The sequence below is a fragment of the Lissotriton vulgaris genome, chromosome 2_1 (assembly GCF_964263255.1).
Source record: "Lissotriton vulgaris chromosome 2_1, aLisVul1.2, whole genome shotgun sequence".
NCBI classification, from domain to species: domain Eukaryota; kingdom Metazoa; phylum Chordata; class Amphibia; order Caudata; family Salamandridae; genus Lissotriton; species Lissotriton vulgaris.
In genome coordinates, this window is record NC_141687.1 from 838,414,883 (window position 1) to 839,460,733 (window position 1,045,851).

At 47.3% G+C, this 1,045,851-nt stretch overlaps 2 protein-coding genes across 8 annotated transcripts; one reads left to right on the plus strand and one right to left on the minus strand.

Moving 5' to 3' along the window:
• The first annotated feature begins 97,527 nt into the window (after positions 1–97,527).
• LOC147731258 (anterior gradient protein 1-like) lies at positions 97,528–153,720 on the plus strand. The gene is made up of 8 exons (XM_086956266.1): positions 97,528–97,769; positions 101,552–101,742; positions 125,338–125,401; positions 129,720–129,772; positions 131,690–131,766; positions 150,282–150,345; positions 151,043–151,126; positions 152,674–153,720. Exons 2-8 carry the CDS (start codon positions 101,559–101,561, stop codon positions 152,721–152,723), a joined length of 576 nt encoding a protein of 191 aa, XP_086812392.1. The 5' UTR covers positions 97,528–97,769; positions 101,552–101,558; the 3' UTR covers positions 152,724–153,720.
• A 69,136-nt stretch (positions 153,721–222,856) lies between these two features.
• On the minus strand, positions 222,857–926,340 carry USP40 (ubiquitin specific peptidase 40). 7 transcript variants are annotated; one of them, XM_086956269.1, is made up of 34 exons: positions 925,874–926,001; positions 902,929–903,029; positions 851,491–851,550; positions 841,422–841,648; positions 839,478–839,545; positions 814,308–814,421; positions 790,023–790,187; positions 789,040–789,186; positions 762,620–762,763; positions 761,799–761,933; positions 713,659–713,763; positions 706,742–706,849; positions 700,957–701,266; positions 664,092–664,173; positions 617,185–617,356; positions 609,288–609,372; positions 609,063–609,133; positions 606,928–607,265; positions 593,468–593,603; positions 569,429–569,492; positions 568,866–568,919; positions 567,935–568,023; positions 554,253–554,339; positions 541,082–541,118; positions 540,256–540,323; positions 520,873–520,947; positions 484,381–484,507; positions 471,836–471,930; positions 448,819–448,940; positions 326,457–326,522; positions 324,310–324,520; positions 320,193–320,288; positions 252,428–252,522; positions 222,857–224,947 (listed from the first exon to the last, which is right to left on the minus strand). In XM_086956269.1, the coding sequence occupies exons 4-34, from the start codon at positions 841,624–841,626 to the stop codon at positions 224,842–224,844; spliced, it is 3,777 nt and encodes a 1,258-aa protein (XP_086812395.1). In that variant the 5' UTR covers positions 841,627–841,648; positions 851,491–851,550; positions 902,929–903,029; positions 925,874–926,001; the 3' UTR covers positions 222,857–224,841. The 7 variants fall into 7 exon arrangements, with proteins under 7 accessions (XP_086812395.1, XP_086812399.1, XP_086812396.1 ...); XM_086956273.1 differs by lacking the exons at positions 851,491–851,550; positions 925,874–926,001 and adding an exon at positions 926,205–926,340 and having other exon boundaries at positions 841,422–841,570; XM_086956270.1 differs by lacking the exons at positions 851,491–851,550; positions 925,874–926,001 and adding an exon at positions 926,205–926,340 and having other exon boundaries at positions 540,259–540,323.
• Between the last annotated feature and the right edge of the window lie 119,511 nt (positions 926,341–1,045,851).

A 1,045,851-nucleotide genomic window follows, 5' to 3' on the forward strand; every position in this document is an offset into this window, starting at 1 on the left:
ATCATTTTGGCGCCCGAACAGGGACCCCTCCCCCACCTCACGCGCCGGAAGGTGCGTTGCAATCCGTGTCCCCTGCCATCAGTTAGACGGACAACACGTGTACTGGCAGGATTTCCTGCATCCCCCTCTGACACACGGAGGTGACGAAGACTGCGATCAGTGCCCAGACGAGGCGGTGAGGAGTGCGGAGGATCCCGACCAGAGCCCAGCCGAAGGAAGCAAGGTCCGAGGTGTGAAGAGGCCCACCAGTTTTCCGAAGTTTTCCGAAGTTTTCCGAAGTTTTCCGAAGTTTTCCGAAGTTCCGAGTCGAGTCCAGTCGAATTTTCCGAGGCCTTCTGTTTTCCGTGCTTCCCGGTGAGTACCATTGCTGGGTCGTATCTAGACGGGTTTGGGTACGCAAGTCCGGTCTGCACTGTTTTTAGGCAGTGTATCTGTACTGTTTAGCAGTATATAAAGTATTCCGAATTTCTGCACTGTTACAGCAGTGTATCTGTATCGTTGAGCGGTACATTCAGAGTAAGGGGAAGTTAGCTATGTCTTTAAATGTTTCATGTGATTAATGTCGTGGTATGAATGTGATTGTTTTTTGTGCATTATTGTGTTTTTGTATAAATAGTTACAGTTGACATTAAGTATTAAGGATCAAGCATTGCAGTATCAAGTAGGCACAATGCCGTTTTTTAACAAATTAAAGCAGATAGGAACTAGGAAAGGGATGTTAGAGGAAGAGATTCCAATCCCCCCTAGGGACACTCCAGGTAATTTTATGTACAATAAACATGGCATAGACGCCATCCTGTATCTAGAGTTATGGACCGATTATACCAAGCACTTAGAGGAAAGATACCGATGGCCAGTTAACGGAACATGGGATGCCGAGTGCATCATAAAGGTAGAAGAAATATTACGGAAAAAGAAAGCTAGACAATCTCAGAAAGACGCCATAGAATTTTGGCGTAAGGAATCACGTAAGCGTGCTGATAGAACACTCCGTAGAGAAGACAGGCTTAAAGAATCAGAAAAGGCCCAAGAAAACGAATTAGTTACTGAGGGAATTCGAGTAAAAGTAGAACAAATAGATCGTATCCAAAATGGCAAAGTGAACAACATGTATCTTTTGGCCGATGGTACCCCTGACGCCATTTCAGAAATACCGGAAAATTTGCCGTCACCATTAGTTCCAACTAAAGTAATGCATAAGACTACTAAAGACATATTCCTAAATTCATATCTCGAAGACGTAGCGCCAGCTTACACCAATCTGCCTGTTCGTGCCCTGCCTACTGACAGGGCCGGGGGTGGTACTGCCCCCCAAGATCACTCTCAGCCGACACCGAAAAAGACTAGTTCCGTTCCGCCAGCTCCGCCACTTCCCTCACCTAAAACTGATCTGCCGAAACCCCTTCAATCAGATCCTACTAAAAGACAAATTCAGATACTGACTACACACAGAGATAATGCCCAAGTTTCCGCTTCAGGAGGTGCGATCGCGGGTCTCCAGACCCCGCCACCGACTCACAGATTAAATCTCAGAGGTATGCAGAGTCCTCTTACGCACAGATCCCCCCGTTCTTCTAATTCATCCCGTCTTGATGCACTAAAAGAAAATATGTCAGTTTGTAGATATGATCCAGAACCCGGACAGGACGACTTAATGATATTAGCGTCTTTACGGTTAAGATCTGCTACTGATAGTTTGTTATGTTATGCAGGAATGAAGGAGCGTCTAGATAGAATATATGAGTTCGTTCAAACGGGAAAGGACCCCGACAGTATTAAGGATGCCCTGGAGAAACAGAAAGTTAACATGCAAGCACTGATACTACGATTTTTCATAAATTGTCTAATAAGAGAACGAGACAGGCCCGGAACAGATCAGAGTGAATTAGATGCATTGAACAAGTGGGGTCAAAATATAGCCGACGGAAAACATGACAGACAAAATTGCATAGAGGCCATGTATAAAAAGATTAAGAAAGCAGTGATAGCAGTACACGAGAAAGAGAAAGAAAAGGCTCCCTCCGAGGAGGAAGAAGAATCTGAAGAACCAGAACCGACTACAAGCACTATAGCATATGTAGGTAAGGGAACTTATCTTAGGAAGGGTATCCGTCCAGAAAGCAAGAGAGTTTTCTTCTCTGCCTTAACGAATCCGAATTCTGCTGAGCATCAGTTCCAGGAAACTGATAAACGGCTTCGAGATCGAGTTGGGTACCATGTACTCAATTCTATGGATGAACAAGAATTAGCCCGATCAGCGGTATCATGGGCCGAAAATGCAGACATATATAATGATGACACCGTAGCACAGACATTTCTGAACCTCTCCCCCGACGAACAGAAATTAGCAGGGGTATATATGATTCAACACCTTCTCATCAAATACAGAAAACATTATTCCGATCCAGGTCCCTTACACGAGACACTGGAAGCACTACTGATGGATAGATGGAGAGGTCTAAGCACTAAATTAGTCCAAATAATTCTAGAACAACGACGCAGATATGACACCTTTGTAAGCTCTGAATATGTCCCCGCCCCACCTCCAGAAAGAAAAATGTACCATATGCAGTGCGGGGGTATTGAAAGCCAGAACCCCTTACGAGAAGTGCACCCTGTTATGGGTGAGGATAAAACCTTGAAACGCGTGTATGTACACACGCCTCTGACTAAATTAGAACTGTTAGAAATGAAGAAATTAGTACCGTGCCATGATAAAGACCCTGCAGGTTTTCATAGAGAGCTCAAAGACATGTTACTGATGGGGGACTACACATATGATGATATCATGAAAATGTTGAAAGTATTATTGCCTACGGGTATATTCGAGAAATTAAAGGAAAAGGACTGGGAGGTGGGAGACGCAAAGATTGCCTGGGCAGAAATAGAAGACGAAGAGAAAAAACGGGTTCCAGGGTTAGGCCTTGGGGACAAAACTAAAGCATTACCAGGTTTAATAGTACAGGTCCTGCCCAGATTATTGACAACTAGAAAGGAGGATTGGGATGCAATCTCGTCCTGTAAACAGAAACATGATGAAGATACTAGCGACTTTTATTCAAGATTCGAGAAATGTTTTATTATCAATAGTGGCCTCCAGCCAAGTAGCGAGTCGTACCCACATCTTTTCGTATCAAAGTTAGTCGAGAATTCCCTACCGTTAGTTAAAAATAGAGTGTATAAAGTCGAGAGTACATGGCAAGCAAATACGCCATCCCAGATGTTACAAATGTTACAATATCACCAGAATAGAATTAGGGAAGAACAAGATCAGGAACAGAAGCGCATGAAAGACACGAAAATGAAAATGTTAGTAGCCCAGACGGTTCCATCCGACAGTCACAGAAAAGGTACGACCCAGACAAGTCACACTGCAGCTCCTGTTAAAGGGACATGCAATTATTGCAAGCAGCCAGGTCACTACGTACACGAATGTGCAGTTCTGAAACATAACATAGCGACAGGTAAAACTAAAGAGAGACCGCATCCACCTAGACAAGACCATAACCAGCATCAGTCTACACAGAATACACAGCCCATGCATGCATCTGCACAGACAGCACAGACCGTAGCAGTACCACAGCCACAGCCCATTGCTGCAACTCAGCAAGTCTCACAACAGATGTACCAGTATGCCCAGTCTGCTTACCCCGAATATTCCCGATATACATGAAACAGCCTAGAGAGGGAAGGTGGCTTGCCTCTTATCGAGATTCCTGTAGATCAAGAAGGTCCTTATGTACACAGTCAGGTATTGGGGAAAGATAGAAAGTTTTTAATTGACACAGGGGCAAGTCGCACTACAATAAGTCATGACGAAGTTCCAGGGGCACCCCTCTCAGGCTCACAAAATGTTTCCCTTGGGTTTTCAGGACAGCCTATTGTAAATGAAGTATCAGAACCAGTTCCCCTGGCTGTGGGTCCATTATCACGCGTTACAGACCTATTACTAACAAAATCATGTCCGGAGAATCTGTTAGGAATTAAAACACTGAAGGCTCTAGGAGCTATAATATGTTGCTCCCCGGAGGGGGTTAGACTCTTTCTACGGGATTTCAAGGGTCATTACGTTCTTCGTGAGTTTGATGTCAGATTGAAAAATGTACCTGATTACTTGTGGGCAAAAGGCCCAACTGATGTAGGATGTATGCACATTACACCATACCGCGTTACCCTCAAGGCAGGTGTTGTATTACCCAGAATCAGACAATACAAGTTACCACCCGATGCTGTAGCGGCTTTACTGAAAATCATTGAAGAGCTCATTGCCCAAGGAGTGGTCGTCGAAACCGACTCCAATATCTGTAATTCACCCATAATTCCGATTCTTAAACGTACTGATCCCAATGCACCGCCAGTATATCGGCTGGTGATTGATCTTCGAGAATTGAATAAATGCATTATCCCACAGTATCCTGTGGTCCCCGATATATCATCTCTATTGACTGCTATTGATTCAGAAGCAACGTTCTTTACTGTAATTGATCTCAAGAACGCCTTCTTCAGCGTGCCTATTGATCCCGAGAGCCAATATCTCTTCGGATTCTGTTTAAATGGACGCAGTTTCAAATTTTCGCGCGCACCTCAAGGATTTACAGAAAGCCCCAGCATCTATAGTCAAGCACTGAAAAGACAACTAGATTGTATTCAAATGCCAGTTAACACCGCTTTACTACAATACGTCGATGATCTGCTGATCACCGCACGAAGTGAGCCCGAATGTGAAAAAGCATCACTGACAGTTTTACATTTCCTGGCTGACAAGGGACACAAGGTGTCTCCTTCGAAGCTACAATTCTGTGCTCAGCAAGTTGTGTACTTGGGTCACTTACTGTCCAAAGTGGGGAGACAGCTCACTCCCGATCGCATTCAGTTAATTGTGAACATGCCGCAACCCAAGACACAAAAGGAAGTGCGGGCCTTCATAGGCCTCACCTCGTACTGCAGACAGTGGATTCCCCAGTATGCATTTTTAGCTAAACCACTCATCCAGTTAACGACACAGGAGGCAGCAACTTCGACTGTCCTCCCTTGGACTCAGGAACACACACAAGCTTTTGAAGAATTAAAGAAAGTTCTATGCCAAGCACCAGTTTTAGCGACACCATGTTACAGCAAACCGTTTACACTTTTTGTTACAGAACGTGATGGCACAGCGTTGTCTGTCCTCACTCAAGACCAAGCAGGTTCACATAAGCCTTGTGCTTATTTTTCTAGTACATTGGATTCAGTAGCTCAAGCACTCCCTGCGTGCTTAAAGTCAGTAGCAGCAACAGCGTTAGCAATAAGACAAAGTGATTCAATTGTTTTAGGTCATCAGTTAACAGTTCAAGTACCACATTCTGTAGAGGTTTTGTTAAACAGAACCCAGACTCAACACTTAACTATAGCACGACTGACAGGTTATGAATTAACACTATTCCAGCCACACATAGAAATCAGACGTTGCAGCATCCTGAACCCAGCAACACTGTTACCTACAGTTATGACAGATCCAGCTCCGCATGATTGTATAGAAATAATTAATGCAGTAACTAAGCCAAGACGAGACTTAACAGATGTCCCATTGACAAATCCAGACCTGACGCTTTATGTGGACGGTTCATGCATGAGAACAAGTACAGGAGAATTAGTGGCCGCGTACGCCGTGACCACTGAAACTGAAATTAAAGAAACACATCGTATTGACACCCTGTCTGCTCAAGCAGCAGAGCTCATCGCTCTGACCCGAGCTTGTATTCTAGCCAAGAACAGAAATGTTAACATATACACAGATTCCCGCTATGCCTTCGGAGTTGTACACGACTTCGGAGTCCTCTGGCAAGAACGAGGTTTTCTGACTTCTCATGGGGCCAAGATACAACATGGCCCCCTCATTCAAGCACTGTTAGAAGCAATACATTTGCCCTCGGGCATATCAGTCATGAAGTGTAAGGCACATACCAAAGTCACAGATTCTGTTTCCCAGGGTAACGACCTGGCAGACCAGACAGCAAAACATACAGCATTGACTTACACCCAGACTACTGATGTGACAAAGACAATAGTCCAGACCCAGTGTATGGCAGTTAGAAATCCCGCCCTAGATGTAATTGATATCCAGACACATGCTACTCCAGAGGAGATAAAGAAATGGACTGAACTAGGAGGGATTCAGACAGATCAAGGTTGGGTGACGAAGGGAAAATCTATATGGTTTCTCCCCGACTCAATGGTTCAAGTCATGATAAATACAGCACATAGTCCTGCCCATCTTGGAGAGAAAGCCATGTTAGACAGTTTACAGAATCTCTGGTACAACAAACACTTACGAGCAGCAGCAAAACAGAAAGTGCGTACTTGCATGATCTGTTGTCAGTTCAATCCAGGTAAAAGCGTCCCTGTTGAGCAAGGTGGATTCCATCCTCCCGATCACCCTTTTGAAGTCCTCCAGATGGATTATATCCAGATGAATAGCTGTAGAGGATTTAAGTACGTTCTTGTAATTGTTTGTGCTCTGTCCCGCTGGACCGAAGCATACCCAGTCCCAGACTACACTGCTCCGACCACTGCCAGACAGTTGGTTCGTGAATTCTTCCCACGGTACGGTTTGCCCCGTGTCGTGTACTCAGATAACGGACAGCCGTTCTCGTCCGAGTTGATGAAACAAGTTTCCCTCTTGCTAGGATATCAGTGGAGGTTCCACTGTGTCCGACATCCCGAAGCAGCTGGCCTTGTAGAAAGGCATAATCAGACACTAAAAATCCGTCTTGCCAAGATCTGTCAGGAAAAAGGGGTCGACTGGATAGTCGCCCTGCCCGTGGCACTATTCTACATGAGGATGGTCGCCCACTCAAGATCAGGGCTATCCCCGTACGAAGTGGTCTTTGGCAGACCGCCGAATATGTGGGGGACGCCCGTTCCGAAAAAGATCACTGATGTTGATTGTAACATGTTGACAGATTACCTTGCCTCCTTGATGTCTGCACTCCAATCATGTCGTTCACAGGTTGCCGCAGCCTTCCCTGACAACACCGATGTAAAGGCGCATGAGGTCCGTCCAGGGGACCTGGTACTCGTCAGGAACTTCGACCGGAAAAGTCCGCTGGAGCCCCGCTGGAAGTCTCCGAAGACCGTTCTGCTTACCACCAGGACCGCCGTGAAAATCGAGGGGAGAAAGGGGTGGGTCCACACGAGTCACATCAAACTATGCAATGAACTAAAAAACGGACTGAAACAGGACTCTGACTCGTCCACCCCCACCAAAGACTGTGTTGAAGCACAAGACGTTACTGTGCCTAAAAGAGAAAAGACTCCTCAAGAACTTTACCGTATGAAGCTTCGATCTAGCAAGTCAGACAGTTTAATTGTTTAAGTCCTCCCCTAGGTGAATCGGTTAAATAGTTTCTGACATGTATCCCCTAGATCGAGTTAGAGAGAGAGAGGAAAAGAGAAGAACATATTGCAAATCACTTCGTAGTCACTGCATAGTGACACTAATAATCATGTTTATTCTGAGTATTCTAATTATTATTGCCAGCATTCTGCTTCCTATGTACTGGCCTATTTTCAGGCGTGAACAATCTGCTTACAATGTCTCTGCTGAACACACTTTTAGTGAACTTCCTGCACATGAACTCTCCTACAGACTTGCGCTGCGCAACAATACATTCATTAGTATGTTACACCATTCCCATCAGACAAGCAATGCTACAGACTGCTGGATATGTGGCCGACTCCCTCCCTATCAGAATTACAAGGGAGCTCTGCCTCTCTTTCCGTACCCATTCACTCACAATGGCTCCTGTGGAGCATGGTTTAAAATAATTAATTCTTTAGATCCTGATATTGCTGTTTCCGAAGGGGGCTGGGTTTGGGGAAACTTGAACTTAGTCCTGCTCAACGTCTGTTATCCTGATAAAGAGGGACTTCCCACTCGAATAGGAACTGATCTAGAAAATGAAGTATATGGATTAGGTAATTACACAATTAGCCTTATGATCCTCACTGTTGAATCTGAAACTGCTCCAGTTCTGCCCCATATGTTAGTACTACCAGTCACAGGTGAATTATGTGTTAGCAAGAAAGGTTCAGTACACGTAGGTCATAGTAAATGCACTACTGTGGTCGAGTTCAGTGACCATGGTAAATCGTCCTTTAAAGCTACCAGTCATTCCTACTTTGTTTGTGGTCATACCGCATACATACGTTTGCCTCCAGATTGGGATGGTACCTGTTACATTGCATTCCTTCTGCCACCTGTTTTTCTAGCTCCCCCTGATTATCATAGAAATACGAATCTAGCACCGAATAGACCCAAAAGAGATATTCCCCTTGTCGACTACACAGAAACGGCATGGGAACAGTACACTGATTTTAATAAAGGATTCTTTTTCTTCCTAGGGCCTGTCCAAAACAGTAAATTAATACGCAGATTAACGAGAACACTTGAAGCAGTAGTGAACGAAACTGCCTCCGCTCTAGGTAACTTAACAGAGGAGCAGTCTGCTATACGGACTGTTGTCCTTCAAAATCGTCTTGTGATTGACGTCATCTTGGCAGATAGAGGTGGAGCCTGTAAGGTCATCGGGTCAAGTTGCTGTGTTTTCATTCCACAAAATGCACCATCTGTCTATCAAGCTATCACCCGTTTACATAAAATTGCAAATCAGATACATCAGAATCCAGGCACCTGGACTTGGTCCGGTTGGTTCTGGACTACGTTAACAGCTTGGGGATGGAAGATCTTATCCTTCCTAGGCATTGGCCTTGTTATAGTATTCAGTTGTTGCCTGTGCCTGCAGTGTGGGCCAGCGATATGTGGACTGTGTGCCACATCCTGCATTGAGCATTCCAGTTGCCTCTCAAACAGTCAAAGAAAGAAAGACGAACATATAATGTTACAAGAACAAACCGATCGATTTATGAGGATCGATATATCATGAAGGGTCCGTAGGGAACAAGGAGGGAATGAGGTAATATAAATTTTATGGTCATGTTGTGTTCCCTAGCGAGTACCCCACCGACTCCATGTACGAGTTAAAAGTGCATGTAACTTCCCTCCTGTACCAGCTATGAAGACGCAAATACATTTGCGTCCAACGTTAACTTGTCCTCTTTCAGACCCACCATGAATGGGTTTGATGGTCCGTTCCTAAGTATGCTATGCCAACGTCTTTTTGAAGTGTACTCCTACGTTTCTCAGCCTGGCTGAAAGTAGGCCCTGAATCTCTGCCACCGAGCCTCTTCTCTGGCTTCTGGCTGCGAGGGCCCCTGCTCAAGCAGCCCCCGTACCCGTGAACTCTGACTTACTTCTAGCGCGGCCCTCCGTGCTCAGCTCAGCCTGCTGCCTGCCAAGATTGACTATAACCTTCGAGTTATCTGTTTTCCTCCCCGAAGATACATTCCAGCCTGCTAGCTTCAGTAAACATCCTTCCTCAGCTACAGGGCTAAAGGGCCGACCTGTCTTTACGCAAGTAATTCATAGCCTCTGTTGCCATGCTTCCATGGAAGGCCCCATGCCCCACGCTTCTCATACAGACACTCAGGCGCTTATACACGCACTCACAGCAAGTATAGAATAGCTTCTGCTCTAGAGACCTTTCTGCCTAGATAGCTCAGTTCCTAAACATCAGATATCAGATATGATAGAAGCACAAGTTGATCTGACATGCCAGACTTCTGTCTCTTTCCGTCAGTGTAAATGTCAAGTCCCCTGCACCCCGTCTATCACACGTCATGCAGCTGCGCGCGCATCCAAGCCTCCGATTTCTGCTGACATTGCAACATTCTGTTAGCACCACCCCTTGGTGCCACCCACTTGCGTCACCTATCAGTGACGTTTCTAGCACACACCCTAGTTACGCCTAGTTTACGCCTCTTGATGATGTACTAGCACCACGTGTATACTGTTATCTTGTCTTCTCTCAGCTGTTACGCCTCTTACATTGAACATTATGATGTAAATCAAGTATATAAGCTATGTATTGTCAATAAACGTGTGCGCGCTCATCTATCCCTTCTGACACCCTGTGTGGTGGTCAGAACATGATATCCTGATTCCTTTATGAGGAATAAAACCCTTAGAAACTCTTACACCACGGACTCTGTTTTCCTTCATTTCGATTGAGTTATTATTGATTAAGTACTTACCTGCATAGAAATTAAGAGAGTAAATTAATTATTTACATCAGGGGTGGAAAATCCTAAGTGCTGGCGAAGCACTTTGCTGGGAAATTCGAAAATCCAATCGGGGTTTCTGGCGGATTACTTGCAGAAGGGGGTAACGCAGGCGTTGCTGTCCGAAGCTGTGGGTGTTGGTCGTACCCTGGGAGGCCCAGTCCTTTGACCCGAACCTGAGGGGTATTCTGTCCTGATCTGTCCGTGGGCTGTACCTGTTCGCATTCTGGTATTCCTTTTCTGAGGGCCCTTGTCCCCGTCTTCCCATCTGACCCGTGGCCAGGGTTAGTCTTCAATCTGAATTAGGTAAATATCAATCTGTGGGTTTGCGTCTCTCTCTCTCTCTCTCTCTCTCTCTATCTCTCTCTTAATTCTTTCAGTTAAGCATTCTTGCCTGTGATACTGCTCTATTACCTTTAAAGCAAATTGAATGTGATTGATTAGTAGGTTTGTTCCACTTCTCTCCCCACCTTTAGAAAATTGCCAAACTGTTATATTTTGTTAGTATGTTCCAGTATTTCCCTTTCCTTTAGTTGATTGCAGTGAATTTAGTAAGAATAGTTTAAACACTTAGGATAAGTACATGTTTTAGGTCCCAATCTTAAACTCGTGTCCTAGTATAAAATTGCAGTGACTAGTTCTGTTCTAAAATTCCTACCTTTAGTCTTCCCATATATTCTAATGGTTATAATTCTAATACAAAGTTACTTATTGGTGTTGATTTTGATGTTTGATATATTATTCTGCATATCGCTTATTGTCTTGGCATCTTCTCTTTGAACCCTTATATAAAGTTTTAAACTTCATCAGGTGTCTGTGGTCATTTTACAGAAATTGTGGATAAGTATGTACTGAAGTATAAAGAATATATTTTTTCTAGGTTCCCTGTCTACTATTTTCCCTTATAGCTCCAGGTCCGTCGAAAATTTGTGCCTGTGGTAAGTCAGGTACATGGTAAGCAGAGGTATAACCCAAACCTTAATTACTCATAGAAGCGTGCAGCAGAAGCCATCACCCAGTTCACCCCAAATGTCAATGGTGTATTAAACTTTTATGCACGCCAGGGCCCAGTGCGTGTAAGTAATTGGTGAATACGGTGACCCGGGTGAACTGCGCGCTCTATCAATCGCACCAGCGGCAGTTTCTATTATTTTAGTGCTCTGATTGCACCAGCGGCAGCCTTATAGTTATTTTTGCCTTCTACTTTGAAATAAATACGAGCTTTATAACAATCACTGCAAAAAGAAATTTTTGGGGAAAACATAATTGTTGTCTATTTTAGGGGTTTGGCACCTCAACAAACATTGCTAAGCATAGATTTCAAAATATTGGAAAACACTGATAAAACACCACTGAAATTCCCAACAAAATAAACACTGAAAACTGGACAGGCTGATGGATGGCTCAGCTTGTGCTCTGACTCTCAACCAGACTCTGCATTGCCTCTCCTCATTAATTTGCTGACCCCTCTCACCCCGTTCCCTCTGAGCGGAGGAGAGTATAGTCCCTGGTAGGGAGCCCCACTACTGCTCAGCATGAGTCACCCAACAAGACATTCCGCTCCGGGAGTCTTAAAGGGGTGAGTGAAAAGTGAGAACATGTGAATTTACAAGAAGCAGAAAGAGTGGAAAGAGATGAGGGACAGATTAGAGGGAGGGTTCAATAGAGAGGTAGGATGAGAACCAGTCCATGGCTGGCCCTGTGATCCCAAGGGTCACAGAGGTGTGGATGATGAGCCCAGTAGAGGAGGGAGGTGATGATGGTCAGCAGTTGGGAGGAAACACTAGAGGGAGTGATGGAGAGTGACCAGGCTGTGAGAGGAGAAGCAAAAAATGAAATGGTTGAAGATGAGACTGCGGAGACCAAAGGGTAGGGCACAGGCTTTATTTGGTGGGACAAGAGGGGTCTGTAAGTAAAGCCCTGCGTTGGGTCGCTGGTACAAACGGAACGCTCAAAGGGAGGTTCATAAAGAAAGAGTGACTGATCGCTCGAGGACTGACAGGATCTACTGGCGCACAGGCTGGATTTGTATGGCAGGCAAAACAGCATTTTGCCTGCTTGGCTGCTCCCCATACAGTGATAAAAAACGCTTTTCCAGGCGTTTATTTTTGTAAATTGCCAGAGCCTTTAGGTGGCGCATTAAAGCCTTTCCTCGTGTTATGGAAGCACTGGCCCTGCTGACTGGTGAACATGTTAAAGAGCCCGCTGCCGGTCCAGGGGAGCAGGGTGGACAGGACTGTGGACGTTTTAACTGAGGTGTAGATGCTTAGAGTCTGGGGCGGTGAGGCAGGAAGATTACCTCTCAGAAGAACGGATGCTTCTAGAAGAGGGCAGGCACCTTGGGGTCAGCACAGGGTGCAAGCACAGAGGTCGGACTCCGATTGGGTCGAGAGAGAAATCGGAAGTCACATATTTATAGCGGCGTGCATGGCGTGACAGCCGTCGCCCGTCGCACCGAACGTGACGTCACGTTGAATTGTAGAAGGCGCTACCCAATGCGCTTTCGAGGTCAAAGGCCATTCAAGGGGATTCCCAAACTCATGTTTTTTGTCGCCCTCCCCCTTTTGCTGCCCTAGGCGGCCACCTAGTCTAGGCTATTGGTAGTAACGGCCCTGCCTGTGGATGGGGCGCCGACTTCAAGAAGGGGCGCTGTGTTTAGCAAAAACTTATGACTGGAAAGATGAGGGGCACTTATGCCCAGTTGTAGTGAGCGAACCTGAGGAGGCCTTCATGTGGTGTGGGGGTGCTAAAAATGATTGTCACACTGGGCGCAAACAGCGCTAAAGCCGGCCCTGCTATGAACCCACCTCTTTCTAGGGTCGGACTGGGAACCAAAACCAGTCTTGACAAATTTTTCAGACCAGCACTCACACTGCATTTAGCGCACAAGCCCGACAACAGAAAGGGGTGGGCAGTGGCTTAGCTAGGCCTTTTGCCGCCCGTGGTCGTCCCAGCCTTTGCCGTCGAAATGCAGCTGTAAGAGGAGGAGGTGGCGCTGGTGAACTAATCCTGCATTTGCCACCTCGTGCAGCTGCAGGTATGAGCCGAGGGTGGCCGACTCCCCCCGAAAATCGTGCCGCCCGGGGTGGACCCCCACCCTTGCTACACCACTGTACTTGGGGATATTCCATCATGAATGGTTTTAAAATAATTGCAAATATGGTGCATTAAGCAACATGTTATTCATTCTCGAACCTTGCCCAATCATTCGATGCATGGAGATTGGCAACAGGGCTCCAGGGCTTCAGGGCTGAAGGAATGCATAGTTGGAAGGTGAGCAGTGGGTGGATGAATTGATTCAAGAATGAATGACAGTAAATAAAGACCTTTAGCTTTGTAGAGCAAATACTCGTAATGCACTGACCAAAGGTGGGTGCTCTAGTTTTCATTATAGCTACCGTATTAAAACCAGGGGTGTGTGAAATTCACTTAATTTGCTTTTGCGCAATTATTCAAGATTATGGTGAAATAACTGGAAGTTACATGCAATTATGCAAAACGCAAATTTGTCCCCTGTGCTATATTTTAGCATTAAATGTATCCTGACCCACGGATGCATTTTAACAAGAGAACTACAAACTACAGCAGCTCATGTTTTGTTGTTCCTGTACATTCGCAGTAGGTTTTTAGAGCGGATTGCACCATTCATGGTAATTTATTTTTACAAGAATGGCATGTAATCACATCAAGTGGCATAGTGAGATAATTTCGGGTATTTTACTTAACTAGCATAACTTGAATTTTCCGAAATTACATGAGTTAAGCTGACGTAATTTAAATCATGCCTAAGAATATTTCAAACCTGACCCTCCTCAATCACTACCACCACCAAGCCTTGTGAAACATGAATAGCTAGAATGTATTTAACAGTGCGTTGATTTAGCGCCTGAAAGAATAAAACAAAGCATTACTATTTGATATAAAACAGGAGAGGTAATGAGATAACCATTAGGTGGCAGACTTGCATAAAAACCTCTCATAAGTCCAATACGAGGGAAGAAGTAAGTATGGTCTTTAGCATAGGTTTAGGTTTTGCCAAGAACTGCCAACAGTTTCTCTAGGTTATAATCAGCTCCATACCTTAGAATGAAGGAGGTTGGTATCTCTGTCTCGGACTCGATTTCCCAACACCCTGCAAGGGGAGTCAGAAACAATGGAGCTGGATTCTTGGCAGAGGAGGACTGGTTCTTGTCAGTGCATCAGCTGGAGTGTTGACCTCCTTCGGCACTTGCTGTAGCGAGCTGCGTCGAGCAAGTAGGTAGTCAAACTGCACCGAACCACACTGTGCTTTGCCATAGCAAGTGAAGGTATATTTATACCTTGAAGGTGTTTAGGAATGCCAGCTTTGACGTAAAGTTGGGCATATAAACGTCATGGATAAACCCCTAAAGAATAGTTGTTCATGTATAATAATTAGTTTCTTGGAGAAATCAATATCCAAGCAAGGGGAAGACCCTTGCAGCTTAAGAGTCTGGTTTTCCAAGAAATCGTTGAAACGTTGATGAACGGATGGAAGTAGCCATGCCTGTATTTGGGATGCATGGGCTATGCCTAAATAAGGGCTTGATTTCTATGCATATGTAAGGGCAACGTGGATTGTACCTATATAATGGCATGTATCAGGAACATTCATTCGGAATCTAAAACGCCATACAACACCCACTCCACTTTCTTAGGTACAACAATACTAAATTCTAAACACATTAAACATATCTAAACATGAAGTGTTAAAACCCACCCAAAACACATAAAAATGCAATGGTACTGGTTGTACAAAAATGACCATTGGTGTTGTACGCATTTAAAGCAATAGTTCATTATAAGCATATAGATGACATTTGTAAATGTAACTGCTATCTGAATGAATCAAGAAAATATACATTTATGACATGGCTCGTAAAATACAGAAGAAAAAGGGCTGAAACCATTTCATGTCAGAATACATAAAACTGTTTGTGTATGTGTACAAGGTCAAATATTGTCTCCAGAAGTTTTTCAAAGAATTCTTGTTTTCTATGAATAGTCCTAATTTAAGCAGATTACTTGTGCCAAAAAAGAAAAAATACAAATTTGGAGAAAAAAAATTAATCATAGTAAAAAGAGTCCCAAAGTTAGAACTTTATTTTGAAAAATGAAGGTCGAATTCAAAGTCTCTCAGAACACTGTGTGCCAAATCAAAAGTCAGTGTTAGTGTTTGGAGAAAACATCAAATCTTCTAAGTCTGTAAAAAAGTTGTCTACCATTGTAGGTGAAAGTTGGATTACCTCATTTAGAAGATTAACCGCACACAGATGTGAAGCATCGCCGTCAGCATTGGTCGCATTAGCAATGTTCGAAGGGGATGATGCCTGTGCTCCTGTTTCCTCTCATACCTCACCGTCAACATTTTGCGTCTGTGAGATCTCAATGAATGCCGTCATGAGAATTGGTAGCCGCTGAGAACAACACAGTGCATGGGCCGTTACTGGTTCAAGCAACATATCAACATCCATTGGCATGACTGATGGGAGTGTTAGACAGATGTCTAGCACGCATTCTTCTCCACATAGCAGGCAGCATAGAACAGGTAAGATGCAATCTTGCCAGATTGGTCTGAATGACAGAAACAATGTGGTATTTAATTCTCGAAAACAAGTTCATCCCAAAATGTGGACGATAGGCTCACGACACTTCATCACCAGTAGAGTTATCTCCATGGAGACCCGGGTGTCGCTGGTGCATTGGCTGGCCATATCGCAGCAGTAGAAGCAAAAATAGTATCCCCGCAGTGAGTCCCAAAATGAGAGGCAGTCCGCCAAACACTGAGTGCACGAAGTTTAGAAATATTCCTAGGACTGCTTCAAAAGGTGCTAACAGTCCAAAAAATATGGTCTTAAATACATGTACAATACCACTCGTATCAGACATGTTTAAGATACGATTTAACATTTCTGAGAAATGTACAGGGCAGTTTGTAGTTAATAGGGCATGTATCTCGGCAGAAGTCCTTGTGACTTGCAGATCATAGGTCTCTTTGGCCGAGGTCAGTGGCACAGTTTTTTGCAAAAGAATGGCTTTCATTCTGCTTAAAGCATCAATTCGTATAGAAGAGACGTTCAGTGAAGGCCATAAAGGCGACTCCCTGTCTGACTTGGTCTTTGGAAATAATAATTGCATACAGCAAGTGACTCTGGCTGACACAGTTACTAGATAGGGTAAACCTGGCAACATGCCACAGCAGCTGTGATCGTTCAACATGAGGTAACTTCCATTGGAAAGTTGTCCAAAGATTGGATCAATCACCACAGCTGGTGAACCTTGCAGGTGGCAGGATAAGTTGGTAGAGGAACCATCGCAGGCCTGTGTAAATTAATACCCTGACAAGACAAAGGAGAGAACCGCTTAGTGCGTTTTCACAATTTTTACCACTAAGAAACACTTCTCTACCCCCACTCCAACATCTGTGTGTGTAAGGTAATTCCCAGGATGTCTTGATGTATTCTTTACCGAACCTTTCATATGTGCCTGCTGGTATGTGTTTTAGGCAATACTGAAAATGGAAAATTGTAACAGGCAGAGTGATTTTTCCATGTATAATCCATTCAGTGGCTGGCTTTTCAGCGACTGTAAATGGCAATCTTTCCAGTTTTTCAATGCTCTGCACCGTATAGTCTGCTCCATTTTGTGCCAATTTGATCTGTATATCAGTGAGATTGAATTCTGAAAACAGTGACGTAGTATTGATTAAACGCCAATGCACATAGCCTGAACAAAGGTTGCAACGTCCAGCCTAATAGCATGATAGAATGTAATTGCGACTAACCATGTTGCAACATGACCAAGTCCTGTTCCATGATGTCTCTGGCAGAAGATACTATGCTGTCCAAAGAATATATCCTGGACGACAGAGTTGTTAACCCATTGTCATCCACAGAGAGAGTTTTCTCTGAATGAATACGATCAATTTCTCGTATTCTTTCTGCAGTCTCTGCTTGCGTAATCTTCCATGCTTCATTATAAGCAGCATAGATACTAGCATATATAAAAAATTTATAATGCGGTGTTCTTGGTCCGAGCAAGAATTCCCTAAGATCAGCTCCATCTTTAAGTAAAGATAAGTGTTGCTTTACATCCTTGAGTGTACATCTATGTAACCATTCAAGGCACAGTTTCCCTACACTGTATGTTGTTACTATTCCTGGATGCTGTCTTTGAACCTATTTTGGGTCCGGCCTAGTGAATGTGAAACCTTGTGTTTTATTCAGGAATCTATCTTGACAGTTATTTGTGTCTGTGGGCCAGATCAACCATTTATTCCAGACTGGATCTGTTCTGTTGTGATGCAAAATAGTATGTACTTCGACCTCCCCCTCTGAAGTGTTACTATCAGGTGTAGGTGTTGGTATGGACGGATTGTTCATGTCTTTGATCTTGGCTAACCCAAGGCAAGACGTCTGTTGGACAGTGTAATTCAAAAACATAATTTGCTCAGGGGCTCTAAACATAGCTTCTACCCCCTGTACCTGCTAAACGTTTGTGCCCCAGACAGTTTTTGTCTCAATGTTGTCTTTCCAAAAGTCGAAACCTAGTTTAGACAACAGAGCATAAAAGGCTGCAGAATAAATTTGTTTGGTATTAGTCAACATACTTTTCATGCCTGTTTTGTTTACATTTTCAAAGTAAAATGATTCAGCACTGGATACATTAAACCCTGAAAAATATGGACATTTTTTATTAAATGTTTTTGAGCTACCCTTTGATGGTGTTGGACAATCTTCCCATTGGTTATACATGAATACATTTCTAGGATTTGCAGATTTGTGCAAGTGATTATAACAGTACATTTGTCCATAGTCTGATGAACTTCTAAATATTCATGATTTGTGAATACTGCAGACATTTCTAAATCTGACATCATATTATTAACAGTCTCGACGTCCCAATCATCAGAAAAGGTACTAGATGAAACTTTGGGCCATATGTATCAAGATACCAATTAGCGATTCTGTAATAGCAATTTTTAAGAAATCGCTATTACAGAATCGCTAATTGGTATGTATCAAGAAAATCGCAATTTTTTTAGCGATTTCTTGATATTCCTTAATTGCGAATTCACAAATTGCGAATTCGCAACTAAGCAATATTTTCCCATTCATTTCTATGGGCCTCCTGGCCCATAGGAAAAAATGGGAATTTATTCGCAATTTGCTGATCGCAAATTGAGAATAATTTCAAGGGTGCAGGGGTGTCCAAAGTACACCCTGTTGCACCCCTGAAATAAGTAAGTTGTTTTTCTGAATGTGTTGATCGTCTTTGGACTTCACGCGTTCTTCTTTGTTTTCTGACCGTCCTCTACTTTCGGATTTCTGTGACGAAGTCCGAAAGGTATGAGAGGAACGTGTATCAGTATCTTGATATCTAACGGATTTTCTCAAATTATCCCTATTACTGAGGTTATACCTGCTTTCAGAGGGCTCCTTTTAAGGAGATCTTCCTCGGGAATGAGAATGTTTCTCTTTAGAAGTTTGTTTGCTATTTTCCCAATTCTTTTTAGAAGGAGTAGGAGTGTTTTTATTAAAGACCTTTTCAAGATTTTCAGACAGTTGGGGTTTCACTGGTTTCCCACCCAGACTGTCTCTGCCTAATTCTTCAAAGGATTTTTCAATTATTCTGGCCAGTTCTTGTGGGTGCTCAGTTACATCAAATTCCCTTAATTTCTGGCGGATCGCCACAGATGCTGCTTCACCTAATATTAGCTAATATTATTGCTGAGACCCGTTTGAAACCTTTCAGTAGTTTCATACCCAAATTTAAAGCAGGCTCTGCCCCGTATTTGTTTTGAATCTGTTTCAGGACATCAGGTATTACCGCCATAGATGGCACACCATGTGTTTTAGTATAGATAGCAGCGAAGACTGTACCCCAAGTGTTGCAGTCCTCCAGATGTGGTGCGATCCCCATTGATAAACAGACTGTTAAAATCCTGTGTTTTTCATGAGGGGTAGTATTAGGAAATACCGCTCCGATTTGAGTAATTTTTGGAGCTATCCAGAATGGAATGTGTTCTCGTTGTATGTAAAGTCTGTGGTGTAATTTTTTGTGTATTCCCCTGGTGAGGGGTATGATGTGGAATCACTATTGCAGGTTGGACTGTGAGAGTCCGCATGACATATTGAACCAATTGTCTATATATATATATATATATATATTTTTTATTCATTTCCACTTCAACAGAGCATGAAAACTTCCTTGAACATAAAAAATCAGTATAGCACATCACATTATTATCATAAATATCATCAAGTATTAAAAAGTCACAATGACATAGTTTCACAGCATTCGAAACCCGGCCCCATCCAACCATTCTTAGGCCGTCAGACTTCATCCGAATCTGAGTCCCCATCATCTCGGTCTGGTGGTGGATCACAAATATCACCTCTGTATTTATTTCACCTCTGTATTTATTCCACGCCCCCCAGATTTTACTCCACTTTCTAGGGCATGCCCTCCTACTGACTTGTCTATATATTTTGATTAACTCTTTAAGTTGAGTTTGTAATTCCGCATCTGACATTTTTTCAATGCCAGGATGTGGTGTATAGCTGGCTAAGACCGGCCATGTTGCTCCTGGTCTACCTAGTGGACCTAGCCTGGTAATGTGATTTAAATGTTTTAGGGCACCTTTAAACCAGAACTCATGCTCCGGGTAAGTTAGTGGAATTTCTGTATCCTCGAAAGGAATATATTCCTCTGGTGGTTCATCTTCTTTGTAGAAGTGAAACATCTGTGTTACTGGATTTGCTTCGGGGAAGACTATCCATGAATAGATTACCTCTGTCTGGTGATATTCATGTGCCTCTATCACAAGAACTATCCTACCACCTCTCGATGTTAGGCCATTTTTTATAAGTTTTATAGTGACTGCTTTCCTTACATTCATAGAAATGCTTATGGCATCCTCGTCCGTTTCTTGGAAACCTGTGATGTTAGAAGCTGCTGGATCAGCCTCAGCTCCAACGGCTTCGGTGTTGTTGCCGTTATTCGACATTTTGTTGATTGAAAGTTTGCAGAGCAAGTTTCAACAAAGATATGGTGCACAATATTGAACATTGAACAAACCAAAAAGCTAATACATAGGATTTTCGTCCTACTCAGCTATGGCAGATATTATCCCTTTACCCACTCCAGACGTCTATTGGAGTATTACAGAAAAAGGGGTCTCTGAGAAAAGCACGACTGAGTTACTTTAGTATCTAGCGTTAAATTAGTGCCTTACCAAACGTTGGGCGCCATCTAGGGTAGTTCCTATATTCCCAATAGGCTATGCACATTGGAATAATATATCATATAGATGTGACGTAGGACTGAGGTCAGTATGTCTCTATCGATATACTAAACTCAATTTTGAGTGCCAGCTAGCTCAGAGGTCACTAGAAACGTTCTCGAATTCACAAGAAGGGATTAGTTTCTGACAACTGCATAAACATGACAACTTTGTTTCTCTAGGACTGGAACAAATATATTCAGAGTCGTTGAAACAATAGATAACTAGTTCACTCAGTCAATCGTGCATGCTTCGTTTCTACAGAGTTGCAGAGAAATAGTGAGACGGGCGTTTTCAATAAAAGATTTATTGAACAGTCTTCTTTCTTATGCAAGAGAGGTGAACTACTACAATCGTTAGACAAGATGCAAAGTATAATGCGTACAGCGAGAATGGTATAAAGTAATACTGTAATAGCATTGTCTAGTGCTATGACATATATAAAAATACATATATAAATAACACAGGCTACAATACTCAACTGGTGCTTCTAAAATACGCCTACCCCAATGTAACCAACCTAAGTGTAGTACGAGGGAAGAAGAAAGTATCGTCTTTAGCATAGGTTTAGTTTTTGCCTAGAACTGCCAAAGGTTTCTCTAGGTCAGGGTTCTCCATACCTTTTCTGTAGTGAGAGCTAATTCTGCTCAAGGAAAGTCCTGCTGAGCTACTAGCAAATTTTATCACTGTAAAATGCTGATGATATGTATTAACATTACCCTATGACCACCCTAAGCACAATTATCAGTAGTAACCACCCAAAAATTCCAGGTGAAGTTATCAGCAGAATGCTAGGAAAATGTTTATCAATATTAAATGCTTGTAATGAAGTAAAATTCAAATCATCACATGCTGTGTACCAAAAAGCATATTACCACAGCAGTAACTCAAATTGAATTATCATTCAGCTAACAACTTTAAATTTGTGTTAGAATTGCAATATTTTGTCTTTATAGCATATCAGTTTTTGAACATATACATTTTTCATTCAAAATCCCTTTCCACTTTGAGCAATCAAACTCAATTTTCCAGAAGAAAAACCGTTTCTGAAAAAGCCTTATTTTTTCCTTTAAAATCAAATCAATTTTCATACTTAGAAAATACACAGTCCCTAAACATCAGCTTTAATTTTTCATTGAGTACCGCCATGTAAAAATGCCTCTCATGGACAAATTATGCTTCAAATACACAGGTATTGGAATCATAGGCCATGCTTCCTCACCATAACACTAAGAATGTCTCTGTTATGCTAATAATGCTCCCCATTTAACCAGGACTACCACTGTGCCACAGCTGAATGGCCAACATATATCAGTTATGGCCATTATTATGGGAGAAGGGGTTGCCACTCTGTCAGGAATGGCTAAAAGCAGGTCAGTCATGCTCTTAATATGTCAGTGATGGCAGCAAGTATGTAATTACTAGACTTGTATGCCCAAAATAGTCAAGGACGAAAATATTATGGCTATGGCACAATTATACCACCAATTGGCACAATTGCGTCAGAGATAATACTCTTATGATGGAGACCAGCATACATATTTGGCAGTCCTTGACGCTAGGAGTACCTTTAAGGAATCAACATTGTTTATTTGGGAAGGACACAATGTCACACACCTACACAAAAATGTATGTGATGCTTTTAATTTTCTCTGCCCTGGATGCATACTCTCTTCTACTCAGCTCTTTAGTTGATCATGCTCCCAACCAACACATTTTCACTCTAGTTCTTGCAGTCACACCCTTTGGTGGGTCAGCCCTGGTTACTGCTGCTATTATTCTTTGATGTTACACACAGTGCGACTGATCGAGCACGGCGGATAACATGGCCAATCTCTTTCTTAGGTATATATATATATTTTTACTCTATTTAGCATTTTTTGTGAAAAAGTAAAGCAGAGCACAGAGTTCAATTGCAGTATACATAGGGTACATCTTGAACATATTCATCACGACAAAGCAAGTAATGCACTATAGGACAAGCCAGCGGTGACAATAACATATTTGATGTACATTAAAACCCCGGTAAGTGGACCATCATTGTGTCTATCCAAGGGAACCCTCCCGAGTCCTCCACCGCACACACACACCGAAATCAACCACAAGCCCATTTGTTATGTACTCATGGAACACGTTATGGAGCATGTATGCATGCAGCTCATCTCTCTAACCCAACCCTGTCGGCCCAATACCATGCTCTTGTTGTGTGGAGGGTCTTGCTGCTGTAGCGCAAGGAAAGCTCGGAAGGGGTCCCATATGTCCTTAGGCCTGGAGGAAGGCGGTATAGTGCCAGCGTACAGGTCGCTCTTCATAGAGCAGGCCGCAAGGCTTTGGATCCAACCAGTTGTTGTCGGTGACCTCTTGCTACCCCAATAAATTGCGACCTCCCTTTTGGCTAGGAGTAGGGAGATAGCTGCGAATCTGCGTACTTTCAGGGGGATCTGCACTACATATCCCAAGAGGGCTATCTCGGGCACGGGCACCAAAGGAATCTGTATCATTTTGTTTAAGAGTTCGAGTACTGCTAACCAAAAGGTGTGGACTCGAGGGCAAGTCCATGCGAGATGTGAGAAGTCAGCCTGTGGGGCTTGGCAACGCTGGCAGCAATGTGGTCTGATGGGATCTATCCTGTGGATTTGGGCAGGTGTAACATAAATTCTACGTAAAAATGTAAAGTGTATCAGTTTATGTCTGCTGTTTAGGGAGTCTGTACTAGTAACTAGTAACCCATTGTTCATCAGTGATCGGGTTGCCCAGGTCTGACTCCCATACACCACGCAGTCTTCCATCGTCCACTGGGATCAGGTCAGAGCATGTCCTGTATAAGTGGGATATAAGAAGGAACCCTTTGCTGCTAGTTATCACCAATGTAAGGGGTGAAAATGAGGGTGGTTCTAGTGGATAGTCAGGAAACCAGGCTGGTAGGGCAGAGCGTAATCTAGCCAGAATAAATTTGTCCATGAAAGTGACATCTGAGGAGGCAGACATGTCCTCAGGGTCAAAAACGTGGCCAGCCGGATAGAGGTCACCCATTGTTGCGATGTTAAATTTAGCGCAGGTTCTTTATACCAGCTTTTCGCTAGTTATAGGTAGGAAAGTGGCGTTAGGGAGCGACAGGGAGGAGGAATACAGAGTTTGTGTGTGAGTGATACGGCTCAGTTTAAGCCACGCCCAGCTGGTGGTGGAAACTGGCTGTATGTCCTTGGGGTCTCTAGGGATACCAGTGGGTAAAACGGTGGCGAGTGTGTTAGGCAAAACAAAGTCAGATTCTGGGCGCAGATATGTAATACTCGCGTCTGGATGGTACCATGTCTGTGCAAAGCTACATTGTGCGCCCAGAAAGTATAACTGAAGATCCGGGACCCCGTAGCCTCCTGGATCATAGGGGAGTGTCATCACCTGCCATCTTACCCTGGGTGTTTTGTCGCCCTACACCAGTTGAAGTAGGTGCGACCTTAGAGTGTTGAAGAATTTATTAGTGAGTGGGATTGGTATATTGTGAAACAAATACAAACATTTGGGAGTACCATCATTTTTACCAGTGCAACTCGTCCCGCCATGGAAAGGGGAAGTTTAAGCCAGGATTCAATTTGTGTTTCCAATTGGGAGATAGCCACACCGTAATTACGGCGTATAATCTGGTCTGTGTCTAGATGAATGTGTATCGCTAAGTATTTTACTGAGTCCTCGCACCAGTCCAAAGGAAATTCTGGGACCCATCGGGTGTGCCAGCCATGAGGGGAAATATAACTGATTTGCACCAGTTTATCCCTAGCCCGGAGAACGTGCCAAATCGAAGGATTTCTCTGAGGAGAGGATCCAGGTTTGTTTGGGGATCACAAACGTACAGAATCGTGTCATCGGCGTATAGGAAAACCAATAGTGCATCTGTGTTGAATTGTAGTCCCCTGTGTAGATGCTTTTCTTGAAAGTGCCTGATCAGAGGGTCCAATGCTAGAATAAACAATAAGGGAGAGAGGGGATAGCCCTGCTGCGTGCCTCGTGACAGGGTGAATGGGGTCGACAGGGTGCCGTTTAGTAGGAGCCGAGCTGTAGGTTTGTGTATAGCAAGGCAGTAGTGGCAATTAATCCCTGGGGCATTCCCATAGGTTGCATTATGGAAAGAAAAAAGGGCCACTCTAGGGAGTCAAGAGCCTTTTCGGTGTCAAGCAGGATTGCCGCTATGAGGGTGTCTGGATTTATTAGAAGGCGGTGGATCGGTGAGGAATGAAGCCTGATTGCGCAGGGGATATTATAGACTCCATGAGTAGTGAGAGGCGGCATGCTAGCGCCTTGGCGAGGATTTTATAGTCTAGGTTTAACAATGATAGGGGTCTATAGGAGCTACAGTGCAGAGGATCTTTGCTGGGTTTAGGGAGCAGAATAATAAGTGCCTCTCACAGGGTAGGAGGAAGATGCTGTTTTTCCAGGGCTTCAGCGTAAACATCTAGAAGGCGGGGGATCAAGAGGTCTTTATAGGTTTTATAGAATTTGCCTGTAAATCTATCCATCCCGGGGGCTGTTGATGGGTTTAGAGCTGCAATGGCTTCATTTATGCTGTCCGTTGTGATAGGTTCTGCCAAAAAATCTTGCATATATTTCTCCAAATATACCAAGGGTATCTCGGAGAGAGGTACGACTCTCGACCAGCACGATCATGCCCTAGTTTGGTGGTGTAAAGTGCCTTAAAATAAGTTAAAAATTCCTGCTGTATCTACAGCGGGTCTGTAAGTGTAGTCCCCAAAGTGGAGTGGAGTTCTGTGATGTATGCTTTCGCGTATGGAGGTCGGAGCATTTGCGCTAGTATACGTCCAGGGCGATCCCCTTCTCCGTAAACTTTAGCATTATGGTATTTCCCCATATACAGGATTTTCCTGTCAGCTACCTCTTTGTACTCTAATAGCAGTGCTGCTCTTTCCATGTTGTATCCCTGGTCGGCAGTTATTGTCTGAGCAGTGTCCAGTGTAGTCAGTTCATTCTCTAAACGGGAAAGTGTGCCACATATGTCGCTGAGTACCTTGGAGATACATATTCCCCTCATATAAGCCTTGAATCCCTCCCATAACATCGCCTCAGAGTCCACAGAGCCAGTGTTCAATTCAAAGTAATCTTCTATGGCTTCATAGAGTTCTTGTTTAAACACTTCGTCATCCAGAGCACGGTTTGGGAATCTCCACTGCCTTTCGAATCCTTCGGGGTGAGGGACCAATAGTCCCAGTAAGACTGAGGAGTGATCAGAATACAACCTGGGCAATGTCTGCATCCTGTGAAACCATCTAGAGAATTCAGGGGAAACCAACCAAAAATCAAGCTGTGTCCAAGTGTCAATTACGCCAGTATAATGTGTATATGTGGTGTGGACCGGGTCGCGGACTCGTCCCAGGTCTAGTAATGTGAGGTGTTCGCATATGGAATACAGGGCCTTATGTGCTCTTGGTTTAGTGTCTGGGGCTGTGGATGTGCTGTCAGATGTAGGGTCGAAGGTGCTCACCACACCGCACAGCACCGCCAGACTGTGTGTAGCTCGCCACCGCTCTATGCCGCCGGGGACCGAGGATTGCAGTCCTGGATGGCCGCCATCTTGTGTTGCGCGATCTTGCCCTGCCGCTCAATATTCACGAATATCGCCGTCATCAGGGTCAGGCGCCAGTCCCCAGCCCGCTTGGACGCTGCCCTATTGCTCTGCCAGTCTTCCTGCAAATATGGGTCGTATTGGTGGCTGAGAAGTGTCCGGATGGATTACATGGACGGAGAGAGCTTTAGCCCAGCGCGGCCATTTCGGTCGTCGGCTAAGCCACGCCCCCTTTCTTAGGTAGATTTAAAGTGGATAAAGATGGTCCATGTAGCAGACCCATAGGCCAACGCTGCAGCTTCCACATGCTTCAACACCCTCCGCATACTCAGCAAGACCTTCAAATGGACTCACCCTCCGAATCCAGGAAAAGACAGTCACCCATGTACTCATCACCAGCAGGCTGGACTATGGTTACACCCTCTATGCCGTAATCAACAAATCTCTACTCCACAAACTTCAGACTGTCCAGAACGCCGCAGCCAGACTCATCCTCAGCATCCCACGACAAGATCACATTACCCAGCATATACAAGCACTCCACTGGCTCCCCGTCGAAAAAAGAGTGACCTTCAAGCTGCTCACACACACTATAAAGCACTCCACATCACCTGACCCCAATACCTCAACGAAAGAATCTTCTTCTACACCCCCAAAAGAAACCTCTGCTCCACTGACCAGGCCTTGGCCGAAATCCCCTGCATCCACAGAACCAGAACAGGAGGCACACCCTTCTCTTACATCATGGCCAAGACCTGGAACGAACTCCCCCTCAGCATAAGATGAAGCCCCACTCTGAAAGCATTCAGGAAGAGCCTCAAGACCTGGCTTTTCAAATTACCTGAGCTGCCCAAACCCCCCTCCCCACACTCCCCCAGCACCTTGAGACCCTCACAGGTGAGTAGTGTGCTCTATAAATCCCTGAATGATTGATTGATAGGCCACCACAGTGTGTGTTTGAGTGTTATCAACAGGCCCTGCTATTGGTGTGTCTGTCTGTAACTCTTAAGGGTAGTAAAATGATCAGTGATGCCTTCTTTAATATACACAGAATCTCTGAGATTTGCTTGGTTTGGCTTCACCTCTGAGAGCTACTTTGAGGGGGCTGGTGAGCTACCAGTAGCTCCTGAGCTACTGGTTGGAGACCCCTGCTCTAGGTTCTAATCAGCTCCGTACCTCAGAATGAAGGAGGTTGGTATATCTGTCTCAAACTCGATTTCCCAACACCCCGCAAGGGGAGACGGAAACACTGGAGCTGTATTCTTAGCAGAGGAGGACAGCTTCTTGTCAGTGCGTTAGCTGGAGAGTCGGCTTCCTTCAGCACTTGCTGTAGCAAGCTGCGTCAGGCAATTAGTTAGTCGAACTGCACCGAACCACACCGTGCTTTGCCATAGCAAGTGAAGGTATATTTATACCTTGAAGGTGTTTAGAAATGCCAGCTTTGACATAAAGTTGGGCATATGAACGTCATGGATGAACCCCTAAGGAATAGTTGATCATGCATAATAATGAGTTTCTTGGAGAAATCCGTATCCAGGCTAGGGGAAGTCCCTTACAGCTTAAGAGTCTGGTTTTACTAGAAATCGTTGTGACATTGATGAACAGATGGAAGTAGCCATGCCTGTATTTGGGTAGCATGGGCTATGCCCAAATAAGGGTTTGATTTCTACGCCTATATAAGGGCAACTGGAAAATTCATTCGGAATCTAAAACGCCATACAACAGAGCAACCTTGACCAGAAACTATTAGAGCGCTTTACTTGAGCATCAAGACAGGAAACCTGTTTCCTCACTTCCAAAGCCAGCAACACTGGCCGTAATGCCACATCCACACCCTGTTTTGTTTCACACAGCCTGCTACGGGCCTCTTGAAACACCTTTGTCACCCCTTTGTCATTTATTGATTTACTGGGTCTCCTGGTGCCTGCCTGCCAGGGAAAGGCCATCTTCACGCTTCTCTTTTGTTATGTATTTTGGTCTTTGGAGTGGCGAGTGTGTTCACAGAGAGTGTCTGGGTGTTGTAAGAAGCAAGGTTGCGCGCAGCCTACAGGAAACATAGTCATGCTCAGCATTAGTGCTGGCGGCATCTGGTGCAACAGCGCTTGTTGGTGCTCCCTCCCCCCCATTACCTCCTTCTCCACTGATTTCCTCACTACCACTCTTTAATAGTGCCCCTCAAGTCTCCATAACCACGCCCTCTCACATGCAATTCTGCATGCAGCCCTTTGATGACAGGTACTAGGCTAGATCACTGTTTTAAATTAGGATTTTAACTTCTAAACTGCAAGACACAAAAGAATCTCTGACAAAAACAGTAACCCACTGAATTATTTCCATTGTATGCACGTTGTGATCGACTTAGTTCATGTGCTTTGCAGCACCACCCCTCTGTGCTACCTTATGATAAGCCAAACTTCCACTAGACACAATTCTACCTCTCTGTAGCAGCTCCATTAATCATCAGTTATCTTGACATTTTTATTGCTGCCAGAAAATTGCTGAAGGCAAGGAACACTGCAACAGGTACTGTTAATTCCATAAATATTAGAGAAAATGGAGCCCCAATGTCAGGGCCCTGTGCGGTGGAACCGGTCGCACTGCCCTAGAGCCACCCTGAACATATTTGAGTGGTAATAGCCATGATGCAAATAGCCAGCGAGTGGGTACACTCACAGTTTAAAGCTTTACGTCTGGAAATGAGAACTGATTAAGACAGGCTTTAATTTGTGCCAGAGGCTGTTGGTGGTGGGCACCAGCATCTATTTTAGTGGACCTGGTATTATTTTTCATCTCCACAACTCAATGCTCGATTCTGGTCTACATCCACTGGACTTCCTTAAAGAGGAAGAGAAAGATAGGAAAACAGTGCCAACGGGAACTAGCATTTGCCATGCAATAGGTATCGCATTTGCGAGAGTTTGAGCTATTGGCATTGTAAATGACAATGCCTTTAATTATGTGTTTTGAAAACCTGCAAGCGGTGCGTAAACATGCACTTTGTACTTATAGTCCTTGCTTACCAGAAGCACGGCTGGTAGTAACTGTGCCTCTTTTACTGCCAGCCTTGCTTCTTGTAAGAAAGGACCACACGAGGTCCCGCAGTTCTCTTGCGGGATTGAACAGTGATATTGCACCCTCTGACATATTTCCCCATGGGAATCCAGCTGCAAGAATTTTTCATAAACTTTAAACCTTATTTTCTCTAAACCAGCTAAAAAGAATTACAACAATTCACAAAATGCACTCTTTCTGGAAAAATATCTACCTTTCTGCTGATGTCGGTGTAATTCTGTTTATCCATTTTTCAAGGGAAAAGTGTTTTGGGCCCCCACCCCCCTTTTTCTTATCCCCTCATTACCCCTCATGCCCTCTCACCCCGCTTCATGAATCACCCCAAAATATTCCAGGAAGGAGCTGAAGTGGATGAACTTTTTTAGGAAAGTTTCATGATGATGCTCCAAAGTTATTAACAAAAGAAAACTATCTTCGAATGGAAACTCTGACTCGAATTTAACACCACAGTTAACATTTTTTCTTTTCTTTTTGGGACCCCCAATCCCCCCATGTTTTTAATTTACTCCTAACCTCCCTATACCACGACCCAAACCTAAACCCTAACACCACCCTTACTTCCTTTTACCACAACCTATCCCTAAAATCCCAAATTGCCCTTATTTCCCTTAACCACTATCCACCCCTGAACAGTAAATTTACTCTTACCTTCCTTTACTATTGCCCACCCCTAAACCCTAAAATTGCCCTCACCTCCCTCTACCACTACCCTCCAAAACCCCTAAAATAACCATTAACTCTCTTCACCACGACCCGCACCTAAATCCTTTTTTTAAATAGCATAATAAATATGTAATTGAAAAAAATACTAACCTGCGTGGTAAAGGTACAAATACTTAACTGCATGGTTAAGGCATTGGGTGCTAAAGTAGGCATTGTAAAGGCTCATCCCTTAAGGAATATGTCACCCCAGGAGAAGAGTGCCTCAGGTTTAGAACACCTTGGGATTTGAATTTAGAGCATTACAGCCCCTCAGTGTCAGAACACCCGGTATCAGATATCTCATCCTGTCCCCCAGCCTTCTGGACAACAGAGCACCATGAACAGAACATTGCACAGGATTATCCACCACAAATATAAAATCCCCAGTGATTCCTGCCATCTTGGGTGAATCCTCCTTAGGGTATGAACAGCGAGGATCAGTGATTGCAAAAATCAAGGACAAGCGTTCAGCATCAGAGCTTTGCAAGATCAGTGCTGCCCAGTAGCAGAGTGCTTGTGACCACATTAGACTCCGAGCACACTTGTATCATAGCACCTCGGGTTCCTAGAACCAATGGATCGGAGCCCAAGGCATCAATAGACCCCAGGCATTGGGCACTTCAGGAACAACGCCCAGGGAAATTGGCATTCAAGATCCGAGATGTTCAGCAGAATGATGGCACATATGCATCATAGCATCCCTTGGTTAGAGTACCCTATTATTAATGCTCCTAATGTTCACCTGTCTTAACTCAGGGAATTTCTGGAGTCAGAGCACTCCACACCGTCTAAAGATTAGAACAACCCATGACGAAAGCACCCAAGGGAGAGTGATCATAAATTAGGAGTACCCAGACAACAGAGTACCTCAGGAAAACAGATCACAGCACCCCAAATTTAGTGCCTTCAGTTTATTAGAATAATATAATACAGGGTTGTATGACATTACAAAGCATGCTTTTACTACGCATGCCTTTACATCGCAAGTTTTACAACGCATGCTGTTACAACGCATAGTGTTGAGGGGTGCTGGATAGTGAATAGTTTAATTTACTACTCCAACTCCAGTCCCCGTGGATAGTAGGGAAGGTGTTGGATAGTAAATTAAATCTATTCCCTATCCTAGAGCGCCCCCCAGCGCAATGCGTTGTAACAGCATGCGTTGTAAAACTTGCGATGTAAAGGCATGCGTCGTAAAAGTTGCGTTGAAAAGGATGTTCCCCATAATACAGTATTGTACTAAACCCTGAGAAAAAACACTTAAGCCCTGCCGGATTGGTCGTTGAGAATTTTGACACCGTTTTTATTTTCTCAATAAATGTGTTGCTACATTATTTATTTTATTTATTTATACAGTTTTATATAGCGTAGAGCGAACTTGATCCCGAAGGATATCAGAGCGCTTTACAATTTGAAGCAAAGGTAACAAATCAGAGCATTAGTCTAACATGGGGAATCTAATGGTCATTGAGATTTACTCAGCTACACACTTATACAAATAGCACTTTATTTATTCATATAGATAGTAACTCATACTTAGTGTTTTATGAAATCACCATTACAAGTATACTGTTATCTATACAGTCACTCATGCAATCAATGAGTCTAATGTGTACTTATTTATATACAACAACTGTCACATACACTGCCTTTTATTTGTTCTACTTTGTTGGACATGTACCATTGAGAAATATGTTTGCTCATCACAACACCCATAAAGATATTCACTCACCCAAACAACTATTATAACACGTAGTCTTAACATCACATACCTACTGAAATAACTATTCACATATCTTAGGGAAGTCACAGATCCCCCAAAAACTACACACACATTCACTCTCCCATACAAATAGTCAGTTAACTAATTAATAACTAATATAGACTTTCATGTAGCTAGTAACTAACTGGTGCAGCAGTTTACACAACAACTGACGAAGTAATACAGATATTCACACAGTTTAGTCACAACCCAATGTATTTAGTGAGACACTATAAATTAGTCAAGTAAACAGTCAATCACACTGCTACTTAATCATCCCTCGAGATAGGTATATATACACTGATTCTTAAATGAAGATTGCTAAATATATAATACATATTTAAATAACAAACCAAACCACATTCACTGGATGATGTCATCAGTGATGTCACCCGAGATGTCATCAGTGATTCCATCAGTGACGCCACGGACCATGTCATGAACGATGCAATATGCAACATCTTCACCAGTGGACCGCGGGCGCGAGAGTCACAGTCAGCACAACCAACTACAACGTAGGAACTCCAATGGCCCTGCACGAGTGAAATGTAAAGCAAACTAAAACACCCCTGAAACCCATGGCTCTGTCAGTGAATTTCTGAGGTTTTTCAAACGACAACTCCCAACCACAACCTGCCCGAAACCTACCCTCTTTTCAGTGAATATATATATATATATATATATATATATATATATATATATATATATATATATATATATATATATATATATATATATATATATATATATATGTATGTATATATATATATATATATATATATATATATATATATATATATATATATATATATATATATATATATATATATATATATATATATATATATATATATATATATATATATATATATAACGCTCAAAGGTCCCTTCCCTCAAAGGAACGACAGCACTCCGGGGGTGATGAAATTAGCAGTGGTCTTTATTTATTAAGTGAAAAGTAAAAGTAAACAACAAACGCGTTTCGGCGTCAGCCTTCGTCAGTGTCAATGACACTAGGCACATGATTCGATTTTAAAGCTCCCTCATGGTGACAGACATAGGTGAAGGACAAACCCTAGGTCTAATATAGGCGCCATCTTGTAGTGGATAAGATGTGCACATTAACACATACAATTACCCTTCCAGTAAAGTAATCAAACCGTGTATCGGTTAGAAAAACAAGTGGTAAATGCAAAAAAAAAGTAATAATATACAAATTATATAATGTGACAACATCTAGCCGTGGATCGGCATAAGTCCTTTCATTATTAGTCTGTCGTTATAAGAATGAAGCTTATATCAGCATGATAGTCAAAAGAGCAAATACACTAATAAATATATACATATATACACACATAAAGAGTTGCGCAAAGAAATGTATATACATTTGATGGCTGACCTAACTCATATATCTTTACTTCATGTTATCTTAAGATACTAGAAAAAAATATATACATATATATAAGGTGATAAATAGGCTGTTTAAACTAATAGTAAAAATTCAAGAATTCATTTTCTTATATCATAAACACTCCTATTCTGAGATCGTACTTCAGACTTATTTCTAACATTGACTGCTGGACAGATACATCAACTAAAGTGCTCATATCTTCCCTAGGTAGATAATTTTCCTAGGTGAACGGCCATTTCCTCCCCGCTGTTAAGGCCTCCCGGATGCTTGGTCGCTAAATCGATGATATATCTTGATTCTAATCGTCTGAGTCGTCTTAACCTATCTCCACCCCTGATGTTATTAGGTATTCAATCCAGCCCAAAGTATTGTAATTTGCTGCGATCTTTGTTATGATACTCAGAGAAGTGGTGAGCTACCGGGTAGGAAGGATCAACCTTGTCAATGGTCCTAAGATGCTCTAGCACCCTCAATTTTAATTGGTTGATGGTACTCCTGATGTAGCGGAGGCCACACTGGCATACCAAGCAATAAACTGCATAGACAGTACTGCAGGTCAAGAATTTCTGTATAGCCATGGATCTACCTGTCATCTGGTTTTCATATCGAAGGACTCTTTTACTGGCTGCACACGCTTTACAGCGGCCACATGGGTAGAACCCACTCATGTCCTTCAGTGTGTTTGGTTTGATGATGGGTTTGTTAAAATGGCTATGTACCAACATATCCCCCAGCGATCTGCACTTACTGAAGGTCACTAGAGGATGGGGAGGCAAATCTTCCCTCAACACGCTGTCTGTACATAGGATGTGCCCGTTTTTTGGCATCATGGCCGTAAGGTGATTGGCTCCAGAAGAATAGGGTGTTATCATCCTAAATTTACTATTCTCTGTGTTGGTGGTCTTAGTAAGCAAATCATTTTCTGTCTGTTTCTTTTTCAGCAATTCGATCCTGGGAATCTTTTTGACTCTCTTAAGTGTACTCTGTAACAGGGAATCATCATAGCCCCTTAGTCGGAAACGTTCCAGACAGTCATGGGCTGCTTTCTCAAACTCCCGTTCTTGTGTGCTGTTTCTACGGAGTCTGAGAAGTTCCCCATAAGGGATACTCCTGATAAGCTTGGGTGGGTGACTGCTTTTAACAAATAGAATAGAGTTCCCTGCCGTTTCTTTTCTGTACAGGGATGTATGTACCAGGCCCTCATCAATGTACACCCTCAGGTCCAAATAGTCGACTGCCACTCGGCTAATTGTTCCCGACAGGTGTAGATTGTAGCAGTTGTTGTTCAAATCCTCAATGTACATTTCTGCGCTTACAGTCGTACCCTGCCACACGATGAAAAGATCATCTATGTAGCGGTACCAATGTACCACCCTGCCATGCTCTTGTCCCTTCTTCCAGCTCCTGGGCACCTGCTCCTCCCACCAGCCAACGAACAAGTTCGCATAGCTGGGAGCGAAGCAGGTGCCCATCGCCGTACCAGAGATTTGCCTGTACAGTTGTTCACCAAACAAAAATATGTTATTATTTAAGCAAAACTGTACAAAATCGAGAATCATAATGTTATGCTGTGTAAAGCGCAATTGGCGCTTATCCAAAAAATGTCTGACAGCATTCAGGCCATGTTGGTGGTCAGTGTTAGTGTAGAGACTGGTGATATCCATCACCATAAGTAGATAATCGGATTCCCAGCTCATATCTTCAATTATGTTCAAAAAGTCTTTTGTATCCTGGATATAAGAATCCAGGGTAGTAACAAGGGGGAAAAGAACAGAGTCCACGAACTTGGACATGTCTTCAGTTAGTCCATAAATAGATGCAACAATGGGGCGTCCTGGTGGTGATGTAGGATTCTTGTGGAGCTTAGGAAGATGGTAGAACGTCGGAATCATGGGGCTATTGCTCCTTAGAAATAGATGTTCGTCCTTCCCCAGCATTTGTAAGTTGTACCATTTCCGAATCAACTCGTCGTAGTTCACGATGCTCTCCTCGTAGATCTTGTTGGTAGTTGGAGAATAGTACTTGTGGTCCGATAACTGTTTCATAGCCTCCTGTTGGTAATATTCACTGGTCAACAGTACCACATTGCCCCCCTTGTCAGAGGGCTTTATAACGATCTTACTATCCCCCATAAGATCTCGCAGGGCTCTCCTTTGTGATTCTGTGATGTTATGGCTAATAGGAGTCGTTCTCTTCCTATATTTGATCAGATCCAGGGTCATAGCCTCTGTAAAGGAGTCAATCGCGTCCCACGGCGATTGAGGAACGAAAGTGGATTTTGGCTTGAACTGAGTTTCTTCCCTTTCTTGTTCAATGCCTTGTAGCAGGGCTCGTTGTACCATATCTTCATTCATGGTATTATGAGGATTTCCTTCTTGCTCCATTCTTAGATAGTTCATGGCTTCCAATCCTGGCAGGTCCCTGCCACTCAGAGCATCTGTAGCTGTCAATCCAGTCCCCTGCTTAGTTGTATCTTTTGCGTGTGGTCTCATTTTGAAGTATTTATGAAGTTTCATTTTCCTCGTAAATCGGAAAAGATCAATTTTAGTCCGAGTGAACTCCATGTTGTTGCTAGGGCAGAATGTTAAGCCCAGTTCCAGAAGTTCATGTTCAGTGTCAGTGAGGTATTTATCAGTAAGGTTCACAACAGTTAAGGCAGCAGGCCTGCTGTCTTCAGTGAATATCAGTTCTTCTTCCTGTTGCGACTGTTCCAGTTCGAGGTTGCTCTTTTGCCTCTTCCTCGTCCTTTTGCCGCCGCCCCCTGATCTTCTTGTTCTCCTTTTCCTGCCTCTGGGGGCTTGTTCTTCCCTTCTCTGAGCCAAGTTTGCCTTATCACTTTGAACTCTGTGTGAAAAGGGACAGCTGCACCTCTTTGGTCACTTAGAGGGTCTGTTTGGTCATCGCTCGACTCATTGGCAGTTGCGTCAGATTCTGATGTTGGTGCGCTTGTATTTGCTGCTGCGTGCGAGTTCTGTGCACCTTGACTAAGAGCTTTTCTAGGGGCATCATATTTTTTGGCAAAAGTCAGTATAAGCCCCTGACGATAATCATTCTCGTCCCGCTCATATTTCTCTTGCTTGCGAGTCTTTATTTTCTGCTCGTATTTCGTCAGGCGCGTTTTCATTGATCCTTTCAGGTCCTGCACCCTCGCAGTATCTTCTTCTTTTTCAATTTCTTCCTCTATGGTTTTTATATCAGCCAGGGCCTTCTCCCTCTTCAGCGTACCCTCACAGTACTGCGCTGTGTGTTCCTGCCAGTCTGTGAGTAATTGGGGGTCCGGGTGCTCGTAAGAGGGAACCGTGTAGACTCTTAGTCCTCTTGGTACACGTCCCTCCTCGATATAGCTGGTCAGACTTGTGGCTTCCCACCACTTACGAACCTCACGTTCATACAATCTCTCCAATTTAGCCATATTCTCACATAGTTTATCATTACCCGTCACCACGGGTGTCTGTGCAGCCGTTTTCTGTGTGTTTTGGCTCTTGAAAATGTCTTTAGCCGCAGCGCGGCGTTCCGTTTCACTAAACATGCTCATGTGCGTGTTTATCAACTTGTAAACTTTTCATACACTCAGACCCAGTCCGGTCGAGGGACCGCTAGATACACCACCCTCCACGACGCTCTGCCGCTGATATTGCTTTTCCAGGCAACCCGGAAATACGGGTGACGGGCTTACCGGCTCAGACGCGATGAAGGATGCAACGCGTAGACGGCGCTCTCCGTTCGGCAATCTTTTTCGTTTCCAGTTGAAGCCTTGCAGAGTCAATGCGTGCCCAAACAAATTGCAGCTTGCGGCGGTGCTCGAGGCAAAAGTTCAAACGCTCCTTTTCCACAAAGGTATTCTCGAGCACTCAGAAGCGGGTGCAGTAGGCGGGCTGTGGACGCCCGCTAAACATAACGCTCAAAGGTCCCTTCCCTCAAAGGAACGACAGCACTCCGGGGTGATGAAATTAGCAGTGGTCTTTATTTATTAAGTGAAAAGTAAAAGTAAACAACAAACGCGTTTCGGCGTCAGCCTTCGTCAGTGGCAATGACACTAGGCACATGATTCGATTTTAAAGTTCCCACATGGTGACAGACATAGGTGAAGGACAAACCCTAGGTCTAATATAGGCGCCATCTTGTAGTGGATAAGATGTGCACATTAACACATACAATTACCCTTCCAGTCAAGTAATCAAACCGTGTATCGGTAAGAAAAACAAGTGGTAAATGCAAAAAAAGTAATAATATACAAATTATATAATGTGACAACATCTAGCCGTGGATATATATATATATATATACACACACACACACACACATCAGATGATTACTCTGGATGCGCACCTCAACTCACTCCCACATCACAAAGAAAACACCTCAAATGATCAAAGCCCTGGCCAAACATCACAATGGCAATAACAAAAACTCAATACATCATGTGGTGCAAACACTGCATTTCAGACTGGGGAAGTAAACAGCCGTGATTGAGAGCCTCAGCAACCAGGGTCCATTCTCTGAGGAAGACGCGTCCGCCCCCACTCAGATTTCAGACTCCCGGTCGCTGAGTCTGCAACCCTCAGGTTTAAACACACTAGAAGGTTCGAGAAAGACGAACCCCCAAGCCAGAGGAATCTTACCAGAACTGGCCAGGTTCCAAGCAAGCATTCCCACGGCAGGAAGGAGCTCTCAAGTCCCCTTCTTCAAATATCGCATGTTCCAGCCTTTATCTTGACGAAGCTCACAAAGCCTTTCAGAGTACATTATTATTCTAAGTCAAAATGTTAGTTTAAAACTGCAGTGGTAGGCCTGTGACATGTGTTAATAGGCTACTTTAGTGGGTGGCGTAACAGGTACTGCTGCCTTCCTGACCATGAAGTGACCTTTTTGTGTTGATAAACAATCACCAACTCGAAGCTCCTTAGTGACCGGATCTTCGGTACGACAACAACTATTCGCAACGACCGCCCATGCGAGGCCCCTGACAACACGAGCGGAGCTCCTTGCATGGACCAGAGAAGGTACATTTCTGTAAGAACTACCTTGGTCCCTATGCCCAATCCTCACTCGATTGTGGTTGGCCTGAAATTGTGACATTACCCAATTCCCTTGTGACCAATAAGTAGAACTGGAGTTATTTAATTTCAAAATTGTAAGCAAATATAGCATTAAGAAGCCAAAAATCCAACTGGGGATAAATGGTTGCGCTGGACCGTTACAGGGACCCAGTTTGGACCGCTGAACCAAAGTACCATGAACTCTGGTTGCTGACCGTTGCGTGGATCCGCATCAAAGTTGCATTGATCAACATAGAAGTTGCATCGCGGCGGTGTGTGGTCCTGCTGCATCGATGTCAAGGATCCCATCGATGGAGCATGCGTTGCGTAGGCCGGTGACGAGGATGGATTGCACAGTCAAGGCGATTCGTCAGTTCCGATAAGCTGTGAAGCTGCGATGCAGAATCTTATTGTTGTCCTCAAAGCAGCCATTCCTTTCTGACGCTGCCCCAGACTCACAAGGAGGTGTAAATCGGAGGCAGCACCAAAAACTAACGCCATGCAAGAGCAGGCGTTAGAATGGCAAAACAAGGAGAAATACTTTCATTTCTCCTTTTTTTTTTCTTTTTCTATGTGTGCTGTACAGAAGTAGCAAATCGCCATTTTTGAATGTTTATGTGCAGGTGTCCCTTCCAGCACATAAGCAATCAATAATGGTGATTTGCTACTTCTATGTGTGCTGCAGAATGCAACGCAGGCACTCTTGCACTATGGCACAAGGGTGTCTGCGTTGGCGCTAAGCAGCTATTTTGAGGACCAGGAGAGGTGCCTGGTATTGTTGTAAATATGGCGCATCCCTGTGTTTTGGAAATGGCGGAGCGTGGTGCTGCAAATTTTTCCCCAGCTCCGTCATTTCCTTGTAAATGTGCCCCATAATGAGGCTTCTGATTGGTAACTGGGAAAGGCCTTTGATTCCGGAACTACAGTATGCACAGCTCAGGTGAAACGACTCCTTATTGAGAGCGATTCTTGGAAAAGGACTTTGGGGCAAGGAAATGCAGCCATCACCCTTTGGTGTCCGCCCTTATAATATCAGAATAATTACTCAGTGGCAACAGCTTTTACAGTTTTCAAGAGCAAAGCTACAAACAAAGGTTTTCGGTTAGGCACAAGTACGTGTGTGTTCAGTGGTTGTGGGTAGTTCGCTAACAATAATCCGAAGTAGAAGGACTGAAGATAAACGATTGCACAACGAACAGAAACACACCTTTCTATTTGTCTAAATGTTTGCTCAGCACTGTGGCTGCTTCCCTGTTTCACAGGCAGCCAACCCTGCTCCCGTCGGGTGAGGTCCGGGTTCAACGAATGCAAACAATCCAGCTTTGCAAAAGAGGTGACGAGCACTTAACCAGTATTTAGTGGTCAGCACTTGTAACAAATCCAAAACTGGGTTCCTGCACTAGAAACCCTGGCAAGCAAAGCGCCCCTTTTTGAGAAGGTGGGAAAAAAGAACAGTCTTTGTATTCTGCACACAGAGCAGGTGTACAGTGAACGGGGAAATGCACGCGATCTTTCAATGAGGTAGGGAGTGAGTGTAAATCTTGTGCACACTTTATAGAAACCATTTAAACAACTTGCCATGTGTGTCTTTAGTGAGTTGAGTTTGACCTGGTACCACCAAATGCTCATAAGAAACAGAAGAACGCTTCCAGGACTAAACCCCGAGGACCCATACCTTCAACTGCAACACGCAGAGTGCACCGCACAAGAGAGTATATTATTGGCCTTTTCGTTTAGTTTCCTTACTGGGTTGACTTTGCTGTAGAGGGCAGTGGGTTGTAATTAATAACATAACGTGCATTTGTAAAGCAGACGGTCACCGCCAAAGGTATCTTGGCGCTGAATAACAGTCGTTTATAGTTACCCAACTCAATGCTACTCATTTTATCGACCTCAGAAGGATGATAGGCTGAGGGGGCCTGCCGGACTTTAACCTGTGACTATTAGGTCGAACACAGGTTTCTACAGTGGATGCATTAGTCCACTAAGCAACCAGAGCCGGCTATACATATTCGTACATTAGGATGTGGCTACTTACCGGGTTAGCAATATTTCCCAAGGTCATGGCCCTACATACCTAAATCCTTCCGTGAGAGGTGCCTTTTCAAACACAGCACGTGCTGCCAGAGGGGGCGCGTCGGGGGGGGGGGGGGGGGGGGGGGGAGACATGCTGTCTGTTTCATCAACCATGGAATGTGAATTTGTAGGTCTGTGGATGTCCCAACCTAAGCGGAAGATATCGAGGCCAATCCCTCCTCTTTCTGCCCCTATGGGTCTACTCAACCCCCGAACTAAGCTCCAGATTTCTGAAGGGCCTCGCGCAGGGGATATTGGGGTGGCGAGATAGAGACTGGCTCCTGCAGATGGTTGGTTGGAAGACCCAGGCTGGACTGACAGGACCAATTATGGCACAGAATCTTAGAAAGTAATCAGTGAACAGTGACATCTCGACACGGAGGGAGGGAAGGGCCCAATAAGCAGGGGGAGCGCTGAAACAATGCACCCTGGAAGTATCCGGGTATTTCAGCCTCTGGCTTACCCGGTACAAAGTCCACGTGAGCTGGGACCAGCCCGTGGCATAGCTTTAATCCTGCCGAAGAGCCGAATTAGGATATGAGAACAGAGCAGCTTCGACGAGGAGGAAGTCTACAAGACCAAGAACACTGGGGATTTAGGAACTGGGGGAACCAAGGAGGGAGAAAGCAACAAAGGTGACTGGAAGGAAGGCCAAGTGTAGCTGGAGTGTAAGCAAGAGTTGCAACAGCCACTGTTGCAATACACCCACATATGCACGTGGCAGGTCCTTTGACTAACTTTGTCTCCATTACCTTGGAAATGGTACTTGCTATGGCGGGCTCCAGTGTGGCAGGTGGAGTGTAACAGGTCTGTTTTGTCCTGGCCATATGTTTGCCCCGATTATGAGTCTGGCGGTACGAGGAACGCCATACTCATGGAGGAGCGGCAGTGGCGGTCCTGCCGCTTCCGCACGGGTGCTACGACCGTCACATTACAAGTAGAGCAGTCAGACCGCCATTGGAGCACGGATGCCTCCAGGGAACCAACGTTCCCTGGCAGTGGAGCAGCGGTGCAGCAGCAGCAATATGCTTGGCGGGACCGCAGAGGGAGTTTCCTCTTCGCCACAGTTTTCATAGTGGTTCCTTCTCCATGAAAACGGTGGCAGAGAGGAAACTAAGGGGGCCTACAGGGCCCCCTTGTGCCTCTGGGCCCTGGGTTGCATGCAGTGGGGCACTACAACAGCGTTACTAAACCTCAAAAAGCACATACCACTGAATGGAAAGCACGCACCTGGTTACCAGTGGAACATCAAATGTAATGGAAGCCTGATACACAGCAGCCTGCCCAGAAACGTTCACAAGAAAGAAGCATGGAAAAACAAAGCTCAGCGTCCAGGGGCCACTCTATGAAATAATGTGGACATATCTCAGAATTCATGTGTACGTTAGATAGGAACCCCCAAACATTCCACAAGCAGAAAAGGTCCTTTCCCCTATGTGACTGACTTCCCACCCATTTCACGGGAGCCAGTGAACCAGGAGGTAGGAGGCCTCATAAAACCATCAATGGCTCTATAGGCATGAAGTGATTGACTTGAAGAGGCATTGTGTTCCATCTTCGACTAGGGTACTCAGCACACATATGAAACTTCACATTTTCAAGCTGTCGTTTAAAATTTTCTGTCACTTAGATTAGACAACTGCAAAGTGCTTTTTGACGCTTTGCAGACATATATGTGCAGATATATTAGATGTAAATGTGTGCTTGGGAATATATATATTCACTGAAAAAAACTAAAGGTTAAAGGGACATTATAGTTAGGTAAAAATGCCTGTTAAAACATACTGTGTTAAACTAACCAAACCACTGAAATTTACCAGTTGTAGTTATCTCAAGTGTAAATCGCGCCCTATAGTAACTATAGCTCGCCCCTCATGCACAGTCTTGTTATCAATTATGTCTTTTCAGATGTTGCAGTCATGCAATCAATGTTGTCGTAAATAATGTCACGGGTGACGTAATATGCATTGTAATTAGCAGTGCCTGGAGAGGGCAAAAGTTATAGCAATTTGAGATAACTATACCTGGTGAATTTTAGTGATTTTGTTAGTTTAAAATTATATGTTTTAACTAGCATTTGCACCTAAATATAACATCTGTGTAACCTTTTTTTTGAGTGATTTTCTAAGGTGTTCTTTGGAAAGTAAGATATTATTACCACACCTAACTATAATATCACTTTAACCTTTGATTTTTTTGTGTGAATTTCTAGTGTTTCTTAATGTAAAGTAATATTTTATTGCCATATGTACCGGCTACCCTATGCTGCTGACAGCCTTCGGCCGTGCATGATGAGGGTTGGCCCCGGGGCCAGGCCTGTGGCCAGGCCAGACGTCAAACTACCAACTCCACGTAACTCCATGTCCTTCGGCCCTGCGACCAGGCCCTGCATCCAACGCTGCATTGCACATAGCTGGGGCGCAGCAGGGGCTGAGTACAGGGTCTGATGCCCAAACTACTACGGGTACACATGATTGAATATAAGTAGTGTCATTTTAAGTATGGCGGACATACTGACTTTGTTAAAGGCTCAGAACACTAAAATGTAAAAGGTGGACCTTTAAGAACAGGTCAGAGTATCAACATATATAAAGCATATGCATATGTATTGTCTTTGGCAGTAAAGAACCAATAATTATAATGAAATGTATAGTTCCTTAATTCACATTGTTCAATGTTTCATAATAGTGATTGTCATTAAAAAAAATTAACAAAGCTTTATTTAAAAAAAATCAACATGTCATTGAGTCTTTTTTAAACATTTCTTAAGCGACAAAATGTGTCTAGAGAACCGACCACAATTGGGCTGTGCACTCCAGCTGAAGGGCATAGAGCTGAATCTAGGAGTGCTTTAAAAATAAGGTCATTTCTCCTATGGTCATGGATTTAATGATTATTTTTAATGTCGCTGTGGGGCTGCTGCCCTCCCTATAGACCCCACAACATAACCAAAATGCTTGGTGGGCCCCTGCTCCTTCTAGGGGCATCACCAAGCGTTTGGGCCGCTCCTTCAAAGACCAGTGAATATTAAATGAGCTGCTCCTGCCTCTCGTTTCTTTATTTATTTACTTTTAACGTTTTTTTCAGTGCCCACCCAGGAAACCCTTATTTATAATTATTGAGTAAGGTGTGTGAACCCACCTCCAAACCTTACAGGCTGCGGAGATACCATTCCCAAGTAAGGTCTTGTGTTATCTGCTCCAAATTTTGTCAGACTTCTGCCAACTTCCAAGCTAAATCCTATGTGCCAATGAATTATATCCCCTCCCAAAACAACAGGTTTCAAACCATGCCATGACTGTAGAAAGCAGATATTGGTCACAAGCATGCACAAGGAGTATCTATGTTGTTTAGACTCTGGAAACAACTTCAAGTTGTGTGACAAATGCCCCCTCAAGCACACAAAGGTGATCTGAGACTAAGAGCGAAGCTGTGCTTTGCGAAACGTAAGGAGATGTCATGGCCCTCTATTAAGTCCCACTCCAAGTTGCAGGCGCAGACTCAATCTTGCTCCTTAGGCTGTTACCGTGAGAGGTCAGCTTGCCTGCTGACGTACTGAGGTAAGGCCAAATCGAAGTCAAAACACAAACACTTAAAAGGGAAGCGGGACTCAACCCCATCCCACTACTCTGATTCCAAAGAGAAGTCACAAGGGAATTGTGATGTTAATTGGCCTTCCTGCGAGTCCCGGGTCACAGAGTCGATTCTCAACTTGTGCGCTCTAAATTTTTTGGGTTATTGGCGAGGCTGCAGCAGATTGATGCCTTCAAGGAGGCCATGCTAAGACTTTTGGCAGACATCCAGCACCATCTGGCATGCCTTTGGGTCCCAAGGAACCGCAGGGACCTCCAGTCGCGTTCCTGCCAGCAGATCCCTCCTCTGCACCATCAAGCCTCTAGGGGCCCATTCCGGGACCCATACCAACTGTGGTACAGACATCCACTTCGGCTGGAAGACCTGTGCCAGTTCCAGGGCCGGACTTGTCGTAGAGGGCACCAAGCGTTTCCCCTGTGGGCCAGAGGGGTGTGGACGGTTTTGTCACTGGGGGCCAGTTTTGCAGCAGAGCTGCAATATTGGCTCCTTCTAACAAAAGAGGCAGCTGTGCTTTTTACTAGCACCCTCCCCCCATCCCACAGCCGTTCAAGCAGCAATCTGCCGGGACTTCCCTCGTCACACTGGTACAGGTGCCACTGACACTAGAACAGGATCCAATGCAGATTCCGATGACTAACACTGAATCGTCTTCAGCCCGATTTCACCAATGTTGCTTTACAAGATCACAAAAGTGCAACCGGTTGTCATTCCTTACTCAGAACCAGTGACTTTACCTGGGCGAACGTGCCTGCAGAGGCTACGTTATCTTTTTGACTCTGATATGTACATGGTACACCACCAGATGGACATCATAATGGTGGGGAGTGGATTAGGTTTCTCCCCTCTCAATGTACCAATGACATCTTTTACATGGGCTTACAATAAGCCAGTGTGCTTGATACCTCCCCTGGAACAGGGTTTGAACTCCCACTTGGACCACCAACTGAAGCAGGTGTATCATTTGCAGTAGTGGTCCAATGGGCAGCTGAGGTCCAGAATTTGTAGCCGCTTTCAATCGTTACCAAAATAATGTCTTTACAGAAATTTTGCAGCCTGGGTCAGCCACATCTGAGCCGTTTTCCCCTTTTAACGAGGCCCTCACTAATACGTGATGGGCTCTTGGTCAAACCAAGTTTCTGTCCACTAGTGAATAGGCAGGTAACCAGGAGGTACAGACCGGTTCCTGGTGATGCTGATTTTCTCACTGTATATCCATGTGGTTTAGGCTTCAACCAGTAAGGTGTGAATCCCAATCCATTCCCCATGACTTCTTCCAATAGGAAGTCCAAGAGGACTGAGGCATTTGGAAAAGGTATGTTCTCCCCTGCTAGTCCGGCACTGAGATCGGCCAATGTTGTTTGCTTATTGGGTTGCTACCACAAGCCCTCTGGGAAATGGGCAGTAAGATTTTGCTGGCTTTGTGATCCACCAACAGATGCAAATGCATTTGACACGACAAACCTCTCCCATGGATATGACCTTTAATTTTCTTGTGCCATTTTGATGAAAATGTTGATTGTGACTTGGGGCATTTAGAGCCATGGTGTGCTCCATGAGTGTGTTGACCCCTGTCAAACAGTTTCTACATCAGTTCACCTACTACTCAGGTGGTTGGTGTATAGGCATCAACAATCGTCCAAACCACAACAGCAGTCAACCCAATACTTAAAATGTTTGGGGTCGGGTATACCAGTTTTTCTCTATTTGTCTACCTTGATGAGTCAGTCGTAGACCACCTCCAAATGATGGCAGGGCTCCTAATAGCATTGGGGTTCACTATCAATGAGCCAAAATAGTGCTGACACATAGAGGCTCCAATTTATTGGATCTATGACGGATATAGTGCAGTTCAAGATCTTCCCTTCACTGAAACAAGTCCAGGACATTTGTGTAATGAGCCATATGTTTCACACTCAGTCCTGGATCTCAGTGAGACCAGGTCTGATGCTTCTCGGCCTCTTACCCTCCTTCATCCTCCTTGTTGATTATATCAGGTGTCACATGTGGGCTCTACAATAATATCTTAAGTTCCAGTAGGCCGAGTATCAAGGACATCTATCAGATGCCATCCAGATTTAAGAGGAGATGGTTAATGGTATGCAATGGCGGCTGCTCAAATGCAATTGCCCAACGGCAGGCTCCCTCCCTTCCTCACTCAGAGCTGACAGTGGTAATAGATGTGTCACTAGTGGATTGGGGAGGTCATCTCTGTGAGTTGAAGATCAGAGGACTCTAGTCTGCAACAGAAGCCTGGCTCCATATCAATCTGTTGGATTTTGCCTTTTTTCTAGGTTTTTCCCCCCATAAATTACATCAGTTCTGATTTGCCAGAATCTATCAGGGTAAATCTGAGAGACTGGGATAATTATCATCACATGTTTTCACAGGGATCTAAATGTAGTCCTTAACTAGTAATGAAGGCCTATATGTCATATTTAAGCTATAGGTAAATTGGGAAATCAGGGCACTAGCAGAAATGATGAGGCCTCTGACAGGCCCGAGACTACAGCCTCCTAAACAGATTGCTGTAGGTGAATGGACAGGTTTTAAGACACGTTGGATCGTCTGACAAGCTGGAGGCCTGTGACAGAAGTAGACCACATTATCTTTGTCATTAACCACAATAGCAATTCTCCTAATTAAATGGCAAGAGAATCTGGATTCAATTAAAGACACAAAGGCTAACACTATGCATTATTCCTGGGAATGGTGAATTAGGCATCCTTTAGATCCAACTTCACATGCCAATTTTTTCTAACAATATGTCTCTCAAGAAATGGATTCCTCCCAACATGAAGTGTCTGTAGACCAGGAATCTGCTGAGATCCCTGAGATTTATAACAGGTCTCAATTATTTGTCTTTCATCTCCACAAGGAAGAGTGTACTCACAAAAACCCTGCGATTCCAAGGAACTTCTACAAAAGCATACTTTTGTATCATGGAACCCACCTCTTCTTCCATCACCTTCAGTTGGTCTAAAGGTTGATTCACTTGGGCGAGGAATTATTTTTTGAAGCCCTGAATGGTTTCCCGAACCTAAGGATCTTGTGTAATTGACTCCTAAGCCTGGGAAAAGAACCTGAGGCGACCCCCCACTTTTCCCAGCGAAAAAGAAATAGGAGAAATGTTTGTACTCACTCTGAACGTTGCTAGATCCTTGTCCACGCAATCTGAAGCCTTTCGAGCAATTGATTGCCCTTGTTGGTGGTAAAAAAGTGGCAAGGCACCCGGCTGGTAACCTCTTCCGACGCCTCTTCGTCTGAAGCTCGGCCTCTGGGAAGCTCAGCTGGTAGAAAGGCCCCTTCTTCCGGCCTGAGCAAAAACACCTTGGTTGAAAACTTCTCTTTTGTTTGTGCTCAGTACAAAGCCGTAAATGTAGCCACATATTTTCCTGGTGCCTTGATAATATCTTCCCCCAAAAAAAGACCTTTAGGGTTTTACAAAGGTTCTTTATCTGCCATGTCACCTAATTTGGGATTAATCTTAGTTAAAACAACCCTACGCTGCCCGGCATAAGCCAAGCGTTGGCGTTCTCTAAGCGGATTAAAGCCCTCTGGCTCCAACCCCTAAGTAGGTTAATATCTGCAGGGGTCCCGTTGCAATGGGCCTCTTCTACCATTTCAATTGTTCTGTCCATGGGTCTTAAGATATCCGAAGACGGTCCTGGCAGGCCTTAAGGGATCTTATCATCCTTTTTCTATGGTACCCTTCTAAGATCAATTTTTTTTTTAATTGTTTGCTATCCAAATTAGGTATCAAACAAACTTTCTTTTGGATTATTGGTGCAGAGCATTCAGCCCTCAAGATGTTACATGCCTCTCTCTAGGGAATTCTTATCCACCTTCAAATGAATTTCCCTTCCTGATCTTGAGGCCACCATTCAGCGCTTCTTGGTTGCCTGATGTTATGAGGTGAGAACATCTCTTGACCAAAGGGGTCCATGATTGTACCCTGTATCCTTTGAGGATGATGGGCTCTCCTTTTCTTTCAGGAGGCCTTCCATGTCCATGTCACCCCGATCCAGGTCAAAGATGTATATGTATTCATCGAGTAACTCCTCATTTTGATGCCCTTGATTTTCTATGGCATATACCTGCGCATCAATCTGTGCATCCAGGTCTTTAGACCTCCTGAAACGCTCATGGAAGATACCTCTTCAGTGTTCTTAACCTTCTTTAAGCTCTTACCCCCCTTTTACCGCACTGAGGCAGACGGCGTTACGTAGGGTGTCAGTACGTGAAAGGCGCTGCCCGAGTTTTTCCTCTAACTTCTCGTCTTGACGGGTCGTGCTTGAATAGACGCATCGGGAGAAATGCGAGAATGCGGCATGAAAAGGACGGCTTATTCCAATTGCAGCAGCCAGAGAATATTTCTTTGACCCGCCTGCAGCTATTTAGGGCCATATGTATCAAGCCTTTTGTGATTCGCAAAGGCCGAAATTCGCAGAATTTCGGCCTTTGCGAATCGCAAATGGCCTTTTTGCATGTTTTGGGATGTATGAAACATTCCCAAAATAAGGAATTGCAAACTTGTGCGATTCCTTATTTTGCCATAGCATTTGGGAATCGCAATTTTGCGATTCCTTAAATGCTATGTATGTAGCATTTTTGGCTAGCCAATTTTGGTAAGGAATCGCAAATTACCACCAACTTGTAGTTGGTGGTAATTTGCGATTTCTTGTAAATATGCACAATTGAGCATTTGTGAGGGTGGCATATGACGCACATACATGCCCATTAGGCATGTATGTGCGCCATATGCACACACATGTAATTTACAGGGGTGCAGCAGGGTGTCTTTGGGACACCCCTGCACCCTTGCAAAAATTCTCAAATTGCGATTAGCAATTTGCGAATTTGCAATTTGAGAATTATTTGGAAATCATTCCTATGGGCCTCCTGGCCCATAGGAATGCATTGGAAAATATTCCTTAATTGCGAATTCGCAAAATGCGAATTCGCAATTAAGGAAGCTTAAGGAATCGCAAATTAAATGCGATTTTGTTCATACATACCATTTTGCATTTCCTAAATAGCGATTCCTTAAAATTTGCTATTTAGGAAATGCAAAATAGTTTGATGATACATATGGCCCCAAGACACGTCAGGGAAGAGAAAGGTTTTGAAGGCTGTAGCTCTTTCAGCGTTATGAGCGTGTGCTCCTCGCAGATAATTGAAAACAAACAACGCATTCGGAGGGGGCCAAGAACACCACATGGAGCCAATTAAAACCTACAAGGATGGCAACAGGTGAAGGAGCAGTCTGCGGTAAGCGGTTTAGAAGACACAAATATGTGTGAAATATAAAGATAACATTTTTTAAAGAAGGAACAGCAATTAAAATACACAGAATGACAATTAAAGAGAGCAGGTTTGAGAAAATTGGAAACCAATGTAAACGAATTGAATATTCTAAATATAAAGGATAAGAATTAAAAAGAAAAACACTGATAATGGAGATATTTATTTGCTTGGAGCCGCATTTAAAAGAAGCAGACTGTTCTTTGTGCATGCCTATTATATGTCAGGAAGGTTCTGTCCTGGAATACTATTTTTTGTGATGTATTACTTCTAAGTGCTGAGTGGAGTGGCATTAAAGGGATAATGCATAATGGCAGACTCTGGTCTTGTAATGAAATCAGGTCACATTAAAGGGGAGGTACAAGAAAACTGGATCAGGATATAGAAAAGGAGGAGACAAGCTAAAAGGTATAAAGTTGGAGTAAAGGTAATGTAAATTGAGTGGTTTTCCAGCCCAAGCTGACATTTTACGGAGCAGAAAAGATTGCATTTTAAGGGGCTATTCTTGGTTTGTCTGACTGGCAGAAAAGATGCCCAACAGGAGGAGTAGGTTTGTGAGGTAAAACAAACTCTTAAAGATGACAGCTAAAAACATAAAAATAGATGAATCCAAACCGAAACATTGGAAATGATATTGAAAATGACTAGCTGTTAATAACTAAAAAATATTTAACGAAACATTGAAGAAAAAGGGACTCTCAAATGATGGAAAGCACTCGATGGCAGAGTGCTAAGATTGTGTGCACAACTAGGTTTCTTTTGAGTGTTTATTGCATTCAAATACGATTTTTTTCTGCTGCTTCCCTTAAAACATTAGGAAAGGTCTTTCATGTAACCATCATTGTATCTTTATTTCGACAGTTTGTCATAAAAGAGTTCACAAGTATTAACATCCTAAAAAGTTTAAAACATATTACGCAAATTGTCCAGGTAATAAAAACAATAAAATATAAGCAGCCAAGGGGCATAATAATCACACACAATCCATAAGCAATATAAAAAAGAACCGATCATTTCATCCAATGCCTATCTAAGGTATAAATTCATTCTTTTTTTTTTATACTTTTTTATTGAGATGGATCAGAAGATGCAAAACGAGAACAACTTTACATGTTACAGATATCAGCTGGACCTGCTGACATATCAGGATTTTTAAACAGAAAACCGAAAAAAACCAGAAAAAGGATTAAAACAATTAAAACAATATTCAAAGATGTCCGGGGTAATTCTTACGCGGCCCCTTTACAGAACACATTGCAGAAGCCTTAAACATATATTGCCAGAATTACATAATCTTACATTAGAAATCATAATATGTAGTATAGTGATACTCATCAATCATCTTAACTTCCTCCAGTTGCTTATCGGAGCCCATATGTTTTTACCGAGTGCTTTACTTTTCTTACCCTTAAATTTATATAAACATTCTTCAATATTATGGGTCCCTAGCAACCTTGTGAGCCACATCTGAAATGTGGGAGCGATCGGATCTTTCCAGGCCGCTGCAATTAGAATTCTAAAAACAGCAACACAGAGAAAGATAAAAGCTTCGGCTTCCTGCTCAACCTTAAGATTTTCATCCCTGCCGATCAGAACAGATGTTGGAGATAAAAAGATTTGACGCTCTAACAGCCCTGATAAAAACTTCTCCATTTCTTTCAAAACAGGGTTGAGATTTTGGCATGAGTAGAACATATGGATTAGATCTGCAGGGCCTTGATTACATCTTGGACAGCTATCTGTATCCCTTTTACCCCATTGAAACAGCTTGGCCGGGGTGTAGTAGAGATTGAAGATCATCTTATAGTGTTGTGCTTTCAGATTAGTCGCTCTTAATATTTTCCTATTTAATGCCAAAGCGTAATCCACATCGATGTCAGGATCTCCTAATCTTACAGCCCAGGCATTTTCTACTTGTCCAATATCCTCTTCCAATCCCTGTAGCAGATGATTGTACCCTATTTTAATCTTTTTACCCCCACTCATTATGTAATGCACAAATGGATTTGGCTCCTGAACAGACACCCTTGGTCTTAATGCCTTCACTGATTGTTCTATCTGTTTATATAACAGCCAGTGATTCGAGGGGATACCAAATTTCTGTTGTAGAGCCTCAAACCCCAGGATATCATCTTTCTCCATGACGTCCCCTAAACATCTAATGCCCAACCTTTTCCAACACCTATTATTCCTATTTTGTCCAAGATGCAAAAATGGACCTGCATTCCAAAGATCAATTGTACCATTAATTTTAGGGATCTTAAGAAATTTCCGCACCGCCTTCCATGTCCCCCAGGCAGATAGCAGCACTTTGCTTTTACTCCTCTTAAAATATAATGCATTAATTTCACGTGTTAGCACCCCCCTAGCCTTTTGGCCCATTACTAGCTCATAAATTGTGGGGATTCTATCAGTATCATGTAATGCTTCAGGGACATCATAATCCAATAGGTAGTTCATACGTAATAATAAACAAACCCAATGGTATAACCGTAGGTTAGGAGCAGATAACCCACCTCCCTCTAACGGTACAGAAAGTCGGGCTATAGATCTTCTGACTTTGCCATATTGCCATAAAAATTGTGAGAACACTGCTTCCATCTTCTTCATCAAACCTTCCTCAATTAAAAGTGGTATGGCACGGAATAAATACAATAGCTTGGGAAACATTGACATTTTCAGCACATTGACCCTCCCAATCAATGACAAATGTAGTACATTAATCCTTCTTAATTCTTTATCGATTGTGGCTAATAGGGGCCCATAATTTTCTTGATTAATTTTTCCTACGTTTGCATTTATTTTAATTCCTAAGTAGACCGCGGAGTCCACATACCTCTGATCTCTTTTCTGAATATTGGTAGAACAGATTATTATAGTTTTTTCAGTATTCAGTTTGTAACCTGAACATTTCCCAAACTCCTGAGCCAGACTACTTAGTTCCTGCATTGCCACTTGCGGGTTAGTGGTAACAATTGCCAAGTCATCCGCATAGGCCAATAGCTTAGTGGTGTGACCGTGAGATACAACAGGGGGTATTTTTTCAGAGGCAAGAATCTTCCTTATAAGCGGGTCGATGTACAATGAGAAGAGTAGGGGTGAACATGGACACCCCTGACGGGTGCCCCTTCTAATCACTACCTCATCTGATTGGAAACCCATTGTAGTTATTCTAGCAACTGGATCCATATACATTGCTTTGATGGCTTTCCTACACTTTTCACCGAAGCCTCTTCTAGCCAATACCTCCCACATATAGTCCCAGACCACACGATCAAAAGCCTTCTCGGCATCTAACAGTATCATAGCCATATCTCCACCCGTAACGTTAGCTGCATCAAATAATGAAATTGCCCTTGCTGTGTGTTCAGTAGTACCTCTCCCAGGGACAAACCCATGCTGCCAGGGTGAAACAAGTTGGGTAATAATCCGTCCTAATCTGTTTGCCCACACTTTAGAGTACAGTTTGGCATCAGTATTTATTAAAGATATCGGACGGTACGAGCCTGGGTTCTCTTCTGGTTTGCCCTTTTTATGAAATATGACAATGTTGGTCTGTTTCCATGTATCTGGGACAATGCCTGACCATATTATTCCATTAAAAAGATCCTCAAACAAAGGGAGGATTTCATCTTCCAGGACCCTGTATACCTCTAATGGTAGCCCGTCTGGTCCCGCCGCTTTACCCACTGCCAGTTCATTCAGAGCGGCTTTTATCTCCTCTGCAGTAATATCCAATTCTAGCCTAGCCTTATCATCATCTTTCAGAGTTGGGGTTGACGGACACTGATCTTGAATATACGGTACTACCCCTGGCTCTTGATCATAGAGTTTTTGATAGAAGTCTTGGAAGACATCCATTATAGATTTTGGATCTGTAAATTCATTCCCATTGTATGTAATCTTTCTAATTCTATTACTGTTTGATTCTTGCCTAATACGAAGCGCTAAAGCTCTACCCGCTTGTTCTCCGGTCTCGTATCTCCTTGCTCTCTGTGTTTGATATTCAGCTATCTCCTTCTGTGTAATTATTTTAAAGATTTCACCCTTAATCCTAGCCATATTGTTAACCGTCTCTCCACTATCCTTGCCAAGTGCTATTTCCTCAATATGACACCTCTCTATTTCAGCTAGATCTAAGATAAGTTTCTCTGTCTTGCTTTTATCCTCTTTTCTTAATTTAGCAGCATAGCTGATCGTCTCCCCCCTTAATGCAGCTTTAAAGGATTCCCAAACTCCATTTCTGGAAGCGCTATATCTGTTACAGTCAAAAAACTCTTTTGCCCAATTTTTAATGTGTACTACAAACCTGTCATCGTTTAATAATTTCCTTTCAAAGGTCCATCTAGAAGTTTTCCTCTGTACCTTAGGGATTTTATATGTCAAAATTAAAGGGTTATGGTCGGATATTATTCTTTGGTAATTTAGCGATGTTAACCTTACCAATTTCCCCATCAGAAACAAAGAAGTAATCTAGCTTAGAATATTTCTGTGCTGGATGGGAAAAATATGTATAGCCACGGTCACCGGGAACTTTTTCCCCCCATACCTCCACCAAACCATGAGACTGGATCATAGCGTTTACAGCCCTATTGACTTTTCGTTTCCGACCTGTATAGTTACTCCCCAGTTGCCAGTCTGCGAAGATATTCATATCGCCGCACACTATCATCGGGTTAGCCCAATTTGCCAGCTCTTCCTCTAGCTTATCGAATACCATTGGGTCATCTTCATTCGGGCCATATATTGTACAGAGCGTAAAGCCCATATTCATTTCAACTAGTACCCATCGGCCAGAGCCATCCGTTTTACTACGCTTCACCCCACACAGATTATTTTTAGCCAAGATGGCCACCCCTCTAATCACTGAGGATTGTGATGAACACCCAACCAGAGTATACCCATTTATCTCCAACAGCTTTCTTTTATTCCAGGGAATGTGGGTTTCTTGGATGCATACTATATCTATGTTATTAGATCTTACCAAGTAACTCAATCTCTGCCGTTTCCTCCAATCATTTAGCCCCCCTGCATTGATAGTACATATCCTAATGTCTGACATTGATACAATATTCACAATTCCTACATTGACATTTCACCCCGTGTCTGATATCCATCATAGAACGTATTCTTTCCATCTCATGCTTTTTCAAAATTTTCTTCCTTTCCCCCCCCCCTCCCCTCCCTCACCCCACACTCCCTCTGCGCTCTCACCCTCCCCTTCCCTAGCACCAACCTGGCGCTAGACTTCAGCCCCCCTTGCCCAGAGGCGCTCAGACCAATGGTCTGTGCACGTGATGGTTTACAGCTCAGATCGAGGAGGAAATTAATTACAATTACTTTGATTTATTTATTATTTTTTTTCCCAAAATTTTACTCATTACCTTTTTTTTTTTTTTTTAACCCCTACCTTGTAGATTTCACTTCAAACACCAAGTGCTTTACTAACCCGTGACCATTAACAAAAACTCGCGGAAGTATGGAACCTAAGTTTTAAACATATTTTCCGGCCATTAAACCATTTTGACCAATTTGCAAGGTTCCTAACCTACTTATGACATAAGAAATTCCTTTGCTTTGATCTCAGAAGAAAAATAAAATGTTTTTCCATCTTTAATTATTTTCAACTGAGCGGGGTTTATCAAATACGCCTGCATCCCCTTGTCCTGAAACGGTTTGATCATCTGCCGCAGTCTCCACCGTCTCTCAACCGTGATATGACAGAAGTCAGGGCGGACAAAGAATGTGTAACCATCGACTGACTTTTGTTTATCTGGTCTTGCCCGCTCAGAAATTGCTTGCCTCAAATTGAAGTTGCCTAAGAAAATTAGGATCGCTCTAGGTTTGTCATTTTGTTTCGCGTTTTTATGAATGTTAACAGGGGTACGATGAGCTCTCTGAACCTCCCTGTCAAAATCCCAATATAAGGTAGGTTTGGAGGCAAGATGGCGGCTGTGTAGACAGCCGATGCAGCTCGATCGAGGAGGTGCACTATGAACTGCTGAATAGCTGATAGACCCTGTAAGCTTTTTACCGATATGAAAAACTTATTACTGACACCGGGGATCTGAAGCAGATACAGAGAATATGACCCGCTGAGAGCGCCGAGGGAAAGAACTGAGCTAAGGCTGGGCGCTGAACGCTGAAACGCTGAAACTGAAGGAAGACTCTCTGAAGGAAACTGACCCGCATGAAATTGATCGGCTGTCAGCCGCTGTCGTTGAGAGCGCCGAGGGAAAGAACTGAGGGAAAGAACTGAGCTGAGCGCTGAACGCTGAAACCGAAACCGAAGGAAGAAACTGACCCGCATGAAATTGATCGGCTGTCAGCCGCTGAAGCGGCTTCTGCTAGACGCACTACTGGTAACACGGAGGCTGAGAGGCGGGGCAGTAGCTGGTCGGCTGACGGATACGGAGGTGGAGGCAGTGGAGCTCGTGGTTTCCGCCTTCAGCAGATGGGCGGTGAGGAGCAGCTGGCTCAAACGGAGTCGGCAGAAGTGCAGTAAGGTCCGCGGAGCTGACACGCAAGCGCGTGGTCAGGCGAGCCTGGCTCAAAAGCAAGTGGAGGGGCAGCGATACACCCTGGAGGATCCCCTGGGCTTGGGAGCGGAGGAAGATACTAATAACAGTATCTCTGGTGGTAAGGAGCAGTTTGGGCTGAAAGAAAGGAGGAGGGAAATTATGGCCCCAAAAATGAGTGCCAGTGCCAAAGCGGCAGCCAGAAGGAAGGCTGCAGCTGAAGCAGCAGAATCATTAACAGACCTTGAGGGCAATAGAAAGAAGAAACAAGGCTCCCCTTCTATAAAAAAACCAATTTTACAACAAGGGGCATGCAAACCAAACTCAGATTCCCAGGGAACTACCCCAATCTCTGATATATTTCAGAAAGTGATTAAAAATAAAGAATCCAAGGATGTAAAGGGAGATTTAACTCAGACTCAGACCCAGACTCAGGTTGTACAAAGGCTCGATATAGGGTCCCCTGGAGACACAGAAGGAGATCTATCTGAACATAATACAGCTAACACAGATGGAATTATAGAGGGGGAAGCGCAGCAGGGGGAGACTCCTGGAAACGATTGTTTGGATAATGTTTCAGTAATGCCCCAAGTTCCAGAAGAGACTCTGGAGGAGGATACTGAGGAGAGTCATCAAGGTAAAAAAGAAGTCCAGAGTGAAGCATTCTTCTCTGTTTCAGAGGGCGGAGAATGGTCAGATGACGAAGATGATAGCCTGGAACAAGAAGGGAGTGATTTAGACTCTGGCAGTGATCTGGAACAAGAGGAAGGTAGCCCTCCAAATACAGCGGTAAAAACTCTATTGAGATCAAGAAAGTGTAGCCAGAAGAAGGAGCAACCGCTGGCTAATACGGTCACAGATGGGTCAGGTGGGGAATCTGCTCAAATGTCCCTTCTGGAGGTTATACATCAGGAGATTTTAGCTCATCGAGAGGAAGCAAGACAGGAGAGCCGCAAGTCTCAGGCAGCAGTCAGAAAAATACAAGGGGCAGTGAGGAAGCTGACAAAGGCCTGTGTGAACCTGGGAGAGCGGGTAACCAACTTAGAAGACCGAATTGTCTCTACCGAAACTGATTCAGCTGCCGCTTCTGATAAAGTCGACACCCATTCAAAGCAAATAACGGATATGCAATGGAAGCTCGAGTCGTTGGAAAACAGATCGCGACAAAACAACCTACGTATCTTGGGAATCCCTGAAGAGTCGGAGGGGACAGATATGAAAGCATTTGTCGTAAAACTTTTTGAACATGCCTTTTTGGATCTAAAAGACTGGGATTTTGACAGGGAGGTTCAGAGAGCTCATCGTACCCCTGTTAACATTCATAAGGTATAAATTCATTCAGGTATACAACATTGCAACAATTTTTTAAATAAGTAGATCTGCATTCAAATAGTATTAATTAGGAGCCTTCTCTTATTCCACATAGCTGCCAGATATTTTGCTACCCCAAATACAATCAAAGTGGAAAGATCTGTTTTAAAAATTCTGTATGCTTGCATACAATGTGAAAGACCCAGATTTGTACATAAGGGAATAATCCAAAACTTTCTATGCTTCTTATAGGCTGGACAAAAAACAAAATATGCAGATCATTTTCTTGATCGGAATTACAGCCGGGACCATTTTTTGGAGAAGACGAACATCACTTGCTCGTAAAGGCTCTAATTGGCAGGGTGCCGTACCTCCACTGTAGATACAATTTTCTAGTTAAAACAGGATGAATATCGTTTAAAACCCCTTCAAAACAATAAACATCTTTAATAAGTAAAGATTGAGCTGGAAATTTGTGGGGCGTGGCCAAGCAGCATGGCCGACAGGACTTGAGCTTCACCAGCTCCCTTCTAGCGGACCCAAAAATCCTGAAGAATATCCTGCCTGGGCTCCGTTTTGCAGCAATTGAAGGCCGAATGCCCCGCTGATATCGGGGGGACCCTCCTTGCCGAATCACAGCCGGCGGAGATCAGCGGCGCCGCCGTGAACAAGTAGTGGTGTCCCGAGGACGGCCGTCGCACCTACGTGAATCCGTGGTCTGGGCCTGGGCGGACGGGAGAGGCCGAGCCCTGTGGAGCTCCTGAGTAGCGGAGGGGGACTGAAAGTCGGAGGAAGCCTCTCCGGATCGAGACCCTGTCCCGGGCGCTACAAGCGGAGGCCGGGGATCCTGTAGACGGCATCGGAAAGCGGACTCACTACGAGGAGAGTCGCGGATCCGGTATTTTCCCGCACACGCTCCGGAGAGCGGGGAGGAGGCCCTCACGCCTGTGTGGGCGCCCCGGAGGCGGGATCCTTTAGCCCATAGCCCGGACACAGGGAGACCTGAGCAGGTACGAGATCGTCCTGGAGAAGCGGGGGAGCGGCGGGAGTAAAGGGGACTGGAGCGCGCCCCTCCCCCACTGAGCCGCAATCTTTGGGACTGCTCTCCGGGTCGTGGAGGCCGGAATTGATCGGCGGACTCTCACGGGCCTGGAACTGAGGCGAGACAGGCCCGTCCTCCTGCCGACACATAAAGAGAGTGGGCCTGTGGCCCGGAGTGGCGGAACCGGGGGCCTGGCAGCGTGAGACTGGTCATTGGGCCCTTGGCTGGTTGCACGGGGCCGGCCTTTGTTGCCCCCGGCCTAACTGCCTACTGAGATGCGGAGGAGTGGGTCGCAGGACTTACCACTGGCTCCCCTGAGGGCCCTGGTCTTCTGAGCGCAGTGTTGGACGGGGTTGGCACGGCGCTGCTATTTGTCCTCTTCGCCACTGCAACGGGCGGACGCGGCCCGGGACCCTGGGGCCCACTACCTGACTATTGGAGATGAGCTTGCATACTGGGGAGCCAGGCCGCCCCTGGCCACACGACTCAGCTACGGACAGTGGAGCTTCCTGCTAGCTATTGTGACCGGCTGCTCAAGTGGTGGAGCCTCACGACCGCCCGGCTGGGACCTGAAGGTGCCACTGGTGGGGCTAGGTGATCTGGCGGATTTGGAATGTGATTGCACTAACTGGCTGGGAGCGAGAGGGTTCCGGACATGCCCCTGCCGGGCCACTACTCGGCCTACGGAGTCCCCTAACTGTGGCTTGCATGCCTTGAGGCTGTCCTCGGCTTGCGGGTTGGCGGAGGCGGAGGGCCCGCTTACCTACAAGTGGGTGAGGGAGCAGAGGAGAGAATCCCTCAGAACTAACTACCAACTGGGGTGCAGTGGGCTCGTGACCGCTGATATATCGTAAACACGCTATACTTCCGTTGGGAGCACACTGGAGATGCGCAAAGACAGGATGTCCAGTTCGACGCAACCCGACACGATCACCCAATACACCACACAAAGGCTGCCGTCTCAGAGGATCACACGCCAAAAGGGCCAAGATGAGGAGCCGGGGGGCCCTGGCGAGCCCTCCCGCGCAGAGTTGCTGAAGGCGATACAGGGCTCCCACTCAGCGCTGGAAAGGCAGATTGAGACTGTCTCGATCGGCGTCAATCTCTTGCAGACGGACCTCCGTAAGGTGGCGGATAAGGTCACAGATGCAGAAAGCAACATTGAGCAGCTACAGGGGGAGGTGGCCTCTCTCAAAAAGACGGTCACGCACCTTACAGCTACGACAAGTGCCCTAGAACAGAGAGCTGAGGACGCGGAAGGGAGGGCACGTCGCAGTAACATAAGAGTCCTAGGGGTCCCGCAGCGGATGGAGGCTGGTAATCCTGAACGTTTCCTAGAAACTTGGATCAGAAAGCAGCTGTGTCCGCGGGGTCTGTCTGAGGTGTTTGTCATCGAGCGTGCCCATCGAGCCCTGGTCCCCCCTCCGCGACCGGGGGCCCCTCCGCGAGCCCTGATCGCCAAAATCCTGAACTATCGGGATCGGGACTGTATCCTACGAGCGGCATGGGAAACGCCGGACCTGGCCATTGAAAATAACCGGATCTCTATATACCCTGATTATACACATCAAGTTCAGGAGCAAAGGAAATCCTTTTTCGGGGTTAAGCAGAAGCTCCGTGCGATGCAATTGCAATATATGCTGTTTTACCCAGCCAAACTTAAAGTGCTCTCACAGGGTAAGGCGCACTTCTTCGAATCTCCGGAGGAGGTATGGGAATGGTTGGAGGTCAAAGGCGATGGCATTCCGCCAGGAGGACGTGGTGGACCCAAGGAGACTTTGGGAGGGCGTCCCCAACGGAAACACTGAAGCCGACGGAGACGCCGCTCTGTTACGGAGAGTACTGAGGAACCCAGAGTCACGGTTGGAGCTGATGGTACCATGCTCCTGGAACCTTTGCTGCTTGGGGCCGGGTCAGAGACCCCGAGCCCGCTGGAACCAGGGGAAATCCTGGTCCCGGACACGATACAGTCTGCGGAGCGGGGTGCGACGCCCTCGGATCTGGTGGTCCCGGAGACTGGTGGAGCTGAGTCCCCGGAGGAGAAGTGCCCGCCATGAGGTGATATGGGAGCTGAGTGTTGTTTCTGGATGACTTGCGTGATTCTTTGGGAGGAAGGGGAAATTGAAGTACATTGATTGACATTGTGCCCGGAGCAAACAGTCTTTACATTGTGGGGTGGGGGGGGAACCTTTCATTACCTTGAGACTGGAGAGTTCTTGGGGGTTGGGTGTGAGAGTGTCAGCTCTGGGCCCGCCTTGTAGAAGGTATATCTAACGGAGCCTAGCGTACTTTAAGTTAACATTGGGTCGTGCGGGGAGCTGGGGGGGGTGTGGTTCAAGTTCCACAGTTTGAGAGAGTGTGTGATGTGTTGTGTGGGTTATGTGGGGTGGCTGTGTACGTCCTGGCACCAGCAGGGGAAGGGCGGGATGACATGTTGGGTTGTTGCCGTTATCCTGCTCGTGGGTGGGGGGGGGTGTGTTCCTCGAATGTTACAGTACAGGGGGGTTGGTGGGGGGGGGGTAGTTATTGCAGAACTTTGTTACAAGCATCATGTGTATCACCATTTGGGCCCTTGGGTGGCGGAACATTGGCAGTAGACTTCATGGCCCGGCTGGGCGATCGCGGGGATTATGGGATACAACTTTCTAACATGAAACGTGCGTGGGCTGGGCACTTGCACCAAAAGACACAGGGTCCTGTCCTTCCTCCGGAGGCATGGAATTTCTATTGCATGTTTACAAGAAACACATCTGAATGAGGAGGGTGCGCAAAAGTTGTCCAAGAAATGGCGGGTCAGGTGTTTCACTCCTCCTTTTCCACATATGCACGGGGAGTTTTAATCTGGGTGGCTCCTGGGGTCCCCTTTGCTGTGCAGTACGCTGAGGCAGACATTGAGGGCAGGTACCTGCTGCTGAGGGTGAAGTTGGATGGTAGGGAACTTACACTACTTAACTCATATGCGCCCAATGTAGATGACGCGGCCTTCTACTCCCAAATTCAGGGGGTCCTGGTGTCGGATTTGGATAGCCCCATCTTATGGTTTGGGGATTTTAACTGTGTGCTGGACCCCGTACTGGACAGGCATCCTCCCTGAGCGTGTACGAAACCTCGCATGACAGCGAGACTTCGCGAGGTAATGTACAATCAGGGGGCAGAGGATGTGTGGCGCCAGGGCCACCCCACACAGAAACTGTACACCTGTTACACCCCAACTCACAACACTCATAGCAGCTTGCGTCATTCTCTTTAACGGTCACACATCTGGCCCGTTTCCCGTTGGACCACTCGCCGGTGTTGTGCGCCACACAGTGGGTTGACCAGCCTTTCCGCCCTCGCACTTGGAGGATGCCAACGGACCTTTTGCAGGACCAAGTGGGAAGGGATCATGTGCAGATGGCCCTGACGGACTACATAGACCTGAACTGGGAGGGGAACGACGTACCTCTGTCAACGAAATGGGACGCCCTGAAAGCAGTGGTACGGGGTGAATGTATGGGCCTCACCTATGGGGTCCGGCAATAGCTGACTCGTGAGTTACGGGAGGCAGAAGGCACCCTGCTGACCCGTCAGGCCTCGCCAGATCCTGGGGAACCAGAGTTGGAATCGGAGCGGGAGGCCCGAGAACGTGTGCACGATATACTTACCCGCCTCGATAAATTTACTCTGGGTCAATTCAGACAGCGTCTTCACCGGGAGGGGGACAAATCCGGCCGACTGTTGGCCTGTATTTTGAAGAGAGAAACCGCCCCAGACCGAATAGTTGCCCTGAGGGGCCCTGATGGGGTCATGGTGCATTCGGAAGCAAATATTCTCTGTGTCCTCCAGACCCACCTGCAGCAGGTGTATACAGCGGATCCTCTGGTTATGGAAGCCTTATCTCCAGGAACTGCCTCTTCCGGACCTCTCGAGGGAGGAGGCGGAGGAGTTGGACGGAGCTTTAACGCTTCGGGAAGTACGGGTGGCAATGGCTAACCTACCAAAGGCTAAGTCACCGGGTGGAGATGGGTTCCCGTCCGAATTTTACCAAACGTTTGGTGACATACTTGGCCCCCTTCTCCTTCAAGTCTATCTCAAGGCGCTGGAGGAGGGCTCTCTCCCGCCCACAATGAATCATGGTGAGATCTGCATGCTCCTAAAGCCGGGTGGAGATGGATGTGATCCCGCGGCTTTCCGACCTATAACGATAATCAATACGGACGTGAAGATCCTGACCAAACTGTTAGCCATCCGCTTGGCACCACGCATGACTCAGTTGGTTCACCGGGACCAGTGCGGGTTTATTCCCTGCCGCAACACCGCAATTAATCTAAGGCGGTTAAACCACATCTTGCACGAGGTGCGCAGCAGGGAGGATCCCCAGGTCCTGGTGTCGATCGATTTAGCCAAAGCATTTGATAATGTCAGTTGGGGGTACCTACTAGAGGTGCTCCGATGGGTAGGATTGGGGCCTGTGTTTTGCAAGTGGATCCAGATACTGTATCAGGCGCCTCGAGCCAGAGTTAAACTTGGGGCCGCGGGCTCTGAAGATTGGCCATTGGGGAGGGGCACTCGGCAGGGGTGCCCCCTCTCACCACTTCTTTTTGCCCTGGCGATTGAGCCATTAGCGGTTGCGGTCCGTTCAACGATGTCCCAATGGGGGATCAAAGTGGGGGACACTGTGCACACGGTTTCCTTGTATGCGGACGATGCTCTGTTTTATTTAACTTCCCCGTGGGAATCGATGCCGGTGTTGCTACAGCTGCTGGACCGTTTTGGGTCGGCCTCGGGCCTGCGAATCAATGCAGCGAAATCCCTGATCTTTCCGCTAGCGGGATATGATATGGACATGCGTGGGGACTGGCCAAACCTAGGACTGCGGTGGGAACTGGAGACCTTCCGCTATTTGGGGATCCAGGTAGCCCCGTCCGACAAGCAGCTACTGGCCCGTAATGCGGATCGAGTGATTGGATCCCTGCAACAGTCTGTGTCCTTTTGGAACACGCTGCCTCTTTCCCTAATGGGACGCCTAGCAGTGGCTAAAATGGTGATGCTGCAGAGAATGCTTTATATCTTGCAAAACTCTCTGTGCCGGCTCCCTCCGTGGATATTTCGCACCCTTAACACGCTCCTCACGTCCTTACTCTGGGCAGGCAGGCGAAGCAGAGTCGCCCTGCACACGGTTGTCCGGAGCTGGGAGGAAGGGGGCTGGAGGCGCCGAGATTCGATCTGTATTACTATGCGGCCCAATTACTGCCAGCCGCCAGGTGGTTCGCGGACTCGTACGACTGGGAATTACAACTCCTTGCGGGCAGAGCGGATGAGAGGACGTTACAAATGGCACTGATGCACGGAAGGGGAGCGGATGGGGCATTACCGTACATAGTGCGGCACACTGCAGCAATCTGGCAGCGCTTCGTGGAAAAAATCTTATGGAGGGCCCCCTTTCACAGGGAGCTGCCGGTGTGGATACTGGCCCCAGTGGTGGCCATGGAAGAACATATGCCCTTCCGAGAGTGGAGAGCAGGTGGTTGTGAGTTATTGGCTGACCTTTACCCGGATGATACGTTCTTGTCCATCGAGCGTGCTACGGAGACCTTCGGACTCAGTGGAGGCCAATACTTACATTATGGAGGTCTGCAAGAAATGGAGCGGGACACCTGGCCACAATTCCCAGAGGCACCCCGACGTCCCACACCCTCAATATTATCCTCTCTTGTGGCAGGGTTAGGAGGCTGATCACCTTATTGTATTCGGCCATGCGGCGGGGTGGAGTCCTGCTTTGTTAGCCTTGGTCCCCAAACCCAAGAAGTGTAATCTGTCATACAAAATGCTGCAATTGCTTTTGGTATTGGCAAGGAGAAGGGTAGCGATTACATGGATGGGACAAAGGGCCCCGGAGGTGTCGCAGTGGCTCAGAGATGTGGGGGAATGGTCCCTAGCTGAAGAAACATTCATGCAGCGTGCGCGTAGGGATGAGAAGCTACAAGAAGACCTGCTTGCATGGAGAGTGATGAGTGTCGCGGGGCGTCCGCTGAGGATTCGGAGGGCACGAGTGCGGAGTTGTTTACCCCTGAGGATTTGGGGTCCGAGAGTGTGGGTGGAGGGGAGGGGGCGAGGACATTGATTTGGAGTAGGGCCTGGCCGGCCACGCACGTATGTATTCCGTCATGGCGATGTTGTGATTTGATCCCTGGTGTGCGTTTTTCTTTTTCATTCCTGCCAATCATTGCTGCCTTAACTGTCCCTGAGAGTGCCATAATGAGGTGAACGAGCTGTATACACGTTTCTTTTATTGAAGGATGCCAAATTTTGGGGCGGTATTCTATTGGGGAGTTGGGGGGTAACCTAAACAAAAAAGCAGATTAGAATATCCTGCCGTACAGAGCATTGCTATGTTCTCATTCAGTGTCTGGCGTGTTACCAACCACCGCCGCACGGCCTCCGGGATGTGGGCTGATGGGCCGTGTAAAACTTGCTTAAGGATCTGAAGAGTATATTTATTGCCAATGGGACTATCGGTACAACTGTTTGTAACCTATATGAATCTGCGACAAAAATAAAGTTTAAAAAAAAAAAGAAAAAATGTAAGTAAAAATTGAGCTGATAAAGTGTCAATTCATGCTTTCTGTGTGAGGGCGGATAGTTTATTATCATGATACAGCTTTGCCAATTGTTTATGCGGGATTTGGATACAAGCTGTCTCTGGATGAAACCACAGTAGAGGCAGACCTAGCCTACCAAACTCCTCTCTCAGATACTTGAACCATGGGAGTTTCCCCATGGTAGGGAGTCTTAGGATTTCCATTAGCTCCAACTTGTAATTCATCAACTCTGTAGTAACCCAGAGCCTCCGCCAAAACATTAGTGGTTTCAGACCAAATTCCTCGTCTATTGGTGTGAGCCCTAGATCGAGCCTGATAGGTACCAGGGGAGTACTAGGCGGCAATGCCAAGAGACGCCTTAAGAATTTGTTTTTAGTGGCCACAATCTTGGGTCTACACTGGTGGCCCCAAAGTTCACCGCCATGAATTACTGCCCCTCTTGCCTGTAGTTTATATATCTCTAGAGGAGGGCCTATCGGTTTGAGAGAGGATTTATTCGAAAGATTGAAAATTGCCCTCGCTCGCTGCGCCAGTTTGAGTTGGGACTTAATTTGGTGGGGGACCCAAGTCATGGTTTCATTTAGGGTTACACTCTAATAAAAGAGAGAGGGACCCCACGACCAAAGGGATGGGGTACCAAGTAGACTATTTAGTCAAGCAAAAAATCCCTTCGGGGCGCCTTGTTAGAGTGACAGACAATTTAAAACAGAGACACATAAGCTAAGGACATACTGTACTTATGAGGCAAAACACAAATGAAATTATGAAAAAGCTTAAGGGCTGGAGGTCGACACACGGGACGCCGATTTTGCAAATTATCTGGTGGTATCCGAAGTAAATGAATTACGGAACCATGTTGATGTAGAAGCCGATTCCTGCCCCGGCGTATGTTGACTTTTTGCGTCTAATGTTTACCGTGTGCATTTGAAGATTTCTTAACATTATTTAAATTTGAATTGCATACCTACATTAGTGCCCAGCAGCTGTACCGCCGAGACTGCGCTGGCTCACCCAACCTTTTGTGTCTTTAAGCACCTAGCAAGGTGGGTTTGTCATTCAGTACATTATGTATAGGGGGTAAGTGTGAGCGCAAAATCCGTTCCGCTCGCGGATTTTGTGAATTTTCGGTAAATTTGCGATCCGCGAACTCCCGCGAATTTACCGCGAATTCGCAAATCCGCGAGCGGCGGATTCCGGGGGCAAAAGTTGAAGCCTGGCAGGCCTGTCAACTTGTAACTATTTTAGGATGGCCCCGGCAAGCTGCCAGCGCCATCCTAAAATAGTTACTAAGTTAGCTTCAACAGGAAGCTCTAATAGATAAAATAAAGCAGGTGCTCGCACCTGCTTTATTTTATCTATTAGAGCTTCCTGTTGAAGCTAATTTAGTAAGTATTTTAGGATGGCGCTGGCAGCTTGCCGGCGCCATCCTAAAATAGTTACAACATGCCCTTCCTGTGCGTCGTCGAGGCAGGTGTGCCTTCTTCACAAATCTACCGTGGAAAATCAGCTGTGATGCTGGATAGAGGCTTTTGCATCCTTGACTTTCACGAGCGCAATACCCGTGCTGTTTCTGTGACCAGGAGCTTATTTCTCTTCATCTGCTGAACTGATCTTTCTCTGACCTTTTATACACACAAGAAGCATGTGTGACTGTGAACCCGCATGGTAGCCCTGCCCGTTTGGCCCCGCCCACACACTCGCGGTTTGCACCGTCTGCCCGCCATTCACCCACTATGATGGACAGCTCACTCAAGGGACCCCTGCGCCCGTCGGGGCGATTGCATAGTAACACACACATGGTCGCTCAAACTAGTTGATGCTCAAATTCAGTGACTCATTCATTAGCCCAAAAACAATCGTGAGCGTCGTCGAGGCTGGACAGGTGTGCCTTCTTCCATACTCTACCGTGGAAAATCAGCTGTGATGCTGGATAGAGGCCTTTGCATCCTTGACTTTCACGAGCACAATACCCGTGCTGTTCTTGTGACCAGGGGTTTCTTTCTCTTCATCTGCTGAACTGATCTTTCTCAGACCTTTTATACACACTGCATGTGTGAACTCGCATGGTAGCCCTGCCCGTTTGGCCCCGCCCACACACTCGTGGTTTGCACTGTCTGCCCGCCATTCACCCAGTATGATGGACAGCTCACTCAAGGGACCCCTGCGCCCGTCGGGGCGATTGCATAGTAACACACACATGGTCGCTCGAACTAGTTGATGCTTAAATTCAGTGACTCATTCATTAGCCCAAAAACAATCGTGAGCGTCGTCGAGGCTGGACAGGTGTGCCTTCTTCCCAACTCTACCGTGGAAAATCAGCTGTGATGCTGGATAGAGGCCTTTGCATCCTTGACTTTCACGAGCACAATACCCGTGCTGTTCTTGTGACCAGGGGTTTCTTTCTCTTCATCTGCTGAACTGATCTTTCTCAGACCTTTTATACACACCGCATATGTGAACTCGCATGGTAGCCCTGCCCGTTTGCCCCCGCCCACACACTCGCGGTTTGCACCGTCTGCCCGCCATTCACCCACTATGATGGACAGCTCACTCAAGGGACCCCTGCGCCCGTCGGGGCGATTGCATAGTAACACACACATGGTCGCTCGAACTAGTTGATGCTCAAATTCAGTGCACTCGCATGGAAGCCCCGCCCCAAATCCGCGGATCCGCAAATTCGCAAAATCCGAGGATTTTGCGGATCCACGATCCGCAAATCCGCAAAATCCGCGGATCATGGATCCGCAAAATCCGCCCATGCTTAATAGGGGGTTAAGTTGAGGCGCTAACCTGTTTGATTAGCATATACACACCGCAACCCTTATGCTTTTATATAGAATGCAGGTCCCGAGAAGTTGTTTAACTCGCTGGACGATTGATGGTTTTTAATCATAGGAGGTTCCTACCCTAAGCAGAAGTGCTTTGATACATACTTCTGAGAATTGTTGGGAAGACATTTCATGTAACCCTGATGAAGGAGGTTTGATCTTATGATCCACTGAAACGCGTCGCATAAACAAAAAGGAGGATAGTGTTTCAACTGATTAGAAAATAATTCTGACATTTTTTGCTGAATTTAATTTTCTGTCTTTACCTCCTTTTTTACCAATAGGAATTAATTGTTTCCTTACTTTTAATGTTCTTCCCTTCCTTTTAATTATTGTTGAATTATTGTTTTTCAAACATTGCATTGTATAATAAATTGTCCAGGATTTTTTCATAATTTCGTTTGTGTTTTGCCTCATAAGTACAGTATGTCCTTAGCTTATGTGTCTCTGTTTTAAATTGTCTGTCACTCTAACAAGGTGCCCTGAAGGGATTTTTTGCTTGACTAAATGTTCATTTAGGGTTACACCCAAATATTCAAAGGTCTGCACCCTTTCCAGCCTTGCTGCGCCTATTCTCGGAGTTGAGCGTGTGGTAACTGGGGAATTAAAGATCATGAACTTGGATTTTAGAGCATTTATCTCTAAACCGCGTTCATGGCAAAACGCCACAAACCAGTCCAAGACACGTTGAATGCCCATGGGGGATTTGGACAATAACAGGGTATCGTCTGCATACATACTTGCTGGGACTCGGCAACCAGCAAGCTTAGGGGCATCGCTGTTCGGTACCGCGTTCAGGTTTGCGATTACCCCGTTGACATAGAGGCAAAACAGGGTCGGTGCAAGCACACAACCCTGTCTCAACCCCCTGTCAAAGGGCAATCTGGCCGACAACGCACCATTTTTCCCGCACCTGACCTGTGCGAAGTTCTCATTGTGGAGCTGTATTATTAGGTTTAATAGTTGAAGGGGAATCCCCAGCTCTAAAAGCACAGACTAAAGCTTCCCCCGCGGGACCAAATCAAAGGCCGCACAGAGGTCCACAAACCCAGTATAGAGGGTACCACCCTCAATATTAACAATTTTCCAAAATAGGAGGGTCAGGCGGAATATTTGATCCATAGTGGATACATTCTTCCTGAACCTAGCCTGATAAGGACTCAGGATTGAGTGTTCCTCCATCCAGTCTAAGAGGCGTCTAGTATCAGCCTCGCAAAGATCTTTTGCTGCATGTCAATGAGGCTGATAAGCCTGTAGTTGGCTGGGAGGAGAGGAGAGCCCTTCTTGAAGATAGGAACAATCTCTGCTCCCAGCCAGGTACTGGGGACCGCCATTCCCTTCTGTACTGCATTGAATATGACAGTTAAATAAGCAGCCCAGACCATAGGTTCGTTCTTGAATAAATCGCCTGGGAGTTTATCCAGCCCAGGCGCCTTTCCTGCTGGTAACTTGGATATTACTGCACAGATCTCTTCCACAGTGAAGAGGTCCCTATCAGAATGAACTTTAGAATTTAAAAAAACAAGCCCCCTTGGACCTCGTTACTTTCGACATTGACCCCGCCATAGAGGGTGCGAAAGTAGTCCTCCCACAGGCTTGCGGCAATATTTGGTTCAACAGCCGACCCGGACTCGCCCCGCCCCATGTTCACAATTTGCAGGAATTTCCGTGCATCACCTATTTTAAGAGCTGACACTAGGGCGGCCCAGTTGTCATTGTCCCATTCCATCTTAGCGTGGTGAATAAATCACTTATATTCCAGTCTCCTAGTTTTTATTAGTGCCCTATTAATGTTTTGCTTGACGGCCAGCAATAGATCTGCCTTCGCCTTTCTACAGACACTATTATACCAAGTAACTTTGGTGCTCCTGGATTTCCTATTTGGAACCAGGGGGTTCAGTACCTCTGCTAGAGTGGTACTTAACTCCTGGTGTAGGTCCCCTAACTTCTGATATGTGTCAGAGGTACAGTTCTGCCTAGTTAAAGTACTAACTGCCTCCAAAACAGGGACGAACCGAGTATAAAGCTCAGCCACTTGCTCAGAATATTTTACCAATTTTTCCCATCTAACTCTACGCCTATTGCTAGATAGAACCGCCCTTGAATCAAGAGCATCAATTGGCATACAGTTATCTTTGGAAATACCAGGAGAAGAAAATTCCAGGATCACGGCATTATGATCGCTCTCACCTTTAGGAGCGACTCGGAAATCGATGACCTTGGTCCAGGCCCGGTTTTCGACAAATATATAGTCCAAACGGGACTCTTGTCCTTGCTTATTAAAAGTACAGGTCGGGGGGATAGCAGATTTTACACGACCATTGCAGGCCCGAATTGAGTGATTAAGTGTTAGGGCCATGATTTGAACAGCCAAAGGGGACCAAGACCTGGGCGGAGGGACCTCGATAGGAGGTATATTCCAGTGCTCGTCCTCCTCTAGATTTGCACCCTCCATCAAGCCCGGAAGGGGCTCGAAGTGACAGTTCAAGTCACCACCCACCACAAACGAAATACTATGAGGGATGGTGTTAAAAAATAAGGAAAGTTCCTCAATTGTTTTAGATTTGCTTGTAGCGTTCGTAGGCCTGGAATACACATTAACCAATGCGAGCCTTGAGGCGTTCGGCCACTCTAAGACTACGCATTGGACATCCTCCGAGAGGGAATTCATGATTCTAGCTTTACAGCCCCAGTTGGAGCCCACCCAAATTGTTAGGCCTCCGGATGGCCGACCCTTTCACCCCCACCTAGCCGGGATTGAGAATGAGGCGAAGCCACTCCGTAGTTGATCCTCCCTGGCCCAGGTTTCCTGGAAAAGGCACACATCTTTATCATCTATAAAGGAGCCACACTCTGGGCAATCCATTTTATTGCGTAAACCAGCCAGGTTCCAGGACAATATTGTCAGTGAGTCGGCATCAGTTGTTGTTCCCTTTTTTGAAGGGCAAGGATCTGTTTTATTTGTGTTGTCTAACAGGATATATAAAATATTTGGGCCTGGTGTCGAAAGATCACATTTAGTGGCTCCGGTAGGTACACATGGGAGTGAGGACAGATGAACGCTCTCCCCTTGGGAACTTTCTTCACTCTTATATTTGACGTGCCCCGTCTTCAAGATTGAATCAGGGGTGGGCGCATCTCTTATCCAAGGTGGAACTGCTACATCGTGCTTACAATGTAGTCAGTCGACCTGTTCCAGGCAGCTATACCGATTGTAAGTAGGAATAAAAGTGTTATAGGCTGTGTACCTAGACCCCCTGCTCCGCCCTCTAGATGCCTCCCTAGTCCATCCCCCCTCCAAGCCCTCTTCAGGGGAGGAGATGTCAGATGGATAGAAGAATGACAGTGGGACAGACTTGATAGTTGTGTTCGAGTTACCTGCCGGCCAATTACAAATGTGAAGAATTGTTCTATAGTCCCTAAAGTTGACTAGAACACAGTCCCCGCTAATATTCTTAATAGTATTGCCCACCCAACTGACCCTTCTAACCATTAGTATTTAACTAGAGATATGTGGTGGGAGGGGTCTGTGTATTTTCAGCCAACTTGTTCTTAAGTGATGCAAATGATTCTGCTGCTGGGGTGTCTAGCTCAGGGACTCCCGTCAAAACCACTGCAAGGGGAGCTGCTTCTGGGGGCAAATCTATTACCATTTTCTTACGGGATACATTACCCTCAGGAATTTTTCGCTCTTCATGTAAAATAGGCTTTTTGACCAGTCTCAAAGGGCTGGCAGGATAAGCAGAATCGCCAATACTAATTGGAATGCTTGACGCTACGGGGAGGGTGGTGGCTGCAGAGCAACTGTTAGTTATAACAGCTGCTCCCTCGTTGGTATCAGGCTTCCCCAGTGATATTTTTGCGGTTTGCAAACATTCAGCCATAGTCCCACCAGCTTTTTCCAAGTTGGATAGCCTAAACTCGATTTGGGCGAGTCTGGCATCCAAAGGGGCTAGCAGGGACTTCAAGAGAGTAGCTATGTTAGAGCTCGTTAAGTCTCCCTCAACCACGGTTACCCCACCAGTGTTAGAATTATTAAACATCACTGCAGGAGGGCTCGGTCGGTTAGTGTGGTGATTCCATTTGGTACTGGGAGAGCAGTTTTACCTTGAACCTTGGCCATCACGGCCCCTGATCCCCCCACTTGTCTGGGCCCCACGTTTTCTTTTCTGAACAGCCCCCTCTCGATTCCCCGAAGCTGGCGAGTATTGAGCTCAGGTACGCTATCAGCTACCGGATCATCACCACTGTTCGCCGCAGGACTTGACTCAGGGATAGCCTGTAGGGAATCTCTAACCCTATACAGGCTACACCTGGAGACCGGCGAAACAGAGGTTAACAAACAATCATCCTGGACCAATGGATCAAGAACAGGGGGAACCATGGGCCTTTCCGGGGTTCTGGCATTTGCTATATGCCCCAGCGATGATCTCTTTGCATTGTCAATACCCTGGGACAATCGGCGTTCTAAAATAGTTATTTCGTTAGATAGCACCGAATTAGCTCTGACCAGGAAATTGTCCAGAGTACCTGCAACATATGTGCCTGAAGACGTAGCTTTACTCCTGGTCTCCCGACTTGACATTCTCCAGTCCGGCGAGAAGGTGGTGGCCAATATTGGTCGGAGTCCTGGATAGCACCACAGTGAGCACAATGAGGGCCAAAGGGAAGGGGCCCGGTCCGGTCTTTCATGGTCTCGAACGGGCTAAAACGGGCCCGCCCTTGGCCCGGCGCCGCCAGCGCGTCCCCCGGTTCGCGGGTATGGGCGTGGCTAAATAGTGGGATGTGGTGGGCGGAAAGAGGGCCCGCTGCGTCTAATCCCACGCACTGCCTGCTGGTCCTCGCAGTCCCGCTGCCTCTGCGCGCACTCCTCCTTGCAGCCCCGGTCGGCGATTCAGCCCCCAAACAGAGTCACTCCAAGGTCTCACAAACTGACAGTAGCATAGCTTTATAAATACCCCCCAAAAATCTGCGTCTGGGCTGCAAAAAAAAAGTGATGCAACCCCCACGCAAAATCTTTGTAAATCTGGGCTTTAATGAGGGCTGGAATGAGGATGAATATGAGGGAGGTCCAGTAGACGACATTTCTTTGGCCCCACACTGAAGCAATAGAAGCATGCCACTACAGCTATAACTTTAAAGATCATCCACGAGCTGAGAGCCAATAGAACCTAAGATAGGCCATGCAAAGTCTAAGGTAGACTGCTTCAACCACACACCCATGATTGAGAAACAGTTGGATTTCTTTAAAAAAAGAGACTGATTACTCACCAGCTAGACCCCACATAAACCACGTTTCTAATCCATACCAATGTTGGGGTCCAAATGGCCTTAATATGAGATTCCCAATCCATTCACGCTCTCGTTATTCACATCAAGTTTAATATCTCTCCGGTACATGTTATCTCCTCCCTACACACGGGAAGGAGCTATGCTGGTCTGCCGTTCATGTCCTGGCATGTCAAGATTACTTTCTGGGGTTTTTTTAGAAACAAACTGCAAAAGTGGGAGTTAGTTTCTGTGTTTTTTTTCAGAAACAAACCTCGAGAGTGTGTTTCTGAAAAACAAAAATACAATGTCTCTAGCATACTGCGAGTTTTCTCCAAATGTGCTAGGACGTTGTATTTTTGGAGCCCATTCCTTATATGGCTGTCACGGGAAGGTGAAAAAACTGTGTTGGAAAGCTTGTCCTAAATTGGTGGTCCTAAAATGCTGCTACTCCGGTGGTTCTCTAGCAAAACTGAGGTTGGGAAACCATTCAGTGAGCTATGAAACCTGACAATGTTTATGGGTTTTGGGAAACCCTGCAATTTTAACTCACTTTCCTGCTTCTGTGCTCAGTGTCACAGAATAGACACACAGCTCAGGGTTGGACTGGAACAGAAACAAGCATTTGCAAAGCAATAGGTCTCGCATTTACATAAGTTTAAGCTATTGGCATTGTAAATGACAATGCCAATAGTGTAAACTCGCGTAAATTCGAGATCTATTGCATTGCAAATGTTTGTTTAATTTTAAAACTGAGCGTGGCGCTGCTTCAAGGACATTGCGCTCGGTTTCTTTTTTTTTTTTTAACTTTAACACTGAGCGCAGTGTCCTTGAAGAGGGCGCCGCACTGAGTGTTAAAGTTAAAAAATAAATAAAGAAACCGAGGGCTGTGTCCTTGAAGCGGCTCCACGCTCTGTTTTAAAGTGAAAAAAACAAAAAACAGAGCGCAGAGTCCCAGAAGTGGACACCGCGCTCAACATTAAATATAAATACAATTAAAATTGAAAATGATTGCGGTGTCCCTAAAGCGGGCTTAGCAATCATTATGCAAATTCCCAAAAAAGCAGCCGCAACTGTCCTTATCAGTGGCAATAACAACAAGCATTTGCAATGCAATAGGTCCCGCATTCACACCAGTTTCAGCTATTGATATTGTACATGACAATGCTTTTTATTTTTATTTACGCTTTTAAAATATAAATAAAAGGCATTGTCATTTATAATGGAAATAGCTGAAACTCTTGTATACCGAACACGTACGTATTCTATATATCTGCAGTGATAGTGATCTCACACCTATATCTGCAGTCTTGGTGATCTCACACCTATACCTGCAGTGATAGTGATCTCACACCTATATCTGCAGTGATAGTAATCTCACACCTATATCTGCAGTGATGGTGATCTCACACCTATATCTGCAGTGATGGTGATCTCACCTATATCTGCAGCGATAGTGATCTCACTCTCACACCTATATCTGCAGTGATGGTGATCTCACACCCATATCTGAAGTAATAGTGATCTCACACCTATATCTGCAGTGATGGTGATCTCACACCTATATCTGCAGTGATGGTGATCTCACACCTATATCTGCAGTGATAGTGATCTCACACCAATATCTGCAGTAATGGTGATCTCACGCCTATATCTGCAGTGATAGTCATCTCACACCTATATCTGCAGTAATAGGGCTCTCACTCCTATATCTAGAGTGATAGTGATCTCACTCCTATATCTAGAGTGATAGTGATCTCACACCTATATCTGCGGTGAAGGTGATCTCACACCTACATCTCCAGTAATGGTGATCTCACACCTATAGCTGCAGTGATAGTGATCTCACACCTATATCAGAAGTAATGGGGATCTCACACCTATATATTTGCAGTGATAGTGATTTCACACCTGTAGCTGCAGTGATGGTGATCTCACACCTATATCTGCAGTGATGGTGATCTCACATCTATAGCTGCTGTGACAGTGATCTCACACCTATATCTGAAGTAATGGTGATCTCACACCTATATCTGCAGTGATAGTGATCTCACACCAATATCTACAGTGATAGAGATCTGACACCAATATCTACAGTGATAGAGATCTCACATCTATATCTGCAGTGATAGTGATCTCATACCTATATTTGCAGTGATAGTAATCTTATACCATTATATGCAGTGATGGTGATCTCACACCAATATCTACAGTGATAGAGATCTCACACCTATATCTGCAGTGATAGTGATCTCACACCTATATCTGCAGTGATAGTGATCTCACACCTATATCTTCAGTAATAGTGATCTCACACCAATATCTGCAGTGATAGCGATCTCACACCTATATCTGCACTGATGGTGATCTCACCTATATCTGCAGTGATAGTGAACTCACAACTATATCTGCAGTGATGGCGATTTCACACCTATATCTGCAGTGATAGTGATCTCACACCTATATCTGCAGTGATGATGATCTCACACAATTATCTGCAGTTATGGTGATCTCACACCAATATCTTCAGTGATTGTCATCTCACACCTATATCTGCAGTGATAGTCATCTCTCACCTATATCTGCAGTGATGGTGATCGCACACCTATATCTGCAGTGATGGTGATCTCACCTATATCTGCAGTGATAGTAATCTGACACCGATAATTGGAGCAAGATGGCGACCCCGTGGTTGCGGCCGAAGGATGCAGTAAGCAGTGAAGACTCGGTGTAGCTAACCCCCTGGCGGAAAATGGATTCTTTACAACTGCACCGGCTTTAAACGCGCTACTGGACCGGTGCATGATGTCTTTACCTGTCGGTTGATCCTGCGAGGCTCGGCGATCCGGTTCACGGAAGCAGCAGCGGTGCTTCGGGCTCTCTTCCCCCCTTCGGGCTGGTGCTTCGTGTCTGCTGGTCGGCGGAGCAATCGGAGCGGGGCTGGAGTGGAGCACAGAGGGAACTCCGCGAAGCGGAGTTGGAGGCGTACAGCACTGATCCAGAAGTTCGGGGAACAGCGAGGAGGGGCTATGGCGCCTAAAGCTGCTGCAGGGGCTAAAGGACCAACAAAAAAGAAACAGGCAACGGAACTGACAGCGGAGGCGGCGGGAGCAGAGGGTGGAGGACCGCTGAAGGTACAAAAGCCCACACAGGAGCTGGAACGGGGGAAGAAACACAAACAGATCACAGTTAAGACCCGCCAGGCCACGGCCTCTATTGCAGAGATCTTCACCAGGGGTGGTAAGGAGAAGGGGGTTAAATCTACCGAGGCGACGATCATGGGTGATATGGCGGATTGCACAGGCGAGAGTGTTACTGCTGGCTCTATAGACCCCCTGCAAGGCGAAGATATTACCCCAAATGCCCCATTGAAGGACACTGCCACCACAGTCCTCGGAGATGTAGATCAAGAGCTCAACTTTAATAATGGGCATTCAACGGAAATAGAGGGAGCCAAAGGCAAGGAAGGGGATTGGGATGGGGTCACCACCCAAGCACAGGGTGACTCGGATATGACTCCGGCCCTAAATCAAGAGGACCCACATCCCCCGCAAGCTACTGGAGGAAATATGGCCTCTCCGCCCCCAGGAGTCCTTACACAAAATACAGCCCCGCCAGACATAGAAAGTACTAGGGGCGCGCTTGATCCAGAGACTGATAGGGAGAAGGCCACAAGTGAATGCTTTTTCTCAGTATCTGAAGGGGCGGACTGGTCACAGGAGGAGGAGGAACGTAGCTCCTCCATGGGCGACAGCAACGTGGAATCCGAGAGTGACCCAGAGCACGAGCTCCCTGCAACGGCAGTGAAATCAGTTGGCCTAGCAAAAATGCAGGAACATCCTCGTAGGGGTCTAAGCTGGGACCACTCATCTACTATGCCACTGCAGGGCAGCCCCAGCCCAGAAACAGGCCAACTCTCGCTGCTGGACGTAATTCATCAGGAGATCATAGAGCATAGGGAGGAAACAAGGCAAGACAGCCGCAAGTCTCAGGCAGCTATGAGAAAAATGCAAGGCTTGGTGAGGAAACTGTCCAAGGCATGCGCAAATGTAGGTGATAAAGTGTCGAATTTAGAAGAGAGGGTGGTCTCAACAGAGGCTGAGGTCGCCGCGGCTACTAGTAAGGTTGAGTCCCATTGTGCCCAAGTAACAGACATACAATAGAAGCTCGAGGATATGGAAAACCAGCTCAGGAGGATCAACCTAAGGATCCTGGGTATTCCCGAAGGATCAGAAGGATCTGATGTAAGAGCCTACGTCATTAAGCTCTTTGAGCAAGCGTTCCCGGAGCTATCCAGCTGGGGTTGGTCTGGAGAAGTCCAGAGGGCACATCGCACTCCCTTTAAAATACGCCGGCACGCTAAAGAAGGGGACAAACCCAGGGCGATCTTAATCTTTTTGGGCAATTTCATATTGAGGTAGGCCATTGCCGAAAAAGCAAGACCAGACGCCAAGAGATCGGCTGAAGGGGTGACATTTTTTTGTCCGACCGGACTATTGTCATACCACAGTTGAGAGACGCTGGAGATTACGACAAATGATTAAGCCGTTCCAGGAAAAAAAATTACAGGCATATTTGATAAACCCGGCGTAACTGAAAATAATCAATGAAGGGCGGACATATTATTTTTCTTCAGAGATTAAAGCGCAGGAATACTTGCACTCTTTGGGCAACTACATTTTCTTTTTTGCTTAAAAATCTCTCTATGTCCGCCTGCCTCTTTTGATATCCGCTCATAGTATTTCCGCTCTTTCTGAGTATCCTATAGAAACTATAGTACAATCTGAGTTGGTTAAATATGCATAATGGCGATAAATATGTGTTATCAGGGGTAACTAAGGTCTTCTCATAGGAGTATTTGTTAATATAGTCCTCACAGCTATACTGCAAACCATCACACGCACAGACTTAGTCTGAGCGCTTCACGAGGGAGGGTGCAGGATTCAAGGGGTTCAGGGGGGTGGGGGGGAGTTGGTTGGGGAGAGGGGGGAGGGGAGGGCAGGGGGGATGGTGGAGGTAGGGGGGAAAGGTAAAAAAGAGAATTTTTGACACAAGTGTAGATGTTGTTATAATCAGACAGTAGGTAACTGATCCAGGTCTTAAAAATGTTTCCAGTATATCAGCTAGATTGGTTGACGAGAAGGTAGAATGTAGACAGAAGTATGTCCAAACTTAAGATTTGTTCACTGAACATAGGGGGCCTCAACGGTTGGAGAAAAAGGGGAAGATTTGAGGAGCTTGTAAAATCGGTACAGGCTGACATATGGTGTCTACAAGAAACGCATCTGCCATAGGGGAAAAAACACTGGTTAAATCTGAGGGGTTATGAGATACTCTCCTGTTCCTCTCAGACTTCAACTATTAGGGGGGTGGCCATCTTAGGAAAGGTTGGTCTGGGGGGTGCGAAATGGTCTAGGGCAGATACCCTGGGTAGATGGGCAATATGTGAGATGAACATAGGTATCACCATATGGGGAATATATGGGTCAAATTAAGACGATCCGGAGGTTTTTGACTGCATAGAAAAGGTGTTGGCAGGCTGGCCCTCCCCGATGGTGGTTTGTGGGGATATGAATATCGATGCAGCTTTTGCTGAAGGAATTATATATGCTGGACGCAAATTAAGGGTTTACCAGGCAGTCTGTTCAATGATACAATCGCACAGACTAAGTGATGTATGGGGAAACAAGGAACCTGGGAACCCGGGTTCACTTATTTTTCCCACCCGTTTCAGAAATATTCCAAATTGGATTATTTTATGATTTCCGCCTCTGAGCTCAGCAGGGTTAAAATTTGTAAATTGCCAATGATAATATCGGACCATAACCCCCTGTTCCTAACAATGGATATCAAGGCCCTGGACTTTCGACAGGAAGCTTTTAGCAGATGACACCTATGTGGAGCACATTAAGAACTGGACACAGGCGTTTTTTTACGCAAATAGATATAGTGCATCAAGGGTTGCTGTCTGGGATAGCTATAAAGCAACATTAAGGGGGGAAACCATCAGCTATACTGCCCAGAAATGGAAAAAGATTACTAAACATAGGGAGCAATTAATGGAAAAGCTGATTAAGGCTGAGGAATTGCATGGGAAAGATATCTCTCAGTGGAAGCTGGGAATAGAGAGTCTTGAAAGAGTAAGTTCCATTAAAGCAGAGATACAGAATCATTTAGCACAAAAAGCAGCCACCGAATATCATGCCCAGAGAGGTCGGCTCTATGAAACAGGGGAACAAGCAGGGATGGCACTGGCACTCCGCATCAGACAGGTGGCCTCCAAAAATGTGGTAACTCGGATTGAAGAGCAGGGCCGGAGTTATGAGGAACCGGGGGAAATCCTGAGCGTCTTTAAAAGATATTATCAAGCTCTGTATCAGGAGGAACCATCAGTAGAGGTTCCAGGGGAAGAACGGGGGGAAGCCGGAATCAAACTGGCTGTGGGAGACAGAGAAACCCTGGAAAAGGATATTTCTTTAAAAGAGCTAGCATGTGCCGTACAAGATTTGGCAGCAGGGAAGGCAGCCGGCCCGGACGGAATACCGCTGGAGATATATAAAAAGGTATCACAGGAAATCTCCCCACTGCTCCTTGATTTATTTAATGGGGTCATAAATACTGACAAAATCCCGGAATCATGGAGGAGCACTAATATAGTGGTGTTTCACAAAAAGGGCAGGCCTAAAGAAAATCAGGGCTCATATAGACAGATATCCCTTATAAATACCGATAATAAAATGTATGCAAAAATATTGACAACCCGTCTGGGGGGGATCATTGGCAGTCTGGTCTCTCCCTGGCAGCATGGGTTTATCCCAGGCCGGGGCACCACGGATCATATAAGACGCGCGATTACGCTGTTTGACATCCATGCTGCTGGGGAGGAGGGATGGCAATGATCCTCCTCGACGCAGAGAAAGCATTCGATCGGGTTAGGTGGGATTTTCTCTGGGGAGTGCTAGAGGAAAGAGGGTTTGGTCCAAGATTTCGGATGGCTATCCAGGCAATGTATGCAGCTCCGGTGGCTAAGATCCAAATGATGGGGGAAAGCTCGGAAAAGATCCAGATCTCACAAGGGACGAGGCAGGGGTGCCCATACTCACCTATCCTTTTTGCGCTCTACATAGATTCTTTAATACAGCGGATAATAGCTAACCCAGTCATTCAACCGGTAATCACTAAGGGTTTTGAAACCAAAATCTTGGCATATGCCGACGATCTGGCGGTTGTTTCGGTAGACCCTGATGTAGCTCTGCAGGAACTGGTTAACATCACCAAGCTATTTGGGAGACAGTCAGGGTATCCCTTGAACGAAGGAAAGACCCAGGTTCTTTGTTCCAAGAATATAGCCAAGTCGGACCCTAGGTTTGTGGACTCGGTTGTTATATCTAGGGGTAACGATAAATGCGCAGCCATAGTACATCATTAGAGATCATTTTGTTCCCTGTGGTAAATAAAGGGAACACCTCCAATGGACAAGATGCTCTCCCATCAATTTTCGAACTGATGTTAGGTAGGGAGGCAACTGGTGTTTTATTAAGGAGGACGGGGAGACGGTACTATAAAAGAGCAAGATATAAGACACTGGAAAGTATATGGGGGGTCTGGACAACAGTGCAGACATTTCTGGAAATCCCTAGATTTAATCCCCATACTCCCCTTTGGAATTCGGGGCTATTCCCTAATTTGAATAGTGACGGTAGCTGGAAACACTGGGTGCAACAGGGTATTCTAACAATGAATGACATTATGATCAGGGACGAGTTTAGACCCCTAGAAGACCTTAAACAGAGGTACTCCCTCCTTGGCAGTCAGGATTTCAAATACGCCCAAGTAGTACAAACAATTAAATCAAAGAGACCTCGTATTACGCTAGGCAAAAGGTGGAGCATACTGGACTACCTGAGGGCAGGAGGGCATAAAATTAAAGGAATATATAAAACCTTTATTGAGGGAAACCAGGATGACATAGAAAAAACTGAAGCTGCATGGGCATCTAAATTGGAAGATCCCGATGTTGACGTGGATAGGGCATTATTGTTGGACAAGAGAATTTTACGATCTTCCAATCTTAAAGCGCAACATTTTAAAACACTTTTTAATCTATATTTTACCCCCTCCAAATTATACGATTGGGGCAAGAGGGAGGATAAGAACTGCCCAGATGTCAAAAGGGTCCAGCCGATCTCATACATATGTTTCATCAGTGCGAAAAACTCAAAATGATTAAAAAAGAGATCGAGGCATTCTGGGAGGGGCTGCTAGATGTTAAAATAAATCTATCCCCAACACTCATGATTTTAGGATCTGAAAGCAAACTTGAACTTAATGTCGAGAAGGAGGCTCTGGTAAGTATTTCGGTGGCAGTGCTCCGAATTTTGATATCTGCAACCTATATCTGCAGTGATGGTGATCTCACATCTATAGCTGCTGTGACAGTGATCTCACACCTATATCTGAAGTAATGGTGATCTCACACCTATATCTGCAGTGATAGTGATCTCACACCAATATCTACAGTGATAGAGATCTGACACCAATATCTACAGTGATAGAGATCTCACATCTATATCTGCAGTGATAGTGATCTCATACCTATATTTGCAGTGATAGTAATCTTATACTATTATATGCAGTGATGGTGATCTCACACCAATATCTACAGTGATAGAGATCTCACACCTATATCTGCAGTGATAGTGATCTCACAACTATATCTGCAATGATAGTGATCTCACACCTATATCTTCAGTAATAGTGATCTCACACCAATATCTGCAGTGATAGCGATCTCACACCTATATCTGCACTGATGGTGATCTCACCTATATCTGCAGTGATAGTGAACTCACAACTATATCTGCAGTGATGGCGATTTCACACCTATATCTGCAGTGATAGTGATCTCACACCTATATCTGCAGTGATGATGATCTCACACAATTATCTGCAGTTATGGTGATCTCACACCAATATCTTCAGTGATTGTCATCTCACACCTATATCTGCAGTGATAGTCATCTCTCACCTATATCTGCAGTGATGGTGATCGCACACCTATATCTGCAGTGATGGTGATCTCACCTATATCTGCAGTGATAGTAATCTGACACCGATAATTGGAGCAAGATGGCGACCCCGTAGTTGCGGCCGAAGGATGCAGTAAGCAGTGAGGACTCGGTGTAGCTAACCCCCTGGCGGAAAATGGATTCTTTACACCTGCACCGGCTTTAAACGCGCTACTGGACCGGTGCATGATGTCTTTACCTGTCGGTTGATCCTGCGAGACTCGGCGATCCGGTTCACGGAAGCAGCAGCGGTGCTTCGGGCTCTCTTCCCCCCTTCGGGCTGGTGCTTCGTGTCTGCTGGTCGGCGGAGCAATCGGAGCGGGGCTGGAGTGGAGCACAGAGGGAACTCCGCGAAGCGGAGTTGGAGGCGTACAGCACTGATCCAGAAGTTCGGGGAACAGCGAGGAGGGGCTATGGCGCCTAAAGCTGCTGCAGGGGCTAAAGGACCAACAAAAAAGAAACAGGCAACGGAACTGACAGCGGAGGCGGCGGGAGCAGAGGGTGGAGCACCGCTGAAGGTACAAAAGCCCACACAGGAGCTGGAACGGGGGAAGAAACACAAACAGATCACAGTTAAGACCCGCCAGGCCACGGCCTCTATTGCAGAGATCTTCACCAGGGGTGGTAAGGAGAAGGGGGTTAAATCTACCGAGGCGACGATCATGGGTGATATGGCGGATTGCACAGGCGAGAGTGTTACTGCTGGCTCTATAGACCCCCTGCAAGGCGAAGATATTACCCCAAATGCCCCATTGAAGGACACTGCCACCACAGTCCTCGGAGATGTAGATCAAGAGCTCAACTTTAATAATGGGCATTCAACGGAAATAGAGGGAGCCAAAGGCAAGGAAGGGGATTGGGATGGGGTCACCACCCAAGCACAGGGTGACTCGGATATGACTCCGACCCTAAATCAAGAGGTCCCACATCCCCCGCAAGCTACTGGAGGAAATATGGCCTCTCCGCCCCCAGGAGTCCTTACACAAAATACAGCCCCGCCAGACATAGAAAGTACTAGGGGCGCGCTTGATCCAGAGACTGATAGGGAGAAGGCCACAAGTGAATGCTTTTTCTCAGTATCTGAAGGGGCGGACTGGTCACAGGAGGAGGAGGAACGTAGCTCCTCCATGGGCGACAGCAACGTGGAATCCGAGAGTGACCCAGAGCACGAGCTCCCTGCAACGGCAGTGAAATCAGTTGGCCTAGCAAAAATGCAGGAACATCCTCGTAGGGGTCTAAGCTGGGACCACTCATCTACTATGCCACTGTAGGGCAGCCCCAGCCCAGAAACAGGCCAACTCTCGCTGCTGGACGTAATTCATCAGGAGATCATAGAGCATAGGGAGGAAACAAGGCAAGACAGCCGCAAGTCTCAGGCAGCTATGAGAAAAATGCAAGGCTTGGTGAGGAAACTGTCCAAGGCATGCGCAAATGTAGGTGATAGAGTGTCGAATTTAGAAGAGAGGGTGGTCTCAACAGAGGCTGAGGTCGCCGCGGCTACTAGTAAGGTTGAGTCCCATTGTGCCCAAGTAACAGACATACAATGGAAGCTCGAGGATATGGAAAACCGGCTCAGGAGGATCAACCTAAGGATCCTGGGTATTCCCGAAGGATCAGAAGGATCCGATGTAAGAGCCTACGTCATTAAGCTCTTTGAGCAAGCGTTCCCGGAGCTATCCAGCTGGGGTTGGTCTGGAGAAGTCCAGAGGGCACATCGCACTCCCTTTAAAATACGCCGGCACGCTAAAGAAGGGGACAAACCCAGGGCGATCTTAATCTTTTTGGGCAACTTCATATTGAGGTAGGCCATTGCCGAAAAAGCAAGACCAGACGCCAAGAGATCGGCTGAAGGGGTGAAATTTTTTTGTCCGACCGGACTATTGTCATACCACAGTTGAGAGACGCTGGAGATTGCGACAAATGATTAAGCCGTTCCAGGAAAAAAAATTACAGGCATATTTGATAAACCCGGCGTAACTGAAAATAATCAATGAAGGGCGGACATATTATTTTTCTTCAGAGATTAAAGCGCAGGAATACTTGCACTCTTTGGGCAACTAAATTTTCTTTTTTGCTTAAAAATCTCTCTATGTCCGCCTGCCTCTTTTGATATCCGCTCATAGTATTTCCGCTCTTTCTGAGTATCCTATAGAAACTATAGTACAATCTGAGTTGGTTAAATATGCATAATGGCGATAAATATGTGTTATCAGGGGTAACTAAGGTCTTCTCATAGGAGTATTTGTTAATATAGTCCTCACAGCTATACTGCAAACCATCACACGCACAGACTTAGTCTGAGCGCTTCACGAGGGAGGGTGCAGGATTCACGGGGTTCAGGGGGGCGGGGGGGAGTTGGTTGGGGGAGAGGGGGGAGGGGAGGGCAGGGGGGATGGTGGAGGTAGGGGGGAAAGGTAAAAAAGAGAATTTTTGACACAAGTGTAGATGTTGTTATAATCAGACAGTAGGTAACTGATCCAGGTCTTAAAAATGTTTCCAGTATATCAGCTAGATTGGTTGACGAGAAGGTAGAATGTAGACAGAAGTATGTCCAAACTTAAGATTTGTTCACTGAACATAGGGGGCCTCAACGGTTGGAGAAAAAGGGGAAGATTTGAGGAGCTTGTAAAATCGGTGCAGGCTGACATATGGTGTCTACAAGAAACGCATCTGCCATAGGGGAAAAAACACTGGTTAAATCTGAGGGGTTATGAGATACTCTCCTGTTCCTCTCAGACTTCAACTATTAGGGGGGTGGCCATCTTAGGAAAGGTTGGTCTGGGGGGTGCGAAATGGTCTAGGGCAGATACCCTGGGTAGATGGGCAATATGTGAGATGAACATAGGTATCACCATATGGGGAATATATGGGTCAAATTAAGACGATCCGGAGGTTTTTGACTGCATAGAAAAGGAGTCGGCAGGCTAGCCCTCCCCGATGGTGGTTTGTGGGGATATGAATATCGATGCAGCTTTTGCTGAAGGAATTATATATGCTGGACGCAAATTAAGGGTTTACCAGGCAGTCTGTTCAATGATACAATCGCACAGACTAAGTGATGTATGGGGAAACAAGGAACCTGGGAACCCGGGTTCACTTATTTTTCCCACCCGTTTCAGAAATATTCCAAATTGGATTATTTTATGATTTCCGCCTCTGAGCTCAGCAGGGTTAAAATTAGTAAATTGCCAATGATAATATCGGACCATAACCCCCAGTTCCTAACAATGGATATCAAGGCCCTGGACTTTCGACAGGAAGCTTTTAGCAGATGACACCTATGTGGAGCACATTAAGAACTGGACACAGGCGTTTTTTTTACGCAAATAGATATAGTGCATCAAGGGTTGCTGTCTGGGATAGCTATAAAGCAGCATTAAGGGGGGAAATCATCAGCTATACAGCCCAGAAATGGAAAAAGATTACTAAACATAGGGAGCAATTAATGGAAAAGCTGATTAAGGCTGAGGAATTGCATGGGAAAGATATCTCTCAGTGGAAGCTGGGAATAGAGAGTCTTGAAAGAGTAAGTTCCATTAAAGCAGAGATACAGAATCATTTAGCACAAAAAGCAGCCACCGAATATCATGCCCAGAGAGGTCGGCTCTATGAAACAGGGGAACAAGCAGGGAGGGCACTGGCACTCCGCATCAGACAGGTGGCCTCCAAAAATGTGGTAACTCGGATTGAAGAGCAGGGCCGGAGTTATGAGGAACCGGGGGAAATCCTGAGCGTCTTTAAAAGATATTATCAAGCTCTGTATCAGGAGGAACCATCAGTAGAGGTTCCAGGGGAAGAGCGGGGGGAAGCCGGAATCAAACTGGCTGTGGGAGACAGAGAAACCCTGGAAAAGGATATTTCTTTAAAAGAGCTAGCATGTGCCGTACAAGATTTGGCAGCAGGGAAGGCAGCCGGCCCGGACGGAATACCGCTGGAGATATATAAAAAGGTATCACAGGAAATCTCCCCACTGCTCCTTGATTTATTTAATGGGGTCATAAATACTGACAAAATCCCGGAATTATGGAGGAGCACTAATATAGTGGTGTTTCACAAAAAGGGCAGGCCTAAAGAAAATCCGGGCTCATATAGACAGATATCCCTTATAAATACCGATAATAAAATGTATGCAAAAATATTGACAACCCGTCTGGGGGGGATCATTGGCAGTCTGGTCTCTCCCTGGCAGAATGGGTTTATCCCAGGCCGGGGCACCACGGATCATATAAGACACGCGATTACGCTGTTTGACATCCATGCTGCTGGGGAGGAGGGATGGCAATGATCCTCCTCGACGCAGAGAAAGCATTCGATCGGGTTAGGTGGGATTTTCTCTGGGGAGTGCTAGAGGAAAGAGGGTTTGGTCCAAGATTTCGGATGGCTATCCAGGCAATGTATGCAGCTCCGGTGGCTAAGATCCAAATGATGGGGGAAAGCTCGGAAAAGATCCAGATCTCACAAGGGACGAGGCAGTGGTGCCCATACTCACCTATCCTTTTTGCGCTCTACATAGATTCTTTAATACAGCGGATAATAGCTAACCCAGTCATTCAACCGGTAATCACTAAGGGTTTTGAAACCAAAATCTTGGCATATGCCGACGATCTGGCGGTTGTTTCGGTAGACCCTGATGTAGCTCTGCAGGAACTGGTTAACATCACCAAGCTATTTGGGAGACAGTCAGGGTATCCCTTGAACGAAGGAAAGACCCAGGTTCTTTGTTCCAAGAATATAGCCAAGTCGGACCCTAGGTTTGTGGACTCGGTTGTTATATCTAGGGGTAACGATAAATGCGCAGCCATAGTACATCATTAGAGATAATTTTGTTCCCTGTGGTAAATAAAGGGAACACCTCCAATGGACAAGATGCTCTCCCATCAATTTTCGAACTGATGTTAGGTAGGGAGGCAACTGGTGTTTTATTAAGGAGGACGGGGAGACGGTACTATAAAAGAGCAAGATATAAGACACTGGAAAGTGTATGGGGGGTCTGGACAACAGTGCAGACATTTCTGGAAATCCCTAGATTTAATCCCCATACTCCCCTTTGGAATTCGGGGCTATTCCCTAATTTGAATAGTGACGGTAGCTGAAAACACTGGGTGCAACAGGGTATTCTAACAATGAATGATATTATGATCAGGGACGAGTTCAGACCCCTAGAAGACCTTAAACAGAGGTACTCCCTCCTTGGCAGTCAGGATTTCAAATACGCCCAAGTAGTACAAACAATTAAATCAAAGAGACCTCGTATTACGCTAGGCAAAAGGTGGAGTATACTGGACTACCTGAGGGCAGGAGGGCATAAAATTAAAGGAATATATAAAACCTTTATTGAGGGAAACCAGGATGACATAGAAAAAACTGAAGCTGCATGGTAATCTAAATTGGAAGATCCCGATGTTGACGTGGATAGGGCATTATTGTTGGACAAGAGAATTTTACGATCTTCCAATCTTAAAGCGCAACATTTTAAAACACTTTTTAATCTATATTTTACCCCCTCCAAATTATACGATTGGGGCAAGAGGGAGGATAAGAACTGCCCAGATGTCAAAAGGGTCCAGCCGATCTCATACATATGTTTCATCAGTGCGAAAAACTCAAAATGATTAAAAAAGAGATCGAGGCATTCTGGGAGGGGCTGCTAGATGTTAAAATAAATCTATCCCCAACACTCATGATTTTAGGATCTGAAAGCAAACTTGAACTTAATGTCGAGAAGGAGGCTCTGGTAAGTATTTCGGTGGCAGTGCTCCGAATTTTGATATCTGCAGCCTGGAAAGGTGCGGAGGCCCCCACATTTCAAATGTGGCTGACCAGGCTGCTGGGCATGCATAATGTTGAGGCGGCTCTGTATGAGCTTAAGGGTAAAAAAACACAAAATCTGGGCCGGAAGATCTGGGCCCCGGTGGCTGCTTGGAGGGCCACTAGGATATAGGGGTAGAGAATATGGGGGAAATGTTTAAAATGTTAAAAAGGCCTTAATAGAATTGGAATGTGAAGTATAATCTATGCAGAGGAGGTCTTTTATGCTTGTCCTTTAATTATCTATTATGAGATGCAATTTTTTCTTCTTCCCTTCTGTGTTTTAATGTCCTGATTTAATTTGTTGACTGTTTAATGCTTCTCTCTATCTTTTGTACGTTTCTGGATGAATTGTATTTATTATCTTTTGTATAAGGTAGTCAATTTTTTTACAATGTGCCTTATAAATTCTCAAATTAAAAATTAAAAAAAAATAAAATTAAAATAAAAACATTTAAAAAAGATAGTGATCTCACACCTATATCTGCAGTGATGGCGATTTTACACCTATATCTGCAGTGATGGTGATCTCACACCTATATCTGCAGTGATGGTGATCTCTCACCTATATCTGCTGTGATGGTGATCTCTCACCTATATCTGAAGTGATGGTGATCTCACACCTATATTTTCAGTGATGGTGATCTCACGCCTATATCTGCAGTGATGGTGATCTCACACCTTTTTACTGTTAGCACATCACTATAGCAAGGCCAAGCAAAAGGAGCCCCTTGTGCGTAAAGGGAAAGTTTGAGACCTCAATGAACAACAAAGGAAGGCTGGACTCTGGTGTTGAGCAGAGACTGGTTGAAGAGTTGAAGGGAGCCTCGGAGGCTGGCAGAGGGGGGAGATGGTGCACATGTGTACTCTGGAGGCAGAGGGGGGAGATGGTGAATGTATATCAGCACAGAAATCTGATTAAACTAAACATTAGATTTAGGGTGAGAAAAAATACAGTAGCGTGAACGTTTTATTTTGGTGTAGACTGAGCGTGTTGCTGTTTTGTAATGTCGTCAATGGCAGACATGATCACATTTAGAAAAAAAAAGACTTCGGAAACATGATCCGTCACTACACGCCTCCTTAGATAAGAAATGCCCTCACGACAACCGTTAAGCAAACGATCCAGTCCGGATGGGCTGTCCTAAAAGGAGACAGGGCAGTAACAAAGAAGCCTCATTTTCACTTGGAGGCCACCGTTTAGCATAAACGATGACGCCAGCCAATAAAAATTATGGGTGGGACTTCAAGTCCCCTTCTGAAATCTCCTCTACCACAATATGTCTCGCAGAGCGAGCAGCGCATGCACGCTGCAACGCTAGGTGAGACCTAAAAATAGTGCTCACCCCCTAGATAAAGCAGGCCGTGTAACGAGCCAAGTAAAAGGTCCAGTCGTTATGGGCCATAAATAAAGGAGACAAGGCGGTACCAAGGCAGGACTAACAAGCCCATTTATGAATCAGAAGCGCCCATTTAAGAAGGACAATGACACAAAGCCAATAAGAAATATAAGCCGAGAGTGGGCGGGGCTGCTAGTGCATACCCTAATACAGCATGCCTCGGAGAGCGAGCATCGCACTGCAGCTAGGTTCGACCTAACAAGGCCTGGGAAGCAAAAATAAAAGTTGTCTATGTAAACGAATCAGAAAGCTACAAATGTTGCACATACTTGCAAATCAGGGCAGTTTTGAACTGGTAAGACACACTACATAGGCGTCTTGAAGAACATCGAAAACCATGCATTTGTGCTTGCTGCAGGCAATGTTTCTGATATTATCTTTGAAATCAACAATAGAAACTGGCCCACCAGCCCATAAAGCAGGCCCACAAACCACCTGAAAAACAGCCCACACGCCCCTCTCTCTCCCTGCCACAATTTTCCGACCAATGGATCGCAGGACGGGGATTCTCGACTCCATCACTGCCACCAACCAGGCTTGGCATTGGCTCCTGCAGCAGCAGGGCGGAGCGTTGCTGTACTCCCCCAGCATGCCGGTTGAGTGGGCCCAGTGGCTGACCTCATGCAAAGACAGGGAGGTGATACTGGCTCTACACAAACTGAAACGAGAAGGTTAAGACTTGGGATCAGGTTGCGGCAAGCGAGGGGGGCAGACTCCTTATTGCTGCGCTTTCAGTATCATAGAGTACGCAGTGCACTGCTGGAGCAACTTGGGGACGATCTAGCCGAACCGCCGGAGGTTCCTGAACTCTCCTATGTGGTTAAGACTGAGCCCCAGCGCAAGCTGGTTGCCAACCTCTGCAAAATAGCGATATCGCATAGGGAACATCAATACATGGCGGCCAGGCTGTCTTGGCAAAAAGATTTATTGCTCACAATAGACGATGATATGTGGAGTTACTGCTGCGTAAATACTAGGCGGATTTCCTTAAACGGCAAGCCAATGGATCGCAGGACGGGGATTCTCGACTCCATCACTGCCACCAACCATTCTTGGCATTGGCTCCTGCAGCAGCAGGGCGGAGCGTTGCTGTACTCCCCCAGCATGCCGGTTGAGTGGGCCCAGTGGCGGACCTCATGCAGATACAGGGAGGTGATACTGGCTCTACACAAACTGAAACGAGAAGGTTAAGACTTGGGATCAGGTTGCGGCAAGCGGGGGGGGGGCAGACTCCTTATTGCTGCGCTTTCAGTATCATAGAGTACGCAGTGCACTGCTGGAGCAACTTGGGGACGATCTAGCCGAACCGCCGGAGGTTCCTGAACTCTCCTATGTGGTTAAGACTGAGCCCCAGCGCAAGCTGGTTGCCAACCTCTACAAAATAGCGATATCGCATAGGGAACATCAATACATGGCGGCCAGGCTGTCTTGGCAAAAAGATTTATTGCTCACAATAGACGATGATATGTGGAGTTACTGCTGCGTAAATACTAGGCGGATTTCCTTAAACGGCAAGCACAGATTGATACATTTAAATTTTTTAAATAGAGTGTATTACACCCCTGAACGCCTGCACAGATACGGCCTCCGTCAGACGACCGAATGCGAGAGGTGCCATGTTCCGGTGGCGGATTTCCTGCATCTGGCGTGGCAGTGGCCTGGAGTGAGGGCGTATTGGGAGGACATCTTCTTGGAGCTGAGTAGGATAGTGGAGATTGAACTGGTACCTGACCCTGGGCTGGCGTTGCTTGGTCATCCAGGAGGTTGCCCCGGGCGGTTCTCAGGCTGGTAGACATGGGAATGCTAATAGCCAAAAGAGTGGTAGCCCTATGCTGGATGAGGTGCCCACTGCCCACGACTAAGCGCTGGGCACATGACATGTTATACTGTTGTATTTATTTATTTATTTTTAATTTATTTTACAGATTTGTAAAGCGCATTGCTGCCCGTAAGTGTCCCAGCGCTAGTTATAAGGAAACCAGGTGCGAGAGGGAAGCGTTACGGGAACAGCCAGGTCTTCAGTGCCTTACGAAATGAGAGTAGGTTGGGCTGGGCCCTAATGTCTGGGGGCAGTGAGTTCCATAGCTTGGAAGCATTATAGGCAAAGAGTCGACCTCCAGAGCGGGCCTTCTTGATTCTGGGTACGGATGCCAAGTTGCAGTGTGAGGAACGTAAAGTTCTCTTGGTATTATAAGGAGTGATAAGGTTTTTTAAAATAGGTGGAGCCTTTCCATTAAGAATTTATTTTGTGTGTCGTGCATAATGCCTTAAATAGTATTCTCTCCTGGATGGGCAGCCAGTGCAAGGCGTTCAGGGCTGGTTTGGCTGAACCGTGACGATGAGTTCCTGTGAGAAGACGGGCGGCAGTATTTTGTACTGTTTGGAGTTTTGATAGTACTTTTTTAGGGGCCCCCAGATAGAGGGCATTGCCGTAGTCTAGGCGGGACAACACAAGGCCCTGAATCAGGAGTTTTTGAGATTGTGTTGGGAGTAAAGGCAGAATTTTTCTGGCGGTCCATAAAAGGCCATGACACACACCGGCCGTTTTTCTTGCTTGGGTGAAGAAATTGAGATCTTCATCCAGCCAAATTCCTAGACTCTTGATTTCCTGTTTGGGATTAGGTGGTGTGCCCATACAGGGGGGCCACAGGGATTTGGGTTGGTAGAGTGACTGATTGCCTAGAACCATTATCTCTGTCTTGTTATTATTAAGTTTAAGATGTGAGATGTTCATCCATTTAGTTATGTCACTAAGACATTTGTGGAGGTTGGTGAGGGATTGTCTTGCTGACGTAAGGAGATTACCAATTGGGTATCTTCAGCGTAAGTTAAAAGCTTGATCCCGAATGGGGTGACGATCTTCTCAAGGGGGGACATGTAAACATTAAAAAGGGTCGGAGTCAGGGATGACCCTTGAGGGACCCCACAGCTGATGGCAGTGGGCCTGAAGATAAAATGACCATCTGCTACCTGGAAGAACCTATAGTTCAGGAAGGATTCCAACCAGGACAGGGCCGTCCCTGTGATTCCAAGATCCCTAAGCCTGTGGACCAATGTCGAGTGGTTGACGGTGTCGAAGGCTGCGCTCAGGTCCAGGAGGATCACTGCCACTGATCCTCCTGAATCGATGATCTTTCTTGCCTCTTCGACAACCGCCAAAATCGCAGTTTCTGTGCTCTGACCGGGCCTAAATCCCGTCTGGGACGGCTCCAGGAGACCATTGGTTTCAAGGTATTCAGAGAGTTGATGGTTGACATATTTTTCGGCTATCTTGCTGTTGCCTGGGAGCAAGGAGATCGGCCGAAAATTGCTTAATTCTAGTGGATCTAAGTGTGGTTTCTTAATAAGGGCTTTGACAATTGCTTTTTTCCAGCTGGGTGGAACAGCACCATGGGTAAGCGAGGTGTTAATCAAATTTGCCAGATAAGGAAGAATGGTAGGAGCAACTGATTTTAAGATGTTAAAGGGTGCGGGATCAGTTGGAGATCCACTTTTGATTGAGTGTAATATTGGGGAGGGAGTATCTATTGTCAAGGGGGCGAAGTGGGTCAATTGATATGCTGTAGTTTGGGGTGTGGAACTAGGAGGATTAACAATAGAGAGAGCATCGGATGTTTGTGACGGAAGGGAATTAAGAATGTTTTTAATCTTTGATTCAAAGAATTCGGCAAGTTCATTACATTGGTTGGCTGAAGGCTCTACTGGAGGGGGGAGGATCAGGTGCTTTGAGAAGTTTTTTTAGCAATTTGAAACGTCTCCCTTGAGGAGTTGGCAGATGATTTGATTTTTTCTTCGAAATATTCGACTTGGGCGATTTTAAGTGCCTTTTTGTAGTTAAGAATGGTATGTTTATATTCAATTTTTTTAATAGGGTCGAAATTTTTTCTCCAGTCTCTTTCCGATTTCTTACAGATTTGTTTCAGAAGCCGCATTTCCTGGGTGAACCATGGGGAGGTAATTTTACCTCGGGCTTACAGGTAGATTTTTTAGGTAGAGTTTTGTCCAATGTCTCTCCTATCCATTTCGAGAACTCTGCGTCGGCGTGAACAGGGTTGTAGACAAGTTTAGGAGGGGAGCACTCATTTTTCTGGGTCTAGGGTAGCCCAGGAACGAGTGGGCTTATTAGGTAGAGATTTAGGGCATATGATGTTATATAGCTGCCAATTCAGTGAAATTAAGAAATGGTCAGACCATGGTACCGGAGTATGATCTAAGGTAGTAAGATCATTAATGTTGGAAAAAATGGGATCCAAAAGGTGGCCCAATGAATGGGTAGGTTGTCTACTTTGTAGCCTAAGCTGAAGGGTTTCAAGGTCTGCTATTAGATCAGAGGCTAGTTTGACTTCATTTTTATCGAAATGAATGTTAAGATCTTTCAGGATCATAAAAGTAGAGTGGATGGCAGCCAGTGTGCAAGTATGTTCCATGAGAGATTCGCTGAACTGACCCATGGGTCCTGGAGGGCGATAGATATGAATTCCTGACAAAGACCTACATGGGGAGATTTGAATAGAGAATAGAACATTTTCACAGTCTATGAGGGGGCTGCCTTGCAATCGGCAGGAAAGATGGTCTTTATAGATTATAGCGATACCCCCTCCCTTCCCTTTGGATCGGTCTACTTGTTGAATTAAGAAGCCAGGAGGAAGGGACTTGACAATGTCCGGGTCGGAATCTGGTCCCAACCAGGTTTCTGTTAAAAAAAGAACATCTAGCTGACGATTTTCTAAAGTGTGGTAAATTTCTATTGAGTGTTTGGGGAGTGATCTGCAATTAATCAGGGCCATGCGCATTAGGATGGAAGGAGTTTGTTGAGGCACAGTAGGTGTAAATTTGTACGGACAATAGAGGCAGTGGTTGGAGGAGTTATCCCCAAGTACGGAGTGTAAGCAAGGGCCCTTTATATCTCTATTCAAGTGTATCAAAGCATCTCTCGAGTATCTGTGCGTAAGGTGGAGAGCATTATCTATAGTATCTGGCTCTGAGCTCTGCCTAGCGCGGACGAGCGCAGACGAGCTTGCCTTAAGCGCGCCTTCGGCGTGCAAACATCGCGCCCGTCCGCTGCGCTTCCTGTAGATGCACATGCTTTATGCGAGTGAGGAGGATGTAGGAGGGGGCGTGGCCAACACAAGTGGGCGTGTCTTGTGTCTCTCGGAATGGCGGCGAGAAGGACAAACACTCGCCCACGTCAGCGCTAAGTCTGCTGTGCGGGGGATGACTGTGCTTGAAGGGATGAGTGCTCAGAGGGTAGGTGAGTTCTTTTAAAATCAGAATATCACAAATTAAAATATTACACAAGCTCTCGCTACTCCCTGCTTCCGCCTCAGGAGGTTCCTGTAACTATGTGGCGCTTGTAGTCAGCGCGCTTTTATTTACCTTGGTCACGGGGGCGTTGTATGCAGTCGGAATATTACAGCGAAATGCTTCCTCCTAAGACCCGCCCCAAAAACTTTTGGGGGTTGTATCAGACACATTTACTTGGTAGAAATGCAGAGGATGGGGCTGGGGGCGAATCCAGTGACGAGGGAGAGGCAGTGCACAGCACTGTCACAAGCTGACTCCCCACTACTGTGGTGTCGAGACTGAGTTACGCTTCCAGACTCTCTTGGGAGGGGTTCCTCCGGGGGGGTAAAGTGGTAGGAGTCACTTCAATGGGAGGCGCAGGGAAGGCCCCGGGGACTGGGGTAACGGCACGATAGAGGCTGCCAAGGGGGGGGGGGGGGTGCGATTGGGGAGGCCTGTCTCTCGATCAGTCTAATGGTGGGAATTGTGCATGATGAGGGATGGGTGGGGGGGGCTACAGAGATGGTCTGTTTTTGTTTTTTACAGTTAGTTCGAGTTCAGTTGAGGTAATTTGCGCCGCCTGCCCAGTGCTGGGTTGTTGGCTGTAAGGCTGTGTCTTTACTGGAAGTGGAGCTCCTATGATTGTGCTCTGTTGTGTCGCTCGTTGTTTGCTCAATTGGGGGGGATTGGGTCCCTTTGATTTCTGTGATTGTGTGCCTTTAAAATCTAATAAAATGTTTAATAAAAAAAAAAAATGTTAAACCCACACGCTGATCTGTCACTTCTGGCACTGTCAGATTGCCTTTAGGCCAGTCTGATCCTGACACATCTTATCAGGGTCACTGGACAGACAAACCCAAGGCTTACTTTTATTGTATGAAATTTCGGCATTTCGAAAGCTCTTTGCACCCTTGACAAAGCAGTGAAGCGCTGATTTGCATCAGTTGCCTGGGCGGCCTTCCAGGGTGTGTTTGATTGGAATGATGGATGGGAGACTTAAGTAACAGACAGAGCCAAGGCACACCTGTCCTACCCACTCAGAGAGACGCTTTACCTTTCACTCACTGAGTGCTTCTTGAAAGGCAAAAGACAAGCCTTCCAAGGACTTGCCAGCTCCTCGGCCTAGACACAACATTTACCAGTCACACAAAAGGTGAAAAATGTACATTACCATGCATTAATAACCCACAATAACAAACTGAATCCCATGGCAATGGGAAGTTGTTTTCCAGTCACAAATCCACTTGGAATTTCCAATTCTGTGGGTCGTAATGCATATAGTTTTCATCTGCTTAAAGCAAGTGGTAAATGTATGTGGGGGGGCCTGTCTGAAATGGTGGTAGAGAGGAGTGGGAAATAAAGAAGGATGGGCTAGCTAAAGTCTGGTAGGAGGATCCCAGATACAAAAACAAATGGAGGAAGCTTTGCTGCTGCAGCAAAGTATAATGCGATTTTACCAGACCGAGTTACCGCCAGACAGAGTTACCGCCGGAGTAAATCTGGTCCAACCCCCTGGAGAAACAGGTGCAGGGACACCGGACAACACATAATCAGGAGGGGTGGAATTCTAAACGGTAATTCTGCTTCATCTGACTCGGAATAAGGCCTACCTACCACAACCCACCAGTTCCAAAGGATGGGGACACTACACCACAAACACAAGGAAATGATGGATAGTGCGCTGAAACTTTTCAGACACTCACCCCCAGTCACAGATTTGAGTTGAATCCATCATCGTTCTTTAGCACACTTCGCTACCCCAGTTCAGACCCAGCCATAATCAAATCAGTCTTGACCCTGTGCCTCATGGGACAGTCCAACCCGAACTGCCAAGGCAGGTCTTCCCTGGGCCAGAAACAAGCATCCTGGGACCGGTTTCAGGGTAACACCCCTCATCAGCCAGGCTAACTTGAATCCAGTGGCTAATTGAGAAAGAGCCCCACGTCTGGGCATACCCTGCCAACCTAGGGCGAACAATGCAAACACAAGGAGATAATGGACGGAGAGCTGAAACTTTTCAGACAATCACCCCCAGTCACAGATCTGGGCTGAATCCATAAACCTTCTTTAGCTCACTCCACCACCTCAGTTCAGACCCAGCTATATGCAGACTTGACCCAGTACCTCATTTCATCATGAGGTGAAAATGAACTCAAGTTGTCTGCGTAGCGCCTGCAATGTGCGAAACCAGAGACTGAAAAATACAACTGCTGCCAGGGTGCGCACAGAGGGGCATATTTACAAGCCCCATACGCTATAGAAATGTCAGTTTTTATGACGTTCCTGTGACAATATGGGCTTGCGTGAAAGGGGAGGGCAATGGGTGTTGCAGTGAGAGTTCTACCGCAACACCCATTGATTCTGATGCTGCCCCCTATTTACAAGGGAGGCGTAAATAGGAGGTAGCACCAAAATTAAGACCAGGAAAAACCTGGTCTTAATCTGGCGCAAAGAGGAGAAATGTTTCATTTCTCCTCGTATTTGCTGTTTTCATGTGTGCTGCGTTGTGCAGCTAACATGAAAATAGCAAAAAGCCAATGATTGTTTATGTACAGGAAGGTTCCCCTTCCTGCACATAAACAATAATTTTTTTTAATGCTGTTTTGCAACTTCTATGTGTGCTGCATTGAGCAGCACACGTAGAAGTTACAAAACAGCATCCAGCACTCAAATTACTTTCATATTTCACTATACTAATTCAACACTAATCCTTTATGGGTTCCGGAGTGGCAAGCTACTCACCAAAAAAGCGCTTCAATACCCCATCAGGGGTAACAAGCGCTATATAAATGCAAAGCTTTTTCCCTCTTCTATTCCTCTGCTATCCTTCTCAATCCACATAACTGATTAACATATCCACCACTCAAATTACTTTCATATTTCACTATAATAATTCAACACTAATGCTTTATGGGTTCCGGAGTAGCGTGCTATTCGCCGAAAAAGCACTTTGATGCCTCGTCAGGGTTGTTTATGTGCCGGAAGGGGGACTTTCCTTCACATAAGCAATCTTCCCCTGCACGCAGACACCCTTGCACTACGGTGCAAGGGTGCCTGCGTTGGTGCTAGGCTGCTAAGTGTAGCGCCAGCGCAGGGGGAAATGCAAGGCTGCACCACATACTTGTCAATATGGTGAGCTCTGCGTTTCTGAAGTGGCGGAGTGAGGCGTTAAGCCAGGAAGGCTAACGCCTCACTCCACCACTTCCCTTGTAAATATGCCCCAGATTGTCTTATGAACACCATCTGACAGCCGAGCGGTGGAGCAGCCAATGTTTTAGGGACACATCGGCGTGCAGACTGCAGCACCGGGCAGGTGCATGAGTAAACACAGGCATCGGGTGTGTCCTGTGCACACAGCCTTCTTCTAGAAACATGAATAGGCGCAGGTGTGCAACTCATTTCGCACATACACAGTGCAGGGCGGGGCTGTAGGGGGTGTGCGTCCCCGGCAGGGCAGTGCTGCTGTTCGCACGGTGCTGCTGATTCAGAGATAGGTCTGGGCCAGAGGTGGGTCCGCACCCTGGCAGGATCAGGATGTCCGGGACTGAAGGCTGACGCTGGTTTGTGGACAGCAGAGAGTATAAATCCGCAGCTTGCCTGTGCTCGGTCTCCAGTAGCCGAGACACTGGGACAGGTTGCCCTCTGCCCTGAGCATCGCCCCCAACACCGCAGGTAAGGCAGGTGCCGAGCAGGACGGATCCCCGAGTTGATTGAGAGTTCGCTGCACAGGGGTGTGCATGGCTTAAGATTCACAGGATCGGACAGGGCTAGCCTCGCGATCATATTTTTCTATGAAAAGCGCTTATTTCATAATGAGCGCCGAGTCTGGATTTTCCCAACGAATTTGGGCTTAAACAAAGATTTTATCAATTACTTGCCGTTATTTTCTGCTGTGGCATGATGCAAAACGATTCCCCCTGTAGATTGGAGAGAAGCCCCCCAAACACCCGTAACTCGGGGATATTCATAGGCCTTGGGCTGACTGGGGGGCTTTGAATAGTGAGGATGGAGCCAGGACCCCCGTTACACCCAGGGTGCTTGCAGGCCTATTAGTATCCTCTTTCTGTCTCCCTACCTGCGCGTCCATCCTGACAGAAAGTACACCGAAGCATCAGTATGAACGAAGTAATAAATGTAGCCAGGGCGACACAACAGTAGAGGTCGCTACTCCCTTTGAACTTGGTCATCGACATCACTGGCACTGACTGGCCGAGGTACCAATTCATTGAGGTAGCAGCTCAGCAGATTAGGACTATCAGGGAGCACCTGCGTAGAGAGTCGGACAGGCACGAGCCACCCTCGGCCTCAGCCTCGCCTAGAGCTGGAGGAGGCCTCGCGCTGCTGATCCTTGTGAAGCGACAGGCTAACGCGTGCGCATGCGCAGAGGGTCAGAAGCACGGCCGAGGGTGACAAAGGGTGGGAGAAGCACGGCCCGGGGTGACAAAGGGTGGGAAACCATGGAATCAGGACGCACATAGAGATGTGGCCGAGGTCCACCCTAACTGTTTCAAATAGCTTTCTCCCTATGTAAAAACTACATTTAACCATAGTAATTTTAAGCATTGTGTGTCATTATTTTTGCCCGTATATTGACATTTTAATGTCGGTCACACTGTAGTTTCTGCAGACTCCAATGACAGACATGTTTATGGTCACTACATTTGACAGTCGCATTTTTGGGGGCCTGGCGTTAGCCAAGGAATTTTGATTTTACTGGAACTATACGTATAATATTATCATTTCCACTCTCGGTGGCTCAAAACCAACAAAAATGTGTTTATCTAAAAAATTATACTTATAATAAAATTCCTTACAGGGGCTTTCAGTTATCCTTCTTCACCCATTGAGCTCTTATTTTTGTCAAGCAGATTTTTCTTTCACCGAGTCAGTACAGCATACAGCATGGGGCAATGAATCAACCCACTTTAGCCATTAGCCAACTTCACTGTCAGTGATCGCATTTTACCCCTTCACAAGAACACATCCACACACAATGTAGTCCGCTTCAGTATCAGGAGCTACTGTGGTAATGTCTGTTTTTTGAGACTATATCTGATGCCCTTCGCTTTCTTTTTAGTCCTGCCTTCTTGGCAAGGTACTCTCCTTAGTGGTTCGATTATTTACTCTCCTTCTGTGCATCGCCTTTTCTTAGTATCCTAGTCTCTCTACACAAACACACACAACTTTCCATCTCTTAAAATGTCTTTATCCTTGCAAACCCCTTACTTTCCCTTCTCCATACCCTCTTGTGCTCTCCTTTCTCAAACACCTTAAGATCCCTTGCATTCTCTCGTTCATGCCCATTTCTCTCCTGTTCCTCATAAACTCTTTCAGTTGTTGATCTCTCACACCAATGCAAACACACAAACCAAGGATAAGTGTGTTTTATGCTGTAACTAGTTCAAAAACGGAATGAGCATTTTTTAGATGTACACTGGTGAAAAATAGGTGTATTCCTGAATTAGGCAATATTGACTTACAAGCCCTACTAAGGATGTCGGAGGAGAAAACGCTAGGCAGGATAGAAGACACAAATAAATGCATTGAGGAGTTCAAGAAAAATATAAAGATTTAGAGATGAAAACATTTTGGCACATTTACAAACAGCTGGACTATGTATTGTTTTTTTTTGGTTTTCTACCTATTGAGGAGCAATCGTAAACTACTAGGTCAGTGTTAAATGGACTGTTCAGTCCTCTTTTGAGTGATTACACCCTCACTATGCACACAGGAGACATCCTCTTCAGGATGGTTTTGAATGTGAGTGCTCCAGGCTAAACCTTCCATGGTTCTGGGATAGATATGAGTCAGCACATGTTTTAACTTCTTGATGTGCTGTGGTCATGGATCTGTGGTTGTTCTGAGATCAGACATTACCATGAATCTGGGCGTATGGTGAATCTGCCCACCAAGGTTGCCCAGACGTGGGTCCCGGGCTCACTGTGCCACTGGATTCAAACTAGCCTGGCTGATGAGGGGTGACACCCCGAAACCAGTCCCAGGATGCTTGCCTCTGGTCCAGGGAGGACCTGGCTTGGCAGGTCGAGCTGGACTGTTCCCATGACTGATTTGCATATGGCTGGGACTAAACTGGGGTGGCATTGTGAGCAAAAGAACAATTGACTTTACCCAGATCTCTTGACTGGGGGTGAATGTTTTGATTTGTTCTGCATTCTGTCCAACATCTGTAAGTCCTTTGCTCCCTATTATTTTCTGACACCCTTTCTTCCTCTCCAGCTGATTCATGCAGCACTTACTGGTGCCCTTGGTTTCCCCCCTTTGGAGTCACGCAGCCCTCACCTACACCTATGCATTACTCATTCTGCATAGACCTATGCATTCCTCACCTATACTCTTTGTTCCTCTTCATTGGCCCCACCAACAACATTTTTTCCTATCTCAAACCAGTCTTCACTTCACTTTTGCTCCTATCAATTGAAGTCCAGCAGCTTGTGTTCCTCCCCACATAAACCCTGCAACATTAAGAGAACCCTCAACTTTGTGGCCTCTCAGTGGGCAACATATAAGGTACAAGCTTGCCAACATTAAAATACAAGGACAGAAGTATGGGTGACATTGGAGAAAGCTCTTGGAAAGTGGAGACCAAGCTTCCTGCCAGTCCCACCAGCCATCCAGGCGCTTGAAACCCTCTGCTCGGCCATCTAAGGGGTAGAGTTGTCCCTGTACGGGGCACCTCCCTCAGCAACTCCCCACCTCAAGACAAGAACTATGAGAGTGTGAGGTCCCTCATCACTGAACTCCTTAAGCCTCGCCTGAGGTACTACCCCATGCGCCAGCCTTCAAAAGATTTCTGAGGACATGACGCTTCACACACAGAAGCCTTCTCCTCACACCAAGCAAGCGCATGGTTCAACCTCTCCCCTCTCATGAAAGGACCTGGTCCCATACAAACAACCCTATAGGGACCGTGAGCGAACAAGAAAACGATTTCTAGCATTCGTACTCTCTATTCTGCATATCTGATAGTTCCTGGAGGAAATGGGTAAGAGATGTCAATTTTGGAATATACAAACTAAGTAATTAAATAAATAGTCTTTAAGGGCAACCAATCTTCCGCTCTGTAGCATTCATGACTCTTTCCTTATGCTTTCAATCACAAATAAGCCATACAGCCCTACTGGCATTCTGTACCCTTCTGTGGTTATTACCTGCTCAGCTCTTACTCACACACAATTTTCTTGAACAGCAAAGATGGGCCACCTTCTTCGACACTCAATTTTCCTTTCCGACCAAGTTGCTTAGCCTTGAGCTTCCCACTTTTCTCAGCATGATAGTTCAAAGTTGTGGTTTATTGAAACCTCATTTTCCTCTCTAGTGAACCTGTTTTCCTCTCCCTGGGTACCATACCGTCCAGACTCACACCCTATGCTCTTTACCACATGAGAGAAGTCACTGACCTCATTCCATTCCTGACACCCTACGTTTCTCCCCAGGGAAACCATGCAGCTCTCACTGACCCTCTGCTGCCTCCTCACGGGGGTCGCGCTGGGACATGCCGCAACAAGGAAGCCCAAGATGCCGCCAGTAGCCGATGTGAAAACTGAGGATAAAACCGCGCAGCCTCTGGAGAAAAAAGACCAGGAGGAACCAAGGCGTGTGACCACCCCTCAGACACTAGCACGAGGTGAGTGACGCGTGTCCGGCGCATGCTCAGTGTGGATACCAAGTAGACTTGAGATGAGTGATTGGGTGGGAGGAAAGGGGGGCAAGCATCACCGACAACCATTTGTGTGTGTAAACAGGCGCTTTATTGAAACAGGTGCACATCACACTTTATTAAAACTGGCAATTTGCCTTACAAAACTAAAACCTCTCTAAACATCGAATTACCTGACCCCTTGACATTTCCTCCCCCCACCCCTACCATCCCCACATTATAAAAACCCCCACCCTGCAACATACAATACATAACTTGCAATACATTAAATAATACACAATCTTATCATCTAACATTAGAACTCCTACCCTCCCAAGACCTACAATCCTATTTGCCTTCCTGCAACTGTAACTAACGACCCTCTAATGTAAACTTCCAAACCGCCCGAAAAGCGCCCCTGATGCCACAAACTCCCTCCATGCAGACACATACGTCGTTCTAGTTGACTCCGCCAAGAACCCTAAAACCAGCTGCAACATCCTGTATTGCCTACGTACCACAGCTGCGGAGGCATGCCTGTCGGGTCTCGATCCACGTCCTTGGCTAACCTACGGAATCTCTCCCACTGAGAACGAGACAAAGCATCCACAATGTCATTCTTGATCCCAGGAACGTGCACTGCGTGAAAAGCAATGTCATGGCGCAGGCAACCCAACACAAACACCCTCAGCAACTTCAGCACCTGCTCATCCCTGGCGGACTGGCGATTCACTACCTGCACCACCGCCATGTTGTCCACATTAAAGGTAACACGCCCGTGGGCCAACGCCTCCCCCCACAGCGAAACCGCCACCACCAGAGGGAAGAGTTTCAAGAACGCGATGCTCCTCTCACCCCCCGCCCATTCCGGGGGCCACTTCGCCACACACCACCGCCCTTGCCAATAGAGCCTAAAACCTTCGCTCCCTGCTGCGTCTGAAAATATCTGGACCTCCCAGACCAGGCCATCCCCCTCTGCATAGGGACTCCGTTGAAATGCTGCAGAAAAAAGTGCCACATGCGAAAGTCTTCGCGAATGCCCGCGGACAGCCTTACATGGTGATGCGGAGGCCTCCTCCCCGCCAAGGCCCTGCCCAACCTCCTACAGGACGTCCGCCCTACCCATACCACTCTTGCAAGCAAAATTGAGGTGCCCCAACAGCACCTGAATCTCCAAAACTGTGACTTTGGGCCTTGCCAACATGACTTCCAGCAGTCCCAATATCTGCTGCTTCTTCTCCACTGGTAAACGGGCCTCCATGGTCCCCGAGTCCAGTTCAATGCCCAAGAATGACAGCGCCGTGCCTGGCCCCACTGTCTTCTCCGGTGCCAATGGCACGCCCAGGTGCCACATGAGCTCCTGAAACCTGTCCAGTGCCACCTGGCAGTCCGTGGAGTCTGGGGCCCCAACCAAGAAAAAGTCATACAGGTAGTGAGTAACTCCTTGGTGACCCGTCCGTTCCGTAAAAAAACACTGCAGGAACGTACTGAAGCACTTAAAAAGTGCGCACGACATTGAGCAGCCCATCGGCAATGCCTTGTACACATACCAGCGGCCGTTAAACTGGATCCCTAGTAGGCCCCAATCGTCTGGGTGGACCGGAAGCAGCCAGAAAGCCGATTTGATGTCGCACTTTGCCATTTTCGCAGTTGCGCCCTCAGCCACCACCAGGGCCATGGCAGCGTCAACCGACGAGTACGACACCGTAGTCTCCCGCTCATCAATGTAGTTGTTGACCAAACCACCTTCCGGCCACGACAAATGTTGAATGAGGCGAAACAGCCCGCCTCCTTCTTAGGCACCACCCCAATGGGGGACACAATCAATTCCTCCAACGGCCAGTCTTCAAAGGGCCCCGCCATGCAGCCCTCACTGACTTCTTTGTCTAATTTCTTCTGCACCACCTCCGGGTGCTCCGTGGCTGACCTCAAGTTATCAGCCCATCTCCTCACCTGTAGCCCCTCATAGCCCAACCAAAAACCCTCCAAAAACCCGGTCCTTAACCGCTCCGCGGCCCCCTTGTCCGGGTAACCCTGAAGGGCCGCTATCAAATGATCCACCTTAACTGGAGTACGAGCCCTTCGGCCCAGACCCCTTACCTCCTCTACCACTTCCTGATTGCTGTGCGTTCCCCGATCGCACTGCCCCAGCCTGTCCCTGTTGAGTACCGTGTTGCTGCCCCGCCGCTCCCCAACAGCGAACCACGGGGTGGCCGAACTTACTGCAACCGGAGCACTCATGCTTAAACCGGAAATTTTCCCTAGCGCACGCCCCTTTATTGTAGTCCCAATAGGACCCCGCCGACCCCGACTGAGTTTTGGACCCCGCCCCCACCGTCCACTTGTGGGGCGGCCCTGAAAGGGCTGGTAAATAATGGGCACCCCGCTTGCTGTAAAGATAGTTTTTCCCGACCCAGCCAGACCCATAGTGTGCTGCCCTAAATCGGAGTCCAACTCGCCCCCTTTCACCTCGGGGTCCCACGCCATCCGGGTCCTGAAATCCTCGTCATACTGAATCCACGCATACCCGCCCCATGATCTGGGCCTTCCTAATGACGTCCATGTACGTAAACAGGGACACCGACCGCTCCGGAAATTTCTCACAATACACGCTGGTGAAAATTAAAAAGGCCGCCGTCCAATTTTCAATCGTGAGGGGCACTTTTGGCCTCTTCTGGAGTTCGTATTCCTCCTCTTTGGACCCCTCCTTCGCCCGCACCTCCCGTTGTAAAAGCTTCAGCAACTCAACATACTCCTCCTTCCATATGCGCTCCTTAGTCGACATCATCAAATGCGCGCCCAGAGGTTTTGTGACCCCCATGTACGGCAGCCGCTTAATCTTTAGCTCCTTACTCTCAGGCTTTGCCGCCCCCTCGGCAGCCGCCCCCGCACCAGCCATGCTATTCCCGCTCGCTGCCACCCCAGCAGCTGAACCGCCAGTGCTGTCACACACACCCGCATTCTTGCCGTCGTCCTCCAACAACCTCCCACTGGGCCCCCCCACCCCGTCATCCGGGCCCACTCCTTTATCCACCACATATTCCCCTCCTCAGGCGATCCCCCCATCCCCCACCTCTTCCCCACCCCAACTGACACCATGCGCGCCCCCGCTCGATTACCTGATGCCAAGGACGCCGCGTGCCGCCCAACGACCCTCCGATCGGGGATGCCGTCCTCTCCTGATAAGATGTCCGGGCCATCCTTTCCCGTGAGCCCCGTGACACCTGCAAAAGACCAACACCATTAGAGAACCCCCGCCGCCCTCACCATCCCTCAACTCTCCTTCCTCTAAACTGTCCTCATCTTCAATTAACTGCACCTGCCATGCACTTAACCCTGCCCAGCCGGCGGCGCCAACTGTACCCTGCTAGAGACAGCAAACACATCCCTTGCCCCTCCCAAGCCAATAAAAACATTTGAAGTGGTGCTCCTCTTCCGTCGGTGCCCCCAAGCCGTAGAGTCCTTTTGGGTGTAGGGGTCAGCGAGCCCGTTACGGGCCTTCTTGAGCCGGCCGCGACGGGATACCCCGCCGGTGCCAGGCATGCCACGGGAGGCTCAGCCCTCCCTTCACCTTGTCGTTGAGGGGCCGTCCACAGCCCTGCCAAGTCAGGAACCCAGCGGCGAACGTCCTCCTGAAAAAGAAAAGTTAGGTCCGGTGTGCTGGGTCCCTCAAACTGAGCCTCACCACCGCCCCCGCAACGCCCCCCCACCCCATCCTGTCGACCACCCCCGCACCACCAACCTCCACCTGGCCCCCCGCCTCACCCGGCCTCCTTGTCGCTCCAAACCAACCCTCTCTACCCCGCCCCCCCTTATCTGAGGAGGCCTCTCCCACCCCCTCCTGCAAGACCCGAACAGCCCCCCGCCACGAAGGACCCGCCACTTAACCGCTGCGATGCCCCACTCCCCCGACCGCCCCCGCGCCTCACGCACCCCCTCCTCCCAGGTGTCAAAAACATCCAGCCCCTCCCATTCCCTCTCACTATCATCGGATTGCAACAACAAAGGGGACATCCCCCCCACTCGTCACCTGTCCACCTCCACAACCCCCGGGCCCCTCCCCCCTCTCTCCCTCCAGACTCCTCCCTTGCGCCCCCCAAGTCTCTTACAGACACCTCGACCCCCCATCCACCTGTGACCCACAGAAACCATTCCCTGCACCCCCTGGGCAATCACCCCCTGGGCCCCCTGTCGCCCTCTAGCCTCATCCAGTCCCGTGACCTTCCTGGGGGGGGGATGGACTCTCCCTGCGCCCCCCCTGTCTTTTCGGCCTCTGCCAACCCCCCTCCCCTCCCCCGTTGGTGCGTGGCGTCCCCCCCCAGACCCCAGGGCCCCACTGGCGTCACCACTGCCGCCTCGTGCTACCGGGGTGGCCAGACACATCCTTCTCCCGCTATGAGGGGACACCCTTCCCTCCGCCCCTCGCCGCACGCTTAGTCCCCGTGTCCCCAGCAGATCACTCAGAGGCTCGAGCAGAAAGCTTTGCTGCTCTGCACCCCGTCTCTACTTTCTACAGCTCCTGAGGTACCGGGACGGTCGCTAGACATTCTCGCGGACGGCGGGGAGCCGCCGGCAGCGCCCCCGCCACTGCTTTCTCCCGCCCGCAACGCCACTCCCAACACCTCCCGCCTCCACCAGACGTAACGGTGGCGGGGAGCCGCCGGCGGCGCTTCCTCGTCGCTCCTTCCTGCCGCCTACCACCCTTCCTCCCACTACCTAGACTGCACTACCAGGGCATCGCCCCCAGCATCAGCGTGACCCTGCACCCTTACCTGCACTCGTGCCGCATTCCTGGGTGGCGAACACGCCAGAACGGCTGCCGCCACCCCGGCGGACGCACGCCTCACAGGGCGCACACCGCCCTGGGGGCCCACCAGTAAGTCCATCTGCCCTGCTTCGCTAAGCAGGCGGATGGCCTCAAGAACCCCGATATCCTCGCTGGCCATTACTATAAAACAACAGTCCAACGCCAACAAACTCCACCACAAAACTTGCAATGCCTGACAGACAAAAACCCGGTCTACTGCGCTCCCAGCCACCAGGTCACCAGAACCTAAAATAGTGGCTGGGCAAGCGCGAAACCAATACTCATACCCTTTGGGCTGCTAATTCAAATTGCGCTGCCTTTGGGTTATTCCCCAGGCAGCCCAAAGCAGAAAAATGGCTGCTCCCTGCTGACCCCCTCCCAAATCTGCCCGGGGTGCAGACCTCGCGGTGCTCGGCTGCCCCCCAAATCCCCCCTTGGAGCTGAGTGATTGCTCACTAGAGAAGTGGTTTCCTACAGGAATAAGTGCATCTAGTAGAGCTGCATATACTACAAAAGCCAGAGAGGCTGTGGGGTCAAGGACAGGGGGGGCGGCACTGCTCTTAATGTCAACCAAAGAGAGGTGGGCTGGGCCACATTTCCCCAGCTTTCTTTAGGCCAAATTGCACCTTTGCTATGCTACTGGCATCCTAGGCCTGCATGGAGCATCTACGTTGGTTGAATATTTCTAGGGAGTCCCACCCCCCCTAAAACAAGCACTGGCGTTGCCAATAGGTCTCGCAGTAGGAAAGTTGGAGCTATTGGTTTTGTAAATGACATTTTATATTTATATATTGTTATTGACAATGCCAATAACGATACATAAATATAAAATACTTTATCTTGTGTGTTTAAACGCGCACCCACAGATACATATTTGTGCGTTTTTACATATTGGTGGAAGCACTGAAACTTGTGTTATGCTTGCTGATATTTCCATAATGTGTCATCAGTATTTATATGTATGTGGCTGCGCGTGCGCATGCATGCATGCTATGTGTGATTGATGGTATTTGTTTTTACTTATCATTAGTGGAAGCACTGGAAGTTAAGCTGTGTTACATTATCGTTTTGTGGGAGGTTTTCTGCATGTCGTGTAATTGTCATTACAGAAAGAGAGCTTCAGTGCTGCCCTGTTATTTGAGTGTGGGCTGTACTTAGATGGGCCGAATGTCATTGGGGCCGGCCTCTCTCTGCCACAAGTCGTGGGAAATTGAAGCTAAAACTGTCAGATGAACATAAAGCCATAACATTGGGCTTCATGCTTACTCTTCTGCATTTGGTGTGTGTTGCTTGTCTGCACATATCTGTGTTTCACACATACTCTGGGAGAGGAGTCGGCCAAATGGTTTGGGCAGTCGACCTCGAATCTGGGGAACTTGGTTCGAGTCTCGGCAACGACGCTGAGCATTCTGTGATTCTGGGCAAATCACTTAATCTCCCCATGCCTAACAATCATGTAACGCAACTGGTGCTATGTAAAGCGCTCTGATACCCGATCCCTTCGGGTCATGTTCGAGCTATATAAAACTCCTCTAAATAAATATAACCTTCAGGGTATCTCTTCCTATGCGAACTCACTCTATTATTGGCCAGAGCCCCACTGATCTGAAATTCTGTTTCATCAGAATCCTGTGCGGCCATGTTTGTTGGGTTTAAATTGACAGTGTTATGGTTGTGTGTTGCCTGCACTTGTAGATAATGCGCAGTATGCCTGCTGGAGAGTGGCACATTGACTTCTGCATGGCCTTTGATGCTTTACTGATTGTGAGAATAGCATGGTTGTTAAGTAAGGGTCAAGAGACTTGCGTAGGTTGAGGTTTGTAGGTTTATTCTTCAGATCAAATTCCATCCATGAGCACCCACAACCAGAGCCGTCCAGTCGTGAGGAAGCCAACGTCCAAAGTGACGTACGAGGAATCCTCACGACTGAAAGACAGGATTCCAGAACCATAAGAAGATCTCTCGTGCTGCAAGCACGAGAGAGCAACAAGAGGAAAGGTAATTCACAATATATAACATCTTCCCCACTAAGAAGGGAAAGAAAGCAACCATACTAATGCAAACATGAGAAATTGCAAGAACAATGGTGAAAAGGTACGGTGAAAAGCAAACATGAGAAATTGCAAAAACAAAGGTGAAGAGTTACAGTGTAAAGCAAAATTACTCTAAAACATAGTCTCTCAGTCTGCAGGATAACTGTTTCAAACGAAAAGCCCTTTTTGTTGCCACTTCAGGAGTTTCAGGAGTTTCCTGAGAAATCGAATCATGTGGAAGGGAAGTTTCCTCAGATGCAGAGGACTGTTGCGCAGCGGAAGTGGAAGGGAGAGTGACGGGAGAAAGGGGAAAATGAACAGGAACTGTGTCCGTTGAGTGCGTAGAAGTTTCAGCAAGGGGATTTGAGGAATGTGGTTGGGAGTAAAGAAAATCAAACCAATCACAATGCTCAGAATCTGAAGTGGCATGCTCCTTGATGACATGGGCTTGAAGTGGAGAGATCTTGACAAGAGCTCGCTTGTTCCACCATCCACTGTCATCAAGAAGGGCTGAGGTTTTACTAACTTGAATGACCAAATTTGGAGAGGAAAATTTAGACATACCTTTGGAAACCCTTTTGGGATTTTTGACAAGAACCATATCCCCTTTTTGCAAAGGTTGGTCAACAGAATGTTTACCTTGATCAAAACGTGATTTCATTGACAATTGTTTAGCAGACACATGATCTTGAACAGAAAAAGAAGAATCAGATAAACCAGAATTCTTATGCAACCAATTGGGATTAAGAACGGAATGAACTCTTCTTTTTCTAAGTAAGCTAAAGGGTGAAACCCCTGTGGTCGAATGTGGAGAAGTATTGTAGGCCCACACTTTGTCATGAACGAAGGGTAGAGGGTCAAGACGAGAAGAAATAGCGGTTTGGACACCCTCCTTGATAATGCGATTGCATCTCTCAACAAGGCCATTTGAAGAGGGGGAGTACAAGGCAACTTTGTGATGAAAAATATCGTTACTTTTGAGAAAGGAACACATCTTTTGAGAGACAAAATGAGTTCCATTGTCGGTAACGATGGATTTGGGAAAACCTTCAATGTCAAAAACAGACTGCAAAAAATTAATGGCATTGTCAGTAGAAGCAGAATTGCAAAAAGAATAATAAAGCCATTTGGAATAATAGTCAACCAGGAGTATGAGAATCTTGTGTGCAGAGGGTAAAATATCATAAGGACCAGAAAAGTCCAAGGCTACCTTGTCCCATGGGCCAGCCGGTAAAGAGACAGGACATAAAGGTGTGGAAAGAGTCTTCCAATGTTTATCGGAAAGAATGCACTGGGTGCAACTGTCAATCATCTTTCTAATATGAGAATCCATAGAAGGCCACCAGTAAAATTGTTTGATGCGCTGACAGGTCTTAAATATGCCGAGGTGACCCTGATGAGCAGAGCGAATGATATGATCACAAACAGACTGAGGAGGAACAAATAGATCGTTGCGCATGACCATATCATTGACCAAAGAAAGTTCTTCCGAAACATTAGCAAAACCTTTAAGATCAGTGGATAAGGTTCTACGTTCGGGCCATTTGTTGACAATGAAATTCTTAACTTTACAGAGAACAGGATCATTGGCATAAGCTGAATTCCATTCTGCTTCAGAAATGGGTTGACATTCGGCAACTGCATCAATGGTGGCAACAACGCACTCAACATCATCATTAACAATTGAATCATCAGTTAGAGACATTCTAGATAGGCAATCGGCCCTGACATTTTTACCTCCGGGAATGTGTTTGATGACAAAGTGAAATTCGTGAAGCTTGGAAAGGAGACGAACAAGTCTAGCGGAAGCTCTATTGGAGGCGCTGTCAGAGAGCATGTGCATGAGTGGCTTGTGGTCTGTGTAAATTTCGAACTCGCGACCCCAAATATAGGATTTAAACTTTTGAATAGCCCAGACGCAAGCCAGGGCTTCTCTTTCAATTGTGCTGTACCTGGTTTCAGCAGGAAGAAGGGTTCTGGAAGCGAAGGCAACCGTGTGTTCTTTGCCCTCAACCCACTGACCCAGGACAGCACCCAAACCAGTAAGACTGGCGTCTACAGTGATGAAGCACATAGAGCCGTCACAAAAGGGGTTCAAAGCAGGTGAATCTTCGATGATCTTTTTGACTTGCTCAAAAACTCTTTGCAAGTCTTGGGACCAAACAAATTTTACACCTTTTCTTAAGAGCGTTCTTAAAGGTTCAACGATTTGAGCATAACCATGAACGAACCTGGCTTAATATTCAGATAAGCCAAGGAAGGAGCGAAGTGCGTCGCGATCCTTGGTAGGCTCAGCGTCATGAATGGCTTTAATTAAAGAAAACTTGGGTTTAATGCCATTGGGGGAAAGGGAGTGACCCAAGTAATCCAACTCTTGGACACCAAATTTGCACTTATCGTGTCTAACAGTCATGCCAGCTTTTTCTAGGACTTGTAGAACAGTATTAAGAGTTTGATTGTGCTGAAAAGAGTCATTGGCGTAGACCAAGATGTCGTCTTGGTACGCTTGTACGCCAGGGATGTTTTGAAAGAGGTTGTCCATTAGTTTTTGGAAAATGCTGGCTGCAGAGGCCAAGCCAAAGGGAAGCCTAAGGTACTTGAACGCACCAAAGGGGGTGACGAATGTTGTTAACGCTTGAGACCTGAGGGATAAGGGAATTTGGTGATAAGCAGATCTGAGGTCAAGGAGGGAGAAGAATTTAGCCCCGCCCAGATTAGCCAAAAGGTCGTGAATTTTGGGGAGGGGGTGACAATCAACAATGATATTATTATTTAGGGAGCGTAAATCGGCACACAACCTAACCTCTCCGGTCTTCTTGCGAACTAGAACAATGGGGGAAACCCATTCAGAAGAATCGCAGGGGGCAATGATTCCTTCGTCACAAAGATTTTTAAGGACACTTTTGAGTTCGTCTCTAGCGCTCAAGGGAAGAGGGCGAACCTTGTGGACAACTGGTTGAGCATTGGGTTTGAGACGAATTTCATGTTTGAAACCAATCACAGTGCCAACCTTGTTTTGAAATAAGTTTGGGAAAGAACTCAGCAAGGAGTCAATTTTGACAATGGGAAAAGAAAGATCAGAAATGTCAAAGTTCCCAGAATCATGACTGGTATAATAGTCATGAGGGATGTCACCTAAAGCAATGGGTTGGTCAGAACCAGGCTTGAGGATCAAGCCCATTCTGGCTAAGTCAAACCAGCCTACGACATCCCTGCCTTTAATGGCAACATAGACTTTGGTGAAAGTGTATCTTCCAAGACAAGCAATGTTGGAATAAAAGAAGCCCAACATATCAATGTCTTTTTCGCCAAAAGCTTTGAGATGGAGATCAGATTTTGACAGAACAACTTTAGGCCAATTTGCAAAAAATGTGAGACCAGACAAAATGGTGATGGGAGAACCGGAATCAGCTTTAACCTGGAGAGTGATTGTACCGACTAGCAATTCACACAAAGGACTCTTAATTTTGGTAAATTCAAGAGAATCACATTCAATTGATAACATGACATCATTGAGTCTGGAAGAACAAGACTCTATATTTTCCTGGATCTCAATATTATTGACTCTAGTGAATCTCTTGCGACCCCTGCAGACAGAAGGAAAATGACCAATTTTCTTGCAGGAGGAGCACTTTTTACCAGAGGCGGGACACGTGGGAGAATTGCCAAGATGGTTCCTGGATCCGCATCTGTAGCAAATGAGGGGTTTTCTATTTGGTTGTCTTGAAGAACTGTTAACAAGGTCAATGGAAGTGAAGCCAGAAGATTGTTCAACTCCTAGAAGAATAAGTTGCACGCTCAATTCCCTTGGCAATATCAATAGTTTCAGTTAAAGAAGGATTTTTGCAACTTAAGAGACGCTCCTGGATTTTTTTTGAATGGCAAGCAAATATGAATTGATCTCTGATAGAGGTATCTGTACTAGCACCAAAGTCACAAGTAGAATCTAAAATTCTAAGTTGAGCGATGTAGTCCTCTACCGATTCATCAATACTTTGTCTTCGTTTGAAGAAGTTATGGCGTTCTAGAACAATGCTAGGTTCATCGTCATATTGTTTATTAAGACGAGCAATGGCTTCTTGGAAAGCATCCCAGTTGTCACCGGATTCACCAGCGGGAGAAGCAACAAGCGGTAAATTTTCAAAAACTTGTTGGGCAGCAACTCCCAGACAACCATAGAGAATGGCAACTTTGCGAGGAGGATCGTACTTAGTGGCATCAATGGCTACTAAATAATTTTCAAAACCTTTTAGCCAATTGCGCCAAGCGAGAGTGGGTTTACCAGGAGTTTGTAGGAAAGGAGCTGGTGTTTGAAACTGTTGGCCAGAAGCCATTGTTGATGAGATGAGAGGTTGAGATGAGTGATAGGCAGAAAGCGTGCCTATCGCTGATGCAAATAAACGTGGTAGGCAATGAGCGTGCCTATCGCTGTGACATATGAGCGTGAAAGGCAATGAGCGTGCCTATCGCTGAAGTCACTTGAAAACTGTGAAATGAATGAACATGTTAGGCAGGAAAGCGTGCCTGTCGCTGAAGTTGTGCTTGAAACTTTGAAAAGGCGATGAAATCGCTGTGAAATTGATGAAAGCGCTGTAAAATTGATGGAAGCGCAGTGAAATTGATGAAAGCGCTGTGAAATTGATGAAAGCGCTGTGAAATTGATGAAAGCGCTGTGAAATTGGTGGAAGCGCTGTAACATTGATGAAAGCGCAGTGCGTGTGAAACGCAAAGCGGTGGACGAAGGCTTTAAAGGGAGCAGAAAATGGCCGCCGGCGTCGTCGTCTAGGAAACGGGAAGACGTGGTTTTCTAAATGCAGTGGAGCTTGTCCTGAAGCGTAGCGCGCGTGTGCGCGAGCAGGAAGTCGGAACGTTGCGCGCGTGAGTGAGCGCGAGGCAGCAACCGACAGGCAGAAGCAGCGCAAAGGAACAAGCCGAGAAACCAAGCAAATTGACGCCGGGAGGCAGGAAATGGACAGGAAAGGTGTCCAGAAGCATACGACCTGGTGTAGCAGGAAGCAGACTGGAGGCGAGCTCAGCTGAGAAGACACAACGAGCAGTGGTCGAGTTTCGGTGAGTAGGCTGGCGGTGGGTGCAGGAAAATCCCGATCGTCGCCAATATGTTAAATAAGGGTCAAGAGACTTGCGTAGGTTGAGGTTTGTAGGTTTATTCTTCAGATCAAATTCCATCCATGAGCACCCACAACCAGAGCCGTCCAGTCGTGAGGAAGCCAACGTCCAAAGTGACGTACGAGGAATCCTCACAACTGAAAGACAGGATTCCAGAACCATAAGAAGATCTCTCGTGCTGCAAGCACGAGAGAGCAACAAGAGGAAAGGTAATTCACAATATATAACAATGGTGTTGGTGCATCAGAGTTGTACTGTTATGTATGTTGCCTAGTTGAATGTTACCAGATACCGCACAGCAAGCCCAGCATGGGTGGCAGCGGTGCAGTGATTCCCACACTTGCCAGCCAATGGCCATGCAGCAAGCTCCAGAGGGGTCACTGGGAGCGGGTGGGAGGGCACTCACTCAGAATATTTAACACATTCCTTCTCTGGCCTGTCTGCTGAGATGGCGAAAGAGACCAATTAGTGCCAGCTGCAGTGGTGGTCTCTGGCAAAGCGGGTTCTGTCTCGCTGGGAGCTTGAGGGAGACTGTCCAGTGGTTTTATACAGTTTGAAACCCCAAGCGCCATACTATATTTGCATTAACTTTCTTAACCTCACAAAATATAACTAAAGATAACAAGAAGTCAGCGTGAGATGGATCCAAAAAAAAAGCAAGCGGCAGAGAAAGCGTTCGCTTTTACTTCCGCTTAATAAAACAAGCGTTAAGAGCGGCCGGCCGGGAAACTGAAAGTACGGCCGGCCGGGAAACTGAAAGTACGGCCGGCCAGCCATGATTAAATTAGGGGAGGAGGTGGTGGTGCCAGGTGGGGTGGGAGGGGTGGGTGGAGTAGAGACTAGAGAGAAAGACAAGAGGGGAGGGAAGAGGTAGACACAGAGAGATTGTAGATAGAATCAAAGACAGCTAGAGATTAGAGAAGGTTAGACAGAAGATATATACGATGTTGCAAAGAAAGAGAGAAATTAGAGAAGGTTAGAACGAAAAAGCATGCACGGAGACAAAGTGAAAAAAACAACACGTACCTGATAATGCCGGCAAACTGAAAGTACGGCCGGCCTTAGGGGAGGAGAAGCCCTTTGATGTGCTGTGCGGCCGGGAATGCGCGTGCTTGTTTGGTCACGTGATTCACGTGAACTCAAACAAAACCGCAGCGCAAGAAGCCCTTGGTTTCACGAGGATTTTCGAGACATGAATTCTCGCTCCGCTCAATGCGCTTGCGCGCATTGATAGGTCGCGAGACCTAAAAACTATTTAACCAGCAGGTGGGCCAAAGGAGAATGCATCCAGCTTTGTGACCCAAGGCAGGACTGGGGTGAGAAGAATAGGGGATTGCATGTCCTGCTCAAGGCACCAGGGCCTGTGTGAGTGGAGGAGTGCCATGCAAAGACATCAGGCACCAGCACCTGCAATAACAGGATGCTATTACGCAGCGAGCACCGACTCGAACATTGACATTTAGTTATTTCTGAGGAATGGAGCGAGAGTTTCACTTTAGAAATGTGTTTTTCTCAAGTGAATCTCATTGGTTACCGCCCCTCTCTCCTATTCCCCAGTGCACTATCCAGAAAACTTGCACATCTCCACTCCTCAGTGGTATCGAATTGGCAGCAATGAAAACCTTGAGTTATCCGAAATTGTTAACACTTTCTATTCAAAACAACCTCTGGGGCACATATGTTTAAGGATATATATATACAAACAGTTCCAAAACATCTTGTCCAAGAAAGCTGATTGAGTATAAAAGTGCAACTTTTCAGGTAAAGTGGTGCGGAGTGATATTCTTGTATTACTTCAGTGTTGCAAGTGCCAGGATGGAAAAAATGTTCCTTAAAAACAAGTCAAGGCAGAAAAATGAAGGAAAGTGTGTAAGGGTCGACAAAGACATTGACCCAGGTCGCAGTAGTCCATGGAAGAGTCTCTTGCTTTGATCATTCCTCACTCCACCCTGACGCTCACTGGGGGAGACACTTGAAAAAAGCTAGATTGCAATCTCAGTTCATGAGCAATAGGCACCCATTTTTAGAAGGAAGGCTGCCGGCGTTCCTCCATAAGTTTCTAGCAATTGCCTTTATAGCATAGGAATCAATATCTGCCAATAGGAATATCAGGGCGTTCTTCGCGTCTCGAATGCCAGCTTCGATCTTAGATGGGCTTCGATTTCTAGTAGCTTTCTAGACGAGGTGGAAGAGCAAGCAATGCCACTGGTCTTCAGCACCTGCTCCTCACTATGGATAAGATTAGATCGTGCTGAGTTTCTTTTAGTTCGTTTCACCCCTAACTAAACACTATCAGCCCTCTCCAGGGCAGACTGTCTAGTTTCTTGTGATTTGTGAGAGGGATCAGATTGGGTTGTGGCGTGGGGTCTGCCTAGCAGACATTTCTTCATGCAGTGGAAACCAATTTGTAGAGGAACTCCAATCTCTATTCCTGCTGCTTTTCCATTTTCCTCTCTTTCAGCAGAGAAAACCCCTGGGGGCAGTTGAAGTGAAGGGACACCCAACTCCTGGAACTAAGACAAAATGGGAGATCCCAATCATTTGTGCATCTCAGCAGGATATTTTATTTTACGGGTCATCAGCCTATGTTCTTCTCAGACTTTATTGGCCTGATGGTTGATTAATGACATGTGCCTCTTAATGACACAGTGTACTGTGGTCCTAATCACTATTTTGCTGAAGGATTTGCAATCAGTGTATGTCACATTCTAGCCGCTCTTGGAAGTAGAAACAAGGTGCTCCAAATTTTCCTTTACCAAGGGCCTAGCTGATACAGCTAGGCCCTTCATTTCTGCTGCATAGAAAGTGCATCTCCCACCCACCTTTGATTGATAATTAACATCAACTAGGTCAGAGATTTTATCATGTTGCCACATACATTTTTCAATGCACAAAGCTGTTCACCCACCGAACCGATCACCGCTGCATTGCAGGCTCCGCTTACAGCATCTGACTCGGGAGTTCGGATCTGCTTAGAGAAATCTACTAGTGGTCCCTGCGCTCAATCATAACACACTTGGAGGCTTATTTGCAAGCCCATTGCGCCGACTGTGAGTCTTTTTTTTCTATTGGGGATGATCCCTTGAAAGCAAGGCGTGTTCCATTTTCCCTGAAACACCCGCCCTTCCACCCCAGGGCAGAGTAAAACCTGCTCATGTTTTGCCAACCCCTGTAGACATGGGTGCTTGCGTCTTTGTGGAGGCATTGTCCCTCAAGGCGGCTTCCTTCTTCGTGGTTTTTAGGTTGTACAAGGATGACTATTTTTCAGAACCATGATACTCAGCCTTGGGTTTCAAAACGAAAATAGGAGGGGTGGACTTAAACCGTAGATCAGATTCCTTCAGAAATGTTTTTTTTTGTTGGAGCGGTCTTTTTGGAGCTTTCTGGCCTTTGAGCATTCGATCAACTACTATCAATCTTGGATCTGACATTGGAATTAATGATTTGCTGACAAACTACCCATGCGTCTGAAGTCTTCAAACTGTGCAGGATTGATAAAAAAGGTTTCAAGAAATTGAGGACTCATCTAAGTTTAAACTTTCCCCAGAAATGTGCTAATACATACAGGCAGAACTTTATTAAGGCCTTGCATCATTACTAAGTGATGCAGAACTATGCATTGGCCTTTACATTCCAGCACAAAAGGTACTGTGCACTAGAAAGGTGCCATTATCTCACTAAAAAAAGCATTTTGCGTTGCTGTGCATCACAGGGGTGTTACTGGGTGATAAGCACAAACCCCAATACGTTTTGACGCAAAGCAAGATCTCCAAAGCTAGCCAGGTCAGGCTTGCGAACAACTGATGCCTCCTTGAAGGAGGCATTAAAAAGAGGAAATATATCTCAAAAACCCCACATTGCATGTGTCTTCAGTACACAGCACACATTCAACTTGTGGGATTCTCGTGTTTGTCTAGACTTAGGAATTGGCACTAGAAACCTATGCTTCCAGTTCAAATCCTACCCCACACAGCGCACACCCCTCTCCGCACCATGGTTAGTGGCTGTGCAAGGCAGCCGGATTAGAGAACCAGCACAAGGAGTGACAGCATCAGCATGGTAGACATGACCGTGCTGCATTTCTCCTCTGCACAATGCAGCACCGCAAATATTGTAGCTGTGCTGTGTAGCATGAAAAATGTGTATATCTGACCCAACGTGTTGTGAAATATCAAATCAAATTCAGGGCATATCTTGGTTGTTTCAGCCAACCTTTGAAAATATTCAAGTGAAGCAAACTGAAACAAAAAGAACTGCAGCGGTTTGGAGGAGATTAATACTTGTGGTAAAAACAAGCAGTTGCAGTTGGTGAACTTTGAAAGTGGTGGGGCACAAGACAAATTCATAAAGTAACATGTGAGACAGCCCAACAAGCCAGCATGACGGTCCCAGGGGGGATCTACCCCAGGGAGATCTTACAATTTGTTTCAAAAATAGAGAAAAATTATGAAAAAAAGTGAAGTTATAACACAACATATGCCAGATGTTATTTTAACGTACTGCAGCGGAGTGTGAAACCCTTGCTAAAATGCATTACAGTGACTTCAGTCTCACTGAAATGGTTGAAAACGACCCTATGCCCACCAATCTCTGACACTGATTCAAGTGCCAAAGTGGACGAGAGAAAATAATGTTTTCCTATTAGATTTCCCACCAGCACAGATGCTTTTTTTTTGGGGGGGGGGGGGGAGGCATGGGGGGGGGGGGGGGGTTGGAGCTACTTACCTTTGGGGAGTGTTCAGTGACATACACGGTCATATTAACATCAGACCAAAGGTTGTGTTATGGAATTTCACTGATGTCATCATTATGAAAATCAGTAGTTTAAAACTTGATCTTAGAAAGCAATGTTGGAAAGAAGGCTGTGGAGATGTGCAACATATACAACACCATACTAAGCCATGTTATTAATATTAAAAGTAACATATACAACACATTGCTCTTGTTACTGCTCTGCATATTCCCCAGCACAGCACATTGATGCAATGCATCGTGGGCTGGTCTCACCACAGACATATGAATGCCTTTGGTTATACAGAGGCTACTCGAAGGCTAACCTCATTACCCATACCATATCCGAGAAGATTCACGCTGATAACCCATTCCCTTTTGCAAAGGACAAACACGAAATCTGGTGTTTTCTTGCACTGGACAGGGGCCCTGACTGCTTCCTAGCCATACTCGCTATGCCAAGAGCAGCAGAGCTTTCACCTCAACCATTGTATTCAGGCAAACAATACATATCACAAAAATTGACAACATCTCCATAAAGAATTGTGAGGCTCTTCTAACAAGATGCAATCCTACACCGTCTTCCTCCTGTAACTTCCTGCTCCTTTACAGACCTCCACCTAGCAAGGCAACATTCCCAGACGCACTTCTAGACAGTTTCAAACCTGATAATAATACAGTCCAACCTATGCTTCTGGGTGACCTTAACATTTGGTTTGATAAACCCAATATGATACATCCAAAAACGATAATCACCGGCCTAGTTGCATTGAACCTGCATCAGATTGTCCACAAACCGACACACACCGTTGCAGATATCCTAGATGTCATTTTTGCTAATACTTAACTAGTTACCTTTCAGACTATAACTCCAGTCACATGGTCAGATCACCACTTGCTTGCCTTCCAACATAAAACAACGCTAAGCGACTCACCTAAAACTACCTTACATCCATCCACCTATCGGCCGTGGAACAAACTAAATTTGGAACACTTGGAAACACAACTAACATCCAGTACAAATCTGGAAAGCATACATTCTGTTCAAAATCTATATGAGTGGCTACAGGAAGCTTTTGACATCCTGATACCACTCAAAACCACACAACAGAACAAAAGAAAAAAAGCGCCTTGGAGAAACATAGAAATAAAAGACATAAAACAACAAATTAGAAAGCAACGTACCTGGCTCAAAACAAATGCCAAACAAGAAAAACTTCACCTACAGAAAATTAACAGATTATACAAGTCTGCTATCAAAAAAGCTAAGAAAAGGTACTATTCAGACAGAATTCAAAAGGCTAAATGTGCAAATAAAGAATTCTATAAAATACTCAATGAATTTCGCAGACCAAATTGCCGAGAAGGAACTCATCCTGTTACTGAAGATTTTTACAGACAAACTGGCAAATCATTACACGGACAAAGCAGACACATTAGAATCGTACTTAAAACATAAACAAAGGACCAGCACTAACCCTTGTGCAAAACAACAATCCAAGAATGCTCTTATCAAGCCTCTCAGTTCCTTCCAACACATCTCACATGATGAATTTATGGACCTGGTCAAAGCAAGCAGGCCTGCCGGCAGCCCTTCTGACCCCTGTCCGCCACCAACTTTCAAGATAATTCTTTTAACAACCTCTGCTGCCACCCCAGTAAGAAGAATCATCAACAATTCCTTAACTACTGGAATATTTCCAGAATAACTCAAAAAGTCATACATACGCCCTTTACTGAAGAAAACAAACTTGGACCCGCTGAACCCAGACAACTACAGACCCATTAGAAATGGACCGTTCCTGGGCAAACTGATAGAAAGAGCAGCGTTCGCCCAGATGTCACAATTCATTGAAGAGAATGACATACTTTCAGACTTCCAAACAGGATTCCGTCCGGGAAGAGGCACTGAATCTGCCCTCCTTGCCATCTGGGATGACCTAAAGAATACAGTTGACCGCAACGAGGTTGCTGCGCTACTCGTCCTGGACCTTTCAGCTGCCTTTGACACGGTTGACCAGGACACTCTGAAACAAAGACTTTATGAAGCCGGCATAGAGGGAACTGCTTTAGACTGGATAGCTTCCTACCTTCGAAACAGAACTAATGTCATCCATACCCCACCTTTCTCGTCCAAACCATACTCCACAAAAGCAGGGGTCCCTCAAGGTTCTATTATCTCACCCATGCTTTTCAACATCTACATCAAGTAATTACCAGTACTGATCAATAAATTTCACCTCACGTGCTATAACTATACAGATGACACGCAAATACTCCTTCAACTGGAATGCCCCAAAGACATTGGAAAATCACCAATTTTCAGCGTTCTCAGAGCTGTGGATCAGTGGATGACCTGGAGAAATCTCAAATTGAATGCTAAAAACTGAAATACTCATGTGTGGCGATTGGAAACATTACAACCCGCTTGCCGCATGGCCTGATGAACTGGGATCACTTCCTAAAGTATCGAAGGAAGTAAGAAACCTCAGAATGACCATTGACTCCAAGCTGTTGATGAATGCCCAAGTGGATAAACTAGCAAGATCAAGCTTTGCTACTATAAAAATGCTGCAACAAATGTTCCCTCATTTGGGATTTCCACACAAGGTCCAAGCTACCATCTCCCTTGTTCTGTCCAAACTCGATTACGCCAATAGCCTCTACCACGGATCACCTTTAACGACCATGAAAAGACTACTACGGATTCAGAACTCGGCTGCCAAACTACTCTTGCATATTAAACCGCGAGACCACATCTCCCCTGCCTTGAAAGCCCTGCATTGTTTGCCGGTTGCCAGAAGATCTACGTTCAAGCTGCTTTGTATCACCCACAAAGCAATACAAGGAATGGGACCGCTCTTCATCAGGAATAAAATCACCAAACACATTCAACAAAGGAACCGCCGCTCTAAAGGAGCATCTCGCCTCAAAATCCCATCATACAAGAAAAAAACTTTAGGTGGCACATCCTTCTCTGTTCAAGCAGCCAAACTATGGAACTCTTTACCCCCCAACATAAGGTCCTCCGACAACCACCTTATCTTCAGAAAACGACTCAAGATTTGGCTCTTCCCCACATAAGCACCATACGCAAACAGAAATTTACAGCATATCCCAATGTATACAAGCATTTTTTTCACTATAGATATGTACCTATCTTTGTGTATTACTTTGTATAAACATGTAAAATAATTATGCTGTTGAGAGAAAAAAAATAATAAATAAATAAAAATCATCTTTGGTCTCCATGTACATACTTCCATTGTGCATCTACGTACCTTCAATGTACTTGGATCTGTGTGTCTGTTACTTTTCTTCTGAAAAAGCATATCCAATGCACTACCCTATTTCTCATCCTGTGCCTCTATCAATATCTTTAATCTACATATACTTACCTCCTTTATGTATCTATATACTTTCAATGTCATTATGGATCTATATATTTATCACTTTCTTCTAATTTAGCATTTCCAATGCACTACCCTATTTCTCAGCCTATACTTCACTCAATATGTCTTCTAGCCCAACCTTCTGACTCATCTCAAACTTCTTCTACTACTCCTTCCAATGCACTATCCTATCTCTCATCCTATACATCTATCAATATATCCTCTACACCCACTCTCTCATTTATCCCAATCCCCATACCACTACTATGATTGCCAAAATAACCCTTTCTAGACTCTCTCCTACTCTACCCCTCCTTGCATCATCTGACACCTCTTTTACTATAACGATCCCCTAAAACAAACCTTTCTAAACTCTTTCCTCTGAGTCCTCCCCTCTAAAACTCCTTTTTACTCATCCAAAAGCCTTCTCCTATTGCTAAGACTTTAAAAAAAAAAATCTTTCACTCTTTTATCCCTCCTCTATCCTTTTCAATCGAAATTAACAGACTAACATGTTCACTTCTCAAATTCCATATTAAACAATACTAATACACTACCCAAATAACTGAATAACATATCCACTAATCAAATTACTTCATATTTTTTTTACTATACTAATTTTCAACAGTAATCCTTTATGGGTTCCGGAGTGGCGTGCTACTCGCCAGAAAAACGATTCAACACCCATCAGGGGTAACAAGTGCTATATGAATGCAAATCTTTCTTCCCCTTTTATCCCTCCGCTATCCTTCTCACTCCAAGTAACTGACTAATATCCGCCACTGAAATTACTTCATATTTCACCATATTAATTCACCACTAATCCTTTGTAGGCTTCCTGAATAGCATGTGTCAACAAGCGCTATATAAATACAAACCTTTGTCCTCCTCTATCCTTCTGCTATCATTCCAAATCCAAATAACTGACTAACCTATCCACCACTTAAAATGTACTTGCATGTTTCACTATACTAATTCAACACTAATCCTCTGTGGGTCCCGGAGTAGCGTGCTTCTCGCCGAAAAAAGTCCTTTGACGCCTCGTCAGGGGTTGTAAGCGTATATAAATTCAATTACAATACATTACAATACATTTATAAGGCATGTAACACTTGTAAGTAGTAATGTCAGGCGTCTTATAGATGTTTCAGAAAACTTTAAAATGGAGATGAAACAATTAATCAGCCTCTCAAATTCTGCACACTTTCCAGTTGCCCTTACGTATCTCCACACAAAGACCTAATTTCCAACACTGCTAAATGTGAATGATTGGCACATTTTTACATCAACAATGGCACCGACACCCTGGCACAGGGACAATGCCAAGTCTCACAGGAGACCTGTCCAAGCCTCCGCATGACTTCATGCAGGGAGAGCTCCTGATGTGCCTCAAATGTGGCTTTCCATTGGGTGACCTGAACCATAGCACTCTCCTGGACACCTCTAACAGAACCAATCAGTGGTGGCTGACCAGCTGATTGGTCTAGCACTGCAGTGGGCACATTTATAAGCCTCACCCAAACTATTAGGAACTGTTCAGGTAATCTATGCCGTCTCCTATTTATATTTGATCTCGGTGCTTGCAATTTAGTTTTTTTCTTATAAATGTTGAACTTCAAATACCAGAATGCAATAGAAAACCGACATGGGAACAAGCTACTTAAACCAGACATGTTACAACTGAGGGCGAATCCATCTCTAAATTATAATGCACACTCCGGTAGTTACAAGCAATGATGCCTTCACCTATACATCATTATGGGAGCAGTGTATGTTGCAGTAGCGAGGATGGGCATAGAAGCTATGTCTGGGAAAGGAGCATAAGATTATGATGATATTGTTAGAGGCAGAGGTCATCACTTACCCGCAGCTCCTGTTATTTATGCCCTGGTGCTCACTTAAAAAAAATACAAGTTAAACAGTGGTCTTTAGCATAAAAACAGGTGTTGCCCATCTGACGTCGATGCTCAGTTACTTACATTACAGTGTCTTACGCATGTGCAAGTAAGCCCTGCCTCGACTGCGGACACCTCCGGACACATATGTCTACGTTTCAGTTGTGACTATGGGAGTGACTGGAAAATGTATACTATTCACTTCAAAATGGGAAAAGTTTAAGGAAGGAGTAAGGAGAGTTATAGGGAAGATTAAGTAGTGTTTTGGAGGAAGTAGGAATGCACTCAATATGATACCGCCGTGATTTTCTGTTGCTTTTCTGTACTGCGTCATGCTGCAACTGTTATGCAAGGTGTGTTGATGGACTGGATTGGACTGACCCTACCAGTACTCTTTCTTGCTTTAGATCTACTACTTATGCTGAATGATGAGCTGCAACCAATGAATTAGGCTTGTTTATGTACAATCAATAAAGTTGATTATAAAAATATATATATATATATATATTTAAATAATAATGAAATACTTTATTTTAAAATATTTTAATAAACTTTTCAATGTAAAAATAGATGTACCAATTTTTAAAATAAATTCTATATATAATCTTTGGTGAGTTGTAATACATAATAAAAAATATAAACATTTAACTTCAGCGAGGTATGTTTTGTTTAAATCAATCTTTTGAATTTTTTTATGTAATATATTTAAATCAATTGAAAATGTAATGAAAAATTAAGTTAAAAGTGCTGTAATGTATTTGTTCTGCTGTTAATTTACATTAGGTATTATCATCAAATATTTGTCTTTTTTTAAATAAACTTGTTTACTTTTCCCTATACTTTACCCAAGGTAGATCTCCTCACTGGTGGCGAAGACCTCCATTTATGTGTAAAGTTACAAGCAGTTACTTCACACTATAACTATGCTCCACTCCCTGAATTCAGGGGGAGTGGGGGGGGGGGGGGGAACAAGACATGCAAGTCTACACTTTGTACTAAATGTACACTTTGAAGTAGTGAACAGCCTTAAGTAGTACATTTACTATAAAGTGTAACAGTAAACGTACCCATGTAGTTTTACTCCCTTTAACTTTGTAACAAAAATGTCATTACAACTATCATATAGTTTCTTATGATGTGTAGTTATAATGTAATATTGGAAATATGATGACATGCTTCTCTTTGATTATTCTAGACGGCAAGGACCATGCCAATATTTTCCAGCAATTCCTAAATGTCAGGGAGGGCCTCAAATGGAACTTGGGAGGCTCGCTTCACATTCGCTACAATGGTTGTCCACATTGAAAGCCTCTTCTTAACTCCTTCGCCAAAACATGGTTACTCCGTTCGTAGTCCAGGCAGTATAGGTGTCTCTGTAAAGGCAGATTTCTACTAGATCTAAAGGGCAGAGAAGGTCTAATCTCGCTTTAGGTGGTTAGGTCTCTTCTAGACCTAGATTGTGTGGGTGTCTTCTTGGCATGACACTGAAGTGTAGGTCACTTCTAGATCTGCCAGTGTCAGTCTGTTCCTCATGCCAAGATGGTATTTGTTTTTTTAGCAAGCATGAATTATAATATTAATCTTTTTTCTTTCTGCAGGATGGGGAGACGACATTGAATGGGTCCAGACTTATGAAGAAGCTTTGGCACAAGCAAGAATAAAGTAAGAAGCACATCTCTGTTTATTCCTACAACTTAGGTGATCTTACATCCACTAGCTTGAAATAGTGTATTCAAGATTTCAAGAGGCATCCTGATATGGGGTTTTGTGTTTGGGGTTGTATACAGTCTGCAGATACACAACAAATATCACTCTATATCATCCCAGAAGGTCTCAAGATAACCATGATAAGGGTGGCATTACTCCATCATTTACAGGAAGACATTATTCTACACCGTATTCCATGAGACATCAGCCTGTTTCCCGACAAATAAGACACTGCACCATCTCTTAACATATGCAAGATATCACATATTATGTTGTCACATGTGAGACACTGGGAACAGTCTCCCTAATATGAGAGACAATGGGCCCTTTTAACAAAGGTCAATTTAGTTGTATCCATAAGTTTACAACCAAATGTACCTCTTTTGTGCCTGCTAGGAACTAAAGCATTCCTTGAGGGCATACATTAATTTACGAGTACAGAGTTCTCAGTCAGGACCGCTGATAAAACTGATCTCATAAACCTCACCCAAATGGGTGGGTAGTGGGTGTTCATGTGTGCATTTCCAAACTGCGATCCAACCCCTTCCTACTCTTGAAATAGAGATTTACTTCGGTAATGGGCTGGAGTTACTCTCCTTTAAGTGGGGTACTTGCACATTTTGTAGTGGTGAAGAGGACACACTTTCTTAACAGGGAAAACAATATTACAAGTTTGCGTTTGCACTTAGGGGGCGATTTTCTCTGTGTGGAGTTGTGTTCTATGGAAAACTCCATAGAGGGGGTACAAAAGCTCTTTAGAATAGTCACATGATAGTCCCAAAAGTATGCTTGTAAACCAACATCTGACACAGCTTTCCAGGAGTACTTCTGCGAAAGTGTGTGAATTCCAAACAGTAGTACATTTGCACCGCATATAGATCTCCAGTTGCAGCTTTCTTACTTTTTTTGTGAATCAGACCCAACAAGTCACCTTTACATTGACTAGTACTAGTCTGTCTTCTGTTAAAAACTGATGACAGCCTAGGCCTACCTTCTTCCGTGAATAGAGAGTGCTTTTTAGACTTTTAAAAAATACCTCTATGTGGTGTGCAGTTATACAACACACATTCCAAAATGTGCCCAGCAGCACACTTTTCCTTCACACGTGGTTGGCACAGGCATCAATTCTCTTCAAGTTCTTTTCTGATGGGTAGTTGGGAAAGATAAGAGTAGGAGTATGCCATGCAAAGTAGAGGTGGGTAATAATACACAATATCATGATCAGTATTAAAGCGACCTTAAAAATAACTTTGTCTGACTCTCACACCCATATATATAAAATATCCTCATATAATGGAAAGATGTCCAGGCAACAGAAAATAGTGCGCGCAGAAATAAAGAGACAGGGGTTAGACAAACAAGTTTCTCCATACCATATCGGGAAATTTAGCACCATTTGTAGAAGAGATATCAAAACGCTAAACCTGACAAAGTGTCCAGTAGCTGCCATAGGGGATGTACTAAATAAAATATGCCAGCAAGTGTGTCCAAGAGGAGTAGGGAAATGATCCTCATATCAACCAGCCACTTTTGAGGAAGTCTTATCCTGGTGGCCTCACAGTAAGGAGTGAGGACTTTGAATGAAATGTGATCTGCTATGGTCAAAGTCTGTATTTTTTCCAAGTTATTTATTAAATTATTTTCTGACGAGGAAGGCGCACAAGATTACTACGCAATGGAACATTGCCATCAGATATTGGTGGGACTGTTAAATTAAGCATAGGGTGAGTACAGATCAACGCATAGGCTCTTTGTTCCGAGAGGGTTGCCCCATCAGAATGACAAGTGGAGACCTCAGATGCTGAGTATTTGCACCCGCACTTCAGGTAATGATGCCTGGGCTATCAGTAACTCTGGCCGGTGGAAATACAAGGCTGATTCTTGGCGTATTCGGACTGGAGCCCATTGTCGTGGTAAAAAGGTATTACGTACTTCGGCAAAAAGAGTTTAGATTTCACTGAATCTCCTACCAAGGTGATAACCAGTTATAAAGTGGTTTTTCAAGAGAGTAGACTGAGATTGCAATAAATCGGAGTCTCTAAGTGAATGGGAACAAGACCTAACAAAAGCTTAATGAATCTGACTGACTGACTTAGAGTTTTTCCCACTGAAGGGTATGAGTGAAAGAACCGGTTATAATGGCACCCGGCACCCTCCCATGAGTAAGAAAAGAACTCTTGGATGTTTTTTTAATTCGTGTCCGTCCAAAAGGTATCCTGTATGTATTCATCTTAACACCGCAACATCATCAGGAAAAGGGGTTAATCCCATTTTCCAAAGCACAGTATCAGAACCTCAGCCATTGACTTCCATTTCTAATTCTGTATAACCCTTTCTGGAAGCAGAGTCCAACACAATCACCAAGATGTACCTAGTTGGACAAACAAGGGGAAATGTTTATTTCCATGAATTAGGCTCTCAGGTCTAACACTGAAGGTAAGGGTATAGCCTTTTGCACCTGTTCACAAACAGGTGAGAGATGGAAGAGTGGAAACCAGGGTTGGCAGAGCCCTGCCAGAGCAAAATTGAGGACAATTAGTACAACTTATGATTTTTTGGACCTAGTTGGAGAGTGGAAGGAGAAGAAATTCATACGTATGTAATATATAGTTTTCAGGTCAAGTGGCCATGAAGGCATTATTTTTGGAGCACCTATTTTTTGCATCGAGTAAGTGAATCTTATACACTTAGGAGTTCTGGCTTGTAACAAAGTTGATTTGAAGACAAAAATATCAGAAAAATTAATGGCATTTGGCTTAGCTGAACTCATTTGGAACAGAATGAGAGTGATTCAGATGGTCTGCCTGGACAACGTTAACTCCAGTTGGATAAAGTGTAACTTGGAAAAGAGGTAAAAAGTCTAAGGAGTTAGTGCTTATAAGCATCACTGGATGGAGGGATTCAAACACCCCTCTGGAAAATGATGGAAGTTAATGGCTCACAAGCCAGGGCGTCAGAGACTCAGAGGTAGTAGAATAATGTAGCATTGGTGGACAGATCCCACTGTCCATAGGAGTTGATGGCTAGTTTGTAGCATCGCTATGCAGAAAGCCTTAAGAGCCGGAAGCCTCTGGTTCCAATCACACTGCCATCTGATAACAGAAGTAGGATACAGTGCAGAAGTTCATCCTTTGCAGAAGCAAAAAACGAACAATTTCATGCTAATTGGATCATCCCGTCAGGTGCTTCTGCTGAGACACCAATAAGCCCTTCATAGAGAGAGAAAAGTGCTCAAAATGGTTCTTGTTTCTAAAGAGTGGCAGAAAAAACACTCAAAAGCACAACCAGATTACATCCCTTCTGCAGATGGATGCTGCTACCTCCCCATTTTATGCAACGGTGCAGTTCAATACTTTGTGTACATATTTATTTATTTATTTATTTAAGTGTTATATAGCGTTGGCTAGATCTGGCAGTATCAGAGCACTTTACAGGAGGAAGAAACATTGTTTCAGAACATGGTTACAAAGTAGGTGCTTATTACCTCCTTTAGTTGGCTGAAGGTGCCTTTTTTGCTTATGGTAAGCCATGATGTCTTGCAGAGATTTGAGACAGAGGAAGGATAGGTACTGGCTTGCTCCAAAATCACAATTGTATTTAGATGAGACCTAAAGAAGGAGCGGGTTGACATGGCTTCCTATACTTGAAGGCTTTGCGCACAGGCCTGTGCTGCCAGAGACGGTGCATGGGAGAAGGCACAGCTATTGTAGTTTACTGGAGAATACATTACTCTTGCACCCTCTTGAACTACTGAAAAACCTCATCTGTAAATAGCTATTAATCATTTTTGTCATCAACCAGGATATCCTATTATGTTTCCTGTATATTTGGTTTCAAGGAAACAATTCGCAACTTTAGCTGGCAGAAACAAAGAGGAAAAATTCCGTGGCATTTGAAAACACCTGATCATCAGAGCAGAGCTATTTGTAACATAGACCCAGTGTGGGTACAACTGGAAACTGAAGTGTATGGACACAGGTGGTCATAGGACCATTTACTATCACGGGGCACCACTTGAGACCACCAAATGCACTGTGGCATTTGGGACCACACTGACTGAGACTCTTCCATGAGAAACTACATAACAATGTGTGCCACAAAATAGACATCCCCTGCAACATCTACACAGACCCCTTATCTTTTTCCAGTTTCGTAGTCTACTCGCACCACAAATACAGAACTCCAGCCTTTTGCCGTATTTCTTTCTTCCCCAGTTACTTTTCAATATTTGTGCTGTCCTGATCATGTTTGCTATATTCCTTTTTCCTTTTAGGAAGAAGCCGCTGATGGTGATTCACCACCTGGACGAATGTCAATACAGCCAAGGTGAGGCATGTGGCTGGCTTTTGGCCTATTAGAAATTCTGGGCCTCTGTTCTGCACCACAGCATCTTCCTCAAGGGAGGGGACTGACTCTCCTGCTTATGTGCAGGATATATCTCTGCTGCTCCTGTCTAGGGTCACTCTTACTGTTGAGGAGAAACAGCACAGTCAGGAAATCAGACAACTCCCATCACACAAAGGATCTAGAGATCAACAGCAACACAGCAAGCTTCTGCTCATACCCAAGACAGCTTCCTGACTGGCAGCCCTGTGAGCTCCATTTCACACACATAGAAGGGGTACAACTGATACAAGTTACAACCCAAGCTGCTAGCTCCACAGAATTGATACAGCACAGGGATGGGCAGTGCAAGCTTCCCTCACACACAGGATAGGCATATTTTTACAGCAGTGCAAGCTTTCCTTGTACCCGAGGGACATCTTAACCCCTTGCCAGTATCTGACCCAATCAACTTTAGAATTAAAAGGCTCCTTATCCTTATGTCATTCTAATGAGCAACTATATCCCAGAGGTGAGAGGCTCGGTATGCCCAGGCCAATCACTGAGGGCATTAAGCTAGAAAGGTGCCAGCCTCGATATTCCTGTGCCCATTCCATGCAACCATCCATGCCGATGGGCGAAAAGGCTGAATTGAGCCATCATCAAAACAAACTCTGTAATGATGCTGGAATCGAGAAGATGAAAAAGGCTGAACATGCCCATCCCGTCGTAAAGCTTTCGCAACATGAAACAAGAAGTCAGTTAGACAGAACCCATCCTGATAGCCACTTTCTGGCTTAGGCTGCAGAAAGAAGTGACACCAGTGTTTATTTTTAGGCTTGGTTTGAAAGCACTGCTATCTCCAAGAACTATTGTTACCAATGCTTTAAATATACACAGTAAAGCTTTAACTCCTCCCAGGCTAATAGTTCTCTTTCCCCTCACGCTGTTGGCTATTTGGGGGCATCATTCCAGCTCCTATAAAGAACTGCATTGGAATGGATGAGAAACCATTTTAAATTGCAAAATTACATACAGGGGCCAGATATACTATTATTCTGGTCGCAAAAAGCAGTTGTAATGTACTTCCAAGCTTTTCGCAGCTAGAATATTATTTTGCAAACCGACCTATGTAGTAATAGGTCAGTTCGCAAAATAAGGATTCAGAGTGGGTTGTAATCCGACCTACCTAATTCATGTTCATTAGGTTGGCTGCAAATTGCAACTCATTGATCTACAAAACCACAGGAAGTGTGGTGTGCTAAAAGTCAACAGACCACCATCCCTGATTGCTTTAAAAAAAAAAAAATATATATATATATATATATATATATATATATATATATATAGATTAAACATCCACCTGCTTAAAAAGCCACCTTTCTTGTAAAAATCAGCCTGCTTTCTGTAAAAGATGGAGCTACTTAAAAAAAGCTTTTCTTGTTTTAAAAGTTTTGATCGCTGGCGGCTGCTCATCATCATGTGACTCTGGGCGTTAGCTCACTTCATCTCCCCGAAGACCCCCAGCACCTTGAAACTTTAAGGGGTGATATGTTTGTGCTTTAAAAATAGGAATTATTACGTCAGGGAGCAGCACCCTTAGTAAGATTGCCTAATATTTTTAAAGAGCAGCCGCAGGCCATCTTTAAACCTTCTAGACATTTAGAAAGGTTTATATGGCTACCATCTACCTCTTGCATGTAGTTCTGATGTGTAGGTGACAGGGATTTGTTCAGGGACTTGGACGACTTAATGCCTGATGAAATCAGCTAACCCTGTGCCAATACCCAAAGCCATCCACCCGTAGTGGTGCTAGGCTCTGTACCGCTGGGCTGCTTCCCAGAGTCAAGAATCAATCAGGGCAAGCTTAGTACTGGTCCCTTAGGTTGTATAAATGGCTCTTTTATTGTTCTGTTGCAGCTCTGAAGAAGGCATTTGTTGCTGATCCTCATGTGCAAAAGATGGCCAAGGAAGACTTCGTGATGCTCAACGTGGTGGTGAGTGTTCCCTCTGAGAAGCATGACATATTGAAATGTTAGTGTCTTAAAAATATATAAAGAGCCATCATTAGGCTACAGAAGTGTCCCCTCAGTCACCCAACTAAAAAGGGACATACGTGTCTTGGGAACGTATTTAATTACAGATTTATTAGTAAGCTAAATTGCTTAGGTTTCACAATAGGCAAGGAAACTAAAGTTCTTGATACATATAGCATTCATCTGACAAAGGCAATCCACACAGCCCCAAAAGATCAAAAACTCACCACTAAAGCAGTACAACGACCATGGTAAAGATAGCAGCCGCAAAAGTAAGCCTCCTCCTCTTTCTCTTCCCCCTCCCCACCTGGGAAGCAGCACTCGTTCACCTGTATCAGAGCATCTGAACCCAGTTGGAGGTCTGGTGCACTGCTTTCTACAGACTTGAAAGGCAATATCTTTGGACCAGTGGGTCCTTCAAATTGTAGAAAGGGGATATACCCTACCCTTCCCTCAGACCATTCCCATATTCGTCATCTAAGATCCTTTTAGTCAGAAGTCCATCTCCACATCTTGCCCAAGGACAACACTGGAGTTGATGCCAAAGCAAGGAATTGGGCAGGGGGTGCTACTCTTGGTGCTTTTTGGGTATCAAGGAGGATGGCGGCCTTTGTCTGATCCTGGATGTCAGGGTGTTGTACCCCTCTCTCTCTGTATGAAAATGTTCAAGATGCTGTCCCTGGTTTGGGTAGTTTTAACACTGGAAGCGGGAGCCTGTTTGGTGTCCTTTGACTTACAGAACGTGAATTTCCACATTCTTATCATAACATCTCACAGAGGGACCTGAAATTTGTGGTAGGGCCCATTTGATAGCAGTTAGTAGTCCCCCCATCTGAATTGACATCGGCACCTCGAGTCTCCATAAAGGTAATGACAGTGTTGGTGGCTCATCTCAGGAGGAGAATCCAGTGGTCCCATCCCTGGATGACTGGGTGTTTAAATCAGATGGTGTTGTATCCTTTGCTCTTTGCAGTTGGCAACATCCCAGTTTTTCAATCTGAGATTTTTGATCAACGTTCCTAAATCCAACATAGAGCTCTTTAAGCAAATCCTGTTCGTAGGGGCATTTCTGAATACAACACTGCTCTGGGCCTTCCGGCTTCCATAGAGGATCCACAACAGTTGGTATTTCATTCTGATGTTTCAGAAGGGTACTCCAGTCCTGATTGGCCTATGCATGCTAGGTCTGCTGGCTTAGTGCATCCTCCTGGTCATGCAAGCATGCTGGCACATGAGGTATCTCCAGTGGTGCCTCCGCAGGCAATAGTTTCAGTACAGGGGAGATCTGTCAAACACCACTGTGATCTCTCAGGGCACTGCAGCGGATCTAGGAAAACCTATTGTGTGGGATGTGCTTTCGTCCTCCACCAGCTATAGCCACAGCTCTGATCGATACTTCCTCTGTAGGGTGGGATGCACATCAGGAGAAACTGGAGATCAGAGGACTCTGGTACCCAGAGGATCAGGTAATTCACATCAACCTGCTTGAACTGAGGGAGATTCTGCTTGTGCTCAATACCTTCCTCTCCTTCCATTCGTGGTCAGTCAGTCCCGATCTTCATTGCTAACAATTCTGATCCTCCCTTATCCATGGCAGGGAGTCTTCAGGGCGCATTTTGGTTGAGGAAGCATTTTCCACACCACTACTTATTTCCTCCCATACACTAGATTCCTTGTTCTTTGAAAAAGATTCGACAAGACCAAAATAATCCTCACTGTCCCAGATTGGCTGAGAGGGGTAGTATGCAGATCTCCTGCACCTCTCTCTATGTCCCAGCTCTTTCTTCATCGCTTTTTTTAAATTTTTTATTTTTATTGGAGTTCATGGTGCAATGAGAAAATACATAATTATCCGCAAGCAAGGTATAAGAGCATCTAATACAGTTACATAATCACTTAGATATAAGCAGCTAAAAGCACATTATTTAACATGGGGATAAAAATACTACAGAAAATCTATCAATAAATATAACAATACAGTACATTTCAAGTTCTTATTCTGTCCTCCAGCCATTTCTTAACCGGGGCCCATAATCGTCTTCCCATCTCTCTTTTTTTAACACCTTTAAATTCATAGAGACAAGACTCAATATTATAAATACCCAAAAATCTGGAGACCCACATTTGAAAAGAGGGGGCTGTAACATCCTTCCATCCAGCCGAGATTAAGATTCTAAGCACAGCGACTGACATAAAAACCAAAGCAGCCTCATCCTCTGTTAAAACCAGTTTAGAATCTGAACCAAATAGCATCAGTGTTGGGGATAGATCGATCTTATGACCTAGCAGTCCCTCCCAAAATGTTGTTATTCCTTGCAGGACAGGGGTCAATCGCTCACAAGTAAAAAACATATGTAATAAGTCTGCTTGCCCCTTATTGCATCTTGGGCAGCAATCATCATTCCTAACACCCCAGGCAAATAGTTTGGCCGGTGTGTGATACAGATTGAAAACTGTTTTAAAATGTTGTGCCCGTAAGTTGGACGCCCGATCTCTTTCTTCATCTCAGAGTAGACCTCTTCTCCCACTTTGAGGGGCAAGTCCTGCTTCCCAATCTCTAGAGCCCCATTGTCCGGTTTAGAGGCTGAGCTGGGACACCTAAGTTCATTTCAGCGGCCTGGGGAAGTGGAGAAGGTCATTTTGTCTTCTGGAAGTGATTTCACAAAAATGGTGTACTCTGAAAGGTGGAACAGATTTGTCACTTGGTGTGACATTAACAATGCGGTCCCCTTGAGGGCTCACCTGTTGGGCATCCTCAAGTTCCTCGTTTCTTTAGCTCATGAAGGGTATACTTTAGGGACGTTTAAAAGGTTATTTGGCATTCTTGTTTTATTTTCTCTACCTTCCAGGCCAGCCTTCCCTTTTAAGCCACCCATTTTCTTCAAGTGTCTGAAGGGACTAAAAAGCCTGTTTCCTCCTACTCTAGTTGTTATTCCGCAATACTGCCGTAATTTGGTTTTGACAATCTTGGTGGGATCTCCTTACAAACCACGTAATTGATTCCAATTAATGTTGAAAACAGTTTTTCTGGTGTGATTTCCTTGGCCAGGTTCGTCAGTCGGCTACAACCATGAGTGCCCTCCCCTGTTTTTATGTGTTTTTTCCTGACAAGTGGGTTTTCAAACTAGAGTTACCTTGCCCAGAAAGATGATGGTCTTCATTCCATCTGTGGCCCATTATAACCCTTGCCTCTGGAGGAGAGGCTTCATTAGCCCCAGGAGGGGGGTCAGCCTTTATAATGAAAAAAACAAGCACATGAAGACTGACACCCTCCTCTAAGCAAGGTACGCAGGCAGCAGGAAGGGCAAAGCAGTATAGGAAACTGTGTGTTGGGGGATCATCTTCTGTATTAAAATATTCTACGCCCTGACAAATAAGGAACCACAGGAGGGCATTTGAGCCCATTCCACTAGGTCAAAAGCTTGATACCAGCTTTGGTCCCTGTAACCAAAATATGGAAAGCAGCGACATGGGTAACCCTTCATCCCTTTGCAAAGCTTTAGTGTCTGGATTCAGAGGTGAGAAGGAATGGCCATTTTGCTCGCTCAGTCCTCCAGCATTTCCTAGTATGACCATCGTTCGAGATGGTCCACCAGGTTGGGTACTATTTGGAATCTGTTCAGAAGGTGAGAAATCTGCAGACAGATGTATCCATGGAAAGTAGAAGTTACTTACCTTTGGTACCAATCATTACAGTGGATACTCTACCAACAGATGTGTCACTGATCCTGTCCTCACACCAGTCTTGAAGGATACTCAAAATGTAATGATTGTTTTTTTCCCCCAAAGGTACCAAATACTAAGTTCACCCTGCTTGCCTCATAGGCACAGAAAATGGGAAACTTATGTAAAGGTGGGCACTTTATAGCACCAGTGACATCACTGTAGTGTTGTTGCCGGCACCACTGCTGAACCAGTGCCCACTAAAAACTTAGAAGAGCTACAGGAAAAGTTTTAGGATCCAATCAGGTGCCTGGGATAATTAGAAGGTGAGGAATTTCCAGGTACATAGAGTATCAATCAGAAAACTTATTACCGAAGGTATGTATCTTTTTTGTTATATGGGCACCCTCTGTGCAAAGACACATACTACTGTGGGGCATGGCCAACTGCTGATCAAGATGGCCTCTTCGTAAAGAGGCTTTTGCCCTTTGTTGGCATTATCCACTGAATATCCACCACCACATCATCCATCCTCAGGCTAAGCACTCCTGATAAATAAACCATGCTATGCCTGGAGAATCCACTTCCTGTGTAGCGCGCATTTGTGACAACCTGGTAGAGTCAATTGCGACGAGGTCTGAGCGGTGCAGGTGGCCTGACCTTGCGTATGTGATCAACTGCGGCTGTGGTGGCCAGCGGGGGAGTTTGATCCAGGCATGAGAGTTGGTGATCCCTGGCAGTGAGAACTTGGAACCGCAGAGAAAATGCTCACAGAGCTACATCGGACAAGGCAGGGGCGCGAGAGAGGTGTGGTGAGGCCTGCCGCTTGTTTTGGGTGAGGCATCTACTAACTCACTAGTTTTTAAAGTGTGGGCTGAGCAGATCCCTCAGTCTCAGACTCCTACAGAGGGCGTAGGACCGGCCCGCAAGACTAAAAACAACTGTGTGTCGTCTCTACATATAGCCCCCTTCAGAACATCGGCGGCCCGTGTGAGGAGGCAGTGACGCAGGTCGCGAAAAGATACTGAGCTGTAGCCCTACAGCGATCTTCACCATATTTAGAAGGGGACCCCAAGCAGCCCAAACGTGGCAGTACACAACAGTTAGTTATAGGGTGACCAGAGTGTGCATATCCCATACCTCATTTATCCCCTGCATGAATGCTCTGCAAGGGCCCCCCATACAACACACCACGAGCTACTATTGAATCATGATTGTGTGTGGCACGAGCAGTGAGATGCTTACTGTTGGGACCCATAACAAATCATACCCTCCTAGTAAATGACCTGGAAGCTTATTGGGGAATAACTCCACTGCTACTATTGATTAGACTTGGGGGTCGTTAAGAGCACCTAACATCGCTGTCAACAAGCTTCCTTAATTGGGGCGAGTGTGAAGAAACATCCTGAAAAAGAACACTGGGAGCCATTGCCGCCTGCCTGGCTATGTTTTGATGTCGAAACACCAGGATCTTGGCTGGGGGTTAGGAGCAAGCAGTGAGAAACCAGACAGCCCGCCTGGGATATTCTTGGTGGCCCTGGGCTCGCAGCAGTGATTACTGTGCTTCCCTTTCTGCCCCCCCCTATACCAATTGACTATTGCCAGGGGCACTGCTAAAGACCAACTAATACATGCTGACCGGAGGCAAAGGAGTGTAAAATGCACATCAAGATAAATATGCAGTCTGAAAAAACTCCGGGAACAGGAGAGACTCTAGAACAGAGAACTAAGGACTAGGCATCCCCGGAGAACGAGCCGCTCACACACTACAATATAATGAAGGAGATACAGGGAGTGCACACCTCGACAGATACCAGAATAGATTCAGTCACAACGAAGGTCACGCTAGCGAGAGCTGAGCTGCGCAAAATGGGCTATCAAATGATGGAAGCGGAAGAATCTACTGCCACCCTTCAAGTCTACACAGTGACACTAAAGGCTTAAGTCAGCGAGCTACAAGCCAACACCAAGACTCTATAGGCTAGGCTGGAAGACTGTAAAGGCTGATCGAGAGTCAAGTCAAGTCAAGTCAAGAGATTTATATAGCACGCTACATACCCATAGGGTCTCAAGGCGCTTGAGGAAGGGTGGGTAATTATTTGTCGAATATCCAAGTTTTAAGTTGCTTTCTGAATGCTAGGTGGTTCTGAGTAAGGCGAAGGTGAGTGGGAAGTGAGTTCCAGGTTTTAGCTGCCAGGTAGGAGAAGGATCTTCCTCCCATGGTGGTTTTGTTGATGCGAGGTACAGTGGCAAGGGCTTGTTTGGAGGATCGAAGCTGACGGGGAGGGGTGTAGAAGGACAGTCGTGTGTTGAGGCATTCGGGTCCAAGTTCGTAAAGTGCTTTGTGTGCGTGGGTTAGGAGGCGGAAGGTAATCCTCTTATTTACGGGGAGCCAGTGGAGGTTTTTCAGGTGACCAGAGATGTGTTCTTTGCGCGGGATGTCTAGTATGAGCCTGGCTGAAGCGTTCTGGATGCGTTGGAGTTTTTTCTGGAGTTTAGCGGTGGTACCGGCGTATAGGGTGTTTCCGTAGTCCAGGCGGCTCGTGACCAGTGCGTGGGTGACCGATTTTCTAGTTTCGGTGGGGATCCAGCGAAATGTTTTTTTGAGCATGCGAAGAATGTTGAAGCAGGATGATGAAACGGCATTGACTTGTCTGGTCATCGAGAGTGAGGAGTCCAGGATGACGCCCAGGTTTCGTGCGTGGTCCGTCGGGATGGGTGCTTTTCCAAGGGCCTCTGGCCACCAAGAGTCATCCCAGGCGGAGGGGGAGGTGCCTAAGATGAGGACTTCTGTTTTGTCTGAGTTCAGTTTCAGACGGCTGTGCTTCATCCACTCGGCTACTTCTTTCATTCCTTCGTGTAAGTTGGTTTTGGCGGTGTTAGGGTCTTTGGTTAGTGAGAGGATCAGTTGAGTGTCGTCAGCGTAGGAGATGATGTTGAGATTGTGTTGGCGAGCGATGGCCGCAAGGGGGCTCATGTAAACGTTGAAGAGGGTGGGGCTGAGTGACGATCCTTGTGGCACGCCGCAGATGACTTCAGAGGCCTCTGACTTGAATGGTGGGAGGCGGACTCTCTGGGTTCTTCCGGTGAGGAACGAGGTGATCCATTCCAGTGCTTTTCCTTGGATTCCGACGTTTCTGAGGCGCTGTAGAAGGGTGCTATGACAGACTGTGTCGAAGGCAGCGGAGAGGTCGAGGAGGATGAGGGCGACTGTGTCTCCATTGTCCAGTAGAGTTCGAATGTCGTCTGTTGCTGCGATGAGGGCGGTCTCAGTGCCGTGTTTGGCTCGGAAGCCGGACTGTGAGGAGTCGAGGGATTTGTTGGTTTCGAGGAAGGTGGCGAGTTGGTTGTTGACAGTTTTCTCGATGACTTTGGCCGGGAATGGAAGAAGCGAGATGGGGCGGTAGTTTTTGAGTTCGGTGGGGTCAGCTGTGGGTTTTTTCAGAAGGGCGCTGAGTTCAGCGTGTTTCCAGCTTTCCGGGAAGGTGGCGGAGTTGAGGGAGCAGTTGATGACATCTCGGAGGTGTGGTGCTATGATGGAGTCTGCTTTGTTGAAGATGTGGTGAGGGCATGGGTCAGTTGGGGATCCTGAGTGGATGGAGTTCATCAGGCGGATGGTGTCCTCAGTGGAGATTGGGTTCCAGTCGTTTAGGATGTTCAAGGGGGGTGAAGGTCCTGCAGCAGGTTGGGTGGGTTGGTCTCCAGGTCGGTTGTCGAAGCTGTTGTGGATGTCAGTGATTTTGTTGTGGAAGAAGGAAGCTAGGGAGTCGCAGAGGGCTTGGGAGGGGGTGATGTCGTTGGAGTTGGCTGATGGGTTGGTAAATTCTTTGACGATGTTGAATAATTCCTTGCTGTTGTGGGCATTGTTATCTAGTCGGTCTTTGAATGCGGCTTTCTTGGCAGACCGGATTAGTTGGTGGTGTATGCGGGTGGCGTTTTTGAAGGCGTCCCTGGTGCTGGTGTTTGGGTCTTTTTTCCAGGCCTTCTCGAGGGAGCGACAGAGGTTCTTCGATTTCTTAAGATCATCGTTGAACCAGGAGGCTTTTTTGCTGCCTAGTTTGATTTGACGTTTTTTCAACGGTGCTAGGATGTCGGCGCTGTTGGATAGCCATTGGGTGAGGTTAATGGCTGCTTGGTCGGGGTTTGAGGAGTGGGCGGGGGGGTTTAGAAGAAGCGATGAGGAGATCTGGTCGATGGTGATTTTGTTCCAGTTTCTTCGCAGGGTGGGTTGAGGATGGTTGTGGATTGTGGTCTTATTGTAGATAAAGTGAACGCAGCTGTGGTCCGGCCAATGAAGAGCTGTGGTGTGACTGAATGAGACATGTTTGCTGGAGGTGAAGATGGGGTCGAGTGTGTGACCTGCAATGTGGGTGGGGGTAGTGACGAGTTGTTTGAGTCCGAGGTTGGCGAGATTGTCCAGAAGGGTGGTGGTGCTGCTGTCATTGTTCTTTTCCAGGTGAAAATTGAGGTCTCCCAATAGAATGTAGTCCTCGGAGGGGAGGGCGTGTGGGGTGATGAATTCAGTGATGTCGTCACTGAATTGTGCACGGGTCCTGGGGGCCGGTAGAGGAGGGTGCCCCTGAGTGTGGTCTTGGGGTCGGTGTGGATCTGGAAGTGGAGGTGTTCGGCGCTGGCAAGGTTGACGTCGGAGCTGGTTGAGATGCGGATGGAGTTCTTATGGACGATAGCGATGCCTCCTCCTGTTTGCTTGATGCGGTCCTTACGGATGATCTTGTATCCTTCCGGGATGGCAATGGTGATGTCTGGGGCTGAAGAGGCATTCATCCAAGTTTCTGTTAGGAAGGCGACGTCCGGTGAGATGGTGTCTAGTAAATTCCAGAGGTCGATGGTGTGTCTGTGGACCGAGCGGGTGTTGAGCAGGATGCATTTAAGGTGGTTGGTGTCAGGTCTCTGTTTGGTGTTGGTGGATGAGGAGTTGGTTTTGGTGCCGTCGAACTTGCAGGAGTAGCAAGAGAAGGGTCCATGGGTGTGTCCAGGAGCGGCTTGGACGCAGATGGGGGAACGGCCGGGGTTAAGGGCTAGGAGGGTGGTGGCATCGTAAGTGATGCGAGAGGGCTGGGCATAGCGGGAACCAGGGGGTCTGGCGCTGGGCGCGGTCCAGGCGCCGACGGGCGTAGATGGGCTTACCTTTGGCGCGACTGGGGTGCGATCGCTGCGCGTGAACGCTGCGCGCAAATGCTTCTGTCATAAGTGGATATTGGAAGGGGAGGGGCGAGGCAGGCTCAGCTGGGAGGCGGGAGCGTGATTGGAGGGACGGGCTTGGGCGTCACAAGAGGCAAATGGCTGCAACAATAACAAAAACTTAATGCAGGGAGAGGTTGGGGCGAGCAGTGGAGCGCTATTACAAAAACATATATTTTACTAATGAAATGGCTGAGACAAAGTAGCGCTATGAACACAGCACATTCAAAGTAACAAGCGGCGCTATGAAATTGAGCACAGTGCAATGAAATAAAGCAGCAAAGCAGCGCTGAGGACAGAGCACGTTAAATACACAATGCGGCGCTATGGTAGTACAGCTGGAAGAATGCAAAGATCACAAGCAGCGTAGGAGTAGCGCTACGATACCCAGGAGGACAGAGGGGAGCAACCGGATCTTCACATAGTTGTAGTTGCAGAACACTCTGAGGGGCCTGGGGTCAACCTGTTTGTTGAGGACCTCATACAAAAAATCTTGCAGCCATGTGGCCTTTCCAAGTACTTCCCAGTGGAGCGTGACCATCAAGTCCCCGGGAACCCAACTGCATTCAGGAGCACCTCCTAGTCTGATAATAGCCAGAATCTTCAACTACTGGGACCAAGATGTCATTTTTAACGGCTCGCAGAGTCCCATCACTTACCTATGACAATGCTACCATTACTTTCTTTCCAGATTTAAGGCTCCGGTGCAAAGATTGAATCACAGCTTTCTTGAAGTTAAGAGAGCCCTGAGAGACTGTGAAATAAAATACTCCCCAGGCAGCAGAAACGAGGGTACGAAACGTAGGGACAGCAGAGTGACATTGGAAGTCAGCAGGAGCGAAGCAGCTCTCCATGAACAGATGAGACCGGAGAGCCGGCATGCTGACAGAAAACTATTCCTGGAGTAACTGTACACTATCTGTTAATGAACTACATACGCCAGTCATCATGACCGTCCCGCCTGCATTGACATTCTCATGACTCACCATGTATAGAGTAACTGTTGGGTCAGACAGCTTACGTATGAAGCAGCACTGACTTGGTAAAAACATTTCTTTTATTTTGGAGTAGCGAACGAGGGACACTTAGGAATTGGCCTTGGCCGCCTCTATCTGAACATGTTATGTTGGGCGAAAGGCGCTCTGCAAAGTTGGGGGTTACAGGGAGTTTAGGTCTACCATGTAGGGAGGCATGGAGGGGTCATTTGTTGGGGATTTGCTTGGTTTTGCTTTTTATGATCTTGTTTCAATGTTTTATGTGTTGCACACTGTCATTGACATGGTCTAGATTTCCTCGCCCGAGTCCTGGTTGTGGCACCTGGCCACTCCCACCGCGGTCTGAGCTTACCCACTACCCATCCTCCATACACTCACAATGATGACTTTGATGGCTCTTAATATTAAAATAGTATCCTGAAATGTAAACGGACTAGTGGACAAACTCAAAAGAGAGGTAGTATTACAGGAGAGTCATCTCAAGGGTAATACCTATTGAAGATTGGACAGGTGGGGATATAAAATGATAGTCCATTCTGGATGTACCACAGGATCCAGAGGGGTGGGCACCCTGATGCCAAAATCTCTGCCATTCACAGTGCAGAACACTTGGTAAGATCGATATGGAAGATATGCTGCACTTTCTGGAAGATGGGAGTATAACATGCTGAATATCATATCAGAATATGTTCTCCACAGGCTACATGATGCGCCTTTCTCAGAGTTAAGTGCTCTCCTTTTACTACTCCCAGATGGCGTACTAATATTGGCTGGAGATTTTAATGCAGCTCACTGTGAGACTAAGGACTGTTGGCCTCCTTGGCAGACTGGATCTTCCAGACATCCTCTAGTTGACTTTTTGGTGGCCCTTGAACTCGTTGATATATGGCGTGTCCGCAACCCAGTAAAGCTACAATACACATTCAACTCGGGAGCCCAGGACAGCCTCTCAGGAATTGATTACATTCTCACGCTGTCCCACCTATGCCCTCACTTTTGGAAGGTTTGTCATCTCGCCTGGGGAATATCTTGCCACTCCCCAGTCTGCATGGTTTATGGTATACCTGACTGAGGCAACCACCAATGAGTTGTAATTAACCCCTGGTATCTAAAGGTTCCCCATATCCATGTGGAACTCTCTATAACTATGGAAAACTACTTCAAGGAAAATGAGAGTTCAGTAGACTTGACACAGACCCTATGGGAAGCATATAAGGCTGTCTTAAACAGCCTGGGGTTCTCATTGATTGTGGAACATAAAAAGAAAAAAAAGGGGCCCGTTTAGAGACACTTGAGCATGAAATCCATGACTTGGAATCTGAGCTTACAAATGCCGACCAGGTGAGCATGCAACACCGCCTTACCTTGAAACAGAAGGAATACAAGTATGTTGCCACAGAATCAGCTAAAGCCTACTATCTCGCTACACAATATCACCTCTACGAGATGGGTGAGAGGGCTGGGAAGCTCATGGCCAGGCTTGACGGAAAGGAAAGGGCAAATCGGTGGGTGCTTTAAATAGTAACTGATAAAGGGGAGCGAGTGAAGGATAGACAGGGAATGGCAAATGCCTTTGCGGCCTACTACACACAATTATACTCCCCAAGACTTACGACCATTGCTGATGAACCGCATGAACTGTCAGATACTCAACTCCCAAGCCTTTACCACTCGGAAGAATGCATTACGAAGGATAAAATAGTGAAGGTAATCCGTGACCTGAATTCTGGTAAGGCAGTGGGACCCAGTAGCCTCCCTATTGAGCTTTACAAGCTTACAGCACCTACAATTGCTCCCCATCTCCTCAAAATGTTTATAGAAAGCCAAAAAGCAGGCTCCTTACCCAGAAAACAGAGAATGTCCAACATAGTTGTTACACACAAAGACAGCAAATTGCTGGAAGACTGTGCCTCAGCCAAGCCTTTTCTGCTTTTAAATGCAGGGGTTAAAATTCTAGCTAAGCTATTGGCCTTGGGATTGGTCCCAGTGGCCAGGATCCTAATCCATCCGAATCAGTCAGACTTCATGCTGGGGCACAGAACCGCTCTTAGTTTGCGGTGCCTACATGGTGTCTTGGGACACAAGGATTTATGAGTATGCTCTTGTGCTCTTGCTGGATGCAGGAATGGCCTTCGATACCGTTGAGTGGCCACTTATCTTCGAGGTCTGATACGGTTCGGCTTCTGCCCGCGTTTTCTGTCATGGGTGCGGCTCTACTATACTGACCCTTTGGCTCAGGTAACGGTGAATGGAGGCACCTCATCGGTGTTCCGGCTCTAATGTAGCACACATCAGGGATGTCCATTCTTCCCCTTAATATTTGCCCCCTAGTTCTGGAGCCACTCGCGGCTTGGATATGCGGTGACCTCCTGATTAGAGAGCTTTGATTGCAGAGGACTGGAAGGACAAAATCTCCCTTTAAGCAGATGAAATCTTACTTTATGTCTCGGATCTAGTTCACACCCTTGATAGAATTATGCATGTATTCACTCTGTTCCGTCAGTACTCTGGGTGTACCATTAATTGGAACAATTCCCTGCTCTATCTCCTTCACGGAAATGGACCGCATTTGCCAAGCAAATGTGCCACGAGTGTCGTTGTGGAGGAGTTCAGTTATTTAGAAATCTATATCACCACAGATTTAAGCGTCTTCCATGCTCACCATCTAGATCCCTCTCTAGCATATCTGCGGGGAGATGTTCAGCATTGGAGGGTCCTGCCTCTGTCGCTTCTGGGTAAAGCTCCTTTATTTAAAATGATAGAGCTACCCCATTTTCTTTATGCCCTTGAGAACACGCCCTACCCAGTCCCAACATCCTATTTCCAGACTATTGATCAAGAAACTAGAATACTACTCTGGGATGGGGGACCCACGAGAATAGCCGCCAAAACATTGGCAAGGAGCTGGTATGATGGTGGTATTGCCCTACCATAAATACAGAAATATTACTGGGTGGCACAACTTATAACCATGAACCACTGGGTTTACCTTCCTGATCTGGAACCAACTTACTGCATGGACCCAAGTCTTACATCCTTCCCAAGTCCCATGGCAGTCACCCTCAATCTTTGTCACAAAACATTAACTACACTGGGTTGGCGAGGTGGGATTACACTGGTCACTCCCCTGTGGAACATTGCACAACCAGGCACATTGGGGATACATCCAGAATTTAACAAATGGGACCTCATTGGCCTTGCAAGGTTGGGAGATCTATAGACACTGGATAGAGCTATTCCATTCGCTGACTTGCAGGCTGAATATCAACTGGCACCCTCTGAGGCCTACAGACACCTGCAAATCTAACATGCACTGCAAAGGGCATTGGGGAAAGGGGAGGAGCTCCCCGAATCATCCCCGTTCGAGGATAGACTATTAACTGACAATAAGCCCAAAAATGTGGTTTCCCTTACTTACCGCAAGCTAATCAACAACTCACCCGAAACCCTGATGCAACTGCGGGAACACTGGTAGCGAGACCATGAGGGCCTGGAGGATGACAAGTAGCCAGAGGCCTTGGCATCCCCTTAGGAGGTGGCTTTATGATCTAGGTTTAGTCTAGTGCACCTGAAAATACTGGATAGGTGCTACTATGCATGCACTAACCTTTTGAAGATAGACAGGGCAACCGCAATGTGTCTTAGGAAATGTGGCCAGATAGGCACATTTTACCACATGATATAGAGCTGAGCGGACATACAGGGTTACTGGCAATCAGTGGTGGCTTGTCTGAAGGATATTTGTGGGAGTAAAATGGAGGTCTCCCCAAAGTGGTGTCTGTTGGGAAGAAACTGATCTCACCCGCATGATCCAGATCTGGATGACTTTGAGGCAAATGGTGGCTAAACGCTATATTGCTCGTGTTTGGAGAGCTAAACAGCTGCTTTAACTGAATGATTGGAAGTTGGATATGGATTGGTGTATGCTTGCGGGAAGGGTGGTCCATGAGAGCTGGGGCTGTCCAGGGTAAATTGACCAAAATATGGGGAAATGGAACGATCATAGGGACGGATTATGCCCCCCCTGTGGAATTGGGGGAGCTGATCTTTAGTGCCAGAGGCCTCCCGGGCACCACTAATGTTCAGTAAACTGTTTATGTGTTGGGCGGGTGGTGGTGGTGGGGGCAGGGGTCGCTAAAAATCACAGGGAGAATGATTTCAATTGGTTGTGTCTTGAAGCTGAACTATATCATGTTTATTTGCAATAAAACGATTTATTAAAAAAAACACACACACTACTGTACTGCGGTATTATAGTCAATGCCTGAATCTTCAATAAAGTTTATAAGCTGGATCATTGTTTGATGGTGAAGTTTTAGTCAGCTGAATGACAGAAGCTCCTGGAGATCCAGCAAGAGGCCTGGCAAGGAACTCTAAGCACAGATAATTATAGCCTTTTTCAGCAATGGAAATGTTCTCAAGCAGGATGTGCATTCATTATATGAGTAAACACTCCTTCTTGGTACACTGATAACTATTGTTAAACAGTGCACTCTTCCAACCACAGATGCAACCTGCCAGAAAGAGAACAGCATAATTCACTCCCTAGTCTCCCTATGCCATGCAGAGTTGATCTCGGCACACTAGCTTTAGTTATTAGTCACTGAAGCTTGAGCATGTATTAGAGTGGAGCAATGTGTTCATGTGTATGGGAAAAATGGAGATGATTTAGTTGTTTTCGTTTATGGCCTACGGATCACATTATGGAATCCCAATTTACCTGTAATTTCGGGGCAAAAGTATCACATTGGTATTTCTGGCCCCCTTAGTAGAAGGGCCTTAATGGGCAGTCTTCTTAATATAGAAGTTGGTTGAGATTTTAGGTAGGAATCACCTCATATTCCATGTCCAGATCCTCACTTAATTCATAACAGATTTTAGGTATGTTTCATCACAGGTTACCATTTGGGTTAGAGATTTGCGGTCTTCACTATGAAAGTTTCCAGTTGCGAGTTATCATAGACTCAAGGCCAGTGTTTGGAATAGAATGATAACTGGTGCCCAAAGCCCTTCTCAGAAACACGTGCCCAAGGCTTTTTTCGTTATAACACATTTTTATTGGGTTTTATATCACCAAATAAAGTACAGAAACAGTCGCATTTCACTTACACAGTATAATCAGCTTTGGAAAAAAAAACATCAACCAGTCAATCCATAGTAAGCCCCTCCCCACCTCCTCCAGATCTTGTCATGATTCAGTTGATAGCCCTCCATTCCGCTAGGGTTGAGGAGTTCCATCACCAAGCAACGCACCAGTCCACTCCCGCCCTCCATTCCGCTAGGGTTGAGGAGTTCCATCACCGAGCAACGCACCAGTCCACTACCGCCCTCCATTCCGCTAGGGTTGAGGAGTTCCATCACCAAGCAACGCACCAGTCCACTCCCGCCCTCCATTCCGCTAGGGTTGAGGAGTTCCATCACCGAGCAACGCACCAGTCCACTCCCGCCCTCCATTCCGCTAGGGTTGAGGAGTTCCATCACCAAGCAACGCACCAGTCCACTCCCGTCCTCCATTCCGCTAGGGTTGAGGAGTTCCATCACCGAGCAACGCACTAGTCCACTCCCGCCCTCCATTCAGCTAGTATTGAGGAGTTCCATCGCCGAGCAATGTCCCTCCTAGTCACCAGTGTGGCGACACCCACAAATGTTAGGTCAGCCCACCTCATCCACCATACCCATCAGGGCCACCCTGGGGTCAGATCAAGGACTCACTCCAAAATCCGAGAGCTCATTGCACACTTGCTGCCAGTACACAGATATGATGTGGCAACCCTAGACTACATGTTAGAAATCGGTCGGAGCGCAGAACAAAAGAAAGTTGGATGGGGAATCCTGCCAGCCGGCCAATGCTTTTATACATTGGTGCGCTAACTACCAACACTGCGTAGTCTTGAATCGACAACATGGTTCTTCCACCCACGATTTGACACTCCTCTGGCCCGTTAAGTCATGCAGGTTTCTCTCTCAGAGTATCACAGTTTGACAGATTGGAAAGAAAGATTGCAACTGAATGCCGATTATCACGGCTTTAAAGTATAGGTTGTTTAGACAGATACAGAGTACAAGTATGGATTGGCAGACATTCAAAAACAACTGTCTCACGGTTGTGGTGTGGATTGTCACAAATTCCAGCTATAGTTAAATACAAATTTCAGATGTGCATTGTCGCATATCCCAGGCATATTTAGTTTCCAAAAAAGTGTTATTAAAGATCCCTAACACAGTCTCTCAAACTTTCAGGCTACACAGTCACGGATTCCAGGGCTTCATTTGTGCAGACAGTGGGCATGGACATTTATTTTGGGGACCAGCAATGATCTTTTTTTCAGCAGGCTTTGATCCAGAGCAAGAGAAAGAAGGGCTGAAAAGGAACAGAGGAAAAAAGAAAAAAGTAGGATAATGGTGACATAGGGCGAAAGATGGGAATAAAAAAATAACATTCAAGCGCGGGATAGACAGGAATTATATTGTGCTGGAATAAAGACTCTTGAGATGAAATGTAGACTCTATAGATTTGCTTTTCTGCAATCTCGACATTTGGCATCCTTGTCAGCAGATCCCCAAAGAAAACTTTGGATCCCTGCACTTATTTATTGTTATTAATGAGTCCCTGATAACAGGGCCCCACTATCACAGATTCGGCCTGGGGGCTGATGTGTTAGGAAACGAGGCTGAAGCAAAGATTCGTAGACTGAGAATCAACCCGCATAGGAGAGGGGATTTCTCGCATTACCGAAGAAAAACATTGAACCTGTAATACCACACTTGGGATCCAAGGGAGTAATTCCCACCAGAGAATGTATCGCTCCCCATCTGAATATTCAAACTCATAAAAGATGCACTCTGCTAAAACCGGGGTTGTGTACTAAGTGCAAAGGGAAGGAATCCTTTTTAAGGACGAGACCCCTCACTCATTCAAGGGTGACATGCTTTATCATTGGGCTCTCTCCGCACATCGGGGCAGCAAGGTCCCAGATATGGGCTACGACTCTCCAGCGAGTGTAGTGGGTAGAGAGGAGCCGAGGTGTTTTCAGACAAAGGGATGCCACAAAGTAGTTTAGGTGAGTGAGGGGCAGAGTGCAGTGATAAAAGTGCATGATAGGTTACAACTATCTCAAGGGCTCAATGTATTTATTCTGTAGTGTCCTTAGATAGGATAAAAAAATAAGAGGACAGGAGGTTCAAAACAAATATACCCCCTTAAACATTGAACCTGCTCAGAGAGAAACTTGATGTCCTCCCATAAGTGCAGTGCAGGTTTCAATGTCTGGACACCTCCATGGGTGTTTCAGCTTACAGAAACAGGACATCTGCCCAGTGTGTATTTAGTAACCCTTGCGAAGCAGATTTATCCAGACACAAATGTTGGCAGGATAACAGGTGGAGCAAAACCACGAATTCTAGCAAGAAATCAGAATAGCAAATACATGAAACAGAATGAAGGGAGTAGCAGACAAAATGGAATTGAAGACCAGGTAAAGAACAGCTCTGGAATGCAAAGGCAAACTACATGGCTGCAGCAATTAATAAAGCCAAAGGATCACCTGCTAGCGAACATGAGGGCGCAGTTCAGTAACCTGCGGACAACCTGCATACAGAATATGTCATCCGGGAATTCTGAATGCTTCTCAAACAGCACAGCTCCCTTTACTTCAATGTACAAAGAGCAGAAGACATCTCAAGCATACAGTAAAGTAGCTTGGTATTTTATATGGAGACAGATTCTAAATCTTGCTCGGGCTATGGGAAGGGATCCTCATAATATTGTGAGATGCAAAATCACAACCTTCATCTTTTTGTGCCATCTGCCACAATTAGAGGCAAACCCTTCATCAAGCCGAAGGCGCCCATGGTGTTGTGCGATCTCGTTGAAAATCCTACATCTTGTGGTTTGTGGGAGAGGGTCCTCCACCATGTAGCAGCAGATCCTCAATAGCTTGGTGTGGGATCAGATGCCTTATCGTGGTATGGAATGCTGAAGCACATCCTCCATCTTTGTCAGGAATACACAAATAACAATATGTTTTGTAGTATCTTCTGGATCCATACAAACCAGCCAATGACATAACCAACTTTCCCTCCTAACCCTGATGTCAGAGTTCTTATATCCTTCCTTCCAGTTAATTACTTCCGGATGGCTACTTGTGATATTCAATCCATCCCTCACCAGGAAGGGGAAATCATCATAATATTTTTACATTGGTACAGATGCTAGAACTCATATGGTGGTTGCTAGTCTGCCCGTATTCTGTGTTGTATTGCAATGTTACTATGTTTAGTGTTTGGAATGTACAGAGCAGAGTGTATGAAAACGACTGTTAATAATCTTCAAAGAGACACTTCTACTTTTTAACCTCCAGAAAATTGAAGGGCATATTATGATCATCTAACTGTAGCCACCTAACCCTGAATTATGCAAATATAGAATAAACAACTAAACTGTGGGTGCCAGTGCCAGGGAAGTCCAATCACAGGGAGCCAGAGGTACTTGGAATGCATATTGATTCAAGGTTTCAAGTACAGGGAGGATACTTCCACATTCTTTACTGGAAAGTTACACCTTAAAAAGCTCTAAGCAATTCTCGTTCTAATCACCGCTCTTCTCTGGTCCCACAGCATCCCATCACGGACACCAACTTGGCACCGGATGGTCAGTACGTCCCAAGGATCATGTTCATTGGTGAGTTTCTTCTCAGCACCTAAGAAAGAGTGATCTCTGAGCAACACAGTTGATTTCTGTTATCAAGCTGCGATGCCCCATGCACATAATATGTGATGTTGTCCATTTGCAGAGGCCACAATTACTGAACTCATTCCACCTTGCATGCATAATCTCTCTACATGCGTTCTCCTCAATGCCATTTGTCACAAAACTACCAGAAGTACTAACATAGATATTCACTTCTGTTGGCAGTTCAAGAATAGGGTTGCTGAGGACAGACTAAACACGTACTCTATACTCTGCATCAGATAAGTCTGGTCATTAGCGAGTGCTTATTTCAAAAGGAGAACCCATTACAGATATCAACCAGCTGCAAATTACTAATGAAAAGCGGCCATATTTGTTCACTAAAAAAATCTCCATAAAGAAAACAGCATAATGGTACCTGGAAAGGCTTTGGAGGCTACAAGCACAGCACTAACCCATCCTTTCCAGACTACTCCACCCTCTGGCAAATCTACCTCTTAGTCATTCACTCTCATAGTTTTAATTAAACACGATCACAATAACACAATGGCTGCAGCTGCTTGCAGTCATTTGATCTAGGAATATACCACCATGAGTGGAAGAAGGGCAGCTTGGTAAACACGGTAGAGAATCGTCTACCTCACCATTCTAGTTTCTTTTTTTTCACAATTGTGTCTTTCTCTTGAAGATCCATCGCTGACTGTTCGCACCGACATCGCAGGCAGATATGGAAACAAACAATATACCTATGAGGCTGACGACATCCCAGAACGTAAGTCGAATCTGGTGGATAATTCCTTGATTGATCTGGGTGGTCGTTCCAAATGCAATGTGCTATAAAGGCTACAGCTATGAATGTCTGGATGACAGTGTACGAGGGCCCCCATTAGTAATATTCTTATTTGCGATAAGATGCTATTAACCAGTTTTATTACTTGTGTTGAAACGCTTTTGCTTCCAATCCATAGCATTCCCTCTGAATTACACTCCATTCACAGAGCCACAAGGTTGGATAGGAAAATGGGAGGCTTGTGGGAAACAAGCAAGAGCTTTGAGGCTTGTGCCCATTGACTAAAAATAGGGATGTTCTATCAAAAGTTTTCAATGAACTTGCATACAACAGAGCTCAACGCTGGGTTGTGTCAAGGAGACAATTCACAGAGAGTTCATAGAAAATAACTTTTTTTGCAATAGGTGGTTTGACCGCAGAGGTGTTGTTGGCTAGTGCATGTCTTAATATAGGTTTGAGGACTGATCTGTGTCTACCGCTTACTGAGCTTCAGTGTTTTCTGAACATGTGGAGAAAACATTTTTTGAGCTTTCCCATGAATGCACAGTGATTATGACCAGCCCAGCTGCTTGCAGAGAAACATCTTCAGTAGAGATAGAGTATCAAGACTTACTTCTGAATACAAGTCTCGTTCCAACCTTTTGGGCTACTTAGAAGTACGGCAAAGTAAAGGGTGGTGCAGTTAAAACAGGAGTCAGTGGTAGAGCCTTCTCCTGCTGGTGAAGTTCTATAGCAGGAAGAAAGTGGAGAAAGCATCAAAGTAGGTGAGGGGTCGCATAGATTAACCGACCTGATCCCAGTAGGTATCCTTCTGCCACTATCATTTCAGGGTGACTGGTAGGCTTTAAACTTTGGTGCTGAAGGCTAATTGACTACAACTACATTTGATCGATGGGTAGTTTGGCATTACTTTTAGCACTTAGGAAAAGTTGGTTGTTCTGGAGCAAACTTATGTTAGGAAACTGAGGGAGAATATTAATTCAATGGCAGACGGACACATATTTTAGAGCCTGCGCCTGGCTGTAAAAGTTGGTCATAGGTCAGTCGAGGAGTGTGTTAAAGTCCCAGGAATCATCTAAGCGTCCACGACCACCACTGGTCTTGCGGAAAGCAGATGGTGAAGAATATAGGTGATCCTGGAGAACCTTGCAGGGAGGTAGGCTTCCTTTACTGTGGTCAGTGGGAGAAAGGTGGAGCACAAGGTGACCTCTGCTACTTTGGTAAGAGAACGCATGAGTTTGCCATCACTGACGTTTAAGGCTGCACTGGGATTTGGTTGCATAATATTTGAACTGCTAGCAAGCTGAGGGAGAGGGTTGGGGTTCGCTTTCAAAACGTCTTTAGCATGGGCGCCGAGCACATACAGGAGACACCTGGCCTGCAGTTTGGATCCTCTCATTTGTGCTTAGTTAAATAATCCACAAATGTTTACTTTTCTCATTCAAAAACACAATGTAGTAATGAAATGTTAAATGGTGTGGCCAACCGCATTATGGCTTCTGTTTTCATTATGTCCATTTTCTGTGCAGTGATCACCAGCATGAAAAAGGCGAAGGTCCTTCTCCACACCGAACTCTAATGTGCCAGCGCCCCTGGTTAAGCCACCATCTGCCAGCAAGAGCCACATTGTACAAGCGCTGGGAAGAGATGTATGAGAAGCAGCCTATGAAGCCAGTCTATACAAAACCACCTACATATCCCTTACAAATGTAACCACTGATGAGGCACAACCTTGGCAAACTTTCTCTTATGCTGGTTCTTTGTTAAAGGGACCTCTTCTCCACCTCATGTCCCCCCCAGTAAAAAGAGTTCACCCATCACCCCATACATAACTGTGCTCAGCAGTAACAACCCAGCACCATACACCCAGCTCTTGTTCGAGTTTCCCCCCCTTTGGCACCAAGAAGTTCCTGGACGCATTCATATGCGTCTGGCCTTTTTTGGGGAGGAAACGAGGTCTTGTACAACTCTTTGCCAGGCAGTGTGTTATGTAGACCCCATCCTTGACAGAGGGTGACACGCACACTGCTCTGGTAGCCGTCGTACGCAGACCTCCCTTCGCAATAGATTGTAAATAAACCACACTGGGCAAGTGGTCTCAGATACACCCTCTTCGGCAGGAGTTGTACTCACAACACTGAGCAAAGATTGTACATATATAACCCAGGGCAGGGGGGCAAACAGTCAATGCCCTGGCCAGGAGGATGCCTCAATTGTTACTGAGAGCACTTGTACAGGCAGCAAGCACCCACGGCTGGTGTATCACCCACAACGTCCAGGTAATTGTCACATACAGGCAGGCAGGCAGTCTCTTAAATAAGTGTGTAACCTCTTTCCACCTCTATATCGAATATCCTTTTTAAGACCAGAGTTGCCCAATTTCCGCTCTTTTCTGTTGTGGTCTTTAGTCAAAGGGCTTCTTCAGGGTTTCAAGGTGATCTGCGTTCCAACCAGTCTTACACAAGCAATGGTGCCCGCGGACTCCAAACCCCATACACGGAATCTGCCACCATATGTGTTACATGATTTTTTTTTCTGCGTTTTTATATTTCTGAAAAATAAAGCTGAAAAACAACTGTGATGAGTCGGTCTCTTCCTTCTGCAGTCGGTGAGGTACTTTCATCACCCTGAGAAATACCGGTACGTACGTTTCCTTTCAGAGAAGGTTTTTCTTGAACGCCTCGAGTCTTTAATCAAACAAAAACTGTATTTCTGCATAACAACTCAAAGATCCTACAAAGTACGAGTGCTCAGTTTACAAAAACATAACACAGTGACTAAGGGAAAACTAATATTGAGAGAAAATGTGAAAAACCTTAGATAGTGCATTTATATTAGCTCCAAATCTTAGATACTCAAGGTCACGTGTTCATAGTTTCAATTAGTTAACAAGCACTGGCGTTGCCAATAGGTTTCGCATTTGGAAAGTTGGAGCTATTGGTTTTGTAAATGACATTTTATATTTATATATTGTTATTGACAATGCCAATAACGATATATAAATATAAAATGTCATTTACAAAACCAATAGCTTCAACTTTCCAAATGCGAAACCTATTGGCAACGCCAGTGCTTGTTTTCCTTTCTTTTACTTGCCTTTTTTTCTTTCTTAAAGGAAAGAGGCTTTGAGCTAATGCCAGACGGACTGATTTTGCTGCAGTTCCCTTCTGTGCCAGGGAGTACTATAGAAATGTGTGTTTTTTTTTTTTTAGACCAAAGAACTTTTTGCCTGTAGTACATTTCTTTTTTGATTGATGAGGGCTTGGCTTATTTGTTTTTTGAAAACCATGACACAACAAAACAGGAATTGCCTGAAGGCTGGCAACCAGAGGTATTGGGTTTGCCAATACTTGTTTTTATTGTGTAAAGTGTAAAAAGTGTAAAAGTGTGTTTCTTAAGCTAATGTTGGCATTTGATTCAGGGTTCAGAGTAATAAAATTCCATTGCAGATATCAACATTAGATTTTCTAGTCTAGTCCCTGTCGTGTTTTCATAATAACGTTGCTGCTGGTCAAAGAGTGGTACTTATGTAAAACCCCGGAAATTGTACGGTGTGTAGATAAAAGCTCCCCGTGTTTTGGGTTTAACGCAGCTTCATGGACTAAGAGAAAAGACTGCAAGTGAATGTATGTGCATATGGCGTGTCGACTTCTGAATGCTGTGAAGGAGTAACTCTGATGAACATGCTTCACATGCAACTAAAATGGTGTATCTGGCTACCCCTGATATCAACATTAGATTTTCTAGTCTAGTCCCTGTCGTGTTTTCATAATAACGTTGCTGCTGGTCAAAGAATGGTACTTCTGTAAAACCACGGAAATTGTACGGTGTGTAGATAAAAGCTCCCCGTGTTTTGGGTTTAACGCAGCTTCATGGACTAAGAGAAAAGACTGCAAGTGCATGTATGTGCATATGGCGTGTCGACTTCCGAATACTGTGAAGGAGTAACTCTGATGAACATGCTTCACATGCAACTAAAATGGTGTATGTGGCTACCCCCTGCAATGTTTGCTCATACAAATTCCTGTTTCCATAAGCTTGCAGTGTGTCCTTGTTTTTATGGAGCTCACTGCTGGTTTGAGGTCGCAGAATTCGGCTCAGCCTTGAAGGTACTGTGTTGACAATCACCAAGTGCAAACCCCTCACTGGCAGCCGTTGCTCCGCACTCATAAGCATAGAAGCTCTGGTGGGCTATATGCTGAACATAGAGTGGCTTAGTTTTGGGGAATGGGGTGAAGTGATATTGAGACAAGCCAGACAGGCTTGCAAAACCTGAAAGGAATCTTCATAAACAGCGGGAAAAGGACGGGGTGGGAGAGAAACACGAAGGATTGCTGGAAGGGGTTAGGAACACAGGAGAAGCGACAAAATGCAAGAGGCGGGTGGGAGGGAGGTGGTAACAGCACCAATGCAAATTGGGTTGGGCAAGTAATGGCAAGCAGCGATAATATCGCGCAACTGTAAAAGAAACAAGACAGAGGCAAGGAGTGTGGCAAATGGCCGGAGGGAAGCCGGATGGGGGCGGAAGAGCCTGGTGGGGGGGCGGGAATGCGAGCGAGGGGAGGAGAATGGAGGGGGAGGCAAGACAGAGGCAAGGAGTGTGGCAAATGGCGGGGGCGGGAATGCGAGCGAGGGGAGGCAGGTGGATTAGCGAGATGCGCTGCCTGTCTGGGCTGGGGTCAATCGAAAGCGAGGCTCTGATCTGACGCGCGAGTGACTCTGCTCCAGCCCAGTAGGCTTTGGAACGCGAGATCTTTTGTCTATAGCCCTGCCTGGGTCAACGTGTTTGCATTGAAGGTGATAACAGCAGGAACGGGGGTGGAGATGGCGCGCGGAGGAATGCACGCGCTCTGCCACGGGTCGTGTTGCGGCAGGCCTCGCGTTCCTCGCCACGGGTTTGGCACAACGAGCCTCACATGTCGGCGCCTCTTCCTGCCCGACTGTGGCTGTTGGGCCCCCGGGCCATGGATTTGTCATCCTCTGCGGTTCTGCTGTTTGGGGCGGTTGTTTGTTTAAAACCGGAGTTATTTCTACCTCGTTAGGTACTGTGGAAGGGTGTGGGCTCACTGAGGCACATGTGGACGGGGGAGGGTGGAGGACCATGGGTCCACGGAGGGATGGAAACGTGGATGGAAAACGGAACAGAAGAAAAGGCGGAATGGATGGGAGGGTGAAAATTGAGTAAAAGAAACAAAGAAAGATCAGACGAAATGTGGGGCTGATGTGAAAAAATTGGTAGAGACGGGTATCCGGAGAGAGAGAAATGCAGTGAGCCAGAAATAAAGAAAAGGAAAGATAAAGCGTGAAATAGTTAAGGAAGAAAGGCAAAGGAAGAAATGTGACCGGAGAGGGGGGATACAGAAAGAGAAAGAAAGTGAACAAGGCGCACAATGCCCTGTGACCGCAGCTCTGTACCAAGGAGGGAAGCCGGATGGGGGCGGGAGAGCATGGTGGGGGGGCGTGAATGCGCGAGGGGAGGCAGGCGGATTAGGAGGGAAGCCTGATGGGGGCAGGAGAGCCTGGTGGTGGGGCGTGAATGCGAGCGAGTGGAGGCAGGTGGATTAGGGAGATGCTCGTGCTTGTGTGGTCACGTGACCCGCTTTTGTGGTCAAGTGACCTCACATGCACTGTGAGGAAACCGCAGTGGTTTCACTAGTCGATCAAGCCCTTGAATTTTCGCCTATTCCATTCGCAAGCGAATGGTAATAGGCGAAACCTAAAAATGCAGGTATCAGACCTACTCTGAGAAACATTCGTAAAAACGTTAGAGTGTGTCATTGTGCTTTCTCTAACCAAAACAGAGAACTAATAAAAATCGATTAAAGGACTACATTAATTATGAAGGAAAAGCCAAAACGATTTATGCCACATTTCTCAACAGAGGCCGTCAGTCAAACAAAGAAAAATGTACAGGATTTGGTCTAATATTATTTGTTTTCCTCAAAAACGGGTAAAAGCAAATACTTTTGGCTCATTCGTGAGTTGGGGAAAAAGAGCACCATCCTAAAAACACATGCAATTCTAGGTGGGAAACTAGATCTGTTAGTAGCAATTAAAAGAAACGTCAATCAAAAAAAGACTGGTAGCTCTTATTCTCAAGAAACATCCGCTTTTGGGCACAGTTGGTATACACCTTGTCATATTGCATCATTTGCCCACATGGTCGGATTTAAAACAACATATATTTGTTAAAAAGAACATTACAGCAGCCTTTAAAACAAATCCTAAACAGACCTACGCCATTTTAGGCTCTGCAATCACTAAATATGGAAAGGTGAACCCTGAGCTTCAGCCTGTCTGGTATGGGGAAAACTTTCCACAACTTTCCAATGGAGAATCTCTAAAATGGAACAGATAGAGCGCAGGCCAGTGTTTGTGCAGAGTGCTTGGATTGGCTCAAAGGAATGCAAATGTAGGAAAATGAGCAGAGAATTACACCTATATTCTTCACACGCGTGAATAACAAGAAATCAACCTCTATAATATCTAAGAAAAATAAGTGTTTTCCCCCTAAAAACAACTAGCTAAAAACGAAATAAACCCCAATTCAGTGGGATTAAAGTCAGTTTGTCCTGGAATAAGGATGCAAAAATCAGGCTGAGGGGCACGGATGAAACCATCTTATGTTCACCACTAGTTAGCATCTTTTAATGCTACTTTAAAGACTTCAATAAATTGTCAGCTTTTAGACCAACCACACACTCTACTTTTGAAAACCTCATTCACCAAAACCCAAGCAGTACAAGATACATCTATGCTGAAAAATTAGGGCCTTGATAATTTCTCTCTTGGGTGCTGTATCAGATCTATAACTGTCCAGTCAATCCGAAAGGGTTGACGACCAAATCAATGAATCCGTGTAAGGAAGAAAACAGCAAAGGAGAGCAACCCTGACAAACACAGAAACAAGGTTCCCCTCTAACTTTCGTGGTGCGATTAGTTTTTAAGTCCTGGGGTAGAGGACTCCCCTGGACTGAAACTAATCCCTCCCATCAACGTTCGTTTGAGAAACATGTGCTCCACCACCAGAACTAGAAACTTACATTGGATTCCTACAAAACCAGGGGCGAGTATGGCTCCACGACAGGGAGAGGGGTGTATTGTAGCAGGGAGACACATCACTAAGTTTATGGGTAAGGGAATTTAATGATACTGGTAAAGAAACAAAAACTGGTACTGAGAAAGGAGAATTGAACATTGGGACCAGGCAGACTCGGGCCCATGCTGAGGCCAGGAGAGGTAACACACAGAGAGAATACACAAGACACTGTGGCAGGGGAATTTACAACTATCAGGAAGACACATGTTAGGGCAGGGTGACCAACATATCGGGGTGCGGAAAACAGATAGTCTTATGCTGGGTCATGCAGAGACATACACAGGGATGGAGAAATATGCACACAGAGATGGGGAAGTCCCCAGGCTTATGGATACACTGACACATCAACAAGGAAACTATCCAACTAGGATCAAGGTCAATCATGATAGGAATACCAACATTGGTACACTGCCGCAGAGTCAGGGATGACATTAACACTGGGGGTAGTAGCAAAAACCACTGAATCAGCGAGACACAAATTTGGAAATCGACATGCACACATGGACAGGAAAAGCACACTTGTTAGTAGGGAAAACAGGTACCATGAGGCAGTGAGACTCCTACTCTGGGGTAGGCAGATACACTAACAGAAAAGGAGCAAACACTCACACTATAGTAAGAACACCAGGACAATGTGTTATGAAGAACACAAACCTATACAAGACAACTGGACAGAAATATGCACCGGAGCAAGGAAGGGAGCGAATGGAGAAAGGGAGCACAAAGAAACTGACAGAGAAAGCATGTACTAAGGGGTACAAGGGAGACCAACATGAACACTAGGCAAGGGGGACATACAAAGAATCAGGGAATAGGGAAATACAAATGGGCGCACAGCAACAGGCCGGTACGAATACGGACTAGAACGAAAGAACGGAAGGGTTGACACCGGATGGGCTTCAAAGTATGATGACAAGTGGCAACAACACACTGTTAGTGGACATCCTGTGTTGGGACAGGAAAACAAGCATACAGGGAGGGGCAGCCACATGCATTGGGAATACAAATATTGTGACAGTATATTAGGAAGACACCCACATCAAGACAGGAAAAACACTAACACCGGCAAAGGTAGTCACAGTCGGACCGTGCACACACCCAACTTGGAGTCCAGATATGTACGGGCTCGAGAGCAGGCATAATGTTAACCTTCACAGGAACAGACCATAAGAACTAAATATTATCCAAAAAAAGGTAAACCTTCTCTTCTTTCACCGCCTAATCTCTGGAAAAACATTCCTTCATTGAAGGAAGTTATTCAGCTTCAATACATTAAATATATAATCTAAACTCCTTTTCTTCCACTGTCTCCCATCAACACCAATTAACCCCAGATCTCCAAACTCCTGTAATTGTCTGCATCTTAACACCAGAAACTAGTGTTGAGTGCACAATTTGACTGTACAGTTGAACATTTTGTAAAACATCCCGTTATCCTGTATACTTTTACAAAAACCTACTTCCATGGGGCGTGGCCAGCAGCCGAGCATGGCGGACGCGTGCTAGGAGAGCTCCGGACTCGAGCCTCCAAAATCCTGATATTATATGCCTCAATTGTACTAGCTGACTACCTGCGGCTGCTGTATAGGGCAGTGCGGTCAGGACTGAACGCTCGGAGCCGCTTCTGTGTGAAGTAGGTGCTGTGGAGAGGGGATCGATACGGCCCTGTGCCGACTGCGGAGGCCGAGTGACGAACCGCAGTGTAATCCTGCAGCCACGACACCGGAGAAAAGCCGTTCGGGGGCAGAAGCGGTAGCGGAGGGCAGCAAAGTACGTTTGCAACGCACTGAACGGCGGGGTAGATAGCCCCGCGATTACAGTTGTGCCCGCTACTGTGAAAGGTCCTGTGGCGGGGCACGCATTCAGGACAGACCGGGGATGAGGTGAGGCCTACTCTCCCGCGGTGGTGACCCCTGGGGGAGCACAAAGTATCGAAGGGAGAAAATACCATGCGATACCCTGCTGAGTTCTGCAGACGAAGCGGGCAGAAACGGGAGACCCGACCCCTAACTGGGAGAAGTGTGTGACGACGTGTGTTCCCCGGTATGGCACCGGCCATTTGCCTTTGATCGTCCCGCCGATATCTCTGTATAGTGATCGCGGTGAGCAAACCCCTGCTTGGTCGTGATTGCCTGGATTGCTGCCAGACATGCACAGTGAGTAATATACCCCGGTGGGGACCGGACAACTGGTGTAGGGCGGCGATCCTTAAGCGGAGGGAAGAAGCTCCCCCATCCCCCCCCCCCCATCTCCTGTTCAGACACTGGGGCTGGTACATCATCTGAAGGGGGCATCGGAGACACACCTGGCAAGGCCTTACAACAGTGCTGAATCCTGCGGACTGTCAGGATCCTGCGGATGTGGGATTTGATGGAAGGCGCACTCTCTGCAGGCACCATTGTCTTCAACGTCGCCGCCGGTGATGGGTCGCGCTGAGTGGGGCGCCGTTGCTCACATAACTTGAGAGGAAATGTCTTCTGCTGCGGCTGGTGACTGCCCATTGGGGGACAAGAGGGCGCTGATGTGAGGCTGTGGGATTTGAGAGACACTATCTGGGCGCTATACTTGCGAGCTGGGTCCTGGCAGGATCCATCGGATGTGGCGTCATCGCCGGTTCCCCACTGCAGCATTAAAGGAGTAAGTTGCACGGGTCATTCGGGGCTGGATTGTTAGAGTGACCCTCACTGACCTATGCTTTCCCTTGGCCACTATAGGTGTGGCAGGGTATACTCAGACATGAGTCCCTTTCTCACTGCACCATCAGGATTCAAGCAAGCCGGGCCGAAGAAGGCTGAAATGCCAGAAACCGGTCCCCGGTAGCTTGTCTCCTTTCTGGTGAAGAATTGGCTTGGTAGTTTAGTCTGCCCTGTTCCCATGATGCACTGGGCCAGGGACAGACTGATTTGCATATAGCCAGGTTCTGAGCTGGGATGGTGCAGTGAGATAAATAACGGTGATGGATCAAGCCCTGATCTTTGGACTGGGTGAGAGTGGTCTGCTTAATTCAGACACTCTGTTCATCACCACCCCCTTTTCTGAATCGTTTTTGGCCACTATAGGTGTGGCAGGGTATACTCAGACATGAGTCCCTTTCTCACTGCACCATCAGGATTCAAGCAAGCCGGGCCGAAGAAGGCTGAAATGCCAGAAACCGGTCCCCGGTAGCTTGTCTCCTTTCTGGTGAAGAATTGGATTGGTAGTTTAGTCTGCCCTGTTCCCATGATGCACTGGGCCAGGGACAGACTGATTTGCATATAGCCAGGTTCTGAGCTGGGATGGTGCAGTGAGATAAATAACGGTGATGGATCAAGCCCTGATCTTTGGATTGGGTGAGAGTGGTCTGCTTAATTCAGACACTCTGTTCATCACCACCCCCTTTTCTGAATCGTTTTTGGCCACTATAGGTGTGGCAGGGTATACTCAGACATGAGTCCCTTTCTCACTGCACCATCAGGATTCAAGGAAGCCGGGCCGAAGAAGGCTGAAATGCCAGAAACCGGTCCCCGGTAGCTTGTCTCCTTTCTGGTGAAGAATTGGCTTGGTAGTTTAGTCTGCCCAGTTCCCATGATGCACTGGGCCAGGGACAGACTGATTTGCATATAGCCAGGTTCTGAGCTGGGATGGTGCAGTGAGATAAATAACGGTGATGGATCAAGCCCTGATCTTTGGACTGGGTGAGAGTGGTCTGCTTAATTTAGACACTCTGTTCATCACCACCCCCTTTTCTGAATCGTTTTTGGCCACTATAGGTGTGGCAGGGTATACTCAGACATGAGTCCCTTTCTCACTGCACCATCAGGATTCAAGCAAGCCAGGCCGAAGAAGGCTGAAATGCCAGAAACCGGTCCCCGGTAGCTTGACTCCTTTCTGGTGAAGAATTGGCTTGGTAGTTTAGTCTGCCCTGTTCCCATGATGCACTGGGCCAGGGACAGACTGATTTGCATATAGCCAGGTTCTGAGCTGGGATGGTGCAGTGAGATAAATAACGGTGATGGATCAAGCCCTGATCTTTGGACGGGGTGAGAGTGGTCTGCTTAATTCAGACACTCTGTTCATCACCACCCCCTTTTCTGAATCGCTATGCTTTCCCTTGGGCACGCTTCCATAGTGGACAATGGGTAAAGTGGGACGCACCAAGCTGAAGATGCCAGAACAACGGGGTAGGAACCAGTCACAAGGCGAACCGGAGAGCATGGACGAGGTGCTGAGCTCCGGACACCTACCCCCAACAAAGGAGCATACCTCAGAAGACAAACTGGACCTCATCTTCCAGGAGGTGCGAGACACACGGAAGGCACTGGAGCTCCAAATAGGGTCCCTGTCCACGGGGCTGAACTTGCTTCGGGCGGATCATGTAAAGACAACGTAGACGGTCAAGGAGCAGGGGATGACATTGGCGGAACTGTCGCCCAAGCAAAAGCAAACAGACTCGGACGTCAAGCAACTACAAACACAGGTAGCCACATTGATGGACAGAGTGGAGGATGCAGAAGGGAGGATTAATATCCGCGTAATTGGCCTGCCGGAGAGAAGAGAGGAACCGGATGCGGTGGGGTATATGGAACAATGGATTAAAGATAATGTCACAACAGAGGGGCTCTCTTCGCAATACTGCATCGAAAGGGTGCATAGAATACCAACTGGACGGCTTAAACCAGGCGCCCCCCCCCCGAGACCCCTTATAGTAAAGTTTTTAAACTACCGCAACCAAGATGTCCTGCTCCAAAAAGCTAAAACGGCTGCGCCGATCAATTTCGAGAATGCGAGGATCTCGCTGTTTCCGGATTAAACGATGATGGTGCAAAAACAGAGAGCCTCGTTCATGGTGGTGAAGAGACGGCTTCGTGATTTTCAGCTACAGTATGCGCTCTTGTTCCCGGCACGCCTCAAGATAATTCACGACCAAAAATCTTACTTTTTTGAGAGTCCTTGAGATCTCGAGGATTGGCTGGAGGTGATGGAACTTACTAACGCGGAGGAGAAAGCTATGCTCACGGAGGAGAGGCGGAACTCAGTGGCGGCTTTATCGACTAGACGCAGAGGCCGTAGACTAAGGAGGACCAACGGGCACATGCGGGTCACATCGCAACAGATGCAACAGACCAAACAACAGGCGGTGCTGGCCACAGCGACCTTCACGAATGCACCGAGATCGGTCCATAAATCCTCCTCGGAAGAAGAGGACACTCATGAATCAGACTCCGAGGGCAGTGTGGCTCTATTTCCCTCGGCAACGCCGCAGCTAATCGCGAACCTGTTTGGTTGATGGACTCACACAAGTATTGTAGGCTCTAAGTGATTTCATTTTGCGCTGCGGCTGCGCTGGCCCCCCCCTCAGACAACGTAGTTCATTTTTCATCAGGCACCAGGTATTAGCGCTCTTGTACTGTAGTAGCTCAACCTGGCAGATGTTTGACACGTTATAGCATGTGCAAGGCGCAGGCACAATCCCCCCCAAATGCGAAGGCGCAATGTAACTTCTTTCATTCTTATTTTTTTAATGTTCATTCAGTTTGTAGATTCATTTGAGGATCCTTATTTGTAAGTTGGAACAGTTTGCGGGAGTTTAGGTCCGATGCTTGTTTCAGGTTGGACCAAGTATTGTGGGGGGTGGGCTGGGTTACGGTCTTGAGTTGTCCGCCACTATTGATCTCCAAATCCGCAGATATGTACTGTTATGTTATTACATGATATGTTTGATGATTAGATGCATACATCGGGAAAGGATAAAATTATAACGTGGAATATAAGGGGTATGGGCACGGTGCATAAACGGCACAGGATACATGCTCAGCTACAGCGCCGCAAAGTGCAAATAGTCTACTTACAGGAGTCACACATGATAGAGAATGAAGTTGTGAAGCTTAGGAAAAAATGGAGGGGACAAGTGTTTTCCACTGTGTATTCTAATTATGCTAGGGGAGCCACGATCTGGGTTAGACACGGGGTGCCCTTTGTGGCCCAGGAACAGCAAATTGATAAACATGGTAGATATGTGTTTGTTAACACCATCAGTGCTGCAGCAATTCATCCCGGATGCTGCACTTTCTTGAATCCCATTGTTCATGACGAGCTCAGCCCGTCATGGGCACACGAGCAGTGTACTGCATGACGAGCTGAGCTCGTCATGAGCATCGAAGGGGTTAAAGGACTTTTGGATGGCCAACTGGTAGTACTGGGAACCTTTTACGCCCCTAATTATGAGCAGGACCATTATTGGAATACACTGAGCGGGGCATTGGCGGGATGGGAGGCCTATCCCTGGATATTGGGAGGGGACTGTAGCACAAGTTTCTATTTGTGTAACGATATATCTGTAAGAGACATAAGTTAGTGATAGATTCCGCGGCTCCACGTCCGTCGTCGGCGTCGTTAGCGCCGGAATGACGTCGTCGGAGTACTTAGACGCCGCCCATGCATGCTGACGTAAGTTCTTATACACAGCTTTTCCGCGCAAGATACGCAGAGCCATGATAGAACCAACACTGGTGCCATGAAACTAGGACCCTGAAAGGGGATGACCTTAACCCTAGATATCGGTTCGCAGAACGGGGAGGATGGGTGGGTCGGTAAGGAATCTATCACTAACTAATGTCTCTTACAGATATATCGTTACACAAGAAGTAACTTGTGCATCTGAAAGAGACACGTTAGTGATAGATTCCTTACCTTAGAATAGATACCCAAGCAATACCAACCCCGGTGGTAGGTCTGCGAACCAATAATCACACCAGAAAGTCCTGGAGGACGGAACGGCCAAAGAAGCCATCCCTCCGGACTTGGCTGTCCAGGCAGTAGTGTCTTGCAAACGTGTGCAGCGAGGCCCACGTAGCTGCCTGGCAAATGTCCTGCAAGAGCACTCCTCGGCCCAGGGCAGTTGTAGTCGCCGTGGCCAGAGTAGAATGACCCCGCAATCCAGATGGGGCTACTTTTTGGCCATGGAGTAACATGCCTGGATACACAAGATGATCCACCGCGAGATGGTCCACTTGTGCACCGCCTTTCCCTTCTTAGCGCCCACGTAACCAACAAAGAGTTAGTCATCCACCCGGAACTGGCGTCTGCGATCCAGATAGTAACAGAGCGCACGTTTTGGGTCCAGACAGAGGAGCCTCTCTTCCTCTTTCGAGGGATGCGAAGGCAGAAAGAAGGTGGGCAAGGTAACGGACTGCCCGATGTGGAAGGCCGTGACAACCTAGGGCAGGAAAGAGGGTCTCGTCCGCAACACAACCTTGTCCGGATGGACAGAGAGGAAAGGAGGTGTAGAAGAAAGAGCCTGGAGCTCACTCACTCTCCTGGCAGAGGTGATGGCCACCAGGAAAGCAGTCTTCAAAGTAAGAAGACGGAGAGGACAGTTATGGAGCGGCTCAAAGGGAGCACACATTAGGTAAGTAAGTACAAGATTCAAGTCCCACTGGGGCATCACGAAGAGAACAGGAGGGAACATGTGTGTGATGCCCTTCAAAAACCTATTTACAATGGGGGACTTGAACAAGGAAGGCTGATCAGGTAGCCGTAAGAAGGCGGAAATGACAGAAAGGTACCCCTAGAGAGTGCCCAGAGCAGAGCCCTGCTGGGTAAGAGAAAGAAGAAAGAGGAGAATCTCAGAAAGGGGTGCAGAGAGTGGGTCCACAGCCTTTGCTGTGCACCATGCCACAAATCTGTTCCACCTGCAGGCGTATACCAACTTTGTGGAGGGACGCCTGGCTGCCAGAATGATATCACAGACTTCGGGAGGCAAGTCAAATGGCCTCAACTGCAGCCGCTCAATCTCCAAGCTTGTAGGTGGAGACTGGACAGGTTCGGGTGCAGAACCGTCCCCTGCTGCTGCGACAGAAGGTCCTCCCGAAGAGGCAGACGAATCGGGGATCGACTGACATGCTGAGTAGCTCGGATACAAATATATATTAGTGACCAGTCCGGAGCCACAAGAATAACCTGGGCCCGGTCGCGCCTGATCTTCTTCAGCACTCTGGGCAGAAGTAGTATAGGCGGAGAGGCGTACAATAGACCGCAACTCCACTCGCGACGAAAAGCGTCTCCGAGCGAGTGCCGCCTTTGAAATTCCAACGCGCAGAACTGATGACCTTGCGCGTTCTCTTCTGTGGCGAATAGATCTAACCAAGGCTCTCCCCATCTCTGAAAGAGGCCTTGCGCCACGTCCGAGTTCAGACGCCATTCGTGATCCATCATGCACCGACGGCTGAGTTCGTCCGCCCTGGCATTCCGAGAACCTGCCAGGTGTTGAACCACCAGGGTCACGCCCTGATGTTCCAGCCACTGCCAGAGGCGCAGAGCCTCCATGCATAGGGTCTACGACCCCACCCCGCCCTGTTCGTTGCAGTACCACATGGCGGTGGTGTTGTCCGTGAACACCTGCACTACACTCCCCCGGACAGAGGGGAGGAATGCCTTCAGTGCTAGTCGGATCCCCCGCAGCTCCAAAAGGTTGATATGGAGCCGGGACTCCGCCGGAGACCAGAGGCCTCTGATCTCCGCCTCTCCCATGTGGCCTCCCCAGCCCTGGAGGGACGCGTCCGTCACAACCATGTGCTCCGGGTGGGGTAGGGAGCGGGATCTGCTACTGACCCAATCGCGGTCCGTGAGCCACCACTGCAGCTGTCTTGTAGTGCCCTCCGAGATCAAGACATGGTCGGACAAGTTGCCCTGATGCTGGGCCCACTGAAACTTCAGGTCCCACTGCAGAGCCCGCATGCGCCACCGGGGGTGATGCACCAGAAGGATGCAGGAGGCCATCAGCCCCAGAAGCCGCAGCGTCAACCTGACCGAGACTCGGGATAAAGACTGAAAGATCAGAATCAGAGCCTGAATATCCCGAACCCGCTGTTCGGGTGGATAAACCCGAAACTGCGCAGAGTCTAGAACCGCTCCGATGAAGAGGAGCTTCTGAGAGGGACACAGGTGCGACTTCGGCACGTTGATGGAGAACCCCAGCAAGTGCAGGAGGTCGGCCGTAGTCTGGAGGTGGCTGACGAATGTCTGGGGAGAGCCCGCCTTCAACAACCAGTCGTCTAGGTAGGGGAAGACTGACACCCCTAACCTGCGCAGATGAGCTGCGACCACCGCCATCACCTTCGTGAACACCCGTGGGGCGCTGGTAAGGCCGAAGGGGAGCACGGTAAACTGAAAGTGCTCGTGGCCTACCGTGAACCGCAGGTAACGCCGGTGGGCCGGCAGGACGGGGATGTGAAAATAAGCATCCTGCAAGTCCAACGCTACCAGCCAGTCTCCAGGGTCCAGGGCAGCTAAGACCTGAGCCAAAGTCTGCATCGTGAACTTCTCCTTCCGGAGGAGGCCGTTGACGTTCCGTTGGTCCAAGATAGGGCGTAGGCCCCCTTTGCCCTTCTTGGGTACCAGAAAGTAGTGGGAGTAACAACCACACCCTACTTCTGGCCCAGGAACGCGCTTGATGGCCCCCTTGGCCAAGAGGGCAGTGACTTCCTCTTGCAGAAGTTGCAAGTGATCCCCCGACACGCGGTGAAATTGCGGTGGCATGGCTGGAGGGGTCGCCTCGAAGGGGAGGTAGTAGCCCCTTCGGACGATCTGCAGCACCCACCTGTCCGACGTGACAGTGCGCCAGTGGGAGAGGTGATGGCGAACCCTGCCTCCCACAGGCAGTCACATGGGCCTGAAAACTCGGACTAGGAAGGTTTTGAGGCAGGTGCTGCGGAGGGAGGTGTGGACTGGCCTCGCCGTTGTCCCTGACCGCCGCCACGACAGTTTCCACGGCCGTCACCGCGCTTTTGAACATTCTGCGGTGCGTGGCTGGCAGCACGTGTGGGGGCGTCCCTTCCTTGGCTACGAAAGGAGCGAAAGGCACCCGATTGCTGGCGTGTGGCCGAGAGGCCCAAGGACTTGGCCGTAGCCCTGGAGTCCTTAAAACGCTCAAGCGCATGGTCTGCCTTATCGCCAAAGAGGCGACGGCCATCGAACGGCATGTCCAGAAGTGTGGCCTGGACATCGGCCGAAAAGTTGGCGGACCTCAACTAGGCATGGCGTTGAACCGCCACTGTCGTTGCCAACGCCCTGCCCAGTGAGTCCGTGGTATCCAGCCCACACCGGAAGGATTATCGCGCTGCATCTCGGCCCTCCACCAGGGTTTGGGCGAGTTTAGCCCGGACCTCCTCCAGACATTGTGGCAGCACGTCCGCGACTGCGTCCCACAGGGTGTGGGTGTAGCGGCCCAAGAGACAGGCGGTATTGATAAACCGCAGCCCTAAGCTTAGGGACGAGAACACTTTCTTCCCGAACTGTTCATATCTCTTGGATTCCCGATCGGGCAGGCTCTCGGGGGTGGGATGGGTGGACAAAAAGCAAGGGTCGCCCGGGGCCGGGCGGTAGCGTCTGGCCACGTTCCTATCCACAGGCGGACCTGTGGCGGGCTTGGACCAAGTGCCCACAAGAACGTCACACAAGGCCTCATTGAACGGCAGCAGAAGCTCGCTGGAGCTTGACTGCGGTTCGAGAACCTCAGTGAGGAGGTTAGTCCTCACGGCCGCGACGGGGAGCTCAAGGTTTAAGGCCTTGGCCGCCCTCGTCCACTCTACACTGTAAGTAGACCCTTCCTCCGAAGCCACGGTTGGAGGGGAGACAAATCCAGTGTCTGGCGAAGTGTCAATACCACTGGCCTCCCCAAGCTCATATGTCCAGTCCTGTTGAGACTGGCACTCCTGTGCCAGAGGGTCCTCAGACCCCTCCCAATCTCCCTCGTCACCCGTCTCCTGTAAAACAGGATTAACAAACGGGGCCTCCTCATGGAAATAAAAATCTCCAAAGGCCGTCGGAAGCGGCGCCCAGCGGCGCCGTTCCGGTGCCAGAGTCGGACCGGAGGGAACATTGGGGACGGCGTCCACAGTGGGCGCCGGTGAGGTCGTGAGGTCGACCGGCGATGACCCAGATCCGGAAGAGGATCCGGTGAGGTCCTGCGGCGCCGGGACCGAAGTCGCCGGCGGCGTCGGGGCCGAAGCACCCGACGGCGTCGGGGCTGAAGCACCCGACCCACTAGGGGCTCCAGCCGGGACCGGAGGCGCCAAGGAACCCGACTGAGGAGGGAGGGACCTCATGGCCATGAGGTAACGCTCGATCTCCGGCGTCGCGCCGTGTCCATGGACCCGAAGGTGTGGGCAGGCGGCGACGCTTACGACTCCCTCGGAGCCGCGTGGGCGGTGTCGTCCGAACCCCCGGCCGCATCGTGCGAGCGTTGGGGTGGGTCGGAGGAACGATGACGTCTCTCCGACCTCTCATGCCTCTTACCTGAGGACTTGGATCCTGGCGACCGACGTCCACTCTCGGAGCTGCGATGACTCCGACCCCGCGACCTCCCCCTCAACCTCCCGTGGGACCGGGACCGGGACCTGGAACGGCGCGGGGCCGATTGCCGGAGCTCGAGCCGCTTGCGGGACCGCTCCCGCCTAGCTTTAGACGTCATGGCCCGGCAGTCGGAGCAGGTGCGGTCGTCGTGGTCGAGGCCTAAACACTTCAGGCACCGGCGATGGGGGTCCGTAACCGACATCAGTCGGTCGCACTTCGAACAGGGTTTGAACCCGGGCATCCCTACCGGCACCGATAGAGTCGAAGACTCGAGGAAAGAAATGATCAAAACGATCAAAAAGTTTAGTCAAAAAATGACTAGGGGTAGAGCTTCTCCGGATTTGCGCTAGCTGGCGCGTAAAAAAAAAAGAACTGACGTCAGCGCGCATGGGCGGCGTCTAAGTACTCCGACAACGTCATTCCGTCGCTAACGACGCCGACGCGCAGGGGTATTGCTACGCAAAAATCTCCGGATCCAGTCTGACGCCTGGGGATATTCTAAGGTAAGGAATCTATCACTAACGTGTCTCTTTCAGATATGTAGTATTAGATGTATCATTGGATAGATCACACCCACCATTGCAGGGCACTACTGTGTTGAGACAGGCTGAGGCATTCTCACACTGGATGGAGGGTTGGGATTTACAGGATGAGTGGCGGATGCGACACCCCCTTCATAGAGAATACTCATATTACTCTGTAGTACATGACCTCCACATGAGAATAGATAGGCTACTCTGTACGGGTAGGATAGCCATGCAGGTGCTGGACTCCACTTACCTTCCCAAGACTTTTTCTGACCATAACCCATTGGAAACCATAATCGCATGGGCTAGAATACCCACACCGGTCCCCACCTGGCGCCTCTGGCCGCAACTCTTGGAAGATCAAGTCTTCCGTAGTACCCTATCCAATACTATTGAACATTATTTTGTGGATAACAGCAACACAGCCTCCAATAAACTGATAGAATGGGATGCTTTTAAGGCGGTGGTGCGGGGTAGGACCATAGTTACGACGGTAGGAGCAAGACAGGAATTGCATAAATCACTAGTGGAGGTGGAATGGAAAATGGGCACACTTGAGAAAGAGGCACTCACGGACGGGGAGAAAAAGGGACCTCTACAGGAGGTGCGACTACGTCACGCTGAACTGTTGGAATCTCTGAGACTAATGAATTATGCAGCATTCAGACAGCGCGCTCACAGCGAGGCAGACAGGGCGGGAGCATTACTGGCTCGCATTCCCCGAGATGATCCTCCGTCTGTGGTCATACCCAGACTTATCACAGCTACTGGCGACATAATCACCACTCAAGGGGAAATTAATACGGCATTCCGTGACTACTATGCTACACTATACAGGGCATCTGATGGCCCTACTGGGCCACACACGGAGGCCTTTCTATCTGACCTAACATACCCGACAATTCCAGAACTGGTGCGTAAAGGGCTTATAGGCCACATTACATCACAGGAGATCAGAGTGGCGATGAAGGGGCTGCCGCGCAACAAAACGCCTGGTATTGATGGACTGCCCATTGAGTTCTATGATACTTATGCGGAGGCTTTGGTGCCCCAGTTGGTAGATTTATATAAGGAGGTATGGGAAAGGGGCTCTTTGCCTACTACGATGACACAAGCACTGGTCATCGCGCTCCCAAAGCCAGGTAGGGAACACACTGATATGGCAAAATATTGACCGCTGTCGTTGTCCACAGAATATAAAATATTGAGTAAGGTGCTCGCAAACAGACTGGTTCCACATTTATCAAAGTTGATACACAATGACCAAACTGTTTTTTTGCCTGACCTGAGTACATCTCTAAACATAAGGAAATTGCATTATTTGCTAACGGAAGCCCCGAAAAGTTGTCCATACGCCGGCTGTCTTTCACTTGACCTACGGCAGATTTTTGATTCCATACAGTGGGAGTATATGTTCCAAGCACTGGGGAAATTTGGCATCCCGGAAGAATATACTACATGGGTACGGATATTATACGATGCCCCTACAGCGCGTACTAGAACGGGAGGACACATATCGGGTGAGTACACCATACATAAAGGCACAAGACAGGGCTGCCCACTATCCCCCCTTCTTTTTTATCTTAGCATTGAAGCTATTAGCAATTCAGCTGCGACTGGATTTTCTAGATATGGGAATACATTTGGGTAATACGACCCATTTATTCTTGGCATACGCTGATGATATACTTTTGTATACATCTGACCTTCGCACCCCTCTGGTCACCTTATTTGAGGCGTTTCAAAGGTTCGAACGTATATCGGGACTGGCTTTAAACACTACTTAGACGCATGCCTTTTTCTTTGCGGATGGGATGGACACTACTGAACTAGATATTGGTGGCACTCCAATTCAGGTTACGCCGTCGACGTTTCGCTATCTGGGCATACAAATCTACAGGAAGCATGAAGACATGTTAGAGGGTAATCTGAATAAGGCAATCAGGGCACTGAGAGCTAGTATTGCGTTCTGGACTGTGTTGCCGCTTTCTATTACGGGCAGGGCAGCTATTGCTAAAATGGTTGTGTTACCCCGTTTGGTGTATTACTTCACGAATCTACCTTTGTTAGTACCACAGCACACCTTTAATTTACTGAACACTCTGCTAATAGATCTTATTTGGGGTAAGGGTAGACGGCACATTAGCCTTAAAAATTTTAAAACTTCAAGTTGAGACTGCGGCAGGAGGCCTGGGAGTACCAGATTTTCGCGCCTATTACTATGCCTGTCAACTACAATGGCTGTCCTACTGGACAGCGGGCCGTAATTTACATGAAACCGACCATACAGTTGCAGACTTGGATAACGGCACGATACATGCCCTATTACTACCGGGTAGTAGGATCCCAGCGGAGATTCCCCTACTACTGCAGACGGCACTACGGTGCTGGAGAGCGGCGCTGAAATACACACGCACAGGGCATACATATGCAGGGAATATACCATTACTAGGGATCAGGCTGGCAAGTGGGAGGCTAACGAAACGCAAACTGACACCCTGGTTGGATGTAAGTATAAGTACGGCAGCCGCCTTGTTTGGGCAGGAAATGTAGGAGAGTAGGGTCTGCAATCCTATGATCACCCCAGATTTTTGCTTTTTGCTTCACTGGTTTACGACTTTCCCTGGCTGTGGGCCTGCTAATCAGACCCACAGCCAAGCTGTTCTCTCTCTAAATTGACACACATGTACCTTAGGTGCATTTACCAATTGGTACTGGGCCACCTTATCAGTCCCTGTACAGTATACCTTAGGTATCCAGGGCATAGGTGTACCCAGGGCCTACCAGGGGCTGCAGCATGTATTATGCCACCCCTGGCTGGCCATCTAAATCTGACACAACTGGCTGCACGACAGCTGGGGCAAGGTGGTGTACACACCCTTCGCTTTAGATATAGTATACCTATTTCTAACCCTAAAATGGACACATGTATTCCTATCAGTCACTCCTATGGCAGGCCTTATCAATCCTGAAGGCAGAGTGCTTGGAATTATGTGAGATGGTGCTCTGGCATGAGCTGAGCCCGTTTGCAGCTTGCGGAACCAATTCCTAATAGCTGTTCCATGAGAACGCATACCATATACTCTTAAGTGCATTATAATCCTCGCGGTTATTTGCCAACTTTGGTATCGCTTTATCAAGACATGTCGAGTAAGGTGTCATACAAATTGGAATACTGGCGATGGGGTTAGCATTCCACCCTTCTAGAGGGACACGACATGTATGTAACTGTGAACCCCGGTTAAAGTTAACTCGAGCCTCAGCATCACAAAATGGATGCTGCCACCACAGACACAAGTCTGACCTCCTGCTGCTGGGAGTCCTTCCAGCGAGGAGAGCTTGGACAAAGGGTTTCCTGTCAGGGGCGGTGCTAGCACCATCCCAGACAGGGTTTTGTGTATCCCAGGTAGGCAGGGCTGAGAGGAAGGTGACTGCAAGTGGCACCCCGGTGCTCACTGTGCATATGCCTGCTTGAACCAGTTCCAGGGGCACACCAGCCCCTGAGCTGGGGAAAGTCCGGACAAGGGAGAGGGGTGTAACCACCCCCCTCCTGGTCCCACCCATGGGCAGGACCTAGTCGCGTGCCAGCCCCTTTTTTTTAGAATAAAGGTAGGAGCGGGCCCCCTTCCCAAATTAGATAATTCTGAATCTTGACTACTTTCCACGAAAGGACTCTTGACTATTTCTGAAGACTCTCCCTTGTGGCTAAGGAGTAGCCACCCTGCACCAGCGGGCACCATCTAAGCGCTTGCGGTTTGCTGCACATCCCTCCTCCGGATCAAGACTGCCCAGCTCGACGAGACCCGGATTCCCTGGCATCTCTGACCTCTACCTGCATTATCAGCCCAGCTGAGATTCGTGGGTGTGACGAGACCTGAAGGGACCGGCAATCTTCAAAACTGCACGACGCTTATCCAGCTCGACCGCCGAGGGATCCTCGAGTGAGTGCTTTGGGGTTTGAGAAGCCCTAACCCTGAGCAGCTCCAGCACCGAAGTCCAGCCCCCCAGCATCCACGAGATCTGCGTGGGGCCCTTCTGCTCTTTGCTGCTCACCGCGTTGTCCGGTCACTTGCCTGCTGGCTAGTGGCCCTTCTGACGACGAACCACGACGATTACATCGCTGGTCTGGTTGCTCCAGACTGGCTCTTGCTCCCCTCCAAAAGAGGAGCACCCCGGACCCTCCTGGTCCACTCCAGACGTCATTTTGACTCCACCGCGTGGGCTTGACTTTGCCAAGGTTTGTTGCCCCAATCCTGGGTCCAGCATCGCTGACAGCAGACACCTTCGTGGGACAGCTCGCACCTCCATCCTGGTCGCCGACAACGCCTCCTGGTCCGAGGGACAGCAGAGTCCAGCGTCGCCCACTCACCTAGTCGAGGTGACTTCATCCGGTGCCATCCTGGTGCCCACCTAATCACTGGCTAGTGATTAAGAACTGAGTCCCCTCTGCTTTCAGGTCGTCTCCATCATCGATCCAAGCTTGGATCACTCCGAACATCATCACTGGTCGCCTGCCAGCAACTTCTTCTTTCAGGCTCCATAGACTTCAACGAGGATTCCCGACGTCTTTTGAACCCTATGCAGCCGCAGCCCCTGGGCTAGGTAACCCGAGCATTTCGGTGCTCCAACGTAGGTTCACTATCTAAGTGTCCAGATCCTTTCTCGTTTTCAGTTAATCTAGTCAGATTCGTCCGATAACACTAACTTTACGAATACTAGCATCCATAGACTTTGTCCCGCATCCCGCGTGAGAGTGCACACTCTGCACCCGATCTCCCTAGGCCTCCTGCTCCTAACCTTAGGGTTCAGTAGTGTAGTCCTAGCAATCCTGAAGCCTCTGGATCTTGTTACTTACCTGCTAGTATTTCGCATTCCAGTTTTAGTGTATATGGTTTTTCGTGCCACTCGGGCATTTGTGTAAATTGTGCAACTTAAAGTATTTTCTTAAGAGTTTTGTTGTGTGCTTAGCTCCCTGACTCACTCATAAAGAGATCAGGGTAGACTTGTTATAAATAAATATCCTTTTATTTTCATAACAACTTGTGTGGTGTCCTTTCACTTGGTGTTCAAGAGGTATATGTGATGGTATAACAGCTGGCTTAACACGCCCTCTAGAGTTTAGCCTAAAGACTGCTCTTGTCCATGCTACTAGGATAGCTGGTCTATAAGGTTGACTTACAACCAATCATCAATAAGGGTTGTTTGGAATGATACACAGTGATCACTAGAATAGTGAGCACTACATATCAGGCCAACTTCTCACAGGAAACACTAATGGATCACAATACATTCATACGTCAAACCGGCGCCCCAGCATCTATGTTTCTAACACACACGGCACTGCTTAGATTTATTAAAAAGACTTGGGCTCCTCAGAGGTCACCCCCCCCCCCTGAGAATGAATTGATTAAGATGGTATATTATATGGGTGGTGGACGTCATTTGATCAAGTGGTTGCACACACGAGGGTTTCCCTGCAAATGTTGAAGACTCAATGGGAAGCGGAAGTAGGGAAGGAATTGACGGACAGGGAATGGGCGATAGTACTGGAACACCCCAGGAAAATCCCTCGCAATGCTAGATTCAAATTTATACAAATGATGGTGTTGCATCGTGCTTATTTAACCCCGCACAGACTAGATAAGATGTTCCCCCAAACACAGCCCTGCTGCCCTCTGGGTCTTTTAAAGGGGGCAGGTTTTATACACATCATATGGGACTGCCCACGACTGCGTAGGTACTGGGAAACGGTACGACAAATGATAGAATCTTCCACGAAGCTAGCCATTACTGTTACAGCAGTGGAGTGCATCCTGGGGTTCCATACTCTGACCACCACTCACAAAGTGCAATACCGATTTGTAAACCTTGTATGTTTGTTAGCTGTTCGAAATATAACTAGGAGATGGAAATCTCGCAAATCCCCTGAAGTAAATGTATGGCATGCAGAATTATTAAGATGGGGCGGAGCGGAAGGCGCGACACTACGCAGAGAAGAAATTAGAGGCCTGCGTAAGACCCCGATCTCTCTTGAATGGGAGGTTATGTTGGAAGGGATGCATATGCAGGACTTGGATTTGATGTCTTAAGACAGAGATATTGTGTATTAAAGACTCGACCGCTGGGTCTGCTGTAGAATATAGATGCGGCACAAAGCGTAACTGGCTGTATGGCCTAGAGGCCTTTAGGGTACCGCCTACCCACTAGATATACCGGTAGTATGGGCATTAGCTGGACACAGACCGTAACCTTTTTTTTTTTTTTTTTTTTTTTTTTTGACCTTTATTGTGTCGATAGGAGTGGTACACAGCCTGTGTGCCTACAACCTGTAGCGTACAGGCCGGCAGCGCTTTCAAAGAGTATCACAGTCAAGCAAGAACATTCTATCAGAGGAGAGTTTAGGTAACACAGCATGTCGCCTACAACCCCACAGGGCCGGCCGCGTGGAAACGTACCACAAGCAGGTAGGACTGTCGGTCACTGCAATTTCTATTGTGTAGAGAGAGTAAACAGGTGACCTATGAGGTCTCATTTTACAATAACTCATAAATCAGAACAATAACTCGGGGATCAGTGTAGCCCTCCCATTCATCAGCAGTCCCACCACACGTAGTATAAGGTGAGGAGTATCAAGCAGCCCCTAGTGTCTCTGCGGCAAGCAGTCGTTTCGCTAAGAGAAGCCCCAGTGCAAACAATTTTCGATTGTTCTTCAGCTCGGGGGGAGTGAGTCCCAGCAGGGCGATTCTCGGACACGGTGGGATTGCAGTATCCACCATGTCCGACATGGCCTCAAACACCTCCACCCAGTAGGAAGCGACTGTAGAGCAAGTCCACGCTAGGTGCATGAAATGGGCACCCGGGCGGTTGCAGCGGAGGCATCTGTCATCATCGCGTAAACCAAAGTGGTGTAGTTTAGCGGGAGTGTAATAGAGGCGGTGCAGGAATTTAAAATGCAGTATTCTGAGGCGGGCATTGCCTGTCACTGAGTTGGTATGGGAGCAGCTCAATTCCCACTGGTCATCCGTAAGTGGTACATCCAGGTCCCCATCCCATTCAGCGCGCGCCCGCAGGGTAGGAGGCACTGCGGCCGAGTACGCATACTTATATAACATAGAGACGACATGTTTCGGGGCTGTAGTCTGAAGTAGTGCATGTAACGGCACCATAATTTCAGGCTCGTTCGGGAAGTCGGGAGTGACTGCCTTGACGCCGTGCCGCAGTCGTGCGTAAAGGAACGTGTCCATGGTCGAGGGGATCTGGTCTCCAAATAGGTGGGCAGAGGATCGGAATTTCCCTTCCACATACAAATCACCCCACTTATGAAGTGCTAGTCTGATAAGCATTTTGCGACCTAGTTCCTCGCAGGCGATACTCAGTCTGGGGTCGTGTGCGATGGGCATAAGCGGGGAGTAGAGAAAGGCAATGTTCGCCCGGGTCGCAATCCTATGCCAGGCCAACACCGTACAATCCACGGTGGTGGGATCACGCTCGGTCACACGGGGTTCCGTGTAGAGATATCCCGATGGCTTAGCAGGCCTCATATACCCATCCTCCACGGCTAGATGCGCCATGAAGGGCGGGGGTCGGAGCCAGTAGGCCGCGAAGTGAGCCTGTGCACAATCGAAGTAGAGGCTGAAGTTAGGGACCTCGAACCCGCCCTGGTAGTAAGGCAGTTTCAGCGTCGATAGTGCTATCCTAGCCTGTTTACCGCCCCAGATCAATCTGGACAGTTGGGAATCTAGGGAGCGGAAAAAATGTGACCCAGGGCTGTAGGGGATGTTCGTGAATAGGTACAGTAGTTTGGGGAGTATGACCACTTTGATCAGGGAAATACGCCCCGCCATGGAGAGAGGGAGATGAATCCATTTAGTGATAGTGTCCGTTAGTTTGTCCAGGACGGTGCCATAATTCGCCCTAATGAGGGTCTCGCGGTTCCTGGTGATTGTTATGCCCAGGTATTTAATCTCGTCTCCTTCCCACACCAGGGGGTAATCGAGAGGGAACTGTGTGGTTTTATCTGTAAGGGGGAATAAGGCTGATTTTGACCAGTTGATTTGGACTCCGGCGATAGCTCCGTATTTAGTGATCTCCCGTAGGAGAGGGTTTAGATTGTCCTTCGGCTTATGGATATATAGGGTCATGTCGTCAGCATATAGCGAGACGAGTATCTGCCTTTCGGGGTAATTCAAGGAGCGCTGGTTGTGGTGTTGTCGGAGTTTTGCGGCTAGGGGTTCGATAGCAATCGCAAAGAGGACCGGGGATAAGGGGCATCCTTGCCGGGTGCCTCTTTGTATTTCGAAGTTGTCGGATCTAGAACCATTCAGCAGGACCGCCGCATGAGGTTTATTATAGAGAAGTTTAATCCAGGCTATAAAACTGTAGGGAGTACCCATGCGCTCCAGCAATGCAAACAGATAGTCCCATTCCAGGGAGTCAAAAGCTTTGGTAGCATCTAGGAAGACTACCGCGGCTTCACATCTGGGGGTGATGTCCTGTAAGATTGCCTGTAGCGTGCGTAAATTATGAGAGGTAGCGCGATTCGGGACAAAGCCTGCCTGGTCCGGGAGGACCAAGCGCTCCATAAGGAGGTTGAGGCGGGTAGCCAATACTTTAGCCAAAATCTTAACGTCTGTATTTAGTAGGGAGAGGGGTCTATACGAATCGCAGCGTTCGGGGGGTTTACCTGGTTTCAATAGGGAGGTGATGAGGGCTTCTCTCATGCTAAATGGCAATGTACCCTCCTCGAAGGCGGTATAGTACACTTGTTGCAGAATAGGAGCTAAAGTGTGGATGCAGGCTTTGTAAAAATCTATAGGTAGGCCGTCCGAGCCAGGGGCCTTGCCCGATTTCATACTCATTATAGCGTCCTTGATTTCGTCCAGTTCTAACGTATGGTGGAGGAATTTTTGTTGGGTCGGGCCTAGCCAGGCTATAGCTGTGTCCGTGAGGTAGGAGCCCAGATCGAGTTCCTCTCGTCGATGTGAGGAATAAAGCGTCTTGTAGTGGTTGGTGAGGACATTGAGTTGGCTGGGGAGGTCCCTATGTGGGATGTCATCCTCGTCTATCAGGGTGGTAATATAATTGTGGTGCCTCAGTGGTCTTACGGCTGAGGCGAGCGCCCTGCCTGGCCTGTCACCCTCCCCATATATACGCGCTATGTATGGTTTCCCTAGAAATTTGCATTCCTTCTCAGCTTCAACGGCATATTCGGCAATTTTGTGTCGAAGTCGCGCCCTAGCTGCATTATCTTGCCCGCTGCGGCCCAACTCACGTTCCAGTTCCTTGATTTCAAGTTCAAGGCGTCGTAATGAGCCTCTAAGTGCTTTAAGGACCCCTCCACCTTTTGACAGGCACCACCCTCGGACAGTGACTTTAAATGCCTCCCAGACCGTGGCCATGCTAGCGACAGAGTTGATATTGCGGTCGAAAAAGTCTGTGATGTCCTGCTCCAATTCCGCTTTAAAAGCGGTGTCCGTGAGGTGTGCGGGGTTCAGCCGCCAGGATAGGTATGGGGAGATTAAAAGGAGGATACGCAGGGAGAGGAGGACCGGAGAATGGTCAGATAGCGTGCGCGCAAGGTGCAGGGATTTCACAATCCAAGGAGCCATGCCAGGAGTTAGGAAAATGTAGTCCAACCTGGCCCACGTGGAGTGTACTGCTGAGAAGTGTGTGCCCTGTTTCAGGGAGGGGTTTAGGTGCCGCCAAGAGTCTATTAACTGATGGTCGTCTACTATGCCCTGTAGGGTGCGCTGAGTGTGGGTGTAGTGCGTTGGTTGCGGATGCGACCTATCTAGCCCTGGCAGTAGAGCGGTGTTAAAATCCCCTCCCAACACTACGCGGGAGATGTCTAGCGATTGGATCTTACCCCACATATTGAGAAGCGTCTCTGGGTCATCAATATTGGGGCCATAGTAACAGGCAAAGAGTATACGATGAGTATGTAATGTACCCCAGACCATGCAGTACCTCCCTCCCGAATCCACCTCCGACCCCTCTGGAGTGAAGCCCAATCCTTTCTTCACCAGTATAGCCACTCCTCTGGAATAGGTAGAGTAGGACGCAAACACCCTGTGAGTAGCCCATCTCGAGGCAAAGAGGGGAAGCCCAGTGGGGGGGAGGTGTGTTTCCTGCAACAAGGCGATGGAGATTCCGTGCCTGTCTAGGTAGCCTAGTATCTGCCTTTTCTTTCTAGGGTCATTCAGCCCCCTAACATTCCACGACACCAGGTGAAAGTCAAGTGCGGGGAGTCTAGCATTCATGTCTTCCATCTAACCCATGATAATAGAGCATGGCAAGTATATGCGACAAATGCGATCAGACATTCAGAGTTAAGATCACAAACCATTGCAATTCGTAAATTCGTCCCCTCTACCCCGCCCCTTTCTCGGGACAATGCAATAACTGCGGCATCAGAGCATGGGTAAGACATAACCAATCCCAAACAATAAAACCCCTTTTCACGCCTAGACCCAGTGTAATTTGTCATGCACGGTAGTCCAGATAGCATGCAGGTGGTAGGGTCTTCAAACACTGCGGCGTGACATTCCCGCCCTCCCCCACCCACTACGGCATCCCAAACCAGCCGAGAAGAAGTATCCCTCCCCCTCCCACAACATCCCAAGAAATTTAAAACAATAAGCATTAACAACCCTCCTCCCAACCTCAGAAGGGGAGAGGTCTGCAGGGGATCACCCATTGGGGGTTTAAACTAGGGGGCACCAGACCAGCCTCCCACCTCCCTACTTTCACCCGCCCAAAGGAGCGGGACGGAGGTGGGTGATCGAGCACACAGGTTTACATTTGACCAAAATACATAAGCCTCATAACTAGCATCTCACCGGCACAAGTAGCAGGTGTGTCGTCCTTGAATCATCTCCAGCTGCTCAAGGGGTTGGCAGTCCAGGATGCAATGTAGGGAGTAGTTCAAAAATTCGGAGGCCTCTGTTCATCTCACGTGACTTCCGGCTGCAAAGAGTCAAAGAGCCAGTGGTGGCAGGAGCTGTAGGTGAAACATCCATGAGTAGAGTCAGTCTTGTTGTGACAGTGGGGATTGCGACCTGGAGCGCTGTCGCTCCTCATCTTCGCGGGGTCGTTCCTTCCTTAGTTGCTTCAAAAAATCCTCCACTTGTTGCGGGTTCTGGAAAAAATGTTGTTTTCCATGTAGGGATACTTTTAGTTTGGCTGGATAAAGCATGGCGTAGGGGAGGTCCAGAGATTGTAGCTTCTTTTTGACTCCAGCGAATTTACGTCTGGCTTCTTGGACCGACGGGGTAAAGTCGGGGAAGAAGGACAGGGTTGTGTTGCCATATTTTACTGGGCCCTGCTCTCTGGCACATCGCAGCACGGCATCACGGTCCCTGTAATTTAGGAATCTTGCTATAATCGGTCTCGGTTGGGCTCCCGGGGGAGGCCGCGCGGCGAGGGACCTGTGCGCGCGCTCAACAATTAGGTGTGGGGAGAAGGCCTCCCTACCGAACAGTTCGATCACTAGGTTCTCCATAAAGACCTCCATCTTCCCCGCGTTCGTGGATTCCGCAAGGCCTACGACGCGGACGTTGTTGCGTCGGGACCTTGCCTCCAAATCCTCGTTTTTGTCGGCGATTATTTTGAGGAGTTTGTCCATTTGGGTAGCCTGTTTGGAGCTGGTTGCGGCGCCGTCTTCCAAAGTAGATATTCTTTCCTCTGCCTCCTGGATGCGTGTGTCGTGGCGCTCTAGTTTGGAGACTACGCTATCAATGCGGGAGTTAATAGCGTCCATTTTAGAGTCGATGGACGTAAGGCTCTGCTTCATGCCTAATAGGATGGTTTTCCAGTCGTCATCCTGCGGCTCTGGCGGCGGGGGACTCCTCTCCGCAACAGCTGGTGATTTGGGCGTTTTCTTGGCCTCGAAGGGGATCTTCGACTGCCTGGTGTCGGTACGGCCCATAGCTCCCCTCGGTGGTGGCAGCGCTGTAGGGGAGGCGGTAGCCAGAGCGCGGGGCAGCGTGAACCAGGGTTAGAGAGTCTTGGGGGGTTGTCAGGCTCGGATAATCACAGAGCGCAGCAAAGCCTGAGCTGCCCACCCAAGGTAGCGCCAGCGCCCGACCACTTCCCGCGCCAGCACCGTCAGGCCCCAGAACCTCCACTGCGGTTCAAGTATGGGTGTGCGACCTCTTGGGCCGGGGGGGGGGGGGGGGGGGGGAGGCAGGGACCAGTTAGGCGGGTAGGTATTAGGCCCCGCTGGGAATCCAAGCAGGATCGGTACAATAGACAGTAAACCGTTGGAAGGGAGTCGATGGATCAGGTCGCAGCAGGCAAGATGGCAATTTGGCGCCCAGCAGAGATGAGACCTAGTGGGGCTCGGCGTCCCAGAGGAGTCAGTCGCACCCACAAGCGGCGAGTCCTCACACAGCAATGGGTGGTGGCCGTTCCTCGAGCCTCTTAACTAGCAGAGCCGAAGCGAGGTGGGGCGAGGCTGGGCAAGCATGCGGCACTAACGTGCAGTGTGGGGACAGAGTTTATCAGGGCTCGCCAATCTGAAACTGCAGCCCGCCTGCAAGGCACCTCGGTGGGAAGAGCAGCCTCGTTCCATCCCCCAGGCCCCGGACATCAAGATGGGCTGTCACGGCAGGTATTCTGGCCCCGATCCAGTCCAGTAGCTCGGGGGGGGGTCTCACCCACCTCTGTGGCGCCGCCGGATCAGCCCAGGCGTAGGCCGAGAAGACGTGACACTCAGCTTGGATCCAAGTTTCGGACCCGGGGGGGGTGGGGGGGTAGGGGGGGCGGGCTACAACCGCAGGCGGGCGGGTGGCTGCCGATCCCGGAATGGGGTATGCTCCACCGCCGAGTCCCACCTCCCGCAGAACCTTGTCCTGGATCGGGCGGCAAGACAGCGGCTATTGTCCCAGTCAGGCCGCGTGGAAGGCCGCGGCTGCTCAGCGAAGCTCAGTGGTGTTCCTGGAGCGTGCCGGTTCTCACCTCACTCGGCAGCGGGGGTCTCCACCAGCGCGGCGAGGATGCCGACGATCCCGGATCTCCAGCACACTGCTCCCGTGGTGAGGGGTGCGATTCCGACCAGGCCTCAGAGCCGCGGTCTTTCTTGGCGGTCCGTCCCCCGCCGGGCAGTGATCGCGAGGCAGCCTGGCAGTCCGCCCTCTGGTTTTTAGGCGATATCTCGTCCGTTGGTTGGGCTATCGCGGCGTTCCAGGCACCACTGTGTGCGGGGGAATGTCGCGGATGACACGGTGTGTCTTTCAGGCGGTATATGCTGGTCAGGATGGTCTTTTGGATGATGAAAGTGCTCAATCAGGCGAGAGCCTCACGGCAGTGCGGCCATCTTGGTTTGGCGCCACCTAGCGCCCCCACAGACCGTAACCTTGGGGAGGGGGGTAGTTGGGACTTAGTTTTTACATCTTTATTATAACTATTACATTCTATTAACCTGCTGAATTTACCTGATATGATGAATATATAATGTACATTGTTTGACTGCCTATTGTTATGTATCTGAGAGTAAAATGACGGCTTTGTGGCGCATTATATTGACAGTTGGCTAAAATTGGACTAATACGTAGTATTTGTCAATACTGTACTGTAGAATGTATAAACGGAAAATTCAATAAAATATGTTTGAAAAAAAAAAACTACTTCCATCCTATTGATGACTACAAAGATGTCCTGTCTCCTCCCACTGCCAAATACACCTCTCTTCCCCCTTTTCCCATGTTCTTATACTTTCACCATCAGGTATTGCCTTTCCTGGCTCAAGTCGGCTTGCATATGCTGTTGAGTTATCTAAAGTCCTTGGATGGCTAGGTTCGCACAGCATAATACTCCAAATAAAATAGAACACCTATACAAAACCCAATGGAGACCTCTCAGTAGTATTCGATGAAAAATGACCTGTACCACATACCATACCATGCCCTGCCACAATAAAACCCAGCAGGTCAAGTCTACTTACCAAGGACTGGGGACTACTGACCCACACCCCCCAACTCTAGGCTCACAGTAACAGAAGTTAGGGGGAAGCTAGCATTCTCCTTTCATGGAATTACCCACAACCTGCAAACGAAAGGATGTACAGAGAAAAATGCGAATGGGGCATAAGAAAATGATGCATGTCTCATGACTGAACACAAAGCACCAACACTGACCTATTGAGAGTTCACAACACACAATCCCCACCAACTAATCCCCCCATCATTACAAACCCCACAATTTAGTATTTATTTATTTATTTTAAAGGTTTATATAGCGCTGGCTAGACCCGAAAGCATCAGAGCGCTTTACATGAGCATCAGATCATAGTTACAGGTTACATTGTTACAAAGGTTACACAGTTATTAGAGCATGGCAACATAGTTACTTGTAAGGTCAAGATAAACAATAAGCACAAATATGTAAGGGAAAAAGCAGGCAAGGGGAAAGATTCAGGGGAGGGGGGAAGGAGAGAAGATCTGCATGCTGAAGACACTCACGCACACAGAAGATGCAGACGCACATACCCAGCTGAACTCAGGATCCAGTGATCTTACACACAGGTTGGAGAGTGGCGAGGGAATGCAACGCCCGATCCCCACCTGCATTCTACAAATGAGACTTTGCCCATTGAGACACCCAACATGCAACAAAATCAGCTTAAATAAGTGTCAGTGAGTCTTCTTGAGGATGCAATGGTAGAAATCGAAAAGATGGAGTCAGCAAGAGCGGAAAGTTGCAGCCCATTCACACACCTTTAAATACAATATCAAGCATGTGCTCGTATGATGTTTATTTTGTATTTAGATGTTGCTGAAATTCTCACTAGAGGAGGCCTTTGATGGAAAATTGAACTGCTTCTGCACCAGAATTACATCCCAAGGTATAACAGTGGGAAAGAGATGAGTTGAGATGTAGGAGAGTAGGGTCTGCTATCCTATGGTCACCCCAATTTTTGCTTTTTGCTTCACTGGTTTTCGACTTACTGAGGCTGTGGGCCTGCTAATCAGACCCCCAGCCTGCTGTTCTCTCTCTAAATTTATAATACATGTGCTATAGGTACATACCACAATTGGAAATGGACTCCTTGTCAGCCCCTGTACCATGCACTATAGGTGCTCAGGGCATAGGTGCCACCAAGGCCTACCAGGGGCTGAAGCATAGCTTTTGCCACCCCTGGCTGGTGCTTAAATTGACACAACTGGCTGATCACTCAGCTGGGGCAAGTGGGTGTACTCACCCCTTGCTTAGATATAGTATACCTATATCTAAACCTATATCTGGACACATATAAACCTGTGAGTCACTCCTATGGAAGGCCTCATCAATCCTGGGGGCAGAGTGCGTGGTTTTATGTGAGATGGAGCTCTGGCATGAGCTGAGCCTGTCTGCAGCTGTCGGGAACAACTCCCTAAGCTGATCCGGGATAATGCCATACCATATACTCTTAAGCGCCTTATAATCCTCGCGGTTATATAGCAACTTTGGTTTGGCTTTATCAAAACATGTCGTGTAAGGTGTCATACGAATTGGAATACTACCCCCTCGCCAGTTCTGGTGATGGGGGTAGCATTCCACCCTTCTAGAGGGATAAGACATGTTACTTTACTGAAACGCGGTTGATTTAAAATGAGCCTCAGATCCACAAAATGGATGCCTCTGCCACAGACACGGGTCTGGCCTCCTGCTGCTGACCGAAACTCAGCATATGGTGGCCTGGACAAAGGGTTTCCTGTCGCAGGGCGGTGTCAAACCACCCCAGACAGGAGATAGTGGATTGTAGCAGGGAGGTTTCAAAGAAACCAGACACTGCCTGGGGAGCACAAGGCTGCCCCTTGCATAATCCGGCCAAACCGGTTCTGGGGCATCCCAGCCCCAGTCCCAGCGCGGCCTGGATCAAAGGAAAGGGGTGTAACCACCCCTTCCTGGGTCCCACCCATAGGAGGGGACCTAGCAGGATGTCCAGCCCACCAGATTCGAATAAGAGTGGGAGCAGTGCCAATGCAACTCAGATCATCCTGAAGAAACATAAGAAACGAATTCTGGACCCTTCGACATTCTAATCAACATAGAATCGGAAGAATCTCCCTTGTGGTCAAGAAGTGACCATCCTGTGCAAACAGGCACCATCCAGCCCTCGACCCTTGCTTTGTTGCAGTTCCCGCCGGAACTCGAGCGACAGAGATCGACGAGATCAAGCTTGCCTGCCTTCTCCCAGCCCGATCCACAGTCCCTGCAGAGCTGAGACCCTTGGAGGCGACCGGAAGCGTGGGGCACGCCATCTTGAAAAGGCCACGAGACGCTGACCGTGCAGCCCACGAGTGACCCTCGAAGCTGTACACCGGGGTTTGAGAAGCCCCCACCCCGAGCTACCCTTGCACCAAAGCTCACCCCTCCACACTCGACGAGTGCTGCGTGGGGCCCTTCTGCTTGTGTTGGCTCGACGCGTTGGCCCGGTCACTTGCCAGCTAGCTTGTGGCACCTGTGCCGACGAAAACTTAAATACGACTTGCTTTTCTGGTTGCTCCAGATCTGCACCCGCTCCTGTGAAAAGGAGCCTCCACTCTGACCCTCCTGGTTCGAGTGAGAAGCAATCTCTCGGTTCCGCGTGGATTGCTTTTGCCAAGTGCTGTTTGCTGCAATCTTGGTGCTGACGGCGAGAGCCTACATGGGACAGATCGTGACCTGCTCCTGGACGTCGCAGATGCCCCAGAGCCCACGTGACAGCGGAGAGAAGCCTTTTGACAACCATCTGATTGCGCCCGACATTGCCTGGTTCCGTCCTGGTTCCACCCTGGTCACTGCTGAGTGACCCAGACTCTGTCCCCTCTGCTTTCAGATACATCTCGACTTCGATCCGCCCTTGGATCACACCGGACACTTCTGCTTCCCATCGCCTGCAGCTTCTTCAGCTCAAAGCACCAAGAGCCTGCGTGTCAAAACCCGACGCCACTTCGACCCTGTGCACCCACTTCCTGTGGGTGAGATAACATTGCAACGCCGGTGTTCCTACACTGGTCCACACCTCTAGGGTCTGTGTCTTAAGTTTTGTTCCTCTAGGTTCAGCGGAAGTATCTTTAAACTCACTTTGTGTAACTTTTACGCACCATTGACATTGCATTGGTGTAAGCCGCACTTTCCGTGCTGCACCCGAATCCCGTGGGCTACTCCCGACTTCAGCATTGCTAGTCCTGACTGCTCCCAGCGATTCCCTAGGCCCTAGGCCTAACCACTGTTCGATTGGTATCTCTTATACCATTTTTTTAGTATATGGTTTGAGTGGCCACCTGCCCTCATCCAAAATTGTGCAACTTTGTATGTTATACTGTGCTTTTGATTTAACGCTTGTGCCCCTTTGCTCATAAAGAGTACTGGGGATTAATTTAGAAATAAACACATATATTTTTATAAAATATACTTGTGTGGTGTCCTTTCATTTGATGACAGGATTGTATGTGGTAAAACAGCTCGCTTAACACGACCTCTTAAGTTAAGCCTTTAGGGCTGCTTAGTCCATGCTACCACTAGGATAGCTTGTCTAACAAGGTTGACTTACAACCAGACATCTTTGGGGTTTGTTTGGACTGATACCAAGTGGTTCCAGAATTGGAAACACTACATATCAGGCCAACTTCTCACATGAGGGCTGAGTCTTGATACGGATGCATGTGCAAACACTGAACTTGGGTCTGTTCTCTTCAAAAAGGAAATGCAAACAAATCAGGGTGAACATCGTTCACTTTTCAATTGCAGAAAAGGAAGTCAAACCTGAACCACTTGTTCACTCGTACTTTATTATAAACTTTAGTGCATTTACAGGCCTCAGTATCATTGCTTGTGTGTTGTAAGACTATCATTCTGCAATATGCCCTACTGGAGTAATTAAACCTACATACCAGTCACTTCTTTCCATACAATTGTAGTGTCTTATACTTGCATCATGTACGCATGTCTGGCTCCTCTACCCTATGAAAACAACTCTTATTTTAGGTGTATACTAACTCTCTGTGGATGGGACAGTGGCCAGAAAAGGCAGTTACAAATATGTATCTTAGGCCTATAAAGAATCCATCCAGCTTCTGAAGTTAGTGCCTGGTCTCAAGAAGATGGTGTTATTTGAAAGTTTTTTTTCCTTTGTGTAACAAACACTGTATAACTGAAACACTACAACAACAGAATGGTGGCGTGGCATATACATGGTTATCAACAGATTCAAAGTACACTCCAAAAATATGAATTCTTTCTGAACAATGTTTAAGTAGTTTATATACTACCTCTGTACAAATATGTATGCATTTCTTCAACGTTGTGACGAATAGAAACAGCATAGCTGGTAATTGCAACAGTTCTTCTTTGGCACTGGTTCGAACACATATGCAAAAGCACAAGAAACCAACCTTACCAAGTAAAGAGAAAAAGTTCCTTTGCAATTCCGTTGCCGTGCCCAAACTTCTGGGAATTGTAATACCAAATGATATGACGCATATTTTCAGTTCATTTGGAGCTCTGAAAGTGTGAAGTTTCAAGGAGTCTCTGCTTGTGCACGTACAAGTGTGTGCAGTGCATGGCAGCCCTATTCTAGGAAGGCAATGGTTGAGTCTATGCTCTTGCTTCTAGACAACTTAACGCCATTCCCTTGCATGCGTATGGAAAGACTAGCAAACTTCGTCGAGTCCCCAATATGCAACAGCAAGCCGTATGCAAGCATTGACTTACTCAATTCAATTTAAACAACAAGCTCTCCCCTTCTGACCACTTTACAGCACTGATGAAGTCTTTTGTGAGAAGCCTCCTTCTATGATCTCCAGTAAAGCTGTGGGTGAGCTTATGTGCGCTTGAGAAGTGTAAAGCAAAGGATCTTCTTGGGATTATTTAAGCCCCGCCAGGATTTCTTGGAATAACCTACCTCCTTTTCGAAGGGTGGTGTTTCCTGAGATGATCGGATTTGGAGAAAAGGCCTCACGAAACCAGGTCTTCAATGTTTTACTGGAGAACAGGAGTCTAGGCTGATGTCTTGAATGTCGGACCAGAGTTGGGGACACAGTACTTCCCTAATTTCAATATTCACTCGGGTTACCCAACATATGGTTGCGGCAAGTGGTGAAATGGGGATCCGGGTTTAATAGACACTACCGGGTAAAGGTTTCGCGGACCGTATTTAGTATTTTCCGTATTTAGTATTTTTAAGTTGATTGTTTGCACTGGATTCCTATGGAGTTCTTCAATGCCTTGGAGATGTGCACTGGTTTGTTTTACGTTTATGAAGCTTGGTTTGGTTACTGAATCTATGATGCAACAATCAAGCCAGAAAAAGCAGCGCCCTGGTACATTAGTTCATTAGTTCATCTAACAGTAGGAGTTGGAGAACCATTGCAGCATAACAGGAGCATAGTTCGTATCCACTTCGCCGCCGACCCCAGCTCCTGCACTCTGGCCTGAATAGGTCCTGCACTCTGGCGTGGATTGGTCCTGCACTCTGGCGTGAATTGGTCCTGCACTCTGGCGTGAATTGGTCCTGCACTCTGGCGTGAATAGTTAAAATCTAGGTAGAAACAGATTGCGAGGTTTATGGCTTTATGCATGCCTATGAGCACATGTAATATTTAGAACTGCTCTGTCTACGAAGGTGAAAATTAAAATACATAATTTAGAACTTCTGATCATTTGGTGTGTGCACTGTATTGTTCCTCTCAGCATCCGTGCATGGATCCACACACCAAAATGAAATAGTTGCTCTAACTGATTAAGGAAGGACAGAGCATGCCACTTTCACTGCTTCCAAACGAAATGACTTGATGTACGAGTTACTTACCTTCGGTAACAATGTATCTGGTAGAGACGATTCTAGCAGCAGATTCCTTAACGCACAAATTACTTACTTGTGTAACGATATATCTGTATGAGACATTAGTTAGTGATAGATTCCTTACCTTAGAATATCCCCAGGCATCAGGCTGCATCCGGAAAGTTTTTCTGCCTAGAAGTACCTCTGCGCACTAGTAGGTTGGCGTCCTGCAGCTCCGCGTCCTTCACTGGCAATGTAGGCGCCAAGATGATGTCACGGAGAGTACTTAGGCGCCACCCATACGCGCTGACGTCAGTTCTGTACATAACTATTTCGCGCTGAAACACAGAGCCTTGCAAGAGACTGAGAAATGGTGCATAAAACTAGGGCCCTAAAAGGGGATGACATTAACCCTAGTAATCAGTTCGCAGAAAAAGGGAGGGTGGTTGGGGCGGTAAGGAATCTATCACTAACTAATGTCTCTTACAGATATATCGTTACGCAAGTAAGTAACTTGTTCCTTACCTTAGAATAGATACCCCAGCAATACCAACCCCGGTGGATGGTCTGCGAACAAGATTACACCAGAAAATCACGGAGCACAGAACGGCCAAAAAAGCGGTCTCTCCGGACCCGACTGTCAAGGCAGTAGTGCCTGGTAAACGTGTGCAGCGCGGCTCACGTAGCTGCCTGACAATTGTCCTGCAATCGAACACCGCGTCCCAGGGCAGTAGTGGCTGCAGTTGCCCTAGTTGAATGGGCACGCAGCCCCACAGGAGGATCCTTCTTGGCCAAGGAGTAACATGCTTTGATGCACAAAATTACCCACCGAGAGATGGTCCACTTGTGCATAGTCCGACCTTTTTTGGCGCCCACGTAACCGACAAAAAGCTGATCATCCACCCGGAACTGCTGTGCACGCTGCAGATAGAATGCAAGCGCACGTTTTGGGTCCAGACGGTGGAGCCTCTCCTCTTCCCATGATGGATGCGGAGGCGGAAAGATGGTGGGCAAAAAGATGGCCTGTCCGATGTGGAAGGGCGTGACAACCTTTGGCAGAAAAGAAGGACTGGTCCTTAAAACCACCTTGTCTGGATGAATAGAAAGGAAGGGAGGTTTTGAAGAAAGAGCCTGGTTCTCACTCACTCTTCTGGCAGAGGTGATAGCTACCAGGAAAGCTGTTTTCAAGGTGAGAAGACAGAAGGGACAGTTATGAAGGGGCTCAAAGGGAGTGCACATCAGGAAGTCAAAACAAGGTTCAAGTCCCACTGAGGCATGATGAAAGGCACAAGTGGAAACGTGTGCGTAATGCCTTTAAGGAAATGGTTAACAACCGGGGACATAAAAAGAGAAGGCTGATCTGGAAGCGTAGAAAGGCAGAGATGGCCGAAAGATAACCTTTGATAGTGCACAGAGCAGAGCCCTGCTGGGCCAAAGAGAGAAGGATCAGAAGAATCTCAGAAAGAGGGGCAGAAAGGGGATCCACAGCCTTTGCTGTGCACCATGCCACAAATCTGTTCCACCTGCAGGCGTATACCTTTTTGGTGGAGGGACGCCTGGCTGCCAGAATGACATCACAGACTTCGGGAGGAAGATCAAAAGGTGTCAACTGTCGCCGCTAAATCTCCAAGCATGGAGGTGGACGCTGGACAGGTTCGGGCGGAGGACCGTCCCCTGCTGCTGCGACAGAAGATCCTCCCGAAGAGGCAGACCGACCGGGAGATCGATGCTCATATTGAGTAGCTCGGGATACCATACTCTTCGAGCCCAGTCCGGAGCCACAAGAATGACTTGGGCCCGGTCGCGCCCTATCTTCTTCAGCACTCTGGGCAGAAGTGGTATAGGCGGAAAGGGGTACAATAGACAGCAGCTCCACTTGCGACGAAAAGCGTCTCCAAGCGACCCTTGACCCCGCTTCCAGGCAGGTTGCTCCCCACCCCCCGTAGCTCGACCTGACTGCGCCCGTGTTGAGCCCAGCTGCTGGCGAGTTCGAGGCCCGCCTCATCCCTGGTGGCCAGTGGCAGGCCTAGGTCTACTCTGCCCAATTTTTTTGCATTACTGTGCTCTGTGATTGCCATTTGTTATTTTGTGCGTGTTATTTGCATTTTCCTGTGCTCTGTGCTTGTTTCCGCTGCCCGTTTGCCTTCTGTTTTTCCAGGCTAACCCGCTTCCGGCCGCTGCGTCCTTGCGTCCCCCGCTCCCATTCGTCAAGTTCTCCTCTCCCAGCTGATCCTTCCTCCCACCTCCCCTTCTTATGGCGGCTGCGACGTGGTGAATGGTGCGACCCTTGACTCTGTTTCCAGGCAGGTCGCTCCCCACACCGCGTAGCTCCACCTGACTGCGCCCGTGTTGAGCCCAGCTGCTGGCGAGTTCGAGACCCGCCTCATCCCTGGTGGCCAGTAGCAGGCCTAGGTTTACTCTGCCCACTTTTTTGCATTATTGTGCTCTGTGATTAGTTTTGTATTTATTGTGCTCTGTGATAGCCATTTGTTATTTTGTGCGTGGTATCTGCATTTTCCTGTGCTCTGTGCTGTTTCCGCCGCCCTTTTGCCTTCTGTTTTCCCCAGCCGGTCCAGCTTCCCTCCGCTGCGTCTCTGCGGCCCCACCCCCCCGCTCCTATTCGTCAAGTTCCCCCCTCCCAGCTGATCCTCCCTCCCACCTTCACCTCTTACGGCGGCCGCTGTGCGGCCACGCCGCTGGCGCGCCAATGGCGTGCATTAAGCAAGCCCGTCTGCGTCTGGACCAACCCCAGCGCCAGAACCCCTGGACCCCGCTGACACCACGACACCTGACTGCACTACGATGCCAGCACCCTCCACGCAGTCAACCCCGGACGAGAACACACCTGCTACCGGGCAACCCCGAAGCACACCCAAGGACCCTTCACCTGCCGAAACTGCAGCTTCACCAGCATCTGGCCAGCCAAACCGCCGACCAAGGGACCCAACTACCTCTGATGCATCCTCCTGAACTCCCGCTCAGGCAGCAAACACGCCGTCGAGCTCTGGGACCTCCTTGACTCTACCTCCCCTGACGTCGCCTTCCTGACAGAGACCTGGCTGAACCCTGCCTCCACACCCGACATCGCCATCTCCGTCCCGGAAGGATACAAGATCACCCGCAGGGACTGCACCAACGGAATAGGAGGAGGAATCGTCATCATCCACAGGAACACCCTTAGAGTCTCGACCAACACCGACGACACCCTCAGCACCGCCGAACACATGCACTTCCAGATACACACCGATCCCAACACCACCCTCAGAGGTACCCTCGTCTACAGACCCCCCCGGACCCTGACTACAGTTCAGCGACTCCATCACCGACTTTGTCAGCGCACACGCCCTTGCCTCCACAAACTACATTCTCCTAGGAGACCTGAACTTTCATCTCGAGAACAACAACGACGACACCAACTCCACCACCCTGATCGCAAACCTCGGACTCGGACAGCTTGTGACAAAACCCACCGACGCAGCCGGCCACACGCTCGACGCCCCCACTTCTCCTTCAACCACACCACCGAACCCCACTGGACCGACCACAACTGCATCCACTTCATCTTCAGGAAGCCCACCACGCACCACCACACCCAACTGCTGCCCCGGTGCTGCTGGAGCAAAGTCACCGATAACCAGCTCACCACCGCCCTCGCCCAGAAGGATAAGTTACTTACCTGTAATCCTAGTTCTCTTCCAGAGGTATCCTCATCAAAGTCATAAGCACTGAATATTCCCGCCCACGTGCAGGGACCCCGGAAATAATATAAAATTATATATGGAAATCACATATATCTAGCTCCACATATATGTATGAACATATATCTTTTTTTCTCACACCAATGCAGCCCCAAACTGAGGTTAAACAATGTAATTACCCATACATATGCTGTATTTGCAAGGATATAAAAAACACATTAGGTCAAATAGTACTTGAACTGTGTGTTTTAATGAGCAAAACACTCATAAATCCTGAAAATTGCTAATAAATAGACATTGTTAGCCCACAGGCTGCATTGTAAAGCAATACCATAGAAAATGAAATTATTTTCAACAAAAACTAGCACAGTGTTTTTAAGGCAGCCATGACCCCTAACTTCCCATCATGCGTCAGGGGTGACAGTTAGGTCAGTTGTTCTTTGCATAACCCTGCAAGTCAGGGCTCAACCATAAACTGTAAACATTTTGACAACGTCTCATTTACCTGGGGAGGTGGGTGGGTTGCTTATGACTTTGATGAGGATACCCCTGGAAGAGAACTAGGATTACAGGTAAGTAACTTATCCTTCTCTTCCAGGGGATACTCATCAATAGTCATAAGAATAGAATAGCAAGCCCATCAACCACCTGCAAGTAAATGAGAAACAAATGACCCAATCAAAGAGTGTAATAGTTGAAAATCAGCTATTATACAGATTCCGCAAGGAGGCCTGGCCTACTTGTGTATCTGCTGTAGTGTCTGACTCTAGACAGTAGTGTCTGGTAAATGTATGGACGGACCTCCAGGTCGCAGCTTTACAAATCTCAGACATGGGCACATTATGAAGAAAAGCCGTAGTAGCCGCTTTTTCCCTGGTGGAATGCGCTTTAGGAGAAAACCCCAGGGTCTTCTGCGCCAATTGGTAAGCAAGTTTGATACATGAAACTATCCACCTTGAAATAGAACGTTTCGAGGCTGCATAACCTGGTCTGATCGATCCATAGTTGACAAATAACTGATTAGACTTACGTATCGTTTTGGACTTATCAAGATAACATTTCAGAACTCTTTTCAGGTCCAACGAATGCAATGCCCTCTCAGCTGGAGTGGAGGGATTGGGAAAAAAGGTGGGTAGAGAGATGGTCTGATTTACATGAAAATCTGATACCACCTTAGGTAGGAAAGAAGGATGTGTTCTCAACACCACTCTATTCAGATGAAATACTGTGTAAGGCTCTTTGGAACAGAGAGCCTGAATTTCGCTCACCCTGCGACCACATATAGAAACGTTTCCACTTGCAGGCATAAGAATGTATTGTGGAAGGAAGTCTTGCCTCTTTTAGGATGGACATGCAGTCCTGCGGCAGTCCTAGGTGGCCGTATTGTATGACCTCAGGAGCCATGCTGCCAAGTTCAGTGACGGAAGGTTGGGATGATGAATCCTCCCGTTCATCTTGGATAGCAGGTCCGGCCTGCATGGCAACCGTTCATCTTGGATAGCAGGTCCGCCCTGCATGGCAACTTCCTGCGCAGGGTCACTGATAGATGGAGAAGGTCCGTGTACCACCGTTGTCTCGGCCAATCGGGAGCAATGAGGATCATCGTTGTGTACGAGTTCGTCAAGCTTGCTCACCAAATTCGGGATCAGCGGAAGGGGTGGAAAGGCATGCACAAATTCCCCTGACCAGTCTATCAAAAGGGCATTCCCTTTCGATCCTGGTCGGTAGAATCTTGAGGCGAAGTCTCGGCATTTGGTTTTTTCGTCGTCCGCTAAGAGATCTATGGTGGAACAACCCCAAGACTGAAAGATGCCTTCGACTACCTCGTTGTTGAGAACCAAGTCCTCTCTGTCTTCGAAATGCCAGCTTAGAGTGTCCGCCCTCACATTCTGTTCTCCTGGGAGGTGGACTGCTGTAATTGACAGATTGCCAGCCAGGAGGCAATGCCAAATATTTTGGGCCTCCAGCGAAAGAGTCCGTGAGCGTGTCCCTCCCTGCTTGTTCAGGTAGTACATTGTGTTGGTGTTGTCCATCTGTACTAACACTGACGAGTTCTGAATCGAGGGAAGGAACGCTTTGAGGGCTAAGTGGACTGCCCACAACTCCAGCATGTTGATGTGGTAAGTAAGCTCTTTGGGGGACCACATTCCTTGCATTTGGAGATGACCCATGTGTGCTCCCCATCCTTGCAAAGATGCATCCGTGATTAACGTCTGGGCAGGAGGAGGCTGATGGAACGGAATTCCGACGTTCATATTTTTCTTCTTTGTCCACCAAGGAATGGATGCTCGCGCTGCGTCTGACAGTGTGATTTTGTCATCCCAGCGTGCTGACTGCTGGTCCCACTTGTCCTCCAGATCCTGCTGAAGAGAATGCATTCGAAGTCTGGCATTCAGGACCAGGAAAATGCAGGATGCCATCGACCCTAGCAAGGAGGCAATCCTTCGCACCCTTAGGGCTTTGCTGCGTAGCACCAGTTGACACTTCTGAGCAATGGAACACTGTTTCTCCTCTGAAGGAACCACTTTTCCTACCTCAGAGTCTAGCAGAGCTCCTAGGAAGTGTATCTTATGCGTAGGCTGTGAGACAGACTTGTTGAAGTTCATATGCATACCCAACCGGTGGCAGAGGTTGATGCAGCTCAGGAATTGATTTCTTACACTGCCTGGGGAAGGACCTTTCAACAGCCAGTCGTCCAGGAATGGGTACACGAAGACACCCCTGCGGCGTAGAGTGGCCGATTCCCCTGCAACACACTTCGTGAACACTCGGGGGCTAACTTCAACCTGAACGGTAGGACTTTGAGCTGTGAGAGGTCCCCACCCGGAACCAAAGGAATCTTCTGTGATTGTGAGCGATCGGCACATGAAAATATCCATCTTGTAGGTCCAGCGAACACATCCAATCTCCTCCCCTGAGATGTGGATATATTTGAGGAAGCGCCAACATGCGAAACCTTTCTTTTTTGACATACAGATTGAGTGTTCTTAAGTCCAGAATCGGTCTGTATTCTGCCTTCTGGCTCTTTTTTTCTGACTAGAAAATAATGAGAATACACTCCTTTCCCCCTATGAGAGATTGGCACCCTCTCGATAGCCGACTCGTCGAGAAGGATCGCCACTTCCTTTTTTAGAAGGTCCAGCTGATGGCTTGATGCTGGCATTGAAGGAATGGGTGGAGGCAGGTGTTGGAAACGAAGACAGTATCCATTCAGAAGTGTAGCTAACACCCAGCGATCTTTTGTAATGGTATGCCACTCTTCCATATGATGCGCGATGCTTCCCCCCACTGGAGTGGTTAACGGTGCTGGGGGAAGGAAGGACTCATTGTTTAGATTGGGCTTAGTTTTGATTGTTGCCCTAGTGCCGATTTCTACCGACTCTGGAATTACGCCTGCCTCTATATTGAGATTTCTGCTGCCCCTGTTGGTCCTGACCCTTCTGCCACTGAGGGGTTTGAACCCTCTGCTTGGAAGAGCCTTTATTGTAGGGTCAAAACTCTTTTTTCTTTTCAAGCCCCACAGCTTTAAGAGTGTCCAATTCTGCTTTCATCCACTGCATCTCTTCATCCGTACTTGCCCCAAACAACGATGTTCCTGAAAATGGCAAGTTCAAGATATAGGATTGAGCTTCAGGTTTCAATGCAGTAAGACGCAGCCAGGAAGACCTTCTTGCACACACCCCGGGAGCATAGCCATGCGCTGAGAGCGTTGTACAGTCCGATGCAGCGCTGATGATTTGGTTGGAGACCTGGCTGCCCTCCAAAAGAATCTCCTCAAAGTCTGTCCTATCCTCCTGCGGATGTTTCTCGATGAACCCCTGCAGAGAATCCCACAGGGACCTATCATAAAGGCCCAGAAGCGCTTCCGCATTGGACAATTTTAGGAGGGAGGCTGAGGTGTTGCAGACTCTTCTTCCTCATGAATCCTGCGACTTGCTCTCCTTATCAGGAGGTACCGTAGACTAGGAAGCTACAGCATGGGATTTTCTCACCGCTCCAATGATTACCGAGTCTGGTGGCAGATCCGCTCTGAGGAAGAAGGGACCCTCCTCTGGCGAGCGGTATTTCTTTAGAATCCGCGCTGGAGCGGCCCTTATTGTCGCTGGAGTGAGGAACACCTCCGTGACCGGTTCAATAATCCCCGGAACCAAGGGTAACAGGGGTTTGGCTGCAGACCTGTGGTGTAAAGTCTCAAAAATAACTGAGGTTTTGATCTGTTGCGTTGTCATGGGGACTCCTAGCTTAAGAGCCCCTCTGACGAAGATGTCCTGGAAGGTAAAAATGTCATTCATATGAGATATTCTGGATGGAGGACTGTCCGTTAAGGTCGGAGAATAATCCCTATGAGATCGAGTAGGGGAAGAGGAAGAAGTGGGAAATCTGCGTTCCCTTCTACTGCTCCTAGACCTGGACCTCCATCTGTCGGAGTGCACTGGGGTGCGTGATCGTTCTCTGGGCCTGGACACTGGCCTGTCTCGATCTGCTGCCAGCCTGGCCGCTGTTTCTTTGTCTGACGCCCAATGATGGAGAGGCCTGTACCATCTTGGTGATAATCTGATAGAGGGCGACTTCTGAGTATCTCTCTTCACAGGCGAACTTGCTGGAGGGGGTAATCTCCTCTGTTCATGTGTCGTACGAGCAGGAGCGTGCCTGGACCTCTCACTGTCGGAGGAATATATCACCTCATCTGGGGACCTGTTCCAGTGAGAGGAGTGAGAGCCTGAAGAAGATGATTAAATGCTCACTGGAGGCGAATTCTCTCTGGAAAGGCTTCTAGAGCGGTATCTTGAGCGACTCCGTGATGGCTGATCCGCTGGACCCCTCTTTTTTCTGGCAGTAAGATTCCTACTCCCAGGGGAATGTTCTGTAGACCTAGAGTGTCCTCCTGAGGTCAACTCTCCCTCTGCTGCCAACGCAGTCTGCGGAGATCTCAGCGGCAACGGTGTTCTGTGCCCTGGCGACGGAGCTGGTAAACTCAACGTCGTAGCCTTCTGTGCAGAGGCCAGCTGAGATTCTCCTTGCGGAGATCTATGGCTCGATGTCGAACGCCTCTGGGATTCAGATGGAGAGACTTGCCTCAATGTCGGGCTTTGGTGTTGATAAGCCGACGACTTATAACTCGATGTCAAGCTCGATGCTTTGATGCAGACGCAGGATGCTTTGATGACGAGCGTCGGTGATGCACCGTCAACGGAGACTGCCTCGACTTCGAGCGTCGGTGATGAGCGGCGACAGGGTGTGCCTCGACGTCGAGCGCCGGTGGTGAGGCGATGATGGAGAAGGCCTAGGCATCGAGCGTCGATGATGGGACGCTGGAGTGTGCCTCGACGGCGAGCGTCGATGATGAGACGCCGACAGAGTAAGCTTCGCAGTAGAGGGCTTGTGATGCTGCATCGGCGACGGCTGTCTCGACGTTGAGCTCCTATGTGTCATCGGAGACCTCTCCCTCGACGCCAAACGTTGCCTGGTTGACGTCGGCTGAGGTACCTAGGATCTCGACGTTGAAGTCTTCATCGTCGATGGAAGGTGACACGTCGTCGACATCGTCTTAGTCGGTAGCTTCGACGCTGATCCAGACGCCGAAGGTTAACAAGTCGGGACTTCTCTCGACGTCGATCGCGCCTGTCGTTTTTTCTGCCTCTTAGGAGACCTACCTCTTTCAGAGTGTCATGTGTTTATCTAGGTTCCTGATCGATACTGTGACCTTATGCCCCTATTCGGCTATAAAGCCCTTTATTCCCTATATTGGCATAACCGTTCAAGTGCGATTTTCTGAAAAGTCATCTCTGGCCTCACACGAGCAGAGCCACAGAGCCACATTCCAGCATGACTCTCTGCTACTTCCTTTGCGACCAATTAGTGCAATGACAGAGCAGCAGTCACTATCTGATATTCCTAGATAACACTCCGAGTTCTTCAACAAGATAAAAACTTAGCAAACCTGGAAATCCCCGCTTGCTATGTTTTGATTAGTAATAGAACTCTAATGAGCAACTGATAACTGTCACTTCCTAGTGACATCTTTAATTGACGTCTTATGTCCAGCAAACTTGCGTCAAACCCGGCACCTGTCAGGTATAAATATTACCAACGTTGCCTTAAGCAATGCGAAGCTAGCTGCTGTTGAGCGAGCGAACCTGTTGCTGATGCCAGCTGCCTGCATGACCCCGTGTTGGTAACAACTAGCACTCTGTCGCTGCAGCCTGCTATCCTGTGGTGGTGAAGCTACTGATTATCACTATCGCCGCTACAGCGCGAACTGTGGTTCAGTACGCTTGAGGAGCCGTGCAGCCGTCCTCTGCGAAGACATCCAGCCCAGCTGCCCGCGGACGCTGTCACCCCTCCTTCCTCGACGCGCTGAAGAGAGCCGCTGCCTTTCTCGTGCAGAGAAATTCAGTCCCGGCGCTTCCAGTTTACCCTCGCAGGTGACTGGGATATCGAGAGAGACCCCTGAAGGAGATACCAATCCTCCATCATTCTATTCAGAGGTATGGTGTTGACTAAACCCTTAGACGAGAATTCTTGAAACAAACCTTGGCAAAACCAACTTAACTTAAGCTACTTACTTACTCCCCTTTTCACGTGTTAGGCTTAGGTCAGGCACACCGGGGTAGGCTTAGTTAGAAGCACCAGTTGAGTATGTTAGCCTAATGTATATATGACTGTATATATGTTTTATTACTTTTAAACCATTGTATGGCTAAGAAACCATATCAATGCTTTTACAGTTCTATTTCGCAATTCTTATCTTACTGTACGTACTTTTTATAATAACAGTTATTGCAATTGTGGCAATACATTTCTCTTGTATGAGAAGAAAGACTGTTCAATAAATGTTAACCCTTTATTGATAAACGCCCGTCTCTCTATTCTCTACATATTGTGAAAGTAAATTGCACTAGACTGACTGAGTGAAATCTATGTCTATTGTTTCACACGACCCTAGAGATCGACTCTTGATCTGAGGAGCAAAGTTGTCATGTTGCACGGTTGTTGGAAAACTGAATCCCTTCTTGTCTGTGCCAAGGAAGCTGATCACTTCCTATGCAGAGAAGAAAGTTTCCAGTGACCTCTGAGCTAGTTGGTAACACAACCCAATTAAGTTTAGCATAGTCAGTGGAGGCCTGGAATATCCGCAGTTCCACGTCGATACTACTGTTTATGTTATTCCAATGCGCAGGGCCTAGTGGGAAACTAGGAACTACACTACATGGCGCCCAACGTTTGGTAAGGCGATAAACTAACGCAAGACTTGTAGAGTAACTCAGTCGTGCATATTTCACAGACCCCTTTCTCCCGTAAAAACTCCAATAGACGTCTGGAGTGGGTGAAAGGTTAAAATCCGCCCGACCTTAGTAGGAAGAGATTCCTATGTAAAGCTCCGGTTTATTCAACGTTGAAGGATACAGTGTTCCAAAATATTGTGCATCTAATCTTTGTCTCCTTGGAGACCTACTCTGCAAAAACTGCATTTAAAAAAAAAAAAAAAAAATGTCAGTAGAAAACAACGGCAACCCTGGGGCCGCAGTAGATGCGACGCAGCAAGGTCCCGAATACACAGACCCGGATGCTATTATCATCCCGGTCCAGTTAAGAAGATCTATAACTTTAAAACTTATAGATAACGGACTGCCACCTCAAGGTGGTACAGTAATTTTCGTGATAGAGGCTCACGAGTATCGGCAGACAGAGGTATTCTATTCATGGATAAACTTTCCAGCGGTAAACGCTATAACACAAGAGTTTCACTATTACAAAATAGAGGAACCTCCGGATGAGTACGCCCCTTTCGAGGAGGTTGAAATTCCACTTAAATTACAAGAGCACCTGCTCTGGTTTAATGGCGCCCTAAAACACAATGATCACATAACCAGGCTCGGTCCACTAGGTAGGCCAGGAGCCACGTGGCCGGTTCTAGCCAGCTACACACCACATCCTGACATTGCAAGAATGTCACGAGAAGACCTGTTAGTACAGCTAAACACACTAATAAAAATACATAGGCAATTAGTCCAATATGTAATACGGACTGCAACAGTCCAGCCAGCTGTTAATTCACACCAGCTGACCCCTCATCAGGGGAACACAAATAAAATTACACCAAAGAACTTACAGTCATGTCTTGGTAAAACACCCGTAAAACGGGAACAAATTCCTTTCTGGTTAGCCCAGAAAATCACTCAAATAGAGGCAGTATTTCCTGATACTACCCCTATTGAGAAACACAGAATCTTGACCATCTGCCTTCCTATGGGAATCGCACCACACGTGGAGGACTGCGACACTTGGGGTACAGTCTTTGCTTCCATTTACACAAAAACACACGGTGTTCCGTCTATGGCGGTAATACCAGACGTGCTAAAACAGATTCAAAATGAATTCGGTCCAGAGCCCGCTTTAAATCTAGGTATGAAATTACTGAAAGACTTCAAGCAGGTCACGGCTATATTATTAGCCAACGTAAAGGGAGAAGCAGCATCTGTGGCGATCCGCCAGAAGTTGAAGGAAACAGATATAAAAGATCCTGTTGAGCTAGCAAAAATCATAGAAAAATGCTATGAAGAATTAGGTAGAGACAGCTTGGGTGGAAAACCAGTTAAGCCCCAACTGCTCGAAAATCCTGAAAAATTATTTATTAAAAATAATTTAAACACTCCTAAAAAGAGCTGGGATGGAAATAAACAATCCACTCCCAAGGAAAAAGTTTTCCAGACCAGAGGAAGGTCTCCTCGACGGAGGGAAAGAACTCCGACTCGAGAACGCCAGTCTCCCCAGAGGGAGTCCTCTGAGAAAAGATATAACCTTAGAAATAGGGATAATATAAAAAAACCTGATAGATATCAAAGTATTGATACACGTCCCTCTCGATCTCTTCCACAGAATTCGGAAAGAAGAGGACGGTCAGACCCAGGAGAGCACACCAAGTCCAAAGACAAGAAACCTGCTCAAAATAAGAAATCTCAATTTCAGAAAAAGAAGGTAGCCAGTATTAGAGTAATCAACCATGCCGAGAATACTGAGGACACAGTTGAAAAACGGGGAGTGGGCATTGACAATGTTGGACAGTGCAGCAGAAATCAGTATAGCGCGCAAGATCTTGATGAGTCATCTGGAGACAGTGGACACGAATGAATACATTCAGGTTGAAACTGCCGACGCCAGACTTAGCGAGCCCCATAAAATATACAAAATAACATTGCGTATGGAGGGTGATAAGACTAGGAAAATTAAGGGTCTATTTTGGGATAAGCTCTCAAAAGGCTATGATATTCTGTTAGCTGAAAAAGATTGGCCCCCAGAGTTTGTCAGGGAGTGCCCTCGTGGCGAAGAAGTAATTATGCCTGCCTTCTCGAATCACATTCCGATTCACAAAAAATATACATATGCAAGGAAATGGGCAGTAGCCCAGGCACCTGCATTGTATAAAAATCATGTAGGATGGGATGAGGATTCACCACCTCACAAAATCCAACTAAAAAGTGAACCAACTGCCCAACGGCAGTATCCCATAAAGCAAGAAGCTAAAAAACAGGTCAGGGAGATCTTAGATCAACTTGAGTACCAGGGGGTGATTGAAACATGCACCTCTCAAATGAACAATCCTTTGTTTCCTGTCTCCAAGCCAGACAATTCATATCGTCTAGTTTTGGACTACAGACATCTTAATACATGTGGCAAAACTTTTGCAGTACAAAACTCGCATAGTGCAGCCCTAATGAATAACATAGTTAGGAAAAAATACAAAACAACATTAGACATTTCTAATGGTTTCTTTTGTCAAAACATTGCACCAGAAAGCAGATATTTGACCGCTTTCTCCGCATTTGGGTCGCAGAAAAAATTCTGTCGACTCCCACAGGGGTTCAAGAACAGCCCAGGACTATTCTCAGCTAGGGTAACAGAGTTACTACAAATCTATGATGATGAAGCATTATCTTACGTAGATGATATTTATCTCACAGATGACGACTTGGATACTCACTTGAAGAGAGTGAACACCATTATACTTGGGTTCGCAGCAGAGGGTTACAAATTCAACTTTAAAAAGTCTCGAATTGCCCATCTGACAGTGCTGTTTTTAGGGTACAAATTATCAAGTGAAGGGAAAAGCCTAGCGGACAACTTCTTAGAGAAGTGCGCTGTACTCCAAGCTCCAAAAACGCTGAAGAATTTACAATCCATTCTAGGTTTTCTGAATTTCGGAAGAACTTACATCCTAAATTATGCAGAGAGGGTTAAACCTCTCTACGAACTAATTAAACCTGATTTAAAACAAATCAATTGGACTCAAAAACACACAGAAATTTTGAGATCACTGCAAACAGACATGTTAGCAAAAACAAAATTAGATACACGTGACAACACGATCGATCTTGTAATCCGAGTCATCCCAGGAAGATGCGGATTCACGTACCTAACCTCTAATGAGGGAGAAAAGGTACCAATTTCAATTAAATCTCACTTGTACACACAAGCAGAAAAAACATTCAGTCACACAGAAAGAACTGTGAACGCAGTGCAAATCGCATTAGCAAATGAACGAGAACTAGCACACGGCAAACGGATTAATATCCTTACAGCGGAATCCGCCTTCGAGGCGCTATTCAGCCCAGTAAACCTGCCTACAGTGTCACTGGATCCAAAATGGATACAGTGCATAGATTCTCTAGGAGCGGAAGACGTGAAATACTATTTCGCCCCGCAATACGAAGAACTGAATGATTTAGAATATGAAGAAGAATATCCTCTGCCAATCGAAATTCTGCCTCTCCCACTGTACGCCTGTATAATCTATACAGATAGCTTTGTACAGCATTTCAACGTAGAGAGAAAATCCTACGATGCAGCATGTGCGATCATTAAATGTCGTTGGCTGTGCGGTAAAATCAAACCGAAAATAACAAAAACTGAATCAGTTAAGTACTGTTCGGCTCAAAGAACTGAAATCAGATGTTTAAAGATGGCGCTCGAAAATGCAGAACGCGAATTCCCCACACTTATAGTGTGCGATTCTCATTTTTGCGTCAATTCTTACAATAACAAACTACAGAGTTGGATCGAAAACGACTACAAAGATGACACAGGTGCCACAATAAAGCATAAAAAGCTCTGGAACGAGGTAGCTCTTTTACACAAAGAACTACAAAAGACTCACGTGATTCACGCACAGAGTCTTCAACGTGATGGCGTTCACGTTGCAGGGAATTCATTGGCTAATACAGACAAAGCGGAAGCAACTAAACCGGCTTCCGTAGCCACAAAAAAGCGTACAGATAAGTATATAGACGGGGAAACCATGCTAGCAGTAAAAACAACCGTAAAAGGCGACTGTGCAGCACTACCCGTAAACTATCCACTCAATTATGCATACATAATCGATGCAAACTCCGTTCCTTTTGCTCGAATCCCTGGAGTGGGGGATAGAGTAATTCCAAACAGGAGCAGGAGGGGCTTCCTCCTACTGGAAGCACACATGGGGTTGGGTCTGAAACACCAAACAATCAAAGCCTCTCTGAAAGAATTGCAATCAGAGTACTGGTGGCCAGGAATGAGTATAGATATTCAATGTTTTGCTCAAAATTGTGAAGACTGCAACAGAGATCGCAGTAATGAACAGGCCAGTGTAGTTTCAGGATCCCTTCTAGACAGCATAAGGCGGTCTATCTGCGCAATCAAAGAAGAGAAGCGCGTCCCTGTGTACAACGTTTAAGACGAAATACACTTAAATAATGAGGCCTCCAGCGCTCGGCTGACGCTAGAACAGTTATAAAAGATTAGCGAGTCCATATCGGCACATACGCAATTACCACGTTCCATTCTGACCAGGGTCCTGCTTTCAGCTCTCGAGCTTATAGGGAGGCCATGGCCAGCATGGGAATTGGGTTGCGGTATTCTTGTCCGTCGCATCCCGAAGGGAATAGTGTGGTAGAAAGAAAAAACCGGGACATAAAGCAATCTATAACAGCGAAGGTATTAGGTTCAGGCGCTGGGTGGGTCAAACATTTAATAAGTGTCCAGACTAGTCTTAACAACATGCCAAGAAATTCTCTAAAAGGTTTCAGCCCATACGAACTATTGTTCGGAATTAGAATGAACGTTCAGGACCTCGATAGTCAGATGTCAGTGGTACAAGAAGAAACAAAGCACTTTGATGTAAAAGACCGTTTGGCTGTTTTACAGGAACTGAATGAAACAAGAAAATCATTAAAGCAACATAAAGTTAAAGCAACAGCCAAGTACCACTGACGAGGCACCACCCGCAACAGCCCCAGCAAGGCCTGTCTGGATTCCAAAGATTGGGGATCTAGTCAGAGAAAAGATCGCGGTTAAGAAGGAATTTGGGCCTTCTTACAGAAAAGCAGTACCTGTCTTGGCAGTCACCGGAACAAGATCAGTTGTGCTACCGCCCCTTGCTGGTAAAAAGGAGAACAGAGTCGTGTCTATCGATCTGGTAAAACCACAAGCATGTGGCCTATAATCAACAGTAGGCCCAGTGGACTCCCAAGAAACAACAGAATACCCAAACTTGCAACAATCCAAGAGGTTCAAACTGAAAGACTCATCACATTCGATCAGCCTGCAGTGCACAATGAAGGACTATGCAATAATGCCATGGAACTCGTGCCTCTTGAAACACAGATTGAAACAGTTCGTCAAGAAACAACACCAGTCTACAATGATGTGGCATCAGAAAGTGCTACCGAGAGACAGATTGAAAGAACAATCCCATCAATTGACAGAACTGCCTCTGGTTATTTCATCAACTTCGACAACTTCTCTGAAGATTTAAACGACCCCGAAGTGATGCCAGAAACAAAAAAGTCTTTTAAAGAAAAAGCAACGGAACTCTTTCATCAACTGAAGGAAATCTACCTTGTTTCCCCTTGGCTAGAGTTCTGGTTCGGTCTAGGTGTATTTTTCCTCCTGCTTTGGCTCATCATGGTACTGTGTTTGGGAAAATTCATTGAAGGAAAATATATTACAATGGACACAGCAAGTCAGAACATCAACCTAGTCCTGAAACCACACAGATCATCCCACGTGAAGAAAAGAGAACTGTCAACAGTAAATGTCACAGCAATTCCAATACCTGGTGGGGTAGTATGGGAGAAAACAGACTATGAGATCTATGGTCCGGTCGAAATCCTGAAGTATCCTCATCAACTAAAGGTTTCCTTAAGTGACTTTGTGACACCAAGTACATTCTCTGATGATTGGGACTTTAACAGTATTAATGACATGATGTCTGATTTAGTAATGTCAGCTAGATTCACAGATCATGATTATTTACAAGGTTCATCTAGTTATGAGCAGTTATTCTGTTACACCCACTATGGGGATCATTACTTGCATAAATCTGCACAGCCTAGAAATGTTTTTATGTATAATCAATGGGAACATTGTTCTACACCACCTAAAAGCAGTTCTAAAGCATTTTTTGAGAAATTCAAATACTTCTCAGGGTTTAACACCAGTGATGCAGAAACGTTTTATTATAAACTGTTAGATAAAACAGGAATGAAAACAATGCTGACAAATTCTAAATTGATATATTCAGAAGCATTTTATGACAAAATGATGACATTTGGTTTTGATTATTGGAAAAATAATATTGAAACGAAAACAATTTGGGGTACAAAAGATTGGCAGGTGCAAGGGATAGAAGCACTATTTAGAACCTGCATGATACCAGAACAAATGTTATTTTTAAATGACACAATACACCAAACATCTTGTCTTGGCCTAGCTAAGAACAAGGAACTTAAAACACCGTCTATACCAAAGCCAATACCTGAAAATGTAACCGCAGATATTGAATTAGACGTGTCACAAATTTTACATTTCAACAGAACACATCCTGATTGGAAAAAATGGTTAATCTGGCCTACAGACACAAATAGCTGTCAAGATAGGTTCCTGAATAAAACACAGGGTTTAAAAATGACCAGATTAGACCCTAGATACTCCCAGAGACAACATCCAGGGATTATAACAACATACAGTGTAGGGAAACTCTGCCTAGAATGGCTAGCTACATCCACACTGGCTGAAATTAAGCAACACTTGTCTTTATTAAAAGATGGTGCTGATTTGCGCGATTTCATTCTTGGACCACGCAAACAGCGTCAAAAGCGTTTCATAGCGACCAGCATCTATGCTGCTTACAACGAGGCTTGGAAAGTAAAGCAAATTGAAACTGCTGAAAAAATACGAGAAATTGATCGTATTAATTTGGAGAAATCACTTTCTGTGGTAGACAATGGGTTAATGACTCTGTCTTCCAGAATATATTCGTTGGACAATATTGTATCCTCTGCCTTTGATGTGATAGACAGAGATTTGCTAATGTTACAACATGGCCAGTCTCAACTACGCTCTATTATTGAACTAGGCTGGACGCTGCAAAACCTTCGTTCAGGCTATGTGCCTTGGCGTTTGATAAACACAACGTCATTATTTTCCATTTTTAACCTAACTGATAAACAGATCAGTTTGGCACAGAAAGGAGCAGACTATACAATCTTGAGCATCGAGAAACTCGAGAGATTACCATTGACAATGTCAGAGAGCCCTGTCATTGAATGGATAATACACGGAATTATCACAATTCCGATAACAACTTTCCGATTTCATAAATGCCTTGAGTACATACCTGCTGGCCAGTATGAACAATTGGGTAAGGGATATATTAAATCCGAATGGAAATTACCATACACTCATTCTTGCTATAGTGACAGCGACAAAAATGTATTTCTTAGTGGTGACAACTGTAAGCACTCACTAAGCGGTATACTTTTGTGTCAGGGTATTAATTTACACGGAGCATGTGATGGAAATTCAAACAACCTCTCATGCCACCAGCTAGTCACACCTGCAACTCAGATAGAGCCCTTCTTTATGCAACTTTCGAACGGGAGTTACATTCTTAGAACGGATCACAGGTGCTGTGGCCTCGCGCCCGGACTAAGTTATCTAGTACAAGTAACGTCCATGGTCAAATGCTGTATGCAAGCATTGTTCCCGAGCGGGCCTCCAGACATAGTGACTCCCCTCTGGCCTCGTCTGAATCTCTATTCTATACGAATTGATACATTAAGCAAAATGAAATCTGTGCTTTTACAGACAACAGTGCCTATAACGTCATCTAAAGAAACGTATGATCTTCTAGTCGCAAGGACGGCTACTGAGGTTCATGACCTTTTATCGACAAATTGCCCCGTGCATTTCGTAGAAATGTTTAGCCAACTCCTTAACATGTCTAGTGCAACAAGCATCCCAGGCATATTTAAGACAGTCTTTACGGGACTGCTAACACCCTTCCAGGCAATTTTGGGAATCTTTCCTAATTTTGTGCACTCCATCTTTGGTGGTATTCCACTATTTTTGGGACTCATCGCAGGGATTCTATTTTTGACCATCCTGCTACGTTATGGCAAGCCTCGGCTCAGACATAGCTCCCATGGGAATGGAAGAGACAATCCTAGCAATGCGCTACAGGGACAGGATAACTAACGTCCTCGGATTGGCCAGGCTGAGAGATCTAAACATGACCTGGTTCCTTTCATTCAGACCGATGTGGCAAAATTGCATTTTACCTGTGCTACGGTGTATGCTTTGCGGCGAGGAATGCGTGTTGGACATCTGTCTTTCACTTCCATCAGCAGTACCAATGGACGTCGATACTTTGCTAAGTCCAATAACGGCTCACGCATTGTGTTGTCCCCAGCGGCTACCAATCCTGATGACGGCATTCGTGGAGACTCCTGTACTACAGCCAAGTGGTAACAGTGGAGCGAGTGACAAAAGCAACATCATCCAGGTACAACATTCTGTGAGCATTGCTGGTCCTGCCCTCGATGACAGCAATCATTCTCACACCTGCCAAGTTACAGCGCTATCTAATTTGGTTGAACTATCACCTGATTTTGTAGACCAATTCTTTGCGAGCCTGTCTGATACGATGTTCTCACCCATAGAGAAACAATAACTTTTGAGAAGCTTTCCGACACACAGCGTTCCCATGAACTCTGAATTCGGCCTTCAGTTTTGATCAACAAAAAACTGCCAGGAGCTTTGGAAATCTATTTTCTTTGAATTGGACAATTTTTTTAATATTGACCCTTTTTTTTTTTTGGCACGAACAATTCTTTGCTTAACGTAAAAACTATTCTTAGAGAACAGAAGCTTCACACTTCTATTTCTAAGCACATCTAGAGACATTACAACATAACACCAGCCTCTAGCACACATGTTATTACAATGCATTTTTATGTGATGATTTATCTCGCATTTCTTCTGTCAGAGATACTTCATGTGTAAATCTTTTGCATAATCGTTCATTGATTTTATATGCGATAACCTTTTGAATGATTACTATGCTTTAAACAACGTACAGTACCTAAATTCCATGTATTACAAGTACGCCTATTTCGAATGCATTTATGTATCTTGGGGTGGGCTATGTTACACAATGTTACACATGCATCTAATTGCTTAGTTTTAGTAATTTTGATGGACATTAATACGTGGAGTGGGTGTCATGTGTTTATCTAGGTTCCTGATCGATACTGTGACCTTATGCCCCTATTCGGCTATAAAGCCCTTTATTCCCTATATTGGCATAACCGTTCAAGTGCGATTTTCTGAAAAGTCATCTCTGGCCTCACACGAGCAGAGCCACAGAGCCACATTCCAGCATGACTCTCTGCTACTTCCTTTGCGACCAATTAGTGCAATGACAGAGCAGCAGTCACTATCTGATATTCCTAGATAACACTCCGAGTTCTTCAACAAGATAAAAACTTAGCAAACCTGGAAATCCCCGCTTGCTATGTTTTGATTAGTAATAGAACTCTAATGAGCAACTGATAACTGTCACTTCCTAGTGACATCTTTAATTGACGTCTTATGTCCAGCAAACTTGCGTCAAACCCGGCACCTGTCAGGTATAAATATTACCAACGTTGCCTTAAGCAATGCGAAGCTAGCTGCTGTTGAGCGAGCGAACCTGTTGCTGATGCCAGCTGCCTGCATGACTCCGTGTTGGTAACAACTAGCACTCTGTCGCTGCAGCCTGCTATCCTGTGGTGGTGAAGCTACTGATTATCACTATCGCCGCTACAGCGCGAACTGTGGTTCAGTACGCTTGAGGAGCCGTGCAGCCGTCCTCTGCGAAGACATCCAGCCCAGCTGCCCGCGGACGCTGTCACCCCTCCTTCCTCGACGCGCTGAAGAGAGCCGCTGCCTTTCTCGTGCAGAGAAATCCAGTCCCGGCGCTTCCAGTTTACCCTCGCAGGTGACTGGGATATCGAGAGAGACCCCTGAAGGAGATACCAATCCTCCATCATTCTATTCAGAGGTATGGTGTTGACTAAACCCTTAGACGAGAATTCTTGAAACAAACCTTGGCAAAACCAACTTAACTTAAGCTACTTACTTACTCCCCTTTTCACGTGTTAGGCTTAGGTCAGGCACACCGGGGTAGGCTTAGTTAGAAGCACCAGTTGAGTATGTTAGCCTAATGTATATATGACTGTATATATGTTTTATTACTTTTAAACCATTGTATGGCTAAGAAACCATATCAATGCTTTTACAGTTCTATTTCGCAATTCTTATCTTACTGTACGTACTTTTTATAATAACAGTTATTGCAATTGTGGCAATACATTTCTCTTGTATGAGAAGAAAGACTGTTCAATAAATGTTAACCCTTTATTGATAAACGCCCGTCTCTCTATTCTCTACATATTGTGAAAGTAAACTGCACTAGACTGACTGAGTGAAATCTATGTCTATTGTTTCACACGACCCTAGAGATCGACTCTTGATCTGAGGAGCAAAGTTGTCATGTTGCACGGTTGTTGGAAAACTGAATCCCTTCTTGTCTGTGCCAAGGAAGCTGATCACTTCCTATGCAGAGAAGAAAGTTTCCAGTGACCTCTGAGCTAGTTGGTAACACAACCCAATTAAGTTTAGCATAGTCAGTGGAGGCCTGGAATATCCGCAGTTCCACGTCGATACTACTGTTTATGTTATTCCAATGCGCAGGGCCTAGTGGGAAACTAGGAACTACACTACAAGAGAGGCCATATATTCTTATCCTCTCTCTATCTTTGAGGGTTCTCCTAGAAAGATTCTTGCAGTGTTCACAGAAATCTGCTGAGTGTGTCTCAGGGAAACAGAGGATACACACAGGGTGTGTATCAGTCCTGGCCTTCTTCCCACAGGAAGGGCAGGTGTCAAAGAGAGAAGGCATTATCACAAAAATATTCCTTTTTTGAAAGCCAAAACAGGTAGCACTGACACTCTAAGCCTAAAAGATGTCGAGTGAAAGGAAAAATTGAGGAAAATCAATAATATTTTTTGTCAGAAAGCCAAAAAAAGGTAGGAGCAGTTAAACCAGGGTCCTGACTAAAGGAACCGGAAAGAACAACTTACCTAACTGTCACCCCTGAGGCATGATGGGAAGCTAGGGGTCATGGGCTGCCTTAAAGGCATAGTGCCAGTTTTTGTTGAAAATGCTTTCATTTTCTATGCTATTGCTTTACAATGCAGCTTGTGGGCTAACAATGTCTATTTGTTTTGCACATTAAAACACACAGTTCAAGTACTATTTGACCTAATGTGTTTTTTTATATCCTTGCAAGTACAGCATATGTATGGGTAATTAGAAAAAATGATATATGTTCATACATATATGTGGATCTAGATATATGTGATTTCCATATATAATTTTATATTATTTCCGGGGTCCTCGCACGTGGGCAGGAATATTTAGTGCTTATGACTTTGATGAGGATCCCCTGAAAGAGAACCCACCCGCCGACCCCACGGACCCGGACATCGCCGCCTGCAACCTCAGACAGTGGATTGACGACTGCGCCAACACCCTCGCTCCCCTCAAGACACCCTCCAACAGCCACACCAGCAAGAAAGCCTCCTGGTTCACAGAAGACCTCCAGGCCTCTAAACGAACGTGCCAGACACTAGAGAAGACCTGGATCCGCGAAAGTTCAGCGGAGAGCCACAGAGTCATCAAGAATGCCACCCGCAGACACCACCAACTCATCAGAGGCATCAAGAGGGCCTCATTCAGGGACCACCTGGATAACAAAGCACACAACAGCAAAGAGCTCTTCAACATAGTGAAGGAACTCTCCAACCTCAGCTCAAACACCAACGACATCCCGCCTTCGCAAGACCTATGCGACTCACTGGCCACCTTCTTCCACCACAAGATTACCGACATCCACAACAGCTTCAATGCCACAACCGCCCCAACAATCAACGCCTCCCGTACCACCACCTGCACCAACCGTCTGCTTTCCTGGACCTGCGTCAAAAACAAAGACACCAACGATACCATGAACACCATCCACTCCGGCTCACCACTAGACCCATACCCCCACTACATCTTCAACAGAGCCAGCATAACTGTCGCACCCCACCTCAGCAAAGCTATCAACATCTCCTTCAAGACACAACCTTCCCGGAAAGCTGAAAGCACGCCGAGATCAAAGCTCAACTCAAGAAGCCCAAGGCGGACCCTAAGGATCTCAAGAACTTCCGCCCTATCTCCCTGCTCCCGTTCCCGGCAAAAATCACAGAGACAATCGACCCGCTACCTCGAAGAAAACAACATCCTCAACCCATCCCAGTCCGGCTTCCGCAGCAATCACAGCACCGAACCGCCCTCATTGCCGCCACCGATGACATCAGGACCCTGCTTGACAACGGAGAAACAGCAGCCCTCGTCCTCCTGGACTTGTCAGCCGCCTTCGACACGGTCTGCCAACGCACCCTACGAGCACGTCTACATGACGCCAGGATCCAAGGGAAGGCCCTGGACTGGACCAAATCCTTCCTCGCCGACAGAACTCCGAGCGTCCACCTCCCTCCCTTTCGGTCTAATGCCACCGAGATCATCTGCGGCGTCCCCCACGGCTCATCCCTCAGCCCGACGCTGCTTAACTTCTACATGGCACCCCTCGCCCACGTTGCCCGCCAACATGACCTCAACATCATCTCCTACGCCAACGACACCCAGCTGATCATCTCCCTCACCAAAAACCTGTACACCACCAAAACCAACCTTCCCGAAGGAATGAAGGCCGTCGCTGACTGGATGAGAAACTGCCGACTGAAGCTAAACTCGGACAAGACGGAGGTCCTCATCCTTGGATCCAACCCCTCGGCCTGGGCCAACTCCAGGTGGCCGACCTCACTGGGAACAGCTCTGACACCCACAGACCCCGCACGCAACCTGGGGGTCAACCTCGACTCCACCCTCACAATGACTAAGCAGGTCAACGCCGTCTCCTCATCCTGCTTCAACACCCTCTGAATGCTTCGCAGGATCTTCAAGTGGATCCCCACTGAAACGAGAAGAACAGTCACCCAAGCCCTTGTCACTAGCAGACTGGACTACAGGAACGCCCTCTACGCAGGAACGTCAGCCAAGCTCCTGAGACGACTGCAACACATCCAGAACGCCTCTGCACGTCTGATCCTCAGCATCCCCCAGCGCAGCCACATCACACCCCACCTGAGAGACCTACACTAGCTCCCTGTCAACAAGAGGATAACTTTCAAGCTCCTCATCCACGCACACAAAGCTCTCCCCAGCTACGGCCCAGCGTACCTCAACAGACGACTCAGCTTCCAATCCCACACCCGCAAATTCCGCTCCGCCGGCCTCGCCCTAGCCACTGTCCCCCGCATCCGAAGAACGACCGCCGGAGGCAGATCCTTTTCCCACATCGCCGCCAAGACCTGGAACACCCTTCCCACCAACATACGGCAGACCCAAGGCCTATCGGCCTTCAGAAGACTACTAAAGGCCTGGCTCTTCGATCAGTAGCAGCCCCCCCCACCCCCCACCAAAGCCTTGAGACCCTCACGGGTAAGTAGTGCGCTTTACAAGTGTCTGGATTGATTGCCGCCTTGGAAATTCCAATGCGCAGAACTGATGACCTTGCGTGTTCTCTTTGGTGGCGAATAGATCTAACCAAGGCTCTCCCCACTGCTGAAAGAGACCTTGCGCCACGTCCGAGTTCAGACGCCATTTGGGATCCATCAAGCACCAGCGGCTGAGTTTGTCCGCCCTGGCGTTCAGAGAACCTGCCAGGTGTTGAACCACCAAGGTAATGCCTTGATGTTCCAGCCATGCCCAGAGGCGCAGAGCCTCCTGACAAAGGGCTCAGGACCCCACTCCGCCCACTTTGTTGGAATACCACATGGCGGTGGTGTTGTACGTGAACACCTGCACTACACTTCCCCGGACAGAGGGAAGGAATGCCTTCAGTGCAAGCCGGATCGCCCGCAACTCCAGAAGGTTGAAATGGAGCCGGGACTCCGCCGGATACCGGAGGCCTCTGATCTCCACCTCTCCCAAGTGGCCTCCCCATCCTAGGAGGGACGCATCCGTCACCACTGTGTGCTGCGGTTGGGGAAGGGAGAGGGATCTGCCACTGACCCAATCACGATTAGAGAGCCACCACTGCAACTGTCGTGCAGCGCCCTCCGAGATCTGGACGTGATCGGACAGGTTGCCCTGATGCTGTGCCCACTGGAACTTCAGGTCCCGCTGCAGTCCCCGCATATGCCACCTTGCATGTGTCCCCAGCAGGATGCAGAAGGCCATCAGGCCCAGAAGCCAAAGGAGCATCCTGACTGAAAACAGGGATAGAGGCTGAAAGAACGGAATCATAGCCTGAATATACCAGACTCGCTGCTCGGGAGGATAAACCCGAAACAGCGTTGAATCCAGAACGGCTCCGATAAAGGGGAGCTTCTGAGAGGGACTCAGGTGCGACTTCGGCACGTTGACGGAGAACCCCAGCAACTGCAGGAGGTCTGCCATAGTCTGGAGGTGGGTGATGACTGCCTGGGGCGAGCCCGCCTTCAACAGCCAGTCGTCGAGGTAGGGGAAGACTGACACCCCGACCTGCGCAGATGAGCTACGCCCACCGCCATCACCTTCGTGAACACCCGAGAGGCACTGGTAAGGCCGAAGGGGAGCACGGCAAACTGAACATGCTCCCGGCCTACCGTGAACCGCAGGTAGCGCCGGTGGGCCAGCAGGACGGGGATGTGAAAATAGGCGTCCTGTAAGTCCAACGCTACCATCCAGTCTCCAGGGCCGCCAGGACCTGAGCCAGAATCTTGAACTTCTCCTTCCGGAGGAAGCGATTGACGTCCCAGAGGTCCAAGATGGGGCGCAGGCCCCCTTGTCCTTCTTGGGGACCGAAAGTAGTGGGAATAACAACCACTCCCTACTTCCTGACCGGGAAAACGCTTGATGGCCCCCTTGGCCAGGAGGGCCGAGACTTCCTGACGGAGAAGAGGCAAATGATCCCCTGACAGCTGGTGGTACCAAGGTGGCATGGCTGGAGGGGAGGACAGAAAGGGGAGAGAGTAACCTCAACAGATTATGTGCAGCACCCATTTGTCCGAGGTAATTTCACGCCAGCGGTGGAGGTGGTGTTGGACCCTGCCACCCACCGGCGTGGGGTGCACCTTGAAGCTCAGATTAGGAAGGCTTAGAGGTGGAAGCAGCGGGGGTGGCGGTAGACTGACCCGCTCGTTGGTTACCAGATCCTGCCCCTGCGGAAGCCACGGCCACACTGCAACTGGTTCTACACAGGCTTAGTGGTGGAACGTGCTTGGGTGCTCTTACCCTGGCCACGAAAGGCACGAAACCCGAATCTTTAAAGCGTTCCAAGGCATTGTCCGCCTTGTCGTCAAAGAGGCGGGAGCCATCAAAGGGCATGTCCATGAGCAAGCTCTGGACATCGGGTGAAAACCAGGTAGACCGCAACCAGGCATGGCACCACAGTTGTGGAAATCGCCCAGCCCAACGAATCAGCGGTGTCCACCACACCTGATGGCAAACTGCGCCGCATCCTTGCCCTACGCAACCGCTCGGGAACGGACAGCCTGGACCTCTTCAGAACACTGAGGCAAGACCTCGGCTACCGAATCCCACACAGCATGTAACGACCCAACAAGCAGGCGGTGTTAACCGACCGCAATCCCAAGCTAGCAGAGGAGAACAACCTCTTGCCATATTGGTCCAGCCGCTTAGAGTCCTTATCCGGTGGAGCCGTGGGAAAGGCACTCTGCGACGTCAAGGCCTGAATGACCAGACTTTCAGGTGTGGGGTGATTGGTCAAGAAGGCAGGATCACCAGGCGCCGGGCGATGATGCCTAGCAACGTTCTTATCTACCGGCGCCCCCGAGGCCGGCTGCAACCAAGTGCCCAAGAGGACCTCTGTAAGGGCCTCATTAAAAGGGAGCAGCGGTTCCGACGACGTAGACGCCGTCTGGAGCACCTCCGTAAGGAGGTTGGTCTTACGGGCCACCGTAGGGAGGTCAAGATGGAGAGCCTCTGCAGCCCGACACAGCACCATAGTATAGCGCCCTCCTACATAGTAGGAAGAGGAGAGGCAAACCCCGGGTCAGAAGACACATCAAGTTTGCCGACCTCTTGAAGGTCATCCACCCAATCCTGCTCGGAGTCACACTGCAGTGCAAGCGGGTCTTTGGAACCGTCCCAGTCCTCATCCGGCTCCGGAGTATTAGGAGCCGGCTGTGGCGGCAGGGCCGGAGTCAGAGAAGGGGCAAGCGGCGCCGGGAGCAGCGCCGGGAATGGCACCGGCATGGGCCGAGCCAGAGCCTATTCCCAATGCGGATCGTAGGCCAGAACAAAATGGTCCGGGAACCGGGGCAGGAGCGGGATAAAATGCACCCAGTGCGGCACCTGTGGCGGAGCCAGGGGCGGCGCTGGGGCCGGAGTCAATTCAGCGCCGAGGCCGGAGCCCGCGGTGCTGCACCTTGTGGTGCCGGAGCCTCTGGCGCTGGATCCAGTGTCTCCGAGGCCGGCGCCAGAGGCGGTACCGCCGGGCCAACAGGATCTGGACACGGGACCGCAGGCATGCCGTGGGGAGTCCGAGGACTAAAAAGGCGGTCCATGGCAGCAAGAAACTCTTCCATCTGTTCGGGAAACGCTGACGGACCCGGGTATGGCAGGTAGGCCACGGGACTCCCAGGCTCTGGAGGAGCCCCTGTCCCCCTCGTCTGCATCCGAGGAGCGACTTCTTTTTATGGCGTCACTTACCGGAATCTGAAGGTGAAGACTTGGAGCCTCAGGAGCGACTGTTCCGGTCACGCGAACGGCCTCTAGACCCGGAACGGCGGGCCTCCACCAACTTCTGGTGCTGCTCCCGCAAGGCCTTCAGGGCCAGGGCTCGACAGTCCCGGGAGTATTGGTCGGTCTCCAGGCAGTAGAGGTAGACATCATGGGGGTCCGCCACCGACATATTATGGCAGCACGACCCACAAGACTTAAAGCCAGGCATCCCTACGTGCACCAGGAGACAAGAGAAGGATACAAAAAGTCTCAAAACGACAGAGGTATGTCCTCAATCCGGATCTGCGCTTTCGGCGCGGAAAAAGAAAGAACTGACATCAGTGCACATGGGTGGCGCCTAAGTACTCGCTGTAACGTCATTGCGGCGCCTACGACGCCAGTGACGGACGCAAAGACGCAGGACGCCACCTACTGGCGCTCAGAGGTACTGCTAAGCAGAAAAACTTTCCGGATCCAGTCTGACGCCTGAGGATATTCTAAGGTAAGGAATCTATCACTAACGTGTCTCTTTCAGATGTAAAATTATCCCCAAGCGTGAGACTGATCCAGAAATTTTTTGCCCAGCATCCCTGCGCGCGGGTGTATGGCATCACGCGACTCCACCCAGGCGTAATCCGCGTATGTGATGTCAGTGAGGTCACATAAGTCTCACCCTTGCGCGCCTACATCAGTTTTCTTCGGAGAACTTTCCCGCGCCACAACGCGGAGCCATCAGACAAAACGGTGGGAGTATGGGAGAAATGTGCGAAAGAGTAGAAAAAGTGGAAAAAGGAATGGTGACGAACAACACCATAAGGGGCAGTGACAACACTGCAGTACCCGAGGCAGGGAAAAGAAGATAGAACAGAGAACAGCCCTGAGCAGCCATCCTGCCAGTATGTAGACAGCCCCCCTGGAGACAAGGAACGTATGTAAAATGACATGACAACATGTAAGAGGACTACAACCCCAACCGAGAACAACGAAGGGGAACTAGTCCAAGACAAACAGGAATGACAAACCCCTGAGGCAACCCCAGCACAGAGTGCGGCAACCCCCCAAGAGAACAAGGGCAAAGGCACAGCCAGATGACCCCACCCAGAGGATAGTAGAGGGGCCAGAACCCTAGTAACAAAAGGAAGAGGGAGGGAAGGGAAGAGAGTGAAGGCAAGCCCCAATCCTGGAGCAACCTGAGAGAAGGGGCACAGGAGCACCCATAAACCTATCCTCCAATGTGCTATAAGAGGAGGAAAGGAACAAGACGAATCATCCCGTCAAAAGAGCGAAAGAATGCACTCACAGAAGACAAAGTCATCCACCGGGAGGCGAGTGCAGAAGACCAAGCCAAAGGTCCTCATAGAACGGGGAGGAAAGGGCAGGCCGTGAAGGAATCTGCAGCTATAATCGTGTCTACCAGATACATTGTTACTGAAGTTAAGTAACTCGTACATCTGATAGAGAAAACTAGCTGCAGATTCCTTAACATAGAATAGATACCCTAGCCATACCCACGGGGAAGGAGTGTCTGCAAGAGGACCCCACAAGTCTGGACATAACAGAGGGTCCCACAGGGGACTAATCCAACGGACAGGGCGAGGAGCCCTCTCCCCCCAGGCAAGAGGAACCCTACCAGCAGAACACCACCGACCCCAAGGGAGGTGCAGGAAGAAGAAAGAAGAGGAAGCCCGCTCAAACTCAACAGAGGAAACAAGGGCAAGGGCAACAGAACCTTCATCCAAGGCCAAGGCAAGGAAGAGGAAGAAGATCAACCTAGAGGCTCCAAGGAGACGAGGGAAAAAGGCCAGCCTCCCCTGCAGGGAACACATCCCGCAAAGAGGACAGCTGAGCCCACCACAGCCAGTAGTCACGAGACCAGACAGAACGGTGCCGACAGCAGTAAAGCAGTCGGAAGCAGAAAGAGTACCCCGGGGGACCCAGGAAAACCAGCAGGCTGCGCCTGAAAGAGGGAGGAACACAAAAACCAACTCAGCCCCCAGGACAGAGAACATGAAGAAGGGCCCAGACACCCTCAGAGAGGGGACCGCACACACAACCCAAAAAGAAGTAGAACCAGAGCCACGACGACAGGCCGCAGACAGCAGGCAGACCAGGCGACAGCGCGGCGACCCCGGAGAAGGACACCCCAGGGCGCCACCAAGGCATTCCAGTCCAGCAATAAGGGAATTGCACCTGCAACGTACGTAAACGCCATGGACAGCAGAGGCCCGAAGGCGACCACAACTCCCCAGCATAGAACAAGCTATATAACAGCTACCACTACCCCAAATGGGGTATGTTAAGTCCCAAGACAAGGAATCCCTCTTAGGAAGAAACTTCCGCAGCAGAGGACAACAGAAAGAGCCGCAGGTAAAAACCCCACAGAAGGCTTGTCAAGCAGCCAACAGAAAAATTGAAGGCCGAATCTCAGGCCAACCTGGTGTAGATAACCCAAACCAAAAAACATGCAGTGAGAAGAGCTGGCCAGCAGCCAACAGAACCACAGTCTCAACAAGAGGACTTGAATGCGCAGGAGGCACACAGATCACACAGCACCCAAGAACGAGATCAACTCACAGATCACTGAGGGGGGGAGGGGAGGAGGAGGAGAAGGCAGAAGCCCCGCCGAGTGTGCCGGGGCATGAAACAAAAGAGTGCCATCGAAGGGAAGATCTACCAGCCGTTCCCGCACATTTTCTGGGAACACACTGTCCCAAAGCATGGCGTCGAAGGGCAACCGAAGAAGCCATGGCACGACCAAGCACCTCAGATGTCCAGAGCGGAGCGAAGAATAAATGCTGCCAGCTCCCGGCCATCCAACGCATGGTGCCCTAAATCAACTCCAGCATCCCCCTGAGAAGCGGCAGATCCAAGGGACAACGCTGAGTTCCACAAGCAAGAGGTAGCCCTAGCCAACACACAAAGTGGTAAGGGCCAGCAGGGCCGCACTGGTCGAAGTGAACATATTGCGCCCCCAAGAGTCCAGCCAGCGGGCCTCCCGTGATGGTGGAGACAACAGCGGCGGCAGGGATGGAAAGGCAGTCTGCAAAAGGGGACTTGAGGCAGAGGGATGGAGGGAAAGAAAGACATACCAGGTCACGTGGCCCTGGAAGGTGTCGGTGCAGAAGATGTTGGGGCATCGGATCTCCCATGGCGGGGCGCTCCCAAGTTCCCGTCAAAGAAGAATGGAGCGAACCCTCAAAGGGAAGTAGTAGTTCCCTCCTACCAGAGCCCTGGTGGAGAACTTTCAGGAGATGATCCGCTGGGAAATGTGCAGCCGGATCACCCATAAGCAAAATACCCACAGCCGTGGACACAGCGTGAGCGAAGGCCGCACCCGCCGCCTTAGAGCCCTGCAGTGGAGAAAGTAGCTCCTCCGTAGGCGACGGCTGCAAACTAAGGCAGCTGTCTCCTAAGCCAATCAGAGTGGGGAAGGGCCAGGTCCGGAAAGGAGAAAGAGGGGCCGAGGAGTGGGGGACCTGTGGCTCCTCCGGCAAAAACCGCGGCCGCGGCAATGGCGGGGAGCCGTCCTTTGATGATGTCGGGAAAAAAGCCACAACACAGCGGCCCGTCTCCGGCGAGGACGACACCAGCAGGCGCCCAACCTCCGGGGAAGAGGGGGTCTCCGAAGACGAGCCCGCACCCCGACGCCAGTCCGGCGCCGTAGAGTCCGCAACCTGAGGCAGGACGTCATCCTCGTCCAGCACCAAAGAAGACGCCGGACAGGACTCCTCCACACCACACAGTGCAAAAGACTGGAGCTGGGTCGGAGCCGATGTGGCTAAGGGATGGCACCGGAACAGCGCCGACTCGACCTCTGACGAGGCAGCCGCCTGCGTGAAGGGATGAGAGGAGCCCGGAGAGGGACGAGGGGTCCCCTGACAGCCTCGACCCATGATGGGACGAGGGTGGGGTCCGCCGAACCCTGTGGCGCTGCCAGGGCCAGCAGCAGCCGGCGCCATAGCGGCATCACCTCGGCCTCAGACAAGATCGCCGCCTGTCCATAGGGCCGAGAGGGGCTCGGGGATGCAACCCGAGCCCCGGCGACTTCCCGCAACACCACAGGGACCCCCGCAAATGTTTGCAGCGAAGCAGAGGCGCCGTGGTCTGAAGGAGGGTCCCCGGAGGGCCGCACCCCAACGGCACCACATCATTCAAGCCTGGAGCCGAGCCAGTCGGCGCCAGGGCCAGAGCTGACGCCGCGTAGGGCCCCGCACAACGCATGGGACCTGCCGACATCCCAGGAGGGGAAGGAGGAGGAGGAGAAGCCAGCGAGGCTTGCGAAGCTGCAGTGTATGTCTCAATCTGGGCTATCGATGCCTCCTCACCGGGAAACGGTGGATAGGGGGACGATACGGGGCCACATCACCCGCGGAGACCCCACGCCCCCAACAAGCCGGAAACCAGCCCTAGGGGACAAACTGTGACACTTACAGACAGGAGAGCGACGCTCTTGCGGCATAGGAGAGGGATGAGGACGACAACGATGACGGCTGCTTCGAAGACCCTCCGCAGAAGCTGATGGAGGTGACGAAGCCGATCTGGACAGGCAAGCAGAGAGAAGTTTCATCTGGCGCTCCCGCCGAGACTTCGGCTTCAACCGTTGGCACGCCTCTCAATCAGTGGAGCTGTGATCTTCCCCCGAGCACCACATGCAAATGAGGTGAGGGTCCGTCGCCATCAGGCGTCCACAAGACGAGCATGTCTTAAAGCCCGAAGGCATCCTCATACTGTTCCCACAAACACACGCAATAGCAAAGGGAAAGGCCTAAACAGGCCTGTTGCACTTGGAAAAGGAAAAAACTGACGTAGGCACTCCAGGGTGGGACTTATGTAACCTCACTGACGTCACGTACGCGTTACGTCGCGTGATGCCGACCCTTCGCGCGCAGAGATGCTAGGTAAAAAAATTTCGGATCCAGTCTCACGCTTGGGGATAATTCTACGTTAAGGAATCTGCGGCTAGTAGTCTATCAGATTTACGATTACTTTAAACCTGTAAAACAAAAGGACTTGATGGGTTTTTAGCAAAGGATGTCTTGTATCCTACACAACAATATCCCAAACTTTATTGATGTCATGCCAGTGGCACTGCAGCCGCTATACCATGCATGACATCCTACTCAAACAGAGAACTCTAATTCCACCATTCGCCTTCCGCAAAAAGACACGTACCACAGACATTGACCAAAGGAATCTTTATTGGAAGCACAGCACAGCACCAAGGTCCGTGGCAACTTTGAGCCCACACGCCCATCAACCATTAGGATTAATTTAAATTTTACAGTGCAGTGTTTTATACAAAGCAGATCTGAACAGTATTGATTTGACACTTGAAAAATATGCAAAAACCATTTTAGGTTGACTAAGGCACTCAAAGAAGTCAGTGGTGTTCGGAGAAACAAAGGGAGGTGAAATACCCTTCCAAGGGATTTAAAGAAACCATCCTGAAAGAAAGAGGTAGCAAAGGAATCCCTCACAAGAACCAAGTAGGGAGCTGAAGAGTCCTTTCGAGGACACAGGATGAGAACTGAGAATATCTTCCTATGAGGTGCAAAGAATATGGTTATTCTTGTCCCATGAGGAACAAGCCCCTAAGGAGACTTTCTATACACAATTAAGGGAGTAAAAATTCTCTTTGCAGGAAACTGGATGCCAACAAATACACAGGAGGAAATGAAGAAAAACCGTTGAAATACAAGGAAATTGAGGTCTCATCAAAGGACACACCACATGAATAAAGAACAGTTTCCAGGAGGCATTAACTGTACTGAAGAACACTTCTTCTGAGATATGGAGAGAACAACTGAAACTTCTAAATGGGACAGTAGGTTTCTTATCAGCAAAAGAGGAATGTGCAGAGTCCTTTTTTGAAGATATTGAGGTTAACTGTAGAGTCTTTCCCAGAGGCACACAGTGAAAAGCAGAGATTTGAAAAGCAGAAATTTGAAGAGCACCATGGTAATCTGTTGTGCCAGCACAGATTTATGGGTTTGCAAAAGAGTGCTGAATATACATGAAGGTATCGTTCACCCTAAAGTTAATGGGGGTAGTGGAACTTCTATGCCTGCAAGTGTTTTAGAGGCCTTTATGTATAGATGTGAACAGAACATTCCTCATACATTTACAGGTATAACAAGCGGCTACTTGGACATGACAACTGGTTACAGTTGTGAAAGAGAACACTTCTCAAGCTTATGAGTGCAAATGGGCTCCACCAAGAGTAATCCTAAATGTACTACTCTAAAGAGGGCAAAACACACCAGGAACAAGATGGTGGCATTTCTAAATGTACAAAGTGTCTACCACCACATTTACTTATGCAAATGGACTTTCATCTAAATTCAGGGGGCCCATTAGGCAAGGAATCTTGCACGTTCACAGATGCAATTCCTCATGTTCACCGGAATAAAGGTATAGTTCTGAAAAAAATAAATAGGAAATTATGTGAATGTGTGTTTTGTATACGCTACAGGCTGTTTTATGTTCTGAATACATCTAAAACCCCGCCTTCTAAATCCTGTTAGCAGAAAGGAGAAAATCCAGGCAGGGGCATAGATGAATCATACACAAGTCTGCTGTGCATAGTGAATTGCTCAGAAGGGCCAAGAGAATAAAAGCTCCTTGCACTGACCACTACAGAACCTCAAAAATAACCAATGCAAAACGTCTATCTCACGTTTTCCTACCATGAATGGTGATCCTTTTGATGGCCAGGTACAGTGGAGGGAGCAAAAGGCAGTGCTACTTGATGACATAAGATTGAAAGACAGACTGTATGCAGAAATTCAATATGTTGCTCCAGATTTCATGTTTGGCCGATTATCCATCTCTCTGTTCCCACAAACCCCACTGGATTGCATCAATGCATCATGATAATTAGTATTAAAAAACAACAAAATGTTACATTTTACAAAAATAAATGCAGAGGACATCTGTGAGGTCGAGTTCATAAGCTCACAGATAAAGTGCCTGCGTTGATATCTGCCTTGAAGCCCTTCAGAGGGTTATTTAGTGCTGTTGCCACATTCTCCAGGTGTCGAGGTAGGCAGGGTTTGGGGGTATTAGCTGAATTCAAAGCAAAACCCCTCTCGTTTTGGATCCACAAGAGAAACTCCCTCTCTCGTCCAGCCAGCATGTGTTGGCTTGGCTGGCACAAGGCTCAATGCTATCGAAACACTCCCACGTTAATTGAAAGGGCCACTTCTGGTTTCCGAGCCCTGGTTCCCTTCTTGCCATCAGTCTCTCCTTTCTGAGCACGATTACCTGTGCAGCTGAAAGAGAAACACATAACAGTCATGTTTAATAGGTTTATTTTGAATCTGAAACTTTAGACTAAACTTGTCCAGCCAAGATGAAGGTTACCATAAAAGAAAGGATTACTTACATGTATCTACAGACCTCTAGCTTTAGTATCTTTCAAAGATACACATGCATACATTATTTCTCATTGTCAGGCTGTGGGCCATCAGTAATCATTTTTTTGAATAGCAGGGTACTTATAGTCATATAAATGTAGGTAGTCAACAGGGCCGTAGCTTGGTTTTTATGGTTTGGGTGTGGTGAACTTTAGATATTCCAACAATCACGCAGGCATATTTTGTTAAAATACATTATATGAGAAGCAGGGCATAAGGGGGGCTTACGGGGCAGGTAAAAGGGAGAACAGTGTGGATTGTTAGCGGTTCTTAAAACTAAATATTTTGTAAAATAATCAACATTTTTTGAGAACTTCAAAACAGAGGAGAGTGTGTGTGTGTGTGTGTGTGTGTAAGTCTTTAAGTCTGTGTGCATGTAAAAATCCTAGGCAAAATTCAACAGACATCTCCCACCATACCCGACTGAAAGCACCTGCACCCAACTATTTACCACAGAATACATTATTAGGAGAGTGTAACATCACAACCTCCTCCCCCGAAGCTTCCTTTTCTGGAATCAAATGCTGTGCAGTATATTATGTAGCGATATCCCTCTCCTTGGGGTGGTTGTGGTAAGATCAGGAAGACCTTGTGAACATGTGTTGAAGTGCCTTTTGTCCCACCTTAGCTTCCTTTGTCATCTGTATATCCATGCAGTAATGCTGAATGAAGGTGTGTGGAGATGCCCATGTTGCTGCTGCATATTTAGTGTCTATTGGCACATTAGCCATGAAGGCCAGGGTTGCCCTCTATTCCTTGTGTTAACAAAAGCAACAGGACAACACGACAGAGGTTCAGCAAAACCAAAACACTAGTCCAGACAAAAGTAATGGTGGTGCAGCACACTTTCTGTGCCCGTTGTCCCTGGGCACAGATACAACACACAGGTTTAGAAACGGAATGGAAGGCGCATTCAAAGGAATTACGCAGGTACTTGTGATCTTGAGTTTTCTTTTCTTTATTTAGGTAATTTTACCAAAAAGGACATACACAGTCAACGCGTTTCGTTACTTGTTGTAACTTCGTCAGGGCTAGATCTGTATTGTTGGTATTAGGCTATGAACAAAAATGAAGTTAAGAGGATAGGCGTAGTTTGGAGCAGGCGCAGTTCCAGATAACGAAAGATCTCTTTATATTTTCTTGCAATTGTGTCAAAAAGGCCCGATTCCTAGATAACAGTGACACGGAAGCAAAAAAGACGGGTCCACAAATAATGACGAGCACTCAAATAATATGCTTGGTAGGACTGCTCAATGTGCCCGGTTCGGAATGAAGTGAAAAGCGACCTGCCACCGTTAATAAACTTGATACTTGTCTCTGCAGTGTGAATAGAGATAGTTCTATGCAGCATGCAGCTCACAACGTGTGTGGTACGCCTCAATAATTAATGCGAGGTGTGCTCTTGGACTGTGTCAAAAATCCAGACAGCAGCCCCATGGACATATTAGTCTCCCCAATCAGGGATGACGGTCTCCCGGCACGGTTACGCGGGTTTGTGACAGGGTCCGTGCAGATCCGGTCACAAACCCGCGTTAGCTATGGGGCAACCTTTGCTGGAGTGGGTCAAAGAAAACAAATAGCTGTACCAATCTGAATTATATCTTTTGTTCTAGCTATTTAAGACTTTAAGCAGCCCGTAGGTGAATCTTTTCTTTGAAATGGAACGCCAAGGGCATCTTTGGGATAAAATGTGGATTGGAAGTAAAGGTAATCTTGTTCTTTCAAACTTGGTTAAAGGTGCCTAAAACTGGAGCTTTATGGATCGTTCAAAGAGTGTAGTCATGAGAGCTCCTGAGGCAGTGTTTTGCTACCACGTGGGAGGTTGCGCAGAGGGAACACATCTTGACCAGTCCCTTCATAAATGCTATAACAACTATCGCAGGTGTGCCTGGAGACTGAAGGTATCTGGAGACAGATGCCAGTACAGGTCTCACGGAAGAATATGTCAGTCTAGACTTGAACAGATGTAAGACACAAAGCAGGCACTCATGTAATAGCATTGGGGTGGGGGGGAGGAGTTTTTTTCAATTCTCAATAATAGACATTTTAAGGCATAAGCTTTGGTAATGAAGGTAATTCTGGTAGCATACAGGATTATGTGACAGTCTTGTGGAATGGCTTAAGAAACCAAACTGTAGTCTGAAGCAGCCAGGTAGACAAGTACAGCAGGCAGGTTTGTGGTTCAGCACCTGGTCTCTGTTCTTGATGAGAAGGTAGAAGTCCTGACTGAATTTGATTGGCCTGTCTGCCAACATATCCTGAAGGCCCAGGAAATAGAATTATTTCGGCAATCTGTGTCTACTGGCATGAGTTGAGTTGGCTTTTCCAAAGCTTGCACGGACTTTCAAGGTGATGTGAAGTGAAAAAAAGGCACATGCAAAAATGTATATCGGGATCAAAATAAATTCTCCCTAAGTCCCTGACCATCAGCACTTCTGTTGAAGAATGATCATTTCGCAATCTGTGGCATTGCAAATAGGTAAAGATGGGAGTGACTGGGGTTTAACTCCCTCTCATGTCAGCTGGTGTCTTGGAAGCTTAGGGAATCTGCTCAGATTTTGCATAGGCCTGAGGTTCTTTGATCAGGATCTGTGACTTTGGGCCTCCGTATTGGAGTATCTAATGCAAGGCTGTCATGTTGACTGTTCTTTTTATGTACTTTTTAATTCATGGTGGAAAGACCTTCAGGGCGAGCAGTACCAACCTGAACTCCAGCACTTTTTGTGAACAAATTTGCAATATGTATAGTCCAGAACTCACTTGCCAGAGGACTTGACATTGAGCACTCCGTTTTCAGCAAGCTATCTGAACTTGCAGGGCATGACTTGTGTAAATGTGACTTCTTAACGTCCAGCAAACAATGAAATGTTTGATTGTATAGGTCACACTAATGGGATCATCTCATTACTAGGCCATTTAATGCCACTAGAGATCTAGCTGTTCCTGCAGGGACCACAGTTTATACAATACCATGGGGCGAACAGAATGCAGATCATCATGCCAAGAAAGAGTTTGTGCTTGTGGATGGTGACAAACTACCTGGCTGTCCGAGCACTATGCACAATTGTTGCGATAACAGACCCTTTAGAATGTCTGGGCACACCATTTACCCTAGGAGCTGCACTTGTTGTCTGGGGACCAGAAACATTTTTCCATGTTCACTGAGAGTCTGTAGTATTCCTTTGGACGTATCAATGTCTGAACATTATCTACCACCTACAGTACTAAGGGCAACCTGATAAGCCAGTTTTCTAGGTATGGGACAATGTTCCTACCATGACATCAAAGATGGGCTGTCACTGGAGTCAGACACTTCTTGAAGACTCAAGTAGTCGGCGTGAGACCAGAGGGAAAGGCTCTGAATTTATAATGCTGGGAATCAATCACGAAATGGGGGTAGTTTCAGTGGCAAAGATGTACTGGTATATAAAAACATGAGTCGTGATCGACTCATGCCAGGAAATCTCCACAATTTAAAGATTGTAGGTGTTAGACCGTGCTCCATTGGCGTGGGTCTCCCTTCCATTTTTGCTGTGGCTTCATGTGTTTTTGCTGGTATTAGATGCTTTGGGCACTGTGCCACTGCTATTCAGTGCCACAGTTCAAGTGCTCCCTATTGTCAATTGATGTATGAATTAGTGATCCCATGTTTGGCTATTTTGGTTTACCTGTCAGATCCTAGTCTAGTGCACTGAGTGTGCCAGGGCGTGTAATCCAAATGCTGCTGGTGGGCCTGCAGCACTGGTTGTGCCACACACAGAAGCAGCCTTGTAAAATGTGTCTAAGGTCTGCCATTGAGAGCCTGCATGCAGTCTGGTACTGTCATGCTGACTGGGCAAGTGCACCCACTTCCCAGTCCCTAAACCTTCCCTTTTCTTTATATCAGTCACCCCTATGGTAGGCCCAAGGACAGGGTGCATTGTAAGTATATGGTAGGACAAGCCCTGATGTGTGTGGCATGTCCTAATAGTGAATTACAGCCATTTTCGTTTTTCACTATTGCAAGGCTACCTGTTCTCCATAGGCCAGAATGGGCTGTTAAGAGTTATTACACTTTATAATCCTAACTGTCTCAGAGAACATGGTAGAAATTCGAGTTTAGTATGCTTGAACTCAGAATAATAAAACACATCTTTTAGTAAAGTTAATTTTAATATTCTGTGTTTGCAAATACCACTTTTAGAAAGTAGGTATTTGCTTGTCTAACCGTTCAAACTTGCCTCTGCTAGGTTTTGTATTCCTATGCCTGGTTTTGAGAGTGACAGGGCTGGGGAATTCCAGGAGACAGGTTGAGTCACCCAGTGGTGAATAGAGAGATCTGCATCTAGATGGGAGGGAGGAGTCACACCTGAACCTTGAATAGGGCTGTGCCTGCCTTCCATAATGCTGGTTCCAACCCCTTTGGGGCGGCTGATGTCTCTTCCCTGCACACTGAAAGAAGAGAAGGAGTCTTGTAAACAAAGTGCTCCAGGACTGTACTTGCCTTCCACAATGCTGGCTCCACCTCCTGTGGGGCGTCTGATGCTTCTGCCCTGCACTGTGAAAGGAAAGGAGAAGTCTGGTAAACAGAGTGCTTCAGAACTGGTTTGGACTGGGCAAAGGCCCCTCTCCCATCAGAGAACTAAGGATTTCTGGGTATAAATATTGGGACCCTGATCCCATGAAATTAGATCACTTTGGACTACAAGAAGAAGCCTTTACTGAGGAGAGGAACCTAAAGAAACTGAGGAGAGACTATTCCCAAGCTGAAGTACTGCTTGGGGGATTGACCTGCAGTGGTTGCCATACTGCCAAAGGAAGGAGAAAGGAACTTTGTGTACTTTGCTTCCAACTTGTGAACGATCTCCAAGGTCTTGGAAAAGAGCTTGCCTCCTGCGGAAGTCTCAGGGACAACAGACTTCACCCCACAGCTCCCCAGAGTTCTTTTGGAAGTGCCTGCTGCTGTTTTGGGCCTTCTGAGGAACTGCGTGTCGCAAGGAGCTGGAAGCGCGACTCAAAGAGAAGAAGGGTGTCACCGTCGATGTGTCTGCCGTCGCAACTCTGGAGAAAGGAAGGTGTCGCCGCTGGAACTGTCGCACTGCACCAAATCGGAGAGAACCGTACCGCAACGGAGGAAGCGTGTCGCCGTCTCTGCTTCTGCCGCCGCAACTCCGAAGAAGGAGGGTGTCGCCGCTGTGGTTGTCACACTGCACCGCATCAGGAGAAGAATCTCTCAACGAGGTTGGAGCGTGTCGCCGTTGCTGTGCCTGCCGTTGCAACTCCGAAGAAGGAGGGTGTCACCGCTGGAACTGTCGCATTGCACCGCATCGAACAAGATCACCTCGCATCCCCGAGAAGCGCGCCGCCGTCGCATCTTGGATGTCGCCTCTGTAGTTGTCGCATCGAGCGGAAGTTTCACGCATCGTGGAGAAGAGCATCGCCACTGGAGCTGTTGCCGTTGCATCGTAAGGTTGTCGCCGCTGCAGTCCACGCATCGAACCAAGAGTTTCTCGTATCCCCGAGAAGGGTGCCGTATCCGGAAGATCTTCACGTCTTTATTTCTTTGCACCTGACTTTGCCGCATTTCCCATCACTGCGACATTGCTTGTCGTGGAAGCGCAACGCAACTTAAGGTACATTGACGCAGAGTGTCGCATCTAAGAACTGAACTGAACTAAGCTTAAATCTACCATGTTAAAGTAATCATAGTGAGTATTTTTGTTGTTTATGGTCTTGTGGTAACTCTATATAAAGTCTACTTATTTTTTGCTTTTATATAAAACCTGTGTGGTGTCCATTTCTAGTGTTGTCACTGGGTTACTGTATGTGGTCACATCTGCTTAACTTACAACGCCTCTGAAATAAGCCTTGACTGCTCGTGCCAAGCGGTACAAAAGGGGGAGGTGATGGACGGAGCATCTGAGTCAATCCAACACTCACACCCAGTCAAAAGATCTGGGTTTAATCCATCACCGTTCTTTAGCCCACTCTGCCACCCCAGTTCAGACATGGCTATATGCAAATCAGTCTGACCCTGTGCCTCATGGGGACAGTCCAGCCCGAACTGCCAAGCCATGTCTTTGCTGGACCGGAAACAAGCTTCCGAGGACCGGTTTCTGGCATTCCAGCCGTCTTTAGCCCGGCTTGCTTGAATCCAGTGGCAAAGTGAGCAAGGGACGCGCCACGCAGCCTAGAGGGTGAGAAGGGGTTATTTTAGGAGTGTAATCCCCCTTGTCCTGACTAGAGGAGAGGGTCCCTACTTGTCACAAGTACCTACCTGTGCCAACTAGAGACCTCCAAATCTAACAGTAGGATATTGATCAGCTTGACCATCCAGAAGCCTAGCCTTTTGATGTACTTGTTGAGCATACTCAAATCCGGAATTGGACCACATTCGCTGGATTTTTTGTGAAAAGCAAAAACCTCAGGTAGAAGCCAAAGTACTTCAGCACTCTTGGTACTCATTCAAGTGAATGCTCCAGTGGAGTTGGTTATTTTGATTTGTAAGACCCCTAAGGGCAGACAAATACTTTTACTTAACCTTCAGAAGCACACTTTTTGGAGAATAATCTATCTACCTGAAGATTTATGGCCTTTAAAATCCTTCCAGGCACCAGAGTGGATCCAGAAACTTTAACAAATGATACCCTTTTCCTGGTGGCGCCATCGGACTCCATCCTACCTAGGACCTGGTGACACTTAGGTGCATATAGGTACCACCCCTCCGCTCTGACATTAGTTTTCGTGTTTTTCCCCATATCCTTAGATGTTGAAACAGGAGTGACAAAACAGATGAGAACTGGCAGAGAACACATCCAAGAATTGTATGAAGTCCCAAAAATGTACTGCACAACGGAGTGGTGGGCACGCAGTGAGGAATTGGAGACAAAGTATCTAAAAGATAAAGCTTTATTGAGGTAAGCAACACATTTTTTAAACAATACTTGTATCTACAGACACTTTATTATTGGAAACCGAGCCAAAGAAGTCTCCATCTAAAAGAAGTGGGGTCTGAAGACCCGACTTGCAGCAGGAAGCACTATACTACTGAATGGGCATTCCCTGCAGATATGAAAATCGATACAGTAGTGGCTGATAAAAGTGTGGACTAAAGCCTATGTAGTGGCTTGGCAGATATCCACAAAAGGAACAGCTCAGGCTAGAGAGCAGTCACAGCATTTGCTCTGGTGGAATGCGCCCTCTGATCTTGAAGTGGGTCTTTTTTTGGCCAGAGAATACTGTAGCTTAATGTGATGGAATAGAGTTCACTTCTAGACCGCCTTTTCTTATTTGCACCAGTGAAACAATTGAATAGATGTTCATCAATACCACATTCTTTAGTCCTAACTATACAGAAGCGAAGGGGGCAACGTGGACCCAATCTGTGTAATTTCTCCTCCTAGTTTTGATGGATGTGGGGGGGAAAAAGGTACTGGGAAGAATAATAGTCAGCCCCACGAGGACGATACTCCTTTCTGAAGGAAGTGCATGTACCAGAGGACTGAGCGGAATTGGAGGAAAGGCGTAGAGTAATGTCTCGGATCAGTTGATCAAAAGTACATACCCTCTGAAGCCGGATTGGGGATACCTGGATACGAAAACACATCATTTTGCGCTTGTTGGGTCCGCGGACAGATCGATGTCTGGAAGTCCCCATCATTGGAAACTGTCCTGTGCGACTTTCTCGTTCGTGAGCTTCGATGAAAATGCGACTTAAGGCGTCTGCATGAACATTGAGGGGGCCTGGAAGATGGATCGCAGATATGGTCTACTTTTTCTCCAGTAGCCATTTCCATATGGCTTGGGCCTCTTGTGATCGGGGTCTTGACCAGGCTCCTCCCTGTTTGTTCAGGCAATACATGGTTGTGGTATTGTCTGTCAGGACTATCAGGGAGGGTGTCTGGATGGAAGGGAAGAATGACTTTAGTGCTATATGTACAGCTCTTAGTTCTAACATATTGATGTGATAACCCTTATCCCCTTCTAACCACATCCCCTAAACTTTAAGAGGGCTCATGTGGGCTCCCCATCCCAAGGAGGTATGAGTCAGTGAAGAGAGTCTGGCTGGGAAGGTCCTGATGGAAAGGGACTCCGCTTAACAAATGAGGACATTCCATCCCACATTTTAGGGATTCACTGGCCATCTGAGGCAGAGTCACTGTGTCCTCCTAGTGGTCCGAGCTCTGTAACCACTGATCCTCTAATGCCTGCTGGAGAGGTCATATTTGCTACCTGGCATTGGGAACAATGAAGATGCAGGACGCCATGGATCCCAGGAGAGAGGATACTAGTCTGGCCATGGAGTGAAGTGTGCATTGAAGAGTGCGACACTTGTTTCTGATCGACGATAACCTCTACTCCGAAGGAAACCATCTTGAATCTGCGGTATTCAGAGTTGCACCCAGGTAGTGAATCCTTTGGGTTGGGTTGAGGATACACTTTCTGTAGTTGACTTGAATGCCCAGACAGCTTACAACTCAAATACAGGATTGAAGGTGCTCCTGCAGTAGAGGAGATGATGAGCTCTTGAGCAACCAGTCTTCCAGGTATGAGTATACGAAGATCTTCTATTTCAGCAGGAAGGTGGCTACCACCGCTGTGCATTTTGAGAACATGCGGGGCACTAACATGAGCCCGAAAGAGAGGACTTTGTACTGGAAGTGCTCTGAAGCCACCTGGAACTGTAGGAATTTCTGATGTTTTCAGGAAAATGATACATGAAAATATGTGACCTGCAGGTCGATGGAGCACATCCAGTCCCCTTGGTGGAGCTGGTGGAAAATTTGGTTCAGTGCCAGCATACCGAACCTCTTGTTGTGGATTAACTTGTTTAAGAGTCTTACGTCGAGTATGGGTCTGCACTCCCGGGTTGGACCCTACTTTAACACCAAGAAGTAGCAGGAGTAAATTCCCTGCTGTGGTTGAGACAAGGAAACCTTTTTGATGGCTACTTTTTGCAGCAGAATAGGTACTTCTGCCCGAAGTAGGTCTTGTTGTTGGATAGAGGTTCTTCGAGGTGGGACTGTCGAAGGCGGGGACTTGAATCTGATTGAGTAACCACTGCACAATATAGAGCACCCACTGGTCTTTTGTGATTTTGTGCCACTCGTCTAAGTGTGCTGTGATACTCCCCCCGACCCCCCACCGGAGTGGGGAACAGAGATGGGGGAAGCAAACGCTCATTGTTTTGTTGGTTGCTTAAGAGAGGAAGCTGGTGATTTGGAACCTCCCTGTCCACGTCCTGGCTGACGCTGATGGTAGTGGGACCTGGACTGGTGATGTTGATGGAAGCCTAGTGAGGGGTTTGGACCCTCTGCTGATACTGGCAACAGTCGTAGGGGCGGTATCTGCTCCTAAACTCCTTGCGCTTCTCTAGACTCACTGCTTTCAGGGTGGCGAGCTCAGATTTCATCCTTGTCATTTCATCATCGGCATGGGTGCCGAGTAGGTTCCATTGAAGAGCAGATTCAGAAATCTGTGCTTTGCCTCTGGTTTCAGTCCAGAAAGCCGAGCCAGGAGGAGCGCCTAGCGCAGATCCCCTGCACTGGGAGTATCGGTGGGCTGCTAGGTACGAAGTATCAGCTGCCATGTTGATCACCTGATTCCGCACTAATCCACCCTACTGGAAATCTTGCCGATCTTCCTTAGGCAGTTTTTGTTTGAACCTAGACAGGGAGTCAAATTGTGTCCTATCATATCTTTCTAAAAGGGCTGAGGCACTAGCGACTTTCAGATAGGAAGCAGAGGTGTTGCACATCGTTTTCCCTAGGGAGTCCATCTGCTTACTGTCCTTATCGGGTGGTTCAATAGAGGGCACCGCCCCTGGGTGAGTCTTCCTAGCCGCTGCCACTATGACAGTCTGGCGGTGGATCAGCCCTCAGAAAGAGGGGATCCTGGTCAGGTGCTTTACACTTCTTTTCAATACACAATGGTGCAGGCCCTATCGATGCTGGTGCAAGCAAATTCTGAAGAGCTGGTTCAAGCAGACCAAGTACCAGAGAAAGCAGTGAGCTGGAAGACGACCTGTGATACAGTGTCTCAAAGATTACTGTTGCCGAGGTGGTTGGAGCAGGCATCTCAATGTTAAGCTTAGCTGCACCTCTACATAAGACCTCATTGAATGTGACAATATCGTCCACTGGTGAAACCCTAACTGGAGGTGATCACAGTCAGTGTAGGTGATTAGTCTAACAGACTATCTGGATGTATCTGTAGATCGGGAAGGAGACCTGTTTCTGTGGCTCCAAGATCTGGACGAGAAGGAGTTATGGGATCTGGAAGGTGATCATCTGTGAGTTGTCCTAGACCGAGACCTTCTTGTTGAAGGAGAATGTGCCTTCTTGAAGGTCTTTGCGGAGATTTCGTGGCAGTTGTCGCAGAAGGAGGAGCATCAGCGGAGATTCCGGAAGGTGAATAGGTTTGAGAAGTCCAAACCTGGACTTTGCCCTGGAACTCTTCATTATTTCACACTCTGTAGCCACCACGGTTAAAGATTAACTGATGGCGTCAATTGTTCTAGACTAGGGGATCCCTCTGGAGTAATCTTCACAATTCTGAGTTCTGGATAGGATGATATGCTTCTAGATGTCGACTGTCAGACCTCGAAGCTCATCTCTGTGTTTGTCACGACTTCGGTGCGGGTTAACCAAAAGCCTGCTGCCTTTTTGCCAGTGGAGACACGTGCAAAGTCATACGTCTCAACAACATCCTTCTAGACGCTGAGCGCCTCAGTCTCGACATTGGCAAAACTGTCAACCGTCTGTGCCTTGATGGCAGCGAGGGCCCTGACACTAAAATTCTATGCCTAACGTCGGTGGAGTTTTTGACATTGACCGCCCATGCTTGTTTGGCAGCGAGGCTCTCGATGTTGAACGTCTGGCTCGGACGTTGGTTTAGATCTCGAAGTTGTCAATGTCAGCCAGTGAAGCGGCAGACACGTTCTTGTTGCCGACCGAAGTCTAGACATCAAATTACTTGGGGCCATCTCCGGTGACGATCTTTGGGCTTTAGTTCTTGATGCCAGAGTAAGCAGTTTCAGCGTCGACTGTCTTCGCCGATGAGGCAGAACGCCTTGACGGCAATTTCTCCTTTGACATTGCTGAATGCTGCAGAGGTCTTGATGTCGATCGTGACTGTGAGCAAACAGGTATTCTTGACATTGATCTTCTCTCTGTTGATGGGGAGGCAGAGCAGTGTCTTCTTTTTTCCTTGGGACTGAAGAGGAACTGGCAACTGCGTGCGTCTTCCTCGCCGCTGCCACAATTACAGAGTCTGCTGGAGGGTCAGATTTTACAAAAACGGGGTCAGAAGAGGCCGGTTTGTATTTCTTCTGAATGTGGGCTGGCACCGCTCGGATAGCCGCTGGAGTTAGGAAAACCTCTTTGACAGGATCCATAATCCCCGGGACTAAAGGCAGCAGTGGACGAGAGATAGCTTTTTTGAGTAAAGTCTCAAAAATTACTGTCGTTGTAACCTGAGGGACAGACATTTCAATGCTCAGCTTCTGAGCTCCTCTTTGCAGGACATCCAGATAAGTGCCAATGTCATCCACTTGGGAGGATCTGGACGTAGGACTGTCCGTCAACGTAGGGGAGTAATCCCTCTTGGAAGACCTGGTAGAAGAGGTAGATGAAGTAGACGGAGTTCGTCGACGCCTACGGTGAGCACTGTGCCTCCTCTCCCGTGATCTTTTTGAACGCTCATCCCTTCTAGGAGAGCGAGATCTGACCCGATCTTCTGAACGAGGCCTGACCGGCTTTTCTCTTCTGGGAGATCGGGATCTTCTGGGAGATCTGGTTGGTGTTCTCACAGGTGATTTGCGCCTGGGAGGACTATGCTTGTCCATCTCCTCTACCAGACTCTGAAGAGGAGACCTGTGTTGTGGGCTGACATATTTTTGCATACGTTTGGCAGCCCCAGAATCTCGCCAATGGTCCAAAGACTTGTACCATCTAGGTGACAGTCTGACTTGCTCAGCCGAAGGATCTGGCCGACGCACAGGAGATCTGCGCACAGGACTTCTGGACCTTGAAGATGCAGTTGAGGAGCCAGACGGCCGTGAAGTGGAATGACCAGAAGCTGACTCCGTTACCATGATCACAGAGTTTCTTTCTGAATGCCTCGACGTCGAGCGTTCTTCTCTCGCCGCCGAACGCCTTTGGGGGGTCGGCGGGTCAAACAATCTCGACTTCGAATGCCTCGACAGCGATCGATGTGAGGATCTATGGTCTCTCGACGCCGAGCGGCGATGACCAGCCGTCAACGGAGTCCTCTGTCTCGATGTCGAACGGCGATGACCGGCCGTCGACTGAGTTCTCCGTCTCGACGTCAAACGGCGATGCCCGGCCGTCGACGGAGCCCTCTCTCTCGACGTCGAACGAGGATGTCCAGTCGTCGACGGAGCTCTGTCTCGACGTCGAACGGTGATGACCGGCCGTCGACGGAGTTATCTGTCTCGACGTCGAGTGCCTGTGCGACGAAGGCGGAGGGGTATTCGACACCCTCGATGCCGAGCGTCGACGAGACACTGACGGAGACTGCGTCCTCGACACCGATCGACGAGTTACTGTTGATGGCGGAGGGGTCTTGGTCCTCGACGCCGAACGCCGCTTCTTGAACGACGGCGGAGGGGTCACACTTCTCGACGCCGGTCGAGAAGTGTGACCCCTGGCTGACGGCGGAGGAATGACCCCCTTCGACGCCGATCGTCCCCTGGTTGACGACGGCGGAAGGGCGTTTGATCTCGATGCCGACCGTCGCCCGGTTGACGGCGGCAGAGTCACATCTCTCGACGCCGATCGTCGCTCGTTGACGACGGCGGAAGGGATCTCGACGATGGAATTGGATCCTTCGACTTCGTCGACGTACCTGTTCATCTTTTCGACGGCGAGCCCGCCGTCAACGGCCTTTTTGAATCCAAACGATCCACCAGTGGTTCTTTCCTCTGGCCAAGCCTGACGCTGAGGCTGAAGGGATGGAAGACCTGTCTTTTGAAGATGTTTTAGTCTTCTTGGAACCCCTTCTTCCCTGGAGACCTTCCTCTGGATGACCTATGAGCCAGGCCATAGATGCGAATTCTCTCCCTGTCTTTGAGAGTTCTTCCTGACAGGTGCTCGCAGTGAGGACAGGTGCCTGGATCATGTTCTTCAGGCAGACAAAGGATACAAACATCGTGGTTGTCTGATTTTGCTTTCTTGTTACCACAAGGACACTTATCAAAAAGTGAAGTCATTTTCAACTGAAAATGCCCAGTAAACTCACTTAAAAAGGCAGTTCCTTACTTGACTAGATGAAAAATGTCAAAGTAAGTGAAAAAGTTGTTCAAAGTGAAGTAATCTTCTGTCAGAAAACAGAAATTAGTGGAGCTGTGTAACCATGATCCTTCCTGAAGGAGCCGGAAAGAAGAACAACTGACCTAACTGTCACCCCTGAGGCATGATGGGATACAGGGGGTCAGGGGTGCCTTAAAGGCACGGTGTCAGTTTATTGCTATGCAGCTACAGGTTAGCTTTTCAGTCTTTTTAGACTGTGTGTTTGCAATGCAGCCTGGGAGCTTTCTATGCTTCCAGTGAGTTATGAGAATTTCTACTGCTTTCTGAGCATTAAAACAGTTTCTAAACAATCTTTGGTGTTGTTTCTCATGTTTCTAATGCTTATTATTCATGTATGGTGGAAATTCTTCACAGCATATTTCAGCTCTGATGTTATTTGGCTGCTATTGCATTTTTTTAATATATATGTTTATATATATATATGTTTATATATATATATATATATGTATATATATGTGGGGCACATATAATATAGTGTTTCTGGGGACCCGCGCATGGGCGGGAATATTCTAATGCTTATGACTATTGATGAGGATCCCCTGGAAGAGAAGTCAGCGTTTCCTGCAGTATAGTGCGTTCTAGTTAGCTATACCCAAGATTAACTCACTTCACAGGTAGCTCGATGCGGGGCAGTGCAAGTCGCAGGAGATTGAGATAATCAGGCAATGCCTCTCTACTCCTGTTGGCGGTCACCCAAGCCCTAAGTATAGTCAGACAAGGGGCTCTGCCCGAACAGCACCGCAGCGATAGGATAGGCCCATCAGGAAAGACAGGGCCAGCAAATGTCAAATACCACCAGGGCCCCGAGCCCCAAAAGTCAATGTCCCCAGCAAACATGCCTCTCAAGGTCCAGCGCACTTAAAATGCATGAGATCAGACGGGCATAACTGGCACTGAGAATAGGCAAACAAGAACAAGATCGAAGCAGTACATTCCTGCAGCAGTTTTGAAAGCCACCTCGCCCCTCCGGCTCGTCACAGTAGCCAGCACCCACATCTGCCACGTGCGCAGCGCAACAAGCGAAGATGCTCCGCAATATGTGGCCGAATCGCCAGTTAGTCGTTACCTTAGTGTGGCAGTGGGTCAGCGGGTATTCCGATATTCCTGCTCAAAGCTCGGAACCCATAGGTCCAGTCCTGCATTAGGCGCCAATCGCGATGACGCAGCCCAATCCAAAATGGCGGCAGCTCACGCCGCCGCTTCTTAAAACTAATTCCGTGGCAGTTTGGAGGTTCAGTGGGCTCTCATGAAGGTTTATTTCATGCAAATTATCCTCTGCTTATCCAGAGCCTTACCCCACCTCCACACGATTTTGTCTAGGGCCGCCACACGATGCACCGCTTCTCCCTCGATCAGGCCTGTGGGGCCGCGCTATCAATTAGCACTCCGCGCCCGTGCAGGCCTACAGCGCCGCCGGATCCCACCGCGAGCTCCAGTCGGACCAAGTGTCCGGGTCCTTCCCAAGAGGTTCTAGTTGACCCAGGGCGCCGGCTCTTCGGTCGATTGTGCCTCAGGTCATCCGCTGCCGTTATGTACCGGTACAGGGTGTATACGATTAAGAACAGCCAGGAATATGAAAGGATTTCTCTTGCAGCCGGCGGAGCTCGGTGGTTAAGCAGCCATCTCGCTGCTCGTCCGGCCACGCCCCCGAGCACGCAGACCTTTAACCTAACAGCTTGCACTTCCCATTTGAGTACAGAAAGAGGCAAGAGTAGTACAGAAAGAGGCAAGAGAAGTAGAGAAAGATGCAAGAGTAGTGCAGAAAAAAACAAGAGAGGCAGAAACAGTAAGAAATGTGCAAAAAGAGTAAGAATTGTGCCGAAAAAAGCAGAGTTGCAGAAAGAGGCAAGAGAGATGCAAAAAGAGGCAAGAGGGGTGCAAAAAGAGAAGACGTGTGCAGAAAGAGGCAAGCGGGGTGCAGAAAGAGGCAAGAGGGGTGCAAAAAGAGGCAAGAGAAGTACAGAAAGAACCAAAAGAGGGGTGCAGAAAGAGGCAAGATGGGTGCAGAAAGAGGCAAGAAGGGTGCAGAAAGAGGGAAGAGAGGTGCAGAAAGAGGGAAGAGGGGTGCAGAAAGAGGCAAGAGGGGTGCAGAAAGAGGCAAGAGGGGTGCAAAAAGAGGCAAGAGGGGTGCAAAAAGAGGCAAGAGAAGTACAGAAAGAACCAAAAGAGGAGCAGAAAGAGGCAAGAGGGGTGCAGAAAGAGGGAAGAGGGGTGTAGAAAGAGGCAAGCGAGGTGCAGAAAGAAGCAAGAGAGGAAAAAAGGCGTGGAAAGAAGCAAAAGAGCTGTAGAAAGAGGCAAGAAAGATACAGAAAGAAGCAAAAGAAGCACAGAAAGAAGCAAGAGAGGTGTAGGAAGAGTCAAGAAAGGAAGAAAGGTACAGAAAGAGGCAAGAAAGGTGCAGAAAGAGGCAATAGAAGTGCATAAAAAAGCAAGAGAAGTGCAGAAAGAAGCAAGAGAAATGCAGAAAGAGGCAAAAGAGGTCTATGCACTTTTAGCAATAAGTAACATGTGACCAGTCCAGCTTTGCAAAGGGCCTTTCACCACGCTGTAACACAGATAGCTGTATTTTTGGTATTATTTGAGCCGTTTCAGCTAGAAACATGTTTTTTGTTTAAATCTGCATTCGGAGGTGATGGATTATGTGGCAAATGCGGAAAAGTTATAATTATGAGAAATTCGGCGTGGCCGAACAGTCGCATAATTCTAGTGGCCCGTCTCATACCTCTGACTAGGTCCAGAAGTGCTCCTCTGTGGTTGCTTCTTTTTTTGTGTGTTTTTGAGTTTACAGTTTGGCTTCTATGGAAACGAGGAAGACTAAACCAGAGTTTTCCACTCCACAACACAGACTACCATACCACATAATTACTCTTCATAACACACAATCCCATTCTACAGAATTCCTATATTCTAAATACCTCATACTTTCTAGCCACATAATTTCACTGAACATACCACATAATTCCACTACACACAACATACATCCACTCCACTCCAAAAAACATTACTAAAAAGAGTTTACATTTACAACGCCAATAGCTCTAACTCTCGCACATGGGAGTCCTATTGCATTGCAAATACTTGTTTAACCAGTAGACGTGTTTGCAGAGTGGTGGAGAAAAGGGGCTGGGCCTCTAACCAGTGCTCAGGAATCCCGCTGCCTAGGATTTACAGGACTTGGACTTACAGTAGGTACCAGGAGGGCTTCATGGCCCCCAAAGTCCCTCAGAAGTAAAGTGGACTTCATTCCCTAACCAGTAGTGTGCCACGAGGCATGTTTGCAGAGTGGTGGAGAAAGGGGGATAGCCTCTGAAAACCTTTCAGCAATCCAGCTGTGTGGGGCTTACTGGAGGTAACAGGAGATGTAGCTGGCCCTCAAGGACATCCTTGAGGGGCAACTACCCCTCCTGTTACCTCCAGTAAACCCCACACAGCTGGATTGCTGAGACGTAGTCAGCGGCCACGTCCCCTTTTTACACCATTCAGCAAACGTGCCTCCTGTCGCACTCCTGCTTGAGGGATGAAGTACAGTTTAGTCCTGAAGCCCTCAGGACACAATGGGACCTCGTTGCCCCACCAGCAGTGCGCGAAGAGGTGCGATTTGAGGGTGTTGTAAAAGGGGGGCACCCTCGGACCACCTCTCAGCAATCCCACTGTGTGGGTCTTTCTGGAGGTACTTGGTGGGCTAGATGGCCCTTAAGGACCATCAGTAGTGAAGGGGACTTCATCCCCCAAACCAGAGAGTGGCAGAAGGCGCGTTTGCAGTGTAGTGCAGAGAGGGGGTGGGGCCTAAGGCAAGTTGCCAATTTCTTTCTTAAAAAAAAATAGGTTGGGGGCTGTGTGGACCCCCTTCCCTCGACACTTTTGGGCCCCAGCAACCGCATCCCCAGGCCTGAGCCATTTTAAAAAAATAAAATGAAAAGGGATGGGAAGCCTAAGGCTGATTACGGTCCTGGAACCCCATCACCCAGGGCATGGCCAATCCTTTTTTTTAAATGTGTCACCAGGGCCTTTGCGGCACCCTAGCCAGGCCATTTTAGGCCACGGGGACCTTATCCTCTCTATTTACATTACCGCCCCATGGACCGGGCTCACCCGGGGGCGTAAAGAAACTAAGCATGGGAGACTGCACTTTGTTTTAAAAAAAAATGACATTGTGGCGGGATTTGCTGACCCTACGGGACTCCTGCCGACATTTAAAAAAAATGTTTTGTGGGACCCCCTGAACAGGCCCAGGGGGTCATTGTGTTTCTATCTTGCCCCCTTTTCTATCCTTTTTTTAACCTTTTTTCTTGTTACTTGGTTCAACCGAGTAACAAGATGGCTGCCAACACTTCCTGGTTTGAAGTGTTGGTAGCCCATCAGATCTCAGGGTTGAGATAGGGAGGATTTGAGGATCTTCAGCGGCCACAGTTGTATATCTGAGAAATCTTTAAATTTCTCAGGAACTACTGAACAAATTCACACCATTTACCAAAAGCTGCGCTTTCTGAACCAAGAGCTACCTTTTTGCCAAATATGGTGTAATTCTGTTCAGCAGTTCGCGCTGTAGTCGTGCCTAAAGTTTCCTACGGAAATGAACATGGAGAAAACATGTTTTGGCAGCCCCCTTTTTTCTTCGCCTCCACTTGATGAATCACATTTGAAACGTTTAACACCACAGTTGAAGTGAGTGGGCCATTAGTTTTAAAACTTTCGCAAAGATTCGTCAAACGGCTCCAAAGATATTGGCAAAAGAAAAAATGATTTTTACATAGAAAGAAGGTCCTAACTTTATATAATATATATATATATATATATATATCTCCACCAAAGCGATCCTCAGACTCTGCGCTCTTAACTGTGGGTGCTCAGCAAAGGGGCCAGATCATGGCCCAATTAATTTTTCCACTAAGAAAGCGGCACTCAGGGTTTGTAAAGTTCAGCAGTTTCACTTTATTTCTCCAGCTCGGACTGGAGAAATAAAGTGAAACTGCTGACTTTACAAACCCTGAGTGCCTGGTGATAGAGATAGAGATAGAGATAGAGATATATATATATATATATATAATCCAACTTGTCTCCAAAGTGCCTCGAGCACAGACAGCTACGCAGACAGCAAAAATAGGCCAGAGTCGGACTTGTTCTTCGCGAATGCTTTATTTAGTGCATAAAATGGTGCATGTCGTCAGACGCGTTTCGGGCACGTCCATGCCCTTGCTCACGGATACCTAATGGTAAAACAGCACTGTAATTTAAAAGAAGGATCACCTGTGTATTACGTGCCAACCAGTGATCAAGCATAGCCACAGAAATAGGACTGAACAACAAAGCTGTCAGATAGAACTTACTAAGGCAGGCGCCATTTTAAAGTGCGTATAGTGCAGAGTCACGGCATGAATAGTAAACAAATAGTAAACAAACAATCACGTTAACGTTATGGCTGATTATTGTAAACATTGATATATACTTTCTAAAGTGCTTGTGTGCAGATTGCAAATCAAAAAATGCTAATATGTCAACATGTGAACAGCAATCAATGGCATATGTTGAGCTGGAGAAATCGCGCTCCCAAGACATGCACAAATGCGTGAATATTGCGCCATATATCCTTTCACTCTATTGTCTGTACAAATACATTGAATTGGAAAGGATGTTTGGACCAAGCCTCAAATAAGCTAAACACGATGTGCTCGACAGTAAAAATGGCTGACATATTATTTACAACAAGGGGTGGTGAGGGACAGAGTCTCTGAATTAAGCAGAAAGCTCTCACCCAGTCAAGAGATCAGGGCTAGATCCAACACTGTTTTTTAGCTCACTGCACCATCCCAGTTTCAGAACCTGGCTGTATGCAAATTAGTCTGTTCCTGTTCCAGTGCATGATGGGAACAGGGCAAACCAAACTACAAAAGCCAATTCTACCACTGGGAAGGAAACAAGCTCCCGGGGACCGGTTTCTGGCATTACAGCCGTCTTCGGCCCGGTTTGCTTGAATCCTGATGGTGCAATGAGCAAGGGTCTCACATCTGAGAATACCCTTCCACGCTTAGGGTGGACAAAAATATTTACAACAAGGGGTGGTGAGGGACAGAGTCTCTGAATTAAGCAGAAAGCTCTCACCCAGTCAAGAGATCAGGGCTAGATCCAACACCGTTTTTTAGCTCACTGCACCATCCCAGTTTCAGAACCTGGCTGTATGCAAATTAGTCTGTTCCTGTCCCAGTGCATGATGGGAACAGGGCAAACCAAACTACAAAAGCCAATTCTACCACTGGGAAGGAAACAAGCTCCCGGGGACCGGTTTCTGGCATTACAGCCGTCTTCGGCCCGGTTTGCTTGAATCCTGATGGTGCAATGAGCAAGGGTCTCACATCTGAGAATACCCTTCCACGCTTAGGGTGGACAAAAATATTTACAACAAGGGGTGGTGAGGGACAGAGTCTCTGAATTAAGCAGAAAGCTCTCACCCAGTCAAGAGATCAGGGCTAGATCCAACACCGTTTTTTAGCTCACTGCACCATCCCAGTTTCAGAACCTGGCTGTATGCAAATTAGTCTGTTCCTGTCCCAGTGCATGATGGGAACAGGGCAAACCAAACTACAAAAGCCAATTCTACCACTGGGAAGGAAACAAGCTCCCGGGGACCGGTTTCTGGCATTACAGCCGTCTTCGGCCCGGTTTGCTTGAATCCTGATGGTGCAATGAGCAAGGGTCTCACATCTGAGAATACCCTTCCACGCTTAGGGTGGACAAAAATATTTACAACAAGGGGTGGTGAGGGACAGAGTCTCTGAATTAAGCAGAAAGCTCTCACCCAGTCAAGAGATCAGGGCTAGATCCAACACCGTTTTTTAGCTCACTGCACCATCCCAGTTTCAGAACCTGGCTGTATGCAAATTAGTCTGTTCCTGTCCCAGTGCATGATGGGAACAGGGCAAACCAAACTACAAAAGCCAATTCTACCACTGGGAAGGAAACAAGCTCCCGGGGACCGGTTTCTGGCATTACAGCCGTCTTCGGCCCGGTTTGCTTGAATCCTGATGGTGCAATGAGCAAGGGTCTCACATCTGAGAATACCCTTCCACGCTTAGGGTGGACAAAAATATTTACAACAAGGGGTGGTGAGGGACAGAGTCTCTGAATTAAGCAGAAAGCTCTCACCCAGTCAAGAGATCAGGGCTAGATCCAACACCGTTTTTTAGCTCACTGCACCATCCCAGTTTCAGAACCTGGCTGTATGCAAATTAGTCTGTTCCTGTCCCAGTGCATGATGGGAACAGGGCAAACCAAACTACAAAAGCCAATTCTACCACTGGGAAGGAAACAAGCTCCCGGGGACCGGTTTCTGGCATTACAGCCGTCTTCGGCCCGGTTTGCTTGAATCCTGATGGTGCAATGAGCAAGGGTCTCACATCTGAGAATACCCTTCCACGCTTAGGGTGGACAAAAATATTTACAACAAGGGGTGGTGAGGGACAGAGTCTCTGAATTAAGCAGAAAGCTCTCACCCAGTCAAGAGATCAGGGCTAGATCCAACACCGTTTTTTAGCTCACTGCACCATTTTCTGAATCGTTTTTGGCCACTATAGGTGTGGCAGGGTATACTCAGACATGAGTCCCTTTCTCACTGCTCCATCAGGATTCAAGCAAGCCGGGCCGAAGACGGCTGAAATGCCAGAAACCGGTCCCCGGTAGCTTGTCTCCTTTCTGGTGAAGAATTGGCTTGGTAGTTTAGTCTGCCCTGTTCCCATGATGCACTGGGCCAGGGACAGACTGATTTGCATATAGCCAGGTTCTGAGCTGGGATGGGGCAGTGAGATAAATAACGGTGATGGAACAAGCCCTGATCTTTGGACTGGGTAAGAGTGGTCTGCTCAATTCAGACACTCTGTTCATCACCACCCCCTTTTCTGAATCGTTTTTGGCCACTATAGGTGTGGCAGGGTATACTCAGACATGAGTCCCTTTCTCACTGCTCCATCAGGATTCAAGCAAGCCGGGCCGAAGACGGCTGAAATGCCAGAAACCGGTCCCCGGTAGCTTGTCTCCTTTCTGGTGAAGAATTGGCTTGGTAGTTTAGTCTGCCCTGTTCCCATGATGCACTGGGCCAGGGACAGACTGATTTGCATATAGCCAGGTTCTGAGCTGGGATGGGGCAGTGAGATAAATAACGGTGATGGATCAAGCCCTGATCTTTGGACTGGGTAAGAGTGGTCTGCTCAATTCAGACACTCTGTTCATCACCACCCCCTTTTCTGAATCGTTTTTGGCCACTATAGGTGTGGCAGGGTATACTCAGACATGAGTCCCTTTCTCACTGCTCCATCAGGATTCAAGCAAGCCGGGCCGAAGACGGCTGAAATGCCAGAAACCGGTCCCCGGTAGCTTGTCTCCTTTCTGGTGAAGAATTGGCTTGGTAGTTTAGTCTGCCCTGTTCCCATGATGCACTGGGCCAGGGACAGACTGATTTGCATATAGCCAGGTTCTGAGCTGGGATGGGGCAGTGAGATAAATAACGGTGATGGATCAAGCCCTGATCTTTGGACTGGGTAAGAGTGGTCTGCTCAATTCAGACACTCTGTTCATCACCACCCCCTTTTCTGAATCACTTTACATATTAGACACAATGCTAGCGTGCAAATTGCAAATTCATAGCTAGAGTAGCATGTATATCACAATCATTGTACGACAATCTATTATATAAGCCAAAACGATTGGATACCATTAAGAAACATACCCAAATGTATAAAGATGCAAAGTTCACCCTTAAAATACATTGACTGTACAAATACATAATGTTTAAAACCGACCCTTACGTACATTAAATCTATAAACAGCATTGTAGGACACCCCTCTGCCTGATGGTTCTATCATATGTACAGCATATGGTCTACACCCTCACCATTACGGTGTTCCTAATGGGTGATCTGGGCATGGTTATGTGTCTCACATGGGGCGATACAGGAATACTGATCCTAAAATATTAATGACAGTGCTAAAACTGGTGTTTAAAGTGCATAAAAGTTAAAATAAGTGTGCTAAAGTGCTTTGAATCCTTATATCAAAGTTAGAAAATTATGTCATATATGCCAAAAGGGTAGTCAGTAATACAAAGTTGAATACATATTGGAATTATACGCTAGTTACTGAGAGCCCTCAGTATATCCTGGTCTTAAAATGGTGCCACGAGATTATCATACTATACTGAGTTGGGACTATTCATAAGAAGTTGCGTAGATCTTCCCCCATGTTGAGGCCTCCTGGGGTCTTACTGTTTAGTTGGACAATCTACCTGGACTCTAGTTGTCTCAGAGTCTTTTCATTATCACCTCCTTTCTTATTGGGAACTACTGCATCAATCACGAAATATTTAAGGTGTGATACATCTTTACCGTGCGTAGTTTGGAAATGCTGTGCTACAGGGTAGCTCTGGTCAGCATTAACTATCGCACGTAAATGTTGCAAGTTGCGTACATGGACTGCCAACTTGGTGCTGCCCACATACACAAGGTTGCAGCTACACCGTAGTACGTATACCGCCAGTTCTGTGCGGCAAGTGAAATGTGTTTTGATGGCAATCGGGGTTGCATCAAATGGGGTAACATAGGTGGAAGTGTTAACCCCGAATTTGCAAGCCCGACAGGAACTACAATGGAAAAATCCTTTCCGTGGTGATAGCCAGTCGGTTTTAGATGCAGTCTCTGGGCTGTTTTTGACCAAATCATTACGCATACCGTAAGCACGTCTGAAGGTGACCCTGGGGCATCTGGTAAAACTTCTTTGAGCACATGATCAGTCATTACTATTGGCCATTGCTGTTTCACTATCTTGGTGATTTGGCGTGATTGTCGCCTGTAGCCTGTTATCAGCCTTATTGCCCCACTCTCCTGCTTTCTACCAGGTGTTTCTATGTTGGATCTATTTGGATCTATAAGCTCGAGGCGGTTTAAGGTATTTGCTTTCTTCATTGCCTCATCTAAGCTACTAGGATTATAACCCCTCGCCATGAGTCTAATTTTGACTTCACGTTGATGTAGATCCCTGCGTTCTGGTGTACTGCAGGTTCTATGTATCCTGAGAAATTCCCCATAAGGGATACTTTTGATGGTATGGTGAGGGTGGAAACTTTCTGCATGTAAAATTGTGTTTCCTGAAGTTGTTTTTCGAAACAGGCTGGTAACTATCTTATTCTCTTGTATTTCTACATGCACATCTAGAAAGTTGGCTTCTTTAGGGCTAGTGTTGGCTGTGAATTGTAAATTCAATTTGTTAATTTTGTTCATGTTGATAACTTTTACAAATTCCTGGGCCTGTGCCACAGTCCCCCGCCAAATAACAAAGACGTCATCAATGTATCGCCAGTATTTTACGACATTGTTCAACCAATAGCCCACATGTTGCCCCTTGAGTACATGTTCCTCCCACCAGCCTACGTGGAGCCCCGCGTAGCTGGGGGAGAAACATGACCCCCACTGCCACGCCCCTAAGTTGTTTGTATACCATGTTGTTAAATAGAAATACATTGTTGTTTAAACATTTATCAACCATCTTGATTAGCATTTGGTTGTGCCGGTACATTTCAACTGGGCGTTTTTCAAGAAAAAATTGCATGGCTCTTATACCGTCTATGTGGGCTATGCTGGTATACAGTGTTGATATGTCCATAGTTATGAATAAAAGGTCATCCGACCATGAACACTGGTTAATATGAAACAAGAACTCTGTCATGTCTTTGATATATGCTGGTAATGCAGTCACAAACTCTTGTAGGTAGTAAGCAATATATTCGGACGTGTTTTCGAAGATACTATTGATTGCAGATACAATGGGTCTACCTGGTACAGGGACTTGTTGTTTATGTACCTTAGGGATAAAGTACATGTTGGGGAGCACAGGAAACTCTTTAAGGAGGAATTTCAATTCATCTTTGGAGATGAGCCCATCTCGCTTCCATTGATGCAAATCATTGCGATACAGTTCTTGAATATGTTTGACTGCTGTCATGTCAGTTTTTAAATAACATGTTTGGTCGCTTAAATGTCAATTGCCTCCTCAATATATTCTTTCCTGCCCCAGATCACAATGTTTCCGCCCTTATCGGACTTCTTGATTATAATATTTTTATTTTCTTTCAGTTTATTCATTAAAGTTGTATACTGCCTCATTTTGTGAGAGGGCGGTTTGTGTGATCTTGCCGTTTTGTATTGCAGTGTCTTTAGTTCTTCAATCACCCTGTCTGTATACACGTCGATAGCATCTCTAGGCATGTTCGGAATACATGTTGATGTTGGTTTGAATGGACTTGAAGAGGGATCTCCCAATGTCAGGCCCTCTTGATCTGCTATTTCTTGTGTACTGCTCAAGTTCTCATCTTCATTGCGCAATTCATGTAGGGCACGCATTAGCCCCACGTCTTTAGCTTGTAATCCACTGAGGTCGCCTTTTTTACCTCGGTCCAAGTTCTTTTTGGTTTCTAAGCTAGTTTTGATGGTATAATATTTTTTAAGTTTGATTTTACGGATGAACTTGAATATATCTACTCTTGTGTTGCAGTAAATGAAATTGCTCTCAGGGCAATAGGAGAGTCCTAGAGATAGTAGTTGTTTTTCTGCTGCTGTAAGGTCGATTTCGGTTAGATTGATGATGGTATTCTCATCACCTACTTTTTGTATCTCCAAAATCATTTCTTCTTTTGCCTTCCTTTTTGTTGTGGCGCACCTGCGTCGCTGTCTCCTCCTTGCATTTCTCCTTTGCCTTGAGTTTGCTTCTGAGTCCTCGGACGTAGAGTGGATTTCATTTGCATGCGGATATATTCTAATTCCTCTGCTAGGGTCAAGTGCCCCATATCCCCTCGTTTTGAACCTGGGACACTGTCATCCGATTCATTTTCACTAGGCACTAGACTGGTGTCTGACCCAGATGCGGTGGACTCATTCCCTGCTGCTATGCTGGGTGTTGTTGTCCCTGAGTTCGATGCTGTAGTGGCTCTTTGTTTGCGCATGTGGTCGAATTTCCGGGCAAATGTATAAATCTGGCCCAACTCGTAATCCTGACGACCACGTGCGAATTTGTAGGTCTTTTTTGTTTTTATAACATCTTCATGTTTCTTTAGGCATTCTTTCATTTCCTTAATTGTTTTATCAATATGAGCCCGATCCTTGTTGAATTGTTCTTTCTCCAATTCCTTGCTGATGCACGCGATATATATATATATATATATATATATATTTTGTTTAGGCTCAAGATCCCCACACATGGGCGGGACTATTCAGTGCTTATTGATAAGTATCCCCTGGTAGAGAAGCCTTCTTCCTACAGAATATCCATTAGCATTGCCAAACTGATGGACCTCTGAGACTTTGTTTCTTAAATCGAAAGTGAAACTGCATAACAAGAATTGGAATTAATCTGTTAAATTCAGGGGTTACTAAATCAATCAGGTCATTAAACTTGGAAATATCAGCCAGTGGGGACTCCTGTAAAGTACATTAATCTTCTGCTCCCTCCCACAGTACTCAGTTATTCCAATACAGGCATCTGAGAGCTGAGCTCCCTTTGGCTGGCGCGCTCCTCATCACAATCATCCTGGTCATTCAGAATCCTTGCTATCATCATCAAATTTGCAGCCGGACAATTACACAAAGATCTAGGAGCAGGTTGCTGAGGATGCATGGACAACCGGTGGAGGGGAAGCTAACTACTGAATAGAAGCAACCATTTAAAGTGAAGATGAGGCAGCAGAGCTGTAACCACGGAATTAGGATAGATGCTACAAGTTGCAGTATGTGCGGAGTCATAACCGACGCTGGAGGTTGAGGCCACTAGTGTGTTCTGGTTGGGCCATGACAATTCTTGAAACATACACCCGAGAAAGTCAGGAAAGTCCACCAGAACATTACCCATAGGAGATTATTTGAAGGTAGGCATTCCCTGAATGGAACAAGATCTATCCTCAAATTGCAGCTTGGGGTGTTAATTGGAGATACAAGGCACCAGATGGGTGTCCAAATCTTGGGACCTTGGTTCTCAAGATCCTCATCAGAGTAGACGTGAACAGGTCTTCCTTTCCCGCAGGTCTAGCTCCATACTACTGTGCTCTTTTTTCTTGGATGGATGAGTTTTCCATGTTTATATGTGGTTGAGGTTTGAGTGTGATGCAGATAAACGCTGTAGTTGAAGAGGGAGCAATACCACAATAGGACTGTGCTTGACTGACATTGTGGTAGATGTTGACAGGATCTACATGGATGGACATATTAATGAATCTGTTGGAGTATTGATGGAGAGGTAATTGATAGGGGCAATACCAAGGAAGAAACCATGGATAATAAGAGGGCTAGAATGCTGACAATCATCAACATAGACTGAGGAGGCATCCATGACGATTTCTTCGTAAAGGAGGAGGCATTAGTTCTGCTTGTATTTACTCATCAACACAGAGGCTGTCAACGATGCAGAGGATTAGTGTACCTTCTCAGTCAAGGATGAAGCAGCTGTCATCAATTGATCAGAAGACCTATGTACATTGACCTTTTCTGAAGAGTACGCACCCACAAGTGGAGTCTGTTCCTTCAAGGGAGGAACAGATTATGGCAGAGAGCCTCAGAGGAAGATGCTCTGACAGGGTCCTGTGACCTCGGACAGGCACTGAGCAGCAATCAACATTTACTTATTTATTTTTGCGATTTGTAAAGCGCGACTTATACCCGTAGGTGTCTTGGCGCTGTTGAATTGACAAGGGCAAATCTAGACCATGTAGATCTCTAAGTAATGTGAACATGGTAAAGGGAAGACAAGTTAATTAGCTGTTTTCAGCTGCCTTCACATTCTGTGGTCTTGCTCATTGTCAAGACTAGGTCTAATGAGGTGTACGGTTTTATTAAGTTCACGGGCCGTTACATGACCAGTATTTAGAGAAATGCCTCATGGACGTAGTGTAAATATTCAATGACTGATTTCTCTTAATGCTAAATGGATGCATCTATTGCAGTTTCCAACCACTAGCACATAATTTAAAGTACTGACAGTGCAAACCACACACACTTACCTCCTCTGTTCTGTGACAGTGAAGGCTCTCAGCTTCTCCTTCCCAGCATCATCTTCAGCTGTGCTGAAGTCTGTTTTTTCATCTAGTAGCAGATTCTGCAAAATAAATAGCAAGAAGATTACCAAATTAGCAGTAGAATAGTAGTTAAGGTGCACATAAAATGTAAAAACAGGTTGAAAAAAACCCCACAGAAAGAAAGTAGGGACACATGAGAAAGTATCAGCCGGAGGTTATACGGTAAGTCAATCTGTAAGAACAGTTCTAAGATCTGGTGACTGTGTGTGTGTGTGTGTTTGTGAGTGTGTGTGTGTGTGTGTGTGTGTGTGAGTGGGTGTTTGTGATTGTGTGGGTGTGTATATAGACATACATATTTATTTCACTTAAGGAAACACAGTTTAAGTAGAGCTGTCTGTGCCCAATGTCATTAATCTGAAACTCGAGCAAAAGCCATGCAAACCATAACTTCCACAACAAATGAAATGCTCATTAAGTGATCCCTTGATTTGATAGATACAATTACAAATGCCGTAAATAATCTTGCAGACGAGATACCATACAAACGTTCCATCAATAATATGAAGGATTATTGGTGTATGTGTTGTTATTTAATTACATTGAGCTTTTAGGTGTTGTAAATATTGTGAGGTCACAAGCATTGCATTTGGTGTATAATTTATGGTTTGTACAGATGTTGTATGTGTTTTTAATTGTAGAGCAAACTATAAATGGTGAGCTTCATTGTTTTTTAGGTTTCTATTTATAACTTCACTTTATATGTGTTTAAGGATTTTCAGAGGTATTGTTAAACATGTTATAAACAGTTTCCCTTTAATTGTAACGTTTCAGTGAATTTCTGTTTTCTACATACTAAATTCAAGTTCTTTGAAATGATTCCCTTCCACTGTGAACAGGAGGATATATGGCCAAGCCACTCCCCAACCCGACGCAGGCAGTCAAGCCCCTGCTGCATATAGCTTTTGAGAATCAAGGCATAGACCTGCTCCCGTTTCTCTTTTGAAATTCTTTTATTGTACATTTTTTATTAATTCTTTTAAAGGTCTCGGAGCCCTATTGTTGGTTTGCATGCCCTTACAGACTTGGACCCTCTTGCTAGGCTTAGGTAGGGTTTGCAAGATCCCAGCACCCCGTAATGAACCCTGCCTTGAGATCAGCAACCACTACGGAAAAATCTACTTTTTTCTTTCATATTTAATTCTGCCACACCCAAGCCAGAGGTCCGGGGGATGTTCCACAGACCCTTTATGGATCCTTCATTTTTTCTTTTTTCAGTAGGGGCGACACTAAGTCCCAAATACTGTTTTTTCATCTAGTAGCAGATTCTGCAACATAAATAGCAAGAAGATTACCAAATTAGCAGTAGAATAGTAGTTAAGGTGGGGCGTGGCTTAGCAAGCCACGATGGCGGCTGTGTTCTGCTGAGTCTCCGTGATCGGGCTAGCATCTTGCCCAGTTCCAGAGATCGCCAGGAGCCTCAACCTTCAGAATAGGCACCCGTAGTGCCCTCACTCCTAGAGGCGTCCTCCAGGTGAGCCGCAGATGTTGCTAGCGTGCGGCACCTGTACAAACATCTCCTGCCGGAGCCGAGTCACAAAATGGCGACCGCGGCTCCGTCCCACAGATGCCTGCACCGCTGAGCGCCCATTCCTCGATCGGAAGCCCTGAGAGGTGCAGCCAGCCAGCGGCTGCGGAGATCCTGGCTGTGTAGTGCAACCAGCCCGCGAAAGTGTGATCGGAACCGTGCTCTCTCCCGCAAACGTGCATTGGCGCGCAAGATGGCGGCCGCCATTCCGGAGCTCCACTCCACCATCGCTCCTTCTCAGCCGGGTGTCTAACCCGACTCCTGCACCGGCCCCGCCTGCCGCCGCGGATTGAGAAGTGCCTGCGGACGCACCGCCTATGCGGCGCCGAAACCTCCTGACGACCGCGGCTTCTCCTCCAGGTGGTGAGTGTCTGTCCCCCCCGGGGATCCCAGCGCCAGTACCCCAACGGCCTCCTGCTCCCTCTGGGGCCCACCGGAGGACACCCGCCACATCATCCCTTGGGCGGAAGGGCCGAGACACACCTGGCAGCACGGGCGGCTCTACGAGTCAGGGCGCCTGACTCCAACATGGCGCCTACGGAGACCCAGACACCGAGCTCGGAGCGAGCCCCCTTCTAGGAGCGGCGACGCTCCCCCTGAGCTGCGGCGGCGGCACGCCAAACCGAGGACAACCTACCGCTGCCCCGGACCCCCAGGACCCTACCGCTTGGCCCTCAGCCCCAGCGACCGGCACATAGACTGCTCCATGCACCTTGGGGGGGGGGCGCGAGAACCAGCCACCCACACACTGCCACGCTGCGGACAGCGAGAAGCCCCCTTCTCCTGGAGAACCTTGACAGTGGGGGGGAGCCCCCTGATGGTACGCGCCCGTGGATACCCGCACAGCCCCCTGCTGCACCACTGAAACCACCAGCGGCTGTGGACCGCCAGCGCGCTCCGGACCTGGGGAGCCCCGTGGCGAGTCCATAACCACCCCGGCACCAACAAGGACTGAGTAACCAACCCCCACCGGGTTGTCGTCTACCCCAACGAGCTGGCAGTTGACGGCCCATGTTCCCGGACTCCACAGAGGCGCGGTGCCCTCTTCTCCGGGCCCATGGGAAAACCGAAGGGCTCGCAGGTGACTGCCGTCCCTGAAACGGCCATTGAGAAAATACCGCACACGAGGACCTGGACACAAGCCAACACGCCACATACTGACCCCACATTATTGGCGAAACTGGACCAGGTGTTGGCAGCTATTGAACTATCCCGGCTCTCAATGGAGGAACGATTGGGCGTCTTGACGACAGACATTAGCCTGATTCGCGATGACCATCGTAAGCTGGCGGACAGAGTGAAGGAGGGAGAACAGATTGTGGCCACACTATGACCCATGGTGAAAGCGCAGGAAGCGGACATGAAGGAAGTCCTGCGCCGCGTGGCGGCCCTCGAGGAACGCACGGTTGATTTGGAAGGACGCTCGAGGCGATGCAACATCCGCGTCCTGGGTCTGCCGGAGGGGATTGAAAACTCGGACCCTCTGACCTACATGGAATCATGGACCAGATCGTTCACCCCCGAGTCAGAACGCTCAGCATTCTTCTCTGTTGAAAGAGTCCACAGGGTCCCCGCCCGGAAACCCAAGCCGGGTCTCCCTCCACGTCCCATGCTAGCTAAGTTCCTACACTTCCGAGACCGCGATGCGGTGCTTCGTGCGGCCCGAACGGCAGGCCCCCTGCAAGTAGAGGACCAACAGATCATGGTGTTCCCGGACTATGCCCGAGAAGTCCAGCAGCGGTCCACCTTTCTGGAGGTTAAAAGACGCCTCCGCGCAAATGATCTCCAATACCCCTTGTTGTTCCCGGCCCGCCTCAAAGTGCTGCACAAAGGGAAGGCCATATTCTTCACCACAGCGGATGAGGCACGGGATTGGACTGAGTTCCATTGTCTGCTGATCCCTAAGACCGGACCCCAACGGATGCACAACAACGATTCGCTACGATCTAGAAGACGGGGCACGAGGCGTACCCAGACAGGCCCCTCCAAAAGCCAAGCATCCTCCCCCTCGGGTTCACCCGACCTCACGCAAATCATGCAACAGAGGCGAGACGCCTTAAGAGCGGTGACTGAGCTACACATATCTCCCCTTGCACCGGACCTGGAAAGCCAACCGCACCTGTTCACCCCTGAGAAAGTCCGAGACAGTGATGGCACAATGTCGGGGTTTGGCCCAATCTCTTCCCCCCTTATTGCAACACACACAATGGACGCTACCCTGGCTGGACAACCTGGCACCTCTTCATGATGGGCGGAAAGACAATTGCTGTATCCTCTTTTCTTGGTTGCTTAATGCGCTATGTGATGTTTGTGTGCCAAGACTGCATAACCAGTTAACTATATGCGCTCGCGCGCGATAGACATTTCTCCTACAAAAGCCCGATCCGCGCACAAGCCTGGCAGTAACACATGCTGCCTCCCCCGCAGAATCCTGTTATATTTCTCCCCTAGTGGGACACTAGTTTGGATATGCCACCCCGGTGATATATCCCAGGTATTCGGACTGTTTCCCACCCTTGGTTCTACCTGTTGTTATCCCCGTCAGTTCCTCCCCTGCACTTATGGAAGCATGGCGCGCAGGAGCACACGCGAAACACATGGCCTTAATGCCCTCGGGGACTGCAAGGGGGCCCCGATCACATACACAACACCTTAGTAATGGCGGTTCCACAGTCGGATGTTAATGTCCTCACACTAAATGTACGGGGCCTTCACACACCCAGCAAACGCTATTCCGTCTACTCCTACATTAAGCGTATGTCAGCTATTATTGCTCTTTTACAAGAGACACATATTAACGCTACTGAATTAGGCCGGTTACAAACCAAATGGCGGGGGACCTTTTGTGCCACGACATACTCAGCATTTGCGCGCGGCGCCTTAATTTGGGTTAGGCCGGGCACCCCCTTCCGAGCACTCAGGCGGGTAGTAGACAGGGAGGGCAGATATGCACTACTGAAGGGAATTTTAGACGGATAAGGGATCCTCCTGAGCAGCATTTACGCCCCTAACACTGAGCAAGATAAATTCTGGGACCACCTCACAGGAGTCTTGGCCAGTTCACTACAGTTCCATGGGTCTTAGGGGGCGACTACAATTGCACGCTGGACCCCACTTTGGACCGATCACACCCCCCGCACATTCCCCAGTCCCCCGGCAAGCGGATTTCTTTAGAGCTTGGACCACACACTGGGCGCTCACCGATGCATGGCGACACTTGCATCCACTGGCTCGCATTTACTCATTCCACTCGATACCTCACAACCTTCGGGTCCGCCTAGACAGATTCTTATGCTCTGCACCAATCCTCCCTAGGGTAACCTCTTCGGACTACCTAGGTCGGATCCTCTCGGATCATGACGCCCACATTTTGCGCTTGACCTGGCGCCCCCGCACCCACCAGTCCCCACTTGGCGTCTCCCTAAAGACTGCTTATCGGACCTGGTATTCAGAGACCCACACAAAACCAGCATACAAGACTACTTTTCACACAACGGGAACACAGCATCATCGGGGCTAGTGGAATGGGATGCATTTAAGGTGGTGGCACGGGGGGAATGCATCAAACAGATTGCAGGGGTTCGCCGCACATTAGAACAGACACTCCTAGCCTTGGAACAGCGCCTAGCTACACTCACTAAACAAACCGATGACTCGGAGGAGCACGCCGCGCTCACAGCCGAGGCGAAGAGAATATACCAGGCCGCCTGTGATCTCAGGAAATACAATTTCAGGGACTATGCCTCCAGAGTCCATAAAGACAGGGACAAAACGGGAGCGCTGCTTGCCTGGATGGCGAGGCAGGACACAGAGATCCAACCAATCACGGATATTATCAACCCGGAGAGAGTGCTAGTCCAATCTCAAGTTGAGATCCTCCTGGCGTTCCAACACTATTACGCAGGGGTATACGAGGCCCCAACCTGGTACTCTCCATCATCCGTGGACCGCTTCCTCGATCCATTGACGTTGCCCACGATACAGGATGCTGACAAGCGTATACTCGATACTAAAATAGCACCCTCAGATATCATCCAAGCACTACGTGCCCTGTCTCGGAATAAAGCCCCGGGCTCGACGGCTTCCCCCTAGAATACTACTTGACATTTTCTCCCCTGGTGGTCCCCCGATTGGCTCGGATGTTCGCGGCAGCCCTTCATCTGGGAATGCTGCCCCGGTCACTGCGGGAATCCGTGATTGTTACCTTTCCCAAACCCCACAGGGATCCACTTCACATGGGATCGTATCGTCCTATCACGCTCCTGTCGGCAGACTGCAAGATCCTCGGGAAGATCCTAGCTGACAGGTATGCCCAGGTCATATGCCCACTGATCCACCCTGACCAAAGTGGATTCGTTCCGGGAAGGAACACCTCACAGAACATCCGCCGAGTCTTCCATGTCCAGGAACGGAACAGATTCCCCAGCGCCACCTGCCTCATTTTGGATCTGGAAAAGGCGTTCGACACCCTCACTTGGCCGTACCTTTTCACGGTCCTACGTCGTCTCAACGTTGGCCCGACACTCATGGCGTACACACGCCTTCTGTACACCGATCTGACAACGCGAGTATGGATTTGGAAACATATTTCATCTGCATTTGAGGTTCGGCGAGGCACGAGACAAGGGTGCCCCCTGTCACCTCTTCTATTTGCCCTGGCCGTTGAACCGCTGGCGGTCAGACTGCGCCAGGAGGGAATACATTAGAGCATCCCGCTCGCGGACGTTACGCATTGCGTCTCTATGTACGCAGATGACCTCCTCATATACGTCCGGGACATCGAGACTGACCGTACCCCCATAGGGGTGGCGCTTGCTGAGTTCGCAGACGCCTCGGGACTCCAAGTGAACTGGGCCAAGTCCACGATCTATCCCTTCCGCCCGGGCTTACCACCCCGTGCCCATAGACTCTCGTGGTCCGCGGAAGCCCCCCCGGTACCTCAGTGTCCGCCTGTACCACTCTGCGGCAGACATCTTCGACGGTAATCACTGTAAAGCGCTTGCTGGCCTTCGCCCGACTGTTGCCTTCTGGAACAAGCTCCCACTAGCCCAGATAGGGCGGATAGCCCTGGCTAAAATGGTGATGCTTTCCCGGCTCCTCTATCACTTCACTAATCTACCGGTGGTGTCACCCAGGTCCTTCTTCCGGGACCTCGACTCTCTCCTCGTTACCCTTATTTGGGGCGCAGGCCGACAAAGGGTGGCCTTGAAAACCCTCCAACTCCCCACAACACAAGGCGGGCTCGGAGCTCCCTCCTTTGAGTCCTATTTCCTGGCGGCGCAGCTCCAATGGCTATCGTATTGGACGGCGGACCGTTACACCCCGGAGACTTCTACCCCGACCGGCAGAGTCACAACCCCGGAACCTCCCCGTCTTCTCCTCCCGGGCACCAAACCTCGGCGTACATACCCCCTTCAGGTCACGATAGCGCGTCAATGCATGATGCGGATCCACCGGATGTCCCCCGGTAGAACCCCGTACTCCCCGCTACTACCGCTGGTAGGCTGCCCCAGACTGGACTCTTATTTCTCGGCTCCAATGTTTGCTGAATGGACGCATTGTGCCATCACGGACATGGAGTCGCTTTTTGAGGAAGGTCAGCTGAAACCGATCAACCGGCTGGTCGCGGAGTTCCAACTCCCCCCAGGTCAATTCCTCAGACACCGACAGCTACTCGAGGGTTTCCGTCCTTACTATAATCTCCAGGCCGGCGAACCCGACACGCATCCAGTATTACACACTATTCTACACATGGGAGTGGGACGCCATTTGGTCACCTGGCTGTATAAATCGATCCGGGAACTTTCGCACGCTCCCCTGGAGACCCTACGGCGCGCACTGCATGATTCAGAGTGGACCAAGGCGCTCGAGGCCCCGAAATGCGTTTCTAGGAACGCCCGATTCAAAAACATTCAATACTATATACTACACAGGGCATACCTCACTCCGACGTGACTGAAGAAGTTTTATCCGTCAACACAATTCCTATGCCCCAGATGTCGCTCCCCCGATGCAGATTTTCGCCACATGTTTTGGAGCTGTCCCGACCTCCACTCCCTGTGGCAAACGGTGCACGACACACTGACAGATCTCACAGGCCTCACAACCCTGGGCTCCTGGGAATCCAGCGCGCTAGGCATTTTTCACGTCCCTAAACAAGAACCGGTACACAGACGCTTTGTGTCCTTGGCGCTGCTGCTGGCAAAAAGATGCATAGCCATGCATTGGCGATCTCCGGAAGGTCCCCCCATAGCGGCATGGACGGGGGCGGTCTGTAAGTGGGCGGCGGCGGAGGAGGATGCCCTCAGGGAGGAGGAGGCCAGGGGTGCGCGTAAACGTCCCATCTCAATGGAATGGGCCATGCTCCTTCGTAGCTTCCGGCAGTCCTTACACACAGAAGACCCACCTACGCCCCTCCCTCCCCCATCAGAGTGAGCCCATAGTCCTTGACTGTGGCCCTTCCCCCCAGTACCGAATCCCGGAGCTCCACACTCCCTCGTCAATGCCCCGCCCCCATGTCTACCGTCCCACTACTCACATGCACGGGATGCCTCCACCCTCTGACCGCCCTACCTCACTGTGAATGCATACTGGGGAACCCCTTGCCTCCCGATGCTCGACACCTGTTTTCTTCTACCATGATCTTGCTAACGCCTATATGCTCCCCCCCACAGTTCTGTCCCCCCAGTTACCTGGTAACACTGCTATGCGAACTGTCCAGACCCCGATCCAACGCCCCCAAGGCGGGAATTCACATGCCCACTGTTAATCTCCTTTCTCCCTTACGGAGCACGTTCCCTGTATCCCAGCCTGAAGACTTGTCTGATTGATCTGTACTGTATAATGGAGGAAATACCAAATTACACAAGTTTATATACAGAAATGTTGCACGCATGGCTGACCGTGGCTGAATGTTGACGCCACGCCAGCAGATGATCCACTCTGTACTCTTGTTCGATGATGCAACAATAAAAACAAATAATAAAAAAATAAAAAAAAGAATAAGGAGGAGCCTGGCCAGCGACCATGATGGCCGCCTGACTCCTCGGCTCCGCTTGCCTTTGAACTGCTCTCCCGGTTTCCGCGACATCCTGTACGCAATTCCTGGTATACTCGGCGCTGGCGGAACCGGGAGGGCAGCCTGATCCTGCCGCTGTGTCTTGAGGTCGGATCCCGGCAGTAGAAGCGCTGCAACGCCCTCACCTCCCCCGGTCTTGGCGAGGCAGGCTCGGGGTCTTTGTTCTTGAGGTGTGCCTGACCCGAGTGCGACGACCATCGCTGTGGGCTACGGGACGGGGCTGGCTGCCGTGTCTCGCAGTAGCTTCGAGATTTAGGAGCCCTGCTTGCCGCTTTCTCCTACCTGCACACGGACGCCCCAGGAGCAACATTGTAGCGTTCCTTGAGACCGGCATTGCTTCCGCCGCTACTTTGTTTCGCTGCAGGGCTGGGACGAGCGCCATCTTGCAGCCTGGTTTCATTCACCGGAGGTAAACACCCGGGTCTGGGTCTGTTTCATCTTTGCTGCGGGGTGAATATTATTATTGCCCTGCGCCCCCCCCCGTCCGGGCTCCCTTTACCATGGACCAGCTGAAGCTACTAGGGAAAGCTGGCAAGGAGAATTACCGACCGATGGCGCGACAATGCGCGCATTTACACCGTCTGGAGGACAATGCTGTGCCCTTTCTACCCTCGGCGCCATTGCGGCTTTGCGATATCCTGAGCGCCCTGTCCGCCTTGAGGGCCGACCTATGCACCGTAGCTGGGGAACTGGGGGGTCGGATGGACGAGATATTGTCCGCGGCCCCCCTGCCTGTTTGTGCAGATTCGCAGCATCTGCCCGCTACGCCACACCCGGAGAAACATCCTTGTGGCCCCTCTGCCCCGGTCTCTGCTGACATGGAGACGGCGCGGAACTCTGATTCTGCTAGCGTGCTGGAGGAAGCACTCCGAAGTAGCCCTGGAATGTTTGCGGCTGTTTTCCGGATGGTGAGATGGTATCGGGCGCCATTTTCTGAAGATCCCTCAATGGTGGCTAGCGAAATGCAATTCTCTTCCCTGGACTGGTGGCGCATATTGGGACTGGCTGTACGGGGTGACCCCGCACCCTGCAACGCTTCGTGTGACATTACCGTTTTCTCGGCAACGGGCTGGATGTTTGTTTGGGACCATTCCTCTATCCTGACAGGGCCCCTTCATCTCCTTCTTTCACCTGGGTCGTCTTCGATCCAGTTGGACTGCGTCGTTGCATCATATCGTACGGGGCAAGGTTGAGGATATCCTCTCTCCCTTCGGAACTGTCTTCCTTGTACTGCTGGGACACTGATGGACTGCTGGCGGATCTCATATGTTGGCACTGTATTGGTGGTGGAGTCGGGGCAGGGGTGGCCGGAATGATGTACTTTAACAGTTTTGGACATGTTCTTATGGCCCTCCCCCGAGCTTCACCGGGAGGTATAGATCAGGTTCTTCTGTTCTTTCTCCCTAACTCTTTTCCCTTATGTGGGTATTCTTGGGGCGACAGGCACGTTCTTGGGGGGGGGGGGGGCCGTAGCCTCTTCGACGTGCAGGGTGGGGGGGTTCGGGCTTAATCTCTTTTCCTTCTTTTGTTTCTATGGCCTTTTCTTCTTGATCTTTCTCTTATTTCCCTTTCTTTCTCTTCTTCATATCTTGGGTCAGACGGGAGGTGGGGTTTGGGTTTTTTCTTTTTTCCGGGATGTTCTCTGCGCTCTGTGCCTATGTCTTTACCACATGTTCTGTTGACAGTATGACCAAGACGACGATTTTAATACATAGCTACTGAATGATTGCATATCCTGCTTTTCCTTCCCTCTTCTGCTACCAATTGAGGGCGCATATCCTATCACGCATTTTCCTGTGTAATGAATGCCTCTCTCCATACGTCGTCGGATCCTCCTATGGGTTGTGTGTAGTGTTCCCTCTTATATCCTATTATATCGTAGTCGAGCTAGGTTGCAATTCCTGATGTGATATGTTGATTGGGCGGGCGCCAATTAGGGCGATATGTACCTTTGTGCTTAGTTATCCTTGTCGTAATGACCCACTTTTAACTTATGGTTATCCTTTTATAAAGTTCGCCCACTCTGCTACCCTGTCTGACTTTAGGACGATTCGTCAAAATTACAAAACGAAACCCTCTTTATCCTTTTCCGATGATTCCTTGCCAGTCTATTGTAATGCTGCTTATTTTTTGCCAACTGCTGTAGCAAGGTACTTTGGAAGATTGTATATTGTCATAGCGGCCGGCCAGCAGTGGTTGTAGGCTGACGCTGTGTAATATGTTTGAGATAAATAAAGGTTTTCAACAAAAAAAAAAAAAAAAAAAAAAAAGAATAGTAGTTAAGGTGCACATAAAATGTAAAAACAGGTTGAAAGGGGGGCGTGGCCAAGATGGCGACGGAGTGAGACGCGTTTTGCGGTCCCTCCGGCGCCGAACTCCAATAAGCTTCGTATAGCACCCCGGAGCCGTGTCTTGCCTGGGGGTTTTCCCCTGCTGAGCCGAACCCGCACCTGCGGAGAGTACTTTTGCAGCTTGGTCCGGCTCCCGGAGCCGTCTGGAGGGAACGAGCCCGCCACGGCAGCGGCAGCAGAGAGAGGCCTGGACGTCCCCGCCCTGGAGTAGAGGGCGGTCGCCGAAGCGGAGGAGAGAGCCGGTGGCCGGAGGGGAGTGGTGAAGGCCCGGCTCCGCTTAGAGGCGCGGTGCCCGGAGAGAGTCGGCGGCACTGTCGAGGGGCGGACCCCCCCCCCTCCCCCACCTGCTTGCGGAGCGGAACCCTCAGTGCTCGTGGTTACCGCCGGAGGGGGGAACTGGAGCAAAGGAGCGGAGGAGACGGGACGCCCGCAGAGGTGAGTGGCCTAGAGGGGTCTGAGGCCTGACCAACCCTCGGCTGCTCCTGTTGCAGACTAGCAGAGCAGGGGGCTCGGACCTGCGGCGGTCCGCTACACTAGATCGGACCCTTCCCCCTCTGCCCTGCGTTACCACACGAGACGGGGGGAAGGAGGAGGCGGTTTATCTCGCCCGGCGGAGCGGGCAGCTCTGCGGTGTTCGGGGCGGACGTTGGCCTTTGGAGGGCATAGTGCACTGGGCACCTGTGGTGGGCTGGAGCTGCTACCTTGGAGGCGCCGCCCCAACACCCCAGCTTCATCGGCGTGGGCGCAATGACAGGGCGCTGCCATTGCGGCCTGGTGATCAGACACCGTAGCGGCTTGTGGAACAGCACGCATTTGGCGCCAACGAATGGGACAGGCAGCGGAGGCCCTGGACTGGACCGCGCACTGGGGAGCCTGTTCATCTGCAGCACCCATCTAATTTATGTTGGACCGAGAGCTGGGGGTTGCTATCGGAAGACTTGGGCCTAACCGCGACGTGGGTTGGCTGGTCGCGAGGGGCCACTTCCTGGGGGCCGCAGCTGTGCACTGAGGAGTCTGCTTGTGGGGAGCACTATCGGTGACCCGGGCTGGTGGTGTCTCCTGGTGGACCAATGGTCGGCACTGTCGGCCCAGTTACAAGTTGGGGAGGACACACACGACCACTGGGGGAGTCTGTCAGCGGCCAGGAGGCTCGTGATGGCGGGAAACTCGCGGAGAGGGAAGAATGGCAAGGATGGCCTAACCAAAGGATCCCAGCATCCACCGCCCCCTGGGACGAGTGCTTCGTCTGCGTCGAGGGACGATGAGGCCCCAGCCACCAAGGCGTTCATGACGGAGCTTTTTGCCTCCATCAAGGAAGACATTTCCGAGCTACGGACCCAGCTGGCGTCGGACCTTCGGGAGGTGAGGAGGGACGTGGATGGTATCGGTGAAAGGGTGGCTACCTTGGAGGACCACGACCTGAATGTGGCAAATGATGTGCACCAGTTGCAACAAGACGTGCTTCGCCTCACGGAACAAAATCTGGACCTGCAATCGCATGCGGAGGATCTGGAGAATCGCTCCAGAAGGAACAACATCCGCATACGATCGGTGCCGTGGGACGGGGAGTCTGGCGATCTGAGGGGCTATGTGCTAGCGCTGTTCCTACAGATTTTGGACGATGAAGACATCAGTGAGATCAAGATGGACAGGGCGCATAGGGTTGGGCTGCCCAGGCGTGGAGGGGGCCCTCCGCCGGACATCCTAGTCTGTGTCCACGATTTTCAGTTGAAGGAGCGCATTCTGCGGAAGGCACGGGAGACTCCGTCTTTGCAGTTTCGGGGTCATCATCCTCAACTATATCAGGACCTGGCAGCATCCACCTTACGGAAGCGGCGTGAGTTTCGACCCGTGACTGCATTCTTGAGGGAACGTAACATTGCTTATTCCTGGGGTCATCCGTTCCGCATCATTTTCCGATGGCAAAACAGGCTTGCGCAGATCAGGTCCCTACAGGTGGCAAAGGACCTCCTGGGCATCGATGACACAGAATCTCCACCTGGCAGCAGGAGTCCTTCTGCGAGGGGACGGCGGCGGTCCCCCTCCTGGCACAGAGTGGGCGGAGAGGTAGAGAGGAGAAGGCCGGACCGGGCTGCCAGTCGTCAAGAAAGAGACGAGGCAGTGGCTTCTGTTGCTTCCGCCACCCTGGCTGCTTCACAGCTTGGCTCCGGGGCGGCATGACCTGTGGAGTGTGGTCTGACTGGTGCCGGAGGGACATGACCGTGCAGGTACCGTGGGTTCATTTGTACTTTATGGGAAGACACCCCGGTATATGGTCATTGGGATGCACCGACTGGACTTTTTGGACTACCATCTTCGCGGGTGGTTTGGTCCTTCCATTTTGATTGGTTTGTTCGGTATGGTATTGTGTTTGGGTCCTTCTGGGGGTAAGGTGGTCCTATGGGGAGGGGTTGGGGAGTTGACGGGGGGATGGGAAGGGGGGTCCAGTGGTGGTGACGCGGGTGAGCTGAGGAGTGTGTGGCTGGGACATGTGAGGATGGCTGTGGCGTGCATGGGATGGGGGTGGTTTGCTCCAAGGTCGCTGTCGACTTACTGTCAGATTGGTGGTGGCGGGGGGTGTCTTGGGACGCTCTCCTGCATTGCCTGCGATTGATGGACTTTCGGGTGCGGGAGGGGAGACATTTGAGGTGATTGCAGAGAGGTCTGGTTTGTCGCCCCATTATGCCTGTTAGTATAGGAACTTGGAACGTTAAGGGCCTGAATTCCCCGCAAAAGCGACAGAAGGTATGGAAATATGTGACCGATCACCAGTTGGATGTTGTGGGGCTCCAAGATACTCATTTAGCGCGCAAGGATGAGCTGCGCCTTCGGCATAGGGCATATCCCCTTATATACAGGTCTTCTGCTTCAGGGGACGCTCTCCTCTTCCGCGGTGCGCTACACTTCCAACCTGTGGAGGTGCGCAATGATAAGGATGGCCGCTGGCTGATGGTGAAAGGTCTTGTTCAAGGGAGGCTGTGTACCTTTGTAGTGGTGTATCTCCCCAATGCTGGTCAGAATGGGTTTCTACAAAGCTTGTTGCAGAGGGTGGGAGACTTTGCTGAGGGGCACTTGTTCTTAATGGGGGACTTTAATTTGGTGTGGGATAGGACAGTAGATAGCTCTGGTGCCAACAGGGCCGACAAGGGCGTGTTTTCTGCTTCATCGCAGCAGTTGGTTGGGGAACTGGGGCTGGTTGATAGCTTGCGATTTACTCACCCTACATCCCGGGATTACACATTCTTCTCACATGTACATCACTCCTACTCACGATTAGATTACATTTTCCTCAGCCAGGCTCTTAGGGGAGATGTCCTTGACTGTGCCATTCATCCGCTTTCAGTTTCTGATCACAGTCTGCTGGTGCTCAGCCTACGCTGGTCGCTGGCCGGCGATGGGCAGCGGAAATGGTACTTCCCAGCCTCGGTGGTCAGGGATGATACCTCTAATAAAGCGCTGCGGAAAGCCATAAGGGAGTTCTTTGAGCTTAATCCCGTGTCTGATACCTCGGTCTCCACTACCTGGGACGCCTTTAAAGCGTCGATCAGGGCACGTGTCTGGGCCTTAATGCACATCTCAATCGATTGCGGCGCCGGGAGCGGGAAGATCTGGAGGCAGAGTTGGCAACCCTCGACCAAGCTCACAAGCTTATTCCCTCGAGACTGACCCTCCGGCCACTGACGGAGGTGCGGGGGAAGCTGCGAGCCCACTATAATAACAGGGCTGAATTTACGCTGTTGAGGTTGGGAAGACAATCTTACTCTTGTGGGAATAAGGTAGGTAGGTAGACACCTGGCTCGTCAACTGCGTGATAGGAGGGAGCTTGAGTATATCGGAGGGATCCGAGATGCGTCGGGCGTGATGCAACACCGGGACGAAACGAAAGCGGCCATATTTGGCCGCTTCTATGCGGACCTCTATGCGGGGGACAGGCTCCACGCGGGTGACCAACGGGAGTACTTGCGGCGCCTACCCCTCCCCCAGATAGCTAAAGAGTGGAATGAATTGCTGGAGGCCCCGATTACCAGGGAGGAGGTGCTGGAGGCCATCAAGAACTTGAAACTTCACAAAGCGCCTGGGCCTGATGGCTATACCGCCATCTTTTACAAATCGTACGCCACCGAACTCTGTGATTTTTTAGTTTCCCTTTTTAATGACATGGCCATGTCTGGCTCTTCCGCTGGCTCCCTTGCAGAGGCAGTGATAACGGTTTTGCCTAAACCAGGGAAGGACCTCGCCCAGTGCTCTTCATTCCGCCCCATAGCGCTTCTCAACATAGACGCCAAACTGTACTCGGTGATCTTGGCGCACAGGCTGCAGGATTTGATGCCGGCGATCATACACCCTGACCAATCGGGATTCATCAAGGGGCGCCAGACTCATGACAACCCGAGAAAGGGTGATTCAATTAATTGAAAAAGCAGACAGGTCCCGAATCCCGGCAGTCCTCGTGGGTCTGGATGCCGAAAAGGCTTTCGACCGTGTGGATTGGGGATTCTTGTTTAATACGATGTCGGCCTTCGGTTTCTCGGAGAAGTTCATCACCATGGTGAGGGCAAATTTTTGCAGTGTCAGGTCTCGAGTGGCGGTGAATGGCCATCTGTCAACGTTCTTCCCGCACTCTCGCGGCACTAGGCAGGGCTGCCCCCTCTCCCCCCTTCTCTTTGCGTTGAGCATCGAGCCAATGGCGGTGCGGGAACATGAAGGGATCCGGGGCCTTCCGTTCACAGGAGAGCAACATAAAATTACGCTCTTCGCGGACGACATCTTGTTCTCTGTAGCGGACCCGGAACACTCGCTACCATGTATAAGGGAGGCCCTGATGCGTTATGAAGAGGTGGCCGGCTTCAAAGTCAACTACGACAAGTCGTATATCCTGAATCTTACACTTTCGCAGGCGGAGGTGGACCGCGTACAGCCCTTGACGCCTTTGGCCTGGGCCACCGGTTCGATTGTCTACCTAGGGGTCCATCTGACACCGACGGTGGGGAAACTCTTCTCGGCTAACTTTCCACCCTTGTTAGCAAAGACCCGAGCGGAATTGGATCGGTGGAAACCTAAATTCTTATCATGGCTGGGCAGAATCCATGCTATTAAGATGGTTCTTCTACCTAAATATCTGTATTTATTTCAAGCACTGCCTATTCCACTAGACAATAATTTTTTTCGGCACCTCAAGATTCAGATGTTGCGATTTGTGTGGCAAGGGGGTCGGGCACGCTTTTCCTTTGCGGTCTTGCGACGGCCGAGATCGGCGTGGGACTTCCTGACTTGCAGCTCTATTACAAAGCGGCGCAACTAAGAGTGCTAGTGGAGTGGTCCCAACTAACGTCAGAAAAACATTGGTTGCACATGGATCGGAGCGTGGCTGGCAGATAGGTCTGGGACTTGGCTTGGAAGCCTAAGAAGGACCGTCCATTGAACGCTTATATTAGTACCCCAACGGGTACCAAGCTGAAGGTTTGGGACACATTGGCCACGGATGAGCGCTGGAACACATTCCCCTCGCCGTTCACGCCTTTACACTTCAACCCGGCCTTCCGCCGGCGATGTGAGAGGGGGCCTTCGATGTTTGGAGGGAGGGCGGTTGCAGGGCTCTGACCCATTTGTTTCATGGCCAGGAACCCCTCACCTTTGCTAACTGTATGAGGGACTACGGGGTCCCCCCGTCGGAACAGTATCGCCATGTCCAGCTGCTACACTGGGCCACGTCGCCTGGGGTGTTGGAGGCAGCAACGAGACCCCCGTCGTCCTTTGAGGCCTTCATACTACGGACTTCTGCCATGAAAGGAGTCATCTCCTTCATATACCAACTCTTGCTTAAGTCAGCGGTGGCGCCTCGGCCTCGCTACATGGGGCAGTGGGAAGAGATGTTGGGGAGAGATATCTCCGAAAAAATTGGCGGCGTTGTGGAGGGATTTGACAGCGTTTAACCACTTGCAGCATTTGAGGGAAGCCCATCTCAAGACGCTCATGCACTGGTATCTATGCCCAGCCAGGCTCCATCGCATATACCCGGCCACCTCTGACAGGTGCTGGAGGGGTTGTTGGTTCCTTGGGGACTTCCGCCACATTTGGTGGGATTGCCCGGTAATTCGACCATACTGGGAGGAGATTCTCTCGCACATCAGGGACGTGCTTGGCTACCCCTTGGAGGACTCTATGGCCTATGTCCTATTGGGCATGCGTGAGCCCGGCCTTGAGTATCAGACACGTGCGGACAAAAAGATTCTGTGGCTCTGCCTTGGAGCGGCCAAGCTTACGCTATCCGCCGCATGGAAAAAGAAAGAGGCACCAGCAATTTCCCTGTGGCACGCACGGCTGTGGAAGTTGCTTAGCATGGAAAGAGTGGCGGACATCTTCCTCTGCAGTTTCAAGAATTTCCAGTTTAAGTAGGGACCCTTGGTTACCTACCTCTCTAAGGGCTTACCTTCGGCTGTCTGTCCTACATCATTGCGGTCACTACACCTCTTTCAGGTCTAGTATGAATGATTGTATGTAAGTGCGGTATGTATGGAGTCACCACCCTGGGGGGAGGGGGGTGGGCGGTTAGTTTCCTGGTTCTTGGTTTGTTGAGGTGTCCGCAGACGGGTTCATAGCTTGTTCACTCTGGGTACGAGGAATCGAGGGCCGGACAGTTACCATATTTAGCTTTCCTTATCGTACATTGCCCGTTGACAGGCACACCGGCATTATTGCTTTAATGCTTACAACATTGATTGATTGATTACGGACTTGATGTGCATCTGTTACCATAGAATGCCGCTGATCTTTGGTTTCTGATTATGCCCCCTGCGTGGGGAAATGTGAGGCACCTCCGCAGTTTTATTTTATTTTCCTGTTTCTACTCAAAATAAAGATTTTACAAAAAAACAAAAAAAAACAGGTTGAAAAAAAACCCCACAGAAAGGAAGTAGGGAAACATGAGAAAGTATCAGCCGGAGGTTATACGGTAAGTCAATCTGGAAGAACAGTTCTAAGATCTGGTGACTGTGTGTGTGTGTGTGTGTGTGTGTGTTTGTGATTGTGAGTGTGTTTGTGATTGTGTGGGTGTGTATATAGACATATATATTTATTTCACTTAAGGAAACACAGTTTAAGTAGAGCTGTACCCAATGTCATTAACTCTGCAACTCGAGCAAAAGCCATGCAAACCATAACTTACACAACAAATGAAATGCTCATTAAGTGATCCCTTTATTTGATAGATACAATTACAAATGTCTTAAATAATCTTGCAGACGAGATACCATACAAAAGTTCCATCAACAATATGAAGGATTATTGGTGTATGTGTTGTTACTTAATTACATTGAGCTTTTAGGTGTTGTAAATATTGTGAAGTCACAAGCATTGCATTTAATGTATAATTTATGGTTTGTACAGATGCTGTATGTGTTTTTAATTGTAGAGCAAACTATAAATGGTGAGCTTCATTGTTTTTTAGGTTTCTATTTATAACTTCACTTTATATGTGTTTTATAAGGATTTTCTGAGGTATTGTTAAACATGTTATAAATAGTTTCCCTTTAATTGTAACGTTTCAGTGAATTTCTGTTTTCTACATACTAAATTCAAGTTCTTTGAAATGATTCCCTTCCACTGTGAACAGGAGGATATATGGCCAAGCCACCCCCCAACCCGACGCAGGCAGTCAAGCCCCTGCTGCATATAGCTTTTGAGAATCAAGGCATAGACCTGCTCCCGTTTCTCTTTTGAAATTCTTTTATTGTACATTTTTTATCAATTCTTTTAAAGGTTTCTGAGCCCTATTGTTGGTTTGCAGGCCCTTACAGACTTGGACCCTCTTGCTAGGCCTAGGTAGGGTTTGCAAGATCCCAGCACCCCGTAATGAACACTGCCTTGAGATCAGCAACCACTACGGAAAAATCTACTTTTTTCTTTCATATTTAATTCTGCCACACCCAAGCCAGAGGTCCGGGGGATGCTCCACAGACCCTTTATGGATCCTTCATTTTTTCTTTTTCAGTAGGGGCGACACTAAGTCCCAAATACTGTTTTTTCATCTAGTAGCAGATTCTGCAACATAAATAGCAAGAAGATTACCAAATTAGCACTAGATTAGTAGTTAAGGTGCACATAAAATGTAAAAACAGGTTGAAAAAAAAACCCACAGAAAGAAAGTAGGAACACATGAGAAAGTATCAGCCGGAGGTTTTACGGTAAGTCAATCTGGAAGAACAGTTCTAAGATCTGGTGAGTGTGTGTGTGTGTTTGTGAGTGTGTGTGTGTGTGTGTGTGTTTGTGATTGTGAGTGTGTTTGCGATTGTGTGGGTGTGTATATAGACATATATATATTTATTTCACTTAAGGAAACACAGTTTAAGTAGAGCTGTGCCCAATGTCATTAACTCTGCAACTCGAGCAAAAGCCATGCAAACCATAACTTACACAACAAATGGCATGCTCATTAAGTGATCCCTTGATTTGATAGATACAATTACAAATGTCGTAAATAATCTTGCAGACGAGATACCATACAAAAGTTCCATCAACAATATGAAGGATTATTGGTGTATATGTTGTTACGTAATTACATTGAGCTTTTAGGTGTTGTAAATATTGTGAGGTCACAAGCATTGCATTTAATGTATAATTTATGGTTTGTACAGATGTTGTATGTGTTTTTAATTGTGGAGCAAACTATAAATGGTGAGCTTCATTGTTTTTTAGGTTTCTATTTATAACTTCACTTTATATGTGTTTAAGGATTTTCAGAGGTATTGTTAAACATGTTATAAACAGTTTCCCTTTAATTGTAACGTTTCAGTGAATTTCTGTTTTCTACATACTAAATTCAAGTTCTTTGAAATGATTCCCTTCCACTGTGAACAGGAGGATATATGGCCAAGCCACCCCCCAACCCGACGCAGGCAGTCAAGCCCCTGCTGCATATAGCTTTTGAGAATCAAGGCATAGACCTGCTCCCGTTTCTCTTTTGAAATTCTTTAATTGTAAATTTTTTATTAATTCTTTTAAAGGTTTCTGAGCCCTATTGTTGGTTTGCAGGCCCTTACAGACTTGGACCCTCTCGCTAGGCGTAGGTAGGGTTTGCAAGATCCCAGCACCCCGTAATGAACCCTGCCTTGAGATCAGCAACCACTACAGAAAAATCTACTTTTTTCTTTCATATTTAATTCTGCCACACCCAAGCCAGAGGTCAGGGGGATGCTCCACAGACCCTTTATGGATCCTTCATTTTTTCTTTTTCAGTAGGAGCGACACTTAGTCCCAAATACTGCAAGAAGAATTGGAGCACGCAGATGGTCCGAGCAACCCACTTTGTGGTCATCCCTGGCCAACTGGCCCAGATAGCTATAACTTTTTAAGCCTCTGAAGTCCAACCAACACATTTTTGCAATGCTTTTCTTTTGAAAGATTTTTTTCTATAGAGGAAAGCAAACAATCCTAAGGAAACTTGAATGAGACAGTGTTAAAGTGGCATTATTCTAAAAAAAATCTTATACTTTTGCTTAAAAAAGTCATAGCTAATATGCAGTTATGGTTGCGAATTAAAAACCATGCCCAGCATGGCCCTGCATTCAACCTGCTGTGGCAGCCAATTCACGCTGTGCATGGCCTTGCAATGACCATAGCAATCCCCATAGAAAAGGAAAATCTGCATTTTTATTAACTTTAACACCAGGGAATCCTTTGGAGGCCTACCAACTGAGCCAGGCAGTCAGGTGATGCTTCTCACATCCTGTAATGGCAGTCACAGCATTTTTCTTCAAATTGCGACCAGCCAGAGATCTCCAGGTAGAGCCAAAACAACAGATTCCAAAAACAAAAACCAACTCATTAAATGTATATATCTAAAGAAGAAGTTACTTAGCTTCGGCAACAAACATTAGTAGTGATCGATTCCTTACCTTAGAATTAACCCCAGGTGTCAGAATGGATTCAGAAAGCTTTCGTCAGCAGTACCCCTGCGCGTCAGTAGATGGCGTTGTGCGGCTCCGCGTCAGTTGCTGGCATCGTGGTCGCCGAGATGACGTTGTGTGCGCTACATAGACGCCGCCCAAGCGCGCTGACGTCCGTTCTGTACACTACTTTCTGCTACAGTAACATAGAGCCATGCAAGAAACTGACCACTGGTGCATTGAAACTAGGGCCCTGAAAGGGATGACCTTAAACCTAGAAATCAGTTCGCACAACGGGGAGGATGTGTGGGCCGGTAAGGAATCTATCACTACTAATGTTTCTTACAGATATATTGTTACCGAAGGTAAGTAACTTGTTTATCTGAAAGAAACACATAGTGATAGATTCCTTACCTTAGAATAGATACCCCAGCAATACCAACCCCGGTGGTGGGTCTGCGAACCAAGATCCACCAGAAAGTCACAGAGAACAGAACAGCCAAAGATGCCGTCTCTCCGGACTTGGCTGTCCAGGTAATAATGCTTAGTAAACGTGTGCAGCGAGGTCCACGTGGCTGCCTGACAGATGTCTTGCAGGGGGACACCACGTCCCAATGCAGAAGAGGCTGCAGTAGCTCTGGTGGAAGGAGCACGCAGTCCCACCGAATGTTCCTTTTTAGCCAACAAGTAACAGGCTTTGATACACAAGACGACCCAGGGGGAGATAGTCCTCTTGTGAACCGCCCGGCCTTTTCTTGGTGCTAACGTAGCCAACAAAGAGTTGCTCATCAACCCGGAACTGTTGTGTGCGGTTGACATAAAATGAGAGCGCACGATTTGGGTCCAGACGGGGAGCCTCTCTTCCTCCCTGGAAGGATGCAGAGGTGAAAATAAAGTGGGCAAGGTAATAGTCTGCCCAATGTGAAAGGCCGTAACAACTTTTGGTAAAAAGGAAGGACGGGGCCTGAGCACAACCTTTTACGGATAGACTGATAGGAAAGGAGGCTTACAAGAAAGAGCCTGGAGCTAACTCACCTACCTAGCGGAGGTGATGGCCACCAGGAAGGTAGTTTTCAAGGTCAAGAGACGAAGAGGACAGTGAAGGGGCTCAAAGGGAGCGCACCTCAAGTATGTAAGAACCAGGTTCAAGTCCCACTGAGGCATCACGAAAGGAATAGGAGGAAAAAGATGTGTAATGCCTTTGAGAAATCTATTGACAACAGGGGACTTGAAAAGAGAGTGCTGATCAGGGAGTCTGAGAAAGGCCGAAATAGCAGAATGATAGCCCTTGATAGTGCCCAGAGCAGAGCCCTGCTGGGTCAAAGAAAGGAGGAACAGTTGTACTTCAGAAAGAGGGGCAGAAAGAAGGTCCACAGCCTTTGCTGTACACCATGTCACAAATTTATTTCACCTACAAGCGTATACCACTTTAGTAGAGGGACGCCTGGCTGCAAGAATTACATCACAAACTTCAGGAGGCAAGTAGAAAGGAATCAACTGTCGCCGCACAATCTCCACGCAAAGAGGTGGAAGCTGGACAGGTTCGGGTGGAGGACCGTCCCCTGCTGCTGCGATAGAAGATCCTCCTGAAGAGGCAGTCTGATCGGCAGATCGATGCTCATACTGAGAAGCTCGGGATACCATACTCTTCGAGCCCAGTCCGGGGCCACAAGGATGACTTGTGCCCGGTCGCACCTGATCTTCAGCACTCAGGGCAGAAGTGGAATAGGCGAAAAGGAGTACAGCAGACCGCAACTCCAACCGCGACGAAAAGCGTCGCCGAGCGAGTACCGCCTTGGAAATTCAAACGCGCAGAAATGTTGACATTGCGAGTTCTATTCGATGGGGATTAGATCTAACCAAGGCTCTCCCCACTGCTGAAAGAGAACTTGCATCACCTCCGAATGAAGATGCCATTCGTGATCGATCATGCACCTGCGGCTGAGTTACTCCGGCCTGGCGTTCAGAGAACCTGAAAGGTGTTGAACCACCGGGAAAACACTCTGATGTTCCAGCCATGTCCAGAGACGCAGAGCCTCCTGACATATGGTCCACAACCCCACCCCGCCCGGTTTGTTGCAGTACCACATGGCGGTGGTGTTGTCTGTGAACACCTGCACTACTCTCCCCTTGACAGAGGGAAGGAATGCCTTCAGTGCAAGACGAATCGCCGAAGCTCCAGAAGGTTGATATGGAGCTTGGACTCCGCCGGAAACCAGAGGCATCTGATCTCCACCTCTCCCATGTGGCCGCCCCATCCCAGGAGGGACGCAACCGTCACCACTGTAAACTCCGGTTGGGGAAGGGAGAGGGATCTGCTGTCGACCCAATGCCGGTCCGTGCCATACACCACTGAAACTGTTCTGCAGTGCCCTCCGAGATCTGGACGTGATCGGACAGGTTCCCCAGGTTCCCCTGACGTTGCACCCGCCGAAATTACAGGTTCCACTGCAGAGCCCGCATATGCCACCTGGCATGATCGATCAGCAGGATTCAGGAGGCCATGAGGCCCAGCAGCCTCAGACTCACTCTGACCGAAACCTGGGACAAGGGCTGAAAGATCGGAATCAGAGCCCGAATATCTCGGACTCGCTGTTTGAAAGGATAGATCCGAAACTGCGCAGTGTCTAGAACCATTCCAATAAAGAGGAGCTTCTGAGAGGGAATCAGGTGCGACTTAGGCACGTTGAAGGAAAACCCCAGCAAATGTACGAGGTTGGCTGTGGTCTGGAGGTGGGAGACAACTGTCTGGGGCAAACCCGCCTTCAAAACCAGTCATCGAGATAGGGGAAGACTGAAACCCCGGATCTGCGCAGATGAGCTGCGACCACAGCCATCACTTTCTTGAACACCCGAGGGGCGCTGGTAATGCCAAAATGGAGCGCGGTGAACTGAAAATGCTTGTGGCCTACCGTGAACCGCAGATAACGCCGGTGGGCCAGCAGGACTGGGTTCCTGAAATAAGCATCCTGCGAGTCCAGTGCTACCATCCAGTCTTGTGGATCGAGAGCAGACAAGACCTGAGCCAGAGTGAGCATCTTGGACTTCTCTTTGCAGAGGAAGCGGTTGACGGTCCGAAGGTCTAAGATAGGACGCAGGCCCTTGTCCTTCTTGGGTACCAAAAAGTAGTGGAATAGCAACCACAACCTACTTTTGGCGTTGGAACGCGCTTGATGGCCCCCTTGGCCAAGAGGGCCGCAACTTCCTGCTGAAGAAGCACCAAGTGATCCTGCGACATGCGGTGGTACCGAGATGGCATAGCTGGAGGGATAATCTCAAAGGGGAGGAAGTAGCCCCTCCGGACTGTCTCTAAGCCCCACCTGCGATGGTGCGCCAGTGGGGGTGGTGATGGCGAAGCCTGCGGCCCGCTGGGGTTTGATCGACCTGAAAGAGTGGAATCAAAAGGTTTGGAGGCAGTGGTGGCCGGGGTGGAGGTGGACTGACCCGCCCGCTGGCCCCTTGGTCCGCAACGGCGCAACCCGCGTCTGCACTGGGATTGTTGCTGCGCAAGCTTGTGGCTCTGTTGCGAACCCTGCGGGCGCCCCTTCCGGTGCCACGAAAGGAGCGAAAAGCAGAAGTCAGACGAGGCCGGACTGCAGACAGTCCCAAGGACTTGGTCGTAGCCTGCGAGTCCTTAAACCGCTCCAACACGCTGTTTGCTTTGTCGCCGAAGAGGCGACGGCTATCAAAAGGAATGCCATAAGTATGTTTTGGACATCCCCCGAAAATCCAGTTGTCGTCAACCAGGCGTGGTATCGAAATGCCACCGTAATTGCAATCAATCTGCTCAGTGAGTTGGCGGTGTCTAGGCCACAACGAATCATGAACTTAGCTGCAGCAGCCTAGGAAAGAGCTGTCCGGGCCTCCTCCTGACACTGAGGCAGCACTTGTGCCACCGTATCCCACAGAGAGTGGGAATAATGGCCTAAGAAGCATGCAGGGCTCATGGACCGCAGCGCAGAACTGGCGGAAGAGAATATCTTCTTTCCAAACTGATCCATTTTCTTGGATTCCCTATCCGGTGGAGCGGAGGGGAAGGCAGTCGGAGAAGCAGAGGCTTGGGCAACCAAGCTCTCGGGGTGGGGAGTTGGCAAAAATGGGGTGACCCACAGCCGGGCAATGGCGTTGGGCCAAATTCCTAACCAGAGGAGCCCCTGGGGTGGGCCTGTACCATGTGCCCAAAAGAACGTCGGAAAGTGCTTCATTGAAGGGGAGCAGCAGCTCTGCAGAAGTAGCTGCTGGCTGAAGCACTTCTATCAGGAGGTTAGTCCTGACGGCCACAGTAGGGAGCACAAGGTGTAAAGCCTCGCCGCCTTACGCAACACCACAGCATAACTAGCACCCTCCTCCGTAACCACGGTAGGAGGAGACAGCATGCCAAGGCCTGGTAAGGTATCCAGACCACTGGCTTTCCCCAACTCCTCTGCCAAGTCCTGTTCATACTCGCAATCAGCTGTGAGAGGGTCCTCAGACCCATCCCAGTCCTCCCCTTCCTCCTCAGGCCGTTCCAAAGGCCGAAAATAAGGAGCAGGGACATGGGGATAGAAATCCTTAGCAATGTCGAGAACGGCATTGACCGACGCCGGCCAGACGCCGCGTCCCCTTCGGGGCAGAAACCGGGGTCGACGTCGTCTCGAGGAGCGGGCGATGCCGGAAGTGGTGCCAACGTCAGTGGAGGTGTTATGAGGTCAACCAGCGTCGACCGGGATCCAGGCCTGGATCCATGGAGGTCCTGCAGCACTGGGGCTGGAGCCAGCAGCGACGCAGAGGCCGGAGCCGCCAGCGATTGAACGAGAGGACCCCCGAAGACGCTCCAGCGGGACCCGACTGCCCAGAGAGGCGAGCCATGGCAGACAGGAACTCCTGTATCTGGGCCGGGGTCGCCAATGGACCCGGAAAGGGTGGGTAGGCCGGCGGCGACACCACGGGCTCCGCTGGAGCCACTGAGGAGGCACCACCCTCACCCTCAAGCAAAGCGCGACCAGCGAGGGGATGTCGGAGAACGATGACGTTTCTTCTTCTTCTTGTGCTTCGCCTTACCTGACCCCAAGTGCGAAGACTTGGATCCCGAGGATCAATGATGATTACTCTGCGCACTGTCCCTTGACCTCCCATGGGACCGGGACCTCGAACGGCGCGGAGCCGACAGCAATTTGGGGTCGTGGCTGCACCCTAGGCAGAAAAGACACACTTGGTGCGGATACATCACCGACATCATGCAATGACAATCCACGCAGGACTAAAAAAATCAGGCATCCTAACTGCACCAGGAGGCGATAACTCGATTAAAAAATAGAGACAAAAAGCCTCAAACAGTCAGTCAAAAAATGACTGGGGGTACCTGCTCTTCCCGGAACTGAGCTTGTTGGCGCGGAAAAAGAAAGAACTGACGTCAGCGCGCGTGGGCGGCATCTAAGTAGCACCCACGACGTCATCTTGGAGACAACGAAGCCAACGACGGATGCGGAGCCGCACGACGCCACATACCGACACGCAGGGGTACTGCTGACGAAAACATTTCGGATCCAGTTTGACGCCTGGGGGTAATTCTCAGGTAGAGAATCTATCACTATGTGTTTCTTTCAGATTTCATCATTAGGCAAATCAAAAATAATGTTAACAGGAGTACAATGCATACAATGATGTTATAAATGTCATATTACACATATTGACACCCTTCTAGCGTGGCTCTGGGCCCCAAGGAGGCCTCCAGTTGGACTTCCGCCAGCTGATCTGTCTCCGACACCAGTTGTGCATCCTGACCCTACTGCAGGGTCCACTCAAACCGTCTTAAAACCCAACATCAAGATCCTTGCCGGTTCCTTGAGTGTCAAAGCAGGCACAGACGCCTCCAATGCCAGAAGACGCAATGACTGTCCTTTCAGACTCTGAATTTAATCCACCACGACCTCAACCGATGTCGCATCTCGAAATCCGGAGCAACCGATGCTCCTCATTCCTCTCCCATTTTCTCAGTGGGGGCCCTTGTGCTGCCATTGCCACTCCCGCCGGCCCTGCATGTTCAGTTGCTAACCGTGCCCCTGCCCTCCGTGTGTGTGTCCTTGCTGCTTGCGCTACATGGTTCCATTGAGATGCCGCTGTCCCTCCTGCTTGCCCTGTGTGGTCAGCTCGATGCCTGTGTCCTTTCATTGTACATGGCCATTCCCCCTCCCTCCTGCCCTTCGTGGTCCATTGAGCTGCCACTCACTTTTGTCCTGAGTGGTCCATTGCACTGCCATTGCCCCTCCCCCTGGCCCAGCTTACTGCCTTTGCCCTCTATACTTCACGTGCAAGCCCCTGCTACTCCAGCGTGCCCTAAGTGGTCCACTGTGGTGCTGCTGACCCTCCCTCTTGCCCTGTGTGATTAGTTGGTTCCCCCTACTCCCCAACGCCTTGGTCTCCGTGCCTATGAATCCTCCCTCCTGCCCTCTGTGACCCTCCCATTTGGTCCGTTGTGCTGCCACTGGTCCTCCCGCCTGCCCTGTGTGGGCTGTCCGCACAAGCTGACCCCTCCACTTCATTCTCCCTGTGCGGGTTTCCATCCTTTCCCTCCATGGTCCAGTGTGCTGCCACTGCCCCTTTTACTTGGCTTCCACGGTCAGCTTGTTGTCCATGCCCTCCTCCCTCTGCCATCCACTCTGTGTATGGTCTGCACTCTTCCTTCTGCTCTCCTTTCTCCACAGTGCTCTCACTACGCTACCCATTTCCCATGCATGGTTCATTGCGCTGTCACTGCCCATGTATGTATGTATATAATTAAATTTATAGGGCGCACAGCTTTGTTGTGCTGCCACTGCCCCTCCCACTTGCCCTGAGTGGTCGGTTGTGCTGCCCCTGCTGCTCTTGCCTGCTCTGTGTGGTTAGTTTTGCTTCCATTTACTCCCTGCCCTTCATTCTGTGTGTGTGGGCCTACCCTTCCCTCCTGCTGTGAATGGTCTATTGTGCTGCCACTGCACCCGCTAGCCCTGCATGGTCTGCTGTGCTGCCACTGCCCCTCCCGTTGGGCCTGTGTGGTCTACTTGCTGCCCCTGCCCATGGATTTACGAATGGGTGCCTCTGCCCCTCTCCCACCTGCCCTCCCATTTACGCCAAATCACAAAAAGCATGCAATCAGAGTTGAGTTCTAACCTTAGGCCAAATTTGATATAACTGTATTCAGCTATTTTTTTCTGTATTGCTTCTCCAAATTTCCTATGGGAATTAACATGGCAAATCAATGTTTTTGAATCTTTGCTTTTACATGGTCACCACGGAACGGCGCAAAACGTTAAGAGTTAAATACCTTATGCTTCAGTTCTTCACCTCTGTGCCCCACCCTGGATCATAAATCTGACTTGAGCACTGCTCATTATCAAGCCTTGCTATCTACAGCCTAATGATAATGCAAATTAAACACAGCCGTCCCATAACTTTAAAAGGAAAATGTGACCCATGTGCTTATTAAAAATGAACTCAAGGCTGCCAGCGACTGGCAGCTCACGATTGACCAGTTGGAGACACCTGGGCCACTATATATATTATAGCAGCAGCTCACAACCTTTCACCCGCTTTACAGCGTAGATTCACGGGCGCAGACCAACTTTAGTGCAAGCATTATTTTATTTCCCTTACAACGTCAAGACGCGTTTCGGCCGTCCAAGCGGCCTTGAGAGAGAGAGAAAGAGAGAGAGAGAGAGATATATTATATATATATTTTTTTTCTTTTAAAACAAACAGCAGCATTTATATGCATTGCAGCACACAGCTGTTGTAGTGGGTGTGTGTGCATGGACTGCCAATATATTACTGAATTCAAACAATCCCCAAAGGGGGGAACAGGAAACGGCAAGGTCAATAGGTCTGGCGTGAGAGACAACCTTCTTTTTTTGGCTTTGTCAATGCTCGTTTTGGCATTTTTTTTTTTGCAAAACTTTATTGTTAGGGAAGCAACCGGACCACCAATCTAAAAAAAAAATAACAATTTGGTATCAAAAAGCACTCCTTGACATAATAGTCTCTGTCACTTAGGGTAACTAATTTGTGAGTGGATGTGTTCATTGTAAAGGGAAGAATGTTGTCACTCAGTGAAGGTGGATGAATCGCTGTTGCTGTAGAGCTCGGAAGAAAATATTCACTTACACAATCACAGAACAATGGATAAAGAGGGCTGCTCAAAGCCCCTATAAGTATAATATATAAATATATATATATATATATATATACATACACACACACACACACACATTTTTGTAAAATCAAAAGGTCTTTGCTTACGCCAGACCGCAAAAGGCAGGAATTCCATTGCTTGGCAATGTTATAAATTCTTTTGTTCATACGAAATTAAGACTTGTTAAAGAAAGCTACAATTAATGAAGGGTTATACATGCACTTTTTTGTTAAAAAGCGACTGAAATTGCAAGTTACGGTTTGCTATGCATCCACTACTCACCCCTAATACAAGCCACTAATGACATTACAAATTACATCATAACATTAAAGACATCACATATCAACTGACCATTAATACAGTCGATGATATGGACTTCCTAGGTAGTGTTACTCTGTACCAACAAGCATGTGATGCAGTTATGATATTAGAGATCCTTATTTCTTTATCAAATGGCAAATGGAGTAAGAATGCACTAGGTGCACGTCTTAGCTCAACTGCTGTGTATGGCTGAAGTCTGTGAACAGTGGGATGTCAGCATGGAGGGTAGAAAATGGTTGTAGCTAAAAGTGTGACCCTCCAGGCCAACCCCAGCAGGGCCTGGCTAAATGCTATCCACTGTGGGATATGGCTATGTCCACACAAGTGCTGGGTGCAAATCTTGACCGTAAGCGAATAGTAACAACTGCGTTTGAGGAGGACTTTTTCCTTCACCATGTTTGAAGCCTGCGTTCTTCAATAATCAGCGTGCCCTTTAGCTGTAGGCAGACATACCTTTAATTGAATTACCAATTATCAATGATATAATTGTGAGTATATATTTAAGTTTTATAGTGGGTTATAAATAATTATTTTCCTGGACTAAATATGGATTATAATAATGCTCTCCATGGCTGCTCCTCTTCAGAGCCTCTGTCTGCAAATTCAGTTTTTCTTTTAATCAAATGCTATTTATCTATTATTGCAATCCTTCTCATCTGATGACAGACCAATACATGATCTCTTCTTAAAGCACTATACATTTCTACAAACCTATTCACAAACACACTCAGGTGTAGGAATACTCAGGAAGTCGATTTGGGTAATTTCAGGATGTTATCCACCAGGTCTGAAGTTACTAACAACTTTCTCAGCTAGATTATAACATGTCCCTCAAGGCACTACACTACATTGAGTCCCATCAATCTACATCTTAAGCCATGTCAGAAGCTCCCCCAAAAGTTACTTGCCAGATTTTCATCTGTCTGAATGTACATGCTACTAAATCTACACACAAGCTTTACTCTGTTCTATAGCTCTACCTTTCTGTTTGATCAACGATAGGATCAGAACATGACACCGTTTACCTCCTCCTATGCCCGATTCCTTAAAATTCAAATACCTTGCGAAGATCTCCATGACGAATCTACTGTGGTTGCTCTAAATGCATTAGCATTTGCAGAGTTTCCGTATCACTTCGGAAAAGCAGGCCTGCTGTTAGAAGAAAGGTAGGAGAGGTGGCCAAGTAACTATAGCATATTTGATGATTTGTTGTGAAACTAAAAGAGGGAGAAAAGCATTTCTGTCACGGTAATCAAAGTAATGCCAAAACAGGAACAGTTTCCATCTGTAGAGCATTGGAATTCGTCCCAAATATGTCTTGCACTTTCAAATTTGAAGAGCACTCTGGGGATAGTCATAGTTGTTAATGAACTACATTTTAGGGATCCAGTCTGATGCCTGGGTAGAGGGTTCAATATCTATTTTGAACGATGCACTGGTGCTATGTGCTGATTGTATTCCACACATTCTTGCATTGTGGCTGGCCTGCTGTCCAACATGAAATACCGGCTTTCCTGTTGGTAAACGGCTGCCCGGGCCTAGCCTCACTGCATTACTTTCTGGAGAGTAAAAAGCTAGTAGAGCTCACTGCTGTACATAGACAGAATACTATATTGTAATATTCCCCAAACTGTGGGTTAAAACCTAATGGTGGGTTGAAAGCAGCTTTTTGATAAGTCACAGAAGTCCAAGCAATAAATAAAGATGGCTTTATATTCTGTATTTATCTTGCCACATTCAGGGGTGCAGAAACAATAACAATGCCCTATCTGCTCAGCTGAAGTTTGGATACATGCAACTTATGCAGCATGCACCTTAGCACTTTATGAATAGGGGCCCTTACTGGACAGCAATCAGATTAACCCACTGGTAACGATATATCTGGTAGAGACATAGTCCAGCCGCAGATTCTTCAACTTAGAATTTCCCCTAGTCTGGATCCGGACAATCTTCAGCAGTACCTCTGCACGCTGAGGGGGAGGCATCGCATGGCTCAGACTTGACATCATCCACGAATATGACGTCAGTGGAGCCATACAAGTCCTTTCCGGTGCGCTGATGTCAGTTTTCTACTGTGACACTTTTCCCAAACAGAATGCAGAGCCACCACTAAAATTGGATGTGGAAACAGTGTGCCATAAAAGATCAAAAAATCTTTGAAATAAAAATAGCAATAAATAACAGATAATGTGAAACATCAGAAATGGAGTTTAGAAGAAAATTCCCAAGAAATAAAATATAAACAAGGGTTAGTGGAGAGCTTGCACGGTAGAGAATAACTTGTATAAGAGGAAAATACCAATACCCTCTTATGAGTTAACCAGTAATGGAAATTTATGTTACGGTAAATCTCAACAAATCCTGCAACAACAATACCACCAAGGAAACTTTGTGGGGAAAAGAAAGATTTTTTTTTTAAAAACACACTGTAGTATAGTCAGGGTGCAAGAGTGTGCATACATACTTGTACCCACCACCCACATTTGGGGAAGGGTGGTGAAAGTAGCAGTTAACACCGGATAAATTGACCGGGTCAAGGAGTTTGTGTAGATCAAACACTGATTGAGAGAGATCACTGGCATAAAGGCCTGTCATGAAACAAACCTAACCTGAAAAGACCCTCGCAGAGCAGGGTGGATGGGTTGGCGTTAAGGAATCTGCGGCTAGACTATGTCTCTACTAGATGAACAAGTTACTTACCTTTGGTAATGATGCATCTGGTAGAGACTCAGTCTAGCCGAAGATTCCTTAACTTACAATATCCCCCAGGCGCCAGACCGGATCCGGAGATTCTTCAGCAGTACCTCTGCGTGCCAGGAGATAGCATTACATTTCTCTGCCCCGACGTCGTCCACGGATATGACGTCAGTGGAGCCATATAATTCCCTCCCGGCGCGCGGACTTAACTTTTGTACTGTGAAACTTTTCCACACCAGGATCCGGAGCCACTACTAAAACTGTTAGAGTTTGGGAACAGAGTGCCAAAGATTAAAAAGCATTGCAGTAACCATGAAAATAAAAATAAAGTGATGAGAAACCTCATGATGCATGTCAAAGAAAAACACTTCATACTTTAAAGGACTGAGGGGAGAGAACATAGTACTCGACCCTAGCAACAGTCTCGCACAAGCGAAGAACAAACCCTCCTATGAGGCAAAACCGCAATGGAAATTAATGCTATGGGAAATGACAAGCAGGCTGCAACCACATGAATGTTATGGTAATGGACAACAAAACTTCAACAACATGACTGTTCTGGCAATTGACAACATTTCTGCAACAACAGAGAATGTGTAACCATACACACTATATAGATACATGACCAATTGACTTGCAGCATAATAGTCAAATATATCTCAAACTAATGGAGAAAAGTATCCGGCGGGGGGTATGGGAGAAGAAGAAGGACATGACCTATCTCCATACTGGAAAAGAGCCAGGTGGCAAGAGTGTGGATGGACAAAAGAGCCCACCACCCAAAGCGAGAATGGGTGGAGAAGTAACGGGTAAAACAGAACAAGACATCCTGATTGGGGAAGGATGTCAAGCAGACGAACACGCATGAAGACAGAAACCACTTGTAGAAAGACCAATGGGTAATACCCCAACCTGAAAAGGTCCTCGCAGAGCGGGGAGGATAGGTGTACATTAAGGAATCTGCGGCTACACTGTGTCTATACCAGATACATCGTTACTGAATGTAAATAACTTGTTCATCTAATAGAGACATCTAGCCGCAGATTCCTTAACTTAGAATAGATTCCGAAGCTATACTCCCTTTGGAGGAGAGTCTACGACTGAACTTCACTAAGTTTCAAGGTGAACCAATAAGTCAATAAAGATTGACCAAAACATGTGGAGACAGCAAGTGTAAGTGTGGCTGACACTAGACCCCTAAAGCTCTGAAAAGGAGCATGAACAGTGCGAGGCAATGGCATCACAGTCCGCCATAGGACAGCCTGAAACTTTCACCATCCAGGAATGGACGAAGGGAATACACAGAGACCAGAACGGCCGGTGCCTAGGGCAAGAAAAGCCATAAGCTTCTGGAAGAAGTATTAAAAGCAGAACTGTGCGCAAGATCCCTTGGATCTGCAAAAAGTAAAAGTCAAAGAGGAAGGACAAATTAGCATGACTGAGTCAGAGCTTACAAAATGAGCATGCACAACAGTGGATGCCAAGAGTGACAAGTGTAGAAACAGATATCACTCATGTAGAGATATACAAAACGATGACTACAAGGAAATACATGGATGTGGACAATATAGAAACGCATATGCAGACAGTCAGAACTTGGGAGCCAACCCACACACATGCAAAAGCCCCTGAAATGGAGCAGCAACAGCAAACATGTGGCAGCAGAAAGACACCGAATATATCACCAGATAGTCATACTGACCAGTCATACACAAGGGTACACTGGTCAAAGGATACCGGCAGAAGTTGGACTCCGAACAGAGAGGGAGAGGGTGGGGGAGGGTGAGGGAATGAATGAATGAATGAATCTGGGGCACGGGACCCAAGATACTGCAACAGGGAAAACCCCTGTACATGTACTCTCTCGCAGGTAGTATACATATACAATATGTATACCTATACTTACAAACATACATGCCTACAAGCATAGATAGCCCCATATACAAATATACTATATATATATATATATATATATATATATTTGAGTTCAAGGGTTGCTGCTGCTTTGAAGGATCACACGACTGCAGGCAAGTTTTCACACTTGTATTTATTGCTCTCGAGGTTTGCAAAAAAAATCCGTCATTGAAAAGGCTTGTCCCAACGCGTTTCAGTGCTTCCTGCACTTTCTTCAGGGGAAAATGGCAAGGCGGATATTGATTGGCAGTTTCCGTCGTCTTTAAGTAAGAATCTCACCGGAAAGTACTTTGGTAGTACATAATCCCTTGCACAGCATTTTGGGATCTGTAGTGTAGCCAAAAAGTCCATCACCTTAGTAGGTTCCGCCGAGGCATTGTCAATGTACAAGTTGTAGCGTCCTATTTTCGGCGCGCCACATGTTAAGGTGCTTCAGTGCACCCCGGTTTTCTTTTTGCTGCCTCGGTTCTTTTCATGCTCCTGCAGCCGCCTTCAGTAACCAGGGAAATCCTGTACTTGGCTCCTCCACCGACGGCTCCCTCCTCCTTCCCGAGGCGGTGCTTCCTTCCACGACGCAGCTGTCGTCAATAATGTTTGAGTTCAAGGGTTGCTGCTGCTTTGAAGGATCACACGACTGCAGGCAAGTTTTCACACTTGTATTTATTGCTCTCGAGGTTTGCAAAAAAAATCCGTCATTGAAAAGGCTTGTCCCAACGCGTTTCAGTGCTTCCTGCACTTTCTTCAGGGGAAAATGGCAAGGCGGATATTGATTGGCAGTTTCCGTCGTCTTTAAGTAAGAATCTCACCGGAAAGTACTTTGGTAGTACATAATCCCTTGCACAGCATTTTGGGATCTGTAGTGTAGCCAAAAAGTCCATCACCTTAGTAGGTTCCGCCGAGGCATTGTCAATGTACAAGTTGTAGCGTCCTATTTTCGGCGCGCCACATGTTAAGGTGCTTCAGTGCACCCCGGTTTTCTTTTTGCTGCCTCGGTTCTTTTCATGCTCCTGCAGCCGCCTTCAGTAACCAGGGAAATCCTGTACTTGGCTCCTCCACCGACGGCTCCCTCCTCCTTCCCGAGGCGGTGCTTCCTTCCACGACGCAGCTGTCGTCAATAATGTTTGAGTTCAAGGGTTGCTGCTGCTTTGAAGGATCACACGACTGCAGGCAAGTTTTCACACTTGTATTTATTGCTCTCGAGGTTTGCAAAAAAAATCCGTCATTGAAAAGGCTTGTCCCAACGCGTTTCAGTGCTTCCTGCACTTTCTTCAGGGGAAAATGGCAAGGCGGATATTGATTGGCAGTTTCCGTCGTCTTTAAGTAAGACAGCGTGTCGAGGATAGGGCGCTGCAACTTGAACATTTGAAATGTCTCGGCGGAACCTACTAAGGTGATGAAATCGTTTGGCGACACTACAGATCCCAAAATGCTGTGCAAGGGACTTTGTACTACCAAGTACTTCTCCGGGCGTTTTTAACAAAAAGACGGCGGAAACTGCCAATTAACATCCGCCTTGCCATTCTTTCCCCTGATGAAAGTGCAAGAAGCACTGAAACGCGTTGGGACAAGCTTACATAATGACGGAACCTTTGTTAACTCAGAAGCATTAAATTAAGTGAAAACTTACCTGCAGTTGTGTGATCCTTCAAAGCAGAGCACCCCTTTGAACGTAAATATATATATATATATATATATATATATATATATATATATATATATATATATATATATATATATATATATATATATATATATATATATATATATATATATTCACTTAAAAAACCATAGGTTTCAGGCCTTATATAGTTAGGAATTAGCATTTAAAAACCATTGAAATTGCTCCTATGTAGTTAGTTGTACTAACTATATTTCGCGCACCCGCAATCCACTGCTGATGAGGTCACATATTACATCATTCGTGACATGGTCAGTGACATCACTGATGACATCTCATTTGACATCACTGATGACATCACTGATGACATCACTGATGACATCATCCAGTGACTGTTTGTTTCTGTAAAGTTTAAATATGTTTTACATATTGAAGAATGAGTGGATGTAGAAGTGTCTGGATGAAGGATTTAGTAGGCGCGTGACTGACTGTATGAGTGAGTGATTAAATGTGTCTTACTAAATGCATGGGTTAGTGACTAAACTGTCTGAATGTGTGCATCAGTGTGTCTGTTGTTGTGTAAGCTGCTGCATGTGTTGATCAGTAGCTATATGAGTGGCTATATGGGTTATTGATTGGTTGCCCAAGTATTTGAATGGGAGACTGAGTGTGTGTGTGGGTGGCTGGGAGGTATGTGACTCTGTGCATAGATGTGTGAGCAGTTGATTCACTAGGTGTATGAGTTCAAGAGTGCATGTGGAAACAGCTATATGGGCGGTTGACTGTGCGCATGGGTGTGTTGATGAGTGAATGGATATCTCAGTGCTACATGTCCAATTAAGTACATATGTAAAACACAGTGCATGTGAGAGTTGGCATATATAAATGACTATACATGAGAGCCAGTGAATGTGCGAGTGGCTCTATGGATCATTGTGTACTCGTATCAGTGATTGTATAAGAGAGTAAGTATGTGTTAGTAAATGTTTGAATAAGTAAGGTGTTGTGTGTATAACTGTATAGTTGAGGAAATGGAAGTGTGATTGATTCTTTGCATGACTGACTAGGTGTGTGAGTAACACCATGGATGAGTGGCAGTGTGTGAGTGTCTGTATAGGTGTATGAGTGCAAATGATAGTGGTGTATTGATGAGTGACTGTATGTATGAGTGATTCTATGGGTGAATGAATGAATGTGTGTGTAGACCTAGGAATCAGTGAGTGCGTATGTAGTAACTGGTATTGGTGTGTCAATGGTTTCAAGAATGGTAGTCTGTATTTAACACTGGGTGTATCAAAGGTTATATTAGAGTGTGAGGAGGTGCATCATATTATCACATGAATGATATCACATGAGTGATATGATTGCGTCACGTTAATTGGGAAACTTCCAGATCTTCAGGAACCGGCGTATGTGTAAGGCGCGTCGTGCTTGCCGCGTTGTAGCCGCGTCGTTTGACAGGTAAGTTGTCAATCTAATTTTTTTTTGTGTTGTTTACCTAGTGTTTCTTTACTATATATATATTTAGTAAATTTTGTAATGTTTAGTAATGTTTTTTAAAGAATTTACTTTGCGATCGTACTTGGCTTGTGTATGTACCTATTGTACTTTTATGGAATGTTTCTAATTTTCCTTATTTAATGTATTTTTGCTTACTTTTATGCAATGCATGTCATAAAGAAAACGTTTTGGGATGTACTCTTTCTACATGTTGCTATATTTGTTTAGTTGACAATGTGTTATTTAGACGGTACTTTCTTTTATTTTTCCTTGTGTTTTTGTGTTGATTAAATTGTATTTATGTTTTCATTTTTTTGGGTTTTCCGTATACTTTCTGAATTTCGACCACCTTTAAATATCTTATTGTAATGGTACGTAAAAGCTATATTTTCTGTATATTTTGAAACCTACATGTTTTGCTGATTTTGAGCAGCAATTCCTTATCTATGTACTATAACATTTTAAAGCAATACTTATGGAGTGTAAGCTTATACTTTTCAAAACCTGTATTTTTTTATCAAAAAGAAATGTTATGTTTTCAATACCATTTGAATGACTCTAAAGTAGTATGTATGTTAATTAATGTCAAAGTATACGTATGAAGCCACCTTTATTAATTGTTTCGATTTTTTTGGTTAGTTTGAGTGGAATACTTTATTGTAGTTTTGGAAGAATTGCAATTAGGCTGTGAAGTCTTGTGCTCTTGTGATTACGCACTTTCTTTGTTTTTTGGATTATTTCCGGCATTGTTTAATGGTTTATTTATTTTCCCTTACTTTAGTAAGTGCTTTATGTTGTGAATTTGTGTCCTTTATGTGGCTTTGTCCCCTTTTAAAATGTTGTATTATTCGCTGTGTATTCAGATGTTTCCCTATTTTGTTTGCATTTTATGTTTTAAATAAAAAAATGTTTTATTTTACAATCCCTTTCAGCATTTTTATGTATAAATTGCTGCACTGTCCTCGCGATGCATTAAGTTTTTATTTTTGAATAGCTACAAGTGTGTAATCCGATTTTTACTTATTAAAATAAATGTTGCCTAACGCTATTTATGTGTGGAGTTGGAGGGTGGATTAGTAGTTGGAGGGTGGAGTTGTAGTTGGAGGGTAGAGTTGTTGGGTGGTATTGTAGTTATAGGGTGTAGTTGGAGGGTGGACTTGGACGGTGTGAGTGTGAGGCTGAGTGGATGTGAGGGTCCGGGGGTGTGATGGTGTGTGAGGGTGATCGAGGGTGACGGTCTGAGTATGAGTGAGGGTTGTGAGGGTGTGTGAGGATGAGGGGGTGAGGGTAAGGGGGTGTGAGAGTGTGTGATGATAGGTGTTGGTGAGTGAGGCTGAGAGTTTGAGGGTGAGTATTGTGAGGGTGTGAAGGTGAGCGAGGGTGTGCGAGTTTGAAGGTTGAGTGTGTGACTGTGGGTGAGGGGGTGATGTTGAGTGATGGTGTGTGAGGGTGTGAGGGTGAGTGAGGGTGGGTGAGGGAGTTGAGGTTGTGGCTGAGGGTGTGTTGGTGAGTGATGGGGTGTGAGTGTGATTGAGGGTGTGAGGGTGTGTGAGGTTGAGAGTGTGTGTGAGGGTGTTAGGTAGGGTGAGGATGAGTGAGGGTGTGTGAGGCTGAGGGTGAGGGTGAGGGTGGGTGAGGGTGTGAGTGGGTGTGAGTGTGAGTTGTTGTGATGATGCTTCTATGTGATCATTTTTTCTCCGTGAATATTGTACACTTCAAATGTATTAATGTTGGGAAGCGTTGTTTCAGAAGGTAATCAAGACCTATGTAATGTTGATTGGTGCTGTTGTTAGCGCTGAATCAAAAAACAAACACATCAGTAACTTTTTTTATATTATGCATGTAAAAACTTCATTTTTTTTGTAAGGTACACATCAATTTCAACTGCAAAAGCTTGGCTTGCATTAACATAGATGCACAGTCATTTTGTCTGTGTTTGCTTATTAGAGACAATGTTTACCTCCTCTTAAATTTTCGACTACAGATGCGTATTAATTGTGGCAAAGTATACGTATGAAGCCACCTTTAAAAATTGTATTTTTTTTTTTGTGTAGTTTGAGCGGAATACTTTTTTTGTACTTCTGGAAGAATTGCAATTAGGATGTGAGGTCTGGTGCTCTTGTGATTACGCACTTTCTTTGTTTTGTGGATTCTTCCCGCCATTGTTTAATGGTTTATTTATTTTCCCTTACTTTAGTAACTGCTTTTATAGTGGGAAACTTTTGATTTATTTTTAGCAATTTGTATTTGTAAGTGCCGTATTTGTTCGGGTAGTATTGTGTTGTTCAAATTTAGAGAAGTGATTATTTGTTTGTTATTATAAGTGATTGCCGTTAGTGTTCTGTTTGTTTTGTGAGTCTGTAACATTGTATGTATTTTGCGGCACCATCGGTCAGAATAGTGTTGTTTTTGTTCTGCTATGAGTATGTTCTACACTTAGCGAAGTTGTAATTTTGTAAAGCGCCACCATTAAGATTGGTGGAGATAGAACATGGGTGTTTTTTTTTATTTTGGCTGCACACTTATTGTAAACGATGACTACTTTCCTCCCTCTTTCTGACCATAAAAACCTTTTTGATAGTACTTGTTGCCTCATCTGCTTTTCTTCCTGCCCATGTCTATAGCAAACATACATGTTTTGAAGGATGCCTGACAGTCGTATGCTGGACCCCAAACTGTGGTGTGTGGGCGGCTGTGGTGTATGGGCAGCTGTGGTGTGTGGGTGGTGGTGGTTTGTGGGCATGTGAGAGAGAGTGTGCGTGGGTGTGTGAGAGAGAGTGTGCGTGGGAGAGAGAGTGTGCGTGGGAGAAAGTGTGCGAGGGCGTGTGAGAGAGAGTGCGTGTGCGGGTGAGAGAGAGTGCGTGTGCGTGGGTGGGTGAGAGAGAGTGCGTGTGCGTGGGTGTGGACTTGCTGTATCATTCAACTACTGTAAGAGGTACATCTCAAGGTTGTACATGCTGGAGAATACGCTAACTCTGGGCCTTACTCCAGGGCTTGTGCGTGGATTCCAGCCTCTGGATGACGGCAGCAGCAAGTGCAATAATGCAAACGCTTTTTGCTTTAGTGCTGAGGTGTTGTAGCTTTGGACTTGCATGGTGGGTGCTTATATTACCACACAATGACCACACAGTGCTACGAATACAATCATATAAAGGCTGCACTCATATGTCAAGCAATGCACTTGCTGTCCGGAGTGATATTTGGTTCCTCCAGTCTGCTCCTGTATGCATATCAAATCCCCAGCTTTTGTAACAGAGTCAATAGAGGACGTCAATGCTTGGTCAGTTTTTCCAAAGTTTACTTTCGAAGATGTAAGTGAGAGCTCAGGTTTTGTGGATGTTCTCAACACACAGCGCTGCTCGCCGTATCACAGCAAATCATTTTGTTTTTCTCGAAACAGATGGATTTTTTTTCAATCAAAAGTATTTTGATGGGCCTGCTGCTGCCTGCCTCTTGCAATCATTATGTGCTCAATTTTCCATTGCAGGAGTGGATTTGCTTTCATCAGAGTGGAGCGCGGTGTTCTTGGCTTAGGCCATTGATCTGCACGAGTACTTTACCTGGTTCACTCCTCAGTCTCAGGAGCAGTCTGGCCTATTGGAATATTGGGGCTTTTCCCAATAGGTTGGTTCTTCTGAGTAGCTGCAGAACTAGGGCAGCCTCTTCAACGTGGCTGTCGGAGGCGAAAAAATACCATATCAAAAAGGAAGGCGTCCATAGCTGGTGATTTGCTTAGATTTCAGTGGAAATTTGAACAAAACAACTCTGAGTGATAAAACAATCGTCACTGAAATCCACTCAGTAGGGAGAGGGAGGAGGTGGGCTGCCTGCAACTCGAGCGAGCATAGGGAGGAGGGGATGATCTGCCTACTAGGCAGAGTGGAGAAGTGTGGCTCACTGGTTAGAGGAGGCAGACCTGGAAGCAGAGGTCAGCCCGGGACCAGGGTTCAATTCCCGGCTCGGCGGGTCTTGAGTCCTAAAATGTCCACGGACTCAACAATTCTCGCTCTGGTGCCTACTCGATTCACGGGTTCACACTCTGCGACTCTGGGCAATAGCTTGCTTAATCTCCACAACGGCCCCTCGCGGTGGGATGCCTGGCTTTCACCTTGTGGATACCCTGCCGGGGTCATCTCACAGGGGACTACCAGGACGGGTTCCCTAAGCAAGCGCTTAGATACCGGGTCGGTGATTTGCGCTATATAAATACATGTACATTTACATTTACTAAGTGTAATGCGTGTGGCAACAGAGGGAGAGCGCGGCGCACGCTGGAGAGGGAGGCGGTGGGATGCCTGGTCACTTTAATAGCTTTGCGCTGTTGGTAGTGGTTGTGCAGGGAGAGAGAGGGGAGGTGCTGGCGGCTGGGGAGGGCGAGGAGAAATGCGAGCCTGGCTGTGTACGGGGGGAGGTGATGGCGGCTGGGGAACAGATGGCGAAGGCTGGCAAATTTTTTTTTAAAAATAGTCTGTTATCTCGAGTTGTGCAGGCTGAGGCGGTGGCGTTTGGAGTAGTGGAGTTGCAGGTTTAAGACGAGACATGGCCGTGAAACTGCAGGGAGAGAGAGGGGAGGTGCTGGCAGCTGGGGAGGGGGAGGAGAAATGTGAGCATGGCTGTGTGCAGGGAGAGAGAGGGGGAAATGTGAGCATGGCTGTGTGCAGGGAGAGAGAGGGGAGGTGCTGGCGGCTGGGGAGGGGAAGGAGAAATGCGAGCCTGGCTGTGTGCGGGGGGAGGTGATGGCGGCTGGGGGCTGGGCAACAGATAGCGAAGTCTGGCGATTTAAAAAAAAAATAGTCTGTTTCACGAGTTGTGCAGGCTGAGGCGCTTGGAGTCGTGGAGTTGCGGGTTTAAGACGAGACACAGCAGTGAAACTGCAGGGAGAGAGAGGGGAGGTGCTGGCGGCTGGGGAGGGGAAGGAGAAATGTGAGCATGGCTGTGTGCAGGGAGAGAGAGGGGAGGTGCTGGCGGGTGGGGAGGGGGGAGGAGAAATGCGAGCCTGGCTGTGTGCGGGGAGAGCGAGGGGAGGTGCTGGCGGCTGGGGGTGGTGATAGCCGTGGGAGGGAGCCTTGTCGCTTTCATGTGCACGCGCTTTTAATGTCAATGCGCTTGCGCATTGAGCTTAAATTTGACGGGCACTGCAAGGAATCGCCACGGAATCGCAAGTTGGTTAAAGTCTGTTTAAGCCCCTATAGTCTCGCAAGCTCAATGCGCATGCGCATTGACAGGCGAGACCTAAAAAGCAATAAATATGCCTATGATAACCAAAAACCTTGGTAACATGAAACCGTTAAGTAGCTCAAAAGCTACCAAGATTGCACATCTATGACTATCATAGTCATTATACATAGCCCAAACTGCAGCCAATCAGGTGACAGCACCCACCAGAATGTTCACCTCAGAGGTTCAGGCTCCTAGATTTTCTCGCACTAGAGTGTAACCAGGAGATAAGAGCATAAACAAGCCTCTGAGGGGAGGTGGGAGGGTTAATGTGAATCTATGAAATACACCAATACTTGAGAACCACAGATTATAGGTAAGTAACTATTGTTCTTCTCCAGTATTGGGGTGTCTTTCATAGATTCACATGCCTCAATCAGAGTAGATAGCAGTACCCAAATAATGCCTTGAAGACACTATTTTTAACACAATCTGCTTATAGACAGCATTTGTAATCCTATAATAGAAATGCTAAGATGCATAAAGACATGACAATTTGCAATCACATGAGCATGTACTCAATATAGGTAAGATAATAAGCGTCTGAGAAGCAGTACAGAGGAGGAGGGAAACAGAAGCTCACCTTATTGGAAAAGATTGCGAAGAACCGCCTGTCCCACTGATGTATCAGCATTGCTGGCAGCTTCCAAACAGTAATGTTTGATGAAAGTATGTCTGCTGGACCAAGTTGCTGCTCTGCAGATTTTTTGAAGGGGAACATCAGCGAAAAGAGCAGTCGAAGAAGAGACCGCCCTCGTAGAGTGAGCTATTGGCGTTGTCTGCAGAGGTCTTCCAGCATGCTGATGGCAAAAGTCAATAGCGGCCGAAATCCATCTAGCTATGGTCTGTTTACACACCACTTGTCCTTGCCATATCTTTCCATAGGCAAGAAACAATTGATCGGATTTGCGAATGGTAGAGGTCCTTTGTAAACAGAACTTTATGCATCTTCTGATTTTAAGGGTATGCAATGCCCTCTCCGCAGGAGATTGCGGGTTAGGAAAAAATGTTTTCTAGATGACTGGTTCGTTCAGGTGAAAATCCGAAGGCACCTTAGGCCAAATTTAGGATTTGTGCGCAGCACCACAGAATTGGATGTGAATTGCAAGAAAGGTGAATTGACGGTGAAAGCTTGGATGTCACTGGCTCGTCTTGTTGAAGTCAATGCTAGCAACAGAGAAACCAACCAGGATAGAAATTTAAAATCCACTCTATGAATTGGTTCAAATGGGTGGCATTTGAGCCACGCTAATACCAATTTAAGATGCCAGGATGGAGGAGGAAGACGTACAGAAGGAATCATCCGGATCAGTCCTTTAAAAAACTGTTGCATTATTCTTGATGAATAGAGAGAATTGGACCCATCCTGTCGGAACCTTGCAATGGCCGCCAGAAAAACTTTTAAAGTTGCATGAGAGAGGCCCGATCTTGCCAAGTGCAGGAAAAAAGGTAATATCCACTCAGGTGTTGCGTGAATCGGGTGAACCTCAGCAGACTGACACCACATGCAGAATCTTTTCCATTTAAGTCTGTATGTCTTTATTGTTGCAGGCGCTCGTGCGTTAGCCAGAACTTCCTTGCAATCCGCAGGGATATTTAAATGAGCGAATTCAAGGTGCTCAGGCAGCTAATTTCAGAGATGCAGGATCCGGATGGCAAATCTGACCATCTTGAATGGACAGTAGAATCGGTACTGGTCGAAACTGAATTGGTTCGCACTCCGAAAGGAGAAGTTCGGTGAACCAGAATTGGAGAGGCCATCTGGGAGTGATGAGAATTAGACGACAAGGTTCTCTCTTCATCTTCCGGAGAAATCTGGGAACCAACGGTATCGGAGGAAAGGCGTAAGCATATATTTGAGACCAGTTCATCGAAAACGCATTCCCCTGAGAATCTTTGTGGGGAAGCCAACTTGCAAAGAATAGGCATTTGCTGTTCTTCTTTGTCGCAAAGAGGTCCAGATCGGGATGACCCCATAGTTGGAAGACTCGATTCACCGTTGGCTGATGCAGTTCCCATTCGTGGGTGGACGCTGTGGACCTATTGAGGGAATCCGCCAGAATATTTAAAACTCCCGGCACGTGAACTGCCAAGAGATTTGATTTTGTGCTGTATCACCCAATCCCAGATTTCTAGGGCTTCTTGAGAAAGCAAGACCGATTTAGTTCCTCCCTGTTTGTTCAAGTAATGCATACTTGTAGTATTGTCCGTGCGAATCAATACTGTGGCTCCTAGAATTATTGTACGAAGCGACTTTAGGGCTAAGAAGAGGGCTCTTAGTTCAAGTAGATTGATATGCCACTTTCGTTGTTGAGGGCTCCATTTTCCGCTGACCTTTAGCCCTTGAAGATGTGCTCCCCCATCCCTCGAGGGACGCGTCTGTGGTGATAGTAAAATTCGGCGCTTCTTGAAGGAATGCACATCCCTTCTCTACATTTCTTTCTTGAGCCCATCAGAGAAAGGTCTCCCGTATTCGGGGAGTGATTTGAATGAGATCTTCAAATGAACCTGAGACTTGTAACCATTGCAGGTTGAGCTCTTCTTGAAGGGGCCTCATTCTGAGGCGGCAATTGGGAATCAACGGGATGCAAGAAGAGACCATTTCCAGAAAGGACTTGAACTGTCGGACTGAAACTGACCTTTTTGATCTTAACATGTGAGCCAGCTTGCGGATCTTTTGTTGCCTTTCGTTTGATACGAAGGCTTGAACTAGTTGCGTGTCCAAAGTCGCGCCTTTGCGAAGGAACAAGATTCGATTTGTCGAGGTTGAGAGAGAGGCCCAGCGATTGAAACAGAGAAAGACATCTTTGGACATGGGCGTCTGTGTCTGCGAAAGAACTCGCCTTGATAAGGCAGTCGTCCAAGTAAGGAAATATTTGAATCCCTTCCAGACGGAGGTGCGCTGCTACAGGAGCAAGGACCTTCGGAAATACTCTGGGTGCCGATCGCAGTCCAAAGGGAAGGACTTTGAACTGGAAGTCCCTGCCAGCCACTCTGAAACGAAGGAACTTTCTGTGCCTGGGTAGAATGGGAACGTGGAAGTACGCATCTTGAAGGTGTAGGGTGGCCATGTGATCCACTGCCGACAAAAGATGAAGTATTTCTTGAAGCGTTAACATCCGAAATGACAATTTCTTTAGGTACTTGTTGAGGGATTGGAGATCTAGAATGGGACGCCATTCTCCGGATTTTTTCTTTATTATGAAAAACCGTGAATAGAATCCTGTTCCTCTCTGCAGTTGAGGGACTTTTTCGATCGCTCCTTTTTTTAACATCAAATTTATGTTGGGAATACAATTCTTTGAGATAAGCTGGAGGTGGGCCTTTTGGAGGGAAATTTGGAGGAAACTTTTCGAATTCTAGAGCATGGCCCTTAGCCACAATGTCTAGGACCCACTTGTCCGATGTTATTGAGGACCAGCTTGAATAACATTTTGAGATTCTTCCTCCAACATTTACATGGGGCTGCGGCAGCAGAGGTGGCAGGTGGCGATACTCATTGTTTTTTGTTGGAATCCTTTCCGCTGTAGGAAGGTTTCCTTTTATTCTGAGAATAGGAAGTGTTGCGCTGGCCATATGATTGGTATCTTTGTGATTGATAGTGCTGATTTCCTTGATATGACTTGTAGGAAGATTGTTGATTATAGTTTCCTCGATTAGAGAAAGATCCACGTCCTTTCGCACCCCGAAAGGGCGGCTTACGAAACTGCAAGGTGCCAAGAGATATGGCTGTTTCTCTGTCCTTTTTGACGGTTTACAAGGCTTCCTCTACATGTGGGCCGAACAAGGCCTCTCCGTCGAAACGGCATGTCTAGTATCTTTGCCTGTACCTCCTGGCGAAACAAAGTAGCTTTCAACCAGCCTTGTTGACGTAGAACAGCAGCCCCCGCTAGCTGCCTGAAACCTGTGAAAGCAACATCCACTGCTGAATCAATAATCTCCGCCGAGATACGTTCCCCCTCTTGTAGTATCTTCAGAGCTTCAGACTTTGACGGCTCTGGTAGCATGTCTATATATGGTGAAATGTCTAACCACATTTGTCGGTCGTACCAACAGAGAATGGCTGATAAATTGGCTGCATGGACTGTTGCTGCTGCCATAGTGGAGACTCGTTTTCCAATTGAGTCCAGCAGCCTGCCGTCCCTGTCAGGTGGGGTTGTGATCGGAGATGATGGATTCCTAGCCCGTCTTTGAGCAGCCTACATGATCACGGAGTCTGCCTTTGGGTGTCCTATGAGGCATGCAGGAGACCTGTCGGGCGGTTTATATTTCTTGTCCAGTCGCGGCAAGAATGGAGGAATAGACGCAGGTTTTGACATCACTTTCAATCCCTCCTTCCATATAAAATCTATAATAGGAATCGCCCGCACTGGTTTCCTTGGCTGATCCTTAAAATCATAGAGGAAGCATTCTTCCTTCTTTATTTCCATAGAGAAGAGGAATCGTTGGGTTGCTCTTTCCATGAGGAGGTGGAAGCCTTCAATATTCACTGGAGGTGAATCAGCAGGAGCCGGAGGTGAGGGAGAAGGTGTTTGCATCTGGTATTCATGCCACTCCGACAATAGAGATCTCTCGTCTACTTCACCTTCCTCCCTATCTTCATCATCCGATGAGTGCGCTTCCGGAGAATGATGCGAAGCCACTGGCGAAAGAGGTCTAGGAGACCAGAATTCTGATGTGGAAGCTTGAGCCACTGGTGTAGGTGGCAATGAATCTGACGATTCAGATGGCGGGAAACGGCGGAAATAATCGTCTAGCATATGTTGAAGATTATTTAATATAGCTATAGGCATCTGAGCTGTAGGGATATTATCAGTAGGTGAAGCCACAGGTTCAGGAGAAGGTTGGTCATCCTGATCATCTTCCTGGAACTTAATGAACAACTCCGAAGGGCTTTTAGCTGTCCGAAACCTGTCATCCGCATCAGAATCCCCCTCACTTTCTTCTGAGTCCAGTAATTTCTCAGGAACCTGTAGAGGTAGCTTAAGTGGAGAAAGACGTAATGGAGATCAGGGTTCAAGCGCGGAACCACGTCTCTGTAACAAAGGAGGTTTTGTCGTAGACGGCGCAGATGTTAAAGCCGTAGACGGTGACCAGACTTGTAGTTCTGTACAAGATGACAATTTTTGCGTCGACGGACCAGTCAACAATGAAATCATCACTGAAGGTTTTAACGCCGATGAGGAAGTGCCCGTCGCCGAAGTTGACTTTAACAACGAGGAGGGCTTTGTCGATGATGTCGTCTTCGTCAATGATTTGGTCGTGGTCAACGATGTAGTTCTCGACGACGATGATGAAGTGGCCTTTGACGAGGCCGCCGTCGACGGCTGCCTCGTTGACGGCGGCCTCGATATTCTTAGTCTTGGTCGTCGACAGTGCGCTGACGATAGGTATAGTCTCTTTCGTTGACGAGATGGGTTTCACAGAGACATAGACCAGCGTCGACGGGGATGACGCCGCCAACATAATCATCCGAGGCTTAGGTGAGGAAAAAGTCACCGTCGATGTAGATGTTGCGTCGACATGAATCTTCGTCGATGAAGGGTTCATCGACGATGGGGTTTTCTTCTGAGGGAGAATCTTCTCAGAAGTTGGCTTAGGAGGTAAACATTTTACTGATCATCTCGGGGGCGTGGAAGGCAAAGGTTTGCCCTTGACAGGTGGAGTAGCCTTTTTTGAAGTGGTAAGCTTCTCTGAACCCTTAGAGGGTTGCTGTTTCCTCACAACCTTGGCCCCATGAGAAGATAAAACCTCCTCAGCAGCCCTCTTCCTAGAGGACACAGATGACCCAGAGCCAATACTTCCTACCTCAGAAACTGGATTGTCCTGATTCTTAAGCTTCTGTAGCCACATAAGTAGGCGGCCCTCTCTATCCCTGAGGGTTTTTTGAGGGAAGGTCCTGAATATCTTGCAGTCCTTCACTTGATGATCTGGATATAGGCAATAGATGCATTTCTTGTGGGGATCTTCTGAGAAAAGGCGGAGCTTACCACAAGACTCACAAGGCCTGAATAATGATTTCTTAGACGAAGACATCCTGAAAGTAGGAATTCCCGAAGAATTGAGAAGAATTTGAGAAGAACTGAGCAGAGCTCAGGGAGACTCCCTTCACAAGACGTGCAGTAGAAAATCTGAGAGCCTGAGCCTCTGAGGAGAACATTCTGGTGGATGCTGTCGCCTGATTGGCTGCAGTTTGGGCTATGTATAGTGACTATGATAGTCATAGATGTGCAACTTTTTTCTTGGTAGCTTTTGGGCTACTTTACTTCCTGGTTTCATGTTACCAAGGTTTTTGGTAATCATAGGCATATTGCTTTTTTATATACCGTGGGACTCCCACTCTGACGACGGGGAATGATTCAGGCATGTGAATCTATGAAAGACACCCCAATACTGGAGAAAAGCACCACATTGAATCTACTGTACAACAGATTGCTAACTATTCTACTGTTTATAATTTTCTGTTACAAAAAAGTAATGCAAGGCACCTAAAAGGTTTGATGACTACATTTTGCCATTTCTTTTTTATTTCTTTCTTTTCTTAAGCGATACATGTGGTAATTGTATCCTACCTTTATTTTCCTTATAGAATGTAGAGTCATTTAACTTTAATAGCTATGGTTTATAGTTTATTTCACATGCAATTGTAACATGTAATATACAATTCACTGATGCCGGAGCTTACGTTTGAATACAGCATAAGTGGTTCAACTTTGCATCAGCTGGATACCCTAGCTCTTGCACCTGTGGGTCCAAATATGGAACTTAAATAAAGACACTTTCTATATAATTTTCAAACTCCATCCCTTTATTACACACAACCACTTTCTTATACACAACTCAGTTTACCATTTTCCTTCTCTGGCATTGCAACATTCTGCATTATATTCTTCACGATTATTCCTTTATTCCTGCTTCCTAAAACACTACATTCAATTCTTCAGACCAATAGGGATGAGTAGTTTGTTTCCCACTCCCTGTATAGAATAAACGCACACTAACAATACTTACAGAGGTATGCTACAGCGGCCAGTATCCTACAGCGCCCACAGCACATCACTTCACAGTAATAAACTCACAACTTACACTCAATGTTTCATCCCAGAGTTTTCATACCGGTACCACTAAGTACTTTGCTTCCCACTCCCGCACAGATATGCTACAGATATGCTACAAAGCCCACTTTGCTACAGCGCCCAGAGCACATCACAGTACAGCACAGTTTAGACCCACAGTTTTATCCCCAAGTTTAGCAGTACCTCACCTCTGCACCATCTCACTCAAAACAGCACTTTCACACCTGTAAATACTTTGCTTCTGCCAGTATACTACAGAGCACCCAACTCACAGCTAAGGTGCACACTTTCATCCCAGAGTGAACCGGCACTTCACCTCCGCACCATCTCACAGTGGGCAAAATAGCACTTTCACACCGGTAGGGGTAAATACTTCACTTCCTCCAGTATGCTACACCGCCCAGAGCACATTAGTTTACAGCACTCAGCTCACAGTTTAGGCACACTGTTTCATCCTCGAGTTTACAGGTACCTCACCTCTGCACCATCTCACTCTAGACAAAACAGCACTTTCACACCGGTATGGGTAAATACTTTGGTTCTGCCAGTATGCTACAGACCGCTCAGCTCACAGTTTAAGCGCACAGTTTCATCGCCGAGTGTACCGGCACCTCACCTCAGCACCAACTCACGGTGGGCAAAACAGCACTTTCACACCAGTAGGGGTAAATACTTGGCTTCACACTCCCTCTATAGCACACCCTACCCACCCTACAAATCTCACAGTACTCCTACCCTCCTCTTTCCCACTTTTTTCCCCCTTACTAGCTTCAACGGAATCACAAAATGGCGGCCAACACTTCCTAGTGGCAACCGCTCGCAGCAAATCAGCAGCAAGCTCGTAACGCCTCAGCCAATCAGATGGCAGAATTCCCAAATATCGATATCTGTAAATTTCGATATTTCTCGAAAAACTACTGAACGTATTTACACCAAATAAACAAAAGCGTGCTTTCTAGACCAAGACCCTTTTCCCTCCCAAATGTGGGGTAATTCCGTTCACCCTGTAGCCTTGTCTAAAGTTTCCTATGGAAATGAACACTGAAAAAACACGTTTTGGAACCCCCCTTTGTCTCTGCCCCCCCTTTGACAAATCCCCCCCGAACATTCAACTTAGGAGCTGATCTCAACAAAGAATTAGTTTTGAACATTTCACGAAGATTCGTCAATCGGCGCCAGTATTAATGGGAATAGAATGTTGCCATTTTCCTATGTTAACTAGGTCCTAACTAGAACTACCTACTGGCGACGGCGAGTAGGTGATATATATATATATATATATATACTCTATTTCATCTAATCTAATGTAGTCCACACGCCGTGGGTAGTCAAGTTCCTTGTTAGCCACGGCGCACTCTAGTCACTAACTCCTCACCTCTAAATAGTTTTATATATATTCATCACTATTGAGGATTTTTTAGCACTTTGTAAATTTGGGTGTTTTTATCACTTTTTAACATGATACTGTTTTTTTACCTGTATTAAATATTTTATATTGATGCTTTTTATAAATGACAAAATGATGAGGACTCCCAATTGTCTATTTAAGCATTATGAATTTTTCAGACAGGTCACTTTATCATGCACTTTTTAGAATGTAAATATTGTAATTCCCTATAGCACGTATGTTTGCACTTTTTGCACAATTAGACACGGATCTAGTCCAGCACTACATTTTGCACTTTATTCCTAACCCGCCCTAAAGATATTGAGAAATTTTACTATGGAGTTCTAACGGTTGTTTGGCCTATCTTTGTGGATTTATCCTATTATATCACATTCTTTAGACGCGTGTATATATATAGAATTTTTTTTCTCGTATATATATATGAAATTATATGTGAATAGTGTACATAAAATTTGACGTTATTAAGGAAATGATAAATGGTATCTGTCAAATATTAACAGACTAAAGTCTAATCATGCCAGAACATTTTTTTGCGGATTTGTACAATGAATAACTTTACTTCATAGTAGATGTTTTCTATGTCTATGGTCATGTGACCAGGGGAAGGGCGGTGTTCCATGTGGTCACTCGAGCATTATAAAACTAAAAAAATGGCACTCGTTCTTTGCATGTGAACAAGGGCTCTTGAAGCCCGAAACGCGTATTGCCCTCCTGTTTTTACCAGCTGCAATAAAGTAAGAGCCTGTGAAATACGTGGTCCGTCTCCTGCTTTGCCTCGCCGGTCCTGGGTGGATCAGGAATTGGTGTTCGTTGAGTTTTATGCATATACAGGGGTCTTAAGAACTCTGAGGACATGTACACATACTTGTAAATAGTGTTTTTGTATGTATGTATTGTTACAGTTCTCTGAAGTTTTGCATTTGCACTTTATCCTCAGTCCATGAATATACATAGTTACTCTGCAACGTTCACTCTTATGACTCTCTTTCGTTTTTAACCCATTTTATATTGACTATTACAACAAGACATATTCTTCATAGCTTCTTCCATACGTCCTATGGACATTGGTAATATTGTTTTCAATGTTCGCTTGTATGAAAACATACACTTGTATGTTATTAGTATTGTCTAGCTATGAATTTCAATACTGTTGACTCTGTCGATATAATCCGCACAATGGACACTTTATATTTATTACTTTTTGCACAAAATTAAGCACTTTAGGATACATTTTGCACTGTTCATGGTCAAGCAGGACTCAAACTAATTTTAATTGAATGTATGAATGAAGGGGTCAGTATGTTTATAACATATATCATTTGATCAAAGTAGAGCTTGCCTAAGGATTTTGCAGTTTGACTTAAAGCATAATAACTTTAAGGATAATATTGTAAATACATGAAATGAGGATGTATCCTGTCAGACAATGTTGAAATTTAGTATTGTACACAAACTTGCCTTGGGTTGTAATCAAATATTTAATGTTGTACTAAGATTTTATTTATGCATTTAAGCAGTTATTACTTTCAACATTACTCCGAAAGACGAACAGTTACTTGGTAGTCTTTCCTTCATATTCATTCGTCACGTGATTTGTAGTCCACACAACGGAGGGGGTGTGCACATTGGTGTAAAAAATGTATAAAAAGCACAAGTGACGTAATTTTCGCTGAATGTGATCAAGGGCTCTTGAAGCCCGAAACGCGTTGTTGCAGGCTGCGTGTGAAACGCAAATAAACGCATATCTTGCCTGAATCGCTGTGGTGGTCTGAGTTCCTTCTTCGCCGGAAGTGGTGGGAATCGTTTGGTGTATATATATATATATATATATATATATATATATATATATATATATATATATATATATATATATATATATATATATATATATATAAAGAGAGAAACACATCCAAATATATACATACACATAAATATTCACTGAAAAAAACCACAGGTTTCAGGGAGCTGCGTGGCCCTCCTCCCTTCATGTGCGAAGCCCGGGGGATGGTCCCCGGGGCATGTGGGGTGGCTCAAGCCCCCCCACACTACAATGTTAAATAAGATTGCACTTCGTTTTTAAACAGAATGCTGTTTTTGGCCCTTAGGGTCCCTGTGGGACCCCCTGACCAGGCCTAGGGGGTCAGGGTGTTTCCACCCTGCCCCCTGATCTTGTTTATTGACCTATTTTCTTGTGACTCGGTTCAACTGTGCCAAAAGATGGCTGGCAACACTTTTTGGTTTGGTGTTCGCAGCCAATCAAAATAAAGCTTGTGCTCGTGAGGGTACGCGTATCTACTGCGGTCACCAGATATCGTTCGCATTTTATTTTTGAATTTCTCAAAACTACTGAAAAGGATTTTCACCATTTAAAGCAAAGAGTGCACTCAGAACCAAGAGCCACCTCACTGCCAAATTTGGTGTAATTCCGTTCAGCAGTTCGGGTTGTAGCTGCAACAAAAGTTTCCTATGGAAATGAACATAGAGAAAATGCGTTTTGAGACGCCCCTTTTTCTCAGCCCCCGCTTGACGAATCACCCTGGAAATTCAAGACAGGAGCAGACCGGAGTGCCCCATTAGTTTTGAAAAGTTCACGAAGATTCGTCAAACGGTCCCAAAGATATTGGCAAATCAAAAAACGATTTTCCAATGGAAACTAGGTCCTAACTAGAACTACCTACAATCAATCGCCAGTAGGAGATATATATATATATATATATATATATTTTTATTTTTTAAAGACAAGGGAACTCTAAGGTAAAGCCTAAGACAAATACAGCAGCCCGCACAATAGGCACCTACGGCACCGATGTGAACCATAGGAGGACATAACTCATGCAAAACACAGTAAAGTACATACATATACATTCAGAAACATGTACATATATACACATATAGAGACACTGTTTAATTCACCATGAGAATCTCAAAACAGAGAGACTTCAAAGAAGAACATCAGCAAAGGCCAGGAGCAGAGGGACTTGAGCCCCTGCCTAGCAAGAGCAGAGGGAAGACCAAGGACATAAGGGGTTCCACACATCAGAGAGGGAAGATTAGAACGCAGCCAACCCTGTGGCACAAGATGGACCAGCAGGCACCCAGTGCTTGTGAATGTACCCAGTCTGTTCCCACATATCTTGCCAGAACTGAAATGGATAGAAACTGTTCCGGAAGTGGAACAAAAAACAGGCCCACAAGAGTCCCTAACTGACAGCTGAGACAGCTGACTTAGGCAACTGAGGGCGGAAACACAGCGAACGCTAGAGAGCTAAGGCAAACAATAAAGAGGGAAACACACTGAGACCAGCCTGTCGCGGCTCAATCCCAATAAAACTCTGGAGAAGTCTGCATCCACTCAGAGGAAGGAGAGAACAACAGACCAACCTTACAGACAAGGATGGAAGCAACAAGAAAAAAGGTATGCCACCATGTTGTTCCAAAGAGACTAGGTAACCTATGTGGGACCAGGGGAGAAGTTTCACAACAGGAAGGGGAGCTCACAGCATCAATCAATCAATCATCTGTAAAGCACACTACATACCCGCGAGGGCCTCAAGGCGCTGGGGGGAGGGTTAGGGGGACCGCTACTGATCGAACAACCAAGTCTTGAGTATCCTCCTGAAGGTCAGCAGGTCTTGGGTCTGTCGTAGGCTCAGTGGGAGGGTGTTCCATGTCTTGGCGGCGAGGTGGGAGAAGGATCTCCCACCGGTAGTTGTTCTTCGGATGCGGGGGACGGTGGCGAGTGAGAGGTCAGCGGAGCGTAGCTGGCGGTTGGGGATGTAGAAGGAGAGCCATTTGTTGAGGTAGGCTGGGCCAGTCTTGTGGAGTGCCTTGTGTGCGTGGGTGAGGAGCTTGAAGGATATCTTCTTGTTGATGTGGAGCCAGTGCAGGTTTCTCAGGTGGGGGGTGATGTGGCCGTGGCGTGGTACGTCGAGGATCAGACGTGCTGAGGCGTTTTGGATGCGTTGTAGTCATTTGATGAGCTTGGTCGGGGCTCCTGCGTAGAGGGCGTTTCCGTAGTCGAGTCTGCTGTTGACGAGGGCCTGGGTGACTGTCTTTCTTGTATCTGTTGGGCTCCATCTGTAGATCTTGCGGAGCATGCAGAGGGTGTTGAAGCAGGAGGAGGAGATGGCGTTGACTTGCTTAGTCATTGAGAGCGTTTAGTCGAGGATGATTCCCAGATTGTGTGCATGGTCGGTGGGTGTCGGGGCTGCCCCCAGTGCCGTCGGCCACCAGGAGTCGTCTCAGGCTGAAGGGTTGGAGCCGAGGATGAGGACCTCCGTCTTGCCCGAGTTCAGCTTCAGACGGGTGGTCTTCATCCAGTCAGCGATGGCCTTCATTCCTTCGTGGAGGTTGGCTTTGGCAGTGATAGGGTCCTTGGTGAGGATCAGCTGAGTGTCGTCAGCGTAGGAGATTATGTTGAGGTCGTGCTGTCAGGCTACGTGTGCGAGCGGTGCCATGTAAATATTGAACAGCGTCAGGCTGAGGGAGGTTCCCTGGGGTACGCTGCAGATGATCTTGGAGGCTTAGGAAAGGAATGGGGGGGAGGTGGACGCTCTGGGTTCTGCTGGAGAGGAAGGAGGTGGTCTAATCCTGAGCCTTGTCTCGGATCCCTGCGGCGTGGAGGCGTGCGCGTAGTGAGCGGTGACAGACGGTGTCGAAGGAAGCAGAGAGGTCTAGGAGGACGAGTGCTGCGGTCTCGCCGTTGTCCAGCAGGGTCCTGATGTTGTCAGTAGCGGCGAGGAGAGCAGTCACTGTGCTATGGTTGCTGCGGAACCCTGACTAGGAAGGGTCCAGGATTCTGATTTCTTCAAGGTATCGGGTTAGCTGTCTGTAGACGGTTTTCTCGATGACCTTGGCCGGGAAGTGGAGCAGAGAGATGGGCAGGAAGTTCTTGAGTTCTCTTGGGTCTGCCTTAGGTTTTTTGAGTAGGACGTTGATCTCAGCGTGTTTCCAGATCTCTGGGAAGGTCGCGGTCTCGGGGGAGAGATTGATGACGTTGCGCAGGTGGGGTGCGATGGTGCTGCTTGCTCAGTTCAAGTCGTTGTGCGGGAATGGGTCCGACGGAGAGCCGGAGTGGATTGAGCGCATGGTCATGATGGTGTCATCGATGCTCACGCTGGCCCCGGCTAGCAGGGGGTCATGGTCGATGGTGTAGGAGGGTCTGTTGTGTTGCTGTCTGTTGGGGCTGTCTGTGTGGTGAAGCTATTGTGGATGTCTGCTTTCTTGCGGTGGAAGAAGGTGGCGAGGGAGTCACACAGGGCTTGCAACGGCGGGATGTCAGTGTTGGAGCTGGGGTTGGAGAGTTCCTTCACGTTGTTGAAGAGCTCCTTGGTATTGTGTGCGTGGTTGTCAAGGCGGTCTTTGAAGGAGGTTCTCTTGGCCGCCCTGATGAGGTGGTGGTGGTGGTGCTTGCAGATGGCATCCTTGTGTGCTGTGTGGCTGTCCGGAGTTTGTTCACTGTGCCATTTCTTCTCTAGTTTCCAGGAGGCTTGCTTGGAGGCTAGGAGTTCTGGGGTGAACCAGCTGGCCCTCCTGCTGGTGTCTCTGTGGGGGGGGGTTTCTTCAGCGGGGCAAGGGTGTTGGCGCAGTCCTTGAACCAGCGTCTGAGGCTGTGGGCAGCGTCGTCGGTGATGGAGGGTTCGGTGGGTGGGCTGAGAGCGAGGTTTGCGTGTAGTTAGTCTTCGGTGATTTTGCTCCAGCAGCGGTGGGGGATCTGTTGGGTGCGATGGTGTGTGGGGGGTTTCTGGAAGGCGAAGTGGATGCAGCGGTGGACGGTCTAGAGGAGTTCGATGGTGTGGCTGATGGAGACGTACGGGCTTGAGGAGAAGACTGGGTCGAACGTGTGGTCGGCGGAGTGGGTGGGAGTTGTGACAAGTTGCATCAGTCCGAGGTTGGCGAGGTTATCGATCAGGGTTGTGGAGTTGTTGTCTTTGTTGTTCTCAAGGTGAAAGTTCAGGTCTCCGAGGAGGATGTATTCGGTGGAGGTCAGGGCGTGCGTGCGGATCAAGTCGGCGATGGAGTCGCTGAACTGGGGGCGGAGTACGGGGGATTGGTAGACGAGGGTGCCTCTGAGGGTGGAATTAGGGTCTGTGTGGATCTGGAAATGCATGTGTTGAGCGGTGCTAAGCTTGTCATCGGTGCTAGTCGAGACCCTGATGCTGTTCTTGTGGACAATGGCGATTCCTCCTCTGACTACGTTGGTGCGATCTCTGCTGGTGATCTTGTAGCCGTCTGGGATGGCTATGGCGATGTCAGGTGCGAGGAGTCGTTAAACGAGGTCTCTGTCAGGAAGGCGGCATCCGGGGATGTTGTGTCGGGCAGGTCCCAGAGCTCGACGGCATGCTTGCGTGCTGAGCGGATGTTCAGTAGCATGCATCGGAGGTGGTTGAGGTCTTTCTTGGTGGGTGGTTTGTCAGCTGTGAGGTTGGTGTAGCTGCAGTTCCGGCAGGTGAAGGGGCTGTGAGTGCGTTTCGGGGCAGCCTTGAAGCAGGTGTGGCTCCGTCTGGAGTTGAGAACGTGCAGAGTGCTGGCGTCGTAGTGGCGGCGGCCGTCGTGGCGGGTGCAGGGGCCAGGGGTTCTGCCGCTAGCCGCGGTCCGGGCGCAGACAGGCTTGCCTTCTGGCGCCAGCGGCGCGGCCGCTCAGCGGCTGGCATATATGGGGAGGTGGGAGGGAGGAGCAGCTGCGAGGTGGGGACAGCGAATGGGCAGTGGGACGTCAGGGGGGCGGGCCGCAGGGGACGCAGCAGTGGGAGACAACGAAGGTAACAGAAGGGTAAAAAGAGTGGCACAGAAGGCAAAAGGTCACAAAAAAATGTGTGGAATGGAGGGCACAGAAAAAAACAAAGGAAAACAAGTGGAACAGAGGGCAGAAAGGCACAAAAAACGAGGGAAAAACAAGTGGAACAGAGGGCAGAGAGGCACAAAAACGAGTGAAAAACAAGTGGAACAGGGGGCAGAAAGGCACAAAAAACAAGGGAAAAACGAGTGAAACAGAGGGCAGAAAGGCACAAAAACAAGGGATAAACGAGTGGAACAGAGGGCAGAAAGGCACAAAAAACGAGGGAAAAGGGGCACTCAAATTAAGGGTAAAAAGAGTGGCACAGAAGGCAAAAGGGCACACAAAAAACGAGTGGAACGGAGGGCACAAAAAACAAGGGATAAACAAGTGGAACAGAGGGCAGAAAGGCATAAAAAACGAGGGAAAAACAAGTGGAACAGAGGGCAGAGAGGCACAAAAACAAGGGAAAACGAGTGGAACAGAGGGCAGAAAGGCCCAAAAAACAAGGGAAAAATGAGTGGAACAGAGGGCAGAGAGGCACAAAAAACAAGGGATAAACAAGTGGAACAGAGGGCACAAGGGTACAAAAAAACTAGGGAAAAACGATTGGAACAGAGGGCAGAAAGGCACAAAAAACGAGGGAAAAACGAGTGGAACAAAGGGCAGAGAGGCACAAAAAATGAGGGAAAGACGAGTGGAACAGAGGGCAGAAAGGCACAAAAACGACGGAAAAACGAGTGGCACAGAGGGCAGAAGGGCACAAAAAACGAGGGAAAAACGAGTGGTACAGAGGGCAGAAAGGCACAAAAAACAAGGGAAAAACGAGGGCAGAACGGGCAGAGAGGCACGCGGGCTGCGAGGGGAACAGAAGGGAAAACCGGGCAGAGAGAGCACGGGGACAGCAAGGGGAACAGAGGGAAGACAACGGGGCATGGACCCTGTACAGGCAGCGGAAGAAGACCGACAACAGCAGTCACAGACACAACAATGAAAATACAGGCAATACAATAAAAGCAATAAAGCGGAGGATGAACAAACCTGCCTACCACTGGCCACCAGGCACGAGGCGCAGGTGGCAGCCTGCGGTTGGTGGAGGGCCTCGAATGTCCTCAGCAGCGGCAGCTGGGGCAGGGAGGCACAGGCGGTGCTGTGCAGAGGGGGAGCGACCTACCTGGTGGGGTCAAGGGTCAAGTGGAAAAATTCCTCAACTGGAAATAAGACACAATCCTTAAAGGGCCTCGCAGGAACCTCGGGAAGGACCTACACCATCCAGAAAGAACCGTTCCTGGAACATTATACATACACACCACCCATGAAGAGCACTCCCTGTGGTAGGGTAGAATGGCTACACAATAACCAACGAATACCCCACATAGGGTATGTCACACCTCCGGAGACCAGCTCTTAGGCAGAGGAGACGAAAATAATGGCAGAAACAACCGTATAGCTGTACAATCCGTACGGGAATTAACGTGAACCCAGAGACGGACACCAGAGAAAAGCAGTGACAATACTGCAACCAATGCAAACAAGATTGCAACAATGTTCTCAAAACAATGTCAATTACTGGAACCTAGACATGAGACGCTGGACCACTGAGTTTGCGTGACTCTCAAACAGATGGGCCCCATCAAAGTGCAAATCTCGGAGACGCTCCTGAACGTTTACAGGAAAAATGCCATCACACACCCGGCCATGGCGACGTTGAGCAACTGACCTGGCCATAGCCCGACCACCGAGTCAGCGGTGTCCATGGCTGATTGAATAGAAAATGTGGACAACTCACGACCATCTTGGAGTACTTCAGTCAGGCCAGCCGAGAACTTTCCGGAAGAGATGTAAGGAGGCGCTCAACTGAGTCCCAGACGGTGAAAGCTGGCAGTGCAAACACGCAGGACGTGTTCAAGGACCGAAGGTCTGAGCTCACGGATTCAAACAGCTGTCTACCACATGTCTCCAACCAATGAGACTCCCTACTAGGTAGGAGTAGCTGAGGAGAGGCCGACGGCAGCAAAGCTGAGGCCGCCTGGATAACAAGCCCTTGAGCCCTAGGGTGTAGGGACAGACAGGGTCATCTGGAGCAGGGCCATGACGATGTGCGATAGCACGTTCCCCAGGGTCCCATGAGGGGGGCCTAGGTCCCCAGAAGAATGTCATACAATGACACGCCAAATGGCAGCAAGGGCCCAACATCCACGTTTCCCTGGTCGAGCAGATCAAACAAGGGATCGGAAGGCAGAGAGACAGAGGGAGGCTAGAACTGTAAAATGTCAGCAGCTCAACTCGTGCAAACACTGCACTAGCCTTCGAGGCCATTCTAGGTGGTGACAACAGATCATAATTAGGGGACAGTAGCAGGCTAACATGTCCACCAAGAGCCAAAGGCTCTGTTGCCCGAGGATGCCCAAGGGCCTGCAGATGCTCCACATTCCCATGTTCTGGGGAACACGTAGACAACAATGGCGGAAGGAGACTCAGATGACCGGGGTCGAGCCGGCGCCGACCTGACACCCACCGAGATAGGGGACTGCGGTGTGGGACTGCGTTGACTTGGGGACAATCCCCCTGCGGCGGCTGCATCAGACGCTGTCGCAGGGGACTGGTGCTGTCGGTGGACTGCAGCCCTACGTCTGAATGGTGAGCCCCGCCAGGCCTACTCCAGATGTCGCAGCAACTCCGGAACCGGAGTCAGGGAACTCTATTTGCTCCAAGGACACTTGACTGCGAGCTCCTAATCTCAGTCCCAACCACCTCTGGGGGGCCCGAAGGTGCGTCAGGGAGAGGGGTCGACCCAAAGATGGCCTGCAAAGCCTGAAAATAAGCTTCCATCTGGGCCCTAGTAGCCCCAACGCCAGGAAATAGGGGGTAGGCGGGTTCCGACTTTTGCAAGCCTGTGTCCGGTAAAGATCAGGAGCGGTGGGCACCAACGTCATGACCACATCGGGCCGGCAAGACTACTTTTTGTGCTTACCTGAGGAAAGCGAGCAACGTCCACGGGAACGACTCTGAGACCTAACCTGGACTGGATCCCCAACTTAAGACGGAGACCGGCGAAGCTCGAACTCCGAACGGGCCATCTGGGCGGGCAATAATTTCATCTGACGCTTCGGCAGAGACTTCAGTTTCAACCTCTGACAGGCGTCGCACTCCACGGACTTGTGCTGCTCCTCCAAGCACCACATACAGATCGAGTCCGGATCCGGCGCCAACATCTGCCGAGTACAGGTCTCTCACGAATTGAAGCCTGAAGACATCGGCACACTGTTCCCGGATACGAAAAGGCATCAGAAAGGTCTAAAACGAAACAAACAAGAGGAACCGCTTCTCCTGGATCTGCGTCGTAGGCGCGGAGAAGAAGGAAAACTGACGTCAGCGCGCCGTGAGGGACTTATATGGCTCCACTGAAGTCATATACATGAACGAGTTCAGGACGGAGCCATACGACGCCATCCCCAGGCGTGCAGAGGTACTGCTGAAGGAACACCGGATCCAGACTGGCGCCTGGAGGATATTCCAAGTTAAGAAATCTGTGGCCAGATGTCTCTATCAGATATATTGTTACAGAAGGTATGAAAGTGATAGAGACATCTAGCCGCAGATTCCTTAACTTAGAATTATATACCATAGCTTTATCCATTTGGAGGAGGGTCTGCTACTGAATCCCACCAAGTTCTACAAGAGAACTAGTCCATCAACAATGATTGACTAAAAACAGGCGGGAGCAGCAAGTGCAAGCGTAGCTTTTACGACAAACAATGATCTCTGAAAGAGAGCCTGTTAGAAGGCAGGATGGCCTCCTTCACCCCTAAGAAAGGGAGTGAAGAAAAAATAGATAACCATAAGAGGCAATTGCATGATGGAAACCAATCTATAGGGTTTCTGGCAAGAAGAATATTAAGAGCAGTGTTACCGGATCCTAGGGATTTGAAAAGGCCATATACCGAAGGAAGGGAAAACAACCCATCTGTCACTATCAAGATAGTGCTGATAAAGTGCAGCACCCACAAAAGCGTACATATGAGTACTGGTTTGAAGGACAAACAACTTGCAAAAAATCCCGGTCCAACAGCACACTCAGGAGAGCGCCAAGCTTAGCCTCGACAGCACAAATGTTCAAATATGTAGACAGAACTGTATCACCAGATACTAATACTGACCAAATCATTAACGGAATCATTCTGGCCAAAGGATACGGGCGAAAACCGGGTATATAAAAATGTGTTCACTTTCAGTATGAAAGACCAAGAAAGGGAATAGAACTTGGGAGGGTTAAGAAACCCAAGTTGCTGGAACAAGTAAGACAGAATGTTTCCTATGTTTTCTTTTCTAAACAGAGAGAGAGAGAGTAGAACAAGGGACGCACAAAGATGTAGACCCAATGTAAGTACAGCTCTGCTTACTACAGGAGCCAACAGCACCTGTGAGACAAGACAATATAATGAACAAAGCAGTACACATATATATAAAAATATAACAATTATTGTCTCTGAAGATAAACTGCTAAAGACAACCTCTAGACAGACGCCATCAGCAGTGGGATCCGAACCCCTGGATGGGAAGTGCCTGTGAAACTGAGAGCACAAGACATTGTCTACGACCGCTTGTGGCCTAGGTCTAATTGCCAAAAGGGGAAGCAGGCATGAATCTGCACTAAAAAAGGAAAGGCGAAAGACATAAGCGCCTTTACATATACCAAACCAGAACTGAAAGCATGGACGGGTAATGTTTGTGAAGTGGAAGAAAATAAACCTGCTCATAAGAAATACTGACTTTACGCCACAGGAGAAATCACAGCTAAAAGCTTCGATGGTGTTCACTCGCCTCCAAGAAGCCAGCAGTGCTGGAATTCGAATAATGCCCTTACTAAGTTTGTGTCATCAGAGGCAGGAACCATTCAACAAATGCAAAAATGTAAACTCTAAAATAGAGCAAATATGTCTTGTGGACTTCTCCAGTTGCGAAGTACCACAAACAACAGTAAAAGATATTGCACGAAAACCACTGCAGTGGCAAAACTTATAGATGTGTGAAAAAATGCAACGGGATCCTCTAGAGGGTATTTGTTACATTCTGTACTTATTTTGTTAATGTTCTTATTTGTATAAGCTAGTTATTTTATTATGTCCATGTGTATATTGGTATATGCTGTATCCTTTCTCCCCCCCACCCCCCCTCAGTTAACATGACATTGGTATCTCCCTTCTGCCTCTCTAAGGCTACCTTAGAATGATCAGGTGTGGCAGTTGCTGCACTGGTGGTGGAGAGAGGAGATCGACAATAAAGAATTCAACTTACCTGACTGGAGTCTTCATCTTATTATCAGTATTGCATGAAGCCAATTGCCCAAATAGGACACAGCTGGATCCTAAGCAGGGAACTATACCACCCAGGAAGAACTCCTGATGTGGCATTCTAAAATAGCTATACAATAGCAACCTAATATCCCACACAGATTATTTCACATCCCCATAAGGAGGGAGGAGGATCATCTTGAGACTAGCTCTTAGGCAGAGAAAATGGAAAACAAAGAAAACCAGCCGCCAAGCTGTACAAGTCATCTGGGAATTAAAAGCCACAAACCCAGAGACTAATTACCTTACAAAAGAGGAAGTAGTCCTAATACTGCAACACTATGAATCCATCAAATTCCATAACAAAAGGACTACTGCAAAACAAATTAACCAGAGTAAATTACACTTATGAATTGCCAGATATGAGGCGCCAGACGGCAGAATCAGTGTTGCTATTAAAAAGATTAATCCAATCCAAAGGTAAGTCTGTAAGACTCACCTTTTGATTGGATTAATCTTTTTAATAGCCACACTGATTCTCCCGAACATTGTCAGGGAAACTGCCATCACGCCACCAAGCATGTCTTCTCAGAGCTACTGAGCTAGCATAGCTCTGCTGACAGAATTTGTCGTGTCCATCGCCGACCTGATAGAAAATTTGGCCAATTCAAGACAATCTTGAAACAGCTGATGGAGGTCAGGTCCATGTGCTTCAGGAAGAGAAGGAAGGAGACCGTCAACAGAATCCCATAGGGCAAAAGAAACCCTTCCTAACACGCAGGACGTATTTAGATATCTGAGTGCCTAACTTGTAGATGCGAACACATTTTGGACACAATTCTACAACCACCGGGATTCCCTAGTCAGTGGAATAAATGAAGGAACATTCAAATGCAGCGAAGCTAGAGCTGCTTGTACAACCAGGCCTTGAGCCTTAGGGTACTAAGACAGACAAACAGGATCCTCCGGAGCAGGTAGATGAAGGTGTGCAGTAGCATGCTCAACAGAGTCTCCTAATGAGGGTCTTGCTCAAGTCCCCAGAAGAATGTCCTATAAAGACTGTTCGAAGGGCAGTAAAGGCTCCACATGAGTGCCGCCTTGATGGAGCAGGTCTACCAAGGGATTCAAAGGCAGAGACAGAACCGGAGGCTGAAACTTTGAAACGTCAGAAGCCCTACAAATGAACCCAGTAAAAGCTGCACTAGCCTCTGACGCTATTCTGGGAGGGGACAGTAAATCATAAGTAGAGGACGGTTGAAGACTAAAGTGTCCTCCAAAGCTTAAAGAACCCACTGCATGAGGCTGGCCAAGACTATCCAAATGCTCAACCGCACCAGAATATGCCAACTCCTCTTGCAACATTGGGACTGGGGAATTAGAAACAACAGTGGTCTCATCCTCTATTTGTAGAGGATATGGTGCAAGAGCCTCAGAGACAGGAAATGGCGCCTCCGGCGCCGACCAATGTCGAGACAGCGTTGCATCAACGTCTACCACCAGGGGTGTATCTGCCGAACGGCACCGGGACAGAGTCAAACTGACGTCTACCGCTAAGGGTGACAGCAACGGGGGACGGTGTTGAGCTTGAGACATGTCCTTTGCTTCGGATGCCACTGACGTCATAACAGGAAGCCCCATCGGACTGTTTCTCGACATCATAACCAGGCTGCGTTGTGACGTCATCACAGGAAGCCTTGCTGGACTGTGTCTCGACGTCGAAGCCGCTCTGGAAATGGAGCCAGGGTATTCGATCGGCGCCAAGGGGGATCCTGTAGGCAAGCTCCCGATCGGAGCCCCTTCCTCCTATGTGGGGCCTGAATGCGCGCCAGGGAGAGGGGTTGACACCAAAAATGGCTTGCAAATTCTGGTAGTACGCCTCCATTTGGGCCCTAGCTGCCCCTTCACCAGGAAATGGTGGATATTTGGGGTTCGACTTCTGTGCCGCCACCTACGGTAAAGACTGGGAGGAACAGGCACCAGCGTAACGTCTACGCGAGGCAGACGGCCTCCTTGACTTCTACTACCTATGTTTCTTACCTGTTGTAGGCGAATAGCATTCACGAGAAAGGCTCCGTGACCTGCCCGGAGCACGGGCCCCAGCACGGGAAGGAGATCGACGCCGCTTGGACTCCTAACGGGACAACCAAGCTGACAGCAACTTCATCCGGCATTTCCGCAAGGACTTGGGCTTCAGCCTTCTACAGGTGTCACACTCCTCTGAGTTGTGGTGCTCACTCAAGCACCACATACAACTGGAATGCAGATCTGTCGCCGACATCTGACGCAAACAGGTCTTGCACGTTTTGAAGCCTAAATGCATCTGCACACTGTTCCCGACGCGAAAGGCATCGAGAAGGCCAAAGAACAAAAGAGGAACCACGTCTCCTGGATCCGCGTTGCAGCACGGAAAAGAAGAAAACTGACGTCAGAGCGCCGGAGGGGACTTATATGCCTCCACTGACGTCATATCCGTGGCCGACGTCAGTGCGGAGCCATGTGCTGCTGTCCCACGCAGAGCAGAGGTACTGCTGAAGATTCTCCCAATCCAGACTAGAGCCTGATGGAAATTTTAAGTTAAGGAATCTGCGGATAGATGTCTTTATCAGATTTTGTGATATTTTAGTCTAGGTTGAGGTGGGATGCAATAGCTTGTGGTACTTTATACAAATCAACTCTTAGTATCTAGGCCTTGGAAATATGCAGGTTTACACAATGCACTTGCCGCATGTGGTGAGGTCGAGGAGTCCGCCGCGGTTGAAGACTGGAAGTGGAGCATGTCGGGCGGAGACACCCATGACCGCCCGCAAGTAGCTTCCGGTCTAGTTGTTCGTGTGAATAGGCAGGCAGGGAAAGCGTGGATGGACAATAAAAGAACGGCACACACAGAGTCCCGGTGGCGTCTACAGGAAGCGATTCCATGGTGCCCGGAGGAAGACGAGGAGCCCAGCAGTGTAGGAGAGGAGCAGAGAGCGGAGGAGCCCAGCGGAGCAGGAGAGGAACAGAGATCGGAGGAGCCCAGCGGAGCAGGAGAGGAACAGAGATCGGAAGAGCCCCGCAGACCAGGACAGGAGTCGAGATCGGAGGGGCCCAGCAGACCAGGAGAGGAGCAGAGATCGGAGGAGCCCAGCAGTCCAGGCAGGAAACAGCATTTGGAGGAGCCCAGCAGTCACGGCAAGGAGCAGGGTCCGGAGGAGCCCAGCAGTCCCGGAGGAGGTGCGGACCAGAACCTGTGGGAGTACACCCCAAGATTGTACAAGGCGCTCACGCCCGGCGGTCCCAGGAAGGGAGAAAACGCCCCGGGTCCGGACGCCACGGCCGTGTGGACGGGCAGCGGCCCAAGGCAAGTACCACTGAGGGGTGCTTTCCAATGGGGGTAGTAGGGGTGATAACTAGGTGATTCACACCGGCCTCCTTCCCACACACTCCCTACCTTCCCTTATATCCCCCCGGTCTATGGTGACGGTAGCACGTAGCATTTCAGGAGAAAAAGCAGTTTAACTAGTCCCGACCTTTTATTTTTCCTTCCGGGAAGAGCCAACGGAGAACAGACCAACGCCAGGAAGACTGTATCCCACGAACAGACCAGCCACCCCGGAAAGCATCTGACGCATCACCTGTTCTTGTACATAGTTATAATTTCATGAACTATACAGTTAGAAAAGAGAGTTGTCCTTAACCAAAAAGAGAACAAACTTTCCCAATAAAGACGCTCTAAACTGATACCCCGTATGACTAGTGACTCATTGTATCGACCACTCGGACATTCTTACACCGCATTATGTATTTTGACCCCAGCGGATGCCACTGGCTCCTTCAGTAATATGCATTTAACTCACCGTACAGCAGCACTTGGTTTCCAAGGCAAAGTAGCTATTTTTGGACTCACTGATATAATTTGGGTGGGCCTCGCCGGGGGTCCAAGGTAATGTGCCACACACCTTACAGATATTAGCCAGGTTAGGCTTTTTAATGGTTTTTACAGAAAGAAAGGCAAGGGGAGACCCCAAATGTATTGTTTTCCCTTTTATACTTCTCTTTTAACAATTGGAAGGTATGTTGAATGTATGTTTTGCATATCTTTATGGTTTTTAAATGTTTACAGAGTTTGTCACGTTTGCTTATTTTTTTAAATGCAGATTGGTGTTTACAAACTCCTCTCACTTTGAAGTCAGGAAAATAGAAGCAAAGTGAATTATGTGACAATCTTGCTGGGGTTCAAGGAGCGTGAATGAAAAGGCTGTAGGATGTTATTTTATGTAACACACTACAAAATTTAAATACCTGTAAATGAACTGAACACATTAAGCAGTAAGGAAACAAAGATTTTATTAGGATCAAAATAAATCAAGAAATTTATACTAGGTGATGCACAATTGATAATTTTCCCTGAAACTAGATTGCCATACATTATCATTTGTATGAAATATAGCTTTATGAGTAAAACTCCATGCTTGAGCAAATTTAGTGTCCATTTTAAAGGTTATTGTGCTGTCTGTAAATGGAAGTGTGCTACTATATGATGCTTTAGTTGCATCAAAAAGATCTCCTGACTCATGGCCCTTAAAGCAAAGTGGGTAGTGAAAAAATGTGTTGTTCTAAAAATTGGGTTGCAGTTCTAAAAAGATTGGGACGCACTGCTTTAAAGGTTAAAGATAATTATGCCTGTCCGTTGATTCCTGGAAAGATATCTTGCACTGAAGCTCATTTCCAACCGATAAACGCTGATTAAGTGAAGGTATCAGAAGCATTCAAATACAAAAAACAAACACAAAACATACGGTTTAGGACCTCTCTGGTATGAAAAAATCTGTCTTTATAAATATGATAAACGTGTGGTGTCATTCTATGCTATCCCAAACCCCCATAGTGACGGGAAGCTTCTGTACCTGCACCCCGATGGTGTCTCCATCCTTGAGGTGGTATGGTTCCCTCTGTAGGCTCTCCAATTTCCTCTTCTTCTTCCGCTTGGAAACTTGTTGTGTCTGTAGAGAAAACAGCAAGAAATTCCACTTCACAGAAGGAATGATCATTACCGATACCAATAAGAGTTATAACATTTCTATCATTACATTTTACAATGGGAGCAAGTGTGAAACTTTAATGTATCTGATCATTACACCACACGAGTAAGCATATTCCCTCACACTGCAAATGATCTGCTCACTTCGCTAATACTTTAATAACTCGCTACAAACAGCGATCATTCTGTCACTCTATCTTTGATTATCACTTGGCCTAGATGGTCAGATGAGTAGATCTCACAATTGCCCAAGTCGCTACAGTATTAGGCTGTAGTGTCCCCATTAAGATGTTGGATAGAAAGTGGAAAGCTGTCAATATAAATTTCATTTTAGTAAGATGAGCCATGTTCACTACAGAAGTACATCAATAAAACAACAGCTGGGGACTGCAGTGCCAACATTAAGAGGCTCTAACATAAGTACCTGCCTAGAAGAGCAAAGAGGGGCATTGTGTATAGGAGAAGAGTTGCAGAGGTAAAGTAAATACTACCGGAAGTTAAATACTACCCGAGTGCTGGAATTTTGTGACGACAGACTGAATTAGAAAGTTACTCTGCATTTCCCCCCCCTGAAAACAATACCTGGTTAGTCACCTATTTATATTTTTACTTATTTGATTTTTAGCTTCTTTAGCCTTCAAAATGTACTGTTTGTCTTAGATGAAGTACTGTTTATCTTAGATGGTGCACTGTTAGTCTGAAATACATCTGTTTCACCGAATCACTTGATGGAAAGGATAAACGATTTCAAACTTCATGTGGCTGCATTGGAAGGGTTACAATACAGGTCTAAGAGGAAAATAGCTGTGCCGCAAAATGCCAGAGGGCAGAGAGCATTGATTCTGTAGACAGAACAGTGGATAAAACTTTGAAAAATTATTGAGGATGTGTAGGACATGGCAAGCAAATAGGGTATGTGGACATTTGAGAAGGTTTTCTACTTGGTGATGGAGCAGCACAAGTTCTATGCAACTGAAAAGCAATTGACGAACTTGTAACATTGCTTGGGAATTTAGCTGCAGAATGTGATTTTGAAGCAATGGAGAAACAGTTACATAGGGTTCAGATCACAGTACAAAACTATGATAAGAAAATTAAAAATCTGGCTAAGCATAAATTCCATTGATTAACTGGCTATTACGATGGCTCCGATAATGAGGTTCATGTTAGAAGGTAGAAAGGTGTGGAAAGTGCTGTTGTAGAAACTAGAATAAGACAAAGCGCTTGGAATTTGTGAGGCATCAAGTAATTGGGGTACTTTGGTAGGTCTGGGAAAACAGAGGCCCATCTCAGAGGTAATGTGTAAAGCATGTGTACACACACACACACACACACACAACCACACATGCGCACACACACACACACACACACACACACACACACACACACACACACACACACACACACACACACACACACACACAGTACCAGTGAAAATACTACAAAATGAGTCCACACTAACTTTAAAAAAAAAATAGCCAGCATTTGTCTAAAAAAACAAGACCAAAACAACAAAAATCCAAAATACACAAGATATAACTTCTCAAAGGTTGAATCAGTTCAGTTCCAACAAATCTATGGATGTGTCACTCTTAGCACAAAGTACCTTGGATGCATCAAAATTCAAATGCTAAACAGGCGCAGGGGAGGTGAGTCACCAGAAAACCAAAACTAGCATTGATTCCTTACTCCCAGGAGAGGTGATGCGTCATTTCCTTTTTAATGGGGTGGGGGGCAGGGGAGTGGGGGGGATGTGTCTGTTTCTTACTGTAAGGGGTGGTGATGCATCGGTTCCTTACTGTCAGGGGAAGTGATGCATTAATCTCCGGACATGCAGCCTCAGTTCCTTACTGCTGGGTAACGTCGAAAAAATCAGTGCCTAGGGATGATGCGTTGAATATCCAGACACGCTGCATCGATTCCACTGCGATGAAGTGGTGCGTCACGGACTTCGTGATGGAAACTCACTTTATGGCGTTTCTTCTGACACTGCATCGGAAAGCTAGAGCCTGCGGTGATAGCGGCAGTCAATGCGCAGATCAGGATAGATGTGCTGGCAGCAGCGATGGGCAATTTTCTCCTTCAGTTCACAAGATTCTATATCCAAGGGCCCAGGAACTGGATTTGGCACCACTTGGCATGTCACGACTCCCAGCAGCAGAGCCCAGGCACTGGTAGGTGAGGGTGGGTTCACTGCCCACTAGAGCTCTTACAGCTAGGTGGTCCAAATCATGTGACAATATGTGTCTTCTATGTCAGACCCAAGAGGAGTCGGTGGCACATTTACTGTTTGTCTGCCCAGCCTATGCCGCCCCTCCTCGGGCATGGCTTGTGCCAATTTGTAAACTACTGGGAACCAGAAAGAGTGAAGAAGCAGGAAGAATTTTACGTACAAATCCTTCTATCCCAATCATTACAGCTGTAGCAAAATGTCTAGGTTCGTCATGGGCCATTAGGTCACACTTTCTTTCCACCTAACAAATGCTATTTTTGCACCTGTATATGGAGCTCCATAACTTTACTCAGACCAAAATGTACCTAGCTCTGCAATGCTGGACCCTCATGTTAGGACCAAAGCTTAGTACTTAGCAGCAGAGATTTTTATTGGTGCTTGCTTTTAATGGTTGTTCTTACTGTAAGCTATCAACACTTTTTTATCATTATTTTATGGCTTTTAAAACAATGTCATGAAGACCCAATTGTATTTTTAAACAAGTCTTCCAATCATGTCAAACTACTTTGTATACTGATACTGAATTATCTTTTTTAGTAACATGTTTTATATTTCGCTTTTATGACTAACAGTCGAATAAAGCTTGTTTGATGATGATGATGATGGTAGGTGACGTCTTTGGTGGCCCTGAGACTTCTTAACAGGAGGTAAGCACACACAAGCTCTTGAAGAACCTTGGAAACAGAAAGCGAAGTCCAGTCCTTTCACTCCCAGGACAGAAGCAGCAAGCCAGTACAACAAAGCAAAAGGCAGAGTCGCAGTCTCTACTACAGCATCCAGCTCTTCTTCATGACAGAATGTTCTTTATTTCTGAAGTGTTCTGATTTGAGAGTGTCAGCGGTCCACTACTTCTACCCCTTTCATCCTTTGAAGTAGGCAAACTTCAAAGGAAAGTATTTGTAGTGCACAAGGCCCTGCCTTTCCCTGACCTGGCTCCAGACACACTATTGGGAGGGTGGGGTGGAGACAGTTTTGTGTGAGGACAGGCACAGCCCTATTCAGGTTTACTCCAGCTCACGAAGGCCCATCAGGATATGCAAGAGACACCTCCGCTACATTTGTTTGACTGTCTAGAGTGAATGCACAGAAGTCCAAAGTCATCCTACCCCAGACGTGGATTCAACGGATAAGCAGAGGCACAGAATGGTTAAGCAAGTAAATGACCACTTTTCACAAGTGGCATTTTCAAATCTGCAACTTAAAAACTAACTCAGCCAAAAGATGTATTTTTAAATTTTGAGTTCAGAGACGCCAAATCGGCTCCCAATGAGAAATTATACTTAAAAGATATTTCAAGGCAATTCACATGTTACCATATGAGAGAGAGTCCTTGCAATAGTGAAAAGTAAAATGTGTAGTATTTCACTATTAGGACATGTAAAACACGCCAGTACATGTACTACCTTTTAAATACACTGTACCCTGCCTATGGGGCTCCTCTGCGGCCAAACACAGACACTGCAGTGGCAGGTCTGAGAAAAGCTTGCAGAGCTACTCTTGTGCGTGGCACACTCCGTGCTGGAGGCCCACAAGAAGCATCTGATTTACAGGCCCTGGGCACACCTGGTGCACTTTACTAGACAATTCCTTGTAAATCAAATATGCCAATTGTGGATAAACTAATCTCCAATACAATTTAGACAGAAAGCATATTAACGTTAGCACTGGTTTGCAGACACACCAAAGTGCTACCATGGCCGAGCCTGAAACTGAGGTGATTGTGTGCTAAATGAGCAAGTTCTGGTCTTACCCAACTGGATATTGGCACCCACTCAAATTTGTCAGGCAGGTGTTTTGCAAGCTCAAGCTTCTCCGCAGGCAAAGAAAAGACCGCAGCAATCCGTTGCCGCAGTGAGCGTGCAGTGCATTCTCTGGAGATGTCCCACACCATGTCTATTGCTGGATAATATTCACGATGGCCAGGAATCTTCATCTGGACATGCAGTAGCAAATCTGCTGAACTGGATAATGACAAAGAGAGTGATAGAGAGAGGAGGCAAAAAAGCATACAGTGAGTGAGAGACCATAATCACATCAGTATTAAATGAAGACTAGGAAGGAGGTGGTGAGATGCATGGATAGGACGTTTTGGCAATCTAGATCTCGGTTCTCCAAAGTCAGTCCTGGAGGGTCGGATCCATGCCAGATTTTAAGCATATCCCATTTTAGACAAATGTAGTTATCTTAAAAATCTGGCATGGATCCAGCCCTTCAGGAAGGACTTTGGAGAACCATTATTTAGATTATGCAGGGCGTCCACTACCCACAAGACAAGTCTTCCCTGCCAAGAGCCATCCACTACTTGCTTTCCATGTTCACAACGCACTTTGCTGGATCATGCTTCCTCTGACTTAAGATCCTCAGTCAGCTCAGTCACACCACCTTTACCAAACATCAGTGCTCTTGAAAATTTAACTTTAGCAATATTTCTCTCAAGATTTTACAAATCTTAACATGGTGACAGACCTCCAGATAAAGGTCAACCACAGCAATCAGATACTTCTCTCTCCTTGCATCTTAATACTTAAGGAACACTGAGTTATCCTAGACCCCACAACTTTCCAACTTTGTGCTGTGCTGGGATCATGCTCTCCTCTCCCCAATCGATGATTCACCTCATGCTTCAGAGGCATTGCCTTCACAAAAGGTCAATTCTCTCGCCAGGTATTGACACATCACCTACTTCCCTACATGCAGTCACACAAACCCAAAATTACAAAGACACATTCCCTCTGCCAATCAAGAGGTTATCAAATATTTTCTAGGCTGTAATACCAACAAAATGATGGACTTGTTGAATGATCATGTATGAAACTACAGTGGGTACTAGCTGCTATTTTAGTTAGGATTATTTCCACCATTTCATATGCAGTATTCTTAGGGCCAGATGTACGACGATTGCATTTTGCGAATCGCAACTTGCTTCAAATTACGACTCGCAATGTATAACAGTGTCTCAGACACTGTTTGCAATTCCCCATGGGGTCGCACATTGCATGCCTCATCAATATTCATGAGACAAGCGCAATTTGCGACCCCATTTGCAATGGCTAGCACTCACAGGGATAGTGGCCAGCTGGGGTCAGCAGAGCACCACGTCTGTGACTCCTTTTTAAATAAAGCAGTTACTTTAATGCAGCCCATTTTCCATAGAGGAAAACGGGCTGCATTTAAAAAAGAAAAATGAAACTTTTCAGTTTCATTTTTTAAGGCCAGGCAATGGTCCCTGAAACCACTGCCTGCTCTTAAAAAATATTTTCACACCAATTCACAAAGGGGAAGGGGTCCCCCTGTGGACCCCTTCCCGTTTGCGAGTGGTTTACCACCCTTTTGAAAAGGGTGGTAAACTGCAAGTGTTTTGTGACCGCAAATGCAGTCGCAAAACAATCATACATTAGTGTGAGGATCACTATAAGGAAGGGACACCCTTGGCACGCCCTTTCCTAATAGCGAGTCGCAAACCATAGTTTGCGAGTCGCTAATAGGTTAGCGACTCCCAAAATATGGTTTGTACATGGGGCGGACCTATTTTGTGATTGCAAATTCCTGTTTGCGACCGCAAAAGAGGGTCGTACATCTGCCCTTAAGTGTGCTCTAAACGTTTTGTATGTTTCATAAGAAATCTCTTGTTTCCAGACTTAATTTACCCCTTGCAGGCTGTTTCCTTCAATGTATGTTCTCCTTACCAGGGCTGTTGCCACTGTTTATCATTGAGAGTGAGTTGCACAAGCCGTCACCCAGACAGAGTTGCAAAATTCTTCACCCACGACTACAAACAACATGCAGCAGAGCATGGTATATCAGTTTAATCTTTCACAATGTTTATGTGGATCAGTTAAAAACGCTCCTGTGACCTCCCAATGACGTAGAGCTCGAAAAGGTGGTGCCTTTACTTACCCTAGACGCTCTTCTTCCAGCAGAACCTGGACACAGATTTCAGGTTGACTTCCTAGTCTGTAATCACTGTTCAAAAGAAAGAGAAGTGGTTTACTGCATGAAAATCCTTATAAGAACTTCTGTACAATTCCTTTGATCTCAGCTGCTCTACTCATGTACAAGTGATGCTAACAGTTTAGCATACTCAGCAAGTTACCCATTTTGAATGAAGGTGCTATGATGAAAATCTGACTTGGTCCAAAGGTCAAAAGGACAGAGACCAGCCTAACTACGGTCTACTCACACCTTTCCTTTGGACACAATTCTCAATGCTCAGAGATGAAACGCTGGGAAAATATGTGAGTTCTGGATAGGGGAGGTTGCTTCGCTCAAGTACTGCTTGATTTCATAACACTAAAGAAATATTTTAGAGCAGAAAGAATCAAACTCCGACTTGCCTACTGAGTTAGGGCAGAAACAGTAGTAACATGTGACGGGGAGGCCTTGGATCACTGGAGACATCGCTATTATCAAAAATCAAGGGTCCCTCAGTAATGATAATTACGTTAAAAAATTCTGAATAGCAATTTAATATTTCTGAAAACATAAATACAAAAATAAACATCTCTTAAAACAATAAAAAAAATTGCAGCACTATGAATTCAGGGACAAGCAAACATGTTCTGTGCTCTTTTTTGACGTGATACACTCTAGTAATAGGCACTATCAACAAGTGTATCAATAAAACAAACAGCACGACCTGTCAGAAAATATCATCTATACAGTCAAACAAGGTCCGTGTAATTTTGAAGGTCAACAGCATTTCAATCCCTTAGTGGATAAAGGGATCCTCGTCAGGACTCAAGCAATAATTAAGCCTAAAAAAAGAAAGTAAAAAAAAAAATGGTAGATTAACTAGAAGAGGCGCTGTGGAGGACAGGAAATGGATATCAGCAGGAGTACAACTCGTGGAACTATGGGGGGAGCCCGCTGACTTCAATCAACCCTGCTGGTCGACGAGCTGCCTGTAACTTCAGGAAATGGGCACGGTCAGCGAGTAGGCTTCAATTAGTTGGGAAACACGGTAGCAGGGGAGTGCCGATCAGCTTCAAAATATTCTTATGGTGCGGCGAACATTACTGCCGGGATTCGATCAATCCCACCAAAGATTTGTGTGAGGAACGGCAGGGTCATTTTGAAGTCAAGCGACTCTTCCCTGCTCTCACGTTTCTCGACTTACTGAAGTCTACAGGCTGACTTTGCCTATTTCCTGAAGTTACCAACTACTCACAGCAAGGCAGGGTTGGTTGAAGCCGACAGGCTCCCCCTACTTCCACGCTGCTTGCTCTAACTCTTGGATCGACTGGCGTATTAACAATGATGATTGTAGCACAAATGCTGCCAACGCCTTTCCCCAGCAACTAGCCATCCTGCACTCCTTAGGAGTGTGCCTTCCAGTCTATCGGAATGTGCTCCCCAAAAGACCACCAGAGTTCCTCAAGTTGTACTCCTGCTGGTATCCATCAACCTGGCCTCCACAGCACCTCTGCTAGTATATTTATCATTTTGTAATCTTTTTTTGTCCCAGGCCAAATTATTCCTCAAGGCCTGATGATGCTCCCATCATCCACTAGGGGATCGAAACACTGTCAACCTTAAACAAGCATTTACAATGCAATGGTTTTGCCTTTGTTAAAGTTAGAGCTATTGGCATTGCTCTTGACACTCTGAAGCTCCACTCTGCACTCTGAAGCTCCACTCTGCACTCTGAAGCTCCACTCTGCACTCTGAAGCTCCACTCTGAAGCTCCACTCTGAAGCTCCACTCTGAAGCTCCACTCTCCACTCTGAAGCTCCACTCTCCACTCTGAAGCTCCACTCTGAAGTTCCACTCTGAAGCTCCACTCTCCACTCTGAAGCTCCACTCTGAAGTTCCACTCTGAAGCTCCACTCTGCACTCTGAAGCTCCACTCTGAAGCTCCACTCTGCACTCTGAAGCTCCACTCTGAAGCTCCACTCTGCACTCTGAAGCTCCACTCTGAAGCTCCACTCTGAAGCTCCACTCTGCACTCTGAAGCTCCACTCTGAAGCTCCACTCTGAAGCTCCACTCTGAAGCTCCACTCTGAAGCTCCACTCTGAAGCTCCACTCTGAAGCTCCACTCTGAAGCTCCACTCTGAAGCTCCACTCTGAAGCTCCACTCTGAAGCTGCACTCTGAAGCTCCACTCTGAAGCTCCACTCTGAAGCTCCACTCTGAAGCTCCACTTTGAAGCTCCACTTTGAAGCTCCACTCTGCACTCTGAAGCTCCACTCTGAAGCTCCACTTTGCACTCTGAAGCTCCACTCTGAAGCTCCACTCTGCACTCTGAAGCTCCACTCTGAAGCTCCACTCTGCACTCTGAAGCTCCACTCTGAAGCTCCACTCTGCACTCTGAAGCTCCACTCTGAAGCTCCACTCTGCACTCTGAAGCTCCACTCTGAAGCTCCACTCTGAAGCTCCACTCTGCACTCTGAAGCTCCACTCTGAAGCTCCACTTTGAAGCTCCACTCTGCACTCTGAAGCTCCACTCTGCACCCTGAAGCTCCACTCTGAAGCTCCACTTTGAAGCTCCACTTTGAAGCTCCACTCTGCACTCTGAAGCTCCACTCTGAAGCTCCACTTTGAAGCTCCACTCTGCACTCTGAAGCTCCACTCTGAAGCTCCACTTTGAAGCTCCACTCTGCACTCTGAAGCTCCACTCTGAAGCTCCACTTTGAAGCTCCACTCTGCACTCTGAAGCTCCACTCTGCACTCTGAAGCTCCACTCTGAAGCTCCACTCTGCACTCTGAAGCTCCACTCTGAAGCTCCACTCTGCACTCTGAAGCTCCACTCTGAAGCTCCACTCTGCACTCTGAAGCTCCACTCTGAAGCTCCACTCTGCACTCTGAAGCTCCACTCTGAAGCTCCACTCTGAAGCTCCACTCTGCACTCTGAAGCTCCACTCTGAAGCTCCGCTCTGAAGCTCCGCTCTGAAGCTCCACTCTGCACTCTGAAGCTCCACTCTGCACTCTGAAGCTCCACTCTGAAGCTCCACTCTGCACTCTGAAGCTCCACTCTGCACTCTGAAGCTCCACTCTGCACTCTGAAGCTCCACTCTGAAGCTCCACTCTGAAGCTCCACTCTGAAGCTCCACTCTGAAGCTCCACTCTGAAGCTCCACTCTGAAGCTCCACTCTGAAGCTCCACTCTGAAGCTCCACTCTGCACTCTGAAGCTCCACTCTGAAGCTCCACTCTGAAGCTCCACTCTGAAGCTCCACTCTGAAGCTCCACTCTGAAGCTCCACTCTGCACTCTGAAGCTCCACTCTGAAGCTCCACTTTGAAGCTCCACTCTGCACTCTGAAGCTCCACTCTGCACTCTGAAGCTCCACTCTGAAGCTCCACTTTGAAGCTCCACTCTGCACTCTGAAGCTCCACTCTGAAGCTCCACTTTGAAGCTCCACTCTGAAGCTCCACTTTGAAGCTCCACTCTGCACTCTGAAGCTCCACTCTGAAGCTCCACTTTGAAGCTCCACTCTGCACTCTGAAGCTCCACTCTGAAGCTCCACTCTGCACTCTGAAGCTCCGCTCTGCACTCTGAAGCTCCACTCTGAAGCTCCGCTCTGCACTCTGAAGCTCCACTCTGAAGCTCCGCTCTGCACTCTGAAGCTCCGCTCTGCACTCTGAAGCTCCACTCTGAAGCTCCGCTCTGAAGCTCCGCTCTGAAGCTCCGCTCTGCACTCTGAAGCTCCACTCTGCACTCTGAAGCTCCACTCTGAAGCTCCACTCTGCACTCTGAAGCTCCACTCTGAAGCTCCACTCTGCACTCTGAAGCTCCACTCTGCACTCTGAAGCTCCACTCTGAAGCTCCACTCTGAAGCTCCACTCTGAAGCTCCACTCTGAAGCTCCACTCTGAAGCTCCACTCTGAAGCTCCACTCTGAAGCTCCACTCTGAAGCTCCACTCTCCACTCTGAAGCTGCACTCTGCACTCTCCACTCTGAAGCTGCACTCTGCACTCTGAAGCTCCACTCTGAAGCTCCACTCTGAAGCTGCACTCTGAAGCTGCACTCTGAAGCTGCACTCTGAAGCTGCACTCTGAAGCTGCACTCTGAAGCTGCACTCTGAAGCTGCACTCTGAAGCTGCACTCTGAAGCTCCACTCTGAAGCTCCACTCTGCACTATGAAGCTCCACTCTGAAGCTCCACTCTGCACTCTGAAGCTCCACTCTGAAGCTCCACTCTGAATCTGCACTCTGAAGCTCCACTCTCCACTCTGAAGCTCCACTCTCCACTCTGAAGCTCCACTCTGAAGCTCAACTCTCCACTCTGAAGCTCCACTCTGAAGCTCCACTCTGAAGCTCCACTCTGAAGCTCCACTCTGCACTCTGAAGCTCCACTCTGAAGCTCCACTCTGCACTCTGAATCTGCACTCTGAAGCTCCACTCTGCACTCTGAAGCTCCACTCTGATGCGAAAAAAAGTATTTCACAGTGCAGAGTAACAGTCCTAAAATCCTGGCTGAACATAACAGTCTGCAGTTTCACACGTTACATTTGTGTTAGCTGCATTACGTCATAATTTATTGTCAAAGGCGAAATTCTGATTTAAATGGTGTATTCTGCAAACCGGACCCCGTTGTCTCCACTGCCCAGTGATATGATCAAATGCTTTCAGATGTTAAATCTACAGAAAGTTAAGCACTCCATTGATAGGATTCTCGTAGAATGGCCTGTCATTAATTTGGCCTCCAGGTTCGGAAGCATTCTTGAACTGCAGCAGGTATTAATGAGCGGGAGGGCGGGAGGGGGCGGGAAAGGGGGAGGAGAGACGCAGAAGACGGCCGGAGCAGGAAGGCGGGTGCCGGCAATGCCGGAACAGATTCGGGGGCGTTCCCGGCTTTCGCCTGACGTCGCGTGACGTCGGCAAAAGCCAAAGAATCTCGGGAACGCCCCGGTGTCTGGTCCGGCATTGACGGACAGGCCCCTCGTCCAATGGCTAGGCTCCATTTATGGAGCCAGCCAATGAATGACGAGGGCCGACCCAAACCCACACACAGTACTCATTAGGTTTTTGCCTGCGCAAAAAAGATGCGCAGAGCGCATCTTTTTCGCGAGGCAAAACCTAACAAGCATTTACAATGCAATGGTTTTGCCTTTGTTAAAGTTAGAGCTATTGGCATTGCTCTTGACACTCTGAAGCTCCACTCTGCACTCTGAAGCTGCACTCTGAAGCTCCACTCTGAAGCTCCACTCTGAAGCTCCACTCTGAAGCTCCACTCTGAAGCTCCACTCTGAAGCTCCACTCTGCACTCTGAAGCTCCACTCTGCACTCTGAAGCTCCACTCTGCACTCTGAAGCTCCACTCTGAAGCTCCGCTCTGCACTCTGAAGCTCCACTCTGAAGCTCCGCTCTGCACTCTGAAGCTCCACTCTGAAGCTCCGCTCTGCACTCTGAAGCTCCACTCTGAAGCTCCGCTCTGAAGCTCCGCTCTGAAGCTCCGCTCTGCACTCTGAAGCTCCACTCTGCACTCTGAAGCTCCACTCTGCACTCTGAAGCTCCACTCTGAAGCTCCACTCTGCACTCTGAAGCTCCACTCTGAAGCTCCACTCTGCACTCTGAAGCTCCACTCTGAAGCTCCACTCTGCACTCTGAAGCTCCACTCTGCACTCTGAAGCTCCACTCTGCACTCTGAAGCTCCACTCTGAAGCTCCACTTTGAAGCTCCACTCTGCACTCTGAAGCTCCACTCTGAAGCTCCACTCTGCACTCTGAAGCTCCACTCTGAAGCTCCACTTTGAAGCTCCACTCTGCACTCTGAAGCTCCACTCTGAAGCTCCGCTCTGCACTCTGAAGCTCCACTCTGAAGCTCCGCTCTGCACTCTGAAGCTCCACTCTGAAGCTCCGCTCTGCACTCTGAAGCTCCACTCTGAAGCTCCGCTCTGCACTCTGAAGCTCCACTCTGAAGCTCCGCTCTGAAGCTCCGCTCTGAAGCTCCGCTCTGCACTCTGAAGCTCCACTCTGCACTCTGAAGCTCCACTCTGAAGCTCCACTCTGCACTCTGAAGCTCCACTCTGAAGCTCCACTCTGCACTCTGAAGCTCCACTCTGAAGCTCCACTCTGAAGCTCCACTCTGAAGCTCCACTCTGAAGCTCCACTCTGAAGCTCCACTCTCCACTCTGAAGCTGCACTCTGCACTCTCCACTCTGAAGCTGCACTCTGCACTCTGAAGCTCCACTCTGAAGCTCCACTCTGAAGCTGCACTCTGAAGCTGCACTCTGAAGCTGCACTCTGAAGCTCCACTCTGAAGCTCCACTCTGAAGCTCCACTCTGAAGCTCCACTCTGAAGCTCCACTCTGCACTATGAAGCTCCACTCTGCACTCTGAAGCTCCACTCTGAATCTGCACTCTGAATCTGCACTCTGAAGCTCCACTCTCCACTCTGAAGCTCCACTCTCCACTCTGAAGCTCCACTCTCCACTCTGAAGCTCCACTCTCCACTCTGAAGCTCCACTCTGAAGCTCCACTCTGAAGCTCCACTCTGAAGCTCCACTCTGAAGCTCCACTCTGCACTCTGAAGCTCCACTCTGAAGCTCCACTCTGCACTCTGAATCTGCACTCTGAAGCTCCACTCTGCACTCTGAAATCCTGGCTGAACATAACAGTCTGCAGTTTCACACGTTACATTTGTGTTAGCTGCATTACGTCATAATTTATTGTCAAAGGCGAAATTCTGATTTAAATGGTGTATTCTGCAAACCGGACCCCGTTGTCTCCACTGCCCAGTGATATGATCAAATGCTTTCAGATGTTAAATCTACAGAAAGTTAAGCACTCCATTGATAGGATTCTCGTAGAATGGCCTGTCATTAATTTGTCCTCCAGGTTCGGAAGCATTCTTGAACTGCAGCAGGTATTAATGAGCGGGAGGGCGGGAGGGGGCGGGAAAGGGGGAGGAGAGACGCAGAAGACGGCCGGAGCAGGAAGGCGGGTGCCGGCAATGCCGGAACAGATTCGGGGGCGTTCCCGGCTTTCGCCTGACGTCGCGTGACGTCGGCAAAAGCCAAAGAATCTCGGGAACGCCCCGGTGTCTGGTCCGGCATTGACGGACAGGCCCCTCGTCCAATGGCTAGGCTCCATTTATGGAGCTAGCCAATGAATGACGAGGGCCGACCCAAACCCACACACAGTACTCATTAGGTTTTTGCCTGCGCAAAAAAGATGCGCAGAGCCCATCTTTTTCGCGAGGCAAAACCTAACAAGCATTTACAATGCAATGGTTTTGCCTTTGTTAAAGTTAGAGCTATTGGCATTGCTCTTGACACTCTGAAGCTCCACTCTGCACTCTGAAGCTGCACTCTGAAGCTGCACTCTGAAGCTCCACTCTGAAGCTCCACTCTGAAGCTGCACTCTGAAGCTCCACTCTGAAGCTCCACTCTGAAGCTCCACTCTGAAGCTCCACTCTGAAGCTCCACTCTGAAGCTCCACTCTGAAGCTCCACTCTGAAGCTCCACTCTGAAGCTCCACTCTGAAGCTCCACTCTGAAGCTCCACTCTGCACTCTGAAGCTCCACTCTGCACTCTGAAGCTCCACTCTGCACTCTGAAGCTCCACTCTGCACTCTGAAGCTCCACTCTGCACTCTGAAGCTCCACTCTGCACTCTGAAGCTCCACTCTGCACTCTGAAGCTCCACTCTGAAGCTCCACTCTGCACTCTGAAGCTCCACTCTGAAGCTCCACTCTGAAGCTCCACTCTGAAGCTCCACTCTGAAGCTCCACTCTGAAGCTCCACTCTGAAGCTCCACTCTGAAGCTCCACTCTGAAGCTCCACTCTGCACTCTGAAGCTCCACTCTGAAGCTCCACTTTGAAGCTCCACTCTGCACTCTGAATCTGCACTCTGAAGCTCCACTCTGCACTCTGAAGCTCCACTCTGCACTCTGAAGCTCCACTCTGAATCTGCACTCTGAATCTGCACTCTGAAGCTCCACTCTGCACTCTGAAGCTCCACTCTGAATCTGCACTCTGAAGCTCCACTCTGCACTCTGAAGCTCCACTCTGAATCTGCACTCTGAAGCTCCACTCTGAATCTGCACTCTGAAGCTCCACTCTGCACTCTGAAGCTCCACTCTGCACTCTGAAGCTCCACTCTGCACTCTGAAGCTCCACTCTGCACTCTGAAGCTCCACTCTGCACTCTGAAGCTCCACTCTGCACTCTGAAGCTCCACTCTGCACTCTGAAGCTCCACTCTGCACTCTGAAGCTCCACTCTGCACTCTGAAGCTCCACTCTGAATCTGCACTCTGAAGCTCCACTCTGCACTCTGAATCTGCACTCTGAAGCTCCACTCTCCACTCTGAATCTGCACTCTGAAGCTCCACTCTCCACTCTGAATCTCCACTCTGAAGCTCCACTCTGAAGCTCCACACTGAAGCTCCACTCTGAAGCTCCACTCTGAAGCTCCACTCTGAAGCTCCACTCTCCACTCTGAATCTCCACTCTGAATCTCCACTCTCCACTCTGAAGCTCCACTCTGAAGCTCCACTCTGAAGCTCCACTCTGAAGCTCCACTCTGAAGCTCCACTCTCCACTCTGAATCTGCACTCTGAAGCTCCACTCTCCACTCTGAATCTGCACTCTGAAGCTCCACCCTGAATCTGCACTCTGAAGCTCCACTCTGAATCTGCACTCTGAAGCTCCACTCTGAATCTGCACTCTGAAGCTCCACTCTGAATCTGCACTCTGAAGCTCCACTCTGCACTCTGAATCTGCACTCTGAAGCTCCACTCTGAATCTGCACTCTGAAGCTCCACTCTGAATCTGCAGCTCCACTCTGAAGCTCCACTCTCCACTCTGAAGCTCCACTCTCCACTCTGAAGCTCCACTCTCCACTCTGAAGCTCCACTCTCCACTCTGAAGCTCCACTCTGAAGCTCCACTCTGAAGCTCCACTCTGAAGCTCCACTCTGAAGCTCCACTCTGAAGCTCCACTCTGAAGCTCCACTCTGAAGCTCCACTCTGCACTCTGCACTCTGAAGCTCCACTCTGCACTCTGAAGCTCCACTCTGCACTCTGAAGCTCCACTCTGAATCTCCACTCTGAAGCTCCACTCTGAATCTCCACTCTGAATCTGCACTCTGAATCTGCACTCTGAATCTGCACTCTGAATCTGCACTCTGAATCTGCACTCTGAATCTGCACTCTGAATCTGCACTCTGAATCTGCACTCTGAAGCTCCACTCTGCACTCTGAAGCTCCACTCTGCACTCTGAAGCTCCACTCTGAAGCTCCACTCTGCACTCTGAAGCTCCACTCTGCACTCTGAAGCTCCACTCTGAAGCTCCACTCTGAATCTCCACTCTGAATCTCCACTCTGAATCTGCACTCTGAATCTGCACTCTGAAGCTCCACTCTGAAGCTCCACTCTGAAGCTCCACTCTGAAGCTCCACTCTCCACTCTGAATCTGCACTCTGAAGCTCCACTCTGCACTCTGAAGCTCCACTCTGAATCTGCACTCTGAAGCTCCACTCTGCACTCTGAATCTCCACTCTGCACTCTGAAGCTCCACTCTGCACTCTGAAGCTCCACTCTGCACTCTGAAGCTCCACTCTGCACTCTGAAGCTCCACTCTGAATCTCCACTCTGAAGCTCCACTCTGCACTCTGAAGCTCCACTCTGCACTCTGAAGCTCCACTCTGCACTCTGAAGCTCCACTCTGCACTCTGAAGCTCCACTCTGCACTCTGAAGCTCCACTCTGAATCTCCACTCTGAAGCTCCACTCTGAAGCTCCACTCTCCACTCTGAATCTTCACTCTGAAGCTCCACTTTCCACTCTGAATCTCCACTCTGAAACTCCACTCTCCACTCTGAAGCTCCACTCTGAAGTTCCACTCTGAAGCTCCACTCTGAAGCTCCACTCTGAAGCTCCACTCTCCACTCTGAATCTGCACTCTGAAGCTCCACTCTGCACTCTGAAGCTCCACTCTGAATCTGCACTCTGAAGCTCCACTCTGCACTCTGAATCTGCACTCTGAATCTGCAGCTCCACTCTGCACTCTGAATCTGCACTCTGAAGCTCCACTCTGCACTCTGAAGCTCTACTCTGCACTCTGAAGCTCCACTCTGCACTCTGAAGCTCCACTCTGCACTCTGAAGCTCCACTCTGAAGCTCCACTCTGAAGCTCCACTCTGAAGCTCCACTCTGAAGCTCCACTCTGCACTCTGAAGCTCCACTCTGAAGCTCCACTCTGCACTCTGCACTCTGAATCTGCACTCTGAAGCTCCACTCTGCACTCTGAAGCTCCACTCTGAATCTGCACTCTGAAGCTCCACTCTGAAGCTCCACTCTGAAGCTCCACTCTGAAGCTGCACTCTGAAGCTGCACTCTGAAGCTGCACTCTGAAGCTGCACTCTGAAGCTGCACTCTGAAGCTGCACTCTGAAGCTGCACTCTGAAGCTTCACTCTGAAGCTGCACTCTGAAGCTTCACTCTGAAGCTCCACTCTGAAGCTCCACTCTGCACTCTGAAGCTCCACTCTGAAGCTCCACTCTGCACTCTGAAGCTCCACTCTGAAGCTCCACTCTGCACTCTGAAGCTCCATTCTGAAGCTCCACTCTGCACTCTGAAGCTCCACTCTGCAGCTCCACTCTGAAGCTCCACTCTGCACTCTGAAGCTCCACTCTGCACTCTGAAGCTCCACTCTGAAGTTCCACTCTGAATCTCCACTCTGAAGCTCCACTCTGAAGCTCCACGCTCCACTCTGAAGCTCCACTCTGAAGCTCCACTCTGAAGCTCCACTCTGAAGCTCCACGCTCCACTCTGAAGCTCCACTCTGAAGCTCCACTCTGCACTCTGAAGCTCCACTCTGAAGCTCCACGCTCCACTCTGAAGCTCCACTCTGAAGCTCCACTCTGAAGCTCCACTCTGAATCTGCATTCTGAAGCTCCACTCTGAAGCTCCACTCTGAAGCTCCACTCTGCACTCTGAAGCTCCACTCTGCACTCTGAAGCTCCACTCTGCACTCTGAAGCTCCACTCTGAAGCTGCACTCTGAAGCTCCACTCTGAAGCTCCACTCTGAAGCTCCACTCTGAAGCTGCACTCTGAAGCTGCACTCTGAAGCTGCACTCTGAAGCTCCACTCTGCACTCTGAAGCTCCACTCTGCACTCTGAAGCTCCACTCTGAAGCTGCACTCTGAAGCTCCACTCTGAAGCTCCACTCTGAAGCTCCACTCTGAAGCTGCACTCTGAAGCTGCACTCTGAAGCTGCACTCTGAAGCTCCACTCTGAAGCTGCACTCTGAAGCTGCACTCTGAAGCTCCACTCTGAAGCTGCACTCTCAAGCTCCACTCTGAAGCTGCACTCTCAAGCTCCACTCTGAAGCTGCACTCTCAAGCTCCACTCTGAAGCTGCACTCTCAAGCTCCACTCTGAAGCTGCACTCTCAAGCTCCACTCTGAAGCTCCACTCTGAAGCTGCACTCTGAAGCTCCACTCTGAAGCTGCACTCTGAAGCTCCACTCTGAAGCTCCACTCTGCACTCTGAAGCTCCACTCTGCAGCTCCACTCTGAAGCTCCACTCTGAAGCTCCACTCTGAAGCTCCACTCTGAAGCTCCACTCTGCACTCTGAAGCTCCACTCTGAAGCTCCACTCTGAAGCTCCACTCTGAAGCTCCACTCTGAAGCTCCACTCTGAAGCTCCACTCTGAAGCTCCACTCTGAAGCTCCACTCTGAAGCTCCACTCTGAAGCTCCACTCTGAAGCTCCACTCTGAAGCTCCACTCTGAAGCTGCACTCTGAAGCTGCACTCTGAAGCTGCACTCTGAAGCTGCACTCTGAAGCTGCACTCTGAAGCTGCACTCTGAAGCTGCACTCTGAAGCTGCACTCTGAAGCTGCACTCTGAAGCTGCACTCTGAAGCTCCACTCTGAAGCTGCACTCTGAAGCTGCACTCTGAAGCTGCACTCTGAAGCTGCACTCTGAAGCTCCACTCTGAAGCTCCACTCTGAAGCTGCACTCTGAAGCTGCACTCTGAAGCTGCACTCTGAAGCTGCACTCTGAAGCTGCACTCTGAAGCTCCACTCTGAAGCTGCACTCTCAAGCTCCACTCTGAAGCTGCACTCTCAAGCTCCACTCTGAAGCTGCACTCTCAAGCTCCACTCTGAAGCTGCACTCTCAAGCTCCACTCTGAAGCTGCACTCTCAAGCTCCACTCTGAAGCTGCACTCTCAAGCTCCACTCTGAAGCTGCACTCTCAAGCTCCACTCTGAAGCTGCACTCTCAAGCTCCACTCTCAAGCTCCACTCTGAAGCTCCACTCTGAAGCTCCACTCTCAAGCTCCACTCTGAAGCTCCACTCTGAAGCTCCACTCTGAAGCTCCACTCTGAAGCTCCACTCTGCACTCTGAAGCTCCACTCTGAAGCTCCACTCTGCACTCTGAAGCTCCACTCTGCACTCTGAAGCTGCACTCTGAAGCTGCACTCTCAAGCTGCACTCTCAAGCTGCACTCTCAAGCTGCACTCTCAAGCTGCACTCTCAAGCTCCACTCTCAAGCTGCACTCTCAAGCTCCACTCTCAAGCTCCACTCTCAAGCTCCACTCTCAAGCTCCACTCTCAAGCTCCACTCTCAAGCTCCACTCTCAAGCTCAACTCTCAAGCTCCACTCTCAAGCTCCACTCTCAAGCTCCACTCTCAAGCTCCACTCTCAAGCTCCACTCTGCACTCTCAAGCTCCACTCTCAAGCTCCACTCTGCACTCTGGAGCTCCACTCTGGAGCTCCACTCTGGAGCTCCACTCTGGAGCTCCACTCTGCACTCTGAAGCTCCACTCTGCACTCTGAAGCTCCACTCTGCACTCTGAAGCTCCACTCTGCACTCTGAAGCTCCACTCTGCACTCTGAAGCTCCACTCTGCACTCTGAAGCTCCACTCTGCACTCTGAAGCTCCACTCTGCACTCTGAAGCTCCACTCTGCACTCTGAAGTTCCACTCTGAATCTCCACTCTGAATCTCCACTCTGAATCTCCACTCTGAATCTCCACTCTGAATCTCCACTCTGAAGCTCCACTCTGAAGCTCCACTCTGAAGCTCCACTCTGAAGCTCCACTCTGAAGCTCCACTGTGAAGCTCCACGCTCCACTCTGAAGCTCCACTCTGAAGCTCCACTCTGAAGCTCCACTCTGAAGCTCCACGCTCCACTCTGAAGCTCCACTCTGAAGCTCCACTCTGAAGCTCCACTCTGAAGCTCCACTCTGAAGCTCCACTCTGAAGCTCCACTCTGCACTCTGAAGCTCCACTCTGAAGCTCCACTCTGCACTCTGAAGCTCCACTCTGAAGCTCCACTCTGCACTCTGAAGCTCCACTCTGCACTCTGAAGCTGCACTCTGAAGCTGCACTCTGAAGCTCCACTCTGAAGCTCCACTCTCAAGCTCCACTCTCAAGCTCCACTCTCAAGCTCCACTCTCAAGCTCCACTCTCAAGCTCCACTCTCAAGCTCCACTCTGAAGCTGCACTCTCAAGCTCCACTCTGAAGCTGCACTCTCAAGCTCCACTCTGAAGCTGCACTCTCAAGCTCCACTCTGAAGCTGCACTCTCAAGCTCCACTCTGAAGCTGCACTCTCAAGCTCCACTCTGCACTCTCAAGCTCCACTCTGCACTCTCAAGCTCCACTCTGCACTCTCAAGCTCCACTCTGCACTCTGAAGCTCCACTCTGCACTCTGAAGCTCCACTCTGAAGCTCCACGCTCCACTCTGAAGCTCCACTCTGAAGCTCCACTCTGAAGCTCCACTCTGAAGCTCCACTCTGAAGCTCCACTCTGAATCTGCATTCTGAAGCTCCACTCTGAAGCTCCACTCTGAAGCTCCACTCTGAAGCTCCACTCTGCACTCTGAAGCTCCACTCTGAAGCTCCACTCTGCAGCTCCACTCTGCAGCTCCACTCTGCAGCTCCACTCTGCAGCTCCACTCTGCAGCTCCACTCTGCAGCTCCACTCTGCAGCTCCACTCTGCAGCTCCACTCTGCAGCTCCACTCTGCAGCTCCACTCTGCAGCTCCACTCTGAAGCTCCACTCTGAAGCTCCACTCTGAAGCTCCACGCTCCACTCTTCAGCTCCACTCTGCAGCTCCACTCTGCAGCTCCACTCTGCAGCTCCACTCTGAAGCTCCACTCTGAAGCTCCACTCTGAAGCTCCACTCTGAAGCTCCACTCTGAAGCTCCACTCTGAAGCTCCACTCTGAAGCTCCACTCTGAAGCTCCACTCTGGAGCTCCACTCTGAAGCTCCACTCTGGAGCTCCACTCTGGAGCTCCACTCTGGAGCTCCACTCTGAAGCTCCACTCTGAAGCTCCACTCTGAAGCTCCACTCTGAAGCTCCACTCTGAAGCTCCACTCTGCAGCTCCACTCTGCACTCTGAAGCTCCACTCTGAAGCTCCACTTTGAAGCTCCACGCTCCACTCTGAAGCTCCACTCTGAAGCTCCACTCTGCACTCTGAAGCTCCACTCTGAAGCTCCACTCTGCACTCTGAAGCTCCACTCTGAAGCTCCACGCTCCACTCTGAAGCTCCACTCTGAAGCTCCACTCTGAAGCTCCACTCTGAATCTGCATTCTGAAGCTCCACTCTGAAGCTCCACTCTGAAGCTCCACTCTGCACTCTGAAGCTCCACTCTGAAGCTCCACTCTGCACTCTGAAGCTCCACTCTGCACTCTGAAGCTCCACTCTGAAGCTCCACTCTGAAGCTCCACTCTGAAGCTCCACTCTGAAGCTCCACTCTGAAGCTCCACTCTGAAGCTGCACTCTGAAGCTGCACTCTGAAGCTGCACTCTGAAGCTGCACTCTGAAGCTGCACTCTCAAGCTGCACTCTCAAGCTCCACTCTGAAGCTGCACTCTCAAGCTCCACTCTGAAGCTGCACTCTCAAGCTCCACTCTGAAGCTGCACTCTCAAGCTCCACTCTGAAGCTGCACTCTCAAGCTCCACTCTGAAGCTGCACTCTCAAGCTCCACTCTGAAGCTGCACTCTCAAGCTCCACTCTGAAGCTGCACTCTCAAGCTCCACTCTGAAGCTGCACTCTCAAGCTCCACTCTGCACTCTGAAGCTCCACTCTGCAGCTCCACTCTGAAGCTCCACTCTGAAGCTCCACTCTGAAGCTCCACTCTGCACTCTGTAGCTCCACTCTGAAGCTCCACTCTGCACTCTGGAGCTCCACTCTGAAGCTCCACTCTGAAGCTCCACTCTGAAGCTCCACTCTGAAGCTCCACTCTGAAGCTCCACTCTGAAGCTCCACTCTGAAGCTGCACTCTGAAGCTCCACTCTGAAGCTCCACTCTGAAGCTGCACTCTGAAGCTGCACTCTGAAGCTGCACTCTGAAGCTGCACTCTGAAGCTGCACTCTGAAGCTCCACTCTGAAGCTGCACTCTGAAGCTGCACTCTGAAGCTCCACTCTGAAGCTCCACTCTGAAGCTCCACGCTCCACTCTGAAGCTCCACTCTGAAGCTCCACTCTGAAGCTCCACTCTGAAGCTCCACGCTCCACTCTGAAGCTCCACTCTGAAGCTCAACTCTGAAGCTCCACGCTCCACTCTGAAGCTCCACTCTGAAGCTCCACTCTGAAGCTCCACTCTGAAGCTCCACTCTGAAGCTCCACTCTGAAGCTCCACTCTGAAGCTCCACTCTGAAGCTCCACTCTGAAGCTCCACTCTGCACTCTGAAGCTCCACTCTGAAGCTCCACTCTGCACTCTGAAGCTCCACTCTGAAGCTCCACTCTGCACTCTGAAGCTCCACTCTGCACTCTGAAGCTGCACTCTGAAGCTCCACTCTGAAGCTCCACTCTGAAGCTCCACTCTCAAGCTCCACTCTCAAGCTCCACTCTCAAGCTCCACTCTCAAGCTCCACTCTCAAGCTCCACTCTCAAGCTCCACTCTCAAGCTCCACTCTCAAGCTCCACTCTCAAGCTGCACTCTCAAGCTCCACTCTCAAGCTCCACTCTGAAGCTGCACTCTCAAGCTCCACTCTGAAGCTGCACTCTCAAGCTCCACTCTGAAGCTGCACTCTCAAGCTCCACTCTGAAGCTGCACTCTCAAGCTCCACTCTGAAGCTGCACTCTCAAGCTCCACTCTGAAGCTGCACTCTCAAGCTCCACTCTGAAGCTGCACTCTCAAGCTCCACTCTGAAGCTGCACTCTCAAGCTCCACTCTGAAGCTGCACTCTCAAGCTCCACTCTGAAGCTGCACTCTCAAGCTCCACTCTGCACTCTCAAGCTCCACTCTGCACTCTCAAGCTCCACTCTCAAGCTCCACTCTCAAGCTCCACTCTGCAGCTCCACTCTGCAGCTCCACTCTGCAGCTCCACTCTGCAGCTCCACTCTGAAGCTCCACTCTGAAGCTCCACTCTGAAGCTCCACTCTGAAGCTCCACTCTGAAGCTCCACTCTGAAGCTCCACTCTGAAGCTCCACTCTGAAGCTCCACTCTGAAGCTCCACTCTGAAGCTCCACTCTGCACTCTGGAGCTCCACTCTGGAGCTCCACTCTGGAGCTCCACTCTGAAGCTCCACTCTGAAGCTCCACTCTGCACTCTGGAGCTCCACTCTGGAGCTCCACTCTGGAGCTCCACTCTGGAGCTCCACTCTGGAGCTCCACTCTGGAGCTCCACTCTGGAGCTCCACTCTGGAGCTCCACTCTGAAGCTCCACTCTGAAGCTCCACTCTGAAGCTCCACTCTGAAGCTCCACTCTGCAGCTCCACTCTGCAGCTCCACTCTGCAGCTCCACTCTGCACTCTGAAGCTCCACTCTGAAGCTCCACTTTGAAGCTCCACTCTGCACTCTGAAGCTCCACTTTGAAGCTCCACTCTGCACTCTGAAGCTCCACTCTGAAGCTCCACTCTGCACTCTGAAGCTCCACTCTGAAGCTCCACTCTGAAGCTCCGCTCTGAAGCTCCACTCTGAAGCTCCACTCTGAAGCTCCACTCTGAAGCTCCACTCTGAAGCTCCACTCTGAAGCTCCACTCTGCACTCTGAAGCTCCGCTCTGAAGCTCCACTCTGAAGCTCCGCTCTGAAGCTCCACTCTGAAGCTCCACTCTGAAGCTCCACTCTGAAGCTCCACTCTGAAGCTCCACTCTGAAGCTCCACTCTGAAGCTCCACGCTCCACTCTGAAGCTGCACTCTGCACTCTGAAGCTCCACTCTGAATCTGCACTCTGAAGCTCCACTCTGAAGCACCACTCTGAAGCACCACTCTGAAGCACCACTCTGAAGCACCACTCTGAAGCACCACTCTGAAGCACCACTCTGAAGCTCCACTCTGAAGCTCCACTCTGAAGCTCCACTCTGCACTATGAAGCTCCACTCTCCACTATGAAGCTCCACTCTGCACTATGAAGCTCCACTCTGAAGCTCCACTCTGCACTCTGAAGCTCTGAAGCTCCACTCTGAAGCTCCACTCTGAAGCTCCACTCTGAAGCTCCACTCTGCACGATGAAGCTCCACTCTGAAGCTCCACTCTGCACTCTGAAGCTCCACTCTGCACTATGAAGCTCCACTCTGAAGCTCCACTCTGCACTATGAAGCTCCACTCTGAAGCTCCACTCTGCACTATGAAGCTCCACTCTGAAGCTCCACTCTGCACTATGAAGCTCCACTCTGAATCTGCACTCTGAAGCTCCACTCTGCACTCTGAAGCTCCACTCTGCACTCTGAAGCTCCACTCTGAATCTGCACTCTGAAGCTCCACTCTGAATCTGCACTCTGAAGCTCCACTCTGCACTCTGAAGCTCCACTCTGCACTCTGAAGCTCCACTCTGCACTCTGAAGCTCCACTCTGCACTCTGAAGCTCCACTCTGCACTCTGAAGCTCCACTCTCCACTCTGAAGCTCCACTCTGCACTCTGAAGCTCCACTCTGCACTCTGAAGCTCCACTCTGAATCTGCACTCTGAAGCTCCACTCTGCACTCTGAAGCTCCACTCTGCACTCTGAAGCTCCACTCTGCACTCTGAAGCTCCACTCTGCACTCTGAAGCTCCACTCTGCACTCTGAAGCTCCACTCTCCACTCTGAAGCTCCACTCTCCACTCTGAAGCTCCACTCTGAAGCTCCACTCTGAAGCTCCACTCTGAAGCTCCACTCTGAAGCTCCACTCTGAAGCTCCACTCTGCACTCTGCACTCTGAAGCTCCACTCTGCACTCTGAAGCTCCACTCTGCACTCTGAAGCTCCACTCTGAATCTCCACTCTGAAGCTCCACTCTGAAGCTCCACTCTGAATCTGCACTCTGAATCTGCACTCTGAATCTGCACTCTGAATCTGCACTCTGAATCTGCACTCTGAATCTGCACTCTGAATCTGCACTCTGAAGCTCCACTCTGAAGCTCCACTCTGAAGCTCCACTCTGCACTCTGAAGCTCCACTCTGCACTCTGAAGCTCCACTCTGAAGCTCCACTCTGCACTCTGAAGCTCCACTCTGCACTCTGAAGCTCCACTCTGAATCTTCACTCTGAATCTCCACTCTGAATCTGCACTCTGAAGCTCCACTCTGAATCTCCACTCTGAAGCTCCACTCTGAATCTCCACTCTGAAGCTCCACTCTGAAGCTCCACTCTGAAGCTCCACTCTGAAGCTCCACTCTCCACTCTGAATCTGCACTCTGAAGCTCCACTCTGCACTCTGAAGCTCCACTCTGCACTCTGAAGCTCCACTCTGAATCTGCACTCTGAAGCTCCACTCTGCACTCTGAATCTCCACTCTGCACTCTGAAGCTCCACTCTGCACTCTGAAGCTCCACTCTGCACTCTGAAGCTCCACTCTGCACTCTGAAGCTCCACTCTGCACTCTGAAGCTCCACTCTGCACTCTGAAGCTCCACTCTGCACTCTGAAGCTCCACTCTGAATCTCCACTCTGAAGCTCCACTCTGCACTCTGAAGCTCCACTCTGCACTCTGAAGCTCCACTCTGCACTCTGAAGCTCCACTCTGCACTCTGAAGCTCCACTCTGAATCTCCACTCTGAAGCTCCACTCTGAAGCTCCACTCTGAAGCTCCACTCTCCACTCTGAATCTTCACTCTGAAGCTCCACTTTCCACTCTGAATCTCCACTCTGAAACTCCACTCTCCACTCTGAAGCTCCACTCTGAAGTTCCACTCTGAAGCTCCACTCTGAAGTTCCACTCTGAAGCTCCACTCTGAAGCTCCACTCTGAAGCTCCACTCTCCACTCTGAATCTGCACTCTGAAGCTCCACTCTGCACTCTGAAGCTCCACTCTGAATCTGCACTCTGAAGCTCCACTCTGCACTCTGAATCTGCACTCTGAAGCTACACTCTGAATCTGCAGCTCCACTCTGCACTCTGAAGCTCCACTCTGCACTCTGAAGCTCCACTCTGCACTCTGAATCTGCACTCTGAAGCTCCACTCTGCACTCTGAAGCTCCACTCTGCACTCTGAAGCTCCACTCTGAAGCTCCACTCTGAAGCTCCACTCTGAAGCTCCACTCTGAAGCTCCACTCTGAAGCTCCACTCTGAAGCTCCACTCTGCACTCTGAATCTGCACTCTGAAGCTCCACTCTGCACTCTGAAGCTCCACTCTGAATCTGCACTCTGAAGCTCCACTCTGAAGCTCCACTCTGAAGCTCCACTCTGAAGCTGCACTCTGAAGCTGCACTCTGAAGCTGCACTCTGAAGCTGCACTCTGAAGCTGCACTCTGAAGCTGCACTCTGAAGCTGCACTCTGAAGCTGCACTCTGAAGCTGCACTCTGAAGCTGCACTCTGAAGCTGCACTCTGAAGCTGCACTCTGAAGCTCCACTCTGAAGCTCCACTCTGCACTCTGAAGCTCCACTCTGCACTCTGAAGCTCCACTCTGAAGCTCCACTCTGCACTCTGAAGCTCCATTCTGAAGCTCCACTCTGCACTCTGAAGCTCCACTCTGCAGCTCCACTCTGAAGCTCCAATCTGCACTCTGAAGCTCCACTCTGCACTCTGAAGCTCCACTCTGCACTCTGAAGTTCCACTCTGAATCTCCACTCTGAAGCTCCACTCTGAAGCTCCACTCTGAAGCTCCACTCTGAAGCTCCACTCTGAAGCTCCACTCTGAAGCTCCACTCTGAAGCTCCACTCTGAAGCTCCACGCTCCACTCTGAAGCTCCACTCTGCACTCTGAAGCTCCACTCTGAAGCTCCACGCTCCACTCTGAAGCTCCACTCTGAAGCTCCACTCTGAAGCTCCACTCTGAATCTGCATTCTGAAGCTCCACTCTGAAGCTCCACTCTGAAGCTCCACTCTGCACTCTGAAGCTCCACTCTGAAGCTCCACTCTGCACTCTGAAGCTCCACTCTGCACTCTGAAGCTCCACTCTGAAGCTGCACTCTGAAGCTCCACTCTGAAGCTCCACTCTGAAGCTCCACTCTGAAGCTGCACTCTGAAGCTGCACTCTGAAGCTGCACTCTGAAGCTGCACTCTGAAGCTCCACTCTGAAGCTGCACTCTGAAGCTGCACTCTGAAGCTGCACTCTGAAGCTCCACTCTGAAGCTCCACTCTGAAGCTCCACTCTGAAGCTGCACTCTCAAGCTCCACTCTGAAGCTGCACTCTCAAGCTCCACTCTGAAGCTGCACTCTCAAGCTCCACTCTGAAGCTGCACTCTCAAGCTCCACTCTGAAGCTGCACTCTCAAGCTCCACTCTGAAGCTGCACTCTCAAGCTCCACTCTGAAGCTGCACTCTCAAGCTCCACTCTCAAGCTGCACTCTCAAGCTGCACTCTGAAGCTCCACTCTGAAGCTCCACTCTGAAGCTCCACTCTGCACTCTGAAGCTCCACTCTGCAGCTCCACTCTGAAGCTCCACTCTGAAGCTCCACTCTGAAGCTCCACTCTGCACTCTGTAGCTCCACTCTGGAGCTCCACTCTGAAGCTCCACTCTGAAGCTCCACTCTGAAGCTCCACTCTGAAGCTGCACTCTGAAGCTCCACTCTGAAGCTCCACTCTGAAGCTCCACTCTGAAGCTGCACTCTGAAGCTGCACTCTGAAGCTGCACTCTGAAGCTCCACTCTGAAGCTCCACTCTGAAGCTGCACTCTGAAGCTGCACTCTGAAGCTCCACTCTGAAGCTCCACTCTGAAGCTCCACTCTGAAGCTGCACTCTGAAGCTGCACTCTCAAGCTCCACTCTGAAGCTGCACTCTCAAGCTCCACTCTGAAGCTGCACTCTCAAGCTCCACTCTGAAGCTGCACTCTCAAGCTCCACTCTGAAGCTGCACTCTCAAGCTCCACTCTGAAGCTGCACTCTCAAGCTCCACTCTGAAGCTGCACTCTCAAGCTCCACTCTGAAGCTGCACTCTCAAGCTCCACTCTGAAGCTGCACTCTCAAGCTCCACTCTGAAGCTGCACTCTGAAGCTCCACTCTGAAGCTCCACTCTGCACTCTGAAGCTCCACTCTGCAGCTCCACTCTGAAGCTCCACTCTGAAGCTCCACTCTGCACTCTGTAGCTCCACTCTGGAGCTCCACTCTGAAGCTGCACTCTCAAGCTGCACTCTCAAGCTCCACTCTGAAGCTCCACTCTGAAGCTCCACTCTGAAGCTCCACTCTGAAGCTCCACTCTGAAGCTCCACTCTGAAGCTCCACTCTGAAGCTCCACTCTGCACTCTGGAGCTCCACTCTGAAGCTCCACTCTGCACTCTGGAGCTCCACTCTGAAGCTCCACTCTGAAGCTCCACTCTGAAGCTCCACTCTGAAGCTCCACTCTGAAGCTCCACTCTGAAGCTCCACTCTGCACTCTGAAGCTCCACTCTGCACTCTGAATCTCCACTCTGCACTCTGAAGCTCCACTCTGCACTCTGAAGCTCCACTCTGCACTCTGAAGTTCCACTCTGAATCTCCACTCTGAATCTCCACTCTGAATCTCCACTCTGAATCTCCACTCTGAAGCTCCACTCTGAAGCTCCACTCTGAAGCTCCACGCTCCACTCTGAAGCTCCACTCTGAAGCTCCACTCTGAAGCTCCACTCTGAAGCTCCACTCTGAAGCTCCACTCTGAAGCTCCACTCTGAAGCTCCACTCTGCACTCTGGAGCTCCACTCTGAAGCTCCACTCTGCACTCTGGAGCTCCACTCTGAAGCTCCACTCTGAAGCTCCACTCTGAAGCTCCACTCTGAAGCTCCACTCTGAAGCTCCACTCTGAAGCTCCACTCTGCACTCTGAAGCTCCACTCTGCACTCTGAATCTCCACTCTGCACTCTGAAGCTCCACTCTGCACTCTGAAGCTCCACTCTGCACTCTGAAGTTCCACTCTGAATCTCCACTCTGAATCTCCACTCTGAATCTCCACTCTGAATCTCCACTCTGAATCTCCACTCTGAAGCTCCACTCTGAAGCTCCACTCTGAAGCTCCACGCTCCACTCTGAAGCTCCACTCTGAAGCTCCACTCTGAAGCTCCACGCTCCACTCTGAAGCTCCACTCTGAAGCTCCACTCTGAAGCTCCACGCTCCACTCTGAAGCTCCACTCTGAAGCTCCACTCTGAAGCTCCACTCTGCACTCTGAAGCTCCACTCTGCACTCTGAAGCTCCACTCTGCACTCTGAAGCTCCACTCTGCACTCTGAAGCTCCACTCTGCACTCTGAAGTTCCACTCTGAATCTCCACTCTGAATCTCCACTCTGAAGCTCCACTCTGAAGCTCCACGCTCCACTCTGAAGCTCCACTCTGAAGCTCCACTCTGAAGCTCCACGCTCCACTCTGAAGCTCCACTCTGAAGCTCCACTCTGAAGCTCCACGCTCCACTCTGAAGCTCCACTCTGAAGCTCCACTCTGAAGCTCCACTCTGAAGCTCCACTCTGAAGCTCCACTCTGCACTCTGAAGCTCCACTCTGCACTCTCAAGCTCCACTCTCAAGCTCCACTCTCAAGCTCCACTCTCAAGCTCCACTCTCAAGCTCCACTCTCAAGCTCCACTCTCAAGCTCCACTCTCAAGCTCCACTCTCAAGCTCCACTCTCAAGCTCCACTCTCAAGCTCCACTCTCAAGCTCCACTCTCAAGCTCCACTCTCAAGCTCCACTCTCAAGCTCCACTCTCAAGCTCCACTCTCAAGCTCCACTCTGCACTCTCAAGCTCCACTCTGCACTCTCAAGCTCCACTCTGCACTCTCAAGCTCCACTCTGCACTCTCAAGCTCCACTCTGCACTCTCAAGCTCCACTCTGCACTCTGAAGCTCCACTCTGCACTCTGAAGCTCCACTCTGCACTCTGAAGCTCCACTCTGAAGCTCCACGCTCCACTCTGAAGCTCCACTCTGAAGCTCCACTCTGAAGCTCCACTCTGAAGCTCCACTCTGAAGCTCCACTCTGGAGCTCCACTCTGGAGCTCCACTCTGGAGCTCCACTCTGGAGCTCCACTCTGGAGCTCCACTCTGGAGCTCCACTCTGAAGCTCCACTCTGAAGCTCCACTCTGCAGCTCCACTCTGCACTCTGAAGCTCCACTCTGAAGCTCCACTCTGAAGCTCCACTCTGAAGCTCCACTCTGAAGCTCCACTCTGAAGCTGCACTCTGAAGCTGCACTCTGAAGCTGCACTCTGAAGCTGCACTCTGAAGCTCCACTCTGAAGCTCCACTCTGAAGCTGCACTCTGAAGCTGCACTCTGAAGCTCCACTCTGAAGCTGCACTCTCAAGCTCCACTCTGAAGCTGCACTCTCAAGCTCCACTCTGAAGCTGCACTCTCAAGCTCCACTCTGAAGCTCCACTCTGAAGCTGCACTCTGAAGCTCCACTCTGGAGCTCCACTCTGCACTCTGAAGCTCCACTCTGAAGCTCCACTCTGCACTCTGTAGCTCCACTCTGAAGCTCCACTCTGAAGCTCCACTCTGAAGCTCCACTCTGAAGCTCCACTCTGAAGCTCCACTCTGAAGCTCCACTCTGAAGCTCCACTCTGAAGCTCCACTCTGAAGCTCCACTCTGAAGCTCCACTCTGAAGCTCCACTCTGAAGCTGCACTCTGAAGCTGCACTCTGAAGCTGCACTCTGAAGCTGCACTCTGAAGCTGCACTCTGAAGCTGCACTCTGAAGCTGCACTCTGAAGCTGCACTCTCAAGCTCCACTCTCAAGCTCCACTCTCAAGCTGCACTCTGAAGCTGCACTCTGAAGCTCCACTCTGAAGCTCCACTCTGAAGCTCCACTCTGAAGCTCCACTCTGAAGCTCCACTCTGAAGCTCCACTCTGAAGCTCCACTCTGAAGCTCCACTCTGAAGCTCCACTCTGCACTCTGAAGCTCCACTCTGCACTCTGAAGCTCCACTCTGCACTCTGAAGCTCCACTCTGCACTCTGAAGCTCCACTCTGCACTCTGAAGCTCCACTCTGCACTCTGAAGCTCCACTCTGCACTCTGAAGCTCCACTCTGCACTCTGAAGCTCCACTCTGCACTCTGAATCTCCACTCTGCACTCTGAAGCTCCACTCTGAAGCTCCACTCTGAAGCTCCACTCTGAAGCTCCACTCTGAAGCTCCACTCTGAAGCTCCACTCTGAAGCTCCACTCTGAAGCTCCACTCTGAAGCTCCACTCTGCACTCTGAAGCTCCACTCTGCAGCTCCACTCTGAAGCTCCACTCTGAAGCTCCACTCTGAAGCTCCACTCTGCACTCTGTAGCTCCACTCTGAAGCTCCACTCTGCACTCTGGAGCTCCACTCTGAAGCTCCACTCTGAAGCTCCACTCTGAAGCTCCACTCTGAAGCTCCACTCTGAAGCTCCACTCTGAAGCTCCACGCTCCACTCTGAAGCTCCACTCTGAAGCTCCACTCTGAAGCTCCACTCTGAAGCTCCACTCTGAAGCTCCACGCTCCACTCTGAAGCTCCACTCTGAAGCTCCACTCTGAAGCTCCACGCTCCACTCTGAAGCTCCACTCTGAAGCTCCACTCTGAAGCTCCACGCTCCACTCTGAAGCTCCACTCTGAAGCTCCACTCTGAAGCTCCACTCTGAAGCTCCACTCTGCACTCTGAAGCTCCACTCTGCACTCTGAAGCTCCACTCTGCAGCTCCACTCTGAAGCTCCACTCTGAAGCTCCACTCTGCACTCTGTAGCTCCACTCTGAAGCTCCACTCTGCACTCTGGAGCTCCACTCTGAAGCTCCACTCTGAAGCTCCACTCTGAAGCTCCACTCTGAAGCTCCACTCTGAAGCTCCACTCTGAAGCTCCACTCTGAAGCTCCACTCTGCACTCTGAAGCTCCACTCTGCACTCTGAAGCTCCACTCTGCACTCTGAAGCTCCACTCTGCACTCTGAAGCTCCACTCTGCACTCTGAAGCTCCACTCTGCACTCTGAAGCTCCACTCTGCACTCTGAAGCTCCACTCTGCACTCTGAAGCTCCACTCTGCACTCTGAATCTCCACTCTGAATCTCCACTCTGAATCTCCACTCTGAATCTCCACTCTGAATCTCCACTCTGAAGCTCCACTCTGAAGCTCCACTCTGAAGCTCCACGCTCCACTCTGAAGCTCCACTCTGAAGCTCCACTCTGAAGCTCCACTCTGAAGCTCCACTCTGAAGCTCCACTCTGAAGCTCCACTCTGAAGCTCCACTCTGAAGCTCCACTCTGCACTCTGAAGCTCCACTCTGAAGCTCCACTCTGCACTCTGAAGCTCCACTCTGCACTCTGAAGCTCCACTCTGAAGCTGCACTCTGAAGCTCCACTCTCAAGCTCCACTCTCAAGCTCCACTCTCAAGCTCCACTCTCAAGCTCCACTCTCAAGCTCCACTCTCAAGCTCCACTCTCAAGCTCCACTCTCAAGCTCCACTCTCAAGCTCCACTCTCAAGCTCCACTCTCAAGCTCCACTCTCAAGCTCCACTCTCAAGCTCCACTCTCAAGCTCCACTCTCAAGCTCCACTCTCAAGCTCCACTCTCAAGCTCCACTCTGCACTCTGGAGCTCCACTCTGGAGCTCCACTCTGAAGCTCCACTCTGAAGCTCCACTCTGAAGCTCCACTCTGAAGCTCCACTCTGAAGCTCCACTCTGAAGCTCCACTCTGAAGCTCCACTCTGAAGCTCCACTCTGAAGCTCCACTCTGCACTCTGAAGCTCCACTCTGCACTCTGAAGCTCCACTCTGCACTCTGAAGCTCCACTCTGCACTCTGAAGCTCCACTCTGCACTCTGAAGCTCCACTCTGCACTCTGAAGCTCCACTCTGCACTCTGAAGTTCCACTCTGAATCTCCACTCTGAAGCTCCACTCTGAAGCTCCACTCTGAAGCTCCACTCTGAAGCTCCACTCTGAAGCTCCACGCTCCACTCTGAAGCTCCACTCTGAAGCTCCACTCTGAAGCTCCACGCTCCACTCTGAAGCTCCACTCTGAAGCTCCACTCTGAAGCTCCACTCTCCACTCTGAAGCTCCACTCTGAAGCTCCACTCTGAAGCTCCACTCTGCACTCTGAAGCTCCACTCTGAAGCTCCACTCTGCACTCTGAAGCTCCACTCTGAAGCTCCACTCTGCACTCTGAAGCTCCACTCTGAAGCTCCACTCTGCACTCTGAAGCTCCACTCTGCACTCTGAAGCTGCACTCTGAAGCTGCACTCTGAAGCTGCACTCTGAAGCTCCACTCTGAAGCTCCACTCTGAAGCTCCACTCTGAAGCTCCACTCTCAAGCTCCACTCTGAAGCTCCACTCTCAAGCTCCACTCTCAAGCTCCACTCTCAAGCTCCACTCTCAAGCTCCACTCTCAAGCTCCACTCTCAAGCTCCACTCTCAAGCTCCACTCTCAAGCTCCACTCTCAAGCTCCACTCTGAAGCTGCACTCTCAAGCTCCACTCTGAAGCTGCACTCTCAAGCTCCACTCTGAAGCTGCACTCTCAAGCTCCACTCTGAAGCTGCACTCTCAAGCTCCACTCTGAAGCTGCACTCTCAAGCTCCACTCTGAAGCTGCACTCTCAAGCTCCACTCTGAAGCTGCACTCTCAAGCTCCACTCTGCACTCTCAAGCTCCACTCTGCACTCTCAAGCTCCACTCTGCACTCTCAAGCTCCACTCTGCACTCTCAAGCTCCACTCTGCACTCTCAAGCTCCACTCTGCACTCTGAAGCTCCACTCTGCACTCTGAAGCTCCACTCTGAAGCTCCACGCTCCACTCTGAAGCTCCACTCTGAAGCTCCACTCTGAAGCTCCACTCTGAAGCTCCACTCTGAAGCTCCACTCTGAAGCTCCACTCTGAAGCTCCACTCTGAAGCTCCACTCTGAAGCTCCACTCTGAATCTGCATTCTGAAGCTCCACTCTGAAGCTGCACTCTGAAGCTCCACTCTGCAGCTCCACTCTGCAGCTCCACTCTGCAGCTCCACTCTGCAGCTCCACTCTGCAGCTCCACTCTGCAGCTCCACTCTGCAGCTCCACTCTGAAGCTCCACTCTGAAGCTCCACTCTGAAGCTCCACTCTGAAGCTCCACTCTGAAGCTCCACGCTCCACTCTTCAGCTCCACTCTGCAGCTCCACTCTGCAGCTCCACTCTGCAGCTCCACTCTGAAGCTCCACTCTGAAGCTCCACTCTGAAGCTCCACTCTGAAGCTCCACTCTGAAGCTCCACTCTGAAGCTCCACTCTGAAGCTCCACTCTGCACTCTGGAGCTCCACTCTGGAGCTCCACTCTGGAGCTCCACTCTGGAGCTCCACTCTGGAGCTCCACTCTGGAGCTCCACTCTGAAGCTCCACTCTGAAGCTCCACTCTGAAGCTCCACTCTGAAGCTCCACTCTGAAGCTCCACTCTGCAGCTCCACTCTGCAGCTCCACTCTGCACTCTGAAGCTCCACTCTGAAGCTCCACTTTGAAGCTCCACTCTGCACTCTGAAGCTCCACTTTGAAGCTCCACTCTGCACTCTGAAGCTCCACTCTGAAGCTCCACTCTGCACTCTGAAGCTCCACTCTGAAGCTCCGCTCTGAAGCTCCGCTCTGAAGCTCCGCTCTGAAGCTCCGCTCTGAAGCTCCGCTCTGAAGCTCCGCTCTGCACTCTGAAGCTCCGCTCTGAAGCTCCACTCTGAAGCTCCACTCTGAAGCTCCACTCTGAAGCTCCACTCTGAAGCTCCACTCTGAAGCTCCACTCTGCACTCTGAAGCTCCACTCTGAAGCTCCACTCTGAAGCTCCACTCTGAAGCTCCACTCTGAAGCTCCACTCTGAAGCTCCACGCTCCACTCTGAAGCTGCACTCTGCACTCTGAAGCTCCACTCTGAATCTGCACTCTGAAGCTCCACTCTGAAGCACCACTCTGAAGCACCACTCTGAAGCACCACTCTGAAGCACCACTCTGAAGCACCACTCTGAAGCACCACTCTGAAGCACCACTCTGAAGCTCCACTCTGAAGCTCCACTCTGAAGCTCCACTCTGAAGCTCCACTCTGAAGCTCCACTCTGCACTATGAAGCTCCACTCTGCACTATGAAGCTCCACTCTGCACTATGAAGCTCCACTCTGAAGCTCCACTCTGCACTCTGAAGCTCTGAAGCTCCACTCTGAAGCTCCACTCTGAAGCTCCACTCTGAAGCTCCACTCTGCACGATGAAGCTCCACTCTGAAGCTCCACTCTGCACTCTGAAGCTCCACTCTGCACTATGAAGCTCCACTCTGAAGCTCCACTCTGCACTATGAAGCTCCACTCTGAAGCTCCACTCTGCACTATGAAGCTCCACTCTGAAGCTCCACTCTGCACTATGAAGCTCCACTCTGAAGCTCCACTCTGAAGCTCCACTCTGCAGCTCCACGCTCCACTCTGAAGCTCCACTCTGCACTCTGAAGCTCCACTCTGAAGCTCCACTCTGAAGCTCCACTCTGAAGCTCCACTCTGCACTCTGAAGCTCCACTCTGAAGCTCCACTCTGAAGCTCCACTCTGCACTCTGAAGCTCCACTCTGAAGCTCCACTCTGAATCTGCACTCTGAAGCTCCACTCTCCACTCTGAAGCTCCACTCTCCACTCTGAAGCTCCACTCTGAAGCTCCACTCTCCACTCTGAAGCTCCACTCTGAAGCTCCACTCTGCACTCTGAAGCTCCACTCTGAAGCTCCACTCTGAAGCTCCACTCTGAAGCTCCACTCTGAAGCTCCACTCTGAATCTGCACTCTGAAGCTCCACTCTCCACTCTGAAGCTCCACTCTGAAGCTCCACTCTCCACTCTGAAGCTCCACTCTGAAGCTCCACTCTCCACTCTGAAGCTCCACTCCGAAGCTCCACTCTGCACTCTGAAGCTCCACTCTGCACTCTGAAGCTCCACTCTGAAGCTCCACTCTGCACTCTGAAGCTCCACTCTGCACTCTGAAGCTCCACTCTGCACTCTGAAGCTCCACTCTGCACTCTGAAGCTCCACTCTGAAGCTCCACTCTGCACTCTGAAGCTCCACTCTGCAGCTCCACTCTGCAGCTCCACTCTGCAGCTCCACTCTGCAGCTCCACTCTGCAGCTCCACTCTGCAGCTCCACTCTGAAGCTCCACTCTGAAGCTCCACTCTGAAGCTCCACGCTCCACTCTTCAGCTCCACTCTGCAGCTCCACTCTGCAGCTCCACTCTGCAGCTCCACTCTGAAGCTCCACTCTGAAGCTCCACTCTGAAGCTCCACTCTGAAGCTCCACTCTGAAGCTCCACTCTGAAGCTCCACTCTGCACTCTGGAGCTCCACTCTGGAGCTCCACTCTGGAGCTCCACTCTGGAGCTCCACTCTGGAGCTCCACTCTGGAGCTCCACTCTGAAGCTCCACTCTGAAGCTCCACTCTGAAGCTCCACTCTGAAGCTCCACTCTGCAGCTCCACTCTGCAGCTCCACTCTGCACTCTGAAGCTCCACTCTGAAGCTCCACTTTGAAGCTCCACTCTGCACTCTGAAGCTCCACTTTGAAGCTCCACTCTGCACTCTGAAGCTCCACTCTGAAGCTCCACTCTGCACTCTGAAGCTCCACTCTGAAGCTCCGCTCTGAAGCTCCGCTCTGAAGCTCCGCTCTGAAGCTCCGCTCTGAAGCTCCGCTCTGAAGCTCCGCTCTGCACTCTGAAGCTCCGCTCTGAAGCTCCACTCTGAAGCTCCACTCTGAAGCTCCACTCTGAAGCTCCACTCTGAAGCTCCACTCTGAAGCTCCACTCTGAAGCTCCACTCTGAAGCTCCACTCTGCACTCTGAAGCTCCACTCTGAAGCTCCACTCTGAAGCTCCACTCTGAAGCTCCACTCTGAAGCTCCACTCTGAAGCTCCACGCTCCACTCTGAAGCTGCACTCTGCACTCTGAAGCTCCACTCTGAATCTGCACTCTGAAGCTCCACTCTGAAGCACCACTCTGAAGCACCACTCTGAAGCACCACTCTGAAGCACCACTCTGAAGCACCACTCTGAAGCACCACTCTGAAGCTCCACTCTGAAGCTCCACTCTGAAGCTCCACTCTGAAGCTCCACTCTGAAGCTCCACTCTGCACTATGAAGCTCCACTCTGCACTATGAAGCTCCACTCTGCACTATGAAGCTCCACTCTGAAGCTCCACTCTGCACTCTGAAGCTCTGAAGCTCCACTCTGAAGCTCCACTCTGAAGCTCCACTCTGAAGCTCCACTCTGCACGATGAAGCTCCACTCTGAAGCTCCACTCTGCACTCTGAAGCTCCACTCTGCACTATGAAGCTCCACTCTGAAGCTCCACTCTGCACTATGAAGCTCCACTCTGAAGCTCCACTCTGCACTATGAAGCTCCACTCTGAAGCTCCACTCTGCACTATGAAGCTCCACTCTGAAGCTCCACTCTGAAGCTCCACTCTGCAGCTCCACGCTCCACTCTGAAGCTCCACTCTGCACTCTGAAGCTCCACTCTGAAGCTCCACTCTGAAGCTCCACTCTGAAGCTCCACTCTGCACTCTGAAGCTCCACTCTGAAGCTCCACTCTGAAGCTCCACTCTGCACTCTGAAGCTCCACTCTGAAGCTCCACTCTGAATCTGCACTCTGAAGCTCCACTCTCCACTCTGAAGCTCCACTCTCCACTCTGAAGCTCCACTCTGAAGCTCCACTCTCCACTCTGAAGCTCCACTCTGAAGCTCCACTCTGCACTCTGAAGCTCCACTCTGAAGCTCCACTCTGAAGCTCCACTCTGAAGCTCCACTCTGAAGCTCCACTCTGAATCTGCACTCTGAAGCTCCACTCTCCACTCTGAAGCTCCACTCTGAAGCTCCACTCTCCACTCTGAAGCTCCACTCTGAAGCTCCACTCTCCACTCTGAAGCTCCACTCCGAAGCTCCACTCTGCACTCTGAAGCTCCACTCTGCACTCTGAAGCTCCACTCTGAAGCTCCACTCTGCACTCTGAAGCTCCACTCTGCACTCTGAAGCTCCACTCTGCACTCTGAAGCTCCACTCTGCACTCTGAAGCTCCACTCTGATGCGAAAAAAAGTATTTCACAGTGCAGAGTAACAGTCCTAAAATCCTGGCTGAACATAACAGTCTGCAGTTTCACACGTTACATTTGTGTTAGCTGCATTACGTCATAATTTATTGTCAAAGGCGAAATTCTGATTTAAATGGTGTATTCTGCAAACCGGACCCCGTTGTCTCCACTGCCCAGTGATATGATCAAATGCTTTCAGATGTTAAATCTACAGAAAGTTAAGCACTCCATTGATAGGATTCTCGTAGAATGGCCTGTCATTAATGTGGCCTCCAGGTTCGGGAGCATTCTTGAACTGCAGCAGGTATTAATGAGCGGGAGGGCGGGAGGGGGCGGGAAAGGGGGAGGAGAGACGCAGAAGACGGCCGGAGCAGGAAGGCGGGTGCCGGCAATGCCGGAACAGATTCGGGGGCGTTCCCGGCTTTTGGCTGACGTCGCGTGACGTCGGCAAAAGCCAAAGAATCTCGGGAACGCCCCGGTGTCTGGTCCGGCATTGACGGACAGGCCCCTCGTCCAATGGCTAGGCTCCATTTATGGAGCCAGCCAATGAATGACGAGGGCCGACCCAAACCCACACACAGTACTCATTAGGTTTTTGCCTGCGCAAAAAAGATGCGCAGAGCGCATCTTTTTCGCGAGGCAAAACCTAAAAATACATAGACCCTATTTGACTGTACAAATTAAATTTCCTGACGGGCTGAGCTATTCTTGCTTTAATGATACACGTGTTGCACGCTTTCTCACTGGAGTATATCGCTTCAAAAAGAGAGCACTGAGCACCTTTGTATGCACCTATATTCAGAGCATCGCAAAATTATTGTTTTAAGAGGACTTTATCTTTGCATTTATCTTTTTGGAAATATTAAATTTCCATTTGGTATTGTTTATCGTAATTCTCATTAGGAAGGACCATTGTGTTTCATATTAGGGAGAAAGGAGAAAGTGGACAGACAGGCAGAAACGACAGAGGGGAAAATATGGAATCACTGAAACGGAGTAAGACAAAGTTATTTTTTGATAAGAAAAGATCTCTATCATGGTAAGGAATATGCTACTTACCAGTATGCATCTGTTCTTGGCATGTAGGGCTGCTGACATTCATATCATGTGCATAGATCGCCGCCTAGTGTTGGGTCCGGATGATTGCACTTGTTGTCTTGGAAGAGTCTTCGAAGTATCACAAGATAGGTGACTCCTCCCCTGGACTACAGTGCGCATGGGCATCCTCTCCATCCTCAGATTGTTTTTCGCCATTGTGGCAGAGATGGAGATAGTAAAGTAAGAGATGGCCATGCCAGAGAGAAGGCTGCAGCTGCTACAGGCACCGGGGAGGAGGGTGGGCGATATGAATGTCAGCAGCCCTACATGCCAAGAACAGATGCATACTGGCAAGTAGCATATTCCGTTCGAGGCTTGTGGGCTGCTGAATTCATATCTTGTGCATAGACTGTATAGCAGTATCTCCCTCTAGCGGTGGCTACCTGTGCCAGCTGCAGCAGTTTGAAAAAGAGTTTTGAGGACAGCCTGGCCGACAGCAGCTTGCTGTTTTGTTTGTACATCTACACAGTAGTGTTTTGTGAAAGTGTGTATGGTGGTCCATGTGGCTGCCTTCAGATGTCTTCAAGAGGAATATTTCCTAGGAAAGCCATGGATGCCCCCATTTTCCTAGTGGAGTGTGCTTTTGGGGGGACGGTTAAAGTACGTTTTGCCTTTTGATAGCATATCTGAATGCATTTAACTATCCATCTGGCTATTCCTGATTTTGAAATTGGATTCACCTTGTGTTGTGGTGCAAAGGCAACAAACAGTTGCTTTGTTTTCCAAAAGGATTTAGTTCTGTCCACATAGTAAAGGAGAGCTCTTTTTACGCCTAATGTATGCAGGGCTCTCTCAACTACTGACTGTGGATTTTGAATGAACACTGGCAGTTCTATTGATTGGTTGATATGGAAATTAGATACAAGCTTAGGCATGAATTTAGGGTTTGTTCTAAGAACCACCCTGTTGGCATGTACCTGCATGAAAGGTTCTTGAATTGTAAGCGCTTGTAATTCACTCACTCTTCTGAGTGAGGTGATGGCCACTAAGAATGCAACTTTCCACGTTAAGAATTGTAGTTCGCATGAATGTAAAGGTTCGAAAGGAGGGCCCATGAGTCTTGTAAGCACTATATTGAGATTCCAGACTGGGGAAGGGGGGTGCCTAGTGTAGGAGAGTAGGGTCTGCTATCCTATGGTCACCCCAAATTTTTGCTTTTTGCTTCACTGGTTTATGACTTAATGTGGCTGTGGGCCTGCCAATCAGACCCACAGCCTGCTGTCCTCTCTCTAAATTTATGACAAGGCACTTTAGGTTCCTTACCAATTGGAACATGGATCACCTTGTGAGCCCCTGTACAGTGTACCCTAGGTACCCAGGGCATAGGTGCATCCAAGGCCTACCAGGGGCTACAGCACATATTGTGCCACCCCTGGACTGGCCTTACTATTTGACACAACTGGCTGATCACTCAGCTGGGGCAAGGTGGTGTAATCACCCTTTGCTTTAGATATAGTATCTCTATATCCAACACATACAAGGACACACAGTAACCTATAAGTCACTCCTATGGCAGGCCTTATCAATCCTGGAGGCAGAGTGCTTGGTTATGTGTGAGATGGTGCACTAGCATGAGCTGAGCCTGTCTGCAGCTTTCGGAACCATGTCCTTTAGCTGTTTCCTGATAGCGTCATACCATATACTCTTAAGTGCATTATGAACCTCGCGGTTAAATGCTAACTCTGGTTTGACATTATCAAAACATGTCGAATAAGGTGTCATACGAATTGGAATACTACCCCGTCGCCAATTCTGGTGACGGGGGTAGCATTCCACCCTTCTAGAGGGACACGACATGTACAGAACCTGAACCCCGGTTAAAGTTAAACAGAGCCTCAGCATCACAAAATGGATGCTGCCAACACAGACACAAGTCTGACCTCCTGCTGCTGTGAGTCCTTCCAGCGAGGAAGGCTTGGACAAAGGGTTTCCTACCTTGGGAGGTGCTAGCACCACCCCAGACAGGATTTTGTGTATCTGGTTAGGTAGGGCTGAATAGAATCAGACATGCCCGGGGAACACAAGATGTCCCCGTGCATAGGCCAATTCAAACCGGTGCTGGGGCACTCCAGCCCCAGCTCTGGCGCGAAACTGGACAAAGGAAAGGGGGTGTAATCACCCCCATTCCTGGTCCCACCCATAGGAGGGACCTAGTAGGTAGTCCAGCCCCTAGATTTGGCTTTAAAGTAGGAGCTGAGCCCCAAGACGGCAGATTACCCTGAAATTCGACTACATAAGAAGAAACTCTGGACCTTCGACGTTTTCCTGCTCAGAAGACTGAAGAATCTCCCTTGTGGCCAAGGAGTGGCCAATCTGCGAACACATGCACCATCCAGCGATCAACGACTGCTTTGCCGCCGCCTTCCGCCGGAGCCCGAGCCCAGAGCTTGACAAGAACCAGACTCTCAGACATCTAACAGCCCGATCCACAGTCCCTGCTAAGCTGAGACGAGTGGAGGCGACCGGAGACGTGGGACCGGACCTCTTGAAAAGTCCACGAGAAGCTGACTGCGCAGCACCTGAGGCACCCTTATCGCTGTGCTCGGGGTCTTGAGAAGCCCCACCACGAGCTACATTTGCACCAAGAACCAGCCCTCCAGCTCTCACGAGATCTGCCTGGGGCCCTTCTGCTTTGTTCTACTCGACGCGCCTATCAGGTTGCTAGTCCGTTGGCTAGTGGCCATTTTGGCGACCAAACAACAACTTTCCACCGCTGGTCTGGTTGCTCCAGACTGGCCCTTGCTGCTCCCAAAAGCAGCAACCCCTCTGACCTTGCTGGTTAGAGTCAGAAGCCTTCTCTGTTTCCTCTGTGGCTTGCATTAGCCAAGGCCTGTTTGCTCCAATCAAGAAGCCGACTCCGCCATCAACTAGAGCCTACGTGGGACAGCTCGTGAGTGACTCCTGGTCGTCGTCATCGTCGCCTAGTACACGCTGCTGAAGACACAAGCTTCACGACATCACCTGTTGGCACCTGACAACGCCTGGTTCCTTCCTGGTTCCACGCCGGTCACTGTCTAGTGACTGTGAACATTCTCCCCTCTGCTTTCAGGTCTTCATCACTTCAGATCCACCCTTGGATCCACCGGAACTCTTCACATCTGGTCGCCTGCAGCATCAACACTCCAAGGCTCCATCTGGACTCCTGCAGAATCCCGAAACACTTTGGCTCCACTGCACCCGCTTCCTGTGGGTGAGGTAACGCTGGCACTCAGGTGCCCCCGAGTAGTTTAACACTCCTGGTGTCCAGATTCTAAAGGGTTAAGTCCTAGACTGACCGGAAGACTTCCTACCTTCACCTTTTTAACTTTTACGCATCCATTGACTTCAATGTAAACTGCTTCTAACTTTGAACACTGCAAACCAGATCCCGTGGACCTCCTAGTTCCTAACTTGCGTTAGTACACCATAGCCCCAGCGATTCCCAAGGCCCTAGGCCTTACTTCCTTTCGACTCGTGGTACTTATACCACTTCTTTAATATATGGTTTTAGGGGCCACCCGGGCCTATCCATATTTGTGCCACTTTTGTATACTCATCATTTGAATTGTTTTAACGTGTTTGCTTCTGTGCTCATAAAGAGTTCAGGGGACTATTTGTAGTAATAAATACATATATATTTTGAATATATATCCTGTGTGGTGTCCTTCCACTTGGTGTTCAAGGGGGTTGTTATGAAAAATGAGAAACATTTACTTGAATAGAGCGGATCTTGAGTGACATGCTCCTAACTGTGTTGATTCCAAAAAGTTACTGATTAATTGAGTCATTATAAAATATAGTAGTCTTGGACCATTTTTCTATATCGCAAGAAACCCAGGTCCAGTACCTTTTGGGTCTCCCCATTACTTTAATGGATTACATATGGTAATACAGCTGGCTTCACATGGCAAAAGAGTTTAGCCTAAGACTGCTTCGTCCACGCTACCACTAGGATAGCTGGTCTATAAGGTTCACTTACAACCAATCACCATAAGGGTTGTTTGGACTGATACAAGGTGGTTACTAGAACTAGTGAACATCATATATCAGGCCAACTTCTCACACCTAGGAGGAACCCTTTTTAAACCCTCCATGAAAGCTTTGATTGCTGGTATTCTAAACAGTGAAAGGTGTTGTCTGTTTTGAAGGTATGCTGCTATGGCAGCAAGGTGTAGCCGTATTGAAGAGTATGCTAAGTTACATCTTTGTAGGTGCAGCAGGTAACATATGTTTTGTATTGCTGCGTCTAATGGGTTGATTTGGTTATTGGTGCAATAAATAACAAATCTTTTCCATTTAGCTGCATAGCACACTCTTTTGGTTGGTCTTCTTGCCTCCGTAATGATATTCATGCAATCTGGGGGCAAGTTAAGATATCCAAACTCTAAGACCTCAGGAGCCAGATCGCTAGGTTCATTTGGTTGGGATCTGGGTGTCTGATTTCTCCATGGTTTTGAGTTAGAAGATGAGGTGCAATGCGCAATCTTTGATGGTGAACCACTGAGAGTTCTAGGAACGTCTTGTACCACGGTTGTCTCGCCCATGTGGGAGCAACTAGGATTAGTGTGAGGGAGTGTTGCCGCAGTTTGCGTGCCACCAGTGGGATCAGTGGTGCTGGGGGAAAAGCGTACGCAAATCTGCCTGACCAATTCATCCATATCGCATTGCCCTGTGAAAATGGATGTGGGAATCTGGCGGCAAAGTATTGGCATTTCGAGTTTTCTTTTGTGGCGAACAGGTCTATTTCTGGGTGACCCCACTCCTCGAAGAATGGTTGGAGGACCTGGGGGTGAATCTCCCATTCGTGTAATTGCTGGCTGTGTCAGCTTAGCAGGTCGGCAACTTGATTGTCTTTCCCTGGAAGGTGTTCTGCTAGGAGAAAAATATTTTTGGGGAATCGCCCACTCCCAGATGCTCTGTGCCAGATGGGACAGCTGTGGAGAGTGCGTTCCTCCCTGTTTCTGGATATAGTACATTGCGGTCATGTTGTCCGTCCGGATCAACACCGTTTTGCTGTACAAGTATTTCTGAAAAGCTTTCAGGGCTAGGAATATCGCTAGCAACTCTAGTTGGTTGATATGCAGCCTTCTATGCTTGTTTGTCCAGAGCCCCTGTACTGTGTATTGAATGAGATGGGCTCCCCAGCCTGTCAGTGATGCGTCCGCTGTTAGTACTAGTTGTGGAACCGGGTCTTGGAACAGTCGCCCCTTGGAAAGGTTTTGTGGGTTCCACCACTGCAGAGAGTTATGAGTGTGACTGTCTACCAACACTAGGTCTTTCAGTTGTCCTTGAGCCTGGTTCCATTGCCGTGCTAGGCATTCCTGCAATGGGCGCATCTGAAGTCTGGCATGGGGGACAATGAATATGCAGGAGGCCATCATGCCTATGAGCTGCATGAAGATTTGAGCTGGCAAAGAGTGGTTTGGCAGGAATTTGCGAATGAGTATCTGCATACTGGCTATCCTTGCTGAGTTTGGATACCCCTTTGCCACCGAGGTGTTGATGGTGGCTCCCAGGTACTGCTGTATGTGGGATCTGTATGTGTAAATCTGCTTCAAGCGGTTGTTAAAGACCTGGCTTTTCACCCAACCGCGCTAGGCGTCATCACTTCAGTCCTCTTGGTCAACCCTGTTCTCTTTAGCGCCGGGACACCTCCTCGCGAGGTAGCTGTTCGCGCTCTATAAAATGCTGTATTATTATTATGGTTGCAGATGTGATTTTGTGTAGTTGATTGAGAATCCTAGGCTGTGTAACAGCTGGATTGTTTGAGGTGTGTGCTGTACATTGGTGGTACGATTTTGCTTGTATAAGCCAATCGTCCAGGTAAGGGTACACATGGACGTGCTGCCTCCTGAGATGTGCTGCTACGGTCGCTAAGCATTTTGTAAACACTCTTGGAGCAGTGGTAACCCCGAAGGGAAAAACCTTGAATTGGTAGTGTTGACCTTCTATTGTGAACCGGAGGTATTTTCTGTGGGCTGGATGGATGGGAATGTGAAAATACGCATCTTTGAGGTCCAGTGTTGCTAGGAAATCCCCCTGTTGTAGCAACGGGAGCACTTGTTGTAATGTTATCATATGAAAGTGCTCCGACAGTATGTATTGATTTAGGGGTCTGAGGTCCAATATTGGTCTGAGAGAGCCGTCCTTCTTGGGAATAAGGAAATATAGGGAGTATACCCCTGTCCCTTGCTGTTGGAAAGGGACTTGCTCTATGGCCCCCTTTTCCAGCATGCAGTTCACCTCTTGTTGTAATAGGGTGATGTATTCTTTGGACATTGGACGATGTCTGGGCGGTATGGTTGGTGGTGTAGAAGTCAGTTCTAGGCAGTAGCCAGACTGGATAATTTCTCTCACCCACCTGTCTGTGGTAATTGTGTTCCAGACGGGTAGGAACTGTTGGAGTCTGCCTCTGACCGGTGTTAAGTGGTCTGGAGGTAGTGTAATAGAGTCACTGTTTTGAGGCAGTGGAGGCTCTGGTGTTATTGCCTCCACGTCCTCTTCTCTTGGTGTGCCTCCTCTGGTTGTGTTTTTGGAAAAGGAACTTTGTGTGTTACCTTTATATGAGGCCGTTGTTTGTGAGGAATGTCCTCGTGTATTTGCCCTGTATGAGGAGCGACGAAAGGAGACCCTTTGTTGCTGAAATTGCAATGCCCCCATTGATTTTGCTGTCGCTGTGTCCTTTTTCATTTTATCCAAAATGGTGTCGACAGCAGGGCCAAATAAAAAGTCCTGATTAACAGGCTGGTTAAGGATAGTGGGCTGTACCTCATTTTTAAAACCAGAAATACGCAGCCATGCATGTCTGAGGAGTAGAATGCTAGTGTTGATTGACCTAGCTGCAGTGTCTGCTGCGTCAAGCGCGCATTTGATGGAGGCGTTTGTTATGAATTTCCTCTCCTGTATGAGATCTTGGGCTTGTGCTTGGAAAGGCTCAGGTAGGTGTTGCATTAGGGTCTCTAGCTGGTCGTAATGCGCCCTGTCGTAACGAGCCAGTAGGGCTTGTGTATTAGCGACCCTCCATGAGTTGGAGGCTTGTGCTGCTACTCTTTTCCCTGATGCCTCTAGTATTTTTGATTCTTTGTCTGGGGGAGGTGCCTCCCCGGTGGTTTGGGAGTTGGCTCGTTTACATGTGTTGGCCACTACCAGTGAATCAAGTGGTAACTGCCCTTTGATGTAAGTAGGGTCTGTAGGGGCTGCCCTATACTTTTTTCTATTCTGGGGTTGATGACCCGTGCCCTGGGTGTATCCTTAAATATGTCAGGTGCATGTTTTAGGACTCCTTTTAACATGGGAAGTGTTTTGACACTTTTTTCTGATGTGGGGAAGGTGTCAAACATGAAGTCTTCCTCTACTGGGTCGTTATGCATATCCATGTTGTGGAACTGTATAGCTCTGTCTATGAGCTGATTAAAAACCACAGTGTCATCAGTAGGTGACGGCTTAGTAGGATAAGAGGGCATATCAGGGATGGGATGGGTGTTGTAAGGGTCAGTTGGCTCTTCCCATGGTTCCTGTGGTTCAGGGTCCAGTGGGAAGTCATAATATTGAGGCTGTGGCTCATCCCCTGTGTTACTCTCGTCGTCCCCGTGATGAGAGGGAGAGTAAGGAATATAAGGATTGAAAGGAGTAGTAGGCATGATAGGTTGAAAAGGAATGAAGGGTCTAGAAAGAGAAGTTCCAAAGTCCTTTTTCTTTAGTAGAATAGGGGACTGAGGTTCAAAGTCCAAAGGCCTCTTTTTCCTATGCAGGATGGTAACTTTACCAGTCTCTTTTTGCTTGGTAGTCAGAGGGATCTGGGTGGAAGAGTTCTTCCTCAACAGTCCTGGGTTGAGTCTTAGGCTTTGGTTTGACGACGACTTTAGGTTTAGGAGCCGACTTTTTCGGCTCAGGGCCTTTTTTCGGGTCGACTGTCTTTCGGGTCGCCGCGTTTTTTGTGCTCCGTAGGCTTCTTCGGAGAAGTGTTGTCTACGGAGTCTATATTTTTGTTGGGATTAACTGGAGACTTGTTTTTTAGGCTGAGTGTCCTTTCTGGAGACGATTGTCTTTTTTGGATCTACTGGTGTCTTCGGATCCGGTGTTTTTGGTCCGGGAGGAAGTTCTGGCTTGGGCGCGGGCTTAGGTCCGGCGCCTTTTGTGGGGTCGACGTTTTTCGGTGCCGAAGGCTTGTTTGGGTCGGCGACCTTCTTTGGTTTGTCGCCCTTGGGTTGTGTGGCCTTGTTCGGGTCGACAACCGCTTTTGGTTCGACAAGTTTGGGCTGCACGGCCTTCTTGGGGTCGACAGTCTTTTTCGGCTCGACGCTCTTTGGCTGTACGGCCGCTTTCGGATCAACGCCCTTCGGGTCGGCGACCTTCTTTGGCTCTGGAACCTTCTTTGGGACACTGTTACTGGGCCCTGGGGTTTCCGAATGTTTCGGTTTCGGAGCCGAGACGGATGGCGGGGCAATAGAAACTTTTTTATGATCTTGGCTAAGGCCTTTTGGCGATGCCTTGACCGGAGCCGTTGTTATAGGGGTAGATGGTGTCGGGGGCAGGGTACTCACGATTTGCCCCGGTGGGATCTCGTCATCAGAGAAGGAGTAGTCCTCGATGGTGACGATCTCTAGGTCCGAGTCTGGCACCTCTTTTAGTTCTTGGTCGTCACCGAAGAGGTTTTCCGGGTCTGGTGCCTGTCGTTGCATTTCTTGCCTGGCTGCACGTCGGTTCCGAATAGTTTTCTTGGATCAAAACTGTGCACAGGCTGGACAGCTTTCCTCTTTATGGTCTGGGGAAAGGCACTTGTTGCATACTGAGTGCTTATCAGTATGTGGGAACTTGGCATGGCATTGCGGGCACCTTTTAAACGGGCTTCTTTCCATCGACGGTCGTCTCACGTGGCATCGAAAAGGCCCAACGGCCCGCGTCGACGACCGCTAGGAGATGGAAGGCTGGATCGAGTAGAGAGGTACGGATCAAGAACAATACCTTCGAATGGAAGGCCTTTTGGCCTTTAGAAAAGTTTTGTTTTTGATTCCAAAGTTGGAGTATAGGAGTTTGCATCCGAACCCAATGGCGGAAAAAAACAATCTGAGGATGGAGAGGATGCCCATGCGCACTGTAATCCAGAGGAGGAGTCACCTATCTCGTGATACTTCGAGGACTCTTCCAAGACAACAAGTGCAATCATCCGGACAAAACACTATGCGGCGATCTATGCACAAGATATGATTTCAGCAGCCCACATGCCTCGAACAAGTCTTTACATTCATAAACAATGAGTAGTCCCCATCCACATGCAGGATCCTAGAACAGTTTCAAAGCCACAAAGAAACAACTTAGTCAAAGGAGAAGACAATGTATAATAACCAGCAACATTTGCTTTTCATTTCCACATTTTTTAAGGCCTGTATGATAAAAATATCCCAAAACCCTTTACACTAACAAAGGCTTCAGGCTTCAAAAGACTTGAAACATCATTGCTGCTTAAAACTTTTTATTCTCTCTTTTAAAAGGATAAACATGTTCCCGTACAAATAAGGATGCAGCCTCCATCAGGATATAAACTGTCATTTTAAGCTCCCCATGGGTCTCTAAGAAATTAGAGATTATTCCCATGATAGCCAACTTTAAAAGGAGCTAGGTATCGTTTTCATCTCCATCATGTGATCTTTAATAATTTGCATAAGTACTAAAGAGAATAGAAAGGCCATCTCTTATCAGGTGGTGATAAAGGGAGTTTAAGCAACTGAAAAACTGTTGGTATGGTAAAAACATACCCACTATGTTTTTGTACTCTGGCAACTGAACTCCTGTGGTGCCACAGCCTCTAAAATATGCTGGGTCACATGGGGAAAACACCACAATTCTCAACACACTGGGCAGCTGAATCTTAAGGGTAGGTTATACTAGAGTGACTCACACGATCAGAAAAACATACTTTGTCCATTCAGTACACAAAGGATGTACATTCAAATGGTCTCAAAAATGTATATTCTCAAAGTGCTCCAAAAGGCTTAGCAACTAGCCTTTGTAAGTTAGCCAAATGGGATCTTCCTTGTATATTTTACCAAAGCACACATATTCCCGCGGTTGGTTTAAGTCAACATTCCCTTCCCAAGTAACTGGGGCAGATAAGCTAGAAAGATCACCTTCAGCTCACAATGTTTTTGTAGAGGGATATACGTTTTACCAGCCATGAGTTATGGATCCACCCATCTGTTCTAAGGAGAATCTCAGGATAGGGCCCTCAAACATGTGTGAAGAAAGGAAAGGTATGACAACATGGACTGCCGACAAGATATGAACTCGATGGAACTGAAGAATGCATATGAACTCTGTGAAATGGGCAAAACCTTTGCTATATGAGCCAATAATGGGCAAAACCTTTGCTAAATGAGCCAAAACTTCAGATCCAGCAGGTTATTCTTCATTCCGCAGAATTTAACTATTTTTCGGGGGTCATGGAAGCTACAGGCTGAAATCACTAATTGTGGCACCAGTATGTCCCCATGGAGTTAACTGTAAACTCACAATGCACCCACAGTGTAACACGGCTGCTATGGCAGTGTTCAATATGAATTTCAGGACACTTACTTGGCGCAAATACAGCAGTGAGGTTAGAGGCAAGGGAGCTTGAAGCGTCAACAAACAGCTGGCCACCTTCCTCGAGACGAATGGATCCCTCGACCCATCGCAGTCCGGATTCCGTGCCAACCACAGCACCGAGACCGCCCTCATCGCCGCCACTGACGACATCCGAGCCCTGATGGACAACGGGGAAACAGCGGCCCTCATCCTCCTAGACCTCTCCGCGGCTTTCGACACGGTCTGCCACCGCACCCTAGTGCAGCGCCTCAGCAACGTCGGAATCCAGGAGAAGGCGCTGGAATGGATCGTCTCCTTTCTCGACGGAAGAACACAAAGAGTCCGCCTACCACCGTACAAGTCAGAGGCCACCAAAGTCATCTGCGGCGTCCCTCAAGGATCCTCACTGAGTCCGACTCTCTTCAACGTCTACATGAGCCCCCTCGCGGCCATCGCACGCCAACACAACCTCAACATAATCTCCTACGCCGACGACACCCAGCTGATCCTCTCCCTGACCAACGACCCCGCCGCCGCCAGAGCCAACCTAAACGAAGGGATGAGAGAGGTAGCCGAGTGGATGATGACGAGCCGCCTGAAGCTGAACACAGATAAGACGGAGGTCCTCATCCTGGGCTCCTCCCCCTCCGCCTGGGACGACTCCTGGTGGCCCCCCGCCCTGGGCACCGCACCCAAACCGACGGACCACGCACGCAACCTGGGTTTCATCTTGGACTCCTCCCTCTCCATGACCAGGCAAGTCAACGCCGTCTCCTCGTCGTGCTTCAACATCCTGCGCATGCTTCGGAAGATCTTCTGGTGGATCCCCACAGAGACCAGGAAGAAATGAGTTTCTTACCAGTAACAGCAGTTATCCAGTATTGGTGTCTTTAATAGATTCACATGCCTGAATCATTCCCCGTCGTCGAGACGGGAGCCTCCGGTAAATAAAAAAGTAATGTCCATAGACATACATAGAGAAAAGGGTCTAAGGGCCTCCCCTTAGTAGCCTTTCCTTGTCCTTATGTAAAAAAGGACCAAACTCTTACAGTCAGCCAATCAGCTCCGACCTCCCTCTAGAACCTTCCTGGGAGGAGCCTCAGTCCCTCAGATTTTCGTACGCACCCAGCTAGGTTGCCGTAATATAGTCCGAGAGGGAAGTGAGTCCTTCCAGGGGAGGAGGGAGGGTTGCATGTGAATCTATGAAAGACACCAATACTGGATAACTGCTGTTACAGGTAAGTAACGCATTTCTTATCCAGTATTAGGGGTGTCTTTCATAGATTCACATGCCTGAATCAGAGTAGCTAGCAATCATAGCAGCACATTCGTAAGGTAAAGTTGCTCTGCCGTCATGTTAGATAATGCATATAAATCATACAACAATGAGACAGCATAGAGAGAATAACATCAGAGCAAGAATGTGCATACCTGGAAGGCGGGATGTAGGAAGGCTCACCTTACTGAAAGAGATGGCGAAGCACCGCCTGGCCCACTGCCGCATCCTTCTGGAGTTCGATATCCAGGCAGTAGTGTCTGGCAAAAGTATGCGGTGACTTCCAGGTCGCCGCTCTGCAGATGTCCAGGATTGGCACTCCTGCAAACAGCGCTGCAGACGTGGACATCGCCCTGGTGGAATGAGCAGTAGCATGATCATTCAGAGGCCGGCCGGCCTTGTCGTGGCAGAATGAAATCGCAGAGGAGATCCATCTGGATATGCTTTGCTTCGTGAGAGGCAGGCCCATTCGTGGTCTGCTGTATGCCACGAACAGCTGCGAAGACTTCCTGAGAGCCTTAGTCTTGTCCAGGTAGAACTTTATGCACCTCATAAGGTCCAAAGAATGCAGCGACCTTTCCGCCGCCGTAGAAGGGTTGGCAAAGAAAGACCTAAGGACTATGGGTTCATTGAGGTGAAAGTCCGAAGGTACTTTTGGAATGAACTTAGGGTTTGGTCGCAGTACCACCCTGTCCTGTCTGAATTGCATGTATGGCTCCTGAATGGATAAAGCTTGCAGTTCGCTAACCCTTCTGGCAGATGTTAGAGCAAGCAAGAGTGCTGTTTTCCACGAGATGTGTTTAAGAGATGCACGATGAATGGGCTCAAACGGGTGACGCATTAGTTGGTTGAGTACCAGATTAAGCTGCCATGTAGGAGGTACTTTCCGAGGCCTCGGAAAGGATCTGTAGAGCCCCTTTAGCAATTGCTTGACCAGACGGCTGGACCACAGAGACGGCCCTGTGACAGTTCTGGTGAACCTCGAGATAGCCGCCAGGTGAACCTTGATGGACGCATGCGCTAGTCCAGACTGCGCCAGATGCAGGAGATATGGCAATACCTGTTCAGGGGTGATGGCGAGGGGCCGCAGGCCCTGGTCCGAACACCAAATGCAGAACCTCTTCCATTTGAGAGTGTAGGTCTTGTTCGTACTGTCTGCCCTTGCTTTGGCTAGTACATCCCTGCAGTCTTGTGGGATATTCAGGGCACCGAACTCTCTGTGCTCAGGAGCCAGGCTGATAATTTGAGCGATTGGAGGTTCGGGTGTTGTACCTGTCCGTTGGACATCGCCAGGAGGGCCGGGTGCTGTTGCAGGCGGATCGGTGATCTGATGGAGAGTCGAAGCAGATCGGAGAACCAGTGTTGCCTCGGCCAGAACGGGGCAATTAGGATCAGGGTGCAGGGCTCCACCTTCATCTTCCTGAGGAGCCGTGGGATCATCGGGAATGGAGGAAATGCGTACGCAAAGGCGCTGGATCATCCTATGGAAAATGCATTTCCTAGTGATCCCTGTTGGGGATGCCAACTTGCGTAGCTTGGGCATTTGGCGTTCCTCCTGGTGGCAAAGAGGTCGATGTTCGGGACTCCCCATAGAGAGAAGATGTGAGTCAGAGCACTGTCGGATAGTTCCCACTCGTGGGAGAGGGATTTTTGCCTGTTTAGGGCGTCTGCGATGGTGTTGTCCTTTCCCGGGACATATTCCGCTTTGAGCGGGATTCCGTGCATCACTAGCCAGTTCCAGATCTTCTGCGATTCGCGTGAGAGAGAAAGCGAACGCGTTCCCCCTTGTTTGTTTAGGTAGTGCATCGTCGTGGTGTTGTCTGTCCTGACGAGCACCGGGGAGTTCTGGATGCGTGGCAAGAAGGCCTGGAGAGCCAGATACACGGCTCTTAGCTCCAAAAGTTTTATGTGGAGCGATTTCTCCTGAATGTCCCACTTGCCGCTGACCTGAAGGTCCTGGAGAACAGCGCCCCATCCCTCTAGGGAGGCGTCGGTGGTTATCACTAGAGGTGACGCTGGAAGGAGAAACGGTAAGCCGACAGTTAGATTCCGGCGACGTTTCCACCATTCCAGACCTTTGGACATTTTTGGTGTGATCCGAATAATGTCGTCGAAGGAGCCAGTACTTTGAGTCCATTGGCTCGTGAGTGCCTCCTGCAAGGGCCGCATTCTGAGTCTGCAGTGCGGGATGAGGAGTATGCAGGAAGACATCATACCTAGGAGGGAGGTGTAAGTCCGAACTTTTAGGTGTGTCTTTGCCGCCACAGCCGTGGCCAGGGATAAGATCTTGTTCGTCCTTTCCTTCGAGGGGAAGGCTCTCGTGGACTCCGTGTCTAAGATGAACCCTAGGAAGGTGATTTTCGTTGTGGGGACCATGCAGGATTTTTTGAGATTGAGCGTCAATCCCAGTCTCTGAAAGAGATTGGTGCAGGCGTTGGAGGATGTGACTGCGTCTGCGGGCGAGGGTGCTTTCACCAGCCAGTCGTCTAGGTAGGGCAAGACTTGGTGGCCCAGTTGACGGAGGAAGGCTGCTACTGGCGCAAGGCACTTCGTGAAGATACGTGGCGCGGACTTGAGGCCGAATGGCAGGACCTTGAACTGATAGTGACGGCCCGCCACCTCGAATCTTAGGAATTTCCGGTGACTTCTGAGGATGGGGATGTGGTAGTAGGCATCCTGGAGATCTAAGGATGTCATGAAATCTCCTCTTTCTAGAATGCCCAGTATTTCTTGGATTGTCACCATCCTGAACGATTGGCTCCGTAGGAAGGCGTTGAGCGCCCGGAGATCCAGGATGGGCCTCCACTTGTTCTCTTTTTGCTGTACCAGAAAGAAATGGGAGTAGAATCCCTTCCCCTTGAGGATGCCGGTACTCTTTCGATTGCCCCTTTCTGCAGCATTGTCGAAAGTTCCTTTAGAAGCTGGTGCGGGTGTTTGTGCGTCCGCTTGCGTGGGGGGGTATTGGGAGGGATGGAGGTGAATTCGAGAGAATGGCCGAATCGAATAATTTGAAGAACCCACTTGTCCGTGGTTAGGTATTGCCAATTGTTGAGAAAATGGGTCAGCTTTCCTCCAATTTGAAAGGATGGAGAGGGTGGATGGACTGGCTGGAGTAATTGGTCACTGGCGGCCGCCAGCGCCCCTCTTGGTATTTTTACCTCTGTAGCTAGATCTTCCAAATGAAGATTGGCGGCCTTGTTGCTGTTTGTTTTGGTATTGGCCTTTGTGATTGTATGAAAACGAGGACCTGTTCTGAAAGGAGCCTCGATAGGAGGACTGACCTCTTGCTCTGTTGCCCCGAAAGGACTGGTTTCTGGACTGCAGAGTACCCAGTGCCCTTGCTGTGTCCGTGTCCTTTTTAATGGCCTGCAATGCCTCGTCGATTTTTTCTCCAAAAAGGTGTTGTCCGTCGAAGGGCATATCCAGCACCTTCGATTGTACTTCCTGGCGGAATGATGTCGCTCTTAGCCATCCTTGGCGTCGTAGGACAGCAGCCCCCGCCAGTTGACGGAAGCCTGTCATGGCTGCGTCGATAGCACAATCAATCAGCTCCGCCGCTGAAGACTGACCTTTTATTAGTAGGGCCTTCACCTCACCCTGTACTGCGTCAGGCAGTTCCTGCACATAAGGGGCGATGTCCTCCCAGAGCTGGCGATTGTAACGCCCCAGCAAGGCAATGGAGTTTGCTACCTTGATGGTCATGGCCGATGTGGATGAGAAACGTTTCCCAATCGTGTCAAGTTTCCTGCCCTCCTTGTCCGGGGGGGCGGACAGAGGTGAGGAAGGGTTGCGGGAGTGTTTCTGGGCTGCCTGTGTCACCACTGAGTCCGGTTTGGGGTGACCATTGAGGCAAGCCGCTGCCGTAAGTGTCGCTCTGTATTTCTTGTCTAGGCGTGGAACAACCGCCGGTACAGAAGCAGGCGTTAGCATTAATTTCTTTCCTTGTTCCCACAGAAATTCAATAATAGGAATAGTTTTTGCGGATTTGTGAGTCTGCTCCTTAAAATCCAGCAAGAAACAGTCAGTTACTGTCGATTCCACCGCCATATGGAATCTTTTTGCTGCTCTCTCCACAAGCTTGTGGAAGCCGGCAATGTCCACAGGCGGGGAGTCCGCATGACGCGGTTGTGGTGAAGCTGGGGATGACGCCACATATTCATCCTCTTCATCGTGGTCTGAGTGATCCTGGTCCGAGTGGTCAGAGTGTACCTCCTGGACCTCCCCGTCCTCTAATTCCTCCTCCTCTTCATCATCATCATCCGAAGAGACCACCACCTGAGGCTGGACGTCCTGGTGGGTTTGAGGGTGATGCTGAGTTTGTTTCGGGGCGGACACCGGAGTTTGGATATTAGGTGTCTGCTCCCCCTTGTCCTGAGGTGCATGAATGTTAGGCGCGTGACCGCCTCTGTTTGCCTCTGGAAAGCGTTGCTTGTAGTCCTGCACAAGGAGCCTTAAGTCACCAACCAGGGTTGCAGGCAAGCATATCATGGGGGTGACTTCCGTGCGGACACTAGTATGGATAGAGTGCTCCTGATAGGTGAAGTCGTCCTGCTCCTCGTCAGTGCTTTGGCATTTAATGTGCAGGTCCGAGACCGAAGTTGCGGGATCCAGGTGGTCATCCTCTTCGGATTCTTCGCTTTGGAAGATTTCCTGAGGTGGTTGCTTCTCCACCTTGCTTGGAGACGTCGTTTCAGGGGTAATTTGTGGTTTGGCAGGCTTTGTAGACTGCACAACCGAGCCTGTCGTCGTCGAGGGAACCGTCGACGGCGGTAGCATGAGGGTTGATACCTCCACTAGTTTCGATTGTTTCCAGGACTCCGCCTTCGACGACGAGCCCTCCGTCGACGGTGTCGTCGTCGAGTCCCTCGTCGACGGAGTCTTCGTCGACGGTGTCGTCGTCGAGTCCCTGGTCGACGGAGTCTTCGTCGACGGGGCCGTCGCCGACGACGAACCCCTCGTCGACGGAGTCGTCGACTGAGTCGTCGACGAGGTCCTCGTCGATGGTGATTGGTTCTTGGTCGTCGACGATTGCGTAGTCGTCGTCGACGGTGCTTTCGTAGATGATGTCCTCGTCGTCGATTCTCTCGTCGACGCCTTGGTCGTCGACGGAGGGATGTTTGGATAACTGCTTCGACGACGATGGGTCCGTCGACGATGGCGTCGTCGACGGTGTAGTCTTCGTCGTCGACGAGGTCTTTGTCGTCGATGACAATTTTAGGCTAATAATTGAAGAAACAGGTCTACCTGAAGAAAAGGAGGACGTAGTCGTCGTCGTCGACACTGAAGGCGACGAAGCTGAAGTGGTAGACACTGTGGTCGTGACTGAGGTAGTCCTCTGGGCTTGTCTAGAGGACGGAGCAGGTTTCTTAAAGGTTTTATCCTCCTTAGCAGACACTGAAGATGTCGCAGATCTTGCCTCTGAAGACTTTTTGTGAGTCTTCGCAGGAGGAGTGTCTGAGGGGCCCGGGGAAGATACCCTAGGCCTCTTTTGAGAGACTGCTGATGCCCTGGAAGCACTACTCCCGGAGGAGTCCAGGTGGTCTCTGTCCTTAAGCCTGTCCAGCCATATAAGAAGGCGACCTTCCCTGTCTCTCACAGTCTTTTTAGGAAAAGACCTACAGATCTTGCATTTGTCTGAGACATGGTCCGGGTAAAGGCAATACAAGCACAGGTCGTGCTGATCATCCACATGAATTCTTTTCTTGCTACAGGAAGAGCATGCCCTGAACAGGGCTTTCTTCTTCGAGTCAGACATGGAAAAAGCAGTGGAAAGAACACACTTACTGCCAAGACAGTGTAGTGAAGTCTTCTTTGAAGAGTTGAAGGTTTAGAGAACACTTTCAAGAAGTTTGATGAAGTTTGAAGTAATCCTGAGGAGAGCTCAGGCTGGAGACTCCCTAGCACAACGTGCGGTAGAAAATCTGAGGGACTGAGGCTCCTCCCAGGAAGGTTCTAGAGGGAGGTCGGAGCTGATTGGCTGACTGTAAGAGTTTGGTCCTTTTTTACATAAGGACAAGGAAAGGCTACTAATGGGAGGCCCTTAGACCCTTTTCTCTATGTATGTCTATGGACATTACTTTTTTATTTACCGGAGGCTCCCGTCTCGACGACGGGGAATGATTCAGGCATGTGAATCTATGAAAGACACCCCTAATACTGGATAAGACCGTCACCCAGGCCCTCGTCACCAGCCGACTGGACTACGGCAACGCACTCTACGCCGGAACCACCGCCAAGATCCAGAAGAGACTCCAGTGCATCCAGAACGCCTCAGCCAGACTCATCCTCAACATCCCACGACACAGCCACATCTCCGGACACCTGAGAGACCTGCACTGGCTCCCGGTCAACAAGAGAATCACCTTCCGCCTCCTTACCCACGCACACAAAGCTCTCCACGACCAGGGCCCGAGCTACCTCAACAACCGAATCAACTTCTATGCTCCCAAACGCCACCTCCGATCCGCCAGCCACGCCCTCGCCGCCGTCCCACGCATCCGCAGAGCCACCACAGGAGGAAGGTCCTTCTCCTACCTAGCCGCCAAGACCTGGAACTCCCTCCCGGCCAACCTGCGCCTGACCCAAGACCACCTCTCCTTCAGGAAGAAGCTCAAGACCTGGCTGTTCGAGCAGTAGCGCCCCCCCCCCAAGCGCCTCGAGACCCTACGGGTAGGTAGTGCGCTCTATAAATGTCTTGATTGATTGATTGATTGATTGAATATGCCAATAGTTATGGTAGGATGGATCAGTAACCATAGGAGAACAGATACCAATATGGTTAGGACAGATGCATATATATCGAAAGGAAAAATAGATCAAGTGAACTGTTACCAAGGAATCAAGGAATCTGATATGGCTGCTTAACAGCCTAATGGAAATACACATCCTGAAGAATCATGGAGCACAGTCTGGAAGGAAAGCAATATTTGGGTAAGAGTTGTCATATTTAACCTTTTCATCATCAAGTAGGGGTTACAAGGATGAAGGTTCAAGAATGTAAACATACACACTTTAGTAACAGTATTTCTGGTAGCCACTATGGGTGCTGGTCGAAAAAACTGGTTGTAATTCATGATCAGTATATATTTTGCAACCATTATTGAAAACAGATAACCAAACTATTAACTAAAAGGTCAGTTTGTAAAACTCTAAGTCTGAGTAGGTTGCAATCGGACCTACATAACTAATATTTATTGGGTAGGTTGCAAATTGCGACTCACTCTGACTGGATACAATCACAGGGATTGTGGTCTGCAGACCACCACGCCTGTGATTGCATTTGAATAAAGAAACTGTATTACAGTTTCTCTTAAAGGTTTTTTTGGCACTGGTCCCTAGACCACAGGCTACTCCCTCAGAAACATTATTCACAGTTCATGTTATGTTATTTTGTATAGCGCTCAGATGCCGCAGCCAAGAGGCGTCCCGGCGCTTTTTTGGAGATGAAACACACAACACAGCAGAAAGGACCAAGTAACACTGAAGCTAAGCAGAGGAGAATAGATGAGTTTTTAGTAGTTTCCTAAACTGAAACAGATCTGGGATGGCACGAAGTGATGCAGGCAAAGAATTCCATAGTGTAGCCGCCATCACCGAAAAAGAACGTCCACCCATTCTGGACTTTTTAAAGCGAGGAATAATGGCTAGGTTGGACCCTGCAGACCGAAGGGCTCTTGAGGGGACATAGTGGAGAATAGTCTGGGTGAGAATAGGAGGGGAGGCCAAATTGAGAATTTTAAAAGTAAGGCACAAAGCCTTAAACTTAATTCTTTGGCCTACTGGAAGCCAGTGGAGGTCATGGATAGTGCGGCGAGCAGAGACAAATTTAGGAAGGCCGACCAGCATCCTGGCCGCAGCGTTTTGTACCCGCTGAAGGCGGGCTAGCTCAGCTTGATTCACACCCAGAAACAGGGAGCTGGCATAGTCCAATCTGGTCAACACCAAGGCTTGGACTATGATCTGCCTGGTGTCAGCGTCAAAGAATTTAAAAATAGGCCGCAGACACTGTAAAGCGCCAAAACAAGTTCCAGCGACACGCTTGATGTGAGGAATAAAAGACAGTTTATCATCAAGCCATACGCCCAGATTTCTGACTTCGGCTACAGGAGTGGGAGCAGGACCCAATTCAGAAGGCCACCATTGGTTTCCCCAGAGCCCGCTATCCCTACCGAAGATAATGACCTCCGTCTTGGTGGCGTTAAGTTGTAAGCGATTATTCGCCATCCAGCAGGCCACAGCTTTGAGGGCTGCCTGAAAGGTGGAGGCGTTCATGTTGGAATCACCATTAAGTGACACAGCCAACTGTGTGTCATCGGCGTATGACACCATTGTGAGACCAAAACTGGCAGCCACCTGCGCCAGCGGTGCAACATACAAATTAAAAAGGGTGGGGCTAAGAGCCGAACCCTGTGGGACTCCCTGCAGAATGAGGCGTGGGGCAGAGATATAGGAAGGTGTAGAAACTTTAAAGGTTCGATCCGTAAGAAATGATCGAAACCATTCAAGTGCTTGCTCTCCGACTCCTGCCTCCACGAGGCGATGTAGAAGGATCTGGTGAGAGACCGTGTTGAAAGCGGCACTTAGATCCAATAGGATCAGTGCCGCCGTCTGACCTTGGTCTAATATTTTTCTGATGTGTTCCACCACAGCCAAGAGGGCAGTCTCGGTACTGTGGCCGGCTCTAAACCCATTCTGGGAGTTGTCCAGTATGTTTGCTTCTTGCAGGTGGGAGGATAAAATTCTATTGGCGTGAGCTTCGGCTATTTTAGCCATCCAAGGAAGGAGGGAAATAGGTCGGTAATGCTCTGATTTGGAAGGGTCAAGAGAAGGTTTTTTAAGGATTGGTATAATAGTAGCCTGCTTCCAAGCAGTAGGAACACTACCAGTTCTAAAAGATAGATCAATTAAGCTCTGCATCGCCGGGTAACAGCAATCGGCGAAATCGCGGAATTGCATGGGTCTCATGGGATCATCCGGAGAACCAGATTTAACTTTAATCGTCAGAGTTATAAACTCCTCTTGGGTGGGACCTGGAATAGCTAGCAGGGATTTAGAAACCCGAGGGGCAGTGTTAATTTCCCTGACAAAAGGCAAAGCAAACGACCTGTATATGGCCTCCACTTTTTCGACGAAGAACGAGGCCAAATCTTCGCAGTGTGTCATAGAAGCAATGAACGTGGAGGCAGTTCTTTTATTAGTGAGGTCTTTGCACACCCTAAAAATGATCTTGGTGGGGTTCGTACTATTTTTTATCTCCTGTGAATAGAAGGCAGCCCTGGCTGAACATATGGCCCTATGGTACGTCCTGGTGCAGGATCTGTAGGCTGCTTTAAGATCAGTATCATAATTTCTGCGCCAAGCACGTTCTGCTCTTTTACAAGATGATTTCAACAATTTAAGGGATTCATCATACCAGGGACTGGGGGGGCTAGACCTGGCCTTGCTCCACCTAGCTGGTATAAGAGTATCCAGAGAATGCTCAAGCCACTTGCAAAAGTTGTCATAACCACGGGAAACTTCCTCGGGAGGTTGGGGATGATGCTGCAACAGAAGATGATGAAAGTGCTCTAAGTTCAAGTTTCTCCAAGGACGCTTGAGAATCTTAGGCAAGTTAATATTGGCTGGAGGGATATTGATAGTAATGTGCGTTTCGATCAGATAGTGATCAGTCCAGGCCATGGGCTTTGGCTGGAGCACTTCGATATTAGGGGAGATGTTCGTCAGAAAGGGATCCAACAGGTGTCCGCCGATATGGGTCGGGAGATCAACCAGTTGGACTAATTGAAATGCCTCAAGATCAGAGAGCAAGCTCTGGACCGAATTGGAAAGTGGGGCATCCATATGAAGGTTAAGATCACCAATGATCGTAAAATTATTGTTTTTCAAAACTAAAGTGGAGACCACTTCCGGAAGACTGATACAGAATGCTCCCTCGGGGCCAGGAGGCCTATAGATTAAGAGTCCCGCGAAGGTGAAATGGGGACTTACAGTGATGTTAAAGTGCGCACTCTCGCATCCAGCTATAGTGGTGGGAGTCCAGGCACACGAATAGCAAGTTTTTACCGCGACTGCGATGCCTCCGCCTCTAGCATTGCGATGGAGTGAATGCATGATATAGCCTACTGGGAGGGCTAAGTTAATCACAGCCATAGAATTGTCGAGTAGCCCGTTTCGGTAAAAAAGAAGATGTCCGGGTTTTCATCAGTAATCAGCGTGAAAACTTCTTGCGAGTGGCAGGCCAATGACCTGACATTCAAGTGAAAAATTTTAAGAGGCGAACTAATATCTGAGCCCCGTGCAGGGCCTAAAATACGAGCCCTAGGGGATTTAGGTTGGAAACGCGAGATAGGCTGTGGAGCCAGAAGATTAAAAGAACAGGTAGGACACTGATAAGGACCGCTGAGAGGATCCAAAGTGCCATGGCGGCATCCACTAACCCCTCGTCGCAGAGAGCGTAAATCACCAGAAGATATCATCCTGGTATGCCAAAGTGCCCTGCCCTAGCCCGGCCTTAGCGCGGACGAGCGCAGACGGGCAGGACTCTGGCTGGACTCAGGCGCGATGAAGGCGCTCCCGCTGCGCGTCACCGCTGCGCGACCGAGAGAGGGCTGAAATAGTCTCTGCAGGCCGAAATCTCGCGAGAATGCGCGAGAGTGCCCCAGCCCGATCCAAGATGGCGCTCCGATTTGTCCCCGGTGCCCCGTGATCCCGGACCCGCCAAAGGCGGTGGTGATGGTCCCAGGAGGGGTTTTAAGGTGCAAGAAATGAGGCCGGGGGGGGCGCTGCAATTAAGAACAAGGTACAATGACAAAAGATAAAAAATGATATACAAAACGGGAGTTTTAAAATTCTGTTAAGCAGGCAAAGAGCGTGACTAGCGCTAACGAGGTCAGTGAGAAGTGGTCACCTTCTCCAGGCTGACCTACCATCACTCGCTGCCTGAAATAGGCTCTGCAGGCCGAAATCTCGCGAGAATGCGCGAGAGTGCCCCAGCCCGATCCAAGATGGCGCTCCGATTTGTCACCGGTGCCCCGTGATCCCGGACCCGCCAAAGGCGGTGGTGATGGTCCCAGGAGGGGTTTTAAGGTGCAAGAAATGAGGCCAGGGGGGGCGCTGCAATTAAGAACAAGGTACAATGACAAAAGATAAAAAATGATATACAAAACGGGAGTTTTAAAATTCTGTTAAGCAGGCAAAGAGCGCGACTAGCGCTAACGAGGTCGGTGAGAAGTGGTCACCTTCTCCAGGCTAACCTACCGTCACTCGCTGCCTGAAATGGTCTCTGCAGGCCGAAATCTCGCGAGAATGCGCGAGAGTGCCCCAGCCCGATCCAAGATGGCGCTCCGATTTGTCCCCGGTGCCCCGTGATCCCAGACCCGCCAAAGGCGGTGGTGATGGTCCCAGGAGGGGTTTTAAGGTGCAAGAAATGAGGCCAGGGGGGGCGCTGCAATTAAGAACAAGGTAGAATGACAAAAGATAAAAAATTATATACAAAACGGGAGGAAGGAGGAAGTGGTCCATAGAGCTCTCCTTCCCTTTTGAAATGTATTTACCACCCAAAGTTGGGAGTCTGTAACTTTTCAATAGTTTGCAACCAAAAACAAACTAGTGATACAGAGGGTTCAGATTTGGCATTAGGAAACGTCACCCAAAACGCACCCATTCCAAATATGGAATCGGTATCCAGTCACAATTTCCATTTTAAAATGTACTAGTTCCTAAAATTGGGTTGATACATAGGGAACCCCTTTTTTCTTTTTTTATAACTCTAATTTGGAGTGTTTGGGACTATAAAAAGGAAAAAGAAACACTTAGTACACCTAATCCTATATCTTTCTACAGAATCCTCACCTTAGCCTTATCCCCAAGAGACAGACCGGATCCTAAAACTTCTCTCCTAGCAGCAGCTTTATAGCACCGCCAGGTTGCATCATTAGACTCTAGTGACAATAACAGCCTAAATACAGAGCTGCCTGCTGTGCTGATGTCAGTTCTTTCCCTTTTTTCTTTGCCCAACCAAGGCTTATGCTTAGGAACTGAACAAGCTACATGGCAGCAGGCAACTTTACATCACAAGAGGAAGAAACTGGTATCCTGGAAACTTATTAGGATCTGCACTATCTCAAGAGGCGAGGAGGAAGGTCAGTGAGGAATGTGTGGGAAGATGGCTGTAGGATTCCAGTGATGGCGGATTTGGGCTTAGCAGTCAGAAAAAGCTATTTCAACACCAATGCTGTTTTACACACTATAGCCTTGAAAGTGAAAACTTCCTCTAGATACAGGGCCCAAATGATCGGGAATAGCACTGTACAGAAATACCTCAAGGCTACTGGCTGGCATTTTGAGCCTCCAAATAAAGCCCAGGGCACAGCTCGTGGTGGTAATCGTACCAGAGAGTGCTAACAGTGATGTGGGTCGCATGTGTCTTACAAGCTCTCGATGTAGAAATGTGAGGGGGATGGCCAGGGACATTGAGCGGTATGAAATTGCTTCTTTCTTGAAAAGGAGGCGAGCACATACAGTGTTCTAAGAAACACAACCACAAAGGAAGGTACAAAATTACAAAAATTATTGAGAGGAAAGTTGTTGTACATTAATTTCTCAAGCTATGCAGGGAGGTGCTGATTTGGATCAGACAGATGGTGCCTTTATTCCAATATTGTCATTTGAGCTCAAAGAGGGACATTTTGTGATAGAACATGCTAAAGTGAATGGTCAGTAGGTTATACTGACCCTGAATGTAGAACAGCTAATCTATTATATTAATTTATAAAGTCAATTGGTTCAGCAGGCTTATTTACCAATGGTGGTAGAGGGTGATCCAAACTGCATCAGTGATTTGATTTTATATAGGGCTCATCCCTTTCTACCAAACTCTTGATGACTGGACTAGCCTGAATACGGAGAGAATGGTTGGGTAATCGGGAATTGGTTGACTTATAGAAGAAGAAATGACTAAACAGCAGGGAATACATCGGAAGGGTGCATTCTCCAAGATGTGGCCTGAAATGGATCAAGGGTCATGAAGGCCGGAACACCAAAGGTTCAGTGTATAGAAGGATAATGAGCTGCCCTTCAGGGAAGAAGTCCTGGGCGTCACAGAGAATGCTCTTGGAGGGCTTGGTAATCTATTCCAGTTGCAGGGATCGAAGGATGCATAGCTGGCACCAAAGAATCTGGTGAGGAATGTCTTAATTCTCGATTTTCATTCTAGAACTCCTGGATCTGATGATGGAAAATAGATTTTTAGCTTGTGTTTCAAGCGTGGTGTCATAACAGATCTTGCGAATCAAACGTCTTGGAAGAGAAACAAACTGCAAACATCTGGGTCCATCACCAGATGGCAGAGCATGTGTATCTACTGAATGGAGAGCCCAGTCACCATTAGAATTTTCTCTGGTGTATGTAGCTGGCCGATGAGGCCATGGATAACAGATTTTGGCTCTCAGACTGAACATGAACCTGAGGGTTCCCAATAAATGGGCAAATCCCTATAAATGACTCTCCATCTAGTCCTTTTGGGACTGGTAACTTTTGCCTCTGGTGTTGTACATGTGTTTCTACAGCCACAAACTACTCACCAGTCCATGATTTCCATGTTAGGCAAGATAGTGCACTATGCATTGCAAAACTGCAGCATTGATTGTCAAATATTGAATATTTTTTCAACACTATTTCAGACCATAACAAATTACTGCTTACGCCCCCAGCCATTATTCTTGCCTGGAGGCTACACAGCAGTGCGCTTGTGGATGCTATGTTTTGTAGTACTCTAGGAAGCCCAGGAGCAGCTGTGAAAGATGGGGTGCCACAATCTGGCTCTCCGGGTGATTAGGCTCAGTTAGTAGACCTTAGGTTGAAAATTATGCTCATCTATCAGAAAGATTGACATTTCTTGATTACAAGGAATATTCAAGTAGGACCTATTTGGAGGGAGACAAAATAGGCAGCATGAAGTGTGTCTGGCTAGACCAGTTGTTAGGGGTATCTCAATTTGCAGCATCCACATAGCATCTGGGGAACATGTACACTCTCAGGAAAAAATCATTTAGTATTTACAGACGTTTATACTGACTTGTATGTGAATCACAACCAAGTTGCAGTAAGACACAGTGGATAACTTAATGAGGACGAGATTGGTACCACTGTCACAGTGGCAGGCCAAAGATCTTGCAGTCCTAATCACAACATCTGAAACCAATATTGATATCAAAGCAATGGCAAAAGGTGAACCCCCATGTCCAAAGGGTGTCTGGTGGCATTTACATTGGGTTCTGAGATCTACTGACAGCCACGCTTGCAGAGCTTAGCTCAGCGGCCTTGCTGGAGGCTTCTTACTTTCCTGACCATATGAGGCATTAATCAAGAGGCGACCGAAATCTGGCAAGGCTATGCAGGACAAAACATTCTATTACTCAAACTGATGATGAACCTCAATTACAAGATAGTTAGCAAAGTCCTGGCAAGCCAACGTCTCTCCTTACTGTCCCAAAAGTTCAATTTGGAATAAAATGGATTTGTGTTGAGTCGGAATACTTCTCCTAATATCCATGAGCATTTTTCACTTTATACACAACACTAACTACTCACTGATGTACTTGTGGCACCGAATTTGGAGAAAGAGTTTAACTGTAAGCTGGAAATTTGCCTAGGGAAGGGCTTCTGGAAGCGGATGTCTTTTTTTTGCAGGCCAGCTGTTCTGCAAGAATCAGTCAGGTCATTTTAGCCCAGAACGTGATTGAAAGGGAGACTCAAAAGGAATGCTCTCTGTCCCCAGTTATATTTGGCTAGCTATACAACGCTTGGCTGGTGTGGTAAATGAAGGGCAGACAGGGGAAACACTGTAGCTGGGGAACTACGTGGTCTCACTATTTACAGACTATATGCTCTTATTCCTATATGGGGTCCTTTAACATTTAAACTTGCCTACAAAAAATATGAGCAAGTTAGAAAAGTTTTCGGGATTGAAAGTTAACAGGGCAAAGTCCTGCATTTTTCCTTTCCATTCGGAACTTGGTGCAATAAACTTCCCAGACCTCACTTGACAACCAACCTATCTTTCGCTATTTGGGGGTTATGATTTTTAACGGGATCCCAAGGTCCTAAACTGGAAAATTAGGTCAGCAATGGCAGCAGATTTCAAACTATCACCTAGCCGTCCAGATACGGTGGATAGCCATATGGCGTCTTCTTGAACAGGATGATGAAAAAGTCTCCAAAGGAGTGTTTTTAAGGCTTGTCTTTAAAGTCTGCTGGAAGGAGAAACAAATGTTTGAAGTACTCTTTCATACATGGTCGGAGGGGCAAACTCATGATGAGTGTGTAGCCTGAAAAATACCAAGACAAAATTAGCCTATGCTCCCAACCTCCCAATAGAGTACTTGAAAACAATTATTGGGATCAGGCACTAGGAGAAGTAATCAGATAGAGGAATTGGCAAGTTGGGCAACCTGCAAGGAGTTAGACCCTTTGGGGCGAGTCCTAAATAGAGATATACTGGGGAAGGCACTTTAGGCCAGTGAACTAACATAGAAGCTTGGTTAAATTAATATATGTATACTAAAACAGAACTCATAAGTTGATGTTTGGGGAAAAAGGTTTAGTTTCCAATATATAAGGAAAGCTGATACTCGAGAGATAAAAATCAAAAGATGTTGGGGAACACTTACTACTAATATTAACTTGGTGCTAGTGGCAATGCAATGATGGATGTATTGCCCATGTGGAGAAATTCCACACTGACAAAACATTTTTTACATTACTCTTGGCAACCATGCCTTAAGCACTGGGGTGATCTCTGCTGGTAATCTTGCATATGGTGACCATGTCTTGTGTGGTTACTATTTCATTTCTAATATTAGTAGTGGTTTAGCAGGATTTTCATTGAATATAAGTAGCTCTTGTTACAGAAAAGGTTGGAGACCCCAAGGATGAAGGTCATACGTTAATATATACTGAGGCGAGTTTATGCTTAGAATATTGATAAGATATGGAAGATATTTTTTAACAATTTCATATGTCAATGAAGATGTGATTTGTTGTGAAGACAAGTTTACAATGAGCGGACTTGCTTAGTACAGACTGCGATACTGCCACACAATGTGCAACATTAAATCATTGTTATATGGCTTACTTTTTATATTGTCTAAAAGTTATGATTCAACCTGATAAAATATGTTTTTTTTAAAATTTGGCACAGAACATTGCAATCATGGATTTCACCTGCCTCACATTGTAAAAAGAGTCACAGGACAAACTTCAGGAGACAGCAAAACAAGAAACATCAAACGGCTGTAAACGAAACCGGTCACCGACAAGCATAAAGAAGACAAAAAGTACCTGCAGAAAGATGAACACCACACTGGATGTATCCCAGTAGAGGAGAGAAGAACCCCACCCTAGGAAGGTTGGAAAGTGTCAAAACAAGGGAAACAACTGTCTCCGACAACCATAGTACAATAACCAAGTTAAGACTCTGTACCACCATGGCTATCCCTGAACGGATCATAAAGCAGAGTCGGCTCGAATGTCAAAAAGAAAGCTGCCATGAAAAGGCATGACGATCAAAGCAGTTTGCACAGCCTCTAAAAACCTGGAAGTATGCAACCATGCGCTTCGACATAGAGCAATGGAAGAGGCCATAGCCCGACCAACAGAATCTGTAGCATCCATACCACAGCGGATGCTAAGTGTGGCAGCTTGCTGCCCATTTGGTACTAGGGGAACTAGAGCATTTCGGGTTCCTCCAGAAGGGAGGTCAAGAGGCGCTCCACGAAGTCCCACAAGGCGTGGGTGAAGCGTGCGAGCACACAATACATTTTCAGAGAGCGACATACGGCGCTAGAAGCAGAGAAAATAAGCTTACCACATGTGTCAAATTTCCTGGCCTCCCTTTCCAGAGGGATGGCGAAAGAAAATCAATATTATGCATGGCTAAAGAAGCCGGAAGCAAAAAGCTTTTAGAAGAGGTATGTCTAAGTAAACAGGAGGGATCCTCCAGGGCAGGGTGATGCCCATGAGAAATTGAGTGATCTACAGCTAGCCCTGTTTCAGGTTTAGTCCACGCATCCAAGTGGATATCGAAAAGACAGTCACTATAAGGATGTACAGGCTTGACATTAGAATGGGCAGGGTGTAGACCACCATTTAAGGGGACTGCTGTCAATTCCACCGAATGAAAGTGTAAATCCAGGGCAATCAAAATTTGATCAAGCATGTCCGTCAACACGGAACTTAGTATCAGGGTGGAGACTGGCAAAGATTCTAAGCCACCTGCGTCAGCCAAGTCAAGTAACCATCGAGATGGCGTAGGGGGTGGTACTGTGTCCTGAACTGGAGAGGGACACACCACATCTTTATCACACCACATCTTTAATAGTACTTCCACAACCATGGTCCTCAGAATAAAAACCAAGAGGAAGGGAGTCTGAGATGGTCGGCTCCATTGGCACCGCAATGGAAGCTGGTCGACTCAGAGAAAGAGATGCCTTTAAGTCAGAAAGTTTAGACACAATACGAGCCGATGTCTCTAATACACAAGCTCCGGGGATTTATTTCACTATTCTTTAACACTTTTAGAAAAATGTTTGATGCATTATAATCATGTCATCATAAAGGCCAACACAACATTATAACAACTTTTAAACATTTATCACAGACTTTGAAAAAACAACAGATGTGTCACGAAAATTTCTTAACAAATACATTTAAAGACATGATAAACCAGTCCTGAACTGGAAATGACAAACACACGTGGGCGTAGAATGTACAAATTTTGAAAAAACGAAATGTCTATTGACTCCTGCCAGTGTGTGCAGCAGGGGAACTGAGGTTTCGAGTTTTGTCAAAAGGAGAACCCTATTTGTGTAAATTCTCTCCCAAGACACACCACAAGTGTCTTATCCCAGACGCTGAGGTCAACGCGTTTCAAACCCCATGACCATTATGGGGCTTTCATCAGGACCTGCACATGGTGGTGTCTGTTTAAAGAAATAAACCAATATGTGTGTTACAATCACCTAACTGAAAATATTAGTCCAATGTTATAACTTTAATGTTTGAACAATGTACCTCAAAACTACTGTAATCCCCATCAATGAAATTAGCGAGAAGTCAGGGGCGGGGCTGTATTCCTGCCAGAGAAATATAAATATCATTTGCTTGTTTGCTGTGTAATGTGTCTAAGACAGAAGGTTTAGCAGAGATGACTGAGAGACTTGCCTTTGTCTTTTGTCAAATCTTTGTGGTTTTGGATTTATTGGCACTTTGAATCTTCGTCGTTAGGGAAGCCTGTAAAATATTGAGGTATGTTTGAGAAAGGGGTACTCTGTTGCACCTACAGACTGTATTTTACAAAAGGGATGTATGCTTAAGCGTGGTTCAGGATACCAAGCGCTGAGAGAGTTCGAAATGGGAACCGCAATGAGAAAGAATTAAATGGAGACGGTTCTGTTTTGTCTGTCTTTACGGCCGCCGGCTTGTGTTTCAGGAGGAATCTCTCTTGTTTATCTTAAACGCGCCGACACGTAAATCGCAATGAAAAACAATTGAATGAAAACAGTTCTGTTTTGAAACACGGGTATTTATATTTACCCACGCCGGCTTATGTTACAGCAGGATGCTCTCTTGTTTATCTTGAACGCGCGGACACCTTCAATTTGGAAAAAAGTGGATCCACTTGCCTGATCGCTTTGAATTCATCTTATCTCATACAGAGAACCCTCTAATCGGTTGCATTTTGAAAGGCCAGGTTGGTGTTGTGCCTTCAAATGCTAGAAGTAAAGTCCATAACGGAGTGCTGGAATTGCGTGAAAAGTGAGAGTATGGCAGAAAAGCATTATAGGTGATTTAGTCCACAGACAAATGGCTAAGATCAGTTTGAGACAGGTTGCATGGTTTATATTTTGGCAATCTTGGACATTTCGTTCAACCCTTTCAAAACAATATCGAACTTCATTATAAGGAATGCTTCTTTTCTTATTAGCAACTTTTCTGGGTCGCCCCCTGGGGGATTCGGTGTGATTGCACAGAGAGCTGTCCACTTAAAGTCTTTGTCTGTGTGACTTTTTTCTACAAAGAGATTGGAAAGGGGCGCCCACTCGGTCCCCCCGAACGTATGGTAGGGGGCCCGGATCCCCCCGGGAAACCATTTTGGGCGGGGGCGTGTCACGGCTGGTATGCCCGAAGTGGCGTAGCCGGGGCGCGCCTTTTCCCGCCCAAGTGGGGTTGTCCTAGACACCTACACCGTTGGCCACGCCCAGTAGGCGTACCGGAGGAGGGTACACGCCCTCCCAAAGAGGAATAAAGAGAGCAGGAATCCGAAGAAGCATCCTCTTGTTCCTGTGCTTGGAAGCTGCACCCACTCGTTGCACGTGAGCCCTCGACGGAACAAGGAGCAATTTTGAGAACTTGTAATTCTTGTGTTTCTCTTTCAGCGACTTCGAGCCTAAGGATCCAGGACCGTGTTGAGCAGCGGGGATCGAATATCCGATAACAATGCCTGGCAAGAAGGCGGGAAAGAAGTCCGGGACTGACCAGATGCTTCGTATGCTGATAAAAGATATGGCGAGCATGAAGAAGCAGATGGCAGCGATGAACAATACGGGTAAACCGAAGAAGGTTATAGGCCCGGCATTGCCAGGAGTTGTCCCCGCGGGGAGGGGTAAAAGGGTCAGGAATAGGGCAGCAGGGGAGGAGGTCCCGGTTCCCGAGTTACCCCCGGCAAGCCCGGTCATTCCAGTCGAAGCCCCGGTACCGATCCCGGACGCGGGTCAACCGATTCCGGTTGTTGTTACGCCCGCCAGCGAGGAGAACATGCCTCCGGAATTAGCCGCCCAGTTGGCCGCATGGCTTGGCAGAAAAACAGGGGGTGCTATGGCACCGGGAGACACGGCCGAAGAGGCCAAGTTACTAATGCAGCAGTTGCGGCAGTCGCGAGATGCCGCGAAGGCGAATCTCCCTCTTGTCCCCCCACAGGTGACCTCGGAAGGACCGGCAGCTGGCGTCGACAAAACCGCGGGAACAGCAATGGAGCCGGGTAAGCAGGCATTGCCAATGGCAAGGGAGGGGTCTTTGCCCTCAAGACGGGAGAAGGTGGTCCAACATATACCGTTGGCCACGAAAGAATTGATATGGGCTGATAAGTATGTGAATATGTTTTCTCTGCTGACTGACCATCGCGAGATGGAGTATGTTAAGACACAGAAGGATTTGTGGCACCCGAGTGTATGGCGAGCCAAAATGGCGGGATTCAGGGTTGATGAGACAATCTCAAATTGGGCCAAGGCCTTTGCGATGTTTACTGCAATTATTGGGGAACGTAAGCCCGAGGTTTTGCCCGAATTGTCCTGCTATCAGGCACGAATAATGGATTTTTATGAAACGTATGAGGGCAATGAGTGGATGGGTTACGATATGAAGTTTCGTAAGGCCAAGGAGTACGATTCATCTCTGACGTGGGATTGTCTCGACTCGATCTCTTGGCAGAAGCAGCTCCTGCCGGGCGCGACGAAGTCGTCCTCGCTAGGCGGGAATGGGTCGGGGCCTTCCCGCCAACAGCCTGCGGCGCCCTTTCGAGCGGGCCCCGCTGGCGACCACCAACCAAGGAATGGTGGGAATGGGGGTAAGAAAGGGGTCTGTTGGAATTTTAACAGGGGCAATTGCACAAGGCCACAAGGGACATGTAAGTTCAGACATGCGTGTGCAGGTTGCGGAAACTCTTCACACCCCGAGAGTTCGTGCAGATCCAGGAATAGTGGTACGGGGGTAGAGGAGGGGCCAAACAGGACTGAGGGGGACCATTGTGTACCGCTACCTACCCCCGTTGATATTATGGCAATGATCCCCTGGCTAAACGAATACCCTGATCATGTCTCCGCTGGGGTGTTGAGGAACGGCTTCTTATATTGTTTCCACATCCCGGAGGGGGATTTTCGTGGGGAACCACTTTGTAGAAACCAACTGTCGGCTCAGCATAATCCAGCGGTAGTTGAGAGGAAGATTGCAAAAGAGGTTGCCCTTGGCCGGGTTGCTGGCCCATATAGGCACCCGCCAGTAACTAATTTCATCTGTTCCCCGTTGGGAGTGGTTCCCAAGAAGGACCCGGGGGAATTTAGGCTGATCCATAACTTGTCAGCTCCGAGGGGTCTTTCGGTGAACGATGCGATTGACCCGGGAGTTTGTTCGGTGCGGTACGCATCCTTCGATGATGCCGTCACCATGTTGAATCGCCTGGGGCCCGGAGCGCTGATGGCGAAGTCAGATATCGAGTCAGCGTTCCGGTTGCTCCCGGTACACCCACGGGATCAGCGTCTGTTAGGCTTTGTGTTCCAGGGCCATTACTACATGGATAGATGTATGCCAATGGGTTGCTCCATCTCTTGTGCTTATTTTGAGAAATTCAGCTGTTTTCTGGAATGGGCATTCAGCAAAGCCACTGGCCATAGCCATGTTATGCATTACCTGGATGATTTGTTGTTCTTGGGGGCAGCCGGCGACACAAAATGTGCGCAGGCGCTACAGGAATTTTGCACTCTCATGAAGGGACTCGGGGTGCCATTGGCACCAGGTAAGACGGTTGGACCATCTACCTCACTCGAGTTTCTGGGAATTGAGCTCTATTCTGTGGAGGGATGTTTCCGTTTGCCAGTGGGGAAAGTAGCGAAATTCAGGGCTTCCCTGGAACTGTGCATTAGCAGAGAGAAAGTTACTCTCCATCAGTTACAACAAACAGTGGGTCAGCTTAACTTTGCCCTAAGAGTGATACCAATGGCACGCCCCTTTTCCCGCTCCATTGCACAAGCCATGGTTGGTCTCAAGGAAGGGCACCACCGCACGAGACTGTCGGCAGAGGTTCGCCAGGACATGCGCATATGGTTGGCGTTTCTGGCGGACTTCAACGGTCGAGTGGTGTGGAACAAGCCGCCAGCGTCTTCGGACGAGCTGGGTTTGTGGACCGACTCGGCGGGGAGCGTGGGATTTGGCGCCATCTTTGGTAATCAATGGTCGGCGCAGACATGGCCGACGTGGTGGCACACCAGCGGTCTCACAGGTAACATTGGGTTTCTCGAGTTGTTCCCCATTTTTGTGGCTCTGAAGGCATGGCCGGATGAGTTCAGAGATCGCTCTGTGGTGTTTTGGTCCGACAATATGACTGTAGTTGAATGTATAAATAATCAGGCAGCACGCTGCAAGTGGATAGTAAGATTACTGAAGGAAATTGTACTACTTTGCATGAGACTGAACGTGCAATTCAGGGCGAAGCATGTGCCAGGTGTACTGAACCAGGCGGCTGATGCACTCTCTCGTTCACACATGCAGGCTTTCAGGGGTTATCTACCTTCCGCGGACCTAGCGGCGGCACCATTTCCTGAAGCACTCTGGCTACTCGGTGCCCCGGATTACAAGACCTCGTGGCAGCAAGCTTAGCCCCCAGGACAAGGAAGGCATACGAAGGAGCGTTTCGTTCCTATTGTGCATTTTTGGGTCCGGCAGGGGGGGACAATTGGGGTCAGGAGGATTATGTCCTGAAGTTTCTAGTAGCACTGCACAGAGAAGGCCGATCAGCGGCAACGGCCAATAGGCACCGGGCCGCCATTTCATTCATGGCGCAGGCGCATGGCATCAAGGATCCGACATCGTCCTTTTTGGTAAAGAAAGCCCTTCGTGGTTGGCAACGCCTTGAGGGTCGTAGAGTAGACGAGAGGCGCCCGATTGGGTTAGAAAGGTTGTCCCTGCTGATGGCAATACTCCCCACAACATGTTCCTCCCATTTCGAGGCAGTGCTGTTCCGGGCCGCTTTCGCATTAGCATTCCATGGGGCTATGCGGGTGAGCGAGCTGGTTGCAAGAAATAAGAAAGATGTGGAGGGAGGTCTGTGTCGGGATCACATTCTGATTAAGGGTGATTCAATGGTGGTCACAATAACCAGGTCCAAGACTGACCAGAGTGCTATGGGAGACAGTATTGTTGTCCAGCGCATGCAAGGGTCCCCCATGTGCCCAGTGAAGTGCGTTGAGGAATATTTCGCGCGAAGGGCGGATACATGGGGGGGAAGCCTGCTGAGACACATTGACGCCACCCCACTGACGAGGTTTCAGTTTCAGAGGGAGCTAACAATGGCAATCGCAGCGGCGGGCTTGGACCCGGGCGATTTTGGGACCCATTCCTTTAGGATAGGGGCTGCTACAGAGGCTACAGCCAGGGGTCAGAGTGTTGAGAAGGTGAAACAACTGGGACGATGGTCCTCGAACTGTTATAAAAAAGGTATGTGCGGTTGCACATGTTGTGAAGTCAATTTCATGCACTCACGCTTCTTGTCTTCTGTTTGGTTTACAGTTTCGCGAGCATGCTATGCGGGGCGGACTGTGCAGTCGACCCGGCACCTGGGGACCAGCGGTCAGAGATCACCGGCTGAGGAGAGAGTGGTGTGGGTCGTGGGCCACTCATACGTGAGGCGGGCCGGGGACGTATTCAAAGCAGGTGACGTGACTCACGCAGCTGGGGAATACGGGTACAGAGTGACCTTCCACGGAAGGGGCGGGCTCTGTATTGACCAGTTTCAACCTCTAATCGAGGAACTTTTAGGGCGGCAGAGGTCACCGCCATCTGTAATCATAGTACACCTGGGGGGCAATGACTTGGTGATACTCGGTCGGCGAGTACTACTCGAGCGAGTTTTGTCTACTGTTAGCTGGCTAGCGAGAAGGATCCCGGGGTGCACAATAGCATGGTCCCACATGATTCCCAGGAAGGTGTGGCGGGGGGGGCCTCTCGGCGTCAGCACTTAATCTTTCAGTGAAAAAGGTCAACAACAAACTTGGTAGGTTGTTTCGCTCGGCGCAGTTGCACAGTATTCCGCATGGATGTATTCGGGGGGATCACATGTATCTCGATGATGGGGTCCATTTGTCCCGGGAGGGGAATGTCTTACTCATAGGAGACTTCATAGCATGGCTAAGGGGTTTGTAAGAACATGACCTTTAGGAGGAGTTTGTGGGGGGGCCGGATAGCCGGTCAACTATCCGGCCTGTGGCGGTAAGGTCATGATCGGTGAGCAGTAATTTCAAGGTCCCTAGAGGGGGGCGCCACCCACTATGGATGGGAGCGCCCGGGGGGAGGCGGCCATTGGCCCCTCCCACGGGGAGGCGGCACCCACTAAGTATGGGTCGCCTAAGGGAAGACGGCCATAGGCCCCTTCCAGGGGAGGAGGCGGCTAGATGCCCCTCCTACGAATTTCCCGGGGCCCGGATATCCGCGACGGCGGATGTGATAGACAGTGTGGGGTGGGAGAGGGGTCCACGCTGCCTTCTTACAGACACCTCACACGGGTCCTCGGACGACCTTTAAGATGGCGTCGAGTTAAAATGGGGGGCCCCCGCAAGACAAGGGAAATTGGAGTTGGCACAGAGGGTACAGTCCTCTGCGCGGCCGCCCTCACACCGTGAGGGGGAGAGTTCTGGTAGTAGGGATCTGACACCGGTTGCGACCTTGCCGTTGGCCCGTAATGCTAGGATGTACAATTTTAATTTAGAAAGTATGCATTTGCAGGATGTTAGACTCGGCTAGGAAAACCTTTGTACTAGAGATTTGTTAAGGTTAGCCAGAGAACATGTCTTCATCAAAATGTAATAAATGAAAATTGTACATGATATGAAACTGTTATTTTAATGTTTTAATTTTGTTTCATATTTTAATAAATACGGCCGGGAGGGTAACTCCCTCCCGCCTTCCAAAAGTTCAGAACTGCGTCCGTCTTCCCATCCTTGGGGATTGTGTTGGGAGGGGGTGACAGGCATCCCGGCCATATTGCCATAGGAGCTATATGTATTTTATTTTTGAGCCTGTAGCGGTGTTGCACAATTCTTTGCTTGACTTCTTGAATGTTTTTTTCCTACGTAAATTTTCTGGCATGGACATAATAGGACTTACACCACATTCCTGGTCTTGCAGTTTGTAAACTTGTTGTGTTGCCAACTAGTATGGCCGCCTGTGAAAGTGGCGCCTTCGATAGTGGAACTGCATAGTAAGCTGTTGCAACACTTGACGTGTCCTTGTACTGGTTTGAGGTTAAACATAGCGCTAAGAGTTCTTGGTCTTTTACTCTGGGGTTCTGTAGCACGTATTACTGGTTGCCCAATACTGTGGGTTTTTTTCAGGGGAAATAATGGGGGTCCTATATTTTGTATTGAACCCTAAATTAGGTGCCAGTTATTCTTGATTATCATCTTGAATGAGTTTGTGTGTGGCCTGAATGTAGTAACACAAACCAGACGTTCAGTTGGTGGTTTGTACCTTTTAGTTAATAAATGCTCTCTGGGTGTAAACCATGCTTGCTTCATGGAGTGCTTTGAGGAGTTTTTTGGATAACCTCTTTCTTTCAATTTTCCTGCCAACACTTCTGCGTGGAACTTGTAGTCTTCCCTTCTGGTACAGTTAAGTCTGATACGTAAAAACTGTCCGTACGGCAGATGATCTTTTAGATTCTTGTGGTGAAAACTGCTATAATGTAGAGCATTATTCTTGTCCGTTGATTTAGTATGGAGAGTCGTGATTAACCCCGTAGGTGATGTTTTGACTTCAACGTCGAGGAATGCCAGACTTTTTCTACTGTGTGTCAAACTGAACCGTATCGGGATTGCAATTATTAAGCCATATATGGAACTCATTTAATGACTCCTCTCCTTCCCAGATGCACCACACGGTATCTATGTATCGGTACCATTGAATGATCTGCTCATTGTAAGGATTGTTGTTGAGGATGTAATGATGCTTGTATCTGGCCTTGTACAGTACTACCAGATGATACTTACTATTCCTATACTATCTACACGCTGTTTTTAGTCTTGACATTATAATGACCCCGTATTAAGATTGGTCTTTTGGCATTATAATAGTCAATTTTAGTCTTACACATATGGTTTATTGTCACAAAATCAATACACTGCAAATCAATTCTCAGCACCACAACACTACTTGTTTGGGCTTTTCATCACTGGTGGATCTACACTAGGATCGCTCTCACGTTAACACCAAGTGAGATACCTAGTAGATACCAGTCTTCTTTTCAAAATCCCAGATAATGATGCTCCGCCATTGGGTGGGCTGATGGGGTTTCTTTCCATTTGTACATCAACACACTCAATTTTTAAACACACGTTTCACCACTGCTTCTTCAGTCATAGTGACATGCCACTAGACCAGTAGTATCCATGTATGTTTTGATATAGATGGATTGGAGGATAGGATGCAACTGGGTCTTAATATTAATTTCCTCTTTGACCCTCTGTAAAGTTTAGTTTTTTCATCATCACTTGTACAGTACTGCCATTTCTGGAGCAAAGGGAAAACCTATGGCAGACTTATATGAAGAAATCATCTTCGAATTTAAAAGAAAAATAAAATTCACAAGGAAAGCGGAGCTAATCGAAGAATAAATTCAGTTGGGACTCTGTGAGGTCTAGTTCTTTCTTCTAAGTAGAATTACATCGAATCCAATGCATCTTCCTGAGGAATTTGTGTATATAAGGACGCTACATCCAATGTTGCCAGAATGTTGCTTGCTGGGTCGAAGACAAAGCCTTCGAATTTTGTCTCTCTAGTATGAAGGAACCTCCGGCTGTAAAGGTTTCAAGAAAATATCGACGTATTTGGAAAGTCGTTCTAAGATAGACTCACAACCAGAAACGATCGGTCTTCCTGTGGGGGTGCGTGGCTTTCTTCTGTACTTTCGGCAGGAAATGCATTACTGGCGTGCATGGGTGTTTGTTTATCAGGTAATCTGATTCTTTTGGGCCAAAAATTCCCATTTCAACGCCTTCGCTGACAATTTTCGCTATCTCAACCTGGATTTCTTTCGTTGGAACTAGTGGAATACGGCAGTACCACAGGGGATTATGTACATGACGTCTGCCCTCTTGGAGATATGCTTCCTTTGACCATATGACAACTGCTCCGCCTTTGTCAGGAGGCTTGAGGACTGTTTTTTGCTCTTTGAGAGATTTGATGGCCATTTTGTATTCTCGTGGGATATTGTTTTGCACAAATACTTTCTGCTTTTGTAGTACATAGAGAGAAGATAATGTTGAATGTTCGAATGCTACCACGTCTTTGGGGATGCTATGAATTGGTGAACAAAAATGAGATTTTTTGCGTAGACCTGTAACCTCAATCAGAGTTTGGTCTTCTTTATCCTCAAGCACATAATCGTATTTTTCGGAACAGTTCCATGGCTTCCATTTTCAATGTTGTGAAATCAGAATTGACCCAAGGGACAAATGTTAATCCAAGTTCCAAAACTGCTGTTTGTTCCTTTGTAAGAGCGGTGTTGGAAAAGTTGATGATGGACGATTTCCTTATGTTTTGTAGTATTGGCGGCGGGTCCTCAATCAGAAGCGTTGGCAGGAAAATTTATAGAAAGAGGTTATCCAAAAAAACTCCTCAAGCACTCAAAATTCACCGAGCTCAGCTTTCAGTTAATGAAACTATAGAGAATTCTTTTTAATTCAAATACATTTTTATTGGATGCTTCAGTATCAAATAAAATAAAATACAAGTAGTACAGACTTAAAGACATACATTATTACAGAAGAACAGTACAGTACAATAGAGTGAGAGGGGTAAAACGTAATAAACAGTAGGTTACACAATAATACATACATCATTAGTCGGCTTATCCGGTAGATTCTAGGTAGACTATAGGATTCCAGAGTGCAATGATCTAACAGGCTAATTCCACACTGTCAGGTTGAGGTGGTGTCAGATCAGGACAAGAGCTTCGGGGGGGGGAGAGAATACCTAAGGTGGTTTATGGGTGGTGAAATAACTGTCAAGGGTAGACCACATCCTTCTCATAGGGGGGCGCCAAGGTGATTGTTGGAGGGCTATGTTATCCGCACCCCTGATGCTAATTATCCAGTTGAGCCAGCAAGCAAAGGTAGCTTTGCTAGAGTCCTTCCAATTACTAAGGACAATTTTAACAGCTGCAGTGAGCATAAGATCAAGTAGCGCCCTGTCGGAGGGGAGGGAGGGCTCTAGAGTGAATCCGAAGGCTAGGTACGGCAGTTCTCTGGACGGGGAGATGGGGAAAAGTTTACTGATAAAGTCAAATATCTTGTCCCAGAAGGGGGTTACATAGTCGCAATGCAAAATAATGTGTGCTAGGTCGCCTTACGCCCGCTTACAGTTCTAGCAGAAGGCGTCTTGGGTGATGTTATGAGCATAGAGACGCGCTGGAGTCCAGAAGGTTTTGTGGAGGAACCAATATTTGGTCTGGGATAAAGTCAGGCTAATTTTGTGTTGCATGCAAGACTCCCAGGTATTGGTCCAGTCCGCTTCCGAAATTGGTCTAGATGACATTTCAGTCCAGAACTGTGTGAGTGGTGCGGTGAGGTTGGTCTGTTGGGGGCGAATAAGTTTGTAGAGATGGGACACTTGATGTCCTAGTCTGTTTAACCTACTGAGGTAAGATGGGAGGGAGGGTGATGTTAGAGAGAGTTTTGCTTTAGAGAGTGCGGTTTTTATATTTAAGAAGGTGTAGAACTCAAGAGGCGCAAGACTATACGTAGTTTGTAGGTCTCTGAACGGGATAGAGTATGACCTCTTGAATAGTTGGTGAGGGAAAAAGATGCCTTTCTTAAACAAGTGAGTTATGCAGAGGTTTGCCCTTGTATAGTATGGATCGATTATACCATATAGACTTCCAACCTGAGCGGCTAATGCTATGATCTAGAAATTTGTCGATTTTAAGAAGTGCTGCTTTGGTGTTACGAAAGATTGATTTGGAGTGGGATAACATGTTTAGATTGAGTGAGAGGGCCGCAGCAGGGGTGATTCAGTTTAGGATCGCTTGTTCGACTTCCAGCCAAACCGGGGTGTAGTTCTCCTCGGGGCTAGCCAGTCGGCACCTTGTCTCGCTAGGAAAGCGGTCTCATAGCGCCTGAAGTCTGGTAGGTTAACCCCTCCTAGTGACTTGTCTAATCGTAATTTTTTAATGCTGATCCTCGCTTTTTTCCCTGTCCATAAGAAGTTGGCGAGAGTTTGGTCTAATTTGTGGAAGAAATCTTGGGTGAGGGTTAGGGGAAGCATTGAAATAAGGTAGTACACCAGGGGGGAGATCATCATTTTGATGTTTTCTACTCTGCCCAACCACGTGATGAAGCGAGGGGACCATCCTTCCAGCTGGTTTTTTAATTTAGTTAAGGTAGTCTTCTCATTTTGTTGAAGGGTTTCCATAAGGGAGTCCCTAAATTCTATCCCCAGGTACTTGACAAATCCTGATTGCCAGAAGAGCCCAGAATTCCCCAGCATGTCTTTAGTGGCTAGGATGTTCAGAGGCTTGACCTCCGATTTCTCCCGGTTGAGTTTATACCCTGAATGGGTGGCGTATGATTCAATGGTGGACATCAAGGCAGCGATGGAGGGCTCCGGGGATTCAGATACTATCAGGATGTCATCCGCATACGCGGCTAGTTTAACGCGGTATCTCCAAAACTTACTCCTTTAATCTTGTCATTCTTTTTAATGTCAGCGATAAGGGGTTCCATTGCAAAGAGGAAGAGTGACGGGGAGAGGGAGCAGCCCCGTCTGGTCCCCTGTTCCAGGTCGAATGGATCCGACAGTGAGCCATTTATGGCAATGCGAGCGGATGGGGAGAGATAGAAGGCCGTAACCATGTCTATGACGGTGTTACCTAAGTTGAAGGTGGACATACAATGTTTAAGAAAGAGCCAAGATACTCTATCGAACGCTTTCTCCGCGTCCAGGGTAATAGCTACGGAGGGAGCATCAAACACCTTGGCTTTTTCTATAACATGGCAGAGAAGTCTCGTGTTGTCGTTAGACATGCGATGTTTTAGGAACCCAACCTGTGATGTACTAATTAATTTAGGGAGAAGCGAGTTCAGTCTGGCCGCGAGGATTTTGGCGTAGATCTTGCAGTCCAAATTTATCAATGATATATAGGTCTATAGTTTTTTGTCAGTAGCGGGTCCTTCCCCTCTTTGGGTATAATAATAATGGTGGCCTCACTCATTGATTTTGTTACCCCTTTTTTTGAGGCAAAAGATTGGAACAATTTTAGTAGGGTTGGGCTTAATGAAGACCCGAGTTCTTTGTAAAAACCGCCTGAGAAGCCGTCGGGGCCTGGTGCCTTATTGCGTTTGAAGGTTTTAATGGAAGCCGAGACTTCTTGAAGGGTGAGCGGGGAGTTCAACGACAAGTTATCAGCGACATTGAGTTTTGGAAGGCCTAAGGAGTTCAAGTAGTTGGAGCACGCTTGAGAGTCAAAGTCTAATTTATTTTTGTAAAGATCCTCGTAAAAGGACTTGAATGTGTGGAGAATGAGGTTTTGTTTAGTTTGGACAGTGTTATTTTGATCTTTGATTGAGGCAATGTTAAATTGCCTATTCTTATGTTTTAAATAGGATGCCAGTAACTTCCCGGCTTTGTTACCTTCACATATCCTCAAGGACTTGAATTTATTAACGCAGACCCCCGCTCTCCTACTAAGAATCGCCTTATACTCTTATTTCTTTTTAGTGAGGTAATTTAGAATCAAAGTATTGTGGAGGTCTGCAGCGTGAGCGAGTTCCAGATTCTTAATGTCTCTTTCTATAGCAACAAGCTCTAAGTTTAGTGTCTTATTAGTTTGTGCCCGAATACCAATAATCACCCCTCTTATAGTGGCTTTAAGTGCGTCCCAAACATTCGCAATGTCTGACCCCGGAATATCGTTTAAGGCAAGGTAGTCTTGTCTGGCTGCTTCAATTTTTTCTTGTTTTCTGGTTCCGTGAAAATATCAACATTGAAGCGCCATCTCTTCGGGGGAAGGATAGATTTGGAGTCTACTAGTTTAGTTTGGATGCTGGAGTGGTCTGAGACCAGTTTGGGGGCAATATTGGTTTCCTCAATAAGGTGGGTGAAAGGGCTATTGATAAGGATATAATCGATCCTGGAGTAGGAGTTATGGGGAGTCGAGTAGAACGTGTAATCACGACCGTCAGGGTGTTGCAGGCGCCACGAGTCTTGTAGGTCAAATTTGGAGCAGAGGCGTTTTAAACTGTCGTGTGATCGGGTGGGGTGGTAGGTGCAATTTGATTGGCGATCAATTACTGGATCTAGGGGAAAATTGAAGTCCCCCCCAACTATAAGTAGTTCATCTTGAGGTATTTTTTAGAGTATGGGGGAGAGTGAGTCCCAAAAGATCGGATCATCTCCATTCGGGCCATAAATATTCAGGACGTGGATGTGATCATCGTTCTTTAGAAGGTGAGCCATGACTAATCTGCCATCGGTATCCTGAGTGTGTGATACTAAGGAAATATTGGATTTTTTTGCAATAAGGGTAAGGACCCCTCTCTTTTTGTGTAATGCTGAGGAGCATAAAGTGTGTGAAATCCAGTGTTTGACAAATTCAGCGTCCTCGTTAGACAATTTGGTCTCCCGGAGAAGGAAAATGTCGCCCTTGGATTTGGCTAAATATTCTAGGACATTCCTCCGTTTAACCGGGTGATTGAGCCCTTTGACGTTTAGGGAGACAATGTTAAGGCCTTCCGATATAGACATGGTGTGGGTCATGAGGCTGCAGTGAGTCGCCTGTGGATTGATAAACCTACTGTGTTAAGAGTTACCGCATATTTGGCTTCGATAGCTGGCTTGGCACGGCTGTAATGTTTGTGTAGGTCAGAAAAAGGCTGGAAGAGCATGTGGCAGACAATCAACCATAAGCATTTCTGTTTGTTAGAGAGCTGTACTGTTACAAATAAAAGAACACCACAAAAAGCAAAACAAGAGTACAAAAGGCATACTGAAAAGATCCAAGAATTTTCTCCCCTCCCCCTCCACACCCTCCCCCTCCCTCTACCCACCCCATCATCCCCCCAACTCCCCCCCCCCCCCCTCATAACTAGAATGTAGGAGCAGCGACGGCAGTACCGTCCAAGCTCGACGTAGGATGAGTCTAAGATGTCATCATAATAGGAGAAATCGTTATATCTAGCTAGTAATTCGTAACAGAGTATTACCAAGGTATTCCAAGCTATTGGTAAAGTGCCTATAGAGGCAAGAACTGGTCGGATCTACAAGTGTAACATTATACAGGACTATAAAACCATCGGAAGAACAGCAGAGCATAATGATTATGCCAGAGCCACAGGTGTTAATATGTTACTTCAGAGCCGAACTAACAATAGTGTCTTTAGGCAAGTCTTTGAATATGGACTTTCCGGCTCTCCCAAGTAGCAGAGGTCATCCTAACAGGAGAAATCATTAAATCTAGCTATTATTTTGTAGCAGGGCAAATCGTAAGCTAATCTAAGCCAATGGTAAAGTGCCTGTACAGGCACGAGCTAGACACAACTACAAGTTTAACACTTTACAGAACTATAACATTATGTGAAGAACAGCAGAGCCCAGTGACTATGCAAGAGTCAGAGGTGTGAATGTCTTCATTACAGAGCGCATATAACAATAGTGTCATTAGGTAAGTCTTTGAACATGGATCTTCCGGTTCCCCAAGTAGCAAGAAGGAGCAGACTGAAGACGTAGCATGGGGCCCAAAAGTAGGTAAAATTAGGTCCTACCTGATGGCGAGGGTCAGCTTGGATGCTGGGAGCCAGCTAATGTATCATAAACATGAACTTACATTTGAAAGGCAGGCAAGCAGACATATGTGGGCCTATGTAGGCGACATGGGAAAACGGGCAAACAAGAAGTGATTGTAGTTCACAGAGAATCAGTGGACAGCGAGGTCTGCCGTTGGTGATGATTTTAAATTTCGCCGGGCCTGCAAAGGAGAACTGTATTTATTTATTTTTATTTTATTTTAGCTGTTTTATAGCGCGCTCAGATACTACCAGAGTGTCCTGGCGCGTGAAGAGAAAAAACAAGCAGGTGACCAAAAGAAAGAAGGATGAAGTTCATGTTAATTTTTTATTACCAGTATTTTATATAAGCTAATAAGCAGTTCTGAAGAGAAATGTTTTAAGTGCCTTTTTAAATGGTACAAAATTTTCAATTAATCTCAGGGAGTGGGGGAGAGTATTCCAAGTCCTCGCCGCGGTGACAGCAAGCGACTGGCCTCCCAAACGTACTCGCTGAAATCGGGGCACACTCAAAAAGTTGCAGTCAGCTGAGCGTAATGCCCGAGTAGGGACATAACGGTTAAATCTTTTCCTCAGATAGGAAGGGCCAAGATCATGGACTGCTTTAAAAGCTATGGTAAGAATTTTAAAAGTTATCCTCTGTGCTACTGGCAGCCAGTGTAGTTCCTTCATGTGAATCCGAACACTTTCTCTACACGGCACATTGCACAGCAAGCGAGCAGTCGCATTCTGGATAGTCTGAAGCCGAGCAATTAAAAAAGCCGGAGCGCCACACAGCAGAGAGTTGGCATAATCGAGCCGAGATAGAATAAGGGCCCTCGCAACTGACTCTCTAGCTGAAGATGGTAGATAAGGAAAGATCTTTCTCATGGCTTTTAAGGAGCCGAAGCACACCCCAGCAAGTCTCTTTATGTGTGCTTCAAATCGCAGATCTTCTCCAAACCAGACTCCCAAGTTCTTAGCAGGAATATTAACTGAGTTTGGTTGGGGAAAATCAGAAGGCCACAGAGTTTCTCTGAAATTAGATGGAAACTGACCATACAGCAAGATTTCAGTTTTATCTTCGTTGCACTTCAGCTGTGCTGCTGCCAACCAGTTAAACACAGCAGAAAGACATGAACGAACAACCTCAGTATTAGTATTCGCATCCGGCCACGTAAACAAAAGTTGCGTGTCATCTGCATACGCTATTATTTTTGCTCCCATTTGTTCAGCTAACACAATAAGAGGGGTGAGATATACATTAAAAAGGAGGGGGCTCAACATAGAGCCCTGGGGTACTCCTGTAGTGAGGGGTTTGGTCGAGGATGAGTAGGGTGGGATCCAGACCTGCTGAGACCTGTCTGATAAGAAAGATTTCACCCAATCCAATGCTGAGCCCAATATGCCGATGTTCGCCAGACGCGCCAGGAGTAATGAGTGCGGAACAGTGTCGAACGCGGCAGAGAGGTCTAATAAAATCAGAACCGCTCTGCCGCCACTGTCTAAGCACTCCCTGATCGCCTCTGTAACCTCTACAAGCGCTGTCTCCGTGCTGTAGGCTGCACGGAAGCCAGATTGGGCTGGATGTAACGCCCCTGAGGATTCCACAAAGGCATTGAGCTGGGAAAATACAAGTTTCTCACCAATTTTTGCCATAGCTGGAAGAAGAGAAATAGGTCTATAATTACTCGGCACCGCTGGGTCCGCTCCCGTTTTCTTTAGCAGTGGCAAAAGCTTGGCCTGTTTCCATTCTTTGGGGACTATTGCAGTACTAAATGAAAGTCCTATTATTTGAGAGATCTCAGAAGCCACTATTTCAGCTGCTTCGGCCAACACCCGGGCCGGGCAGATATCCCCCGGAGCACCAGATTTTAGTGATTTAATTGCTACCAAGGTATCTGCAATCGAAGGGGGGATAAATCTCTCCATGGTGACGATGGGAGGAATCTTAATTTCATCGTTAGCTATCATCTCATTTCCTCCTCCAATTATTCTCAAACTGTGTTGGATATTAGCAATTTTTGTTAGGAAGAAGGAGGAGAGATTTTCACACCATTCGGTAGAAGGGCTAATAGATATCTGCTCAGCGCAGGGAGAGAGAAAGCTCTTAACTATCGAAAAAATTTCGCGACTATTGTTGTTGGCTCTCTCAATTCTTCTTGAGAAATACTCAGTTTTTGCATGTTTAATGCTAACATAGTATTCTCGCTGAGCAGAGCGATACAATGCTTTGGCCTGAGGGCAGTAAGCTATCCTCCATACTCGCTCCAGTTTCTTACAGGCTAATTTGAGAGTACGGAGATGAGGCGAATACCAAGGTTGTGAGGGGGAACTGTATACCTTTTGATCTTAGCTTTTCCCTTTGGGCTAGAAAACCTTTCCTGACCTCCATCGTGTCTTTCGAGTAGTCTTGAGTGAAAGCGATTTTGTGGCCTCCCCAGGTGACGGAGTGGTTGCGTCTAGTGAATTGCAAGATGGCTTCAGTGTGCTGGAATCGCAGTGGTTTGCAGATCAGTGGTCGAGGGCCTTTGTATCCATGAGGGATGAAGGTTGGAACTCTGTGAGCTCGATCAAGCTCAAACTCATGGTTGAACGAAATACCTGTCACCGAAGGGATCCTGGCCTCCAAGAAAGCTACGCAGGAATCAGCATCTTTCTTCGCATTTTCCGGAACTCCAAAGATGCGAACATTACCCCTCCTATTTCTATCTTCCAATTCTGCATTCTGGCGTCTGAGGGAGTCGGTCGATCTTTGAAGCTGAAAAATAGTTTTGGCCGAGAGGTTGGTTTTGTCTTCAACGTCACTTATTCTTTGCTCTGCCTCGTCTAAGCTCTTGTGGACTGAGTTCATGTCCGCCCTTATCGCCGTAAGTTCAAGCTGCATGGTATCTGTATTGCTCTTCGTCGATTTTGCGAGATCGTGCACCGGCCTCACCTTCTTGTTGATCTTCTTGTCATCTCTCTCTGCCATTTTGTTGGGTTTCTTTAACGGGCTAGCGGTGAGGTGGAGATCTTCCAGCTTGACAGCAGGGCCAGTTCCAGTGGAGGCAGGTAGGTTGAAGCAGAGGCCGAGTGCAGGCTCTGACTCCGGTGACGTGAGCTGGGTGTAGGGTGGACACCACAAGGTTTTCGTCGCCTATGAGTATATCGCTGCTGCGTGCCACAAGAATTAGCGTGAGTCTCTCACTTTCTCCACTGCTGTTTGCACAATTGGCGTAGTGCGATGGTGCTGATCTTCGTAATCACCCCTTAGAGCAAGTTTGCGAGTCTTGGCGACATTCAGGATTCCCTCGAGTGCCCTGGGGGAGTAGGGTACTGGGCGAAATGTGATGTGTTTTGGCGGGAGAAAGGGCACTCTGCAATTCTGGAGCGAGCAGGTGCGGTGATACTTGGCGTCTTGGTGCCTTGGCGTCTTGGCGACACTCCGTATCTCCCTGAGTGCTCTGGGACAGTAGGGTGCTGGGCGAAATGTGGTTTGGCGGCAGATTGGAGTCTCAGCAAAACTTGGAGAGTGCAGGAGCGGCTGGTATACTCTCTGAGACAGTGCTGCAGGGTCCTGGCTCGAGGTGGCAGTGCATGCATTGACGGTTTGACGTGCATCATGTGGCCCCTGGTGCATTCAATGCCATTCTAGGAATCATTGGTGACACAAGATATGCCTCCCCGGAGTACTTAGGCATGCTAGGTAGGCTCTCATCGTATCTTCAGGGAGCTTCACGCCGAAATTATGTCCCAGGCGCCGCCATTTTGAGGTCAGGCAACGCTCCTCTGGAGGACTGACCAGTGCAGGGTGTGGGCGCCAGAAAACACTCATTTGGCGAGAGTTGCTCCAGTAAAAAACCTCTTCATGGGCTGTGTAGCAGGCGGTGAGGCCGGGGATGGCAGAGTCACTCGATGAAGGCCTTAAATGTGACTAGGAGTTGAGCCGGGTGAAGCGGGCCGCCATTTTAGGGTCAGACATGGCCAAGACTCGAGGGTCGCTTAGAGTGCTAAGGATCGGTGAAATTAGGCACCAGGACACTGGCGACAGGTGTCTGGCTGGCTGTGATGTTTAGCGGCTCATCTCTGTGTTTGTCTGTGGCTTTTGCGGCTCATTTTGAGGTGGCGGGCAGGTCTCGGGAAGCGGTTCCGGAGCTCCTCCACTGATGAACATGGGCCGATGAGCGCTGAGATGCGGGAGTCAGTAGAGGCACTTCCCGCCGATAAATCAGGTCGCAATCACCCACCGAGTGTGCCTCTAGGGTTCATAAGTCCGAGTCCAGCGATTTTTGTCCTGTGACTACGGTGGATCTCTCCTATAGTGGCACAAGGCGCTTCTCCTACGCGGCAGAGAATAGGTTAGGCGGCCATTACCACCGCCGTCCAAGCCAACTATAGAGAATTCTTAATAATAGGACTTCTGCTTGACAGCCAGAATTGAAATATTATAAAAAAAATGTTTGCCATAACAGACCAAAAAATATTAAGAAAGCTGCAAATGCAATACACTCAAAAATTAACTGGCTAGATTTCACCAGTTGATTTCTCCATTCAGGAACAAAAGAAGGTTAGAATGTTGCTTAAACAGTCTTAATCCCAATGCACTTTAAATCCTGGCTATATGAAGGCAGGGGTACTTGTATCCACAAAAGGAATTAAATACTAAACATACTTCAGAATGCGATGAATTATTAATCACTTCTCTGAAAGGGAAAAATACCTTTCTAACAATGGATTTGTAGATTGTTGTGCTATATATTCACATGGTTTGCACACTCCTATGGTGCAGATTTTGCAAGTTCTTTTTCTCCAAAGTATGTCTTTCGGTCTCACGGTGACTTGAGAGTCCTCCCTGAAACCTTCAAGGCACCCAGACAAAATCTCCTTTTCAGATTTTATTTTCCCCCCAAAGAGTGAATTAAAGTAAGTGGAGTGAAGCAGGATTGTAAATATGTATAGAAGCAGTGTGAAACATATGAGGCACAGCTTTCATCTATGGAAGCTTGATGACGCATGTGAATCTACTGCACTGCACGCTACAGAATGTTAAACAGTAAGAAAACAAGTTACTTACCTGTAACTGTAGTTTTCCAGTATAGGAAGGTTTCATAGATTCACATGCCTGAATCATTTCCCGTCGTCAAGACGGGAGTCTCCAGTATATAAAAAAAGCAATGCTTACATAGATAGCAAACTGAAAAGAGGCCTAAGCCCATTTCTCTTTTGCATCCCATAAACTTTGTTATGTAAAAGAGACCAAAATTGTCCCTGAACCAATCAGAACCTTTTAGTTCTTTTTACATCTAATGTATGCAATGTTTTTTCTGCCACTGACAGAAGGAGAGGCAAGTAAATGGTCTGACAGAAATAGAATGCAGAGGCAACCTTAGGTTGGAATCACGGCACGTCCTCAGGATAACCCTAGCGCTACGAAACTAGATGAAGATTTCCTCGGATGTTAAAGCTTGCTATTCTCCAACTATGGAAAAACCGGACTGCTATTCAACAGGTTGCTTTCCATGAGAAGTATTACATCTGGCATGAGTTTAATAGCTTAAAAGGGGGTCTTGTAAAGACTATATTAAGGTCCCAGACAGGAACTGGTTGAGTTTTTGGAGGAATAACACTTTTAAGGACTCTCATAAATGATTTAAGTACTGGGATATTAAATAAAGATCTACGTTGCCTGTTCTGTAGAATGGACCTAATAGATGTGTAGGCTAACCATGCCTTCTGTAAATGAAACTGATAGCAGGTAATATCTTGAAGCGGTCGTTGTAGAGGTTGTGTATGCCTACTTATGCAGCGATAAATACATTGTTTCCATTAACCCCTTCCACACTCATGACGAGCTGGGCTCGTCATGGTGTAGCCTCCTCGTACACTGATGACGAACCCAGCTCGTCATGAAATAAAGTAAAATAGCGATTCCCAGCACAGGAGGGGAAAACGCATAGCAGCCATGTGGTTAAGCGGCTTATCGCACAAGTTACTACTTGTGTAACGATATATCTGTAAGAGACATTAGTTAGTGATAGATTCCTTACCTTAGAATATCCCCAGGCGTCAGACTGGATCCGGAAATTTTTGCGTAGCAATACCCCTGCGCGCTGGTAGGCGTCGTCTGCGGCTCCGCGTCCGTCGTCGGCGTCGTGAGCGCCGGGATGACGTCGTCGGAGTATTTAGACGGCGCCCATGCGCGCTGACGTCAGTTCTGATAACACAGCTTTTCCGCGCCAGATACGCAGAGCCATGATAGAACTAACACTGGTGCCATGAAACTAGGGCCCTGAAAGGGGATGACCTTAACCCTAAATATCGGTTCGCAGAACGGGGAGGATGGGTGGGCGGTAAGGAATCTATCACTAACTAATGTCTCTTACAGATATATCGTTACACAAGTAGTAACTTGTGCATCTGAAAGAGACACGTTAGTGATAGATTCCTTACCTTAGAATAGATACCCCAGCAATACCAACCCCGGTGGTGGGTCTGCGAACCAATATCACACCAGAAAGTCCTGGAGGACGGAACGGCCAAAGAAGCCATCCCTCCGGACTTGACTGTCCAGGCAGTAGTGTCTTGCGAACGTGTGCAGCGAGGCCCACGTGGCTGCCTGACAGATGTCCTGCAGGGGGACACCGCGGCCCAGGGCAGTTGTCGTTGCCGTGGCCCGAGTGGAGTGAGCCCGCAATCCAGCCGGGGGCTCCTTCCTCGCCATGGAGTAACATGCTTGGATACACAAGATGATCCACCTGGAGATGGTCCTCTTGTGAACAGCCTTACCCTTCTTCGCGCCCACGTAACCAACGAAGAGTTGGTCATCCACCCGGAATTGGCGTGTGCGATCTAGGTAGTAGGAGAGCGCACGTTTTGGGTCCAGACGGTGGAGCCTCTCCTCCTCTTTCGGGGGATGCGGAGGCGGAAAGAAGGTGGGCAAAGTGATGGACTGCCCGATGTGGAAGGCCGTGACAACCTTGGGCAGAAAGGAAGGTTGTGTACGCAACACCACCTTATCAGGATGAACAGACAGGAAAGGTGGAGAAGACGAAAGAGCCTGGAGCTCACTCACCCTCCTGGCAGAGGTGATGGCAACCAGGAAGGCCGTCTTCAGAGTAAGGAGACGGAGAGGACAGTTATGGAGTGGCTCAAAGGGAGCACACATCAGGTAGGTGAGAACCAGATTCAAGTCCCACTGGGGCATCACGAAGGGAACAGGAGGAAACATGTGCGTGATGCCCTTCAGAAATCTACTCACAATAGGGGACTTGAATAAAGAAGGCTGATCTGGTAGCCTCAAGAAGGCTGAAAGAGCAGAAAGGTACCCTTTAAGAGTGCCCAGAGCAGAGCCCTGCTGGGCAAGGGAAAGAAGAAAGAGCAGCACTTCCGAAAGGGGTGCAGAGAGGGGATCCACAGCCTTTGCTGCGCACCATGCCACAAATTTGTTCCACCGGCAGGCGTATACCGATTTAGTGGAGGGACGCCTGGCTGCCAGAATGATGTCACAGACTTCGGGAGGCAAGTCAAATGGCCTCAACTGCCGCCGCTCAATCTCCAAGCTTGTAGGTGGAGACTGGACAGGTTCGGGTGCAGGACTGTCCCCTGCTGCTGCGACAGAAGGTCCTCCCGAAGAGGCAGACGAATCGGGGGATCGACTGACATGTTGAGTAGCTCGGGATACCAGTATCTTCGTGCCCAGTCCGGAGCCACAAGGACGACCTGGGCCCGGTCGCGCCTGATCTTCTTCAGCACTCTGGGCAGAAGTGGTATAGGCGGAAAGGCGTACAACAGACCGCAGCTCCACTCGCGACGAAAAGCGTCTCCGAGCGAGTGCCGCCTTGGAAACTCCAACGCGCAGAACTGCTGACATTGCGCGTTCTCTTCTGTGGCGAATAGATCTAACCAAGGCTCTCCCCACTGTCGAAAGAGACCTTGCGCCACGTCCGAGTTCAGACGCCATTCGTGATCCATCATGCACCGGCGGCTGAGTTCGTCCGCCCTGGCATTCAGAGATCCTGCCAGGTGTTGAACCACCAGGGTCACGCCCTGATGTTCCAGCCACTGCCAGAGGCGCAGAGCCTCCTGGCAAAGGGTCCACGACCCCACACCGCCCTGTTTGTTGCAGTACCACATGGCGGTGGTGTTGTCGGTGAACACTTGCACCACGCTCCCCCTGACAGAGGGGAGGAATGCCTTCAGTGCAAGACGAATCGCCCGCAGCTCCAGAAGGTTGATGTGGAGCCGGGACTCCGCCGGAGACCAGAGGCCTCTGATCTCCGCCTCTCCCATGTGGCCCCCCCAGCCCTGGAGGGACGCGTCCGTCACAACTACGTGCTCCGGCTGGGGTAGGGAGAGGGGTCTGCCACTGACCCATTCGCGGTCCGTGAGCCACCACTGCAGTTGTGTCGCAGTGCCCTCCGAGATCAGGACATGATCGGACAGGTTGCCCTGATGCTGGGCCCACTGAAGCTTCAGGTCCCACTGCAGAGCCCGCATCCGCCACCTGGCGTGACGCACCAGAAGGATGCAGGAGGCCATCAGTCCCAGAAGCCGCAGCGTCAACCTGACCGAGACCCGGGATAACGGTCTGAAGACAGGAATCAGAGCCTGAATATCCCGGACCCGCTGCTCGGGTGGGTAAACCCGAAACTGCGCCGAGTCGAGAACCGCTCCGATGAAAAGGAGCTTCTGAGAGGGACACAGGTGTGACTTCGGCACATTGATGGAGAACCCCAGCGAGTGCAGGAGGTCGGCCGTAGTCTGGAGGTGGCTGACGACTGTCTGGGGCGAGCCCGCCTTCAACAACCAGTCGTCGAGGTAGGGGAAGACTGATACCCCCTGCCTGCGCAGATGGGCTGCGACCACCGCCATCACCTTCGTGAACACCCGTGGGGCGCTGGTAAGGCCGAAGGGGAGCACGGTAAACTGAAAGTGCTCTAGGCCTACCGTGAACCGTAGGTAACGCCGGTGGGCCGGCAGGACGGGGATGTGGAAATAGGCGTCCTGCAAGTCCAACGCTACCATCCAGTCTCCTGGGTCCAGGGCAGCCAGGACCTGAGCCAAAGTGAGCATCTTGAACTTCTCCGTCCGGAGGAAGCCGTTGACGTTCCGCAGATCCAAGATAGGGCGTAGGCCCCCTTTGCCCTTCTTGGGCACCAGAAAGTAGTGGGAGTAGCAACCACGTCCTACTTCTGGCCCAGGAACGCGCTCGATGGCCCTCTTGGCCAAGAGGGCCAAAACCTCCTCTTGCAGAAGTTGCAAGTGATCCCCCGACACACGGTGGTATTGAGGTGGCATGGATGGAGGGGAAGACTCGAAGGGGAGGGAGAAACCCCTTCGGACAATTTGCAGCACCCACCTGTCCGAAGTGACTGTATGCCAGTGGGAGAGGTGATGGCGAACCCTGCCTCCCACAGGCGTCACATGGGCCTGAAAACTCGGACTAGGAAGGTTTTGAGGCGGGGGCTGCTGAGGGAGGTGTGGACTGGCCTCGCCGTTGGCCCCGACCACCGCCACGGCGGTTCCCACGGCCGCCACCGCGTTGCTGAGTATTCTGCGGTGCGTGGCTGACAGTCCGTGGTGGGGCGCCCCTTCCGTGGCCACGAAAGGAGCGAAAGGCACCCGATTGCTGGCGTGGGGCCGTAAGGCCCAAGGACTTGGCCGTGGCCCTGGAGTCCTTGAAACGTTCCAGCGCATGGTCTGCCTTGTCGCCGAAGAGGCGACGGCCATCAAACGGCATGTCCAGGAGGGTGGCCTGGACATCGGCCGAGAAGTTGGCGGACCTCAACCAGGCGTGGCGTCGAACCGCCACCGTCGTTGCCATCGCCCTGCCCAGTGAGTCCGTGGTATCCAGCCCACACCGGATAGAAAAACGTGCCGCATCTCGGCCGTCCGCAAGGGTTTGGCTGAGTTTAGCCCTGACCTCCTCAGGGCATTGTGGCAGCACCTCCGCAACCGTGTCCCACAGGGTGTGGGTGTAGCGGCCCAAGAGACAGTTGGTATTCACAGACCGTAGCCCCAGGCTCACAGACGAGAAGACCTTCTTCCCGAACTGCTCATATCTCTTGGATTCCCTGTCGGGCGGGGCCGACGGGAATGCGGATTGGGAGTTAGAGGCCTGGATGACCAGGCTCTCGGGGGTGGGATGGGTGGACAAAAAGCATGGGTCGCCCGGCGCCGGGCGGTAGCGTCTGGCCACGTTCCTGTCCACAGGGGGGCCTGTGGCGGGCTTGGACCAAGTGCCCAGCAGAACGTCACACAAGGCCTCATTGAACGGCAGAAGGGGCTCCGTGGAACCGGACTGCGGTTTGAGGACCTCAGTGAGGAGATTAGTCCTCACGGCCGCGACGGGGAGCTGAAGGTTTAAGGCCTTAGCTGCCTTCGTCAACACTACGCTGTAAGCAGAACCCGCCTCCGAAGCCACAGTCGGGGGCGACGTAAATCCAGTGTCTGGCGAGGTGTCAATACCACTGGCCTCCCCAAGCTCATATGTCCAGTCCTGATGCGACTGGCAATCACGTGCCAGAGGGTCCTCGGACCCCTCCCATTGCTCCTCGTCACCTGGCTCCTGGAGACCAGGGTGAACAGCCAGGGCCTCCTCGTGGAGATAGAATTCTCCGAAGGCCGACGGAATCGGCGCCCAGCGGCGCCCCTCCGACACCTGAGTAGGACCGTAGGAAGCATTGGGGTCGGCAACCACATCGGCTGCCGGGGACGACACCTGAAGGGACGGCGCCGGCGAGGTCGTAAGGTCGACCGGCGAGGTCCCGGATCCGGAGCCGGATCCAGCGAGGTCGCGCGGCGCCGGGACCGAAGTCGCCAGCGGCGCCGGGCCCGAAGCACCCGACGGCGTCGGGGCCGAAGCGCCCGACCCGGAAGGACCTCCAGACGGAACCGATCGGCCCGAAGGCGCCACGGGAACCGACTGAGGAGGGAGGGCCCTCATGGCCATGAGGTACCTCTCGACCTCCTCCTGCGACGCGCCGTGCCGTGCCCAGGGACCCGAAGGTGTGGGGCAGGCGGCGACGCCTGCGACTCCCGCGGAGCCGCGTGGGCGGTGTCGCCCGAGTCCCCGGCCGCATCGAGCGAGCGTCGGGGCGGGTCGGAGGATCGATGGTGTCGCTCCGACCTCTCATGCCTCTTACCTGAGGACTTGGAACCAGACGATCGGTGTCCACTCCCGGAACGTCGATGACTCCGACCTCGCGACCTGTCCCTCGACCTCCCGTGGGACCGGGACCGGGACCTGGAGCGGCGCGGGGCCGAGTGCCTCAGCTCGAGACGCTTGCGGGACCGCTCCCGCCTAGCCTTCGAATTCAGAGCCCGGCAGTCGACGCAAGTCCGATCGTCGTGGTCGAGGCCTAAGCACTTCAGGCACCGGCGATGGGGGTCCGTGACCGACATGAGCCGGCCGCACTTCGAGCAAGGCTTGAACCCGGGCATCCCTGGCACCGATAGTCGAGAATCGACTAAAGAAAGGATCAAAAAGATCAAAAAGTTTTCAGTCAAAAAGTGACTGGGGGTAGAGCTTCTTCCGGATCTGCGCTAGCTGGCGCGGAAAAAAGAAGAACTGACGTCAGCGCGCATGGGCGCCGTCTAAATACTCCGACGACGTCATCCCGGCGCTCACGACGCCGACGACGGACGCGGAGCCGCAGACGACGCCTACCAGCGCGCAGGGGTATTGCTACGCAAAAATTTCCGGATCCAGTCTGACGCCTGGGGATATTCTAAGGTAAGGAATCTATCACTAACGTGTCTCTTTCAGATAAGCTTGTGCGGTAGGTCTCTGAGCTTCTTGCAAAATAGGCACACACTGTCCAGGAAGTTGCAGATAAACTCTAAAACCTCCAGTACGAAATCGCAAGATTAATTTCTTTGGGATTGTGATGTTTCAGTTGCCCCTAATGCTGAAATACAAAGTTAGGTAAAGTCTTATGTGGTTGAACAGACATTTCCAGTAGCACTGAGTGCCATGCCTGTCTTGCCCATGTGGGAGTAATCGGAATAAAAATCACTGACGTTTATCTCATCTTCCTCACTACATAAGAAATTAGAGGATGTAATGAAAGAAAAACATAGGCAAATATTCGTAAACAGCTCATCCACAGATGCCTATGGACGGTGGATGTGGCTACCTGTAAGTGAAGCTAGGGCATTTGGTGGTTTCTGCAGAAGTGAACAGATCGACTGGGGCCTCCCAATTTCCAAAAGTATTACTGAAACACTTGGGTGTTTCCTCTCATATGCGTACTTGTTGATCCCACACAAAGTCAGTGTCCACCTCTGGAAGGTGTTCAGCCAGAGACGGGACTTGGTGACGAAGGGCCTAGTGAGCCATATTGTTTGTCTCAATGTTGTCAGGTGAGGCAAGTGCTTCCCTCATTGCTATAGATGTAGTGTTTTGCTGTCATAACTGCCTCTTTAAGAACCGTTGTGTTGCGAATTACCACGTGACACTTCCAATGCTCCATTTTAGATAAGGTAATTACTAGAAAGTTATCCTCTTCCTCGATCAGCTGCAGCTCCACCTAATGGTGAACTGCTACCCTTGGAATGAATGCGTGGCACGCCATTGTCTCATCTAGTGGAGAAGCTTTCACTGAGTAGGGCTTAAAGTAGGATTCAGAGTTGTAATCCGGCCATAGTTCCTCCCCATCAGTAGGAACATAGTATGGTTCCGGTGATCAAACTCAATTTCCTGATATGAATCAGTTGGTGGCATCCTTTGGTGCAAGTGAAGGCCGTGGAAGTCCGGGGCTAGGTGGAGGATGAGGTACTGCGCCAGTGAACTTGTGCATTCATTTCTTGGGTATAAGAAACGTGCAACTACTCCGTAATAGCATCCTCAAATGTTCGGCTCCTCTTTTTCCAAGGTGCTGGATCAGTCTCCTGTTGTGGAGGATGAGCCAGTATCTTCCCTAGGGTTAGATATAAATTCTTCTTTGCTTGACATCAGTCTGTTCTGGGCTGGAGGTTTGCTCGGGGCTGAGATAGGCTGCCAATGTTGAGCTGGCTTTGGGGCAATAGCTGGAGTGTCTGTGGAGGCCTTGTTGGAACAGGTAGATCTCAAATCCCAGTTCTCTCAAGACCGAAGCACCGGTCTTCGAGACGCTTATTTGGGTCGAATCCTAAAAAGATGATCCTCAGATGATGCCTGTGGTATAGGTCCATGCTGAGGTCTATGTCTTGGGTGCAGGCTTCACTGGGGTCCTGAGGAGTGGTCCTCTTCATAGTCTGAGTCCTAGGAGGATAGGATTACCAGGCTCCGAACCGTTGGGCCTTCTGGGATATTGGATGGGCCTTACGCCGTGGAGTAAGTTCCAGAACAGAGGTATGTTGATGGCTCAATAGATAATCCCCTTTGGTTTCGCTCAATAGAGCTAAAGCACTAGATTCCAGAATAATGAGCCCACCAATGTTACCTTCCACATGTAAAGTTCTTCTTATTTGAAAAAGCTTTGCAGGCCAATCATTTCAAATCCTCGTACTGTTTAGAAAATCAGACATTACAAAGGGTGTGACTACTGTCCAATCACGGGAACCAACTGTGCACTTGGGCAAAACTGAAACAGATTGTTCTCCATGACTCAGCCCCCCCCGAGTTATCCTTATACAATATGGTGTCCAGAAAAAGCCCTCTTGTCAAGTCTGAATTGTCATCGGTGGAAGGTGTTATTTCGTGGTTGCTGTAGGAGATTCCAGTTTCTAGAGATGAAAGACTGTTTTTTGTAGCTCAACGGTCCTAGAGCTCCAAAACACATCTTAACACGATGGTGGGGAAAAAAGACAACATCCTGAGATGGTGTCTGTTCTAGCGCATTGTGGGTTCGGAGATACATCAAGAGTCAACACAAACCCAAAATTTACTTTAAAGAGAAACAACTTGCAACGTTCAGGTCCAACAGTAGATAGCAGGAGTGTGCAAAGCATGTAAACCAGACCTACTTTTGCTACAAAGCAATGTTTTGATGTTGATGCTTTTCACGTTTACATTACAACACTGTTTTCAAATCAAGAACTTATTTTTGTGGACAAAAGTCCTCACTTCACGAGGTAAGTTGTGCTTCTCTGCCACTGTTCGACTTTTTCTCCCCTGGCCAGCCAGAGTAATTTTCCCTTAGTCAACTCGAATGTCTTCGAGGTGCGCGATGTTTTCACCATATAAATAGTTAATGAGGAAAGCTAACATGGTCAAACAGGGTAGGGTTGCACAGTTTCCCTTGCAATGCAAAGATCTGGGACCACACCTGCGACGGACACATTTTGCGAGTTCCTAATTGCGACTTTTTGTGCCATCGTAATTATGGACTCGCAATTAGGGGATTGGTGTCACTACAACGCATGCTTTTACATCGCATGCCTTTACAACGCGGTTTTTACCACGCAGTCCATTACAACGCATAATGCTTTTAGGCGCTGGATAGTGAATTATTTAATTTACTATTCCAACTCCAGTCCCCGTGGATAGCAGGGAAGGTGTTGGATAGTAAATTAAATATATTCCCTATCCTAGAGCGCCCCCCAGCGCAATGCGTTGTAATGGTTTGCGTTGTAATGGTTGCGATGTAATGGTAGTGCGTTGTAAAAAATGCGTTGTAAGTGATGTTCCCCCAATTGGGAACTCGCGATGTACAACAGTCTCCGACAGTGTTTGCGATTCAAAACGGGGTTTCAATTGACCTGCCTTATCAATATTCATAAGGCAGGTCGCAATGTGGGATGTCTGTGTGATTACTTTTTAATTAAAGCATTTTTTTTATGCTGCCTGTTTTCCGTAAAGGTAAACAGAATGCATTTCAAAAATAAAAATGAAAAGATACATTTCATTTTTTTAAAGTAGGCAGTTGTCCTAAGAGGCATTGCATAGCTTCATACATACTTTGACCCCAATTCCATCATAGTCTCTTCCTCTAAGTCAGTCAGCCTCTCTCAGTCAGTCAGTATCAGCATCTCTCTCTCTCTCTCTCTCTCTCTCTCTCTCTCTCTCTCTCTCTCTCCAGTCTCTCTCTCTCTCTCTCTCTGTCAGTCTCTCTCCAGTCTCTGTAAGTCAGTCAGTCAGTCAGTCAGTCAGTCAGTCAGTCAGTCTCTCTCCCTCTCAGTCAGTCTCTCTCAGTTAGTCTCTCTCAGTCAGTCTCTCTCAGTCAGCCTCTAGCCTCTCTCTCAGTCAGTCTCTCTCCTAGTCATTCAGTCAGTCTCTCAGTCAGTCAGTCAGTCTCTCTCTCAGTCAGCCAGTCAGTCAGTCTCTCTCTATCTCGGTCAGTCAGTCAGTCAGTCAGTCTCTCTCTCGGTCGGTCAGTCTCTCTCAGTCAGTCAGTCTCTCTCAGTCAGTCAGTCTCTCTCCTAGTCATTCAGTCAGTCTCTCTCCTAGTCATTCAGTCTCTCTCTCTTTGTCAGTCAGTCAGTCTCTCTCCTAGTCATTCAGTCAGTCTCTCTCTGTCTGTCAGTCAGTCAGTCACTCTCTCTTTGTCAGTCAGTCACTCTCTCTTTGTCAGTCAGTCACTCTCTCTTTGTCAGTCAGTCAGTCAGTCTCTCTCTGTCAGTCAGTCAGTCTCTCTGTCAGCCAGTCAGTCTCTCTCAGTCAGTCTCTCTCTCTCAGTCAGTCCGTCTCTCTCAGTCAGTCAGTCTCTCTTTCTCTCTCTCTGTCAGTGTCAGTCAGTCTCTCAGTCAGTCAGTCCGTCTCTCTCAGTCAGTCTGTCAGTCAGTCAGTCTCTCTTTCTCTCTCTCTGTCAGTGTCAGTCAGTCAGTCAGTCAGTCAGTCTCTCTCTGTCAGTCAGTCAGTCTCTCTGTCAGTCAGTCAGTCTCTCTGTCAGTCAGTCAGTCTCTCTCTCTCTCTCTCTCTCTCTCTCTCTCTCTCGCTTTGTCAGTCAGTCTCTCTCTCTCTCTCTCTCTCTGTCAGTCAGTCTCTCTCTGTCAGTCAGTCTCTCTCTGTCAGTCAGTCTCTCTCTGTCAGTCAGTCAGTCTCTGTCAGTCAGTCAGTCTCTGTCAGTCAGTCAGTCTCAGTCAGTCAGTCTCTGTCAGTCAGTCAGTCTCTCTCTCTGTCAGTCAGTCAGTCTCTCTCTCTGTCAGTCAGTCAGTCTCTCTCTCTCTCTGTCAGTCAGCCAGTCTCTCTCTCTCTGTCAGTGTCAGTCAGTCTCTCAGTCAGTCAGTCAGTCTCTCTCTGTCAGTCAGTCAGTCTCTCTGTCAGTCAGTCAGTCAGTCTCTCTCTCTCTCTCTCTCTCTCTCTCTCTCTCTCTCTCTCTCGCTTTGTCAGTCAGTCTCTCTCTCTCTCTCTCTCTTTGTCAGTCTCTCTCTCTCTCTCTCTCTCTTTGTCAGTCAGTCTCTCTCTCTTTGTCAGTCAGTCTCTCTCTCTGTCAGTCAGTCTCTCTCTCTGTCAGTCAGTCTCTCTCTCTGTCAGTCAGTCTCTCTCGGTCAGTCAGTCTCTCTCTGTCAGTCAGTCTCTGTCAGTCAGTCAGTCTCTGTCAGTCAGTCAGTCTCTGTCAGTCAGTCAGTCTCTGTCAGTCAGTCAGTCTCTGTCAGTCAGTCAGTCTCTGTCAGTCAGTCAGTCTCTCTCGCTTTGTCAGTCAGTCTCTCTCTCTGTCAGTCAGTCAGTCTCTCTCTCTCTGTCAGTCAGTCAGTCTCTCTCTCTGTCAGTCAGCCAGTCTCTCTCTCTGTCAGTCAGCCAGTCTCTCTCTGTCAGTCAGTCAGTCTCTCTGTCAGTCAGTCAGTCTCTCTCTCTCTCTCGCTTTGTCAGTCAGTCTCTCTCTCTCTCTCTTTGTCAGTCAGTCTCTCTCTCTCTCTTTGTCAGTCAGTCTCTCTCTCTTTGTCAGTCAGTCTCTCTCTCTTTGTCAGTCAGTCTCTCTCTGTCAGTCAGTCTCTCTCTGTCAGTCAGTCTCTCTCTGTCAGTCAGTCTCTCTCTGTCAGTCAGTCTCTCTCTGTCAGTCAGTCTCTGTCAGTCAGTCAGTCTCTGTCAGTCAGTCAGTCTCTGTCAGTCAGTCAGTCTCTGTCAGTCAGTCAGTCTCTCTCTCTGTCAGTCAGTCAGTCTCTCTCTGTCAGTCAGCCAGTCTCTCTCTCTGTCAGTCAGCCAGTCTCTCTCTCTGTCAGTCAGTCTCTCTCTGTCAGTCAGTCTCTCTCAGTCAGTCAGTCAGTCTCTCTCTGTCAGTCAGTCAGTCAGTCTCTCAGTCAGTCTCTCTCTCTCTGTCAGTCAGTCAGTCTCTCTCTGTCAGTCAGTCAGTCTCTCTGTCAGCCAGTCAGTCTCTCCCAGTCAGTCTCTCTCTCTCAGTCAGTCCGTCCGTCCGTCTCTCTCAGTCAGTCTGTCAGTCAGTCAGTCTCTCTTTCTCTCTCTCTGTCAGTTTCAGTCAGTCTCTCTCTGTCAGTCAGTCTCTCTCTGTCAGTCAGGCTCTGTCAGTCAGTCAGTCTCTGTCAGTCAGTCAGTCTCTCTCTCTGTCAGTCAGTCAGTCTCTCTCTCTGTCAGTCAGCCAGTCTCTCTCTCTGTCAGTCAGCCAGTCTCTCTCTCTGTCAGTCAGTCTCTCTCTGTCAGTCAGTCTCTCTCAGTCAGTCAGTCAGTCTCTCTCAGTCAGTCAGTCAGTCTCTCTCAGTCAGTCAGTCAGTCTCTCTCAGTCAGTCAGTCAGTCTCTGTCAGTCAGTCAGTCAGTCTCTCAGTCAGTCAGTCTCTCTCTCTCTGTCAGTCAGTCTCTCTCTGTCAGTCAGTCAGTCTCTCTGTCAGCCAGTCAGTCTCTCTCAGTCAGTCTCTCTCTCTCAGTCAGTCCGTCTCTCTCAGTCAGTCTGTCAGTCAGTCAGTCTCTCTTTCTCTCTCTCTGTCAGTGTCAGCCAGTCTCTCAGTCAGTCAGTCCGTCTCTGTCAGTCAGTCTCTCAGTCAGTCAGTCCGTCTCTCTCAGTCAGTCAGTCAGTCTCTCTTTCTCTCTCTCTGTCAGTGTCAGTCAGTCTCTCAGTCAGTCAGTCTCTCTCTGTCAGTCAGTCAGTCAGTCTCTCTGTCAGTTAGTCAGTCTCTCTCTCTCTCTCTCTCGCTTTGTCAGTCAGTCTCTCTCTCTCTTTGTCAGTCAGTCTCTCTCTTTGTCAGTCAGTCTCTCTCTCTTTGTCAGTCAGTCTCTCTCTGTCAGTCTCTCTCTGTCAGTCAGTCTCTGTCAGTCAGTCAGTCTCTCTCTCTGTCAGTTAGTCAGTCTCTCTCTCTGTCAGTCAGCCAGTCTCTCTCTCTCTCTCTCTCTCTGTCAGTGTCAGTCAGTCAGTCAGTCTCTCTCTGTCAGTCAGTCAGTCTCTCTGTCAGTCAGTCAGTCTCTCTCTGTCAGTCAGTCTCTCTCTGTCAGTCAGTCAGTCTCTCAGTCAGTCAGTCAGTCAGTCTCTCAGTCAGTCAGTCTCTCTCTGTCAGTCAGTCAGTCTCTCTCTGTCAGTCAGTTAGTCAGTCTCTCAGTCGGTCAGTCCGTCTCTGTCAGTCAGTCCGTCTCTGTCAGTCAGTCCGTCTCTGTCAGTCAGTCCGTCTCTGTCAGTCAGTCCGTCTCTGTCAGTCAGTCCGTCTCTGTCAGTCAGTCCGTCTCTGTCAGTCAGTCCGTCTCTGTCAGTCAGTCCGTCTCTGTCAGTCAGTCCGTCTCTGTCAGTCAGTCCGTCTCTGTCAGTCAGTCCGTCTCTGTCAGTCAGTCCGTCTCTGTCAGTCAGTCCGTCTCTGTCAGTCAGTCCGTCTCTGTCAGTCAGTCCGTCTCTGTCAGTCAGTCCGTCTCTGTCAGTCAGTCCGTCTCTGTCAGTCAGTCAGTCTCTGTCAGTCAGTCTCTCTCTCTTTGTCAGTCAGTCTCTCTCTCTTTGTCAGTCAGTCTCTCTCTCTTTGTCAGTCAGTCTCTCTCTCTTTGTCAGTCAGTCAGTCTCTCAGTCAGTCAGTCTCTCAGTCAGTCAGTCTCTCTCTCTCTGTCAGTCTCTCAGTCAGTCAGTCTCTCTCTGTCAGTCAGTCAGTCTCTCTGTCAGTTAGTCAGTCTCTCTCTCTCTCTCTCTCGCTTTGTCAGTCAGTCTCTCTCTCTCTTTGTCAGTCAGTCTCTCTCTCTTTGTCAGTCAGTCTCTCTCTCTTTGTCAGTCAGTCTCTCTCTGTCAGTCTCTCTCTGTCAGTCAGTCTCTGTCAGTCAGTCAGTCTCTCTCTCTGTCAGTTAGTCAGTCTCTCTCTCTGTCAGTCAGCCAGTCTCTCTCTCTCTCTCTCTCTCTCTGTCAGTGTCAGTCAGTCAGTCAGTCTCTCTCTGTCAGTCAGTCAGTCTCTCTGTCAGTCAGTCAGTCTCTCTCTGTCAGTCAGTCAGTGTCAGTCTCTCTCTGTCAGTCAGTCAGTCAGTCTCTCAGTCAGTCAGTCAGTCTCTCAGTCAGTCAGTCAGTCTCTGTCAGTCAGTCAGTCTCTCTCTGTCAGTCAGTCAGTCTCTCTCTGTCAGTCGGTCAGTCAGTCTCTCAGTCGGTCAGTCCGTCTCTGTCAGTCAGTCCGTCTCTGTCAGTCAGTCCGTCTCTGTCAGTCAGTCCGTCTCTGTCAGTCAGTCCGTCTCTGTCAGTCAGTCCGTCTCTGTCAGTCAGTCCGTCTCTGTCAGTCAGTCCGTCTCTGTCAGTCAGTCCGTCTCTGTCAGTCAGTCCGTCTCTGTCAGTCAGTCCGTCTCTGTCAGTCAGTCCGTCTCTGTCAGTCAGTCCGTCTCTGTCAGTCAGTCCGTCTCTGTCAGTCAGTCCGTCTCTGTCAGTCAGTCCGTCTCTGTCAGTCAGTCCGTCTCTGTCAGTCTCTGTCAGTCTCTGTCAGTCTCTGTCAGTCTCTGTCAGTCAGTCAGTCAGTCTCTGTCAGTCAGTCAGTCTCTGTCAGTCAGTCAGTCTCTCTTTGTCAGTCAGTCTCTCTCTCTCTTTGTCAGTCAGTCTCTCTCTCTTTGTCAGTCAGTCTCTCTCTCTTTGTCAGTCAGTCAGTCTCTCAGTCAGTCAGTCTCTCAGTCAGTCAGTCTCTCAGTCAGTCAGTCTCTCAGTCAGTCAGTCTCTCTCTGTCAGTCTCTCTGTCAGTCTCTCTGTCAGTCAGTCAGTCTCTCTCTGTCAGTCAGTCAGTCAGTCACTCTGTCAGTCTCTCTCTCTCTCTCTCTTTGTCTCTGTGTGTCAGTCAGTCTCTCTTTCTCTGTCAGTCAGTCTCTCTGTCAGTCTGTCAGTCAGTCTCTCTGTCACTCAGTCAGTCTCTCTGTCAGTCAGTCAGTCTCTGTCAGTCAGTCTCAGTCAGTCTGTCAGTCTGTCAGTCAGTCTCAGTCAGTCTGTCAGTCAGTCTCAGTCTCTCTCTGTCAGTCAGTCTCAGTCTCTCTCTGTCAGTCAGTCTCTGTCAGTCAGTCTCAGTCTCTCTCTGTCAGTCAGTTTCTCTCTGTCAGTCAGTCTCTCTCTGTCAGTCAGTTTCTCAGTCAGTCAGTTTCTCAGTCAGTCAGTCTCTCTCAGTCAGTCTCTCTCTCTCTCTGTCAGTCAGTCTCTGTCAGTCAGTCTTTGTCAGTCAGTCAGTCTCTGTCAGTCAGTCAGTCAGTCAGTCTCTGTCAGTCAGTCAGTCAGTCTCTGTCAGTCAGTCAGTCAGTCAGTCTCTGTCAGTCAGTCAGTCAGTCAGTCTCTGTCAGTCAGTCAGTCTCTGTCAGTCAGTCAGTCTCTGTCAGTCAGTCAGTCTCTGTCAGTCTCAGTCAGTCAGTCTCTGTCAGTCAGTCAGTCTCTGTCAGTCTCTGTCAGTCAGTCAGTCTCTGTCAGTCAGTCTCTCTCAGTCAGTCTCTCTCAGTCAGTCAGTCTCTCTCTGTCAGTCAGTCAGTCAGACTCTCAGTCAGTCTCTCTCTCTCTGTCAGTCAGTCTCTCTCTGTCAGTCAGTCAGTCTCTCTGTCAGCCAGTCAGTCTCTCTCAGTCAGTCTCTCTCTCTCAGTCAGTCCGTCTCTCTCAGTCAGTCTGTCAGTCAGTCAGTCTCTCTTTCTCTCTCTCTGTCAGTTTCAGTCAGTCTCTCTCTGTCAGTCAGTCTCTCTCTGTCAGTCAGTCTCTGTCAGTCTGTCAGTCAGTCTCAGTCAGTCTGTCAGTCAGTCAGTCTCTCTTTCTCTCTGTCAGTTTCAGTCAGTCTCTCTCTGTCAGTCAGTCTCTCTCTGTCAGTCAGTCTCAGTCAGTCTGTCAGTCTGTCAGTCAGTCTCAGTCTCTGTCTGTCAGTCAGTCTCAGTCTCTGTCTGTCAGTCAGTCTCAGTCTCTCTCTGTCAGTCAGTTTCTCTCTGTCAGTCAGTTTCTCTCTGTCAGTCAGTCTCTCTCTGTCAGTCAGTCTCTCTCTGTCAGTCTCTCTGTCAGTCAGTCAGTCTCTCTCTGTCAGTCAGTCAGTCACTCTCTGTCAGTCTCTCTCTCTCTCTCTCTCTTTGTCTCTGTGTGTCAGTCAGTCTCTCTTTCTCTGTCAGTCAGTCTCTCTGTCAGTCTGTCAGTCAGTCTCTCTGTCAGTCAGTCAGTCAGTCAGTCAGTCAGTCAGTCAGTCAGTCAGTCAGTCAGTCAGTCTCAGTCAGTCTGTCAGTCAGTCTCAGTCTCTCTCTGTCAGTCAGTCTCAGTCTCTCTCTGTCAGTCAGTCTCTGTCAGTCAGTCTCAGTCTCTCTCTGTCAGTCAGTTTCTCTCTGTCAGTCAGTCTCTCTCTCTGTCAGTCAGTCTCTCTCTGTCAGTCAGTTTCTCAGTCAGTCAGTTTCTCAGTCAGTCAGTTTCTCAGTCAGTCAGTTTCTCAGTCAGTCAGTCTCTCTCTGTCAGTCTCTCTCTCTTTCTGTCAGTCAGTCTCTGTCAGTCAGTCAGTCTCTGTCAGTCAGTCAGTCACTGTCAGTCAGTCAGTCTCTGTCAGTCAGTCAGTCAGTCTCTGTCAGTCAGTCAGTCAGTCTCTGTCAGTCAGTCAGTCAGTCTCTGTCAGTCAGTCAGTCAGTCAGTCTCTGTCAGTCAGTCAGTCAGTCAGTCTCTGTCAGTCAGTCAGTCAGTCTCTGTCAGTCAGTCAGTCAGTCTCTCTCTGTCAGTCAGTCTCTCTCACTTTGTCAGTCAGTCAGTCTCTCAGTCAGTCAGTCTCTCAGTCAGTCAGTCTCTCAGTCAGTCAGTCTCTCAGTCAGTCAGTCTCTGTCAGTCAGTCTCAGTCTCTCTCTGTCAGTCAGTCTCAGTCTCTCTCTGTCAGTCAGTTTCTCTCTCAGTCAGTCTCTCTCTGTCAGTCAGTCTCTCTCTGTCAGTCAGTCTCTCTCTGTCAGTCAGTCTCTCTCTGTCAGTCAGTCTCTCTCTCTGTCAGTCAGTCTCTCTCTGTCAGTCAGTCAGTCTCTCTCTGTCAGTCTCTCTGTCAGTCAGTCAGTCTCTCTCTGTCAGTCAGTCAGTCTCTCTGTCAGTCAGTCAGTCTCTCTCTGTCAGTCAGTCAGTCAGTCTCTCTCTGTCAGTCAGTCAGTCTCTCTCTCTGTCAGTCAGTCTCTCTCTGTCAGTCAGTCAGTCAGTCTCTCAGTCAGTCTCTCTCTGTCAGTCTCTCTGTCAGTCAGTCAGTCAGTCTCTGTCAGTCAGTCAGTCTCTGTCAGTCAGTCAGTCTCAGTCAGTCAGTCTCTGTCAGTCAGTCAGTCTCTGTCAGTCAGTCAGTCAGTCAGTCAGTCTCTCTTTCTCTCTCTCTGTCAGTGTCAGTCAGTCAGTCCGTCTCTGTCAGTCAGTCTCTCAGTCAGTCAGTCCGTCTCTCTCAGTCAGTCAGTCAGTCAGTCTCTCTTTCTCTCTCTGTCAGTGTCAGTCAGTCTCTCAGTCAGTCAGTCTCTCTCTGTCAGTCAGTCAGTCTCTCTGTCAGTCAGTCAGTCTCTCTCTCTCTCTCTCTCGCTTTGTCAGTCAGTCTCTCTCTCTCTTTGTCAGTCAGTCTCTCTCTCTCTTTGTCAGTCAGTCTCTCTCTCTTTGTCAGTCTCTCTTTGTCAGTCAGTCTCTCTCTGTCAGTCTCTCTCTGTCAGTCAGTCTCTGTCAGTCAGTCAGTCTCTCTCTCTGTCAGTTAGTCAGTCTCTCTCTCTGTCAGTCAGCCAGTCTCTCTCTCTCTCTCTCTGTCAGTGTCAGTCAGTCAGTCAGTCTCTCTCTGTCAGTCAGTCAGTCTCTCTCTGTCAGTCAGTCAGTCAGTCTCTCTCTGTCAGTCAGTCAGTCAGTCTCTCAGTCAGTCAGTCAGTCTCTCTCTGTCAGTCAGTCAGTCAGTCTCTCAGTCAGTCAGTCAGTCTCTCTCTGTCAGTCAGTCAGTCAGTCTCTCAGTCGGTCAGTCAGTCTCTCTCTGTCAGTCAGTCAGTCAGTCTCTCAGTCGGTCAGTCCGTCTCTGTCAGTCAGTCCGTCTCTGTCAGTCAGTCCGTCTCTGTCAGTCAGTCCGTCTCTGTCAGTCAGTCCGTCTCTGTCAGTCAGTCCGTCTCTGTCAGTCAGTCCGTCTCTGTCAGTCAGTCCGTCTCTGTCAGTCAGTCCGTCTCTGTCAGTCAGTCCGTCTCTGTCAGTCAGTCCGTCTCTGTCAGTCAGTCCGTCTCTGTCAGTCAGTCCGTCTCTGTCAGTCAGTCCGTCTCTGTCAGTCAGTCCGTCTCTGTCAGTCAGTCCGTCTCTGTCAGTCAGTCCGTCTCTGTCAGTCAGTCAGTCTCTGTCAGTCAGTCAGTCTCTGTCAGTCAGTCTCTCTCTCTTTGTCAGTCAGTCTCTCTCTCTTTGTCATTCAGTCTCTCTCTCTTTGTCAGTCAGTCTCTCAGTCAGTCAGTCTCTCAGTCAGTCAGTCTCTCTCTGTCAGTCTCTCTGTCAGTCAGTCAGTCAGTCAGTCTCTCAGTCGGTCAGTCCGTCTCTGTCAGTCAGTCCGTCTCTGTCAGTCAGTCCGTCTCTGTCAGTCAGTCCGTCTCTGTCAGTCAGTCCGTCTCTGTCAGTCAGTCAGTCAGTCTCTCTCTCTGTCAGTCAGTCAGTCACTGTCAGTCAGTCAGTCACTGTCAGTCAGTCAGTCTCTGTCAGTCAGTCAGTCAGTCTCTGTCAGTCAGTCAGTCTCTGTCAGTCAGTCAGTCTCTGTCAGTCAGTCTCTCTTTCTCAGTCAGTCTCTCTCTCTTTGTCAGTCAGTCTCTCTCTCTTTGTCAGTCAGTCTCTCTCTCTTTGTCAGTCAGTCAGTCTCTCAGTCAGTCAGTCTCTCAGTCAGTCAGTCTCTCAGTCAGTCAGTCTCTCTCTCTGTCAGTCTCTCTGTCAGTCAGTCTCTCTGTCAGTCAGTCTCTCAGTCAGTCAGTCTCTCTCTGTCAGTCTCTCTGTCAGTCAGTCAGTCTCTCTCTGTCAGTCAGTCAGTCACTCTCTGTCAGTCTCTCTCTCTCTCTCTCTCTCTCTTTGTCTCTGTGTGTCAGTCAGTCTCTCTTTCTCTGTCAGTCAGTCTCTCTGTCAGTCTGTCAGTCAGTCTCTCTGTCACTCAGTCAGTCTCTCAGTCAGTCAGTCAGTCTCTGTCAGTCAGTCTCAGTCAGTCTGTCAGTCTGTCAGTCAGTCTCAGTCAGTCTGTCAGTCAGTCTCAGTCTCTCTCTGTCAGTCAGTCTCAGTCTCTCTCTGTCAGTCAGTCTCAGTCTCTCTCTGTCAGTCAGTCTCTGTCAGTCAGTCTCAGTCTCTCTCTGTCAGTCAGTTTCTCTCTGTCAGTCAGTCTCTCTCTGTCAGTCAGTCTCTCTCTGTCAGTCAGTCTCTCTCTGTCAGTCAGTTTCTCAGTCAGTCAGTCAGTTTCTCAGTCAGTCTCTCTCTGTCAGTCAGTTTCTCAGTCAGTCAGTTTCTCAGTCAGTCAGTCTCTCTCAGTCAGTCTCTCTCTCTCTCTCTCTGTCAGTCAGTCTCTGTCAGTCAGTCAGTCAGTCTCTGTCAGTCAGTCAGTCAGTCTCTGTCAGTCAGTCAGTCAGTCTCTGTCAGTCAGTCAGTCAGTCTCTGTCAGTCAGTCAGTCAGTGTCAGTCAGTCAGTCAGTCTCTGTCAGTCAGTCAGTCTCTGTCAGTCAGTCAGTCTCTGTCAGTCAGTCAGTCTCTGTCAGTCAGTCAGTCTCTGTCAGTCTCAGTCAGTCAGTCTCTGTCAGTCAGTCAGTCTCTGTCAGTCAGTCAGTCTCTGTCAGTCAGTCAGTCTCTGTCAGTCAGTCAGTCTCTCTCTGTCAGTCAGTCAGTCAGTCAGTCTCTCAGTCAGTCTCTATCTCTCTGTCAGTCAGTCTCTCTCTGTCAGTCAGTCAGTCTCTCTCAGTCAGTCTCTCTCTCTCAGTCAGTCCGTCTCTCTCAGTCAGTCTGTCAGTCAGTCAGTCTCTCTTTCTCTCTCTCTGTCAGTTTCAGTCAGTCTCTCTCTGTCAGTCAGTCTCTCTCTGTCAGTCAGTCTCTGTCAGTCTGTCAGTCTGTCAGTCAGTCTCAGTCTCTCTCTGTCAGTCAGTCTCAGTCTCTCTCTGTCAGTCAGTTTCTCTCTGTCAGTCAGTTTCTCTCTGTCAGTCAGTCTCTCTCTGTCAGTCAGTCTCTCTCTGTCAGTCAGTCTCTCTCTGTCAGTCAGTCTCTCTCTGTCAGTCAGTCTCTCTCTGTCAGTCAGTCTCTCTCTGTCAGTCAGCCTCTCTCTGTCAGTCTCTCTGTCAGTCAGTCAGTCTCTCTCTGTCAGTCAGTCAGTCACTCTCTGTCAGTCTCTCTCTCTCTCTCTCTTTGTCTCTGTGTGTCAGTCAGTCTCTCTTTCTCTGTCAGTCAGTCTCTCTGTCAGTCTGTCAGTCAGTCTCTCTGTCAGTCAGTCAGTCTCTCTGTCAGTCAGTCAGTCAGTCTCTGTCAGTCAGTCTCAGTCAGTCTGTCAGTCTGTCAGTCAGTCTCAGTCAGTCTGTCAGTCTGTCAGTCAGTCTCAGTCAGTCTGTCAGTCAGTCTCAGTCAGTCTGTCAGTCAGTCTCAGTCTCTCTCTGTCAGTCAGTCTCAGTCTCTCTCTGTCAGTCAGTCTCTGTCAGTCAGTCTCAGTCTCTCTCTGTCAGTCAGTTTCTCTCTGTCAGTCAGTCTCTCTCTGTCAGTCAGTCTCTCTCTGTCAGTCAGTCTCTCTCTGTCAGTCAGTTTCTCAGTCAGTCAGTTTCTCAGTCAGTCAGTTTCTCAGTCAGTCAGTTTCTCAGTCAGTCAGTTTCTCAGTCAGTCAGTTTCTCAGTCAGTCAGTTTCTCAGTCAGTCAGTCTCTCTCAGTCAGTCTCTCTCTCTGTCAGTCAGTCAGTCACTGTCAGTCAGTCAGTCAGTCAGTCTCTGTCAGTCAGTCTCTGTCAGTCAGTCAGTCTCTGTCAGTCAGTCTCTGTCAGTCAGTCTCTCTCAGTCAGTCTCTCTCTGTCAGTCAGTCAGTCAGTCTCTCAGTCAGTCTCTCTCTCTCTGTCAGTCAGTCTCTCTCTGTCAGTCAGTCAGTCAGTCTCTCAGTCAGTCTCTCTCTCTCTGTCAGTCAGTCTCTCTGTCAGCCAGTCAGTCTCTCTCAGTCAGTCTCTCTCTCTCAGTCAGTCCGTCTCTCTCAGTCAGTCTGTCAGTCAGTCAGTCAGTCTCTTTCTCTCTCTCTGTCAGTTTCAGTCAGTCTCTCTCTGTCAGTCAGTCTCTCTCTGTCAGTCAGTCAGTCTCTGTCAGTCAGTCAGTCTCTGTCAGTCAGTCAGTCTCTGTCAGTCAGTCAGTCTCTCTCTCTGTCAGTCAGCCAGTCTCTCTCTCTGTCAGTCAGTCTCTCTCTGTCAGTCAGTCTCTCCCAGTCAGTCAGCCAGTCTCTCTGTCAGTCAGTCTCTCTCTGTCAGTCAGTCTCTCCCAGTCAGTCAGTCAGTCTCTCTCAGTCAGTCAGTCAGTCTCTCCCAGTCAGTCAGTCAGTCTCTCTCAGTCAGTCAGTCAGTCTCTCTCTGTCAGTCAGTCAGTCAGTCTCTCAGTCAGTCAGTCTCTCTCTCTCTCTGTCAGTCAGTCTCTCTCTGTCAGTCAGTCAGTCTCTCTGTCAGCCAGTCAGTCTCTCTGTCAGCCAGTCAGTCTCTCTCAGTCAGTCTCTCTGTCAGCCAGTCAGTCTCTCTCAGTCAGTCTCTCTCTCTCAGTCAGTCCGTCTCTCTCAGTCAGTCCGTCTCTCTCAGTCAGTCTGTCAGTCAGTCAGTCTCTCTTTCTCTCTCTCTGTCAGTGTCAGTCAGTCTCTCAGTCAGTCAGTCCGTCTCTGTCAGTCAGTCCGTCTCTGTCAGTCAGTCTCTCAGTCAGTCAGTCTCTTTCTCTCAGTCAGTCAGTCTCTCTCTCTTTGTCAGTCAGTCTCTCTCTCTTTGTCAGTCAGTCTCTCTCTCTTTGTCAGTCAGTCTCTCAGTCAGTCAGTCTCTCAGTCAGTCAGTCTCTCAGTCAGTCAGTCTCTGTCAGTCAGTCTCAGTCTCTCTCTGTCAGTCAGTTTCTCTCTGTCAGTCAGTCTCTGTCAGTCAGTCAGTCAGTCAGTCTCTGTCAGTCAGTCAGTCAGTCAGTCTCTGTCAGTCAGTCAGTCAGTCTCTGTCAGTCAGTCAGTCAGTCTCTGTCAGTCAGTCAGTCTCTGTCAGTCAGTCAGTCTCTGTCAGTCAGTCTCAGTCAGTCTCTGTCAGTCAGTCTCTGTCAGTCAGTCTCTGTCAGTCAGTCTCTGTCAGTCAGTCTCTGTCAGTCAGTCTCTGTCAGTCAGTCTCTGTCAGTCAGTCTCTGTCAGTAAGTCTCTGTCAGTCAGTCTCTGTCAGTAAGTCTCTGTCAGTCAGTCTCTGTCAGTAAGTCTCTCTGTCAGTCAGTCTCAGTCTCTCTGTCAGTCAGTCTCTCTCTGTCAGTCAGTCTCTCTCTGTCAGTCAGTCTCTCTCGTCAGTCAGTCTCTCTCTGTCAGTCAGCCTCTCAGTCAGCCTCTCAGTCAGCCTCTCTCTCAGTCAGCCTCTCTCTCAGTCAGCCTCTCTCTCAGTCAGCCTCTCTCTCAGTCAGCCTCTCTCTCAGTCAGCCTCTCTCTCAGTCAGCCTCTCTCTCAGTCAGCCTCTCTCTCAGTCAGCCTCTCTCAGTCAGCCTCTCTCAGTCAGCCTCTCTCAGTCAGCCTCTCTCAGTCAGCCTCTCTCAGTCAGTCTTGCTCTCAGTCTGCCTCTCTCTCTCAGTCAGCCTCTTTCTCTCAGTCAGCCTCTTTCTCTCAGTCAGCCTCTTTCTCTCAGTCAGCCTCTTTCTCTCAGTCAGCCTCTTTCTCTCAGTCAGCCTCTTTCTCTCAGTCAGCCTCTTTCTCTCAGTCAGCCTCTTTCTCTCAGTCAGCCTCTTTCTCTCAGTCAGCCTCTTTCTCTCAGTCAGCCTCTTTCTCTCAGTCAGCCTCTTTCTCTCAGTCAGCCCCTCTCTCTCAGTCAGCCCCTCTCTCTCAGTCAGCCCCTCTCTCTCAGTCAGCCCCTCTCTCTCAGTCAGCCCCTCTCTCTCAGTCAGCCCCTCTCTCTCAGTCAGCCCCTCTCTCTCAGTCAGCCCCTCTCTCTCAGTCAGCCCCTCTCTCTCAGTCAGCCCCTCTCTCTTAGTCAGCCCCTCTCTCTTAGTCAGCCCCTCTCTCTTAGTCAGCCCCTCTCTCTCAGTCAGCCCCTCTCTCAGTCAGCCCCTCTCTCAGTCAGCCCCTCTCTCAGTCAGCCCCTATCTCTCAGTCAGCCCCTATCTCTCAGTCAGCCCCTATCTCTCAGTCAGCCCCTATCTCTCAGTCAGCCCCTATCTCTCAGTCAGCCCCTATCTCTCAGTCAGCCCCTATCTCTCAGTCAGCCCCTATCTCTCTGTCAGCCCCTCTCTCTCTGTCAGCCCCTCTCTCTCTGTCAGCCCCTCTCTCTCAGTCAGCCCCTCTCTCTCAGTCAGCCCCTCTCTCTCAGTCAGCCCCTCTCTCTCAGTCAGCCCCTCTCTCTGTCAGCCCCTCTCTCTCAGTCAGCCCCTCTCTCTCAGTCAGCCCCTCTCTCTCAGTCAGCCCCTCTCTCTCAGTCAGCCCCTCTCTCTCAGTCAGCCCCTCTCTCTCAGTCAGCCCCTCTCTCTCAGTCAGCCCCTCTCTCTCAGTCAGCCCCTCTCTCTTAGTCAGCCTCTTTCTCTCAGTCAGTAAGTCTCTTTCTCTCAGTCAGTCAGTCTCTTTCTCTCAGTCAGTCAGTCTCTTTCTCTCAGTCAGTCAGTCTCTTTCTCTCAGTCAGTCAGTCTCTTTCTCTCAGTCAGTCTCTTTCTCTTAGTCAGTTTTTTTCTCTCAGTCAGTCTCTTTCCCTTAGTCAGTCTCTTTCTCTCAGTCAGTCAGTATCTTTCAGTCAGTCAGTATCTTTCTCTCAGTCAGGCTCTCTGTCAGTCAGTCTCTCTCAGTCAGTCAGTCTCTCTCAGTCAGTCAGTCTCTCTCAGTCAGTCAGTCTCTCTCAGTCAGTCAGTCTCTCTGTCAGGCTCTCTCTGTCAGTCACTCTCAGTTAGTCAGTCAGTCAGTCTCTCTCGCTATCAGTCAGTCTCTCTCTCTCTCTCTGTCAGTCTGTCTCTCAGTCAGTCCCTCTCTCTCTCAGTCAGTCAGTCTCTCGCTCTCGGTCAGTCTCAGGGTCTCTCTCTCTCTCTCTCTCTGTCAGTCAGTCTCTCTCCCTCTCAGTCAGTCTCTCTCAGTTAGTCTCTCTTAGTCAGTCTCTGTCAGTCAGCCTCTAGCCTCCCTCTCAGTCAGCCTCTCAGTCAGTCTCTCTCCTAGTCATTCAGTCAGTCTCTCTCTCTCTCAGTCAGTCAGTCAGTCTCTCTCGCAGTCAGCCAGTCTTTCAGTTTTTCTCTCTCAGTCTCTCTGTCAGTCAGTCTCCCTCCGTCAGTCAGTCTCTCTCTCAGTCATTCTCCCTCCGTCAGACTCTCCCTCAGTCAGACTCTCCCTCGGTCAGTCAGTCTCTCTCTCTCTCTCTCAGTCAGTCTCTCTCTCAGTCAGTCACTCTCTCGGTCAGTCAGTCACTCTCTCAGTCAGTCAGTCTCTCTCTCCAGTTTCTCTGTCAGTCAGTCTCCCTCTGTCAGTCAATCTCTCTCTCTTAGTCAGTCTCTCTCTCTCTCTGTCAGTTGGTCTCTCTCTCTCTCTCGGTCAGTCAGTCTCTCTCTCCCTTTGTCAGTCAGTCTCTCATAGTCAGTCTCCAAGTCAGTCTCTTTCTCTCTGTCAGTCAGTCAGTCAGTCTCTGTCAGTCAGTTAGTCTCTCTCTTCTCTTTCCACTCTCTCTCTCTCCACCGTCATTCTCCACTCTCTCTCTCACTCACTCACTCCCCCCTCTGTCTGGGGGGCCATGGGTACATTACCTGCAAGGTCCGTGGGCCATCAAGGAAGGCCTGCCGGGCCGCCTGGGCCGCAGGCTGTACTGGGAGTACCACGGGTATAGCAGTTACCTCTCTAGCAGTGGCTACCCGTATCTATTGCAGTGGTCTGAAAAAGTGTTCTTAGTACAGCATGGCCAAGAATAGCTTGTTTTGCTGGCACATCTACACAAAAATGTTTTGGGAAAGTGTGTTTTGTAGACCAAGTTGCCGCTTTGCAGATGTCATCTAGGGGAATGTTCCCCAGGAAAGCCATAGAAGCCCCTAGTTTGCGAGATGAATGAGCTCTAGGGGGAATAGTTAATGTGCATTTGGCTTTGATATAGCATATTTGGATGCATTTAACAATCCACCTTACAATCCCTGTTTTTGAAATCGGATTGTCTTTATGAGGTGGGGAGAAAGCAACAAATAGTTGTTTAGTCTTTCTAAAGGATTTTGTTCTTTTAATGTTTCATAGTATTGCTCTTTTAACGTCTAACGTGTGAAGAGCCCTTTCTGCCACTGAGTCTGGTTGAGGGAAAAAAACGGGAGTTCAACAGACTGGTTAAGGTGGAAGGCAGAGAAGACTTTGGGTAACAATTTAGGGTTATTTCTAAGAACCACTTTGTTATGATGTATCTGCAAAAATGGTTCTTTTATGGTTAATAGCTAAAGTTCACTATCTCTTCTAAGAGATGTGATAGCGACCAGGAAGGCTACTTTTCAAGTGAGGAACTGTAATTTGCATTTATGTGGAGGTTCAAATGGGGGACCCATGAGTCTGGTAAGGACCACACTTAGGCTCCACACTGAAAAGGGTGGAACTCTGGGTGGAATTATCCTTTTAAGTCCTTCCATAAATGCTTTAATAGCTAGTACTCGAAACAAAGACAGATATTGCCTGTTTTGGAGATTGCAGCAAGATGTAGTTGGATAGATGTATATGCTAGGTTACATCGTTGTAGGTGCAAGGGATAACAGATAATGTTCTGAATCGAAGCATCTAGTGGATTGATTTTGTTATTTGTGCAATAAATCACAAATAGTTTCCACTTTGCTGCATAGCATGCTCTGGTGGTAGGACGTCTAACTTCTTTAATGATGTTCATGCAGTCTGACGGGAGATTGAGGAAGCCAAACTCGAAGACTTCAGGTGCCAGATCGCAAGATTGAGTTGGTTGGGATCTGGATGTCTGATCTCTCCATGGTTCTGAGTAAGAAGCTTGGATGAGAGGTGTGGCTTTTGATAAGGAACTACTGATAGTTCCAAGAGGGTTGTGAACCATGGTTGTTGGGCCAATGTTGGAGCAACCAGGATCATCGTGAGGGAATGCTGTTTGAGTTTCCAAACCACTAACTGAATGAGCGGGAGAGGTGGAAAAGCGTAAGCAAATTTGCCTGACCAGTTCATCCATAGCGCATTCCCTTTGGACAGTAGGTGTGGATGACTGGACGCGAAACTTGGGCATTTTGCGTTTAGGTGTGTGGCGAACAGATCTATTTCTGGGTGTCCCTACATGAGAAAGAATGGAAGAAGAACTTGAGGATGAAGTTCCCAATCGTGGATCTGCTGTCTTTGACGACTGAGCAGATCTGCAATTTGATTGAGAACTCCTGGGAGGTGTTCCGCAAGGAGATGAATGGTCCATCTCCATATGCTTTGAGCTAGATGTGAAAGCTGCAGAGAGTGTGTCCTCCCCTGTTTTTGTATGTAGTACATTGCTGTCATGTCTTACGGACCAGGACAGCTTTGCCTACGAGATGGAGCTGAAAGGATTATAACGTTAGAAAAATTGCCAACAATTGCAGGTAATTTATGTGGAGTTGTTTTTGCTGAGGTGTCCAGATGCCCTGAATGGTATGATTTTGAAGATACATTTCCAAGCTGGTGAGCGATGCACTATCTGTGAAACCGGGTCCAGGAACGGCCGCCCTTTGGAAAGGTTTTGTGTGTTCCATCACGGCAGAGAGCCATGCGAGCGCCTGTCCACCTACACCAGATCTATTGGCTGACCTTGAGCCTGGTTCCACTGACGTGCCAAACACTCCTGTAAGGGACGCATTTAGAGTCTTGCATAATGGAAGATGAGACTGCAAGAGGCCATCATCCCAATTAACTGCATGAACACTGGAGCTGGCAAAGAGTGTTGAGGCAAAACCTTTCTTTTCAGAGCTTGCATGTTACTTATCCTGACTGGGTTGGGGTATGCTAGAGCTTTTGAAGTGTCTATTGTAGCTCCTAGGTATTGTGTGCTGGAAGGTTGGACATGGGATTTGGTGAAGTTCACTGTGAAACCCAGATTGAGAAGCAGTTGTATTGTTGTGTGATGCACACAGCTGCTTTGTGACTTGGCTTTTATGAGCCAGTTGTCCAGATAAGGGAACATGTGAATATGCTGTCATCTTAAGTGATACAAAAGGGGATGATGGACGGAGCGTTTGAGCAAATCAAACACTCACCCCTAGTCAACTGATCTGGGTTTAATCCATCACCATTCTTTAGCTCACTCAGCCACCCCAGTTTAGACATGGCCATATGCAAATTCACCCCATGTCAACTGATCTGGGTTTAATCCATCACCCTTCTTTAGCTCACTCAGCCACCCCAGTTTAGACATGGCTATATGCAAATCAGTCCGACCCTGTGCCTCATGGGAACAGTCCAGCCCGAACTGCCAAGCCATGTCTTCCCTGGACCGGAAACAAGCATTCTGGAACCGGTTTCGGATTCATAATCCTCATCAGCCAGGCTATCTTAAATCCTGTGGCCAAGTGAGCAAGGGACTCACGTCTGGCATACCCTGCCAACTTAGGGCGAACAAAGTGATACAGGGTCAGGGACAGGCTGATTTGCATATGGCCATGTCTGAACTGGGGTGGCAGAGTGGGCTAACGAATGGTGATGGATTAAACCCAGATCAGTTGACTGGGGGTGAGTGTTTGATTTGCTCAAACGCTCCCTCCATCATCCCCTTTTGTTTCGCTTTGTTCGCCCTAAGTTGGCAGGGTATGCTCAGACGTGAGTCCCTTGCTCACTTGGCCACTGGATTCAAGGTAGCCTGGCTGAAGAGGATTATGAATCCGAAACCGGTCCCAGGATGCTTGTTTCCGGTCCAGGGAAGACATGGCTTGGCAGTTCGGGCTGGGCTTTTCCCATGAGGCACAGGGTCAGACTGATTTGCATATGGCCATGTCTGAACTGGGATGGCTGAGTGGGCTAAAGAATGGTGATGGATTAAACCCAGAGCAGTTGACTGGGGGTGAGTGTATGATTTGCTCAAACGCTCCGTCCATCATCCCCTTTTGTTTAGTCATCTTAAGTTAGCCGCCACTACTGAGAGGCACTAGGTGAAGACTCTGGGTGCTGTAGTCACTCCAAATGGGAGGACTTTGAATTGGTAGTGTTGTCCGTCTACCACGAACCTGAGATCTCTCCTGTGGATGAGGTGAATGGGAATATGAAAATAAGCGTCCTTTAAATCCAGAGAGGAGAGAGGTCGCCTTGTTGAAGCAGCTGTTGGAGAGTGACCATGTGGAAGTGAGCCGACCGAATGTAGAGGTTCAGCGGTCTGAGGTCCAGTATTGGTCTGATAGAGCCGTCCTTTTTTTGAATTAGGAAATATAGGGAGTAAACCCCTGTGCCTTGATGCGGCAAGGGGTCTGATTCTATTGCGTGTTTTTGTAATAGCGAGGGGAATTCCAAGCAATAACCATACTGGATAATCTGTCTTGCCAACCTGTCTGTTGTGATGGTATTGCAGACAGGTAGGAACTGTGCGAGACGTCCCCTGCCAGGAGTGGGATGATCGGGGGAAAGTGAAGTCACTGCTTGGTGGTAGGGGAGTTGCGGGTGTTGCCACCACGACCTCTTACCTTACCGTTGTTACCCATGTACTCGCCTTGAAAATATCCTCTGGGGGAGGTAGTTTGACTGGGACTTTTGTATGAGGTAGAGGGATGCTCTGAGCCAGTGGTTTCCCTGTAAAAGGAGCAACAAAATGACCCTTTAGAGGAAGGTAATTGCAAGGCCCCAGTGGACTTGCCGTCTCAGTATCCTTCTTCATCTGTTCTAAAGAAGTATTGACTGTGGGCCCAAAGAGATGTACTTGGTCAAAAGGCTGATTAAGAATAGTAGATTGCACCTCTTGCTTGAATCCTGAGATTCAAAGCCAAGCGTGCCTGCTTAATAAAACACTGGTATTAATAGCGCACGATGCGGTATCAGCTGCGTCGAGGGCACATTTGATAGATGCATTGGTTATTAACTTACCCTACTGTATCAGGTCGTTAGCTTTGTTTTTATATTGGTCAGGGAGATGTTGCATAAGCTTTTCAAGCTCATCATAGTGAGCCCTGTCATATCTGGCCACCAAAGCTTGGGCATTGGCAATCAGCCAATGATTTGCCGCCTGTGACGCGATACATTTACCAGATGCGTTTATTAGTTTTGCTTCCTTATCAGGTGGAGGAGTGTCACCCGTGCTTTGTGAGTTAACCCTCTTGGGTGCGTATGGCACTGCAAGACAATCTAGAGGGACCTGACCTCTGATGTAGATTGGGTCATTGGGAGCTGCCTTATATTCTTTTTGTCCACCATGATGTTGAAAATCCTGGCTCTGACTGGGTCTTTAAACACTTCTGGTGCATGTTTGAGCATGCCCTATAGCATTGTCATGGTGTGTGTAGGTTTTTGCGAGGGTGCAAATGTTTCTAGTAAGAAAATCTTCTTCTAATGGATCAGAGTGTAGTTGCACCCCATGGTATTGTTCAGCCCTAATAATTAGTTGTGCAAACCCAATATTATCATCAAGCGGTGATGGCCTGGAGGGATAGAGGTCTGGGTCATTGTGTGGATCTGGATCAGCATTATAGTCATCCCATGGATCTGTATCTTGTGGAATTGTATGTGTGTCATCATCCCTTTCTGTATCTGTGATCCCATCCCCACCTATGTCATCATCTTCATGCCCCTGTAGTTGAGGTGAAAATGTATGTTGAGGAGAGAGTGCTGGAGAAATTTGCAGATTTGGATCAGGTGAAGGATGAGAGGAAGGTGGAGAAGTGTTAGTGCCTATTTCCTTCAGTTTAGTGGGTATTTCTGAGTCTTCTGAATAGTCCAGTTTCCTCTTTTTAGAAGGTTTGGTGGTAACATGACCGGTTATTGGGTAAATGTGTAAAGTCTTTTGTTTCGGATCCGAAGGATCTGGTACAGCCTGTTTGGGAAACTGTCCTTTTTCGGCACTGAAGATTTAGGGCTTGAATGTTCTTTCGGCTTGGTGTCAGAAGCTTTCTGTGGGGTCTGGAACTCTAACTTTGGGTGTAGGAGCTTCCGGCTCCGAGACCTTTTTTGGCTCTGAAGTCTTCAATGTGTGTTTTAGCTCCGAAGGTTTGTCCTTTGACTGTTTCGACGCCAAAGGCTTTGGTTTTGGGCGGTTTTCGGTGCAGATGAAGAAGGGTGTGGCACAGGTTTGGTTTTGGGCTTCGGTGCCAAAGGTGACTTCTCAGCACCGGAATGAGATTGGCTCCACCCGAGCCGGAAGGCTTTTTTTTGGTTTCATAGCCGGGCCCGAGGGCGGGGAATCTGAAATGTGTTGCTGGTGCTGACTTGAGCCCAAGGGCGAAGGTGTTAGCGGAGCCTTTTGTTTGCGGTTGGTTCGGAGAGGTGTGTCGGTACTCACGGACTGTTTTGCTGGGGGACTGCCTCTTTTTCGATGTCGGAGTCGTCGGCTTCGGAGACGGAGGCCTCTCTTTCATCAGCTTCCTGTTCTGTATGGACATCGTAATTTGCTTCGAAGATGTTCTGAAGAAAACAAGTTACTTACCTGTAACTTTGGTTCCCCAGTATTGGTTACTTTCATAGATTCCCATGCTTTGTATCATTCCCCGTCGTCGGAATGGGAGCCTCGGTAAATAGAAAATACCATAGTAGTAAGCACAAAGTGAAAAAATAGGCCTAGGCCTCATCTCATTTTGTAGCTTATCCACCTCTTTTTGTAAAAGAGACCAAACTTCTGCAGTAGCCAATCACAGCAGCCTCACCCCACAGAACCTTCCTGAGGGAAGCTCAGAGCCTCAGATTTTCGTAGCCGTTGTGAACAGCTATCCACCAAGACAAGAAGACTGAGCTTTCCCAGGGGAGGCGGGTGGGCGCATGGGAATCTATGAAAGTTACCAATACTGGGGAACCAAAGTTACAGGTAAGTAACTTGTTTTCTTGCCCCAGTATTGGAACTTTCATAGATTCCCATGCTTTGTATCAGAGTAACTGTGAGAAGTTGGCCCGATATGCAGCGTTCGCTATTCTAGCGACCGCTATGTATCGTTCCAAACGACCCTTATGGTGATTGGTTGTAAGTCAACCTATAGACCAGCTATCCTAGTAGCGTGGATACGAGCAGTCTAAGGCTAAAGACTCGAGAGGGCGTGTTAAGCCAGCTGTTTACCACACATGTACCCCTTGAACACCAAGTGAAAGGACACCTCACAAGTGTTATGAAAATAAACAGGATATTTATTAAGATTCACAACAGCCCTGTACTCTTTATGAGGACAGGGTACTAAGCACAAACCAAATCTCTTAGGAAAATACTTCAAGTGCACAATTAAAACAAGTGCCCGAGGACACGGAAAGTTTAGAGGTCTCGGGCAGACCCGATAAGGCAAGTCGGAAGCGAGGGACTCAGGACCCTAGAGTAAAGAGGCTATGCGGGCACCGAAATGCCGAGTTACCTAGCCACGAGGGCTGCGGCTGCACAAGTCTTACAGGCGTCGGGGTCTTCGCTGACGAGCTAGGAGCCGGAAGAAAAAGGAGTTGCTGGCCGGCGACCAGTGCTGAATAGTTCGTAGAGATCCAAGCCTGGATCAGAGATCGTTGATACCTGAAAGCAGAGGGGACCAAGTTCGTACTACTAGCCAGTAGTCAGAGGGTACCCGGAGGGCACCGGTTGGCCGTCACCTCGACTAGGTGAGTGGGCGACGCTAGGATCTGCAGTCTCACGGACCAGGAGGCGTTGTCGGCGACCAGGATGGAGGTGCGAGCTGTCCCACGAAGGATGATGCTGTCGGCGTCGCTGGGCCCAGGATTGGGGCAACAAGCCTTGGCAGATTTCAGGGCCACGTGGTGGGCCTAAAATGGCGTCTTGAGGGGACCAGGAGGGTCCGGGGTGCTTCCCGCAAAGATGGAAGCAAAGGCCAGTCTGGAGCAACCAGACCAGCAGCGTTGGTTGTCGGATGTCGTCACAGGAGGGCACAAGCCAGCGGCTAGTGACCGGACAACGTGCTGAGCGGCGAGCAGAAGGGCCCCACGCAGATCGTGGAGATACGGGGAGGCTGCGCTTCGGTGCTGGAGCGGCTCAGGGTCGGGGCTTCTCGGACCCCAGAGCACTCACCAGAGAATTACTTCGATGGTCGTGCTGATTAAGAAAGCGTGCAGGTTTTGATGATGGCCGGTCCCTCGAGGTCTCGTCGCACCCACAGATCACAGCTGAGCTGATGACGTGGGTAGAGGTCAGAGGTGCCAGGGAAGCCGGTTCTCGTCGAGCTGGGCCGTCGGATTCCTTGAGGAAGGACTTGCAGCAAACCGCAGAGTTCTTAGGTGGTGCCCGCTGATGCAGGGAGATTACTCCTTAGTCACAAGGGAGAAATCTTGAGAAGAGTCTCGAATGTCCTTTCGTAGAAAGTAGTTCTTGATTCAAAGATGATCTAATTTGGAAGGGTCCCCGCTCCGGCCTTTATGCTAAAGAAAGGGGTGGGTACATGACTATGTCCTGCCCTAAGGGTGGGACCAGAAAGGGGGGTAGTTACACCCCTCTCCCCTGCCGGACCTTCCCCAGGCCAGGGCTGGCGCCCCTGGAACTGGTTCTGACCGGCAGATGCGTAGTGAGCACCGGGGTGCCACTCCGCAGTCACCTTCTCGCAAAAGCCCTACCTACCCAGAATACACAAACCCTGTCTGGGACGGTGCGAACACCGCCCTCGACAGGAAACCCTTTGTCCAAGCGCTCCTCGCTGGAAGGACTCCCAGCAGCAGGAGGTCAGACTCGTGTCTGTGGTGGCAGCATCCATTTTGTGGAGCTGAGGCTTTAGTTAACTTTAACCGGGGTTCACAGTTACGTACATGTCGTGTCCCTCTAGAAGGGCAGAATGCTAACCTCGTCGCCAGAATTGGTGAGGGGGCAGCGTCCCGATTCGTATGACACCTTACTCGACATGTCTTGATAACGCGACACCGAAGTTACCGATGTGGTACGCGTTATCATGGAACAGCCATTGGGTCTTTGTTCCGCAAGCTGCAACCGGGCTCGGCTCGGGCCAGAACCTAGTTCACACGAGCCCACGCACTCTGCCTTCAGGATTGTCAAGGCCTGCCATAGGAGTGACTGATAGGAACTCGGGCGTCCATTGTACGGTTAGATATAGGGCTACTATACCTAAAGCAAAGGGTGTTTACACGACTTCGCCCCAGCTGTCATGCAGCCAGTTGTGTCAAATTTAGGAGGCCAGCCAGGGGTGGCATAATACATGCTGCAGCCCCTGGCGGCCCTGGGTACACCTATGCCCTGCGTTACGGGGTCTGATAAGGTGGCCCAGTACCAATTGGTAAATGCACCTAGGGTACATGTCGTAATTTAGAAAGAGAACAGCCAGGCTGTGGGTCTGATCGGCAGGCCCACAGCCAGAGAAAGTCGTAAACCAGTGAAACAAAAGCAAAAAATCTGGGTGATCATGGGATTGCAGACCCTACTCTCCTACAGTAACCAGCAGTAAACAGAAAAGCATATTTTGCAATACATGAACCTGAAAATGTGACACATCTCTGATCAGAACAGTAGAAACACATAGGATCATAAAATATGACAATAATGCAGTAATACAAAATATGCAAATAGGAAGGCGGGATAGAAAGGAAAAAGATTCCTCAAAACTGCCTGGCCCACTGCCGCATCTTCTTTCACAGAAGAATCCAAACAGTAGTGGCGAGTGAAGGTGTGGACACTGCTCCATGTTGCTGCTCTACAAATGTCCTTGATTGGGACACCTGCGAATAGAGCTGTCGATGAAGCCATTGACCTGGTAGAGTGAGCACGAACTGCTCGGTGCAGTGGTTTTCCAGCCGCCTGGTGGCAAAATTGTATAGCACTGGAAATCCAGCGGGAAATACAGGCTTTAGAAACTGGACATCCCTTGCGTGGAGCACTGAAAGAAACAAAAAGCTGTGAAGACTTTCTGAAGTGTCTTGTTCGCTCCAGGTAGAATTTCAGGCATCTGTGAATGTCCAAAGAGTGCAAAGTTCTTTTCGCGGGTGTGGAAGGCTGTGGAAAGAACGGTTTTAAGACTACTGGCTCATTTAGGTGGAATTCTGAAGGCACCTTCGGGATAAACTTAGGATTCGTTCTTAGGATCAGAACATTATTCTTAAATTGTAGAAAGGGTTCCTCAATCGTGAAAGCTTGGAGCTCACTTACTCTTCGAGCCGATGTCAGGGCCAAGAGAAGAGCCAGTTTCCAGGAAAGAAACTTAAGGTCAGACTTATGAACAGGCTCAAAAGGGGCTTTCATGAGAGATGACAAGACTAGATTCAAATGCCAGGCCGGTGGTGGCGGCCGGACTGGAGGAAAGACCCTGAATAAACCCTTCAGAAATTGTTTGATAATTCTCGCTGACCATAGGGAAGGACCTGAAGATGAACGTCTGAATCTAGAGATGGCCGCCAGATGGACTTTCACAGAAGATGGAGCCAATCCAGATTTAGCCAGTGAAAGTATGTAAGGCAAGAGTTGGTGTGGAGCAGAAGTATATGGGTGTAAACCTTCTTTCCGACCCCAAACACAGAATCTCTTCCATTTAGCACGATAGGTCTTGTTGGTACTAGGCGCTCGGGCCTGGGCCAAAATGTCCCTACATTCCCCTGAGAGATCTAAACCTTGGAATTCTCGGAACTCAGGAGCCACGCTGTCAATCGCAGCGATTTCAAGTCCGGATGTAGAACCTGTCCGTGGGACATCGTTAACAGTGTTGGAACAGGATGCAGGAGAACTGGCTGGTCCTGGGAGAGGAGAAGAAGTTCCGAGTACCAAAACTGTCTGGGCCATGCTGGAGCGATCAGAATCATCCTGCACGGTTCCACCTTGAGTTTGCTGATCAACCTCGGGATCAGCGGAATGGGAGGAAAGGCGTAAACAAAGGCGCCTGACCAAGCAATCAAAAGCGCATTCCCCAAGGATTCCCGATGGTGAACCCTTCTTGCGAAGGACAGGCATTTGGCATTCTGGGGAGTTGCAAACAGGTCGATGGATGGCGTCCCCCATCGTGCAAAGAGCTCCTCCAGAACAGTCTGGTCTAGTTCCCACTGGTGAGAGACTGTCATTTGGCGACTCAAAGCGTCTGCCCTGACATTGAGTGTCCCCGCTAGATGTTCCGCTGAGAGGGAGACACTGTTCTGGATTACCCAATTCCACAGCGTCTGGGCTTCCTTGGAGAGGGTGGAGGATCTTGTTCTGCCCTGTTTGTTTATGTAGTGCATGGCTGTGGTGCTGTCCGTACGAACCAGCACTGCACGGTTGCGAATCCTCGGAAGAAAAGCTTGTAGAGCCAGACGGATAGCGAGAAGTTCCAGAAGGTTGATATGGAACTTGACCTGGACCGGACTCCAATGGCCGCTGACCTTTAGCTCTTGGAGGACCGCTCCCCATCCCTCCATGGAAGCATCCGTTGTCAAAACAAGGGGAGATGGTGGAAGTCGGAACGACAGACCCTTGCAAAGATTGTCTTTCAGCAGCCACCAGCCGCCTGCCTTTCTCATTTCCGGGGTAACGACAATCCTGTCGTCGAAGGACCCTGTGACCTGCCGCCACTGCTTGTCCAATTGTTCTTGTAGCGGACGCATTCTGAGCCTGCAGTGTGGAACTAATGGTAAGCAGGATGAAATCGATCCGAGAAGCGACTTGTACCTCCGAACTGTCAGCGTCTTTCGAGATTGAAGAAGCCGAGCTGAACAAATTAGCTTGTTTTGGCGCTCCTCCGATGGAAAGGCTAGACAACTCTCTGTGTCCAGGATGGCCCCTAGAAACCTCGCTGACCTGGAGGGGCATAGAACAGACTTTTCCTTGTTGAGTCGAAGACCCAGTTGCTCGAACAGCTCTTTGCATGACCGGACTGCATTGGACGCTTCTAGAGCAGATGGAGCCTTCAGCAGCCAATCGTCCAGATATGGAAAAACCTGAATAGCTTGCCTCCTGAGATAAGCTGCTACTGGAGCCAGAATCTTTGTGAAGATCCGCAGAGCAGACCGGAGACCAAACGGTAGTACCTTGAATTGAAAGTGGCTCTTGCCCACTGTAAATCGAAGATATTGCCTGTGAGCTGGATGAATAGGAACGTGGAAGTAAGCGTCTTCCAAATTTAGGGTCGCCATGTAATCACCTGGATTGAGGAGACGAAGGATGTCCTGAAGAGTGACCATCCTGAAGGACAACTTTACGAGATAAGTGTTGAGCTGCCGTAGATCTAAAATTGGACGCCACTTGTCCTTTGTCTTCCGAACCAGGAAGAACCTGGAATAGAACCCTTTCCCCTTCTGAGAAAGGGGTACAGGCTCTACCGCCCCCTTGGTGAAGAGTTGGTGGGCTTCGAGATGAAGGAGCTTGAGATGTTTGGGAGGAAAGGCATCCGGCGCTCTTGTTGGAGGAAGGTCTTGAAACTCCAACGTGTGTCCTTCTTTGACGATCTGCAAGACCCACTGATCCGATGTAATGATCATCCAGTTGTTGAGGCAATGGGCAATCCTGCCCCCCACTGATGTGAATGAGGGAACAGGAACAGTGGAAAGAGCCACCTGGCCGCTATTGTTTCCTGGTGTTGTCTCTCCTTTGCTGCCCCTGACGTCCTCTAGGCTGCTGGCGAGAGAAAGAACCCCTCTGAGAGTACTGAGGTTTATATGTCTGGCTAGACTGTGAGCCAGAAGAGTAGCGATTCTGATTTCCTCCTCTATAAGAGGAAAATCCTTTACCTCTAGCTCCCCTGAAGGGTACTTTGCGATACTGCAATGTTCCTAAGGACTTGGCTGTATCGGTGTCCTTTTTAATGCCTTGCAGGGCCTCATCAACGTGCTTGCCAAACAGCATTTCTCCGTCGTATGGCAGATCCAAGATTTTATTCTGCACTTCTTGCCTGAACCATGTGGCCTTCAACCACCCTTGGCGTCGCAGAACCGCCGAACCGGCAAGTGCTCGAAATGCGGTGGTCGCAATATCCATTGCGACATCAATGACTTCCGAGGAAGCCCGCTCCCCTTCAAGCAAAATCTTCTTCACTTCCTCTTTAGAAGAATCCTGCAATTCCTCTATAAATGGAGCAAGGTCGCACCACATCTGGCGATCATAGCGTCCCAGAATTGCTAAAGCATTGGCTGCTCTAACCAGAAGACTTGATATTGCTGAAAATCGTTTGCCTACATTGTCTAGGCGCCTGCCCTCCTTTTCTGGTGGTGTAGTCAGTGGCGTAGAAGGATTCTTAGATTTGCTTTGGGCGGCCTGAGAAATGACCGAGTCCGGTTTCGGCTGACCAAGCTAACATGCCGGACTGCCATCAGGAGCTTTGTACTTATTCTCTAGTCTTGGTAGCACCGGGAGGACTGTGGCCGGGTTGTGCATAGCCTTCAAGCCCTCAGACCAGACATGCTCAATGATTGGTATGGACCGTACTGATTTCCTGAATGGTTCTTTAAAGTCATATAAGAAACATTCCGATTGAACCATGGTCACTGGAAGCCCAAATCTTTTGGAAGCCCGTTCCATTAGGTTGTGAAAACCTCCAACGTCCGCTGGAGGCGAGGTATTGTTGTCTGGATCTGCGTTGTCCAGATCCGCCGGGTCAGTAGGATTCCAAGGCGCCTGTTGATCCTGATCAGGATCCGCTTGTTGGTCTGCATCCGAAGAAGCAGTGTCATCATCAGTATCGTGCACTTGCACCACCTCCTGTGGGCGCTCTTCCGGCGCAGTGGTACGCTCTCTTGTAGGTAAAGAGTGGTCTGCCACAGGTTGCAATGTCTGAGGCGGAGGCGTGGGAGGACGCACTCGTTGAGCTTCTTGAGGAGTAGGGAAACGCTTCCGGTAGTCCTGCAACATAAGTTGTAGATCCGCAACCAAAGTGGAGGGCATCGCCACCATCCCTTCTGGTACATGACGTGCAGGCTGCTGCAAAGGCATCTGCCTGGTAGTAGTGTGCTCTTCCGCATAATAATGTTCCGGAACATAGTGCTGGTGTTCCATCTCCCCTTCCTCAGAACTGACATCCTGAACCTTAACCTGTAGGTCAGATGGGCTATAAGCTTGTCCGAATTCACTGAAAGTCTCTTCATCAGAGTCATCCTCCAACAGCAGACTAGGTGGAAATTTCTAAACCTGTCGCGGAGACGTCATCTCTGGCGTGATTAGCTTCTTTTTATGTGAAAAAACAAGTTTTTCAGAACATTCCGTCGTCGACGTCGACAGCAACTCTTTATGGGACTGCGTCGACGAAGGAAGCGTCGACGTAGACACTGTCCTCGGCGTCGAGGATTGCGTCGTCGACGAGGTGAAACTCATCGTTGACGATGGTGGTAGCGTCGACGGGATCGTCGACGAGCTCGTCGTCAGCAACATGGTAACAGGCGTCGTCGACACCGTCGTCGATGTCGTCCTCGTCGTCGTCATCGCCGTCGACGCCAGCTTTGCAGTCATCGTCGTCGACGTGGAGATGGTCATTCTCGTCGACGACGAACAGGAATCCGGAGCTTTGAAAACTGTCGACGGTGCAGGCGTCGTCGACGCAGCCGTCGTCGACGAGCCCGTCGACGAGGCAACTTTCACAGAGCTGTCCTTTTTTACACTCGTCGTCGACGTACCTGATAGTTTAACCGTCGACGACCTCTGCTTCTTGTCTGAAGCGACCTCTTGAACAGAAGTTGAAGGCTTCTTGACCCCTTTATCCTTCTCAGAGGGAGGTGAAGAAATAGTTGAAGACTTTTTCACCTTTTTTGAGGGTTGTTGTTCCTCAGGCTTACCCTGCCTCTCCTTTTCACCGTGGTGAGGAGATTTTAGGGAAGCAGGCCTGTCAGACCTATCAGAGGTCCCTGGTAAGGCCTTGTGAAGGGACTCGCCTGAAGTAGAAGGGGGAGACCTACCCCTCTTCTGAGACTTCTTAGATGACACCATCGACGAGGAGCCCTCACTGTCCGAAGACACAATATCCTTCCGTTCCTTCATCTTTTGAAGCCATGTGAGGAGACGTCCTTCCCTGTCCCTCAAGGTCTTTGCTGAGAAGGATCTGCAAATCGGGCAGCCTGTAGGTTTATGGTCTGGATACAGGCAGTATATACAGTCCATATGTTTGTCCTCGACAAACAAAACTCTTTTTGGAGCAGGTGGCACAGGCTCTAAAAAGGGCTTTTTTCTCCTTGTCAGACATGACGAAAAAGAATCCAAGTTGTTGAAGAAATAGTCAGAAAAACTGAAGAAACTGAGCAGAGCTCAATGGAGACTCCCTTGCACAACGTGCAGTAGAAAATCTGAGGCTCTGAGCTTCCCTCAGGAAGGTTCTGTGGGGTGTGGCTGCTTTGATTGGCTACTGCAGAAGTTTGGTCTCTTTTACAAAAAGAGGTGGATAAGCTACAAAATGAGATGAGGCCTAGGCCTATTTTTTCACTTTGTGCTTACTACTATGGTATTTTCTATTTACCGAGGCTCCCATTCCGACGACGGGGAATGATACAAAGCATGGGAATCTATGAAAGTTCCAATACTGGGGCAACCGAGCTGCTTCCATGGGACATTTCATGATGACAAGCCAGACGGTCACAAATGGTTTTCTTGGACCTGAAAGATGAGCAGGCCTCGCAGTTCTTGTCTTCCTGCTCCGGGGAGAGGCAGAGGTTACACACCACGTGCAAGTCTGTGTGTGGGAACTTAGCACCACACCCGGGGCATTTTTTGAAAGGAGTCCTTTCCATTGACTGCTGGTGTAGTTGGTGTGGGTAGGCCCAACGCCCGCTTTGAAGTTCGAGGTTGAGGATATTATAGTTTTTTGAAGATGCACATCGAAAGGGAAACGGGATTGAGCCAATACCTTTGAGTGGTGAGGAATTGCGCGGCAAAGGGGGGTTGGAAGATGACACCGGCCTGGAATGCAGCAAACTACATCCAAACCAGATGCTGGAAAAAAACTATTTGAAGATGGAGTCGAAGCCAATGCGCACTATCACCCTAGGGAGGAGTCACCTATCTTGTGACTACAAAGACTTCTTCCAAAGACAAAAACAAAGAGCAAACATCTGAGCCCAACACCAGATGGCGATCTATGCACAAGTATATGATCTACAGCTCATTTGCCCCAACACAACTGTTACAGGAATTAGCTACACCCATTAGGAATTGCACAAACGTCACATTAAAGTCTGATGGAAAAACTTTATAAAGATACCTGAGCTGTTGCTGCTGCTGACTGCGGAGAACCCGGCCCAGCCGTTTATTCTCCAGAGTCCAGACTCTGAGAAAGTATGGCGAAGGGATGACGAGGTGCTGGAAGGAAGGCAACGTCATCACCTGTAGACAGAATACAAGTCTCTTCAGGAACATGAAACTTGCAAGACACTGCAAAATATTACAGATAGGAGTTAAGGTGCTCCCACCTCGCCGTCAAGACCTGGAACGCCCCACCTCCACACAGCGCCTGGTTACCCCCCCTACCCCGCCGATGATGAGCGCACTACGCAAACACTGATTGATTGATTGACAGCTAAATGGCAGGAATGTTTGTGGGTAGCATAGTGAAGGACAGGCTATAAATCTCAACCGAAATATTGGTACCCTGTGTACAGATGTGTGGTCGAACTGTTGTGTGCTTTTATAAGTCAGCATATTATTTTGTTGTGTTCTTGATTTGGTGTTTGTGGTGTACTGGTGTGGTATTATATTGTTCTGAGGGTCTTGTATTCAGTGTATTATTTTTTGTTGTGGTTTTTTGCGGTGTCGTATTGTTGAAGTGCTGAGGTTTTGTTATGTTGGTGTTTTCGTCAGTGTGCTATTGTTTGGTACTGTTGTGTTGTCTTGCTCATCTGTTTTGTTCTATTGTAGCTATGTTTTGGTGTGTTATTGTGTTGTAATCTTGTGCCAAGTTATATTGAAATATTGCAGCGTTGTGTCATTTTGTTATAGTATTTTGTATGCTGGTGTGTAGTTATGCAGGTACACACATGAACTATTACTATTTTGTTGTGGCTTTAGAACGTGTCGATGTGGGTTTGTGTTGTAGAATGTTTTGTATTGCTACTGTAGACCATCTCGTGCATAAAGGTTCATGTGTCACAACAGTGCGACCTCAAACCCACTTTCATGATGTGGTGGGAAATGATGTCTGGACAAAACAAAGTGCTATTTGCAAATGAGGATTTGTAACGACACTGAGCGCAAAATGTTTTGGGATTTAGACCACAGCTGTGTAACAAACTGCTGTTCTGGCTCAGTTTATGAGTCACAAGCGGAACACATTTTCAGATAGCTCTGGAGGTTAGTGCTCTTCTTGCTGCAAGTCTCGAGGCATGCTAGAAGTGAGAGAGTATTTAGGTGGTTATTGCACTTACTGAAGAGACTCTGTAGGGTTAAAGTCCCTGCTGCAGAGCACTTTGTGGAGCCTGCAGATCACAAGTTTACTGACCAGAAACATTTCTTGTTGAATTAATACATTTGCTGCAGTTATTCTTGTGCAACCTTCACATGTTGCAATCCTAATACAATAGGTCAGTGGTCTATTATGAACTTTCTGCAAACATCATCAGGGACCCTTCAAAGGACAGGACCGAATCTTTGAAAGTTTTTCACTTAATTTTTAACTTGCTCTTCTTGGTCAGTAAATACTGATTATCAGGTTGCAAAAAAAATGACACTTTGTATAAAGTGACATATAAATGGTAAATTATAATGAAATTACAACTTCAATCTACATATGTCTACTCCTTTAGATTTAAAACACATTTAGTAAAATTATTTGTTAATTGTCCTTGATTCAGAGCTGTGCTCACGGACAGAGCTAGGCAGTGGTTGAAGTGGGGGGAAAAGTAGGCGAACTTTGGGCCGAGAATCAGAGGGTGGGAATAACCCAAGGATTGGATCAGTGGGCGGAGTCGGAGGTGTGGCCAGAATGCGCAAAACATTCTCATTTTTAGTATTTGTTTGGCATTTCACTGCCCAGTTACAGCTTATTATGTTATTAATTTCAACCAATAGTTACACATGATTATTTACGCTGACCTCTCCCACTGTGACAACCCAGGCTGTTGTAGGTGGCTGGCCCCTTAAGAAGTGGAGCTGCTGTATTTGTTTTCTGGTGAAATGTATCCAAAAATCATACAGGGATTTTGCTCCCTGGCAAAGTTGATTCAAATATCCTAAAATTTTGAGGGAGTCAAGCGCAAAGGGAGAAATATCTACAAATGGTGTCTGGATTTGTTCAATAACGAAAACATTTCAAAAGCCATTAAATGCTATTCCTACTGAGAATATACAGCACATACTAGGTGTTCAATATGACCCTTATTTAATTTGATTAGTCGGCGCAATGGTTCTAGAATTATTGATCAACACTTTAGACAGGTTTTGATTTTAGAGAGATGCTGTGGCATGCTAAATGTTTGTGGTTACGTAATTCAGGGGATCTGGCTCTGTTATATGGCATTAGGCAGACAGTGAAACAGGTCTCTGTCCGGCCCTATATTTATGCCCTTAACATTAATGATAAGAACATTCATTCCCAAACAATGAATGTTAAAAATGTTAAGGTAATGCATGTCAGCAATTTAGTTTCTGTTTCGCTTTCACATATTTTACTTAAACCTGTATTTCCTAAAAGTTAACTATTTACATTGTGTTGTGTTTCTTTTTGTGCATCTTATTACTTTTTTATAGTGTATGCGTTGAACAGCGTCGCTCAAGGTGTTTATGATGGGCGACGATTGAGCGCTCAAGCGCTGAAGGCAGCGCAAGCTTCTCGCAGTGCCTGCCAGTGGGTTGGCCTCTCTGCAGAGCACACAGAGCAATTGTCATGTATTTCAGTTGCAATTTAAATTCTGTGCAAGTGTGTGAGTGTGTGTGTGTGTGAAGCAAATACACAGTTGTCAAAATAGTGACAAAATGAAAGTAAAAGAAAATAAAGTTCTTACGAGTGAGTGAGTGAGTACAGTAAATGTTTGGGAGCTATGAAGTGAAGGAGATGTGAGAAACTGCATTCAGGAAAGAGTGAAAAGAAGGTGCTAAAGAGGAAAGAGCTGAGGTTTAAGATATGCAGATGGACAAGAATAGAGAGAATAAGGGCACACATGTTTAACTGAAGACCAATACTCCTTCTATAATAATAATAATATTTAACATACAGTCTCACCATTTTAGAATTGAAATATTTCTATTATTTATTTACAACAAAATCATCGTTGTTACTCATTTATTTTAAACAGGACAAAGCCAATAGTTCTGGCAGGTCTTAAATGTAATCCAGTTGTTGTGTTATATTATCTGGGTACACTAACAGAAAGCTCATAGAGATACCAGAATACCGGTCAGGTGGCACACTATGAGAATCACAGAAATTTAGTTTACATGTATAAGCCACACCTGTTTTAGATATCCCCACTTTTTCATCCTACTCAAAGCCCTTTCTTCATATATTTCTATACACCTGATTGCAACCCACTGCTGTGTGTGCTTCATCAAGCCTAGTCTGAGCATATTCTTCCAAAGCTGATGCTACACACAGTGCAAGACACTGGGCAAGCACACACTTTAAAGGACCTGAAGTTGTTATACTGTACAATTCGCACACTACAGTAACTGTTGAAAATATTAATGAAGTAAGATATGGAGAGGGCCACTGGAATTGTGCTTGCATTACAACTTCAAGAAAAGCCTAGCCTAGCCTTCTTCTGTTCAGGGAACAACTCATCAATCAGCTCACAGTGTTATTTTGAACGTTGATGCTTGTACTTTGACTAAAGAATGTTATGTTTTAAACAAAAATATTTCGCAAACATGGGAAATTACCCACTAAAATAAACAAGTGCATATAACTTGGTACGTGCACAATTGCATTATCAAGTATTCAGTAATGAGGCAGGCAAACTCTTTCCTGACCAGCACGCCAACACACATTAAAGCAGTTTACCTAGAAAGTTAGTGTACATTTCTATATTATTTCAGTTAACACCGGGTGTGCGCAACACCATCTCTTTTCAACAAATGGGTACATTTGCCAGCTCGACAAGGCAGTTTAAAACTGCACTCACAGACACTGAAGTGGCAGATCAGAGACATGGCTGCAGGGCTACTCATGTAGTTGGCACAACTGGTGCTGCAGGCCCACTAGTAGCATTTGAATTATCGACCCTGGGTACATATAGTGCACTTTACAAAGGACTTACCAGTAATCATATTTATCAATCATAAACAAACCAATTAGCAATACAAATTAGGGAGAGAGGATATGCACTTTAGCACTGATTAGTAGGCAAAAGGCAAGATCTGTGGATAAACCTAAAGAACGGGCCAGATCCAACACTGATCTTGCTCGGAGGGGGAGTCAAGTTAAAATTATCCCTGTTGAAGGATGGGTGAAAATCTTGTACTGTCTGACGTTGTGAACTTCAGGAAGCTCCAAAATGAGGACCACCTCGCCAGAATCAGAATTCAACATCTATGCAGTTCCAGTAATGAGCGTAGGGTTGTTTTTTGAGTTGGCTTCAAAGCAGACGGCTCAGAATTGAACTGGCGTTGATGTGTGCCAAGGCCCAATACCCTTCGATTTGAGGCTTTTCTGGAGCTGAAAAGGGCTTGGAGTCCAGAACTGGACCCGAGGATTGGTGCCTTTTTTTCCACCTGAGCCATCAACGAGGGCGCTTACGAGGAGAGTCCCCAGAGGGTTGCTCCTAAAGTGACTGTGATGGAATGGAGGCTTTAGGAGATGCTTTTCTCCAAGGATCCTTTGTGTGGGTGAAGTGGGCTTTTAACCTATTCTTTTGCCTCTGGAGCTTTAGTGGACAGTATCTCTGAGCTCTGCTCCCCCACAATGGCTGTATGGCAGTTCCGGGGACAAACATGAAGTGCATTGTCCCTATATCATCCTCCTCTAACAGTCAATCTTGATATAACCTGATTTTCCTAGAAAAACCAGCTTCAATGTCCCTCTATGTCGAATCCAGACGCCATTGCTGAACATCTATTAATGTCTTGCATTTCTAGTCGAATGAGCTTTCATACCTTCAGGAGGTTGCTTCTTTGCTTATGTATAACAACCGATCTGGGTATGGTCCTTTTCTGACCAGCTCAACCTTTCTTCGCACCAGCATACCCCACGATGAGTTGGTCATCCACACTCTCATGGGCGGTTAAGATAGAAGAACAATGCTCTTTTTAGGTCCAGATAGAGTCGATACTCTTCTTTAGAGTGATCTAGAGGAGCGTAAAAAGTATGCAATTTGATGAATTGGCTTGCGTGGAAGTGAGTGAACACTTTCGGGAAGCTTGTAGTTTGCAAGATAAATTGAGATGTGAGGAAGCCTGGATGACAAACCCTGGAGCTCACTTACTATGCGGGCAAATGTATTGGCCACGAGGAAAGCTGTTTTAATTGTAAGGAGCCTGAGGGGGATCATTATGGAGAGGCTCGGAAAGGAGCACACATCAAGAATGTTAAACCAGATTAAGGTTGTACTGAAGCAAGATAAATAATGAAGGAGGAAAGAGATGAACAAGAACTTTTAGAAACCTATGTACAATAGGGGATTTAAAAAAAGGGAGGGCTGGTCAGGAAACAGCAAGAAGGCAGAAGGAGCAGAAAGATAGCCTTTAAGAGTGCCCAGAGAAGAACCCTGTTGGGTAAGGGAAAGAATAAAGAGTAGAACTTCAGAAAGGGAGGGAGAAAGGGGGGCAGCAAGGAGATCAATGCATTTTCTGCACACCACGTGACAAACCGTTTGCCAAAGGCAGGCGTATACTGTCTTAGTGGAGGGATGCCTGGCTGCCAAGATGATGTAGCAGACTTCGAACGGGGAAGGTCGAAATCGGTCAACGGCCACCGCTCAATCTCCACGCAAGAAGGCGGAAACTGGACAGGTTAGAGTGGAGAACCCTCCCCTGTTGCTGCAACAGAAGATCCTCCCGAATAGGAAGCCTGTTTTGAGGTTCTATGGTCATTCTCAGTAGCTATTAATACCAGACTCTCTGTGCCCAGTCTAGGGCCACATGGATGACTTGGGCCTGGTTGTTCTAGATCTTCTTGAGAACTCAGAGCAGGAGTGGTATAGGCAGAAATGAGCCCAAGAGGCTTGCACTCCACTCAAGACGAAAGACATCTCCAAGCAAGAGCGAGAGCTGGCTTTGAAATACAGCATGTAAAATTGCTGACAAGGTGTACAGATCTAACCAAGGCTTTCTCACTGTTGAAAGAGGCCTTGGACCCCCTCCGGGTGGAGATGCCACTTGTGATCCGCTAGGCATTGACGGCTGAGTTTGTCTGCTCTGGCATTCAGAGAGCCTGTCCGATGTTGAAACACCAGGGATACATCCTGGCATTCCAGCCATGTCCAGACAGGCTGGGCCTCTTGACAAGGGTGTACAACCTCACACCGCCCTGTTTGTGGGAGTACCAAATGGAGGTGGTGTTGTCCATAAACACATGCACTAGCCTTCCCTTGATGGAGGGTAGAAAGGCCTTTAATGCCAGTGGGATCGCTCAGGGCTCCAATAGGTAGATATGGAGTCCAGATTTTGCTAGAGACCAGAATCCTCTGAACTCCACCTCTCTCAGATGGCCACCCCATTCTGGGAGAGACATATCTGTCAATACTTTAAAATCTGATTGAGGAAGAGAGAGGGGTCTGGCTCGGACCCCATTTGAAGTTCCCTCTGAGATCTGGAACATGTCTGAGAGAGTTTCTTGATGCTGTGCCCACTGGAACTTCAGGTTTCACTGCTGGGCCCGCATATGCCATCGGGCATGAGTTGCCAGCAGGATGCAATGAGTCGCAACAGCCTCAAAGTCTCCCTCATCGAAATTCAGGATAAGAGGCTGAAACATCGGTATAATGGCCTGAATATCCTGCATTCCTGGCTCCGGAGGATAATCCTGAAAATGCAGCTGCCCTGATGAAAGGGAGCGTCTGAGAGAGAGTCAACTGTGACTTTGGGATGTTGAAAGTGAACCCCATCGAGTACAGAATGTCCACCATAATCTGGAGGTGCGAGACGACAACCTGGGGTAAGTCCGTCTTTAACAGGCAGTCGTCGAGATGGAGGAAGAATGGCACCCCTAATCTCCGTAGATGAGCTGCAACCACCACCATCACTTTGGTGAACACCCAGGGTGCGCAGGTAAGGCCAAAATGGAGCACAGGGAACTGAAAATGCTCTTAGCCTACCGAGAACCACATGCAACGCCGGTGGGGAGGAAGGACTGGAATGTGGAAATATGCATCCTGTAAGTCCAAAGGTGCCATCCACTTACTTGGGTCCAGACCAGACAGAACTTGAACTAACATGAGCATTTCGAACTTCTCCTTCTTGAGCAAGTAGTTGAGGGGCAGTAGGCCTAAAATAAGATGAAGGTCTCTGTCTTTTTTGGGCATCAGAAAGTAGCAGGAATAACAACCAAGACTCACTTCTGGCATCCGCACCCCCTCTATGGCTCTCTTGGCCAAGAGAGCGGTGACTTCCTGGTAGACAAAGGACTGAAAATGGAGGGAGAGTTTGTCACAAAGAGAAGTGAGAAGCCCATTCAGACAATTTGCAAAACCCACCAGTCTAATGTTATTGACTGTCAGTGGAGCAGGTGTTGGCGAATCCTGTCGTCAACTGGGAGCCCATGTTGCTAAGAAAGCAGATTAGGAGGGTTTGGAGGCTGTAGCTGCCTGAGGGGGGAGAGGACAGAGTCTAGTGGTGGAGGACCTGACTGCTGGCTGACCGATCCACGAGGCCAGTGAATACAGCGCCCACAGCCACACAGAGGCAGGCAAGTATTTGCGGTGGCTACAAGGGTATTGGAGCAGCTGGAAACCCCTTCTGTAGCCACAAAAGGTGGACTGAAGGTGACTTGAGGCCATCTGGCCAGAAGTGGTGTAGGCGGAAAGGCGTACAACAGACCGCAGCTCCACTCGCAACGAAAAGCGTCTCCAAGCGAGTGCCGCCTTGGAAATTCCAATGCGCAGAACTGATGACATTGCGCAGAACTGATGACATTGCGCGTTCTCTTCGGTGGCGAATAGATCTAACCAAGGCTCTCCCCACTGCTGAAAGAGACCTTGAGCTACGTACGAGTTCAGACGCCATTCGTGATCCATCAAGCACCGGCGGCTGAGTTTGTCCGTCCTGGAATTCAGAGAACCTGCCAGGTGTTGAACCACCAAGGTGATGCGCGACATTCCAGCCATGTCCAGAGGCGCAGAGCCTCCTGACATAGGGTCCACGACCCCACCCCGCCCTGTTTGTTGCAATACCACATGGGGGTGGTGTTGTCCGTGAACACCTGCACTACAATTCCAAGGACAGAGTGAAGGAATGCTCTCAGTGCAAGTCGGATCGCCCGCAGCTCCAGAAGGTTGATATAGAGCCGGGACTCCGCCGGAGACCGGAGGCCTCTGATCTCCGCCTCTCCCGTGTGGCCTCCCCAACCCAGGAGTGACGCATCTGTCACCAATGTGTGCTCCGGTTGGGGAAGAGAGAGGGATCTGCTAGTGACCCAATTACGATTCGTGAGCCACCACAGCAACTCTCGTGCAGAGCCCTCCGAGATCTGGATGTGATCAGACAGGTTGCCCTGATGCTGTGCCCATTGGAACTTCAGGTCCCACTGCAGAGCCCGTATATGCCACCTTTCATGTGTCACCGGCTGGATGCAGGAGACCATCAGGCCCAGAAGCCAGAGGGTCATCCTGACTGAAACCCGGCATAGAGGCCGAAAGAGTGGAATCATAGCCTGAATATCCCGGACTCGCTGCTCCGGAGGATGAACCCGAAACAGTGTCGAATCCAGAACTGCTCAGATGAAAGGGAGCTTCTGAGAGGGGCTCAGGTGCGACTTCAGTACGTTGATGGAGAACCCCAGCAAATGCAGGAGGTTGGCCGTAGTCTGAAGGTGGGTCACGACTGCCTGGGGCGAGCCAGCCTTCAGAAGCCAGTCGTCGAGGTAGGGGAAGACTGACACCCCCGACCTACACAGATGAGCTGCGACCACCGCCATCATCCAACGTGAACACCCGAGGGGCACTGGTAAGGCCGAAGGGGAGCACAGTAAACTGAAAATGGTCCTGGCCTACCGTGAACCGCAGGTAGCGCCGGTGGGCTGGCAGGACAAGGATGTGAAAATAAGCGTCCTGCAAGTCCAACGCCACCATCCAGTCTCCAGGGTCCAGGGCAGCCAGGACCTGAGCCAGAGTCAGCATTTTGAACTTCTTCTGGAGGAAGCAATTTATGTCCCAGAGGTCCAAGATGGGGCGCAGGCCCCCGTTGTCCTTCTTGGGGACCAGGAAGTAGTGGGAGTAACAACCACTCCCTACTTCCTAACAACCACTCCCTACTTCCTGACCGGGAACACACTCAATGGCCCTCTTGGCCAGGAGGGCTGTGACTTCCTGACGGAGAAGAGCCAAATGATTCCCCGACAGCCGGTGGAACCGAGGTGGCTTGGCTGGAGGGTAGTGGGGGGAGGTCGGGGGGGGGGGAGGGGGAGGGGGGGGGGACAGAAAGGGGAGCGAGTAACCGTGGCAGATTATCTGCAGCACCCACTTGTCCAAGGTAATGTCGTGCCAGTGGTGGAGGTTGTGTCATACCCTGCCACCCACCGGCGTGGGGTGCTCCCTGAAGCTCAGATTATGAAGGCTTAGAGGCGGAAGCAGCGGGGTGGAGGTGGACTGACCCGCTTGCTGGTTACCAGACCCGCCCCTGCGGAAGCCAGGTCCGCAGCCACGCTGAGGCTGGTTTTGCACAGGCTTAGTGGAGGAGCGTGCTTGGATGTTATTACCCTGGCCACGAAAGGAACGAAACCCAGACGTGGCAGGGATCTTCGTGGAAAGACCCAAAGACTTGGCCGTGGCCCACAAGTCTTTAAAGTGCTCCAGGGCATTGTCAGCCTTGTCGCCAAAGAGACGGGAGAGCCATCAAAGGGCATGTCCATGAGCGAGCTCTGGCCATCGGGCGAAAACCCGGTAGACCGCAACCAGGCATGTCGTGGAAAACGCCCTGCTCAATGAATCAGCGGTGTCCAGACCACAACTGATGGCAAACTATGCCGCATCCTTGCCCTCTGCAACCGCTCGGGGAAGGACAGCCAGAACACTGAGGCAAGACCTTGGCTACCGAATCCCACACCGCGTGTGAGTAATGGCCCAACAAGCAGGCGGTGTTAACCGACCGCAATCCCAAGCTGGAAAGAGGAGAACAACTTCTTGCCATATTGGTCCAGCCGCTTCGAGTCCTTATCCAACGTGGCCGTGGGAAAGGCACTCTGTGACGTCGAGGCCTGAATGACCAGGCTCTCAGGCGAGGGGTGGGTGGTCAAGAAGGCAGGATCATCAGGCGCCGGGCGATGATGCCTAGCGACATTCTTATCCACCTGCACCCCCGGGGCTGGCTGCATCCAAGTGCCCAAGAGGACTTCGGTAAGGGCTTCATTGAAAGGGAGCAGCGGTTCCGACGACATAGACGCCGTCTGGAGCACCTCCTTAAGGAGGTTGGTATTGAGGGCCACCGTAGGGAGGTCGAGATGGAGAGCCTCCACAGACCGACGTAACACCGTAGTGTGAGAAGCGCCCTCCTCCATAGTAGGCGATGGGGAGGCAAACCCCGGGTCAGAAGACACACAAAGTTCACCCGCATCTACCCAATCCTGCTCGGAGTCACATTGCCGCTGCAAGGGGGCCCTCGGAGCCGTCCCAGTCCTTGTCTGGCTCCGGAGTAGAAGGAGCCGGCTGCGGCGGCAGGGCCCGAGCCAGAGAGGGGGTCAGCAGGGGACGCACTGGAGACGCATCCCAATGTGGATCCCAGGCCGGAACAAAATGGTCCGGGAACCGGGGCGGGGTGGGATAAACGGCACCCAGTGCGGCGCAAGGGGCGGAGCCAAGTACAGTGCCGGGGCAAGAGCCAGCAGCGCTGCACCTTGTGGCGCTGTGGCAGGTGCCAAGGGCGCTGGATCCAGTGGCTCCGAGGCTGGCACCAGAGGCGGTACCACCAGGGCCACAGGATCTGGACATGGGACGCAGGGCCCGTAGGCGCGCCAGCAGGAGCCCGAAGCCTACAGCAAAAGTTACTACTTGTGTAACGATATATCTGTAAGAGACATTAGTTAGTGATCGATTCCTTACCTTAGAATATCCCCACGCGTCAGACTGGATCCGGAAAGTTTTGCGTATCAGTACCCTTGCGCGTTGGTAAGCGTCGTCTGCGGCTCCGCGTCCGTCATGGGCGCCGTGATGACGTCGTCGGAGTACTTAGACGCCGCCTCCGCGTGCTGACGTCAGTTGTTAGCCACAGCTTTTCCGCGCCAGAAGCGCAGAGCCATGACAAAAACCAACACTGGTGCCAAGAAACTAGGGCCCTGAAAGGGGATGACCTTAACCCTAGATATCGGTTCGCAGAACGGGGAGGATGGGTGGGTCGGTAAGGAATCTATCACTAACTAATGTCTCTTACAGATATATCGTTACACAAGTAGTAACTTGTGCATCTGAAAGAGACACGTTAGTGATAGATTCCTTACCTTAGAATAGATACCCCAGCAATACCATCCCCGTGGTGGTGGGTCTGCGAACCAATAATCACACCAGAAAGTCCTGGAGGACGGAACGGCCTAAGTAGCCGTCCCTCCGGACTGGACTGTCCAGGCAATAGTGTCTTGCAAACGTGTGCAGCGAGGCCCACGTAGCCGCCTGGCAAATGTCCTGCAAGGGCACACCTAGGCCCGAGGCAGTTGTAGTGGCCGTGGCTCGAGTGGAATGAGCCCTCAGCCCAAAAGGGGGTTCCTTCTTAGCCAAGGAGTAACACGCCTGGATGCACAAGATAATTCACCGGGAGATGGTCCGCTTGTGCACCGCTTTCCCTTTCTTAGCGCCCGCGTACCCAAAAAAGAGTTGATCATCCACTCGGAACTGTTGTGTGCGGTTCAGATAAAATGAGAGCGCACGTTTTGGGTCCAGACGGTGGAGCCTCTCCTCCTCTCTCGAGGGGTGCGGAGGCAGAAAGAAGGTGGGCAATGTGATGGATTGCCCAATGTGGAAGGCCGTGACCACCTTGGGAAGGAAGGAGGGCCTTGTCCGGATGGACTGAAAGGAAAGGAGGCTTACAAGACAGAGCCTGGAGCTCACTCACTCTCCTGGCAGAGGTGATGGCAACCAGGAAGGCAGTCTTCAGAGAAAGAAGGCGAAGAGGACAGTTGTGAAGTGGCTCAAAGGGAGCGCACATCAGAAACGTGAGAACCAGGTTCAAGTCCCACTGAGGCATCACAAAGGGAACAGGAGGAAAGGTATGAGTGATGCCTTTCAGGAATCTGTTTACGATAGGGGACTTGAACAAAGAAGGTTGGTCAGGCAGCCTCAGAAAGGCTGAAAGAGCTGAAAGATAGCCCTTGATAGTGCCCAGAGCAGAGCCCTGCTGGGCAAGAGAGAGAAGAAAGAGGAGAACCTCAGAGAGAGGGGCATTGAGGGGATCCACAGCCTTTGCTGTGGACCATGCCACAAATCTGTTCCACCTGCAGGCATATACCGACTTAGTGGAGGGACGCCTGGCTGCCAGAATGATGTTGCAAACTTCAGAAGGCAAGTCAAATGGCCTCAACTGTCGCCGCTCAATCTCCAAGCATGGAGGTGGAGACTGGACAGGTTCGGTGGAGGACCGTCCCCTGCTGCTGCGACAGAAGGTCCTCCTGAAGAGGCAGACGAACCGGTGGGTCGACTGACATACTGAGTAGCTCGGGATACCAGTACCTTCGTGCCCAGTCCGGAGCCACAAGGATGACTTGTGCCGGTCGCGCTTGATCTTCTTCAGCACTCTGGGCAGAAGTGGTATAGGCGGAAAGGCGTACAACAGACCGCAGCTCCACTCGCGACAAAAAGCGTCGCCGAGCGAGTGCCGCCTTGGAAATTCCAACGCGCAGAACTGATGACATTGCGCGTTCTCTTCGGTGGCGAATAGATCTAACCAAGGCTCTCCCCATCGCAGAAAGAGTCCTTGCGCCACGTCCGAGTTCAGACGCCATTCGTGATCCATCGAGCACCGACGGCTGAGTTCGTCCGCCCTGGCATTCAGAGAACCTGCCAGGTGTTGAACGACCAGAGTCACGCCCTGATGTTTCAGCCATTGCCAGAGACGCAGAGCCTCCTGGCAAAGGGTCCACGACCCCACTCCGCCCTGTTTGTTGCAGTACCACATGGCGGCGGTGTTGTCCGTGAACACCTGCACTGCGCTCCCTCGGACAGACGGGAGGAATGCTTTCAGTGCCAGACGAATCGCCCGCAGCTCCAACAGATTGATATGGAGCCGGGACTCCGCCGGAGACCAGAGTCCTCTGATCTCCGCCTCTCCCAAGTGGCCTCTCCAGCCCTGGAGGGACGCGTCCGTCACAACTACGTGCTCCGGTTGGGGAAGGGAGAGGGATCTGCCGTTGACCCAATCGCGGTCCGTGAGCCACCACTGCAGCTGTCTCGCAGTGCCCTCCGAGATCAGGACATGGTCGGACAGGTTGCCCCGGTGCTGGGCCCACTGAAACTTCAGGTCCCACTGCAGAGCCCGCATCCGCCACCGTGCATAATGCACCAGAAGGATGCAGGAGGCCATCAGCCCCAGAAGCCGCAGCGTCAACCTGACCGAAACTCGGGATAACGGCCCGAAGACCGGAATCAGAGCCTGAATATCCCGAACCCGCTGTTCGGGCGGATAAACCCGAAACTGCGCCGAGTCGAGAACCGCTCCGATGAAAAGGAGCTTCTGAGAGGGGCACAGGTGTGACTTCGGTACATTGATGGAAAATCCCAGCTGGTGCAGGAGATCCGCCGTAGTCTGGAGGTGGCTGACGACCGTCTGGGGCGAGCCCGCCTTCAACAACCAGTCGTCTAGGTAGGGGAAGACTGAGACCCCTAACCTGCGCAGATGAGCTGCGACCACCGCCATCACCTTTGTGAACACCCGTGGGGGGCTTGTAAGGCCGAAGGGGAGCACGGTAAACTGAAAGTGCTCGAGGCCTACCGTGAACCGCAGGTAACGCCGGTGGGCCGGCAGGACACGGATGTGGAAATACGCGTCCTGTAAGTCCAACGCTACCATCCAGTCTCCTGAGTCTAGGGCAGCCAAGACCTGAGCCAGTGTCAGCATTTTGAACTTCTCCTTCCGGAGGAAGCCGTTGACGTTCCTCAGATCCAAGATAGGGCGTAGGCCCCCTTTGCCCTTCTTGGGTACCAGAAAGTAGTGGGAGTAGCAACCACGTCCTACTTCTGGCCCAGGAACGCGCTCGATGGCCCCCTTGGCCAAGAGGGCCGAAACTTTCTCCTGCAGGAGCCGCAAATGATCCCCCGATACGCGGTGGTGTTGCGGTGGCATGGCTTGAGGGGTCGTCTCGAAGGGGAGGGAGTAGCCCCTCCGGACGATCTGCAGCACCCACCTGTCCGAAGTGACTGTGCGCCAGTGAGAGTGGTGATGGCGAACCCTGCCTCCCACTGGCGTCACATGGGCCGAAAAGCACGGACTAGGAGGGTTTAGAGGTGGATGCCGCGGGGGCAGATGTGGACTGACTCTGCTTGTTCCCCCGACCGCCTCCACGGCGGTTTCCACAGCCGCCGCCGCGCTGGACGACAGTTTGCGGCGAGTGGCTGGCGGCACGTGTGGGGACGCCCCTTCCTTGTCCACGAAAGGAGCGAAAGGCACCCATTTGCTGGCGCGGGCCGAGAGGCCCAAGGACTTGGCCGTAGCCATGGAGTCCTTAAAGCGCTCAAGCGCGCGGTCTGCCTTGTCGCCAAAGAGGCGACGGCCATCGAACGGCATGTCCATGAGGGTGTTTTGGACGTCTGCCGAAAAATTGGTGGATCTCAGCCAGGCGTGACGTCGTACCGCCACCGTCATAGCCATCGCTCTGCCCAGCGAGTCAGTAGTATCCAGTTCACACCTGATTGAATACTTGGCTGCGTCCCGGCCCTCCACAAGGGCTTGGCCGAGTTTGGCCCGTACCTCCAACGGGCACTCTAGCAGCACTTCCGCCACCGTTTCCCACAGAGAGTGGGTGTAACAGCCCAAGAGGCATGCGGTGTTGGAAGACCGCAGTCCCAAGCTAAGGGACGAGAAGATCTTCTTACCATAGTTCTCGTACCTCTTGGACTCCCTGCCCGGCGGGGCCGTCGGGAAGGCGGTCTGGGAGTTAGAGGCCTGGATGACCAGACTCTCGGGGGTGGGGTGGGAGGAAAGGAAACATGGGTCGCCCGGGGCCGGGCGGTGGCGTCTGGCCATGTTCCTATCTACAGGCGAACCTGTAGCGGGCCTGGACCAAGTGCCCAAAAGAACGTCCGTCAAGGCCTCATTAAACGGCAGCAGAGGCTCCATGGAGCATGACTGCGGCTTAAGGACCTCAGTGAGGAGGTTAGTCCTCACGGCCGCTACGGGGAGCTCAAGGCCCAAGGCCTTGGCAGCCCTCATCAACACCACACCATAGGTAGCTCCCACCTCCGAAGCCACGGTAGGAGGAGAGACTAATCCAGTGTCTGGAGAGGTGTCCAGGCCACTGGCCTCCCCAAGGTCTCCTGTCCAGTCCATGTTAGACTGGCACTCTCTGGCCAGAGGGTCCTCAGACCCCTCCCAATCCTTCTCATCCCTCATCTCCTGAGATTCAGGGTCGTAATTGAATGAGGTCGGTTCATAGAAACTAAAATCTCCGAACGGCGTCGAGATCGGCGCCGATAGGCGTCGTCCCGACATCGGAAATAAATGAAAGGAGGCATCAGGGACGGCGCCGCCCGAGGACGGCGCCGGAGGGGACACCACACGGCCGACGCCGGAGGGGGTCGTAAGGTCCACCAGTGACGATCCATCGCCCGAGGAAGGTCCAGCGGCGTCCTGCGGCGCCGGGCCCGAAGGCGCCGACGACGCCGGGGCCGCTGTACCCTGCGGCGCCGGGCCCGAGGGCACCGGCGGTGTCGGGATCGTGGGGCCCTGCGGCATCGTCGGGGCTGAAGCACCCAACGGAGTCGGGGTCGAAGCCCCCGACCCACTAGGGCCCCCAGACGGGTTCGCTGGGCCTGAAGGCGCCGCCTAACCCGGAGGAGAAAGGGACCTCATGGCCATAAGGAAACGCTCAATCTCCTCCGGCATCGCGTTCAGTCCAGGGACCGGGGGGGTATGGGGCCGAACGCGGCACCCGCGACTCCCGAGGAGCCGCGTGGGCGGTGTCACCCGAACCCCCGGCCGCATTGTGCGAGCGTCGGGGGGAGTCAGAAGAGCGATGATGTCTCTTCGACTTCTTATGCTTCTTACCCGACGACTTGGACCCGGAGGAGTGGTGCCGACTCCCGGAGCTGTGACGGCTCCGTCCCCGCGACCTGTCCCTCGACCTCCCGTGGGACCGGGACCGGGACCTCACACGGCGCGGGGCCGACTGCCGGAGTTCGAGTCGCCTGCGGGACCGCTCCCGCCTGGCCTTCCTCGAAAGGGCCTGACAGTCGGGGCAGGCCTCGTCGTCATGGTCGACGCCCAAACACGTCAGACACAGGCGGTGGGGATCCGTGACCGACATGGTACGGTCGCACTCGTCGCAATGCTTGAATCCGGGCATCCCTACAGGCACCGTCGGAGTCGTACAGACTTCGAATTGGATCAAAAGATCACCAAAAGTTAGTCAAAAAGTGACTAGGGAACTGCTCTTTCCAGATCTGCGCTGGCTGGCGCGGAAAAAAGAAGAACTGACGTCAGCACGCGGAGGCGGCGTCTAAGTACTCCGACGACGTCATCACGGCGCCCACGACGCCGAACGCGGAGCTGCAGACAACGCCTACCGACGCGCAAGGGTACTGCTACGCAAAACTTTCCGGATCCAGTCTGACGCCTGGGGATATTCTAAGGTAAGGAATCTATCACGAACGTGTCTCTTTCGGATAAGGCTGTCCATGGCAGCAAGAAACTCTTGCGTCTGTTCGGGAGTTGCCGACGGACCCGGGTAAGGCGGGTAGGCCGCAGAACTCCCAGGCTCCGGAGGAGCCGCAGGGGCGGAGCCAATGTCCCCCTCGTCTGCCTTCGAGGAGCGACGGGGGGGATGTCAGAAGGCGAACATGCTTCTTCGACTTCTTTTTATGGCGTAGCTTACCGGAATCTGAAGGTGCAGACTTGGAGCCCGAGGAGCGACGGATCTGGTCCCGCAAACGTCCTCTAGACCGAGAGCGATGGTGAGAGGAGTGCCAGGCCTCCAGCAACTTCCGGCGCCGCTCCCTCAAGGCCTTCCGGCCATGGCTCGACAGTCTCTGCAGTCCCGGGAGTCATGGTCGGTCCCCAGGCAGTAGATGCAGACATCATGGGGGTCCACCACAGACATATTACAGCAGCACGACCCACAAGACTTAAAGCCGGGCATCCCTACGTGCACCAGGAGACAAGAAAAGGAGACAAAAAGTCTCAAAAAGTATTAAAGAAATGACCAAGGTACGTGCTCAATGCGGATCTGCGCTTTCGGAACGGAAAAAGAAAGAACTGACGTCAGCGAGCATGGGTGGCGCCTAAGTTCCCTCTGTGAGGTCATCTCGACGCCAGTGACGGACACGGAGCCGCAGGACGCCACCTACTGGCGCGCAGAGGTACTGCTGAGCAGAAAAACTTTCCAGATCCAACCTGACACCAGGGGATATTCTAAGGTAAGGAATCTATCGCTAACGTGTGTCTTCCGGATGTGAGTTTTCCTTTGGAGGGAACACACTCTCCCAGCTACTAACCACAGCCTCCTGCTGTAACGGGTATGCTGCACGCTGATTCTCCCTAAGAAAGCATAGGTGCGAGTTACACTATTCCAGGCTCCTAATATAGCACACATAAGTAGGTTTTAGGGTGTTTGGTTGCTAGAAGATATTTCAACTATGGTAGAAGTGATCACATTATTTTAGTTGTTTGCAACATGCTTTAATGTTGTTTTAATAATATTCTGTCTGGTTATTTTAGTGGGGCAAAGCAACAGGGTGAGCCTTTTGAAATAAACACAAGCATGAAGTATCTTTTCTTAGTGAATTACTTGAATGTGATATTGTAAAGAACGAAATTGGGCTTTCAAATTAAAACTGTGACCCTGAATCCCGGTTTTGGGACTGTTAGTAGACTAAAAGCATATGTAACCATATAAACTATGTATCAAGTGGGTCTACAACAACCTGATATTTCACATTCAATTGCTGGTGCATCTAAGTTCCCTTGTGACACCTGTGGGTGTGAAGGAAAACCCTGTAGAGCTAAGTCAAGGTCTTATGTGACATGATGCCACTGAGCCCAGCAGCAATGAAATTTGTCTTGTTGGGTACACCTAAGCTTTCTATTGAAAATACTTCTAATTTATGGCATCCACTCTCTCCCGTAAAGAAACAGTTTCCCTTGATGCGCATCTATAGATTTGTCATGAAAATGGAGTGGTGTGTAAGTGGACTTCTGCTGGTTAATCTGGAGCCCAAGGGGCCAAGCAGAAAAGTAATGGTCTGGAAATCTTGAATCACTTGTTGGTGACTGCCCACTTTTATCTAGAAGTCACCCAGGTAAAGATACATTTATATTTACTATTTTCTTAAATGAGCGCTCCCCCCTCCATGCATGTTGAGAATGTGCTGAAATTCACTTGAGGCTGAATGGCAGGTTCTTGTAATGAAAATATGACTTCCTAATCTAACCCTCAGGAATTTTTACTTCCATACACTAATGGCATATGAAAATACACATGTATAATAGTCACTGCAAAATCCAAATTCCTAACTTGAGTAGAAAAAATATCTGGTGCAGAGCCAGAAAGTACAGTTTTTTCCTCATGATCCACTTGGTAGCATGTTTCACACATTATTTTCTCACGCTTTTTTTCTGTATCGAGAAACATCTCAAATAAATCCCTTTTAATTTTTGTGCAAGAAGGACTTTTTTAAGGCATGGTTTTGGAAAAGAATCTTATAGATTTCACTGTGTCACTTATACAAGCCTTTCCTGCGTGGGAACGCCTACCCTGAATACATTATACCAGACGCAGGTATAATGTCACAAAGGGCTTCACAACATGACACATCTCCAAATTAGCGCATTTTTTACGCTGCCGTTGCATCACAAAAGTGATGCAATGGCAGCACAAACGTGTTGGAAGGGGCTTGTATATCTGTCCCTAAATGTGTACAGCGGCTGTGTGTTCATGAATGTGGTCTTTTTTAAGTATACTGCTTACGTATTGTAAGGATATAAGCAATGGGCATTGAAACGGGTCCCTTCTGGGCCCTGTAGTCATGTCCTTAACATTTCCGGCAAAAGCACTCCCTAATTTCCGAATAATGAGTGTAAAAAGATAACCATGTTGTTCCTGTTTACATTTCACATGCTTTAATTAATCTTGCATTCCCTATGAGTGTTTGCTTTTTCTAGAATGTAAATTTTTTTTAGGCCGCATATTGCTCTTGTCTAGAGTGTAATTTGAATTCAGTCACATCCAGGTGTTTATAGCGGGTCAGTGCAGTGCAAGTTTGTCTCAGTGGGGCAGTATGGTGTTCAGTGGGGGAGAGGATGTGCCACTATTGTCAGCGCTGCTGAATATGGAACTGGGGAACCAGGTTCAGCCTTCATGAGTAGTCAACCAGACCACTCCCCCTGAGGGAGCACATTCTCATGCTAGACCTTAGAAGGCCCGCAAGATCTTAATAGCCCTGGTGTCTTAGCACAGCAGGTGCAACCTAGCAGTGGCAAGTGTGAGATAACCTTGAAGGCCTGGTCTCCATAATTCATTCTGAAGTTCACCTCCAGTCTTGCAGGCAGCCCTATGAAGCAGCACACCATAAAGTGACAGTGACTGTCACAGAACCCTTGAGCAGGGTGGCTCTTACGGCAGTGCGACAGCACCAGGCGCTGACCTGCCGTGGTCCGTAGAGGTAACAGTGGTGGGGCAGAGGGGACGGGTAAGGAGGGATTTCGAGGGACGATACAGCAGGGAAATTAAATAAATAATAATTTCCCCTCCGCATCGTCCCTCAAGAACCCCCCCTTACCCGGCCCCACCGTTGTTACCTGCATGGACTGCGGCTAACGCTGACTTCAGGTGGGGGCGTCGCGTTTGTAAGTATAATATGGTTTTAAAAGCACTTGCTGCCTCCTTCCTGGCCTCCAACAATTTTTGGTAACAATAAAAATGTCATGATAACTCCAGTGATTAATGTTCTTAGTAGAGAGAGATGGTGTTTAGTCTAGAGGAAAGGAAGCACAAAGGGTTAATGTGCCTGCTGCTATATGTACCATGCAGATCACAAAGTGCACATAATGTAAATAGGTCAGTTGGTTACTGCTTTTGTCACAGCGACATATTGTTACTGCAGTTAATAAGTTGAAATCCTAACATAGAACAGTGAGCTATTAACTGTCATGTAGGAGCTGAATGCAAACTGCAAGGAATAAATTAGAGCATTCTGTTTCTTTTCCCAGTCTTTGATTATCCGAATGTTGCAAAAAAGGGTTCATTTGGTGGGAAATCAATTCTGATTATTAAAGAGAACCCCCAACCATGGTATTACGTTTTACGTTCAGAGTTTGTGTTTCTCCAGACCAATCACTATTAAACTATGCTGCCTACTAGTATGGTTGTCATGTGACTTATACACTTTTTAATCCTTTGCCTTATGTAACATTTCCTATACAGCGATTTACACACGTAAGATTGATTGTCTCTGTGTAATATATGTGATGTAAGGTGCTTAGACACCCTACGCTGGTATTAGTGGTGCTGTAAAGTTTCTGATACTTTATTATTTTGACATATTTACATATGCTAACAGTCTCTGCAAAGATTTTTACTCATTAGTACCAGTGGAACATACAACTGCAGCAGTGAGAAAGGTAACCAGTCAACCTTTGCAAAGGGCCCTCCACTTCACAGCAGCATAGGTCAGGTTTTAGTAACTTTTGATTTGTTTGAGCTATAAACAATTTATTAGTTAAAATCGTCAGATTATGTAGGCTATTATGTATTATGTGACAAATGTGGCAGAGACATAATTATGTGGAAAACATTTACAAACCAGGATATTTTGCCAATTGATGTTTGAACTGCTCTTGTGGAAAAAGGGAGGAGAAGTGCTGATGACAGAAACTCTGTGGCTGGGAGACAAATGGCTTGCGATTCCACTTTTTAGGATATTTGGGATATTCTGTGATAGGAAACGTATCCCACTTTGTGAATGTATTTTAATGTCAATAACTCATATTAAACGTGTATGCATTAGTTAAATTAAATAAGGTAATAAGCTGTAACCGGTTAGTGAAATGGGAAACAAATACTGAAAATTAGGATATTTTTCTCTTTCTGCCACACCTCTGACTCCGCCCTCTGACCCAATCCACGGGTTATTCCCGTACTTTGATCTCTGCCCACAGTTCCCTTACTTTTCTTCCCCCACTTTGACCACTGGATATAAGTGTTCAACAAACCGCATAACTGGATAGGAATATCCTAATGTTTATCACTATCAATTAAAATCCAACAGTAGGAAGCTCTCGACAAAGAGAAAATAATACCAAAGCCAGTGTAGAGCACTCTCAAGAAGACTGCTTTTTAGTAGATCCACTCCCCGCTGTGGTGATCAAAATTATAATATCTAAATGGAATGAGGGAAAATAACCGAGGTTCATAGTTGAACAGCGTGTAAGACATTTACTTCGATGTGAAAATCTTGCCCTTCTTAACAAAGAGTTGGTACCAGCATCAGAAGCTTTTGGGTCTATATCTGCAGAGCTCAAACTCATAGCTAGATTGAGATGTTCATCCCTGTTTTTTTAATTATGCTGAACGTCTATACCTCTGTCACAATCTTGTTTCCCCAAGAAAGGATAATGTAGACAATGCACCGGCAGAGGAATGGTGGACTGCCCCCACTGAGCCCAATCCTTTCCGCTCTCCGCAGCAGGATGAGTGGGTGTCTATGCCAGAGACGATAGAAGAGGACGATTCCACCTTTACTACTCCCGGTCCCTTTAACTGGAACACAGCTTATGAAGATGACGTCATTTTCTCGGAGCCAATCAAGACTGGCTGACGCGAGGGAGTGTCATTCAAGACCCCGGAAGATGCCGAGGAGAGCCGTTCACCGGGACCTCGAGAGGGAACAGAGAGACACCAGCAGCCGATCCGGGGAAGCCATCGCGGAGGCAGGAACAGAGGAAAGTTCCAGGAGGCCAATGTTCCGGTGCTGCGCCCAACCACGCTCCTGAAAAATCAGGTACGCGAAGGCGTTGCCGGGTGGGGTGGGGTGCGTTGGGAGAAGAGAAAGGGCTGACAAATAGGGCTCTACTCAGTCTGTCCTCTACCTCTGAGATTTCCCCTGCACTAGCACATTTTTGCACAGAAGACCCGTAGAGCACTGGGGATCCCCACACACCCTTTCCCAATTGCTAAAGCCTGTATTGCATACTGATGTTTTCCTTATACTTCTCTTCTTGTCCGTGGGACTGTTTTACGCCCCCTCCCCTTATTGAGTGGGAAGGATTAAGAAGCAACAAGGACGACACCATAAGACCCAGGATAAGACGGATTATCCTATGTGCTTGAACTCTAGCAGCATATAAGAGACGTGTTTGTAACAGAAATAAACCACGTTTGTCTCAACCATGTCCCAGCCTTGATCCTTGCTCTACATCACAACCTCATTGAATTGAGATTATAGATTGAGATCTACTTGGATCTGAGTTTATGCTTGACACATGAGCAGACTACGTTTTCAGTGGGTTGTATAAAGAAATGAGTTTGATTCCCTCTTTCTTCTTCCACATTCTCATATAACTATTAAAGCAATAACTCATAGTTTCTAGAGTTAAGACTGTTTATCCATTAAATAGCAATATATATATTATGTAAGCTCCAGTCCATTGAATATCCCTACTCAAATTGTTACAAAAAAGTGATGTAGCTTTGGCTATCTTAAAATAAATATTTTTCCATGTACGTAGCTACTGTTGTGTAATCTTAATTTGTTGAGAAAAACTGTTAATAGGGATATATAAATATATAATGGTAAGAGACCTATTAAGAAAGAGACAACCGTTGAATGGGCACATTGACATTTTTTTCATAACTGAAATATAGCCTTTTGTTACAATCTCATATTATTCCTGAGGCGAGGGTCTGGGAGCGCAAGAGTGACTTGGACAGAGAAACATTTGGTGATCTGTACTGCACAGGAATTATACACAGATAAACCTTTAGCGCTGTGCAAAAGTCTCACACTCACTTGTGTTTTCAGATCTTCCAACGAACTCTCAAGCGGAATTTCAAGATCACCTCCATAGCTCAGCTCCATCTCGGTGGATTCCAAACCTGGGGCATCTGCAAAACAGGTGTGTCATACGAAGAGTGGTAAAAAGGACAAAGCCAGACCATTCAAAGGAGCAACAAATGCATAAACAGAAAATAAGCACTCGCTGTGTACTATGGAGTAAGAAATGGCCAGTCAGCAATGAACAGAGAAGAGGCACTTGCAAAATGCACACACCAGGCACGCGTGAAAATGGACAGGGTCCTCGAGAAGTGGGAAATGTCTTTTCACACCAACACTAGGTTAAAGTCCTGACAGATGAGAAATACATGAATTGTGTACATACTGCATATGCTTGCGCAGACAAGGTATACAGTAAGAAATAGCCCATATAACACCAAGCTCGCAGAGAAAAGGTGCATGTCATGTACATGAGCAAACTGAACAGCAACCAAGGACAAAGCAAAACGCATGCACAACTGATCCAGGGCCATCCAAGTGTGAGTCAAAGATTCACCTTTCTAAGATCGATTTTTAGGTTAAATTGTCTTATCTTCAAATCTGACATTTTTACTTTACCTATGGTACTGAGCTCAGGTAACACAATTGAATGGCCATATGCTAACTAGCAGTGCTGTGCTGTGCCGAGAAATAGAATTATTACCAGTATTGTTAAGATGATCAAAGCATACTAATGTGCAATGACAATCCATCAATACTGCCTTACCTATAATATGACAGAGTTAAGACAAAGTAAGGAAGGCAAACTCTTAGTCCCACATCTTTCATAATAGCAGGTTTCTATCATATTTACAGGAGAAGTTAGCAGATTAAACTTAAATCAGGAGAGACTATTTACAAAAAACAAAAAAAGTACTTGGATCTATAACCACTAATTAAACATCTAAACTTTAAGCCTTAGCCTTAATGTCCACCCTTTTCCTGCGCACTAAGCAGGCCATAAATATTTGTGTGGGTTGGGAACTGCTGTTTACCATCAGTGCCCCAGGACCACCAGTACACTTGCACACTAATTAACTACTTTATTATTTTGTTTTTTAAATCATTTTATTGGCATTTAAGTGAATATAAAACTTTCACAAGAGCAATACATAACTGTAAACTAAAGGATCTTCACTATTCTACAGTCAATTAAGCACATATGTTCAGTACATGATTTCCTGCATCCCTCACCCAGCAGTCTCTGGATTGGTTACTATGTACCATCGAAAGGTCAGTAACCCAGACCTGCATCTTTTATGGGTGTGTCAATCTGAATCTCTCCTTCCCTGGCCCCGATACTGAGGCTGGTTGCACCATATAGTCTGTGGCAGGTCTTGAGCCCAGCCCTCCATTTGCTGATACTGTTGGAAACAATTATGCTCCAGTTTTGTACAATGTTCCTTTTTGCTAATATCATCACCAGACCAGTAGAGCCACATGTGCCTGCATGTATCCCTCATACTACAGAATGAACAGTAGAACTAAGTTTTGAGTTAAGTCAGGTTGGTGGCCTGGAACTCCCTGGAATGTTTGAACAATGCCTTTCCATAAGGGGCAAATGCATGGAGGAGGTTGCCCTGTTCAGTCGGGCCCACAAGGCACGTTGAAGTGGACACCTATACTTATGCCATAAACATGTTGAGGTGAACTAGATCCTATGCCGGGATATAGCTTATATCTGGTGGAAATCACTATTTCAGCACCATGAATGCAAATGCCCGTTCTTCCTCCTGAAAGGGGCCCAAATCCACCTCTCATGCCTGTCTCAGTTATGAAATGTGTCCTGGGTGTGTATAACAAGGAATCTATAGTTCTACAAATCTTTCACATTGCGGACATTTTGGCTTCCAAAGGTTTGAACTAAACAAAAAGGAATGCCACTACTGATCCAAGCTTTGACCTAATTTATTACATAGCCACATAGACCTAAACGAACATGACCATTGAGTTGATTCTAATCTCAGTTTTTTATTTTCGCAAAGATTCTTCTGCTTTTTAATGAATTGATTTGACAAAAAATATTCACACTTTATACATTACAAAATACAATACAAAGAAGATCCCACATCCTCATAATTAAACATCTCACATAAAACGCATTCAAACTGACAATCTAATTTTCACATATCCACTGACACACTCCACTTCATACTAGACACTCACCATCCTTCCATACTAACCAAGCTGTAATCGTTTTTTATATATTCAACATAAATATTTTTGTTGAAACAATATATAACAACAAGATCTATGGTGCACAGATTACAAAATTATTCTAAACATCAAAACCACTTTCAATGATACAAAATTGCTCTAAATTTCACTGATGCCTCTAATGGAGTACCTCGTGGCGCCGTAGCTTCCATCAAATTAGTGGATTTAGTCACTGCAATCTTCTTTCTTTTAGGGGCAACAGTCCTTACTCTCGTCTGTTCCGATATCGAATCGGGGTGTCGGGCAGCTGCTTCCGAGTTCGTAAGTCGGTCGCGCGCATTTTAGTGACGCAATTGCGTTCATTTTAATGCCGCTGTCGTATCTCCCAGCACCGCTATGTTGCGAATTTTGGGTGATGTAGTCCGAATTTAATTATTTCAAAGAACGAAGGTTGCAGTGACTAAATCCACTAATTTGATAGAAGCTACGGCGCCACGGGGTACGCCATTAGAAGCATCAGTGAAATTTAGAGCACAATTCCCCGCTTCAAGGAATCTTGGAGTGGCCGGGGATATCAGTGTGATTTGAATCTTTGATCATGTGGTCAGAAGTGAAATAGATCGGCTGATCTATATAAAGACAGCAAGCTTGTTGGTCCTCAGGAGAACACCATTCACTTGGGGTGTTCGAAACGCATCGACCTGCTAGTTGTGACCTAGAGAGTGTTTTTGTATCATTGAAAGTGTTTTTGATGTTTAGAAATCTGTGCACCGTAGTTCTTGTTATTATTTATTGTTTCAACTAAAATATTTATGTTGAATATATAAAAAACGATTACAGCTTGGTTAGTATGGAAGGATGGTTGAGTGTCTAGTATGAAGTGGAGTGTGTCAGTGGATATGTGAAAATCAGATTGTCAGTTTGAGTGAGTTTTATGTGAGATGTTTAATTACGAGGATGTGGGATCTTTTTTGTATTGTATTTTGTAATGTATAAAGTGTGAATATTTTTTGTCAAAACAATTCATTAAAAAGCAGAAGAATCTTTGCGAAAATAAAAAACTGAGATTAGAATCAACTCAATGGTCATGTTCGTTTAGGTCTATGTGGCTATGTAATAAATTAGGTCGAAGCTTGGATCAGTAGTGGCATTCCTTTTTGTTTAGTTCAAACCTTTGGAAGCCAAAATGTCCGCAATGTGAAAGATTTCTAGAATCTATAGATTCCTTGTTATACACACCCAGGACACATTTCATAACTGAGACAGGCATGAGAGGTGGATTTGGGCCCCTTTCAGGAGGAAGAACGGGCATTTGCATTAAAAAGCTGAAAAATCTTTGCGAAAATAAAAAACTGAGATTAGAATCAACTCAATGGTCATGTTTTGTTTAGGTCTATGTGGCTATGGTAAAAATAACGTCGAAGCTTGGATCAGTAGTGGCATTCCTTTTTGTTTAGTATTGATTGTGGCTCAGCCCTACTGAGTATGAGTCCAAACCTTGGTTGTTTTTTTCCAAAGATTGAAGACAGGCGCCTCTTCCAATGTGGCAAATTGTGATTAATGGCTTGTTTGAGCTTTACAAATTTATGTACATTGAACTTTATCATTGATTTGCCATATTTTCCCACACAGACCCTTTATGTGGGACATACAGCTTTGCTTGTTGTATGAGATATTTGGAAAACCTGTATGTTTGTTATAAATGCGGTTTATTAATGTGATGTTAATTTCTTACACGTATTTACCTAAATAGTAAAACAGATTGAATGATGGTCTTTTTTGAACAATTTTGTGTTAATAAAAAGATTTTGTATTGATAATCCGTACACTGAGTCTTCTCCTGTTCGTTTAGAATGATGGTCTTGTACATCCAATAGACCAGTAGTTTCCTAGGGAGCTTTTTTTTAACATTTATTTAAGCTCTAGGCAATGAGAGACTTGTGAGTGCATTAATCCAAATTTCTCTTAAAGTTACTCAAATGACTTCATCTGGCCAGAGGGGGCTATTGTCCCTAGCAGTGACATTTTAAGTCTATGAGGTTACATCTGCCATGCCAAGCCCTTCATTGGCACTCTCGGGACCCCATTTTGCAAGACAAAAAATCTCATCAAGGACATGAGGCTCTTTAGAAAACAGGGGGGAAGTCAAAAAATATACTTTTGACAAACATATATCACTTTGGACAGGAACATCCATTTGACCAATGCCACCCAACCTACCAGTGATAGTGGAAGGGAGGAACATTGAAGGGTGCCTAGTATAGGCAGTATATTTTCAGACCATACGGACTCCTTATTGGCTCTTAAAAACCTGGATACTTGAACCAGTCATGTTTATCTGAATTCCTGCCTGCTCAGTCCAGGCAATCACATCAGATGTGACATTAAGAGGGAATAATTTACATCTGGTGCAGTGGGCCCAGAGCAGAGAGTGGGTGTCAAACTAAACAAGGATTTGTATGACCCGTGGTCCTGAGTCAAGGAGATTTCACAGGTGTGTCAAGAGATTACCAACCTATAAGGACACGCTTCCCTCTGTGGGTTGTGACGCGCAAAGGACTGCCAGCTGTGTGGCTTCTCTGGGTTTCTGGATGAAGGGTCCAATTGCCAGAGTGAGTAACAGTGGTGAGAATTGGTTTCCCTGATAGGTGCCCTGCCGTATGGTGAAAGAATCTGAAAGGGCTCCTTGCTTACTCATCCACACAATTGTTTTTTTAAACAGCAGACAAACAAAATAAATAAGGGTTAGGTTGAAGCCCATATGAGTGAGATGTAGGACTAGGTAGTCTCAAGTGAAGTTACTAAAAGCCTTTTTAGGTCTCGCCTGATTAGGTTTAAGCCCATATGAGTGAGACGTAGGACTAGGAAGTCTCAGGTGAAGTTACTAAAAGCCTTTTTAGGTCTCGCCTGATCCAGCACATGCGCTCGTCTGGCCGAGACATTTAGTAGGTGAGTTTTCAAAGTGCTACTGGCGTGCTACACGCTTGCGTTCATGCGAGTGTGCACACGCGCGCAGCCGCCATCTATTTCCTCCGTCACAGGTCATTAAGTTGCTTGCTTTTATTTCCCTTGCTTTCCCCTCTGCCCCCGTCTGATCACTTTCGTTTGAATCCAAATGTAAATTACCATGGTGTGCAAACTTTTTCGCATTGCATCAAAATAGTCTTATTATTATTAGTCTTATGAATAAACTTATTGGTCTCAAACTTTGTAGTCTTTCCGTGCACGACCACGTATTTACTCTGCTGGTCAATGCTTAACAACTATACAGATTGGCATGTTTTTATTTCCTGAGCTTTCCCCTCTGCCTCCGTCCGATCACTTTCACTTTCGTTTGAATCCAAATGTAAATTACCGTGGTGTGCAAACTTTTTCGCATTGCATCAAAATAGTCTTATTATTATTAGTCCTATGAATAAATGTATTGGTCTCAAACTCTGTAGTCTCTTCCGTGCACGGCCACGTATTTACTCTGCTCGTCAATGCCTACAAACTATACACATTGGAATCAGACCTAATTTAATTGCTCCAAAAACGCAAATTGAATGGATTACAGTAGGCACACACACCCAACCACACTGACAACCACACCCACACAACCACACCCACAACAAAACCCACAACCACACACACGACACCCACAACCACACAAAACCACACACACACACAACCACACACACACAACCACACACACACAACCATACAACCACACACACACCACAACCACAACCACACACCCAACCACAACCACACAAAACCACACACAACCATGCACTCAACTACACACAACCACACACACACACACACAACCACAACAAACCCCAACCACACCCATGCACTCAACTACACACAACCACACACACACAACCACAAAAAACCCCAACCACACCCACAACTACACATAACCACAACCACGCCCAACCACACCCACAAACACACGCCGAACCACACCCACAACCACACACACATCAGACATACAACCATACACACACAACCACACAAAACTCCAACCACACCCACAACCACAACCAACCACACACAACCACATGCCCAACCACACACACACACACAACCAACCAAACACACACACACACACACACACCAGACACACAACCACACAAAACCCCAAACACACACCCAACCACACCCAAGCACGCCCAACCACACACACAACCACGCCCAACCACACACAACCACATGCCCAACCACACACACACAACCAAACACACACACACACCACCACCACACAAACAAAACCACACACAACCACAACCAAACATACACAACCACACACACACAACCACACACACACACAATCGCACACACACAAACAACCACACAGGTCACACTTGTTTTTATTTCCTGTGATTTCCCCTCTGCCTCCGTTGGATCACTTTCACTTTTGTTTGAATCCAAATATAATTTACCATTTACACACACACAGCCACACCCAAACACACAATCACACACACACCATACACAACTACACATACAACCAACCACGCCCACACCGACACACAACCACACCACCACACACACAAAACCACACACAACCACACACACAACCACAATTAAACACAACCACACAAAACCACAACCATACCCAACCACACAAAACCCCAACCACACCCACAACCACGCCCAACCACACACACAACCACACGCCCACTACACACCCACCACACACACAACCACACCCAAACACACAACCACACACACAACCAACCACACACACCCAACCACACCCACACCTACACAACCACACACCAACAACCACACCACCACACACAACCACACACCCACAAAACCCCAACCACACCCACGCCCAACCAAACACACAACGACATGCCGAACCACACACACAACCAAACACACACAACCACACAAACACGCCAGACACACAACCACAACCGCACAAAACCCCAACCACACACACAACCACATCCAACCACATGCCCAACCATACACACAGCACACACAACCACACACAAAACCAATGACAACTACAACCACAAATCCACATAACCACACACACACAACCGCACACACACAAACACAGCCACCCAAAACCCCAACCACACAAAACCCCAACTACAACCACGCCTAACCATTCACACAACCACGCCCAACCACACACACACCACACACACTCACAACCACACACACACAACCACCACACACACACACACAACCACAACCACACACAACCACACACAAAAACACAAACAAAACTACACAGACAATCAAACACACAAACAAAACTACAGACACAACCACACACAACCACATACACACAACCACACAAAACCACAACCAACCACACACACGCCCAAACACACAACTACATACACACAACCACATACACAACCACATACACACAACAACCACACAACCTCACACACACCCACAACCACACCCACAACCTCACACACAACCTCACACTCATCCACACACACACAGCCACACACACAACCACAAACACAACCACAAACACAACCATGCATACACACACAACCACACAACCACACACCAAACACACAAACACACAACCGCAATCACACACAACCACACAACAAATACACACACACAACCACAACACCACAGCCACACAAACACAACATACACAAATACAAGCATAACCACAACCACACACACAACCACGCCCAACCACACAACTACACACACAACCACATACACACAACACCCACACACAAACAACCACAGAACCACACACACAACCACACACACACACACACAACCACAAACACAACCACACACAAACACACCCACAGCCACACGCCCACACCCACACACACCCACCCACCCACCCACAACCACAAGCACACACACAACCACAACAAAAGGTTTTATGAAAAATGGACTCTTTTAAATTCTGATTCCACCACAACACCCTGTTTTTTTGGCTGTCAGCTGTGAAAAGGAAACCAATATTGCCCCCATGTTTATTATTCTGTATTGTCGGTTCAGTTCTGGGGTAATTTTTTTACTTTTTTCTAGTTCATTGCGAATCTTACCATTACTAATTCAAATTGTGTTAGCTTTGGCTTATTTGTAATGCAAACTTTATCTCTATAAGTTGCTGTAACAAGCTGCAAGTCCGCTACGGAAGTCCATTCATTTGCTAATTATTTTCCACATAAGGCTGCACGACCATAAAGTGGAGTTTTCAGGATTTTGAATAGTTTCTTGTTTGAAGATGTTACTCTCTCCTGTGCACCTCACTCCTGTACTAAGGTAACGAGTGACCTGGCACCCGCCTTTCAGAGGTTCTTGCATCCACACAAGTCTGGCCTGGCACTGGTGCGTCCCAGCCTGGCACACACCGGGTGATGATCTCTGCACCTCCTTCTAGACCCCAGCTCACTACTGTTTGCAGTCTGTCACTCACCCTTCACCTCCCTGGCACTCACCCTTCTCCCCTCAGGCCTGGCAGTCACTCCTCCCACCTGGCACTCACCCTTCTCCCTCTCTGGCACTCAGCATTGACTCTGCGTGACACTCAACTGTCACCTCCCTGACACTCACCCAGATCCCTCCTGGCATTCACTACTCGCCCCCTTGGCACTCACCCTTCACCTCCATGGCACGAGCCCTTCATCCCCCTGGTCTGGCAGCCACCCTACACCCCTTGCACTCACCCTTCCCCTCCCTGCACTCACCCTTGACCCTCCTGACTCTTACGTCTCACCTCCATGGCACTCAACCTTCATCTCCCTGGCACTCACCCTTCATCCCCATGACCTGGCACTCAACCTTCACCTCCGTGGCACTAGCCTTCATCCCCCTGGCCTAGCAGCTACCCCTCACCCCTGGCACTCCACCTTCTCTGCACTCACCCTTCCCCTCCCTGGCACTCACCCGTGACCCTCCTGGCTCTTACGTCTCATCTCCCTGGCACTCATTCCTCACCTCTCTGCCACTCACCCTTCACCCCCATGGCCTGACAGTCACCCTTGTCATTTTGGTATTCATTCCTCACCTCCCTGCCACTCACCCCTGACCCTCCTGGCACTAGCCTGGTTTTCCTCAAGAACAAAAAATAACAAACATTGGCATAGCCAATAGGTCTCGCCTTTGGGATCCTTTAAGTGTTTAGCCATGCAACAGTTGAGGTTGTTGCAACAAGGATATTGTGCTGCCTAACTAAATACTTATAAGGTCTCAAAAGTGAGACCTATTGGCTATGCCAATGCTTGTTAAATTCTATTAGTAGTATTGCAAGGGGTTTCAACATTCTGTTTCCCAAGGACAGTGCGTTGAACAGCCACCATACGCTATGGTGCATGTATTTATTTGGGATGAAGCCACTTTGGTCTTGATAGACCAGTTCATTAATAATCGTAAGGCGGAGGTTTACTAGGACTTTGCTACATTTTTTTTTACCTCGGGTTGATAAGAGAAATGTGTTTATACAAGGCTCATCTATCCGATAGGTGGTTTAATATTAAGATAACTGCGATGATGACATAACCTTGGTCCTGTGAGAGACAGATGGCATCCCCATCTGTTGTAAATCCATGAATGGTTGTTGTTATAACCTCACTTGGCCCTAGAATTTTACCTGAATACAGTTGTTTAACTGTGTCTGAGATTTCATCAGGTGTGGGTGCTTTGTCTAGACAAGGTACTATCCCTTTGGGTAAGGCGAGACAGCTGAAGTGAGGACAGGTGTGTGTCTAGAGTCTTGTGCAAGATATGTTTGAGTGGTCATACAGGGGGCTGTACTATTGGGCAAATTCTTAAAAAGAAAGCATATAGATCTTCCTTAGAGTGACAAACAACCCTAAACATAGAAAGTGAAAGTAGAGAAGCAGCTGGAGGACACATGTGGACAGGGCTTAGATGATACTAGCCAGAACAGGCATGTGGAGAGAAGAGCAATTGGTGCATTTTATAATGCTGTGCACATGGGAATGAGAAACTGCTCCTGCCACATGCAAGCACACACTATTATTATGCATGAGCTTACTGAATAATTTATCTATTGTTGCATACACTAGCTAGGAAATGAAATTCAAAATCTGTTGTGGAAAGGCGCTGCTTTAATTCATATCAAGTCCTCAGCCTCATTTTGGGCTAGCGACTTTCCATCTATAAGACAACTTCTGTTTTCTCATGTATGTCAATGAGCAGATATACTGCATAAGATCCTACATCACTTACCTTTAATTAAGGAGATTTTACAAACTCTAAAATAGGGCAATATTTACAACTTATACAAAGGACAGTTCATCATATCACTTTCCACTGGAAAATAGTTTCATTTCGCACAGGAATCAAACTACCTGGTCCAGTTGCAGTGAGCACAGAAGCAGAATATGCAGTGCATCTGAGGATGTGTATGGGCACATACATAATACTCCTCTCGACCCCAACCCGCCTTTTGGTTTTAGGTTCAACATACATAAAGACTGTTTTATGTTTTGTCTCTCCCACATCCTCATTCAATTATTGAACCAAGTGTATACGTTTATCTCCTATATTTTCTACAGTGACTTTTATACTGTTTTGTAATCCATATCCATAATATATTTTAATATAGGTACATTCTAAATACCAGTACTTTCTGTATTTTTAATCCAGTTTCTTTGTGACAGAAGGGATTTAGAGTCTGCAAGTATCCATTTACATATCTACAGTTCTAACATTGAATCTGAAAACACAACATTTCTGGCCTTAACATCCTTTTAGCTAGACTTTTGCCTGGCATATAAACAAACAGAGGTAGTGGCCAATACTACTACCTGGAAATCACAGTGGAGAAAGACAAAGAATGCCAGTGTACAACCATACAAAGATGCTTTACCTTCTATTTGATGATTTTACTAGAGTAACTAAAATTATTATTCATCTTTCTAAAGAAACAATGGGCTCAAGGTGAAAAACTGAAGAAATAAGTTTTACCAGGAATGTATAGAGACAAACCATAAGAAAGATATGGAATGCCAGATGATAAACTATCCCCTGGCTAAATGTCTCAGGGCTAGCCATAATAATGTGATGCAAAACAACAGTTGATGGACAGAATGCAGAACAATGTCATACATTCACCCCAGTACAGAGACGTGGACCTAAATCCATTGTTTTTTTGCTCATCATGCCATTCCAGTTTGAACACAGCCATATGCAAATCAGTCTTGACCGTGTACCCCATGGGAACAGTCCAGCCCGAACTGCCAAGCCAGGTTCTCCCTGGACTGGAAACAAGCATCATAGGACTGGTTTCAGGCTTTCAGCCTTCATCAGCCAGGATAGCTTGATCCCAGGGGCATGGAGAGCAAGGGACTCAGGTCTGAGCATACCCCGGTCCCACTCGGGGTGACAAATGCAAAACAACCGTTGATGGACAGAATGTATAACGGTGTCATACATTCACCCCAGTACAGAGATCTGGGACTAAATCCATAGTTTGTTTGCTCACCATGCCATGAGTGTTTAATTTGCTCTAACCCTCCGTCCATCATCCCCTCTGGTATCGCTTTGTTCGCCCTAAGTTGGCAGGGTATGCCCAGACATGGGTCCCTGGCTTACTTTGCCAATGGATTCAAGATAGCCTAGATGATGAGGGTTATTAATCGAAACCGGTCCCAGGATGCTTGTTTCCGGTCCAGGGAAGACTTGGCTTGGCAGTTCGGGCTGGACTGTTCCCATGAGGCACAGGGTCAGACTGATTTGCATATTGCCATCTCTGAACTGGGGTGGTGGAGTGAGCTAAAGAATGATGATCGATTAAATCCAGATCAGTTGACTGGGGGTAAGTGTTTGATTTGCTCTAACGCTCCGTCCATCATCCCCTTTGGTATCGCATAATATTGTGATGGGCAAGTTAACAATTACGCCTGAGGAGGAATGATGTATGAGCAGCTCCTCCTTAGGGCAAATCCTCCTCACCAAAGACATGTGGTGAAAGGCTTCCTTCAAAAGGCGGGAGTCAGGCAGTTCCATGTGATGGTCTCAGGGTTTGTTCTGTGAGGTAATCTAGCATTGCTGCTCTCCACCCTATACCCATGCTGATTGAGAGACTGAAGTGGTTTCTCTGCTGCCCCTTGTGAAAATGAATCTAGAAGTGGAGAACAAAGACCAGCACCAGGTAAAATGAGAGAAATAATGTCTGGCTAGGCACTAGTGGAGATGTAATCACCATCCCTGCAGAAAACAATAGGAAAGAGGATGAAACAGTAGGTACTATGGATATAGACGCCTGGTGTGATCCTGCAAAGAAGGAGGGGCAATGGTTATCCTTGTAAACATTTCATCTTTGTATAAGAAGATAGGAACAAGAAACCCATGGCTATTGCAAAGACTTGAAGGAAAATCTTTCCATTACTGCAACAAGCCCTTACCTCCAGCAGGTGATGCTCGCAATGTTGCCATCTTGCTGGAGAGCTGGGTCAGGTGGCCCTGTGCACACCTTAGCTGTGTAGAAAGACTTACGGGCTGATATAACCAGATTGGCAATTTCAGGAAACCCTACAAAGTCAAAGAAGTTAGAAAAATTAATGCTAATCTTGTACTTGTGACTAGGTTTACTGAGGCAGTGTGTGTTTACAAAATATAGAATTATAGATGACAATACAGCTCGAGATGTTTGAGGAGTAATGGGGGTAGTCATGATTAACATGTTAAGGAAAATGCTACTTACCAGTATGCATCTGTTCTTGGCATGTAGAGCTGTAGATTTGTATACTTGTGCATGGATCGCCATCTGGTGTTGGGCTCGAATGTTTGCACTTTGTTATTGTAGAAGTTTCTGTAGTCATGAGATAGGTGACTCCTCCTTTGGTTAGCAGTGCGCATGGGCATCAACTCTATCTCTAGACTGTTTTCGCCATAAAGGGCGATGATGGAGTTAGTAAGAAATAAAAGAAGATGTTCATGTGTAATGTATCTAAGTAATACAGTACTGCAACACATATAGGTATCGGGGAGGCGGGTGGGCGTATACAAATCTACAGCTCTACATGCCAAGAACAGATGCATACTAGTAAATAGCATTTTTCGTTCGAGGCATACGAGCTGTAGAGCGTATACTTGTGGATAGACTATACAGCAGTTGCCCTGTTAGCGGTGGTTACCTGTATGTGAAGCAGTAGTTTGAAAAAGTGTTCTTAGTACAGCCTGGCCCATACTAGCTTGTTATTTCGCCTGCACATCTACACAGTAGTGTTTTGTGAAAGTGTGCGGTGTAGACCATGTTGCAGCTTTTCAAATGTCATTGATGGGGATGTTTCCTATGAATGCCATGGATGCCCCTCGCTTGCGTGTGGAATGCGCTCTAGGGGGAATGGATAATGTACGCTTTGCTTTTTGGTAGCATATTTGGGTGCATTTAACGATCAACCTGGCAATTACAGCTTTTGATCTAGGATTGCCCTTATGTGGTGGTGAAAAAGCTGCAAAAAGTTGTTTAGTTTTCCTGAAAGTTTCTTTCCTTTCAATGTAGTACAGAATAGCTCTTTTGATGTCAAGCGTATGAAGAGCCCGTTCTGCTACTGAGTCTGGTTGAGGAAAAAAGACTGGGAGCTAAACAGACAGGTTAAGGTGAAAAGCCGAAACTACTTTAGGTAAAAATGTAGGGTTTGTCCTAAGAACCACTTTGTTGTGATGTATTTTCAAAAATGGTTCTTGTATGGTTAATGCCTGGAGTTCACTTACTCTTCTAAGAGATCTGATCGCCACAAGGAAAGCTACTTTCCATGTGAGAAACTGTAACTCACATCTATGCAAAGGTTCAAATGGGGGACCCATGAGCCCAGTAAGGACAATGTTTAGATTCCATACTGGAGAGGGTGGAATTCTGGGAGGAATTATTCTTTTAAGGCCTTCCATGAATGTTTTGATGGCAGGTACCCTAAACAATGACAAGTGTCTGTTTTGTAGGTAAGCTGATATTGCAGTAAAATGTAATCGTATGGATGTGTATGCCAGATTACATCTTTGTAGATGCAGGAGATAACAAAAAATGTTTTGAATTGAAGCATTGAGTGGATTGATTGTGTTGTTATTGCAGTAAACTACAAATATTTTCCATTTAGCTGCATAGCATGCTCTAGTGGTAGGACGTCTAGCCTCTTTAATGACGTTCATGCAGTCTGTTGGCAGATTGAGGTAACCAAACTCTAAGACTGCAGAAGCCAGATTGCTATGTTTATTTGAGCTGGATCTGGATGTCTTATCTCTCCATGGTTCTGTGTGAGAAGTTTTGGGGAAAGGTGCAACTTTTGGTGTAGAACTACTGAGTTCCAGCAGTGTTGTGTACCATGGCCGTCGGGCCCACGTTGGAGCAAACAGGATCATTGTGAGGAACTGTTTGAGCCTGCGCACCAGTAACGGAATGAGCGGTAGAGGCGGAAAAGGGTTCAAAATCTGCCTGACCAGCTCATCCATATTGCATTGCCTTTGGACAGTGGGTGTGGATACCTGAAGGTGAAGCTTGGGCATTTCGTGTTTAAATGTGTGGAAAAATGATCTATGTCTGGGTGGCACCACATCTGAAAAAACGGATGAAGAACTTGCGGATGAAGTTCCCATTCATGAATCTGCTGTTGTTGACGACTGAGCAGATTCTCAATGTGATTGCGTATCCCAGGTAGATGCTTTGATAAGAGGTATATCTTTTGAAGAATGGCCCATCTCCATATGCTTTGTGCTAGGCGTGAAAGCTGCAGAGTGTGTCCCCTCTACCCCCCTGTTTTTGTATACAGTACATTGCTGTAATGTTGTCTGTCCGGATGAGGACAGCTGTGCCTATGAGGTGTATCTGAAATGATTTTAGAACGAGAAATATGGCCCATAACTCCAAGTGATTGACGGTGAGGAGTTTCTGTTGAGGGGTCCACATACCCTGAATGGTATGGTTTAGGAGATGAGCTCCCCAGCCGGTGAGCGATGTATCCGCTATTAGCACTATTTGTGGAACCGGATCCAAGCATGGCCGCCATTTGGAAAGATTTTGGGTGATATGTGAGTGATATGAGCAGCTGTCCACCAAAACGAGATAGGTAGTAAGTTGACCTTGAGCTTGGTTCCACTGTTGTGCTAGACATTCCTGTAATGACGCATCTGGAGTCTTGCGTAAGGGACAGTTAAGATGCAAGAGGTCATCATCCCTATTAGCTGCATGAACACTCGAGCTGGTAGTGAGTGTTGTGGTTGAAATTTTGCTATGAGAGCTTGCACACTGGCTATCCTGGCCGGATTGGGGCTTTGGAAGTATCTATTGTTGCACCTAGATACTGTTGGGTGTGGGACGGTTGGAGATGTGACTTAGTGAGGTTTATTGTGAATCCTAAGTTGTGAATCCAGAGGGAGTTGACCCTTAATGTAAGCTGGATCGCTTGGAGCAGGTTTATATTGCTTTTCAATTCTAGGATTGAGCTCTCTAGCCATGACACAATCTTAAACAACTTCAGGGGTATGTTCAATCATCCCTTTTAGCATAGGTAGAGTGTTTGTTGATTTTTGAGGCTGCGAGAACGAAGGTCTCTAATAAAAACTCTTTCTCCAAAGGGTCTGTGTGGAGTTGCACCCCATGATATTGTGCAGCTCTATTTATTAATTGTGCAAACCCTTTGTTGTCATCTGGAGGGGATGGCCTAGAGAGATATACATCTAGCTCAGGTAGATCTGGGACATTATAATCTTCTCAAGAGTCTTGAGGTGGGATACTGTGGAAGTCATCATCAGTATCATCATTATCATGTGGTGGTCTATGTCCTCATCCCCACCCCCTATATCCTCATCAACATCTTGTGGTGCAGGTGAAAGAGGAGGCGCTGGAGAGAGTATTATGTTTGGAAGCTTTGGAGGTGTAGAGAAAGGCCTCATAGGTTAAGTGGCTGAGTCTTTTTTCCTCAAGGGTATCTCAGGACTCTCTGAGGTGTCCAATTTCCTCTTTTTAGGTGGTATAGAAGGGACCTGATCGGTAACTGGGTCGATATGAAGTGTTTTTTGTTTTGGATCCAGTGGATCTGGATGAAACAGTTCTTTTGATCCACAGTCTTTTTTCGGCACAGAGGACTTCGGCTCAGAGTGGTGCTTTGGTTGGTCACCTTTAGCTTTAGGAGGGGATTTAGTCTCCTCCTGCTTAGGTGGAGATTTAGACTCCGAAATTTTATTTGGCTCCGAAGGTTTTTTTTTTAATCCGAAGCCTTGGGGAGACTGTTTCAGTACCGAAGAGTCTGGTGTTGACGGTACCTCGTGTTTCTGTTTCGGTGCCGAAGATGGTTTCCCGGTACCGTGGTTTGGATCCCGAGCTGCCTGAAGGCTTTGTGGACTTCGGAGCCAGGCTTCGGAGACGCTGGCTTGTTCATCTTCTGTCTCTGGTTCTGGATCGTCGGGCCTGCATCGAAGATATTGTCAAGCGCCGAAACGGTCGATCTAGACATTTCGTGATGTCGAGCCCGGTGATCACGTATGGTTTTCCTGGACCTGAAGGAAGCACAGGCCTGGCAGTGTTGACTCTTGTGTTCTGGAGAGAGGCAAAGGTTGCAGACCTTGTGAAGATCTGAGTATGGGAAGTTAAACACCACACTTGAATTTTTTGAATGGAACCCTTTCCCTATGCTGGTTTTGATGGCGTCGATCGGACCGACGGCCCGCATCGACGACCGGACTCGAAGATTTTGTTGGTTCTTGAGATACTTGCTGAGGGAGATCGCAATCGAAACAATACCGTCCAAAGGTGAGAGCTTTGTGCGTCGAAGGAGGATCAAATAAAACACCGACCAGGAGCGCAGAAAATCACATCCAAACACAATGGCGGAAAAAAACAATCTAGAGTCAATGCCCATGTGCAATGCTAACCAAAGGAGGAGTCACCTATCTCGTGACTACAAAGACTTCTAGAATAACAAAGTGCAATCATCCGAGCCCAACACCAGATGATGATCTATGCACAAGTACACGATCTACAGCTCATATGCCTTGAACATAAGGTTTTTAAAAACCTGGCCGTCTGCTACCTACCCCTACCACATACAAGAAACCCTTTCCAAATTAAAAAAAAGAATATCTGCCCTACTACTCTCAATCACTCAATCAATCAATCAATCATGGACATTTGTAAAGCTCGCTACTCACCCGGTAGGGTCTCAAGGTGCGAGGGGGGGGGGTGGAGTGGTCTGCTACTGCTCGAAGAGCCAAGTCTTGAGGAGCTTCCTGAAGGAAAGCTGATCCTGGGTCCGCCGGAGATGGAGGGGGAGGGAGTTCCATGTCTTGGCTGCCAGGTAGGAGAAGGATCTTCCCCCGGCCGTGGCTTTGCGAATGCGTGGTACAGCGGCGAGGGCAAGGCTGGTCGATAGTAGCTGGCGGGTGGGCGTGTAGAAGGTCAGGCGGTTGTTGAGGAGCTTGGGGCCCAGGTTGTGGAGGGCCTTGTGTGCGTGGGTGAGGAGCCTGAATGTAATCCTCTTGCTGACGGGGAGCCAGTGCAGGTCTCTCAGGTGGCCGGAGATGTGGCTGTGTCGGGGGACGTCCAAGACGAGTCGTGCGGAGGCATTCTGGATGAGCTGGAGTCTTTTCTGAAGTTTGGCTGTGGTTCCGGCGTAGAGGGTGACCGTCTTCCTTGTTTTGGTGGGGATCCATCGGAAGATCTTACGGAGCATGCACAGGGGATTCAAGTCCCACTGAGGCATTATGAAAGGAGTTGGAGGAAACAGATAAGTAATGCCCTTAAAAAATCTATTAACAATAGAAGACTTGAACAAGGATGACTGATTTGGCAGCTGAAGGATGGCAGAGATAGCTGCAAGATAACCTTTCAAAGTGCCTAGGGCAGAGCCCTACTGGGCTAACAAAAGTATGTACAGAAGAACCTCAGAAAGAGGGGCAGAAATGGGATCCACAGCCTTTACTGCCCATAGTGCCCACAAAATTGTTCCATCTACAGGCGTATACCGATTTTGTGGAGGGACATCTGGCTGCCAAAAGGAAAATGCTACTTACCAGTATGCATCTGTTCTTGGCATGTAGAGCTGCAGAGTTGCACACTGTGCGTAGATCGCAGCCTAGTGTTGGGCCCGGAATTTTGCAGTTTGTTGTTGTCCTGAAAAGTTCTTTGGAAGTCACAAGATAGGTGACTCCTCCTTTGGACCCCATTGCGCATGGGCATCGGCTCCATCCCCAGATTGTTTTTCTCCATAGGGAAATGGAGCTTTGCAAGAAAAGGAAGGATGCCCATATAGTTTGTATCTAATTAAGATAATACTGGAACAGACAAGGGTTGCCGAGGAGGCTGGTGGGCGTGTGCAACTCTGCAGCTCTACATGCCAAGAACAGATGCATACTGGTAAGTAGCATTTTGCGTTTGAGGCATATGAGCTGCTGATTGCACACTGTGCAAAAGATTTTATAGCAGTACCCACTGCTAGCGGCGACCACCCCTATCTGTTGCAGTAGTGTGAAATAATGTTTTGAGAACAGCCTGGCCCACATTAGCTTGTTGTTTGGTTTGCACATCTACACAATAGTGTTTTGTGAATGTGTGCGGTGTAGACCATGTAGCTGCTTTGCAGATGTCATCTAGGGGAATGTTCCCTAAAAATGCCATTGAACCCCCCTATTTTCTTGTAGAGTGGGCTTTAGGAGGAACAGATAACGTATGTTTAGCTTTGTGGTAACAAATCTGTATGCATTTGACAATCCATCTAGCTATCCCAGATTGTGAAATGGGATTACCTTTGTGTGGTGGTGAGAAAGACACAAAAAATTGTTTTGTTTTACAAAAGGGTTGTGTCCTCTCTATGTAGTATAGCAATGCTCTTTTGACATCTAGGGTATGAAGAGCTCTTTCTGCTACTGTCTGTGGCTGCGAGAAGGGAACGGGCAGTTCCACAGATTGATTGAGATGGAAGGGAGAAATGACTTTGGGCAAGAATTTTGGATTAGTACGCAGAACTTCCTAATTGTGATGCATTTGCAAGAAGGGTTCTTGAATGGTTAGTGCTTGTAATTCACTAACTCTCCGCAGAGAAGTAATAGCTACTAGGAACACAACCGTTCACATTACAAATTGTACTTCACATTTGTGTAAGGGTTCGAAGGGGATCCCATTAACCGAGTGAGAACAACATTTAAATTCCACACAGGTGAAGGTGGTACTCTGGGAGGAATTATTCTTTTAAGGCCTTCCATAAAGGCTTTAATGGCAGGCACTCTGTATAGAGATAGATGTCGTCTGTTTTGCAGCTATGCTGCTATTGCAGCGAGATGTAGTCTAATAGAGGTATAGGCTAAGTTACATCTTTGGAGATGCAGTAAGTATCCTATTATGTGTTGAATAGACACATCTAGAGGATCAATATTGTTGTTGTGACAGTATATTACAAATCGTTTCCACTTAACTGCATAACATGCCCTAGTGGTTGGATGTCTAGCTTCTTTAATGACATTCATGCAGTCTGGAGGAAGGTTCAGATATCCAAATTCTAGGATTTCAGAGCCAGATCGCAAGGTTGAGCTGAGCTGGGTCCGGGTGTCTGATCTCTCCACGGTTCTGTGTTAACAGGTTTGGAGACAGGTGCAATTTTTGGTGTGGTACTACAGACAGTTGTAGCAGTCTGGTGCACCACGGCTGTCTGGCCCACGTTGGAGCAACTAGGATGAGAGAATGCTGCTGTAGTTTGCGTACTACTATTGGCATGAGTGGTGGAGGTGGAAAAGCGTACGCAAATCTGTTTGACCAGTTCATCCATATTGCATTGCCTTTGTACAGTGGGTGTGGATATCTGTTGGCGAAGCTTGGGCATTTGGCGTTTTTTGTGGGTGGCAAATAGGTCTATGTGAGGTTGTCCCCACATCTGAAAGAATGCCTGAAGAACGTGTATATGAAGTTCCCACTCGTGGGTCTGCTGTGTTTGACGACTTAACAGATCCAAAATGGTATTCTGCACTCCTGGAACATGCTGGGCTAGAAGGAATATGTTTTGAGGAATAGCCCACCGCCATATGTCTTGTGCTAGTTGAGAGAGCTGCAAGGAATGTGTGCCTCCCTGTTTCTGTATGTAATACATGGCTGTCATGTTGTCTGTGCAGACTAACACAGCCTTGTTTTATACTTGCTTTTGGACAGCTTTTAGTGCTAGGATTATTGCTAATAACTCCAGCTGATTAATGTGGAGTAACTTTTGCTGCGGTTTCCACCTGCCTTGCATGGTGTGTTGCATGAGGTGGGCTCCCCAGCTGGAGAGCGATGCGTCTGCAGTCAAGATTATCTGAGGAACTGGCTCTAGGAACGGTCTTCTCTTGGAAAGATTTTTGGTGTTCCACCACTGCAGAGAGCGATGAGTCCGACCGTCTACCAACACTAGGTCTGTTAATTGACCTTGAGCCTGGTTCCATTGACGTGATAAGCATTCTAGTAGCGGGCGCATTTGAAGTCTTGCATGGGGCACTATGAAAATGCAAGAAGCCATCATCCCTATGAGTTGCATGAACACTCGTGCTGGAAGGGAGTGTTGTAGCTGAAACATTGTTAGAAGAGTTTGCATGCTGGCTATCCTTGCTGGAGTGGGATAAGCTAGCGCTGTTGAGGTGTTTATTGTAGCACCGAGGTACTTTTGTACCTTGGATGGTTGTAGATGAGACTTGGCGTGGTTTATTGTGAACCCCAATTTGTGGAGCAGCCGTATCGTGGCATGAGTGTTCCACGCATCGGTTGTATGAGCCAGTCGTCGAGGTACGGGAAGACATGGATGTGTTGTCTTCGTAAATGCGCTGCCACTACTGCTAAGCACTTGGTGAATACTCTTGGTGCTGTTGTGACTCCGAAGGGGAGTACTTTGAATTGATAGTGTTGCCCATCTATCACAAATCTGAGATACTTCCTGTGAGCCTTGTGAATGGGAATGTGGAAGTATGCGTCCTTCATATCTAAAGTAGCAAGGACGTTGTTTTTTGACAAGAGCGGAAGGACGTGTTGGAGTGTGACCATGTGAAAATGGTCTGACTGTATGTATATGTTTAGCGGTCTGAGGTCTAGAATAGGCCTTAGAGAGACTTCCTTTTTCGGGATTAGAAAATATAGAGAGTAAACCCTTTGTTTTGTTGGTGCAGAGGAACTGGTTCTATTGCACTTTTTTGTAGCAGAGACACTACTTCTTGCTTTAACAGTGATAGATGTTCTTGTGACATTGGGTGCTGTTTGGGTGGTATGTTTGGGGGGGTAGATGTTAGTTCTAGACAGTGACCTGACTGAATATTTTGTCGCACCCACCTGTCTGATGTGATGTTGATCTGTTGATCCAGGCAGGAAGGAATTGTTGCAGTCTTCCCCCCACAGGAGTGAAAGTTTGGGGGGGGGGGGGGGTGAGGGCGGGGCGGAGGAAAGTCATTGGGTAGGGGTAGAGGCAGAGCGGGAGTTGTTGGTTTTGCCTCTGCCTTTGTTGTTGTTACCCCTCAACACCCTCTCTGGTAGCCATTAGTGAATGTGGATTGGCTAGGGGTCTTGTAAGAAGTGGAGGGACTTTCAGAGGAGTAGCCTCTAGTGTTGCCTCTGTATGATGAGTGACGAAAAGAACGTCTGGGAGCTTGCTGCTGCAAGGCTCCCATAGATTTTGCTGTATCAGTGTCTTTTTTCATTTTTTCTAAAGACATATCAACATTTGGGCCAAACACATGTGTCTCATCAAATGGCTGGTTAAGGATGGAGCTTTGTACTTCAGGTTTAAAACCTGAAATACGTAGCCAAGCATGTCTGCGTAGTAGGGTGCTGGTGTTGATTGCCCTTGAGGCGGTATCTGCAGCATCTAGGGCACAACGAATGGAAGTATTAGTAATATTTTTACCTTCCTGTATAAGTTCGTTGGCCCTATTTTTGTATTTGTCTGGTAGGTGTTGCATTATGGACTCTAGTTCATCATAATGTGCTCTGTCATATCTGGCCAGCAACGCTTGGGTATTGGCAATGTGCTAGATATTAACTGCTTGTGACGCTGTTCTTTTGCTGGAGGCGTCAAGTAGCTTAGATTCTTTGTCTGGTGGTGAGGCCTCATCTGATGTCTGAGAATTAGCACGTTTACGTGCATTAGACACAACTAAAGAGTCTAGTGGTGCTGGACTTTTTAATATAGACTGGGTCTGTGGAGGCAGCTTTATATTTTTTCTCAATGCGATGATTAAGGACCCTAGCTCTGACAGGATCCTTAAAAACTTCTGTTGCATGCTTGATGACACCCTTAAGGATTGGCAAAATGGCAGTAGACCTTTGTGTGTTATCAAAAGTGTCTAGTAGGAAAGCTTCTTCCACTGCGTCAGTGTGTAAGTCCACCCCATGATATACGGTAGCTCTTTGGACTAGTAGGTTAAAACCTATAGTGGCCTCTGGTGGGGAAGGTCTAGAAGGGTATATATCATCTTGTGGGACATAAGGCACATCAGGGGTGTTGTAATCATCCCATGGATTAGGTGACTGAGGGGGACTATTGGTCCCTACTGGTTCATGTGCACCCCCACCTGTGTCATCAGAGTCTATGTCTGCATCATCGTCTGGATTAGGGGATGCTGTAGGTGAATGGTGAGGTGGAGGAGATGTAGGAGGAGGAACAATATGGGGAGGTGGTGGAGAAGGGCCCCTTAATGGAGAGGTTGCAATGTCTCTCTTCTTTGGAGGAGGAGGAGGAGGTGCCGGCGCTTCAAGTGGTCTCTTCTTGAAGCTGAGAGTCAAGTGACCAGTCTTAGGATCCTTTACAAGAGTTTTTGGTTAGGATCAGGTGTGAAAAGTTCCTCTGAATATGGCAAATCCTTCGGCGTCTAGGATTTTGGCTCCATAGGTTTTTTCGGAACCGAGTCGGTAGCTGGCTTTGGATCTTTTGGTTTCGAAGTGTGCCCTTTTGAAATGTCTTTTACCGGAACCTGTTTCTTCAGTTCCTGGTGTTTTTTCGGTTCCGAAACGTGTCCTTGAGCTTTAGGCGGTTTTTTAGTCGGCTCCGAGTGCGGTTTCGGCATCGATGAGCAGCTGCCAGTCTTCGGTGCCGTGTGCTTAGGTGTCGGAGCAACGGTCGGCGGGCCCGAAGGTAGGGCGTGGAAAGTAGTCTCTCGGTGTGCACCCGGGTCCGAAGGTGAGGGTGTGCCCAAAGCCTTTTTGGAGGGTGCCGAGGAAGGGTTGGAGTCGACAATCTTACTTACGACCTGTTGAGCTGGAGTGACTTCCTCGACGTCGAAGTTTTCAGCGTCTGAGGAGCTGGTACTCTCTTCGGCGTGCAGGTGTTCTGGCACGTCGACACCCTCTTCGAAGATGTCGTCGGGGATGGAAGCGGACGAGTGAGTCATAGTTCTTCGAGCTCGTCGGTCCCGGATCGTCTTCTTGGAGCGGAAAGAGGCACAAGCGGAACAGTCTTTAGCCTCGTGCACTTTTTGAATGGCGTCCTTTCCATGAGCCAGGAAGTAAGGCCTAGGTAGGCCCGAAGGCCTTCGTCGACGACCGGAATCGAAGACTTCGAAGTGGTGAAGAACCGCGTCGATGTGGAGCGCGATCGAAACAATACAGTCGAACTGGGTGAGGAAATTCAGTTCCAAACCGGACCTCAGGAAACACATCCGAGCCCGATGGCGGAAAAAAACACAAGCTGGGGATAGAGCCGATGCCCATGCGCAATGTGGTCTAAAGGAGGAGTCACCTATCTCGTGACTTCAAAAGAACTTTTCAGGACAACAACAAACTGCAAACATCCGGGCCCAACACAAGGTGGCGATCTATGCACAGTGTGCAATCTGCAGCTCATATGCCTCGAACATAACATTACAAACTTCGGGCAGAAGTTCAAAAGCCACCAACTGATGCTGCTCAATCCCCACACAAGGAGGTGGAGGCTGGACAGGCTCGGGTGAAGAACCACCCCCTGCTAATGCGACACAAGATCTTCCAGAAGGGGCAGTCGGATCGGAGGATCTATGGCCATGCTCAGAAGCTCAGGGTACCAGACTCTTCGTGCCCAGTCAGGAGCTACAAGAAGAACCCATTCACACTTGATCTTCTTCAGCACTCGGGGCAGAAGTGATACAGGCGGAAGAGCATACATGAGGCCTGAGGTTCATTCGTGACGAAAAGCATCGCCGAGTGAGTGCCGCCTTGGAAACTCAAACACGCAATATTGCTGAAATTGAGCATTGTCTTCAGTAGCAAACATCTAACCAAGGCTCTCCCCCCTGCTGAAAGAGACCTTGCGCTACCTCCGGATGGAGACTCCATTTGTGATCGACTAGGCACCGACGGCTGAGTTCGTCCACTCTGGCATTCAGAGAACCCGTCAGGTGTTGAACCACCAGAGTTATGCCCGGATGTTTCAGCCATGTCCAGAGGCAAAGCAAAAGAAACAACTGATGGACGGAATACTGGACAATGCAAACATTTATCCCCAGGCACAAGGATCTGGGTTAAATCCATCATTCTTTTGCTCACCACACCACCTCAGTTTGGAACCAGCCATATGCAAATCAGTCTTGACCCTGTTCCTTGTGGGAACAGTCCAGCCCAAACTGCAAAGCCAGGTCCTTCCTGGGCCGGAAACAAGCATTCTGGGACCGGTTTCAGGGCATCACCCTTCACCAGCCAGGCTAGCTTGAATCCAGTGGTGGTGTGAGCACAGCCCATGTCTGGGCATACCCTTCCCACTTATGGCGACATATGCAAAAGAAACAATTGATGGACAGAATGCTGGACAATGCAAACATTCACCCCAGTCATAAGGATCTGGGTTAAATCCATAATTCTTTTGCTCACCACACCACACCACCCCAATTTGGACTCAGCCGTATGCAAATCAGTCTTGACCCTGTTCCTTGTGGGAACAGTTCAGCCCGAACTGCCAAGCCAGGTCCTCTCTGGACCGCAAACAAGCATTCTGGGACCGGTTTCAGGGCCATGACATTGTTCTGCATTCTGTCCATCAATTGTTCTTTTTGCAGAGGCAAAGAGCCTACAGACAAAGGGTAGATGACCCCACCCCGCCCTGTTTGTTGCAGTACCACATGGAGGTGGTGTTGTCTGTGAACATCTGCACCACTTTCCCTTTCAGACAGGCAAGGAATGCCTTCAGTGCCAATCTAATCGCCCAGAGCTCCAGAAGGTTGATATGGAGCCCAGACGCCTATGATCTCCCAACTCTCCCAGATGGCAGCCCCATTCTAGGAGTGACCCATCTGTCACTACTGTTAAATCTGGTTGGGGAAGGGAGAGGGATCTGCTTCTGATCCAATGCTTGTTCGTCAGCTACAACTGCTGCTGTGTCGCAGTTCCCTTTGAGATCTGGACATAGTTACAAAGATTCCCCTGATGCTGCGCCCACTTGAACTTCAGGTCTCACTGCAGAGCCCGCATATGCCAGGTGGCATGGACTACCACAGGATGCAGGAGGCCATGAGGCCCAGTAGTCTCAGAGTCATTATCACCGAAATCCGGGATAGAGGCTGAAACATCTGCATCGTAGCCTGAATATGCCGGACTCACTGGGAGGAAAAGACGAAAAGGCACTGTGTCCAGAATAGCTCTGACGAAGTGGAGCATCTGAGAGTGAGCAAGGTGTGACTTCGGCAAGTTGATAGTGAACCCCAGCGAATGCAGGAGATCCGCTGTAGTCTGGAGGTGAGACGACAGCCTGGGGCAAGCCCGCCTTCAACAACCAGTCGTCTGGATAGGGGAAGACTAGAACCCCCGATCTGTGAGGATGAGCTGCGACCACCGCCATCACCTCTGCGAACACTCAAGGGGCACTAGTCAGGCCAAAAGGGAACACTGTGAACTGGCAGTGTTTTTCGCCCACCATGAACCGTAGATAGCGCCTGTGGGCTGGCAGGATGAGGATATGAAAATAAGCATCTTGCAAGTCCAACGCCAACATCCAGTCTCCGGCAGACAGGACCTAAGCCAACGTGAGCATCTTGAACTTCTCCTTCCAGAGGAAGCAGTTGAGGGCCCGTAGGTACAGAATAGGACGCAGGCCTTTGTCCTTTTTGGGCACCAGAAAGTAGCAGGAATAGCAATAACGACCTACTTCTGGTACAGGGAGCCTCTCTAATGCTCCTTTATTTATTTATTTATAAAGTTTTATATAGCGCAAACAAGATTCCGAAGGATATCAGAGCACTTTACAGAGGGATGGAAGGAAGGGGATGAATGCAATATCTACATCAAAAGTAAGAATAAAAAACAAGAATAATCACATAATTACTAGACAGATGGGTCAAAGGAGTGTAAAACAATAAACAGGTACTTGGCAGGCTACTAGGGGGGCCCACTATGAGGTAATGTAGAGCAGCATCCACTTTGGCCAAAAGAGCAGATACTTCCTGGCAGAGAAGTGCCAAGTGATATTCCAAAATGTGATCGTAAGAGGGAGGGGTGGTCTTGAAGGGGAGGGATTAGCCCCTTCGGACAATTTGCAAACCTGTCCTGTTCGATGTGATGAATTGCCAGTGCATGGAACGTCAGACCAGGAAGGCTAGGAGGCATTGGCGGGGGGAGAGATGGTGGACTGGGCCACACGCTGACTTCCAGACTCATGAGGAAGATGGGTCCCACATCCGTGGCCACGCAGAGGCTGGACAACTTGCGTGTACCGGTGGCTAGGTTGGGCCGGACGTGGCTGGGTGCCCCTTCCTAGCCAGGAAAGGGACTTAAAGCAGACTGGGGTTGCAGTGAGGCCCAAAGACCTGGATTTGAAGCGCTCAAGCGCAGAGCCTGCTTTGTCGCCAAAAAGATGACGGCCATCAAAGGGCATGCCCATCAAGGTTGACTGGACATCCCCCGCAAAGCCAGATATCCTCAACCAGGTGTAGCATCTCAGGGCTACTCATGTGGCAATTGTTCTGCCTAGTGAGTCGGTGGTATCCAGTAGACACCTTATGGCAAATTTGCTGTGCCTCTCCCATCCGCGACTACCTGGGAGTGAACGCCAGGGCTTCCTCCGGGCACGGGGGCAGCACTTGTGCGACCGCATCCCAGATGGAGTGGGAATAACAGCCCAAGAGGCACACTGTATTCACAGACCTCAGTGCTAAGCGGGAGGAATCGAACATACGCTTCCAAAGGTGATCCAGCTTCTTGGATTCCCTATCTCGGGGAGCAGAAGGGACTGCGCCTTTGGAAGAAGAGGCTTGGACCACCAAGCTCTCAGGGAAAGGGAGTTGGGTGAAGAACACTGGGTCACCCAGAACCAGCAGTGGTGGCAGGCAATTGTCCTACCCACAGGAGCCCCAGTGCTGGGCTTGGACCAAGAGCCCAGACGGACATCAGTGAGGGCTTCATTGAAGGGCAATAGGGGTACAGAAGAGGAAGCCACAGATTGAAGCACCTCAGTCAGGAAGGTAGTCCTGACTCTCACCGATGTGAGCTCGGGCCCAAGGCCTCAACCGCCCTTCTCACCACCGAAGCCTCGGTAGGGGGAGAAAGCAAAGTAGTGTCAGTAGATGTGTCCAGACCACTGGCATTACCCAGGTCCCCTCGCCAGTCCAGTTCTTCCAGCTGGGCAGCAAAAGTGACCCCTCTGAGTCCTCCGACATTGGTCTGGCTCTGTTCCCAAGTCAGGGATGAGGCTGGGGTCGACTTGGAGTGCAATGAGGAGTGGGGGCTCTGCAACCAGCCTCGGGACCTTCCTCGGGAACGATGTGGAGCGGACTGCCCGGCCACCAGCAACTTTTAGGACCACTCCCATGGCCCGGCAGTCGGAGCACAACTTCGGATCCTGGTCATGCTCCAGACACCACAGGCATACGAGGTGAAGGTCCATCACAGACATCTTGTGATAGGCCCCGCAGAGCTTGAAGCCGGTTTGACGAAGGGACATCCCTCGCTCACCAGGAGTTAAAGTACTCAAAAAGAAGTCGACAAAAGCTGCAGAGGCGGCGTCAAAGTAGGCACCGTGATGTTATCCTGGCGACCACTATGCTGACGACTGATGCAGTCGACCAACACCTCCTACCGACGCGCCCACGTACTGGCAAAGAAAAATCTCTGGATCCTGTCTGACAGCTGGGGGAAATTCTAAGGTAAGGAATCTATAAGTAACTGTCTCTTTCAGATAATGGTTGAACCTGAAGTGGTTCTAAGTGAGATGTGGTGGTGTTCACCATGAACCTCAGGTAGGGCAAGAGGGTCACTGTAGCCTGGGTGTGAGAGCCAGGCATTTTAATCTGCTTGCACTCTTGGTGAGCCAGTCGTCGAGGTAGGGGAAAACATGGATGCTTTGTCATCTGAGGTGAGCAGCAACCACCGCTAGACACTTGGTGAATACCCTGGAGGTCGTGTTGACTTCGAAGTACATTGAATTGGGGATGTTGACCACTTGAAATAAAAAAAAGGTGCACTAGCTTGCGGTAGCACTCCAACCCATTGTTCCTTTGCTCGCCATGTCACCTCGGTTTGGACCCGGCAATATGCAAATCAGTCTTGACCCTGCCTCTCATTGGAATAGTCCAGCCCGAACTGCCAAGCTAGGTCCTCTCTACACCGGAACACATGCTAGCAGACCGGGTAGCCTAGTTATAAGGCTTATCAGCCAGGTTCAGGCTGGTTCCAGTGAAACAGTGAGCACAGTACCCACATCTGGGCATACCCATGCCACTTAGGGTGGTACACGAAACACACAAAATGTGATGGGAGGCTACTTGCAATATGTTTAACAACTGGTAAAAGCTCTGGGTTGCACTTCAACTCATCGCTGACCACTTACCATGAAGCGGACGTAGCGCTGATGAGATGGGGATCTGAAAGTAGGCATCCTTCAGGTCATGGGTGGCCATGAAGTCACCTTGCTGCAGCAGGGGGATTGCCTCCTGAAAGGTGACTACATGGAAGAGTTCTGACAGGATGTATCTGTTGAGAGGACGAACGTTGAAGACTGGCCTGAAGGCCCTGTCCTTCTTGGGAATGAGGAAGTAGACGGAGTAGATGCCTTTGTTCTTGTGTTAGAGGGGCACTAGATCTATAGCTCCTTTAAATTGGTGCGTCTGAACCTCCTTGTGAAGCAGTGTGAGAGGTTCCAGGAGGAGGGTGTGGTTGCGGGGGATGTTTGACGTGGTTGCAATGAGCTCCAAACATTACCAACACTTGATTATTTCCCCCCAGTGGCGAAGAAACCCTTGAAGCCTCCCCCCAACAGATGTGAATTGATCACGATGTGGAGGGGTGAGTGGTAAGCCAGTTCCTGGAGTTAGAGACTTACTTACTGGGGGTGCCTCTGCTTTTGCTCTTAGAGCTGTTCCCTCGGAATGACCCGCTGGAATAACCCCTGCCACCCTTCTGGTGATAACTATTGCTGGTTCTGATAGGGCTGGGTGTTATCTAGGTACGTGACTTTTGAACCCCTCTGGATTGTTGCCTACAAAAGAAATCTCTGCCAGAAGAGACCTGCAAGATGCACATTGCAGTCTTTGTCTTTCTTGATCTTATCAAGCATGACGTCAACCTGAGAACCGAAGATTTTCTCCTCATCGGACAGGAGGTTGACTAGGTCCTGTTGGACTTCTGGCCATATATTATGACACAGAAGGTAAAGGTGTTGACACAGGAGTCAAAGGTGTTGATTCCCTCCTAGCCCAGCTGCAATATCGGCTACATCTAAAGTGCAGCAAATGGTGTCATTCGAGATGGCCTTGCCTTCCTGGACTAAATCATACCACCTCTTGGGATGCTTGTCCAGGAGGTTATGCTGGATCTCCTCCAGATCCTCCTAGTGAGCCCTATCTTACCTGGAGAGGAAGTCTATGGCACTGGAGATGCACCAGTGTGTGACAGTACCAACCACAACTTGTTCCACCGGAGCGCTTCTCCTGTGGCTTGTGCTGCTGCTCCCTTACTGGCGGTAGTGACCACAAGGAAGTCCGGTGGAACATGCCCCCTGATTTAGAGAGGGCTGGAAGGGGCAGGCGTATACTGCTTGATGTGTATGGTAACCATATGATATTTTCCCTGTTCCTTAAAAGTCTCAGTGGCAACCTTGATCATATCCTTGAGCATAGGGAGAGCATCTCAACCATTAAGCCATTCTCCTCCAGGGTAGCAAATATCTGATATCTCCACTTTCTGATAGGCGTCAGTGCATTGGATATCACAGTGGTATTCCATAGTTTCATCTAAGAGAAGCCTAACAGGATCATAGTCTAGGCCCGAGTCTGCTGGGGGATCCACATCGTAATCCTCTCAGGGGTCCATGAGGGGCCAGGGTACACTGACAGTCATGAAATATGGGCTGGAGCTGCCCTTTTCAGATCAGCTGGAGAGGGCCCGGCAGGTGAGAGTGGAGGTGGTGAAGGGAAAGATGGGGATGGTTGAGAGGGAGGAGCGGGAGAAGTAACATTCTTTGGTGGTGGATGTAGGAAGGTGGATACCTGACTATGGTTGCCCCCAACTTTTTTTTTCCTGGTGTTTTGCTGGTTTTCCGACTTAGTTGACCTGGGGCCCTGCCAATCAGGACCCCAGGCCTACTGCTCTCTCTCTAAAATGGATTCCATGTACCTTAGGTACATTTCCAATTGGTACTGGGCCACCTTATCAGACCCTGTAACTCAGGGCATAGGTGTACCCAGGGCCTACCAGGGGCTGAAGCATGTATTATGCCACCCCTGGATGGCCATCTAAATCTGACACAACTGGCTGCACGACAGCTGGGGCAAGGTGGTGTAATCACCCTTTGCTTTAGATATAGTATACCTATATCTAACCCTAAAAATAGACACACAGATTCCTATCAGTCACTCCTATGGCAGGCCTTGACAATCCTGAAGGCAGAGTGCTTGGAATCGTGTGAGATGGTGCTCTGGCATGAGCTGAGCCCGTTTGCAGCTTGCGGAACCAAGTCCTAATAGCTGTTCCATGATAATGCATACCATATACTCTTAAGTGCATTATAATCCTCGCGGTTAAATGCTATCTTTGGTATTGCTTTATCAAAACATGTCGAGTAAGGTGTCATACGAATTGGAATACTAACCCCTCGCCAATTCTGGCGACGGGGTTAGCATTCCACCCTTCTAGAGGGACACGACATGTATGTAACTGTGAACCCCGGTTAAAGTTAACTCAAGCCTCAGCTCCACAAAATGGATGCTGCCACCACAGACACGAGTCTGACCTCCTGCTGCTGGGAGTCCTTCCAGCGAGAAGAGCTTGGACAAAGGGTTTCCTGTCAGGGGCGGTGCTAACACTATCCCAGACAGGGTTTTGTGTATCCTGGGTAGGCAGGGCTTTACAGGAAGGTGACTGCAAGTGGCACCCCGGTGCTCACTACGCATCTGCTGGCTAGAACCAGTTCCAGGGGCACACCAGCCCCTGGCCTGGGGAAAGTCCGGCATGGGAGAGGGGTGTAACCACCCCCCTTCCTGGGCCCACCCCTAGGGCAGGACCTAGTCGCGTACCCACCCCTTTCTTTAGGATAAAGGCAGGAGCGGGGACCCTTCCAAATTAGATCATCTTTGAATCAAGAAACTACTTTCTACGAAAGGAACTCTCGACTTCTTCTCAAGATTTCTCCCTTGTGGCTAAGGAGTAGTCACCCTGCATCCGCAGGCACCATCTAAGAACTCTGCGGTTTGCTGCACGTCCTTCCTCAGGAATCCGACTGACCAGCTCGACGAGACCCGGCTTCCCTGGCATCTCTGACCTCTACCTACCTCTACAGCTAAGCTGAGAACCGTAGGTGCGACGAGACCTCGAGGGACCGGCCATCATCAGAACTGCACGACTTCTATCCAGCACGACCGCCGAGGGATCCTCTGGTGAGTGCTTTGGGGTCCGAGAAGCCCCGACCCTGAGCAGCTTCAGCACCGAAGTTCAGCCCCCCAGCATCTCCACGATCTGCGTGGGGCCCTTCTGCTTTTTGGCTGCTCACCGTGTTGTCTAGCTACTAGCCCGCTGGCTTGTGGCCTTCCTGACGACGATCAACGATGACAACTCTGCTGGTCTGGTTGCTCCAGACTGGCCCTTGCTCCCTTCCAAAAGAGGAGCACCCCGGACCCTCCTGGTCCACCCCAGACGCCATTTTAGGTCCACCGCGTGGGCTTGAATTTGCCAAGACTTGTTGCCCCAATCTTGGGTCCAGCGACGTCGACAGCATCAACCATCGTGGGACAGCTCGCACCTCCATCCTGGTCGCCGACAACGCCTCCTGGTCCGTGAGACTGCAGAGCCCAGCGTCGCCCACTCACCTGGTCGAGGTGACTTCGCCCGGTGCCATCCTGGTGCCCACACAATCACTGGCTAGTGATTAAGAACTTGGTCCCCTCTGCTTTCAGGTGTCATCCATCTTCGATCCAGGCTTGGATCACTCGAACTATCTTCACTGGTCGCCTGCCAGCAACTTCTTTCTTCAGGCTCTTGGTTCGTCAACGAGGATTCCCGACGTCTTTTCAGACCTATGCAGCTGCAGCCCCTGGGCTAGGTAACTTCGGCATTTCGGTGCCCCAGCATAGCCTCACTATCCAAGGGTCCAGATCCACTTTCGTTTTCGATCTACCTAGTCGGGTTCGCCCGAGAACACTACCTTTGCCTTTACTAGCTCCCATAGACTTTGTCCTGCATCCCGCGTGAGAGTGCACACTCTGCACCCGAGTCCCCTAGGCCTCCTACTAGTAATCTGAAGGTTCAGTAACGTAGTCCTAGCGATTCCAAAGCCTATTAGTACAGTACTTACCTGCTAGTAATTTCGCATTCCACTTTCAGAGTATATGGTTTTTCGTGCCCCTCGGGCATTTGTGTAAATTGTGCAACTTAAAGTATTTTCGTAAGAGTTTTGTTGTTTGCTTAGTACCCTGTCCTCATAAAGAGTACAGGGCTGTTGTGATCTAAATAAATACACTGTTTATTTTCATAACATTTGTGTGGTGTCCTTTCACTTGGTGTTCAAGGGGTATATGTGATGGTATAACAGCTGGCTTAACACGCCCTCTAGAGTTTATCCCGAAGACTGCTCGTATCCACGCTACTAGGATAGCTGGTGATAAGGTTGACTTACAACCAATCACCATAAGGGTTGTTTGGACTGATACAAAGTGCTCACTAGAATAGTGAACATTATATATCAGGCCAACTTCTCACATTGGTGAGCAGCGGTTGGGATTTGAGCTTGCTGTTGTTTTACCACACGTATCCTAAGAATATCTTGTGAAAGATCACATAAGTACTTCAGGTACATATAACTTAGCTTAGAATACTCTGAGTTCTACTGAACCAGCTGTTGTAGCTCCTCAAGGCTTAGCACACCTTGGCTACAACTCTTAGCAAGGGATCAGTAGGCAAACAAATAGTGTAGGTAGGTGCATCACTTACACCACACTAGAAAACAGCATGTCAGACAAAGGAGGAAACTCTGAGTCTCCCCTTGTGTCAGTGGACCCTCCACAGGTCACTTCCAGATATGCTGCTCTTAGCTTCCAGGAGATGAGACAAGTGTGTACCTCCAGGAAGCTAAAACAGGGTTCTAACCCTACAATCCCATTCCTGATTGGTCTCTTAGAGACTTATGATGCCAGGAGGGCTGGTAACCCAGACCCTTCTCATCCAGATGGGGATATGCCCCCCTTACAGGGTCCCTTTGATAACCATGGCCATCCCCTCCCAGAGGCAGATGATGCTGAGGATGAGGATGAAGATGAGTTATCAGGGGAGGAGGCAGACAAAGGTCCAGAAGTAGTTAGCCAGCTAACTAGGGACAACTTAAGCAGGCATGAGAATGGTACTAGGAGACCCCTGGGGCCCCTCTCAGGCCAGCTTAACAGTGGGAATGGATGAGTTAGGTCTCTATCCAGAGGCTCTAACAAATCCATTCGAACCAATGGCTCTCAGGCCTCTTCTCACAGAGGGATGACATCCCCTCAGAGGAGAGTATATGAAGCCAAAGTAAGGGAAGTCAATCTGAGGATTGAAAGGGAAGAACTTGCCCTGGCAAAAAGAAAGACTTGCCTTTGCTAGAGAGCAAGAATTGAGTGGGACAAACCCCACTTGTGGCAGCATTCTCCCAAGAGAAAACAGGAGTTTAGATACTAGGCACCTGAGTAAGATAGTGCCCCCCTTTAAACAAGGGGATGACATCCACAAATGGATGACTGCTTTGGAGAGGGCTTGCACTGTACAGTGTGTCCCCCAGAGTCAGTGGGCAGCTATCTTGTGGCTCTCCTTTGAAGGCAAAGGTAGAGATAAGCTCCTCACTACTAGAGCTGAGGATGCTAACAATTACCAAGTCCTGAAGAATACACTGGTTGATGGGTTTGGTTTAACCACTGAACAGTACAGGTTGATGTTCAGAGACACCCAGAAAACTCAGTCTCAGGATTGGACTGACTTTGTTGATTGTGCCACTAAGGCTTTTGAAGGCTGGCTACTGGGAAGTAAGGTTACTGATTTCAAAGGATTGTATAATCTAATTATGAGAGAGCAAATCTTAAGTAATTGTCAGAACCAGTTATTACACCAACACCTGGTAGACTCTGATCTGACCTCTCCACAAGAATTGGGTAAGAAGGCAGACAAATGGGTCAGAACCAGGATCAGGCCTAAGAACCAGGGTGGTGACCAAAAGAAGGAATCAACCAAGCCTCAAGAGAAGGGTGGGAAGAAATCTTCTGATCAAACCACAGGGCCCCAAAATTCCTCTGAAAAGGGTGGGTCCCAAACTTCTCCCAAAACCCAAAAGAAACCTTATTGTCATACCTGCAAACAGGTAGGCCATTACAAAAGTGACAGCAGTTGTCCCAAGGCCAACAACAATAAGGAGAACATACCCCCAGGTAATACTCCCAGACCTCCTGTTACCACTAGTGGTAATCCCCCAGGTGGTGGGAGTGCCCCCAAGAATGTGGTGGGCATTACTTTGGGAAACCAGGAGGACTATGGCCTAGCCAGGTCCCCTAACAACACTCTTGTCTGTGAGACTGGCATGGGGTTTGCCAACTTCACTACTGGTTCCCACATTTTGGGAAAGTATAGACAAGAGCCCTTTATCAATGGTCAGAAAGTTGAGGCATACAGAGACACAGGGGCCAGTATCACCATGGTGATTGACCATCTGGTCCCCTGTGCTCAACTGACCCCTGGTTTTCTTTATCAGGTGACAGACGTTCATGGAGTGAAAAGAAGGCATCCCATGGCAGTAGTCGAGCTCAGTTGGGGTAATGTCACAGGGCCCATGAGAGTGGCAGTGACAGATAACCTACCTGTAGATTGCTTACTGGGGAATGACCTGGAAATCTCAGCATGGGCTGAGGTGGAGCAAGAAACTCACTCCAGGATGATAGGCCTACCCAGAAAGGTTAGTGGGGCAGTAATAGCTACAGCCCCAGTCCCAGCACCAGTCCTCCCTGAAAATGTTGGAAGAGCAGTGGTAGCCACTGCCCAGGCTCAGACAGACTTTCCTGAACAGGATAGGAGGGCTGTGACAGTCACAGCCCAAACACAGACTGAGTGCCCTCCTGAATAGAAGGCTCGCAGGTAAACTTCTTTCCTAAACTAGACATTGGTAATAAATTAACCGAACCGTTTTAATGAGGCCATAAACAATATCCGTTTATTTATCTCAATAGATCCCAGAACTTTGCAGTTAATTTCAGAAGAACTGCAGGTGAGCTTTGTGCTTTAGTCTGTTTAAATCAAATAGGCACTATAAAGACTATAGTAGTCTGTTTAAAACTAACAGGCATTATAAAGATAACACTTGACACTTATTTTCAATTGTTCACAGATAGGTCTTTCTTAACCCGGAATCAAGGTAATCTTTTTAAGTACTATCTGATGTATAGTGCTTTCTCACGTTTGAATTACGTCACTTACTCGTCTGTTAATTTTCTTAGATTCATCGAAAACCCTATATTATACACAACAACCAGTTATTTTGGTAAGAGAATTACGTACCATCTTAGATTACACAATACATATCTCCTCAAGCATCTAGATTAATTGGGTGTCCTTTTCTTTTCTTCTCTCCTTTTCATAGACCCCTGACGAAGGGGTCTAAACCCCGAAATGCATTGGGTTGTACATATAATTGAGTTGTGTATTTATTGATTTATGAAATGTGTATGAGAAATTCATAATGATTGTTTATTGTTTATGTATAAATTGAATTGATGCAAATAATTTTGATTCACTAAACTCGTGATAAATCAAAAAGATGAAATACGCATTGAAAATTGTTTCATTTTGAAAAACTTTTATTCAGTTGTGCGCACTAGAGTCCTGGTGATCTAGCGATCCCAGGCCATATTCATTGTTACATAGGAGTTCAGCAGGCACTAATCTAGTGCAGCACACATATCGTACAAACAATTTAGTCCTGAGTAATTGAGTGCAATACCCCCAACCATTCATACATTAATTCTCTCCTGAAAAGGTTGGCAAGGTTGAAATGGTCTCAGCCTCTACTCAGACAGGTAGTGGGGTTGTGAAGCCTGAAACAATGGATCACTCCACCCAAACAGAGAGCATTGAGGAGGAAGAAAAGTCTTCCCCCTCCCAGACACTAGGTGAGAGCCAGCCTCCTCAGGGAACTGACTCTACCCCTGGTGAAGGAACTGCCCAAAAGGTAGTCAGGCCTAGCCTGGCAGAGCCCCTGATGGCAGTGGACCCTTCCCAGGTGGGACCCAGTCTGGAGCAGGTAGCCTGCACCTCTCTACCCTGCCTCAGTCAGCCCAGGGCTGTAGAGGTCAGGGAGGCCAGTGGACCCCAAAGGGCCCCCTGTCCAAAAGAATCTCCCAATCAACAGATTAGGATCACTGAAGCTAGTAGCCCTAGCCAAGTGAAAATAAAACAGACTCCTGAGGGATCCCCCTTAAAAGTAGTTAGGGACCTCCTACAGCTGGATACTGTTGGGCACAGCCAAACATGGGGCCTAAAAACCCCTAACATGACCTGTCCCTCCAGTAAGCCAAACAGAGGGACTCAGCCTCCAGCTTTAGGTAGCCAGAGGTTGACCCTGAGAGCTCATAGCAACTCAGTACTGGAAAGAAAGGCCCATATGGTGGATAGGGATTGGAGGAAGTTGAGCCCAACAGTAGTGGAGTCTCACTTCAGTACTCCATTCCCACACCAGCCTTTTACTTTGCCAAAGCACACCAGAGGTAGTGATTCCCTATGGTGGACACCCTCAGATACCCTTAGGGTGAGGGGTTGCTTAGTGGACCATGATACAGGGGGTAACCATGCCAGTGCATGTACCACCTCATATGGCCACTCAGGCAATATAGGCTTACCTGGTCAAGGATAGCCTTATCTCCTTTCGTTTGGGGGGGGGGGGGTAGGGTTGTGTAGGAAGGTGGATACCTGACTATGGTTGCCCCCAACTTTTTTTTTTCCTGGTGTTTTGCTGGTTTTCCGACTTAGTTGACCTGGGGCCCTGCCAATCAGGACCCCAGGCCTACTGCTCTCTCTCTAAAATGGATTCCATGTACCTTAGGTACATTTCCAATTGGTACTGGGCCACCTTATCAGACCCTGTAACTCAGGGCATAGGTGTACCCAGGGCCTACCAGGGGCTGAAGCATGTATTATGCCACCCCTGGATGGCCATCTAAATCTGACACAACTGGCTGCACGACAGCTGGGGCAAGGTGGTGTAATCACCCTTTGCTTTAGATATAGTATACCTATATCTAACCCTAAAAATGGACACACAGATTCCTATCAGTCACTCCTATGGCAGGCCTTGACAATCCTGAAGGCAGAGTGCTTGGAATCGTGTTAGATGGTGCTCTGGCATGAGCTGAGCCCGTTTGCAGCTTGCGGAACCAAGTCCTAATAGCTGTTCCATGATAACGCATACCATATACTCTTAAGTGCATTATAATCCTCGCGGTTAAATGCTATCTTTAGTATTGCTTTATCAAAACATGTCGAGTAAGGTGTCATACGAATTGGAATACTAACCCCTCGCCAATTCTGGCGACAGGGTTAGCATTCCACCCTTCTAGAGAGACACGACATGTATGTAACTGTGAACCCCGGTTAAAGTTAACTCAAGCCTCAGCTCCACAAAATGGATGCTGCCACCACAGACACGAGTCTGACCTCCTGCTGCTGGGAGTCCTTCCAGCGAGAAGAGCTTGGACAAAGGGTTTCCTGTCAGGGGCGGTGCTAACACCATCCCAGACAGGGTTTTGTGTATCCTGGGTAGGCAGGGCTTTACAGGAAGGTGACTGCAAGTGGCACCCCGGTGCTCACTACGCATCTGCCGGCTAGAACCAGTTCCAGGGGCACACCAGCCCCTGGCCTGGGGAAAGTCCGGCATGGGAGAGGGGTGTAACCACCCCCCTTCCTGGTCCCACCCCTAGGGCAGGACCTAGTCGCGTACCCACCCCTTTCTTTAGGATAAAGGCAGGAGCGGGGACCCTTCCAAATTAGATCATCTTTGAATCAAGAAACTACTTTCTACGAAAGGAACTCTCGACTTCTTCTCAAGATTTCTCCCTTGTGGCTAAGGAGTAGTCACCCTGCATCCGCAGGCACCATCTAAGAACTCTGCGGTTTGCTGCACGTCCTTCCTCAGGAATCCGACTGACCAGCTCGACGAGACCCGGCTTCCCTGGCACCTCTGACCTCTACCTACGTCTACAGCTAAGCTGAGAACCGTAGGTGCGACGAGACCTCGAGGGACCGGCCATCATCAGAACTGCACGACTTCTATCCAGCACGACCGCCGAGGGATCCTCTGGTGAGTGCTTTGGGGTACGAGAAGCCCCGACCCTGAGCAGCTCCAGCACCGAAGTTCCGCCCCCCAGCATCTCCACGATCTGCGTGGGGCCCTTCTGCTTTTTGGCTGCTCACCGTGTTGTCTGGCTACTAGCCCGCTGGCTTGTGGCCTTCCTGACGACGATCAACGACGACAACTCTGCTGGTCTGGTTGCTCCAGACTGGCCCTTGCTCCCTTCCAAAAGAGGAGCACCCCGGACCCTCCTGGTCCACCCCAGACGCCATTTTAGGTCCACCGCGTGGGCTTGAATTTGCCAAGACTTGTTGCCCCAATCCTGGGTCCAGCGACGTCGACAGCATCAACCATCGTGGGACAGCTCGCACCTCCATCCTGGTCGCCGACAACGCCTCCTGGTCCGTGAGACTGCAGAGCCCAGCGTCGCCCACTCACCTGGTCGAGGTGACTTCGCCCGGTGCCATCCTGGTGCCCACACAATCACTGGCTAGTGATTAAGAACTTGGTCCCCTCTGCTTTCAGGAGTCATCCATCTTCGATCCAGGCTTGGATCACTCGAACTATCTTCACTGGTCGCCTGCCAGCAACTTCTTTCTTCAGGCTCCTGGTTCGTCAGCGAGGATTCCCGACGTCTTTTCAGACCTATGCAGCTGCAGCTCCTGGGCTAGGTAACTTCGGCATTTCGGTGCCCCAGCATAGCCTCACTATCCAAGGGTCCAGATCCACTTTCGTTTTCGATCTACCTAGTCGGGTTCGCCCGAGAACACTACCTTTGCCTTTACTAGCTCCCATAGACTTTGTCCCGTATGAGAGTGCACACTCTGCACCCGAGTCCCCTAGGCCTCCTACTAGTAATCTGAAGGTTCAGTAACGTAGTCCTAGCGATTCCAAAGGCTATTAGTACAGTACTTACCTGCTAGTAATTTCGCATTCCACTTTCAGAGTATATGGTTTTTCGTGCCCCTCGGGCATTTGTGTAAATTGTGCAACTTAAAGTATTTTCGTAAGAGTTTTGTTGTGTGCTTAGTACCCTGTCCTCATAAAGAGTACAGGGCTGTTGTGATCTAAATAAATACACTGTTTATTTTCATAACACTTGTGTGGTGTCCTTTCACTTGGTGTTCAAGGGGTATATGTGATGGTATAACAGCTGGCTTAACACGCCCTCTACAGTTTAGCCCAAAGACTGCTCGTATCCACGCTACTAGGATAGCTGGTCTATAAGGTTGACTTACAACCAATCACCATAAGGGTTGTGTGGACTGATACAAAGTGCTCACTAGAATAGTGAGCATTATATATCAGGCCAACTTCTCACAGTGGATCCAGTACAGGGGCCATTTCTTGAAGACAGCCATCCTGCTTGTGTGAGGGTGATCACAATCCTCCTCTGTCACTCATCCAGCTCTTGCTAAAGTCGTTCGAGTTCGTGATGATCCTCTGAGTAGCGGATCTGGGCACTGGTGGCTTCAGCGCCAATACCAGAGGCTTCTTCCATGACGTCTTTGGCCTTGATGAGTCAGTGGCGACAGATGTCTGAGCTCGATGCTGGCTGTGAAGTGTGAACCTTGGCTGAGTCCTTGCGTGATCCTGATGCCATTTGTCATGTCGAACAGCACTCGGGGGCAGTGGTGCCCCCAATGGTGGAGGCGGTCTCAGCACTGTGCTCGATGCCGGTCCCTCAGAGGGGCTGTTTCCGGCTAAGGCATATATCCACTTATGAGGGACGGTATGGGTAGGGACGTCTACCAAGATAGTTTACTTCTTCTAACCCAAACTTGCACTTTTCCTTCTTAAGAGATAAACCAGAATCTGACAATCTCTTCAACACCTCACACACACGCTCATTGTGTTCTTGTATGTTAGGTCCATAAATTAGTAAATCATCCTGATAGCATTTTACGCCCAAAAGACCTTTAAGTATGTGAGTCATAATTCTTTGAAATACAGAGGCTGCTGAGATTAATCCGAATGGCATCCTTTTAAATTTAAAGGTTCCCATAGGGGTAATGAAAGCAGTTAAATCCTGGCATGTCGTATCTAGCTCTACTTGATGATATGCAGAAGCTAGGTCTAAGGTGGTAAAGTACTTTGCTCCTTCTAGTGTTCCCACAATCTCATCAATATTTGGCAATGGGAATCTGTCTACAATTACTTCCTTATTCAATGCCCTTAAATCAATACATAAACGAATTTCCCCGGTAGGCTTCTTAGCTATAACAATTGGAGCCAACCATTCTGTAGCCTCTACTGGCTCTATTATGTTATTATCAATTAATTTCTCAATCTCTTTTTGCACTTTTCCTTGTTCTGCTAAAGGAATCCTCCTTACTTTTGCTACAACAGGTATAGCATTCTTTTTCAGTTTAATACAGTGCTTGTAGCCCTTTAAACAACCAAGTTGTTCTTTAAACACATTTGGAAACTTACTTGCAAACATCTCAGACAAGTTTTCTACCTGTTGTATCTGCACTTGAGGTGAAGCATTGGGATCAAGTGTTACTCCTAAATCACGTTGATCTCTCCAACTTATCAATGCATCACCAAAATTAGTCACATAAATTTTACCAGGAATGATGCGACTTCCCAACTCAAGAGTGGCCATAAAATATCCAAATATTTTAATGGGCTTCTTCCCATAACCCAAGGGTATTATGTCGCTTTTGAAGAGTTTTACACTATCTCCAAACGTCTTACGTAATAATTCTTGATCAATCATGGTGATTTGAGAACAGGAATCAAACTTGAATTCAATCATGGCATGATCAACTTTTACCAAGTGTGAGGGATGTTCTAAAGGGCCACCATCGACTTGGAAAGTCACCGTCTTTACCTGTGGTTGAGACCATTTCCTATATACATTATCTCTCTTACCACTTTTAGTCCTACAACACTTAGAGAAATGACCTCTCCTACCACAGTTGTTACAGATTGACTTCAAAGCAGGGCAATTTGGTGAATTGGCTAAATGCCCAATATTTCCGCATCTAAAACAAGAAAATTTATTAGAAACATTAAAGTTCGGATTGTAATTATTTGTTCCATTTTCATTTTTTTCTTCAGACGACTTTTCTTCTTTCTTTACTTGACACACTACTTCCTCAACTTTTTGTTCACTTTTCTTCTCAGGCTCATTCATCTTCTCTTTTTCTTCCTTTAACTCATCAACGCATCTAGTCATGTGTTTAACTTGTTTGGCTATGACAAGAACTTCATCTAATGGTGGTTCATCCTTTAGCCAAAGTTCCTTCCTAATATTGTCATGAGCACATTTCAACACAAATTGGTCCCTTATTCTTTCATCCAAAGTTTGTCCAAACTTGCACGATGCGGCCAACTTTCTAAGTGCGGAAACATATTCCTCAACTGATTCATCCTTCTTTTGTCCTCTTAAGCCGAAGTGATATCTTTCCATTATCGTGCTTAGTCTAGGAAGATAATGTCGATCTAATTGTTCAATTGCTATTTCGTATTCGTTTAAATTTCTTTGCTCAGCCGCAGTGAGTTCCGGTAAATGTTCTAATACATCCTGACCTTCTCCTCCAAGACAGTGTAGCAATAACGAATGTTTCCTCTCTGTACTTAAATTTGTACCACACACCCTTGCATAGTTCGCAAATTTTTTTTTCCATTTCTGCCATTTTACATTAGGCTCACCTGGACTAGTTAAGAAGAAAGCAGGTTGTGTTACATTCTGCATATTCTTTTTTTATATATATATATTCATTTTTATATTAATAGTGTTTTCCCTGCAGTTTAAATTCCAATACTGCTTGTAACAATAGATAAAATGTTAATAATGATGCTATTCAAAAGAAAAAAAAATAAAACTAAATAGAATGGCTTATTTTCAATATGAATAGTCTTTTTTTTTTATGATGTCACAGTTCAATTGTTCTCAAATTGCATTCTCAATGCTCTTTAAATGAGAACTTTTATCATATTAACACTCTAATATGCTTCACAATGCCCTCCTCCTTCCAGGAGAATGCTTCGTTCTTTCTTTGGAACTTTAGGATGTGACAATGCCTTTGTTTATAAAATGCGCTATTCCTTGCACTGCGCGTTACTGTCCTTTCAGAACGAGGCTGGGTTTTTCTCAAAACGAGGCTGAAGTTATTATATCATTGACGCGCAAACGGAGCGTCATTGAAACGCACAGCCATGTTCTCTTGTTATACGCGCGAGGAGTTGCTTTGTGAGCGCGAGGGAATGCGCTCAAATTTTAAACTTAAATAATCGCGCTCTTTTAATTTTACTTAAGTGCTTTCTTATAATGTTATTCCCTTTCTTTTAATTAACCTCCCGCTTGCTCCTCACCGTACTAGTTTTCATTTACGACGGTGATTTCTTGCTCGGCCGCCGGGAAGACCACGCTTCCTAAAAATCTTGATTCAGCCGCTGGAGAGGTTACAGGGACAGCCGCGTGTTGAGGCGAGACAAGGTAAAATCGTCGCCAGTGTAAAATAGTTAATATTAATAGTAAATAGAGGTCGTTGTCAAATGGTTGATCCAAGTTCAGTTTAATCGCCTCATCCACAAACAGCTAGGATGTAACTGACAAACAGGTCAATCTACATTCTAAGAATCATGCAATAGGAGAAATCCAAATTCCACGAGGAAGCAAGTGCTGGTGAGTAGGATAGAACATCACAGGTAGGGACGTCTACGTGGCTTTCACACATAGGCCAGTGCCAACTTGGGTAGATATAGCATCTTCAAGGGCCTCTTCCTGGGACCCTCGGCACCCAGCTCCAATTGATCAGAGAAGACAAATTCAGAGTTTGTTGATGGGCCGGGAGCTCTGACAACATGACGTATAAATCCTCTTCATCAATACTCATGGGATTGGCCTCAGCAAAGACCCCAGGCATTTCTGAGGATGATTGGGGCATACTGCTGCACGCCCACCGGCTGTCTTGGCGCTGCTTGCTGCGGAATGCCAAACTGCTGTTGCAATGGTTCTCGTTGTGGTCCGGTGAAAGGCATAGGATGCACACGGTATGGTGATCGGCCCAGGGACATTTAGAGTGACACTGCAGCCATCTCTTAATAGGCATCCTTTTCATCAGTCTGAGAGCATCGTCATTCTCCAAAGGGAGTCAGGAGCACAAAGAGGCCCAAATGACCCGTGGATCGAGAGGCCCGAAAACTCATTTGTCGATGGGACCAAGGCTGAATAGGCACTACAGGTCGGATGAGTCAAACAGTCTTCTCGCAATGGGAATAGAAGATAGCTGATTCGAAGGACACAATAGGAAGCAACTAACTCGTCGAAACCTGGAGCTCATCAAAACCCAATGATAGGTAAAAATATTCTAATATGGAGTCGATAACCAGGCACATCTTTGACCAGATGTGGAGTCACTGAGACCTCATGACTGAAAAACACAAATTTGAAGAAAAATAAGTTACAAATGTCAGAGCCCAACACTAGATGGGAGGAATATGTAGAGCATGAGTATTCTCAGCAGGGGTCTCCTAAGTCGGTCCTGGGGAGCCGAATCCATGGCAGATTTTTTGCATATCCTCATTTAGATGAATATGGATATCTTAAAAATCTGGCATGGATCCGGGCCTCCAGGATCAACTTTGGAGAGCCCTGATCTACAGCCACACATGCTACGAACACACACACACACACATATATGTGAGTGTGTGTGTATGTATATATATATATATATATATATATATATATATATATATATATATATATATATATATATATGAAGCCCTGTATCGCTCGATGCTGCCAGCATCGCAGTTCCACTGCTCCAACTGGAAAAACGAACAAGCCAAGATAAGTGTTTTATTCCATTAACCCTTTCGATGCTGATGACGAGCTCGTCATCAGCCACGGTGGTCGTGTGCTGATGACGAGCTGAGCTCGTCATGAATAATGGCATCAATAATTTTCCAGCACAGGGGAAAAATAACCGCAGCAGCCAAGGTGTTAAAAAATAACACCCAAGCAGTCCTGCATGACGCGTTTCGCCTGTAGCCAGAGGCTTGATCACATGATACGTTACTAAATCTCGAAGAGGGTACTTAAGTCATTTCTGAACCACAAAAGGGCGGATCTTTGTAAAAGTAATCCGCCCACCTTAACTCCTTGTTGTCTCTCATTCTATACATGGTTAAACAGTGGTGTTTAATTCATTAGTTACAAAAATATATATATATATATTCTTCAAAACGGGGTTCCACTCCCGCACTCAAACCATTAAATCATCAGGAATCCACAAGTGTTTGATAACATAGAAGGGGGTTTATTCAAGTCATAAACCCGCTGTGACGCGTTTCACCCTCAAAAAGGCTTGTTCACACTGCGGTGTTACAAGTTGTAAAGCAATACATACTCTTCCTGGTATCACAGTAAACATAGTGAAAGGACTACACACAGTTGTCAATGCTTGTTACCAGTTACAGTGGACGCCATGTTATCGTTTTTCAAAACCAGTGCTAATTGATTTGTATCCTGACATTTTCAGTGTTCCTGCGTACCTCATAATAACGATACTATTAAATCATTAGGTACATTTGCATAATTCATTAAGGTTACAATACATTCCACAACCCACGTAATTATTGTTACGTGTGTATCTTGTCCTGCGTTGATATTGGCAAAGCACTGTGAGACCTGTAGTTTCAAGCCTGACTTCAGTTCACTTCATTGGTAAAGTACGTATGCATTATTTATTAAAGTGCATCCAAACCCTAGCGTTTTTGCCGTGTCTTCTGTTAATTTGGGCAAAGCATTATGGTGCTCGTGGTTTTGAGCCTAACCTGCTGATCAATGTCCGGGTGTACTGCAGTGCTTCCCAGGATTGGATTAGATCATTATATGTGGTTAAGTGGCCTTGTCTATAGCGATGCAGGAACCAAATAGTGGGAATGGGTGCAACTTGTTATGTTCCATGTGGCAGCGGTTGAAATGGGTGGACTTAGTATGTGCTGCATGCCCTTGTTAATGGGAAGGATGTAGTATTCTTATGTCATGATATTTCTCCTATGTTACCCTTTCCCTAGCTGCTCAGCCTGTGTGCATGTTCTGAGTGGAATGTGGGTGTGTGAGCATTATGTAGAATGCCTGGGTGACTGGATGAAGAATGAACGTTGGTGAGAGGGGCTGAGCAGCTAGCAGGCTGCTCCTGGTGGGGCTGTGATTTACCACCTACAGAACTTATATACCTGTTATGATTACTTGAAGAAGACTTTTACTACAGGTTAACCAACCTGTGAATAAACCTACTTGGTTTACATCATACCAGCGTGGCGTGATTACTACAAAGGAGTGTTACATTCCATTTATCAGTAGGTAAATGCAAGACCTCTGTATGTGCAGCATGTCCTTACTAGTGAAATTGACGGTAAATATGCAGAAGATACTCAATTGGCGACTACCGGTTTTCTCCAACGGCATCGCGCCACCCCTCGATGGGCTACGAACTCCAGAATATGTCCACGTGCAGCCGCGCACACCACAGGATCACGAACACAAGATGAGCTGTTTGCCGATTTGAACTACTTTTATTTGAACCACAAGGTGCAAGTCACAAGACGCATTTTGTACACGAACTGTGTCCTTGGTCACTCAAGATAATGTTGAACAACCGGAAAAATTAAACTCACAGGCACTTGCTAATCACGTGGTCGGCAGGAAAATAGAGAAGGAAAAAATACTTTACAATTGCTATACACAATGAGGAAACCTCTGTAAGTGCATTCATAGCTATTGACCATATAAACAATATATATGAACATTTTTAAATTTATTTAAAATGTGTATAAAAGGCAATTTGCTCTTAAGTAAATCTTAGCATTATAGATATTGTATAATGTAAATACTGGACTCTGCCTGAAAATGTGTGACAATGACATTTGAATGTGCAAATACACTGATGTAAACAATTGCATGGGCAAAAACGCTGATGTAAACAATTGGTTAAAAAAAAGCATTGTCCCCTTAGGTGCAAAAATGCTAATGTAAACAATTGAATGTGCAAAAATGCTAATGTAAACAATTGAATGTGCAAAAATGCTAATATAAACAATTGATTAAGGATCATATTATCCACTTAAGTGCAAACACGAGAATACACAGTATAAAAATGCATAAATGCAATATAAACAGCACCAATTGTATCAATAAGGGCTAAATATATAAATATAACTGCTCTATTAGCAGCCCAATATCATATTGTCATATATCAACGGGTCTACAAATTATCAGTTAAAATCATTCAATTGAAAGTGCAAATGCGGAATGTAAACATTCAGTAGCCATAACAATTAATATTCCTTACTACGTCCTGCCTGCACGTTAGCAGAAAAGTGCCTTTTAGTGCTTGAGGGTGAAAATGATAATAAATGCGCAAAACAGTGTTGCAAAAATAAAAAATCGCCTTGCCAAAAATATGTAATAATATCAAGGAAAAGGCAGCAGATGACATATTGAGCTGGAATCTGTTAACATTAATGCAATGTCATATCGTAGTTCTAATACTAAAAATGATAAACATGCATATGAACATGTAGTTCCAACTCAACTCATCGCCAATCGTAAGTCCTCGGACGAATCAAAGTACCGAAAGATAGCATAGTGACACAGTTAGCAACGGGATACGACACATTGATTCAATGGAAACCATCTAGAAGAGCGCATTTAGCTCCAAAAAAAGCCAACCTCCAAGCAATTTGTAGGGGAGACATAACTGCAACTTTGTGATACTCAGACATTGAAAGCAAGGCAGAGAGAATACAAGGCACTATAAAAGTCTACAAATTGGGATGTAACAAGTGGGGCCTGATCACAAATAAAGCTCCGCCTGCTAATTGGAGCATTACATGGATTGTCTTCATATTTTTCAAAAGGGTAAATCAATTCTTCCACAAGAACTTTCACTCAATTAAGTATGCATTGAGTGGTAAGAAGGGAGCGTTGATAGTGGTGGAGTTGTAATAGTGTCTTTGACCTGCAGCAATCAAAAAAGGTGAAAGCCATTTTGAAGGCTTATGGTTTTGTTTTTTCTTAAATTAACAAATGGTTCCTTTTACAGTTTAATATTGACATAAATTGATTAAATACCCTGAGGTTCTTAGGGGAACTGATTCAATATTACAATATCATCCTGGTGGGCTAGGCAGGGTTCTGCTCCTTCAAAGTTCTAGGGCCTCCTAGTGCCCAAGAATACTTTGAAAAGATGTGGGCAAGATAATGGATTTTTCCACATATTTTACTGCAGATGTTAGCTCGAGAGATTTAGTTATTACAGGCAGATATTAAAATGTAGTCATGAACAGTTTTTCTTTCACTTCAATTTTCACCCTGCCTAGTGCCCTTTCAAAGTAGCTTTGCTGAAATTTGGTATGACTGACTCTGCTTGCAAAAGGGGCAGGATACAAAAAGTTAGAAAAACCTCACAATATATGGCTGCAGAGCTAGACAAATCTAGACAGGCTCACACCACAACAGCTTCCCCATAATTGTATACCCCTTCCATTATTAACTGTGCAACATTTGGCATAAATGTTTCTTCCAGTTGCAGGAAGAATGTTTTGTAACTTTTAATGCAGATTATCGCTTGCTCCCATATACACGGTTAAATTCTTCAGCCCTACATATGTGCTCTTAGACAGCATATAAAATGGATCTGGTTTTCTTTGAACTACCTTAACAAAATTGATTTCTGTTTTACTTGTCCTGTGCTTCCTATCTTGTATCTTGGGTACTACCTATTTTGAACTCTTCTCTCTGTGATTCGTGCTGCCTTCTTTTCTACTGAATGCTCCATCTCTCATACTTCTCACTATCCATTTTTGTACAAGTAATTGATGTCAGTGCTGTTTCTTTTTACTCTGTGCACTTGCTCTCTCTTGTTATCAACAGTCTCTTCTTTCTCTTTTGTTCTCAGTGCTGTCTCTATCATTCTCAGTAATGTGCATGCAGTGTCTTATCTGTGCCTCCACTCATGTGGTGAAAAGTATGTGAACAGAAAAAACATAATCAAAGTATGCGCTGCCATAAGTAAATGCCAGTAGGAAGTTAATTCTTGTATCTCAAATATGCAAAGTACATGACTTGATTATGTTATGAAACATTAATCTGGAAAAGATGGACTTTATGAAGAAACTGATGAAGAGAGTTTTAGAACTGAATGATGATAGAAACATTCAAACAAAGCTTGGGATAGAGGACAAGATAGCAAGACCACTCACCTTTGGAGCGAGTCTCCCTTCAGTGACAACCAGAGTATCCCCACTACAGATCTTCAAATCCTTTAGGGATGCCATCTGTGGACATGAAAATAAGTATCACACAGAGAAAAGTGGTACATGTTAAATGGAGGATACAGGAAAATGTGACATAGTATGAGGGCAACAAATGGTGCTCAGTATTACATAATTCGGTGCCACACATTTAATTGCAAAGTCAATGGTTCTCACTTTTGGTACATATTGGCATTGCCAATTTATTTTAGCCAGGTTGTACAGTTTCGTTAATGGCTGAATCGGGGCGGGGGGAAGCCTATTATGTTACTTTGTGTGCACGCACACCCCCACATGCAAGTACCTACAAAATGGAACTGCTGTTGTTTTCCTTTTTATTTTCCAATCCAACTCCGATCAGCAAATAAAATGAAAGAATTACAAGCCAAAGTGGCTGATGAAACCGTTTATGCAACACGATGGGCTAGTTAGGGCTGAAGTTGCACAGAAGACCAGAAACAAAACAGGACCATCTAATTCTTGAAATGTCTTAGGAGAACAACTACATGGTTTTACATATTTTACTTGCTGGGAGCAAAACGGTCCCCAGAATGGCTCTAGAGAAAATGCACCCCTGTAATGGGTTCCCCATTGCGAATTTATGTGACTTTACTGGTTTTCACCTCAGCACAGACGACAGTCGTGGCGCATAGAGTGATTCCTGTGACACGCAATCTGGCAGAGACCACATCTGTGGGACCATTATGTACATTACTTTAATGAGAGTGAGTTACAATCAGCTCACTAGACTACAGTGGTGCAGTAACAAATGAAAGCGGCCTTTTTAATTATTGCCTGCCAGGCACAGTTGCCTAACAGTCACGCCTATTTTTTTTTAATTGGCCTGCAAGTCCACTGTCACCAGGTCATTTTCTCTATTCATGTGGGACATAGGTGACTTGTGAGTGTAAGTGACATGTAAATGCAGCAAGTGTGTGGACTGTGTGATACAGCTGGCAGTGAACGCATAGGAGTCCATTTTGATTTTCTGCACTGCAGTGATACCTAAGATGAAGGGCTGGAGCAAAGCCCAAGCTGCAATGTGAACTGCAAGGCTTCCCCAAAGTATTTCTGAGGTGCTTTGTATTGGACAAGAATTTAGGGTGTGAAGGATACACAAATAGGGCCTCTCTGTGGTGTTGGTAAAACCCGTTGCACTTTTCCGGCTTCACTCTTCCTCAGAAATGTTACACACAACAATTTAGTCAAGTGGGGAACCCTCTCCCTCTTTCATGTCTTTGTTGTTGGTGTACTTTGACAAGAGACTCAACACCCACCCCATGCTCTAATGAGACCAAGAATATGTCTAGAACAGCCTCCCATTTTAGGACGCCCATGGGGGAAAAAGGGATGTGATCTGGGCAGATTAGAAGATGACTACTGGGGAGCGGCTTGCCGTTACCCCATGAGGTGGCAATAGGAGCAGGGTTCCAGTTGATTCAGCTAAAATGGCTCTATAAGGTATACTATACTAAATCCATGTTATTCTGTATTCTTTTACTCAGACCTCTGTTCACAGCTGGGCAGAAAGGCACATTACTTCATTCAATCTGGAAAAAACTGCACCACGATCCGATTCTACTGGGATGGGGTTGGCCGCAGAATCTCAGGGTTATTATATGTAACAGTGGCTATCTCCCCACAGTTGGTGGTCTGGGGAATGTAGGGGTTTCAGACTCCTAACCAATATTCACTCTGTCTCTGCAATGTGGCCTTGATGGTAGCTCAACAAGATTTGATCCACAGATGGGGGAAGCACCACACTACCAACATTATAAGAATGGAATCCAAAATGGATTAGTGCATCATAACAGAAAAACTAGTGCACCATGTTGGGGGCTGTCCAAACAATTTGGAAGTGTGATGCACAAGGATGGCGGCCAAATTTGGTGACCTAGAACACCATCTAAAAGGCAGCAGATGTGGGGTAGAGTGGGGGTAATAATGGGTGGAAATGGAATATGTAAGGTTGATCTGTGAGGGTGAAGACCCACCGAACAGTGTGTTTATGTCAAGGCAAAACTTCGATGGGCTGATAATGGAACTGATGTACGTCATGTTGCGGTTCATGGTTATGAATTACTTTGGTAAATGTTTGGACTGAAACTTTCAATAAAAAGGTGCAAAAAGGCTCTCAGTCATTGGGTACCCCAGCCACAGATACAACCCCTTGCAGGTCGCTTTTTAACAAATTTGGAGAAATGGTACATTACTAAAACGTCAGACAAACGGCTGCTGTCAAACATGTATGCCTTTTTAAACACCCTCAGGCAGCACAGTAAATCTCCTGCCCAGCATAGGTGGGAATCTGAAATGGAACGAGAGTTCTCCCCCAAGGAATGACATGATATTATACATAGGGCCAGAGCCTCCTTGTGCAGTACAGCGGGCAAAGAGATGTTTTTGAAAATTGCACATCATTGGTACTACAGCGGCAAGAACAATGGAAACCGGGAGGGAATGGGCATTGCTCGAGTCTTAGTGGTCAACCAGGGACGCTCACTCATATTTTTTGGTCATGCTTGAAGATACAGGAATACTGGGAGGTAATTCTTCGGGACATACACGACATATACCACACTGATTTACCCAAATTCCCCTCATACATATTCCTTGGGCTCCCCAATGCCTTGATGTATCCTCTTAAATCTTGCGGCAGCAGAGCAATTAGTCTGGCTCGGGAAATGGCCAAAGAGGCACTATTGGCAAGATGGGGCACGGCAGGGATACTCTCTCGCCTGGACTGGCTATACAAGCAATGGGAAATACAGGGGGAATGGAAAAGGTTACCGCAGGCCTTACACGTTCCCTCCCTAAATTCGACAAAACATGGGGCACCACCAAAGAATTCTTGCCCAATGAATTCACTGAACTCACCTGCCTGAAGTACCTTAGAGTGCTCCGTCTCACTAAGCACCCTCCCCAAAGGAATAAGGATAACAGTTGGCCGTACCCGCCCAGATCATCTATTTGACACTTGCCTGACAAACCACACACACATATAGGAGGTAGGTCTCTTTACCCTCACCTTTCTCTTCTACTTACTTCCTTTTATGCCTTTACATCTAGCTCATATGAATGTAAGTGGTGGCTATTGTAATGCTGGTCTTTTCAAAACCAATAAAAGATTTAAACCATAAAAAGGTATAAAAAAATAAAAACTTGGCAGAGCCAGAAAGGGAAGAATACACCTAAGTCGGGAACTGCATGAATTCGATCCCAGAGCTAGACTTATGGAAACACAAACTCTGCCTACAAATATAATACAAGTAATGAACCAACAGTTATCTGCCAGAATCTAGGGTGCTGCAGCAGTAGAGACTAAGAAACTCTTCAGTGTTCCAGGGTAAAGTCACTGTCAACTCCCCATCACCAGATGTGGGAACAGCAACAAGAAACGTTCTGCAATCTGTCAGGATAAAAGTTGCCTGCAGTGCCTTGAAGGAAGGCTTTGGGGACTGTGAGGAGCTAGGACAGGAAGAGGTGAAACCTGTCGGATGGGAAGGATCTGCACTGCCAGCCCGTAAGGTGAGGCCTTAACAGTGGTGAGACATGCTAAGAAACATAAGCACCTGTGACTACATGGAAAGCACTCAAAAGCTAAGAAGACAAAGATCCTGAAAGTACTCAGCGCTGAAAAATCCGACAACATTCAGTGGGCTTATCTAAATAAATAAAACACCTGTGATGACTTCAAAATCAGACTTCAGATCACTAATGTGAATTGTGGTATGCTACTCACTTTCTTTGGGCGGTGGTTTGATATGGGCCAGAGGAAGATTCCCCCAATGAAAATTCACCAGACCACAATTGTGAAATGTACTGTAACATCTTCATCACATATGCCAACACTGCATGCCTTCGTCAGGCTGGGGCCTGAGCAGGAAATGTGGAAGGCAAAAGCTGGAGCAGATTGAGGGTGAGCCAGCTCAGTAGGCAGTGTAGAACAACATACCAAAAGGAGTGGCACACTCTCTGCATCCCGCTGGATCACGAAGGCCCAGCCTGCCTAAGCAACAACAAGGCAGAATTGCACAGTGCGTGGATCAGATGGCCTGGCAGAAACCAATGCTTTGGACTACCTATGCTCTACCTACCCGCAATCACTTAAGGAAGGATTGAAAGGGTTTCGCGGTAGATATAAGAATGCTATCAGTTATCTGAAAAGGGACAATGACCTAACTTACACTGAAGAACCATAAGACACCTTGGCCAGGGGACAGCCTGGATAAGTTATGGCTATCTCCCTGTCACAGTGTTTTACTGCATTGATAACTGTGCATTGATTGCCCTCTAATATGTATGTGCAGCATTGTGTTGTTAATCAGAAACAAAATTAAAATATTTTCTCTTTTTAAGTGAAAGGATTAGCTGACCTTGATAAATTGACAGATATTAGACATCTTAGTGAGTTGAGATTCTACCCAATACTTCCTCACGGAGTAAAACTTGAACTGCTCGATTTTGCTACCCGAGGGTCAAGGAATAAAGGGGAGTGCTGTGCTCAGCCAAGGTTAAATAGGGAAGCCCCGTGACAAGATGGGCTCTCATAGTTACAATATGAGCCTAGCAACCACTGACTGCCATAGGACACCTGGAAAAGTTCCTACATTACAAATGCGACAGTGTTTTACATGAAGGTAAAGCAATGAGATGAAGAGAGCCAGACAGGAAGCAAGAGTCCTTTTAAGGAGAGCAATATATGGGACTCATCAGCTACATGAGAAACTAGGTACTTAAGGTTAACTGGCAAGTGGATGACGTACAAAAAGTCCAGGGTAGAAAGAGGGGCTGTGCTTCAAACGCAATTATTGACAACATTCTAAGGTGAATGTCTAGAATGGCCTTTAGAAGACATATAAAAAAGTCTTTCAGTGAAGAGAAAAGCACTATGAAAGAACATAGAGAATACCACACAATTCACACCAGTTGGTGGGCCTTGCATATCCAGAGTCAGCATAGCTTATGGGGTTTTCAAGAAGGGAAGATGCCCACAATGGCCATAGTCACTGCTTTGTTAAAATACTAAAATATATGATTCTATATGGATTCATATTAATTACGGGTAGTTCCGGCTAGCGGATATTACTCTGTGCTTTACTGGGTCATTGGCTGGGTTAATCAGAAGCCTGAGGATGTACCCATACACCAATAACAGTGGAGTAGAACAAAACTGATCTCTCTGCACCAAATCTAAACAGTCAGTATTCCGTTTCTAGTGGAGAATATTGTTAAAAATCTGCTCTACATATGCAATACGCTAATATTCAGCCTGTTCTCAGATAACAAGGGTCTACTGGTTATACTTTTTTCTTTCTTTTTTTTTAAATTTGTTTTTATTGGCATTTCGAACATCATGACATTTATCATCCTACATTGCATATCATATCATGTCATAGCAGTTGGGTCACATACACATTTCGAGGGAGAAATACAACAAAACAAACAACCGGTCAGGTCGATATACCATAACAGTGACGGGTGACCGTCTATAAGTGTCCATAATCCCATTTACACATACTTGTAAAGTCCATAATCTCTGTGGGCGGTAGGAATCATTAAAACATAAATGTGTTGTCTTGTGTTGAATCTCCTATCTAGAATCGTACTCTGAAATGCTTGGGACCACCAAACAGACACAGCCTAATGTAACAGCATCATTAGCAACATAGAAATCTCAGATGTGTAACCCAAAATAAGTGTGGTTGCTGTGGCAGTAAATTAAGGGTCTACCTGTTGCGGAGGAGGGTTCTCCAGACCCTCCGAAGGAGGCGTCTTTGCCCGAGCTCTGTCCCACAGCAAAAAGGGCTCCCAGATATCCCTCGGCCTAGCTGCCATGGGCATGAGTTCCGAGAAGAGTCCCAGTTGAGTATGGCCATAGCTCACATCCGCTAGCCAGTCTTTAAATGTTGGTACCTTTCGCCTGCCCCATCGTATAGCAAGTTGTCTCCTAGCATAGAGCAAGAGAAGGGCATGTAGTTTACGCTTTTTAGGCTCCGTATCTTTGACAAGGCCTAGCAAGCCCATGTGAGGTGTGAGAGTGTCTTGTCTGCCTATGATTTGGATTACTGCCTCTGCAACTGTGTCCCAATATTCCCTCAGGTTCGGGCAATTCCAGGCGATATGCAAGAAGGATGCCGGTTCAAAGCCACATCTCCAGCATCGCTCATCCTCTCGCAGATGCATACGATGGAGGCTTGAGGGGGTTCTATAGTATCTTTGGAGAAATTTGAAGTGAATGAGGCGCAGTCGGTAGTTTGGGGACAGTTCCAGCAGCTGCCTACAGCAGAAGTCCCATTGTTCCTCATCAAGTGGGGGGATCTAGCTCTGTATTCCAAAGGCCTAGAGACTTGGGTTGGACAATCGGGGTCTGCTCCTGTACTGACGTGTATAATCTAGTAATCAGTTTGCGCGGTGATGCTTTAGCAAGTATGTTCTGTGGTGCCTGGAAGGTGGGTGGAGCCACAGGGAAATCATCACCCAGTGTCTGGCATGCGGCTTTGAGCTTGTAGTACATGAATTGTTCCCCAAAGGGCATCTCCTGTCCATCCAACCCCCTGCGGGGGGTGGGGGGGGGGGGCCTGAAGGTCCCATCCGGGTATAGGTCAGCAAAAGTGCGCATTGGTATACCGTCGATCTCAATCACCCCTGCAATATCCTCCAGGCACGCTAAGAGCGGGTTACCGCGGAGTGGGACCGCTGGTGCAAATAATAGTGGGAGATTAGCTCTTTTCAGGAGGGTCCTCCAGGCCCATCGCAGAGTGTCTGCAGTGTCGACATCCACATCGGGGCGCGTTGTCTTTTTATAGATTACAACTGATAGGGGTGTAGGCACCACGGCACCCATCTCCACCGCAATGTGAGGCTGATATGGCGTGTGGTACATCCAGAAATGCAAGAACTGGGCCTGCGCACATAAAGCATACAGCTGCATATCCGGGGCTCCCAGTCCCCCCTGCCGCAGTGGCAGGGTGAGCAGATCCCATGAAACTCGTGCCTGCCCTCCAGCCCATATCAAGGAGAGTAAGTGGGTCATAAGACATTTGAAAAAATTCTGGCTAAGGGGGATAGGCACATTGACGAATAAGTACAGGAACTTCGGGAGAATCACCATCTTTGCTAGCGCTATCTTCCCAGCTAACAATAGGGGCAGCTTGGACCATATCGCTACCTTACCTTCTAGCCAATCAATCGCTTTGCCAAAATTCATAGCCCAGATATCTTGCAGATTGCGGCACACCCAAATTCCCAAATATTTGACCTCCTCGTCTTCCCATCGCATATTCAGATGCAACCCGGGGGGTTTCATCTGTGAGTGGGAATACAACGGATTTCTTCCAATTGATTGATATACCAGACAGTCCACTAAATTTAATGAATTCTCTTAGAACAGGGTCAACATTTGACGATGGATTTAGTATGTATAGGGTGACATCCTCGGCATACATGGATATCAGCGAACTGCGTGAGCTAAAGCTTATACCTCTGGCCGTGTGGTGTTCGCGTATGCGAGCCGCCAGTGGTTCCATTGCAATGGCGAACAGCAGTGGTGATAATGGGCAGCCCTGTCTCGTTCTACGAGTGATTGGAAACTTTTCCGAGATTAGCCCATTAACTCTGATTCTGGCCAGAGGCTCTGTATAGAATAGCTTAATGCGCTGTATGAAGAGTGTGCTAAACCCCATGCGCGCCAAGACGCGAAAGAGATATGGCCACTCGAGGGAGTCGAATGCCTTCGTTTTGTCTCAAAAAAACGCTGCAGCATGTGTTTTGGGGTGCAAGTAATGTAGGACCGAAAAAATCGTTCTGAGATTATGTGCCGTTGATCTTCCGGGTATAAACCCCGATGGATCCAGTAAAGCCACCATCGGAAGGAGAGGTTGAAGTCTATCAGCCAATACCTTTGCGTAGATTTTGAGATCTACATTTATGAGCGACAACGGCCGGTACGAATCCAGCGCGGCCTCATCCTGGTCTGGTTTTAAAAGTGTTATAAGTAGAGCTTTCCGCATTGAATCGGGCAAGATTTCGGGCTCTAATGCCTCTTCATACACAGCATGGAGTTGTGGGGCAAGTTCTTCTGCAAAAGATTTATAGAAGGCGGTAGCAAGGCCATCAGGCCCAGGGGCCTTACTCAGTGGCAAGCCTTTGATTACCAATTTAAAATCCTCCGCTGTTATTGACTGATCCATATACCTGCGATGCGCGTCATTGAACCACACCAGTGCAACTGAGTCTAGGAACGCCTGCATATTGTCTGGGCAGTTGGACTGTGTGGCTGTGTATAATTCAGCGTAGTAGTTCCGGAAGGCCTCTAAGACCTCTGCTAGCCCCGTCACCGTTTCTCCAGTACCTGCCCGGATCGTGTGGACGTAGGGTATGGAGTGGGTCTTGTGTATCATGGTGGCTAATGTAAGACCCGGTCTGTCACCCTCCCCGTAACTGCGAGCCTGTGCATATTTTCCCATGAACTTAAGTTCTCTTTGGGCCTCTTCCGCATAGTCCAACAGTTTCGTTTTGAAGTCAGTTGCTACCTGTGGGCTTGCCTCGGCATAAAATTCTTGTTCTAGTGCTCTAATCTGTGTCTCTAGCTGCGCTATGATGCCTCTGATGGCTTTGAGTACCCCAGCCTGTCTCGCTATGCACTTGCCACGGATCACCACTTTGAATGCGTACCACAGTGTGGCCTGTGTGGAGACCGAGCCAGTGTTCAAGGTAAAGTAGTCTGTAATGTCGGTTCTTATTTCCTCTCTAAATGCATCATCCAGTAGAGCATGCTGCGGGAGACGCCAGCTGAATGCCCTACGTGGCTGATCTGGAAGGGCCAGCGTTAATAAGCAGGGGGCATGGTCAGATAGGGAGCGGGCAAGATGTCGCGTGTCTACTGTCCATGTGGCAACATCAGCAGACACTAGCCAAAAGTCAAGTTGTGACCAAGCCAAGTGCTGACTCGAGACGTATGTCCCCTCCCTAGCATCTAGGTGCCTGTGTCTCCATATGTCGATAAGGTGTCCCTCGTCCATAAGATCTCGTAATGTTCGGCTAGCAGCAGGGTGTAGCGGCCTAGACGTTTCCTTCCTATCTAACGTGTCATTAAGCACCGCATTGAAGTCCCCTCCCCAAATAAGGGTGGTACAATTGAGAGCCATAATCTTTGACCAGATCTCTCGGAAGAAATCAGGGGAGTCAACATTCGGACCATACACAGCCACCAAAAGTATAGATTTACCACCAAGCAAGCCACGAAGCAGTATGTATCTTCCCTCCGGGTCCACCCTCACCTCCCGTTCCCTCCAGTCCAACTCCTTACGGATGAGTATAGCCACCCCACGCGCATAGTTAGAGTAAATCGCAGAATGTACATCTGCCCATCTGCTGTGTTTCAGACGTGGTGATGGTTGTGTGTTGAGGTGGGTCTCCTGTAAGAAACAGATGTCTATGCTATGTCGTGTTAGATACGTGTGCACTAGTCTAGCTTTACGTCCATCATTTAAGCCCCGCACATTCCAGGTAAGGATATTAAATTGAGTATTATGTGTACCTATCTAAGCGCTCAAACACAATGACTATCCTTCTCCTCCCAGTATGTGTATGACATGCGTGAGAAGGAGTAGTTTCTGTCCTGTAACTCCAGTTCTGTAGTAGGGGTATCTCTGTTATAGTCATAATCTAGTGAATAGTCCCGCCCATGTGCGTGGAGCCCGGCAATCAAAAATAATCTCTTAAGTTGTCAAAAATAATGCAGAAACTGCAAGACACTTAAGAGAGAATTTAAAGACAAATAATGCAGCCTATATCCACAGGCTACACTGTCCAGTACTTCAACTAGAAATTCCACCAAAACACACCACACACAGCACAGCCTGCTAGTTTCTACCATAGAGAAACTTGCCTCCCCCAGTCAAAGACTCAGGAATGATAGAGAGGAAGGTAGGGACAGACAAGCCCCATAGGCTGCCATTATGTGGCTTAAATAGGATACTGTGCCTTTAAGAGAACTTTCCAGAACTTCTCCCAGTATTCCAGAATGCATAGCAGGTCCCTCTACTTTCAGTTCTTTTTGAAGGCGAAGCACGCCAGACCTGTCGCATTCTTTACATGATGAAAAATCTCCACCGGGGAGGAGGGCGGGCGCTTAGGACTATAACAGAGATACCCCTACTACAGAACTGGAGTTACAGGACAGAAACTACTCCTTCTGTAGTAGGGGATCTCTGTGTATAGTCATAATCTAGTGAATAGAATGGCAAGCCCATCCCCACACCAAAGCGGCGGTGGAGAAAAATACATAACGCCACTACTGTGCGAACAAATTCCGCAGCGAAGCCTGCCCAACCTGAGCGTCTGCCCTGGCGTCAGTGTCCAGGCAGTAATGCTTAGCAAAGGTATGAACCGACTTCCAAGTGGCTGCCTTGCAGATTTCAGCAATCGGCACGTTACGGAGCAGAGCCGTCGTGGCAGCTTTGCCCCTGGTGGAATGAGCCTTAGGCTTACCTCCTAAGGTCTTATTAGCTTTCTGATAACACAATTGTATGCAGGACACAATCCACCGAGAGATGGACTGCTTAGAGGTCGCAAGACCCGTCCTGACCGATCCATAATTGATAAACAACTGGTCAGACCTACGAATATCTTTGGTTTTATCCAGATAAAATTTCAACACCCTCCTCACATCCAGGGAATGGAGAGACCTCTCCGCTGGGGATGAAGGGTTCTGAAAAAACGTAGGCAAAGTTATAGTCTGGTTGACATGAAAATCAGAAATAACCTTGGGAAGAAATTTAGGGTGAGTACGCATAACAACCTTAGCAGCATGAAATACAGTATAAGGTTCATTACAACACAACGCCTGAATTTCACTCACCCTGCGGGCCGATGTAATGGCCACGAGGAACGCCGCCTTCCAGGACAGGTGCTGCAACGAAGCCTTATGAATAGGTTCAAAAGGCTCCTTCATCAATCTGGACAGCACCACATTCAATTCCCATGAAGGCGAGGGAAGCCTGACAGGAGGGAATACTTTCTTCAAACCTTCCAGAAAATCTTTGATCACAGGGATCTGGAAAAAGGAAGTCTGTGAAGGGCATTTCCTGTAGGCAGTCAATGCAGCAAGATGTACCTTAATGGAATGGACATTAAGGCCAGACTGCGCCAAATGTAAAAGGTAAGGAAGGATGACATCTTCCTTGCAGGTCGTAGGATCATGGTTCTTAGACTGGCACCAGATACAAAACCTCTTCCACTTGTAAGCATATGAAGTCCGAGTGGAAGGTCTCTTAGACTCCTTCAGTATGTCCATGCAATCATCGGGCAGATTCAGATGGCCATATTGCACTATCTCAGGAGCCATGCCGCCAAACTCAAAGACGAGAGGTTGGGGTGTAACATCCGTCCCCCGAACTTCGTGAGAAGGTCCGGCCTGCACGGCAACCGAATGTGAGGAAGGAGAGACCGGTGAAGTAGGTCCGTGAACCACCACTGCCTGGGCCACTCCGGGGCGATGAGTATCATCCGAGCTCTGGACCGGGCCAGCTTGATGAGCACCGCCGGAATCAGGGGAATGGGAGGAAAGGCGTACAGAAAGCTGTTCGTCCAGTCGATCCATAACGCATTCCCCAGCGTCCCTTGCTGGAAGTACCTGGAGGCGAAGTCTCTGCACTTGCTGTTTTCGGCGGTGGCGAACAAATCTACGTCTGGAGTTCCCCACCTTGCGAAGACTTCTCCTAGTACTTCGTCGTTTATGACCCATTCGTGGTTTTCCTGAACCAGTCTGCTCAGTGCGTCTGCCTGAACATTCTGCACACCTGGAAGATGGGTGGCCGTTATCGTCAGTCCTCTGGCTAGGAGCCAGTGCCAGATCGTCTGCGCCTCCTGTGACAGAGTGCGTGATCTCAAGCCCCCCTGCTTGTTGAGGTAATACATCGTGGTGGTATTGTCCGTCTGTACAAGCAGAGAGTTGGTCTGGAAGGCCGGAAGAAAGGCCTTCAGCGCCAAGTGAACAGCCCCGAGTTCCAGGAAATTGATGTGATACGTGGCCTCCATCGGTGACCTCGTGCCTTGAATCTGTAGAGTCCCGGAGTGCGCTCCCCATCCCAGAAGAGACGCATCCGTCACGACAGTCTGTGTGGGAATGTCCTTGTGAAAGGGAACCCCCCTGAGGAGATTCCCCGCCGAACACCACCACTTCAGAGACTGAAGAGCATGCAGCGACAGTCGGATCTTGTCGTCCCAAGATCCTTTCCTCTGATCCCACTGGTCCTCCAAGCACTCCTGCAACGGTCTCATGTGCAGCCGTGCGTGTGGCGTCAGGAAGATACAAGAGGCCATCGATCCCAGTAGAGAAGACACCGTCCTCACCGTTGTAGATGGAGTCGTCATAAGAGCCTGAGCCTTCCGAAGGAGTGATAATCGTCGCTCTTCCGAAGGAGACACGCTTGCTGACAGCGTATTGATGGAGGCTCTAAGTACTGTATGCATTGGACCGGAGTCGGGACAGACTTGGCCATGTTGATGTGCAGCCCCAGCTTGTTCAAGAGAACGCACGTCTTCTGGAAGTGTGCTCGCGCTTCCGAGAAGGAGGATGCCTTGATCAACCAATCGTCCAAGTACGGGTAGACGAACACCTTGTTCTTCCTCAGGTGCGCTGCTACCACCGCCATGCACTTTGAGAACGTTCTCGGCGCAGACTTCAGTCCGAATGGGAGTACTGTGTATTGATAGTGATTGGTGCCGACTTGGAACCGCAGGAACTTCCTGTGTTTGTGTGCAATGGGCACATGGAAGTAAGCATCCTGTAGGTCTATGGCGCATAGCCAATCTCCCTGTTGCAACTGAGGGTAAATCTGATGCAACGACAGCATGCGAAACATTTCTCTGCGAATCCATTTGTTTGCCTGTCGCAAATCCAGAATGGGCCTGAACTCGTTCTTGTCCTTCTTGCGAACCAGAAAGAACCGGGAGTACAGACCTCTTCTCTCTGAGACAGAGGTACGTCTTCTATCGCCCTTTTCCTCAACAGGATATCTGCTTCCGCCTGAAGCTCGCGCAGCTGAAACTGCGAGCTGACTGGGGGAATTGCCGGAGGAGGGCTGGTGAACCGCAGACTGTATCCATTGCAAACAATATTCAGCACCCACTTGTCCTGAGTAATTTTTCTCCACTCTGCCAGAAAAAATTGAATGCTTCCCCCTACCGGAGTGGGTAACGGATCCGGGGGAAGTAAGTTCCTAGGGCCTAGACCCAGCCTGGCCCTTGGGCGCTGGGGCCGACTGCTGGCCACCTCTGCCCCTCTGGCGCTTCTGGAAGGGCTTACGGAACTGGTGTTGCTGTTGCGATTGCCCCGAAGCCTGTCCCCGTCCTCGGCCTTGTCCGCCGAACCGCCGTTGGAAGGGGCGGTACTGCTTTTTGGTCTCTTTAGGCTTCTCCAGGCCCACAGCCGTTAGCGTCTCGGCCTCCGCCTTCATGCGGGCCATTTCATCGTCCGCATGCTTCCCGAAGAGTGTCTCACCGGAGAACGGCAGATTGGCCACCCTCTGCTGTGCGTCCGGTTTCAGGGACGTAAGCCGGAGCCATGCGTGGCGCCGTTGGTTGACTGTGGCAAAATCCGTGAGCAGCCAACAGGGAAGAGTCCGCTGCCGCGCTGATAATCTGGTTGGCCACCAGCATCCCCTCACTCAGTACTTCCATGAAGTCTTCACGCTGCTCCCGAGGTAAATGCTCCGCAAAGCGCTCGAGGGAGTCCCAGAGGGCGCGGTCGTATCGGCCCAACAGCGCCGTTGCACTCGCCGCTTTCATGGAGGTAGCGGAAATTCCACAGACTTTTCGCCCCGCCGAATCCATCCACCTTGACTCCTTATCCGGGGGAACCGTGGAGGACGGAGTGGTGGCATGCTGCTTGCGGGCCGCCGTCACAATGACAGAGTCAGGCGGAGGCTCCGTTCTCAAAAAGGCCGGATCCGAGTCGGGAGCCCGGTACTTCTTTAGTAATCTTGATGGAGCCGCCTTCGTCACCGCAGGGGTGAGAAACAGAGCCATAGCCGGTTCTTCCAGGCCCGGCACCAGAGGTAGGAGAGGACGAGACAGGTGCTTTTGATGTAAAGTCTCAAAGATGACTGACGTCTTCGGAGTAGGCACCGTCAGGGATATGCCCAACTTCGCAGCGCCCCTCAACAGGACGTCATGGAACGCCACCAGGTCATCTATCGGGGACACTCGTGTCCGGCGACCCCGATAGGGTAGGGGAATAATCCCTGGTCCCAGAGGACCTCTTGTGCGAGCGAGATTCGCGCCTCCTACGGCGGTGTCTCGACCTCGTGGATGATCTGCGTCGCGATCTCTCCTTCCTCCCAGAGCGAGAGCGAGACCTGCCCGCTCGTGGCCGCTCCTTCGGTTTACGTGGAGGGGTCTTACTCGGTTCCTCACGGGGTTTCGTCGGTTCCTCCCGGGGCTTCGGTTTTGGGGTCCCCTTAGGAGGAACAGGCAGGGACGGCAGGGAAGTGGACCTCGGAGGAGGAACCTTCGGCTGCGGGGTGGGCCCATGCGGAGGGACCGGAGGTGGAGGAGGGTCTCCTGAAGGCAGCGGAGGTTTGGGTGGAGGGTCCTCCTTAGGCACAGGGGGAGGAGTGGGAGTCCTGGGCCGAGATGGAGTGTACACCTCAGAGTACACCGAGCCCGGTGACCCTTTAGGCGAAGGGTGCGTGGAGCCAGCCCCATCAGCCGGTGACCGCTTCCTCTTGCGTCCTCCACTTGAAGCAGCGTGACTTCTGGGACTAGAGTCCCTCTTGCGTCGTTTCGGAGAGGCTGACCGACTCCTGTACGCAGAGCGACGCTTTTCCGGCGTCGAACGCCGTTTCCTCGACTCCGGCGTCGATCGCCGTCTCCTCGGCGTCGACCCTCTTTTCCTCGGCGTCGATCGTCGACTCCTCGACGTCGATCTCTTCTTCCGCGACGTCGTACGCCGCCTTCTCGACGTCGAGCGTTCCGTCTTCGTCGACGAACGTCGCCGTCTTCTTGATGCTCTCGAGCCCCTCGACGTCGACCGGTGCCTCGACGCTGATCGACGGAGTCGCCTCGACGGCGATCGACGGTGTCGCCTCGACGGCGAGCGCCGATGCCGCTTCGACGGCGAGCGCCGATGCCTGTCACTACGTCTCCGGCGTCGGTAAGAAGACCTCGACGAAGACGATGACGTCGACGGTGGCTTCGACGGCGACTTCTCCATGATCTTCGACGTCGAGCCGTCACGCCGTCTCAACCCGGAGCCCCGGGGAGAAGGGGAGCACACCGCCGTCATCCCTCTCGACGTCTATGCAATCGACGTCGACGGAGACCGGGACTGTTTGCTGGACTTCCTGCCTCCGGGGAGCCCCCCAGAGGCCTCAGCAGAGGCAGAGGGAGCCTTCCCAACCTGCCCAGACCCACCTGCAGCCTGCAGACGCCTCTCCTCAAGGCCAGAAAGCCTGATCTTCATCCTGTCCCTCAGAGTCCGAGGAGTAAACTTCTGGCAGATGGTACAATCCTCAGGGACATGATCCTCAGGGAGGCACACGATGCAGACATCATGGGGGTCAGTCTTGGCCTTCTTCCTCCCACATGCTGGGCACTGAACAAACAGGCCAGGCATTTTAGGGTCCTAAAACGCCTAAAACAGCACAAAAAAGGAGGAGAAAACACCAAGAATTAAACTGCAACACTTTTAGAATTCAAAAGTGCCAAAAAAATCCAATAAACCCTTGAAAAAAGGGAGAGCTCAATGCCAGGGTCCTGTAAGCAGGAGCCGGAAAAAAGAACTGAAAGTAGAGGGACCTGCTATGCATTCTGGGATACTGGGAGAAGTTCTGGAAAGTTCTCTTAAAGGCACAGTATCCTATTTAAGCCACATAATGGCAGCCTATGGGGCTTGTCTGTCCCTACCTTCCTCTCTATCATTCCTGAGTCTTTGACTGGGGGAGGCAAGTTTCTCTATGGTAGAAACTAGCAGGCTGTGCTGTGTGTGGTGTTTTTTGGTGGAATTTCTAGTTGAAGTACTGGACAGTGTAGCCTGTGGATATAGGCTGCATTATTTGTCTTTAAATTCTCTCTTAAGTGTCTTGCAGTTTCTGCATTATTTTTGACAACTTAAGAGATTATTTTTGATTGCCGGGGTCCACGCACATGGGCGGGACTATTCACTAGATTATGACTATACTCAGAGATCCCCTACTACAGAATGTAGGTATTGGAAAAGACAACCAGTCAACAATAAACTCCCCAACAATCCCCAGCCTCCCCCCACCCACTCCAACCCCCCCAAACAGGTTGTGTCAAATCCCCCCCAAATCCACTACAAGAGTAGATCATATAGAACAGTGGGTACCACCCCTCGGAGGCACGGCAGCACACGCGTACAATTCCGTTTGCACAGGGTGGCTGAGGAAATATTTATACGCATCAGCAGGACTTTAAACAGCATTTATATGTGTGTACTATCTCCAAAATCGAGAAGTGCGGTTGACGCACGGACAGCTACCTCAAAAACAGAAAATAAACATGTCTAACAAAGACTGAGGTGTAAACTACAAGACCCCAGGGGGCATTGTGGAAGAGGAGCATTTCAAACATTTGGCTAACACTGGCAATACGTGGGCAAGCGTCAATCATTGTCACTTAAATGACCATGTCAGTAGTCGTTTTCTGCCCTGACTCTTTCGCTTTAGAGCCACAGACGTGTTTGGCGAATTTGAGTGCAGATTTAGCATCTGTGAAGTAGTGAGACGTGCCATCGTAAGATACATTTAGCTTGGCGGGATATAACAGTGAATAAGGTATCTCCGCCTGAAGCAGTAATTTTTGGGCCTGTAGGAATTCACGCCGTGCCGCCTGCACCAGTGGCGTAAAGTCAGGATAAAAGGAAATGGTGTTGATGGTGTTACCTTGATGCACAATCTTCCGTTTTTCCCTCGCCAGACGCAGCATCAGATCTCGATCTTGATAGTTAAGGAGTTTGGCGAGGATGGGCCTGGGCGTACCTCCCACCGACGGTTTCGGGCCCAGTGCCCTGTGTGCACGCTCCACTGCGAACACAGGGGAGAGGTGGGGATCGAAGATGGCATGAAGGAGCTCTGTCACAAATACCTCCATTTTGGATATGGCCGTCGTCTCTGGAATTCCAGTTATACGGACGTTGTTGCGTCTGGAGCGCGCTTCCAAATCGTCATTCTTAGCACGTAGGATCTCCAGTTGTTTATTCATGCTTGAGAGATGTTTTTTTGTTTCTTGTTGAAACTCATGGTGTTCTGTGTGACGATTTTCCAAGCAATCCAGTCGCGTCTCATGAGTGGTGACCTGGGATTTTACTGCGTCGAGCTGAGAGGTCAGGTTATTCAGTTTAGTGTCTATGCTGCGTAAGCTGGAGCGCACCTCCATCATGAGTGCACGGATGTCCACCACCTGGCTATCATCTAGCGCATCTCCTCCGGTAGCCTCGGGGATCACTGGGTCTAGGACGGCCTGCTTAACCGACCGTTTATTCTCAAATGTTATTTTGGGTTGCTTATTGTCATTTATCCCCATGCCGGCTGGTCGCCGTAGGCGTTATCTCCACCCGGTGTATGGAATCTGGATTCAGCAAAATGCCCAGTTTTTACCCGGTGGAGAGTGGCAGCACAAACTACAGTCGCCCACCTCCGTTCTTTTGTCGCAGGTTCCTGCCGTGTTTCACCAGTCCCGAATTCGAAATGGCGGCAGCAGACAGACAAGTAAGGCCTAGGCAGCCAGCAGTATCCTACCAGCAGCGCCCCTTGATCGCATATGGCGTGACATGGCGCAGCAACGATGATGTGGCATCCAGTGCAAAATCGCGCAAGTGCCGGTGTAGTCGGTCACACTTAAGCCAGGTCTGAAGTAGTGTGCGCTCTCCCCAGGACATCAGACACGCCCACGCCAGAAATCGCAGCCAGCAACAGCGACCTGGAGTCTGTATGGTTCCGTATTCACAATTAAAACCGTCCCCTGTTGCACTGATCACTTAAATGAGACCAAAGGAGGTGTGAAGGGTCGCTACAGGGGTCCCCGGCAGTGCCGAGCCTCCGCGGGAGCCGACCTGTCCCTCCGGGCGCGCTAGTCCGCAGCACATAAAATGGCGCACACCACAGATCTCACCGGGTCTCCAGGCATCCCCACCCAAGCATTGCAGCCGCAAATCCAGTATGGGTCATCTCGGTTGAGCAATAGGGTCTAGGGTCGTGGCCAGACGAGCATGGTGTAAGCTCTGCCACCCCCGTGTATGGATTGCGGCATCTCCGCGACAGGCCTACACAGCCCCGGCCTCGAGTGTTGTTCGCCAGCCCAGATCCGCAGTCCGCGTCCCGGCCCGCCGGCAGACCCGCCTCGGCGCCAGCAGATCGTCGCAGTAGATACCCGCCACCAGCACCAAAGTCCACAAAATTTCAGCGGCAGCTGCCCAAAGGTGTCCGCACCTCTTCGGAATTTGTTTTTGTCCGCAGTTCTGCGTTTTAACAGGATTAAAGCAGGATTATTGTCCCAGGTGGCGGAGCTCGCTTAGGAAGCGGCCATCTCGCTGCCTGGCTAGCCACGCCCCCGTCTACTGGTTATACTTGAGAGACTAGTTTGATAGTTTCTGGGGAAGCCTGGTGAAACACAAGGCCACTTCTTCCATGCTGGGTGAATCATACTACTACTTCTTTACTTCTGTGGTGAGGTCCACTACTACCTACTTGTCACTCACTGGAGAAGCACAAGGCTATTATGTCCCTCCTGGAGAAGCACAGGGGATCTGGTCATTTGTTGGCCATGCGTCCTGCATGTTTAATGATGCACAACACAGCTACTTTTGCGCTCTTATGATTTCTCTCAATGGTGCAGCACAAGGCTACTTATACCACTTTGGTGAAGCAAAAGAACTACTTGTCAAAAGTGAAACACAAAAGTACTTTCTTTTTTTTTCTTTAGTGAAATGCACGTCTGCTTGACTCTGGTGATGCACAAGACTGTGATTTCTGAAGTGCAAGGCTTGCTTAATAGTGAAGAACAAAACATCATGGTTCCAACCCTTGAAGGACATGCCTTTCCCTCTCCAAGGAAGATAAAGGTGATCTTTCAGTCTCTTGCAAAGCGATGGGTGAGCTTTACCCTCAAAGTAACAGCAAGGGAATCTACAGAGTTCCAAACTGTTTTCTAAGTGCAACCTAGGAAGCACAGTCATAATGAATGGGGATGTCAGGTGGCAATACTTGGTCTTTTTTCTAAATAAAGTACAAACATGTGGGTGAGAAATAAATATTAAGGTGCAACTATGATGGAGATGGTTATAAATAATTTAATTGCTTGTCATACCACCTCATCCAAGGGTTCGCTAGCTTCATAGCACCAGTCCATCTTCCTCAAATGCCATCCATCGTCACCTGCAGAAATGTAATAGAGAACACAAGGAGGGAATTACTACACTGAAAATGTCACACAGTGACAGCGAAAACAGAATGAACAAAGGTGACAACCAATCATGGCAGAATAGACAGGAAGATGATAACAGCGGATAACCGAATGAGGGATGATGCCAAAAACTAAATATGGAAGAAGAAGGCAACCACAAAATACAGGTAGGAAAACAGATTAAAAAGGGACGATGACCATGAGAACTAAAAGGTGACAACTTAAATATGACCTGTAAGCATCAACAGCAGCAGAAGGGGATAGGTGACAACTTCAAATATAATAGGTGTAAAATGGTAAGAACTGAAACAGAACTACTGGACAGCATAGAAAAATGACAACTGAAAACAGAAGGTATGAATGAGTCAACATTTACTGAAAAAATGAAATCTGGTAAATGAAGACAGCTGACAATGACACCAGACAAACACATCCATACATAAATACACCCAATCCACAAAAAGTCACATCACATGCAAAAATTAAGGCGAAATATACACTTCACTTTTCAAACACAGTGAGGCAGAAACACACATATCACTCATTACACAGCGTATTTTGTACTTCATTAGGTTGGTTACGTATGCTTGGAGATTTCTGCCCATGTCAATGAAGGACTGGATAAGGTACCGTCCACAATCCACCAGAATCCAGAAAGTAAACTTAATAAAAACGATATGGACTCTCCACTATCTCCTTCCCAACCACTATTAGAGCAACTGAGACTAACCTGATAATCCAGCCTTTGCCAGCATCATCTCCAGACACTAGAAGTAAGCATAAACCAGCAGTCAGTAAGGATAAGGACTAACAAAATAAGGGTGCATATAAGTTGGGGGCTGCATTGTTAAGTGTCAGTGTGGCATGTGACCAAATAGGAGTGTTCGCACTTGGGAGATAATAAATTTCCCTCCTTCAAAGTAAACACTGGAACTCATTTGCTGCCTTGGGATGTCTGATAATATGACAAATAAAGAGGAGATGATGAGTGGGGCAAGACCAACAAGCCCCTTACACCCACAACATGTTTATAGTATTGCATGACATACTTAAAGAATGGAGCCCCTACGAGCTTCTAAAGGAGGAAGACTTCATTACTTAAAGTCTGAGAATCATCAATTGAGAGTGGTCTATCTTTCCTGATAAAGGAATGGTCAAGGTAGCACCACCTTAGAATTAAAAATTATCTAGCTGTTGTAGCGGAAAGTTTTAATTGGATTAAGGACTCGGAGGGGAGGATAAGGCTTAACTTTCTTCACTGTTGTTCACCAGAAGTCTTTAACATTATAAGATTTCAACATTAAACTACATTTCCCATAGGTCCTTAAGAAAAAAGAAACCAGTCCATCTAATCAAGATACTGCACTTCATATAATAATCCCTGGAGACTCTGTCTCCTTCTTTCTTCCTGCGAACATAGCTGCTTTTCCAAAATTCACTTGTTTATTGGGTTCTGCTCCTGAGAAAGAAATTATTGTGTAAGAGGTCTGTTTTCAGATGATTAGGATTTAAATATCAATCTAGAGATTGGAAATATCAACTTAAACATGTCAAAAGATAAACCGTAATAAATCATCATATGCATGAATTACACACATTTAAAATACCAGCGCATACTGAAAGTCTCATATTTCGTTGGGTGGGTCTGCTAACCATGTTAGAAGACTGGATGGGGCAATCCTCACCTCCATGTCCTTAATGGAATTGAAACTTTTCGCTACGATAGCTAGGAAATGTTTCATTTTATGGCTGGACCAAGAGGCGAAGATAAGGCAAGTTCAAATCTTTTCCTTCACTAGAGTTGCCAGATTTGAGACTGGTTTAAAGTCAACCCTTTTAAAAGCAGAATCTGATGACTAGTCTGCTGTATTAAGGAAGTCCTCTAGTCTAGCTCCCAGTGAAAAGGCTTTATAAGCCATGGCCCCTCTCACAGAGTGAGCTCCAAACCAGGAGATATCAATGCCAGTCTCTTGCGTCATCCATCTGACCCACCTGGCAATAGTAGAGGAAGAATCCGCTTTATGAAGTTTAGTGACAGTGATAAACAATTGCCTCTCTCCGCAAGGATGAAGGTCCTCTGTCATAGCCTAATATGCCTTTATTGCTTTAACATTGAATAGTTTTGGAAAAATCTGGAAAAGCTGTGTATGACGCAATATTTGAAATACTCTGAACAATATGGAGAGTCACCCCTTCAGGTGAATACTCTATCTGTTATATCCAACGCTCGTTTATCCGAGACCACTCGGCAGGAAATCAAGGACAATTAGGTGGCTAACTCTGCCGATAGTTGCTTCCTCTACAGGTTTTCATTCGAAGGCCATGATTTGCGAAAATACAGAATCTTATTTATGCCCCATAAAGTGGAAAATATGACCTTGGGAGGGACCAATAACCTAATGCCCCTCAGGCGCTTGCAGACTAAAGGGTGTTCCCCAACTGGGTGACCATCTGGCGGCAAATGGCCTGCTGAAATAGCCAATCTAAATGTATTTATTGACCTATAGGCCAAACCTTACGGGGCCAGAGACGGCAGAAAATTCAAGACGGGACCAAAGACCACCCCCGAGGAATCCACTTGGTGTTGGAGACCCCAATCCTACCATCTAGACAAGGCAGAACGGTATCTTATTTGGGCTATCTGCCGCGGCTTTGGCTAGAAAAGAGTCAGCCTCTTGTTAAATGCCTGAGACTTTCCACTGATCCCAATAATCCTCCAGGCCATGAGAAAAAGGGGGCCTGCTAGGACAAGGTGATGAGGGTTGCCTTGAGGATCCTGGAAGAGATACGGAAATATGGGTAGAGAATTGGAAAATCCCAAGAAAGTTCCATCAGAGCTGGAAATCAGACTTGAGACATACAAAACTGGGTGAAAACTACCAGATCTGCCCGTTTTCTCCGAACTTGTGTGGCTAACCTCATTATCATCTCAAATGGTGGAAGCGCATACCCTGCTGCAATCTTGGAGAAACGTGTCTATTGACATGGCGTTGGGGTCCAGTTGCCAACTAATACCTGTCCAGGTGGCAATCCATCCGAGAGACAAGCATATCAATGGAAAAGGGGCCCCACCTGTCCTGAATCAGCTGAAACATTTGCAGGTGTAGTTTACACAGGCTGACATCCAATGCCAGGAGTGCCAGTTTGCCACTTGATTGGACCTGCCAGAGAAGTTAAGTGTTCTGCTCACACTGAGATCTGGGTGGCTAGGCAACAATTCCACGATGTTCGAGGAAGATCCGATCTACTTTTCGACTTCTTTCCTCCCGGGAGGTTGATGTAGTGCACCGCCGCAAAATTGTCTATCTTGAGAAGGACAGACTACAACATTTGACTTCAAAAGAACCTGCCATCAATTCCAGGCAGTTTATGTGGCGGATTTGTTCTGCGGAAGACTATTTTCCGCCTGTGGCAATTTCCCCACAGTGAGCTCCCAACATGAGCTGCTGGCATCCGATTCTATGACATGGTTGGGTTGGAAAACCCACCACTGCAGCTCCTCCTGGGCCTCCGAGAGGGGAACTGATTGGTAATAGGTAAGACCCAGCTGTAGATGGGAAATCTTCAGGTGTTGTAATGCTTAATAGAGGACCGGGCCTGGGAGATGGCCTGTATCGAGGATGAGACGAGTTCCACGATTCGTGCTAACGTAGCAATATCTGTGGTCTGGACATCGTTTTTCTGATCTTGTGTTTTATCTTGATCAATTTGCAAGATGGGAAACTGAGGGTAGCTTTGACAGAGTCTATTACAAACCCCAGGCTTTGCAGAGATTGGGATGGAGGAGCGGGAGTAATTCTTCTCATTGACCACAGACAGAGAGATTCCAGTAGGTCAATAGTCATTTGCAAGTGTTTGAACAGGCGTGATGGGAATTAGTTATGATCAGGATATCATGCAGGTAGACTATCAACAGCACTCCCCGAACTCTCAAATGTTCGACTACTGGTTTTAATACCTTGCTAAAACATCATGGAGCAGAAGATAGACTGAAAGGAAGGGAGGTGAACTCGAATATTTGTCACTTCCATTGGAATTGTAAAAAGTGTCAGTGAGGAGGAAAGATGGATATCACCAGGTAGGCGTTCTTCAGGTCCAGGCAGCCCTCTCCCATCACTCACTTGCAAATGATCCTGAGAAGATGGATACCCTCCAACTGGAAGTGATAGTAAGCAAGCCATTTGTTGGATTATTTTAGGTTTATAACTGGACTTTGGCATCCGTCCCTCTTTTCCACCAGGAAAGGTTGCTGAGGAAACACGAGGTAAATAGGAAGGTCAGAACAATAGCACCCTCCTCCAAGAGCAGCCTGATTTTTAGCTCTATCAATTCTGATTGGTCCAGCAAGAAAACCAGAGGTTTTGCTCTGTGTGGTTGAGAGGGAAACACCATAGAATTCTATCTGAAACCTTTTACGTTTTAGTGGACCTACACATCTGAAGAATTTTGCAGAAAATTCACCAACTGACCCCCAAGCTTTACCCCTCAGAATTAGTTCTGTACCATCAACTTGAGAGTTTCTGTAGTCACGGGTGCCGCTGGAACCACCTCTGGCAACCCGGCAACAGGGGTAGGTCCTCTTTGAATAGAAGTTTCAAAATTTTGAGGAGCCTTGCCATTGACCATGACGGGAGTTCACACCTCTAGCAGAGGCTTGATGAAAGGCGCAGCTGGTCGAGCGCCCTCTACCACGGCTGGCAAAAACCTAGGGGGTAAATATGCCTTTGATTGATGTTTGGGCCTTGTCTAAAGCATTGAAAGTATTGAACAACTTTCCCAACTGCCAAATAAATGGGTCCCCAAAGAGGCTGCCCTGGGCTACAGGAGGGACCGCCTCCAAAAGCAGACAGCTCCCCCAGTTTCGGATCTATTTCAATCAGGAGCGAGCTATGTCGCTTTGTCGAGATCACACAGCTGGCGTTCCAGAGGACAAGTATGGACCTTTGGGCCCAGCTGGGCAAGGCCTAAGGGGAGACTAGGGATCCAGAATCCTTAGCATCTTCCCTCATGTGCAGTATCTTGTTGGGGCTCCTGTCATGTCCAGAAGCTTACCTGGCATGAGCGCAAGGACTGATCTATGCCTTTCTGGGATCACAGACACATTTTGCCAGAAAAGTGGCCGTCTTGGTGTCTACATTCTGGGACTGAGGGCCACTTTACCCTCCAAACATGGCCTAGTGCATTCGGTACATAGGCAGCTCCTTACCTCCTGGTCTAGGGATTTTTGGAATCTGCCCACTATGTAGGGGACCACCTTGGGTGCTGGGCACCAATCCACTGAACGTGGATGTAAAAGGTCATCTGGGTCTAACATGTCAGAGTCAGAGGGCATGGAAGCAGTGTCTGGCTTGGGATCACTGGACTGCAAGGGACTGGCCACAAGGTGCCATGGCCTGCTAAGGTCCCCATCTACGTCAGAGGTGTTGGGAGAGTAATCTCCATCCCCAGGGTAAATGTGGTAGAGGGAGAAGATGATAGTACTAGAGGTACTAGGAACCTGAGAATCAGGATGGAGGGTTTGCAAGTCCATAAAGGCCTTTTTAGGGCATGCAAAGGTGGCAAGATCGACTCCTGGGACGTCTGCGCTCTTGCACTTACCATCTAGGTTGGGTGTAGCCGGCTGCCCTAAAGATTTGGAGGCCAGGGGCCCAGAAGCTTCTTCCCTCTGCTCGAATGCCAGGTGTATTGCACCGTAGTGATCAAAGAGGGGGAGAAGGAAAATCCGTGATCCCACCAAGTTCCTTGGCTTCAGTTACTGTTAATCAAAAAGAGGGGGAGGGGGGATCACTTGTCCTGTGTAACCTGGGTACAGTTCTAACTAGAATGACCCTTGTTTAAAAGACCCTCATACACGTGCAATCATGGTGGTATGGGCGGTGTATCTTGATTCTCCGCCTTTGTTTACACGTCTGTGCAGAATCACGGGGTCAGTTGGTATGCACCCTCCACCCGGAGGAGAACACCCTAGGTTAAAACAGTAGTGATCAGTGATTTTTGGTGAGGTGACAGTGCTCTAATTAAAAGCAATCCAATCTTGCCGGGAAAGAGATAACTTTATTAGTCGGGATTGAATTGGCAATGGAGGATACGGTTGAATACGTGTAAGAAGAATTATTAGGATTCATACATATTCAATCCTCCTGTGTACAAAGATGGTCGACATGTTTCAGCCTTTGTCGCCCAAGGGGTCGGTGCGGCTTTCTTCAGGACCAGGTGAGTTCGGTGAAAGAGGTGGCTAAGGCCTACTCTCTATTGTCGGTCGAAAATGGACCTTCCTTTGGTTTTTTTGTAACTTTCCTCGGGTACCCAGAGGCTTGGAAGAGGGGCTCCTTGCAGCTCCGCTCGAAAAACCCGCAGCTTGTGCTGTCTCTGCCTCTCGCGGTCCCGGATGCACCTGCAGTTGCATAATTTTCCTCTCAAAGGACGCCAGCACCTCTGAAACAGCCTTAAAAATGGAGGCATTCAAGGCAGAAAAAACTCTTGGCTTTTGCTAAGGAGCGCGCTGCACTGGAGAGCCTGGAAACCTTTGTTCCCCCTCCCGGTTGCATCAGATTTGCAACCAGACCGGCTCCCTCTTAAGATGCAGAGGGGCACCAGCCTGTGAAGAAAAGCCAGTGTGTACCCCTGAGCCTGAATACAGGCGGCGCGTGAAGACGTGCTGCAGTGGAGGAGTCGGATGCGGGTGATGGCTGCTACACGTGAGCGAGGTCCACTTCAGCCGCATCGTTTACAATGCCCCAGCAACCACTTCCCCTAATGAGGGCTAAAGTAAACCAGGTAAGATTAATAAGTAATTACCGCTACCAAAATAACGTAACCAAATGGTGAATATAAATGTTTGTACAATTTTAAAAGTATTACTTACTAAAATCTAAGGTTAAACAAGCCCGAGCTATACAACATAAGTCATCTGATAATGCTCCAAGCTATAGTAAATCTATAATTTATGCCCTTTTAAGAAAGGGTTTCTAAACTAAGATCTAAACAGCAAAGTCTTAGCCGAAATATAGGATATAAAACGAGTGTACTTATCTTGAAAGCAGCAACAAAAGAAGGAAGATAGCTGCATGTTACTGCCAGTGTTGCCAGATTTTGAGAACCGTCCCCAGCCAAAGCCGCTCAAGTATAAGCCTAAAATAAGCCCAATGCAGACCAACGCAGCCCAAAAAACAGCCCACAGTCGCAACTCACAAATTATGCAGAAATAGTCATTAGAAACCATTTTATGGATGAATGTAAATTCTATTTCATATACAGATAGTGGGAGGGGGTTAACTGGGCACCTGTGGAAAGAGAATAGCTTCCCCAAGTCTTTTCAACAGCTTGTTTAACATGTGTGTGTAACTTTCCTCTTAAGATGATTTTTTTCAAGTGTTTTCTTCATGCAAGTTTATTTTTCCTTAACTCCTTTTAACCAGCCTTTCTCCTAACCAAATGGCTGCAGTGTAATAGAAGAATCATTTTCAAAATAACTTTAGTTGATTCTCTTTTCCGATGTATAAATGGCCGAAGTTTAAGCAATTGCTATTTATAAGAGAAATAATTTAACCTGTTTGCGCTAAGAACACCTTTCAAGATAATTATTTGCACAAACAAAAGAAGAATATACATCAAAATAAAACACAGTGCTACGCTTCGATTACTTTTTAAAGACCTGTTCATTACTGTGCCCACAGTGTGTCACCGGTTCTCAGCGTCGCGGTTCACACTTCTGCTGCTGGCAACGCAAATTATAGCATGTAAGCAGTATGTAGACGGTGCCTCCTGCTCCTGTGTTTGGCCATTGCTCACCTGAAACTGCTTGCTAACAGGCCAGAGACAGGCTTCAAGAGTCAACCCATGCACTGAGCAGCACTGGGACATTGCAAATGCTGCTCAGACGCTACTACAGCCAGATCGTCCACTCTGCCCCCACAACACACGTGGAGGGCAGCGAATATGTTTTCCATCCTGGGAAGTGGCAATGTCTGCCTAGGGGCACAGCATGGGTGTGGGCTGAGGGATGGAAGGGGGCAAAGGTTTAGCAGTACTTGCAATACAAAAAATACCTTGCCTAGAGCCAGTCAAGCGCGCCACGCTCTGCCCCAGAGCATAAATGAAGGGTTGCGCCTCGACCAGAGGTGCTTCTCTGGTAAGGAACAATAAAGATGTTGCTAAATGGTCAATTAAACACACCCCGTTGTCACAGTGAAATGGCACCCTACATTATTCTATACAATGACATGAACACTGTAACAGGAAGTACTAATCTGTGTATACACCTAAATAAAGCACTCCCATTAACTCGCGGTCTAGTCAGCATGATAAAAAACAGCTAAAAAAAATAAATAGGGCTCACAGCATCTTCACGCGATAACAAGTTTCCACTGTATATTTTCGATCTTTCATTTAACGAAAAGCATCTGTAAAAAAATCACTAAACACCTGGCTCATGCAAGAATCTTTGTTTTACCTTACACTCTAGAGCAATGCGGACACATATGCATTACATGCCAAAGTGTACTGCAGAGCAACACATGGATTTGTTCCAAACATGTTTATTCACAACACAGCAACCTATTGTACGATCATAGTGTACTGTTTGCATTTATACAGAAAAACAAGCCTGCAGACCAGGATTGAATATGGCCCTTGAGTGGAACTGTACGTGTAGTAAACCACTAAGATGCCCTCGGGCAGGCTACCCCCTGGCTGCCCAGAACATTCTTTTTTAAGAAATTCGGAGGAAAGTCACAGGGTAATCAGTGGGAGCTGAGGGCTACACACAAGGTATATTTAATGAAGTATAGCGACATATTAAGGTTATCGCAATAGTCCATATCAAAAGCAGATATTTTCTGGCTTAATACTTAATTTACTTAGTTCGTTAATTCTAGGACTTGTAATCTTGGTGTAGTTCAGTTTGATCATTTGGATTAACACACCAGAACACAGTGATTAGTAAATAATGTGCAGAATCTTAGAAGTTGAATCAACTGTAGGGATTAAAGTGATAAACGTAGAGACTTTGGGGTCGGTTGGCACTGAATTTAGGAGCGGGTACAGGGTGGGGGAGTCGCACTGTGTGACAAGGAATGCACAGCGACTTTGCTCAGTATTAGGAAGGGGGCGGGGTGGGGGAGTCACGCTGGGTGACAGAGTATGCACAGTGACTTTGCTCAGTATTAGCAAGGGACTCATGTATGCAGGGCTTCGTGTAATTTAGGTGGGGCATGTAGTATTAAGGCTGCCTTCTCGCAGTATCCATGGAGGCCTGCGTTGCACTTAGAGGGATTCACAATATTCAAATAGTCGCTGGTGGAAATTTACATAGCACTGGGGGTTTGACAATATTTAGGTGCAGTTGCGTCTTTCTCCAATATAATATTCCTCACTTAGTGCTCCTCCCTTTTTATTCACAGCCCTCTTCTTTGAGGAAGATTTTTCCCCTCTTACCACATCAAGCTCGTGCCCTGATTGCACGCAGTACCATACTTAGTCGGGTAGACTATTGTAACGCTCTACTCCTTGGGTACCCTAAATTCCTGCTAGACAGGCTACAGCGGGTACAATCTGCCGCGGCTAAATTGGTATTAGGCTGGTCAAGGCGGACCTCTGCCTCTGGAGCACTCTCGGAGTTGCACTGGCTGCCCGTGACACAGAGAATTACATTTAAATCTCTGTGTCTATTATTTAAAGCCTTGCATGGAAAAGGCCCAATCTCCTTTCAGCAAATGTTTGAGTGGTATGTTCCGGGCAGAGAGCTCCGCTCCTCGAGAGGAATGTCAATAAAAGTACCACGCTTCAACAAAGTCAGGGCAGGGGGCAGAACATTTGGGGTGGCTGCAGCCAGGCTGTGGAACACTTTACCTCTTGAACTGCGGCAAAACAAGGAGTTGCTTGCGTTCAGAAAGAACCTTAAAACCTGGCTATTCCCTAAGAACTAGGCCTGCGCATTGATCCCCTCCTGTGTTGATATGGTCTCAGAGTTATCAGCGCCAAGATGCCGGTTAGGTGGTAGTGCGCTCTAGAAATTGTATAAATAATAAATAATAAATAAATAAATAATTCCACCCTCGTCAACATCATCAACCTTTCTGCCTCTCTGCTTACCGGGGCTGATTTCCAACTTCCATCGGTCTCCCGAAGTGGGACTCTTGAAGTCCAATTGCCGCATTGGATTTCCTCAGTGTCTCACTGTATCTCTATCACAGTGACGAGACTGTGTCAGTGTTAATGAGTAAATCCAGACACACTTCAATATCGCCTGCGCTGAGAGACCAACGTGAGCACGTGTCACCCCCAGCATTTAAGGTACCACGCGGGGGCTGGGCAAAATGATCCCCCAGGGCCGTCATTGGTAGCACTTTCGCGCGCTACAAGATCGACGGCCCTGGGGACCCGACATCGGCTCGCACACACTACTACCAAGCTAGGTGGTGGTGATCTCTGGTGCAGCGCTGCCCATGTGCAAGTGTTGCAGGAGTGCAGCGCTTGGCTGCACTTACAATTTCACAAATCACGTGTCGCTCGCGTTGACACATTCACTGACTCGTGATGATGGGAAGGTAGAGGGTGGGGTCAAGTGCGCAAAGGCAGGTCCTGATTGGCACTGTGTTGCACTGATGTTAGAGCGCGCTGCGCGCTCATTTGTCAATGACAATGGACCTTCTGCGCCATGATAGGCTCACGCCACGGACTTGGCGCCGCCCCAGCCAGAAAATTGCGCACACTGGCCTAATTCCAGCCCAAAAAGTAGCCCCTTGCCAGGTATGGGTTTTTTCCCGCACAATCGGGAAAAATGTCGCCCAATTGTGCGGGAAATAGTCCAATCTGGCAACACTGGTTACTGGGCAATATACTTGACTGACTGTTACATTTATTTATACATGTCATCTCAATGTGTTTTTATTTATTCAGTTTTCTCATTCCATAAGAATGTTCATGTAGAACGTTAAGTGTCTTTGTATCAGTTGCACTGGGAACCTTGCAGAGGCTCAGTGTATGTTGCTGTGCTGTCTATCCTACTACATTAAATTTTAATATTACTTATTGATTTCTGGAGTTCTTTTACTGACATTTTTAAAAGCTCTAAATTCTTCCTATTGTTGTTGCAGTGAGCGGGCAATACAACGATATTTGCATAATCTTAGCCTCAGTGTCTAATAAAATCTAGATTTTCTGCCCACCAGGCTGTGAAAAATCTACATTTTCCTCTCCAAGGGCGCAACCACCTGTGAAACAGCCTTAAAGTTTGAGGCATTCATGACTTTGCAAAACTGATCATCAATGGGGAGGTAGGTTACATCCTCGTCCTCCAAATAACTCTTCATACGGATGCTTGATCCTATATCATCGGGAGCAAATAATAGGGCCAGCCCTGTGACAGTTTACGGAAATTCGCCTACAAAGATAGAAAAATATATGCACACTGAAGGCGTGGGACCAACACCTTACGTTATATTGGGTTTTATTTCCTCCAAATGAGGCTAATTTATCCGCCCCACGGGTGTTATTCTTCAGACGATGGCTCTGCAATTATTTGTCAACAATAGTAAAAGAATTGAAAACGTCCCCCTTAACAGACTCCTTGTCAGACGCGCTTCACTCAGTCTGCCGATGAGTGAAATTGACACGCCAGCCCCTGGGACGCGCTAGGCGCGTTCAGTGCCCCCTAGTGGTCTGCTGACTGCACCGGGCACCAGAGCCTGCTATCTGAAGCGCCCGTGTAGGAGCGAGAGAGTTCTCGGGGCCACACTGAAGGGAAAACAAGTTAATGTACACAGAGGCAATTGAAAACACTGCAGCATGTAAACCAGCAGGGTTCCTACGTCCCCCACTCACTACGGCCGCAAAGAAGAGCACATTAAAGCCGAAATACCAGAGAATGTCAAAGGCAGTTATCAGTAGGCTGCTGGAGCAGTGAAGAAAGAGGGGGATAGAGAGTCTCCTCCCGGGATTATTATATGGAAGTGCAGCGTCCTGACTGGAGGGACTGTTTGTGTTTCCCCAAGGATTTATGGGAAATTCAGCTTATTGTTGAAGTCTTATAATTTCAAAGCCTGCGAATGAATAAAAGTGAAGAAAGTTAAGCCTAATCCTTGCTTCCGGGTCCTGACATAGAATTAGGACACATTTTAAGCCTCTGCTAAAAACCATGTGCGGAGTTCATCAGAAGAAAACGTAATTCATTGTAGGAGTACATCGTTTTCATAAAGTATTCAAACAAACAATGCCAAAATCGCAGGGAATTATACAGACGGTAGAGGAGTTCTTAAAGGTCAAGAAGCAATTAATGGTTATTAATCAAATTAATTTACAAAAAGGGTGCGCCCGCATCTTGAAAATCTTTTATCAGATCCAGTCAACCATATGTGCTCTGACGTAGACGCTGAAATTCCTTGATAATTCAGCAACGCCCCTTCTTTACTTCGATGATTACCACAATCTGCAGTTACGATCGGGTGGCAGAGAAGCATTAGGTACCCAGACTATATGTAATCACTAGTAAGGAAAATAATGGCTGGAGCTAGTACTGGGTCCTGATACTCTTCTCTCAAAAGCTTCTCGTCTAAAAACCAATAGATTTCTTGAAATAGTAACCACAGCATCTGAAGATTTGCTTTTCTCTACACTAATGGAGTAGAATTTACTATTACTGAAGGTGAGAAGACAATGCTGTTTTTAGTGGGACTTTTACTACTATGACTGAAAAATATAAGAACTTACCATGACAGCATGGTGTGATGCCTTATATGTTTGGAGGTGCGTATGCATGAGGTGGATTCCAAATTAGGATAAGGGAACCAGTATTAAGTAACTGCTCGAAAGTTTGGTGTTTGTAGTGACAAATCACTTATGTTTAAGGTGCTAATTTTCATTATGCATTATGCTATGTTATTGAAGGGACAATAATAATTTTTGGACAACAGATTTGACCACATAGGGATCCACCTATTTCTGAAATTGACACAAACAAGACATGGCTTTACATCACAATGCAGAAAAATGTTGACTTTTGAATACAAACTGTGTAGGTTCCCGATAGCACATTCTAGGGCATTCGTGTTTTTGGTCATGTGATAGGAAGATAAGAATACTTGTATACAATTTTAACTGATCCCTCCAGTGTAGAATTTCCCACCATCTCCACAGCTCCAAAAACAAGGACACAGGAGGTCACCTAGGACAAATGCTCCCTGGACTAGGAGCAAACTTGATGATAAACCATGCCACATAAATGTGGGTGAGAGTCCAGCATCCTATTAGGAAGTGACTTCCAATAATAATTTAGGGTCAAAACAAAAATCTAGAACACTGTTTTACATTAAAACTAGGACTGAAGCTGATCGAACACTCTGAAGGACTAGGGTGCTTTTGGTAGCTTTATTTGAATTTTTGGGACATGCACCCCTGATCTGTCCTACGGAAATTGTATGGAGGGTCTTTCCTTCACCATCTTTAAGTTAATGTAGCATCAGATGACCCAGAGTAATGGGATGGATAATTACAGTCAGCGGAAAAAAAGAAAAGGGGGCGTGTTACACTTTCATTTCACTTAATTAATGAAAGAATACCTATTGTGTTCCTTTTAGGACAGGATGAAAAAAGATTGACAGTGAAACAGAACAGGCATATGGGCCATTTCACCTAGAACAATTCACTATATTGCACAGAAAATTAGGTCTTGTTACACTTAGGACTTCATGACTCAGGGACAGATAAGAATTTAGTTCATGGGGCCTAACTGCAAAGGAATACAGAGCCTTTTATCCTTGATGGATCTAGGGACTGGCATAGTTCTTCAGATCCTCTGGCCTCTAGAAATAGATGGCTCAGAAGGCTGGCAAGGTCAAGACATACACTAAATCAAAGTCTTGACCTTTTACAAATGTACAGCTCCAAAGGCTATAAGTTTTTACCTCCTTCACAGATATTGTCTCTTCCACCAGGATCTCAAGTTCAGGACCCTCCTGCACATCACTTCCCATGACAAAATACAGGAAGAGCTACAAAAATAAACAAAAACGTTTACCACTGCAATCTGCTAAATCATATATCAATGAAACACATGGCTGTTCACAAAGTACAGAAACAGAGCAACAGAATAAGTGGATCATCATTTTATCATGTTTAATTTTCAGGTAAAGGGCAACCAAGAGAATTAAATAAAAAAGTAAAAAATATTCAACAGAGAGGTAATGAAGAAGTAGGCACTGCATCATGACAAGAATAGAGGCCTAATAAGGTCTTGCGACGTTTAGCTGTGCAACTCTGATCTACATAGGAGTGGCCTTACCTGCCACGTGTTGGGTGAAAAGCCTAGGTTGAACTAGACACACAAACTACAGACGTAAGATTGTAAATGCCAGACTTTTGCTGATCCAACAGATTGTTTTTTAAAACGGGTTCCCTCCAAAACAGACAAAGAACATTACAAACAGTATTACTTGAGTCACACATCACAGGAAATCACTGTGCATCGTGCAAGAGAGGGGTTAACTGCTTGATGAGAGAACACTGTTTAATCATCCTAAATCCTGCTTTCTATACATGAACTGAACTTCCCACCTAGCCGCAAAGGAAGCTTTATATCAAAGGCTTTCTTGGAGCCAGCACAAAGCTACAGACATAACAGCCACCAGGAATGGGTGCAAACACTTAAATATCCTCATATAAAATTAAAATGGGTCAAAGAGAAGTGGTTACTTGAGCATGGATGGATCACACTAGCATATCATCAAGAGCAGAGGTCTTCAAACTTTTGTAGGTCGAGCCCCCCCAACTCAATTTTTTTAGCTGTTGGGCCCCCTCAACACCTGACAGAAATTTCTTGAATCTGGTACACTACATAATTGACTGCTGCATGCATATCCTGGGCCATATCCAGCAAATAATGTTCACCATAATAAGAGTGTTTAGTTAAGTGCAGGTTTGTGAGTGTGTGTGCTGAAATGACAGATTTTTACATAGCTCAAACCAATATTTTCCTAGATAAAATGTGCACAAATTGTTTTTACTAGGATGCTTTGTTTTACACATGACATTGATTGATAACACCACCAACATAAATGTGACGGGTGTGCCTGTTTTTCGCCACAGACGGTCAATCTGTGGATGGATTTTTGCTACTGCCATCCTCCGGTTGTGCTCCACATCCAGGGACAGATTTACAAGGAAGTGCCGCAGCGTAGCACCGCAAGCCTCTTGGCTGCGGCACTTCCGAAGCACTGAGATGCAACATATTTACAAGAATATGATGCATCTCTGTGCTTTCCCCTGCGCTGGCGCACACTACTGCAGCCATGCGCTAGCGTAGGCATCCTTGTACCATGGTGCAAGGATGCCTGCGTTGTGGGGAGATTGTTTTTGTGCAGGAAGGGGCACCTTCCTGCACATAAACAATCACTGCAGGCATTTCCCTCTTTCAATGTATGCTGTAGAATGCAGCACACATTGAAAGAGGGAAAAACAAGGAAAAATGAAAACATTTCTCCTCGTTGCACCTCGCTAAGCCACCTCTAGGGTGGCGTAGCATTCAGACGCATTTCCAGATTTACGATTCTTCGTAGATTTGGAGATGTGTCTTGTTCCATGGGTGTTGCGTGGGAACACCCACAGCAATACCCATGGAACAACCCTTCAAAACAAAGTGCTCTGTGTGAAAGGGCCGTGTTTACAAGGAGAGGAAAAGTCACGCTGGGTGGCTTTTCCCGTCCTTGTAGATATGGAGGAGCCCCCTACGCCACCAGTACGTCACGAAAAGTGACGTACTGGTGGCGCAGGGTGCTTGTAAATCTGCCCCCTAGCCTTTAATACCACAAGTGCAGAGAACCCAATCTCACATAAATAAGACAAGCTGAAATGCAAGAGAGTTTTGAGAGCAGTTTCTCTCAAAGCTGAAAAATCTGCAGACATTTTCAGCCAAAAGAGGGACTGTTACGGAGACAGTGTCCCCTCCCACATTCCCTCCTTCTTCATGAATTCCCTCACTTCCACTCACCAACGATGCACCTCATCTCTCTTTATTTTGTTATAGCGCTACTCATTGTTTACTCACACTTAGTTCTGTGATCTGCATGGTACACATCATATGGAGCAGGCACTTTAACCCTCTGCGCTGTGTGGGTGGCAGGAGTGCTCATGTGAGGGCACAGTGAGCCATGCAACAGTTTGCGAGTAGGGTAAGAGGAGTGACTGCAGGGTGAGCGAGGTGACCGTTTGAATTTGGGTGCAGATATACGTGCAGAGTGGGACGAATGAATGTATGGTTAGTGATGAGCTCATTTGAGTGAGATTGCAGATTGAGCAGTGAGGGGGACAGGTGAGTGAAGTGTCACTTGAGAGCAGCTTGAGTAGTGTGCTCGTGTGATTGCAGGGTGAGGTACAGGGTGGACAGTGCAAGTGCATTGCAAGTGCAGAGCAGGTGATCACTGTGAGTGCAGGGTAAGTGGGTGAAGGGTGTAAATGCATGGTGATCAGTGTGAGTGCCAAAAGAGGGACTGTAAGGGAGACATTACCTCCTTCATGAATTCCCTCACTACCTAAGTGGGTGAATGGTGTAAATGCATGGTGATTAGTGTGAGTGCAGGGGGAGCGTGAAAGTGAAGGGCGAGAATGAGAAGCGAGTTTTCTGAATGCAAGGTGCATTCCCAGACACTTGAAGTAACTCAGAATGTTATTGACGACAGTGTAGGGTCTCAAATGTGTTAAGTGGGTGAATGGTGTAAATGCATGGTGATCAGTGTGAGTGCAGGGGGAGCGTGAAAGTGAAGGGCGAGAATGAGAAGCGAGTTTTCTGAATGCAAGGTGCATTCCCAGACACTTGAAGTAACTCAGAATGTTATTGACGACAGTGTAGGGTCTCAAATGTGTTAAACTATTGCTAAAATGGCAGTAACCAGGGATCAGGGTCGAGGAAATAAATAATGTGGTGATCCTGCAACAAACTTCCAGTCTTGTGATTAGGGTTACCAGCTCATTATTTTGATGGCCCAGGCGGTATAAAAATAAGCAGTCACCTAAAGCTGTATTGTCAGTACTTGTCCATGCATACTTTGAAGAGCAACTATAAATTGAAATACCTTTTACTTGTGTTCTAGTACTGCCTGAATAATCTATGGCTGATAATAAAAGGGAACATGCTTCTTTATTTATAGACAAGCAATTTGCAATCTGTTTAAAAGAACACATGGCTGGCTGGCATTTTGCGCGCCTGCCTGTGTAGTTTTAAATGAAACTTGGGGGCATATTTACAATAACTGGGGCATCCCTGCATATCAGCAGGGATAAGCCAGTTATTGTGCGCCACAGCTCCGTCACCATGGATACGCCGCATTTAAAATGCGGCGCACCATGGGGCACAAATGGCACAGATGCATCACGCATCTGTGCCGTAAAAGTGGCGTATTGCTTGAATTGCGCGACGCAGCTCCGGCAATGCTCTGGGGGGCCCTATGTGTAGAATGCTGCGTCAATCCTTACACCTGCTTCAAGCAGGCGCAGGGTTTTGACGCAGCATGGGCCCAAAAGTGACTGCGTGAAATCTTGTAGATTTCACTCAGCCACTTTTAGGAGGCGTTCCTGCGCCGGAACGCCCCCCCCCCCCCAGGAACGGCTACTTCTGGCGCAGGGCTTTACAACGTGAAGTGTCACGTTGTAAATACCCCGCACCATGGCGCATCTTTTGAGCCACTGCTAGTCACAAAAGTGACGCAACGGTGGCGTAAAAGAGGCGCAAGGGTTGTAAATCTGTCTTCTTTCTGGGAAGCGCTAACCCTCCCAGGAGGGGGTTAATTCATAGAGCTGAAATGCTTCAGCTGCAGTGAGTAATTTGCAAAAACAACAGGTGATGGACCGAATGTGGATCAATGTCACACACTCAACCCAGTCCAAAGATCTGGGCCCAAATCCATCGTTTTTTTGCACTCCACACCACCCCGGGTTAGACAATGGCGATATGCAAATCAGCTCTGACCCTGTGCCCCATGGGAACAGTCCAGTCCGAACTACAAAAGCCATGTCCTTCCCAGAACGGAATCAAGCATCCGCGGACCGGACCGGTTTCGAGGTAACACCTCTCATCAGCCCGGCTAGCTTGACTCCAGTGGTGTGGAGTGCCTGGGACCCACGTCTGGGCATCCCCAGCGCACTTAGGGCGGAATTTGCAAAAACAACAGGTGATGGACCGAATGTGGATCAATGTCACACACTCAACCCAGTCCAAAGATCTGGGCCCAAATCAATCGTTTTTTTGCACTCCACACCACCCCGGGTTAGACAATGGCGGTATGCAAATCAGCTCTGACCCTGGCCCCATGGGAACAGTCCAGTCCGAACTACAAAAGGAATGTCCTTCCAAGAACGGAATCAAGCATCCGAGGACCGGACCGGTTTCGAGGTAACACCTCTCATCAGCACGGCTAGCTTGACTCCAGTGGTGTGGAGTGCCTGGGACCCACGTCTGGGCATCCCCAGCGCACTTAGGGCGGAATTTGCAAAAACAACAGGTGATGGACCGAATGTGGATCAATGTCACACACTCAACCCAGTCCAAAGATCTGGGCCCAAATCCATCGTTGTTTTGCACTCCACACCACCCCGGGTTAGACAATGGCGATATGCAAATCAGCTCTGACCCTGTGCCCCATGGGAACAGTCCAGTCCGAACTACAAAAGCCATGTCCTTCCCAGAACGGAATCAAGCATCCGAGGACCGGACCGGTTTCGAGGTAACACCTCTCATCAGCCCGGCTAGCTTGACTCCAGTGGTGTGGAGTGCCTGGGACTCACGTCTGGGCATCCCCAGCGCACTTAGGGCGGAATTTGCAAAAACAACAGGTGATGGACCGAATGTGGATCAATGTCACACACTCAACCCAGTCCAAAGATCTGGGACCAAATCCATCGTTTTTTTGCACTCCACACCACCCCGGGTTAGACAATGGCGATATGCAAATCAGCTCTGACCCTGTGCCCCATGGGAACAGTCCAGTCCGAACTACAAAAGCCATGTCCTTCCCAGAACGGAATCAAGCATCCGAGGACCGGACCGGTTTCGAGGTAACACCTCTCATCAGCCCGGCTAGCTTGACTCCAGTGGTGGGGAGTGAGGGGCAGGATGTCTCCACTGCTTAAAGTGAGGGCGAACGAACAGACAGGCATTTCAGCTGCAGTGTGAGGCTAGGAGTCTCCTCCACTATAATTTCGAATGCAAAGGAAGTGGCTGTCTGTCCGTTCGGTTTCAGCAGAGGAGACTTGATGCCTCCTCACTGCAGCTGAAGCTGAATGAGTTAACCCCCTCCTGGGCTGGTGAACAGAATAAAAGCATGGGCACTTCGTGCCCCGTCGACTTCCCCTCCCTCCTCCCTCGACTTGCAGGGATCAAAGGTAAAATTAGAGTGGAGTGCGCGCCCCATCTGGGATGGTGTTGCGCCCCCCAGGGGGGCGCGCCCCACAGTTTGAAGAACTCTGATCTAGAGACACTGCAATGCTTTCAGACTAATACAAAATATGTCCCACTAATTGGGTTGTACAATGCGGTCTTTAACAAGCTGGTATAATGTTACCTGAACCAAGCTGGCATAATGTTGCCAGAATGAAACCTGCCCATGCTGCGCTACCCAGGCAGATACAATGTCGCCAGACCCAATGCAGCCCAAACCAAGCTGACAAAATGCTGCCAGAATCAAGCTGACACAATGCCATCCAAACCAGCTTAACAATACCAACCGAGTCAAGTGGGCACAATGTCGCCAGTGCCAATCTGGTACAATGCCACCCAAGCCAAATTGGCACAATGATGGCCAAACCATGCATGCGCAATATTGCCAGAACCAAGCTGGCAATATAGCCTGAACTAAACAGCTCGAAATGTCCCCAGCAAAGTTACTATATGAAGTTGCCAGAATTCTCTTAGATCAAGCTACTATAATGCCCTACGTATCCCCCACTCCAAGACATTATATACCCTAGGCCCAGCTGCATCAATCTCTGACCAAGCCACTATAATGTCCTCACACTAAGCCGCTACAATGCCCCCTCATGAAGCCACTACAGTGGCTCCAAAACAAGCAACTATGATGCAGTGTTCCCAAAACAAGCTACTATAGTGCCCTGGGACCATGTAACTGCAATGGCCTAAGGCCAGTATAATATCAGCATAACAACAAAAGACAGCCAGGATGTTATTTCAATAACAAAGTATGCTTCATATTGATGGATCTCTCAGCTGCCTTCGGCACAGTGGTCCATTCCACGCTCATTGTATTGTATTGTATTGTAAGGGGTGCTTATAGAGCGCACTGACACCATGGGTTTCCTGGCGCTGGTTGGACATAGAGAGGACAGAGGGACTAACCAGATTGAGGGAAAAGCCAAGTTTTTAAGGACTTACGAAAAAGTATCAGAGAATTAGAGGTTTTGAGAGAAAGAGGAAAAGAGTTCCAGAGCTTGGGGGCCAGGTGTGCGAATCTCCGGCCTCCGGATCTGCAGAGCTTGTAGGGGGGGACAGTCAAGAAGTGAAGATGAGAGGATCTCAGATTCCGGGATGGGCAGTAGGGTCTAATAAGAGATTTCACAAAGGCGGGACAGGGCCCGGTTAGCGATTTAAAAGTAAGGCAGCCGATCTTGAAGGCCGCCCTTGCGGTGACAGGGAGCCAGTGGAGTTTGGCAAGGAGGGGCCTGGCGGATTGCCACTTCGGGATCCCTAGGGCCAATCTCGCCGCTTGATTTTGAATCACTTGCAGTCTAGCCACCAATGTTTTGGGCAGACCGTGATAAATCGCATTAGAAAAATCTAAGCGGGAGAGGACGAGGGCCATTATGACCTGCAGGAGGGCATCAGGTGTGAAGAGGGATGCCACTTTCCTGATCCTGCGCAGCTGGTAAATACAGGACGAGACCACCGTCCCCACCTGTGGCCCAAGGGATAAACCGGAGTCAATTGTGACCCCTAGACTCTTCACCGAGGCCATAGGGGTGGGAGAAGGACCAAGTTCCGCCGGCCAGAATTGTGGCCCCCAGGAGGTGGCGCTCCTACCGGGAAGGAGGAGCTCCGTCTTACCGGGGTTCAATTTTAGCTGGTTGTGGCCCATCCACTGGAGAATGTGGGACATGACTGCCTGGAAGTTGGGAATAGCAGAAGGGGAGGTGAGAGGAAAGAGGAGTTGCAGGTCGTCCGCGTAATTAAACACGGTGACGTCCCACTGCCTCAAAGAAAGAAGAAGGGGCGAAGATAGAGATTGAAAAGAAGAGGGGATAAGGAAGAACCCTGGGGGACCCTGCAGGGCGAGTGCTCCCTAGGAGCCCTGAAAGTGCCCAGGCTGAGGGTCTGAGACCTGCCGGTCAGGAAGGATTTGACCCAGGCCAGCGCCAGGCCCTGGATGCCAGCCTGCTCGACACGGTGGAAAAGAATGTTATGATCCACCGTGTCGAAGGCGGCCGACAGATCTAATAATACCAAGGCCTGGGGGGTACCCTTGTCAACCCCGTCTCTCAAGGCATCCAGCACGGCCAAGATCACTGTCTCCGTAGAGTGGCCGGGTCTGAAGCCAGCCTGGTTGGTCTCGAGAAAGTTGGAGCTCTCGATAAACTGTGAGAGACAGGTAGTGACGTGGGCCATCGACGCAAGATGGGGGGATGGAGTGCCTGTAATGCCGAGAGATGTAATGCGAGTCCAGGTGTCGGGGGAGAGAGGGCTGGCAATGGCGTGTAGGCACTTAAGAGCAGAGGGAGAATAAGGAATGGAAATGGCAGCATCCCTAGCCCCTGGGCCCGTCCGGCCGCGGACGGGCGCAGACGGGCTGGACTTAGGCGCGACTTCGGCGCGCTGACGGCGTGCCCGCTGCGCTCCCTATATCGGTGCGCCATTTTATAGGTCTGAGGTGGTGAGGGGCCGAGCGCTGCACCGCTGACCTCCTCCCCCTCCTCACCTAAGATGGCAGCCAACAGCGCGTCCCGGCGGGAAGTAATCTCCTGTGGAAACGAGTACTGGCAAGAGGTTGGCAGAACAAATGCGGCGAGTGGAGCTGCCTCCAAGTGACCCCTGCACAACAAAAACAAGGTTAGGCAAATAAAGACATTTTAAAAAGTTTTAAAATCAGGCGCGAGTGTAGCGCGAGTCAGGCGAGTGGCCAGAGTCCCACTGGCCGGCTCTGAGTGTCCAAACAGTTGAGGGCCACAGCACAATGATTTTTATAAGTCTGAGGTGGTGAGGGGCCGAGCGCTGCACCGCTGACCTCCTCCCCCTCCTCACCTAAGATGGCGGCCAACAGCGCGTCCCGGCAGGAAGTAATCTCCCGTGGAAACGAGTACTGGCAAGAGGTTGGCAGAACAAATGCGGCGAGTGGAGCTGCCTCCAAGTGACCCCTGCACAACAAAAACAAGGTTAATAAGCACCTTGGAGTCTCAAATGGGATTAACCTGCAGTCTCCATCACTAGTTCTCCTCCTGCCCTTCGAACTGACACCAGTTTGCTCACATGGTTACCTCCAGGTCACAAAAGATCCCTATCACCTGTGGAAAACGCAGAGTTCCATAATGCTGTCTCCTGTCATCTTCAACATTTACATGGACCCACTTTGCACTCTATTTCCAGATAGAAGCATCAAGATTCACTAATATGACAAATAATAAACTATCTGAAAATCTCCTCTGCCTCAGATAATCCAACAACAAGGTACAGTACAAACCAGGCTCAATGTCATGAACCTTTATCTTCAAACTTGCACTGCATGTCAAGTCACTCGAGTTCTACCTGGACACCAAGCTCAACCTCAAGGAACATATTGACAAAAAACACAAAGACAGCCTGGTACCAGTATCTGTTAGAGTGACTTCAGAACTGCGTTTCAAACTCTTGCATCTGGATGGTGGTAATACCCTACACCATGGCATCACAGACTTAACACTGCCACCCCTTAGGCATGGTACACGCAGCAGCTCATCTCATCCAGGGCCTTTAGAAATATTATCACATCACCCCAATTCTGAAACATCTCCACTGGCTGCCCTTGCATGCCAGCACTATCTTCAAAACCTGGGGCATCATTTACAAAGTCATCATGACCGTGTCCCCCACGTATCATGAAGGCAAGTATAAAAAAGAAAAGGCAAGGCAGCAATGACTCAAGACTTGGAACAACATTCTGCTGTCCATCAGGAACACTCCAAAGCCAATCGTATTTAGGAAAGAGATAAAGACTCACCCACATCTTTAAAGAAAACTACATCAGAATGCACTAAATGTCCACAACCCAGCTTGCTCTCCTATTATTTGATGAGTTTATACTGGTGTTTGACTATGTACAGTGCGTTGCTGTATTTTGGTTAGGTTTACACTACAGAAGTACCATATACATACATACAAGTATATATAACACCCTATAAACAAACTAGTACACTTTTCTAATTAGGCCTCCCTCTCAGTTTTCCTTTTTTACAGATAAATACAGACAGAAAACTTTATTTTCGGGCCTCTATTTATTTTTAAATACAGAAAAATACAGAAAATAGGTCTTCTTTAGATATTTTTTCTACTGTCAGTCATGAGTGCCAGGTCAGTTGGTGTATAGATTGAGAGGTAGGGGATATTTAAAAAGACAAAATATTTCCTATTTAAGCTTAATTAATGCTGATCTACAGTTACTTATGCTATTCTACAAAGCAAAAGTTCTCAGATAAGGCTATTGCACTGAATACAGCTGAAGAAACCTCCTAGACGTTCAAAAGTGAGTATACATTTATCAGTTAAATAAATGTGGAAAAAATACCCATTGCAGCTTAATTTATACAGAGAATACAGAATAAAAATGGATAAATACAGAAAAAATGTGCTAAGAATAAATATGGATAAATACAGACGGAAATGTTGAAAAAATAAATACCATAAAACCGGGAGTCCTAATTATAATATATGGGATTCTGTAAACCTAGTATAAACGTCAGTCTCTAATTTCTTTATAATGGCAAGACAAGTGACGCACCCAGTCGCTGGATAAAAAGAAAAAACTTTATGACTCGACTATTATAAGTTATTACAGTCGAGTTCTGAAGGCACAATGCCTACTGCCAGTACCAGCAGCCGAGGTGAAATCCTGGTCAGGTCACCAAGCATAATTGAAGCAGCTGTTTACCAACAAAATCCGAAAGTTCCTTTTTTTTCTTTTGCTCTATTGTTCTAGCTTACGATGGTTAGCGGAGTGAGCATGTTTATTTTTTGCACTCCTTAGACAGTTAGAGAAAAACTAGAATATTTCTAAATGTTTCTACACATTCTGAGCTACTACTGCTTTTTTTTATTTTGAACTGGCTTGTATTGAACTGCTTCTAATATCTGTTTGCAAAAAATATCTAAAAGGCTTTTGTGAAATGTTTAATTTTGCACTAGTTGCAAGCATGTTTCTTTCACATGAAAGAGCTAGACACCGTGGATTGAACCATGGATTTAAATGGTTTGTGGGAAAGGTGATGTAGAGACCATGTATTATATGGGCTAAAGTACCCTCAAGGCTATTATTAGGAAACGCTGGGACATCATTCAGCAAGAGGCAGATTTTGCAGGATTATTTACCGATTTACCACTATTCGCTCACAATAGATCAAAGAACTTGAGGGAACTTTTGAAATCTCGTCAAATTGAAGACCAACCCAAGTATAAAGGCATGAGGAAATGTCATAACTGTGGGCAATGTGGAAATGTCATCACAGGTGATACGTTTGATCACCCAGGCACAGGTCAAAAATGTAAACTGCGGCACACCTCTGACTGGCTCCCGTCTCGACGACGGGGAATGATTCAGGCATGTGAATCTATGAAAGACACCCCTAATACTGGATAACACTGAGGAGGTGATTTATGACATTAAATGCCCATGCGGGCTAGTTTATGTGGGGAGAACTAGTCGTAAGGTTAAGACACGCATAGTGGAACATAAAAGTAGGATAAGGAACAAGAATCTAAATTCATCTTTGGCAGCACATTGGGTTAATACTTCACACACAATCCCCCAGTTGAGGTACACTATTCTTGAAAAAGTACATATAACCTCTGGAAGTGAGATAAACACAACGTTAGCACGAAGGGAGGCTCATTGGATTAAATGTCTAGGCACCATCATACCCCGGGGTCTCAATGATCATTATGAATTATTATGTTTTCTTTAAAAGGTTTTTTCAATTTATATACTGTTGTGGCACTCCTTTAAATAGATTTGTTAAATTGTACAGGATTTGCACTCATTATAGTTTCTCTGCCTTTCTTTGCTTAACTTTGTCTGCTGTACACTGTTCAGTTCCTTTACAATGAGGGATCTTTCCCATATGTCAGTAAATAGCACTATTTTTATGTGCCTGGGACAGGTGCTTTTCTTTTAGTTGTTTAGGATGTTTTCGTCTTTGCGAGGTGACTATTATATCCGTTGTTTTAGTCATACACACAGACTGCAAAAACACTTTGGACATTGTATGTCCCGTTATATTTATTTCTCCCTTTGACTCGGGAATGTTTGCGTAATACGTGGCACAATAATGCTTTAAGGCTGGATGAAGGCAATTTACTTCGGCCCCTTTAAATAAATGTGCAAAACGTGGGGGACGTAACTACGTCAACCACGGACAGTTACAATCTCACAAGGAGCTTTGTTTGGTGGCATTTCAATACGCAGCTTTGCTCAGCGGCGTCTAATCGGTGAGTCAACCGATATTTAAGGCAATATAATACAAATACGGGGCAGGCATAAAGTATTAAAAATTGCGTTTTGTCCGCTTGTTGCAGATTTTTTGAATCACGCATCTCCTTGTAGAGTACGGTGTTGCTCCAACCGGTAAGCCTGGCAAGCATTGGGGACGGTGGATGCCATATCGTAAATGTTAGGTAGCAGCAATATATTGAAGGTGTCTTATACACTACTCCTGGTTCTGTATTTGCAGAAATTGGGTCCGAGAGAGTTCTCTGGCTATTAAGACGTTTTAAATGCGACGGCAGGTAAGCGTTACGAGTCCTGCACATATTACAGCACAGTTGTTCACTTGTGGTAGCGGTGACCGGGAGCTGTTATTTAATTTCTCTTTTACTTATTAGCAGTATTGAGTCGCACTTCCACATTTACTTTTTTATTCACAGCGTTTTTCTCGCCTGTTGAACACTCTTATGTAGCAATACTGATTCTTTCACTATCTTTTTCTTGAGTGCAAATCCTACTGTAGAAGCATTAATTGAATGGTTTATCTTGTGTATTGACAACGACTGATTGGACACTTCTATTATTTTTGTTGTAGCTTCCTACGGAGGACTTCACGTCAATTAATATGTGAATTTTTACGTCTAATTTACCCCTGAGGAAGGGTTTTGTAAAAACCCGAAATGCATTGGGTTCTACTGTAATATTCTCAGTTGAAATTCATAACATGGTTCTTGTTTCATTTCTCATTTCTGAATATATGATGTTAAATATTTGAAATGTGATGTTATTTGAAGAGTGGTAATTGGATGAATACACCACTCCAACTCTCATGTTTTTGATTATGTTTTTTTAAATGTTTCAAAGAGATTGATTTAAAGTGGTATTTAAGAATTGGTTCAACAAAAGGGGAGACTTTTTAGTCTTCAGCTGTGCTTAACGAAGGAAGGGAGTTTTCTCTGGGCCTTCTTCCACTGTAATTTTCCCCAAGAAGGGTTTGGGGCTAATGCTGAAGCATGAACAGCACGCTAAACAGAGTAAAAAATGTAATACATTCACGAAGGTTTGATTATCACTTTAGATTCAGGTGTGCAGGCCAGTTCTTACAAAAAGTAAAGTACCAACAAGTCATACATGATAAGGATAGTGCACGTCACCTCTGAGTTACATAACCCTACAAATGAACTCTGTATTCGGTCTCAACTCTCTATATGGTTACGGGACTCCTCTGTGACTTCCAATATCCCTATAATGTACAGAAGGGGGTACTTTATCCATTATATATAGGCATAATAGTGAAAGGTTACTGATCCAAGCTACCAAAAACATTCCTGATCAAAAGAAGAAAGTTGTTCCAGACCAACAAATCCTATGACTAAAGAAGGAAAATACCCTATAATGAAGCAGTACATTACATCATACCAATAACAACAACCACAACAACAAAAGGCCAACACATATATGTTAAGTAGTCAATGGACAGCTACCAAATACTGGCTGCATGTTAGGTGATCACAATCATACAGAGGAAAAGAAAGTTGAAACTTTAAAGTGTCAGTTGACAGTAATGATGGCAATACTGGTTCTGTGCTCTTCCTCTTATTTAGCAGGCTCTGTTACTAAGATAGATACAAGGTCACTTATGGTGCATCCCACCACTGAGCGCACACAAGGGTATGCACTGAAACCTCAGTAATTATAATCTCACATGAGGAGATTCATATGAAACTACTAAAGGTATTCAGAAAGGCCTTTAAAAACCTTCCAATATCTTTCAGTGTTGAATACCTCTCACTGTTCTCCAGCTGAGGTTAGCCACCTAAGAGTTTTGAGTGATTTGTAAATAACGTAGCTGCTTGAGTAGAGGTTGCTGGCAATCAGTTGTGAAAGTATTGCCCAAAGTGCAGTGTTCTGATCCAGCTCACCTGGGTGGAGGATGGAGCTTGTCCCACACACAGTCCCAAGGAACTTCTCATTCTCACGTGAGCCTCCTCCACGGTTAAGGAGTCTCCCACTAGAAGGGAGAAACACAAGAATGTAAGAAATTTTCGACGGATAAGGGGACCGTATGATTTCCACAGGCATTGCATCTCTACGACTCCATGTGGTCAGGGGTGAGCCAAAGAATGCTTTTTATAGATAGTACAGTATATGTTCAGAATTTTGCACAGTAATCTGGCATAAAGCAAAATGATGACATCTAGCAGTGAGTGTCTCACACAACTGGAACATGAACCTGCACCTCGGATCGCTATGAATGGATGGCTCAGAGAACTGGAAAAGGATACAGAAAACGTTACCTCTATGGATGTGTGGCTCAGAGAACTGGAACAGTACGTGCTGATGTAATTGGCATAGGTATAGGTATACAGAGTCTAACACTTCTAGTACTAGATGCATCTTAGGATCACAGGGATATGAAGCCTTCTGTTGGTACAGCAGGATGCGTTGGAGTTCATCGATACTATTGAGCTTGTTTCAGTACCCTAACTTCTAATACAGGGCTAAGTGACATTTTAGCTCTAGAATGAACGAAACTGACCTCACATTATAAGACTAAAAGTATGGCAAATAAAAGGGACAAATAAATAAGGTAATTTGTGTGATATGTCTGGAGGAGATGCTCCAAAATCAAGACGACATTAACTCACTATCACTGCAGGGATATGGGGGATGCCCTCTGCAGATATTTAGAATCATTAATTGTTACAGTAACAAAAACGAAAACTGGTTTGCTCCTGCAATTTCCACACTCCGAACAAACCAATTAAGATACAATACTGCCACCCTAAAAATATTTAACTTATTATCTAGTTATACCAGAAGCATTTATTTACCCCACAGGCATCTTCTTACCTGGAGGGAGAAACTTGCCATTTTTGTCAATGGGTCTAAGGCAGATGTCACTTCCTGGAAAAGGGAAAAGGCAGTAACATATCATTTCATTAGAAACAACGCAACCTACACAAAGGTGGAACCCTCCCCAGTTGATTTTCTAGACTCCTTGAAGAAATTATCTTCCTCCCTTTGGTCCCACAATTGTCTCATTCTTTAGTCCTCACTGTATCATTCTACATAAATCTTTTGAAATGAAACAGGCAGATACAATTGAAGGAGGCTTCATTCCATATAAAGATGACAAGCAACAGAAACAAGGGACTAGATTTGGCAGGTCCTCAGAGAACAAGACGTGAAAAGCAGAAACAGAGGCCATAAACTAAAAGTAGACAAAGGATGAGAGCTTGCATTTGCTACAGGATACTGCGCTTAGAAACAAAGAGATCAGAAGCTATGAGAAGCACAGGGCTACAAGTGCTGGCTACAGAATGGGGGCAATGAGAGTCAAAAAAGGCAATGGTATAGCAGAAATAAGACCAACAACCAGAGCACTTGGGGATGTTTCACATGGAATACATTACCATCACCAATCTCGTCCTCTACTTGCAGGTCCTGAATAGCCTTCATTTTAATATCAGACATCATCTAGGAGTTGAAATATGTTGTGTTAGCGAAAAAAGTGAATGCGTCTTTTTCAGATCACATTGATAGTATTTATTGCATTTAAACCCCTTGGAAAACACATTTGGAACATAAGCTTCATTTGATGGCGCAAAAACTTCTATCCCTTCTTAAGAACACTAAGCTAGTACTTGCTGGTAAGAACACTAAACCCCACAATAAAATGTTGCCTAGGTGTAAGAGTAAATCTGTCCTAGTACCTTCTACAGAGCCACAGGCTGCGGGATCCATTCTTGGTTAGTTGGTGGCAGAATCTTAGCGAACGTAATGCACAGAATACAACTGGATTACCTCAGCAATTCAAGTGTTCCTAGTCCTTGAGCCCCTCTTCATTCAGACTCAACGTGACTTTCTCCAAAGCATGGTAGAAACCTGGAGCAACTCACAGCAAAGAAAAAATGCTTGAGCAGCAACCGAGCATGTAGGAGGTCTTCGTTGCCAATGTCTGCACCCAAAAGACAAGCTTCCCCTCAAACATCTCTCAACATTAACATTATGCACCCTAAGTAAACAGGGGGATAGGAGAAATGATGTTTGGAGGAAAGGAGCTGGAGCACAAGTGTTACAAGAGTAACCTAAGTTTACTCCAATGTCTCCTCTTCATCCCTGCAGAAATTTTTTTACATTTTTAAAAATAGAAAGATATGACTGGAAACAGCAATCGATTCTCAGTTAAATGTATTTATCTGGTTGCCTGACCAAACTCTGTATGACACACAACATCTGGTGGAATGCGGTTTGAAATGCCCTTTTTTGCTTTAAAAAATCCCCCAACGGAGCAGCATTTGAAAATGCACGGAAGGAAGAAAATAGTTAACAAAGGTCCTTAAAACTTGTTTTTTTAAGGTCTGCTGTTGCTGGGACTTATTTAGACAGGAAAAGGGAGCTTTCAGTGTCCTACTCAGAGAGAGGGGCTTAAGCTCCTGTTACACATTGGTTCCACCGAGTACGTGACTTGACTGATTTGAAGTTTTGAGCTTCTACTGAAAAGAGTGCTGGTACTCAACTATTTTTTAGAAAGCTATGTGAGCGTCCAGGCCCCAATTATAACACGCAACTGTGAGCTAAAGCAGTAAACACCCTCGTATTCTAAAGACCTTGTTGATGATAAACAATTCATTTGGAGACAGGAAAGAAAACAATCTTGATATTGAAGGCCTTCCGGGCGACACGCAGACATCAGTCAAATTAAAGTACTATAAGATCACCGTTAATGAAATCATCAAAAGAAGCGGAACACTGCTCACGACCACGCACGGCAACAACCCCCCGCCAGACCTACCAACTTGACACTCCACAGACCTCCCAACACCTGCGTAACATTCACTGGCTCTCTGTCGAGAAGAGAGTCACTTTCAAGATGCTCACATACGACTATAAATGCCTCCACAATACCGGCCCCCGATACCTAACAAGAGAATCTCCTTCCACGCACCTTAAGAGAAACCTCTGATCCGCTGACCCTGCGCATCCGCAGGACCAGAACAGGTGGAAGAGCCTTATCCTACATCGTGGCCAAGATCTGGAACGAGCTCCCGACAGACATCAGACGCGCCCCCTCCCTAACATCTTCAGGAAGACACTCAAGACCTGGCTTTTCGACTGAGCAGAGCTACTCCCCCTCCCCCGCACGTTGAGATCCTCACGGATGAGTAGCGCGCTTACAGTTCCCTGATTGATTGATTGAAAAATGCAATGTTATCAACCTCTTTAGTGAAAAAATGCACATCACAATACCAAGCCTGCTTCATCTCTCACATCTACCTCTCTTTACGAAGAAACTCGCAATGGTCAACCTTCAAAGCAGTCTCTCTCTCAGGCTAACATACTCAAGTCCCTCAAAGTAACTTTTGTTAAACAAGATGTCCTTCGTTAAAGCCAGATCCTCTCACTCCTAAAGAAACCTACACTAGACTCTGATGACCTCCACAACTACCGGTCCATCACCCACCTACCATTTATCGGTAAGATAACTGAAAAAAGAGTATATGATCAACTCCAAGAACACATGAATGCTAACCATCTGCTGCATGACTACACATCACACAACAGAATAGAGACTGCCTCCTTACACATCATAGACGATGCCCCTCTTGACCACAGCTGAAGATGACCCCTTCCTCCTGATACTGCTGAACTTCTCATCTGCCTTTAACACAGTGGATATATACAAAACGAGGTCCTGTCCATACCAGAAAACACAATGGAGAACCTATCTTTCTTTAGGTGGACCAAAGGCGTAACTCAACACATGATAAAACAAGGGAAAAGGGGAAGAAAAACGCATAGCCAGGACAGAGATTACTGCACACAGCATATGTCTAAAATACATGAAACAATCTATGTACAGGTCAATGAAGGTTGCTCAAACATGCCATAAGTGCATGTGCAGAGTGAAATTTGAAAAATAAGGTGACTGACAGTAAATATACATCAAAAAGAAAGGAAATCCCAGTGCTTGAGCTGCCTGTGGCTGTCTGGTAAATACAGTACAATCTAAATCACAGAGGACAACTAGAAGAATTCCTTAGAAGTCCAAAGGAAAAAGTTGGGCTGTGTCCAAAAACATAAAGAGCGCTGACGTTTTGACCCTATAGAACGCGGTTACTTAGAACCATCATGGAGGATCTTCATCAGAACGTAGGGAAGTGAGAAACCTGTGTCATAATGGCATGGATAGGTTAAAAGCCAGACCTGGTGTGTAATTAAAACTGAAAATGTTCTTTAATTCATGCAAAAGCTCACCTTGAGTTGCCAGAAACAACTCCTTCCAAAGAGGAATTTTGTCGGAAGAAATGAGAGGACGGCAAACCTGCTCATCTTATCAATATCTGCATGTGAAACAATGCGACTTAATATATGGTTGAAAACCAGAAGGAATCAAGGAAGGAGTGAAAAATGGTAAAGCACTCACCTAACTGCACACAGCTCAGGTTGCACAATATGTGGTAGTAATTCAACACTGTTGGCAATCCCACCCTCGTGTCACGACTGGGATTTACCTACAATGCCCTTCACTGGTTCGCCTCCTACGTTTCCAACCAACACTAGTGTGTTTACATGGGAATCTCCAGTCCAACAAGATTCCCTACTATCTCCAGTCATCTTTAACCTTTACACGAAGCCACTTGGTGCTCTACTCACCGATACCAGCATCAAGATTCATCGATATGCCGAAGACATACAATTGAAAGACTACTTGAAAGACTCCTCTGTTTCAGACATCCTATGCCTCAAACACAGGTTACATATTATCCAGACCTGGATGTTCAGCGCCTACTTGAAGCCTAAACCAACCAAGACAGAATTCCTGTTATTTACCAATAACAACATACAAGAGGCAGTACAAACCTATCTCAATTACATGACCCTTGACGGCTTCGAACCTTATCTCCCACGGAATGCCAAATGACTTGGATTCACCCTGGACACCAACCTCTCTCGCAAGGAAAATATTGAAAAAAAAGGTTAAGACAGCCTGGTAACGGCTATCCTTTTTAAGAAAAATCAACACATTTCGGGACTGCTTTTCAAACCCTTGTACTCTTGCATCTGGATGGTGGCAATGCCCTACTGTGTGGCCACCCAGACCAGACACTGGCACTCCTTAAGGGCATATCCTACACCTTACTGTGCAGCTGTTGCAATACCCTATGTAATCAAGAATAAAAAGGGCCTTAAGAAATATGACCTCATCACCGCCATCCTGATGCACTCTACTGCCTCCCCTTGCCAATCCGTAACATCTTCAAAACCCAGCTTCATCATTTACAAAGCCACATCAACCAGCACCCCCGCATATCCTGCAGATAAGCTCACCATATCTGGTGGTTCTTTGAACATACACAGCTATAACACCATTAGTCTGCAGACTAAGAAGTGTAAAAAAAGAACAATCATTTGCAATGTAATAGGTCTCACATTTTCAAAACCTTGACCTATCGGTATTGTAAAGGACAATGCCTTTTATTATTGCAGGTTTTTAAATACATAAATAAAAGGCATTGTCATTTATAAAGTCAATAGCTCACAATCTCACAAATGCGCAATTCACCAGATTTGTATGCCTGCTGTAGAGATCTGATTGAAACTTGCAGGTTACAAGTTATTTTTCCTGCAGATGGGAGGGAGACACCTGTTTGATGCCTACTAGAATTTAATGAGTTGATTAATACTGCGATATGATAATAAAGAGCTTAGACCTTAATTCAGAAGCAAATTTTATGTTTAAAGATAAAAAAAAAACAGAGGCATAAGGAAATAAGATGACTGGCCCACGATCAGACAATGCGGTCAAATTGAGATGCCACAATCTGCAGCCTGGGTGTGCTGGCTCACAAGTCAGCAATGTAGTTTTGATTACATGGATTGCCCTCGTACCAGCGGAGCTTTGCACTAACATTTAGACCAAGTACCTGAGCATGACGTCATATTTGTGTTCGTCAGTGCACATATTGGTGGAAAACGGCCAGTGCATTCAATGTACATCGGCTTTGTTCTGCCCTTTTGTATCGTAGTAGACTTGAAACGGGATGCAAATTTTCAAATACCTTAAGTACAGCCTGGGACACAGAGGTGTCAGTTTCAAAGTAATTATTAATGTGTAGAAGATATTTCAAAAGATAAGCCAAAGGGTGGAAAAAGTAACGGCCTTGACAATTTCGAAACTGAAGCACAGGTCGATTTGTAGGTGTTAGGAGGAAAGGGCAGCTGTAAGTAGTGCCTACGTTGAGGCCTGTATTCCAGGCGCATGCACAGACTACAGGGGCGAGAAGGATTAAGATGTTTATGCAGGTGACTGGGGATGGTTCTTGAGGGCTCTTAATGGGCTCTGGAGCCTCTAGAAGTGGAACGTCGGAAACCACATCTCCACCCTGAAACACCTGGTTTCACATGATTAAGCCTCAGAATAAGAGCATGACTGAGGCACGGCTGACACATGGGTCAGTCAGTCCTCATACTGACTCTGATCTGATTTTCAGCATATACCATGATGTTTTCTTTCTGTTTTTTTTTTTTTGAAAAACCTTTATTGGCACGAACTTCAGAGACACAGCGCTAAGCCTACAACCTCAAGGGCCAGCCGCGTTATTCACATTTATACTAAACATCTGTCCTGTGTAGACACAGCCCTTCAGCCGACAACCCGGGGGTCCGGCGGCGTAACCCTCGAGGGGGTAGACGGATCAATCAGATGACATTTCCGAGAGAGTGTATTGCAGTTATCTTGCGTGGTTTAATTCTTTTTCCCAACAGCTTGTCTCCCCGCTCCCTCCCCTATACGCTGAAGCTTAGATTAAAATCAGGTACTTTCGTGTCTTACTTAACAAACAACAACCCCAACCCAAGAAATGACTCTCCCCCCACCCCGTCATCATTGCATTCACAGTGTGTAGTAAAGGTGTGGATGCCGTAGAGAGGCCATATCCAGTTGCACATCCACGCATACTTTAAATTCACGCAAGAGCAATGCCAGCGTCATATCAGGGCTGCCCAAGCTAGGGTGTCCGCCGAGATTTCAGTGCCCCAACCAGCCATGAGGTGAGCAGTGTTCCCGCGCTGCCTCCCCGTCCTCTATCCATAACCCGTCTCCTACTCTCCTTCTGCTGAGCTCTGTGTACCAGTCTCTGAGTCATGCGTGCGTCCCTCCAATCCCACTGTATGAGGTTCCAGATCAGTGCCACATCCGGAGGCAGGGGGCCCTGCCTCCGATGTGAGGTCCGTTCCTGCTCCGTTCCGCTGAGGTACGTTTGGTACAGAGCCCAAAAGTTTTTAGGGTGGCTCTTGGGGGGCAGTAATTCACTATAATGCTCCGCTTGGGTGCTACAGTATAACATGTCTTGCGCCCATCTAGTTTTGGTAGGGAGCGGACCCCTCATCCAACAGTGTGCTACTACTCTCTTGGCCATTAGCATTCCCATGTCCGCGAGTCTACGTATCGCAACCGGAAGCCCTATGAGTGCCAAACCAGGTTCCGGGATCAGGTCTACCTCCAGGATTCTGCTCATTTCCGAAAATGTGTCGCGCCAAAAAGCCTGGACGCCCGGGCAGTACCATGCTAAATGCATAAAATCAGCATTAGCAGTGTTGAACCTTTCACAGTCTGCCGTTTGCCGCAGACCGTACCTATGGAGTCTCTCCGGGGTGTAGTAAACCCTCTGCAAGAATTTGAAGGGGATCAACCTTTGCCGTCCGTTGAGTGAGATCCGCTTCGTGCCTTCACAGCAGTACCGCCACACAGCGTCGTCTATCGTGGTCTCCAGGTCTCTTTGCCAAGCCACTCTCGCTTTCATGAGCTGGTGCTCTCCATGTGACCTAGCGATTCGTAAGGAGTTTGCGGGACTCTTTGGCCTTGATGACGTATGTCAGTTCAAGGACTTCTGGTGGTTCTGCCATATCCGCGCCAAGCAGCTCCGAAAGAGCACTACGCACCCTGTGGAATTGAAAGCGTTGCATCATAGATATTTCTCTGCGGTCGCCGCCCACTTGGTCCCAGGTTTTGACTACTCCATCCTGAAAGAGGTCGCCCGCTCAGTGCAATCCGATTTTCGCCAGCTCCCTAGTGACACCCTTCTCGCCCATAGGCGGAAGCCAGAGCATCCACTCCAGGGGCATATCTGGTGAATAGAGCAGCGCGCCTCCCTGCCTCTGTAGTAGCGAGTGCCAGGCATGGTTGGTAGCAGCTATGGAATCCAGTAGTCCGGTTTTGCAGTCCAAAGGCATGCAGATCGTGGCTGGGAGCGGTTGCGGGTGTGCAACCAGTCGCTCCATGCGAACATGCGGGATCATCTTGTCGCCATGTACCCAAGTGTGCAGGTGTGACGCTTGTCCTACTCTGTAGTAAAGTTCAAGATCCGGGGCAACCCAGGCCTCCCATGCTGTAGGGCAGGGTGAGGAGTGACCACCTAACCCTGGGTTGCTCTCCTGCCCACGCTAAGCTAATCATGAGACTTGTCAACCGCTGGAAAAAAGCCTTAGATAGTACTATTGGAATGGCATTGAATAGGAAAAGGAACCGCGGCAGAACCACCATTTTTATAATGGCTATGCGGCCCATCAAAATGAGTGGCAGTCTACTCCAGAGCCCTATATCATCTTCAGCTTGCTGACTGCTCTCCCGTAGTTTTGGCTTAGGAGCAGCTCCGGATCCGTGTGGAGTCGTATTCCAAGGTACCCAATAGGGTCTTCCGAGCACTGGAGTGGGTATTCCATCTCTAACTGCCTAGTCGCAGGTGTGAGAGGAAAGACGATAGACTTTGCCCAATTGACTTTAAGGCCCGAGAGAGCTCCAAAGTGAACCACCTCTCTCAGCAGCGGGGACAGATTTGTCGCAGGGTCATGAACATATAGCAGCGTGCCATCAGCATACATTGATACCACTATTTTGTAGGTTGGAAATCGTATGCCTTCATGACTATGGTACTCTCTCAGCGCGCAGGCCAGCGGTTCTGCTGCTAGAGCATACAGCAACGGGGAGAGGGGGCACCCTTGGCGAGTCCCTCTGCTGATGAAAAAGGGTTGCGAGACCGCGTTACCAACCTGCACTCTAGCCGAGGGCCCATTATAAAGGGCGCCAACCACTTGCAGGAAGGGCTCCCCCAGCCCCATTCTCTGTAATACCTGGAGTAGAAACGGCCATTCCACCGAGTCAAATGCCTTTTCCATGTCCAGGAATACTGCCATGGCTGCTGTATCCTGCTTGACATTTTGGATAGTTCCTAGTACTGTTCTAACATTATACGTCAAATTCCTGCTAGGTATAAATCCTGCCTGCTCAGGAGCCACTAAGTCGGAGGCCAGTAGTGCAAGTCTCGTCGCTAGGACTTTGGCATATAGCTTAGTGTCCACGTTAAGTGGTGACAACGGCCGGTATGATCCGCACTCGTCGTGCGTCTTATCTAGTTTAAGGATAGTGACGATAATTGTCTCCCTCATGGAACTCGGCATGCTGCCCTGAATACAGATGTCACTCAACAGAGTGGAGATATGCGGCAGCAGTTCTTGAAACGTTTTATAAAAGTCTACTGTCAGGCCATCTATACCTGGGGCGCTGCCCGTGTGCATAGAGGCCAGGGCCTCCCTAATCCCTTCTTGTTGTATAGGAAGCATGAGGAATTCCCTGTGTGTGTTAGTGAGGAACGGGAGCTTTATATGTTCCAGGTAATCTAGAATTTCAGCCGAAAAATCCCCGCACTTCAAGGAGTACAATTCCGAGTAGTAAGCTCTAAATATATTAGCTATATCGGCCTCGTCCGTGGCGCGTTGGCCATCTGCAGCCTTCAGCTCCGTGACTAGCGGCTTCCCTTTTCTGCCCTTTAGGATGTTTGCCAGAACAGAGCCAGGCCTTTCACCCTAACCGTAAGTGCGGGCGGTGGCATATTTTCCCTAATGTTTTACCTCCGTCGGCTTCATCATGGTACTCTGCTATGAGGGTTTTTATTTCCGCCTCCGCCGCATCATCTGGTCGGCTTAGTTGCCGTTTCTCAAGGGCCTGCAGCTGGCTTTCCAAGTCCGATAGCCAGTGCCTTATGGCCTTCAGAACGCTGGAGTGTTTCGACATAGCGATGCCCCTTATGTAGACCTTAAACGCCTCCCATACCATTTGGAAGTCCTCCACTGACCCCACATTTTTTTCAAAAAATAAGTCAATTGCCTCTGCCAGTTCTCCTCTAAAAACAGGGTCTAGGAGCGAGTACGGAGGAAAGCGCCACGTAAAGGGGGGAATTGTCCTAGCCGAGGTTGCTATGACCAACAGGAGGGGGGAATGGTCTGACAGAGTGCGCGGTAGGACCTTGCATTCTCTGATCCTACGAAGCACCTCCGGGGTAGCAAACTAGTAGTCTATTCTAGTGTGCAATCCATAGTAAGCTGAGCAGTGGGTATACCCACCAGGATTTGCGTTTCTGCTTCTACATACGTCCTCCATGTCTAGAGTGATAAGTCTAGCAGTCAGCGTTTGTGCCGCAGCCGAGGGCCTCCGAGGTGGGCCAGTCGGCCTGTCAATATCTGGGTTAAGCGTCAGGTTAAAGTCCCCCCCGCCCCCAGATTATTTGGGTTGTGTCATAGGTGCCGATCACCGCAGCTAACGATTCATAGAATTCCGGGGCATCATAGTTTGGGCCATAAGAGGTTCACTACTAGTAAATCCAGCCCCATACCACTACAGTTCGCTAAGACATATCTGCCCTCTGGGTCGGTTCTTAGTGTCTGCAGTGTGATTTTCGACCCCGGGTTGACCCATGTGATGACCTCTCTGGCATGGGTCGTGAACCCCGCTGCTGCTATATTTCCCTCCAGGCCTCTACTGCGTAGCATCCTGCTCGAGAGCGGCAGATGGGTCTCCTGCAGCAGCGCTATGTCTACTCTTTGTCTTTTTAAATAGCTCATCACTTTCCTCAGTTTTCTGAAATCATTTAACCCCCTAACGTTCCATGTGAGGGTGCGTATGGTGGCCGTCTGTGTGTGCTCCTGTTCTCCGGGAGGGTTAGTCATCCTGATAGGGTATGCTTAGTGTGGAAATCGCAAGTTCTCCTGTAATGTGCCTGGCCAGTTTGCTCAACCTGTGATATGTCAACGGCCTCATCCACCCCTCACTGTCCCCCCCTGTGAATTGCAACGAAACAGTGCCCTCCCCCCGCGAACAAAGTCAAGAACAATCCAGGGTCCCCGAACATCCCCGTGCAGATCGTCATACAGCCCGCCCCCCTCCCACAGAAGACCACCCCCAACCTGGCCTTACAGTAACCGCCTCCACCCCGCCACCCACCCCGATTCCCCCCAACAGTAAAGACTCGTGCGAGTCAGACAGGTGCATTGCGCGCCGGGGCCGAGGTTGCCATATCGCCAGTTACCGGAGCCTGTATTGCGCTCCGCAATAGGCACAGCACTCTTCGCCCTCGGTGATTAATTGCGTGCATCTGAGACTGTAAACATACATAATCAACAGTCAATCAAAATTAAAGCTACAGTGGCTCGGACGGTATCCAAGCACACCGGATACCAGACGACGAGTTCCCATATCTCATGTCTGCCGAGCCTCGGTGTAGCTGCCCCTCTAGCCAGCCTCCTCTCCTCATATCCGTGCGCCCTCAGTAGGGCAGCCGAGCCGCTCCCTTAGTCGTGGTCAAGACTGCCATGAGTGGTAATTTGTGGAGCCAAAAAACGCTACCCGAGAGTCATCTCCACTAATAGGGCCCTATTCAGCCAGGCCAGACCCTCATATCCGTTGTCATCCGCAAGTTCCCATAACCAACAGATTCGCAACTCCTACGCCGTCAAAGGTGTCATTCCTGCTCATCTAAGGGGCTTCTATATTCATCTGCATTATCCCTCGGCGAGTTGTTTCCGCGCCGTTCCTTCGCCCACGTCTTGAGGGTTTGCTGCAGAGCCCGTGGGCCTGTGAATATCTGAGAGTGCCCTTGCCGATTTACCCGGAGCCTGGCCGGGTACAGCATAGCGTAGTCCAAACCCATGTCTATGAGCTGTTTTTTGTGTGGGGCAAAGCGTTTGCGCACTTCTTGCACTCTGGCAGTAAAGTCCGGGTATAAAGAGATCTCCGACCCCTCGTACTGGAGCAATTTTTTGGCTCTGGCCTGCCTCAAGGCAGGCCCACGGTCCCTGTAGTTGAGCAATTTAGCTATGATTGGGCGTGGTGGGGCTCCCGGGCGTGGACCCGGCTCTAGCGATCTGTGCGCCCTCTTAACTACAAACATTTGAGAGAAGGTTTCCGCTCCCAACAACGTGGTGAGTAAGGACTTAATGAAGCGTTCCATGTTGCCAGTCTGGGTCGTCTCTGGCAGGCCCATGATCCGGAGGTTACAGCGCCGTGACCGTGCTTCTAAGTCCTCAGCCTTGTCTTGGAGGGCCTGCATCTGCTGTTCAATTTTCTTATGGCCCACATCTAGCTCCAGCTGCGCTTCCTCCACTTCTGAGATACGCCTTTCGTCCATATCTAGCCTCTCCGCGTGCTTGTCAATCCTTTCCACCATCCTGTCCATCCGATATGTGAGTGAGTCAATCTTGGAGCCTAGCGTAGATATGCTGCCTTGGATACCTTTTTCCATGGACAGAAGCATGGCCTTCAGGTCCTGTTCCTCTGCCGGGGTCTCCTCCTCGTTGCGGGCCCGCTGCGCTCTGTTCGCACCATCCTGCGATTGGGAGCGTTGCTGCTGGAAAGACAGCTTAGACTGGGTCTTGTCTCCCCTGCCCATGGTGGCGCTGTGACCGTGGTGCCCCGCACCTCTCCCGCCAATGTGTTTCACTCGCCCATTGCCCGTGGGGGGGGGAGCTGACCCCCAGCCCCTGGCGCGCTATTGACCGGGCCCTTGGTATCTGGGGCTTCCTCCGGCAGCCGTGGGGGAGAGGGGGGACTCGGGTCTTCCCATTCGCCGCCTAGTGTCACCTCACCAAAGTGCTTCGCACAAAGGCCCGGTCCGGTAGGGGGCACACCGCTGTCGCGCTCACCGTCCACAATGTAGTGTTATCCAGGGGTCCGCAGAGGCTTCAAACATCAGCCGAGGGGACAGTGCGCATGAGGCACTGTCCCCAAGTCCCACCTGGGCTGCTGTGGTTCTGCCCGTATTGCCGGTCCCTCTGGGGCCTCGTATTAATTAGCGGGTCAGGGGGCGCCTCTCCGTGGCCCCGTGCTCTGCCAATGCTCCGTCTGTTGCAGGATGCCCCAGCTCAGGCCCCCACTCAGGGCGCAAAGTCTCCACTGCACGCCGGCAGTTGTGTACTCCCGATTTCAGCGGGGCGCTGCGGTTCCGACGCTGAAGTTGTGTGCACCGTCCCTGCCCGCCTTAAGTCGCTGCGACCAACAACGCTCGGCAGGGGCGGAGGGAGTCCGGGTCACACGCCTGATTCGCGTCTCCGCTTCCAGGCCTCGCAAGTTAGTGATCTCTCGGCGGACTTCGCTTCACTCCGGTCCCCGTCGTCCCTCCACTGCCGCACGCAGGGCGACGCAACCCGTGTCAGCCAGCACGCAGGTCCGCTGCTTTCCGGCCTACCGCGACTCTTCAGGAGGTGATGTTGGGCAGCGGTGTATAGCGCGTCTAGGTCCCCTTTTCGGTAGCGCTGTGCTCAGGGCAGGTTGGGACAGCTGACTTCCGTCTCAGGTCCAGGATATTTGAGGATTTTGGTCGATCACCGACCGGAGCTCCGGGCTTACGGGAGCTCCAGGCTTACGCCGCCATCATGATTGCCGGCAAGCTCCGCCCCCTATACCATGATGTTTAGTTGAGTGCCCAGAAGTTGCAGTGTGTGGCGCTATACAATACAGTGTAAAAGTACAGATGTCAGTCCCCGAAACTGGATCCGTGGCCGAATCAGATCACTAGTTCTGTAACAGGTGCACCTTCCCACCAGAGCTCTGGAACTTTGGCACTGAAAAGTTTCTGCGTCTCAACGCAGAATAGGACTGAGTTGTTTTTCGGAGCTGCTGGGACAAAGATGAAAAGCAATCCTACGCCACGGAACTGCTAGTCAGATACCCTTTCCCACACGTCTCCCTTAAGTTCTGGAGGAGTTTTTATTCAAGGTTTCAAAACTTTTTTCTGGTGCCCAAACAACACAGAAGTAGACGTTTAAGACTCCCCTGGATCGCAGGAGAGGGAACTTTGAGAGACTCGCTAAAGCTAGCCCAGTTCAGTTCACGCCAAATTGGCACTGGTCAGCTGGGCATTTCCAGGAAAAAAGCCTCTTGCAGCTTGTTGTGTCCCCGTAGAAACACAGGTGGTCAGCCAACTGACCTTTATAGTACGCTTCTTTGTCGTGGGTCAAAAGGGGGCAGGCCAGTCCTTCAGTGCTCCTCTCCGGTCATAAACAGCAGGTCCAGTCCTATTTGGATCTTGAAGGCCAGAAAGTGTTCTGATATGGGTGGCAAGTGGGTGGGGTTTGTCTCTTGCCTCCTCCCTAAGCAATGGGGTACGAGTTATCAGGGGCAACCCTGCTCACTTTTCCAGCACTTCTTGTTTGCCCAATGCTAAACAACCCCACAGTGCACTCTATCCCAAAAATCCAAGATGTGGAAACCTTTCTCCCCTTGTCCAGAGGCTGTGTAGCCACTCAGAAGTGTGGCCTGGGTAATGAGTAGTTCCTTCCTCTTAAAACAAGTTCTGAGGGAAGATTTAATCCCACTGGGGTTGGTGCCAAACTGACTAGGGGAACAAATGTTGGCTTTTCCAGGTGTCACCTAACATCTACTACAAGAGCAAGCTGGGCATTTACTGGAGAGCTAACTCAAATCAGCCTCCAGCAGCTTCAAGCAGGGTAAAGGTAACTTTCCAAAAGTTCGATTTCCCATATAATTAATAAAAATACAATTGTACTATTATATTTGATTTTTATTAAATATAGAACAAGTCATTGAATGGAGTCTATAGCTGGTGCAGGTTGAAAGTTATAGATTAAAGTGTCTAATTGATACTTTAACTTTTCCTATGTACCAGTAAAAGCCGGACCAGTGACTTTCGTTTTGGGCCTAGTCACTGGAGGGGAACATGTAATTTCTAATGTCACACAAGCCACACTCAAGCATTATGAACCCTAACTAACTTGTGGGCAGCAAGTTGTGCTTAGGAGTGACATATTTGATATGTAAAATCAGGTTTTCCTACCTGTCAAAAGGGATATTTGAAAGGTTTGGGCAGCAAGGTTCAAGCTGCTGCTATCAGGCTACACGAGGTAGTAGGCATGAAGCCATGTCTTCACTGCCACTACAGTTTATGGCACATCAGGTTCTGCAATTCAAAGGTGCCATTTAACTTTCCATGACATTGATGCATTTCTGTATTATTGTAAGAAAGTGGCTCTGTATATACTGGACCAAAGTAAGGTACAGTGTGCACAGAGTCCACAGTCCCCAGAGTTTTGGAAGAGGCTAAAGTTAGATAAAACCTTACTCTCAAGTGGTAGCTTGGTCGAGCAGTAAGGCAATATCAGAGGACAGTGTAAAGCATTTATTGTACACACTCAGTCAGCAAATGGTCTCACACACCCAAGAACTGAACTCTAGGCCAACATTTTTTGTATATATTAATATATAGTTGTTTTTTTAGAACCACAGTAGGCATCATAAATACTTTCTCAGAATGAAATGTTGAAAATGAATACTTTCAAATAGCAATAGACTTTTAAGTGCAATAGATAGAGTTGTTGCAATATGCAACACAAGTTAAACACAATTTAAACATAAAATAACATTGAGCTCAATGGGAAGTTTTAAGTAAATGCAATAAAATTACTTTACAAATGTTTTTCTTACTCAGGGTTGGATCCTGGATTCAGCCCTGGTGCATTTCCTGTAAACAGTTGAAAGAAATCGTTTTTGTTACACAGGCGATTTTTAAGGAATATTTGTCGACACTTAGAAGAAATTCTGGCAAAAACTAGGCAATGTATTCCTATGGGGGAAAAGTGGGTTAACAGTAAATTAAGGTTATAATTACTTTTCAGGTTCAGTGCTGGGCTCAAAGATACATGCACTGTCATCTCTCCTGATTGCAGGTGAGTAATTTCGTTTTTGATGTTCGGACCATTTTTAAGGACTATTTTAAAGTTGTGAAAATCGACACTTAGAAGAATTTCCAAGTGAAACCAGCCAATGTTACCCTATGGAAAAAATCAAGTTATCGGTCTTTGGGTAAGTACTCTGCTGGCAGAGTTACGTTTCTGGGGGTAGGCTCAGGGGTCTCCCAGGGTCAGGTAAGTACAGTTGTTACACCCTCAGCGGCACAGGGGCAGCCAGGTGCAGAGTGAGTAGGCCCAATGTTATCCTATAGAGGATAGGGGGCCTTTGGTTGGTGGCTGCTAGAAGGTAGGCCACGCGAGCCATACAATCACAACTACTTAATAAGTGTTCTCACACGAACAAATAAAAGTGACAATGAGCTGAGCTCCTGGTCACTTACACAGGGCAAGTGGAGAAGTAGAGCAGGATAGGGGTTGCACTCCCAGTGGCACTCGGGCGGCTGGGTGCAGGGTGATTTTAGGCCTTTGGGCGCCCAATGTTATTCAATGGGAAAGATGGAAATTGAACAAAGGCTGCAGGCTCGGGACGGAGATTCTTCAGGTGCGACCACCACCTAGAGAGGTAAGTTGGGATCTTGGAGGATAGGTAGACACCCAGGAGTTGGGCACAGGGGGCCTTGGGGCGCCGGGTGCAGAGGTGTCTTTTGACGATGGGAAATCTTACCCTCTGCTAGTCACGGTTGGAGGGGTCCCTTGTTGTGAGACTGCAGGCGTCGTCAGGATCGTCGAGGCGGGCCCTTGGGTGCTGGATTCTTGGTCACAGGGGGTGGGGAGTGGGGGGGGGGGGGAGTCCTTGTGGTCTTGGTCCACTCAGGTACGGGTGAGGCTTGGCGTGGGTGCAGAGTGTGCTGGATTTGCAGTTCCTGGCTGGCAACAGGGTTGTTGCTGTTTGAGCAGAAACACTGCTCATGGGACTCCCAGTCTTTAGATGAGCAAGGCAGTCAGGTACTCCAGGGTTTTCGAGATTGCTGTCCACAGGAGACGCCGGGGTTTTAGCAGGAGCAGATTCAAGGATCAACAGGCTGGTAGGGCTGGGGCCAAGTCAGTTGGTGTCGTCCTTTTGTTCGCAGCTGCACGGCAGGTCTTCTTTCTTCTTGCTTTTCTTCTTGTTTCAAAATCGGGATCTGAAGGTTTAGGGTGCCCCTAATAATAAATCTAGGGGTGTTACAGGTAGGGCAAGGGCAGGGACCAATGGGTCCCTGTTCTGGGGTGAGTACATCCCCTATCCTGCTCCTCTCCTGTGGGAGGGGGCAGGAGCCTATCTCTGATTGGGTAGGGCTTCCCATCCTAAAGATGGCAGGAGCCCGGAGTTATGCTTCACCTCGCCTCTCCCACCTGATGAGTGCGGTTGGCAGAGGCTGGCACACACCCTTTCCTCACCTAGGGTTTCCCGCCTGTCTTCCCGCCAGAGCGGGGGTCAGAACTGGTGAGGGCCAGTTGCGGAGTAGATCAATTGGCCTGGGGAAGCTCACAAAAGGCGGCATGCCTTTAAAGCTTCCCCTGCCCATCCTGGGGGAGGAGGCTTGGCTTCTCGTCCCAGGATGTGCATTGTTTCAGGCCCCCGAGAGCGGCAAGCTCTCGACCCAGGGGTCCAGAAAAATGTCTGGTGGTGGCAGCCTGGGTAGCCACGCAGTCAGGACACTGGGAGTTGATTAGGATTCTGGGGCCATCTCTAAGATGTCCTCTGTAGTGCATTTTACATTAAATCCCACACTGGCATCAGTGTGGGTTTAATGTGCTGAGAAGTTTAATACCAAACTTCTCAGTCTTCAGTGTAGCCATTATGGTGCTGTGGAGTTCGTAATGACAACCTCCCAGCACCATATACTCATAATGGCATCACAGCACTTACAGTGCCCAGGAACGGCCCTGGGTACTGTAGGGGCACAGGGCTCATGCACCTGTGCCCACACCAGTCATAGTGCACCCAACTGGAGGGGTGACTTAGGGATGCCAGGGCAGTGTGTTTGTGGGCATGGCACAGGGATGTGTGCCATGTCGACTCTCTGTTTACTTCTGCACCACGACACTCCGCCTGCAAAGGCAGTGTGTGTGTGTCAGGGTACAGGTTTCCTAAGGGTGGCACAATAAGTGCTGCAGCCCATAGGGGCATTCTCTTGTCACAGTGCCCTGGGTACCTATGGTACCATTTACCAGGGGCTTACCTGTGGCCAGAGATGCCAATTGGGTTTAGCTTTCAATACAGTTTTTAGGGAAGGAGCACAGGCCCTGGACACCTGATTGGCAGGAGCCTATGGCACACTCAGTGAAAGTACATTATCAATTCAGCAAAAAGTGGGGGCATACCATGCAAGAAAGATGGCACTTTCTCACTTTGGCCTTAAGGAAAGTTAAATGTCCCATCAGGTTTCACGCCAATTGTGAGGTGTTTAAGGGGTCAGAGGACACATACCTGGTGCTGGATAATAGATAGTGTCCCAGGCTTAGAGTGCAGGTGTATCAGTAGGTGAGTCTTTAACCACTGAAAAACTGGGAATGGCCACTCATAAAGAGGCAAGTTTGCAACCATTATCAACACCAGGTATTACCTTTGACCCATCACCTGTGAGCACTGGCTAGACACTCCCTAATGGGTTCATGTAAAGGTGAGCAATCAGAGCTATTGCAATGCATGATGCCATCATCCCCAACAATTTCAAAAATATGCTCACTGTCAGACAACACAATGTCTTGTAAAGAGGAAGCAGCCTATGGAAATCCCAATGCTCTCTCTCTGTTGAGAAAGCCTTCTCTAATCACTATGATCAGTATGGTCCTCAAATGGTTGTATCTGTTAAGGCCAGAGCTGAGTTTTTTTTGGCATTCACCACAAAGCCTAGTCTGAGAAGAAGTTATACCACTTGCTAAGTGTGTATTAGGCATTGCTGATAGCTGCTGCTCTTTATCAGCCAGTTGCCCAGGTACGGATGACATGAATTGCCATTTGGCCCGGACGTAGTGCAACTACTACCAAGAATTTGGTGAATATTCCCAGACAGGTCTTACCCTGAATGGTAGCACTAGGACTTGTTAGTGTGGTCTACTTCCTACAAATATGCAATAGAGCTGATGCACTGGATACACAGGGATGTGGAATTATGTGTCTGAGATTGCGGGTGACTAAGTCATTTCCTGAGTAGATCAGATGAATAAAGTCCTGCAGGGTGGTACTCTCATAGTGCTCTGACACTATGCAACAATTTAGTGGTCTGAGATCTTATGTAGGCCTTAGTGTTTGATATTTGTTTCGTTTGAGTAAGTACAGGGAACATAATTCCCTTGACATTTTTTTGTTCTATATCTCCCTGGCTGAGATGTGGTTGCCCCTCTTCTTGGGGTAGACTTTAGTGTAATTGAAGGATTGTTTGACGGAGATGTGGGATATTTGATGGTGTAAAACTCCAAGCAGTGTCCTAGCTAGACAGCTGACAGGAGCCACTCTTGCAGATGCCTTGCTTGCAGATGGTTTGTTGCAGTTGTTTTATGAGATGCTCCATCTCCTCCCAGGGATATGTCATACCAGGAGAAGGTCTAATGAGGTTGAGATACGCCAATGAGTTGCAACTCCAACTGCTCTATGCTTTTTCCTACTGCATCTAAATTGAGCATCTCCTTGTCTGGTGGGGAAGCTTCTCCGGTGCTCCTAGCAAAGACTCACATCCTAGACATATGCACTATTAATGATCCAGGCGGCACATGGCATCTCATATAGAGTGGGTCTTTGAGTGCCAGCTTATGCTTCTTCTATACACTTGGTCATGCTTTTTAAAATGGGCAGAAACTGGCCTCTCCTCAGAAAATCCTCACTTTGTGTGACCTGCTGTTCTGTGGATGACTGCAAGGTAAGTAGTTGTGTCATCTGGTGGTAGAGCATTCACTGGGTAGGGCTCAAAGGGTACATAGTGTAATCCCACTCGGGATCGTCACCCTGCTCAGCGAGGACAGACTCGTAATAAGGGTCTTGGGAAATCTAACTCTATGTCCTGATCTGTATCATTGAAATGTGAGTGATGTGATAAAGTCAAATGCTGTGGCGACTGCTGCGGCCGAGGGACCTATCCTTAAGGCTTCTCAGGTGCTGAGATAGGCTATAACTGTCGAGCAGAATCGAGGACAGTGGTTGAGGCCTCTTCAGGTAAGTCTTGGAGCTCCAAACCCGGCTTTTTTGAGACCAGTGCTTAGCCTGACTTTGAGACTCTTATTTATGTCAAGCATTGAAAGGACAACAATCTCAGACAGTATCAATGGTGCAGTTTGTGTTCTGCGGGCAGGTTTAACTTGGGCCCTTGCTCTTCTTCATAATTGGAGCACTTTGAAGATAAGGGTGCCAGGCCCCAATACCTTTGGCTCACCATAATACCTGATGGAACTAGCCCATGTTTCAGAATTGAGGGCCGTGGATTGTATTCTGTAAGGAATCCTCTGACGTTCACTTCAATACATTAGATTTTTTCATTTTTAAATGCCTGGGAGGCTAAAAAGCTTGATTCCTCATGGTCTCAGGGCGAGCAGAAGCTACAAACTGGCGCCTCTAGTCCTGGTGGAATCTAGGTGTTCATCGTCTGACAGTGTCTTCTCTGTTAATTGGAGGTGATGACAGTGTCTGGAGTAAAGTGGCTGGGCTTTTGTAGTTCGATGGTCCAGGGGCTCCAAAAGCACGATCGAACCACAATGGCCGGAAAAAGCAATCTGCGGTGGAGTCATTGTCCTGGTGCTTTGTGTGTTTAAGAGATCACAAGTTACCTTGAAACGAAAACTAATACTTTTGAAGAAAAACAACTGCAGAAGTCCACATCCAACACTAGATGGCAAAATTATGCAAAGCATGTGATTTACAGCTGCACATGCAACAAGGAGGTTCTAGAAAATGAGTGGGTGAACACCAAGCTCTACCCAATAAACCTGTTTAGTACAGTGAAGATCAATTAGACTTTTCGGGGAATTCAATACCTGAAAACCACAGCAGAGATTTCCTTTTTGTGAGGCATTATGCCAAGATTTAGTTCCCACTCTGAAAATGAGAAATCATTTGTGTAGCTCTATTATTGCACTTTTTTGCAGTGCAATTACCACCAGGCTTTTGGTGGCATAAATAGATGACTGATTTTTCATAATTTAATGTGGTTCTACCACATTAGTGAAGCATTTCAAACATTCATTTGTTATACAAAAGCAATAATCAGGCAAAAGATAAGAAAAGCAGGCATCTGGTGGTAGTTCAGTTAAGTAACCTCATCATAGGGCTCTTTAGATTAAAGACAGCAAATTCTTAATCGACGTTGAAACTAAGTGATAAAAGCGGACGTGTGTGTCTCCAGTTTAACATCACTGGGCACTAGACATCCTAAACACAATTTGTTTCCTGAATATGTGGAAATTGGTGGCAAACGGCAAAATACTCCCTTATGAAAACTGCATTTTGCAATAAGAAACGCATTGTCAATGGATCTAAAGAAGTCTCAAAAGGGGGGTGGTAATGGACGGAGCATCTGAACCAAAGAAGTCTCAAACTCTGTAAAATAGATTCTAAATAGTGAGTCCGGACAGAGAGGAAACTAATAGATTAAACATGGTATACGGTGCAAGAGACTTGACAATGCTTCCTTTCAGAGCGCCTTGGAAAACTTGAACATATGTATCAATGTAATTATATATTTAGATTGATGTACTGTGTCCCAAGAGAGAACCACATGACGGTTTATCAATGTCTCACAAAATATGGGTATACTACAAGTCTTCCCTCAGTTGTAACAATAGATGTTCCCATGGCAATTTTACAAGTTACAAAAATCCACTATTCATGTAACTTAATGGAAACAGAATAATCTGACCTTTGTGAAACTCTTGTACTTTGAGGATTAACTTGTAGGTAAAAGAAACAAGAGAGAAGGAACTACTGCTGCTCATCACGAAAATACTATTACTGTCAATTAGCACTTTAGTCTCCTAATGGGAAAAGTAAATAAACATTATATAGGATATAAAAGATTCCATTCTTGATCTGCTTCAGAAATAGATGGGAAAATCAAGCACATTATTGTGTGTAACATCCATTTGAAAGGAGGACAAACAAGGATCTCAGTAGGTCCGCTTCAGCGTTTCGAACTATAGCAAGATGAGTCGCCAACAAACCCGGACTGTCACATACCCAGATCCACATTTCAAACACCTTTGTGGGCATACAACCTTGGGATGGTGTGCTGTTATATGTGTCAGCACTCTTACCCCCAACACCAGAGACGAGAAAGATTTCAGAACCAGATAAACTGCATTCCGAAACGCATGTCAAAGGAACTATCCTCTGTTTACCATACATCATAAATTTGTTTTAGGCCTGTAGGGTCTCCCGGACCATAATTGGGCAATAACTCATGAATAAACTACTCATTAAACGCTCGAGTCATGACCCACTAGAGTCGCATAATAATGAACAAAGTAGAGGGTTCTACAGGAGTTTTTTTCTACTTGCCCCAGAGAAGAACCAACTAAATTGTGCCTGCTGCATCCTGAGTGAGGGATACGTTGAACAAAGAAAAACCATGAAGTCTTACTTCTCTTTGGACTACCATGCTGTGGTGGGCAAATTACCCCTTATGCTGATCATGGTGTAAATGGATGCTATCCTCCACCATAGTTTGTATGCAGTGTTGCGACTGTAAACAACATTTTCTGGGCAGGGAGAAGAGATGGTTTTGCTAAGTTCAGGGACAGTCTGAAGTTGAACGTCAAGCAATCACTGTGTCGTAAAAATAATTATGAGACATATCCAAAGGGCTCCTTCTTGCCCACAAACCAGATACTACACTGGACTGTGGAAGTGCTAGCCTTGAAGACCTGGGCCCATTGTTCCTATTTCCACCAAGGCTGGTCTTTTAATAGGTGCATCGGGGGCAAACAGTGAGAGTGTGCTCTATTACAAATAAAGCGTGCCCTCGGGGCAGATGCAAACTTGGACTGTCCGCAGGGCAGGCAGTGAAAGACAGGCAGTGAAAGACTGAGTGGCTGCATGCAAGCCATTTCGCGTTTCACAGTGCAAGCAGCTGCCACCAACAATTCAATCGACAGGCAGGTGTGTGATGTTCCTAACAACAAATCTATAGAAGTATAACCACCTCTAGCATCAACACTGACGAGACTCTGGGGAGTAGAGGCAGAAGAGAGAGGACTGGATTAAGAGGAACTTTTTATTTTATCTAACAATGAACAAACACTCCAGAAGCCGGGGTTCCTGAAAGATCCACCTACAATCCAGCAGATATTGACAGACAAAAAAGGGCCAGTTGGATTTAAATGGACCAGAGGTTAGTGAAGAGGCCATAAATAAAAACTTGAAGAGATCAGTCAAGTCATTTTCAAAATACTTTAATCAGTATACGATTTGAGTATGTCATTTCCTCTGCCTGTCTGGATGGCATTTCATCACTGCAAAGCTTCACAACAGACTGTATGATTACAGATCTATGGCTGCAAGTCATCACTTCATATACTGCTAATCAGACAAAAGTGTAGGTTGGCCTTGAGCTCAAGTGTCCTTCAACCCTGCACGACAAAGCAAAGCATCTAGTAACAGACCGATAAACATCTTCGTTATTTTGATTTGTAATGTTCTATACCATGCACTAGGAAGAACTACAGTTTATGTGTCAAATACCAAAGAATGCATACCATGTTCATTTTGGCAGCTTGCTAAGTATGCATTGACCAAACCATTATACAATTATATACTTGCAGGAAAAGAAACTACTATATTATATACTGAAACTGTAAAAACTTTGAAGCACTTTCATGTGTAAAATGGGCCTAATAATCTGCAATATGTATGTGTAATGCAGAGACACGGATAAGATGGAAGTAAAATACAGATCCATACATGTAACTCACTTGTGTACTTAGCCACCATCCATACAGAATGCAACTTATAGATCATGTATAATATAATGGTTTACAGTCAAAACTGAATGGTTGTCAGTGTTGCCCCAGTTTGCTGGCACACCATTCAGCTGGTCCTTATGCATTCTGCCAAAGGTGCATGGCATCACAACTCTGCTACTCTTCATGTGCTAGATGGTGGGTATTCAACGCTTCTAGCCCGAGTACCTGAAGTGCTCAAATACTATTTGTCACATGGCTGGTTTACAGATTTACCCTCGAATCAGCTGCAAAATCCCCTCCAATTCTCTCTGATGGTCGGAAGGCAAACCAGTCTCCTTGCCCTTCTTTTGCTTCAGTATCACAATCATTTTTTAGAAAGATCCATGATCTGCAGCTACCTTCAGAGCTAGGTGACAGGCTCTCTCCTCTTACAGCTCACGGACAAAATCTTCCTCCACTGCTTGGATAGTTTACCTCACTCTCCTGGGACAAATACAGCTCTTTTCTCAGCTGCCCTCCTAGCATAATTTAGCTCAGAGGACTGAGTGTGACTGAGAACTGCCTGCCTCACGCCTAGAGAGTTTGCACACATCTCGAGGGTCTACTACAATTTGAGATTTTAAAAAGCCTAACACAGTATTGCCACTCTCCCCAAATAAGGCCTATTTCCTGCTCCAAATTCAAAATCCCAAGCTACTTACAACTTTCCCCTGCACGTGTCAATGTCATAAATTACAGATTAAATAAAATGGCCCTATATCATACTGCGTATTGGTGATCATATCCCACTACTCAATGCGAATTGCATTAACTTCTCAGTTATAGATGTACAGAAAATATTTTCCAGCATCTGCATTTCTTCCAACCACTGACCATAAAGAAAGCAGACTTATCCAGAATCGGCCAGACATACCAGCACAGACCAGATGCACCCAGAATAGGTCAGAATATGTATTGACTAAGAGACAGACCAGATTAGAGTTAGACTGCTGCAGAGGCATAATTTGCAAATTCCATCAGTCCCTCAGAAAGGCCATCTAAATGTGTCCTGCACTCCAGGTACATTCACCCAGAAAAGCACCAGACTTTGGGGGCAAAAACACACACACACACACACACACACACACACACACGCACAAGCGCACATCTCCCGGACCCTATATTCCACGCTTTTCACCCCACACACCAATTCTCCTCTCTGGATTAGACCCTGGAAAATCTCGCCCAGATCTCAACGAGTCTCTAGATTATTCCACATTGAACAGGCACTTGGAAAGACTTACCCTGAGCTGGGCATTCAGACCTTCTTAACTGCACACTATGCTACAGTGACGATAAATGTTCAGCAACCAGAAACATTTGTAAGATAGCTTCATTTAAAGCTTTGAATAAGATTTAGAAGTTATCTCCATCCATTAGGGTGCACCAAAAGAGGAAGCAGCAATGTCGAACTCTATTTATGCCTCCCCGGTCAAATGAATCATTGTATAGCGCAGCAGTTCATCCACTATACATATTCTAAAACTATTAAAATCACTCACCATGTCTGCTGTGACCTGGATCCTGACATGCTGGCCTACAGTTTTGGACTTGCAGAAGTTCTGAACCTGGAACCACCGGTTGTCATAGCCAGAGACAGTAGAGTTAGTAGAGTTCTTCCCTTCGATATTGACAAAGCTAGGAACAAAATACCAATTTCTGCGATAAGGCATCCGTGGCACAAAGCAAAAGACAGTGAATGGCAGTTTTAGGAGAGATGCAAGAAGAGGACGAAGGACTCACCTTGCATTAAGGCTTTAAAGTGCCCTTTGAACTGGCTTGATTGACATTGATTGGCATCTACAGGCCTCCATCAGTTTATCTGATATGAAATGAATTATTTCAAAACCACTAACAGTGAAATCTACTAATACTCCATGTGTACGAGTTAAAATCTACTATCAATATACTATCAAGTAATGCCACAAAAATCATTGGGAAAAAAAAGAAAGGGGTGATAAAAAAAAAAATCGGAACAGCGCATGGGGTACAGTTAACCGACCAACATCATATACAGATTTGAACAATCCTGGAAAATGCAGACTGAAATACAATTCTACACCTCAAACTTAGTTTTCTTTGACTTTGTCAGACCAAGCACAACTAAGAACCTGAAGCAATTACACCATCACTTTCCAGATTATAAAATTGCCTACGAGGTTTCAGCCGGCAGGGATTTCATTTTCTTCACATTTACAGCAGTACAGATTTTTCTCATGAGGAACTAGGACAATAACAATTTGCAGTCTAAAAGTTAATAGACAAATCGTGCACAATCATGGAGAAAGGAAATGTGTAATAGCAAGGCTTTATTTTCATACTGCAGATTGGAGAAATCAATAGAAGAAATTCAGTCAAATAGCCATATGTGCAAACCATTGTTGTGGTCGGTAACAGCGCAACAGTGCAGTTTATGACTGCAAAACTGCATTTACAAAACACAAATTGCGACTCAGTAACATGTTACCTTATCACAATTTGTGTTTGCAATTTGGGGAATCCCGTCCAAATGTTGAATCTGAATGGGATGTATGAATTTTTAGTGAACAAATTACGGTTACAAAACATTCCTATTTTACCACTCTATGTAGGAGGCGGTAACCCCTTCGCAAATGAGAAGAGGTCCCAGTGGGGCGCCTTCCCCTTTCAGAATGAAAAACAATATTTTTTAAAAGCAGGCATTAGTCTCCCGGACCACTGCCTACACTTAAAAAAATTAAACTTCAAAGTTTCATTTTTTCTTTTTAAACGCAACCTGTTTTTCTTTAAAGAAAACTGGCTGCATTTTAAAAAAAGATTGCTTTATTAAAAAGCAAATCACAGACATGGTAGTCTGCAGACCGTAGCAGGCCACCATCCCTGTGATGGCTACTATTCCGAATGGGTCACAAACTGCAACCTACCTCAATAATACTCATGAGGTAAGTCGATTTGCTACCCTATAGGAATCACTAAATGAAATGAATAGAGGTTCATACTTTAGGGATAGCGATTTCCTGACTGAGATTCGCAGAAAATATCAATTAGAAAATCGCTATCCCTAAAATCCGCACATATTGCCCAAAGTCTTCCACCAGGTAAAAACATATTTTCTAATAGATGCATGACTGCATGAGGAAACATGATTAATTGACCATGTTGACAGAAAAATCAACAATGTTTAACTACTGAAAAGCACCATCTATGATTCCACTGCAATGATTTTGTATTTTACAGACACCAGTCATTCAAGCATGGAAGGCATGCATGTTGTTTCTGTACAGAGGAGCTATAACAACTGTTGTGTACTTGATGGAGGCCAGAGTGCCTGACCTTGGATTGGAAAAGCCCTATTTACTACTGGTAATGCTTTCCTACTAGACATCCCCATCTCTGCCGAGTACCCCATTCCTTCCACGATGCTGAGAGTAGTAAGGAGCGGCAGGACGTCAACACGAGTACCACTGAAAAGTTTGTAGTTTATCCCACTTGAACATGGGTGACTATTCGGGTTTTTTGATGTGTTATAGCTGAATGTTGATATCACACTGGGTTTTAAATGCAAGAGCTTTATTTTTGGCAGCGCTGTTATTTCTGAAAACTTTGTTTACTTGCTCAAAAGGTCTTCAAGGCATAAGCTGCCTACTGCAGGTATTTCTCCAATTAAATGTAATTAGACATGAATAGAGCACGTGGGGGTGCCTATTGGGGGAGTCGTAGGACAAACAGGAGTTACTAAGCTCCAACTGTGTCAAGTGAAGTCGATTACAATTCGCTCCCAGGAGCTACCTTACTAATGATGCCAAACTGAGTGTCTCAAGGAGGAGGGCAAGGTCCGACTAAGTAGGAGTGTGGATGGGCAACTACAGATGCCTTCCATGCCAGAGCCCTGAAATTCCCACACCAATGTGCAAGCAGCCAGTTATTTGCAATGTGGGAATTGGCAAATGCAGGTCATCGAGTCTAGAAGGGATCTTCTTTATGGGTCTGTAAAGTAGCAACCAGTGACCCCTGTATAGAATACCTGCGGTGTGGATTTACAGGTATTTTCTACAAGGCCAATCACAGAGCGATAAAACATTCACGGACATGCATAAAGGGGGCAATTAAAGTTAGGTATCTCTGCAACCAATGGTCGATATTGAATGCAGTCTGCAAGGTTATTTAGTGAATGCCATCCTAGCAGTCTCATCAAACATTCCCAGGCCAGAGAGGAGGCCCGAGCCAGCTCAATACTTATTTGACTGAATGACTTTTGCGATTTAGGTTTTAGAAAACCCACACGAATTGGCACACACAACAAAACGGTACAAGCAAAGAAGTTATTTACCTTCATTAATTCTCTTTCTGGTGAATACTCTATTTAATTGCAGATTCCTCATCTAGTGAATCCCACCTACCCCTGACCCCCTCTCCCTACCCCCTTCCCACTGCCAGACTAGATCCAGAGAATTTTCTGAGCAACTCTGTCACACATCAGTAGGTGGAGTCGAAGTCTCGACGATACCGGACCAGAAGTGGCTTCTCCTCGAGATCTAGAAAATGGAGTCTCTTACTCCATGTGAGGAGGTGGAGCAAAGAACATCAGCAGGGCAATGGACTGCACTACATGGAAAGGCGTCATAATCTTTGGGAGTAATGCCTCTTGCTCCTTAAAACTAATTTGTCTGGAAAGAAGCTGGTGCATGGTTGACAAAAAGTGCTTATGCGACAAGCTGACATGATCTCTATGAGGAACACTGTTTTTAAGGTGAGCAACCTTTGCGGATAACTGTGCATTGGCTCAAATGGAATACAAGGCAAGAAAATTAGAACCAGATTAAGGTCCCATTTGGCGCAAACACATGGTCCAGCCCTTTCAAGGTGACTTAACTTTGAACTGTTGCCAGGGCAAGGCCTTGCAGGGAGACTAGGAGAAATCAGGAACATCCAATAATTGGTTATGTATAAGTTGGCTGTGCAGGTAGGAGTACCAGAGCACCAAGCAACAAACGTGCCAGCTTCATGTCTTATTAGGTGGACGCAAGGGAGATCGAAGGCTGTCAACTGTTGTAGCTCAATCTCCAAGCAAGATGTGTCGGCTTTATTATATAAACCTGCCCTGTTATTGTGATAGGTCTTGAGGAAGAGGCAGCTGAATCAGACAGACGCTCATAGGTAGATGTTCTAGGTAAAACACTCCCTTGGCCCAATCCAGAGCCACTAGGCTGGCAAGACAGCCATTATCTGGAGGTGGTTTACAGCTGATAGAGGTAAGTCTGCCTTCCATAATCAGTTGTCAAGGTATGGGTAGACTGATATTCTAAAACTCCGGAGACTGACAGAAACCACCACCATTATTTTCGTGAACACCTGAGGGGCACTAGAGAGGTCGAAGAGGAGCACTGAAACCTGAAACTGCTTGTGGCCTAACTGAAACCGCAGGTAGAGTCTGTGGGATTGAAGAACATAATGTGAAAACAAAAAACCTGCAAATCTAACATAACCATCCCGTTTACTTGATCCAGGCCAAACAAAACTTGGGCCAAGATGAGCATTTTGAACTTGTCATTCTTGAAGAAGTTAAGAAGGTGTGGGAATCTAGAATGGGATGGAGACCTCCGTACTTCTTCAGCTCCTGAAAGTATCAGGACTAATAGACAGTAGCAATCGCTGAATAGAAACCTCTCTGTGGCTCCCTCATCCAAGAGACTGAACTTTCCTTTGGAGAATGAACAAGGGGTCCTCCAGAAACTGTTGCAGAGTAGGTGGCATCCTTGGTAGGTTGGAAATGAAGGGTAGGATGTTACTGTGTTGGATGATTTGGAGCACTCATCTGTCAGATGTAATCCATGGAGGTAAAAGTTTATCCGGCCTTCAACCGAGGGACAGCGCGCTGCTGAGGGCAAATGAAGGAGTCGTTTGTAGTCCCTGGAAGCCAGGACACTTGTTTCGTTGCATACTGGCCATCCTGAATTATCTACTGAAGGCTGGTCCAAAGTCCCACAGGGCCTGCAGGTAAGTTATTGGCTACTATGTCCTGCAACATATGTGAACAATGACCTAGGGGCAACTTGAGTTTACGGACCTGAGGGCAAGACTGGCAGATGAAAATGTAAGTTTCCCAATTGCGTCCATGGATTTTAACTCCCTGTCTGACGGAGTGGTCAGTAACCTGTTGAGACTGAGTCTGCTGAAAGAGGCTTGAACTACCAGGCAGTAGTGGATGCTGCAACAGGAAAGTAAGATCCCCTAGAGCTGGTCTATGTCTTCTGCTATTTGCTGATTTACTGGATGGCAAGAACCTGGCTTCGCCCAGGAGTGTCTGTCATGCCTCACTGAAAAAAAAGGAGAAAATCCTGTGAGACCTGCCATGGTTGAGGGTCTCTGTAAGCACATTTGTTCGGACTTCTACTGTTATAAGCGGTAAGTCCAGTACGGGTGCTCCTCTCCTGATAACTGTCGCAAAGGAGACAGAGTCTTCAGTGGTAGGCCCAGTTGGAGAGTTTAGACCAGGGTCGGCGAGGTATCAACAACTACAAACATCTGCTAAACAGAACTCGCACACCCCACACTGTCCCTTAATCATACATGTAGTGCACACCCTAATATATTTGGCTGCTTTATGATAGTTCTGCATATCAAACAAAGTTAGTCAAAATGTGGTTAATTTAATTTGAGGAGCCAATTAGGGCAAAATGGAGAAGAAATTATGAGCTGTGACTTCACCTGAAATGATATTTGTCCTTTGGACATACACATGAGCTATTGTGTTTTTTGAATAAATACCCACAGAAGGTGTTCATTATTTTAACGAAATGCTGAGGCTGTTTTGTTTCAAATGAGAAACAGAGAGGAAATAAAAATAAAGACACAAGAACTTTGGACATTTTGATTAGACTCTTTATTTTCGATGCACAGCTATACTTCAGTCTCTGTTGATGTGTCTAGACCACTGGCCTCTTATAAATCCAGAAATAGATTTTCATAATCATATACCTGGGAACTATCATTGTCATCTTGAGGTTCCTCTGTATATCTGCAATGTAAGTGAACCGTATCAGAAACCGACTGAGATTGGAGTGGAGGCTGGGTTGTGGGTGGGGGGGTTGTGGGTGGGTGCTGGTTGAGGCTCCGAACAAGCTTGGGTGGTTTTGCTTCAGAGTTTGAAAGGACTACTCTTCCGTTGGCTATGGTGTTGCTGCCGATGTCAAAGCATGGGGGAACCGGCTAGTCTCCATAACTATTCCCTCTGGTTTTTCTTCTATGACCAGACTCTCTGCAATGCCAGACTGGAGACACAGCTCCCTGATAAATGTTCATCTGCCTTCTTACAGTCAATGTTGACCAGCAACCTAAGCCCACGTTTCAGTGCTGAGATATGTGATAAAATTAACTTCTAATGAAAATTGCTTCCAGACACAATGGAAGAAAAACAAATCAAACGTTGAGCTGTCTTGGAGCATTTGGATAATCAAAGGGCTCCAGAAAATAATGTGGCCACCATGCTCTCCAGAAGTAACTAGCTTCACTAAATTAAACCCATCATGCTGTTGAATCATTACATACTGCATGCACATGGTGCCTATCTTTTATGTTGCATATAATAAAAACACTTTTTTAACATCCTATTGCTAATTTAGGAGAAAGGAGGACAGAACAATAAAAATAAAAATTGTCAATGCAGTAACAAAATCAAATATAAAGATGTTTAAAGAGGTGGAGCCAACATGCAAACATCTTGATTTCCCTTATTAACTAGAAATGAGGGGGTCCACTCTGTGATCTGCCAAGATCTTACACATGCCAAGCTTCAATATGCAGGTAAGATGTAGCTCTCACAAGTATCAGTGGAACTTAATGTACAATCAGATCGACCTTCAATTGGAACCGTCCCTTATTATCAAAAATGGCCTCCCGATTAAGAAAAGCACAAAAACAATTTACCTTGTTTAAGTGAAATGTGTTTTAAAATTTGGATAGTCTGTAACCTTGCTCTACTATACCCATGAATTTCATTTCTGGAAGCCACCTTAGATAGAAACTATAAACCTTGTAGATTCAAGGACCTGATCCAAGCAACAACAATGTAACTTTCCAAATATTTTCCCCATACAGTTAGTAATCATATAGAGCACTAAAATCCTTAATCGTGTCGGTCCCCTTGTTATGACCACTTATGTCCGTGAGATGCAATTGGCATTTTGAAAAAAAAAACTAGTTACTTACCTGTACACTATAGTTCTCCAGTATTGATATCTTTCATAGATTCACATGCTTGTATCTTCCCCGTTGTCATGGTGGAAATCTCACTTTAACAGAATGACCATAGCAGTACAAGAAAAAACTTCATAGAAAACCCCATAGGGAACAACATTATTTGGTAACCAGACCTCATCATTATATGGTCCAAAACTCAGCCAATCAGCTGCCAGCCCTTTCTACACACTCCCCCACCAGAGCCATCATATTTCTAGCCCCAGGTAAGAGACAAGGATATATCCAGAGATAAAATGGTCTACCTGAGAAACGGGGAGGCGGGCGGGTCCCATGTGAATCTATGAAAGATATCAATATTGGAGAACCATAGTGTACAGGTAAGTAACTTTTTTTCTCTAGTACTGAATCTTTCATAGATTCACATGCTTGTATCAGAATAGAGAGCAATACTTATACCACACTGCGTTCCAGGATAGAACCCCATATTCTCTCCGGGCTCTGCTCCTATCTCTAGGATATTATAACCCCCAGAAGCAATCCATTATGAACCAGTATGCAATGAAAGAATGGTTTATGCAAAGACAACATCCAAATAAGAGTGGCTATCAAAATGCCTATATACACACATATATATACTTGTATACACGTATATAAAAATATATAGTTTGAGAAATACCTTATTGAAATAAATGATGCAGAACTGCTTGTCCCACTGCGGAATCCTTGTTCCACGCAGTATCCAGACAATAGTGTCTAGTGAAGGTGTGCACATTTTTCCATGTCGCCGCTCTGCAGATGTTTGGTAGCGACACTCCCGCAAACAGAGCCGCTGAAGTTGCCATCTTTCTTGTGGAATGAGCGTGCACTCTGGAATGCAGAGGTTTTCCAGCTATCTCATGGCATAAGGAAATGGCAGAAGTTATCCATCTCGAAATACTGGATCTGGATAGCGCTAAACCTTTCCTAGGTCCAGAAAAGGCTACAAATAGTTGGTTTGTTTTCTGGAAAGACTTTGTTTTGTCAATGTAGAATTTTAAACATCGTTTAATGTCTAGAGCGTGTAGGGCTCTTTCTGCTGCCGAAGAAGGATCTCTAAAGAATGTAGGTAACACTACAGGTTCATTGAGATGAAAAATGGAAGGGACCTTAGGAATGAATTGTGGATTTGTCCTAAGGATAACTTTATCTTGTCGGAACTGAAGAAAACTTTCTCCAATTGAGAAAGCTTGAATTTCACTGACCCTCCCTGCTGACGTGCGGGCTAACAGCAAAGCAGTCTTCCATGAAATAAACTTTAAGTCTGCTTAATGCACTGGTTCAAACGGCGGTTTCATGAGCTGCGTAAGAACCGTATTGAGCTGCCAAGGGACTAATGGGTGCCTAACCGGGGGAAACACTCAGAAGAGTCCTTTAAGAAATTATTTTATCACTCTTTGCGACCAAAGCAATGGATGGTTAGGAACCCTCCTATATCTTGAAATAGCTGCCAGATACACCTTTAGTGATGCATGAGATAGACCTGCTTTGGCCAAATGTAAAAGGTACGGGAGAATTTGCTCTGAAGAAGCAGCAAAGGGATGCAGATCTTGAGATGCACACCACTGACAAAATCTCTTCCATTTTGCTGTATATGTTTTATTTGTTAAAATTGCCCGAGATTGTGAGAGTATATCCCAGCATTCTTGAGAAATATTTAAGAATTGAAATTCATGTTTGTGAGGTTTTAGGCTGACAAGTTCAGCAATGTCAAATATGGATGGAGAATTTGTCCGTCGTTCATAGTGATCAGGTCCTGCAATAGCGGAAACTGTATTCTGGGGGCCACCGACATCTGGAGAAGCTCCGAGAACTAGGCTTGTCTCGGCCATGCCGCGGCTATGAGAATTAAGTGGCACGGTTCTGATCTCATCTTCCGTAACACTCTAGATATCAGAGGGAATAGACGAAATGCGTACGCGAACATTCCTGTCCAGCGTAGCTGCAGTGCATTGCCCCACAATCCCGCTTGGAAGAACCCGCTTGCAAAGTGCTTGCATTTCGAGTTGTGGAGGTTTGCGAAAAGATCCAACGTTGGGGTGCCCCACAGACGAAACACTCTCAGAAGTTGACTTTGAGCTAATTGCCACTAGTGGGAAACACTGGCTGATCTGCTCAGGAAATCTGCACTTGTGTTGTGCAGTCCTGGAACATGCTGGACTTGTAGAGAGATGCTGTGTAGCAGTAGCCACTTCCAAATCTCCTGAGCTTGTTTTGACAGGAGCTTTGACTTTGTGCCTCCTTGTTTTAATAGGTAAAACATCGTCGTCGTTCTGTCCGTCCTGACTAGTACCGTCGAATCGTGGATTCTGGGAAGGAATGCTTGTAAATCCAAGAACAATGCTTTTAGCTCCAACAGGTTGATGTGAAGTTTAGCTTCGTGGTTGGACCACTGTCCTTGTATTTCAACTTCTTTGAGATGTGCCCCCCAACCTTGGAGTGATGCATCTGTCATCATAACATAACTGGGATGTTGAGGTTCGAAAAGCAGACCTTTTGTCAAATGGTTTCTGATCCTCCACCATGACAGGGCCTCCTGGATCTGACGAGTGATGGTGATCCGATCTTCGAAGGACCCTTGGGATTGTTAACATTGTTTGTCGAGAAGCTCTTGGAGAGGCCGCATGTCTAATCTGCAATTGGGAAGCAAGGGGATAATGGAAGACATCATCCCCAATAAGGACGTGAAGATTCTCACTGAAGTGCACTTTTTTGTTTGCAGATGTGACGCCAGGTGTAAGATTTTTTGAGTACGCACCTCTGAAGAATAAGCTTTTGCTTCCTTTGTGCGAAGCATGGCTCCTAGAAATTGAAGGGATTGTGATGGAATTAGAGATTACTCTTCTAAGTTGATCCTTAGTCCCAGTCAATGGAAAAGATCCATCCAGCATTGTAGAGAGTGCCAGGCATCCTGGTATGATGTATCTTTTATGAGCCAATCGTCCAGATATGGGTAAATCTGGTGAACTTGTAGTCTCAGGTGCGCTGCTACTGGCGCCATGCACTTTGTGAAGACCCTTGGAGCTGATTTTAGACCGAAGGGTAAGACTTTGAATTGGTAGTGGCGCCCGCCACCATGAAATGTAGAAACTGCCCATGTTTTATGCGAATTGGAATGTGGAAATAGGCATCTAAGAGGTCCAGGGATGCCATGTAGTCTCCTTTGCGTAGAAGTAGGAGTATTTCTTGAAGAGATAGCATACGAAAGGGTATCTTTTTGATGAATTTGTTCAAACCTCTCAGGTCCATTACCTGCCTCCATTTTGACGTCTGCTTTTTCTTTATCAGAAAGAAATGCGAGTAAAATCTTTTTCCTCGCTGAGGATGTGTAACCTCCTCTATTGCCCCTTTCACTATAAGAGATAATATTTCTGCCTTGAGGGCTGACAGACGTTGTTGCTTAATGTGGACAGGAGGTTGATTCGGAGGTTTCTGTTTAGATTCCAGGGTATGGCCTTGATGGATCATGTCCAGTACCCATCTGTCTGTTGTTATCGACAGCCATTGCTGATAAAGGAGAGAAAGGTAATGATTGTTGTTGAGGTCTGAGCAAGTGGCGGGTGCTTCAATAAAGTCAATGTCTCCTATTGGTTTGCTGCGACTATCCCCTCGCAGTATTCTTCCCTTTGGACTGCTGATGATATGGGCTGTTTGAGATCGAAATTGCTGGTTACTCGAAAACTGACAATACCCCTGTTGACTGTAAGGTTGGTACCTGTTGGACTAGTATGAACCTTTGATTGTATTGGCCTCTAGCCCCTCTCCTCCGAAAGGACTGGAATCTACCTTGTTGTAGAGAGCCCAATGCTCGCGCTGTGTCCGTGTCAGCTTTGATTCCTTGGAGAGCATTGTCAATATGCTTTCTGAAGAGATTCTCTGCGTCAAAAGGCATATCTACTATTTTAGCCTGGACTTCCGGTCTGAATGAAGTGGCCTTACGCCAACCTTGTCTTTGGAGTGCCACTGCTGCCACCATTTGCCTAAAGGCTACCGATGGCATATCCATTGCGAGATCAATGGATTCAGAGGCCGCCCTAGTCCCATCTTGTAATAGGGCGGCAGCTTCTTCCTTTTTGTCGTCTGGGAAATGAGCCAACAATGGTGCTATGTCTGACCACATCTGTCTATTGTTACGACTGATCAGAGCTAGAGCGTTTGCAGCTCTAATGGAAGCTGCTGTCATCACAGCAAAACACTTCCCCGGGCCATCCATCCCTCTTCCTTCCTTATCGGGAGGAGCTACAGAAGTTGAGACTGGATTTTTGGACTGTCTCTGAGCAGCTTGCATCACTACTGATTCCGGACGCAGATGTCCAATTAAGCATGCACAAGAAGATTCTGGGGTCCTATACTTCTTCTCTATTCTGGGCACATAGAGCCCAACCGAGGCTGGATTCTTCATTATTTTCAAGCACTGCTCCCATATATGATCGATGATAGGAATTGCTCTGATGGATTCCCTTAATTCCTCTTTGAAGTCGTATAGAAAACACTCTGTTACCTTCACTGGTAGTAGAAGCTCAAATCTCTTTGAGGCTTTTTCCATAATGTCATGGAATCCTCCAATGTCCTGGGGAGGAAAGTTTGCTGGCGATGGGGACAGTGTCGTAGGTAAAATAGATTGATCCCATTCTATACTTACTGGATTCTCATGAAGAAGTTCCCCTTCTTCTGGCTGTTCTCCGTCACTCTCTGCGAAATCATCCATAATTGTGATAATTGGGGGAGATTGAATCTTTTGTACTATAGGCGGAGGTTGAACTACTGGAGTTTGGATAGAACAGACTGAAGTATTCGAGACAGGAGCGTTAGCTTCAGGAAAACAACGGTAATAGTTGTTGATCATGTGACATAAGTCAGTCACCAGAGAAACAGGCATCAAGATGGACTCCTCCCTCACATGAGGATGCGTGTCCTCTTCCTCTTCATACTCGTATGAATGCTGGAACGACTCGTATCTTTTGCAGTCGGATACTGGACGATCTTGAAAAGAAAAAACCTCTTGAACCTCCTGGCACTCTTCTTCATCTGTGTCCTGACTCTTGATTTGTAGCTGGGAAGGACTATAAGCTACTCCCATAGACTCTTCATCCTCAGATTTGATGGAGGAAGCGGAGAAATTTTTGTCCAAGCTGTAAATTCTGTAGATTTCTTGACCGTCGACGAGCCCATCAACGGCGGAAAATACTTGAGATATCAATGATTTTGTCATTGGTGACTTAAAGGACATCGTCGACTGAGCTCCCGTCGTCGATGCTCCAGTAGACGAAGAGATTTGAATGATCGTCGACAAGGTAGTCGTCGTCGATGGTGCCGTGGACGATGTCGTAGTTGATGAGGTCGTCGTCGATGGTGTCGTCGGCGAGGTAGACGAAGCTCTTCCCGTCAACGAACCTTTCTTCGACGACGTTGTTTTAGTCACTGACGTCGACACAGCTGTCGTCGTCGAGATTGTTATCTTCGACGAAGTCTCCGCCCCAGTCTCCGTCGACGGGGCTGAAGACACTGCCCTTGATTCTGAAGACTTCTTTAGCGGAGTAAGAGGAAGAGAAGACGAAGATGCTTCTTTGTCTTTAGTTTTTTGCTTATTAGACTCCACTTTTTCCTCAGAAGCTGATGACTTCCGCTTTTTAGAAGACTCAATATTGGAATCATCTTCTGAGTCAGATTCTGAGGTGGCCTTCTTTTTCTGAAGCCACAACAGTAAGCGTGCCTCTCTGTCCCTTAAAGTTTTAGCTGAAAAGGTTCTGAAGTGCTTGCAGTCTTTAGGCACATGTTTTGAATGAAGACAATACAAACAGTCCTTGTGGGGGTCTTCAAAATATAGTTTGGCTTTCCCACAGGATCTGCAGGGCCTAAAAAGCCTCTTTTTTGAGCTTCCAGCCACACTAGGTACAAGATGGAAAACAGTACCTTAAATCCAGAAGAAAAGACTTGCAGTTGGAAAGGTCAAAAGTTCACTCAGGAACAAAACTGAGCAAGGCTCAGGGAGACTCCTTCTCACACGAAGGATGTTGGAAATCTGAGGTATGATGGCTCTGCTGGGGCATGTGATGTCAGGGCTGGCAGCTGACTGGCTGAGTTTTGGACCACATAATGATGAGGTTAGGTTACCAAATAATGTTGTTCCCTATGGGGTTTTCTATGCAGTATTTTCTTGTACTGCTATGGTCATTCTATTACTGTGAGACTCCCACCATGATGATGGGGAAGATACAAGCATGTGAATCTATGAAATATTCAATATTGGAGAAAAAATATGATTAAACATGTCCAGACCTCATAATCGTGCTAGGCAAGCCAGAGGCAACATGTAGTTCCATATTTTCATTTCAGTAGCCCACAAATTATCCACGCTCCCTTCTCTCTAGAATTTATTGGTGGCCTGTTACTGCTGAAAACAATTAAATGTGTTGCTTGGCAGGGGCACAGAGGGTAAGGACTTTGTAGATAATGATTCCCCATGTTAATAGTACCTATATATTAAAATGTATGTTATTAGTTAACAATATTGGTAGTACTGGAAGCTGTACTGGAGAAAGCAATGATTTGCTAACAACACACCAACTCCACACTGCCTTAAAACCTACAATGCATCACTGGATGACTTCCTTGTAACATAGCTTGGATTTTAACATTAGCAAATTCAATGGACAAATACATTCAGACAAATGCAGATGAGCTTTTCCTATCTCTCAGAGCAAAATGTCATTTATGCCGCAACCCGACAGAGCAGTTGGTCACTCACCTTTGATCAATGCAGTCTGCATCTAGAACAAGGATGGGACTTCCATCTCTCAGGCCAAGGCTCCGTATAGATTTATTCATGTCTGCCTCAGGAAAGAAATTCCAAGTCTCTGCATCCTTGCCACCGGATCCTAGCGGGTAGCAAAGTGTCACTCTGTCTGCCTGCAGCGTTGCTGCCAATGCCTCCCGCACTGAACCTAATTCAGCATTGCCCGCAAACACCTGCTGAGATTCTCTGAACCGTGAGACATGCAGAGAACGACCACTCTCTGCAGGATGTAGGATGCTCAGGACTAGTGGCTCCACAGCCTCGCCTGTCTGGATTGATACTCCACCTACCTGCAGAAACACAAGAGTGAGCGAGCTGAGACAATCCATCAGAAAAGAGAACAACGGATGGTAAACTCACGTCACAAGGATGGATGAACTTCGAGAATCAACAGTAAAGCTTTAATTTTATATCACATTTAATATACGATCGGTACACAATACCTCTAACACATACAGCAATGACACGTTGCTGAAGTACTAGATTTGACTAATGAGAAAGTAGAAGTTTTGCAGGTTGCTTTTTCTCAACTCTTTTGTATCACCATTTTTATTTCTGAAATTTTAATGAAAACATTTGAACACATGAAAAAGTAGGACAGCAGCTGGAATGAACTGTAGTAATCCATTGTGAGAAAGTGCTGTTTGAAAAGGAGTTCGCGATGCTGTTGTTTTTTGAAAACGTTCTTTTTTGCATGAAGTAACTTTGTAGCAGTAATAACAAGAGCCATAGTACACAGCAGGTAGGTAAAGGGACAGTGCCCAACATTGCAATATTCAGTCTCATACACTGTCTAAGAGGAGAGCAACTGGCGCGTACCACTGCAAATCCGATACACACCATCATTATCCGCACTGTTCGGGTCGCAGTCTGGGGCCAAAAATCTGTCACTCAAATATCGCTACACGACGATATCTTTCTCCACTTTATCATGTTTTCTGCTAAGTTTTATATGAATCGCTTGCTAGCACCAATTCTGCCACATCCCTGTGCCAGTGATCTATCTCCAGGGTGCGCTGTCCCATCCAGGTGATGGCCACCCTGCGCCTAGCAAGAACCAGTGCTAGATGCAAGAATTTAAACGCCATCTTGTGACCTTCCTGTCTACTGATATCCCCCAATAAACAGCACTGTGACGTTACTGTGCCTGCAATGAAGTAACTCCTGTGAGTTCATACGCATTCAAAAGTCCTGCACTGTTCGGCAGCCCCAGGTCAGGTGAGGAAAGTCGGCTCCCTGAGTTTCGCAACGAGAGCAGTTATCAGTTAATAGTGTTAACAACTGTGGGTTACAGTGTGCCGAGTACTAATTTGGGACTTTTTTAGATGTTAAAAAGAGACCACTCTACAGCCTGGAGAGGAGAGGGCAATGCAGAATCTGTGCTTGGATAGCATATCTACCAGAAAGATGCAAAAGGTAAGCAAAATAATACAATTATATTTTTTAAAGTAGAAAGTGCTAGCACCTTAAAACAAACACCTCAAGGTTTAACCTAAGTAGAAACAACTGCAGGTGAGTGAGGGTCAACTGTGCATAAACCAGAGTGACCACATCTCAACAGAATAGGGCCAGGCTGTGCAGACACTAAACTAACATCCCAGATCTTAAAATTACTTTAAAAGCAAAACAGAGACGATGATGACAGTATAAACAGCAAGTACATTTTCAGGCCAAAAGCAAGACGAATCACTGGTTTCCATGCGTACACCCTTCTGCACCACAGCTCAAATTTGCAATTGAAAGGGAACGTCTAAGTTTTATAGGATGTGAAACTGTATTACTTTTTCAGCACAAGTTATATTTTGGTTATAGAATATAAGATCTCATTATTGTAGCTTTACACTTCTTCCCACCAGATCTTCATCAATGAGTCTTCAGACAAGTATTTTTGGGTTCCTCTATGATAGCCTGCTCCACAAACACAATTAGCACTTTGTTGTGTTAGATCATGTGTATTGCATTCTATGTGCTACCCTGTGGTACCTTAATTGCTCCTCTGAACAAAATCACAACATTTCTCCATTCATTATAGATCTGTGAAGTAAAACCTGGTCAACAATGAACTGAGGTTTCCCACAGATTCCTACCTCTTTTCCATTCCATACAAAGATGTCGGTGCCATCAGCAAGATCAAAGGTTGAGAGAGTCAGGTCATCCCCTGTGGGAGTAAAGCACTGATGAGACCCTTTCAGACCCTTAGAGTTACATAGAAGCAGACAGCAAAGAAACACTGACCCAAATTGGGCTCTGTACAATTAAGCCTACACCATGTTCTGGTGCACATTTGAAACATACAGAGAATGGAGTCTTACCACTAAGTGTCCGATACAGATGAAGTCCAGCAGGCACAGACTTCGCAACACTCAGCACCACGTCATCATCCCAAAAACCCAACAGCTGGTAAGGGGGGGTTTTGCAAAAACAAAACAAAAAACCAATGATTATTGTGAGAAAACAAGAACAAAAGCTCCCAGCGTTAATAAATGAAATTGGATTTACTTTTCATAGTGATATGTTTTAATGTGCTGTGAGGGCCTCTGGCCTGGGAGAAACCATGAACACCAGGATTTCACTCATTGTTAGACTCAAGATGCTCCAGTTGTGTCTTGATATTGTATTTATTTATTTGAAAAGTTTTATATAGCACTGGCTAGCCCATGAGGTATCAGGGGGCTTTACAAGAGAATCATTGAGTTACAGGTTACATAGTTACATCAATTAAATCAAAATAATTCGACTGGAGGGGGAGGGCAGGAAACACAACGCGGAAATGAAGAAAACAATGTCAGATGACTGGCTAGGTGGGTGACAGCCGAGGCTGTGAAACCAGGGCCACACTCCTCTATAGGTGCATATGACAGCTCCACCGGGCATCGGCCAGGGTTGTTCGTGCACCAAGGTAAGTACAAACAGTTTTGGTACACGCCCAGAGGGTATCGTCAAAGGTCCATCGAAAGTTCCATCGAAGTTCCACCGGGCATGGGCCCTGTTGATCCGGCTCCGTGGTGTGTACAATATTCAAGGTTCAAGGTTTTAGTCCGGGGGGCATCGTCATAGATCAATTGGCAGCACCAATCCCGGAGTTACTGGGAAGCCAAGACTTACTGTAGGGTTGATAAGCACTCAATAGCAATGCTTCCAGGGAAGAGGCCAGGGCAGCCATCTTAAGGTCATGAATGTTGAATGTGTAGGCCCAGGGTTGTTGGGCACTCAGCTGCTGCCATAAGCAATTCTATTTCGGTGTGAGTGAGGCTGTAGTAGCACTAAGTGTAAAAAACATTTCCATTGCAAGTCTTTTGCGCTATGGAGACCCTGATGCGAGCAAAGAAATCTCGCTTCAGGCGCCATTTTAGGGACATGCACAGCTCTATCTATCAGATATCTATCTATCTATCTATCTATCTATCTATCTATCTATCTATCTATCTATCTATCCTACTCTTTAACATACAGAACCCAGTCTTAGGAGTGACATATATATTAACAAGCATTGGCATAGCCAATAGGTCTCACCTTTGGGACACTATAAGCGTTTAGCCATGCAACAGTTGATGTTGCACCAAGGATCTTGTGCTGCATAATTAAATACTTATAAGGTCCCAAAGGTGAGACCTATTGGCTATGCCAATGCTTGTTTTTGTCCCTGTCAGTTCACCTGCTGAACGGAGGTGAAAAGTGCGAGTGAAAAAGAGTTCACTAATGAGGAAAACCTGTGGCAATTGGTGCCTAAGGTCTGATTGTAGATTATATTCCCCATTTACAAGGGAAAAACTCATACTGGCATGGTACTGTCACATTCCGCGTGCCTGCGATCCCAGTACTGGAAGAAACCCATGGGCCACTCATGCTTCTTGCCATGTAAATAAGTCGGGTAGCGGTAGTCTTAAATCGCGTAGTTTAATTCTTAAGGCTTTTAAGGTCCGGGTTCGGGCCCGGTTTATTCAGGTCAGTGAGCTATGTGCTATGGCACAGCTTCCTTGTAGGTAGGGTCCAAACTACATCAACACAGAGAAAGCCTGCAGTGTGTGGCTGAGAACAGGAGACCATTATAGGGGGCAACAGGAACTATCACTGTGTGACGTGAGCTGTAAGTGTTGGCCCTTTCATAGAGGTAACCTTTGGAGAAGAACTGAGTCTGAAAAGAGATACGACCTTGAGTGGAGGCTCTTAATGCTTCTGCTAAGCTTTTAAGAGTATCATTTATTCAAATGAAGGCAAATTAACTGAAGACTCTAACAAGGCTTTTCACTTAATAAAAAAGGATGACTGTTACAAGTCGGCACAAAAGAATTCACACGGAAGCTGAAGAACTTGGTAAGTGCTGTTTATTCTCCCCTGCGCAGGATCTTCGCCAGTGTTACAAGTCAGCAGGAAAGAATTCACACGGAACCTGAAGTACTTGGTAAGTGCTGTTTATTCTGCTCATCCACTCTCAGAATGATCTGAGTGCCAACATTCTAACATGAACTCGCGGGCGTACTAACTGGTGAAGGGAAGGAGGGGGGGGAGGGGGAAGGTACCAAGTGGAAAGAGAAGAGGGACATTATAACAATGACCTTTAACAGTTTTATGCTTTAGTACACAAGGAAGTCAATGGAATTTAGGAGTGAAATGTCCCCTCTGTGCAAGACGATGGCATGAAACATATGCTACACACGATAAATTCATATGTTACTCAGTGGCATGATAATGTGATGTATATCGTGTATGTGCTGTGCTCGTTACACAGTTCAGGCAGGCACCAGTCATGTTTTTAAAATAATCTCCTCTCACAACAGTATCAACAGCTGCCAAATAAGAGAAGCATGCAAGGTCCCATGCCTTTGTAAAGCGCCTTGAAGTAGAAATAAGGAGAGAGTGAGAAAGAGAGACAGGGGGCGAGAGAGGGGGAGAGCGAGAGGAGAGAGAGAGCAAGAGCAAGCGATAGAGAGAGACGGGAGTGGTGCGTGCGTGCGCAGTCTGCTCATTTTCAAGCACTCATGCTTGTGGCGCGCCCCTGCTCTCTCCCGCAAGGTGGATGCCGCCACAAGCACGAGTGTGTGCTTGAAAATGACCAGAGCGACGGCTAAAGGTCCTCTTATGCAGCGCATGCGCGCTGAGTAGGCAAGACCTAAAAAAGAAGGTCTGGACTTTATCATTTCTTTAAATGGCAAAGCTGAGTTAGCAGTTAAACACTGCTTTACCCGTCTTCAGTGGCAGGTGGGGAGACATGTTAAACTTGATCACACTCATGGTGGCACAACGAGTGGAACAGTCTAAGAGGGAAGCTTTAACTTACAGTCTCTGGATACCCATGGTACCATATACGAGAGACCTATATGTAAGATACGTATGTCAATTGTGGGTGAACCAATCAGACATAAATGTTTTATGGGTCAAAACACTGGTGCTGAGGCGTGTTTAGCAGGACTCAGTTCACTCTCGGAGTCAAAAAAATCAGCAGCATCAGTCCAAAACTTTGGAGGTGATCGTGCAAAAAGAGTAATTTCCTGACAAGATACAATTGTTGAGGTATGGTTGGCCAGTGTTAAGTAGTGCCTTGAAAATGTGGATGAGGAGTGTTAGTTGTGTTTGTTTGTGAATGGGAAGCCATTGGAGCTATTTTGAGCGTAGTGTGATGTGTGTGAGGCGTGGAAAGTAGATGGTGATTCTGGGCGCTGAGTTCGGAATGATTTGCTGCCTTCTGGTGAGTTTTTTTTTCTTTCTGGCATAAAGGGTGTCCAGCTGCTTATGACCAGCCCATGCCTCATGGTTTTCCGCGTATGGATTGGGAATACTCAGGATCTTCAGGAAATGGAAGCAAATGGAGGTGACCGCTTTGTCTTGGGCCGTCATGTCGATTTTTCTGTTGATGATTGTCCCGAGTGTGTTGGTGTTGTCATTCTAACTCTGTTGGCTACCAGGTGGAGTCTCACAGTGATGTGATATTGTACTACTGATGATTTAATAGTAATGTTGTAATGTAATGTTCATTGCAGTGGAGTTGTACCGCTGAAGTGACATACATGTTTTAACATATGTAATGTGGTGATCCTTGCAGTGCCGCATTTCCAAGTGCTGTGTGGTAGCACTGACATGGGAGTGTTGTCGCGCTAATGTGCTTACAGTACATGGTTACTGTTGTGAGCAGTTGCTGTACCTGTTGTCAAAGAAATGCTTTTGTGGTTTAGTAGTGCCATTGTGGTGTTTGCTGTGATGAAGCTTGCTGTAGAAGGAAAGTCTAGTCGAAAGTGTCTCTAACAATTACATAACATTCGTTAAGCATTCGTTAAACATTTGTTAAAGTAGATCAAAAGTAGAAGAAAATGTTACTTCAATTTCTCTTAGCAAAGGCCTTGGAGAGTAGATACATTATACTGGTCTAATAGGTACACACTGGTCTCATAGGTAGACAATCACAACATCTAGGACTTGAACGGTGCTGAAGTACCAACCTTGCCAAACTTAATTAATCAGGTGAGGTGTAGGAGCCCTTCCCATACTAGTATATTTGAGTGAAAGGAGACCATGACTCGGGTACTATTTCTAAACAGATGGATAAACTAAAGAGATCTATTTGAGACTCGCACTCAAAGAAATCCATGAGGTCTTTTGACCTACATATTAACACTACTGAACACGTTACTTACAATAAGTAATGCTCTTTCTGTAGGATACTCTATCTAACCGCAGATTCCTCACCTTAAAATGCCACACTGGATCTGGTAAATTTTCCATAGAAGTGCTCCCAGGTCAACTAGGTGGTGCTGTGGGGCATTACGCTAAGGCCAGTGCCATGTCCCAATTGACATGCAAGTAGAGGCCCAGCAGGGGTCATGATAGATGTGAATAATTGGATTGTCTTGTTTTCAAGTTATAATGTATGCTATTTTACGTACATGTTTTGGGCTTGTCTAATTCAAATGCAAACAATAAAATTATTTTGATTTTTTTCTATACTAATGTGTTAATGAGCTCTGTTCATTATGGAATAAAGTGTCTGTAGGTTTGTAGAATAGTGGTCTGAGGATTTACATTGTAGTTACCAACATCCTCATCAACATCCTGGGGTGCACCTTGTACTGGTGAAGGATTAAAGTCAGAACCAAAAAGATGATAGAGCCTTAGGTTGTAGTGGTGGTCTGGCTACATAACGAATGGACGCACTTTTGTAACTTCGTAGTGCAAAATGAGTCAGGCTTTGGCCGATGTCAGCTCGTGATCCAACTGTGGTTTATGCCTTGACACTAGGGTATAACTTTATACCTGTGTCGCTGTGTGCCATATAACGGTTCTAGGAGTGACCCATAGTGCCAGGGAGGGTTCAATCCACTGTAATCTAACTGGAGGCCACTGTGGTTCCAAGGGGCCTAAAGAGCTCTAGAGGGAGCAGGAAGCATACTGAAACCGTGGCGTGTGGGGTCTTTGAAGACCTCAATTTCTGCAGGGTCGACAAGGTCACAGAAAATTATGGGCATGTCAGGACCAACTGTGAAATTAGTTCCATGGTCAGAGACCTTGATGAAGTGCGACTGGCATCATACCATTATTGGCTGCGGTCAAGTCCCTCTTCACATTCTTATGCTTGCATGTAGACTGGGACTTTGACTTAATGGAGAAATTTGAGCGAGAACTTGATTGCTAAAGGAAGTGTCCCCGAGACCAAGAGGGACAGCAAATCCATGCCCACAACTTAGAGTGGGACCGATGCTAACCTAGCTACTTCTTGTGCTCGGCACACACAGCATCACCTGTTGGAATTAGATCTCATTCAGGTACACGACTTAAAAATTGTGACCCGAGCCCAGATACCAAAGACACACCTTGATGTGGGCCTTTGACCGACATCTGCTTCCAGCAGTTGTGACATGGCTTCAAACCATGTCATTTTTAGTGGTGACACGGTCTCCTATCACACTGTAAAGTTGTTTAGGAAGTCGCCTAAAAATGAACGACTCTCTGGATCCAAGTCGAAATACATGGAAAGATAGAAACTGACGTCAACATGCATGGGTGGTGTTTTTTATGCAGCACTGCTTTGTCACTTTCGGTGCAGTAAGGGGTCACAGTAGACCTAGTGGTGTGCAGGAGCAACACTATGGAAAAATCTCCAGATCCAGCCTGGTGCATTGAGATAGTGTAAATTTAGGAATCTGTGGTTAGAACTACCCATTAGAATGGGACCGGTTTGGGACCCATGTATTGACATTCATTTGGTATTGGTTCAAATTAGTAGGAAAAAATGGAGAGACTCTTTACCAATTGGAACAGTAATGTAAATGGAGACTAGCAGCATATCCTGACTCAATGGAGGGCTAACTTCCCAGTACTACTCTGTTGTGAATGAAGAGCCCTGAGACTAGGACAGGAGATATACTTCTGCACGCAGGATTGCCTGTGCAGGGCTTGGCCCAGACTTTGAGCAAGACATCCGTGCGTACTTTATTGAATGGAAGTAGGAGTTCTGAGGGGGACACCCCTGGCTCAAGCACCTCTGTGAAAACATTAGTCTTGAACTCAACTGCAGGCAGCTGAAGAGCCAGAATCTCAGCCACCACCTTCCAGATCACCATTGCAAACTAACCCACTCCTCAGTAGCCACTGCAGGAGGAGAAAGGTGGCCACTGCCTGATGAGGTGTCAAGACCACCGACATCAGCTATGTACTCCTGCCAGGTGTCGTAGGCAATGGACAAAATAGCCATAGGATCCTTAGATCCTCTTCATTCGTGTTCCTTGGATGGCCCTTCAGGGAACTAAGACTCCATCTCCAAATAAGGCCCTGTATCGGGGTCCAAAATTACGATGGGTTTGGCAGTGCCAGGAACAGCGCCACTAGAATGGTTCCCAGAGGAGTTCACAATGTCGCAGCCGGTGCTCATCCAGAGCCGCCACCGAATCTGGAGGGCCTGACTGACTCCAAGTGCAGATCTGCCTGCAGAGTTCCAGTTGGAGTCCTTCCCAAACTCATAGTGAGATGATAAAATCCATATGTGGAAGCCCTTTTGGGAGGGCAGAAGAGCTATAGTCCTGAATGGGGTATCTCTAAATATAGTACTTCAATGACAGGAACAAGTAAGGGGTACTAAATCCTGACAGACTATTTAGGTAGGTTTAGCACAGTAATTGTCCTAAGAAGTATGTTTAGATATGCCTCCAAAGACAGCAAGACTGTGATTGTAACTCTCTTTTGCATAAAGCAGTGTCAGATTGGCCCCCATTAGCAAATTAGATTGCTAAAAAGTGGCCCATATCTGTAAATCAAGGCAGTTTTAAACTTGTAAAGACAAGCTGCGTAGGTGTTTTCAAGACATTGGAGACTGCATGCCTTTTTGCTTGCTGCAGTCAACAAAGGAACTAAGTTTCAAGACGAAAGTTAATATTTGCCTCTGATGAATGAATCGCCTATGTTTACTTTAACAGATAAAAGTGTATGATATTAATAGGGTTCTAGACTACCTCCCACACAAAGACTGTAAAAGCCCTACAGACTCAGGAAACTCTTGGGCCCACTGCCTCCTTTGGTTGGCGCCAACCAATCAAAGTTAGGTATCTTGGGCCAGTTAAGTGAGGGGTGTTCTATGTTACAAGAGTCTATAGCAACAATAAGAATGAATTCAGCCAGACTGCATAACACCACTCATGAAAGCAGCAACTACTTTCCAGGGACCAAGTAACAAACATCACCAGCGTCTAGAAAATTGATATGTGGATCACACAGGCTACAAGACAGGTGACAAGCCAAAAAAATGAGCAGACAATAAATATATAAGACGCCTCAGAAAGAGAAAACACAGACTCTGAAATATCTAGAATATGAAACCATACATTAATGTTGGATCACAAAATACAAGAGAAGTAACTTATTGAAGACCATGGAATCCAAGACAAGTAATAGGCAAACAACAGCAGAATTGAGGATAATGATTCTGTTACAGGTCAGCCAATAAACAATATAAGTAATCTGTAACAGCCCTCGGAATGCAAGACAAGTTGCCTGGAACAGACTGCGCTATATTAAGTAAGAAATTAGTAACAGTCCATGGACCACGAGCAAGAAATCTGTAAGAAACAATGGATCACTAGACCCAATCATAATAATGATAGGTTATGTAACATGCTTCATTTTGCTTAAAGCTGCTTCATTTAGGTTACAGGAGATGCTTATGACTTGTAGTGCAGATAAGTTGCTGTTTAATCATAGCTTCGAAAAACAAACAAACAAAATTACCTGGTACACATCATATCTGAGATCTCCCAATGTCTTGCTCTGATCAATGTTGAAGTCCAGTATGCTTTCCGTCCTAGAAGAAGCCGGGTGGAGAGCACCGCCATCAAACATATAATGGTTACCCAAGTGGAGCTGCAACTCCAAAAAATTGATCTCTGCGACAGGCTCAGCCCTTTGACATGCAGAAAGAAAGAAAACATTAATGTCCAAATTCACAATACTTTGCAACAACATGAACAATGTATGTACTCTACTGGGAGTTCTGATGCCTGTCCTCAACCACTTAGGCTCTAACACTGCTGTTCCCCTCTGTATCTTGCAGCAGCAGCTCCTGCTTTTTACACATCAATTCCTCTGCTCAACCTGCATTTATCATCTATGTCTCTCTCCCTTCAGTAGTTCTTATTAATGCTGGTCCCCTGTCCTCTCATCACCATTGTTGCTGCAGCAATTCCTGCTGTTCCACCTCCTCTCCTTTTTCCCCCACGTTCCTTTGTTGGGACAAAGGCCTCACATGGATGACTTGCTTTCTATTTTTGTCTACACAGTAGCCTCACATCTCAAGGCCATGGGAGAGGCTTCACTTGTTTTGCTGTTGTTTCAGCTCCTCTGTCACCAATGCCCCCACAAAGTGCTAGAATCTGCAAGACTGGGGGTACAGTCAACGTGTACCTTAACCCATAGTGGAGACGGAAGTACTGGCCTATCAACACATTTAGGGGAGAATGATAGTTGGTATGGTATAGTCCAACTTAATTGGAACCCCTCAGTTCTTCATGAATTGTGATGTGTGATTGTGCTTATGTGTGTGCTATCCATGTAAATCGTGTGCAGGATGGAGGTGGCTCATTGATGAGATGATACTTCAGTTATGGAGAAAAAGATACCCACAGAAGACACATTGCACAGGTACAAAATGATGGTCCCCTGCACAAGCTGAAGGGCATTAAATCAGAACTCAAATCAACATCTGTGGCTGTGCTTGGGATTTGCCATTGTGGTTTGTTTTGTTCTTTTTACTACAGTCAATATACTAACAAAGAAGCAACCAAAACCGCTATTAGCACCTATGAAGCTCAGCTTCCAGATCTGCTAAGCAATGACATACCCCTGCTCCAGATGTCTGAGCTGTGTGACACCAAAACACATTTGTGGCTAGTGGGGTGTTTCTCCTTTGTGATGATCCAGGAGCTGTCTAAAAATTGGAGAGATTTTGCATGGGAAGTTTGTTACAACTCGGTTGGAATATTATAATTTTAACCATTTCACGCAATCCTTCTCCTCACTTTCGTGGAACGGTCCAAGTGATGGACTACCAGAGCTTTGGATTCTTTACATGCACGATCTTCAATTGGATCTGGCTTCCCGCAGTACCCTAGAACTGAAAAAGACTTGGCCCTTCTTTTATGTGCTTTGAAATAGGAGATTCCGGTATTTTCGGAACACGTTTAAGGTAAATAGTTCTTCCCGTTCCTTTGTGTTAATTAGCAAGTAAACGCGGCATGTTATGGTCAGCTTTATGAACCCGCTGGCTCCTTTACTGTCTTGCAGGGGGCTGTGCCGAGTACATTGGATCCATTCTCCCTCCAGATAATTTGAACTTCTGGTGGTAAGCCCCACTAAACAGACCGTAATGGCTTTTATGGAATGTGGGACAACGCGGCACTAATATCTAACAAATGCCCTTCTCCTTATTTTCAAGGCAAAAAATGTAAGAAATAAAATACAAGAAATCCTACCGGTAGATGCCCTCAGAATCCTTCGTCGATCAGAGGTATGTCCTTTTAGAATAATTCCTCAACCAGGCCCCTTCTTAAACTGTGCCGTTTGGGACCCCAGGCACTAATATTAAAATCTATTTCCATTTTGTGTCCCCCATGCACAGGCACATCGCATTCATTTTTTAATAATTTGAACTTGGTAGTACGATTTACCGAAGCACTTGAAAGTGTACTGTATACATAGGATCCACCCTGTCTGCTAACGAATTGAATAATAGTGGTAAGCCTCATGCAATTAACTATACTCGACATTTGAGATACTATGTAACAATGCCTTAATGACAAACGCCGTCTCCCTATTCTAAGGTGACTGACTCTGCAAACGTAAAGGACATTTTATTCCATTGGCAAGACGCTTTGAGAACCTTCAGAGCTTAGAGGTATGCTTTTCACCGAGTTTACGGGTGGGCCCTTATAAAATTGTGTAAAACTATGCCACCAATAGCAGCTTATGTAACTTTGTCCTCCACATACAGTTGGTTTCTAAGTATGGAATCAACCACTGCCAATGAGTACCATGGACTGATTTAAACCATATAATCCTATCTGGGACTGGTGAGACCTAGGTCACCGGGTGGTGTTATATAATTTTATATATTGTGCATTAAATCTTAGACAACATGCCAATATACTGGGGTTACATCATTTTCACTATACTAGTGACTAAACGACGTGCATCTGTGCTGTGGAGTATAGACACAACCCTTTGCCCTAGACATTCAAGAGAAATGACCCAATATGCTTTTTGCGAATCCAATATGTGTCTGAGAAAAGCCCGCAATGTAAATGATCTGTAGATAAACAAGCCTTTTCTTTATTATTTTCAGTTAAAAACCCATAAATCTGGCCCGGGGGATTCCATCTTCTGTTGACCCTGCCTCTCTCGCCCCTCGCGCTAGGTGAGCTACTAACAGACCCTGTGTATTTCTTTATCTCACACTATGTGTATTGTGTCTTTGACACAATTTGACAACACGTTTTTAACTGTTAAATTGTTCTCTCAAAATCCGCCCTCCTTGTAATAATTAACAGGATGGGTGTGTGCTAATTGATCTCTTTTTAACTACTCCCTAGGAGGTTGCCCACCCACAACCTTTGTCCTGAAGAAGACCCGATCTGTAAGGACCACTCTCCTACTTATAATCTGGGTCGAAACGTAGACTACACAACCACGAACAATCTCCTACCCCAAGCAAGACTTTAACGGCTGAAGTGGAGTTTGGCTTTGTTCATCAGTTGTATTGTGGACTCTTTATGAGCCTTATGTTGTGGCCTTTGGTTAAAGGGACCACATGTACTCACTCTCTAAATTGAGAATAATACTTGCCACTGAATGAATCAGACTATCCCTTTACCCTACCCTATCCTTGACACTTCCTTCACTTCACCCCTCCCCGTTGTGAATGTGGGCACGCACATTTATTGCAATTTGTCATGTATATATAAAAATGTATTATGAGTTCTAACCAATGAAAGGAAATACATGCAAATCTGAATTAAACTCTTTTGCATTCAATAGCTTTGCTCTTTGAATTAATTGTATATTAAGATAGAAGTTTGAATCATTTGGTTTCTGACTGGGACCCCTTCCTTATGTACTGATAATTACCCAGGTCCCTTTGACTCTAGTGGGTATAACCCTGTTTCCTATAACCTTGAAATAGGAAGAAGCTCTGCAGCTGAACCCGGCACAGGTGTCTGAGCAAAACAACAAGTGTGTCTAATTTAGCATTATTTATTTTTGTTGTGAGATTTAATACAATTATTAAATATAAAACATTGAGGAGTACCATAGCTTTCCACTTCTGGGAAGACAGGTGTGATAGAGGCACTGACTGACAGAGCAAAAACAAGGCAAAGCTGAATGGCAGACTGCATTGGAGATGACTAGAGTGAAGAGCCTGCTCTAGAGGTCCTAATACAGCTGGCTTGATGTTAGAAGATTCTCTAGGAGACTGCTTCATCTGATGTTTGTGGATGTGCTAGGTCCACTGAAGGACTGCACCTGTTGGTCAACCTGCACTTCCCCTTAACCAGAAAGACTTTGCAGGAGCCATTATTCCCAGTTTACTAGACTGAAAGAGGCAAGGGATTTCACTTTACTGCATGTCTTTGATATGTTCTTGGTTGGGAGAAGCTGGTCATTTAAATACATACTCCTATTTGGACCAGCTCTGTATGACTCACAGTTCCAAGGATACTGAGAATTAAAGGTGGGATAAGATTCTAACCCTAAAAGTGAGGCTAACCAGTATCCAATGGGAACCAGTAGGTCCTGTGGATCTCAAGTCCACGGATGCCCATGCATTTAAAATTTCAGGTTCTGAATAGTTTCTCAAGGACCTGCTATAGATGCTTAGCAGCATCGCGGCCGAAGTGTACCCTAATGTTACCTGAGTGGACTGCGATAGTGAGTTATTAACCTTGACTCGGAGTCCTGTTTTGGAGAAAGGAGGTGAATCCGTTAAATACTGGTCCTGTTCGCTCCATACAGTGGTCCAAATGGTCTAGTAGATTGTCATGCTTAACTGTACCGAATGCCGACGAAAGGTGAAGGAGGATTAAACCACAAGATTGGTTCTGATCCAGCATGTTGAGTGCATTGCCACTATGTGTGCCATAGCCAATTCGGGGCAGTGTCCTGAACAGAAGCCGGATTGAAATTGGTCTAATAGTCAGAATTGATTGATGTGGTTACACAGTTGAATGTGAACACATCTTTCAAGGAGCTTTACCAGGGTAGGAATGTTGGCGATAGGTATGAAGTTGTTTAAGTCCATTTGATCTGCTTCTGTTTTTTTAGGATGGGGGGAAACATGACCAGACTTTAGACAGTCAGGGATAGTGCCTTGAAGGAGGGAGGCATTAACAATCTTGGTCCAAATGGGAGTATTGAGGGTATGAGCTCCTTGAAGAAGTTGGGAGGTAGAGGGTCACTGAAGTGGTTTGAGTTTCAAAGTTGTTAGAATCTTGTGAATGGCATTTTCCTCAAAGGTTTTGAAAGAGTTGCATGAGGCGTTATTTTTGGGAAAGTGACCCGGGGCAACCAGGAGCAGTGGTCTGGGAGGCAAGGACGATGGTTTGAAGAACGAGAGGATATTGTTCCAAGGCGTCTGCAGATTATTTCTCATGTTTTTTTGTCTTCTGAAGAAAGGAGGCGAATTTCTCACAGTTTGGTATAGGACTAGAACCAGCAAGGAACAGAATGGGTGCGCAGTTCTATTGAAGTTTTAGGAGTTCAAATCGTTTTTGAGTTGGTTATTAGCTTGATCCAGCTGGTTTCTGAAGAAATTAGCTTTTGTAATTCTGATGCTTTTTTAGTATCTATTCCTCAATGATCTCAGGTGCATGATGTGTTCAAGGGATAGAGTTGATCTCCACTGACATTCAGCTAGCCTCCAGTTGCATCTTTCAGTATTGATGCTACTATTAAACCAAGATTTGAGTCTTATATGGACGCTCTTTTAAGTTGTATTGGAGCGATCGCGTTAAGAAAAGTCTCCATGGAGCGAGTGTAGTGATTTATAAGATCATGGACATCTGACATCTTTCAAGGAGGAGGCAGGATGTTGTGGCAGAGAGAGGTCAGGTCATTACGATTGATGTTGTGCATGCTCCTTTTCTAAAGTCTGGGTTTCATTAGTTGAGCTGTACTAGTTATCACAGTTTCCGTGATGAGGAATGTGATGCTATGGGGTTTGGTCCAATCACAGGGGAGGATAGAATCCAATTGAATATAATTGGGCTTTGCAATGATAAGATCTAAAGTCGACCCTTTGTTGTTTGCACGCCTGTAGCAAAATTGGGTCAGGTTAAGGTGAGCAAGAAAGGTTTTAACGCTGTTAACTGCAGGATCATTCACATCAATCCATTGAATGTTGAAGTCTTCAAAGAAGATTTGAGTACACTGTTGACCAGCTTTTGTTACAATGGTTTCCATGATTTGTTCTATGAAAGATGGTTTCCTGGAGGGTGGTAGATTGTGTGTAGTTTGCCTAGAAGCCTGTTGTTGCATACAATATCATGGCATAGGTATTCACAGGTGGTTAGAACGGGGTTGTTTGTATTTAACTGACAGGTTGATGCTGTGAATGCAAGCGATGCCTTCACCTGGTCTACTGGGTCTATCTAATCTAGTAAAGCCATGGTTAGGAAGGACTAGTATGTCAAGGATAGGAGCAGAGCGGTCAGGATTAGAAGTTCAAAATCATGTCGAGGATAAGGTAGGCAATATCTCCTGCATGCCTTGAAGCTGATCTGCAGTTGATGAGCAGGCATTTCAGTTGGGGTTTGTGGTGTGCTGGGGTAATCTGTGTGAAGAAAACTCGCCTGAGGTTGTGCTTTTAAACAGTTCTATGTTTGAGCCTGTGAGCTCTATGAGGGTTCGCCGGATGGAATGGATTATTCCTTGATTATCTGTGTTATCAGGGTGTGAAGAGTTATATGACAAGAGGCGGGTTTGAATATCATTGTTGGATAGTGTGACACTGCACCTGATAGGTCGCATAGGTGTATTGGGATAGGGTCTAGTTCTCAAACTCCATTGCATAGGCAACAAGGAAGGAAAGGTCAGGTTGGAAGGGAGGTGTGTTGAAGAGATATGGTGGTTGGTTGGAGTGTTGGTCATGAATGAGTATCCTATGATCCCTCACTCAACACTTAAAGTTGGTCATACCTGTTGCGATGTGAATGAGTCTGTGTAAGTCTGCTTTGAGATCTTGCATGTTTTTTGTGATCTCATCCAGTCTGAATTATAGGAAGGTATGGGTGTGGGATGTTAGGTCTTGGAGCAATGGGCAAAGAGGTGTTGGTGGGGATAGGGTGTTGATGGGATGGTGAATTGGGGGTAGAGGTGAGGTCGACAGTAGGAGGGGGAGAGCTCAAGAGATGGGTCAGATAACTGTATGTTATTGGGGGATCAGAATTCGGGGGAGACAGCGGTTAAGGAAAGTGGAGGGGTCATATGTATAGTCAGGGTCAATGTGTGGGAAACTGGACTATGTAACTCTGAGGTAAATGCTCTAGGTGTGGTATGAGACTGCGATCTAGTGTGGTGGGCAGTGGTTTCCGACCTGCCAGGTGATGGAGGTGAGTTGGTAAAGCCTACATTGTTTGAAGTACTGGAATGGCAGAGGAATCTGAAATCGATGCAGTTTTCTTGATGAGAGGAAACAATTCCTCGAATAATTTAAGGTGGTGATCTTAAGATTGGATGAGGATAATAACGTTGTAGATGGTGCAGCCAGCGAAAGGGCAGGCAGCTAGGACTGGTGGGTGAGGTGATATGTGCTTTGCCTGAGATTGTGGAGGGGCGAATAGCAGAATAGGTCCTTTCTTAAAGTACATGCATCAAGGTAGGTAGAGTCATATGACGGTTTTGGAATGTAGAGGAGCTAGCTAAAATAATTTGTAAAAAGAGCCTTTATGGATGGAATGGGGGACATCCTATTGACCATTTAAAGCAGGCCATTCAAAAGGTTGGCCGTCCCAGCGGCTCAGTTATAAAGTGTGTGTGTCTATATTCCTTCATTCTTTTCTTGGAGAGACTTAAGATTTACAGCTATTTCCCTATGGGTGAGGCAGAGAAGGATGTTTTCTAGTCACCACAGTTTTTAAGGATATGGCTCCTTAGTGGTGACTGTTTTCCTGAGAGTGAGGCAGAAAAGGAGGCTTCCTGATTGCTTCTGTGTCTAGGGATGAAAATGTACAGCTCGAGTTGATGAGCTTCCGTCCAATCCAAAATGGACGCTGCTTAGGGTGATTAATCCAGCCCTCTTTCTACGTCTACTCGATCAGTCGTGAGGAAAAAGGGCACTCAATATGAGTTAGAGCGAGGAGGGGCTAAACATACCTCTTCTATGAGAATGGATTCCACCGTGGAGAAAGATAACCAAGATGGATGCCATACCATCTAGGGGGACCATAAAATGGGACCCAGGCGACCCCATCAGAGTGTGTAGTAGGGGGTCTCCAACTAGGTAAATTAGTCAACATCCATTTTTCTTCCCTTTCTTTGGCACGGAAGTCTGAATGCAAAATTTAAAATGGAGGGAACAATTTCCTGGGAGGGACAAACACCTCAGTAGGAAGCCCCAACTAGGGAAGCCTCATAGGATTTACCTGTTGCTATGATGGATCTCTCGACCTCTTCCAATGTGCCTTGTCGCTCCTCCCTCGGCATCAAGGCGCAGTTGAATCATTGCCTTCATCGGCAATCAGAAGACCGGTCTGAGGCTTGGAAACCTGCATCTTAACTTCAGGGTGGAGGCGGACTGCTAGGCTGACTATTCTCACAAAATCACCAGTTGAGAGTTCCCCAGTCCTGTCGCAGTCTCCGCGACTTGAGAGGATCGTCCCTGTGGGGTAGGGCCAAGAGGGAGGCGGGTGTTAGACCGCCAGCCTCTTCGTTGATTGACCAGGTCCTCTGGAAGCAGGGAATAAGAGCTGGTTCCGATACTTGTGTTTTGGCGTCTGGTAGGAGGAACGCACCTCTGCGTGGTTCCTCGGTCTGTACTTTACTCCAAGAGGGCATCGACAGCCATGTTCAACGGAAGGAGGGGATCAGAGTCAGAGCCAGCTCCAATGCTCCGCCTGTGTCCTGAGTTGTGAGCAGAGATGTTGACCTCCTCGTGGCTCTTCCGATTCCCTGAGAGCTGCGCAGGGTGCAGGGATCGAATGTCCAAGATAGGAGCTACACCTCAGGGTAGTTGGCGGCAACTGAGTCAGCGATACCGATTGCCTGAGGTGGAGGGGCAGGGTGATCCAGGTCTTGACGGCAAGGTAGGAGAATGAACTTCCACCGGTTCTGGACTTGTGGATCCTGGGGACGGAGGCTAGGGCGAGTTGAGCGGACTTGACTGGCCGGTACATGATATGCGAGGCAGTGGTTTAGGTATGCTGGTCCTTCATCGTTGAGAGCTTTGTAGGTGCACGCCAGGTGCTTGAAAGTGATTCTCTTCTTTACTGGGAGCCAGTGGAGTGGTCAGAGGCATTGCGTAATGTGGGTGCAGTGGGGGATGTCGAGGGCCAGTCTGGCTGCAGCGTTTTGGACGTTTTGTAGTTTTTTTTAGCTGTTTATGGGTGACACCGGCGTAAAGTGCGTTGTCGTAGTCGAGTCTGCGGGTAATGAGCGTGTGGGTGACCGTCTTTCTGGATTCTGAGGGCATCCATCTCAATGTCTTTCAAAGCAGGCCGAGGTGACTGCATTGATTTGGCAGTTCATTGTGAGCGCTGAGTTCAGTCTGATGCTGAGAGTGCGAGTGTGGTCCGTCGGAGTGGGGTCCCAGAGAGGCTGGCCACCTTGAGTCGTCCCAGGCAGAGTGAGCAGGTCCCAGGATGGGTACTTCGGTCTTGTCTATGGGTTGCCTGCTCTCAGTGCAGGTGTATCAGCAATAGGTGTATACCATATACTGAGACAGCCTCCTACATTGAATTTGTTCATCCGAAGAGCAGTACACAAGAGGGTTTTCAAAAAAGTAAGATGAAGGGGCATGAATCCTCTCAGATCACAAAGTCCCAAGTCCACCAACAGCGCAAGATAAAGTCTTATCAGAGCCTCTCTCTTCTCATCTATCATGAATAGATGTATTGAGTAGACACACAAAAACTGATGATTACAAGGCTTTTAGGATAAAACCTTTTTATTGACATTTTCACTTGCAAGGTATGGAACAAATGACAATAGTAGACATCAATACATGCATTCCACTACCAAATAATCATGTCTGCATGTTTGTTCTGAAAAGTACTTCTGCATAGGTGGAGAATTCATTTCGCCTGATGCCCAAGACATGTTGATTTCTGTCAGGGGTAAGAAGATTGAATATCTTTTTGTCTGACAGACAACTGGATAGTAAATCAAAGTAAACAGGAACAAAGTTGCAGCACGTTCGTTCTCACAGCTAATCAAGAAGGCTTTGCATGGGAAAATGTGCAAGTTGTAGATCATTGCATCAATCCCCTCAGGCTCTTCCCCTCATTTTATTTTCACCTACTGCATGGGTTTGAGCGATCTGGACCTTAATAGGTCAGGACCCGTTGTTTGAGCTGTATTACAGTGCTTGAGCTTCTGCTAGGGGCCCAATTTCGTTTACGAGATAAATGAGAGTGAGACAGTGCAGTACAAAAAATATCTCCTTTGGAAACACATTGTGTGTTCTTTTGAGAGCTGATAATGCGTACATATGGAGTGGAAGTGCATAAACTTGCTGGAGACTGACTAAAGCCTTAATACTTAAAACAACAGAGATGGACTATACAGTAAGAGCGTTGTAGGAAGCTGGCTGTTTATATAGTGTACCAAAAAGAGGTACACTATGTAAAAAGTCTAGATGATCCTCTTTGGCTGACAGGGTTTAAATTAATAAATCCAAATGCTTTCTTTTGTGGTAGTTTGGGCAAGCGGTTTAGGTTTATCAGCAGGTAGTGTTAATGCTTTTATTAAAATGAAACACACTCCAGATGAAACTCTATACTACTTTAGAAAAAATAGCACACACACATATATCCAAACAGCATTCCCCAAGTCGTCTCTCGCACATCAGCCAGGAATGCTTCAGAGGAGGGGAAACGGACCCCGAATCACGTGGTTTGGCAGGTCTTGATTTATTAAAGCCTTGTCAGACGCTATATATATATATATATATAAGGGGCGGGGCGACTTCACGCGACTCCGCCCAGGCGTCGTCCGCATACGTCAGCGTACTCTTACTTCTGGGTGTACGAGTTTTTTTTTTTAACGCTCAGAAGTACGAGTACGCTGACGTCACTTACGCGGACGTCACGTACGCGGACGACGCCTGGGCGGAGTCGCGTGATGTCGCCCCGCCCCTGGCGCGCAAGGATGCTGTGGCAGAAAGTTTCCGGATCCAGTCTCATGCCTGGAGATAATTCTACGTGAAGGAATCTGCGGCTAGAATCGTCTCTCCCAGATACATCATTATCGAACGTAAGCAACTCGTACTTCTGGGTGTTAAAAAAGTACCCAGAAGTACGAGTTACTTACCTTCGATAATGATGTATCTGGTAGAGACGAATCTAGTCGCAGATTCCTTCACGTAGAATTAACCACAGGCATGAGACTGAATTCGGAAACTTTTTGCCACAGCATCCCTTCGCGCCAGGGGCGGTGAGGCGACATCACGCGACTCCGCCCAGGCGTCATCCGCGTACGTGACGTCAGCGAGGTCACATAAACCCCACCCCAACCCGGCGCGCCTGCATCAGTTTTCTTCTGACAAAATTTCTGCACCACAACGCGGAGCCACTAAACAAAAACTGTGGGAGCGTGGGAAAAGTGTGCAAAATAGTATACAAAAAAGAAACCCCTTACAGAGCAGTGCAACACCGCAGTGTCCATAGGCAGGGAGAGAGAGAACAGAGCCGAGCCCTGAGCAGCCACCCTGCCAATAAATAGACAGCAATCCCCCCACCTCACCCCCGGAGACAGGGAACCTGCCTAAAGTCATGACACATGTAGCAGGCCTACAACCACAGCCTGAAAAGAGGAAGGGGAGACAGACCCAACAGGCAGGAACAACCCACCTCCAGCCACCCCAGCCTAGAAGGCATCCACCCCCCAAGAACAAGGGTAAGGCACGACCAGAGTGCCCCAACTCAGAGGCGGTAGAGGGGCCAGGCCCTTAGCAGCAAGAGGAGGGAGGAAGGGAGAGATTGGAGGCAAACCACCCCAAGCTAGAGCAGCCAGAGTAGCAGGACATTGGAGCACTAGAACCCTAACTTCCCAGAACCAAGTAGGGGGTGTAAAACAGCAACCAGAGGGAGCCACCGTCCAGAACAAAGAAGATACTCCCAGAAGACATGGCCTCTCGCCGGGAGGAGAGTACCAAGGGCCAGCCCAGCGGTCCTCGCAGAACAGGGAGAATGGCAGGCCGTGAAGGAATCTGCGGCTAGAATCGTCTCTACCAGATACATCGTTATCGAAGGTAAGTAACTTGTACATCTGATAGAGACTTCTAGCCGCAGATTCCTTCACGTAGAATAGATACCCTAGCTATACCCACAGAGGGCTTGCGAAAGGACCCCCCCCCCAATATGGACAGGACAGAAGGGGCAAAAGGGACCAGATCTGTAGACCAGGGAGGTAACCTCATCCCTACCAGGCAAGGGGACCCTCACAAGTCAAACACCAGCAGCCCCATAAGGGATGTAAGAGGAAGAAGGAAGAGTGGAGGCCCCCACACTCACAACAGAGGAACCAAGGGCAAGGCCGGAGAGGCCGAAGCACCACACTCCACCCCCAGGGCAACAGAGCTTCCCAACGCCAGGACAGGCAGAGGAACAAGAAGAAGCTCAGAGGGTCCAAGGAAACAAAGGAAAGAGGCGAGCCCACCCAGGGGGAAGGCAACATGCCAGCCAGAACGGTAGGTATAACCATAATCGACCAGAAGCATGAAGGACACTGAAGCAGTCCAGGTCCCAGCATAAGAGCAGGAGGGAAAGGAAATGACCGGGCCTACTATTACAAGGGCCGCAAACACAATCTCAAGAAGCAATAGCAACATACAGAAACGCCATGGAGAACAGACATCGAAGGCAACCAGCACTCCCCTGCAGAGCATAGCTATATAACAGCTACCACTATCCCACAAAGGGAACCCTCTTTGGAAGAACTTCCGCAGCAGAGGAGAAAGCAAAGCGTCGCCAGAAAAAACAGCCCCGCGGAAGGCTTGACATCAGCCCAAAGAAAAACAGAAGGCCTAATCTCAGGGTCAAGTCTGTGCAACTATTCTAGCAAAAAACACACACACAGGCAACCAGGGCCATCCAGCAGCCAACAATGCCAAAGTCCCAGCAAAGAGGACTCAATGGCCAGCAAACACAATCTACAGCCAGGGCATCCAAAAGGCCCAAACCCAGCTCAACTCAGCAGTCACTGAGGAGGGGAAGGAGGAGGAGAATAAGGCGGAGTGGAAGGAGGAGGAGGAGAATTAGGAGGAGGAGGAGGAGGAGGGCCGAGCCCCGCCAGGAATCTCTGGATGGCAGAATCAGCCGGAGCATGGAACAACAGGCTGCCATCAAACTGAAGGTCAATGAGCCGCTCCAGAATATTCTCAGGGAACAAGCCGAGGAAGGCATGGCCCAGTCAAACACCTCCGAGATGTCCAGAGCAAAGCGGAGAATAAACACCACTAGCTCCGGGCCATCCAAAGCCCGATGTCGTAAGTCCACCTGAAATGTCTCCTGGGAGGTCACAGATCCCAGAGACTCAGCCGAGTCCCACAAACAAGAGGAGGCTCTCGCCAATACACACAAGGTGTTAAGGGCCCACAGGGCAGCACTGGTTGAGGCGAACATGTTGCGCCCCCAAGAGTCCAGCCAGCGGGCCTTCCAGGGCGGCGGAGTCAACAGTGGCGGCAGGGAGGGGAAAGCGGTCCTCAAAAGTGGACTGGCAGCAGAGGGGTGGAGGGAGAGGCACACCGGGTCACGTGGCGTCAGAAGGTGTCGTGCAGAAGATGTTGAGGCACGGGATCCCCTGAAGCAGGACGTCTCCAAGCTCCCGTCAGGGAAGAAAGGAGCGAACCGTCAAAGGGGAGTAAGATCTCCCTCCCACCAGAGCTCTGGTGGAGAACCTCCAATAGATGGTCCGTCAGAAAATTAGCAATCGGTTCTCCCATGCGCAGAATGCCCACAGCCGTTGACTCCACGTGAGCGAAGGCCGCACCCGCCTCGGCCGTCCCTGAAGCCAAGCGGGACGGGCAAAGGCCAGACCTGAAAGCCAGAAGGTACAGAAGAATGGGGTACCTGCCGCTCCTCCGACGAGCACCTCGGCCTCAGAAAAGGCGGAGAGCCACCCTTCGATAACGACGGTGAAAAAGACACCACACGGCGGCCAGTCTCCGGGGAAGAGGACACCAATATGCAGCCAGCCTCCGGAGAAGAGGGCGTCCAAAGACTAATCCACTGCACAACCTCAGTGTGGAGCAGTGGAGTCTGCACCCTGAGGCAGGACGCCAGCACCATCCGGCACCGAAGGAGAGACTGGAAAGGGCTCCTCCACATCACACCGGAGTGGGGACCGGAGTGGAGCCAGAGCGAAGAGGCCATGGGGCGGCTCTGACTCGACCTCCGTCGAGGCAGCCGCATACGTGGAGGGACAAGAGGGACCGGGGGAGTGATCCGAAGTCCTCTGCCAGCCTTGGCCCAGAACGTTGCGGAGGCGGTCGAATCAACCTCCCACTCGCCCTCCGACGAGGCAGCCGCCCGATGGGAGGAACGAGAAAGGCCTGGTGGGGGACGAGGAGACCCCACCCCACGTTGGCCCAGAGCGGGACGACACTTGTGGCGCTGCCCAAAGCAGACAACGGAGCCTGGACGGCATCAGCTCAGCCTTGGACGAGGCCTTCGTCTGCCCAAAGTGCCGAGTGGGGCTCGGGGATGCGACCAGAGCCCCAGCGACCTCCCGCGACACCACAGGGACTCCCGCGGGAGTTTGCGGCGAGGCAGAGGTGCCGTGGCCTGAAGGAGGGACCCCAAAGGGGCCGCACCCCAACAGAACCACATCCTCTAAGCCTGGATCCGAACCAGTCGGTGCCGGATCCACCTGCGGCGCCGCGGAATGCCCCGCGCGATGCAAGTGATCCGGCGGCACCCCAGGAGGGAAAGGAGGTGGAGACGCCAGTGAGGCCCACAAAGCCGCCGCGTATGTCTCCATCTGGACTCTCAACACCCCCTCACCGGGAAACGGTGGATAGGAGGACGACACGCTGGACCGCATCACCCGTGGAGAGACCACGCCCCCAGAAGGCCGAACACCAGCCTCCGGGGACAAATTGCGACACTTACCCACCTGGGAGCGACGCTCTCGCGACATCAGAGAAGGACGAGGACCACAGCCGTATCTGAAGCAGTCTGCTGAAGCGGATAGAGGGGAGGAGGTCGACCTGGAGAGACGCGCAGACAGAAGTTTCATTTGACGCTCCCGCCGCGACTTCGGCTTCAACTGTTGACACGCCTCACAATCAGTGGTGCAGTGATCCTCCCCCAAACACCACATACAAATGAGATGAAGGTCCGTCGCCGACATAAGACGCCCACACGACATGCAAGTTTTAAAGCCCGAAGGCATTCGCACACTGTTCCACCAGGCAAAAGACAATTAGTGAAGAAAAAAGGGCCCCAAACAGGCCTACAGCAAGACCAGATCCGCGTAGCACGCGGAAAAGGAAAAAAAAACGGAGGTAGGCGTGCCGGGGTTGGGTTTATGTGACCTCGCTGACATCACGTACACGGACGACACCGAGGCGGTGTCGCGTGATGTCGCCCCTCCCCTGGCGCGCAGGGATGCTGTGGCAAAAAGTTTCCGGATCCAGTCTCACGCCTGGGGATAATTCTACGTGATGGAATCTGCGGCTAGTATCCTCCATCAGATCTTCAATCTTAGGTGAGTACTTTTCGAGAAAGTGATTTTACAAGAATTAAAAAATGTATTTTGCAGAGTAACGCTGGTAATGTAATCCTATGGAGAAAAACATATACTGCACGCGGCCACTTGTCAACGACTTACAGCACTGTATTTGGGACTTACGGTAAGTAGGGGCAAAGGTCCAAGGTAACACCAGCAGGTCACCTCGGTCGGCTCTGGGGTGTCTAGTTGCAGAGGTGCTTTTGGGTGTCTGATAGACTGTTTAAGCCACTGGGAAAAGTACCTGTAAGAAAGATGCTGAAAGTGGGGACTGGGGGACCAGTTTTGTTGAACCCAAAAGGTGGGATCAGGTCTTGAGGGTCTCTGTGTCCCAGGGACACTGTCGGTTCACCTATACTCTGGCTAGGGGACTCATACGCAGTGTGACTTTGTCAGGAAGGGTCACGCAGTGAGAAGCTCTCACGATTATCGGTCTCCTGCAAAGGAGGCTGCAGGGGTGGACTAGGGGACCATTACGGCTAAACCCAAAGGGGAGCTCAGCTCTTAATGGACTCATGACCACATTGATACCGTTGGTTCACTTGGACTCGGGCTGTCAGGCTTGGGTGTAGAGGTGATTTGAGGTGGCGGGATGCAGAGGTCAGAGACTCTTGCATCAGTGGTCGACCTGAAGATGGAGACAAAACAGGACGTCTGGGGCACTCTCAGCACTGGCCTCTGCTGTACTGACGTCCATCATCGGCTGGTCAGTCTTTGAGGAGTCTGTGTCCGGATTAAACCACCAACAAGTCTTATCTGCTGCAAGGGGTCCGGTACCCCGGGTATTGGTGCTGGAGGGATCCGGGAGGGTCTAGAGTCTTGTTACTCATTCGGAAAGCGGGGAGGACCTCTGGGAGCATGGAACACCTTCTCCTGGGTGACTGCTACATCGGAGAGTCTGGTGGTCAACAGTTCGGAAAACCGGAGCATGCGCTTCAGTAACTGCATAGTGCAAGGACGTAGATGCTTGCTGTTTGGCAAAGGGCTGGCAGTCCTTCCAGGCTTTTGGAGGTCGCACAGCGGCAGGATGAGTTGTTGCAATTGTAGAGAGCAGCAGACAGGCCAGCAGGGTTAGCATCAAGTCAGTCACAGGTCCTCAGTTCTTGCTGCTGTGGATCTTCTTTGTCCTAGGAGTCAGTCGAATCCGAGTTCCTGGTGTCAGGAGGCCACCTAAATACTCAATTTTGGGGCAATAAGGGGAGTGAAGGGTATTAGCCAATGGACCACTTACCTTTGGGATCTACACACCATATAGGACCACTTCCTGTGGGGAGTGGGCATAACCCTGTCTCAGAGTTTCTAATTCCAGAAAAAGTCAAGACCGGAGAATCTTCCTTTCGTGGGTCACATCAGGCACCCCACCTTAGGGATGTGACTGGCCTGGTAGTGCACCACACCTCCCTGCATATCTAATTTCCTGTCTATCCTGGTGCCAAATGGGTCTCAGGGCAGGGGGTGGCTTCTCCCGAGTCTAGGGGAAGCCAGGGTTGCACATCAAAGGCAGCAGGGACTTTGAAGTTCCTGGCCCTGATATGTTAAATTACTAGCCATCCTGCTGGGGGAGGTGTGAACACCTTCCTCTGGAAAAGGCATTATTTCTGACATCGGGGAGTGTTGACTCTCACCTGCAGGAGGTCATAAACCGGTCTGTGGTGGCAGGCTGGACTACACCACTCAGCCAGCATATTAGAGGATGGCAGGTTTTCGGGGGAGGCACCTTTAAAGTGCTCACTGAATGCACGTCTTAATAAATCCACAACTGGCATCAGTATGGATTTATTAAGACAAGTTGTTTGATACCAAACACCATAGGTTACAGTGAAGCCATCTTGTAACTAGGGACCTTATAATGACCAGTGCCCAGAACAAACTTAGGATGGCTTCCCTGTAAACTTGTAATATCTAGTAATTGAACTAGACAGCACAGGGCCATATCTTCTCGTGCAGATATGTCCACACAAGTAATATGATGTGCCCTGTTGTAGGGGTGACTTACATATATTTCATGCATTCACGCAGGCTACAGTGGCAGTTTGCCTGAGATAGGTAGTGGGTCCCTTAGGATGGCACAATACACGCTGCAGCCCTTAGGGTCCCTCTTTAGTACCCATGCCCTAAGTACCAGGGGTACCATTTACTAAGGACTTACAGGGGTACTAAAGGTCTTGTCCATTGGGAAACAATTGTACAGTCTTCTTGTTTTAGGGAAAGAACACTGGCACTGGGGACCTGATTAGCAGGAATGCTGTGCACTTCAGTCAAAATTACATCAAATACCAGGTAGAAAGTGGGGGTGACCATGTCAACAAGCATTTGCAATGCAATAGGTCTCGCATTTGTGAGAGTTTGAGCTATTGACATTATAAATGACAATGCTTTTAATTATGTGTTTTGAAAACGTGCAAGCGGTGCTTATAGTCCTTGCTTACGAGAAGCACGGCTGGGAGTAACTGCGCCTCTTTTACTGCCAGCCTTGCTTCTATAAGTACAAAGTGCGTATTTACAATCCGTTTGCAAGTTTTCAAAACACGTAAATAAAAGACGTTGGGCCCGATGTAGGTAAATCTAATTTACCACTTCAAAAAAATACCGAATCATACCGATTCGGTATTTAAGAAGTGGTAAATTAGATGGGGGGAAATGTGGGTAATTCTGATTCGGTTAATACCGAATCTGTAAGATTCGGTATTTACTGATTCTGTAAATACCGAATCGGTATCCCCCATTGATTCCTATGGGCCTTGAAGCCCATAGGAATCAATGTGGAATACCGAATCGGTATTTACCGATTCGGTAATTACCTATTCTTGCAAGGGTGCAGGGAGTGTCACTTTGACACCCTCTAGCACCCCAATTACAGGCTTGTGTGCCATGTGGCACACATACATGCCCTATGGGCATGTCTGTGTGTCACATGGCACAGGTGTGCATGCACACCTGGATTCGGTATTTTACCACCCAATTGGATTGGGTGGTAAAATACCGATTCTTAAAGCCCTGTGGCACTCTGACATGTGCCAGCTACATCTGCATTTACAGAATCGGTATTTTACCGAGTCTGTATTTACCGATTCGGTAATTTTACCGAATTGGTAAATACAGAATCGGTAAAATACCGATTCTGTAAATGCATGCCCTACATCTGAAAACCCTAATACCGGTCGGAAACGTCCAAAATCGGCCGTTTCCGACCGGTATTAGGGCTCCTACATCTGGCCCGTTGTCATTTACAATGCCAATAGCTCAAACTCTCGCAAATGCAAGACCTATTGCATTGCAAATGTTTGTTAAGTGGATAATTCAATTGCAGTCCAAAGGTGACGTGATCTAAGATTCGAATTACAGAATTCCCAGAGAAATGAGAGTTTATTTAAGGAGATCAGAGGCGTGATAAAAACTATTAAAAAAACGCACCCAATATTTTGTTTAAGTATTGGGCTTTATGATTTCCTGCTGTTTTTCCAGCCACATGAAAATGTTCCCTTGCCCTAAAATAGTATAAAAACAGTGAGATGTCATCATTTGCTTTTTAATCCGTATTATATCCCAGCCCCCTAAACGAGGTGGGGTGTGCGGCTATAATGGGCAATAAATAATCGCAATCCGCATTTCTATTCCCAATCCAATATTTATACAATGCACAACAGCTCTCACATTGTTTTCGGCCTTGAACTGTGTGTTTCTTTCTCAACTCTTTGCAACACATATAGGTTGAACGGTTGAGTCGACCCTCTACTTCCCCCATACCATCCCAAATCCCCCGGAGATTAATGCAGTTACAACAGGGGCCTTCCAGCGCCTGGAAAAGTCAAAGTGAAGGAAGGAAGCGCCTTCTGGTGTGTTTGTGTGAATCTTGCTCCCGCACACCCTCGGTGCATGCCCTCCCCCCCCAAAAGCCTCTCCGTGCTGGGCGGTAGTTGATGTTCAAGCCCCGCTGCCCCAGCACCGACAGCCAGGTGTACATCGACACAGCAGACTTTAAATAAGCTTGCACGCACATATATTCACACACAGGCGGACACACACAATACACACTCTTACACGGATACTCAACACGTAGACACATATGCAGAGACATGCAGACGGACGAGCCGACACGCACAGGCCCACTCACTCAGACACACACAATGCGCAGACAGACATTCACACATGAAGACACTCGCACAGACACATGTGCACAAAGACACAGGCGCATATACACAGTACATACACACACAAGTATGTGCACACATATATCCGTACGCACAAAAGTGTACACACAAACATACCATTATTCACCGTTCATTCATAGGTGGCTGGAGGGGTGGACGGCACAAACCAAAATAGATGTTCACAGGACTGCAGAGGTGATACCAACACCATTTAGAGTCATGAAAGTTGACATACAATTAATACAATTAATACGTTTCTCATATATTGATATTATTTTTAAATAAACGCGATATGTAATAATATGTCGCATGTATGTGGTGCACAATGTAATTGAACGTACGTTTTTAGTGGATATGGGAGTTTTGTTGTGTTCTTTGTTACTGATTCCATATACAGACATAAAACATAGTTTGAGACACTTTTCACATTTATTCCCACATATGCAAATGCAGTCTATATGTTAAACATCACACAATAAGGAACGCGTTTGTTGCCCCCTCTTGAAAATACATAAACGTCTTGCTTGTATACAATTGCGCTGTAAGTATCTCGGACACCTGTCTCGGGTCTGGTGACACAGTCTTTCTGGCCCATGTCTCTTCTGTCGACAAGGACTCTTGGCTGGAGGTCTCACTGACCCCTGTCCATGGTCCGGTGACATGGTCTCTCAGATTTGTCAGTCTCTCTAGTCCTTATCTCTTGTCTGGTGACAGGGTCTCTGAGGAGTGTGAAACTACCATTCTCCTGTGTCTGGTTCGGTGACACGGTCTCTGCTGTGCGTGAGATTCACTTTAGGCCCTGTCTCTGCTCCGGTGAGACAGTTTCTGAGGCGTGCAAGACTCTCTTTGGCCCCCGTCTCTGGTCTTGTGCTACCGTCTCTGAGGCCTGTCTGCTTCGTCGCCCCCGTTTCTGTTCTGGTGAGACGCTTCTGATGCCTGTCGGTGTCTCTTGACCATCTTTCTCTGTCCTCTGGACACGGTCTCAGAGGCCAACCTGTCTCTGTGGCCTCGGTCTTTGGTCTTCGCGAGTCTTGTCGGTCTGTCTGCCCCTTATCTTGGGTCTGGTGACAAGGTCTCTGAAGCCTGGCGGTCTATGAGGACCGAGATCACTGTCTGGGAAACCCCTGTCTCTGGCTCTGCGCTACCTCTTGTGAGGGACAAAACTTAAAAGAAAATAAAAATATTTTTAAAAGTGTGTACGAGAGACAAAGAAAAGAAAAAAAGAAAGAAAATGTTCTTTCTTTAAGGGGAATATTAAACACTTTAACCAACTGATAGTTGTACAAGAAAGTGGAAATGGCCGAAGAAAGAAGGAAACGGAATGTCTGCTTGTTGTCTCACCAGGGAGAAGGCGCAAGATTATTAATGCCACAGTTATCATAATAATATCAACAATATTAATAATATCACACAAACACAAACCTGCACCCCCCAGACCAACAAGAAACATCAAAGATTTTCAGCATCACATGCCAAAACACAGACTCCAACCCATCTGCCAAGCATTCATTAAACCAGTGGTGCGCGCGCACCACAAAGGAGCGGGGGCGAGGGAGCCTTTCGTCTGTGCCGGGCTGAGGTGCGTGCTAGACACCGACGGGAATGGCTGGAGCAAAGGAGGGACATGCGCCCGCTTATGCCCACTTGAGTGCTGGCTTTAAAAAAAAAATAGCACGAAAAGCCAGTGGGAGCCGCGGAAAGCAAAACCACACGCACAAACGTGTGGTCAGCTTTCTGAAGCCAATACAAGAGGTCTCGCGCTGCACGGGCAATGCTACGCACTGCAACGATAGGCGCGAGACCTAAAAAGGGGCACTTCCCTACAAGTGTTTAGACCAGTCACTTTCAAACTGTGATTTCTGCTGTTCTGCCAATGATCCCGCAATTGTTAACACTGAGGTAAGCTGCCAGAGGCTCACTGCATGTGTCACTCTTTCTGTGAAAAACATTCTGTTCAGAAAGATGGTTCTGCAAAATATACTGCCATTTTTGCAACTTTGTTCAAACATGCCTAATCTCGATTCTGTGGGGGAGCAATGTGGACCCCCCACCCAGTGTCCCAAAGTACTTGTGAATGTGAGTACTCATTAGCTACCTCAATTAGCTACGACTTTTAAGGAGCGCATGAGTATAAGTTTATACATATTGACAGTGCATTTGTCTTCAGTTCTGTATTTTTCCAAACTGTATTGGTACAGAGCTGAGGCTGTTATTATCATGGTAGGCACCTGCTTAGAGTTACACCAGTTATGCTTAGAATGATTAGGCATGTCCCATGAGCCTATTATTGCTAACAGATAAGGCTCTCAATGCTCTATTTAGTCTGCTGTGTGTCCCACAATACATTGCACCTACACAGTGTCAAGTTCTCTCTCTGGTCCTACACTATTATCTGTGCATGTTCCAAGGCTGTCAGTACTGTATAGTACCTCGAAGGCTTCATCACTGTACCATCTCCTCACAACAGCATTGAAGGGGGCACAGAGGGGATCGGAGCCCTGTCTGCTTGAGCCAGGCTCCGCTACTCGATAAAAGAATGCTGTTAGCTGAAGAGGTTCCAAATTGAAGAAATGAAATTGTGAAAATTAAAAATCCAATCCTTTCAAAATGTAAAGCAAGCAATCTCCGAAACTTCAATGATGTCAATAGAGAGGGCATGGATCGATTTAGAGTGGGTGTGTTTATGTCTGTGCTGGGGAGTTTGAGTATATATGGGTGTGTGCCTGCATGGGGCTGTGTGTGTCTACAGTAAGTGATGTATCAGTCTATGCAGGGTGTGTGCACCTCTGTAGTGTAGTTATTTGTCTGTGCAACAGGGTTGTTTGAGTGCTCACTGGGTGTGTTTGTCGCTCCCATTGTGGTAGGGCTGTGTGTATTTGCAGTGAGTATGTCAGTAAGGAAAGACAAAAGGCAAAAACCAATTGGGATGAAAGCAGGCCAGGCGTCTCATGAAAGACATTATCTCCTCCCGCACCCTGAGCAAAGAATTTCTGATCCATTTGTTCTTTACTGCAACACTGAGGTACTCCACCTTAATACTGACTTCAGAATATCGTGCTACCAGAATATTGTATAGAAAATAATGAGGAACAAAATATTGCGAAGGTAATTGGTAAGTAAAGATTTACTATTCTTAACTCCATATTTTGGTCCCCTGTATTTTGCCAGCATGACGTTTCTGTAGTAGATATTCCAACATACAACCAACATGGATGGATGTGAAAATGAGCTGCAGCTTGCTTTTTGGACCAGTATGTCCAAACTAATTTACCTGAAGTCAGTAACTCATGTTCAATTATTGTTAAGATTCAGTGTTTAAGGAGAATATACATTTTTTCAGCAATAAAATCAAGTTGTATATTTTTGCAAAACTTTTATATCACTTGTCAGTGTTATTAAAACAAAAATCCCATTAATGTTTTTGTGTCAGCCCACATAATTGATTTAGGGATAGGTGAGACAAGTTGATTTTCTTACAGGACATTCAGATTTCCATTGCAAGTTTTTCCATGAACAATTAGAGTGTTTACAAATATCCACATCCCTGTTCTGCTAATGCACTTCCTTGCATGCTGAAGGTTTCTTATTGCTATACCTTTTGTTGGATGAGGTTTATTGATCAGTTGTTAGACCACAACCCTCCCAGATTATGAGACAATTTCCACCATATTTTGCTATGCTTCTAGGGGTTTCCTTGGGCTTCAAATATTGGGTGCTCAAAGATGGTCCATGTGTCTAGGCTTTTCTTCTATTCTAGATGCTTGTGGCTGCTGAAATTATCCGAAATCGGGCTACACTCCTTTTAGGCAAAAAGCAGCCTTAACGTCGCTACAGGATATAATGGCAACAATTCAAGGGGTCTTCACAACACTAGAAAGCAAAGTAGATGCAGTCACAACAGAAGTTACACGGACACATGCTGATTTAAATGACCTTGAATCCCAAGTCGCAGTAATGGAGGACATAGTAACTACCCTGCAAACCGAAGCCAAAACACTTAAGGCACGAGTTATGGACCTGAAATAGACTACGCCAGTACTGGAAGCCAAAATGGAAAGATTTGAGGGGCAATCCAGTCAGAATAAAGTCCGCATTTTGGGAGTCCCTGAGCCGGCGAAGGGTTCCTCAATGGACCTATTTGTCGAAGAACTAATCGTAAAACACCTCTAACCTCGAGGCCTCTCCAAGTACTTTTCAGTGGAAAGAGCCCATCGCGTCCCAGGCAGCACCCCCAGACTTTGGATGTGCCCCAAGCCCCAAATATTTAATTAAAGAAACATAGTACTACAGACGGCATGAAGTGCACCGCCACTCAACTGGACAATGCAACTATAACATTATTTTTAAATTTCACTAATTTCGTGGAAAAGTTGCTACGCTCTTTATTCAAAGTCAAAAGAGTCTTATGAGAAAAGGAGGTGAAATATGCAATGACCCTCCTGATCTCTAAAAGCCTGATGGGCCTACAAAAACTGCTGGATCGGTTCAGTCAGTTTTGTAAGACCAGAGGCCTATGTATAAACACAACTAAAACCAAGCTAATGGCTTTGGCCCCATCTTAACGCTTTAGAAATTCCATCAAGTTGGATGACTCCCCTTTAGAATTAGTGGAGGCTTTTGACTATTTGGGTGTACGGGTCAACAACTTGATGAAATGGAATTCTCACTTGTCAAAGATGCTACTCAATCTTAAGCATGTGTTGGGGGCAATAGCAAGGCATCAGCGCCGTTCCCACAGCGGGCCTGTTGCCCCAGTCATCAAGGTATATGAGGGGAAAGCCTTGCCTTCATCCCTGTATGGGGCAGAATTGTGGGGGTTCGAGAACATTGCGTAACTAACGAAATCAGAAAACAAGTTCTACAGGGACCTGGTCTCGCTCCGCCATCGACTCCTTTGGTCCCTCTCCGACACGATTTTGGTAGACACTCAATCAGAGACATAGCAAGGCTGTGCCCTGTTTTATTTTGGGTACGCCTCAGAAGGATCCCCAAACTATGTAACTATGCTTGTGGTTTGACAGCATTGCTTTGCACGGACACAGGCTGCAAGATACCCTGGGTTTCAAATCTTAAGTATTTGATGGGGGAAATTGGGCTAGCAGATGCCTGGGAAAGCCAGTCCCCACCACCCAAGCAGGTAGTCATGAAGGCCTATTGGGAGTGGGTGTCCAACGAAGCAATACGAAATCTGTAGAACGGTTCCCTGGCGGAGAAGTTCCTAGATTCCAAGCCCTCCCTCAAACTAGAACCCTTCCTGGACCTCATTGATTCCCCTAGAGCAGGGGTCTCCAAACCGGTCCTGGAGGGCCGGATCCATGCCAGATTTTTAAAATTACTACATGTATCTCAATGGGGATATCCAAAAAATCTGGAATGGATCCGGCCCTCCAGGACCGGTTTGGAGACCACTGCCCTAGAGACAGGGCTTTGTATTTGAAGTTCAGGTTAGGCACCCTACCTGTGAATGCTTTCACTGCTGGGTGGAAACCTTTGGGAGAGAGGGAAGGAGGTTGCCCTGGCTGTGCTTTCCCCACAGAATCCATATCCCACTTACTCTTCGCCTGTCCAGCATATGGCCAGGCGAGACTGAGATGGTTTGGAACCCGTGTGCTCTAATTTAGGGACAAAACATCATAAGGAGGCATTGCGCCCAGCGTAGTATGTGGGACAGCTAAATATATGGGAAGCGCTTGGCTACTTAGATCTAAGCTCCGCTAGGCGCATCAGTTGCAGACTATGGAGCCCCTGCTATGCCCTCTGTTTTGTTATGGGTATCCTGCGTGATAATTGTCTAAAATCTATGTTTTTAAGGGTTTTTAACTGTTTTTAAAAACAGATTGTCTTTTAAATTCTATTTTTGTATTGTATGTATGACAACTCGCCATTATTTTTTCTATTTATGGAAAAAGGGGATGTATTTCTGTTTTTAAAATGATGTATGAATTTGTACACTTTTATGATACATTCTATCGAATATGGTCATACAACAACAACAACAATGATCTTTACGGGCAAACGTAGTGTAGCCGCAGAAAGGAAAAACGTGGCTCTTTGAGACTCCTAAAGAAGCATGGAACTGGACGGATGGCTGGCATATGGTCAAGGATAAAAAGTAGCGCCCACATCGCCTTGAGTGCGACAGGAGATAGTGGCTTCGCCATTCGACAGAAGAGGAAGCAACAAAGGGTGACTCCCAAACAGCTTAATCATGAACCTTCTTTTGGAGCACCAGAAACTACTTTGTGACATGACAGGAGTGACGAACATAGCTCTTGCACCCCCCCCCCCCATGTTCCGGCCCGAGCCTATCCACCCCTGGGACCAAAGCAGACTCTGCTGAAGTGTGATTCGAAAAAGTGCAGTAACTGATTTACATTATTATGAAGACTGGGAGCGGTGAAATGGCACCTGGAGTTTTCCACATTCCCCTACAATAGTGTACAAGAGTGGGGATACAAGGCACTGTGCAATGTTGGGGGCGGGGCAGTTTCAAAACCACTATGCAGGGAGGGTAAGATGTAACTGGGGTTTGTTATGAAAATTGGATGCAGCCAAAAAGGTTGCCGAAATCCAAACAGAAGTCAGAACGAGTCCCAGAGGGTCAATACCAAAGTGCAAACATGTAGGTGAAGAAAATGGGGAAATGGGGCAAATAAGCTCAACCAAAGACAAAGGTGTAGTGGGTAATAGTGAAGAGCACAAACAAAACATGATTGCAACACCACCACCTAGGACGTTAGGTCTATCTATGTGGAAAATATTATAGCTAGAGGATACAGCAAAAGCCAGAAAAGAGGGTGAGGACACCCTTGTTTCAGTGAGGCAAATAATATTGAATGAGTTGTTGATTAACAAATCATGTAATTTCAAAGCATGTTTGGGGAGCGAGTGGAGATTAAGTAGGCGAAGCATAATATTAGACTCGCTTTGAGGTTTAGGATAGAGAATGGGGTGTTTGCCAAAGGGTTTGAGGAATGGAAAGGTGAACACAAACAGAAAATGGAAGAGTGGAGGATTTGGGTGAGCTGATGTTGGGATTGTGAAGGACCCCACACTGACTGAACGTTAGCCCTAATGAGGAGTATTACCTTTCAATGAATGCTAGTATGTCTTCCTAAGTATGTGGCGAAGCAGGGGAATGCAGGTAGATTTACCAGCAGAGTAACAAGCCCTGGGCCTGACTGAGTCACAGACATGCGTGCCTTTGTTGTATCTTATGTGTCTGGCGTCTTCTCTGACACTCTGCCAGTACAGTAATTTACCAGTCTTGTGACCTTGAGCATAAAGTCTGCATTGGGATGCAAGCCATATTTTCTTGCCTTCATCCAATTGGGTTTGTTTGAATCTTAATTTAGAATTTTACAACTGTTCTAAGTTTTCTACTGTATAGTTTTCTTACAGGTTCTAATTCAGCTACCATTCTGGCTTATTCCCTTTGTAGGTCGAGCCTAGACAGAGCATGCGCTGGTCTGTGAGGCATGCTGTAATGTACACTGTGACTTGAAGCCCCTCTTTTTTTCATTCGCTCCCGTTCGTGCCTTTTATAAATGCATGCTTCCGTTTGGTAGCATGTCTAATTACATCAGCCTTTTTTGTTATAGATCCTCCCTGCAAACAGCCCCACTACATGTGGTCTTCCACTTTCTTTAATCAACGTATATTTGGGCGCACTCCTTTTTTTTCTTCAGGTGATGGCTTGTGTATTAGCATGCTGAATACACAGCACCCACCTTGAACTGTGGCGATGGCTTGTGTATCTTAAGTGTTGTCTTAAAATTTCAAATGCAGTGACTTTGTTTAACTAAATTGTAAGGGTTTGCACTTGAAACAAAATACATAATTCCGACCGCTCTTGTATCCCTTTATGTACATCTTGTTGCTCCTATCGCCGTGCATGACTTCTACCGTTGTACGGGGTGTTGCATTCGCTCCCGCCCCTTCCTGTTGCCTATGTTGCTCACGGACTAGTAGGCAGAGGGGCCAGCGGAAGGAAGGCGCAGCTCTACTTCACTTCCTACGGGCCTTTTCTTGCTTTGTGGAATTTATTTTATTAACTGTGCTACTGCTGGGATTTTGGCTTTTTTATTAAATTGGACAGTCCTCTTGATTTGCAAAGCCAATAGCTCTGTCAATAATGCGAGACCTATTGCATTGCAAATGCTTGTTAATTATGATATTAAGGCGATAACTGCACCTCGGCAGAGGACTCCTTGTACACGTCTCAGACAGTGGTCAAGGAATCAACAGATCCAACATTTGTCTGGAAGAACTGCACTGCATCTTCTTGTGGTTCGTCTATAAACTTTGGTTTGGCTAGCCTCTACCAGCTGGAAACCATGCTTAAGGGATTCAATAGTATACTTGTGTTTCAATGGTCATGATTAGATTCTGCCCGAGCATGCAAGTGGACGCAGTTATTCACTTCAACTCAGTGGTCAAAACAAAAGATAGCCCAGTTGGGAGACTGATTTATATATGCACTGGTAAAAAATGGGTGTCAGGGAAATAGTGCCACCGGATCTCACAGAGGTTCAATGACTGAGAAGTTTTCTAATGGGGATGAGTTCATTGTCACTTTAGGCAGAGTCCCCAATCAGTCACCTTCCCGGGTCACCAGTCCATTCAAATAATTTCCCACAGTTACAAGGTAAGAAGAACAGGTTACTTACCTTTGGTAACGCTTTTCCTGGTAGATACTATATCTGCCTGTGGATTCCTCACCTTGTGAATATCCCCTTGCGTCAGCAACATTTGGAAATTCTTTTTGTAGCTTCGCGCCGACGTTTACTTGGACGTCATAGAGGCACGGCATCGCACGCGACCGCGCTGACGTCACCGACGCCTACAATAGGCCCACGCCGGCGTGATGGCATCAGTTCCGCCCTTTTTTCCGTGCCTTCGAGGCACACGGACGGACCAATGACAGTAAACATATAACCAGTATACGCAGTACACATACCAAGGTAAACACACACACAGTGTGAAGCAAATGCAATAAAACATTTGAAATAAACAAACCCTTGGTAATAAAACAAATACATTACAGAAAACTCCGGTATAGAAGAGTGGACAACGGGGAGGCGGGTGGGTCAGTGAGGAATCCACAGGCAGATATAGTATCTACCAGAAAAAGCGTTACCGAAGGTAAGTAACCTGTTCTTCTGATAGATACATCTGCTGTGTGGATTCCTCACCTTGTGAATAGAGTCCCACAGCAGTCCCCACTCCCGGAGGATGGAGTCCACTCTTCTATACCAGGAAATCCCGAAGGACAAAGCGAGCAAAGTGGCCGTCCCTCCTCACTTCGGAATCCAAGCAGTAATGCTTCGCAAAAGTGTGGAGGGAAGACCAAGTTGCCGCCCTACATATATCGTCCACAGGAACACCTCTAGCCAATGCTGAGGTCGAAGATTTAGCCCTTGTAGAATGAGCCCTTATACCCTCTGGTGGTTCCTTACCGGCCAAAGAGTAGCAGATATTTATACAGAGGACGATCCATCTTGACAAAGTTCTTTTATGGACCGCTCTTCCTGTTCTGCATTAAGAAAAAACAATGGTCCAAGACCTAATTCTTTAAAGCCTGATTCAATCAGTGTATATTCATACAGTAAGAAAATTCCTGGGCGTTCCAACTAGATCCGCTCCAAAACAATTATTACACATAGTCAGACAATTCTATATATACAACACTACAACAGTAATGCAGAGTCCAGTATTTAATTTATTGTCTCTACACCAATGAATAATAATCAACACAAATATTTTAACTCTTTGAAGTAAGAAGGTTGCCCAGAAAAAAGGGGGGCGTGCACTAAATAATGCAAAATGCCAAATGATGTCAGAATAAGCTAAACCCAGACATTCAAGGGTAAGTGATGACCCTATAAAAAATTTTATAGGGTCATCACTTACCCTTGGTTGCCCCACCTTTTGTCCTGAGGAAGACTCGCACGGTCCAGGTCTAACTTACCGGCTGACCATAAGTCGAGTCGAAACGTCGACGATAATTTTCCAGCCTAGGATCCACACTTGCCTAAAATGTGCACCAAAATCTGACTCGAATGTCTGGGTTTAGCTTATTCTGACATCATGTGGCATTTAGCATTATTTAGTGGACCAGGTCCTGACACGGCAAACTGCGATACCGTGATTGTAAAAAATCAAATGTGATTTCTTTTAAATTTCTCATTTGGAATTCTTTCCTTTCTTTATTCACCGCACACTCTTTTGATCACTTCTTTGTGCACGCCCCCCTTTTTTCTGGGCAACCTTCTTACTTCAAAGAGTTAAAATATTTGTGTTGATTATTATTCATTGGTGTAGAGACAATAAATTAAATACTGGACTCTGCATTACTGTTGTAGTGTTGTATATATATAATTGTCTAACTATGTGTAAAAATTGTTTTGGAGCGGATCTAGTTGGAACGCCCAGGAATTTTCTTACTGTATGAATATACACTGATTGAATCAGGCTTTAAAGAATTAGGTCTTGGACCATTGTTTTTTCTTAATGCACTATACCCAGGTCCGTACCGTTTTGGGTTGCCCCATTTTCATTAATGGCTTCCTGTTCTGCAGCCAGCAAACCCAATAAAGAGCTGGTCATCCAGTCGACAGTCTTTAGTTCTGTCCAGGTAAAAGGACACCGCCCTCTTGGGGTCCAGACGGTGCAATCTCTCCTCCTCCTTGTAAGGGTGAGGGAGAGGATAAAAGGAAGGGAGGGTAATGGATTGTCCAAGGTGGAAAGGAGTCCCCACCTTAGGGAGAAAAGCAGCCCTGGTCCTAAGAACCAAACGATCAGCATGAATGGTCAAGAAAGGGGGCTTGGAACTAAGAGCTTGAAGCTCACTTACCCTCCTTGCTGAGGTTATTGCAACGAGGAAGACTGTCTTAAGAGTCAAAAGCCTCACAGGACATTTGTGAAGAGGCTCAAAGGGAGCACCCATCAAAAAGGTCAAGACAAGATTTAAGTCCCACTGAGGCACAATAAAAGGAGAAGGAGGGTACTTATTAGTGAGACCCCTCAGAAACCTTAAAACAACAGGAGACTTAAAAAGAGATAGCTGGTCAGGCAAGCAGAGAAAAGCCGACAGCGCTGAAAGACAGCCCTTAACTGTGGCAACAGCAAGCCCTTGCTGCGCCAGAGAGAGAGAGCAAACTGGAGAACATCAGATAAATGGGCTTTCAAAGGGTCAATTGCTTTCTCTCCACACCATGCGACAAATTTTGACCATCTGTAAGAATAGATGGACTTAGTGGAGTCACGCCTGGCTGATAAGATGACATCCACCACATCAGGCGGGAGAGAAAAGGAATTCAGGTTTCCCCGCTCAATCTCCAGGCATGAAGGTGTAATGTCTGGAGGTGAGGGTGTAGAACCTGCCCCTCCATCTGAGAGAGGAGATCTGCCCTGAACGGGAGACGGAGCGGCGGGTGAGAGGAGAAGTGGAGAAGATCCATATACCACACCCTTCTTGGCCAATCCGGGGCGATCAATATGACTCGGGCCCGGTCTTGGCGAAACTTCCTCAGAACCCGAGGAATCAAAGGAATGGGAGGAAACGCGTAAAGGAGTTGATTTCCCCAACTCAACTGAAACGCGTCCCCTAAGGCTCCTTGCATCGGAAACTGGAGACTGCAGAAAGACAGGCAGTGAGCATTCTGGCGAGTGGCGAACAGGTCCACCCGAGGAGTCCCCCACATCCGAAAGATGTCGAGAACTACCTCCGGGTGAAGCCTCCACTCATGGTCGGCAGAGAACTGCCGACTGAGACTGTCTGCACAAATGTTCAGAACTCCGGCCAGATGATTCGTCATCAGACAAATCTGATGGTTCAGGACCACAGATGCAGAGCCTCTCTGCAGAGACACTGCGACCCTACTCCTCCCTGCTTGTTGATGTACCACATCGCGGTCGTGTTGTCCGTCAGGACTTGAACCGACTGACCGGGAAGGGAGGAAGGCCTTGAGTGCCAGAAATATCGCCAGCAATTCTAGAAGGTTGATGTGAAACAACCTCTCCTCTGGAGACCAAAGACCCTTGACCTCCAGATCCCCCAGATGAGCACCCCACCCTAGAGTGGATGCATCCGTTATCACTGAGGCCACCGATGGAGGCAACTGAAAAGGCTTCCCCTGAGACAGGTTGCCTTCCACGCCCCACTAAGACAGATCCGCCGCAGCTTCTCTGGAGATCCTCACTGACTCCCTGAGATCCCCGTTGTGCTGATACCACTGCCTGCGGAGGCACCACTGCAGCGCCCTCATGTGCCAGCGTGCATGGTTGACCAACAGAATGCATGAAGCCATGAGACCGAGCAGACAAAGGACCTTGAGGACTGGAACGACCGCTCCATTGAAAAATAAAGGAATAATTTCCTGTATGTCGTGAATCCTTTGTGGAGGAGGGAATGCACTGTCCAGTACAGCACCTATGAACAGGTTGCGCTGGGAGGGCACCAGGTGAGACTTGGGTACATTTATCGAAAAACCCAACCTGTACAACAACAGGGTTGTCTCCTGCAGATGATGGAGCACTCTCTCTGGCGACTCTGCATTGATCAGCCAGTCGTCCAAATAAGGGAATACAGGAATCCCCGACCTTCTGAGATGCGCCGCCACCACTGCCATCACCTTGGTGAAGACTCGAGGCGCAGTAGTAAGCCCAAACTGAAGAACCGCAAACTGATAGTGCTGCGACCCCACCATAAAACGGAGATACTTCCTGTGCGACTTCAGGATGGGGATGTGAAAGTACGCATCCTGCAAGTCGAGCGACACCATCCAGTCTTCTTCCAGCAGTGCCTGAAGAACCGGAGCAAGGGTGAGCATCTTGAATTTCTCTTGTCTCAGATAAAAATTCAAGTTCCTGAGATCCCGGATTGGACGAAGCCTGCCATCCTTTCTGGGGATCAGAAAATACTGGGAGTAGCATCCCTGAGCCCTTTCCTGCTCTGGGACCACCTCTATCGCACCCTTTCTTAACAGAGTTTGGACTTCCTCCAGCAGGAGTAACAGATGTTCCTCTGAGCAGTATCCCTGGTAATTGGGAGGGAATTCCCGAAAGGGAAGGGCATACCCATTTTCTACGAGATTGAGAACCCAAAGATCTGATGTAACCAATTCCCAATCCCGTAGAAAGTGGGTAAGCCGACCCCCCAACGGAACCCACATGATCCTGAATGGCGGATCTAGGGCTGCTTTTCTGTGGTTGGGGGGTTAGAGGAGGTTGAGGCGGAAGAGGCTTGACGCCCTCAAGGACGTGACCTTTGTTTTCCCCTGTATGACCTATACAAGGTATTTTGCTGCTGCTGCTGCTGCTGCTGTTGTTGCTGCTGTTGACCTTGTCTATAAGTACGAAAGGAAGAGCGTCCAAAACCACTAAACTTTCTGGCCGTTGAACCCCTTACTTGAAGGCCAAGAGATCTAGCAGTAGCCCTGCTATCCTTAAATCTCTCTAAGGCCGCATCTGCCTTCTTGCCAAAGAGTCCTTCACTGCCAAAAGGCAGATCTAGCAACGCTGACTGCACATCAGCAGAAAAATCTGAGGATTTAAGCCAAGCTGAACGTCTTGTGGCAACGGCAGTGCCCATGATCCTTGCAACAGAATCTGCAGTATCTAGACCGCTCTGGATAACTTGACGAGCTGCCGCCTGAGTATCAGATAAAACTTCCTCAAAGTCACCTCTGCAGTCTTCTGGAACCCTTGGACTCATTAAACGCATTGAGTCCATAAGAGCGTGCACATACCTCCCCATAAGACAAGTGGCATTCGTTGATTTTAACGCCATACTTGCAGAGGAAAAAGTTTTCTTGGCTACCTGATCCTGCTTTTTAGCTTCCTTGTCACCAGGTACTTGGGGAAAAGCACCCACTGACTTTTTTGAGCACGCAGCTTGAATCACCAGACTTTCAGGAGAAGGGTGAGATGATAAAAAACAGGGTCTTCAGGAGCCACTCTATATCTCCTAGCCACACTTTTTGAGACAGCAGGAGCAGAAAGAGGCTTTTTCCACACCTCCATAATGGGTTCTGTTAACGCCTCATTAAATGGGAGCAATGGTTCCACAGCCGAGCTTGGTGAATGGAGAACCTCTGTAAGCAGATTTGATTTAAACTCAACAGTAGGTAATGTCAAGCTTAAAAGTCCTGCTGCCTTTCTCATTACCACGTGATATGGCTGAACATCCTTAGAGGGTGCATCCGGACCTGAAGGCAACACCCACTCTGGGGAAAAATCAAGACCACTAGCATCAGCTAGCTCCTCGAAATAATTCTCATCCAGCTCACCTTCCGCCAAGTCTGAATGAGACTCATAATACCTCTGTTCTTCCAGGAGACGTTGAGCTTCTCTCCTAGATCTCTGCTTAACACGGATTGCAGCAGGATCCACTGTCGACTCTGATGGCGCCGGAGCTGACGTCGGTACCGAATCCGAAGGCTTAGAAGGCTGCTCCAAAGACTTGCTTGGAGCGGGCGACGCCGGAGTCTACTTCGGCCGAGCCAGCGTCGACATCGGCGTCGACCTCGGTGGAGCTAGGTACTGCCACAGCGGAGTCGGGGACGGCATATACAGCATGAAAGGTGCCGGGTCATAGGAGTGAGGCACACCCAAATTAAATGCCATTGGACCCGTTGGACCCGAAGGTGCACCAGAGGTGAACCATGACCTTGAGAACACCCCATACATAGCGTTGAGGAACGCTGAAGTATCCTGACCTGGAGCTGGAAAAGGTCGATGATCTCGAGGCAAATTCGAATCTGGTTCATTAACAGGAGCCGATTCCTCTTCCTCAATCGGAACTTCACCGACCTCTTCTTGAGACGGAGACGGTGTCGGAGTCAGATTGGAAACCGGAGACTGAACTTGCGACTCCGAAGGCGAGGCCTCGCCCTCGCACTCACGATCCGAAACCCCATGTGGTGGGATCACCTTCGATTTAACCTTCTTGGGTGACCTCGACCTAGAGTCCGACTTCTCACCCGAATGACGTTGAGATCTTGACCTCGACCTCGGCTGTCTCGAGCGGGATTTTGAAGACCTCTTTCCTTTATCGGCCCTCAGTTTTGCCACAAGAAGCTTGGTCTCCCTTTCTCGCAGGGCCTTAGGGTTCATCTTTTGACACGACGAGCAACCATCTACGTCGTGGTCGGAGCTCAAACACCAAATACAGTCCTGGTGTGGGTCCGTAACAGTCATCATCTTCCCACACTCCCCGCAGGGTTTTAAACCAGTCTTCTTTGCCGACATTATAAGGAGACAAAGAGGCAAGAGTGTAAAGAAACGAAGAAAAAACAGTAACAGAGTTACCAAAAGCTACTGAGTATCCCGAAACCGTTAGCGTCGACGACGCGGAAAAAAGGGAACTGATGTCATCACGCCGGCGTGGGCCTATTGTAGGTGTCAGTGACGTCAGCGGGGTCGCGTGCGATGCCGTGCCTCTATGACGTCCAAGTCCACGTCGGCGCGAAGCTACAAAACGAATTTCCGAATGTTGCTGACGCAAGGGGATATTCACAAGGTGAGGAATCCACATGGCAGATGTATCTATCAGAAGGCGATTCCTTTAAGATATAGCAGATGTGGCTGAGAATGACACCTCAAGAAATGCTAGTCGCTGTGAGTAATATGGAGGTTGTCAGAAAGCATAAAGTAATTGACGAGCCTGTCTGTCAATGTGAATTTGACATGTAATAGGAGGTGGTGGTTTATGATCGTAGTTCATTTAGCCCTCTGCTAAAACCTGTGTGATGTAGCCATATCTACACATACACCAACATTTGGTTCCTAGGAGGTGTACTTTTTGAAACATGAGAACATCTGTGGCATATTGTTTGGCTGTTTTAAGAACTGCTACCCTCTTTACTTCGCTGAGTTGCGGTTTACATTCTTTACATTCCATGCAAAGCATTGTTGATGCTTATATAACGAGTACATTAGAAGTCAACATGTGAATATACAAAATTAAACTTGGAGTTAGCCCATACCATACTCACATCCTTAAAGCATCTGTCAACAAAATGTGAACACTTGGTCCAGTGTGTGGAGGCATGCCCAATCAAGGTGATGAACCTACTTTTCTTAAACTAATACTCTTCAGCTGCGTGACTGATAACAAAGAGTGACTAAGGACTTGTAAATTGTTCTTCAAACTCAATTGTTGATTGCCCTTGTACTACTAAAAGTTTTATTGATGTAAATCTGCTACTCCTATCCCGCTCCCCTCTTCAGCTTTCCCACAGTGACAGTATGTGAAAAATCAATAATTAAATCTTGTTTCTGCTTAGGCACCTCTCTTCTCTCCCTGCTCCCCCATCAAGCCAGTTAAGTTTCAGCCACCGAGGTCTCTCTACTTGAGTCGATATTGTCGCTGACGCTTTGTCATCGATCTGCTTGTCTTGATCTGATGTCCAGGGGTCAAATTCAAGTCAGACTTATCTGAACTGCCCAACATGAGGCTTCCAAGTTTCTTTTATATGTTGTGAGGAGCAGTTTCTTATGTGGCAGCTAAGGCGCTGTTCTTTTGGCTATCTGTTTGCATCGTTGGATTGAACACCTGGCAGGGAGAAAGTTCAGCGAGCGTCGAATAGTATCTCAACTCCACCCATTCCCAGGCAGCCTCAGGGGTTTTGAAGAAGGTGGATGACCAGAATATCACCTTCAGTTTGACAAGATACATAACCATACATTATATGTGGGTTGCTAGCAGTTGCTTTTTCACCTCTTCAAATGATTGTCACTGCCACTGTACATGTCTTGTATAGTCTAGTAATATCATGATTCAGCCTGCCTCATCCCAGATCTGGCCATTTTTCCTTTCCACCTTTATTATTTTATGCCTGGTCTTTATAATTAAAGAGGTGGGAAATTATGGGGTGGTTGGTGTCCCCAGTGGAGGTTTTTGAGTGAGTGCACTCAACCACTAAACAGACTGACAGTCTGTTTTTGAGAACGAAGCTGCTCGGCCATAACTGTAGGAAATGTTATAGATGGGCTCCCTAGATATTCTCTGGTAAACCAACAAAACACAGGTTGTTTTACCAAGGCCGTCTTCCACATCGTCAGCCTGTTCTTTCTAAGACTTTGATGGTCGCTGAGATTGTTGACAGTTTCTTGAAGTGCTATGTTAGAATTGTCTAGTTGAGATATTCTCTCTTTGGCACCAGTAATCCTATTAAGCATATTTTGCAGTTCAGTTGTAGCAGAACAATATCCAGGCCCACTTTGAAGTTTTGGCCTCAAGGGTTCCTTGTGAGCCCGGAATGGCTTGTAAGAAACCAATTGACTGAGCATAACTCTGAACTGTGCCCTCTTCGGGGCCATGGCATGCTTTTCTTCGCCATGGTTATGAACAAGTCAGCAGGAGGGCTTACTTTAGGTCCATTTGGATTCCAGTTTCAGAGTGTATGCCAACCTTGAGAATTGATTCCGTCAATAGTGTAGTTTTCTGTGTACAACAAGTATTCTCAACCCACCGGCCCTCATGATTACTTTTGTCTGAGGCAGCATGATCAGACGGGTCAGGTAGCTACAGTATGATCTGGAGGTATAGGTCAATGAATTTCCTTGGTGGGTGGTGGTTGGAGGTGAAGGAGATACAGATATGTGCCTGCAGTTGTGGATTCCAGTCTCTAACTATAACCAATTTGTATCAAGCAGGTCCTAGTGTACCCCTATAGATTAATGTGCAGGGGGAGCCCCATTTCACCCACCCCCGCAGAGCACTTTTGCCCCTTTTCCATGGTGTGGAGTCATGTGGACCACATCATCCCAGTTTTTATTCGATCCTCTCCTGTCTCCACCAACCAGAGGGTTTTGAGATCTGTCAAAGCTCAGTCCTTTTGTGATAGAGCTATGCTTTGTATCCAGTCTTTCTAGTTAATCATTGGTGTAAGGTAGCTGCAGTGACAAAAGTTTCACTTAATCATAACAAGACATGTGTAAGTCTGTGATCCCTTGCATTCACGGTTTCATCCCCAATTTAATGTTTAAGTTATCAATGTTTATTTATTGTTGGCAATTTCACAGTTCCAGTTATTTTGGGATGGCCTTGTTCAATAAAAACAATCCCTAGGACAGGGTAGGCCGATGTCTGGGTCTTTCAGATCAGATCTTCAACATAGGCGATGGTTGGCACCACCCTCCGGCTGGAGCCCAGCAGCCTAGCCCTACCCCCAAGGACAAGAGGCTGACTTTAGTGCCAGCCATACAGTAAAGGACCGAGTAGAGGGCCCTACTGGCTCAGCAGTGCAGCCCCATCAATGAGCTATGTCAGGCAGGAGAGTCCCAGCAGTAAACACTGTCTTCTCAGGGGATGGAGATTGGAAAAGGTGCAGCAGAAGAGTGAGCTACTTGTGATACTATGAAGCTGCCTCTGTGGAGCTGCACATGGCATCCTCCATGTTCACGATTCAGGGGGGCAGTCATCCTCTTCACTCTTTCTGTAGCCTCCTCTCTTGGTCAATGAGCCATGGGTCTGCATCCTCAGGCCGGCTGTGTTGACCATCTGCAGTCATGGGAGGGATCACCATCCATAAATACACCTCTGGTAAAAAAAAAGCATCAGACATTGGGATATGGCATGATTAATTTCATGGGTGGATTTTGTAGGCTCAGAGTAGGAGTAAGTTGCATTCATTATTTTTGCTGGAAAACCACATCTCACAATTATGGTTCTTGGAGGGGAACTTGAGGACTTAAAGGACCTCAAAGGGAAGGGAACTACAACTAAGCCCAAACAGAAGTCACTGAGACCAAGTGGCACTTAGACAAGACCCACATAGTCACTCTCTAGAGAGCACAATAGAGCACATATTGGTCACATTAACAATACTTTGACTGGATCCCAAGGGAAATCAGCCCCCCTCGTCTTTAGCTTTCGTCCAACCTTGGCCTAGCTCATTGTCTATTATTGATCGTAGCAAATTCAATGAAAAAAAAGAAGGAACATAATTGAAACTGATGAAAAGTCCCTCTATGGAGAAGAAAAAGGCTGATCAGTTCTATGAATGTAAATGTAAATGTATTGCGACTTATATAGCACACGTATCACCCGAAGGCATCAAGGCGCTTTGAGGAACATTATCATCAAAAAATGCACCTACGGAAGATGGCGGTCGCAGCCTTGTAGAGCTCCCGTCGGCCCGGACTTAATCCGTTCATTTATCCTGGCCCCCGAGCCCGCTGTTGATACCCAGTGACTGGCACTGATCTGGTGAAGTCCCCTGCCTGCTCCGGTGTATCGATCCTGCGTTTTTCTCTCTCCTGTGATCAAAGAGAGGCGACGGCGACGTGCGGCCTAGTGACCGGCTGGAGACCGGGGTCCTCGAGTTTCGAGAAGCCCGGTGGCGGTCGCGGACTGGCGGGTGGTGGTGGCATCCACTGCGCCGCTCTTGGCTCAGCTCTACTGCTACGGTCGCCCACGGATCACAGCGACGCCACTCATTCCTGCGCCTTGGGCGAACACTTTTCTCTTTTGTGATCAAGAAGAGGCGACGTGAGGCCTCGTGACCGGCTGGAGACCGGGGTCCTCGAGTTTCGGGACGCCCGGTGGCGGTTGCGGGCTCGCGGGTGGTGGTAGCACCCACTGCACCGCTCTTGGCTCAGCTCTACAGCTACGGTTGCCCACAGATCACAGCGACGCAACTCATTCCTGCGCCTTGGATGGACGCTCGTGGCGACGAGGCGTGGTGGAGGCCTGTCCCGCCTTGGTGAAGCCGGGACCTCGATTTTCGCGACCTCGGGCCTGTGCCGGCCTGCCCACTTCCTTCTTGGGGACTCCAATATCGACGTTCCATCCCGGGGCCTGGGGCCTCCAGCGCTCGTGGCAGTACCCAGGGGTTCCTGAACCTTGTCGGGAGTGGTGCCCGCCCTGCCCAGTGTGCGGTCCCGGCGAGCCCGCGATCGGCCATGACCGGGGCTGGAGGAGGCGGCCCGCCTAAACATGGCCCTATCGATAAATTCACAGGGCCTAGTGGTGGCTCTGGGGCGGCTGGTGGCGGCGGTGGCCCTGGGCCGGACAATGCAGCGATCCTGGCGGCCATCACCCAATCCCGGGACATGCTTGATGCAAAAATTGGGGCGGTAGGAGCGGATGTTACGCTGCTGCGCCAGGACCTCCGCAACGCGGTGGAGCGGATCACCGGGGACGAATCCCGCATCACGGTGACCGAAACGGACATTGGCGCCCTGAAGAAGAGGTTGGCAGAGGTGGAGGGTGTCCAGAAGACGCTGGCGGCCCGAGTGGAGGACGCCGAAGGGCGCGCACGGAGGAACAACCTCCGCTTCATTGGCTTTCCGGAGCGGTGCGAGAAGGACGACATGGAGCGGTTCTTGACCCAGTGGCTGGAGAGCTGGCTCCCAGAAGGGACACTGTCCACGTGCTTTGTTATTGAGAGGGCGCACAGGGCCCTGACCCAGCGGCCACCGGAGGGTGAGCGTCCTAGGCCAGTCATCGCCCGGCTGCTGAACTATCATGACCGCGATGTCATCCTGCGGGAGGCGAGGAACAAAGGCTCGCTCACCTTTGAGAATCATACCATCATGATCTTTCCTGACTACATGAAGATGGTGCAGCAGCAGAGACAATCCTTCGTGGCCGCCAAGGCCAAGCTGAGGGGCCTGAAGCTCCAATACTCTCTCCTGTATCCAGCCCGCCTGCGAGTGGTGTACCAGTCCCGGACGCATTTCTTTGATTCACCCGAGGAGGTATTCCGCTGGACCGACGAGGCGGTGCGACTCAGACCGCATGCCCAGCCGGGGCTGGACCCAGGCAGGTCCCAGGGATCGTCGCCGGAGCGGACGAATCGCCCGAACAGAAAGGGTCGCCACCGGAGGTCCCGCTCTAGGAAGAGGTCGGCCTCCGCCAGTGCATCGCAGACGGATGGTGCAAGGGACTCGGAGCACTCTGATACCGGCAGCTGAACATTGCTGGAACTGGACCTTATTTGCCGAGTACTGAGTTGCCCTACATTGGCTGGTGAGACTGTTCTATTATGACTTCCTTATGCCAGTCAGTTCCCATTTGAGGACTCCTGTTACTTTTAACGGGAACGCAGTGGGGCTCGGGGGGCGCCTTTTGTGGGCCTCAGACCCTCACGGTTGTGAGTGTTGTGGGGGGGGTGGTGAGTGTGTCTTGGTTGGGATGTTGGGATCCATTGGTATGGCGGGCCCTGGGTTCTCTGTTCTGGACCCAGGTCTCTCCATGCCGCGACAGATACTTCAATGTTCTCTGAGGTATTGGGGTGGGGGGAGCGGGGTGAGGGGGGAGGTTCTTCTGTTGCTGATGTTTGGGGGGGTCTGGGTCTTGGGGGGGTTGCTGAGTGTTCGGGTTGGGAGGGTGGGACCACACGTGTATATGGCTCTTGATTCTGTTGCTTTGTGGGGTGCGCCAGGGTGGGGCGGAGGGCTGGATACTGGACACTGTGTTGATAATGGCTGATAATACGACTATGTCTCCTCAAAAGACCCTGCGTGTTGTGACGTGGAATGTGAGGGGTATTCTGGATAAAGTCAAGCGTGGGGCTGTGCTGCGTTGTGGGAAGAGAGAGATGGTAGATGTGCTGCTGCTTCAAGAGACCCACATGCTGGGCTCCGAGGCCCTTAGCCTCCAGAGGTTCGGATTTCAGCAAGTGTACCATGCGGGCTTCACGAGGGGCTCGCGGGGGGTGGCTATCTTGGTACACCGCAGGGTGGCTTATGTACATGAAAAGCAATGGATTGATCCTCAGGGCCGGTATATTTTCATCAAGGGCCTGTTGGGTACCGAACAAGTGGTTTTTGGTAGCGTATACACTAACGTAACAGCCTCGGTCCGTGTGGCCGGTGCTACCTCTGGGCGCTTCCGTATAGGTCGCGGTACTCGGCAGGGTTGCCCGCTGTCCCCGTACCCGTTTGCCCTCGCCATGGAACCCCTGGAGTCGCGGATACGAGCAGATGCCCGGTTGCGTGGCTTCGTCTGGAATGAGGACCTGGTGGATAGGATTGCACTGTATGCGGATGACGTCCTCCTCTTCCTTACTGATCTACGGCAATCGGGTCCCCGGGTTCTGGAGATCATGCGGGCGTTTGGCGAGGTCTCGGGTCTGCATCTTAACCTTAATAAATCGACCCTGTGGGTGCTGGGTGGCGGAGTGGTTGCCGACCCCTGGGCTGCTGAGTTGCGAGTGGTGACGGATGGCCTAAAATATCTGGGCGTTTTCCTCTCGGAGTCGCGGGCCGTGGCCTGGGCGCGTGGAGTCTTGCCGGTGTGGGAACGGGTCCAGGCTGATGTCAAGACTTGGTCCAGAATGCCGCTCACTATCTTTGGGAGATCGGCCATCTTCAAGATGGTGGCGCTTCCGCGGCTCCTATACCAACTCCAGAATTTCCCACACCCCATTGGCCTGGAGTGGTTCCGTCAGGTTAATTCAGTGTTGGGCCGCTTCCTGTGGGATGGCGGTGCGGCCAGAGTGGCTTTGAAGACGTGCTTTCTGTCCACATACTGTGGTGGCCTGGCCACCTCGGACCTCCTCTCCTACTACCAAGCTTCCCAACTACTTGTCCTTAATGAATGGTGGTATAGTGATAGGGGTGATCCGGCTTATGCCCTGGAACGATTGCTCATGGGTGATCGCACGCTCCACACCATCCTTTATTCAGCTCGCCTACGCCGTGGGTTGCCATCGGTCACCAGAGTGGTCTTTGCGGTGTGGCGACAGTCACTACGCCGCATGGGATGGTGGGGCAAATTGACGGCTGAGACGCCGCTTTGGCATAATGGTCTGCTCCCGGAGCTGGCGGCCCTGACCGGGTTTGAGGGTTGGGAAGCCATTGGGGTTACACAACTGGGCCAGGTCATGTCCGGCACCACCCTCAAATCCTTCGAGGAGCTCCGCACAGAGTTCCAAATGCCTCAGTCCCAGTTCTTCCGCTACCTCCAGCTGCGGCATGCCCTCACCCCGAGCATCGCCGGCCTCGACTCCTTGCCGGAGTTTAGCCCAGTCGAGGCTAAAGTGTTTATGGGGGACCTGGGGGACAGGAAGGTCTCTAAGATTTACCAGACACTTGTTATCCATTGCTCCTCCACCCTACACTCCCTTCGGGAGGCGTGGGAAGTGGACGTGGGCCCCCTTGATGAGGACGATTGGAGGGAGGCGCTGGAATCTTCACGCGGAACCGCCATTGCAGTCCGGCTCCGGCTAATTCAATTTAAATACTTGCACCGCGCTTATTATACGCGTGAACGATTGTGTAAGGCTGGTTTGATTGCATCCCCGGAATGCCTGCGCTGTGGGGCGGTGCCTGGCTCCTTGATGCACACGGTGTGGTCGTGTGGCCGGCTGACTGGGTTCTGGAGGGGTGTGTGGAGTTGCCTGGCTGAGGTCCTGGGCTGGGACCTTCCTCGTACCCACCGGCTGGGCCTACTGCATATTATGGAAGGGATTGGGGGCAACATATATAAGCGCCACCTGTTGCTCTTGGGGCTGGTCGTGGCTAAGCGGGACCTGGCCCGGGCATGGAAGTCAGTGAGGGCTCCCCCCCTGTCTGCATGGAAGGCTGGGCTGGATTATTTTATGGGTCTGGAGAGGCCGATCTTTGAAGCGAGGGGCTGCCCGCGCAAACACTACAAAATCTGGAAGCGTTGGGCCGACTACCCTGGTCTGTCCTTGGACCCCCCGGCGGAGCAGGAGGAGGACATTTGATCACAGTGACAATTTTGGCCTGAAGCGGCAATGGTAGGGGGGTTTGGGGGGGGTGTTCAGAGCGGGGGGGTAGAGTTGTGGGTTAGGGTAGGTTGCTGGGGAGTTTCTATACTGAGCCTATTTTGAGTCTGCTCTATCATTTGCTGCCTATGTAATTGCTATATTGCTATTGTTGTGGTGATCTTTGTGTGTGGAGATGCCACATTCTTGATGCTCATTTGCTCAATAAAATTGGTTGTGAAAAAAAAAAATGCACCTACCATTGTTAAACATAAGGCTTGTGATATCTTGAGGAATAAATATTTGTTCTGGTTGAAAGAAAATGTGGGCCATAAACATGTTTGACCCCTGAACCTAAAGTTTGTTACAAGGCTAACAAGAGCACACTGCAGCCAGTTGACAAACTGCATAAATGTTTGACGGTGGCCACAACAACTCAGCAGACATCTTGAGAAGAAGCAGTCTGTAGCGTTCTCCCCAGCCCAGTAGCATGCAAATAACCACGCCACACACTGAGCTCTGTAGTGCATGTCTTTATTTGTCAGAGTCCCACTTTTAACTGAACGTACTGCATCACAAATTTTATTAACCACACCCAGCCACACTCATCAGATTACGCAATTCTTGTAAGGAGCCTCTTGAGGACCACTAGAGTCTTCATGCACATAAACACAGGACACAACATCTCCCCCCTTTGTTAAATAAATAGCACAAACTATCATGGCTTTTGGTTTTCTAAAAACGGTGAGCAACGCTTGATGATCTATGACAAGGGTGAAATGATTTGCGTACAGAAACAAATGCAAGTGTTCACACACATACTACAGCTAAGCTTTCTTTCTCCGGTTGAGAACAAGCATGTTCAGTATGAGATAGACTTCGGTTCGCTTAGGACACAGTGTTATGTTATGTTACTGTCCATTTCTAAAGAGCACGTTTACCAGACGGTCTCTTGGCGCTAGGCAGCTGATCGGCCTTCCTCCCCACTGACTGGTAAGCCTGTCTGAAAAGCCATGTCTTCAGGAATTTCCTAAATCTGATAAGATCAGAAGTGGACCTAAGTTTCATACTCGAGGGGCGATAACGGCGCATCTACGCCCTCCGATCCTTTGTTTTTTTACATGAGTGGATCACCAGAAAGTGAAGGTGGCTAGATCTTAGTGCTCTAGAACGGCAGTATTTTATGATCTGAGATTTCACAAATACGGGGTAATTCAAATAGAGGGCATTAAAAAACATACAACATGCTTTAAACATTGTTCTCTGTGCGACTGGCAGCCAATGAAGGTCCATGATCACTTAGGAGATGTTGCTGTTTGACCTTGTGGGATTGGCTAAAGTGCTCTGGAACTTTAGGATGTCTATTTTCTCATCTCTTTGTGGTGAACTTAGTTTCGCTTTCATTTTGTAAACCGTTACCAAATGGTTTTCCTTCCAGCAGCCTTTTTCATATTTGCCCGATAGCAGGACATTTAAATGTATGTGGAAAAGAGAATATACAGCGAAAACTTTTTCTTCAAAGATTTCACTCGGTAGGCCTCTGCTTTGTGTCAGCTCAATGCTGATTCGTTTTGGCTTGTTCCAGCCTCCATATCAGCAGCTTGTCAATCAGCACGTTCCTCCGCTCTTGAAGCCATGAACACTTTCTCCAAACTGAGTGTTTCTCTCAGCATGCTTCGTCAAAAAGCATCAGAGAGGCAACCATCAATAACTCTAAGACGAATGGTTTCTTCATTGAATTATTTTGAATTTGCAGAGCTCTATAAGCATACCACATCTCTCAACAAACTCATCCATCGTCTCACCAAGTTGCTGTCTTTCTTGGTTGAAAATGTATCTTTTATAGTCATTAAGCATTGGATTGAATTTGGTGTCCAACGTCTTCTTGATCTGATGTTAAGATATTTCACCAGCTTGTGATATTTTATTTAATCACCTCTTTTACTCCCTCACCTGCAAGGTTCTTTAAGTATTTGATGATCTTGTTGTCATCGGTTTCATCTAGCGTGTCTTAATTATCAAATGTTCCAATCCATACAGTCCATCTGGTATCAAATGGAAGCAGCACTTTCAGGAAAATGGCGGCGTCAATGCCAGTTGTGAGTAGGGCCCTCTCCAGCACGGTCTGCTGCCCGCTTGGACTGGCTCCATTCACTTCCAAGTCCTAGCTGCATGCTTGCATCAGTGTTGTCACAGCCAATCTGATGTTGCATGGCCTCTTTCATCTTTGGCGGTGAGAAGCTGTGTAGTCAAACTTCTGCATCATACCTGGTTTTCACTGCCTTTAGCATTTCTTGGTGCCTGGATGCTGCTGCTGTTGGTGGGCTTGTGCACCTGGCTATTGCAGCCTTCTATACCTCTCTGTACCTGGTTGTCGCTATCTTTAGCAATATCGTACTCTATGTATGCTGATTCTCTGTTTTATGTTGAGGCACAGTCCCTCTTCTTTCTTCCTTACCAGCAGGTTCCGGCTCAACTGTGACTGAAATTTCCATGGGAACTTCATCTTCTTCAAAAGCCTTGTACTGGCTGGAGTGGTGCTTTGACTCCAGATATACCAACTGCCACTGTTTCATTTCGACTGAGGTGTACGTGTCATGCACGAGCAGTTTGCTGGACCTGGGCAAACTCTCAGGGAGAGCACTCTAGTTTCTTAGGGTTACAGATCCTCTACTTCAACGACAGATGTAATGTCCTCCCCAGCCCAGTAGCATGCAAATGACCACGCCACACACGGAGCTCTGTAGCGCACATCTTTATTCTTCAGACTGCAACTGTTAACTGAACGCACTGCATTGCAAACTTTATTAACCACATCCAGCCACACGTACGTAATAGTGTAAGGAGTCTGTCGAGGGCCACTAGAGTCTTCATGCACATAATTACAGGACACCACACCGCCTATAAATTATTCCTCCAATAAGTCTTTATGTGACTGGTTTCCAGCAAAACTTAATGCTGCTACTGGTGACACTCCTGAAGGAGTGAGGATGGGGACCTCGATGGAAATGGACATATGAATATGTAAATTATTTTCTTGTCTGAATTATCTGTCTCCCTCCAACCCCAAATGCTTCCTTTGCACCATATTTCTTCCTTCGCACCACGTTTCCTACATATATAACTACACAAGCAGACAATGATTTAATTCGGTTCTCAACACAAACCAATTTTAGCCTTTTTTATTCATATTTTTGTTATTGACTTCTCTTCTATATGAAAGATTCTGTTATTGGTTTGTACTGTGCGCTAAAGGCCAAAGGCAGTTATTGTTAACCAAAAATCTATATTTAACTATTGACTGCCCAAGCACCTGCATGAAAGGGCAACCCATCCAATCAGCACCTCTACCCCGCTTTCTACCATGTGCTTCAATAGCCCACTTCAGCAGTTCATGTACACCTTCGGCAACCAATGGCCTGCTCTAATCCTTTTTAGTAGCTATTGCTCCTGTTTCCCTTTAGCTCTCGACTATTTCAGATCTACTTTTTCCTAATTCAGCCCATCTTCAAGGCTTTTTCATTAATTTTCCCCTTCAGTTCACCACTCTCTTTCCACACTAACATTTTAATCCTCTTGTCCGTTGCACTTTATTTAGCAGTTTCCTCTTTCTTCTTTCAAAACTCCCTCGCCACATTCGGGTTCTGCGCTCTCCTCCCCTTGGTTTCCTCTTTGGAGTAGTGATAGCTTTGTTTTTTCCTTCTCAAATCAGTTCTAGGATATCCCATCCCCAACCAACCATTCCCCCCGCACCAGACTTTCTAATTACAGTTTCTTTTAACTCTTTCCATACATTACCCAACTGAGCATTTTTGTGTCAACTTTTTATGTGAACAAGACTAGGCAGCCACATAGATTTGTTGGGTACCTCTTTGCTTCTAGTTCCAGGTTGGCAGCATTCATCTCCTCCAGTAGGTGTTGAGGCACCCTGTATTGTGGATTCTGTCGAGCTGAAAACATAATAATAAGTCTGCTTACCATGGAGTCGGCACATGCTTCATTTATTTTTAGATTATTTATTTATTTACTTGGTAAAGGAAATAAATAATGTTTTCAAACACAAATCCTTTGGCACAGGTATTAACAGTAAGGTACGTATTTCAACTTGTTCAGTTTGTAGCAGATATACATTTACTAAGTTAGTTGTGGGAATAAGGAAAAGGATACACAAACAGAAAGTACATTAAATGTGATACCTGTTCAAGCAAATTTACAAACAGAACTAAAACATAATTGGAGACCGAGATGAGGAATATGCTACTTACCAGTATGCATCTGTTCTTGGCATGTAGGGCTGCTGACATTCATATCTGTGCATAGATCGCCGCCTAGTGTTGGGTCCGGATGATTGCACCTTGTTGTCCTGGAAGAGTCTTCGAAGTATCACAAGATAGGTGGTTCCTCCCTTGGACTACAGTGTGCATGGGCATCCTCTCCATCTTCAGATTGTTTTTCGCCATTGTGGCAGAGATGGAGTATAGTACAGTAAGAAATGTCCATGCAAAAGAGAGAGTGCTACAGCTGTAACAGGCACCGGGGAGGAGGGTGGGCGATATGAATGTCAGCAGCCCTACATGCCAAGAACAGATGCATACTGGTAAGTAGCATATTCTGTTTGAGGCATGTTGGCTGCTGAATTCATATCTGTGCATAGACTGTATAGCAGTATCTCCTCTAGCGGTGGTTACCTGTGCCAGCTGCAGCAGTTTGAAAAAGAGTTTTAAGAACAGCCTGTCCTACAGCAGCTTGCTGTTTGGAATGTACGTCTACACAATAATGGTTTGTGAAAGTGTGTATGGTAGACCATGTGGCTGCTCTACATATATCCTCAAGGGGAATATTCCTTAGGAAAGCCATGGATGCCCCCATTTTGCGCGTGGAGTGTGCTCTGGGGGGACTGTTAAAGTGTGTTTCGCTTTTTGATAGCATATTTGAATGCATTTAACTATCCATCTCGCTATTCCTGACTTTGATATGGGATTTCCTTTATGTTGTGGTGCGAAAGAAACAAACAACTGTTTTGTTTTTCTGAATGCCTTTGTTCTGTCAACATAATATAGCAGAGCTTTTTTGACATCTAGGGTGTGCAGGGCTCTTTCAGCTACTGACTGTGGATTTTGGAAGAACCCTGGCAGTTCTATAGATTGGTTGATGTGGAAATTGGATATGACTTTTGGCATAAACGTAGGGTTTGTTCTAAGTACTACCCTGTTTGCGTGTATTCGCATAAAGGGTTCTTGAATAGTTAGTGCTTGTAGCTCGCTAACTCTTCTAGGTGAGGTAATAGCAATAAGGAAAGCCACCTTCCATGTGAGAAATTGTAGTTCACATGAATGTAGGGGTTCAAAAGGAGGCCCCATAAGTCTGGTGAGTACAACGTTTAGATTCCAGACTGGTGAAGGTGTTTATTTTGGAGGAATTACTCTTTTGAGGCCCTCCATGAACACTTTTATTGCTGGTACTCTAAACAGTGAAAGGTGTTGTCTGTTTTGGAGGTATGCTGCTATAGCAGCTAAGTGTAGTCTTATAGAAGAATAAGCTAGGTTGCACCTTTGAAGGTGCAGTAGGTAGCATATGATGTTTTGTATAGAAGCATATAATGGATTGATTTGGTTATTGTTACAGTAAATAACACATCTTTTCCATTTAGCTGCAGAACATTCCCTAGTAGTTGGCCTTCTTGCCTCCTTAATGATGTTCATGCAGTCTGGAGGCCAGTTAAGGTATTCGAACTCTAAGACTTCAGGAGCCAGATCGCTAGGTTCAACTGATTGGGATCTGGGTGTTTGATTTCTCCATGGCTTTGAGTCAGAAGACTGGGTGTGAGTTTTAGTCTTTGATGAGGCACAACTGAGAGTTCTAGGAGGTTGTGTACCATGGCTGCCTTGCCCATGTCGGAGCAACTAGGATCATTGTGACTGACTGTTGCCGGAGTTTGCGTGCCACTAGTGGAATTAGTGGAGCTGGGGGAAAAGCAAATCTGCCTGACCAGTTCAATCATATCGCATTGCCCTGTGACAATGGATGTGGGAAACTGGCGGCAAAGTACTGGCATTTTGAGGTTTTTTTGTGGCAAACAGGACTATTTCTGGGTGCCCCCATTTTTGAAAGAATGGTTGGAGGACTTGAGGGTGAATCTCCCATTCGTGTAGTTGCTGGCTGTGTCTGCTGCGTAGATCCGCTATCTGATTGTCCTTCCCTGGGAGATGTTTTGCCAGGAGAAAGATGTTTTTTGGAATTGCCCACTTCCATATGCTTTGCGCTAAGTGAGACAGTTGTAGAGAGTGCGTTCCTCCCTGTTTCTGTATGTAGTACATGGCTGTCATGTTGTCCGTCCGGATCAACACAGTCTTGTTGTACAGGTGTTTCTGGAATGCTTTTAGAGCTAGAAATAATGTTAGCAACTCCAAATGGTTGATATGCAATTTTTTCTGCTGGGTTGTCTAAAGCCCTTGCACTGTGTATTGGAGTACGTGAGCTCCCCAACCTAACAGTGATGCGTCCGCTGTTATCACTATTTGTGGAACCTGCTCTTGGAACAGTCATCCTTTGTAAAGGTTTTGTGGGTTCCACCACTGCAGAGATGTGTATGCATGACTGTTTACCAACACTAGGTCCTTTAATAGTCCTTGAGCTTGGTTCCACTGTTTTGCTAGGCATTCCTGCAGTGGACGCATGTGAAGTCGGGCATGAGGGACAATGAAAATGCAGGAGGACATCATGCCTATGAGCTGCATGAACACTCGAGCTGACAGGGAGTGTTGTGGTTGAAATTTGCGAATGAGCATTTGCATACTGGCTAACCTCGCTGAGCTTGGATATGCCTTTGCCAGCAAGGTGTTTATAGTAGCTCCCAGATATTGCTGTATGTGGGATGGCTGTAGGTTGGATTTTGGGTAGTTTATGGAAAAGCCTAAGCTGTATAGCAGCTGAAGTGTTTGAGACATATGGCTTTTGCACTGTTCGTACGATTTTGCTTGTATCAGCCAATCGTCCAGGTATGGATAAACGTGAATGTGTTGTCTCCTTAGATGTGCAGCTACTGTCGCTAGACATTTTGTGAACACTCTCGGAGCTGTGGTCACCCCAAAGGGGAGAACTTTGAATCGATAGTGCTGGTTTTGGATTGTGAGCCTGAGATACTTCCTGTAAGAAGGATGTATAGGTATGTGGAAGTAGGCATCCTTGAGGTCTAAGGTTGCTAGGAAGTCTCCTTGCCTAAGCAACAGGAGGACTTGCTGTAGAGTGATCATGTGGAAGTGCTCCGAAAGTATATACTGGTTTAGGGGTCTGAGGTACAGTATTTGTCTGAGGGACCCGTCCTTTTTGGGAATGAGGAAGTATAGGGAGTATACTCCTGTTCCTTGGTGATGGAAAGGGACTGGCTCTATGGCCCCCTTTTCCAGCATACTTTTCATCTCTTGTTGTAACAGGGCGATGTGTTCCGTGGACTTTGGACGGTGTCTGGGTGGTATGTTGGGTGGAGTAGAAGTCAGTTCTAGACAGTAGCCATACTGGATAATTTGTCATACCCACCTGTCTGTGGTAATGTTGTTCCAGACTGGTAGGAACTGTTGTATTCTTCCTCCGACCGGTGTTATGTGGTCTGGAGGTAGTGTATTGAAGTCACTGTTTTGTGGCAGTGGAGGCTCTGTTGTTATTGCCTCCACGTCCTCTCCCCTTATTGCTATTTCCTCTGTATCCACCTCGATTGGGACCTTTATTGAAGGTGGACTGGGTATTGGCTTTATATGCTGAGGCACCTTGTGACGTGTTGCCTCGTGCAGCTCCTCTGTATGATGAGTGCCGAAAGGAGCTTTTATGCTGTTGGAACTGTAGCGCATCCATTGATTTTGCAGTTTCAGTGTCTTTTTTCATTTTATCCAGAATGTTATCTACTGCTGGTCCAAAGAGGAAGTCTGGATTGACCGGCTGGTTTAGAATAGTAGATTGCTCCTCGCTTTTAAAGCCTGAGATGCGTAGCCATGCGTGTCGTCTTAGCAAGACACTAGTGTTAACGGATCTTGCTGCGGTATCTGCTGCGTCTAATGCACATTTAATGGAAGCATTTGTGAAGAGCTTCCCCTCCTGAATAAGAGCATCAGCTTGTTCTTTGAATGGCTCCGGTAGATGTTGCAATATGCTCTCTAGTCTATCGTAGTGTGCCCTATCGTAGCGAGCTAGTAGAGCCTGCGTGTTAGCTATTCTCCATGAATTGGCTGCCTGAGCAGCCACTCTTTTTCCCGAGGCTTCAAGGATTTTTGATTCTTTATCGGGAGGTGGTGCTTCTCCAGTTGTTTGGGAGTCAGCCCTTTTTCGTGCATTAGCTACAACTAGTGAATCAAGTGGTAGTTGACCTCTAATGTATGTGGGGTCTGTAGGGGCAGGCCTATATTTTTTCTCAACCCTAGGGTTGATAACACGTGCTCTAGCTGTATCCTTAACACCATCAATGCTGATGGTATTCCCCTCCTGTGCTGGCCCTGATTTATTCCCATTGTTCATGACGAGCTCAGCTCGACATGAGTGTACGAGAGGTGTACCTCATGACGAGCTGAGCTCGTCATGAGCATCGAAGGTGTTAAAGATATCAGTGGCGTGTTTTAGTACACCCTTTAACATAGGGAGTGTTTTAGCTGTTCTCTCAGAAGAGGCAAATGTGTCAAAAAAGAAATCCTCCTCTATTGGGTCACTATGCATATCAACATTGTGGTATAGTGCGGCCCTGTCCACTAGTAGGTTAAATGCTACTGTATCATCTGTGGGTGATGGTTTAACTGGGTAGGAGGAGGTGTCAGGGATGGGATGTGTATCATATGGGTCTTGTTGATTGTCCCATGTGTTATCCTGTGTCTCTGGGTCCTGTGGATAGTTATAATCCTGCACAGGATCCTCTTCTGCATAATCTACATTATACTCTGACTGTGTAGGAGAGTAAGGGGCATAAGGTGTGGTAGGCATAGTAGGAGAAACAGGTTCGAAAGGTCTAAGTGGAGAAGTGGCAGAGTCTTTCATTTTCTTTAGAGGGATTGGTAAAGAAGGTTCAGTGTTCACTGGTCTCTTCTTTTGCAGTAAACTGTTACCTTGCCAGTCTCAAGGACTATGTACAGTTTTGATTGTTCCTCTTCTAGAGGATCAGGGTGAAAGAGTTCTTCTTCCACTGTCCTTGGTTTTGGAGTCGAATCCTTGGTTTTTGTCTTTTTTGGTTCGACATGTGTTTTTGGATCGACAGGTTTTGTCAGTTTGATAGGCTTAGGTGTCTTTTCAGCCTTCTTCGGGTCGAGGCTTGGTTTCGGATCAACCGGACTTGTAGGTCGGACCGTTTTTTTCTGAGTTTTGACCTTCTTTGGTTGTTTGTCCTTTGTCGAATCGATTGGTTTCTTCGGTTCGACTGGGTTCTTCGGAGCAGTTGTGCTCGGGTCGATCGGCTTAGGCGCAACCTTCTTTGGTTGGACTGCTTTCGGTTCATTGACTTTCAGTCTCGGTTACCCGGCTTTTTCGGTGCGACGTTCGAGTCGACACCCCTTTTCGGGTTGACGACCTTTTGTTGTAAAGGCTTACGCGGTACTTCAAGCCTCGGCGGCCTTTGGGTCTGCGACTTTCGGTACGATGACCTTCAGTCCAACAGCCTTCGGATCGACAACCTTTGGTTTTTTGAGAACATGACTTGGGCCTGGAGTGTCAAAAGGCTTTTTCTTGGTATTCGTAGCCGAGCTTGAATGCGGGGCTATTGAATCAGTGTCTTGATCTTGGCTAAGGCATGTTGGCGATGCCTTGACCGGAGCCTTTGTTCTCGGTAGAGTGGGTTTCAGGGGCAGTGTACTCACGGTTCGCCCATGCAGGATCTGTTCATCTTCCGAATCGTCCTCGACGGCCACGATCTCTAGATCTGAGTCGTCGTCGAAAATGTTTTCCGGGTCTGGTGCTGGTCTTTGCATCTCTTGCCTAGCGGCCCGTCGATTCCCGATTGTCTTTTTGGAACAGAATTGGGCAAAAGCCAGGCAATCTTCTTCTTTATGGTCCGGTGACAAGCACTTGTTGCATACTGGATGTCTGTCAGTATGCGGGTACTTGGAATGGCATTGTGGGCAGAATTTAAATGGACTCCGTTCCATCGACGATAGGCCCACGTGGCGTCGAAAGGCCCAACGGCCCGCGTAGACGACCGGAGAGAAGAAGGAAGCTTATCCGAGGTAATAGGCACCGAGTGGAAACAATACCGTTGATTCCAAAGTTTTGATTCCGAACTTCGAGTGTAGGAAAAATATCCGAACCTAATGGCGGAAAAAAACAATCTGAAGATGGAGAGGATGCCCATGCGCACTGTAGTCCAAGGGAGGAGCCACCTATCTCGTGATACTTCGAAGACTCTTCCTGGACAACAAGGTGCAATCATCCGGACCCAACACTAGGCGGCGATCTGTGCACAGATATGAATATCAGCAGCCCACATGCCTCAAACAGTCTGAGCAAGCTCCAGAAGATGGGTCTTCAGTCCCGCTCTTAATCAACTTACAGTGGGTTTAGCCGTGAGATCCAGGGAAGTGCATTTCAGTAACGTAGACCAAGTAGATGAAATGTAAAGAAGTTTGATGGTGCATAAAGGAGTTTAGGTACTGAGAGAAGGTGGAGATAAGCACAACACAAGGCTTGAGAGGGTGTGTCTTGCTGATTTCAGACATACAGGGGTCTTGGTGTTTATTTAACAGTCTTATTGGGCACACCAGCACCCGGAGGCATTTAAGTGCAAGGATAGCCTTGAACACCACAGAGGGAAGTTTGAACTAGGTTCTACAGCTAGAAGCAGTTATAGAACAATTCGGTGTTTAAAGATGGGGAGGGAAATGTAGATATGGTGGAAGAAATACAGTATGAGAAAAAGAACTAGGCACCCTCAGCAAATATATTTTGTTTAGAGAAACCAAAGAAGAAAATAACAGAAGAAAGACTGAAGGTGCAAAGCAAAAAGTCTAACTTAGGAGTGAACAGCTGATACCACCTTGTGTGTGGTTATGAGGTATTTGTTTCAGGGTCCTGGCACAGTCCGGTATTACTATACATTATGAAATCTAGGTACAGTTGTTTAATTCAATCCCATAACCACCATTACTATGGCACTACAAATGGATAATCAATGTATTCCTTTTCGCAAATGATTCTCCTGAGTTAGCAAAGTTGAGTAGCCAAGTCCAACTATCATATGGTAATGATAAAAAACTCAGGAGAAACATACAACTAGAAACAATAATGAGCACAACATTCCACTAGTGATATTACTTCAAAGAGCAGTAGGACTTAATTACAGCTACCTAAAAAGAGACCTTAAATAATAATTAAAAAAACATAGAAAACCAAAGATGCTAGGAATGTTTTGGACCACAATGCACCCCCAAATGTAACTGTAGTACTTATACAACAGATATGTGTGTAATATTGTTCCTATGCCTTTATTATGTTGTAGAGCTATTCTTGGGTCAAACAAGGAGCTTCAAGACTCTACATGATACTCTTTTCTGCAGGAATAGCGGAGTGTAAATCATGGATCTTCACCTCCCCAGAGAGGCCTAGTACTGGTTGGAAGGATGGAGCTCTGTGGATCAAGGGTGAAGTGGAAAATCACCGACAAGTAGGGAGTCCGGCAGATAGCCACCCACAGGTGTTTTGGATCCAGGGCTTCTGTCCACATCACCAACCTCAGATGAGACACAAACCGAGGTTAACACAGCTAAGACTTGAGAGTATATTCCAGGATCATGTGTACACATGCCTGGAAGAATTGCCTGAGGCAAGAGAACTCTATCTAGAGCCAGTTTGACCCCATACACTAATCACCCACAATTGGGGATAGAGTTTGGAAAATTCATTACTATTAGTTGAATAGAAGTGAATGGGATGGGGCAACAGACACCTCAAACACTGAGGGGGAGAGGAGTTCAAAACCCACCGCCTGAGGCAGGAGGAATTGAGAAGGGTACAATGGCACCTTGGTAAGAAGTGGTGGAGATGTGGACTACAACCAGGTAACTGGACTCTGAATGGAAAATACGACTGTTATGACTGTGACACAAACACAGGGACATGAATCCCTGAATCTTAATTTCTTGACCTGGAATGTTAATGGACTGGGCCACAAGGTAAGGAGAGTGATGATCATGAGATTAGGGAATAGACATGAATCTGACCTGATCCTCCTGCAAGAGACCCTCTTGAGGGGCAATAACTGTGCCTTTCCAGGGCAGGGCAGGTACAAAGCGCTGGCCCACTCAGGATTTACATCGGCCTCCAGAGGGGTGGGGATTCTGGTATAGAAGTCCCTTTCTCTGTCGATTGCTCTAACATGGAAACATGGAAGGACACAGAGTGGTGTTATGCAGCAATACTGGGGAAATGGAATTCGGAGATGATTATGGTGGTTTTGTAATATTTACCCCCAGGACAACAATTGGGATCCCTGGAGAGGATGGAGAAATTAGATTATTTTTAAGGGGGGGAGACTTAACCTGACCATGCAATCAGATCTGGATAGAATGAGTGCAGCAGGTACCGGAGGAGAGAGTATCACAGACTGAAGGACTATGGGACTACTGGACTTGTGGAGGGCAACACACCCCGATAAGGAAAATGTTACATACCCTGTCAGCATCTGTTTGCGGCAAGTATAGCTGTTGATTCAAAATCCAGTAAGAAGGAAAATGTTACATACCCTGTAAGCATCTGTTAGTGTCAAGTATTGCTGTTGATTCAAGAGCCAGTCATTCTATCCAGATCTGATACAATCCGATCTGGATAGAATGACTGTAGCAGGTACCGGGGGACAGTATCATAGACTGAAGGACTCTGGGACTACTAGACTGGGACTACTGGACTTGTGGAGGGCAACACACCCCGATAAGAAGGAAAATGTTACATACCCTGTAAGCATCTGTTTGTATTGCTGTTGATTCAAGATCCAGTCGTTCTATCCAGATCGGATACAATCCGCTCTGGATAGAATGACTGTAGCAGGTACCGGGGGACAGTATCATAGACTGAAGGACTCTGGGACTACTAGACTGGGACTACTGGACTTGTGGAGGGCAACACACCCCGATAAGAAGGAAAATGTTACATACCCTGTAAGCATCTGTTTGTATTGCTGTTGATTCAAGATCCAGTCGTTCTATCCAGATCGGATACAATCCGCTCTGGATAGAATGACTGTAGCAGGTACCGGGTGGACAGTATCACAGACTGAAGGACTCTGGGACTACTGGACTTGTGGAGGGCAACACACCCCGATAAGAAGGAAAATGTTACATACCCTGTAAGTATCTGTTTTGGCAAGTATTGCTGTTGATTCACATGCTGTGCACAATACTGCCATTTAGTATTGGACCCATATGTGTGCAAGTTGTTTTTCTTCAAAAAAAGTATTTTGAGTCACAAGGTACTGTGACTCCTCCTCTTGCTGGTTATGCACATGGTCATCAACTCTACTGTTGGATTGTTTTCACACACAGTGGGTGAGGATGGAATGTGAAGTGAAGCGCTGTATTGAGAGTTGTCCAAGCAAAGAAAGAGGAGAGGGAAATAGAAAGGGGAGGAAGGTGGGAGCATGTGAATCTACAGCTCTTAATGCCATGAACAGATGCTTTTTGGGTAAGTAACATTTTTCGTTCGAGGCATATGAGCTGCAGATTGCACACTGTGCATAGATTGTATAACAGTACCCATCTCTAGTGGCGACCACCCCTATCTGTTGCAGTAGTTTGGAATAATGTTTTGAGAACAGCCTGGCCCACATTAGCTTGTTGCTTGGTTTGCACATCTACACAATAGTGTTTTGTGAATGGGTGCAGTGTAGACCATGTAGCTGCTCTGCAGATGTCATCGAGGGGAATGTTCCCTAAAAATGCCATTGAACCCCCTATTTTTCTTGTAGAGTGGGCTTTAGTAGAAACAGATAACGTATGTTTAGCTTTGTGGTAACAAATCTGTATGCATTTGACAATCCATCTAGCTATCCCAGATTTTGAAATGGAATTACCTTTGTGTGGTGGAGAGAAAGACACAAACAGTTGTTTTGTCTTACGAAAGGGCTGTGTCCTCTCTATGTAGTATAGCAATGCTCTTTTGACATCTAATGTGTGAAGAGCTCTTTCTGGTACTGTCTGTGGTTGCAAGAAGAAAACGGGTAGTTCCACAGATTGATTGAGATGGAAGGGAGAAATGACTTTGGGTAAGAATTTTGGATTGGTACGCAGAACTAACTTATTGTGATGCATTTGCAAAAAGGGTTCTTGAATGGTTAGTGCTTGTAGTTCACCAACTCTCCGCAGAGAGATAATAGCTACTAGGAACGCAACTTTCCATGTTAAAAATTGTAGTTCACATTTGTGTAAGGGTTCGAAGGAAGGTCCCATTAACAGTGTGAGAACAACGTTTAAATTCCACACAGGTGAAGGTGGTGCTCTGGGAGGAATTATTCTTTTAAGGACTTCCATAAAGGCTTTAATGGCAGGCACTCTGAACAGAGATAGATGTTGTCTGTTTTACAGATATGCTGCTATTGCAGAAAGATGTAGTCTAATAGACGTATAGGCTAAGTTACATCTTTGGAGATGCAGTAAGTATCCTATGATGTGCTGAATAGACACATCAGAGGATTAATATTGTTGTTGTGACAATGTATTACAAATCGTTTCTACTTGGCGTCATAACATGCCCTAGTGGTTGGACGTCTACCTTCTTTTATAACATTCATGCAGTCTGGAGGAAGGTTCAAATATCCAAATTCTAGGATTTCAGGAGCCAGATCGCAAGGTTGAGCTGAGCTGCGTCCGGGTGTCTGATCTCTCGACGGTTCTGTGTTAAGAGGTGTGGAGACAGGTGTAATTTTTGGTGCGGTACTACCGACAGTTGTAGCAGTATGGTGTACCACGGCTGTCTGACCCACGTTGGGGTTAACTAGAATGAGGGTCAGAGAATGCTGCTGTAGTTTGTGTACTACTAGTGGCATGAGTAGTAGAGGTGGAAATGCGTACACAAATCTGTTTGACCAGTTCATCCATATCGCATTGCCTTTGGACAGTTTGTGTGGATATCTGGTGGCGAAGGTTGGGCATTTGGCGTTTTCGTGGGTGGCAAATAGGTCTATCTGAGGTTGTCCCCACATCTGAAAGAATGGCTGAAGAACTTGCATATGAAGTTCCCACTCGTGGGTCTGCTGTGTTTGTCGACTTAACAGATCCGCTACAGTATTTTGTACTCCTGGAACATGCTGGGCTAGAAGGAATATGTTTTGAGATATAGCCCACCGCCATATGTCCTGTGCTAGTTGAGATAGCTGCAGGGAGTGTGTGCCTCTCTGCTTCTGTATGTAATACATGGCTGTGATGTCTGTGCGGACTAACACAGCTTTGTTTGATTCTTGCTTTTGGAAAGCTTTTAGTGCTAGGAATATTGCTAGTAACTCCAGATGATTGATGTGGAGTAACTTTTGTTGTGGTGTCCACCTGCCTTGCATGTGGTGTTGCAGTAGGTGGACTCCCCAGCTGGAGAGCGATGCGTCCGCAGTTAAGATTATCTGAGGAACTAGCTCGAAGAACGGTCGTCCCTTGGAAAGTTTTTGGGGTTCCACCACCGCAGAGAGCGACGAGTCCGACCGTCTACCAACACTAGGTCTGTCAATTGACCTTGAGCCTGGTTCCACTGACGTGATAAGTATTCTTGTAGCGGACGCATTTGAAGTCTTGCATGGGGCACTATGAAAATGCAAGAGGCCATCACCCCCATGAGTTGCATGAACACTCTTGCTGGAGGGAAGTGTTGTAGCTGAAACCTTGTTAGAAGAGTTTGCATGCTGGCTATCCTTGCTGGAGTGGGATAGGCACGCGCTTTTGAGGTGTTTATTGTGGCACCGAGGTACTGTTTTACTTTGGATGGTTGTAGATGGGACTTGGCGTGGTTAATTGTGAACCCCAAGTTGTGAAGCAGTTGTATTGTGGTATGAGTGTGTTCCACGCATTGGTTGTATGAGCTGGCTTTTATGAGCCAGTCATCGAGGTATGGATGTGTTATCTTCGTAAATGCGCTGCCACCACTGCTAAGCACTTGGTGAATACTCTTTGTGCGTTGTGACTCCGAATGGAAGTACTTTGAATTGATTGTGCTGTCCGTCTATTACAAATCTGAGATAATTCATGTGAGCCTTGTGAATGGGAATGTGGAAGTATGCGTCCTTGAGATCTAAAGTAGCAATGAAGTTGTTTTGCGACGAAGCGGAAAGACTTGTTGCAGTGTGACCATGTGAAAATGGTCTGACTATGTATATGTTTAGTGGTCTGAGGTCTAGAATAGGTCTTAGAGAGCCGCCCTTTTTTGGAATCAGAAAGTATAGAGAGTAAACCCCTTTGATTTGTTGGTGCAAAGGAACTGGTTCTATTGCACTTTTTTGTATCAGGGATTGTACTTCTTGCTTTAACAGTGCTAGATGTTCTTGTGACATTGGACGCTGTTTGGGTGGTATGTTTGGGGCGGTAGATGTTAGTTCTAGATAGTAACCTGATTGAATAATTTGTCGCACCCACCTGTCTGATGGGATGTTGGTCCAGGCAGGAAGGGTTTGTTGCAGTCTTCCCCCCACAGGAATGGAATGTTAGGGGGGGAAGGGGAGGAAAGTCATTGGGTAGGGGTAGAGGCAGAGCATGAGTTGTTGGTTTTGCCTCTGCCTTTGCTGTGGTTACCCCTGTGACCCCCTCTTTGGTAGGCCTTAGTGAATGTGGATTGGCTAGAGGTTTTGTAAGAGGTGGAAGGACTTTCGTCGGAGTAGCCTCTAGTGTTGCTTCTGTATGATGAGCGACGAAAAGAACGTCTGGGAGCTTGCTGTTGCAAGGCTCCCATAGATTTTGTTGTATCAGTGTCTTTTTTCATTCTTTCTAAAGACACGTCAACATTTGGGCCCAATAATGTGTCTCATCAAACGGCTGATTAAGGATGGAGTTTTGTACCTCAGGTTTAAAACCGGAGATACGTAGCCAAACATGTCCACGTAGGAGGGTGCTGGTATTAACTGCTATTGAGGCGGTATCCCCCTGGAGTTAGAATAGTAAAGTAAACCCCTACACTATCCAACTCTTAGAATAAAAAATACTTACCCATACTTATGTTGTAATGGCATGCGCTGTAATGGATCCTGCGTTGTAAAAGTTTTGTTGTAATGGTATGCGTGGTAAAAGTATGCGTTGTAACGTCATACATCCGACTGTGGGTGTGGGAACCTGGAGGCAAAGTTTGGGCATACCAGAGGTGGGGCCAAATGCTGGCAGTCTTGGAGGAATATTTGCAGGTGGAGGTCCCACTTGTAAACTTGTTGGCTCATCCTGCTGAGGCGGTTGGCAAAGTTATTGTCCACTCCTGGCAAGTATTCAGCTAACAGAAGGATCTTGTGTCAGGCAGTCCACCTCCAGATGCTTTGGGCTAAGTGAGAAAGCGGAGGGAATCTGGTGCCCCTTGCTTCTGAAGATAATATATGGCTGTCATGTTGTTCGTTTTGATGCGGACTACCTTGCCAATCAGGTGGGGAAGGAAAGCTTTTAATGCAAAGTGAACAGCTAGTAGTTTCAGGTAATTTATGTGGAGACCCTGGTGACTGGGTTCCTACTGGCCTTGGGCAGTCAAGTCCTGTAAGGGCACGCCCCATCCTGTAAGGGAGGCATCTGTTGTGATGATTCCCTGCAGAAGTGGGTCAGGAAAAGGCCGTCTCTGCAACAGGATTTTAGTGTTCCAACACTGCAGAGAGCCACAATTGCAGAGAGTTAGATCATCCCAATTACCCTCTGCTTAAGCTCACTAGTGCGCTAAGCACTGCTGCAATATGTGGATGTGTAAACTGGCATGGGGTACTTAGGCAATACAGGAGGCCATCATGCCAAGGAGGAGCATGACTGTCCTTATTGTGACTTGTTGGTCTGGTTGAAAAAAAGGAATTAATGTCGGATTACAAATCTGAGGTACCAGCAATGTGCCGGATGGATTGGAATGTAGCCGTCCTTAAGGTCGAGTGTGGCCATGAAGTTGTCTTTTTGTAGTAGTGGGATGACACCCTGAAGGGTAACCAGGAGAATGTGAAGGAGAATATATGCGTTTAGGGGCCGGAGGTCCAAAATTGAACTGAGGAACCCATCCTTTTTGGGGATCATAAGTATAGCAGGTATACTCCTGTGCCCTGTTGATGAGGGACAGGTTCCATCGCTCCTTTGTGAAGGAGCGCTTGGATCTATTTCCCTGAGTAGCCTTCGGTGTTATAGGAAGAGTGTTTTTGTGAGGTGCCCTTTTGGGAGGTGTGGAAGTGAGCTACAGACAATAACAATGATGGATAATATCCAGCATCCACTGGTTAGAGGTGACATTCGGCCAAGCGGGTAAGAAGCTTTGGGGACTGCCCCCCCGACATGTGCTACATGACTGGGGGGGAAGGAGAGGCAGGTTGGAGTTTGTGGTGGTGGGAGCTCCTTTGGAGAACCATCCGTACCTCTGCCTCTGATGAGGTTACCCCTGTAGGAACCTCTGAAGTAACCACTAGAAAAAACTGCTGTGCCTGCAGACGATGGTAGGTTGTGGAGGTTTCTGGGGTGGTGGGCTTGTAGCCTCCATAAAAAATAGTTTGGTGAAAGGAGCCACAATTACCTGCCGTTTGAAGGCTGGCCATTGCCTTCGCTATCGCCGTATCCTTTTGGTTTTTTTTCCCCCAGCATCTTGTCATCTTGGGTCACGAACAGATGCTAAACTTTCAACTGCATATTGAGTAAACCAGAGATACAGAGCCAGGCATGCCATATACAGAGGGACATTGGAGTTAATTCCCCGTGCAGCAGGATATACAGCATCTAGAGCACAGCATATGGTGGTATTAGACATCTGTTTTCTCTCAGCAAATGCCTCTAGTCCTGTTTCCTATGCTCCTCTGGGAGATGTTGGAGAAGCTCCATCATCTCATCCCAGTGGGCCCGGTGATACCTAGAGAGGAGGCCGACACAATTGGCAATCAGCAAGTGGTTGACTGTGCAGCCACCCTTTTTACTCTGCATCAATGTGTTCACTCTCCTTGTCTGTTGGAGGAGCATCACGAGTAATCAGAGTTAGCCCTCTTACTGGCAGTAACAATCAGGGAGTCAGGTGGAAGTTGTCACTGTATGTTCAATGGATCAGTAGGGAATGGCTTATACTTCTTGTCCACCCTGGGTGTGATGATGCTGGCAGGGACGGGGTTCTGAAAAATATCAGGGGTGTGACGGAGTATACAAAACAAACTAGTCGGAGGGTCTTAAAAAGTCACCTAAAACTATGATGACCTATGTGCCTGTACGTACCACAAGTCACTAAACCGAGGTGACATGCTTCATCATCTGGGATCTCCTCATAGCTGTAAATCCTAGTACAGCCGAGGGCTACAACCCCCACCCACCCACTGTGAGGGAGGAGCACAGAGATGTTTTTATTAGTAATGTCCCTATCCTAGGGTTCCTAAAACCCAGAATGAAGAGCTAAAGTTGTAGAATGTGAGTGATGAGCGCAAGGCAAACTAAAATAAAAATGTGCTAATGTGAACTAAAACGAACTATCAGGAGGCACAAACATTCTTTAATTGTTGTCTTGTGATGTCAGGATTAAAAACAGTGCAAATAGAGCAGTTTTAACATACAAACTGCAACCGTGGTCTACATGTTTCAGCTATGTTGACCCTACAGGTGTCTAGCCTTCTTCAGCACCTAGATATACATTGCTACTGCGTAATATGTGTTCAAAAATAGGAAGTTTAAACCAAATAATTGATGAATGGATACAATACAACTTATATCACACTAGATCTCAGATGAAAGTTTCATGTGTATAAGTCAACCCGTCTCTTGCGAGTAAGGGACAACACCTCACCTGGCAACAGATCAGGACGTGAGGCACCGCTCTCGTCGTCGGTAGCCCGGGCTGTACAATGCTGCAACCGGAGGCCGTTTAATGGAGTATGCCACTGAGCATGGGGAGGTATTGATTGGAGGGGTGAGTGGAGAAAAGGGTTTCGAAAAGGAAGTCTTCCTCCAGAGGCTCACTATGGAAATCTACATTATGAAAAGAGGTAGCCATACCAATCAGCTTGTGGTACGAGGTGGAATCCTCTTAAGAGGGTGGGGGGGGGGGGGGGGGGAGCGGGGTCAGTCCTCCCTGGTGAGTCAGCATCTTAGTAATCCAAAGGAACTCCCGGTGGAGGTGTATGGAAAATATCCATTCTCCCCTGTGTCTGACTGAGGAGACTCCTGAGGTGTGTAAGGATTAATGTTGCCGGGAAGGTGGGTGGGGAAGGTAAGCACTGTGGAGAAGTGGTGAGGTGGAGAAAAAGGTAAAGGGCTTGAAGCCTTATCTGCCTTTTGGCGCTGCTCGGGAGATGGTAAGTCCAAAACTTCCTTCAAGAACAGCTGATGCTTGAAGGGTTGTGCGCCAGGCACCGCGGGGTGGCTAGGATTCGGCCCGCATGAGGGCGAATGACCAGATGTTTTTGTCTGGCTTCAACCTCCTCTCGCAACGTATGGAGGATCAGTTTAGTAGAGTCTGAGCCGAGGCTGGTCTTTAATGTCGGCACTGACGTTCTTGGTTCCTAGGAAGATTTTAATGCGAAGGTGTCAGCTCCAGTGGGTGTGTCGGCGTAGAGATGGACATGCTCAGTACCACTGAGCCGAAGCTGGGCGTTACGTCCGAGGTTGGTGGTTGTCAGTGGCGAGCTGTGGTCCACAACAATCCTGTGAACAATAATATTGAAAGGTCACCGAACAGTCCAACATGCCAACATACCCAAGGTTGTGAAACAACCTCCATTAATGGGCAAAAGAGCCACCTATTAGCGAATGTCGGTATGGAGGTGTTGCATGACAAGCCCTGAAATCATTCTGAGTGACATCAAAGTAGGTCGCAGTATCTAGGTAATTGTGTAGGTGAGATGTGACTTTCTTCCTCTCAGATCATCACTAATACTTATTTTTGACAATATCAGGCATACAGATCATGCTCCATTCCTTGCACCATTAAGAGTGGTCTTGTCTCTGGATTGAAAGATGGCTCTACCTCTGTTCCCAAACTAGCCAATGCCTGGATCAAAGGCACACTTGCCTTTGGGTGCAAGTACTTCAGTGTGGCAAATCTCCCCCTTCCTCCAGCATAAGGTTTTTAATTTTTCACTCTAATATCCTCGATCAGAACGGATCATGCCTTCTCATCCTGCTGACCTATCCTCAGCCTTTGATACGGCCAAACACAATAATTTGATAGACCTGCTGCAACATAGAATGGGTTTATCGGGATCAGTGCTAAACTGGTTTACCTAATTTCTCCATAACCGAACACAAAAATTCAAGGTCAATAACACTCTCTCCAAGCCTGTACCAGTAACGTTGGGGGTACCGCAAGGGTCCTCACTGTCTCCGACATTGTTTTACCTGTTTCTGAAGCCTCTCACCGAAATGCTACATGCTTCCAACGTGCAATATCATATATACACCGACGACACAAAACTCTACCTCAAGATCCACACCCTTGAAGACATTAAAGAGCTTAAAACAATGCTCTGGAATACCCAGACTTGGCTGGCAGAAAACCATCTCAAATTGAACGCTCTGAAGACCGAATTCCTCTTTATTGCCCCGCCCGCCAAAGTCCCCATTATGCAAGACCTGATCAAACTTATTACTGAACTCAACATTCAACCAAACATTGTAGACTCAGCAAAATCCCTGGGAATAACTCTTGACAGCAACCTCACTATGCAGAAACACATTAGTAATGCTACAAAGGGAGCGAACTTCCAGATAAACACACAGAGGAAACTGAAACCGTTTCTACCAGTCAATGACTTCAAGCTGGGAGTACAAGCGCTAGTTATCCCTCGAGTGGAATACGGAATTGTATCTCTGTGTGGCCTCCCAAAAGCTACAACAGCACCCCTTAGAGCCTCAATAAATACGGCAACGAGACTCATCACTGTCTCGAAAAGAAGCTCCCACATTTCCCAAGACATAAAAGCTCTAAATTGGCTACCATTTGAAGCCAAAATTCACCTAAAAATAGCGTGCATGACCCCTAAGGCTATACATCACAAGACTCCCAGCTATCCAGCACAGAAGCCGACGATATCTGGTGGGACATGATCCTCAAGAAGTGCGGAAAACCTGCTGTTGAAACTACATAGATTCAACAGAAAGAAAACATATAAACGAACCTTCTCTGGGATGGCGCCCAGGATATGGAATAGTCTCCTCCCAGAAACCAGACTGAATGCCTCTACTGCATCATTGAAAAAGGAACTAAAAGCAATTCTTTTGGCAAAATTCACCGGATCTTAGACCAAAGAAACTCAGAGTTTATTCGTACCCTTACTGGTAATCCTCATTGCGACAAGGGTCCATTCATTCACTCGAGTCACTTTATCTGACCGCTACTTGATTCAGAAGACTTTCTGTTTTTGTTTGTACCCTATTGCCTCCCTTTGCACGAGTTTTTTTTCCGTATATGTTACTTACATGCATCTATCCATTTTGTATAATTAACCTCATGTAATGTAAAGCGCTCTGATATCCGCAAGGTTCTTGTTCGCGCTCTATAAAACTTTCAAATAATTAAAGATAGTGGGGGAGCCTGGCAGTCGGTCTCTGAGGCTCCAGAGAGGCAAGACGATCTTTAAGCTGGACCTGCTCGACATGAGGGGGAGGAAAGTATGCGCTCACAGCAGGTTGCCCGGGAGAAAGACTCACACATCCGGGCCTAACACTAGATAGCAGGATTATGCCCAACATGTGTATCTACTGTTTAACATGCCTCAAACTCATGCATCTACTAATCCACAGGTATACTTGAGACTAGATTATTTCTTGATACCCCAGATACAAGGGAACCGATACTGTGATACTACTCACCTACCCCGAGGCATCTCAGACCACTCCCCATAGTACACCAGACTGACAATACACATTAAGGTAAATAGGCCACCATGGCGACTTTATCCCTGGGAAATTAAAGGCTAAGACTTGAAGAAACACCTCCTAAAAGTCACAGAGAATTACTTGACAGAGAACACAGGATCAGTAGAGTCTGAAACAATGGTGTGGGAGGCATTTAAAATGGTAATATGAGGTTATCTCATAGCCAAGATCTCTGGGAAACATGAAGAGGCTGCCAAATTAGTGGGAGACCTAGAGCAGCACCTGATACAATGGGAGGGGGAATATCTAGATATCCCTATATTTGTACAAGTGCACAAAGCATAGCGTTGGCACAGGAAGAATACAGAGACCTGGAGGAAAAGGAGGGGCGAAAAGGACTCCCGGCCTCTCAGCATTGGCTTTATGAGATGGGCAATAAGGCAGGGAAATTACTTGCCTCGCTGGCTCACTGTGAGGAAGACCAACACTGGATTTGAGAGATTAAATCCGAGACTGGACAGAAAGTTGATACCACCCCTGAGATAGCGCAAATATTCACAAATCATCTGGAAATTCTATCTCGCCCTCACCAAAACTACACAGAGGAGGAACTGGGGTTTTCGTAGGAGATGTACTCACTTCTTGCTTTACACCAGAAAAGAGGGCTAGATTAGATCACAAATTAAAAGGCATAGATTACAGAGGCCATACAACAGCTTAAGAGTGGGAAAAACCCAGGACCCAATGGGCTGCTTCCAGAGTTTTTTTAAAGTCTTGGTAATAAACTGTGTGAGCCCCTCTTACATATGTATTATGAAACCCAAACCACCTGCTGCTGTGCTTCCTATAGGACTATTTCTTTGCTAAATCTGGAGGCAAAAATACTCGTAGGTGTTGGCCAACCACCTATATTAATTCTTGGAAAGTGCTAAAAGATGCCTAATTTTTTTTGCAACGGACTTTTAAGCCTTAAGAAATTTTGCTTTATGTTTTTTAATGACATTTTAATAAGGAATATGCTACTTACCAGTATGCATCTGTTCTTGGCATGTAGGGCTGTTGACATTCATATGTGTGCCTAGATCGCCGCCTAGTGTTGGGTACGGATGATTGCATATTGTTGTCCTGGAAGAGTCTTCGCAGTATCACGAGATAGGTGGCGATATGAATGTCAGCAGCCCTACATGTCAAGAACAGATGCATACTGGTAAGTAGTATATTCCGTTCGAGGCATGTGGGCTGCTGAATTCATATCTGTGCATAGAATGTATAGCAGTCTCTCCCTTAGCGGTGGCTACCTGCGCCAGCTGCAGCAGTCTGAAACAGAGTTTTTAGAACAGCCTGTCCAGCAACAGCTTGCAGTTTTGAGAGTACATCAACACAATAGTGTTTTGTGAAAGTATGTATGGTTGTCCATGTGGCTGCTTTACATATTTCTTCTAGAGGAATGTTTCCTAGGAAAGCCATGGATGCCCCCATTTTGCGAGTAGAATGCGCTCTTGGGGGAACTGTTAAAGTGAGTTTTGCCTTAGAGATAACATATTTGAATGCACTTAACTATCCATCTGGCTAGTCCAGATTTAGAAATGGGGTTTCCTTTGTGTTGTGGTGAAAAAGCAACAAACAACTGTTTTGTCTTCCTGAAATCTTTTGTCCTGTCTGTGTAATATAGGAGAGCCCTCTTAACATCTAGTGTGTGTAGAACCTTTTCAGGAACGGACTGTGGTTTTGGGAAGAACACTGGAAGTTCTATTGGTTGATTGATGTGGAAGTGGGATACCACTTTTGGCATGAATTTAGGGTTTGTCCTAAGCACGACACTATTTGCGTGAATTTGGAAGAATGGTTCTTGAATAGTTAGGGCTTGCAGCTCGCTAACTCTTCTAAGTGAAGTAATCGCTACGAGAAAAGCCACCTTCCATGTTAAAAATTGTATTTCACACGAGTGTAAAGGTTCAAAAGAAGGTCCCATTAGTCTGGTTAAAACAACGTTTAGGTTCCAGACAGGTGAAGGTGGGTGTCTTGGGGGGATCACTCGTTTGAGCCCCTCCATGAATGCTTTAATTGTAGGCCCTCTGAAAAGCGAAAGGTGTTGCCTGTTCTGAAGGTAAGCTGCTATGGCAGCTAAGTTTATCCTAATGGATGTATAGGCTAGATTGCAGCGGTGTAGGTGCAAAAGATAGCATATGATATTTTGAGTTGATGCGTCTAGTGGGTTTATGTCATTGTTGTTACAGTAAATGACAAAACGTTTCCACTTTGCCGCATAGCATGCTCTTGTGGTAGGTCTTCTTGCCTCTTTGATAATGTTCATGCAGTCAGGAGCTAAGTTCAGGTAGCCAAACTCTAGGACTTCGGGAGCCAGATTGCAAGGTCCAGCTGCTGCGGATCTGGGTGCTGAATGTCTCCATGGCTCTGCGTTAAGAGACTGGATGTTAGTTTTAGTCTTTGATGAGGAACCACGGAAAGTTCAAGGAACGTGGTGTACCACGGTTGCCTCGCCCATGTTGGAGCAACCAGGATTAGCGTCATGGAGTGCTGGCTCAGTTTGCGTGCCACTAGCGGTATCAACGGTGCTGGTGGAAAAGCGTAGGCAAATTTGCCTGACCAGTTCATCCATATCGCATTGCACTGAGACTGCGGATGTGGGAACCTTGCGGCGAAGTACTGGCATTTTGCGTTTTCTTTTGTGGCGAACAGGTCTATCTCTGGTTGTCCCCACTGTTGGAAGTATGGTTGAAGCACTGTGGGATGAATCTCCCACTCGTGCATCTGTTGGCTGTGTCTGCTGAGCAGATCCGCTATTTGATTGTCCTTGCCTGGGAGATGTTCTGCCATGAGAAAAATGTTTCTTTGAATGGCCCACTTCCACATGCTCTGAGCTAGATGTGGCAGCTGTGGAGAGTGTGTTCCTCCCTGTTTCTGTATGTAGTACATCTCAGTCATGTTGTCCGTCCAAATCAACACAGTCTTGTTGCAGAGATGTACTTTGAAAGCTTTCATTGCCATAAAAATTGCCATCAGCTCCAGTAGGTTGATGTGCATTTTCTTTTGCTGTGTGGTCCATAAGCCCTGCACTGTGTGGTGGAGGACATGGGCTCCCCACCCTATCAGGGATGCGTCCGTCGTTAAGACTATTGGTGGTACAGGCTCTTGGAACAGTCGTCCCTTGCAAAGGTTTTGTGGAATCCACCAATGCAGAGAGTTGTATGCACGACTGGTCACCAACACTCGGTCGCTTAATTGTCCTTGAGCCTGGTTCCACTGACGTGCTAGGCACTCCTGCAGCGGACGCATGTGTAGTCTTGCGTGAGAGACTATGAAAATGCATGAGGCCATCATGCCTATTAGCTGCATAAACGCTCAGGCTGGGAGCGAGTGTTGGGGCCTGATCCTTTGGGTTAGCGTCTGAATGCTGTTCATTCTGACAGAATTTGGTTGTGCTTTCCCTGCCAGAGTGTCTATAGTCGGTCCCAGGTATTGTTGTACGTGGGCCGGCTGAAGATGGGACTTTGGATAGTTCCGCGAGAAACTTAAACTGTGCAGGAGGTGAATAGTGCGTGACATGTGGCCGGCACATTGCTGGGCTGACTGTGCTTGTATCAGCCAGTCGTCCAGATACGGATAGACATGAATATGCTGTCTTCTCAGATGTGCAGCTACTGTCGCTAGGCACTTGGTGAAAACTCTTGGGGCTGTTGTCACCCCAAAAGGAAGGACTTTGAATTAGTAGTGCTGATTTTGTACTGTAAACCTGAGATATTTCTTGTGTGCTGGGTGTACTGGTATATGGAAATATGAGTCTTTGAGGTCTAGTGTTGCGAGGAAGTCTCCTTGACGCAACAGTGGTAGCACCTGCTGTAGAGTGAGCATGTGGAAATGCTCTGATAAAATGTATTGGTTTAGGGGCCTGAGGTCCAAAATTGGTCTGAGAGACCCGTCCTTTTTGGGGATTAGAAATTACAGTGAGTACACCACTGAACCCTGGTGTTCTAAGGGTACCAGTTCTATGGCCCCTTTTTGTAGCATGTTGATGACTTCCTGCTGCAATAAGTGTAGGTGTTCTGCGGACATAGGACGGTGTCTTGGGGGAATGTTGGGTGGTGTGGAGGTCAATTCTAGGCAATAGCCATACTGGATAATTTGCCTCACCCACTTGTCTGTGGTTATGTTTTCCCAGACTTGCAGGAACTGCTGTAATCTTCCCCCGACCGGTGTTACATGGTCTGGGGGTATTGACAGAAAGTCACTATTTGGTATTGGTAGAGGATCTGGTGGTGTTATTCCCTCGTCCTCTACCCTTGCGGTTATTGCCACGGTATCCACCTGTACTGTTCTTGTTGTAGGTGTTTTGTGTGTTCCCCTTGTTATATGAGGTTTGCTGTGTTGAGCCTGCTCTTGCAGCTCCTCTGTTGCCGGAGCGACGAAAGGAGCCACCTCTGTATTGTTGTGACTGCAAGGCTCCCATAGACTTGGCAGTCTCGGTATCCTCCTTCATTTGGTCTAGTATTGTGTCCACATTAGGGCCAAACAAATAATCAGGGTTCACGGGTTGATTGAGTAAAGTGCTCTGAACCTCATTTTTAACCCCAGATATGCGGAGCCACGCATGTCGTCTAAGCATGACACTGGTATTAATAGCCCTGGCTGCTGTGTCTGCCGCATCTAGCACACACTTGATGGAGGCGTTAGATATGAGCTTTCCCTCTTGTATTACGTATTCTGCCTGTTCCTTATAAAGGTCAGGCAGATGCTGGAGAATCTGCTCTAGTGTGTCGTAATGGGCCCTGTCATACCTGGCTAACAGGGCTTGTGTGTTTGAAATTCTCCATATATAAGCTGCTTGAGCAGCAACCCTTTTGCCCGAGGCCTCCAGAATCCTAGACTCCTTGTCTGGAGGTGGAGCCTCGCCAGTAGTCAGCGAATTTGCACGTTTGCATGCATTGGATACTACCAAAGAGTCTAAAGGTAGCTGTCCCTTAATGTAGGTAGGGTCCACTGGGGCTGGCCTATATTTCTTCTCTATCCTGGGGTTAATGACTCGTGCCCTGGTTGTTTCCTTAAATATGTCCCCTGCGTGTTTAAGCACCCCCTTTAACATTGGCAATGTTTTCACTGATCTTTCAGAGGTGTTGAAAGTATCAAAAAGGAAGTCTTAGTCAATAGGGTCTGCATGCATTTCCACGTGGTGGTTGTATGCTGCTCTTTCTAGCAATGCATTGAAAGCAGCTGTGTCCTCTGTAGGCGACGTTTTTACAGGGTATGCAGCATTGTCTTGCATGGGCTGAGAGTCTACAGGATCTACAGGGTCAGACCATTGTTGAGATTGGTTGTCCTGGTCATTGGCCACAGGATAATTATAAAGTTCATTATCCTCATATTCCACATCCTCATCTGCGTGTGTGGGAGAATATGTATAAGTCTCTTGCACATGTGGTCTGATAGGCTCAAAGAGAGTAGGAGATGTAGAAGAGTCTCTTTTCTTCTTTAGTGGTATGTTATAGGTTTCAGCATAAGTGTCTGGTCTGATTTTCCTTTTTAATAGGGTAACTCTGCCAGTATCGGGGCCGACGTACAACTTGGATTGTTCTTCTGTCGAGGGCTCTTGCTCTTCATGTGCTTGAGCTCTTTTCCCCGTTATTGCCTTCTTTGTTGGCGTCGGGTCGATTTCCGTTGTTGGTTCGACCGTTTTTTGCCTCATGTGCGTTGGAAGTCCAAATTTTATCGGTCAAAGGGACTTTTGTGCCTCCACAATCTTTTTCAGCTGGATGAACAACTTTGGTGCCGAAATTGTTATCGATCCGACCGTTTTCTTTGGTTCGATAATCACTTTTTGGCCTTGTGTCATCTTCGAAGCCTGCTGCTTCGGAGCGACGATTTGTTGCCTCGGCTCGACGGACCCCTTCGCCTCGATCCTTGCCTTCGGGTCGAGTGTCTTTGTCTGCACCGTCTTCGGCTTGTCGACTTTCTGCTTGGGTTCGACAACCATCTTCTTTATGTTGCCTGGCGTCGACATCAATCTTGTCGGTTCGACAGCCTTCAGCTTAGGCATGTCTCTGGGTGCACTTGCTCTCAGCTCGACAACCCTCATATGCGACCCAGCCGGGTCGACGGCCATTTTGTTTTTGGTCGGCGCCGATGGATCCGCACCTCTCGGTCCGAAGACTGTAAAGTCTATCAGTTTCGGTTTCTGTTTTGCTTCCTTCACTTTCTGTTTCAATATTACCAAGGAATGGTAATGTTGCAGTGATGGCTCTTGTCTTATATTCTTAGCCGGGCTGAATTGCGGGGCTATAGAATCGATGTTAGGATCTTGGCTAAGGCCTTCCGGCGATGCCTCGACCTGAACCTCTGGAAGCGTATCAGTAACAGTACTGGGCTCCGTACTCACGGTTGGCCCCGTGTCCTCGCCGGAGTCGTCCTCGACGGCTCCTATGCCTGGATCGTCGTCTCCTACCTCGACGATGTCGTCTTCTTCGTCGACGTAGTAGCTGGAGTCATGTTCCGACCCCTGCTATAACTGTTGGTCTGAGTCCTCAGCTTCAACGACTTCCTTGTCGTCTTGAAAGATGTTCTCCGGCTCAGGCGCTAGCTTCTGCATCGTCTGCCTCGCTGCTCTTCGAAGCCGAAGTGTCTTCTTCGAACGGAACTGCGCACCAGCTAAGCAGTCGGCTTCATTGTGTTACGGAGATAAACACTTGTTACACACAGGGTGTTTATCTATGTGTGGAAATTTCGAGTTACAGTTGGGGCATCTTTTGAATGGACTTCGTTCCATCGACGATCGGCCCTTTGGTGTCGAAAAGGCCACGCAGCTCGATTCAACGTTCCGAGTAGAAACTACAGAAATAAAGTTATCGGTACCGATCGCAATAACAATACCAACGCACCCGAAGGCCTTTTAGAAAAGTTTTTTATCGATTCCGAACTCCGAGTTGGAAATCACATCCGAACCCAATGGCGGAAAAAAAAAATCTAAGGATGGAGAGGATGCCCATGCGCACTGTAGTCCAGGGGAGGAGCCACCTATCTCTACTATATGTAGCCGATTGCAATGGTTTTAATTAACTGAGCAATAAAAGAATTACTTACTTACTATATGGAGTAGGTGACATTTTGATTACTCTGGACCAATCTGAGTTTATGCAACACAGAGCCACACAACAATCTTCGGCACCGATAAGGCATACTTGAGCAAAGTAGAACCCTCCAGTCGAATCTCCCTAAATGCCAAAAAGGCATTTGATTCGCTTGAGTGGCCCTACCGGATGTTGGTGCTCAGAAAAAGGGGCTTCAAACCACAGTTTACTGCATGGGTCTAGCTACTATATACAGCACCACTGGCTAGAGTGCAAGTTGATAAGACACTGTCGTAGGCATTTCGATTGTAAAGGGGAACTAGACAGGGATGCCCACTATCTCCCCTGCTGTTTACCCTAGCTGTTGAGCCCTTAGCAGAATCGATGAGGAAAGATGTACTACGGAGGGGTACAAGATTGGACTCCGGTTGGGAAAACATGATCTCCCTTTACGTGGACAGCATATTACTGTATGTGGCGGATCACAAGCACTGCATCTTCAAAGAACGGGAAATCTTAAATATATTTGCAATAGACTCTGGGATTAACATGAACTGGCACAAGTCGGTGGCATATTCACCCACAGATTGATGTTCCCCAGAAGGCTAGGGATGCCTGCTGCAGTGGTTAATTTGGGGTTCAAGTATCTGGGTATTTTTATAACCAGGGTCCCCAAAGACTTCATTTATCACAATGTGGAGCGGCTCCTCACCCAATACAAAACAGATGTGACCCAGTGGAGGAAGATGCAACTATCCTTGTTTTGAAGGGCGGCATTCTAAAAAATGATATTTCAGCCTACATTTCTTTATGTCCAACAAAACATGACGTAGATGGTCCCACAGGCTTTATTGCAAGCAGCGCAGAAGGTCTGTTGTGTGAAGAGGACCCCCCTAGGATCACATTGCCCACCCTAATGCATGTTCCTTATGAGGGAGGTAATACCCTGCTCAGTCTTAAACTGTAGAACTAGGCAGCAGAACTAATGGTGAATAATGACTGAGAATTCGCCATGCAGCAAGATCTGGGATAACAGAGGGCCTTATATAGCCAGGATAACCCACACAGACATCAGAACCCCAGAGCGACAGTGGTCCAGATATGGAAAGGTGCGATGAGGGCAATGGGTTGGAAGGGGGAAGTTAACCTAGAAACTCTCTAATGGGACTCAATCTAATTAATTGACCTAAAAAGAATGGAAGGTTAGGGACACTAGGATCGGATAGGTATATCTATAATAGGAGACCTCTGGGTGGCGCAGGGAATGCTATTGTTTGAGGAACTTCAGGTGCTGTAGGAGTTGGCGGATTCCCAGAGCATGAAATACATTCAGGTAAAACACGCCCGATGGGATACACCACACAAAGGGTAGAAATGACTGACGAAATCAGCATGCAATTTCATAAATTTATAAGCCATTGATGCGGAACTGTTTGCAAGCCCTGTAAAGATTACAAGGCAGGTGGGAACAGGCCCTGGGTGTAATTTGGGAAGAAGCATACAAATACCCCTAGAGAGGTCGCAATTAGAGCGGAATTCTACCCAATACAACTCAAGTTACTCTGTCGTGCATATTACCCCCCCAACGAATTATTATTATTATTATTATTTATTAGAAAAGTTTTATATAGCGCTGGCTAGACCCGGAGGTATCAGAGCGCTTTACAAGAGGATCAGTGAGTTACAGGTTACATAGTAGTGATATTTTCCCATTGAAGTGGGTAATGCACTATTCTGCCTCTCACTGGTGTTGTGTGGGAGTCTTCATTTGTGGGGAAGTTACTTGAAGTTTTCACCTCTCCACCCTCCCCTTGAGGGTTGTACCCTAGCTCTTTCTCTACCATGAAAGGACTGTTTTGGTTGCTGCTGCCAGGATTGGTATGCGGACTCCCAGTTCTATTGCTGTCCGTTGCACTGTGGTTGATCTTGTTGCCCTGTTGAGAAGACCCCCCTTTCTGTGGGTCTTCTGAAGTTAAATCCTCCTCTTTTGAAGGTGCCCCTCTGTTGCAGAGTCCCCATAGCCCTGGCCATTTCACTGTCCTTTTTTATTTGATCAGTGCTGAAATGGGACCCAGATTCACAATGTGGGAATATCCGAGATTTCTTTCTGGCAAGGCATACATGGATATCCGGAGTGGGTGGCAGGACAACCAGCCGGTTAATCCAACAGCGCAGGTAATATGTGCAAGCAATATTTCATAGAATATAGGGAGAGCAGACAATATCCCAGTACTACCTTCTATTTTGTAATATAGCATTAATGGTGGCCAGAAGGGACATTACACTATTGTGGGGAAAAGGGACTGTACCCCGGACAACTCAGTATGCTTGGAGCATGGACTGGTACACGTTAGTAGAAAAAAACTGTATACCAAGCATGTGGGTGACCAAGGAAATTTGACAACACATAGGGCCCATGGAAGGAAGCACGGGCTCTAGAGATATTAAGTAGGGTTTGCCTTATAACGCTGCTGGAGGGGCCAGGCATACTACAACACATACTCAGCCTATGCCGGAGGGGTCCTGATATGGATTCGAGTGAGTGTACCCTTCCAACTAGTTGGTAAATTTTTGGACCCGGAGGGCAGATACGTAGATGTGTGAACATTCTCAGACTTTTTAAATCAATTCTAGAGTTAAGCAAACTGGCATCTAGCGACATAATATCTATTGGATTTACACCTAGCAACAGCAACTGATCAATTGAAACCACCTTGATAACCTTGGCAACCGAAGCAATAAAGGACCTGGTACTAACACAGACAGAGCAATTCAGCAGCTGGGGCATAAATCTAGTAACACCTACCGACCTTCGGTACCCCTCAATTCTGACTAGTGCCTTGGTTCCTGCAAACCAATCAGTAAACCCACCATTTTTGATATTGAGTTCAGCTCGAAGCAGCTCTCTAACAGAGTCTGGTGAGTCTGTCACAGAGAGCCAACCTACTGTAAAGCCTGATTGTGACTGGCTGCCAGGGGCCCCTGTTCCGAGGCCATAAAGACTGAAATATTATCCGCTCCAGCTTGTTGATATGTTCCTGGAACATTAGTGGCCTTGACGCGAAACTTCAATCCCCAGACAGTCTGGAAATCCTGAAAAAAAATAACATCATACTTCTCCAGGAAACCTGGTCTGTATCAAGTTCCCCTATTGAAGGTTATCTTGAATTTAGGTTACCAGCAAAAAAAATGCACAAGCTTGGCCGGCCACGCGGCGGCCTTTCGATCTAAGTCGCCTGTAAATTATCTTTGAACATTAAAGCGTTGGAATTCAATGAAGACTGGATTACTGGCATCAGAATCAGCAGTCCAAACTCAGCCAGACAACTTTTTCTGCTTAATATTTATGTTGCACCTTATTCTAGCAAGAAAAAGGAAAAATTTGACCGACTGATTGACATCTTGTCCAACATGATAAAAGCCCATGGTGCAGTCCCATGCTTAATTTCTGGAGATTTTAATACCGATTTACACCTAACCACCCAAGATGAATATAATGAAATACTCCCTGCCGTACCACCGTACCTAGTCCCCCTTCTCAAATCATCAGGCCAAGCAAGTTGGGTGAATATGCTGGGTTTCACTGTATTGAATGGGAGATTTTCTATGGATTCTCCACCAGCCTGGACTCGATCTAACGGCCTCTCCTACTCATTCCTCGATTACACGCTTGGAAACTTCGAAATACTCCCCTAATAGAGAACTTTTATATTGCACCTCCGGGTTTCAGTGACCATCGCCCCCAAATAATTGGCTTATCCCTCAACGTTGCTCATCATTCAGCAACAGCTCACACTACAACTGGCATACGCACAGAGAACCTCAAAAGATCGAAATGGACGGCTCATCTACTCCCTGCAATAATGGACAAATGTAGATCTCTCCTAGGAGAATGGAGCACAGGTAAGGTTGATCCAATTAAAATATGGGAGCTCCTCGTCCAACAATTGTTGAGTCAATTTCCACTTTCAGTACGCAAATCTCCATACCCTGTAAATCCCCCATTTTAGCAGAGACAAAAAAATTAAAGACCAAACGCAATGCAGCATTACGTTCCACCAGGAAACTCCCGGGTGATGTTCATGCATTCGCTGTCTACAAGCAAGCTCAGAAAGCATTGAGAACATCAGTTATCAGGGACAAACACACAGCTACCGACCAGTTCTGGTTGAAACTGGTCCACGCCAGCAAAAACTCCAATCCCAAACCCTTTTGGACACTGGTGAATAGGACACTGGGCGCAACCGGCCAATGCAGCGCCAAGATAAGTGAACCTGAATGGGCCCTTTTTCTAACCGAGCACTTTCAAGATCAAAATAAAGAAAGGGATCAATTGAACATCACATCACCATGGAACACAAAAAGAAATAGCACATTAATCATAAATGATATTCCCAGTGTCTTTACCTCACTTATTAATAAAGAGGAAATGACGTTCCAGCAAGACCCTTTACTTTCAAACTTCTGGTTTTCTTATGAAGGCATGAGACAAAATATTACTGGCCGTATTACCAATGCCCGTTCGGATCGGGCCCAGGCCCTAATGGGCTCCCACAAGCGCTGATTAAAGCTGATCCTATGCTTTGGTCTGAACATCTGGCCCCACTATTTTTGCATTGCCAACACACCTACGATATACCAGATTCATGGAAAGCAGCAATAATGCACCCAATTTTTAAAGGAGGCAGAAGAGCAGATCCTAAAAACTACAGGATGATAGCACTCCTAGACGTAGACTCCAAGTATTTCGCCAGCCTCTTGTTGGAAGATCTGTCGTCCTGGGCGCTAAAAACTCAGTGGCTGCCATTTAATCAGACTGGCTTTGCGGCCAAATCGGACACTACTAGCAACCTACTGGCCCTATCTATACTTCTGGAGAAAGCAGCATCCTTAAAAATGCCATTGCACTGCTGCTTTGTTGACTTTAAAGCGGCCTTCGACCGGGTGCCTAGGGATCTTTTATGGAACAAATTACAAAAATGGGGAATTCGAGTGTCCTGTTAAAATTAATAATCAAACTTCATTCAAACACCTGGATTCGCATCAAATTGGGCGACGGGTCGCACGTCTCAAGAAAAATACAGACTCTCTGTGGAGTCAAACAAGGGTGTGTGTTGGCCCCTCTTTTGTTTATTCTCTTTATTTCGGACTTATCCCATCTATTGGACAAGGTCAACTCTCATCCCCCCTCACTTTGTGGATCCCGAATTAGCAACTTGCTTTATGCCGACGATCTTGTCTTGTTCAGCCAAACGAGGGTCGGTTTACAAAGACTTCTTGACCAACTGCTTTCTTTTACATCAAGTAATGCTCTGGAATTAAATCTCTCAAAAACGAAAGCTATCACCTTCGGGAATCGGAAGCAACAAACTGGTGGGTGGTTCTTTGACGGCAAAAAATTGAAACTGTGACATCATATAAATATCTGGGTATTCACAAGGATTCCAAGGGCTCTTTTGTAAAATAGAAAGAAGCAGTCAAAGCAAAAGCATTTTCCCTAGAAGCAGCAATGATGAAAGTTTTGGCACAGTTACTTGGCCCAAGCTTATCCCCCCCCTCCTGACAATTATGAAGGCAAAGGTTACAAACTGTTTACCCTACGGCCAAGAAATAATGTTGGGGAGCGACTCGTCAATACTGAATAAAACAACAACCAGAATTTACAAACGAGGCTGGCACCTTCCGAAATCTGCTTCTCCAGGTCAGATCAGGCTCGAGCTCGGCCTTCCGAGCCATGAGGGCGTCGGTGCAGGTGCATTCATCAAGTTGTGCCACAGACTGCGTAATTCAAGGGAAGGAAGCCTGAAGACCAAGTAGTGGCAAGAAATATCAGCAGGTTACCCCAGTCAAAAACATCAATGTTTTCTTGACCACTCTTTAAAACTGCTTGATGCCACGGATTATTGGGGAACCAATCCGCCCCAGCAGGCACTTAAATTGTCCATTAAAAGAAGTGTTCGCCTCTGCTCTTTCCATCAGGACAGGGCACAATTGTCTAAACGAAAACATGCCTGGTCGATAATCACTGAGCTCACACCCAGATCAGAGGCCCCATATCTTTCAAGCACCTATGCAGCTGTTTGGAAGAAAAGATTTATGGCCCTGAGGATGGGTGAATGGCCATTTTTAAAACACTTGCCTGCATGGCGTTGTTCAAATGAGGACACTAATTGTAGGGGCTGTGGTCATTACACGGAATCAATTGAGCATGTGGTGTGTGTTTGCCCAGCCGTTCTCAAAGATAGAAGGCGGTTGTTGCGAGGGGAATGGATCAAGCACAGCGTTGGATCATGCCCGCAAGCCATTATATCAGCAATGAACCTCTACAACACAATGCTAAATGCTAAGTTCGCAACATTTGTTTTCCAAATTGCAAAGAAACTTAACTTTGTGGGTATGCAGGAACCATCGCCGCAATCTTCAGTTTCATGACTGGTCTGGAACCCCCCGTCCCCTATTTAATTCCAAGACTCTTACTGGTGGAGCACTTGTATGTTTTACTGAAAGTCGGGGCGGGTTTTACACTCACCAGTAATGTCATTACGTTTTTTAAACATATTTTAGCTGCTTCTTGTGTGAAAATAATAACAATAATTATTTATACATACTATTGCATTTCGTTAAAAAACGTAATTTTTTTTGTTGCATTAAGATGAAACGTATTTTTCGTTTGTTTTTAAATTGTCATGATTTTAAGTATTTGAACAATAAACAATAATCACAGGATGTGTGGGTAAGTCTGGCAGGCAGGGATCGAACCATAATCATTATCTATGCCCCAAACACAGATCAAAGTGCCTTCCTAGACGGCCTGTTGAAACCCTTGGTATCATACTTAACTCATTCGTCTATAATTGGGGTGGGCCTTTAACTGCATAGCAGATACCCAGAGGGAATGATCAAACCCTCCGCTGCGCAACTTTCAGACTATTCGCACGGGCCACGCATTTGGGACTGGCAACATCACTGGGGGCTCATAGACTCCTGGAGATGGCTGCACCCACAAGAACGGGATTATTCCTTTTTCTCTGGTCTTCATGAAGTCCACGTCTGTCTTGACGCATTGCTCTGTACCCCAGACATCGACAGCTTAGTATATACAGTGGAATATATAGCCTGCACTACATCAGACCATAACCCTGTTTTACGCCTAAATTGGTCCCAAGCTAGACCCTCTATCCCTAACTGGAGACTAAAACCGAAGTCCTTCGAGGACCAGGTATTTCGTGAAACGATTAGAGATGAAAATACTTTTCATTCATATCAGATCTATTTAAATGCCACCCAAAAAAAGAACTTGCATTCCTCATCAAATGGATACTAACCTAGACAACCCTGCAGACAGTGCTTTGCTGGTCTTACTACTAACCTCTGCAACCAAAATAGTCCTCCCCAACTGGAAAAACACACACAAAGCTTCCTTTAACAGCTGGGTCTCACACATCAGAGGTGCAGACAATATCTCCCTCCAACACTCACCATGGAAGACTCCCTCTAAACCCATTTGAGATACCCTGGACAACTACTTTGCGTCCAACAAACTACCCTAAACACTCATAAATAACCCTCCTTCAATCCCAAAACTTACTATCACCCACCCTTACTCACCTCATGTTTAACACAATAGCTCTCTTCATTTGCCCTCAACAAATGACGCAGAGGTTAAACTGTACTTAAGCCTTGGAGAAAACTGAATTCAATGCCCCCCAGAATATACAAATCTTTTATACAACAATCTGGCTTAACTTATTCTAGACATAAATGGCACTGCTTAATTATAACTCAACATATTAAGCTCTAAGATACTGTCCTCGTTACCTAGGGGCCTCTAAATCTTTCACATCAACAGCCGAGTTCCAACTACAATCAAGTATTCTTCATTGACCCACTGCTGTCTCTACGTTTTTTTTATATGTACCAGACCAAGAAATTTCCTATACTATGCAAGGCCATCTCTCAGAACTGTATCTGTATATTCCTCCCTCTCTCCCAAACTGCTTTTACCCCTTCTTTTCATTTCACTTTGTAGAAGCCTTCACTTTCTGAATGTGAAATGTTATATTATGATCATATGATTCACTGTAGTCTGTTATGTTTTAGCTTATCAATATATGTTTGTTTTAGGTTTTTTATGGGTTGTGTTGGATCTAGGTTTGTATTTTTATTACTCATGCAAAATCTGTAAAATATCATGAAATTAGAAAAGACTTCAGTGTTTTGCAATCAAAGCTGGAACGGCCTCCTCACCCCAAATAGAGTGGGATGCCTTTAAGGCGGTTCTCCATGGTTAATGCCTAGCTGAGCCAAAGGGGATTAGACACACACTCCTGGTAGATGTTACAACTGCTGAGCACGTCCTAAGGGATGTAAAAATCCAGAGACCAGGGCAAACCGAATTACAACCTGCTCTTTTTGGGGCTAGAGAGACGGTAGCAGACAGATGGAACAGCTTCAGTGCTTTGACTTTAAGCAGTATATGGATCGGACGCACGGTGAGCGAGACAAATCAGGTTTCCTTCTGGCCTGGCAAGCTAATCCGACCAAACGTGGCTCGCCTATAGTGGAAATAGCAGGCAGGGGTGGGGACAGAATATACTCCCAGGTGGGGATTAATGACCTTGTTACCCAATAATACACGGCCCTGTACAAAAATGTCACAATTAGGACATTACAGTGACACAGGCATTGCTTGGAGCGCTGTGCCTTTTACGACCCGAGTTGGAGGAGTTGGGCAGTGACATCACATCACAAGCGATTAAGGGAGCCGGCAACAAGCCCCAGGGTCAGATGGCTTCCCAGTTCGATCCATCCGTTCCTATGTGGAGTTTTGGAAAACTTTTATCGCTTTCAGTGGCAGGCCGAGTAGCAGTTTTGAAGATAGAGGCCCTTCCACATCTCCTATTTTTTCGGCACACTCCCGGAATCGGTAACGCTAGCAATATTTGGGACCTTCTTTCATTACTACCATTAAATGAGGTGCAGGCTGTAAGCGAGTCGCATTGTCTACGTTGCAGCACTCTATGGAGCCTGGAGAGATGGCCCCGGACTTTGAGGGGTATTATGTGGCAGCCCAACTTCACTGGTTAAACAACTGGTTGGTGAGCAGACGTGGCCTGACTTGGGCTCCTGGCCCATTTGTACAGACACTTTCTGACAACTCTAGGGTATTGCTGAGAGTGAGACGATCCGCTCACAATCATATCCTGGAGTTTCGGTGATGGCTAGGTGCTGGAACAGGTGCTTGAACAAAGCATTTAGTAATGTAGCGTACTCTCTTGAACTAACTCTCTGTCTACTGTAAGGACTGACCCATGGAGGGAGCTGGGGGGTCTTGACATTTGGACTGAAGAAGGGGCGACAAAGGTGGGGACCTCCTTCGAGACTCGGAGCTGCTTCCTTCTGAGGAGTTCTGGGTGGAATTCGATCTGATGCAGAGACATTTTCTCCTACACAGGACACTCACAATGGTGCTATGAAAACATTGGGGCACTGACTCCTCCAAGCCCCGCTCATTACAGTGCTGTCAATATGTAGTAACCTCTGTTGGTACCATTAAGGCAGTTTCATGCCTCTATGGAGTGATACGTGAGGACTTTCTACAACCGCTAGAACACATGAGATCACAATGGGAGGAGGACCTGGTAGTCCCTATTACTACCAAAGATTGGGACAGTTTCCTAGGGAGGACACTGAAAGTCTCCAGGAATGCACACTTTAAGTTAATCAATTATTATGTCCTTCACAGGTCATACCTCATCCAAGAGAGAATAGGTAGATATTTTCACCTGGCTCATGCGGCCTGTCCTAGATGCGAGAGGAGCTCATATCCTACACGTTCCGGTCCTTCCCCTCACTGCATACTTTTTTGGGAAGAGGTCACAATTACTATTGAGGTAGTTTTTGAGAAGGACATTCCTTGCTCCCCTGGCCACTGTCTCCTGGGATGGTTACCCCACACGTCCAAAACTAAAGTCAGAAGTAAGTATTAAGACTAGCCGAGCGGGAGGACTAGAAAACTAACATGGCGAAAGAAATGAAGAAATGGGCGGGCTGCGAAGGGAAGGTTACTCCTGAGAGAAGCCAGACGTGGGTTGGGAACAATAGACGCAGCCCATGCTTGGGACGCCCTGGTGGGTTGCTTTGCTACCCCAGAGCCTGTACCCCCATGGTTTCTCTAGCAAGATCACCAAGATTAACTTAGGGGTGAGATGTGTTTCACCCTTATGTCTATTTCGAACACCTTATGGCTCCTACCAGCCCTTGACATCAGAGATCACACCCCCTACCACGCCCATCGCCTTGGAGCACTTAGCTGCTACGCTCTCATTTACCGACTGTGTAATGTTGTACTGACTCTTTAGGGGGGAGGAGAGTGGAAGTTGTTTGCAATTGTCTGTGCTGAGGCCAGTACCTTTCCACAATATGTATGCACAATATGATAAAGGAGTTCATAGTTTGCAAACACACAAAAAAAAGTTTGCTTAAAAAAAAATCAGTAGCCCTCAACCACCACACAGGGAATTGCAGCAGGTGGACAAATAGACTGCACACCAGGAACTAATGTGCTGTGTTGCCAATCAGCTTCAGCGCTAATACTTTCAGTACAAACCATGAGCAACTGGATAGGACATACGAGAGCCTGAAGTATTGCATCCTTTAGAAAACATTGCACACTAACCTAGCAGAGGAAACCTGGCAGCTGCAGAGTCCTTACCTTCAAGAGGCCTTTGCAACTGTGACTGGCGATAGAACAGCATGTATGCACTCTCCTTGCCCTGGAATTGTTTCTTGATATCCTCCTCCGTAATTGGTTGCACGGAAGAGTCATTGAAGTCAAACCACTGACTGGAGCTGTCCCTCAGCTGCTCTGGCACACTCCCAAGATCCGGCTGGAGGTGGATGCTTGGGGCCACATCTGTCACTGGAGCATTTCCTGTAAGTGGAAGGGTCTGGTCTGATGGGCAAAGGCTGACTCTGTTCCCATCCGAAGTTAAAAGGAACAATGAGGGATGATCCTGTAGGAACTGCAATAAACAAGTTACTAGTAAAACACAAACAGAGTATCGAATATGTTACTTACCAGTATGCATCTGTTCTTGGCATGTAGGGCTGCTGACATTCATATCTGTGCATAGATCGCCGCCTAGTGTTGGGTCCGGATGATTGCACATTCTTGTCCTGGAAGAGTCCTTGAAGTATCACGAGATAGGTGGCTCCACCCCTGAACTACAGTGCGCATGGGCAACCTCTCCATCCTCAGATTGTTTTTCGCCATTGTGGCAGAGATGGAGTATAATACAGTGAATGATGTCCATGCTACATAGTAATTCTGAATGCTACAGCTGCTACAGGCATTTTGCGTTTTGAAAGCTTTCATCGCCATGAAGATTGCCATCAGTTCCAGAAGGTTGATGTGCATCTTCTTTTGCTGTGCTGTCCATAGTCCCTGCACTGTGTAGTGTAATACATGTGCTCCCCATCCCTGGAGAGACGCGTCCGTTGTCAATATAATCTGTGGCACAGGCTCTTGGAACGGTCGGCCTTTGCAAAGGTTTTGTGTGTTCCACCAATGCAGAGAGTTGAATGCCCGACCGCTCACCAACACTAGGTCTTTTAACTGTCCTTGAGCCTGATTCCACTGACGTGCCGAGCACTCCTGAAGCGGACGCATATGTAGTCTCGCGTGCGGGACTATGAAGAAGCAGGAGGCCATCATGCCTATCAACTGCATGAACACTTTTGCTGGAAGCGAGTGTTGAGGTCTGAATTTTTGTATCAGCAATTGCATGCTGTTTATTCTCGCTGAATTTGGCTGAGCTTTGGCTGCCAGTGTTTATTGTCGCGCCCAGGTACTGTCGCACGTGAGCGGGCCGAAGATGTGACTTTGGATAATTCAGCGAGAATCCCAGACTGTGAAGAAGATGAATGGTGTGGGACATGTGGCTGGCACACAGCTGGGCCGTCTTTGCTTGAATAAGCCAGTCGTCCAGATAAGGGTAGACATGTTTGTGCTGTCTCCTTAGGTGTGCTGCAACTGTCGCCAGGCACTTTGTGAACACCCTGGGTGCCGTCGTTACTCCAAAAGGGAGGACTTTGAACTGATAATGTTGATTTTGAATAGTGAACCTGAGATACTGTCTGTGTGATGGGTGTATGGGTATATGGAAATACGCATCTTTTAGATCCAGTGTTGCGAGGAAGTCTCCCTGACTGAGTAACGGCAGGACCTGTTGTAAGGTGAGCATATGAAAATGCTCTGACAGAATGTAACTGTTTAGAGGCCTGAGGTCCAGTATAGGTCTGGGAGACCCGTCCTTTTTGGGTATTAGAAAGTACAGGGAGTACATCCCTGAGCCATGTTCTTCTACAGGCACGAGCTCTATGGCCCCTTTTTGCAGCATGTTGACGACCTCCTGCTGCAATAAGTGTAAGTGCTCTGCGGACATAGGACGGTGTCTTGGTGGGATGTTGGGTGGAGTGGATGTCAATTCCAGACAATACCCGTACTGGACAATGTCTCTCACCCACCTGTCTGTGGTGATTGATTTCCAGACTGGCAGGAACTGTTGTAGTCTCCCCCGACAGGTGTTATATGGTCGGGGGCAGTGACAGGGCGTCACTGTTTGCTATTGGCAGAGGATCTGGAACTGTTGTTTCCTCTGCCTCTGCCCTTGATGTTGTTTCCACGATATCCACACCGGTTGTTCTTATTGTAGGTGGATTGTGTACTTCCTTTATTGTACTGTGTCTGTAGCGTGGATTGGCCTCTTGAGGGTCCCCTAGTATTGGAGCGACGAAAGGAGCCACCCCGAAAGTGCTGTAACTGCAGTGCCCCCATAGACTTCGCAGTCTCTGTGTCTTTTTTAATTTTTTCAAGGGTGGTGTCAACCTCAGGTCCAAATAAGTAGTCCGGGTTAACTGGCTGATTGAGGATAGAAGTTTGTATTTCTGGTTTGAATCCCGAGATTCTCAACCAGGCATGTCTCCTTAACATAACGCTAGTGTTGATGGCCCTGGCTGCAGTGTCAGCTGCGTCTAGCGCGCACTTGATGGAAGCATTGGTTATAGGCTTCCCTTCTTGGATTAGTAGTTCTGCACCCTCCTTGTACTGATCTGGTAGGTGTTTCAACAGTGTCTCAAGGGTATCATAATGTGACCTGTCATATCTGGCTAAGAGTACCTGAGTGTTGGCAATGCGCCAGATGTTAGCCACCTGCGCCGCCACCCTCTTCCCTAAGTTTCCAGAACTTTTGACTCTTTGTCAGGAGGAGGAGCACCACCTGTAGTCTGGGAGTTTGCTCTCTTACGTGCATTAGAAACAACTAATGAGTCCAATGGCAACTGTCCCCTTATATAAGTAGGGTCCCCAGGTGCCGGTCTAGATTTCTTTTCAATCCTTGGGTTTAACACCCTGGCCCTAGTGGTGTCCTTAAAATGTCACCAGCATGCTTAAGGACCCCTTTTAGCATGGGCAGGGTCTTGACTGTTCTTTCTGAAGTGGAAAAGGTGTCGACCAGAAAGTCTTCCTCCACAGGGTCAGCATGTAGCTCGACGTCATGATTACTGGCTGCTCTTTCAATAAGGGCGTTAAAGGCAGTAGTGTCCTTAGTAGGAGATGTTTTCACACTGTACACATGAGTGTCAGGGGCAGTATGCTGATCCCTTGGGTCAGCCGGGTCTGCCCATGGTTGGTTTTGATCATCGGGATCAGTGTCCACATGATAAGGGTCATCTTCATGTTCGTCATCCCCTGCATCCACATCTGAGTATGTGGGTGAAAAATTCTGAGGTTCTTGTCCATAGGACTGGAGGAGTTCCACAAGAGTTGGCGACGTTGTCGAAACTCTCTTCTTCTTCAAGGGAATCTTATATGACTCCATGGGTGTTTCTGGTATTATTTTCCTTTTGTACATGGACAGTCTACCAGTTTCCGAGTCGATGAATTGCCTCGACTCCTGTTCTTCAGGCTCTTCTGTAGCCTCCATTTCCGTCAACACTTTTTTAATGGCGCAGATACCTCTTTTCGGTTCGAACATCTTCGGACGTACCGAGGGTGGCAAGCCGAATTTGATCGGCGTCGACGCGGTCTGAACGTTTCCGACCAGCTTTGGTGTTGGGGTCTTCTTTGGCCCGACCGCTGTAGCCTTATCCTTGATGCGTTGGAGTGACTCCGACACTTCCTTGGCTACGAATGGACTTGGCTGCGTCGACTCAACAGGGTCCTTGGAGCCAGTCTTCGTCTTGTCCGCAGGCCTCGACCGAGGATCGATCCCGTCTTTCGGTTCGAGTCTTTTGTGGGTGTCGACTCCTTTCGGCGTCGGCCTCGTTGGTTCGACAGCCTTGACCTTGGTCTTCGGTGCCCCAACCGTCGGTTTGATGACCTTCTTGAGCTTTTTGGCATCGACGGCCATTTTCTGTTTCTTCGGCTCCGAGGGGTTTGAGGCCTTGGAGCCGACCAGAGTTAGTTGCACTTTCGGTTTCGGCTTTGGCATTGATGCTTTCGGTTTCGATTTCTTTGGATCGACCGATGGCGGTTTTGAAACCGATGGCTCTTTATTAATGTTCGAAGCCGGGCCTTTATTCGGGGCTGTAGAACGAGACTGTGGATCTTGGGTAAGGCCTAGTGGCGATCCCTCGACCTGAGCCTTATTGAGTGCATCATCGTCGGCCCCCGTATAGCCGGTTGGGCCTAGCTACTCGCCTGAGCTATCTTCTACGGTCCCAAGGGCCTCTGCGTCGTCTCCTAACTCTTTGAGGACGTTTTCGTCTTCTTCTTGCATCTCTTAGTCTTCGGCGTCATACTCTGAGTCATGCTCTGAAGCCGGATTGGAGCAGTATTCCTGATCCTCCAGATCAACGACCTCTTCGTCTTCGGTCCCGAAGATATTTTCAGGAACAGGCGCTGACCTTTTCGACTCCAGCCGAGCCGCGCGTCGAATTCGAAGAGTTTTCTTCGACCTGAAACGGGCACAGGCCATACAGTTGGCTTCGTTGTGATCCGGGGACAGGCACTTGTTGCACACCGGGTGGACATCGATGTACGGGTATTTTGCATTGCAAAGTGGACACCTCTTGAATGGGCTTCTTTCCATTGTAGATCGAAGATAGGGTCGAGTGTGGAAAGAAAACCGTCTGATTCCTCGATGTCCTCTCGAAACAAAGTTACCGGTACCGAACAAAACGATACAGACGCTGTCAAAAGCCTTTTGGCCTTGTAGACAGTTTTCCTAACTTGAGCTAAGATAGTAACATCCGAACCCAATGGCGGAAAAAAACAATCTGAGGATGGAGAGGTTGCCCATGCGCACTGTAGTCCAGGGGAGGAGCCACCTATCTCGTGATACTTCGAAGACTCTTCCAAGACAACAATGTGCAATCATCCGGACCCAACACTAGGCGGCGATCTATGCACAGATATGAATTCAGCAGCCCACATGCCTCGAACCTCCACTTCCTTGTTTGGTTGAGTTGGGATGTCCAGTTCAGGGGGGAATACATGCTATACTAGCCCTCAAAACATGGGTATGGGTATCATGATGTGTTTTAAATTTTAGCCTGGATCAGGAGGTAACGGCAGGTTAAAGGTTATCCGGGGGCTTATGTGGGATTGCTAACTTATTTGTGTTTAAAATATTTATAAAGTTGACCCCATCATCCAAAGGATCACAGAGCTACACAACCTGATCAAAGTAGTGTTAACGCATTGCAACAAATCCAAAACTGTGAATGACAGAAGTCAGAATATACTTATTTTTGGTATTATAATAAATTGTCATTATCTTAGATTGGATTTGTCACCTGTATTAAGACCTCAAGCAATTGCTCAATTTAGACACCCAGTGACTGAGGCGTGCTGACTGGACATTCACCATAAACTGGGGATGTACCGGTGTAACTATGTTTTAGGATCTGGCTAGATCACAAAACATCATTATTGCAAATATGCTGCTGTCAGAGCTATTCACACATGCCACTTTCCTGCTCCTGTGTACTTTAAGCTGTCTACAATCCAACCTAAAGCAATGCAGTTCCCTTAGGTTTCACTGCAGACCGCAATCGTGAGATTTTTATTACTATACTCCCTAGCTATGTAGCATATCATAAACGCTCCTGAGCTACTCATTCAGGTAGCAGTTTTAGAATTATTGTGCCAGCTGGAGACGGTCTGTTCTCTGAGAAAGCACTCCCTGTTTTCACCTTTTTCTATTTACCCATGAATACTCTTCAAGCATAAAAGTTTTGAATTTACATACTTTCGGTCAGTTGTATGAAGCTTCGCCTAATCTGGCCAGGATTATAGGGATTTTCTCTTCCATGCTTTGATGTTTTTTCTTTTAAGTACGGATGTTAACCTGTTTTTGTGCATGAAGAGACATGTTTATCATGGTATGGACCTCCTTAATAAAAATGGATGGTTACGCCCTAGAAATTAAGTTTAAGAAACAGAAGGGAGCCTATCCTACAAATTTGCTACGGCAGGAGATTGCGTATATACATACCTTTCGGATTGCCCCATGCCGCTTACGATAGAGCTTATTCCAGGATGTACCCATTTCCAGTAGCAGCTTCTGCCCAAGGTGGTCAATGGATATACTAGATGATTCCTCCTGGGGGGGGAGACAGGCACCGTATGAGAGGTGAGGAGGTGTGCATAAAGAAAAGAAGAGGGGATAGTAGTGAGATGTTATGAGATCTTAGAAAACAAAGAAGCGAGAGAAAAGGACAATATTCTCCAAAACCTTCATTTAAGACCCAAGTCACAAAGAGTAGGGTAATAAGGGCTGGGAGATGAGACACCACAAAGCACTGACTCAGACTGAAAGAAAGTCAAGTGCAAGGCTGCCAGATATGTGCTAGATAAGTGAGAGAGAAAGAAAAGGAAATGGCTTTTGTTCATGTTTATGAGGTGTTAACAGACACACTAAAGATTCACAAACTACATAGTCAGCCACAAAAAGTAAAAGGGCAGGATTTATTTGTAGAAGACACAAAGCACAATGGAGGAGGCTGTTTGGGGACTGGTTGTAAAATAAAATAAATGATATAAATACACAGAGTGTAGAGAGACAAGCACTGCAAATGTCTGACATGCAATGTTGTGAGTAGGTTAATTAAGAGAGTTAAAGATGTGTTATGTGCTCGTCTAAACAACTTGCATGGTGTTGGGCCCATGCTGCATGCCTGCCAACACACTGCGGTTAAATAAAAAATGAGGCTGTAACCATTCGCTAGCTGCAGTCAATACATTGCAGATTATAATGTATGACAGCGTTTCATTGCTTTCTTAAGGATTAGTCTTCTGGCAGACAAAAAGAACAGACTACAGCTTTACATGAGATTCATCAAAAGTGATTTTTTGTGAACCACAGACACTTTGACAAAGACAGGTATTAAATAAGATAAATACAAATCATCTGAAGTCATGCATCTTTGGTAACATCATCATTACTGATGGATAAGACATTTTAATGCAGGCTGTTTTTTGCATAGACAAAAAGTGCTAGTCTTGAAAAGAGGAACATTCCCTTCAGAGATGCAAATGAGGCTCCAATGGGATCATCCACATCGCCAGAAGTAAAGACAACCAAGGCATAAAAGATTATTGTTGTTCACTTCAATTTTTAGATCTGTTATGAAAACAACAGGTAGTGAGGCAGTTATGCACCACATGATATTTCTAGCTAACAATCAGCACCTAACCAATGGATCCCTGTCTAAATGGAGTAAAAGCCATAAGAAGGTACCGCTTCTATCCAGTCATGGAAATGAGAAAAAAAGGTGACAAGCTTGCATAAGAAGACAGGTTTTTAGCCTACGTTTCAAATGACAACAGACAGGTATTCCATAACCTAGACTCAAAAACAGAAAAAGGCTGGCCCCCCACCTGTCTCATATAAAATTCAGCACATAGACCTCAGGATTTTGGGATGTTGATATCCTTTAAAAAGTTGAACAGAGACTGGGTCAGGTTAAAATAGCATCCTACACCACAAGAGACAAATTGTCGGAACTATTTAACTGGAAGTCAGCACAAATCCTTATGGGAGGTGCAGCAGTGACAGAGGAGGTAAAATACTTCTTCGACACAGGAGGTCATTTATCACTCATCACCACAGAAGGCAGTGAACAGAACAAGAAATGGGCAAACTGTGCATTCTTGAATCATAAATAAATGACATCATCCAAATAAGCAGCTGCTGCAACTTCCACTACATAACCCGTACTGACCTTTTTTTTAGGTGAAAGATGGAGTTAGCATGAGGTGCCAGCAAACATGTACTCACTCCAGGGACACTCAACTTGCCCTTAAGAAACGGTGGGACACAGTGAAGTACACTTTCCGGATTACATTAAAAATTAATATTGCAGCAGGATTTTTAAGTCTCTGAATCGTTGTATATACCCTGACAATAAAGTTATAAGTCAGTGACTGACATACTTATCAGTGAACCTCCACTATTTTGATGTCTTTAATGGCTAAGACTGACACCCCTCCAGAGAAAATCCGCAATTTTGATACCTTCATTGTAGGTAATAGACCAACACTTATTTGAAAGAAGAAAAACAAAAGATTCTGTGATGCAAGAAACCTTAACAATAGTCCTGATCACAGGTGATGGAAAGTGCAACACATTATTGGGAATGCGCTGCCCCAGGGAAGCAGCGAACTCGTGCTGCCCTGGGGGCAGCACATTCACGTGAAATACAGATCGGTAGCTTTACAGCCGCTCAATCAATACATTTGTAGAGCGCACTACTCACCCATGAGGGTCTCAAGGTGCTGGGGGCGAGGGGTGCTGCTACTGCTCGTATGGCCAGGTCTTGAGGAGCCTCCTGAAGGTTAGCAGGTCTTGGGTTTGCCGTGGGAGGATGGGGAGGATGTTCCAGGTCTTGGCAGTGAGGTGGGAGAATGATCTGCCACCGGTGGTCGCTCTTCGGATGCGGAGGATTGTGGCAAGGGCGAGGTCGGCGGAGCAGAGCTGTCGGTTTGGGTGTAGAAGGTGAGTCGTCTGTTGAGATATGCCGGACCAGTGTTGTGGAGCGTCTTGTGTGCGTGGGTGAGGAGCTTGAAGGTGATCCTCTTGTTGACAGGGAGCCAGTGCAGGTCTTTCAGGTGTGGTGTGATGTGGTTGTGGCATGGGATGTCGAGGAACCACTGTGGAGAGGCGTTCTGTATGCGTTGTAGTCGTTTCAGGAGTTTGGCCGAGGCTTCTGCGTAGAGGGCGTTTCCGGAGCCCACCTGCTGCTGATAAGGGCCTGGGTGACCGTTCTTCTTGTTTCGGTGGGATACACCTGTAGATCTTAGCCAGCATGCGGAGGGTGTTGAAGCAGGAAGACGAGAAGGCGTTGACTTGCTTGGCAATGGAGAGTGTGGAGTCTAGGATAAACCCCAGGTTGCGTGCGTGGTCGCTGGGTGACGGTGCTGCTCCCAGTGTGGACAGCCACCAGGAGTCGTCCCAGGCTGAGGGGGCGGAGCCGAGGATGAGGACCTCTGTCTTGTCCGAGTTCAGCTTCAGAAGGCTGTTCTTCATCCACTCGGCGACGGCTTTCATTCCCTCGTGGAGTTTGGTTTTGGCGGTGAGGGGGTCCTTGGTGAGGGAGAGGATAAGCTGGGTGTCGTCGGCTTCGGAGATGATGTTAAGGTCGTGCCATTGGGCGACTTGGTTAGCGGTGCCATGTAGATGTTGAACAATGTCGGGCTGAGGGATGATCCTTGGGGTACGCCGCAGGTGATCTCGGAGGCTTCGGAGCCAAAAGGGGGGAGGCGTAAGCTCTGGGTTCTGCCGGAGAGGAAGGAGGTGATCCATTCCAAAGCCTTGTCTCGGATCGCTGCATTGTGGAGGCGTGTGCATAGGGTGCGGAGGCAGACAGTGTCGAAGGCGGCTGATAGGTCCAGGAGGATGAGGGCCACGGTTTCACGGTTGTCATGATGTCATCGGTGGCGGCAATGAGGGCAGTCTCGGTACTGTGGTTGCTGCGGAACCCGGACTGGGACGCGTCCAGGATGTTATTCTCCGCAAGGTAGCGGGTCAGCTGTCTGTTGACAGTCTTCTCGATGACCTTCGCTGGGAACGGGTGCAAGGAGATGGGCCGGAAGTTCTTGAGAACCCTCGGATCCGCCTTGGGTTTCTTCTTGATCTCGGCGTGCTTCCAGCTCTCCGGGAAGGGCACGGTCTCGAAGGAGATGTTGATGGTCTTGCGGAGATGGGGTGCGATGGCGGTACTAGCTTTGTTGAAGATGTGGTGTTGGCAAGGATCTGAAGGAGAGTGGATGATGTTCATGATTTTGATGGTGTCGTCGTCGTTTATGTTGGTCCAGGTGAGCAGGGGATCGATGTGGGTGGTGGCTGCGGGGTCTGAGGTGTCGGTGTTTGTCGGGGAGGTTAGGTTGTTGAAGCTGTTGTGAATGTCTGCGATCTTGCGAAGGTCGCACAGGTCTTGCGATGGTGGGATGTCGTTGGTGTTGGAGCTGGGGTTGGAGAGTTCCTTCACAATGTTGAAGAGCTTTTTGCTGTGGTGCGCGTTGTTGTCGTGTCGGTCCTTGAAGGAGGCCCTTTTTTGCAGATCCGATGAGGTGATGGTGTTTTCGGATGGCCATCTTGTGGGCCGCGTAGCTGTCTGGTGTCTGTTCGTGGTTCCATTTTTTTTCTAGTGTATGGCGGGTTTGCTTGGAGGCCTGGAGGTCTGCGGTGAACTAGTTGGCTTTCTTGATAGTGTGTCTGTTGGAGGGTTTCTTGATCGGGGGGGGAGAGTGGTGGCGCAGTTATCGGTCCAGAGTCTAAGGGTGCGGTGGCGGGGTCGGCAGGTGGGCTTTGGGCGAGGGTGGTGTTTAGCTGGTCTTCGGTAATTTTTCTCCAGCTGCAGCAGGGGATCTGTTGAGTGAGGTGGTGCGTGGGGGGTTTCCGGAAGGTGAAGTGGATGCAGCAATGGTCGGTCCAGTGGAGTCCGGTGGTGTGGCTGAAGGTGATGTGGGGGCTTGCAGAGAAGATGTAATCAAGCGTGTGGCCGGCGCAGTGGGTGAGCGTTGTGACGAGCTGTCTATTTCCGAGGTTGACGAGGTTGTCCATCAGGGTGGTGGAGTTGGTGGTGTTGTTGTTCTCGAGGTGGAAGTTCAGGTCTCCGAGGAGGATGTAGTCTGTGGAGGCAAGGGCGTGCGTGCTGACTAAGTCGGAGATGGAGTCGCTGAACTGAGGTCGGAGTCCGGGGGGTCTGTAGTTGAGAGTTCCACAGAGGGTGGTGTTGGGATTGGTGTGGATCTGGAAGTGTAGGTGTTCGGCGGTGCTGGTCGAGACCCTGAGGGTGTTCTAGTGGATGATGGTGGATCCCCCTCATAGTCCGGTGTTGTGGTCCCTGTGGGTGATCTTGTAGCCGTCCGGGATGGCTTTGGCGAGGTCGGGTGCCAAGGAGGCGTTCATCCAGGTCTCTGTCAGGAAGGCGACGTCCGGGGAGGATGTGTTAAGCAGGTCCCAGAGTTCGACAGAGTGTTTGCGTGCGGAGCGGGTGTTCAGTAGTATGCATCTGAGGTGGCTGCGTCAAGTCACGGTGGTCGGTTTGGCGGCTCGGAGGCTCGGAGGCTGGTGAAGCTGCAGCTCCGGCAGGAGAAGGGTCCTTTGGTGTGCTTCGGGGCGGCCAGGAAGCAGGTGTGCAGTTGTTCCGTGTTGAGTGCGTGGAGGGTGCTGGCAGTGTAGTGGTGGTGTTCAGTATGGTGTCCACGGAGACCAGGGGTTCTGGCGCTGGGCACGGTCCAGGCACGGACGGGCGCAGATGGGCTTGCCTTAAGTGTGCCTTCGATGCGCCAGCAGCACGGCCGCCATATATGGGTAGGTGGGAGGGACGAGCAGCTGGGAGTGGGGCAACGAGTGGGCGAGCAGGGGCGGGGCCGCAGGAGACAGCAGGGGGAATACGGGCGAAAATAGGCTAGGGCACCAGGGGGCACAGAGGAAATAAGGGGAGCACAAAATAACAAGGAAAAAAGGCGAAGTTAGGTGGGAAATAAAAAACAAAACAAAAATACACAGGAGGCAGCAAAAAAACGGAACAGGAGGCAGCAAGACAAGAAGCAGCAGTACCGGACTACTGGCCTACCAAGGCAGAGGGCCTCAAACCTACGTCAGCGGCGGTGTCAAGTAGCAGGGGCACACAGACAAGCTGGTGGAGCTGTGCGGAGTAGGGGAGCGAACTGCTTGAAGACATGGTCAAGGGTTGCCGCTCCACGTTTCACTGTACATGCGGAAACCCGCTTGCACTTTTAAGGGATATTAGATATCTCTTGCAGGCGGGTGCAGTCACTGACTGTAGCTGCCTTCAAGGCGATGTCTGGGATGTCCATGGGGCCCCTTTTGTCCCCTGCAAAGGCCTTCTCACGGGAGGGGCACTGACAGTGTGCTATCTTTTAGGCGGCGAACAGTCAGTGGCCCTCCTGAGGGCTTCTTTGCCTCTGCACCCATGTCATTAATACGGCACAGACGCAGAGGCAAAGGGATTCCTTCATTTGCATGGGGCACGCCCCCATGCAAATGGTGAACGCCCCCTTGAAAATAGCTCAGGCACTTTATGTGCACCAGCGCAATTGGTATTACAGAAGGGGCCGCACAAGCATCTGTGGCCCCTTCTGTATTACAAAAGTGCCCCGGGGGAACACAAAGCAGGCGCAAACTCCAGTTGGTTCCCTGGGGTAATTTATCTAATACGGCCCTAGATGAGGCAAATGACCACTGCTTCAACATAAAATGTGATTTGAGATAACCCAACACAGCAGTTTATAATTCCACTCTATAAAACATAATTAAACTCTAAATCTTGAATCTGTAACTATTCACAGGAAAGTGATAGCACAACCAATTTTGAAGGTGAAAGGTAAACTGAAGTTTAATTACGATTCCCTATAAAAAGGCTTTTGATTATTCAGCATATTCTGCTGTAGCCCATCCGAAATACTTAAAAAAAAACATACAAATGTGTGCCTGTAATAACCCCTCAGTTAAGCCTTTAATTGCATCATCCATCTATATGTGAAGGAATACATTCCAAAATCACCTGCAGCAATTAAAGAGGGAAACCAGGAAACTTAGTCAAGCATCACAGGAGGCCTGGACCGAGTGCCGACTCATTGGAGTAGGGAGATTTTCTTTGAATAAAAAATAGGTGAAGTGTGAAGGAGAATTTTTGTGGTGAGAAGGTACAGTAAGTTCATGTTGCTAAAGTGATTGCTCCACCACTCTAGCTAAGAAAGGAGCAGAGACCTGCTGCTCAGAGCAACAAAAAGGAACTTTCCACGACACACTTTTGGCTATGCTATTCATCATCTGGGGAATCCAGCAATGTCTACGTTTTCAATAAACTGCCCCTGACAAAACCCCTCCCCAACTATCCACCACCACAATTCGCCACACATTTAAATGTTTGGGAGTCAGACCTTTAAAATCAGGGTCCTGAGCAAAGACAGAGGTTCTTCCATCACTGGTGCAATCTTGGGCTCTTCCACTTTCTTCTCTGACTCTTCTGATTTAGTTTCTTCTTTCTGGGAAGAAATAAAAATGCAAGGAGTAAGTGATGGCTAGCGTGGGGAGATGCTTTATGAATAGCTGCGTTGATTTCAGTTATCAACCATGGGAGAGCAGCTCTATGGAAGTAACGGATAAATCTTTGTTTAAATTAAAAAAAAGTTTCAGTTGTGAAAGTTGGCAAAATATGCACAGACTACACATTTTGTCATTCTACTTAAACAACGTGACAATAAAGTGTAAACCGATTTTAAAGGCCAGTGAATTAACTTAGAAAACACTCTACACATTCAACGATTTCTACAGCTACCTTTCCAAGCGTAAAACACATTGACAGATATATACATAAGCGTATATATCTTAAGACATATGTGTGACATATGTGTGTATATATACACACACACAAACACCTATATATAAACATGCAATGGTAGTTCAAATAAATGTGGCTCAGTAACGTATGCCAACTGCACTGGTCAACACACATTTATTACTACAGTGCAAAGTCAAATTCAAGTTAATTTCTGCAATACAGGCAACTTGATAGGACAATGTTCCTTACTACCTCCCAGTTTGAATATTAAAATTGCTTTACACACCGAAACAATGCTCCTTATGATACAGAGAGAACTCTTAAATATGATTTACCTTACTTCATAAATTGAACCCATTGCTTCCTGGTTAGGTCAATCATCTTTTTCTTTTAACCACTAGCATGAAAATTGCATGGCTTAAACCGTATATGCAAATGTGAAGACTGTAATATGCTTGTTACTATTGTTGATGGAAGGGGAGTGGCTTAGTGGTCCACTCAAGGCTTTTCCTCTTGTAAGTGATGGACCCACATCACTTTCCCCACCAGTATTAAAGAACAAGTTACTTACCTTCGGTAACGATATATATGCAAGAAATATTAGTTAGTGATAGATTACTTACCTTAGAATATCCCCAGGCATCAGACTGGATGCAGAAAGCTTTCGCCAGCAGTACCCCTGCGCGTCGATAGGCGTTGTTGTACAGCTCCTCGTGCGTCGTTGGTGTCGTATTCGCAGAGATGACGTCACTGGAGCTACTTCGACACGCCCACGTGCGCGCGGACGTCAGTTCTGAACACAACTTTCCGTGACAGGAACGCAGAGCCATGCAAGATACTGACCACTGGTGCATTGAAACAAGGGCCCAAAAGGATGACCTTAACCCTAGAAATCAGTTAGCAGAACGGGGAGGGTGAATGGGACGGTAAGGAATCGTTCACTAATGTTTCTTATAGATATATTGTTACCGAACGTAAGTCACTTTTTCATCTGAAAGAAACACATTAGTGAAAGATTCCTTACCTTAGAATAGATATCCCAGCAATACCAGCCCCGGTGGTGGGTCTGCAAACTAAAAGCACACCAGAGAGTCCCGGAGAACAGAACGGCCAAAGAAGCCCTCTCTCCGGACTTGACTGTCAAAGCAATAATGCTTTGTAAAAGTGTGCAGCGAAGCCCACATGGCAGCCTGGTAGATGTCCTGCAGAGGGGCACCACATCCAAATGCAGTAGTAGCTGCTGTCGCCCTGGTGGAATGGGCACGCTGCCCCACCGGAGGCTTTTAGCCATAGAATAACAGGCCTTGATACACAAGACGACCCAGCAGGAGATAGTCCTCTTGTGAACAGCCTAGCCTTTCTCGGCGCCTGCGTAGCCAACAAAGTCCCACTGAGGCATTATGAAAGGAACAGGGGGGAACATATGCTTAATTAGACGAAAAAGAGAGTATGCAGTTCCCCAGTTTAAAAAAGGGGGGAGAGATGAACCAAAGTGAGTGAAGGCACACATAAATGGAATCCTCCTTGTTGAAACTAGAGTCCTCACACACTCAGCAAGCTAGGTGTCATGCTTCATCATATGGGCTCCCTCCTCATCGGGTCGGCGGTGCAATACCCGACGGGCACCCATAAAGGGGCTCTTTAGCAGAGATCTTTTGTTCCTGCCGTATGGTGCCATGGGTGTGAGGGCCCTAGGGACAGGGGTGTGTAGATGTGTGTGGGTGGTTAAAAAAGGTTGGGTAGTCCACAGAAGAACTTTAATAAAGTGGTAACCCACCTTACTAAAAACAACCAGAGTGGATGCTCTCTGGCTAAAGGGTCCAGGGGAGCAAGTCTCTACTCTATATCAGTGGTCGTTATGTTTCATGCGATGTGTTCTAAGCGATACAGTGCATTTCTTCAGGACCAACTACTATCTACACTAAGTGTTGTGGGTGGAGCGTGCCTACCAACCACTAAATCAATATGCGAGCACGAAGTCCCGCCAAGGCTAGTGGAACCAGACTGGCTAAAAGCGCTTGCTTCAGTCATCTCCCTGGCGTAAGACACCTCAATTTTGGTTGTCCTGTCCTCGTTCGAACGAGCGCTGGAAAACTACCCATGCACTGTAGCCGGGGAGCCGGTTCTCCAACATATGCGTAAAGCCTTTTAAGAATCTCTGTACAACAGGGGACTTGAAAAGAGAAGGCTGATCTGGAAGTCTCAGAAAGGCTGAAATGGCCGATATATTGCCCTTGATGGTGCCCAGAGCAGAACCCTTCTGGACCAGAGAAAGAAGGGACAAAAGGACCTCAGAAAGAGGGACAGAAAGGGGAACCACAGTCTTGGCTGTGCACCATGCCACAAATTTGTACCACCTGCAAGCGTATACCGATTTAGTGGAGGGACGCCTGGCTGCCAGAATGACATCACAGACTTCGGGAGGCAAGTCAAATGGAATAAACTGTCGCCGCTCAATCTTCACGCATGTAGGTGGAGGCCAGACAGGTTCGGGTGGAAAACCGTCCCCTGCTGCTGCGACAGAAGATCCTCCCGCAGAGGCAGTCAGAATGGTGGATCCAGGCTCATACTGAGTACCTCGGGATACCAAACTCTTCGAGCCTAGTCTGGAGCCACAAGGAGGACTTGGGCCCGGTCGTGCCTTATTTTCTTCAGCACTCTGGGTAGAAGCGGTATAGGCGGAAAGGCCTACAACAGACCACAACTTCACTCGAGACGAAAAGCGTCGCCGAGCGAGTGTCGCCTTGGAAATTTCAACGCACAGAACCAAGGCTCTCCCCACTGTTGATAGAGACCTTGATCCACCTCCGAGTGAAGACACCATTCATGATCCATCAGACACCGGCGGCGGAGTTCGTCCGCCCTGGCGTTCAAAGAACACACCAGGTGTTGAACCGTCAAGGAAATGCTGTGACGTTCCAGCCATGTCCAGAGACGCAGAGCCTGCTGACATAGGCTCCACAACCCTACCCCGCCCTGTTTGTTGCAATATCACATGGCGGTGGTGTTGTCCGTGAACACCTGCACCACCTTTCCCCTGACAGAGGGAAGGAATGCCTTCAGTGCAAGAAGGATCGCCCGAAGCTCCAGATGGCTGATATGGAGCCGGGACTCTGCCGGAGACCAGAGGCCTCTGATCTCCGCCTCTCCCATGTGGCAACCCTATCCTAGGAGGGACGCATCTGTCACCACTGTGTGCTCTGGTTGGGGAAGGGAGAGGGATCTGCTGCTGACCCAATTTTGATTCGTGAGCCACCACTGCAATTGTTGAGCAGTGCCTTCTGAGATCTAGCAGTAGTCAGACAGGTTCCCCTGATGCTGGGCCCACTGGAACGTCAGGTCCCACTGCAGAGTCCGCATATGCCACCTGGCATGGTTGGTCAGCAGGATGCAGGAGACCATGAGTCCCAGCAGCCTCAAGGTCATCCTGACCGAAACCCAGGACAAGGGCTGAAAGATCAGAAATATAGCCTGAATATCCTGGACTCGCTATTTGGGAGTATAAACCCGAAACTGTGACATGTCTAGAACCGTCCGATGAAGAGGAGCTTCTGGGAGGGAATCAGGTGCGACTTCGGTATGTTGATGGAGAACCCCAGCAAATGCAGGAGGTCAGTCGTAGTCTGGAAGTGGGAGACGACTGTCTGGGGCGAGCCCGCCTTGAACAAACAGTCGTCGAGATAGGAGAAGACTGAAACACCTGATCTGGGCAGATGAGCTGCGAAGCGAACACCGCCATCACTTTTGTGAACACCCGAGGGGCGCTGGTAAGGCCAAAGGGGAGCATGGTGAACTGAAAATGTTCCAGGCCCACAGTGAATCGCAGGTAATGCCAGGTAACGCCGGCGTCTGTCACCGCCGCCGCCGCCGGCGTCATCGATGTCCGTTAGGGGCCATACGGGGTCCACCAGCATGAACGGGGAGCCAGAGCCATGTAGGACTCTGGGCGTTGACGACCTCGGGGCCAGAGCCGGCGCTTCTAGGAACGCGGAACAGTGGGTCCCGCGGGGCCTGAAGGCGTGCCAATGGGGCCATACGGGCCGAAGATACATGTCATTGCAGACACGAACTCTTGCAATACGGCCAGAGTCGCCGATGGACCCGGGAAAGGTGGGTAAACCAACAGTAACTGCTTAGGTTCCATCGGAGCCGCAGGGGCGGTGCCACTTGCCCCCTCAGTCGCATCCCGCAGCCGGCGAGGAGAGGACAAAGAGCGGCGACGCTTCTTTGATTTTTTGTGCTTCGCCTTACCTGACTCAGAGTGCGAAGACTTCGAATGATGGTGCTTGCTCCTTGACCTCCCGCGGGTCCGGGGCCTGGAACAATGTGGGGCCCACTCCCAGGCCTTCAGCCACTTTCTGGCAGGCTCCCCCAAAGTTTTCGGGGCCATGACCCGGCAGTGGGAGCACGACTCGGTGTCGTGGTTGCGACCCAGGCAGAAGAGACACTCACGGTGCGGGTCCGTCAGCAATATCGTGCGTGGACAGGCATTGCAAACCTTGAAACCGGGCATCCCTATGCTCCAGGGGTACAGTGTACTCACAAAAATATAACAAAAAAATACTTAGTGAACAAGTGACGGGGTACGCTCTCTCCAGATCTGCGCGAGCTGGCGCAGAAAAAGAAAGAACTGATGTCAGTGTGCGTGGGCGCATCTAAGTAGCTCCAGTTATGTCATCTCAGCATATACGACGCCAACAGGCGCACGCAGAGCCGTACAACGATGCCTATCAACGCGCAGGGGTACTACTGACAAAAGCTTTCCGGATCCAGTCTGACGCCTAGGGATATTCTAGGGTAAGGAATATATCAGCATGTTACACTCTGAGAATCTGCACGAATACGCTGCATATTACACATACGGAGATAGCACCTGTGTATTATAGTAGGTCAGATTGTTCATTGGAAAGGACTTTTTTGTTTTGATTATAACTTTGGCGCTGTTCAACGAATCAGCAAGACATTTTTCCTAGACCAATGCATTCACTTTGGATCGTCCATGACAAGTTTCAAGCAGATCTGTAAAGTAGAGGCTAAAAAGAGTGAGATCCTGAAAGTGACATTTCCCATTTTAATTCCCAAAGTATTCTTTGTTCTTTGATACAGAAAAAGTGGCTATGAATTACACCAAATTTGACATGAAGATAGAAATACACTAAAGGAAGCGCATTTGCCTTGTCTGGTGTAAATCCTTACACAGTTTGAGGAATCAACATTTTAAAAGTGTCTCAGAATGAGCATTAAAAAGTTATATTTTAGAAAATATGGACCATTAATTTGCAGAGTTCTCCAAATACGGCTTAGTGGAGCTCCGCATATTCATAAATTAAAAAAAATATATTCAAATCCCTTCCGACGTAGGAGCTTTTATCCCATTGTTCATTTGAGTTCCATGAATCTGAAGTACTCGGACTGGCTGGCCACAACACAGTGTAAAATGGTGTAACCGACATTGCAGGACCAGAGGACCTAAATTCCACGCACCCCAAAGGACCCTACGATCAGCCCAGCTTTCCTACGCCGTGGTCCCCCGCACCAGAAAGACCAGATCGGGAGGCCGCTCCTTCTCCTTCCTCGCGGCCAAAGCATGGAACGCCCTTCCGCTCCACTTCAGACAGACAACATCGCTCCCCATCTTCGCAAGAAACCTCAAAACCTGGCTCTTCTACAGACCCCCTCCTTGATGGAATGGAACCTGCACCCCCCCCGCACCCCCACCCACACCTAGCGCCTTGAGACCCTTACGGGTGAGTAGTCGCGCTTTAACAAACTCCTGATTGATTGTTTGATTGATCCCTGCGTTCTAAGTATTTTTTTTGAAAGGGCATTTAAGGGGCAGGGCAAGTACACCCTGATCATGAATGTAGGGTGCACCAAGAGGACCACCCCTCCTATGTTTAAATTCTTAAAATAATTAGAATATTAATTTTGCTACGTGGTTTGTGGATCGCAGTGCAAGGTTCACAGGCACAGGACTGTGAACCCATGCAAGCATTAAAGTCCTTGCTGCCCTACTGGCGGGGTACACAAATTAAACCACAGATCTGCAACCCAGAGGAAGTTCCAACAGTGGTCCATGATCCGGCAAATTATGTGATAAGATTCACAAATCTTGAAATAAAATTACAAAACACAAAAGAGCATGGCCCAAGGCATCGTATGCAGCAAGGGTTAACCACCAGTAAAGGGTTTGGGTCAGGGTCGGGCTAGCTGTGCTTGGTGGGTCTTGGCCTACCCACGAAAGGTTGAACCAAGGCCAGCAGCCAACAGGTTGCGCACAGTCAAAGGCTGCCGTGTGTAGCGGAGTTGATCACCCGGGGTGGGTTGGGTGCAGGCCCTGCGGCAACCCATGCTGTGCAAGGCTTGAGGTTCTGGGGTTGGCTGCCAATGGGGAGCTGGGTTATTCCAGAAAGTCAAAAACTCCTTGAATTAGAAGACGTCCTTATGAACCAATCAAGACTCTGCAGTGACTCATTAGGATTCGGCTTAAAACATGCTTACAGTAAACACAGGACAGATGTTTGTTTGATGGTATTTACATCCAGAAAATGATTTAGTACTATATGTTTTCCTATCAAAACAACTGTTAAAAATTGCAGCGTTTGTTCTTGGTACCACAATATTCTGAAAAGAACTCGCATTCGGATGTGAACCCTACTCAAATCATAAAGCTCTTAAAAGAAAAAAGGTCTTATTGGTTACATCGTCCTCAATTGCAATAAAAGAGTCCATAACCACTAGAATAAATAACACTCTTGAAAGACACCATTTTGAGTTTCATTCTACGTAGAGCAGAACATTTACAGCATAAACATCTGCTTTGTAAGCAAAAAAAAAGATGTCCAAGAAAGTTAGCACCAGAGTGACTAGGGAGCAAAAATGCAGCACAAAACCTCCATCATCTGCAGAGAAAATAAGCAAAGATGTTGCAAAAATTCTGAAAACTTCTAAAGCACCTGAAAACCTCGTGAGAGTCACTTGCTTCGAAGTTTTTCTCCTACCCAACAGGAAAGGACAATGTTTAGGTATGTAACTGATATGCAAATTAATGAACTAAGTAGTGCAGCATTTTAACGTTACTCGTTTTGGATATTTGGGTGTAAATCAGGTAGGTGCTTGATCATGACAAACAAGCATTCTCAAGCCGAGATGAAGAGTCAGGGTTAGGGGAAGAAAGACAAGGGAGTCTCAGTAGATGTTCTTCGGGTACATGAGAAAGCAGTTGTCCATATGTGTAGCTTAATGCATACAATGCAAGAAAATAATGTGCTCTGCTGAGGAAAACAAAAGAGTTGTCTCCATACTGATGAATAGGCCCTTGAAAAGGTATCGTTTTTGAAAGTTTTCAAAAATAAAAAGTCTGCAACTATGTAGCTCTAAAACAATTGCTAGAAGCACATTAAAAAAATACTTTACATAAGTTCATGTTAGGAAGAACCAAAGAATGAAAAAAAGCTGCTTTCATTTAAAAAAACACACACAAAAAGGAATATAGTACGTTCCCTGTAAGGTCTGTTCATAGCATGTAGTACTGTAGACTCTTATGTTCTGCATGCTCCAGTGATCTAGTGCTGGTCTTAAATGGTTGCAACTTATTTCTGAGTCCCACTTTTTTATGTGGCTCCCTCTATAGCTGGCAATGCGCAAGGACACGGACTCCATTGTTAAGATTGTTTTTTTCACCCAGGGTGTTAGAGTAAGCATGGAGTAGTGTGTAGGACAGTATGGTGACCATGAATGTGATTTAAAGAAAGTTAAAATGGAGGATCTCGGGCGCAACCACTGGCTCCCAGGAGAGCAAAAGGATGCATGTGAATCTACAGCACCACAAACTATGAACAGTTGCTTTCAAGGTACGTAACATATTCTGTCAGTATCATGTGCTGCTCTAGGTATGCACCTTGTGCTAAGATTGTAAAGAGGTAACACCATTAAGGCTGGTCAGTCAGCAGATGAAGCAATTGTCTGAAACAGAGTTCTTTAGACTTTTTGTCGGACTCTAGACTGATGGTCTGCTAGAATGCCCACACAGTAAGGTTTTCTGCATGCGAGTGCAGTGGACCATGAAGCTGGTTTACAAATGTCAGCTATGGGGATTATCCTTAGGAAAGCCATAGCAGTGTCCTGTTTGCAGATGTGTACAGGGTGGGAGGGATTAGTCAGGCTCTCATGGCTATAAAGTAGCAGATGGAGTTTTATTTGACAATCCACCTGGCTCTCCCTGCCTTTGATATAGGGTAACCTTTATGAGGATCAGCAACGTCTAAAAGCTGCTGCGTCTAAAGCATTTGGTCTTGGCAATGTAGTGCATTTTGACACGCTTAAAATCAAGCGTGTGTAGTGCCCTCTCTGCTACCGAGTCAGGCTGGGAGGAGGGAAAAAAGGCAGAGAGCTCTATAGTTTGGTTGAGATGGAAAAGTGAGGCAACCATGGCTAATAACTTAAGGTTAGTCCTAAGAACAACTCTGTCACTGTGGACCTGGAAGAAAGGCTCCAGCAGTGTAAGAGCCTGCAATTGACTAACACATCTTAGGGACCAGAGGAGACCTTCCAAGAGAGAAAATCTAGAGAGCAAAAGAGTAGTCATTCAAAAGGAGGGCCCATGAGCTTTGCAAGGAGAACATTAAGGTTCCGGGCTGGTGTAAGAAGCAGTCAGGGAAGAATTATTATTTTAAGGCCTTTCATGAAAGCTTTGATGATAGGGATTTTGAAAAGAGAAGTGTTCCCTGTTCTGCATATATGGTCTTGCTCCCACTACTCTGCACCAGCTCCGTTGGGTGGATGAGGTCGGATGCAAGCAAGACAGTGGCGTGCTAATTGTAGTTACCTGTCCCCTGCTGCCAGTACCCAACAACGCATTATTCCAATGGATGTTAGCAGGAAAGTAGCTGGTACGAGTGAGTCCCACGGGTTTGCTCACACAACTCTGGGTGACTATCCGTTGGCTGCAGCATAATGATTTCTATGGAACATACTATTGAACTTCAGACCAATTGTTTTTGCATAAATATATTCTTTTAATTATCTTATTTTCAAGAACCAAGCAAGCCTGGCACAGGTAAGCAATAAATACATTACAGTAGTAATGCAATGGAAATACCGTTTGGATGTTAATTGGATATGCACTTTAGTTTGATTTACAGTATGGATGCAAAGAAATGCAATACTTAGTAAATGCAGTACGTATACTTGAATAGGCTTTTTAGTAAAAGTGAGATTACTAGGCTTACACAGAGTAGTATACCTAGATATACTACTCTGGGACATTTCCAGAAAACAGGTAAGAAAAACATTATGCAATTTTAAAGAATTTTTTTCGTTTTCTCAAACTCCACACTTCGAAACTTTTCACAGAAAAACAGTCAATGTTATCCTATGGAGGAAAATAGTGTCATCGGTTTTCAGGTAAGTATTTGGTAGTGAGGTTGAGGTTCTGGGGGCAGACTCAGGAGTCCCCCAGGGTCAAGGATGCACTCTAGTTACAACATCAGCGGCACTAGGGCGGGCCTGTGCAGAGTGCTGAGGCTCATTGTTTTCCAATGGGGGATAGGGGGCCTCCGGTTGGTGGCTGCTGACTAGCCGGCTACTTGGCTGTGGACTTTAGCTCAGGGCAAATAGGGAAACAAAGTAGCACAAAGATGCACCCTCAGAGGCACTAGGGCAGCTGGGTGCAGAGTGCTGGTTCGACGCCGGACGCCCTGTTGTTTTTCAATGGAGATCCTCCGGTTTGGAAAGACACTGCCGGCTTGGGGATAAAGGTCTTCTGGATGGGAACACCAGTTCGAGAGGTAAGTTAGGGGTTGGTTAGGCACCATCCGTTTGGGCACACAAGGCTGTGGGGCGTCGGGTGCACGGGTGCCTTTTGGGGTCGGATCTTCTTACCAGCTCCTGGTCCCGGTTAGGTGGGCCTTCTGGATTTAGGGTGCAGGCATCGGCTGGAGGCAGGTCAGGGGTCGCTGGATCTCGGTTCAGGCTCGCCAGGGGGACCTCCTTATGGTTTTTGACCACTCGTGCTCAGGCCATGCACGGCGGGTGCAGAGTGGGGCGGATCCGCAGTGTCCGGCCGGAGCCAGAGGTTGCAGGTGAACAAATTCGGTGTTCACAGGAGACAAAGTCTTTGTGCTTGTAGGCAGGCAGATCCTTCAGGGTTTTCAAGGTGGCTGGCTGCAGGACACACTGGGATTTTGCAGGACAGGTTCGAGGGGGAGAGAGGCCGGTAGGGCTGAGGCCAAGTCTGTGGACGTCTTCCTCTTGTTAGCTGCTGCACGCTGTTCGGTACTTCTTCGTCTTGCAGGTTCTTGTCTGAGGAAGCAAGGTTTAGGGTTGCCCCTAAATACTAGATTTAAGGGCGTTACAGGTAGGTAGAAGGCAGGGACCAATGGGTTCCTTCCCCGGGGTGGGTACACCCCCTATTATGCCACCCTCCAATGGGAGTGGGGCATAAGCCTGTTCCTCCTATCTTCAAAAAAGAGTGGACTGAGAGTTGTGCTTCACCTCACCTTCCCCACCTGAGGGGTGGAGTTGGCAGAGGTGGGCACACCTCTCTTCCTCACTTGTTTTTCCCGCCGGTTCTCCAGCCCAAAGTGGGGGTCAGAACCAGTGGGGACCAGTTGCTAAGAGCAGCAAATGGCCTGGGGAGGCTCACAAAGGCAGCAAGTCTTTGAAGCTTCCCCTTTGTGAACCGTGACCATCCTGGGGGAGGAGGCTTGGCACCTCGTCCCAGGACGGGCATTGTTTTAGGCCCTAGAGAGCAGAAGGCTCTCGACCCAGTGGTCCAGAAACATGTATGGTGGTGGCAGCTGAAAGCAGCCACTCAGCCTGGACACCTAGTGGTAGGTTAGTTTTCAGGGGGCATCTCTAAGATGCCCTGTGTGCATTTTTCATTAAATCCCACACGGACGAGGGGGCGGAGCTTACCTAAGCTCAAGATGGCAGCATAGAAAGAGAGCTCTGCCGAGCCATCCAACTAATCGAAAATTATCCGGCTTAAGTGCTAAGATATCATTCCACGATAAGCTGGCATCGTCGCAGGAGGCCGCTGTGCACCTATAGAGCTGCCTTGCTCTCACCTGTCGCCATGGAGAACAATGAAATTGGTGAATGGCGTAGTAACCGGGCGCGCGATTCCCAGTACAGACAGTGAATTTCTGGCTGGAAACACGCGTGCACTACCTCTGGAACGGATTCGGAGGGGCTACAGCGAGATACTGGCTGCGGAACTGCTGGTGATAGACAATGGCGGCCTGGCTGGGCTTCGGAGATTGGATGTGGTACCGCTGCAGGAACACAGCTTGCGGTACGAGCGCTCAGTGGCCCATTCCTCGAGACTGCGTGCGGAGTGCGTTGTGGAGAGAAGACCAAGAGCAGGTGATTGGGCCCTTGCGGTTAATTTGCTGCTTGAGATGCGGATGCGGTGGCCGGACTTGCCTACTCGAAGTCCTCCCAGCCCGTCGAAGAGTGCTGCCTCCTCCTCCCTGGGCTGAACTAGTGGCTGCGCCTCGACCCAAAGCGACTGAGCTGGAGCGGCCATTTTGTGGCCTTGCCTGCCTGGCTTGCGAGGAACGTCGTACCTGGCGGGGGAGTGGTGTAAGGACAACAGCAACCGGACTATTAAGCTCTGCTCAACCTCCACTGGATGTTGGTGGGTGACATGAGCAGCCTTGACTGAAGAACTGCGGGCTTGCGGAGTGGCTGTTGAGTCATTTAGCACCAGACACCTTCTAGGTTTGGTAGTAGAGGCTCTAGGGCGTGGCCGCCACTAGTGTATTGTTGGAGTCCAAGGCTGCTAGCAGGGTAAAATACCAGTCTCCCATTCCGCCTCCACGTGGGAACACTGAAAACACCGTTGAAGGGGCCACAGCCCATGTTTCTGGAAAAGTCGCAGAGAGCGCCTGGAAAGGAAAATTTAAGAGCGAGACACCACAGCCCCCATAAATTCAAGGGGCCACTATTGGAGGGGAATAGACACATTGACAAAGCGACTATGGGGAAGGTGGATAAAACAGAACCAAAGGTCCACTTTGAGCAACGGAAGTCTAGACTCTGTGAACAGGACCTGGAAGAGGACACAAACGAGCACGCACAGGAATCACAGCCCACTGAAGGCAATCTCCGCACTATCTTGGCTGCGATGCAGAAGAGCTTACAAAAAAGTTTGACCACCATTGATAGTAAATTGGACACATTGGCTCCGCAAGGATCAAATCACAGAAAGCATGGACAAGCACGCGGAGAGGCAAGACATGACGGAACGAAGGGTCACAGAAATGGAAGAAGCGAAGACAGAATTGAATACCAAACAAAAGCAGATGGGTAAGCTGGTGCTCACCCTACAAGAAAAGGCTGAAGACCTCGAAGCTCGCTCCCGTAGAAGCTACATTAGAATTACAGGCTTTCCGGAGTCAACACATGTAAGCAACATGGAACTATTTGTGGAGAAACTACTGAAGACGCTATTTGGCCGAGACACTTTCTCCCCGATGTTCATAGTAGAGCGATCACACCGATCGCTTGGCCAGAGACTTCCCCCAGGAGCACCGCCAAGGCCGATCATTGCCAAGCTATTAATTTGCAGAGAGCGCGATGCAGCACTGAAAGCGGCTCAAGAGAAACAATCATTGCAATCACTCTACCCGGACTTCACGCTTCGTGTGCAGGAAGAACACAGACAGTTTGCACCGTTGAAGAAGCAGCTACGAGAACAAAATCTGAATTATGCCATGCTATATCTGGTGAAACTACAAGTTAATAGACAGGGAAGGTCTTGAATCTTCACAGACCCTAAAACGTTGCAAAAAGCCCTGAAGGAATGGGCAAAAGACAGAATCTAACAGAGACCCGTCAGACCAAGAGGGAGCTGTCGGGCAAAGTTTGGAGGAACAGGACTGACTGAAGAATCCCGTTACACAGCAGATAAGAATTTTGTTAGGGGGGAGGCGGGAAACGCGATTAAAGATAGGAAGGGATATAAATGGTGGCGCTGGTGCAGGGCGGCGGTTGAGGGTTTATGGTAGACATAAGGACAGCATGCCGCAGTATGGCCAAGCATAACCACTAGCGAGGCATGCAATGAGTGGACTTCCACATCAACTAGTTCTATGGGTATATATGGTAATGCTGAACTGATAGCATAATGCACGCCGGATGGCGAAGGGAATAGGCGCAACACTTGGTGGGTGACGGAAAGGGCAGAGCTTGGGCAACATCTGCCCCAGTGTGTGTACCACTAATTAAAATATGGTTGTTTATGTTTAATGCTCGTTGAAGCAAAGGTTGGTTCTGCTACAAAGGTAATGGGAGGGATGGGGGAATTTCGCCAATGCAGAGTTGGGGTTCTCATAGCGGGGGAGAGGGGACACAGGGATACAGTACAAGTTTTATTACAACTGCTAGGCCATCAGTCCAACTGATGCGTACGTTGTATTTCTATCTAATGATGCATAGAGACGCCCAAGCACACGCACTAAGTGACAGATATAGCTACTACAACCTCTATGGCACAGACGCACCGTACTAGGATTAATAAACTCGACATGGACCGTCAGAGGCCTAAACTATCACAAAAAACTAAGGAAAGTTTTGACGTACATTAACAGACATTGTATTGGTATAGCACTTGCGAAGAATCGCAATTGCTGATACATAGTGGTATGTTTAACTACAGAGGGCTGCAGGGTAAGGTTCATGTAGCGGGGTTCACAACGCATGCTTGAGAGGTGATCACTTGGATCAACTCAAAAGCAGGGTTGGACCTAGAGCCACTGGACACGGACCCAGAGGGATTTTACACTTTATCAAGGTGCACTGGGAAAGGACTGGATCTGATCATAGTTTATATGGGCCGGATTTTGACAACTTTAAGTTCTACACAACAGTCCTGGAGAAGACGAGCTGTGGGGAGGGGATTTCAATTGCGTATTAGATATGCAATTGGACAGGTCGGGTGGCCCGAACCGGCGAATCACAGCAGCTGCCCGAGAAATTATAGGGGCTTAGACTTATGTGATGTCTGGAGAACGCGATCTCCTACCCAAGGGGGATATACACAATACTAAGCTCAATATAACTTACATACTGGAATTGACTACTGGCTAGCCTCCAGGAACTTGCAAACACAGATCCGCGGCTGAGCGGTGCTGTCCCGCACTTTTTTGGATCACTCTCCGGTGTTACCGGTCATAGAGGCTCCTTGCAAGCATATCCCGCCTTTCACTTGGCGATTCCCCCCATACTCTCTACTGGACACAGTGTTCAAATCGGAGCTCTCAGAAGTGTTAGGCACATTTTTCAAATGTAATATAGGGTCGGTTGATACCTTTTCAGTGGTATGGGAAACATTTAAAGTTTTTATCAGGGGGATTGCTATGTCCAAGCACTCTGGTGCACTTAAGGCACGTAGGAAATCACTTACAGACTTACAGGGTAGACTGAAGACGCTAGAACAGGGGTTTCTCTCTGGCGCTGAGGAGCATGCGCAGGTTGAATTCCAGGAACTCCCAAAGGAGTATTATAACACAACTGACTCAGAACTAAAACACCTTGGCAAATATGCCACAGCTCGAACCAATGGAGAAGGAGAGAGGCCAGACTTGGTTCTGGCCTCTCTGTTAAAAGAAACGCAGGGACACAACGGGTGTGGCAGTAGTTCATGACGAGCAGGGAGAGCCCATTACAGGCTCTACAGAAAATAGACTACCTGACGCATATAAATCTTCCCTGGTTGACAAATGTGCACCGTGAATACCTCATGCAACCGCTAGAAACGAAAGAGATAGCTGCAGCATTGTCAGGAATGAGGGCGGGCAGTGCCCCTGGCGTCGATGTCTTAACGGTCTCCTTCTACAAGGAGTTTAAAGACATACTTATACCACATTTGCGCACACTGTTTGAGGAAATCAGCTAAAGCGGACAGATGCCTCCATCTATGAAGCCAGATAAGCCACCATCAGAGTGTGCGTCATATCGCCTACTGTCGCTATTAAATGTGGACACAAAAATATATGCTAAAATACTAGCGAATCGGCTGTCACCGCTTGTCCCGCTACTGGTAGCGCCAGAGCAGGCCGGTTTTGTCCCCAGTAGAAACTTGTTATACAATTTACCAACAGTCTCCGGGTCTATTCAACATACAAGACAGGACGTGCAGGTCGTAGCCGTGTTTCTAGACATGGAAAAAGCATTTGACTCGGTCGAATGGAATTTTATGTAGCAAGTACTGACAAGAATTGGCTTAGGGACCGTCTTCCTGCAGTTGATAGGAGTCTTGTATAACAGCCCAATAGCCAGAATAAAAATAGGCGACATGGTAACAACAAAATACAAATTACCAGAGGTACGCAACAGGGATACCCGCTTTCCCCGTTACTTTATGCGTTGGTCACGGAACCATTTGCCTGCGCGTTGGGGGAATATCCAGACACAGAGGTATTCGCTTTCCGGGGTACGAACTAGTAATATCTACATACGCTGACGATATGTTTTTTATGTCAGAGACCCTGAACGTAACTTATTCCCCATCGAAAAGAAACTTATTCCCAGTCGAAAAGTGTAGATAATATGACAAAAAACATGGCTCAATGGGACACCTTCAAACTACTGAACCAGAATACCATGGCCAAAATGCTATCAGACATCAAACCTAACAATCACTATAACGACCCACTACCATCAAAATGCCTGAAAGAAATCTACCATATAGTGATTCCAATATGGAAAGAAAATTGTAAACGCCTCTCTAACCCAGGGGAGCCTTCCAGAATGTCTAAAAACAGGTTAAGTAGTCCCGATCATCAAAAAACCTACAGCGGACTCAAGAGATCCAAATAACTACCACCCAGTGACCAAATATCCCTCTTCTTGCCAGACTAATCGAGAAATGTGTGCAAAATTAACTGAGCCAACACATCAACAATTTCTCACTATTGGATGACTGCCAATCCCGATTCAGAACAGGACAGCACAGAAACAGCGATCTTGCACATAGTCGATGACACACTTCAGCCCTAGATCAAAATCGAACTTGTCTGCTTATCCTCCTTGACCTGTCATCTGCATTTGACACGGTAAATCATGAAAAATTACTGAACAGGCTCAATGACAGGATGGGAATATCAGGTAAAGTGCTGAAATGGTTTGAATCCTTCCTCCAGAATAGAGCGCAAAGATTCCTGGTCAACCAATCACTCTCACCTTCCCGTTCTAACTCATTTGGAATCCCACAAGGATCTACATTATCTCCATCACTGTTTTTCTGTAAGGGGTTCGATATACAGGTTATTCTACGAAACTCAAAAATATCTTACCACATGTACATGGATGACACGCAGATATACATCAAGATCGCGTCTCTGGAAGACATCAATTTAATGAATGAGGCCCTAAAAATGACACTAAAATGGTTAACTATCAATCATCTGAAGCTAAAAGCACAAAGCAGAATTCTTACTAGTCTCACCACAAAAGAATCACTCAGAAGTGAAGGAATGGTCCAAAATGATCACGGTGTTAAACTGCACCCCTACCCCAGTTGACTCAGCAAAATCACTAGGAATCACACTGGATGAGAACCTAGCCCACATCAAATCAATGGCAAAAAGCGCCCGTTTTCATTTGAACTACTTAAGAAAAGTGAAACCATTTTTATCTGAGGCGGATCTCAAACTAGCAGTGCAATCACTGGTTATTTCAAGGATCAAATATGGATGTACAAGTTCATCAGGTCTACCAAAAATGTCTACAGCACCATTAAAAGCTTGCCTCAATGCAGCAGCAAGACATCACCGGAACGAGGAAATTCGGCCATATCTCCCCACACCTGAAAGCATTAAACTGGCTACCTTACGAAGCTAGAATTCAACTAAAAATGGCATGTATTACCCACAAAGTACTCCATTACAATTCACCGAGATACCTTGCCCAAAAAATTAAAATATCTGGAGGAAATAGACCAGCCAGGAGTGCCAAGGAACTGTGGAGTAGTGTGGCTCACTGGTTAGAGGCGGCAGACCTGGAAGCAGAGGACGGCCCGGGACCAGGGTTCAATTCCCGACGCAGCAGGGTCGTGGACCAGGGTCAGCGGACTCCATAATTCTCGCCTCGGTGCCTACTCTAACCAGGGATCACACTCGGAAACTCTGGGCATTAGCTTACCTCATCTCCACAACGGCCCCCCACGTACGCCGGGGATGCCTGGTTTCAACTTGGAGATACCCAGTAGGGACCATCTCACAGGGAAAGCCAGGACGGGTTCCCCAGCGGTCTACAGCGCGGAGATACCCCATGTGGGTTGATTCAGGCGCTTTACAAGACATCATTACAATTTTCATTACAATTACTGAGGCCACCCATCTTCAAGAAGAAAAAACCTATGATAGAGCATTTTCAGGAGCGGCCCCTAGAATCTGGAACTCACTTCCCCCGAACTTTAGAAAAATTACAAACACAGCAACATTTAAGAGGGAAACTAATATCCTTCCAATAAGTAAGTTTCTTCCATAGGCAAGACAGTTCGTCACGAACACCTTGACATAGAGGTGACCAAGATATAACAACAAGGTAAGTAAAGAGAAAATCACTAGCTTTATGAGGATATCAGCGGTAAGTTCGATACTAACCCCAGAACTGGAGAATATAGAAGGCACAGGAAAAGACACTTAAAATCAATCATATACGGGAAGCCCTCGTACGCCATATATAGTTATTTCTTAAACCAACCTCAAGACATTGTATATTCGGATTTAACCTTATACTGTATTTTATTTTATTTCTTCCTCGTTAACCCTTTATGGAAGTTTTACCTAACTACACCTTATTACTGTGATCTCATTATACTAAGACTTGTTTCCTATTCTACCTCATGTAATGTTAAGCGCTCGGATACCCAAGGGTCTTGTTCGCACTATAGAAAACCGTTCAATAAATAAATAAATAAATAATAATTCTACGCGAAGTAGTCAAGTTTGGAGCAATGTCTGGTCTCCAGGTGAACTGGACCAAATCTATTCCCCTTACTCCTACTACAACACAATTTACCCCAGATTTCCCTCTACAATGGACGACGGAGATCCGCATAGAATCCGAGACCATACTAAAGGAAAACTATGGAGTTGTGATCAGCAAATTAGAAACTGATGTGGAACGCTGGATACGATTGCCACGGTCACAAGCGGGCAGGGTTCCGATCATGAAGATGGTCGCAGTGCCTCAGTTCTTGTTCAATAATATCCTGATGGTCCTTTTTTAAAACCCTTACATCTTAATTAATCAGATCAGCTTGGGCGGGGGAAGCACGCTCGGACCTAGAGCTGTACTATAGAGTAGCTCAGACCGTATACGCTCATTACTGGATCCATGACCCCGCAGACACACCACACGTACAGATCAAGAAGGTGGTGGCTGCACAACTCCCGCTGCCGGCACTTCTATTTACACTTCAGGACCGTAGATCGGGAGTTCTAGATTCAAACAATCCAACAGTACATGACTGGCATCATCTATTGAAGCTGCAAGCTGGTGCTGTTTTGTATTCTCCTCTGGTTCCCCTGGATTTGTGCCGTTAGCTTCCAGCCTGCAGATAAAGGGGTTACTTGGACGCTGACGGACATAGACATTAAAACGATTGGCAAAATGTTTGAGGGGGGCGTAGTGAAGAGGTGGGATGCAGTGGAGAAAAAGAGACAGCAGGACACACTACTTAACAGGTTTCAATATCACCGAATGAGAATCATTAAAAGAGATATTGGGAAATGACCTAGCTGAGTCGCCTGAGGTGGCTGCACTTACATTTATGATAAAAACGGAATAGACGACACAGATGGTATACAAGGTATACAAGTTAACTCAGGGCTATAGGGCCAACCACTACACTAAGCTAGACTGGCATGGCAGGCGGCTATAGGCAAAGACATAGATGATCGAATGTGGAAGTAGTGCTGTGAGAGCATGAAATGAATCTCATTAAAGGGCCGTCACAGGTTAAATAATTTCAAATTCCACAAACAGAATGTTTTACACCCCCGAAAGGCTGCATAGGTATGGACTGCGAGACACTGATGATTGCGAACGCTGTGGTAGTGACCCGGCTGATTACTTGTTTCTAGCATGGCTATGTCCGGGGGTTTCCAGCTACTGAAACCAGATCTTTAAGACCCTGGGGGACTTTTTCACTATGACCTGGACACTTGATCCAATGCTGGCCTTACTGGGTTACTCGCTGCAGGTCCCAAATCCCACTATACAACTGGTGGACATGGGGATGCTGCTAGCTAGACGTAGAGTGGTTATGTGCTAGTCCTGTGGTCCGACCCCTACACTAGCAAGTTGGTCAAGAGATATGGTATATTATTGCACGCAGACTGAAAACTATAGTGAACTCCTTCCCCCACGTCTTTTGGGAATTATATAATACATATTTAGCCACTATAAAGAGCACTGACGAGCGGACAGACTCTACAGCACAGGAGTAGGCAAGAGTGTAACTGATAATGTAGCTGGGTTTGTTGAGCGAGGCACTGTGGAAGATTACATGACCTAGGTTTAAAAGACTCCCTAAGCAGTGGGAGGGGTTGAGAGAGAAGATATATACGCATTTGGGAACCACTTCCGATGTCACAAGGTATTGTAATACTTAGTAAAGGTTAAGGCCACATACAAACATGTATGTAGCACAAATGAGTACCAAGAACACTTATTGAACTGTAATACTATATGTTATACTCAAGGACTAATAGAAGGAATATCTCTGATTTCTATGCTTCATTGTACTGTATTGAAGTTCAATAAAGTTCATTTAAAAAAAATTAAAAATCCCACACTGGCATCAGTGTGGGTTTAAGGTACTGAGAAGTTTGATACCAAACTTCTCAGTTTTCAGTGTAGCCATTATGGTGCTGTGGAGTTCGTAATGACAAACTCCCAGCACCATATACCCTTAATGGCAGCACTGCACTTACATTGTCCAACAATGGACTTAGACACTGTAGGGGTACACGGTTCATGCACCTGAATCCTCACCATTGGTATAGTGCACCCAGCTAGAGGGGTGACTGATCTAGGCCAGGGCAGTGGGTTGTAGGAAAGGTACACAGGGATGTGTGTCATGTCGACTCTTCACTTTGTTCTGCATCAAGACACACAGCCTGCAAAGGCAGTGTGGGAGTGTCGTGGTAGAGGACATCTAAGGGTGGCACAATAAGTGCTGCAGCCCTTAGAGGCCTTCTCTGGTCACAGCGCCCTGTGTACCTGTGGGACCATTTACCAGGGGCAGACCTGTGGCCAGAGATGCCAATTGGGTTTAGGCTTCAATGCAGTTTTAGGAAAAGAACATAGGCCCAGGGTACACCATTAGCAGGAGCCCAGGGCACACTCAGTCAAAGCACATCAGCAATTCAGCAAAAAGTGGGGTCAACCATGCAGAAAGAGGGCACTTTCTCAAAGGAAGTGATTCCTGTTTTACTGGTACGAGTTCTGCCATTTCGATATTGAACGGATACAAATAAGTTAGAATATGAATTGGTCATCATTGTAACAAAGACACTGGAGAGACGATTTGCTTGGACGAAAGATGTTCAAAGCTATTCGCAAGAGAATAAATGTAGCAAAGGAACTTTTTGATGAAAATAAATCAGGACATACTGGCGGTACTGGAAATGGTGCTTTGAATTTACCGACTACCTAAAACAAGATCAGTTTCATCACAAAAAATTGTGCAGACAAGAGATTAACCACTGTTGGGAAGTTATCGCCCTTAACACTTACATAAAGATGGGCAGAGTACCTCGGGGATTAAGGATTTGGAACTGGATATTAAGAAATTGAAGGAGGAAAGAGAATGAGGTGCAAAATTTCCTGAAGTAGCTTGAATTAAGTCTTTCCAAACATGAGGAGATAAAGACAAAGAAAAAACGTAAGTTCCTAAGAGACAAGATTAATTATGCCCCTGGAAGAATTTAGATCTTTGGTAGGAAATATGATGTGGCCGAGAAAGAATTCAAGCAAACCCAGTCACTCAGACAGCAGGAAATGGCCAAATCCAAATCTAGTTCTAGCAACAATTCTGATATGGGGGATCCTCAGGCATCTGGCACATCTAATATGGCTCCTTTCTCTACTCTAGAAGAATATTGTTTTTTACAACAAAATCAGCCTCACAGAAAGTCCCCAAGAGGAAGAGGAGTCATCAGCGAAGGAGGAAAAAGTCAAGGAAGGGAGGCACAAGTAGAGAGCAAAGAGGTGGTGTTGCATGGCAGAAAAAGAAGACCACATGATGGGTTACGAAACACGAACAGTGATCAATTTATTCTCCCCACTGAGTGAGGAGGAACATAAACTCTTGAAGTTAGGACCCTCTTTCTGCCCAATTATGAATTTAAATTATTCCAAGACCTAATTGATATATTCCTGTTTGTGCGCGAGCTGAAATAGCTGAAGTTGTGTGAGAAGAAGAGCAGAAGACACAAACCGGAGACACTAACTACTTTTGAAAAGTCCCATGACTGCACCTTTGATAGCCTATGTATTAGAGATATAGAAGGTCTAGGGACCCTGAGACAGTTTGAGTTTGGTGGAAGAGACTGGTTGACAGAGAGGGATCAGGTATGTAATCTGGGCCTGGAAATAGACAGACCCAGCTGGAACGATTTTAAACCAAAGTTGAAATGTAACCCGGTCAAACCCCATGACAAACTGAATACATTTTAAGAGATGGTAATGGGGGACCAGTGGTGCTCCAGTAATAACAATATTGGCAAAAATCTCCCAGAAGGTCAGAGGAAGGCTATAGACACTTTGAGTAGGAACCAGTCCTTTGTCATCAAACCTGCTGACAACGGTGGAAATGTGGTGTTGTGGGATGTGAATAGGTATAATCAGGAAGCCTGTAGACAGCTTGAGATGTCTAGCAATTATCAAAAGGTATCACTTATTCAGTACAAGCAGACCATCTCTTAGTATCACTTTATATTGTCTGTGTGGCATAAGGGGCTTTTGGACATTGATGAGTTTCATTTCTTGTTGACACGGAGCCCATTGGCAACTTGTTTCTATCTGCTTCCTAAAGTCCATAAACAGAGCATTAACCCCTCCTCACCGACCGCCGCCCCCCCCCCCCCCCCCCCCCCCCCCCACCCCTCGTGTATTGATCACGAGCTGGGACAACAGGCATGCAAGCATTTTTTCAGGGACAAATCCCTGCTACAATATGACTACACCATGATGTTGCTAGGCATGTTGAGATATTGCTTAGAACATACCTTTTTAGGTCGAGCGAAGCGTAGCGATGGACCTATTGTTGGCGTGCTTGGAGGAATGTGAGACAGCGTTCGGGCTCGCGCCTCTGCTATCTCCGATTCCTCCTCGAGGGCGCGCACCTTGCCGTGCACATCCCCAGCCTGCCATTCACATGCTCTCGCAATCACACACAGGCAAAGTCACGCATGCGCACACACATTCCCACGCGCACACACTCACCCCCCCCCCGCCCCCACCCCGCCCCCACCCCCACACGCAGGGCTTACAATCACACACAAACGCGCACACACACACCCTCCCAACCCCACTCACCGGGCACACGCAGGGCTTCCATCACTGGGGGAAGGGGGGTGGGCGGGCACCGTCAATGTACCCCGACGCCCCCCCCTCACCGGGTCTGTTATACTCCTCTCGTCCTGTTCCTCCCTGTGTCCAGACTCGGCAGTCCGCTCCGTTGTTTCTCCGCCCCTTCCTTTCTTCCTTCGTGCGTGTCACGCCTCTCCTTTCTCCCGGCCGGAAATACGATTTGCGTGTCAGGCCTCGTTCTTCAGTGTGCCGAGTCTTGTTATTTCATGCTTGTGATGTTGACGGAATGCTCCACAGGTACAAACACATGATGCCGTTGTTTTGGTTGTTGTTTTTTTCTTCTTTGAAGCAAGTGATGTTGATGGAGTGCCTCCCAGGCACAGACACATCTATTTTGTTAACTGTCGTGATGTTTTATAGCCTTTTTTGTAAAAACACAGAAAAACGAGTGCCTTACACTCCTTTAAACCTTTAAGCAGACACTCGTCTGACATATCCAGCGCTCCTGCAGCTTGGGATCTGATGTTTTGAGAACAAGCAATTTAACTATACAAAAACGAGGGCTCCATATGCTTTTAAACCTGCAAGCAGACACTTGTTCGTATCATGCAGCCCCCAGCCGTGTAATCTGTCCTGCGCACCTAGTGAGCAACACTGGAATGTACGACAGCTAAGTGGTGCGGATCTTATAGTTTTTAGTCACTCAACTAACCAGCTGCCGATCGCCTGTGGGTGTCCCTCAAGTAAGTGAAATGGAAGATCCAATTGTTTGCATGCCTTTATTTTGCTGTGTAGAGCAGTCACTGTTGGTACTGTAGCTACTGTTGCTACTTTATTTGACGCACTGGCCGGGGTTTAAGCCATGAACACATATTAATATACTAGCATGCCCCTTTGAATGCCACCAATGTAGCTGTTGCTGGTTTATGAAGATGCTGCACTGTTATTACCTAATGAACAAATTGCTCAACATAATTTATAAGGCGCAGCACTACTCCGTGTTACACCCTTTCAATGAGAAAGCGCACCCAAAGCTACGTGCACAAAGATGGATAGAACTGGATTTGGTATCACTGCCACCGACTCCCTTCTCATTGAGCATAATGTGATTTAAAGCTCAGCAATGCCACTAAGGAACCGGTTCTGCTGTTTGGAATAAAAAGTAGCTTTGAGTTCTTTGGGCACAGACTCGAATTATTTTGATAAATTAAGCAGTGCTATCAATTTATGTGTGAGGTAAACGGGTGTGGGATATAGGAAGCTAACTGAGAAACAGCGCCCGCTTATTAAATTGATAGCCATGGTTTATGATAGAGCCGCACTCCACTATGTCAGGTTTCTACCTGTGTAAGTGTGTGTGTTTTTGCAGTTTTACTTATTGCCAATTTGACCCGTAGGTATATCCGCGCTTTTTATGAGCACAATTACATTACCCAAGAACACATTATTTTTGGTAGACACAGGGAGATTGGTTTTGTCTGGTGTATGTGCACGGACACAAAGCTATGGGCAGAGAGATGGATAGAACTGGGTTTGGTTTCACTGTTGCAGACTCTCTTTCATTTAGCATAAATGTAATTCAGACCTCGGCAATGCCACTGAGGAGCCGGTTCTGCTGTCTGGGAAACGCTGGCTCCATTGATGCTGGACCCCGTTTGTTTACTTGAACAAGAATGTTTTCACCTTGTGTTTTTAAATGTTTTGTATCCGGCCAACCTATGTCCACACCCTGTGGTATAACGTACATTTTAAGTACGGTTATGGTTGTGCATGGCGAACACGCCGCCGTGATCTGTTTCTTTTTATTGTTCCAAACAACAAGGGAAACCCAATTTAGCAATTGGTCAGGGACCTTGTTAGTATGGAAGTAAATATAGACTAAATTGTCCACACTCATTTTTAGGTCGAGCCTGGAGAAAGCATGAGAAGCATGCTGGAGTCCAGCTCGACAACTATAGCCGCCCGTCTCCTGGGAATGTGAGACAGGGGCCGGGCACGAGCGTCGACTTCACCTCGTGGGCGCGCACGCCCAGTGCCGTGCCCATCCCCTGCCTCAGATTCCCCGCAGACACACGCACACGCAGACACACGCACACGCAGACACACACACACACAGACAGACACACACACACACGCAGACACACACACACACACGCAGACACACACACACGCAGACACACACAGACCCACACACACAGACACACACGCAGAGACACACACACACAGACCCACACACACGCAGAGACACACACACACACACACACACAGACACACACACACACACACACACACACACACACACACACACACACACACACACACACACACACACACACACACACACACACACACACACACACACACACACACACACACACACACACACACACACACACACACACACACACACACACACACACACACAAAACTGGGAAGCGCTGCAGGGAAAGCGCTATCCGCTCCTGGCCCGAGGTTCTTATGGTGTGTGAACTTCCCCCCAACTTCACCACCGTGTCAGAGTCCATCAACATTGCCATTAGAAGCACCGCCAGCAGCCCGGGAACCCTAGGACGCTGTTGCCTGCTCCACCTACGTCACCTCTGTGCCGCGCTGTGGTTGGCTCAAAGTTTCAGCCATTCCCGCCGCGTCATCAGAGGGCTGCGCCGGGATTGACTGCAGCTCTCGCACTCAGCCTCCCTCATTCGTTCTACGTGCTCTCTTCTTCTCTTGTCTCCTGTAGTAGACATTTTTACCCCTTGCATTTTTATTTGCTCACAATTGTCCCTTTTTGCCTCCTGTCTCTTAACCTTTCCTTTTGTAGTTCGTTCACTTGTAATTTCTTCCCATGTATCTTCCTGTTCCCCTTGTGACGCGCTCTGAAGCCTTCGGGTAAAGTCTGCGCTATTTAACGGTGCGGGGACCACTGCACAATACTGCCGAAAGTCCCAAACAGGGCGCAAGTGTTGCAGGCACTGGGCAGACCACCATGCAGGCCACAAAACCGAGCGAGCACTCCCCGGCGCCCAACCCCCCTCCACCCCCCTCCCCTTGAATTGCCCCCTGCCGCCTCTCCTCCCACGGCCCCTACACAGTGCTGTCCCGACCCAAATTTCCGAGCGCCATCCCAGCTCTAAATGCCGTCCTCCTCCACAGAAAGTGATGACACCAAACGTCGACCCAAACCATTCATGAAACCTGGGCACCCCCATTCTCAGGGTGAAGCAACCCCCCAATTATCCAACCCGCACCCTCTAAGCAACTCTCCTTTGTATCCCTGCAGCGCAATCCAGGACGATATACTTATTGTGCTTTGTATTGGCACTAGAGGCCTTCTTACTTAGTGTACCATTTCTGGCTTTTCCCTGCCTTTCCTTTTCGTTGACTTCGCTGGCGCTCTCCGCACAGAAGGCCTTTCCTAACCAAAAAACAGCACGAGCCAGCCGGGATGTCCTGCGCACGGACGAGGTAGGTAGCAGAGGACCTGCCTCACTTTCGGCTAATTTAGCTGGAATACGCACCAAAGGCCTCCTATTAGCATGGCACACTCCGCGCTGTACAGAGGCCTTTGGAGTACTATGTCGAGGAGGGCATATGACGAGCCCCCCGCCGTCACCCCCCATCCCTCGGTGCCGTTGGCCTTAATTTCTGATGTGACGATGTGAAACCCGAGCAATTTACCCACCACCTCTTATTTCCTAGAATTGTTTTTTCGCTGCCTATTAACCCTCAATCTTTATGTAACGCATGTAATCCTTAGTCCTCATGTTCAGGTAAAGTTTGCGCTATATAAAGTCGCATCACATAAATACATTATGGCCCAGCAGTTCTGTCCGTTGTCCAGTTAATTAACCTCCGCAAGCACAGGAAGGGGGGATGAGGGGGGCAGCTCCCTGGTGGCGACCCACCATGCTCTCGTCAAAGCCCCTCCTTCTGTTGACCCTGCATTCCTCGCATGCCTCCCCCCACCTTGCACCTATACCGTCCCAAACACAAACCACCACCGGCCCCTGATCGACCCCACCGTCCCGTGCCAGCAAACCAAGGACCCCCCAGCAGTCCCCCCATCCTCAGAGGCTCCTTGTGCCGTTGCTGCTCCGCTAATCTTGCGGGAATTGACTAACACACTTCTTTTCCCTTCCTCCACAGCCCTGCTCAGTCTTTGCTAGGCCCCCTGTAATGGGGTGTCCCCGACGTGGCTACCCGTTGGGGGTTCAGGACCTGTACCCTTGCCAAAGACTCCGCAAAGTGTTTCCATTAACCCCTCTTCTATCCCTCAGCAGACGGACTATCAAGGGACAGGAGAAGAAGTTGCAGCGGCCCAGGAGAACGACCGAGACTGGCCCTTTAACTTTCAGGGAGAGGACGAGTGGGCGGAGTTACGGATTGACGGAACACCGTCAAAAGCGGAAGTCCGGGACGACGAGGTGTGCTTGTACACCTGGAGAGGAGAAGAGGAGAAAGGACGGCGCAGCAGTGAAACGAGCAGGACGGAGGAGTCGCACCGTGGAGGAAGAGGAGCCCCGACTGAAGAGGATACGCCAGGAGGCCACCGATCCCACGAGCCGCCCAGCCACTCACCCGGGGGAGGTGCGTGGCTTGTGTAGGTGCGTAATCGGCTCAGGGGCTGGGTGGGACGCAAGGGCGGTCCAGAGGTACATTAGCGGAGTCCCTGGTTCCCGGGTATCCCTATCCCGAGCACAATCCCCCTCACGACCCCTTCACTTGAATAGAAGAGTTGGAGCACGTGTGGGTCTGAATCCTCACTCCCTTTCCCCTATACTGTTGTCCGAGTAGGACAACGCTCTCACGAGTGCCTTTTGTTTTGTTTTCCCTCCGGTCCTGGGGACGAGGTGTTGGCAAGACGGACCCCGACGATAACTCAGCCCGACGGAGCCAGACCGGCTATCGGAGGACTCAATATTCCGTCACCGCCGACGAAGGTCACGAAGCCGATCACCCCGGAGAACCCCCTTACTGAGAAAGACTTGTTCTGATCATTTACTCAGTTCATTAAAGCCCGTTGTAACTAAAACACGCTTGTTGCCCTTCACTGTTAACCCCGCGAGTCCTGGAAAGGTTACAGTGGTGGAGAATGCGGGCATAGACTCCATCTGCACGCAGAAGATGGAAACTGTTATAGAACAGCTCGCAAAAGGGCAAGAAAGACTAGAATGGGTTGCCGAGCAGCAGCTCAACGCGGCCCAAGCCAATAGAGACTTACTGAAGGAGGCCCTGGCCACACGGGCCCCTGCCCCATGGGTGGATCCTGTCCAACCCAGCAGCAGTGCAGAGAGAGTAATCCCCCATGGCTCGGCCGCCATAGCCCTTCAGAAATACCAGCCTGGGGAGGATCCGGACGCATTCCTCCTGAATTTTGAACGCGCCGGCCGGGTCTGTGGTTGGCCGGTGGTGAAATGGCCTTTTTTTCTGGCCCCCCTCCTGGTGGGTGAAGCACAGGCCGCCTATCAGGTGGCAAACCCCACAGGGGATACACCTTATCAGGAAGTGAAGAAAGTCATTTTAGATCATCTGGGGCTAGATGCGGAGGCGTATCGTCTACGTTTCCGAAAAGAACAGGGTTCCCCCGGGGAGAACCCCAAAACCCTATTTGTTCGCCTGCGAATGGCTGCAGACAAATGGTTAACCCCCTCTGTGAGCACGAAGGAGGAAATAATGGACCACATCTATCTAGAGCAGTACCTGGAAGCTCTCCCCTACCCCACTCAGAGATGGCTAAGGCAGCATCACAACCTTACTGCAGCTCAGGCCATTGACATGGCCTCCTCGTTTGCACGGGCACAGCCCCGGAATCCAGGATGGGAACAGGAGAAGGCGCCTCGACAAGCCCTCAAACCCGAGAAGAAGGCACAACGTCCGGGAGAGCCACCTAAGCCACGACCCTGGCAACCCATGAGCCCGGGAGCGTCCGGTCCCCAGTGCTTTGATTGCGGGAATTGGGGGCACATTGCCAGACACTGTCCAAAGAGAAGACCCCCGGATGAACCGATGGAAGTAGGATACCTTCCAAAATCCGTACTCTTCTCGGCAGAGATGGGAGGCACGTACAGAGTAAGTGTCAGGGTAAACGGGACCTCCATTCCTGCCTTACTGGACTCTGGGTGTAGACAGTCCGTAATTCAAACCAAACATGTAACCCTGTCCCAGTATATTCCCAGCCAAATGGTGAGCATTCGGTGTGTGCATGGGGATGTACGACCCTACCCAGTAGCCAACATTCCTATTCAAATCAAGAAGGGGATACCCAAACGGTGAGGGTGGGAGTGTTAGCCTCTTTGCCCGAGGACCTTATCATAGGCACCGACAACCCTCGGTTTTTGTCCATGTTTAGGAACAGTACGGAAAGTCCCAATAGAACACCACACCAGGAGAGCGGTCCCCGTACCCCCTGCCCCGCAATGCTCGCCCCTGAACCTTGGCTATTAGACAGGAGCTTCCGTTATGCGCAGTCAAACGACCCCACTCTTTTTAACGCCTGGGAGCAGGCCCATCAGGGTCAGGGACATGATCCGGACAGATTTCCCCGATTTACCATTAAACATGACCTGTTATACCGGGAAGGGAACCCCAAACGAGGAAGCACAACTACTAGTACCAGTGTCCTTCCGGAGTCAGGTGATCTTCTTTGCCCATAGTCACTTATTAGCGGGACACACGGGGGGGGCTGGGGGGGGGACGGGGGGAACTACGAAAAACATTCTCAGACACTTTTACTGGCCGGGCATATACAAGGACACAGCGGTGTACTGCAAGGAGTGTTGCATTTGCCAGAAAAAGAACATGACAAAACCCCCACAAATCCCTCTACAACCCCTTCCCATTATAGGGAAACCATTTGAAAGAGTCGGCATGGACCTCATCGGTCCCCTCCCGAAGACACGAAAGGGGTTCCAACATGTGTTGGTAATGGTTGACTTTGCGACCCGGTTTCCTGAGGCCTTTCCCCTAACCGCGGCTACCACTAAACAAGTGGCGGAACGGATGATTGAAGTATTCAGCCGAGTAGGGTTCCCTAAAGAAATCCTTACGGACCAAGGTACCCCGTTCGTGTCCAAACTCATGCGGGAAGTATGTAAAAACCTCGACATACACCAGATCCGCACTTCGATGTACCATCCGCAAACAGATGGCCTTGTGGAGAGGTATAACAGGACCCTCAAAACAACACTTCATAAAATGTTGGAGGTCAGCGGGGCTGAATGGGACCACCTCTTGCCCCTGGCTCTCTACGTGATCCGAGGCCAACGACAGAGTAGCCTAGGCGTGTCTTCCTTTGAACTTTTATACGGAAGACAACCTAGGTCCTTGATGGAGATGACGAAGGACGCCTGGGAGAACGAGCTACCGGAGGAGACAGCCACCACCCTAGAATACGCCCAAAGCCTAAAATCAAGATTAGGAAAACTGCGAGACCTGGCATATACCCACCTGGAAACGCAACAGAGACGGCAAAAGGCCTCTTATGACAAAGGGAAGAGATGGAGACGTCTGAAGATAAACGACTGGGCTCCGATTCTCCTTCCTTCATCCAACCAGAAGTTTCAAGCAGAATGGGTGGGCCCCCTTAAAGTAGTCGAAACTATTGGCAACACCAGTTACCGACTCCAGACTGGGCCCCACAAAACCCAAGTATACCACATTAATCTTCTGAAGAAGTGGTTGGGTCCTGTACCCTCCGAAGCACATTTGGCAGCCCCCGTGTCACCGCCATCCACACGTGAAGAGCTGCAGATCAATGACGAGCTTACTTCTAGTCATAAGGAAGAACTAAACAACCTCTTAATACTTCATGACACGCTCTTCTCTAATCTACCCGGCAAAACATCTATGGCCGAACACAGTATCGAGACGGCCCCAGGGAAGACGGTAAAAATCAAACCATACCGAGTACCTGAATCCAGGAGAAGGGCGATACAGAAGGAAGTGGAGGACATGTTAAAACTGGGAGTCATCCGACCGTCAAAAAGCAATTGGTCCAGTCCCATAGTCATGATCCCCAAGCCAGATGGCTCACGCAGGTTTTGTATGGACTTCAGGGCGCTGAATGAGATCTCCTGCTTCGATGCCTATCCCCTCCCGAGAGTCGATGAATTAATAGAGCGGTTAGGGGATGCCCAGTATATCACGACGCTCGATCTCACCAAAGGATATTGGCAGGTGCCCTTAAAGGAAGAAGACCGACGGAAAACTGCCTTCAGTACCCATGAAGGGCATTAAGAATTCACAGTCCTCTCCTTCGGGCTGCATGGAGCCCCTGCCACCTTCCAGCGACTCATGAACACCGTACTGAAAGACGTATCCCAGTTAACCTCGGCTTACCTCGACGACATTGTTATTCATAGTCCGTCCTGGTCAGAACATCTACGCCATGTACATGAGGTGTTCCTAGCCTTGGAAAAAGCTGGCCTGAAGATAAACGCAAAAAAATCAAAAGTCGCCTATCAAAAGGTGAAGTATCTGGGGTATGTCCTGGGTCACGGGCTCATCGAGCCTCAGATTGAGAAGATCAGGGCAATAGCGGACACCCCTTTTCCCGCCAACCGAAAGCAGTTAAGAGCGTTCCTGGGATTGGTAGGGTATTACCGTTGCTTCATTCCTCAGTTCTCTCACATAGCTGCGCCCCTTTCAGATGCCTTGTGACATCCCGGTAGATCCTCTACGTCCCTACAACCAACAGAAGCCATGTTATCAGCATTCACCCACCTCAAACATATCATCACCTCCACCCCGGTGCTGACATCCCCTGATTTCTCGATACCCTTCACCCTGCACACTGATGCTTCAGAGTATGGTATAGGTGCGGTGCTCTCTCAGCTTGGACAGGACGGTAGGGATCATCCCATCCTATATGTAAGCAGGAAACTGTTTCCGCGTGAGTTGCGCTATGCCACCATTAAAAAAAGAGTGTTTGGCAGTTAAGTGGGCTGTGGAGAAGCTGTCTTACTACCTGGAGGGGCATCCGTTTACCCTGTTCACTGACCATACCCCCCTCCTCTGGATGGCCAGAAACAAGTCTAACAAAGCGCGTGTGATGCGCTGGTTTCTGTCACTCCAGCCATACTCCTTCACAGTGCGGCACAGGAAAGGTGCCGATTTCCTATCCCGTCATCCGCTCCCCGAACGTGAGCTTCCTAGGGGGGAGGAATGCAACGGGGTGTCCCCGACGCGGCTCCCCGTTGGGGGTTCAGGACCTGTACCCTTGCCAAAGACTCCGCAAAGTGTTTCCATTAACCCCTCTTCTATCCCTCAGCAGACGGACTATCGAGGGACAGGAAAAGAAGTTGCAGCAGCCCAGGAGAACGACAGAAACTGGCCCTTTAACTTTCAGGGAGAGGACGATTGGGCGGAGTTACGGATTGACGGAACACCGTCAAAAGCGGAAGTCCAGGACGACGAGGTGTGCTTGTACACCTGGAGAGGAGAAGAGGAGAAAGGACGGCGCAGGAGTTAAACGAGCGGGACGGAGGAGTTGCACCGTGGAGGAAGAGGAGCCCCGACTGAAGAGGATACGCCAGGAGGCCACCGATCCCACGAGCCGCCCAGCCACTCACCCGGGGGAGGTGCGTGGCTTGTGCAGGTGCGTAATCGGCTCAGGGGCTGGGTGGGACACAAGGGCGGTCCAGAGGTACATTAGCGGAGTCCCTGGTTCCCGGGTATCCCTATCCAGAGCACAATCCCCCTCACGACCCCTTCACTTGAATAGAAGAGTTGGAGCACGTGTGGGTCTGAATCCTCACTCCCTTTCCCCTATACTGTTGTCCGAGTAGGACAACGCTCTCACAAGTGCCTTTTGTTTTGTTTTCCCTCCGGTCCTGGGGACGAGGTGTTGGCAAGACGGACCCCGACGATAACTCAGCCCGACGGAGCCAGACCGGCTATCGGAGGACTCAATATTCCGAACACCGCCGACGAAGAAGGTCACGAAGCCGATCACCCCGAAGAACCCCCTTACTGAGAAAGACTTGTTCTGATCATTTACTCAGTTCATTAAAGCCCGTTGTAACTAAAACACGCTTGTTGCCCTTCACTGTTAACCCCGCGAGTCCTGGAAAGGTTACACCCCCCATTCTTTTAACCTTTTACCAGCATTACCCACTCTGCGCGCTTCCCGTTATTCACCGGTTCTTTTGCCCCATCAGCGAACAGGACCCATGCTAATATCCCGAAGCCAATCCCCCCCCCTCTCCCTGCGCATCACTCTCCGCACACTCTGCCTCCGCAACCCCCTCCCCCTGCATAACGAAGGTCAATTTGAAAGATGGAGCCACCAATAGCGTATTTCAAAAACAATAGTGTTAACCCCTGTGGAGCGAAAAGTTTCATTGTCTTGGCGCACCATAAGAGGACTTCTTATTCTATTTGCAATACCAGCCATCCCGGCAACCTCCTTCACCCGCTACCTGCTGCAGCTCCCCGACTCCCTCAGATCCCACCCCTCCAACCAAATTGGTGCCCGCCTCATTTGGTCACTCTTTATTAGGAAACATTTGTCACGCTCACTTGCAAGGCCCCCCCCAGCCTCCGGCCGAAGCCAGCGTTGATGCACTATTGTGCAGCTCGCGATCACCCGACAGCTTTTTAACCCCCTGCAGCTGCCCGCCTATCTCCCCCCTGAACCTCGACCGCCCAGACCCAACCCCCCAACAGCGCCATGTCTGCCCCCCACCGTCCTGCGCAAGCAAACCAAGGATCCCAGCGCCCCCCTCCCATCTTTTGAATCCCCTTCCTCCCGTCGATAGTCATGTTGCATGCAGTGCCCGGGCTCTGCTTCCCGGGGGAAGCCTCCACTGGGACCCCCGGTCCAGCCACTGTCCCCCTCCCCTGAGGAGTGGGGGGCTGAACCAAGGGGCATTGCACGCTGATCACCACCACTGCCATGCACACACGGACACCAGCACTGCCATGCACACACGGACACCAGCACTGCCATGCACACACGGACACCACCACTGCCATGCACACACGGACACCACCACTGCCATGCACACACAGACACCACCACTGCCATGCACACACAGACACCACCACTGCCATGCACACACAGACACCACCACTGCCATGCACACACAGACACCACCACTGCCATGCACACACGGACACCACCTCATTATTCATGAGCTGCGCCTCTCGCCACGTTATGATGTCTCGGGGGCGTAAAAGAAAAATGTTATTACATCGCAACACCTCGCAAGTTGTGTTTTTAAATTATTTTCTGTCATCTTTACGGTTTGTGGCATATTGAATTTTACATTGTCTGTTATTTTATTAACCTATGTCCTGTCCCGTTCCCCCCCCTACTTCAAATAAGGCATACAATTTACAACATATCACTCTGCACTGCTACAAGTTAAACACTTGTGGTCATTGACTATGTCTGTTGACTTCCATTACAAAGGCGTAGCGAACAAGGCCTATATTTATTCAGCACAGCAAAACTAGCACTCTATATTACTGGCAACTTTGCTTGGCATCAGCAACAGCTAACCATTCACAAACAATGTTTATATAGCAATTGCAAATAAAAAAAAGTTAATGCAAAGCATTGTCATTTACAATGCCAGTAACTCAAACTTTAATGCTGCGAGACCTACTGCATTGCAAATGCTTGTTTCTTTTTGGTGACAAGTGGTTTAGACAACTTACTGGCACAGATATGGGAAGCTGCTTTATGCCCAGTTTTGCCGGAGTCTTCATGGGGTAGTGGGAGTTGCAGTAAATTTGGACGGAAGAGAACATCAGGTGGCCTTTTGGACACGGTATATAGATGACCTTTTTGTCACCTGGGATGGCCCACAGAAAGCCTTGGAGGGCTTTTTGACATGGCTGAATGAAAATGAGCTATATCTGATGTTTACTCGTAAGATGCACAAATCAGAAATGGAATTCTTAGATATTCTGGGTACAGTTCGAGAGGCCAAAGTCTTTTCAGGAAAGCCACTGCAGGAAATAGCATTCTCCATGCCCACATCCATTATCCCCCCTAATTTGAAATGGAGTATTCCATACGGAGAGTTACTCTGAGCAAAATGTTATCTGCAGCACTCCTGACCTTTTTAAGTCTGGGAAAGAGAGCATGATGGCGAGATTCAAAGCCAGGGGATACCCTTTGAAAGTTATCAATACAGCGGGTGAAAAAGTATCCAAGGTTAAGAGGAATAGCCTGCTAACACCTAAAAAGACTAAGAAGACCAACAATGAAGTAAGATCCAATACTACTTATAGCCATGAAGGGGCCATAAGTAGGATACTTAGGAAACATTGGGGTTTGCTGAAATCAGATCTAACTATATGCAAGTTAGTCAGTTCATTTCCCAGCATTACATATAGGAAGAGTAAATCCCTATGTGACATATTGGTGCACAGCTACCCCCATAAAAACCCAGCAGCTGTGGGATCGTGGCTCAGCGAACATTTTTTTTTTTAAATGTGGCAGATACAAAGCTTGTGTGCACAGTACGGATTTGAAATCAAACACACTGCCTATTGGTGGGACGGACAAAATTAGGAGATTAATCACGTGCAGCCCTGCTTTTGTCATTTATGTTTTGGCTCGCCCTTGCAGACTCAGATATGTGGGGAGTACTATCTTCCCTGTGAAAAAGAGAATTCTTGAGCACCTCTGTGCCATAAGGAATAATGATCCTAGTTACACTGTGGCTAGACATTGGCATCGGGTCCATGTAACAGATACTGAAAGAAATCTCTTTTGCTAATATTGACAGAGCCTTGACAAGTACGAGAGGTGGGACAGAGAACGTATTCTGAGGAGGATGGAATACAAATATATAATCAAGCTTAACAGCAAACTTCCAGGGGGGCTCAATCTGGATGAAGCACTTTATGTACATATAGGATCAAGTCCTCCTTTTTCTGGATTCCCATAGTTGGATACTTGTTATTTGAGTCTTAAATCTGTAAAATTAGGGGGACTTGTTAAAATTAGAGACATTAAACAGACTTATTATCCTCTCTATTACTATGATGAATTTTTGTCTTTTGTGCTTATTTGCCACTCCGTTTTTAATGTTTTTTTTAATATAATATGAAAGTGCACTTTTGAGGGTTTCGGTTTATTTCTGTTGTAAACAGGTGCTACGAACAGTGTTTCTGGGGAAATACATGTATAGCAACATTGGGATCTGTGATATTTGTCAAAATACTCAGCTACTCGGCACAGCTGTTTGAAATGTACTACTATTCATGCTGGGTAGATTTCCTTTGCACATTTGTGTGTTCAAATTATTGCTTTAATTCACATATGTCGAGTTAGAGTGTAACCCTTGGTGTTTACCGAATTTTTTCCCACTTGGCAACATTTTACAGAATGTATATGTTGAGAATACTATATATCCATAAGGTATGTGCAACTATAGAGCATAGAACATTATTTGTGGTATTGGCCACTGGGCCGTTCTTTCATTCCCGCTTTTGTAATCCAGTAATCTTGCTAATCTAAATGTGCAGGAGATGGATTGTTTTCATCGTATTGCACAGCACTTGCAGAGAGTACTCCTCCTCTCTGACGCACTCTGGACAGCGATGTTGTGTTAGTATTCCGGGAGGGAGAATGTTAGCTCGATTTAGCTGCACGTGGGATCATAATTGTATTTTTATGAACTACATCACAAATGCTGTACAGGTTTGAAATGTTTTATGTGTAAATGCAATACCTTGTTGACTCAGCGAGATATATATATATATATATATATATATATATATATCCTACTGGCGGTCGCCAGTAGGTAGTTATAGTTAGGATTTTTTTCAATGCAAAATCTCAAAATTCTATTTGGAATAATTTTGGCGCCTGTTGACGAATCTGCCTGAAAATTTCCTCAAATTTGCCTCGTCGAGCTCCGGTCCTTCCCTGAAGGTTTGGGGGGGATTCGTCAAGCGGTGGCCGAGATAAAAGGGGGGTCCCAAAACGTGTTTTCCCCATGTTAATTTCCATAGGGCGGTCGAACTCACTTTTAGCCCGAACGGCTGAATGGATTTGCACCAAACTTGGCAAAATTGTAGGGACTGGTAGCCCGATGTGCCTTTGCTATGTCTCAAGATATGTGCTGCAGTGGTTTTTGAGTAATTTAGGTTCTAAAAAATATATATATCTATGGCAGCGCCCCGGTACGCGCTCCGGGTAGCGCACCGGGCGCGCCACGCGACTTGCGCACGGAAAACTGATTGGATCTCGGGTGTCTGTAAACATTCAAAACAGTCCGGAGCGGCCGCCATCTTGTGTCTCGGTAAAATCGAGACACAAGAGGTGGCAAAAACAAAGGGGGAAATGACCATAAGGGGGCAGAGTAGACCCCCTCTGACTCCCTAGGTTTGATGTGGGGGCCAAAAAAAGGGCCCCGCGGGGCAAAAAAAAAAATTTTTTTTTTCGATGTGCGCGGCGTGAGCGCCCGGTACGCGCACCGGCGAGCGCACCGGGGAGCATACCATGGGGAAAAAAGAATGACAGATTTTTGTAAAAAATTTGCATTTTTTTTAGAAATTGGAGGTAGTTCTAAAAAGAACTGTTTTTTTTATTCTTTTTGTTGTTTTATATTTTTTTATTGGTTTTTTAACATTTTTTTCTTTTTTTGGCTTTTCTGAACATTTTTTGGTTTTTTTGTATTTTTTAAGGGGAGAAACAAAAAACAGGGAATTCTAAAGGGCTCAACAGGAGCAACAAAAAAAAGCGGAACAAATTAATGTTTCCTTGGGCACTTGTGGTTATCCCAAGCACGATTAATAAGTGTGATGCATTGCTCTCCATAGCATATTGTTTGTCCACAAAAAATACAAACCATTTTAAAATTCGGAAAATTTGGTTTGTATGGTGGAGCATATCTCCCTAACTTCTGGTCCCAATGGGGTGGAAACATTAGTTTGGGAGGTGCTGGCAGAAGATTGGACAGGGTTTCTGGCCAGTTCCCTGACCTCTGCCCTAGCATAGTTATTTGGATGCTTTCGAAGCATATGCCGGATCATCGTGTGGTTGCCGAAGGAGTATTTTTTGTTGGGATTCCCCCTTGACAGCTCCTGATGACAGATTAAGCAGGTTGCCTTAGGTGCATTTACTTTTTTTTTTGTCGTTGGGGATTGAAAAAAATTGCCAGATGATGTGCTCTTTAGGTTTGTAGGTAATATTGTCCTCTCGGACGAATCTACTCTCCTCCTCATCCTCCTCCTGTTCTTGATCTCCACTACTGTGAAGTTGTGGAGGTCCTTGTGGTGGTGGTGGTGGTGGTGGTCCAGAAGATCCAGCAGCTGCAGCTAATGTAGCCATTTTCGACTGATATAACTGCAGGTCTACCTCTCTCAAAGCACAAAGGTAGAATATGGAAAAAAGGTGGGGGCTTTCATCATTTGGAAAAAAAAAAGATCCTGAACCAATGAAAAGTGTTATTTTCAGGTCACATGACCCAACGCCCCCCGGGGCGCGTCCCGGGGCGCACCCAGGGGCGCGTCGTGTAAGCATGTCGAATGCTTCCGGGTGCGTTTACGCCGTGCGTATCACGCGGACGCAGCTAGGCGATACGTCACGATCATGTTTTCGTTCGCGACATTGGCTAAAGCGCTAACAGTCTTACTTATAAAGTGAGACTTATAGTTCGGAATTAGCTTTAAAAAAACCTTTGAAATTCACTGAAAAAACCATAGGTTTCACACTAGTTATAGTTAGGAATTAGCATTTAAAAAACCTAAGAAATTCACTGGAAAAACCATAGGTTTCACACCAGTTATAGTTAGGAATTAGCATTTAAAAAACCTATTAAATTCACTGAAAAAACCATAGGTTTCACACCAGTTATAGTTAACTGGAAATTTAATGTCATAAACCTTTGAAATTCCACGTTATAGTTAGTTGGACTCACTATAACTTGCGCGTGCAATGCACTGCTGATGACGTCTCATATTACATCACTCATGACATGGTTTTTCAGTGAATATATATATATATATATATATATATATATATATATTCACAGAAAAAACCATAGGTTATACTCCATATATAGTTAGGAATTTGCATTTACAAAACCTTGAAAATTCAATGAAAAAACCATTGGTTTTAGGCCATATATAGTTAGGGATTTGCATTTAGAAAACCTTATTTTACTCGCATAAAACCATTGAAATTCCATATATAGTTATAAGCGCTAACTATATATCGCGCACCCGCAATCCACTGCTGATGATGTCACATATTACATCATTCATGACATGGTTAGTGACATCACTGATGACATCACTGATGACATCTCAAATGACATCACTGATGACATCACTGATGACAACATCCAGTGACGGTATGTTTCTGTAAAGTTAAAATATGTCTTACATATTGAAGAATGAGTGGATGTATAAGTGTCTGGATGAAGGATTTACTAGGTGCATGACTGACTGATTGAGTGAGTGATTAAATGTGTCTCACTGAGTGCATGGGTTAGTGACTAAACTGTTTTAATTTGTGCATCATTATATCTGTTGTTCTACAAACTGCTGCATATGTTGTTCAGTAGCTATATGAGTAACTGTAAGGGTTATTGATTGGTTGTCCAAGTATTTGTATGGGAAACTGAGTGTGTGTGTATGGGTGGCTGGGAGGTGTGTGACTCTGTACATAGATGTGTGAGTAGTCGATTCACTATATGTATAGGTTCACAACTGCATGTGGAAACAGCTGTATGGGCGGTTGACTGTGCATGAGTGTATTAGTGAGTGAATGGATATCTCAGTGCTACATGTCAAATTAAGTACATATGTAAAACACAGTACATGTGAGAGTTGACATCTATAAATAACTGTGCACAAGAGCTAGTGAATGTGTGAGTGGCTGTATGGATCATTGTGAACATGTATCAGAGATTGTATAAGAGAGTAAAGTAAATATGTGTTAGTATATGTTTGAATAAGTAAGGTGTGTATAACTGTATAGTTGAGAAAATGGAGGAGTGATTGATTTTTGGCATAACTGACTAGGTGTGTGAGTAACTCCATGGATGAGTGACTGTCTGTTTACACTGATTGTATCTAAGGTTATATTAGAGTCTGAAGAGGTTCATGGTATTATCACATGAATGATATCATCAGTGATGTGATCAGTCATGTCAAATGAGATGTTATCAGTGACGTCATCAGTGATGTCATTTGAGATGTCATCAGTGATGTCATCAGTGATGTCACTAACCATGTCATGAATGATGTAATATGTGACATCATCAGCAGTGGATTGCGGGTGCGCGATATATAGTTAGCGCTTATAACTATATATGGAATTTCAATGGTTTTATGCGAGTAAAATAAGGTTTTCTAAATGCAAATCCCTAACTATATATGGCCTAAAACCAATGGTTTTTTCATTGAATTTTCAAGGTTTTGTAAATGCAAATTCCTAACTATATATGGAGTATAACCTATGTTTTTTTCTGTGAATTTCAATGGTTTTTTAATAGCAAGTATCAAAAGCTGTCAAATGTCAAGTACGTGATAGGTAAAAACGTTTTCGTGTTTATGCACGCTGATGTGCTTTGAACGCTGCCCCCCCCCCCCACTCCCCTCTTTTCTCTTAGTAGTACTCTCTCTTTGCAGATAGTGAACGGTAGTTAACTCAGACCTTTACCCCTGTTGTAATCCGTCGTACCTGCTTGTCTCTCCATTTGATTGATTATTATCCAAGCATTTACTGTTTTACAATTGGTTCTCTTTGGATCATTCTCTATTTACAAACAAGCACAAAGTCGCAATACTCTGTTTAGTCTTTGCAGATAGTGAAAAATCGTGTAAAAAAATAAAAGTAATCGAGCAAAATCAGTAGACCACTAATTCGATCTCTTTTTGACCTCGGTAAAATACAAACATTAGGAATAACCCTTCATGAGAAATACGAAAATAGTGAAATGAACTGAGCTCCACACCATGAGGGCTGCAAAACAGCTCGACTCCGCCACCCACACCGCCCAAAATAACGGCAAACCCTATGCAAATATTATAAATATACACAACACACCACCAAAGAAACAGAGTAAAACATTTTATTAAATAACTATTTACATAACTATTTTATACTTTTTATTGCCCGATCCGGCTAGCTCAATCGATCGAGCATGAAACTCATGCACTGATAACAAGCGTTGAGAGTTTGTAGAATGATGGCTTCAGATTTTCCACATACGGTGTAGTGGCGCGAACTGGCAGGGGGCTTTTGGATTCTACCCCTTCTCCAAATAAGATTTTCATACGTGAATGTTCGTTCATGCTTTTTGTCCCTGAGTTGCTTCCATGTCACTGCCTTACATAAATGGCATAAGTCCTGGTTGTTGAGTGCCATACTTCAGAGTTCTAAGCAGCTCTTGTAACACTGTTTAAACCTTATTTGCACCTGCTGCAGCTTCACTATTCAAAGTAAGTGGGGTCCATTTGTGGACCTGACTGCATTGGAAAACAATGTGATACGGTGCCTCCCTAAACCGCTTGACGGAGGCCCCCGAGGGGCGGTGAGATGGCGCGGACTGAGAGGGGGCGCTTGGCTCCTGCCCCCTCCCCAAGTCGTGTTGCCCTGGTGAGGCCTGAGATCGCCCCCGGCCGGCTCCCGGGGTCCAGCGGAATTTTTTCCCTTTTGAAGAATCTTTCATTCTGGACCTTGTCCCACAATCCGTTTCACCCGAAGACACGCTGTCGTAGGGCGCCCCTTTACCGTTTTAGTTGCCATTCCGCCCGCTTTTGGTACTCTGTGCCTCTTCCGCCATTCAGCTGTTTACCGCTCGCTCTTGCGACTACAACGTCTCGCTCACCATGTAGTTGAGTTGCTCCCGCTCTTAAGATTTGACCGAACTTTTTGGACTGCTGAAAGCGGTTGTATTCCGACCGCTGGTTGGTGGAGACATTTTGACTATATTCTGCACCTGCATTGTCGCGTAATGCGTCATATGACGCGACGCGTTAGCGCACCCGGAAGTGCTCCGGTGCGCAAGGCGCAGCTTCCCGGAAACGATCCAGAGCGCGCCGCGCAGCGCGTAACGTAAGCATAACAGGTCATGTGACTTGTTAATAAAACTTTTCATTGGTTCATTTTACTTTTCTTTTCCTAATTATGTAAGACTAGGTCATGTGACCTAAAAATAACACTTTTCATTGGATTAAAACATTTTTTTTCCCCAAACGATGAAAGCCCCACCTTGTTTCTGGATGTTTCAGACTGAAGCTGGCGTCACCATGAGAGCACCACCATCTCGTAGCTCCGTCGTGGCCATTCCGCAAGCAATCATGGCAGCCGCTCCCCACCGGAAGCCTGCGGGAGTCGAGGGCCCCCAAGACTTTTGTACAATCTTCAAGGCTGAGGGGACGCTTTCGAGAATGGAACCCAAGCCCTGGCAGACAAGCGTCCGAGTTCCAAGGTGTCCCAGGGCCATTTTACTGGACCAGGCCCAAATCCGAAGAGCCGGCCGCCATTTTAAGAGTCCTGTGGCAGCCGCCTATCGCTGCACCGCAAGAGTGGGAGCAACTCAACTACATGGTGAGCGAGACGCTGTAGCCGTAAGAGCGGGCGCTAAACAGCTGAATGGCGGAAAAGGCACAGTGTAGCAAAAGCGGGCGGAATGGCGACACGATAAAGGGGCGCCCCACTACAGCAGACAAGCCTCCGCCATGTGCTTCAAAACTGCATATGTATCTCGTGATATCAAGGTTGGGCAACCAGTACAGAACAAGCAGTTACGAGTCCCATTTACACCGGCGCCATTTTGGGCGCGGCCGGGCAGGTCCAGGATCTACTGAAACATAAAAAATGAGGCTGACGTCTCTGAAGCAGTTGACGAACAGCAGGACATAGTAAATAAACATGAACTCTCTAAAGCTGTTAACTCACTGCAGGACAAAACAAGTGAACCTGAAACCTCTGGAATAATTGTCGCTCAAAAGAACAACACACAAAACTCTGTAGAGCCTGAAGAAAACAAAACAGAAGGGCACTGTAGTTTCAGACACACTTAACACTAATGACTAAACAAAGATATCGTCTGTTTATAAAGCAGTTATCATCTTGACAGAATTGACAAAGAAGTGTACAGACACCAATGCATCAGCATTCTCGGAGATAACATCTTAAGGAACAAAGAAAGACCTGTTCACTCTTGACACCCCAGGTGCTGTGTATATTGCACTATAGTGCTGCATCGAGAAAACGGGCAACCCTATTGATGTGGATTTTTCATTATTGATTATTGTAAAGAAATGGCGACTCCCCCCTTTAGCAGATTAGCTAAATGTTTGCGTAATTTAGGCATAAAAGTTATATTATTGTTGTTGTTGTTGTTATCGTTATAGTTCTGGTTAATTTCAAAAAATGGTTAAATACATTTACAGTTTTTGTTGCGTTCGTTATATTTAAATGTTAATAAAATTTTTAAATGTAACTGTCTTGGAGTACTATATTTTTTTTTTTAAATCGGGTGAATGGGGCCTTGAATCGGGTTATTGTCATGTGTGGGCTTTGCAAGTGTACTGCTACAAGATCGGACATTTCAAACTCAAATGCACGTTCTTTTTCTTACCTTTCCGAAGCATGGAGCGCAATAGCAGGCAGAGAAAGGGTGATGCACGTGTTGAACACTGCCTGGCCTGCAAATTGCTGGCAGTGCCCCCCCGCCCGCTCCTGAAAGAGGGCACACACACACCGCCGCCCCGAGTACTTCACAAATCTTTAAAAGACCATGCGCTTGTTCAATGGGAAGTGGATAACATGGCTAAGAGCATTTGCTGGATAATGCATGAATATCGCTGACTTTTCAACGATATTCATGCATTGGGGCCGTTTTTTATCGCATTTGCGATAAACCTTGCTAATAGCAAGGTTTATGTGCGATAAAATTCGCCGAAGTGCGGCGATAATTTTTGTCTCTAAACAAGTTAGAGACAAAAATTACCGCTAGTTTTTGGTAATATGCCCCCGGATTTTTCCTTGCAGGAAACGGGAAGCGAAAGACTACCACTGAAATAAGTAGTCTCACGCCTGAATCGGGAGGGTTGGCATGTCTGGATACTCTACAGCTGGGGCCATAAACTACATCCGCAGGGCTAGGTGATAGCCTAGGTCCGGCCTGGACAATCGGACACAGAGGAAGAGGAGTGTCAGAGGGTGCGGTAGTGAATAGGGTGAAAGGGAGGTGTCGAGCGGGCACAGGGTGTGATTCTCAGAGAAGAGCAGCGCAGATGGGGGAAGTATATGTCCCATGCATGAGAGAGAGAGCGGGGGTGACCATTGCGTGGGGGAGATGCGTGCGAGGGTGGGGAGCCATGCTGAGAATCGGCGGCGTGCAGAGAGTGGCCCTGGTCAAGGCATCTAAAATGGCTGCCGTGCACGACAAAATTGTGGCATTGGACAAAAACGCAAGATGGCGCAGACAATGTTTATCAATAAGGATTCATTTATAACAAAATATTTACTCGCAGTGACAAAATGGTGTTCAACACTTCCTGATTTCCATCGAATCGAACGATAACAAACGTCACGCACAGAGCAGTTTTTAGCCATGTTATCCAATGGAAGGTGGATAACATGGCTAAGAGCATTTGCTGGATAATGCATGAATATCGCTGACTTTTCAACGATATTCATGCATTGTGGCCGATGTGCGGCGATAATTTTTGTCTCTAAACAATTAAAACGAAGCACAAAATGGCGAATTCCCGTTTCGCTACCAGTTTGCGGCCCAGTTCGCGGCCCGAGAAACGCTTCTACCGTGAAAAATCATTTTTTTTTTCTTTTCCCCACGGGACCCTTTAATAACCCCAATAACATTCCTAGGGGGTCAAGAGGGGGATACCTTGCCCCCTTTCATTAAATTCCCCTTTCGTTTTTCACCTCTTCTTCTCTCTCGATCCTACCGAGAGACAAGATGGCGGCCGCTCCGGACTGTTTAGAATGTTGACAGACACCGGAGAGCCAATCAGCTTTCTGCGCGCAAAGTTCCGAAACGCGAAAAGTAAGCGGACCGGATCGCTGCCCGGAGCGCTGTTACAGATATATATCTTGATTTAAACGTTAATTTCTCAAAATCCACTGAAGCACATATATTGAGACCTAGCAAAGGCACATCGGGCTAACAGTCCCTACAATTTTGCCAAGTTTCGTGCAAATCCATTCAGCCGTTCGAGCTAAAAGTGAGTCCAACCGCCCTATGGAAAACTCAATGCAAAAAACGCGTTTTGGGACCCCCCTTTTTCTCAGCCCCCCCTTGACGAAACCCCACCAAATTTTCAGGGGCTGCTCAGAAACAAAATTTGCCATTTTCCTGAAAATTTCAGCCGATTCCGTCCACAAACGCCAAAGTTATTAGACATAGAATTTTCAGAAATCCCATAGGGAATTAATCCTAACTATATATACCTACTGGCGATAGCCAGTAGGATATGGATATATATATATATATATATGGATATATATATATATATATATATATATATATATATATACACACAGCAGAGCAAACTATGTGTCCTGACACAGTACTGTGTCGCCTGCAAATGGTGGGTGTGTGGCAAGCACTTAGCACATGCCTGCTGCTAATTAAGGGGAATTCCTAGACAATATGCTCTATGGGGCTGTGCGATTCACAACAAAGCCTCATTAACAAGTGCATGTGCCCGGGAAGCTGGGGTGAGGTGACAGAGGGAAACAGAGGGAGGGAAACAGAGGGAGGGAAACAGAGGGAGGGAAACAGAGGGAGGGAAACAGAGGGAGGGAAACAGAGGGAGGGAAACAGAGGGAGGGAAACAGAGGGAGGGAGACAGAGGGAGGGAGACAGAGGGAGGGAGACAGAGGGAGGGAGACAGAGGGAGGGAGACAGAGGGAGGGAGACAGAGGGAGGGAGACAGAGAGAGGGAGACAGAGAGAGGGAGAGAGGGAGACAGAGAGGAGGGAGACAGAGAGGAGGGAGACAGAGAGGAGGGAGACAGAGAGGAGGGAGACAGAGAGGAGGGAGACAGAGAGGAGGGAGACAGAGAGGAGGGAGACAGAGAGGAGGGAGACAGAGAGGAGGGAGACAGAGAGGAGGGAGACAGAGAGAGGGAGACAGAGAGAGGGAGACAGAGAGATAGACAGTTGAGAGAGAGAGAGGGAGACAGAGTGAGACAGGGAGAGAGAGGGAGACAGAGTGAGAGAGAGGGAGAGAGGGAGAGAGAGAGAGGAGTGGGAGGGAGGGAGAGAGAAGGAAGGAGAGATAGAGAGAGGGAGGGAGAGGGAGAGACAGAGAGAGAGAGAAAGATGTGTGTATGCCAGGTCTGGTGGCTCAGTGGACAAAGGCATCCTCTGCAGGGGCCTGTGTTCAACCTCATGGTCCCATATTTCCTTGAAAATGCTCCATTTGCCCACTTTTATTTCAAAATTTCAAGTGGTTCGGGCTCGCTAGCTACACTGCCTTAATGTGTCCAAAATTAGACATCTCCAAAAAGTGTGTCACCAACATGAAAGGTTTGGAAAGCTGTGATATACAGGATAAAAGGGTGTCAAAAGATCTGAAGCGGTGTTGTGCTTTTTTGAGAGATAGCTGGACAGATGTGATGGTGAGTATTGATGTGTTTTAGAGAAATTGCTTTTTCTAGACACAACGAAGCACCCAGTATAAGTCAAGGCAACACTCTTTTTAGGCTTATAGTGCTGCATAAATTATGCAAAAAACAAGAAGGGAAATAGGAGTGAGAACTACGTTTTTCATTCCAGGTTGGCTTGGATGATATTTCATGTTATTTATTATTATCTAAAGCTGTAATACTTTACCTGGACTTAAGAAAAAGGCTTTTGTCAGTTTTCAGTTTCGAGTGGATGGCACTAGCTAATCCTATACTTCAAGATTTTGCTGCAAAAATTACAAAAGACTTTGTCTCTTTTCTAGCTAGTGTGGATGGCACTATGCTAATCCAAGGTTTATGATAGAATGATAGAATGATAGATAGGATATGTTGATCCTGTTCTAATGATAGAAATCACACAACAGCCGTTCAAGGACACCCGCGCCCTCTGCATTTCATAAGCCAACTCAATTTACATGAAGACCACACCACCCCTAAAATGTAGGAATAAGTGCTAGTCATTTAGGAACAAGAGCTAGATGTTCATGCTGAGTACTATTGAAGGCAATTATCTTCTCCATCGTGGGATCTTTCTCATATAGCATAACCAGCTGAAAAGAATATAGAGCATTAATAAAGCAACATGAGAGGTGGGCCATTAGGGCAAATTACAGTTAACCCTTTCGCCAGGCCGAAATGATTGCTGAGAGAAGCCTCTCCACATGACTGCCAACGAGAGACTGACTTCAAGGTCTAAGTGAATTCCCCATAGCAAATAGATCATGGTTCATTACAGTGTGTTTTCTAGATGCTTATTTGTTACACTTTTTAAAAGAGTGGGACAAAGGGTAAGTTCTAAAGTGGTCGAGAACTTCTTTTCTGTTGACTACAGTGCCTTATATAAGAGACTACTCAATAATTATAAGAATAGATTCAGTTGCACTGCTCACACCAAAAAAGACCAACATCTCCAAAAACGAACTGGAAATGAACAGCCATACAATAAAAGAGGCACAAAAAAGCAAAATCTTCCATGTATATTTTGAATCCCTAAAGCCTCAAGCAAGATAAAAAAAAAGCTCATAAAACTGTAGCAATGATAAAGAATTTTGATTAGAAACGTTTTTAGAGTGATGACAATAAAGTGCAGTGAACTGTTGTGCTCTATGGCATGTAGAGCAGTCTGCTTTAAAAAAAAATAATTTGCTAACTTAAAAGTGATGCTGGGAAACAATAACATTTCGACGAACAAAGACAACAAGAAAGGTTCATGGAAATACTCACATGCACAAGTAGACAGGAAAAGTTCAAATATCAACTTAACAGACTCATTCAAACACACAATCACTCCACTGAAAACCACTGATCCTGAAACATACAACCTGTACCACGTGATTCTAAGGTAGGCAAACATACAAACACGCACAGTGAGAACTATGTTTTAATCTTACAAAATGAAACTAATGGAATGGGAGTTTTAATAGGAGCAACAACTCATGGTTTAATCAGAGGAAGAGATTATTTAAAACAAACAATTGATAGAGACCACAGCCTACTCATTGAGTAAATGAAACCAGTCTGAACCAACAGACACATGAACCTGTGCCTACTCACCTGAGGCGGACTGGGCCAGTCTCCAAGCAGGTCCACATCCTTAATGTAAGCATGATAGTGGCCACCATAGCAGCCCCCCTTGTGAATGATGACTGAGAAAAGCTCGTATTCCAGCTGGGATTCGTCTAGGTCTCCCTAAAAGAGAAAAACAGTGCATATTAGATTGTGTGGAAACAGAACCCTGGGCACCGGGTTCAAGACTCCCAATCCATTGTCCAATAGGCATCCCAAAAAAGCACAGAATCACTATCATCACTCGTGTCTGCTTTGGAAGTTCATGGACAGTGCAGATGGGTACGGCTTTACAGTCAGAAACATCAAGGAACAATAAGGGTTAGGTAGAAGGAATAAATGTTCCTGTCGCAAAGACTCCATGAAAAGGCAGTGATTGTGGCTAACGTATCCAGTTTTTATCACAAATCTGTTTTTAAATAGTATGGGTTGTGGAATAAAGGACTGTCACATATATACGATGCGTCAACGGAGAGCGCAAAACGGGTGCATGTTCATCTCCTATGATTGCCCTGCAAGGGTATTGCAAATGTTTCTGATCAAAATTCTGCTTAAACCAGAAGGAGTTGTGTTTAAAGGATGAACATTTTATGGCATATATCTACCACAAGTAGACTGTGGAGAAAGGTAAAGTGTCCCAGTCTACCATTTTCATGTCTGCACAACGCAATAAGATATTGGGGATTGTGAGAGGAGCTGAGTGTTCAAAAAATATCCTGAGGAATAATAGAAACTGTGAGGAGTGACCACAAAAACAGCAACTAAGAGGAGACTGCATGCAAGCAGAGGAGTAACAGAAAAAGTCAAACCTGCTCACAGAAAGGCTTCAAGTTGATCCGCAGTGGGAAGGTGTAGCGATTTGTCTCTTTGTAGCGTTCACACTTCACAAAATCAAAGTTGAACCTGAGCAGAGAGACAGTGAGGAAGGGAGGCAGCTTTCGCAACTTGGCAGACTGTGCATAAGAGAGAAATAGGAGAGACTGTCAAACACTAATATTATCCTCGATCATACAGTTCACATATGTAAGGTGCAGCAGCAACAATATCAGCAAAAATCAGGTGCAAGTAGGAACTGTATTTGAGAGGATCCGTTGTGGGACCTCTTTATCCCCAGCTCCTCCTTCCCCCATTTGATATTTAAAGCAGCAACAATATCAACATCTGTCAAATTGACACGAATACTAGCTGGGTGTCTTGGCATAGCTACAGAGATATGGTACTTTCATACTAGCATATGCAAAAGGAAAGCCCACATTCTCATCAACATGGTATATTTATCATGAGTCCAAGCAACCTCAATCATGCAACGTCTGTAGAAAGATATTTAGCACCCAATCATTAAACTAGTTAATTACCTGTAACAATAGTCATGCTATGGTGGTCGTCTGCTTAATAAATTCCATATTTTAACATTCCTGCCATCTTGTGGTTGAGTTGGAAATTAAACAGTTTTCTTAAGAGAAAAAGGAGGTTCTATTTAAGGCGGCACTGACTGGAGGATACGTAACGAACCTTGTGTGTGACATGGGTACACAGTCCTGTCTCGCCATATACTTGGCTTAGGGCCTCATTAAGAGTACCAACCGCCTGCCATATCAGGAGTTTTCTCCTGGTCCAGCGGGCTGCTATTTGGCATTCCCAGGGCGGTGCCAATGAAATAGGCACAGCAATGGGAACAACAAAAGCAGTACCTATACCGCATGGACTGCTGCAGTCCATGCCATGCAGGTACTGGGGTGCATGCACAGAGGGGCACATGGTGTGCCCCCGTGTGAGCATCCACATGGTGTGAGGCACAGTTTTTATGGCAGGCTCACCACCATCAAAACCAAGGAGAGAGAAAACTCATGATATGATTGGAGGGACCGCGGCTGTCCCGCCAATAATATTGCAGTTTCAGGACCACAGCGCATTCACCAGGGAACAGAGGTTCGCCTCACCTTAGTCAGGACACTGTCACGTTCCCCTCGCCCTAGTCAGGAGACTGTCATCATGAGTCTGGCGGTCAATGGACCGCCAGACTCAAAATAAGGCCCTAAATCTCTAGATTGTTTTTGGCTTCATAATATACATATGTATCTGTCAATGTCAGTCATAAGTGTTTTAACTCCTGCAGGAGACTTGGTATGTGCAATGTAAATCTACACCACATCCAACTGCAAAGCTAATCCTAAATGCAAGAGTATTTAAATGAATAATTCTGGTCTATATTTCCGTTGCGCGAAAAGTAGCAAGTATTATTTTAATACAGAGCAGAATTAGAGTTTGAAGCGCGTTTTAAAAAACATTAGGCGCTGCTTCTCGCACCTGTGACTTCCTTGTATTGAAGTCAAAAGAGTAGTGTGACAAGAAATGCAGCATTTTGTATGAGCGCCCTTGCCACAAAAATGTAATCAGTATAGGAAACAGATAAAAGATTAAAAAAATAAATGGTAAAAATGTGGTGCAAGGCTGTGGCAGACAGTTTGCAATGGTTAACCTGTTATCAGTCATTTGCTGGATCCAACAGATATACCTTCTTCTCTCTAATCTGCAGGTGACTCCTACCTTCAGCCAATGTGTTGCTTAACACTTCTGAATATTACATGGTAGCAAATGGTATCTCGCTTAAGGATGACTAAAAAAAACTTACTGTCACCAAAATCAAGAGGGTGGAGTCTTTCCTTCGTGAAGCACATCAGGCTGCACCCCTTAGGAATGTGACTAGCCTGGTGGTGCAACACGCCTAATTGCATATCTAATTTCCCACCTATCCTGGAACCATAAGGGCCTCAGGGCAGGGGGTGGCATCTCCCAGGTCTGTGTGAACCCCGGGTCACAGATCAAAGTCGATCACCCCAACCTTTGAAGCCTCTGGTGTTGGTATGCAGATTCACTAGCTATCCTGCAGGAGGTGCAGTAAACATATCCCGCCGGAGAAGGCATTGTTTCTGACCTCAGAGAGCTGTCTCTCACATCCAGGGGGGTCAGAAACTCATTTGTGATGGTAGGCTGGAAGGTACCAGTCAGCCAGCACACTCATAGGCTGGTGGGTTTTTAGGTGGCAACTCTAAGGTGCCCATTGGGTGCATATCTTAATAAATACACTATGGGTATCAGTATGGATTTATTAAGACAAGGTGTTTGATACCAAACACCATAGATTTCAGTGAGGCCATCATGTAGCTGGGGAACTCACAATGACCAGTGCCCTCTACATATACTTAAGATGGCTTCCCTGTTCACTTGTTCTCTGCCACACACTTGGTCATGTACCTGAGCATCTGCAGGAACTGGACAGAACATTCAGTGTTCAATAAGGTATCCACCAGGAAGTCCTCCTCTTTGAACACTACACTAATAATCTTGTGGTTATCCACCGCTCTCTGAATGACATGACAATGTGGTAGGCTGTTATGACATCTGGGGCAAAGCCTTTACGGGATACAGCTCAAGATTTGAGTTGTCCAGTGGGTCAACATTGTAATCCTCCCAGGATTCACCCTCAGTGTGTAGTACACCTGCATCAAAGTATGGGTCTTGTGGATCATATTGGCTGTTGGGGACAGAGTCTGCGCATCTGTAACCCGATCCTGTGCTGAAGACGACTTGTGTGGTGACGCGAACGGTGGAGGACCTGAGCTTAGTGGTGGCTGTGGTGCAATGCTGGTATCTTGCATGTCTGCAGTTTGGGGATGAGGTAGTAATGGAACTCTTCTGAGACAGCTCCCTCAAAAGTGAGTCTCCTCTTTTTGAGGGGTGTATGAATGTAAAGCTTCCTTTGCCAGACATTAGGCCCTTCGGAAAGCCCAAGGGTGGAGCCTCTCAACACCATGGCACGAGTCAAGGTTTGCCTCAGTGTCAGCTTCAAGCCAATTTCAGTGAAAATGGTGTTCTAAGACCAGGTAGCTGTGGGTTAGAGTAGAGGTTTAGAGCTGTTGGCTCAAGGCTTCTCTGAAGCAGATGGTGGCTCTCCATAGCAAGTAGTATTTGTGGTAGTGGCCGAAGCAAACCGTTAAGGCCTCTTGGCTGTAATCTTGAGGCTCCATGCCAGCTCACTCAAGAGTGGTGCTCAGCCTCCATAACAAACTCTTTTCTAGGTAAAGGCCTGGTGTGATGTGGAGTCATTGTCCTGATGAATTGTGGGCTTCAGGAAAGAGTCACAAGTTATCTTCAGAATGATACCTTCTTTGAAGAAAAACAACTTACCCATCCCAACACTAGATGGCAGAAGCATGAACAGCATGTGATCTACAACAGTTCTAATTTTAGCAAGAGAATGCAAGTTATCGTGAGGTCTTGTGTTCTCTTTTTGCTGAGTATTTTCTTTCAGCAGCCAGTCGCCCAAATAATGGATACATGAAACCATCCCAAGGAGCCAAATGGTAGAACTCTATATTGGTATTCATTTTCTCCTACCAGACATTTCTGGTACTTTCTAGTTTTGGTTGTTATTAGGGTGTGAAAGTATGCATCTTGAAGATATATTGCACACAACCAGTCATTTTGCCTCCGATGACGAGTTATTTGATGGACTAAGGTCTAAAATTGGTCTAAATTCTCACTAACACCTTTCTTTTGAACTGGGAAATATATGGAGCATTTGCCTAGATCTCACTGCTTGTGTGTACTGACACCATTGACTTTTCTGAAAGACGGGCAGATGTTTCTTTCCCTATAATTGAGAGCTAGTGCTTCGACGTATTTCAGAGGAACTGGGGGTGGAATGGCCTTGAGATACACAAGATAAAATATTTAGACATTAGTCTCTTGTAATTGTCATCCATTCTTCCTGAAGCCAAGAAACCGCTACCCCCAATGGAATAGGACACCGAGGGAGGATATAAGATTTACATTTAGTCTCCTCTGAAGAATGTCTCCCTCTAGGGGTTGTTGGCTTTGAGGTAACCTTGGATTTGAAAGAACGCCTTTGGAATTGGTTAACTTGTGCCTTGTGGATATTGTTGTGGCTGAAAGTGCCACTGAGCAGATAGAATCCTATGTTAAAAGAATCTGTGGCCTTTAGCTTAAATTGGTGTTTGAACATTCCTTTATTTTCTTCCACTCTCACTCCCTTAAGGATCTCTGCTTCCTTTTTCATTTTGACCATCTCATAATCGGCATAATGATCAAACAGAAAGCTCAGAAAACAGAAGGTTTAATATATGCTGTTGAGCTTCTGGCTTTAAGGTGTTGAGTGTAAGCCAGGAAGACCTACTAACTGAAAAACAATGGAAATAGGTAGTGGGGGCTAATTCTACATAATCTACAGCTACACATATCACTGGGTAAACAACCAGAAATTTTGGTGAAAAGATGGCATGCTGTCCCTTATGTTTCTCTCTGGTACCTGCCAATAAGAGCAGCCATACTGGCATTCTTAAGATGTGCCAGAGGTGTTCCGCAGACTTTCCTTCCTGTCGCATTCCACCTCTTACTCTCCCTGTCTGGGGCTGCAGAAGTCTCTAGCACTGAGGAAAGTCTCCGGATCACTGAAGTGACAATAACTGAGTCAGGCTTAGGATCAGACTTTAAGAAATCTGGATCCTGTTGTGCAACCTTATATTTTTTTCAGGAGACATGGAGTAGCAGCTTTCACCACAGCAGGTGTGAGAATATTTTCTTCTGCTATGTCAGATATGCCAGGGACTAGTGGAGAGACAGGCTTAGGTTCCTCTCTTGGTTGCAACATCTCTCGGATTATTGAAACTGTGATGCTTAGTGATATTCTCTGAAGGCGAAGCTGCTGAAGTTGTTGGACTATAGGAGGCATAAGATTTACCCATATTGGTAGCGAAGATCTGTCTTCGAGATCTGTATGGGGTGTGAAATGTACTCTTTGAAGAATAGAGGATGAGAGGAAGGTGTCTCTTGGTCTGTCCCACTGGAGATGTTGATATGATACAGGATACTATATTTGTAGGAGATAATTGCAAAGACTGCAAGGGCTCATGAAATAAATGGAAGGACCTTTAGAAAAGGGGTTCAGAATCTAGAGTGACAAATGCCGCAAAGGTCTTAGGCAGCTTAGATATGCTCTTTGTCACTTTTTTTTCTCTGGTGTTGGGAAAAAAAAGATGTAGAAAACCTTGGAGTGGGAGCCTGACCAGGTGGCGTATGTGTTGGTGAATGACTGGACTTTGACAAGGCAATGAAAAACAGCAGGAGGAGATGAAAAGTCAGACAACATCATAGATATTGATGGTGATGCTACAATATACATTCTTGTTATTCTTGTCAAAGAAGAAGCTGACCTTGTTCGACATTGTTTTTTCAACGGCGAGCGGTGCGTTCTCTTAGAGGCCACTGGCATTGATGACTTTGTCGACGTTGAGTCTTGTTCGATAATGACATACCTCATAGGTCCTTCGATGTAGAAGGCGCCACATCTTTGGAAGATCAATGTCCCCAGTCTTTATGGCGGTGGTGAAGTGATGGTGCTGAACCCACCTTAGACAGCGAGCAAGTAGAACTGAAGCTTTCAACATTGACACCGTAAGTCTCAACAGCGATCTTGAACAACTTTGAGAGTGCTGACTTGACAGCATTTTCCCCAACTGGTCTTCTGTCCCCAGATCTCCTCTTAAAGCACTTCTTGGGAACCAATTTGCTTCCAGAGACTGCTTTGGAAGAGGACTCCTCTATCCTCCTTTCTTCTCTCTTCTGCACTCATGTTCTGGAGCATCCCTGTAAGCCCTCCCAGCCCTTTAATGTCTTGACTAACATTTTCTGTCAAATATTAGACTCCTTCACAGTGTGTGAAACCAGGAGGCATGCCACACAAACCTTCTCAGGGTCCGATGCCACCTTCTTGCTTCCACATAAATGGCACTTTTTAAAAAGAGAAGGAGCCGGTTTACTGGAAAATATTTCCTGCTGGTGAAAAACACTTCATTATGCAGCTGTATGTAAAAAAGTGTTGAGTGAAGGCTACAACTCATAAAGAGGATTCAAATTTCTGTCAAAATACAGAAGTGTGAAACTCCACATGTGCTCTGAAATCCAACCCACAGGAGCTGCAAAAAATAACTGACTCTGGGAGGCAACTGCCAGTACAATACGTAAGGGACGCGCTTGGAATCTTAAAGAGGCAGGATGCCTTTTTCACAACTTTTCAGTGTAGGTATATCCAACTGCATTTTCACCTCCTGCTGTACACCCAACTTATTTTACAACAAAGATGCTGTAATGTAGACTTGAGGTGGGTATGCTTTTAATTTTAAAAGGTACATTCAGAAAAAGAAAAATCCACCGGATAGGTAAAGAAAAATCCACCCGATAGGTCCCTACAGGGTGCTGATCACCATAGGGATCCGGGCACCCAATATTCATTGTAGGACATTATGGAAAATGTTTTTTGTTTTTTATAAACAGATTGTATTGAATTTTTGCACAGAGAATATGACAAGACACACAGTTAGCATGTCGTAAAGACAATACATTGCGTGACAATGGTACAGGGTGTCAAGTTGCAGATATCACAGGACAAAGCAATACCAGGGCACACATCCTGAAGCGGAACCCTAGGTTAATTGACCAAGCTATTTGTCCCATACTCAACCACGCTTCTGGGGACAACCTCTTGCTTCGTAGACTGGTTTTTCCTGCTGTGCACATCAGTCCAGCCCCCACAGCCCCCTGTCGCCACTGCGAGAATGTAGGAGGGGCAGGACTTTTCCAGTGAGTGGCAAGGTCTCATTTGGCAACCAAAAGGGCCGAGCTCAAGAATGTCTGATTACCCTTAGTTCCCTCGGAGCCTTCAAGTACTCCCAAGAAGACTAACAAGGAGGAAAGGGTGACTTTCCATCCCAGCACTTGAGTCAACGCTCCCACCACTCCTGACCAAAACTCTTACATCTTGGTGTATAGCCACACCATATGATAGAAATTGGCGGGAGCCTCACTACAGCGGGGGCATGTGGGTTCAGGGAGGAGACCTGCCCAGTATAGTCTAGCCAGGGAAAGATAAGCACCAAAGAGGTAGTATGTTTGGATCAGGAGTAGCCTGGAAGAGATAGTAGTAATCATATGTGCCATCAGTGTGATTGGCCAGTCATCGTCTTCAAGGGACCCAGCCAGTTCTCCCACCAGGTTCTGAGGTAGTCTAGAGTGCCTGGTGCGTTATTGATCAACACAAAATAAATTTTTTAGCTCCCAAATTTGCCCAGTGCACCCATGATGAGCTTGGTTTTAAGCAGGCTGAACCCACGGAGAGAATCAATCTGAGAGACATGGGATTGAAGAGCATGATCGCAACTGAAGGTATTTGTAAAATTATGTGTTGGTAAGGGTGTAGGAGTCTTGTAGTTCCTGAAAGGAGTGCATGTGTGTCCCTGACGACATCACCCAGCTGCAAAATACCGATACGGTCCCACCTCCCAAAGCCCTACAGTGCTACCACCTCACGCAACCAGGTACCATGCCTGAGGGATGTTTGCTGTGTGAATGTTGTGTCCCACTGGGTGTGGCTTGGACAGCCCCCCCCAAGCCAGACGAACCGTTGTGATTATCGGGGAGTGTTTTGAGGGATCTGGAAGCCGTAGAGCATGGCCAGTATTTGGGAGATCCCTGAAAGAGATAACTCTAGTCAGTAGAAAGAATCCGACCAGCCCCCTTTAAACCAGTGGTGAATCACCAGGAGGTGAGATGCTAGGTATTAGAGGTATAGATTGTCCAAACCCAAACCACCGTAACATGGGGCATGTTGGCAGGGAGCAAGGGCGAGACAGGGTCTAGACATGTGCCACGGGAAGGAGGTCGCAACCCTACCGAGGGCCCGGAACAAAATCTGTGGTATGAGGAGTGGGAGATTTTGAAAAATGTAAAGAAACCACAACAGGATCATCATTTTATAGAGGGCTATGCGACCCATCACAGTGAGAGGAAGGGACTGCCATTTACCAAGTCAGATTTAGCCTTTCATTACGCGTCAAACAGAATGACCCAATTTGGTTGGGTAAGCTAAAAGAATACGATGTAGTAGCCATGCAGGAGACATGGGCAAGGGATAATTCCTTCTGGCTGGATGGTTACTCCTCATTCTTTGTTAAAGCACAGTGTACCTCGGTGGGTAGAGACATAGGTGGCCTGATGTTTTTGGTGTCCCTCAAAATAGCTGGGGGTGTGAGGGAAATTCCAGGTTCCTCACACTATTTTCAGCACTTAGAGATCCGCCACCCAGATAAAAACAAGATAGTCCTTATTAATTGTTATAACTCCCTGCATGGCGGTCCCCAAAATTTTGTTTTAGAGAGTTTAAGTTCATTTGTAACTGATTATATGTCAAAACAAACCACTTTTGTACAAATCATTTTAATGGGTGATTTTAATGTTCACTTGTGTGAATCACATTGCCAGATTAAAGATTTTAATGGGCCTGATCTTACGACTCCTCCCCACTTTGAGCATAGTCCGAAGGGTTTAGCTATGGAACATTTTTTATCAGCAAACAAATTGTATGAACCTGGCTTTTCTGACCCAAAGGACCGGGTGGTCACATATAAAGCAAGGGGCAGTGAGTCTATTATTGACTACATCTTTGTGTCTCCAGGGCTCCTCCATTATGTTCACTTTTATAACGCTATTGAAAGTGGATTCAGTGACCACAATCCGGTGTGCCTAACTTTGGATGGGTCGCTTGGACTACTCAAGGGGGTTATGTTGGCCACTTCTGTGAGGCATGTAAAGAGCAAAGACCAAGGGAGGAGACTAAAATGGTGCAAAGTTTGTCCAGAAGACTTTTCGTATCTTATTGAACAAGAGATGATGGCGGAAATACAGACCTGCAGGGACCCTGCCAGGGGGGATAAAGAGACTATTGCTGCCTTTGAGGCTATTTGCTCGAGGGTGAAAGAAGAACTTACACTTAGTCCCAAAAGGGGACCTGCCCCAGTCTCCGGTTGGTTCGACCATTCTTGTTCTAAAGCTCACTCTGCATTGATAGCAGCGCTAAAACATTCCCCTAGAAACAAGTCAGTGGTAGCGCAGTTAAGGAAAAAATATGCTGAGGTGGTAAAGATACGTAAAAAAGCAGTAAAAGAAGAAGCCTGGGACACTTTAATGGATTCAACCACCCTTAGACACAGCTCAGAATTTTGGTCCATAATAAATAGCCCTATATTTGCCCAAACATGTAACACAGATCTTGAGGCAAATATACCAGAACAAGAGTCCCTTAATCATTTTTCAGTTATCTATGGAAGCAATCAAGTCTATGAAACTTTTTGTATACCTTCCTATTTTGATATGCAATCCATTGTAGTTTTTACTGAAAATGAAGTCAAGGTCGCGATAATTGGGTCCGCTAAGAATAAAGCCCCGGGACCCGACGGCGTCCCTCTGGACTTATACAAATCAAATCCAGAGATGTGGGCAACTATACTCACAAATGTTTTTAATCATGTACTTAAAGGGGGATTCCCTAACACCTGGGCACGTTCAATCATTGTGCCAATTTTTAAAAAAGGATTAAGAAGTGACCCCAAATGCTACCGCCCTATATCCTTACTGGATTCTTCCATGAAGATCCTGGGCAAAGTACTGTTGGCAAAAATTAATAAATGGACATTAGAGAATGATATTTTGTCCAATGCCCAGTATGGTTTCCGGTCAGGTAGAGGGACTGAGGACCAATGCCTGAACCTGCACATGATAATTTCCAAATATACTAAGGCAAAAAAGGGGGCAATTTTTGTTGCTTATATGGACCTGTCCACAGCGTTCGATTTAGTGAATAGAGCTAAGCTGTGGGGCATGTTATTAAAAATGGGATTGGATCCTCCTTTGGTCCACTTCTTGGCTGAACTCCACAAGGATTTAAAGGCTTCCATCAGAATGGATCAAGAGGGACACCGTACAGCATGGTTCAAATCTGGCAGGGGCGTGCGGCAAGGCTGCATCCTTGCCCCTATGCTGTTCACTTTATACATAAATGCTCTGGAAAAAAAATCTGCTGGCTGCATCTGTGGACACACCGCGTGCAGGAGACACTCACATTCCAGTGCTCCTGTACGCGGATGATGCCGCTTTAATAGCTAGGACACATCTGGGCCTCCAGAGACTTCTTAATGCATTCAGTGATTTTATGTCTTCTCTTGACCTTGTGGTAAATAACGCCAAATCTCATGTTATGGTTTTTGGGGCAGCAAAAAATAACACTAGATCATTTTACTGTAAAGGGGAAGAGATTACTAACGTTAAAGTTTTCACTTACCTCGGTGTAATTTTTGATATCAAGGGCAGTTGGATCCCTCAGATAACAGCAAAGACCAAAGCAGTAAGGAGCTCTGTTAATGCTATTCTGAGCTTCTCAAGGAGACTTGGGGGGAAACCAAGTGGTGCATTACTAGCTTTGTATAGGGCAAAATCACTGGCTATAGCTAGGTACGGAGTTGGGTTATGGGGATATGTAAAAACTGAAACCATCCAAACAGAGGTCAATAAGTTTTTCTGTTCTATATTAGGACTCCCCTCATCAACAGCCACTTTCTCTGTCCATCAGGAGCTTGGAGTAGGATACATTATCGATATCCTCTCTATGGCACCCATTCTTTTGTGGATAAGAGTCTGGATCAATGAAAATTTAGGTCTCAACCACAAAATTCTGATGGATTGTTTAAAACTCGACAAATATAAAGACATTGCTTGGCTGGCGTATATTCATAAGTGCTCTGTAGAACTTGGACGCCCGGAGATTTTCTCCTCCCCGCTTGACCTAAAAAAAGCAGACCTAGCTTGGGTCAAGGAAAACTTTCATAAACTTAAGTCTTTGGAGAGAGAACAACTCCAGTTAACAAAACCCATGGTCAGAGCACATTATATGACAATCACTTGTGTAGCTATCCAACCATATCTTGTCTTAGTCAACATTCCGTTTCACAGGTGGCTCCTGGTTAAGTTTAGATTCAACCAGATTTATTTGGTACTCTGTGACAGACAGGGATGGTTTAAGCCTGAGGACGCGCCTGTATGCAAATGCGATAACTTTACCATCCAAGACAATATGCACCTTATGTTATTCTGCCCTTTTTATCATGCACCTAGGCAAAAGTATTTGGTACCGTTGTTGAAAGAGAAAGCATTTATGCAAGCAAAACCTGCTCTTCTGTTTTTACAAATGCTTGATTCGCCCTTGGTAATGTTTAGTGTGGCATATTACCTCGTTGCCGCTGTGCGGATCAGGAAGAGGAATTTACAAGCTTAATAGTGGGGTCAGTGATGAACGTGGTATATATTGCTTTTTTGCACATGATGAGTCCTTTTTAATATGATTGTTTTATTGTTTTTAATTGTATTGTACTGTATGAAATCTTTTTAAATGTACTTGGATTAACTTTTAATTGTTGTAGTATGCTTTTATGATTTTTAACAAAATCGAATAAAGTGGTTTTTGACTTGACTTGACTAGCCTTTCATTAAAAGACCAGGTAAGTTCAGGGTGGACTGCCATCCTGACATCCAGAAACCTAAAACTGAGACGGCGAATGGGGATATTGCTTTGCCAGTCAAAGCAGTCTTGGGTCAGGTCCAGAGGCACCAACACTGAGTTAGAGGGGTTCACCTCGAGACCTGAGGCTTCCTCAAAGCCGTGAAGGAAGCAGAGGGAACGGGACCGTTCGTTAAGGGGTCTGTAAGATCGATAAGGACGTCATCGGCGTATAAGCCTACCCTGTCCTCGTGACCCTCACTGCATCTCAATCTGCGTAGTCGAGAGTTGTTATGAACATGGTGTGTCAGCGGCTTGATTGCCAGCGCAAAAAGGAGTGGGGACAGGGTACAACCATGTCTAGTACCTCGTCCAATGGAGAAGGCACTGGAGAGAACACCACTGATCTGGACACATGCTGGGGGTTGGAATTTAAGGCCTGGACCAGTCCATGGACACAGGGACCAATCCCGGCATGTAGCAGTACAAGTCACAGGTATCCCCAGTCCACCGTATCAAATGCTTTTTTGAAGTCGATAAAAAGTAAGGTTAAGTCAGATAGGAAATGACGGTGGGCTTGGGCAACGTGTAGACACTGGAGGCAATGTCTCGTGCTACGGGCAGGCCCAAAACCACATTTGTATGTATCAAGGTGTTTGAGGCCTGCTTGAGGTGGGTGGCCAGCAGTGTGGTAAAGATCTTAACCTCACCATTGATAAGGGATATTAGGCAGTAATCGGCACATACTGCTGACGGTGGCTGAGTTTTCGGGTTCATCACAATCGTGGCAGTGTCAATCTCAGAGGGAAAGGTGCCCTTCTGCGCTACTTTGTTATAAAGGGAGAGAAGTTGTATAGTACGCTGCAGGGAGTCAGGGCCAGGTGTTTTCCCAGGACCCATAGTGGACAGAGCCTCATTTATCTCCTCAGCAGTGAAAGGTTAGTCTACCGTCCAGGTTTCGTCTGGACCAGCGAGTAAGAGGAATGTCATGAAGTAGCCAGGAGGGAGAGTCAGGGTCCTCTGGGGGTGTATAGGTGATGATAATAGTGGGCAAAGGATTGTGCCATCTCAGAAAGAGTATGGGAAATGTTACCGTGCTGATCAGTGATTTTAGGCACAATTCAGTTTGCCTGTTGATGGGAAGCCAGTCAGTACATCAGCTTTCCATTTTTATCCCCCCACCCATTAACTCCGGCCGTTGTGACATGCCACAGATGTTTGTCGGCTTCCTAGGATCGCAGAATGATTTTCTCATGCCGGAGGCCAAGCAGTCGAGAAACATCAACCTGGGGGTCTGTCACAAGGTTTCCCTCTAGATTGAGGGCTGGGGCTTCTAGCTGGGTATATATAGGGAGTGGGCACGCTCCTGTGCACAAATTCTCCCTCTGGCCTATCCCATCATAGTCGATTTACTGGCTGTTCAGTGGGTGCCAACAGTGGCAACTGAGCATTCATTACTGTGGAATCAGAGCATGAGAGATGGTGCGACAGTCAAGAGCAGCTATAAAGACAAGGTCTATATGCAAGTGGATGTGATGTGATGAACAGCTGATGTGTGTGAATTGGCGGTGTTGTAGGTTCCATAACCTCCAGAAAGGTCAAGGGTGGTGGCCCAATTAGAGAGGTGATGGGATTGGGCACATCTAGGTCCAGAGGGGAGGTAGGGGGGAGGGCGTGCAGTTGTATCGGCCTCCGGGACACAAACCGCATTGAAGTCGCAGTCTATGAAGGTCAACCCCTGTGGAACGTCACAGGAGACAGACATAGGGAAGCGGCTTTGCAATAAGATCGCCACTCTTGAGACCCACCTGTGTAGCCCAAGTGGAAAACCTTGTCATAGCCCTTGCAGGGCAAAAAGGTGCAGTGGTTACCCATGAGGTAGGTCTCTTGGAGCAGTAGGACCTCAGGGAGGTGGTGATGTGCGAAACAGAGGACTGCGGTGCGTTTCATGCGGTACAACAGACCGTTAACATTCCAAGACAAAACTGGTAGGGATGCCTTCTCAAGGGTAAAAGAGGTTGTGGGAGAGGACTTAACCCCGGCACATCAGGAAGCCAAAGTGTGTACCTCGGGTCATAGTACATGAGATACATTGTAAAGGAGTGTCTGAGTGCAAGTAAAAATAAACAAATCAGAATGATTATCAATAGTAACATCGTCCCCACCCCCTTAAAACCCACCCACCTCATACTTCCACCACAAAGGCATCTGCACCTTGAACCTTGAAAAAGAAAACTGAGGTACAAAACAAGTCAACTAATGGAAATGAATTGGTGGACCCATCCTTAAACCAAGATAATTGATGGCCATCGGAACATAATGATCAGTTTGCAAGTATGGATGCCCTCCCAAAAACAGTTAAAGCAGGATTCACTGAGAAAGGCTCTGAGAGAGGTCAGTGTCTGCTTGATGTTCAGTATGGAGTGCAGAAACAAAGTCCACGGGTCCTCTCGATCAGGCAGATGCTCCACTGTTTCAGAGGTCCGGAGAGAACGAGTTGGGGACGGAGACTGACCCTGTGCCTGGGGAGACTGAGGAGGATTTGTCCTGGTTGTTGTGGCGTCGTTTTCTTGAGCGAGTATGGTATCCGTGGTTGGGGCACCTATACAGTCCCAATTGGCTCAGTAAGTCTGGCCCCTCTCTGGGAGATCCCAGCATATTCACAAAGTGGGTTTCCTCTGAGCCACAACCAGGCGGACTCTGGGTTTTCGAAAAAGTGGGATTCGTTGTTTTGGAGGACTCGGAGTCTAGCAGGAAATAAGAGGCTGTAATGGAGGCCAAGATTCTGCTCAACCTCCAGATAGGAATGTCGTTGCTGCTGAACTTCCAGAGTATAGTCAGGAAGGGGGAGAACCTTGGCATCTATGCAGCGGAGTTCTGGGCGAGAGGGGGCCTCTCGAGGATTGTGTTGCTATTTCTTTAGTTAAAGATCCAGCAATCACAGATCTGGGTGAAGAACCTGGGGGCGACTTGGGAGTCAGTGCCTTGTGGGCCCGTTCTACTGAGAACAAGGATGTTAATTGGGCTGGAGGCATCCAGAATTGGATCCAGGTTTCTAGGAAGTCGGCGACGTGTGGTGGTTTGCTGCCCTCTGGGATCCCGAACACGTGCACATTATTGAGCCAAGAGCGGTTCTATGCATCTTCGGCACAGCAGTGAAGCTAATTTATGCGTGTATGAAAGCTGGACACTTGGGATTTTAGTGTAGTGACTTCATCTTCTACTGTGGATGGGCAGGTTTTGACCTCTGTGATCCTGGCCGTAGTGTTTTGGAGATCTTGACGAAGCAAGGTAACGTCCACTTGCACCTCTCCGATCTTGGCTTCTACAGCAGGACTGAATGACTTGAAGGATCGTGGCGAGATCTCTGTCTGACGTGTCTTTTCGGCACCACAGCCCCAGACGACTAGCTCTGGGTACTGTTCTGTACTGATCCAATTGAATTTGGGAGGTCGCCGAACGGACAAGCTTGTCTTTTCCCATATTGTGGGGGTGGCGTCACTGCACAGCGCACCTGCCATTGGAGACTCGGCCCGCTTGCTACAACTTCTGCAGTAGCAAGAGCAGCCAATCTTTGGAGAGCAGAAAGTCCTCCCTTGGCCTATGGGAATGAGAGTAGCTGATGTGCCAGGGAGCCAGCAGGTGCCGCAAGAAACTGCTTAGGAGAATCGTGCAGGGCCTCCACCAGGGTAATGTAGATCAAAGGCAGGGAGAAGGCTGTGTTCAGCCACGGCTACCAGGCCAAAATAAACTGATAAAGGGCAGGCCTGTGCAAAGCGACAGCAGGGTGCAAGGGAAAATTTCTCAGGTCGCCATAGTTTTGGAGGGTCCGTTGCAGCAGGAAGCACCCAAGTTTATTCAACGTTGGATCTCGAGGGCAGATCGCCAATCTCGGGACCCCCGAGCTGCCAATGGAGCTGCTACCACCCTGACAGCAGTGGGATTTACGACCCATTAGAGGGGATTAAGAGCTACACTTATGGGCCTCTGCAATGAGGTCTCACAGAGCTCAGCGTTTAATATGCTACTTACCAGTATGCATCTGTTCTTGGCATGTAGGGCTGCTGACATTCATATCTGTGCATAGATCGCCGCCTAGTGTTGGGTCCGGATGATTGCACATTGTTGTCTTGGAAGAGTCTTCGAAGTATCACGAGATAGGTGGCTCCCCCCTTGGACTACAGTGCGCATGGGCATCGACTCCATCCTCAGATTGTTTTTAGCCGTTGTGGCCAAGATGGAGTGAAACTAAGTGAATGATGACCATGCTAGAAGTATATGTGAATACAGCAACCGGGGAGGAGGGCGGGCGATATGAATGTCAGCAGCCCTACAAGCCAAGAACAGATGCATACTGGTAAGTAGCATATTCGGTTCAAGGCATGTGGTCTGCTGAATTCATATCTGTGCATAGAATACATAGCAGTCCCTTCATTAACGGCGGCCGCCCGTGCCAGCTGCAGCAGTCTGAAAAAGTGTTTTTAGAACAGCCTGCCCTACAGCTGCCAGCTGTTTGGAGTGCACATCAACACAATAATGCTTTGTAAATGTGTGTGTGGTAGACCATGTGGCTGCTCTACATATGTCCTCCAAAGGAATATTTCCAAGGAAAGCCATGGAGGCCCCCAGCTTTCTGGTGGAGTGGGCCCTTGGTGGAATGGTGAGAGTACGCTTGGCTTTCAGATAGCAGATCTGAATACATTTAACGATCCATCTAGCTATACCAGCCTTGGAAATGGGGTTACCTTTGTGTTGTGGCGCAAAGGCAACAAAAAGTTGTTTACTTTTCCTAAAATCCTTGGTCCTATGGTCCTATCAATGTAATACATCAGGGCCCTCTTGACGTCAAGGGTGTGGAGCATTCTCTCCGCCAATGACTCAGGATTTTGGAAGAAAACAGGCAATTCAATAGTTTGGTTAATATGGAATTGAGACACAACCTTAGGAAGGGATTTAGGGTTAGTGCGAAGCACCACCCTGTTGGAATGAATTTGAATAAATGGCTCTTGGATAGTTAGTGCTTGTAGCTCACTAACTCGTCGCAGCGATGTAATTGCTATGAGAAAAGCCACTTTCCATGTCAAGAATTGAATCTCGCAGGAATGCAGTGGTTCAAAGGGAGGACCCATCAGCCGGGTGAGGACCACATTGAGGTTCCACTCCGGAGCTGGTGGAGTCCGCGGAGGAATGACTCGTTAGAGCCCCTCTAGAAAGGCCTTAATGGCAGGCACCCTGAAAAGTGAGAGGTGCTGCCTGTTCCGGAGATAAGCGGCCATTGCGGATAGTTGTATGCGAATGGAAGCATAGGCCAGATTACATTTGTACAGATGGAAAAGGTAACAAATGATGTTCTGAATAGATGCATCTAGCGGGTCAATGTTGTGGTCTGCACAATAAATGACAAACCGCTTCCACTTTGCCGCATAGCATGCTCTTGTGGTGGGCTTCCTTGCCTCCCGGATGATGTCCATACAGTCAGGAGGCAAGTGTAGGTAGCCAAACTCTAAGACTTCAGGAGCCAGATCGCCAGGTTGAGCTGTTGCGGATCTGGATGCTGAATGTCGCCATGGCTCTGCGTCAGAAGGCTGGGTGTGAGGGGTAGCCTCTGATGCGGTACCACGGACATTTCTAGAAACGTGGTGTACCATGGTTGGCGAGCCCACGTTGGTGCAACCAGGATGAGAGTCATCGAGTGCTGCCTGAGCTTGCGTGCCACCAGCGGTATCAGAGGTGCTGGGGGAAAAGCGTACACAAATTTGCCTGACCAGTTCATCCATATCGCATTGCCCTGCGACTGTGGGAACCTGGCGGCGAAGCTTTGGCATTTTGCGTACTCCCTTGTGGCGAACAGGTCTATCTCTGGATGACCCCACCTTTGGAAGTACGGTTGGAGTACTGATGGATGTATCTCCCACTCGTGCATTTGGTGGCTGTGCCTGCTGAGCAGGTCCGCCATCTGATTGTCCTTGCCCGGGAGGTGTTCCGCCATGAGGAAGATGTTCCTCTGAATGGCCCACTTCCACATGCTCTGAGCCAGATGAGACAGCTGCGGAGAGTGTGTTCCTCCCTGCTTTTGAATGTAGTACATGGCCGTCATGTTGTCCGTCCGGATCAACACGACCTTGTTGCGCAGATGTACTTTGAAGGCCTTTACTGCCATGAAGATCGCCATCAGTTCCAGAACATTGATGTGCATCTTCCGTTGCGGTTGCGTCCATAGTCCCTGCACAGTGTAATGGAGTACATGAGCTCCCCATCCCTGGAGAGAAGCGTCCGTTGTCAGGATGATCTGTGGCACAGGCTCTTGGAACGGTCGTCCCTTGCAAAGGTTTTGTGGATTCCACCAATGCAGAGAGTTGTATGCCCGACCGCTCACCAACACTAGGTCTTTCAACTGCCCGTGAGCCTGAGTCCACTGACGTGCTAAGCACTCCTGAAGCGGGCGCATATGTAGTCTCGCGTGCGGTACTATGGAGATGCAGGAGGCCATCATGCCTATCAACTGCATGAACACTCTTGCTGGAAGCGAGTGTTGAGGTCTGAATTTTTGTATCAGCGATTGAATGCTGCTGACCCTCACTGAATTCGGCTGCGCTGTGGCCGCCAGAGTGTTTATCGTCGGACCCAGATACTGCCGTATGTGGGCGGGCTGGAGGTGGGATTTTGGGTAATTCAGTGAGAATCCCAGATCGTGCAGGAGGTGAATGGTGTGGGACATGTGGGCGGCACACTGCTGGGCTGACTTTGCCTGGATGAGCCAGTCGTCCAGATAAGGGTAGACGTGGATGTTCCGTCTCCTGAGGTGCGCAGCCACTGTCGCCAGGCACTTTGTTAACACCCTGGGTGCCGTGGTGACACCGAAAGGCAAAACCTTGAACTGATAGTGCTGGTTTTGTATGGTGAACCGGAGGTACTTCCTGTGTGAAGGGTGCAGTGGAATGTGAAAGTACGCATCGTTTAGGTCTAAAGTTGCGAGAAAATCCCCCTGACTTAGCAACGGGAGCACTTGCTGCAGGGTCAGCATATGGAAGTGCTCCGACAGGATGTAATGGTTGAGTGGCCTGAGGTCCAGGATGGGCCTTAGGGACGCGTCCTTTTTTGGTATTAAGAAGTACAGGGAGTAGACCCCTGTGCCTCTTTCCTGCACAGGCACGAGCTCTATTGCTCCTTTTTGCAGCATAACGGTGACCTCCTGCTGCAATAAGTGCAAATGCTCGGCCGACATAGGACGGTGTCTTGGGGGCATGTTGGGTGGAGTGGACGTTAACTCCAGACAATAACCGTATTGTACAAGTTTCCTGACCCACCTGTCTGTGGTGATGGACTTCCAGACGGGCAGAAACTGCTGGAGTCTCCCCCCGACCGGTGTTGTGTGGTCGGGGGGCAGTGACATGGCGTCACGGTTTGTTGGTGGCACAGGATCTGGAGCGGTTTCCACGACCTCTGCCCTTGGCGCTGTTACCACAATATCCACCTCGGCTTTTGTTGGTGTATGTGGACTGAGTGTTGCCCTTGTAGTACTGCGTGGACTGGTAGAGCTGGCCTCTGGAAACGCCTCTAGTGCTTGAGCGACGAAAAGACCCACCCCGAAACTGCTGGCACTGTAAGGCACCCATGGATTTTGCAGTTTCCGTGTCCTTTTTAATTTTTTCTAGGGTGGTGTCAACCTCCGGGCCAAACAGGTGATCTGAGTTAACCGTTTGATTAAGGATGGTGGTTTGGATTTCCGGCTTAAATCCAGAGATTCTCAGCCAGGCATGTCGCCGTAGCATAACACTAGTGTTGACAGCCCTGGCAGCGGTATCAGCCGCGTCCAGAGCGCACCTAATTGATGCATTAGAGATCAGCTTCCCTTCCTGAATCAGCATCTCAGCCGCCTCCTTGTATTCATCAGGCAGGTGCTGCAACAGGGTCTCCAGTGTGTCATAGTGTGCCTTGTCATATCTCGCCAGAAGCGCTTGTGTATTTGAAATGCGCCAGATGTTGGCTGCCTGTGCTGCTACCCTCTTCCCAGATGCCTCAAAGACCTTGGATTCTTTGTCTGGGGGAGGAGCATCACCCGTAGTCTGAGAATTAGCCCTCTTCCGGGCATTCGAGACGACAAGGGAGTCCAGAGGCAACTGTCCTTTGATGTAGGTAGGATCAGTAGGCGCTGACTTGTATTTCTTCTCAATCCTAGGGTTTATCACCCTCGCCCTGGTAGGTTCTTTAAAGATCTCAGCAGCATGCTTTAAAACACCTTTCAGCATAGGCAGAGTCTTAACAGTTTTTTCTGAGACTGAGAAGGTATCAAAAAGGAAGTCGACATCCACAGGGTCAGCATGGAGCTGGACGTTGCGATTGGTAGCTGCCCGCTCAATGAGGGCATTGAAAGCTGCAGAGTCTTCTGTGGGAGACGTTTTTGCAGAAAATAGTTGAGGGTCTTGTTCTGATTGAGGGTCACCTGGGTCAGCACCAGCGGCCCAGGGTTCGTTGGTATCCTCAGGGTCAGTATAGACAGGATAACTGTACTCATCCTCATCATCGCCCTCCCCAGCGTCCACATCAGAGTAAGTGGGCGAAGCATTATGAGTCTGTGGGGAAAGTGGTTCCACCAAGACAAGATGAAAGCAGAGTCCTTCTTTTTCTTGAGAGGGCTCTTGTAGGACTCCATTGGGTGTTCAGGGGCGATTTTCCGCTTGCGGAGGGAAAGCCTGCCCGCTTCGGCATCATTGAAGTGTTCCTGATGCTCATCCACTGAAGGTCGTCGAGGCTGTGAGCCGGGGACCACCGTTGACGACTTCGGCGTCGAGGAGATCTTCTCGGGAACGCTGGCGACCGCCTTAGGAGCGAAAGCCTTCGGCGCCGTCTTCGGCGGCAACGTAAAAAGGATGGGCGTGGACGCCTTAAGCGGTTTCTCCACCGGTTTCGTAGGCGGAGGATCCATCGGACTGACCGATGCGTTCCCGTCCCTGATGCGCTGCAGGGAGTCCGTCACCTTCTTGGTGAACGCGGCGGATGGTCGCGCCGGTTCAACGGAATCCCTCGAGGCCACACCTGGAATCGACTCTCGGGGTGTGCTGCCCTTGGCCTTGTCCTGTTGACGCGGAGTCGCGAGAACCTTCGGTCAACCACCCGTTTCTTTGGGTCACCGAGAGCTTTCTTCGGGTCGCCGATAGCCTTCTTCGGGTCGCCGATAGCCTTCTTCGGGTCGCCGAGGCCTTTGCCGGTGTCGACCGTCTTCGGCGCCGACACGCTCGACTCGACCACCTTTACTTTAGTCTTCGGCGCGGCAGACTTCGTCTCGACGCCCTTGACTTGAGCCTTCGGCTCGACAGCAACCTTTGGCTTCCTCGGCGCCGAGGGCTCCGAGGCCTTGGAGCCGACCAAAGCGATGCGCACTTTCGGTTTCGAGGACGGCACCTGCGAAGTGTCTGGAGTCGAGACCGTAGGTTTCACTTTCGGTTTTGTTTTGCCAGGGTGCGGCTCAACAGCAATGTCCGTGGCCGAGCCCGAAGGCGGGACCGTAGAACCCATGGTAAGATCTTGAGTAAGGCCCGAAGGCGATCCCTCGACCTGAGCCTTATGAATTGGCACGGCCCCAGAGTCAGTTTGAGGAAGCTCCTCGTCCGAGCTATCCTCCATGGCCCCGAGGGCCCCGTCGTCGTCTCCTACCTCGTCGACGACTACTTCGGCCTCGAACATCTCTGTATCCGCATCGTAGTCGTAGTCGACGTCCGACGCTGGGTTCGACTCAGTAATGTCCTGGATAGATTTGTCCTCGACATCCCCTGCATCGAAGATGTCCACAGGCGCCGGTGCAGCATGCTGGGCCTCCTGGCGCGCAGCTCGTCGAAGCTTAAGCGTCTTCTTGGACCTGAAGCGTGAACAAGCCATACACTTGGCTTCATCGTGGTCCGGAGACAGACACTTGTTGCACACCGGGTGGACGTCGATGTGGGGATACTTCGAGTTGCAGACGGGACATCTTTTGAATGGACTTCGGTCCATGACGGACGGTCGATAGGTCTGAAGCGTCGACTGGGCCTTCCGCGTCGAAAGCACGCGGGTGTAGAGAATCCGGCTCGGAACCGAGCTGGAAGAACTAAGACGGAACGCAAGACTATACCGACGTATTAGACTAAAGACCTTTTGGTCTTAAGAAAGTTTTCTATCGATTCCGACAAGAGGGAATTCAAAGACATCCGAACCCAATGGCGGAAAAAAACAATCTGAGGATGGAGTCGATGCCCATGCGCACTGTAGTCCAGGGGAGGAGCCACCTATCTCGTGATACTTCGAAGACTCTTCCAGGACAACAATGTGCAATCATCCGGACCCAACACTAGGCGGCGATCTATGCACAGATATAAATTCAGCAGCCCACATGCCTCGAACCCAGGCGTTATTAGCATTATGCAAAGACCTGTTCACATAAGGGCTGACCAAAGTCTGTGGAGATACTAGTATCCTTAGCGCCTGCCCGTCGTCTTCTGTTGCACCCACAAGTCCCAGGGGAAGTGACAGTGCAGGCACATACAAGGCAAGAGGCCAAATCAGGGTCTGCAGCAACTGTGTGGTTCGGTTAGGCTGCCCCTTAGAGGCTCGGGCAACGTTCCGCTCCACAGGACGAAAGCCATGGCCTGGGACAGTCAGGTCTGCAATGCAGCAGACCGGCCAGTGCCCAAGTTTCTGGAGCTGGGGAGGTCTTTGTGTCCCCAGAGTCAGGCCTACTCTTCAAGCATGAGGGCCAGAGGAGCTGTCCAGGGCTGCAGAGATTCGGGAGCCCTCACGCCGCTCCACCCGGAGGGTACGGGCCCCCAAGATGGCGTCCACCTATGTCCCATAGGAGCAGAGAGCCCAGTTAGGGCCTATGGATGATTTGGGGTCTGGCCGGGGCGCCCAGCAGAAGCCCCAAGGAGATACTGTGTACCTGAGAGATGAACATAATGGAAAATGTTACTTAGCCTGTGACCTTATAGTCTTTTTGGCCTGCCTCAAAGGTATCAGGACGGATGAGGATAACTAAGGTAGACACGCCGGGGACTGACCAGTGACATATTGCCATAACATCCTAGCCCCATCCGATACCTACGAGGCAGGCCAAAAAGAGACTAAGTCTTAAGCCAAATTAATGCAGACAATTATTTCTGAAAGAACCATTTATTTATTTGTTGGTTTATATAGCGCTTGAATCCACTCCAACTGGAGTATCTCTGCGCTTTTGGAACCGGTAAGACAGCGGGCGTGGTATAGAGATGGAATTAGATTTCATTTATAAACAGGATGGTTTTTAAAAGTTTTCGGAATGTAAGATGTTCTTTACATTGTCTTAGAGACAGAGGGAGTTTGTTCCACAGGATGGGACCAGTGATGGACAGGGCTCTACCTCCGTGTCTGGACTTTTTGACGTGAGGGACCACAAGGAGGAGATCGCTACTTGATCTGAGGGATTGTGCTGGAACGTAAGGAACAAATTTCCGCTCAAGATAAGCCGGCCCCTGTCCATTCAAACACTTATGGATCAGGCAGCATATTTTAAATTTGGCTCTTTGTCGAATTGGGAGCCAATGCAGCTGTTCAAGGAGGGTCTTGGAGGCAGTTCTCGGGGGAGCATTCAGCACAAGGCGGGCTGTCATGTTCTGAATGACTTGTAACTTAGCCAACACTCCTTCGTTTGCAGAGAGCAGCAAGCCATTACAATAATCGATCCGACTAAGGATTAGTGCTTGGACAAGTGTTTTCCTAACAGAGTCGGGTAGAAGTGGGAAGACTTTGCGGAGCAGACTGAGGGTATCGAAGCATATCCCTGAGATGTAGCTTGTATGTTGTTTTAGTGACAGGTCGTGATCAAACCGAATTCCCAGATTCTTCACGACCTGTTTAGGTTTAGGGACTGCTCCTAATTCTGATGGCCACCATTCCGGAGTCCATAGTATTTTAGCCTCCCCAAACAACATGACCTCCGTTTTGCTGACATTACATTGGAGATAGTTGGTAGACATCCATTTTGCCACTTCCTTCATGCCTGAAGAAAAGGAGTTCCTAACCTCAGCGGAAAGAGTTTTAAAAGGAAAGAGGAGCTGTGTATCATCTGCGTATGATTTGGGGATGAAGCCGTACCTACGCAATACTCCTGCCAGGGGTGCCACATAGATATTAAAAAGAGTGGGGCTCAAGCATGAGCCCTGTGGCACCCCCTTAGAAATCTCTATTTCCGCTGAGCGATACGCACCCATGGTGACTCTCTGGGTGAGATCAGATAGGAAACTTCAACCAGTCAAGGGCTTTGTTCTTAATGCCAGCGTTCGACAACCGCTGAGTCAGGATGGTATGGGACACGGTGTCGAACGCTGCCGACAGATCTAATAGAACCAAGATGACTGAGAGGCCCTTGTCCTGGTACACATGGAGGTCATCAGTAACAGACAGGAGGGTGGATTCTGTACTGTATTTGGGGCGGAATCCTGACTGGGAGTCATCCAGAGCATTGGCAAGTTCAATATGTCCGGATAGGTGGCGATTCACATGCTTTTCTATAAGTTTCCCCAAGAATGGTAATAGGGAAATAGGTCTTAACTTGGTTAGGTCAGACCAAGGTGTGGTGGTGTTTTTAGGTCTGACAAGGGCTCGCTTCCATTCCTTAGGGACAATGCCTGAAATAAGTGAAAGGTTCACCAGTTCAGTGATGGTTGGGCACAGTTGTTCATCCAATGCAGGCATTAACCTGGCGGGGATGGTGTCCTCTGAACTGCCACTTTTAATCTGCTTTATTAAAATTGATGTTTCTTGTAGTGAGATAGGGGGAAGGATGTCTAAGGAGTGTACATCCGATATAGCTTCTGTGAGATTCGGGGGGGGGTTCTAAGTCAAAGTGTAGCCTGGTTTGTGCACACTATTTTATCATAGATTTTATTAATTTTATTAGTGAAAAAACAAGAAATTTCATCACACAACTGTTGGGAGGACATATCAGGGGCTTCGCAGGCAGTGGGTTTAGCAAATGTTTGTAAGATTCGAATTGAAGACGCACAAGTAACTGACGTACGAGTCCACAACAAAACAGATAAATAGTAAGGGTCCCCTTGAACTTAGTAAAAGGTCCAGACGAAGGCCCAGGCCCTTCTGGGGCCTGGAGGCTGAAACATGTTGAGCAATCACATGTGCTATTGCGGATAGTTAACACGTCCAAAGAAATTACCACTTCCTTTTTAACCTTAACCATGTATACTTCACCCATATTAAAGTAACTTTTTTAGATACGGGGGGTAATTTTATATACCACCATATGGCTCCCACCAGTACTTTCCCTCGGACGGAGTCAGTACTTACCTAGGGAAGCAAGTATCTAGGTGCGAAACCCAATGAGGGGAGCACCCAACAACACACCCTAGTGGTGATCACTTACACCACCATTGGCAGAAATTGGTTGAGGGTTTTGGTCGACCCTTAGGATACCTAGACCCCAAGGAACCAGCAGAGCTCACCTTTGATTATGGACATTACTAATGTGGAAGGAAAGTGAACTCTACACAAATAATTTCCACCTTCCCCCTCCTGATTTTTGTCAATATAATCTAAGCCACAGGAGAATCAACATCATAATTGTTTCCTCCATTATTCACTTCACTTAAGACAGGTCCTCTCTCCTGAACGGAGCACTCGAGGAGCTAGTCCACCTTTTGGAGTTCTAGACATGCTGGATTAAAACATGGCTTCAGGCTTCAGGCTGGGATTTAATGGATTATCGATCACCCAGTGGCATTATCAGTTTTGCAACATGGTGTTCATGATAGTAGGATTTCAAATCCTAGATATGCTCCTAAGAGATTCCTTGGATGCACTTTTCGGCAGGGTATTAACAGTGGATTGAGTCAGTACAAAAAATAGGCCCCTGCTTTGTCAGAAGGCTGGGCTTACAGTATTTAATCAGCACCTGCCTCTTCTTCTGGGTTACTGTGTATTTTGGCAACAATGTAAACAGATTTTTTTCTTCATGGATGCTGCACGTGAAGTCTCGATTATGATCAGTGCCAATTTTTGTATCTTGTAACATAAGTTTTTCAATCCAGATGGTTGTCCAGCAGACTGTTGAGTGTTTTTTTCTGTCAGCAGTTAAGTGCCTGAATAATCAGGTGCACTTTAAATGTACTAGATGTCAAGTCAGGAAGCATAATGAAGGTCGAGGTATGGGTTATGGTGATCTTCATCAGGGATACCAACCTGAGTATATTGGTGATCATATGATCAAGGCCCTGATCAACTGTAGCAAAGGCTCTGGTTCATTGATACTTTTGTCACTGAGGTCTTGAACTTCCATCTCCAGAAGGGTAATCAGACTGGCTTACTGGGTATTCTGAGACAGTTTTACTCTGCAAAATATTATACGCTGTACAAGGCACAAAACATTTCTCCTCGTTGTAGGAATCAATTCACACACATAATAGCTGTACTACTTATACTACCACTACTACTGTAGAAGCATATTCAGAAATACAGTAGACAGAGTATCAGAAAGCATATGTAATATTTAAACCCAGATATATATATATATATATATATATATATATATATATATATATATATATATATATATATATATATATATATATATATATATATATATATATATATATAAATAAGCATCTTAACGCTTGCAGAGTCAGGGTACAGTCCCCATAAACACAGTAATTGCAATGAAAACATCCATGGGGGCAGCAGGAAGGGGAGATTTATAGATCAACATATGCATATATGTTCTATCAACACCTTCACCCTGACCCGAGATAAACATCTGTTGCTTCCCTGGACAAACTGCAGTCTTCATGTGATGAATCAATAGTTTACCTTTGTCGCTTTGACCAGTTTGTTGCAAGCGCTGCATCGATACAAGTTGTCATCGTCAAACACTTCTTCTTCCACATAAATGTTGTACAGTGCCTCCTCCAGACTGGATGTATCCTTTACAGCCACGGTCAGATCCAGGAAGTCCTCCTACACAGAAATGCAAAGCTTGGGACACTCTGCAATCACGCAAGTACCGGAGAGTGGATGAGGGCTAAGAGATAATTTACAGTACATAGAGAGTCATGGACACCAGAGGATGGACAGACATGGAGGGGCAAGCGTCAGAGGTAAACATGGCACTCTGGGACAGCAGGTTAAAAACACGGGTTGGAACAGACAGAATAGGATGTGGTACACTTGGCACTAATGGGTATGAGTAGTAGGTGGGTCTCTTCTTTGTCTCTCCCACCCAATTGATTCTTTTGACTTTTGTTTCCTAGATAAAAGTACAAAGATATCTGTGTTCTGATCACTTGAAAGCAGTAGAGATTATATCACACCATCCATGCAGCATGGTAGATAATATGATAAATATCCCTGGGCCAGGCCAGGTCTGAACAGGCAGAAGCAAAGGCTGCAGTTGAGACAGACTGCGGCTGAGAAGGTGAGGACTGCTAAAGAGGCATGGTAAAGAAATGCCAATGAAGCAAAAGAGGATGAGTGTCAGACTAAGCAAGGAGGAAAGAGAACGAGGGAAGAGTTTGTGCAAAAGATGAAAGAGGGAAGAGAAGATGCAAGTAGAGGGTAGGAAAGACAAAAAGGACATGCTACCATGGAAAGCGGATAATGCACAACAATGATGGATAGACATCAACAAGGACTTATCAGCAAAAAGCAGAACTCATTGGAGGTCAAGGGGGCGACGGTAAATAGAGGTATATTCAGAAGAGCAGAGACATTAGCAAAAGTGAGAGAGCTCACTAGTACAAGACCGGGGTAGACAAAGGAAACATAAGACAAATATTGTGCAGAACCATATTTACCTGTCTCTCACTAATATTGCCACACTCCTTGCACACAATTTTGTTTACCACGATGCCATGATATAGCCGATTGATGAGGTCGTGGCCGGAGGTGCACACTAGAGAGCTCTCTAGAGCACAGAAAAGTATACGGTTCAGCTCCTGCACATCATGCTGCCTGGTTTCCTGGTGAATGGTGTGGGGACAAGTTAAGATTTGATGTGAGATTTTGGAACTGCCCCAAAAAAAAGAAACTATGGTGATAAAATAAATTAGTATTATATGGGAAAAGCTGCTCTTAAGTAATGTCCACCAGATGATGTCAGTGTGTAGGAGAACAAGGGGTGTACGATGAAAAAATAAACATTGCCACGCTACCTAGTGAGTAAAACATCATGCCTTCCTTAGGAAGAAAACAAGTTACTTACCTGTAACTTTGGTTCCCCAGTATTGGTAACTTTCATAGATTCCCATGCTTTGTATCATTCCCCGTCGTCGGAATGGGAGCCTCGGTAAATAGAAAATACCTTAGTAGTAAGCACAAAGTGAAAAATAGGCCTAGGCCTCATCTCATTTTGTAGCTTATCCACCTCTTTTTGTAAAGACCAAATTCTTGCAGTAGCCAATCAGAGCAGCCTCACCCCATAGAACCTTCCTGAGAGAGCCTCAGATTTTCGTAGCCGTTGTGAACAGCAACATCATAAGACAATAAGGCTGAGCTTTCCCAAGGGAGGCGGGTGGGCGCATGGGAATCTATGAAAGTTACCAATAATGGGGAACCAAAGTTACAGGCAAGTAACTTGTTTTCTTGCCCCAGTATTGGAACTTTGATAGATTCCCATGCTTTGTATCAGAATAGCCAGCAGTAAAGAGAAAAGCATATTTTGTAATATGTGCACCTGAAAATGTCATACATAATTCTGATAAGAAAATCAGATACACATTAGCATCACAAAGCAAAAAAATATAACAAGTAATACAAAATATGCAAACAGGATAACGGGATAGAAGGAAAGCTCACCGACTTATTGGAAAAGGTTCCTCAAAACTGCCTGGCCCACTGCCGCATCCTCTTTAACAGAAGAATCCAAGCAGTAGTGGCGAGTGAAGGTGTGGACACTGCTCCATGTCGCTGCTCTACATATGTCCTTGATCTGGACACCTGCGAATAGAGCCGCCGATCTTGATCTGGTAGAATGAGAACGAACTTCTCGCTGAAGTGGTTTTCCCGCTGCTTAATGGCAAAAATGTATAGCACTGGAAATCCAGCGGGAAATGCAGGGTTTAGAAACTGGACACCCCTTTCGAGGAGCGCTGAATGAAACAAAAAGCTGGGAAGATTTCCTGAACTGTTTTGTTCGCTCCAAGTAGAATTTAAGACATCTGTGAATGTCCAGAGAGTGCAAAGCCCTTTCAGCTGGTGTGGAAGCCTGCAGAAAGTTTTGAAGACCACCGGCTCATTCAGATGGAACTCTGAGGGTACCTTCGGAATAAATTTAGGATTTGTCCTTAGGATGAGAACATTATTTTTGAACTGTAGAAAAGGTTCTTCAATTGTGAAAGCCTGGAGCTCACTAACTCTTCTAGCCGATGTCAGGGCCAAGAGAAGAGCCAGTTTCCACGAGAGAAACTTAAGGTCAGCCCTATGAATAGGCTCAAATGGGGCCTTCATTAGATGTGACAAGACCAAATTCAGATGCCAGGCTGGTGGTGGAGGCCGGACTGGTGGAAAAACACTGAATAAACCTTTCAGGAATTGTTTAATAATCCTTGCAGACCACAGGGAAGGACCTGATGATGAACGTCTGAATCTAGAAATGGCCGCTAGATGTACCTTTACAGAAGGAGCCAATCCAGATTTCGCCAGAGAAAGCATGTAAGGTAAGAGTTGGTGTGGTGCAGAAGTATATGGATGTAGACCTTCTTTCCGACACCAAAAACAGAATCTCTTCCACTTAGCCCAATAGGTTTTGTTCGTACTAGGCGCTCGGGCCTGGGCCAAAATGTCTTTACATTCTCCTGAGAGATTTAACCCTTGGAACTCTCTGAACTCAGGAGCCACGCTGTCAATCGTAGTGACTTCAAGTCCGGACGTAGAACCTGTCCATGAGCCATTGTCAACAGTGACGGAACAGGACGCAGGAGAATTGGCTGATCCTGGGAGAGGAGGAGAAGTTCTGTGTACCAAAACTGCCTGGGCCATGCTGGTGCGATCAGAATCATCCTGCAAGGCTCTACCTTGAGCTTGCGGATCAGTCTCGGAATCAGTGGAATGGGAGGAAAAGCGTAAACAAATGCGCCGGACCAGGCAATCAAAAGCGCATTCACCAAGGATTCCCGATGGTGAACCCTGCTTGCGAAGGACTGGCATTTGGCGTTCTGGGGAGTTGCAAACAGATCGATGGTTGGGGTCCCCCAACGTGCAAACAGTTCCTCTAGAATGGCCTGATCCAGTTCCCATTCGTGGCTGATAGTCTTTTGGCGACTCAAAGCGTCCACTGTGGCATTGAGTGTTCCCGCCAGATGTTCCGCTGAAAGGGTGATGTTGTGTTGGATCACCCAATTCCAAAGCCTCTGTGCTTCCTTCGAGAGGGTGGAAGATCTCGTTCCGCCTTGCTTGTTTATGTAGTGCATGGCTGTGGTGTTGTCTGTACGAACCAGCACTGCACGGTCGCGGATTCGTGGACGGAAGGCTTGTAAGGCCAGACGAATGGCGATAAGTTCCAGTAGATTGATGTGGAACTTGACTTGGACTGGGCTCCAATGGCCACTGACCTTCAGCTCTTGGAGGACCGCTCCCCATCCTTCCATGGAAGAATCTGTCGTCAATACCATGGGAGATGGTGGAAGTTGGAACGGTAAACCCTGGAAAGATTGTCTTTCAGCAACCACCAGCTGCTTGCCTTCCTCATTTCCGGAGTAATGACAATCCTGTCGTCGAAGGAGCCTGTGACCTGACGCCATTGTTTGTCCAACTGTTCTTGCAGTGGACGCATTTGCAGCCTGCAGTGTGGAACCAATGGTATGCAGGATGAAATCGATCCGAGAAGCGATTTGTACTTGCGAACTGACAGAAACTTCCGTGTCTGAAGAAGGCGAGCTGAAAGAATCAGCTTGTTTTGGCGTTCTTCCAAAGGAATAGCCAGGCAGCACTCTGTGTCCAGGATAGCCCCTAGAAACTTTGCTGTGTTGGAGGGGGGCAAAACTGATTTTTCTCTGTTGAGCCGAAGACCCAGTTGCTCGAACAGCTGTCTGCAGCTCGTGACTGCCCTGGACGCCTCTTGGAAAGAAGGAGCCTTCAGCAGCCAATCGTCCAGATAAGGGAAGACTTCTAAAGACTGCTTCCTGAGAAAGGCTGCCACTGGAGCTAGTACCTTTGTAAAGATCCGCGGAGCGGATCGGAGACCAAAAGGCAGTACTTTGAATTGAAAATGGCTCTTGCCTACTGTAAACCGAAGGTATTGCCTGTGAGCTGGATGAATGGGTACGTGGAAGTAAGCGTCTTCCAAATCTAGGGTTGCCATGTAGTCCCCTGGATTGAGAAGGCGGAGGATGTCCTGAAGAGTGATCATCCTGAAGGACAACTTGATGAGATAAGTGTTGAGCTGCCGCAGATCTAAAATCGGACGCCACTTGTCCCTCGTCTTCCGAACCAGTAAGAACCTGGAATAGAACCCTTTCCCCTTTTGGGAGAGGGGTACAGGTTCTATTGCCCCCTTGGTGAAGAGTTGGTGGGACTCGAGATGAAGGGAGTTTGAGATGTTTGGGTGGAAAGGCGTCTGGAGCTCTTGTTGGAGGAAGATCTTGGAACTCCAACGTGTGTCCTTCCTTGATGATTTGTAGGACCCACTGGTCTGTTGTTATGACCATCCAGTTGTCGAGGCAATGGGCAATCCTGCCCCCCACTGGTGTTAATGAGAGCACAGGAACAGTGGAAAGAGCCACCTGGCCGCTATTGTTTCCTGGTATTGTCTCTCCTTTGTTGTCCTTGTCGTCCTTTCGGCTGTTGACGAGAGAAAGAACCCCTCTGAGAGTTTTGGGGTTTGTATGTTTGGCTAGGTTGTGAGCCGGAAGAGTAGCGGGGCTGATTGCCGCCTCTATAGGTGGAGAATCCTCTACCTCTTGCTCCTCTGAACGGTACTTTGCGATATTGTAAAGTTCCCAAGGATTTGGCCGTATCAGTGTCTTTCTTTATGCCCTGTAGGGCGTCATCCACGTGTTTGCCAAATAGCATCTCTCCATCGTATGGCAGATCAAGAATCTTATTCTGCACCTCCTGTCTGAACCACGTGGCTCTCAACCATCCTTGGCGTCTCAGAACCCCCGAGCCGGCTAGCGCTCGAAATGCTGTGGTTGCTATATCCATAGCGCAGTCGATCACCTCCGAAGAGGCTCGCTCTCCCTCCAGCAATATCTTCTTTACCTCTTCCTTAGAGGAATCCTGCAGTTCTTCCACAAATGGAGAGAGGTCACACCACATCTGGCGATCGTAACGCCCCAGAATCGCCAAAGCATTAGCCGCTCTAACGAGAAGACTGGCCATTGTGGAGAATCTTTTACCCACATTGTCTAAACGCCTGCCCTCTTTATCCGGAGGCATAGGTAGCGGCGTGGACGGGTTTTTTGATTTGCTCTGTGCGGCCTGAGAAATGACCGAGTCCGGTTTTGGTTGACCCAGTAGACACGCCGGGCTGCCATCTGGTGCCTTTTACTTTTTCTCCAGTCTTGGAAGCACCGGGAGGACTGTGGCTGGATTTTGCATAGCCTTCAAGCCTTCAGACCAAACATGTTCAATGATGGGGATTGAACGTACGGATTGCCTGAATGGTTCCTTGAAATCGTACAAGAAACATTCGGACTGAACCGTGGTAACTGGGAGACCAAACCTCTTGGAAGCCCGTTCCATCAAGTTGTGAAAACCTCCAACATCCGCTGGAGGAGAGGTAGCATTATCAGGCTCTGTGATGTCCGGATCACGAGGGTCATCTGGATTCCAATCCACGTTCTGGTCTTGGTCAGGATCCACCTGTTGGTCCGAATCTGACAAGGCAGTATCATCATCTGTATCATGAACAGGCACTACCTCTTGTGGATGTTCTACAGGCTCAGTTTCACGCCCCCTCGAAGGCAAAGAGTGTCTTGCCACAGGCTGTGATAGCTGAGGCGGAGGTGTCGGCGGGCGTACTTGTTGAACCTCCTGAGGAGTAGGAAATCGCCTTCGGTAGTCCTGCAACATAAGTTGTAGATCCGAGATGAGAGTGGATGGCATCGCAACCATCTCTTGTTGAGATTGACGCGAAGGCTTCTGCCAAGGCATTTGCATGCTAGGCATTTCTTGTCCTCCATAATAATCCTCTGGAACATATTGTCGGTGTTCCATCTCTCCTTCCTCAGAACTGATATCCTGAACTTTAACTTGTAGGTCAGAAGGGCTATAAGCTTGGCCATAGTCGCTATAAGCTTCTTCATCAGAATCCTCGTCCAACAGTAGGTTAGGTGGAAATTTTTGAACCTGTCGCGGAGACGCCATCTCTGGTGTTATTTGCCTCCTTCTGCGTGAAAAAACAGTTTTTTCAGTCGTCGACGACATCGTCGACGGGGTCGTCGTCGACGGTAATGCCTTTATGGATTGTGTCGTCGACGGAAGCGCCGACAAAGAAACTGCGCTCGTCGTCGAGGATTGTGCCGTCGACTAGGAGAAGCTTATCGTCGACGATGGATAGAGCGTCGACGGGATCGTCGACGAACTCGTCGTCAGCAGCAAGGTTACAGGAGTCGTCGACACTGTCGTCGTCGACGTCGTACTCGTCGTCGTCGAAGCAATTCTCGTCGTCATCGTCGTCGACGTGGAGAAAGTGATTTTCGTCGACGACGAACAGGCATCAGGTGTCTTGAATCCCGTCGACGGCGCAGGTGTCGTCGTCGCAGCAGTCGTCGACGAGCCCGTCGACGAGGCTATTTTCACAGACAAGTCCTTTTTGACAGAAATCGTTGGCGTACCTGTGGTTTTCACCGTCGACGAGCGCTGTTTTTTGTCAGAAACGACCTCCTGAGTTGCAGTTGAAGGCTTTTTCACCCCTCTATCCTTTTCAGAGGGTGGGGAAGATACAGGAGCAACTTTCTTCGCCTTCGTAGAGGGTTGCGACTCCTCAGGCTTTCCCTGCCTCTCCTTTTCACCGTGGTGAGGAGATTTTTGGGAAGCAGGCCTGTCAGACCTATCAGAGATCCCTGGTAAGGCCTTGACAAGGGGCTCGTCAGAAGTAGAAGGGGGAGACCTACCCCTCTTCTTAGACCTCTTAGATGACACCATCAACGAGGAGCCCTCACTGTCTGAAGACATAAGTTCCTTGCGGTCCTTCATCTTTTGAAGCCATGTGAGAAGACGTCCTTCCCTGTCCCTCAAGGTCTTGGTGGAGAAGGTTCTGCAAATCTTGCAGTCCGTGGCTTTATGGTCCAGATATAGGCAGTATATGCAGTCCTCATGTTTGTCCTCGACAAACAATCTCTTCTTTGAGCAGGTAGCACAGGCTCTAAAAAGTGCTTTCTTCTCCTTTTCAGACATGACAAAAAAGAGATACAAGTTGAAGAAAAAATAGCTTGGAATTGAAGAAAATTAGCAGAGCTCAATGGAGACTCCCTTGCACAACCTGCAGTAGAAAATCTGAGACTCTGAGGCTCTCTCAGGAAGGTTCTATGGAGTGAGGTTGCTCCGATTGGCTACTGCAAGAATTTGTTCTCTTTTACAAAAAGAGGTGGATAAGCTACAAAATGAGATGAGGCCTAGGCCTATTTTTCACTTTGTGCTTACTACTAAGGTATTTTCTATGTACCGAGGCTCCCATTCCGACGACGGGGAATGATACAAAGCATGGGAATCTATGAAAGTTCCAATACTGGGGCAACTGCAATTCTAATATCACAAACTAAAACCATCCCTTCTTAGGAGTGCAGATATAAATGCATGTGTGTGCTATATAACATCTTCATCTTCTGCTTCAAATTGAAGGAGGCTCTTTAATCCACAACAAATTACACTTTGTTCTTGGCTGTCTAGATTCTTTGCATTCAAAATAGTTACAGTGGAAGACAAATATGGCACATAGAAAGTTAGAAAACATCATCAAATCAAATAAACTTTAATCAGTTTCACATAGATCAAACCATGAAATGTGCAATACATCCAGATTATATTAAAACATAGTTCCATAAAATAACAAACCAAGTAAAACTTGATAAAAAAACCATAACAAACCCTCCCCTATTATTCTCTAGAAATAGTGCAAGTTCAAAATCAAACAGTGCCCCCCATAGTTTAGCACAAGCTCCCAAAATAGTCTCTAGCAGAAAAGGGCAAGTTAAAAGTCAAGCAGTATCCCCTTGGATTAGCACAACCCTACAGAGTTATCCTGACACTCGTAAACACAAGTCTCCAAGGATTATCAATCAAAGTAGCCATCTATCAAAACAAGCCCTTGTCTTCACAGTGGATTTCAGGTAGCCAACAATAAATAAAATACAATTGGCCTACATCAGTTGGAGAAACAGGAGAGCTGGACGAACCTGATTAAAATTGAACTTCTTCAAAATAGGAACAAAAAAATACCTCCGGGGTACTTCATAATCTTTTCAAAAAAACATAAAATATAGGAGGTCCTGTGGAGACTCTCCGTCGCAGCCACAGGGTGCTAACAATTGACCTCTACTGCACCTTCTTGGAATAGCAAGCAGGAGGTGAAAAAGATCCAGGCAAAACCTGGACATTAAAAAACGCTCATAAGTAGATAAAAGCCCCAGGAAGTATGGCTCAGCAATAAAAATTTGCGGACGCTAGGCTTCCGCAATTCCCGCTCATCCCTTTCCAATTTCCTTAAAGTAATGAAGGATTACCTAATTATCTCCACATCTTTTTTTACAATCGATTCGGGATTAGAAAATAAATCAGCACGCCCTAACTCTTCAAGGCTACTTTTGATGAATCTGAACCAAGGTATTCGGGACACATTATCCAGAGACATACATTCTTTTAAAATCAAATGGCTAAGAGATACTTCTTTTTCAACCAGCAGTAAAGCCAAAACACCAGGGGGCGCAGTGACAGGGTGTCACTTAAATAAGGCACCCCCAGTTCCTCGTGGACCCCTTAAATTAGACAGACCACGCGGAACACCCAACAGGTGCTTTAAAAAAGTATTCTCAGCCACCTGAAGTATATCTGTGTTGGTATGACCCCACATTTTGCTTCCATAACATGCTATAGCTACACTTTATGCTTGATAGACCTTCAGCATAGCTGCAATTGGTCTCTTGCCTAGTTTGGAACCGAAGTTCAAAATGGCTGCGTTCACCCGGGCAAATCCCCCTTTTAAGTTTTAGTGGCCCGCATTTAATATGAACATCAAGTAACACTCCCAAATATGAAAAAACCTCAGTGCAGGAACCTTTAGCAGGGACTACTCTAAATTGAAAACATTTTTTAGAGCTAGTTCCTACTTGCATTATGTACGGTTTTGAGTTGTTGATAGATAAATCTCGATCCGACATAAATTTTGTAAAAGCTTCTAACAAAGATTGGAGTTTCCTAGCATTACTAGATAAACGAACTGAGTTATCCACATATAATAAAACGGGGAGACCACGTTGCCCTACATACTGGTAGTCTGCCCCCGTAGCTGTTAAAGCCCTGTCTAAGTCATTGATGTAGAGGTTAAACAAAAACGGGGCCCAAGATGCTGCTTTGATGTACACCCCTCTTTATATCAATGTCACTGGAAACGCGAAGGTCCTGGGAGAATCTAACAATGGCCTTAGTTGCCCTGTGAAGGTCCTCAAGGAAGTTGACAATATTACTATCTACCCCCATACCCTTCATGGACTGCCACAGTTTGGTTCTGTTCACGCAATCAAACCCGGAAGACAAGCCCATGGAGGCTAGGTAGATGGTTCCTGAACGTGCAACTGTGTATTTGCTAAGTAACATGGTTACGTTAAGGTATTGGGCCACGATTGACCGACCCAGGCGGAATCCAAATAGAACATCCGAAATTAACTTGTGCTCCTCAGCCCAAGTGGACAGTCCTTCTAATAGTACGCGGCCCACAACCTTAACCACCAAATCCAGCAGTGAGATTGGCCTATAGCAAACTGTGCTATTCCAATCGCACTTCTTAAAAAATAGGTACAATAGTTGAGGTGGCGCGAGACTCCGGACAACCATTCCCTGGCTGCTGCGTTAAACTCAGCCACAAGAACTGGCGCCCAGTAGAGTGGATCAGACTTAAAAAGATCCGGAGGGATGCCATCTGGTCCCGGAGCTTTGTTGCAGCTCCTACCACCCGAACCACTTCAGCACGTCTCCCGGCCTCGCCAACAGAATCACCCCTAGACCTTTGGTCCCCTCTCTACTAGCTCCCCAAGAGGATTGTCACTGTTACGCCCCCTAAGACTTACGATACAAGCCCGGCTTGACCGTCCTGCCCTCAATCCAACCCGCAAAGGGGCTCCAACATAGATCCTATGGCTTACAACACAGGCCATACTAGTCCTTCCCCCCTTTCACCTATTCAAGCTGTCAGAACTGCTCCCGAACAATTGCCCCCCAGCCCTCTAGCACCTCCTTCTTATAGGGACATCGCTTCTCTGCATGCCAGAGCTGTCAAACTTACCCAGAGCATTCATATTTCCATCCTGGAGCTAATGAACCTTCTACGCCTCGCTGAACTCTCCCTCGCCAACCTCATACTCCTGCCAAACACCACCTCCTCACATTTGACAGAGCTCACTAAACAACCTCTTCCGCTATCCTGGAGACATCTTCGCCCCTGCAAGAACCCATGCCACCTCTCAGAAGAAGAAACCCGTACTCTTGTCCTATCCTATAACGCCACCTTTGCCACTCCAAGTCAACTAGATCTCACTGAAATGGAAATCCTTGCCACCCTCCGAGACTACAACCCTACCCTAGTTATCCCTCATCCTTTAGACGCAAGGGCCGAACACGCCATCTGCACGGTCACTATCAACCCCAACAGACCAGCTACCCTCCGCAACAGAATTGTGGTCAAAAGTAATCTAGCGCCTGTTCACCTGTCTGCCCAGACTCCCGAAACTCCTTCCAATTCCTCTCTATCTGGTCTTTTAATGTATTGCCGGTCGGCAGCTAAGCACACCTCGCATATTTCTGATCTCATCTTCTTCAAAAATCTCGACTTAGCGATCCTTACCGAATCATGGCTCAACGAATCCTCATCTCCATACCTGGACCTCCAAGTCCCTCTTAATTACAACATCGCAAAGCTAGACAGACAATCTGACAAGAAAGGAGGAGACATTGCCTGCATCTACTGCTCTAACCTTCTGGTCACAGAACTTCTGGCGGACACCACTGAATCCTGAGAATACCCCGCCCTCGCTATTCACAGCAACTCCACCCTACTGTGCAACCTGCACATCTTTTACCACCCCCCAGGCATGAATGACTCCTTCACCGACCACCCCATGGAAATCATCACAGCTAAGAGTCCCAATATTGCCACTGATATTTTCCTTGGTGACTAACTTGTACGGGAACGATCCAAAGGATTCACATGTCAACGCCATCAAGGGCCTCCTTACGATCAAATCCTGAACCAAGCCTGCTCACAAACAACTCACTCAAAAGGGGCCACCCTTGACTGGATTATCTCCAAAGAATCAACAGTCAAGCTCATCTCTATAGACCCATGCGATTGGTCTGACCACCACGCCATCACCTTTCCCCTACCTGGCACCCACAAGACAAGGGCATCGCAACCGGTGATTCCTAAACGCTGGATCAGAGACACTTAGAAACTGGAGCGCAGGGAACTCAAAGCTCGCTGCAAATCCGACCTCCCCCCCATCGCATATCACAACAGTCAGCGGCCTCAATGATCACTATTCTGCGTCTATCTCAAACATCCTGGATGATCTAGCCCCACTAAAGCTGAAAAGATCCTGAGACAAGCTGAAAGATCCTGGTGACAGCACCCCTCTGCCGCTCATCTAAAACTCCTCTGCCAGGCCAGACATGCCTACAACAGGAACATAATCAAGTCCAAAAAAGACTTCTTCAGAACCGCACTAGAGAAGGCCAAGAACAGACCCCACAAGCTCTTCTAAATGGTCAAACACCAATCCAACAAATTGGCCAAAACTTCAAAAGAAACCCCCAAGTCTCTTATATCCTCAGAGGAATTCTCCTCCTTCTTCGCTGACAAAATCTCAGCCCTCGGAAATGATCTCAACTCCAGCACATACCCCCAAACCCCTCTCGACCCGCCTCCTCCAGCCACGTCGCCCCCTCAGGCTTCACTCAAAAACCATGCTCACTAGGGTCACTTCAAACTCTATGACGACGACTCAGTGTCCAAAATCCTATCTTCCCTAAACTCTAATAACCATTTTAATGACCCGCTTCCTTCCAACTGCCTAGCTGCCCTCGCCCAATCCATTATTCCTAGCTGGACTTAAATAATTAACGCCTCTCTCAGGCAGGGAACGATGCCCGACTCTCTAAAAGCCAGCCAAGTCCTCCCCATTCTGAAAAAGCGGTCGCGGGATCCAGCCTCCCCTAACAACTTCAGACCCAGCTCCAACATCCCCCTCTTGGCCAAAGTGATGGAGAAATGTGTGCAGCAGCAGCTAAGTCAACACATCAACAACTTCCACCTGCTCAATGACTTCCAATCTGGATTTATACCAGGGCCCAGCACCAAAATCACTATGCTCCACATCGTTGATGATGCTCTCCAAGCCCTTGACCAAGGCAAAACCTGTCTCCTATTCCTCCTGGACCTATCCTCGGCCTTCGACACAGTCAACCATGAAAAACTACTCAAACGCCTCAAATTCAGGATGGGTTTGGATGGCACTGTTCTAGAGAGGTTCAGGTCCTTCCTCCAAAACCGGTCCCAGAGATTCCTTGTCAACGGCAACCTATCGGCACCATCCCCGGTCACGGTTGGAGTCCCTCAAGGATCAACACTTTCCCCCACCCTCTTCAATCTTTACCTGGAACCGCTTACCGATGTACTACGCACTGCTAATATCTCCTATCATATGTACGCTGATGACACTTGGATCTACATCAAAACCTCATCTCTCGAAGAGATCCTCTCCCTGAACGAAGCCTTGAAAGTCACTGTCCAATGGCTCGCATCCAATCAACAAACTCAACGTAAAGAAAACTGAATTTCTCCTGATTGCCCCGCCCAACACCAACCTTGAGATTCAATCCTGGATTAAGGCTATCGCAGCCTTGAATTGCCCACCAACCATCGTGGATTCAGCCAAATCCCTGGGAATCACCCTCGACAGCAATCTGAACATGCGGGAGCACATCAATTCAATGGCCAAATCAGCCAGATTCCACCTGAGCTAACTTGGGAAATTGAAACCCTTCCTCGATGCTCCCGACCTAAAAATGGCAGTCCAAGCACTTGTCATCTCTAGACTGGAATATGGCTGTTCTACCCTCTCGGGTCTACCCAAGAGCTCCATGGCACCTCTAAAAGCCTGCCTCAATGCGGCCACCAGACTACTCACCATATGGAAACAACGGTTCCTCTGGACTAATGCAAATGACTTAAGCAATACAAAGGCACAATCGCAATATGAAGGGTGCAGTAATGTCAGAGGGCAAGAGACCATCTACACAGTAGGTTCAGTATAACATGTTTTATCATTTTTAGAAAAAACAAAAAGATATATGTACACTTCTTTTCAATTTAAAGGAGCAAATATTTGTGCATTGTGTCCCCAAGTGAAAAATGGAACCTAAATGTGAATTACAAGGTGAATAGTTATATACACGGTTTCCATGAATTGTAAGGGACGTGCCACAGTGAAAACTTCTAGGTTCATAAATAACCACACCTAGAGCACTCCACCGAAAAATGGGGTTGCAAAGTCTGAAAATATTATAATAGGCAGGAGACCCGCCCCTCCCCAGACCGCCCTTCTCCGGTGGACACCAACTGCACTCTTATTTCATGCGCGCTCACTTACCCACCCACACAAAGTGCTGTAGAGCGTCCTGTAGGGTCTGAAAGTTCTCTGACGGGGGCTGTTAGGGGAAGTTTCTGGAAAATGTATATGATCCTGGGTAAGATCGTCATCTCAAGAGCGGCGACCCACCCCAACCATGAAAGTGGGTATAGTTGGCAACAAGCCAAGTCGGCTTTCATCCTCCTGGTCAAATCCCAATAATTAAGGGTCACGACCTCAGCGGTAGTCGGAGCCAGTTGGATACCCAGGTAGGAGATAGATCCCAAAGCCCACTGGATCGAGTGATTCTGGGTCAAGTAATCCCTTGTGGTGGGTAAGATAGTGAGAGCTAGGGCCTGTGATTCAGCAAGGTTTATATGAAATACGGATGCTGCCCCGAAGTGTTCCACTACCTCAAGGAAGCTAGGGAGTGCCTTTCTAGGGTTGTCCAGAGAGACAATAACATTGTCAGTATATAGTGTGATGAGATGCTCCTCACCCCCAAAACACACTCCTGTGACATTTGGGTTATCCTTAACCCTTTGGGCAAACAGCTCCATATAGAGCAAGAATAGTAAGGGGGACAAGGAGCACTGCTACAACGTACCACAACGTATGGGAAATTACGCAGAGTTTCTACCATTGACCTTGATGGAGGCCTTCGGTACCCCATAACCACCAAGAACCCAGGCACGGAACCGTTCCCCTAAGCCGAAGTGCGCCGGCGTCTCGGCTAAGTAGGGTCAGTGAACACAATCTAACATGTCTCTGCGTCAACAGAGAATAGCATGACCTCTCGCTGGGAACGAGTGGCTTTGTCAATGAGATGTAAAATCCCTTTAGTGTTGTCAGCACAGTGTCTATTGGAGAAAAAACGCTCCTGGTCAGGGCCCACTAACCCTGGCGTTAAAGATGTGAGGGGGGCTTCTAATACGCCTGTGAGGGGGGCTTCTAATACGCCCGTTAACCGTTTCGCATCAACGTTTACGAGGGAAATCGGTCGACTACTATGGAAGCCTTAGTCATTGAGGGGGTCAAGTGTGGCTGAACACATAACTGAATTAAATACTCTAGAGAATAGCATGACCTCTCGCTGGGAACGAGTGGCTTTGTCAATGAGATGTAAAATCCCTTTAGTGTTGTCAGCACAGTGTCTATTGGAGAAAAAACGCTCCTGGTCAGGGCCCACTAACCCTGGCGTTAAAGATGTGAGGGGGGCTTCTAATACGCCTGTGAGGGGGGCTTCTAATACGCCCGTTAACCGTTTCGCATCAACGTTTACGAGGGAAATCGGTCGACTACTATGGAAGCCTTAGTCATTGAGGGGGTCAAGTGTGGCTGAACACATAACTGAATTAAATACTCTAGTGAGGAGTGGAGCTATGGACGAGTGGAAGACTTTACAGAAAGCCGCAGGGAAACCGTCTGGGCCAGGTGACTTAAGGGGTCTCTGCTTCAATATTGTGGATGGGAAGCAGCCTTTACAACGCAACTGTATTAACGCATGCATCCCTGAGAGAGAACAGGTCCACCAAGTAATTATATATAGAACACAAAGGGAACCCTGAACCTACTAAAAGGATACGAGGGAACAACCCCCCAGGGAAGTCAATAATAAAGACAACATGAACGGGAAGTTCCCATTACTCTAAAGGACCAATAAGTTCCGGAATAAACAATTGCCCACAGAAAAGCTGCTGATATCAAATCATTTTATTTTCATATACATATATATTCATAAAAGACACTTCATTACTCCAGAATTTCTATTAACACATGTAATTCATGTAGAGTCCACCCAGAAGAACAGAGAACAATAAAAACATTTTATATACAATGGTCATTCATATCCTCAAGCATACACACATCCAAAAGTCACCACATACATCAAAATACTGTAAACTACAGCCACATTCACAACCAACAGACAGAAAAAATCGCCGACGCGCGTTTCGGAACAAGTGCCACCATAGAGGATTCCTTCATCAGGGCGCAAGTAATTCATTTGTATGTGGCCATCAAGATCCTCCAATTTGTAGAGGGGATAGAATTTTTAGCTCAATTCCAAAGTTTCTGGGCAAACAGCAACATATCGCAGCGTATCTGTGGGCAAAAACAAAATATATAAACCAAAATTCAAAACCACTAAAAATAAAAGGAGTGGACAGGTCAATCTTGGAGTACAACCCATACCATAGTTCAAGTCATACATTAAATAAACATATCTGTAAACACCCCACTTTCTAGCAGAGCGAAGGATGGGTGTTACTATGTATGGGTAGTCCACGTTACAAAGGATAAAAAAATGAAGGAAAAGGAAAGTAGTTTCAGTAAGTCTAGGTAAGAAAAGGATGCAGGAAAAGAAAAGAACCTTTTTTTTTGGGCTCCAAGGTTACCACCTACTGTCTAAACAAGGGGTGGCTTGGACACATTTTTTCATCATTAACGTACCAAAAAGGAGAGAAACAAAGGTGTTTACTAAATATAGGTCATACAAGTTACAGAGGATAAAAAAAGGGGGGAGTGGTTTCAGTAAGTCTAGATGAGAAAGAAATGAAAGAAAAGGAAGGAAACCTATTTTGCTCCAAAAAGACCACTAATGTCTAAACAAGGGGTGCCCTGGACACATTTTCATCATTTACATACCAGAGGGGAGAGCAGAATCTGAATTTTCTAGATAGGAAACGGCAGATCACTCAGGAATTCGCCAATGACATGGAAGAGGGCGATTGATAAACGGACTCTGGGGACTGTATACAAACACACGTCTAAGTATAAATCGATTCATTATCGCTAAGATAGTCTGAGAACTCTAAATAGAGACTGCTCACCTATATATTCAGGATAGTAGTCATTCAACGGAAAGACCGAAATGCAACAATCCCGATAGGCACAAGTTGTCAGCACGTGCATTAGTGGAAATACTGTGGAGAAGAGATAAAGGATATAGCATTTCCCATTTCTTCTCAGAATCAACATAAGGCGACAGCCAGATCACAAGTGCAGTAAAATAGGATTCCGGTCAGGCACGTATTAAAAAAAGGGGGCTATACGACACAGAGTGAGCATATACAGTATTAAAATGCACAGTCAATAGAGACCCCCAGTGATATGCCTCTAGATGCCGATCAAATAGCCATTCAAGAAATGTTACCTCTGAGTTTTCGCTTGAGTGTGGACGAGAGAGGCAGACCGCTAAAAATTATACACACTGGGCCATGCCAGGAGGAGGCCGGAATTGCGCTTCCAGGTGGTTTCTAAAAAAATATTTAAAGCGCACAGTTTAGGTCCAACATCCTAAAGAGGATAGATGATAAAAGTACCTGCTGCACGGAAGTAACTTACTTGAAAAGTATGGCGGAGCTCTCGTAAACGTATTCGACCGGGTAACCATCTGCACCAAATTGGAGAGAATGTTCCCACAAAACGAACTGATTATATACTGCGCCGGAATTGAAAAATATTTTACACATGTGTGGAGCGGTCAGGCTGCACTAGACCAATAACCTAAATCCCATTGGATGATAAAGGAGGGGAGAGCGGATGACGCCATATTTAAATTTTAGTTTAACTAGCGAGGGACTTCCAATTGAACAGGGGTGATAGACAGAGGACTTAAGAAAGACGACAATTAAGTGTAGTGCACGCAAAATGTAATCTGAGAGACAGAACTACATTCTGGATTGACCGAGAATCGACCTTTCTTTTTTAGTTGAAAAAACGGCAGAGGAAACCCCGTTTCAGAAGATTTTATCATTCCTAAATACAAACTATATATCTATTTAACAATGGCAATTGAAAAGGGACTGGTAGGAGCAACTCAGCAAGCCCTGAAGAGATGTTCTAACGTTATAGATAACGAAAGGGAAAAGGAAAAAATAATTTTAAAAAAGTAAATAATATGAAAAAGGAGAATTTCTTTGAAAAGAAACCAAGATGTACACATAAAACAAAATGTTTTTATTGTTCTCTGTTCTTCTGGGTGGACTCTACATGAATTACATGTGTTAATAGAAATTCTGAAGTAATGAAGTCTCTTTTATAAATATATATGTATATGAAAATAAAATTATTTGACATCAGCAGCTTTTCTGTGGGTAATTGTTTATTCTGGAACTTATTGGTCCTTTAGAGTAATGGGAACTTCCCGTTCACGTTGTCTTTATTATTTACCACCAAGTAATTAGGACTACGAATTCGGGGGCATATTCAGACCCTTGCCCACCGAAAATTTTCCACCTCTTCCCAGAACTGCTCAGTGAGAAAATGGTCGAGCTCATGGGCCACATAGTGAACTCAGGTTCCTATCCCGAGCTCTGGAAACTAACATCGGTATTACCCTTGTTAAAAAAAATCCAACCTAGACCCAGAAGAACCGGGAAACTACAGGCCAATAGCTAGGATTCCCTTTGGTGCCAAGATAGTTGAGAAGCTTTTGAATAAACAACTTGCCCAGTTTATTGCCGAGGCAGACATCCTAGACCCTTCCAAGTACGGTTTCCATGAGGGACACGGTACTGAGACAGCCTTGCTGATGGCGGTCGAAGAGTTAAGGAGCGTGTTGGACGCCGGGGGGAAGGCCGCCTTGATTCTATTAGACCTCTCGGCGGCCTTCAACACTGTAAACCACAACACGCTCCTGAATCGACTAGCATCAGCGGGAGTACATCAGGATGCACGAAAATTACTGGCATCATTCCTAAATAATAGAACTTTCACAGTAGAACTAGGAGAGATAAAATCCAAGCCCTTCAACTCACCCTGCGGGGTTCCGCAGGGGTCATCATTGAGCCCTACGCTTTTTAACTTGTATGTAGCACCACTAGCTGGAATCATCAGGGCTTCGGGATTCCTGCCCGTGTCATACCCGGATGACACACAAATTGTTGTGTCAATCAAAAATGACAGCTCAGATACCGCAGACAAATTCAAAAACTGCATGACACAGGTCAGCCAATGGATGGAGCAGAACTGTTTAAAACTGAATGGGGACAAAAGCGAGGTCATGTTACTAGGAACAAATGCAGGAATTTGGTCACCAGACTGGTGGCCTGCGGATCTGGGCAATTGTCCGTCACCTGTAACTAAAGTCAAAAACTTAGGCATCATGCTAAAATAACAGACTCGCCTTTGATGTCCAAACCAGAAAATTAGCATCCACTATGTGGTTTATCCTAAAAATGATCAGGAAACTAGTGCCATATATTCTTCTGGACTCCCGTAAAACTGTAGTGACTACCTTAGCCTTATCAAGACTCGATTACGGGAACGCATTATACGCTGGCATGCAGGCACAACATCTGACCAAACTACAACGCCTGCAGAACTCAGCAGCACGCTTAATCCTAGACATCCCACGAACAGAGCACATATCACACCATCTAGATACCCTACATTGGCTCCCACTGGCAAAACGTATAAGGTTTAAATCACTATGTTTAACATATAAGGCACTCCAGGGCACCGGACCCCTGTTCCTCAGAACCCACCTTAAGCCATACATCCCCTCAAGAGAACTACGATCTAGCCAGGGAAAACGTATACAAGTTCCTAGGTTCAAACAGGCCAGATGGGGGGGCAGAAGCTTTATACTGCATGCTGCCAAACATTGGAATCGACTTCCCCTTGCTATCAAGAACGGTACCTCCCTGATGTCATTTAGGAAATCAGTAAAGACATGGCTGTTCAACCCCCGTTAAATCCAGCTTCTGTGACACCAGGACACTGTCTCCTTCTGCAGCGCCAAGACGCCCAAGGGCATACGTGCGCTTTACAAAACCACAAATCAAATCAAATTCAGTTACATTGCATACCGTTGCGACGAAAAAGGTGTGCAGCAGTGGGCAGAAGGTGTTGGAATTAACTCCAACACCTTCCCTACTGTTGCACACACTGGAGTTGGAATAGAAAATTACTCAATTCCAACTTCTAGTGCTTCCCTGACAGGAAGTTGGGGTACAGTGAGTATCCAACTCAGGCGCCTGTCAGCTCTGCACCCTCCAGACACTGGCCCAAACTTCAACTCCTCCTGCTCCTCAGTCTGAAAGAGCTCATATGCTGCAGCCAGGGAGCAGAACTGATAAAGTTGGTCTTGCCAGCGGAAGATGAGCCTGGAGGGTGGAGGTTGCAAGATCCTGGAGCATGTGCCGGGTATGCCCGTGGAACAATACGGGAAGCGATTCCCGGGCCACACGCAGGATCCATTCCTTTAGGGAGAAGTTATGCATGCAGGTCAGGATGTCTGAGGACCGCGTCTCCCCGGGACCCTGGTGCCCACTGTGTGGGTCCTGTCCAAGCACATTGTGGAGGCTAGTGTATCCCTGAGGATCTGTGCGAACAGTTCAGACACATAGGCTTCACTATCTTCCCCTTTTGCTTCCTGTGGGGCCCCCCGATACGAATATTGTTCCGCATAGAGAGGTTTTCAAGATCCTCCGCATGAGCCTGAACGTCTATCTGCTGATCTGAGAGACGGATTACTTACTGTTGCAACTGCTCTATTTCTTAATTGTGGGAGGTCTTGTGGTTTTCCAATGCATCCACCAATAGCTGTCACCTTCTTTCCAAATCCCCTGTTATTCACGTGCTAGATTCCTCTTGACTGTCAGGAGGTCATCTCATAGTGAGCAAAACAGGGTCTCCAAGTATGGGCTCATGACCAGGGCCTCTAGCTCCTCCATGTCCGGTGAGGCTGCTCTACTAAGTGCCTTCTGGGGCTTCCCAGTCAGGGGACCTGCGGACTTTGCAAACATGTCCTTGAAGGTGCCCCCTTTCTTAGTACGTGCGGATGCCAAAAGACCATCCAAAGCAGGCCTATATGTAGAAAGAAAGGGTCTCTGGGCAGGCTCCCTGAGACTACACCTTCCGCAGTTCTTGCCCCTCACATTCTGCTCATCAGAGGAGCGGGTACCCCTCCGTCGTGCAAATGGTGATCCAGTGAGTCTCCTCCCCAGTCGCTGGTGCACACCACAGGCCCCCTCACCTTCACAGTCTGGTTGCACGCAGATGTCCACACCGTAAATTCACTCAATGGCCCTTCTGCATCGCAATTCCAGTAACTGCAGGGAGGCCCTGGGCCTCACCTCGTCACCAGGCTCGGCAGCAGCTCACATCCTCGGATGAGGCCTCCGAGCCACTGGAGGCAAGACCTCCCCCAGTCCGGTGGGTGGGCCTCAAGTCAAACAAGGATATCCAGCCAAACAGGTAGGATGATGGCACCTCCGAAACCAACACAGCAGCTCAGGCCCCCTGCCAATGCAAAGAGTCCGCCTCCGCTCATCGGCCAAGATCACTTCACGCAAGCCGCTGGTGCAGTGCGGATGGAGTTTCACTGCTCCTTGGGACCTCTGGGAGAGGACATGGGGCAGATCCACTCAAGCTCTCCGTCGACCTATCATGCGAGGCAGCACAGCCAACCCCAGGGCCTGAAGTTCCTGTGAGTCCACCCCTGCAGGACCAGCAGCGTCCTATTCTTGCCGCAGAGACCCCCGGCTCTGCGTGGGGCCAACCCCTCGGATGGCTTGTGGCTAAACGCGTTAGCACTACATCTAACTTCACTCTGTTAGGTGATCTCAACCTTCATTTCGACTCTGCATTGGATCATACAGTCACTATGCTCGTAGATGACCTAGCTTCCTTGCAACTAATCCAACATGTCAGGAACCCAACTCACGTCAAGGGCCATCTGCTGGACCCCGTGTTCAGCAACTGTGTCGACCTGGTAGCAGGACTACCAATTCCCCTCCCGTGGACGGATCATTTACTGGTACCCTTCACCTGGACCACACTTAAGCCTCCACCCACTAGACCCACGATAAGACACGCCAGAGCTTGGTCACGCCTCCCAGTCGATGAATGGACCATTAAGTTCGCCAGCAACCAACCCCTCTACAATGAGGATCCTTGTCTAGCCAATCAGGCTTATGAAGATTGGATTATACAAACCCTTGATGTCACCCTCCCTAAAAACAAAATCACGCTGAAACGCTCCCATAAAACCGCCCCCTGGTACTCAGAGGCTCTCAGGGAAAAGAAACGCCAATGCAGAAAAACAGAAAGAAAATGGCGTCTAGACTATTCTCCAGAGAAAAAAATTTGATACCGAGACTCAATCAATGACTACAAAGCAGAAGTCAAAGCTGCCCAATCTGCATGCTTCTTTAATAGAATTATTCTAGCCAAATCAAAACCCAAAGAAATTTTCCAAATCGTGAAAAAAAACTTACCAAACCTCCAACTAGCCTGCACGAGACAAAATCTACAGCCCACTGTAATGACATAGCAGAATTTTTCCACCAAAAAGTAAATAAAACCTACTCACCCTTACCCCCTAGTTACCGCCCCTTTAGCTTGGGCCAATACAATTATGGTACACCCCCCACTAGAGCCTCCACCCATACTGGACCACTTCCTCCTTCTAGACCTCGTATCCTAGAATCCGTGGCTCGGAAAGTAAAATCGGGATCCCCTGACGATCCGGCCCTGCCGGATATCATAATGTCAGCATCCCAGATTACATTGCCAACTATTATGGACCTCCTGAACGTATCCATCACCTCCGGCACTATCCCTCCTGTCTGGAAATGGGCCATGGTCCGAGCCCTGTTAAAGAAACCCAATCTGGATCCCTCAGATTTTAGCAATTACCGGCCTATCTCCCTGCTCCCCTGGGTGAGTAAAATCCTGGAGAGATACATCAACCTCCAACTGGTGAATTTCTTAGAAAACAACCAACTGTTAGACCCCACCCAGACGGGTTTCAGATCCAAACACGGAACTGAGTCCGCCCTCCTTATAGTCAACGAGGAATCCAGAAAAATCCTAGATCAAGGAGGATCAGTGGCAGTGATCCTCCTCGACCTTAGCACGGCATTCGACACGGTCAGCCACGACATCTTGCTGAACCATCTGTCTAGTGTCGGAATCAAGGATAAAGCCTGGCTTTGGTTCAAGTCCTTCCTGAAGGACAGATCCTTTCAAGTATTCGATGGTGAGTCAGTGTCCACTAGCAGACCATTGAGGTGTGGGGTTCCACAAGGCTCCTCTTTAAGCCCTGCCCTTTTCAACATCTATATGAGGCCACTGGCTGGGTATGTCCGTCCATTTGGGGTTAAGGTCATTTCTTACGTGGACGACACCCAGCTGGTGGTCTCATTGGCGCAGGAGGCCGACATGCCAATGTCAGGCGGGCTTAGAAGGTGTTTAGAGGAGGTAAAGAGCTGGATGTCCTCATCATCCCTCAAACTAAATGGGGACAAAACGGAGCTGATGCTCCTAGGCCCCTCTAACCCCAGTTTCTTTAACTCTCTGTGGCCCCCCTGTCTAGGCACCCCTCAAGCGCCCAAGGATAACATCAAGAGCCTCGGGTGTGGCTGGATAGATCCCTTTCACTTAACATCCAGGCCACAAAACTCTCGGCGACCTGCTTTGGCCTTCTCAGGATGCTAAAGAAAATTCTCCCCCTTCTACCCATGGAGGCTAAGCAGGTAGCCATACAGGGTTTGATACAGTCCAGCCTAGACTTTAACAACGTCCTCTACCTTGGTGCTCCAGAATACACCTTGCGTAGACTTCAGACAGTGCAGAACTGTGCGGCCCGCACACTGCTACAGCTCCCACGCAGACAATCAGTTAAAGCTGGTCTGATCAGCCTACATTGGCTGCCAATGCGTCAGAGAATCCTCTTCAAGGCCATGTGCATTGCCCACCAGGCCTTTTGGGACACAGGTCCTATGATTACCCGTGACCTAGTCATCCACTATCAACCCAGCAGAAGTCTTCGCTCGAGCCAGGCCTTCATGGCAACTGCTCCAAGAATAAAAAAGACCAGGTCGGGCGGCAGGACGTTCACCTACAATGCCTCCAAGACCTGGAATACACTCCCCCTTCATCTTAGAGCCAACCCCAACCTTTCTTCATTCCGCAAACAGTTAAAGACATTCCTATTCAACCTCCCTCAGTAATTCTTTGCTAGCATTTCTGTCAGGCCACCTTTGTTGGTTTCCAGCGCTTGGACGCTCCCGGGCAGCAATCGCGCTCTATAAGTCGACTTTTCATTTCATTTCAAGGCTGTACCAGCCCTCTGGGCAGCCTCGCCCCAGACTGCTCCGCCTCGCATTTAGTCAGGGGCCTTACACACTCGCCAGATGCCGAGCCAAGGAATACCAGCAGGAGCCCCCAACCCGAACGACCCAGCCTTTTGATGCGCTGCTGGGCCTTGCAGTGCAGCAGTCTCAGAAACTCCACTCTGTGGGAGCCTCCGCCCAAGAAGGCCTCACGACCACAAGCCTAGGCCGCACCATCTCCGCCTGGGATTACAACTCTATTTCAGGTTCGCTGCAGCCCGGGGGGGGGGCACCATCGACCACAGCAGCTCCGCAGTCTCAGCCCCTCACCTTGACCAAGCTGTGGGGCTAGCGGGAAGACTGGGTAGCAGCGAGAACAGAGGGACCAAGAAACACGCCCTATCTAAATGCCATCTTGGCGACGCTACTCCATAAAGCTATTTTTGATTAAAAAGTAAATGTGAAACAGCACTATAAAAGAAGTACAAGGATGAAGCTAAAAAACTCCAACTCCTCTGGCAAGCAACCCACAACCAGCCATGCTCTCTCTGCTCAGTTTGTACTGCCACTATAGATTCATGACGAACTAATAGAAATAAGATATTATAATTTTGTACTGCATTGTGAAAAGAAAAATCACTGAGGAAGTGCATATCTATATTAATGGATCAATTTTACAATGTTTTGATGGCGCCTTGACGCCCTATGGGTTAAGTAGCGCAATATAATTCGGATTTCATTCATTCATTCATTCAGGTTTTACTCATACCACTAGGACTAGCCAACCTAACCTCACTCCCCCCACCTCCCTTCTCAGTTATTATAGCAGAACAATCCTTGCGCTGGCTTTGAAGCACTCTTCAGCATGACAGTTTAACATAGGCAGCACAGGCCCAATGCATTTGGTCACAAACTAATCAGTTAGGACTTCTCAGGAAAAATGTGTGAGGCAGATTAGTTTTATGCTCGGAGCACAATCAGAGCTTGAGAGAGGGTTGTTTAGAAAAGGATAGGTATCGCTGGATGGTGGAGGGTTGGAGGCAATATGGGAAAGAGGTTAGAATGAAAGTCAAAATTTTGACATCTATGTCATCAGCTAAATCTTTCAAGGCATACAAGAATTTTCACTTAAGTTTTTCAACTGAAAGTTAAATTTCTAAATTATTACCTGTTCACATTGAACTCTGCCCTCTAGAGTAAGCTCTCCAAAAAAACTCTAATAAGACAAGCTTGCATTTACCTCATTGTCACCCCACCCAAAGCTGTCAGTTAGGGCCGTGGTGGAAGCAGCCTGCTGATTCACAAGCAGGAGTTCGGCGAACAGCCGCTGTAACTGCAATGGGATGATGCGCACCTAGAAAAAAAAAAGTAAAATGAGACAAATTGGAAAGAAAAGAACTTGCTGCATTGCCCACAAAAACAACGTGGCAACCCTGGGACAGAGCCGATAGGAGGCTGCCAGTACTGAGGGAGAAAAAACTAGGTTGGTTGAAACCATGAGCCTCAAAATAACATGTTTAGAGAGACTCGCACATTTCTGCTGGTTAAAAAAAAAATGTGTTGTGAATCTCCAGTCAATGGGGAATGTTTGTTTCGAGACCCATAGGGCTTAGGAATTATGTGTTGAATTCAGAGGGAGACTATTCATGATTCCCTACGCAATCTACACAAGTTCCTCTGTATGTTTCTCCTGAAGGGAATGTTGTGTTCCTCTGCTGACTGCAGGCATAAGACCTGCAAGAATGAAAAGGATGTAGTAGTAAGTTGTGGCTGCCAGACAATATCCGATGGCCTTAGGCACTGAAGTTTGCATAAAAAAGCCCTGAGCACATACATTTACTGTTCATGCTTGGAAGCTGGATTACTGCCATAGCACATAGCTGAGAATGGGTTGGGCTTGTACTACCAAAGGCTCAGCTTTGGATCCCTGGGAGCATACTGTACAAAACAGTGGGGCTAAAATGCGAAGACTGGCTAGACATGCTTCCTGGACATGCCAACTTCTACATATCCCCTTTCTAGTCTCTCTGCAAGAAACACATAGTACAAATGTAAAACCTAATAGACGATCATAAATTCCTTTACCCAGGGATAATCTCTCCACACCTGAGAGAAACTTGGCCATTCAGTTTCCCGTGTCAACTCCCATGACAACGGCGTCAGATGCAGGGCTATGCTGAGCTTATTCTACAAATCACCCAATACTAGTCCAAACTCAAACAGGGAACTCTTGGCTCTGAAGTACATGAAATCTGATCTGATACCCTGATTAGAGGAGTGCTTGAGCTTCTGAATTAGGCCACCCTCTGGTTGGCTGTAGCTTGCCGTTTTGACCAACAGAAGAGTACAAGTACTAACGAGTGCTTGTTTCATCATTGGTTGTCTGACTACATAGGCGGTCTGCACAATAATGGACTAAGATTGGGCTAAGACTACAGGGCTGGAGTAGAACTCCTGCTATGTTTCCAATTTGTAGATGGGGCCCATGTCTGAGAGGTCTCTGTGGATTCCCTGCTGAGAAAAGGAGACGCAACCTGCAAAAGGACCTGGACTACACGTTAGGGTCAGTAGCCCCGATTACAGTATATTTGGACAAGGCACAGCTGACTGGAAGATCTGAACTGAGGACGTTGCAATGGATTGTGTTTCCAGAAAGTGAAGCTCCTCAGGAGAAGCAAGATCAGAAGGGTATCATTTGATTTGTATCAAGGAGCTGCATCATTTCCTGTTGTGGCAAAAGTAGGTGTGCCGTTAACTTCTCCAACCGACCAACAACATAGATAAACAAAGAGAGTAGGAGAGAGTAAGCTTTCAAACCACTAGCATTGAGCCCTGTTCTGATGGCTAGAGGAAATCATCTTCTGAAACAAGAACCATTTTAATCCTCCTTTATTTAGCCCTAACAGTTCCAGAGATGGACTATGTATGGTCTCAACCCTACAAGACCACTTCCAATTTAAAGTGGTGTCATCACTGACTTCAGAGGATGTTCCTTCTGCAGTTAGATATCTGATTCAAAAGAGATCTTTATTTGAGGCACCAATGGGATCTCCCAGGGAATGTTGATCCACTACTAAATGTGTCCAATCACAAATGCATCCCTGTCAGTTGTAAATGAACTAGCTGAGAGACTCCGGTTACTTTCGAGTTGTCTCTCTAACAGTGCACGTATGACCAACCCTACAGTCTTCATCACCGGATACTCAAGGGCGCATTAATGACCTCACTAGGTAGGGTTCTTTTGGCGAGTGATGAGTTTTAAGACAGTAGATGTTCTGGTGGATTTTTATTTTTGCCTTAGGCACTGAAAACACATCTGTTGAGATTCTAGCTCACGGAGTTCCGATGTGGAAACGAAAGGTAGGTGAGGATCAGGACCAGAGTGGAATATAGAGTCCCATGCAATCTGTATTTGTTTGCTCATTACTGGACGCTGGAGTTAGGGCAGGCTTTATGACAAATGTACCTCATGTTGGTACTATAGACACAATTAGGATCTTATTTTGGCCTCACAAAACACTAATAATTTTGAGTGATGGATGTTGTAGGTATGTTTTCTGTACCTTATCTAATAACATACCTGCTAATAACACACCCTTCAAGTCTCAGAAGAAGTCTTGAGTCCTCTTCCTTGCTACCTGCAGAGAGGAGAACTGGCAAAGCCCATAGGTACCTTGTTTTAATGGCACAATACATGCACACACTGGTATGATGAAATTATGTTTTCATACAACAGCACATTAACTACCCTTCTATGGTTCTTTGTCAATGCTTAGTGTAGTGGTGGTGGTAGTGGTGTTGGTGGTCTGGTATTGATGGTGCTGTTGGTGTGGGTTGGCGGTGGTAATGTATTTGAGTTTAAAGTATTTTATTAGAAAGGTACAGTGGCAAAAGAAAACACACATACAAGGAGGCAATGCTTACACCAGGGGGCGTCCCAGGAATACAGTTCGAATGTCCCAGCCTTGGAAGGCCGTCCTAGTATCTAGCCCACGCTTGGAGATGTGCAAAAAAGTCTAAGGAACACTTCACCAACTTTTCGTACCCTTCGTTGAATTAAACAATTCCCCCCAACAACCCCCTCCCCTTCCCCCCCTCCCCCCTCCCTGTCCAGTGCTGTGTAGTATAGATCCTAGGTACTGTTCCATCCATCCTCACCTTCCCCCATGTTGCAAGTAGAGTCACTCTCACTTCCCCCCCGTTGGACTGCATATTACAACGGCTGCGTTAGCCTCATAAGTCTCAGGTACCTCGGGCATGTAATTTCCTTAAATTCTGTGGCTAGTAGTGAGTGAAAAGGCTGCCATAACTCCTCAAAGCGGTCCACCTCCCCAGCTACCGTGAGCGATAGCTTCTCCATCCCCAAAACTTGCCACAGCCTGTGTAGCCATCCCGTGAGGGAGGGGGTGGTTGGTGTGCAGCAGTGTATTAAGATGTTCTGGACTGCTGAGCCCAACATGATAGCTATCTGCCGCCCCCGTCGAGATTTCAACGGGTACATTAAGCCATTGGGGAGGCCCAGCAGGGCATACGCATGAAACCGGGGCAGTTCAATAGCAAAGCATGTATCTATCTCATCAATCACCTCCGTCCAGTAAGCCTGTAACACTGGGCAGTCCCATAGGATGTGTGTTAATGTGCTTACCTGCCCACAATCGCGCCAACACTTGTCGTCTATGAGTCGGTTCATCTCGTGCAGTCGTTCCGGGGTGTGGTACCAATAGGTGGAGACCTTAGTGAATGTTTCGGTGAGACCCACATGGTAAGCTGAGTGTCGTGCCCGATACGAGATCTGTTCCCATTCCCTGTGGCTAAGTGCCCTCCCTAGTTCTCTGTTCCAGCGTTCCCTACCAGGAATATGGAAATGGGAGGGTGGGAGCTGTAGCATCTTGTATAGGTCAGTTATGAGTTTTGTGTCTGAAGTGCGTGTCACCAGCCATCTTTCATACGGCAACAGTTTCCTGTCTGCTGTTTCTCTAACCTGTGGTTGCAGGGCCCAATGTCGGACCTGCCAGTATCGCATGCGGTCCGTTTCGGCCATCTGATAACAGTCTTAAAGGCTCTGGAATGGGATAATCCCCTCTGCAGCGTACATGTGAAAGAGCGCCCTGCAACCCTTCACCCTCCAGTGCGAAAAGGCCCCCGGTTCTGTCCCCGGCATAAAGTCTGGATTGTTCACAATAGGTGTGAATGGGGAAGGGAATGTGGTGAGGTCAAATGTACGATTGGTGGTGTCCCACACTCACAGCGGTACCCTCGTTACGTAAGAAGCATAGAGATTCGGGGGACGGTGTGGCCTACGGAGAAACGGTATTTCCTGTAAGGGGCGCCCGCTACCGCCGGTTCCTGGAATAGCCAGTGCTTGTCTGACTCCCACCTGCTCCATTCCACCAGGTACCGCAATTGTGATGCTTGGAAGTATTTGCGCAGGTCAGGGACCCCCAGTCCCCCCGATTCCGGCGCCAAGGTTGTAAGGGCACAACGCATTCGGGGTTTGCGGCCCCGCCACACAAAACGGGACACCTCAGTTTGCATCTGCTGAATCCAGCCTTTAGGGGGCTGTAGGGGCAGTGCTCGGAATAAGTACAGAATTTGGGGCAAAACCGTCATTTTAGTCGCCGCAATCCTGCCAAGCCAGGATATCGTCCCCTTGTTCCATCTCCCCATTTCTTCCTTAACCTTCTTACTCATCGCTTCATAGTTGATGGAAACCATCGCCTGTAGCGTCGGAGCCAACGCAATCCCTAAGTATTGCACTTGGTCCCGCGACCAACGCAGGGGGAAGAGCTCTTGCAGTTCGCGTCTCGTTGCGGGTGTCAGGGAGACATCCAGTGCCGTGGATTTCACCACGTTCATCCTGAAGCCGGCTACCCCCTCGAAAGCATTAAGTTCGGCCATACATGCGGGCAGAGCCCGCCTCGGGTTCTCCAGCGTGAAAAGGACATCTTCCGCGTAGAGGCTTATCGTGTGGGTGTAACCACCCATCCTCACTCCAGTCACGTCTGGGTTCTGTCGCACCCGTTGAGCAAAGGGCTCCATGTAGAGCGCAAAAAGGAGAGGGGACATCCCTGTCTCGTTCCGCGTTCAATATTGAAGCGTCGCGATCCGCAGCCGTTCACTCGCACTACCGCCAATGGGAATTTATAGCAGTTAAACACCATGCGTCGAAACTTCTTCCCCATTCCCAGCCATACCATCACCCGCTCAAGGTAGGGCCAGTGCACCCGGTCAAACGCTTTCTCAGCGTCAACCGAGAGCAGCATCCTCTCCCCTGGAATACGCGAGGCCTTTTCTAAAACGTGCACTATCCTTTTAGTGTTATCCACTGTCTGTCTTCCAGGCACAAAGCCGGATTGGTCCGGTTCGATTAAGCCGGGTAGGTACTGCGCTAGTCTGGCTGCTAGGATCCCTGTGTAGATTTTAAGATCCACATTTAGAAGGGAGATCGGTCTATACGAGCTGCACTGAGTCCTGTCCTTCCCGGGTTTGGGTATAACCGATACCGTTGCCTGTAGACGGTCTGGGGGGATAGCTCCGGGGTCGGAAAAGGAGAAAGAGCCTGGTCAAAATCAGCGCTAGCGTCGAGCTAAACGTCCTGTAAAAAAGGGTGGAGTAGCTGTCCGGCCCGGGGCCTTCCCAAGCTTAAGTCTGGAAATTGCTGCAACAACTTCCTCAACCCTTATCTCCCTTTCCAAGTAGACTGCTTGTTCTGGGGTCAGGGACGAGAGAGGCACAGAGTCCAAATAAGCCCCCGGCTCCTCCATCCGCGAATCCCCCTCCGTATACAGTTCAGCGTAGAACCGGCGGAAGGCTTCAGCTACGTCAGCGTCATCCGTAATCCGTTGCCCCTCGTCCCCCTTTATCTCTTTCACCTGATGACTCTGGTGCGCCGCCCTTAGTTTGGCTGCTAGTAGACGGCTGCACCGATCCCCTCCAGTATAATAGGCATGTTTTAGACGCAGCGCGGCATATTCAGCTCTATCTAAATCTAGTGACGACAGGAGTTTCCTAGCCGCTTTCAGCTGCCTCCAAACCCTAGGAGCCCCAGTGCGACGGTGTACCTGTTCAAGTTCCCTAACCTTCTGCGTGAGCTCTTCCCGTTTGAGTTGCCTGTCTCGATTGTCCGCTGCTGAGATCGCTATGAATTCTCCCCGCAGCACTGCCTTAAGAGCCCCCCATTGAGTCGACAATAGAGTATCCGAGTTAGAATTGTGCAGCTGAAAGTCCTTCACTGCCTCTAATACCCGCTGCACTACAGTCTTTTTATGCAGGAGTGTGTCCCGAAGCCACCAAACCCCTCGCCGAGCCGAACTCGATGGAGGAAGAAAGGTTCCCGAGACCGGCGCGTGATCAGAAAGAGAAAGAACCCCTATCTCTGAAGCGGTGGCCATGTCTCGGACTGGTCCAGAGACCAGCAAGTGATCTAATCTGGCGTATGTCTTGTGTGCGTGTGAGTAATAAGAGTAATCTCTGTCTAATGGGTGTAGCCCTCGCCAGAGATCATGCAGGCCTAAATCAGTTAACTGTGTCTTCACTGCGTGTGATAGTTCCCCAGTCTGTGGGTGTCGCTGCGCTGATCTATCCGTGGAGGAGTCAAAGACTAAGTTTAAGTCCCCCCCCTAGTATTATATGCCTATCTGGTGACGCTGTAATGTCCTCCAATGCGGTGCGTAGGAACCTATCTTGTTGCTCGTTTGGCCTGTAGATCGTGCCAATCGTTAACAGCAGGGCACCCAGTTTGAGTCGGTAGGCTAGAAGTCTTCCTTTTTGCTCTACAAATTTGTGCAGTACCTCCCCCTTGAAGGATTTGGACAGAAGGATAGCCACTCCGGCCGTTTTAGTAGCGTTGGAAGAGAAGAACTGTGTAGGGAAATGGCGGGACCGCAACCTGTGACAGTCGCCAACCAGTAGGTGGGTTTCTTGAAGCAGACATATGTCTGCCTGCGCGCCTTATAATAGTGATAGGATTGCCCTCCTCTTCGTAGGATTATTCAGCCCCTTTACATTCAATGTCACTACCTTCAGTTCCGCCATAGGTCGTCTGGATTACCTTCCTCGTGCGCTAGAACTGAGGCGCCTGGCCTAGAGATGACATGCAATGTGGCCTGAGAGTCGAGATAGATGTGTGGTAATGCTCTAGAAGCACCGGACAGGGTAGCCCCAAACTCCCCCCCCCCCCCAACTCCCCCCTACCCAACTCCCCAACTCTCCCCCCCATTCCCTCAACTCGTGCCCCAACCTCCCGACCCTTCCCCTCCCCCCCAAACTTCTCAGAACTCCCTGAAGTAGTCCCAGACAAGCCCAAACGGACCAGTCCGTGGTATGTTACCTTAGTGGACGTCCAGCCACACGTGTCCGATCCGTCGCCCCCTCCCCCCCTCCCCAAGCCAGCAATTGCAGCAATGCCATGGTATACTCCCCCCGGAGCACATTCAGGCGGTTAGCGCTACTTCCTCCGCCCCCCCCAGATCCCTGGAGGCTGTCCGGACAGCGTCTTCCATGTCCGCTCTGATAGTCGGAGATCCCGGCCTCCGGGACATCCCCGTTGTCCTCCTCCGTGCAACTCTTTGCCAACCGCCGTCAGTCGTGCGTCTCCTCCGCGGGGTGCGGGATTCCTCTTCCTCCGTAGTGATGCCCAGGACTTCGCATGTGTCCTGAAGGGATCGCAATTGGTGTGTCTCTCCCTGCCACTTAAAGATAATACGGAAAGGGTGACCCAAGGAGTAGGGCGTTTCATGCTGCCTGAGAAAGTCCGTCACTATCTTAAACGCCTTACGCTTCTGAAGCGTGATCGCAGAGAGGTCCTGGTACAGTGCCACAGGGTGACCGCGGAACGTGAGCGAGCGGTCCTTCCGTGCCTCCGCCATTATCCTTTCCTTAAGTGGGAAGTCCGGGAGGAATGCTAGTATGTCCGGCGGGGGGCCATTCGCCCGTCTAGGGGGTCCCACCCTGTGCACTCTGTCAATCCTAATGGGAAAATCAGCTCCTTCCCCCAGGACAGCTTGGAAGAGTTCCTGCAGGTACTTAACTATATCCGGGTTCTCCTCCGCGGACGGCACACCCCGGACCCTTATGTTGTTTCTTCGTGACCTGTTTTCCAAATCTTCGTTATGCAATTGGAGGTCTAAGTGTTGTTCCCTAAGAGTCAACACCTCCTGCTGCAGAACAGTGATCTCTTCATCCTGGCGCTGCGTGGAGCTCTCAACAGTGGCTACTCTCTCACCCAAGCCGTCCACTTCCCTAGGTATTTCGCGTACCTCACCCGCCACTTCTTGTTTCAGGGCTTGGAAGTCTTCCCTCAGCGTGCCAAAGAGGGATTCCAAAAAGGATCTGGTAACCGGGGGCTCCGCTGTAGCACCAGACTGCGAGCCTCCAGCCGCTCCGGGTGAGGACGGGGTCTTATCTCCTTTGCTCTGGGATCTGCTGAGCATCTCCGGCAGCGTGCGATCGTTGCGTTTTCCACCCCGTTGACCAGCCATGGTGCAGGCACTCCCACCGTCCGGCTTGCCTGTCGCTGCTTTGGACCTCCCCGATCTGTTCCTCCCCAGGGTTCTGCTCCCAGTCCTGGGTGAATGCCGGTCTGCGCCACCCCCTTAGGACCGTCGGTGACTTGGTCTGTCCGCCGCTCCCCAGGTAGAGGCTGGGGAACTGCGTCTGTTGTCCTCGAGGCGTCCCACGCGCCGTGCCTCTGGGGCGGTCAGTGACGCAGAGGCCTCTATTCTGTCCCGGTCTCTTGCTGGTATCAAGGTCAAGGCAAGGACCCCACCATCCGGGCACTCTGCTATGCTCCGCGCCGATTCTTCCGTGGGTCCTCCGCCGTTCCCCCCACCACGACCAATGCCGCGGTGATTCTGGGCGAGGGCTGCTGCGTGGGGCCTAGCCACCCTCTTTCCGACTGCTCTGGGACGTCTGTAGTAGTGAGAGCCGTGGCGGGGGAACGACCTGTCCCCTGCGCGGTCATGTCTGGTGGGCCCCGCTGGTGAGGCCGTACGAAAGTGAGCCGGTGCCGGTGGCCGTATGCGCAAGAGGTCTCACGGCCGTGACCGGTGTGCGGGCGCTCCTCGATTCCGCGGCCTGCCGCTCTCGGTCTCCTGCACGGCCTGCAGAGGGTCCCCAAGCCGGGCACTTGCGTAGCTCCCACACCGGCCAAGCCAGCCTCTCGCGGTGGAGCGATCCCCAGTCTCCAGCAATTGGGCCAACCGCTTCAGGCTCCCCGCCCACTCTGCTGCTGCGCTTCCGAGCTGAGTGGTCGCTCCCCTGCTGCTAAGGTACCGTCTGTGCAGCGCTTTTGATCTACTCCTGACTGCATATAATCGCGTTTTGCTCCTGCCGCTCTGCCCATTTTGTTCGCAGCTTTGACCATTTAATTTGCTGTAATTGACGATCTGCCCATTCACAGTGTAATTCCACCAGCGTGACTCTGCAGTTTAATTTATTTACTCATCGCCGCTTGTGCTAATTTGCATTCTGGTGACCAGCGCGACCCTGCTTCAGTCCTTGCGTGTCCCCCCCAAGCTCTCCTGCCGCCCTGACCCCTCCACCTCCATTTTGTTGTTGTTTTTCGTCCTCCTTAGCCCGCCCCGCCTCCCAGCTGAAGCGCCCTCGCCCCTCCCCCCCACTATCCATATATGACAGGAGTTCCCGCGCGCAGCGTTCGCGCCCAACCCGCGCCGAAGGTGCGCCAAAGGTAAGCCCGTCTACGCCCGTCCGCGCCTGGACCGCGCCCAGCGCCAGACCCCCTGCCCCTCGCGCTCCCCAGCCCTCCCGCATTACCTACGATGCCGCCACCCTTCTAGCCCTTAACCCCGGTCGCGCCCCCAACTGCGTCCAAGCCGCTCCTGGACGCACCCATGGACCGTTCTCCTGCTTCTCCTGCAATTTTCGCGGCACCGACAACATCTCCGCTACAACCACACCACAGATTCCCGACACCACCCACCTACAATGCATCCTTCTCAACACCCGCTCGGTCCACAGGCACGCCATTGACCTTTGGAACCTACTTGACACCATCTCTCCTGACGTCGCCTTCCTAACGGAAACATGGATGAACGCTTCCTCCGCCCCTGACATCGCCATCGCTATCCCTGATGACTATAAGATCACACGCAAGGACCGCTCCGACCATACAGGAGGAGGAATCGCTATCGTCCATAAGAAATCCATCCGCATCTCTACCAGCTCCGACGCCAACCTCGCTAACTCCGAACACCTTCACTTCCAGATCCACATCGACCCAAAGACAACTCTCAGAGGCACCCTCATCTACAGACCACCAGGACCCCGCGCAAAATTCAGTGAAGACATCACGGACTTCATCACCCCACACGCGCTCCCCTCCAAAGACTACATCCTTCTGGGAGACCTCAACTTCCACCTTGAAAAGATCAACGACCACAACACCGCCACCCTCTTAGACAACCTCGCCAACCTCGGACTTACACAACTGGTCACTTCCCCCACCCACATCGCAGGTCACACACTCGACCCCATCTTCACCTCCAGCAACCATGTCTCCTTCAGCCACACTACAGATCTCCTCTGGACTGACCACAGCTGTGTTCACTTCACCTACAACAAGCCGAAACCCATCATCCACCTCCAACCAACTTTACAAAGAAACTGGAACAAAATCACCACGGATCAGATCTCCACATCGCTCCTTCGAACCTCCCCAGCCCTCTCCTCTAACGCCAACGAAGCCGCCTCCAACCTCACCCTTTGGTTATCCAACACCGCCGACACCTTAGCACCACTGAAAAAACGTCAACACAAACTTGGCAACAAGAAGGCCTCATGGTTCAACGATGATCTCAAGAAGTCCAAGAAACTGTGCCGCACCCTTGAAAAGGCCTGGAAAAAAGACCCATCCACCAGCAACAAGAACGCCTTCAAAAGCGCCACCCGTACTCACCACCAACTGATCCGAAATGCCAAGAAAACAGCATTCAAGGATCGACTTGACAACAACGCCCACAACAGCAAGGAACTTTTCAACATCGTCAAGGAATTTTCCAACCCCTCGGCCAACTCCAACGACATCACCCCCTCTCAAACCCTCTGCGACTCCCTAGCCTCTTTTTTCCACAACAAGATTGCTGACATCCACAACAGCTTTGACAACCAACCCGGAAGCCAACCCACCCCACCATCTGCTGACCATCTTCCTCCAGTAAACACCCTTAACGCCTGGAACCCAATCTCCACTGAGGACACCATCCGCCTGATGAATTCCATCCACTCTGGATCCCCCACAGACCCATGCCCTCACCACATCTTCAACAAAGCAGACTCCGTCATAGCTCCGCACCTCCGAGACGTCATCAACTGCTCCTTCAAATCCGCTACCTTCCCAGAAGACTGGAAACACGCTGAACTCACCGCCCTTCTGAAAAAACCAACAGCAGACCCCACCGAACTGAAAAACTACCGCCCCATCTCGCTTCTTCCATTTCCGGCCAAAGTCATCGAGAAAGCCGTCAACAACCAGCTCGCCGCCTTCCTCGAAGCCAACAAATCACTCGACCCCTCACAATCTGGCTTCCGAGCCAAACACAGCACTGAGACCGCCCTCATCGCAGCAACAGACGACATTCGAACTCTACTGGACAATGGAGACACAGTCGCCCTCATCCTCCTCGACCTCTCTGCAGCCTTCGACACAGTCTGCCACAGCACCCTTCTACAACGCCTCAGAAACATCGGAATCCAAGGAAAAGCACTGGAATGGATCACCTCGTTCCTCACCGGAAGAACACAGAGAGTCCGCCTCCCACCATTCAAGTCCGAGGCCTCTGAAATCATCTGCGGCGTACCTCAAGGATCCTCACTCAGTCCCACCCTCTTCAACGTATACATGAGCCCCCTCGCGGCCATCGCCCGCCAACACAACCTCAACATCATCTCTTACGCGGACGACACCCAACTGATCCTTTCTCTCACCAAGGACCCCAGCACCGCCAAAACTAACCTACACGAAGGAATGAAAGAAGTCGCCGAATGGATGAAACAAAGCCGTCTGAAACTGAACTCAGACAAAACAGAAGTCCTCATCTTAGGTACATCCCCCTCTGCATGGGACAACTCCTGGTGGCCGGAACCCCTCGGAAAAGCACCCATCCCGACAGACCAGGCACGGAACCTTGGCGTCATCCTAGATTCTTCACTCTCAATGAACAGACAAGTCAGCGCCGTATCCTCTTCCTGCTTTAACATCCTTCGCATGCTCAGAAAAACATTTCGCTGGATCCCCTCCGAAACAAGGAAAACAGTCACCCACGCTCTAGTCACGAGCCGACTGGACTACGGAAACACCCTCTACGCAGGTACCACCGCTAAACTCCAGAAGAAACTACAACGAATCCAAAACGCCTCAGCTAGGCTCATATTAGACATCCCACGCAACGAACACATCTCTGGTCACCTTAAAGACCTCCACTGGCTACCCGTCAATAAGAGGATCACTTTCCGACTGCTTACCCACGCACACAAATCACTCTACGACATCGGACCAGATTGCCTCAACTCTCGACTGTCCTTCTACACCCCCTCCCGCCAACTTCGCTCTTCCAGACAAGCCTTCGCCACTGTACCTCGCATCAACAAGACCACCATGGGAGGCAGATCCTTTTCTTACCTGGCTGCCAAAACATGGAACTCACTCCCCGCTTACCTTCGCCTCACCCAGAATCACCTAGCGTTCAGAAAGCAGCTTAAAACGTGGATATTTGACAAATAATCCTCCTCCCCTTCCTAAGCGCCTTGAAACCCTCTGGGTATGTAGTGCGCTATACAAATTTTATGACTTGACTTGACTGCTGTGAGCTCTAACCTGATGCCTGGAATCGATCGCTCCAGTCAGCACACCCGCTGTTTGGTCATCGCGTCCTCCTCAGGTCCGGGGGAGAACCTCGGCCTCAGCTCGTCGCCATCTTGGGTGCCAGGAGATCCTCGGACACAGCGCAGCGCCGCCGATCCGCCACTGGCTCCCCGGTCCGTTGTCGGCGACTCACGCTGCTCACTCCGGCCTGCCAGACCCTCGCTCTCCTACCGCCCTGCGGATTGCTGCCTCGTCGGACTGAGGTGCCGCCCCTGCTCCGGCCGGCGCCGGTCAAACTCGGCCCTCCGGACCTGGTGAGTTCGCGCTCTGCAAGGCTCCGCCGGTGTCGGTTGGTAAGCCACCGCTTCCCCGGTTGTCTCAGCTCCACTTTGCAGCTCCGGGGGGGAGAATTAGCCTAAAGTAGGGCTTGGGGCCTTGGAAGGGAACGGGAGCTCCGGAGAACACGTCCTCCTACCCCGCCATCTTGGCCACGCCCCCCGTGGTAATGTATTTGAGGTGCATAGCTAGTGTTATTGATTTTGAGATGGTGGCATAGTATTGGTGGCCATGGTGGTATTACCGGTGGTGTGATATTGGTGGTAGTAGTCCTGCCCGAAGAAGCATGCCTGGCTACAGTGCTTTGGTTGCACTATATTCACCCAAAGGTTGGGTGAGGGCCCTTATCCATGATCAATGTGGAAAATAAGATCTTGCCCAAATTGATCACTTCCCACCTTCTACCTCTCCTGCCGCATATCGCCCACCAGGAAAAATCCACGTTTGTCCCCATTCAATTCACAGCTCACTACCTGCACACACTCTTTGCCCTTCTCCATTCCCAGATAGACGTAGTAGCAGTCTTCCTTGACGCCACTAAGGCATTTGATTCCTTGGAGTGACCCTACCTTTTTGATCTTCTAGCTTGCAAAGGCTTCATTACTAACTTCTTAAGCCTGATCGAACTACCATACATGCAACAATTGGCCCGCTTGTGGGTGAACAGGGCAGTCACTTCTTTTGCGGTGTCAAGGGGCACCCGGTAGGGATGCGCCCTTTGCCACCGATCCTATTTTCCATCTCTATTGAACCACTGACGGCCAGGTTGCGTCAGCACCACTCTCATCAGGGACTGGAATTCACTCACTGAAGAATCCTAGTATCCATCTATGCAGACGATGTCACCTTATACATCCGCAACCCAGCAACTAACCTTGCTCCTGTCATCAGGGATATTATCCGTTTGGAGGCTATGCTGGAATCACCATTAAATGGTGGAAATCTGTAATATTCCTGCTCACATCACCTATGCAGCCTTCAGTCACAAATTCTGACCACAATGCCCTGAAGAACCAGTCTGATACTTAGGTGTCTGGATTAGCCGAGATGTGAACGAATTGTAGGGTGCCAATTATGGCACGCTTATGACGTTGCGGGAGAATCACGTGCAGACGTGGAGCAAACTTCAGACATTTGGGGATCTCTACCAGGCAAGTCACTTTCTTTCCCCTCAACATATTCTGAGCAGTCCATCCCACACCCTCCTGGATGTGCTCACCTACCACCATCTGCGTGCTGCCATCCGCGATACGCACAGAACTTACCACACAGATTATGCCTTAGAACAGATACTAACCTTTCTCAAACTCATCACTCGCTTATACACAATAATGCAGAAGACCCAGATTTGTGTCTATGCAGCCTGTGCTGCAAGGTCCGATGTAATAGATACCACTATTGGCAAGGAACAGTAGCAATACAGCTGCACCCAGTTCGCTACCATCTCCCCAAACTGTAGACTTTGTTTAATAAATTTCAAATATTTGCACAAAGTCTACCGTACACCCGGCTACACCTGGTGGAGAGTATGCACTGTCTACGCTGGCGTGCACTTACTGCTTCCTTTCTGCACTTAGCTTGAAAATGCCCTATAGTCGCTGGCTTTTGGGCAAAGGTCTTTGACACTATAGAGACGATCACTGCACCCAGATGGACCCCAATGATCGTGCTGCTCAGTAATGTTATAGATGTTCCCTTTTCCATCTGAAACTGCAGAGACCGACTGATCCCCCATACAGATAGCTCTGCACCTGCCCCGGCTGCACCCGTAGAGACCCATGACAATAGCTAGAAATGTACCATCACACAGTAGAGTGGAGTTGCTCAGATATAAGCCCCTAACTTAGGATAGTTTGGACGAGCAATTTCATTGTTGCAATAGCCTACATGTCGCTAAGCCACATACCATGCTCTCGGCTGATCTGGTTCGTAAAGAGCTGGTCTATTTCAATGTACTTTGCTTTATTATGTGACCTCAAAACTATTTTTGCTGTAATACCCACTGTGAAATGTTTTGTGTTCTGATTAAATCCAATAAAATGTTAATAAAAACACGTTTTTAAAGGTTTGCTTGAGGGCAAAGATTATCTTTAATCAGTTGCTGCAGCAGAAGATAAACACGGCTAGCAGGACAAAGCATCCAGGCCGCTCGAGAATCGGAATTTGTTTTCCCCTGTGATTCAGTGCTGCTGAGCTCTGCGAGAGCTCTGTTGGAGGCGGAGGAGCTGCTTCTGCAACTTACTCGTCGAGGGAGAATCTATTGGAACCTGGTGACCGCAGTGGAGTGAGAGGCGCCGGCCCCGGGACTGCGAGGACCAGCAATCACCAACTCGCAGCTGGTCCTCTTCCCGCGTGAGCCGCGCCCCCTCCCAGTGACACACCCCCTTCTATTTGCATAACTTCTCGCGGCCCCCGCTTCGCGGGCGCCGCTCGAGAATCGGAATTTGTTTTCCCCTGTGATTCAGTGCTGCTGAGCTCTGCGAGAGCTCTGTTGGAGGCGGAGGAGCTGCTTCTGCAACTTACTCGTCGAGGGAGAATCTATTGGAACCTGGTGACCGCAGTGGAGTGAGAGGCGCCGGCCCCGGGACTGCGAGGACCAGCAATCACCAACTCGCAGCTGGTCCTCTTCCCGCGTGAGCCGCGCCCCCTCCCAGTGACACACCCCCTTCTATTTGCATAACTTCTCGCGGCCCCCGCTTCGCGGGAGCCGCTCGAGAATCGGAATTTGTTTTCCCCTGTGATTCAGTGCTGCTGAGCTCTGCGAGAGCTCTGTTGGAGGCGGAGGAGCTGCTTCTGCAACTTACTCGTCGAGGGAGAATCTATTGGAACCTGGTGACCGCAGTGGAGTGAGAGGCGCCGGCCCCGGGACTGCGAGGACCAGCAATCACCAACTCGCAGCTGGTCCTCTTCCCGCGTGAGCCGCGCCCCCTCCCAGTGACACACCCCCTTCTATTTGCATAACTTCTCGCGGCCCCCGCTTCGCGGGTGCCGCTCGAGAATCGGAATTTGTTTTCCCCTGTGATTCAGTGCTGCTGAGCTCTGCGAGAGCTCTGTTGGAGGCGGAGGAGCTGCTTCTGCAACTTACTCGTCGAGGGAGAATCTATTGGAACCTGGTGACCGCAGTGGAGTGAGAGGCGCCGGCCCCGGGACTGCGAGGACCAGCAATCACCAACTCGCAGCTGGTCCTCTTCCCGCGTGAGCCGCGCCCCCTCCCAGTGACACACCCCCTTCTATTTGCATAACTTCTCGCGGCCCCCGCTTCGCGGGCGCCGCTCGAGAATCGGAATTTGTTTTCCCCTGTGATTCAGTGCTGCTGAGCTCTGCGAGAGCTCTGTTGGAGGCGGAGGAGCTGCTTCTGCAACTTACTCGTCGAGGGAGAATCTATTGGAACCTGGTGACCGCAGTGGAGTGAGAGGCGCCGGCCCCGGGACTGCGAGGACCAGCAATCACCAACTCGCAGCTGGTCCTCTTCCCGCGTGAGCCACGCCCCCCCTTAAAACCAATAGGGAATCTCATCTTTACTACAAAAGCAAACCCAGGTACGCGCCAAGCGGGACGCGCGCGGGGCAAAGCTCGGGGCGAAGCCCGGGCAAAGGGCGGGCCGTCTGTGGCCGTCCGGGGACGACTGAGGACGGGACGGGCCACCCCACTTACGCCTGGCTACAGAGGTACTTCAAAAATTTATACTTTGAAACCAATATATGATTACATCCTAATCTTGACAGAATCATTCGTATTACACATTAGAAACACAGATTTCATAATCGGATAAAATCTACTGTGGCTAATATATAATCAATTAGACCTCTGATCTTAAATATGAGGGCGATAAAAAAACTCCGCTCACGAACAATTTATTCGAAACGTATGGGGACCGAAACCGCTGTTACAAAGACGGCTGCAAATTCATTGAAATCTGGTCATCTCTCAAGTACTCCAGCTATAAATACGTACTTTTCCACTATTTCAAAGAGAAAAACTGTATTTTCACTTTCAACGGACAAACCAAATAAACTAGAGTCAACTACAAATAAGGATCATTATGACTCTTTACCTCTCTTCGTACAGCCTACTTACAATCTAGTTCGCACAAAATCAGAAAGTAACCTGGCAATTATTTCCTTTACAGAGAAAGACCAAAATACCCACGTGGAAACAGCTCAAATAAGTCCAAAAATCCCAATAAGTAAACAGGATTATGAGCTACCCTCTGATGTGTTTACGAGTACGAATATGAAGCAAGAACAAGAAAAATTCGAAATATCATTGAGTCAAATACATCCTTTAACTAGCTCACCGGAAAAATCACCTATCTTATACCCTAACCAGGACAATTTTACAGATCCAACTTTTTCACATTTAACCTTCGGAAATATCACTTCTCCTCTTTCAAAGGCGCTTTTTACATTGCAAGAAATACTGGAATCAGTGCTCATTCATCTTGGCCAAATCCTTGCTAACTCCGATGAAACCCTGGACGTGCAAATAGGAATACTGAAACATTTAGTTGAGGAAAAAAAGAAAAAATTTCTAAGTAAAGACATACCAAAAAAACCTGATCTAGTTGAAACATTAACAGGTGAAGATCTTCAAAATAACATCAATATAACTCCAAAGCAGCGAGAAGCTAGTACACAAACAACCAATATAGAAAAAATCGTGACTAAAACAAAGGATCTAAGAAAGAAGAATAAACCTCTTATTACATATTCTCTCAAAAAATTGTTCAAAGAAGAACCGGAAATCAATACCGGAAACACTAATAAGCATTTTTCAATCTTCTCGTGCAAAGAGTCCAACAACAAGCAGGATCAGGGTATAATGGAAAACAAAATAGAGCCATCGGACATTAACATTGAACAGAAAAATAGTCAACTAAATCAAACTGAAAAAAAGAGATGAGAAGGAAAATGCTGGGGGGAAGAAGAAGAGAAAACCACTAAGGAGAATACAAAGGAAAAAAGGGAACAAACTGAAATTTCAAAAATTCACTCCCAAAACCGTGATGAATTCTTCAGAAATTCAAAATTCTCCACTGTCAACAAATTTGAATCCAAAGGCTGATGAATTCTGTCCAGTGGTAGAATATAGAACAGCAGAACAAAACACTAAGGTTACTGAAGAAGCGAATGTTATTAATACGCAAACATGGGAAGGAAAAATATCTAAACATTTAATCATTGAGGAACTGTTCCCTACTGACAAGATGCCATTAAACCGCGGTAGAATATTGAACCTTCTACAAGAAATGCCATCACTGATCTCACTGACAAGTAACGAAATTGATTTAGTTCTCTTTCCTAATAAAGAAAATAAGAAATTAGCACAGGTCTCCTTTTTCTCGCCAGTTCTACCTGGAATCATACTTAGGGAGAAGGAAATCCTTCATAAAAATGGTTATGACGTAATTTCCGTAGTGGATCCCATACCTACTAATAACATAAATAAAGGTACCCTGGGAAAAAATAACCGAAGAGATGAATTCCCTAGTACATCCAGGGGAGAAATAACTTCCAATTCCAACAGAAAAGACTCGCTAAAAATACAAGTAAAAGAAGGAGAGAGGTCAGTATGGTCCAGGGAACTAAGACCTACCAATAATGAGAATACGACAAAATCTTGGGCATGGTTATCTGAAACCCTAAATAGTAAAAAAATTGTTAACCCTTTAAAAAATCAAGTTTAGCAAAGGTATGACGATACTGTCCTGGAATTTGGCTGGGAAGATGGACAATAAAATGAAGTATGTAACTGATACCCTCCCTGACATTATTGGCTTACAGGAAACATGGAATACTAAACCTTTTATACAAAAAGGATACTATGTTTTTGAAACCCTGGCAAAAAATTCTAGAAGGGGCCATGCTAAAGGCGGTTTAGCAATCTTATTAAAAGAAGATTACTCTTGGTCGCAAGAATTAATTAATACAAAGATGGATAATTTACAATGTCTAAAAGTATCTCTAAAATCCCAAACATCATCCACTTTTTTACTACTCTTTAACATTTATGCGCCTCCCAGCACTAACTGCGATCTGTTGTTTGAACGCCTAATGGAGACCATCTCCCAAATTATTGAAGATCAACTCAACCTGCCTTATATTATAATGGGAGATATGAATGCAAAAATGTCAAACTGTGAAATAAAGAAATGGGCTCTACTTTTAAATGAAGAATCCTTGGAAATATCACTCCCTGTACTCCCAAAAGGAATGAAATCTGATAAGAGAGGTCGTGCATTATTATCATTTCTCCCAAGAATAAACGGGACTATCTTAAATGGTAATATACAGGGCGATAAACCAGCATCTTATACGAGGCAGGGTAACGGATCTCCCTCTCTACTCGACTACTTCATATGTGGGATCGGAGAAAAAGATCGAATGAGTCAACTATCAATCACATTCAATGAGGAAAGTGACCATGCTATCCTATGTCTATCAACTGAATGGATTCTACAAACTACTTTCCAATATCAGCCGATATTTCAGAAAATAAAAATGGAAGTAAACGCAACGAGGGGCAGAATTTTCTGGGGGTCAGAAAATCTAGACCAAGTGAGGCTATTGATCTCTCAAACTAATTTGTTGACTACTACATACTCAGCCGATCCTATAAAGAACTTTTCATGCATAATAAATAAGCTGAAACATGCACTACAAAGTAAGTTAGAACAAACAAAACTATGGAAAAGTAAAAGAAGTAGTAACTACAAAAACTCTAACAATCCAGTCGTAAAACAAATCAACAGGTTGATACGTGCCCAGTTTTTGAACTTTTCATTCACAAATAAAAAGGAAATTAACAGATTAAAAAATCAAATAAGGCGAGAAAAAACTAAACAGAAAAAACTGAAACAGGACACTAATTGGATTGAAATCCAAGAAGCAGCCAAACAAAAAAACCAGCGCAAATATTGGGCCCTGATTGCAATAATGACTGGAACTAAGAAAAAGTTAGAATCAACTCCTGTCATAGAAGAAGACTGGGAAATTTACCTCCGAGAGCTTTATAGTCCAAACAAGTTGACTAATAATGGCGAAGCTGAAGTGCAATGTCTGGGAAAGAATGATACAAAAATCAATAAAACGACGGCATTGTCTGTCTCTAAGACAATAAGATGGGCAAGAAGCACTGGCGCATCGGGACCCGATCAGATACCTATTAAGGTCTATCAAATTGAGCACAAAGAGTGGGGACGGCTACTTTCGCCACTATTTAACTACATAATCGATAGCGGCAAAATACCAATTTCCTGGAAGGGGAGTATAATCATCCCAATTTACAAAAAAGGAAAAAGAAACATCCCGGGAAACTATAGGCAAATTGCCCTCATGGATGCCGCTGGCAAGATCTTCGCTGCGGAAATATTGGAACGGCTAAAAACTTGGGCATTTTCCCTGGGTTTAATCCCCAAGTTCCAGTCTGGATTTCGTCCAAACCATGCAGTGACTGACAATGTAGCCATCCTCCAAACAATTCTGGACAAATATGTATCAGGGAAAAAACAAACCGTCTATGCAGCGTTCATAGACTACTCGACGGCCTTCGACCGAGTAGACAGACCGACCTTGTGGCTAAAACTGAGAAAAATGGGCATACCAGAACAACTATTGCTCTTAATAGTAAATCTTCACAGTGACACTTGGTGCCGTATCCAAATGGGGAGTGATAAAGGTCTATCAAGGGTAATTTTCACTTCAAATGGATTAAAGCAAGGGTGCCTCTTGGCTCCTATTTTATTTTCTTTGTACCTAAGTGATTTACCAAATAATTTACAACAATGTTTTTTGTACACCGCCAAAAGATAGCCAACGAGTATATTCATTCCCTGCTGTATGCGGACGACATTGTCCTGTTTGATCAAACTCCATTTGGTCTTCAAAATCTTCTAGACATTTTACATCAGTATTCTAAGAAAAACTTCCTAATTCCAAATATCAGTAAGACCAAAGTGGTTGCTTTCTCTAAACAGAAGAAAAAGGTGCGATATGAATGGAAGTTGGGAGGGGAGAAAGTAGAGCAGGTAAAAGAGTACACTTACTTGGGCAGAATTTTTTCCCAAAATCTGAGGAACAATAGCCAAATAGATCATTTAAAAAGGAAAAGTGACCTACACGCTGGGGCATTGTCTCGCCTATATTCTGCCACTGGACATAGGCACTTTTCGGCACTGATTCAGGTTTATCGAGCGAAGATCCCACCGGTTGTCTCATATGCTACGGAGTACATTCCTATCCATCAATGGACATATATGAACTTAATTGAAGGTAAAATACTAAAAAACTTATTAAAGCTCTCAACATCTACCCCAGTACAGGTGTTGAGACTGGAATGCAACATTACGAGTGCCTATGCTACGGCCGTAGCTAGTATCATAAGGTGGGCCTATAATCTACTCCATTCTAAGGAAGGCACTCTTCGAAATTTACTAAAAATCGAGACATTTAACATCGGTTCCACCAACCTCACTTTTTTAAAAAATATGCAAGAGGCTTTTCAGCTAGCTAAAATTAGTGTAGATATTCTGTCTACGTGGTCTCCAGCCCAACTCAAATTATTTTTAAAAAAATTCACCCCTAAATTGAGTTATGACATTGATTATTCACATTGTGTTAGTTTATCTTTGTATAATACCTACGTAAACTCCCATGAATATAAGCAATACTTACCCTACCTAGACTATACCCTTATTCATGGTGCAAGACGCGCAATCATGATGCTGCGTCTAGGAATCCTTCCTGTATTAACTTTTACTTCTACTTGGAGATCAGAAAAGACAGCTTCATGTACCTTTTGTCAGGGGGGCAACCAGAACTTGGAACATCTTCTTTTTATATGTCCTAATACAGAAATTGTGAAGGCAAGGTCATTATGTCTTACACCCATTTACCGATCATGTAGGATCATAAACTCAAAAGACTTTTTATTAATTTGTAAAAACCCCCCAAACGAATATGTTTGCTATAAAATTTTTAAATTTTTGAAAATTTCACTGAAAATGTACTAATTGTGAATGTATAATGTATATACTTTATTTTATTTTTTGTGGTCCTCAATTGAGTACCGTAACAAAATAAACTTTTTGACTTTTGACAAAGCATCCAAGATAATTTAAAAAGAAAATAATTGTTGCTTCATTAAATGGGCAGAAAGACCCGGGCTATGTTTCAAATAAAAACACATGCATGACTATAATGAAGGTTCCCTACTGTGCAACTGGATTAATCTGGGTGTATGCCATTCCGCAGCATGGTCCGCAACATTAGACAGCTGGTCCACATCTTGAACTCTCACATCCGGGAATAACCCACGGCCTCGGCTCTCACGGCTGACTCAGAAAAGGCCTTCGACTCCTTAAATTGGGACTTTTTATACACAGTGATGACCAGCTGTGGCTGAGTAGAGGACTCCTTCACTGAGCAAAACTACTGTACACGGATCTTACTGCACAGGTTAAAACTAGCAGATTTATTTAGAGTTCCTACACAATTAAATATGGCAATAGACAGGGTAATCCGTCCTCCTCTGTATTGTTTGTCATAGAGGTGAAACCCCTGGCATTAATTTTTAGACAGGGTAACTCCTTCCACAGTCTGTGCCTTGTTGGAATTCTGTTCTAGATCTTATTGTATGCGGATGGTATGTTGATATATCTCACTAGAATGATCGGACGTAGAGGGTGTTTTCCCACTTCAGTGAGATATCATGGCAACAAATGAACTGGAGTAAACTAAAGCCTATTCCTTACACGCTCTGAGCACATATACTAGGCCTCCAGAACTGGGGCATGAATTTCACTATGTATGTTGATAATAGGTTCAGGACATGACCTTCAAGCCTACCGGACAAGGCCACGTAACAGCTTTGTGTGTCAGTCGTCACATGGATAGGGGTGAAGAGGAGACCTCTTCGGGTTAGTATGGCCACCCCGCCAGAACCTCGCACAAAACCGGAGTGCCACACCCTATCAAACCTGTATCATGCGAGAAAGGAGCAGTGGGTGCCCAACAGTGAAGTAGTGTGGCTCACTGGTTAGAGGCGGCAGACCCGAGAGCAGAGGACGGCCCGGGACCAGGGTTCGATTCCCGGCGCGGCAGGTTTCTGGACCAGGGTCAGCGGACTCGATAATTCTCTCGCCTCGGTGCCCACTCTGATCAGCGATCACACTCGGCAACTCTGGGCATTAGCTTGCCTCATCTTCACTAACGGCCCCACCAGACCGCCGGGGATGCCTGGTCTCACCCTGGAGATACCCATTAAGGGACCATCTCTCAGGGAAGCCAGGAAGGGTTTCGCAGCGGTCGAAGCGCCTTGGGACCCTACGGGTAAGTAGTGCGCTATATAAATGCCAATACATTTACACAACAGATGAGTCTCCTGAAGGAGGAGCACGTCCGGCGCACCAGATTGAACCTTATAGGTATTATTTCCTACATCAGGTCTACATTACCCCCAAGAGGATCAACATCATGTTTCCTGCAGCACATGCATCCTGCCAGTTGTGTGGTACAGTGGGGTGGACTTCTTTCACATAGTATCGGATTATCCTTCCCTCATTGGGATGCTATAACAGATTTTATGTCCCAAGCTGATGGTCGACACATCCTAAAAACTACAGCTTTCTGCCTTTTGGGCCTCTTCCCGAAGCCCCGGAAAAAGGCAGTCACATCAAGATTCACAGACTAAGCTCTAGTTTTGGCACGTCACCAACTGGCCATATGTTGGAAATCCCCATGTGGGCCTGGATTCCTGATGTAATGAATGGAATTGATTAAGCTTGCATAATGCAAAGGGGTTACATTGCAGTAGGAAGCAAGACACCCATCAGGGACCGGAGTCTGCAGAAGCATGGGATGTCCCTCCTACGTCCATTGCACATATCTCGACCCACCGCTGGTTTGGAAGGGATGTGGCAGAGTCTTCGCCTTAGCCCGAATAACCTCAAACAAGTTGCTAAACATAGACACACCGTCTCTAGCAGGTTGATTAGTGTCATGGTTTCTTTTTGAACGGAGATAGACTATACTGATTTTCTGTCTCTGTCACAGAAGCCCCGTTACCTGCATCCCTTTGACAGTACAACTACAATGGATTTGATGCTACTTTACTATTTGTCACTCTCTTCATAGGAGGCCACCCCGCCTCTCGTCGCATGATACCTCTGATTGTGTATTGATTGTACTTCTGAATGCTGGCATGAGAGGGTTTTGCCAAGTCACATACTATCAATGTGAATTTTACACTGCTTATAGAAAATCTGTAAAAATGTGTTTAAAAAGTTCCCTTCCTTGAAATACACACAAACAGATCTGTTATGACATCTTCATTATAGTCTTTTCTGATATAGTTGTATGGTTGCTTCTATGTTGTTCACAGAGCAATATACATAGGAATATAATTAAACTTTCATTATAATCCTGCATTTATCACTATTTGAAATGAGGATTGGATCGTAAAGAAGCCTTAAATAAATATAAAAGATAAAAAAGGCTACCTTGCTATCTGACCTTTGATTCACATAGAAACAAATGTATGACTATAAAGGCTCCGGATAGCTAGGGGTCATTCATTATAGTCCTTGTTCTGTCTTGTTGCAATGAATTTTGTTCAGGTAACCATACACTAATGTGCATATCTTGCTCCCCTAAATGGGTTTGGGGGTTAAGACTGTGTCGCCAATGAGGCCTCCTGTTGTGATAAACAGAAGGCAATTAGAAGTCCATGTTAGGGTGAGGCTTCCAATCAATTAATTAAAACAAAACGCTATTTCTGTATGCAATGCATGTATGAGAAAGAAATGAATGGCAGAAATGTGATGTTTTAGATGTAAAATAACCCCACAACAATCCATAGAAGGCAGGGTGACACTAAAAACAGCCACCAGTATGTACGTCAGAGAAATACACCTCTGGGCTGATCTAAAATGTGACTGACAAAGCCTTAAGCCAATAGCTGAATGAGGCAGATGCACTGTCAACCCAGACCTAAAACAGAAAGAGTAACTTTGCTATCAAGTAAGAGTACATTAGTAATGTGGATAGGGGACACTAGTGGTAAACAAAAGTACCCAAAGAGAAGATTTCCCAGTAAGGTATTTTTACATTGCTTCCGGGAAGCAAGAAAAGTCCACACATGCTAATATTCGACCCTTCCAGAAAATCATACCTAATGACAGACTGATTTTGTATGATCGTCTCACTTTAAACCTTTAACACTCAAGACAGTGAAAGACATGTTTGAAAATAAACGCACCTTTGCATGAGGATCGTCCTTCTTCTCTAATGATCCCAGATCTTCAGGGCCAAGTGAAAACAGAGCCTCTGTAGTAACAGGAGAAAATATGCCAAAGATGATTAACTCTGAACAATTTCTGGATGGCAGTCTCGAGTGAAAGGTAATCACTGGCTGGAGCAAATGTGAACTAGGCTATGGGAAAATCTGAAGATGTCATAACAGTTTAGGCACAATAATGATAGGGATTCAATGAATAATTCTGTCAGCCTCTGAGAAGGTTCTATCTTTCTGCAGTGTGCAGTCTTCAGGTAAGAAAACCACTTATCCATGTTGCACAGCACCATGGTACCATAAAGAAGGCCCTTAATTGACCTTAAGAAAAAAGTCAGGGATATGATAAAGTTGAGGTATTATTTGAGGAAAAACATCCAGTTACATGATGTATATATTACTTTTGTTTTCTCTTATAGGTCATCATTTCTAACCAGAAATCTCCATTTCAGAGCACCTAAAAGACATGCATGTGTCATTCTACATAGAACTTCTGGATGTCTGCAAGGGATAACAATGTATTCACAATGTGGTCGTTTCAGATAGGCAAGGCAGCGAACCGCTAACCCACTGCGCAGCTTCTATTCAAAGGACAGTCCCTAAGGCTACACGGGAAAAGGACGGTCCTACGTGAGATTCGTAATCTTATAACAGTGTGTCGGTCACTTGGTACAATTTCAGGGTTTAGTTTGGGTCCTGTTTCGTGTTACGTCCTCTGCACCCAATTTTTATAATAAGAAGCATGAGGAATTCTCATCCCAACCCAGACCCCCACATAAATCTCCATTCCACTCTGCCCCCTTCTGGTTAGTTCTGCAAGACAGTGAAAGGTAACACAAAACCATAGTAGTCTGACAGGCTATATGGACTCAGGGTACTGGAAGGGATTTTATTAATCTAATAGGAAGAGAAGAGGGGAGTGAAAAAATCAAGAATAGCGGGAGGACCAAAGTTCATTCATTAGAGTAGAAAACAGGTTATGTAGCTAGAAAAGGAAACCAGTGGCATGCGTGAGCTTTAAAAGGGACGATTCTACTCAGTCCAACAAATAACTTGGCAGTTATGGCAAGTTTAATTGGGGGAAACACTTAACCTTCCCAAGCTAATACGGTTCAATGTAAAACCCCTTCATGCAACCTTTATCAATGTTTTCTTTCACCCTAAAAATCACATTTGTTGCACCAAAATGTAAATATTTACCAAGGGACACTCACCTTACGGGCCACGACTTTGAAATTCAAGCTTTTACCTGCAGCCATTTCTACAGCCACCAGCTTGAAAGATAGCTCATTCAGGTAAAAAAAGAGGCATAAGTCGCACACGGTTCGGCTAGTTTAGGGCTCTGAAGCTGTATACTGTTTAGTGAATGGGGACTACTCATATTTGTACTCTACATAACAATTATGTTGTTGTGCATTAACTTATTTGGTGCACCACTATCCTCGAAACAGTCTCATCGAACTCAAAGAATCTCAATCTTATCAAGCTAAGGTGCCCCAAGCAGGGTAAATGTGTGACTGCTGAACACGTGGTTGGACTTCCATATGTATTATATAAGTAAAAATATTTTTTTCTAATAGTGCCGATTTAGCGGACTGGTGGGAAAGGGTAAGATATTAAACAAGTGAATTCCACTATCCTACACTGCTCCCATTCCTGTTGCCCACCAATTTGTTCACGTTGAATAAGAATAAACATCTTAAGAGGCTGAACTCAACATGAAGCCTTTATAATGCACGCGAAACCCCAAAATGTTTGGACCAAGTTACAAAAAGAAAGTTAAACTAACAAAGCAGCAATCTGTGGTGATGAAACTACAAGACAACCTTACTGACTCCCGGATGGAAAACCCTTAGTTTCTGGCACATCATGCATAAAAATGAAACGGTCACAGAATGAAGCACAACTCACCTCTGAACTCGGGAGTGAAAAGTAGGGTCTGCAGCAGGGAGTTGAGGTAACAGGTCCCGCCTTGATTTCTGATGCCACTGAGCTTGGTTGGTCCACGGGGTTCCATGAGCTCGGAGGGCCGGGAACGAGTTCTTTTTCCTTTTGTGCCTCTGTCATTTGACAGGAATGAAAAGTCATCCTCCTCTTCAAAGAGATCACCAAACATGATGGTGCAAGGCAGGTTATCTCTGAAACAGAGGCCTTATATTGAAAGGCAGGCATAGACAGTAGAAAGTTTGGCAAGGTTGCAGGGCCACCTTTTGAATCTAACCCCTCGTTGTGACCTACTGTACTAAAAAAATCAGTAACAATAGATCTGTAAGAGACATATATTAGTTATAGATTCCTTACCTTAGAATTACCCCCAGGCGTCAGACTTGATCCATAGAATTTTTTTTCAGCAGTACCCCTACACGTTGGTAGGTGGAGTCGCTAGACTCCGCGTTCAGCGTGCTCGCCGGAATAAAGTCGCAGTATTTACTTAGACCCTGCCCCTGTGAGCTGGCGTCCGTTCTTTACACGACATTCCACCACAGAAGCACAGATCCATGCAAGACACTGACCACTGGTGCACAAAACTAGGGCTCTGAAAGGAAGTCTTTACTCTAGAAGTCAGTTTGCAGAACGGGGAGGATGGGTGGGGCAGTAAGGAATCTATAACTAATATAGGTCTCTTACAGATATATTTTTACCGAAGGTAAGTAACTTGTTCATCTGAAAGAGACTATTAGTTTTAGATTCCTTACCTTAGAATAGATACCCCAGCAATACCAACCCGGAGGTGGGTCTGCAAACTAAGTTCACACCAGAAAGTCCTAGAGAACTGAATGGCCAAAGAATCTGTCTCTCCGGACATGACTATCCAGGCAATAATGCACAGTGAACATGTGCAGTGATGCCTACGTGGCTGCCTGAAAGATGTCACTGAGGGGGACTCCTCGTCCCAAAGCAGTAGTGGCTGCCTCGCCCAGGTTGAATGGGCACGCAACCCCACTGGATGCTCCTTTTACGCCAAGGAATAACATATTAATGCAAAGAACGACCCATCGAGAGATGGTTTGTTTTTGCACAGCCCGACCTTTCTAGGCATCAGCCGGCGGTCGAGATAGGGGAAGACTGGACACCCTGATCTGTGCAGATGAGCTGCGACCACCGCCATCACTTTTGTGAACACCGGAGGGTTGCTGGTAAGGCCAAAGGGGAGCACGCTAAACTGAAAATGCTTGTGGCCTACCATGAACTGTAGGTAACGCTTGAGTGCCGGCAGGACGGGGAATGTGAAAATAAGCATCCTGCAAGTCCAACCTACCTTCCAGTTTCCAGGGTCGAGGGCAGAAAAGACCCGAGCCAATGTCAACATTTGGAACTTCTCCTTCCGGAGGAAGCGGTTGACATCCCTGAGATCCAAGATAGGACGCAAGCCTTTGTCCTTCTTGGGCATCAGGAAGTAGTGGGAATAACAACCACAACCTACTTCTGGCACAGAGAACACGCTTATTGACTTCCTTGGCCAAGAGAGCCGTAACCTTCCTGAAGGAGAAGGGCCAAGTGATCATCCAACATGCGATGGAGTGTTGGTGGCATGGAGGGAGGGGTAGTCACGAAGAGGAGCGAGTAGCCCCTTCGGACTACCTGCAAAACCCACCTGTCCGACGTGATGATGTGCCAGTGAGGGAGATTATGATGAATCCTGCAACCCACTTGCAACTGGTGGCCCTGAAAGTTCAGACTACGAAGGCTTGGAGGACGATGCAGAGGGTGCACTGGTAGACTGGCCAGCCCGCTCGCCCCCAGACCCACGGCACTGGGTCCCACGTCCCCAACCGCGCAGAGGTTGAGTAGCTTGAGCCGGCCTGTGGCCCTGGGTGGAACGTTGTGGAGCCCCCCTTCCTTAGACACAAAAGGGGCAAAAGGCGGACTGAACGGGGCAAGAGGTGGCAGCGAGGCCCAAGGATCTGGCCGTAGTCCGAGAGTCCTTGAAGCGCTCAAGCGCATTGCCTGCCTTGTCACCAAACAGGCGATGGCCATCAAAGGGCATTTCCAAAGAGGTCGATTGGAAATCCACTGAAAAGCCAGTGGACCTCAGCCAGGCGTAGAGTCTCAAGGCTACGGACGTAGAAATCGTTCTACCTAGCGAGTCAGCAGAATCCAGACAACATTGAATGGCGAACTTCACTACGCCTCTACCCTCTGCAACCGCACAGATGAATACAGTCCGGGCCTCCTCTGGATACTGTGGTAGCACTTGCGCAACCGTCTCCCACACAAAGTGGGTGTAGCGGCCCAAGAGATATGCGGTGTTCACCGACTACAGTCCTAAGCTGGCTGAAGAAACCATCTTCTTCCCAAGATGATCTAGCTTCTTGGATTCCCTATCTGGGGGGAGCAGTAGAGACCAGGCCTTTGGAGGTTGAGGCTTGGACCACCAAGTTTTCAAGGGTAGGGTGTTTGGAGAGGAAAATTGTGTCGCCCGTGGATGGGCAGTGGTGTCGGGCAATCATCCTATCCACAGGAGCCCCTGTGCTGGGCTTTGACCAAGTGCCAGAAGGATGTCGTTGAGGGCCTAATTGAACAGCAGTAGCGGCTCAGAGGCGGCCGATGACGGCTGAAGCACCTCAGTCAGGAGATTAGTCCTGACTGCCACCATAGGAAGTTCAAGGCCTGATGCCTCAGCCGCCCTACGCAACACCACAGAGTAGGAGGCTCCCTCCTCCGTGGCCACTGTAGGTGGAGAAAGCATGAACCAAACAAATTAATCGGAGGGTCCAAGGGTGAGTTTAATGACTCACACTAGGTAAATGCCCCAAAACCATATATCTCAACACACAAAGGATACCTAGAGGTCAAAAACAAATATGTCATTCAACTATGGACACCAACCCTAACACCATACAGATAACAAAGTGGGAACAGAGAGTGCGGACTAAGTGTGATAGTGACCGAATTAAGACTCAAGGGCATAGGGAAAAATTCCCATCAGTACCGCCCTTTTTCACATCATTTGGGTACTCCTTGCCCAGGAGACATAACAAAACGGCCGGTCAGATGGTACCATGACCGTTTGTGGATATGAAAAAATGTGTTAGTGGAGGGAGGTTTAATTGAAATTATCAATGTTGATCTGGCAACTGAAAAAAGCAGTGTAAAGTGAATAGAAAGTGAATGCTGAAAAACATTAAAATTGGATGGGCTGGGTAGATGTCAAAGGTTTATTATTATCTCCCGGTCCTCCAAATCTAAAAGACAAGTGCAAACACAGATTTGACATAATATCCGTGATCAGTAGTGGTCAACATGTTTCTGCATATCTAAGAAATAGTTTCGTGCATTCTTCAGGACCCGTTGTAAGTTAACTACTGCTTTTTGTGAAAAGTAAAAGATATCACCTGCAATGTCCAGGTAGTATATTCACCCACATACTGTTACCGCACCGTACCAGAGATACGACATCCACAGGAACGACATATAGAACAAACGACAAAAAGACAACATTATGTCACAATCACAAGGTGTGTCATATTGGTATAGTACAACCTCTCATTTCTCAATGTGTCCGAATCACATGATCTGGGTATTAAATTCATTCCAAACCACTCACCAATTAGTTGTGGTTGTTGCGCTTCACCCCACCTGGCTGCAGCTCAGGTAAAAGGAGCACCGCTCTAGATCAGATAAGTTAAAATGTAAGGACGACAATCATGGCTTTATTTTTATCAATTGTATAGCGCCGGGAATTCTGTTGGTATATACAATCCCCATGCGCTATGTCTTAACCGAATCCGTGTTGTAAAAAGTACGGTTTATAATTCTCACGTTTTTTCTACATTATCTAATGACTAGGTTTTTGAATTTGATCATGTAGGTTATTGGCCAGCATTAAGTGTGGGAACTATAGCAGCTCAATAATCGGTCTGCCCATAAGAATGCAATGTATTCAAGACCACTTGATAATTTGACCGAGCTTGATTCAATGTTCATGTGGCTACGTGGGTTATGAATTGCAATATCGCGCATCCACGGTGGCAGTCACCAATCTGTTATTCTTTTATGTGTAGGCCCCTGTATGCTCTCTGTATGCTCAGCACAGGGGCTCCTGTGGATAGGATAATTGCCCGACACCACTGCCCATCCAGGGGCGACACCATTTTCCTCTCCAAACACCCTACCCTTGAAAACTTGGTGGTCCAAGCCTCAACCTCCAAAGGCCTGGTCTCTACTGCTCCCCCCAGATAGGGAATCCGAAAAGCTAGATCATCTTGGGAAGAAGATGTTTTCTTCAGCAAGCTTAGGACTGTAGTCGGTGAACACCGCATATCTCTTGGGCCGCTACACCCACTTTGTGTGACACGGGATAACAAGAACTACAAATCCCATCATGCAAGTAAATCACGTGACCGACGTCACGGGATCTTGAGCAAAGGATTGCGTCTTTTGATAACTCTTGTGGGCACATAGGGAGCATACAGGGGGCCTTATCACAGATGTATAATAGATTGGTGATTACCATCGTGGATGCGCGTTTTGTTGCGATTTTACAATTTTCAACCCACACAGCCACATGAACATTAAATTAAGCCCGGTCTCGATACCATGTTGTCTTGAATCCGGTGGTGGCATAGAATTCTTCCTACCGAAAAAACTACAAATATGGCGCCTGTAGACCGGGGCTGTTTGTAACACATAAGAGCGAAGTGATCGCAGTGACATAACCACAGGATGTTAAATAAATTAATAACATTTACCAATAATAACATATGTCCGTGTGGATGTCAATTTATGCCTACTTTGAATATTTGAATGGTTCCCCGACTTTGTTTTAAATGAACTACAAACACGGGATACCGAGAACTACATATCCCGTCATGCACGTAAATCACGTGATCGACGCTACGGGAAACGAGACACATTGAGCCTTTTAATATGGCGCACCCTCTCCGTCCGGCACCCCCCCAGACAGTTTGGATGACTGCCGGGAGACACCGACTGAGAGGTGAGTGATGCCACAGAAGCGGAGTTGTCTAAACGCCTTTGGAGGCGCATGTGCCGGTATGATCTGTTTAATGCATTTAGACGCTGAGATGCCGGCTTGACGACACTGCACACGAGTGTCTACATGGATCTCTAGCAAGTGATTGCATTTTGATAACTCTTGTGGGCATACAGAGAGCATACAGGCGCCTACACATAGAAGAAGAACAGATTGGTGACTGCCACCGTGGATTCTCGATTTGGAGCGATATTGCAATTCATAACCCACGCAGCCACATGAACATTGAATCAAGCTCGGTCTCATTATCAAGTGGTCTCGAATACATTGCATTCTTATGGGCAGACAGATTATTGAGCTGCTATAGTTTCCACACTCAATGCTGGCCAATAACCTTCATGATCAAATTCAAAAACCTAGTCATTAGATAATGTAGAAAAAACGTGAGAATTATAAACCGTACTTTTTACAACACGTTTTCGGTTAAGAAATAGCGCATGGGGATTGTATATACCAACAGAATTCCCGGCGCTATACAATTGATAAAAATAAAGCCACGATTGTCGTCCTTACATTTTAACTTTTCTGATCTAGAGCGGTGCTCCTTTTACCTGAGCTGCAGCCAGGTGGGGTGAAGCGCAACAATCACAACTAATGGGTGAGTGGTTTGGAATTAATTTAATCCCCAGATCATGTGATTCGGACACATTGAGAAATGAAAGGTTGTACTATACCAATATGACACACCTTGTGATTGTGACATATTGTTGTCTTTTTGTCGTTTGTTCTATATGTCGTTCCTGTGGATGTCGTATCTCTGGTACGGTGCGGTAACAGTATGTGGTTGAATATACTACCTTGACATTGCAGGTGATATCTTTTACTTTTCACAAAAAGCAGTAGTTCATTTACAACGGGTCCTGACGAATGCATGAAACTATTTCTTAGATATGCAGAAACATGTTGACCACTACTGATCACGGATATTATGTCAAATCTGTGTTTGCACTTGTCTTTTAGATTTGGAGGACCGGGAGATAATAATAAACCTTTGACATCTACCCAGCCCATCCAATTTTAATGTTTTTCAGCATTCACTTTCTATTCACTTTACACTGCTTTTTTCAGTTGCCAGATCAACATTGATAATTTCAATTAAACCTCCCTCCACTAACACATTTTTTCATATCCACAAACGGTCATGGTAACATCTGACCAGCCGTTTTGTTATGTCTCCTGGGCAAGGAGTACCCAAATGATGTGAAAGAGGGTGGTACAGTGTGGCTTCTGATGGGAATTTTTCCCTATGCCCTTGAGTCTTAACTCGGTCACTATCACACTTAGTCCGCACTGTCTGTTCCCACTTTGTTATCTGTATGGTGTTCGGTTTGGTGTCCATAGTTGAATTACATATTTGTTTTTGACCTCTAGGTACCCTTTGTGTGTTGAGGTGGAGAAAGCATACCAAGGTGTGGGGAAGCATCCAGACTACTGGAATCACCCAACTCCTCTCTCCAGTCGGGCTCTTGCAGCTGGTCTGCCAGAGGGTCCACAGACCCCTCCCTCCCTGGGAGCCCTGCTGCATCCCAGCCGGAGCTGCAGGCATTGAAGGCCTAGAGCCCCCAGCCGAGTCCACGGGGCCCAAAGGCACGTCGGCGGAGTCTGGCTGCCCAAAGATGGAGTGGAGGGCTTTGTAAAAAGTTCTAAGCTGGGCTGGGGGTGCCCTGGCTGTCAGGAAGGGAGGGAAGCTCGGAGCCATCCCAGCAGGCTCCGCGGGCGGACTACCTTCCGCGTCACGCGTCGGCCGTCAAAAGGGGAGCAGGAGAAGGACGGTGCTTCTTCGCCTCTTCTTGTGCTTCGACCTACCCGAAGACGAAGACTTTGAAGATGAATGATGATGGTGACTTCACGGCCGGTACCGCAAGCTCCCTCTCAACTGGGACCTCGAGCGGCGCAGAGCTGACTGCCGGGCCTTCAGAAGCTTTCAGGACCGCTCCCGCAAAGACTGCGGGTTCATGGCCCGACAGTTGTAGCAGGACTTCAGGTTGTGGTTGGGCTCCAGGCACCAGAGGCACACAAGGTGTGGGTTTGTGACAGACTTCAATTTGTGACAGGAGTCACAAGGTATGAAGCCGGTACGTCGATGGGATATCCTTTCATTTTACCAGGTGTCGAACAACTCGAAAATACGTCAACAAAAGTTGACAAAACTTTAGTCAAAAAGTGGTACCGCTCTCTCCGAATCTGCGTTGGCTGGTGCAGAAAAAGAAAGAACTGACGTCAGCACGCAGGGGCGGCTTTCAAGTAGATACTGTGACGTCATTCCAGCGATCACAACGCCAACGACGAACGCGGATTGGACCGACGTCACCTTCCGACGCGCAGGGATACTGATGAAGAAAAAATCTCCAGATCCAGTCTGACGCCTGGGGTAATTCTAAGGTAAGAAATCTATAACTAATAGTCTTGTACAGATACGAAAAACACAGCAAGGCAGACTACAGTCCTTGCATGCTTTTAGTTTTTAAGATCACATGTGCATAGCATGCCACCTTTCAGTTTTCTGTCAGAATGAGGATCATTTAGGCTGTCAGTTGTAGATCAGCGAGACAGTCCATTCCCTTACATAAAATGCCTCTCATTATTGCACAGTTTTTGCCCGTAGCACACAATTCGAACATTTTCTGCACCATTAACCCCTTCGAGGCTGATGACGAGCTGGGCTCGTCATGGTGTAGCCTCCTCAAACACTGATGACGAGCCCAGCTCGTCATGAATAATGGGTTTTTTAAAAAGCAAGCACAGCAGCAGAATCAGAGCAGCGCGCATGTGGTTAAAAGGTGTTCATTTTTACCATAGACTATCATTCAGGAAATGCAGCTTCTCGCATAACAAAGAGAATGAGCCATGAAGCAGTTTTGTTCAACGCACAGTATCTATAACCCATATCAACTCACCATCAAACTGCTTTCAGTCCACCAGAGAGGACAGAAGATTAAGCATAACACTATAAACCTTGAAGACAGGAGAACACAAGTTAACTAATCCCAGCTTCCAATATTGTGCCTGGCCTACTACCAGAAGAAGTAAACATTTCATAGCACAGAACAGCATATGAATCATTGTGTGTCCAAGAACGGCTCCTGCGTTAAGGCGGAGGAGCGTCACCCCACTAACCAAACTGCCCCCCTCGCCCCCAGTACGGAAAAATAAAATGGCAATATACTTAATTTATTACCATTTTATTTTTCAAAACTTGTTTCTGGGCCGAGCGTCAGTTTGGAGGGGGCGGGACTCTATGGTTTCTGCTGCTGCCACTCAGGCAGCAGCAGAAAGCAATGATAGGCAGGGCACTTGGGTTTAAACTGCATGTCTTTTTGGCTGGCGGTCTTGCGATGGCCAGCCAGACATGACAGTTTAAACCTGTCTTAAGACAGCCAAGTTAGAGACAGCATTGCTCTCCAGTGCCCTCGGGCGCGGCGAGAGAGGCCGGTCCCTCCAATCCTGGCGCTGCTTTCATGCTGCACGAACGTAGCACCAGGATTGGTCACAGCTTCCTGGTCCTGCCACTTTGGAGCCTGCTTGCATGGCTGGACCCGAGCGAGGAGGACGTTGCACCAGGCTAGAAGGTAAGTGTATTTTTATTTTAATTGTTAATAACTTAATTTTTTTCCCTCCACCCAACTACCCTCCTTACACGCCAGCCGCCACTGTATGTGTCATTATTGCCAGATAGCACACAATAAACTTAATTTAACATTAAAATTTAAAACAGCGCAACATTCAAAAGCAGTATGCTCCACAAGCATGCCACTCAAACATTCAAAAGCAGTATGCTCCACAAGCATGCCACTCATAGAAATAACAAATAAAGGGAGCCATGAGGAAATGGTGTGGGAGGAAGGCATAGTAAGTGGCAATGCATGGCAAGAAAGGGTAGATAGGGATTAGGAAAAATGGTAGTACATAAGTGCTATATGAAGTGCAGGCCCAGATTGTGGATACTCTGTATACCTGCAGTGCTTCTGGCAGTTCAACCAGCAGATTCAGCACCTTTTGGACTGTTACCCAACAATGTACCCCTCATCATGGATTTGAGGACCAGTCAAAAGAAAATGTCTTGCAGAACGGATCTGGCACAATGGAACTCCAGCAGATTACGGAGTCGAGGAAGCAATGCCTGGTGAAGGTATGAACCGAAGCCCATGTAGCAACCAACATATGTTCAGGACCAGATCACTAGTGGACAGCTCCAAACGAATTGGACTTTGCCATGGTGGAATGCCTCGTGATGCCCCCAGGAGCCTCCTTTTTAACAAGAGCATAACAGATATGAATGCACAACACAATCAATCTGAAAAGAGCCCTATTTTGATTCTAGCATATCCGAAGCAGCTGATGAACTAATTACCAATCCAATATTCCTGCGCCCTGTCCACATAAAAACTGAGAGATGGAGCTTCTCCTATTCCTCAGTGGGATGGGATGGTGTTGATAATGAATGTAGAGTGGTCAACTGCTCCATGTGAAATGGATTGATGTGCTGCAGAAGGAACAAAGACATTGTCCTTTTACATGTTTATTCTCAAATAAGCTGGTTGTCAGGACAAACAGACTGTAACTCGCTAACATGCAGAGGTGATAGCAATTATGAGAACTGCTTTTATAGTCAACAGTCCAAAGGGGCAGCTATGCATATGCACGAATGGATAACCCATAAAGGGAAGTGAGTGCCAAGTTTAGGTCCCACGGATAACATTATGAATGGTGAAGAAGGCAACATGTAGGTCAACTCTTTAAGAAACTTCATGACAATTGGCTGGTCAGGTAAGCAATAAAAGGGTGATCAGGCTGAAAAAGACCCTATAATTACCCATAACTGTGACTCCTTAAGGTGTTACTGAGCTAAGATCAACTTCCTCCATACCACACAAAGATACAAACCTGATCAATGCTCAAAGTAAAGAGATTAGTTAAATGGGAGAGGCACAGATAAGATAACATCCACCACCTACAAAGGTAAATTGAAAGAACTCTGGTTACCTTGCTTAATCTCCAGGCATGAAGGTGGAGACCCTGAAGGTTGGGATGGAAGACCTGCATCTGAAATGAGATTGGTCATAGGAAAAAATAAAGCAGCCCTGAGTATGCAGCGTGGTCAAGATCATCTACGTACGGTCGGTGGAATGCAGGAATAGCAAAATGGAGTGCAAACTCCAGGCAAAGCACACTCCGTTCAAGCAGGCTGACATGACAACTGCTCCGCTGGAGACCAAAGTCCTTTGAGTTTCGTCTCCGGAGGTACACCACATCCGGAAAGGAGGTATCAGTCACCACCACATAAGGGTCTCAGACACATGAGGTTACAGATCACTGATCACCACAGTAATTTTGCTACCCCCAGGGAAATATGGATAGTCTTGGAAACTCAGTCCCAATCTTAAGCCCACTAAAAACGAAGACACCACTAAAAGACGCATGTGCCCAAGAGTATCAAGTAAGCCTGGGTGCCGAAAAAGCGACTGTCAAGGCTGGAAAAATATTACTGTCAAAACATTAGAATCATATCCTGAATAACCTAGAAAGATGAAAAAGACCCAAGAGATGTTGAGTTCCTTTGTGATGAAAAGGAGGATAACCATGGGAGGATTCCAGGTGAGGCCTGGGAAGGTTAGGGAAAAACACCCAAGCTGTAGAGCACTAATGCTTGGAACTCATGTGGGCTGACACTAATAGTGGCGAGTCAGCCTTCAGCAGCCAGTCTTTTGAAATATGAGTATATGTATATCACCAACTTGTGAACATGTGCCACAACTACCACCGTCACCATGGTGAAGACCCAAGGTGCTGATGTCAACTCATATGGGAATATGAGAGTACTGCAGATTGATAGTGTGGGGAGCATACCACATACACCAGGTATTCCCTGTGTGACAGCAGGATCGGTAAGTGAAAATACACATCCTGCAAGCTGAAGGACATCATCCAATATCCCATCAGAGCCAACTGAACCTGTGCAAGTGACAGCATCCTCAAGGCCCAAAGGTTTAAAATGGAACGCAGCCCACCATCATCCCTGGGGACCAGAAGGAAATGGGTGAAGCACCCACGCTTGATCTCATGCTCCAGAACCAGGTCCACAGTCCCTCAGTCCAGCAGAATCAACAAGAGCATCATCCAACAAAGTTGCCAAAGGGGCAACAGGAGTAGGGGTGGAAAACTCCTGAAAAGTAAAACAGCTCTGCTCCACTATCTACAGGACCCAGTTCACAGTCTTGATGGAACACCAATTCGACAGATGGCAAGACATCCTCCTTCTCACCACTGGGAGTGACCTAGAATGATTTTGCAGGTGGAATAGAAGAGCAGGAAGATGACGAAGAAGGTAGTACTTCACCGGAGTGAGTTATTGAGCTCCGAGCTATATAGAAGCTGGTTAAGCAGCTGTACTGGTTGAGATATCTCAAACTGATGAAAGGGCATTTCCCTAGAGTAACTGAAAACTTGCAGAATTTCCTATGAAACAGACTAGCTGGGAAGGTCAACTACAGGATTGAGCTGTAGCCTGTCCCTACTTGAATCTCTCAAGAGCTAAATTAGTCTTCTCGTCAAACAGGTGAGAGCCGTTAGATAGCATACCCATCAAGTTGGCCAGGTCATCCACAGAAAATTCTGTGAAACGTATTCGGGCATGGCGAACCTTGCCACTAAGTACACCATGTCCAATACTGACATGAGGATTTGCTTAGTCACATCTGTGTCATCAAGAACGACCTCTGCATAGTGGTCCCATAAGTGGTCCAGAAAATGTGGTCAGCAGGGATACTGAAAGACATAGAAACACAGTTGCAGACTTGCGAGAATGACATTCGCTTGCTGGAGGCGGAGTATGAATCCACCCACAATGCAGCCACACTAGGGACGTTACGGGAAGAGGTTACCGGATACAACAACCTAGTGGATGATTAAATGCGATACACATCTAGGTGCCACAGGGTGCGCCGACTGGGAGAGGGGGGCCGCCTGGGACGCATATTAACGCAGAAAATACGCACAGAACACAGGCAACACACGATTACACAGATAGAGGATGATGAGGGACAAATACACTACGACACACCCGGGATACTGGCTACATTTGAACAAACGTATGGTGAATTCTACACCACACAGCACACAGCTACGGAGCCTGAAATTTTGCAATATGTTGAGGATATAGCGTTGGTGTGGCTAGCGGACACCCACCGCGAATACTTAGCGCAGCCAATAACGGAGGAAGAAACACTAACAGCCATTAAAGCATTACCAAATGGGAAAGCACCAGGACCAGATGGGTTCACTGGAGAATTTTATAAGACCTATTCAGAGGAGATAATCCCTCATCTCCTTGAAATGTATGACGAGGCCTATAACAATGGCATCCTCCCTCAGACATTAAGAGAGGCACTCATAGTAACAATTCTGAAGCCAGATAAAAACTCATCGAAGGCGGAGTCGTACCGACCCTTATCATTAATAAACACAGATGTTAAAATATTAGATAAGATCATCGCCACAAGATTACAATCCCTTATGTCCACGATTATATTACCTGACCAATCGGGTTTTATTCCCGACAGGTCCACCACACATAACTTATGTACGATCTTTGCTCTTCTACACCAACTAAAGCCAGACCTCCAGGCAGTGGCGGTCTTATTAGATGCTGCCAAGGCCTTTGACTCAGTGGAGTGGCCCTACATGTTTACAATTCTGCGACGGATTGGTCTCCCCCTCCGTCTGATAACATGGATCACTCTCCTGTACACAAACCTTACAGCACGAATAAAAATCAACGGGTACATATCAGATTCAGTACCTATCCAATGCGGCACCCGGCAGGGCTGCCCACTCTCCCCCCTCCTCTTCTCGATCGCATTGGAGCCCCTAGCCTATAAAATACGCCAAAATTATGCCCATACTGCACTCAGATTCCAGCTACGGCCTGTTAGTATATCGCTTTATGCTGATGACATGGTCTTATACCTCCATGACCCTGAGAATAACCTTTCCCCTTTGCTCCGTGAGTATGTGAAATTTAGTAGGCAATCTGGTTTACACATAAATTGGAATAAATCCGCTGTAATTCCCTTGACTGATAGCACAAAGGCTCCGCAACTGGACTTCCCCCTCGTCTGGCAAGATGACCCAATTAAATATCTGGGGATTTGGGTACATAGAGATGCAGAATTAGTAATCAGACAGAACTATGGGATGGCAATTGACCGCATAGAAACACAAATACAGAGGTGGATATCGCTCCCTCTTTCACTGGCTGTTAGGATCTCCCTGCTGAAAATGGTGATTCTGCCCAAGTTATTGTATCTGTTCATAAATATACCTATTCCTCCCCCCTCATCGGTGTTTGCCAGAATTCGGGCGGGCTTTATAAAGTTAATTTGGGCAGGGAAGCAAGCTAGAATAAGTATCCGAACACTAACTCTCCCACACAGTGCAGGTGGCTATATGGTGCCTGATGTGTATCTCTACTACTTATGTGCTCAAGCGCACTTCGCGTATTACTGGCATCGCCCAGTGCTATATTTGCTGCACCTTGCAGTCGAAGATGGCGACGCTCACCCGATACCACTGACCAGTATACTATCTCACACTAGGCCCCACCTCACCTCGCAGGAGATAAACACTGTGCGCACCACTTCTCAAGCATGGGAGCAGATTAGTCACCTGGCACACAAGACTCCCGTATATGCCCCTAAACTCCCACTGACACATCATTCTAGATTATCGGTCACGCTGGAGAAGAACAATATGGCTCTGTTTGAACAAGTAGGCATATCCACACTGGGTGACCTATACCCAAATAGCACATTTATTGCCCCGGAAGACCTATCATACATAGGCAACCAAACGCTACTGTTTAGATTCCTATATCATAGACTGAGAGCTGCTGTCCGGGAGTTGTACCCTTCTTTTCCGGATGAGCACCCTACTCTGCAATCACTACAAATGTTGCTGACATCGACCACTCATGCACATATCATATCAAGATTGTACAAGCAGGTACAGTCAGAGATTGGAGCAGATACGGTAAAAGCTTGTGATAAATGGTCCGCTCTACTTGATGAGCCACTCACAGAGAAGGAATGGACGGCTAGTTGTACACTGATCACGCTACTCACTCCAAATGGGAACCTTCGCCTCATTCATTATAAGTATATTCATCAAATATACCACACCCCATTCAAATTGTGTAAGTATAAATTGAGGGATGATGCTAGGTGTAAGCGCTGTGGGACAGATCAGGCGGACTTTGTGCATCTTGCATGGTGCTATGGTAAGGTGCACCAATACTGGATAACAGTCACAAGTCATCTAGGGAAGATGGTGTCCTGTACACTATCGGGTACTCCTCGACTGTGTTTACTTGGCCTTGATGTACCGCTGAGGGCTATGAGAAAGAAGCTTGTGGCCATAATGCTGCTGCTGGCGAAACGCAGAGTATCTATGCACTGGGATAGCAAGCTTGCTCCAGCGCCTAAGGATTGGTTATTAAACGCTATTTACTGCAGAGATAACTTTATGCTGTACGCAGAAGAACTGCCAGCCGCTTCTAAACCCTCCGATATTTGGAAGCCACTGTCTGAGTATTTACGTGAAAATCCTGATTTGATCAAGACGTCCTCTGACACCTTGCTCTGAACCTAGTAACTATTGTTTGTCATTTTTTTTTACCTGCTATCACTGGTCTATCTCCTTAGTATATTTGAGATGCATGTTTGACAATGTGCTAACTGTATGCTTTGTATTTTGGGTCTACATGTGCCATTCTGCAATATGTACCTGTAATGATCGTGACTGATTTCAGTTTGTTCTTATTGCCTTTTTTTTATAAAACTAATAAATAAAATAAAAAATACATTTAAAAAAACAATTAGAGGCTACATACAATGCTCCCAGAATACTCTCAAGTTAGGTGCAAATATCTGCAGAAGCATCAAAATAAGACTGATGATCCTTTGCTTTAAAAAAAAATGTTCACTAAACATTTTGCTAAACTACTGTGAAATTGCAGGTAACATTTCTTTGAAGAGTCGTTTAGTAAAATGCGTTGATGCATGCTATTTCCCCAAAACTATTCATAATGAAAAAAATCAGTGCAGTCAGTTTCAACAAGATAATGAGAAATATTAAAAGAATCAAGCACTGGCAAAGCCAATAGGTCCGATGCTGGTAGCCTTTTAGTTTTGTCAATGCATGTCTTGTTTTGTTATGGTTTTTTGTAAAATGCTGCCAGTACTTCAAAATTATAACAAACATTGTCAAAAAACAATCATATTTTTGGGTCTCAAAAAGTACACACTGCCACCGTAAGGGAGGGAGAGGGACAGGGAGAGAGAAAGTCACAAAATTGCGCCCATGGTATATGTCCTTGCAATACTGCAGATTTACGGCTTTCATGAATTCAAAAGAATTCAATGAAGTAGGCCAGGAAACGTACTCCTAGAAAATATTAATGTGAACTGCTTTATAGCATGACCAAATATGTTGGTGTAGATTTGCTAATGCAAAAATCTGTTGAGCTTTTACAAGTTCACTTTCCCTCCAAACACTTTTTTCCCAACCCTGTAAGAAGTTTTACTTCTACCATTGTCAGGAGTAAATTTCCAACCTTTCTCAGTATGGGAACAGATTGGAGAAGAGCTGGCAAAAGCCCCTCAAACATGCAATCTGGCAGGCTTACACAGACGCAAAAGGGCATTCCAACCCTTGAACTATTGCTTAATGCTAACTTCTGTCCCAGCATGTAGATCGGCGTAAAGGTAGCAAAATTAGGAAATTGCTAGAATTCAAACCCCACTATAGTATGAGCCCTGGCATAATTAGAAAGGCTGCAATCAGAGATTTTATATAATGAGATTGCTGCCATAATTTGTTGCTGCACTATGTGGCACCAAAGGAAAGAGTGTTTTTTTGTGGGTTTTTTTAAAGGACAAGTAGATTTATGAAGCAACCTGCCCCATGGATAAGTAGATATTTTATTAAATTCCACATTGCTGCAGTAGTTTCAGAATCTTTAAGCCAGCTGCAAATTGTGCCACTCCTCTGCTGGATGTCCAACTGGACACTCCAAGTCAATTTCTAGGGAAGAATGTAACCCTCGGACATTGTGTATGGTCAGAAAGTCCCCAGCATCTGTTCTTAATAATAATGACAACAACAAACACTTATAAAGCATGGCGTTCACCATTACAAGGATCTTGCGGTATAGCCTTTTTGCCAGATTCATATCTGCACAGTATGTTCATGCTACTGCTAATTAGTCTGAGACCATCTGGATTTATACTTGCCCTTTTTTGTTAACAGGCAGGTTTTTAGGTTCAATTCAAGTTTTCACTAACTCGAAGATGGACTGGTAGCCTGTTCCACAACTGGGCAGCCTTAATCTGGAAAGTCCTCCCACCTGCCCTTTCTTTCTTGAATTTATGTATGGAGACCAAGTTTGCCATACCGGAACGCAAGTTCCCTCCAGGCCTGTAGTGACATTTCTTTTGTAGTGCCACTGGTTCAGTTCCCTTTAGTGCCCTATATACCATACGTAACGCTTTAAAAGCAATTCTTTCTTACACCTGTAGCCAGAGTAGGGCTCTCAGTGCATCTGAGGAGTCAGTTCTTGATTTATTGAAGGGCTGTTTTGCGGCAAATTTTTATACCCTAGTAATCTATTAATTAGATACTACGGAGCTCCCAAAAGGAGTGCATTACAATAATCTAACCTGCTCAGTTTGCACCTTGTAATTCCAGCTTTCTCGCAGGCTGAGGCAACCGAGGGACAATTTTACTCAGGTTCCCCAGTAGCCCAAAACATGCAGCTACTATTTTTTCAGTGTGTTTCTAAGGAAAGTTTTCTGTCTTTGTACACTCCCAAGTTTCACACTACATGCGATGTTTCAAGACTCTTTATAGTGGTCCAAGGCCAGAAGTTCTCCGGGAGAGATTAAGAAATTTTAGAAGGAGAGCATCACAGAAACTCTTTTACCTTCATTGAATTCCAGGCAGTTTGTTTTAATTCAACTGGCCTTTTCTTGTATGCAGATGTGGAATTTACCTACTGAAGTAGGGCAGTTTTTCTCGAGTGATACAATTAGCTCCGTATCATCAGCGTAATTCACAAAAAGATATCAAAGGCTCTTATCAGAATCAGCAATGGACGTATTTCTATATTAAAAAGAATGGGGCTCAGGACCGAGCCCTGAGATACCCAATGTTCTGTTTTCCTAAACTTTGACGGGAATGGGGGGAGTGAGATGACTTGGTATCTATCAGACAGGAATGATCCATTCCACTCCAGGCAAGCTCCCTCAACTTTTATCTCTTTAAGTCTCTGTAACAATATCAGGTGGTTGACAGTCAAAAGCAGCTGACAGGTCTAATAGTATCAAAGCTGCTGTTGGATCCCTGTCAACCACCATCCTTAATTCATCCATAGTCAGGATTAGTGCTGGCACTGTACCATGCGCTGGTCTAAAACCATTCTGTTCAGTCTCCAGGATATTGTGGTTCTCTATATATTTTGCTAGTAATGATTTCATGTGTTTCAAGGAAGTTGGGAGATCAGAAGATAAGCTTCCCTGGTCATTTAGGTCAGCCGCTGGTCTCTTTAGCAGTGGATTGATCAGAGCTTTTTCCAGATCTTTGGTACGGAGCTAGCCCTCAAAGATTGATTGGAGATTCTTATCAAACTTGGGAGTAGTTCCTCCTCTCTATCTTTCCACATACATGTAGGCAAAGGGGCCAACATGGAACCAGAGGAGATGGTAGACTTGAGTGTTTTAAAATCCTCCTCTTTTACCAGTTTTATTCTGTCTAATTTCGGCCAATTTCCTTCAGTGATTGTCAGGTCTGCCATTCCTTTATTTATGGGTTGCTTCTTGATCAATTTTGTTATTAGAATATACTGACAGGCTCTCATACAGTTCCTGAGAAGGCTTCGCTGTTTGTTTTGAGCAGTCTGGATAAGCCAGGGTCTTTACCACACTAAATGTATTTTAACATTTATTTGTTGCTTCCTCTACTATTTTAGTGTAGTAGATTTCTTTAGCTTTCCTGATTTTAGTTTTTTAATTGTACTATGCCGCTTTTAATTGTAATTCATCATTTTCTGCATAGGCCCTCCACCACTGACTTTCTAATTTCCTGCAGTTACTTTTATTCTCTTTCAGGGATTCTGTAAACCAAGGTTCAGAAGGTTTTCTTCGCTGGGTCGGAGCATTTTCTGATGTAATCTCATCTAAGATTTCTTTAATTTGAGTCCTGCAGGTGATTCTGTCCACTGTATCTTTTTCCTGAAAACAGCTAAAGTTATTAAATATGTTTCTGTCTGTACCAAATGGGCCAAACATTTTGACAAAATGGTTTTAAACATCTTACACTTGATTCCCGGCATATGATTGGCAAATTTCTCCCTTGTATAACCAAAATTGCCCCATCTCTCATTCAGTCAAAATTCTTCATAATGAATCTTTTACATTGGACACCAGTTCGCCTTCATAAACTAAAATTACGAGATAATGATAAATACTGGAACTGTAATCTTGAGCCTGGCACACACCAACACATGTTCTTTGGGTGCCACCTACTAGACTCATTCTGGACATAGATACAGAAACATTTGTGAGTAATCTTTAACATACATATATCCCTGTCCTTTTCTACGTTAACGTTGGGTCCTTGGGCTTCACTAGCTCCGTTGCCCTCGGATTCTATAGATTTTGGCTCTGCTGGACTTACTCTTAACCATTGCAGTTAAAGTCTTACTTACAGAGTGGAAGTCTTTCCAACACGTGTCATATCACAGCTGGTGGGCGTGGGTGTCATATCTCTGTGGGGCTCACACAATACTTTCAGGAAGGCATTCCACACCACTAATCTCCAACATGGTTTGGCAATTCCCAGTTAAATACATGGAACTAAGCTCTCAGGATTCTGAGGCTTATCTCTCCATTGGGCTTGACCCTTAAAGGTTAAAACTAGGGCCATGAAGCAGACATCCTGACATACCCTCTTCCCCAACCCATTACTTCCATACTCTCCTTTTCCTCTCTTCTCTTCTATTTGTTGGCGACTTTTGATAGATAGGTGAAACAAATAATTCCATACTCTTTGGTACTGAGCCCACTGTCTCGACTTGGACTCATGCAAGTTACGGTACTTTGTTTGCTCTTTAACACATGTGCCTTGTTAATTACATTGTGAACACAGCCCATAGTTGTGTCCTTGCTCACCTGATCAGTTGTTAGACTCCTAGCCGTAACAACTACTACTTGAGAACAATTGTACTCTCAAGAGCATCCTATACCTCATACATTTTGTTTATATCGCTTGAGTGCCTGATTGCATGCCTTTTTTCTTTTTCGAAAAAATAACAAAATTTGAACACAAAAAAATATATATCTTTCAGCTTTTCTAATTTATACCAAGGTCTACCCTGAACCATCTTTTTAGCAATTTCATACTCTTTAGATACTTTGATCCTTGCCAGATCAAAAGAAATCAATTTATGTTCCGGCCAGCATAAAGGGATTAGTTCTTTTATACTGATGATGTTTGTGGGAGCGAATATCAAATCAAGCATGTGTCCTCCCTGGTGTGATTGACTGTCCCCAGTTGTTCGCGACCTAGAGTTCCACAAGTGACTAAAAGCTATCTCCCTTGAACAAAGGAAGAGTCTTCTGCTCAAATGTTATAATCTCCTAAAACAAAAAAATTGGTATGTGAGAGAGCAAGATTAGTAATCGTTTTCCTAAAGGACGGCATAAAATTATCTATGGGCCCAGGTGGCCTAAAGCATAGAAATCCTGAGGTGGACATTCCCTTTGTTTTCATCACAAATCCTAATGATTCTGCCAGCTTTATTTTATTTTATTTGTTTGTAAGATCACTAGCTCCCATTTCTTTTTGAAGATAATTATCAATCCGCCACCTATTTTTTTCTATTCTAGGTTGCTGCAGTGCTTTGAAGCCCGGGGACGCGTAAATCCCAGGTCTACCTCCGATTCTGAGGCAATGACAACAGAATTGAGATTTTATTAAAGACAAGAAGGAAAGCATTATGCATTAACTATTATTTACTCCTGAGCAGCAAACCAATAAAAGTGTGTCAAATAGAACCTTAAAACATCACAATGTGAAAAGAATGTTCTGTCCCAACATATACTGTCCATCCTTCATCTTCCTCCACTTTTGTTTGTTAGTCATTTAAAAGGCTTTGAAAAGCAGTTGACCTATAACAGTTTACCGTCATGTAAAACATTCCCTTCTTAAAAAGATCTTCTAAAAAATTAGCTACCTCTACATCATCTGCCTCCACTGGATCCAAATTCTTTTGCACGCACCAACGTAACAATACCTTCCAAGCTCCTCAATATCTCTTCCTGTTCCCTTGAGCCCATGACTCATTGAGCAAACTTGAAGCCGACTCCGAAAGCCCTGTGCATCTTCCGGAACACCTGATATCCTCCAGACTAGTAGTAGTGAGAAATTCCGACTCCACCAAATGGATGTCCTTTCATCCCTACACCCAATGATCCCTTGAAGGACGATAGCAAATATGGCTGCTCCACTGCTAACTCCATCACTGACGAAAATCCAGGCTGAATCTTCCTAAAAGTCATCACTTATAGCAACTAACATTGCTGCCTCCTTATTTGAACCAACACCTCTGAATCATCGAAAAAAGGGAGAAAGGCAGAACCCTTCACTCCCCTCCAATCCTGCAAAAAAGCATCTATCACCACTGCTTCCGGGTCTGGTCTCCAACTCACATATTTTGGCAACTGATAAGTCAGCCTGGAAACAAATGGATTTATATCTAAAGTTGCTGTAATCCATCACATTCCTGGAATACCAATCCACTACCACATTCTATTTCCCTGGTAAATACTCGGTTCTCAGACCAATTTTGTGTTAAAAAAAGTCCCACATCTCTTTTGCCAACTCCAACAATCTCTTTGACCCGTTTCCACTCAACCTGTTTATGTATGTTACTGCTGTGACAGTGTCCATCTTCAAAAACACCACGCCGTTACTGAAATTCCTCCTGAAACTTTGAATGGCTAGCAAACCTGCCTGCATTTCTAGACAATTTATATGTTCCTACCTTTCCTTCGTTGACCATACTCTACCTGTCTCCTGACACAAACAGGAGGCTTCCCTTTCATAACTGCACGCATCGGTCTCCTACACAAACTCTGGCTTTGTTCCAAATATTGCCTATCAATTGCAGGCCTCCAAATTCTCCTTCCACCACACGAACTCTAGTCTTGCATCTCTGTTTAGACAAACCGAGACTCCATACCATATACCCTTTGCTAGTCCAAAAGTCTTGTATTGACTATGACAATAGACATATCACTCATGCCAACTTCCTCCACTTTACTGTATCTTTCTTTCGGCATTTAGCTCACCTCCTGCCTTATTTTCTTCAACTTTTTCTCTGGTAACCATAACTAACTTGCCATATTTATGACAAACCCCTGACTTTGTAGTAAACCTCCCACCAAATCCAAATCATGCTGCAACTCCCTCAGCTCTTGATTCAATATCAGTAGATCGTCTAAACAGACTATAATTCTTATCCCCCTTTCTTTCAAGAAACCTACCACTGGACACATCCCCAAGTACCAAGGAGCTGCTGACAATCCGAACGTGAGACTTAGGAACTGATGTAACTGTCCCTTCCATCTGAACGGTAAAAAAGCATGTTTTTCTTCTGCTTTGGTACTGTGGAATAAGTGTATTTCAGGCCTATTTTCACCATCCAATCTAAATCCTGTAGCAAATCTCTCAATAAATGAATTCCTTTCATTTTGAAATGGCGATACATCACATACTGATTCAAATTTTGTACGTTTATTACAGGTCTCCAGCCCTGGTCTTTTTTCTCCACCAGAAATAAGGTACTTACAAACCCCCCTTCTACCTCCGAAACCTTTCGAATAGCATTCTTGTCTAATATTGTTCTTACCTATTGCTGAACCACACTTTCCAAATCTCTATGAAACACCAACTCATTTGGTTCCGACAGTTGGCATGGTACCAAATTTAACTCTATGCGATAACCCTCTATAGCCTGCAATACTCATGCATCCTTTGCATGATTATTGAAAGAATTATACTTAGAGGACCTTGACAATAAAGAGACGTCTATGTTTTTAGACACTTTAGGCGCAGTTGGACTGCCCCAATTAGTGGGTTTTCCTACTCATGTGGCGGGACATACGCTGGATGGGATTTTCTCATCTATTAAGGGGATCAAAATTAAAGAGGGGATTCCTCTCTTATGGTCAGATCACTCTTTTATTAGTTTTAACTTCCCTAGGAGCTATTCTGGGCAGGTCTGTAACTCTACGCCACTGGTAGCCTCCTGCAAAGCCTGGAGCAAAGCGGACAAAACAGCCCTCCGATCTACATTGGAGTGCTCCTCTCCACAATGCTCTGACAATGTGGACATTGCGGTGAACAACTATAATAATTGGTTGTCGGATGCCATCAGTTCAGCGGTTCCTACGAAAAAGATTTCCTGCAACCGGTCCGCGCCATCGGCACCTTGGTTCTCTGATCTCCTCCGTAAGGAGAAACAGAACTGCCGTCGCATGGAACGTCGCTGGCGATTGAATTATCTGGATTCAGACAAGCAGGTTTATAGGTTAGCACTTAGGACTTATAAAGATCTTCTGATAGCGGAGAAATGTAAGTACTTCAAAGCCCAGATTGACTCTGCAAAATACCACTCGAAAGAACTATTTGCAGTCATTAACAAACTTACTGTTCCTAAAGCACTGGGTAAGTTGGGGAGCCAACAATTTGTTAATGATATGGCTTCTACTTTCAAAACTAAAGTTTTGGATATTTTTAGCGTTTTTAAGGATGGTACATGTCCACAGATGGCTTTTAACCCTTTCTATGCTGATGACGGAACCGCTCCGTCATCAGCTGCGGTGGTGCTGTGCTGATGACGGAGCGGTTCCGTCATGGCCCTGCCGCCGCGCCAGCGCGGCGATGATTTTGCGCCTGCGCGGCGCTGATTTCGTGCCTGCACGGCGCGTTCTATTGAGCGGGCGGGGCCATGGCGGAACCGCTCCGTCCACTTAGCGCTGCGGCGGAATAGCGGAATAGCCGCCGCAGAGATGTGGTTAAGAGGTAGGTTTTGGATAACGGCATGAGTAGTCTTACTGAGTTCTCTCCTGTGTCGGCGGAGATGGTGAGCCGTTACATACTGGATTCCAAGGCAGGCTCACCTCTGGACCCATGTCCATTGGCCTTTTTGGAAGAGCTGGTAGACGTGGTGAGCCCTGTGCTTGCAGATATTTTCAACAGGATGTTCTCTTTAGGCAGTTTTCCCGTGAGCTGGAAGGAGACATTCATTTTCCATTTATTAAAAAAGCCTACTCTAGATGCTACTAACACGTTGAATTACCGTCCCATTGCTTGTCTCCCATTGCCGGCAAAAATTGTCGACAAAATTATGAATGGTCAATTGACTCAGTACATTGATGACAATAGGCTGTTGGATCATTCCCAGTTTGGTTTCCGCAAGGAACACAGCACAGAGACAGCGCTCATTAAGGTGACCGAAGAGATCAGAGCGGTCAAGGATGGAGGAGGCACTGGCGCATTGATACTCCTCGATCTCTCCGCCGCGTTTGACACTATTGTTCATACTCTCCTGCTTCACTGATTAAAAACCTTGGGAGTGGATGGCATGGCACTGGCACTGCTAGCTTCCTTTTTGCAGGAAAGGAGATCGACAGTGTCTCAATGGTTTTAATTCGGCTCCCTATCTGCTGCCATGCGGAGTTCCTCAAGGCAGCTCGCAGAGTCCCTCGTTATTCAATGTCTATGTCTCCGAACTCGCTCCGTTGGTTAGAGACTTTGGTTTTATGTTAACATCCTATGCAGACGACTCTCAGATTGTGGTAGCAGCATATAAAAAGCAGGTCTCTCCTGCTTTGCAGTTTCAAAAATGCATGGCTGCAATCAACAAATGGATGAGTAGGCATTGTCTCAAATTAAATTCCGACAAGAGGGAAGTCAGGATTTTCGGGAACTTACAGCCCTCCTGGAGTAATCTTTGGTGGCCAGCACGGCAAAAACTAAAAACTTGGGTATGTTGATTGATAACAGACTGACGTTTGCTCAACAAACAAATGCCATTGTGTCTGCTTCCCACTTCCTTATAAAGAAAATTAGGAAGGTCCTACCCTACATTCCAGCTCAGAACAAGAAAGTGGTGATTACCTCCCTTATACAGTCGAAGCTGGACTACTGCAATGGGCTTTATTTGAATGCCCAGAAGCAGTGTCTGAGGAAACTCCAGGTAGTGCAAAATTTGGCGGCTCGCCTCTTGTTGAATCTGCCTCGGTATAAGTCTGTTTCAGAGGAAATTCAAAAGCTGCAATGGCTGCCAGTGGAGCAAAGAATTACATTTAAGGCTCTCGGTGTGGCCTATACAACTGATGCACAATGGGCCGTCTTTTTTTCAGAAGATTTTTGTGTGGTATCAGCCTGCTAGACAGCTCAGTTCTACGGGGGCAAATCTGCTGGCAGTGCCTAAATTCCAGACCTTGCACGGGGGGGGCGGAGCTTCCAGTACAGTACATCCAGGTTGTGGAACTCTCTTCCACTTGAGATCAGGAAGGCCAGTTCCCTCCTGAGTTTCAGAAAAAGCCTGAAAACTTGGTTGTTTCAGTAAGGGGGAGGCTTTGTGGGGTTATTTGCTGTCCTTAGCGCAGAGACATTATTTTGGTATTTGTGCGCTCTATAAATAGCATTATCATTATCATCATTATCATCAATCCTGCGGAGCCTTGAAAAACCTCAACCTTCCTCCCACACTTGAAGGGATAAAACCAGAAACTATCCTCATAATCACCTTGTCCTTGACTCTGATTATGGAGCTGTCCCCTTCCTCGATTACCGCTTCTTCCCTGACATCTGCAGGTAAAACTGTCCAACTCCAGGGTTTCCTCTGTATGCTCCAAAACCCTGGGTTGATGTATTGTGATATTGGACTCTGAAACCTGCCCGGCCAGTAGGGTGCACTCTCCTACTGGGCATGCCGTAAAAGCTTCCACTCGAGTAAACTCTGCGCATGGAGTATTGCGCTTGATCCAAGCTCGGGAACATCTTAACATACTTTTAAGACCTCACAAGACTATCTCCAAAAAGTAAACACTTTGCATTCTCTGATGATTCTCTTTTCACCAACTCACTCATTTTTGGATTCATCCTCATAAGTAAGGTCTCCTGATTTTCTGCCAATAGGCCCGCATATGCGTTACCTAAGAAACAGATCTCTCTCTGATAGCATCTTCTTATTAGTGTCAAATCAATATCAGAGCCCTTAAGGAAAGCCTCTTTCACAGAATCAAAAATCTTCGCTTAGGGCCCTAGGACATCCAACAATGTGTCCTGACAGATCTTAAGCGATTTCTCCATGTTTTTGTATTTTATTATTTTCCTGCGATTTAGTCTGAGCACCCTAGACAAGGTCAAACATTGCTCCTTGTTATTCTCTCTGGTCAGACACTAGCACCTAAATATTACAAGAGAATGCAGCTACTGTTTGTGAACACTTATGTCCTGTCATACAACTGAGGACAGGGGTTCTGAAAAAATACAGAGCTTAGGTCCTGAAGCAAGAGAGCTGAGTAAGCTGAGATCTACAACATCCATGTATGAATGAGAAGGTACGGGGTCTGCCACCAATCCCAGCGATCTATAATATATAATCATTAACACCTTGGGTGCTCATGACGGCTCCCGGATGTCATGAGTCAGAGTAGGCGTGTGCTCATGACGGCCAGGAGCCGTCCGAACGTTGACACTTCGCCCACACGGTATGAATTCCCCACCTGTGCGAGGGAATTAATCAGTGGGCGGAGTTCGGACAGCTCCCGGCCGTCATGAGCCCACACCCACCGTGATTTATGACGGCCGGGAGCCGTCCTCAGTAAGGGAGCGACACGATTAAACCCCACCCCCCTTTGCACCGTGGCGGAATTTTCCCCACAGCGAAGGGGTTAAGCTTCAGTAGAAAGGGGGGGTTAGACTCCTCTGTCTTAGAACATGCCAGGACTTTTTATGAACTATGGTACGTTAACCATGCTAGTAAGATTTTTTAAATGCATTTGTCGTCTAATTGTGGCAAAAAAACTGCATCTTAAAGAACAATAGTTTAAATAAACATTATGAACGTCCTGTCTCTTGTTTATCTTATTGTGGACAAGTACAAGTGAGTGAGCCAAAGGGTGAGATCTGTTACCGCGATTCCAGAGAGAGTTATGTTCTGGGATGCCAACTCACTTGTTTCTCTGAAAAAGGTAGGAGAGCAACTGAGGCACTATAACTAGTCGGACACATGCTCATAGATACTGAGTTGTATGGTGGCTCAGTCCCTACATACTGATGTTCCATGCTCGCAAGCATAGTTTTTTTTCAGAGCCGAATTCCTGCAATGCCAGCATCCTTAATTATTGTTTGTTTCCAATCATAAAGTCACAACATGGATCATCTTACTTCGCATCCTATAAAATGAACTCCTATGGTTTTGACATACTGCACACTTAAGCTTGAATCCTGAGATTTTTGTTGCTCATTAAAGTAACATTCAAATCTGTATATAATTGTGCAAAGTGCCCTGTGCTCTTCGTTTTGTGGCACATCTGCCTCATGTCAGCACAACTATTACTCGGGGCAACATGACCACTTGAACAACAACAGAAGCAAACATAAATGTTCTCTTTGGTTTGGTCTTTTGCCCTATAGCTGACCATCAACCCATCGTACACCATCATGCACTCCAAAACTTTGCAACAGTTGCATGAACCCTTCGTAAGTCGCTTCAAATCTTCAACCAATTCTGAATGCCTTGTAAAAAGTCCATTTGAATGTAATGATTCTTGTGTTTCCTTGATGTAAGAATATTAGGCGTTTCCTATACCTAGTCAGAAAAATATAAACAAATATACAGGTTATGCTTCTAGGCAGCACCTGGCAGTGTTTCCCAAAAGGAGAAATTATTGTGTGTTAGGTTTACACAGAAGTGTACCAGCAGATTGCAGTAGATCTCAGTCATATGGATTCTCATATAAATTTTGTAGCTTCAGTAGTGTTTACCTCGTAGTAATTAAACCACAGACGCCCCACATTTCACCCCTTCCGGTGCCAAATGACAGAATCTACATTAGTCGTTGCAGTTAAAGGATTGGGACAATTTCGAAGACCAAAGCTTCTGAAAATGCGTGACTTGTGTTAGGCTTGACGCCATGACCCCTGTTACCAATGTCGACTGGTGCACAGGTGATTTCCAGACGAGGTTATCATATCATTGCCAGGCAACATCAGTTGATCCTCTTTAATTAGAAAGGATGTCAAGCTATGCCTACTGCTGCCCGGCATTGCCAACCAGGGCACCCGACTGCACATTAACTTGAAACACATACAAGCATTAAAGTGACTCAGCGGGGGCGTGGCTAAGATGGCGGCCTGACCAGACGTGTCCTGCGAGGCTCCCCGGCCCTGAACCGCATATCGCCTTTCTAATAGCGTTATCTGCCCCCTAAATCACATATTCTACGGCCCCAAAGCATAGTACCTTGCTCCGGTGCTTTCCACTCGACGATCTGAGCTGTGACGCCCGCTGGAGCTGTGGAACGTGCAACGGGAGCTCCTGCCGGCGTGAGACCACGAAATGGCGGCCGATTGTGCTCGGCGCCTGGAGTGACTTCTGCGCCCGGTGGCCCGGTACGGCGCGAGCGGAGGGTCGCGTGCAGCTGCCGCCACCATCGGAACAGCAGACGGACGGGCCGAGCCACCCATGGCCGGTGCGTGGCTGAGGTCGACCGCAGTGGCGCCCGGTGACGGCCGGGCGGGCTACTGACTCACTCGAGCCGCCGGCTCAGGGCCTGGCGCCCGAGGAGAAAGACGCAGAGCAAGAGCCTTGGCGCCCGGCGTGGGCGCAGGCCATTCTAAGTAACACCCGGCCCTCGGTCTGGAATGCAGCGGCTGGGTCCGTCGCCTGGAGATTGGCCTGTGCTGGGGCGGAAGAGACTGGCGGCGGCGGAGGCGGAGACGCGGGCCTCGGCCCAGTGGAGACCCCGGCTGCCGACCGGGGGACCGAGAGAGACGAGGTTGCTGTGCGCCGGTGCCCGAACGACCCTACGCACTGTGCGCCTGGCAACTACTGTCGGTATCGGCGGGAGAGAGGCTCGCGCCCCGACTTGCGCAACCATCCAGGTGAGGCCCTGAAAATTGAGACCCAGGCTTCGGGCCTACTACGAGGGAGCACCGGCAGCCACTTGCGCGGAACCATACCCGCTCTGGAGGGATCGCTGCCCGCATGCCCTGAGGGACATCAAGCAGCCGCTACATGCGCTGGAGCTCGCTCCCGAGCCTGATCCGAGGCACATTGGACCTTTTCCTGCAGTTGGCCCCCCGGTGGTGCGCCCTCACGCTGGAGACCCCCCCTGAAGACGCAGCATAACGGCAAAGGCCCTTCGGACCCGGTACCCGCCCAAGCTTTGTGGCCGCAAGAGTGGCTGAAATTCACAAGGGGAACGCGGCTGACCCGAGTGGGAAGGCCCCACAACTCGGCGACTTGGACCTCGAGGCGGACACCGGGGCATCTGCTCTTTGCCTTCGCGGGAGTATAACAGATCTGGATCTGCGCTGTCCGGCACACGGAAATACCCGAGGTCCCCCAGTGGAGGAGACGGAGCAAGTTCCCAGGTACTGACACAAACTCACGGGCCTAGCGAGTCCTGCCCCGACATCGCTGTGGTGCCGACCGCAGTCTCCCGAAGAGCCTTCCCCGGACACTTGGCGATTGCGGACCACCGGCGTCATGGCCATCGCGGGGCGCAAGGGGTCCCTCAACATCGTCGATCTGCTCCACAAAAATGCTCCAAAAGGAGAAAAGACCCAGGTGTCATCATCCCCACAGGCGCCTGTCAGCCTCTCAGGCCAGGACGATGAAACTGCTCCCATCACAAAAGCTTTCCTGGCCTCCCTCTTCAATACCCTGAGGGACGACTTTCAGGCCCTGGAGCAGGAACTAGCGGGAGAGCAGCGAGAGCTCCGCCGATATGTAGATGGCCTGAGGGAGTGCGTGGCAGCGGTGGAGGAGGCGGACCAGACCCGCAGCATGGAGGTAGAACGGCTGCAACAGGAGATCCTCCGTCTTCAGGAACAACAGGTGGACCTTCAAGCGCACTCAGAGGATCTTGAGGATCGCTCTCGGAGAAACAACATACGGGTCCGGGGTGTGCCGTTGAAGTCAGAGGGAAACAGCGTTGTCAACTACTTGCAGGAGCTGTTCCGGGAGATCCTCGGGGAATCCGGTGAGTTTGACATTCGTATCGACCGCGCACATAGAGTTGGATTGGCGCGGCGCTCGCCTGCCCCCCCTCCGGACATTCTGGCTTTCCTCCCCGATTTTTCACTGAAGGAACGCATTTTGAGAGATGCCCGCTCGAAACAGCCTATCCACTTCCGGGGAGACCCTGTGGCCCTCTTCCAAGATATCTCCACCATTACCCTGCAAAAGCGGAAGGCCTCCAGGGTTGCCACGAACTTCCTCAGGGACAATGGAGTGCCATACTCTTGGGGTTACCCGTTTCGCCTCATTTTCAAGTGGAAGGGGTCACTACACCAACTCAGATCACTCCGAGACACATGTGCGTTGCTGGACATTGATTTACCGGAGGAAGCTGGATCTAGAGATGCCTCCCCGCATAGATCACAGGACGGAGCCCCGCGGCGCTCCGGTGACGGGTGGCAGACTGTGCGGAGGCGGCGGTCCCCCAGGTCTCTTCCGAAGCCTGATCCCATCACAGCCGCCCAGGAGCGAGAAGCGGCAGTACAAGAGGTGGTCGACAACACAGCGACCAAACTGTAAGGTGTTATAATCAAGGGGTATGCCTTCATGATATAGCTCTGTCAGGGGAGGAGCAGGGGGGCCGCTGAGTCAGCCGCTGACACGTTACCCTTCACATTGACACTCTACAGACCTGAACTTTGTTCCGATAGGCCCGAGACTATGAGTAGTGTTCTGTGGGGTTGTTGTGGGGGGGATTGGTGGGAGGGCGAGGGGTGGGGGGGGGGGGGGAAGTTGGTTGAGACTGAGGGTAAGAGGACAATTTAGCTCTTTGGGGACCTGCCAGTTGGGGTAAGGGAGGGAGTCAGATGGGAGTTGGGGGGGGGGGGGGGGGGGGGGCTGGGGGGGGGGATGTTATGGGGAGTCCAGAGCTCAATTCTTGTACAAGCACATTGGTTACACCTCCACACTGCTCGGAACTTGCAGTTCGGAGAGACTCCTTTTCACTCATTGCTATGGGTCGCTTGCCAGATGCTATAGCCTCATCCCACCACCTAACACACCACGATGCCTAACACCTTTAAGGTATTGACACTCAATGTGCGGGGACTCAACAACCCGGTTAAAAGATGAGCGATCCTCTCCTCTTTGAAAAGTACACACGCAGATATCTGCCTCCTCCAGGAAATGCACCTGCTGGCCCGGGACTGTCACAGGCTTCGCTCACGAGCGTTCCCGGGACAATAATTCTCCTGCGGGCCCACTAAAACTGCCGGGGTAGCACTCCTAGTAGCTAGGCATTTCAAGGGGGAAGTCCTCCACAAAATAGCAGAGCTAAGGGGCAGACTCCTGGTGTACCGCGTGGCCATGGGAGGGGTGACTTTCACAATAGGCTCTTTGTACAGTCCCAACGAAGGTCAAGAGAAATTCCTACACACTGCCCACCCCCTTTTGCACCGCTTTTGGCCGCCATAAGTGTGGCAGGGTATGCTCAGACGTGAGTCCCTTGCCTATTTTGCCACTGGATTCAAGCAAGCTGGGCTGAAGACTGCTGGAATGCCAGAAACCGGTCCTCGGAAGCTCGTTTCCGGTCCAGGGAAGACATGGCTTGGCAGTTCGAGCTGGACTGTTCCCATGAGGCACAGGGTCAGACTTATTTGCATATAGCCATGTCTGAACTGGGGTGGCAGAGTGGTCTAAAGAACGGTGATGGATTAAACCCAGATCTTTTGACTGGGTGCGAGTGTTTGATTGATTCGGATGCTCCGTCCATCACCACCCCCTTTTGTACCGCTTTTGGCCGCCATAAGTGTGGCAGTGTATGCTCAGACGTGAGACCCTTGCTCACTTTGCCACTGGATTCAAGCAAGCCGGGCTGAAGACGGCTGGAATGCCAGAAACCGGTCCTCGGAAGCTTGGGTCCGGTCCAGGGAAGACATGGCTTGGCAATTCGGGCTGGACTGTTCCCATGAGGCACAGGGTCAGACTGATTTGCATATAGCCATGTCTGAAATGGGGTGGCAGAGTGGGCTAAAGAACGGTGATGGATTAAACACAGATCTTTTGACTGGGTGTGAGTGTTTGATTGATTCGGATGCTCCGTCCATCACCACCCCCTTTTGTACCGCTCACAGAAATAGCGGCGACCTCGGATAGACACATTATAATAGGCGGAGACATGAATGTCGTGTTTGACGCAACCTTAGACCGGTCTTCCCCACGCACCTTTCACGCTAGAAGCCTTTCGGCCGCTTGCACTGACAGGCTACGGGACCTCGATTTACACGATCTGTGGCGACAACGGCATCCCGGAGAAAGGGAATACTCCCACTACTCTGCGGCACACAAATCGTACGTACGCATAGATCACTTTCTAGTGACGAGTCCGGTGAGTTCTCTCACCTCGTCGGTTGATATGGGAGTCCTATCCTTGTCGGATGATGCCCCGGTCTCCATGACTGTTACAACCCCGCCGTCTTCAATGTCTCCTAGAGTGTGGCGACTTCGAGACACTCTCTTGCATAGACAGGATGTAGTGAAACAGACTGAGGAATCCATACAAGACTTCCTACGGCACAACGTGAACTCAGACACTACGCTAGCAACCCAGTGGGCCACATTGAAGGCTGTCCTTCGGGGGGTATTTATTGCAATCTCCTCAGCGGATAATCGAATGCGACAAGAAAAAAGGGAGGAACTAACTCTAAAAGTGCAGGAACTCGAACCCATGCACCAGCGGACGGGGGCTCCGAGATTCTGGAAACAGCTCAAGATGGCGTGGGGTCACCTTGCGGCTCTTGACACTGACCAGGCAGAATATGCGGCACTGAGGTTAAAACACCCCTATTACACCGGTGGGGACCGATGTGCGCGGTTACTGGCCAATCGGCTCAAAATAGCCCGACAACATCAGAAAGTGAAGGAAATCGCGTGCACTGACGGGTCTATTGTATTAGAGGATGCGCAAATAGCCGAGACGTTCAGAGATTTTTATGCTAAACTTTACGAGGGCACGCCTCCGAATGTTGCTGCAGCAACTAGGTATCTGGACTCGGTCACACTCCCATCCCTGGCACCAGAACAGTCGGAATGGCTAGAGAGAGACATCCGCATCGTGGAAGTGATCGCAGCGATCGCACGTCTCAAGGTGGGGAAGGCACCTGGGCCGGAAGGCTATTCCTCCTCTTTTTACAAGACCTTCTGCACCACCCTAGCGCCGTTGCTCACTCATCTATTTAATTTGTTCACAGACCCAGGAGCCATCCTACCAGATCTCCTGCGCATTCTATTTCGGTCATCCCAAAGCCAGGGAAGGACAGAACCAAATGTGGGGCATAATGACCAATCTCCCTCCTTAATGTTGACCTCAAATTATACACTAGCATCCTCGCCACGCACCTGGCCGCCCACCTGCCAGGCTTAGTAGACCCCGACCAAGCGGGCTTTATCCCTGACCAGCAGACTGTTGACAAAACAAAGAGTCACCCACCTGATTGAAAAAGCTTCCATAATACCTGGGGAACACATGATATTGGCGGTCGACGCTGAGAAAGTGTTCGACCATGTCCACTGGCCTTACCTGAAAATGGTACTAGCCAAGTTCGGGGTGGGGGAGAAATTTTGAACCCTAATATTCAACTGCTACAGCGCGCCCTCCGCAGTAGTGAGAGTCAACGGCTACACATCGACTGCGTTCCCCATAGAGAGAGGGATGAGACAGGGGTGCCTACGGTCACCACTCCTTTTCGCCCTCTACATGGAACCCCTCGCTTATAGGATTCGGCAACAGCAGGATGCTCTTGGCATCAAATTCGGCGGCGAGCTTCACACCCTCAGCCTCTATGCGGATAATGTCCTACTTACCTAGGATCATCCGCGGACGGAGCTGCCGGCGTGCATTTCTGAGCTTGAGGCGTTTGCTACGGTGTCCGAATTTAAGATGAACACTGACAAATCCATAGCATTAGACCTGTCCCTTACAGCCTCGACCCAAGCTTATCTACAGACCCTACTATCCGTTCAATGGGCTACAGATACAGTTCCCTACTTAGGAATCCAACTCGCCCCGACCCTGACCAGAATGGTCACGGCCAACTACGCTACTCTGCGCACCCGCATCTGAGGGGAAGTAGATCGGTGGAGACATCTTCCCCTATCCTGGCTGGGCCGCATTGCGGCAGTTAAGATGATCCTGCCGCAAATCTTGTATCTTTTTCGTGCCTTACCACTTAGGCCCCCAGGAGACTGGATACGACAAACCCAATCGGACCTAGCCCAATTTATTTGGCAAGGTCGGAAACCCCGGCTGAAGAGAGCACTCGCCACTTTGGCTCCGGAGGAGGGAGGTTTGGGCGTTCCTGACCTGTATAAATACTACCAGCCAGCACAATTACGCTATTTGGTGGAATGGAGCAAGTGGGAGTCCGACAAACACTGGCTCTTTCAGGACCAAGCAGTGGCCGGGCGGCCGCTGCAGGAGATACAGTTTCTACCTCGAGCTTATAGGCTGGCCAACCTCTATGCGTCCTCTATAACCCGGGTTCCCCTAGAAGTCTGGGATGCGACTAACATACTTCATGGCTTGACTACGTTCCCCTCTCCACTCACGCCTCTGGTGGACAACCCCGACTTCACCCCCGGAACGGCTAAAGGGGTCTTTGCACATTGGAGACCAGCAGGTTGCCGCTTCCTCTATCATATATACAGCTCGGAAGGGGTACTTCCTTTCCAGCTCTTTAAGCAGGAATACAGCCTCCCCGAAACAGAGCGTATGAGATATTTGCAAGTGCGTCACTGGGCGTTGCAGTCGCAAGTCCGAGAATCAGCTGACAGGAAATTCACCCCATATGAAGACTGGCTTTTCTCACGCACCTCCAACTCCAACCTCATCTCAGACCTTTATAAACTGATTCAGACGCCAACCACACACATCTACAATCCGGGCAGGGTACGATGGGAAAAGGAACTGGGTAGATCCCGGAGTCATAAGGAATGGGGGAACATTGCATATAGGGCTAGACACTCAGCGTACCACATGGGACTCACCGAGACGCTCAGTAAAATATCTCTATACTGGTACTACACCCCTGAGAGGCTATCAGAAATGGATCCTTCAAAAGATAAGCTCTGCTGGAGAGGTTGTGGGCACACCGGAACCTTGATACACATTTTGTGGGAGTGCCCGCTAATCCAATCATACTGGACACACATCTTAGATGAAGTAGATGCACACTTCCAGACAGAAATACCCCGCTTTCCTGCTTATATTCTGCTGGGCCTTCCCAACGCGCTAACTTACCCACTGCGCTCTCGCAGGGGCCGTCAAATGGCCATAGCCCTCGGGTCTGCTCTGCAGACCATCCTTACGCACTGGCGTACCATCAATGTCCCTACCACCATAGGCTGGCTCCACCGGATGTGACATGTGTTGGGTATGGAGAAGCTGTCACTCACCGCAGCAGGGAAGGGGGACCAATTTGAGGAACTCTGGCAACCTTTTAGGGCCCTACTGCTGACTGAATTCACGGATCTAACGTGTCCTAGATATCTAAGATTGTTGCGCCTGACGGCACCTATAGCTACAGACCCTTTAGGTACTCGAGGCATGAGACGCTCCGAAGTTGAACGAATGAGCAGTAGAGAGACTGTTGGGAGCTCTGGACTGGGCGGGGGGAGGGAGGAAGGGGGGAGGTTTGGAAGGGAGGGTGGGGCTAAGGGCGGGGGGAAGTTTTTCTTGGTGGTTTTTAGTTCTAATATTTTCTTGGTTCAGAGCATTTTCGTCCCCGACAGGTTGGACATTGCTGTTATTACCAGTATAGCCTTGTACTTCATGCCTCCGCTGAGCATTACTACTCATACCTAGTGTAACCACACTGCTTATTGTACTACATTGCACAGTCTTCCAATAATAAAAAGATTTAAACCTAAAGTGACTCAGCTTGTAAGTTCAAGTGTCTCCAGAACTCTGATATCTCCAACTGACAAGTGCTCCAGAGGTTGGTCATCCTTCCCAGAAGCGCACTCGTCACCAAACTGTGAAGTAGCATGCTCAAAAAAATTAAGTCATAATTTATTCAGCAAAAGAAACAATAATCTGGGAAAGGGAACCACCAACAAATTCCACCTTGAGAATCCTGGTGCTTCCACCTACAGAACTGAATCATCACAAAATATAAACAACAATATAACTGTACCCAGTTATCAATTAAAGTAAAATGTATTTCCAAATCGAAGACTAAAGGAAACGAAATGTAACAGAATTATATGTTAATCATTACTAGGAGATCAAATTGAAGTGTTGCTATATACTGTCAGAATGTTAGATAAAAGTATCAATAAAGAGTTGTTAAAAAAATACAGACTTAAAACATCCCATTATAAAAGTAAGTTGTACAATACATTAAAAGACTAGACTGATTTTTCTCTCCTACAGGAACTTAGTTTAAATTTAAATGAAGGGTGCAAACTGCACTCTAACTGAATAGATCATGCCACAGCCTCTGATTCACCACAAAAAAAGAATTGTGTAGGCATCAATAGAGATAAAAAAAAGTCAACTTGAGGGTACCTTATTTAGAACGCTGCTGCAGAGGGTAGGTGGGTTTTATGCCACATCAATAAAAGGTAACAGAACTTTAGTGATATGAATACGTATGGAAATAAAAAACATTTTTGGAAATATATAAAAAAGTAAATTATGCATTCTACCCCCTGTTATTTTATTATTAGTGGGAGATAGCTTTAATCTACCCTTCGAGTCAGTACTAACCAGATAATCCTCATCTAAAAACTCATACTAAATATTTATATTCCAAGCACTCACAACCATGCACTCACTCTGTATTCAAGTTATTTATGGTGACTTCACAACCCAACTATCAGAGAATTCACTTTTCTTTTCTAATCTTACACCATACCTACTCCAGAATTGACTACATACGAGTAGGAAAGACACACCCAAAGATGTGCTTCACATGCTTATTCACTCAACCTATATACTCAAAAAATATTGGGTCCAACTCACAGTAGACTTCCAAATTCTTACAGAAGTAAAATTGCATTAGGCGCTGAAATGAGATATTAAGCACAGGTAGCAATGTAATACCAACGGAAGCATTTCTATTACAATTCTAAGAGCTGACTGAGTAAGAATGTGATAGTATTCGTGTGTGACGCAATAAAAGCAACTGTTAAAAGCAAACTAATATTGATAAACACTTAACAAAACAAGTAACATAGGAAAGTGATCGAAGACCTAGAAACTGAGATCAATTTGGAAGAGAACATGAACATCAAAAAACAGTTGCCAGCCACTGTGACTTAGCTTTGTAATCTAAAGTATTCTTACAGCAAACTCCTGAGCAAAAGAGAAGGTATTGCACTAAATATCATAAATTCACAAAAATTCAATGTTAGCAATGAAGCTGGTAAAATGCTGGTCAACTATCTGAAAAAGAAACAATTGATTGACGGGACGCTGGACAATGCAAACATTCACCCCCAGTCACAAGGATCTATCTGGGTTTAATCCATCATTCTTCTTTTCACCACCCCACCCCAGTTTGGACCCAGCCATATGTAAATCAGTCTTGACCCGGTTCCTTGTGGGAACAGTCGAGACCGAACTCCCAAGCCAGGTCCTCCCTGGACCGTAAACAAGCATCCTGGGACTGGTATCAGGGCATCACCCTTTATCAGCCAGGCTAGCTTGAAACCAGCGGTGTAATGAGCATGTGACCAACGTCTGGGCATACCCTTCCCACTTAGAGAGACATATGCAAAAGAAACAATTGATGGACGGAATGCACAATGCAAACATTCACCCCCAGTCGCAAGGATCTGGGTTTAATCCATCATTCTTTTGTTCACCACACCACCCCAGTTTGGACCCATCCTTATGCAAATCAGTTTTGACCCTATTCCTTGTGGGAACAGTCCAGACGAAACTGCCAAGCCAGGTACTCCCTGGACCGGAAACAAGCATCCTGGGACCAGTTTCAGGGTATCACCCTTCATCAGCCAGGCAAGGTTGAATCCAGTGGTGTAGTGAGCATGGGACCCACATCTGGGTGTACCCTTCCCACTTATGGAGACATATGCAAAAGAATGTTTGCATTGTCAGCATTCCGTCCATCATTTGTTTGCTGTGACACTGTGCCACTGGATTCAATCTAGCCTAGCTGATGAAGGGTGACATACCCTGAAACCGGTCCCAGGATGCTTGTTTCCGGTCTAGGGAGGATCTGGCATTGCAGTTCAGTCTGGACTGTTCCCATGGGGCACAGGATCAAGACTGATTTGCATATGGCTGGTGCCAAACTGGGGTGGCGTAGAGGGCAAAAGAACGATGATTTAACCAGATCTTTTGACTGGGGGAGAATGTTTGCATTGTCAACAACCGTCCATCTTTTGTTTGCTGGGTCAACTAGCTGAAGCATATTCTCCCAAAGGATCTCCGAATGGCCACTCTGGTGGTAATTCACAAGGCAGGGAAGCCTCCGGAAGACTGTGGGTCCTACCGACCCATATCTCTACTCAATATTGAGACAAAGGTTCTGCCCACGGTTCTTGCAATGCACCTCTTGACAGTTATTGCCCCCTTGATACATAGAGACCAGTCTGGCTTTATGCCAAAGCGTGACACACGTTTTAACTTACGGCGACTGGCTAATTGGATGGCCACGGTACAGAGCCCTCATCTGCTCATCTCGCTCGAATCCCAAGAAGGCGTTTGATACCATCCATTGGCCCTTCATGAGGTGCACCCTGGAGAAGTTGGGATTCGGACCAGTTTTGAGGGATTGGTTGGCATTACTGTACAATGCCCCTGCAGCTAAAGTCCGGCTCAACAGGGTCGTTTCTGCGAGTTGGCCGATTCAACGAGGCACTAGACAGGGCTGTCCCCTATCTCCCCTACTCTTTGCCCTTATTTTGAAACCTTTGGCCTGCGTGGTTAGAACGCGCCAAGGACTAGGTGGCTTCGTAGATGAGCCCCGATTTTTAGAGGAAGAACACATAGCGGATGACATTCTGCTCTATGTCATAAACCCAGTTAAGACACTACCCCTAATGTTACAGATTTAAGAGGAATACAGCTGTCACGCTGGCTATAAGATTAACTGGAGTAGGTCCACCTTATACCCACTGTGTAGAGTGGTGGAGCCCCAAACCTACCCGAACTGCTTACGACTGTGCACAGTGGGGTTCACCTATCTGGGACTCTATATTACCACCGACGTAGCAACTAGCTTTGAGCACAATCTCGGACGAGTTCTTTCGAACTTTCAGGAAGAAGTCAAGAGATGGAGGAAACTCCCTCCGACGATCAAGGGGAGGGCTGCTATGTACAAGAGGATTACGCTCCCTCAGCTGCTCTATATTTTACAGAACACCTATTAAAAAATACCGTAAACCGTATTCACAACTCTTAACAGCGAGCTACGCTTGCTGTAGTGGGAGGAGGCCCATCCACGAATAACGCTGCAAACGTTGCAGCGAAATCCATACAATGGGGGTTAGGCCCTACTGGATATTAAAGCCTACTATAGAGCAGCCCTCTCATAGTAATCATTGAATGGAGCAATGCACCAAGAGATCACCCCACTTATAGATTGGAAAGGTTACAATTCCAAAAGTGCACACAATTATACTACATATATGGAGGTGAAGGCTGTGCAAGGCTGCTACCGGATACCCAACGAGTGCTGGAGGCGTGGAAAAGTGCTGAAAAGCAAATGAAATGGGACATGAAGCCAACAAGGGAAACCACTTTATGGGAGGGTACTAGATTACCCAAGATAAGAAAATTGAGAGGCTTTAATCAATGGGATCTAATAGGAATTTCCAAAGTAGGGGATGTAATGGAGGCGGGTTCAATGGCTCCTTTTGTCTCGCTCCAAGCTACATACCAGTTTTGCGACACCCAAGCCTATGCCTATCTCAGACTGAAGTCTGCCTGGCAAGCTGAGGGACTAATAATAGTAATAATAACAACATTTATAAGAGCGCGAACAGTTACATCAAGCAGAGGTGTCCCGGCGCTGAGAAAATAACATGGATGCAACCGCAAGACCGACAGGAGTGTGCTCGTCGCTAAGGATCTCGGCTGAAAAGCCATGTTTTTAGGGCTTTCCTAAAAATAGGCTCCGATTTAATCTGCCTTCAGAAAATTGAGCAGCTCATTTCAGAGCTTAGAGGCCACAGGCCCAAAGGATCTACCTCCAATGTGCGTCTTCTTGAACCTAGGCACATTCAAAAGGTTCAAGGCGTTAGATCTAAGGGGCCTATTTTGTTTGTAGCTGTGAAAACGTAGTTTCAAATAATTTGGGCAATTTCCATGGAGAGAACGGAAAGCAAGTGTAAGTGCCTTGAAATCTATTCTCCTAGCTACGGTCAGCCAATGGAGTTTCTTGATATGTGGCGAAATGTGGTGCCGGAAGGGTTCTCTCCTCATCATTCTTGCTGCGGCATTTTGGACTATTTTCAACCTTTTAATCTGGTGGGCCGGCAGTCCTACATATAGGCTGTTAGCATAGTCCAGCCTTGCCGTCACCATGGCATATATAACCACCCGGCGGCATTCTTCAGGCAGTAGATGGATGACTTTTTGTAGGCTTTTCAATTTCCCAAAACAGGCCGCAGACACCTGCGTAATCTGGGATGATAGGGAGAGATCCGTCTCCCATTTAACCCATAGATTTTTTGCTGAGGCTGCTGGGGTGGGTGAAAGGCCCATTTCCTGCGGCCACCAGAGCTCCGTAGGCGGAGGGCAGATGTTCCCGAAGAATAGTACCTCCGTTTTGCTGGCATTGAACTTCAGTTTGTTGTTGTTCATCCAGCGAAAAATGTCGGTTAGGCAGCCCTTAAAGTTTGTTAGGGCTATGTCCTTATGTTTTTTGAAGGAGAACACCAACTGGGTGTCGTCAGCGTAGGATATCACCTTCACGCCCCAGTTGGCGATAAGAGTAAATAAAGGAACCAGCGACACAGAGACACTGCCGGAGTATGCGCCGTTAGAAGGCAGACTTTCACAGGAGGAGATTCTGACTCAAGCCATCTCATTGACATATAAAACACGAATTAACAATATGCCTTATAAACTCGGCCCACTCCGAGCCAACTCACCACCTGCCCACTGGACGACATTGATTGGGAGGCTGCCTTCATGCACCCACGCGAGGTTGCGATTAAACTGAGGCTGCGGCTCATACAGTATAAGATTCTACATAGAACCTATTTTGATAGAGCAAGACTACACTCAGCCGCGGCCCCTGGGCTCCTCACGGCCTCCTACCGCCGCTGCGAGCCCGGGCTCCGCCCTCTGGCCTGCCTCCACCTGCTGCCGAGCCCGCCCTCCCCCTGTGGGCCCACTCATTGGGGAGAGCAGATAACCTAGATTGCCTCAGATGCCACACAGAACGCGGTACATATATACACACCCTCTGGGAGTGAAGTAGGGTTCGAATGTATTGGAGCAAGATAGAGAAGGAACTATACAATATACTGGAAGTCCAACTTGAGATGGACGCAAAATAATCCTCATATTGGGCATCCCTACAGATGTAGATCTGCTGCGGCATAAATTCCTGTTGGCCTACTTAGGGCTGGTGGTAGCTAAGCGAAACACAGCCAAATGCTGGGGTGCCCACCCACTGCCTACACTCAAGGAATGGAGATCATGTATGGATTTTTACATGATCGCAGAGAAGGTGACCTATAAGGCAAGCGGCTGCCCCCGGAAATTCCGACAGATATGGGCCCCATGGATAAAATATTATGGCTTAGATTTGGAGGAGGAGGAGGAGGGAATAGATTTACCCCTGGGAAGATCGAGGTCAGGGTATTGATGAGAGTGGTGCCTGACCCACTGTTGACGGGCGTGGATATGTCAGATGTGAACCTTTTTATATGTATGTACATAACACTGGACTCCAGCACCGTCCTCTCATTCAGGGGAACTGCTACTATACTTCTTGATTTGTACCACATGCTGTCACCCAATAATCAACCTATATTATGTATTCATGATTTTTTTGATTGTACATTTAAATTGTTTTAAAATCAATAAAAACATTTTTTTTAAACTATCTGAAACACAAGCAAAACAGAATGAGAATAACCACATAACATCAAAATCCAAAGAACTAAGACCTGATGATATTGACATAGCTGATATTTTGAAATCATTTTAGGAAGATTTATTTACAGAAGAGTTATATGCTACCACAAAGGCTAACTCTGTTTGCCTATGAAAAAGAATTGTATCCACAGTAGATGATAAATTGTGGGTAATATTGTAACAAGACTTTCCAATACACAAAACACTAAGAGCAATCAACATCGGCCTAATAATAAATTCCTAGGCCCAGATGGTCTCTCAGCCAAATGTTTTTAAAGTTCAACAACAATATTAATGAAACCCAATTTTATACTAGAAGCGCAATAGAAGGCCTCGCTTCAGAAGGAACCATAGTAGCCAAACACAAGTAGGACAAAGGCCATTCATTACCACTAAACTACAGACCCCTCTCTCTTCTAAACATAAACTGCAAATTCTATAGAAAGATTTTAACAAACAGACTCATGAAAATCATCCCCCAACTTAGACACGCAATGTAGTAAGGATTCCAAATGGGCACATTGTCAGAAAACAACTCAAGACAACTAACACATATAATTGAATAACTAGAAAAAATCAATACCTCCTCAGCAGTCTACAACCTAGATATAGAATGCAGAAGATGGGTTTGACAGATTGTCTTGGAGCTTCCAATGACGGAGATTGTGCAAATTCTAGTTTGACACCAAAATGTATTAAGGCAACAATGGCTCTATATCACAGTACTTCAACCTAAATGGAGGCTTTATACATGGATATCCTCTATCCTCCACTTCTATAATATAGACACATGAACCTCTCTTCACCTCCTTTAGAACGAATACTATAGCTATAAATGTAGAAAAATAGAACTCAAATTAACTGCATATTCAGACAACATAATCCTGTTTCTAGCATAAGTAAATCAATTTCTCCCCGCAATTTTACCCTAGATCCACATTAGGCTAATACCTTAATAAACAAAAATCGGAAAGTATGCCACTAATGTTCAATTAATCGCCACAACAATACAAAAATCCCCATCTGAAATTGCACACACAAAAAAAAAATTACCTTACATATCTAGATCTAACGTTCACCAGCTATTTAGACGAAACAAGAACCATAAATGAGACTATCAAAAACAAGTGAGATCAGGGGCGTGGCTAGCGGCCGATCATGGCGGCAGCATAGAGAACGAGCTCCGTAGTTAGAGCGGCCTCTACACATATCCGTACAATTATCCGTGCAATTCAAGGGCTCCAGCAGAGGGACCTGACACCCAGGACCGGGCAGGACCGATGGCAGCAACCCCGGTTGAAATCCGACACCGGGTGACGGAGTAATTATTTAACGCCCCTGTGGCCTACGCAGCAACAAGGATCCGGGGACTGCCCTTTCGAGAGAGCCCGACCGGAAGTAGCACTGCCCTGATGAGACTCGCCGGAAGCCATTGGCGATCACTGGATGAAGAGGCGGTGCCACTACAGAGGGCGGAAAGCATTGACCGGAACGACCAGTGAGATCGGAATACGCTGTGGGGGAGAGGCGACAGTACCGCCGCTGTGAAAGACGACCGCACTGCGAACTGAGACACACGGGAGGTGCGACTACGGGAAGGCGCGAGCTGCCATTTTGACGTTGGACGGCCGACCCAGGGGACGAGCGGCGCCCTGAGAAAGTGGTGGAGGGCAAAGAGACACAAACGGAAAGTGGGCACGGAGATTGAGAGGACTGTCGCTGATCCCAAAGAAAAAAAATAAATAAGCCCTGGCTGCATGATCGAACTCTAAAAGACCTCAGACACCATCTAAAATCAAAAAGGAAACCGGAGGACTGCTACCCGACCGGGATCCAAGAACAATTATCTGATATTACTCGCTCCAGACATGTGCATACCTAGCAGCACTGAGGAGCAACAGGGGATTCAGACGGCAAGCTGAAGATCAGTCCAAGGCGCCATAGAGACCTAAGGTCGCCGGGATCCACAAACGATACAAAGCGCCAACCCGATGCACGACCACAGGAGAAACACGGGGAAGTGATGACCGCCTCAGTAACATACACAAACTACTTCTTGGGGAATATGCGGTCTCACCCCTGACTCTCATAGTGGCTGAAACTATGACTGCATACTGCCCCAAGCTCTGGTCCCTGTATAGCTTGCCGCAAGAAGACCAGCTGTAACCGGCTTGAATAGGGAAGAATTATTGGGTTTTCGGGGCTGGGTTGTACAGAAGCCTGGGCGATACTTGTACCAGTGGACAATGATAAACACAAGCCTCCCACATTTTGGAACAGCAGTGGAACAAGCGCAATGAGAAGCTGCTATTGAAAGTGGTGCAGAGAAGACAATCAGCGCTTCGGGTGGCAAAATACTCGGAGCTGGGAATAAAATTCGACGGTTGCAGACTGCCAGTGCTCCGGGGACCACAGCGGTGACATTCTAAGACTGGCCGGAGATTGAGCATAGAAGGGACGCAGGGCCCAGAGTGAAAAACCAGAACGCCTGCCGAGAGACACCAGACGGTGCAGTGAGTGCAACTTAAAAACAAGCAGCGCAAAGGAGTGATTGGTGGCGTCCTGATCCACACTAAAGACAGGTTGTGGTCCTTCCCGAACCTCCTACACACTGCCACAAAGGAGGGCCACCCACGACGACGAGAGGAGTAAGACACTGAGGTGGCGAGTATGGCGGGAAAGGGCTCAAAAGGTGGCACAACGCAAACTCGCATTGATAAATATGCCTGTGACAAAGGCACCTCTTCACCAACGGAGGGCAGAACGCCAGCCGGTAAACCCATGGATGGAGCAGGTGGGGGGAAAAAAGGCAACATTAGACGACGTCATGCGGGCTTTGACGCAAGTACAAGCGACAGTGGGCTCAATCTCTACGGAAATCACTCTAATCAGGGCAGACTCTCACAAAATGTCCGAGAAGGTGAGCTCAATGGAGGTCTCTGGTGGAAGACGTGTTGGAACTACAGACGGCAATGGAACGGAGGTCAGCAGAGAACAAGACGCTGCGCGAAAGGCTGGATGAACAGGAAGGGCGCTATAGGAGAAACAACATCAGGATTCTTGGGTTTCCGGAGTCTGAAGGCACTAGAGCAACGGACCTATACGTAGAAGAGCTGATCAAAACGGAACTTCAGCCCAAGGGCCAATCCACCTACTTTTCAGTTGAGAGAGCACACCGAGTCCCGGGGGGTCGGCCAAAACCGGGAGCAGCCCCACGCCCTATCCTGGCCCGGTTGTTCAACTATCGAGACAGAGACGCTATATTGCAGGCGGCGCGGGTGTCCCCTCCTGTCAAGAGCCAAAACTCCACACTGGCCTTTTTTCCGGACTACACGGCGGAGGTTGCTCGCCGCAGAAAGACGTTCTGAGATGTGAAAAAGGAACTGAGGGCAAGAGAGATTTAGTATTCGATGCTGTTCCCTGCAAGATTGAGAATAGTAGCTGACAACAAGACCTGGTTCTTCGACACTCCTGAAATTGCCCAGGAATGGCTGGCAGGATGGAGACCGGCCACTCAGCCTCGGCGTACAAATAGGACACATAGGACTCAGGACACAGGGAGTCATCCGAACTCTCAAGCCTCAGTGAATACGATGGAGGAACACTCGCCAGTAAGAGACAGATTGGACGATGATGCCGAGACGGAACAATAGTCACCCGGGGATTACAAGTCATTCAAACAGTTATGTTGCCTGCCTAACGAACTGCTGCTGGACACTGGGTTGAGGGCATCCGATTGATTGAATAGACATTTGTAAAAGCGCTACTTTGCCCAAAGGCGTCAAGGCGCAAATGATGGAATAAAGCCAGGTACAAATATAAAGATACAAGGTATGGAGGCCTAGGAGCAGGCTTCAGTAAAGAGCAGGGTTTTAAGGTACTTTCAGAAGAGCGGAAGAGATTCCTGGCCCCTGAGTTCCAAAGGGAGCTCATTCCAAAGTCTAGGGGCTAGAGAGGAGAAGGCCTTACCTCTCCATCTCGCTTTAGCGACTCGGGGGACGGACAACAAATTCTGACCGGAAGAGCCTAAGGCTCTGCCGGGGACGTAGGTCGACACTAAGGTCGTAATGCCCTCAGCACAAGCACCATGAAGAGCCTTGTGGGTGATGGTCAAAATTTTGTATTTTATCCTGGCATGTACCGGGAGTCAATGGAGACTTCTCCTGATCCTGGTACCTGATGAGCGTCTGGGGGCGTTGACGACAAATCTCGCTGCCGCGTTCTGGACGACCTGCAAGCGATGGAGTAATATATTACTCATGCCAAGGTATAGGGCATTGCAGTAGTCCAGTCGCGAGGATAGGAGGGCAACTGCGACCAGTTTCTGGGCATCAGGAGAGAGGTAGTGGGTACGTTTTCTTAATATCCTTAAGACCCCGCAGCAGGTTGAGACCGTTCTGTGTACTTGCCTGTCAAAAGCAAGTGAGGTGTCAAATATAACTCCCAGGTTACGGGCGATGGGGGAAGGCTGGGGACAAGTTCCAAGTGTCTGGGGCCACCAATCATCTGACCAGATCTCTTTATTACCACCAAAGACAAGGATCTCCGTTTTCTCCCCGTTTAATCAGAGGAGAGTAAGGGAGGCCGCTGACTCCGGAGAGTCCTACACCCCAACGAGCAAGCATTTTAAGTGGGGGATGGGATAGGCACCCTGCTAAGTTGGGGAGGCGGGCGGTTCTAAGTCCGTGTAGCAGGGGGGCAGGGGGGGGGGGGGGCGCGGGGGGAGTTCAGGGAGGAGTTTTACACTGTTTTTTTAAATGTTTGACTAGTAATGATTGGATAAGGCGCGAAGGCAATTACACACTGATAGACACACGACAGGCGCGAATGCACCAGTCCATAACGTCAGCACGTCCACCGATCATAGAAAGAAATGGCGCACAATACACAGACTGATACCCTGGATGGGGAACCTCGCACGGGACCGGTAGAGCCACTGCAGTTGTCATGGAATGTGCGGGGGCTGGGGGACAAGATCAAGCGGGGACTGTTTCTGCAGCATATTAGAAGGATGGGTCCTGCTCTAATTCTCCTTCAAGAGACACACTTGGTGGGCACGGCTAGTAAGGCACTAGACAGACGGGGATATTACATGATAGCGCATTCGGACTTTACCACAGGGTCACGTGGGACGGGGATACTGATGCGAAAGTCGTCTCCGTTCATACGGCAGACTACCAAAATAGACGACAAAGGCCGATTCGCGGCGGCGCATGGACAATGGGAGGGCAAACCATTAACCGTAGTGTCGGTCTACATTCCACCTGCACTTCATGCAGTCGCCCTTCCTGACCTAGGGGAGTTCCTCTTGGAACTCCCAGAGGGCGACCTTATTATAGGAGGGCAATTCAATGCAGTAGCACATAACACACTTGACAGGTTGCCGATCCGGACACAGACACCTGGTCCCTCCAGATTCAGTGAATTCCTAGAAGCGCAAGGGCTGGTGGATGTGTGGCGACGACTGTACCCTGAGGACCAACAGTACACATATTACTCCACTGCCCATAATAGTTGTCTCGGATCGACTATTTTCTCGCCCTGGGCGGTGGCCTCCTCACCATAAGTGACATACAGATTAGACAGAGGGGCATATCAGACCACTCTCCATTAACACTGACCTCGACCTGCTCGGAGAGGGCCCGCAAAAGAATTTATCCGATTTTTCCAGGATCTCTCAAAATACCGTCCATCGGTAAGGAACTGAAAAAGGCGACCCGATATTACTTCATTGAGAACGTGGCCTCGGTGGCGTCCCCCACGACCCTGTGGGAGGCATATAACACAGTTCTGAGAGGAGATACAGCTGGCTATAAATGCACTTCATTCCGGCAAAGCGTTGGGCCCCAACGGGATCCCTATTGAGTGGTACAAAGCAATGTCGGAAACACTGAGTAAACCACTAATAGCCATGTACACAGAAAGCCTTGAGAGGGAGATCCTGCCTCTCGATCAGCGCATGGCGACCATTGTGGCAATCCCGAAACCGGGCAAGTCGCCCACGGAGTGTGCATCATATCGCCCAATACCTCTTCTCAATGCGGAGGCCAAAATTCTAGCGAAATTACTGGCCACCAGACTGATGCCTCACCTCACGCACTTGATCCACCCGGATCAATCGGGCTTTATGCCGCATAGGAGCACGGCATTAAACCTCCGAAAAGTGCATGGAGCGATGGCGTGAGCCCCACTGTTAACGGAACCGGTGGCCATTCTGTCATTAGATGCCAAGATGACATTCGATATGGTGGAGTGGCGGTATCTCTTCGCGGTGCTGGCCCATATGGGCTTCGGCCCCAAATTTATTTCCTGGATACGGCTTCTATACGCGAGTCCGATGGCACACGTGGCGGCGAACGGCCACATCTCCCGTGAGATACCATTGGCTAGAGGGACGAGGCAGGGATGCCCGCTCTCACCCCTACTATTCGCCCTAGTCCTGGAAACACTGGCCATCGTCATTAGAACTTCCCCTTAACTAAGAGGAATACGCTGGAAAGACAACTGGGAAGACAGAGTCTCCCTTTATGCTGATGACATGCTAATTTATTTAACGGACCCGAAGAGAGGTGTTCCGGTGCTCTTGACACTGTGTGATGCCCATGGAAAGAATTCTGGATACACAATTAACTGGGCAAAGTCGGTCATCTACGTACTGAAGGGTCCCTCTCCAAATCTTCCCAGCGGCTGCCCGTTAGCAGTAGCAGACACCTCGTTCAAGTACCTAGGGATTCACATCACCCGCGACGCCACGGTCTTTTCGGAGCTGAATTTGCTCACGCGACTGAGAGCTGACGTGCGACACTGGAAGGCTCTTCCTCCGACACTATTGGGGCGGGCGGCGCTGTTTAAGATGATGGCGCTGCCGCGTCTTCTTTATGTATTGGAAAATACACCAACCCAGGTGTCTCCCTCCTATTTCCAAAAAGTGACGGCGGTAGTAACTGGCTTGCTGTGGGGTGACCGCCCAGCCTGTATAGCGCATTTGAAGCTCAACCGAGGCTGGTACAACGGTGGGATAGCCCTGCCAAATATACAACTGTACTACTGGGCGGCGCACCTTAAAGTCCTTAACCAATAGCTGCACGCCCCACAGGACGACCCGGCATATCTTGCGGACAGAGCTCAATTGGGTACGCACAGTCTATTAGCCCCGTTATACCACAAGGGACTTGCAGCGAAACTAGTGGGCCCGACGAAACATACAGTGGAATTATGGCACAGAGCACAGGCGAGACTCGGGTGGGGGGGTGTAATAACAAAACTCACACCTTTGTGGGACACTAGGGCGCTGGGTCAATTGAGACATAGTAAGGGATTCACTCAATGGGATAATATAGGAATCTCCACGGTTGGAGACATGTGGACGAAAGAGGGGGCGGTCCCCTTCTCACAACTGCAGCAACAGTACAACCTAGGTCCTAACGAAACTTACAGTTATATTCAAGTACGACATGCACTGATGTCGGCGACTGAAGCAGGTACAGTGGTCCCGGAGTCCTCCCCGCTGGAGGATCGCCTGCTCACTGATTACATGTCGGCGAGCGCCACGTCACTCACATACCGAAAGCTGCTTAACCCCTTCGCTGCTCATGACGAGCTCAGCTCGTCATGAGGCACACTGGAGCTGTGCTTATGACGAGCTGAGCTCGTCATGAACAATGGGATTCAATAAATATCAGCACAGGAGGGGAAACGTCTTAGCAGCCAAGGTGTTAATAACCTGCCAGACCCCTTACTTAGGCTTAAGGAGAAATGGGAGGGTGAGTTAGGTGCTATGGATGAGTCGGACTGGAATGCTGCAATGGCATCCCCGAAGGAAGCGGGTATCTCAGCGCGATTCCGGCTGGTGCAGTTCAAGATATTGCACCGGGTCTATTTCACGAGGACCACATTACACAGAATACACAGAGCTGACCACCCGTATTGTCTCAGGGGCTGTGGGATGGAAGGAACATTGCTGCATACACTCTGGGAGTGTCCGATTATTGCTGAATACTGGCGGCAAGTAATGCATACCATTTCCCAGACTATAGAGGTATCCCTTACACCTGCCCCGCGTGTGTGCCTGCTGAATGTTTGGGGCCAGAATGATTTGACGCGCATGGGGCAACAATGGGCCATAGTGGGTATTGTGACTGCCAAACGAAATATAGCGCAGAAGTGGGGGGCGGCAGAAGTGCCTACTCTGGCGCAGTGGTGCAGGAACATGGATATGCTTCTAGTGATTGAACGAGCAGTGTATAAAATGTGAGCCAACCCTAGCAAGTGGAATAAGATCTGGCTGCCTTGGAACAGCTACCGAGGAGACCTGTGTGAGCCACTACCAGAGGGAGATACTGACAGCACAGATGACGAGGAGGACGTAGACTGAATGACCCAGGCAATGATTAACAACAATGGCAATGGGATGTAACAGGGACTGGCAGGTAATTTAACCAGTTATTCTAAGGGGCCCGAGGACGGGGCAGAGACGCGATGAGCGCAAGGGCTAACCTGCCGAGGTGTGAACTTAGGTAAAAGTTTGTGAAACTGTATGTTGCCTGCCAACCAGATGAGTCACAAGTTGAGTTATGGTTATAAAATATAAAAGTAAGATGGATTCCTATTTTTCAAGAGTAATTATTATATTTGCTGCCATAATGTCAGTAAAACGCTGCCGGACCAAAGGTTGTCGGCTGAACAGCTGTGTACATATTGTTGCGAACTGTCACTATGTATGGCAGCCGGCCTCAGGGTTGTAGGCAAATGCTGTGTAAATCTGGCAGATGTCAATAAAGTCTTACAACAACAAAAAAACAAGAGATCACCACTGGATGGTTAACATGTGTTTATCCTATTGGGGAATAACAGTAGCTACTAAACCAATTATCACACCAATGTCAGTTATCTCTTATAAATGTTCCTGTAAACTTTTCGAACAAATTCTTTAACACTATGGACATTTTCTCAAACGTTTTATGGCGCAAAAAATTATAGTAATAAGCAGGATTAAATCTAACAAGACAAACCGAAATGGCATATGGTGGCCAAACTTCAGAGCATATCAAAAGGCAGTTATTGGGGGTCAAGCCTCTTCTTGGTTTACAGCTGAGCCCATAAAACAAACAGTCAAACGGGTGTCGAAAGTAGATGAATTGTCATCATCTTGCTCTCCTATAGCCTTAATATCTCAGTCTACTGAACCCACCAAAATCAAAGCTGCATAAGAGACACAATAACACAATAAAATTGTCTAAGACAACAAAGCTGAAAAAACAACCAAATGACAGTTCATGTCACTGTGGAATAATAAAAATAATTAAAGTAGACGCTAAAACCATGTTAGGGTCCGCCTTGGAATAAGCAGGAGTATTAGTGATCACACAATTATTCAACATTGGTTATCACAAGCGATTGCCACAAACAGAATGTAATATCTCAAACCTTGAGTTCTACAACTTCTTTAAAATGATAATCGTCTTCAGAAAAGGAGGCTCATTGAATAATTACCCTTTTTCAGAAACTAGGCAATGCAGCTTCAAGCTTAAATTGCTACATTCTATCTCATATTAAATCTAAAATAAAAAAATGGACAAGGAAAGGGGACTAACCTCCTAAGATTCTCAAGAATCGTGATCCATCGTCAATTTCAAATAAAACAAGCACTGGCGTTGCCAATAGGTCTCGCAGTAGGAAAGTTTGAGCTATTGGTTGTGTAAATGACAAAGCCCTTTATGTATTCAAAATGATAACAACAGTGAAAGGCATTGTTATTTGCCATTGTAATAGTTCCACCTGTCGTACTGCGCGATCTATTGGCAAGGTGAGTGTTTTTCGTGTGTGAGTGGCGTTGTGTGTGTGAGTGGCGTTGTGTGTGTGAGTGGCGTTGCGTGTGTGAGTGGCGTTGCGTGTGTGAGTGGCGTTGCGTGTGTGAGTGGCGTTGCGTGTGTGAGTGGCGTTGCGTGTGTGAGTGGCGTTGCGTGTGTGAGTGGCGTTGCGTGTGTGAGAGGTGTTGCCTGTGTGTGAGGCGTTGGCTGTGTGATTTGTGTTGCCTGTGTGAGTGGCGTTGCCTGTGTGAGTGGCGTTGCCTGTGTGAGTGTGGTTGGCAGTGTGAGTGGCGTTGCATGTGTGAGTGGCGTTGCATGTGTGAGTGGCGTTGCATGTGTGCGTAGTTGAGTGGCGTTGCGTTGTTGAGTGGCGTTGCATGTGTGAGTGGCGTTGCATGTGTGAGTGGCGTTGCATGTGTGAGTGGCGTTGCATGTGTGAGTGGCGTTGCATGTGTGAGTGGCGTTGCATGTGTGAGTGGCGTTGCATGTGTGAGTGGCGTTGCATGTGTGAGTGGCGTTGCATGTGTGAGTGGCGTTGCATGTGTGAGTGGCGTTGCATGTGTGAGTGGCGTTGCATGTGTGAGTGGCGTTGCATGTGTGAGTGGCGTTGCATGTGTGAGTGGCGTTGCATGTGTGAGTGGCGTTGCATGTGTGAGTGGCGTTGCATGTGTGAGTGGCGTTGCATGTGTGAGTGGCGTTGCATGTGTGAGTGGCGTTGCATGTGTGAGTGGCGTTGCATGTGTGAGTGTTGCACTGTTGCACTGTGTGAGGGTGAGGGGTTGAGGGTGAGTGAGGGTGAGTGAGGGTGAGTGAGGGTGAGTGAGGGTGAGTGAGGGTGAGTGAGGGTGAGTGAGGGTGAGTGAGGGAGGGTGAGGGTGAGTGAGGGTGAGTGAGGGTGGGTGAGTGAGGGTGAGTGAGGGTGAGTGAGGGTGAGTGAGGGTGAGTGAGGGTGAGTGAGGGTGAGTGAGGGTGAGTGAGGGTGAGTGAGGGTGAGTGAGGGTGAGTGAGGGTGAGTGAGGGTGAGTGAGGGTGAGTGAGGGGTTGAGGGTGAGTGAGAGTGAGGGTGAGTGAGGGTGAGGGTGAGTGAGGGTGAGTGTGAGTTAGGGTGAGTGTTTGAGGGTGTGTGAGGGTGAGGGTGAGGGGATGAGTGAGGGTGAGTGAGGGGTTGAGGGTGAGTGAGGAGTTGAGTGTGAGGGGGTGAGGGTGAGGGGTTGAGGGTGAGTGAGGGTGAGGGTGAGTGAGGATGAGGTGTTGACGGTGGGTGATGGTGGGTGAGGGTGAGTGAGGGTGAGTGAGGGTGAGGGTGAGTGAGGGTGAGGGTGAGGGGTTGAGGGTGAGTGAGGCTGAGTGTTTGAGGGTGAGTGAAGGTGAGAGTTTGAGGGTGGGTGAGGGGGGTGAGGGTGTGGGTGAGTGGTGTTATTGTTAAGGGTGTTGTGGATGAGGGGTGTTAGTATGAGGGAGTTGAGGGTGAGGGTGAGTGTGAGGGGAGGGGAGGCAGAGTGAGGGAGGTTGAGGGGGTGAGGGAGTGTAAGGGAGAGTGAGGGTGAGGCTGAGCGGGTGTGAGAGAGTCAGTGAGGGAGTGCGTGAGAGGGTGAGTAGGGTGTGTGATGTGGTGTGTGAGAGCGTGAGTGATGGGGTGTGTGAGGGGTGTGTGAGAGGGTGTGTGAGAGGGTGAGGGTGTGTTAGGGTGAATGAGGGTGAATGAGGGGGTGTGAGGGGGTGAGGGTGGGGTGTTGAGGGAGTGAGTGTGAGGGTGTGAGGGGTGAGGTTGAGGGGGTGAGTGTAAGGGGGTGGGAGCGTTAGGGTGTGTTATTTTTAGGGTGTGTGAGGGTGAGTGAGGGTGTGTGACTTTTCTGGTGTGTGACGGTGCTGAGTGATGGTGTTATGGTGCTGAGTGGTGTGGTGATGTCCCTGAGTGGTGTGGTGGTGTCCCTGAGTGGTGTGGTGGTGTCCCTGAGTGATGTGGTGGTGTCCCTGATTGATTTTGTGGTGTACATCAGTGATGTGGTGGTGTCCCTGAGTGCTGTGTTGGTGTCCCTGAGTGCCGTGTTGGTGTCCCTGAGTGCCGTGGTAGTGTCCCTGAGGGCTGTGGTAGTGTCCCTGAGGGCTGTGGTGGTGTCCCTGAGGGCTGTGGTGGTGTCCCTGAGGGCTGTGGTGGTGTCCCTCAGTGCTGTGGTGGTGTCCCTGAGTGGTGTGGATGTTTATACAAGTGCATTTAAGTTGTGGCAGGTAAAAAACAATGCATTTTCATGCGTCATCAATTTAAAGGATGATGTGAACATTGTGATAGGCCATGGGCGGACCCAAAACATGAATGAAAACCGATTGACCCAATGTCTGAAGGGGACTGTCGGAAACAAGACAATGGCTGAAGGGGGCTGACCAAAAGCCTCTTACTGTATGTATGCAAGTGTGGTGTGGTGTAGTGTAATGTGCCAACATAAGGTTTTGCTAAACAGCTAAAGCAGTCTATATTGAGGCCTAAAACCCCCGAACAGAAAATGAAGTTCTATTACAGGTCTCTGCACTGCAGGACTCTCCCCGCACATACTACTACAAAAAGAAAATTAAAAGTTGAAACCTGCAAAACGAAAGTAACGCTGGCCAAGTAAAAAACAAGCTATCCCAGCCTGCTATGCGCTTTTAATGGTGCTGTACCGTATTGCTATGATGTGAAAATAATGCATTTAAGCGATGCAGTATTTTCGTTTACACTCTGCAAAGGATCTTCGAAGTGCGCAGTCCAGAGTGGGGGCAGAGACGCAGACATACGAGAGAGCGCAATACGGAGGAACAGGAGAGATGCACACAAGGGAGATATCAGGCAAGCACATGCACTCTCGTGGACTTCTTAGTCAAAAATAAAAACAAGTACGAGAAATGCAAGCGGCGGGGGGGGGGTGGGTTGGGTTCACAAGGGAGAGAGCAACACGAGTGGTGGGGGAAAAGCACGAGGGAGACAGCAACACAGGAAGAAGTACACGCTGTGCTGGGGGAGGGGGGAGGGCCATTAGGAACAGGAACAGATGGCCATGAAAGTGTATGGGCCAAATGCGCGTGCCTGTACGTGCACTCGAAGAAAACGCCACGGAAAAAAAGCGGTGGTTTGACTATCCGATAGAGCACATGAATTCTCCCCCATTTCTTCATTGTTTTGCCCTTAAAGGAAAGGTATGAAAAAAGGCATTGGCAAACTCAGCAAGTGTAGTAGGCGCCTGCTCAAATATTAAGCAAGGCACCCCTGTTGCAGTGGAAAGTAACAATGAAAAAAATACGATAAAGAGTGATGTGGGTCACAGGAGTCCCACATGTTCAATTGCCGCAGGGAGGACGAGGAGCTGATGCTTCTGGGGCCTGGACAAATCCAGCATGGAAAGGGGGGAAGAGGGCGGGGTGAAAGTACAGCAGCTGCTGAACGCAAGCCAGGATTTAAAGGAGCAGGCATCATTAATTTGATTAAATACCAGACGCATACGAAAACAAATATATTAAATAAATAACAAAAATACAACCTAATGTGTATAAAATTGCATGCTGACGGGCGCCGTGCTGATGATGTAAAACTAACAGCGTAGCACTCGTGAGAGCTCCGTGCAGGGTCACAGGAGTCCCACATGTTCAATTGCCGCAGGGAGGACGAGGAGCTGATGCTTCTGGGGCCTGGACAAATCCAGCATGGAAAGGGGGGAAGAGGGCGGGGTGAAAGTACAGCAGCTGCTGAACGCAAGCCAGGATTTAAAGGAGCAGGCATCATTAATTTGATTAAATACCAGACGCATACGAAAACAAATATAATTAAATAAATAACAAAAATACAACCTAATGTGTATAAAATTGCATGATGACGGGCGCCGTGCTGATTATGTAAAACTAACAGCGTAGCACTCGTGAGAGCTCCGTGCAGATGCATGCTGGGCATCAAAAAAAACAAGCGGAAAACGAAAGCTGTGCAAAACTAGATGCTGCTGGTAGGGGAAGCCTGTCGCATTAAACAGAGAACATGTAGCAAGGAAAACTTCAATGCAGAAACTACTTCAAGGTATGGCATCAATGTGAATGTCTAAGGAAAACAAAACCGGCATTAAAAAACACTGACTGCTTCAGAGAAATGCACCGTAGGTCACACACAGAGAGGAAAAGGAAGTTAAACTTACAGGGATGTCTAAGGAAAACAGAACCGGCATTAAATAAATAATGTTTCGGGAGAGCCTGGGGCGGGAATGCGAGCGAGGGGAGGCAGGCAGATTACGAGGGAAGCCGGATGGGGGCGGGAAAGCCTGGTGGGAGGCGTGAACGCCGGATGGGGGCGGGAAAGCCTGGTGGGAGGCGTGAATGCGCGAGGGGAGGCAGGCGGATTGGGAGAGAAGCCTGATGGGGGCGGGAGAGCCTGGTGGGTGGGCGTGAATGAGGGGAGGACTGGGCTGGGCTTGCATGCGATGCGCGTGCATGTACACGGGCACTGCATGAAAACCGCGGGGCTGAAAGCCCTTTGGTTTGAAGATGTTTTCGCCACATGAATTCTCGCTACGCTCGATGCGCTTGCGCGCATCGATAGGTCGCGAGACCTAAAAATTGCTGATTTAAGGAAACCTTCATTCCGACCAGAAATCCTCTCCCCACTGGAACAGACACAAATTATGATCCTCTATGGACCTCTGAAAGAATTTATAAGAGTGAAATACTGCGAACCACTACATGCTACCAGCCCCTGGAGACCAGCTCTATGATTACAATTATCTGAAAACCTACTGGGCAGAAGTATGGGAGACATTAAAATCAATCTTTAAATTACAGCTTCCCATAGAGTCTGCATTGGAATGCCTAGGCACTGAAACAATCCCAAAAGACATTCCACTGAACCCTACCAATAAACAGCTTCTCACCCTCTCAACTTATAAAACGAGAATATACTCTGAAACAAGAAACAGGCTCATAAACTACATGTATACAAGGTGGCCATGGCTCAACCACACTCAACTGTGATTATAATGAATTGAGCAATGAGGATCTATTATCACCTAAACGAACACTCTGTGATTACCAACACAAATACCTCCAAACAGTAAAACCTCAATGAATAGATGACAAAAGCCAAGAGATAATTTGCAATCATCTACAAAATAACCAAAACTCATTATCCAGCCCACCAATACTACACAGATACTGACTAGTTTCTCATGCCCTAACATCCACTCTTCTTTCTATCTCAGTCTACTACTGTTCGCTCTTATATTCTCAGCAGCAAAACGGTCTTAAGCCGTTATGATGCCCTCAATCCCTATGCGCCCCATCAAAGGAATAAGAAATATATACTGCCACTCATACATCCTGCAACTACTCTCAGCAAGCTCATCAAAATCCTTCAGGAAACCTACAAGTCACTAAGGAATGAAGGCAATCTTGTTTCATCAAGAATATCAGACCCCATCCTCTAGGACACGAACGTTTAACAACTCTCTTGCCATAAAACTATTTATCTTATGCAAACATTTAAAATTCAATAAAAAAAGTTTTGAGAATAAAAAAGTGAACTTGGCTCAGCTGAGTGGAAACAGAAATATTTCTGATCTGGCAACATTTTGTAGCCTATTATTTGAATAAAGGAAGACCAATACCCCCTATTGTGATCTGGAGGTGGCAAAAGTGATGCTCAACTTCCTAATGATAAGCATATTTAGCATGTGATTCACAAAAGTGCAGCCACTCATCTGCGATGTGTAGTTTCTGCACTGCAGATATTGAAATGGACTTGACAAGATTCATAAGTTCGACCTGCATGCTACCAGAGAGACGAAAAAGCAGAATAGTGTTGCGTAGGCCAGCTCTACTTGCATAAGTATTGGGCATGTGTGCATACTTTGCTATGCTTAGACTTCCAAATACTTGAGTGCGGTTGGGAATTGAGGATGAAACTTGTATGTGGGTGGTAAAATGCGCATCTTGGGAAAGGTCACTGAAGACATTCAGAATAATTGAATTTTTTTTAATTTTATGCTCATCATAAGTCTAAATTTAATTTATTACACCAACATTCTTGCCCTATTGGAACGTTCATGCTGTGACCTGTTCTCAGTACAATGAAACGTAATTAAACCTTACGTGCTTTTGCATTGTATCTGTACTTGTGTATGGTAACCTCTCACCTATATAGTTCTTGATGGAGTTACAAAATTGCAAATAAATGTACAAATATTTATATATTAATGGTCTGGTTATTGTTGACCTACAAGCATCATAGTGCACACTGGGGAACACATTTTCTCCTCTGTGCACTGCACCTTTCCCCACATCAGATCAGGTCTGGTGTAAGGGAATGGAGTGCAGAAATAGTTGTATTCCCTTACCAAACTAGTGTATTTTTCTGCACTTCATATACCAGGGCAGACCAACAAAACAGAATTTGCAAATGGCATGTCTGGGTGTTTGAACCATATCTTTAACAGTTACAGAATTAGGAAACGTGTATTTTATTAATTTAATTATGATGCAAACTGTGCCTTTATTGATCCTCTAAGTGCATTTTGCACTACCAAGTGGGGAAAGTGACACAAATTTGGTCTGAAAATTTTAATTATTCTCAAGCGGTCCTCAAACAAAAAAAAACAAAAAAAGAACATTCTCAAAAGTAGATTTAGAACAAAATAGGATACTTGCATCTTCTCGCAAAGCTTTTAAAACACTAAACACACTCATTTGGCTTAACTTTCATCAAGTTTTATTTTGATTTTTATAAAGTAAAAGCGTCTAAAAACAAAATTTTCCCTGCATAACTCCGGTACTAAAGTTGAAACATTACAGCTTTAGCAAATGATTAGTTAAGTCATACTTTTGTATCAGAAGATGCTTGGGTGCAGCGTGCTCAGAGGTTTTATGCAAAATCCTGGCTTTGATGGTAAAGCCAATAACTTTCAGCAGCATTTCAAACACAATAATACCCAGGTGGGGGCACCAACTTAGAGAGTCCAGCATGCACCATTTTAGGGCTGAAGTGAACTGTGGAAGAGAATACCAGAGCTCACTCAAAAAGTGTGTCTACTGCCGTTGGCACAGGAAGGATAGGACTTTACACACTGAAAGTCATTTGTTAATGCTGGCAACATTTATACCATTCGATGACCTGCACTTCTATTGGAAAAGACAAAACCTATTAAAAAAAATATCCAAGTCTATTTGATAAGTGCATGGAACATAGATCATGGCAGGTTTGCAAAAAAATGGTAAAGTATGTGACACCTCTTCAAAAATAAATAAATATATATATATATATATATATATATGTATGTATATATATATATGTATGTATATGTATCAGGACTGGAGCCAAAAATAAAAATTCCTTTACTAATGGAACTATACAATAGATGGTTCAAAGCTTGGAGGGAATGCTTGGACATATTGTAAAGCGCTCGGATATCCTTCGGGATCTTGTTTGCGCTATATAAAACTTTATAAAAAAATAAAAATAAATAAAAATGTTCAAAACCTGCAGCTTCTGGAGCATAGTCCTAGATGATACATATGTATTAAAGAATAATTCCAAACAAAGAGTAGTGTGGATGAACACTGAAGGGTACTGAGAAAGTGGTGTTGATACTTCTGCTAGTGACCAAACAGACATTACTAGGTAGGTGGAGAAAAGCAAAACATCCAGTTGCAAGGGACTGGCTTCTGGCAATTGATAAGAATCGAGAAAATTGCTCATGACTTTGCAGGAAGAGGGCTCGAATTTTTCAACAAATAGGCTGCGTCGCTAAACTTCACAAATGAAGCTAGATCACTAACTTTCCCAGGGACTCTGAGAGCAATGCAGTGCCTGCCACAAGAAGTGAACTGTAGTGGTATGTGTTTGAGTACTTAGGATTCCCTATTATTGTACTGATGGAACAAACTTCTGGTTGGGAATTAGGTGAATTTCCAGGCAACTAGATGATGCTGTAGCTCGGAGTGAGGGGCTTTGGATAAACTTGTTACTTTCTTGCTGTATTTTGAAAATGCCAATAATAAGTTCTCAAGCCTTAAAAACAGACTTCAATGTCCCTGTAATCTTTCTTTCCCAGTGCCGAAAAGAAAAATGTTATTTTGCCAAAGGCTGGCTTTGTAAACTGTCCTTAAAAGCTTTACCTAGTATTCAAACCATCCTTGAAAACTCAGGTGAACATTGATTCTCTATCTCAAACCGAATAAAAGTATTGTTAAAATAGTGTACTAAGAAAAGAAACTTTTCACACCAAAATCAAAATTAAAATCACAACAAATATGGGTAATATTTTAAAAAAGCATTGCTTTAAACAGTCAAGTATATTTAATGCAAGACAGTATGCTTTCTTGCTTGAATTATCGAGGTAAAAGCATATTTTTGGTGAATCAGGAGACCTTTCTCTGTAAGTGTTACGTCAGTGGAAATTACTGGATGACTCGAAAACACAGTCCAGTATGAGATGGGAACTTGGACAGCATGGTACACCCGAGTCGCCCTTGCTGGTGTGACCTATGTTTAAAGATAATGCATTTGTTTATTTGTTAGTGGCCACTACATTTATTCCCTTATCATATTCCAAACGAACAAAATTGGGCTGCCGAAGCAAGTTGATGGTCAATAATTTCCAGGGGGCAGCAATTCAGACCAAAGGAAATAAAGTGTCCCGTGCCCACCCAATTGTCACTAGAATAACAATCCAATGCGATTTCTATGAAGGGCTGCACATTAGGCGCAGCATGCCTCGGAAACATTGCAGTAAATGTCACTATACTTAAAACAAACTGCCAAATAAGTCATGCGCCATACAGTAACATACAACATGCCAACCTGGAGGGTACACCTGGGGAATAAAATACCGATTGAGGAAAGGAGGAGACTAGATGATTAACAAGATCAATATTCAGGAGGAGACTAAATGATTAACAAGATCAATATTCAGGAGGAGACTAAATGATTAACAAGATCAATATTCATTACAAGTAACAGATAATCAGATGAGTTGAGAACCAGGAAGTTAGCAATGCCCTGCAGTATGTTTTCCAGCAGACACCTATAGGTGTAATATGGTACCCCACTTTTACTGTTGTGTTCAGAAAACAGCTAGCAAAACATCGTAAAACTTATGATTGGCTCCTTACTATATTACTCTGTTGGTTTCATCACTTATAATATGGGTACCTTAACTGTACTTATCACAGAAGCCTTCGTACTATAAAGGTCACTGTTGGTATAACAACTTAAGCCTGAAAGTAAGAGAAAGTGTGAACCAGCTAGGACTTAAAATAAATAAAAGTTGGAAAGACAGCAGCGCCTGATGGGCAGTGTCTAGAAGATATTTTACGAGATATATGTCCGTTTACAAAGGATAGATTATTTATTTTTTATTTCCCAGTGTCCAATTTTTATATTAAGATTTTTGTCAGCTGCTACTCAATTCCCCAGTAACTAAATTCTGAAAGTTAATCCTAAAATAATGAACATTTTCATAACATCAAGCACGCTCAACATACAGAATACTACAGTTTGCTGCTTTTCTTTTGTGCTTATATTCAGCCTCACCAGTGCATCGGAAGGTTATGGGGCAACCCCTGTTTCTGCCATGAGAATCCACTCCTAAAAAGAGCAGTGAGTGGCGATGAAGCAGAGGAAAGTCAATGTGTCCAAAGAACTGCTTTCATTGTCAATGTAGGGTTTCCACAGCAAAGTACTTCTCCGGTTCCACGCCAAGGATCTGAAACTCCTAACCACCCAAGGTGCGTCCAAACCCATCAACCGACTTTTTCAAAAGAAGAGGTGAAAAAGATCCTAATGAATAGATTCCTTTCACAAACTTTTGGAGAGCATCTCCCCAGGGCGCAACGGACGTCACAATGTCAGCAATGAGAACCCAACTAAAACATTGATCCCCTGGGTACCTGGATCTCAATTGTTTCAGAGATGCAGCAAAATACCCACCATGAAGAAGCTAGATCAGTGCCTATAAATGGAATGACGGACATTTCTTGTGATATCTGTTGCAACTGCCTCTTCATTTTACTTTTGATGTACTTGTCTACCTATTTTGTTCAATCAACCCTATGTACAGCGCTCTGATACCAACGGGTCATGTTCGCGCTTTATAATCTCTATAATAAAAATAAATAAATAAATAAAAGTTAGGGAATACCAAATGTGGAAGACAGCAGGTCTCAGTAACGCTTACCTTAGGACAACATTCGGATTCCTTGTTGCAGGGTGCTACAGTTGGTCAGGTACGTTTCGATATGGGTTCTTTGGTGACAGCCTCTACAGAACATATTCTACCTAGTAAAACAAATGTACTTAAATGAATTTTCCTTTAAAAAAATAAATAATAATCTTTTATTTTCAAAACAATGCAACAGGGGCATAGAAAACACCATATATTGAGTCCAACCATATTGACCGTTTTACAGTATCATCACTAACAACCCACAACCCCACCATCCTCCTCTCCATCCCTGGATACCCATCTGCCAGTTCAGGTTCAGCAGCAATAGTAAGAAACAATATATAACATCAGTCAACATCACACCTGCACCCATCAGGTCACCACCTGGCTTTGTGTCCCTGTGTCTTCTACTATCTCCAAAGAATAGTACTAAATCCATTCACCCCCCACCTTATAACATTTTCGGGGGAAGACCTTGCTGGCGTAAGTAACTTTTTCAGCCACCATGTACATATCCATTTCCTGTTTCTATTCTTGTAGCGTTGGACACTCCCGTACACCCCAGTGTCAAGCTATGTCTCATTTGGCTACTACTAGACCGAGACCACAGAGCAAGAGCTGAGCCAGTGGTAGGTCAATATAATTGGGAATCCCCAAAATGATGAACTTAGGGTCCATAAGATCTGTGCCAAGAACATTAAACAGAGTTCCCTGGTGACTACACCCAGTAGTCCTGTATCAGGGGGCGGCTCTAGAGCGTGTGAAGGAAAGAAGGAACCATCTTCTCCCTGGCATCTCAAACAATGCGGGGTCTGCGCCCTTCCCATGGCATGCAACAGACTTCTATCATAGTACACTCAGTGGAGTATTTTAAATTGCACTAGACGTGGATTGCTACTTCCCTTGGGTCTATTAGGGTCTCTTCCCAATCCATGTCCTCCAGTTGCCCCACCTCCTACACTCATTTCCCCCAAAGCTATCGGACTCAAGCAACTGGTCAACACCCCCACTCACTACGCAGGCCACACGCTTGATCCCGTCTTCTCATCCAGCAAGCACATCACCTTCAGCCACTCTACCGGACTTCACTGGACCGACCACAGCTGCGTCCACTTCAGCTTCAGAAGAACAACGACCCACCACCACCCGCAACAGGTTCCTCACAGGAGCTGGAGCTGGAGCAAGATCACCCAGAGCAGCTCACCACCTCCCTCAGCCAGAACCCGCCCGCAAGCACAACGGACCCCAACGTAGCAGCCCGCAACTTCACACAGTGGCTGCCAGCCTGCGCAGATGACCTCGCGCCACTGAAGAACCCTCCCAGCAGACCCAGAAGCAAGAAAGCCACCTGGTTCACCGATGATCTCAAGGACTCCAAGAGGAACTGCCGCACCCTCGAGAAAGCCTGGCTCCTCAACCAGACAACAGACAACATGACCACCCTCAAACAAGCCACCCGCAAGCACCACCAGCTCATCCGCGCTACCAAGAAGAAAACACTGAAGGAACGACTAGACAACAACGCCCACGACAGCAAGGAACTCTTCAGCATCGTCAAGGTGTTCTCCAACCCCAGCACAGGGAACAACGACATCACTCCTTCTCAAGACCTCTGCGACTCTCTCGCCTCGTTCTTCCACCGCAAGATCGCCGACATCCACAAAAGCTTCGGCGCACCATCCACTCACCCTACCGTTGAACCAACGCCCCCCCACCCCACCCTCCGCACCTGGACCACGGAAGACACAGCCCGCACGATGAACACCATCCACTTCGGATCTCCGACCGACCCCTGCCCCCACCACGTCTTCAACAAGGCAGACTCCATCATCGCACCCCAACTGCGGGACATCATCAACATCTCCTTCGACACCGCCACTTTCCCGGAGAGCTGGAAGCACGCCAAGCTCAGCGCCCTACTGAAGAAACCAACAGCGGACCCCACCGACCTCAAGAACTTTCGCCCCATCTCGCTCCTCCCTTTTCCTGCCAAAGTCATCGAGAAGACCGACAGCTTGCCGCCTTCCTCGAGACGAACGGATCGCTTGACCCCTTGCAGTCCGGTTTCCGAGCCAACCACAGCACCGAGACTGCCCTCATCGCAGCCACCGACGACATCAGAACCCGGCTCGACAACTGGGAAACAGCTGCCCTCATCCTCCTGGATCTCTCCGCTGCGTTCAACACTGTCTGCCACCGCACACTAGTCCAACGCCTCAGCAACACAGGTGTCCAAGAGAAGGCTCTGGAATGGATCATCTCGTTCCTCGCCGGAAGAACACAGAGAGTCCGCCTCCCCCCGTTTCGATCCAAGGCCACCAAAGTAATCTGCGGCGTACCGCAAGGATCATCACTCAGCCCCACCCTCTTCAACGTCTACATGAGACCCCTTGCAGCCATCGCACGCCAATACAACCTCAACATCATCTCCTACGCCGATGACACCCAACTGATCCTCTCCCTCACCAGTGACCCCGCCACCGCCAGAACTAGCCTACACGAAGGGATGAAAGACGTCGACGAGTGGATAAAGAACAGCCGCCTGAAACTGAACTCAGACAAGACGGAAGTCCTCATCCTGGGACCATCGTCCTCCGCCTGGGACGACACCTGGTGGCCGCTGGCCCTAGGCAGCGCACCCAAGCCAACAGACCAAGCACGCAACCTGGGCTTCATCCTGGACTCCTCCCTCTCGATGACCAGACAAGTCAACGCCGTCTCCTCAACATGCTTCAACACCCTATGCACGCTCCGTAAGATCTTCCGATGGATCCCGACCGAAACCAGGAAGACGGTCACCCAGGCACTCGTCACAAGCCGACTGGACTACGGAAACACCCTCTACGCCGGAACCGCAGCCAAACTACAGAAAAGACTCCAACGCATCCAGAACGCCTCCGCTCGACTCATCCTGGACATCCCCCGACGCAGCTACATCTCCGGACACTTGAGGGACCTGCACTGGCTCCCCGTCAGCAAAAGAATCACGTTCAGACTCCTCACCCACGCACACAAGTCCCTCCACGACCTGGGCCCTAAGTACCTCAACGACCGCTTGACCTTCTACACGCCCACCCGCCAGCTACATTGGACAAGCCTCGCCCTCGCCGCCGTACCACGCATCCGAAGAGCCACCGCCGGAGGAAGATCCTTCTCCTACCTGGCGGCCAAGACATGGAACTCCCTCCCCACCCACCTCTGGCTGACCCAGGACCATCTCGCCTTCAGGAGACAACTCAAGACCTGGCTGTTCGAGCAATAGCAGACCCCCCTTCCCCCAAGCGCCTTGAGACCCTCCGGGTGAGTAGTGCGCTATACAAATGCTATGATTGATTGATTGAGCGTGTGTGGCATATTATTATTAAGGGTTTTGTTTGGGAGGGAAACCGCATCGTTCCCTAATTCGCCTGCAAAAGTCATCCCTCTAGAGGGGCATATTCAGGCATCTGACCCCTGGGGAGTCCCTCTACACTCCACGTTTGCAGTATTTGAGCATATTTTAGGAATTGATTTACGTTCATAGTGTTACCGATGGAGCAAGGAAAACAGCATGATATCGTCATCTTCAATCAGGTCCACAACCCTGGATATTCCGATCAACTCCCAGGCCTTGAATCCCCTCGGATTTTGTATGTCAGGAAGCCAATGACCCTCCCATAGGTGCATTTCCCTCATAGGTTTACTGTGTTACCCTATGGGTGACATATCCCAGGTCACTATAGTGACCTGAGTGGCAGGGAGAAAACCCTGAGTCACCCTGTCTCCAAACAAATAGTGCAAACAGGACCTCTTACCCCCACTGCGCCTGCTCCAGCCTGAAGGTTAAGCGGTCCAGGGGAGTAAATAACCAATCATTTACATTTATGGCGTGGGCACCCCAATGGTAGGCCTGTATGTCAGGCAACCTAAAACAACAAAGAAAAGAACCTGCCTCTGATAAGATTAAGCAGAATATCTCGCTATAGGCTGGGGATAACACAAATAGAATCGAGCCTTAACTTTAAAAAAACCTTCAATAATGAACAACCATAATCTTGATGAAGATTAAAGAAACTTCAAAATTGAACACAAAATAAATCATAATAGACGTCAGCAACTTATATACATAAATTCTATAAAAAGTCCTAAACAAACTGCACTCTGGTATATGCAAGTCAGGCAACACCAAACCGCCATTATATTGATCGTGTTGTAGGGTTTTAAGAGAAATTCTGGGGTGTTTGCCATGCCATTGCAGAGCCGCAAGTCACCCTCAATCCCCCTGAAGGTCTCGGGGGGGTTCGAGGGGTGTGTGAATCTGGTAATGAGTTTTGCAGTGTGTAGAGCAATTTGGAGGAGAACTTAAACACTGCTGCTCTCCACAGCAGCGTATGGTGCAGCTCCCACCTCCTCTCCGTGTCTTCTCAGCAGGTTTGCATCACACCCCAAAGAACGCGCTCAAAACAAGCTTCACTCTCCAGTTTCATGTACATTCATAGGTATTTGAATCCATGGGCTACGTTTGTCAGAGGACGAAAGAGTGAGGGCGCCTCCATTCCACTCTGTGGAAGATAAAGCACTGATTTGCCCCAGTTGCTGCTGTAAACCGAGTGTCCCCCATAATCCTCAAATAGTTGAAGGGTCGAGGGAAGGGACAGGGACGGTTCTGTAACGTAGAGAAGGATGTCCTCCGCGTAAAGAGCAATCTTCTCTTCCACTTCCATCTCTACTGCGATCTGGAAGCAATAGATTCTGGAATAGTCATGGACCGCACAAGCTAGGGATTCTATAGTAAGAACGAACAGAAGAGAGGACAGGGGGCAACCCTGTCTCATACCTCTACTGATGGGGAACTCCGCCGACAGTGCCCCGTTCACCCAGACCACGACCGTTGAGGCCTGGTATAATAGTTTGACCCATTTCCTATAGCTGGGACGAAACCCAAACTTGACCCGTGTATGTTCAAGAAGGCCAGTGCACTATATCAAATGCCATTTCTGCGTCAAGCACTAAAAAGACGTGAGGTTCTGATCGGTCTCTGATTTTGTTTAGCCAATTATGCGTGCAACGTAGATTGTGTCTTTTTACCTACCAGGCATCAGGCGTGATGACTTGCAGGTGTTTAGTGGCCAAAGTTTGAACCTCCGCGATGAGTAATAAGATCGGGTGATATGAGTAACAACGCTCCTTCGCTTGCCAACTTTATGAATGACTACCATGAAAGCCTATTGAAGGTCACATGGGAGAATGCCCCTTTTATCAGCTTCCAAGAACATGTTCAAGAGCTGAGATCCTACCAGCCCTTTGTAACGCTTTTAGAATTCTGCATGAATCCAGTTGGGTCCCAGGGTCTTGTTTGAGTTCAGTTTCGCTGTAGTGGCCTGAACTTCTCCAGGGTTCCCACCTCCCTCCTCCTTTTTCAGGCTATCAGGTTCTGGGCACTGTCCTCAGGGAAAAAGTTACTTACCTTCGGTAAAAATATATCTGTAAGACATCAATTAGTTATGGATTCCTCACCTTAGAATTATCCCCTGGAGTCAGACTTTATCCGGAGAATTTTCTTCAGCAGTACCCCTGTGCGACTGTTGACTCTGCGTCCGTCGATGGCGTCACGGTTCCTGGAATGACATTGCGGTATCTACTTAGACGCCACCCCTGTGCGCTGACGTCAGTTCTTTACGAGACATTCCACACCAGAAGCGCAGAGCCATGCAAGACACTGACCGCTAGTGCACAAAGCTAGGGCCCTGAAGGGATGTCCCTTACCCTAGAATTAAATTTGCAGGATGGGTGGGGCGGTGAGGAATCCATAACTAATCTAGGACTCTTACAGTTAGATCGTTGCCAGGTAAGTAACTTGTTCATCATAAAAAAGAGACAATTCGTTATGGATTATTTACCTTAGATTAGATACACCAGCTCTACCAACCCTGGAGGTGGGTCTGCGAACCAAGTTCACACCAGAATGTCCAGGAGAACTGAACGGCCAAAGAAGCTGTCTCTTCGGACTTGGCTTTCCATGCAGTGATGTTTGGTAAACGAGTGCATTGAAGCCCATGTAGCTGCCTGGCAGATATCTAGAAGGGTGGACTCCACGTCCCAAAGCAGTAGTAGCTGCCGTCGCCCTGGTGGAATGGGCACGCAACCCCACTGGAGGTTCCTATTTTGCTAATCAATAGCAGATTTTGATGCAAAGAACGACCCATCGAGAGATGGTTAGTTTTTGCACGGCTCAAACTTTCTTGGCACCCACAAAGTCAACTAAGAGCTGGTCATCCACCGGGAATTATTTTGCGAGATCCAGATAGAATGAAAGCGCACGTTTTGGATCCAGCTGGTGGAGCCTCTCCTCCTCTTTAGCAGGATGCGGGGGTGGGAGAAGGTAGGCAAAGTGATGGGCTGTCCTATGTGGAAAGAGTTAACTTCTTTGGGAAGGAAAGAAGGCCTAGTGCAAAGGACAACTTTGTCTGGACGAACAGCCAGATAAGGAGGTTTGGCAGAAAGCGCCTGAAGCTCACTCACCCTGCAAGCAGAGCTGATGGCAACCAGAAAGGCAGTTTAAGCATCAGAAGTCTGAGAGGACAGTTATGTTGCAGCTCGAAAGGAGTGCACATAAGATAGGTCAAAACCAGGTTCAAGTCCAACTGGGATTTCCAAAAGGAATTGGAAGAAACAAGTAATGCCCTTAAGGAAGCAATTTCCAATAGGGGACTTGAAAAGCAAAGGCTGGTCAGGAAGCCGAAGGAAGGCCAAAATGGCCGAAAGATAGCCTTTTAGAGTGCCTAAAGCAGAGCCCTGCTGAGCCAAAGAATAAATGAAGAGGAGAACCTCTGAAAAGTGTACAGAAAGGGGATCCACAGCCTTTGCTGTGCACCATGCCACAAATATGTTCCATCTAGAGGCGTATACCATTTTAGTGGAGGAACGCCTGGCTGCCAAGATAACGTTACAGACTTCGGGAGGAAGTTCGAAAGCTGTCAACTGTCGCTGCTCAATCTCCACCAAGGAGGTGGAGGCTAGACAGGTTCCGAGAACTGTCCCTTGCTGCTGCGACGGAAGATCCTCCCGAAGGGGCAGTCTGATCGGAGGATCGATGGCCATGTGTAAGAGCTCGGGATACAATAATCTTCAAGCCCAGTCCGGAGCCACAAGAATGACTTGGGCCCGGTCGCGCTTCAGAACTCTGGGTAGAAGTTGTATAGGCAGAAAGGCGTATAGAAGACCGCAACTCCACTCGCAGCGAAAAGCATCGCCGAGCGAGTGCCGCTTTGGAAATTTCAATGCACAGAAATGCTGACATTGGCCGTTCTCTTTGGTGGCGAATAGATCCAACCAAGGTTCTCCCCACCGCTGAATGAGACCTTGCACCACCTCAGAGTGAAGATGCCATTCGTGATCAATCATGCACCGGCAGCTGAGTTCCTCCGCCCTGGCGGTCAGAGAACCTGCCAGATGTTGAACCACCAGGGATATGCCCCGATGTTCCAGCCACTTCAAGAGCCGAAGTGCCTCCTGACATAGGGTTCACCACCCCGCCCTGTTTGTTGCAGTACCACATGGCGGTGGTGTTGTCCCTTAACACCTGCACTACTCTCCCTTTTACAGAAGGAAGGAATGCCTTCAGTACAAGACGGATCGCCGAAGCTCCAGAAGGCTGATATGGAGCCCGGACTCCGCAGGAGACCAGAGGCTTCTGATCTCTGCCTCTCTCATGTGCCCGACCCACCCCAGAAGTGAAGCATCGGTGACCACTGTGAACTCTGGCTGGGGAAGGGAGAGGGACCTGCCAATGACCCAATCCTGGTACGTTAGCCACCACTGCAATTGACGTGCAGTGCCCTCCGAGATCTGGACGCAATCAGAGAGATTCTCCTGATGTTGTGCCCACTGGAACTTCAGGTCACACGGCAGAGCGCACATGTGCCACCGGGCATAGTCCACCAGCAGCAAGCAGGAGGCCCAGTAGCCTCAGGGTCATTCTGACCAAAACCCGGGATATAGGCTGAAAGATCAGGAGGATAAGCCCAAAACTGCGCTGAGTCCAGAACTGCTCCGATGAAAAGGAGCTTCTGAGAGGGACACAGGTGTGACTTTGACACGTTGATGGTGAACCCCAGTGAATGCAGGAGGTCAGCCGTAGTCTGGAGGTGGGAGACGACAGCCTGGGGCGAGCCTGCCTTCAACAGCCAGTCGTCGAGATATGGGAAGACTGGAACCCCTGATGTGTGCAGATGAGCTGCGACCACCACCATCACCTTCATGAACACCGAGGGGTGCTGGTAAGGCCAAATAAGGCCAAAGGGGAGCTCAGTAAACTGAAAGTGCTCGTGTCTGTGAACCTTAGGTATCTCCGATGGGCCGGCAAGACGGGGTTGCGAAAATTAGCGTCCTGCAAGTCCAACGCTACCATCCAGTCTCCAGGGTCAAGGGCAGACAGGACCTAAGCCATTGTCAATATTTTAAACTTTTCCTTCAGGAGGAAGCAGTTGATGTTCCCGAGATCCACGATAGGACGGAGGCCCTTGTCCTTCTTGGGCACCAGAAAGTAGTGGAAATAACAACCACGACCTACTTCTGTGGGTCAGGAACTCGATCAATGGCCCCCTTGGCCACGACAGCCGTAACTTCCTGTTGTAGAAGGGCCCGGTGATCGATCAACATGCGATGAAATTGAGGTGGTATGGTTGGAGGGGTAGTCTTGAAGGGGAGGGAGTAGCCCCTTCACACTATCTTCAAAACCCATCTGTCCGACGTGATGTTGAGCCAGTGGGGGAGGTGATGGAGAATTCTGACGTCCACTGGCGAATGATGGCCCTGAAAGGTTGGACTAGGAGGGCTTGGAGGCGGCTGCTGCAGCGGGGGCGCTGGTAGACTGGCCTGCCCCCTGGCTCCCAGACCCAAGACTTTGGGTTCCACATCCCCGGCCCTCAGAGGCTGGACAGCTTGCGCAGGCCGGTGGCCCTGGGCGGAATGTGGAGTGGCACCCCTTTTGTAGCCACAAAAGGGGCAAAAAGCAGACTGTGCCGGGCGGGAGGGGGAAGTGAGGCCTAAGGATCTGGCCGTAGCCCTGTAGTCCTTGAAGCGCTCAAACGGATTGGCTGCTTTGTCGCCGAACAAGCGACAGCCATCAAAGGGCAGGTCCAAAAGTGTAGCTTGGACATCAACAGAAAAGCCAGTGGACCTCAGCCAGACCGAGCGCCTAAGGGCTACTGGAAATCGTCGTGCCTAGCGAGTCGGCGGTGTCCAGCCCACATCGGATGGCGAACTTTGCTGTGTCTCTCCCCTCGGCCACTGCACGGGAGAGCACGGCCCGGGCCTCCTCCGGGCAGTGTGGCAGTACCTGCGCGACCGTGTCCCACACAGAGTAGGAGTAACGGCCCAAAGTGACATGCAGTGTTCACCGACCGCAGTCCTAAGCTGGAGGAAGAAAACATTTTCTGCCCAAGATGGTCCAGCTTCTTGGATTCCCTATCAGGTGGTGCGGTAGGGAATGCCCCCTTGGAAGTCGAGGCTTGGACCACCAAGCTCTCAGGGGTGGGGTGTTGGGAGAGGAAAATGGGGTCGCCTGGGGCCAGGCGGTGGCGTCTGTCAATCATCCTGTCCACAGGAGCTCCTGTGTTGGGCTTGGACCGCGTGCCCAAAAGGATGTTCGTAAGGGCCTCATTGAATGGCAGCAGGGGCTCCGAAGAGGCTGCTGCACCTCAGTCAGGAGGTTAGTGCTAACCACCACAGTAGGAAGCTTGAGGTTTAAGGCCTCAGCCACCCTATGCAACACCACTGCATATGACGCACCCTCCTCCGTAGCCACTGTAGGGGGAGAAAGTATGCCAAGGTCTTGGGAAGTGTCCAGATCACTGGCCTCACCAAACTCATCTCTCAAGTCCGGTTCTTCCACATGGTCTGCCAGAGGGTCCACAGACCCCTCCTAGTCTTCCTCAACCTCTTCTGGTAGCCACTGAGGGCGATAGGAATCACCAGGGGAGAACAGGGGTACATAAGTACCGGTCGGCGATGGTCCCGACGTCGGGCCGGCTCAGTGTCCACATTGAGGAGGAGGCTGGGGTCGGCGTCGGCTGGGGACACAACAGGCATCAAAGGGTCAGAGCTGTTGCCAATGTATTTGGAGCCGGAGGAGGTTTCACGAGGTCGACTGGCACTGATCCGGATCCAGGCCTGGATCCCTGCGGCGCCAAAGCCGCCAGCTTCAAAGGCCTAGAGCCCCGAGCCGAGTCCGCGGGGCCCGAGGGCACGCCGGCGGAGCAGGGCTGCCCAAAAATAGAATGGAGGTTTTTGTAAAAACTACGAAGTTGGGCAGGAATCGGCTACCACCCGCATCCTGTGTCGTGTTGGCCGATGGACGGGGAGACCGCGAAGAGCGACAGGGCTTCTTCGCCTTCTTTTTGTGCTTCGACTTACCCAAAGACGAAGACTTCGACGAGGAGTGGTGGTGATGGCTCCATGACCGGTCCAGCTACCTCCCTCTCGATCGGGACCTCGAGCAACACGGAGCTGACTGCAGGGCCTCCAGAAGCTTTCGGGATCGCTTCCGCAAAGACTTCGGGGCCATGGGCCGGCATTCGGAGCATGACTTTGGATCGTGGTCGCACTCCAAGCACCAGAGGCACAAAGATGGGGGTCCATCACTGACATCAGCTTGTGAAAGGAGTCACAAGGCTTACAGCCGGTCCGCTGAGATGACATCCCTGTGCACCAGGAGTCATAACGACTCAAAAAGACATCGACAAAAAGTCGCAAAAATAAAGTCAAAAGTGACTTGAGGTACTAGATCTGTGCTGGCTGATGAGTCAGCGCACAGGGCCGACATCTAAGTAGATACCGCTGCGTAATTCAGGCGACCTGGACGCTAACAACGAGCACAGTGTTGACCAAAGCCATCTACCGACGTGCAGGGGTTCTGCTGAAGAAAAATTCTCTGGATCCAGTCTGACGCCTGGGGGTAATTCTAAGGTGAGGAATCCATAACTAATTGTCTCTTTCAGATAGATGGTTTTATAGGCCTCCCCGAGCACTACCTTAGACGTGACCGAGCCTTAATTTTCTTAGAATCAGAGCTCGGGCCCACTCTTAGTCCCACTGGTCCCGTAGATCCCAGGCATTAAGCTTCCAAACCATCTTCCCACCACAAAGCCTACCCACCTTCACCAAAAGGGGGAGTGATCTGAGAGGCCACAGGCCAATTGGGTTGGCTGCAATATGGTGCCCACCTTCCCTGATGGGGCAAAGACATAGTCTAGGTGGAAAAACACCCTATGGGCCCCAGAGAAATACGAGTATTTATTTTCGAGTGGATGAGCGCTCCTCCAGAGATCTGAAATGCCCAAGCCAGCTGCAAATCTTATGTGCAGGGTGGGTTGCGTGGCCGGGTTAGTAGATCCAGTCCTAGCCTGCTCCATGACATAATTAAAATTTCCTCCCACAATGTGGAGTGAGGAGTCTGCCTCCAGCTAACTTCTCCACTGAGGGGGCCTGTGGCCTAAGGGGTGCGTATACGCTAAACAGCATTACATCCGTTCGTCCCCAGAACCCTTTCACTCTCACATATCTGCCCGAGGGGTCTACTCACTTCTTAGTTACTCAGAAAGGTGGATCTTTTCCGGACCAAAATAGCCAATCCCCTCGAGTAAGACATGTACTCCGCATGTGCCAGTGTGGTGTAGGCTCCTCTCCCCAGAAATCTGCACTGTGTTCCCTAAAGATGGGTCTCCTGTAAGAGCACCTCATCCAGTTGTAGTCGTCTAATGCATTGGGTCATCAAGCCTCTCTTGACCTTGGCACCCAGACCATTCACATTCCTGGACAAGATCGACAGGGTCCTATCTGCTAATGGTGGCGTACTCATGCTGGCTCTGAAAATGGAGGTGGGACGTGCAAGAGAAGCGATAGGTGCCTAAGTAGTAACTGCTGAAGGATGTGCTGCATGTGGTCCCAGTAGAGGCCGGGTGTCAGCCAACTAGACTGTTGCAATTCCCCCTGAATTGTACCAGCTTTCTGAGCCTGCCTAATGTCTAGCTGACATATCTGTACCTGCCCCCCACTTAACATAACCCACCCTAAATCCCTAACCAAGACATTCCAGCCCCACCCTACCCAACAAGGACCCCTGCGAGTGAATGCTCTCATTGCTAAACCGCAACTACTCAACAGGGGAAACAGAGGTCTGTAGCCCATCACCCCCCTCCCACTAACCCAGCCCCTGAAAACGTCAGCTGCCCCTAGAAATGGTGGCTTTGTACCTGTAAGTAAAGAAAACCACAACAACCACTCCAACTCACTGAGCTGCCCAAGACAGGGCACGTAGAATCAGACTCCTAGGCCCCAAATCAAACCATCAGTCAGTCACACGATTATAATACTGCCGCCAGTCCAGATGTTGTGGCATCTGAAGGGGGAACCTCAGTTTCATGTTCTATATGTGCAATCGCGACCGCCAGAGGTTGGGAGGGTTTCTGACTCTGATCCCTGGTCATCACCTTTATAGCCATATGTGGATCCCCAATCCAAAGTCGCAGTCTTACTCCTCTTGATAGTTACCTCTCTGTCCCCCGCAGAATCCGAAGAGACCTCCAATGGCCTCTCGGGCCTATATTTCACCATGGTGTACCCGCACCCCCACCTTTGCGAACGGCAACCTCTCATCTTAGGCTGCCTCGAGTCTTGGGGTTGGGACCTCTCCTCCTTGCCGGGGCACACGCCAGGCTCTCTCCCGGACATTCCTCCAGCCACTTCCAGGCCTCCTCTGGAGTTTCCAAAAAGAGGGATTTCCAATGGAATAAGACCTTCAGGTTAGCGGGGAATAAGACCTTCAGGGAGTCGAACGTGCACTGCTGACCTGGACCTCCCGGGAGTAGTCAGGGAAGATCATTATTTTGGAATTCTCATAGCGCACCTCCCTCATCTTGCATACTTCGGAAAGGATAATGTCCCAGTTGTTCGGGAAATCTAACAAATCTGAGGTTGTTTTGGCGGCGCTGTTTTCAGAGTCTTCCAGTCTCCACACCACATCCTTGGTGGTGGCTCAGGCTTCTGTAACATCTTTACAGAGACCCTGACCTGTGTACCCCAGCTTGGAGATCCTAGTCTCCGCCGAGGTGACCCTATCAGGCATGTTGCAAAGATCCTATTGCAGGAGGGAGACGTCCGAGCACTTCTCCCACTATCCCATCCTGAGCCACACAGCAAGATATATAGCCAGCAGGAGGCCGCATTTTTAGGCATTGTAGAGGGACAACAGTCCAGCCCATTTTCCCCCGTCTGCGAGGGCTTGGTTCTTTATCATAGGCCATACCACTGACATCGTAGTGATGCCTTGTGATGCCCCACTTGGATAGGCCCGCAAGCGGCGGGGGTAGTGGGCCAGGAAAATTCTCACAGGGGCAGGAGGGGAGATCCCTTGCTCGCTCGTTCAGTCCCCAGAGTCCCAGCGGCTGTATTGCTGGGGTTCAGCTAATAGGCGGATTTGCAAGGAGAGGAGACGGGGGAGCGAGAAGAGCCCCAAGACAATTTTGACTGGTACTAACCAAGACATATAAATGAATGCACCCTTGGTGGCCTACAGATACCGTGTCTTAGATGGGGAGGAGGGAAACGCCCCTCATGTACCCCAGTCGGCTGCACAGCACCAGTGATAATTATCCATCCCCTCTCTGGTCTCAGGAGGCCAGGCCCTTCCTCTGGCGTGTCAGTGAATCTGGAGCAGTCCTCACGTAACCCCCCCCCGCCCACAGCGTGGCAACACAGTGCCTCCAGTCCCTAACCGCTGCAGGCTGTACTCAGAGGGGGACCCAAGCCTCCGGCGCGACAGTCCCATTAGAGGACTACCGAGAGTCAGACAGGGCCCACGAGATACTCTATCCCCTGGATCATCAGGTGTGAGATTTGGGAAAGCCGTGGAGGGAGGAGAGGGACAACCAACAACACGACCCTCCCCCCGTTGCCCTCGAGTCAAGTCCTCACCTGCGGTGTGATGCAGCAGGGCCTGCAGCTTCAGCCTTTAAAGCTGCCACAACAAACTGTTGTTGCCTCCCCCCTCGCAGCCCAGGGAGAGGGGACACTATCGCAACACCAGTCGTGGCTGGATCTACCACTCCTCAAGGGAGTGTTGCGGTCACAACAGAGCGATCAGGCCCGCAGGGGTTTCCCTTCTTACAGCCTGGGGCCAGGCTACCACCTTCAGCGCAATATTGCCAGCGATCGCAAACTAGCGGCCACAGGGCTCGAAAAATCCACTTGCATTGTCAAACAAGATTTATTCAGGATGAGCTATTTCTGGAGACTACTCACCCATTCTGGAAAGTTGAAAATCCTAACTTCAGTCACAGAATAAAAAGTAAATGTAGATAGACAACTGACTTTTGACCTCTGTCTCTGAAAGCAGAGCAAATGTGACAAGATAAGATTTACAGGCATCTCTATTGCTCACAAAGTGAAAGAGCAATAAAAAATGCCTTCAAATCTTGTTATCTTGTCACATTTTGTGGCTTTCAGAGGCAGAGGTCAAAAGTCAGTTTGTCTTGAAACTTACTACATTTAGTTTTCTTTCTGTGACTAAAGTTAGAGTATTTTGTAAAGTGAACTGTGTGACAACTGAACTGTACAAAGCATATTAAATGAAAGGCTGTAAGTTGTCAGGCTTTTTAACACAACACTGAAATAGTGAACAGTTCAAACATTTCAAATATATTTCACTTGATATGAAGACCCATTTTTGTGATTTCATGGTGAAAAAATATATTTTTAAAGGATCATAACTAATTAGAACACTTAAGTTGCTGATGTGCAAATTTTAAATATTTTTGCTGAAACCCAATTTCCAAACATTGTTTATGAGCTATTATCAGTAAAACTACATGTTAGTGGAAAAGTTTTGCGGCCATTTCAATGGAAAATATGCTATCTGTAAATGTCAGTGCACTACCACATCATGCTTTGGTAATATATTTATGAAAAGTGCGTTTTTAAACATGAACTGGGAAATATTACTGCTCCTGCCCAGATGACAATGCTATTATTGAACTAAGAGGCAAGCCAGGGATCAAGTGCACTCTATATATGGACTTGATTCTTGTTATACATGGAGCAAACATTTAGTCTAGTAAATAAAAAGAGTTTTTGTACAGCAGAAATAGTGAATTTGTATAATTGAAGGTGCTCTCATGTGATAATAAAGAAAAAGGAGGCTCCATAAGACATAATATTTGGCTACGATCACATAATGAGACCAGTTCACAGGTCAAGTACATTACAGTTAGGTTGAGTAGATTATTAAAGGTACTAGACCTGCAGGTCCAGTAACATTTTTATGATTTTTCGAGCCCTGGGCCACCACAGCTGCACACTGGGACCGGCGTCTTCAGGGCTCGAAAACATTTAATTTGTACTAGACCTGTAGATCTAATAACCTAAGAAATATACTCGACCTAACTGAAATGCATTTGACCTTGGTTTCTGGAAACTGAGCAAATGTGACAAGTTAACAAAATGTAAAGGTATTTTTATTGCTCATTCACTTTGTGAGCAATAAAGATGCCTTTAAATCTTGCTATCTTGTCACATATCCTTTGTTTTCAGAGACAGAGGTAAAAAGCTAGGTTGTGTTCCTTTTCGCCAGTATTGGCGAGTAGGACCTAAAAATCTCTCACCCTAATTGAATCTGGCTCGCAAATGCCAGCAGGCGAGTGGATTTTTCAAGCCCAGATCTTACAATCGCCGATCCTTCAGCCTGCCCCTCTGCTGTTGATCAGCTGGTGCCTCCTGGTTACCCGGAGAGGACCGCCCAATCCACAATCCTTACTGTGGTCTCAGTTCACCAATAGGGCTGCCATACCACTGCTCTGCATCAGTGAGTCACAGCTATACCGCAGGGTCGATCTCGGTCTCTTAGCACTGCAATCACAGATCACAACTCCGCTGCACAGCTACTCCCGTGCCCAGGGGACCCCGGGGGGAGAGGGGGGGGGGGGGGGGGAGTTCTTTTAGAAGCAGCACTCGTGGGTCTAATCAGGATTCAGACAAATTAATTATGGGCCCAGCGCAGAGCGCACTAAAATCTCGTCCGACTCTGCCGCCATGCTGGCCACACCTCACTTGAATTCATTTTACAGCAGAACCTTTAGATCAAGTATGAATTCACTTCTCCGTAAAAAAAGATTTCTTAATATACATTTTAAATGATTTTTCCATTCAAAATGGGTTAAAGAGCTGTGATAAACGCAAATGTAAGCAGTGAGAGTGCTTAACATGATATTCCTTTAAAGCATCATCATGTGATTCATAGAACAGTCCTGTTTGAAGAGACTTTATAAATGTTCTTCTTTTTGTATGCAATAAAACCTCGTACTATTAAAACATTCTCGTTTAAAGCAGGAGCATGTAATGCTGAATGGCCTCAAGAATTCAGTCTAACTTCCTAACAAAGCAAGCAAGAAACAGGCTATACATATGAGCATGACTTTAAAGAGATAATGATAAGAAGGGTAGAGGAGTCGAAGGTGAGAAGAATATAGTTACCAGAGTTCCAGTCAACCTTACAACCCCTCCAACATGGTGCCTTATAGAATGAGCCCTAACCTAGACGAAAAAGAAGGGTACTTTGGAACACGGTAAGAAAACAAACCCTTCGATTCACTGCAACCACAAAAGATGTCAGAAAATAAACAGACCACCAACCTCCACCACAAAGGTGCACAAAATGGCAGTTCAACATAGGGCATGCCTGCTCTCCAAAGACACAGCTAGACAGAGGGAACACAGGTTAAAAGTGCAGGAAGGTCAGGCAAGGAACCCGAGCCAGAGGCAAACTTAGAAACATATCTGTGTGATTTTATATTAATGATAACCATTTATATAGCATGATACAAATAACATTTGTAGCACTTGATGGTGTATATAAATACCCAACTGAACACATTGTGTATGTCTTCAAAGAATGAAAGATAGGGTAAAACACTGGGGGATCCAACCTAATGCCTTGGTTATTAGATCAAGCTGTGTGCAGTGTGCACCTAATTCACTAAGCTATTTTACTATCATTGTACTATGTCCTATACGACATACAAGGGCCTCTGTAACAAAGCAATAACCCACTGAGCAATCCTATTTTCAATGAAAACATAAGCTCTAGTATTACATGCAGTGCTGTGTTGCAGGCACATTTGCAATAAAAGTTAGTTTATGGAAACTGAAATTGTGGCCAGAGATGGACCATGCCATGTTTTTCATGACAAGTCAGGAAAATAATTACATTTAAACTTAAAGCAGAAACTATTAAATGAAAACACGGCAAAAGTATTTTGGACTGATGATTTTAAGTTTTTTAATTCAGATAAAGACAGAATGAATAAATTAAAAAATAAACAAAGAATTTTACACAAACTGTTATTTAAGTACTATCTCCTGGTCCTTCTAGAACCCCAAAACACACAGAAATATCTATTGGTTACTTTTTTCTGAGAATGGTGACAACCCTTCCTGCAAGTCTTCGAAGAAGACAGGAACATCTACTTGATGTTCACAGTCAAATTCCCCTCTTTTAAACCTATTCTCAGATTCACCCCTGCATTTGTTCCTACGGCTTATGAGACAATAGAAGGGTGGCTTCATGACATGTTTCCCTACATCACAGAATAGTTATAAACACATCAGCAGCTGGGCAACAGTTCCTCAGAGAAATGTACAGCTGGGTATTAGCAACTAGAACTTACCGCTCTCATAGAATATATACACCATGTGCATCAGCTGTACAAGCCTTCCATCTGCACAAAATGAAGCATGCTACAGCAACTTCAGTGCAAGCTTCCCTCTCTCACAGAACAGATACAGCTGCACATTAGCAAAGCGGCTTCCACTCCTTGCATAGAATGTCCGGCATTGGAAGCAGCAGTGAAAGCTTCCCTCCCCTGCTGAGGTACAGCAAGGGCACCAGCAATGCAAGCTATCCTCCCTCAAGAAAAGCATTGCGTAGTAACCGCAGTAGAAGCTTTCCGCGCTAACAGAAAAGGCATAACACTAAACTAGCTGTAGATGCTTTCTACTGTCACAGAAATTGAAAATATTTGGAAGCAACAGTAAAAAGCTCTCTCTGACATACAGGTACTACACACTCTGTCAGCAGTGCGACCACTGTTAACTACTTGATATGTAAGTTTCAGTATGGTTGTGTGCAGTGGTAAGTGTTTGGGTGGAATATGGGTGAGTCTAGGGGTGAATGACTTTCACCAAGAAAGTGACTGGATGGAGTATGGTATTGTGCTGGGGTCAGTCAGTGGATAAGTGGGGAATAAGGAAGCTGGATAGCTCAGGAACTTATGTTTGGATAAATGCCAAATTTGTGAGGCTTGAGAGATGAATAGGCAGATGAAAGAAGAATGTTTGTCGCTGGAGAATGCATATGAAAGGATACTGTCAGAGGATGGATGTGTATTTGTGCATGGATTAGTGATGATCAGTTTGTGTGTGTATGGGTGGATTAACGTTCACTTTGTGTATGTGAACCATTGTCACCGAACGTCATTGATATGCCTTATGCTGCAAAGTATTTGAGGATGTGGCTTTTGTGCACTCAGAGGTTGTAATCTAGTAATAAAAGGTTCTGAAATCACCAAGATATTCATGATTTGTGAATACTGCAGTCATTTCTAGATCAGACATCATGTTATTAACGGTCTCAAAGTCCCAATCATCAGAAAAGGTACAAGAGGTAATAAAGTCACTTAATGAAATTTTAAAGAAGTGTGGAATCTTCAAAAGTTCAGACGGGCCAAAAATGTTATATTTGGTTTTGTCCTAAACCATAGCATCTGGTATAGGGACGGCTGTGATGTTCACTGCTGATAAGTCTCTTGCTACACGATGGGATGATTTGTGTGGGTGGAGAAGTAAGTTCACTCTATTACTTGCTGTGTCCATTTGAATATATCTTCCATTTATCAGCATACCCAGAGTTATTAACAGAGCTAACCAAAGTAGAAATGCGAAGTATAATACGTACAGCATTAGCAGTAGGATTAGATAATACTGCAATAGCATGTTTTGTAGCTATGACATATATTCTTAAAAATATATACATAAATAACACAGGCTAAAATGTAAATACTCGTCTGTTGCTTCTAGCTAGTTCTACCCTAGTGTACCTAACCTAAGTGTAGTATGAGGTAAGAAGTAGGTGCTATTTTTCTATAGTCTAGTTTAGCTATAGTTGGGATTGGTGTTGCCAAGATTGAAACGTGTTGCAGTTGATCGAGTTGTCAGCAGGTTTCTGTTCTGGTTTTTGGCTGAGTTCCTTCAGAATTCTGAAAGTCTCTTTCTGTTTGTTTGCGGCTGTGCTAATTGTGGTCTCATAGTATTCGGCATTAGTAGTCATGAAGCCTTTTTTGTAGGAATTGAGTAGTGGCTTATATTTCACTTGTTCGACTGGGTCTTTAGTTTTGCGCCATCGTCTTTCCACGTGGCGAAGCTTTCTCTTAGTTTCTCTTAGTGAGTGGTTGATCCAAGGAGCTCCCTTTCCTGGTCTTTGATCCTTTGCCTTCGCTTGGGTGCTACGTGGTCTATCGCTATGCGTAGGCTATTTGTGAGTGCTTCACATTCCTGATCTAGGTTACCCTTTTCAAAGGTGGGGGGGTGGAGGAGAGGAGAGACCACTAGAATTGCGGGATCAATTTTTTTCCAGTTTTGCACCGTTTTCCATATTTGAGGAGGTTTGGTTAGGTGGTTATCTATTGGGACCCAGCAACTGATTAGGGAGTGGTCAGACCACACGCATGGGGAGATGTCTGTCAGATTAGCTCGTGGTTGGGAGGTCCATACAAGGTCCAAGGTGTGGCCTTTAGTGTGTGTGGGGACATCAACTAGTTGTTGGAGATCAAGAGTGTTCATAAGTGTCTCGAGAAGGAGGGCCAGCGGGTCTTTAGGAGTTTTATCCCAGTGGTGATTGAAGCCTCCAACCACTAGAAGTCTTTGGTACCGTGTACAGAGGTCAGAGATTATTTCTGAAAAGAGATAGTTAAAGCGCGGGGTTGATCTCGGGGGGGGCGATATACTGTTAAGAGGGCAAGGCAGGAGTTTTTGAAGGCGATTTTTACCCCAAGTATATCTGCTAGATCAATATTCTCTGCTAGTATTTTGGTAACTGCTAGCTATTTTTTAAAGAAGATGCCCCCCCCCCCCCCCCCCCCCTCGTGTTTCCACTACGGTTGTGCCACAGGACATCAAAATCCCCTGGTAGGGAGGCGATGATATCGGAGACAGAAGTCTCTCCTAACCAAGTTTCAGTGAGTGCCAAGATGTCGATGTCCCCATCCTGGAGAAGTGAGAAAACTTCAGGGTGATGCTTTTGTAGGGATCGTGTGTTCAGAATTGTTACTTTCAGCTTAGTCAGAATTTTGGCAGCTGGTCTTGCTTTAGGCATGGGTAGAGTTGGGAGAGGCGGAAGAAGGCTGTTTTCTCCATTCTTTTTAGGATGTTTTCCTCTTTAAGTTAGGAGAGTGTGAGTCTGCTAATGGTATGGTTCTTGGAGTTAAGGGATTGTAGTTCTTTTGCCGAGTAGGACCGACGCAGGCCAGGGTTCCTGGTCCCTGGGCCCGGTCGGGCGCGGATGGACGCAGACAGGCTTGTCTTGGTGCGCCTTCGCTGGCTCATCGGTCTTTGTAGGGTGCCAAGCGGAAGAGCAACTCTGCCCCCTTTGACCGGAAGTGAGCTGCGAGAGGTCTGTCTGCCGAAAACACGCCCTCCACTCAAACAGCTACGGCTGTGGGGACTGAGGCGGGTAGTCGGCAGAAAGTTTGGCGAAGAAAGTGCTCGTGCAGGTAAAACTTTTAAAAGGTTTCAAAGGTGCTAAGTTAAAATGCTTTCCGGCGTGTTTCCAATATTAGGCACAGAGAACACAAGTTGCACACAGTGACTGCGAGTAAGGTCAGGCATCCGTCTACTCACCGCAAATCATGAGAAAGGGCTTGTGCAGGTAAAACTTTTAAAAGGATTCAAAGGTGCTAAGTTAAAATGCTTTCCGACGCGTTTCCAATATTAGGCACAGAGAAAACAAGTTGCACACAGTGACTGCGAGTGAGGTCAGGCAGCTGCCTACTCACCGCAATCAGTGTCCTCAGCCAATGATTCTGAGTCTGAGGAGGAGGGTGGTGACTCTGTAGTCTAGACACCATCATACTTCCTACAATGCTATCAGGGCCTCCAGGTTGGGATGAGAGGCCCCTGTAAGGGACAGGTGGATGAGTCATGGAGGGACGGGAGCTTGGCTTAGCATGATCTATTCCTGAAGGTTCTCACGTGATAATGCCTACCTGATCATGAGGGGGGGTTAGCTTCCAAGATCCGGCCTCCAAGACACATTTGCCGAAATGGACCGATGATGATGAGGCTAGGCCCAAAATGGTTTTGCTACTGTTAAGACGTGTAGGTCTATTCAGCATTTCATCAACAATTGACACTGGACATGAATGTCCTGATGTCATGTCAAACGTGGGATGGGGTGCCTCAATGCGCTATTGTATCAGTAGGAGTTGATATGTGGGGATATCCTGTTCTGGAGATTGATGTACATATGTACCTCTTTACATATGGTGGACTGGGATTTCAGATGTGCTAATGCAATGTGTGTATGATTGACCTTACATAAAACCTAATAAACATATTTTTTTTTAAGTAAGTGCATGGCGGGGAGAAACAAAAAGTCAGGATTTAAAACGTAACGCAGTGTCTGGGGTTGCCTGTACTCATAAATCTATTACTACTAAAACCCTTTTTAGCAGATTGTTGAAAAAACAATAATGTTCTAAACCCATGGTTTGCCGTTTGTATGCAGGTCCTTGATGCCGGTTCATAGTTCACTAATATCTATTAGAGGGTTGCAATGTATGAACTGCAAGCAAGAAAAGGATCTGTGTGTCAAAAGAAGGAACCCATTAATCAATCTACGTAAAATAAAAATGCATCACCTGCGCGATATACGATATGGTTTGCAGGAGGCACATAAACTCAATATGCTACTTTAGGAGTCAAAACTGTGACTAGACAAAACATAGAGCTCCCCGGTAAGTGCATTATTCACCAGTTATCTGAGCAGTACTACTCACTGAGATTTACTGAGCACACAAAGATCTCTGCAGCAGGTGCCTTAACCTCATTACTTTTGTGACGCAGCGGTGGCGCAAAGCCAGCACCATGCTGCAGGCTATTTACAACGTGACGCATCAGGGAGTTGCGTCACGTTGTAAAGCCCTGCACCACATGTGGGCGTTCCTGCGCCGGAATGGGCGTTCCTGCGCAGGGGGGCATTCCGGCGCAGGAACGCCTCCTAAAAGTGGCTGAGTGAAATCTACAAGATTTTACTCAGTCACTTTTAAGGTCATGCTGCGTCAAAACCCTGCGCCTGCTTGAAGCAGGCATAAGGATTGACACAGCATGTTAGGGATTGGGGCACCCCCAGCCTTGCAGGAGCTGTGTCGCGCTTGCGACGCAACTCCAGCAATGCGCCGTCTTTCCCTCGGGGAATGCGACACGCATCTGCCCATCCATGCACCATGGTGCGCAGCATTGTAAATGAGGCGCATCAGTGGTGGCGCACGGGGGGGCAGATGCGTCGCAACTCTTTGGCGCATCCTTGCTGATGAGCAGAGATGAGCCAGCAGTAGTAAATCTGCCCCTCCCTACTTAGAGTACCTGCTTGCTACTGAGAAGTGCCGGTACACTCCTACTAAATGTATTGCACGCACCAGTGCTGAGAAGTGCAGGTACGCCTCCCTTTCAAATGAAATAAATGCAGGTACTCAGTAACGGACAGTACCTGTTCATTTAACGCACTTTGAACTACCCTGCATACAGAGCGGTTTAACTGCAAGTAACCGCAAGCCGTGGTGGCTGGATAGGAAGCAAGTCGATTCCGACACTTTGGGCAGGAGCTGTCAGAGTGTTGTACAGCGAGTAAGTGATGCCCACACTTCAAACTCACCTTCCTAGCAGTGACCAGAGTGTCTCGGACCCAGAAGAGTTGTAGGAAGAGAGCCGTGGCATTCGAGGCAATGCCCAGGGAACACTTCCTGAGCCCTACGCGCACGTGCGGTACCCGCACAACCTACACTGTGAGGGAGGGGCTTGCGCAGTAGGGCGGACTCGCCGTGCACCCGAGGGAGGGGCTTAACTGACTAGCGGTGGGCGCTAGTTCGGCGGAGCAGTAGTTCTCGGCGCCACGGAAGTTAGTGCTGTTAGCTGGGCACTTCAGAACCTACTGTTCTGGGGGCGTGCAGACAGACTAAGCCGCACTTAGCGAATATTTTGCTCACCAGTGCCAACCCAGTCATACGAATCGCACAGGTTTCTAAAGCTGCGTCCGGCCTGGGCACAGGATCACGGGCATTCACAGTCCTCCACGACGGAAGGGTCAGGCAACCCGTTCACTGACGGAAGTGGGAAACGTGCAGCACGTGTACGCTCCTTCACGCCGCAACCAATGAACAACAGGAAAGCATTCAACTGTCGAATCACAAGCCGTAATACAGTATTGTTCTGTTCAGCAACCAGTGAATAGTGATGACTGTTCTAGCCAATCACTAAAAACTGTTGCTCCAGCGAATCTCAGGTAAACTGGATTTCACACCGGTAAATAAAATGTTTACACCTACGATTGGTTGTGTACAAGCTTTAATACAACTTTACGTAGGGCAGTAGGCGCTAAGTTATAAGGGTTTGACTTGAGACCAACCAATGATTTATAATAAGTGTCCGATAGTTGAGCCAGGACCTTTTACGGCTGTGTACTGGAACCTTTCTTTCAGAAAGACAAGGTGTGAAATAGTGTTGGGTATTTTAAAATGGGACTAAGGTAGGTGTTGGTGACATACAAGACTGCAATTCAAAACCATATCTTCGTTATTGCCCCTTTAGCACTCAAACATTATGACGTTCAAGGCATAACAGTATATTTTAGGTGCTGAAAAATTGCCCCTTTTAAATGCATCAAGAAAGTGTACTCCTTGTTCGAAAATGTCCTTTTGCTCATAAGCTAAATTTCTCACTAAGTATGAAGATCTGGATTTATTTTACATTAGTAAAACAACTTAAATGTTCTTTTCACATTTTCATTTTGGATTACTAGTTTTTAGAGTCTAGCCTGCAAGAGCATGCGCTAGCGCATGTGTCTCTCTTGCGAGCAACAGCAAAAGACAGGTGAGTGAGTGTTAATTGCGCTGGGAAGAAACACAAGTAAATCTTGAAAATTTGTTGAGCTCAAAGGATAAGATCCTGGTCACCCTCCACTTATCAAACACTGTGAATCAGAACGTAACACAGATGTAAAGCAGAAAAACAAGGGGTATATCCTGAGCTCCAAGACCAATTTTATAGGTGTTGAAACTAAACCAAAAAGTTCCAATTGTGATACGGAGATCCAGTAATCGTTCAATATTTGATGTTGTTTTCCAATCTTCTAATATATTTTCAGTTCTTAAATATCAGTCTTGTAGTTTAAAGACATTCCATAATAAAAACCAATTTTTGCCAGCATCCTCCGAGTACGGAAACGGCCAATTCCAACTTTTCGAATATCCGCGGTTTGTATCGATACAAAACCGTTTTTATTATGGAATGTCTTTAAACTACAAGACTGATATTTAAGAACTGAAAATATATCAGAAGATTGGAAAACGACATCAAATATTGAACGATTACTGGATCTCCCTATCACAATTGGAACTTTTACATTTACATTTGCTCTTGACGTGTAGTCAAGAAGGCCCATCACTCGTGCTTCTTGATATACGGAAACTAGCCATAGCCCTGAAGAAGTCGTTTGGTTTCAACACCAAGACGAAACACGTGTTGGCGGCTAGTGTGTGTTCGTTTGAAGAAGACTGAAATAAATCAAGATGAAATGCGATGACTAATCGTCTCATTTGAATTGATGGACTATAAAATTGGTCTTGGAGCTCAGCATATACCCCTTGTTTGTCTCTCTTGCGAGAACTATTGTTTACAACAAGCATTTACAATGCAATGGTTTTGCCTTTGTTAAAGTTAGAGCTATTGGCATTGCTCTTGACATTATTTTTATTTATGTTTTTTTTAACATAAATAAATGGCATTGTCATTTACAATGCCAATAGCTTAATCTCTCGCAAATGCCACACACAAACACCCACAGAGAGCCCCCCCACACACACACACAGCGCCCCCCCACACAACCACACAGCGCCCTCCACACATACACCCACACAGAGCCCCCCCCACACAGAGCAGAAGTATGCTACATTTAATGCGAGTCACAGGGCTTTAGATCTCATCCACAGAGGATACCAGACCCTTCTGGTGTGCATTAGTTATCATTCTGCGCAGTCTGTATTCGATCCATCAATCTCGGCGTCACTGGAGAGCGCGAGATACCCGGAAAAATAAACTGCGCGCGCATGACGCAGCCCCCACCTCCCAATCCTGACAGGAGCCGTTCAACACCCCCTTCGTACGCTGCGCTAGCCTCCAATTTTAAAGAGCAGTTTAGCTAAGAAATGGCACTTAAGTGAGGCACACTGATATATCCGCGGTAAACACAAGTACAATAACCGAGAATATGAAAATATATTTTTTTTTAAACCCAGCAATAGAAGCTAAAGAATTGAAGCACTGAACATACAAAGTAAACTGTCGTAGTAGGTGAATGCACAACAATACACAGTGGGCAAAACTGGACTGCAAACCACAGGAAGACTGTCACAGATTGGGACGTCCTCCAGGATGTGAACAGGAGATACCACGCCACCAACAGAGATAAGAACACCACTTCGCCGAGGACACAAAGCAAAACGCACTTTAATAAAAAGCTGCCAACAACAACATTACTGTTTACGCCGGATTTGTTTATTTTTATCTGTGTGCCTGCCAAAAAAGCTGCATTTCTAGCGCGACTACCACGCCCCGGGTAAAATTATTCCCTATTCTGCTTAAAATAACGTTTCCCATTCAGTGAAGTAATTTTCGGGGGGGGGGGGGGGGGGGGGGCGGTGGCCCCTCCACGCTGAATGTGTCCTTTTATCCATTTCAAAATTCAGATAAATGTACTAATAAACACGGTGACTCAAAGTGGAGCATTTCCAGAATAACAGTGAAAAACGCAGGCAACGCCTGATGACAGATCTCAAGTGGTCACGTGATTTGATTTGATTTGATTTGATTTTGGGTTTTATAGAGCGCACAGCTACCCTAGGGCATCCCAGCGCTAGTGACCACGTCAGGTGTGGATTCGTTTCCAGGGACTGTTTACCTGGGAATTCTGGAACGTGTGGTTGTGTATTTATTGCCATGGCGAAATGCACGTGTACAACAAGACGTTTGGCTTTTCCTGCCTTACTAAAAGAGACAGCACGTGTTTTAAAGTTAATATTTATCATTTTCCATGCTCCCTTCGAAACAAAGAAGAATGTCGGGAACGCCCCCGTGTCTGTAGTCCTTGCTTGCTAGAAAAACATATAAATCCATAACATAGTGAGGGGGTGTCCTTTGGGAGTTAGTAATAAGGACTAAGGTAAATATTTCCACATTCTACGCAACATCGGAGGCTTCCACATGTGCCCGTTTCCTAGTGCTGTTGTTCTACCTTCGGTGCTTAGTCAAGAGATAAGAATGCAGATATTTTGAGCGGACATCTCACCAGCCTGTTGCATTCTCAGTCGTGGGTCTCTCCAGAAGAAGCGGCAGAGGCCTTGGACTATGTCAATGACAGGCTGGCAAAAAAGACGCCAATCTATGCACCCGCCATTAACTTACCTTACTAAAAGAGACAGCACGTGTTTTAAAGTTAATATTTATAATTTTCCATGCTCCCTTCGAAACAAAGAAGACGTGTGCATGAGTATCACAATATGGCTGCCGCCTGTAACGCACCAGATACAGTGACTTTCATCATTTTCTTTTACAGAGAGCATCTTGTGACAGCCTCGTTCACAGTTCCATCATTAACTTTCCAAATAGACACAAGGTGCAGTCAGAGCGTCTCTTCCGTTTCTTTATAAGGTTTAGTCCCGGCAATAGATTAGCATGGTAGCAAAACTGTTCCTCCGTTCATGTGTACTGCTAAGACGGTTAGACAAGAAAACAGTAAGGTGTGCCTCATCTGGAACCAAGAATCCGCTCCAATCACCGGTCAGCCCGTGCAAGCCCAGAAGCAGCGAGGTCCATCCATCTTTTGCAATCTGCAGGAGCCGCTCGTCCGAGGGGATCTTCCAATGCACCACCCAACCCTAACCCGAGAACTAAAGGTGAGAAATCCCCAATGACCTACCGAAGTTTTGAAATTCTAGGCGTGGCAGCAGACAAAGAAGATTGACTATGCTGCCTGCCTCTACCCGAAAAATGACCTCTTAACTAGCGATAAATAAAGGATTTATATGCTGAGGCTGCTCAGCCCATTTTGCAAATATGTGCTTAAAAGCCAAGAGCTTTCCGTATTGGTGGTGCACGCAGCAGGCCTGACTAGTCAACTCCAGATCCCTAGCCAAAAGACTACTGTGTGTAAATCATTTAAGTAAAGGGTCTGGTTTTCCCTCAAACAAACACTGGCCACTAAAAGGATGTTCAGCACCTGGGTGTGGACGTTCCCTGTCAAGCCTTTAGATCTCATCTACGCATATCAGCTTCAAGCCAACACAATGGCCCGGTTGCAGCATCAACCACATCCAGATAAGTCTGCATGGCTCTTTCGCCACTTCAATACCAAGAAATCTCAGATGTGACTTCGCAAATAGTCATGTAAACTGAAGACCACCGTGGAGGGTAACTTCCACAACCCTTTTGCACTCTAGGTCCTCGGATGCAGAGCATTACATGATCTTAACAACAGACTGCCTCATACAAACACCTTGGTCACCAGAATATCCAGTCTCTTAGCCTACTTATCAACGCACTAGAGTGATCCCTATAGATTTATCAACGCACCAGAGTGATCCCTTTATATATATCAGGCCCAAGTTATCCGAATCGGATCGGACCCTGCGAGCTCCCGTTAGACCGAGGGCCCTGCATGTTGTGCGTTAACCCGCCCGCCCTCTTGAATTGCCGAGATGGGGGTCGTTTCCCGTGGAGGTTGCACTGGCAGTAGCCGGTGCATTGATCCACCGAGCATCAACCAGGAGCTGCTGTGCCTGGCAAGGAGTGAAGCCGTTAACGAGGTTCCTGGCAGGGCATCGGTGAAACGGAGAGTGGCCGAGACCGGGTCTGGCAGGAGACAGCGCCGCTCCGAGACAGCCTCCCGCTCAGATGGCCATGAATGTTTAATGCCCGGCCGTGGAGGGGGCAGGTTTACCGCAAGTTCACCTTTTAACCCTGCGGATTCCGATCCCGGTGCCGCCGGGGTCAGGTCTGCGGGAGGACATGACGAGCGACGAGTGAAGGTAGGAGACAGGGGGAGAGAGGTTGGGGCAGGAAGGCAGGGGAAGAGAGGAGGGAAAAAAAAAAAAAAACAAATCGACTCACCTGCACCTTGCGACGGCGGCACTTCTCCGGTCTCCCTCTTCGGCATGGGAGACCGGCAACGTCGACAATCTCTCTGGCACTTCTCCGGTCTCCCTCTTCGGCATGGGAGACCGGCAACGTCCTCCGCATCTCCTGGGGTTCCCTCCAGGCCACGGGAGCCCCGCGGGCGCCGCCATACTTCTTGCCGTCTTCCTTCTTCCCCCGGGCTGCGGGGGGCGGGCACTTCCGGCCGGCCGCGCTAGGATTGGCCGGCCGGCCAGTCATGGGGCGGGAAACGGGGGAGGAGAGACGCAGAAGTGCCGGCAATGCCGGACCAGACTCGGGGGCGTTCCCGGCGTCGCGTGACGTCGGCAAAAGCCAAAGAATGTCAGGAACGCCCCCGTGTCTGGTCCGGCATTGACGGACAGGCCCCTCATCCAATGGCTAGGCTCCATTTACGGAGCCAGCCAATGAATGACGAGGGCCGACCCAAAGCACACTACAGTTCTCATCAGGTTTTCGCCTGCGCGAAAAAGATGCGCAGAGCGCATCTTTTTGGCGAGGCAAAACCTAAAAATGGCTTGGAGCCCGCCCATTGCTTACCATTTGTTGGTTGCAATGTCCCTCTTTTTTGCAGCTGTGTTAATTGGCCAGTTACGGCTAAACGTAACATCCGATCTTTTCAGTGGAGCAGGGACCAAGCACAGATTGATGCAACTTAATCAGTGCCCATCCACTGCTCCCACCGTGATTCGGGTATTATTTCTTCCCCCTCCCACTTGCTCTGCCTGCGGCTAACTCCATAGGGCTTTTTAGGTCTCTCTGAGCCAGCGCATGCGCTGCTCTACGAGACATTTAGTGTGTGGGCTTTTAAAAGTCCTACCACATGCTTTTGGCTGGCATAGAGTGTGCAGTTACGAGTACAATGACGAGCAGAGGCGCCGTATGGCTTTCCTCTCTCGTCATGGTGCGCACACATCGCACACCACTCGCCAGTAGGGTGACCAACTGGCAATGGTGCAAATTCAGGACGGTGAGTGTAAAAATTCAGGACAAAGGGTCAAAATTCAGGACACAAATTCAGGACAGGAGGTCAAAATTCAGGACAAAACTTCAGAACAATTGGAGAAGTTTTACAGACACATCAGAGGTAGCGCAATAGTATATGAGTAAGCCCCGCCATATCCAAACATATTCAACCATTTGCAAATCTATCCATCATGTATCCTTCCATCTATCATTTCACTCTTCCATCCCTTCATTCGTCCTTTCACTCATCCATCCATTATCCATCCACCCACCCTTTCACCCTATTCATCTCTACACTCATCCATCCACTCTTCTACCCATCCATCCATTCACTGATCCATCCAGCCATTTACCCTTTCACCCATCCAGCCATCCTTTCACTTACTCATCCATCCACCCAGTCACTCATCCTTCCACCCATCCACCCTTTCAGTCATCTATCCATCCTCCTTTTCTCTCTCCAGCGACCCTTTCACTTAGCAATCCTTCCTTCCATCCATCCACCCATCCATATACTCATCCACTCATGAATCCATCCATTGACCCTATCACTCATCACCCTTTCTCTCATCCATTTATCCTTTCACTCCTTAACTCATCTATTCATCCTTTTGTCCATCTACCCTCCCTTTCACTCACTCATCCATCCTTAAATCCACCCTTTCGCTCATCCGTCCATCCATTCACCCTTGCACTTATCAATTCATCAATCCATACATCATTTCACTCATCCATCCAGCCACTCACTCACTCATCATCCACCTTTTCACACATCCATCCTTTCACTCATCCATCCACCCTTTTACCCATCCAGCTACCCTTCCACTCATACATCCAGCTATTTACATTTTCTCTCTTCCGCCCTTCCACTCACTCATCAATCCATCCATCCTCTCTCATTATCCATCTATTTAATCTTTAATTCATTCACCCTTTCACTAATTCATCCAGCCATCCACCCATCCCTTCACTTACTCACTCGCCCACCTTTTCATATTCATTTTGAGCTGAGCCTTTTCGAGAAGAGGCCCATCAAGAACTTCACCCTCACTGCAGGAGCCATTCCAGGACTGGGACAGAAGCCACCCAGGGTAGAGACAGGATCCACTACAGGGGGGGGGGGGGGCAGGAGCCATCACAGGCGGGGGGGGGGGGACAGGAGCAAGCACATGGGGTCAGGAGCCATCACTGGGGGGGCAGGAGCCATCACAGGAGGGGGAACAGGATCCACCAGGGTGGGCACAGGGGTGGGCATGCAGTTTTCTAGTATGATCTTGGTCTCTTCCAGGGTGGGGTAGGGCTCCTCACCCCCTCCTGGACAAGACAACGAGAAGACAGGCTCTCTTTCCAAAATGTTAGTTTTGCCATCCCCCACTGTGATGTACAGTAGTTAAAAGAGATACTCCAAGAGAACTGATTTGACTGATTGTCCTCCATACTCTGTTAATCAGTGTGGGTGCGATTGTGCCATTTCTTAATTTTATTACATTATAGACTGCATGTTTGAAGAACTGAGGTTTGTTTACAATTTAGTGAGAGTAATTAAGCTCTGTGAAGAGAACCACATGCTGCGCTCGGTGTAATCAGGGCCGGTGCTATGATTTTGGGGGCCTGGGCAGAAATGGAATGTGTGAGGCCCCTCTAAATTGCAGAGACATGACGCATTCAGGGCTGTTTGCATCTGAATAGATGCCCCTGCTCCTGAAGCTGCAGCCCCCCTCTCAGTCACCTTCAAGCACCTCAACAGCATCAGAGTCAAGAAGGGAGGTGGGTGGAAGCGGTGCCGGCTTTAGGGTGGTGCAACCGGTGCCCGGTTAAAATTACGGACAAATGGCGTCCGTTAAAGAATCCTTCACGGACAACGGACAAACAGCCGAAATTTCGGACTGTCCGTGAAATTTACGGACGGTTGGTCACCCTACTCGCCAGCCTACTTTCAATTTTGCCGTTGCACGCCTCTCTGTCTTGCTCGCCCCTCCCCCACCACAGAGAGCGTCTCCCGCGCGGCTGCTTCCCTTTCTCAACTCCTCTCCCCTAAATGCTACCGGTTCATACAGCAACCACATTTTAAACAGATTTTAATTTTTTTTGCTAAACCGAGTCTCCAATGAGGCTGCAGCTTTATACAGTATAATTGTTTTAAAAATCACCGTAACAAAGAGCACATTATACACCTAAGAAGCAGATATTGTTTAAATTCAAAACTGCAACGTAGTAGCTTTCTGCTTTTGCTCAATCAATCAATCAATCAAAGACATTTATAGAGCGCACTACTTACCCGTAGGGTCTCAAGGCGCTGGGGGGAGGGGGGTGCCGCTACTGCTCGAACAGCCAGGTCTTCAGCTTCTTCCTGAAGGAGAGGTGGTCTTGGGTCAGGCGCAGGTCGGTCTGGAGGGAGTTCCAGGTCTTGGCGGCCAGGTAGGAGAAGGACCTTCCTCCTGTTGTCGCTCTTCGGATGCGGGGGATGGCGACGAGGGCGTGGTTGGCTGATCGGAGGTGGCGTTTGGGAACGTAGAAGTTGATTCGGTTGTTGAGGTAGCTCGGGCCTTGGTCGTGTAGGGCTTTGTGTGCGTGGGTGAGGAGGCGGAAGGTGATTCTTTTGTTGACGGGGAGCCAATGCAGGTCTGTCAGATGTCCGGAGATGTGGCTGGTTCGTGGGATGTCGAGGATGAGTCTGGCTGATGCGTTCTGGATCCGCTGGAGTCTCTTCTGGAGCTTGGCGGTGGTACTGGCGTAGAGGGCGTTGCCGTAGTCCAGTCGACTGGTGACGAGGGCCTGGGTGACGGTCTTCCTGGTCTCGGTGGGGATCCACCAGAAGATCTTCCGTAGCATGCGAAGGATGTTGAAGCACGCTGAGGAGACGGCGTTGACTTGCCTGGTCATGGAGAGGGAGGAGTCCAGGATGAAGCCCAGGTTACGTGCGTGGTCTGTCGGTTTGGGTGCGGTGCACAGGGCGGGGGGCCACCAGGAGTCGTCCCAGGCGGAGGGCGAAGAGCCCAGGATGAGGACCTCCGTCTTGTCTGAGTTCAGTTTCAGGCGGCTGGTCGTCATCCACTCGGCTACATCTTTCATCCCTTCGTGCAGATTGGCTCTGGCGGCGGCGGGGTCGTTGGTCAGGGAGAGGATCAGCTGGGTGTCGTCGGCGTAGGAGATTATGTTGAGGTTGTGTTTGCGTGCGATGGCCGCGAGGGGGCTCATGTAGACGTTGAAGAGGGTGGGGCTCAGGGAGGATCCTTGAGGGACGCCGCAGATGACTTCGGTGGCCTCTGACTTGTACAGTGGTAGGCGGACTCTCTGTGTTCTTCCGTCGAGGAAGGAGATGATCCATTCCAGTGCCTTCTCCTGGATTCCGACGTAGCTGAGGCGCTGTACTAGGGTGCGGTGGCAGACAGTGTCGAATGCCGCGGATAGGTCTAGGAGGATGAGGGCCGCTGTGTCTCCGTTGTCCATCAGGGCTCGGATGTCGTCGGTGGCGGCGATGAGGGCGGTCTCCGTGCTGTGGTTGGCTCGGAAGCCCGACTGCGAGGGGTCGAGGGATCCATTCGTCTCAAGGAAGGCGGCCAGCTGCTTGTTGACGGTCTTCTCGATGACTTTGGCTGGAAACGGGAGGAGCGAGATGGGGCGGTAGTTCTTGAGTTCGGTGGGGTCCGCTGTGGGTTTCTTGAGTAGAGCGCTGAGTTCGGCGTGCTTCCAGCTCTCAGGGAAGGTGGCGGTGTCGAAGGAGGTATTGATAATGTCCCGCAGGTGGGGTGCGATGACAGCGTCGGCCTTGTTGAAGACGTGGTGAGGGCAGGGGTCGGTCGGAGATCCGGATCAATAGCTTGTAATTGCGAGCCAATAAATGTACCTTCCTATATCCACTTCAAAGAATATTTATTTGCTGCAGCGTAGTCAGCAGTATTTATAATACCCCTCTATACCTCTATACCGCACATCATGGGGTTAGAACCACTTTGGAATAGAACAATGTCACAAAAAGGGCATTTCCCGCAAGAGTGTTTTTCATTTTTGGATCCATTTCACAGGGAAGCAACTGAAGGAAAGAGGTTGTGAATCCTTACTTCAAGTCACGGTTTTCAGTAAGTGAGGAGCAAGACAGAAAGAGAGGAAATAATAAGAAGGGGGGGGGCTCTGCCAGCACAAAAAGAAGAGGACATTGTCAGTGTCTTCTCTGAGCAGTAAGGAAGAGACAGAGTCCTTTTCCTTCTCTGCCCGTCACTGAACGTCCACGAAAGCAAGCCGAGCCTTATCTGAATGCCTTTACTATTTCTGCCATCCTGGGACACAGCTTTGAAAAGACAAGCATTTACAATACAGTAGGTCTCGCATTTGCTAGAGTTTATGCTATTGGCATTGTAAATGACAATGCCTTTTATTTATTTGTTTAAAAAACCAACACATTAATAAAAGGCATTGTAATCTACAATGCCATTAGCTCAAACTCTAGTAAATTGGAGACCTGTTGCATTGCAAATGCTTGTTAGATTTCTTGTGATAAGGTGCTCTGCTTGCTGAATGGGGCTCTCAACTCAGATCTGCAGGCGGCATGGTGTATTGGGCAGGGATCAAAAGCAAGGGTAGAGGGGAGTAACCTAGTTAGGTTGGAACCGCCAAAGAAATGGATCAAAGAGAGAGGTAGAGAAACTCACCCTAGTGAACTGAGACTTGGTTAAATGTTCTATTCCCATAGGGAATGCCTTGCACGATCTTTCACTCTGTGTGCCTTACTTCTACAGTGAAACAGCGGCCCTGGAGATCAGTGTACAGCAGAGCAATTGGGCTTGACTCAAAGGAATAGGAAGTTTCAAATGATAAGGGTTTGTCTGCTGCCCGGAGGAAAATGGTCTTGCATCAAGGTATTTTCATGTTCCCATGTTAACTTGCACTACCTGATTAGTTGCCGTGAGGGGGATAGCAGTGGAGGGCTGCCTGTAGCAGGCCAAAACGGTACAAAGTACCGGGCCCATTGCCAAGGCCCTGAACTTTAATACAAACCCATCTTCCTAAAGATGAAATAAAAAGCATCCTTCGAGATTGGTGCATTATTTGCACACAAGCCAGTGAGGTTCTACGGAGCCCTTGCACCAAAAATAACATAGGGAGCACAGATATGCACACAATGACTGTCCCCCATGCAAGAGACTCAAAGTTTATGTGGGTCAGCTGCAGCTTAAAGTCCGTGAAATGACAGATATAGTTTAAAGCCAGAGTTCTGAAGCATGATCTACCGAAGCTGAAGGAAGAAGATAATGGAGGGAAAACATTCAAAAATTCTCAACAATCAATTTTAAAGGGTGTCAGGGGCAAACTACAGAATTAAGGATTACCTGAGCAAAGGAGAAACAGTTCTGAACCACACTGGTCGATGGAAAAAGGGAGATAGCGAGGGGTTCATACATGAAGGGAAGGGGTGTGCTGTGCATGCATGTGCAATGCTGAGACAAACAAGCGTTACTGTACAACTATTTACACCTAGGAAATACAAATGATGACAAATAAGTCACTTTGGAGTAACCCTGGGCGTAGTTCGCGGAGTCGGACTCCGCGGAGCTCCGCGAAGACGTAGTTGCACTCCGCGAACTACGCGTAGCTCCGCAGCCATGCGGAGTTGCTTGCTGGGCCCGTTCGCGCGCCGTTTTTCGTCTTCGGGAGCGCGGTGCGCGTGTTCGGGGCGTTGCCTGCATGCTTGGGATGGCTAGCGCGCTAAATTACCCCAGAAGTTTGTCCCGCCTGCTTGCGTTCCCTTATTTCCTGTTCCGGGTCACAATTAACGTGGTCGCGTTGTGCAAGACATGTTCGGGAACTCATCTTCTCGTTCGCACTACAAAAGTGCGTGATCGCGCTAAATATCGCGCAAACCTACCCATGCGGTCGCGATGGGCGCAGCCATCTTGGATCACACACTCTGGCTATGGTTTTGGGCCTACTTTTGCATCTTGTTGAAATCTCTTTAATCCTTGTCTTTTTACCCACTTTTTCAAACTTTCTTTAGTTATTACCTATTTCTCTCTGTGCCTAGGTTTATATTTTTCATTTTATTTCTACTTTTACAACTTTTCTATTGCTTTATTTTACTTCCTTCTTTTACCTTGCTTCTTCTTTCCCCTACCTTTTTGTCTTGAACTTTTCTTCTCCCCTCCACCCAGAACCATGGTCAAGGGCGCCAGCAGCAGCGGCGGCTCAAAGGGCAAGGCGCCAGTGCCCCAAAAAACCCGGCTGCCTTGCGGCAGAATGCGCCCCCTAGGGGTGAGGCCCCGCCAACTTTTTGGGGAGGAGGAGGTGGCTGCCCTGGTGTTTTTTATCCAGCGCTACCTCCCCTTGATGTTGGCAGCAGGTGGCAGGCCCGGCTCCGGCTACCACCATATTGAGGAGCGTCTCCGGCGGTGGGTGAAGGTGCGCCGGGCAGTCTTCCGCTGCTCCGGTATCCGGCGTACCCACCATCAGCTGACCCACCGTTGGGCAGACATTTTGGACCGGGAGCAGGACCTGTTGGACCTGCTTGGCGTCGAGGTCGTGGGTCTTGGTGAGTGGCTACCCAAAAAAAAAAGTGTGTGTATAATATATATCTCTATAGTAGTATAAGTATTGTTATTGTATCTTTGTAAATTTTGGCTGAATAAGTAACGCGATGACTGGTGCTCCTAGTTACATTTCCGATGTATTCCGTTATTATATCTACTGTAATTGTATGACACTGGTCTGTGCTGCGCTTCTTCATCTTCACTGACTCTTGCGTGTTCAATTTGGCGCTAGCTTTTGCTGTTTATTGGTGTGAGATTTTCTTTATTGTAGAGAACTGAAGTTAGTTAATGCTATTAATATAGTCTTGTCCTTCCTTTGTCCGTCAGTGAAATAGCCGTTGATGGATAATTGTACGTGTTTGCAATGCATATTGTATCATTTTTTTTTCACGGCCTTCTCTTCTGCATGAATCCTCCTCTGGCAATGAATGCAAAAGTTACTTTGTTCTTCTTACCTCAGCCAGGGCCGGATTTAGGCATGTTCAAGCTGTGCAACTGCACAGGGCCACCAAACGCCAGGGGCCACCCCACCAATATATATCCTTAATTTAATAATCCTCAGAGGATGGATACATATTTGCGTGGCGGCCCCTGGCAGGGATTTGGTGCCTCCGGCTCTGTTCCACTTCCAAACACCCTGACTCCCCCCTCTTCACTGGCCTCCGTGCTCCGCCCCGACCTCCTCTTCCGGGCCCCCCACCTACGCTCCCTGGCCAGGAGTCCAGGACCACCATGAGCCTAGAGCCGCCCCTGCCTCAGCCCTCCATAGAACTGATGTAGTTTGTTTATTGAGTGGGTAGGGCAGCAGTAGCATTCAGTCAGTAGCAAAACAAAATATGATGCCATGAACGTACAATTTCGTGTTAGTATGCACAAAGTTAAGCATGTCTCCTCCTTGTGATCTATGCATTTTGCTGGCAAAAAATGAAAAAGAAATGGCTACTTACAGATAATTGATTGATTACCCCATTCTTGAATCGGTGGTGTTGTTCAGGTCTTACTGCCTCTGTGTTACTTAGTAATCTGCAATCAGAATGTTTTTGGAACATTTGATTTGTTTTCTCCAAGTATATATACACTAGTCAGTGAATCATGCAAGGCAGTAGTCATTTGGTAGACCAATGTTTGTTTCTTTTAATGTTGTAGCAGTGGTTTTTGAAATGCTGTCTATGTTTCACAGCACTCAATGTTTTCCTCTTTCTTTATTATTATTTCTTGCATGAACCACAGAACCCAGGGGCAAGCAGAAGACTGGGACCGAGTCGGCGGGTGAACGCGAAGAACCACAGGCACAGAGCTCCTCTACTGAGGATCCTGCTGCTGTCCCCAGTAAGTCCAACAGTGTTTTCTTTTGGAACAATGATATTTCCCTAACTTTCTAACGGAGCTTTTTTTCCAACCGATTAATGACATTTCACCTAACTAAATTTTGACAAATGCTTGTTTGGTTTTATGTTTTCAAAATTTTGGGTATTACTATCTGTCCCTGCCTTTCTGTTCCTTGAAAGAGCCTCTCCTATGACTCTCTGTGCTACTACTAGACTGTCTGTAGGTAAGCTTGCCCTGTTGCCCACTCTTTAGTTAAGGTATTAATCTTTTCAAAAAATCTGTGATAGAATAGCGGAAGGCACAGGGTCCACTCCTGTCTTATGCTTTTTCCTCTGTAGTGTCTCTTCTTTGCCAATTGACACCAACCAAGTATGCATCCAGATGTTGGTCTACTATTTTGTAAGCGTTAGTAATGAATACCACTACTACTCTTGCGGGTATTCTTCTATTCAGTCACATACATAACTATGTATGCACCACAAAATTGGATGTTGTTGGTGATAGGCAGGTTGGACCTTACTTACTTACAGTCTTACACCTCAGTCACAGAACTCAGAGGAACCCACAATTCAATGAACGACAACCTATATGGGCTCAGTCATTGGTCAATTATTCAATTACCCCTTTCCAGAACCCCAATATGAAGATGCCAAATGCTTTTATTACACAATCCATAACCTAAGTAACCCCCATTTGCTCACTCTCTCGTGTAAGTCTACAAGACAACAGACACTGAAAATATACTTCCGAGTCAATGTGGTACTTCAAAACCTTTATTTTGTTAGAAGTAACTAAGTAAGTAACATCAATGTTTTTAAGTTGTTCCGTGAAATACGTCAAGGCCAGGGCCACCAGAAAAAATCCAGAGTTAAAAAAGGCTGAATAAAAAGTAATCTACATTTGTACAGCTACCAGTGCACGATAGGGAAATGTGGGAAATGTCGGAGACCCCTCACCATTGAACGTATACTGGTTGCATATGCCTCTTTTTGGTAAGCTCTGGAAATCTTTGCTTCGTAGAAGGAAATCTTCTCATCTGCCGAAAGATAATGACAACAGTGGTGCACGTTAGACAGTATGAAAACATTACATACATTTATTCAACTTTTTAGCTGTCATGCTAAAAAAAAGGTGTAACCTGAGGCTGTAAGCAAACTCGATTCCACAATCCACATTCAAAAAGTAAATACGGGCCTTTCTATTTTCCAAACTCTTCAGGTGTATGCTTTGAACTATCATGTGGCCTCAAAGGCGTCTTCTCGTACTGCGCAACAAGCTGTGAGGTAGCATGCGCAAAACTGTAGACATGTCATTGATGTACAAACTGGTTAGGTTACATGGTTCAGTCTAACTTTCCAAGGACTAGAGTAGCAGTATAGATGAGATGAGCTTGGGTACCATACCATACCAAATAAATGCTAATATGTGTAGTGTGTTACTTACTCTGCTGTACTAGGCAATGTGGACTACTACTGATTACGTTGTACTTAACTGTTTTGCAGAACTCCATTCTTGGTGAACAAGTACAATGGGGGCTGTGCATCCATCTAAAAAGGTGTACTTAATTACTTATTTTTATTTGTGCAGAACCGGTACCATCCACCAGTGCCGACGGGGGCAGCGGCGCTGCGGCGGCGTCAGCAGAGGCGATCCCGGAGGGGAATGGAGGACCAGAGGCACCTACAGCAGCACCGGCAGCACCGGGGGAGGAGCCAACAACGGTGGGCGATGGTAAGTTACATTCAATAGTGATCCGCATTACTTGGTGGGTGGGGAAAACTTCCTCACTGTACTCTGATATTTATAATGAACTTGAAGTTCTACTGGACAATATATGACGCCACCTTTGTCATTACCAAGCTTAGCAAAAGCATTACCACCGGCGAGAATTGATAAAATAAGTTATACAGGCCTCTTCTATGTGACTACAACTCAGCTGTGAAAGGTTGGTGGCAGACTAAAAAAGTCTTATCCACAACATTACATGACCGCGATGGATTAACAGGAGATTGATTTTAAGTATGATGAAAGGAGCAAGGAAAAAGCACCAATCATATAATATAGAAGGATACTTTGGAATCAGCAATGCAGGTGTTTGAGAGCAGTTGGATGCGTGGGTTGTTGTGGAAGCATAGAAAGGGGAAAACACAGCTGCCTGCGTGGGTGGGAGACACATCCAATATCGGTGGTTAGTGGATAGTGGATACTAGTGTCGGCAGCGGTGTTTTGGTTAAACCCAAAGGCAAGGGAAGGAGGGGACGACTGGATGCATTCCGGGTCGTTGCTGGCGAAACACAAACCACCTAACGTTTGTTGCGCGATATAAAGAATGATAGTCTCTAGAGTAGACATTTACTAGTACTAGCTGGCCACTGTTAATTAATGTTAGTTTGAGACTGTCACTTTTCCCGGAAGCACAGAGTATATGATATAAAAAAACGAGATATGAAAAAGACAGGTGTTCGTATGTGACCGTTGAAGTACACCCATGCTATGTTACTAGGGCAGGCATAATGCCGTGCCAAAAAGTCAGACAAATGAAGTATATAAGGCGTAGAATGTTCAAGATAGATAAAACAACATTTTAGGTACTCAGCTTGCTTGCTATTGCTACTGTACTGTGCCGCCCACTATGTGTTGGATACATTTTGTGTTCTTGATTTGCTGGGATTTTTGATTACAACAATTCTGTCTCTTTCTTTATAGTTACTCCTTCTAAACCAACGAGGAAGGAGCTGGCAGTCCGGGCCCGTCAGCGGAAACTGCAGGCCATCGTTGAGGCCTACCGCCGGCTGGTGGCTCAGGCCGAGGAGGCGGCGGCAGCAGCTGCTGCCTCTTCCAATGCCCCGGCCCCCAAGCCTGCAGGAGTACGTCGGCGTGGTCAGGCAGCCGCCCGCCGCCAGATTTTCCCCGCATCGTCCACCCCCCACAACAACATGGCTGCCAATGTAGGTGCCGCCAGTTCCAGAGAAAAATTCTCCTCCGGGTAGCCAGGCTGGAGGCTCAAAGTAGTCAGACAAAAAGACAAATAGAGGAGCGTGTAAAGATCCTGGTGGATCAACACTTAAAAGCCCGCCGGCTATGAGATGGACCCTGTTTGCCCCTTTTTCAATCCTTTTGTTGGTGGGTGGGAATTGGGTGTTGGGTTTTTACTTTTTTTTTACATTACATTGAGCGTGGGAATTTGGTTGGGGTTAGGGGAGGCGGGTAGGGACAGCTGTGGTGTAGGATTTATATATATTTTATTTTTGTATCATCTTTAGTTATATATTATATTATGTTAAAAATAAACGAGACACAAAGTTATGTTCAAAAGAAAACATTTGAAGTTCATTTGCGTTTCTTGGGGGGTTGGAGGGGGGAGTGTTTCACCAAATAATGTACGTTGTGCAACCTCGCAAGGTTTAATTTGGCCATGCAGGTCGGCGGACAGTGCTTTTTAATAAAAAAATATATTGCCCACATCTTTAACATGCAAACAGATAGATGCGGTAAACCCTCACCGAGTTATATTTGTAGTATTAGAAGAACGACCAGTCTGTCTTGCGTTATACCTCACTGCAAACTTATCTTACCTGTGATTGCTGATGAGATGATGATGATTTATGATGAAGTGTGGCACTGCAAGGGCTGCATTTGATTTCCAAGACAATGGCGAAGAATCTGTGGTTCAGAATCAGAACTTCTGTGATAGTAGTAGTAGACAGACCCTGCCAGTAGCATTTAGAGACAAAAAGAAAGAGGCAGTCATTTGCGTGACAGACAATGTGGGGGTAGTATAAGTAAGTACAGTACATTGCATGGGTGACCCAATATTGCAACTGCTAAACTGAAACAAAACAATGGTTTTGGGGACTGGAAACTAAGTGCAAGAGAAGATAAGAAGTTCAACTGTACTTGTAGTACTCACGGCAACGTCAAACTTTTCTAAATCATAATGCTTTAAACTTTAAACCCAAAAAATTACGCCAATTCATTAGATGCATTCGTTGTTTGATGTTAATGGTAAATTATTTGGCGTTATACACAGAGCTTGAGTTGGGAAGCCGCAGAAGATCCTGGCCATGCCTTGTTGACATTTCACTATTGTTGCTTTCACCACATCTGCCCCAGCAAGCGCGTGATCAAATTGTTGGTGTATATTTAATGTAAGAAACATCACACCTCAATGTAACCACGCAGCCCGGGGGAAGAGGGTTAGGGTTTGTTTAATGGATGGGTACGGGGGTTTTGGGAAAGGTTTGAGAAAGAAAAACAGTACGCATGGAGATTGGAGACAACAAAAGCAAAACAATGAAGACGATGATTTATGATGTTGATCCGCTAGCCAATGAATGTAAGCAATGAACGTAAGAAAAGGACACGCTGAATATCATTCTTGGTTTCCCGCAATCCAATTGCTTGATGATGAGGATTTGTGGTAAGGGTGAGAGTTGATGCTCATACTATAAAGCAGTGGGTGAAAGACGTCCAGCCTGAAAAAGAAAAGGCAAATACAAAAGAATGTGAATGACCTAAACAAATTGTAATACAGTGAAGATAAAAAAAATAATACAAGAGGAGTAGTCGTATGAGAGGACTTTCAGACTGAGGCGGCTTGGATACAATTTGTATAAGTCTACTAGTTGCATATCATTTTTAATCTAGAAGTACAAAAAAAGACAGGAGCCAGCACACAACAACAGGCCCACGACGACACAGGTTTGCCCGTTATACAAACTGCATTTCCCTAAAAATTTCACAGAGCCACAGAAAGGTGAATGAAATTGAAAAAGCAACCTAGCATTTACAAAATTAATCAACAAAATCAATGCGTCATTGTCAGTCATCAATCATAACACTATTGTACTCTACCACAGCACAGTGCACAAACATGTAGTAGCCTGGGTCTACTGTGCTGTGCCTCTTATTTGTATTTATTTATTACCTTGTATTCCACTCCAAGAAACATCGTGCATCAATCAGCTCAGATCCAACTGCCTGACAGCAAAGATATGGTGGTCACCATCATTATCATCAGCAACTCAGTCTGTAGTGAGTGACTACGATAAATTAAGTCCTGACTGCATCTGTAGTAGTAGGAACACAAGTGCGTAAATAATTTCTATTATTAGTAAATAACATGGAAAAATTGGCTATCACGTGAGTCTGAACTGAAGTTACTAGTATACTTCAACTCCATGCACATTTGCTCAGAGTCAGCAAAAAAATACATCCAATGCAATGCATGGCATCATTCATTTTTTGATATACCTGTTTTGCTCTTCTCTTTCACTGTCAGATGATTGATCACAGATGCTGCCGAGCCTTTGTAATGCGAGTCACAACAAGTTGACTGCAGTTGTGGATGCCTGCTCAAGTTTCTTTTGACACAGAAGAGTCGTCTCTGAATGCCTGCAGACAGAGGTGGTAGCCTTAAGAGTAAGACTCAGCAAGGCAGTTATTATGAGTTGCAGATTTCAAATGAAATAGAGGATGGCTGTAGTCATGTACGGTTCACTTGTTATGGAGGGACTGTTAGAGGCTACATTATTGTTATTGTACTATACTCCATCTACAACATCAAATGTATGGCTGCCAAGATGGAATTGTATTGACTTGAGTGGGAGTCAAGAAGATGGAGCAAGACTCTGAGGAGTGCAGTTAACATGGAACATAAATGCACAGGCGTGCAACTCCAGGAGGTAAATAAAAAAGATACAGCGAAAATAAATGCACAGGTGTGCAACTCCAGTAGGTACATTAAAAGAATGAGTGGTGGGGATGGATTTGGTTGAGCTTTTTATTTTAAGATTAGCAGTTTTGCACCAGAAAGTCATTTTTAATAAGAAAATAAATAACACAAATAAAAGAAGGGAAAAAGTAACAATTTAAAAGCCTATTGGTCAGGGAAGAGGTGCTCGTCCTCAAACTCTGTGGGTCCGGACAGCAGTAGGTCATGTAACCCAGCAGTGATGAATTCTTCGGGCTCGCTTTCTTCATCCTGCTCTGATTCACGTACAGTATAGTCTGGTGGTATGAAGTGTTGATTCATTTTTATCATTGTCAGCCTCTCGACGCTTTTGGGGGAGAGACTGGTCCTTTTCGATGTCACAATGGCACCAGCAGCACTGAAAACCCGCTCAGAGGCGACGCTGGCTACAGGACAAGCCAAATACTTTATCGCCAGCCTGCTCAGCACTGGCCACTGTCTCCTTCTTTCATACCAATAGACCAATGGGCTTTGCTCCATGAACACCTCTGTTGTGTCATCCAGATAGGCTTGAACCATCCGCTCAGTGTTCATTGGTGCTCGGCTTTGCTGCTCCTCTTTCCCCTTTGCAACAGCAACGGACTTACCCATCCCCTTCTGTAGAAAAAAAGCAGTTATGCTTTTGGTTGTGTCTGCTGAATCAGATCGTGTAGGTGCTGCTTTTGGTACTGTTGGTGCCTGCTGGGAAGCGGACGCACTGCTCTCATGCTCTGATGAACTTGCCTCAGGAGGATGGCCTGGAGTACTTTGACTGTCCTGGGCTGGCACTGGCAGGCCTTTAAGTAACAGCCGTTCAGTTTCTAAATCATTAGCTTCCACAGCTATGGAACTTTTGTAATTGGCAACATCCCCATCTGAAAAAGGAATGACTGCGCTACTGCTGACAAACAATTTGTACCGTGGATCCAAGATTTTTGCAGTTATGTAATTTGGATCTGACACAATCATTTTAAGCCTTGCATTTCCAGATAAGCGGTTGGCTAAGGCCTTGGCCAAGGTACATGCATCAACTTTTTCTTCGTCACCTTCGTATGTTTCACAGACCTCCTTCAGCTGTTGCTCGAGCATGTACAACAATGGGATGGCTTGGCCCATAGTACAGTCCTCCCTGCTAACTGCACGTGTGAACACCTCAAAAGGTTGTAGCATCTCTGTCAAGCATTTAATGATGTCCCACTGCCACATCTCAACGGTCAGGGTTTTAAGATTAACAGTAGGATCCACTAATCTTCTTGACATTACATAAGCATTCAGTGGTATGTACTGCTCAAAGAGACGCTCAAGCATGAAATAAGTAGAGTTCCAACGTGTTGGGACCTCCTGGTTCAGTGCTTTGACTGGCAAATTATGCTCCCGCTGAATGACGCGTAGCAGCTTCCGCGCTTTAAAAGAATGGTTAAAATGCGTGCATATTCTTCTGCAGATGGTCAGTATGTTGCTGACTTGGTGTTCATTTTTCAGAAAGTCTTGCACGACTAAGTTAATGCAGTGTGCCAAACAGGGTACCCTGAAATACTGTCCATCTTTCATTGCCTTCACTACATTACTGCCATTGTCGGTGGCAACAAAACCAATCTTAAGGCCTCTTGGTTTCAGCCATTCAAAGACCTTGCTGTTAAAGTCAGACAAAATGTTGTCAGCAGTATGATTTTTCTCCATACCAAACATGGCTACAGTTGCATGTTTGCAAGTGTCATTGAAAATCCCAGCAACGTCAAGAAGGCCTGAAGTTAACTTGTCTTTCACACCTGCAAAAGAGATCCAGTGTGCGGTGATGCACATGTAATCTGCTGTGGCTTCGCGACTGCTCCACATGTCGGTTGTCAGGTGGATACAATGGACAACACTCTGTTGTAAGGCTTTCCCAATCAATCCCAGCACGTCGTGGTGTAGTGCTAGAATAGCAACTCTTGCAAAATAGTAGCGACTGGGAACGTCCCATTTTGGGGCGAGTGTTGCCACTAATTGCCGAAATCCCACTGCCTCAACAAATGAAAATGGGAGAAGGTCGAGTGCCAACATTTTTGCAAGTTTCGCATTGTACAAACGTGCTGTTGGGTGGTTCCACTCGTACTTTCCCTCCTGCCTAAACATGCCAGTAATGGTAAGCTGCTTGGTAATTCTTTCTGTTCTGCTAGACGGACCACCTTTCAACGCAGACTTTTCACTCCTTGTCCTTGGTGTCTCCGGCTGACTCTGGTGCCACTGAGAAGTTGCTGATGCTGAGGATTTGGACTGCACCACTCCAGTGCTGGCGACAGGGCTCATTTGTGTACCACTCCCAGATAGAAGGTCATCGTCTCCCTCTTCTTCCATGAGTGGACCTTGTAGTACTGTATCCTCCCCACCAACACCAGTGCTTACATCTTTTAAGCTTGCAAGGTGGTTCTCCCATTGAATTGCGTGTGTTTTTTTCATATGGGTCGTTGGGACTCCAGTACCATAGTTTGTACCAATCTTACCACGACTAACATTGGTATGACAAATGGTGCATATAGCAATGTTCTCCTGATGTGGGTGAACCGTAAAAAAATCCCAGACTGGGGAGCTAAACTTTTGTCTCCTGCCATAGGAAGAGGAGGACCCACTTCCAATGCCGGATGAACTGGAGCCTTTTTGTTGAATTTCCCTATGTGACAGTTCAGTACTAGTACTGCCACTACCTCCTTCTGTTGAAGTGGCGCTTGCGCTGGATGTCGCACGCTGCCGGGCCTTCGCTGATGCAAAAATGGGAGCTGGTGTTACTTTGGGTGCTGAGTGTGTAGGAGTTACACGTGCTACCTGCTCATCACTAATCGCAGCCCTTCTGGATAGGGTGAAAATGCTGGTCTCTACATCCTCTGCACCAGGAATAACGCTTGTGATGATGACATTGTCAGTGTCAGACCCGTCTTTATCACCATCAGTATCCTGCTCACCTACATCGAACTCCAGAAGTTCAAGCCTTGACGGATCCTTCCTTTTTCCCAGCATGGTCTTAGGATGTCTCTCCTTTGAATGCTCAGTTCTTCGTCGTGGATGCCATTCCTTATCAAGGTCATCTGAAGGGATGCTATGCGAAGAACTCGATGCACTGCCACTAACCCTCCTTTCCTTTCGTAAATTTAAAGACAGTAGATCACCTCCAGAAGTGGCTTCCTCTTCTTCTTGCTCGGAATGAGGCTCTACTTCCTGAACTGCCCCGACATCGGGAGGAACAACTTCTACTATTGCGTGCGGAGACGGTGGTTGTTGTTCTTGAGGAAGTACTATAGCGTGCTGTGGTTCTTCAACAACTACTATTGTGGGATTTGGTTGTTGTTGTTGAACAACTATTGCGGGCGGTGGTTGTGGTTTTTCAACAACTATTGCGGGAAGTGGTTGTGGTTGTTGAACATCTACTGCTGGCGGCGGTTGTTGAGCACTTTAATCTTGCGTGGATTGTGTGCTACTTTGAGACAGCGATAAGTTAAGTTCAGGCTCAGTATCACTGCTTTGTAACACTAGGCTGGCTACCTCTTCGACCCTCATGTGCTTGGCCCTGGGTTGGTGGCTTGCCCCCGCTAATGCGGATGTGCTGGCCCCAGCTTGCACCACGGACACCGCTGCTGCAGGCGTACGTTTTGGGGGCCCAAAAAAGGTTTGGGGGTCCATACCAGCCTTAAGTGACACTTCCTTCTTCTGTACCTTCTTCTCAGCAACTTTCTTGGTGGTGGAGGACCTGGTACCTGCTCTCTTAGGGCCCATCTTCTTCTGATGTCAGCACACAGCAGCACTCAGTAGCACAAATTGCAGAGATGTGTGGTCAGATGAGTCACACACCACACGTGGCGTACAATTGAAGGACGTCTGTCTGGCAGTTGAACGGGCGATGGATGAAAACAACCAGCACCTCCTCAGTCTTTTTCTGTGCACCTACAAGCAAAGAAGACAGATTACGTCAGTCAAACAAGCAGTAAGCCAACACATGAACAATTGAAAGACACACAGGCCAATGTATAAAACATAAAAAAGAAGACTAATACTACCAGCACCACAGCTCCCAGCCACATGAAGTCCAGAAAGAACCAATAATAAAGTCAAGCAGGCCTATCATATACCAATATGGACAGAAAAAGGAGGATGCCTGCTACACATGAGTCATGACAGGTTAATGCAAGGAAAATCAAAATACCCCATGGCTAAGAGTTTGGAAAACTTCACTGCAAAAACACATACAAGCCATAAAATTATTACACACACAAAAAAGTTACCTACCCCCCTGCCCAGACAACAAACTTGGAAATGCAATGGCATACACACATGCCCTAATGATGGTAATTAAATAGACCAAATAGAAACAGCTACATAAAGCAGCCCCGCTAACTAGTAACTACCACCTCTGGGACTCTGGCCTACTATCAGATCAGACCAAAAGCAGGGAGGCCAATGATAAATGCACAAAGGAAGTACCTACAAAATGGCCGCCACCACATGGCCTGTCCAGGAAGACAAAACTACAACCAAATAACACATAAATGAGGACTTTTTGTAGCACAGGGGACACATTAAACATTTTCGAGGAACTTTTATGCAACTCGGGACATATTGTTCGCGAGATTGCAAAATCGGCGTGTTCGGCAACGCGAATCGAATGAAAAGTCGTTATCGCGTTCCCGAGCCAGTACATTGAGCGCGCGAACAAGACAAAAAAGGTAAGGTTGCGTTCTCACACAGTGCGACGTTACCAAAAGTACGCGAGCAGTATTCCTAGGGTTACCTACTGGCAGGGAGTGCCATATTAGTTACACACAAGCAACCAAAAGCTGAAAGTACCACCATTACAAAAAATGTGAAGCAATCCAAAGCCATACACGGTGTAATTAAAGGTACACCACAAAAATTGTTGATTAACTTGAATGCACCTATGGCTGTGAGTAGTAGTACCTACAAAAGCCTTGGATGGCTATGGCAAAAGAAGAGAACCAGGGAAGGACACAGAAAATGGCCGCCTCCATAGGGCCAGGAGGGCAGGGACACCCAAAAACAACATGGAAAAAGGATGCACCCAAAATGGCCTCCACCACATGGCATGGCCACCAACAACATGGCAAAATCAGTCACAAAGGAAGCATACACAAAATGGCCGCCACCACATGGCCTGCCCACCAACAACAACATAGCAGAATCATCACAAAGGAAGTAAGTACACACAAAATGGCCCTCACCACTACATGAAAAGAAAGAGAAGACAGACAATAAATGCCTATGCCAAAGGGACAATGCTTAGCTTCACAAAATGGACACACCACCGCCCAAATTGGTCACCCCAACCATAAACAAGAAATCATTACATAGAGGACAGAAAGGAACTGGGAGTGGCCCATGCTCCAGGAAGACAAAACTACAACCAAATAACACATAAATGAGGACTTTTTGTAGCACAGGGGACACATTAAACATTTTCGAGGAACTTTTATGCAACTCTGGACATATTGTTCGCGAGATTGCAAAATCGGCGTGTTCGGCAACGCGAATCGAATGAAAAGTCGTTATCGCGTTCCCGAGCCAGTACATTGAGCGCGCGAACAAGACTAAAAAGGTACGGTCGCGTTCTCACACAGTGCGACGTTACCAAAAGTACGCGAGCAGTATTCCTAGGGTTACCTACTGGCAGGGAGTGCCATATTAGTTACACACAAGCAACCAAAAGCTGAAAGTACCACCATTACAAAAAATGTGAAGCAATCCAAAGCCATACACGGTGTAATTAAAGGTACACCACAAAAATTGTTGATTAACTTGAATGCACCTATGGCTGTGAGTAGTAGTACCTACAAAAGCCTTGGATGGCTATGGCAAAAGAAGAGAACCAGGGAAGGACACAGAAAATGGCCGCCTCCATAGGGCCAGGAGGGCAGGGACACCCAAAAACAACATGGAAAAAGGATGCACCCAAAATGGCCTCCACCACATGGCATGGCCACCAACAACATGGCAAAATCAGTCACAAAGGAAGCATACACAAAATGGCCGCCACCACATGGCCTGCCCACCAACAACAACATAGCAGAATCATCACAAAGGAAGTAAGTACACACAAAATGGCCCTCACCACTACATGAAAAGAAAGAGAAGACAGACAATAAATGCCTATGCCAAAGGGACAATGCTTAGCTTCACAAAATGGACACACCACCGCCCAAATTGGTCACCCCAACCATAAACAAGAAATCATTACATAGAGGACAGAAAGGAACTGGGAGTGGCCCATGCTCCAGGAAGACAAAACTACAACCAAATAACACATAAATGAGGACTTTTTGTAGCACAGGGGACACATTAAACATTTTCGAGGAACTTTTATGCAACTCAGGACATATTGTTCGCGAGATTGCAAAATCGGCGTGTTCGGCAACGCGAATCGAATGAAAAGTCGTTATCGCGTTCCCGAGCCAGTACATTGAGCGCGCGAACAAGACAAAAAAGGTACGGTCGCGTTCTCACACAGTGCGACGTTACCAAAAGTACGCGAGCAGTATTCCTAGGGTTACCTACTGGCAGGGAGTGCCATATTAGTTACACACAAGCAACCAAAAGCTGAAAGTACCACCATTACAAAAAATGTGAAGCAATCCAAAGCCATACACGGTGTAATTAAAGGTACACCACAAAAATTGTTGATTAACTTGAATGCACCTATGGCTGTGAGTAGTAGTACCTACAAAAGCCTTGGATGGCTATGGCAAAAGAAGAGAACCAGGGAAGGACACAGAAAATGGCCGCCTCCATAGGGCCAGAAGGACAGGGACACCCAAAAACAACATGGAAAAAGGATGCACCCAAAATGGCCTCCACCACATGGCATGGCCACCAACAACATGGCAAAATCAGTCACAAAGGAAGCATACACAAAATGGCCGCCACCACATGGCCTGCCCACCAACAACAACATAGCAGAATCATCACAAAGGAAGTAAGTACACACAAAATGGCCCTCACCACTACATGAAAAGAAAGAGAAGACAGACAATAAATGCCTATGCCAAAGGGACAATGCTTAGCTTCACAAAATGGACACACCACCGCCCAAATTGGTCACCCCAACCATAAACAAGAAATCATTACATAGAGGACAGAAAGGAACTGGGAGTGGCCCATGCTCCAGGAAGACAAAACTACAACCAAATAACACATAAATGAGGACTTTTTGTAGCACAGGGGACACATTAAACATTTTCGAGGAACTTTTATGCAACTCGGGACATATTGTTCGCGAGATTGCAAAATCGGCGTGTTCGGCAACGCGAATCGAATGAAAAGTCGTTATCGCGTTCCCGAGCCAGTACATTGAGCGCGCGAACAAGACAAAAAAGGTAAGGTCGCGTTCTCACACAGTGCGACGTTACCAAAAGTACGCGAGCAGTATTCCTAGGGTTACCTACTGGCAGGGAGTGCCATATTAGTTACACACAAGCAACCAAAAGCTGAAAGTACCACCATTACAAAAAATGTGAAGCAATCCAAAGCCATACACGGTGTAATTAAAGGTACACCACAAAAATTGTTGATTAACTTGAATGCACCTATGGCTGTGAGTAGTAGTACCTACAAAAGCCTTGGATGGCTATGGCAAAAGAAGAGAACCAGGGAAGGACACAGAAAATGGCCGCCTCCATAGGGCCAGGAGGACAGGGACACCCAAAAACAACATGGAAAAAGGATGCACCCAAAATGGCCTCCACCACATGGCATGGCCACCAACAACATGGCAAAATCAGTCACAAAGGAAGCATACACAAAATGGCCGCCACCACATGGCCTGCCCACCAACAACAACATAGCAGAATCATCACAAAGGAAGTAAGTACACACAAAATGGCCCTCACCACTACATGAAAAGAAAGAGAAGACAGACAATAAATGCCTATGCCAAAGGGACAATGCTTAGCTTCACAAAATGGACACACCACCGCCCAAATAGGTCACCCCAACCATAAACAAGAAATCATTACATAGAGGACAGAAAGGAACTGGGAGTGGCCCATGCTCCAGGAAGACAAAACTACAACCAAATAACACATAAATGAGGACTTTTTGTAGCACAGGGGACACATTAAACATTTTCGAGGAACTTTTATGCAACTCGGGACATATTGTTCGCGAGATTGCAAAATCGGCGTGTTCGGCAACGCGAATCGAATGAAAAGTCGTTATCGCGTTCCCGAGCCAGTACATTGAGCGCGCGAACAAGACAAAAAAGGTAAGGTCGCGTTCTCACACGGTGCGACGTTACCAAAACTACCCGAGCTGTATTCCTAGGGTTACCTAATGGCAGAAATTGACAGACACCCAAAACCTGACATACCCCACACATAAACATAAGATTTTCTAAATCAAACCAGTCCATCCATGATTTTCTAATTAGAGGTACACCAGAAAAACAGTTGATTAACTTTCATGACCCTATGACTAGTACCTCTGGCCTACTGGCAGAGTAGGCCACAAGTTTGGAGGCCTATGGCAAGAGCAAAGTGGCTGGGAAACATAAAATGGCCGCCAACAACACATGGCCAGGCCAACCACAGAAAGTTATTACAATGAACTCAAACATGCCTACACACTAACTACATGGAGTACTAGGGTCAGCTATTGGCTTAAAAAAATAAAAAACTTTTAAATTACACAAACAGAAATTCCACAGCAGACATTGCTATTGCATAATGATGACCATAATCCAATGCCAGCCATGATGTTTGTTTACAAACTTGAATAAAAATTTAAACACAGAATTATGATTTTACCCATGGGTACCTCTCTATGTAGCCTGGATGAAATTTAAAAAGAAATACAAGTTGGGACCTCATAAAAGTATAGGCACCCATCAATAATTTAAATCAAGGAATGAATACTGTAGTTAAAAAATTTAAAATCAAACAAACACAAGTCTACAACATCATACTCACTCATACATTACTGAAACTTACTTGAAAAAGAGAATTCAAAATCCAAAAGTCCTCAGTAAAATCCAAAAAAAAGCAGTAATGCAGCCAACACACACAGAAAGTGATCCTGCCAGCTCAAAATCCAAATGAAAGTGACCACCTCATGGACAAAGCACTGGGAGGAGCCTGGTGGACAGGAACAGGAAGTTGTAAACTCCAGAGCCCTTCCTCCTTAATATTCAAAAATAGAGTAGAAACAGAAAGAGGACTCCTTCCCCCAAAAAAATACATCCAAAGGTACAACTTTGAGGGGTTTTTCACTTGTTTGCTAACCAAAATGGTAATTTATTATTATGGTTTAACTTTTAACATGCTCGCGAGTTATTCTGTGCAAGATTGCAGGTTCTGCGTGTTCGGCAACTCGATCTTACCAACAAACATCCTCGCGCGTCCTTATGGCTTTATCGCGAATCCAATGACGTTATCGCGTTCGCACAGTCGCACGGGAGAGTTTACAAACATGGTGGCAGACGCGACCGGGAAAAAGCGAACGCAGAACCAAGGTAAGCCATTGCCGCGCACGCGATAATGTTATTCAGCGCGCGACAACTACGCTACGCACCGGATAGCGGAGTAATCGACAGCTACGCGTACTCCGCGGAACGCGGAGTTGCCAAAACTCCGCAAACTCCGCGAACGGAGCGTAGTTCTTCGCCCAGGGTTACTTTGGAGGAGTTTCCAAGTAACAACACCCAAGTGTGCATTATTCAAGTGAAAGAAGGGAAAGGGTGGAGTGCAGCATTCAATCATCTCATCCCTTTGTGAAATAATATAACAGTGTTATTCGCGTAGTAAGCGTTAGGGCCTACGTATACATGATCATCCCCACAGCGTTTGTCCAGGAGAAGAACGGGACACGGGAAAATATAACTCCGCAATGTCAACTGAAGCCTATCACCCAAAATGGTGATCGCTATGTGGAACTTCCAGTGTCTAGGTGCGGACTGTAAAAAATTCCGGAACAGCCGCTCCTGTCAATGACTCTCATGTCATCCTGGGACTCACTAGGAACCAACTAATTTCTTTTTTTTTTGTGTTTGAAAGCTTATTGAAATAAAGGATATATAACAACAAGGTGACATCAGCAGAAAAAATAGGGACAAAATGCAGAGGAAAAATATATGGAAAGAACCAAAGACCACTGATGACAACACTAGGAATCTAAGCATTTTCAAATTTTTTAGGGTAAGGTAGGGGGGAGGGAAAAAAGGGGGAAATAGAAACCATGCTACTATAGGTCATGCTTTTATAAAAATTGTCGGCAGATAAAACAAATGCACAATAATAGAAAAAGGATACACAATATCTAAAAGTCTTTATAATACAACTGAAAACTTTGAATTCTAGGAAATAATACTGTAAGCGAGAGTACTAATCCTTCAAGGAGGCTTAAAATTTTCGGAAGAAAGGGAAGTGTAGTGCCTTTTTGCAGATTGATCTAACTCTACGGTAAGGGGTAACCAATAGAGTTCAACATTGCGAGGGGGTTTACAGGAGGAGGCAAAGGCAACATCAAGTCTATGGAAATTACATAGTAAATTCTACCATCAACGAATGGAGACTTTGGTGAGGGACTTCCAATTAAAGGCAATATGTAGAAACGCAAGGGCCAGCATAAGGTCAAAAAGACCAAATGAGTGTGACGGGAGATTTAAAGATTCCGAGAGACTCCCCAAAAACACAAGGGTATTGGAATAAGGAACAGAGAGTGTAAAAATGTGTGAAGTGTAAGACCAAACCTGCTTCCAGAAAGCTGCTACAGAAGGACAGAAAAAGAAAAGATGAAGAAGATCAGCATCAGGTGCATTACATGTCCAGCAATTCAGATTAGAGGAAGAAAGAAAGCGAGAAAGAGAAAGGGGAGAAAGATAAAGTCTATGATAAAGGAAAAATATGGATTGAGTGAGGGAAGCAAAACGAGAAGTCTTCAGAGTTTTAGACCATAACTTATCCCAGAGAGGAACAGGCCATGAGCAACCGAGATCTGTTTCCCAATAGAGCTCCAATTTAGTCTTGGGACGTACAGGGTTGGGGGCAGAAAAGAAACGGCAGATAAGAGAAGCTTTAGGAAGAGTGGCAAGTATGGCAAGAAGAGGGGAAGGAGGGAGAGGCGAATCGGAAGAAGGGAGAGAATAATAACGGTCTAGGACAATTTCCATAAGAATATAATATTTCTGGGAGAACGATCGAGGGCAACGAAACTGTGTTTGAAATTGGGGTAGGGAGCAAGGCGACGAGCCGTCGAAGAGTTGATGAACTCAAATAATACCTTTCGACCTCCAAGAAGACCAAGCAATAGGTCTATTTTTTAGTAGAATAAGCAAATTATACCAAATGGGCAAGAGTAATAAAGATTCACGAAATATAGTTGATGGGGAAAGCAAGGGTTTCAAAAGAGAAGAAGTATGTTTAAACAGCGGAGGAACGGTATAAGGGGATTTAGAAGTAAAACGAAGTACATCTTGAAATGAAAAGGGCAATAATAAGGAACGTTCAATATGAAGCCAGAGGGGGAAAAAGGGAGACAGCTCTGACGATAACCATCTAGAGGCTTGGCGTAGAGAGAAGGATTTGTGGTAAAGACGAAAATCAGGAAAGTTGACTCCTCCATTTGATTTGACCTTGCGAAGAGCTGACAGAGATATCCGAGCTTTTTTCTGCTTCCAAAGAAATTTGGACAAAACAGAATCAATACAATTGAAATAAAGAGCCGGAATATGAACGGGAAGCATAGAGAGCAAATAAATCAGAATAGGAGCAATCATCATCTTAACAGAGTCAAGACGACCTCACCAAGATTCCAGGAAGAAAACAAATGTTCTATTCTAGAAATAACTGCGGACATGTTTAATTTGATAGAGGATGAAATGGAATTAGATAATAGAACACCAAGATATTTTATTTGAGTACTATTCCAAGCAAAACCCGTAGAAGAGAAGAAATGCGGGAGACAAAATGTAGTTAATGGAAGAATTTCTGTTTTATCAGAATTAATTTTATAGCCTGAGACAAGAGAAAACATTTCAAATTGAGCTAATAAAGAAGGGACAGAGGATTCCGGATCTGAAATAAATAAAAGAATGTCATCGGCATAAGCAGAGAGCTTTAGCTGGTGATCTCCATATGGGAAACCAGAAATAGAGGAATTGTTACGAATAGAGGAGAGAAAAGGTTCAAGAGCTAACACAAAAAGAAGAGGGGATAGAGGACAACCCTGACAAACCCCACGTTGAAGTGTAAAGAAGAGGTAAGTTGACCATTAACGAAGACTGAGGCTTTGGGCATAGAGTATATTAAAGAAGTAAAGGAAATAAATTTGGGGCCAAAACCATGCCATTTCAGGGAAGCAAGTAAAAAAGACCAGTTAACCCGATCAAAAGCTTTTTCAGCATCCACTGAAATAGCTGCCAGAGGAATAGAGAGAGAAGAAGTTTTATTTAAAACATTGAGGAAAAGTCTAGAGTTATCAGAAGTAAGACAACCCTTAACAAAGCCGCACTGTTCTTTCCCAATAAGGTGTGGCATGAAGGGATCGAGACGTAGTGCGAGCAATTTAGCAAAGAGTTTATAGTCCACATTAACTAGTGAGATTGGTTGGTAATTTTTACAAAATTTGGGATCACGGCCCTCCTTGGGAATAAGGCAAATAGTAGCATCTTGAAAAGAACCCTGAGCAAGACCAGAAGAACAAAACGATTGGAAAAGAAAAAGAAGTATGGGCAATAGAAGGTCAGAAAAATGCAAATAAAATTCAACCGGAAAGCTATCAGGGCCTGGTGTTTTGCCCTTAGTAAGAGAGGACAATGCAGTGGAAAGTTCATGCAGGGAAAAATCTGCTTCAATGTCTGAGAATTGAAGTTGAGAAGTATCAGGCTTGGGTAATTTGTCAAAGTAAGACTGAAGAAGAGCCGGCGTAGGGGGGCTTCCGGAGTGTACAAAGATTTATAAAAGGATTGAAATTGGTCAAGAATGTCCTTATCCGTGTGGAGGAGAGTATTAGTAGAGGAATAGATAGATTCGATAAAAGTACGCTCTTTACGAGATTTAAGATAGTTGGCAAGGAGTTTGCCTGATTTATTACGACCGCCGTAGTAACGTGCACTACAGCGAAGAAGAAAGGAAGAAGCTGAATCAGTGGTAAGTTTATTGAATGCAATCTTGGCTTGAAGAAGCTCAGAGGACATGCGATTGGGGGAAGAGGTATAAAAATTATGTTCCAAGGTTTTGATATGAGTTAAAGCAACCTTTCGCTTTTGAAGAAATTGCTTATTTTTCTTAGAGACGAAGTCAATAATGAAACCGCGGGCTGTAGCTTTGAAGGAGTCCCAAAGGACATGAGGGGAGATGTGAGGGTCAGAATTGAGTTGGAAAAATTCATTAGTGAAAGAACGGAAGGAAGAGGAAAAATTAGGATCAGTTAATAGGGTGGAATTAAAACGCCAACAAGAGGATTTAGGAAGAGGGGGAAGCAAGTCAAAGTCTGTAACAATAGGGGCATGGTCCGAAATTACAATAGGTTCAATAGAGGAAGACAAAAAGTTTTGAGATAAAGAAGAGGAGAGAAAAATATAATCTAGACGGGAAAAAGAGGCATGGGGAGGAGAGAAGAAAGAAAAATCTAAAGTGTCTGGATGAGTGAGTCTCCAAGAATCCGAAAGATGTGCTTGTGAGATGGTATCCAAAAACTGTTTATGGGGTTTGTGAGGGACAAAACGGACAGAGGATTTGCGATCCAAAAAGAGATCAACTATCTGATTACAAAAGTCCAATTGGTCGCACACTGTTCGTCCTACCAGCGTGATACCCCAAAGCATTGTGGTCCATGAAGTAAGCCTCTGCCAGAGTCTTGAGCAAAAATCACAGTCGCGTTGGCCATCCCTGGACACGTGTTTTGAGGTTGTTACCTCTCATCAGCAGGGAATAGGCATGTATGTAGGGTCGCTGCGTAGGCTGCCGAAAAATTTTCTCAGGTCCGGTACCACTCGTGGCACGCAGGTGCGCAACCATGGGCTCGTCAGCCCAACCGGCTCAAGGGAGCCTGAATATAAACAAAAGTCCAATTGGTCGCACACTGCTCATCCTACCAGCGTGTTACCCCAAAGCATTGTGGTCCATGAAGTAAGCATCAGCGGGTGCGCGTCTGCCAGAGTCTTGAGCAAAAATCACTGTCGCGTTGCCAATCCCTGGACAGGTTTTCGAGGTTGTTACCTCTCATCAGCAGGGAATACGCATGTATGTAGGGTCGCTGCATAGGCTGCCGAAAAATGTTCTCAGGTCCGGTACCGCTTGTGGCACGCAGGTGCGTAACCATGGGCTCGTCAGCCCCACCGACTCAAGGGAGCCTGAATATAAATAAAAGTCCAATTGGTCGCACACTGCTCGTCCTACCAGCGTGTTACCCCAAAGCATTGTGGTCCATGAAGTAAGCATCAGCGGGTGCGCCTCTGCCAGAGACTTGAGCAAAAATCATGTCGCGTTGGCCATCCCTGGACACGTGTTTCGAGGTTGTTACCTCTCATCAGCAGGGAATAGGCATGTATGTAGAGTCGCTGCGTAGGCTGCCGAAAAATGTTCTCAGGTCCGGTACCGCTCGTGGCATGCAGGTGCGTAACCATGGGCCCGTCAGCCCCACCGGCTCAAGGGAGCCTGAATATAAACAAAAGTCCAATTGGTCGCACACTGCTCGTCCTACCAGCGTTTTACCCCAAAGCATTGTGGTCCATGAAGAACTATCTGATTACAGTCACATCCTAAAAGGAAAAAATCATCTTTATGTTGAATACATTTGGTAGTGATTATCGGTCAAAAGGAAGGATCAAAGAGAGTGGGACCATAAACATTAAATACAGTAATAGGTATTGCATTGATAAGTAACTTAGCTAAAACACAACGACTTTCAGCATCCTTTTCTTCTAATATGATCTTACATTTGAGTCTTTTATGAATTAAAACAGCAACCCCATTCTTTTTATGAGTCGACTGAGAAAATAAAACAGTACCAACCCAATTTCTTTTCAATTTCAAAGATTCAAGGTCAGAGAGGTGGGTTTCCTGGAGAAGGACAATATCGGGATTATAAGAAGGTAAATGAGAGAGTACTCTCTGACGCTTAATGGGATTATTAAAACCTTTCACATTCCATGAAACAACTCTAAAAGTTTAAACAGGAGAAACATGTCAAATTCAAACAGTGCAAAAGAATAGCAATTATTAACAAACTAGAGCATGAAAGAGAGAAAAAGGAAAGAGAGGAGAAAAGATAATAAGGAAGGATAAGGAGAAGATGAGATAGGAAAGAGAAAAGGGAGGTAGAGAGGCACAAGGGAAAAGATAAACAGAAGAGACAGTACAAGTCCAGAAGGATGACTGCAAACAACATATCTGAAGGGGAAATACGAGAGGGAGAGGAGGGGATGGCGACACTCAACAAAATGAACCAGCCAAGGAGCATGGACACAGCCGCACCGGGACACCATAGAACCACAGAGGGAAGGTTACAAGACGTTAACGGGACTGCGGAGCACGAGCACCCTACTACAGGTGCTCTGTGGTTATTGCCACGAACACCGAACTACATTGCGGACTGGTGGCGGTTACGTCTGCATAACTCGTCCATCTCAGAGAACGACATTGCGGGGATCAAAGGAATTTCCTGACGGGAACCACTAGAATTTCTGTGGAATAAAAATTCAACCTTTTACATCACCTGATCGTGAACTTGATTCTAGACAGTCTTGGTGAACTTCGAACATGATCTTAGGACACCAGTTGGAATAACCCAAGCTCGCCCAGTGTGGGCTTCATCTTTACAAGCCTAAAGGTGGGCTTCATCTTTACAAGCCGAAAGGTTATGTGATTCTGACCCGCAATTGGTATTCGCCATTTGATCTTCATTTCTCTGTCCAAAATTGGTGACAGCTCTAACTACACTAACTCGCCCTGACGAAGTTCCTTAAAGGCAAATGGAACGAAACGCGTTGGCTGCGCCTATGTCTGATGAATACTATTAAATAAAGAAGAAGATACTTTAATACACCATTTTCTATTGACTCCAATTGTGTGCACCTTCCATTTCGTTTTTGAAATAATAGAGAGAACAGAGTCGCTGTGTCCGACACTGCTAAGTGACTCCCCTCACACATAATGGACAAACTTCTACTTTACGGATCCTGTTTAGAGATGTGGATCCAAGTTAGGTCTTGCTTTGCCTTCTGTCAGGCTGAAACTCGCAATGAAAGCAAAAAATGAACAGAGCGTAGTGTTAATACCTCATATCGGCTTGTGCATGCTGTGGGCAGCAAAAGATTCACTACCGCCGGCCTCGTGAGCACTCACCCTTCTCTCCTGGATTTGCCAATCTATGCTGCTCTACATCAATCAAGAGCCCTGCGGTGTCAGTGCTTGGCTTTCAAAGACGCAGCTGGAAAAGCCCTAATCAGTATCCGGAGGGAGTCACATGTCCGCTAAACTAATCGAGCGGGACGAAATACTACCACATCGGGAAGCCTACCTGTGTAGCAGCAAATGAATAGTGTGGGAAATCCCAAAGGTGGATGGAAAAAAGTGAGGAAAAGTAAAGTAAATGAAAATAAACAAATGGTGTGTGAATAGGTGTGTCCTAAGAAAAAAAATGTTTTAAAAACAAAATCACACGTAAGTGATGATAGAACCTATAACCTTAAAGTGCAAGGCAACTCAGTAACATGTTTACAAAGCTAACAAGCAAAACAAACCAGTGGTGCGCGAGCACCGCAGAGGGGCGGGGCTGGGAATCGAAACTAGTGGTGCGCGCGCACCACAGAGGAGCGGGGGCGAGGGAGCGCGGCAGGTCGGCGAACGCGCACTGCTATGAGTGCTAGACACGGACGGGAATGGGTGTTGCAAAGGCGGGTCATGCGCCCCCCTTTGCCCAATTGCGTGCCTTATTTTGTTAAAAAAAAACGCTAAAGCCAATGGAAGCCCGCGAAAGCAAAACCACACACACAAGCGTGTGCTCAGCTTTCAAAACCTCTTACAAGAGGTCTTGCGCTGCGCAAGTAGTGCTGCGCACAGCAACGCTTGGCGCGAGGCCTAAAAAAGTAGGGGATCGGAATTTTTTAAATAAAAGAAGTAGGGGCATGCCGTGCCCTTCCGATCCCGCCCACTTCGACCACTGATTGTGGATTCCACCCGTAATCCCAGGCAGGCAGTTCATTCAGCCTAAAAGTAATCGTGACATCAGATCTGTGGATACTTGTGATCTCCAGTGCTTTAAATGGGCAAGTACTGCCCGGTACCGAGACCCTACACTTCTTTCATTTGAAAGGGAGAGTACCTGCACTGATAAAACACTTTTAATGGAAGAGTACCAGCACTTCTCAGCAGCAAACAGGTACTCTATGGAGTGAGTTTGTCTCTGTATGTCTCTTTAAAGCACTGCTGATGTCACAAGAAGCGCAGTGTTATATGATATGATGGCCAGGGTAGGAAGGGGACCTATGGAATTCACCAAAATGTCACGAATACCCAAAGTGACTTTATGCTTCCCTCATAACCTCACACTGTTGCCTCACTGCCCTCCTCAGATCTCCTACAGCCTCCTGCTTGGTGCTGATAAGATAGGAACTTGTCAAAGTGTGGAAACTAGAAGGAACAAGTCAAGTTTATTTCAAAATTTGGAACTCCTTCGAAGTCCACGAGATCAATAATAAAACATCACAAGAGAAATACAGTTTTACAATAATAAATAAAATATATGTGGCAACAAGGGAATTCCGAAAATAACAGAGGAGGGGACAGAGAGTCTCACGAGTGGATTCGTACTCCCTAGGTAAGTTTCCATAAACAAAGAGAATCCACCTTGTGGTGTTTGAAAGTGTTCCTCACTGTGGTGGGGAGCACTTAGTGTTTTTTAAAATACCCCTCACACACCAAAAGGACCTTTGGTGTCATGCTTTATCATAGGGGTCGTCGCACCCCTCTACGGGATGCGGCGTGCTGCGACCTATGACAACGCGGGAGCACTTTAGTCAATGACTATGTATGGTGCGTGTGAGGGTATTTTTATATTATTGTGAGTGAGTGGTGGGGTGAGTGAAAGTACCTGGCTCGTGGGGTGGGACTAAGAAACTTTTAATTAGGCCCCCGGGCAGGTACTATTAAAAAATGTGAAGTGCGAGGTGTTTATGTCGTGATTATGTACATCACCTCATGTGTGCATCGACATGTTTCGGAGATCAACTCCTTCTTCAGGACGGGGTGCACAAATTCCCCACCTTACTCACATTGCACTATGTAAAATCTGTATTTAATATTTACAAAAAGTGAAAAATATGTGACCTATAGGCTATAATGTACCTACAGCGGTATATCCATAGTAATATGCAAGTTGCATTACCTAAGGAAAAATGAGGAAGAACATCAATAATGCTCTCGAAGACATTTAGCAAGTGCAGTCACCTAGAAAAAACGTCATGCGGGTTGTGCTCACTGAGTAGTGGTGGTCATACTACAAGTGAAGAAAATACCCCTTTAAAAACGACATAGACATGACAGACACACAAGTAACAGAAAACACACACTCTATTGATGTGATGGAGAAAAACTTGGTAAGGAGAAAACAGGGGAAAAGCATTGTAGGCATACTTGTCTCAATAGTGTAGCTAACTTCATGAACCTCCTGAACGTCTGGGGTTAACTTGCCAATCTGCAATCTAAAAGTAATAGCTGTAGTGAGCATGGTTATTTACTTACTTAGTGTCTTGTAGTCAAACTATGCTCAATACCATACTCACGGACTCAATGGGAGTCGATATTGATGTGTCCCCATACACGGCTCCGCTGGAATGGTGAACGAGCCATTGGCGTGTGCTATTTACTTTGGGCGGTGTTGATTAGCTGTTACTTGATAGTTAAAGGTACCTCCAGGCCGGATATGCTAGGATGCCCAAAAAAGGATTTTCCGGTGTTCCGAGGGGAAGCCAGGTGTGTTAGCCCCGCTGTCGGTGGAACTAATAACCAGCGCATGCGCCGTGTATGCTGTCAGTACGGCGCATGTGTGAGACACAGCCACTAGATACGGGCTCTGTGATCTTACTACAATTTACTTGGAGGCTCGTGTGGCGCTTAGCGTTATGCGATCCCTGTTGGAAATCAACCAATGTTTATAACCAAATGGGGGGGGAAAAATATATGCTGGTGGTAGTGACAAACTGTTTCGCTTTCAAAATAATTACACTATTCACTATGTGGTGTAGCCTGGTTGGTAGATGACAGACCAGTTATGCGATCCCGATATGGAAATCAACCAATGTTTATAACCAAACGGGGGGAAGAAAATATGCTGGTTGTAGTGACAAACTGTTCCGCTTTCAATATAATTACACTATTCACTATGTGGTGTAGCCTGGTTGGTAAATGACAGACCAGTTAGCAGGTTTCTTGGTCACGTCATATGCCATGGATTAATGGACTTAGTTTCAAGGACCGGGGGGGCCCTGTTAGTTGTATTGTTTGAGGTTCCACGAAGGATTGCAGCCAGGATCCCAGTGGTGGCATTCCAGGTGGCCAACCTGGCCACTGGTTTGCCCAGTTGTTAAAAGATGTAATGGAGGTCTGTGCCCATTTAATTCTTCTGGGCAGTTTTATCAGTTCTTCGCCGTTAGATGCACCAATGTGTTCGAGCCTGTGGCGAGAGTCTGCTATGAGATTCAATCTGATGGTTAAAGCAGCGTGATTGCTATCACTTCGCGGGTGTACTGTGAAATTTGACATGAGAGGTTGTAGTTTTTCGCTGAGGTTGATGTAATCAATCATTGTTTGGTTATTGTATGTAGGACCAACAAAGGACCCTGGACTGAGATTTAGGAGGACCAAGTCCGCTGTCGCCAGCTTGAATGTTGTTAGTAGGTCATTCAGGGCGATGGTGGCCCCAGGTTGAAGTCGTCGTGTGGTTGATATACCCTATATAATGAGTATTGAAGTCGCCAAGAATGATGCATTCCAAGGCCGGATGTTGGAGCAGTAAGGACTCGAGGAGGGTTGTCAGCGTGGCCAGATTGGGTATGGGCCCATGTGAGTTATAGTAGAGGTTGATTAATAAGAACGAAAAGTGGCCATTTGACAGGCGGCAGCCTTTCAGGATGCCAGCCTGGAGATTGTCTGGAAGATTGGGGATTGCCACGAATTCCAGGCTGAGTGAGTACTTTATGTAGACACATATCCCCCCCGACGGTCTTCCGAATATGTTAAGCTTTTTTGCAGGCTTTCCATATTCTGCGTATCCTCTTAATGAGAGCGGGTGAAGCTGCCAGGATTCTTGTATGCAGATGATATCTGCCTCTTCCATGAATGTCACGGCATTTTTGTTGAGAAGCAGCCTTCTAAGCCCTGCGACATTCCAAGTCATGATTTTCAGGCAAGCCGGCGGTTGTACCTGTCTGGGAGATTTTGTTGGACGATGGTCCTTTTGCCGAGGGGTGGCTCGGGGCATCGTGGCTGTGTTAGGATCTTGAGTTTAAAGCTCGCGGCAGCCAGGACCAGTCTTTACTTGCGCGTCCCAAGGTTGCGCATCTGCATGCGCCCTGATTGGTATTGGTTGTTATTTTGATTGGGGTGCTGATGGTCGGACCAGTATTTGTTGCGCCTTTGGACCCCTGAAGGATGGGCGCCACGTGAGGCGCATCGTTGGAATGGGCATGCAAGCCTGGGTTCCCTCCAGTTCGCTGATCAATGTTTCCCATCTGGGAGTGTGCAGATTGAGTTTTTAAAAGGAGTGGGTATTTTTTGGTGCGCATGGGTTTTATTTTTATGCCCCAACTTTCCAATAGCTTGTGCTGGCTTTTCAGGGCCTCGGCCATGTGCGGGCTCACGAAGGTTAACTCCGTGGGTTTGTTTTTTTTCTCCTCCGCATCTGGCGGGAGGAAGGAGATAGTTTTGATGTCTGTGGTGTTAGTTCCCTCCAGCCCTGGGATGTTTGCAAAAAGTTTTAATAAGTTGCTACGATTGAGAATGTCCCACGGCCCCTGGGAGACGTAGTCAGGATACAGCGTTATCTTGCGATCCTGGGGGTGGATTGTTCGACAGGCTGGGTCCACCCCATGGCCTCCTGTTTGAGATGTTTGTACTGTGTCCAATTGACTGTCATTTGCGTGCCTGTTTAACCCCACTGGCCCCATTTGCCGCCGGTGGGCCTCCATCTGTGACAGGCTGGGCACGCTTATGGTTAATGGCGGCTTTTCAGTTTCCTTGAGGTCTGTGACAGTCAAAGGCGCATGCGAAGAGCAGCCCTTCGTGAACATTGATAGAGCAACGACCTGAGGGTCGTGTCTTTTTGAGTTTGCTTGAGTTGCTTCGGCTGTACTTTGGCCGTGGGGGTCCGTTGCTTGATTTAGGTGTGATGCTGTTAAAACTGGCTGTGGGGTTGCGAGTGAGGTTATTGCTAGGTTGGAGGGCTGAGTGTCTTCGATGTTTGGCTCGATTGTTTCCAGTATTTTGATGGTTGCTCCCAGATTGATCATTTCCTGGTTCGCGTTATGAGCGGGCATCTCATTCTCAGGCCGTAGCCATTCCCGGATGGTTCTGGGAGCGAGAGATTTATTTCTGTTTGCCTTGTTAAGTTTTTTTAATTTTTTCTTATTTTTCCTAGATAGGGTATGGACCTCTGGGCTGGTTAGTGTGGTAATGTGCTGGGGCTCATGATTTTGTGTTTTGATCGTGGTAACGTCTGGCCTGCTCATGTTGAACGTGAATAGTGGCGCCTCGCAGGCGGTTTTAACTTTGTTGTTCTGTGTCGAGTGGTTTGCAAGGTTTCTTGAGCCTTCTGTTTTTGGAGGGTGCGGCGTTGGTTCCTGAGAGGTCGGGTCCTTAATCTTGCCGACTTCGTTCTTGAGGTCCTCAACTAATGTGGTCATGATAGCCGGGAGTTTTTCTAAATTGTTCAAGATAGGGCTGCAACTACATGACTCGGGCTTGAAGTGTGTGCTGTCCTGTGCTGTACGAATCAGGGAATTCAGATGGTCCAGTTTACAGTCAATTCCAGATATTAGGTTTGCGACAATTTGTAATATATTTATCTGGGCATCGAGCTTGTCAGCGTGCATTTTTGCCGCACCTGTCATAGAGATGAGTGTCTCGTTGATCAGAGCTAGGTGATCTGAGATCACTGGGGAGCTCTCCCCCCTATCCGATCTTCTGCTCATCGGAGATGGTAACGGGGTCGTTTTATCTTGTTCACGGGTTCTCTGGTACATCAAGTTCAATGGTGTGGCCATCGGCGTACTCTCCCCCCTATCCGAGCTTCTGGTCATTGCAGATGGTGACAGGATCATCAAGTTCGAAGGTGGCGAGTGCCGGGCCAGTATTTCTGTAATGCCTCCTCCTTCATGACTTTCATGTGTGTGACTGGTTGAAACAAGCGTGTACTCCCCTGTTGCCGGGGCTGCGCTACATGTGCTGATCAATGTGTCAGCTGCCTGGGGCCCATCGAGGATTGCGTTAGAGTGGGTATCTTCAGGTGAGTGGTGTAGAGGAGTTGTTCGACTCCCCGGGGCCTCTGGCTTAAGGTTATATCACCCTGTAGCGTGATTATTATTGGTGATAGGGGCCTTCCTGGATCCCGTGGGGCAGTGGGACTGGGGGGTAGGCTGTCATCTATGGCTTTGTTGGGCGGGGTGCAGCTTAAAGGTCTGATTGGTGCAGCTGGAGTTGTGGCCGTGGGATAAAAGAAACTTCTTATGTCTCTGTTTCCTAGAGGGGTGTTTGCCCCAGGTATTCCTGGTGACGTTGGCGTTGCACCAGTGGCACCAGGTGTTCCCGGGGTACCCCCCTCCGACAGCCCAGGTCCGGAGTAAAGGCCACCCACCCCTGGAGGGTAGAAAAGTTTTGCCTTCCGTCTCCTGGCAGTTCTGTGTGGTTGCGGTTTTTCCTGTGCCTGCAGTAAGGACGAATTTCTGGTCCTCATTGTTTTTCCCTGTTTTGGCTGTCACTTTTTTCCTATTGCAAGGTAGTCGCTGCGGAGATTCAATGACCACCGGTTAGACGTTTTCCTCTGCGTCTGCGCCCTTCTGTTGGGGGCCAATGATGGGCTAGCTGGAGCGAACGTGCGCACAGGGGGGAGCCGCCAACAAAGTCGGACCTAGTCAGACCAGCCTAGGCCACCACCCCTGGACTCTTACTTCACAGCTGCCTCTAACGGCAGCCGCGCTCGCAGTCTCTTAAACCACTGGACTTTCCAGGGGCAGTTTAAGGCGTCTCCTGTGCGCGTGGGACTCTCCCCGTTTGCCCGCGCTTATTGTTTGCCTCTCTCCGCTTGAAGCTCAGTGCTCAATGCCGGGTACTAGGTACTGAGTGCCGGGTGCCGAACACCGGGCAGAGGCTGCCAGTACCCGCCTTCCATCTGGACGGGGTTGCGCGCTGGATGCGCGCTAGATGCACCGTTTTCGCCCCTCCTTGCCACCAGAACTCCTTGACTCCTTGTCTCCTTGTCTCCCCTTCTGCTCACTGGTTGCTGGGTCTTGCTCGCTGCTACACTCGGCGGGGCACCAATACTGCCAGCCCCGAACACTGCCAGCCCGAACGCTCCTGCACTGCACTGCAAGTCCCACAATGCACTGCGCAGCACAGCAATCCCACAGCGGGGCACCAATTCTGCAAGCCTCCGAGCACTCCTGCACTGCAAGTCCCACAATGCACAGCGCAGCACAGCAATACCACGGGGAAATTGTCTTTCGGGCGCTACAGCCGCGAGTTTTTCACAAGCTTTTCAAGGCTTATCTAGGCTTATCACAGGCTTGGTTTTGTTCTGACGTTTTATTCAGGTGGTAAACTGCCTTAAAGATCGAGCAGCGTCAGCGTTCACTTGCATCAGCTGCTTTGGTGTTTGGTGCTGCTAGGCTGTTGCAAGTTTTTCAGTGTTTCAGTGTTTCTATATCGCGTTCCCACAGCTGGCTTTTGGCTTTTGGCTGCCTCCTGCCTCCAGCCGCGTTGCCTGCTCTGCTCACACTGCCTCCCTCAATGAGCAGCAATAGGTTTCAGGTAATGCAAACATGGGTTTTTCCAAGTCTAGTGTGCCACATGTAAGTATTCCCCAATGTATGTTGACTATCTTGGAAACATTGTTGGAATTCCAGTTGTACGTTGTGATGCATATCGGTCGTCTTTGTTCAGAGTTTATTGGTATCTTGTCTTCCAGGGGGGCTTCCCTGTTGTTGTTTTTAGCCCTTTTCATGGCAGAGTTTATTATTCGGTCCGGGTATTGCCTCAGTTGTAGGTTCTCTTTTAGGTAATTGGCCTGTGTTTTGTACTCAGCCACATCAGTACAATTACGTCCTAGGCGCAGAAATTGGCTGCACAGGAGATTTTCCCTCAAATGCCTGGGATGAAAGCTGTCGAACCTTAGTAAACAGTTCCTGGCTGTCGGTTTGAAGTGAGCGGTAGTCTTTAACACACCTCCTTCCAGGTAAATGTTTAGGTCCAGAAACACTAGTGATTTGTTTGATACTGAGCTGATGAATGTAAAAAAAGTGTTTTGAGTATTTAGCCAACTCACAAAGTCGTTCACTGACTGTAGGTCCCCTTGCCAGACGACAAGAATGTCGTCTATGTACTTTCTCCAGACACCGATATTCTGTCTGAAGGGATTGTGAGTGTTCAGGATTTTGTTGGCCTCCAAATGGTGGACATAGAGACCAGCTAGACTTGGGGCGAAAGTACTGCCCATGCTGGTCCCATGGCTCTGTAAATAGATTGTGGACTCATACTGGAAGACGTTCTTTTGCAGTGCTAGTGAGAAGCATTCCAATACCAAACCCCTGGGTGTTTGGTATTGCCATGGGGTGGTAAATAATACCTCCTCAATAATGGAGAGTGTCTCATCATGGGGCAAACTCGTGTACAGACTCTCTACATCTAGGCTGAGCAAGAGTTGTGATTCAGGGTCAAAAGGTAGGTCTTTCAAAAGTTGGAGGACTGCTTTTGTGTCCTTTAGGTACGTTTCCGTGGCTTGTACAAGTGGGCGAAGGAAAGCATCTGCAAATTCCGATAATGGCTCACATCGATATCGACTCCCATTGAGTCCGTGAGTATGGTATTGAGCGTAGTTTGACTACAAGACACTAAGTAAGTAAATAATCATGCTCACTACAGCTATTACTTTTAGATTGCAGATTGGCAAGTTAACCCCAGACGTTCAGGAGGTTCATGAAGTTAGCTACACTATTGAGACAAGTATGCCTACAATGCTTTTCCCCTGTTTTCTCCTTACCAAGTTTTTCTCCATCACATCAATAGAGTGTGTGTTTTCTGTTACTTGTGTGTCTGTCATGTCTATGTCGTTTTTAAAGGGGTATTTTCTTCACTTGTAGTATGACCACCACTACTCAGTGAGCACAACCCGCATGACGTTTTTTCTAGGTGACTGCACTTGCTAAATGTCTTCGAGAGCATTATTGATGTTCTTCCTCATTTTTCCTTAGGTAATGCAACTTGCATATTACTATGGATATACCGCTGTAGGTACATTATAGCCTATAGGTCACATATTTTTCACTTTTTGTAAATATTAAATACAGATTTTACATAGTGCAATGTGAGTAAGGTGGGGAATTTGTGCACCCCGTCCTGAAGAAGGAGTTGATCTCCAAAACATGTCGACGCACACATGAGGTGATGTACATAATCACGACATAAACACCTCACACTTCACATTTTTTAATAGTACCGGCCCGGGGGCCTAATTAAAAGTTTCTTAGTCCTACCCCACGAGCCAGGTACTTTTTACTCTTTCACTCACCCCACCCCTCAATACCCTCACACCCACCATACATAGTCATTGACTAAAGTGCTCCCGCGTAGTCGTAGGTCGCAGCACGCCGCATCCCGTAGAGGGGTGCGAAGACCCCTATGATGAAGCATGACACCAAGGGTCCTTTTGGTGTGTGAGGGGTATTTTAAAAAACACTAAGTGCTCCCCACCACAGTGAGGAACCCAACAAGGGAATTGTCAGTGTGGTAACAGACAACAGTAAATAGGGCTTAACACCTTACTGTTGCTGTCGCACCAATGGTCTATCCAGGGTTAGCAGCCACTACCCCTCGTTGACATCAATGACTACTTTATTATACGATGTGGCCAAGCTAAATGACCATTATATATTGTGATTTTTTTACATCATGATAGCCTACACAACAAACTGTTTATTGGCACCTGTGTAATAGGCATCATAATTATGTGACTAAATTAATTCTATCGGTTTTGGTGGGTTAGAATTCACAGTTTCCTCTGCACAGAATAAAATTATTGATCTGCAGTTACACCCCGCTCTCCTCAGTGTGCTCTCTACCCACTGAGTTATCTTCCCAGTTCACGGCATGGAAGGTGCTGCCATTAATCGCCCAGAAGCCTGGCTTCTGTGGAGGGGAGGGGCACTGATGGGGGGGTAAGAGCAGGGTGCTGTCATATTTTTTCCCAGTCCCTGCACTGTTATTTTCAAGTGAGTGGCTCCCTCCCTGCTGCTTGCCTAACGAGCAAGGTGTTGAGAACCAGGATGGCGTGGGAGGTGGACGCATATGGGCTCGGTGCCACCCGGCTCGCCCGCCCACACAGGAACTTTGTGACGCAAATTCCCGCGGAGAGTGGGGGGCTGGTGCCAGCAGGCTGATGGGAAGCAGCCTTGGTGCGGCTAATTCTTTCTAACAATCTTTAAAAAGGTAATGTGTATCCTCAGATACCATTTTACACACTCGGAATACACTTTTATGGTTCAACTGAGCTAGCCGAAGTCCTGTTTCAGGTCACTTATGTAAGAACTGTATTTGTATAGCACATAGTTCACTTTCGACCGCTCATAGGCGCTGTGAGAACCTTTGAAGTTAGGCAGTCAGAAGACACCATGCGATATCAAGTGAGTGACAGTTTTCCTGACAGACCAACATTGATTTTAGTGTACAAAATATAGGTAATCTGTTTAATGTGGATACTAAACATATAATCCTTGAAATAGAAGTATATTTTTAGGTCTCACGTACCATTGCAGGTCAGAGCCCTGCTCAGCCCCTGCAAGAGAATTTGGAGAAGAAGATTTTCAGAAGAGGGCTTTAAGCCCTGCCCCTCATTCCCATTGGCCGGCGTCACCGTTTATGTTAAATGGTGGTCTGCCATTGGAAACTAGGTGTTTGGGTTGCCTCCCTTTAGTTTCTGTGCCGGCCCACCCGGACTGGCTCGCCTGCTTTGGGGCTGTCGTGAAGACTTTTCTTATCTGCTTGTTTATTTAACAAACAGATAACAAAAGTATTCACGACAGCTGTGAAGCAGGCGAGCCACGGAGCGCACGGGGTTAGGGAGAGGACAGGTTGCTCTCGCCGCCCACCCCCCAAATTCAACCATCCTCCTGTTCGTCCGTCTGTCCTCTCTCCCTCGTTAATATCTGCCCGTCTGTCCCTCGCGCTCACCAGTGCCTGCACACTGCTCTCCTTTCCATCAGTCCATATTCTCCGTTCCTCATCTGTCCCTCCTTTCTTTCTCCTCAGCTGGTCCCTCTCCCTCATTAGTCTCCGCTCTCTCTTTTTTCACCCACCTGTCTCCTGCTCCTCTCACTGGGTTGCGTTTTGCTTTCGACAGCCTGTCCTCTCTCAACACACTTGTCCCTTTTCTCTTGTTTTCATTCGCCTCCCTCCCCCTCACTATGATCTGCTAATCTTTTCATCCGTCGCCCCTCTCCCTAACTGGCCCCTGCCCCCCTTCCACAAACTCTGTCGCTCGGTAGGTTAATGCACTCGCTGGAGCGCGCACGAGAGGATTGCAGCTATATATAGACAAGAACACACAGTGCAGCAGTTGACGCGTTTGGGTGGAAAGGAGGGAGGGAAAGCTTATTGCGGGTTTGGCAAGTACATAGATGGTCTCCGACAAAATACATTTCAACACCTGTTTGTATTTCAACAACAAAAAATGCAGATATTTTAAAACTAGTGGAGTGTTGCAAGGTCCCTTAAATCGTGGGGAAAAAAAATCAAAATTGGGACAGTGCATTTCGAGACCAACTTGCGCCCGACCAGCTAAGCGAGTGACAACTCAGTGGGCTCATGCACTGCCACATCAAACTGTATGGTCATGGAATTAATTGATTCATAAACCACTAGCCTCAAGGGGCTTTCGGCAGACGAGGGGGCAGTCGTGTGTAGTGAAAGAGGCACGTTTTGAATGCCGGCAATGGTGCCTTCTGCTCTAGTGGTACTCGGCCGTGTCTTCCAAGCCTCCTAAAACCAGACCACCACAGGAAATGGTTAATCTCTCAGGCGCCCTTTGCCGTTGGAAATGAGAGGATGTGGCACAACGAACAGAGCTGCCACTTTGGACCGGTGGAACCGAGTTCGAGTCTCGGCGTTGGCTCAACATCCTGTGATCCAGGGCAAATCACTTAATCGTCCCATTCCTATATATGTGTGTCTTTCTGTAAGATAACTGGTGCTCATGTAGAAATTCTAGTCAACCAGTTACATATGGTATCTATTGGACACAGTTGCTTCCTGGCTTTAGGGCGCTTGGGGCAAGCGCTCGACTACTGTGGAGGACTCCCAGTTGTACCTTGGAATTTGTTTGTGGCACATGGTGGTGTCTGTCTGGGTTTTAATTCGAAGAGCACAGGCATATGGTCAAATGTACATATAAATGCTGCAGCTGAAACTAGTTGTAAATTGTCCGGCCGATTTTTCCTCCAGGGATGCCCCATATTAGACAAAAGGAAAACAAGCGACGCCGCAGTGGCCTGTGATCTTTTGAGAACACTATATTGACCGACTAGAGAAATGAGGCAGCGCGGTGGGTTGATGTGCTGGCTGCCGAGTGGCAAGACAGAGACATTAGCCATGGTGAGCTTAGCTTAACCTTTCATCCTCATCAGGGATAGGCTCAGTGATTTGGGCAGTAGTAATAACCGTTGCTCATAAAGCCACAGAGCCAGAAGCATGAGAAATAAAGAAGCAAGATATATATATATATATATATATATATATATATATATATATATATATATATATATATATATATATATATATATATATATATATATAATATGTATATTTAAACGTTACCCACTGACAGATGTCTAGTGAAAAGTAGAAATGTGTGGAAACAATATCCCCCACCTGTGAAAAAAATGAAGAGCGCATGCCCACCTAATGTAAAAGGGGAGACTCCACCCAGTAACCTAGCCAGTGTGTCATAGACCCCAATAAAGAAAAATAATTCCCCCCCCCCACCCGCTGTGGTTTCGGGGCGCTACACATTAAATGCCCTGCGCTACTATCAATGCTTGAATGCAGATGATCACGCACCAACCTAGATTAATCAAAAGTAAACTATTGCCTCCGTTGCTGCCTTAAAACAAAGCACATGGTTTATTTCTCATTTGACACGACCATGACAACAGGCAGGCTGGTACCGCCGCCGCTCATTCCTTGCACGGTTTGCCTCTGCTTCGCTGTAATGATAATGTGCTGAATGATGGGGCGAGAGGTTGCCGACTGCCTGCTGCTAGCTTCTGTTCCCACAGTTGCCTCTTTGTTGCTAAGCATAAAAAATGCAATAGGTCTCGCCTTTGATTAAGTTAAAGCCATTTGCTCTGCTATACAATACCATTAGCAAAGCAAATGGCTTTAACTTGATCAAAGGTGAACACTATTGCATTTTCAATGCTTGTTGAATGTTGTAGTCAGGCTACACGTAAATTAATGGAGTGGCAACATTGGGCATTTTTGGGCTACTTTTCCGTTGCTTTTGGGCTTGAAAGTTGTGAAAAAATCTGGCAACACTGCCAGGTACTTCTGCTTACTCGCCGTAAAAGAAGGCAGAAACGTAAAATGGTAGTTATTTATTTATTTCTTTTTTAATTCCTACAAATCCAAATGTCACCTTATTACGTGCATACATATCTTTTTCAGGGCCCAACCACAAATGCCGAAATTGCAAACAGGTACATCAGTTATATACATTTAGCAGCCTAAGAAGTACTGTAGCTCCCAATCGACATTGATACCCTGTTCTACCGCATGTAACTTCAGTATCCATCGTGCCTCACACTGTCTTATCCCAAGGTCTCTATTCCCTCCACGGTAATCTTTCAAAAAACTTTTGTCTGTAGAAATTGCTAGCAATTGCAAGTTCACAGCATGGGGTGGTGGCTGTTCAGGTTCCCTTTGATGCAAACACTTGTGAATGTGAATCAGAGTTACTTAACCCTTCAGAACTTGCGCAGCAGAGACCTCACTACCCATTTATAAAAATCATGGTTCCTGAGGCCAACCATGGGCAGAAAGAATCGCAGCTAGAGTTCAGGAACAAGTGTGTTTTTTGGTTAACCAGGCACAAGCAGTTCTCCTACGACAGGGCTGGGGAAATCTTAATGATCAGAAGAGTAGGATGGGTGGGCAATAATCCTAAAACAATTATGGGAGATTGTGTAGTCATTCATTTTAGCAATCCCCTAACCATACAAAATATTGCAGGTCAGTTTGTTAGCACTCATGTGCCATACACTATGGTCCGCGCCCACACCTTGGACTTTTTTTACTCAGGCAATCACACCAGCATTAGCATTCTATTAGCAAATAGATACAGATCCCTCGAGGAAGTGGATTGACTGGGGCTGCAAGGGGGCCTCAACCCCAATATAGGGTCGGGGGTCCTAAGAAGGCAGCAAGGCGAATCTCAGTGGGCCATGGCTACAGCACACACCCAGTAGTGAAGATCTTGAACCAGGGGTACAGTCACCCTTATATCCTGGAGGAGCTCTTGATTATCATGAGTTAGGCCCAGCCATGCCGAACCATCCAGCTGCAACTCTTATGGATAATGTAACTCCCTGCCCAGCTCTTTCAATGGAGGAACCCAAAGCTCCCTTGTTGGCACGGCCAGCCATTACGAGTAGTTGTACCCATATTATACAGGATGCCTACGGTGGTATCACCTTCCCTGGCCATAAGCTAAGGATCTTATCCTGGAACATTGCTAGAATCAAAAACAAGCTCCACTGCCCCGATTGGGGACAGTTTGTGGGCGCTCATGATGTTTGTATGTTCTAGGAGACCTGGGCAAGAGAGGATATAGAGAGAGGAGGCTTCGCAACCTTTAACGTGCAGGCCACCTCAGGGGAAGGGGTAGATCCTCGGGGGACCTATGCACTTGGGCAGCTACACATCTGGATTGCACGGCAGCCCAGCTGAGTACCGCATCCAATGACTTGCAGTGTATCGTACTCACTTTCCCCTCCAGTCTGAAACCTGCATTCATTAACATCTATTTCCGAACCGTAAACATTACCCAGGAATCACCGACCATAGAACTACTCAACTCCTTTATAGACACAGTCCCCCCGAATGCCAGATTGATTCTTGGGGGGGATTTTAACTGCCAATTTGAGCTCCTGGCTGCCCCTCCGGATGCCCCCTCTAGCGAAGAGGATAGCCTCTGGTCAATCCCTGCCCCGCAAGTTCCACCGGTAAAGGCCTGGACCCCTCTGGTGCACCAGATCAACGCAGCAATCCTAACCCATTCCTTGAGGGCCTGTAATGGCCATACAAAGTCTGATCAGCCTGGGAAGTTAACCTTCAACAGAACAGGCCAATCATCCCTGCTGGACTATATCTTAGTGGAGACAAGCATGTGGCGGTCGACTTCGCTGTCACACCAAGATTTGACAGCGACCATAATGCTCTGACACTGGACCTTGAGCCACCAGAAATTTGTAATCCTACGTCTACTGCCACCTCTGCTAGTACCAACTTAATTCTCGCCAAGAGCAGAAGGAAAATCAGGTGGGGAAAGTTCAAGCAGTCCCCAGGCAAGGAGGCCGAACTATAGCCCAAAATCCTCTCGCCATTAATGGAAATTGAGATGGCTGCTGCAACACTTGTCACTCCTCCCACCATTAGCAGACTAGAGGCACTCCATAATGAACTGACAACTAGCCTGGCCAACATCTTCAATCCAATGACGCGTCACAAGCCCACTAAAGGGGTTAAGCAAATCTGGTATAATAACTCCTGTCGCAAGGCAAAGGGTGCCCTCATAGATGCTATCAAGCTAAAGTATAGATCCTTAATCAAACAAAGCAGGGCTCAGTACAGAGACTGTACCAAGCTGGCCAAGAAGGACTGGGAGCTGGAAAGATGGGAAGACATCAAGGCAGCTCTTCATAACAGGGATGTGAAGAGGTTTTGGTCTTTAGTCAGTCAGACGGTGGCGCAGAAAACTCAGCGATAGAGCCAAACATCTCTGCAGCAGCATGGAAATGGCATTTTCAAGCCCTCTATACAACCGAGGAACCCACGGAGCCCAAATTTGTAACGGTCTTAGCAATCCCAGGGAACCTTAGTGAAGAACCTCAGTGTATCACCTTAATAGAAGTCAGAAACGCAATTAGGAAGCTCCCTCTAGGTAAGGCCCCCGGTTTAGAAAAGATCCCTGGGGACTTATTCAGGGAGGAACCTACCATCTGGGGACCCTATCTCTGGGAAATATTTAACGCTATAATGTTAGGCATGAAGATCCCGGACACGTGGCTAGGGGCTGAAATCTTCCCAGTGTTCAAGAAAGGCTCACCACTCTTGCCCTCCAAATACAGGCCAATAAGCCTCATAGAAGTCACTCAGAAACTGTTTCCTAGGATTCTCCTTGAGCGACTACATTCTTGGATGGAAGATCATGAAGTCTTGAGCCTGTATCAAGCTGGCTTTAGGAAGAATACCTCCACCATCGATCAGCTCTTCAGGCTTCAACTTTTATATTGGAAGACGGTGTCAATAGAGGGTGGCAGTCTCTATTTGATATTCATCGACCTAAAATCGGCTTTCGATCTGGTCCCCGGAGCCAAATTGTGGGAGGTTTTGGAGGAGTTTGGTATCCCGCCCTACTTGCTGTCATTGTTCATGCGCTTACATTCAGGAAATTTTGCACAAGTCAGGCGTGGGAAATCTGGAGAACTCACCCCCTGCTTCCCAGTGAACAGAGGCGTGAGACAGGGGTGTGTGCTGGCTCCCACTTTGTTTTGTCTTTTTATCAATGCCTTGGTGGCCCAATTAAACGAGGTGGCGGACAACAGTGCCCCGAAGCTGAAGCAAGGCAGAGTGCCAGCAATGATGTTTCGGGATGACAGCTTGCTCTTGTCCAAATCTCCCACGGGCATCCAAAGGATCCTAGATAGTTTTACTCTATTCTGTAAAAATCGAGGGCTAGAGATCAACATCATGAAGACCAAATTCATGGCTTTTAATCCAGCCAAAACATCTCGCCAAAATCCCTCCCTAAATGGTATTTCCTTAGAGCGGGTGACTGTCTTCGATTACCTTGGTGTCACGTTGTCCGAAACATTTGATTGAGGCCCACAACTAGCCAAGGCAGGCTTGAGGCTAACGCAGCTGGCGGGGGGAATTACCAAATCCTATAGGAACTCGTCATACAAACCGCCAGGTCCTGCAGTTGAAATATATAAAGTGCAAGTGAGAGGTGCTGCAATGTATGGGGCTGAATTATGGGGCCGAATTATGGGGCCACCGCCCTTCCGGCAGATTGGCCAAAACAGAAAAACAATTTATGAGAAAGCTCCTGGGCTTACAGCCCAACACTCCCCTTATTCCTCTGCAGCTGGACTTAGGAGTCAAATCAATTGCAGACGAGATAGGTCTAAGACCACTGACTTCCTGGGGCAGATTGTGGGCAACTCCTGAATTAGCATTCTACCGAAATGAACTTAAGGGGGGTCTTGTGTCAGCAGGGGGTGGGAAAACTGTACTGGTTCAAGCAAATCAAAGAAACTAGTGTCAGAATAGGGATGCCCAACTTGTGGACCAACCCAGAGGTAGTGTCCCTAACAACATCACGACTACAACTTGTCAAAGCCTATAGGGCACATAAATTAGCCGACCTGCAGGTGAACACCAAACTTGGGCACCTAACAGCTGAATTTCTTAACATAAAAACAGAGTACCTCTTTGAGTCTTTTCTGGACGACATACAGCCTCCCATGGCCAGGAAGCTGTATGTCCAGTCTCATGCCTGCAAGAGCCCCGACGAGACCGACACTCACGTTCTTTTTTTCTGTCCAGGCTACAAATCTGCCAGACGGCGTTGGCTTATACCATTATGCAGAAACCTGGGATGTACACAGTGTCTGGAGGCGTATAGAATGTTAAGATCTGATACGCAACCCCACATCGTTTTTGCTGTGTCTCGTTTTTTTAATTCCATGTGTCACAGGCGTAGGGCCTTTTTAGGTCGAGCTATTATATCCCGCAGGGATTAATAGCTCGAACCTATAGCAGGTAAAACAAACTCTCTTGAACACTGCGGATTCCATGCAGTTCATGTGAGAAATGTGTGTGCACAGAAATCCGCTACCCCACCAAGCAAGACAAGCCAAGAACATCAAAGCGACCGGCCGCTTTGAGTCTTTTTGCCACCAGCCACTTCATGCGCTCCGCAGGTCATAAACAGGACCATCTGCTCGTGAATGCTGGCATGCTTGTTTTTTCAGATGCACCCAACAGAGCGCTTGTTTTTCAGATGCACCCAACAGAGCGCTTGTTTTTCAGATGCAACCAACAGAGCGCTTGTTAACTACTGTCCTATGAATGATCATTCATTTCATGGCACCCTCTGTAGCTGAGGCACTTACTGAAGAAGGAGACGCTCAGTCACCATATCCCCGGGCCAGTCCACTAATGAGTCATAAGTCCCACCGTGCTGACAGCCAAGCCCATCTACCCCCAAGCACCCCGCCCATCACTGGCCTCTCTGCCTCCGAAACCTGTTCCCGCGTGGTGCTGGCGCCCAGGGGGGAACCCACCAATTACTTCTTTCTCTGGTTCGATGTTCCCCGCGCCGCCGCCGCTATGCCAACAAAGCCTCCCCGGAGCGAGGCTGTAATTACTGCACCCCCATGACAGGCAATGGGGCCGCGATGCATCGACGTCCCTCCCAATGCTGGCTAAAAATAGGCTTCAGCTGGGATCGTGGGCTCCGAGTGGCGGGAGGAGGGGGGGGCCGAGGCGGCTTCAGAGGAGCTGTGAATACAGCACCCAGAGGCGAGCTGAGGCTCTACATCCAAGACTTTCAAGAATGAAAACCATCGCAGCAGTATTCATGGAAGCCACCGAGGGCTCAAGAGTCAAGCGTGACACACCCAGCCAGTCCAATAGCATGGTGCATGCTGGGAGTTGCAGGCTTACGGTAGCCGGCATGGCTCAACAGAAGCAGCACCAAGTTACTGATTCCTTACTTTACCAGGGAGTGGGAGTCACTGGAAATCTACAATATCCCGGTCCACTAACCAACTGTTGACACAATTGCATTTTACAAACCATCCTTGCTTTAAAAAACAGACAATGGTTGATCATTGCACTGAGATGAGAGGTTCTGCTGTCGAAAGGCGACCTCAGTCCTCCTCTTCCCCTAACTGATGCCCTCAGTGCTTCCAAAGAAAGAAGTCAGAGTTCACAAATTAAGCTCTATTGTAATTGCACTTATATAATGCTTACTACCCATGTGAGGCGTCACAGCTGCAAAGTTTCCCAGGCCCTTGGGTGATGTCCTGCTGCAGTTCATTTTTTCCCTTTGCATTCAGTAACTTGTAGTCCTGTTTTATAATGGAATACACAAGACTACAAGTGCCAGAATTCAAGGGGAAATAAACGTAGCGCAGCGCATCACCATGGACTTGGGGAACTTGGCAGGTCTGAAGCCTTGTAGGTGCTGAATAAAAGCTAAATAGGGAGAAACTGTTTACATTTAAAAAAAAGTTTCACAATACTTCACTTATTCTAAGACAGCCAACAGCATCTGTATTCAAGGGCGTGTAGTCTGCTTCTAACAACTCCAAGTACTGGCTAAAAAATAGAAACACACAAAGCCATGTTGGCAAAATCTGTTTTGGTGCTTGCTGGTGGATGGCACTATCAATAATTAGTGGGGGCAGGGACTCTTAAAAGAGGGTCCCAATGGTGTCAGTCCCCAAGCTCTCTGTAATGTTCCTGGTTGCCTGTCTGATGCCACCAGAAAGGCCATGTAAGGCGCACGTATGGTCTGTGAGTCTGTCAGGCAGTACTGTGTCAGGGTGGTGGCTTCACAATCATGTCATGAGGGGCCTCTAATGGTCTTTAAACAGGCAGCGGCGCAGCGCATCTGCCACTGTGATCCTCTACGCTGTTTTTTAGGTCTTGTGGCGTTGAACAGCGCATAAGCGTTGTCTCGCCAGAGATCTGTTGTCGCTGGGTCTGCTTCCCAGGAGACAGCACCTGGCCGCGCGCATCTCGCAAAAGGCGATCGGCGCAGGACACGCGCGCACGAACGCTCTCGCCGTGGCTGTCTCCTGGGAAGCGCAAACATACACAGGCACACCTCTCCCTGCACGCATGCGCACACACATACACAAGCGCACATACACGCACGGAGAGACTCCCCCCCACCCCTTCGCCGTCGCACACAGAGACACACACACACGCACAAATACGCAAACATACACAGGCACACCTCTCCCTGCACGCATGCGCACACACATACACAAGGGCACATACACGCACGGAGAGACTTCCCCCCCACCCCTCAGCCGTCGCACACAGAGACACACACACACACACACACACAAATACAGGCATCCCCCCCTTCCCCGCTCACCGGCACTCCGGACTTGTGCAGCCTCCGCGGGGCTGTCCCTCGGTCATGGGAGCCCCGCGTCACCACTGCTCCTCCAGGCACTCCGTGGGCGCGGGCTTCACAAAACGGAAGTCCCGCCCCACGATAGGTTTCGTTTTGCGTGCACACGTCTTGTTAGGAGTGGGCTTCGCGCACAAGACGGAAGTCCCGCCCCACCATCGGTTTCGTTTTTAGGAGTGTGCACGCCTGCAGGGGGAGTTTGCAGAGGGGCACGCGGCGCTAAGAGACAGGTTAACGGAGACTGCCGTCCCTCGCTGGACTTCCTGTGCTCGAGTGAAAGTAAGCTTGTGCTGTGCTCTTCCTAATACAAATCTTCATATCTGCCATCTTCAGGCCTCCTGTCCCTTCCTGCCAGCGTCCGACTCCTGCTCCCGCACACGAGTTTTACTGAACCACTTACTGTAGTACGGGCACAGCTTTAAATTGGCAGGACATTTACTTCTTTAAATTGAAAGGTATTGTAATTGCATTTAGTGTCCCCCGCCGAACACCTTCTGTGGAGATGATGTTTTCAGCATTCTGCTTCAGTGCACCCTGTATTGTGTGTCTGACGGGAAAACTGCTTCGAAATGGGCTGATTTTTGAAAAGGCGTGCCATCTGATAGGCAGGTATGGCTGGTGCACATTGATTCGTGTCAATATAAATCTGCACCTCCACATAAGTTTCATCAGATACGTCTAGCCTTGGAGGCACCGGCCTGCCGATTACTTTGTTAATTTCTCTATTTCCTGAATATGTTGTCACTGTGTGTGCTAATCTCTATTTCTGTAAAGATGTCTTCAGGTTTGTGTCTCTGTTCTGCTATAGTCTGTCCTCTGCTGCGCCTCTGATTGTATTCCCTGTGTCCGACCCCTGGTGTGTCTCTATTCTGAGTGTCTACTCTCTGCCAGTCTGTATACCAAGATGTCCCTGTCTCTTCCTAGTCACTTTTACCATGTGTGTCCCATGTCGCATTGTGTTCTCTTATGCACCACGGTTTGATCTCCCTCTCTCTGACCCCTTCTGTCTCTGTGTGTCTATTGTAGGTCTCCTGGTGTAGCTGTACTTTTGGACGCCCCACACACACACAGCCACACACGCACAGCAACACACAGCCACACACGCACAGCAACACACACACACACACACACACACACACACACACACACACACACACTACCACAAACACAACACACACAACCACACACACACAACACACATAACCACACACACAACCACACACACACACAACAACACATACAGCCACACACAGAACCACATCGTCAGTGCACACTTTCACCAACCACAGACATCATCAGTGCACGCTTTCGCCAGGCACAAACACCACCAGCGCACAATTTCACCAAGCACGCACACATACCACCAGCCGTCAACGCACGCATTCATCAGACACACACCACCAGCCGCAAGTGCACGCTTTTACCATGCACACACACCACCAGCCATCAGTGCACGCTTCCACCAGGCACACAGAACTTTACTAAGACTCAAGTTTAAACAGCGGACAAATTAATGGTGCCTTAGGCGATGTTCGCAAATAATCCTCGGAACATACTTAACTAGGGGTATATTTGCAAAGAGTTCATGCAGCGCAGCGCAGCAAGCGAAGATGCTGCACTGCCTTGGCACTACGTCAGCCCCGTGCGTGAGGTGCATCATCACAGCTGTGTAAATAATAACAGCTGTGAGCCAGTGCGTGAGGTGCATCATCAGAGCTGTGTGAATAATAACAGCGGTGAGCCCTTGGCTGAGGTGCATCATCAGAGCTGTGTGAATAATAACTGCGTCAGCCCCGTACATGAGGTGCATCATCAGACCTGTGTGAATAATAACAGCTGTGAGCCCATGCCTGAGGTGCATCATCAGAGCTTTGTGAATAATAACTGCGTCAGCCCCGTGTGTGAGGTGCATCATTAGAGCTGTGTGAATAATAACAGCTGTGAGCCCGTGCCTAAGGTGCATCATTAGAGCTGAGTGAATAATAACAGCTGTGAGCCCGTGCATGAGGTGCATCATCAGAGCTTTGTGAATAATAACTGCGTCAGCCCCGTGCGTGAGGTGCATCATTAGAGCTATGTGAATGATAACAGCTGTGAGCCCGTGCCTAAGGTGCATCATCAGAGCTGTGTGAATAATGACAGCTGTGAGCCTGTGCCGGAGGTGCATCATCAGAGCTGTGTGAATAATAACAGCTGTGAGCCCGTGCCTGAGGTGCATCATCAGATAACTGCGTCAGCCCCGTGGTGAGGTGCATCATTAGAGCTGCGTGAATAATAACCGCTGTGAGCAACAGCATACTCTTGCACACACTCAAACTGCTCACCAATTCAAAGTTTGCTAAAAATGTTATGCAACGCATTGTCATACACAATGCCAATAACTCAAACTTTAATGTTGCGAGACCTATTGCATTGCAAATGCTTGTTTAATCTCCTTCCCACCTGATGTCGCTTTCGCATTTCCTTTCGTCTTTTTGAAACTTTTACAATTAAAATAAATAGTGACCCTTTTCACTTTAAAATTTAAAACTAATCTGTCAGCGCTTTCTTGTGCAGGCATGGTGCCAACTCGCTACATTTTGTGAGGTTTGTTGCCAGTTGCAGGTGGCTCCATTAATAGCCCTGAGTCGATTCCCACCATGCACGTGAATGCGAGCATGCATTCAGACGCCCATACCTGTAAGTGGACACCCATCGAAAAAAAATCTGTTTTCTATAGTCTCCAGCTGTAGAACTCACTTCCGCAATTCAATGCTGCTTAGAGTAGCCCTGAATCTTTTTGTACCTAAAGCGTCACTTTCCTTTCTCATTATGTGCAGAATAACACAAGCATTTCACGCTATTTCTGCAGAGCTGAAGGTTTCAGAACTGAGCTGTGCGAACTGCTGTTAGATATCCGTCCTGGTTTGCTTCTAAGTGCTGTGCAGTGTACAACAGGTGTACCTAAGTGCACTCTTTGTTTCCTAATTTCCTGTTGTTTTACTTTGCTCCTGCCCCCCACCCGGCCGTGTTAGCTCCCGCCCCCTCCCGTAGTCTGCAGTTCCTTTGCTCCCGCAGCTCTCTGGCTGTATTTTCTTTTGCAGTTTTCTACTTTGCTCCTGCCCCCCTTCCGGTCGTGTTCACTTTGCTCCTGCCCCCCTTCCCGCCACGTTCACCATGCTCCCGCCCCTTCCAGTTGTCTGCATTTCCTTTGCTCTATCAGTATCCCACACCATGACTCTGAGCGCTATTTTTTTGTTAGGCGCCACACTCGTGAGTGCATTCCAAAGGCGTGCTGTGGAGCTCGACATACTGTGGGCGCTGTTCACCAGAGCTGCCTCTTAGCGCTATGGAGGGGTGCCCACGTGGATGTTTCGGTACTCCGAGAGAATGAGCCGGTGTCAGTCTGTGCCTGAGGATCTGCCCCACGCAGACACCCATCCTCATCTTCACCGGAGGTTCGCTCAGTGCATGCGGAACCCCACCGCCGCCATCTTTGTTTTGTTTTACTGTATTCTTCTTTTTTTTTTTAACCTTTATTGACAGTTATGATTATACAGTAACAAGCATACAACCGTGGGCCGGCTGTCACCATTATTGACAAGTGCATAGGATAATTCAGTTACACAGCGCTTCAGCCGGCAACCCGAGGGTCCGGCGGCGATTGAGCAAACATGTCACATCTATGAATTTTTAGTCACAGGAGAAATAAGGTTTTTTCTTTTTATGTTTTATAAAAGATAGCAAACTAAACAGAGAAAAAAAAAATGTAATTAAATGTCGAGGCAAAACAGAAATTTTACACACGAGTGATCCCTCCGGGAGGAGGAGAACCGCATCTAAAAGGAGCTTATGTAGCAGCAGTTGAAGCTTGAAAGCTATAAGGAAAGGGAGGGGGAAGGGGGAAGAGAGCAAGCAATCAGTGCATTAACGAAAATCAAGACCAGAAGAAATATCTGGCTAAGGGGATTGCAGCACCTCCGGTGGATTCACAAAGGGGGAGTACAGATCTCTCCGCGATACTGATTCCACTGGTTCCATATCCTCCCCCACTTCTTAGGTCTACCCCGAGCGACGTACACCGTTTTTTCTCGAAACATGCACCAGTCCATGTTCCTCAAACAGGCTGACAGACTGGGTGCCCTCGAGGACCCCCACAGTTGTGCAATGTCGCGTTTGGCGACCATATTCACTAAAGTGGCCCATTGAGTCTGAGCCATGTTGTAGTTGTTGGGTTCCCACACATTCAGCAGACACCTAAGGGCCTCAGGCAAAATCGAAACACCCGTTACTTCTTTCATGACGTCATGCACACGGCTCCAAAAGGATACTACCTCGGGGCATTCCCACAGAATATGGAGGAAGGTACCCATCATTCCACACCCACGCTTACACAGTCCATCCATAGAGTATCTCATACGTAACAATCGGGGGCCTGTCACATACACGCGGTGTAACATTTTTAGTTGCACCAGTCGCAGACGGGCCGGGATTGCCACCTCCTTCGGAAAGGATATCGCTGCCTGCCAATCCTCATCATCTAGTTCCAGTCCATCGCTGGTCCAGGCCTCCCGCAACTGTAGAAGAAGGTCTGTCCGGTCGTTTATCAGTTTCTTATATATGAGAGAGATAGTACTGTCCGGGACGTGACCGTCGAGCACTCTGTCTTCCAGGGGCGAGGATTCCGGAATGAGGGTGCCGGTCAGGAAGACCGAACCAATGGCGTACCGGACCTGTAAGTACCGTAAGTATTCCCTATCGCTAAGTGCATATTCAATTTTTATTTCATCAAAGGTCTTTATCCTATCCTTTATCCAGAGGTCCCCCACCTTGCTAATACCGATGAGGTCCCATTTCTCAAAGCCCTTGGTGGTCCATAAATTGCCTAACTTCTCAGAGACATATAGTGAAGTCGCTCGAGTGACAGTGTCCGACCAGCCCATTGCTACGTTAGCACTATACCAGATCCGCACCGCCACCTTGGTGGGTCCCGTTAACGTCTTATCCGACCGCCTGGAATAGAGTGCCCTGTAATAATTCCCACCCGGAAGTAACCATTTATCCATGGCAAAGGCCGGGTTGGACACCGGGCCATACAGTGCATGATTGACCGCGCTCAGTTGGGAGGCCCAGTAGTAACGCCTGATGTCAGGCAACGCTATACCTCCATCGTACCAAGGCAGTGTGAGCCTAGCCAGGGCAATCCGGGGTCGTCCGGTCCACAGTAACTTTCTCTGAAGGCTTTCAATCTCATGGAAATATCTGGTGGGCACAATGTCAAGAGTGTTTTGGAGTGCGTACAAAAATTCTAGGCAGGGACATCATTTTGAAGAGAGCTGCCCTGCCCATCAGCGGCAGCCTACACCAAGCTTTCACATCGACTTTCAACCGAAGGAGCGGGGGGAGTAAATTATGCTGATACCTAACGACGGATCAGAAAAGGGGGTGGTGATGGACAGAGTATCTGAATTAAGCAGAACACTCCTACCCAGTCAACAGATCAGGGCTTGATCCATCACCGTTTTTTAGCTCACTGCACCATCCCAGCTCAGAACCTGGCTACATGCAAATTAGTCTGTCCCTGGCCCAGTGCATCATGGGAACAGGGCAGACCAAACTACCAAGCCAATTCTTTTACTGGAAAGGAAACAAGCTTCCGGGGACCGGTTTCTGGCATTACAGCCGTCTTCGGCCCGGCTTGCTTGAATCCTGATGGTGCAGTGAGCAAGGGACTCACATCTGAGCATACCCTTCCACGCTTATGGTGGACAAAACGATTCAGAAAAGGGGGGTGGTGATGGACAGAGTATCTGAATTAAGCAGAACACTCCTACCCAGTCAACAGATCAGGGCTTGATCCATCACCGTTTTTTAGCTCACTGCACCATCCCAGCTCAGAACCTGGCAACATGCAAATTAGTCTGTCCCTGGCCCAGTGCATCATGGGAACAGGGCAGACCAAACTACCAAGCCAATTCTTTTACTGGAAAGGAAACAAGCTTCCGGGGACCGGTTTCTGGCATTACAGCCGTCTTCGGCCCGGCTTGCTTGAATCCTGATGGTGCAGTGAGCAAGGGACTCACATCTGAGCATACCCTTCCACGCTTATGGTGGACAAAACGATTCAGAAAAGGGGGGTGGTGATGGACAGAGTATCTGAATTAAGCAGAACACTCCTACCCAGTCAACAGATCAGGGCTTGATCCATCACCGTTTTTTAGCTCACTGCACCATCCCAGCTCAGAACCTGGCTACATGCAAAATAGTCTGTCCCTGGCCCAGTGCATCATGGGAACAGGGCAGACCAAACTACCAAGCCAATTCTTTTACTGGAAAGGAAACAAGCTTCCGGGGACCGGTTTCTGGCATTACAGCCGTCTTCGGCCCGGCTTGCTTGAATCCTGATGGTGCAGTGAGCAAGGGACTCACATCTGAGCATACCCTTCCACGCTTATGGTGGACAAAACGATTCAGAAAAGGGGGGTGGTGATGGACAGAGTATCTGAATTAAGCAGAACACTCCTACCCAGTCAACAGATCAGGGCTTGATCCATCACCGTTTTTTAGCTCACTGCACCATCCCAGCTCAGAACCTGGCTACATGCAAATTAGTCTGTCCCTGGCCCAGTGCATCATGGGAACAGGGCAGACCAAACTACCAAGCCAATTCTTTTCTGGAAAGGAAACAAGCTTCCGGGGACCGGTTTCTGGCATTACAGCCGTCTTCGGCCCGGCTTGCTTGAATCCTGATGGTGCAGTGAGCGAGGGACTCACATCTGAGCATACCCTTCCACGCTTATGGTGGACAAAACGATTCAGAAAAGGGGGGTGGTGATGGACAGAGTATCTGAATTAAGCAAAACACTCCTACCCAGTCAACAGATCAGGGCTTGATCCATCACCGTTTTTTAGCTCACTGCACCATCCCAGCTCAGAACCTGGCTACATGCAAATTAGTCTGTCCCTGGCCCAGTGCATCATGGGAACAGGGCAGACCAAACTACCAAGCCAATTCTTTTACTGGAAAGGAAACAAGCTTCCGGGGACCGGTTTCTGGCATTACAGCCGTCTTCGGCCCGGCTTGCTTGAATCCTGATGGTGCAGTGAGCAAGGGACTCACATCTGAGCATACCCTTCCACGCTTATGGTGGACAAAACGATTCAGAAAAGGGGGGTGGTGATGGACAGAGTATCTGAATTAAGCAGAACACTCCTACCCAGTCAACAGATCAGGGCTTGATCCATCACCGTTTTTTAGCTCACTGCACCATCCCAGCTCAGAACCTGGCTACATGCAAAATAGTCTGTCCCTGGCCCAGTGCATCATGGGAACAGGGCAGACCAAACTACCAAGCCAATTCTTTTACTGGAAAGGAAACAAGCTTCCGGGGACCGGTTTCTGGCATTACAGCCGTCTTCGGCCCGGCTTGCTTGAATCCTGATGGTGCAGTGAGCAAGGGACTCACATCTGAGCATACCCTTCCACGCTTATGGTGGACAAAACGATTCAGAAAAGGGGGGTGGTGATGGACAGAGTATCTGAATTAAGCAGAACACTCCTACCCAGTCAACAGATCAGGGCTTGATCCATCACCGTTTTTTAGCTCACTGCACCATCCCAGCTCAGAACCTGGCTACATGCAAATTAGTCTGTCCCTGGCCCAGTGCATCATGGGAACAGGGCAGACCAAACTACCAAGCCAATTCTTTTCTGGAAAGGAAACAAGCTTCCGGGGACCGGTTTCTGGCATTACAGCCGTCTTCGGCCCGGCTTGCTTGAATCCTGATGGTGCAGTGAGCGAGGGACTCACATCTGAGCATACCCTTCCACGCTTATGGTGGACAAAACGATTCAGAAAAGGGGGGTGGTGATGGACAGAGTATCTGAATTAAGCAAAACACTCCTACCCAGTCAACAGATCAGGGCTTGATCCATCACTGTTTTTTAGCTCACTGCACCATCCCAGCTCAGAACCTGGCTACATGCAAATTAGTCTGTCCCTGGCCCAGTGCATCATGGGAACAGGGCAGACCAAACTACCAAGCCAATTCTTTTACTGGAAAGGAAACAAGCTTCCGGGGACCGGTTTCTGGCATTACAGCCGTCTTCGGCCCGGCTTGCTTGAATCCTGATGGTGCAGTGAGCAAGGGACTCACATCTGAGCATACCCTTCCACGCTTATGGTGGACAAAACGATTCAGAAAAGGGGGGTGGTGATGGACAGAGTATCTGAATTAAGCAGAACACTCCTACCCAGTCAACAGATCAGGGCTTGATCCATCACCGTTTTTTAGCTCACTGCACCATCCCAGCTCAGAACCTGGCTACATGCAAATTAGTCTGTCCCTGGCCCAGTGCATCATGGGAACAGGGCAGACCAAACTACCAAGCCAATTCTTTTCTGGAAAGGAAACAAGCTTCCGGGGACCGGTTTCTGGCATTACAGCCGTCTTCGGCCCGGCTTGCTTGAATCCTGATGGTGCAGTGAGCGAGGGACTCACATCTGAGCATACCCTTCCACGCTTATGGTGGACAAAACGATTCAGAAAAGGGGGGTGGTGATGGACAGAGTATCTGAATTAAGCAAAACACTCCTACCCAGTCAACAGATCAGGGCTTGATCCATCACCGTTTTTTAGCTCACTGCACCATCCCAGCTCAGAACCTGGCTACATGCAAATTAGTCTGTCCCTGGCCCAGTGCATCATGGGAACAGGGCAGACCAAACTACCAAGCCAATTCTTTTACTGGAAAGGAAACAAGCTTCCGGGGACCGGTTTCTGGCATTACAGCCGTCTTCGGCCCGGCTTGCTTGAATCCTGATGGTGCAGTGAGCAAGGGACTCACATCTGAGCATACCCTTCCACGCTTATGGTGGACAAAACGATTCAGAAAAGGGGGGTGGTGATGGACAGAGTATCTGAATTAAGCAGAACACTCCTACCCAGTCAACAGATCAGGGCTTGATCCATCACCGTTTTTTAGCTCACTGCACCATCCCAGCTCAGAACCTGGCTACATGCAAAATAGTCTGTCCCTGGCCCAGTGCATCATGGGAACAGGGCAGACCAAACTACCAAGCCAATTCTTTTACTGGAAAGGAAACAAGCTTCCGGGGACCGGTTTCTGGCATTACAGCCGTCTTCGGCCCGGCTTGCTTGAATCCTGATGGTGCAGTGAGCAAGGGACTCACATCTGAGCATACCCTTCCACGCTTATGGTGGACAAAACGATTCAGAAAAGGGGGGTGGTGATGGACAGAGTATCTGAATTAAGCAGAACACTCCTACCCAGTCAACAGATCAGGGCTTGATCCATCACCGTTTTTTAGCTCACTGCACCATCCCAGCTCAGAACCTGGCTACATGCAAATTAGTCTGTCCCTGGCCCAGTGCATCATGGGAACAGGGCAGACCAAACTACCAAGCCAATTCTTTTCTGGAAAGGAAACAAGCTTCCGGGGACCGGTTTCTGGCATTACAGCCGTCTTCGGCCCGGCTTGCTTGAATCCTGATGGTGCAGTGAGCGAGGGACTCACATCTGAGCATACCCTTCCACGCTTATGGTGGACAAAACGATTCAGAAAAGGGGGGTGGTGATGGACAGAGTATCTGAATTAAGCAAAACACTCCTACCCAGTCAACAGATCAGGGCTTGATCCATCACCGTTTTTTAGCTCACTGCACCATCCCAGCTCAGAACCTGGCTACATGCAAATTAGTCTGTCCCTGGCCCAGTGCATCATGGGAACAGGGCAGACCAAACTACCAAGCCAATTCTTTTACTGGAAAGGAAACAAGCTTCCGGGGACCGGTTTCTGGCATTACAGCCGTCTTCGGCCCGGCTTGCTTGAATCCTGATGGTGCAGTGAGCAAGGGACTCACATCTGAGCATACCCTTCCACGCTTATGGTGGACAAAACGATTCAGAAAAGGGGGGTGGTGATGGACAGAGTATCTGAATTAAGCAGAACACTCCTACCCAGTCAACAGATCAGGGCTTGATCCATCACCGTTTTTTAGCTCACTGCACCATCCCAGCTCAGAACCTGGCTACATGCAAAATAGTCTGTCCCTGGCCCAGTGCATCATGGGAACAGGGCAGACCAAACTACCAAGCCAATTCTTTTACTGGAAAGGAAACAAGCTTCCGGGGACCGGTTTCTGGCATTACAGCCGTCTTCGGCCCGGCTTGCTTGAATCCTGATGGTGCAGTGAGCAAGGGACTCACATCTGAGCATACCCTTCCACGCTTATGGTGGACAAAACGATTCAGAAAAGGGGGGTGGTGATGGACAGAGTATCTGAATTAAGCAGAACACTCCTACCCAGTCAACAGATCAGGGCTTGATCCATCACCGTTTTTTAGCTCACTGCACCATCCCAGCTCAGAACCTGGCTACATGCAAATTAGTCTGTCCCTGGCCCAGTGCATCATGGGAACAGGGCAGACCAAACTACCAAGCCAATTCTTTTCTGGAAAGGAAACAAGCTTCCGGGGACCGGTTTCTGGCATTACAGCCGTCTTCGGCCCGGCTTGCTTGAATCCTGATGGTGCAGTGAGCGAGGGACTCACATCTGAGCATACCCTTCCACGCTTATGGTGGACAAAACGATTCAGAAAAGGGGGGTGGTGATGGACAGAGTATCTGAATTAAGCAGAACACTCCTACCCAGTCAACAGATCAGGGCTTGATCCATCACCGTTTTTTAGCTCACTGCACCATCCCAGCTCAGAACCTGGCTATATGCAAAATAGTCTGTCCCTGGCCCAGTGCATCATGGGAACAGGGCAGACCAAACTACCAAGCCAATTCTTTTACTGGAAAGGAAACAAGCTTCCGGGGACCGGTTTCTGGCATTACAGCCGTCTTCGGCCCGGCTTGCTTGAATCCTGATGGTGCAGTGAGCAAGGTACTCACATCTGAGCATACCCTTCCACGCTTATGGTGGACAAAACGATTCAGAAAAGGGGGGTGGTGATGGACAGAGTATCTGAATTAAGCAGAACACTCCTACCCAGTCAACAGATCAGGGCTTGATCCATCACGTTTTTTAGCTCACTGCACCATCCCAGCTCAGAACCTGGCTACATGCAAATTAGTCTGTCCCTGGCCCAGTGCATCATGGGAACAGGGCAGACCAAACTACCAAGCCAATTCTTTTCTGGAAAGGAAACAAGCTTCCGGGGACCGGTTTCTGGCATTACAGCCGTCTTCGGCCCGGCTTGCTTGAATCCTGATGGTGCAGTGAGCGAGGGACTCACATCTGAGCATACCCTTCCACGCTTATGGTGGACAAAACGATTCAGAAAAGGGGGGTGGTGATGGACAGAGTATCTGAATTAAGCAGAACACTCCTACCCAGTCAACAGATCAGGGCTTGATCCATCACCGATTTTTAGCTCACTGCACCATCCCAGCTCAGAACCTGGCTACATGCAAATTAGTCTGTCCCTGGCCCAGTGCATCACGGGAACAGGGCAGACCAAACTACCAAGTCAATTCTTTTACTGGAAAGGAAACAAGCTTCAGGGGACCGGTTTCTGGCATTACAGCCGTCTTCGGCCCGGCTTGCTTGAATCCTGATGGTGCAGTGAGCAAGGGACTCACATCTGAGCATACCCTTCCTCGCTTATGGTGGACAAAACGATTCAGAAAAGGGGGGTGGTGATGGACAGAGTATCTGAATTAAGCAGAACACTCCTACCCAGTCAACAGATCAGGGCTTGATCCATCACCGTTTTTTAGCTCACTGCTCCATCCCAGCTCAGAACCTGGCTACATGCAAATTAGTCTGTCCCTGGCCCAGTGCATCATGGGAACAGGGCAGACCAAACTACCAAGCCAATTCTTTTACTGGAAAGGAAACAAGCTTTCGGGGACCGGTTTCTGCCATTACAGCCGTCTTCGGCCCGGCTTGCTTGAATCCTGATGGTGCAGTGAGCAAGGGACTCACATCTGAGCATACCCTTCCACGCTTATGGTGGACAAAACGTTTCAGAAAAGGGGGGTGGTGATGGACAGAGTATCTGAATTAAGCAGAACACTCCTACCCAGTCAACAGATCAGGGCTTGATCCATCACCGTTTTTTAGCTCACTGCACCATCCAAGCTCAGAACCTGGCTACATGCAAATTAGTCTGTTCCTGGCCCAGTGCATCATGGGAACAGGGCAGACCAAACTACCAAGCTTATTCTTTTACTGGAAAGGAAACAAGCTTCCGGGGACCGGTTTCTGGCATTACAGCCGTCTTCGGCCCGGCTTGCTTGAATCCTGATGGTGCAGTGAGCAAGGTACTCACATCTGAGGATACCCTTCCACGCTTATGGTGGACAAAACGATTCAGAAAAGGGGGGTGGTGATGGACAGAGTATCTGAATTAAGCAGAACACCCCTACCCAGTCAACAGATCAGGGCTTGATCCATTACCGTTTTTTAGCTCACTGCACCATCCCAGCTCAGAACCTGGCTACATGCAAATTAGTCTGTCCCTGGCCCAGTGCATCATGGGAACAGGGCAGACCAAACTACCAAGCCAATTATTTTACTGGAAAGGAAACAAGCTTCCGGGGACCGGTTTCTGGCATTACAGCCGTCTTCGGCCCGGCTTGCTTGAATCCTGATGGTGCAGTGAGCAAGGGACTCACATCTGAGCATACCCTTCCACGCTTATGGTGGACAAAACGATTCAGAAAAGTGAGGAAATAGAAATTTTATGTGGCCAGTGTGTCCCCCACTTGCACCCTATCCATGTACCTATGCCCCCTGTATGTCCATGTTATCATGTAATTCCCATCTCGTGCCTGTAATAATAATGCCCCTGCATTTCCGTCCAATGTTAGCATGTCAGTTAATAGGCCTTCCATGAATGAAACGTGAATTCTGCACTGAGGCCTACGTTGCCAATGCATTTACATGGTACACGTTTAAAAGTCGAGAAGCACACGTTTTTGTGGCCCAGCCGAGCCAGGCCCTGAATTCAGGCTCCGAGTATCTTCTGACTCTGAAAGCTGCCGTTTAGGTATGCATCCCTGACCTCTCCCTTACTCCCTGCTCAGCCGAGAGGTGCCCGGCCTGGCCTGCCTGCCAAGACGGTATTTTTCTTATAGTTATCTGCTCAGCTCCGAAAAAACACATTCCAGTCTAGTGAAAGGGGTAAACATATTCCGCCTGCAGAGCATAGGGCCTAGCCTTCCTGTCTCCATTCAAGTGATTTACTGAACCCGTTGCCATAGAAGGCCCATGGCCCCCACGCAATGCACGAAGAAATATATGCACACACTAGCATTTAGTGATGAACAGCCTTTGCTCGAGAGACCTTTACTTCAGACAATACATCCTCCAAACACAAGATATCAGATATGCCAAAGGTGCAGGTCGTTCTGACATCCCAGACTCCTCTACTAGTGCTAAAGTCAGCTCCCCCCAGCTCTCCCCAGTTACACGTCAATCTCACGTCATGACCAGTTTTGCGCGCACAAGTAGGGTAAAGGTTCCTGCTGACCCTGCAGACCTCCTCTATGCATCCACCCACCTATGACACACCTATGACTCATTAAGTGAACACCCACGTATACGCCTTTTTACACGCCTTCTTTCACGCCCATGTGTTCTTATCTCTCTCTTTTTCACTTTGTTCCGCCTGGAGCGTTCCGCCTTCTCTATTCATTGCAATTGTATGGCTTTACTATATATATTGTGTTATGTGAATAAAACGTCAGATGACGACCCTTCCTGAACCTTAGTGGTGATGGAACCCGATTCTCCATTGACTCGAGTCATTGTATTAAAGCCCTTTTGACTCGGACACCACGGACTCTGCCTCTCATTTTATGAGCTATCCTTATTCCTAATTAATGTATAGAAATTATGACAGGGTAATGTTTTATTTACCACATTAATCTGGCGCCCGAATAGGGACGAGTCCCCTTCCCCACGCGCCGGCGATGTAAGCGCAGCCCCCTGACCCCTTCTATAGCCGTGACGGACTTCAAGTGTACACGTCAGCGGGATTTCCTGCCAACTCCCTCAGGCCCACGGAGGAGACGGAGACTGCGACCAGGCATCCACACTAGGCGGTGAGGATTGCGGACCATCCCGACCAGAGCCCAAGCCGAGAGAGCAAGGTCCGAGGTATCCCGAGGCCCACCTGTTCCAAGGCGCATGCGCAGCAGGAAGCCGTAGCAGTCCAGTCCAGTATCGAGTTTCCGAGGCCTTCAGTTTTGCTTCCCGGTGAGTACCGTTGTTGGGAATGCATAGAGATGGGTTCATTTATTTGAGCCCGGTCAAGACGGGTCTGGGTACACAGATCCGGTAAAGACGTGTCCATTTAGGTGGATGCGGTAAAGACGTGTCTCTTTATGAGACCGGTATGACTGTACTGTTCTAGCAGTGCATACAGTAAACAAGGTTTTTTTTAGGATTGTGTTTTTCTATGTACTAGTTAGTATCTGTTTCTAATGTTTTAATGTCGTGGTATGAATGATTGTTTTCAGTCTATTATTGTGCTTATTGTGTTTTCGTTCAAGTTAGTTAAAACATGCCGCTGTTCCCGAAATTACGTCAGATAAGGACCAGGAAAGGGATACTCGAAGAGGCAGTTCCCGTCCCGCCTAGGGACACTCCTGGTCATTTTATGTACCAGAAGCATGGCCTAGATGCCATACTGTATTTAGATTTATGGGTAGATTACACGAAGGATCTGGAAGAGAAATATAGATGGCCTGTCTCAGGGACATGGGATGCTGATTGCATCATGAGAGTAGAGGAAGCACTGTGGAACAAGAAAGCTAGACAATCCCAGAAAGATGCCATAGAGTTGTGGCGTAAAGAAGCGCATAGAAGAACAGAGAAAGAAATCCACAAAGCAGAGAGAAGTAGAGAAGCATCAGAAAAAGCCAAAGAAAAAGAGCTAAAGGAAGAAGGTGAACGGGTTAAAGCAGAACAAATTGATAGACAAAGAAATGCCCTTATTAAAGGCATGTATCCCATCCTTGCCGAGGGCCTACCTAAAGTGACCCCGGAAGTACCCAGTAACTTGCCGCCACCACTGATCCCAACAAAAGTCTATGGTCATAAACAGACAGCAGCGGACATTTTTCTTTCCTCCTATTTAGACGACGCTGCTCCGGAGTATGTAAATGAAGATTTTCCTCCTCCTCCTGTCAACCCTACCAATCCTTTTCGCCAACCACCCGTAGCACAAGATCAACCCGCATTAGCAGCAGCACTGACAGTGAAAGACGACTCAAGCCAAGGCGACTCAAGTCTAGGGGCATCGGGAGGGGGGCCCACTAGAGACGTACCACACACACCGCACACCCCACCACCATCACGAACATTACGAGAATTAGCACTACAACGCACGCCAAAACCAACGACACCAGCCTCTCTTAGACAATCACTTTCCAATTGTATATATGATCCAGTACCAGGTGTGGGCTTAATGCTCATATACTCAGTACGTCTAAGACGCGTTGCAGACTATTTGGTCACTTTGCCAGACATGAAGGAACATTTAGACAGAATATACCACTTCGTTAGAACGGGGGAGGGACCAGAAAGTATACATGAAGCCATGGCAAATAGAAAGGTGGAGCTTCAAAGCATGCTTTTACGATTTTTGATTAATTGTTTGATCAGGGAACAAGACCAGCCAGATAAAGAAGTAACTAAAGGTATGATGACTTGGAGTGACAATATAGCTGTTGGTAAACATGATACACAGAACAGAATAGAATGCATGTACAGGAAAATTCGTAAAGAAATTCTGGATATACACAAGAAAGAACAAGCCGAGAAAGGGGACGACGAACTCTCAGATGAGGATGATACAGAAACAGAGGAAATAAATAAAATGAATTACGTAGGTAGGGCAAGACCGTTTGACAGACCCATAGGCCTAGATTACAATAAACGTTCCCTCTCTCCAATACCAGAAAGATATTCCCTTGAACACCTATTCCAAGCTACTGAAGAAGCACTGAAAAAACGGGTAGGGGGCAGTGAACTTTGTACTATGCATGAACAGGAACTAGCCCGGTCAGCAGTTCAATGGGCTTGTAATTCTAACATATATAAGGATGACATAGTAGCGCAAACATTTTTTAGCCTTCCTCCGGAAGAACAGCGTTTAGCTGGTATTTACATGATTCAACATCTCATCACATTGTACGAGAGTCATCATTCTGATCTGGGTCCCTTGTATAAATTATTGGACGATTTACTCCTAGAGAGATGGAGAGGCCTAGGTACCGAGTTAATTAATGTCATTCTAGATCAACGACATAAGTACTTGACTTTTCTGACTCCGCACTTGATTCCTGCCCCACATCGAGAAAGAAAGACCTTTCACATAGACAGACAGAACCCCCTACGAGAGGTTCATCCCGTTAGAACTGCAGGGGGTGCGCTTCAACGAGTATACGTTTACACGCCCTTGACGAAAATGGAATTATTGGAAATGAAAAAATTACTGCCCTGCCACGATAAAGACTTAGGGGGGTTCCACCGTGAATTAAAAGATATGCTACGCATGGGGGATTACACATATGCTGATACCATTAAATTATTGAAAGTACTGTTACCAGCAGGCATTTACGAAAAGCTTAAAGAAAAAGATTGGGAGGTGGGAGAGAAAAAGATCAGCTGGACAGAATTAGAAGACGAGGATAAACTCCGAGGCCCGGGTGTTGGTCTTGGGGACAAAGCTAAAGAACTACCCGAACTATTAATACAGGTTTTGCCGAGATTATTGACTACTAAAAAGGAAGATTGGGATGCTATTTCAGCCTGCAAACAGAAACAAGATGAAGACACTAGTGATTTTTATTCTAGATTCGAAAAATGTTTTATTATTAACAGTGGCCTGAAAACTAGTAGTGAATCGTACCCCCATCTTTTTGTGAGCAAACTAGTAGAGAATTCCTTACCCTCGATCAAAAATAGAGTACTGAAGGTTGAGAGTACCTGGCAAGCAAATAGCCCTTCCCAAATGTTACAAATGTTACAGTATCACCAGAACCGAATTAGAGAAGAACAGGAACACGAAAAGAGACGTATGAAAGATACGAAAATGAAAGTACTAGTTGCTCAATCAGTTCCAGCTGATGGCCAGAAAAAGGGCGCGGCACCTGTCAAAGGGAACTGTAATTACTGCAAACAGCCAGGTCACTATATAAATGAATGTGCTGTCCTGAAACACAACATAGCTACAGCCAAGACAAAAGAAAGACCGTGCCCCCCTAGACAGGATAACATCCCGCAGAACACGCAAACGCCACAGAACACGCAACAGACAGTAGCTGTACCCCAACCCATTGCTGCCACACAACATGTCACGCAACAAATGTACCAGTATGCCCAGTCAGACTATCCAGACTATCAACAGTATTCATGAACCAGCCTAGAGAGGGAGGTTGGCTTGCCCCTTATTGAGGTTCCTGTAGATCAAGAGGGTCCCTATGTACATAGTCATGTATTGGGGAAAGACAGAAAATTTCTGATTGACACAGGGGCGAGCAGAACTACCATCAGTCATGACGAGGTTCCAGGGGCACCCCTCTCAGGCTCACAGAATATTTCCCTGGGATTTTCAGGAAAGCCTATTGTTAACGAAGTGTCAAAGCCAGTTTCCCTAGGAGTTGGTCCATTGTCACGCACTACAGACTTGCTGCTTACTAAATCATGTCCAGAAAACTTGCTTGGTATAAAGACATTGAAAGAACTAGGAGCAGTGATTTGTTGTTCTCCGGAAGGAGTGAGATTGTTTTTACGTGATTTTAAAGGACATTATGTGTTGAGAGATTTTGACCCCAGACTCCAGAATGTACCACAGCATTTATGGGCGCAAGGTCCGACTGATGTAGGTTACATGCACATTACACCACACCGTGTCACACTCAAGCAAGGAGTTGTACTGCCACGAATCCGACAATACAATTTACCACCTGATGCTGTTGTAGCATTACTGAAAATTGTTGACGAGCTCATTGCACAGGGAGTGGTTGTAGAAACTAACTCCAATGTATGTAATTCTCCTATCATTCCGATTCTTAAACGAACTGACCCAAATGCACCACCGGTCTACAGACTAGTGATTGACCTCCGAGAACTGAACAAATGCATAATACCACAGTACCCAGTGGTCCCAGACATTTCTTCACTACTGACTGCAATTGATTCCGAAGCGACGTTCTTCACTGTGATAGATCTCAAGAACGCCTTCTTTAGTGTCCCGATCCATCCAGAGAGCCAATACCTCTTCGGATTCTGTTTAAATGGACGAAGCTTCAAATTTACGAGAGCTCCTCAAGGGTTCACAGAAAGTCCTAGTATTTACAGTCAAGCATTGAAAAGACAACTAGACAGTATTCACATGCCTACTGACACTGCATTACTCCAATATGTTGACGATCTTTTGATCACAGCACGAACAGAACGAGACTGCGAACGTGCATCACTGACAGTCTTATACTTCCTGGCAGAAAAGGGGCACAAAGTGTCCCCTTCGAAGCTACAATTCTGTGCCCAGCAAGTGGTGTACCTTGGACACTTGCTGTCCAAGAGGGGTAGACAGTTGACACCTGACCGCATTCAGTTAATCGCACACCTTCCACAGCCCAAGACACAAAAGGAAGTACGGGCCTTCATTGGCCTCACTTCTTACTGCAGACAATGGATTCCTCAGTACGCATATCTAGCCAAACCACTCATACAGTTGACAACACAGGAGGCAGCGACTTCGACTGTCCTCCCTTGGACTCAGGAACATACACTTGCATTTGACGAAATGAAGCTCTATGTCAAGCACCAGTTTTAGCGACTCCATGTTACAGCAAACCTTTTACACTTTTTGTCACTGAACGCGATGGCACAGCATTATCTGTCCTCACACAAGATCAAGCAGGAAAACACAAGCCTTGTGCTTACTTTTCTAGTACATTGGATCCAGTGGCCCAGGCTCTGCCTGCGTGCCTAAAATCAGTTGCAGCAACAGCTCTAGCAATCAGACAAAGCGATTCCATCGTGCTAGGACATCCTCTGACAGTACAGGTTCCACACTCAGTGGAAGTTCTCTTGAACAGGACACAGACACAACACCTGACTATAGCGAGACTGACAGGATACGAACTGACATTGTTCCAGCCACACATAGAGATCAGACGATGCAACACTTTAAACCCTGCTACACTTTTACCCTTGAGCACAGTAGACCCTGCACCACATGACTGTGTGGAAGTAATTAATACAGTGACAAAGCCAAGACAAGACTTGACAGACATTGCACTGCCAGACCCAGACCTGACACTTTATGTGGATGGTTCATGCATGAGAACAAGCACAGGAGAGTTAGTGGCCGCATATGCAGTGACCACTGATACTGAAGTCATAGAGACACATCGAATTGACACCCTGTCTGCCCAAGCAGCAGAGCTCATCGCTCTGACCCAAGCCTGCATACGAGCCAAGAACCTGAAAGTAAACATATACACAGATTCACAGTATGCCTTCGGAGTCGTACATGACTTTGGAGTCCTTTGGCAAGAGAGAGGTTTTCTGACTTCCCATGGGGCCAAAATACAGCATGGGCCCCTCATTCAAGCACTGTTAGATGCAATACACTTACCTACGGCCATAGCCATCATGAAGTGCAAAGCACATACTAAAGTCACAGACACCATTTCCCAGGGTAACGACCTGGCAGATCGAACAGCTAAACTTACAGCCCAGACTCAAGCAGACATTCCAACTGACACGACAAAGACGGAAGTACCATCACTGACGAATTGCATGTCAGTCAGGGATCCCTCACAAGATGTACTCGACATACAGACACATGCCACTCCAGACGAAATCAAGAAATGGACTGAACAAGGAGGGGTCCAGACAGATCAGGGATGGATGACAAAGGGCAAAGCCATGTGGTTTCTCCCTGACTCCATGGTTCAAGCTATCATTATTACAGCACATAGTCCAGCACACTTAGGAGAAAAGGCCATGTTGGATAGTTTGCAGAACATCTGGTTCAACAAGCATTTACGTGCAGCAGCAAAACAGAAAGTGCGTACCTGCATGATCTGTTGTCAGTTCAATCCAGGCAAAGGCATTCCCGTGGAACAAGGTGGATTTCATCCTCCTGACCATCCTTTTGAAGTCCTCCAGATGGATTATATTCAGATGGACAGATGTCGAGGATTCAAGTATGTCCTCGTAGTTGTATGCGCCCTATCTAGATGGACAGAAGCGTACCCAGTCCCAGATTACACTGCTGTGACCACTGCCAAGCAGTTGGTCCGAGAATTCTTCCCGCGATACGGCTTGCCCCGTGTTGTGTACTCAGATAATGGGCAGCCATTCTCTTCTGAACTAATGAAACAAGTATCTCTTCTGTTAGGGTACCAGTGGAAATTCCATTGCGTACGACACCCAGAGGCAGCAGGTCTCGTAGAGAGACACAATCAGACACTCAAAACCAAGTTAGCGAAGGTCTGTGCAGACAAAGGCGTGGATTGGATGGTAGCCTTGTCGGTTGCCCTCTTTTACATGCGTATGGTAGCTCATTCCAGAACCGGACTATCCCCGTACGAGGTGGTTTTTGGTAGACCGCCGAATATGTGGGGTACGCCTATGCCGAGAAAAATAACCGATGTTGACAGTACTATGCTGACAGATTACCTGGCTTCCTTGATGTCTGCACTCCTTTCTTGTCGTTCACAGGTTGCAGCTGCCTTCCCCGACAACACCCAGGTGAAGAATCATTCAATTGTTCCGGGAGACCTGGTGTTTGTCCGCAATTTCGACCGTTCAAGCCCTCTGGAGCCCCGTTGGAGCGCACCCAAGCTGGTCCTTTTAACAACGAGAACCGCCGTCAAGGTCGAGGGGAGGAAGGGCTGGCTCCATGCCCATCACGTGAAACGCTTCCATGGACTTGGTTCAGTAAAAGACTCTAAGGACTGCCCCGAAAACATTGACTCTAAACTCCCTTTGCTAGAAAAGACTCCGCAACAAGAGTATAGACAGAAACTACGGTCTAGTAAGTCAGACAGCGTTTAATTGTTTAAGTCCCCCTCGGGTGAAGCGGTTAGACAGGTTCCTGACATGTATAAGATCGTAGACCCAAATAGACAGAGAGATAGACAGAAAGAGATGAAAAAAAAATACTGCAAAAACTTACGCAGTAGATGCATAGTAACTCTGATCATTATGTTTTTTCTAAGTATATCAATTATATGTATAAGCTTGACGCTACATGTTTTCTTTCCTCCTCTTGGTTCACATATACATTCTTCCTTTAATGACACTGTAGAGCACACATTCAGTGATCTGCCACCCCATGAATTGTCATATCGACTAGCACTGCGCAACAATACTTTTATTCGTATGTTACACCATTCTCACCAGACCAGCAATGTAACGAATTGCTGGGTGTGTGGCCGACTCCCACCTTATCAGAAAATGAAGGGAGTTCTGCCCCTCTTTCCTTATCCGTTTTCGTACAATGGTTCGTGCGGAGCCTGGTTCGCTTTAATGTCATCAACACAGGACAGACAGTTCACAAATCCCCAGAGTGAATGGATTTGGGGGGACCTGAATATAGTAATGAATAAGGCATGTTTTCCCGATAAAGATGGTTTTCCCCAAAGGAAAGGAACAGATCTAGAAAATGAAGTGTACGAATTAGGAAATGTTTCCCTTAGCCTCATGATTCTGAACGTCCAGTCCGAGACAAATACAGGTTCACCGTTTATAACAGTCTTACCTGTAAAAGGTGAATTATGCGTTAGAAAAAATGGTTCAGTGCACTTAGGACACAGTGATTGTAATACTGTGGTCGAATTCAATGATAAAGGAAAGTCTACTTTCAAAGCTTCCCGCCATTCCTATTTCATTTGCGGTCAGACAGCCTATGTACATCTGCCCTTAGACTGGGGTGGAACGTGTTATATTGCGTTCCTACTGCCACCTGTTTTTCTAGCCCCATCCCATTATCATCGAGACTCACGACTCGTACATGTAAGGCACAAGAGGGAGACCGAGTCCCCGGTTGTCGATCAGACTGAGACAGCGTGGGAGCAATATACAGATTTCAATAAAGGATTCTTTTTCTTCATAGGTCCCGTCCAAAACAGTAAATTAATACGCAAATTAACCAGAACTTTGGAAGCAGTAGTGAATGAGACTACTTCTGCCTTAGGTAACTTGACCGAGGAACAGTCTGCTATGAGACTTGTTGTTCTTCAGAACCGCCTTGTTCTTGACGTCATCCTGGCCGATAGGGGCGGGGCTTGTAGAGTGATCGGCTCCAGTTGTTGTGTGTTTATTCCTAATAACGCACCATCAGTGTATGCAGCAATCACAAGGCTCCATAAGATTGCTCACGAGATACACCAGAATCCAGGCACCTGGACTTGGTCCGGTTGGCTCTGGAGTGTGATATCAGCCTGGGGATGGAAAGTATTGTCATTCCTAGGAATAATACTGCTCGTAGTATTCAGTTGCTGTCTCTGTCTGCAATGTGGCCCAGCGATTTGCGGCTTGTGTGCCACTGCCTGTATTCCCCGTCCACGTTCACGTTCCCGTGCACAAATGAAAAAGGATGAGCAAATGATGCTATATAGATGTGTCCTAAAGGGCGCAGTAGGGGACAAGGAGGGAATGAGGAAATAGAAATTTTATGTGGCCAGTGTGTCCCCCACTTGCACCCTATCCATGTACCTATGCCCCCTGTATGTCCATGTTATCATGTAATTCCCATCTCGTGCCTGTAATAATAATGCCCCTGCATTTCCGTCCAATGTTAGCATGTCAGTTATTAGGCCTTCCATGAATGAAACGTGAATTCTGCACTGAGGCCTACGTTGCCAATGCATTTACATGGTACACGTTTAAAAGTCGAGAAGCACACGTTTTTGTGGCCCAGCCGAGCCAGGCCCTGAATTCAGGCTCCGAGCCTCTTCTGACTCTGAAAGCTGCCGTTTAGGTATGCATCCCTGACCTCTCCCTTACTCCTTGCTCAGCCGAGAGGTGCCCGGCCTGGCCTGCCTGCCAAGACGGTATTTTTCTTATAGTTATCTGCTCAGCTCTGAAAAAAGACATTCCAGTCTAGTGAAAGGGGTAAACATATTCCGCCTGCAGAGCATAGGGCCTAGCCTTCCTGTCTCCATTCAAGTGATTTACTGAACCCGTTGCCATAGAAGGCCCATGGCCCCCACGCAATGCACGAAGAAATATATGCACACACTAGCATTTAGTGATGAACAGCCTTTGCTCGAGAGGCCTTTACTTCAGACAATACATCCTCCAAACACAAGATATCAGATATGCCAAAGGTGCAGGTCGTTCTGACATCCCAGACTCCTCTACTAGTGCTAAAGTCAGCTCCCCCCAGCTCTCCCCAGTTACACGTCAATCTCACGTCATGAACAGTTTTGCGCGCACAAGTAGGGTAAAGGTTCCTGCTGACCCTGCAGACCTCCTCTATGCATCCACCCACCTATGACACACCTATGACTCATTAAGTGAACACCCACGTATACGCCTTTTTACACGCCTTCTTTCACGCCCATGTGTTCTTATCTCTCTCTTTTTCACTTTGTTCCGCCTGGAGCGTTCCGCCTTCTCTATTCATTGCAATTGTATGGCTTTACTATATATAATGTGTTATGTGAATAAAACGTCAGATGACGAACCTTCCTGAACCTTAGTTGTGATGGAACCTGATTCTCCATTGTCTCGAGTCATTGTATTAAAGCCCTTTTGACTCGGACACCACGGACTCTGCCTCTCATTTTATGAGCTATCCTTATTCCTTATTAATGTATAGAAATTATGACAGGGTAATGTTTTATTTACCACAAAAGGGGGGGGTGGTGATGGACAGAGTATCTGAATTAAGCAGAACACTCCTACCCAGTCAACAGATCAGGGCTTGATCCATCACCGTTTTTTAGCTAACTGCACCATCCCAGCTCAGAACCTGGCTACATGCAAATTAGTCTGTCCCTGGCCCAGTGCATCATGGGAACAGGGCAGACCAAACTACTAAGCCAATTCTTTTACTGTAAAGGAAACAAGCTTCCGGGGACCGGTTTCTGGCATTACAGCCGTCTTCAGCCCGGCTTGCTTGAATCCTGATGGTGCAGTGAGCAAGGGACTCACAACTGAGCATACCCTTCCACGCTTATGGTGAACAAAACGATTCAGAAAAGGGGGGTGGTGATGGACAGAGTATCTGAATTAAGCAGAACACTCCTACCCAGTCAACAGATCAGGGCTTGATCCATCACCGTTTTTTAGCTCACTGCACCATCCCAGCTCAGAACCTGGCTACATGCAAATTAGTCTGTCCCTGGCCCAGTGCATCATGGGAACAGTGCAGACCAAACTACCAAGCCAATTCTTTTACTGGAAAGGAAACAAGCTTCCGGGGACCGGTTTCCGGCATTACAGCCGTCTTCGGCCCGGCTTGCTTGAATCCTGATGGTGCAGTGAGCAAGGGACTCACGTCTGAGCATACCCTTCCACGCTTATGGCCACTATAGGTGTGGCAGGGTATACTCAGACATGAGTCCCTTGCTCACTGCACCATCAGGATTCAAGCAAGCCGGGCCGACGACGGCTGAAATGCCAGAAACCGGTCCCCGGAAGCTTGTTTCCTTCCCAGTATAAGAATTGGCTTGGTACTAGTTTGGTTTGCCCTGTTCCCATCATGCACTGGGACAGGAACAGACTAATTTGCATGTAGCCAGGTTCTGAGCTGGGATGGTGCAGTGAGCTAAAAAACGGTGATGGATCAAGCCCTGATCTTTGGACTGGGTAAGAGTGGTCTGCTTAATTCAGACACTCTGTTCATCACCACCCCCTTTTCTGAACCTAACGACGGGGTCACGCGAGATATATATACCCAAATACTTGAAGCCGGAGTACGAAATTTGTATCGGGCGATTACGCGGCACGAGAGGTGTATCGTCAGTGAGCGAGTAGACACAGGACTCACTCCAGTTGATCACCAGACCAGAGTTCTTACCAAAGGAGCTGAGGACATCAAACAGTACCCCCAGTGATTTCCGAGGGGAAGTAAGATAAAGGAGAATGTCGTCCTCATACAATGATATGCGGTCTTCAAAGTCGGGGGCCCACCTGATACCCTTGAGTGATGGTTCCCACCGCAACCATGCGGCCAGGGGTTCCAAAGCCAAAGCAAAAAGCAGCGGGGACAGGGGGCACCCTTGTCGCGTATCTCTCCCGAGAACATAGGAAGCCGAGACCCTACCATTAACGACAACCTGAGCCAGAGGCTCCTCATAGAGTAGCCTGACCCAGCTAATGAACACCGTCCCGAAGCCAAACTTCGTAAGGGCCGCCCACAGGTACGGCCATTCCACTGTATCAAAGACCATAATGGCGTCTAGAGAAACCAAAATGGCCGGCTCACGCAACGTCTCCTCCCTCGCCAGAAAGCCATGCAGATGGCGTAGGTTCAATGCAGTATTGCGGGTTGGAATAAAGCCAGATTGATCTGGATGTATCAGGTCCTCAATTCCTTTAATCAATCGATTCGCTAACAATTTCGCCAGGATTTTAGGTTCGGCATTAAGAAGTGAAATGGGTATATAGGAGGTACACAATTCACGGGGCTTCCCCTCTTTATGAATTACGGCGATAGACGCCAATCTCTGGTCTCGGGGAAGCGAGCCCCTCTCCCGTGACTCCAAGAACATCGAACGAAGATACAGCGCCATTTTGTTCGGACACAACTTGAACAACTCGATGGGTATGCCATTCGGGCCTGTAGCTTTCCCCGAGCGAATGGAGCGAATAGCGAGCGCTACTTCATCGGTGGAAAATTCCGCCTCCATAAGCTCTCTGTCAGAGTCGGACAAGCTAGGCAATGCGATATCCCTGAGCAAAAAATGCGAGTCCTCCTCCGGCTTATCGGAGACCGGCGCATACACCATTCGGAAATGACAGGTGAACTCCTCCACGATCTCCAGTGGATCTACCACACGCACACCATCCACACGTTCAACAACCGGCACCACTCGATTCAGTCTTTCTCTCTTGTCCAACCATGCAATCAATTTCTCTGCCTTGTCGCCCACATCATACAAATGGCCCTGTTGCTCACGACTCATGGCTTTCGCAGCATTCGTCACCAAGGCTTTATAGTCAGACTGTTTCAAATTCAAAACATGCACCTTATCTTGCGTGACCCCGGATTCAAGATCGGCCTCTAGAGCAGTGATTTCAGATTCTAGCTGCACAACCTCCTCATTATGGCGTTTCTTTGAACCGGTAATCAGCGACAGTGTCTGGCCCTGAATAACAGTTTTGAAAGCCTCCCACGAGGACACAGACGAGGACACCGATCCCATTTCGGCAAAGTAATGGTCGATAGCCTTAACCACCCCAGCCCTGGTTTCCGGAAGATGGAGATGCCAAGGATTGATCGGGGCGACCCGACCCCCGGCTCCCAGATGGAGATCTATGAGTTGCCATAGCGGGGAGTGATCCGAGATGCCTCTGGGCAAATGTCGGACCTCTCTCACCGATACGGCCTGCGCCGCAGGCATGAGGATGTAATCAAGCCTAGCAAGGCTCCCATGTGCCCCTGAGTGGAAGGTGTATTGAGCTTGCCCGGGGTGAAGCATCCGCCAACAATCAACCAGACCAAATGTATCCAAGAAGCCACCAAGACAGGACTGCGATTGCGTGAGAGCTCTGGGAGGGTTACGATCTTCCATGCCACTAACAACTGAGTTAAAATCACCCCCCACCACCAAGATCCCCTCGGGAAGCTCCAACACCAGTTTCCCAAGGTCGGAAAACGTGGTGGTCTGTAAACCCGGGGGAACGTACACTGAGAGGATGGAGATCGCTTTCCCCTCCCACCTACCAATAATGGCCGCATACCGTCCCCTATCGTCCAGGACAGTATCATCAGCCTCCAAGGGGAGGGAATTTCGGACTAGAACACCGGTCCCTCTGGATCCAGAGGTGAACCCTGAATGTGCAACCAACCTATAGCCCCTCCGATTCATAGTGTGAAACGTGTTCCCCACCAAGTGTGTTTCTTGCAATAATACAATATCAGGGGAGTGGCGTTTCAAGTATTGAAGTACTATCCCCCGCTTTATCCTGTCCCCCAAGCCATTGACATTCCAACTCAAAACTCTCAGCCCCCTATCCCCCATCCCATAAGTAGTGGCGGGGTCCCCCAAACCCGAGAAGGAAACACAGATCAAAATGTGCAACAATGCGTAGCCTCTAAAACAATTCAAACAGAAAGAAGGAACCCCCCTCCCCCAAAAAGCCCCACACACACATCCCCCCACCCTGCACCCCTGCAACAGTTAAAAAAAAACACCCCAATTTGCAGTGTGCCTGTCGCCCTACCCTAAAAAACTAATCTACAAGAAGAAAAAGGAACACCCCAGGAGGAGGAAATGTCCCAATCCCCCCGCCGCCTCAGGGTTTACATCGTGAAAGTGTCATTGACCCAAAAAGAAGACGAACCACCGCAACGCAGTACAGTAGTTGCTCACGCCGGTCTCCTCACTCCTCCTGGTCCTTCTGGCCTCCCTCTGCGCCTCTGGATTGCTCTGTACTGTCTCGTTGCGTTGACAAAGTGTCCAACCAGTCACTAACCAACTCCGGCATATCAAAAAACAGCCACGTTCATTATGTTCGATCCGTAGTCGGGCCGGGAAGAGCATGGCATGCTTTAGGCCCAGGTCTCTCAGTCTACGCTTCACCCCGGTAAATCCTAGTCTCTGTTTCTGCACCGATTGAGTAAAGTCGGGGTAGAAGCTGATGGATGCATTCTCAAATTTGGTGGGGCCGTTGATCCTCGAGGCCTGTAAGATGGCGTCCCTGTCCCTGAAGTTGAAGATCCTCGCAATTATGGGTCTTGGTGTGGCACCCTGTTTGCGTCTTCCACCCGGAACTCTATGGGCACGCTCCACCGCAAAAAAGTTACTGAGGCCCTTAGGAGCGAGATGTTTTAGAATCAGATCTTCCACAAGGAGATCCGTCGATTGATCAGCTGAAGTCTCCGGAACTCCGACGATGCGAACATTGTTGCGCCTTGCGCGGCTTTCAAAATCCTCGAGCCGGCGGGCAAACTGTTCACTTGAAGTTCGTAAAGTCCGGACCTCGGTCTGGAGGTCGGACACGTCGGTGGTGAGACTGGCAGTTTTGATATCCAGCGACTTGACTCTCTCGTTGGTCTTGGCCAAGTCTGCCCTAATCAAACTGACATCAACAGCCACTGTGTCGATCTTGGCGGCCAAGGTTTCATACTGTTGGCCCATGGATGACTTCATGCTCGCGATGGCGCCCATTACATCTCGCAGAGTCAACTCTTCTGTTTCAGGGGGGCCACCACTTAGGTCCTCCGGAGTTTTGCCAGTTCCGCTGGGGGAACCCTTGGGGCGCGTAAATCGATCCATAATGGTGGATTGAGTGATGCCACCCCGAGACGTGTTCTTGGTTGTCCGTTTTTCGCTGTCAGGTTGGCCCGCCATGTTGAGCTGTGCGCCCCAAAGGGGCTTTTGGGACCTGGTGTGAATGGCTCCTCACGGAGAGAAACAGCGAAAAAATCAAAATATAGGGCGCCGGCGAGGAGCAGTTAAGCAAGTTAGCTCATGGACCGACAAGATCAGAGGACAGCCGTCTTTCAGCGGACATGAGCAGGAAAATCGAAACCGAAAGTAGACCCTGGGTAGCAATCTCCTTCCATCCGCCGTTGTTGTTCAACTACCCCCGGTGTGTTGCGAATGCTCGAGTCCCTAGTTATCTCACGGTGTAGGCCTTCAGGCTTCAGGACGGAGTATTTCAGGTGTCCGGCGTCCGATGCAAATTTTGATAAAGGCCATGCAGATCAGGAGAGTTACAGCTACAATAACCCGTTGTTAAAAACAGGATCCGTGGCAGGATAGATGTAGGAGGCGGCGAGGGTTTCGGGAGCTCTCAGCTCACGCGACCATCTTGGATGCACGCTGAGCTCCTCTACTGTATTCTTCTTATCGCTATAAATTAGATAATTACAATATGAGCACCTACTGCATGTTTAAGGAATCACAGTGATTAAATACTACAGTGTTAGTATGACCTGTATACCAGTCACTGGAGGAGTATTTTAGCAGCCCTTTTGGCAGGAGTTCCCTTGCATGTCGCTGCACTTTTATTTAATTCTAAGTATGACATAAACAGGCGAACGGTAATTCTTCTTGGGATTTAGAAGCTCGTGCACTTTACCCCCTGCACCGTGTTTCCGTTAGTTTTCCCTCGTGTCACGTTTTTTGTGTGCGCCTCACTTCTCCCTCCTCTGTCCCTCCCTGTCCTTCGTCTCCTCTGTTCTTCAATGTCCTTCTCTCTCCTCTGTCCCTCACTGTCTCTCTTCTCCCTCATCTGTCCCTCACTGTCTCTCTTCCCCCTCATCTGTCCCTCACTGTCCTTCATCTCCCTCCTCTGTCGCTCACTGCCCTAGGTCACTCACTGTCCTTGTTCTCCATCCTCTGTCCTTCACTGTCCTCCTCCTTCTCTGTCGCTCACTGTCCCTCTCCTCAGTCCCTCACTGTCCTTCACCCTTCACTGTCATTCACCCTCCTCTGTCTCTCACTGCCCGTGTTCTCTGTCCCTCACTGCCTTTCTCCTCTGTCCCTCACTGTCATTCTTCTCCCTCATCTGTCCCTCACTGTCATTCTTCTCCCTCATCTGTCCCTCACTGTCTTGTTCTCTGTCCTTCACTGTCCTTCTCTCTCTCTCTCCTCTGTCCATCACTATCCTTCTTCTCCCCCACTATCTATCGCTCTCACTCTATCTATCTATCGCCCTCCCTCTATCTATCTATCGCCCTCCCTTTATCTCTCGCCCTCCCTCTATCTATCTATCGCCTTCCCTCTATCTATCGCCCTCCCTCTATCTATCTATCGCACTCTCTCTATCTATCTTTTGCATCACCACAGCATCACTCAGCACCACCACAGCATCACTCAGGGGCACCACAACATCACTATGGTCTACCACAGCATCACTGAACGTCACAGCATCACTCGTCGCCACCACAACATCACTTAGCAGCACCACAGCATCAATATGTGCAACCATTCAACAACAACTGGTTCAAATATGTTCTCTCAATGTTTCAAGCTTTATTACAAATGTCACAAAAAGATGTTAATATTTCACTGCTGTTCTTGGATTTTCGTCACAATAAAATGCACTGAACATAATCTTCACAAAAATTATTTAAAAATGTTTAAGCTATTGCCATTATAAATTACAATAACGTTTATTTAAGTATTAATAATTAAAAAATAAATAAATGCCATTGTTATTTGTAATATCAATACATCTAAGTCAAGTAAATACAACACATATTGTATTACAAATGCTATAGGTGTCACATTTGCAAAAGTTAAAACTATTGGCATTGTAAATGACAAAGCTATTAATTTTGCTATTTTCAAAACCAACACATGAATACAAAATTTGTCATTTACAATACCAATAGCTCAAACTTTCCTAATGCGAGACCTATTGCATTGCAAATGCTTGTTTCATTCATTTCAGCAACTGTAAAATAACTCTCCGCATCTTATGTCCTTTTTAGCCTCTAATTTTAATAGTTATTTTGTGGTTTTAAACATTAGTGTTTTTAATTGGCATAAAGACCTTGGACATAATAAAATTTAAAATGTGTTTCTGGGATGTATTGTAATATCTAAACCATGAACTGTCAAACACTGTTTGTCAATGTTTTATTGTATATGAATTTCTTCTTTTTATGGCCTTTTATGACCGGAATAAAGTTTGTTGAAATGAAATGAAATAATCTTGTTGATCCAATCATGTCACCTCTTCCCCTGGGGCGTGTAGGCTTTTGCTGCAATCCGTCCTTCACGGACGCGGACTCGTTTGGGATGTTACACTTTTGACCTCTGCATGGAACTTGGGGGGCTCTATCGTTACCTTTGGATTCACTGCGAAAACTCTGCAGCAACTCCTGGCAGTCACTGGCTCCTTGCCCACGCTCCTGCCACTGACGCTGGTCTCCCCCCGCCGCCGCAGCCTCTGGAAAATCTCGGCGGGCCGCAGGGAGGGGTAGACTACATCAACCAGTGTCGGTCAAGATGGCCGCTCCCCCTTTCGGCAGTGCTTTCTCAACGAAGGACCTGTTTCCAGCTAGCGTTTCTGGGCAGAAACGGCTGTTTTCGGCATCGGAACTACCCCCCTGCTGTTGGGTATGTTTGTAGACCGCAACATGCATTTTTTGATGTATAAAAATGCGAAAATTATAATTCCTTGAAAACGGCCGCCATTTTGTTTTTTCTTTTTTCCCTCATTTTTTGTGAATTTTTTTTTATATCGCTTCTGCTCCCTGGTTTGGCCTTCAAATCACATTTTCTTCATTCATTATTGCCTTTATGAGGCATTTTTTCTCTTATTCGTCCATGGCTGTTTCCTGAAATCGATTTTTACCTCAGACTCTCTCTTCTAGTGTCAGTCACTGGCTTCAGGATTCACTTTGTGACCCACTTATCTGTGGCACCATTTTTACGCTACTTACCCACTTTTAAGGTGTTTTCTGCTTCATTGATGCAGCTCTTTATGTGACTTCCTAGCTCGCGCATCTAGCAGAGTTGCCTTTTCTCTTGCTCTACGCTGGTCCTTTCAACATTGCAATGATGGAACACGCACATAACTCAAAAGCCTCTACCGCAGCTTCTGCTACACGCAAGGACCTGGCTTCTACTGGTAAACGCCTCAAGAAAGACCCCCTTCTCCCTCCAAATCTCCAATTCCTGTTACTCTTGAGGATATTATGGAGGAACTACGCCTCATTTGCCCTTTTATGGCGGATACTACTACCACCTTACAGAGATTGGACGATAAATGGTCCAACCTGGACAAGAGAGTATCGGATGTCGAACAAAAAATTAGTGACGCTCAAGATGTTGCCGCCAAGGTAGTTAGCCTCACTAAGGATGTTGAAATGCTCAAGAAAACGTCTGAGGATTTGGAAAATCGAAATAGGCGCAATAAATTGCGCATTTATGGTGTTCCGGAGAATTCGGAGGGATCAGACATTATCCAATTTTTGAAGTCACAAGTCTTACCTATTGTTATATTGCCTAAGCATGTGGATGTGAACATTCAAAGGGCACACTGTCTTGGTCCCAAGAATTCTTCTCCCTCCTCAAAGCCCAGAGGCATCACTGTTTATTTTCTTCTTTACTCCGACCTCATGACTATTCTACACTCTGCTAAACAGCACAAACAATTATTATAGTTGGGTCACAAACTCTTTTTCTCTCAGGATGTTTCGAAGCAGACTGCTGCACGGCGCAAGGAATTTTTGGACTTACGACCTACTCTTCGATCCATGAACGCTAGATATGGCCTTATCCATCCTTGCTTTTTCAAGGTTACATATAAAGAAAGGACATTTAGCTTCGACAATGCGGCTGATCTTCGCAAATTTATCCACTCTCACAAAGAAGATTCCATGGAACACAGCTCCTCTTAACCTCTCAATGTTTCTGTTCACTGTACTTTGTCTATTGTTTTTTAACTCCATGTCTTATTGTTCCTCCTTGTAATATTCCTTTGTTTTGCTACCTTGTTTTCTAGGTCTCCTCTTTAAGTGTTTTGGCTCCCTGATTTCCCCAATGTACTGTCTGTTGTTTGTTTTATTCGCCCCAGTTCGCTGCCCTCCCTTCACAAATGTTTGGTAAGTCTCCTTCATTTGTTTTATAACGTCGTGTTTGGTCTCTCATTTCATTTGTATCTTCTTCTTCATTCCTTTATTTCATGTTTTTGAGACCATGCATTCAACATCATTTTTTTCACGTTTGTTGTTCTGTATGGCTGAAGCCCTTTTGGTTTTTTGCCATCCTTCTCTCTTCTCTCTTTCTCAGGGGAGCTGTCATCTCCCATTCCTCTTTTCCTCTAATGTCCCTCTCTCCTTTTCTTTCTCTTTCTTCCTGGCATTTTTCATGTACTTCTGCTTCTCTTTTCTCTCTCACTTTTTTCATCTGTTCTCTCTTTGCATACTGTGGTAATGGTTTATTATCTCTCTTTCGGCTTATCTCTCTCCTTTCAGATTTTTCCTTCCTTTTCCGCTCTAGACTATCTCTCTATTGTCTTGTCTATTTTCTCTTTCCTCAATTTTTTCTATTGTCATGCTTATCATTCTTTTTTCTTTTTAAATGAATGGTCTTCGTGTCATTTCTTGGAACGTTAAAGGTCTTCGTAACCCGATTAAAAAACAACGGGTTTTATTCCATTTAGCCAGACTGAAATGCCAAGTTGCTCTGTTGCAAGAAACTCATATCTCCCAAAGAGATCTCTCCTCTCTGCGTAGACAATGGGTGGGTGATGTTTTCTGTGCACCGTCAGTTAATAATAAGAATGGTGTTCTTATTTTGTTTCATAAATTGTTGTTAATTCAGTTAAAAAATGAGATTTCTGACTCTGATGGTAGATGGTTGTACTTAGATGTCAAAGTTAATGATACTGATTTATCCTTTTGTAATGTTTATGGTCCAAATAGTGTTGACCCTACTTTTTGGACTGGATTCTCCATGCTCCTCTCCTCTTATACTAGTGTTGATTTAATTGTTGGAGGAGATTGTAATCAGTTAATGGATCCTTTTCTGGATCGTAGATCTCAGACCAGGTATATTCCTAATAAAATGCAAAAGTACTTTTACCGAGCAATTTTCAATAGAGGTTTAATTGACTCCTGTAGACTTTCTCACCCTGATACTTTGGAATTTTCCTTTTTTTCCCCTGTCCATGCTTCACACTCCCGGATAGATTATATCTTTCTCACCCAACACACTTTTCAATTCATGACAAATGTTGAAATTGGCTCTATTCTCAATTCAGATCATGCCCCTGTCATCCTAGACATTGATTTACCCTCACCTACTCCCAGTTCTCACCGTTGGCGTTTCAATAATTCTCTTCTTTTGGACCCTCAGTTTGTCGATCAATTCACTCTTTTTATGGATGACTCCTTTCATGCTAATCTTAATTCCACTTCTCAATTCCATTTCGTTTGGGATGCATTTAAAGCTGCGGTCAGAGGCTTTATTATTGATTTTGTTTCGCGTAAAAAGAAATTGGCCATTTCCAAATCCTCTCTTATTCTCAAACAAATTAAAGATTTAGAACACCTTTTTTATACATCCAACTCTCCCGAAGCTCTTTCTTCTTTCATCAAAGCTAAACTTCAATTTAAATAAATTTTCTTGCGATTCTGCCTGCAACCGTCTTTTAAAATGTAATTCCAAAATGTATGGGGGGCGCAATAAAGCGGGCAGGTCCCTTGCTAATTATCTTAAAATTAAGAAACAAAAATCTAAAATAGCTGTTATATCTGATGCTACTGGGATTCGTCACTGCACGGATGATAAGATTCTTGATTGTTTTGTTCAGTATTACTCCTCTTTATACACACCTGAATCAACCCCGACTCCTTCTCATATTGATTCCTTTTTTAGGTCTCGCCCTTGAGACCTATTGTCGTTGAGAGGCCTCTCAAGGGAGACAGACCGGGGTACGCGAGGCAATTCTGGTCTGTGGACGCGCTTCTAAAGAGTCGCGCTCCAGCAGACGCACTTTCATATACACACACAGACCCTGCTTTCACCTGTCTAGCATGCACTAACGGCGCACGCACACACACTCACACACACAGCCAGCCCCCCCTTGAACACACACACACACACAGACACGCACGCACACATACACACACATACACACACGCACACACACACACCCGCCCCCCCCACACCCCATTCAACTAAGCCCCACTCACCGCATCGGCGACCAGACCTCAGTCGCCACTCCTGACTTCTGCAGCTCAGTCGCCACTCCTGACTTCTGCAGCCACAGCGCGACAGCCGTGACGCTCCCGAACTTCCGGTTTCGGGATGTGCACGCTCACGGCTTGTCTCTTTTGCTGCCATGCTGCGCCTCTCTGAAACGAGGAAGTGACGTCAGGTCTTGTTATTTCCAGTCGTGGCTTTATCTGGGCCTCATAACGAGCACTCTGTAATTTGGTGCAGATTGGATAAGGTGAGTTGAATGGGGTCAAGAAATTGCAAATAGGATTCAGGGGGGAGGGCACTCATCAGATGTGCCTACTAAAGAGGAGAGTTCACTGTGGTGAGGTGTTATTTTTAGGTGTTGTTTCAGAGTGGTCAAGTGCACTCGCCCCTGCAGCAGTACTCACACTCTGATGACTGGCATGATCACGGGCGCTGTGGGGAGTCTGACTGCAGTGCCAGCAGAGTGACTGGTGGTGCCAATGTGCCCGCCCTGCCCCCGTCACTCACCACGCGTTGACCCCGTGCAGCTCACCTCCGTGGCCGATTGAGGAGACCGGTGTCTGTCGGAGTGAGATGACACACAGTGAGGGAGGCTTGACTGAAGACCACCAACCGTTACCGACGTTTTTCAAGTAAGGTTTTTCTGTTGTTTGAGGTTTTCCTTACTTAGTTTCAGCCACTGCCTGGGCAGAGGCGCTGCTGCCAGTGTCGTCACTTAAGTAACTAGTAGTCTGTCACTACAGTGCACTAGCACGAGCCAAGCGCACCGTCACGCACGCTGCAAATTATCTCAGTTTCAGACAAAATCTGCAGGCAGGGCTGCTCTGGCTCTTCATCCTGTCTTACTGAGTGTGAGGTTTATCTGCAAAATGATATCATCTGCATGTATTTCATCAGTTTAATCTGCAGGCCGAGCAGCTCTGAGTCATCCTTCAGAGGCATTGGGCACCAGTATGAAAACGAAACTGAGAGGGTTTACGTCTTCAGACAAAACCATTACCGCAACTGGCGGTGGGTGTTTTGCCAGGCAAGGCTCACAGTTTGTCTCTGTCTACTCTCATCCTGTGTGTGGGGGAGGGCATTAACGACTTGCACAGTTGTTTTTCTGCCGGCAACAGGGTCTCTGAAAGAGAAAGCGAGAGAGTTAAGCAATTAATAGCCCAACCCGGAACGCATGTCCATTTATTTACAAGGGAGGCGGACTCAGAGGCCCCACCAGCACAACACAGATGGCCAGGCAGGTTCGCTTTCTGTTCAGCCTGCCCGGCCAGGGCCTTTCTACTCTCACAAGACAGACACATTCTGTTTGGACCTCAGGTGGTGGGGGTCGGTCGACTCCCACCACGTGACGATAGAGAGAGGCCCTGAAATGTCAGATGGCCACCAGCCCAGGTTCGTTTTCGGTTCTCAACCTGCAACCCGGCCTCTCTCACATTCTGTTGTTTGAGCTGGTGAGAGAGGCCATGAACATGATGGACAGTCAGATCCCAAGACGAGAGCCTGGACACTCTATGTGTGTCAAGTTGGTTAGCGCCCTCCCATTTTTGATGATTTGCATGTGTTTTAAGATGATCTTATAGTTTCTAGATGCTCAAATGGGTGTAATTTCTGATATTTATGTTTCCCTCATCTTCATTGCTTGATTTTGCTTTTGGCGGTAAAGTGTCACTCATAGTCATTGAATGTCACTCATAATTACACTGAAATTATGAAAATGTCACACATAGCAATCTGAAACCTTGGCAGCTATGAGAGGGAATTTCTCTTGCAGATGCTAACCCAGATGGGTCGCCACACCTTTACTTAGCAGGAGAAGGCCTGGGACCTGGCTACACTTCCTAGATTCCATGCTACAAATATCCTGACCTGCGGATATATTTTGCAAGTCATAACATTTATTTACTTGTGATATGGATAGCCCTCCAATATACTATTTTAGATTGTAAAACCACAATTTAGAAGAGTTTGCAAAGACATGCTAAACTCAGTTTTTAAAACTAATTTTAGAGTATTATAAGCTTAAGAAGGATAACACGGTGGAACCTTATAGTCTCTCCTTGTCTGAGTTGCTAGCATTTTAGCAATTAAACCCTGTCATGGTTGCAGCTGTTGAGGGAAGATAGTGTAAATATAATTCCAGCAGCAAACCTGTAAATTGAATATTTATGTTGTGGTAGGCTCCTGAATTAAATTCTTTATGACTGTATTCTCTATAGAGATAAAAGAGAGCAAACGCTTTTAGTAACCAAACCGTTTGCTAACTTAATAAAGCCGAATGATGGTAACAATTTTCTTCTGGAGGGAGAAAATAATTAATAAGTTACGCTACATTGGCGATCCTTGAAAATGTTGAATTTTGAAATGTGCGTGCATACTCGAAAGTAGTAAGAGAACTACTTGAATCCCAAAAAACTCATGAGGCTTTTTCGTCCAAGGGAAACAATTTAAATAGGCACATTTCCTGTAATTAATGAATGCAGTCTTTCTGTCCCTTTAATTACATTGGTGACCTATCTTCATAAAGGCTTCCTTTTTGTAATAATATTTCCAATGGTCTGTGCACACATTCAAAATATAATGCAAGCGTAGCGACACTCTGTCGACTTTGAAAAGGAGGAAGGAAAAATTCAGTTTGCTGTTTTTTCTACTCTTTCCACTGTGTGTATAATGACTCACAATCTAATTTAGAGATCAGTGTGGGGCACTTACAGCTGTGGCGTTGAAGGCACCTACTCTGCCACCCCAGCCTCAGCTTGATCACCATATTAAATATTTCCGCCACATTTATTGAGGGGTTTTTCAACTGGAAATGCTTGCACCAATGCAACAGGAACACTTCCAGCGAAACTGTCCAACTCCATAAGGCCTTGCATACAGGGCCAGACTGGCTGTAGCAGGCACCGGGCCATTCCCCGGTGGTCCCGAAGGGTGAGGGAAGGTTTTCGATTATTGGAGGCCGGTTTTGCAATAGTGCTGCAAAATCAGCCCCTTGTAATAAAAGCGCAGCTGCAGTAGTCCCTCAAGTAGCCCCCTAAATCCCACGACCCCCGGGCCGGCCGGATTTCATTGTAGGGGCTGGTTTGCTATCCCAGTCTGGCCTTGTTGCATACTATGGTGGCATACGGGTCAGGTAAAAGTTTTTGGTGTCTTTTAGAAAAAAAATCTGCAATCTATACATGCTGAGAGTTTGTTCAAGGCATCCAATGGTATTGATTACTGTTTTCCCTGCTTGGGAAGAAGAAATACACCAGTGAACATGTTGTCAGAAGGCATGCCCATTGCAGGAGGAGCCTTCTAATACCATGTCTGGCGCTGAATGCCGGCAGCTCTGTAGAAGTTAGGGGGTTTTCAATGTGACTGTCAGTGCTAGATCGGCTACCAGAAACACAGCAGGGCTTATTTACAAGCCACTTCACCACCGGTACATCACTTTTTTCCATTTTAAGAGTGGCGCACAAGGGGGCTTGTAAATAAGCCCAAGTGATTCCCCCAACTTCTAAATGAGGTCGGGCAACTCTAAGGTTCTCCCTAACAATTATAAAGCTATAGAATGCTCTCAACTTTTTCAACAAGTTTTGCCAATGCTCAAAGGCAGAATTTGGTGTGGGACCCTGAAGAGTGCACTGCCCACAAACACACAAACTTATAATGTCGCTAGCTGGTGTTTACATGGTGCACCAGACTCAAGATGCACTACCACCTGGTGTGAGCCAGTAATGTCAACAATGTTAGTTCAGTTCTCTTCTCCAATGTTTCTCCATTTTAATCCATTTTTCTTAATATTTGAAACAATATTTATTTGCAAACATGATGATTCTAATGATGAATGGTCATATAAAGCACCACTCCCGGTTTGTTGGTGCAGCATGTAGCAGTTCAGAATTTATTACAAGTAACCATGATGACATAAACTCAATACATTTGGGGGACTGCTCCCTTCGTCAAGGGTAACTGTAAAATTAAGTTTGAAAAAGGACACATCAAAACCAGCAATAAACTACATGTTTTCAATCAACTGTTAATAAAAGGTTGCTCAATAATACCCCTACTAGTGTCACATGCATAACGTCCATCACAAAATGTCAACACGTGCATCCTCCACCAAAACATTTATTTAAAAAAAACTTAACATAAGTTCTCTTTATGATGAGTACTCACTGAGTTTTGCGCTAGTTTACTTCTGTCAGAATTTCTTTTTCACTTGGGTTTTTGGTTTAGGGCATTGTAGGTCTCTATAAACTCACATGCATGGGGCACATTTTCCTTTTTCATATGCAGGTGGATTTTGGCACATTTAACCATCACAAGTTTTTTAAAGTTTCTTTGCATAGGGATAACTTTAGTGTTTACTATGATCGCAGTTTCACATCAGCATTCACTGAACGTAAGGTCATTGTTAACTGAATATTTTGGTGGAGGATGCAAGTAGAAATATATATATATATATATATATATATATATATATATATATATATATATATATATATATATATATATATATATATATATATATATATATATATATATATATCCTAGTAAGGACCAAAGTGTCCATAGGAAAAGCGTTTTTTGTTTTGCTTTATTTGGCGCCGCTTGCTGACTGTTCGCGAAATGTTCAAAAAATTTCCCCTTTTTAGGTCTCGCCTGAGCCAGCGCGCATGCGTTGCTCTGCGAGACATTTTGTAATGCAGGTTTTAAAAGTGCTGCTAGCAAAGGCTTGGCCACCAGCTTGCGATAACGCGCACAGCCATCAGCTTGCACACCCACGGCCACCAGCTTGCAATAACGCTGCTGCACGCGCATCCCTTGCGATCACTTTTTTTTTTCACAGCCGCGCGGCGTTACTATTACTGCTGATTCCTATTGAGTCTGTTTTCTAGCTCTATTCCTAGAGCCCAATCAGATTCATGCACTTACACTTTAAATTAACCCCCCTCACTATTGGTCGCTGTCATGTGAGCAAGGCACCTGTGTGCCGAAACGTTATGATGCCGGCATGCGATTAAAAGAAATTTGAAGCACTGTGAATTCTGCTCCATGCATTGTCTTCCTTGTGCAAACTGCGAGTCGTTTTGTACGAGTGGAACATTGGTTTGGTAATATTTATGATCGTTTGGATCTACGCGATCAAACACGAGACCCTTTCCGACTTTGAAGATTAACCTGCGGTCAACGTCACTACAAGAGGATCCTTACCGGAGTTTTTCTTCGGCGTTCGTGTTCTCCGGAAGGGGAAATTGACGTTTGACCCCTGTCAGCCGTTTGGATTGTACCGGAAGTGATTGCGTCCTCACAGAATCGGCGTCGGAGAATATCGAAAGACGCCGGAGCGACTGTAAACGCTGCACCCGAGTTGAAGAATCTATCGGAAGACAGGCGGAAAGCAACGCGGCATCGGGGCAATATGGTATTTGGTACCAAACTGCATTTACCGTTTATTTGTCCTGAATAATAATATCGCTAATAACATGTCGGCAGACAGCGTGAGGGATAGGGAGGCGAGAGCCACGACCATGTTCTCAGATGAGCCCCCTAGTGCTAACATCAATGCCCTGAACACCCCGAACCCACAAGGGGACCCAACATGGAAACATTGCATGGCAAAATGAAGATCCTGGAAAAAAAAGTCCCGCCAGGAACAAAGCAAATGGTGGGAGTCCTTACAAAAATACATCGAGGTGAACCGGATTCCAAGGGGACTTAGAATCTTAACTTCACCCACATATGAAAATCCTAATCCGGAGTTTATGAGGGAGTGGGCAGACAGCAATCTAGAGGCACCAAGGCGGCTGGTATTGATACTAATCAAATACGCGGAAATAGATCGAACCAAACTGCTGGATGAGATTGCTAGTCTATATGAGGAATTGGAGTCCCTGGGCACTGAGGATGAAAGAACAAAGTTGTTGGCGGAAATGAATGCCCAATTGAAAAAGGAAGAGGAGAAAATCATAACCAGAAAAACATATAAATTTGCCCGAGATAGGCAAGATTATGATCTGGGACAAATCTTCACTTTTTCAAGAAAGTACGATGGTATCCATAAGGCAAAAGGAGGTACCACTGGAAACATACATACAAAGACTCAGGGCAGACGCAATTACAAACAAAAACAAGCCAACGTGGTGGAGTCCGGGGTATCCGATTTCAGTTCAGGCCCAGGAAGTGACACAGATTCTGAACAGAGGCAAATGGGAGGTGTGAATATCGGCAAAAAAACATCACCGGGCGAGGAGATCAGTTTTTTATGCGAGGAGCGCCACCAAACCTTAAGACCTGGGACGAGAAAGTACTACAGAGAAAGTGGAAAAACTACGTCCGTAGGAGGAGACGCAGGGCGAGGGCGCGGGCAGGTTCAAACAAACAATGGCCCGCCGAAAAGGAAGGGCAGGGGCAGGGGTCAATGGCAGAAGAAATAACCAGCCCTCCCCAACTAACAATTATCAACCTCACCAATGTAACTCTTTCAACTAAGGAGGAAAATATCTTGAAGCTGGGGTTATCCTTTGCACCTAAAACCAATTTAAATTACGCTGCCACTCGCACTGATTTCTACAAAGCCACCCGGAAACTCAAGCTGAAGAAGTTTCATCTATTGAAAGCTAATGAGATGGAAAAGAACACTATGGTTGTCACAAATCCGTCTTTGACCCAAGAACTCAATACATTATGGACAAATGATGGATATGACAGTTTGACTACAGAACTAAATGGAACATCTATAACTGGGATCATGCGAGTCACCGATACTGTCTACAAATACCAAACCCCTTACCCCGTTCAGACCCTCATCTACACTTTGCCCTATCATGCCACGGGACTCCATAGACGTATTTCACGAGAACATCGTCAATGACCTGAAGGAACTATACAGCAAAGTGAGCAAAATGAAGTACAAGTATGACCAGCGAACATCTGATTACGAAGCCTTGGTACTTAAACTTAAAACGAACAACAACATCATTGTACGTCCCAGTGACAAGGCCGGGAACATTGTGCTACTCAGCAAGACCATCTATGAGAAAGAAGCATTCCAACAGCTGAATAACAAGGATCACTATGAAAAACTAAAAGGTGATGTAGTAAAAAATATGCAATTTGAATATCATAAATTGTTGTTAAAATGGAAAGCTGCAAAATTATTGGCTGAACCGGAATATAATTTTCTGAAAAATGATTTCCCGGTAATACCATATATGTACTTTATTCCTAAAGTACATAAAGACATTAACAACCCCCCTGGCAGACCTATCATCTCTGCCAGAGGCAGCCTACTGGAAAAAACGTCGGTATATATCGATTATTTCCTGCAGAACTATGTGAAGGGCCTGGATTCTTATGTTAAGGATACAGGTGATTTTTTGCTTAAACTTTCCACCATACAAATACGTGAGGGAGATTGGCTAATAGCCCTCGACGTAACATCCCTTTATACTAGTATCCGCCATGCGGATGGCATTGCGGCAATACATCATTTTCTCAAGAGGAGGGATCCTGTTTTTCATGAATATAATGCAATGTTGTTACAAATGCTTGAATTCTGTCTCAAACACAATGTTTTCATGTTTAGTAATCTGTTATTTAGACAACTACAAGGAGTTGCTATGGGGGCCAGTTTCTCCCCAAGCTTTGCATGTTTGCACATGGGAGCTTGGGAGGAGCTGGTCCTCCATATGCAATTTGAGCATGAAATGAGACAGCATGTCATTAGTTGGCATAGATTCATTGATGATCTTTTTGTGGTATGGAGGGGGAGTAGGGAAGAAGCACTGTTGTTTATTGATCATCTGAACAACAATTCTTTAAATATACACTTTACAGGGGAACTCAGTCAACATCAGGTTCCTTTTTTAGACACCTTAGTGATTGTACATGACAGCAAATTACAAACTAAGTTGTATCGTAAAAAAACAGCTGGTAATACAACACTTCATGCTGATAGTGCACACCCCCGCCACCTCATCATGAGCATTCCTTATGGTGAAATACTGCGACTACGTAGACTATGCAGCACGGAGAAAGATTTGGCTGAGGCACAGATTGCTAGTTCCAACCGGTTTCGTGACAGGGTTTATTCTCAGAAAGTTATTGACGAAGCCATCCACAAAAGTAAAGCCTTTGACCGCCTCTCCATGTTGTCAAAATCTAATTCCCTGGAAACTATGGAGCCAGGCGCTATTACAGTGGACTCCACCAGTAATCCTAAAACTGAAGCATTCAGAATTATTACTGGTTTCTCCTCCCAACATCAGGAAGTAAGAAAGATTATCAATAAGAATTGGCCCATTGTATTAAAAGATAACATCATTGGAAATAATTTACCAAAGCGAGCCTCTGTGACTTACAGTAGGGCCCCTAATATGAGGAGCAGACGGGTGGATACCGGACCTGAAGTACTTGCAAGAACATCGTGGTACCACACTAGAGGGGGTTTCCCCAAATGCAAGTCCTGTAAGGCATGCACCCATGGGGTAAACCAAACTAGTTATCAGGATGGATTCAGTGACAGGCAGCACAAAATCAGTAAAACTTTAACTTGTAAAACTGATTTTGCTATATACATCTTGGAATGTCCTTGCCCACTACAATATGTAGGCAGTACAAAGCTGCCTGTCCACAAAAGAATCTTACAACATCTGAGGGCCATTACATCAGAAGATAATACTTACCCTGTGGCGCGACATTTTAGAACCCACCACAATAGCAACAACAAAGATCTAAAATATTTTGTGGTTGATTCTATCATGCCAAGTAGAAGGGGAGGCAACAGGGAGGCAAATCTAAGGAAATTAGAGACAAGATACATCTTACAAATGAACAGCAAACAGCCTAATGGTTTAAATGTAACGGAGGACCTATACACGTGTTTACATTAAATTATCGATACATTACATGTGCAATATCTATCAGTCCATAAAACAGTACTGTGGTCAGAAGATCCCAAATAGAGGTTATCATCATGTATTTAAAAGCCAAAGGATTAAGTAGATTTTATTATTTTATTAATTTCCTAAATGTACAATGGATTTTAACAATTGTAAATAGAGTTTTTCAGGGCTTTCAGAATGATAATCTCAGCAGTAAATCCCCTCTGCATACTGACATATAAACTTTTTTACAATCGATGTCTATTAACAATTTGTGGGACCATACCTGACATTATTAAGGGCCTGGTATATATTTTTCTCTTTCCTACAGTACTGTTTATAAACGCAGATGATATTCTTATGGACATTTAAGAAATAATGGATTCTTATAAATCAATTTTATAAGTATGATGGACCTCCGCTACAGCATTGGATGCATAATATAAGACAATACAAATGTAGCATAAGTGCTTTTTGCGTTCGCATTTGGATCAAGGCTCTTTTTGGATACACATGGTATTCTCCTGGCATGACTTAACTCTATGGATTTCAAATGTATGAAAATAGATTGAATATATTTTAATATGTATATATCTCTTTTTGATACTGCTATTATCTTGTTCAAGGATCTTGTGATACATATCAAGCAATAATGTTATTGGGTCGTCCCTTGTATACTTCATCAACTGGGCTCAGTCGGTGGAGTATTGATGAGGCAAAATGATGATATATGTGTTTAACATACGAAATTATGGACCACTGTGCACTTTTTTTGAATCACTTATGAGCACTTTCTTTTTTATTTAAACACCCAGTGATATGGGCTCTACGTTTGATAAACATTATTGTTTTGAACAGTCTATAGGAATCAAGTACGATCTGAATTGCGTAAAAATAATGTATTTTACAGTTATTTTTCAATCTCTGTATATGATAATTGAAAAACCTTTTTTATTATAGGAGATACATATAATATCTGACGGTATTATTAATGTATTTAACAGATCAATTTTATGTATTTTACGTGTGGAATATGTCATTAGTTTGTATTTGACAATGATTCCTAATGAGTCTGTTTTCTAGCTCTATTCTTAGAGCCCAATCAGATTCATGCACTTGCACTTTAAATTAACCACCCTCACTATTGGTCGCTGTCATGTGAGCAAGGCACCTGTGTGCCGAAACGTTATGATGCCTGCATGCGATTAAAAGAAATTTGAAGCACCGCGAATTCTGGTCCGTGCATTGTCTTCCTTGTGCAAACTGCAAGTCGTTTTGTACGAGTGGAACATTGGTTTGGTAATATATATATATATATATATATATCCAAAGAAAGTTTCGTGCTCTGGATCCCTGCCCCTTGCAGCGGAGGGCCTGGACGGGGTAGCCACTCCCCAGGTATCCAAAGTCAATTCCACACGATAAAGAAAGGAATGTCCAGGCCAGCTTTGCAGTTTTCAAAGAGCTTTAATTGTTAGCTCCTACCCCCTAGGAGCTAACAATTAAAGCTCTTTGAAAACTGCAAAGCTGGCCTGGACATTCCTTTCTTTATCGTGTGGAATTGACTTTGGATATATATATATATATATATATATATATCCTAGTAAGGACCAAAGTTTCCATAGGAAAAGCGTTTTTTGTTTTGCCTTATTTGGCGCCGCTTGCTGACTGTTTGCGAAATGTTAAAAAAATTCCCCTTTTTAGGTCTCGCCTGAGCCAGCGCGCATGCGTTGCTCTGCGAGACATTTTGTAATGCGGGTTTTAAAGGTGCTGCTAGCAAAGGCTTGGCCACCAGCTTGCGATAACGAGCACAGCCATCAGCTTGCACACCCACGGCCACCAGCTTGCAATAACGCTGCTGCGCGCGCATCCCTTGCGATCACTTTTTTTTTCACAGCCGCGCGGCGTTACTATTACTGCTGCGCGGCCAAAGCTTGTTATAAGAAGGATCTCACTTTCGGGCACACTATCGGCGTCGTTAGTCCACATAGTCCTCTTTCCATTACTTATGCATGTTGCGTTCATCGTCAATTACCGGCGTCTCCACTGACTCTGAATACGCGCGGGTTAACGCACCGGTTGAAAAGACTACGGTAAGAGTTCTTCCCCCTTCCCATCATCTATTGTTTTACAAGGATGCTTTTGTTGTTAGGGCTTTACTAGTTGGTTCATTCGGCGAGTCACGCAGCGCACCAATGTCATCCCCAGTCCCTCAACTTATTCGCTCCCAAATCCCACTTTAGGCACTCTGCCTTTTTGTCACAAGCCCCAGAGTGCCTCTTCTGCCGAGACCCTATCGCAGGCGCTGGCCCCATTCCCTCCCACCTGCATTCCCCACAGTCCATCTTCTGCCTATGTCCCCTTCCCTTTGCCCCCCACAGTCCCTTTTCGCATCCGCCCCTTTGCTTCCCAACTCCCACATTCGCCTATTTAGGCCCAGTGCCTCTCACATCCTCAATCATCGCGGCCTCCATCCTTCCGTCTTTGAAGTTGCATCACAGGCAGTGAAGAGATTTACAGCTGCCGAGTTAAGATCTTTTTTCACCCAAATGGTGAAGGCAAAAATGGAGAGTCTGATAGAAAACAGTCTCCGCACCGGCAGGACCCATCCCACTTAAGGCCCTGGATATACAGTTACAAAATCTATGGCCAGTCACTGCTCTCTCTGCCCACAAACTACCTGTATACTCACTTTCTGTCTACACACTACCTCCTTTGTTGATACTTTGCTCCCTACCAGTTCTGCTCACACATTGCTTCCTCTGCTGACTCACTGACTAATGGTCATACACCGCCCCTTCTCCTCGGAACATGCCCATCCCATACGCTGTTTCCTGGTTATTCTGCTCATACTGATCCCTGTTCTCCTCCTTTACTCCCTCTGCTCCCTGACCCTTCTTCGCGCACACTTTGCACCCTGCTCCTTCTGCTCAACACCTGAACCTTCAGTACACTGTACCTTCTGCTCACACACTGCCGTTTCTATGTACACAACCTCCCTTCTGTGCACACACTTCCACTCTGCCCCTTGTTTAAGCTTGTCAGCTAAACGTGAAAGGCACTTCCGCAGGCCACTTTCATTTAGTGCAGTGCAAGTTCCTTTCTGCACGCATCACCTTGAAGGTTCCCATATGCTTGCACCACCCTCAGTAGTTGTTTTTGGTTTTTAGCAAAATCCTGAAGTAGCTGGTGTCTGATCACGTAGGACAGATGTTTTCCATCACTCACTCTATTGATCGCCATCACAATATCTATCCATCGATCGCCCTCACTCTATCTATCTGTCTATCTATCTATCTATCGCCCTCACTCTATCTATTGCCCTCACTCCATCTATCGCCCTCACTCTATCTAGCAGCCTCACTCCTATCTATCTATCTATCTATCTATCTATCTATCTATCTATCTATCTATCTGTCTGTCTATCTATCTATCTATCTATCTATCTATATCTATCTATCTATCTATCTACCGCCCTCACTCTATCTATCTATCTATCTATCTATCTATCTATCTATCTATCTATCTATCTATCTATCTATCTATCTATCTATCTATCTATCTATCTATCGCCCTCACTCTATCTGTCTGTCTATCTATCTATCTATCTATCTATCTATCTATCTATCTATCTATCTATCTATCTATCTATCTATCGCCCTCACTCTATCTATCGCCCTCACTCTATCTATCTATCGCCCTCACTCTATCTTTCTATCGCCTTCACTCTATCTATCTATTGCCCTCACTCTTTCGCCCTCACTCTATCTATCTATCTATCACACTCACTCTATCTATCTGTCTATCTATCGCCCTCACTCTATCTATTTATCTATCGCCCTCACTCTATCTATCTATCTATCTATCTATCTATCTATCTATCTATCTATCTATCTATCTATCTATCTATCTATCTATCTATCTATCTATTTATCTATCTATCTATCTATCTATCTATCTATCGCCCTCACTCTATCTATCTATCGCCCTCACTCTATCTATCTATCTATCTATCTATCTATCTATCTATCTATCTATCTATCTATCTATCTATCTATCTATCTATCTATCTATCTATCTATCTATCTATCTATCGCCCTCACTCTATCTATCTATCTATCTATCTATCTATCGCTCTCACTCTATCTATCTATCTATCTATCTATCTATCGATCCATCTATCTATCTATCTATCTATCTATCTATCTATCTATCTATCTATCTATCTATCTATGGCACTCATTCTATCTATATATTGCCCTCACTCTATCAATCTATCGCACTCACTCTATCTATCTATCGCATCACTCAGCACCACCACAGCATCACTCGTCGCCACCACAACATCACTCAGCGCCACCACAGCATCAATCTGTGCAACCATTCAACATCAACTGGTTCAAATATGTTCTCTCAATGTTTCAAGCTTTATTACAAATGTCACAAAATGATGTTAATAGTTCACTTCTGTTCTTGTCGTCACAATAAAATACACTGAACATAATCTTCACAAAAGTTATTTACAAAAGTTTAAGCTATTGCCATTATAAATTACAATAACTTTTATTTAAGTATTAATTATTTTAAAAAATTAAAAGCCATTGTTATTTGTAATATCAATACATCTAAGTAACTTAAATACAACACATATTGCAGTACAAATGCTATAGGTGTCACATTTGCGAAAGTTAAAACTATTGGCATTGTAAATGACAAAGCTATTAATTTCGCTATTTTCAAAACCAACACATAAATATATAATTTGGCATTTACAATACCAATAGCTCAAAATTTCCTAATGCGAGACCTATTGCATCGCAAATGTTTGTTCTCAATATACCCAAATCCTCTTCCGCCAACATCGATTTCTCTTCTCTGGATGCCCCCATTTCCAAGAAAGCAATCAATTACTCTTTTACCCAAAGACAAATCTCCCGGTCCAGATGGTTTTACTGTTCGTTTTTATTTTCAGTTCAAAAATTGTCTGATACCTCACCTATCTTCCTTGATATCTTCTTTTCTTTCTGCTGGTGAATCTAAAGGCTCTTTTACCCAAGCCATGTTATGCTTACTCCCCCAAAAAGATAAAGATCCTTCCCTTTGTAAGAATTATAGGCCCATTTCCTTAATCAATACGGATTGTAAAATTTATGCCAAAATCTTAGCTTCCCGTTTATCTACTTTTGTTCCAGACCTCATCAATATTTATCAGTCAGGCTTCGTTAAGGGCAGGTCTATCACGGATAATTCCAGAGCTCTCCTCAACATTATTCACCTAGCTTCCAAAATGACGACCCCTCTTGCTGTTATCACCCTGGACGCTGAGAAAGCTTTCGATAGGGTTAATTGGGATTTCATGTTCGGGCCCTTCGCTGGCATGGTTTTAGTCCTCATACCATCAAATGTATCCAATTATTATATTCGTCCCCCTCTACTTCCATTTGGGTCAATGGTGCTCAGTCATCTTATTTTCCTCTACATAGGGCCACTAGACAAGGTTGCCCTTTGTCTCCCCTTCTTTTTATTTTAGCATTAGAACCTTTCCTTGAAAAGAATCGTCTTTCCACCTCCTATTCCGGTTTTGTTTACAAATCATTGGACATCAAATTCACGGCATAAGCTGATGACATTTTACTTTATATCTTCAACCCTGCTACCTCCTTACCGGCACTTTTTTCTTTACTTACCGAATATTCTTCAGTCTCTGGTTATAAGTTAAATATTGATAAGTCTGAAGTCTTACCTCTTAACAAGTTCTGTCTCGCTCATATGTTTCATGGTTCCGGTTTTGCATGGAATCCTACCAGTATTAAATGTCTGGGTGTCTTATATTCTTCATCTATTAAAGATACCGTTAAAATCAATCATAAAGATATTCTCTCCAAGCTTTCTGCCCTAATAGAGCGTTGGTCCCCCTTATTCCTATCTTGGTGGGGTCGATTGGCAACTGTTAAAATTATGCTTCTCCCTATTATTAATTTTTACCTTTCTATGTTACCTATTTCTCTTCCTGCCTATTTTTTCACTCAGATTAATCTATTCTCACTCGTTTCCTCTGGAATAACCGTAAATCCAGGATATCCATGTTTTGCCTTCAACAACCAAAGCATTTAGGTGGCGTAAATTTTCCCAATCTTGTCCGTTTTCATTCTTCCTTTACTTTGAAGCAAATCTGGCCATTCCTTGACGATTCGCCCCCCCCTTCCCACTGCATGGAGTGCTTTAGAGCAAGCTCAGCTTTTGCCTTTCCCTTTTCCCGCTGCTACCCATTTATCTCAACCCCCAAAACGATTTCTTTCTCCCACTTTTAAGCTCTCTAGGGCACTTTCCCTTTCATTGCTTCGCTCCTCTTTCTCTCAAGCGCACTTACACTCCCTTATCCCGTTATGATATAATCACTCTCTGAAGATCAACAACAAGGCTCTCTTCTGGAAGGAATGGATTGACAAAGGCATTATGTATTTAGATGATCTCTTTGTTGATGGTTCCTTACTGGATTTCCCTACCATTTGCTCCTCATTTCAAATATCTAATACACATTCTCCCCAGTTTCCTGATCTCAAAATAGCCCTATCTACCCTCTCCTCATTCCACACTACCCTATCAGATATTGTCCCACCTGATTCCACTCCCTTAGCTTTTACCTCCCCACACAAAGCGGCTACCGTTCTATTCCTGACCGCCCCAAATCCAAACCTGAACTTGCATGGGAAAAGGATCTAGCACATGATTTTTCCTTTCCTATTTGGGAATCCATCTGGTCTAAGATTCACACTGTTTCTCGTTCAGCTAGCACGTCTTAGACTCTTTATTTCTTTTATATTAGACTTTTTCTTACCCCAAATGACCTTTTTAAGTTCAAAGTCTTAGGCTCCAGCCATTGTTGGTCATGCTCTCATCCTGATGGTACTTTGTTTCATATGTTGTTTCAATGTCCCTTGGTTGCATCCCTTTGGCAGCATATATGGTGCAAGCTGAATGAGATTTTAAATTCCAATCATATATTTGATATTGTTCACATTTTTCTAGGTGGTTCCTCTCCTATTTGGAAACTTTCACGCAATGTTCGTAATTTTATAGATTTGTTTATAGGCATTTCTTTGCAGATTATTACATCAAACTGAAAAGATACCTCAAAGATCTGTTCTACTGCCTGGTGGAACTTATTATGTCATCATCACAGACTTGATCGTGCACATGCTACGACTACCTCTCTTTTAATTAAAAGAGATTTGTTATGGTTACCCTTAACTGATTTTCTTTCCAGATGCCTACCCTGATATGCCTCATCTTTCTCCTTTATCTTTCTTTCTTTCTCTCTTTATTCCTACTTTATGTTCCCCTTTCTTCTAGCCTTTCTTTCACTCTTATATTTTTCTTTTCTTCTTCCCCATCTTCTCTCCTTTCCCAATTCCATAAAATTTTTAAAAAAGCATTTTCCCTCAGTATAATTTTTTTATTTCCCCTTTTGGGGTTCTTGTTTTTATATTCCACATTCATATTGTATTCTCCCATTTTTCCTTTTCTTGTCTTTTCTCTCTTATTGATTGTGATTCTGTATTGATGTTTTACTTGGCTTATCTGATTTAATAAAGCTTTCTAAACTCAAAAACCCTGACAATATTTCTGGAAAAGGGACATAAATCATCCGGTCGATGGGGGAATAACTAAAACCTTGAAAGAGGGGGGGGGGGGAGAAGTTTTGATACTAATCACGAACAAGGATGTTTGTTACCAACCATAGATCTGCCCCCGGAATCTACCCCCTATGTCATTGTTCTGACAGGGGTCCCTGAACTAGGGAAAGGTTCCCTGGAATCTTTTGTAGAACTAAAAAATAGGACCATACATTGGTTTAATGCTAATAGACCCCTTCCCCCCACACATTTACTGTAAGATTCTGCTTGTATGTAGGGTCAGTTGTTTGGGGAGGAGCAGGAAAAGCATCCCAGGAGATTGTATTATCATAAATTACGGTGACATGCAAGCTCCTCAGTACATCTGTGAAGGGTGGCCCCATATGACAAAAACAAGAATAAAGCCATTTGATCTTACTTACTTTTATAGCCCTAAAACAAATAGGTCAAATTATGTTCTGCAGGGAAAAAACATGGAGGAGAATACAGGACTAGAACATCCTAGAAATAGAATACGTTTTGAGGGCCATGGGCTGGAAATGGGTTTTCCAACAAGTAACAGATTAGTACCCTCGACATGTTTGACTGACTGACATCAAATCCCCCCACTGCTAATAATTTTAGGCAAAAGATAAAGGAAATACAAACTAGCGGGAATAATCTTAAAAAACAATCTCCTAATAGGATCCTGGATGAGCTGGAAATCTCTCTTGCCCAGAATATAAGAAATAAAACAGATAAAGAGCTTAATCCCGACACTATCATAGAAAATAATCATCATATACATAACAAAGCTGATAACTCGTGTAAGTAACATTTACTTACGAATTCAACAGTAGGGGAAGTGTCTCCAGTACTTAATGAACAGGCCAGGGCCCATAGTGACCATCAATTGATATGCTATAGAAATACCGGCGTCCTGCCAGCTAATATACCTTTACAGACAGATGATAGGTTAACAGCTTCCAACTTAGATATAGTAGACAACATCAGACTGATGTCTTGGAACATCGCAGGGCTATCTGCCAGGACAAGAGATCCTGGCTGCCTATCATTTATTCGAGAATACTCCATCATTTGTTTACAGGAATGCTGGGTAATGGAGCCTATCTATATAAATGGCTATTGCACTTTTCATACCCCTGCTAATCGTGTGGCAAGGGTAAGAAACAAGGGGGGCCTTTGCACCTACGTTTCTAATATCGTAAATGGCCTAAAAGTAAAATTCGAATCCGTCTCTGAATACTACCAGATATTGCAGATGACGGTTGGGGGAAATAAAAAAATAGTCCTGATACATTTTTACAATAATATTCTAAAAACAGAGAGAAGCAAGATTTTAGAGGACATATCCCAAACCATAAAGAGCATTGAAGAAAAGAAGACAGGGGACAGATGCATTATATGGGTGGGCGATTTTAACCGTCTCCTATGCCCACATAGTGACTTGAACATCTGTGGCTTGGGCTCGGGTAAAGAAGATACTTGCGCACATTTCTCTCATACTACCTTGGGCAATCTCTTTATCAATTTAGTTTTTAAACTAGACTTGGGCTTTACAAACGAATTATGCTCTCCTTCGGTTCCCTTTAGGCCGACATATATTGGGAGGGGATGTAAATATGTCATAGACTTTGCCCTAATCTCCAAGCGGCATTCTAGTTGCGTTCTCACTTATAACACATGTGAGATAGCAATGAGTGATCATCTCCCAATTGGCCTATCCCTCTCTTTTGCAAGGTGCCATGGTAAAGTAAATAATTTAACTGAAAGTTTATACAGTTATAAGTTAAGCCTTGCTAAGAAGAATGGATACGCCATTAAGTGGAACAAAATAGAGCCAGTTGCCTTCTTTGAAAGTCTCATTAAAAACAAATACAGGGAATTTGAAACATGTCTTAATGCGGATAACGATGATGCCATAGTTAGTAAGGTCTTCCTCATAATTAGCGAGGAAATCCGACACCTTCTTACAAGCTCACAGATACCTGGCAAAGCAAAGATCCAGAGATGGTTCAACTCGGAGTGCAGTAAGACGCATGCACATTTAATGGTAACTCTAAAGAGTGAACCAAGAAACCCGGTTGAAATAATATGAGCCAGAACGGCTTATCAACATGCAGTAAAAACTCGTAAAAGTGAACTGAAACAGGAAGCCTGGCAGGCGCTACATCAAGCCTGTCTGACCAAAGACAATACTGAGTTTTGGAAGGCCGTAAATGCCCCTTTTTTCTCTGCTAATGAAACTGATTCACTAGAAGTGGCAATTACCGAGGAAACATGGGTAACCTACTTTAGTGAGCTCTATCAGGCAGATGTCTTAAACGAAAATACAAATGCTTTTAGGTAGGATTTCTCCACCCCCCCTTTCTTTGTTTTCTCTCCTGTATATTTAATGTGAGTTTGTGCTAAAAAAGAAGAATTTCATGTTTAAGAAATGTGTTTTTGATTTGTAATTGGAAATAAATGGATTGATTCAAATTAACAATTGTTTCGAAGAGCTAGTTTAGGTCTGCTCTTCATGATAAAATTGTGACAGAAGTAATTTGCAGTACTGGCATCTTGTTGTTGTTTCTTAAATTCTAAGGCTTGGCCTTACTGCAGCTAAGCCAAACCCCTGGTTGGTTTACGCTATTTGTGGCGGGAGCAGTCCTGCGAGGTTACAAAGGACGAGATAGGTCGTCTGATCTTACGCATGATACTAGGTTCCCACCACGAGGGGGATTTACACAGACAAACCACGGTTCGTCTTTTTTTTTAGGAAAGATTGATTGTATTCAGTTAGTTGCACCTGGACAGGTAGAGTGTGAGTGAGTCATTGCAGTTGTGGCACTTATAAGTTATCCTTTCACCTTTATTTATTTATTTTTTTTTCACTTTTTGAAGTCAGCTTGCACATAGTGTCCAAGATAGGCACATTAGGCAACGCATTCTTTTCACAACCTGGACTATGTCAGAAAATGAAACTTTCGCTTACAGTGAAGACCATATCCAAAAGCTTATTAGCAATCCACCACTTTTCAGTTCGGCAGCATTGAGCTCCACAGCCAAAATCAATAATGAATCTGAAAAACTAATCAGACTCAAAAAGAAACAGATAAGAACGGACCTCCACGGACACTACCTTATACAGCATCTACGCTCGGGCACCATTCCAAATGGACTAATAATACGAAATGTACCAGTAATATTTACCGAGGATCCAATATATAAGAAACAATACAGTGTTATCGAGACAAAGTGCAGTAGGGATCTGATGGTCTTTACGGTGGAAACAGCACAACGGCTGTCAAAAGAGCAACTTTTAGAGATTGAAAAATGAGTCAGATATAAAAACAAACCAACTCATTACTGACTCAAAAGGCCTACTGGAAAAAGTTGAAAAAGATATCTTGGAATTCAAAGATTACACAATAAACCAAAAAGAAAGCAAATTTGAGAAAGACAAAAAAAGCTTCTCCCTGGAAAAGGCGTACCCCTACTTACAGCAGGATTTCTACACGAGAACTAGTTCAAGACGCTATCTATCAGACTACCAAGGCAGGTCCAAAAACAATTACATCACTTTTTCGAACACATCATCATAATCGAGTGGTAGTGAAACAGACAATACCAACAACAGAACCGGTTTCAATAGAAGAGGGAATTTCCATCAACAAAATCCCCAAGCGCAACAACAACCTTTTTAAGGGAGAGGCCAACAAAAAACACGTTGGAAAACAAGGTTCAACGATCCACCATGGGAGATATCAACACGAACACGGACATATAGAAATTAAAAGAAACTTCGGTACATAATTTGTCATCAAAAATTTTAACAAGCATAGAAATAAGTGCACTAGAGAAAGGTTTGTCTTTCGTTCCAACGAGATTTACTAACTAAGTGCAGATGAAAACAGAATTCATTGAATTCTGTAGGAAGATCAGGCTAATGACCTTCTTTTCAGGACAACAACTACCTGACAGTACCGAAACTACGGGTCTGAAGAGGCCTTCAAAATGTTGCCCACCAACAAACAAAATACCAAAGGATGTTGTCACCTTTGAAAGAACGATTCTCTCGGCAATCACAGCTCAGGAGAGCAAAAGACAAGGCTTCAACAAATATAACTTAACTAAACCCCAAAAAGAAGCCCTACAAAATCTTAAAAATGACCATTCCATCGTAATAAAACAAGCCGACAAAGGTGGTTCGATAGTCGTTTGGGGCACCTCAGAATATACAACTGAAGTCATCCGTCAGCTTTCAGATGAGAAATGCTACAAAAAAATCTCAAAAGACCCCACATGGGAATTACAAGGTGAACTCTTCAAGATCCTTCAGATGGGCTTTGAAAATGGTTTCCTAGGAAAGAAAGAATATGATTACCTGTAAAACAGACACCCTAGGATGCCAATTTTCTATGTGCTGCCTAAGGTGCACAAAGATGAACATCAACCACCCGGACAACCGATCGTCTCTGGGTGTGAGTCCTTGTTTGAACCAATCTCAAAATTTGTGGACTTTTTTCTTAAACCTTGCATGACTTATGTTAAGTCATATATCAAGGACACGACAGATTGTATTAACAAACTTACAATGAGTGAATTTGAAGACCAAAAAGATATTTTATTCAGTATGGATGTGACATCCCTATACACCCAGATTCCCCAAGAAGAGGTCTGGCAGTCCTAGAACTGTATCTGGACAAGCGAGAAAGACCAATGAGAATACCTCACAGAATTCATTTTAGAACTTGCAAGTTTGGCTCTAAAAAGAAATTACTTCAAGTTCAAAGAAGACTTCTATTACGAAATCAAAGGTGTGGCGATGGGGTGCCCTTTCGCCCCAGAGTTAGCTGTTTTGTTCATGTCCCAATACGAAGAAAAATTAATTTATCGAAACAACCCTTACCATCAGTATATGGGGTGTTGGATTCGATATATCGACGATATTTTTTTGACATAGAAAGGCCCTGAAGATCAGCTACATAAATTCCACGAATGGCTGAATAATCAAACAGAGGATATAAAATTCAGTTTAAACCATTCATGACAAAGATTGCCATTTCTCGACGTTGAAATTTATCCTTCAGAAGGTAGCCTAAAAACCACCCTTTATAAGAAAAAGACCGACAGGAATAAATCCCTTCATTACACTAGCAACCACCCGCGTAGCTTGAAAGACAACCTACCAGTGGGCCAATTTTTGCGAATCAGGCGCAATTGCTCCTACAAGGATGAATTCTTCTTTCATGCAAGCAAACTGAAAGAGAACCTACGTGCAAGAGGATACCCCAAAAAATTGTTAAAAAGGGCAATGAAAAGAGCCTGGTGGACCCCCCGAGATACGTTATTGCAACCTAGCCAAAAATAAACGCTGGATCGCATAGTTTGTGTGTCTACTTACTGTCCAACATCAAACTGGCTTAAAAAACAGATCAGAAACAACTGGCATCTAGTCCAAGGCCTAGATGCATACACGCCCTTGCGTCGCTACCAAATTTATTCATACCTCAAACGACATTATATCCAAATCGCACTATTGCAAGAGACACATTTGACTGCCCTGGAGGTGTTAACGTTACGCCGTAGATGGCGGGGGCAATTACATACAACAGGTTATTCGGCATTCGCACGGGGGGTGTTAATCTGGATACGACCTGGGTTCCCCTTTGCACTTTCCCACTCTACAATAGACACGGAGGGTAGGTATGTAGTACTCCCTGGTAGATTGGACGGCCAATTCATAGTCCTTGCTTCCCTATATGCTCCTAATACCGACCAAGGGCACTTTTTTACTCACCTATCCACGGTGCTAGCTCCATGGCATGGCATGCCACTCCTGCTCGGAGGCGACTATAACGCTGTCTTGGGCGTGATCCACATGGATGGCCTTTAGTGTAGTTGTGTTTGAATTACCTTACCCACATTCTTTTGCTTCCATGCTGTCATTTCAGTCCTTTATTTAACAACAAATGGTGGTGATGGACAGAGTTTCTGAATTAAGCAGAATACTCTCACCCAGTCAAGAGATCAGGGCTAGATCCAACACCGTTTTTTAGCTCACTGCACCATCCCAGCTCAGAACCTGGCTATATGCAAATTAGTCTGTTCCTGTCCCAGTGCATGATGGGAACAGGGCAAACCAAACTACCAAGCCAATTCTTACACTGGGAAGGAAACAAGCTTCCGGGGACCAGTTTCTGGCATTTCAGCCGTCGTCGGCCCGGCTTGCTTGAATCCTGATGGTGCAATGAGCAAGGGACTCACATCTGAGTATACCCTTCCACGCTTATGGTGGACAAAATATTTAACAACAAGGGGTGGTGATGGACAGAGTTTCTGAATTAAGCAGAATACTCTCACCCAGTCAAGAGATCGGGGCTAGATCCAACACCGTTTTTTAGCTCACTGCACCATCCCAGCTCAGAACCTGGCTATATGCAAATTAGTCTGTTCCTGTCCCAGTGCATGATGGGAACAGGGCAAACCAAACTACCAAGCCAATTCTTACACTGGGAAGGAAACAAGCTTCCGGGGATCGGTTTCTGGCATTTCAGCCGTCGTCGGCCCGGCTTGCTTGAATCCTGATGGTGCAATGAGCAAGGGACTCACATCTGAGTATACCCTTCCACGCTTATGGTGGACAAAATATTTAACAACAAGGGGTGGTGATGGACAGAGTTTCTGAATTAAGCAGAATACTCTCACCCAGTCAAGAGATCAGGGCTAGATACAACACCGTTTTTTAGCTCACTGCACCATCCCAGCTCACAACCTGGCTATCTGAAAATTAGTCTGTTCCTGTCCCAGTGCATGATGGGAACAGGGCAAACCAAACTACCTAGCCAATTCTTACACTGGGAAGGAAACAAGCTTCCGGGGACCGGTTTCTGGCATTTCAGCCGTCGTCGGCCCGGCTTGCTTGAATCCTGATGGTGCAATGAGCAAGGGACTCACATCTGAGTATTCCCTTCCACGCCCATGGTGGACAAAATATTTAACAACAAGGGGTGGTGATGGACAGAGTTTCTGAATTAAGCAGAATACTCTCACCCAGTCAAGAGATCAGGGCTAGATCCAACACCGTTTTTTAGCTCACTGCACCATCCCAGCTCAGAACCTGGCTATATGCAAATTAGTTTGTTCTTGTCCCAGTGCATGATGGGAACAGGGCAAACCAAACTACCAAGCCAATTCTTACACAGGGAAGGAAACAAGCTTCCGGGGACCGGTTTCTGGCATTTCAGCCGTCGTCGGCCCGGCTTGCTTGAATCCTGATGGTGCAATGAGCAAGGGACTCACATCTGAGTATACCCTTCCACGCTTACGGTGGACAAAATATTTAACAACAAGGGGTGGTGATGGACAGAGTTTCTGAATTAAGCAGAATACTCTCATCCAGTCAAGAGATCAGGGCTAGATCCAACACCGTTTTTTAGCTCACTGCACCATCCCAACTCAGAACCTGGCTATATGCAAATTAGTCTGTTCCTGTCCCAGTGCATGATGGGAACAGGGCAAACCAAACTACCAAGCCAATTCTTACACTGGGAAGGAAACAAGCTTCCGTGGACCGGTTTCTGGCATTTCAGCCGTCGTCGGCCCGGCTTGCTTGAATCCTGATGGCGCAATGAGCAAGGGACTCACATCTGAGTATACCCTTCCACGCTTATGGTGGACATTTCAGTCCTGGCAGCTTTAAAATCTGTTACCTGCAGGCTTTAATGCACCTCCATGATTTTTTATGTGTGTGATTGTATTATTATCATAGTGAGTGAGTTTGAAAGTGAGTGTATGTTTAGTGAATGACTGCGGAAGTATATGGGACGTGAATAAATGCATTGTTCTCTGTGAAGTTTAATCGTGATCTACATTATATCAAATGTTTAATCCATTGTTGTACATTTGTCTTAAAATTTATACACGGATTCATATATGAACTATAACTCTATTAATAAATCAACTTTATTTTTATAAAAAGGTTTTTGAACTTGTGTGATGTATTGTTGGCTCTGATATGTAGAATTGTGTCACCACTCACCTTATCACTAGGATCCCCTTTTCGGGACCTATAAATCAACTCTGGCAGGGTATATTTGTTCTATTTAGCTGTTTTCTCCCCCCCCCCCTTCCTGCCAATATCCAAATTATCCCACTGGGGAACCCCCTTCTATTCTGTTGGACGTTGCTTTGGACCGCTCCTTCCCCCACTAGCCAACGCACCTGTAGTAGGGGCGATGAGGGCTCTCACAGACTGGGCGGTACAGTGGGTCCTACATGACGCTTGGCGCAGTCATCCGCCCCAGGAAAAAGTATATTCATATTATTCAGGCGCCCACACACTACACATCCGGTTAGATAGGTACATGTTGACAAGTGACTTATTGCCTCACGTCACAGACACCAGTTACCTCGGTCGTACTCACTCTGACCACAATCCTCACACCCTTGACTTCACTTGGGTACGCCCCCACCCACCGATCCCAACATGGCGGCTCCAACCCGACATCCTGCTGGACGCCCCGTATAGGGAGGCATTGTCGCACCGCCTATTGCAGTACTTCGAAGACAACAATGATACGGCGTCCACCCCACAATTCGAATGGGATGCATTTAAAGTAGTCATCCGGGGCCACTGTCTGGGCATGCAGGCAGGAATGCGAAAGCAGATAGAGACAGACCTGACAGAGACCGAATCTGCACTACTGGTGGGAAAACGTGAAGCGGCGGGGGGAGACGATGGGGCTTTACAGACAGCCAGGGAACGACATACACAACTGTTAGACAGGTTGAAGAATCTGAATGATGCTGCCCACTCAGCGCGAACACATTGATCAGGCGCAAAGCCTGGTAGATTGCTATCATGGCTGATTAGGTATGACACTCAGACCACACCGGTGATGGCTATACGCACTAACCTACACACCATTGTTTACACTCAGAGAGCTATTCACGAGGCCTTCACGTCACACTATGAGGGTCTTTACCCCTCTCGTCTTCGCCACTCGCCTGACGACATCTCGGCGTATCTGTTGGCCTGGCCATCGCCCGCAGCCACTGGTGAGCAACGGGGAGAATTGGAAACACCGCTCACAGCAGAAGAACTGCGGACGGTTATCTTTTCCCTCTCCAATGGCAAGTCCACAGGGCCAGACAGATTGCCCGCGGAGTTCTATAAAGCTTACTCCGTTATCCTTATCCCCGAATTGCTGCGCATATATAGGGCGGCAATCGCAGATTCTGTCCTTCCGCCTTCCCTGAACGAGGCGAACCTAGTGTCCCTCCTGATGCCGGGTAGAGATGAGCTCAGTCTGGGCTTGTATAGGCCACTGGCTCTCCTCAACACCGACTACAAAATCCTAGCGTCCACGCTGGCCCAACGACTGGCCCCCCCTAGTGCCCAGCTTGGTACACACGGACCAGAACGGTTTTGTGCCAACTCGCAGTACGTCATATAACATCAGACGCCTGTTTAGAATCCAAAGTCTAGCTACGACCCGATGGCCTTCCTCGGGATGCCTGGTTCTTGACCTCGAGAAGGCGTTTGATTCTGTGGAGTGGCCCTACCTGCGGCTAGGTGCTAGAGAAGTTTGGCTTGGGTGATACTTTCCTCAAGATGGTGGAACTCCTGTACCGGGAACCTACAGTGCGAGTCCGCACGGGGAAACTGCTCTCGGACCCTATCCGAGTGTGCAGAGGCACTAGACAGGGGTGTCCTCTTTCTCCCTTAATATTTGCACTCATGATGGAACCCCTGGCGGCGCGGCTCCGAGCTTCCGGAGAGGACTGGGGCATCCCTCTTGCCGACGGGCTACATACAGTATCACTATATGCAGATGACCTGCTCCTCTACCTTAGGGATCTGACCTGTTTTCCGCGGGCTTTTTCCGATATATTTCACGAATTTGGGCAAATGTCGAGGCTTAAGGTTAACTGGGCAAAGTTCGGAGTATATTCCTTTGCTGCTGACACGCGAGAATGTGACATAGAGGTATTAGGCGAACGACTTGTCTGGTACCAGACCACCTTCCGCTACTTGGGGGTGCACGTGTATCTTAACCGCGCTGACATGCTGGATGGCAATTTGGTGTGGGGAGTTTCATCACTCTCAGCTCAGGTAACATTTTGGAACTCCCTCCCACTCAATGTCCCAAGTCGCATCACGTTGACAAAAATGATAGTGCTGCCTAAACTGTTGTATTACTATGCCAACATTAATGTTTATGTCCCGACCAGAATATTCCGGGAATTAGAGACTCTAACCAGGCGTCTGATATGGAATATGGGGCGACGCCGGGTAGCCCTGAAGACACTGTATGCCTCGGTGGAGAGTGGTGGATTGGCGGTTCCCAACCAGGAACTCTATTATCTGGCGGCCCAGCTACAATGTGTGACCTACTGGCTAAGCAGGAAAAATCTGGGAGATACTGCTACGGAGGACATAATCTTGACAACGGCACAGGTTCATGCGCTGTTCCACCCTCTAGCCACAGTCAGATGCCCAAAGCAAATACACCTAGCGATAGTGCGGAAATGCTACATGAGGTGACAAATGGACTGAGGATAGGGGACGGGACTGGACTGATGGGGAATGGACGAGGGTATTAGCGGGAGTGTTGAACATCCCGCGCAACTCCAGCTTTAAAACTATCCAATACTTCATCATACACGGTGCGTACCTATCCCCGGATAAAATAAATCGCTATTTTAACCTTGCCTCGACGGCGTGCCCCAGGTGTCGGCTAGTGGATGCAAACTTTTTGCATATGCTCTGGGCATGTCCACACTTGCTCAGTTATTGGTCGGCAGTATCGTCTTCCCTGGCGGCGTCTACCGGGGGAAGCCTACCAAACACATGGGAGGCTTGCCTGGGCCTGTACAAACGGACGAAACAGTTGAAAGCCCAGGCTAGATTCTGGGACCTTGGGTTAATAACGGCAAAGAGACTTGTCACAAAACGCTGGAAGAATAGTGAACCTCCCCAGGCCATACACTGGCGCACTTAATTTGCTACCTGGGCGCAGGCAGAAAGCGTGGCCCTGCACAGGGAAGTAACAGCGGGGATCCGCATGTACCCGATAGCTCAGACCTGGGATGACACCCTAGTTGCCTTTCACCAAGTGTGTATCCAAGGTGGGATCACATAGAGGCTCTTCTCACTGGGTGCCGCCTGACCCCCCGCCCTTCTTTCCTCCTTCCTCTTTCCTCCCCGCCTTCCCTTCCTCTAGGTTACATATTGACTCCCGGCGTCCACCCCCCTCCCTCAGACGGGGACCACCCTTGGAAGTTCCCCCCTATTGCCGCCGCCTTTGCGGCCACTATGCGCGACACTGGATGACACCAACTGCAGACACAATTACACATGCACTTGCCCCTACCCGCAGCCCCGTCTCATTTGTTTAAATGTAAGCCTCTTCTTTTGTTAATATTCCCCCCTTCCTCCCTACTATTATTTTCTGCCCTTCCGTTGGCTTACAGCCCCTATTTTCACAAGTTCTTCAATCACTGTTTAACGTTCTGAGTAAATAATATTGAATATTGATTATTCGCAGATTTCTTTCTAGCACTCTGCGGGGTGCCTATAGGACGACGTTGAACACTCAGTCGTGGATAACAACCTTAGGATGAGTGTGACACTCAGGGACATAACGTACGGGTCACGCCCCGCGACAGGGATACGCTGACTAACGCTACACTTGTTTCATCAGTGCGGTAGCACCCTGCCTGCCCAACTTTCCCCCAATATAACGCTTCTTGAGGCTTGGATATTCTTTATTACCAGCGACGCATTACACCTGTCCTGTTTAGAGCTCTTCCGTCAGTCTTCTGGCGCACTCAGACACTTCTCGTCAGTCACCTTATTGTTATAAATGTCCCGCCATACAGATGTTCGTTTTCTAC

Excerpts from the sequence above, each read along its gene's own strand:
- USP40 (XM_086956267.1), bottom strand. The coding sequence starts at position 841,626 with ATGTTTGGTGATCTCTTTGAAGAGGAGGATGACTTTTCATTCCTGTCA. Across the intron at positions 789,187-790,022 it reads GCAATATTAGTGAGAGACAG|GAGGACTTCCTGGATCTGAC; the intron begins GTAAATATGGTT and ends ATTTCTGTGTAG. Across the intron at positions 713,764-761,798 it reads ACTGGCCCAGTCCGCCTCAG|AAAGAAGAAACTAAATCAGA; the intron begins GTGAGTAGGCAC and ends ATTTCTTCCCAG.
- LOC147731258 (XM_086956266.1), top strand. The coding sequence starts at position 101,559 with ATGCAGCTCTCACTGACCCTCTGCTGCCTCCTCACGGGGGTCGCGCTG. Across the intron at positions 101,743-125,337 it reads CCCTCAGACACTAGCACGAG|GATGGGGAGACGACATTGAA; the intron begins GTGAGTGACGCG and ends TTCTTTCTGCAG. Across the intron at positions 151,127-152,673 it reads GGCTGACGACATCCCAGAAC|TGATCACCAGCATGAAAAAG; the intron begins GTAAGTCGAATC and ends TTTTCTGTGCAG.